General features: G+C 40.6%; 52 protein-coding genes, 7 long non-coding RNA genes and 1 other non-coding gene across 111 annotated transcripts; 20 read left to right on the forward strand and 40 right to left on the reverse strand.

Moving 5' to 3' along the window:
- The first annotated feature begins 9,180 nt into the window (after positions 1-9,180).
- Positions 9,181-17,401, forward strand: ccdc177 (coiled-coil domain containing 177). 3 transcript variants are annotated; one of them, XM_028001301.1, is made up of 4 exons: positions 9,181-9,591; positions 9,693-9,766; positions 10,270-13,626; positions 16,862-17,401. In XM_028001301.1, the coding sequence occupies exon 3, from the start codon at positions 10,282-10,284 to the stop codon at positions 12,808-12,810; it is 2,529 nt and encodes an 842-aa protein (XP_027857102.1). In that variant the 5' UTR covers positions 9,181-9,591; positions 9,693-9,766; positions 10,270-10,281; the 3' UTR covers positions 12,811-13,626; positions 16,862-17,401. The 3 variants fall into 3 exon arrangements, with proteins under 3 accessions (XP_027857102.1, XP_027857104.1, XP_027857101.1); XM_028001303.1 differs by lacking the exon at positions 9,693-9,766 and adding an exon at positions 13,718-14,151 and having other exon boundaries at positions 9,182-9,591; XM_028001300.1 differs by lacking the exon at positions 9,693-9,766 and having other exon boundaries at positions 9,182-9,591.
- A 2,365-nt stretch (positions 17,402-19,766) lies between these two features.
- plekhd1 (pleckstrin homology domain containing, family D (with coiled-coil domains) member 1) lies at positions 19,767-32,824 on the reverse strand. Of its 2 annotated transcripts, none has more exons than XM_028001325.1 (13): positions 31,732-32,609; positions 29,483-29,576; positions 29,311-29,400; positions 27,744-27,820; positions 27,546-27,637; positions 27,422-27,474; positions 26,580-26,674; positions 26,399-26,492; positions 25,771-25,979; positions 24,048-24,180; positions 22,523-22,667; positions 21,792-21,935; positions 19,767-20,142 (listed from the first exon to the last, which is right to left on the reverse strand). In XM_028001325.1, the coding sequence occupies exons 1-13, from the start codon at positions 31,884-31,886 to the stop codon at positions 19,988-19,990; spliced, it is 1,536 nt and encodes a 511-aa protein (XP_027857126.1). In that variant the 5' UTR covers positions 31,887-32,609; the 3' UTR covers positions 19,767-19,987. The 2 variants fall into 2 exon arrangements, with proteins under 2 accessions (XP_027857126.1, XP_027857127.1); XM_028001326.1 differs by having other exon boundaries at positions 20,039-20,142; positions 21,751-21,935; positions 31,732-32,824.
- Positions 32,825-33,931: 1,107 nt separating this feature from the next.
- slc39a9 (solute carrier family 39 member 9) lies at positions 33,932-42,074 on the reverse strand. Its single transcript, XM_028001348.1, has 7 exons — positions 41,507-42,074; positions 41,210-41,318; positions 37,427-37,630; positions 37,215-37,283; positions 36,518-36,603; positions 35,851-35,985; positions 33,932-35,401 (listed from the first exon to the last, which is right to left on the reverse strand). The coding sequence occupies exons 1-7, from the start codon at positions 41,600-41,602 to the stop codon at positions 35,165-35,167; spliced, it is 936 nt and encodes a 311-aa protein (XP_027857149.1). The 5' UTR covers positions 41,603-42,074; the 3' UTR covers positions 33,932-35,164.
- An 880-nt stretch (positions 42,075-42,954) lies between these two features.
- Positions 42,955-60,410, reverse strand: LOC114134595 (RNA-binding protein 25-like). Its single transcript, XM_028001299.1, has 18 exons — positions 60,241-60,410; positions 59,848-59,964; positions 59,072-59,121; positions 58,794-58,964; positions 57,881-57,938; positions 57,462-57,622; positions 57,182-57,376; positions 57,015-57,095; positions 51,146-51,396; positions 50,124-50,235; positions 49,935-50,024; positions 49,747-49,820; positions 49,494-49,644; positions 47,579-48,086; positions 46,161-46,468; positions 45,948-46,046; positions 45,143-45,190; positions 42,955-43,700 (listed from the first exon to the last, which is right to left on the reverse strand). Exons 2-18 carry the CDS (start codon positions 59,951-59,953, stop codon positions 43,608-43,610), a joined length of 2,556 nt encoding a protein of 851 aa, XP_027857100.1. The 5' UTR covers positions 59,954-59,964; positions 60,241-60,410; the 3' UTR covers positions 42,955-43,607.
- A 13,449-nt stretch (positions 60,411-73,859) lies between these two features.
- On the reverse strand, positions 73,860-79,517 carry LOC114134432 (suppressor protein SRP40-like). Its single transcript, XM_028001053.1, has 7 exons — positions 77,021-79,517; positions 76,442-76,526; positions 75,958-76,040; positions 75,546-75,866; positions 75,326-75,443; positions 75,025-75,093; positions 73,860-74,921 (listed from the first exon to the last, which is right to left on the reverse strand). Exon 1 carries the CDS (start codon positions 79,515-79,517, stop codon positions 78,108-78,110), a length of 1,410 nt encoding a protein of 469 aa, XP_027856854.1. The 3' UTR covers positions 73,860-74,921; positions 75,025-75,093; positions 75,326-75,443; positions 75,546-75,866; positions 75,958-76,040; positions 76,442-76,526; positions 77,021-78,107.
- Positions 79,518-85,599: 6,082 nt separating this feature from the next.
- LOC114134641 (uncharacterized) lies at positions 85,600-88,027 on the reverse strand. Of its 3 annotated transcripts, XR_003593425.1 has the most exons (7): positions 87,932-88,027; positions 87,353-87,437; positions 86,869-86,951; positions 86,457-86,777; positions 86,237-86,354; positions 85,936-86,004; positions 85,600-85,832 (listed from the first exon to the last, which is right to left on the reverse strand). It is a non-coding gene; the product is annotated as an uncharacterized LOC114134641 (long non-coding RNA). The 3 variants fall into 3 exon arrangements; XR_003593424.1 differs by lacking the exons at positions 87,353-87,437; positions 87,932-88,027 and having other exon boundaries at positions 85,940-86,004; positions 86,869-87,023; XR_003593423.1 differs by lacking the exons at positions 87,353-87,437; positions 87,932-88,027 and having other exon boundaries at positions 86,869-87,023.
- Positions 88,028-94,688: 6,661 nt separating this feature from the next.
- On the reverse strand, positions 94,689-99,405 carry LOC114134614 (MAP/microtubule affinity-regulating kinase 3-like). 3 transcript variants are annotated; one of them, XM_028001351.1, is made up of 2 exons: positions 99,185-99,405; positions 94,689-95,057 (listed from the first exon to the last, which is right to left on the reverse strand). In XM_028001351.1, the coding sequence occupies exons 1-2, from the start codon at positions 99,388-99,390 to the stop codon at positions 94,712-94,714; spliced, it is 552 nt and encodes a 183-aa protein (XP_027857152.1). In that variant the 5' UTR covers positions 99,391-99,405; the 3' UTR covers positions 94,689-94,711. The 3 variants fall into 3 exon arrangements, with proteins under 3 accessions (XP_027857152.1, XP_027857154.1, XP_027857153.1); XM_028001353.1 differs by lacking the exon at positions 99,185-99,405 and adding an exon at positions 98,339-98,438; XM_028001352.1 differs by lacking the exon at positions 99,185-99,405 and adding an exon at positions 97,774-97,940.
- Positions 99,406-99,769: 364 nt separating this feature from the next.
- Positions 99,770-100,636, forward strand: LOC114133840 (uncharacterized). Its single transcript, XR_003593291.1, has 3 exons — positions 99,770-99,940; positions 100,306-100,459; positions 100,538-100,636. It is a non-coding gene; the product is annotated as an uncharacterized LOC114133840 (long non-coding RNA).
- A 2,563-nt stretch (positions 100,637-103,199) lies between these two features.
- On the forward strand, positions 103,200-115,936 carry LOC114134833 (MAP/microtubule affinity-regulating kinase 3-like). Its single transcript, XM_028001657.1, has 3 exons — positions 103,200-103,321; positions 107,466-107,705; positions 115,808-115,936. Exons 2-3 carry the CDS (start codon positions 107,539-107,541, stop codon positions 115,911-115,913), a joined length of 273 nt encoding a protein of 90 aa, XP_027857458.1. The 5' UTR covers positions 103,200-103,321; positions 107,466-107,538; the 3' UTR covers positions 115,914-115,936.
- Positions 115,937-117,284: 1,348 nt separating this feature from the next.
- LOC114134433 (suppressor protein SRP40-like) lies at positions 117,285-121,616 on the forward strand. The gene is made up of 2 exons (XM_028001054.1): positions 117,285-117,790; positions 120,199-121,616. The coding sequence occupies exon 2, from the start codon at positions 120,207-120,209 to the stop codon at positions 121,614-121,616; it is 1,410 nt and encodes a 469-aa protein (XP_027856855.1). The 5' UTR covers positions 117,285-117,790; positions 120,199-120,206.
- A 2,145-nt stretch (positions 121,617-123,761) lies between these two features.
- On the forward strand, positions 123,762-124,093 carry LOC114133778 (uncharacterized). Its single transcript, XR_003593270.1, has 2 exons — positions 123,762-123,925; positions 124,017-124,093. It is a non-coding gene; the product is annotated as an uncharacterized LOC114133778 (long non-coding RNA).
- A 4,256-nt stretch (positions 124,094-128,349) lies between these two features.
- Positions 128,350-132,915, forward strand: LOC114133876 (suppressor protein SRP40-like). The gene is made up of 2 exons (XM_028000006.1): positions 128,350-128,856; positions 131,264-132,915. The coding sequence occupies exon 2, from the start codon at positions 131,272-131,274 to the stop codon at positions 132,679-132,681; it is 1,410 nt and encodes a 469-aa protein (XP_027855807.1). The 5' UTR covers positions 128,350-128,856; positions 131,264-131,271; the 3' UTR covers positions 132,682-132,915.
- An 89-nt stretch (positions 132,916-133,004) lies between these two features.
- LOC114134545 (uncharacterized) lies at positions 133,005-137,245 on the forward strand. Of its 3 annotated transcripts, XR_003593403.1 has the most exons (7): positions 133,005-133,874; positions 134,368-134,452; positions 134,854-134,936; positions 135,028-135,348; positions 135,451-135,568; positions 135,801-135,869; positions 135,973-137,245. It is a non-coding gene; the product is annotated as an uncharacterized LOC114134545 (long non-coding RNA). The 3 variants fall into 3 exon arrangements; XR_003593401.1 differs by lacking the exons at positions 133,005-133,874; positions 134,368-134,452 and having other exon boundaries at positions 134,770-134,936; positions 135,973-136,205; XR_003593402.1 differs by lacking the exons at positions 133,005-133,874; positions 134,368-134,452 and having other exon boundaries at positions 134,771-134,936; positions 135,801-135,865; positions 135,973-136,205.
- A 129-nt stretch (positions 137,246-137,374) lies between these two features.
- golga5 (golgin A5) lies at positions 137,375-146,048 on the reverse strand. Its single transcript, XM_028001222.1, has 13 exons — positions 145,858-146,048; positions 143,770-144,423; positions 142,376-142,573; positions 142,056-142,275; positions 141,842-141,965; positions 141,552-141,755; positions 139,522-139,692; positions 139,316-139,444; positions 139,116-139,214; positions 138,722-138,944; positions 138,488-138,587; positions 138,348-138,411; positions 137,375-137,764 (listed from the first exon to the last, which is right to left on the reverse strand). Exons 2-13 carry the CDS (start codon positions 144,413-144,415, stop codon positions 137,687-137,689), a joined length of 2,256 nt encoding a protein of 751 aa, XP_027857023.1. The 5' UTR covers positions 144,416-144,423; positions 145,858-146,048; the 3' UTR covers positions 137,375-137,686.
- A 1,207-nt stretch (positions 146,049-147,255) lies between these two features.
- rtf1 (RTF1 homolog, Paf1/RNA polymerase II complex component) lies at positions 147,256-160,189 on the reverse strand. Of its 4 annotated transcripts, none has more exons than XM_028001470.1 (18): positions 159,831-160,189; positions 156,068-156,178; positions 155,804-155,954; positions 154,498-154,699; positions 154,282-154,399; positions 153,986-154,100; positions 153,356-153,494; positions 153,100-153,277; positions 152,882-152,964; positions 152,043-152,130; positions 151,844-151,951; positions 151,674-151,751; positions 151,464-151,585; positions 151,175-151,232; positions 150,264-150,341; positions 149,823-149,924; positions 149,391-149,505; positions 147,256-148,242 (listed from the first exon to the last, which is right to left on the reverse strand). In XM_028001470.1, exons 1-18 carry the CDS (start codon positions 159,912-159,914, stop codon positions 148,136-148,138), a joined length of 2,037 nt encoding a protein of 678 aa, XP_027857271.1. In that variant the 5' UTR covers positions 159,915-160,189; the 3' UTR covers positions 147,256-148,135. The 4 variants fall into 4 exon arrangements, with proteins under 4 accessions (XP_027857271.1, XP_027857272.1, XP_027857270.1 ...); XM_028001471.1 differs by having other exon boundaries at positions 149,820-149,924; positions 154,300-154,399; positions 159,831-160,188; XM_028001469.1 differs by having other exon boundaries at positions 149,820-149,924; positions 159,831-160,188.
- Positions 160,190-160,330: 141 nt separating this feature from the next.
- On the forward strand, positions 160,331-163,778 carry ndufaf1 (NADH:ubiquinone oxidoreductase complex assembly factor 1). The gene is made up of 5 exons (XM_028001476.1): positions 160,331-160,499; positions 161,914-162,438; positions 162,546-162,731; positions 163,295-163,369; positions 163,461-163,778. The coding sequence occupies exons 2-5, from the start codon at positions 161,926-161,928 to the stop codon at positions 163,599-163,601; spliced, it is 915 nt and encodes a 304-aa protein (XP_027857277.1). The 5' UTR covers positions 160,331-160,499; positions 161,914-161,925; the 3' UTR covers positions 163,602-163,778.
- A 196-nt stretch (positions 163,779-163,974) lies between these two features.
- On the reverse strand, positions 163,975-171,065 carry nusap1 (nucleolar and spindle associated protein 1). 3 transcript variants are annotated; one of them, XM_028001475.1, is made up of 10 exons: positions 170,842-171,065; positions 170,528-170,731; positions 170,296-170,446; positions 169,034-169,126; positions 168,816-168,928; positions 167,636-167,802; positions 167,317-167,480; positions 165,961-166,077; positions 165,770-165,875; positions 163,975-164,403 (listed from the first exon to the last, which is right to left on the reverse strand). In XM_028001475.1, the coding sequence occupies exons 1-10, from the start codon at positions 170,920-170,922 to the stop codon at positions 164,316-164,318; spliced, it is 1,284 nt and encodes a 427-aa protein (XP_027857276.1). In that variant the 5' UTR covers positions 170,923-171,065; the 3' UTR covers positions 163,975-164,315. The 3 variants fall into 3 exon arrangements, with proteins under 3 accessions (XP_027857276.1, XP_027857275.1, XP_027857274.1); XM_028001474.1 differs by having other exon boundaries at positions 167,636-167,799; positions 169,034-169,162; XM_028001473.1 differs by having other exon boundaries at positions 169,034-169,162.
- A 184-nt stretch (positions 171,066-171,249) lies between these two features.
- Positions 171,250-175,766, forward strand: oip5 (opa interacting protein 5). Its single transcript, XM_028001477.1, has 5 exons — positions 171,250-172,241; positions 172,537-172,603; positions 173,043-173,165; positions 173,301-173,382; positions 173,650-175,766. The coding sequence occupies exons 1-5, from the start codon at positions 172,076-172,078 to the stop codon at positions 173,755-173,757; spliced, it is 546 nt and encodes a 181-aa protein (XP_027857278.1). The 5' UTR covers positions 171,250-172,075; the 3' UTR covers positions 173,758-175,766.
- LOC114134714 (uncharacterized) lies at positions 175,386-179,794 on the reverse strand. The gene is made up of 2 exons (XR_003593447.1): positions 179,491-179,794; positions 175,386-178,763 (listed from the first exon to the last, which is right to left on the reverse strand). It is a non-coding gene; the product is annotated as an uncharacterized LOC114134714 (long non-coding RNA).
- A 916-nt stretch (positions 179,795-180,710) lies between these two features.
- Positions 180,711-187,519, reverse strand: chp1 (calcineurin-like EF-hand protein 1). Its single transcript, XM_028000324.1, has 8 exons — positions 187,272-187,519; positions 187,101-187,175; positions 186,803-186,875; positions 185,796-185,876; positions 184,445-184,572; positions 184,248-184,309; positions 182,786-182,908; positions 180,711-181,884 (listed from the first exon to the last, which is right to left on the reverse strand). The coding sequence occupies exons 2-8, from the start codon at positions 187,165-187,167 to the stop codon at positions 181,831-181,833; spliced, it is 588 nt and encodes a 195-aa protein (XP_027856125.1). The 5' UTR covers positions 187,168-187,175; positions 187,272-187,519; the 3' UTR covers positions 180,711-181,830.
- On the reverse strand, positions 187,101-202,267 carry lgmn (legumain). 2 transcript variants are annotated; one of them, XM_028000321.1, is made up of 14 exons: positions 202,125-202,267; positions 201,640-201,808; positions 201,323-201,420; positions 198,449-198,530; positions 198,253-198,335; positions 198,038-198,113; positions 196,937-196,999; positions 196,794-196,860; positions 195,501-195,619; positions 192,997-193,086; positions 192,704-192,913; positions 192,446-192,616; positions 189,857-189,924; positions 189,171-189,649 (listed from the first exon to the last, which is right to left on the reverse strand). In XM_028000321.1, the coding sequence occupies exons 2-14, from the start codon at positions 201,781-201,783 to the stop codon at positions 189,607-189,609; spliced, it is 1,314 nt and encodes a 437-aa protein (XP_027856122.1). In that variant the 5' UTR covers positions 201,784-201,808; positions 202,125-202,267; the 3' UTR covers positions 189,171-189,606. The 2 variants fall into 2 exon arrangements, with proteins under 2 accessions (XP_027856124.1, XP_027856122.1); XM_028000323.1 differs by lacking the exons at positions 189,171-189,649; positions 189,857-189,924 and adding an exon at positions 187,101-187,175.
- A 9,913-nt stretch (positions 202,268-212,180) lies between these two features.
- pcnx1 (pecanex 1) lies at positions 212,181-253,617 on the reverse strand. 3 transcript variants are annotated; one of them, XM_028000551.1, is made up of 36 exons: positions 253,180-253,617; positions 249,049-249,263; positions 246,808-246,910; positions 245,050-245,086; positions 243,089-243,154; positions 241,296-242,999; positions 237,839-237,968; positions 235,480-235,673; positions 233,365-233,458; positions 232,643-232,700; positions 232,055-232,287; positions 230,638-230,791; positions 230,296-230,328; positions 229,083-229,254; positions 228,813-228,923; positions 228,556-228,647; positions 228,302-228,411; positions 227,238-227,343; positions 227,030-227,122; positions 226,651-226,801; positions 225,314-225,455; positions 223,672-223,849; positions 223,459-223,567; positions 223,228-223,357; positions 223,069-223,127; positions 221,907-222,122; positions 220,702-220,955; positions 219,775-220,005; positions 219,427-219,527; positions 218,691-218,841; positions 217,554-217,784; positions 217,195-217,469; positions 216,891-217,069; positions 214,877-215,307; positions 214,139-214,279; positions 212,181-213,451 (listed from the first exon to the last, which is right to left on the reverse strand). In XM_028000551.1, exons 1-36 carry the CDS (start codon positions 253,330-253,332, stop codon positions 213,311-213,313), a joined length of 6,978 nt encoding a protein of 2,325 aa, XP_027856352.1. In that variant the 5' UTR covers positions 253,333-253,617; the 3' UTR covers positions 212,181-213,310. The 3 variants fall into 3 exon arrangements, with proteins under 3 accessions (XP_027856352.1, XP_027856353.1, XP_027856354.1); XM_028000552.1 differs by having other exon boundaries at positions 232,055-232,272; positions 253,180-253,616; XM_028000553.1 differs by lacking the exons at positions 246,808-246,910; positions 253,180-253,617 and having other exon boundaries at positions 249,049-249,186.
- A 1,094-nt stretch (positions 253,618-254,711) lies between these two features.
- med6 (mediator complex subunit 6) lies at positions 254,712-259,452 on the reverse strand. The gene is made up of 8 exons (XM_028000882.1): positions 259,348-259,452; positions 258,358-258,517; positions 257,769-257,860; positions 257,559-257,641; positions 257,346-257,454; positions 256,036-256,151; positions 255,908-255,935; positions 254,712-255,805 (listed from the first exon to the last, which is right to left on the reverse strand). The coding sequence occupies exons 1-8, from the start codon at positions 259,367-259,369 to the stop codon at positions 255,675-255,677; spliced, it is 741 nt and encodes a 246-aa protein (XP_027856683.1). The 5' UTR covers positions 259,370-259,452; the 3' UTR covers positions 254,712-255,674.
- A 2,706-nt stretch (positions 259,453-262,158) lies between these two features.
- Positions 262,159-266,610, forward strand: ttc9 (tetratricopeptide repeat domain 9). The gene is made up of 3 exons (XM_028000881.1): positions 262,159-262,971; positions 264,201-264,383; positions 265,748-266,610. The coding sequence occupies exons 1-3, from the start codon at positions 262,470-262,472 to the stop codon at positions 265,828-265,830; spliced, it is 768 nt and encodes a 255-aa protein (XP_027856682.1). The 5' UTR covers positions 262,159-262,469; the 3' UTR covers positions 265,831-266,610.
- A 1,487-nt stretch (positions 266,611-268,097) lies between these two features.
- On the reverse strand, positions 268,098-283,649 carry map3k9 (mitogen-activated protein kinase kinase kinase 9). Of its 3 annotated transcripts, none has more exons than XM_028000427.1 (11): positions 282,805-283,649; positions 280,209-280,622; positions 277,424-277,604; positions 275,802-275,950; positions 275,491-275,666; positions 274,592-274,832; positions 273,429-273,551; positions 272,998-273,100; positions 272,769-272,881; positions 271,392-272,168; positions 268,098-270,261 (listed from the first exon to the last, which is right to left on the reverse strand). In XM_028000427.1, the coding sequence occupies exons 1-11, from the start codon at positions 283,208-283,210 to the stop codon at positions 269,828-269,830; spliced, it is 3,117 nt and encodes a 1,038-aa protein (XP_027856228.1). In that variant the 5' UTR covers positions 283,211-283,649; the 3' UTR covers positions 268,098-269,827. The 3 variants fall into 3 exon arrangements, with proteins under 3 accessions (XP_027856228.1, XP_027856227.1, XP_027856230.1); XM_028000426.1 differs by having other exon boundaries at positions 268,098-270,264; positions 282,805-283,647; XM_028000429.1 differs by having other exon boundaries at positions 268,098-270,264; positions 274,652-274,832; positions 282,805-283,640.
- Positions 283,650-289,318: 5,669 nt separating this feature from the next.
- Positions 289,319-407,198, reverse strand: slc8a3 (solute carrier family 8 member 3). Of its 4 annotated transcripts, XM_028000430.1 has the most exons (8): positions 406,984-407,198; positions 399,464-401,330; positions 332,008-332,114; positions 301,703-301,720; positions 298,490-298,614; positions 298,211-298,310; positions 294,645-294,914; positions 289,319-291,239 (listed from the first exon to the last, which is right to left on the reverse strand). In XM_028000430.1, the coding sequence occupies exons 2-8, from the start codon at positions 401,242-401,244 to the stop codon at positions 290,863-290,865; spliced, it is 2,778 nt and encodes a 925-aa protein (XP_027856231.1). In that variant the 5' UTR covers positions 401,245-401,330; positions 406,984-407,198; the 3' UTR covers positions 289,319-290,862. The 4 variants fall into 4 exon arrangements, with proteins under 4 accessions (XP_027856231.1, XP_027856232.1, XP_027856233.1 ...); XM_028000431.1 differs by lacking the exon at positions 301,703-301,720; XM_028000432.1 differs by lacking the exons at positions 332,008-332,114; positions 406,984-407,198 and having other exon boundaries at positions 399,464-399,666.
- LOC114134114 (uncharacterized) lies at positions 303,112-320,568 on the reverse strand. Its single transcript, XR_003593347.1, has 3 exons — positions 320,498-320,568; positions 306,645-306,651; positions 303,112-303,121 (listed from the first exon to the last, which is right to left on the reverse strand). It is a non-coding gene; the product is annotated as an uncharacterized LOC114134114 (long non-coding RNA).
- Positions 407,199-411,391: 4,193 nt separating the features above from the next.
- Positions 411,392-414,532, reverse strand: LOC114133754 (uncharacterized). Of its 2 annotated transcripts, XR_003593261.1 has the most exons (4): positions 414,186-414,532; positions 412,122-412,262; positions 411,839-411,941; positions 411,392-411,644 (listed from the first exon to the last, which is right to left on the reverse strand). It is a non-coding gene; the product is annotated as an uncharacterized LOC114133754 (long non-coding RNA). The 2 variants fall into 2 exon arrangements; XR_003593260.1 differs by having other exon boundaries at positions 411,839-412,262.
- Positions 414,533-416,142: 1,610 nt separating this feature from the next.
- On the reverse strand, positions 416,143-421,317 carry cox16 (cytochrome c oxidase assembly factor COX16). 2 transcript variants are annotated; one of them, XM_027999825.1, is made up of 4 exons: positions 421,156-421,317; positions 420,489-420,566; positions 417,291-417,359; positions 416,143-416,659 (listed from the first exon to the last, which is right to left on the reverse strand). In XM_027999825.1, exons 1-4 carry the CDS (start codon positions 421,213-421,215, stop codon positions 416,546-416,548), a joined length of 321 nt encoding a protein of 106 aa, XP_027855626.1. In that variant the 5' UTR covers positions 421,216-421,317; the 3' UTR covers positions 416,143-416,545. The 2 variants fall into 2 exon arrangements, with proteins under 2 accessions (XP_027855626.1, XP_027855627.1); XM_027999826.1 differs by having other exon boundaries at positions 420,452-420,566; positions 421,156-421,173.
- A 981-nt stretch (positions 421,318-422,298) lies between these two features.
- actn1 (actinin, alpha 1) lies at positions 422,299-482,288 on the reverse strand. 5 transcript variants are annotated; one of them, XM_027999809.1, is made up of 22 exons: positions 481,895-482,288; positions 450,019-450,133; positions 449,121-449,240; positions 444,578-444,664; positions 443,940-444,027; positions 440,654-440,732; positions 440,423-440,504; positions 438,211-438,296; positions 433,966-434,058; positions 432,188-432,418; positions 430,777-430,924; positions 430,521-430,671; positions 430,326-430,434; positions 430,054-430,194; positions 428,745-428,927; positions 428,462-428,596; positions 428,140-428,319; positions 427,181-427,327; positions 424,551-424,631; positions 424,209-424,274; positions 423,440-423,598; positions 422,299-422,885 (listed from the first exon to the last, which is right to left on the reverse strand). In XM_027999809.1, the coding sequence occupies exons 1-22, from the start codon at positions 481,991-481,993 to the stop codon at positions 422,727-422,729; spliced, it is 2,739 nt and encodes a 912-aa protein (XP_027855610.1). In that variant the 5' UTR covers positions 481,994-482,288; the 3' UTR covers positions 422,299-422,726. The 5 variants fall into 5 exon arrangements, with proteins under 5 accessions (XP_027855610.1, XP_027855609.1, XP_027855613.1 ...); XM_027999808.1 differs by lacking the exon at positions 438,211-438,296 and adding an exon at positions 439,227-439,312 and having other exon boundaries at positions 481,895-481,993; XM_027999812.1 differs by lacking the exon at positions 424,551-424,631 and having other exon boundaries at positions 422,727-422,885.
- A 6,007-nt stretch (positions 482,289-488,295) lies between these two features.
- dcaf5 (ddb1 and cul4 associated factor 5) lies at positions 488,296-501,842 on the reverse strand. The gene is made up of 10 exons (XM_027999819.1): positions 501,761-501,842; positions 501,389-501,606; positions 500,083-500,226; positions 498,436-498,472; positions 498,174-498,313; positions 495,805-495,934; positions 493,967-494,180; positions 492,496-492,562; positions 491,730-491,857; positions 488,296-490,317 (listed from the first exon to the last, which is right to left on the reverse strand). Exons 1-10 carry the CDS (start codon positions 501,829-501,831, stop codon positions 489,037-489,039), a joined length of 2,430 nt encoding a protein of 809 aa, XP_027855620.1. The 5' UTR covers positions 501,832-501,842; the 3' UTR covers positions 488,296-489,036.
- A 1,165-nt stretch (positions 501,843-503,007) lies between these two features.
- On the reverse strand, positions 503,008-576,386 carry pacs2 (phosphofurin acidic cluster sorting protein 2). Of its 5 annotated transcripts, XM_027999816.1 has the most exons (26): positions 575,717-575,810; positions 540,909-541,032; positions 530,290-530,377; positions 530,059-530,148; positions 528,547-528,672; positions 524,167-524,329; positions 523,910-523,983; positions 523,690-523,770; positions 522,653-522,712; positions 522,401-522,555; positions 521,697-521,787; positions 520,731-520,802; positions 520,518-520,642; positions 519,714-519,846; positions 519,411-519,515; positions 518,510-518,616; positions 518,257-518,411; positions 518,056-518,166; positions 516,689-516,797; positions 514,067-514,099; positions 509,504-509,546; positions 509,327-509,369; positions 507,969-508,104; positions 507,642-507,862; positions 507,366-507,479; positions 503,008-506,352 (listed from the first exon to the last, which is right to left on the reverse strand). In XM_027999816.1, exons 3-26 carry the CDS (start codon positions 530,341-530,343, stop codon positions 506,234-506,236), a joined length of 2,520 nt encoding a protein of 839 aa, XP_027855617.1. In that variant the 5' UTR covers positions 530,344-530,377; positions 540,909-541,032; positions 575,717-575,810; the 3' UTR covers positions 503,008-506,233. The 5 variants fall into 5 exon arrangements, with proteins under 5 accessions (XP_027855617.1, XP_027855615.1, XP_027855618.1 ...); XM_027999814.1 differs by lacking the exon at positions 540,909-541,032 and having other exon boundaries at positions 575,717-576,386; XM_027999817.1 differs by lacking the exons at positions 540,909-541,032; positions 575,717-575,810 and adding an exon at positions 535,420-535,439.
- Positions 576,387-582,592: 6,206 nt separating this feature from the next.
- On the reverse strand, positions 582,593-588,359 carry srsf5a (serine and arginine rich splicing factor 5a). The gene is made up of 8 exons (XM_027999821.1): positions 588,206-588,359; positions 586,872-587,008; positions 586,717-586,787; positions 586,384-586,527; positions 585,548-585,617; positions 584,085-584,158; positions 583,897-584,001; positions 582,593-583,791 (listed from the first exon to the last, which is right to left on the reverse strand). The coding sequence occupies exons 2-8, from the start codon at positions 586,995-586,997 to the stop codon at positions 583,422-583,424; spliced, it is 960 nt and encodes a 319-aa protein (XP_027855622.1). The 5' UTR covers positions 586,998-587,008; positions 588,206-588,359; the 3' UTR covers positions 582,593-583,421.
- A 784-nt stretch (positions 588,360-589,143) lies between these two features.
- LOC114133751 (deubiquitinase DESI2) lies at positions 589,144-605,785 on the reverse strand. The gene is made up of 6 exons (XM_027999823.1): positions 605,674-605,785; positions 602,114-603,059; positions 595,896-595,968; positions 594,801-594,894; positions 594,584-594,725; positions 589,144-593,914 (listed from the first exon to the last, which is right to left on the reverse strand). Exons 2-6 carry the CDS (start codon positions 602,150-602,152, stop codon positions 593,669-593,671), a joined length of 594 nt encoding a protein of 197 aa, XP_027855624.1. The 5' UTR covers positions 602,153-603,059; positions 605,674-605,785; the 3' UTR covers positions 589,144-593,668.
- Positions 604,092-608,054, reverse strand: synj2bp (synaptojanin 2 binding protein). The gene is made up of 4 exons (XM_027999824.1): positions 607,876-608,054; positions 607,212-607,348; positions 606,419-606,514; positions 604,092-605,952 (listed from the first exon to the last, which is right to left on the reverse strand). The coding sequence occupies exons 1-4, from the start codon at positions 607,937-607,939 to the stop codon at positions 605,818-605,820; spliced, it is 432 nt and encodes a 143-aa protein (XP_027855625.1). The 5' UTR covers positions 607,940-608,054; the 3' UTR covers positions 604,092-605,817.
- Positions 608,055-609,077: 1,023 nt separating this feature from the next.
- Positions 609,078-614,156, reverse strand: lgals3a (lectin, galactoside binding soluble 3a). Its single transcript, XM_027999820.1, has 6 exons — positions 613,985-614,156; positions 613,583-613,600; positions 612,739-613,443; positions 611,773-611,861; positions 611,316-611,472; positions 609,078-610,113 (listed from the first exon to the last, which is right to left on the reverse strand). The coding sequence occupies exons 2-6, from the start codon at positions 613,595-613,597 to the stop codon at positions 609,958-609,960; spliced, it is 1,122 nt and encodes a 373-aa protein (XP_027855621.1). The 5' UTR covers positions 613,598-613,600; positions 613,985-614,156; the 3' UTR covers positions 609,078-609,957.
- Positions 614,157-615,184: 1,028 nt separating this feature from the next.
- gmfb (glia maturation factor, beta) lies at positions 615,185-625,876 on the forward strand. Its single transcript, XM_028000269.1, has 7 exons — positions 615,185-615,345; positions 618,553-618,649; positions 619,790-619,839; positions 619,957-620,006; positions 620,093-620,175; positions 620,456-620,529; positions 621,380-625,876. The coding sequence occupies exons 1-7, from the start codon at positions 615,241-615,243 to the stop codon at positions 621,449-621,451; spliced, it is 531 nt and encodes a 176-aa protein (XP_027856070.1). The 5' UTR covers positions 615,185-615,240; the 3' UTR covers positions 621,452-625,876.
- A 1,485-nt stretch (positions 625,877-627,361) lies between these two features.
- cnih1 (cornichon family member 1) lies at positions 627,362-636,059 on the forward strand. 2 transcript variants are annotated; one of them, XM_028001094.1, is made up of 6 exons: positions 627,362-627,535; positions 628,682-628,750; positions 629,019-629,066; positions 632,081-632,193; positions 632,298-632,441; positions 635,018-636,059. In XM_028001094.1, exons 1-6 carry the CDS (start codon positions 627,455-627,457, stop codon positions 635,043-635,045), a joined length of 483 nt encoding a protein of 160 aa, XP_027856895.1. In that variant the 5' UTR covers positions 627,362-627,454; the 3' UTR covers positions 635,046-636,059. The 2 variants fall into 2 exon arrangements, with proteins under 2 accessions (XP_027856895.1, XP_027856896.1); XM_028001095.1 differs by lacking the exon at positions 629,019-629,066 and having other exon boundaries at positions 627,363-627,535.
- A 183-nt stretch (positions 636,060-636,242) lies between these two features.
- On the reverse strand, positions 636,243-639,621 carry cdkn3 (cyclin dependent kinase inhibitor 3). 2 transcript variants are annotated; one of them, XM_028001092.1, is made up of 8 exons: positions 639,476-639,621; positions 639,073-639,174; positions 638,858-638,913; positions 638,732-638,776; positions 637,942-638,164; positions 636,873-636,904; positions 636,691-636,794; positions 636,243-636,582 (listed from the first exon to the last, which is right to left on the reverse strand). In XM_028001092.1, the coding sequence occupies exons 2-8, from the start codon at positions 639,147-639,149 to the stop codon at positions 636,493-636,495; spliced, it is 627 nt and encodes a 208-aa protein (XP_027856893.1). In that variant the 5' UTR covers positions 639,150-639,174; positions 639,476-639,621; the 3' UTR covers positions 636,243-636,492. The 2 variants fall into 2 exon arrangements, with proteins under 2 accessions (XP_027856893.1, XP_027856894.1); XM_028001093.1 differs by having other exon boundaries at positions 639,073-639,161; positions 639,476-639,600.
- A 2,720-nt stretch (positions 639,622-642,341) lies between these two features.
- Positions 642,342-653,526, forward strand: LOC114134436 (uncharacterized). The gene is made up of 14 exons (XM_028001062.1): positions 642,342-642,500; positions 642,694-642,738; positions 643,736-643,900; positions 644,003-644,103; positions 645,172-645,305; positions 645,899-646,019; positions 646,129-646,267; positions 646,350-646,454; positions 646,549-646,638; positions 647,842-647,987; positions 648,795-648,887; positions 648,988-649,648; positions 651,086-651,192; positions 651,692-653,526. The coding sequence occupies exons 1-14, from the start codon at positions 642,342-642,344 to the stop codon at positions 651,789-651,791; spliced, it is 2,166 nt and encodes a 721-aa protein (XP_027856863.1). The 3' UTR covers positions 651,792-653,526.
- Positions 653,527-653,886: 360 nt separating this feature from the next.
- Positions 653,887-706,397, reverse strand: sos2 (son of sevenless homolog 2 (Drosophila)). 2 transcript variants are annotated; one of them, XM_028001142.1, is made up of 23 exons: positions 705,477-706,397; positions 681,623-681,748; positions 681,370-681,501; positions 680,961-681,125; positions 680,674-680,880; positions 676,866-677,009; positions 675,922-676,032; positions 667,031-667,129; positions 665,688-665,815; positions 664,890-665,545; positions 664,704-664,785; positions 663,858-663,977; positions 662,683-662,795; positions 661,661-661,883; positions 661,465-661,584; positions 661,215-661,377; positions 660,043-660,160; positions 659,730-659,902; positions 659,516-659,632; positions 657,769-658,030; positions 657,571-657,603; positions 657,373-657,473; positions 653,887-655,985 (listed from the first exon to the last, which is right to left on the reverse strand). In XM_028001142.1, exons 1-23 carry the CDS (start codon positions 705,558-705,560, stop codon positions 655,488-655,490), a joined length of 3,975 nt encoding a protein of 1,324 aa, XP_027856943.1. In that variant the 5' UTR covers positions 705,561-706,397; the 3' UTR covers positions 653,887-655,487. The 2 variants fall into 2 exon arrangements, with proteins under 2 accessions (XP_027856943.1, XP_027856944.1); XM_028001143.1 differs by having other exon boundaries at positions 653,887-655,982; positions 705,477-706,396.
- A 1,357-nt stretch (positions 706,398-707,754) lies between these two features.
- On the reverse strand, positions 707,755-714,096 carry l2hgdh (L-2-hydroxyglutarate dehydrogenase). Of its 2 annotated transcripts, XM_028001144.1 has the most exons (10): positions 713,867-714,093; positions 712,643-712,758; positions 712,289-712,440; positions 711,651-711,782; positions 710,769-710,931; positions 710,660-710,694; positions 710,385-710,552; positions 708,960-709,117; positions 708,749-708,880; positions 707,755-708,662 (listed from the first exon to the last, which is right to left on the reverse strand). In XM_028001144.1, exons 1-10 carry the CDS (start codon positions 713,956-713,958, stop codon positions 708,467-708,469), a joined length of 1,344 nt encoding a protein of 447 aa, XP_027856945.1. In that variant the 5' UTR covers positions 713,959-714,093; the 3' UTR covers positions 707,755-708,466. The 2 variants fall into 2 exon arrangements, with proteins under 2 accessions (XP_027856945.1, XP_027856946.1); XM_028001145.1 differs by lacking the exon at positions 711,651-711,782 and having other exon boundaries at positions 713,867-714,096.
- A 51-nt stretch (positions 714,097-714,147) lies between these two features.
- Positions 714,148-716,370, forward strand: dmac2l (distal membrane arm assembly component 2 like). Its single transcript, XM_028001150.1, has 5 exons — positions 714,148-714,264; positions 714,367-714,470; positions 715,342-715,550; positions 715,732-715,903; positions 716,035-716,370. Exons 2-5 carry the CDS (start codon positions 714,376-714,378, stop codon positions 716,147-716,149), a joined length of 591 nt encoding a protein of 196 aa, XP_027856951.1. The 5' UTR covers positions 714,148-714,264; positions 714,367-714,375; the 3' UTR covers positions 716,150-716,370.
- A 62-nt stretch (positions 716,371-716,432) lies between these two features.
- cdkl1 (cyclin dependent kinase like 1 (CDC2 related kinase)) lies at positions 716,433-725,906 on the reverse strand. Of its 3 annotated transcripts, none has more exons than XM_028001149.1 (10): positions 725,781-725,906; positions 724,853-725,106; positions 723,909-724,030; positions 720,618-720,690; positions 720,138-720,228; positions 718,665-718,865; positions 718,247-718,329; positions 718,076-718,132; positions 717,835-717,981; positions 716,433-716,923 (listed from the first exon to the last, which is right to left on the reverse strand). In XM_028001149.1, the coding sequence occupies exons 2-10, from the start codon at positions 725,018-725,020 to the stop codon at positions 716,825-716,827; spliced, it is 1,041 nt and encodes a 346-aa protein (XP_027856950.1). In that variant the 5' UTR covers positions 725,021-725,106; positions 725,781-725,906; the 3' UTR covers positions 716,433-716,824. The 3 variants fall into 3 exon arrangements, with proteins under 3 accessions (XP_027856950.1, XP_027856947.1, XP_027856949.1); XM_028001146.1 differs by having other exon boundaries at positions 723,846-724,030; XM_028001148.1 differs by having other exon boundaries at positions 717,791-717,981; positions 723,846-724,030.
- A 1,871-nt stretch (positions 725,907-727,777) lies between these two features.
- Positions 727,778-729,179, reverse strand: LOC114134437 (serum response factor-binding protein 1-like). The gene is made up of 2 exons (XM_028001063.1): positions 728,682-729,179; positions 727,778-727,858 (listed from the first exon to the last, which is right to left on the reverse strand). The coding sequence occupies exons 1-2, from the start codon at positions 729,087-729,089 to the stop codon at positions 727,778-727,780; spliced, it is 489 nt and encodes a 162-aa protein (XP_027856864.1). The 5' UTR covers positions 729,090-729,179.
- Positions 729,180-731,889: 2,710 nt separating this feature from the next.
- On the reverse strand, positions 731,890-769,612 carry map4k5 (mitogen-activated protein kinase kinase kinase kinase 5). Of its 6 annotated transcripts, XM_028000174.1 has the most exons (36): positions 769,201-769,612; positions 768,667-768,893; positions 761,075-761,132; positions 755,822-755,912; positions 754,421-754,485; positions 754,274-754,329; positions 753,627-753,674; positions 753,046-753,088; positions 752,870-752,942; positions 752,669-752,800; positions 752,386-752,448; positions 752,215-752,296; positions 751,638-751,754; positions 749,958-750,036; positions 748,402-748,473; positions 747,047-747,108; positions 746,479-746,546; positions 746,082-746,120; positions 745,092-745,136; positions 744,962-745,004; positions 744,654-744,864; positions 744,325-744,404; positions 742,651-742,692; positions 742,324-742,408; positions 742,169-742,248; positions 740,408-740,468; positions 739,848-739,850; positions 739,533-739,647; positions 739,332-739,390; positions 739,067-739,170; positions 738,639-738,813; positions 738,008-738,076; positions 737,807-737,899; positions 737,492-737,562; positions 735,261-735,316; positions 731,890-732,905 (listed from the first exon to the last, which is right to left on the reverse strand). In XM_028000174.1, the coding sequence occupies exons 2-36, from the start codon at positions 768,772-768,774 to the stop codon at positions 732,818-732,820; spliced, it is 2,736 nt and encodes a 911-aa protein (XP_027855975.1). In that variant the 5' UTR covers positions 768,775-768,893; positions 769,201-769,612; the 3' UTR covers positions 731,890-732,817. The 6 variants fall into 6 exon arrangements, with proteins under 6 accessions (XP_027855975.1, XP_027855976.1, XP_027855978.1 ...); XM_028000175.1 differs by lacking the exon at positions 739,848-739,850; XM_028000177.1 differs by lacking the exon at positions 748,402-748,473 and having other exon boundaries at positions 769,201-769,611.
- atl1 (atlastin GTPase 1) lies at positions 767,407-785,768 on the forward strand. Of its 4 annotated transcripts, none has more exons than XM_028000183.1 (15): positions 767,409-767,537; positions 770,493-770,766; positions 772,386-772,636; positions 773,944-774,078; positions 776,360-776,464; positions 776,670-776,720; positions 776,907-776,963; positions 777,150-777,242; positions 777,923-778,061; positions 778,865-778,992; positions 779,089-779,145; positions 780,189-780,260; positions 780,346-780,777; positions 781,876-781,890; positions 783,397-785,768. In XM_028000183.1, the coding sequence occupies exons 2-15, from the start codon at positions 770,727-770,729 to the stop codon at positions 783,514-783,516; spliced, it is 1,695 nt and encodes a 564-aa protein (XP_027855984.1). In that variant the 5' UTR covers positions 767,409-767,537; positions 770,493-770,726; the 3' UTR covers positions 783,517-785,768. The 4 variants fall into 4 exon arrangements, with proteins under 4 accessions (XP_027855982.1, XP_027855983.1, XP_027855984.1 ...); XM_028000184.1 differs by having other exon boundaries at positions 767,410-767,537; positions 770,493-770,760; XM_028000181.1 differs by lacking the exons at positions 781,876-781,890; positions 783,397-785,768 and having other exon boundaries at positions 767,407-767,537; positions 780,346-781,603.
- A 1,761-nt stretch (positions 785,769-787,529) lies between these two features.
- Positions 787,530-797,481, reverse strand: sav1 (salvador family WW domain containing protein 1). The gene is made up of 5 exons (XM_028001042.1): positions 797,192-797,481; positions 795,864-796,340; positions 790,503-790,773; positions 789,716-789,859; positions 787,530-788,772 (listed from the first exon to the last, which is right to left on the reverse strand). The coding sequence occupies exons 1-5, from the start codon at positions 797,283-797,285 to the stop codon at positions 788,559-788,561; spliced, it is 1,200 nt and encodes a 399-aa protein (XP_027856843.1). The 5' UTR covers positions 797,286-797,481; the 3' UTR covers positions 787,530-788,558.
- Positions 797,482-798,078: 597 nt separating this feature from the next.
- On the reverse strand, positions 798,079-826,704 carry LOC114134534 (ninein (GSK3B interacting protein)). 3 transcript variants are annotated; one of them, XM_028001204.1, is made up of 28 exons: positions 826,421-826,703; positions 822,934-823,146; positions 820,273-820,366; positions 819,285-819,457; positions 817,315-817,360; positions 817,057-817,232; positions 816,796-816,942; positions 815,536-815,694; positions 815,303-815,439; positions 815,025-815,165; positions 814,170-814,344; positions 813,953-814,063; positions 813,775-813,864; positions 813,546-813,681; positions 812,618-812,739; positions 811,116-812,152; positions 807,039-807,137; positions 806,655-806,724; positions 806,397-806,564; positions 806,199-806,315; positions 805,849-805,962; positions 805,220-805,366; positions 804,930-805,109; positions 804,676-804,810; positions 804,493-804,594; positions 803,411-803,503; positions 800,223-800,336; positions 798,079-798,977 (listed from the first exon to the last, which is right to left on the reverse strand). In XM_028001204.1, the coding sequence occupies exons 2-28, from the start codon at positions 823,123-823,125 to the stop codon at positions 798,771-798,773; spliced, it is 4,482 nt and encodes a 1,493-aa protein (XP_027857005.1). In that variant the 5' UTR covers positions 823,126-823,146; positions 826,421-826,703; the 3' UTR covers positions 798,079-798,770. The 3 variants fall into 3 exon arrangements, with proteins under 3 accessions (XP_027857005.1, XP_027857006.1, XP_027857007.1); XM_028001205.1 differs by lacking the exon at positions 806,199-806,315 and having other exon boundaries at positions 826,421-826,704; XM_028001206.1 differs by lacking the exons at positions 798,079-798,977; positions 800,223-800,336 and adding an exon at positions 800,472-801,537 and having other exon boundaries at positions 826,421-826,704.
- On the reverse strand, positions 807,149-809,722 carry LOC114134537 (rootletin-like). The gene has a single exon (XM_028001211.1). The coding sequence runs from the start codon at positions 809,526-809,528 to the stop codon at positions 807,411-807,413; it is 2,118 nt and encodes a 705-aa protein (XP_027857012.1). The 5' UTR covers positions 809,529-809,722; the 3' UTR covers positions 807,149-807,410.
- Positions 826,705-827,842: 1,138 nt separating the features above from the next.
- LOC114134538 (monoacylglycerol lipase ABHD12) lies at positions 827,843-833,516 on the forward strand. Of its 2 annotated transcripts, XM_028001212.1 has the most exons (12): positions 827,843-828,288; positions 830,525-830,627; positions 830,814-830,933; positions 831,066-831,096; positions 831,186-831,231; positions 831,763-831,889; positions 831,998-832,035; positions 832,489-832,568; positions 832,876-832,958; positions 833,059-833,137; positions 833,225-833,358; positions 833,441-833,516. In XM_028001212.1, exons 1-12 carry the CDS (start codon positions 828,186-828,188, stop codon positions 833,472-833,474), a joined length of 978 nt encoding a protein of 325 aa, XP_027857013.1. In that variant the 5' UTR covers positions 827,843-828,185; the 3' UTR covers positions 833,475-833,516. The 2 variants fall into 2 exon arrangements, with proteins under 2 accessions (XP_027857013.1, XP_027857014.1); XM_028001213.1 differs by lacking the exon at positions 827,843-828,288 and having other exon boundaries at positions 830,624-830,738.
- Positions 833,517-833,565: 49 nt separating this feature from the next.
- pygl (phosphorylase, glycogen, liver) lies at positions 833,566-844,475 on the reverse strand. The gene is made up of 20 exons (XM_028001208.1): positions 844,014-844,475; positions 843,531-843,632; positions 843,373-843,451; positions 842,973-843,076; positions 842,239-842,370; positions 842,013-842,124; positions 840,946-841,028; positions 840,725-840,862; positions 839,834-839,926; positions 839,384-839,530; positions 838,122-838,285; positions 837,766-837,880; positions 837,553-837,654; positions 836,498-836,645; positions 835,587-835,645; positions 835,365-835,506; positions 835,061-835,268; positions 834,837-834,971; positions 834,677-834,743; positions 833,566-834,163 (listed from the first exon to the last, which is right to left on the reverse strand). The coding sequence occupies exons 1-20, from the start codon at positions 844,254-844,256 to the stop codon at positions 833,975-833,977; spliced, it is 2,562 nt and encodes an 853-aa protein (XP_027857009.1). The 5' UTR covers positions 844,257-844,475; the 3' UTR covers positions 833,566-833,974.
- A 1,131-nt stretch (positions 844,476-845,606) lies between these two features.
- Positions 845,607-892,872, reverse strand: trim9 (tripartite motif containing 9). Of its 2 annotated transcripts, XM_028001209.1 has the most exons (11): positions 890,597-892,872; positions 875,337-875,432; positions 874,785-874,907; positions 866,198-866,308; positions 865,956-866,109; positions 865,326-865,471; positions 856,891-857,029; positions 854,665-854,703; positions 852,493-852,796; positions 852,250-852,412; positions 845,607-851,558 (listed from the first exon to the last, which is right to left on the reverse strand). In XM_028001209.1, the coding sequence occupies exons 1-11, from the start codon at positions 891,431-891,433 to the stop codon at positions 851,481-851,483; spliced, it is 2,190 nt and encodes a 729-aa protein (XP_027857010.1). In that variant the 5' UTR covers positions 891,434-892,872; the 3' UTR covers positions 845,607-851,480. The 2 variants fall into 2 exon arrangements, with proteins under 2 accessions (XP_027857010.1, XP_027857011.1); XM_028001210.1 differs by lacking the exon at positions 854,665-854,703.
- Positions 892,873-912,633: 19,761 nt separating this feature from the next.
- On the forward strand, positions 912,634-918,491 carry tmx1 (thioredoxin-related transmembrane protein 1). Its single transcript, XM_028000898.1, has 8 exons — positions 912,634-912,870; positions 913,139-913,254; positions 914,878-914,923; positions 915,427-915,555; positions 915,762-915,807; positions 915,968-916,069; positions 916,159-916,225; positions 917,383-918,491. Exons 1-8 carry the CDS (start codon positions 912,662-912,664, stop codon positions 917,592-917,594), a joined length of 927 nt encoding a protein of 308 aa, XP_027856699.1. The 5' UTR covers positions 912,634-912,661; the 3' UTR covers positions 917,595-918,491.
- Positions 918,492-960,445: 41,954 nt separating this feature from the next.
- frmd6 (FERM domain containing 6) lies at positions 960,446-992,752 on the forward strand. 2 transcript variants are annotated; one of them, XM_028000374.1, is made up of 14 exons: positions 960,446-960,625; positions 974,323-974,644; positions 975,439-975,529; positions 976,845-976,924; positions 978,052-978,128; positions 978,229-978,415; positions 979,812-979,967; positions 980,043-980,108; positions 981,265-981,333; positions 983,303-983,477; positions 984,842-985,150; positions 986,173-986,307; positions 986,390-986,481; positions 987,550-992,752. In XM_028000374.1, exons 2-14 carry the CDS (start codon positions 974,546-974,548, stop codon positions 987,838-987,840), a joined length of 1,827 nt encoding a protein of 608 aa, XP_027856175.1. In that variant the 5' UTR covers positions 960,446-960,625; positions 974,323-974,545; the 3' UTR covers positions 987,841-992,752. The 2 variants fall into 2 exon arrangements, with proteins under 2 accessions (XP_027856175.1, XP_027856176.1); XM_028000375.1 differs by having other exon boundaries at positions 960,447-960,625; positions 986,176-986,307.
- Positions 992,753-999,926: 7,174 nt separating this feature from the next.
- Positions 999,927-1,019,110, forward strand: gng2 (guanine nucleotide binding protein (G protein), gamma 2). Its single transcript, XM_028000853.1, has 4 exons — positions 999,927-1,000,170; positions 1,011,849-1,011,933; positions 1,016,904-1,017,022; positions 1,018,017-1,019,110. The coding sequence occupies exons 3-4, from the start codon at positions 1,016,936-1,016,938 to the stop codon at positions 1,018,143-1,018,145; spliced, it is 216 nt and encodes a 71-aa protein (XP_027856654.1). The 5' UTR covers positions 999,927-1,000,170; positions 1,011,849-1,011,933; positions 1,016,904-1,016,935; the 3' UTR covers positions 1,018,146-1,019,110.
- A 2,027-nt stretch (positions 1,019,111-1,021,137) lies between these two features.
- On the reverse strand, positions 1,021,138-1,021,220 carry trnal-cag (transfer RNA leucine (anticodon CAG)). The gene has a single exon. It is a non-coding gene; the product is annotated as a tRNA-Leu (tRNA).
- Positions 1,021,221-1,021,259: 39 nt separating this feature from the next.
- Positions 1,021,260-1,025,063, forward strand: dusp23b (dual specificity phosphatase 23b). Its single transcript, XM_028001203.1, has 3 exons — positions 1,021,260-1,021,619; positions 1,022,397-1,022,722; positions 1,024,076-1,025,063. The coding sequence occupies exons 2-3, from the start codon at positions 1,022,453-1,022,455 to the stop codon at positions 1,024,259-1,024,261; spliced, it is 456 nt and encodes a 151-aa protein (XP_027857004.1). The 5' UTR covers positions 1,021,260-1,021,619; positions 1,022,397-1,022,452; the 3' UTR covers positions 1,024,262-1,025,063.
- Positions 1,024,639-1,039,277, reverse strand: afdnb (afadin, adherens junction formation factor b). Its single transcript, XM_028001065.1, has 21 exons — positions 1,038,136-1,039,277; positions 1,037,189-1,037,384; positions 1,036,307-1,036,413; positions 1,035,463-1,035,590; positions 1,035,171-1,035,394; positions 1,034,862-1,035,076; positions 1,033,893-1,034,038; positions 1,032,983-1,033,301; positions 1,032,725-1,032,868; positions 1,030,857-1,031,055; positions 1,030,680-1,030,771; positions 1,029,791-1,029,877; positions 1,029,646-1,029,711; positions 1,029,460-1,029,533; positions 1,028,525-1,028,664; positions 1,028,301-1,028,432; positions 1,028,088-1,028,182; positions 1,027,863-1,028,003; positions 1,026,274-1,027,083; positions 1,025,085-1,025,181; positions 1,024,639-1,024,994 (listed from the first exon to the last, which is right to left on the reverse strand). Exons 1-21 carry the CDS (start codon positions 1,038,229-1,038,231, stop codon positions 1,024,954-1,024,956), a joined length of 3,549 nt encoding a protein of 1,182 aa, XP_027856866.1. The 5' UTR covers positions 1,038,232-1,039,277; the 3' UTR covers positions 1,024,639-1,024,953.
- Positions 1,039,278-1,047,241: 7,964 nt separating this feature from the next.
- txlnbb (taxilin beta b) lies at positions 1,047,242-1,052,009 on the reverse strand. Its single transcript, XM_028001514.1, has 9 exons — positions 1,051,727-1,052,009; positions 1,051,380-1,051,471; positions 1,051,126-1,051,296; positions 1,049,934-1,050,128; positions 1,049,508-1,049,627; positions 1,049,351-1,049,425; positions 1,049,163-1,049,255; positions 1,048,929-1,049,024; positions 1,047,242-1,047,800 (listed from the first exon to the last, which is right to left on the reverse strand). Exons 1-9 carry the CDS (start codon positions 1,052,004-1,052,006, stop codon positions 1,047,309-1,047,311), a joined length of 1,614 nt encoding a protein of 537 aa, XP_027857315.1. The 5' UTR covers positions 1,052,007-1,052,009; the 3' UTR covers positions 1,047,242-1,047,308.
- Positions 1,052,010-1,054,273: the final 2,264 nt, after the last annotated feature.

The following is a 1,054,273-nucleotide window of genomic DNA, read 5'->3' on the forward strand; positions in this document are numbered from 1 at the left end:
GGGCTCTCATCCCCTTTCAGGGACGTATAATGCTCTATAATAGGCCAGTATCCTGCTGCTGTGACATTTAGCCTCTGTACTTGGGTTACAATGGGAAACATCTATTGAATAAAGTCAATAGCTGTCACACTCACCACGGGGGGTCAGCCTGTGTTTGAAGATCTGCTGCTGCTGCCGACTGGTCAGAAATGTGCTTTTTAATTCATGATTTAGTTTCATGGTTGTCGCTAAACCAGTTTCGGCAAACCAAGTCATTCTTTGGTTTGGGGAAAGTCGACCAGCTTATCAGGTTTCTTTCAACTTATAGCAGATTTAGGAAGTCTGTTTTAAATTTTGTGATGTAGCTTCAACCTATGAAATAATTACTTGCTTCTGTATAAATTATCTTATATATGCATGATGGAGGTTTAATTGTTATTTGAAGGCAACCGAAGCCCCCCTTTGGTTTTGGCCTCAGGCTAGTCGCTAGCTTTAGCCTCTAGCCTAGAGGATGAACAGGTATTTAATAGCAGCAGTTTTGCGAAACTGGTTAACAATTTAGCTGCAATTTTTGTAGTGAAGTTATCAAGTTAACTTCAGTTGTTAATTTATATATATATATATATATATATATATATATATATATATGTATATATATATATATATATCAAATATGACTTAAAAGAAATTCGACTTTGTAATTTAGCTCCTTGAACTTGGGTCTTTGTCTCTTTAAAAAACACCTGGTCTTTCTGAAACTCCACTTTCAGGAAGTCACTGCAGCATCGTTCCTCTACTAACCCTTTAGCAACGTTTTTACCCGTGTTTCAAAGAAGTGGCTCGTATAACAGTTTCACCAGGTGTTTGCTAATTGCTGCTGGCTAGTCTGAAGGATCTCAGTGGGGTAATTGCGGGGAGTTGGTGCCTCTGCGAGGCAGAAGCTCAGCTTGGAAATTGAAAGGGGGAGTTTCGTCCTTGAAGGCGGAGCTAGGTCCACAGTGGAGTGGTTGCCATGGAGATTAAAGAATTTCTCAAACATGCATGAAAGAATCAAAGCAGCACTCCAGGTATGTTTTTGATGAGGGATATGAAATGTGAAAAAAATCGATTTTACATAATGCTGCCCTTTAACGGAAACTCACTTACAAAATCCTTGGCTGTCACTTTAACTGCTTGAGTTACTGCTCTCTGCGTAAGCTGTTTACATGTAACATGGTCCAACTATAAACCTTGAAGCACACTTTTCTATTCAGTACAGGACTATAATTTACTAAGTAATATATATATGTAATTTAAAATCCAGCAATGATGCTGTCATATTTTCCCCAACTAGTGATTTTGTTATTGCCCTGCCTGACACGTGCGCTAACTGCGGCCTTATAAAAGTGAAGCCACATCACAGCCATCCAAACAAACCAAGCAACTTCTGGCTGCCACATTCTCTCTCTCTCTCTCTCTCTTTCCCCCCCACTGAGAAGGAGAGAGCATGTTACAGGGAGACGCAGTGCAGGTGTCCAGCTCTAGTCCAACAACCTCTCACTTCTTCCAGGCTTTTAAGAGCTGAAAAGGCCCATCCGGCTCCCCTCTCCTCCTCCTCCTCCCAGTCCTTGTCCCTATAGATAATATTTTTAATTGTTGGTTTTGACAGTTCAACGGCCCTTTGAGTGCCTCACTGAAGAGCCTTGTAATCGGAGCAATTGAACTGCTGGAGCTGGCACAATTAGGGTCACCGCTGATGATTTCCAGCTAAATGAAGGGAGGCTTCCTCGGAACAGATCGGCGACAGGAAGGGGAGGCCGGTGGGGCGGTCATATTTGGAGGGAGAACAAAAGAAGGAAGGAATGAATTCGATACTGTGAATTCTTCTTATTGGAGCAATGTGTGTGTGTGTGTGTGACGTTTTCAGGCTTTTCTCAATCTGGAGATCCACCCCTTGTAATCTGCGGCAGCTGGTCCACTAATGTTCAGAATACTCTGTGGGTGTGGGTGTGTGTGTGTGTGTGTGTGTGTGTGAGAACCAGGTTTTTGTATCTTCATGAGGACCTATGTGGGGTTGTGGGGACCACTGCTCCTTGTGGGGACATTTTCTTAGACCTCATGTTGGGAAATGCTGTTTTAGGGTTAGGGATCAGGTGTGTGATGGTTAGGGGTAGGGTTATGGTTAGCCTGTAGAAAATTAATGGAAGTCAATGTAAAGTCCCCACAAGTCATGAAAACACGACTGTGTGTGTGTGTGGGACGGGTTGCGGGGAACAGGAGTGTCTCTTGGAATGTTAACGAGATCAGTTTATATCTTCCCTCTCTCTTCAGCCCCCTGCGCCCCTCCCCGGACAAAAGCAGAGCAGGTTTTCCAAGAAACGAAGCCGTCGTTGATTCTTTTGCCGACTGGCCGGACATGAAAGGAAAACCGACCGACAACAACAACACAAAAAGAAAGAAAGAAAGAAAAAAGAAGAAGAAAGGCAGAGGGGGTAACGTGAACAAGTTTACAGGACACATATTTCCTAATTACTGGACCGCCCCCCATGAGTCCTCCCCCTCTTCCCCACACCCCCTACCCGGGCTCTCGCTCTCCCCCGCTGGGTTACATCAAGTACACACGGCTGAAAATTAGCAGGTGTCTGTAGACACAGAAACAGAGAGGGCAGTGCAGAGGCCACCCCAGAGATCTGCAGAGGGGGCAGATTTAGCACAGATGTTCGGCCATGATGATGTTACTCGAGCAAAAAAAAAAAGGTTCAAACACACAAAGACAGTTCAGCTCGCTCCAGTGAACGTTGGCGCTAACGGAGCTACTAATTAGAAACTTTCCAAAAGAATCCATTTTGTTTCTAAATAAAAGCTGTGTTGTCATCTTCCCCCTTGCCTCACTCTTAGTATATAGAAATTAGCTGCTTATTTTTATAGATTTGTTTGTAATGCAGTGCTTACTGTAGATGGAGTTAACCAGATGGAGTTAATCATGCCAGCTATTTTAGCATCCATTCTTTTTATAGATTACTGTATGGTAGAGGGAAAAGAACTGTTACACGCATGACATATTTTAAATGTAAAAAAAATAAACTTTAAAATACTTTAGATGGGCCTTAAAGGGATGTTTGTCCAGATCAAAGATGTATTTCTTTCTTCTTTTTCTTTTTTTTTTACAAATTCATATTTTGTGAACAAACACATTGAAAAGTAAATAATAGAATATAGTTTTGGTGGACAGAGCACCAACATTGCAGCAACACTCACACAGACATCCTTGTACTTCTATACAAACTGAAGACTTTGTATTGACTTCCATTCATTTTAGTAACTGTATATATGTCAGACCAACAGATTCTCCCTAACCCATTTTCCCAAACTGTATTTATATATGTTTCATTTCACTATTTAGTTTTTCTTTCTTTCTATTTTTCTTAGACGTTTTCAAGGAGGGGTCACGGCCCCCCGGACTCCTTGTTTTGGGGCGCCACTGCTGATACAGGGTCTCTACATGTAAACAAACCTGGTCTTGTACGGAGAAAATAAGTGGAAAAAGACAAAAACCATCTGGAGTTGTAAACTTTAACAACAACCGCCCTCATGAAAATTGGATGAAAAGTTCAACAGTTTCATCTGATCACGGCTCCCAGCTCCAGCTGAAGTTGCCAAAGAGTTTAGCTAACTCGATTTGTCTATATGTTTGTAGAAAATGAAAAACGCTTTAACCTGGCCTCCCTGCCAAACGGCCATTTGGCACATAAAGAGTTTGTAAATGTTTTGGATTTCACTCTTTACTTCCGTTCTCGCACACACTGTGACGAGTTAAATATGGACCAATGATGGGGAAACAGAAAATCATCGATTACTAATGAGACAATCTTAGAAACTGAGCAACTTTTAAAAAGTAAAGCAGTGATTTATAAAATATGTATACATCAGTTCCATTTTTAAACCTGTTTGAACATTTTTCTTTCTTTCTTTTTCAGCTTCTTATTGCACTAATCTAATAGAAAGGCTGATTTACTCAAGTGCATCTTTACTCAGATACATTTAAAAAGATTTTTGTAGTTAAAACCCTGGACTGAACCATTATGCATGATCAATACTGTAAGATTTCTAGATTCACCTGATATATTGTGGAAACTCAGACAACTAAACACATTTACAACACAACGTGAAAGACAGGCAGAGAAAGGGAAAGGGGGAGGGTGGCATGCTGAACAAAAAAAAAAAAAAAGAAACTCAGGGGTCAGCTAGAAAGCTCCTCGCTTTTTAAAGTATCATCTGGATTTCATTTTTATAAATTCCACATATTTTACATGTACTGGCTGCAATTTTCACTAGCTTCTAAATTGAGGAGCCACATTCGGGGGCCTCAGTTGGCCGACTGCTCCCCTCTTCAAAACGCGAACTCGCACGCTTGGAGATGGAAATAAATAACCCAGGAAAGCCAGCTTAACTGTGAGATATGAGGGATATTTTTTTCCCCTTCTTTTCTCTTTTTTTTGTGCAAAGTGAGTGAAAAGGGAAAGTGGCAACAGAGAGAGTCGCAGGTGTGAAAAGGACTATTGAGTCTGGGCTGGGGGTCTCGCACCTGCGCTGTCTATTCACCCCACTGTTTATACACTGTCATCCACAATTAATACCTCCTGGGGACGGGGCGGCCTGCCCTCCACAGGGCCCCCAGGCCCATCCAGGGCCCTTATGGATGCCTAATTGAGCATACCGCTCTCCTGATTGAATTAACAGCTCAGTCTCTGGGACCTTTTCACCTCTTCAGCGGAGGAGAGAGGGAGGCGGGGTGAAGCGCTACACACCCCAAAAATGGAGCCCTGTTCGGTCCAGCAGACACCAGAGCTGGAGGGAGAGGGAGAGGCGGAGAGGGGGAAGGATAAAAAGCAAGGGGTCAAGCGGGGGAGTTGTTGAAACTGTCCAAAAAAATATGGCCCTTTCTGTCAGCGAACCGAGGCTGGAGGAGTTGGCGGGGGGAGCAGGAGGTCCTGGTCTTCACAGGCCCAGAGGGTTCCAGCAGGGCAGCGAGCGTCCAGGGGAAGAGAAGAGACAAACTGTAGCAGAGGACACATCCAGACACCGCCGCACGCCTCTGGAACTATATCTGTCTAACAATCCGTGTGAAACATCGTCTTTTCCTCTTTTTTTGTTTTGTTTTGTTTTAAGAGTCAAAATCAGTCTTTGGACAGCTGAAATTTATGGTTCTAATAACGTGCCTGCATTGGTTCTGTCCGATCAATGCAGGCACCGTTGGTTTGCTTCACAAAATATAAACAAATAAGACAAAAACATAAATGGAACAGGAAAAGAGATGTTTTCAAAATCCTTAAAATCCCTCACGTTTTGTCCAGTCGGTGCTTTATTGGTGTCAGTAACACTGAGTTGTGAATTACGGTTTTCAAAAACTGTATGAGCTCAAATCTGAAAAGTGGAGAGTGCATTTTGTCTTCAGAAGTCACCCAAATTCATAATTAGTTTGTAGTTCATCTCAGTACTGTGTTATTACGTTTCTGTCACAAATGTGTGCGAAACGTTGTCGATTTTCCACCAACGTCAGAAAAAAACACAACTTCACAATTGTGGTTATTTCCATTAAATAAGAAACGCAGTTAAAATCACATGACTAAGTTTGTTCTCACAATAAATTATTTAAATAAAATACCAAATGGTGTTCAGGACAGGTTCTCCTTGTCTTGATTCCACAGTAATCAGACCTCGGTGTCGTTAGTAAAACTGAACAAAAATAAACGGGTTTAACTAACGTTAGCTCATTATTTAACAATAAGACAGAATTTTCTTTTTACACACAGAGCCATGTGTTTTCCAGCCACATTGTATCATTTTATAGCACAAACAAGTAACTATGTTAAATTCTGTTGTTTTAAAAATAATAATAATTATATATATATATGATTTGAAAGAAATTTCATGTCATAATTTAATTGGTTGAAATTGGGCCTCTGTCTCTTTAAAAGTTCCAGAAGCAGCTCAGCAGATGCTCAGCTCCACCAGGTGTTTGCTAATTGCTGCTGGCTAGTCTGAAGGAGCTGAGTGGAGGAGTCGCGGGGGGAGGGCTGCTCTGTGAAGCAAAAGATCGGATCCTTGGAAACCGAGCTGCGCCTTTAAAATGACGCTGGGTCCAAACGGACGTTTAGCACAGCTGATCCGTTGCCGCGTGAGATCGAAAGATTTTTCAAACATGCATGAAAGAATCAAAGCGACACTCCAGGTATGCTTTTGATGAGGGAGCAAGACTATGACTTGGTGTAAAGCTAAAAACAAAAAAAGAAAGAAAAAAAAGCCAATTTTACATAATACTGCTTTAATGAATTAAATCCTCATGTGGAAGTAGCTTTCTTAATTAACTAAAGTTAAATTTGATTTTGAAGCAATGATCTGATTGAAGTGTGACAAAAAAAATGTGAATCCAGAATCCATCTGCATGTGTCACCAACAGTTTAAATAAAAAAACAAATGAAAGTTTGTTTGTGAGTAGACGTAAAGCTGTACAGAAATAAAAATGTAGATTTATATATAGAGAGACAATCTTCATCAGTGTAAACCCCCCCAGCCGGGCTGTTCGGTGGTCTCCATGACTGCACCGAGCGGCTCACCTCTCGATGAACCCCTCAGTCCGGCCCACCGAAAACCAAAACAGAAACATGGAAATGTTGTCGGCCAGTGAACTGTGCCCCATTCTGAACCCCCATCTTCCCCTTCCACCACCCACCCAGCCAGACTCTATGCCCCCCTAGTTAACAAGCCAGCTACCACATTCCCTGTCATCACTCGCTATCCGCTGTCGACTTGATACGGCGCGCAGGAGGGAGCCAATTAAACCCGCACTGTTCCCCACAACGGGTCAGGAGTTTAGTGGGTCGTTATCACTGTGGTTTTCACTCAGGGTTATCTAATCATCATTGAACCAAACCAGACGACTGTGGTTATAGAGAGTGGCTTTCGGCGCGTTAATTGAGGCTGCCGGTGGTGACAGGTGAGGGAACGCAGTCAGTGCTCCTCTGCTTGTACGAGAGTCTGTGATGTAGCAAGCGGGTTGTGGCGGCAGATACGGTGAAATGTAGAAATGTTACCTAAGATGTACAAAGGAAGCATATTTATATGCTCGAATTATTAGGTAACAGAATTTAACTGTGTTTTGTTTTCTTGTGTTTTTTCTTGAATCCTAAAGTCGTGTAGTTTCCGTCACTTCCTGGAATATTTTAACTTGTTGGCTGTGATTGGTTCTTTTTCAATCGAGGAAAACGCTGATTGGATGAAAGGGATTTTCTGGCGTTCCTGCTCTATTTACACACCTTTGCAGATGCTCACCTGTTAATACCGTACTTTGCGTATGAAAGACACATTAAATTTCTCACCTTTTTGGCCTTCTTGGTGTTCCGTACCTTGGCAGCAGAAGGTATATGCGCTCACATCAGTTTCCATGCACATGACACAAAGACAAGGCCACAGGAAGTTTGTGTGTCCCCTCTTCTTTGTAAAATAGTCCAGGCTACGTGATATTACACAGAGTAAGTCTTTGAACAGCAGTTGTTTTTCAAATAATGTCATAAATTCTCAAATGGACTTAAGTCTGGACTTTGACTGGACCTTTCTTTGACATGGACAAAACCACTGCGGTGTATGTTTGGGGTCATTGTCCCTCTGGGAGGTGAATCTCTTCCTCAGTCCAAGGTGTTTTCAATTCAAATCCATTTTAAAAAAAACAAACTTTATTGATCCCACAGGGAACTCAATAAAACAATATCCTGCGGTGTCTGACGGTTCCATCGCAGTATTTGACTGCATCCATCTTCCCATCAACACTGACCAGTCTTCTGTCCCCACAGCATGATGCCTCCTGCACCATATATTACATCATGTGATGTGCAGTTAGTGTTCCCCTGGACGCAGCGTCTCGCATGTATGCCAAAGAGTTACGCTTTTGTCTCTTTGCTCTGTGAAATCCGCAAAAGATCGCGATAGTTTTACAACCTAACCCTGGTAACCTCCCCACCGCTGTATTCCTGTGCTCCTTTGTGTCCGTGACGCTGTTTGCTCACAAATATTCTCTAACAAACCTCCCTGGCCTCCACTGAAGAGCTGGATTCATACAGAGCTTATGCTGCTCTCGTGTACCGGTCCACTGTATTCGCTAATGAGGCAAATGCTGAAGGCAAATGGTTGAACTGGATCTTATTTAGGAGGCTGAATTCAAAGGCATGCCAAACCTGTTATAATTTCTCTATGAACATTAGGAAAAACGTTTCCTTTCACCTCATTAATGCACTTTAAAAATAAACCAACAAAATGGGTTGAACTTTGTGGCTCTAATATACACAATGGGGGGGAAAGACATGGATACTTTGTGCAAAACGGTCATTTTATTATTTAAAAATGTTCTTATTCTCAGATCATTTTATTTAGTTGTTGTAGTAAGTTGGGAACCACTGTGCACAAAGCTGTTTTTTCTCTTTGTTGTGAAATGTGAAGTTTAACACATGCATTCATTTGACAATCAGGTTAAGGGACTAAAGCTGCTGAGCAGACAGAAAGTAGTTGGACAAAAAATAAAAGATTACACGAGTCATAACAGAAATAAATCAAAACAAATAAAATCAGTTCAGTATTATTTAATGTTTTGTTTTTCTTGTTTGTTTGTTTGGGGGTTTTTTAGCTTCGTTTCTTCTCTGGAGCAAAAAGAAAGAAAAAAAAATCCGCCATAACCTCAATCCTCCATTTATCCTAATAAAGAAACCACCGCTTGTTAGCGCCTGGCCAACGCCCCAGACAGTGTTACTGCGGCGCCCCCATGTGTCCATTTTGATGAATTACACACAGGTTCACAACCTCACAAGGTTGTTAACGATACCCGCTGTTAGCATCTGTGCTACTGATGGCTTTTTTTCCTTCTTTAGCACAGTCAAGCCCTGTTTTAACACGGTTAAGCCGGAAACTGTGCAGACAGCTTACAGTTCAATGACCATATTGTTATTTATTTATTTATTCGCGACACTTTCATTTATTTATTTATTTATTACTCCTACTACATCTCCCCTAATTTTTTCCTCTGTTGTTGTTGTTATTATTATTATTATTATTATTATTATTATTATTATTATTATTATTATTATCATTATTATTATTATTAGTCACAACATTTTAATCTTAAAGCGGTAAGCTGGGTGAACAAACCTCTTGTCTCTTTGCCTCAACAAGGCGGAGTTTAGGATGCTGAGACGAGGCGAGCTGCTGGGAAGCAGGTGGAGACGGCGGATGTTTACGCGATGCGCTTCACTTAGGGAGGATCAGAGGGAGAGAATACATCTGCCGTTGATGAGAGACGCAGTAAGACAATATATAAATAATATATAAATTTAAAAAATCACGTTCGGGGGTCGTTCTGTGTCGATTGGAGCTCCGCCGCAGAAAGAGGCTGACGGGCTGCGAGGCGAAGCGCTCCATCTGTCTCCATCGTGTCGCTGGAGGCTGCGGCGAGGTGATGCTCCATCTTTGGATCGGCGGCCGGAGCCGTTTTTCCTGAAAGCCTGCTATTATGCAGGGAGCAAGGGAGCCTGCGAGGATTAAAGGGGAAAGAAGCACTGGTTTAGAAAACATTTGGCACTCTGGCAGGTCAGTAGAGATCAACTACGTCGTACAGAATTGCATTCAATCCCCCAAATATCCGCGTATTCACATTAGATTAGCCGACGTGTCTGTTCCATTTATAGCAGTTTACGACTTCAGACTGTCATTCAGTTGTTGTTTCTCCCTGATGTGGAAAAGTCCAGGCCTTCACTGTTAGCAGGTGCGCGCCTATAATCAATTTGGCCCACACTCGTTTACAATACTCGGCTCATTTCTTTACCATATTTTCCCTTGGCTTCAATGTGTGTAGGTACATGTAGGTCGATTGTGTGAAGAAGAAAAAAACATGGCTATGAGTAATCAAATTCTCTCAGCCTAGTAACTCTGCCAAAAATAGCCCTTCTGTTAAAGGGCTGTGATGTTTTTCTGTGCGTTATTTCACTTCCCCCGGAGGGAAAATGTCTCATCTGGTGAAAAATCACTGAGTGTATGAACATGTGCTCATGCATGCATGCATGCATCCCTGAAAGCTTGCCTTGACCCTTCCCCCACAGACACTATCGCTGATCTGAGCTGAATTTTGTGATTTAGGTTTTAACATCCATTTGTGTGTGTGTGTGTGCGTGCGTGCGTGGGTGTGTGTGTTAGTGGGTGTGTGTGTGTGTGTGTGTGTATTATACATCCTCCCTGTCTTGCGCTGATCCCTGCCCTCTTTACCTGCAGTGTGAGCCCACTATGGTCGACCCCTCAGATGTTGAGGAGCAGAATAAGTGCAAAGGGCCACAACTTGACACACCAACTGTGGCCGCTGAAGACTCTCGACTACCAGAACCGTCCGATGACACGACAACTGAGGAGGAAGGTGATGCCGGTTTCGAGACGCCACCCACTGGCAGCTCGGAGCCCAGCCCCTGCCACACTGCGTCTCCTGTGGGGCCGCAGGTCAGCACACAGGGGGCAGCACCTCAGCAACCACAGACTCAGACTGACGCAGAGTTGCCACCGAAACTTCACTTGGACCTGTACAACTTTGATTCACCCCAGGCGGAGGGCAGTCGTTATGTGTTGACGAGCCCCCGCTCTCTGGAGGCATGCGCTCGGTGCGGGGTCAAACCCGTGGAGCTGCTGCCTCGCCCGCTGGCCGACTTTGTCCGGGAGGCTCCAGGCCGGTCCATGCGTGTCGCCACAGGTCTCTTCGAAGTCTATGAGAAGGACAGACATGGCAAACTCAGGCAGTGCAGGGAAGAGAGGGAGAGGATCATTAGGGAAGAGAAAAGACGGATTCTGCAGGCAGCTGTCAACAGCAGCACGTCTTCATCCTCTGTGGATAAAGTCACATCTGGGATCGGTGTGCCTCCTAAATCTGACACAGTTTCCTCCAGCTCAGTTCCCAATGTGGGAGTTCCCTCTAAACCTGCAGCATCGGGTGCAACTATCCTATCGAAAGCCTCCACCTCTACTCTTAGTACCTCCCCAAAATCCATGCAACCCAGAACTACCCCACCTGCAAAGTCTGGGCCCAAAACATCCCTTCCACCTTCTAAGGGTCTATTTCAAGGATCAGTCAAAGCTTCAGTGTCCTCATCATCCGAACATACGAAAACCACACATCCAGTTTCATCCGATCCCCCACCGGTGCTCAAGAAATCTGCCGGTGGTAAATCTTCCAACACTTTTCCCAGATCAACACCAAAACCCCCCTCCTTTCCCAGAGCCAACTCGACGTTAACATCATCAGTGTCGAAGCCTGCCGTTCAGAACTCCAACCCGCCTCTGAACGGCATAACGAGAGGGCTGTTCTCTCAGCACAACGGACATCTTGGATTCCAGTCCAAGGCCCGAGGGAAAAGCCATTCCCTGGAGTCTTTACAGAGGAGGATGGATCCCGTCTGCTGCTCAACCTCCACAACCACCACGACTACATGCACCTCATCAGAGTCCGGGGCGTCATCTGCTTACAGCTGGGACGGTGCACGAGATCACTGGGCCAAAATGTCAAGTCCTCGAGCTCGCACAATGGCCACCTTCAACTCCCTGATGGGCCGCAGCCTCAGCCTCGGAGACCTCAGCCACTCCCCTCAGACAACACAGAAGGTGGAGCGCATTGTGAAGGAGGTGAAGCGTCGAGGACTCAAGGCCGTGTCCGAGCGCGACCGCAAGATCGCAGCTCTGATGCTCGCCAGATATCAGGAGGAAGACATCATGAGCCAGACCCGCTACGTCGCTCACCTTCAGTGGGACAGCGAGCGCCGGATGGAGGAGCTGCGGCGGGAGCAAGAGGACAGGGAGAAGCAGCGGGCGGTGCTCCAGTGCCAGCGAGTGTGGCAGACCCAGGTGTCGATACGTCAGCAGAAGATCTGCCGGCAGGAGCGCGACTCAGCCGCTGCTAAACTACGGCAGGCCGAGGAGCACGAGGAGCGCTGGAAGGAGCTGGCAGAGCAGCAGGAGCGCAGCCGTCTGCTGAGGCTGCAGCAGGCGGCGAGAGAAGAGAAGCACAAGAAAGCTCTACAGGAACAGAACCTGAAGGCCCTGGAAGAGGAGAGGGCTGCAGTGCTGGAGCAAGAGAGACTTCTCCTGGAGGAGAAGCTTACTATAGCTGAGCTGAAGAGACAGGAGCGGGAGCACCAGGCCCATGAGGAGAGGCGAGGTCTGAATAAAGCAGAGAGGAGGCGTCACGCCGCCCTCATACAAGAAATCGCCCGTAGAGAACAGGAAGAGAGGGATGAAGCCAAGAGGGCGGCAGAGGAGAAGCTCAACCGCTCCCTCGAGAACTACGAGCAGATAGTCGAACGCCGGGGGCAGGAACTGAAGGAGAAGGCCAAGCGTGAGGAGAAACAGATCCAGAAGGCTCGCAAGGCAGCGGAGAAACGCGAGAAGCAGCAGCAGCAGGTCCTGGAGGCCCGCGTGAAGGAGGCCGCCAAGCGAGCCCAGCAGGCCGCCATGTTGGCCGAGGAGAAGGCCAAGGAGAAAGCCAAGCGGGCCGTCCAGAGTCGGCAGGAGAAGGAGAGACTCCAGAAGCTCAACAGGCAACGGGTGGAGGAGGAGGAGAAGCAGAGGCGCCTGGAGCTCCTGCAGTCCATCGAGAGGAAGCTGGAGAAAAGCGAGCAGATCTTCAGGGAGAAGAAGGCAGTGCTGGAGAGCGCCCGCTCCGTGGCCCGGGCGTCCTTTCACGTGCGGGACAAAGTGCGGGAGGAGACCAACACGCGCACTTTTGACAAGATGGCCCTGGAAGCGCAGCTCAAAGCGAGTCTCGATGAAAAGTAAACCCACGGCTTCGGCGCAAACCGCCGGTCACATCATCGGCTCTTGACCTTTGTCACTCCACATGTTGCCCTTCTTCCAAACAACACAAGTGATATTTTTACATTACATATCATTACCCATCAGCAGTTTTATTATGCTTTTGACCACTTTTCCCATGAAAGTGAAAGTGAACAAATCCAGATTTGTATTATTGCCGTATTAGAGAAGTAAACCATATCAGTAGTTATTTCTCAACAGTGAAGCCCTTTAGTCAGATGGAGCCAGCTTCATGTTTAGAGTGGACAGAACAATTTTCTTTTTGTGGCAACACAAACCGCTCTGTCTCTCTCTCTCTCTCTCTCTCTCTCCGTCTTTTTGCTCTTAGCTGCGTCTTATTTCAGCCACTGGACTGGAAGCTGTGCTGGACTGAAAGAGTCATTGTTTATCTGGAAGCACAACTTCACGACAGCTGCGGGGGCTTTCAAGGGAACACTCCTGTTAGTGGGATAGCAAGCCAGAGGAAAAGGCTAAACACAAATGGTTCCCGGCCCGCGCGATCAACAACAGCCCCTCCCCTCTTTTTTTTTGTACAAACGCAGACAGTTTGAAAGTCGAGCCCGAGAACGGAAGCTTGTCCGTCCTTTTGGCGCTGACGGTAGATATCGCACCACAAGCTTTCCTCCTTCAAATTCCCTTCAGGAACTCTTTGTTTTATTTCCCGTTGGTGTTAAAGTGCAGTCAGCACTAAAGCTCTCCGAGAGAAGACCTTCCCTCGACTCCCCGTGCCATCCTCCTGCTTCCAACAGAGCGTCATGGCGACCGTCTCCCAGTCGACAGGTAGGTGTTTTCAAACCTCCCCGTCTATCTGTTTCGTTGCCTCCTGCTGCGGCAATAGTTTTAATAATGCACCACTCCTACGATTTTCCAGCTGTGACAAAGGAAAAAAAATTAAATGGAAAAACTGAAACGACACACGTGAGATGAAGCTGTTGCCGTGGCAATGCAAATCTACCTGGAGTTGCAGAAAGCGGCTGGGTAATGAGGATGGTTCACCGGGAGTTCGTTCTGGAAGTTTCTTTTCTTCCCAGGCATGATTTTGGTGTTGAACAGAGTCTTCTCGCTGTTACAGTGCCTCGCAAAAACATTGAATCAATCAAACCTCATTTACATGAGGTTCAAAACAGCCCCTGGATTTTCCTTTTCTCTTCTCTTTTTGTCGCAGTGCAGCCACAACTGGAATCTGATGTGACAAACCAAAACAGAGGAAGTCAAAGCAGTGAAGTTGAACGAGGGTCTGAGGAGTTTGGGTTGCAGTGAGAAAGGCCCGCCTGGCCCCCACATTCACAATTTGCAGAACTTTGGGTAAAGGCATCTTTAACAGTCTTTACAAAAAATAACTCGAGGTCAATTAGATTTAGGTAAGAACTTTGAGTAGGCCATTCCAACACATAATATGATTAAGACTTAAAATTTTGACCATTTCATTTCACCTCTGGGTTTGTTTTTAGGGTCAACTACCATCATCGGTCCCAAAAAAAAAGAAAAAAAGAAAAGCATCCCCACAGCATGATGCAGCCACCACCATGCTTCCTTCTGGGAATGCTTTGTTTAGGGTTATGTGCAATATCAGCTTTTGACTACATATAGAAAAACAACACTAAATACGTTTGCAAAACACTGCAAAAGGCAATTTACTCTAATATTTTACAGTAAATTGTCGTAAACTGTGCTCCTGTTTCATTTCATGTTATTTTATTTTATTTTCAGCGTCGTGCACGCAGCGTCACAGCTTTCATCATTTGTGTGGATGTGCTGAGCCTGTCGCATTTGATATGTTGTCTCCAGCCTCTAAAAGACTTCTTGTGGGATTTTTCTTTTCAGCATCACTCCATGAAATTTTGGAATTAAAATTCCCTTCAATTAGTTTCTTGTCCCCATCCCAGCATGATCATCCGCATGTTTGCTCCGTCGCTACGTGGCTTGTAGCTTTCTGCTCATCGTCTTAAAACGTTTATTCACGAAGCCCCGATTTGCCGAGTTCGAGTTTGTTTTTTTTCTAGTCGACAGAGTCACCATCACCTGCTTTTCTTGACCGTGTGGAATTTTGCTTCCATGCCACAATCCTGCACAGTTCTTCTGTTGGTCCATCACATTGAAATCCCGCTAAAACCATCGCCGTTTGCGGTTGTAAAAGTGTGGGAAAAGGTCTTGGGCGTGGAAGCTTTTTGCAAAGCAGCCAGAAAGCAGAGCGTTTCAGACAGTCACGTGTTTTATACCTGCTTTCGGCCGAGACGTAAAGCCTGAGGGAATTGGAAACACAGCATTACGCCAGCAGGATTATGGCTGACTGAGCAGGGCTCCAAGCAGATAATCATGGTGGAGGGGAGAGCGGGATGAGGCAGCAGATTTCCTCTGTGGATGCTTTTTGTATAACAAAAAGAAATAAGAAAGGAAAAAAAAAACCACAAGGTTTCTCTTAAAATGCCGCAACTGCATTTTACAAGAACAGAATAACGGTTGGAGAAACTATCGGTGGTCCTGAAATCTGCTCTGAATCTGATTTAATGTCAACGCCTTTCTAAAATAATGTCCCTTTTTTTTCATCTTTTAGAAACAAAGAAGTTGAGATTTTTCCAAAATGACGTTTTGCAAAACAAACCAAAAAAAAAAAGACTTAGGTGGTGATATGTTAGAAACTGAAGCTTCATGTCGTTGATTGAAGTCAGTACCTCTGAAATCATGTTGATTAAAGTGACACTGTAACGTAAATTAAAAACATGTGGGTCAAAGGTCACCTGAAAAAGTGAAAATGACAATACAGTGATGTGCCAATAAGGTAGACAACAGTGATTTTGTCCCCCAATGTTCATTAAAGGCAACAAAACTGAAAACTCCTATTCCCTCTGGGACGTGAAAGCATCACCAACAGAAATTCAAAAGAAGCCCAAGGATTTATACTTTGGTGCACAAGTGGATATAATCGTACGATTGTTCATTTCTAATTGACTTTTGTGAAACAGACTGCTTATTTGTTCCTTTTTATTGTCTTATGTTTCTTTTGCTTGACAGATAAGAAGAAATGCAAAACAAACAAAAGAATTTAAATCTGTTCAGAAGAAAAATTAACAACAGCAAGTCAGACTTTAAAGAAACCGCAGGACTGTAACTCGTCTGTTGACAAATCCTTCATTTGAAAATTCTTTCTTCATTTGTTTACAAATGGAAGCTGAAGTAAATTTGTTTTGGCTAAATTGACATGAAGGACTTTTATGCATGTTTCTCCTTTTGTTTTTGTTTTGGCCTTTGAGATGAATCAAAACATCCAGCAAGTCGCCGTTAAGTAATTAAAAGATCCAGCCAAACTTTTCTCTTGTCGTCTGTTAAATATCCTTTTCCCGACTTGGACGTGTGAATATTAATGATAGGTTTTGGTTGTTTCTATAATCATAGATGGTCAGCAGACTGAATGTGAGGTACACTTACGTGCGCTCAAGCAATGAGGCCAATAAAGACAAGATTTGAGATCTTCAGTGACCAACATGTTGCTGAGGCTTTATCCGTATATTTGGACTGTGTTGTGATGCAGGTGGAACGTACCAATAAGCAAATTAATAAATGACACACATCTGAACACACACAATACTAAAAACCTGCCCCATATTGAAAGACGCAGAGTGGTCGGTTTTGTTAAAGTAAGCCGCTACGCAGACGACACTCACCTCTACTTCCCAATAAAGCGGTTTTGGCGCACCGCGGTGCTTGTTTGGCTACATGACTGAACTAAAGAAACTTCAACTTCAAAGATGTTAATTTCTGAACCTCCCAACCCTACAGTTTATGTCTATCAGACAAATTTAGAAATTCTCGTTAGAAAATGCAACAGCTCTACCAACTCAGGAAAGTCCTGACCAAGGCCAAGCGTGTTTGTATTTTGATTTTATTTGATCTTACTGTTTTTCTACATTGATATGCTTATTTTATTCTAACATATATGGTCTTTGAACATGTGTGCTATATTAAAAATGAAATGACTTTGACTGATTTCATCCCTCATCGTTTCTATTCGCTGCAGGTCCCAGAGGTGATTAAGAGCAGATGACTGAACCAAGCCTGAGCTTTCTGCACAACAAGCACTTCTCCTCTGTGAAATGTACCTATAGGAAAGCTGTTCACACTCAGTTTTTTTCATCCGCAATTCCCATCGTCATCGTCAACAGGCTGCTGAGAGAATTCGTTTCTGCATCAACGGATCAAATGTACGCGGTTCAAAAACAGCTTTATTCATACCAAGGCGTGCTGATCAATCTGTTCGTTTTTTTTGGTCCTTCTAACCTTCTTATCTTAAATGTTGGCTTTTCCCCCAGATTTTCTGGTTATTTAATGTTTTGTTTTTTTTTTCTTTTCTCTCTCTTTAAACTACTGTTGTATCAGAAAAGGTTTGAGATGTAGCAATAACGAAACGGTTCAGGGCGACAGCGGACGCTGTTCTCGTACACGCAAACAAAGCCGGACAAATGAACAGATCTTCAAGGAGGAATTAAGTTATCTGTCCTGTCCACTTCATTTCTCTGTGATATCATGTGATTTTTGCAATAAAATGTTTCAAGCCCTGTTGGCGTGCTGAGACTGTTGTAGTGAAGTAGTGAAACTGTGACCTGAAGAGAAACGTGTACTCAATGCGACAAAAAAGCATCAGGTATGAGAGGGAAAAATGTACTTTTATTGTTTGATACACAATTTAACTGATTTCATCTTTCCATACCACACAAAGTCAGCCTTTATGTGAGCAACAAATTGTTTAAGCAACTTAAATTTGAGGAAAACTATTCCAACCGGAGAACTGAAGCTCTTCAAAAAATTAGCTTTGTGTTCTTGGGTAAAGTTTTGCTGTAAATCTGTTGTCTAGGAAGTTAGCAACTCCAGTTTTAAAACGTTCTTTCTCTGAAAGGGCCTGCTTGTCGGACAGTCGTGGCGCACTGCGGCGACTGTTTGGCTGCGCAAGTGAATTATTGTAAATTGATGGGGGTGAGCTTCTTGAACCTCAACGAGTCCAAGACAAAAATCTGAACCTCCCAACTCTACGGGTTACAGTCTAGTAATCTAAAGCTACTCTCAAGCAAATTTAGAGATGTCTTAGAAAATGTTCTATCAACTCAAGGCCAATCGTTTGTATTTTTAGTTCACTCGTCTAGAAAGCTTGTTTCTAGAAAGCTTTTAAAACACAACCCTGTTGATTTGAGTCGATTGTCCAAAAGTCTTGAAATATGTGTAAAAACTCAGCTTTTAGTGCAGACACACAATCTCACCCTGACATTGAACCTTTGATTGTATTCAGAGTAAAACTCATCCCATGCCAGGAAATGACTCTTTTCAACTTATTCACAGTTTTCAAGTGTTCCAGAGGTTCAGGGACCACCGTGAAGCATGTTGATTTTGTCTTTCTCTGACGATTTAGCCCTAGATTTTGGGTAAATATCTCGCCGAGGGACTCCAGTGGCGACCCATTTCTAGTTTACTGGTGGACGGTTTGTTATGGAGCGGGAGAGGAAAGTCTTTTCCTGGCGTAACCAGATCAACAGATGGATAGATGGCGTCCAGCGGTTGTTATGAAGACTTGGTTGACCTCAAGCAGTCCTTCTTCTCTGACAGTAAACGTTGGAGCTCACCATGTTTACCGGCAGGACAATTATGGGTCATTTTCTAGGAAGTGGCCAGTGGCTTAAACAGCAGGCAGCTGAGTCACATCATGTTTAAACCAACGGGACACAAAAGGACAGCGACAACTGACTAATCACGCTTTCCTAAACGTATTGCTGGAGGAAGGAAGTGCACATTGTTAAATATTTTAGTTGTATTCATGTCAGAGAGATTTTTTTAGGGAAGTCAATAATTATGAGGCTTGTTGTTAAAGGGGCGGAGTTATGTAAAATCAACTTTTTTGTTGCTGCTTTTCATCATTTTATAAAATTATTCCCTCATCAAAATCACACCTGGACTGTTGCCTTGATTCCTTCATTCATGTTTGAGAAATCTTCTAATCTCCCATGGCAACCATTCAGCTGCGCAAAACGCCCGGGTGGACCTAGCGTTGACAGCTTCCTCACTTGGTTCCTACAGACTAGCCAGACACCTGTTGCCACGTTGCTACTTCGTTGATTGAGGAGCAAAGTAGCGATGACTTCCAGAAGGCGGAGTTTCAGAGAGAGCAGGAGCTTCTTTTAAGTCACATTTGATATTTGTAGCCTTGTTATAACAATTGAAATGTTTGCATGGATGCTGATTTCGCTAAATAAGCTATCTAAGCTAACCTGGGCCGAATATTTCCAAATTCAGTGCGATTAACCACTTTTTTTTTTCCCGGTTCAGTTTGACTGTCCACACCAACACCTGATCACAGCTGGACAAGAACGTAAGCTCAAGAACTTATGGACTACAACCTGTCTGGCACAAGGTAGCGCAACAACATTTCGAACTGGGGTGTTTACCTCGTTTTCATCTCTGGCCACATAAACATTACCAATCTCCTCAACTTGCCAGATGCGGCAGATGAAACGGTTTAAATATCGCAGCGTTCTCTGTATTCGCTCATTACTTCAAAAATTAAATAATATTTATAACGAAAGTAATTTGGCACTATGTAAATGAAAACTGCCTTGATTTTACTGATCAAATAATATCTAAGAAGACAAATGTTCTCTTTAAGTTCTATTTCTATGGCTCCTGTAGAGTCTGTCTACTATAGAAAAAGGTTAGCATGTGGCTAAAAAAGAGCAGTTTTATAGAAAGTGGGTTCCAGCAATACGTTCGTCCACAGTGACGGAAATACAATTGTTTTTTTTCCCTATAAATAAATGAAGTTATAACATGAGAACTAGTTTTCTTTCTGTTTTTCCAGGTTCACTTTGTCTGATATTAGACATTTTTCAGTAAACCGAAACATTTAAGTGCAACAAAGAAAACAAAACCAAACAAACAGGTTATGTGACTAAAATTTATTTAATTCATCTTGTCAGATTCCTTTTATTATTGCAGTGACTTGGAACCGTCGGTGAACAGGTGTGTGTGTGTGTGTGAGTGTGTGTGTGTTTACGTTAAGGTTTGGGATCAGGATCTTTTCCAGATTTCTGTGCTGACGGAATTAAAGCTAAAGGATCATTTCTGATTTGTTTTTGTTTCTTTTTCTTCTTCTTCTATCCGCTCAGTCTATCGTGGTGTTTGCGGCCTCCTTGCGAACGACGATCTTGTACACGCTCTCCCTGAAGCTGCTGTCAGAGGTCAGCCGCCGAGCCGTCGCCCGCAGTTCCTCCATGCCGTCGTCCAAACCGGCCAAAGCAAACGACTTGGAGTGTTTCACTGCAACAATCAAAGCCATTCGTCAGAAAAAACTGACTTTTTTTTTTTTTTCTTACACAATATTTAGCGGTTCTATTCTCACATTTTACAAATAAGACAAACATATTCTGATTGATTTCTAAGACTTGAAGTAAAACTAGCACTATATCGTCAGGGTGAAGCCAAAGCTACACTTTCACCACAGATGTTTTCTGTCCCAGTTTCTCTCCACAATATTTGTTGAAATATTGCTAATCATAAATTTTAGTCACATAACCTAATCATATTCATATTTGTTGGGAAAGCCCCCCCGAGGACAGAACGGGAGACTGACCGGGAAGCATCGATATTGGCGAAAAGATTTTCTGAAGATTAAGACGGAACGCACGTCCGCCGTCGTTCAAAAACCCAAACAGTAACGGCTCGAACGCGGCGATATGTGGAGCCGTTTTTCTGCCATCCCGCTCTGACTGCGGCGGCAGCAAGAAAAAAGTAAAGATAGATGTCGCTTGCAACATCTAAAGATGACATGTCTGGAATATCATCCAACAGCTGGAAAAAAGAAAAACAAACTCCCGCAAACGGTTTGTCGTAGAACAAAGCCGACGTCAATTACCCTCATCCTGCTGAGGGACGAACCTTAAAGTTAAACCGGAACCTTAAAGTCGGCTCCGGGAATTCTTCTGCATTCCTCACGTTTCAGCCACAAACCTCAGTGTGCTGTAGGAAAAAATAACAATAAATAAATGTTTTTTACGGAGGAAAACCTGAAACGTTTGGAATCCGTTCGTACTGAGTCGATTACAGCTGAGAGTCTTTTACGTCTCTACTAGCTTTGCACATCTTTTGCCCGTTCTTTGATAGCTCAGAGTACGGAGCATCGGTTTTAAAGTCCTGCTGCGGCTCGTGTAGTGGATCTAGGTCTGGACTTTAACTGGACCATTCTAACACAGGGATATGCTTTGATCTAAATAATCTTTACCATCCTAAGAGCCACGCTTGCTCTCAGTCCAGCTAAATAAAACTTGTTCACAGCCACAAAAGGTAACTCCATTTTTTATCTACTATAAAAAATGTTTTCTAAACAATCCCCATTTTCTAGCTTTTGTGATGTTTTAAAATAAACAGAAAACATTTGCAGACTCCAACTTAATGAGAAAGACAACATTACTTGTATATTTTAGTATCATTCTGTGATAATCAATTTATCATATGAAAAAAAAATCTGCCAAAAATCAGCATCATTTATATTTAAATCATTAGTCGATTCGTTATCATTTATCATTTTAAGTCACAGTGATATTGTGGAAGATCCATTAAAAACATTAAAATAAAAATCAAATACATTTTTTCAATCATGAATTTGTAACTGTAATTGTTTTTCACTATAAAAGGCAACATGGTTTTCAATCACTACTATAAAATATATGTTAAAATAACTTATGGATAGCTAAATGTCATTCTCATCCTGATTGGCTGCCAGTCAAATTGATCCACAGTACTACGCTGCCACCACCGTGTTTCACCGAGTTCAAGTTAATCCTGCGCAGTGTTTGGTTTCTCTTTTCCAATTTTAGCAGGAAAGCCATTCATAGCCACCGCTGTCAGATTTGTGTTTGTGAAACCGACCACTAGAACGTGAGTGGAGTGTGTGTGACGCTCACACTCACACCAGTGGCGTCTGGAGGCTCTCCTCTGGACGCGGCAGCTCTTGATCCTGCGCGCGGCGGCTTTGTGCAGGTAAACGGCGTTCTTCATGATGGCCGGCAGCTTCGCCTCGATCTCCGCTGCACAGATGCACTCCTCGAAGAACTCTGGGTGAACGAACACACACACACACACACACTTGTTCTATTTAAATGTTTAAATAAAATTTCCCTACAAGGGCGAATATTATTTTATCAGTCAAATCAAATCAGTTTTTATTTGTATGCTGCCAAATTATTATTTTTTTCTTTTGTTTTTAACCTCTAAGGGTTTCGACATAAACGAAGACGAGTGAAATATCCCGTCAGTTTTTAGCTGCTGAGAATTGAGTTAAGTCTTCATGAATTTACACTGGTTGGACAATAGGTGGCAGTACAGGCAATGACACAAGAACATTAAGAAGTGGAGGATTATGTAAAAAAAATTTTTAAAAAAAGAAACACACCATCAAAGTTCACAATCATACAAGTAAGCAGCCTTTACCTGTGCAGAGGATAATATCTAACAGAGCTAACATTTAACTGAAGCTACATCAGCCTCCTAAATGCCTGTAAACATTTAATACGGCCGTCCTGCAGTGACCAGAGTTCTCCTTCTGTGACCTTCACACAGCTGGGCTGTTAATGCAGCTCGTTAGCACAAAGTGAGATTAGCGAACGCTACGTAAACAAGCGCTAATCGCTAACACACTCACTTCTCAGCTGCGTCACGTCCCCCTTCATCTTCTCGTCTCTCTCCTTGGTCCGCTCCACCGAGTTCAGGCCCTTCTCCAGGTCCCGCAGGGCCTCCTCCGCCTGCTTCAGCCTCTGCTCCAGCTCCATGCGCGACTGGATCTCCGCCTGGCCTCACAAAGCAAAGCCGCCATCAGTACCGACATGGAAAAGCCCGTTTGAATGTGTTCCTTTCAATAAATGTATTTGAAACAAAGTCACTTTCACTGTAGTTTCAAATAATTATTTGATTTAAAAAAAAAAAAAACATTATACTATATCATATTATATCGATAAATATCGTCACTGTCCCAAAGTAGTGGCCTAAGTCTTTTTTTTTGCCAAAAGTGATTTAAAAAAAACAAAACAACTATATTATAAATTAAATAAAATTTATGAAATAGAAAAAAATATACTTTTTTATTATTATTCTTAAATAAAAGTAGATAAGTAAATAATTATTGATAAAAAAAAAACATATAGTTTATTAGGAATATAAAATGTATAGAATCAACATCACCTGCATGGATTTAAAGGAACTCAGTGTTTCATCTGTTTTGTAGATAAAGATGTTTAGATTTGTTTTAATGAGAACTTGATTTGACTGTTTTAGCAGAGATTATTTATTTCTTCTTATTTAAAGGGGCAGTAATACGTAAAATCAACTTTTTTTTTTTAGCTCTACATCATGTTAAAATGTTTTTCCCTCACTAAAAACAAACCTAAAGTGTTGCTTTGATTTTGTTCATTCATGTCTGAGAAATCCTTTAACCTCCCACGGCAATCATTCAGCTGAACAACATGCTTGATTGGACCAAGCCCCGCCTTTGAGGACAAAGCTCCTCCTCTTAGCCGCAGTTTCCAAGCTGCCACCTCACAGCTTTACCCAACACCTCCAACACTCAGCTCCTTCAGACTAGCTAGCAGCAATTAGCAATCACCTGGTGGAACTGTGCGCAATGCTGCTTCTCAGCAAAACGTTAAAAGGTTAATAGGGGAGCGATGTCATGATGACTTCCTGAAGGCAGAGTTTCAGAAAGAGCAGGAGTTTCTTAAAGAGACACAGGCCCAATTTTAAATTTCTTATAAAACATATTTGATATATATAACATTTTATAAATAAAGGTAACATAGTTACTTGATTGTGTTACAAAATGATACTATGTGGCTGGATAACACGTAATACTGCCCCTTCAAGACTGAAAGAAAGTTTATTTTATAAAAGTATTATGAATAATCTTGATTGTTTGTTGTGTTGCCATAGATACAATCTGATGCCACGAGCTTAATCTTTGTGTTTGAGCTCAGTTTGTTCCGCAAACAATAATCACTGATTGATTTTAAGTTAAACTCATTTTAAGCCCCGCCCCTTCTCCCAGATTCCACCAAATCTGTGTTGAAACGCCGTTAGTGGGATGGGAGGGGGGTTCTTATAAAGGAAAGGAGCCACAAATCTAATTCGGCTCCGGGCCCCGCGCCACCCGGGGCCGGCCCTGTGTACTCTGTCACCTTGAGCTCGGCCTCCGTCTGCTGCTTGTCCACCGTGAGCTGAGAGAGCGACTGCTGCAGCGTCTGGGCCTGGGTGGAGAAGTACTCCTTCTCCTGCTGCAGCAGCTTGGAGCGCTGCTCGTTGTCATTCAGCCTGAACAGAAAGCAAGAAATACTGAACTCAGCTCATTTACAGTCATATTGAATAAAGTAGATTACATGCGCCGAGCAAAAAGTACTTTTTACTTCTGCTTGAGTAATATTATTATGAGGTATGAGTAAGGTACTCTTACTTGAGTAAAGCTTCTGGGTGGTATGGAGGACCAAAACTGACATAATTAAAAAATAAAAGCAGAAACATATATATATATATATATATATATATATATATATATATATATATATATATATATATATATATATATATATAGTACAGACCAAAAGTTTGGACACACCTTTTAATTCAATGAGTTTCCTTTATTTTTATGACTATTGACATTGCAGATTCACACTGAAGGCATCAAAACTATAAATAACACATGTGGAAATATGCACTAAACAAAAAAGTGTAAAACAACTGAAAATACCCCTTATATTCTAGTTTCTTCAAAGTAACAACCTTTTGCTGTGATTACTGCTTTGCACACACTCTGCATTTTCTTGATGAGCTTCAAGAGGTCGTCACCTGAAATGGTTTTCACTTCATAGGTCAACCTGCCCTGTCAGGTTAATAAGTGGGATTTCTTGCCTAATAAATAATCATGAAAATAAAGAAAACCCATAGAATTAGAAAGGTGTGTCCAAACTTTTGGTCTGTACTGTATATATTGTATATACTGTACATATATATATATATTGTTTTCCTTTTTGTTATACACGCATTGTTTTTGTCAAGAATTTTTTTTTTGCGTTTGTTCATACTTTTCGATTTCTCTATGCATTTCGGTCTGTTTATGCAAATGAGGGGGGCGGAGTCTTAACACTTCAGCGTCTGCCTATTGGTTGGTTAGCATCACACACTACTTGGCTTCAACAAAGATGGATGATAAAGACGTTTATCAGTGATCTGAAGCTTGGCAAGTGTTATAGTGTTATGACTCCTGACTTTTTTATTTCTTGTGTCAGTCAGCGTCTCTCCTGGTCACAAAGATCCAGTCAGGTTAGTCATAGTTTGGACGAAGATTTTGAAAATACTTTCTACCATTAAATTGTAGGATTTTTTTCTTCCTCATTGAATGTCCATTCTGATAGACACGAGGAGTGTTACCATGCAAAGAAAGAAAAAGTATCTGCAATCATTTTACAACTTATTTCTGATTTCACAAATCAATTTGTTTGATTGTTTTATGGGGATTTTTTGTTTTTTTTTAGAGTTTTTAAAATATAAAGTCACACCACTTGAATGACTTTATTTCTTTTTAGTTCTTGAGGGGTTAAAAAGCGTTTGACTCGCATGCGTGGCATGCAAGCGGAGATCAATGCGATCTCGTGGACACGCGAGGAAAAGCCCCGGCGCGTTTACGCAGCAAGACATGAATCTGATGGGGAGTCGTAAAGCGGCCGGCCCGACCCGCTCGTGGAGCATTAGTGCTTCACAGTCGATAGCAGCAACCTGTAATATCCCCACTTACTGCGCCTCGTCAATGAGCTGCTTGCCTTCGGATCGATACACATTTCCACTGTACCATTAGTGCAGACCGGCGCTGCTACGACAGGAGAACATGCGGGGCTGGGGAAAGCTCACTTCTCGTCGGCCTGCTCCTTCTCCTTCAGCAGGATCTTCATCTGCTCCTCGATGTGCCGCAGGTCCTGCAGCACCTCCGGGTCTCGGCTGGCCTCTCCGTCCACAGGGTCCTCGCACGCTGACCCCGAACTCTTTCGGTCCGCCTCCTTCTCCTCCTGACCTTTCACCCCCAGCATCAGAAGTCTCCGCTGTTTCTCTTGGGAGAGCTCCTGAAAACAAACAGCAACATCTCTATAGTTTACACTGGGCTTCTGGTTGTTGCGTTGGTTTTTACCGGTGCTGTTAATCGACTAAGGAATGTAAATCAGATTAATCGCACTCTGGCGCCGTGGTTAATCGCGATCAATCACTCTGTCCAACTTTGTAAGCTTGACATGTAAATACGCACAAAGTCGTGGTTCTTGCAGGGATGCTTCATTCTAACAGGTTCTAAAACACTCCGACATTTCAGGACATCATGTATGGGGTTAAAAGTTCCTTTGAACACAATGAGAGCATCTGGAAAGCCTTGGAAGGAGGAAGTAACTGACTGTGTGTAAATGGTTAGCTCTCAAGCGCTCAGACGTATTAAGAATGAGGTAAAGAATTTACTGCGTTGCTGTGAAAATCTTGGAAAACAACTAGATACCTCTATGGACTTCTGAAGCGTATCTGTTAAGCAACTCAGCTCTTCTTTTTCCCGGTCAACACTTTTCAGCGACTGAGTTGTGTCATCGAGGTCCCTGCAACGGCAAGAAGCACTTTCACGCAACGCGCTCAGACAAATGCTCTGGAAAATCCTGAAGCGAAATGAGCCGTTAGCTAGTTACAGTTTGATCTGCTCCTGCTCCGCCTTCAGCTCCAGAACCACCTCCTCAAACTTCCTCTTCTCCTCTTCCAGGACCTGGTTGAGACGCTCCAGCTCCTGCAGAGACGCACACTTAGAGCTGCGGCGTGTAACGCTTATAAAAATACAAAATTTGACCTACTTGTTGAAACTGTCACTATGCTGTGACAGTACGTTATGAGACAGATAACTGTGCGAGAAAAACAACTGAGCTCCTCTGCCATCTCCCTGTGCTCTCAGCGCTAACTAGAGGCAACCAATCAGAGCCAGGAAGCGGATCTTAGCGCTGTCAATCACAAGCGTGTGTACGCTGCTCTCCCACATACATTTCTGTCCTTCCTCCCCTCCTTGATCTCTACTTCAGTACAGCTTCTCCCATCAGCAATGCCTGTCGGGAATGCTAATGCTTAGCTAGCAATGTTATCTAGCTGTGGCTAGTAAGGCTAACAGTCAGCAGATAAGTGGTTTTCCTGTAGTGTTGAGTTGTTTCTTCGCCATTAACACATTTCACATCACATTCACGGGGATGATTGACAGCGCTAAAACCCTCCCCCCGCCTCTGATTGGTCATTTTTGACCGAGAGCGCCGCATTCCTTCTGACGGCATTAGCGGCCCAGGGAGAAGGCGAAGGAGCTCAGATTCACAGATTATCTGTCCCATATTATGCTGTCACAACATGGAGACAGTTTTAACTGTCTTCATGTTTTTTTATGGGGTTTTTTTACATATTATCAAATATGTAAAAAAAAAAACTTAATTTTTAAAAATCAAAGTTACATACTGCAGCGTTAAGTGTCCCCCGACATGAGTAACAAGGACCTCACCTCCTTCTGTGCTCTTTGGTGACTTAACTCCTCTGTCTCCTCCAGAAGTTTATCTTTAAGAAAACAAACACATTTTTAAAAAATCCTTTTCTCTATTTACTTATTTGAGCTTTCCCATATTTACCCAGGTATTCTTGTTTCTCCTTGGCCAGCTGCAGCCCCTGGGCCTCCAGGCTCTCGATCATGGCCTCCCCGAGTTGCGAGTTCTTCCACGTGCTGTCCGTCAGCGTGAAGAAATTGCAAAGAGGAGGAAAAGATTCAAAACCCCCGACATAATTTTATCGACTACTTCGATTCCTGCAGAGGGCCTTCAGATACTCACACTTTCCCTGATTCCTGGAGCATCTCTATCCACTGGACCTGCTCCTCCTCAGACTCAGCAGCCAGGACGACGGTACCCTGGGGGTGGACGTAATGCACGCAGCATCAGCTCTGTGTCAGTAATGGCTTCGAGATTATAAACATTGGATTTCTGTCTTTGTCTTTGGTGGGGTAGTAAAATACTGACGTCCGGGGTCGGAGAGATTTTTTAAAACTATTATTCTGAAATCAGGTGGAGATTTAAATATTTGCGTCAACTCTTAAAAGTTAAAATAGTGAGGTGAGAGAGTAGGCCAATGAACAATAAATCCATTAAATGCATGATGAGTTAAAGCAAGCTCAATAATTTCCGTTTGAATAATTTATCGTCTTTCTCTTTTTTTCTTTCTACCATAAACTGGATGTCAAAAGTCTTCAGTCGGGTGTATTTGGTCGTAGCTAGCTGCTTTTTCGAAGGACAATTTTGTTTAGAGAAACTTTATAATTCATTTTATTTCTTAGGGAAGAAAATGGTGTTTTACCAGAACAATGAATGATGTCAAAAATGAGGCCAAATCACCGAATATGTCATTACAAAATAGGCCAAATGACCAATAGTATGATGTCGAAAATGAGGCAAAATGAGAAATAATATAATATGAAGTCAAAAATTAGGTAAAGTGACCCATTGTATAGTAAAACACTGAAACTAGGCCAAAGTATAGGATAAGACCAAAGGACACATAGCACATTATGGCGCAAATCAGGTAAACTGACACATATTATCATATTTCATACTATAAAGTCAAAAATGTGGCCAAATGATAAATAGTATGATGAGATAAATGAGGTAAAAGGACACACTAAGTTTAGTATGACGTGAAAAATGTGGCCGAATCAGATATAGTATATACTGTACGTCGCCAATGATGTAGCAATGATTTTGTCCAAAATGAGGTAAAATCACAGATAATATACCATGACGACAAAAATGGGTTGAAATGAGACACAGTATATAGTATGACATCGCAAATGATGTCCTGGTGTAGAATGTCGCCAAAAATGAGGTAAAAATGACACGTAAATGAATCTAACTGTAAAACTTTTCTCCAGAGGACATTTGGCCCGTCAATAATTGCAGATGCACGTTTCCTTAAAGCCGCTGATTTTGGAAGACGCACCTGGTCAGCCCATGTTGATGAAAAACTGAATTTCCTCCACGGTCTGCCGTTTACATTCCAGTCATTTCAAGTTCATGATTTCACTAATCATCCTAATCAATTTTCTAGACTTTGACGGCGACAGCTTTGGGCTGGACGGTTTGAAAACGTGGAAGCAACTGGTTCATCTACCAGTGATAACAATCAAAAACACAGATTAAAGGTTGCTTGGCAATGTTGCCGAGGCAGGCTCTGGGTTGGCTCCGACCTCAGCCCTGGTGAGAATTGCATGTATTATTCTATTATTATGAAGGTACCAGGAAATCAAACTGTTTAAATAAACCCAATCAACTGTAATAGGAACTGGCCAAACGGTGCTGAGGCAACTCACAGGAGCATTTATCTATTACAGAGAAAACTCAAACCTACTGTAAAATCTTCAAGGTTGACCACAATGGCGAAGGGCATCCCCATGTCCTCGTTGGTCGACACCACGCATCCTCCCAGAGGAATGACTCCCTGGCACAGAAAACAGACCGAGCGTTTTCAGGAGGACGAGCTCAGAGACTTGGCGGTGGCCGTCGCCGGGCGTTTCGCTCACCTTGGGATGGATGTTGAAGTACCTGTTGCTCTCGAAGCTCCTCTTCTCGCTCTCTGCGTAGTAGAGCAAGAAGCTGTCTTTGATGATGAAGAATCTTTTGTACCGAGGAGACAATGAAAGCAGCAGTGAGTGAAACCCCCGCGGGGGCCGAAAGGAAAACGACATCCGCCGACGCTCTCTTAGCGCCAACATCAGCAGCCTTGCTTAGGCGGCTCTGCTAGCGGAACGGAACGGCAAAAAGCACAAAACTTTGCTTTCAAGCGACGTTAGACAAAGAAAAATTGGACGGAATCTATTCCTTTATTCGTCTAAATTGAATTTAAAGGAGTTTTCCTTTAAATTCCAACTCCTTTACTGTTTTCTGAGCATTAGCAATCGCCGCTAAATCAAACTCTTTGAGCTCTTCATCTCATCTGAAAGGAAATGTCGTCGCAAGTGAACAGACAAACATCACGAAGCACGATGGAAGCAGAACGACAGTTTAGGAATGAGAATCTGAACGCCTTAGAATGTGAACGAAGCAGTAAAAAGCATGCGCTTTAGAAAAATATCAGATTGATGGTAATCTCTCGAAGCTAACACGTACTATGTGCCGCACAAACACCATAACCTCCATTAATGACATTTCTACCTCAAAAGTAAATAATCTCCTGTGTTTTGGCCATAAGTCTCTCCTTACCACACAAGTCCAGTTTAGGCCCTTTAGTTGAAACTCCTGCACTTGGCGAGAGAGCAATTGGATTTTGCTTTGGACTTTGACTAGGCCACTCCAACACATGACTATGCTGGGATTTAAGCCGTTCCGTTACAGATCGGGCTGTATGTTTACAGTCGTTGACCCAAAAATGTCTAAATGGGACATTTTATGGCTTCCTTCCAACAAAAGCCTTCTTCAACTTGAGTTGTGTATCCCTGCAGCTTCTCCGGTTGCCATGGGAATCATGGCAGCTTCTTAAAATATTATTTATTTATTTATTTATTTATTTGGGGCCATTAGAATCTTTTCATTGAGGCTATTTTTTACCCAGTCTCTCCTTAGATTGTTAAATTGTGACAATATAAGAAGTCAAAATAGAACAACTTAATAACTGTTATCAGATATCATTTAGTAAAATACTACAAAGTAACAATGGCTATAACGTTATGGCTGAAAAGTGAAAAGGGTTTTTTTTATTTTTATTTTTTATTAACTCAATCTCTTGAGATTAAAACAATCATTTTTGAACACACACGCACACACACACACACACACACACACACAGATGTCTTGAATACACAAAACTAACTTGCAAGTCATTTTTCAGCACAATATAGGAGCTTGTTTTAAGTCAATAATATCTTAGTATTGATGAAAAAGTACTAGCTGTAAATGATCAGTCCACAGAACAAGATATTTTCCCTTATAATAAGTTAAAATACTTTGTTCCATGGACAGACTATTTCAGTAATAACTAGTGCTTTATCGTCAATATTAAGGAGTTATTGACTTAAAACAAATCCCTACATCGTGCTGAAAATTTACTTGCAAGTCAGTTTTGTCTTATTCCAAATATATTTGCACTGGAAACTAGACCGAACATAAGATTTTATGTTTTTGCAGTCACACGTTTCTGGAGCAAAATAAGGATTTTTACTTTACATAGCGTTTCGATTCAAATTAAGTGACGGATTTTCTTTAAGTAAATCATTTTTTAGATCCACTCAGATGCTTTTGACTTGCCTTAATATGCAGTGCGAATGCAGGATTTAGCCAACTACCTGAAATAACCCAGAAAAGCAAGTAAAGAACAAGAGAGAGACACGCACTGTAAAATATATATATATATATATATCCATGATAAACAGTAATGTGCGAGGAAACCCTGTTACTGTTACTGTTGCTGTTAATAAATTAATCGGTGAAATTTGTGATTTGTACATTTTTACATTTGTACAAACATTGTTTTCGTGTTCATTTTACGGGAAAACATTTGACTTTTTTTCCACCTTTAAGCTAAAACGTTTGCTTTTACAGCAAAAACATCGACTCCAGCATCATTTTGAACTGTAAATTTTTATTTTTCAAATGCCAATACCGTCAAACACCTGTGAAAGAATAAAATGTTTTCACCGGTAATTTTACGGTGGAATTCTGGGAGCCACGACTGTCGGAGTTACGGTATACCGTGAGATTTACGGGTTTTTTTGTTTTTGTTGTTTGCTTGGTTTTTGGTTTTGTTTTTACAGTGCACACGGCCCTCTCCACTCACCTGCGGGACCACTTGGCCGACGGCCGTCCGAAGGGTCTCTTCCACAGCACGCCGTGCAGCTGCACCTTGGTGCTGATGTCCAGCGCTTCGGAGTCCGACTGCTCCATGGACGTCCAGGGTGACAGCAAAGAGTGTCTGGATGAAGACGAGAACATCCCCCTCTACAGAGTTCCCCTCGCCCTGGGGGGTGGGGCCAAAAATAATAAAATAAAATAATAAATGTAGATATAGATGTAACAAAAGGAAGGAAAAAAAAGTGTCGCACAAGTCTGTCAATAACAATTAGTCCAACAACATTCGATCAGAAACAAACACGCAGAGATCCTGCAGGCGCGTCCAGCCTCGATCCCGGGCAGGAGGCAAATCCCGATAACCCAGCAGGCCGGAATGATGCAGCTGCCAATACGGTCATCAGCTGGAGGCGGACAGAGCCGCGCCGCATCCTGAGCACATCGGGGAGGGAGGGAAGCTTTAGGAATGATTTGCTAAATCTGAGGCCGGTCGATACAGTCCGGCCAGTAAAAGCTGTTATTCAGATTACAGCTACCGGCAGGTATGACCTATTGGCTCTTTCTCTCATTTATCATTTGCTCCATCCGTATGTTTCAGAAGCAGCGAGTGAGGAGGACATCTGTTTGTATGGCAGGACTTTCTAGTAAAAGGGACCGGAGAGGCTGACATGCAGCTTCAGTGTCATCAGCATCAGATTAATTCCCAGCACATGTGTCCGAGTGGGAAGCAGGGCGGCGGATTATGCGGATCCTCGCGGCTCTCGGGTTTAGCGTCCAGGACGGTGAGACGCATTAGCCGCGCAGAGCTTCCAGATGAAACGGCCTGGACAGAGAGGAAAAGTCTCAGAGTTATATAACTTTGTCTAAAAAAAAAAAAAAAAAATCATGTTAAAATGCAATTTAATGTCGTTTCCCGTGATTTTGTGAATCACTGTCAACATTTTAAGGTGTGACTTCGAAGTCCTGTAATTTGACCCTGCGCCAAAATTGGATCCATAAACTAAGGAGTGCGTGTCAGGGCCAATGTAGGCAGAAAACAAAGGAGTAGAACATGATAATAATAATAATAATAAAAACCACACTCAGAAACTTTGAGATGAAGCTCGAAATCTCAACATTTTCTAGAATGTATTTTCTTTTTTTTTAAGAAAATTTTATTTTGAAAAGTCAAAAATGTCAGGAAGCATTTTTAAAACTCAGAAATTTCCCAAGTTTTTTTTTTTTTTGTTGCTTCTTGTAACTTTTGAGAATAATCTCAAAATATTTGAGTTTTTTCTAGCAAATGTTTTGACATTATAGCCTCAAAAATGCTAATTTTTTATTTTTAGAAAATGTTAAAAAAATTGTGGTGTAATTTTACATGTTTTTTTCCTATCTACGAAAGCTCTAATACGTAGTCGTAGTAAACAGTTTGCCCTTCAAAAGTCACTGAATTTCAATCAGAGACAAACGTCTTGGCAGAATTATGCAAAATCAACTTTTTGTGCTTTACATTATGTATTGTTATTCCTTCATCAAACACACACCTTTAGCATTTCCTTAATTATTTCCTGCATGTTTAAGAAATCCTTTAATCTCCCATAGCAACAGTTCAGCTGGGCAAAACGCCTGGGTGAAAGTAGCATTGAGAACTCCCCTACTCTGCTCCTTCAGACTAGCCAGCCACAATTAGCAAACACCTGTTAACACGTTGTTAAAGGGTTCACAGAGGAGCGATGCTGTGACGAAATTCCTGAAGGTGGAGTTTCAGAAAGAGCAGGAGTTCCTTAAAGAGGACCGATTTCAAGGCGTTCAATTACCAATCCGAATTCTTTTAAGTCTTATTTGACGTATACGGCAATTTTAGCAACCGAAGGTAACAGACTTACTTGATTGTGCTATGAAATGTGTAGCCTATGTGGCTGGAAAACACAATGCTGCCCCTTTAAGGTCGTTTTAACAGTAACTTTCTGAAAGATGTGGACGATTTCAGGCTTAACTGTAGTCTGCAACCACAAAATAATTCAAACAAGTAAAAGAGAAGAAAAAAAAGACAAGAAATTCATATAGGTAAAAGCACATACTTTTTTTTTATACTCCATTGAGCTGGTGGAGTAAGGTCGGCGTGTGGAGCATACAAGCTTGCAGACACGCTGCTGTGAGCGAGTACAGTGGCACATCAACGCCATACAGACAGACGAGCAACCGGCTCAGATTTTAACAGACTTTCAGTTTTATTGGGACTGGAGTAGAAGCAGGGGGCTCATGGATCCGCATTTAGGAATCACATTACAAGTGTTACACCGTACACACCGTCTACGGGCTTCACCGCAGCAAAACGAAGCAATTTAACTCCAGATCCTTACCGCCCGTTTCTGGTTTATTGCTCTGTCTTGTTAGTGAGAGAAGCGTCCAACACGTTAAAAGTTCTTCACAGACATTATACTCTTATTCTCCTGAGCTTATGGTCCCTAAAGATGCTTTTTTTGTATTTCTCCTTCACGTAAGACACGTTTGCCATTCGAGATGCCCTCCACCTGAACTCTACAATCACTTAAGACAAATATGTACAGAATGCTGTCATTTACAGTAAGCTTTACAGGGAGAAGAAACCATTAGAGATAGAAAGAGAAACCATAAACAAAGAAAAAGCGACGTAACAAAAATGGCGGGCGTCTTTAAAGATCGGCCTTTGCGTGTGATGTTCACGGCAGTCCGTGCCGAACAGGAAGCGGACGCAGGCGCCGAGAAGCAATTCAGCTTCCTGAAAGGTTTGAGAGCTTGATTGATAAAGTGACACCTGAAACCCAGAGGTTTGCAAGCTGGTCCATCTGGGGTTTTCCCCAATCGCATGGTTGTCACGGCGCCGGCGCCATCGCCGCCTTCTGCTACTGGTTTCTTTATTATGGCACTTGGAAAAAGGAAATCAGAGAAATTTACACTCTGTACAGGTATATGTATATATATATATTTTTAAAAAATGATTTTCACAAGCAAAAAAATAAAATAAAAATAAATCACAAGCTCAACCATCACCAAATCTCACTGTACGACAGTCACCCGGTTTAAAAAAAAAAAAAGACAATAAAACCGACGCTGGAAAGTTAAACGAGCATGATAACGCTAACCTGCTTGGATCCAAACACATTGAGCTAAACGGGGGAGAAAAAAAAAAAAATTTTGACGTCTCAACTTCAGATTTCAGGTAGAGTTAAAGTATACGTATTGTGTCGACAGATAAAACATCGCTGTGTCCCTTGGTTGTCTCGGCTCTGATTCCCCTCGTTCTGGCTGTCGATCGAGTCGTGGCGTCCCTGCAGCGACATCCGTCTGGTCCAGCAGCGAGACAATTTAAACGCGCAAAGTCTGAAGTCTCGATTCCAGCGCCTTTCCCTCTGTACACGTGTCCAGAGTCCGGCCCTCGGGGGCCCAACTCCGCGGGTCTAATGGTGGTGGCCGACCGACAGCACCAGAGGGATGAGGCAGCCTAAGACCAGAGCGCCCACCTCCACTTTGCTCAGTCCCTTCCCGCCGTTGCCCCCGGCGGCGGGGGCGTGGCTGTGGCCGCCACCGCCGACCTCGGGGAGAACGTGAACGGTGGCCACATAGAGGAAGGTGCCAGCGGAGAAGAGCATGGCCACCCCGGTGGCGTTGATGTCCGACAAGGCTTCTTTGCTGCTCTGTGAAGGGGAAAAGAAAGAAACGTGAGAACGGTGTGGAACAGGAAGCTGAAGAATCCCATTGAAACTTTCTACACACGTGAATGTGTTGCAGAGTGAGACGGATAATCTGTGGAAAAAAATAAAAAAGCTCCTCTGCCTTCTCTCAGTGCTAACTAGAAACAACCAATCAGAGAAAGGGGGAGGGTCTCTGCGCTGTCAATCACTCATGTACTCATTGCTTACAAACTCCCTCTCACTCTCTCCCACACTACAGCTGGTTCTCTATAACATAGCCTGTTGCGAATGCTAAGGCTAGTTAGCATGGCCCAAAATAATGGCAGATAAATAGTTTTCTGAGTTTCTGAGGATTTTCTGAAACGGGGGTCCAGGTGTCAACAGACAGAAAACATTTCTATTACCACCGTGGGCAGAGATTCGACCCAAACGTAAACCCAAACGCGGCTCACCTGACTGAGGCCTAAAAACGTGAGCATGGCAAGAACGGGGGCTGCCAAGGCAAACACCAGGAGGTGTTTGCGGATGCGGTTCCTCTCGAGGCCGCCGTGCATCAGGAACGAGACCAAGCCGAAAGCCGCTGGAGCCTGCAGGTTAGAGGGCAGAGCAATGCAGTTTCACAGCAGAGTAAACCGATCTCGGAGCAGATTTCTTCTGCTGTTGTTTCTGAGCACTAAAACGTCCACATACTGGTGAAACAAAAAGAAAAAAAAAAGCGAGAGAAGGTAGAAACGTAGCGCTACAACGAGGCCCGTCACGTTAGCAAGTTCTGCTGGACGTTAAACGATAATATTGTTGTTTTGAGACCATTTTCAACCAACATGTAGATAATGGCCATGCAACTTCGCGCTCTCAAAGATCAATAAACTTTAACACTTAGCACTGGAAGATGTTTAAAACTTCCAAAATACATAAACAACCACACAACCAAAAACAATAAATAAATTAAAAATAACAGCCACACACACACAACAGAAACCAGAAATAAAATGGATAAGGTAAACAAAACAGCTGATTTTAATTTATGATGAAATTAACTGATTTACAGATTGTTGAGACAGGCTTATGCATAGCAAATAAATATATAATACAGATTTTAAAAAGTGGTTTTTTTGTTACCTTATGTAGCATAATGGCTACAAAAACAATGAGCTGAACGCTGGTCTGAGACGTCGAGGCAGCAGCTCCTAACGCCACTCCGTCAGCTGGAAACAAGCGTCAACACAACATCCGAGTCCATTTAGTCGAGTCAAATCATCAAAACTAAAACTTCAGAAGTGTAACTTGTAAACAAATAAATTGTGCTCTGATCCACTAAATTACAGCTGCAAGATTACTAGAAAAAAATGAAGGTGTCACTTTACAGTAAAGCTTCCCTTTATTATCCTACGGGAAGCTAATAAGTTGTTCATGGATATGTTAGTTCACCTTTAAACACTTTATGAATCAGTAATAACTGTTTATTATGCATTAATTAAGGGTGAGAAGAAGACAGAATCTATCGGCGTCTTGCCAAGTCTGTTCTTTAATCAAGAGTTTTTCTACTAAACAACCTGTAAGCACAACAAACATCAGTAATATTTTAGCACGTGGTCTCCATGCTTAATTAATGCATAATAAACAATTGATAATGATTTATAAAGTGTTTATGACTGGATAAGATATATATATATATATACATATATATATATATATATATATATATAAACTATTTATTAGTCATCTATAAGGGAGTCTTATTGTAAAGTGGTACCGAAGTGGAAATAATCACCTTCGAACATCTGCATCTTTGATAAAAGATGAACGGACGACTTACCTGCAGCATGGACTACAAGTCCCAGGGTAGTGGTGATTTTCGAGCTGTTGACTCTTGCCGACTCTGGATCTAAGATGGGCAACAAAAATATATCTGCTTTTAGAAGACAAACTGGCGCAAACGATCGCCTCTGCACATTTTCACCGGCTACCAGCTGAAGTAGCTAATGAAACGTTAGCCACTTTGACCAGCTGACGTTTCCTCCTGCTGACCTTCAGCGTTGTGAACATGAGCGCTGCCTATCTGGTCCACCAGCAGCATGAAGACGAAGCCCAGCACCAGGGAGACGCCGATGCAGGCGTGCAGCTGCTCGTGGCCGTGCTCGTGTTTCCCCGTGGCGTCCAGAGCCGCCACCGCTTCCGCTTTGGCCTCAGACACTTCGGCCGCCCCGGCCTGACTGTGGCTGTGGTGAGCGCCTGCGTGGAAGGAAACGTGGACGGACCGGTCAATGTCAAACGTACGCAAGCGATTGGGATTAAAGCCGCACAAGAAGCACCTCGAATTATAAGCGGCGAAAGTAAGAGAGCTAGACAAATGCAAGTATAAACATAGATATAAAAACAGGTAGTCGTTGGTATTTTGTTCATCATAGTCAGCTGAACTTTACTCTGCTTGAATAAGTCCTACACAGGTCAAAGTTCAAATAAAACCACTGCAAAAGTATTCATTTTCTTTTTCTTTTTCCAATAAACCGCAATGTATTTTATTTATTTAATGTGATATAGCAACAAAAAACGAGCACAAAATAACAAAGTGGGAGGAAAATTATTCATATTTTTTTCAGAAGCAAATTATAACCGGAAATCTGAAAAGTGCGGCATTCAGAGTCGATACTTTAACAGGCCTTTTGTTAAGTTTGCATCTTCGAGTCTTTGGGGGATTTTGCCACATCTCTGCAAACGTGAGATAAGATGGAGAGACGCGACTCTTGACTTTGACTGGGCCATTTTAAGACATCAATATGCCTTAATAAACCTATTCCATTATAGAGTTTGCTGTATCTATCGGGTTGCAGTTCCTCTAGAAGCTGAACTGCCACCCCCCACTGGTTCTTTATTATTTAATACAGTGGTGAGAAACTCATTTTGGGCCATATCAAGATTGGCAAACTGTTAAAATATTAAGAAACAGCTGTTTCTGCTTCCAATAAGTACTTTTTAAAATTAAATATTAAAGATCTTTTCACACTGATCTATCCGTCCTCGCAATTATTATCAAAGATAATCGCATTATTTTTGAGTTTGTTCCTTTCTTCTTTTCTTTTTTTTTTTGCAAATCAAAATCACAGATTTTGTGGTACCAATTTAGAAATATCTGCAAGGAAATTTGCAATATTTGCGATTATGTACTATGTTAACTTTGCAAGTAAAAGCAACAAATACTGCCACCTGCAGGTGGGAGTTAGCAGTCTCTTAAACCCGATGTTTCTGACCATTTCAGCACAAAATAAAATACATTTAAATGCGAGGATCTGTTGATTTTGCATGAATTTCTACCATCGCAGAATCAAAATATCTGGAGGAACTGACTGACATAACTTGGTGTTGGGCCCGATTTGGCCCCCGGACTTTGAGTATAGCATGTGCTGTGGATTAGTAGATTTTTTTCAGAGTGATATTCATCATTAGTTTTTGGTTTTTATCTGATCACAGGAGTGTCCTGCAAATATCTCTCTACAGGGGAAGAGGGAACTTCAATAACTTTTTTGTTATTTTTAGCGCTCTCTCCTAGACCTGACTTCAGTTTAAAAACTTCCCGACTTTATCCCTGGTAAAACTGATAATGCTTCTTGTTTTTTTTTAGGATTTTGTTGTTCAAAGACTGAGAATAAGCCGGAGAAGACGCATTTACTCAGTAGGTGATTTCTGAAGGCATGTGGACAAACAGGATTGTGTTTCCGAGCAAAAGGAAAGCTGGGTACAAATTCACATCACGTTTTTCAGATATATTTTTATGTGTTATTTTCCTCCCACTTTGTGCTGCTTTGCCCGTTAACATACACTGAATTATGTGCCGTCATTATAAAACGTGGAAATCATTCGAGGATCAATCAAAGTTTAATGAAATAATAATAATAACAATAATAATAATAATAATAAAACTCTAAACTGAGACTCAAATTGATAAAGATGTCCGATATCTGACATGTTTGGACACTAAGGGTTGTTTTTGTTGTAGCTAGTCCATCAAAATGCTCTGTATTAAGTTCAAATAGATCTCTTCTGTTCTTCAGCTTCGGAATGACGTGCTTTACTTGCAAAAGTTGAGCTTTTTCACTTTCGAAGCAGCAAATGTTTCTGTAGAAATCTCCAAACTGCTTGTTTCGCTCCTTTAAAATAAACTAAAACACATAATGCGTCAAAGAACAGGTAATGAGACCTGCTAATCAAAGCACACGGAACAAACTTTTGTTGTGTTTCCTAAAGCAACATTACAGAGTAAATGTGTGAGGACAAACGTACCGGCTGCGTCTTTAATTTGATTTCACGGCCATGTGTTTTCTCCTGAGCCAGGGAAGCATTGGCATCTTTATCTCAACATTTTAAAGACGTAAATAGTTCTTATTGTGCCTACTAAAGTACGTGTCAGAGTCATTTCTCTGAGTATATAATCTTAATATGTTAACAAAAAAAAAGACTATCTGACTGCATACATGGAAGAGCCCATCCTTCCAGTAAAATCAGAAATTTAAATGCGTTTCTCTTGAGCTTTTGGGGAAGAGATGTTTTTTTCTGAAAACTTTCTGTGGTCAGGAAAAAAATGGCTCAATTTCTCAGATGAGTTTCTTTAAACAACCAAATAGTTGGTTAGTTTATTTTATTTTTATCACTCCCCTCCCCGTGCAAAAACACTTCTTTACGTTTAATTGAGCTGCAGTCATAAACATCAACAGATTTGGGGGGATTCTGTGTGACAGAATAACGACTAAAGAGATGTTAAAACTTTAACCTGCTTTAACATCAATCTGCCAATAGGAACAGAGAAATTAACCACTTTGCTATAATCTTGTGTATTTATATGTAATTGTTCATTGATATGGGCATAGGCCTGTTGCGATAAACGATAAATCAATTAATCGTACGATAAATTAAAACTATCAACCTCATTGTAATTATCGTCTCTTCCGGCCTTTTTCTGTTGATGACACTGAATGAAAAAAGGCTCAACTCCGGTGCTCTCCACTGACCCTCCCTTCCTCATTTCCTTAGCATAAAGCCCAGCGCACACGACACGATCTTAGAGCTGTCGGCCGATTGTCGGCCCATTTTCAAAACCTGACAGACCACACAGTTAACTGAACTTGTAGCCATTATTTTGTGCCCATTGTTGGACACCACACGGCAGGATCGAACCCGATCGAACCGTTATACCTAGGATTTCTGACGGCTCATGTGTGGTCTGTCAGGTTTTGAAAATGGGCCGACAGCTCTAAGATCGGGTCGTGTGCGCTGGGCTTTATGCTAAGGAAATGAGGAAGGGAGGGTCAGTGGAGAGCACCGGAGTTGAGCCTTTTTTCATTCAGTGTCATTAACAGAAAGAGAAAAAGGCCGGAAGAGACGATAAAGCCGATAATTAAAATGAGGTTGATAGGTTTAATTTATTGTGCGATTAATTGATTTATCGTTTATCGCGGCAGGCCTAGGGACAGCAGAGATACACGGCTCACATGGTAGAATCTAATGTAGCGCATAAAGTTCACACGAGTTTGTGGTTTTAACAAGTCAAAATAATAAGCTAAATTTAAAGGATTCTGAAAACTTTCGCAAAGCCCCATGCATTAAAACTCCAACTAATTTATTATGTTGGAGACTTTTAGAGTCCCTACAAACTTAACAATCAACGATGAAAATAATGTAACCCTCTAAGTTTTTATCTACATACAAGCTCATTAGAGTGAAGTCATGATTATAAGCTGACTCAAAGCCAGTTCTTGCATGACCACGTGTGATGGGAACCAAACAGAAGCCACTGAGTTCGTCTTTCAGTCGCTCTACCTTCAAGGATCTCTTCATAAAGTGCGTGGACTCCCTCGGGAATGATAACAGCTAGCGCTGTTCCACAAAGCAGCCCTGCTCCCAGCACGGTGATCAGCTTCAGTTTCTCCTGGGGGGGGGAAGAAAACACACACACGGTCACGAACAGAACCTCAGCACAAGACAAACACTATTCATTCAGTCGTTATGTTGTTAAGAGTTTCTGATGGGGAGGAATCAATACTTTTGGAGCTGAACTTTTCCATTAAAGCTGAAAGAGGTCGTTGTTGTATTGTTCTAGATTTGTTCGAAACTTACCTCCGAGAAGTTGACGGCAAGAGGTATCGTTCCGGCCACGTAACATCCCACCAACATCGCAAGAGACAGCAGGCTGATCGAGCTAAAATCGTCCATGGCTGCACTTTCCTTTTTCAGCTAGCCTACTGCTAAACCATCAAAGTTAAACTTTCAGCACAGAACCGGAAGCTTTCACGGTTCACCACCATGCCCTGGATGTAGCCACTCCTCAAGAAGGGTTGATAATTTAACAACAGTCTGCGAATAATGGTCTGTCAGACTCCAAAACAAACACAAGTACCAGGAACACTGCAGCCTCTTTGGCCTCAATAGCGACGCTAATGCTAACTAGCTTCAGTTAATATCCGACTGACGGGTTTGGAAACAAAAAAAAAACTTGAATGCTACCACGTCAGTCCTCCATCGTGCTGCTACGAGATGTATCTTTTCCAGTTTGGCTGTCTGGTCAAACATTATACTGCAACTTCTCGAGGTGTTTAGCACGAATCGACAACAAAAAAAGAAATGCTAACAGAACATCCTCTTGTTTTAGTGCCCGTCAAGTACTTCCGGGTCACAACTCTACCGCGGAGGTTGCCACGTACCCGCGAGACTCGTTGGAGGAAAGAGAAAATTTAAAGCGATTTAAATTTACATTTATGTAAAGCGATTTACATTTATGTAAAAATGTTTTTTTTATGGTGATTTTACGTTTTTGGGAAAAATTACGAATAACGTAAACGCTTTAAAAATGTTATTTGATTAACATATTCATAGTTAATTTATTATTAATACTTTCATTGAATTAATTTTACTGTGAAAAATGTTTTATTTTTAATTTATTTTAAAAACGTTTTAAATAAATTTCTGAATCCATAAGTTCTGGTCAATAGGTCACCTACACTCATTATGGGTTTGAATGTCTTTGGGGCTGTAAATAGTCTAGTTTAAAACGGCACATTTTAAACTAGTTTTAATGCCAAAATCAGGCATGGGGGGCGGAGGTGGACACTTTATAAAGCTGCCAAAAATATCACAGCTACCTTCTGACGGGATAATTATGGATATTTTCTTCCTTTCCCAGGCAGAATTGGTAGAATTCAATACATTAGTTTTTCAAGAAACACATTGATAGCCCAATTTATCTCAATCTACTGGAAGAGGCTTAAAGACCAGGACGTACCAGAAATTAAACTTTTTGTAGGTCAGAAGATGTATGATTTCTCTACAATTTACATTGATCCAAATATTAGATTGTGTGTACTCGAGAGCTTGTATGTATAACAATATTCTTGTTTTAGTCATTCAAATAAGCTGCTGTGTGTGTGTGTGTGTGTGTGTGTGGGGGGGGGGGGGAGAACAATTCAAGGATTTTATTGAAAGTAGAAAAAAAAAAAAAAAAAACGCCTGTGAAGACTGGATAGACATCCAACTATAACTGTGTCAGATTTTATATAAATATCAGTGGGTTTTTTTGTGTGAAATCAACATACATATCAAGTTTAATCTGTGCAGAGAAACAAGTTCAACTGACCATAAAACATCACAACTTGCCCAAAATATTATTCTAGAAATGTCAGATTTTCATTCTTATCAAGTACAAGACGATAGATGCAGTCAAATTGACCTCCATTTTAGGTTTGAAAGATGGCTAACTTTTAGGAACAAAATAAGAGCAAAAACAAACTCCAAACACTTAAACTTTTGTTTCTTGGTGGTTGTTTTTTTTTTAAAAAGCACGTTTATTAGTTCACCTGTCAGGGCAGAGCTTTCACAGAACACTAGCAAATCAAAGCAGTATGTACAATGTTCAACAACCTGGAGAGCAGGCAGTGAAATGCAACTGCCTTTTTCTCTAACAATGCCAATAAAAAGAAAAGAAAAAAATGACAAAACAATAAAACCAAAGTTTTACCATGCTTGAGGTTTGTGCAAACTCTCTGCTCACAAACTGGAACCTTTATCATACAGACACATACACTCACACAGACACGCATACGTACAAGGTAGCAGCTCCTTGCAGGTGGAATGGAGAGGAGTGTGAGCACGTATTTACAGTCTGGAGGACCGGAGGACAAACTGTAGCTAGCTGCAGTGAAAGCTCGGGGGGGTTTCATAGTCTTTACTTCACCAGTCCAATCTTCTTGGCTTCTGTTTCATAAATAAGTAACCTCCACATTTTTACTATGAAGACTTCTGCTTCTTCATCGAGAACCTAAAACGAAACGAGATCAGGGGAAGATTCAAGTGAAACTTGAAGAGTTACCCAAACGAAAACGGACAGTCCTGCCAAGACACATTTCTAGAGTTCTACATTTAGAAATCCTAAAGCGCTCACACAGCAGAAAGGATTTGTTTTGAGCGAGACTTCTACATTTGGTAATCTTTTCAAATTATTTTCTAAAAATGTTGCAGTCGCACCACTCTGGTAGCATATAAATCAATATCAGCTGTCAAAATATTACATTTTTAAGAAGGGTTGGGCGGTATGAACTTAAAATGTCATCACGATATTTTGTGGTACTCTTGCGGTAGCGATAAAAGTGACAACATATGCATTTTTTTTTATGTAGCTGTATCACAGCATAACACAGCAGTCATAGCCAAACAAACACAAGTACTGCTTTTGAGAAACATTTGTAATATATGACTTTTGTATGGCACCTGTCGCACAAAGGAGTGCGACTTGTTTCACTAAACTGCACACAGGAAATGGATTTAATCATTTTAAAATTTATTGATAGACTTTTATTAAACAAATGGTGGATAAAAATAGTTTTAGGGGTATTTAAACGTCACCAATTGGAATTTACTGTAACAACAATAAATCACGATACATGATAAACGATACAACAATAACCCACCTCTATTTTTGTACTGTGCCACTTTAATTCTCTTAAAAAAGCCAGCTGTCTCATTGCTCCTTTTTTTAGGTCATAAACACCTTTGCTCATGATAAATTTGAGAACCAAAAGTTCACTTTAAAATCCTGATTTAAATAAATAATAAACTGTGGGTGAAAGAAACCTTTTAAAGAGCAGCTCAGCCAGGAACTTAAAAAAAACTCTAAATATTGATGTCTAAAATGATAAAAATCCACTTTTCATACTCAACGTACTCTTCCTACCTTCCTTCCATGCCTATGTAATGAAGTACTTGAAGTGTGATGTATCAATTTACTTCCTTATGAATTGCGTACAGAAGTAGATAAAGCTCACAAATATTTTAATTAATTGTATATTATTGTCTAAAAACCTTGTAGTACAGCCAGTTTCCATTTATTCTGCTGCTGATCCATGTTTGGACCATCTGGCTCTTATGAAATATAACAGATTATGATCCCTGGCCAAACCACTAGCGCTCTAAGTGACCTTCTGCTGGCATATTTAATTTATTCGTAGTAATAAAAGCCAGTTTTTTCAAATGGATAACTATGAGCAGACTGTAGAGTCGGTAGGAAATGTCTCGCAGCAGATGGCTCCAATAACTAAAGCTACAGGCAAAAAAAGTTAAATGTCCTGCATCAATCACTGAATTGGATATGGATTTCTTTTTCTGTTACATACATTTTTGTAGACAATTATTAATCTAACTTACTTGAAGCTTTAAAGGTGTAATACTGGGGAATTGAGACAATATTGAAACATTTCAACATACCATAGCCACATCATCAAGGATCCCCTGGGGAGTGCTGTGTGCCATTATCTGGACATAAAATGGAAAAACAAATGAAGTAAAGAAGCATTCCATATATATATATATATATATATATATATATATATATATATATATATATATTAGAGGTGTAGCGATACAATAATCTCACGATACGATACAATATGTATCACGATATTTGGCAAATGATACAATTCGGTACGATTTGATGCACTTTTACGATTTTCTGAAAGATTTTAGAAGGACAGAGTGATTTTAGTGACATTTTGTGTTCCATAGACTTGGATTTAATTAACTGAAAACTGATTAAAAGCACCAACTACACAATAGCTGACTCTGATTGGACAGAGACCTACAGCTGGACAAAATGAATCAAAGATGCAGTGAGAAAATTAGTTTCTGTCACTTAATTCATGTGGATTGGACATAAAACTCAAAGTTTCAACAGTGATCTGGGAGCTGAGTGGGGAGATTATCAGCCTCTGTAGACTCTCAATATGCAAATGATTGCACTTATGTTCAACCATAAGTGAAATCATACAATGCCAGAATGTATGCAGCCATTCATTCTGGCTGCATTTTGGAGTAAAAAAAGTCTTTTGGACTACAGGGAAAAGGCTTTTCTACCTTGGTTCCCAGAGTTAGCCATGGCTGTAAGCTGTTTATATATATATATATATATATACTGTATATATATATAAAACTTATCTTCTAAAAGAAGCAAACTGATAATGAAGTCTGGAAAAATGCTAGTTGTTCACAGTCATTTCAGTGAATAATTACAAACCTTAGTACAGACAAAATCAACCAGGGTGGGCTCCTCCTCCCCAATGTATTCAATGATCTTCTTATTAATCCACGGTCTAATCCGGCGATCCATCAGAGCCTAGAAAACACACAAGAATAATATCCCATAACTTAATAAACGGTAATATTTATGCATATATATATATATATATATATATATATATATATATTTTAAATGCACTATTATTTTTACCGAATCGACCATAGCCCAATCCAGCGGGTAAGAGAAAAGCTCCGGCCTGGCGGTGGGAATCTTCTCGATAAGGCTCTTGATGTGCTTCCGCTTCTCCTCTGTGTTGATGCTGCTGCCCTTGGCGGCGGAAATTTCTGCCCCGTCGAGTCCCAGACTCTTGTCATCGTCACCGTAGTCCAGGGGAACCAGCTTCCTTTTGCGGGGCTGCTCGTCCGCTTCCTCGTCGTCAAACTTGTTGAAGACGCTGTCCACCGCCGCCAGCTTCTTTCTCTTTACAGCATTGAGCTGACTGGGGCTGTTGGTCGCACCTGCAGGAGGAAAATGAATAACTGGATTTGTTCTGTCTGAACGCTGCAGGAACAGGCACCTTGTGTTTACAGCAGAGTTTAGCAGGTCAAGTTTAAGACTTTTTAATGACACATTGAATTCAATTTACCAAAAAAAACTATAACTTTTGGTCTGTATATATGTATTAATTCAATTCGATCTTTATCACAGAGTCACAGAATCCTGGTCCATAATAGGGATAAAAATTACAATCTAGAAATCGCAAAAATGCTAATAGTGACTGGAAGCATTATTTTTTGCACAGAATGTTTCTGGAATTGTGGGTTGGAAAAACAAACATTGTCCGGCCAAATGGTGAGAAATTTGCATTTACCCCAAACAGACACAGAAAAGCTAGCTAGCAAAAGCTTTAGCAGCTAGTTAGCAGTAGCCTCAATCATCTGGAGTCACATAACGCAGTGAAGATGTCTGCATGCGACTCAAACCTTTTCCAGAAAAATTCCATAAGAGCAACAAAAAAAATAAATAAAATACTACACATAGAAAATTAAACAGTCTTGCTGAGACAAAATGTATGACCTGTAACTAATGTATTTAAGACCAAATAAAAAAATGTGTAAAAAAAAAAAAATTGAGACATTTTAAGATCATTATGACCAAAATGTAAGACTTGTAGCACAACAGAAATGTAGAAAAGAAAGTCTCATATTTCATATAAAAGTGTCACGCTTTTTGGATGCATGTAGCATCAAATGGGTTAGCAACTTATGTGAGCAAGTGATGAAGACCAATGTTGGTAACTGTAAAGTGTAAATTTACACTTACCAATGATAGACGCAGAAAAGCTAACAAGCTAGCTAGCAAGGGTATATTAGCAGCTAGTTAGCGGTAGCCTCTACTGAGTCACAAAACGGGATGAAGATGTCTGTACACCACTCAAACTTTTGCCAGCAGGAAAAGTTCCATGATAAGAAAAAAAACTACACATCCAAAACTAACAGTCCAGCCAGAACAACATTTAAGACCTGTGATTTTTAAATCTAAATTGAAGACATTTTAAGGCTTTCATTTCTAGACATATGAATTTAAGACTTTCTAAGGCTGTGTTTAAGGTCTGCTGTTGCACTCACCCAGTTTGAGGCTGAGGCCGATCTTGGGCCGATGTTCCTCTAAAGGCTGGAGGTCGGGGGTGTTCTCTCCTGGAATGATTATGCCGCAGGGGGAATCGTTCCCAGGAGTGTTCGGAGTCGCATTCCCACTAGCAGAAGAAACTGATGGGGCAATGGTGATTGGTCTCATTACGGGCTTAAGTTGGGGCTTGGCCTCTAGTGAGTCTTCGCCGTCACGGAAGTCGTCCTCGTGTCTTTCGTTGACGTTAGTGTCGTTGTTGTCGTCATCCTCGTCTGAATCCTGCCGGGGCGGTTGGGACTTTGGCTCCACGGGCCTCTCAGAGGCTCTCTTCTCCCTCTCTCGCTCCCGTTCGTGGTGGCGGTCGCGTTCGTGATGGCGGTCGCGTTCGTGGTGGCGTTCGCGAACCTGCTCCAGTTCACGGTCGCGGTGAGTTTTCTCCTGGCTTACTTCCTCCTCGGGTTCCAGGTTCAGAGGAGGCCGCCGCCTGCGCTCGGCTTCCTCCTCCATCTGCAGAAATCCAAAGCAGAGACATTGAAAGTGAGTTTTCTTCCAGATCGAGTTTCAAGTCTTTTGAGTAGCAAGTCAAAATTAAGCTTCAAGTCTTTTAGGCCAAGTCCAAGTCAAGTGTAAAATCTTCCACCAACAACGATTTAAGTCTCAAGACTCCGAGAGGCAAGTCCAAGTCAAGTCTAATCGGGACTGAAGAACATTTTCTTATCCCGTTTGCCATTTAATCCACCTATTGCTACATTGCTGGTGGATTTTGAATTCTAATCGTATCCTTAACTTTTATCCTTTTTCAACATTCGACCTGCAGAAAATTGTTACAATTTTACAACAGAGAAATAGGGCCAGACTAAGAAAACGACTTTTTAAATCATGAGAACGAAGTAATGATACAAGGAGAATGAAGTCATGACGTTAGCAGAGCAGAAACACAATGTTACTGGGGGAAAAGAGCCATAAAATTACCAGGAAAAAGTCATTTTAATGCAAAAAATATATATATAAAGAGTTCTTTCTTCAAAATAGACTCAGGTCAATTATACAATCATTCAAAAATCCTGCTACTGATAATAACTTAATCTCGATGTGTTAAAAGATCAATTATTTCTTCAGTTGTAAAAACTGATACCAAAGTAACTTCACAAAATGCTCAACATTTCTCATTTTAATCTCTTATTTTTCGTGTAGCACTGCTACCTCATTCTCCTAATATTCTAACTTCATTCTGGTAATATGATTTTATTCTCGCATTGCTTTGACTTTAATATGTTATTTTGGATTAATTGTTGTTCTCACATCATTGCAACATTCTTGTTTGATTGTGACTACTGTCCCACCGCTCTTTTGTTGTAATATTACGATTTTTTTCTCATAGTATTATGACCAATATTATGATGTAAAGGATTTTTTTTTTTCCTAGCCTGGTCCTAAAACTCTGTTGTACAATTAGATGAATGAAAAGCATTGCAAACACTACTTCAATGAGTATAATATAATGTTAATGTTTATGCAGCTTTAAAATAGATAACCAGCGGCATGAATTAACACCCAATAAAAAGGATTCAAATTTTTTCCAGCACAACATGCGTATTAGGAAACAATGGTAAACTTGAGTTGTGTTTTCTTCAGGAGTAATGATTTAGTTGTTTCTAAATGTGACTTTAATCTATTTGTCATGATGAATCCCTACATCAGTAAGATTTGTTAGCAAGTCCATGAAGTGAACATGTTTCAAGGTAAATTACAAACCAGTGTGGCGCAAAGTAGCAAATGAATGACGGAGGATATTACATTTGGAAATGAATGCGACACAAAGTGCTGTTACTTTGGAAAACTTAAATATTTTCATCAAATTTAGGAGAAAAATAGGTCAAACTTTACGTTAATGAATCGTTTAGGAGGATTTACCCTCTGCAGCTCTGCATCTGGGTCAGGGTGACCCTCAGCAAGCAGCCTTTGTCTAATCTCTTCCAGCTCCTCCTTTTCCCTCTTTCGATCTCGCTCGTCCATTTCCATTTCCTTTTCGCGGTCACGCAGTCGCTTTTGCAAAGCGCTGCCTCTGAGGACGAGAAAAACAAATAGATGGGCCATTGTGTGTTGTTCTGTTTCCGACAGCAGAGCAGAAACACGGCATCTCAAAGTGCGAGTTGAGATGATCGACCTGTAGTACTTCGGATCGTCCCTGTCGTCGTCATAATCCTCGAGGAACTCTTTCAGTCTTTTGGCTTCTTTCATCTGATTTTTGAGAATGCCATAAAACAAAAATAAAAAGAATATGCATGAAACCACAAATAAGTTGACCAAAAAAAAAGAACCAAAAAACATTTATTTTTAGTGCATGATGTGTACCATTTCACGCCGCCTCTCGTCCTCTCTCTCATTTTCTTTGTTGTATTCGCGAGCCTTCTTCCTCTCTCGGATCTCCCAGTTTTTGAGCCGCTTCACAAGAAAAAAAAAATACAAAAACACACGATTAACACATCTTCCTGTGAGTAATCAATTACGTGCAACACAAAAAGAGAGACGTCGCATTCATACTTCTTGGTAAGCAGCCTCTTTGTCTCTCAGCCTCCTCTCAAGTCTCCGCCGCTCGTAAACGTCTTCCTCGTCTTCGTCGCGGTCTCGTTTTTTATCTTCTCTGTTTCTCTCCCTGCAAAGACGATTTCAGAATATTCGCAGAATATTGTCAATTCAGGACATAACTACGAAGTCGCAGATGTTTAGATCAGCAAAACTAGCAAAAAGCATTGATTTGTTTTGCTTCTCTGAGACAGGCTACTCGTTACCGCGGCGCCCAGTATTAACCTCCTAAGTGCTCAAATGAGACATTCAGACAGATTTTCCTGTTTATGGCTCCTTGCTGCACAAACGCAATTTCAATGAAACGTTAACATGCACTCTTTATAAGCTTTAGTAATTGAATCTGAAGCCTTTATTACTGAATTTGAATTATTCCTTCTCCTGGGTGGAGCATCATTAACTTTTAAATGTAAATTAAAAAAAGAAATACCAATTAATTGCGTGAAAATCTATAAGTAAATAATCAAAGTTAACGGATTAAAGTCTAGACCCTAAAAAAAATATTTATATAAACCCCCTATTAATATTTGGTTTAATGTAACTAAGCAACTTTGTGTAGCGATCCACTAGCTTCAGCCATAATCCTGGGTGATTTTGTGACCTCTTGTCTTGACAGTGTTGTGTATATTCCAATAAATTTGTTGCTAAAATGAGCTGGAACTCTGAGGTATAGTTCACACATTTCCAATAGGTCGATTTCACAGCCTGCTTTGTCCGTTAAAGCCCAATTCTGATGAGTGTTTGGGAACATCTCCCTGTAGGAACATCCAACTGCGTTCAAGTTTCAACCATCAGACCCAAGATTCACAAAAAGTTCAGCAGCTAGACGGTTGAAACTCGAACTCAACTTGACGTTTCACACTGCTACACCATGAGCTACCAGATTGTGAATGGGTTGACGTTTAATCCATTTCAGCCGTTCAATAATGTGGTTTTTACGCCAACAATTCTCACACTGTCGAAGCATCAAAAACTCTGACCTCGACCTGCTGCGCGCTTCGCTGACGTCTCGACTTCTCTCGCGCTCTTTCGTCCGCTCCCGTTCTCGGTCCCTCTCCCGCTCCCGTTCTCGTTCCCGCTCCTTGTCCCGTTCCCGTTCTCTCTCCCTCTCCTTTTCCTTCTCTCGGTCGCGCCGCTCCCTCTCGCGCTCGCGCTCCTTGTCCCTCTCCCTCCGCTCCTTCTCGAGCTCAAGTCGTTCCTTGTCTTTCTTCCCTTTTTCCTCTTCCAGTTTCTGCAGCAGCCAGACAGGAGAAAGAAAAAAAAAAAAAGAGGAACATTTGTCAAAGGACGTTAAAGATCAGAAACGTATTGCACTGACACACACACAAAATCCCACACACAATCACCACATGATGTTGAAGAAAGCAGTTTAGACTGCCTGTTTTGGGGATGTTGACATCCTACAAGGACAAGATGGACGCTCTGACTTGAGTCAGGAAGTCTTCCCAGCCTTGTAGTTTCCACCAGGAGGAGCGGTCCAACGCTACGGCAGGTTTGACGGATTTAAATCTAAGGCTGCAACTAACGATTCTTCCTAGCTATCGATCAATATGTCGATTATTCTGATGATTAATCAGATAAAAAAAATCTGCAGACTTTTCAATCAAGTCTTTCTTTATACAATATTGGAAACACATTAAAGATGCAAATAGCCCAATTCCTTCATCATATAAGAAAATAAAACATTTTATTGCCTGAAATGCAACAACATAAGTGTACGCTCGATCATTTGTAGCAAAGGACGCATCTGCAGCAAAAATAATCCTTTCAACACCAACACATGAAGACCTTTCTGCTCGACCTAACATCAATACAGTGAAGAGCTAATTTGTTTTTTTGTTTTGCTTTGTTTGTTTTTTTACAGAATTTGAACAGCGTGAAACGAAAACTGAAACTTGAGGAATTGTTTTCCTATTAATGATTAACTGATTGCTAAATTAGTTGACGATTATTTCAATAATCAATTCGTCACAACTAATCGGATTTAGGCCTGTCACGATATCAAATTTTGCTGAGCGATTAATTGTCTCAAAACTTATTGCGATAAACGATAATATTGTTTGAAGACCTTTTTACACTGATTTAATGGAAATGATGTAACAATGCATGCAATTTCCTGCCAAAGATAGATACACTTTATTTTCAAAAGAATATTTAACACTGGAACTGATAAACAAAACAACAAAAAACAAAAATAAAATGGATTCTCAGTCTCCATTAACAAAAAATGTACTTGAATAAAAACTAAACATAAAGCCAAAGTGGAAATAAATACTGCATTCAATCAAAAGAGTGCAGATTATGAAGTCTGTATATTATGTTGCCCTTCAGTAATAATTAGATTTAAATAGAGAAAATGGGCACATCGACTATCTGATGCAATAGTTCACACTACATGATTTTTTGCTCCGATTTTCCCCTTATTACAATCTTAGAATGTCGGCCGTTCTAAGATTGTCGCTTACGATTTTATAACCAATCATCCTGTAGTGTGTGGTGTGTTATGGTAGATCGTCGTGGCCCAGCGTTAACGCAGCCTGTTGAATGTGACAGGTAGCCAATCAGAAAGCGTGGATTCTCCTCTGTGTTTTCTGAGGGGAAATTACGTCGGGGAATCCCAAACAGCTGACACAGCGCAACCCAAAGTCCAGCGGATATTGGAGATGATATGTGGAAACAACATTAATGTTTATTCAACATGCAAAGAATATAGAAATGACAAGAGGAGGAGTTGGAGCGAAATTGCTACCGCAGTTGATTAAACCGGTAACTTTTCAGCTGTTCTTCATTAAGGTGACATAAATAGGTTATAATGATTTTCATTATAACCAGTCAGGACTTTACGCTGACACTCTAGCCACATGCATTGCAGGTAGATTGTAGTAAAGCATTGATTAATGTCGGGTTTTAAAATTAGTTCACTGAACTTGTAGCCATTATTTTGTACCCATTGTTGGACACCACACGGCAGGAACGAACCCAATCGAACCGTTATACCTAGGATTTCTGTCGGCTAATGTGTGGTCTGTCAGGTTTTAAAAATGGGCCGACAATCGGCTGACAGCTCTAAGGTCGTGTAGCCTGCACTGGGCTTTACACTAAGAAAATGAGGAAGGGGAGAGTCAGTGGAGAACCGGAGTTGTGCCTTTTTTCATTCAGTGTCATCAACAGAAAGAGAAAAAGGCCAGAAGAGACGATAAAGCCGATAATTAAAATGACGTCGATAGTTTTAATTTATCGTGCGATTAATTGATTTATTGTTTATCGCGACAGGCCTAATCGGATTAATCGTTTCAGCCCCATTTACATCTCAGTTCAGGTTAAACTCATGTGAAAACCATCAACTGAACTCTATTACCCCTTGATTCTATAGACCCAGACTCCTGGGGAACCACGTTCAAATGTTGCCTCTGAGTATCAATGCAACATTTTTCCTCTGCCTATGTGATAAACTGCTTTGTGTTAGTCCATTACATAAAACCCCAATAAAAAGCTTGTCGGTGGCTGTGACGTCACAGAACGACATTAAAAAGCTCAAGCAGCATGAACGCTTTCACAAGGCGGAGTAGTAACTGGGCAGTGAGCAGAGGATATCTGCGATTATGCTCTGATGTAATAAGAGGCTATTTCAATAACAACTCGGCTGTGGGCTAAAAACATATTGGTCAAATTCATATCCGCCTGCTTGTTTTCCCCAAATCAATGTGCAGTCATACAAATGGACAAACTGCTAGTTGAAAAACATACAAAAAAAAAATACATGATTGACATTGGTTTTATCAGACAAACAGCAAACAGACAGAAGGATAAACACTAAGACTTACTACAGTCTGCTTTGTGTTATTGAGGAAGGAGATTTTATCCTAAATGGGCTCTTTGCTTACAAAGCTTTTAGAGTCAGAGAAGCTGCCAAGTCAGCTTTGAACGCGCAGCGTACTTAACATCGCTGCTACGTAATGGACCGCTCTGACGTTACCTAAGGGTGCCAAGTGGATTAATATAAATCACGGCTTTACATGGCAAACGGCCCACTTTTAAATAAATGACATAACCAGTACCAATGTATTTTTTTCTGTCATGATTATGTGAGATACAGGAAAGCATGTGTAAGAGATATCTGCCTCGCTGCAGCGTAGAGGACAGAGGCTTATTTTAGGACTACTATTTTTTCCCCCAAATTTACATAATCAGTATAGGTGCAGTCTTCTGGGATTTAAAAAAAAAAGCCTGACCTGCCGATTACGATTTTGGCCAATACTGATTTTTTTGTTGTTGTCGTCTGATAAGTTGCTAAACATGGTGACAAAGTTGCTAAGTTGGCCACAGCTGGGGCGACGATTGTTAACCACACAAGTGTAGACATGACCTGGTGGGCAGTGGTCAATTCTATTTTATGTTTTTTTACCTTTGCAGAGGGAGATATAGATCGGCTTCACACGTCTGTATCATCCAATCGCCAAAACGTAAGGAACTCAGGTCCAATTTATTGGTGCTCATCTAATAATCATGCTTACACTTTGCACAAATGATCAAAAGTCTTTGCACAAAACAAGACGTAAACTCTTGCTTCTCGCTAAAACCAAACACAACGGCATTTTGTTCTGGAGCTATAGTTTTGCAGCTTGTAGGAGATGACCTATGGATTCAGCACTTCTTTCCGCCTACACACACGGCAAGCTACATATGCAAGGTTTCCCCCAGAAAACTTGCTAAGCCCGGGGTTGGGGTGTCATTCGTCCAGCGACTCGTCGTGTTTTTGGGCACAAAAATGTTTAAAGTTGACAGGAAATTTGAAAATATCACTTGATAATTATATGTTATTGAAAGATTGGCAGATTAATACCTAATCATCAACTATAAAGTCAAAAAAAACCAAACATTTTAAAAAGACAACTAAATAAGCAATACTAAGCTCAAGCAAAGCCTGGTGGCCCGCCAGGCTGATAATACATTGGAGGAAATGCTGATATGGGAGGAAAAGCAGATCAATCATGAAGTCAGAATATGCTAAATAGCTGTGAAACAGTTTGTTGTGACAGAAATGTCAAAATCAACTCCTCTAAATTCATTGTTTGACACAAGAAAAAGTAGGGAAGCCATCTTACCTGAAGGTCGACTTCCTGTGCCTCTAAGGTCTCACCAATCCAGTTTAAAAAATAGCAAGTCCGGCAGATCCAGAGTTCAAATTCAGATTTTATAAAAGTTTATGATAATTTTCTTAAAGAATTGTTTGAAATTTGGATCTGACAGGTAATGAAAAGAGCACAAGAAAAAAAAAAAAAGTGGTTGCTACATGTTATCGTCTATCAGTTATAGCTAGACCAACACAATGCTACTTAACACAAATGACCTTCATGATTGGATATTGTTAATGCGTCAACTGATGCAAATGACACAGAAGATAAAAGCCAGGATGTCTGCATCGGGACAGGACGGATATCCTCATCTAAACTGTATTTAAGGTCATATCAATGCGTCCACTGGGTCTGCTTTTAAATATCAGCTTTAATGTGCTATTCTGCAGGCCGGTCTTTTGAAAATCAATGTGTGCCTGAAACTGGTTTGACCTCCTGTTTGGATGTGATTTCTTTTTCTTTTCTTTTTTAAGCCACCATAAGCTTAAAAAAAAAAAGAAGTTATTTCTAGAGATGCACCAATCAGAGTCTTTGTGGCCGATTTGGAGATTTTTATAGCTCTGACCTGTTGATTCGCATTTCTCAATAAGAACCCAAAACAACAAAAAAAAGATACTATAATCAACATTTTAATAGCAAAAATTATTCCCTAAAAAGCACCTCTGACTATTGTTTTATAAACCGAATTGAATTGTAATGCATGTCATTGCCTTTGAATCGGTCTATTAGATTGAATTGAACAGACTCACTATTTTTATACATAGATTGGATATGCTTGTTTTGCAGAGTGCCTTTGAAATTCTATTTATTGCGATTAAATATGAACTGAAATAAATGAGTTAATAGTAGGTTTGTTATTGATTCCTAAAGCTCAATATTTTCAATTTCCAACTGAAGAGTTGTGTACACATTTTCTTATTCATTTGTATGAAGTTTGCAATTTAAGCTCAGTTTAGGAGAAATTTTAGATTCATTTTAGAGAAATAAACAATACATTCTATTTAATTACACTGATATCATTTTTGTTACACAAATATTACTGTAAGTTACCTGTTACAGTTAAATGATCCACCCATCCACTACAGAATTGTGTAGCTATTGTATCATTTTAAAAATGCACCTCTCACTTTTATTGTTGACTAACGGAATGTATTTTTTATGTACATAGCAACAGAGGCAGTGGTTAGACACTGTGTGTACTCAAACACAGATTTACGAATGTCAGGACGTGCAGAGGTTCACTGGGCTGCTGGGTAGTTTTAAACGCTACACAGTGCGACACGTATCGAATTAAATAAAACTACTTCTCCAGCTTAAATGGAGCAATTTACCCCAACGTTGTCCGAAATAACAAAGACACAGAAATAAATGAAATAAGAGCCAGTTGCCCCTCTGCAAAACCCTCCAGCAGGGGGCGCCCAGTAGGATTAGAAAAGAAAAGAAAGAGTTTACCTGGGTCTTATCCGCGCAACCTTTTCCAAAGCCGACACAGTGAGATTCATCTTGCTCTAGTCACCAAATGAACTCTACCATATTGGTGAGGTTTAATCAATAGATTAGGTTTATTTGGAATTTAAACAGTGTGTCCATAAGCTAACATATACTTAACAGATTGTTTATTAAGTGTGAATCCACTTCCTGTGGAGGGATTTTTAAGTACAAACATAAGTTTTCTGCTTATGTACATAGCAACAGAGGCAGGTTGGTACGTTACCTTGTGTGTGTCTCTGAATTTGCTGATCTCTCTGGATATGAGGTCTCTCTTGTCATCCTCCAACTCCATGGCGTTGATGTCCTTAAAAGAAAGGTAAAGACGGATTTGGAAACAGACCAGGGATGGAAAATTTCATGACCAAAATAAAGAGTTCATTATCTGACTACCTCCTCCTTCTTCTCTTTGCGCTTTCTGTTGCGAGGCTGACCGTCGGAGTCTTGCGAGGGAGCGTTGAGCTCGCTCGAGTACTCTCGGATGAGGACGTCGATCGCCCCCTTCACAACCTGGTCCCGGCGCACAGTTTCTTCATCGAGAACCTCCTCCTCATCCTGCGCGTTGTTTTTTGACCCCTCTGTGGTTCCCTGGGCGTCAAAGCCGGAGAAAAACTTTTAAAAATGCTTTAAAAAAGGATCAAAGTCAAACAAGCGTTCGCTTCAGGTCTGTTACCCCGTTGGCGCTCCTCTTCTTTGCCTTCCATTCGTCCAGCTGAGCCTTGGTTTTAGCGTCCACCTTGACCAGCAGCTTCTTGTCGCCTAAGAGCAGCTCATGCAGAAGCCTGAGAGCTCGGAGCGTCGATTCAGGCTCCTTATATTCACAGAATCCAAAAGCTTCCAGATGTCACGGGGCAGAAAGGATTTATTATGTCCAAAATGAGCGGAAAAAAAGTCCGGTATTATTTTTGGATTGCATAAAACAACAAAAACTCGTTTTTCTTATTTTAAAAGCATCAAAAAGGAGAGAATATAATAAGGACAGCATCAACATGAACATGAGTAAACTATTCTAATAGTAATAGGTCTCAGGACTGGGCAGCATAATATATGTTAACGAAGAAGAAATTAAAAGTAAGGTTATGTTTATATTACCTTGAAGTTTCCCAGAAGCACCTTGGACCCTCTTCCAGCTCAGAACGATACCGCATTTCTGTTTTGACGGAGAACAAAAAATAATGTGTTTTATGCCTTTGAGAAAACCTATTTACTTATCAACAACTTTTCCACCGGATGAACAATCCCAGCCAGCAGTCATCGTGGACATCAATGTCAGAATATTTTGGACTTTGAGGATGTATTTCAGATCTTTGTATAATCATCCCACCGTTTTTCCCACGGTGGGATGATTATATATAATACAAGCCTTCGATTATTTTTAAAAAAACTAGAATATGATGCACAATTTTAATTTTCAGTGGGCCCCCTCTAATTCCAATGAGTCAAATATTATACAGACAGGCTGAAATATAGGATGACTAAATTCAGTGACTCTGAAAATTAGAATATTGTGAAAAAGAAACAACAAGAGTCTCTACACGCAGTAAAATCTTACACAAGGCTACACGTGTTCCTCGTGTCCAGCCCCTTCTGAGGCAGACATAAAGTCAACCGCATCTCACCTGGACTGTTGCTCAGTAGTTCAAAGTAAAAGAAATTTGTTGCACGAACAACGATTGCCTTGAGAGTATTGTGTAGAGTTTGGGGAAGATTCAGAAGCTGTGAAATTACGTTAAAAGAAGTCGAGGCTCGAAATATTTGACTCCATATGTAATGTACATATATATGAATTTCACTTTCTGAAATGAGTGACCAAAAAAATTATTTACTTTTCCCACCATATTTTAAACTTTTGAGCCGTAATTGTGTACGCCATTCGATCCTTCTTACGTTTCACGCAAATGAATTAAAAGGCACAAATCTATCCTTGCCTGGAACAATTTTAAAAGAAAAAAGAAAATAGACGTCAGTTTAATTCTGACAGATCGGCGACGTATGGAGAACTCACTGCTAGAAGCTGCCTGACCAACATGTCAGACGCTTTCTCAGAGATGTTCCCCACAAACACGGTGGTGGTGGGGCCCACGCCCTCTTCTGCGTCCTTGGCTCTGATGAGGACAGGGTCCTTCTTCGTGGTTACCGGCTTCTGTGCAATGGTAACTGTGGTCGGGACCAGCACCTGGACAGCCAGTGCACATTTTAGGTCATACATATAAAATAATATTGTTAACATAAAATGTATATATGGTTAGTGGGGTCTTTTTTTTTTTTTTTTTTTTTACTCACTGTGGGTGCAGGAGCCATTACACCCATGTGCACTGGGATCATGGGAGTCCCTGAAAATGAGGATGAAAATGAAGTTAAGCCTAGCTGCTAATTCCCACAGAGCTTCCCCCAGGGTATTATAAGCCTGGCGGGCCACCAGGCTTTACTTGGGCCCCCACCAGGCTAAGTATTGCTTATTTGTTTTAGATTTTTTTTTAAGACTTTATGGTCGGTATTCAAGCATTGATCTTCCAACAACACATAACTATCAGGTGAAATTTTCAAATTTTCTGTCAACTTTAAACATTTCTTTAATTCAAAAACACAAATGAATGAGTGACTGTCCTAGCGCCCAACCACCAGGCTTGGCTAGTTTTCTGGGGGAAACCTTGTCACATCAAAATAAGACACTACATTTTACAGTCTGGATGTTCATCAAAGTCTACAGCACACACAAAGTTGATCAGAAATCTAACTGAGATGCTGAAGGTATGATATCAAATTCATACAATACCTGGCTAAAGTAGTCTCGACTTTAGCAAGAGGCCTTGAAATTTGTTTCACATTACAACCACAATCTTCAGTGTTCTTAATACTGGCCAAAACGTGTTAAAGTTCATTAATGCTTCAGCAATATTCTGAATTATCATTATTGTGTCTTTAATTACTTATGAACTAATCTGAAACTACTTTACCGTGTTTACATTCCGATAACGTTTGCTTCTGTGTTTCTATCCATTTCCCATGCACATGTCTTGTTAATGTAAATAACACATGTCAGGTGCTCAACTTAGTACCTGGAGGAACCGGAGGAGCAAAGCCCGCATACTGAGGAGGGGGCATGCCAGGGGGCAGCTGTGGGATGCCAATCGGAGGGCGGTTGATTGGAGGAGAGTAAGACATCCTGAAAAAACCTGGAGCCAAGAAACAAACTGCTTTATTAGTGACAAAGAGGACACTGTTTACTGTTTCCCAAATAGGTCGATCCAGTAGCTACATTAGCAGCGGTAATAATGCAGTAAAAACAATACAACCCAGTGCTGTAGTAGCAACATATTTGGCAAGTTGCGAACGCGCTCATGTGAAATACTCCGCTACGTAAACTAGCTAAATTAGCTAAAAGCAGCTAACTCTGTAGCCTCGTGCTAGTTCAGTTAGCAGCTGCGGCGCTCAAGAACTGATTTACTCACCAGCAAAGGAAAGAAAGCGGCCTCCAGTTTTATGGCTTAACCGCACAAATAAAAGCCCCCGAAACAACTATAGACAGGGGGACACACAGTTATAGGCGAATGTTATATTGGAGACCGGTGGGCTACAGGAAACCCCTATGGCTGAGGGAGAACTGGGAAAGGAATCATGGGATACCTGCACGTCAAAGGTTTTTTTGCCCTCCGCGCTGTCTTTCAGGTTGTCTGAAAGCCTGTAAGGAAAATATGTAAAGGCTAAATTTGTTCGCCACAAACCTTAAGACAAAAAACTATACAATTCTCAAGTCTATTATTTAAAATATAAAATAAACATTTATTAATCTTTTTAATGAAATAATACGATGTGATGCATATAACAATGTTATTTCTAACACATAATTTTAAGCATAATGCATTGAACTTCAGCAAAAAAAACAAAAAAAACTGTTAAATTAAATAGTAATTTCAAACTTTTCCTTAAATTGTGGAATTAGTCACAATTTATTCCTCAACAATTAATTGACTCTAGAAAGCTAGTATTGTTAGCATCTTAGCTTGCTAACTGTGGGTGGAGCGATCATTCAGTTTGGGGTAGAAGGACCACGCTGCAGCAAACAGAAAGGGGCGGGGACGGACCACTGTCAGTCTCATACCTTACATGGAAATGTGACTATTTCATTCCGGAAATGAAGGGGGCGCTAGTGACACTATTTCCTGTACCGACCGTGTTATAATAATTATACTAATAATAACGTATTTTATTTGCCAACGCCTTTTAAAACACCCAAGAAGACTTTCAACATTAAAAATACAAATTAAATAGTAAAGAAATGGCTACAAAACGTGATATGTCACGTGGTATGTCTGTCACGTGGTAAGTCACTTTGTTATTTTCAAATCTTTATTAAATCAATATTTAAAATGATATTAGTAACAAACAATCTAGAATAAGCAACAATAAGGAAACATTATGGAGATGTATTTATCTATCCTTACACCCAATCTATCTCAAACAAAAGTAATAAAACATGAATCAAATCAATATTTTGGAGACAAATGTACATTACATTAAGAGCACATTTATCCATCCATTAATTATCATGAATTATCCCTATAGTTGGGTCATGAGGGCTGCTGACCCTGGACATATCGCCTGTCCATCGCAGATTAAGAAAACAGATATAAACAAATGAAGCTCAAATAATATATTTTGATGTTGTGAATGGTCCTCTTAAAATAAATATGTTACAATCTAAACTATAATAGCCTTTGGCTTATAAAATAAGAACTTGATGGAAAAGAGGTTTGGTCTGTAAAACATTTAGTCAACAATTTTGGCCAACTTAGTACGTCCAATCACAGCGCACTTTTGTTGCTTATTTGCCAAATATTTTTCTTATTATTCACATTATGAATATAATTTACAAACAAAACAAAGGACTTCTGAACTTCTAACAAGTGCCATTCCGAAAACTAGAATATTTTTGGTTGCAGGTGACCTGGCTCAACTATTATCATTGTTTACCATAATGTCTCATTGGAAACTTTTGCTATAAGGACTCCAGTTCAACCAGTAAACTGATTGGTGTCCCACTATTCCATTTAGAAATTCCATATCAATTCTACCAATTGCAATCGATTCATAAAATAAAGACCTTAAATATCCAATTGTTGCAAAACCCAAAGGGATTAATTTAAAACTTTAAATGTAGCTTCATCCTGGAAAGACTCACACAGAAAGTAGGTTTTAGAAAGTTTATTTGACAAGAAATAATCTTTGGGGCTCGGACCCCGGCAGTAGACGCTGCGCTGGTAACTGCCAGAGAAAATGATCTTTTTTCTATATGAAAACCTTTTTGAATAAAGTCACTGGTTACATAAATTAAACCAATGTGTAAATTCTAACTATAAATGTCTTCATCTCACCTGCTCAGCCAATCACCTGATCATGTGTCTCCATCCCAGCCTAGCGGCGCCGGGCTCATCTCTCTTCATAAAGTCAGGATACCTTTAATCTTATGTTTGTATTATGACTTTGTAACTGAACAATATGTTTCTGTATGTGCTTACTTTATTACAAAAAAACCCAACGGTTGATTCTGTTAAAACATAAACAACTTGGCTGTATGTCAGGTTTGTAAAGAAAATTTGTATTGATTCCAGTCATTGTTCTAAAAGTATAGGAAACATTGTATTTACACAAATAAAATATTGCAAGTTATTAGCTTTGCTTGCATTTAAAATTTTTAAAACAAGGTTATCCTATTGTTAAACAACGCTGTTACAATATATTTACAACTACTTTATTGGTTCTACTCTCTCCAACAAATTACAGCCACAATGTAACTTTGTGTGGAAACGGCACCATTTCTATGAAAACTGAATAATGTAAATCAACTGAGCTACAACAAAAAGAAACATTCAAAAATGTAAATAATATTGAAAGAACACATTATTAAAAAGGATGACTGCACAAGTCAAAAGGCAAATATTCTTTAGCAGAAATGATTTAAAATGGCATGTCACAAAAAAAAACGAACAATGTGTGACAACTGAAATGTGTGAAAGACTGTGGAAAGCAACTAATATTCTCCTTGCATTCAGTATTGACAGTCAGTGCAGTGTCCAGGTCGGCCATCACAGTAGTAACCAGGGTACTCTCCTCGTCTTCCATTGCCGGTGAAGCCCACAGTCTTTATATTACCGGTGGCAGAAAAAACACGTTACAACTGCAAAAGGAATCCGGTTTTCTGCCTTGAATGTTTTTGAAAATTTTCCCCAGTTGATCTCACCGTTTAATGAAAAATCGATTTCATGTAGTTGAAATCTAATTTCACATGTTTTAGGTGAAAAAAGTCAAAGGTCCTTACCATCCAGCCAAGCAAAGTGAGTCTTCTTCCTGAAAACTGGACGACCTTCGTCGCATGTCTTCCACCCTCCTTCCTGTCTGCCTACTGTCAAAAAAATACGAGCCATTAGCGCCGCAAAAACTCTTCGGAGAGAGAAAAAAACAAAATAAAAGAAGTTTTGCATATGTTTCTCCTTTGAAATGATACATTTCATAATTTTATTCTTAAATTACCCTCCATAAATAAAAATCTTTAGGCAGAAAAAAGGGAAATAAAGACAATCCCGCTATAAATAAATACAAAAAAGACATTTCCAGCAAAACACATCCATAAAGATCTGCGTACAAAATATAAAAGAAAAAATGTAAGTTATGTGAACAATATACAGTGTCACTAAAATCTGTTTTATTTAAATAAATTCACCTCCTCAATGCTGAGGCATAGGGCATCAGAATGAAGTCACAGATACACCTGGATAAACTCAGGTATACAGCCAGTCTACAAATTACTCAGCTGCTTTTTATCAATTATTTCATATAAATGTATTGTTTACTTCATTTTTTCTACAGCAGGAGAAGTTGTGCCAAAAAAACGGAACAGACTAAATTTCAAAAATTTTTAAAAACTTTTTTTTTGTTTTTTAATAAAAATTTGTGGGAAAAAACAACAACAAAAAACCCCAGTCCACAAGCATCCTCATTCCAAACACGATCGCTTTCATTTTCATCACTTGGTTCATGTTCACATTACTTATTGACTGTATCGAAGAATATCAAATATATTTTGATTTTAACTGAAGATGTGACATTATACAATATATAATATACGATGAAATTAAATGACTTAAATCTTATTGTATAGACTAGGTCAGTGGTTCTCAAACTTTTTTCAGTGATGTACCCCCTTAAAAATATATTTTTAGTCAAGTACCCCCTGACACGGGCAAAACATTTTTGGAATAAAAAAGAGGTACAGTGCTGTAAAATCACTGTCTGATTTATTAAAGCCAAACAACTTATATCAGTGAACCTGACAAATACATCCATATTGCAGACATTGCATGGTTAAACAAAAAAGAAAAACAGAAGACGGTGACCACCAGGAAGGTATAAAACCAGTCAAACCGTTTTATTTTAAAGGATACTGAAACTAAATACTGAATATAAAATTCAGTGCATGAACACACATTTATATTTTATCGAACTTTTTACAAAATAATTTTTCCCAAGACTTAGTATGAGGAGCCTACTGATTTTTTAAAGATATTTTGAAAAGCTTCACGTACCCCCTGCAGTACCTCCACGTACCCCCAGGGGTACACGTACCCCCATTTGAGAACCACTGGACTAGGTCATCAAATCAGTCTGTGAACTGCGTTGCCTGTAGGGATTTTTAATGTCCAGCAGGTGTCAGTATTCAGTGACACAGTATTGACGCGGTATCAATACAGTTTTGCTTTGGGTCAAAACGATACATGACGCCTCATTTACCCATCACTAACATAAACATCTTCATACCTGACAATTGGAGATTAAAAACATATTTCTGATAGGAAATGACAACAACATCTCAAAAGATAATGTAAGAATTTCAAAGTAACTAAACTACTTAACATTTCTCAATAATCAATTAAAAAAATATTGACTGACTTTAAAGCAGTCAAACTTTTTAAATCTATTTTTATTCCTGATTAGCTCTTTCCATGTTTCCTCATGTAGCAGAAGCTCCACGTCTTCTTACTAATTTATAAGATCAAAGGGATTCCTTCAAAACATGTATTTTACATAACAGTATAAAATCTTTTTGTAACTTCAGTATTCTAATGTATATTAGTTTTATTTGAAATAAATTTATTTTGTTTGTCTTTTGTGTCGTTTTGATTTGAAACCCCAGTAATTATTGACTTAACATTTAAATCTATTTATTTAGTAAATAACACAAAGAAATTCTGGTCGTTTCTTCTTCTCTGGCTTTACAAACCAGAGAAGAAACAAGCAAAAAAAAAACATTTCTACTTTTCATATCCATTTTTCTTTTAAATTACCAAAATGTGACATTTTAAAATAGTTTTTACTAAAAAGCTCCACCGCTTTCTGGGTTTTTCATAGATCATGTAAAGGAATATTTTTGGAGAATCTCAACAGAAACCGGAGACATTTCAGCAGAATTAAAGCAGACTTTGAATCTTCAGCTAGCATGCAGCGTTAGCAGAGCGGCACGCCACACAGCCATGCAACCGCAGCAACAAAGCTGCAACAACACACTGCTGCAACTCCTACACACTCAGGGCAAAGCAGCGCGGGCCTGACGCTACATGGGAAGCGGGGTGTGTGTGTGTGTGTGTGTGTGTGTGCGTGTGTGTGTGTGTGTGTGTTGGGGGGCAGCAGGTATAAGCTCACCTTGAGCCCTCAAGTCTCCCGTTTCTCTCAAACTCGGTTGAGACTCTGAGGCGCCGTGAGAAAATTCACACGGGGAGTCAGAGGAGAAGAAAACAACAAAACAGATTGTGGATTGTGCACAACACAAATCATTTCTCATCAATTTCAGTGAATGAAAGAGAAAAGAAAAGAGAAATAAAGTGTGTGACGGAATACGTTAGCGACGGTGTGAGCCACCACCAACACCACTGCTCAGTGACGTGAGCAGTGAGCTCACTGCTCACGTCACTGAGCAGATGAAGCGGCCGGGTTTGCAGTCAGCGTTTGCTGCCTCAAGTTAACGTTAGCTTCCAAGTCTCACTTTCTTACAATGTAATGTTATTTAATTGCATTTCACAAATTACTTCAGGAGCATAACGAGGTGCAAAGCGTTTGCTAGCATGAGCTATTTTCACAAAACCCTTCAAAGGTGAACGTCGAACGTGTTTGGAGATTTGAGGACATGAGCTAATTCAAGCGACACCGGTTTCCTTGACCGGTGGTTCCGTTTGGCCAGCAAAATAGCCGCTACAAACTCAACCCCTACCTTCTCCGAAGCTTGACTTTTTTGGTTCAAACTAGCTTCAACCAGTCTGCATTTCTACGTTAAATAAATGCCGCTTTTAATCCCGCTGGAAGTGACAGCTACTGCGTTCATGGGCAACGCACGTGGTGTTGTTTTCAACGGAAGTGTGACGTGCAACAAAAGACCCCGGATGCTTCTCTTACGTAGTCAGTGACGTAGTCAACGCCGGTGACGTAAAAATGCTAAGAGATATATTAATAGTAGCGCCATTCTATAGCGGGCTGCACAGTGGCTCAGTCCGTAAGGTTGTTGCCTTGCAGTCGGAAGGTTGTGGGTTCACTTCCCAGAACTACTGCAGGAGTTTGCATGTTCTCCCTGTGCATGCGTGGGTTTCCTCCGGGTTTCCTCCCACATTCCAAAAACATGACAACAAGGTAAGAAATTGGTCACTCCAAATTGTCCCTAGGTGTGAGTGTGTTCCCCTTAGATAGAAATGGATGAATGGAATACAAAAAATTTTTTGAATTTTTTTTTTTAAGGATTGTACATTTATGTTAATCGCCATATAGAGACGTAATAAATTCAGATGCTTTCACTCGCCAGTAAGCGCTTTGCTCTCCTCCCACAGAGCCTCCTTCCCACTTTTTTGCCAGGTGACTGTTGAGGAGTTTGTCCATGGACAAACAGCAAATAGGAGCTTTGTTGGGGGTTTTCTACGGCAAAATTAACAACAACGAATCAAAAGTTATTCAGTTCTTTTTGCTTCATTTGAAAAATATGCACAATTTGATGAATCGTTTTTTTCCCATTGTGAAACCAACTTTCTTTTAGCTAAGGCTAGGCTAACAGACATTAAGGGTGTGAGAAGCTTCTTACCACAAGAAGGATTGATCAGCGATTAGTGCGTCGTTAAGCGCATCATTCAAGAGCGCATTAGTAAGCGGCTGGCGTGCAGCGCCAGCAAACAGCGAGGTGTGAACCGGAAGGAAAACATGATGTCTACCAGGTGAGGGCAAGTACACCCAAGTACACCTCGCTGCAGCAAACAGAATGGGGCGGGGACGGACCACTTCTTCTTCTTCTTCTTGAGTTTTTTTGGCGGTTGGCAACAAACTTTAAGTAGCATTACCGCCACTTACTGGTATGGAGTGTGGTTCGAGATGGACTATCTATTTATATAAATTTAAATATACTCCTACAAATAACAATAATGAATAAACTAAATAAATAAATCATACATATATATATATATATATATATATATATATATATATATATATATATATATATATATACATACACACACATTCATCCATTTTTATACTTAACTTTATACTATACCTCTCTAGATCATGCACATATTCACAAACACACCTACTATAATCAAATTCTGTGAAACAATTTAGTTGTCTTTAAATATTTAATAATTATTTGTATGTGTTTACTCCCCAAATTCTTCCTCAAAATATCTAATAAATTAATCTTTTCCTTAATACATTCAAACTCTCTTCTCATGCATCTTCTTTCTCTTTCATACTTATGACATTCTAATATAATATGCTCTATTGTTTCATATTTTCCACAGTAATCACATTTGCCATTATCATGCTTTTTTATTTTAAAAAGTGTATAATTAAGTCCTGTATGTCCAAATCTTAATCTTGTTATCACCCTTTCCTCCTTTCTATTTCTTCTTCCATTTCTTCTCTCTCCTACTATTTTCTGAATTTTATAAAACCGTCTTCCTGTTTTTTCTTCATCCCACCTTTTTTGCCATCTTTCCATCAGTTTTCCTTTAACCATACTCTTTCCCTCAGATTTACTTGTTTTAACTGTAAAACTAATAGGATTTTGAATTGCCCTCTTAGCCATTTTATCTGCTCTCTCGTTTCCTTCAACCCCAATATGTGCTGGAACCCACACAAATATAACTATTAAACCCATATTTTGTATCCTAAATAATGTATGAAATATTTCTAATAAAATGTCCATCCTACTATCTGATTGAGTGTTCTTTAAACTTAATAGTGCAGAGCTAGAATCTGAACATATCACTGTTTTTAATGGTTTTATTTCTTCTACCCATTGTAAAGCTAATAATATTGCCAACATTTCTCCTGTGTATACTGATAATCCATCTGTAATTCGTTTTCCTATTTTTAAATTGAAGTCTGGTACTACAAAAGCTACTCCTATTTTTCCATTTATTTTTGATGCATCTGTATAAATTTGCATATATTGATAATAATTGTTTAAATGCATCTGTACTGAATAACTATCTGCTATGTAAGATTTATCTTGTTTCTTTTCCATTATTGACATATCTACTGTTGCTTCTGGTACAATCCATGGTGGTGTTATTGATATTGGTGTTTGACTTATTTCTAAACTATTCATTTTAAATTCTTTTATTTTATTTTCAATTGTCCATCCAAAACTCCTCATTTCTTTCTTTTCTTTTTCCCAACATGGACTTAAAATTTCCCTAGTTGGATGATCAAATTTATTGCTTTGTACATTTAACCAGTAATTTATTTCTAGTTTTGTTCTTCTTAAATCTAATGGCATTTCTCCCATTTCTACTTGTATTGCTGCTGTTGGTGTGGTTTTAAATGCTCCAGTACATAATCTTAATGCCTGGTGTTGAATAATGTCTAATTTGACCAGATGTGTTTTAGCTGCTGAACCATAAACTATACAACCAAAGTCTATGTTAGATCTTATCATTCCAGTGTAAATCTGTTTTAGTGATTTTCTATCTGCTCCCCAGTCACTGCCAGCCAAGCATCTTAAAATATTTAAGATTTTTTTTACATTTATCTACCACTTTTTGAATATGAATATTCCATTTTAGTTTTTCATCGAACCATATTCCTAAAAATTTTATACACTTTACTTGCTCTAATTCTTGATTATATAATTTTAATTTTATTTCCTTGTTTAATTTTTTCTGAGTAAATATCATTACTTTTGTTTTTTCAACTGAAAACTTAAATCCCCAGTGCAACGCCCATTTTTCTATTTCAATAATAACCTTTTGTAATTTTCTTACAATGAAATCTACATTTTTCCCTCTTTTCCAAACAGCTCCATCATCTGCAAAAAGTGAACATCCAATTTCTTTTCCAATATCTTTAAATACATCATTTATCATAATTAAGAACAATAATGGACTTATAATACTTCCTTGCGGAGTTCCATTTTCTACTTTATATTTTCCTGAGATCACTTCACCAATTCTAACTTGTATTTTTCTATTTGTTAAAAAGTCTTTAATCCATTTAAATAATTTTCCTTTAATGTCCAACATATATAATTTAATTAATAATCCCTCAACCCACATCATATCGTATGCTTTTTCTATGTCAAAAAATACTGCCACTACACTTTCTTTATTTACTTGTGCTTTTCTAATTTCATGCTCTAGACATAACGTTGGATCATTAGTGCTCCTCCCTTTTCTAAAACCACTCTGAAACTTTGATATATATCCTTTACTATTTCAATAATATACGATCCTATTGTTAATCATTCTTTCCATTATTTTACATATATTGGATGTTAAAGCTATTGGTCTGTAGTTTTCTGGGTTTGAATTATCTTTTCCTGGTTTTGCTATTGGTACTATAATTGATTCCTTCCAGTTCAATGGTAGTTTTCCCTCCTCCCAAATTTTATTATATAATTGCAATATTATGTCTTTTGATTTTTCACTAAGTTGTCTTATCATTCTATAATAAATCCGATCTTTACCTGGTGCTGTATTTTTTGTCTTTCTGAGTGCAGAATTCAATTCAGCTTTTGTAAACTCAACATTTAACAGATTATTTGTTTCTTCAACACTCTCTACTAACTCTTTATATTTAAGTTTTGTATTTTCTCTCCCTTTTCTTCCCTCTTCACTAATATTATTTGAACTATGAATTTTACTAAATGTTCTTGCCAATATTTCAACTTTATCTTCATCTCTTACTATATTTATATTATCCATTTTTAATATAGGATATTCAAACTCTCTCCTTATGCCATTCATTCTTTTAATTATTTTCCAAATTTTTTCTATTTTGGTTTCTTTCCCTATTGTGCTACAGAAATTCCTCCAATATTCTCTTTTAGCATTCTTAATAGTTCTTCTTACCATTGCTTGCTTTCTTTTATAATCAATTAAATTCTTATAAATTGGGTTACCTTTTAGTACTTTAAATGCTTTATTTCTTGACTTTATTGCTTTTTTACATTCATTTGTCCACCATGGCACCATTTTCTTATCATTTCTACACCCTGTTTTCTTTATAGAATTATCTGCTGCTTCCATAATTATTTTACTAATTTCTAAATTTATATCATTTATATCCATTGTCATATCTACTTTCTCTAAATTTATTTGACTCAAGTATCTAAATTTAATCCAGTCTGCCTTATTAAAATTCAGTTTTTTATTGACCTTTATATTCTTATTTAAATTTAATCCTACTCTTATTATAATGGGATAATGATCACTACCTATTGTTGAATTTTTATCAATGAACCACTCACAAATACCAGCTAAAACATCTGAAACAATTGTTAAATCAATAACTGATTCCATCCCTGTTCTTACATTGATTCTTGTTCCCCTCCCATCATTAATACATACAAGATTTTTCATTCCCATTAATTCTTCTATAACTTGTCCATTTCTATCATTACTTTTACCCCACAATGTACTATTCGCATTAAAATCCCCACACCAAATTATTTTCCCTTCCAAATATTCGGTTAACTCCTCCAATATTTCAATTGATAATGTTTTGCATGGATTATAAAAATGTATTATTTTAAATTTGCCTTCTTGTTCCCATATTTCAATTACTATATATTCAAGTTCTTTCCCTTTCCCTAATACCTGATATTGTATCTCTTGTTTTATAAATATTCCACATCCTCCTCCACCTCTCTCCTCCTGTCGGTCTCTTCTAACACTATTATATCCTTTAATCACAAAATCTAATGTTGTTTTTAACCATGTTTCCTGAACACAAATAATTTCTGGTTTATCCTCAAGACTATCAACATAACCTTTAAGTTCCTGTCCGTTAGCAATTAAACTTCTTGCATTCCATTGTAATATTAGCATTAATTATTTTCACCTGGTGGTCCTGATCTACCATCTACCTCCAGCTTTTTGTTTATGTTCTCCCATGATCCCTCTTTAAACCCCAAAAACTTTTCAGCTCCTCTCACTATTATTTTAATTTTCTCAGTTTTATGCTTGGCTTGGTCAGTGCAGTTGATAACATATGCTACAAATAATATTAGTTTTTCTACTGATACTGTGATATTATCTTCTGATTGTACTTTGTTTTGCTGTGGGATTTGGCTCGCTATTTGTTCACTCTTTCTTGTTGTCTGCTCCTTCACATTTTTAACAGCTTCCGCATAACTAATGTTTTTAGTTGTTTTAATCTGTATAATTTCTTTTGCCTTCTTCCTTACCTCACATCCTCCATACGTAACTCTATGTTGCCCTCCACAGTTACAACATTTTTCTTGTGCTTCTTCTTTACATTCTTCTAATTTGTGATCTTCACCACATTTTGGACATCTTTGTTTCCCTTTACAAGCTGCTGCTATGTGTCCATATCTTTGACACTTGAAACAACGAAGTGGTGGAGGGATATAAGGTCTGACCTGAAAACTAAGATAACCTATTTTGACGTTTTGTGGCAATTCTTTCCCTTCAAATTCAATGAGGATTGACAAACTTCCTACTCTTTCTCCATTTATTGTTCTTGACAATCTCTTCAAGTTATTTGCTTTTGCTCCTACAATACTTCGCTTAATTTTATCAAGATCTTCATCTAGAGGGATCCCATAAATCACTCCTCTAGTTTTTTTATTTTCTCCCACAATTTTTTTCTCCAACACAGTTTTTTTACATATATTATCCACATTTAAAGCCTTGTTTTTTTGTTCTTCATTTTTACAAACTACCAATAGGTTTCCATCTCTCAAAATCTTTACCATTTCAACATCTCCAATTTTCTTTTTTATTTCTCTTGACACCACAATGGGGCTGATGTTATCCTGTTCTTCTTCGTTCTTAAGTTTTAATATTATTTTAAATTCCTCCCTCACAACTTTCCTCCTAACTATCCTTTCTTCTTCGGAACTACTTCCTTCCAGTTCTCGTTTATTTCCTTGAATATCACCCATTTCCTTTCCTTCATCTGTTTTATGCCTTCCCCGTCCTCTCCCTCTTCCTCTCCCCACTGGCGTCCACCCTTCAAAATCCATGTCTTCCTCATTTCCTGTCTCCATTTCCAACCAAACCATTCACATACCAGTTTATGCCAAAATCCGCCTTTTCCAACTCTGATATGTGTTTTGTTTTGCCGCACTCCGTCTCACAAAACCACTTTCTTCTTCTTTGGGTTAGGGTTAGGCTTTTCGAAAAAAAACGGGGGGACGGACCACTGTCAGTCTCATACCTTATATGGAAATGTGACTATTTCATTCCGGAAATGAAGGGGGCGCTAGTGACACTATTTTCTGTACCGATTGTGTTATAATAATTATAATAATAATAACGTGTTTTATTTGCCAACGCCTTTTAAAACACCCAAGAAGACTTTCAACATTAAAAATACAAATTAAATAGTAAAGAAATGGCTACAAAACGTGATATGTCACGTGGTATGTCTGTCACGTGGTAAGTCACTTTGTTATTTTCAAATCTTTATTAAATCTTTATTTAAAATGATATTAGTAACAAACAATCTAGAATAAGCAACAATAAGGAAACATTATGGAGATGTATTTATCTATCCTTACACCCAATCTATCTCAAACAAAAGTAATAAAACATGAATCAGATCAATATTTTGGAGACAAATGTACATTACATTAAGAGCACATTTATCCATCCATTAATTATCATGAATTATCCCTATAGTGGGGTCATGAGGGCTGCTGACCCTGGACATATCGCCTATTCGTGTTATTAGTTGAAAATGGTCTCAAAACAACAACATTGTTGGTTTTTACCACATGGGATAGTTTATCGTCTGACAATACATTCAAAGTGTTTAATCAGTTTTTGTTTTGTTGTGTTTTTTCTTCAGGCGGTGCTGCATCTGTGGGTCATGATTGTTCTTCTAACTTACACACCGGAAATGCACGGCAGCCCTGACGGAAGATAGAAGGCAACCGGAAATTTCTAGATTTTTCTGTGGCCTGCAACGTAAGGAAGCTGCTGGAAAATGGGCCCTGGGACCCGACTCTCCCTGTTTTGCACACACAATGCTACGAACTGAAGGCATTTGCTCGCTTTTCTTGTTGGTTTCTTGGGCTGATGGCCGAGAGCTGCAGTGAGTTTTAACGTGAATACAGAGTGGTTATACTGTGTTGGTTTTGTTCTCCACGTTAAACTTTCCTTCCGCTGTACTCTTAAGAGATTGTATGCAACACTATGTAAAAACAAAGGATTTTAATAAATATGCAAGAGGAGAAAACGTTGCGTTATTTCTTGGTGGTCCCTAAATTCACCCAAACCAATCGTTCTGGTTGCAGTGCTTTTGCAAAAGCATTCAGTCATTTTCACATTGTGTCTTGTTACAAATCTTTTTTTTTTTTTTGCATTTTACTGGAATTGTATGTAACAGATAAAAGCAAAGCAGCACTTAAAATGTGAAGTGGACGTATGAAAATGTCAGCGTTTCAGATGGTTGGGAAACAAATACATCATCATCATCAAATGTTAACTGTTAGGTTTATCGTTTTGGAAAACTGGGAAAAAAAAAGACTAAAATCAAAAAGATTCATGAACTGCATGGCTTTATGGCTTTTCTGTTTGTTTCATAACTCGGCATGGTGACTTAAAGGTTTGTAGCTTCTGTCTTGGTTCTTTGTTGACCACTGTGTAGCGGTCAACAAAGAACCAGACTTAATCATTTTATGTTTTGTTTTTTTCGGGTGTTTTTTTTTCATATTTCTCAGTCGTTGCAAAAATATTTCAGCCAAACTCTTATTGTAATAGATTATTTTGCCTGTAATGTCCGTCTCATGTCTTCATGCCGGGCAGCTGGACGGTGTTGCTGGTGAAAGCCGTCCTGACTGGCGCCGTCTCTCTCTGCTCACTCCTCCTGTTTGTCACTCTGGTTCACAGCAACTGAAGAAGCAGCAGGCCGTAAAAAAAAAACAACCTTCCACAGTCTCGACTCAAACTGGAGGAAAGGTTTTCATAAGTCAGAGTCAGAGCTGTGAAGCTTCAAAGGCCATCGGTGTTGGCTACTTGGAGTGGACCGACTTGATCCACCAACTGGTTCAGCTTCCAGTTCTTCCAGTTTGTTTCATTGGTTATGAGTCCATGAGGAAAAAGAGCGTTCTCTGGGTAACATTTCTACCCAACCTTTCAGTGAATCAGTTGAAGCTAAGGGTCGAAGGTCAACATCAGGAAACTTCTTCAGTGTGACTGGCTTGTGTTTGTTTTTAAGATGTGAATTGTGTATTTATGTAACTACAAATGAATTCACACTAAAAAAACATTTCTTTTAAACCTGTTCTCCAGTTTGTGCTTTGATCAGTTATGAAGTTCTATTAAAAATGTGGGCGTTCCTTTAATATGTAACGTTTCCAAAAATGATTATGGTTCAAATAAAAAGACTCCAGAAATAACTGATTGAAAGAAGAACATTTTATTCAACTCAAGAGTTACAGCACTGATGAATTTTGTGTTATGGAGCATTAATAATGAAAACAACGACAAATAGAAAACAAATCTGCCTTCTAACTATTTATTCTGACGTTTTGTTTTGGCTCTTGAATAATCAGAATCTTGTCTCCAGCCAGGCACCAGAAACCTCGCTGTCCGCTTCTCGAGTCATTGATGTTTTGATTGACAGGAGAGTCGAGCTGAGGAAACAGAAGAACAAATTTGAGAAACGCCGAGTCCAACGCACGTCATTAAATGCTGAAACTTTTCTGAGATGTCTCAGTAGCTTCAGTTTCTGCTCACCTACCTGTTACATCCAGAGTAATGGTGCCAGGTGAGGTCCATCTCCCCAGCGGTCGGTCTGCCTCAAACCTGTCACAACGGGGGGGAATTGAATGAGAATTGTTTACTGCACTGTATGTATAAAAGTGTTTTAGCGTTGCTCACTGTAAATAAACTTTTTGCACGTTAAAATTTGTTTATTTTTTTGCTTATATGATCTAACAGGAAGGAAAACCAAGGTTTCAATTCTTGAATAATTAAGAAAATAATCTCAACTATAGAATGGCTGAAAAGTTAAGGTTGTAAAAAATGTATTTAGTACCAGCAGATGGTGTGTAAACCTGGGGCCACTGGATCGTCTGCCTTTTTTGGCAGGCAGAGTATTTTTGTTTTAGTCCTCAGTCCTCTCTGTCTTCTCTCGCCTGATTGGTCCAGTGATGCTGGCGAATCATCACATGATCAGACACACATTCCTTAATCTCTGTCTAAATCACGGATTATTGGAAGAGACTTTCTGATCAAAGTCATCATCATGTCCTCACCTTTCCCACAAGCTGTTACAACCAGTAGATCAGCAGGTGGAGCAGGTCTTCTTCTGATTTAATTGTTGGTCAACTCCAGTCATCACATGAGTTCACAGAGAAATGAAATAAAGAGAGAAGATAAAGTTAAGGAGGAAAATATGCATGAACAGCAGACAGCTTCTAACTTTCAGCTCAGCTCTCTGCAACTATATTTGAAATGATTAGTTATGCTGTGTACATAGAAATGTTCTTACTTTTTATTTCAACTGGGTTCTCTTATCTTCCTCCACCTGACTGGTGGTGCTGAAGGCGGAGGATTCCAGGCGGAGGAGATCCAACCTGGGACGATCAGACATTATTGATCTGCATAATCTGAATCTAACAGATGACTGAATCAGACCTTCTGATCAAGTCATAATCATGACCTCACCATTTATAAAATCTACTAGAACCAGTAGATCAGCAGGTCCTCTGCTCTATTCCTGATCCTCCTTCCATCAACACAAAGCTCTGCTGTTATGAAAGGACTCAGTAAAAAAACACACACACAAAACAAAAATGTCAGTGAGGAGAAAGTACAGCAGGAAATAGATCTGAATATTAACCTCGACGTTCTGTGTGTTGAACATTTTTTGTTGTGTAAAAGTAAATGTTCTTACTTTTTTTGTCAACTGGGTTCTCTTATCTTCCTCCACCTGACTGGTGGTGTTGAAGGTGGAGGATTCCAGGCGGCGCTGGTCTTCTGCTTTAATTGTTGGTCAACTCATGTCATGTGACATGAGTTGATGTAGAAATGAAATCCAGAGAAAAGACAACAGGGTTAACAAATAGAATATATGTGGACAGAAAGAAGAACAATTTTGAAATTTGAGCTCAATTTCATCCATATTTAAAATGAAAATAAGTTTTCTTACTTTTTTTGTCAACTGGGTTCTCTTATCTTCCTCCACCTGACTGGTGGTGCTGAAGGTGGAGGATTACAGGCGGAGGAGATCCAACCTGGGATGATCAGAGAATCAGAAATCTGAGAAGTCTGAACTTGGGTCGGGTATTTTTTTAATGTCTATTCTTCTTTTGTGATTTTTCTGTGTTGTAACACATGAACATGCTATTGGCCATATAAACTATTTGTTTCATGAGATTAATAGTTTATCTACATAAAACTTTACTCCACATGCTCTCCATTTCCATTCCTCTGATCCTGTTCTCTAGTGTCTCTCTGAATAAAAGCTCATAATTAAATCCTTCAATCATAAATTATGTCTATGTTCTCCTTTGTCTTCTAATTTCTTATTGTCCTGATGCTTTAATTTGGTTTCTGATACAACGTATTGTCAGGCAAGCATTCCTTACTTAATGTAAATTTTAACTCTATGTGGTTGAGCACTTTGTAAATTACTAATAACTTCTACTTCTATTTTTATTTAGTAAAGCTGATGGTCCCCACCACCAGCAGGAGGCAAGCAGTATCATGTGAATGTGGAAAAACTTACAAGCAGTGTGAAAAACAAGGGGTCCAGAAGGACAGGAACCACATGGACGACGACGAAAGGATCCAGCGATGAGCAGCTAAAATCTGAAAGATTAAAACCTTGGAGAGTGGATTAGCGGAGGAACAGAATAGAATAATTTACTATATCGGAGAGCACCGCGTGGGGAAGAACCGCTATTTCACCCTGAAACATGGGGAAGATGAGAGGAAGACACAAAGACGAAGAAAACTCCGGTGCAAGGCGCTACCTAAGGCTTCCCGAGTCCTGCCAGAATCCTCAACATCCAAAATGCTACATCTAGCAGCGGGATAAAGAAAAGCCCCGGTGCAAGGCGCTACCTAAGGCTTCCACAGGCTTGCTAGAAATCCATTGGCTTTAATAAAACAAAAAAAAAAAAAAACAGAGAAATGATGATATGTCCTAATGTGACTTCCCACATAGGTCCTCAGTTTTTACGGATCCCAATCTAATCAGAGTCACTTGAAACGTAGCGAGGTCTAAACCACACGTGTCTGGAACTCGCTCTTGCTGTAGTTCCACCAGATGTTGAAGGTGTCGGTTCCTCTTCTATGTCCTTTTCAGTCTCCATCCGGAAACGGAAGTCAGGGGATGACAAAGTTGGATTTTCACGGTGTGTTGATGGTGAAGGACTGAAAACGCGGGGTGACAAAACGGGATCTTCACAGTGCGTCGATGGTGAGGGACTGACGTCAGGGGATGAGAGAAAAAGATCCTCTTGCATCGTCCCTCGTGAGGGACTGAGGACAGGGGATGACAAAACAGGACGTTTACGTGGCATTCTATACGAGGGACTGAGGACGGGGGATGACAGACCGGGATCCCCACACGCTGTCCTTGGTGAGGGACTGAGGATAGGGGATGACAGACCAGGATCCCCACACGCTGTCCTTGGTGAGGGACTGAGGACAGGGGATAACAGAATAGGATCTTCATGGTCTGTCTTTCGGTATGGAATGAACAGAGGGGTTGACGGAATGGGCTCGTCCTCCCATTCTTTACCATATCTCCATGCCATCCTTCTGCCGATACTTTGAAGGACCTCGTCCCAAATGGGATCTTCATTATACTACTGTGCCGTCTTGGCTGGGAGCTCCTCTTCAGCAACAGTGTCTCTAGTCCTCTTGGCTGGGGGCTCCTCTTCAGCAACACTGTCCCTGGTCCTCTTGGAGGGGAGCACATCTTCAGTTTGATTCTCCCTGGTCTTCTTGGCAGAGGGCTCCTGTCTAGCATCATCACTATTCCTGGTCCTCTTGGCTGGGAGTTTCACTTCAGTAACACTGTCCCTGGTCTTCTTGGCAGGGAGCTCCTTTTCAGCAAGAGTGTCCTTACTCCTCTTGGCTGGGGGCTCCTCTTTAGCAACAGTGTCCCTGGTCCTCTTTCCTGGGGGCTGCTCTTCAGCATCACTGTCCTTTGTCCTCTTTCCGTTTATGCCAGTCACAGATGTCGCATGAGTCACGTCCTCTTTCGAACCTACCCGATCGCTAGGCTTGGATGGTGTGTCATCCTCTTTCGCATCAACCACCTTCTTTGGAATTCTAATGGCGCGGCAAAAAGTCACTAAATTTCTCCAACCTGCCAGAGGTTGTGGCGAGGCACTGATAGGAATGGAGTCCTCTGGACGCAAAATGGGCTCTTCCGGTTTGTCAAAGCTGGAAGGAAGCACTGTACCAGAACTAAGCTTTAATGGTGGGTTGTCCTCCTTCGCAGCATCCACCTTCTGTATAATGCTCCTGGCGCGGCCAGAAGTCAAAGAAGCCCCGTCCTCTTCCAAACCTACCTGATGGTGTTGCGAGGTACCAATAGGTCTGGAGTTCTCTGGACGCAAAATGGGCTCTTCCTGTTTGTCAAGTCCAGACGTGAATTCAAGTGAAGTAGAAGGAGCCGTGTCTTCTTCAGGCTTCTCAGCTACCCCAATGTCTTTTATGTATTTGAAATTTGGGGGAAGAATCTCAAGAATCTCAGAGCGCAGCGACGCAGCACTGCCACGGTCCACAGCGGAGTTCAGCTGATCAAGCTTCGAATTGAGAAGTTTCAATGACTGTTCAAGCACTCCTATGCCCCACAGGAATTTAATGTTTGGTGCAAGGACCTGGACAACCCGAAGTCTGGAATTAAAGTCATCCTGGTCTTCATTATTAGCCTCGTCTTCACTGGAGCTGGTAGTAGAGCTACCGCTGGAGCTAGTAGTAGAGCTACCACTGGAGCTAGTAGTAGAGCTACCACTGGAGCTGATAGTACAGGCATTACCTACCTCATCTTCACTGGAGGTAGTAGTAGAGCTACCGCTATAGCTGATAGCACTGCTACCACTGGAGCTGGTAGCACAGTCCACAGACTGCGGAGGTGAACTACACCTCAACCCCTTTCCGTAGTCTTCAGAAACCATGTCGGTTTCATTTGACCACACCTTACCGTGTTCCTTACCATTGTCTGGAAGTCCCTCCAACTTTGGGGATCCATCTGCTGGAAGCGCCATGGCCTGAGCTGCAAAGGAAAAAACAAAGCAAAAAAAGCTATAATTCAGGATCTAGACCTTCACAAAAGTCCAAAGCAATGTTTTGAGGGAACTAAAATACCAACAATACAATAACCCAGGTTTGTGAATGTGTTTGTTTTTCTTGAATATATTTAATTAACAATATTATTGCTATGCCATTGTATTTGATTATACAATAAAGACGGGAATTAAGAGATAAAACAAATATAGCTTATCTTTAGTCACAAAAAAACAGCAAAAAATACAATTTTACATAAAAACCAGAACGCACTCTAAAATTCAATGATCAAACATGTATGGAGCATCGCCACTCAGACAAACAAACTTGCAGCTTCATCTTGGTACCAATCAATCATTAAAGACAACAAATCAAATTTAGACTTATTGGCAATTCATCCCTAACCATAAACTATTAAACATTTGGAAACATAAATTAAAGAGCTATACACTGTGTTTAGAATGTCTCAATAGCTACTGAAACACCTGTAATCTTAGACTGTGCCATAAGTGTGAATGAAATAAGACTGCAACAAGTTACTCAGTTTACCTTTATATAACAACCCATCCTCACAAATCTTTGATGCTCAGGTACATTTGATCATTCTTAACAATAGCCAGGGATGAGATATGTGATCCATTCATAATTATTACACTTAAATCACTGCTTACACAACTTTAATACTTTAAAAGTATCAAAGTTTAGAAATATATGTTTCCAATTGCATTTGTAAATTACCAAAATGTTAATTCTAGTTAATCAAACTAAATTCCTTTGAGCTCCACAATTTTTCACAATCACAAAGACAGCAAGTCTGACACCTCATCAGTACTACCTTCATACTCCCACATATAGCCAACAGCAGAAATGTAAACCTGTAAAATTAATTAAGTTTAAAGACTGGGGATCTAAATAAACAGGCCGACATAAGTGGCCTTTCCTCCGTTTCCAGGGGCTCCCTCCTACAAAAATAAAACTGTTTATTTGGTTAAGAAATCCATATCCAGTGTTAAAATGGCCATTATATTTTGTCTGGAGATAAGCCAGACAAAATCATTAAAATAATAATCTGCATCCCTTATGTGTGCATGATGCCTCAAAGTCTTATTGTCTATACACGATTCATTGCCTACTAATGTTCTATCATTAACAAACACAAACACACACTTATAATGCTTATTACTGGGGCAACAGTGGTAGGAGTTTGCCCTGCAATGGTCCGCCTCTGTCGTTGTGTCCTTGAGCAAGACACTTCTCCCACCTTTAGCTGGAGTTTATTGCTGGCACGATATAACATCTGTGGCTACAATCCATTAGCTTAATATCATCAGTGTGTGAACGTGTGCATGAATGGAAATTTTATGCAAAGCGTCTTCGAGTGTCCTAATAAACCGCTAGTCTGATGTGATTACCATGGAAACCAAGTATGTTTGTCAGGGCATTTTTCAAAAAAACAAAAGTAAAGGCCAAGAATTGGACAGAAATCTTATTGTTTGTTTTTTTTTTCAAACCAGCATAACATTTTTTCTCAAACACTAGTGTTCATATCCCAGACATTTATCCACAAATGTCAATAAGCTCACACATAAGTCACAAAACAATTTAAATTAACTCACAAATTTGTTTCACCCCACAAATGCAAGAGACCTATTAAAGCTATATGCTTTAAAGAAGTCATCAAAATTTCAAAGAATTGGACACCAAAGTCATCAAACCTGATACTCTTAGATTAAATATCATCATTTTTGTTTTTTCAAATCAATTCATGTTTCCTGGCTATGCTAAAAATAATAACAATAATAAAAAACAGATCAACATGTCCGTTTCTTGAAAAAATAATGAAATTAAACAATTAAAGTATAGACTATTATAAAGGTAAATACTATTTTTTTGAATGTGTTTTAAAAATAATGTTAAATATTTAACGTATTTCACTTAGCGTATCCATGGAAACTGAGTGTTTATCATGCCATTTTTCAAAAAATAACGGTCAAAACCTAATGTTAAATATTTAACGTATTTCACTTAGCGTATCCATAGAAACTGAGTGTTTATAATGGCATTTTTCAAAAAATAACGGTCAAAACCCATGCTAATTTTCCAGAAATTTAACATTAATTTAACTGATTTGACTATAATTAAGTAAAATACATATATTTATTAAATCACTACACCACAGTTTAACATTCCTGACATTTCCAGCGAAATTCAGTTCAGAAAAAGCCTCATTAGTTAAGAACGATCTATGCTAGCAAAGAATGCTACTAGTCTTTTTTTTTCTACAGCAGTCAGTATTTCTTTAAAACACACACACACACAAAATAAACTAAACAAGTCACTAATGTCTTAGTAATAACTTGCTTTCGTTTATTAAAAAATAAAAGAGCAATTTTAACCTTCCAGCTGGTCACCCTGTTGGTGCTTCTCCTGGCCAGGAACTGTCTTTCGCAGGTTTCTTATCCACGGGCTTCTTCAGCAAGTGCGTATTTCAGCAAGCGCTTCTTTAACAAGTTTTGCACAGCAGACTTTTCAACAAGCTCAAACCTTCCGAGGCTGTAAAGGCTCCTTCAGGCGTCTCTCTCAAAAGTCCCGTCGCAAAGGGGAAAGAACTCAGAAGGTCAGCGTCATTTATAGGCTTGAGGACGCTAACGTCGTTTCCATGACATTCATTGACGAACGCACGCACTGGTGCGTCAGAGAAATCGGACTACCAATAATGCAGGAAATGCAAGTATCGCGTTGTCTTGTTCATCACTCCGTATGCTGCCACCTACTGGCCAACCAGTCTAAGTTCACAATGACATTTTTAAAACTTACACGACTGATGTGACATAATATTTCTGCTTTCATTATTAACTATGTCAGTTTCGGACCTTCAAATGGGGAAAACTTCTCTCTGTCGTAAAGCATGGTTTGGAAGAAAAATTCAAAATTCAATTCAAAAATACTCTATTGATCCAAAACAGGGGTCACCAACACGGTGCCCATGGGAACCCGGTTGCTAACGTAGTCAGTCGAGAACGGCGGTGACGTCAAAATGCTAAGAGATATATTAATAGTAGCGCCATTCTATAGCGGGCTGCACAGTGGCTCAGTCCGTAAGGTTGTTGCCTTGCAGTCACAAGGTTGTGGGTTCACTTCCCAGAACTACTGCAGGAGTTTGCATGTTCTCCCTGTGCATGCGTGGGTTTCCTCCGGGTACTCCGGTTTCCTCCCACATTCCAAAAACATGACAACAAGGTAAGAGTTCATTGGTCACTCCAAATTTTCCCTAGGTGTGAGTGTGTTCCCCTTAGATAGAAATGGATGAATGGAAAATAAATTTTTTTTTAATGATTTATGTTAATCGCCATATAGAGATTCAGATGCTTTGACTCGCCAGTAAGCGCTTTGCTCTCCTCCCACAGAGCCTCCTTCCCACTTTTTTGCCAGGTGACTGTTGAGGAGTTTGTCCATGGACAAACAGCAAATAGGAGCTTTGTTGGGGGTTTTCTACGGCAAAATTAACAACAACGAATCAAAAGTTATTCAGTTCTTTTTGCTTCATTTGAAAAATATGCACAATTTGATGAATCGTTTTTTTCCCATTGTGAAACCAACTTTCTTTTAGCTAAGGCTAGGCTAACAGACATTAATGGTGTGAGAAGCTTCTTACCACAAGAAGGATCGATCAGCGATTAGTGCGTCGTTAAGCGCATCATTCAAGAGCGCATTAGTAAGCGGCTGGCGTGCAGCGCCAGCAAACAGCGAGGTGTGAACCGGAAGGAAAACATGATGTCTACCAGGTGAGGGCAAGTACACCCAAGTACACCTCGCTGCAGCCGCTGCAGCAAACAGAAAGGGGCGGGGACGGACCACTGTCAGTCTCATACCTTATATGGAAATGGGACTATTTCATTCCGGAAATGAAGGGGGCGCTAGTGACACTATTTCCTGTACCGATTGTGTTATAATAATTATAATAATAATAACGTGTTTTATTTGCCAACGCCTTTTAAAACACCCAAGAAGACTTTCAACATTAAAAATACAAATTAAATAGTAAAGAAATGGCTACAAAACGTGATATGTCACGTGGTATGTCTGTCACGTGGTAAGTCACTTTGTTATTTTCAAATCTTTATTAAATCTTTATTTAAAATGATATTAGTAACAAACAATCTAGAATAAGCAACAATAAGGAAACATTATGGAGATGTATTTATCTATCCTTACACCCAATCTATCTCAAACAAAAGTAATAAAACATGAATCAGATCAATATTTTGGAGACAAATGTACATTACATTAAGAGCACATTTATCCATCCATTAATTATCATGAATTATCCCTATAGTGGGGTCATGAGGGCTGCTGACCCTGGACATATCGCCTATTCGTGTTATTAGTTGAAAATGGTCTCAAAACAACAACATTGTTGGTTTTTACCACATGGGATAGTTTATCGTCTGACAATACATTCAAAGTGTTTAATCAGTTTTTGTTTTGTTGTGTTTTTTCTTCAGGCGGTGCTGCATCTGTGGGTCATGATTGTTCTTCTAACTTACACACCGGAAATGCACGGCAGCCCTGACGGAAGATAGAAGGCAACCGGAAATTTCTAGATTTTTCTGTGGCCTGCAACGTAAGGAAGCTGCTGGAAAATGGGCCCTGGGACCCGACTCTCCCTGTTTTGCACACACAATGCTACGAACTGAAGGCATTTGCTCGCTTTTCTTGTTGGTTTCTTGGGCTGATGGCCGAGAGCTGCAGTGAGTTTTAACGTGAATACAGAGTGGTTATACTGTGTTGGTTTTGTTCTCCACGTTAAACTTTCCTTCCGCTGTACTCTTAAGAGATTGTATGCAACACTATGTAAAAACAAAGGATTTTAATAAATATGCAAGAGGAGAAAACGTTGCGTTATTTCTTGGTGGTCCCTAAATTCACCCAAACCAATCGTTCTGGTTGCAGTGCTTTTGCAAAAGCATTCAGTCATTTTCACATTGTGTCTTGTTACAATCGCAAACCTTTTTTTTTTTTGCATTTTACTGGAATTGTATGTAACAGATAAAAGCAAAGCAGCACTTAAAATGTGAAGTGGACGTATGAAAATGTCAGCGTTTCAGATGGTTGGGAAACAAATACATCATCATCATCAAATGTTAACTGTTAGGTTTATCGTTTTGGAAAACTGGGAAAAAAAGACTAAAATCAAAAAGATTCATGTACTGCATGGCTTTATGGCTTTTCTGTTTGTTTCATAACTCGGCATGGTGACTTAAAGGTTTGTAGCTTCTGTCTTGGTTCTTTGTTGACCACTGTGTAGCGGTCAACAAAGAACCAGACTTAATCATTTTATGTTTTGTTTTTTTCGGGTGTTTTTTTTTCATATTTCTCAGTCGTTGCAAAAATATTTCAGCCAAACTCTTATTGTAATAGATTATTTTGCCTGTAATGTCCGTCTCATGTCTTCATGCCGGGCAGCTGGACGGTGTTGCTGGTGAAAGCCGTCCTGACTGGCGCCGTCTCTCTCTGCTCACTCCTCCTGTTTGTCACTCTGGTTCACAGCAACTGAAGAAGCAGCAGGCCGTAAAAAAAAAACAACCTTCCACAGTCTCGACTCAAACTGGAGGAAAGGTTTTCATAAGTCAGAGTCAGAGCTGTGAAGCTTCAAAGGCCATCGGTGTTGGCTACTTGGAGTGGACCGACTTGATCCACCAACTGGTTCAGCTTCCAGTTCTTCCAGTTTGTTTCATTGGTTATGAGTCCATGAGGAAAAACAGCGTTCTCTGGGTAACATTTCTACCCAACCTTTCAGTGAATCAGTTGAAGCTAAGGGTCGAAGGTCAACATCAGGAAACTTCTTCAGTGTGACTGGCTTGTGTTTGTTTTTAAGATGTGAATTGTGTATTTATGTAACTACAAATGAATTAACACTAGAAAAACATTTCTTTTAAACCTGTTCTCCAGTTTGTGCTTTGATCAGTTATGAAGTTCTATTAAAAATGTGGGCGTTCCTTTAATATGTAACGTTTCCAAAAATGATTATGGTTCAAATAAAAAGACTCCAGAAATAACTGATTGAAAGAAGAACATTTTATTCAACTCAAGAGTTACAGCACTGATGAATTTTGTGTTATGGAGCATTAATAATGAAAACAACGACAAATAGAAAACAAATCTGCCTTCTAACTATTTATTCTGACGTTTTGTTTTGGCTCTTGAATAATCAGAATCTTGTCTCCAGCCAGGCACCAGAAACCTCGCTGTCCGCTTCTCGAGTCATTGATGTTTTGATTGACAGGAGAGTCGAGCTGAGGAAACAGAAGAACAAATTTGAGAAACGCCGAGTCCAACGCACGTCATTAAATGCTGAAACTTTTCTGAGATGTCTCAGTAGCTTCAGTTTCTGCTCACCTACCTGTTACATCCAGAGTAATGGTGCCAGGTGAGGTCCATCTCCCCAGCGGTCGGTCTGCCTCAAACCTGTCACAACGGGGGGGAATTGAATGAGAATTGTTTACTGCACTGTATGTATAAAAGTGTTTTAGCGTTGCTCACTGTAAATAAACTTTTTGCACGTTAAAATTTGTTTATTTTTTTGCTTATATGATCTAACAGGAAGGAAAACCAAGGTTTCAATTCTTGAATAATTAAGAAAATAATCTCAACTATAGAATGGCTGAAAAGTTAAGGTTGTAAAAAATGTATTTAGTACCAGCAGATGGTGTGTAAACCTGGGGCCACTGGATCGTCTGCCTTTTTTGGCAGGCAGAGTATTTTTGTTTTAGTCCTCAGTCCTCTCTGTCTTCTCTCGCCTGATTGGTCCAGTGATGCTGGCGAATCATCACATGATCAGACACACATTCCTTAATCTCTGTCTAAATCACGGATTATTGGAAGAGACTTTCTGATCAAAGTCATCATCATGTCCTCACCTTTCCCACAAGCTGTTACAACCAGTAGATCAGCAGGTGGAGCAGGTCTTCTTCTGATTTAATTGTTGGTCAACTCCAGTCATCACATGAGTTCACAGAGAAATGAAATAAAGAGAGAAGATAAAGTTAAGGAGGAAAATATGCATGAACAGCAGACAGCTTCTAACTTTCAGCTCAGCTCTCTGCAACTATATTTGAAATGATTAGTTATGCTGTGTACATAGAAATGTTCTTACTTTTTATTTCAACTGGGTTCTCTTATCTTCCTCCACCTGACTGGTGGTGCTGAAGGCGGAGGATTCCAGGCGGAGGAGATCCAACCTGGGACGATCAGACATTATTGATCTGCATAATCTGAATCTAACAGATGACTGAATCAGACCTTCTGATCAAGTCATAATCATGACCTCACCATTTATAAAATCTACTAGAACCAGTAGATCAGCAGGTCCTCTGCTCTATTCCTGATCCTCCTTCCATCAACACAAAGCTCTGCTGTTATGAAAGGACTCAGTAAAAAAACACACACACAAAACAAAAATGTCAGTGAGGAGAAAGTACAGCAGGAAATAGATCTGAATATTAACCTCGACGTTCTGTGTGTTGAACATTTTTTGTTGTGTAAAAGTAAATGTTCTTACTTTTTTTGTCAACTGGGTTCTCTTATCTTCCTCCACCTGACTGGTGGTGTTGAAGGTGGAGGATTCCAGGCGGCGCTGGTCTTCTGCTTTAATTGTTGGTCAACTCATGTCATGTGACATGAGTTGATGTAGAAATGAAATCCAGAGAAAAGACAACAGGGTTAACAAATAGAATATATGTGGACAGAAAGAAGAACAATTTTGAAATTTGAGCTCAATTTCATCCATATTTAAAATGAAAATAAGTTTTCTTACTTTTTTTGTCAACTGGGTTCTCTTATCTTCCTCCACCTGACTGGTGGTGCTGAAGGTGGAGGATTACAGGCGGAGGAGATCCAACCTGGGATGATCAGAGAATCAGAAATCTGAGAAGTCTGAACTTGGGTCGGGTATTTTTTTAATGTCTATTCTTCTTTTGTGATTTTTCTGTGTTGTAACACATGAACATGCTATTGGCCATATAAACTATTTGTTTCATGAGATTAATAGTTTATCTACATAAAACTTTACTCCACATGCTCTCCATTTCCATTCCTCTGATCCTGTTCTCTAGTGTCTCTCTGAATAAAAGCTCATAATTAAATCCTTCAATCATAAATTATGTCTATGTTCTCCTTTGTCTTCTAATTTCTTATTGTCCTGATGCTTTAATTTGGTTTCTGATACAACGTATTGTCAGGCAAGCATTCCTTACTTAATGTAAATTTTAACTCTATGTGGTTGAGCACTTTGTAAATTACTAATAACTTCTACTTCTATTTTTATTTAGTAAAGCTGATGGTCCCCACCACCAGCAGGAGGCAAGCAGTATCATGTGAATGTGGAAAAACTTACAAGCAGTGTGAAAAACAAGGGGTCCAGAAGGACAGGAACCACATGGACGACGACGAAAGGATCCAGCGATGAGCAGCTAAAATCTGAAAGATTAAAACCTTGGAGAGTGGATTAGCGGAGGAACAGAATAGAATAATTTACTATATCGGAGAGCACCGCGTGCGGAAGAACCGCTATTTCACCCTGAAACATGGGGAAGATGAGAGGAAGACACAAAGACGAAGAAAACTCCGGTGCAAGGCGCTACCTAAGGCTTCCCGAGTCCTGCCAGAATCCTCAACATCCAAAATGCTACATCTAGCAGCGGGATAAAGAAAAGCCCCGGTGCAAGGCGCTACCTAAGGCTTCCACAGGCTTGCTAGAAATCCATTGGCTTTAATAAAACAAAAAAAAAAAAAAACAGAGAAATGATGATATGTCCTAATGTGACTTCCCACATAGGTCCTCAGTTTTTACGGATCCCAATCTAATCAGAGTCACTTGAAACGTAGCGAGGTCTAAACCACACGTGTCTGGAACTCGCTCTTGCTGTAGTTCCACCAGATGTTGAAGGTGTCGGTTCCTCTTCTATGTCCTTTTCAGTCTCCATCCGGAAACGGAAGTCAGGGGATGACAAAGTTGGATTTTCACGGTGTGTTGATGGTGAAGGACTGAAAACGCGGGGTGACAAAACGGGATCTTCACAGTGCGTCGATGGTGAGGGACTGACGTCAGGGGATGAGAGAAAAAGATCCTCTTGCATCGTCCCTCGTGAGGGACTGAGGACAGGGGATGACAAAACAGGACGTTTACGTGGCATTCTATACGAGGGACTGAGGACGGGGGATGACAGACCGGGATCCCCACACGCTGTCCTTGGTGAGGGACTGAGGATAGGGGATGACAGACCAGGATCCCCACACGCTGTCCTTGGTGAGGGACTGAGGACAGGGGATAACAGAATAGGATCTTCATGGTCTGTCTTTCGGTATGGAATGAACAGAGGGGTTGACGGAATGGGCTCGTCCTCCCATTCTTTACCATATCTCCATGCCATCCTTCTGCCGATACTTTGAAGGACCTCGTCCCAAATGGGATCTTCATTATACTACTGTGCCGTCTTGGCTGGGAGCTCCTCTTCAGCAACAGTGTCTCTAGTCCTCTTGGCTGGGGGCTCCTCTTCAGCAACACTGTCCCTGGTCCTCTTGGAGGGGAGCACATCTTCAGTTTGATTCTCCCTGGTCTTCTTGGCAGAGGGCTCCTGTCTAGCATCATCACTATTCCTGGTCCTCTTGGCTGGGAGTTTCACTTCAGTAACACTGTCCCTGGTCTTCTTGGCAGGGAGCTCCTTTTCAGCAAGAGTGTCCTTACTCCTCTTGGCTGGGGGCTCCTCTTTAGCAACAGTGTCCCTGGTCCTCTTTCCTGGGGGCTGCTCTTCAGCATCACTGTCCTTTGTCCTCTTTCCGTTTATGCCAGTCACAGATGTCGCATGAGTCACGTCCTCTTTCGAACCTACCCGATCGCTAGGCTTGGATGGTGTGTCATCCTCTTTCGCATCAACCACCTTCTTTGGAATTCTAATGGCGCGGCAAAAAGTCACTAAATTTCTCCAACCTGCCAGAGGTTGTGGCGAGGCACTGATAGGAATGGAGTCCTCTGGACGCAAAATGGGCTCTTCCGGTTTGTCAAAGCTGGAAGGAAGCACTGTACCAGAACTAAGCTTTAATGGTGGGTTGTCCTCCTTCGCAGCATCCACCTTCTGTATAATGCTCCTGGCGCGGCCAGAAGTCAAAGAAGCCCCGTCCTCTTCCAAACCTACCTGATGGTGTTGCGAGGTACCAATAGGTCTGGAGTTCTCTGGACGCAAAATGGGCTCTTCCTGTTTGTCAAGTCCAGACGTGAATTCAAGTGAAGTAGAAGGAGCCGTGTCTTCTTCAGGCTTCTCAGCTACCCCAATGTCTTTTATGTATTTGAAATTTGGGGGAAGAATCTCAAGAATCTCAGAGCGCAGCGACGCAGCACTGCCACGGTCCACAGCGGAGTTCAGCTGATCAAGCTTCGAATTGAGAAGTTTCAATGACTGTTCAAGCACTCCTATGCCCCACAGGAATTTAATGTTTGGTGCAAGGACCTGGACAACCCGAAGTCTGGAATTAAAGTCATCCTGGTCTTCATTATTAGCCTCGTCTTCACTGGAGCTGGTAGTAGAGCTACCGCTGGAGCTAGTAGTAGAGCTACCACTGGAGCTAGTAGTAGAGCTACCACTGGAGCTGATAGTACAGGCATTACCTACCTCATCTTCACTGGAGGTAGTAGTAGAGCTACCGCTATAGCTGATAGCACTGCTACCACTGGAGCTGGTAGCACAGTCCACAGACTGCGGAGGTGAACTACACCTCAACCCCTTTCCGTAGTCTTCAGAAACCATGTCGGTTTCATTTGACCACACCTTACCGTGTTCCTTACCATTGTCTGGAAGTCCCTCCAACTTTGGGGATCCATCTGCTGGAAGCGCCATGGCCTGAGCTGCAAAGGAAAAAACAAAGCAAAAAAAGCTATAATTCAGAATCTAGACCTTCACAAAAGTCCAAAGCAATGTTTTGAGGGAACTAAAATACCAACAATACAATAACCCAGGTTTGTGAATGTGTTTGTTTTTCTTGAATATATTTAATTAACAATATTATTGCTATGCCATTGTATTTGATTATACAATAAAGACGGGAATTAAGAGATAAAACAAATATAGCTTATCTTTAGTCACAAAAAAACAGCAAAAAATACAATTTTACATAAAAACCAGAACGCACTCTAAAATTCAATGATCAAACATGTATGGAGCATCGCCACTCAGACAAACAAACTTGCAGCTTCATCTTGGTACCAATCAATCATTAAAGACAACAAATCAAATTTAGACTTATTGGCAATTCATCCCTAACCATAAACTATTAAACATTTGGAAACATAAATTAAAGAGCTATACACTGTGTTTAGAATGTCTCAATAGCTACTGAAACACCTGTAATCTTAGACTGTGCCATAAGTGTGAATGAAATAAGACTGCAACAAGTTACTCAGTTTACCTTTATATAACAACCCATCCTCACAAATCTTTGATGCTCAGGTACATTTGATCATTCTTAACAATAGCCAGGGATGAGATATGTGATCCATTCATAATTATTACACTTAAATCACTGCTTACACAACTTTAATACTTTAAAAGTATCAAAGTTTAGAAATATATGTTTCCAATTGCATTTGTAAATTACCAAAATGTTAATTCTAGTTAATCAAACTAAATTCCTTTGAGCTCCACAATTTTTCACAATCACAAAGACAGCAAGTCTGACACCTCATCAGTACTACCTTCATACTCCCACATATAGCCAACAGCAGAAATGTAAACCTGTAAAATTAATTAAGTTTAAAGACTGGGGATCTAAATAAACAGGCCGACATAAGTGGCCTTTCCTCCGTTTCCAGGGGCTCCCTCCTACAAAAATAAAACTGTTTATTTGGTTAAGAAATCCATATCCAGTGTTAAAATGGCCATTATATTTTGTCTGGAGATAAGCCAGACAAAATCATTAAAATAATAATCTGCATCCCTTATGTGTGCATGATGCCTCAAAGTCTTATTGTCTATACACGATTCATTGCCTACTAATGTTCTATCATTAACAAACACAAACACACACTTATAATGCTTATTACTGGGGCAACAGTGGTAGGAGTTTGCCCTGCAATGGTCCGCCTCTGTCGTTGTGTCCTTGAGCAAGACACTTCTCCCACCTTTAGCTGGAGTTTATTGCTGGCACGATATAACATCTGTGGCTACAATCCATTAGCTTAATATCATCAGTGTGTGAACGTGTGCATGAATGGAAATTTTATGCAAAGCGTCTTCGAGTGTCCTAATAAACCGCTAGTCTGATGTGATTACCATGGAAACCAAGTATGTTTGTCAGGGCATTTTTCAAAAAAACAAAAGTAAAGGCCAAGAATTGGACAGAAATCTTATTGTTTGTTTTTTTTTTCAAACCAGCATAACATTTTTTCTCAAACACTAGTGTTCATATCCCAGACATTTATCCACAAATGTCAATAAGCTCACACATAAGTCACAAAACAATTTAAATTAACTCACAAATTTGTTTCACCCCACAAATGCAAGAGACCTATTAAAGCTATATGCTTTAAAGAAGTCATCAAAATTTCAAAGAATTGGACACCAAAGTCATCAAACCTGATACTCTTAGATTAAATATCATCATTTTTGTTTTTTCAAATCAATTCATGTTTCCTGGCTATGCTAAAAATAATAACAATAATAAAAAACAGATCAACATGTCCGTTTCTTGAAAAAATAATGAAATTAAACAATTAAAGTATAGACTATTATAAAGGTAAATACTATTTTTTTGAATGTGTTTTAAAAATAATGTTAAATATTTAACGTATTTCACTTAGCGTATCCATGGAAACTGAGTGTTTATCATGCCATTTTTCAAAAAATAACGGTCAAAACCTAATGTTAAATATTTAACGTATTTCACTTAGCGTATCCATGGAAACTGAGTGTTTATAATGGCATTTTTCAAAAAATAACGGTCAAAACCCATGCTAATTTTCCAGAAATTTAACATTAATTTAACTGATTTGACTATAATTAAGTAAAATACATATATTTATTAAATCACTACACCACAGTTTAACATTCCTGACATTTCCAGCGAAATTCAGTTCAGAAAAAGCCTCATTAGTTAAGAACGATCTATGCTAGCAAAGAATGCTACTAGTCTTTTTTTTTCTACAGCAGTCAGTATTTCTTTACAACACACACACACACAAAATAAACTAAACAAGTCACTAATGTCTTAGTAATAACTTGCTTTCGTTTATTAAAAAATAAAAGAGCAATTTTAACCTTCCAGCTGGTCACCCTGTTGGTGCTTCTCCTGGCCAGGAACCGTCTTTCGCAGGTTTCTTATCCACGGGCTTCTTCAGCAAGTGCGTATTTCAGCAAGCGCTTCTTTAACAAGTTTTGCACAGCAGACTTTTCAACAAGCTCAAACCTTCCGAGGCTGTAAAGGCTCCTTCAGGCGTCTCTCTCAAAAGTCCCGTCGCAAAGGGGAAAGAACTCAGAAGGTCAGCGTCATTTATAGGCTTGAGGACGCTAACGTCGTTTCCATGACATTCATTGACGAACGCACGCACTGGTGCGTCAGAGAAATCGGACTACCAATAATGCAGGAAATGCAAGTATCGCGTTGTCTTGTTCATCACTCCGTATGCTGCCACCTACTGGCCAACCAGTCTAAGTTCACAATGACATTTTTAAAACTTACACGACTGATGTGACATAATATTTCTGCTTTCATTATTAACTATGTCAGTTTCGGACCTTCAAATGGGGAAAACTTCTCTCTGTCGTAAAGCATGGTTTGGAAGAAAAATTCAAAATTCAATTCAAAAATACTCTATTGATCCAAAACAGGGGTCACCAACACGGTGCCCATGGGAACCCGGTTGCTAACGTAGTCAGTCGAGAACGGCGGTGACGTCAAAATGCTAAGAGATATATTAATAGTAGCGCCATTCTATAGCGGGCTGCACAGTGGCTCAGTCCGTAAGGTTGTTGCCTTGCAGTCACAAGGTTGTGGGTTCACTTCCCAGAACTACTGCAGGAGTTTGCATGTTCTCCCTGTGCATGCGTGGGTTTCCTCCGGGTACTCCGGTTTCCTCCCACATTCCAAAAACATGACAACAAGGTAAGAGTTCATTGGTCACTCCAAATTGTCCCTAGGTGTGAGTGTGTTCCCCTTAGATAGAAATGGATGAATGGAAAATAAATTTTTTTTTAATGATTTATGTTAATCGCCATATAGAGATTCAGATGCTTTGACTCGCCAGTAAGCGCTTTGCTCTCCTCCCACAGAGCCTCCTTCCCACTTTTTTGCCAGGTGACTGTTGAGGAGTTTGTCCATGGACAAACAGCAAATAGGAGCTTTGTTGGGGGGTTTTCTACGGCAAAATTAATAACAACGAATCAAAAGTTATTCAGTTCTTTTTGCTTGATTTGAAAAATATGCACAATTTGATGAATCGTTTTTTTCCCATTGTGAAACCAACTTTTTTTTAGCTAAGGCTAGGCTAACAGACACTAAGGGTGTGAGAAGCTTCTTACCACAAGAAGGATCGATCAGCGATTAGTGCGTCGTTAAGCGCATCATTCAAGAGCGCATTAGTAAGCGGCTGGCGTGCAGCGCCAGCAAACAGCGAGGTGTGAACCGGAAGGAAAACATGATGTCTACCAGGTGAGGGAGGGCCCTTTATATACAGACAGCGCCACAACCAATTAAATTCAGGCACTTGTGTGGTGCGTTCAGAGCCCACAGGGCATACTGCCACACAAGTATCGCGTTGTCATGTTTATCACTCCTTATGCTGCCACCTACTGGCCAACCAGTCTAAGTTCACAATGACATTTTTGAAACCTTCCCTGCTGGTGTGACATTATATTTCTGCTTTCAGTTTCGGACCTTCAAATGGGGAAAACTTCTCTCTGTCGTAAAGCGTGGTTTGGAAGAAAAATTCAAATTCAAAATTCAATTCAAAAATACTTTATTGATCCAAAACAGGGGTCACCAACACGGTGCTTGCGGGAACCCGGTTGCCCCAGGGGACAAAAAGGAGACATTTGGAAACTGCTACTTGGATGATTGTACAGTTTCAATACCTCTGAATATAGATTTGATTTAGATTTTTTTTAACTTATCTTTTAAGTCCTTTTGTTCATAGTTTTAAGTCGTTGGCTATTTTGGAAGCAATGTTCTTGAAAGCGATGAACGACCCGGATATCCTTTTGAAGCGGACGCCGTTCAGGGAGAGACGGGGGAGCTTGCAGACCTCCATCTCCCACTGGACCAGGTTCTCGGCCCGCCCGTCGCCATGGACGCAGAGGAGCAGGAAACTCTCTTGCTGTTCGTAGTCGCAGTTGTTGGCGTCGAGCACCTTGCGGATCTCCCTCATGATGTCGCAGGGCTCCATGGAGCTGGTGGTTCTCATATTCCAAGTGAATCTGAGGGAGCGGGGCTTACCGTCTTTAATTTCCCCTTTCTGATCCCCAGGTACATGGCGACTGTGGGGAGAAAGACACGGAGGAGAGCTTGGCTTAGATTGGCTAAGAAGAAATTAAAATCCTGCTGGGATTGTTTGCAACAAATCTTTCACAGAAGTGACTTTTTGTTTCTTTTAGGGGCGGCAGTGAATGAAACTATAAAGTCTAATAAAGCTGAAGTTTTTCTTACTGTGACCTGAGCCGCTCTGAGCTCAGTTTATCTTTATGTCACATTTAGGTTGCAGCACAAAGCTGTGGAGCCTTTAACTAGACAAAATGCAGTCAACAGTCATTACAGCTTTTTTTATTTTTTGCTTGTGAAACCAACTTTTATTTTATTCCAGTTTAACGGTAAAGTTAAATCTTGTTTTAATAATAATAAAAAACAGTTGTAAATAATCTATTACCATATTTACTCTCTCGTTACTTTTACTACATTTTGTCTGTGACTTCCAAACTGAGAAAGGGGAAGTTAAAGAAAGTAAAACAGACTGAAGCCATCTCTGAAAAACCCAGAATATCACTGCAACATTAAGATTTGATTCACTGTACATAAATACATTTAAAAAAAGTTCTTTAACTGTCGATAAGATGTTTGAAACATAAACTAGTGATGGGTCCGGTAACACCGATGCGTCGGCGCATGTGTCAAGCTCATAGACCAAAATCAGCGTCGGTGCGCGTATTGTTTTCAGCAAGTCACGTGACCGATACAGGAACTGTTTCGAAATGACACTGGTGCGCCAAACTGTTTATATATGGAAGCCAATCTGTCAACGGGATGCATTTGCCAAAATGATTCTCGATCTTTTACGGTACAGCGTCAACTATGGAGCCTCAAGGCAAACGAAAGGTTTGGTAGTATGGGGCCATTTTAATCTTACGTCAGAAAATAAGGTATTGGTTCTCACTTTGTAGTTGTTTCATCCGGTTCTTTTCAGTTTCTACTCGATCTATCTGAATCCAAATTCAGCTGAAACTGACTCTTAGTTTACTTTCATATTATGTTCTGCAGGTTAAGTTTTGCATATGTTTCTCCTTTGAAATGATACATTTCATAATTTTATTCTTAAATTACCCTCCATAAATAAAAATCTTTAGGCAGAAAAAAGGGAAATAAAGACAATCCCGCTATAAATAAATACAAAAAAGACATTTCCAGCAAAACACATCCATAAAGATCTGCGTACAAAATATAAAAGAAAAAATGTAAGTTATGTGAACAATATACAGTGTCACTAAAATCTGTTTTATATAAATAAATTCACCTCCTCAATGCTGAGGCATAGGGCATCAGAATGAAGTCACAGATACACCTGGATAAACTCAGGTATACAGCCAGTCTACAAATTACTCAGCTGCTTTTTATCAATTATTTCATATAAATGTATTGTTTACTTCAGTTTTTCTACAGCAGGAGAAGTTGTGCCAAAAAAACGGAACAGACTAAATTTCAAAATTTTAGAAAAACCTTTTTTTTTTTTACATGAAAATTTGTGGGAAAAAACACCAACAAAAAAACCCCCAGTCCACAAGCATCCTCATTCCAAACACGATCGCTTTCATTTTCATCACTTGGTTCATGTTCACATTACTTATTGACTGTATCGAAGAATATCAAATATATTTTGATTTTAACTGAAGATATGACATTATACAATATACAATATACGATGAAATTAAATGACTTAAATCTTATTGTATAGATTAGGTCATCAAATCAGTCTGTGAACTGCGTTGCCTGTAGGGATTTTTAATGTCCAGCAGGTGTCAGTATTCAGTGACACAGTATTGACGCGGTATCAATACAGTTTTGCTTTGGGTCAAAACGATACATGACGCCTCATTTACCCATCACTAACATAAACATCTTCATACCTGACAATTGGAGATTAAAAACATATTTCTGATAGGAAATGACAACAACATCTCAAAAGATAATGTAAGAATTTCAAAGTAACTAAACTACTTATAACATTCCTCAATAATCAATTAAAAAAATATTGACTGACTTTAAAGCAGTCAAACTTTTTAAATCTATTTTTATTCCTGATTAGCTCTTTCCATGTTTCCTCATGTAGCAGAAGCTCCACGTCTTCTTACTAATTTATAAGATCAAAGGGATTCCTTCAAAACATGTATTTTACATAACAGTATAAAATCTTTTTGTAACTTCAGTATTCTAATGTATATTAGTTTTATTTGAAATAAATCTATTTTGTTTGTCTTTTGTGTCATTTTGATTTAAAACCCCAGTAATTATTGGCTTAACATTTAAATCTATTTATTTAGTAAATAACACAAAGAAATTCTGGTCGTTTCTTCTTCTCTGGCTTTACAAACCAGAGAAGAAACAAGCAAAAAAACCAAACAAAAAACATTTCTACTTTTCATATCCGTTTTTCTTTTAAATTACCAAAATGTGACATTTTAAAATAGTTTTTACTAAAAACCTCCACCGCTTTCTGGGTTTTTCATAGATCATGTAAAGGAATATTTTTGGAGAATCTCAACAGAAACCGGAGACATTTCAGCAGAATTAAAGCAGACTTTGAATCTTCAGCTAGCATGCAGCGTTAGCAGAGCGGCACGTCACACAGCCATGCAACCGCAGCAACAAAGCTGCAACAACACACTGCTGCAACTCCTACACACTCAGGGCAAAGCAGCGCGGGCCTGACGCTACATGGGAAGCGGGGTGTGTGTGTGTGTTGGGGGGCAGCAGGTATAAGCTCACCTTGAGCCCTCAAGTCTCCCGTTTCTCTCAAACTCGGTTGAGACTCTGAGGCGCCGTGAGAAAATTCACACGGGGAGTCAGAGGAGAAGAAAACAACAAAACAGATTGTGGATTGTGCACAACACAAATCATTTCTCATCAATTTCAGTGAATGAAAGAGAAAAGAAAAGAGAAATAAAGTGTGTGACGGAATACGTTAGCGACGGTGTGAGCCACCACCAACACCACTGCTCAGTGACGTGAGCAGTGAGCTCACTGCTCACGTCACTGAGCAGATGAAGCGGCCGGGTTTGCAGTCAGCGTTTGCTGCCTCAAGTTAACGTTAGCTTCCAAGTCTCACTTTCTTACAATGTAATGTTATTTAATTGCATTTCACAAATTACTTCAGGAGCATAACGAGGTGCAAAGCGTTTGCTAGCATGAGCTATTTTCACAAAACCCTTCAAAGGTGAACGTCGAACGTGTTTGGAGATTTGAGGACATGAGCTAATTCAAGCGACACCGGTTTCCTTGACCGGTGGTTCCGTTTGGCCAGCAAAATAGCCGCTACAAACTCAACCCCTACCTTCTCCGAAGCTTGACTTTTTTGGTTCAAACTAGCTTCAACCAGTCTGCATTTCTACGTTAAATAAATGCCGCTTTTAATCCCGCTGGAAGTGACAGCTACTGCGTTCATGGGCAACGCAGTAGCTGTCATGGTGTTGTTTTCAACGGAAGTGTGACGTTGACCCCGGATGCTTCTCTTACGTAGTCAGTCGAGAACGGCGGTGAAAAATGCTAAGAGATATATTAATAGTAGCGCCATTCTATAGCGGGCTGCACAGTGGCTCAGTCCGTAAGGTTGTTGCCTTGCAGTCGGAAGGTTGTGGGTTCACTTCCCAGAACTACTGCAGGAGTTTGCATGTTCTCCCTGTGCATGCGTGGGTTTCCTCCGGGTTTCCTCCCACATTCCAAAAACATGACAACAAGGTAAGAAATTGGTCACTCCAAATTGTCCCTAGGTGTGAGTGTGTTCCCCTTAGATAGAAATGGATGAATGGAATACAAAAAATTTTTTGAATTTTTTTTTTTAAGGATTGTACATTTATGTTAATCGCCATATAGAGACCTAATAAATTCAGATGCTTTGACTCGCCAGTAAGCGCTTTGCTCTCCTCCCACAGAGCCTCCTTCCCAGTTTTTTGCCAGGTGACTGTTGAGGAGTTTGTCCATGGACAAACAGCAAATAGGAGCTTTGTTGGGGGTTTTCTACGGCAAAATTAACAACAACGAATCAAAAGTTATTCAGTTCTTTTTGCTTGATTTGAAAAATATGCACAATTTGATGAATCGTTTTTTTCCCATTGTGAAACCAACTTTCTTTTAGCTAAGGCTAGGCTAACAGACACTAAGGGTGTGAGAAGCTTCTTACCACAAGAAGGATCGATCAGCGATTAGTGCGTCGTTAAGCGCATCATTCAAGAGCGCATTAGTAAGCGGCTGGCGTGCAGCGCCAGCAAACAGCGAGGTGTGAACCGGAAGGAAAACATGATGTCTACCAGGTGAGGGCAAGTACACCCAAGTACACCTCGCTGCAGCAAACAGAATGGGGCGGGGACGGACCACTGTCAGTCTCATACCTTATATGGAAATGGGACTATTTCATTCCGGAAATGAAGGGGGCGCTATTTTCATAATCACTAGTATAAATATTCTAGTGTTAAGACGCGGGGTTAAGAGGAAAGGAAGAAGAAAGAAGTTTGAGAGGTTCTTCCACTGGTGTTCGGCGCACGATCACGGATCAATGCAAAACTCACAAAGTCAACAAAAGGTATTTTTACCTTCTTAAACTTTTTTCACATAGTAAATCAATACGCTTTTCTACATTAGGTTGAAAATATAATTAACAGCTGTAAACTAGTGAAATTTGTAATTCATACAGGGGAAGGCTAATTTTAGCATGTAGCATAGCTAATTATTATCTCGCAGGCAGGGCACCATTAGATAAAAATAGAAAAGTAGATAACATGTATAATTGAGAAATGTATTTTATTCTCAAACTTTATTTTTTATTTTCATTATACAGATCCACGCATCTATTTGCAACATGAACATAAATATTGCTGTTCCCTTTGCTCATACAAGCTACAGAACCACATAGCACAAACTGCTATGGTTCAACATAACGGTATGTATAAACTACACTTGAAAAATATAAAATATTTTTTACATACTTATCAGTTTTCTAGTGTTTTTCTTTTATTTTTAAAGGTTAATCTTTCTAAATATGTTTTGTACACCAATGTTAAATTTCTGGAAAGTCTAATATATTTTATAAACTAACAGCAGCCATTATAGGTGGGTGTAGTACCCAGATGTGATACTCTAATGACGAGTAGCACTACTTCAATATAGTTTTAGTAAGTAACAGCAATAAACCACACAAGTAAGAGTAACAAAGTATTTGGTGAAATGGCTATTATTAACTACTGTTTTACTGATCATAATGTGTAATGTGATTTTTTATTTTGTTTGGTTTTTTGTTTTTTTCAGATGCCTCTGAATGTTCTTGAAGCTGTTCTCCAGGAGGTGATACCAGCACAGGGAGACTCAGCTTACCTCACCTTGGCATTGACCTGCAAGTGCTTTGAAGCCGTTGTGTCTGACCCAGTTTTTAGGAAGAAGACTCACTTTGCTTGGCTGGATGGTAAGGACCTTTGACTTTTTTCACCTAAAACATGTGAAATTAGATTTCAACTACATGAAATCGATTTTTCATTAACAGGTGAGATCAACTGGGGAAAACTTTCAAAAACATTCAAGGCAGAAAACCGGATTCCTTTTGCGGTTGTAACGTGTTCTTCCTGCAACCGGTAATATAAAGTGTTACGGCTACTCTTGGATTTTAACAAAAATCAAAAGGTGCCAGAGTAGTTTCTAGGAGGAGGGTTTTCCGACTCATCCAAAACAAAGCACTCGCGGAAAGTTTTCTGGTGGCAAAAGGTGACTTTCTCAATGTACAAAAATAACAGAAACACTCTCCGAGTTGACTTTCCAAAAAATGTAAAATTAAACTTTATTTGGTGTGGTGGAAAAACTATTTCACCCCTCGCTCCTTAATCAAACAATCAGATGCCCTGCAGCAGCTGCTTCCGCTGCCTAATCACAGCAGGAGGCCACCTGATAAGGAGGAGGGTCTAAACAAAACAAATAAATAAACAAGTTACAATAGATATATTATTTATATAAATTTAGATCTGTAACCTTAATACATTAGCAAAAATAAATTAATCCAATTCTTAATAGGCTCCAACATAAAGACTGTGGGCTTCACCGGCGATGGAAGACGAGGAGAGTACCCTGGTTACTACTGTGATGGCCGACCTGGACACTGCACTGACTGTCAATACTGAATGCAAGGAGAATATTAGTTGCTTTCCACAGTCTTTCACACATTTCAGTTGTCACACATTGTTCGTTTTTTTTTTGTGACATGCCATTTTAAATCATTTCTGCTAAAGAATATTTGCCTTTTGACTTGTGCAGTCATCCTTTTTAATAATGTGTTCTTTCAATATTATTTACATTTTTGAATGTTTCCTTTTGTTGTAGCTCAGTTGATTTACATTATTCAGTTTTCATAGAAATGGTGGCGTTTCCACACAAAGTTACATTGTGGCTGTAATTTGTTGGAGAGAGTAGAACCAATAAAGTAGTTGTAAATATATTGTAACAGCGTTGTTTAACAATAGGATAACCTTGTTTTAAAAATTTTAAATGCAAGCAAAGCTAATAACTTGCAATATTTTATTTGTGTAAATACAATGTTTCCTATACTTTTAGAACAATGACTGGAATCAATACAAATTTTCTTTACAAACCTGACATACAGCCAAGTTGTTTATGTTTTAACAGAATCAACCGTTGGGTTTTTTTGTAATAAAGTAAGCACATACAGAAACATATTGTTCAGTTACAAAGTCATAATACAAACATAAGATTAAAGGTATCCTGACTTTATGAAGAGAGATGAGCCCGGCGCCGCTAGGCTGGGATGGAGACACATGATCAGGTGATTGGCTGAGCAGGTGAGATGAAGACATTTATAGTTAGAATTTACACATTGGTTTAATTTATGTAACCAGTGACTTTATTCAAAAAGGTTTTCATATAGAAAAAAGATCATTTTCTCTGGCAGTTACCAGCGCAGCGTCTACTGCCGGGGTCCGAGCCCCAAAGATTATTTCTTGTCAAATAAACTTTCTAAAACCTACTTTCTGTGTGAGTCTTTCCAGGTTGAAGCTACATTTAAAGTTTTAAATTAATCCCTTTGGGTTTTGCAACAATTGGATATTTAAGGTCTTTATTTTATGAATCGATTGCAATTGGTAGAATTGATATGGAATTTCTAAATGGAATAGTGGGACACCAATCAGTTTACTGGTTGAACTGGAGTCCTTATAGCAAAAGTTTCCAATGAGACATTATGGTAAACAATGATAATAGTTGAGCCAGGTCACCTGCAACCAAAAATATTCTAGTTTTCAGAATGGCACTTGTTAGAAGTTCAGAAGTCCTTTGTTTTGTTTGTAAATTATATTCATAATGTGAATAATAAGAAAAATATTTGGCAAATAAGCAACAAAAGTGCGCTGTGATTGGACGTACTAAATTGGCCAAAATTGTTGACTAAATGTTTTACAGACCAAACCTCTTTTCCATCAAGTTCTTATTTTATAAGCCAGAGGCTATTATAGTTTAGATTGTAACTTATTTATTTTAAGAGGACCATTCACAACATCAAAATATATTATTTGAGCTTCATTTGTTTATATCTGTTTTCTTAATCTGCGATGGACAGGCGATATGTCCAGGGTCAGCAGCCCTCATGACCCCACTATAGGGATAATTCATGATAATTAATGGATGGATAAATGTGCTCTTAATGTAATGTACATTTGTCTCCAAAATATTGATCTGATTCATGTTTTATTACTTTTGTTTGAGATAGATTGGGTGTAAGGATAGATAAATACATCTCCATAATGTTTCCTTATTGTTGCTTATTCTAGATTGTTTGTTACTAATATCATTTTAAATAAAGATTTAATAAAGATTTGAAAATAACAAAGTGACTTACCACGTGACAGACATACCACGTGACATATCACGTTTTGTAGCCATTTCTTTACTATTTAATTTGTATTTTTAATGTTGAAAGTCTTCTTGGGTGTTTTAAAAGGCGTTGGCAAATAAAATACGTTATTATTATTATAATTATTATAACACAATCGGTACAGGAAATAGTGTCACTAGCGCCCCCTTCATTTCCGGAATGAAATAGTCCCATTTCCATATAAGGTATGAGACTGACAGTGGTCCGTCCCCGCCCCATTCTGTTTGCTGCAGCGAGGTGTACTTGGGTGTACTTGCCCTCAGCTGGTAGACATCATGTTTTCCTTCCGGTTCACACCTCGCTGTTTGCTGGCGCTGCACGCCAGCCGCTTACTAATGCGCTCTTGAATGATGCGCTTAACGACGCACTAATCGCTGATCGATCCTTCTTGTGGTAAGAAGCTTCTCACACCCTTAGTGTCTGTTAGCCTAGCCTTAGCTAAAAGAAAGTTGGTTTCACAATGGGAAAAAAACGATTCATCAAATTGTGCATATTTTTCAAATCAAGCAAAAAGAACTGAATAACTTTTGATTCGTTGTTGTTAATTTTGCCGTAGAAAACCCCCAACAAAGCTCCTATTTGCTGTTTGTCCATGGACAAACTCCTCAACAGTCACCTGGCAAAAAACTGGGAAGGAGGCTCTGTGGGAGGAGAGCAAAGCGCTTACTGGCGAGTCAAAGCATCTGAATTTATTACGTCTCTATATGGCGATTAACATAAATGTACAATCCTTAAAAAAAAAAATTCAAAAAATTTTTTGTATTCCATTCATCCATTTCTATCTAAGGGGAACACACTCACACCTAGGGACAATTTGGAGTGACCAATTTCTTACCTTGTTGTCATGTTTTTGGAATGTGGGAGGAAACCCGGAGGAAACCCACGCATGCACAGGGAGAACATGCAAACTCCTGCAGTAGTTCTGGGAAGTGAACCCACAACCTTCCGACTGCAAGGCAACAACCTTACGGACTGAGCCACTGTGCAGCCCGCTATAGAATGGCGCTACTATTAATATATCTCTTAGCATTTTTACGTCACCGCCGTTCTCGACTGACTACGTAAGAGAAGCATCCGGGGTCAACGTCACACTTCCGTTGAAAACAACACCACGTGCGTTGCCCATGAACGCAGTAGCTGTCACTTCCAGCGGGATTAAAAGCGGCATTTATTTAACATAGAAATGCAGACTGGTTGAAGCTAGTTTGAACCAAAAAAGTCAAGCTTCGGAGAAGGTAGGGGTTGAGTTTGTAGCGGCTATTTTGCTGGCCAAACGGAACCACCGGTCAAGGAAACCGGTGTCGCTTGAATTAGCTCATGTCCTCAAATCTCCAAACACGTTCGACGTTCACCTTTGAAGGGTTTTGTGAAAATAGCTCATGCTAGCAAACGCTTTGCACCTCGTTATGCTCCTGAAGTAATTTGTGAAATGCAATTAAATAACATTACATTGTAAGAAAGTGAGACTTGGAAGCTAACGTTAACTTGAGGCAGCAAACGCTGACTGCAAACCCGGCCGCTTCATCTGCTCAGTGACGTGAGCAGTGAGCTCACTGCTCACGTCACTGAGCAGTGGTGTTGGTGGTGGCTCACACCGTCGCTAACGTATTCCGTCACACACTTTATTTCTCTTTTCTTTTCTCTTCCATTCACTGAAATTGGTGAGAAATGATTTGTGTTGTGCACAATCCACAATCTGTTTTGTTGTTTTCTTCTCCTCTGACTCCCCGTGTGAATTTTCTCACGGCGCCTCAGAGTCTCAACCGAGTTTGAGAGAAACGGGAGACTTGAGGGCTCAAGGTGAGCTTATACCTGCTGCCCCCCAACACACACACACACACACACACACACACACACACACACCGCTTCCCATGTAGCGTCAGGCCCGCGCTGCTTTGCCCTGAGTGTGTAGGAGTTGCAGCAGTGTGTTGTTGCAGCTTTGTTGCTGCGGTTGCATGGCTGTGTGACGTGCCGCTCTGCTAACGCTGCATGCTAGCTGAAGATTCAAAGTCTGCTTTAATTCTGCTGAAATGTCTCCGGTTTCTGTTGAGATTCTCCAAAAATATTCCTTTACATGATCTATGAAAAACCCAGAAAGCGGTGGAGGCTTTTAGTAAAAACTATTTTAAAATGTCACATTTTGGTCATTTAAAAGAAAAACGGATATGAAAAGTAGAAATGTTGTTTTTTGTTTTTTTTGCTTGTTTCTTCTCTGGTTTGTAAAGCCAGAGAAGAAGAAACGACCAGAATTTCTTTGTGTTATTTACTAAATAAATAGATTTAAATGTTAAGTCAATAATTACTGGGGTTTTAAATCAAAATGACACAAAAGACAAACAAAATAAATTTATTTCAAATAAAACTAATATACATTAGAATACTGAAGTTACAAAAAGATTTTATACTGTTATGTAAAATACATGTTTTGAAGGAATCCCTTTGATCTTATAAATTAGTAAGAAGACGTGGAGCTTCTGCTACATGAGGAAACATGGAAAGAGCTAATCAGGAATAAAAATAGATTTAAAAAGTTTGACTGCTTTAAAGTCAGTCAATATTTTTTTAATTGATTATTGAGGAATGTTATAAGTAGTTTAGTTACTTTGAAATTCTTACATTATCTTTTGAGATGTTGTTGTCATTTCCTATCAGAAATAAGTTTTTAATCTCCAATTGTCAGGTATGAAGATGTTTATGTTAGTGATGGGTAAATGAGGCGTCATGTATCGTTTTGACCCAAAGCAAAACTGTATTGATACCGCGTCAATACTGTGTCACTGAATACTGACACCTGCTGGACATTAAAAATCCCTACAGGCAACGCAGTTCACAGACTGATTTGATGACCTAATCTATACAATAAGATTTAAGTCATTTAATTTCATCGTATATTGTATATTGTATAATGTCATATCTTCAGTTAAAATCAAAATATATTTGATATTCTTCGATACAGTCAATAAGTAATGTGAACATGAACCAAGTGATGAAAATGAAAGCGATCGTGTTTGGAATGAGGATGCTTGTGGACTGGGGGTTTTTTTGTTGGTGTTTTTTCCCACAAATTTTCATGTAAAAAAAAAAAAGGTTTTTCTAAAATTTTGAAATTTAGTCTGTTCCGTTTTTTTGGCACAACTTCTCCTGCTGTAGAAAAACTGAAGTAAACAATACATTTATATGAAATAATTGATAAAAAGCAGCTGAGTAATTTGTAGACTGGCTGTATACCTGAGTTTATCCAGGTGTATCTGTGACTTCATTCTGATGCCCTATGCCTCAGCATTGAGGAGGTGAATTTATTTATATAAAACAGATTTTAGTGACACTGTATATTGTTCACATAACTTACATTTTTTCTTTTATATTTTGTACGCAGATCTTTATGGATGTGTTTTGCTGGAAATGTCTTTTTTGTATTTATTTATAGCGGGATTGTCTTTATTTCCCTTTTTTCTGCCTAAAGATTTTTATTTATGGAGGGTAATTTAAGAATAAAATTATGAAATGTATCATTTCAAAGGAGAAACATATGCAAAACTTAACCTGCAGAACATAATATGAAAGTAAACTAAGAGTCAGTTTCAGCTGAATTTGGATTCAGATAGATCGAGTAGAAACTGAAAAGAACCGGATGAAACAACTACAAAGTGAGAACCAATACCTTATTTTCTGACGTAAGATTAAAATGGCCCCATACTACCAAACCTTTCGTTTGCCTTGAGGCTCCATAGTTGACGCTGTACCGTAAAAGATCAAGAATCATTTTGGCAAATGCATCCCGTTGACAGATTGGCTTCCATATATAAACAGTTTGGCGCACCAGTGTCATTTCGAAACAGTTCCTGTATCGGTCACGTGACTTGCTGAAAACAATACGCGCACCGACGCTGATTTTGGTCTATGAGCTTGACACATGCGCCGACGCATCGGTGTTACCGGACCCATCACTAGTTTATGTTTCAAACATCTTATCGACAGTTAAAGAACTTTTTTTAAATGTATTTATGTACAGTGAATCAAATCTTAATGTTGCAGTGATATTCTGGGTTTTTCAGAGATGGCTTCAGTCTGTTTTACTTTCTTTTACTTCCCCTTTCTCAGTTTGGAAGTCACAGACAAAATGTAGTAAAAGTAACGAGAGAGTAAATATGGTAATAGATTATTTACAACTGTTTTTTATTATTATTAAAACAAGATTTAACTTTACCGTTAAGCTGGAATAAAAGAAAAGTTGGTTTCACAAGCAAAAAATAAAAAAAGCTGTAATGACTGTTGACTACATTTTGTCTAGTTAAAGGCTCCACAGCTTTGTGCTGCAACCTAAATGTGACATAAAGATAAACTGAGCTCAGAGCGGCTCAGGTCACAGTAAGAAAAACTTCAGCTTTATTAGACTTTATAGTTTCATTCACTGCCGCCCCTAAAAGAAACAAAAAGTCACTTCTGTGAAAGATTTGTTGCAAACAATCCCAGCAGGATTTTAATTTCTTCTTAGCCAATCTAAGCCAAGCTCTCCTCCGTGTCTTTCTCCCCACAGTCGCCATGTACCTGGGGATCAGAAAGGGGAAATTAAAGACGGTAAGCCCCGCTCCCTCAGATTCACTTGGAATATGAGAACCACCAGCTCCATGGAGCCCTGCGACATCATGAGGGAGATCCGCAAGGTGCTCGACGCCAACAACTGCGACTACGAACAGCAAGAGAGTTTCCTGCTCCTCTGCGTCCATGGCGACGGGCGGGCCGAGAACCTGGTCCAGTGGGAGATGGAGGTCTGCAAGTGTTACGCCCCTTATGAGTAAGGACTCTATCTGTAGGGGAATAATAAAAACACGGACACGATGTCACTGCTTTCGTCTCCAGTGTTGTAATGGTAATATTTCAAAACAGTTCCAGACATTACACTGTCACATACTGAGTAAACATTACATCCATTCTGGTTATGCCAACACAGTAAAACAAACTTAGCACACACAGGACGCAGCTAACCAGGAAGCTAAGGTGAGTATAGTAGCTCTTAGACTAGTTATCACAGTCACCACAACGCTCCCTGTTCATTAAACAAGCATAATCAATAACTTGTAAAGCTTGTAATAGGTAGTACGAACTTTACCTGTAGGGGAATAATAAAAACACGGACACGATGTCACTGCTTTCGTCTCCAGTGTTGTAATGGAGGAGCAGAAGCATCGCGTTCCCCTAAATCCGATCAGACAAAACCAATCGAAACTCGAATGATTAAACCCTCATAACTTAAAATCTAAAAGGTTGAACTTTTCAAGAATTATAACCAAACATACCCGGAAAAATGACATTAAAGAAAAATACATTGTTTTTAACTTCATTAAACTTAGGCTACCCTTTACTGTATCTGTCTGTAGCACTGAACTTGAAAGACCAAAATAATCGATCGCAGATCACTAGATCTTGTTTTCCCTTTTGGTTGTCTAAAATAGTTTTATAACCACTACACACTCCCCTTCAACAGAAATGTCGTCCTCGACATCCAATAAGGAAAGGAGTAAGATGACAAATATAATCCATAAAACCATAAAGAGATTACTTGGTCAATACACAGGCACTTGACCTAATCAAAGTCTTTAAATGCCAATACTAAGTCCAAAAGAAAAAGGTGGATCAGCAATACACAAACACAGGATCGTAGGTGGACACCTGAACTGGCTCCGGCCACATAGACCTTGCTTGAAAGGGTCCACAATAGTGCACTGGGTCAAGCCAATATGTGGAGCTTGGTGGAAGTCCCAAACTGTAACAAGATGGATAACCCAGTTCATCATAGGTAAATCGCCGTGGTGGTCGCCGTTCTCTCCTAGGCCTATCTTGTACTCGCTCATCTCCACCGTGGTTCTCACATGAAGGAGGTGACATGGATGGTGGGAGAGGGTTGTCTCCACAATTTTCCAGTTGTTCAGGCGCTCCATCTTCCACGAGCAGGTCAGGCATCGCTTGATCTTCCTCCAGATTTAACACCGTCTCTCGGTCCTCTTCTGGCCTTGTCTCTCCCCTTGCTGATGTGGGCTCAGGGTCTGCCGACACATCAGTGTGCTCCTCAGCAGTGGGACCTGTTCGGTTGTGTGGCTCAGGGCATGGGTAGTAAAACCATTCATCCTCTGAATCCTCACCACTGATGTCCTTTTGTTGACTATTATGTTCACTGTCACTTGTTTGTGTCGAACCTTTTTTTCGTGATCTGGCAACTTTTAGGGGAACTTCCAGAGGTAGGTGGTCACAGGGAAGTAAGAGGTTGCGGTGTAGTATCCTACTATCTCTCCCCTTTCCTTGTTCAGGTACCACCTCATATACAGGAGCATCCTTATTTACTCGCCGCACAACCTTGTGGATGATGTCCTCCCAATGACTGCGGAGTTTACCAGTCCCGCCTCTCGGGGTCAAATTCCTAACCAGGACACGGTCTCCAGGTTCCAGCTCTGAGCTCTTTATTTTGCAATCATGGTTTCTTTTGCCTCTTTCAGCTGATTTTCTTGCATTGTTCCGTGTTATCTCATAAGCTTGTTGCATCCCTTCTCGCCATTTTCGCATGTACTCTCTGTGATCAGGTGTACCTGTTTCTGGTGTCAAGCGGAAAAGTACATCAATCGGCAGTCTTGGAGTCCTTCCAAACAGAAGAAAGAAGGGGGAAAAACCAGTGACTTCACATTTTGTGCAATTGTATGCAAAAATCAATCTGTTCAGTGACTCTTTCCAGTTGGACTTCTCTTTCTCTGTAAGGGTCCTCAGCATTTGTATGAGTGTACGGTTGAAACGTTCGACTTGGCCGTTGCCTTCAGGATGGTACGGTGTTGTCCGCGAGCCCAAAACTCCAGCGGTTCTTTTTAGTTGTGACATAAGCTGGTTTTCGAATTCACCACCTTGATCGTGATGAATACGTAGGGGGAATCCAAATTTCAATGCATAATCATTAAAAAGTTTATCAGCCACAGTTTTTGCTGACTTAGATGTTGTGGCGTAAGCCTGGGCGAATCTTGAGAAATGATCAATTATGACCAATATGTACTCATATCCGCCAGCTGACTTGTCAACATGCAAGAAATCGAGAGAAACCAACTCAAAAGGCTGGGTTGTGACAATATTAGTAAGAGGCGCCCTGACCTCTCGGCTTGGTTTCTTCTGTTTTATACATGTGCATCTCTGAGCCACATAGTGCTGAATGTCATGTTGCATGTATGGCCAGAAGAAACGTTCTCTCACCAATGAAGTGGTTCGATCAACCCCTTGATGTCCCATGCCATCATGTAGTTCCTTCATAACGGTTGCTTTGTACTTTTCAGGCAAAACAAGTTGTATCCGTTTGGCTGTCTTTCGACGCAGGATGCTGTCATCATCCAAAATCAGTTTTTCCCATTCGTGTAGTAGTCTTTTACTCTCTTTGCTGAGTGATTTTAGCTGTTTTCTGTCAGGTTTTTTATTTAACTGACAATATTCAATCACAGGGCCAATATTTTTATCTTCCCTCTGAGCTCGACAAATCTCTTCCAATGAAAGAAGCGACTGGTGTGAAGTGCTGATTTCTTTACATTGAGCAGAGAGTGCCATGGACCACACCGCATGGGAACTTGGGTCCTCAACTGACTGTACAACTGCTTGAACTGAACGGGATGACATTTCCTCAGTACAGTGTTCCATCATGGTGTTAATATCCACTGGCAGCCTTGACAGACAGTCTGCATCGATGTTTTCTTTCCCTGGTCGGTATCGAATGGTAAGGTGAAAATCCGCTAATTCAGCCACCCACCGACACCCGGTTGCATTCAACTTCGCTGTAGACAAGACATAAGTGAACGGATTATTGTCTGTATATACAGTGCATGATGAGCCAATCAAATAGTCTCTAAATTTTTCACAGACAGCCCATTTTAAGGCAAGAAATTCCAATTTTCCAGAGTGGAAATGGTAGTTTTTTTCAGATTTGGTGAGTGTTCGCGAGGCATATGCTATTACACGCATTTTTCCTTCCTGTTCCTGATACAAAACTGCCCCCAGACCCAGATTGGAAGCATCTGTGTGTAGTACAAAGGGTTTACTAAAATCAGGAAAGGCAAGGATTGGTGGCTCCACCAGGTGATCCAACAGTTCCTCAAGCAAGTGCTGGTGTTTTTCTGACCACACAATGGGAAAGTTGGAGGAAGTCCCCGTTTTTCTTTTATTCTGTCTCTGTCTTGTAACATGTGTGTCACTTTGATTTGAATCTGCAGGAGCTCTCATGAGATCATAAAGAGGGGCAGCTATTTGAGAAAAGTCTCGAATATACTGACGATAATAGCTCAGAAGGCCCATAATGGCTCTCAGTTCTCCCACAGTGGCTGGCCGTTTGTCTTTCAGGGCCCTGACAGCAATGGTATCAGCAGGGTCGATTTTACTGCCCTCTGATGAAATGACCCGCCCAAGATAGCGAACCTCATGCCGAAACATTTCACATTTGGCTGGCTTCAACTTGATGCCATACATTCTCAATCGTCTAAGCACAGTTCTGACATGTTCAACATGGCTTTCGAATGACTTACTGAAAACAAGGATGTCATCAAGGTATGGAATGCAAATTTCATCCCTGAGTCCCTTGAGACATTCTTCCATGCACCGCTGGAAGGCAGCTGGTGCGTTCATTAAACCAAATGGTATACGAATCCATTCATATAAACCCCAAGGGGTCACAAAAGCAGTGAGGGGCTGACTGTGTTCCGCCATAAACCCCTGATGGTAAGCTTTACCTTGATCTAACAGCGAAAACCATGAGTTGCCCCCCAGGCCATCCATAATGTCCTGTACTCTGGGAATGGGCTGGCGGTCTGGTACAGTCTTATGGTTCAACTCACGGTAGTCGATACAAAGGCGTAAGCTTCCATCTTTTTTTCGGACACACACCACTGGAGAAGAATAGGGGGAATTCGATTTGCGCACCCAACCTTGTGTGATCAGATCATGTAGATAGGTCTTCATTTCTTGGTATAATAGTTTTGGAACCGAGAGGTAAGTTTTGGCCACAGGTTCTGTGTCTTTCAGTGAGATGGACAGTCGCAGGTTCTCGATGCATCCAATATCATCATCGGAACAGGAAAAGGAGCCTGACTCCTCTCTCAACATCTGTTTAATCAGATCTCTTTCAGGGGAACTGAGATGATCCAAATTAACTGGGGGGTCCCAGTCACAATCAGTGGTTTGTTGTTTCCTCACCTCTACATTAGCAACTGTTGATGGGGACGTGGAGCAGGGCTGTTCAAAGATTGTCGTCGGGTAAACTGCTTAGACTGGCTGTGCTGTCCCAATAACAGTCCTGCCAGAGAGTATTATGTCATGGTCTGTTGGGTTTTGCACATCCACAATCACGACTGACTTTGTACCTTTCTCCAGTTTTAAGAGGGTGTCAGTGAACTCTAGGCCTTCCGACCACTGTGGCCGAAGATCAGAGTTGTCTCCTGTAAGAGGGTTGCATTAACACGGCACTCTACTTTTACTGATGTGTGTTTTGGGACATGTACTTGTCCTCTGGTGGTCTTGACATTATATTCCAAAAATTGCTGTTCAGCAGCAACTCTAGCCACAAACACTTTAGCATCATCCATTTCAAAGTCAGAAAAAGCTGCGTGGACAGCTTTGATTAACTGCTGTTTATTGGTGTCTTTGCTTTGCTGCAGCTCTGTATCCACTATCAGGCCAATGACATTTGAACCTATAATAGGGCGAGCAAGACTGTTGCCTTTAATTACTAGTGAAGGAACAACAACCTCTGTTGTTGGGACTCCATCTGCAGCTAGCTTGAATGTGACTTCTATCCATCCCAAGTACGGCATGTTTTGGCCATTGGCTGCAATGAGATTCAAAGTATCACTGTTTTCAATGATCTCAGCAATGCCTCTCAGAGTCACATGTGGCAGATGTTCCGCTTTCCATTGTTCACTGACTACAGTTACTTGTGAGCCAGAGTCCCACAATGCCCTAGTTTGCTGACCTTGGATATAGCAGTCAACCAGATATTTTTTTCCAACTAGTGGGGCAAATTTAACTTGGTTTTTCTTTTGTGGTGTGGCTCGGACAGTACTACAGGAAGCTGTCGAGCATTGATTTTTATGTACAGTCCAATGTTCATGTTGACATCTCTCGGAACAGTACAACACACTTTTACAAGATGAACATTGTCTCAGTCTCACCTTTAACCCGCTTGCACCACAGTGTGCACAGAGTTGGGGCACTGCTGATGACGTGGTCACTCCCTGCCCCGCTGGGGTAACCCTTGCTCGTTTAAAGCACTCCCTCTGAATTGGCCTGATCTCCTCATCCTGCAGCCAGCTGAGAAGTGTTCACTGCTGCCACACCTGAAGCAATGAATGCAGTCCTCCAAATTTTCCTGCTGGCAGGCGTAGCACCTCCTCCTAGGCCGTGGTGATGTTATGGAGAGGGGGCGTTGATTTCCATATCTCTGATTGGGTGGAAGATGATCATGTTGTCCTGAGGGTGGTGGTAAATAATTGTGATATGTTGGATGGGGTTGCAAGTAGCTGTATTGCACTGGAGTAGCTTGATGGTAACCATGATGTATTGCAGGCTTGTGTGTCTGTGATGAGTTGTGGTAAGCTGGTGCTGATTGAGCTGGTGTGCAATCTGGTTCTGATACCGGGCTTGGGTGCTGCCTCTGCAGATAAGAGGGCTGCTGCATAGACTCTTTAATAGAAGACACTTCAGCTTTCAGATCTTTAAGCAGGGTCATGTTTGCTTTCATCTCCTGCAGTTCTGAGAGAATATCTGTTTGACTCTTACTGTGACTCGACTGGCTTATTTTGTCCTTCTTCTCAGTGGTGGTGTAGTCAGACTGAGCAGAGTGGACAGTCACAGATCGCTGTGGTGCGTGCATTTTTTTCTTGTCCTGCCTCTCACTTTCATAGGCACATGCAATATTTAACTTTTCAAATAACAGTTCATCAGAAACACCAGCTTGTTCTAGAGATGGCTGAAGGTCACGTTTTATGTTATCGTTCAACAAACCAGTCATAACTGTATGGAGAAACATGTTCTGCACTAGCACTGGATCATAACATAAGCCTGACTCTGACTCTTGTGATGCAAACAGAATCTTCTGTCGTAGGTCTAGAGTGCGGATGAGAAAACTCTGAGGAGTCTCTTTAACGCTCTGTGCTTCTGATGACAGCTGTTTATATAATTCTGTTGCACTTTTCTCCTGATAATGGCAGCGCAGTATTCTTCTCAGAGTGGGGAGTGTAAGGTCATTTTTTCCCTCTAGGTAGCTCCGCAATTGCATCCCCGGGACAATGGCCCTTATGACAGCATCAACAATCTCAGTCTCTGGAAAGCCTTTGAGGAGGCCATGCTCAATTTGTCGTGCGAGACTGGAAAATGTGAGGCGGTCTTTTTGTCCTGGGTCTCCAATTTGTCCAGATATTTTGAATTCTTTGTGCCATACAGCAGGGGTCTGACGTAGAGCTGAAGCTGGAATTCCAAGGCTGGACATGGCAGTCTGAATTTTATGTACATCCTCCTCATGAGTATGTTTTATTTGGGATGGTACATGAGACTGAGAAGGTCTGGTTTCTGTTGATGTAGTGCCCAATATCTCATCATATTCATTCTGCTGTTTGTGTCGTGCTGCTTTAGGTTCCTTTACATGGATATCTGTAGCCTCAACTTGGAGCTCAGTTATCTTATCTCTAAAGCAGAGAAATGCTGACATTCCCAAATCCTCTAACTTTTGGAACTCATCACTCTGTAGATGATTACTAATCATTAAGATGAGCGATGTTCTATTCTTTCCTGTCACATGTTCAAATTTTGGCCCAGCAATGGTGAGAAAATCACACAGTTCTGTTAGGCTTTCTGCAGGCAGTGTGCACAAAAGTCCGATTATCTCCAACTGTAATGCCTCTACCTCGGTTGACTCCATCTTCGTTGTGGTAGCTGATCAGTGTTCTGTTGTAGCAGTAATTTGTTTACTAAACCTTGGTTGCAGCACTCCTGGCACTTTAGGTTAACCTCAGATTACTGTTGCCCTCGGTTGCAGAAACTCACACTGCCACACAGTTGTCCAGTAGATGTTGTCGGCCTGGGTAAGTAAGTTAAGGGGAGCTGAATGAGAGCTGGAGACGTCTGGTCCTAGCAGAAGTCAATCTTTGTCTCACTCAATCCCAGCGGTGCCTCCAATATGTTACGCCCCTTATGAGTAAGGACTCTATCTGTAGGGGAATAATAAAAACACGGACACGATGTCACTGCTTTCGTCTCCAGTGTTGTAATGGTAATATTTCAAAACAGTTCCAGACATTACACTGTCACATACTGAGTAAACATTACATCCATTCTGGTTATGCCAACACAGTAAAACAAACTTAGCACACACAGGACGCAGCTAACCAGGAAGCTAAGGTGAGTATAGTAGCTCTTAGACTAGTTATCACAGTCACCACAACGCTCCCTGTTCATTAAACAAGCATAATCAATAACTTGTAAAGCTTGTAATAGGTAGTACGAACTTTACCTGTAGGGGAATAATAAAAACACGGACACGATGTCACTGCTTTCGTCTCCAGTGTTGTAATGGAGGAGCAGAAGCATCGCGTTCCCCTAAATCCGATCAGACAAAACCAATCGAAACTCGAATGATTAAACCCTCATAACTTAAAATCTAAAAGGTTGAACTTTTCAAGAATTATAACCAAACATACCCGGAAAAATGACATTAAAGAAAAATACATTGTTTTTAACTTCATTAAACTTAGGCTACCCTTTACTGTATCTGTCTGTAGCACTGAACTTGAAAGACCAAAATAATTGATCGCAGATCACTAGATCTTGTTTTCCCTTTTGGTTGTCTAAAATAGTTTTATAACCACTACACAAGCTCCCCCGTCTCTCCCTGAACGGCGTCCGCTTCAAAAGGATATCCGGGTCGTTCATCGCTTTCAAGAACATTGCTTCCAAAATAGCCAACGACTTAAAACTATGAACAAAAGGACTTAAAAGATAAGTTAAAAAAAATCTAAATCAAATCTATATTCAGAGGTATTGAAACTGTACAATCATCCAAGTAGCAGTTTCCAAATGTCTCCTTTTTGTCCCCTGGGGCAACCGGGTTCCCGCAAGCACCGTGTTGGTGACCCCTGTTTAGGATCAATAAAGTATTTTTGAATTGAATTTTGAATTTGAATTTTTCTTCCAAACCACGCTTTACGACAGAGAGAAGTTTTCCCCATTTGAAGGTCCGAAACTGAAAGCAGAAATATAATGTCACACCAGCAGGGAAGGTTTCAAAAATGTCATTGTGAACTTAGACTGGTTGGCCAGTAGGTGGCAGCATAAGGAGTGATAAACATGACAACGCGATACTTGTGTGGCAGTATTCCCTGTGGGCTCTGAACGCACCACACAAGTGCCTGAATTTAATTGGTTGTGGCGCTGTCTGTATATAAAGGGCCCTCCCTCACCTGGTAGACATCATGTTTTCCTTCCGGTTCACACCTCGCTGTTTGCTGGCGCTGCACGCCAGCCGCTTACTAATGCGCTCTTGAATGATGCGCTTAACGACGCACTAATCGCTGATCGATCCTTCTTGTGGTAAGAAGCTTCTCACACCCTTAATGTCTGTTAGCCTAGCCTTAGCTAAAAAAAAGTTGGTTTCACAATGGGAAAAAAACGATTCATCAAATTGTGCATATTTTTCAAATGAAGCAAAAAGAACTGAATAACTTTTGATTCGTTGTTATTAATTTTGCCGTAGAAAACCCCCCAACAAAGCTCCTATTTGCTGTTTGTCCATGGACAAACTCCTCAACAGTCACCTGGCAAAAAAGTGGGAAGGAGGCTCTGTGGGAGGAGAGCAAAGCGCTTACTGGCGAGTCAAAGCATCTGAATTTATTACGTCTCTATATGGCGATTAACATAAATCATTAAAAAAAGTTTTATTTTCCATTCATCCATTTCTATCTAAGGGGAACACACTCACACCTAGGGACAATTTGGAGTGACCAATGAACTCTTACCTTGTTGTCATGTTTTTGGAATGTGGGAGGAAACCGGAGTACCCGGAGGAAACCCACGCATGCACAGGGAGAACATGCAAACTCCTGCAGTAGTTCTGGGAAGTGAACCCACAACCTTGTGACTGCAAGGCAACAACCTTACGGACTGAGCCACTGTGCAGCCCGCTATAGAATGGCGCTACTATTAATATATCTCTTAGCATTTTGACGTCACCGCCGTTCTCGACTGACTACGTTAGCAACCGGGTTCCCATGGGCACCGTGTTGGTGACCCCTGTTTTGGATCAATAGAGTATTTTTGAATTGAATTTTGAATTTTTCTTCCAAACCATGCTTTACGACAGAGAGAAGTTTTCCCCATTTGAAGGTCCGAAACTGACATAGTTAATAATGAAAGCAGAAATATTATGTCACATCAGTCGTGTAAGTTTTAAAAATGTCATTGTGAACTTAGACTGGTTGGCCAGTAGGTGGCAGCATACGGAGTGATGAACAAGACAACGCGATACTTGCATTTCCTGCATTATTGGTAGTCCGATTTCTCTGACGCACCAGTGCGTGCGTTCGTCAATGAATGTCATGGAAACGACGTTAGCGTCCTCAAGCCTATAAATGACGCTGACCTTCTGAGTTCTTTCCCCTTTGCGACGGGACTTTTGAGAGAGACGCCTGAAGGAGCCTTTACAGCCTCGGAAGGTTTGAGCTTGTTGAAAAGTCTGCTGTGCAAAACTTGTTAAAGAAGCGCTTGCTGAAATACGCACTTGCTGAAGAAGCCCGTGGATAAGAAACCTGCGAAAGACGGTTCCTGGCCAGGAGAAGCACCAACAGGGTGACCAGCTGGAAGGTTAAAATTGCTCTTTTATTTTTTAATAAACGAAAGCAAGTTATTACTAAGACATTAGTGACTTGTTTAGTTTATTTTGTGTGTGTGTGTGTTGTAAAGAAATACTGACTGCTGTAGAAAAAAAAAGACTAGTAGCATTCTTTGCTAGCATAGATCGTTCTTAACTAATGAGGCTTTTTCTGAACTGAATTTCGCTGGAAATGTCAGGAATGTTAAACTGTGGTGTAGTGATTTAATAAATATATGTATTTTACTTAATTATAGTCAAATCAGTTAAATTAATGTTAAATTTCTGGAAAATTAGCATGGGTTTTGACCGTTATTTTTTGAAAAATGCCATTATAAACACTCAGTTTCCATGGATACGCTAAGTGAAATACGTTAAATATTTAACATTAGGTTTTGACCGTTATTTTTTGAAAAATGGCATGATAAACACTCAGTTTCCATGGATACGCTAAGTGAAATACGTTAAATATTTAACATTATTTTTAAAACACATTCAAAAAAATAGTATTTACCTTTATAATAGTCTATACTTTAATTGTTTAATTTCATTATTTTTTCAAGAAACGGACATGTTGATCTGTTTTTTATTATTGTTATTATTTTTAGCATAGCCAGGAAACATGAATTGATTTGAAAAAACAAAAATGATGATATTTAATCTAAGAGTATCAGGTTTGATGACTTTGGTGTCCAATTCTTTGAAATTTTGATGACTTCTTTAAAGCATATAGCTTTAATAGGTCTCTTGCATTTGTGGGGTGAAACAAATTTGTGAGTTAATTTAAATTGTTTTGTGACTTATGTGTGAGCTTATTGACATTTGTGGATAAATGTCTGGGATATGAACACTAGTGTTTGAGAAAAAATGTTATGCTGGTTTGAAAAAAAAAAACAAACAATAAGATTTCTGTCCAATTCTTGGCCTTTACTTTTGTTTTTTTGAAAAATGCCCTGACAAACATACTTGGTTTCCATGGTAATCACATCAGACTAGCGGTTTATTAGGACACTCGAAGACGCTTTGCATAAAATTTCCATTCATGCACACGTTCACACACTGATGATATTAAGCTAATGGATTGTAGCCACAGATGTTATATCGTGCCAGCAATAAACTCCAGCTAAAGGTGGGAGAAGTGTCTTGCTCAAGGACACAACGACAGAGGCGGACCATTGCAGGGCAAACTCCTACCACTGTTGCCCCAGTAATAAGCATTATAAGTGTGTGTTTGTGTTTGTTAATGATAGAACATTAGTAGGCAATGAATCGTGTATAGACAATAAGACTTTGAGGCATCATGCACACATAAGGGATGCAGATTATTATTTTAATGATTTTGTCTGGCTTATCTCCAGACAAAATATAATGGCCATTTTAACACTGGATATGGATTTCTTAACCAAATAAACAGTTTTATTTTTGTAGGAGGGAGCCCCTGGAAACGGAGGAAAGGCCACTTATGTCGGCCTGTTTATTTAGATCCCCAGTCTTTAAACTTAATTAATTTTACAGGTTTACATTTCTGCTGTTGGCTATCTGTGGGAGTATGAAGGTAGTACTGATGAGGTGTCAGACTTGCTGTCTTTGTGATTGTGAAAAATTGTGGAGCTCAAAGGAATTTAGTTTGATTAACTAGAATTAACATTTTGGTAATTTACAAATGCAATTGGAAACATATATTTCTAAACTTTGATACTTTTAAAGTATTAAAGTTGTGTAAGCAGTGATTTAAGTGTAATAATTATGAATGGATCACATATCTCATCCCTGGCTATTGTTAAGAATGATCAAATGTACCTGAGCATCAAAGATTTGTGAGGATGGGTTGTTATATAAAGGTAAACTGAGTAACTTGTTGCAGTCTTATTTTATTCACACTTATGGCACAGTCTAAGATTACAGGTGTTTCAGTAGCTATTGAGACATTCTAAACACAGTGTATAGCTCTTTAATTTATGTTTCCAAATGTTTAATAGTTTATGGTTAGGGATGAATTGCCAATAAGTCTAAATTTGATTTGTTGTCTTTAATGATTGATTGGTACCAAGATGAAGCTGCAAGTTTGTTTGTCTGAGTGGCGATGCTCCATACATGTTTGATCATTGAATTTTAGAGTGCGTTCTGGTTTTTATGTAAAATTGTATTTTTTGCTGTTTTTTTGTGACTAAAGATAAGCTATATTTGTTTTATCTCTTAATTCCCGTCTTTATTGTATAATCAAATACAATGGCATAGCAATAATATTGTTAATTAAATATATTCAAGAAAAACAAACATATTCACAAACCTGGGTTATTGTATTGTTGGTATTTTAGTTCCCTCAAAACATTGCTTTGGACTTTTGTGAAGGTCTAGATCCTGAATTATAGCTTTTTTTGCTTTGTTTTTTCCTTTGCAGCTCAGACCATGGCGCTTCCAGCAGATGGATCCCCAAAGTTGGAGGGACTTCCAGACAATGGTAAGGAACACGGTAAGGTGTGGTCAAATGAAACCGACATGGTTTCTGAAGACTACGGAAAGGGGTTGAGGTGTAGTTCACCTCCGCAGTCTGTGGACTGTGCTACCAGCTCCAGTGGTAGCAGTGCTATCAGCTATAGCGGTAGCTCTACTACCACCTCCAGTGAAGATGAGGTAGGTAATGCCTGTACTATCAGCTCCAGTGGTAGCTCTACTACTAGCTCCAGTGGTAGCTCTACTACTAGCTCCAGCGGTAGCTCTACTACCAGCTCCAGTGAAGACGAGGCTAATAATGAAGACCAGGATGACTTTAATTCCAGACTTCGGGTTGTCCAGGTCCTTGCACCAAACATTAAATTCCTGTGGGGCATAGGAGTGCTTGAACAGTCATTGAAACTTCTCAATTCGAAGCTTGATCAGCTGAACTCCGCTGTGGACCGTGGCAGTGCTGCGTCGCTGCGCTCTGAGATTCTTGAGATTCTTCCCCCAAATTTCAAATACATAAAAGACATTGGGGTAGCTGAGAAGCCTGAAGAAGACACGGCTCCTTCTACTTCACTTGAATTCACGTCTGGACTTGACAAACAGGAAGAGCCCATTTTGCGTCCAGAGAACTCCAGACCTATTGGTACCTCGCAACACCATCAGGTAGGTTTGGAAGAGGACGGGGCTTCTTTGACTTCTGGCCGCGCCAGGAGCATTACACAGAAGGTGGATGCTGCGAAGGAGGACAACCCACCATTAAAGCTTAGTTCTGGTACAGTGCTTCCTTCCAGCTTTGACAAACCGGAAGAGCCCATTTCACGTCCAGAGGACTCCATTCCTATCAGTGCCTCGCCACAACCTCTGGCAGGTTGGAGAAATTTAGTGACTTTTTGCCGCGCCATTAGAATTCCAAAGAAGGTGGTTGATGCGAAAGAGGATGACACACCATCCAAGCCTAGCGATCGGGTAGGTTCGAAAGAGGACGTGACTCATGCGACATCTGTGACTGGCATAAACGGAAAGAGGACAAAGGACAGTGATGCTGAAGAGCAGCCCCCAGGAAAGAGGACCAGGGACACTGTTGCTAAAGAGGAGCCCCCAGCCAAGAGGAGTAAGGACACTCTTGCTGAAAAGGAGCTCCCTGCCAAGAAGACCAGGGACAGTGTTACTGAAGTGAAACTCCCAGCCAAGAGGACCAGGAATAGTGATGATGCTAGACAGGAGCCCTCTGCCAAGAAGACCAGGGAGAATCAAACTGAAGATGTGCTCCCCTCCAAGAGGACCAGGGACAGTGTTGCTGAAGAGGAGCCCCCAGCCAAGAGGACTAGAGACACTGTTGCTGAAGAGGAGCTCCCAGCCAAGACGGCACAGTAGTATAATGAAGATCCCATTTGGGACGAGGTCCTTCAAAGTATCGGCAGAAGGATGGCATGGAGATATGGTAAAGAATGGGAGGACGAGCCCATTCCGTCAACCCCTCTGTTCATTCCATACCGAAAGACAGACCATGAAGATCCTATTCTGTTATCCCCTGTCCTCAGTCCCTCACCAAGGACAGCGTGTGGGGATCCTGGTTTGTCATCCCCCGTCCTCAGTCCCACGTATAGAATGGCGGATAAACTTCCTGTTTTGTTATCCCCTATCCTCAGTCCCTCACCAAGGACGTCGTGTGAGGATCCTGGTCTGTCATCCCCTGTCCTCAGTCCCTCACCAAGGACGTCGTGTGGGGATCCCGGTCTGTCATCCCATGTCCTCAGTCCCTCGTATAGAATGCCACGTAAACGTCCTGTTTTGTCATCCCCCGTCCTCAGTCCCTCGTATAGAATGCCACGTAAACGTCCTGTTTTGTCATCCCCTGTCCTCAGTCCCTCATGAGGGACGATGCAAGAGGATCTTTTTCTCTCATCCCCTGACGTCAGTCCCTCACCATCGACGCACTGTGAAGATCCCGTTTTGTCACCCCGCGTTTTCAGTCCTTCACCATCAACACACCGTGAAAATCCAACTTTGTCATCCCCTGACTTCCGTTTCCGGATGGAGACTGAAAAGGACATAGAAGAGGAACCGACACCTTCAACATCTGGTGGAACTACAGCAAGAGCGAGTTCCAGACACGTGTGGTTTAGACCTCGCTACGTTTCAAGTGACTCTGATTAGATTGGGATCCGTAAAAACTGAGGACCTATGTGGGAAGTCACATTAGGACATATCATCATTTCTCTGTTTTTTTTGTTTTGTTTTATTAAAGCCAATGGATTTCTAGCAAGCCTGTGGAAGCCTTAGGTAGCGCCTTGCACCGGGGCTTTTCTTTATCCCGCTGCTAGATGTAGCATTTTGGATGTTGAGGATTCTGGCAGGACTCGGGAAGCCTTAGGTAGCGCCTTGCACCGGAGTTTTCTTCGTCTTTGTGTCTTCCTCTCATCTTCCCCATGTTTCAGGGTGAAATAGCGGTTCTTCCGCACGCGGTGCTCTCCGATATAGTAAATTATTCTATTCTGTTCCTCCGCTAATCCACTCTCCAAGGTTTTAATCTTTCAGGTTTTAGCTGCTCATCGCTGGATCCTTTCGTCGTCGTCCATGTGGTTCCTGTCCTTCTGGACCCCTTGTTTTTCACACTGCTTGTAAGTTTTTCCACATTCACATGATACTGCTTGCCTCCTGCTGGTGGTGGGGACCATCAGCTTTACTAAATAAAAATAGAAGTAGAAGTTATTAGTAATTTACAAAGTGCTCAACCACATAGAGTTAAAATTTACATTAAGTAAGGAATGCTTGCCTGACAATACGTTGTATCAGAAACCAAATTAAAGCATCAGGACAATAAGAAATTAGAAGACAAAGGAGAACATAGACATAATTTATGATTGAAGGATTTAATTATGAGCTTTTATTCAGAGAGACACTAGAGAACAGGATCAGAGGAATGGAAATGGAGAGCATGTGGAGTAAAGTTTTATGTAGATAAACTATTAATCTCATGAAACAATAGTTTATATGGCCAATAGCATGTTCATGTGTTACAACACAGAAAAATCACAAAAGAAGAATAGACATTAAAAAAATACCCGACCCAAGTTCAGACTTCTCAGATTTCTGATTCTCTGATCATCCCAGGTTGGATCTCCTCCGCCTGTAATCCTCCACCTTCAGCACCACCAGTCAGGTGGAGGAAGATAAGAGAACCCAGTTGACAAAAAAAGTAAGAAAACTTATTTTCATTTTAAATATGGATGAAATTGAGCTCAAATTTCAAAATTGTTCTTCTTTCTGTCCACATATATTCTATTTGTTAACCCTGTTGTCTTTTCTCTGGATTTCATTTCTACATCAACTCATGTCACATGACATGAGTTGACCAACAATTAAAGCAGAAGACCAGCGCCGCCTGTAATCCTCCACCTTCAACACCACCAGTCAGGTGGAGGAAGATAAGAGAACCCAGTTGACAAAAAAAGTAAGAACATTTACTTTTACACAACAAAAAATGTTCAACACACAGAACGTCGAGGTTAATATTCAAATCTATTTCCTGCTGTACTTTCTCCTCACTGACATTTTTGTTTTGTGTGTGTGTTTTTTTACTGAGTCCTTTCATAACAGCAGAGCTTTGTGTTGATGGAAGGAGGATCAGGAATAGAGCAGAGGACCTGCTGATCTACTGGTTCTAGTAGATTTTATAAATGGTGAGGTCATGATTATGACTTGATCAGAAGGTCTGATTCAGTCATCTGTTAGATTCAGATTATGCAGATCAATAATGTCTGATCGTCCCAGGTTGGATCTCCTCCGCCTGTAATCCTCCACCTTCAGCACCACCAGTCAGGTGGAGGAAGATAAGAGAACCCAGTTGAAATAAAAAGTAAGAACATTTCTATGTACACAGCATAACTAATCATTTCAAATATAGTTGCAGAGAGCTGAGCTGAAAGTTAGAAGCTGTCTGCTGTTCATGCATATTTTCCTCCTTAACTTTATCTTCTCTCTTTATTTCATTTCTCTGTGAACTCATGTGATGACTGGAGTTGACCAACAATTAAATCAGAAGAAGACCTGCTCCACCTGCTGATCTACTGGTTGTAACAGCTTGTGGGAAAGGTGAGGACATGATGATGACTTTGATCAGAAAGTCTCTTCCAATAATCCGTGATTTAGACAGAGATTAAGGAATGTGTGTCTGATCATGTGATGATTCGCCAGCATCACTGGACCAATCAGGCGAGAGAAGACAGAGAGGACTGAGGACTAAAACAAAAATACTCTGCCTGCCAAAAAAGGCAGACGATCCAGTGGCCCCAGGTTTACACACCATCTGCTGGTACTAAATACATTTTTTACAACCTTAACTTTTCAGCCATTCTATAGTTGAGATTATTTTCTTAATTATTCAAGAATTGAAACCTTGGTTTTCCTTCCTGTTAGATCATATAAGCAAAAAAATAAACAAATTTTAACGTGCAAAAAGTTTATTTACAGTGAGCAACGCTAAAACACTTTTATACATACAGTGCAGTAAACAATTCTCATTCAATTCCCCCCCGTTGTGACAGGTTTGAGGCAGACCGACCGCTGGGGAGATGGACCTCACCTGGCACCATTACTCTGGATGTAACAGGTAGGTGAGCAGAAACTGAAGCTACTGAGACATCTCAGAAAAGTTTCAGCATTTAATGACGTGCGTTGGACTCGGCGTTTCTCAAATTTGTTCTTCTGTTTCCTCAGCTCGACTCTCCTGTCAATCAAAACATCAATGACTCGAGAAGCGGACAGCGAGGTTTCTGGTGCCTGGCTGGAGACGAGATTCTGATTATTCAAGAGCCAAAACAAAACGTCAGAATAAATAGTTAGAAGGCAGATTTGTTTTCTATTTGTCGTTGTTTTCATTATTAATGCTCCATAACACAAAATTCATCAGTGCTGTAACTCTTGAGTTGAATAAAATGTTCTTCTTTCAATCAGTTATTTCTGGAGTCTTTTTATTTGAACCATAATCATTTTTGGAAACGTTACATATTAAAGGAACGCCCACATTTTTAATAGAACTTCATAACTGATCAAAGCACAAACTGGAGAACAGGTTTAAAAGAAATGTTTTTCTAGTGTTAATTCATTTGTAGTTACATAAATACACAATTCACATCTTAAAAACAAACACAAGCCAGTCACACTGAAGAAGTTTCCTGATGTTGACCTTCGACCCTTAGCTTCAACTGATTCACTGAAAGGTTGGGTAGAAATGTTACCCAGAGAACGCTCTTTTTCCTCATGGACTCATAACCAATGAAACAAACTGGAAGAACTGGAAGCTGAACCAGTTGGTGGATCAAGTCGGTCCACTCCAAGTAGCCAACACCGATGGCCTTTGAAGCTTCACAGCTCTGACTCTGACTTATGAAAACCTTTCCTCCAGTTTGAGTCGAGACTGTGGAAGGTTGTTTTTTTTTTACGGCCTGCTGCTTCTTCAGTTGCTGTGAACCAGAGTGACAAACAGGAGGAGTGAGCAGAGAGAGACGGCGCCAGTCAGGACGGCTTTCACCAGCAACACCGTCCAGCTGCCCGGCATGAAGACATGAGACGGACATTACAGGCAAAATAATCTATTACAATAAGAGTTTGGCTGAAATATTTTTGCAACGACTGAGAAATATGAAAAAAAAACACCCGAAAAAAACAAAACATAAAATGATTAAGTCTGGTTCTTTGTTGACCGCTACACAGTGGTCAACAAAGAACCAAGACAGAAGCTACAAACCTTTAAGTCACCATGCCGAGTTATGAAACAAACAGAAAAGCCATAAAGCCATGCAGTACATGAATCTTTTTGATTTTAGTCTTTTTTTTCCCAGTTTTCCTAAACGATAAACCTAACAGTTAACATTTGATGATGATGATGTATTTGTTTCCCAACCATCTGAAACGCTGACATTTTCATACGTCCACTTCACATTTTAAGTGCTGCTTTGCTTTTATCTGTTACATAAAATTCCAGTAAAATGCAAAAAAAAAAAAGATTTGTAACAAGACAAAATGTGAAAATGACTGAATGCTTTTGCAAAAGCACTGCAACCAGAACGATTGGTTTGGGTGAATTTAGGGACCACCAAGAAATAACGCAACGTTTTCTCCTCTTGCATATTTATTAAAATCCTTTGTTTTTACATAGTGTTGCATACAATCTCTTAAGAGTACAGCGGAAGGAAAGTTTAACGTGGAGAACAAAACCAACACAGTATAACCACTCTGTATTCACGTTAAAACTCACTGCAGCTCTCGGCCATCAGCCCAAGAAACCAACAAGAAAAGCGAGCAAATGCCTTCAGTTCGTAGCATTGTGTGTGCAAAACAGGGAGAGTCGGGTCCCAGGGCCCATTTTCCAGCAGCTTCCTTACGTTGCAGGCCACAGAAAAATCTAGAAATTTCCGGTTGCCTTCTATCTTCCGTCAGGGCTGCCGTGCATTTCCGGTGTGTAAGTTAGAAGAACAATCATGACCCACAGATGCAGCACCGCCTGAAGAAAAAACACAACAAAACAAAAACTGATTAAACACTTTGAATGTATTGTCAGACGATAAACTATCCCATGTGGTAAAAACCAACAATGTTGTTGTTTTGAGACCATTTTCAACTAATAACACGAATAGGCGATATGTCCAGGGTCAGCAGCCCTCATGACCCCACTATAGGGATAATTCATGATAATTAATGGATGGATAAATGTGCTCTTAATGTAATGTACATTTGTCTCCAAAATATTGATCTGATTCATGTTTTATTACTTTTGTTTGAGATAGATTGGGTGTAAGGATAGATAAATACATCTCCATAATGTTTCCTTATTGTTGCTTATTCTAGATTGTTTGTTACTAATATCATTTTAAATAAAGATTTAATAAAGATTTGAAAATAACAAAGTGACTTACCACGTGACAGACATACCACGTGACATATCACGTTTTGTAGCCATTTCTTTACTATTTAATTTGTATTTTTAATGTTGAAAGTCTTCTTGGGTGTTTTAAAAGGCGTTGGCAAATAAAACACGTTATTATTATTATAATTATTATAACACAATCGGTACAGGAAATAGTGTCACTAGCGCCCCCTTCATTTCCGGAATGAAATAGTCCCATTTCCATATAAGGTATGAGACTGACAGTGGTCCGTCCCCGCCCCATTCTGTTTGCTGCAGCGAGGTGTACTTGGGTGTACTTGCCCTCAGCTGGTAGACATCATGTTTTCCTTCCGGTTCACACCTCGCTGTTTGCTGGCGCTGCACGCCAGCCGCTTACTAATGCGCTCTTGAATGATGCGCTTAACGACGCACTAATCGCTGATCGATCCTTCTTGTGGTAAGAAGCTTCTCACACCCTTAGTGTCTGTTAGCCTAGCCTTAGCTAAAAGAAAGTTGGTTTCACAATGGGAAAAAAACGATTCATCAAATTGTGCATATTTTTCAAATGAAGCAAAAAGAACTGAATAACTTTTGATTCGTTGTTGTTAATTTTGCCGTAGAAAACCCCCAACAAAGCTCCTATTTGCTGTTTGTCCATGGACAAACTCCTCAACAGTCACCTGGCAAAAAAGTGGGAAGGAGGCTCTGTGGGAGGAGAGCAAAGCGCTTACTGGCGAGTGAAAGCATCTGAATTTATTAGGTCTCTATATGGCGATTAACATAAATCATTAAAAAAAGTTTTATTTTCCATTCATCCATTTCTATCTAAGGGGAACACACTCACACCTAGGGACAATTTGGAGTGACCAATGAACTCTTACCTTGTTGTCATGTTTTTGGAATGTGGGAGGAAACCGGAGTACCCGGAGGAAACCCACGCATGCACAGGGAGAACATGCAAACTCCTGCAGTAGTTCTGGGAAGTGAACCCACAACCTTGTGACTGCAAGGCAACAACCTTACGGACTGAGCCACTGTGCAGCCCGCTATAGAATGGCGCTACTATTAATATATCTCTTAGCATTTTGACGTCACCGCCGTTCTCGACTGACTACGTTAGCAACCGGGTTCCCATGGGCACCGTGTTGGTGACCCCTGTTTTGGATCAATAGAGTATTTTTGAATTGAATTTTGAATTTTTCTTCCAAACCATGCTTTACGACAGAGAGAAGTTTTCCCCATTTGAAGGTCCGAAACTGACATAGTTAATAATGAAAGCAGAAATATTATGTCACATCAGTCGTGTAAGTTTTAAAAATGTCATTGTGAACTTAGACTGGTTGGCCAGTAGGTGGCAGCATACGGAGTGATGAACAAGACAACGCGATACTTGCATTTCCTGCATTATTGGTAGTCCGATTTCTCTGACGCACCAGTGCGTGCGTTCGTCAATGAATGTCATGGAAACGACGTTAGCGTCCTCAAGCCTATAAATGACGCTGACCTTCTGAGTTCTTTCCCCTTTGCGACGGGACTTTTGAGAGAGACGCCTGAAGGAGCCTTTACAGCCTCGGAAGGTTTGAGCTTGTTGAAAAGTCTGCTGTGCAAAACTTGTTAAAGAAGCGCTTGCTGAAATACGCACTTGCTGAAGAAGCCCGTGGATAAGAAACCTGCGAAAGACGGTTCCTGGCCAGGAGAAGCACCAACAGGGTGACCAGCTGGAAGGTTAAAATTGCTCTTTTATTTTTTAATAAACGAAAGCAAGTTATTACTAAGACATTAGTGACTTGTTTAGTTTATTTTGTGTGTGTGTGTGTTTTAAAGAAATACTGACTGCTGTAGAAAAAAAAGTCTAGTAGCATTCTTTGCTAGCATAGATCGTTCTTAACTAATGAGGCTTTTTCTGAACTGAATTTCGCTGGAAATGTCAGGAATGTTAAACTGTGGTGTAGTGATTTAATAAATATATGTATTTTACTTAATTATAGTCAAATCAGTTAAATTAATGTTAAATTTCTGGAAAATTAGCATGGGTTTTGACCGTTATTTTTTGAAAAATGCCATTATAAACACTCAGTTTCCATGGATACGCTAAGTGAAATACGTTAAATATTTAACATTAGGTTTTGACCGTTATTTTTTGAAAAATGGCATGATAAACACTCAGTTTCCATGGATACGCTAAGTGAAATACGTTAAATATTTAACATTATTTTTAAAACACATTCAAAAAAATAGTATTTACCTTTATAATAGTCTATACTTTAATTGTTTAATTTCATTATTTTTTCAAGAAACGGACATGTTGATCTGTTTTTTATTATTGTTATTATTTTTAGCATAGCCAGGAAACATGAATTGATTTGAAAAAACAAAAATGATGATATTTAATCTAAGAGTATCAGGTTTGATGACTTTGGTGTCCAATTCTTTGAAATTTTGATGACTTCTTTAAAGCATATAGCTTTAATAGGTCTCTTGCATTTGTGGGGTGAAACAAATTTGTGAGTTAATTTAAATTGTTTTGTGACTTATGTGTGAGCTTATTGACATTTGTGGATAAATGTCTGGGATATGAACACTAGTGTTTGAGAAAAAATGTTATGCTGGTTTGAAAAAAAAAACCAAACAATAAGATTTCTGTCCAATTCTTGGCCTTTACTTTTGTTTTTTTGAAAAATGCCCTGACAAACATACTTGGTTTCCATGGTAATCACATCAGACTAGCGGTTTATTAGGACACTCGAAGACGCTTTGCATAAAATTTCCATTCATGCACACGTTCACACACTGATGATATTAAGCTAATGGATTGTAGCCACAGATGTTATATCGTGCCAGCAATAAACTCCAGCTAAAGGTGGGAGAAGTGTCTTGCTCAAGGACACAACGACAGAGGCGGACCATTGCAGGGCAAACTCCTACCACTGTTGCCCCAGTAATAAGCATTATAAGTGTGTGTTTGTGTTTGTTAATGATAGAACATTAGTAGGCAATGAATCGTGTATAGACAATAAGACTTTGAGGCATCATGCACACATAAGGGATGCAGATTATTATTTTAATGATTTTGTCTGGCTTATCTCCAGACAAAATATAATGGCCATTTTAACACTGGATATGGATTTCTTAACCAAATAAACAGTTTTATTTTTGTAGGAGGGAGCCCCTGGAAACGGAGGAAAGGCCACTTATGTCGGCCTGTTTATTTAGATCCCCAGTCTTTAAACTTAATTAATTTTACAGGTTTACATTTCTGCTGTTGGCTATCTGTGGGAGTATGAAGGTAGTACTGATGAGGTGTCAGACTTGCTGTCTTTGTGATTGTGAAAAATTGTGGAGCTCAAAGGAATTTAGTTTGATTAACTAGAATTAACATTTTGGTAATTTACAAATGCAATTGGAAACATATATTTCTAAACTTTGATACTTTTAAAGTATTAAAGTTGTGTAAGCAGTGATTTAAGTGTAATAATTATGAATGGATCACATATCTCATCCCTGGCTATTGTTAAGAATGATCAAATGTACCTGAGCATCAAAGATTTGTGAGGATGGGTTGTTATATAAAGGTAAACTGAGTAACTTGTTGCAGTCTTATTTCATTCACACTTATGGCACAGTCTAAGATTACAGGTGTTTCAGTAGCTATTGAGACATTCTAAACACAGTGTATAGCTCTTTAATTTATGTTTCCAAATGTTTAATAGTTTATGGTTAGGGATGAATTGCCAATAAGTCTAAATTTGATTTGTTGTCTTTAATGATTGATTGGTACCAAGATGAAGCTGCAAGTTTGTTTGTCTGAGTGGCGATGCTCCATACATGTTTGATCATTGAATTTTAGAGTGTGTTCTGGTTTTTATGTAAAATTGTATTTTTTGCTGTTTTTTTGTGACTAAAGATAAGCTATATTTGTTTTATCTCTTAATTCCCGTCTTTATTGTATAATCAAATACAATGGCATAGCAATAATATTGTTAATTAAATATATTCAAGAAAAACAAACATATTCACAAACCTGGGTTATTGTATTGTTGGTATTTTAGTTCCCTCAAAACATTGCTTTGGACTTTTGTGAAGGTCTAGATCCTGAATTATAGCTTTTTTTGCTTTGTTTTTTCCTTTGCAGCTCAGACCATGGCGCTTCCAGCAGATGGATCCCCAAAGTTGGAGGGACTTCCAGACAATGGTAAGGAACACGGTAAGGTGTGGTCAAATGAAACCGACATGGTTTCTGAAGACTACGGAGAGGGGTTGAGGTGTAGTTCACCTCCGCAGTCTGTGGACTGTGCTACCAGCTCCAGTGGTAGCAGTGCTATCAGCTATAGCGGTAGCTCTACTACCACCTCCAGTGAAGATGAGGTAGGTAATGCCTGTACTATCAGCTCCAGTGGTAGCTCTACTACTAGCTCCAGTGGTAGCTCTACTACTAGCTCCAGCGGTAGCTCTACTACCAGCTCCAGTGAAGACGAGGCTAATAATGAAGACCAGGATGACTTTAATTCCAGACTTCGGGTTGTCCAGGTCCTTGCACCAAACATTAAATTCCTGTGGGGCATAGGAGTGCTTGAACAGTCATTGAAACTTCTCAATTCGAAGCTTGATCAGCTGAACTCCGCTGTGGACCGTGGCAGTGCTGCGTCGCTGCGCTCTGAGATTCTTGAGATTCTTCCCCCAAATTTCAAATACATAAAAGACATTGGGGTAGCTGAGAAGCCTGAAGAAGACACGGCTCCTTCTACTTCACTTGAATTCACGTCTGGACTTGACAAACAGGAAGAGCCCATTTTGCGTCCAGAGAACTCCAGACCTATTGGTACCTCGCAACACCATCAGGTAGGTTTGGAAGAGGACGGGGCTTCTTTGACTTCTGGCCGCGCCAGGAGCATTACACAGAAGGTGGATGCTGCGAAGGAGGACAACCCACCATTAAAGCTTAGTTCTGGTACAGTGCTTCCTTCCAGCTTTGACAAACCGGAAGAGCCCATTTCGCGTCCAGAGGACTCCATTCCTATCAGTGCCTCGCCACAACCTCTGGCAGGTTGGAGAAATTTAGTGACTTTTTGCCGCGCCATTAGAATTCCAAAGAAGGTGGTTGATGAGAAGGAGGATGACACACCATCCAAGCCTAGCGATCGGGTAGGTTCGAAAGAGGACGTGACTCATGCGACATCTGTGACTGGCATAAACGGAAAGAGGACAAAGGACAGTGATGCTGAAGAGCAGCCCCCAGGAAAGAGGACCAGGGACACTGTTGCTAAAGAGGAGCCCCCAGCCAAGAGGAGTAAGGACACTCTTGCTGAAAAGGAGCTCCCTGCCAAGAAGACCAGGGACAGTGTTACTGAAGTGAAACTCCCAGCCAAGAGGACCAGGAATAGTGATGATGCTAGACAGGAGCCCTCTGCCAAGAAGACCAGGGAGAATCAAACTGAAGATGTGCTCCCCTCCAAGAGGACCAGGGACAGTGTTGCTGAAGAGGAGCCCCCAGCCAAGAGGACTAGAGACACTGTTGCTGAAGAGGAGCTCCCAGCCAAGACGGCACAGTAGTATAATGAAGATCCCATTTGGGACGAGGTCCTTCAAAGTATCGGCAGAAGGATGGCATGGAGATATGGTAAAGAATGGGAGGACGAGCCCATTCCGTCAACCCCTCTGTTCATTCCATACCGAAAGACAGACCATGAAGATCCTATTCTGTTATCCCCTGTCCTCAGTCCCTCACCAAGGACAGCGTGTGGGGATCCTGGTTTGTCATCCCCCGTCCTCAGTCCCTCGTATAGAATGGCGGATAAACTTCCTGTTTTGTTATCCCCTATCCTCAGTCCCTCACCAAGGACGTCGTGTGAGGATCCCGGTCTGTCATCCCATGTCCTCAGTCCCTCGTATAGAATGCCACGTAAACGTCCTGTTTTGTCATCCCCCGTCCTCAGTCCCTCGTATAGAATGCCACGTAAACGTCCTGTTTTGTCATCCCCTGTCCTCAGTCCCTCATGAGGGACGATGCAAGAGGATCTTTTTCTCTCATCCCCTGACGTCAGTCCCTCACCATCGACGCACTGTGAAGATCCCGTTTTGTCACCCCGCGTTTTCAGTCCTTCACCATCAACACACCGTGAAAATCCAACTTTGTCATCCCCTGACTTCCGTTTCCGGATGGAGACTGAAAAGGACATAGAAGAGGAACCGACACCTTCAACATCTGGTGGAACTACAGCAAGAGCGAGTTCCAGACACGTGTGGTTTAGACCTCGCTACGTTTCAAGTGACTCTGATTAGATTGGGATCCGTAAAAACTGAGGACCTATGTGGGAAGTCACATTAGGACATATCATCATTTCTCTGTTTTTTTTGTTTTGTTTTATTAAAGCCAATGGATTTCTAGCAAGCCTGTGGAAGCCTTAGGTAGCGCCTTGCACCGGGGCTTTTCTTTATCCCGCTGCTAGATGTAGCATTTTGGATGTTGAGGATTCTGGCAGGACTCGGGAAGCCTTAGGTAGCGCCTTGCACCGGAGTTTTCTTCGTCTTTGTGTCTTCCTCTCATCTTCCCCATGTTTCAGGGTGAAATAGCGGTTCTTCCCCACGCGGTGCTCTCCGATATAGTAAATTATTCTATTCTGTTCCTCCGCTAATCCACTCTCCAAGGTTTTAATCTTTCAGGTTTTAGCTGCTCATCGCTGGATCCTTTCGTCGTCGTCCATGTGGTTCCTGTCCTTCTGGACCCCTTGTTTTTCACACTGCTTGTAAGTTTTTCCACATTCACATGATACTGTTTGCCTCCTGCTGGTGGTGGGGACCATCAGCTTTACTAAATAAAAATAGAAGTAGAAGTTATTAGTAATTTACAAAGTGCTCAACCACATAGAGTTAAAATTTACATTAAGTAAGGAATGCTTGCCTGACAATACGTTGTATCAGAAACCAAATTAAAGCATCAGGACAATAAGAAATTAGAAGACAAAGGAGAACATAGACATAATTTATGATTGAAGGATTTAATTATGAGCTTTTATTCAGAGAGACACTAGAGAACAGGATCAGAGGAATGGAAATGGAGAGCATGTGGAGTAAAGTTTTATGTAGATAAACTATTAATCTCATGAAACAATAGTTTATATGGCCAATAGCATGTTCATGTGTTACAACACAGAAAAATCACAAAAGAAGAATAGACATTAAAAAAATACCCGACCCAAGTTCAGACTTCTCAGATTTCTGATTCTCTGATCATCCCAGGTTGGATCTCCTCCGCCTGTAATCCTCCACCTTCAGCACCACCAGTCAGGTGGAGGAAGATAAGAGAACCCAGTTGACAAAAAAAGTAAGAAAACTTATTTTCATTTTAAATATGGATGAAATTGAGCTCAAATTTCAAAATTGTTCTTCTTTCTGTCCACATATATTCTATTTGTTAACCCTGTTGTCTTTTCTCTGGATTTCATTTCTACATCAACTCATGTCACATGACATGAGTTGACCAACAATTAAAGCAGAAGACCAGCGCCGCCTGTAATCCTCCACCTTCAACACCACCAGTCAGGTGGAGGAAGATAAGAGAACCCAGTTGACAAAAAAAGTAAGAACATTTACTTTTACACAACAAAAAATGTTCAACACACAGAACGTCGAGGTTAATATTCAAATCTATTTCCTGCTGTACTTTCTCCTCACTGACATTTTTGTTTTGTGTGTGTGTTTTTTTACTGAGTCCTTTCATAACAGCAGAGCTTTGTGTTGATGGAAGGAGGATCAGGAATAGAGCAGAGGACCTGCTGATCTACTGGTTCTAGTAGATTTTATAAATGGTGAGGTCATGATTATGACTTGATCAGAAGGTCTGATTCAGTCATCTGTTAGATTCAGATTATGCAGATCAATAATGTCTGATCGTCCCAGGTTGGATCTCCTCCGCCTGGAATCCTCCGCCTTCAGCACCACCAGTCAGGTGGAGGAAGATAAGAGAACCCAGTTGAAATAAAAAGTAAGAACATTTCTATGTACACAGCATAACTAATCATTTCAAATATAGTTGCAGAGAGCTGAGCTGAAAGTTAGAAGCTGTCTGCTGTTCATGCATATTTTCCTCCTTAACTTTATCTTCTCTCTTTATTTCATTTCTCTGTGAACTCATGTGATGACTGGAGTTGACCAACAATTAAATCAGAAGAAGACCTGCTCCACCTGCTGATCTACTGGTTGTAACAGCTTGTGGGAAAGGTGAGGACATGATGATGACTTTGATCAGAAAGTCTCTTCCAATAATCCGTGATTTAGACAGAGATTAAGGAATGTGTGTCTGATCATGTGATGATTCGCCAGCATCACTGGACCAATCAGGCGAGAGAAGACAGAGAGGACTGAGGACTAAAACAAAAATACTCTGCCTGCCAAAAAAGGCAGACGATCCAGTGGCCCCAGGTTTACACACCATCTGCTGGTACTAAATACATTTTTTACAACCTTAACTTTTCAGCCATTCTATAGTTGAGATTATTTTCTTAATTATTCAAGAATTGAAACCTTGGTTTTCCTTCCTGTTAGATCATATAAGCAAAAAAATAAACAAATTTTAACGTGCAAAAAGTTTATTTACAGTGAGCAACGCTAAAACACTTTTATACATACAGTGCAGTAAACAATTCTCATTCAATTCCCCCCCGTTGTGACAGGTTTGAGGCAGACCGACCGCTGGGGAGATGGACCTCACCTGGCACCATTACTCTGGATGTAACAGGTAGGTGAGCAGAAACTGAAGCTACTGAGACATCTCAGAAAAGTTTCAGCATTTAATGACGTGCGTTGGACTCGGCGTTTCTCAAATTTGTTCTTCTGTTTCCTCAGCTCGACTCTCCTGTCAATCAAAACATCAATGACTCGAGAAGCGGACAGCGAGGTTTCTGGTGCCTGGCTGGAGACAAGATTCTGATTATTCAAGAGCCAAAACAAAACGTCAGAATAAATAGTTAGAAGGCAGATTTGTTTTCTATTTGTCGTTGTTTTCATTATTAATGCTCCATAACACAAAATTCATCAGTGCTGTAACTCTTGAGTTGAATAAAATGTTCTTCTTTCAATCAGTTATTTCTGGAGTCTTTTTATTTGAACCATAATCATTTTTGGAAACGTTACATATTAAAGGAACGCCCACATTTTTAATAGAACTTCATAACTGATCAAAGCACAAACTGGAGAACAGGTTTAAAAGAAATGTTTTTTTAGTGTGAATTCATTTGTAGTTACATAAATACACAATTCACATCTTAAAAACAAACACAAGCCAGTCACACTGAAGAAGTTTCCTGATGTTGACCTTCGACCCTTAGCTTCAACTGATTCACTGAAAGGTTGGGTAGAAATGTTACCCAGAGAACGCTCTTTTTCCTCATGGACTCATAACCAATGAAACAAACTGGAAGAACTGGAAGCTGAACCAGTTGGTGGATCAAGTCGGTCCACTCCAAGTAGCCAACACCGATGGCCTTTGAAGCTTCACAGCTCTGACTCTGACTTATGAAAACCTTTCCTCCAGTTTGAGTCGAGACTGTGGAAGGTTGTTTTTTTTTTACGGCCTGCTGCTTCTTCAGTTGCTGTGAACCAGAGTGACAAACAGGAGGAGTGAGCAGAGAGAGACGGCGCCAGTCAGGACGGCTTTCACCAGCAACACCGTCCAGCTGCCCGGCATGAAGACATGAGACGGACATTACAGGCAAAATAATCTATTACAATAAGAGTTTGGCTGAAATATTTTTGCAACGACTGAGAAATATGAAAAAAAAACACCCGAAAAAAACAAAACATAAAATGATTAAGTCTGGTTCTTTGTTGACCGCTACACAGTGGTCAACAAAGAACCAAGACAGAAGCTACAAACCTTTAAGTCACCATGCCGAGTTATGAAACAAACAGAAAAGCCATAAAGCCATGCAGTACATGAATCTTTTTGATTTTAGTCTTTTTTTTCCCAGTTTTCCAAAACGATAAACCTAACAGTTAACATTTGATGATGATGATGTATTTGTTTCCCAACCATCTGAAACGCTGACATTTTCATACGTCCACTTCACATTTTAAGTGCTGCTTTGCTTTTATCTGTTACATAAAATTCCAGTAAAATGCAAAAAAAAAAAAGGTTTGCGATTGTAACAAGACACAATGTGAAAATGACTGAATGCTTTTGCAAAAGCACTGCAACCAGAACGATTGGTTTGGGTGAATTTAGGGACCACCAAGAAATAACGCAACGTTTTCTCCTCTTGCATATTTATTAAAATCCTTTGTTTTTACATAGTGTTGCATACAATCTCTTAAGAGTACAGCGGAAGGAAAGTTTAACGTGGAGAACAAAACCAACACAGTATAACCACTCTGTATTCACGTTAAAACTCACTGCAGCTCTCGGCCATCAGCCCAAGAAACCAACAAGAAAAGCGAGCAAATGCCTTCAGTTCGTAGCATTGTGTGTGCAAAACAGGGAGAGTCGGGTCCCAGGGCCCATTTTCCAGCAGCTTCCTTACGTTGCAGGCCACAGAAAAATCTAGAAATTTCCGGTTGCCTTCTATCTTCCGTCAGGGCTGCCGTGCATTTCCGGTGTGTAAGTTAGAAGAACAATCATGACCCACAGATGCAGCACCGCCTGAAGAAAAAACACAACAAAACAAAAACTGATTAAACACTTTGAATGTATTGTCAGACGATAAACTATCCCATGTGGTAAAAACCAACAATGTTGTTGTTTTGAGACCATTTTCAACTAATAATATGAATAATAACATGGCTTATTATTGAAAGTATACCCACTCAAATATATATTAAAAATTTTTTTTTATAAAAACTTACTTAACACTGAAACATGAAGACATTTTAAATATCCAAAATAAAATAAAAAAAAACAACAACCCAGCAATAATTAAATTAATTAATTGTTACGTCTCTAACCAAAATTGCATTTAAAAAAAAGAAAAACTCCAAATCAATCATTCAGCTTAGACAGGGAAAACAGGCAAAAGTGGCAGGTGGTGCAAACAAACTACTTTGTACTGGGGTTCAAATTTTTGCAGCATTTCTCAAAATGGCGGCTTTTCAACGCTATTAAAAGGGAGCATCTCTCTGACGACTGTTGTGCAAATGGAAATGGTCGCGCTCACTTTAATTTATCACGCGATTTATCGCTCACTGCGACAGGTTCACAGACGCCCGGTGTTAAAACGAGCACTCACCATGTAGAGGATGACGAAGAGCCTGGCCATAGGGTAGCGCCTCAGGAAGATCCCCAGTCTTATGCTGCCAGGCAACAGGAAGGTTGTCAAAATGGAGGAAGGATTTAAATACTTGCGTAAAGACGAGGATGAGGGCTCACCTGAAACGGTCGATAGTGCTGGCTGCCTTCCGGACTTTTCCGTACACACCTGGACTGTCCTGATCGCTGAACAGCACCGGTGTGTTTCTCTGGCGCGTTCCTAACCGCCGGAAAAAAAACAAAACAAACACAAATGATTTGAACTATTTTATGTCTAAATATGAATAAAAAGTGGTCAGAGTTATGGTTACTGAAAAAAAACAAATAAAATAAAACTAATAAGAAAGGTCTAACCTGGACCTTCCAGGGTGCTCATGTTGATGGACGAGCCCCCGCTTTGGCCGCCCTGCGCGCTCTTCAGCTGCAGCTCCAGACGCTCCAGCTGGAAGACCAGCGAGCTTTTCTCCGTGCCCAGGGCCTCCAGCATGGTCTGCTTCTGGATCAGCGTCTCCGTCAGCTGGTGGAGGCGATTCTCCAGCTCCGTCTGGCTGCTGCTGCTCAGAGTCTTGTTGGTCAGCTGAAAAAAAAATACATAAATAAATAAAGTAAAAGAGTTCAAAAGGAACACCGGTGAACTGGAAGAAGGAGCGTGTTCTTCAATGAAACGTGCTTCATTCACTGACGAGGCTGAAATCTGTCGGGGTTCTTTTTCAAAAAATACTTTCTGTGACTTTAAAGCGGTTCTGACCTGATTCCTGAGTTTCTGGATTTCGTCTTCTCGGTCTTTGATTCGGCTCTGCAGGTTGACTTTGGCCCGGTGGTGCTCGTCCTCAAGGTACTGCAGCTCCTGCATTCCGGTAAAGCAGCAATCAGTCGAAACTTTCCCGCCCAAACAAATACCGTTTTGGTTGTTTGATGCGAACATTAGACCCGACTGCCGCCTTTTACCAGCTTATGGCGCTCCACCTCGGCTTCTAAATCCTGCTTGGCCCGGTTCTGGAAGGCCTGTTGCTCCTGCAGGTGGACCTGCTGCTCCCGCCATGTTTCTGCTTCTGCCAGCGCCTGGTTCTCCAAATCCTGTAAGGAACGACCGTGCGTTAGGCCAAGGCACCGTGATTTGTCAGCCTTTCTTGTTGCCAGGTGCAAGAACTCGCCTGTATTTCCGCCCGCAGCGTGCCGACTTGCCCCTGCAGCTTTTGAATCTCTTCCCTCTGCAGCTCCTTTTCATGACGGAGTTCCTCCATCTCCAAGGCCACGGTCCCGCCGCCGTCGCCCACGTCCAGACCCGAGCCCTCCTTCAAGCTGCTTATTAGCTTTTCTTTGGACTTCACAAAACAACACAAACAGAATGAAGAACGGTTCAGAGGAACCTCAATGGAAGCGGAGAGACGCTCCGACGCATTTGTAGAACTTTGTCAAGTAGTCATGTTACGGCCACGAACCTCAGGGTATTTTATTAGGATTTCATGTGACTGACTAACAAAGCAGCAAAAATTCTTGAGAGAAACACTTTGTATTTATTTATTTTTACATATTAAAATCTGGAAAGTGTGGCATGCGTTAGTATTTAGCACCGTAAGTTAATAATTTGCAGCTAGCAAACATGTTCACCTTTCACTACAAGTCTAATAAGTAATAGTTCAAGCTCAGATAGACTGGATAGAGAGCACAGGCAAACACTGAGTTTCCAGTCTTTTCGGTTTCGCAATTAGATTTAGTCCCTGGCTTTGACTAGGCCATTCAAGCACTTGAACACGCTTTGATTGTGTCACTATTCCACAAAGAAGCAGAACCATGAAGTCCACAAGTAACAGTTTTCAGATTGATGCTTCTCAGAATCCATCGTTGTCTCTCACTCATAAGGCATTCACTACTTTAGGTTTTTCTATATTAAATTTAGCGCAGCGCCATTCGCAGTTTTCTGGCCGATGGCCGATCTTTAAAAAGCCCGACCTGCCGATTATGATTTTGGCTGATGCCGATTTTTTCTGAAAAGTTTCCTAAACAAAAATAAAAGTCACTAAATGCAGCGAGAAAGTTGTTAAATAGGCCACAGTGGGGTGACTATTGTGAGCAGCAATGTGTAGAGAGGACCTGGTGGGCGGGGTCATGATTCAATTCTAATAAAATGCAAATAGATTTGTGGTTTGAAAGTGACAAAAACAAACAAACAAAAAACTTCTGAGTATTAATGTGAGGCACTTTAGCCCAGTCACAATAACAAATTTTGCTGGATTTTGCTGGCCTTAGACAGAACCTCAGCATCACTAACATGTTTAAATATCGATAAGGTGAATCTGTGAGAGGGAGACCAGGTTTATTGGCAGAGTTTAAAATCAATCACTGATTATTGGTTATTTGCTGTGATGTATTTGTGAACAAACCCAATTCAAACACAAAGATTACACCATATTGTAGCCATGGTAACACAACAGTCAAACTATCAAGATGATTCTTTAAACTTTTACAAAGTAAACGTCCTAATTAAATCCTAAATGTACTATTTATTTTTTCTCAGCTGAATGCATTAAATAAAATTTAATAACATTGTCATTCTCTATAAATGAATCTATGGTCTGTGGTTCAATTAAACCATTTCTAGGGGCCCCTGAGTGTCTGGAGGCCCCTGAATGTCTGGAAGCCCCTGAATGGCCCCTACCAGCAGCTACTGAGTTTTCTTTGCCTTAATATCTCAGTCTTATAATTCTAGATCTAGAGGTTTAACATCAAACTATTATATAGAGTTAAAACCCTTTTGAGTTTTTGGATCTATAAATCAGTCTGCAGCCAGGTTGTTCTAGAGGTTAAATAGATATTATTAGGGCTTAATTAGTAAAATGGCAGCAAATTAGCTTATTTCATAACTTCATAACCTTTGACCTTCTCTCCTCTGGTCTGTTTAACAGCTACAGTCTCAGATCAGCTCAGCCCTCCAGGACTGTCAGCAGCAGAAACAGAAACTTTATATCTGTTGGGGAAAATATAGACTAGATTTGCTTTGCATTTCCCCGCATGATGACAATGATATAGTAGGATCCAATTAGAGTCTTGATTAATTTGGGTTGTTGCTATGTTGTTGTGCGGAGTTTAAACATCTTGTTCAATGTGCCCTTTTTTAACTTTGAGCCCCTGCCCCTCCACAGGTCTCTGCACGGCCCTGCTCCAGGCCAAAGCCAAGCCTTACCTGTAGGATGCGTGAAGCCTTGTGCTTGTAGTCTTGTAGCTCCTGCTTGGCAGACTCGGCCGCCGCTTTGGCACTTTTCACTTGCTGCTGGAGGTCGTCGACCCTGACCTTCTCCTCCACCGCTCGGCGCTCCGCCGCCGTCAACGTCTCTGCCAGGGTCTGCCGCTCGGCCTCCAGCTTGCCCAGCCGGTCGGCGTACTCACTCTTCACAAAGACCAGAACGCTGTTTAGTGTCGGCTGTTTTTTTTTCTTTTTCTATTCGTTAAACTCAACAAGCGAAAAAGGTTCACCTGCATCTGCCGGTAGCTGTCCTGTTCCCTCCTGACAGAGAGCTCCGCCTCCCGCAGCCTCTCCTGTATCTTTTCCAGAGCTTGGGAATGCATGCTGCTGCCTTCCGTGTGATCTTGCATTATTCTACAGAAAAAATCAAGAAAATAGTTCCCCATGGTGAGGATTGGAAATCAAACCGAGTTTGATATTAAAACGGCGGCGCCAAAGCAGCACCTCGACTTTTCCTTCTGCGCTTCCTCCAGTGCAAAACTGCGAGACTTCAGCAGCTGATCGGCTTCGTCGAGTCGGACTTTCAGGACCGCGAGCTGGCCGTCTTTGGCAGAGAGCGCCTCCGTGAGGTCGTCGACCTGCGAGCGAAGTTCCCTCAACGCGCGGTCGGTCTGCGACTGCTCCGTGTTCCGCTTGTCGGCGCGCAGGCGGGCCTGGTTCAATTCTGGAGGGAGACGGAGAAACCAAATTAAAAAAAACAAACAAAACAAACAAAAACGGGAGACGCGTCGACCGTTTCTGGCGCGATTTGCATTTGAACTCGCCATCTTGTAAGTCTTTGGCTCGCTGGATGACCGAGGCCATCTCTTGGTTGAGGGAGGCCACCTCGTTGCGCAGCAGCTGGTTCTCCAGGCGCAGGCTGGACAGGATCTGGCTCTGCGGTTCCTCTGTGGGGACGGCGGGCTCCGGCCTGCTGGTCTCCTGTGGCGGGGCCAGGCCGGAGTCAGAGCTCTCAGGTGTGTCTGCGGTACAGAGGGAAAAATGATGAAAAAGGTTTAGGAGAACTGAGTGCTGAAGCTGTTAACTTAATGACAGCAGAGTCCTTGTTGAGCTCCGACTAATGATGCAAGTTATTTTTCTTGAAATCTTGAGTTTTCTCTTGTATCAAGAGGGCCGAATATCTTTCCGTAACAGAAAGGACAAAATTTTTCATAATGCGCTCAATTTAAAAACAAAACCATAACATTTTAACATTATTTTGTCCGCTGTATTAAATACTGACTGAATAAAAAAGAACATTTTAGTTTTCTCATATTACTAAATTTAGACATATTTATTAATAAAAAGAACAAAACAGGAACCTCTTAGGTTGCTGAATAGAAAATTAAAAGATAAAAAGAACAAAATATGTGAAACTCTTTAGTTTATCAGGAACATGAACAGAGAAGTTCAGACAGAAGTTTCGTCCGGCTGCTCTTGAAGCCCTCAAACAAGTTAACCGTGCTTTTTGGCATCATGCTTTTTTCCGTAATATTACAAATTTTCTATGCTCTCCACTCCACTTTTCTGTCACCTACTATGGCGTATTAGGGAACATTGTAGATAGCGAAAAAAAAGGAGTAGTACATTTCGACGAAAAGGTTTCGGAATATTTCCAGAAAAAACGAGGACATTTCTCTGTTGAATACTGAAATATTTGCTAGAAAAAGACTCAAAATGTTTCTAGAAAAAGCACGGAAATTCTAAAGTTAAAAATGTGTGACTTTTGAAACTCAGACATTTCCAATTGTTTTAGAACATTTCTGCGATCCTCCCCTCACAAATCAGTCATTTCTGAAGTTGACTCTGCTCCATCATGCAGCTCGTCTTAATGAGCGCTAAAAAGGTGACAACTTAAGAAGTTTGTTGAGTGTTTATACTTTAAAACAGATCAGCATAAAGTGCATTTTGCGGGACCGTTTCTCTTTCTCCGCCATCTTTGTCGCCTGGCTCCATTTAAAGATGACCAGCGCCGCCCTCTGCTGGTTGGCGGCCAAACTGCAACACTAAAAGACTGTCTAAGACGATGTTAGTTAATCGATTGGTACTCATTTTAATCTAATAATTTTAATCCGTCCACTGGCAATTAATTGTAAATCGATTAATTGTTTGCATCCATACTTAGGGTATCTTAAATATTCTAAGTCATCATCGAGGATATTAAACCCCGAGCTCCAACCTTGACATTGCTCCTTAGGAGAATTTTCCTCCGAGGTTTTGATGCTGTGCGCCGACAGCGAGCTCATGCTCGAGGCCCTCGACACCCCGCGTGTGGAAGGGGGTGTGGATGGGGCCGAGAGGTTGGCATGAGGGGTAACAGAAGGCGGAGGCGTCGGGCTTTGGACTTCCATAGCTGGAGCCTTCGCGAGTTCTCTCCTTGAATCCCTCCTGCTGCTGCCGCTGTCTGGCAGGTCCGAGCTGTTCAGGAAGTCGAAGAGCATGTCGTCGTCCACATCCTGCTCGCTCTTTTTGGGCCTCACGAAGCCAGCCGAGGACTTGGCGGGGTTTGAGACGCCAGAAGAGGAGGGGCTGCTGGGCACGTTGGCTGTCCCAGCGAGGAGAGTGGCGCTGGATTTCTTAACGTTGCCGGCCGCGGCGGAGATGTAGCTGGGCGCATCACGAGAGGACGGGTAGCCATGGTGCGTCACGGCTGTCTCTGTCTTGTACGCAGCAGGATTGTAGTCGGTGACGGTAGATTCTTCTCCATAGGGCGAGGAGAAGGCGGTTCCCGCGTCTTGGTTCTTGCTCAGGGCGGTAGCAGCTCCTTGGTCCACTTTATTCAGGAAGTCTTCAGCTTTTCCTGCCAGATCAGTAAACCAAGACATGTTGCACCCTAAAACGGCAAGCAGGCACAGCAAAACTCATCATTAGGACTGAAACGATTAATCGGACTGACTAAGACTAGTCAATTACTCAAATAATCGCCAACTAATTTAGTAATCGATTAATCGTTAACTGGAGTATATAGACTCAAAAAAAGGCCATTTGCTGAAACATTTGAACAGAAATGAACAAAAAATGTATTTAAATTTCAAATTTAAGATAAACCCTTTTAAATTCACCTGGTTCAAATCCACTAAAGGAATACTTTGTTACTGTATTTTAGGCAATAAAATGTTTACTTTCTTATTTTAAACAAGGAATTGAGTTATTTATTTCCTTCTTTTAATTCATGTCTAATATTGCATAGAAAACACCTAAGTAGTTTAATTTTTTTTTTTTTTAAACTACAGAATGTGTAAATTCTGTATCCAATTAATCATCAGGACAACTGATGGATTAATCGATTACTAAAATCAACATCAGTCAAATTTAGTCAAAAGCTTCTTTTTCTCATTTTAAAAAAACCTTCAACATATTTTCTCTGGATCTTATGTGACAGACCGACGCATTTTACAACTAAAGATCTGAAAAGTGTGGTGCGCATTTGTATTTGCAGCCCAGCTTGAGTCTGTATTTTGTACAGTCATCTATCTGCACATCTAGAGAGCGAAATGTTTTTACCCAAGCAACGCTCACGCTCTGTCAGATGTGTAGCAGTTATGGAAATCAACGTTTCAGCTCTTGCAACAGATTCTCAACTGGAGGTGCACTAGGTTTTATTTCAGGAGAATTATATTACCAAGGGCTAAAATATACAAGAGCCCTACCCTTTTTAGATTTCATTCAAAAATGTTCAAACCCGTGCATCACTGTCCTTTCATTTAATGTTTTTGCTCTTTTTATTGTGTAGGATGATCACTTTAAAATCCAACAAAAGCACACTTAGGTTTATGGCTGCAAATTGTCCCAGCTAGATTGAATACTTGTGCACGGCATAGAGCATGTAAATAATTGAACTGCACTAACACAGGCAGGATCAAGAGCTCCCAATGTTAAGATGTAATGCAGATTTTTGTGCTTTTATTAATTAAAAACTTTACCTAGAGAAGTGAAAATGACAAACAGTTCAAACACGTCAATGTCTTGGCTAAAGATTTTCCAAGTTTTTATAGCAGAGCAAAGCAATTCACCCAGAACTCTTGGTAATACGCGACTCTTCCACAGCTATGATGCCAACCAGTTTAATCCTAGCCTATTTCCATATGGTAGGTTCCGATGATAAAAACTGACAGAAATACACCAAGAGGGGGAAATAATTAGGATGAAAAGCATCATTAGCTGCTGTGCCACAAACTATAAAACTTGTACTTGAGAGTTCCATCACAGCTAAAGCTAACAGGCTAGCTAGCTAAAAAATAAAATAAAATTTAATCTTCAAGCGTACCGTGTGATAAAAAGTCGAAGTTCTCTGGGTTTCCAGTCTCCCGGACGTCGTCGAGGTTTATTGTTTAGACATGAAAGGGAACGTCCCGTTGGATAAACATAGTCAAATGTCATTATCTGTCAAAGAGGATATAATGTGAGCTTCTCAATACGTGGACCAGGAACTGCTCCAGGAAATGGCCCACTTTCTCTGGCCGCTACAAGCGACACGTCAACTCGTCCGCCATATTGGGAGAGGAGACGCCTTTTAAACATACTCGCTGGCGGTAGAGTGTAATTTTACCCCTTTTAAGAAATATACAGTGGCAATACTAACACAATCTTTGTAATGAAGCAAGAATTTGCAATACTGGGGTTTTTACAAAAATATAAACAAAAAATAAATAAATAAAAATACACTGAAATAAAAACAAATACACAACTGTACTCAGGTATTTGGGTTGAATGCTTAAGAAGATACATAAAACCTCAAAGTGTTTGAGTGTCCTGTTCCCATTTCAATATGTATATACTATGTTCATTCGACTGCTAAGACCTAAACTGAATACATTTTAAATATTAATTTCTTATTATTGGACTCATATTTTGCTCTATGTAGTGTAAACGCCAGGTTTTTGGTTATTTTTATTATTGACGTTTCATAACCCTGTTTTTTTTTTATCTCTCCATTGTACTCCTTAAGTCCTCCTGTAATTTGTGGAAATGAGTATTATTGATAATGTATTTTTAGTGTATTCTATTTCTAATATTAACGTTTTATTTAAAAACAAACAGTAATTTAATTGATGGCATTAATAAAATAAGCAAGGAGTCAAACTAATCAGATAGTATCAGTAAACACTACAGTGAACGACATATTTTAAAATAGGTTATTGTAGTTGGCCTGGGTTCAGACTAGATGTGTTTTAGTCAGTGGCTGCCTTTTAAATTTTAATATCTGTACACTAAAAAAAATGGAAATAAATACTGCCCCATGTAGTCGCACAAGTTTCACCCATTAATTTCAAACTGCAATAGGTTACTTAAAATAAAACATCTGGGTTATAATACCCATAATAAAGGTATTCCCAGTGTTTCTTTTTAATCATTTTTGTTTTTGAATCACATTTTGCTCTAAAAATGTCAGACTTTGTTTTCAGAATGAAGCTTTATTTAAACAAAACTTAACAGCATCTTCCTAATGACTGGAAGGTTACATACAACTACTTTTCAATACCAAAACCACAAAAAAAAAAAGAAACACGTTTAGTGGGAAGGAATGGGAAAACAGTAGATGGTTTAATATAAATAATACTATCACTGAAGAATTAATTAAGAGTATAATTATTTTAGTCTGATATTTTTATTTTGAATTAATCAATGTTGCCGCTCAGTAGTAGCAAACAAATGGACACGACCGATATGAAACAGTGCCTCTTTATTCTTTTCCGCACTCACTTGAAAATGCATATTTACATGGCATGCCACATCAATACAAGAACTTACTATTGACACAATCGATAAACATGGGGAATCTGCTCTGGGAGTTCACAGCAGGGGAGCGCGGGGAGAGTTAGTGCCATGAACAACCAAACAAGATAAGAGAAATGAAGCTTCACCTTTATAACCAGGCTAAAGAAAAATAGTTCCTCTGTAAATCTATTTTTGAAGACCTAAAAAGTGTCCGAGCTCACGTGTTTTCCGAACAGTTCATCTTCTTCAGCGTGGATGTGGTCGAATCGGACTATAAGCGTCGACGCTGCGAAACCCACGAGACTTGTTCCGACTCCAGATGATTGTACATTTATGGCAGGTAAAAGGTATACAACGTTGTCCGACTGCTGGAGGGGGCAAGCTTGACCGCTCTGTCAGATGTCCAGTAAATAAAAAAATAAACACAACAACCCAAAGTCTTCTAAGATAGTGTCCTTATCCAAGGTAATAATCCGAATGTGATGCCTTTATGAGAGTGGGAGGGGGAAAAAAAGAGGTTAAATAAAAAGCAAAAGAAATAAAAAAATAAAATAAGAACAACTCCTCGGTACACCAGCTGGTTTGGAGCTAATGCAAGAACAACAGTTATTTAAACATGTTTCTTCCGACAGTGATCCTTGTTGCATTTGTTCCATTCCTCTGTTTGGATGAACACACATTCTCCTGGACTCACTCACTCATTCATTCATTCACACACACACACACACACCCACCCACGCTATCTCTCGCTCACTCAAACACACATACGCTTTCTCAGAAAAACCTATAGCACATGCAATGTGGTTTCGGCGCGAGGGGCTGCCCCGTCAGATCAGGCCCCTCCTCTTCTTGTAGTCCTCCAGGTTGAGGGAGCGGCGAGGAGCACCGTCCTTCACCGGCAGCGCGTTGGAGCTCACAGAGAGAGATTTCGCTTCTGCAGGAAGACAGGACAGTGTGTCGGCTTACAAGCTAGTGTTTTGGCAAAAGAACTCTTCCGAGTTCGACCACGAACGAAATCGTGTTCGTCGGGATTTTTGGTGAAAGACTCGAGACGCCGACGGAGGTTCGGCTTCCACTTGTATGCCAACTCGAGCTGCAGCCAAAGATCAGTTTGGCAAATCAATTAATCTATCGATTTTTCTGATGATTGGTCAACTAATCGGATAAACAAAGTGAAACCTTCTACTGATTTTTCATTTAATCTCAAGTCTTTTCCATACAATATTAGACATGCATTAAAAGATGCAAACAAAGAAAGGACTAGATTAATTTTTTTTAAATGAGAAAATTAACATTTTATTCCCTAAGCTGCAATAACGTTTGTAGCCAATGACGCGTCTGCAGCTAACAAAAAAAACCATAATTCAAACATAATTCTAACTAAACTCTACAGCTCAATCTTTTCAGTGTTGGGCTAATCTGTTGATTATTTTCTGGATTAACAGATTAATAATTGAATAGCCAAAGGTGCTTAATAGGGAGGGATTTGTATTATAGAATCTGAACCAGGCGAAGCTAAAATTATGCCACTTGAAGAGGTCTGGGTAGAACATATTTATAGTCAAAGGGTTTTTGTTTGTCTGAAATGCAAAATATATATATATATTTTGTACAGTTCTAGCTTAATTACACCTCTGAGTGTGTTGCTCTTTCAGCAAATGGCCTTTTTTTTATTTTTTAGATTAGTCGCTTCAGCTAGAGACTAATCGATTACTAAATTAGTTGACAATTATTTCAATCATGATTAATCACAATTAATCCGTTAATCATTTCAGCCAACCCTAAGCCCACAGCAAGAGTTGCAATGGAATGGTTCAGATTGAAGAATATCTATGTGTTGGAATGGTCCAGTCAAAGTCCTGACGTTACCACAATTAACAATCTGTGTCAAGACTTTAAAAGGAGACTAATGTTCGTGCCAAGACGTGAAAAACTGGTAGAGACATTCACCCAAAAGACTAACTGGAGGTTTTACAAAGCAGATCGCTGCTCTTTAAACCGAGCGCCTAAAATCACGATAAAAATACAACCTGAAAGGCTTTGACCCGCAACACAAACCATGAATAGCAGAAACCATCTCACCTGCATTAGGGACCTGCAGGTCAATCTTAACATCAAAATCGTGAACTTTAAACAAGTCTTCTGAGAGGTCAGTGGTTGGTTTGGGGACATCTTTGTCTTTAGGGTTTGCTGGGCCCTGCAGCAAAATGAGCAAAGATAAAGATAGAGGTCAAGGCTAAGATGTTTGGCTCATCTTGGCAGGTTCTGATGGCTTCCTACTTATTATTATAACATGACTAGAACATCATAAGAATTCTCCAAACAACAACAACAACAAAAATGGGATGCTGTGTTTTGAAAACAAAAACAAACAAAATGCTAATCAGCTGGATTCCTTTTGGATTAAAGGATAAAACCGTTGAACAAGTCTCACTTAAAGTCATCAAATTTAAAATGCAATCACATTTCCTCAAGAGAAAAGGAAAAGAAATCATTTCTAGTTCTCCTTACCACCTTGTTTTTCTCTGTGCTAGTGGGATCTACACCTCCCGACCCCGAGCCATACTTTTGGTTCAGGTGAGCAAGAATAGCTGCATGGACCGACGGATCCCTGGCCTGAAGAAGCAAAGGAAAGAAAAAAGAAAAAGTCAGTTCCAGAAATTAAATGGAAGCAAAAAGCTTGTTTTAAAGACAAGCTACACGTCTCTGGGAGTTAGCTACCCCAGCAGATAGCTTAACTAATCAACCAGGAAAGATTAGCTTGTTGTATTACCATTGGTCATTTATATATATAAAAAAAGGACAGAACAGCAAAATCTTATATGTATCATCAAAAAATATCTTAACTGCATTGCTCTAACACACACCGGTCATTTTTATTAGTCAGATCAAGAGGGCTTAGATAGAAATATGAGGCGAAATATCAAAGACAGTGAGTTCTATTAAAAATCGTACATTTGACACCATGGTGGGTTTGCACTGCCTTCGAGTGAAGGGGTCCATTTGTTGGTTTTTGGAATTCTGCCCTTCAGCCTGAAAGGAAAAAAAAGAAAAGAAAAGGGAATTAAACTTTAATAGTTGAAACATATTTTCTCCTGAACCATGTAAAATGCTTCAAGCATTAAGCACTAAAGCAGTGGTTCCCAAAGATTTTCTTCTGGGGCCCCCAGTGGTTCCCAAAGATTTTCTTCTGGGGGCCCCCCTATGGATCACAATAAAATCCCCCACAAAAAAGAAAAAAAATCAACTGGGCACACACATCGTTAAACCTGTACACATATTTTGATTTCAAACTCCACTGAAGTTTATTTCACACTTCAGGTTGCGACAAAACAAACTACAAACCGTCTTTACAGTGAAACACTGTTTGGGGTTTTTTGCCACACACTTTGGAAACCACTGCACTAAAGCAACTTTTGTTTTGTTTTCTTCTTTATCATCCACTTGGCTCTTAATGTCAATTTTTACATTATACCTTAGATTTAGTGCTTAATGCTGATCAGATTACTATAGCTGGGGACTTTAACATTCATGTTGACGCTGAGGATGAAACCCTAAAACGTAGCATTTAATGCTACCTTGAACTCAACTGGTTTCAGTCCTACCCATTCTTACTGTCACACTTTAGACCTCATGCTGACAATACGGCAATACGGTATAAAGAAACAACAATACTTCCTCATAACCCTGTGCTATGTGACCATTTTCTAATAAAGCTTGAGTTTATTTTGACTGAGTATTCCAAACCTAAGAAAAAATTTCGAAAAAGTAGATATTTGTCAGACAGTGCTGCAAAAACTTTAAAAGTCTCTGTTCCGCAAACGTCCCATTAGTGGATGAAACCGCAATAAATGCTGGACGCTTACCACAAGTGCTTTCTCAGACTCAACGATGTTCCAGCTTCTGTTCCTCTGGTTAATGTAGCTGGAGGACAGAAAACAGGTTAGTTTGTAATGTGGATTGAATATTTATCACCTTTGGCTCAATAAGACTTAAGTTTTCTGTTGCTTTCACTTAAAAGAGTGGGGGGGGGAAAAAGACATCTAACGACAGAACACATGGTCATGTAAGGTGGACTGTTTAGTGTTTAAAAAGACAATCTTGGAAATCTTTGTTAACTTTTTTCTGTCACGTTTTAATTCACTGTAATTTTACCTGATAGCTGAAATGTTCTTGGTCCTCTGTCTGTCAAGTGCTTCAGCTCTCTCCTCAAGCTCATTCAGCTCATCCTGGATAGTTTTTACTTTCTCGCCGTCGCCATTTTCTTCTGCCATAGCCTTCAGTAAAAAAAAAAAGTCAAAGGTAACTGTGAAGATAAGAATTAGAGTTAAAAGTTGCACATGATCATATCTAATTTTACGCCACCTTGTCTTTAAGTAGCTGTGTTTTCTTCATGGCATAATTAGGCGGTGCTTTCCGGAACCTGTCCTTCTCCTTGACGATCTGTGGAGAGAAAAGCGAGGTGGGTGTTTCAGTCCGCTGCAGGAGACGCCAAACAAACGAACGTCCGTCAGCGCCGGTGAAAACTGACTCACATCCTCAATGTCTTTATCGTTGAACTTGTAATTCATAGCTTCTTTGATTGACTGTTCCTTCTTGGTGATTTCATCAAGAGTTGGCACCTGCATCCCAGCGACTATCATCTGCAAGGCAAACAAAAAAAACATAATAAGGGTCTCATTTCTTTCATCCATTTCCACAAATTAGCTCGTTTAATTTTCCAAAAGTGCTTACCGCCTCCTTCCATTTCATGAATTCACTTTCTGTGAACTCTTGATTTGATACAAACTCAAGTCTGAAAACCCGCGTGTCGGCCCCATGCCTAGAGGAGATTGACAACGATAAGGATAAAGCACGAAAACAGAATAACAAGGTTTATCAAACGTCTCAAATGAAATGCCTCGCAGAAATCTTCCTAGTTGCACATTTGTATCCCATTACAGCCACAAACCTCAGTGAATTTTATTGTGATTTTGTTTATTCCACACTAAATTGGCAGGCAAATGGAAGCAAAGGTAAAAATATGAACGCAAAAAATAGAAATAAAAGACTGTACAGTAAGGGGAAATTTACAGAGTAGGAATAAACACCTGATGAAAAAGAAATGTGCACCCGAGTAGGATCATTTAAAAAAATTAACTAAACGTACATGAATATTTGTGCATAAAATTGCATAGTTGTGCACTGGATACATATAGGTTAACAAGTTTCAATTTATTTATTTATTTTATTTTGACAAATGACAATATGAAAATGTGGTAACTCAGAGGGACAGACTTACCTCTCAGGTCTTAATAGGACAATTCAATTATGAACCATAAATGTGGTTTAGAAGAAAACAATTGCTGAAATTAAGACATAAGAACTCCTGTTTGCAATTTACAGCAGGGATCCCTGAATAGAAATACACGTTAAACTTTGAAGTTTTGTGTATGTAAAATGTTTGGACAACCATCATTCAATTCACTTAGGTTTGTTGTTCTAACATGACAAAATCTGAAAGAGCTTCATCAGTATGAAGCCTTTTGCAAACTGCTGCTTCTTTTTTTTTTAATATCTTCCAAAATTTTTACCTCAACTGTAATCCCTTGTTTGTCCGCGTTGATCCAAGTTGATAAACTTTTGTCGTTTCTACTACGTCCACGATTTCAGCAACCTTTAGACATTTAGAGAGGGACAGAACGCACATAAAAAAATTAAAAAAAACTTTGCTTCAGAAAAAGAACTTTGAATTAAAAATAAAGCTGCACATTGGTGCCCAGTGGAAGAGCGGCCAAAGCGAAGAGCTCACCCTGTAGACCGGTTTGCTGCTGCTGTTCCCGATCCCTATCCTCACGAAGCAGCCGGTCACCGTCTTCGCAAAGAAGGGCATGTGGCACCAGCGCTCCAGCTTGTGTCTGGACAGTCGGACCCGGTTGAGCTCCTCGGGGAGGGAGACGGGCTGCGACTTCGGCGGCGTCTCCTCTTTCCTGGTGAACAAGGAGAACAAGTTTGAGAATCCGCGCGAAGGCACCGAGGGACGAGCGTCTCGCTCCGAAAACACTCACTCGTCTTCGTCGAAAGACGACGAGTGTGAGCTCCGGTCGCTTTTGACCGACGATTTGTCGTCGTCCTCCTCCTCCTCCTCCTCGTCGTCGGAGTAGACCTCGCTCGTCTTGAGGGGCTCTCGTTTAGCCAGCAGTTCAGCTGCGGAGGCGGTGGCATCGTTTGTCATTTATCGTGATACATTTCTTACCGTGAGAAGAATTTAGATTTATAATTAATTCCAATTCATGTTTAAGACTTTCCGTATTGTTGGGATTGTCAGTTTTTGTCATTTTCTGCACTGCTTGTTCAATGAGAGCATCAATAAATATCACAAAATATCAATAACTTTGAAAAAAATGGTTAAATCACACTTTCTTAGTTGACTGGTGTCCTAAAGAAGTGCATTACACTTTGGTATGTTTTTCAAGAGTATTTGTGTTTGTGTCATAGAGTAACAGCAACAGGGTTACCTAAAAACAATTTTAATGAATAGTTTCTTATGGTCACTTGTATCGTTATCACAACAGCACCACAAAATATTATGATTAAAAAAAAAAAATTCCGTTCACATCGCCCAGACACGGTAACGAGGTCAGAATTTACCGCTAAAAAAAACAGAGAAGCCCTCAGCGGCCTCAGATCAAACTCACCCGTTTTGTTTTTCTTCTTCTCACGTTCAGCTTTCAGTTCCTCCATGGCTTGGGACTTCTTGTCCAGTTTTTCATCGCGTTTGGATCGCCTTTCCTTGTTATGTGACATGGACACCTGGACAGGAGCGTAAACACAGATAAAAATAAAAACACCGATGTTGGTACAATTTTTTTTCTTACCCCCAATTAGTTTCAGTAAAACAAACAAAAGAGGATCATACGCTACGTAGTTTTAGCATCACCCATAAAAGTAGAACCTAAAGGAGGTCTGTTCGTTATTATTAATCTGGACCCACCACCAGAGTGTCTTGAACCTGAGATTGTTTCCGTTTTTCTTGCTCTTCCTCCTGCTTCTTTTTCTTCTCCTCTTTCTCCTTCTTCTTTGCCGTCTTCAGCTTCTTCTTAATTTCGAACCTTTGAAGCAAAGAATCAGCTGAAATCAGAACATTTTGAGCAGCAACACGGAAATGCTCCACACGCCTCGCTTCGTGTTTTGACGCAGGATCACCGACCGTCTCCGCAGCACCTCTCTCTTCTCGATCCTGTTGAACAGCTCCTGCTCCCTCTCCTTCTCGGTCATCTGCTCCAGGCGCGCCCGGTCCTCGGCGTCGCCCATCAAGTCGTCGTCGTAGCCGTCCTTGAACACCTCGTCTTCGGAGGAGTCCGAGTCGGAGCTGGAGGACGAGCTGTTGCTTTCTGTATCTGAAACCTCGCCTACAAGAAAAGGAAAAAGGGAGAACACGTTATCAAGTCGTTATTCTGACTTTTTGGTTTAGCCTGCGGGGGAAATATATATATACATATAGCACCTCGGTTCGTTCAGATTTAATGAATGAATGCTGTATGAAGTTTCATGTCGTAAAATTGCTGATTTGTGTCGAAATGACCCAGAGTTGGTCTCAATCTGCCCTTTTTGTTTGAAGGGCATCTTTGTTTACAGAGTCTTCATAAATAACTGTTATTTGTTGATTCTGTTGTTTTATTTATTTTGTTTTTTTTTAAATATCTTCCAGTTCCAGTGTTAAATGTTTATTAGAAGTTCAAGTTTACGGATCTTTGAGAATGTTTTGTTTCGCATTATTATGCTATTACCGTCATATTACTAGAAAATGGTCTCAAAATAACAATATTACCATTTATCGCAATAACTTCGGGGACAATTTATTGTCCGGCAAAATTTGTTACCATGACGATCCCATTTGCAGGCTCTTGGTAACGCAGGAACTGTGTTTCTGAGTGAAAATCATTGCTATATGGGGCGTGCCGTGGTGGTGTAGAGGATAGCGTGACCCACGTTTGGAGGCCTTGAGTTCTTGACGCGGGTGTCGCGGGTTCGACTCCCAGACCCGACAATATTTGCCGCATGTCTTCCCCCCTCTCCTTCCCCGTTTCCTGTCAGCCCACTGTCATATAACAGACACTAGAGCCCACAAAAAAGACCCCCTGGAGGGGTAAAAAAAAAAAATCATTGCTATATTTAAGCAAAGAAGAGAAAATGTACTTTGCCGTTTGTTTTTGTATCGTTTTCAAAAACGATAACATTTGTATCGCTTTTCATAAGAAATCAAAGGCAGCAAAGTGACCAAATCTCAAAGCGTAGCATCTCTCGTCTGAATTTCATTCTGTTTTACAAGAGAGTCGATGCGACGGTGCTGCGCGCCGCCAGGGATAAAGGAGATGAAACAGTGAGTCATGTAATCCCAGCCACCTGAAATACTAGGGTGACATGTAATCTGGAGTTCACCAGAAATGTTCTGTGTTTTCTTAAAACCTCGGGACTTTCTGTGTGGGCGAATTTTCTAAAATGCGGAGTCCTACCCTCCTCGGGAGCGGAGCTGTCCGCCGAGCTGTCTCCATCAGAGCTGCCGGACGCCGTGGCCTTGTTGACCTTCTTTTTACTGGCGCTCTTCTTTTCAGAGCCTTTCCCCGGCTTAACCTTCTTTTTGCCCTTGGTGCCGCCCACGGTCCACTAAGACGCAGAAAGAAAAAAAAAAAAAACAAGTCTCACTTTAAGGTGTTTTATATTTTCACAGCTGGAAGCGACCGGGTTCTGGTCCATTCCGTCGGGTCCGGTTGCCTTACCTCATCGTCGCTGTCGGACGTCTCGGAGTCTGTGGACGCTGCTGGTTTGTTTACAGGCTCTTCATGCTCGCCCGAGTCCACCCTCTTCCTCTTCGCCAAGGACAACAGCTCCTGAAGGGAAAACGCAGAGGACAGCTGCTTATGTTGTACACAAGAACCTGATGCGATTTTAAAAAAAATAAAATACAAACAGGAGTGAGAGCAAGATGGTAAAAATAGTAAAAATATCAGTCGTTAATGAATACTGGAGAATACGTAAGCTTAACGGAACACGTTTTTTAAATACTTTTGTCTTTATTAAATCTTGAGTCATAATAAAATTTCAAGAACTTTTTCTAAATTTGGAATTTAATTCAACAATTAGCTAAAAGGACAAAGTTAGATAATAGAGTTGAAGCGATTAATTGGATGAATCGACTGCTGAAACAATCGTTAACTAATTTAGTAACTGAGTAATCGCTAACTAGTGTGCAGTTTCAAAATAGGTCATTTGCTTAATAAACAACATATGCAAAGCAATAATTAAGAAAAATGTGTACAAAAAACGCATACATTTTGCATTTAAGATAACAAAAAAGGTTTTTGTGTGTAAATATTTTCTATACACAACTCCTCAAGTGGCACTTTTAGCTTCACTTGGTTCAAAATCAATTTAAAGAAATCCAATTATTCATCAAAACAATGAACAGATTATTCCCACACTGTGTTAATGTTAAGCAGGAAGAGCTGAGCTTTTCGCATGTGGATGTTAGAAAGTATTGCTTTTATCTGCAGATTCATCCTTTGGTACAGAAGATTAAGAGTTGGCTAAATTAATGCCGCTATTGAATTCAGAGAATGAATCAATAACAGCAACAATTCAATTCCTCCATTTATAAACAGAATTGAATTATTTTATTTCTAATATTGTATTAAAAAAAAAGGCTTAAATAAAAAAATCTGCAGCAATAATTGTCATTGTCGTTAATCTGATACATGTTCAGAATAGATAGACCGATGCAGCAGGAGTTAGATATATGTCCTTTTTTCTGATTTTGAAACCAAATCTACAGCAGAAATAACTTCTTAGCGAAATCAGGCGAACACTGATGAACGAAAAAGTGATATTGCAATTTCAGCCAATCGAGTGACGTGAAAAAATCCAGAAATTTTGAAAAGATGTTCAAGTTAACCTGCACCGATCTGACCTCTTGTTATGAATGCTACAAGTATGGTTTTTGTTATTCTTATTAAGGCCGTAGAAAATTAGTAAATAGTTTTGACTATGTCAGCTGCGATGCATGCCTATTTTCTTCTTTTTTGTCTTCCTCACCTGTGTTTCCATCGCTGTGACCTTTAGCCTTTAGCATTAGGATCAATGTCGGTGTCCAGTGTGAGCATCTGCTGCCATGAGGCTCAGTCAACCTGGCTAAATATTACGCTAGCAGGTAAAATCTAAGTTCAAAACACCTGGAATATGTTAGCCAACGATTATCGCTCTCTAAACAGTCCTTTGTGATCTGAATGTTGCACAAACCGATATTCCATTTGCGTTATATTAGCAATAATTGTGCAGCCTCTCTTCACAATATCTGCCACAAAACTTTTAACATAAATGAAAAATTTGAATACTTAAAAGCCAGAAAGGCCAGCATTTAAGTTGAAATTTGTTTTTATTTACATTATAGATATTAGTTTTATCAATTACATTTTTACTCGTACTGTTTCAGGTTATTTTTTTATTTTAATCAAAATGTTTCTGACTTTTCTAAGTTGACCATTTTACAGGTTATATACTTTTGTCTATCAATTTTTTTTATCAAACAATTTTTTCTCGTATTTCCTCATTAAATAATTACTCAGTTCTTCCTACAGTTGTTTGACTTAATTTTTTTTCAATTTATTTACTTTAATATTTCCATTTTTTTTACCACCATAAAGCACTTTGTGTTACACTTTACAAAAAATTATAATTTATAAAATGTTTCACTGATAATAGCTCGATTATTACAAATATGGCAACGTTGCTGATACCATTTATTTATCGTCGTTTTAATAGATACAATAGTAGCGTTCGGGTGTTTTTATAGAATAAAATGAGCACAAGAAGCTGAGATTAACTAGTTAATCTGTTAAACTGGCCATGTTGACTTTCTTTCGGGAGAAAATAAATGTCGAAATGTGATACTTCTGCTGATCGTACTCTCTATATGAGCAAATGCATCTATTTTAAAGTGAATAAATACATTACAAAAAAGTATTTGCATACAAGTTTTGTACAGCAGAAAGCTCAAAGCTTATTAAACAGGTAGAATGGGTTTAGTTGTGACCAACCCTGCATGGTATCACTGCCCACGAACAAATAAATTCTGTTTTTGCTGCCAGTCGCTGTCAATTATTTATAGTTGGATGCTGACTTGGCTCTATAGACAACAGATAGATCTGTCAAATTGTTTCATACAGTGTCTGTTGGACAGAATCCAATATGTTATTCATCTGTGCAGCCAGTTAATGTTTTTAAGTATTTATCTATAACAAAAATCAGACAATTTAATATGAAGGCATGTTTGGTTAGCCCGTGAAAGATAAGATTTCTATACACAATTAATAATTTTTATTTCAACTTCCAAATTTAACTACAAAAGTTACTATTTTTAAAAAAGGAAAGCAAATGTGCCTATTATATGAAGGATGAATATTCTTTATCACTGTTCTCATCTTCAGACTTAATAAAACTCCCATAAACTGACATTTATTTCAACCACTAAAACAGAGAAGTAGAACTGTTTTTGTTGTGTATGGGGTTTTCTTTTTTTTATACATATTTCACGAGAACATCTAACTTTTTTTTTTTAGAAATTAACATTTCTTTGTGCACACTGTTTGACAAACTTTCATAGATATTGATGTACATTGAGGGGAGGGGGGGAAATCACAGTAGCATTTCAGGTTTCAATGTGCTCTAGCTGTATTCTTGTTTTACTCACATGCCTGTTACTGGTCCAATGTAAGTTATTGGACCAATTCTACATCTGGTTTTCTATGATAGGAAATGTTGCTAACGTTCCTATTCCTGCTGTGAGTCAAGTCATTTAGAAAGCGAGTGTGTGGAGAAACTTGGCCGACCAAAACCTGACCGGGCTTTTTACGCGAGTTCTCTGGTTTTTTGTTTTTTAAAAAGTAATACACACGGTAATTTTAGGGATTTTCAGCATGAACGTGCAGCTCTCGGCGCCGTCACGTTCGGCTGCCAGAGCTTGTTTATCAACATCACCGAAATAGAACTTCAGCTCCGAGCCCATGACGTCATTCAGAAGCTAGGGCTCACGCTAAACCAAAGCAAGCTGTACATAACAGATTCAATTTGAACATTTTCCACGTTCCCCCTCCGGTCTGTAAACACGCAAACATCCCACTCGTCCGCGCGCAGACACAGACAGCCAGCCAGAGACTGGAAACCATTACGAAGGTGCATGGCGCGGTAACACAAGACTGCATGATTACTAGCATTAAGCAGACATTGCTAGCCTGGACAGGCTGCTTCTAAGACGCACAAGAGCCCAAAGCACTTTCTACTTTATTATATATAGTGTACATACACAGTAGGGACGAGGTTAGCATTATGTTACGCAAAGGGGACAAGTGAGACAGGCCCACTATCAGCTTGTTCAAGCGAGGCCAAACGCAGCGCAACCCATTAGCGTCCGCTAGCTTCGTCCCAAATTGTTGACTGCTTAGAGAGCCCACCATTGGGGACAATTTAAGGAGAAAAAACGGGACCTACCTGATCTAAATTGTCATCACTAGCACTGTCTTCAGAGTCAGAGTCAATCACGTTTCGAACTTTCCGCTTCTTAACATTCACCATGATTTGCTACGCGGCTAACCTGCTAGCTGCGCCTGTGTCGTCAAAGCGGTTGAGATTAGCCGCTGGTGCTACTTGTCTTCTTGGTTCAAAGGCAGGACGGAGCATGCGCGCACAGTGGCTTTACACCAACAACTTGCATATATTGGAAAGAATTGAGGAAGTAACACAAAATGTGTAATTTTACTATATTCATTTCATATTCTGGAAGCTTCAAAAAATATATTTGTAATAGAAAAAAAGCACACGGACAAAAGGACACTGAGAACAGAGAGGGGAACTAAAGGTTAGTGAGTGCGCCAGTCAGGACGGGAATCTAAGTGCAACAAAGCTATGTTCAAGAACTGCTGTTACAAAACCATGTGACTTTCACTGTAGTTCTCGTTTATTACACAGGTTGTCGTCGAAAGTATTCTGAACGTAGCTTTCCAGTGTCTGCGCAGATGGTGTTTCCTGTGCGGACAGGGCCAACCTTGAACGTATTCGTGACTGTTGTAGCATTTAATACCTGTATTGAATTGTTTTATTGTATTGTCTGTTCCATTAATGTAGACGGCTTCTGGTTGGACCACTTACAACGCGGATAGAGTAAGCGAAAAATACACTTTCCTTCATACATGACAGCTTAACAACGTGTGAGTGTTCCAGGAAAAATACCTGTGGTGACCAGAAATTGTGATTTTTGCATGTTTTGTTGTTTTTGATCGAAACTGTGGTGGCAGTTTGCGTTGAGTTCAGATTGCTGTGAAGAGTGATCAGATGGCATGCAGCTAATTGCAAAGCTTATAAAAATTAACTTAATTGCAAAACTAACTTTCAATCAGTTGACCTACTTGAATTATCTTACATTTGTTTATTGCCAAATAAATGTATTTATTTTTTAAGGGAATCAGAAGAGGAGGACTGTTGCTTTAAATGAGAGAATTGCTTGAATTCAATCTACTTTTGCTAAACGATGGTCATATAAAAGGAAGCATGTGCTGCTATTAATGTTTTGCTTCAGGCCTAAGGAAATTGCGGCTATTGAGATTGTTCATAATTTAACTATTTATTGAATAAACATTTGATTTCTCTGTGTGGACAAAAACACAAAGTCGTGGTAATTCGATTCAATCTACAACCTAGTGGCATTTTGCGTAAACTCTATGCATTTCTCAGTAAAAACCTCTGACTTTTAAACGTTATTATCCATAGAAATACATGACTTGGAGGTTTACATTGTTCTGTGTTGTAATGTCAAAAATCCCTATTTTTCAAACACTGGAACTATCAAACAGTAGATGCCGGGAATAATTGTTTGTATGGAAAGAACAAGAATAAAACATTAAGAAAGGATGTCACTTGATTCTAGTTTGTACATTATTAGCAACATTGATATATTCTACCACATAATAAGAGCTGCTATAGTTAATCTCTATAGTTACATGCTTCATTTCTGTTTTTACTAACAAAATCCGGATAGACAGAGAAAGAGTGTTATGTGCAAAGCCATAGAAACTCTGGAAAGTGAAATACAAATCTGTGTTTATTTAATTTGCAATAAGAAATCAATAAATCTTATTTGTATATCACATTTCAGCAACAAGGCAGGTCAAAGGGCTTTACATCATAAAACACGGAAATAAAGTCATAGAAATAACATTCACCAATTGAGAAACCAGCAATAAACAGACACAACAATACACATACAAGAAAAGCAAATGTCACTATACAAATAGAAGTCAAAATTGTAATTTTTATTCAAGTTAAGGCTTATATAAATAACTAGTTCAGATGAGATGTAGACATGCCAATATCATGCTAATTTATACTTGCTAAACACATAAAACTAAGAGCTAGTGCATATAAAAACAACTTGTACATGTTTTGGGTTGATAAAATGTACTACAAATCAGCTTGTCTTGGTTTAATGTATTCCAAATAAAGACATTTATTAAATTCTGCCAGTAATTCTCTGTAACTCCAGTTTACTAGAACCATTTCCTGTCCTCCGTCCCAACAGAGACTCATCCGGATGTCCCTTCCGACTATCTCACGCGTCCCTGCGTCCGGGCTCCTCCGCTCCATCCGTGACCTGCGCTGGCTCCTGCGCTCCATCGCGCCTCTTGCCACGCCCAGAAGAGCTTTGACCCAGATGGGCTACCGGCGGCCCGGCCAGCCCAGAGAGGACAAGCCCCCGTGGTGGAGGGTCAAGTTTGACCTCTCTAAGGGTTTGAAGGGCATGAAGAGGCACTTCACGCTGCTGAAGGAGGAGTTCTTCGCCCAATTCATTGGTCCGATGGGCAAACCCATCATCGAACACATGCTGGAGCAGAACCAGGTGTTGTGGGAGTTCAGGGGCCCCCACAGCCTCCAGGAGTGGACAATTTCCTGCGACCGGGAGATCGGAGGCAAAAGCGAGATTTACCTGAAGGTCGGAAGGAACAATGAAACCTGCCTTCTGTACGGGACGCTTTGCTCCGATCCTCCTAAAGACGGGGAAACGCGCTACAGCGGATATTGCACCATGCGTGCCAAGCAACCTCTGGTTGAGTGCTGCGCCTCCATCTCTCTCTCTCAATGTTTCAAATTATTTCATCGCTTCTAGGTCCACACGGTGATGAACCACAAGCTGAAACATTTCCTCTCCCCTAGGCTTCGTTTGACAGGAAGAGGTACCACGACTGGTCCAGCTTCAACACCCTCCACCTGCGTATCCGGGGTGACGGCCGGCCGTGGATGATCAACGTCATAGCAGAAACCTACTACACTCACCAGAAAGATGACATGTACAGCTACTTCCTGTATACCAGGGGAGGACCCTACTGGCAAGATGTGAAAGTAAGGACAGATAAAGTGTAACGTTTGAAGTCAGAGGTGTCCAAGCGTTTTTTGCCACCACGGCCAAAATTGTCAATTTGAAAACACTTCGGGGCCACAAAAATTATTTTAAAGGAGTTATGTGTTTTATAGCATAATCAAGTAACATTAGCGTTATTGCTAACAGTAACGTTAGTAATAATTTTACCGTCTGTTATTAAAATATTGTATCTATCAAATATAACTTGAAAGAAATTTGACTTTGAAATGGAACGCCTTGAATTCGGGCCTCTGTCTCTTTAAGAAACTCCTGCAAAATGGTTAGTATTGATAATATCACTAATGATCAAAGTAATTATTTTGATACTTGCATGTAGGGTTGCTTGTTTCACCGTTTGTGAATTAACTTAAAACTGTAGTTTGCATATTTCAACAAAACTGTGGTTCTATCAATAATCAATTTGCTCTTGGTTGATGCAATCTATTCTAATTTTACATAAAAGTATTCACAGCAGTTGAACTTTATATCCAAATATGGATTTTGATGATCTGAGCCAATCGCTGAACCCGATTTTCCTTTCCAGATCCCGTTCTCCAAGTTCTTCCTGGCTCATCGGGGGAGGGTACAAGATGACCAGCACGAGCTCTGGCTGGATAAGGTAGCTTCAACTTTAAAATGGTACAAACTACATTTAAAAATAATAATAATTAAAAAAAAATCTATAAATTCCTTGTTTTATTTATTTCCAGATTAATGCCATTGGATTTACTCTTGGAGACAAAGCAGATGGTCCCTTCCAGCTCGAAATTGATTTCATCGGCGTGTGCAAAGATTACGCGCACACTGAGGACTTCGCATACGAGAAGTACAAGAGGAACCCTGAAGTTTGAGAGTTCCCGCGGCGCAGCATTCGAACAGGACATGAGGACTTGTGACAAGACTTTTGACTCGTTTTTCCTCCATCTGTACATTTGGAACGATGATCTTAGTAAAATAAACAAATGGATAAACGTTTCACACCCAAAAGACCCGGGCTTTAAAAGTTTTCATCCTTTTGTAAGCAGTTTTTAAAATAAACCATAAATTAATTAATTTATAGCACATATCTATGGTGGCCAGCCTTTAAACACAGATGAATTGGAAACTGTAAGTGTATAATGTAGAAATATTTTCCTACTCTACAGGAACCCTGCTGATGTTCTTTAAAGAGGAATTATCATAAAGATTCAACTTTTTTTTTTCTCCTCGTGGGAATTTTGATTTTTTAATTTTTTTTATTTACAAAATTCAATAATAAAACGTCACAATTAAGAAGAGGGTTTACATGTCAAACAGTTTTTTAAAATCAATTCCATTAAATGCTTTCCCCTCTGAAGAATGTAAAAAATAAGAGCATATAAAACAGTTGTTAAAAATGTACATGAACAAGAGTTTCTACTTGATGAGCAGAGAAAATTGCAGCATTGACAGAAATAAAGCTTTAAAGCAAATATCTCTACAAATAAAGCAGGTTGGAGAAAACCTGAGCTTTTCTACGTCAAAATATTTACAGTAAAAAGCGTCACGCTTTCGCAACGGCCGTGATTTTTGAAGAATAACCCCGTCTACGTCATCACAAGTCCTCTCCTCGCCCCGAGCATGTTTTCTTTTTTCTGCTTCCGGCTTTCCACTTGCTTGGTTCGCCGGTCCTTCCTAAGAACAGGACAGATCGTCATCAGGAGGAGCTGGACAGATGGAGACTAAGCTCGCAATATTTGTTACATTTTCAGCTGCAGGGGTTCATTTTCCGGGCTGCTCAGTGGCGCAGTTGGTAGCACTGTTGCCTTGCAGCAAGAAGGTCCTGGGTTCGATTCCCAGCCCGGGGTCTTTCTGCATGGAGTTTGCATGTTCTCCCTGTGCATGCGTGGGTTCTCTCCGGGTACTCCGGCTTCCTCCCACAGTCCAAAAACATGACTGTTAGGTTAATTGGTCTATCTAAATTCTCCCTAGGTGTGAGTGTGTGTGTGCATGGTTGTTTGTCCTGTATGTCTTTGTGTTGCCCTGCGACAGACTGGCGACCTGTCCAGGGTGAACCCCGCCTCTCGCCCGGAACGTAGCTGGAGATAGGCACCAGCAACCCTCCCGACCCCATTAGGGACAAGGGTGAACAGAAAATGGATGGATGGATGGATGGATGGGGTTCGTTTTCCACGGATTTTTTGAAAAACCTCCACTCCTGTGTTGGCGCCGCAACAAGAAGCACTAAATAAAACGACACGTAAACCTCAGAAGAAGACGCTGGACGCAACTTCCTACTTCACAAAATGTAGACAAAGACCGATCTGCGTCAGATTTGAGCAGTTGTAGAATTTCTCTTTTGTCGTTGGTAAAAGGCCTCAAGTCCCACTAGCGTCGAAACTCTTTCGTTTATTTGTTGTTGGGGTTTTTTTTACCCAGAATGCCCCACGCAGAATGCCACTTCCCGCTTTTGATGCGGACTAAGATGGAGAAGTCTGGTCCACCTAAAAACCTCGGGCTCACTTCGGTTGGAGTGAACTCCAGCTTGGTTTGAACGCATCTGTAATCGCCAAGCGGACCAGAGAACGCTCAAAAAGCAGGAAATGAACTATAGCGCAGGGCATTCTGGGTAAATACAACCAAAACAAACGCACGTATCTAGCGCTAGCGGGAGCAATGGCTCATAGTCGTTTACCAAAGACAAAAGAGAAATCCTACAACCTCTAAAATATAACGCTACTCCATTTTTTGTTTTTATTTTGTGAAGAAGGAAGCCGCGTCAGACATGAACGCATGAAATAATTCACGTCTATGAGTTGCGTTTATGTCGTCTGTGGAGGTTTTCGTGTCGCTTCCTTCGATTCTTGGTGCAGCGGCACCACAGGCCAGGAGGAGAACGGGTTTTTCAACTCTTTGGGATCATTTGCAGAGCACTGTCAAAGGAACCAGCAGCTGAAAATGTAACAAACGTTGCGATTTTGGCCCCCAGATCATGCAGAGTCTACCAGACCATCAGGCGTGAAAACCCCATAAGACTTTTAAAGATTCCTTTAAGACTTACCTTGACTGGATTTTGGGCTGTTTGTAACTTTCTTGGCGAGGATTGGCGATCGCAGACTTGTTTCCTGCTGCGTTTTCCTTGACATCTCCGAAAGGTTTCAGTTTACCTATGAAGTATTTAGGCGATCAATAACACGTCTAGCATTAAATCATCATGTGCTGCATTCACAGACCTCGAGGAATGTTTAGTACCTTTATGGGGCTGGTAGGAGAGGGGACGCGACAGACTCGCCTTCAGATCGAAGGCAGGTTTCTTTTGGGTTCCAGGCGTTCCTAAAGCACTCGTGTTACCGGTGAAAATGAAGGGTCCTTTCATAGAAGAGAAGATGAATGTCTTTTTAAAATTCTGTAGACATCTACAAGTACAGCTTCAAAATGTACAATATCTTGAAACAGCTCAATATTTTTGTATCTCATTTCAGACACAGCCTTTATTTCTCTTCATTCTGTTGATCGCGGCTGACGGATAATGAAAACTAGGAGTGTAAATTATGGCTGCAACAATTTAGTAGTTTATTCTGATGATTTCTGAGATAAAGAAATCGGCACATTTTGCAGATTTCTCATTTAACTACTTGAGCCTTTTTTTATGCAATATGAGAAATACGTATAAATCCAGATAAAATTTGTAATTTCTTTTTTAAATAAAGACATTTTATTGCCTAAAATGCAATAATGCAGCCTTCCTTTAGCGAATGCTTAATCATTTGTAGCAAAGGTTAAAACAAACACAGCGTAGGGCTAATTTCTTGAATACTTTTGGATTAATCGATTAATAATTGAACAAGAAAAGGAGCTTAGTAGGATTTTATTTTATTCTTTTTACAGAATTAGAACCACGTGAAGCTAAAACTGCCACTTGAGTAGTTCTGGGTGGAACAGATTTACACACAAAGGCGTTTGTTTTTATCTTAAATGAGAAATGTGTATTTTGTGTACATTTTGCAGTTAATTACTGCTTTGAATGTGCTATTCTTTCAGCAAATTGCCTTTTTTGAGTGTGTAAACTCCACCTAACATTTAATTGATTACTAAATTAGTTGACAATTATTTCAATAATCAATTCTTGACAATTAATCTGATGAATCGTTTCAGCCCTAGTGCAAATCACCTGCTGTATTGCGATATATCGATTTGCTCAGATGACGATACAATGGTTGTCGATATTGCGACCTTAGAACCAGCTGATCTCCTTCCACGCCACGCTGCACTGACGCAGCAATTCATGCAAAACGAGCCCCAACCAACTACTGAGGGCACAGAAATGTACACACTTTTTGAAATCCTGACATTTCTGTTGGAAATATTTTCTTATTATTCATCATCTATAAGCCAGAGTCACCAAAACTGCAAGGAATACAGGTTTGAAATATTCCACTCTGTTTAATAAATTGATATAATACGAGTTTCAATTTTTAAGATGAGTGCCAAAGAAAAAAAAACTAATTTAAAAAAAAACAACAAAAAAAACTACTTTTTCACAATACTCAAATTTTAGGAAGTCTACTCGTTTTCCAGATCATCTGATGAAGTGAAAAGTGAAATTACCTGGAGTTTTCTGGGCAGATAAAGCTGAAGACTTGGCGGCGGCCGGCTTTGCTGCGTCTGCAGTCGGTTTTTGCGGGGTACTGGAGGCGACGCATGGCGACATCCGTGCAGGCGTCTTCACCAGCGACCTCTTGAACTCATTATCAAGTGTAGCCTCCGAGAATCTAGAGAGATTTTTTACAGCGACGCATTATGGATTCAATTAGATAAAGTCAGCTGCAGCACACTTCGAGTCGCCATCAGCTTTAATGCAAGTTAAATAGACTTGGCTCGAATGTATTAATGCTGGTAAACTGGAGAAAGGTCAAATGTGGCTCACCGGACATTGACCCTGCGGGCAGAAAGGACAGAGGGTCTGAACTGACCGTCTTCTTTTTGTGCGGGTTTTTTTGAAGGGATTTTACTGGCCTTCAAAGTGTGGCGAAGGTTTTCCTCGGCCGGCGTCTTGTTGACGGGGCTGAACATGGTGGCACGAGCTGAATTCTTCTGCAGGACACAAACACACCGATCAACAGAGCCAAAAAGGTCCTCAATAAACAGCGCTCTGCAGAACTAGTCATGACCCTTGACCTTTCGCACATAGCTACCACGTTACATCCACAAACGTGTATTTTTCTGTGTATTTTATTGGAACCGAGTTGGACAGAGACAACTGGATTTCTCTCAGTCTGTGAAACGATTCATCGTGATGAATCGATTCTTAAAATAATCAGCAACTAATTGAGTAATCAGTTAATCGTTAATTGAAGGATACAGACTCAAAAAAAAAAAAAAAAAAAAAAAAAGGGCCAAAAGCTGAAAAACATATTGGGAGCAGTAATCAAGCCAAATGTGTAGAAGTTTTGCATTTAGGATAAGAACATTCGTCTGTAAATATGTTCCATTTAAAACCCAGGCGGCATTGTTTTAGCTTCACCTGGTTCAAGTTCAAATGCTACATCAGTGCATCTTAACAATTAAATATTTATTTTTTGTTTAAAAGAATTGAAGAATACCCCCCCGCCCCCCTCAATTTCTAATGTGATTAAAAAAAGGAAGTGCAAGAGGCTAAATGAAAAATCTGCAGAATGTGCCAATTAGAAAAAATCTGATTGATTAATTATCAGAACAATCAATAGTTAGCTGTGGCCGTGATTCTCCTTTGGAAACACTTTAAAGTATTTCTTCATTTAAAAGTTTTAATAGGATTGACTGAGATCTAGTCACTCTGAACCGATTTCAATTGGTGGATTCTCCTTCCATGTGGAGCCTCCAGAACACATAATCCAGGTCTGCAAGGGAACAGTGTATCACTTTCCTTCCACTTTACAATAATGCACAGCTATGCGTGGATCCGTCACGTCAAATCTCAATACATCAAAGTTTGTAGTTCTGATGCAACAAAACGTAAACATGTTCCAATTGGTTTAATTTTTCCCCCCAGAGGTACTGTAGTGTGCATTTAGCATTACACGCCAAATCTTCGAATGAAAGCCGACCAATATGATTTAATTAACCACTTTCAGGTCTTTGACTGGATTTTTGTACGTCTCCACCTGCTTCGTCTTCCGCTGGACGTAGCTGTCGATGGACTCCATCTTGTTGAACTGGGCCTCATGGAGCTTTTTAAAGTCTGGTTTGGAAATCAAATTCACAACAGTTACCTTGAAGGGCTCGAAAGGATCATCGCTTCTCATTCGTCCACAAGAACAGCGAGTTAGGGGAGGAGAAAACTTACTAGGAGTTGTGGGCTTCAACAAAGCCTTGCTCCTCTGCTGGAGGCCTTGGTGACGAGGGATCTTGCCGCCTTTTACCACCTTCGGTGCCTTTTCTGTACGAGAACCAGACGACGGGAACACATTCATCTCTGGAAGAAACGCGCCGTTTAAAGTGAACTCTACCCTTATAAGTAACCATGGTTACCAGTATCAAGCTATAGACCACTCTAAGGAATCACAGTTCTGTTACAGCTAAAAGAATCAGTCATACATTTGCCCCAAAAAACAAAGAAGATAAAAAAAATTATTAAAGATTTTTTGCGCAAGTACAAAAGCGTTGCAATGTAGCTGAACAAAAAAAAAAAAACAACCAACTTTTTTTTTTCTAATACAAGGAAGTCAAATTCACCTGTTCGAAAATATTTCAAGTCATGACAGACATGGAAAGTCACAGTGTGGGGATAAATAAGATGCACACATTCTGGCTAAAGTGATAGAATTTTTAAAAAAAACCCAGAATTAACTATACAAGCAGCCGCTACCTGCTAATTACCCAACTAATGTTAACTTGTTATACTTGTGGCACTCATAAAGAGGGGGAAAGCAAAAATATACATTAAACATAGATATAATCTACAACTATTTCTGCACAGTACAAACTTAATGCATGCACTTATTGTGGATTTTTGCTAAACTCTATCATATTTAAAAATAAATAAATAGGAGTAATTTTTTGCAACAGTATGAATAATTGTGGCTTTTCTCTTAAAAAAAACGCAATTAGAAATGTACTGATGGAGCTCTTCCTCGCCAACACTGATTTTCAATATCCTTTCCTGTCTGACCTTGTGGTTAGCAATTTTTTTAATTTTAAGAATTACAACACAAAGCAGAACAGGTGGATTTCAGCTCTGTTGATGGAGGTCGTAGCTTTTAATCTTAACAAAACATGAAGGGATGACTTTGTTTTATGGTATGAAATGGCCCTACGATTTTGATTACACTCAAAAAATAAAAGTGCATCAAAATACAAGCTGTTTTATGTATGTGTCTGGTTAGAAGAGTGGAAGATCTTAGCTTTGATGCATTTAATGAACGCAGAAAAGAAAAATGAATAACTCCAATGTTACTGGATTCATCATTCACCACTCAGACCCCATCAAGGGAAAAATACTTCATTCTGTGTCTCTTCAATCAGAACATCTTTTTTGGTTTAGAATTTCTTTAGTCCATTGTCTGGGTTTCTACGTTTCTACAATCTTTCTCAAAAAGCTTTACCGACCTGTTTCAGCGAGCACAGGAGCTTTATCCTTGGAGTCCGGGTGCAGCTGGGGCTCCGGTTCGTTCATCTCAGAGTCTCTGTCCAGGGTCACCTTCTTTTTCTTCTTCTTCTCCTCCCCTGAACTGCTCCAAGATTCGGCTGGGTCAGCAGCCTAGAAAAGTGAGGGGAAAAATAAGGAAATTTAATCAAGAGAATAGAAATCCGAAAGCAAGTCACTGTTACAACCCAATACCTCAGCAGCATCAGTGATCTTTCTCTTGATGCATTTTCCTCTCCCCCGACGCGTGTTCACAAACCCAGCCGTACTGGGAGCCTCTTGTTGGGAAGCATCATCTGCATCCTCCCGGCCGCTGTCTGAAGCTGCATTTTCATCTCCCTCGTCATTTTTCTTTTCTTTTTCATAGTGCTGCTTAATGGCTTTCAGGAGCTTATCGGCCTGCGTCGAACAAAGAAATCAATTTCAAGCGCACTTCACGTACAGTTAGCGTTAACGTTAGCCGACATCTGCCGTTAGCATCATCGGTCGGAGTAAACGCGTCAAAGTACCTTCGTGTTCGCCTTCAGCCCCAGCTCCTTCGCGATGCTTCGCAGCTCCGCGTACTTCATCGAGTTCAAATCCATCTTCATCTGCTGCTTTTCCACTTCAGGATGCGCGTTAGTTCACTTATTTATCTGGGTTTATGTCTACGCCGCTTTCTCCCAGATTCCTCGGCGCCCGACGGTTAAAATAGCCGCCGATTCAAAACACAGCCAAAGGAGCTACCCGATTGGCTCTTTCCCTTTGACCGGATGCGACGCTCAGCCAATCAGCTTCAACCTGATTTTAAAAAAACAAACAAACAAAAAAAAAAAGGTAGTAAATTTGGTTGACAAAGTGTGAAAGAAAGAGAAATACAGTTATTCTACATTTTAAATGTTCAAATTAAATAATCGGATTCAAAACGTATTTGTTAAACTTTAGCTAATTTTACGTTAAATCCCATGTAATCTGTGTATATCATTTCATTTGAAAATGAAGCAACGTTATTACTGTTGTTTTAAGTTATGGTTCTTGTGGTGTCGCATCATAAAATTATTGATTAATTTAATGCTCATCAAACCTAGAGAAACGGCTCTGCTAACTAGAACGGCGTTAACCTCATAGACATTAATACGCTTTATGTCTATTTTTACTTGCGTTAAAAATGAATGTGGACAACAACAAAAGAAGAACTTTCTGTAGCACATCGTGTGATAAAATAATAAAAATTAAATTATTTCATGTTTCTTCTGTGTTATTATTATTATTATTTTTTATTACTGACGTTGTTTTCTGACATTGAATGCAGGTTATTCATTATATTATTGTAATTAATTCTATAAACATATGTATGAATTTAATTCTGATCATTTTGGTCAACTCTTAAATACAAACATATGATATAAAAATGTAATTTGAACGTTATTGCTCTACACCCCAAGGAAGACATTTTTGATATTTTAACATAAATGAACGTCTTTAGAACTAAAACAATATTGTCCATGACAGCAAGTTGCGACTGGAGATGAGTGTCTAGTTCAGAGTGTTACTCGATTTTTAGGGCACATTAAGACAAATTCATAAAATTCAGTGCATGAGTGTATAAATAGAACAGTATCTCGATTCCCCACACGGTGGCGGTGTTGTACCACAGGCAAACGGTCAAACCAATAGCGGACGTGACGTATTCTCCTTTCCTGTGTTGGTTCAAACACTGCAGCGCGGACCAGTCGCTTATTTTATGCCGTGTATCTGGGTGTAATGGAGTTTGACGGCGATCTCATAGTAGAGCGAATCGACGATTTAAAGACGGCTACGCCATTAGAACATTTAATGACTCTTCACTGTGCGCAGTGTAACGCGGTTCTGGCGGACTCTTTGGGGCTGTGCGGAGAGCTGACATGCATCGACTCCGTCATGTGCATGCGTAGGTTTTGTTTGTGTGCAATTTAGTCAATGCAAGTAGTTCCGAAGTTATTGTTGGCAAATTTGCTTGAGGAGAATCTGTTATCCTCCAAGATTAATGTATTGTTTATTATTACTACTATCATTTAAAACAAACAAAAAAAAAAACAACAACACCAACATCGTGTTGCTAATGACAGTTTTTATCGCTCGACAGAATGTCTCGCGATATTAAGTTGTTTAGTCATTTTGATTAATTTGAGCTTATTTCCTTTCTGATTTATTTATACTTATATGTAAGTTTTTCTCTCCCTCAGGAGTGACCAATGACGTGGTTGTGAGTGGCGCTCTGGAGTCAGTTCACAAAGGGGAAATGGCTGACTGGTGAGGATAATAGTGACTTGCACAAAGTATTTCCACTGACATGAAATTACACTTACGTGAACTCTGGGTTTTTTTTTTGTTGTTGTTTTTTTTTTACTTCTGAAGGTTAGTATCGAAAAAACTGAAAATGTAACATTTAATCCACTTTACAATTTAAGCTTTACTTGTAGTTTGACAATATAAATATGTTAAAGAGGCTCTGCAAGGCTTTTAAAAAAAATATGTACATATATATATATTTTTTTTTTTTTTTTGCTTTTGAACAAGTGTTTATGCACCACTGCAGACTTTTTTTTTCTCCCTGTTAAGTGGATCGCCATGTTGGATGAATCCTCTTCTGAACCCAGCCTTTCACCTTTAACCTCATCTGTAGGGTGTTTCATAATTATGTTATTTATTTTTTTAACTAAATTTCTTGTATTTTTCTGTTCCCTTTCAGCATTTGCTCCAATCTAAAATGCCGTTTGTGCAACAGTGTCGTGGGGAAACGCATCCACGCTGCTCCTGCGCATCTGGCCGCTACTCGCTCCGTCTTTCTCCTGAGCAAAGCCAAAATGAGCTGGTGAGCGGCTCTGACTGGAACTGCATGTTGTGTCTGTCAAACTACCGAGCTTGTCACGTGAAGAGCGAATAACTATTTATGCCATTATTTTTAGCACACATAATTAATAATAATAACAAATGTCTGTGCCTGCAGTTACATTCTGGACAGCAGCTCAATGGTGAAGGCGTCGTCTCTCTCGTTTGAGCTGGCGCCTCTTCAGGAAACTGTTGATGAGGTGAGAAAAACAAAAACCAAATATCCTGAGCCAACTGGGAACACTAAGATGCACTTTGACTGGATTCCTTTTGCTGATCTTGTAGACCTTTCCGGTTGATTATAGTACCCTAAATTAGTTCAAGCTAATTTCACCTGACAAAAGGTGGCGGAAATTTCAGCCTACAAATTACACTTCAAAAGTTAAATGAAGGTGTGATTTTAAATGAGACACTTTTTTTTTTTTTTTTAGTAAAAACTTTGAGCACTTCTGTCCTTTTCTCTGCAGGCAAGGCAGGAGGTTGAAGAACAGCTGGATCTGATGGGACACACCTGCAGCCAACTGGCTGACATGAGTATGAACGCCAGCAGTCGAAGCAGGAAGTGGTGTTTGTAAGATGTTTGGAGTTTGTGCTTTGTGTGTGTGTGTGTGGACTTGTTCTGTCAATGATGCGCCATCATTCTGGATGCTGTTAGGCTGCACATGTTCCGTGTTCATTTTTTTGTTGTTAAAGCTGATAATGAACCTTTTTTTTTTATTAATTTTTCACTCAAGTTCTGCTACACTTATTTGTACATTATATATATATATTTTTTACAATAAATTTGAGTTTGATATCCTTATTTCTTTGTCAAATATTACGTAGTTAGTAGTAATACGTTTGAAACCCCCTCACATTAAGATTTTTTTTATTTATTTTTTATTTCAAAAGCATAACCTCACCGTAAGGGCATAAAAAAAAGTTCGACCTTTATTTAAATACAGCAAGGGCGAAAGGAATAACAGGTGAAAAGGAGGGGAAAAAAAAACTTTTAAGAAGCTTGCAGGGACCTTTGTAAGAGAAACAGCATCACAGGCATTGGGCATGTGGTGCTTTTCCATTTGTTTCAACCTAGGAAATTATGTTTTAAAAAAAATATCTCCACCAATCCCTTTACTGTCAATGTAATAAACACTATAAACTTCAGTTTCAAAATGTACTCACTGTTGGACAACAGCAGCAGAAAGTGGCCTCTTAAGGTCCCCATAGCAACTATTATCTGCCCTATTAAAACCTAGACGCATGATGATTGCTAAACCTTTTTGAGTGCATAGGCCATTTGAAAAATCAAATGTACTTCCTTTAACTCGGCCAGTAAAAATTGGGAATGAGCTGGAGATGGGAGCCAGGAATTTGGGCCATTCTGGGAGCTCTGCAAGGGGAATATTCAAAAAGTTTGAACAATAAAGGTTGGATTTTTAATTTTTTTTAAGTCTGGGTCGCAAAGTAAATGTTAGCATTAAATATGGATACAAACGTTCAGCCTTAGTTTATGAATCTGATTGAATGACTAAATAAAAATTCCTTGATATAATAACATTTTAGAAATACAACTTAGAGTACTTTTTCGGCTTTAACTCCGTGTCTCAAATATGTTTTGCTGCTCATTATCAAAGCGTAAAGGAAACGACACAATTCAATTGGCACCATGCTGCTGTTTATTGCTTAAATTTTTCTGATACAGATTTCTTTCTTTCTTTCTTTTTATTTTAATTCATTTATTACAAAACCAGACAAGAGGCTCACACATATTAGGCATGCCCGTTTCCTCCCTCTGGAGTGCATAGTCGCTATACAGCCCATCATCTCGGTGGGAAAGTTGAGCAACAAAGTAATTTCAGGAATCTCGCCAAAGCTTTCGTTAAGTTTTCCTCATGGGAACAAGAACTGCAGAGCTGCACTGTAGTGGTACTGCCAGATAGCATGTGACACAACAGGAAAAACACAGAAACTGATCAATTCCTTCTTTTAGAGGTGTTTTTTTTCTATATATATATATATATATATATATATAAATCGCAGCTAATCGATAAAATCGCAGCTAATCAATAAAACCGTCGGCGTTACCTTCAGTTGGATTGGAAAATCATAATACTTCCCCCCCCCACTCTCCCTATAATTACACTCATTCACATTACAAGGTTAGGTTATTGCATGCAATACAATTCATTCGTTATTCTGCTAAATCATGCATATATATATATTTTTTTTAAACCCACAAATTCATATCACCTGGACGTCTACTTGCTCATAAATCGGGATTATAAATCACCAGAAAGAACATTACAGGGTTGCCTGAACACAGCATTCAAGACGCGACGATGGGCGGTGCAAGTCGGTACGTGGAGAGAAAGTGCTTTTTCACGCCGGCGTCGTTCGGCCGGTTCTTTGCAGCCGCGTTTATTCTCAAGCCTGCAACTCGCAGACGAGGAGAGGGTCTTTGTGGATGCTACAAGAGTTCAAATTTAAAGCCTTTTCCGTGTTCAATAACGACTAAAACTAAATGCAATGAGATGTCAACACAATCCTTTTAACACCAACTCCTGGAGCTATATTCATGCATTATTTCAGGTTATTGCTTCTAAAAAAAAAATCTAATTAAATACAATTATGTGGATTAAAATAGAACGCTCTGAATCCCAAAACTATGAGGTCACTTGTACAATTTCACAACGAGGACTGAAACAGCATCGCCCTATGCAAGATGCTGAGTTGGGTATTTAAGCTCCTCCTCCTAAATCATTTATGTAAAGATTGTCCCATCTGAGACTAGGTACTCGAAGAAAGTTTTTGGCTCTCATGTTAAACCTTTACAGACTACAATGTAGAATAAAACACAAAACAAACATTCAAACGCGTAGAGGTGCACCAAGAGATCCGCTTTTGGAAAATTCAAACTCTTTCCAGCCAGCGAATTCACCATAAGCTACGTTTCCATTCCAAATGTGCACAAAATTTTGTTGATATTATGCTAATATATATATATATATTTTTTTTAAAGTTTCCATTAAATATGAAATGCAATTAATATCACATGTGAATAAGTTTGTTCATCCGGTTGTTGATCACATGACTTGGGTGATTTGAAAAAGTATTTCCATTGCAGTTTTGCAAAATAAACCAGTTTCTCTACGGCCAAAGCGCCGCTTCTTCCTAGAGACAATATCTTATATCGAAAAACCAACTTCTTTGAAAGTGCCGTGTTTCCACTAAGCAAATTTATTTTCAAAATGCCAAATTGCGCAATTATATGGTTCATGGAAATGCAACCGTAGTCTGAGACTCATTCATAGTTCACAGCTCTCTCAACGGCTGCAGTCCGGCGAGAGAGAGCCAGACTTCAGCGGAAACCAGGAAGGCTGAACAGAGTTAGAGCAAGGTTGCTATCTTATCCTTTTGAGCTTTAAGCCTTAAGAGCTGGTGTAAGAATCTACGCTCTCTATGAGTAATACAAACAATTGATGCTGTTTCTTTAATGCTAGCTGCGCTAACGATGGTAAGAGCTAAAATTAGACATCCTTAAACTGCACTTTAAAATACTTGCAAACCCTATTCTACAGCGACTCCTCTTTCACAGACAATGTGACACTGCCTCGGCTCTTACTATACACAATCGATCTCCAATCACGACAGGACGACTAGAAATAAAATATTTTGAATGCCGTTACATTTTTTCGCGTTACAGTTCAAGAGAAGTCATAAAAGATTAAAATCGACGTTGGCAGGTCAAAGACGTACAAAAGCCACAAAATCGTGATTGGCGCACCTCTTTGTAATGGTGTATCCCAACTGTGTCATGCTATATATTTCCTACTAGCATATACATGCCTTAAAACAGAGCTCAAGCACTAGATTTGAGGTTAAAGCGGTATCTAAATTTGACGTACCTAGAGGTTTTTTTAAGTATGTGAGGCTAGTTTTTACTGAAATGGACTCCACAGATTTGAGCTTCAGCTCGGCCTACAAATCGATACTCTTGATGAAGCAAGCATTACTACTGGTCATGCATGGCTGCTATGGTGTTTTTTGGCACCACAGTCCCGCTAAATAAGCAAACGCACATGAGTCTATACATATCTTAATGGAAGACATTGGTGATTTTGTTGCTTTCAAACAACTTGTCACTTGTTTTATACAATATACAGTTTGGTCAACAACATGACAGTTAAGATCAAATATTGCACAGATCCCAGTAAAATGTACTTATGTTGTTGTTGTTGTTTTCCCTTTACATGTACATGGCAAAAAAATAAACATAAAATTGAAAGGGGAAACCATTTATAAGCTGCAAGAAGCGTGAGATGTAACCTCTTGATGCTACGCAGACACGGCTAGGCATGATATTAGCATCAAGGTACAAAGCAGGGATGCACCGAAGTGAACTTTTGGGCTGATACCAATACCCGATATTAATACTGCCATTTTGGCCGATTTACCGATATTTACCGCCAACTTCGCTCATTCTCTGCTTCAGCTAAACTACCCACAATCCTGTGCTGGGTCACTACCACATAACCAACCTCCTCCCCCTCCAGAAAAACAGCAGCAAGATGGAAATAAATTTTGGGTGTTAATAAAAAATTTTAAAGACTGAATTTAACAAAACACTAAAATGCTTTTAACGAGATGCCAGAAAAAGCCACGCCCCTTCCCCACACGTGGCTGCACACTGTAATCTGGCAGGGACTTTGCCGTTTTCTCTGCTTATTATGAGCCCACATTTAGCGGTACGTTTTCAGCAACCTAAATATTACTGGTTAAATAAAAGCAGTTGTCTCATAATACCCACTTTGGCTTCAGATTTTTATAAAAATACTGTGCCGTCTATAAAAACCTACCAGCTCATGCCTAGGCAAGACGTTTAAGGAATCCTCCTAACAAACAAAACTCATGCTGAATATAAGCGACAGGATATTCATCTTCTGCTCTCCTGCCAACTACCTGACTTCAATACTGAAACATTGACGGACAGACAAAAGTGACCGCTGTGGTGCTCCGTAGCGCCATGCTCTTTGTTCAGAAAATGCTCCTCTCAACCCCGTTGGACTTACTGTGGCAATGAGGTAGTTGAAAAGAAAGAAAAATGAATCAACGAATCTTATTTTGTATCACAGGCGCTTGATCTTTGCTACAGTATGTTGTGTCTTTACTTATGTAAACACATATAGTTTACTCATTCTCAAACCTCTTGTGCAGTTGAAAAGCGACTCTGTTTACATAAGCGTCACCCGGAAATCACCCGTTTCTTTAAGCAAATTAAACAGGTGTCGCTACACCAGGCTTTATGTCACAGTTTTTATGTCCGAAGTTGGACGACTTTAAATCTTTGTCAATCTGAAATGTTGCGAGCGGTCCTCACTGACGATTAGGCTGCAGAAAGAGGTCAGGACAAATGGGAAGGCTGTGGAAGAGAGAGAGATATCCAGTGTCCCCGGAAACAGCAGGACAGGCAGTGGGAGAAGTGTGAGGACCCCAAAAGAGGGTTAGTTTAGCTACAGTTCTCTTGGGCTCGGCAGAAGTAGAGGTTCTGGGTCTTCTCCCGGGATCGGCGCCATCTCTCTACCTGCAAGCATCGGCTTCACTGGAAGAGAAAACGCGGTATTAAACTAACATCTCAAAATCTCCCAGTTACTAAATTATTTGCACAAAGTCCACCTATTTGCAGAATTTTTGTTGTTTATATCGAAAACATTTTGAAAGAGCACAATGCTACGTGACACTTCATTGGCTGGCAGACCAGCCAATCCAGGAGCGCCCGTTCATTTTTCTTGGTGTCGATTGGCTGCACCGTCAAGCGTGAATAAAACACGGGGGTGGATGTTAGCTTCTGTGGCAGTGATAAGAATATTTCCAATGTGCGCATTAATGGATATTAACCTAAATATGGTCTGAGTCCCAAATATTCACAGATTTCAGGTATTCCTAGGCAGATACCAAAATAATAATTATTATTATAATTAATAATAATAAATAATGATAATTTTCTAATTTATTTATCATTCTAAATGTATGTCAGGTATCATTCTGTATTTATGATCATTTCTTTAAGCATTATTCTGATAATATTGTGGTAACGTATACATACAAATATACTGTATATACATGCGCGGTGCCCAGGGCGCCATTAAATCTGTAACCGCCACTGCATAAATTTTAAAACGTAAATAAACACGCAAGCACTAACACCAAGTGGTTAAAACCTTAACTAACCAGCTGAATAGTATAACAGATGCAGCACTTAGAACTGGATGAATAAATTTCGCAGAGGAAAAAAAAATAAAAATAAAATCTTTCAAGGAATTGTTGACCTCAGCGTGAAACGATGTGGAAATATTTCCTCTGTTCCTGCGAGCTGCTGCCGCACACAATGGTAAACAAAAGCCGGGGGGGGGGGGGGGACCCTTCCTCTGCGGTCCTCTTCACCTGCAGGACCGCCAGGTTTATTCCCATAAGGCGACTCGACAGTTTTATAGGAAAACTTCAAACTTGCGGACCCCCTTCTCTCCTCTCCTGGACGCGGCGAGGTGGAGAGAAGAAGGTCCTCTCCTTCCTTCACCCTCCGCTCCCTACGCCATTTTTGCTCTGTTAGCGCGAGCAAAAAAAAAAAAAAAGGAGTGCGACGATTGGACGGAAGGCTCGTCAGTCGAAGCTTAAACCCCGCCCCGGAAACACTTCTTTTTTTTCTCTCGACCTTCATCTTAATTAGGTTTAGAGGTTGTTTATAATCACTGCAACGTTAAAGGGTCATTTAGTTAAAAGATATTTAGACGCATAGAGACTTTATAAATTGGCAAATTTCCTATTTACAGATATTTTTCTTTTTCTAATGTGCAACGACAATACAAATCACAAGCGGATAATTAAACAGCAATTTCCACTACAGCATTTGAAATAATTACATTCTTTTTAAAAATGCCTATCGGAGTTTTTAAACAGGAAAAAAAAAAAATTCTGCTCAGGGCACCGCAGCAGTAAAACTAAGATTTTGGCCAGCTTACCGTTTAAGAATTTACACCCATTGGGTCATCTAGTTCTAAATCCAAATGCAGGCTTTTAACGTGTGTTGGAGGAGGGAAACCTCCAAAGGTTTTCATTACCATAGACATTGAGAAGTGGAACAACACAGTCTGTTGTGCGACAGTCACGCAAGACAAACATGAGAAAAGTGAAATAGTTGGGCCATCAATGAAATTCTTTCTGTAGAAGGAAATTGCATAAAGCAAATGTACGTCGAGACAAAGTGAAACCATTGTTAAATTCCTTATTTGGGTGCACAAATACGACCAATAAAGTTTATCCTGATGTCATTAGCAGGATATGAGAAAAAAAACAACTTGATTTGGATTTTTAAAAAAAAGATTTTGTCTAAAAGGATAAAATAGTACAATTGATTCGATTGATTTTACAGAAAAGTCCAGGTAGATTTCCTTAAAATACTTTCATACTATAAATATCAACTATTTTATATTGGTTCCCCAAATCCCATGTATCATCAGCAAGTAAAGCAGCAAACTTCAACAAAACAACACAGAGTGCATGGCACTTTTTATTCAAATCAAGTTCAATAATCACTTACACAGCTACAGAGAGACATCACATAATATATAACTTATGATCCCACAATGATTGATAAAAATAGTCGAGCTGTTCTTCCTGCACTCTGTTACCGAGGAATGCAGAGATGAAAAAAAGTCACACTGAAGCTTTAATGGCTCAGACAACTAAACTCTGGTTCAGATTCGTACTCCTACACAGATTATTCACTCTTTGGCATCTAGAGCTAAACACAGAAATAAGTTAGAAAACAGATGATTAGCATTTGTATTTTTTCCCCCCTATTAGCCACAATAGAAACAGATTTTGAAAGTAACAGAAGAATGAAACGATATCTGTGTGGATTCAGGTGATCCGCTCCACCGTAGACCCCAACATTCATTCCTAGGCTTTGATCAAGTCCTGATAGGATTTCATTTCAAAAAGAATCACAAGACTTTAGTTTTAACAACTCTTAAGTTTAGTCCACATGAAAGTGACACAGTCAAGGCTACAGAATTGTGATTAGTGTTTAGTCATGGCACTTCAGTGAGTAAATCAACAATCAGCGGGGCTGGTCTCGCTTTGCCTCGGGGATTGAATAATAAATTACAGCTTGTTCCACCGCAGGCTGGAGGGAAGGAGTCATATAATCCTGTCAGCGTTAAAAAACCCCCCAAAAACACATGAAATGGAATCAAGACATTTAACACTTTGCACATTATTTCTACAAAGACGCATGAATTAAATATGATATTATCAGCACGAGTAAACTTTGATTTGAACTTACTCATAGCGACAGCGAAGAGCTTTACCACATAGAATAGAAGTGTTACCCACTATGGCCCTCTAATAAACACCGGTGGGCGATTAGGAAGGTGTACATTGTGACATTGGATAAAACAACTCAACGCCCCCCACGCCCCTCTTTGTCCCCGGAGCGGCAGAACGTCAGGATCGGAGGCGTCTGCCCGGTGTGAAGCGGTGCGTAACTTGGATGTGGCCCCAAGACGGGCTGCGGAAAAGCAGGATGAAACTATGACCTGATAATAGCTGACCAGTCCGAGCTCTACTCATGAAGTGTGTAGGGAAACAAACAAACAAACAATGAAACTTTAGTGGAGGAACCGGATGCTCATTTTCTGTTCCACGTCCACCTTTTCCAAAACCTGTGAAAAAACAGGCAAAACTACATGTTAACACACAAGAAGTTATAGTTAAAAGTTTTAGTTGAACTAAAACCTGTTCGCATACATGCAGGTTACTGCAAGTATGCGAACAGGCGAGGCTGCAAGCAATTTATAGCATTACAGTTCAAACAGTAAAATAAAAACAAAAACTTTGTTTTCACAATTCTTATTAATCGTTAGCTGGCATATACAGACAAAAAGAAAAAGGCAATTTAGAGCCTTTAATTTAGAACATATTCAGAGCAGCAATTAAGCCCAGACTGTAGAAAACATATATACACACGTTTCACATTTAAGATAAAAACCCATTTGTCTGTTAATATGTTAATATAATACAAAACTCCTCAAGCTGAATTTTTTCAAATTCACCAAAGGAATTCGATGTTATTGCTTTTTAAGCAATACAATGTTTAGTTTCTCATTTAAAATGGCAATTTTTTTTTAAAGATATTGAATTATTTGTTTATTTCCATCTTCTAATGCATTTATTCTTCAGAATTTACCAATATTTTTAATCACTTTTAAAAAAAAACAACTAGTCGATTAAAAAAAAAGATTAATCGATTAAACCCAATTGATTATTGATTAATCGATTACTAAAATAATCGTTAGTTGCAGCTCTATTAAGAAGTGAAAATATTTTTGAAATTTTCCCAGAAAAACGTTCGGAGAAATGGCAAGAAAACTCACAACTTTATCACAACCAAGCACGGTAGTGGCAGTATGGTCGTTGGGTCCGTTTTGCACAAACAGGATGCGGAGCAAGTTACAGTCACTCAGTTGACAGTGACGGAGTCAAATCAGTGGTCAATTTGAGAACCGAGCTGAATGTGACCTCGCACTGGTCTAGTCAAAGCCTACAAGGTGAAATGCAACTCGCCTTGATAAATTCTTGAAAGGAAATACAGCTGTCTCCGTTGGTGTCGGCCTCCTGGATGGTCCTGTCAGCAATGCTGCCGAGCTGGTCGTCCGAAATGTTTACGCCGACCATCATCCGAAGGACCTGAAACAAGCGACGTCGTCACGGTTACTGAATGTTTAAAAAAAAAAAAAAAAAAAAAAAAAAAAGCAACGGCTGAAGATGAAATAAGCGTTTACGCAGACAATACAGCGGTCAAAAAAAACTTAACGCTACACTGACTGCAGAAACGTGATCACTTGGAGGTATTTTAGCTCCTTGGCGAGTGATTATAGGAATCAAAGTCAGTTTTTTAGCAGGGGGAAAAAATGACATAAACAGCATTTGGAGTCACATATTTAGTCTGAATCAGACAGGCCAGGTGGTAGGACTGTTTTGCACCAAACAAGGCCTGCGTCTGACTCACTCAACCAGCAGCTTCCCACCAATTACAGGTCGAGCAATGTCACCCGGACCGGAGAGGCTTCACGGAGAGACGACAAATAACACACAGGAAGCTCCGAGACGAGAGAATGAAGAGCCTGCAGCTAAGGTGAGCTTACTTTTCCCACAGGAAAAAAAAATAAAATAAATCAAGCAAATTCAAGGGAAGTTTTCAAACTTTGGAGATCAAATCAATACAAATGAACTAAAAAAAAAAAAAAAAAGACTGTTTCAATTCACTATCATCTGATATCATTTATGATTGTTATTGATAATGTCTTGTGAGGGGACAAGGTAGCTAAAATGTAAGAATTTTATGTTTTCAAATGTCTCTTGTACATCACACACCTGATTTGGTCCGAGAACAAAACACTAATTTAGCACAAAAAAAAAATCCTCCAATTTCAGTAACTTTAGTGTTTAAATTGTAAGACGACCTTCACTGTAATTACACAGATCAATAAGTCATTGAGCCATTAGAAAGAATTAAGAACTAATGCACTGAGATAGCCCCAACAAATCTGAAGGTAAAAATAAAGGCTTAAACATAATGTACAAAGAAAGTTACAATAAAAAAATCTCTAAAAAATAGATCCTTGAGATGTTATCTGGCATTTAACAAGTAGAAATTATTTTGGTGATTCTAACTTAAAACAACTTCAGCCATTGAGACAAAAGTTTTTTGTGTGTTTTTTATTTAGGTGAATGAATACATCTGGTTTTAACTGTAAATAACATTCAGCAACTTTAGGATTTTACTCAAAGGCTACATTGAACTTTATTACTAAGTTGTGCAGATAGAATATCAAGCACTTTCCAAACCTTGGAAACACTAAACTGAAATTCAAGCCTTTCCAAGGATTTCAAGCACCCAAATCCTAAACCCTGTTTATTTGTCTCTACTGGAAAAAAGGGTTGGAAACAAACTGATTGAATCTGACTGATTTTTGTAATGTAAAAAAAAATAGCAGAGGAAGTCAATGCAAACCGACTCACTGACCTGCAGCAGCTCGTCCCGGGAGATCTTGTCGTCTCTGTCCAGGTCGTACAGACGGAAAGCAACTGGGGAAAAAAAGAATAAAACATTTTTTTTTAAAAACAAGTTAAGCAAGTGGTAACCCGCTGACCAAAACCCCTGTGAATGTTCCCCATAATGGCCAGCTGCTCCACCCTAACGCGACCTCGGCGCACACTCACAGAGCAGCTTGTTTGTCCTGCTGTTGAGCGGCTCCGTGGCGGGCGGGTTCTTGTTCTTCTCGTTGTCCTCGATGGGTCTGAAGTGCGCCAAGGTGCGCATGAAGCCCTTGAAGTTCACCTGATCCTCCCTGGAAGACAAAAACCCTCAGAGTCAGCGGTAATCCAACACCTGCGGTACGGTCTTCTTCTTCTTCGTTTTCTCCAGCTTGAGCGAAAGCCAACGGTGCCAAACCTCCGAGAGGAAATCGAAGCCATGTGAAACCATTAAAAGCCACGTCTGGAATCCAAACGCCCACTCCTGAGACATTTAGGGATTTTAATGATATAGACAAAACAACATCTGGTTTTCCAGTCTTCCACTCTGATATAAATATATATATATATATATAAAAATGAGGCTTATTTTAGGGATGGGAAATGTTCCTACACATTTTTAGGTCAAAGTCCTTTAATTTTACAGAGCGCTCCGAACTTATGAAGCTAGTTTTGAAAGTGGAAAACAAAACAAAGAAAATGTCTCTATACCTTTTTTAAATACATTAGGAGGTAATAATAATAAAAAAAAAACTAGGAGGAAAAAATAAAAACAAAGGGACAGTCCTAAAGGATGCATTGAGGGAATACCAAATGAACTGATGGATGGACAAGGATGGAAAAAAACAGAAGGATGAACTAATGAATGGATGGAAAAATGGAATAAACAAATTGACAGATTAATGGATGGAGGGGAAAACAAACGGATGGACAAATGGATGAATGTATGGAGGAATTGGTGGATGGACGGACAAACAGAGAGGCAGATGGATGGAAAAATGGACGGATAAATGATTAGACTGCTGGGTGGATTAAATATTTAGACAAATGGGGAGAAAACTAAAAAAAACATTTCTATATCCCATTTTCAGGGTTTTCCCCAGTGTATTCTCAGCCTGGCGGGCCACCAGGCTTTACTTGTGCCCCGGCCAGGCTACATAAACATTGCTTATTTATTTAAGTCTTTTTAAAGACTTTATAGTTGGTGTTCATTTATTAATCTTCCAATCTTCAAATAACACAATTATCAAGGGATATTTTAAAATTTCTTGAAACATTTTTCTTTAAAATGTTTTCTTTAAACATTTTTTTAAACTCAGAAACATGCCGGGTCGCTGGATGAATGACCGAAATAGTACCCAGCCGCCGGGCTTAGCAAGTTTTCTGGAGGAAAACCTTATATTTTCTTTCTTCAAACTCAAACCCAAACTTTTCCAAATGCCCCATCAATTTCATCGATCAATATTCCTCATTGGCACGGCCTTCAAGGACTTTGCAGACAAAAGGCAGAGAGAAACGGCGAGTTAGAGAAACTCACCCTTCAGGAAAAAAGGCGTTGATGATTCTGTCCCCAAGAGGATTGATGGCCAACTCAGGGATCCTCTGGAAATCTTCTCGACTGCCAATATCAGAAAAAACGATTAACTTCTAAGACAACCCCATAACGGTCCGCTACAAGGAGATTTTAGCTTAGCAGAAAAATATACTTTAACCAAGTTTTTAAATCAAAATCACCCTCCACCCCTCAATCTCTCAGAGAGGTGGGGGCTGGATGTAGATCTCTAGAGGTCATTGTTATGGCAACTCTCGTTCGATAAGGGAAACTGATAATAAACGAGGACAAGCAGCACCCGAGACGTGTTTTCTGTAAACAGAATGTCTTTCAGGAGACACGCTTCTGTGAAATTGCAGACACATTTCAGCGTCCTTGAAGGGCTGACCTGCAAATGATTGTCTTGCCAAACCAAAGGGCCGTGTTAAACCAAGGTTCACACGAAAGTCTTTATTGCTCAATAATTATCTCATATTCCATCACCTATCACCTTCAACTAGAGCCAGTTAAATCGCCTCCCTTAGGTTCTTATTGATCTTCCACAAAGAATAATCCTCTACTTCTTTTGTTCCATGTGGAGACATTCCCCATTTATAAGCACATAAAAAAAAAAAAGATGCAACAATCAATAGAGCAGAGATTGCGAGAATCAACTGCTCAAAAATGTGTCCAAACAAGCAAGTTCCACATATTTCTTTCTGTAAAACGCATCAACCAACTTTTTATAGCAGGAAGTATTGGAAGTTTGCGGATTATATTGTATTTTTCCCCCCACTTAATTCTAAACTTCGACATCTAACAAAGAACCTACAGTCACAAAAACAGATCTGAAATATCAACAGGAAATCAGATTCATCCAGGAAAATATGATCGATACTTACTACCAAATATAAAACAGCTGTAAGAACCGACTTTAATGTCTGGTGTAAATCCACCCAGCTGCTGCCTCCTTCAGAAAATGTTAGGTGGTGCGTTCATGTGCAGCTGCCTACCTGAGTGTGCCGTTTTCTCCTTTATCCAGGCTGGTGAAGCGGCTGTACAGCCGGGTGATCTGGCTGTGGGAGACTGCAAACCAAACAATTTCAAGGTTTTATAGACAGGACAACAGAACATAACACACACACACACACACACACACACACACACACACACAACTCTCCTAAATAAACACTTAATACAATTACACCACGCTGACAGCGAACAGGTAATCCACAAAACAACACAGTAAACCTCCAGCTACACACACACAGTTCAATATCCGTCTTTTTTTTATTTTATTTTTTTACTTACAGCCTGTTTCCTTCTTGATTTCTTCTATTTCTTCTTCTCTGAGTAACGTGGACGCTCTGGACCCCATGGCGAAACCTTAAAAAAAAAAAAACCCGACTTCAGCAGTTCCCAATCTTGCACAACAGAACCAGCCGAGATACGTCGAGGCTGGAAGTTAGCAAGCAAGCTAACCTTTGCGGACTGAACTTAAAAAATGATACGGTTCGTTCAAACAGAGGTCAGAAGCGGAGTTTAGCCCAGGCGGTCGCTTGCTGCCTCTCTGTTGACACAACTCGACCAGCGGCCTGCTTTCTGTTAAAGCTTCCTTCCAGTCGGTCCAGATTTCACGTTGTTGAGGCGAGATTCGGTCCGGCTAGGTTCCTGTCTAATGAGGTGGGCGGGAGCAAGCACGACGCCGCCCTGATGCCCTGACCGGATCTGTCCGTCTCGTCTCATTACGTTTAGGTAGCATAGCATTTTGCCTGCATGGAAAATAATAATAATAATAATAATAATAATAATAATAATAGAGTTGGGAATGTGAGGTGGTCCACTTAAAAAAATAACTGCATGGTGGTTAAGGCGTTACGTGACAAAAAAAATAATTAATTACTTTTTTTTTTTAATTGTTACAGAAAAGCAAAACCTGGTTATCTGAGTGCCTGTACACGCGACTCATTTTGCTATTAATAAGCACCAGGTCAGCTTGGTTTTGGAAAAATTAGCTCAATTCAGAATATAATTATTGTTTGAGTATGCAATAAAACATCTCGCCACATGATGTCGCACTTTCATTGTTTATATTGCTTGTTCCCAGAGGCGTGACGATGTGCACATACAGGTGGGCCTGTACAGTAAATCTGTGCTGCAGAGATTCATCTAAAAAGTCAAGCTGAATGTTATATTTATGTCGGGGGAGGGAGGGGGGGAACAATAAAACCAAAAGCAGACCACACCAGCGTAAACACATTATGTAAAAGTGGAGGGATGTTGGAATTTTGAGTGACAATGAGTCATGTGATGTTAAGTCATTTATTGTCATTGTTGTGACAATAATCAGTCTACTTGCAGTTTTGACCAAAGTCATGTAAGAAACTGAATCATGTGATGTATTAGCTGATTGGTTATTGTCATATGTCTCGACAGTCAAATGATTATTAGGTCAATTGGTGGCTTTACATTTACACATTTATTTTAGTTTGGCTTACTTTCCCTTTTTTTAGGTTTAGCTGAAGTGAAGAGTGGCATCTTCGTTCACAAAGTTCACAAGGTTTCTATATCACGCATTAGACGCTTCGTGCATGGCATCTGGATGTATGGAAGGTCCTTATAGCCTATAATCCGGATTAAATATGTACTTTTGGGAATAGCAGGAAAATGGGTCAGTACTAGGATAATGATCCAAAAAGTATTAATAAATTAATAGAAAATAAAATAATCTGCTTTGATATGTGGGTATCTTAGCCCTCAGTTTAAAAAACAAACTGTAGAAAACATGTGGACTTTAAAAAATATCTATTTGTGAAATTATATTACTTCTAGAAAATATGAATTTATCTACTGGTTTCCATCCCTATTTCATAGAGATACCAAAAAATTAGCTAGTGTTTGAAAGTGTAACAGAATTTAATTTAATTTAACAGGGACTCAACAAATTTGAGTTTCACTTAAACAATCCTAGAATATTTTCTTTTGTATTTTAGTTTACTGAAGACTAATGTTCATCGGCATTTTCAGACATTGCTACCTCATTTTTCTTTTCCAGTTTTAGGCTGAATATGCAGTATTTAGTACATCTTTAATCTGTCTGCTCTTTGAAATTGAAGCAAAGTCTAAGGAACCGTAAACAAACTGAGCGTGAACATCCTAGCTTACTCTTGCGCTGACGTATCACGCAAGTTTGATCCACTTGTCAAAAAATTCCACCGTGTTTTTATTTACCGAAACATTGTTTAATGTTTCCTGTGTGAGCGACTGCTTGCGATTCTGAAATTGATATGATTTTTAACACATACTGATGCTATTCTTAGGTTTATATGTGTTTGGGTTCACGTAAAAGGTAAAATAACATTTTAACAAAAGCACTACCAATTTTGGTTTGTCACATTTTAATTTCGAAATCTCTTAAGTACAATAAAGTATCTTGAGACTCCACCAGCTTTCATGGCTTAGGGTTCATCCTTTACATCTCAATCAACCATCAAAGTAAGACACTTAATCCGACAGATAAAGCTCAGAGGAATCCCAGTGACATAATTGTCCTATATTCTTTAAAAACAAACAAAATAAACAGGCAGAAGCAGTAATCCATCATCAACAAACTTCACAGTGATAGTGCAACATCATCATAAAGCGTAAAAATTCTAGGTAAAATCAAACAGCATGGTAAAAACATGCTATAGTGTGTTCATGAAACAATAAGGTCAACTCCACATCATCCGATTGATTCCTCAGCAGTGCAAAATGAAGTTTCTGAGCTCTGTCGAGAAGCTGCTCAGTTTGAGGCCAAAAATGGTTTTAGTGGTTTTTACTTGCTGAAGGGACACACAGAGTCCATGGCCATGAGGATGCTGGAAAACAAGAAAACAGCACAAAATTAGCAACGACTGCGCCACATCAGGATATCGATTCATTTCACTGATGTTGAATAAATACTCGGCAACAAAAAATGAAAGCTGAGTCAGTTTCACATTAAAAATAACACTTCAGGTTTAACAGTTACGACATCACAAATGCAGAATAAAGAAGCGGTTTGAAAACAGGGAAGTGGACGTTACCTCCCAGCAGGGTATCCCCTTTCACACAGGTTCACCAGAGCGTACAGATGCCTGAGCGCATATTCAAACTAAAAAAAGAAAAGAAAAAAAAAAGGGTGCCGCATGTCAGAAACGTTGGCACAGTCTCCGCTTTAATCCAACACGTAAATAATCAGGCGACCGAAAGGTCAGGAAGTTCCAGGAGAAGAAGAAGATTTTCTGATTTGAGCCTTACAGCTGAACGAGAGGCGGCGTGGGGAATTCACTGACTTCAAAAGAATATGTAAATCAGGGGTGTCCAAATTTTTTGTCACATGTGGACTAAAAATTCCCAAAATACTGTAAAAAATTTTTTTTTACCTTCTGATCAATAAACTAAGTCACAATACTTTAATTAAATAAGTCATCTTTTTATGTTGGAAAGGGAAGTGTAATTATTACAGATTCAAAATGTAAAAAGGGTTTTTGCTTCATTAAAAGAAAGTGATCCACTCTGAATTTTTTAATGTCTCGACTGAAAATAATGGAACTTTTCTTTTGTCAATTCTGAGCATTTAAAACCAGATTTAAGTCATTTTTTTATTGAAAAGTTCACAAAGCCTGAGTATTGAATACTTTGTGTTGTAGACAAAATCTTCTATTGTGAGATTTTAATTTGTCTGTAATCATTTTTGATCTGATTAAAAATAAAAAAAATCTCAATTTGCATCAACCACCAGCTGTTGTGGGCCGCACAAAATCTGTCTACAAGCCGTAAATGGCCCCCAGGCCACACTTTGGACATCCCTAATGTGAATGTAATACGTAATGTTTCTTTTTTGAGGTAGTTAGCATTCTGCAAAACTAGAAGTAAAACAAACTGTAATGTATTTTATTTCTTTAAATCGTGCTTTACTGCTAATATTTGAACTTTCACAGTTTGTCACTTTACAACCACAAACTTAAACATAAATTACTGAAATTTTATGTGGTTGTTTGACATAAACTGGCGTATAATTGCATTTTATAACTGATTGCTTTACTATGTCTGTATTTAGACCCCTTGTACTCAGAGACCACTTAATAAAAGTCAGTGCAATCACCTGCTTAGAACTTCACCTGTTCAATTCATCACCTGAGAATGGAAATAGTACAGAACAGAATACTTTAGTATTCTTTTATTGTATTCCCTGCATTTATTAGTTTTCAGTTTACTTGGTTATAGATTTCCTGACATATCTAATCATTTTTATATCTCAGGTGTACGCTGCAGCTGGATGCTGTCCCGACATATTTCACATTCCAAACATACTGAGGTACAAAAGTTCGACATTTTGTCACATTCACTAAAAATGAAGAGTTGTGTGGAGCTGCTGGCAGTTGATAAACAGGAGACATTACAGAGCAGACTCAGAAATGCCCAGAAAGTATATTAAAAAGGAGAACATTTATATCAAATGTTTTCTTTTTAAAACCTTTAGTTGTATTACTGTAAAGGCCTAACAGCTTACAAGCCGTCCTGTTGTCCTCCTATCAGAGCGTGCCAACCACAGTTTTGGATTAATGCCAGCTGTGTGCGACATTTCTGATGAACAATCTGTCAGAAAAGATGCATTTCCTTTTCGGAAACAGAACCAAAATCAGGTCACGCGAAAGAGTTTCCGCCATAGAGTCCAAAATGCTCGCCTCATCAACCACAATGATCTGGATCAGTCTGACGCTGGTCTGAGCATCAATAAATCAATAGCTATATATATGGCAATAGATTAATACGCCTCATAGAATATTCAATATATAGAATCTTCACCAAACTCCCATCCAGAACTGCACAGCTTTCTGGGAGATGTAGGCAGAGGAAATGTTTTAGCCACTCAACCTCTCACGGCTAGCTAACGCAAGATTGGTGGCATCAACTAACTCACTCACTCTTTGGTTACCTAGCAATTAGGGTGGGCGTTTATCACATTATTTATCATTTATCATGATACATTTTTTAATCATGATTTTAATTTTGACTTATTTTTGCCACAATAAATTCTAATTAATGATGTTAAAAAACAAAACAAATTGTTAGAATTGTTAGTTTTACTACTTTCTTCATTGTTTCTTCAATGAATGATGCATCAATAAATATCAATATATTTGAAAATATGAGTAAATGAAGTCATTATGTGCTCTTTAGTGACACAAATCACATTGTTTTTTACCAAATGGGAATGTTTAAAAGAGCAGTATTTGTGCTTGTGAGGCTATAATTGCCGTCCCATGCAGTTACTTAAATAAGAAGTAGTTAATATTACGTATCTTCGCTTTTAATGTTGTCACACTAGTAACAAAATATTGTGATAAAACTTTAAGTCCATATTGCCCACCCCTACCAGCAACAACCTATTGAGTAACTTGCACAGCAGCAGTTTTAGATTTCACCACTGTGCCTCAAAACTGGTTAAAAATTTTAAAAAGTTTTGGTTTTCTGCATGGTGAATAAAACAGAAAACATCTGGTAATATTTCAGATGTTTAAAACCAAATTGTCAATATCGACTGATATGAAACGTTTATATGGTGATATGTCTCTCAGACATGCTTTTCCGTCCAGCCATATTCAGTGACTGGAAGCGTTGCCTCATACCTCAGGCTTGTGCCAGTTGAAGCAGCTGCGTTTGTAGTGGTTGACAGCGGCCTTGTAGCAGCCATACTGGGAGAGTTCGGCTCTGTCGTTCAGAACCTCCTCCGTCTTCAGCATGCTGCCGGTCACCTTCTCCACGATGTGGCGCATGGTCTCAGCCAAAGTCTCCTTGACCTGAACGCACGCAAACAAATCAACAGTTTGGAACGTCCAAAGTTCTGGAGCGCCCCCCGGAGGGGAAGAGGGGGATTTCTCCTGTACCTTGAGGTGGGAGCTGATCTCCGCCAGCAGGGCCCGCGCCGCTCTGATGTCATTGGAGGACATGAGCTTCCTCTTCAGGATGGCCAGGGGGACGTCGGGGCTCGGGGTCAGGTCCTTTGCTGTGATTGGTGGGTTGGTCAACTGAGGAGCAGGTGGCCTGTATATTTTTGGGTTCCCCTGAAACTGGATAACCTTCATGTGGGCCAAAGTCTGCAGACAGAAAAAGGAAACGCGAAATAATAAAACACCAAGAATAAACTAGAAACACTACTGTGAAGTTTCCCGTCTCTCACCTTGTTGCCGAACTGCTGGACGTGGCTGGTGTTGGTTTCGGTCCTCACAATTTTGAACTGCTTCATTAAAGTTTCCTTAGTCAGGTCCTCCTGGAAACCCAATATCACACCGCAAAATAAATATGAATATTTCCTCAAATAACCTTCACTTTAAAAGCAACCCTTCATGTTTTCTCCTAGAATCTTGTGTAAGAGAAAAATTACCGCATCCGTTCTGATTTACAGTAAATGTTAATGTTGAGGTTTCTGTTATAGTTTTCTTTTTTTTTTCCAACAGCAGATCTCTTTTATGTCAGATCTAATTCTTCTTTTCAAAAACAACTTGCTGCAGCTGCTTTTACAAACATTCACCACTTCCTTTTCCTGCTCATCTGACAACAGGTGTTTGGAGCGAAGAATGTATTTTTTCCTAACCCATACAGTTGAAACCACATACTTGCAAACACTGCATAGAAAGATACTTTTTATATAACATTTCTGTTCTCGCTGTCTGACATCAAATCACACCAAATCTTTCCCGTTTTAGGTCAACCTGGGATTACTGACAATTGTTTCTAAAATGAAGAGCGAAATCTACGTTATTGTTCTGTAAATGAGTAGCGTAAAGGTCCAGATGATGATGATTTTATGGCTTTGTATGTGTGGCGACCACAAAAGTGTGACATTTGTGTTTATGACTTGAAATTGTTAATACAAGTTCTGTACTTTATTTTGGAGAAGAGTTTTTCTATATTTTTTTATGTGCTTTGTAATATTTACTCCACGCCAGCAGGGGGCGGGTGGCGGTTTTGGTGTCCTGCTTGTATTTTCCCTCATTGCTGCATGACACTTGAACTGAACAAGCCGTTTCCTCGTCTTTCTCCTGTTCTTCAGGTGGGTAAATATGCGAATAGGTTTTTAATCCAGTAATTAGACATGCTGGAACGTATTTGGAATATTTGTGAACGTATTTGGAATAGTTATGTACTGTATTAGTTATTCAGTTTTTGACTTTGTGTCGTTGTGTTCGAAGAAAGTAACTACGCACGGTGTACATGCTAACGTTAGCCATTAGCCAAGTCTGTTTAATACATGCGCTTCACCCACTTCAGGTTATGCTGGAATAACCGTTAGAAACTGAAGAACTCTATGTCTATTTTTCTGTTTTGGCTTTTGTAAGGTCCCCACCACCAGTGTTAAAATAGTTCTTTTACCATTAGGATTCAGGATGGAAAAAAAGCGACTTTAAAAATGATGTTTGGTTCTATTAAGGACTTTAGTTTATTGAAGGTCAAATGCAGTACTGTCTTAAGTTAAAAAGTAGCTGGTTAATGTAACCACTGTCTAATGTGTTTCATTTGGGATAAACAGCTTAGAAAGCTAAGAAGAAGAATGAGTGGATATGTGTTTAGGAAAGAGATGTTTGTTTTGTCGCTAAAAGATGTTTGTTTTTGTCACTTATGAACACTGAAATGTATTAAAAAGGTTGAACTTTGAATATATAAACTGTAAAGAAAGAAACTCAATACAACAAGTATGTTTGGATGTAAAACTTGAATAAATTGCTGCATAACACTTGAGGTTAACAAGCCGTTTCCTCGTCTTTCTCCTGTTCTTCAGGAGTATATCTGTCAACAGCGGTGCTGTCGCTACGGTACCCGTTACATATGTCTGGGAGGATATTACATGGAAGCATAATGAAACAAATGTAAAGAAATCAGCCAAGACTTCAAAAAGACAGTGAAAAAGTGGCTTTTGTGTCTTGGAGGTAATTTATGAAGATGCCGACTGAAGGCATTAGGAGTTACAGTTAATATTCATATTTCGATGGGAAGTTAAAGTTTGGTAACCAACTGGTCCTCCAAATGGAAAATGACTCAAAGGAAACAAGTGACAAGTCGATAACAACAAAGTCTGAAGGTTTTGCCAACTAAAAAATTATGAGTAGAGCTGAGAAAGTGAGTGTGAACAACTTTGATATAAGTAGTCCAGCTAATCATACACATACTGTATATCATTTAGTCATACAGTTTTAGACAATTCAGATAAATACTAAAACTGCTGACTGTAAAGAGAATTAAAAATTCACAATCCCACACAAATACACAATGAATTTTTATCTGACATAAAGTCAGACTGTGGAGAAAGAAAGGATGTTGTCTTTTTATACAACGTGTAAAAATCTGCTTCCAGATTTTGTATATTAATTTAAAAAATATATTTTTTATGAAAATGCACACGTTTCTTATCCGTTGCATATTTTAAGAAGCTTTCTCAGAGTTGCAGAAATCTCAGAAAGAAAATATATTTTTTGACATCTTAACGGTATCTCAGAGCAGCAGCTGGTTACAGAAATGACAGTTCACTCATGTTCCCCACTTCCTAAAATGTTAATCAAGACGTTTCACCACGTTGAACTCAAATACGAGTCAAGAACCTATGAATATAAAAACATTTAGTTAATGGTAGCAACCGATAAACACATTTAAAGAAGGACTGCTTGCTTGAACTCTAACATTACGTACCGCATCAGAGTCCTCCATCCAGTTAACGCTGTACCAGTCGCCCAGGTAGGTGTCCCTGCTCTCGTCATAGTAACAGGCGTATGAAGACTCGTGATCGTTGGCTGCAGTGGTGGCGTACACTAAAAAAACCACAGGCGACCTCGGGTTACACTGCTACTTCAGCTTCGACAGACATCACTAACCAAAACACTTTAGTAACGTGTATTTAGCTAACTTTAAAGTTTCAAATAACTAAATGAAACTGTCAACTTAAATGGTTCGTTTTTTTGCCACCTGCATGTTGCGCTGACAGGTTTTAGCAAATCGATGACACTTATTGCTAATCTTTTGTTACCTAAATTGTAAAAAAATAAAAATAAATAATGGTTTGTGCTCCTTTAGTTTCCATGACATGTCAGTCTGAAATATTTTCGAACAGTCAAATCAATTTTTTCTCCGAGTTTGAGGGAAAACCTCTTGTTTTAGCCAGCTGAGACGCAGTGGGCAGAAACATGTGGGGAAGTGGCAACATGGAATCTCTGTCATAAAAAAAAACAATCATTGGTCTCTAACTTCCTATTAAAGGGAATTTAAATAATGTGAACAGTGGTTTAAAACTGTAACACATAAAACAATCTCAGAGTGTCCTGGCTGGTTCTGACCCAGTCCTAGTCCATATCCTCTGTCCAGGATCATTTTCACAGCCTCTAAAGGAGCAGGAAGTCCTTACACTCACTTCATTAACTATTTGCACTGCTACTGTCAGGTACACCAATACTCAACTTTCCTTCTCAAGCTGGTAAAATGCAACAATTTGTTTCTTCCATGTTTTCATTAGCTTTGTTTTTATTAGTTTAATACATTTCCACACTAAGCTGTTGAGTAACCTGGGGAAGTGCATTCTCATTTTGCTGCTAGCCACACAAATAACTGGCAACAAATGAAGTTGATGTCATTCTGTTTACTAAATATGGTAAACTTTACTTATACTTTACTTTTCTATTTGAAAAGCAAAGTATAATTAAATCACAATCAGTTGATGATTTCCAGGAGAAAAACGACAATGAAACAGTCTTTTTGTACTGTAAGCAGGTTCTGTTCATCACATGATGCTCAGAAATGGCCACAAGCCATAATGCTGACATCACTGAGTTTAGAGAAACATCTAAAAAGGACCAGAAGGTTAAAAGAGGATCACAGTCCAGTCTAGACGGGACAAACGATGTGAAAACAGTACGACGAAACAAACCACATGACTCTGACTCAGCCTGTGACTCGGATCAGTGGCTTCAAGTCACAGGGAGTTTGGCTCACCGTCAATGTTATCAGGCAGTTTCTTCATCATCGACCCGGACTCGCACGCTTCGATATAAAACACCATCTGCGGAGGAAGAACATGTCAGTATTCTGCCTCCCCCCAGAACAGAACGTCTATGGTCGCGTGTGCAGAAGCTCACCTTTTTGTACTTCTTGTTCTGATGCATGTATTGAATGGCGTCTTGGAGATCTTCAACGTGGAGCTGAAAAACAAGAGGATTTTTAACTGAACGCAGGGATGAATGGATGCAGTGTCTGCTGCAGACTGACAGACGTTACGTCACCAAGACAGCGGGCACTGACTAGGGAATCTGCCTGTTGCTCTCCAACGTTACAGAACACGGGAGACAAAGCGAATGGCGACAGGGTTTTATTTTTCTTTTTTTGGACAAACTTCAGACTCAGCAGTTTTGTTTGTGACTGTTTCTTATCCTGCTATTTGAGCTACAGACCAACTGTGAATCTCGAAGTTGCAAAGTCAAACTAGTTAACAAGAAGTAGCAGATGTCCGCATAATCAGATAATGTCTAAAAGATTCTGCAGGTTCATTATAGTGAAGTGCCAGCGAGCAGAAATGTTTCAAACTGATTCATGATCATATAAATGATGCATCTTAATCCAGATTTAAAAACGCAGTTGGGAACTCAAAAATCCGAACTTTTTCCAATCAGAAAATGAACCATATTGAGCATTATCTAGTCGTGGTGACAACACTCTTTGGTGTGGAAGTTGCTACTGACTGAGAACGACTGAAAAAAATTTCTTTTGTTGTTTTTTAAATATGAATTTAGAAAAAGCCCAAAGACGTAACAAGCTGTGTAAAAGGAAACAATTTTCAAAGGCATATTTCTAGTTCCATCAGTCGGCGGGAAAGAGCAAAACTTTTTAACAGGAAGTTTAAATAAAGCAATCCAAATGGTTTTTTTTAATATGTTTTCAGAGTTCAGGTCTGCATTCTCTGGAATATACACACAAAGATTGTGTTTCTGTCATGCTACCTGTCCTTCATACAAATATAAGTTTGTATCAGATGCACAATTCTTTTGTCTTTGTTATAAAATATGAGTAAAATCCTTCTTTAAATGAGCAAAAGCTATGTGACGTCACATTCCGATAATAATAGTATCGGCTCACAGCAGGGAGGCCATTCTTATATCTTCTTGCAATGTGATGAACTGATATGAGCAAAAGGTTTTAATTTGCAGTTTAAATCTTAAGAAAACAGAGACAGGAATCCTCACATCATCACTGGGGAAAGCCAGAATTCCAGGTGCCCCGTGGTCAGTGAAGTACACAAACACATGATCGTTGGGGCCGCTGCCAAAGAGAAGACAAAAAGAAAGGAATTAATGTTGCTAAAAAAAAAAACACTAAATAAACCAGCTGAACCAGGTGTGCTGGTGTCAGGTGTTGTCTATGAAAAAATATGTTTTTCTTTCTCTTATTTCCTACTTGCCTCTTCAACACCTTTCCAGAACCACCTTTGACTGCCGAGGCGTCGCCCTTCAGAACGGCCAAGAAGTTTTCTGGGGTCACATCCTGCCAACAACCAAAAAAAACACACACACACACACACACACAAATAAAGTTTACTTTCAATTCATAGCTGCCATTTACAGTTTTTCCGCTAAAGCTGGTACTGAGCGACTCACATCCCCGACGTAGTCTTTAGGTACTCCCTTGTACACATCGGTGCCGTTGGGCTTGTTGATCACTATTCCAGGGGTGGGGTTTCTGGAAACGACAAAATGGTTCGACCTCAGAGAAAAGGAAGTGCAGAGAGCTGACAAAGGGTTTTGAAGAGCTAACGAGGAAACAGGCGAAGGATAATGATTCACGTGTCAGGTGACAAGAGCCGGTGAGAACGCTGCAGCGCTTTACTGTTTTTATATTCACCAATCACATGATATCGAGCTGCAGATCATCGTCTCCATGCCAGAAATCACATCATTACTTGGATAAAACAAATCCGCCTGCTCTGTATGTGCTATGTAAGAGAACCTGTGTTGGCTCTGCTCGTTATTCATTAACCACTGACCCCGATCTTCATAATAACGTCATATTAGAGCACAATCCACATGTAAAGAGTAACTTCGCCCACTTTCTGGAGTCAGAGATAAGGAGGATTCCAGTTGATTGCATTTCGAAGTCAATCATAGGCTGCGTTTAATCCACCATGCAGCTCAAATAAATACGTCAACAGACCCTATTGCTCAAGAAATGACTTTTTCTTGATATTATAATTTTAAAAAAGCCGAGTTATCATGTAGTAAAACAATATTTGATGCTTTGATGGCAACAAAACCACTGATAAAAGAGAAATTATTTACAGAATAATTGTGTAACAATTAGGTATCTGATTGGAGAAAAACATAATTTTTTTCCAACCAAATGAGCAAATTTGTTGAAAATCATAGTCCTTGTTAGGTTTAAAGTTTTTCATTTATTTAATGAAATCTCTATCCTAAAACTGCTGCATCAAACGCTCGTCTCGTCAAACCAACGGCTGCGCCTCTTTCACCTGATGTCGGGTCAAACCGACTAATAAGGAAGCACCACCGGCGTTTCCTCGTGACTTTACCCGAGCCTCTTCATGATTAACGACAGAAGGCTGGTGTGCCACGGCGACAGGGAAGCTGGATTTTTTTTTTTTGGTTTGTTTTACTGTGGTTTAAAGATGTGTGACAAGGATGCCCCTATACAGCAAAAAAAAAAAAAAAAATACAGTAGAAATATTCCCACTGTTTTCTCCAAAAGTCCCAAAGACTTTCTCTGACTGACAAAAAGAGTCTATTGTGCTACGTCTATCACCAAATCAACACGAGCTTAGCAGTTTTATTTTGAAAACTTGCTCACGGGAAGATTTTCTGTGCCTACTATTTAAATCTTTTGCATCCCTCAATGGCCTGTCATACCAGGGTTGGATTTCAAAAGAACCAAGATTTACCAAAACGCCACTCCAACAATGCGAAGCACCTTAATAATCTGCTAAGATTGTTAAGATGGCGGGCCGTGTGACAAGCCCGTCTTCTTACTCCTCCTTTACAGCCAAGCTGTCTGATGGACTATGCCACAGGTGTCAAACTCCAGTCCTCGAGGGCCACTGTCCTGCAGTTTTTAGATGAGCCACAGCTACAAAACACTGGAATGAAATGACTTAATTACCTCCTCCTTGTGTAGATCAATTCTCCAGAGCCTTAATGACCTAATTATTCTGTTCAGGTGGTGCAGCAGAGGCACATCTAAAAGTTGCAGGACATCGGCCCTTCAGGACTGGAGTTTGACACCTGTGGACTACACTGTTATTTAGTATGTTTGGCAATAACTAAGAAAAATCTGATTTAAAACTACAGCTAGAAACGTTCGACCAGCAATATCTCTTAAGCAGACGACGAAATAAATCTAAATAAATAAGATGGTTATTATTGTGTTAGTCTATAAAGAGCAGCTGGGGGAAAAAGTTGTTCATTTTAAAACCCTTATATAATTTAGAGAATGTCTATTTACAATAACACTATTGTAGAAGTAACAACTGTAAAAATCAATATTTTGTTGCAGATCATTTCGTGCATTTTAGTTTGAAATCTTTGTATTAATAATGTGATATTGTAAGATTATAAGTTTGTTTTATTAAATTAACAAAACAATCAGATTAGACAAGGAATATTATACTTATATGTTATTACTCGTCAACACAAAATGCGATATTGCTTAAAAAGCTGCTTATGATTACTTATTGGGTTAAATATATAGTAATAAATTATTAACATTAAGTGTATTTAACGAGGTTCTATAGAAACTCAGGAAAAGACATGACAGACGTTGGGAATTTGTCGTAAAAAAATAAATAAATCACTGCATGATTAATTGAAGAATGCTGTGTAATTACACGCTGCATTTTGGAATTGAAAGTTAAAACTTTCCAAGTTTGAAGTTGGAACTATTTACTAAAAAGACCATGGAAGTTGAGATTCTGACTGGGAAAAACCTTACATGTCATAAAAATACAACTTTTTATTTCCACTTGTGATCATTTGTATTTCTTTAAATCCGTCACACACCCCCACACACACACGGCTCTATGCAAAAATGTGGAGAAATGCATCGTTATTGGCACATATGGTTGATAACGGAGCACGTCGAGCAGCATGTCCCACCTCTTTGCAGACGTGGAACTGGAACATGGTGAAGTCATATTCAAATTCCAACTTCAAAATTAATCTGAACATGACATAAGTAGCTGCTGGAATCTGTTTCTTTCACTACAGTACTGCTAATTTGTTGCACCGCACATAATAATAAGAATAATATTTCTCCTGAGTGCAACTACAGCCATCCCAAGTACCACCTGTGGTACATGCACCACAGCTTGAGAACCACGAACGTGAACAATTAACAATCCCTCCTGTAAATTCATTTGTAGTGTTATAACTTATTAAGAAATCAGTAATAGGCATACAGTTTCTGAACTCTTTAGAAGAAAGAAGTAGAGAAACAGTAAAAAACAACAAAAAAAGCAAACTCACTGCTCATTTCGTGCCAAGTCATCGTACATCATGACCACAATCTGCTCGTCCGGGATGCCATTCCTGTGGACAATCTGGTAGGCATGGCAGACGTCGGCCTGCGGGAGGAAAAGACAGGTACATGCGGGTTAACAGGCACATAGACGCGGTTATTAAACTTTCTGGGAAGCAGGGAAAGCACAAAGCGACGAGGAAGGAAGCTTATCTGAAGTGCAGTGTGTCTGTGTTATCTGGAGCGAGTGCGAGTTACAGGGGGGGGATTTAAAAAAAACAAAACATGAGTCATTCCCACAGCCCCGCGTTTGTCCCCGTCTTACCTGGTGCCTGTAGTTGTACCAGCCGTTGGAGCCGGCCACGATAACCACCCAGTGCTTCCCAGAGTCCGGCTCCTCAGCAGCGGGATACCCGAGAACCAGCGCGACGCTGAGGCCGAGCAGCGCGAGCAGCACGGACTGACGCATGATTCTGTCGCCTAGTTCAGGAGCCCTGAGTGGGAAAGAAACGGGATAAAATGGTCCTTTTAGGGGATTTTTAACCAGGCAATAAAGCAAATACTACCACCGGGACAGAGCAGCGGCATATATGGAGGGTTGAAGATACAACTAGGCTGCTAACCAGCCACGTGACGCCTGTTGTCACATGATACATCCATTCTGGGAAGCTGGCGAAGCCGTTGGAACAACAAAGCAGCCAACTGTCTTTTATTTTTAAATTTAAAAAAAACAGTCAGATATTTCTGACTCTCCAACGTCACAAAATAATGCAATATGTGTGAGAAGGAAACATGTAGCTGTTTCATTACCTGTAATGCCGTAATGTTCAGACGGTTCTGGAGCGGCGCGTCAGCTGGACGTACATCCCGAAACGCCTCGCGAGGCAGGTTTATAAGCGACGTCGGGAAAAACGTATCAGCCAATCAGAGCGCGCGGTGGGCGGGACTTGACTGTAAAAGATCATGTGATTCCAACAGACTCAGGCACAGACCTGCCTGCATGTTTTTCAATGAAACCAAAAAAAAAACTAGGGCGCACAGTATCAAGTAGGATCAGAGTCCTGGTGGTTTGTAACTATAAGAGAAAACACTGCTTTAATGATATCTGGTGTTAGAAATAAGATACTGCAAATAAATAAAAAGGAAGACTTGACTACAGGATCAGATTAATGTAGTGTCACCGTTGTGGAAAAAAATACTTTAACAATAGTCTGGATGACAAAAAAATAAGAAATTTATTAAAACCTTGCAAGGTGAGAACAAAAGCACAGAGTCAAAGAAGCCTGTCTAGTCTGCTCCGACTAACAGTGGATTCTGGGCTTCCTTTTGAATGTGCTGGTCAGCAGATCATACAGCAGCAGGGTGTCACCGTCTCTGGGTGTTTCTCAGCAGAGAGAAGAGAGACTTGATTGGATTAAAGGTGTGAATCCTTGATTGTTATGCACCAAGGATTCTGTGGAGCCCAACACCGATGGTCTTGCCGTTTGTCTATTGTGAAGCAATGGGGGCGGGGGGGATTGTTACTCAATGCATAAAAATGCAGCCTCAGTTCTGGGTTGGGGAAGTAACTCATAGATGGTCTCCTGGATCACAGACATCCCCTGCTGTTATATGACACTTTGGAAGTCTGTAGGAGAGCAGCTTGACCAATGTCATGAAAAGATCATGCAGACACAATCTAAAGCACAAGAGGGGTAGGGGCACATTATAACATTTTCCATTACAGTCACTTTGCTTGCTTTTAAGAACTCAGGTTGCTTTTTTTATTTTTTAAACTGGGGCAGTGTATATTCTTGAACAAATACAGCTTGTGTGTGTCCATCCAGCGGTGCCCACAAAACACAGCTGGCACACCACTGTAGCATAGGTGAAGCCCAGAACAACGCACATGACTCATGATCACAAGACTGGTGAGCCACACCCTCAACTGGCTCTTAAAGGCACCAGGGCTTGATCTGCATATTAAGGTTAGAGGCAGATCAATCTATGGAAAACAATTTATTAAAAAGTAGTTTTCTGAAAAATTCAGACCAAATTCCTGAAGGGATATTACAATCCCCACTGGTTGCCAGTTTTGTTCAATGAGTTGTGTTTGATATTTCAGGACAGTTTTTAAGGTATTTGTTTATTACAGGTGTTTAAAACATTGTAAAATGTTTTGAAAGTTTTCAAAATGTAACGTCTCATATCGATCTAGGTCTTTACAGCAGTTATGTGTAGATTGTTTTGGCCATTTTTAATCACCATATCGGCATCAACTTTTCACATTATGCTTTTATAGTTATGGTCTTAATATGAGCCTTTAAGGACAGGACTTTAACTAGTTTCAGCTCTTCATCATCCAGAAGGACAGTATGCATGGTGTTAAAAAATTGTTTTTCCCTAGATTTAGCATAAGTTCAATTAATTTTCTGTGTGTGCAAAGGACGAGGAACAAGTTCTTGCTGCCTCTTCAGGATTGTTTTGCTATAATAAAAATGACTGTGTCATCGACATACAATTGCACATTATCATATATACATTACATATTAACTGTGCCCTCTAGGGGCCCTTGGGGGACTCCTATTTACGAGTTTCTTAAGGGCAATTTGAAAACATTGACCACTGAGCACTTTTATGGTCTTTGCGCTCACTTTACACTTTGCTTTCCAAGTTCTGAGCTAAACATAGCAAGACTATGTTTATATAGTTATACTGTATATATATATATACATATATATATATACATATATATATATATATATATACTATATAAACATATTTGTATGTATACATATATTTATATTACCTCGACATTAACAAAGACATAGATCAGGGGTGTCAAAATCTTTTTTTTCATTTTGGGCGGTATAGAAAAGCTTAATGTTCTTAAAGGGCCGGTTGTTCCAGAGTATAATGATAAAATTAAATTGTTAAAATATTTATAAATAGCTGTTTCAGCATTCAATAAGTGTTTCTTAAAGTGAAATTATATTGAACATCTTTTCACACTGATCAGTCCAAACAGGACTTTGATTGTTTTTGTTCTTTTATCACAGAATAATATAGAAATAAGAAATATGAATATAGAAATATGAATATAGAAATGTTTGTCAGGAATTTTTTTTTTTACGATATTTGCTCTAATATATGATGTTAAATCTGACTTTTTATTAAGTGCTGTGTCAGTCACAGATATAACTTGACATCAAGTGAGTTTAAACGAACTGTTTTTGGCCAATTTTGAGAAGAAATGTCAGTAAAATCAGACAAAATGTGGGGATCTGTTGATTTTGTGTGAATTTTGCGTATTTGTAAAAAACTTGAGGGACTTATTGATGTAATTTGGAGTGTGGAGAGCCACATAAAAAGCTACGGTGGGCCAGATTTGGCCCCCGGGCCTTGAGTTTGACACATGTGACATAGATGAACATTTCCCTGTTCATCCAGGAAATAGTGGACAGCAGGGAGAGCCTGACTAAAACCACCCAGATGTCGGTCAACATCTGGGTCTTATTTTGCGTCTCCGCTTATTTCCAAGTCCAAATGAGCAACTTCACGTTCAAAAACAAGCCCAAAAAACCGCAACCCGCGACTCATTAGGTTTGCTAGCAACGTTAGAAAAAAACAAGCCCAAAGTCACTTATAATAATCAGACTTGACAGAAACTCAAAATAGTTCCTGATTTTCCAGCAACAAAATGCGCATCTCCCTCCTCCCTCCATTGTTTAAGTTTCTGATCAGCTGATAAATGTCGCGTAGAAACGGCGGTCGCTCCCCAAGACGCGCAGAGGAAATAAAATTACATTACTAAAGAAAATAGTAACGCACAGTGATTTGGATAAGTAACTTTAATCTGATTACTGGATTTGGAAGAGTAACGCGTTAGATTACTCGTTACTGGGGGGAAAAAAGTGGTCAGATGAGACAAAGTGACGAGGTAGCGCAGATCGTCAGAACACTTGCAAGCCGATTACGTCATAGCTCTGCACGTATTCTTGTGCTGATGCGTCATAGTTTGTGATGTCACTAGCGCTTTGTTGTGTAACAGGTATATAACTCCTGTTGGTAAAATTCTACCTCATTCTGAGTTACTACAAGAAGAAGAGGATCTGCGTTCAGCAAAATGGCTCCCAAAGATTTGATAAGAGAAGATCTCCAAGTCTTAGTGGAAGACAATGTAATTCCTGCAATAGAGGAATATTACCACCAAGTCCGGTGGGAAGACTGGGAGGATCTGACAACAGGATACGAGTACATCAAAGAGAACACTAAATATCTCTTGAAATACCTGACGACCGTGTTTCAAGATGCAGTATCGGACCTGATTGAGTACCAGAAGTTCTCATATGAAGACTTGAAAGCAAAATTTGGAAATTTGATTTCTCAGGCCTTCGTCTGGGCTATGGGCTTTGATGACACCGTTGAAGAGGAGTGCACGGAGATAATAAACATGCTTTTCTTAAAGCATGTTGTTTCGATGGTGACACCTCCGTTGGACGATGAAGACCCCATCGAGTGGCTGAAGGTGGAGCTAGAATTTAGTTCTCTCCTGAATCCTGTCATCTGGTTCGTCCAGAAACTGTTTTCTATCAGGAAGTCATTCGAGGAATACCAAAAAGACGGCGTACGGCTTTTTGTTAAGTCGTTGATGTCTAAAGGAATCAGGGAGTCAAAGACACCCTGGTGTCTTAGCTTCTTGAGGGACACTCAGGATCGTATTGTCGATAAAATCTGTGCTGAATTTGAGGGACGGCTGTACAATATCCAGCGGAAATGGATTCCTGCCTTGAGCAAGGAAGTTTTTAGTGATCTCACTAAAAACTTTGAGTGTTCTGCTGGATGGACGCTGTCCTTCATGGAGCACGAGGTAGTCGACGATGTGATAGTGTCATGTCTTGAAAGGCACCTGATTAAACGGCAGGAAAAGAGGGGCAGCTTTATTAAAAGGATTTTTTCTAGCGCTGCTAAAAGCTTGAGACACTATTTCTCTAAGTGAGATTCCTCTCTGTGCCTCCATCGGTCACGGACCCATGATGCCTCTCTGTGGTTCCGTCAATTCTGGCCCAAAGATGCCTCCACATGCAACATCCGTTTCCAGCGACAAGGTCCCTTAGCCCTCCGCTAGTCCCAGAGCCTCCGGCTGTGGAGCCTCCAGCCGTCGAGCCTCCAGCAGTGGAGCCTCCAGCTGTGGAGCCTCCAGCTGTGAAGCCTCCAGCTGTGGAGCCTCCAGCTGTGGAGCCTCCAGCTGTGGAGCCTCCAGCCGTCGAGCCTCCAGCAGTGGAGCCTCCAGCTGTGGAGCCATCAGCTGTTGAGCCTCCAGCTGTGGAGCCTCCAGCTGTGGAGCCTCCGCTGTGAAGCCTCCAGCTGTGGAGCCTCCAGCTGTTGAGCCTCCAGCTGTGAAGCCTCCAGCTGTGGAGCCTCCAGCTGTGAAGCCTCCAGCTGTTGAGCCTCCAGCTGTGGAGCCTCCAGCTGTTGAGCCTCCAGCTGTGGAGCCTCCAGCTGTGGAGCCTCCAGCTGTTGAGCCTCCAGCTGTGGAGCCTCCAGCTGTGGAGCCTCCAGCTGTTGAGCCTCCAGCTGTTGAGCCTCCAGCTGTGGAGCCTCCAGCTGTGAAGCCTCCAGCTGTGGAGCCTCCAGCTGTTGAGCCTCCAGCTGTGGAGCCTCCAGCTGTTGAGCCTCCAGCTGTGGAGCCTCCAGCTGTGGAGCCTCCAGCTGTTGAGCCTCCAGCTGTGGAGCCTCCAGCTGTTGAGCCTCCAGCTGTGGAGCCTCCAGCTGTTGAGCCTCCAGCTGTGGAGCCTCCAGCTGTTGAGCCTCCAGCTGTGGAGCCTCCAGCTGTGGAGCCTCCAGCTGTCAGGATACACCCTGGATTTATTTATGATAACAGGATTTTTGCCGTTTGGAGCTTGTGGATTCCTGGCTTATCGACAAATTTATGACGGACTTGGCCGAACTAGCAAACACTCAGACTGTTGGTGTGGACAGAGAGGCAAGTTGGATGTGAGTCTTGCTGAGGACTCAAAACTCACTAACAGGATGGAATCGATCTTGGAGAAGTTGCTAGTTTCGGCTCAGTGGAACGACCAAACTAATTTGGATAATTTTGAACTGAGATGCATCGCAGAGACTTTAGGTAAGATTGAAATCTATAATCTACCCGACCTAAAACTTTCTGTATCTGAATTTTCTTTTCCCGTGTTGCTTTGGAAGGGCTGCATGTTTCCAATCTCCTTGAAGAAATGTAAACATAACGCTCCTTCCCACCTCACCCCTCCTGCCATGGCCCTGTGACGTCTTTGTTTTGCCCTTTGTTTTGTCTGAATGTTACCATTTGCCCTAATGCGTCCTTTCCTCTTTTTTATTTTATTTTGTTAGAAACTGTGTAGTACTCACTGTTAACCCAGAAAAGGATTAATTTAGTTTATTAGTAATATTAGAAATTGTGGAGTACGCACTATTTAGATCAATATTATATAGGCGAGAAATGGAATCAGAATCAGAATAACTACAAACTACGACTCCTGTTCTCCCAACCCAGAATTAGACCAGAGGATATTTAGTAACCTGAACAGGATCAACTAGTTTACATCCTTTAGATCAACATTAGATTCTTTTTCTTCTTTTGCTCTTTCCTTCGGTTTGTTTCCTTTTAAATCCTGTAAAGCACTTTGTATTATTGCCTTGTTGCTGAAAATGTGCTATTTAAATAAAATTACCTTTACCTTCAGCTGGCGAGCCTCCGGCATTTATACAATTATTATTACTTATTGTTTAAAAAGAGCTGCACAGAGATTGCATGTTCTCCCTGTGCATGGTGGTTTCTCTCCGGGTACTCCGGCTTCCTCCCACAGTACAAAAACATCACTGTTAAGTAAATTGGTCTCTCTAAATTCTCCCTAGGTTTCAGTGTGTTCACCACCACTGGAGATAAGCACCAGCATCACTCGTGACCCCTGTAGGGATAAACGTGTAAAATAGTGGATGGATGGATTATGTAAAAAGTTCACGTGTTTCAGGAACTAAATTGTTTCCCCCACAAAACCTGCTAAGCCTGGTGGTTGGGACACTCGGCAGTCATTCATTCAGCGGTCCGCCGAGTTTTTAGGTTAAAAAATGTTTAAAGTTGACAGGAAATTTGAAAATATCACTTGATGGTTGTGTGTCATTAACAGACTAGTAGATTAATACGTGAACACCAACTATAAAGTCTTAAAAAGGTTCTGATTAAAAAACACTAAAAAAAATAAACAGTGCTAAGCCTGGTGGCCCGCCAGGCTTATAAAACACTGGGGGAAACCCTGATATTATATTAATTATATACAGACTCACATTTATATATGTATATATATATATATATATATATATATATATATATATATATATATACATATATATACTGTATATACAGTACAGACCAAAAGTTTGGACACACCTTTCTAATTCAATGGGTTTTCTTTATTTTCATGACTATTTATAAGGCAAGAAATCCCACTTATTAACCTGACAGGGCAGGTTGACCTATGAAGTGAAAACCATTTCAGGTGACTACCTCTTGAAGCTCATCAAGAAAATGCAGAGTGTGTGCAAAGCAGTAATCACAGCAAAAGGTTGTTACTTTGAAGAAACTAGAATATAAGGGGTATTTTCAGTTGTTTTACACTTTTTTGTTTAGTGCATATTTCCACATGTGTCATTCATAGTTTTGATGCCTTCAGTGTGAATCTGCAATGTCAATAGTCATGAAAATAAAGGAAACTCATTGAATTAAAAGGTGTGTCCAAACGTTTGGTCTGTACTGTATATATATATATATATATATATATATATGACCGGTGTCAGAGTCTGGTCCGCATTGCCGGCAGTAAGTCGGGCTCGTTTCCGGTGAGAGTTGGACTCCGCCAGGGCTGCCCTTTGTCACCGATTCTGTTCATCACTTTTATGGACAGAATTTCTAGGCGCAGCCAAGGTGTTGAGGGGATCCGATTTGGTGGCCTTAGGATCTCATCTCTGCTTTTCGCAGACGATGTGGTCCTTTTGGCTTCATCAGGTCGTGATCTGCAGCTCTCGCTGGAGCGGTTCGCAGCCGAGTGTGAAGCGGCCGGGATGGGGATCAGTGCCTCCAAATCCGAGGCCATGGTCTTGAGCCGGAAAAGGGTAGAGTGCCTTCTCCGGGTCAGGGGGGTGTCCTGCCCCAGGTGGAGGAGTTCAAGTATCTCGGGATCTTGTTCACGAATGAGGGAAGAAGGGAGCGGGAGATCGACAGGCGGATTGGCGCAGCGTCTGCAGTCAAGGGGGCGCTGTACCGGTCCGTCGTGGTGAAGAGAGAGCTGAGCCAAAAAGCGAAGCTCTCGATTTACCGGTCGATCTACGTTCCCACCCTCATCTATGGTCGTGAGCTTTGGGTCATGACCGAAAGAACGAGATCGCGGATACAAGCGGCCGAAATGGGTTTTCTCCGTAGGGTGTCTGGGCTCTCCCTTAGAGATAGGGTGAGAAGCTCAGTCATCCGGGAGGGACTCAGAGTAGAGCTGCTGCTCCTTCACATCCAGAGGAGCCAGTTGAGGTGGCTTGGGCATCTGGTCAGGATGCCTCCTGGACGCCTCCCTGGTGAGGTGCTCCGGGCACGTCCCACCTGGAGGAGGCCCCGGGGAAGACCCAGGACACGCTGGAGGGACTATGTCTCTCGGCTGGCCTGGGAACGCCTCGGGATTCCCCCGGAGGAGCTGGAAGAAGTGGCTGGGGAGAGGGAAGTCTGGGCCTCCCTTCTGAAGCTGCTACCCCCGCGACCCGACCTCGGATAAGCGGAAGAAGATGGATGGATGGATGGATGGATATATATATATTTTTTTTTTGTCATGAGATAGTATAGTATCTATGAGATAGTATCTCATTATAATGAGATAATTTTTTTTTTTTTTTACAGAGTGGCAGAAACGGGCTTCCATAGCAAGGCGATCCAAGCAGAAGGGGCAAACAAAAAAAACAACAAAAAAACCTCCCTCAAAACTTTCTTTCCCTTTTCCGTAGAGATGCAAGCTGTCATTAGAGTCTAAGACATAAGGGCTCTAAAAGCGCAGAGATGAACAGGAAGCTGGAGCTCTGAGGGAGAAACATGACTCGCATATTCAGCAGAAACTAGGCTTCACTCTTAACTCAAAGATTCATCGATGTGGATTCTTCAGCGTCCGGAGCAAAGCAAGCCATCATGAAGACAAAGGTTACACTTTGACAATAAATAAATTAAAAAAAATCGACATGTTCTACAGATCAATGCTACTCTGAAGTTCCGATAAAAATGTTCTGGAGATAAGAGATTCCTCAGAAGAGGACGCGAGGTTTGAGTGCAGCATCTACAGATAACAAGAACTCATGAACACATGAAGTTTATGATTCCTATTGATAAAGCAAACAGAGTTCAGCAAGAGGAACAATTTTCTCCTTCTCACATTAGTTTGTACTTCTTTTTTTTTTTTTAGCAGCAGGAGCAAAGGTCAAATGTGTACGTGTAGAATTGTTTTGAATACAATTGCTGCATTGTTTCACGATTCAGCGCAACAAAGAGGTGAAGATCTTTTGGTTTTTTTTTTTGTAAAGTAAGGATTTTCTGCTGAAAGGAAATTATTTTTATTGTTACACAGATCTTCAAAAATTCCAACACACTCACGGATATTTTTAAATTGCACAAATAAGAACAAAACTTTCAACAAAAGTGCCTCAAGTCACCTTGTTGTGCAGTTTAATACGGTTTTATATGCAGCAACTCCGTGAAGCCCATCTGAGGCAAACACATGCCGACGATGCTTCTGTAGTTTGGATTATATTAATAAGTAGAGTCGTCCTCTAGATTTAGCAGATCAACAGAACTTGATCCGAGCAACATCCAGTCAGCAGGCGGACTAGTCAAAGTAAACAGACTCACCTTCCTGTAGTCAGATGGGAGGATGCAACATGTAGATATGTTGCTATAAAACGTCCCCCAGCAGCTCATCGGTCACAACAAAACCTTTAATATCTTCCATATGTTAACACTTCTGCTCATCTTCATTGAAAACAAAACAACAGCAGCAACAAAAAAAAACAGTAAATGTGTTTTTACCTGGAGAAAAAGAGACTGCTTTGAACATGTGCCACAGATGTTCTCAAATATTTATTTAGGTCAGGGAATCCTGAAAAAAGGACGATGATAAGAAAATCTGTTACCTAACCTTTTGTTTTGCATGAAATTCCTGGATATGTGGTCTCGGAGCAATTTTTATCTTCTCCATTCTTTACTGAACTGAGTTTATTTGCTTAGATCTTGTGTAAAATACGGAAGTATGCAAGGAAAAGTAAGTCTAAAGACACAAAGCTTACAGTAAACCTTGATTAAATAATTGGGGGGGGGGGAAACTTTAATGTTGCTGTAATAACCCGGGGTACAAAACCTAAATTCTACCTATATTCTATTCCTCCTCTGAGGTTCCATTCTGATAACTAATTTTAGAGTTTCACTTTAAATTTTTTTTTTTTAAACCACCTTGTAGGAACTTATCTCTTGTATTAGTTTGAAGATTTATTTTTACTGTACCTATTTACTGCAGTTTGTCAAATTAAACTCCTTAAACTTAATGCGGTAAACAAACACAAAGCAATTTTACAATTTTTTTTACAAACAAAGAACTTAAACCAGTGGTGTTCATAAGTGCTCATATCTGAGTTGAACATTTTACTGGCTGTATTTCGATATCACCCGCTGCTCTGTGTTGGATCAGACCAAATAAAATCCAGATAAACGAGAACAAAGTCAGCGTGGTTTGAGAAAATGTGGAAGGACAAATATATTTGAAAGCTGCCGTAAACTCTTCTGAAATGTCAGCCACTGAGTCGACGGAAAACACAAAATGAGTCGAGTAAAGAGAACAATAAATCAAACTTTTTATTTCTCCATATAGAAAAGAATCAAGTTAAATAGTGAAACAGTCCATCGAAAAAAAGCGGCATCTTGTTTTCAACTGATGGTCCTTAATACATTAAGCTTTGTCCCAAAAGGAAAAAAAAAAATACTATGTTCACAGTAATAAATATCGAAAACAAAATCTTTTAGATATAGACATTATATATATATATATTTGTGTAAATATATATATGTATAGATAAATTCATATACAGTAAAAAGTTATTTTCAAGTTTATCAAACTGAAAAAAATCGAAACAAAAATGTCCGAAAACAGAATAATGATTGCATTTCGTCATTCCCCAAGGCATCGGTAACCATGGTCATTCAGAGTCTGTAATAAATAAAACGTGATCTAAAGATTGTAGTGCATCACTGTAAAAAAAAGAAAGAAAAAAAAGAAAAAGTAGTGCAAGTTGTTTAATTCTTTGCGCAGCGTAATCTTGCAAAAAAAAAAAAAAAAAAAAAAGAAATCTAACTAATCCACAAAAAGGAATGACAACAATCAAGCAGAGTTGCTTGGGGACCCACTTGTCTCCGTTCTGCATAACTTCCTCTGCAGTCTTGGCAGCCCAAAAAAATAATAATAATAAAGTGAGAGAAAGCTTTAACTTGTATGAAACCATAGCAAATCATAAACAGAATTATTTGGCAAAAAAACCCAACTCCTCTGGTCTTACGCTTTGTAATAATAATAATAAAAAAAAATCTAAGAAAACCATAGATGCGGTGCATAGAAATGAAATCACCAGCAGTAAAGAATAACTTAATGTAAGCGTTGTTTACCGTCATGCAGCATTTCTGAGATGCGACGCAAGGCAGATACTGTGGATGCAGCAAAGCGTGTACGACGAATGGAGACTCTGCCCGCGTTTGCACGTTTCCCTGGCTTCCTTTCCCCCTCGGCGCTGAGGAACGGGAGCGAGGGGGGAAGCTCCCATTTCCACATTGTCTGCAGGATCTGGCATCCTGCTGAAAAGCCACGGGGCGGTGGAGGGTGGAGGGTGGAGGGTGGGAGGAGGCCTGGGTGTCGCCACACAAGCAACCTGGTCATTGCGTGCGGCTGCGTGTGCTTGGCTGAATAGTCTCAAACCTCGGCACCCAACTCGATGACCCCAGTATCAATGATGGGCACTAGCTTATCTTCCACCTGTACCAGCAGGATGGTCTTGTTGATGTGGGAGCGACTGGCTGGGTCTCGGCTACAAGGCAACCACCGGTGAATCACCTGCAGGGGGCGACACAGGAGGCGCATCAGTGAGAAGAAGCAGCCAATCACATTTATGAGGCAAGTATGGAGAGGAAACGGGAGTATTTTATTCTTTTTTTTACGCTGGGCGGCTGCTACAGTAATTAGGTGACTTTAGTCAACTTAAAAGTAATGAACAAAAAAATAAAGAAAAAAATAAAATCTTGCCTCTTGTGTACGACAAGAGTATTAGAGCCAGGCTACGAAAAAAAAGTTTTATTACGAGAAAAAAAAGTTATAATATTGCAAGAAAAAGTCACAATAAAGTCATAATAATACAAGAATAAAGTTTACGTCAAAATGTCGTAATATTTTCAGAATAAAGTTGTAATAACATGAGAAAAAATGTCATAATAATACCATAAGACATAATACTGCCAGAGTGAACATATGATGACAACGTTGAAATATTACCAGAATAAAGTCATAATGCTACAAGGAAAAGTCAAATGACAATAAGGTCAAAATAACACGCTCCATGCAGTCACAGTCCTACAGTTGACAAAAAAAGAAGTAATAAATATTCTTATCGTCATTTTTATTGTTATCACAATAGCACCACAAAATATCGTGATAAAACTTAAAGTCCATATCGCCCGCCCCTAATTCTAACGGGAAAAATTCGGATTTTGTAGCTGAACAAAGTAACGTTCACGGCCGACTTACATGACCTTCCATGCCCTCGACGGGGCTCCAGTCCCTCCAGCAGGTCCGTCCTGCTCTCAGTCTCGTCGCCTCGTCGGGCCACAGCAGCTCCTTCCGCTTCGGCAGGTTGATGTTCTCCAACACCTGAGTCACGTCCACGATCTAAAAAAAAACACAGACTTAAATCAGAGCTGATAAATTCACAAACACACAAATCTGACAAGCATAACGCTAGAATGTCTTATATTTAAAGGTGACCTGTCATGCTTCCTTGAACAGTTTAAGTTCCAAATAATCTGCTGCTGGCCACGCCCCCCCAACTCAACGTCTACACTCGCACATGAAAACGGCTGCAAACAGATGCGCAATTGTACAACCGTACATCTTTGAAAAGCACAAGTGGAGCCTCCTGCACAATCAACAAGAATGTAGCACGTTGTTTCTGGATGATAAGTCAACAGTAAAACACTTATCTTTTCCAGCAGCCATTTCAAGTGATAAAACCAGCTGACCAAACATGCTGAAGCTCCGCTGAGGTTGCTAGGTAACGGGCAGTGCCTGCTGATTTGTGACGTTACTTTCTGGAGGTTTTTGACACAGCTCTTTTTCCAGACACCAAAAAACATTAACGTATTACCGAAAAATGGTTGGGTGGGTTTTTTTAAGTGCTTGGTCTGTTTTTAGAAGCGCAGGAAACCCAAATGGACAAAAGAATGCCTTTTGCATAATACATCATCTTAAAAAAAAAAAGTCCCAAACCTGGACTCTGTACGAGATGTCGTCTCTTCGTACTGTGGAGACGGTGGGGTTGTGCTGCTGCGGGTAGTGGTGGTGGTTGTGGAGCTGGCTGAGCGGGTCCGTCACGGCGCTGCACACACCGTCGTTTCCCAGCAGGCCCACCAGGGTGTGACGCTTGCAGGGCGGGATGCTGTGGCTGGAGAGGGAGGAGGACGGGCCGGCGGGGTCGGACGTGGAGCCCAGCCGCAGCTGCAGGGAGGTGGGCAGCGTGCGCAGGGACAGCTGGCTGGTGGAGGAACGGCGGCAGGGCTCCAGGCCCGTGGCGGAGGTGCGCAGCGACGAATGACGGCTGCTGCTGTAGCGGTAGGACGAGGACTGGCTGGTCATGGAGGCGCGGGCCGGGGACTGACGAACCAGACCGGACTGAACCGACTGGGAGCTCTGGCTGGTGCCTGGACGCGGAGGTTCAAAGCAGATCCAATAAGTTTTGTTTATAAGACGTGCGAAAAGCCGGCGGCGTTATTTAATCTCAGAAACAGAACAGCTGTTCTGGGAAGGACTTAGAGAACATTAAGGAAACCGCGTCGTGAGGACTAAGGAACACAGAACATGGTCTGTCTGTTCAATCTATCATCTGAAATTAGAAAGAATATTACCCAACAGCCCTACCAGCACATGGCCTTCCATTTAAAATGGCAAACTGGGCAATGAGAGCATTAATTAGTGAAGTCGCCAAGAGGCCTATGGTAACTCAGGTAAAGGTTTCATTTTCCAGCAGGAGAACCCGAAACATTCAGAAGGAGCTACAATGGAGCAGTTTAGAGATGCACTGACACCAGCCCTGTTTGGCCCGCTACAATAATCGAACTCTAGTTTGTTTGTCTTTAAAAGTCCGGTTTGTTTGGGGAGGTGTGAACGCCCAACGAACTCTGATATGGACCAAAAAAAGCAAACTGTGGTCTGCCTAAAAGCCTAGGTCTTGGTTTGGTTGAAGTGAACTCTGGCGCAGGTCAAATACCAAGCAGACCGGAAAGTGCTTCAAAAGCAGGAAGCCGATTGTAGCGCAGGGCATTCTGGGTAAGTAAAACCAAAATAATGCGCAAGAGGAAGAAATGGCTCGTGGTCTTTTACCAAAGACAAAAGAGAAATCCTATAAATGCTCAAATCTGATGCCACTCTGTTTTTGTTTTCATTTCCTGAAGAAGTTAGTCGCGCTCAGTGTCTTCTTCTGCAGTTTTTGTCATTTCCTTCAGTAGTTCTTGGTGCAGCGCCACCACAGGCGAGGAGGGGAACAGGTTTTTCAAAAGGTTTGGTTCGTTTGAACCGTACCGTCTGAAAATGTAACAAAAGCTGCAATTTCAGCATTTGTCAGGGATGCTCAAACTTTTCCAAAACTGTCAAACTGATAACGCATTTTATTTTTAAAAATCTTTTAAAGTTTATCAATAAATTGATTGAGTTTGATTTAATTTTGTCTGCTCAAAAATAAACTAAAAGTGAAAAACTAGACTTTTGTAACTGTAAATAAAAATATATCCAAAGGGTGTTTAATAACTGCTCTTAACAGACAGGCAGTTCTGGATGATTTATTTATGTTAGTGTAAGTTAAGTAGCAATGACGGGATGTTGGTCACTCTTTTACATGTGCACCTTGGGCTATCAAAGAAGCTGGAAGGATCTTTGCATTCAGAAAGCTATGATGCATAACCACGGCAACCAGGTGTTTTTTCTTTCTTTTTTTAACAATCGTGTCTCAAAAGCAGGAAATGCTGCTGTGGAACATTGCCCAGATACTGAGCTGTAAGACATTTATACAGCAACAGTCTTCAGTCAGAGGCCTCGTTAGATTCATTGCTAGACTGACTGCTACCACAGCATCACAGCGACTCTTTGAAGACACGTGGATCATATGATTTACAACACCATTTAATTTCTCTTTAGAATAAATAAAGTATTTTTTTTAATTGAGTCACATAAAATTCCACTAAAACCAGTGGACTGTTATGTGGCAAACATCTTAAAATAGTCGCCTCACCTAGAGAATGGGGCTGGTAAGAGTGAGGGGGAGCGGGTCCGGTGGTTCCACCGTGTGACACCGAGCTCTGGTGAGAATCTCCTCCCGTCCCATTCCCGCTGCCGCACGACAACCCCCCTGCGTCCGAATCCTCGATATTCCCTCCACTGTTACAGCCGGCACCACAACCTTTCCTTAACCTGCAATGAAAAAGGCTTTTGGTCTCATTTTTACCCAACATATTTAACACACACACACACACACAACTAGCACATCAGTAACGTTGTGCTGATGTGGAAGTGGGTTTCCATAAGCGTCCCGGAACCTGTGCCAGGTGCTGACGACAAAGTTGCGGATGTTGGCGATGCTGATGGGCCCTCCCAGGATGTGTCCGAGCTGCGGGTGTGTGTTGCAGTAGGAGGTGGTCAGCGGAGACACGTAGATGGGATACCCGATGGGCTGGTCGCAGGACGAGTTGATCATGTTCCGCAGGGCCTGCTTGGCGTTCTGGATGCTCCCACGCTCAGGATTTCTGTTTCTCAGGAACACCAGCTCCTGCTGCTGCCCGGCCCAGAGGCCTCGGACGCATTCCTTGTTCACCTGTCCCGCAAAAGCAGGAGATTCTCGTTAAATCAGCGTGTCGAACAACGACGGTTGGCTGATTCCAGTTCGAACTGGTGCCACCTTGATGACGCGGAAGCTGAGGAACCGGCGATTGAGCATGATGATCTTGTACTCGTTGGTGCCTTCGTCCAGCACGTGGCGCAGGGCGAGGAGCGACGGGGCGTTGGACAGCACGGCGCTCCTCCAGGCCGGGTCACCCTCGTGAGCGATGACCAGGTTCTGCTGGTGCGACGAGATGGCCTCGTAGAGAATAGCCGGCTCGTCGTACTCGTCGGGGGACGTGAAGTGGTCCTGCAGGAGAAACACACCAGCGGATGATGAGATGGCGTCTCAGTTGAGCCTTGCAACTTTTTTATAAAATAATCTGTTTTTTACGTATTTTTCAAAATCTGTAAAAAATAGAATTGACTGAGACAGTTAATCTGTGAAATGACCAAGCTCCTCTGCCTTCTCCCAGTGCTCCCAGTGCTAACTACACAAATACACCGTTTGGTCAGAAACAACCAATCAGTCAGGAGGAGGTTCTTAGCACTCATGTGTTGCAAAAGTATTCATACCAATCACACTTTTCACTTTTTTTCTGAATACAAACGTAGTATATTTTATTAGGGTTGTATGTGATAGATCAAGACAAAGTACCATATACTGTAACTCTCAAGTTAAAGGAAAACATTTAATCTGATAACCCTTACTAGCTAGCTAGTATATACTCTCAAGTTGAATGAAAATATTTATCAATAGCCTAATACCATTTATGGCTAGCTGATTAGCTCGCAAGAATATCAGCTAGCCCTTGCTAGCTACCCTAACACACCCTTTCTAGCTATCTAGTATATACTCTCAATAACTGGATATATTAGGGTACATTTTAGGGTTGCTAGCAAGGGCTGGCTGATTCCCTTTCTAGCTAGCTAGCTAGAAATGGTATTAGGTTACTGATAAATATTTTCCTTCAACTTGAGGGTATACACTAGTTAGCTAGCAAGTGTATATTAGCAGCTAGTAGCCTGAATCGCCTAGAGTCACCGAACGGAATGACAAAAAAACAAACGTAAAATATGCAAGATTAAATAGTCCTGCCACGACAACATTTAAATAAAATTTTATGAATGCAAGACATTTTAAGGCCTTAATTTTAGATACATGAATTTAAGACTTTTTAAGTATGTGCGAAAACTCTGTTACAGCCTCGCTCACCTGGTGTAATTTAAGAGACATTCGGATTCCAGGCACCACAACTTTCCTGAGCAGTTCCATGTCTGCGAAGATCCACTCGTCTCGCACGGAAGAGATGCGGAAGTCTCCTTTAAATAATGCATGCAGTCCATAAAGGAAAGACTCCAGATTGCTGAGAGGGAAATCCGAAAGAAGAGATGGAAGTTTTAAATGCTGCTATCCGTCTAGTGTTCACAGTGTGTAGAAAAAATAATCACACCAATCAAACTTTTTCACATTTTGCCATGTTCCGAATACAAAGTTAGTGTATTTTACTGGGATGGAATGTAATAGACCAATGCTGTTTTTCAATAACCGGATAAATTTAATGTGGGTTTTTATAAAGTAAATATTCTCAATTGGATGTAGTTCAGGACTTTGACTGGACCGTTCTAACACACAAATTTATTTTCATCTAAACCATTCCACCATTCAACCGTTAGCGCTCACATGCTGCAGAAGTATTCATACAAATGGAAAAATGTTTGGATTTTTTCCGTTTGTAAAATAGTTAACTCGCTATAACTGAGGAACAGCTGCAATTACAGTGAAATCAAATCACACACAACTGGATACTTTAAAAGCTTGTGACAAAATGTACAAAAGTCACGGGGGACGAGGAATCCCCCTCCTGCTGCTGTTTAGCTTTTAAAGCACACAACATGCTGCGCAGGCGTTGTAAATCATTCACTTGTCATAAAAAAGATGACTAGATAACCTGGACATGTGATGCGCTGCCGTTCCCAGCGCTCTCCTTCCCAGGACGCACAGGCCGAAGCAGAGCAGCACGAGAGGCGAGTCTTTGTCACTGTTGAGCGGCTGCAGGACGAAGCAGAAACAGGAAAGTCCCGTTAGGCTTCATAGCAGGTGGAGTCAGCTGTTGTTTTAACGTCTGATCAAATCCAAAATGTTTACAACTGGATCAGACCAAGTGTGTGAAGCAACAAAGCATTCCCTCCAATCAGCTTCAACACAAACCAAACTGTGCAAAAAAAAAACAAACCCCAACATAAATCATACGCAGAAAAGATTTTAATCTGATCAGATATATTTTTTTGAGGCATACCTTAGCCCTTTGAGAGTTACAGTACTGGATCCATCTCAGGTAGACGCCACAGAAACTGTCTCTGGAGATGCCCGCCAGCCGGTGGTCGTAGTCCTCGTCGATGTTTGGATTAAAGGTGGGATCCAGGTCCACGTAGTTCCTCTCGCCACGTCCTCGCAGGCCCTCTTTCATGGTCTCATTAGACAGCCATTCCTCCAGCTTGGGTGAAGCAATCACATAGTAGATGATACCCTGAGCCCAGAGAGTGACAAGTTCAGATCTGTTCTCAACTTTCAGACAATCAACTGAATCATCAAAGTGTCTTCAAACAGTGGCTTCGCCAACTTAAACCTCAGGCGTTTTTCAGAAAGCATGAAATTTAAGACCTGTAGCACGACAGAAATGTACAAAAGAAAATCAAATATTTTATAGTGTCAAGCTTTTGTGATAAGGACGCACGTAGCATTGTGTAGCTTAGCAACAGCAGTGAGCCACTGGCGAACACATACGTTGTCCAGCCAACTGCCAATAAATTTACACTTAGTCGCAAAAAAGTTAGCTGGCTAGCTTTTAGCTAGGATATATTAAGAGCTAGTTAGCTGAGACCTGAACAGCTGTGAGTCACAGAACTGCGTGTGAAAAAAAAACAACAAACCTACACATTAAAAATTGAATAGTCCTGCTAGGCCAAAAAAATTAAGACCTGAATTAACATATTTAAGGCCAAATAAGTAAAAAAAATTAAGACATTTTGATTGAAATTTAAGACCTGTGACATGACAGAAATGAACAAAAGAAAACAGCATGTTTTATATAGTCGTGCCACGCTGTTTTGATCAGTACGTATGCAGCGTCGTACGGGTGTCCAAAATGTCTGAAAATGAAAAACAAACAAACAAAAACCCACACACACACAAAAAAAAACAAAACACAAATGAGAAAACCAACCTTAACATAGTAAGTGGTGAGGATGCGCCGCAGGTCGAACACCTGCAGCATGGAGGCGGCGCTGTTGTCGGTGATGCTGTAGCCCTCCAGAACATATTTGGTGACCAGAACCTCCCAGGCCAGCCAGCGCTGACCGAAGGCAGCGTTGAAGGACAGGATGTGAGGGAGGTGGCCCGGCTCGCAGCAGCAGCAGCCCTCGTCTTCCTCCACTCCTTCGGTGATGGCCTCCACTTCCCTCTGCTGGCAGTAAGTACCTAAAAGAACAAAACGGAAACAATCACAAATGAGAAGGAGAGTGATGATTTTTAACTTCTGCTGTCCATAAATGAGTTGAGATTTTCAAGCGTTTATTTCCATGACGATAAAACCCCAATAAACTCTGTTTTTACTACAATAGGGAGCTAATTCCTTTTCTATTGTACAGACTACTAGCTAAGCAACCTTTTCCACACCATTTCACTATATCATGCTTTGAAAAACAAGAAGTTGTTGGGTTTACAGATAAAGAAGCTGACAAGCTGGTGACTGTGTCAAAAGGTTCACGGCGTCACATGCTGCTGGCACCGCTGCCGTTTCATCAGGTCCGCTGTGTAGCACAAACCCTCGAGATAATTGACTTAGAGTCACGCTGATAAACAGCAGCCAGGTGTGTTTTCCACTGCAATGAAGCGTTAAACTGAGGTAGTAAAATAATTTATTTATATGTTTGTGTTTTTTTAGCTCATTTGGATCTAAACTTGCTGAGTAATTGTTTACATGTTATTTATTTTTCAAAATCTTAGAAAGGAGAGAAAACAACAACAACAACAGAAGAACTAGTAAACAAAGAAAGGACTCAGCCTCATTCAGGCAAATCAACCATTATTTTAGTAATCGATTATTCCGGCGATTAATCAATTAATTGCCAATTAATTGATTAATCGCTGATGATCTTTATCCAATTAATAATTGGATAAAGATCATCAGCACATTCAGCCCCCAAGTCTTGCTTATACAACAACAGCACTCAACAGCAATACAGTGGAGAGCTGGGGTGTTGATTATTTTTTGGATTAACCGGTTAATAATGGACAGTACGAGACGATTAATAAAAGTTTTGTCTTTTTTCCTTCCTCCTGAGTCATTTTTCCGTCATATTCTCCGTTATTTAGAAAACAGACATCATTTTAAAGGCCACAACGCCGCTACCAAATCTCCAGCCTCACCTCTGAACTCCAGGCCCCGGAGCTGGAAGGTGACCAGGCCGTTGCCGATCTCGATGAGGTGCACCAAGGCGTTCAGGTAGTCGGACGCCAGGATGAAGCAATCCCCCGTGCTGAAGTTCCCCCAGCGGCCCAGCAGGAGGTCTCCACACAGGCTGTGCTGCAGGGAGCGAGTGAGATGCTCGTAGAAGATCGAGTTCAAGTTGTTGTCGTCCGATCCTGAGAAAAGGCGAAATGAAGTCGGGACTCAGACGTCGCATTTTAGAGGCTGCGCAAACATGGTAGAGATGTGTAAAAGAGGCCTTGAAGCGGCAGTACTGTTGTGTTTTCAAGGCACATAGTGAGATTTTAGAGCACAATTAAGTAACAATGTTGCCATCAGTTGTTCTAAAAATGCTATATGTATTAAATATTAAATTTGACTTTGTAAATTAACACTTTGAAATTGGGCCTCTGCCGCTATAAAAACTCCTGCTCTTCCTGAAACTCCGCCTTCAGGAAGTCATCACAACATGGCTCCTCTGTTAACCCTTTAACAACGCTTTTATCAGCATTTCACTGAGAAGTAGCTCCTCTAATGAGCTCAGCGCATGCTCAGTTCCAGCAGGTGTTTGCTAATTGCTGCTGGTTAGTCTGAAGGAGCTGAGTGGGGACTCGCAGAGGAGGGACACCATGTGAGGCAGAAGCTTGGAAACTGCAGCTCCAAGGAGGAGCTGCGTCTTGAAGGCGGCACTCGCTTGGTCTCCCCTGGGGTTTTGCACAGCTGAATGGTTGCCACCGGAGAATAAAGGTTTTCTCAAATATGCAACACTCCAGATATGACTTTAATAACATTATAACTTTCTGTAAAGCTCAAAACAGTCAATTTGACATAATATTGCCCCTTTACAACATATCTAGCTTTTAGCAATGCAGCGTGATCTCACACTGAGAAACGTAAGAATGGTTTTATTACTTTGAGCCAGTTATTTAATTAATTCATTGGGGGGAAAATTTTCATGCTGATATCTGAAACAAATTGAAATTGTTCCAAAGACATACAAAGTGGCGAGGAAGGTAAAAAAAAAAAAAAATCCAAAGCTCGCCGTTTGAGAACTACTTTAAGCCTCATGGTCTGTCTCTGTCAAGATTTCTGGCAACAGATCAACGCAAAACGACAACTCACCCGGATTTCTGTCGAGCTGAGAGGCCAGCCGGGTGTTCGAGTGATCGACTCTCTTGGTGCTGCTCAAAATAAAATAAAAAACAAATAAATAAAAATCAACCACCTTAGAAACGCGGAGACAGGAACAAACAGGTGCCGTCGTACGACAGCGTTGCCTACTTGTAGTCTCGCTCCCAGAACTTCACAGGCCGAACATAGGAGGTGATGAAGATGGCGCTGCCGAGGAAAGGATTGAGGGGAGTGGAGAAGACTGCAGACACCACAGCCTGGACAAACAGCATGGCGGAATCTGGGCGAGCTCGAGTCAAGGCGCCGTGATGACAACGAGCTTAATGAAGTGACTATTGAAACCGAACATGTCAAACGGCTGAGTGCAGGGCCGAAGGATACGAGGCACGGCGAAGGGCTGAGCGAAGGCATGGAAGGCTGAGCCCCAGGTGATTTGCCACGGAGCGATATAGGTGTAAACAAAGTGCAGCTTGTAAAAAAGCTCCCACAACTGTAAAGACAGAAGGAGGGAGAAAACACACGTTCTGTCCACCAACACGGTCCCAAATGAACACCTCCAAAAGTCGCGGTGGATTTCGATTTGCTGCCGCTCACCTTGCTGAAAACAATGGACATGAGGAAGAGGTCCAGCAGCAGCGTCTCGGACAGATGGCGGTAGTCGAAGGTGAAAAACAGGACGGTGAAGAGGATGGTGACGTACTGGTAGGTGGGGCTGCTGTAGCTGTAGCGGAGCAGCTTCAGGCCAGCCACTGTGATCATCAGAGCGCCGACCCTGGCACAGCAAGCACCAAAAAAAAAACAACATTTTACTGCATTTATTTTGAGTAAATGTACTTCATGTGGAAAGAAATGCCACGTGAAGAAAAGAGTTGTTTTTAAGAGGCCCACGGTTGTACTCAGCAGTCAACACGAAGTTCTCATCCATGTAATCGTCCCGGTAATTATTGCGATGAACGGCAGTGTTGTTGTTTTGAGGCCATTTTCAAGGAACATTTTGAAAATGCCGTAATAATGCAAGTTCGTCCTTTCACAGACGGATGAACTTTCATTTTGTGAACAAACCTAACACTCGTTAAGTCTTTAGAACACTTAACTACTGAGAACACGGGGACTGGAAGATATTTTAAACAACCAAAGATGAAAAATAAAACCCACACACAACTGAAACCATAAATAAAATGGATCATGTCGTCTTTGTAAACAGAATTGCCCTTTAAAAAAATATTAATGGTCAGAATGGAAATTACGGAGCTTCATTTTAATTTATTGTGTGATTAATTGATTAATTGCTTATTGCAACAGGTTTCTAAGTATCCTCGCTTTCAAGCCCAGTCCAGCTGGAATGTTTGTAGGTGAAAGGTTCGATCCTGAGCTGCTTTTGCGCCGTTTCCTGTCTTTACATGCATGCTGGTGTTATTATGCATGTCTACGTATCAGGAAATAAAGGAGGATTTCGTGGACCAACAAGTCCTATTATTACGCCTTTAAAGTAAGGATGCAGCACCAGATGTGGGTTCGTTCTAAGCGTCGGCTGCATGTCGACATCAATAATGTGGAATTCGCAGCGTCCCGCTGCATCATGAGCGGGATACGTTACTTTTCCCCTGTAACTTTACGTGACTTTACATTACATTGACTTGCTTCATTTTTAAAAAAAATTTTTATTAACCACCTGGAAATGAAGCTTTTTAGTTTAAGCACCCAATATTATGAAATCATCTGCACAGCATGGTATGAAATGATGTTGTTATACAGACATTGAAGGAACATTTTACTCACAGTTGTGTCAAATCTATAAACGCGGCGGCGACAAAAAAACTATGTCATTTGGCATAGTTTTTTTGACGTGTATGAGGAACAACTTTTCTGTGAGATTTCAGCTAGCAGGAAGTATTTGACAAGAAAAACAGAAAGTCACGGATTACTAACAGAAAATTTCTAAAACCCCCCCCAAAAACAATCAAATTAAAAAATTGGAACATAACCTGTGACCTTGTTGTTTTCATAATTTAATTCAATTAAAATTTGAATTTAAATGTTTATTTTTTGTGATTTAATACTACAGCAATAAAACATTTTTTTTTCGTTTTTTTTTTTACTCATATATTACTAGGGTTTCCCACAAATGTGTCTAAAATAAGGCAAAACATTGTATATCCCATTGCAAATTTGGTCGCAGACAGACGAAATGGAGGTAAAAGCACATGAATAATACATCAAAATGTAGACTACTCACTCTGTGTCAAGTTTCTTTGGACTGGCGAGTTCCCTGGCGCTGCCACTCAGCTCGTTGAGGATGACGAGCGGGTAAAGGACGTTCTTCTCGACAAACAGCAGCCACACATGGAGCTTTTCAAACCACATGACGTGAGCCGCATCTGAGAGGAGACAAAAGGTTCAGAGTTCAGCTCGGCGGGACGGCCAAAACCCGAACAGGCAGAACAGGCATTTAGAAAAAAATAAAAATAAATAAATCGGTGATCGGACAGAAAACTACAATCGCTGCACCCGTTTTTAAAATGGCATACCGTGATACTGTGAAAGTGTTTCATACTGTTAATTTCTTCTCAAAGCCGTCCTGCTTTAGCTGCTGTCACAGTTTATTTACAAATTAGATGACTTGACAGCAGCTGGTCAAGTAAGGGTTTTTATTAGGGGTGTCAGAATAAAAAGGGGTGAACACAAATGCACACCAGTTGTTCATTTCTTATCTGTAAATAATTTTGAAAAAAGGTGACATTTTCACATTTCTATTTGTTTATTTCATTCATTTACAGTTCGAAATGAACATGTCACATGCCGACATAAAGAAAGGTTTTAAATGAAATGGAGAAGTTTGAAGAAAAAACATCCTGCATGATCCACCTCTTCTTTCAAAAGTCGATTAAACTATTGTTTAAACAACTAAACGTCAATCTACAGCTCTGGGGAAAAAAAATTAAGAGACCACTTAAAATGATCCCTTTGTCTGATTTTACTCTTCATAGGTACGTGTTTGAGTAAAATTAACATTGTTCTTTTATTCTATGAATCAATAACAACATGCCTCTGAAATTCAAAGCAAAAATGTTGTGTTTATTTGCAGAAAATGAGAAATGGTTACAATAACGAAAAAGATGCAGTGCTTTTTTTAATAATGCAAAGGAAAAAAGTTCATATTCATTTAGAAACAACAATGCTGATGTTTTAACTGAGGAAGAGTTCAGAAATGAACATTTGGTGGAACAACCAGGAGGTTTTCAACAGGGTTCAGTGAGGTGGGCTCTTCATTTTTTCCAGAGCTGCAGATAAATGGGTCTATAAACACAAAAAGGCAACGAGTATATATGGAAATAATAAAAATAAGAAAAAAAACCCACGATATTTTAATAAGAAATATTGATCTACTCTCTTTGTTTTTTCGTATTTCCTCCATGAACAGAAATACATTGCTCCGTTTGTATTTCTGTTTATTTCATTGTACGGCGTATCGCAGAAAACTTCTATATATTTCACTGAAATATGCGGCTGTAATTTCAAAAATGAAAAAAATAAAAAAAAGGGTCAAAGCTTTAGAGAGCGCCGTTTGCTTACCTCTGACTTCAAACTGGTAGTACTCCTTTGTTTTGAGCAGCGGGTGAGAGAAGCAGTACCAGGGCAGCTGCTTGCGAACTTGTGGGAGCAGGTAGTGGGTGAGGAGTCCCACCGTCCCCAGCAGAGCGTACAGGACGTAACTGAGGAAGGGCTGAGGAGAAAACGAGGCTGTCATTAAACCTAAACGTTACATCTTCTCAATCCGAACACGCAAGCAGAAACAAGGGGTCAAAGGTTTTGTTCACGGACGCTCCTCGGACAAATGGAAGCCTAAAAATCGCGCGAGACTTTGAAAAAGTCTGCGGCCATGTTGCGAGCTTTACTCATTTCCTCCAAAAATCATTGACTGTAGTTTTCAGAGCTAACGTTTTTACTGTACCTGGAGTGCTATGAACACTGTGCTGACATGTATGGCAAAGTAAAGGACAGCAATGACCACACAGACAATCAGGTCCGACTGCAGGCGCTCATTCTACACATTTGAAAAGAAACATCAGGCATGAGATGAGAAATTGGTATTTAACAAAATGTCATGTGGCTGGTCTACGCCTAACCAGAGCTTAGAGGGCTCAGGATGCCAGACTCACCACCGAGGCCCTCAGCTTGTCCGGCAGAGGGTCCTGCACCTCAGACAGGGGGTCCTCTGGGTTCTTGTCTTTTAGATTTGGCAAAATCTTGGACTGTATCAGTGAGCTGCGAAGTAAGAGGAGAAAATAATAAGTTCTTCTCGTAACTTCCCGGGCACAATTAATTTATATATTTTTTCCTCAAATGCCATTATCTTTTATCTCAAATTCCACAATGTTACAAGTACCCAGTAATGGTTGACATAAAAAAAAATTCACTAGTTCAGCAGAATTTGTTGTCTTTGTTTATTGCTTTAAAAACTACTAGTAAGTCTTTGAAAAATATTTTTGTAAAAAAAAAAGAAAAAAAAGTCACATGAATATTACATATACATGTGAGCACATGGAAATAAACAGAGATGGACAAAAAGTTTGTCGTCCATCGCTGCTGTTAGCGGATGTTGCTGGCGCGTCAGGTTTACAGGCGTACCAGAAACACAGTACAATGGTTCCACCTCAGGACTTTTTTTTGCAAAAAAAAAAAAAAAGACTAAAACTATAACATTTTTGAACACGTTAAAATCGAATTCATTAATATTACTGTGTTAAAGCCCCCGTCTTAATATATGATTAATCTGCTGAATTGTACTTGAGAATTTTTATAATCAACTGTCTTTGTAATGCATTCAAAATATTTAACTTGTGATAAGCAAAAGCTAAGCAGATGGGTAACTTTTTCTATTCATTTGTTTATGAATAGAAAAAGTAAGGACAGCATGGCAGTGTGTAGGAATAAAAGCCGGATGGGGGCGCTGCAGCTGCAGCAGCCGATACAGTCACACTTCTATATCACTGTAAAAGTCACTGCAAAGGTTAAAAAAACACTTAATTACTAAATGCTCTTTCCTTAACCTGATAAAATAAAGCCAGTGACCTACATCCAGCTCTGAAGAAGGAGAGCAGTGATTTGTATTTCCATACTAGTGTTTCAAAATCCAGCTGACAGAGAAACCAGATGTTTTAAAGCGAGCTCCTAAAAACACGCTAATATTTTGCAGCCGCGGGAAAAAACAGCCGAGGCTTACATGAGGACAGAGGGGTCGCTGCTTTGCCGGCTCAGGTGGTACGACACTGCCACCAGGAGGCCGCAGAACACAGAGAACAACACGGGGATGTGGTGCGGCTCCCAGGTCTCCTAGAACGATGACGAAAGCTTTGCTTTTATGTCACTTTACGGCTTCAAAGACCAAACAAATAGATCACGAACTAGCCTACTGACAAGGGAACCGGCGGGCATGCTTCTGCAACAATCCACCTTTACGTCTTGGTCAGCTCTTACCTTGAGCGCTGCGTAGCAGAAGCCGTAGAGCAAGGCGACGGTGACGACGCTGCGCAGCGTGCTGTACAACGCCGACAGGAGACTCGTGCAGGCTGCAGAGAGAGAGAGAAAAAATAAAACAGCAGCAATGAGACGACTCTGACAGGAACCAGGCCAGGAAGAGCGCCGCTATGAGGCCTCCCTGCGTTGCAGTGTGTTGGGTGTGACAAATGTGTGAGTGTGTGCCGCGTCATCCCGCCGAGGTCACAGCCACTCACCGTTGCCCCCGAACACATGGACGTCCAGCTGCTCGAAGAGGTACATGACGAACGTGTTGACTTGTGGCAGCAGTCCCATGAAGAACACGACGGGGAAACACAGAGTGAAGACTGCAGGAACACACACCCACACACACACACACAAGGTGACTTTCAGCGCTTTGTGCATCTGGACTCGCAACACAACAGATTTTCTGACTTGATTTAATTTTTTTAAACTTATTTTAGAACAATAAAATATGCAAAACGTCCAGCGGGACGTGCACCCACCAATGACGAGGTCTCTGGCCGACGCCAGCAGCAGCGAGCTGGTGAGCGCCACTCCGTACAGGGTGAAGCGGGACGAGGTGATCCTCAGGCTGCTGTAGTGCAGCAGCCAAATGAGGCCGCAGCACAGGCAGAAGTAGACCGGCCGGCTGTATGCTATGATGCGATTGTGACCCTGCAGGCACAAGGGGAAGGATCACGGTCTTGGGCGATGTCCTGACGCAGCCGGGCGTTTACGAGAGCGGATGTCTTCGCGACGTCGCTCAGAAACATAATAACGCACACATTCTCAAAGATCAATAAACATTCAATTCTATTGAACATTTAATACTGGAACTGGAAAACATTTTAAATATTCAAAGTAAACCAAACAGAAACAACAAATCAAATGAGTTAATTGGTCTTCCAGGTCAAAATAGGTAGTTTGATTAATCTGCGTTATGTATTAAAATTTTAATATTAATCTTGTGTGTTAATATTACCAACTCTATTATATACAATATAAAGAAGTTCAATATGTATTCATAAAGGCATACTAGAAGTAATAGTAATTTCCCACTGCTGTTCAGTGATTCATACAATTATCCCAAAGGAAAATGTGATCAGAGTCACATTAGATCTGTTCCAAGGGACAAAGGTCATTTTCGTGCCAGTTTCCGCTGGAGGCAGTGACCTGCCGGGCTTTTCACACACCGCAGACTTGGGTTTTGGAAAAAAATTATTTTTTGTTTGTTTTTTTTGACGTCACGATCCAAAGTCCTGAACGTCAGCTCGGGGAGCGGAAACGGGGACAACACCGGCGGGTAGCGGGAGAGAGAAAGTGAGATGCAGACAAAGAGTGAGAGAGTGAGCCGTGGCCTAAACTCTCAGCAGCTATTTAAAGCTTTGCGCCTGCAGCTGAGTAAGAGCTGCATTAATAAAAGACGCCGTTTCAGAGCAGCCCCACTGACGCGAGGGAGGAAGGCGGAGGGGGGCGACTCACAAGAGGAAAAGCAGCATCATTTTCCAGAAGCCCAAACCCCCCCCCCCCCCCCCCCCCCCCCCCCCCCCCCCAAAAAAAAAACAACTCCCACTAAATAATAAGTACAGGTTGTAAACATGTTCAATCCAGACAGAATTTCTACCTTAAACACAGAAGTCACTTCATTTGAACTGGTTCAAGATGAACTTTTAGAAGTTTTATGTGGCGTAAAACAAATGAGAAATAACTACGTACGTGTCGAGGCGAGGAGGAGTCTGGCTGAACGCTCTGGAAATAAAGAAAAGCAGAATAAATAATGGAAGGAAGTTGATACGCCTTGAGCAAACATGTAGCTATCAGAGGTTTTCTTTGTTTTTTTTTTGTCAAAAACACTTCAGAGCGTCACAGATTCCCCCCTCAGGGGAACGCCGCGCTTTCATGTTCTCCCCCGCCGCGTCGAGACGAATGAGAGCAGCGTCTGAACTCCTTCCTTCCAAAAGCAGCTTCTCCGTTTCACCTCCTTTTTTTTTTTTTACTTTCTTTTTTTCAGGTCAAGTCGACACAATGTTAAGCTGCCGCTGAGTCAAGGGGGCTCACCTTCAGCAGGGAATACTGGCAACTGGCGATGACGAGGCAGAACTGAAAGACGCAGATGTCGGTGAAGAAGCCGTGGACGAGGAGCACGGAGCCCAGGAAGGCCACCAGGACGGCCAGCACCACGGCCAGGACGTTCTCCAGAACCTCGCGGTTCCTGGAGCGACGACGAATACAAATGCGACAGCCCGTTTAAGTGCGGAGACGGAGAAAAATGGCATTTTCTTTCAAATGAAACTGAACAAAAGAGGGAATAGTGACACAGAAAGCAACAAATCATGGGTCAGCGAACTGGAGAGGAGGGAGAAAGAACGTGCTCTGAACTTGGGCTGCCGTTCATGAAAAGTTCGTTCTGACCGACGGCGGGAGAACGATGCTTGCTGGTGGCTCAAACGGCAACACAAATTGTGTATCACAATTTATACCCAAAAGAAGAAAAAAAAATGAGAGAAGCAATAAAGACAAGTATTTAAAAAAGATAGCATGAAAAACAATATTAATAAAGAGAAGTCCACAATAAATCAAACACGTAAATTCAGAATTCAAAACGGCCCAATGACAGGACCCTGAGGTTCGCCTGGAAAAAACTGAAATGTGTGATGCTGGTGATGTTAACACCAGATCGATCGTTCGTTCTCTCAACTTCGCCATGTGGTCTCCAAACATTAAAAAGTTGAAATGACTTATGAAGAGCTTAGTTTTAATGTTGAGAGTTTCCTGTTTATTAATACGAGAAAAGTTTATTTTTCTTAATTTTCCTGTAATCAATCAATGAGGATCCATTTGTATTTTATGGGTTTAAATAAGAATATTTATGTAATCCCCAAATTTGTCATCTGTCTCGATAACAAATTTTTCTGGACGATAAATTGTCCCAGAAGTTATTGCGATAAACAATAACATTGTTGTTTTGAGATCATTTTCAAGTAACATAATGGTAATGGCATATTAGTGCAAGAACACATTCTCGGAGATCAACAACGTTAAAATTCTGATGAATACTTAACACTGGAACTGGACGATATTTGAAATATCCAGAATAAACAAACAAAACAATAGAAGCAAAAAAACAAAATGAATTATGAAGTCTCTGTAAACAAAAATTGTCTTTCAAAATAAAGACAATTTATTTTGAAATAAAGACAATTTATTTCTTGCCTTCAGTCAGCACCAAACTGAAGACTTTTATCATCTATTTTTTGTAGAAAGAGCAAAACAACAAATCATGCAAATGGAAATGACTGAGGTCGCTCGAACTTATCTTATAATTGAATCGTTGCTCATTGCAGCAGGCCTACTAAAACCAAAACTTCTTAACCGTTCAATGCATTCACAGATCGAATGGATCGGTTTGGTCGTCTGAAACGACCAAGTTACCCAACACGACGTGAAACGCGGGCAGAAATAAAGACGAGCCCACCTGTCGAACAGCGCCAGCAGCGTGAGCCGGTCGAAATGCAGGCCGACCCACAGGTACGGGAGGAGCCAGAGGCGGTAGTACTGCTTGGCCTTGCCGGCGGGAGTGGAGGCCGTGGCGCTGTCCTGTCCCACCGGCGCGTCCTGCAGCTCCGGGCTGAGGTCTCCGTCCTGCTGCTCCAGCAGCTCCGGGTCCATGGTCAGCAGGCGGTTCAGACGGATCTGATGGAGGGAGAACTGTCTCATGGTCAGCTACAGTTCCCTCAATTTGGGACTAACATCACAAACTCAAGGGAGCGCGTGACATTTCTTTTTTCCCCCCTTCCCAAAAAAAAGTGCTGAAATTAAACTTCTGGAAAACAAAAATAGTAAAAGTGACTCTTTTTTTTAAGGTGGTTTGACAGAATGTTGTTACTTTAAGCCTTACAAGAACACAGATTAAAAACAAAGAGCGCATTTAAAGAAGCTGTGAAACCAGCATAAGCAGACAAATTTCCACGTGTCACTAAAGGCCATTTGTTTTGGTCTCCCTCCCTTAAGTCCTCCGAAACACACACACACACACACACCATCTTATTAGTTGGTTACTCACCAGGTCGTGAGGGTAGAAGCGAACTGAGGTAGAACTGGAAAGGTGGGAGTCGGTGTCCCTGCACAAACACCAAATGAAGAAAAACGTCTGCAGATCCTGGTTTTCCAATGACATCAAGATAAAAAACAAAACGGCTGGACTGTTTTCAGCAGTTTTATCCTGGATGGGGGTTTCTTAAAGTGTAAGAAAAAGTAAGTTATGTACCCCCAGAGATAGATATAAAACACAGATGCTAAATAAAAGGTGCTAAAATGTTCAACTTTTCAAACTCGGAAAATTTGAAACCGAAACGTTTTGTTTTTGTTTGTTTGTTGTTGTTTTTTTAACCCTTTTTGAAACCATTTCTGAGATTATTCTTAGAATCTCTGAAATTTTTCTTGTAAATCGTTTGACTTTTTGAACATTGAAATTTTCAAGAAATTTTCAGCGATTAATCTAAAAATGTCAATTTTCTTTTTCGCTAATTTTCAACTTTTTGAACTCAGAAATGTCCGATTCTCTCTGCGCAAAAGTTCTCCAGATGAATCTCAAAATTTCTGAGTTTTTGATTGAAATTTACTTCTTTTTTTCCTCTCTCTCTCTTTACAATGGCCCTGATACGCCTTCGTAGTCATGAGAAAAACTGGGGGAAAAAAACCCCACAAAATTTTTAACCAAACTGCTTGAAAAAGCCAGGAAGAGTTTAAGCCTCTCAAGCCCAACTTTCTGAAATTGAAATTTACCACAGGTTGTTGGAGGCTCGTCTGGTTGCGGGTTCAAAATTGACCAGCGACATGTCGCATCCGCCAGCCTCGTACAGGGACGGAGCGAGCTTTCCTGGGGGAAACATGACAGAAAAAAAAAACAGTCAGCTTTATGTTTGTGTTCAGAAAACCGGACGGCTAATGCCTTCCGTCGCTCTCATGAGTCGCTCTCATTGTATTCCTGTTTCTTAGCGCGAGTCTGGACAGAGTTTAACAGATGAACAGCGGCGTTCTAATCGGATTCTGAAAACGACTTAATGAGAAGCAGACGGAAAGAGAACGCTTAGCGACGCTTCCGTCTCGGACTCATTTCAGTTTCTGTTCAGCTGCAACATTTACGTCAAGTACTGTGATCCTTAAAACGCTGCCGTGGTAACAGCAACTGGCTTGTGTTAATATTTACTTCAAATTCAAGCGCCGAGAGGGGGATGTAAATGTCACGACTCGGTTTGCAAAACCAAACAGTCGATAATCAGCTGCTGTAAAAAGTTGCCTGACTTTAATAAAAGTAAAGATGTGTTTTCTCCTGTTAGGAAGAGAAAGAAATAAAGTCGTACTCCGACCGAGGAATCTGTAAATCTGAAATGTGTTTATCAGAGATATTTGAGGAGGTTACGGCCCCGCTGTGCAGAAAACACAAATGTTCAGAGAACTGTTCAAGCAGCTGGCCGCAGTTCAGCTGTGGAGCAACAGATCTGCTGCTGCTTCCCTGTAATCGTGTGGAACGGCAGCCACAGGCTGAGGAGCTGAGCGACACACACATTAACACGAGCTGCTGAAGGTCAGAGGCTGGAACCACACACTGAAGAAACCTAATGCAATGCTATATGGATTAATGCTGTTAAGGATGGAAGAATGGGGAAGGAAGGAAGGAAGGAAGGAAGGAAGGAAGGAAGGAAGGAAGGAAGGAAGGAAGGAAGGAAGGATAAAAGGAAATAAGGAAGGTGTTGCACAAGGACAGCAGGAGAAAAGGTCACATTGGGCATTCTCTTTGTTTTGCACACATGTTCATGGACTTCCTCTGACCATCGGTTTTCTGATGGTGAAGAGCCACGGTCAGTGTCAGTGCGTCTGCGAAGGGAACATGGATGCGCTCTGCTGGGATCAAAGGTCAGATCCCCCCTGGCTTCAGACGCAGCCAGGCGCCATAAATGGAGCACGCATAACGCCAGCGGGCTTTAACTGATTACGACGGCCCGCCAGCTGTAAATAACAGGCACTCTCCTGTGATTGACTGAGACTGTCATTTCCAAAACCTTGCTCTCTCTCTCTCTCTGAGTCGCCGTGGAAACCATCCGAAAGCAAGCGCACAAAGTATTGACGGCATCTTGAACACTGTGTCAGTTTAGCCACAAGATTCAATTTTAATTCATTAAGATGTTATTTGATAGAACAACACAGGGGTGTGCATAATCATAAGTTAGAAAGGAAATTTTACATGATTTTTGATTTGGTTTTTTCTTGAAAGTAAAATGTGAAAAATGTTTGTTTCTGTTCAGCCTGCTTGACGTCCTCCTGAATATTTTTTTAACTATACATTATTTATGCTGAAATGTTCCACTTACTGTACAATAGTTTAATCTTTATTGTGTTTTTATACTTTTTTATATATTCTGTCTTCGTGTGAGTCTATTTGCTGTTATTGCCCGTCACTTTGCACAGACTTCCCCGTTGTGGAACAATAAAGGATTTTATTCTGTTCTACTTTTTGCTACAACCGCAGCTGGAAAATATTTCAGGAATTTCTCTATCAGCTTTGAACAGAAACTAAGAATCGTGGTGTCCGTTCTCAGACTGGATGAATAGCATCTGCGAGCATCAGTGTTCAAGTCTTGCTGCAAATTCTTAACCAGATTTAGGTCTGGGCTTTGACTGGGACGTTTTAGCACATAAGTGAGCTATAAGCTAAGCTACATTGTAGCAGGTTGCCCTGCTGGAAACCCAATCGCCACCCCTGTCAAGTTTTTTCAGATTTTGTAAGTCTAGCTAATAAGTAACTAATAATAAACTCTGAATTATTTGATTGTGAAAAACGAGAAAATAAAAGATAAAACAGAGGCAAAAAACAAAAGCTGCTCTTGATAAGCCGCCTACCGAAGTCGTCCTGCAGGCTGGTGGCGCCCACAGTCGAGGCCTGGTCCTGAGAACCCTCCAGGTGCGCGCTTCCATTCCTGGCCAGCAGGGACACACTCGCGCTCAGCACTGTCACCTGGGAAGGGGTTCTGGATGGCTGAGTTTTCACCAGAGAGGAAGAAGGCTGGGCGGCCTGGCTCAGAGCCTCTTGAAGACTGTTGGAGGAGAGAGAGGGAGGAAATACGTGGTGGGATTTGATCTAGTTAACAGCAGCAACACAGAGGGAGGCTGGAGGAGAGAGCGCTGCGTTAGTGACAGAAGGATATGAGAATAGAAAAAACTAATGATGTTTAAACGCTTTTTGGGTTGTTTTTTTTTTACCACAAGTTTTCGGCTATCACTTGTGCTGTGCATTGGAACATTCTTAACTTGCTTGCAACTAAACTAATAAACTGTAAAGGCCCATTTTTAACTTACAGTAGTTAACAGTCGGACTAAAAAAATTGGAACTGCAGCTGCATGGGGGGGCCCAAATTCATTTTTGTCATAGGGCCCAAGATTCCTGGTGGCGCCCCTGGCATGAAAACAGCATGGCTCTAATCTAGACATTTTAATGCAAACATTCCTGACTTTTTCAGACTCGACTTTCCAAATTCTCAGTCCTTAACGTTCTTCAAGAAAAAGAAAAAAAAACACACTCAAATAATAACGTTTATTATGAATGTACGCAGCAGGTAGAGTTTAAATACAGAGTCTTCAAAACCCAAACACTGGAGAGAGATTTTAAAAAATGATAGAAAGCAAGAAAGACACTGTGTGTGTGGGGAGAAAATCCACAATTAAAACTTGTGAAATGAATGATTCACTCACTTGTTGTTTGTATATGACCAAATAAACCTGAAAAATGGTTCAAACTCACCATTAAAAACCTCAAAATGAGCATAAAATGCATGTTTATGGTGAACGTATGCAACCTTTCACCAGCCCTGCACAAAGCTACGATTACTGCTTATACATATGGATCATATAATCAAAGGAGAAAATGCCTGAGAAGGTGAAAGTGTAAAGGCAGTAAAGGACAAAGGATCTAGTTTTAACTTTATGACCCCTGGCAGGCTGCTCACTTGTTTTTCTTGCTCAACACTTTTGAAGAGTCGGCATTTAGAGGCGCGACCTTGAGAGATCGCAACAGGACAAAACAGATCCTCGGCTAAAGGTGAGACCCTGTCGGCCGTTCACCTCGTGCGAAACTGACCAGGTTGGCATCAGTTTATTAAGAGCAGATATTGGTGAATATTAAGAGTCTAATTGTGTAATAACCGTGACTAAAAACACCGTATTAAAAAAACCAAAAACATACAGAATTTGAAAACAGAGAAAAAACAGAACATCTGCATTAGTACAACTATCGCATTGTTGTCTACAACATTGTAGTACGATATTTTAGGATACTATTTTAATAATGATAAAAGTGCTGATAAGACCTACTTATTACTTCTCTTTTTTTAAGTATCTTTAATGCTACGACTGCATGGCACAGCAATTATATCTCCACAAACACAAATACCGATCTTGAAAAACATTTCCATCAAGCTTCTTTAGGACACCAGTCACATAAAGACGTGTGATTTGTTTCACAAAACTGAACACAGCCACTAAATCTAATCATATTTTTTAAATGTGTTGATATTTATTGGTGCTGTAATAGAATAAACAGTGGAAATATTAGTCAGACTAATGCGAAGGGTTTTGGGTTTTTTAAAAACATCGCTAGTTGGAATTTATTGTGACAACGATAAATGAAGTTTCTTATGATAAGAAATGTATCGCAATAACCGATACAATATGCCCAACCCCAACTTTGGTCAAAACTTGGTAAAATTGTTTTATGTTGATGAAATGTGTGTATTTAAATGTGATCTATTCAGTTCAGTTTATCTATACAGCGCCAATTTGAAACAAATGTCGGCTGCAGGCAATATAAAGGGAAGCGTGATGAAGAACATGCAGTCACGTCAAAAAGAAAAAAAGCCAAACAATTCACAGCTAAGTCGATAAATCAAAACTTTGGTCCTCTCACTCAAGACACTCTCAGTCTTACAGGATTTAATTCTTTAATGGTTAGAATGTAAACTTTAAAACACCAGAGGGAAATATAAAAAAGTGGAAAAGAGCGAGAGTTGGCAAAATAAGGCAAGCAGGGCAAAGAAAGCGGTAGAGAGATGATGTTTGGTTTGAAGTTCTGGACAACAGAAGGGGCAGAACGATGTCGATGTGAGGACAGGAAGGTGACATGTTCAGACCAGGCAACACAACCATAGAGAACCCCCCAACACACACACACACACACACACACATACCGACCCCGCGCACGCCGTACCTGAGAGGAGATCCAATGAGCGAGGTGGGAGGGGTGGGGTTACTTCCTGCGTTGTGCCGCCGCCTCACGGCCTGCCGACGAAACGTGCTGCGCTCCCGACGGAATATGACCGTCTCCTCACTTCCTGGCGCTGTCGTGGTGAGAGACGTCATCGGTCCGTTAGTGTGGATTTGTTTGCTTTCCCGTAAATTATGCTTTCATGTGTGGCTTAGAAGATTTTTACCAGCACTTATATATAAACAACAGCTGGAAAACGACCTAGGAAATGTTTTCTAAATGACATTTAGAAAAGTAGGTTTTTGAAAAGTAAAACCTACTGACCTAATCCTGTATTAAGGGGCAAAAGAGAATAATCAGTTCCCTCTGAACTGATTAATCTCATTGCATGAGGGTCAATGTTTGGGTTTTGTGAAGTTGACTGGACCAATTAAATAAACACAGAGTAATATATATTCGTGTATTAGTGACTATTTGTATGTTAACTATGACCATTGTAGATAATAAACAATAACATTTCATAATCAGTTTCAAAATTTGACACTAGATTCATATAAAAACTTATTTATTTGACAGAAATGCTCTTTTATGACCAACAAATTCAAAAGGAGGATGAGCCACTTAGGGCCATTGCTAAAAAGGCTGGCTGTTCAGAGAGGCCTCTATCAAAGCATATTAGCAGGAAGTTAAGTGGAAGGAAAAAGTGCACTCAAAATAGTTGTGATTTTGGTTGATTCAAAGACAGGCTGTGGAGCATTGTCCAGACAAAAACGAGAGATGCCAGAGCCACTATAAAATAAAAATATTGATGAAATATACTTTTAAGTAGACTTTTTTTTAAATTATTTGAGAAACTGAATTTTCTGTCATTAGCACTAAACCATTATCAAAATGAACGGAAATAATGCAATGAAACATCTGCCCGAGTTTGACTTTTTTCGTTAAATTACAGAAACAAAGACTGTTTTCACAATATTCTAATCCTGAGACGGACCTGTAAGTCATACCGACTAGACATTCACTAAGGAAATGTCAACAAAGCACAATTAAAATAAAAGCAGTTAAGATGATTATCAAAACTGAAATGTCTTTAATTTAACAGCTGTAATGACATTAGCAGAGATCTGCATCTCTGATACATAAATATCTAAAATGATTTAGACTGTGGATGTTCGTGTTACAGCCTGGATGTTGCATTAGTTTCAATGCAGGGTTATTTTATTACCTCATTTCAATCTTACGTTCTTGGCTCCACACTGGCCAACACAACACTGCTGTCCCTGAAAAATTGCATGCAGAATAGTCAGATGTTTTGACCTCTGCTTTTATTCCCCCCCCCTGTAATCCGGGGCGCTCCTTAAGAGAAAACTATGATGTATGACTAACACTGAGACTGTGGTGGATGAGACGAGAGTTATTACACTGCTGCCATTGAAGGAAAGCCTAATAAAATTCTCCCTGGATACATTACACCCCAGATAATTTTTTTTTTTTACAGTCATAAATCCATTAGCAGTAAAAACATAGCTTTACTAGGCTAGCAAAGCTGGGCTAGTCCCAGCCTGTCTCTGTGATTAACAGATTTATTCTTTGGATATCCCAAAACCGACATTTGAAATTTCCAATACATTTTCATAACTGTTATGGTAAGACTGATAAATTCAACTTACTCTATGGTTTTATATTCCAAAGATAAAAACACCACTTAGCTTATATTAGCGCACATGAAGTTAGCTTGTCTCGGGGATTTACCCATTTTGTTGTTCTGATACCCGAGAGAACAGACGGATTTCTGACACTTAAATAACAGTTAAAATAAGACTAAACAATTTAGATAAATAAAAACATACTTTATAGTTTTAGAGTGAAACAATAAAATAGCCCTCTTGGCTTATTAGCTATCTAGTGCTAGCTTTGCTCGGTGCTTTTCATTGTCCTGAAAAACATTTCTAAAGAAATTCACTCCTAAAGACAATTTAATAGCAGGACAAATACAGAGGAGTATTGAACTGAAAAATGACTCCTCAGTTTTTAGATAATGTTTTTAATTCATAGTAAATATTTAAGTAGCAACAGATCCTGGATATATGAGTTTAGGTCAGTTTGGAAGAATGCTTTACCAAAACCTCGAGTGCATTAAATAAGATAATGAAGCGCCTAAAACTTTAACGATATGTTCATTTATGAATAAAATCCAGCATACTCAGTCACAACGTCCTTGAGCAAACTGAAAAAAATAGCCATGATCTAAATCAAATTCAAAAATAACTTCAAACAGAACAAGAGCAAACAAAAGTCTGTTTACTGCATATTATTAACTGTGGCATTAATATGAATCAAAACAGCAGGAATCAAATTACTGTAAATCTTTCTTTTTTAAAAAAAAAAAAAAAACGCACTGAGAAATCATCTGATGATCAGAAATGAGCAATTTTTGGTTTGACCTTCCTAGGTGTAACTGGGTTGTCCGAACATATCACCCTTCGTTGTGCAGGTTAATACTTATGAGATGAAGCCTCTATTATCAGCATCAGTTGGGTTTTTAAAATGAAGTCAGAAGAAGCACAAAAAAAGTGAAAGAAGTAAAAAAAAACAAAAAACAACTGTATTGTCTGTGGAAGCATAACAGGCATGAATTCAGACTGGTGCAACAGAAAGCTAGTCTTTGGCAGGTGCTGTTCATTTTGAACTTTTGAGATGCTGTCAACAATAGGATGCGCGGAGAACAGCAACCGCTCTCTCATACACACCGTGTGGCATCACCACTGCTGCAAATACAATGCTGCTCATGGCTGCAACGTCACATGACAGCTCAGAAAGCCACGGAGAGTCAGCATCATTTTCAAAAAAAAAAACCACAGCCTAATGTAGCAATAGAACAAGAGCAAAAAGATATTTGAAAACTGTGACATTAATTCACGAGCTTGAAGACCCAGGGAGGGAACAGCGCTAGTGCTCAACACAACTATGCTAATAAGACAGCATCTGTTTGCTCAACCTCAACACAAAGCACACACTGTGCTGTCATACTAATAGTGATCTGCACAGGGAGCACTTTGCTTGGGTCAGAATTGCTACTCCATGGAAACTCACCATGGTTACGCTGAATGTGGAAGACCGACAACATCCTGTTTGCAATCACCAGCGCGAGCCGCTGTGAAACCCTCCCAGTGTCTGGAGGGCCTCATTTGCTCCGAGAACAAGTTCATGAACTCTAGATTTATGCTTGTGTTAATAAACTAAAATAACAAAAGTTGACAAAAGCCTCCAACAGGAAGTACGCTCGTAAAGTAGGGACAAACAACCTTAAACATCTCAGGAAATTAGAAATTAAGGAGTTTTAAAGTGAAAAAGAAAAGGAAACTAAGCCAAACAGAGTAGATAAGTAACAGCATTCTAGGGCGAGCTTTAAAAACAAAGTCTTTAAGTGCGGATAAAAATTAAGACGTTTGGTACCAACCTCGAAGTGAAGCTGCAGTTGCATCCTGAGGTTCAGTGAAAGCCGTCTGGTTGGGCAGGCTGTTTCTGGAGCGGGTCACTGATTCCAGCTGGGAGGCCCGACCGAGCAGAGACGCAGCGTCCAGGACTTCCCCTTCTTTGGCTTCCAAATCCGACTTGGAGGTGGTGAGGGGCCGGGGCCCAGGCGGCGCTCCTAAGCGGTTGGGGTCGTTAAGGCAAGCGGCAGTGCCACTGTCCAAACTCAACACTCTAGCGTGCGTCTTGGCACTGCCAGTGCTGGGCGTACGCCGGGAAGCCCGGCGCTTCCCTCTGAGTCCCACCTCCGCCTCAGACCCTCCTGGATATTTGACCGCGGAGGAGGAGGAGGGGGAAGTGGCAGCAGCATGCTTGGCTTTCAGGGCCTTGAAGTGACCCTCCGGCGAGTGGCAGGAGCGGGAGGTGGTGCTGGACGAGCTGTCCGTGCTTAGATGGTTGGTGGAATGCAGACTGGAGGCACAGCTGAGTTCACTTTGATCACTAGAGTCGTCCTCTCCTCCTCCCGTAAAGACGGCGCTACAGGGTTTAACCATTCCACGTAACGCCATGTAGTCCCGGCGTCGGCTGGCATCGAAACTGCTCGCTCTTTTCTTCCCTCCGTGCCGGCGTCCGCGGCGCCCAGTTGACAGAGACAAAGTCCTCTGAACGCCGGCTTCAGGTTTCGGCCGGCCATCAGCTTTTGCCTTGTCCTGCTCAGTCGCGGCTACTCCCGTCGAGCCATCGGCACTGGTCCTGACGCCAGGTTCTTCCGTGCTCTCCCCAGGCTCTGCTTGCTCCTGGGTTACGGAAGAAGTGGAGGCGCCCACAGTCTGCTTAGCAGTCAGCTCATTAGCATGAGGGTTTTTATTGGCCTCCCGAGAGGGAACGTTGCCGAGACCTCGAGAGACCACCCCGGCGAGGCTGGAACTCCGGCCGTCTGCGGGTGAGGGCACGCGCTCATCCCCCGAAAGTGAGAGAAGGCTTTCCACGTGTGTAGAACTGGTTTGTTCACTGTGAAAGCTGCTGACGGTGCTGTTGGTGTCGCGGTCTGTCCCGCTGCAGTAGCTCTCGGTGGAGCCGCTGCTGCGGGTACTCAAGCTCCTCAAGCTGTCCGCGCTTCGCTCTCCTGCGTGAGGCTTTCCGCCCCCGACCGAGCCCTTCCTACCAGCACCCACCTCAACCTGGTAGAGCCCTGAGCTGCCCTCCCCTGCCTCTCTGGAGGCAGAGCGGGCCACTTTGTGCGAGTCTTTGTGCTTGCAGCACTCTTCCCCCGAGGTGGAGGGCACCGCTTGATCCTGCTGGTATAGCTGCTCTCTGTCGCACAGCGCGGGCCTGTGCGGTCTTGCCCCCTCCAGCTCGCACACTGTGTCGAGGCCCCCTCTCCGGGGTGGAGGATACAGAGCAAAGTCTGGCAGACAGGGGTCGGGAAAGGCAGAGCCCGACGAGCTGGAGGTCCGAGGCAGACCCCGAGAACGGAGCTCCTTCCTGAAGGCCTGAGACTGCATGGACGCGTGGGAGGCCACCTCCGTGTCACAAGACGAGTGTGACAGGCTGACGTGATAAGCAGCAGAGGTGCACATGTCGCCGGCCTCCCGAGAGAGCTCTGAAGGACACAAGGAGGTGGAAGGCTGCAACGAGGCAAAGGAGTCACTGGGAACGAGGCAGTACATCTTGGTTTCCGACAGCAGGTCTATAACGGATGAACACAGAAGAAGCGAAAACGTTAGACGGTGTTTCAAAGCGTGGGGAGACAATGGCTTGTTTTCAAAGTGTCGTTACCGTGATCGTGACTGCAGCTCCCGATGAGAGTCAAGCTGATGACGTCCGAAGCCTTTCCCACGTCTCCTGTGATAACAGGATTAAAAGTAATGAGGAGCTGACAGGTTTAATAAATGTAACAATCGTTATATTAACCGACTGGTGAACAGAACTATGACCTTTTACTAACGGTACTTGGAGCAACACTCTTCAGTGAGGACACCGTTACTGAGACGAAACGTCTCAAAGCTAACTTTTTCAGTACGAGCAAGTTTTTCAAGACGAAGTCCAAGAGATGTAATTAGCTTTTTTTTAAAAAATAACAAATAAATAAAATTTTAAAACAATTTTGAGAGATGTCTGTGGTTCATTCGGGCTATGAAAGAGTGTGAGCTTTTCATCAGATAGCAGGAAGTCCGAATGGGCTACAGGAAAGTTGCTGTGTCTTATCTCTTTTTTTTTTTTTTTAATGTCCAGCCTCTGTCTGTTGTGGAACATGTCAAATTTGGAAATGTTTACATTCTTTCCAAAATCTTAGAGTAGGAATACAAACACAGAAAGTACTGTTTTCGTTAGCTAACTGGACAAGTTGCTCATTTAAGATTCAAAGAAGAATAGTAAAACCCTGCTCACATCAGTTGCTCTTGCTACCTTTCTCTCACACAGTGTGGCGTCACCTCTGCATCTTATATAAATAATTAGTAGCTGCTCACAGTAGGAAGTTAATAAATAACTATTGTTTATCTTATGTTATTGTTCCCAAACATGAAAGCAATGCTCCACAGTTTAAGGCTTTGAAGAATATTGGGAATCAGCCAAAATGTTTTGATGGATGCATCTTCAACAATCACTAGTCCTTGGACTCAACATGCAACAGACCTCTAAAGAGAATACTAGTGAAGAAAACAGCTAGCCTAGCCTCATACCATGAATGCCCAACAAAACACTGTAGATTTGCTTTTGCAACAGTCAAAAGAAGCAGCTCTCAATATATTCCTGGAATGCCAGCATGGCTGTTATAGGAAACTTCCCTCCAGAGAACCAAATGTTCAGACTCTGCAATGATCCCCGCCCCACCCCCTCAAAGAAACACTCTATGACCACTTCGAAGGTGACGAAATGAAAGAATAGGGAAGTAAAGGATGATACACCGAAGGCAAAAATCTGAAACCCTAATTCACAAACCGCCGGCTAATTAGGATGACTCACTGAAAAACTCAGCGAAACAACCACTTCAACCTGACAGCGTAATGGGCCCAAAGCAAAGCTAGAAGCTGATTTACTCTCTACGTGGGATTCCAATAAAGCCTTACCGGAGAATGCCTCCCATGCTAAGTATTACAGTGAATCTTTTCAGAAACTGTAGCGGTCTGCCTAAGGCCGGCTCGTCCTGGTTTGACTGCCGAGGTCAAAGCAATGCTGAGTCAGGGTACATCTCCTGTACAGCAGGGAGCTCACGGTCAAGGATGTGGGCAACCCATAATGAGACGATTGTAAAACCAGGCATTTAGCAGCTCTGCACTCTTGTAGCAAGTTCTTTTTTTCCTTTTTCTTTTTTAAATTTCACATATATGGAGTTACACAGGACAGATGTAACATTTAGACAATGGGATGGGGGAACAAACTACTGTATGAAAGTACCAAAACAAAACAAATATCTAATTTATTTTACCCCACTTATCCAGACCTGGAGAATACTGAAATTCAGTTCCAGGCTGCATAATAACCCTGCAGAAAGTTTTAAATCAGATCCTCCTGGCTTGTAGTAAACTGAAGACAGATGGTCTGCAACAAGCTGATGATCTGAAACCTACTTCCAAAATCCACACAAACATGATTCACGAGACCTAAAGTGAAATCGACCTTTGATGAAAACCGGATCTATTTCAAGGCCCTTTTATAACATCCTCAATAAGGCCAATAAATGTAGTTCAAAGTACAGCACATTATTATGTAGCAAGGCGGAGTGTTGTTCCGTTTACCTTTGACACCCATCGCTCTCCCGTGCGCTGATGCAATCTGAGAAACGAAGGGGGAAGGAAAAAGAAAACAAAATTGTTACTGAAAACTGGACGGATCGGCAAAAGACAATTCATTTGGTAAGGGGCAGCCATATTGGATCTTGAGGTCAGACTTGTAAAAGTACAAATAAACCTTAGACGTGTTGACCAGCAATTACGAAATAGAGCAGTTTTTTTTCTTTCCGATTCCTATATTAACCGAGTTTAAACGGACAGGCAACGTCACTCTGACTGACCTAAATGACTGACTAATCCGTCCCACCTTTTATCAGCTTCAGATTATTTTGCATCTGAAAGAGGGAAGTCAGAGCTCGTTTGCTTTTATGCTTTGGCAATAACAGAGAGCAATTGTCATTCGCTTAGGAAGGGAAAAGCAAATAACGCTCTATCAGTGCTAATGCATAATGTTTTATATCCCTATGAGGAAATGTGTTTTAATGGTGTGTATTTTTGTTTTTTTTTTGCTACTATGAAGTTGGAAACCGTGGTTTTCTTTATGATTTTTTAATGCTACCTTTTTACAAAACTTTTTAATATTAGCCAAAGGCACAATAGATATTTGTAAAAAGAAGTTTTGCCTATATGAAGACATTACGTAACAAATATCTCATCGAACACTTGCCAGCTGGTTGCTTAGTTATGCTGATTATAAGCTTGACTCTCCAACCAAAGTGGAGCAAAATGAAAGTGTTTTAAATTAAAACTGCTGTGAAAAGAATCGCTTGTTTCTCCGGTAAGGGATGCGCTCAAATGGGTTCATTTGAGCTCAGTTCCTCAGAGCGATATTTACATCCCTGTGGTGGTGCACCGAAACACAAAAGAGGCAAACTAATTACATTTTGCATGACATACACTTTAGTTGTGCTGTAATCCAAAGTTACAAATTATGATTAGGTGAAGGCTGGCATATGATGTTTATTGCTAATATTTTGATTCTGATACGTCCAACAAATTCATGGAGGTGCACCGATAAATCGGCCCCGTTTTCCTTCCTTTCCTTTTCCTATTTGCAAATCTGATGAATCTCTCATTTTCTGTTCAAGAAACCATACCTATATCAAATTTCAGAATGAAATTCCCATTTTTCTAATAATGTTCAGCTGAATATACTAAACGATACTAAACCTCAGATATCTGTATCGGTATCGGAAGTAAAGAAAAAAAAAAAGTGGATCCCAATTCCTGAAAATAAATCGTTACAAGTTAGCAATATAAAATTTTACCGTGTATCCTTTGGCTATGTTACCGCAATAATGTTATACATAACAAATTTTCTTTTAATTGTGAATTTTAAATAAAATAAATTTATATACAGTATATCTTTAGTTTTAACATGTATTCCTGCAAACAAAAAACTGCTAAACGCCGCATAGTAGTATTTTTGAAACACCATCCAGTGCAATATTTATGCCTCTAGAAATACAAATAAGTGTTTATGCTCAAAAGACAAACAATAATAAGAGATTAAAACTTGTCGATGTTCAATTTCTGACCAGATCTCTCCTCAATCTGAGCTCGAGAAAGTAAAATTGGGAAACAGTTGTGGCTCGTAACTCACAAGATGGCTTCTCTTCACTCCTTACGCTCAATTAAAAGTGACAAAGGTTCAAGTCTCAAACCAAGAGTCCAAGTCAAATCTCAAGCCATTAACTTTGTGTCTCAAAGTCAAACTGATCTTTTTGATAGTCACATATGCAAGGGATCAGCTGGTTTGTTTACCTGATTAGATTCCATCCCAATATAAGAATTTCTTGAACTGCAGTCCACGGGCGGAGTCTCTTGTCGGATGAAATCTGCCATCTCTATGCCCCCGCCAGGGTCCCTTTGCGAAACACAAATTGAAGACACTTTCGTGGAGGCCCCAAAATTATTCTCAACATTTTATTTTTGTGTCCTTCACAATAATCAGAGCTCCATACTGGAAGTTTTCTTTGGATTATGAAACTTGATGATAAAAAAAAGGGCAGGGGAGGGAAATACATTCATGCAGATTTTCTCCAGGTTTATATTTAGCCCAGACATGCTTACTTAACCAGCTGGTATGTTGAAACAGAAAATCCCTCAAAGGATGTAAATCATTTCCATATGCCAAAAATAAAATAAAATAAATAAATAAAAAAAAGTTTCCATACCAGGTCAAACCAGAAAAATAAATAAAACTCAAACAAAGTGACAAAAATAGTGCAAAACAGGCAGGAGCTCTTGTTGGTAGCTAAACTGAAAACGACCTGGAATGTTGCTGCAGATGTTGCGGGCAAAGCTGCAACTGCAACTGTCCCTGCGGTCGAGGACCGTCATGCATCCCGTTGCTTTTCCCCTGCGTCCTACAAGCGCTCCCCTTGGGAATGTGAACATGAGTCATTTCTGCAACTCCTGGGCACCAAAAACCTAACCGGCTGCCTTTTATTTCCACCAGAGTGAGAAATGAGCACCTCAATAATAATTCAAAAAAAGAAAGTAAAAACTAGCGATAAAACCAAGTGTTCAGAATGATAGGTTAACGCCGAGCCTCTCTATAAACATGTCATTAAAGACTTCATTAGCACTTTCACAAGTTTCGGAAAAGAACAAAGTCCATACATTGTCCTGGAAAAGTATTTATACACTCAGAACTATTCGCAGTTATGCCACTTACTAATACGATTGGAATAAACATTGTGTGGATTTATCAATATTTTGCAAACCCCCCCCCAAAAAAAACATTTTGGTGCCATCACAGCTTCACATTTTGCAGCGTAAAAAAATTAACTTTAATGTACTTCATGCAACAGACAAAGACAAAACAGAACCTAATAAGACAGAGATACAGTATTCAATTACACATAAACTGCGGCATAATCTGCAAGGGAACGTAAGAGAAAAAAAAATCCTCCATGTCCCCTAGAGGGCTCCGTAGAAATGTGTGGAGTGCAAATGTATCTACCTGTGCGAATAATTTGTAGAATAATATTTTGCTGCACCAGCAAGTCCTTTAATGTACGCCTCTACCAGCTTTGCTCATCTACTGACTGAAATTCTTCCCTATTTTTTAAGAAAAAAAAAGTTAGATAGGGCATCAATGTTCATGTCTTGTCACCAATTTTCATTTCTACTTTAGTCTAGGCTTTGAGTAGGCCATTTTAACACATAAACATGCTGTGATCTGCACAGTGGCTCCTACGTTTTAGTCATTGCCTAGATGCCTCAGGTCTAGGCTATTGTTTTATTTCCATACTCTCCTGTACTTAGCTGCATTCCCACAGCATGATGCTGCTGCCACCACATTAAGTTACTGTCCCTTTAATAACTCCTCAGACACACACTTGTAGTATTTGTTAAAGTTTAATAAGTTTTGTATTGAATAAATTAATTTGGAAATGTGTTGTTATTTTCTTTTTCTTTTCTTTTTTTGCCTGATTGTTATAATGTTATTTTCATTTTGGTCTTTAAAGTACAAAGATTTCCACACAACGTTATGTTTTGGTGGATGATGCAATTTTTAAAATACCAAATGATTCATATTTTGATCAGTTACAGTTACTTGAATAACATTATACGACCTACTTTTTTATTCTTACTTCCTACCTTTTTTTTAAAACTTTTACTTAAATAAAAACATGCTGCTGATCTTAAATGAGTTCAATTTTTTGGCTACTCCACCCACCTCTGTTACACGTGAATGCATCCTAATCTGACAGCACGGTTTCATATTTTTTTTCCTATTTATCAATTTTTCTGTGTTCTTATTGATCTTTCCGTTTGTATGGAACTCCCTAGGATTAACATAAAAATCCTGACATATAAAACTGCGGCTAACGCCTGACTCAGCGCTTCTGCTCCAGTCGTCTCACTGTCTAGTAGTAGACTAATGACCTCAGCCATCCCCTGCTCCACGTGACCCTCTGCTATAGTCGATAAGGAAGCATGACCGCGCCACGCTCTTACTCATCCGGTTTCTCGTATCGGGACCGGTCAGCTCACCCCGGGCCGTTGCTGTCCTCTCGACGGGTGACGCTGCCATCGTTAGCGCCCTGCGTTCCCCCTCTGCGGCTCTGGTTCTCCTTGGCCTGGTGCTCCACGACCTCGCCCTCGTCCAGGGCATGGTGGAGGCGGTAGTTTACGATCTTTAGCAGCAGGAATATGGCGGCAATCACGCCGCAGTAGATTCCGACTATAACCATCGTTGGCGGCAGGGCCTAAAGGCGGGAGAAGGGAGAGGAAGTTCAGCCGTGTAAGGTGCGTTGCTGGCAGAGATCACGGTAAAGTAATTCAAAGTGGTTTACAGGAAGAAAATGCTTCGCGTTTTAGCATAAAACGTGAGAAATAATCCCACAAAAAAAAAAGAAGAAAGAAATGATAAAATGTAAGTGAATAAAAAGTTAATATATGACAATAATAAGGGTGGACGATATGGACTTAAAGTTTTATCACAATATATTGCGGTACTATTGTGATAACGATAAAAGTGACGATAAGAACTAATTATTACCTCTTTTTTAGGTAACTGTGGCTGTGACTGTGTCGCAGCAATTAAAGTCCCACAAACACAAATTCAGTTCAAATTTAAAAGTACTTTATTGATCCCAAAGGGAAATTAAATGTTGTTTTAACTCATATTAATTCAGGTTCTCTAGAGAGTTATTGTAAATGGTGATGGCTGGAAAAGATCTTGTCAGGAAAGATCTCTTGTAGCGGTCTGTGTTACAGCGAATCTGAAGAAGCCTCTGACTGAAGACACTGTTTTCCCAAGTCAGTCTCGTGAAAAGTCATCTTGGTACAATACTGCTCTGGAAAAACGTTATTTATTTACGTAATTATTGGACCGATATCTACCGTATTTTCCGGACTGTAGAGCGCACCATATTATAAGCCTCACCTACAAATAGAAAAAACAACAACAACTGGAAACGTATATATATATAAGCCGCTGGTATCTCCGCCGCTCTCGGTTTTCCATAAGGACGAAGCCGAGGGCTGCGTCCTTAATCCGTCTCCAACTCCGAACCATGGTTTCCACTTCCTGCTAAAGAGCCCCCTGGTGGTTGAAGAAAAAGCCACAGAAAAGCCGCACCGGGCTGTAAGCCGCATGGTTCAAAGCGTGGGGAAAAAGGTAGCGGCTTATAGTCCGAAAAATACGGACAAATTTAAAAGTACTTTATTGATCCCAAAGGGAATCAATAAAGATTCCCTTTATTGATTCATATCAATAAAGAATTGACAAGAACTGTTAGTCTTTTTTTTAACATAGAAAAAGACTAACATTGGCCAATGCCGATTTATTGTGTATGCCTAAAATTATTAGAACAGCTGAACAGACTTCTCCCTAGTCGAGGTTTAAATTATCTATGAAACAAAAGCAGAAACCAATTAACACTTTTTAATTTTTTGTTTATTTATTTCAGCTCCAGACTCCAGATAGCCAGAGCTACGAGTAAACAGCAGTCAGCTGTTTACTCGTAGTTCACATACATTAGTACAGGTAGTGCTGTGAATATGGAGCTAAATTGGGGCCATATAGTCTGTTCGGAATTTTAAAAAAAGAAGAAAAAAAAAGATTTGAAACTGAAGAAAATGAAACTGAAAATAAGGATTTGAAACTGTATTGTAACTGAAAGAACAAAACTTTTCAAAACAAATTTTGAGATTCAAGGATTTTTTTTTTCTTCAGTTACAAACGTTTTGCCCTCTTGTAGTGTTGGGTGCGGGGCCTCAGGTGTGGAGTCATGACCGACAGCTCACCGTAACAGCTGGACTACATATCAACAACTGTTTCAGTCAGGTACCATGGGAACCGGAAATGTCTTTAAAACATCATTGTATGTGATTGACTTTGAAAAAAAGTCCCTTTTTTTTTTTCTTTTTTTTTTGCAGCGCGGAAAGTGACCCACATTCCCTAAAAGTTGCCTGACCGCCAGCTGCCGTCTCTGGCTCTTCGAGACCCTCTTCCTGCATTCATTTTCAAGTCAACACAAACAACAGCAGGACTATATAAAACACAGCGCTGACCAACACATTTCCACTCCAGGAATAGAACTGAAACTGCAAACCAGCCTTAGGGGTCAGTAAATCACTCTCTGACCTCTCTGACCTCTGGGTGGAGATACAGATTAGTATTTTTTTTAAATAATCATTTATCCACATGACCTCTTAGTTTTTGTTACACATCTGCATTAGAAAATCCAATTCTTTATTTGTGTCTGAGTTTGAGATCTTGAAGCGAGTGATCTCCTTTTATTGCTGCAGAATAACCTCATGATGAGTGCATTTACTCACCTAGGTAAAAACAAAATGAAACAAAAACAAATAACAAGATATATCCTCCAGATATTGCGTCTGTTGAACCAAGTGATTTGGATCAAAATTCACGATGACTCATTTAGATTTTACTCGCAGAGTTCAGCATATTTATATCCAAAATCTTCTGGTTTTTCAAAGACATTATGATCTCGTGCACTCTGACAAGGCTGCCAGGAAATTTGGAAGAAAAACAAGCCCACAGCATCACACATCCTCTGCCAGACTTAACAGTCTGTGTTTTAGATCAAGTCTACCTAGAGTGCTATTTTCTGACATAGACATCCATGAAAGATATCCGATTTGGTGTCCGGCCCATCAAAGTCTCATTATAACAGCATTATAGATCCTCCACCGTACACTGGAAAGGAGGTGTTTTATTGTGTTTTATCTTTATTTTCATACCAAAACCCCATTCCCAGTCTCCCACAATATAAGAACACGGTTTCAGTTAAAGTCTATACACAGCTAAACTCCACGTGTTTACGTTTGTGCTGGTGGGATGCTTTTTTTTCTGTCCTTGACATTGGTCCCAAAACAATTGGATGGAAGCTTCATAGCGTCTAATAGTTGGGTGATGCTTGCATGCGAAACGGATCTGATCAAAGCTTGGAAAACGCCAGAAAACCAGTGGTTTTGACTGACCTCAAAACCTCAGTTTTGAGGTCAGTCAAAACCTCAGTCAGAGAGGTTTTGACTGACAGTCCCGTCCACTAGGTCATGTCTGCACGCGCGGAGATAACAATCGTCACCCCACGACAACTTAGCAACTTTGTCTCCATATTCGGCTACAAAAATACATAAATAAAATAAAAAAAACCAAGTATCCCCATAATTGAAATTGACATTTGAGATTTTTTAAAGGCTGGTAATCTAACACAATTAAGGAAATCGGTGCCAATTTATCGGCCGGCCGATTTATCCTGTAACCCTAGTTGTTATGGAAACATGCCGCAAACTTTGGAGATACTCCTGTAAACAAAGTCAGAAATTAAAAAATAAAACTAAAAAAACTATAAAAAACAAACAAACTAAAAAGTACTTTTTAAAAAAAGCATTTTAAAAAAAAAGTGTTTCAGTTACATTATTTTTAACTGATTTAAATTGTGCCACAAGGGACTTTGAATGATAACTAATCCCTAAAATAGGATTTTTTTTAAATAACCCCACAGATTAAATGTGGAGTTATAACTAAAGGCTAAATATTTCCCCCCCAAAAATTCCCCCGTGTAATAATGTTACTGTAATAACAACTGCATTTGTTTATAAAGGCTTTATTATTGTGGCCATCAGCTGCCCTCCTGCAGTTAACAGCTGGCTGCTTCTGAAACTGACCAGAAACCAAACCACTACAAAGGAAAACAAACAAGGTGCGGGGGATAAATTCAATGATTACAGCCGGTAATTGATTAATCAACTGTTTTGTTTTTTTGTTTTGTTTTGTTTTTTAAATCGTCTTTCAACACTGAATTTTCAACAACAGAGCTTCTCCTGACCTAATCTAGTTTTTTTTTTTCCTAGTTTTTTTTTGCGGGATCGCTCACGGCATTCCCAGGTACCAAGTGATAATAAACTGGTCGGGTTATTTTTTTTACAGGAACAATCTGAGTACAGTTTATGTTTGTGCCGCGACGTGAAACTGGTATAAAGGTTACATTGTCTTTGCCCACAGACCGTGGGGATCCTTTAACGGCTAACCTAACGGACACTTTAGCTCGGTAACTTGCGCTCTAAAACGGTACCAGAAAAAAAAACAAAACAACAACAACCTAAAACTGAGACTGAAATTAAAGTATGGAGTCATACAGAACCACTCACCATGTACAGCGTGAAGGGGAAACATAGCAGAAACAGCCAGATGTAGAGATGCAAAGCGTTGACGAACGTGTTCTGATCGGGGTCGTAGTACCATCCGCCCGTGACTGAAGCCCAGACCCCCTGCCTCAGGATCTGGAGAGTCTGCGACCCCATGTTGTTCGATCCCCTCCCTCCGAATAATCCGGGCGGAACCGACCTACGGAACAACCGGGCTGACACGCTGGCTACTCGTCGCTCAACATGACAAACGGCGCTCTGTTTTCAGCCAGTGGCCTGAAAAATCCCCTCTGCAGCCATCTTCTCTGACGCTAGCCCGGTCCGGCCAGCTGGGGCACTGTTTCGGTCCTCCACGCCCTGCAGGGAAAGGCTCTTCTTCGTGCGCCTCCGTGCGCAGGCGCCGTGGAAGCACATTTGGGAGCGCTATCAAGAGAGAAATAGGAGAGGAAGACGTTCGTCGAACCGAACCTGGGACGACACGTCAGCGCGTCCGCCATGTTGTAAGTGGCAAATTCATTTTAAAAATCCAATAGAAGTCTACTTGGGAACGGTGTTTTTAGAATAAAAGAAGCATTACTATTAATTGTGTTTTATATTGATTAATCATATATAACGCAAATTAATATATGATAATTTTATAAGTAGAAAAATTCAAAGAAGTCCGCTGTTCAAAATAAGCTCGAGGGATCCGTATGAAACACGGTGCGCGTAAAATCCACGTCAGCATCTCCTAATTCACCCCTGGAAATATACAAAAATATGTTAGTAAATTCAAATTTAGTTTCTAAGATTTAAAACATTCATTTCGGATTTTTCAACTAAGTTTTATTTAAGGGTAGATGTAAAATAACGTCACCATATATTACATCTTCGTGTTCAAATTTCTATTCATTTAGTAGTAGCTTAACATATAGCAATACTGAAATTACAGTTAACTATATATATTAACTAATATGTAGTTAATATTATTCATTATAATATATGACTGTACTATAAATTATTGTATGATAATGGATTTTTTTATTATATATAATAAATGTCTATTAATACATTTATTACTATAGAAATATAATAAATGTTTTATCATTATTTAGACCTGCTTATTAAAAAATACAGTGATGACGTGTCCAGTCTTTTGTCCGTTGTATTTTCATCATTAAGCCTCTAGAGCTCGTGACCTACAAACCTTAAAACAATGCCACTCACAATATGGACGCCGTTGACACTCGTGTGACTTCTGTTCTTCTACATCTATGAGCGTTACAGGAAAAATAATGGGAAGATGGAAAATAATCAAGAAAATATGTACATTTCTTACGATATTTATTTTTCCAATATCTATCTTTCTAGTAATAATGCTCCATTTTTATGTCTAGCAATGTTTTAAAACAACGTATTTAAATCTTAATTGCTATTGCTGAAGGCAGACAGCAGAAAGGCTCAATGGAACGATAGAGACGTAGCGTTGATTTATTTATTTATTTTTTTAATTAAAACTTTTTTGATGGGTGCTAAAACTATCCTAACACAACATATTTTCGTTGAAAGGTTTATTTTTCTCGTCACACAAAAATATAAAAAAAATGTTCTCCAGAGGAGCGGGTCGGAGTAAAACAATTAATCAAAATCGAAGATTGGATGGAAGGATGTTGTCCAATTATCTGGATTTATCCTGCATTTTCACTGTGATTTAAAAGCATATTGAACCCTTCTGATTCTGGTACGGCTGTAAAACATCGATGTGGTTACAAACCAACCCAGTTTTGAACATTTCATCAGCAAACTTAACAGGGTTCTACTAAGCACATCAAGAAAACCATTTATCCTCAAACCCCTGTATGCTTTACCCATAAGCAACTTTTAGTCTGAAAAAGAGTAGCATGCAGTTGACAAGGTAGCAGTAAAGTGTTTTGGTGTGTTTAAGGTAATAGGAAACTACAACTCGTCAAAAGTTATCAAATGAAGAAACAAATATATACATCAACTCAATAATTTGATCACAAAATAAAGTAAGTGTGGTGGATATTTTTTTTTAGAAACAGCTGGAAGTGAGCACCTTGGTTTTTGCTTCACTGTCAACGTAATGACATCTCTTGCAAAGCAGGCTTTGAAACCGTCCTTTGAAATCAATACAACAACAACAAAAAAGTGTGCCGACATTAAAAAGTCAGCTGGCACTAATGCTGACCTTTGCGTATCGTCAAACAAAACAAACAAAAAAATCCACATTAGAGATCCTACTGACGTAACCCGGGTCGGCCATGTTTTCAGTCCAGCTGCCCTGAAACGCACTCAGCTCTAAGCTCCTCCTCTACGTCTACAAAGAAGATATGGGACGTCCTTTTGTGTCAGTTCAGTTAAAAAAATATATATATATATTTTTACTTTAGACAAGGCTGCATTTTTTGGAGGGGTGGGGGTGCGAAGCACAACGACTCCCAGAGGGCAGCTGTTCTCCCAGTTAAGGAAGTGGAATACAATGTTGCTCCGTTTCCCCGTTACTGCAGCCTCGCCCTCTTCTCAGGCGGCGGTTTGCTCGGCGGAGCCGGCGCCGACGACTTGGTGGCCGGCTCCCGCTCCTCTTGTTTCACAGCTTCTGCGGGAGGTTCAGGCTCCTTCTTTACCTCGACTGAAACATAGGTTGTGGTTGATTAATTGGGATTAATATGAAGGATTCATCTAAACGTACACATTTTCAGATTCAAAATTTTATGTCGATATAATATGATACCTGGAATTGGTTTGTCGCCAGGCTTGGGCTGAAATCAGAGACAGAAAACACATCGGCAATCATTTGCGAGATGTTTGGTTTCAATAAAAACTCTAGTATGAATAATCATGTAGACATACTAGAGGTACCTGGTAAAAAGTTGGTGGGAACTTTGATCTGAGGTCCAGAAGTAGTGTGTCAACGCGATGCCTCTGAAACAGAGAACTGGGCTCCTCTTTCTTCTTGGATTTAGGCTTTGTTTTCTCTGCAACAAGCGACAAAGTTAGTTATGAAACCTTTGAGAAGGACGGCAAACCTAGAAAGCAATGTGGGAAATGTCTTTGGATTTGCATTGTTGAATAGTTCCGACACATACAGGGCTTTGCAAAAAGGTATTCATACCCATTCAAATTTTCTGAATTTATGCTATTTTACTAAAAACAGCCCAGTCAAAGTCTGGAATTAGGCTTGAAAGTGGATATTTACAGACACTCTCCATCCAATTTGACATAGATGGAGCAAACCTTTGAAGAGTAACACGCCCACATTTCAGTCTCGACATGTACGAAATTGGCAGAGACAAACCAAAACGCCTGGAGATATAGTTACTAAAAAAGGTCACTTTATGAAGTGTTGACTCAGGCAGGCTGAAAGCTTCCTCAAGTCGTCAAATCCCAATAAGATCCACTGAAGTTGGTGGTTATAACATGGCAAAATGTAAACAAAAAATGTAAATAAAAGAGTGGTATCTTGGAATGCACTGATCCACTTTTTTCACTTCCACTACGGATAAAGATATCTGAAATTTAGTATCAGTCGATACCAATTCAATACATTTACTTAAAACTTATTTTTGTTTGTTTGTTTTATTTATTTATTTATTTTTTACACAGATATAAAAGTACTGAATTTCAATTTTATTTCCTAAAATACAGTGCATCACATTTAAATCCACCAACAGCTCCACTAAGCTTGGTCAAACATGTAAAAACATCACAACTTTAATTTATTCAGTCAGTGCGACTAGGAGTAGAACAGTCCATGTAAAATAAATAAATAAACGGAAACTGACAAAAACAATAGGCTCACTACCTTCATCAAAAATGTAATAAATAAACTGAAACAAACTTTCTTTCAAATAGTTCAGAAAGTACAATTAGGAATTCTAAATATGATGTACAGTAAATTAAATAATAAAGCATGACGTCGCTCACAGCACAAAGCATAGAATTAGACTGAATAGATCCGGCCTTACAGATCGGGCACGTTGTCATCCATACCTGATATTGAGGTTTTTTTCCCCCCAATATTGGGACCGATACGGATATTGATACAGATATTAATCTTGGATCGGTGCATCTCTAGTGCCATGACTACTTTCACAAAGGGCTGTATGTTTCAGTAATTATCAACCAACCACAGGTTGGGAACATAAATTAAGTTAAAAAAAAGATCCAACCTCTCTCCTCCTGATCCTTGAAGTGCCACCAGTATCCTTTGGAGGGGTGATAGCGGCAGTACGACATGGCCTCGTCGAAAGCCGACTGGATTCCATGGACTGCAGAAAGCTAAACCAGCACAAAATAAATACATAGAGGACAAAAGCTTAAAAATAAATCCAGCATCTTAACACACCAAAAGACTAAGAGCAGCTATAATTAACCAGACTTACCACTCTGGAGCTGATAACCGTCCCCAGGTCTGGAGCCTGATACACCACTCCCGCTATGATGTAGTAGTCAGCCAAAGGAATCACTAGAAAATGTTAGACGGAGATTTTTTACATGGGGCAGGATGGAAAAATCTTATTACCAATGTTTCAAATATAAAGTTCATGCACTGGCTACAACGCAGCAGCGGTGTGGTGTGTTGCTCCACTCACCTTGTGTTGGAGACTGCCGCTGCTGCTTACGGATGATGTAGAGGATTGGTTCCTGAGCATGAAGAAGAATGTACTCCACTCCCACCATCTGACTGGAAATAAAAACAACATGGAGGGAAAACAGCTTTCAGTATCATCCTCACTTTGAGGACAAACTTCATGTTTTGTTTGTTTTTTGTTTTTACATGTGGCTATAGCCGGTATTCAGAAATAAAATCAGATGATCGATAAGCCGCACAGTGATTAGGGATGCGCAAATTACAAGGTTAGGGTTAGGGTAGAACTACCAAGGTTGTAGAGGTTACAGTTTTAAAGCCGTTAAACATTTTCCTTCATAATGTAAAACTTAAAAAGTAAAAAAAAAAAAAGAGAGAGAGAAAGTAGCAGAGTTAATATGGGAGGAAGCTAAACACTTTGAGTTAATAAGAAGGACCCAGGAAACCTTAGAGATTTGGAGTTTCTGTATTACATCCAGTTCTAATTCTGTGCATCGATTTCAGTTTACGTTAATACTTTTGGCACATCTAAGAAGAAGAAAAAAATCAACACACACAAAAAAAAGCGTAGTCATAAAATATCATAAACTTACTTGAGGTGCTCCAAAGTGAGCCGCTGCATCTTCACAATCTCGTTGTTGCAGGTTCGGTCATAGAACGGGTTGCTCCTCTCGGAGAAGTAGTCCAGAACATTCCCGGGATTGAGAATCGGCACCCAGCCGCTGTCCACCCACGATATGCCCAGGAGGTTGTCTGCAAAGTTACCATGGAAACAGGCTTCATTGGCAAGTCATCAACAGGCAGTATTGTTACATTTCACACTTCTCCAGTTTTAAAAATTTTGAAAATGTTTTAACAGACAGTTTTGTTATAGTGATGTTCCATAAATTGTACACTAACACAATACTGAAACTGGCTTCTAATTGGTGGTAAAAAAAAAAAAAAAAAAAATTTTTTTTTTAGCACTGGTTCTACTTTACACCTGTCAATCAGGACGGAAGCTCTAAAACACACATTGTGATATTTAATATCTTTATTCTGTTTGCAAAAATATATGTATAGCTGTGCTCTTTTGTTCTATTTCAACTTTCCCCTCATCACACCATAGTTTTAAAACAGTTCAAAAATACTGACATGTAAACGTATTGTGTGCAAGCAAAACGTAATATGAATTTTCTATTTATCTACAATCCAACACCATCTAAAAACCTGGGATTTGTTTATAGATACGACTGGCAATAAACACCTCATTTTAATTCCCTGCCATTTGACACACGAATATAACAGAAATAATAAGCTAAAGAAGCTGAATACTTAAGAGCAACAAAAAAAACCCAAAAAACAATTAATACACTGTAAAAGAAATGAAGTCTGAAACCATATAATATAAGAACACCGGAGCTATCAAAGCTAGCCGGCATGCTAACGTTACCTTACAGCGTTACTAAAAGCCTTTAAAACACACCAACTCTAAATTTAAGCTTTATTCCATTCGTTTCACATTAGACTCTGTTAATTACAATCTTTAAATCTTAAATAAACCAGCTAACGCGTTCCACATAGCAACACAGAAATAAGCCTACCTCGGAAATCAACCGACGCCATGACAGTAAACAAATAGTCTCTTAAAAATTGCGTCTTTGCTGTCCGTCGTGTCGCAGCTTAATGACGCAACCCATTGGAAATCGTTACTGCTCAATACTCATTTAAAATATCTGTTATATTGGGAAAATGTCTCATTTGGAGTTCAACAAAATGGAAGAATGAAAGTAAAGAGTCTCCTTATCAATTTACTAATTATTAAGGCTAAATTTCATCTACATAAATGCAAATTTTTGAAGAAAAAAACAAATTTGTTAGTTCTTTTGATCGAACTTAAACGTTATTTATCAACAATTCAATCCTCCACTAATCGAAAAGGCAGAATCAACAATACGGGCTTGTAATCAACTTGGAATTTTGAATTATCTTTTATGTTAATGCACTGTGACATCTGGCACACATGTCACAATTTGTACTATTTCCTTTATACATATTTATATTGATTGTCGTTTTCTTATCTTCTTGCTTTATTTTATGCTCCCCCTGGTAAATTATTGTTATCTTCCTGAGTTTTGTTCACAGTACAATTGTATTGTTGTTTATTATAATAAATAAAGTTTATTTAAATAAAAAAAACTCATTAAAATATCTGTTTTTCTTCCATAATATCACTCGAGTCTAAGCTTTTACGAGCTACTTTGTTGTATTTTTCAGTAGTATGCCTTTGCAGCAAACTTTTGTTTATGTTTCACGTTTGTACATTTTAGTACCATTAAGATACGATTAGCTTTTTCAAGTTATGTTAACATTTTTTTCTGATTATTTTTTTCCTCCTATTTCACATTTCCTCTTTTATGACACCACGGTTTGAGCGTCGCAAAATTGTTATACACTGGTCACATCAGTTACGCTCAACTATAAAAACAGTTAAAAAACACTGACAGGTAAACGTGCAAACATGAATTTTCTATTTAGAAAGACATTCATCTTAAGCTGTGAAGGAAATATTTAATGCATTGTGTTGTCAGTTTTTTTAAAAGTCATTTCTGATTTGATGTCTTACATCAACCTGCCAGGAACTGAGATGTAAATTAGCCTCTATAACTGATTTTTACAATGAAGCTGGACTTTAGTTCAAAAAACTTAAAGTTTCAAAGAAGATTTTTTGCTCAATTAGGAACAAGATGAGCCAAAAGACAATTTGCCACAAGCAGCTATTAAAGACTTAGCCAGAATATAATTTCATATGCCACCCCCTTCTTGCACTGAATTTGGGTCATGATTCAAATATTCCACTGAGAAATGGAGTACTTATTCAAGAAGCTGATTCATCACCACTTCTCACTGATTCCTATGTAACCATAGATGAATTAATGTGCATTAGCAGTTAATACTCCCCCATACTTCGCTGTGTTTGTTCAGAAATTTGTCTTCAGTAAAGTATTAAAGTATATTTATATGCGTAGGTCATGTATTATTGATAAACTGCTGAACGTTAAACTTTGCGGCGTAAAGGTGTTAGCATGGTCTACAGCTGTTATGACCAGTCACTTTAATACGCTTTTATACACTTCATTATGTGTTGAATAAAAATCAGATCAAGGTCGACGACGTATGCTTTAATGCATTAACGGGGATAATTATTTTTTTTATTGCTGTTTTTTTTTTTTATTCAGTTTTTTTTTTTTTTTCAGATTTAGTTTAAAGAATTTGTCAAAATATTTTTTTTCTAATTTGTGCGCAGAAAAAAAGTGATAGGTGATCATTTGATTTGGTAAATAAAACGTGTTCAATACATTTTGGATATTTTGAGCATACACTTTCAACAAAGGTAAATACATTAAAACACAAAACTAATCATTTAATTATTGATTTGTTGTTATTCCATTTCTTTGAAAATATTTTAAACTCAGAATTAAAACAATTTAGTTTTTGTACATTTTATTTGTAGATGAACTGAACATTTAGTAAATCTAACTAGTTTATTGTGGTGATAATATATTTTTAAGGCATCCAAAAAGATGTATTTAAAAAAAAAAGAAAAAAAAAAGTTTTACACAATAACAATATTTATTAGCAATACCATGTGTACTATAGAAAACCTCCAATTAAACATTATATTGGTTAATATTTTCTCCAATTAACAGGTAACTGCATCCGTGAATTTTTCTGGTAACCTTCTCCTGACTGTAAAATGAGATCCTTTAAAATACTTTGTGGCGTTTAGGACGTAAATAAGCTTCTTCTTCTTTTTTTTTTTTTTTTTTTTTTGTCTCCTTTTAAATAGTTTAACTTTAAGTTTGAACAAGTAAGCAACATTATAATTGCAACATTTTCTTCATACGACTTTTTTCTAACAAAACTGTGTTTGATCATTTCTTGAGTTGTGCAGAATACAATGTTCTGAACTTATTTATCATAAGTCTCGTTATTTAATCACGGAAACCTGCTTAGACTTTTGAGAGAGCTCACATTAAATTGAATATGCACTATGAAATGAATAAGGTTAGAATAGTCAAGAAATGTATAAAATAACACATCCTGTTAGGTGATTTATTTATTTATTTTTTTTGATATTTGAAGGGGCGGAAAAAGTCCTGGTACTGGTTCGGTCCAGGTGTTTTGGGATTTCATTAGGTCCAGAACTGATTAAGCGACTCCAAGTCCACATTACTCAGCTCCAACACATCTGGTCGCTAAAATAGGAAACGAGGTGAAATGTAGCGGCTTCTCGATAAAAGCGTCGTGATCTGTAATTACAGCCAACCAATAAGAGGCGCCCAAAATAAGACTAAGAGAATATAACTTCCTTCTGCCAGGACTTTCTTTTTCAGACTCACAATGAAATCAAACCACTCAGTTGGGGAATTATAATGGATGCACTATTTCTACTTTTTTCTTCTTCTTCGACCAATCGGTTCGCTTGAATAGAAAACACGCGGGCAGCTGGTTACAACAGAGGAGCGCGCATCGCGCAGCGCAGGTTTGCGCACGGAGAGGACGTAGCTGCGACACTGGCGAGGCGAAAGGCGCGACTACAGGCGATAAGATGCGGTGAAAAGCTCCACTTCCCCCCACCCCCTCCTACGCAGGCTTCTTTTTTTTTTTTTTTAATACCACGGAGGGCCAGGGTAGACGGAAATTAAAAGGGAACGGGTCCAAGATGAGTGCGGTCCAGGCTGGAGGCGAAGAGAGGGTGGATAGCGGCAGAGGCAGCCTCACCGCCAACAGCGGCGGCGGCGGCGGCGTTAGCGGCTCCCCGAGGCTCCATCAGCGCGTTCAGCCCCCCAACAGCGGCAGCCGGACGAAAGATAGCAAAAATCAACAGCAGCAGCAGCTCCAGCTCCTGCAGCAGAGGCATCATGGTGGGTCGATGCTGAAGCAACCATCCCACAATGAGCCAGCTGACGTCGTGAGGCGGGCGCTGGACTTTAAGAGCCAAGGCACTCAGTGCTACAAGGATAAGAAATACAGAGAGGCGATCGGCAAGTACCACCGCGCTCTGCTGGAGATCAAGGGGCTGTGCAGGGTGCTGGGGGATCCGGACCCCGGCCCCAAGTCCACGTCCACCCTCCTGCCGACCATCAGCAAGTCCAGCACGCTGACGGACGAACAGAAGGGGGCGATGGAGAATGCGGAGCTGGAGTGTTACAACAGCCTGGCTGGTAGGAGACGTTTTCCTGTCACACCGATGCTCACTCACTGTTGATTTGCCACAAAAAGAAAAAAAAAAGAAAATAGCAACGACTCACAACCTGAGCCAGACTTTAGGAGAGGCTTACAGGGGCAGTAGCCCAGGGCACCAGTTTTTGGGGGGCGCCACAGATTTAAAAAAAAAAAAAATGTATGAACGTATTTTTTGCAAACATTGTCCTTCATTAAAGATTCATAGGCCCATATCAAGCAGGGGTTTCCCTTGAAATCTTGCTAAGTCTGATGGTAGGGGGCGCCAGCGCAGTCATCCAGCAGCCGCCGTGTTTTTGGATAAAAACTGTTTAAAGTTGACAAGGAAATTTGAAAATATGACCCTTCAGTTATGTGTTATCAGAAGACATTATTAACACTATGTAAACACCAAAATCTTTAAAAAGGCAAACGTAAAAAAAATACAATTAAAATGAAAGAAAAAAAATTGCACTTGAGTTGTTTCATCCTAATTAAAAGTCTCCAAATTTGTTTTATCCTTCATCCTTCACTTGTCTCTTTATTCGCTGAAGTTGTCAGCGTGTCGGAAGGCCGTGGTTCCGGAGCTCCGGTGAATTAAAAATGACCCCTGACCTCAGACTTCCTGTGTGTTCACATACTGACCGTAACGATGTCATTCTACTTCCGACTGTTTCACCAAAGAGACATTTTAATGTGTCTTTATTACCACTGTTACAGATGTATAAAGACACCTGTAGCATATAAACAGAGAATGCTTAGTGAATGTGGGCACAAATAAAGCCTGGTGGCCCGCCAGGCTTATAATTCACTAGGGAAAACCCTGTCAATTGTGAAGTTATAGTATTTATTTATTTATTGGGAGCAGCATGGATGTAGTGATCAGGGGATGTTATGATATTAAACAAACCATTCTCAGTTGGTATCATCAGTTCACACTCAATTATGCAAAGTTTGACAATGTAATGTACTGAAATTTGCAATAGCAAAAAATATATATATATATATTTATTTAGCGGATAGGGCACCAAACGGTTTTCAGCCCGGGGGCCCACATCCTTGTAAATCCGGCCCTGCTCACAACCCACAACCCTTTCTCTTTACATGCCCAGTGAGTCGGGTTAACAAAAATAACCAATTATAATATGCACTTTACAGGAAATACATCATTACATGCACGAAAGACGAAAAACGTTCAAATGTGACCTCTTAACGTCTTTCTCCGTTCCAGCTTGCCTCTTGCAAATGGAGCTGGTGAACTACGAGCGGGTGAAGGAGTACTGCCTGAAAGTGCTTCTCAAGGAAGGGAAGAACTTCAAAGCCCTTTACCGCTCCGGAGTGGCCTACTACCACCTGGGAGACTACCAGAAGGCCCTGTACTACCTGAAGGAGTCGCACAAACAGGAGCCATCAGGTCAGCAGTCACAGCACTGTTTTAGAATTGGGGGGGGTGGCTCAACGCTCTTGGCAGCAAAGCTCAGGGGGCTCTCCGCTTGAAAAAAACAACAAAAAACAAAAAGTAATATCTCAAAGAAAATTTCTGTTATTTGAATGTTCAGTCCGTGGAGGATACATGTAGGTCTGAGTGCATATTTATTTATTCGTGTCAGATCAGGCTTTGTCAGCAAACTAGTAACGAATTCGCAGATTGATTATCACTCAGTTTTAAAACCGATGAAATATTTCAATCCCAATCAAAGTGGCAGATTGGACTGCTTACTCGAAACCCAAACGTGGTCCACACACAAATCCTCGCCGTCGCTCCTCCGTGCGTCATGTCAAAGCTGAACTCTCTCCTTCATGCGTGGATCTGAAAGGATTGTGTCGGGTTCTAGGAGCAGGCAGCGTCTTGCAGAAATGTTTTCTGCGAACAAGACCGGGCAGGCACACGGGGGAACAAGAGGCAGACGTTGAATGCGTGTGCTGGGGAGCTCATTTTGAGTTAAGAAATTCTGTCATGGCTACAAGCATGAAACTCCGGAGACTCTGGGAAACGAAAACCAGGCTGGGATTGTCAGCAATCATTTAAACATCTAAAGTGGACTGTGCTGTGGAAGATGCTACGCTGTTGTTGTCACCCCTAAAGTTAATCTGTGGGTAGAAATTCTTCCAATAAACTAAATTTCAATCATTTTATCTTAGGAAGGCCTTCAAAAATATCTCTAGAGAGATAATGCATAAACACTCAACTGATTCAGTTTAAAGCAGTTCATGTTTCCCCTGCAGTAATTAACCCTCTTTGTGTCTTTGCTTAGTAAAAATCTACGTCAACTGGACATGCAGCCTGAAGCTAACGGCTAGAGCAAAGTGAATTTCTGCGTTTAGAAACAACTCCGATTTCAAAAATGTCGTCGTAGTTTATGCAAACAGAAGTATGTTGTTATTTAGACAGGAAATGAAGGTTGGACACGGTGCGCCATCCATCACCTTCCTGTGTGAAACATTGCACTGAGGATGGAGCATGTGAGGCAGTTCCCGTCTGAGGAAAGGAGCTTTAGACTCGCCATCAGATTAAACCTCCAGGTCCAATTAATCTCAATTGAAACCAAGAAACTCACTTGAAGACGCCAAGGAAGTTCATTAACTGTTGGTCTATCCCTTTAATAGCATTGTCACGCATCTTTTAATCTACATTTTTATCACGATTGAAGGCTGACTGAGGTTCTGCCGGAGGATTCGTCAACGGGAATCTGACTGGCCAAATGCCTGCAAAGTGACACATTCATGACCAGTTTCATGAGAAAACACATCAACAATTTCCTCTCGATTTCTCCACAGACACAAACGCCGTCCGCTACATCCAGCTGACAGAGATGAAGATTCGCCGAAATGCCCAGAAGGAAAAGAAAGAAGCGTCGTAAGCCGGAGCCTCACCTGTCATGAGTTGCAGCCCCACTGTGTGCCACTCGGACCTTAAAAACTGCCAGAGGTCTTATGGTGTGAAATCATATTTGTTTAGCGTTTTTTTTTTGTTTTGTTGCTTTGCACTGCATACGGTTGCCAGTTGTTAAACTTTGTTGTGTGGGTTGGGTCTGTTGTTACGGAGGTTCCGGAATTTCGTTTTTTTAGTTTTGTCCTTCAGGAAAAAGAAACCGCACCAAATGCATTTGACAAGAATTTCTACACACTGCGCTTTAGCTCTTCTAAACCGATGCACTGCCAGTCCCGACACATCCGGGCCGACACCTGCGACGGAAACTGGAGCGACAAGTTTCGCTCTGCTGCGTCACTGAAAGTCGGCACGCGCACTCGCACGAGACGTGCTTCAAATGCCTTCCTAAAAGTGAGCAGCAACTACCCTCACACCTCTCCCCTTACTATTATTTGATTATTTAAAATTAAAAATGTAATTCAAATGTTATTGTCTTCTTGATTATATCTGACTGTAAGAACACAAAAGGTGCTGTAAGAGCACAAAAGCATCACGAAGCACACGGTTATGGTACGACACCAGATACATATCACACATATATGTAAATAGGCTGTTATGTAAAATCCTGTGGAAATCTAAATGAAAAGGGAAACTGTATGTCTTTATTAATGCCAAAACGAAGCACATCACTCAACATTTACTGTATCTTAAAATTCCTTATGTGTATGGTAATAGTATATGTGTAATAAACTTGTTTAATAATTACAAAGATAGTTTTTCTTTTTTTTGTTTTACACATTTATGTCCATATAATAATCTGGGTCATGACTTAGAACATCAAAATGAGTTTTTATGAGGCAGATCACTCCTCCAAAATGTGAATCTAGTTAGATATAGACAAATGTAAACAGATTTTAGGGATTCATTTTGGTATAGTGAAGTAAGTGTGATCTAAACTGCAGAAAAGTAGGGGAATGCTGTAAACTTGACACTGTCCTGTACGCCTTATATGTTTAAGACTCTTATTTTGAAGTAAAAAAGGAAGTAGTTATTCAGGGTTTTCCCCAGTGTATTATAAGCCTGGTGGGCCACCAGGCTTTACTTGTACCCCCACCAGGCTTGCCATTGCTTATTTATTTAAGTGTTTTCTTTAATGTTTGCATTTTTAAGACTTTATAGTCGGTGTTCAGATATTAATCTTCTAATCCTCCAATAACACATAATTATTAAGTGATCATTTCAAATTTCCTGTCAATTTTAAACATTTTTTTAACTCAGAAACCTGACGGGCCGCTCCAATCAGTTGTTCATCATTTGCGTAGCAATAGTTTTTGTAGTTCACAAAGTGACAGTACAATACAGCTTGTAAGCCCTTTGAGAATAATACCATAAGAAGCTAGCAGCCAAAGACACTAAAGTTAGCATCTGATTTGCAAGTTCCTACTGCAGCTAAAGGGCTGTTTCACCATTTTATCAAAGCTTCTTGTTTCTATTTGATCACCTCTAGTTCAAAATCTAAAATACATAAATTAATCACACCTGGTGGTCTGCACTGTTATCTTACAGCAAGAAGGTTTATACAGAAACCCAGGTTGGTAATCTCTTGGGCCTGGGTTTCTGTATAAACAATTCTAACCTGTACTGTGTTACTGTACACTGATAACAAGATTATTATAAAATTGTTGAGTTTGGGATTTTTTTTTAAACCTTATTTGTGAAAATAACCAAAGAATATTTTTGGTTTCTCCCAAAATATTGCTGAATGCTCATCCCACTCACATGAAAAGAACATTGTATATTGTCTCATCCTGTGAAATGAATATATTGCTAAACCCCTACTGTTCAATTTAGAAAATATAGAATACAAAAACCAGTTTTGATATTCTAGGTTTAAGTCTAGAGATTATGAAACACAGTCCAAATTTCACATTATTTTAATTCATGGCCAAATTTGGAGCAGTGTTCAGATGGTGAAAAACAGCTTTAGCATTATTAGCTAGCCTCTGTTTGTGGTTAAAGTTTGCACAACAACGGGCGTCGCAAACACATATTTAACAAGACATATCGAATAGCAAAACACAGCTTGCTTTGGTCAATGCTGATGGATAACTTTCCATGTTTTTCATCCTCCATGTACTCATGGTGCAGTCATACCGCCCCCTAGACTATGCTGCTCTGGGCAGAAAGCCACTGACGATAGGTGTGGCATATCCTTACACCATCCAAAGCGCTACAAGAAAGTAAACAAACAGTTTAATGTTTTTCTTCCGATTTTACTTGAGTCAGTGTGTTCCAGTGCAAATACAAGTCACTCAGTAGCAGAATCGCCCCCTCCCCTCCAACAAACAATATCAGTTAACAGTGTTTTCAGCTTATTTGTGCTCACGTTTCATCCAAGAGCTCAGCGTTGCGTCACCTGCAGTTCAAACAGATGGTTATGGTACACATCGAACATGATCATGTTCTTCACAGTTCTGAGGGGGATTTGGGGGCCCAAGGGGGAGGCATTACATTTTACACATGTGTCAAGACCAAAAGGACCTCATATGTAACTTAGGTCACTTAAATTGAAGAAAATAAATAAATAACTTGACGCTGCAGGGTGTTAGGACACGTTTCAGCTCTTTTTTTCTCAATTATTCATAACAGTTATGTTGCAGGTATTAAATAAATTAAATAAATAATAATTGGCATTATCCCATGCTTCCGTTTTTTAAAATCCCATATTTATTTAAGATTTGTAAAATGGTTAATTTATCTACACCCTTCCCCCAAATTATAACAGATTTTCTTTTAAATCCCTTTTGAAGAAAGCTAATAATTTCTTCCCATTAAACAACTGGGATTCTTCAAATTTAAACACTATATTTAAAAAAAGAAAACAAGAAAAACTGATTTGTGATGATAAGTGCTCGTTTGGGCAGCTACATTTCTTGGCAAAGACACTGTAAAAAAAAAAAATCTTTCAACGTAAATACATAAAAAAAAATGTAATTCCTAAATGAGCGATGAAGAAAGTGCAGCTTACAAACAAATGACTTGATGCTTTGTGCAAAGGCCGAAAGCCCCAGAAACATTCAGATAAAGCATGAAGAAGTGTCAAAAATCAAGGCATACAGGATAAAAAAATTAAATAAAATAAGACACCAAACAAATCAATAAATGAAGTAGTTCATTAAAAATATACAAATAATAAGAAACATACTTCCACACATCTCTTGGGCCTGCTTCCCATGTGGGAGAAACAAACTTTGCATTTCTGATCCAAACAGTTTAACAGCAGCAATAAAGCACAAAGTTCTCCTTTCAGCTTTAAGATTTGTTTCTCAATGTCTTTAACATTAAAAAAAAAAAAGGACCAAAAAACAAAGACAATCGATTAATTTATTTTCTCTGCTTCTTACAGTCGCAACAATGTGGCTCTAAAGCAGAGACAAGAGTGATTATATCAAACAGCGCCCCCTATCTGTGGGACATGAAGCGACTGGTGTGGAAGGTGTGCTCGGTGCACAAAAAGGGAATCCATCCACCGCCAGAACCTGAGCGGGAAACAGACGGAGGAGAGGAGCTCAAGTGGTTTTAGAAATTACTTCCTGGCAATAATAATAATAATAATAATAATAATAACAATAATAATAATAATAATAATAAAAGCTATCTTACATTCATGAGGATTTTCAAAAGTGCACTTCAGTAAATGCACAATCGAAACCAAAGCTTGAAACAGGAGAGTAAATCTTTGTGAAACGAGAACCTAAAGCTGATGAACGTGATACGAAGGGGTTTCCGGCTGTCTCTGAAGCCAGACATTTCACAAATTTTAGATGCCAATTTTGATAAATATTTATCAAAATACAGTTAAACTCAAGCAAGAACAAAACTTCCTTGCAGGTTTGTGTGAATGGTGTAGAAGGGGGGAAAGCTTAACTCAAACTCAGAGTGGTGACAGTCCTCCAGCTAGCGGAGGAGCAACCTCTGTCCATGAGTCAGGACCAGAATCCTGGATGATAAGGAGAGTCTTTGGGAAGGCTGAACTCCGGCCTGCACAGAGGGACCGTCCCGTCCCGGAACTGTCCCTCGTCCGACTCGTCCAACAGGTTTGCATTCCTGCGGGGGGAATAGGGGGTCGGGGCCTCCATGGGGGTGGGCAGCACCGCGGAGTCCCTGCCGAACTCCACGGTGGGCGGAGTCTCTGTGCTGGAGGTGTAGGCGGGCGACTCGCCGCTGCCCAGCGTTTGTCCGTTGGCCCTGAACATGTTGCATCGCGGCCGCGGCGAAGGGCGAGGCCGAGCCACGAAGTCCAGGGTTTTGGGGCGCTCCGGGGCGCAGCGACGGCGGGGAGTCGGGGGGTAAACCACGTTGGGGTCGGGGAGCCGGGGAACCTCAGGAGAGTCTACTCTTAAACCCCTGAAGCCACCTGCTGCTGTTAAACCAGAAAAAACAGATTATTGTTAACACGCTGCCAGACTGGAGATTAGTCTGTCCGTCCATCCATCTCTGTGGAAAACTATTTAATTTTGCCTCAAAGGAGCAGTGTTATGTATTTTCGAGGCACATAGTACCATTTTATAGCGTAGTCAAGTGACTACGTTAGCTTCAGTTGTTATTAAAATGTTGTATATATCAAATATGACTTAAAAGAAACTTGACTTTGTAATTTAAAGCCTTGAAAATAGGTCTCTGTCTCTTTAAAAATCTCCTCCTCATAATAAAACTCCGCCTTCAGGACGTCACCACAACGTGGCTCCTCCATTAGCCCTTTAACAAAGTTTTTACCAGAATTGCGCTGAGAAGCGGCTCGTCTATTGAACTCAGCTGATTCTCAGGTCCACCAGGTGTTTGCTAATTGCTGCCGGCTAGTCTGAAGGAGCTGAGTGAGGGAGGGCTGCTCTGTGAGGCGGAAGCTCAGAAGCTCGGAAGCTTCGGTTTTGAGGAGGAGCTGCGCTTCGAAGGCGCTGCTAGGTCCCTCCCAGGTGTTTTCCACTGAATTGTTGCCATGGAGATTAAAGGATTTCTCAAACATGCATGAAAGAATCAAAGTAACACTACCTTATTTTGATGAGGAAATAACTTTATACCATGAGGTAAAGCTAAAAAACGTAGTGTTTACATAATACTGTCCCTTTACAAGTACTCTACAGACCAAAAGTTTGGACACACCTTTTAATTCAATGAGTTTCCTTTATTTTTATGACTATTGACATTGCAGATTCACACTGAAGGCATCAAAACTATGAATAACACATGTGGAAATATGCACTAAACAAAAAAGTGTAAAACAACTGAAAATACCCCTTATATTCTAGTTTGTTCAAAGTAACAACCTTTTGCTGTGATTACTGCTTTGCACACACTCTGCATTTTCTTGATGAGCTTCAAGAGGTCGTCACCTGAAATGGTTTTCACTTCATAGGTCAACCTGCCCTGTCAGGTTAATAAGTGGGATTTCTTGCCTTATAAATAGTCATGAAAATAAAGAAAACCCATTGAATTAGAAAGGTGTGTCCAAACTTTTGGTCTGTACTGTAAAACGGGACGTCACGTCTTTACCCGCACTGTCCAAAGCTTTCCTCTCCGGCAGCGGCTCCAGTGAACTGGAAGGGCCGTTCTTCTTGATGGCTCCGTCCGACGGGGTCCTGCGGAGGCACCGTGCGGAGGGCGGGACGCAGGGGAAGTGTGTGGGCGTCAGAGACTGCCGCGGGTTCCGCTTGAAGCTCTCCACGTGAATGTTGACCAGCGAGTTGACCGGCGTCCGGACCGGCGCCCTGCGCTGCGAGAGCGGAGGCGGCGCAGGCGGCCGGGACGCCGCCGAGGCGGGCCTGCAGATCAGCAGCTCGTCGCTGTCGGAACGCAGCAGTGAGTGGGTGGAGTTGGAGTCGGACACCGACGATAAGGACAGGAGAGTATACGAAGAGGGCAAACCTCGCTCGGGCAGGGCGGGGGCCGCAGTCTTGAGCGGGCTTTCCCTGTGGAACAGCCTGCGGGTCGGGGAGCTCGTGCTCCGCCTTTGGCCGGCGGTTCTGTGGAAGAAAGCGTCCCATCTGGATTTGATGCCCTCCTCGGGCGGGGCCAGCGTGAGCAGGTTGCAGCCCAGTCCGACGGCCGCCAACAGAGCCCCGCAGCCCAGCAGGACCAGCTCAGACCGCCGGCCTCCCCCGGGGCTCTTCCTGCACGGTGGGGTTCCGGGAACCTGGCCGCTGAGGCAGTACTCATCTCCGTCGTGTTCGATGGAGGAAGATGTGTGGCCGTCTTTTTGGAAGGGAATGCAGAGGTAGGACTGGCCAGGAGCTGCGCCTGGCTCTGTGGTGAAGCAGCAATCTTCATTTTCTAAAAAAAAACCCAACAAAAAAAAACTTCATCAAAAGCTAAAAGCAAAACCATTAATATGCATAGATTTTTGTTCCTTTGTTTTTAGATTTTACAACCAGAAACGTCAATGTTTTTCATTGGATTTTTTTATGATAGACCAACACAATGTAGTGAACATCCAAATCTGAAAAGTGTGGTGTATATATATATATATATATATATATATATATATATATATATATATATACGTATATGGGGATGAGACTTGTGTTTGTCTGTGTGAGAGACTCGTAGTTTTAATAATGTACATGTGCAATTTTAGTATTTTGTGTGTGTGTATGAGTCTTTAGTAGTGTGTGAGAGTTTTTGTCCTAAACGGCCCCTCATAGATTTTTGTTTTCTTTTTGTGGGCTCTAGTGTCCCTTTTTCAAAGTAGGCTGACAGGAAACGGGGAAGACATGCGGTAAACGTCGTCGGGTCCGGGAGTTGAACCCGCGACAGCTGCGTCGAGGCTACGTTTGCCTGAATGTGGGTCGCGCTAACCCCTCCGCCACCACGGCACGCCCAACAGCTTCATTTCTCAGGCAAACTCAAACCGGCTGAGACGTTCCTGCTGACCTGTCTCCAGGAGGCTGGGCACCCCAGGCACGGCCGGACTGTGTCTGGGAGATCTGCGGAGGTTTGGGGCGCTGCATGACCGCTGCCTGCTGCCCTCGTGGGGAGGCTTCACACTGTGATGGACGAGAAAACCATAAGTTATCTGACTAAAATAAAAAAAAAATAAAACACTAATTCAAAATGAATAGTTAAACGGACTTCAAGTGGATTTGATTTCAGGTTCTCTCACCTGGCGTCTGCGCTGTGCTCCCGATAAACGCCACAACCACGGGAGCGGCCTTTTTTCCTCGAGCCCTTTCTCTCCAGCTCTGTGCAGCCCTCCCCGGGGGTAACTGAAAAAATATTAAAAGTTTGATTCACATATTATTAAAAGTTCAATTTAAAAATTTGTGTTAAGACAAGCTTGTATAATTTTGCATGATACTGTATGAATTCTGACTTTTTTCCCCCCACATAATTCTGACTTTCTTATCAGAATTTTACCTTGAATCTCAAAATTCTGAAAATTTCTCAGAATTCTAACTTTAAACTCTGACATCAAAGTCAGAAAAGTCAGAATTCTTCTTTTTTTTCAGTGGCCCCGATCTCCTCCCGTATGATCAGTGCTAACAATTCCAGTTCCCTTGCTTTAAAAAAAAAACCCAGAAGCCTCGTCCTTACGCTGGATGGCTCGAAGGCGCGGCAGCATGAGCGGGCTGGTTGGAGGGCTGGAGCCGCTGCTGAGCAGACTCCTCCGATGATCGTGGGACGGAGACGCCTGCACCGTGATTTTGTGCTGAAAATCTAAAGGACATCAACGGAAACCCCTTAGCTTCCACGACAGTGCCGAAGTTAACAAAGTAAAAACAGCCAAATAAGAAAAACTTGATCCTTCTAAGACGAAACAGTTTAACTTTTTGCAACCCATAACAGAACTCTGGTGCTAGTAACTAAGGAAGAACCTTGAGTTTGTCACGCCGTGGACTGTGGAGCGCTACATTCCCAAAAGCCTGCAAAAGTATTCACACCCCTCATCAAGGTGGATTCTATTTGCCAGTACAGTGACTTGAGAATGAATTTATTTATTGGCATCACAGTAAAGGGAATTTAAAATACATGAACATACATGGAACATCCTCCATGGTGTCCCAGGTTTGTGGCAGCATCACGCAGCAGGGATGGACCCCCCACTTTTAATATTTTTATATGTAAAAATATTTTTTTAAACGGTTAAAAAGTTACTTTCACTTTTACAACTGGGTACAAAAAAACCCCAACAACTCACATTATCCTGTTTATCAGCATCATGCTGTCTGGATGGCTTTTATAAAAAGAGAACATCAGGAATTTGTGTTTATCATTTGACAAAAAGCGAAAAGCTCCAGCGGTACGAATACTTTTGCAAGGTTGCCGTGGAGATACAATCACATATCGTCACCTTCCTAAAATAATGGCCCAAGTCATTTTTTGCCAAAAGTTATTTTAGCAAAAGTATTAAACAAAAAATGAATCACAACTTCTTTATTCCTCAAAGATGACTTGGACAAAAAAAATGCTTCTTATCACATGAATGCACCCTTAAAACACACTGACGTTAGTGGCTGGAACATGAAAAAACATGTCTTTCTCAATATCTTTCTCAATATCTTTGCAAAGCACTGAACATATCACAGTGTTTAGTTAAACAATTTCTAATGCGTGAACTATTTCTCAAGGAAACATTTCATTGTAGCTGCAGTCGGTAGCTTTAAGTCAAATCTATGCTAATGTCCAGTTTCTAAGGTTTTGGCTCACAAGCATATTTTGTCTCCTTTTGTACGTTGATGCTTGCCAGCTGTTTGTACCTGAGGGCAGGCTGATCCTGTTTCCATCTTTGAGTTTAAGGCGGTTGCGGCGGAACTTGCCCTGCCTGCTCTCCACACGCGGCTTCTCCTGGTAGAGCTGGTGGATGATGATGTTGAGCTCCCGCTCCACGATGTGGATCTCCCGTTCCGCCAGCTCCTGCTCGCGCTTCCTCAGCGCCTCCTCTTGGCACTTCTGCTGCAGCGCAGCTTGGGTCAACTCCTCCTCCCACGATCGCAGCTCCTGGTGGAGGAGGGGAGGAGAAATAAACTATGAGTGACGTGTAATCACATCTTCAGTGGTTTTGTACATCATGTCAGACTCGAGTGTGCAAAATGTGGAGCACCACAAGGCTCAGTCTTTGGGACCTATTTTTTTTGTTGTTGTTGTATACTTTCCTCTTGGGTCAAATAACATGTCCGTTTCTTTTTTATTAGGTGTACTATTGTTTCTATGCTGATGACATACAGCTCTACTGTTCTACTGCTCCCCATCTGCATAGCCTGTCATGAATGCTAAGGCTAGGCATGGACACCAATGACTGCGGATAAATGGTTTTCCTCTGTCAGTAAGCCGTTTCTCTGTCATTAGCACATTGAGAGGTGCCTCCTGGCTCTGACTGGTTGTTTTTGAATGGAAGCGGTGCATTTCTTCAGACGGCAATAGCAGCCCAGGGAAGAGGTGGAGGAGCTCGATCTTTTCATAGATTTTAACGTACTGTCACAACATGGTGATAGTTTTAACAAAGGTTTTATCTTTAGATTTCCTTTTCCAGTTTCTGACATATGAAAAGTGCTATATAAATTAAGTTCACTTAACTGTAGTCTTTAAGAAATCAGGTAAAAAAGAATGACATTCTGGGGGCGGGGGGTTGTTGCTGTTTTCTAGCTCTTCTCATCACCTTTTCCTTGGTCCTGAGCTGATCAAACATCTCCTGGATCTCCAGTTTCCAGTCGTCCTGCAGGGAATGAAATGACTCTGCTGGCATTTCGAAAAAGCCTGATTCTTCGATGGCCGTGAGCTGGTCCAGGATAGTTGTGAACAGCGGCCGAGAGTGAGGATCCGGGCTCCAGCAGTCTGTAAGAAAGAAAAAAAAGATAATTTTAGATATTCTGTTTGGTTATTTCATGGTACATTTCTGGGGCTAAAAGTGCACCAGTTGATAAAGTGGAATGGCATTTATTTATTTATTTATTTATTTTTTCTACTTACTCTCCATCAAACGTGCAAAAGGCTCGGGACATGTGGAGGGAATGGGCAAAGCCAGTTTGTTCATTGCCACTCCGTAGGCTACGGCGAGACCGTCGATGCTTCGAAAGGGAACTTCTCCGGTCAGCAGCTCCCACAGCAGCACGCCATAACTGCCAACGCACGAGGAGAAAAACGCAGGGAGACTTGTGATTATGGCATGAAAATTGCACTTGATCACTCAGGATATGTGGGATTTTGATCATTTTGATCTCAATGCGTAGGAATACATGAATGTTAAACAGCGTGCTTGCTGAAAGAGACTGGACTGTCAAGAAAACCACATTACTTTGGTAAATGTCAAAAACAGGATCATTCTGCACCCCACTCGTGTAAATACCGAGCGGAGACGGAAAAAGGTCAAGATCAGAGAGCGTGAGTGTGTGAAGCAGAGCAGTGTGTCTTTTGACAGATAAAAGAAGAGCTTACAAACAAAATCACGTTAGCAAGGAATCGTGTAGGAATGCGCCAGATTCTTTTTACACTGTGGCAACTTTGATATTTTAGCTCTTAAAGGCACCACTAGTATCTCTTCTTCTGCAGCTGATCGTAAGAGCTGTGGATATTTGCATGTTTGTTATGTGACAAACAGAAAAGTCAAAAGGGTATCAGTCGGGAAATATGGAACTGGCGACCCCACGACCGGATCTCGGGTAGATGGAAGACAACGAACGGGTGGATTGTTACTTTGATCGGGATTCTAAATATATAGAGAGTAATCATGATGAGAAAATTTATTCAAACTGTTAAATCCAGTCAAAACCAATTCAGTTGGGCTTTAGAAAAATAGCAAAGATTTTGTTTCAAAAGGTAAACTTTAGAGATTTACTGATCATTAAAGGGACAGTAATCCAGCCACATAGTGTCATTTTATAGCACAATCAAGTTACCTTTAGTTGTTATAAAAATGCTGTATATTTCAAATATGACTTAAAAAAACGACATGAAATCGGGCCTCTGTCTCTTTAAAATCTCCTGCTGTTTGTGAAATTCCCCCTTCAGGAAGTCATCGCAACATGGCTCCTCCATTAACCCTTCAACATCGTTTTTACCAGCGTTGCACTGAGAAGTAGCTCCTATGATGAGCTCAGGTAGATGTGCAGTTCCACCAGGTGTTTGCTAGTTGCTCCGGGCTAGTCTGAAGGAGCTGAGAGGGGGAGAAATTTCTTATTTTAAAGTCTCAACAGGTTTCGACATTTGGAAATTTTCTGAGTTTCAGAAGTCGAACATTTTCAAAAAGTTTTTTCTAGAAAATGTAGTGTTTCTAGCAAGTTTGCGACTTTTCAAACATACCCATTTCCAAGTTTAATCTAATGATTTCAGAATTTTTCTAGAAAATCTTCGAGTATACAAACTTGGAAACTTTCCTGGGTTTTTTTTCCAGAAAATCTCTGAGTTTTTTTGGGTGGAAATTTACTCCTCCTCTTCTTTTTTCAATCTACAATGGCCTTATCACACCATTAAAAAATGTGAATATAAAATAAATTTTTCATGGATTTTCTTTTCTTTCATGGGTTCGTTTTCTAAGTTCTGTGCAGCTTGTTTTTTTGCTGTTTTTCTGCAGTGGCTCTCCTTCCTCCGCCCACCTCCACACGTCGCTACCCTTGGAGAACGTGGACGAGCGGATAACCTCAGGAGCCATCCAGGCGTAGGTCCCGGCGGCGCTCATCTTGGTGGTGTGGTGCCACTCCCGGGCCAATCCAAAGTCGGTTATCTTCAGAGTCTTGTTGCTGAGGTCCTCCATCTCCACCCTTTCGAGGATCAGGACTGGGTGCGGCAATGGTGGAAGTGGGGATGTTGGGTTGGGTGAATGGAAATGAGTTTGGAGGTAGTGGGAGGGGCAGGAGGGGTTGCGTGCAGGTTGGTGGGAGGTTAGGGTGGAGGGTTTCAGGTGATCACCATCGGGATTTGAGATGAAGCGGTAGCATGAGTCCCGTGATTTACCACAACGGCAAATTAAAAAAAAACAAAAAACAAGAGGGGGTGAACAAAACAGGGTGTGGTTGTTGGAAGGTCAGAATGAAAGGATACAAAAGATGAAAGCAGAGAAGAGAAGAAGAAAGAATAAACAGTAAAAACAAAGCTACTACGAGCTACGACAACAAAAGCAATCCAGAGGAGAAAACCAACTCCCCCTTGATCAATGCTAATGTATTCCCCTCATGCTTTTACAACCCAACGTCTCATACATAGCACTAATTATACAGTTTAACTCCTGAAATAGCCTGTTACAACAAACCAATGTTGCTCTAATAGGCAATGAAAAACACCCCCCTGTCCGGACGTGCCCGGGAAAATCCTGAACACATACGCTGAGGCCTCTCCTCTCAGCTCCACAAAGCCCGGGCCATCTGCTGCGGCTGCACCCGCCCAGCCCAGGAGGGGAGAGTCCAAGGGCTGCGGTGCACATCAAGCGCCTCTTCATCTACCCATCACGTCACTGTGACGCCGTGGAAATGGCTTCCGCAGAAATTCTACCCAAACTATGGGGCTAAAGTAAACCCTGCTGCTAAGCAGCTGAGTTAAAGGGAAAGTGTTATGTGTTTTCCAGCCACATGGTGACATTTTATAGCATAATCAAGTAACTGTAACCTTCAATTCTAAAAATGCTGTTAAATATGACTTAAAAGAAAATTGACTTTTAAATTAACGCTTTGAAATCGGGCCTCTGTCTCTTTAAAAACTCCTGCTCTTCCAGAAACTCTGCCTTCAGGAAGTCATCACAACATGGCTCCTCTATTAACCCTTCAACAACGTTTTACCAGGTGATTGCTAATTGCTGCAGGCTAGTCCGAAGGAGCTGAGAGGGAGAGTCACGGGGGATGGGAGTTCTGTAAGGCAGAAGCTCGGAAGACTTATCTCTTGAGCTAGGTCCACTCAGGAGTTTTGCACAGCTGAATGGTTGCCATGGAAATTAAAGGATTTCTCATTCCAGGTATGTTTTTGATAAGGAAATAACATCATAACACGACTCACAGCTGTAAAAAGGTCAATTTTACACACTACTGCCCCTTTACATAAGGCTTGACTGCAGATGTGGTCACTCCCCTCTCCATCCCAGATAGGCCAGTCATGCTTCAGATGTCTGAACTCGCTGTAATGCACAGCCCTTTGGGTAAGATGGGTTGGTATGCAGCAGATGTAGCTGAAACTATGAAAAGGATTTACAAAGACTATTTTGGGGAAATAATGGTAATTTCAAGATACAAATGTGAGTTTAGAAACATTGTTGGGGGAGAGTGAAAAGATCAACAGTCTCTCATGGCATTTTGGTGGTGGTTATGTTGGATTTCGCCCTCTATTCCACATGTTTTAGATCTGATGTAACTGAGGATGAGACGGCAGGTGTGAGTGAGCAAGACGTTCAGCCTGACTATTACACCAGTTCTGTCAGGAGGAATGAGACAAAACTCCATCAAACTATTTTGAGGAGCTTATGCTTGTGTGTGTTTGGCATTTAGCAAACAGAAATAGGCCTGCTAATATCGACAGTCAGAAAAATCAATATGGGTATCTTTTACAGTGAATGAAAATATCAAGTTTCAACTGTTTATAAGTGAAGAAAGAGTTGGACTGAAAGTCAGCTTAAACGCAGGCAAAATACGTTTGAGGAAACAAGGAATCCATTGGAAGACTGTAAAACACATGTACGAAAAATAAACACAAATATTTCATTTGCTAAGACTGCCCTAATGAAAGCATTTAGAGGCTAACGTCAAAGGCAGAAGCAAAAGAGAAAGAGAGGTCAGCCTCTGGCCACTTGCTTTCGTAAGCTCAGGAAGGTTTGGGTTTTCCCCACAAAGTCCAGCGTGACATCAAGTCTGAGTGACTTTGAAAGTGAAGCTCCCGAGATGATCGCCACAGAATCAGCCAATGGCAGCCGGGGGCCTCACTTCACACATTGTCGGAGCCACCAATGAGGAGGCCGGGGCAGAGCGCTGGGCAAATCCTCAGTAATAGGCTTGGGACTTACAGGATCCAATTGGGCAAAATGCAAGATTACAACAACTCCACAAGTAAACATGCAAACTCCTTTTCCTCCTGATTTGACTTCTGAAGCACATACTTTCTAACCACGTAATGATAATAAAAATATAATACAGTAATAGATTTATTTTACACCTTAAAGGTGCATTAAGAGAATTTTTCTTGGGGTAAAAAAGGCTGGTAGATCAGAGAGAAAGTCCATACTAGTGCAGATTAGTGTATAATTGACTGGAGTTTCAAAACTGCTTATTTCCGTACCCGTTCTATAACCGTGAAAAATACAAGAGTAGTAGCGCAACACAAACGGGAATGTGGTATATTTCACAGTGTTCTGGCAGTTATTCAATGAGACAATAATAAAAACACAAAGTGAGGGAATCTTACTGTTGCTGGACTTGAGGTCTCTGTGTATGATGGGGACAATGGCCTGGTCATGGAGGTAGTGCATGCCTCGTGCAATCTGCACAGCCCAGTTCACCAGCGTGCATGGGGGGATGCGCTTCCCGGCGAGGGCCCGGTTCAGGGGCCCCCCGCGAGCGTACTCCATGATCAGGCACAGGTTGGGCTCCTGCAGGCACACCCCCAGAAGAGCCATGATGTTGGGATGGCTGAGCATGGCGAAGAGCTTGGCCTCCTGACGCACGCTCTCCAGAGTCTGCGCCACGTCCTCGTCGGGGTCCCGTCGGGCCGCCTTCACGGCCACCTCGGCGCCCCGCCACACCGCGCGGTAGACCTTTCCGAAGCCACCCACCCCGATGATCTCCTCCAGGGTGAACTCCGAAAAATCGATCTCCAAGACTGCGGCGGAGAGGAGACAGAAACAACACTCGCAGCAATTAAACAAGTTTGTCATGCTCCAAACTAGGTCATTTATGAGAAGAATGCTTCTTGTGTCTGTAAGTCACTGTGTTGCTTCAGATAGATCAAGTATCTGTCCTAAAATATAGAATCTAGAGTTGGAGAAGGAAGAAATAATGTCCTATGCACTTTAAAATAGATTTTTTTCTTTATGGTATTAAGTTTTGTCTGAATAATTAGTTTGTAAATTTAAACAATTCAATTCTTAACCACTTTGGTTACAAATCCTACCTCAATATGATTAGAACTGAACTAAAGATGATGGTTTAACAAAGAACAGTAAGGCTAATATGATTAAATGGGTGCTTGTTATTATATCAACTTTGATATAATAATGATCTTGACTTGTAAAAGTCAAGAGTGTGATGGTGTCAAGAGTAACAACTTGATCAAGTTTTGGAAAACGGTGAGGGGAAAAAAACACTTTTTTGCTTGCTTTTGTCCTGTTGTTGGAAAATAGATAAAAAAAGGAAAAAAATATCAAAACTGAGTCAAAATGCCAAAATAAAAGTGACGTTTAGAGAAGAAAAAAAAAGCTTAAGAACTATATTAAGAACAAAGCAGATATGCTATGAGAAATATGTGTTTTTTTTTAATTCAAGTGTTTTTTCAATTAAAAAAATGTATATTGATCACTGAATCAAGCAAGAACTGTAAAGAACAATACCACTTTATTGTGTAAAACAAAGCGTATTTAGCATTCTGGCATTTTTCTTTGAGATATTTTTACTTTTCCATATCTTAACTTTAATAATTAAATAGTATTTTAACTTTCTTTGAAGTTACAACTGCGACTTGTAGTTTCTTTGTTGGAGCAAGAATTAAAGTTTTATCCAGCCTTAGCTTAACAACAGCGGGGATGCTAAACTTGCCAGCAAGCTAAGCTCCTTAACTTTGAGGGAGTTTTTGCTAAATAACGTACATTTCATGTTTATCACAAAGCCAACTGTTATATTTGTTGTTTCGTTTAAGACGAACCAGGCACGCAAAAATTATATTAAATTAATAGACGTTAATTTTATCTGTTAAATCCACATTATTTCTAACCGGAAATATCAACTAAAAATATTTCCAAACAAAATGTATGCAGAATTGCTACGGTAAATTTATCGACTGAATTCAGACATTAAGTGTTTTCAGAAACGGGAACGTCTGCGTGGCGAGTCTGACCTTGATGAATATTTCAGGTGAGTGGAAGTGGGTCACCGGTCTCAGTGTGTGAACGACCGGCTGCGACAGCGTGGTCCGCCCAAACAAAACAGGTTTATCTAGATCTGATAACCTTTTTGTTTTTGTAAATCTGTTAGTGAGTAAAACTGGATGTGTGGTTAGAGCATAACTTCACTAGCGTCGTCGGTACATTTACAGGGCCGCGTCCAGAAATGTTTTAAAGGGCGACTATTGATGAGGGGCACTTACAATTTCGAGAGGGTTGGACTGACGGTATTCAAAACTGGCAGAGAGCTCAAAAAATAAAGTACATATGAAAAAAATGTGTGTTTATAGCAACTAATTGATAGTTCCTATTAAAAAGAAATCTAATATTGAGTGCTGTGTAGCTCAGTCAGCACAGGAGCAGGTGCATCATATATTGATGCAGCTCTCTTGACCCCAGGCCATTCATTGCTTCTCACCCCCCATCCTCCACCCCTTGTCTCCTTTCCTGCATGTTCATGATCCAGTAAAAGACCACTAGCGCTACAAATACTTGTGCATGGTAGGGAACAGCAAACTGCCTGGTCATGGCACCCCGTTGGAGCCTCTATTTATTGCAAAACCTGTGCAAAAACGATTGTATCATATTGCAAACCAAGCGCACACAATACATTAAAACCTAATTTTACATGCAAAGGAGGACGTGTTCTCCTCGGTATGTTTTCTGGGGGATACCATAGGATAACGGTGGCTGGGATGCACCACTTGAATAATGGTCCTGAAGCTGAGGATGCCTAGCCAGCCTGTTTCTAGGCCAACCGGAGTGACACAGCACTCTGAATGTGCAGCTTCCTCCAGCATGCTGCCAGAAGCGCTCCATCCCCATGATCCGTGTTTTAGATGCGCATTGGTTTACTGCTTATTTATTTATTTTTCTAAAGATTCTTTACACAATGGGGATACTCACGGTGCAGAGGAGGCACGGGGTGCTCCGAGCTCTCCCGCAGGCCTGCCTCCTCCTCTGTTCCGTTCCTTTTGCTGACATAATTGGACGGGAAAATGCCAACCCGGTCGGCTATCATACCGGTCCACCAGCCCTCGTCTCCCGACACCAGGGAGTCCTTGGACAGGACCTCCACCAGGTCCCCCCTGCGCAGGCTGAGCTCGTCGTCCGCAGCGGCCTCATAGTCGAACACGGCCGTCCAGACACCAGGCGGCGGTAGCGGCGGCGGCGCGGCGGGCTCCGCATCCTGAGCCGAGCCGCCGCCGCTCTCCGCTGTGCTGGGCCAGCGAAAAACATCCGCCTCCGCTTCTTCAGATAGTGACGCCTGGGGACTCAAACTGCTGTCCAAAGCAGGTTTGAAGACATCCATGGACGCGATCCATAGGGGCGAAGTGGATCGCTGCAGCGCATCCACCTGACGCGGTTTGGAGCGTCCTGCGTCCGCACACCCCGACGCACACACACAGACACACGCACAGAGAGCTAAGTAGCGCTTAATCTCACAAATAAACACCGTGGAGAACTAGCAGCCTTATGCTGCTGCATCGTCCCCCTTGCAATCCCTGCTGGACCCCATAAAGCGCATCGCTACTGCAGCTTCATGGATCCCCATGCTGCATCCAATCATCGCTGGGACTTCCTGGACGCAGTGGTCTTTTTTCTTTTTTTTCTTTCCAAACTAGCTGTCTAACGTGCGAATATCCTCTGCCATCCCATTGGTGCATGGATACGTCAGCAGTTGTTTAGTTCCCAGCCTCCTCCTCCTCCCAACATGCAGTTCCAGCTCAGTGACAGGGGCGGTTCTAGCATGAATGGTTCCCTGGGCGAGCCCCTTTCTACACACACACACACACACACACATACAAATAAATAACTAAATAAATAAATCCTTTTTATTTATTTAGTAAAAAAAAAAAAAAAAGACTTCTGCTAAAATCATGTTTTTATGCACATTGAATTAAAATGTTTGAAAGATAAACATACTCAGCATAAAACATTCATATTCTAAGGAGAATCCATACACAACTCTGTAAAACAAAGCAGAATTAAAGAGTAAAAAAAATGAAATCTCATTAATAGCTTTCCAACAAACAGTCCTACTTATAAGAAATGTGCATGTGTCTTTAAACTGAACCGTCATCCTTAAGTTAAAAACTACTGAGTTTAGTTTTAACACAAATTTGTATCCTCTTTTCAGGAGCTTAATGTCATGTATGCAGGAAGGCAACACTTGCTCGATGTAGCGGAATGAAAACGAAAACATTCAGAGTTTGCAGGCAGCGATTGCAGCAAAATGAATAAACTATAAAATCCAATTGAGTTTGGGATGATTCACTTTTGTGCTTTTACACGCAGGAAACCCATTTAAGCTGCAGCATTTACCGACTTAAAATAATCAATTAAGGAAAAAATAAATTCTCTTTTGTCATCTTAAATGCTTCCCAAAGCAGAAAACAATACTAATGCCATGCTGGGTTCCAGTTTCTTAACCCACATGCAGAACACCAGGAGAACGGGAAATCAGATAAATAAAGTTTATTTGAGCAATATGAAAATGTTGGTGAAAGGGTCCGGTCCTTGGGGAAGGCCCACGGGATCGTCTGCACACTGAAGAGCAGCAAGGAAGATGGTGAGTTTGAGGTAATCGGAACTCAAGAGAAATTAAACCGATCTTACTTGATTTGCAGGTTACTTCCACCCAGAAGAGGGGAAACTGTTGGTTCATGGTTTCAGTATTTTTGTGGGTGTCCTAAAGGCGATCCAGGTTCCAGAGTGAGGTCTTGACCGAGTGTTCTGGTCAGATGACGTGGAGGCTGCGGTGGAGGGCGGACAGGTAAGTTCAGGCGTGTAGGAGAGCAGAGGAACGAGCCGACTGCCAGCTGGGTAATCCAGGAACGGTTTATGGTTAATCTGCAGAGATGCAACCAGTGGGTAACTATCCACAGTCTGCCCCAAGGATTTGGAACATTTAAATAAATCTGATTATCACAGGCTGTAGAAATGAGCGTTAATACTACAAGTCCATCTAATGATGGTGCCAGACTGTATACAATGACAGATGTGTGCCATCTCTTACACAGGAGGAAAAATCCAAAAGCCAGGTCTAGGGTTTTCACAGGGAAACTTCCAAGGCGTCACGAGGAATCACGTGAGAGACAGAGAGGCAACAAGAATTGATTACGAGAAGGTCTTCTAAGGAAACCACAGAGCGCTAACTCATAGTGCTCAGAGTACCATTACTGGCAAACACTCAGGCGACGAGTTGCTGGCAGTCTGCTACTCTTAAGCTCCAGGATGATTGGGCGATGAGTAACAGGTGCGCTGACTGAGTCAGCGGGCACGCCCCTCCAGGTGTGCAGCCTCTAACACATCTGGCGGATAAAGAATGAAGCAGCAGGCGAACAGAGAAAAAACCCCAAAACCCCGGTTCCCAACAACAAAAAAGAGAATTGGACAAATGAACCCCTGGAAAATATAAATTTTCCTCAAAATAAGTAAAAAAAAAAATCTTTTTTTTTTCATTTTTATTTTTTTTACTGCAGCGGCACAATCTCACTGAAAAATTCAGAAAAAAAGATTAAAAACAACTGGTTTTAACATTCTTCAGGCACTGGTACTCAATATTAAGAAATTATTGACTAAAACAAGCTCTTATATCTTGCTGGAAAGTTATTTGAAGTTAGTTTCGTCTTATTTCAAGTGTACTAAGATATTTGCACTAGAAACTAGACCAAAAATACTTGGTAAGATTTTGTGTTTTTTCAGTGTGGAGTGATGAGACACTATCTGGTTCAGTGGTCCCCAAACTACGGCCCGCGGGCCAGATGCGGCCCGCCTCCACATTTGGTCCGGCCCCCTGAACAATACCAGAGTATTTTCATATATGTGCATTTTTATTTGATAAGTTGGACTTTTGCAATAAAATAAATGTTAGTAATGAACTTTATTTATTATTAACTATTAGTTAGTAACTATTTTATACATGCATATAATTGACCCTAACCCTTTTTTTTATGTGGAGAACCCAGTGTTATTTGGTTATTATTTATTTCATAAATAGTGTTATTTCCTGACTTTTGTTCTCTGAAGAATCCAGAAAAGGTTATTTGATTGTGCTTTCTGAAAAACAATACATTTTTATGTTTAGCACTCTTACAATCGTCACACTTTTTTTGTTACAAAATGACCCCGGCCCCCCATCAGAGAAGGGACAACTTATGTGGCCCTCACAGGAGAAAGTTTGGGGACCCCTGACCTGGTTGAACTGATGCCTATTAAAAAAAAAATAATAATAATAATAAAAAGCCTTTTCCTTCAACACATCACAAACAAAGTAGATAAAATCAACTGGGAGTTCAACTGGAACTGTTGTGCTTTGGTAAGATTTGTTTTGTTAGTTTTTTTTCCCAGTGAACAATCTAGATAGGTGTAGGATGTTACAAACCACAAATATGATGAAAAACACCTTACACCAATTGTTTAGGGTGTTTTAGTCTACCAGTAAACAGAAAATGGGTCATAACTTTGTCCTTTATGAGGATAATGGCTCAAAATATATGGCCAAATTAATCAGAAATGGTTTCCCAGCAACCATTTTAGTCTCATACGTGTGTGACCTGAAGAGAGGAGAGTGTGAGAGAATCCAAAGGGAGGTGAATGTTAAACAAGATGCAAAGGTAGTCAAAATATTATGATTTTGTTAAAAACAATTATTACTTTACACATTTTTTATTTTTTTTGCCAGCAGTGTATAAATATTCTCGAATAAAAGTTGGCTTTTCCTCAATTTGTCAGAGTCAGATTACACAAGTGCAATAATGATTTTTTTTTTAACAGATTTTTTCCAGATATTTTGTCTTAATATTTTAACTAGAATTCAGAGAGCAGAGGTGACAGGATTAATTAGTGAAGGTGAGAGCGATATGTCTCAGAACCAGAACAACTGGGTCAATTTTGCAAAAAAAAAAAAAAAAAAGAAGAAATGATCCGCTTTTGGATTTTGCTTTGTTTTTTAATTTTTATTATTATTATTATTTTGACATCCCATAGCAGGCCAAAAACAAAAAAAGCAAAACATACTCATCCAAAAAAATGTGCCCCTTTTCTGTTACACACACACACACACACACAAACACACCCACCTACGCACGCCCACTCACCCCCGCACACACGCAAAAAAAGAAAAACAATTAAAACAACAGTATTATAACCCCCCCCCCCCCACACACACACACACACACACTACTATTGAACCTTTCAGTTTCCCACGACAACCACAAGTCCAGTTACTGCACAATGATGTTTCCCTTCAATCCCACCGGCTGAGAGGGAAAGAAAAGGAAGCAAAACAGAAAGGCGGGTTCCTTCAGATATGCTGTGTGTTCACACACACACACACACACACACACACACACACACACACACACACACGCAAACCGGCTGACATTTTAGCTACAAAGTACAACTAAATAAATGAGAGATAGTCACAGAATGTTGATATGACACGCTTCCTGATAGCAAATTTATAACAAATGAAAAAAATATTTGACAGTCTGTGGGTGAAATGTGACGTTATAGTGACCCCTGGGGTGTGTGTGTGTGTGTGTGTTTCTGTGGAGACACACTGAAGATTCTGTACATAACGTGGATTTATGTCGACTTTTGGATCTGAAACCAGAGCTACCTGCAGCACCGACACCAGCAGCCCTGGACGCTGACCTGATACGAAGCGTTTCGGTCAGAGATCACAACAGAGAAGATATTCTGGAGGGTTTTTTTTTTGTGAAAATCAGGATTTGTATATTTTGGAAAAACAACGAGATACGTTCATTGCATAAAGCCGTAGTAAGCAGTAATCTCCGGAGACAGTTTAAATAACTCAATATTCTGGATTATTTGGCGCTTTTGGTGAAACGACAGGATGCTTGTGTTGAGAATATTCCCACTCAGTCTCAGTCAAATATTTTTCCATGAGAAATATTTTATTTTTGCAGCCGTAAACATGCGTAGGGCTTCTACAACATCTGGCAAAAAAAAAAGTCAGAACAGAAATCACAAGTTTTGATGACGTCTATCCAGTTGTTTTACTTAAAGATAAAATTAATACCAATATGACACAATGCTTTTTAATTTACCAGTTGAAGACCTCAGGATTTCTAAAACTAATAACTTAAACTGTATAGAAATTGGGATTCACTGGTTATTCTGTATTTCTAAGATAAGATAAGATTTATTTGTCATTGTCATCAACAGATTACAACGAGATTGAGATTTGCTCGACTCGAGTTAAGATGCAGATGTATTTCTAGAACAAATAGCAACACTAGTCTAATCTTGTGTTTGGAAGAGAGATTTGTTGCGTACTAATAAGGTTTAGTCACCTTTAAAATGCCTATTTGGAGAAGTTATAAGGAAACCTTTGTTGAGGCAGGTAGAGTTTAATTAAAATAGTATTTATTTTACCCTGCCCTGTATAAAAATTACAGATCTGTGCTCAGAGCCTGATTGATTAATGATATTATTTGTATTTCATAGGTAATTTTGAGATGACTGTGACTTTTTTCCGTTTGTTTTAAGCCGACATTTCTTTTTTCTTATTGAGCTGAAAATGTGACATTCCACTATTTTTAACATCAATATTGTAATTGTGAAAATGAATAAATGTTTAGAAATAAATCTTACAGATTGTTGCAGCATGTTCATGTTATTCCTTCCTACAAATACATTTAGAGCTCTCTTAAGAACGCGAAAAGATTTATGCTTCAAGTTATCGAAAAATGCAAGACATTTTAACGAAACTGAGAAAAAAAACAATTGCATAAACTTAGGTTTTCAGTCAGCGAATTTTTGTGAGGTGTCTTTTACAAAAGATTAAGGATTATTCATATTCAGCAATCATCCTGTGGGGATGCTTTCCATCGTTCCTCGCAGGGGGAAAAAAAATCCAGCCCGCAATCCGATTGAGAAACCAGGGCAAGATTCTCTAATGATTCCATTTGGTTTGTTTTTTTGCCAGAGGTTTTTCCATGTCATACTTCTAAAGGTTTCTTTCTAAAGATTCCAGGACAGCGGATTATGTGTGAGGTGCAGGAGCGCGTCAAAACTGCACGTTGTTACACCGCACAAGCTGACTTGCTTGTTTGAAAACTGCAGGATTAAAAAGTTTTCCAGATCTGTACGTTAGGACCGGTATCATAAGAGCTCACTGGTTGGGTCCACTTACCTCCTTAGAGAAAGAGCAGATCATCTGTGTCCAATAGTGACACTTCTGACTCTAGCTACACTGCAAAAACGCAAAACCTTACCAAATATTTTTGGTCTTGTTTAACTGACGAGTAACTTTTCTTTAAGACATTGGAGATTGTTTTAATCAATAATTTCTTAATATTAATGAAAAAGTTATTTCATTAATATGGGAAGAGGTCTTGTTATGAGTGAAATAATCTCCCAGTGGAACTACTGTTTTTTTTAAAAATAAATAAATATTAAGGAATTATTTACATCAAACAAGCTCCTGTTTCCTGCTGGAAAGTCACTTATAACTTGGTTTAGTCTTATTTCAAGTCTACTCAGATATTTGCACTATAAGTACACCAAAAATACATGGTAAGATGTTGTGTTTTTACAGTGTAGAACAAAACAAAGTGATAATGAATACGTTCTGAGTTTGAAAACCAGCCTAGAGACTCAAGACAAAGTGATGCACAAATCACGAGTGTCAGTAATTGGACACAGATACTAGATGTATATTAATTAATGCATCCTCATGCAGAGAACGGGGAATCTCTGACCAAACCAAGAGTCTGATTTTTGTGGGGTAGCTGCAGCAAACACCTCTCCCTCCACAGGCCCGTCAGTTCGTCGTGACGGTCAGCTCATCGTGACCACTTTGACCATTAGCCTTTTGCACATGTACAAGAAGAAGAAGAAGAAGAAGAAGTCTCCAGAAGTAGAACTATACAGCAAAGTGCATGGAAGGAAGAGTACAAAAATACCTCTGAATTTATTTCTGCAGCAACAAATTTAGCCGTTTTTCTATTTCTTTTCTTCGGACTTCCGATCGCAAAAAACGGTGAAAAGTCAAGTGAGACCAAGATATCGGTAATTAAACAAAAGTACAATGTCGTACTCGTTTACCTATAGGCAAGATACATAACTCTTAGAAAGGTGAAGACATCCTCGGATATATAGTTTGACCCTGCCCTCCCTCACCCCCGGCCTCCTCCCGCTGCGCCGCGGCGATCCTCTGTCGGAGCAGAAGAGGATCACATTTAAACAAATATTGAAAATATACAGAAAATATGGAAATATAATATATATAGATACATTTAGCGTAAGGAAGTAATGTTCAGGGCAGTTTGACCGTGTTCGCATTCCTCCCACCCCCATGTTCTCCTGCTTGAGTCGTGAGTCGTCCGGCGGTGTGAGCCGTCGTTGTCGTTTCTTGTTCCTCTTCCTGATTGCGGGATTCCTGACAGAGCTCCTTTTAGGAAAGGACGCAAATAAAATAAATACTATCAATCCACCCCTCTTTCACTCCACATCGCGTCGCATCGTATTTTCCTTTCCAACTGTAATGTCATTATTATTTATTTATTTTTTTTCAAATCAGAAAATAGTTCTTTAATTCCTCTGTGTGACTGGGTCTCTTGTTTATTTTTGTTGCATTCGTTTTTGCATTTTTATCCCCAAAATATGTTTACTTTAAAAAGTCTTTTTTTGTCCCATTTTGAGAAAAATATAAACCTCTGATTAACTCTGTTCTCTCCAGGTTAACAGCAGAATGCAGGACCTCCTTGGCAATCCTTTGGGGGCATGCTGGGAAATAAAACCCAGATAAAACCCAAGCTGCAGTACGGGCCTTTTGGCACTAGAGGGCAGAATGTGTGCCTCCGAGGTTTCTTTAGGGAAAGGTGGAGAGGGAGAGAGCAGACGACATATCTTAGAAAAAAAACCGTTCCTAGCATTAAGATTGACCCAATTTCCACTCTTTGCTTTTCTTCGTCGGGAGTCTCAACCTGCTCAGAAGCCTTCTATATGACAGTAGGCTTCTAGACTGGAGAAGAGGATGTAGAGAAACCAGAGGCTGAAAAAGATGGCCGACGTGGCCAGTCTGTGTCCTCGCGGGCCGCCCAGTTCCCCTCCGATGTGGGCTCGGCGCCGGTAGAGCAGCACCGACACGGCCAGGAAGGCGAAGATGGTGAAGAGGGTGACGGAGAAGGCCAGCGAGCCGGCCTCCACCACAAACGGCTTCCCTTTCATGTGCCAGTAAATGGCGGCCACGGACCAGGCCATGCCGATGCCCAGGAAGACGTTAACGGCGTTGCTGCCGGTCACGTTCCCTATGGAAGCGTCTGCGTAGGTGTCCTGGACGGCGGCTACCTTACTGGCGAAGGTATCTGCAGAAAGAAGACATTCTGTGTTAAAGTCAGCCTTGTTTAGGGAAGCTGTTGATATGATTTTTTATTTTATTTTTACGCTGGAGGCCTATATGGACCTTACCAAGCTCCGCCCACAACCGACCTAGAAAATCTCACGTGGCAGCAAGTCTCACAAACAAAGCCTGGCGCGTTGTTTCTATGTAAATGTGGCGTCTTCCACTTTGACTGTTTCTCTGCAGTGTATATCTGACTTGATTAGTGCATCATTTCTACCGGATTTTGACAATATATCAGCTACTACAATGGACAGAGGAACTAAGAAGTTCATGTCATCTGTTTAGGATGAGATCAAGGTGTTTGAGCCACGCGACGCCTCCAACATTGTGCACGTCACAGCAAAATGCTTTCGATCGATGAGGAAAAAGGCAGACCCTCTACATCAATATAGCTGTGGACAAAGATCACTGATGCCTATTGTTCTGCAAGGCTGGGTAAGTCGGGCATTCATCGTTTTGTAGGTTACTTTTGAAATCAGTGGATGATTCCTGTGGTTTGTTGGCAAATGTTTGAGTGTGCCGAGGCCTGATACACTGTACTTGGTGCTAGAGTGGCTAACACGAGTAATAGTTTAGTCCAAAGCCTTTTCTGCTAAAATAAAATCTTTAGTCTATGTCAGATACAGTACACATTGGATATTGATCTGTTTAGCTAACGTAAGACTGTGTAGCTCTGATCCAGAAGAAAAAACTGTGTATAAAAGTTTAAACACCTCCACTCAGTACGAGGTAAATATATACATCTCTGCTGAAAACTGTGTGGTGTAAACGTATTGCCTGGCGTTATCAGAGCTCCATAGAAACAAGCAGAACCTGAAAAATCTGATTGCTAGAGACTCCATTGGTAAAAGAGACTCAAATAGATTGATGACGCAAAGCTTCTGCCGTAATCAGGAGGTACAATCAGTGACCATGTGGTCGTTTCCCCTGAAATAGTGGCTCAGAAGAGTTTCAAATTGACCAATCAAGATCTGAATAAACAGATGAGCGAGTAATTTAGGCTTTCGTTGGCGGTGAGGATGTGGTGAGCGTTGATGAAAACTGATTGAATGCGCCTCGAGGACAAAAATGCGGTAAGCATTCTTCGGTCGGTGGAGATCAAGGGAGCGTTGTTCCAATCAGAGCTCAGAATGCTGTCTGATTGGAAGGGCTTGGGAAAGAATGGCTTTTCCCAAAGTAAAAGAGCATAGTAAATTGCAGCAGGAGGAAAATTATGCAAGACACCTCACAGTGAACTCATTTACTGTCCAACAAGAAGCCTGAGAGTCTCCAGAGATTTTAACTTGATAACTTTTTAAAGCTCAGACTATCAAAAAGGTTCACCAAAGAACTACAAGCCACAGGGCAGCACTGACAAAGTCATTGAAAGGGAATCTAAAGAAATAATGTTTTATTTCTGTAGACATTAGCTGAATTAATCTCCTTCACTGTGGCCTAAACGCCACATTACTGTAGGCCAGGGGTGGGCAACTCCAGGCCTCGAGGGCCGGACTCCTGCAACTTTTAGATGCATCTCCACTTCAACACACCTGAGTCAAATAATGAGGTCATTAGCAGGACTCTGGAGAACCTGACTGCACTTGGGAGGTGATTCAGCTGCTGGATTCAAGTGTGTTGGACCAGGGAGACTTGCAAGAGTTGCAGGACACCGGCCCTCGAGGACCAGGATTGCCCACCCCTGCTGTAGGCTTAGCTCTTAGTGGTTTTTATTTTTTTCATATTTCCACAAAAGGGCAAGTACACCCAGAAAAGATTAGATAGAAAAGTTTGATATTAATGTCCCAACACCTCGTCAGTATGTGAATTAAAGCTACCAGCCAGACTTTTCTGTAAAATTAATCAAATTCATTTTAGGTGTAATTTATCACAGTATGTCATGGTCAGCTTTTTTTTATACTTTAATTTAGTTGGTGTTTTAAATGTTTTCTAAATCACGTTACATGCTACCCTCCCAAGAACAAGCCTTGTCTCTGGTGGCATCACATAAGGCAGCAAACCTCTTTTGAGTGAATTTACTTGAATTTTTCTTCTTTTCTCCTTCTGATTTACACGATTTTAGTCCAGTTTCCCTACAGAAGGATTTTCTTGGACTCAGTTCTGCTTCAGCAAAAACATTTGAGATGCATGAGTCAGCATTAATATGGAACCGGCTCCTCAAGGCATCAGGAGAGCCACTAGCCACGTTTATGTGCATTTTGAAGTATTGCATTAGGAAAGCTTGATGGTAATAGCAAAATTCAAAATGCCTTCCTCAGTTTCACAAAACAAGTGTTTAGACTCGCCCGAGAAGGTTTTTGGCTTTTCCGCAAGCCAAAAGCTTTCTCAGCGCTCGCCGAACCAGTTCTGGCGTAGCGATGCTCTCTATCCACTGGTGGGTCTGTGCCTTACCAGAGGCATGAAACATTTCAAAGTCCAAACCTCCAGCTCAGAGTGGACAACTCTCCCACGTTTTTCTGAGATGTGTGCTCCATGCTTGCTTGCAACTGCTCCATCGTGTTTATTACATCTATGCACAACGTCAACATCTGACAAATTTTGCTTTGCGTAGCCTGCTCGATTTGCTCCAAACGTGCTAAATTTGCGTTTTCCTATTCTTTTGTTTTGACATTTCAAAGGTTTGCTACAAATTTGCATGACATTTAGTTGGAAACACGGATGCATGCCGATCGCCTCTGTGCCACAAAGCTCAGATGCAGTAATTCATGAATGAGAATCCTGATCGAGTGTGGAGGCCATGTAACGCAAAAGCAAATTCAGTTGGATGACTCTTAGTTTGTTTTTCTTCAATCTTATTTCCTAAGAATTTTTCTTCTTTAACTAGCTGTAAACCATAACAAACTTTACAGAAATAAACTTTTCAAATTTATAAATCAACTTAATTCGTACTTGTAAATTTGTTGGCGAAACAAAACACATGCTTTAAAAATATTTTAAAACTAGCATCTGACGTCGACGTCATTCCCTGTGCAAAACTCTGAATTCAAAGGAAAACACGAATACATTGACACATCTAGTGGCTATTGCGGGGATATGACGTCTAATTTCTCTCCTTACCATTTCACCAGGTCAACTGAAGTTTAAAAAAAATTATTTGGTCTATTCCTTCTTCATATTAAGGCTGACTGAAGGACCTTTTAATCAAAGAAAACACCTGATGCATTGGTTTAGGAAAAAAAATATCTTCCTGTCGAGGTCAAATATCAGTTTTGAGGAAGTGAGAAAAGGATAGAAAAAAAATCTACCTATGAACAGCATGGCTTTATAAACCCGAGGACAGGTTTATAAATCAGACCCGGTGAAGTATTGAAAATGATGCGTCCTTATCAAAGGCACCCTCCCGCTGCTCCCCTGCTATTCCCGGACTCACCTGGGACGGACGTGCCAAGAGCGACAAACACCACCGCCGTGACCGAGTCCTTGAGGCCGATGGTGCAGCCAAAGTGGGAGGCCAGGTCGCCGATGACGGCCGTGAGCAGGCCGATGATGACGATGGACACGACGAAGCACGCCCAGCCGTTCAGATAGTCCGTGGGGGGGACGCACGCGAACAGAACCTTCCAGAAGACGGTGAGGAAGTGCATGACGTAGTCGAAGCAGGACGGAAGGCGCTCTTCGCCCGTGTCCTCCTCGTCCTCATCTCCTGGGTGGAAGCGGGGTTGAGCGGGGAGGGGGGAGGGGGACGAAGGACGGATTGATAGCATTGAAAAGAGTGCAGGCAGAGATGTAGGGAGATGAGAATGGAATCCCACGAAGCAGAAAGTTTTGAGAAAGAGAGCAGAGGAGAGGATTTTGAGAAAACGGAGGAAGTAAAGGGGGTGACGGAGAGAAGGAAAGAGGGAGAACAACAATCACTTAAAATGGCATGTTCACTTATTTCCCAGCAGGAAATGTCTCTTTGACTTCAGCCGGAGGTTATTATTATGCAAATCTGACTCCAAATGTGTGATAACTACTCGTCAGTGCCAGAGGCCTCAAAGGACAAGCTGCTCTGCATGGCAATTAAGAAATGAGGTGAAGTTTGCTGACAGCGGCAAAAAAAAAAGATTGAGCACTTTAGTTGTTTCTTTTTTATTACTACTTATTTAAATGAGTGTTACTTTTACTAACTTGCGTAAGTCTTTAAAGTTTAGGTTAAACTCCTGCTCGGTCATATTTGTCACATTACAACCACAACGTCGATGCATTTTACTTAGACTTCTCGTTTATGTTTGACATGCATATTTGTATTCACCCTCTTTACTCTGAAATGCAGGGCAACCATCTGTCTTTATTAATTACTCGAGTCCACATGTGCATAGTTTGTAGTGTAAATCCAGATGTTCTGTGAAGGCATCAGGCGTAAGTTGTAAATAAAATCACAGATATTTTTCATACTGAATCCAATTATCGATTTTAATCGATTTTTTAAAAACATTTTTTCTTAAAAAGAAATTAGAAATGACAGAAAATATTTTAAAAAGGCTGGCTTAAATGATCTCTTCACAACCAGATCTATGGAAGCTTTTAACTGCCAGAGTTCAGGAATAAATTCAGAAACAGTATCTCGTTACAACGAGAAAACTTTCTCGTTGTAACGAGATAAAAATAACTTAAGTTAAATGTCTGTACTCCAGCATTTGGTTTCTGTATTCATCTTCAGTCAGTTTAATAGATGAACTCTCACCTTGCCCAGACATTTATAGCTTTTGTGTTCATGTTAGCGACGGGATTTAACACCTTTGTTCGTCACACACAGAAACATCTACCAGGTGTGTAATGTCACGATGAGCTCCGCCACCCATTTGGATGGGTGATATGAAATACATTTTCCGGTTCACCCGTAAAGCTACACTTACGTTAATCATCTCATGTGCAGCCGCCTGCAGTGGTCAGTTTATCCGCTCACCTGTATAAATACACCTGCAGCGCTCTTCCCCGCTGTTCGCTCTGAACCGCCACCAGGCAGCAGCTCCGAGACGAGAAAAGCTGCCGTACTCCATGCATCGCGCCAGTCATTTTAAGGATCCTTATTGGTCCCCCGAAAAACGACGAAGACCCGGACATTATCATCAAGCAATAAAATCCTCTCAGGCCGAACTGGAAAACTGGACGTTATGCTGCTTACACTAAGCTTTCGTCAACAATTCAGGCAGAAGTCAGAGCTCCGCGCAACGCAAGTAACGACCCGGCCGGAACACGGTGCGCTAAATAATAAAATATAATTCAACGAAGCTTCGAGGCAGATAAATTTTCCTCTATGAATTTTAATAATCGAGGTACTCGAATCTCTCGAGGAATCGTTTCAGCCCTAAAGGATATCAAATTAATAAACTCGATTGGATTAACAATCTGCAGGTTGTTGTGTTCTGCGAGACGAGCAAGGCTCCACGGTCCGGCTACCGGACGACCTGAGCAGGACTCTTCCACGCTGAAGAGCTCCTCTGTGCTCCAGCAGCTTGCAGGACATTAAGCAGACAAGCAAGAGGCCTGCAACTGTCATGATTCTAGCTGTCAGGCCGCGTGAGCCGCATGCATTTTTCAGCCCACGACGGATCATCAAATAGTAAAGACGCGCTCTTGATTAAATATTTCAGTACCACAAAACTTAAGGCCTTCGCTGGCTCTCGCTGGACGGCGGCTGCAGCTGCTGCTATGTTGAAGTTAATGCTGGATGCGAGTCATGCTGTGCCTCTTGTGGATGTTACTTTTGTTGTTGTTGTTGTTGTAAGATTTAAAAGATGTAGGGTTAGCAGTGACCTGAGTATTTTCATAAAGGGTACAGACACGTGTATTCGGATGACTAGCTTAAAGTTATGCAGAAAAAAAAATTACACAAGCATTCGACTGCATCTGAAAAGCGATTATAGTTATGATGTGCAATAACATCATAGTTTTTTTTTCTTTCTTATTTGTAAGAAAACCCCCAAACCTTGCATAGGAGTTGTGCTCTGCTTTTGTGCAGATTTTTCTCAATGAGATTTGTTAGTAAGTAGTTACAGTCACTCAGTTACATTTACTTGAGTAACAATTTGGGGGGGATGTACTTTTTGGATTATTTTTGCTATGCTTGCGTTACTTTATAGTAAAGTATCGCTACTCTTGAGTAAAATTTCTGTACACTTCAGTAACTGTGACTAGCTTCACTGGATGAAGAAAATAAAACCCCAAAATGCATGAAATACAGACACACCTACAGCTTAAGCTGCTGCTTAAATACAAGCTCTGTTTTTCAAATTTTATTTTCTACCTGCCATTTGGCACTGGACATACTTGACCCTGTTCTAAAATACAGTATATACACATCTCTTGCTAACTAATTATCAGTTTCATATAGTTTCTTTTTCATGATTTGGAATTGCTTCTTCCGCCTGAATCGGTTATTTTATAATTGTGTTATTCATTTGTAGACATTTCTCAGTTTTAGTCCTTAAAATACCAGAATATTGGATCTAACTTTCCATTTTTGTCTGGCATTATTTTTAAATATTAAATCATATGTTCCAATCAGATATTTGAGTAGCCTTTTAACCAGACACTTTTTTACTCTTTAGTAATTTCTTTAATGGCTACTTTTTACTCTTACTTGAGTCAATTTTTTTCTTTGCTAGCATACTGTCGTGACATTCACTGCGAGTCAGAATAATTTCAAGTGAAGCCATAACACCCTCTTCTGATCACAATAAAACACATTAAAGTTTGTTGTAACAAAACGGGACGTGAAAAAGTTGAAGAGGTGTGAATACTTTTCAATGGAACTGTACGAGAATGACAAAACCACTATTTTAGAGAACAAAGCTGACCCAAAATATCATTGTATTTCATACCTAAACATAAAAAAAGAAGATGCGTTTATATTATATAGACCCTATTCTTTCACGAGAACACCCCGAGTCTCACACACGAGCAGATGAGCAGATTTTAGTCCAGCAGACAGACGAGAACAGAAAGCGTTACCTGCACTGACAGTAATGGCCTCCATGAACTGCTCTCTCCAGGAGTTTGTTCCCACCACCAGAGCCAGGTTGGTCTTCTTGATCAGCTTGTCCACTGTGCTCTAGATGTCAACACAGACCACTTTTATTTCTCCAATTCAACACCATCACGCTGCTTTCACAGAGAGAAGTGCACCCGATTCACCACACGGTGGCAGCACCGTCCAGTATCAGGTAACGAGAAGCTCCTCTGAAAACACAGCAAGCTTCACAGAAACAAATCAGCTGCGGCTTCCCTCACCTTGAACTCGTACGACTCTTCGATGATGACCTCCAGCCGCGGGTGCTCCCCCAGCACCGGCTTTCCCATCTCGGCGATCCGCTTGGCTTCCTCCTCGTCAGACGTAAGCTTCCTGTCCGGTACGTCTGAATGGACAGAAGCAGCATGGATGAAATAAGTAGAAAAATCTCATTGAGAAAAGCTCAACTCTTACTCCCTGAACATATATTATGTACATCAAATCTCTAGGACGGTAAAATGTGAATTCTCTTTAAAAAAAAAGACAGAAGTGAAATGAGATTTCTGTTTCTGTTTAATCTCCGGTTCTTATCCGGAAGTGCTTCAATTTAAACACTTCAGCCTTCATTTTGCTTTGTTCTGTCTGCTCCAGATGTCCCTTTTTAGATGTTCCTACAATCTAATTACAATATAACCAAACATTTAATTCACTTGCCAACAGCTGATTGCTTAATGAAAGGGAACTACTGAGAAGCTAGTTTAATTTGGTTATGTTTATTATTTTCTATATGTATGAAGTGTTTAAGTGATTGATTTCAAATTCGGAAACATTATACACTAATTAAAAAGCTACTTGAATTTTTGTTTTAAGTGGGGCTGTGTGGAGTATTATAGAAGAGTCATTGTCTTACCTGTCCTAAACGTATATGTTTGGAGACTCTATGGGACGTTCCCATAGAGGATTAAGGCTAACATTTTAGAAAATGAAAACCCATTCAGCGGTAATTTTCCTTCTAAACACTTAGTAGGAACTTTCCTACCAGTTGTACTGCAAAATACATGATATATTTTTGCTAGAGATGGGATGAATGTAGTTTTGTGACTCATTTTATAAATGGTTTACCTACCGATACCAGTTATGGCTAATCCTGATTTCTCTTATAGAACTCTAACAAATAAATAAATTGAAACAATTGATCTCGCCTTCCCCCTGTAATCGGTCATTTTCTTGTCAGGAAAAGAGGCAATCTCTGTGTTAGACATTAGTGTTAATGTTTTAAAGCAAAAAGAAAAATTATAGAGCACAATAATTAATATCTTTTGAAAAACAAAGTCAGCATGGGAGAGACAACAGCTCATATTGAATTAAGCTGATAGTTAGATTAAGTCTGAGTTCAAAGTAATTTTATATGGCAAAAAAATGACTCTTCAGTAAGTCCAGCCCTCGGTTACACAATGTGAATTTTGTTCTGATTCTTAAAACGGAGATTGTCAGAATACTTATCATTGTTGGCAAATGCTCACTTCACACCCAGTTAGCTTCTGTGACTGCAACAACACAAGAGCAGTAAAAGCAGAAAAGAAGTCATCTCAGATTGCTTCAGTGGTTATGGTTAAAACCATGCTAAACTCCATCTTTGGTTACAGTAGAAACAAAGTCCTACCTGCTCACTAGACCCATTGTCCATGAACATTTGGGGTTTAATCTGTAAACTGGAGTGCTCAGAAACTTGGTCTGGCTACTGGAAAAGGTTCCTGCATTTCAATCCCATAGGTACTGATGGAACTAAATGACAACGCTTGTTCATTTTTAATAACAGAGCAGCTAATGGATGCTGCATGCGGAATGAGTAAGCCCTGTTGATTTAAAACTGAAACGAAACACCCAGACTACTTTGATGGCCACCCACCGACTGTCAACACACGTTAACGATTAGTTTAAATTTGCTCATTTTCCTCGCTTGGGGAGTTTCTACATCTGCCTATCACATATCTGACGCGGCCCAACTGTGACCAGAGGCTCCGAGAAGCTTTTGAAACACACACAATCAAGAGCTCCGCAGCATCAATCCTGTGCCGTCGGACTCCATCAACAAGGAGTGGCTCACGGATCCGGACGCCTCTCGTTCCTTCCTCTCCCTCTCCCCTGCCGACTGAGCCACCTGGCGTGGGGAACTTGTCATCTTTTTTATACAAGCCCCGAGTCCCAGCCTGCTGCTCTCTGCTGACAACACGCTTACCATTAAATATTAACGCCGCCATTAAAGATCACAGCCGGCCCTCTACTGATAGGAGGGCGTATCTGAGAGAAAGCGTGCGCACAGAGGCATGCATAAAAGTGTCATAGCTCCTTAGCGCACACACACACTGTAAAGCAAAAATCAATTCCACACCCAAAAGACGGTGTGTACTGTCACCCTCACGGGATATCTCTCGCTCGTCCTAAAAATTTGATTATGCAGCCGTCCCCTCGCTCTGAGCTGCGCTGCCACATGACAATTAGAAGGAAATTAATAAAAATGCAATCAAACGTGGGTAATTACGTTTCTAATTGCAAAAATGCTGACTTTTTTATTTTATTTTATTTTATCTTGCCAGTTATCAAATGTTGACGTGACAGGATGACATGGATGTCAAAATTGGCCCAAATGCAGTGTTGGCTTATTGATACTGTTTAAAAAAAAAGGGGGGTTGTGATTGATTTGTAACATAAAAAGCAAATTCAAAAAGGCTGTATTCAAAACTGCTTATTTATGTTGAACACTGCAAAACCGCAAAATCTTACCAAGAAATTTTGCTCTTGTTTCCAGTGCAAATATCTACATTTGAAATAAAACTAAATTAATGAAAAACTAACTTCTCAGCAGATAGAGGCATTTGTTGTAAGTCAGTAATTCCATAATATTGATGAGAAAGTGCTAACTCCACTGGCAGATTATTTCACTCATAACATGGCAAAAATGTCTTGTTACAAGTTAGATAATCTGCCAATGTAGCAAGAATGATTTCATCAAAATTAAGGGATTACTGACTTAAACTCCTATATCTTGTTGGAAAATTACTTAGAAGTTCATTTTGTCTTATTTCAAGTGTAGGTATTTGCACTAGAAACAAGACCAAAATTACTTGGTAAGATTTTGTGGTTTTGCAGTGAACCTTTTACATTTTTAACACAGAAACATTATCAACCAAAATTAGCAGCGGCGTGCAGTTTGCCTTTTGGTGGGAAGGTGCTCAAGTATTAAAAAAGGGCAGCTTGTGTGGTTTTTGGAACCCTCTCTGTCTTAGTAGTATGAGATTAATTGCAGGTCACATACTACACTGTAAAAAAAAAAAAAAGATTTCAGAAGGGCACCTTTTTATCCAGAGGAAAAATGGGCAGGTGCTTTACCCTAGTGTCTGTGTACAACCCTGAAAAGTAGTATTTAATTTCAAACCATTTACAGGCACAACCCACACATCACATGATGCAGAGAGGAGGAATGGGTAACTTACCATCAGCTAACAACAGGGCTGTGGAGGAGAGGAGAGAGGGAATGAGGAGGAAGGGAAAAGCAGTGACCAATGGGAATGCAGCCAACAGAACTTGCAAGAGACTAAAAGAGAGTAGAATTGTAGTTGGTATTAATTGGTCCAACTTGACCATTGGTTTGAGTGTCGTCCTGTAATAGACTGTTGACCTGTCCAGGGTGTTCCTCACTCAATGATAGATAGATAGATAACACTTTATCCACCAATCCCACGTTTATGGATGCACAGATAAACTGCTGTTATGGCCGATAACTGATATTTACCAATATTATATGTGTTTTCCTGCACTTGGACACAGTGCAAAAGCGACCGCACCGCCTACATTGTTCCTCTGCTCCAGTTAAACACCCTGTGCTGCATCACTATCACTGTGATACGACAGAACCAACACCACAGAGGAACCTATCCTCTACCCCTTCTCTACAAACGGAAACAAGATGGAAACAAACATTGGTTCTTCGTATTGGTTTTTTTTTTTTAAATTACACCTTAGAGAATGTATGGATTTCCTGCAATTTAAAGGTGATGTTTAAAGCTAGAAACAACATGCTTCCAATGAAGATTCTAAATTTATTGAAGAACAGAGAGAGGGGAGGCATAACCTGAGAGGGAAAGGTGATTTAATGCAGCCGTGTGTTCGCAGCACTCTTAAAAGTGTGTGCAAATCAGTTTGTGGAGTGATTTTTGTGAAATTAAGCAATGGACAATTCAAGAGAAAATGTGAGTGCATAAATAATGTGTATAAAAAATGAGCTACATCGTGCAGCCCTAATGTTTTTGAAACGGAAGGTTGCACATCAGTGTCTCCCATTGTTCTAAAGCTTAAACTCAACATGTAAATTCGCCTCCCATAAAACTAATCCCTGAATGACAGAGTGCTTTCAGGGATATTTTGCCACTGGGCCACACACATTTAATTTCACTGGAGCGTTAGGTTGTGATAAGCAGAGGCACTTTTGTTGTTCTGTAATTAGTCAACAGGGGAACTGATTTTCAGTAAACATCCCTTTTCTGACCCGATATTTTTTGAAAAATAAAGTGTACTGCTGTTGACATCTCTGTTGAACGTCAAGAATGTCTCTTGTTTGCTCATTCATCGGTTGGGACTCTTCTGTGACGCCACAAATGATCTCACATGCTCGTCGGCAGAGGATAAATCATGACACAAAATAAGAAAGCGCTTTAGAAAATTTGATCTAGAAAGATGTTTACAGTGCTTGGCAAAAGTATTCACACCCCCAGGAAGTTTTCACATTACAACCACCGACTTCAATGCATTTTATTGGGGGGCTTTATTTGACAAACCAACAAAAGAAAAAAAAAAATTATATTTGTTAAGTGGAAGGAATAAGATGCATGGTTTACTTTTTGATGAATGAAAATCTGAACAGTGTGGCCTGCATCTTTGATAAGGCGTTATAAAAACCAAAGCGGTTTACCGCTCTCATAAACTGACTGACTCCTTGCTCAGACAGTAATCGACCAGTTTGTTGTCGCACAGACCCTCAGTTTGTCGTCATTACTAGGTAAGCGCAATAATTGCTGCAGGCGACCGGCTTCATTATCAATAGCGCTAACAGAGCTGGGTGATCTGAAGATAAACGTGGCAGAAAAACCAGCTGGGTTTAGTCAGAGAACCTCCCAAACTAAACTCCAACCAAACCATCCTAGTTATAACTTCAGAAGGAGGAAGGGATGGATGTTTATTTTATATCAGTGGTGCAACATATACTGTGCAAAGTCGGTCATTAAACCGTATTGAGACAAAAAGAGAAAGGAACCAATTCGGCTATGTGCAAAACACCAAGCTTATCAAGAAGTATTTCCTTTCAAACACAATATGTTCTTTAAGGTCTGCTGTAAAGCTGTAAAGTAATAAACACAATTCAGTCTGATTAAATTTTAAATGGATTTTAACTTACTGACAGCATAAGCACAATGTGGCAGTTAGGCAGGCATGATGGGTTTATGGGCCTCAGTATATGCTTTTATTCTTCTAGTGATCGTAAAAAGACTGACTTGTTGGAAAAAATAATAATAAAGGGGTTTGGAATAATCTATAGTTCATTCCTGCATGCAGCCATTTTGTCCCTATCCTCAGACAATAAACATCCATCCCTTCCTCCTTCTGAAGTTATAACTAGGATGGTTTGGTTGGAGTTTAGTTTGGGAGGTTCTCTGACTAAACCCAGTCAGTAAGGGGAAACCACAATACTTCAGGATACTTCAATGCGTATCACTTTATTTATGTATATTATTTTAAGACATACGGAGACAAAAGAAGAAAAAATGGTTGAAATGAGCCCACATTACATAAAAAATTAGATTTTTCTTTCTTACCATTTGACTTTAAACCAGACGAACAGTTAATACTACCAAATTTATTTTGATGTAGTAAATGCCCCCAAAATTAAATTGTTACATTTACATGCATTTCATACAGTGTGTTTGTAAGCTTTCTTTGGAATAAGCTACAAAAAATAATAGTCTTCAGACACTTTAAAAAAAAAACACATTTTCAAGGGTTGTCTTATGACCGTCTTTAAGGAAATGAGTTTAACCTTTAAAGATACAAATAGATACATTTAAAAATTAAAAATACTACAATATGAGTAAAAAAATAACCCTAGCCTTTAATTTGGATTTTAGTTGGTATGCTTTTAAATATTTAATCTCTGCCCTTTCCTTTTGGATTTACTCCTATGCTGATTGTGTTTCTATCTTTTTTTTTTTTTTTACCCCTCCAGGGGGTCTTTTGTGGGCTCTAGTGTCCCTTATATGATAGTAGGCTGACAGGAAACAGGGAAGGAGAGGAGGGAAGACATGCGGCAAATGTCGTCGGGTCCGGGAGTCGAACCCGCGACGGCCGCGTCGAGGACTCAAGGCCTCCAAATACGGGTCGCGCTAACCACTACGCCACCACGGCACGCCCTGTTTCTATCTTTTTGAATGTTTTTTTTCCCTTTTTTTTACTTGAAGCCATTAAGATCATCTTTCTGTTAAGAGATGCTGTACAATACAACCTCAATGGCTGCGTAAAGGTTTTCTTAGTAGTGTGTCATTGATATTATTAGGTGAAATCGCCTTCAAGCTTGTATGTAGGACTGATTTTACTGTGGGAAATGGCATCTAAAAATTTTATTCTTAGAGGTCCGATGTTCTGTTCCTGATATTTTGACTCATTTCTTTGAATTTTTCATCATGTCAGATAAGGAAGCAGTACATTTGCCTCAAAGTACGCTACAGCCGACCTCAACTGCTGTGAATTAAGCCCTCAAAAGCCTACAAAGCCCAATATCTCTGCTTTCTCTAACTGCATTAACGCAAATCAGTTTTAATTTATGTCAAACTTTGATTGTGAAAACAATTAAAGACAACACCTCTCTCTTCATTCTGGCATTTAACAAATAGAATAATTTGAACAATCATAACAAACCTAAAATGGATGTATTTCCCGATTTAACGCCAAAAGAATATCTGGCCTGAGCTGAAAAATGTAATTTCATTGTTTTATCTTGTGATGATGTCATTGTGCCCTGTATTTGGATTAATTGTTATCTTAAATGTTCATAAGTTGTTTTTTTAAAACATATAACTGAGTTTCTTTAACATGAAAAGTAACAAAAAAAATTCCAAGTAAACCATCATATGTTATTGCACTTCATGACAGAAATTCTCAAAATACTCAAACCTGTTATGTAGAAACACCTGAAAAAGAAAATGACAATGCCATCAAAAGTCGCTTGAAATCAAAATTTCCATACCAAAGAGAGAACGACACGAAGGACTGCCTTGTTTGATCACAGTTTTTCATTTTTATGCACACTACTTCATAAAAACATTCAACAATTACTGAGGAAATTAAATACTCAACACATTTGGGATATTTGCAATACTGCAAGACTGTTTTTAATTTATTAAACACTGTGATATGACCGATACGATTGCATCATATAGTAATTCATTTTTTCTGCTGGCTCTCCAAGTAACTGCAAAACAAGCGGTGTTAGTGCAGAATGCATAAATCATCAAGCATGAGGAATGCTGAGGTGCCTAGTGTAAGCTGAAATTCTACCTAGGGCATCCTATGATCTTGGGCCAGCTCTGCAAAGCAGGTATAAAAATAAAAACCTCATCTTGGCCGGTATGAATTGAGCCATGGTCAACCTGAAACATTCTTCAGAAGAGAGCTCTTTTTGTATCTAAAGGCACAGGGTGTGACACGGCCGACGAAGGTACGAAAGGGGGCAAAGTGCCAACCCATACACAGGGAGAACATGCAAACACCAGGACTCAAAGAAGTTTATACAGCAGATACGTAGACATATACAGACATATGACCTGACTACACATTGCCTCAAATCATGTAGGCAGTAAATGCGTTTCAATTACAAATGTGCGCAAAATGTTTCTCACTAATGTGAAGAAAAAAAAAATCACAATTTCTGGTGTTTCTAATCAATAAGAAACTCAATTAAAATCACATGTAAGTGCTGTGGTGGCGTAAGAGATGGCGCAACCCACGTTTGGAGGCCTTGAGTCCTCGACGCGGCCGTCGCGGGTTCGATTCCCGGAGCCAGCGACATTTGCCGCATGTCTTACCCCTTCTACCTCCCCCTTTCCTGTCAGCCTACTTTCATATAAGGGACACTAGAGCCCACAAAAAGACCCCCTGGAGGGGTAAAAAAAATAAAAATCACATGTAAATGTTTGTTCACGCAATAAACCAATAAAACATGCCTCATCATCCTCCTCCTGTCACTTCCAGTCGTCTTCGTCATTTCTCCTGCCAGTGATAACACCGGGTTTTTGATCACATGACGCAATGCAAATTGTTATGTGCAGTTATGAGAAATACACTACTTTCGATGCAGCCAAAAAAACCACCTTCTCCTAGAGAAAAAACGTCAGTTCTTGAAATTGCCGTGTCTCGATTAAGCAAAAGTATTTACGTAATTCCAATTTGCGCAATCTTATGGTCAGTGGAAACGCAGCTCGTGCTATATTATGTGCGAGAGGTGATTTAGGGCGTCTACCAGCTGCACTCACAATCAGTCCAGTGCTGTTAGTCTGCCAGTAGTTTTACAGCTGGAAGGGAAAAACAATCACCTGACGGATATAATTAGCAGGTTGGAGGACTGCGTGTTTGTTGGCGTTACACTTTTAAGTGTCATCATCTCACATCTGGGCTCAGTCCTGGAATCAATGCAGCACTGATCTGTGCTCAGCTCATTAGGACTGAATCATCATTTGTCTTATCAAGGCAGTTCTAACTAGGCCTGGGTGACGGTTTGAATACAAGAGTCAGTGGTGAAGTCAGTTTACTTGTAAACTCAGAAATTTTAAAAGCTTGATTCCACTGTGCACTTTGTGTATGCACTATTTACACTTTTAAGAGCAGCACCTTTGTTTAACTTCTTTTTTTGATAAAAAGTCATTTTTGAAAAAATACAAAAAGAAATGAATAAAAGCAATTTTTTAAAGGAACATATTCATTGAATAAACTGTGAGAAAAAAAATTCGGTTAATAGATCAGACTAAAAAAAAGAAGTAGCACTAGTTGTTTGAACCGGTAGTAGTAGGTAATGTGTGCCTCAGATTTAAAGTGCTATAGATGTTTGGATATTAAAGGGGAAACCACAATATCTAGCCTCATGGTGGCACTGGAGTAACTGGGAACAACTAAGTTTTCATCCTTTATCTCACTGGCAACACCATCACAGAGAAATGTGTGAAGGAAACAAAAAGAAGGCGCAGGTAGAAAGTCAGAGGTTTGTGGAGGGATAAAAGGATGGGAAGAGACGAGATATCTTTGTTTTTTCAGATCCAGTCATGCTGCCGACGTGTGATCAGTCTTCGTTAGTGAAGCTCCTGCATTTATGAAAGTACTTAGAGGCATAATGTCGGCCTGCATCAGCATATCGCAAAAATAGGCAGACGTGCAAATTGAGACCAAAAACCTAAAAAAAACCATCCCAGTCTTTCCCGCCTCTGAAGTTGATGTGCTAAAATAATAACATTTCAGGATCTCAGCTGCAGCGACCACCAGGGCCAACTTATACCAAACAGACACACACACACGCACGCACACACACACACACACACCGCTGAACCGAGATGACTAAGACGGATGCTTCAGCTGCCTTTATTATCTTTCAATATGCAGCCTGTGTAACGCGTCCATCATCTTGTTATGCCGTATCTATGTTTCTGACAGCGCGGATTCACGGGGAGCCAAAACGCTGAGAGCGCGCCATGCTTCATCTTTTGAAGCGGCACAGCAAGACGGGGTAAACTGATAATTTCACCTGAATGCCGGGTGATTTTTGCCCGAGTATTTTGAAGGAAGCCTTTCATGGTTGAAAAAGTCGTGTTTTTAATCTCGCCGAGCTAATTAAAGCTGCGGCGTGTGGCATTTTGACATCAATAAATCTTGAACTCATTCATCTTGAGATATTACAGTGATTACAGTAAACAAATGCAGTCGTTGCCAGGAAAATTGGCAGTGTCTCGCAATGCTTTTTTTTTTTTTTTCTTCTTCTGTGAAACAAGGAGTTGACTCCTGAGGTTTTACTCTGAGATAAAGAATAGTAGCAAGAGTTGTCAGTCCTCCATTATGGAATTGAATTTAGAATACTTTAAAGGGGCAGTATTATGTCTTTTCCTGCCACATCGAATCATTTTATAGCACAATCAAGTAACTGTTACCTTCAATTGTTGTAAAAATGCTATAAATATATATCAAATATGACGTAAAAGAAATTTGACTTTGTAATTTAATGTCTTGAAGTGTCTGTTTAAGACACTCCAGCTCTACCTGAAACTCCACATTCAGGAAGTCGACATTCCAGGTATGTTTTCGATGAGGGAATAACATTACAACATGATGTACAATACATTTTACATAGTCAGCCCCTTTCAATAATATCATCATTACTATCTAATATCACCTGACATGTGTTTTGTAGTAAACACTTGTTATTCTATATAGTTGAAACCAAATATTTACATACACTTTATAATTAGACAATCTTTAATTCACTGTCTGGAATTAAGTCAAGCTAAGTGTTTACTGTTTTAGGTTAGTTTTAGTATTACCAGTACTATTACTGGTGCCTTTCTCCAGATACTTAGAACAAATCAATGGGTAGAGGTGCCATAACCTTCTCCTTGGTGATTGATGATTTTGATGATGGGTTTTGACAAAACATAATGCTTATTTCATGTTTCATAATTGGTCAATGTAGGATGTCTTTATGATTTTGATTTGTCTTTTTGCAGAAAAATGCTGTACAGATTAACTTGACTTGACACCGAGGTTTAGCCTGACTCAATTTCAAAGAGCGAGAAAAAAATATATTGTGTTTTATCCAGTGTATGAAAAAAAAGAAGCTGTTTTCAACTGTAATATGCAAAGAGAGGAATATGGTATGGAAACTAGTTCTTCAGGTTTCAGCTTCCGTATCCGTCTTGATCTTTAAATAACGGCTTGTTTGGGAGAGCCTGCAAACCCCTAACAGCCTGCCTCAAAGTACTCTAGAGATGCTTCTAATCGACCCATATGCTGCATTTCACTGGGGATAGTTTCTCATATTTACAAGTGTTTCCTTCCACTCTCTCTCTCTTTAGGAACCTTTCCTTTTGTTTGTCTGGGTAAATCAATGTTTTCCCCTCCTGCCTCTTTAACATTTTGAGCTTCAGACTCTTAATGTGCCTTTCTTACTTTTGTTGATTAGTCTGTTTGTCTATTCGTCTATTTTTTGTCTGTCTCTTGTTCTTACTCATAAGCAAAAATCCAGATCTTTCCAAATCCAAATGTCCAGATCTTTCACATTAAGCAGCAAATTTTTTTAGATAATGTCTAAAGACTTTAATAGCAGACAATACAAACAACATTTTCAAATGATTCCATTTATTATGTGTGGTATGTAACTTTTTATAAAAAAACAATTTTTTACACATTTGTTGGAGCTGTCACTATGTTGTGACAGTATGGTATGAGAGATAATCTGTGAAAAAGATTAGCTCATAAGCATTCTCTGAGGGCAATCTAGAAACAACCAATCAGAGCCAGCAGACGAGTCTTAGCACTGTCAATCACCCCTCAGTGTGGCGCTGCTCATCTCCCCCTCCTTCTCCTGTTGGGGTCTAGTTAGCATAGCCACAGATGACGATGGATTTTCCTGTCATGGTAAGCTGTTTCTCCGCCATTAACACATTTAGTAGCGTGTACACAAAGTTGATTGACAGCACTAAGACCTGCCTCCTTACACTGATTGGTTGGTTTTAGTTGGGAGCGGTGCATTTCTTCAGACAGCAATAGTAGCTCAGGAAGGAAATTGATCTTTTCACAGATTATCTGTCTCATAACAAACTGTCACGACATGGTGACAGCTTCAAGAAATGTTTGAACAAATATGTAAAAACATTCTTTATAAAAGTTACATAAATATCCTATGCTTGATACACATCAAAGTTTTAAACAAATCAGAAAACTTTTTATGTTGGTTAGGTTGCTTCAGGGGATTTTGTTGTTGTTTTTTTTTGTCTGCTTTCAGCAGACGATCTATGTAGCTTCTGTTCATGAATGATTAAAATAATGTTTCAGAGCAGGAGCGCTCGATAAATGAAATTATTAACAAGTAATTTTGTGACTAAATTTAGGGCCTTTTTTCAGATGAAACTCCAATGAAGCCGTATATCTGACAGCAGAATCTCATTTAAGCAACCAGAGTTCGACTCATCAGATTTAGCAACTCTGCAGCTTACTTGGATGCCAATACAGACCCTAAACGGATCCTTCTGATAACCATCAATCTTGTACTTCTAAATTTAACTAATGGCATTGGCAAAAATGTTAGCGGCACAGCTGACAATGTGGTGTGCATTGTTGTTGACATATTTGTTATGATGAAAACAATCAAAACTTTAGGCAGAAATTTAAATGAAAGGTTTAGAGATAGTTCCTGAGCCCAAAACAACGTAATGTTTTATCATGAATACAGAAATACTGTAAAAAACAAAAACAAAAAATCCCAATACCATCATATTTTCTCTGCCTCCCTAGTCGACGCTTTAATTTCCTGCCCCTCTGTCTTTTCCTTCGGCCCAGACGCCTGGCGGTTCCGAGTGGAAACCGGTGCCTCATACTTGTTAACCAGGCACGTGCAGAGGGGGGGACTAAGCAGCTCAAAGCCCCGGTACCACCTGGTACCACCTGCTCTCTGTTCGCTCTGCTTCTCCTTAACGTTTCTACCAGGCGGGTTAAAGCCGCTGCTGACGGGATCTGGGCTGGAGGTTCGCGGCTGTAGATAGAAGTTCTTGCAGAACCTCAAGTGTTAAAGGAAGATTCAGAGCATTTAGAGTTCAGAAAATAAACATCAGAGAAAATATTGTAGCAATAATTAGAACCACAGCAAAAAGCCAAACATGCCACAATGAAATGAATCAAAATGTCTCCAAAGCATCGACTGACTGACGGGGGCCACCTGGGGGATTCCAGGTAGATTCCAGGTGGATTCCAGAGTTGCACATCACAGCGGCTCTTCATGCAGGGCCGGCCCAAGGTAATATGGGGCCTTAGACAGAACCCCCCTCCCTCCGTCCTACTAAGAACCTCAGCATCACTAACATGTTTAAATATTGATAAGGTGAATCTGTGAGAGGGAGACCAGGTTTATTGGCAGAGTTTAAAATCAATCACTGATTATTGGTTATTTGCTGTGATGTATTTGTGAACAAACCCAATTCAAACACAAAGATTACACCATATTGTAGCCATGGTAACACAACAGTCAAACTATCAAGATGATTCTTTAAACTTTTACAAAGTAAACGTCCTAATTAAATCCTAAATGTACTATTTATTTTTTCTCAGCTGAATGCATTAAATAAAATTTAATAACATTGTCATTCTCTATAAATGAATCTATGGTCTGTGGTTCAATTAAACCATTTCTAGGGGCCCCTGAGTGTCTGGAGGCCCCTGAATGTCTGGAAGCCCCTGAATGGCCCCTACCAGCAGCTACTGAGTTTTCTTTGCCTTAATATCTCAGTCTTATAATTCTAGATCTAGAGGTTTAACATCAAACTATTATATAGAGTTAAAACCCTTTTGAGTTTTTGGATCTATAAATCAGTCTGCAGCCAGGTTGTTCTAGAGGTTAAATGGATATTATTAGGGCTTAATTAGTAAAATGGCAGCAATTTTTTTCATAACTTCATAACCTTTGACCTTCTCTCCTCTGGTCTGTTTAACAGCTACAGTCTCAGATCAGCTCAGCCCTCCAGGACTGTCAGCAGCAGAAACAGAAACTTTATATCTGTTGGGGAAAATATAGACTAGATTTGCTTTGCATTTCCCCGCATGATGACAATGATATAGTAGGATCCAATTAGAGTCTTGATTAATTTGGGTTGTTGCTATGTTGTTGTGCGGAGTTTTTGTTCAATGTGCCCCTTTTTAAATTGAGCCCCTGCCCCTCCATAGGTCTCTGCACGGCCCTGTTGTTAACGGTCTCGTTTATTTAGCGGCCGTATCAGCCTCTCTGCTGTGTCAGCGGCAGGCAATTACAGAGCAGATAATCAGCCCTGATAATGTCCTCAGACCAGTCCTTCCACACAAATCCAAGCGGGCAGGCTCTCATTCGCATGCGCACAAATAAACGCTCAGGTTCACAAGTTCGTCCAGCAAAAATGCATCTGAGGCTGATTTTTCTGTAGAGGTGTCCTCATAATATCTAGAGAAAAAAACCCAACAAGCTGCATGTTTGTCTTCTTTTCTGACACCACTCCATTCATCAGTGTTTGGTGTGTGACTGGGGGCAAAAACACACAAACTGCACAATGGTTTGGGCATTTATGCATTTTGGTTTAATCAGGAGGAGACAATGAGGACACACATTATTTTAATGACTTTTTTTTTTGCAATCCGAAGGAGATAAATACAGTTCTGTGGAAAACTATTTTCCATTTCTTACAGATTATTTCCTTTATTACAGTTAATGATTCAGATTATCAGACTGATTTTAATCACAGGCAAAGATGACCCGAGTAAAATCACATATTGAAGAAACATAAAAACTAGCCAAACCAAAGTATTCCTATAAAAACTAGAGCAACGTCAAATCTTGAATTAACTGTAATGAGCCATATTTTAATGATTACGTTTAAATAACTACCCTCCTGAGTGCAGCCAGATCTGTACAGTCACCTAAGTAGAATCCTTCTGGGAACTGGATTAAAAGATCAACAGACTGGACCCTAAACTAAAAGTCATATTTTGGAAGGCTTGAATGTCGTTACATGTGGTGTAAAGTGAACGCATCTGTAATTTTAAGTAACAGTACAAAGAAACAGACAAAAATGTACCAAATTAACATTTTTACTTAAGTAAAAGTATTTGCTTTTGAAAATACTTTAAGTACTGAAGGTAAAAGTCGAAAGTACCCGCGATTAAATCTGCTTAAGTAAAGTACAGATACATGAAAAATGTACTAAAGTGCTTGCACTTCGCTATATCCCACCACAGTCCGAAGCACATCAGAACATCTGAATCTGAATCTAAAATAGCTGCTTGGACTGCAGTAAATCTTAGCTAATCATATAAGTCCCATTTATCCAGGCTTTAAATGCTAGTAATATATTTGGTGATGCTTGTAGATTAATGCAGCGGAAAATGTTTTAGGGGGGCATTAAGATGCTCTGGGAAAGTCATTAGGAGAGCTACAACTGAGCTGTTCCTCTACCTAAAAAGAGGATACAGCCACATGCATTTAAAACCATGTTGTTAAGATGGAAATAATGAACAAACATATTCACTTTAAAGCAGAAAGACGCCCGTTGATAAGTATTTGTTTATCCCAAGATGAGTGCTGTCAGTAGATTCAAAATTTAATCTGATTAATCACACTCTAGCGCTGTGATTAATTACGATTAATGCTCAACTTTGTAAGCTTGAAATGTAAAAATTAACTTTAAAAAAAAAATGCTTAAAAAGTTCTATTTCCAGGTTTTTATACTCAGGAAACTTAAAAAAAAAAAAAAAAAAAAAGTAATTTTGTTTCAAATGTTAATTTAGAAATGTTAACTAAGAACTTGTTGTGCTTTGGTGGGAGGATAATTCACCGTTACAATAAGCACATACTGTACTACCCTGGTTTTATCCAAACGACCATCAGTGAAATTTACCGCTGAGCACACAAACGCACCTCGATCAACTTTTCACTCACGTTGGCTACTCTGGATCGTTGACCGCAGTACAAGCCTGAGTAACATGCTGCTTTGAACTAAGTAACCCTCCGCAAAAGAGAGGCTTTTAGGTCAAAATAGGTAAATTGCTCTGCGTTACGTAATAACAAGTTAAACTTTTTAGATTATTTGCATTGACAACCTTACACAAAATATTTGTGCATGTTTTCATATAGTCCTAGTATATAAATCTCAGTTGTAGTACATTTTGTCTTGGGTTTTGTTGAGTGTTGACCACCAAGAGGACAAGCTAACAGAGACAGAGCGTCTCTGTCAGTGTGATGTACTGCGGCTACTCCACTCTCCGATATAACCCTGAGTTCTGATCAACGGCCCCGCTTGGCCTTCACTCTGCACCCAGACAAACCCAGAGGCGCCGGCGGGTCGTCTCATTGACTTTTTATAGATAAACAGAGAAGAGGGAACCTTCGTCATACGCCACATTAACATCAGCCCAATGACCATTTATTTCCCACTAAGGTCTGTGGAAGTGTGGAAGTAACTTTTTTTCTTTAAACACTTTGACATTTTCGACCCCTCTGGGTATGTGACAGTCTGAATATTAATATTTTATCATGATTATTCAAAGAAGTTGGTTCCTAATTGAGACATCCTTATCCTTGGAAATACTGGAACTGTGCCACGGTGTTAATATAAATGATTCAGAACTGTTTTACACAAAATTGATTAACTTATTATTCGTTATCAAGCAAGAGTTAGAAAATGTAGTTTACATTCGTCGCCTCAGTCCTTAAACACTTGGAGACTCCAGCTTTTTTTTTTTTTTAATGTGATTGATTCAGCTGCCTTGTTGTGTTAGCAGAGTAAACTGCTATTTAGGCTATGTGATATACACTAATATTTCATACTCAGCGGCTCTCAGGAGTCCACAAACAGCTGTTAAAAAGCCAGGTTTTCTTGATGTTTTAAAAAAATGAGACCAAGAAAACCATTTTTTGCGCATATAATGTCCCATCCATCCATTTATTTTCTTATACCCCTAGTAGGGTCGGGAGGGCTGCTGGTGCCTATCTCCAGCGAGACATTTTGGGCAAGAGGCGGGGTCATCCCTGGACAGGTCGCCAATCCATCACAGGCATATAATGTCACATTTATCAAACGAAAAACAAACATGTCGGAGGGGAAGAAAAGTTAAATAATCCTGTTGTAAAAATGTACATACGTATATACTAATATTTCATACTCGTCCCTTTTGCCTTAAATCCTTTTATCAGAATGTTTCAGCATGCCACAGCTTGATTAACTAGTATTCTCCCATAGTGCTTTGCAAAAAAATCTTTCAATATCTAAGACTATCATATCATTTTTTATGTCCAGAGTTTTCTTCAGGACACTGCAGCAATTTCTTTTGTTAAACTTCTGCTGCGTTATAGTTGAGGTGGGAAGTTGCGAATTCCAACGAGGAAGTCCAAAAAATCCACTTGAACGACCCCCAAAGTTAGACTTCTCATTCTGAAAATGGAACAAGCTCCAGCTATCCCCAGTTACGATTTGTAAGACCAACTTGGTTTTTCAATATGGCTGCTCTTTGCATCAACAGCAGTGAGATGTGGTGGAAACAAGTTTATTTTACACGACAAAACATGTAAGAGTACTTCTAGAATCAATGTTACATGTAATGCCTTCGAGTCTAAACTGAGTGAATTAAAAGCGGTGTTTACTTATGGAGAGTGCAGGATAAACGATGTTCGTAAGAGGTACTGCGAACAATGGCTACTTCGGCGTCGCACTCTTGAAACCCCAACTCCTCAGACTATGTTTGGTGGAATGTTGTTTCCTTGGACGTGACAACAAACCCTACTCCTACTTTCGACTTCTGAGATGAATGAAACGCAGCATTAATTCTGGACTTGAGATGCTCTATTCCAAAGCTTAAATTATCCTTTCATCCTTAAAGCTGCAGTATGTACAACAACCAATTAGAACCAGGATTAAGGTCTTATTGCTGTCAGTCACCCAGGTGAACACGCTGCTCAATGTGCTGAGGAGGAGGAACAACTTATCGTTCCGGGAAAACTGTTTATCCACCACTAGTGGTGGCGATGTTAGAGCATTCCTGGCAGACCCTGCTATTACAGAAGCTGTAGTGTAACAGATAGCAAAAGGGAGGATGATGAGAAGCACATACACAAGCATGATTAACAGCGCTAAGACCCTCCTCCTGGCTCTGATTGGTTGTTTAGCTCTGGGAGAAGGCAAAGGAGCTTGGCTTTTCACAGATTGTCTCATACCATACTGTCAAGACATGGCAAAAAAATTTTTTTTAAAGAAAAGTTACTGTATCTGTAAGGCAGATAAAAAACATAATAACTCTCTTCATTTTTAGCATTTTCACCAAACATCTTAGGGTTCTGGATCAAAACTAAATGGTATTGAAGACCGCTTGTATTTCAGTCAATTTCACAAAAACCACAGCTTCACCTGCAGCAAAGGAAGCCACAATCATGATTCTTCCACCACCGTGTTTTTCTGTGATAATGAGGTTTCTTTGGTCATATTCAGTTTTGTTTTTGTGTCAAACTTCCCAGTCAGGATAGGGTCTACAGATATTAACTAGGCCTGGATGTTTTATTTAGAGTGGAAGATTTACGTGTTGCGATCCCATTCCTTAGTGTGAACAACATGGAAGACTGAGATATTCTATGACTCGTTATCCACAGTCAAAATCTCTTTGATGGAACCGTTTCTTGGGGCTGTACTGCAGCAAATCCAACCCCAGTCACACTCAGCAGCATGCTAACCAGGGGTCGAACCAGGAAGTCATCAGCCATTACACTGATGGGCTTTTATATTTATAGTATAAGGAAGGAGTAGAGGGGCTACTAAGGTCAGCACTGACAACAATGTTAATGAGAGCCCACATTAACTGGTGCCCCCCGCTGACCTCCAACCAGCGCTGCTAGGACACGCCTGACACCGTGGGCGCCACGGGCATGGCAGGTAGTAGCGTTGATCATCCATTGCTCAGTGATGAGATCAGCCTCCACACACCTCTCAGCGACAATTAGTGCTGCTTGTCACAGATGGCGTGGGTTTTCAAAATAACCTCACTGTCTCCACCTTCAACATCGCTCTGCGTCCACCTTTCCCTCTTTACCTCTTCCAGGCTTAAATTCAACAAGCCAATTCAAACCCATTACACTTAAGCTCCCCTCCTACTCCTGACAGAGCGCAGCATCCATGGCAACTGTTACCTGACAACTACCTCGCCGTGCATCTGCCTCCACAAACAGGCCTGAGAGTTGCACTGAAACGATGAGCAGCATTTCGATGGAAGCGCTCGTGTCGTTCGCTAAGTGACGGGTCCCGTCCTGCAACCGCAACCCGCGATCTGGAGGAGAGCGTGCTCATAACGACTGAGATCAGAACACACCGGCGGAACAAAACAGGTGTGTTTAAAGCGGCAGCCTGACGAGTCAACACACACACTGCTTTCTGTGTAACAACAGTGACCTTCAGTTGACATTGGCTTGACATGGTCACCATTAATTTAATAGGGTCCTGTTACAGCCTTCCTATGTTCGTCATGTTAAGAAAGTCCAAGACGCCATTACAAAGTCCAACGGACACACGAGACAGGTCCTGGATAAAGCTTGGGAAATGTTAAAAGTGTGGCTGATTAGTTGGATTATTTGTGATAAATCAATTATTGGAATAATTGGCAACTAATTTAGTAATCTGTTAATCATTAACTGAAATATAGACTCAAAAAAGGCTGTTTAATGAAACATCATCATTAAACAGATAAATAATTAAGGCAAATTTTTTCAAAAAATGTATACAATTTTCATCTAAAATAAAAACACACCTTTGTCTGTAAATCTGTACTACACGGATCGCCTCCAGTGGCAGTTTTAGCAGTTCAGAAAATCACACTAATCCCAGCATGGGGGAAAAAAAGAGCCGTATACTAAGCATAAATTTAAGTTACACTGATTTCTATAAAGTTGAGCGGAGGCTCTGCATGAAGACGAGGGCAAACGGAGAAGATTCGGCAAGTTTATAATCACAATCAGCGATAATTAAAGGGACTGTTGATGCAATTCTTCAGGCAACACAGCCGCATCTCCGCATTAACATTTAATTGCATGTTGATACAATCAATGATGCTGTGACAGTTTCGCTGTTCTCCAGTAAAACAGGAAAGAAAAGCGTTTGAATGCGATGGAATGACACCCAATAGATCGCGTCAAATGATTTGCTGCTCAGATTTTTAGAGAATATTTTGCGTGTTAAAGTATAGACCTTGGCGTCTGTGGAAATTTAAATCATTTGACCCTATTATTGCCAATATTTTTTCATGCATTTTAAATCTATATGGTAGTAACTATTTTTGCTTAAATTGGGATTTTTTTTAAAAATAAGGAATGTCAGATTCATGCATGTACTACATTTGTGTCGCACACAATATTATTTGTATTTAGACCTGAATTTAGTTACAATGTAACCAATTTAACAATTGATCACAAACAAATTTAGCCATTAATTAGAGAATGGTGTGACAGACGGTTCAAAGTAGATATTTACATACACTTTTAAAAGATAAACACTTTTCTCTTAGCATGACATTGACACCGACTGAAGTTTTCCAGTTTACGGTCAGTCAGGATTACCCAGCATGTTTCTGTTTGCTAAGTAGCGGAATGATGAGACAAGGGAAATTTTAAGAATTTATGTTTTTGTTACTTTTAAAATATTCTATTTTAGATTTATCAGACCACTGGACATGAAGAGTAAGGGATGAATCACTGAGTGAATTTACAAACTAAGGAATCTGAGGATTGGCTTCTTCCTTGCTGATGGGCCTTTCAGTCTGCATCTTCACAAAGTCTTTTGGTTTTTTGTTTGGAGCATAGAAACATATATTTGTTTGAACAGACAAAATGGGCATTGTAAACGTTTTGTGTGTAATCTGCTGAGTTTGAAGAAAAATAATATGAAGTTATAAATAGTTTTCATCAATATGATTTCATGTGACATTCATCAAACACATAAGTTTTGTCAATCCCATCTGATCCAAAACAAAAAAAGCATTCAGTTTAACTTTAATATCGACTGAAGATTGTAAAGACACACAAAAAAAATCCTTCAGAGGCATTCATAAAAATCAATACTTGGTAAAAATAAATAAAATCAATGCTTCTGAAGCAGTAGCCATAGTGAGCTGCTGTGTTGACAACGCTGAGCGCTTTCTGCTCAAGCTAACCAATTTAACTGCGTCCTGCTGTTGTGTAGAAAACCACTTTGCTTTGCCCAGATCACTGCTGTTTCCTGGCTGATTGAAAAATCTAATGGTTTTCGTATTTGGGTTTTAAAATCAACATGAGTTTAGTTCATTGTCCCATCAGCAGATGCACCGGCTGCTCACGTGCCGTATTTCCGGCAGAGCGTCCGACTAATGTGCATTTCCTTTATTAACAACAAGCTGGGACACATGCAGACACTAAATCCACAAAGCATGAACACCGTGAAGATTACCCCCTTTGTCTTCCAGTGTGCTTCCAGCCAGAGTTCATGTGTTTCACTGAGTCTGGGGCTCATTGACAGGTACAGTCAGATGTTCACCTCCCAGTCTGCTCCACCAGCCATGGCACAAATGTCACTAATCAGAGGACCTTTGCTTGCCTCAGTGCCGCACTGAAATCACACTGGCATGGATGAAAAGATTTAATTCAGTCCTGCCAGCCTGATTTCATTGAAATCTCCACCTCTGTCTTGGGTCACAATGAGAACGTCACATGCCCAGCTAAGACATGAAAAAATGAAACGTATTTGAAGAGTTAATGCACTTTCCATGTAGTGAGGCAAGCTACTTTCAAAGAAAGCTGTAAACCCGTCTGTGGTTAGGGGAAAGCGTACAAAATGCATTCTCTGTTTTTGGCAAAACTAATGATAAACATGTCAACGTGTATGGTGCATTGCAAAGTACTCATCCCCGTTGAGCTGTTTCATATTTTGTCATAGTACCACCAGAAGCTTCGATGCATGTTGTCGGGTTGGTAGATGATAACTGTGAAGTGAAAGAATGCGTAGTTTTCAAAATACCAAAAGAATGTGATGTGCATTTACAGTATATTCAACTCTGCTGAGTCGATGCTTTGCAGAGCCAGCTACAAGTCCTCTACAGTCTCTATCAGACTATTTTTTGCCCATTCTTCTTTGTAAAGTAGCTACAACTCTTGTCAGATTGGATGTTGAGCGTATGTGAAGAACAGTCTTTGAAGGCTCAGTATTGTGTATAAACAACTATTTTGAGCTGTACATCAGGTTAAAATGTTAGTTCCTCACCAAAAGCACAGCTGGAGTGTTGCTTTGATTCTTTCATGCATGTTTGAGAAATCCTTTAATCTGCTTCGGCAACCATTCAGCTGTGCAAAACGCCTGGAGGGGGGACCTAGCGCCACCTTCGAGGACAAAGCTCCTCCTCAGAGCTGCAGTCTTAGAGTTTCTGAGCTTCTGCCTCACAGAGCAGCCCACGACTCCCCCCACAACTTCCCCACTCAGCCCCTTCAGACTGGTGGCTGCAGCAATTGGCAAACACCTGGTGGAACTGCACATCCGCTGAGCTCATTATTCAATCAATCAATCAATCAAGTTTATTTGTATAGCACATTTCAGCAACAAGGTAGTTCAAGTGCTTTATGTCTTAAAAACACAAAAATAAAACTCATAGAAAACAGTGTACAGTCAGCAATTGAGAAACCAGTAACAAACATTACATTTTCATAAGTGCGTCATTAAAATCATCATCTATGTTGGTCGATGTTTCCTTTATTATGGTTCAAAAGCAACTCTAAACAAGTGGATTTTTAGTCTAGATTTAAAGGAACTCAGTGTTTCAGTTGTGTTCCCTGATTTTGCTATTTTGTAAATGTTTATATGAATTATCATTTTGATCTGATGTCATTTTTAAATATTAAATGATTGATGTTTTGTCCTTTTTACCAAATACTCTTTTACTCTTACTGGAGTAATTTATTGGACGGCTACTTTTTACTTCTAAGTAAAAATATGTTGAACTAGTTCTACTTGAGTACAATTTTGGGCTTCTCTATCCACTTCTGCATTAATGTCAACCAGCCTTCCTGGCTACGCCTTGCAGGTCCCCTGTACTGGTCCTAAAAGGGTTTCTTATTCATTGCACGATGATGCTATTCCCATTGAAATTACATTAGTACCGCACCTATTTAATTTCTCCCCTTACACGCTACGGTAATCCCACTCATATTTCAATATGAACAAAAGTCATCTGTATTCATAGTGGGTTTTGTACAATTTGAAAACAAGTTGAGAGCTCAGAGACTTTGCAAACAGAGCGATTTTTATTTTTTCAAATCAGATTTATGATGAGGCCAAAACACCCACCAGATCTGATGCAACTTTACAGGCCAGCATGCAACACAGAACGCAAGCAATTAAGATAATAGAACCACTAGAGCAACGCCATGAGCTTGATCCCATGATTCAGATGTCAAGGTAAAGACGTGCAACACAAGACGCATTGCTCTGATTTCGTTAGCCGTCTTGAAAATAATTTTGTTGTTACGGAATGGATGGTCAGGAAATGGACAGGAAATTTGAAAATATCACTCAATAATTATGTGTTATTGGAAGATTAATGTCTGAACACCAACTATACAGTCTTACAAAACTGCTAACATAAAAAAACTTAAGTAAGCAATGCTAAGCCTGGTGGGGGCAGAAGTAAAGCCTGGTGGACCGCCAGGGGGAAGCCCTGTCATGTATGGACAGGTGTTGTCTAGTTGAAACACTGTGCTGTGGTGTTGCCTCAGTGCAAGTTACCACTGTAGTAGTGCAGTGTCTTCACAGTCCAGTGAATCGATATTGTGATCCAAAGTCTGACCATTTGGATCCCAACACCATGATGCCAGAAGTAATGTCAATGTTTCTAAACGGCATTGGCAGCAGTAATAAGTTTGGTCCTTCTTCCACCATATACCAGTGGCAGCTCAGAACCTAGATGTATTATTAAACCTGATGTGACACCATTTGTCATTCTTCCCTGCCTTCTGTTGGGTGCACCATTCCAAAAGTAGCCGTCTGTGGTCTGGCGTTAATGACACCAGTGGAATCGAATGGTTAAAATGTAGTCCAGCTATGACATGGGGTGCTGTGATACAAATGTCTGGTTCCTTCATGATGTGTAGATGTCCTCGTTTAAATATTTGTCCCCATTTCTTGGCAGTGTTGCATCTCTGCACCGCAAATGTTAGGCAATCCAACCATCTGTCCACATGCAACCCCTATTAAACTCTGTCAGGGGCTGGTGATTCTGTGTCCAGTGTGTCCATGAGGCATCCTGTGACCTTCATTAACTGTTCAGACTGACCAATGAAGGCTGCAAAAATTGCCTAATAAGATCAATCCAACCACAATGCCATCACACTGGTGTTGGTCCTTCTAGGCATCCCAGATTCTTGGCAATTCGACTCTGTGTTCACACTAAAATATCTCTTCTTTTTAAGAGTGTTTATTTATTTTAAAGGCTATTCCATGTATTAAGTAGAATTTGGCCTGTATTCAGTCATTGCGTCGGAACAAGCAGAAAGGTTTTAAACTTAACTAATTTTGTTTCTAATAGGACACATAACGAGGTTAAAACATGTCCAGTTTGTATCTCTGTTTTTAAAAGTCAGAGTGGAGCATTTAACATTGACTATATTTCAAATGACAAACACCCTGCAGTCCTAGAGCAGTATTGTGTTTTAACTGTACTTCATTCAGTTATTTAAGTGACATTCTTAACACATTTAAGGTCTTTTGAAGTTGTCTTGGATCGTCTTCATTTTGGGCCACATCAAGGTCATGAAAAAACTGTTTTTTGATTTCATCAAACATTTAAGTGATCACCAATCACGATCACTCGAGGATCTTTTTCCTGATCTCATTTCCTCCTCAGACACGATGGCCCTTCTTTATCCTTCCAGTTTTCAATAACGTGTAGACAGTTCTCAACCCAGTTTTGGCAGTTTCTGCAATCTCCTTAAATGTTTTCTCGGTTTGAGACCAATAATTTGACTTTTCTTAAACAGAATAGCATATTTCCCAAGTTCACAGGATGTGACTTTCCACATGGTTGTTTAGAAAATGAGAAATTAATCATTGCATCAGGTAGGATTGATTAAATAACTTGTTGCTAGATGGAAGTCGGTTATCTATGCAGTAACTATCCATACCTATTCGCTCAGTTAAATTCAGGTGGCGACTTTTTTGGGGGCCAGTCATTTCTAGGTAATTATCAAATACTTCACAATCTGATTCTTCTGCACTTTCCACATGAATTTATTAAAATTAAACTGGCTTTAAATACTTCATCCCAACACCAAAACCCATCTTTGATCATTTTTGGCTTTTGCATAAGGGGAAGTGAGACGACTAAATGAGCTGAGGTGTAGGTTCCGGTCCCGGAATCGCTTTCCAACAAGTGGGAAGAATGTGGCCCCAGCTGCAGTGAGCGACAGCTGGTTCTCATCGCTCACCCAGCAAGGTCTCCCTTCTGCCGTCACTTACAAAACCAAGGGCACAGCCTGAAAACTGATGGCAAAAGCACCAGGAGACAGGAAAAACGGTAGGTATCAGCAGATTAGAGTCATCTTTGTGTCAGTTCCTAGGGTAATAACGCATGGCATGGTAGGAGCATCTGTGTAATGATGCTTATAATGATTTGCTTGTTAAAGTACATATCAGACCTATAATGACCAGGATTGAATTGAAGCCCGCTTGAAATGTGTCATTTGATAAGCAAATGACTTTTACTGCAAAGAAATCTCACTTGCTGTGTTCGTCAGGACTTTAGCTGCCTGATCTTGTAAAGTATAAAATGTATCATTTGTAAAAACATAAGATTTGGAAGCGTTAAGGTGCTCCACTTTGAACTATTTACACATTCAAAGTCTCCCGGGGCATCTGTAATGGCTAATGGGGCTGGTGATAAGGAAAATGAGTTTTTATCTCAGCTCGATTAGGCAGATAATTGATTTAATACTGGTCATTTAGGCCTTCCAGGAAAGGACTGAGCATCCCAACATGCAATGTTTCAAAATAGTGGGCTTTTTGTGGCTAACCTCACAAGGGTGGATAATTACAATCTGGACAGAAGCCACCTAAACTGATTAAAAGAAATGGGTAGGACATGATTCTGTTAATAAATTATAGCTTAACTTTTTTTTTGTACTGTGCAGTTCATTTCGAATTGATTGTTTGAACATCAAACATAAACCTTATTGCTCTGTACTTTGTATCATTATGACAGCGTTTTAGGGCCATTGTACATAGAAGAAAAAGGAGTACATTTTTGGCAAAAGAACTTAGAAATTTTGAGATTAATCTCAGAAATAAAAAAGACATTTCTGAGCTCCAAATGTAAAAATATTTGCTAGAAAAACTCAGAAGATTTTAAATTAATTTCAGAAATTTTCTAGAAAAAAAAGTGAACATTTTCTGCAAGAAAAGTTAAAAAGTTTAGGTTTGTGGCCCAGATTTACTTTTTTTCTATCTACAATGGTAGAAGGATCACTGTCTTAGATCACTATCCTATACAACCCAAGTTTCCTTGAGCTCAGGTTCACAAATTGATGGCTGCACACACCTTTTAAGGATTTCTTTCTTGCCCAATGGCCACTGGAAACATCCGCCAGCCTCTTATATTCCTGCATTGACAACTTATCTTTCAAAATGCCGTTAGTTTTAACATAAAACAGCACTTTCCAAAAGATCTACTTCTGTCTCGTCAGTTTAGAGAATATTTTCTTGGACAAGATTGAGATACTTTTTGGCACAAGTCAGACGGACCTCGTCTTCTTTCCCGTCAGCAGTGGTTTTCGCTTTTCAATTCTCCTATGGATGACATTTTCTTTCTTCCAGTCTCTCTGTTGTTGTTGAATCATGAACACTGACCTTAGCTGAGGCAAGTTTGGCCTGCAGTTCTCTAGATGTTGATCTGGGTTCTTTTGTTATTGATATGACCAGCTCTGTTTCTCTCCAAGGCTTGATGTTTTGCTTTTTCATCCCTCTTTGTGGTGTCAGAAAGGTTTGGCTTAAATCAGATTTTACAGTTCTGGGATCAGTCAGTGCCTGGTTGTGGCTAGTAAAACTAAATTCCACTAGAAGTCATACTACCCACCCAATTGTTATGAAATAACCAATGAAGATCATATTTGATTAATGCAACTGATATTGTTTGCACATTATAAACGGACCCCATGCCCTTGTCATTGAGTAGTTTCAATCAATATAATAATGTAACAGGGTCATTTCCAAATCAATTCCCCCTATTGTAGATTATCTAAAGGCCTGCAATCTTAAAATCCATCTGTGCTTGATTCCTTGCTTTGTCTGCTGCATTCCTCCACAATATGACTCACTGCTCATTTAGAGGTAATGAATGCATGTGTGAAAGAGGACTGTGAGAAAGGAGACGGTCAGGCTCGAACAACAGCATGTGAAGTGCCCTCAGAAGCCGCGAGAGCTCCTTCTGAGAGAGGCAGCCGACGGGTGGCACATTTCCCAACGGCAAGCGTGATTTGAATGGAAAGTGGCAGTGGGAGATGGATTACCACAAGGAGCGGGCTGGGAAGGGGACTTTAATCCTACAGCCATGCATACACAAACACACCGATGCGTGCACGTGATCACCTATGACGTCCATCCAATATACCCGAACATACTCTCCAATGCAAGGCATGCTTCCTTCTCGCCGGAGTTCAGTTTTGAGCTGTGAGCACATGATGGGAAGAAACAGACTGAAACCAACAAGACAAAACCCTAAACGTGAATGAGGACAGTGGTTTTTGCTGTGCCATTTGAAGGTCTACCTAGTAATTTCCACTGCCCAATACATCCTTCTCTCGTCTTTGAATTTGTAGCATTTCAAGAGTTAGAGCAGCCTCTTCTCTCCTCTTGGCAACCTACTATTGCCAGACCAAGATAACAGGTTCATTTCCATCAAGTGTGTGTACGTCTGATGCTAGAAGAGTGACTTGTCTGGGTACAGTTGCCTTGGAGGCAATTGAATACTTTGGAGGGTAAAGTTTTGATTTCATTGTGAAGTACTTCTAGGTAGCCTCCCTACTTGTGATTCTGCTCTTCATGGAAAAATGCTGAAAACTAGTATTGGACACCTAGCAAAAAAATTCTTGCCCCCTTAGTTGTTTTAACCCTTCGTCTTGCTTTTACAAATTATGATAAACAAAATATGGTTCTTTTGTCCAACAAAAACGACAAAAAAACCCTTTAATGTCAAAGTGAAAATTGATTTCTACAAAATAATGACAAATGCAAACATGCATAATGAAGGAAGTTACTTGCGAAAGATGCAAAAGAGGTTTAGCAAAATTAAGTTTGTAGTCTCTCGAACGTCCAATCACTGCTTAATCAGCATTTTTGTTTACCACTGTAGCATGAAGATAAAAGAACACTCCAAGCAAATCATAGAAAAGGTTAAAAAGAATAAGTCAGGGGATAGATACAAAAAAATTCCTAAAATATTATCCCCCTTCTTAATAAATCTAAATTTCTATTGATTTTTATTATTTTTTTTTTTTTTACATTTTCAGCTTGACATTAGGAAACTTTATTGCACATATTTACTAGAAGTGCCAATATGTGTCTAGCTTTGTATTTCGCTGCAGCATGAGGATGGGGAAACAATTCGAACAAATGCAGCAAAAAGCCTCCAGGACGGCTTTCAGCCAACGGATGTGTCAGAAGTCATAACTGAATATGGTGTCTGAGTGAAGAACACTTGAGCTGGATACTTGCTGACACATGGTCACGAACTGCGCCTCTCTACTTCAGGGATCAGCTCTTTACACTTTATTGTCCAAGTGCAAACTGACTGGTCTGGTGTCTTTGTGTTAAAATTGAGTTGCATTTCTGTAACGGGTTATAGGCTCAATTGGAGACAAGGGAAAGTAGCAGGTCACGGAAAACTTTCGCTGTTCGTCGCTCCTTGTGTCGAATCATAACGCACCTCTGTGAACTAGGAAATCCTCTGCGGGAGAGAGGCTTTTATGCCAAAATAGGTAGTTTGACTAATCTGCTTTATGTATTAGTAGCGCATAAACATTTTCAGAATAATTGTATGCATTAACGCAGATCTTCGCACGTCTTTCCATAAAGACGTTCTGCACTGTCGTCAAACGGTAAAGCGGCTCATTTAGACTCGGCTGTATTGGGTTGCATCAGCGGCAGAAGTGGCTGCTATAACCACCTCACTGGAAGTGCTAATGGTATTGACCACTTCAACAGGAGTTAGAGAAGGACATTGCTAGAGCTGGCAGTAAACATCTCCAGACTGACAGGTCAGGGTGACTGCTGCCTTGATTGCTTTCATTACTCACACATTGTCCAAAGTCAGACCTGCCAGCCTGGGACTCAGTCACATCTGCCAGAATCTGATCCGAGAATCCCATCCCATGAACAAATCAGGAAAAGTTTCGAGAAGTGATGTAACTGACAGCAATAAGCCCCTAACAGATCAAAGAGCTAAAGTACGTTCTGATAACTCCTTTCCACTCTTTTCAGTTTGATCTTCTCTCCAAAGAAATAATCAGTATGTAAACAACAGTTAGTGCGGCTGTAATGACAGAGTAGCCTTCTGATGTAAGAAAACTGGAGCGAGGCTATTTGCTATGACGGAAACAAAGACTCTAATGTAATAGTCATCATTTCTGCTTCTCCACTTTGGCTTGAATAAAGAGAAAAACAAACCCAATCAGCTGCAGATCACTGATTTTGAACAACAATATGATTGTTAGATTATATCGAAAAACTATAAAACCGTCCTATTATTCATTGATGCAATAAAGGAGTAATTGCAAGAGAACAACGTGCGTGCGAGCCTAATAAAGCGTCTTCTGTTTCTTCTAATGTGGCATCAAAGTGATTTCATCAGCAAAGACACGTTCATAAAATATGATGCTGCACAAAAAGAGCTTTTTCATTACCCTCCTCATTGTATATAGTTTAAACATTCATTACCTAAATCAAACATTTATTACCTTCTGCATTTACAAAGTAAGTAGGCGTATCTCGTATAATTCTCTGCAAACATTGGGCTTTCATTAGATGCACAGCGGCGTTGCTCTGCTTCTACAGTTGAAATGAGTAACATTTGAATCATTTAGTAAAATAAACCTGGGTGTAAACTACAGCTGGGACGGGAAGGTCTGGCTCTGAATGAGAGGGATGTCCCCCAAGGGTATTTTATTGAGCATGAATAATATTTGTGCAAATTAAAAACAGAAAACAATTTATCATAGGCGTTACAAAACTTTGTAAAATATGGATTCCCTCGTCCCGATTGGTGGAATCCATGTAACAGGGTCTAATGTTGCATGTAATTAATCTTCAAGGTGTTTTTTTTTTTTTATGTAGTCCTGTATATTCATTTCATAACCAAAAAATATAGAAATGAACAGAAACATTGAAAATGAAAGTATGTGTCAAATTGTGCTGAGTTTGGTCTAAAATAAGAATTAGAAAAAAGAATAACATTTTTTTTTAAAATCAGACCAGCTGCGTTTCCATTCACCACAATTGCGAAATTTGGCATTTTGAAAATTTATTTGCTTAATCAATCAGTCAAGTTTATTTGTATACCATATTTGAGCAACAAGGCAGTTCAAAGAGATTTACATCATAATGGAAACACAACAGTTTTGAGAAATCGTGGTGGTATTTTTGGACGTATCAAAATTTATTTATTTTTATAGTACATTCTTTTTGCATCACTCGAGTCACACGATCAGCAACCAGATGTTGCCACTGGCGCAAACCACGAAGAAGAAGATGACTGGAAGTAGTTGGAGGATCATGGCGTGGCAGTGGCATGTTTTTAACGACTTACCACCTGAACAAACTTATTCATGTTATTTTAATTCCATTTGTTACTTAATGGAAACGCCGCAATTGTGACATTGTGTTCTAGTGACATATTTTGACAAAGTTTTGCTCACATTTGCAATGAAAACACAGCTAGTGACTTAAAAGGCCAACTCAGGAGAAAGATGATCAAAATAAAGAATTTGGCTTATCAAAACTGACACAACCTAACTTCATCGTCTTCATGCACAGAGGTTAGGAAGAGTGAAAAAGTGTTTGCTGGCCAGAAACTTCTCAGGAAATGTGCACAACAGGAGCATCAGTGATGTAGAGAAGAGAAACCACACTGACCCTGTTTCACTTTGGGTGCATGTTACAGACGCCTACCTGCTTACCCCACATGCGTCACCTCATTAAAGGTGCAGCAGTGAACGGTGAAAATCCATATTTAGGCATCGAAGAACATGTCCATAGGTGTGCAGTTAGAAAACCCCCCTCAAAAAATAAGAAAATGTAGCAGTAAATTCAAACTCAACTAGGTGGCAAAACAAACTGGTTCACTGCAGCTGCCGTTGCGAACTCAATTAATACTACAGCAGCAACCACCAGGAAAAAGCTGGATAAGATCATGTTTTAGCTTCCCATAGATGTACAGTACATCTTGACAAATGATCTTTCGTTCAGTCAGGATTTTAAAACATTAATTACTACTTAGAGAATAGATGCATCCGTTTCTATGGTTGCAGATATAAGTGATTTCCAATGTACCTAAAACTGTAGCATGTGAAAAATAAACACTGCAAAGTATTCTGTCAATTAGTGAGTAGATGGAAGTGAATGAAAGGCTCCTGTAACTCATAGTGACTCAAAACTCTTCATGCATCGATTAGCTATAAACAGGTTTTGCAGAGCATTCTGAAAAGAAAGAGGCGGGGAAAAAAACAGCATACAAAGGTTCAGTTTCTTTCCCCTCAAAGCTTCTGACCCTTGAGACTGGACCTGACCACTGGCATGTATCCTGCACAGCTTCACCTGTCGTTACCTATCTTTATCTGGCACTCTGTCTGAACAAATCGCTTAGCTTACTTCTCCTCTACACCTTTACTGTCTCCAACAATTCAACTCAAGAACGCTGCGGGCAACTGTACAACTCCGAGCGGAAAAGAAAATAAATAAATAACAAAAACACAGATATTTCCAGAACCATAAATGGGAGCAGAGTGGTTTATACTTTTTGTAACTGCTTGATTATTATTTTTAAAGCACACATTGAGATCAATGACGAAAGGAAATCCTGACACGTTTGAAACTATTTTCCGTTTAACAGGTGGTTAGCAGCAATCTCTTTCTTTTGTTGTTGTTGTTTTTTTTAGTCGATGAATCACCAACACCTAAACATGTTGCAGTAATAGCCACTTGCTTCAGTCGGAAGTTGTAACAGAGCGAATAAGAGAGTTAACTAGTTTCCATATCAGTGAGGTGTTTAAAAATTACACAAGGATGAAGTTTATAGAAAGGAAACTGGGCTAACTCTGGAGCATGTCTTCCATTCATTAAGGCTCCCACTTTTGAACAGGCACAGATAGGTCAGTGGACAACAGGAAGGCTAAATGTATCGCAGCAAAATTTCTTTGTTTTGTTCTTTTGAAAAAAAAATCTTAACGAGTTGGGGAAAGGATCTGTGTTACCTGAGAAATACACAGACTGGTGTTTACAGTTTCTAATGCTAATGCTAACTACTCTGTCTTTAATACAGTCTATGACATCTCCTCTACACAGCGTTTCGAACGCTGGCAATTATTTAATTTATTTCTTTGAAATAAATAGGAACTTTCTGAACCCAGCTTCACACTATATACAACCAGATATTGGTTTTGGCCATGAAGTTCTGATTGGTGCATCCCATCCGCTGTATCAACACATCAATCAACTGCATGTTCCCTGTCTACTACCTATGTCAAGAAAAGTAGAGAACTATGTCTTTTATGGCCAGTGTTATATTTTGTAAATAAAATTACATTTTTCTTAATTTCGAACAAGTAAAATGACACAGAAAAAAAATAAATAAAATGTATTGAAAAAAACAAAAAGAAGCACAATCACAATTCGCCATAGAAAAAACAAATCTTTCATATCCAGTCAGAAAAGGAGTGGGAAGAAGACAATGCTGATTAAATCCTACCCCCTGTTGTCACGTCCATATATGTCCCACATTATATACACTGCTCAAAAAAATAAAGGGAACACTTAAACAGGTGTTTAACACTTAAAGTGTTGCCTTTATTTTTTTGAGCAGTATATATTTTACACATCTAAATTTTTACTCTTGTCACAATTTTTACTCTTTCCTAATTATGACTGTACAATTAACTTATTATCATGCAGTCTGCACCATAACAGAAATGTGAAAACTGCGATGTGCATTTGCATTCGTCCCCAATTAACACATCCTCAAAATAAGATGCAACTGCCTTCAAAAGTCATCTAGTTGGAAATATTTGCTTGTCTGCATAAAAACGTTAAAATTAAGTGAATAATAGTAATAAATGAATTCAGGTAAAAACTTTATTTACTAAGGTCTGATACTAAAGTTTTTTTTTGAAACGCAAGGAAGAAAAGCTGGGCAAATATACTTTTATTGTACTTCTCTCTTTAGCAGGATGCTATACAATATGAGTATATTAAAATAATACTTCATAGCCTGATGAAACCATTAGTTGGAATCTGGTGAATCGTTTCTCTCGCTACTAAAAAAATAAAATGAATGAATAATCCTTCCTCAGCAGAACCAGTTTATAGCATTCATCATGGACGCTCTGGCTCTAAAGTTATAAATAACTCCTGCATGTTTCTATATAACAGTGTCTGCCTGTGCCTTTGAGTATGTGAAGGTGACGTCTAGACTGTTTGCTTTCTTGTGCAGATGCCGATGGCGTCTGGGGGAGAAACTGTGGCGCTGGGGGGAACAAAAAGATGCGATTTTACCGCGGCGGGATTGTGAAAAAACAGAGTTGTGAACAAAACCTGGAGTTAGAAACACAGGAGGATGGCAGAGAAACAGAGAAGAGGGGCTGAAATGAGGCAAATGGAGGCCACAGCAGTAAAAGTGGGAGAGTAAGACACAGAGAAAGAGAGAAAGAAGTTGAGTACTCCACCTTTCTGCAGACTCATGTCTACCATGCGAGGCTCAGCCAGCTCCAGGAAGAAGTTCTTGTTTTTCTCATACTCCTCATCGTCAATAATTTTCACGTGAACAAACTTGCTGCGAGAGGGGGGAGGAGGGAAAGGACAAAGGACAGGGTTTTGCGAAAGGTAAGGGGACAGAAAAACAAAACCCCAACAAAAGACAGAGAAGGGGAGAAGGGAGAGAGAAGAAGAGAAAGGTTAATTTGCGATGGAGGGACACGGGAAGCGCGCTGTAAGTTGGATTAATAATCAGCATGGAAGAAAGGTTAGATGGTGAACGGTCGGCTCGCTCTGCAGCAGGCCTGTCAGTCAGCCGTCAGACATGACGTGCAGGGCTGCTAACCCGCGAGCTCATTGGCCGGCGCTGGTGTCATGACAACCACATTCATCACTGCATCCAGCACAAGTAGGACATGAGTAAAAACCCGTCCATAGCAGAGTGGACGGAAAAACAAAATGAACTGAAAACACGAGCTTCTAGTCAGTCTGGCTGTGAACGGTGTACATTTTATTTTTTTATTTTTTTATTTTTGTAAGGCACAGTGCCTTACAAAAATATCGTTTTCACACATCACACAAAGTATTTTTGCTGGGATTTTTCTACGAGGTAGAAAAACAGCAGGTGGCTCATATTTGTGAAGTGGGATAGAAACGATACATGGTTTCACTTCCTAAAATGAAAATTTGAAAAGTGTGAGTTGATTCTTTTTAAATGAACATTCTCAAAACTTTCGGTGCAGACTTTCATTTTTACAAATTTTACACAAAAATGTTTTTCTTTTCGAAATCTTAATTTCAAATGTAAAACTAAAAGTCAAATGGAAAAAAGAAAATAAAAAAAATAGGAATAATAAAACAATAATAAAACAAATAATAACAAAGACCAAGTTTTCATTTTCATTACGAAGTTCAAAGTTCCAGAACATTACTTGTCATCTGTGCTGGAGAGTTTGGTTTCTCCATAATCTCCCTATAAGTTAATCTAACAGCTACACAATGAAGCCTGGTTGCCAAAGAGGTGCAGAAATATGAAGTCAAGATTATAATAGGTATAGCTATCAGCTCTGTTCAATTTTGTCCTAATAAAATCTAACCAAATGTGCATCTCCACTGACCTTAAAATTGTGGCAACTGGAATTACGAAAATAAATTTGCTTAATAGAAATGTACTAATGTTAAAAAAAACCTCATGTTTTTCGATAAAAAGCTTTTGCGCTACGCTGAAGTTGGCTGGAGTGTTGATTTGATTCTTTCAACTATTCCACCTGTGCAAAATGCCTGGGTGGACGCAGCTCCTCCTCCACGACTCCCCCACTCAGCTCCTTCAGACTAGCCAGCAGCAATTAGCAAACACCTGGTGGAACTGAGCATCTGCTGAGCTCATTATAGAAGCTGCTTCTCAGTCCAATGCCAGTAGAAACGCTGTTAAAGGGTTAATAGAGGAGCGATGTCATGACTTTCTGAAGGTGAAAGGAGTTTTTAAAGAGACAGAGTTTTTAAAGAGACAGAGGCCCAATTTCAAGGCGTTAAATTACAAAGTCAAATTTCTTTAAAGTCATATTTGATAAATATAGCATTTTTATAACAATTGGAGGTAACATAGTTACTTTATCGCGCTATAAAATGGCACCATGCGCCTGGAAAACACACAATACTGCGCCTTTAAGGACATCATGATAAAGTGGCCTGATCCCACTTCACAGTTACGTGCTGCTTTGCATCGCTTCCATTCCTCCGTCACGGTGCTTTCAGGCAGACTGATGGCTGGACACTATGCTATTTTTCAGCGCACAGACAAAGAGAGAAGTAGTTCATCGCAGGGTTTATGGCTCCGGTTTGAGGAGAACGCTCCTTTAATGAAGTCAAATGTCTTGAGGGTGCGATGCCCTTCCTTTGGAAAAAGCTCTACGTGAAACATCATCGCACAGAAACGGCTCAATATGGCACCGCGGCCCCAGCGGCGCTCTCTCCACTGATCGGCCCTAATTGATCTTTATAAAGAGTTATTGATGGGTCCGGGCGGCTAAATGGTCAGTGGGTACCCTGATGCCTCGGCTGCGGCTCAGAAAGAGGGGGAGGAGGTGGAGGAGGGGACTCCTCGAGGAATAGCCTCGCTGATTTCAGCTGGACTCATGCAAAGGTTACATCACACGCTGTCGGTTGCAGGGAAATGAAAGCAAACCCTAAATGAGTCATGACACTCTCTGCATCCGCCCTCTCAGGCTCCAGAAAGCTCCCCCCGCGAGCGTCAGACGAGCCAAACAACAGCCGACAGTGGCACAGCGGGCCCTGGAAAAAGGGGATGACATACTTTATTATGTGTCTGACACCTCATGGGAGAACGCGTTCCCTGCTAATACAAGCGAAGGGAAACCGGATTTTTCTGCATGTTATTTGGGGGAATGCATTTAGAAAGCAGGAGTTCCAGCTAGTAAGATGAGTGGCCCGGCTCCATTCATTATAGATAGCCGCTCATGCATCATGCATTGAGTCAAAAAGCAGCTCGTTCTCTGGCTTTCCAACTTTGTGTCGGTACCAGTGCTAATGCATACTTTGAGTCCAGAGTTGGCTTACATTGACTGAAACTTTTTGGAAAAACTGTATTTTTAGGGGTAGTTTTTTTTTTTTTTTTTTTTTTGCTATACTGTGCTTTTTACATTAACTTGAGTAATTTCAATATAATGCAGCATTACTCTCACTTGAGTAACATCACTGAATGAAGAACAAACTTGTTTTAACCAAACATTCACCAGACACAGACACACACCTGAGTTTTCGGTTAGTGTTTCATAAGTTTAGAAAGAAACTGATTTGGAAAAGTGTGTATTGGACTTGATTTTGTTATTTTTGCAATATTAATTATTTGCACTGGTTGTTAAAAGATCAAAATTTCCACATACGTTTATATTTTGGTCCATTTGATGATGTAATTTTCAAAAATGAAATTGTTGATGACTCAGTTGAGTGGCCTTTTTATTACCAAATACCCTTTTACAGCCAGAGTTCGTTTTGTTTCCTAACCAGCAGGGCTGGACGATATGGCTGAAAAACGTTTCAAAATATAAGTGTTTCATATCAGTCGATATTGATGATTATTGATTCATTTTTTGTTTTAAATATCTGAAATACTGCCAAACTGCTGACGTCTCTTTTCTCCTCAGTTTTCACTTTACAACATTGTTGTGTATTTTTAAGCAGTTGTTAGGCACTGCTGCTGCGCAAGTTACTCAACAGGCTGTTGCTAGGTAACCAAAGAGTGAGTAAATTAGTCGATGGCACCAACCTAGCTTTAGCTCGCCGTGAGAGTTTAAAAGGCTAAAGTCTCTGCCTACATCCCCCAGAATGCTGTGCGATTCTGGATAAGAGTTCAGTGAAATGATTGAATATTCTTTCAGACGTATTATCTACTGATATTGATTGCTTGAGTAATTTCTTGGATGGGTACTTTTTACTTTTACTTCATAAAAATATGTTGAAGTTGTGCTTCTCTCGAGTAAAAGTTTTTGGGTTCTCTACCCGCCTCTGTTTGAGTCTTTTTATAATTGTGGACAGTTGAAATTCTGTCTCATAAATCCAGACAAAAGCATGCTTCACAGAGTAAATCCTATTCTCTGGTTAAAATGTTTGTAGCTCAGGATGTGAGTGACCGTGCGAGGGAAACTGTACAGTCTAACTGCCTTTTAACACACCGCGGACAGCAGAGCGATCCATCTTGCTTTCCCTCTCTTCACATCTCACCAGCAGGGCTTTCCTTTCCTAGCCAGGCGACAAGTCTGCAGTGCCGGCTCTGCAGACGTGAATGGCACTTCGGTTTTCATCAAGACTGAGAAGAAGACGCACAGGAGTCTAATGGACTAATGGAATCTGCCACACAGACACACACGCGCGCGCATTCACACACCGCCTGCATGTTGTGGGGGGTTGACATCAGTGTAAGCTAAAAGCAAACCACAGATGCAGCCTCACTATTAATCTATGACTATCCACTCTGTGGAAAAACAACAGAAAAAAGCAATTCATTTAATGACGCAAGAGGCTGCCTTTGGGCTGTAAGTAAGCAGCTGCGTCCAGATCTGTCATTTCACATGTGCAACAGTTTTCAAGACCGCTGTGTGGATAGTTTTACTGTGACATCAGCTGGAAAAATGTACAAATATACATATAAATATGTAAAAATCATCTGTTTAAAAGCTCTGAGCTGTTAAACTTCACAAATCACATTAAATCCAACTTAATCTCCTAAGTGTAAAGCAGGCCGACCAGTAGGATGTGCTAATTGCTGTGATCAGTCTACTGCTACTGCTGTTAGCAACACAAGTCCATAAAAACATATTTTTCTTCTGAACAAATAGTCGCCTGCAATTTGGAGGCTATTTTTGCAAATTTTGCCTACTAATTTCAGCCCTTAAACCCAAAAACCTCATTATACTCTAAACTCCTAATTTAACACACAGTAGCGAATGCCATTAAAACATTCCCCATTGCACCAAAAACCTTCTAATAACATCCCACTAAGTGGAAATGTAATGAATTTAAGGTCCTTTTGCTTTTAAACAAGAATTTTACTTCGTGTTTCACCATGTCTCTCTGCTAGATGCAGCCACTAAATGAGCAACTGTTGCCATAAATTCAACTTTTTCTTCTCCAAGTGACATTATCCTCTTATCAGTGTGTCTGTGGAGGGTTTCCTCGTGAAAGATCGGTCTTCCTGTACTGAGCCAGGTCCTGGCTCTGCTCAATGTTACTTCCTGTTGAAGCATAGTTTTCCTTCCCACCTGCTGTGTTTTCATTAACCATAAAATTGTTATAATTTTGCTTAATGGAAACAGTAGTTCCAAAAAATCATGCTTTTTGATAAAAGCTTTTTTGCGTTGGGTTGAGGTGGTTTTTCTGCCGCGTCAAAATCGATGTATTGCGCAAAACTGCACTTTGGTTTTGCTTGCATCGCACAAGTCGTGATCTTGTGGAGGGTGGCGGTTTCTTTCTGTTTGAAATAATTTTGTTTTTTCTCGGACAATGTGCAGCTGGGTCCACCGTTCATAAAAAGATTTGTGTCATTTGAACGTGTTGAACCCATTGCTCTAATGTGAAATCACGGACTACAATTTCCCCAAAGCGGCACATACGTCACCGCACCCAAGTATAAGGTTCTTGCCGTTCCAACGCCTGAACTAGACTCTGATGTCTCCTATGATTGGCTCATAGATAATGAGTTCTAGTGCCATGACTGAATTATGACTATTTCTAATTTAGCTGCTCACAACCATTGTTGCTGTAATTTTTAATGACTTATTGCGAGAACAAGCATATTCTCATGTGATTTTAATTTAATTTCTTATTTAGTGGAAGCACTGCAATTGCAAAATTATGTTTTTCGACACTAGCAGAATATAAACAAGATTTGCTCACATTTCACAGCTACTGTCGCTACCGGCTCAGTGTAGCATTGCTGTAAAGTTGACGACACAGCGCAAGCGATTGTTTGTCTCTGTCTGCTCATCCAGGAGGAGTGAATGTAGCAAGTCAGTGATTCGAAGCAATGTGCTGGGTACCCTTATATAAACAAAAAACGTTTAGACTATTTGAACAATTAGAACGGTAATTAACTTGGAACCTGTCTGTATGATTCAATTAAATCGACTTGTTTTGGTAAATGGTTTGAGATGAGACTTGGCGCCATATGTGTAACCTGAATTTAATATAACTACACAAAGCTGTACTTATCAGAGTATTGGAGAATGTGAGAGCCTAAAAAAAACATCTCTTTAAGCGTCGTTTAGAAGTGTATTTGGACGCTGTTGGGTGTTTTCCCCTGAGGTCACAAATGCTTGTTTTCTTGGCACTAGCGGCCTTTATTGACTAGAACTAAGTGGGCAGCGAGGGAAGGAAGGAAGAACCCAGGATGGCTGCTGTTACACCACGAGACACCCCCATTGGAGCATCCTGACTGTTGGATCAGGAAACTTCCTTCGAGCTGCATAGATTTTCATGGCTTGACGAATTGAAATGATGGTCCCACCCAAGGTTTCCTGGCAATAGCTCTCTACTTGACATTGCAAATGCTTTCAGGATTCCATGACTAGAAAGGTCACACACGCCGTAATAGGTTCTGCTGGAAAAATAAACGGCTTCTTTTTATTTCTCGCATGGAAGGTGCCTTTGCTTTGAAGGGTAAGAAGGATCTAAAGAAAAAAGTTAGCTAATCTCATATTTTAGGCTTAAAGGAAGAAAGATATCCAATCTGGTGTTCAGGAAAAGAAATAATCTGGCTTGTTTTATAGTACAGTGGATTAAATGGTAGTCCAGGCTTTTCCAACAGTGCTCTCCCTTGTTACACTGAATTACACTGATCTGTCAAAATTAATGTGATAATGATGTATTGATGTTAACATGGCAGACGAGACACACTTAAGTTGGAGTGTGGGAAGTGCCACTGAGTAATGACTGGCGATTACAGGGTTCACACCTCCGCTGCATCAGGCTGCCAGAAGCCAGAGGCCTCTGGCTTTTCCAGACCCAGACTGGATGTAGAGGGGCGCCTGGGGGGTTTGATGCAAACAGCAAAAGAAATTGAAAGATAGAAGAAGGTGGTGCAGAGAGGGCCAAAGAGAGAGTGCTGAACAGTGTCCTCTTCACTCTCATTTCATCTGAAAAAAACAAACCACAGCTGAATTTGTTTGCTACAGCATTCTTTGTGATTTCTGTTTTCAAATACGGCTTCCATTTTAATTCCATTAAAAAGTAGAACTACTGTTTGTCATTGCGAGGGAGACACCTCTGTAGGTCAATAGGATATGTTATAATATGATATAAGGCTGGTGCCTGGGAAACTCGAATGTTCCATGTTTAGACGGCACCGCCAAGACATCTTGAGTCAGCTGTAGTTGTCATGCCAGACCACCAGATGGCACTGTGATTTTATCATTGAATAGAGCACACAAGCACTTTTGACTCTTAGATTCCACCTCATAGGAACCCGTCTCTGTTTCCCATGAACAAAGTGTTAATGTAACACATCTATTTCTTAGCAGAAATGGTGTTAAACTAAACAGGTCAAGTAGCACAAAACAGCACAATGCTATCCGCCATTGTTTTTGTTGTTACCCTACCGCTGTGCGTTCTGCGCATGTGCGTTTTTGCGCCTGCGAAGTAATTCACAGAAAAGTTTCACTCCGACACCTGGTTTCGAAAAGTGCCGCTGTGAGAGACTCCAGTCGCTCATGTAAGCGAGCGGCTGGATCGCAACAAAAATGTTACGGTTTCACTGAAGAGTAGCTCCGTGTAAACGGAGCCTCAGGATACATCCTGCTGCTGAGAAGAGGAAATGCATGTTTAAGACATTCATTGAACATTATTAATGTTGTGGGATATCACTACAAACTTAATTCCTTCTTTTTCTTATCTACCCTTTAATCACTTCCACCAAAGTCTTTCCCCATTTAATTGATTTAGTCAAACAAAAAAAACAACCAAAAATCAACAACTGAAGATCCAGTTCCTCAGGATAAGGAGCAGCAATTAATGGCAACATTTCTCTCTGCCGCATCAGTCCTTCTGAAGAAACGACTTTCACTTTTAAACCAAAGCTGCAACGAATATTCACTCAAAAGTGCCTCCTTTAGTTGTGCTCCTTTATGTTGCGAGTTTCTGTTTCACCTCTCTGCATTTATCCACCACCAAAGTACATGCAGAATAACTGAAACATTCATTCCTAAGCCCACACATTACTTCTGACTCACTGCGGTCTTCTATTTTGTGGGATTACGAGAAAACCCCCTTTTCCTAAAAAGTTTTGCTCGTGGAGAACCTCCTCGCCCGCAGCTAGGGCGGACATAAAAGAAAAGCACGAGCCACTAGCACATCAAAGCAACCAAGAGAGCAGCGCCTGCTTTCCAAATGTGGTTTGGATCAAGATAGAACAAAAAAAAAATATTCTGAAATAAAATTAAGACAGGCTGGGAAGAGGGTGAGAAAGAAAGAAAGGGAAAAAAAGACCTCTATGCCTCACGGGAAATCAGAGTCTTAATTAAACAGGCCTGGTTTCTGTCACCAAGCTCAGGGATTATGGGGCGCGCTCATTACAGTCCTGATTATTGCTTTTCTCTAGCAATCATAGAAAAAAAACCCTAGTAAACACATTCGTCAATAATTTCTTTGAAAAAATTCTCTTCAGATTTCATGTCTGAATCTGCTTCCTCTGAATTCCTTTCCGGCTTCCTCCGGTCTGACGAGGCGGACATGTACCAGACGATCCGGCAAGCAACGCAGAATAAAACTGATTCTATGAGGAATCGCAATTCCTAGTCCTGGGAATTCTTGATTGGAAATTCTCAAAAACAGAATTTAGAATACGTTTAATTTGTACGTATTTGCCACTGTAGAAGGCAGCCTCGCCCACCTTATGTGTTTGAATTTTTTTAATGTAAGAAAAGCCCAGGCAGCTGAGCTAACCTGATCATTTAAGTCACAGAATTTGATGCACAAACTTACTTTTGTTTAAATATAAACTGATATAATTTTTTTTACAGCATCATTGTGTTGACAGAATTATTTAAAGTAATTGTTCACATGATCTTTACCTCTTGTCTGTCAAATAATTTAGACAGAGTATCTGACCATTTGAATTGAAAAATTTGTTTCAGAATTGAAAATTGTTTCTTTATTGAATGATGACATTAACAATTGCAATCAAATCAAATCGCTTGACACTAAAAGATTTGCATCTCCAGCCAAAAATCACCACAAAAACAAGGAAATGCTGCCCAGCTTGCTAAAAGTAGACATCAATATTACAAATATTACATAGAACCAAAAAAAGGTGAAAAAACCGGTCCAGATGGTTTCTGAATAACATGCGTCTTAAAGCAAAAGCGTAAGCAAAAAAACAAAACTTTTCAAAATCTAGTATTTTTTTATGATTTAAAAAAATACTATTCTGCATTCATTTAATGCAGAAGTGAAAAACATAACTATGATGACCTTTGCTCCAATGTTACGTATTCTAAATGATCCACTCAAAAGTATCCCAACTAAACACAAAACAGGAAATTAACATTTTTACAAAGTTAGCTGTAACTTATCTCCAGTTCAACCAATTGCCTTCAGGAGTCAGATCCCCCAAAAATTTGGGTGCACAATATTTTTTTTTGCGTTATTTGCAAATGGAGTCCATCCATATGTAATTTAATCTCGGTCTGACCAGAGGAGTTTTTTTTAAAGTCTCATATTAGGAGCATAAACAGACCAGAGATACAGTTTTAGAGAACTTTCAAGCCAAATTATGTTACGTTGAAAACAACAAGTAGACTAAGCTGCTCAGTTCAGGTGAGACAAAAACTGAGCCTTCTGGACTCCATCCAAAATGCGCATCGGAAAACTAACCCTGCATGGGCACCAAACGAAGTTGTAAAATGGTGGCGCAAAAATCTAGGACATTAAGAAGCACCGCGAGTTCAAAACTTCGGCAAAAATCTTATTAAAACAGTCTCTGCAAGGCGGGTCGTGTTGTAGATCGGTCACAACGCTCAGCACTCTGCAGCCCACACCGGCGATGCCTCGATACGTTTTCTACAGTAGGTTGTGTGATCTTGGGTGAGTGAGATTCATCACCGTTATAACGCTTGAAAAGGGAATTCGACTTCTGCTCATTTTCATCTTTCCCGTCTACTGCTGGAAACGGTTTGACGGATGGGATCACGCTCAGATTAAGCGGCACTTTTATCTCCAAATTGGACGGCAGCAGCCGCCGTGAAACGCATCACTGGTCGCATAAATACAGGGCAATGCTGAAAGAGTAAAATGCATGGAAGTCTGTGGCTGGAAGGTAACATAGTGAGAATGCAGACTTTTGAGAGAAACTTTAAGAGGAAGAGACATTTTGCCCGCTTTTTTAATTTTTTTATTTTTACCTTACACACATTGAATCTGCTCTGGTTGGAGCTGAGTTTCTTTTTTATATATAAATATATATATAACTTCTTTCTTGGGAATTATGGAAGATTTTAAAAATAACAGTGGATGAAAAACAGATTGTTGTTGACGATGAGTCATCTGTGAAAATAATAATTATTCAACCAACAAAATCCACTTTTAAAACAAATGTGTTATTTTTATCTTGTACATCGATTTAAGCTCACTTAAACTGGGCAGTTCTAATGGCGCATCCGAAATTGAGTCCAAGCTGTTGTTTTTTTTTGTTGGCTTTTTTTATTTAATATTGCCAACACATTCTCATGGGAAATTGCTGTTTTAAAATAACTCCAGAAAGAAAGGAACTGGTCATTCTATAATGCCAGCTTGCCTGGTTTTTATTCCCAGAAACTAAATCTTTTTAAATAGTTTTTTTTAAAATAAGTTCTAACTTTCTGTGCAGCACCAAAAGCTCTACCAGAAAAGTATCATCATAATAATTCAACACCATCTTTTAGATTCTTGCTGGTACCACAGTAGAGCCATTTGTTTTTGGAGCTGCATCGCTGTGGAAAGATTAGAACGCACGAGGATTTGGTGCATTTAACACCTGGCTGGATGTATCTGTGTCTTCTGTGCAGTACTGTTTACCCTGGAACAATATTCAACTTGTGAGAAAATATCTAATATCTATATCCTTAGATTAAAATGCCACCTCCAAAATAATCCACCATGTTAAAATACATTTGAGAAAATAATACTACCTGAAAAAAAAACTACAAGATTAGCTTTCACTGTACTACGAAATGTAATTCTGGATGTATTAGCAATTAAATGTGTTTGTCTTGTTCGTGTTTCATAACGAGGGAATTCCAACACTATTTTGTTTTGGAGAAAAATTCTATTTTTAACGTTTTGATCAGACTTTAACTGGACATGTTGATTCAGTTAACCATAAAAATTAACCAAAGTAGGAAAAAACTAAAACTACTACTGTAATTAATAGACGAAAACAAAACGATATTCACAAAACATGCTGAAATATAATATACGCAAATTGCTACACCAGTTTTATTGGCCGACGTAACCCAATTTGTCTTAGCTTTGCCTTACACATCAACCGGTAGCGTTAGCCTTGGTTATGCCTGCTGTATTGCTCCTGTACATTCACATCATTCATCAGCCTGAACCGCAGAACCCTGAGTTTGTGAGAGTGATGCAGTTGACCGTGCAGAACGCACGAGGGGCCGCGGTAACAGTCCGATCAATAGAGTATAAATAACTGCACAATATTGTTTAGAGGACATAGGCGGTGGATGTCTCATCACCGGCTGATTCACGCACCAGCACAAGATACACTTAACCAGATGGAGAGGTGAAGCCTCCCGGTGAGCCGGGCACTCCAGTGCATGACTGATGTGAAGCTCATGACGAGCGCTCGCAGTGTGAACGCTGCCAGGTTTATTAATACCGTTGCACAGAGGAGCCACAGTCACGAAGCTGGAGAAGGAGTCGCATAAACCAGATTCCATGGCAGGACTGCAGCTGTCCGCAATGCTGGCCTCTCTCTGTCTCTATCTCTCTCCGCCCTGCCCTCCTGGTGTCATCCGACTTTTACCCATCTCCGAGTAAAGAGCAAAACCTCTTATTTAGGTTCATCCATTGGGCAGCTGCTCAGATTACCGTGTGTCAGATTCATGAGATGGCCCGATCGAAAGCATGCTGAGTGACAAGACCCTTCGCTCTGATCCTGGATGTCTTCCATTCTCAAGCCAAGGACTTGAATATCTAATGCGCCCAACCTGCTCCCATTTGCTGCACTCGCTCTCTCTTGTTGTCATGGCTACAAAAACCCCTTTTCCCAGCTCAGATCTTAATGTGACACATGAACGCTTTCTGTAAAACTCAAACCTTTCCCCGTTGGTTTCCGTTCATACATCTACGCCAAGCTAGGCTACACAAAGAGACTTTGTCTGGTGACATAAGGGCCGGCTCAAATCTTTTTGGGGCCCTAGGCAGATTTTCATTTGGGGTCCCCCATACCAGAGGCTTCATCATTCTTGGGCTACTCTAAGTGCGTAACATGTGCTATCTTTAGCATCATTTGTAATTAGCATACATTGGGCTAATGGCTGTTGGTTTTAACTCAACAGGTCAAGCAAACAAAATAACGTATTATTTGGATTTTGGAATGCAGAGCGGCATTTAAGTGTGCTATATTATTTTAACCATTTGAAAGTAACATCAGCAAACACTGAATTTGCAGTAAGCAAGTTAAGTTTAATATATTCAATTTGCTTAATTGAATTTAACCTATATTGTATATGTACCGACTATAAAATGGATAAAAAAAATTTCACGTGAGATAGCATTTAATTTGTATTATTCAATGTTATGTATGTAATAGATTTTCAAAGTATCAAATTGTGCAATCATATGGTGACTAGAGACGCAATTACCGTCTATCGAACCTTTCTAACAAGGTTCTGCTGTGGCAACAAGTCCTGCACCATGGTATTCTCCGTTGTTTATCTGTAGCCTCAACATTGAAATCAGGCTGATTACTCACTGGGCTCTGCTACTAATGTAAATATTTAACGACCACTCACAGCACAGAGGAGTGAAAACAATATTCTTAAGTCTTACGTATTTTTGGATTTTAGTTCTAAACACAAATCTGAAATAACTACCATCGGCACCGGCAGATCAAAGCTTCGCAGAAATGGAGATCAGGACAGACAGTGGGGAAAAGGAGCTCAGACAAAACCAGGAGTACTAAAATGTGCCGAACTCCGACTAAAAGGGTGATTTAATTTCAGAAGAGGCAAGCGGCCGTCACTAATCTGAATGAAGAGACCTGATTTTTGAAAGAGGAGGAGCAGCGGGGGCTCGTCTTCACTTGTCATGCAGGCTGGCGACGCTCTCTCCATAAAAAGACAAAATCTGGCGATGGAAAGAAAAAAAGGGAGAAGAAGTAAAAACACAGACAGCAAGAGCAATGCAAGAGAGTGGGAGGGGAGGTTTTTTTGGGTGTCTGGAGCGGGACCCAAGGTCCTCCTCTGCAAGGACGCAATGCAATAAAACACTCAGTCGTGATGTGTCTGACAGAGGACGACAAGGAGGAGAGAGGAGGAACTAAAAGAGGACGCAGTCAGGATGTCGAAATGAAATTTGAAGCAGCAGCTTGATGGGGGTGAAGGAGATGGTAAGACTGAGGGCAAGAAATTCATGAGCACTATTTTTGGGTGTTGGGTTTGGGCCTGTGTTGGCTCACAGAGCCAAAACTGGCCGTGTCAAACTGCCTGTGGCTAAATGACAAACACCATCATATATGGATGACTTCGGAGAAGCCAAAGTTCCCCTTTGCTTCAGGCTGAAGGCAATAAATGAAAGGTAGCGCGCTGAAAAGGTAAAACCTCCTGTCATTAATAGGAGCTAGGCTAACAGGTGAGGCTACACACAGAAATGTGGCTGTTGGTGTTGCATTGAACAGATTTCTATGTATGCCCTGGTGAGGGCTTTAAGATTAAAAGTAAAAAGAAATAAATAATGTTGTTTGATACTACTAGGCATGTAACAATAAATCCAGGTGAGCCACAATACAGGGTTCATCAGAACTAATGGAGACAAGATTTCATAAATATTTGAGCGACACATGCCCACATTTTGTTTTCAGAAATATAATAAAGTGATCGTAGATGACAAACTGCGTTCCAAAGAACTTGGTACCAAAGATTTGACGTGTTGATCATCCATTCTTTCGGTTTTCAATTGACATCCAAAAATCAAAAAATGAAAGAGATTTTAAGAATTTGGTTTAGAAACTCTCAGAAAAAGATCTTTTTTTTTTTCTTGAGATTTGCTATTTTAGTATCAGATTAAAAATGTGACTTTATAACTTTTATAAAAGTTATACATAGTAGCATGAAGGTCTTTTAATATAAGAAGCTATCAACACAACCTTAAATATATTTTCTTGCCTTCATGCCATTCGCTCCCAGTTATTGAGATTTGGAACGATGGCGACGTCATGACCCCCGTCTGAGACAGTAACAGACACATTTATTAAAGAGTTGGCATTCCAAATTTACTTCAGCAACTCATAATAATTTATTAAATTATGTGTCAAACTTTTGTGAGTCCTTGTGAACGAGAGAAAGTGTTTAAGAGTCGGTGTAAATGCTCCTGAGGTTTTTAAAAAAAAATAAAAATTTTCATAATAATTGCAGGCTTATAATTTGAAGTAGTTCAAATGTGTGTGGATATTTGCTGCAGCACTGTGTTTGTGTCTGAGTTTTGTGTCGCACCCCGACAATGAGCCGAGTGCGGGAACAGACAGAGGCGATTAAATTATTCATAAACAGCCATTAGGACAGAATCCATCCTGTTAGCCGATTGTTAGCCAACACAATAAACCTGATTTGCAAAGCTGTCACCAGGCCTCTTTTCACACCATCTTTACTAATGATATGATGAGGGAGATGCATCTCATTTACCCCCAGGTTCATAGTCACAAAAAAAAAAGCTTTGCGTTCTACAAATTTTATTTATACCCTATCAATTACAATGATCTTTTTCCTGCTGTATAATTTTGTTGTTGCAGCTGCTAAAGTTAGAGTATGAATGCAAGTTAAAGCTTGTTTTCAAATGAGTGAATGACTCAATGTGGATCAAAAAAATCTAAATGACGCAGAGAAAAAGAATTGGGTAAAAGCAAAAAAAAAAAGAAAAAAAAAGATATATACAAAGGCCAAGAAACCTGCAGGTATTTCGGAAGCTGAAATGTGCAAATTGATATCGGTTGTCCTCTGTTCCTAGACACTCATTTTAGTGTAGGAGGTGTGTTTGCTGTAAAGTCAACCAGTCAGTATGTATGTAGTCAACCAGAGACTACATACACAGTGAGGGAGTGAATATTGAATGCTGAGTCTGTGTGTGGGAAGAGCAAATAACAAACAAACAAAAAACCACTAGGAGCCGAGTAAGAAAAACATAAAACAACTGGAATAAAACAATATTATATATATTTCTGCATAAACTAGTACAAAAAAAAATCACTGAAAGTAAAATGTAGTCACATAAAACGATGTCTGCTTGTTCATAGGACGGGTTCCTTTCTGTGTGTGTGTGTGTGTATTGTACAAACACACACACATACACACACAAGCACGTACTGACACAGACAGCAGGAAAACCACTATGAAATTCTGATCGCTGTGTGCAGCCTGCGGTTCTGGACATACAGTGTTTCTGTACACACAGAGCACATTCACAGCATGCCTACAGCTACGTTTTGTGCTTCAGTTCTCTGAAATACGTACACAATTTCTCGACCTCAGGGTTCGATCTAACGTAATAACTTGTGATGTTAAAACAAGTCCCTTGATAAATTCCTAATTATATGGAAATGACAGCGTTCTGTCTTCCATTGGCTTTTGGGGACCGTAGGGCCACTTTGAAATGCAGAATAGCTTGCCAACAGATGTCCATTGAAAAGTTTGTTATAGAGTTAAAGAACCTTCATTTCTGCCCTCGACATGCACATGCAGTACAGCCTCAGTCGAACAGCTATTTTCTGAGAATTAAATCAGTCGGAACAGATGAATGTGGCTCCTTCAAACATCTGGAAAGTATTTGAAAGGATGGCCAGACCCATGGACCTCCACCGTTCTCTTGGTGATGTCTGGGTTGACTTTACCATCATGTCCAACAAGAAAGCAGCGTGTTGAAGGTTTTAATGTGTCGGATCGGTATTGGAAGTGAAAAAGTGAATCGGTGTATCCCTAATCAAAAGTTTCTTTGTCTGGGCCGTGCTGTGGTGGCGCAGGGGGTTAGCACGCCCCACGTTTGGAGGCCTTAGTCCTCGACGCGGACGTCGCGGGTTCGACTCCCGGTCCCGACGACCTTTACCGCATGTCTTCCCCCCTCTCCTCACCCTCCTTCCTGTCTGCCTACTGTACAAAAAAATACGAGCCACTAGCGCTGCAAAAAACTCTTCGGAGAAAAGAAAAGTAAAAAAAAAAAAAGTTTCTTTGTCATGACTAAACTATTTTAATGCACCCTCATAGAAAGTGTCAAAGTGTGGACTTTATGTGGATATTATATCACAGGGCACCATGATAAGGCATCTAAGACATTGTAAGAGGAGGAAAAAGCAAAATTATCTGTTTGACCAAAGTCACAACTATCTGTTTGAAACATCCATGAGGGCAATGAAACATGAAGAAACCAAAGGTTGGCCTGTTTGATTCATTCTGTTTGACGAGCTACTTTAGCACAAATAGCTGTGCAACAGATTGAATGCTGTAATAAAGATGCATAGCCACAGACTGATCAGAGTGCCCTGTCCTCTTATTGAATTGTCTTCAATTGCTCGTCTCTGTCGCAGCCAGAACATGTAGCGGTGAAGGAAGGTGACCTGGTCTGAAAATGGAAAGGCGCGTCACAGTGGAGGCTCAGCTTATTCTGCAACACAGGATGTGAGTTGGGAGAACAGCTTCACAAGGACATGTTTTTATTTACTTATTTTGTAGAGATCTACCATGACAGCGGCGGTCCGAGGGCTCTTATAGACAATGTGGTGGAAGCATGCTGGCCTTACAGGCAAAACGAAGTAGCTAAAGGACCAAGAAGTCTCTTTATAGAAATAGAAAAAAAGTTAAGGTCAAACCTGATGAGTCTTCTTACCGTCTAGGTGTGATTTGTGCAAAGATGAAGTCAGAATGAAAGGTCGAGGTCAGTCCTCCACTGTTTCAATCTGAGCTGCCAAGCAATCCTTTGTCAGACCTGTCACAGTTGACTTCTGAAAGGGTAAGCCTACTTTGTCGCTCAATGGCGCAATGCAGTGATGATAGTCCCTGTCATGTGGCACCCTTTACAATTTCATTCGCGTTCCCAATTCTAGAAATTAGGTGATATGTCATTTAGCAACCTCTAGCGACTTCTAGGACAGCCAATGGCTACATTCCTCACTGAGCAGTCAGCTAATAAAGAAGCCTCGTCAATCTTATTGGTAGCGCTCACAAAAACACAGCCTAGCAGTGAGAAGCAGCTCATATAACAAGCTCAGCAGACTCTCCACCAGGTATTTAATTGCTGCTGCTAGTCTGAAGGAACTGAGTGGGTGAGTTGTGTGGGAGAGATGCTCTGAAATGCACAAGCCTGGAAACAGCATGTCCAAAGAGGAGCTGTGTCTGGAAAGCAGTGCTCATTCCCACCAGGCTGAACGGTTGCCATGGCAGATTAAAGTATTAATCAAAACAAGCAACACTCCGGGTATGTTTTTGACATGGGAATAACATAAGGCTATGTAAAGCTCAAAAAAGTTTATTTGGCATAATAAACATTTACCCTACCAGGTATTCAGGTAAGAATACCTGATTGTCTAATCGTTGGCTATTGACCAAGCATAAAAAAAACATAATATATGGGCCACTTGATACTTGATTGGAGTATTTAATTTTGAGTACAGAGTCTCTAAAACACAGTTTGTGGTTCATTAGACATTTCCTCTGTTTACTAAAAACAAGAAAACATAGATTCTTAGTTTTTCTAAAGCTTATGTTAAAATATTTTCCCAACTCGTGAACCCATGAGCTGAATTTATCATTGCATTTATTAAATATTACACACCAACAGACATTTAAAAGCGTCCTTACGGGTCTCTGGCACAACTGTTTCTTTTGCAGTTATTATAACAGCTCTCCTTTAAAACAGCATCAGAGTTGCCAGTTGCTAACTAACACGTTGTGTTTTTATTTCCCCGTTCACATCGCCACCTTACATCTACAGTGTACATTTGACAGCTTCTTTGACATAGTGAAGCTGTCTGTAATGCCCTTAATGGTGCTTGCTCACTTTCACATCCCGACTATGTGTCTGTCATAGAAGACAAACACATGGTCGTATGGTGTTTTTTGCACACACACATGCACGAAGAGTGTCATGGTGGACATGGCGGAGGAGTTAAAGGAGAGGGAAGCGCTGCGATGTGCCAGGAGAGGAGGATGATTCAACATGTGCGAGAGAAATTCTCCTCCATCACGGTGGATGTCCTCTGGTCTCTGATGAGATTATTGGACAGCTCCTCCCTCCCTCCCGGCCCTCAGCTGTGTTGTCTTTAAAAGATTAACCACACCATTGTCTCTGCCAATAATAACGGGATAAAAGGGCCGCTGCCTTCCAGGGAAAAGCGCTAATTCCATCCCGTGGAGCACATTGCCATCAGCCGTCCTTCCGGATACTCATTACCGTTAGCTAACAGCGGAGGAGATCGGATTGGAGGCCGGAGCCGTCCAATCCGTCCAGACGGCACAGATGGTGGAGCGAGAAGTAGTTTGCGGTATTTCACCTGTTCGAGGATTAGCACTCCCACCGCAACCAGAAAGAAAAACCTGGCAGACGCAAGCACCTGCAACTCCCGTACAGCTGAAGCTGGGCCGATTACAAAGGAGGAGTTGTGTGGACTGATAAGCTACTGATTTCATGCAACTTTCTCCCATCTCATAAAGCCATGTCCGTATCGTCTGAGTGAAATCCAGCAACCACTGGACGTAAGAAATTCAATTTTCCAAAGCGAAAACACAACAAATATTCAGCAGTCACTTTAGGAGGTGGACCTGTAAAATTACTTAACACAAACAGCAAATCAGCCAATCACATGGCAACAACTCAATGCATTCAGTCATCTGGACAGGGTGACGACGGCTTATTGAAATTAGGATCAATATGGGGAAGGAAAGGAATTTAATGAATGCTTGTTTGTGCCAGGCAGGTTGGTCTAAAGGGGCCATCATAGTTGGACTGAAGTCGAACTGTTGACACGTGGTCATGTGGTTTGAGGAAATTTGTTTATGCACACACAAAGGTCCGCATGCATTTTGGTGTTCTGTCATATGTGTGGTTTACTACAGTACAGTAAATAGTTTACAGTAAACAGCAGTCATGGCAGTGAAGGACAACAGTTACAAGTTCAGTGGAGGAGGAAATACTGATTGACGGGCTGGAACATCTTACTTTGTTTCCAGACAAAAAGAACAGAAGGTGTTAGTGAGATGTTCACCCTTTAGACCAGGACAGTATGTAATTCCTCTGAAAATTGCTCCTCAGAACTATCCATCCTGCTCTCTGGCTGAAAAAACGCTTTTGGAAGTTGCGTAGTTGGAGTGATTTTCCGCTCAAACTGCAAACCCTTTCACGAAATCCTGACCAATCATACAGTAGCTTCACTTGGAGAGGGGACGAAAAGTTCATCAGCGGGGTTGCGAGGAGAAGGTACGGGCGACTTGAGGCTGAGAACAAAATGACATGATTTTCATCATAACAATGAGAACCAATTTTGGCTGTTTAGTCTGACCATACAGCGCCCTTAAGTGTTTCAGGAACTGCTGATCTACTGGGCTTTTCAGTCAAAACCATAATTTGGATAAACAGAGACTGGTTCAACAAAGATGAAAAAAAAAAGGTGGGCAGAATACCTTCTCTGACGGCATAACCGTGAAACAGGTGAACTAAAACGTATTCCTAAAGGAGTTGATCAAAAAATCTTGATTTAGGCATCCCAGGTATACATGATAAACGTTATACATCATCTGTTAGGTTATGTCACAATACATGTATATCTAAAATGTTACAGTGGCTCTTTAAAACATATAATTAAACTAAGATTATAGCACATGCATCCAGTAGTCCATAATTATGGTCAAATGTAACTTTTCATAAAATCTGATTTACCCAACAAATTTCATGTAGCTGGAAGTTACCTTAATATTTCTGTCTTCGGATCACTGCCTGATAGCTTGTTGCTCTAATGCAGTAAACTTCAAAATACTCAGATGTCTCGACCAAAAAAGAGCTAATTTCACTAGTAGCATGTTACAGACTTTACTGGCCTAAGGATCGTGTCGAAATAAAGGTATATTAGAGGAACGGTGAACTTGGCAGTCTGAATATGTGCCCAGAAAGAAGTCATTCACAAATGCTTGTTTCCTTTTGATGCTGTGTCTCTTTATTATTGAAATATGTCATAAGAACAGCTAGTGTGCACTGGGATATCCAAAAAAAAAAAGACAGCCAAATACAAGCAGCAGAGGGCGGGGCCTTCTAATGAATAACCCTGGGTTGGTAAAGTGATGTTGATGATTAGTATGACCTCAAGGAAGAGGAGAGACAAAAACCAGTCAGTCAGTCACTCAGGCAGTCAGTTAGAGTCGGGCTCTTGCTGGAAAGAGTTCAGGCCCTCCAGGGCGGTGAAGGGAAAGCACACACGGTGAAAGACGAGAAGGAAGGGGGGGGAATCGTCGGAAACTAAACCGATCAATCCTGTCTTCTGTCACTTTCCTTATTCGCTGTGACATTCACTGAAAATCTCTTGGGGACAGGCTCTAGAAAAGAACTCGTCTGCTCAGCCAAAATGCCTGCATAATGCTTTGCCTTCATTTACGTCAGATTATTTTTTAAACATATTTTTCCTTTTATGTGTCTTATATAAGTTGTTTGTTAGCTACTGAGTCCAAATTTTTCAGTTGCTAGCCCGTTTAACATGTCCTAAAGGACATGTTATCCTTAGACTTAGACTGACTTTATTGTCATTTTGCATGCACAGGGTGTATACAGAACGAAATTTCGTTGCATACGGCTCAGGACAGTGTTTTGAGGTTCCAATGTTGTGAGGTTACTCCAACCATAATTTGTGAAATTAACTCTGTTCTGAAATAAATACATAGGTTTTGAATTCGGTAAGTTTATCAAATATGTGCCTCATGCAATGAGAGCAAAATTAAAAGCTGTACACAATTTCTTGTTGGGTGTATAATCATTTTTGCAGAATACAACCCTCGGTGGGACTTTGTAAATAATGAGGAGGTCACAAAGAACTATTTTTTTTGGTATCGCTAAAAAATGTTTAAATCACACGGAGTACGGGTGTGTAAGAATTTCTTTTTATAACAAAATTATATATTTTTTTACATACTTAGAAATGTTAGTGGTCCATAAGACTGAGAGAGAACAAGACTTTCAACAGATAACAGGAAGTCTGAAGTGTTATAAGTTGGTCTGTTTTATTTCCTTTGGACTCTAATCTTGAGTTTAATGTTGGTGTCCCTTAGAAAAGAGTTTATAGTCTTGAGGATTTACACATGGAGACAGCTGTTTGTGTTATGCTAGCTCGCTAACCACACTAATTGCTAGTAGAAGATGCTAATGCAAGTTGGTCTGTTTTATTCCCTTTGAGTTCTCAACCTCTGTCTATTACGGATCACCTTGGGTTTAATGTTGATGTCCTTTAGAAAAAAAACACACTGATCACCAGCAGAAGATTCGATTTAACTTGCTAACTCACCAATCATTTATGTTATCAGTCACAACCAAATGACTGATAACAAAAGGAAGGCTAGAAAAAATATATCTTTTTTGTTGATATATCTCCTTGTAGTTCTGATAGTAACATCTGAATCTGAAGCTAAATTAGCATGGACAGGTTCTAGCTATTTTTCCCTATTGCTGCTCTTTCTTAGTTCTCTAACTTTTTCCTCATTTCCTCCCTGCTGTGTTTGTCAGGAACGCTGAGTGTCAGCACCTGGTGAGAGAGAAGAAAGGTTCAGGAGGGAGCAACTCACCATGGGGTTTTAATAAAGGAAGGCAAGGAACTATTACTGTGAATGCAGTTTGTCCTGTTCAGTCAATTTACCTTATTCTGTCCTCATATTCGCTCTTCTTTTCCCCGTCCACCATCTTCTCCTCTGTAGTTTAATGTAAATGACCCACCTTCCTTTGTGTATTTTCTCTGTGTTCTTACATCTACTTCTGCAGATGCTTTGGTTATTTTATTTCCCTTTCCACCCCCCTTCGGTGAAGTCCTTATTTTTAGACACTCTTGATGGCGTGTAGCTATGTTTGCATCTGCAGGTTCAGGAAGCCGACCTGATTTTCCCAGTAATTCTCAGCACCAACTCCATTCCTCATGTCTCCTTCATTGCGGGGATCCCTGACAGGGAAACAGCACCTGTTCACAGCACCTCGGGTGTACTGGCTCTGTCAAACACAGCAGCGAAGGGGGGCGAATAGTGAGGATAGAAGGGAGGGAGGGTGTGGAGGATATGGGGGCAGGGGGACAGAAAAAGAAAACGTCTGCAGCCTCCGCTTGTCAAAGTGAAAACCTGTCACTCAGCTGGAGATGTCTCATTCTGTGTGCATGCTTCAGGGATTAACCTCCATCAGAAAGAGGTCGGTGCTGGAACCGGTGGAACAATGACAAAAGTTACATCAAGATGGGTTTCCTTCATGGGCACAAAAAAAAAAGCCGTCTGCAAATTGAACTTAAAGACACATTTTTAGAATATTTAACTCAACTGAATGAATAAAACGTACATTTTCCCAGGCCGAAATCTCTACCTCTGATCCGTAGATACCACTGGTTCTAAGAAGGTTCTGAATTTTTGTTTCTTTTTTTACTTGCCTTCATCACGGAGGTGTAAAACCTCTGGAAATTTGGGCTGGAAACCAATGATATTAGGAGAAATATCTACTGAGATAGAAGCCATGAATAGGTAAAGACATTTCCTTTCCTTGGAACAGTTGCAGTGCTTAAGGTTTACCATGATTAAACGTATTGTCATATTGAGCTTAAAGGTTAAAATCCTTTTACCTGATCATCACATGCTGATGTGCCCCTGGACAAAGTTCTTAACCCCAAGTTGCCTAGCGATCTGCGTATCGGTGTCTAAATGTGTACAGGTTTGTGAGTGTAAATGTGGCTCTAGTGTAAAAGCGCTTTGAGCCGTCAGTATGACTGGAAAAGTACGAGTTCAGTCCATTTACCAGTTATCTTGTCAGACATGTAGACGGTAGAAACAGGCCGTTTCAAGAGGAAAGTAGACATCATAAGGGACATCATGGTTCCCATAAATCTCGGGGGCGGGGAAACTGTACAGTATGTGTCAGTTCAAATAAAACTAATAGGGACCATTGTGTCCACTGTAGAAACCACTCTGTTCTGTTACCGTAAAGAGCTGGTAGAACAAACCCATCACCAGTCTTCACAACGCAAACTGCTTCAACTATGGTGACATATGGGTAGAAAAATAAAATATAGTAAAAAAAAATATATATTTACATCAAAACAAATACAAAATTTTCTATGTAGAAAATAGCAAAAGATATTTTTCAGACTGCAACACAATAAAAATCTATAAAATAGCATTTACTTAAACTGCCACAGTTTCTTTTGACATGGCATTGTTTATGCAAAACAATTAACTCTGACCCTGCGACAGACTGGCGACCTGTCCAGGGTGACCTTCGCCTCTCGCCCGGAACGTTAGCTGGAGATGGACACCAGCACCTCCCGACCCCACTAAGGACAAGGGTGGTAGAAAATGGATGGATGGATGGAATTAACTCTGACTGAACATGCTGTTCATGTTCCATTAGTGATGCATAGCCTCATTTTCCATGTAAATAACAATCAGCTTTTTGTAAAATTACCACCCAGTTTAAATGTTACAACAGTATGGAGGCCATAAGATAGAGTTTGCCTAACTTAATTTGCATTATTTTTTAATATAATTTAATTACATTAAAAAATGTAAAGGAGTTGCAGTAAACAGGAAATGTAATTAGTGTATAGTAGTGATAAAATCAGTTCAATTGGAATAAAAGCATAGTAAAACTATAAAGTTTATAGTAACCCAGTATAATTAATGTAATTTACTGTAAATTCTAGTTACTTTCTTAACAGTGTGATGTGACGTTTTAAAAGAATGGAGTTGTTTAGTCCAGACCAGCTGTCAGTTTTCTCTCCCAAGACCGAATTATTGGGGTTTGTGCAAAATGAAGATACCAAGATGGTTATATTGGCTGCTGATATTAAGTGTTTTTAATACATTAGCTGAGTCTTACTTTGAAATTTCTGAACTATCCCTTTAAATTTGTTTCAGGTAATAGAAAGAGTGCACTAATCATGTCTTCATACCATTAAAATAAGAATTACTTTGGTTTCTGACTTAAACAAAACTGCTGACCATGACATGATTTACCTGAAGTACCGAGATGCTGATTATAAAACTTGCTTGTTAATGAGTTAAACCAAGGGAACGTGGTGTACTTGATGCATTTCTGCATGGTAGCATAATTACTGAGCGCACATATGCATCCCCACTGACGGTAATATGTAGGCCAGATCACAGTACCACCGAACGGTCTTGTTAAAGTCCTTGTCCTTTACCCTTCTAAGAGATTATTGCGCACTGTACCGTTTCGCATTGTTATAAGAGAGAGAACAAATAGGAGTTTAGGAGTGTGCTCAAAATGTAATATTTTTTTAGCAATAATTTTGAGCAGAACAATGAAGTGGTGAAGTGACATCATCGGGTCATGTTCAACCGAAGTCCAAAAGCGAACAAGACGAAGGACAAGAGGAAGCTCTTCTTCATAGTTTCCATATGCAAAGGTGAAATATTCTAAACCAGAAATCTGAAACTGTGTTTTATTTAAAAAACAAACAAACAAAAAAATATATTTTTACCCAGGCCAGAAATCTGATGCACTGCCCAACAATAAAAGGGGGGCAAAGAAAAGAAAGAAAAAAATAACACATAAAATCTGCATCACATTCTATAGCTCATGATTTACTGACTTATTTAGTCATAGATGACTGTCACCAGCTGCTGCAAGGCCTTGGAGCTGCAGTAGTAACTCCCTTCAGACACTTCACTTTGTACTGAATAGCTCTAATAAATAGACAAGAAGAAGGCTTATTTAAAAAAAAAAAATCTATATAAAATAAATCCAACAAAGTGGCTTAGTTATGAACCACCAATCTATAGACCGCTGTCTATTGTTTCTGATTTCTTATCCATGTATCGCCGCATATCTTCCATCCTATTAAGGCAAATCCTTCTTTATTTTTGTCACCAGCTGCTCACACATCCAAACCTCTGGCTCTCCCCTTATCAAACTTTCCGGGGGAGGCGCGCAGAGCGCTGGCCTGCTGTACCCGTCTGCCGTGCAACAATCAATTATCTATATTCTCTGTCTTGTTTGCACACGCAGCACTCTGTTCATTCAGTATCGTCGTTCAGTCAGAGGACCAGACATCACACCCTAATATAAATCTGAGCAACCAAAGATGACAGGATGGGACAGAAGTAACAAAGGACTCCAGCAGATAAAACAGAGGCCATGGGGAATAGCTGGATGACATGTTTTAAAAGAGAGACGCCTTATCGGGACAAAGACTTTGTCCTTCAACGTGGTTCAGCCCCTGGGCGTTGCAGCTCTTAGATACAAATTTATTGTAAAATCTTTCTAAAATTCACAAGCAGGAGGAGGATGGCAGCGTGGAAGCTGTGGTTTGATATCGGTTGCTGGTGGCCAGATGTCTATCCGCTGTCTTTGGATTGCAGAGAACAATCTCAACTTGATTTGGTGACTACAGAGTATTTCCGTCACACAAACTCTCCCAACAACCTAAGTCACGTGTGTCAAATTCAAGGAGGGTCGTTTTATGAACCCTCCCGATTCCAAACACCAAATTACATCTTTCAATCCCTCCGGATTTTCGTAATTCCACGATCGCGGAAATTCACTAATTCGGAAATTCACGCTAATGTGTAGCTGAGTTTTATGGAAATGTTTCTGCAAAATGTTGGGTTTAAATGATGCCGAGAACTGCAAGTGGAAGCATTTACTTTTACGACACTATTGTGTCAGCCTTACTTGACGTCACGTTATAGTCTGTGATCGATGCAGCGAGTAACAAAATCACATTTAATGTCATACATAAGTCCAAATATTCCAAAATTAGCACCACAAAATCAGTGATTTTGAATGCAAAAGAATCACAAATGGTGAAATTCTGAAAGAACTGATCAATGTTAAAAGATGTTAAATATTTAATTTTAAGAGGTACTTATCAAATGCAGAGTCAGCTAATTATTAACTGTTTGTTCATTGGTTTTATCAACACATTCTTTCAAAATCGAACATTCGTGATCGTGACTTGGCCCAAAATGAAAATGAGTGATAAACCTATCAATGAGTTTGACACCAAAGACCTGAGAAGTGGTCAGGAAGGACACAATTGTTTGACTTTTAGAGGTCTTGAAAACCCACGTACAGTACAGTACAGTCAACCAAACTCTCATCACGATCAACAACAAACTAAGAATGAAACATTTTATTAAACAAAGAAAATTGTTTGTTTTATAGTAAAGGAGTGTGTAAATCATTGTAGATCCAAAATTTCAAAAGGGTTTCGCATGTTTCCATTATTGGAAGAAAGTCAACCGCCTTACTAATTTCGTTTGGGGTCGATTTGAAGAAAGATGAAAAAGATTTCATTTGATTGAAGTCATTTGCTATTTGAAAATGTTTTAAGTACGTAATTAAAAGCAGATTTGGGTGCACCAAAGTCTGCGTTAGTGTATATGTCAGTAGGTAAATGTGGTCCAATGTACCATGTAGTTAAAGGAAAAACAGAAAACTTGGTTGTTAGATACAACGCAAAGTATTTATTTTTTAACATTTTTGTGACAAGATTTTAATTTGTGGGTCATAGTTTTGTTCTACTTGGGGGGGAAAAAGTCTCCCTCCGCACACAACCACCTGCATAGTGGGACAAATTTGAATCATTACATCATAGGGCTGCACAAAATCAGTTCACACTTTGGCCACACTTTGGACACCCCTGGGGAAGCAGGTTGCACAAAACCTTAACAGAAAACATGGAACGAGCGTCACACACACGATACTGTGGAAAACTTATTTGCAAGTTTCAGAAAGCTGGAAATGTTTCAGATCAACCACGAAGCGGTCCAAGACGTGCAGCGAGTCCCACAAAAATAAAAACGGTTGTCCGATATAAAATGTTTATTTTTCCAGGTACGGAAACGTATGACTCACCCTGTAGATTTCGTTTAAGATTTTAATTGAGGTTGGGTCTAACATTAACCATTTTTTTCCTCATCTGTGTATTGAGAGAGAAAAAAATAAATAAAAAAAAATACTGGCATGAAGTGTTCAGTTGACCAGTGAGTTATGAATGAAAATAGTCAGGAAGGCTCTGTTTCTCACAGCTGAACAAACACTGTTACCCACATGAGCAGGATCAGAGCAAAGCACTGGAACCACATGGACACTCGCCCTCTTATCTCAATCCTCAAGGTCTAGAATTAGAAAACATCACCAAAACTAAAATAAATTTATGAAATGGAAAATGGTAAACACATGACAAAGTAAAAGTCAAAGAAAATTCAAAGCAAATCAACTAGTGTAAAAGAAAATCATGTCCAGAATGTCAAAAGGGCCGATGTTAGTTATTTTCAGTGTCAATAAGGTGTTTAAAATAAAGTCAGGAGAACTTAATGCACCAGTTCACCTTTTTCACTTCCTATACGATAGAGTTATCTCAGGTTGAGTAACGGCCGATACAGATTTGATACAGAAGAACATTGCTGAATTGACTTAAAACGGGTTTTTTTTGTAAACGCAGACATAAATGTATTGAATTACAAATTTATTTCACAACTCTGCACCAGTACAACCAGTGCAACCAGGAGCCAATGTAAGAGAAGTAATAAGCTGACAAAAACAAAAAGTTGTAAAAATAAAACAGCAACAAACTTTCTTTCAAATGATTCAGAAAGTGGAATTAGGAATTCTAAATATATAATGTAAAAGCATGGCGTCGTTCAGAGCTCCAAGCATAGAATTAAACTGAATAGATCTGTCCTCATGGATCAGGGATATTGTCACCGATACCCCGTCTAGAATTGTTTTCAATATCAAGAACGATACAGACATTAATATCAGGATGTAATCAAGTTTATTTGCCTTCAATTTGAATTATTCTGCTTTAAAATAAACTCCAAAAACAAATCTCAAAATACCTTCTTCAAGCATTAACCCCCCGGCGGCATTTGCTCTCGTATAACTCCAGATAAAAAGGTGCCACTAGTCAAATAATGCAGCTCCTTCAACATATAACAGCTCCCTAATAAACGGCATGTGAACAACAGCATCTAAATCTGGGTGGGAAAAAACAAAACAAAAACGTGACGATTTGCTGGCTTTCACTATGCGTTGAAAGCTACGCCTTGGTTTAGAATATGAATTATACACAAACATTTGATCTTTTAATGCTCTCTGTTTATCATTATTTGACTCTTGCTCGAGGCAGATTTTTTTTCTTCTTCTTTTAGAAAAGCAAGGATTTGTATAGAGGAGCTTGGTTTGATTTACTTCTGCAGCTGAAATTTAAAGGATGTTGAGGACCGACATATCCATCAGTTGTGCAACTCTGATTGTTCTTACACCAACAGTGCACTGCCTTTCCTAGAGGCATGTAAAGTGGTGCACATACAGTCATGCCATCTGATTATCCTCACTGAGCAGGAGTGAGTGAGTGAGTGGTGCAGCAACGACGCTGTGATCCCTCAAGTTTCCCATCATCTTCTACTTCAGCAGACATGTGCAACTGGGGCATAAACATATTTAGATAATTCACTCTGAAACTCTTAACCCAATTTGCCGTCTTGTTTTTTTTTCCTTCAAGTGAATTAGTGGACAAGCAGTGCCACAACGGAGCTGGAGAAGCCAATGCACTCGAAATACCAAAAGTAGGCTGGAAATCCAACAGAGGATTGGAACGAAGGTGTCAGTTTGAGCTTTACAAAAACGTCTTCAGAGACCTAAAACTTTTTTCACGTTGTGTCGTGTGACGACCTCAAACTGTACGTAACGCGGTAATGTGCTCTACTGGAGTTTCATAACGCGCCAACACAAAGCACTGTGTAAATGTGACGTTAAAAAGGGGGGGAGGAGCATGAATTTCAACATTTAACGGCTTTTAAAAACTCTGAAAAGTGCGGTGTGTGCTTGTATTCAGCAGTCCTGGGTCAATGTTTTGTAAAAACACGTTTTGCTGCAATTAAGGCTGCAAGTTGTTGGGCTCAGTTTGATTGGGTTGGGAGCATCCTTAAGCAGTAATCTTCAAATCTTGCTCAAAATGTTCATGTTTATATAGGTGTGGCCTTTGACTAGGCGTTTCTAATTCATGAATGTGCTTTTTTTAGAGTTGTACTGCTGGACGGTGAACCTTCGCCAAAGTCTCAAGTCTTTTGAAGAAACATCTTCATGAAAACAGCCAAACAAAAGAATCCTCACAGCCTGGTGCTGCCACCACCATGTTAGACCCTGGTGACAGTTTGCCTGTCTGAGGTTTTCCTTGGTTTTTATGGTGCAGTTTGAGTTTTTCTGAGGCCTTGGAAAAATGATTGTGTACTGGAATTAATTTACTCCCTGGTCTGCTATCTTTAAAAATTTGGTGACTAGTTGCACTTGATTTTATTTAGTGGCATCAGTGTCACAAAACTGAAAAGTTCCAGGTGTATGGACACTTTTTGCAATTCTGCAAACCCTGTGCAGGCGATCACAAATTACTCTCTACTCTGCCGAATAATCCCACTTTTGACTTCATAACTGAGGGATGTCCGGAAACCTGGTAATTCAAGGTTTCTGCTCTAAATTTTGTGCACCATTGCACCAAAATAAACCTTGTTATGAAGCCAAAATGAGCCGCTCCCGCTTCTGACTGGCAGGAGATTTGGCTCGGGACGACAGCGCATCCTGACTCGGAGAGTGACACGAGATCACGTGACCCGCAGAAAAACGGTAAAGAAAAAAGACGAGAAGGAGCACAGCTGTAAGGAGAAGGCGGATGATGTCACCATCTGTGACTTTTTGATTAATAAAAATGAGAAAACAGCGTATATCTGATAAGCAGTGTTTAGAGAAACCCTCTATAAATTTCTATTTTTATCCACCTGTTTTTCCTAAAATGTGTTTTTAGGTAGGAATTATTTTCTCACTGTTCCGTTAATTTACATCAAAATTCAAAAGAACTTAATGATTAACTTTATCACTCAAATTAGTGATCACTAAGCTGAATTACAGTTTTTACAAATATTTTGGACATGCATGTATCCATTTTTCACACATGGTCAAACTTATATCACAACCACAAACCTTAATGGATTTCACTTTATGTAATAGATCAACTCAAAATAGGCCATAATACATCAGTGGAATGATAATGTTGCATGGTTTTCAATCATTTGTACAATATTCAGTCAATATTTAACGTTTGGGTCATTGGCTAAAGAATTTTAGTTGTAAAAACGTTTGGAAATCATGTTACATTTTCCTTCTACTTCACCCTTGTGCCGTACTTTTACTGTCATGTAAGATTCAAATTAAACCATTAAATGTAGAGATGTAGTTCAACATCTCGACCATGCCGAGATGTTGAAAAGGTTTTAATGTTAAACTGCGCTACTAATATTTACAAATGTGCGCATTTACAATTTTTATTTCTTTTTACAATACAGTCTGAACGTTGTGCTGGAAAAAATATTTTCTCATAAGTTAACATAATAAAAATGGTGCTTGGTTTAAAGTTAATAAAAGGATTGTTGATGTAAAGCCAGAGAAAGTCAACTAAACAGCAGACGGCTCATAAATGTCTTACATAAGCCTGGTGTAACGCGCTTTGTCACAGATATTAACAGATGAAGAGGAAGAAAGGGGAGAAAAAAATAAAAGCTCTACTTTTTCTTTCCTGCTCGTTCCTCTTTGTTCCTCCGCCGCCTGTCAGGACGCATCACCGCCGTTAAAAATTAAAACGTTGTCTGCCTATTTGCTCTCGTTAGACATGTATGCAGTGGGAGAATGACAAGAGCAATGGGAGGGGACACAAGATTTAAAAACAAGCAAAACAACAAAAAAAACACACAGACACAGGATGAACCAAAGTTAAACCTGTACCGCTTCGGATTCAACATGCATGCCTCAGTCGGGTGAACTGCGAAGGCGCCTAATCTATTTTCCACCTCTTCCTCGGTCGCCTCTTGGGGCCCTTCTTCGTCATTAATCTGACAGCTTCCTTCCCCCCTGAGTCAACAGTTTTGCCTCTCAATATTGCCTTGCGTAGCAGCCAGACGAGGGAAGGTAAAAACAATCCACATAAGCGTTTTAGATTTTGACAGAGGAGGCTGCCTGAGACTGGTTATTTGTCATGTCTGCCCTGCTCTGAATGAGGGGGATGCAAATTAAAAAAACATTTCTACAGTCGTCACGTGGAAGATGTGTCTTTTAAGTGCTGATCGGTCCGTGACCGCCCTTCATAGAAGACTGATATTGAAATCCGTAAAAATGCGTGTCGGAGGACTCATGCAAATACTCTTCTACTGCATCCAGAAGCCACATTGCATCTGTGATTCAGTTTCCATAAAAATATTCAACAAGTCAAATCCCCTGGACCTTTATGGCGTGTTTATGTATTTCAGAAGAAGTGGAATTAAGAAAAATATATATAAATGGGGATAGGATTCCTTTACTATAGCTATTTTCTTTTATTTTTTACTAATTTGATCTGAGAGTATCTGTCTCTGGAGTAACAAACCTCTCCACATTTTTTACGCAGTGAAGAGACACGACTTACCCTCACAGGTGAGGACCTGGTGGTTGCTGTGTAAGCATGCATCAATGCAGTTCAGGCTGCTCATTACTAATAAATACCTCACTCCTCTCTTCATGCCCAGTATGAACTGAAAGTTCACGCCAGCTCTAACACCATAGATCGTGCTGAGATGTTTCTACGAACGTGGGTTTGTTAGTACTTAGGGTGAGCCTGCCGCAGGCGGCCACTCCTGCACTTTTTTTTTTTTTTGCTGACCACTCTGCCGGCTAGTACAGCCAAAATAACACTAAAGGTGTTGATTTTCATTCTCATAGATGAAGATTTTGTCAGCAGATGTGCTTAAAGTGAATCAAAGGAACACCAACGTTTGGATGAACAACATATCCTGAACAGGCTGCTTTTCAATCAAAAGAAGGAAAACAGGACAATATGCGCACTTTGTTGATAATTTTGCCATATTAAAATACAATATTTACATGCAGGAAGAGAACTTCCTGCATAATTAAACGGAAACAGAAACTGGCAAAGAATAAGTGAATTAATTGACTGAAATTGAATAGATTTTCATTTGAAAAAACTATTGAGTGAGCACGTGCCATTATGTGCTGATGTTGTGAATTAAGAGCACATTCTTTGGGTGGTGAACTACAAACTTTAAATATTTCAGTTTCAAGCTGTGAATTATTAAATGCTCATTTTGCACAATAGTTAAAGCAAAACAAATGACAAGAGGAGTTGAAAAACATGCAAAACTACCCACCATAATCATATCAACTCGTACATACTGTATGTCCATAGAGCAACGGCGTTGATTGTGATGAGAAGTAACCAAGTGTTACCAAACTGACTGAAGACCACATTCACAAGGAAGCTTGGGTATTTCTCTTGTTTCGACCAAGAGTTTCCACCAGTAAGTGCTGGTTTCCAATCTTTGATTGTTTTTTTTTATGAAGTAACACAAGTTTCCACAAGCTGATATTTGCAGATTAGTCAGGCCACCTGCTCAGGTAGCTGTTCTCCTCTGTAAGCTGTAGCCTTATCACTTAACTTATGTTAACTGTTATGGGTTGAGTTCCTTTAGTTTCCACTTAAATACTTCAAGACAGCCAAATTTGTATTTGTTTTAAATTAGCAGAGTGTAGAAATTCACTTTTTTTTTAGCAGGCCAGGACTGTTTTGTGTCATTTGGCAATTGGAAATCTGTGCAAATAAAGATTACATGTGGTATTCCCGAGGGATCTATCCTTGGATCACTTCAATTTAATTTAATATTTTTTTGATCTAGAGTATTACAATAATCTATACTGATGGCATAAAACTTTAAATTATTGTCACCCACCAATCATACTTCACTGAATCAGAGTGTCCAAAATACTCTGCGTTGACCAAAATCAGTACCATAGTTCATAACGCACCAGTCGATAAATCACAGCACTGGCTCCCTCTTTGTGAAAGGATACAATTTTAAATCTTGATGGTCTATAAGGCGCTGAATAGTCCTGGACTCCAGACATTTCAGAGCTGTTGGTCAGCTATCAACCATGTAAGCCCCTCGGGTCATCTGAGAGCTGCTCATTTAGTGTTCTCAGGAGATAAACAAGGGGAGGCAGGATTCATCGCTTCTGTGCTCTGTCGCTCTGAAACCAGCTATCTGTAAACCTGAGATGTGCAGAAACTGTTGGCTGCTTTAAATCAACACTGAGCACATTACTGTTTCATCCAGCTACACCCATAAAGCTTCATCGGTTCCTTTGCTTTTTATTTCTTTGTAATTGCATTTTAACATTTTCTTCTTTTTTATGTGATGCTTCAATTTTTACTAAGAGGTATTTTGAGTTTTTATGTGATTCCAATATACTTGTTGCTTTATTTGTCCTGTGTATGAGCAGTGGTAAGCAAATGGATAAGGTTGCTTTACGTTCCCTAGTAACCGTGTTTCAGTCAGCTGACATGCAGGGTCCAATGCAATGTGGGAATCAGGCAGTGGCTCATTGCTTTAGGATGTTTTCACACCTGATGGTACGGTAGACTCGGTTCGATTGGGTTCCAAAATTGCAGCATTTGTTACGTTTTCAGGAGGTGTGGTTAGTTTTCAGACTGCACTGTGTCAACCGAACCAAACCCTTCGAAAAACCTGTTCTCCCCTTCACCTATGGTGGCGCTGCATCAAGACCCGGAAATGACACAAAAATCCCTGAAGAAGACATGAGCACAACTTCCTCTTTCACAAAATGACAACAAAAATGGAGTGGTGTCAGATTTTATTGACTGCAGGATTTTGCTTTTTTTGTTGGTAAAACATGAGCTATTTCTCCTGGTAGCGCTACACACACAGGTTTATTTTGGTTGTACTTGCCCAGCATGCCCTGTACTTCGGTCTACTTTTGGAGCGGTCTCCGTGCTTCCTAGCATTCACATATGCATTCAAACCACACCAGAATCCACTTCAACGGACCAGATGTGTGCTTTGTCGGTTCGCATCATGGGTCGTAATGCGATTACGACCCGGACTTTCCAGGAAATGAACTAGAGCTCAATTAAAGCAGACTAAATAGGGCTGGTGTGAATGAACCTTATGTCATCTCACAAAGAGAAACCTCACTAACATCAAGTTGTACAGTCGTGAGTTGTAATGTCTGGATGTTAAATTTGTCTGTACAGAAAGACCCCTCTACATCCCGCTATGGCCAAATAACAGTGAGGAGCAACATTCAGTGATGTGCAGTAAGCGTCCGTTTCTCTCGACTCGTAAACATCAAACCTCATTTTACGCCGTGACAGAAGTTGAGGAAATAACATCGCAACAAAGTCTCCAGCAGGGCTGTTATTACCAAAAAGCCGTTCCAACGACAGTCATCTCTCCGCCGCCTCCATCTGTAATACAAGCTCCACCGTGATTCCACAGGGATTTGTTCACGCCTGCCTTAGAGCTGCCACAGGAAGTCCTGTCTGCAGTTTGAACCATGACATCTAGAGTACAGTACACAGGAAGAATATGGGAGAAGGTGACACCAAACTTTTACCTTCATATTGGCTTAAATATTGTGGAAAAAACGTCTAATAACAGGGTGTCCACAAAAGTTTTAAATTCATGTATATGAATTAAATCAAATTGTAATACACCCTTGCTAACTTGCTAGCTAACTTTTCTGCTTCTGTTTGGGTAAGTGTAAATTTATCGCCAGTTGCCCGGACAACATTTGTTTTTGCCAATGGCTCACGTCTGTTGCCAACCCATGCGAAGCTACCTGCTTTCTGTACAAAAAAGAAAAAAAGTTTTAAGCTTCGCTGTGGAGTTTTTTTTGCGATAAATAGTCCCCTATATGAATAGTCTTTTATGTCTTGAATTTTATTCAAGGTGGCATTAAAAAAGGTCTTAAAAAGTTTTAAATTTGACTTGCTCAAACCTGTAGATACCCTGAGTAAATACCCATCATGCTATGCGCAGGAACAGGGACCCTGATCACAGCTGACTAAACTCACGGTAGACGTTAAGCGCTTATAATTTCCCGAAGCGTCCGACTTTCACCATGCTGGATCCACAGCCATGTGCCAAGCGAAAGCAGCTGTAGATCACAGCGCTAGCAGTTTTCCCTCGGAGACGAAGTAAGTCGTGGGATGCACATGGAGCAGATACCTTCACTTCTCTGATGACTCCTCAGACGTGCCATTCAGCTCGGTGGCACTTGATCACATCAAACACGCCGCTGCGGCTCTGCAGCAAATGTCAGCCACTTCCAAAGTAAACCATGACGTCAGTCCACCGAGAGGTACTTTATGAGCAAAGCTAGGATTTGGTCAAAGTAACGCGAGACAGGCTGAAGCGGGCTATTCCCATCACTTTGGCTACAGGCGTGCCCCTTCTGCACTAAACCCCCTAATGAATCCTGAAATGTCATCCATTTTCAAACTACCTTAAGGAATATGAACGCCGACTAACGTGGACGCCGACGAGAAAGGGAAAGGGCCGCAGACAAGCAAGTGTAGGAATGAAACTGCCTGCTTCCTCCTTCAATGTCTGCTGTTGTATTTATTACTATATTCATCTCGGCATTGTCCTTAGTCCCACCAGTTTTTTCCCCCCTACTAAAAATTTCTCCCTCATTTATTTCAACAATTTCCTTCTTTCTTTCTTTTACTCTGTGCCTTTTCGTCTCCTTGCAGTTCTTTTATCTGCTGCTATGGCGAGGCTAGAAGCGAGGGAGACAGATGTGTGTGTGTGTGTGTGTGTGTGTGTGTGTGTGTGTGTGTGTGTGTGTGTGTGTGTGTGTGTGAGGGGAAACGGGCAGAGGAGCCGAAAAAGAGAGATGAAATGGAGTCAAATGTATAACGGAAGCAAACAGAGGAGAAGCAGATCAAAAAAAGGGGGGGAGAGAGAGAGAGATAGAAAAAAAGATGCTGTAGAGAAACAACAAAACGGATCAGGAGGAGAAGGGAGGAAAAACAGAAAGTAAAAGTGGCAGACAGAGGCGAAAGAAAATCCTGGCGATGTTTTTCTCCTTCTTTTTTATTTCCCTCCAGTGTCACCCTGATTATATAAGTGCCACGTGCTAAAAATAAAGCCTGCAGTACAAACTGCAAATGCGAGGCTCTGTCTGTGGGCGTGTGTGTGTGCGTGTGCGTGGCAGAGAGAAAGTGTGTGCGTGCGCTTTCTCCCCCTGCACATGCATGCGTACAGCACTCGATGCTCATAAAACAACACACTCACACACACACACACACACACACACACACTAATGATGGAGGAAGCACCATTGCAGCGGCGATGAGACAATTGCACGAAACATGTTCATGCATGCACACGTAGGGCCGAGCCGGCGCGACGGGTGCAGATCCCGGCACGGTTGCCATGGCAACGCAGCCTCCTCAGAAAGCAGAGGAGAAAGCGGCATGACTTCCTGGAGGGATGGATCGGAGCCTCTATGCTCCTCTGACTTTTCCGCTTTAGTTTTTTTTTTCCCTCTCCTCCTTTTTTCTTTAAATCCCTCTTTCATCCTTTAAAGCCTCCACAGAATTGTTCTGTTAAGTTTGTTTGTCCTGCTTATTCATAAATCTACTCTGTGGGAGAGGCCTCTGCCAGCTCAGGGCAGAATAGAAGATGGCAACACTCAGTAACCCCCTCATGTGGGGCGCCGGGAGAATATGGGCGCCAGGTGAAGGGGTTTGATTACTGGCAACGCGCCAATCCGTCCAGATGACGTTTGTGACAAAAGAGCAGAGACCTAAAATTATCATCTTCTTCTTTTTAACCTGGAAAAATCATCAATTTATACAAATGCCAACTAATCAGTTATGACAAAAAGAAAACCAAAGTAAATGTCCCCAATTACTAGTGATAAGTGCACTGCTGGTGTTCTCGCATTCTGTCTTTTGTCTCTCTCACACACACTCTCACAGAGACTATATTTACACACACATACAAAACACAGATTCCCTAGCAACAACTGCTGAGCTGCTGCTGTCAGGCCCTCCAGAGACCTGACTGTGTGGAAAACAGTCTAAATTTATGGAAGGAAAGAGAAAAGGAAGAGTTTAATAACCGCTTTCAAATGTGCTTTAGGAGATCAGTTGTTGTCTGAAACTGGAAAAAATAAATAAATAACTTTCACAAACCCAGTGGAAGCTTCACACAGAGCCACACAATGTAACATATGACTCATGGTTTTCAAAAATATTGAATGAATTTAGATGTAAATAGTGTGGCATGCTTTTGTGTTCAACCTTACCGAATCAATATTTTTGCACAACCATCTTTTTTTCTTTTTGGGGTACCAGCTGCGTTCATTAATGCAGACAAGAGTTTGTTTGATATAATTTCTCCCCTGAAGAGTAGAGCAGGAGAGTCATGGCATGGAAAATAAAGGAGCATCACTTACTACTCTTACAGCGATGACCACAATTATCAAGCAGTCAACTGCAGGCTGCCACCTGAACAGATAGCCTGAGTAGCGGGCTAGCTAACGTTAGCTTGTTGTACTTTATAGAGAGCAGAACTACAAAAAGGAATCATGTTCTGTGCAATAATAAGCATTAAGTAGAGCTAAATTCAGCAGCTACATAGTGTTATGTTTTGCTTAAGTCAGTGCATTAGATTAGAAAATAACAAAAAACAAATGTTATAGATCTTAATAATGATGTCATCAGTAGGGTAAGCCTCGCTAGCACCGGTTTAGGTTCCCTTTAGTCCTCATGACATAGACACATATCACTGTAACTTTAATAAAATCATCTTCTTGGAAAAGCATTAGTTAATATGTTTCAAAGAATTACATTTATAGAATTAAATATGCAGCAGAGCAGGATGATGATGATGATGATGATGATGATGATGATGATGATGGCATCACTGATGGTGACATGAAGAGCGAGGTTACCATGACGTGAGAACCTCTTACCGGCCCGTGTTTACTCGTGAACTAACCTCGGCAACAACCTATCAAGGTTCTCGTTGAGCGCTCCGACCGCTTCTCGCTCACTGATTCCTATTAGCGTGCTACATAATGAATAATGCGTCCTTAGGTGATGTGATTAAGTCCAGGCATTAATACAGACGAGAGTTTGAAGAAATCAGAGACCTTTCCACGGTCTCTGATTCAGACTGAGAGCTCATCCACATTTGGTCAGCGGACGACTATAGATAGCCCTGTAACTCTATAACCGCAGGGACTGGAGCGCAGGGACATCTGCAGATTGTAGAGTCGTTTAGCATGGCTACGCACTCAAGCATATAAATGTCCAAACACATTCAGGCATTTAAACATGTACCAGTAGCCGCGTTTCCATTACAAACATGTGCAAAACTTTTTCTATATTCGTCGGGGGGGGGGGGCACAATTTTGGTGTTTCCATTACATACGAAACTGGATTTTAACGAATCACACATGAATAAGTTTCTTCATGTGATAAAAAAATGCCTTGCCACGATCCTCAAACTACTTTCTGTCATCTTCTTCTTCGTGGTTTGGGCCAGTGATGACGTCTGGTTGTTGGTACGTGACTCCTGTGTTGTGAAAAAAGCATTTCCATGGCAGTTTTGCAAAATAAACCAATTTCGATTGTCAAAAAAAAAAAAAAATAAAGGAAAAAAGAACTTGCATCATCCTAGTGCAAAATCTTATCAAAAAATGAGGAAGGGGAGGGGGTTCCCAAAAAAAAAAGACAAAACCTACAATTTTGCCATTGTGGTGTTTCCGTGAAATAAGAAAAACGATCAAGCTTGTTCACTCAATAAGTCATTAAAAAACACGCTGCGCCATCATCCTCCAGCTACTTCCTGTCGCCGCCTTCTTTGTGGTTTGTGCCAGTGGAAACATGTAGTTGTTGATCATGTGAAAAAAGGATTTTCATTCCATTTGGGGAAAAAAAAAAAATTTCTATATGGCTAAAAATACATCTCATCCTAATGCCAAAACATTTTATTAAAAAAGTAAGCTTTTTTTAATTGTCCCGTTTCCATTAAACACGTTTATGTTTGAAATGTTAATGACACTCAATGGAAGCGCTGCTGGTGTGATTTTATTTATCTAAACCCATGAAAGTTGTGCGGCAAGAAGCATGTTGCCTCCAAAAAATCCTAGAATTGAGAATCTCACATACTGAACAGAGCAGCCTCCTGTCTATGAAAGGATCTTTGCAACAGTTTTACAATGCTCATCATTTCATTCTTACAGCTTGCCGTTTCTGCTGCTACTCAAAACACTGCAGTGGCTCAAATAACATAGAAACATCCGTGTTTAGATCACATACACAGCTGCAGAACAAAAACTTGGTACAAAAAAACCCCCAGCAGGTCTTGTTTCTCCCTCCCAGTCTGTCAAACCAACGTGTCCCCGAGTCGAATTAGGAGACCAGAGAGTCCCTCTAGCTCTCCGTTTTCTTTTCTCCTCTTTGTCAAGCTCTCCAATTACAGCCTTGTTCAAAGCTTGGACTCTCAGACGTAGCGCACTTTTGTGGAGTTCCATTTTCCATTCATCCAAAACAACTCGAAGGCCCCGCGAGAACCGACTGTGAGCCTCTACATGATTATTTTAGTCTCTCTCTTTTTTTTTTCTTTTTTCTTGTCTGAGTGGAACAGATGAAGAGAGAGTGGGTGTTAAGACAGATGAAAGATCCTTGATGTACTGCATCTTTTTTTAATGCAGAACCATATATTGTAAAATGCTGAAAAAATAAAGGGAGGTGGGGATAAATCATTGATAATGTTTTGGAAACCGATTCAGTGAGAAGTGAGGATTTATTGTCTTTGAACGCAAGCCGTTTTTTAAAAAAAATAAATAAATAATGTATAAATGTGTAATCTTTTATTATTTTTCATCTTAGAAAAGTATTCATTCCGCTTGAACTGTGGTCTCATTTTTAATTTTTTTTTTTACATAAAAATCACACACTTTCATGTCCTTTTTGTGATTTGTTTTTTGTAGACGAGAGCAACACACAGTTGTGTGGTTGAAGAAATTTGTATTTCTTGATATTGCTGAAGAGAATCACGTGCAATGTAAACAAAATCACTGAACGGGTAAAATGGGTATGAACCCAGACGTACATTCATCAGAAAGCAAACTAAAACCTCAAGGTATAAACTTTTGCAAGGTACTTTTATGTATTTATTTCTGTTAACCAGTCAGGTTTTATGATTTAAATCCACTAATTAAACCAAATTACACTTTACTTGATACTTCGATTTCTTGATTGAGGTTATGGAGCTCAATTAACCGTACATGTTCCCGTTTTCGAAAACAATTACTGACTACCTCTTTTTATTCAAACAATATTTTTCCACTTCGCAATCACAAACTTCTTTAAAATTCTAAAAAAAAAAATTTTAAAACATGATAGTTTGTGGGCATAAATAGTTTTGCAACAGACTGTACAAAGTTACATTTCTAACCCCTCTTCAGAAAAGACGAAGTAGTAATAAAATGTATATTTTCTCTATTTGGATTTGATGTCATTCCAGATTGAAGATATATATATTTTTTTAATCCTTGCGAGGATGGAGAACAAAAACTGATAAAGGCTTTATTTACTCTTTCTGAATGTGCGGCAGTTTTAAAATGCATTAACGTGTCAATACAGGCCGCAATAAAACCCAGAATTTAAATGAACTGTAGATTGCACTTTGTGCAAGCCTTATTAAATTTTCGACAGGGGGTTGTAAACTTACTACAGCTATTTTATAAAACCAATTTTAAACCCACAGAGTGGTTTAAGCAGATCCCTTTAAAAAAAAAAAGAAAAAAAAGTCAACCTCATCTCAAGCTAATGTTAAGCAGACGGTTAACAAAAACGTCACTTTCAAGAAAGTGAGGCTTTTCAGATTAAAGTGAGAATGAATGCAGATCAACTAAAAGATGTGATCTTTGGCTTCAGGAAGCTGTAAAACAACTCTTCATATCCACAACTAAACGGAGAATTAATAATGTGAATAAGTGTTAAGTTGGCAAGAGTTTCCTGGAAGTCGACATGAATAATGCATGAGGCAAATCAGAAAACAAACCCTGAAAGTGAATCGGTGACACTTTGAAAGAAATAACTTGTGTGGGCTGCTCACCATCCAGAGGAAACCACACCATCACTTTGGCCGCTGACAGTGAGATTCATCAGTCTGAGTATTCGTAGGGGTGGCAAACACCTGCACTAATCGGAGCCTGAATGATGTCCCCCATCCATTATACAATGATTAAGTCATTACTCCCCCCCACCGCCACCCACACACCCTCAACCCTTAGTCACATCGCTGTTATGAACCAGACATTCATCAAGGGCCTATCCCTGCATTTATTTATTTATTTATTTTTTGGCAGGAAGGCGAGGACTAGGAGTCTAAAGACGTGGCAACTTAGCAGCCCCAAAAAGCAGCGCCCAAAAGGATGGGAACAGATCCAGGGACAGATCTCTCTTCTTTGTTGTAACTATAAGTTAGTACGGAAGTCCAAAGGTGCCAAAAGTCATTAAGTAAATAAATTGTTGAGGGATTACATTCAAAAACCTCGGAACAAATACACAAAAAAAATTGTAATTAGTAAATGTGTGACTGAAAAATCACGATTTGGACATATTTTATGATCACAAACCTGCTGCCAGATGGCATGAGCTAATTTTTTTTCCCCAACGCCTTATCAAATCAAAGCCAGTGGGCGGAGCTAATCCTGCTCTGGTTGTTAGAACTCATCTACAGTAGACTGAACCAGATGGGCGATATAGACTTAACATTTTATTCCTAGATTTTGTGACTATAAGAATTATTTATTACTTCTTTTTTTAGGTAACTGTATGGCTGTGAAATCATGTCTTAGCAATTACAGCCATACAATCACAAATACTACTCTTGAAAAACAGTCTGTAATGTGTTTCTTTAGAACACTAGCGACATGAGAAAGTGTGATTTGCCTCACTAAATTGATATTTATTGATGCTTTCATTGAGCAAACAGTGGCGGAAATAGTAAAAGCAACAATCCCGACTGTACGGATTCTGAATTTTCTCAAATTTTGCTAAAATCTTGTGTCCTTCCTGTCAACTGAACTCGTTTGTCACCCAGTCTCGAGATCTGGATATATAGTCACACCGTAATAAGCAGACTAAATGGTATGAAAATATGATTTTAAGTCATTAGAAATTAGAGGCTTGACTTGGACTTGGTAAATATGACTTGTGAAGACATCAGTCACTTTAATCCATTTCTTAGAGTTGAAAACCGGACGTAGTTTATGGTTTAAACTCAGTCGTAAAAGTGAAGCTCCAATCATCTCTTCATAAGTCGTCATATATTTAGCTGCAGTTTTTCTTCTAAAACATACAGACTGTAACACCAACTAGTTCATGTGTAAGTTCCCACCTCCACCAAAGCTGGGTGCTGCATGTTAAGCACAGGAGGGCGAGTTGTGTGTGTGTGTGCGTGTGTGCGTCGGGGTGTGTGTGTGTTTGAATGGGTGTCGTCTTACTGCTTTTGTGACACAACTCTGTTTCACACCTGCAGCTGGAGGGAGAAAATCTACAGCTTCTTACGAAATCTCATTTCAAGCGAACAATCCTTCATCAATCTATATCGCCCTCTCCTCCCCCTGCCTCCGACGTTTTACCCCCCTCTTTGCTTCCTATGAGGCGCCGCATTTGCTCCTCTCTCCGAGTGCCTCAGTCACTGCCGGCAACAGAAATTCTATACTTCTCTTTTCCTCTTATCGACATTCTGATGAGATGGCCCTGGCCAGAGATGACAAGCAACAGATCCTCATTAGCCGGGTCTGCCGCGCTCCGCGCTGCTTCCCTGTAGACGCCACATCCCGTGTTTAACCAGGGCCCTTCAGCAGAGCAGCGACTCCACGTCAGCTGACTCCTTTCCCTCTCCCTGACACACACACACGCGTCTGCTTATGCACAGACTTGAACTCCATCTTTAATCTGCGCTCACTTTGAAACAGTCTGAACTTCAAACATGTCGAGATCAAATGCCGTCTCCCTTTATCTTGCTCGCAAATTACCTTATCAGAAGTGGCTCGGTTGTAATTTTAAACGAGGTACCAAAAGATTTCAAACTGAGGATGTGGAGAAGGAAAAAAAAAAAAGAAAAAGAAAAAGAACACCTAATTTGGGATTACAACGGGTAATTTTGAGCGAATGACATTGCACTAATTGCTCAATTAGCAGTCAAAGGAGCGATTTGCTCGAGCGGTTGGATGACAGACGATGCGGTTCTCGCAGATGTTTTGAATATCTCTGAGGACCGACGCTCACGTTCTTCCACCAGCAAGCGATTTAGGACGGAGACGCGTTTTCCTCTCTTTAATGGCTGCGGTGTCGTTGACTTCCCGGATTGAAATTTATCTTTCAGTTTGAGACTTTGAGTTCATTTTGCGGTTTGGAAGTAAGTTATTCTGCGCCTTAAAATTGCTAATGTTTTGCTGACTTGTAATTATAATAATCAATCTGGATGAAATTTGTGAAAATTAGGGCTTTAATAAGCCTTTCAAATCTTAAAGCTTTATGGCCTTATTTCAGCTACTTCAGCGCAGGCCTGACATGATCACAGTATGACAGCCGTTAGTAAAAATACCACAGATTAACAATATTTGCAAAAGATCTGGAAACTAAAATCTGTAAAATGATTTAATTGCTTTTATTTCCTGTTAGCCTCGCGAAGACGACAGGACAAAGAGGACGTCAGTCCCTATATCGTGTTCTGGGTCTGAATCGGGGTCTCCTGCGATGGTACCATGTGGTACTGGCAGTAGGTTAGATTAATGGTTCAAGCCTTACCCAGACTTGAACCAAAATTTCGAGCGTTTGACGCTCCATGTCCAACGTTTGCCGCTGGACATGGAGCGTCAACCAATCAGAGAGACTCTATGTGACGTAGTGCTCTGTAGTCGGTTTACTGCAAGCAAATGCAGGCATCAGTCAAACTGGGCTCAGGTGCTATATTAGTGTCGAGGGTAGTTTTACAAGCTAGCGCCCGACTAGCTTGTGAAACTGACAAAATTCACAACACCTCCGAATTATCTGCGTGCCCGACGGCCACATTGAGTCGATTTCAGTAAATAAAACCTACACACTTCATATTTCATCTGCCATTGTTCCAAGTACGGTAACTGGGAGAGGGGATAAAAAGGCAAGAGGCTCCAACGCGCCACTTGCGCATTGTGCAGTTATCAGCTGTCACCAGTTGTTTGTTCAATAGAAACTGAACACAAAATGTTCCGCAAAGACATCTGAGCCTCCGTTTATGATTGCAGAAGCTTTCGCTACATAATATTTTTGGTGCCACGCTCATAATTTCATCTGAGAAATTACAAAAGCGACTGGAAACAGAAAACAGCTCGTCCCGACGCGCGTCTAAAGCGATTTTGATGTGCGTCTACATAGACTTGGAATATAAACCAGATGCGCCTTATGCTCAAAACGTGTTCAGTGTGAACGCAGCATTAAGCTGTGTTAGTCTACGTATCATAGTCTAAATAGGTGATTAGGTCGCTTGTTGAGGAAAGAAAGCAAGTAAGGCGCAGAGGTTCATTAGATATGAACGAGTGCAACGCGCTGGGCTTCAGTGCGTACACACCCTAGTCTGTTGCGCTCTACCAGTCACACATCCCAGATGATTTGCACCTGACTCACTGTGGTTACAACAATCAACAAGATGGAGCTGGAAGATGACAAAAGCTAAAAACAAAGTTGAATTACTATGCTCTAAAAATGAAAGTAATTAAGCCTTGCCAATACCCGTTTTGCCCAAGAGCACACCCACAAACATAAAAGCAAGACAACTTTGAAACAGCACAGTGAGGCTAACTAGAGATGAACTGACATCAGTGGAATGATGCATGCCTGTGCAACAGCTAAATTAGCTTTTTGCTTTTTTTTTTTTTTGACGGAAATGACAACTGGGGAGAAAGAAAGGCTTAAGCAAGAGGAACTGGTGGGTTACAGGACAGCACCGCAGAGGGAGAAGCACAACACCGAAGCTCATCATCCAGGAGTGAGTTCAGAGATCAAAGAGAACTCAAAGCTCTGAAAGTTTTAATTAGGCCCGTCTAAAGCCTCGCCGCCTCTCTCCTTACCAGCTTTCTGACAATGAGAAGAAGAAATAACACGATGCCTGTGTATTTCTGGTTTCAAAGACTTGGCTCCTTCTGACATCCGCTGTGGTTCGGAGCTGTACAGTTCAATAGGAAGTGTAGAGCAAACGTTTCCCACTGGAGCCACTTGTGGCGCAAATTAATATTCTCGCAGAACAGTGACACGCCGCGAATGCTAAATGTCAGCCTCACAACGTCTGTTTTAGGAGCATGTGGACAGGTGGCGCACCTGAACACCATTTCCTCTCAGTAGGTTTCTTATTACGTTGGTGACATGTCTAAAAAAAAAAGTGTTTCCCACTGAAAAAGTTAAGAAATGAAGGGCGTTTTGTGAAACGTCAGGCGCTGTCACATCTTTGAGGCGCTTTGCCTTTCCAAAGTATCCATGCCTCTGCAGCTTCTCTATATTTACTTCCATTATAACTGCAAACTTTGACATTTTCATCAGGATTTTACATTGTAGATCAACGTAAAATGATGGTGTTCATCTTTTACAGCTACAAATCTGAAAAGTGTGGCATGGATCCACATACCCCTTCAGGCATGTGGGGTATGTAGAACTACCCATTACCGCAAAAGCATTTGGAAATGTTTCTCAACATACAAAATATATGGACAACAATTTTTGAATCTTGACATAGATCCTCAGTTGGATTTCGGACTGGTCTTTGACTTGGCCATCTTAACACATGAATACATCTTGATCTAAACCATTTCATTAAAGGCCAGGCTGTAATGTTAGGGGTTAGGTGACCTTCTGGAAGGTAGAGTTGAGATGTATTATGAACCGGACCCGACCTGAAAGTTTGGGCCAGGTTGGGCTCGGGCTTCTTTGGCACGTTTAATAAGCCTACCGTACATACAGCATGGAGAAAACTAAACAAGAATGCACAATATAAAGTCATGTTAATCTACTTATTATAGTCTAAAATGAGGAGTGGGTAGCTTAACCTGTTGAAGAAAGAGTGCAGAAGTTCATTGACAAGAGCAGCACAATGCGCACTCAGCCCCGCCCTGCTGCGCTCCTATCAATAACACTTCCCAGATGATTTGCACCTGACTCACCCTGCTGTCACAACAAGCGACAAAATGGAGCCGGAAGAAATTGGACAAAAGCTAAAAAATGGGAGAATTTACAAGACTTGCTCAAATGGTGGTCTAAAAACGAAAGCAGTAAAATCTGAATTAAAATAAAATGTTGGGTTTGGGTCTGTGATTAAAATGAATCATTGGGGTTGGATCAGGGTCAGACACAATGTCTAAGGGCTTGGGCCGGGTTGGGTTGAATATTTTAGACCATTTTAAATGTCACGCTCTCATTAACTGTTAGAAAATCATCATAATTATGAGAAATAAAGGCGCTAAGATATCAGCTTTTGTCTAAATAATCAATATAATGTGTTTCACATGGTGATGAAGTTACTGAAATAAATGAACTTTTCATTAATATTCTAATTTATTGAATGGATCTACTGAGATTAAGTTGGATGCTTAAGTAGAAAGCAAATGCAAATGACTTTAGCTTAGCATATCCAAGGAAAGCCAATATAAATGCATGCCACACTTTTCAGGTTTTTATTAATGAAAATCATTGTAAAACCTTTTTCCTTCAACTACTTTTTGTAGATCAAACACAGGAAAGCTAATCGAATGTACTGAAGCATGTGGCTGTAATGTACTGGCGCTGTAGCTATAGCAACTACCTTGATGTACCTGAATGATAAAGCTAAATGCTCCCTTTTGTCAGGACGTGGTTTCTGTGTGTAATCAATCAAAAACGCGACTGTCGTCCACCCTTCGCCGGGTGTGTGTCTGAGCGCGGCTGGAGTGATGCTGAATGGACAACAAGCTGAGGGTCGGCGTGACGAGGAGGAAACTGGACTGCGACTTTTCCAGGCGTGCGATCGGCCGAACGTCGATCCCACATCAAGATCTGGGCTTTCCCGTCTCGCCTCCTCCCGTGCTGCTGCTTTTCACACATCTGGCCGAAGCAATCAACGCTTGTTGTGAGGAAAGTTGGCCCCATTTACAGTAACTGGGCGCCTTCTTCTTCTACCTCCTTCTCCTTCTTTCCCACACCTGGTCAGGCCTCATCAGACCTGCCAAGAGACGCTGTGACAGAAATCTGGGGGCTCAGCGCTCATTTTCTCTCCTCAATCCCCTCACACTGCCTGTCCCTGTCTTTTCCTCTCATTTCCTCCTGTCTGCCCCAGGTGCTGTTTTTCCCCTCTCCCTTTTCCGTCTTTTTTTTTTTTTTCAAACACGCTCCACACTTCCTCCTTCTCTCTGCTTTCCATTTCATGTCTCCATTATTATCTTTCTGCACCTTGTTCCCTCTGATACTGTCTCTTCCTCCCTCTCCTCGCCTGTCTCTCCCTCCCTCTTTATCTGTCTCCATCTCCTCTTGCTCCCTGCATGTTTCATTTCACCACTGCCTCCCCTCCACCCTCCACCTCCTCCCTGTTGCTGCTTCAGCTGGTGGCATGTTAAAGAGCTGCTGCACAGAGGTGGATGAAATCTAACATGACAGATGCCACGAATGTTGCAGGAAGCCAAATGGCTTCGGTTTTTTTTTTTTTTTTTGGATGCGAGGGGAGCTTGCATCCAGGAATAACTTCCTACTTACTTCCTTTAACACAAAACCTGAAGGTTGTTTGCTATAAATAACCAGCCAATAAGGAGGCTGAGAACAGCTTGAACTGTATCTCCGACATGGCACACATCAACAGGATTATCTTCTCTTATCTTACTACTGAATAACTTCAACAGAAAAAGACACGTGGGGATTAAAGAAAATGTTAACCCATGATTTCAACTACAATTAAGGTATTTAGCTGCAAATCAAAGGACGTAGCTTCAAATCTGCATTTGCTAATGTTCTTTTATATATATATATATAATTTCAAAGTTCACGCAGTGGCCCCCGTGGGTTTTCAGAGAAAACCCTTCAAAGGGAATCTTTGATACCAATGCTAAACGTATTTGATAGTCCTCTGAGAAACTCTAATTAGTCAAAAAAGCAGGATTCCAGATCGTTATTCCTAACAGATTCGGCTTTAGAGACCATTTCTGCTTCCCGAGCTGCATTTTCTTTCATTACGTTTTAGATAGATAAGTACCATGAAAAAAAATAATAATCTGGAGTCACGTTACACACGCACGCACAAAAGCAAACGATGTTGGTATGAGAAGCATAGAGTAATCCAGAGTTCTGGTTGTTGCTGCAGACTGCCGGCCAGCTGGCTGAAAAAAGGCTGCTTCTTGTAAGTTTTCCATCACGTACCAAGAGGATGAACTCAACAGTTTGGAAACGCTGGCATAAAAAAAACACAAACAAGAAAAGCACAACCCATCAAATTTACTGACGACAATGCTGGGTTGTTTTTTTTTTGGGTACATTTTCAGATCAAACTAACCATAAATAGGCTAACACAAATCAAGATGTAGCACTATTTTAGCAGCATGATAATTGCAGCTTTTCTCTGTCAAATCAAGGAAATGTTATCATCTTATATGTTTCTTTGCATAAATACCACGATATTGTGTTTTAACCGAGTGAATACAGATTATAACATTGTAACACCCCGTCTCTCTGCTGCACTGACACTCAGAGTGAAGCTGGCCTGAGCAGCTCTAAAAAAACAACAAAAAAAAACAGATGGTGAGACAGAAGTAGGCCAAAATGAAGGGACTGCAGATATTGCTGAGCATAAATAATAAATATGATGGCGAGAAGAAATGAAAAAGAATCAGAAAGATGCACATGAAGATAAATTAAAGCTGAGGTAAAAAAAAAAAAAAAAAGTTGGAGAAAAGTACAGAAAAACAGAAGCGAGGCTGAAAAGCCCACACTGAAAATGGGCTTAGAAAGATAAAACCGAGGGGAAGAGTGCAAAGATTGGTGGGGTCGAAGGTGCAGCAGGCAGGAGGGAGCCGGCAGCGTGTGTTCCCAGCATGACTGGGGAACACGGAGAGAGGGAAATAAAAGGGGAGGACGCTGCAGGAGATTATACTGAGCGTTGTAAAGAAAGCCAGGTCCCACAGGCCTCAGCAGAGCTGAGATCCCAAAAGCGTAACCTCCTCATCTTTCAGCAGCTCCCTCGACATGACAGCTTTACCCATCTCTGGACCCCAGAGGAGCAGCACAGACATGCTTGTTGCCCAAACTGACTCTCTGCAGCTTTTCCGCACGCCACCCGCAGCCAGAACGGAGAACTTCTGAAAAGCCTCCGCTCACTCAGCCTGAAAAAGCTCAAACTGTTTCATTTTAAGTCCATTTGGAGGACCGTGACAAAGTATGTGAAAGGGAAGGAAAATTTCATTTGAATATCTTTGTTTTACCGATATGAGTCTGAAAAGTGTGGAGTGCGTTTATGTTTCGGTTACAGCTGCCTGTGTAGAGATTTTATTTTTCTTCAGAATGGCTCAGTATCAGTCCGATTAGATGAAGAACAGCCATTTTCAACTTGCCTCAGATTTTCAATTAAATTTGGGTTCAGACTTTGACTGAACCACTCCAAAAGTCCCCCCCCCCAGTATTTACCACAGTACATGTTCCCAACCAGTTTTTCTGTTCCAGATGAAAAAAAACTCAGCTGCAAAGGATCTGCGTTGATGCAGCATTGGCTAGTGGCTTGTTTCAGCAAAAGTGCTTCAATTATATTCTTTCCAGCGCTAATCCCCACAGCATGACGCAGACACCACCATGTTTTACACAGGATGCTGCATGTGTGGTTTTGGTTTCATCTGACTATCCAACTATTTGCTGCTTTATAAATGCCAAACAACCACTTTTAAAGTTCACCGTAGCTTTTTCCTTCACCCGAATGTGTGCTTTTTTTTTTTTGAGACTTCCTGTTTTTGTCAAAGAAAACCTACACGTCTTTTTCCTTCCAATTCACAATTCTGCTTTTCTTTGTGCTGCTCTCGCACATAAAATCTCTAAAATTACAGTAAAGTTTGAGTTTTGCCAGTACACTAAATAGAAAATTGAGCACAAGCTCAGACAAGAACATTTTTATCTGGAAAAACTTGAAACGTACGGTCTGAGGCGACGGCGAGTGTTGTTTGTGAGCATAAAGTTGACCAAGTAGAACAGCATTTGTAGGGTGTAATGTGACAAAACCGGGAAAAAGTTTGCGGTTTGCATGGCACAATAAAATGCACGAGTTCTTCTCACTTTATTCTTTTTTTTTTTTTTTTTTTTTTTTTTTTAGAATTAAGTAACTTATTTTTGTTCTCTGATGTATTAAAATTTTACCTTTAGAATTTGGTTGTGAAACGTTTTCTACCTTTTTAGTTTTGCTACTAGAGTACGTGGAAAGTTGGGGACAAGATCAGACAAAGAACACTGGTAAAATCACAGAGCGAGCGCAAGCCACAAAACAGAAGATGATAAAAATATCTCCAAAAAAAAAAGGAAGGTATGAGGCAGTCGACAAGCGATGAAAATCTAAGTCAAGAAGAGGAACAAACAGCTTCTTTCTGAAGACACTGAAGCGCACAGACGCCGGTGAGTGTGATCGTGTGTTTCGTGAGAGCGCGTTTAAAAAAAAAACTGCGTCTCATCTGTGAGTAGGCAAAGCAAAGAGACTACCTTTAGAACACATGAATGAAATGAAGAACTGAAACATCGACTTGGCAGGAAAGACCTCAAAATCCACAGGGAAACAAAAGGGATACAAAAAAAAAAAATAGATGAAAAGGCTAAACTGCCGAGGACGGGATCAGATGTCTGACAGAACATGTGGAGAGAATGAAAAAGCGGCGAGGAGTGGATCTGAAGCTGCGTCTCTTTGAATCAGTCTCAGGGTTTTGCTCCGATGTGCGGAGGAAGTTGGTTGCCCTTCGTTTTCTCAGCCCGTTTCAGGACATTCCCTGCTCCGTGGAAGAGACGCACACCGGCAGGCAGCGGTCAAAGTTTGAGGTCATTGTGATCATCCTGAGATTTAATCTCTGCTTGCACAAAAACATTCACGATCTTCCGCTTGAGCATTAATAACGGGGATTAGCAGGAACACGGCATCCTTCCTGTTTCCGTCACGTCCACTTCCTCCCTCTCTCTATATGAACTATCAGCGATAGATCCTTCAGATTTACAGAATAACCAATCGTGTTGTCATCACATCACTGACAAAAGGATGCTCCGATTGCGCGTGACCACCTGAAATCTCCATTTTTGAGCAGCAAAGTTGGGTTTTCCACTCTACCAGATTAACACAATGCACAGAGTTACAAAATCCTCATTAGGAATCGCAATTTCCATAACGTCGTCAAACCCATTTGTCCATGTAATTACAATTTGCTTCCGTTCGTTAATGAGCGCATGTCCTGACCGATGACGGAAGAGAAAATAAGACCCGAACGTGGAGGAAAAGATTCTCCGTTCTGTTGGCTTTTTCTTCAGAAAGCTTGATTTAGAGAAGCTGCAGCTGGTGGCTGAAGTTGACCTTTGACCAGCGGGTCGGAAAAGTAAAAATACGACCTTTTTTGTTGTTAGTGAACGCACTGTGCACACGCACAGACAGATGGTGCGGATGACGACACCATTCTGTGTGGAAGTTGTTACTGATGGAAGAAGATCCAGCAGGTTTCACTAACAGTGAGGTTTTCCAAAAATGAAATCTGACGAAGCAAAAGTAGAGATGCACCGATCTGACATTAACATCTGGATTATGTAAAAAAGAATCTGCATCAATCCTGCTCTGCATAACCACCACTGTCACTTGTCCAATTATTAATATCTGCCCAGTTGTACATATGGGAAAGATATGATAAAAAATGTCTAATCCTGTATCCCAATTTTTATTTTTACTTTTATAAAAAAAACCCGTCGGATAATTTGGAGGATTTTAATGCGTGTTTGTGTTTTCAGTGATGCAGAGAGACACATCTCAGAAATGTTGATCAGTTTTTTTTTGTTTTTTTTTTAATTGGCTGTTTATGTTTTTCAAAAATATCCTGAGTGTAGAAAAAGTTTGCTATTCGTCATTCTATTGAGAAATCAAACCACGTAAAACTGACGAGGCCAGAACCTTCCTAAAAGAAAAAAAACAAAAATGGTGGTCAGAAATTGGCCAGACGTCTCTGATCTGCGTATTTCTAAAGTCGATCACCGGCAAAACTTTATCCTGTTAAACTAGCATGGGGATACAAACATAAACCAGTTTGAATGAACAATTATAAGAATTTATTTTCAAAAAATTACAAAAATACCCCCCCGAAAGGTTAAAATAAAGAGTCTGCAAATTACACATGGAATCACACAACTTGCTTCACCGCTTCCACGTTGAAGAATTGTCCATGTTCTGCCTTGTTGTGAAAATATCTTCAGAGTCCCAGGCTGAAGCTAAAGTAGAGAACCTTGGCTGTAAATAAACACAACAAACATCCTTCCAGAAGTCCTGCTGGTGCTGCAGAAACGCCTTCGTTTCAACTTAAACCACGGATCAACAATATTTCCCTTCAAACAGCTGATGCCGAGGTCACGCCTGCTTCTGCACTTCCAGGCAGTTGAGAGTGGAGGGACAGGATGGCGTGTGTTGGGGTGTGTGTTTGTGTGTGTGTGAAGGGGGAATAAGGTGAGGAAACTACTGATGCATTCTGGCGCATTTTCTACTGCAGCACCCAGAGAATATTATTGGAAAAATAAGTTCCTCCCTAAAGGAGGTCCCCCGAGCTGCAGGCAAAGCATACTGGCCCCGGCCCCCAGCCCAACAGGAGAGGAGGGGAAGAGGGGCCGCTGTGGGACGTGTGGAACGTCCACACAGGAAAACTGGAGTGAGATCACAGCAAATATCTGTTCAGGGATCAGAGAACGAGCCCCGCTGCTGCAGGGATGGAGGGCTGCAGAGAGGATGAGTCTACAGTCCTAATCAAAGCAAGAAACAAACCTTCAGATCACTGCTCACCCCTCACCCCAACCTTTTGGATTTCCATCTAAGCAAATCATAAAGACTCTTTTTGTTTTTTCTGACCTCAAAATCCCCTTTTGTCAAAAATAGAAGCTATGTAGCCCAAGCTAAAAGAATCTTACATAAAAGGAAGGATTTCTTTATTGTTGCCTCTACTAAATATTAGTCTGGTTTTTAAACACAGCAGCATTCAGAAAATGAAGTCCTCGATGTCAATGAGAACATCCATATGAGGTTTTTCCAGGCATTTTAGAAAAAAATATGGTCTGATATTGTGAAATTATTCAACAAAGACTCAGTACTCAGGCCTGGAACGAGGCCATTTCTGAAACTATCTGGAGTACATCCGCCGACGGTCAAACAGACTGAGAGGGAAAACTAACAGAGGAGATGTCCAAGGAAGTTTGTTCTCAGAAGAAGTATAAAGAACTCCAAAAATAGATTCTAGGCAACTGCAGAAGTTTTCTTACATTGTCTGACAACAGCACTCATGACTTCATGCACCAGAACAACAGGAGACCAGAGCGATGCTCACGACGGAGCCGCAAGGAGAAAACATTTCTTATACTGCAGATTAATTACATCCTGTAAATTTAAAAATGTTGGTAAAATTGTTGAAGAAAACATAATTTCTTTGGAGTCGTCAAGTCAAAGTATTGCAACAGCATGTAGATAGAAGAAAAGGAGGAGTAAATTTCTGCCATAGACTTTGAGATCCATCCCAGACGAAACAAGGACATTTCTGACTCTCCAAAATCAAAATTGTTCAACTTTTGAAACTCAGAAATTTCCCAAAATATTTCTAGAAAATTTCTGAGATTAATCTCAAATTATTATTATTTTTGCTTCTTTTTTCTTTCTCTTTTCCTACCTACAATACCCCTGCTATGCTTAAGTACAAACTAACTATAACATAAATGCCGTGAAAAAAACTTGAAGAAAACTGTCGTTTTGAGGAAATCTAAAACAAAGAAGTGAAAACACTTTGTAAGAACTAGAAAACAGAAATTGCTGCTGCATAAAAATGTTGCATTATATCTGATAATTACAATAAAAATCGCCTACAGATGTCAAATGAAGAATTAAACACTGTACCAAATATTTAAAATGTGTATTTGCACTGTAAATAGTCCAGAAAATACAATATACCATCTAATTAGAGATAATATTTATATGCAGACTATTGCAAGAATAGGCAGGATGTGTTGGGGAGGAATGGAGGATTTCAGACTTCAGTGATGGAAAAAAACAACAACCCTGATTTGAATTCATTCCTTCAGCTTTACTGCTTCCATCTGCCTTCAGAGTTGTTCACTTGTACACTGGCCAGACATCCGGTGCCGGCAGCAAAATTCTCACATTCAAATCAGCTGACTGCTTTAAAAAATTTACAAAAACATCTTGCGCTTTCATATGCTTTCAACGTTTTTGTCTGTGGAAGATGAAAAAGACAAGGGCAGGGAAGTGCGGCGCCGCTCCCGCCTCCTGCAGCATTTTGGATTCGTGGCTCCGTTCATTGTGAGCTGTATTGATTTCTGCTTTTAAAGCCGCTGCACTGTGCATGCAGGAAGGACTGACCTTTATCAACGTATGCAGATGCCAGAATTAGTTGCGCGGGCAGGAAGGGCTGCACGGACCGCCGCCGTGGCGAGAGGCGGACGAAATGGGAACGGTGACCCATATTGACCGCGACCAGACTCTGTCCATTTCTCAAGAGCAAATGTTTTATTTATATGTCTCCTGACATGGATGGAAACATGATCAACTGCAGTACAAAGCTGAGACGACGAACACTACAGCTGCTCCAGCTGCTTTCCTTGACCAATTTGACATTTTGAAAATACATTTGCTCAATGGAAACACGGCAATTTAAAAAATTATTTTTGATTTAAAAAAAAAAAAAAGTCCTTCCTTTAGGATGAGGTGTTTTTCTTTTTTTTTTTTGCCATATCGAAATTGGTTTATTTTGCAATGCAAACGCTTTTTTCACATCACACCAATCACATGATCAACATGTGATTGATCATGTTGATCAATCACATGTTGATTGATCATGTGATTGATGATCCGCCACTGGCGCAAACCGCAGGGAAGACGACAGGAAGCAGTTTGAGGATGATGGCGTGGCGTGTTTTCCCATGATGTCACGTAAATGAACTAATTCATGTGTGATTTTAAATTGCGCTTCTTATTTAATGGAAACACAGCAATTGCAAAATTGTGGGGCGGGGGGGTTACATCGATGAAGTTTTGCGAGCTTCTGAAAGTTAATGGGTAAAATGAAACCATACATTTTATCCATTAATGATCCACAGGCATCAGGAATCTTTTTTTCCATTTACTACAAGCAAACAAAAAACTGAACTTTTTTTTAAGTTTAGAATATAAAGATGATAATCAATACTTTTTTTCTTTGGCCCACAAAGCCAAAGTTTGGACACAGGTGGTCCATGTGTTGTTGGGCATACTGATGTTTACAACATTATTGTTTACACTTCACTTACTTCTAATTAGCTTTAGTTTGTTGAAGACCAACATACTAGACAAACACTTACTTTTTCCTCTTAAAATACACCAGAATTAAGAAGCTAGTAATGCTAATATAAGATGCTAAAAACAGTTTAGACGTCAGCTCCAAATCATTTTTTTAAAAACATTAAAACCCCAAAATGTGAAGTCACCTATACACACACAAAAAAGAAAAATGTATATATATCCTGTTTAATGGGAAAGCTAACTATGAATTGTATTTCCTAAAGAAAAAAAGGTATTGGCACAAAAAAAACAAAGAAACATTGTAAATTGGAAATAGTTCTCTTCAAGAAAGTCTCTACGGGTATATTTCAAGTATTAGAATTAAACTTCTGTGGTTTTGGGTTTTGGGAACAACAGCTGGATGTGAACAGTTAAAAACTCTGAATTCTTGATACCACCTCTAAAAACGTTCATAACTGCTTATTTTAATAGCGCAAACACCAAATGGATCGCAATACGTATTCATTTGCACAGTGGGAACTGTCTTAGCACTACCACAGTGTTCCTTGTCTTCGCTCTTCAGCTTACAGCCAATCAGTGCCCAGGAAAATTAATAGGGCTGCTGGATTGGCTGCTTTGAAAACACCAGCCAATAGCATGTCAAGTAGCACTTGTCCTCACTACTTCATCTTCCTAAGCCATATTTTCCTTCCAAAATTATTTTATGTATGCTAAATGAATAAATCCGCAAATATTTTGGAGTAAAGTTCCACGGAAACATTTGCGAATATGCGACTGGGGGAAGACGCTCCAATGATTACCTTTAGGTCATCAACACTCCAGGGGCAATCACAACACACCACAAAATCTAAAGAAGCCACTAAATATATGCCTCTCTTTCCCTTCTTTGTTGGCAACACTTTTTACGGCTACATAAAGCAGGCTATTAAGGACAGATTTACTGTTGTTTCAAATCTAATATCGCCAGGGGCAACCTGGAGACCCCGTTGGTCCTGTAGGTTTGATATTCCTGCTGTTATTGTTGGTTGCGCCGATTCCTCAGAGGTGGCAGGTCACCAGCTGGAATCTGGACTGAATTTTTCTTGTTCTCTCAGAGTATGTACTGACACTACAGATACTTTCCTGTAGTGTGTGTGTGTAAGTCTTTTGTTGGGTACTTTGACTTACATTACTCTCAAAAATAGCTTTCAGTTGTAAGGTTCTGTGATAGTCCGCTCTTCTTCATTTAATGCAATGCATTGCAAGATGGCTGTTACACACCGATCGCATCAATAACTGAGCCGCTTTGTTGTTCGTCATCATTAATCTTAATTTGTCTTTGGTGTCTCATGAAGTATCCCAAAGGTTATGGACAACCTACAGATATCAGCGACTTAAAAATAGAAATCTCTTAGTATCAGTAATATTATTTTTTCTTTATTTCTTTTTCTGCCTCCTTTGGAATGTGTGTGGATGGATGTGTGTGTGTATGTCGGGTTGCTAGAAGCTGTTGCAGGGATTGGATCTTTGCTGGCTGTTTGTCTTGTGCTTAGACCTGGACGGGGTGGGTTGGGTTCTGGGAGAAATCAGCTTGAATTTCCTCTTCTCTCTCTCTCTATAACTACCGTGTTTTCATTGTACTAATGTTTGATGTATGTCAAGCCGTAAAATTCAATAAAGAAAGTTGAAAAATAATAAATAAATAGAAATCTCCTGGCATAAAGCTGGAACATGATTGAAGGCAGCATCAGAATGCCTGCACTGTGTACTCACAAACTGGCAGACACTTATTCAAGAACCATATCTGATACCGCGCCAGGCTCGGGTTTCAGGCCCGGGACGATCACAACATTCACTCTGAGCCAGGCTTATTCCAGTGCGGCCATTTATTTATTTGCTTATTTATTTTTGTACAAAAATAAGCGTTTTTATTATAGTAGTTTTCTCTCTTAGAGGTTTTTTTTTTTTCATGTTTCAGATCATCAAACAAATTCTGAAAGAAATAATGTGAATAAATAAAAGGCAATAGACAAATAATTTAATTAATATGGGGGAAACGCTGTGTTAACCAACCCTGTCTTATTCTTGTAAACCTGATAACTTGTTTTCTGTGATAGCCGCCAGTGAGTTTTTCAAATCAATGTGGAGGAAATTTAACCCACTGTTAAATTTGTGACTGAATTTCTTAATTCAGCCACATCGAAGGGTTTTTAGGGCATGAATGAAGGTCTGACAAAACACTTTAGCTGGATTTCAGTTCTTACAGGTGAGGAGGATCCGTCACAGTAATTTGTACATATAAGCTGTACCAGTCAGGCAGGAATCCAGCCTGGTTGTGACTAACAAAAATAAGTAAACAACTTTTTTACATAAAGCAGTTTTAAGATAAATTGAAATTGATCAAAGTTGATGAGCAACGTAAAAACAAAATTAGATTGTTACAAACCAATTTAGTTTGGTTTGTGTAACTTTTTCCCATAGCTAAATAAATGTTTAAAAGCAGGTTTGTTTGTTTTTTGGTTTTTAATTTTTATTTTCTTTGGTTATCTTTTTTTTTATGAAGATCAACCACAGCATTAATCAACTCAGGATATATCTTCCCTTACTTTATGAATCATTACCAAACATCAAATCCATGATTTTGGATGCCAGTCAGACAGAAGATTATGACCGTTGGCTCATTGTTTACTGATATAGAAGCTAACTTCACAAAAAAGCTATTAAATAACAGCCAGAAAAGTGCAGTCTCTGGCATAATCCAAGAAAATCTTCGGTAAGAGTTAGACGAAGCCTCTGTGAAGCCAAAATATTGGCATGAAGTAGGCTACGGCAAAAACTACTGAAAAAAAACGACATTACCAAAAGTCACATTAGCTGCTTTTCCATTACAAATGTGCATAAAGCTTTACTATTCCGCTCATGTATATAAAAAACCCGCAATTTTGCAATTGAGGTGTTCCAGTTAACTAAGAAATGTAATTAAAATCGGACGAGAAAGGGGCGTGCTGTGGTGGCGCAGGGGGTTAGCACGCCCCACGTTCCTTAGTCCTCGACGCGGACGTCGCGGGTTCGAGTCCCGGTCCCGACGACCTTTACCACATGTCTTCTCCTCACCCTCCTTCCTGTCTGCCTACTGTACAAAAAGTACGAGCCACTAGCGCCACAAAAACTCTTCGGAGAAAAAAATGGAAAAAAAAAAAAAAAAAATCAGACGAGAATAACTTTGTTCACGCGGTCAGTCATTAAAAAACATATTTCATCCTTGAACTACTTCCTGTCGTCATTTTCATCTTTTCCACCAGCACTAACGTTGATCATGTGACTCGTGACGTGAAAAAAGTGTTTCCATCGCAGTTTTACAAACTACACCAATTTTGAAAAACCACCTCATCTTAGCACAAAATCGTTTTATCAAAAAATCTTGTTTTTTTTAAAGTTGCGATGTTTCCAGTAAGTGAATTTATTCTCGTAATTTCAAATTGCGTAACTACAGTACATGGTCAATGGAAACACAGCTATTGACTGACATTAGCAGAAATTGTGCGACATTGAGTGGACTGATATAAACAGTGTTGTTCTCTTCAAATCTAAAGACTGCAAAAAAATAAAATACAGAATACACAAAAACAAAACTTAAACGCAGTTTCTGTATCATTTTTTCTATTACAGTTCTTAAAGAGAAACTGGAATCAGTGCAACAAAGATTTGCAGAAACCAAAATTCAAAAACCACCAAATGGATTTGTACGTAATTCTGAATATTCTTACTGAAAATACTAGAAATCAGTTTTACTTAAACTACATTCAAACTATGATGAAGAAAACTGAATAATACTACTGAAACAATTCCAACAAATTGCAGAAAAACACGACGACCAAAAACAGAAAGACATCATTTCAGAGAGACCAGAGATTATAAGGCTAGCCTTAATGAAACAAAAGAAAGCTGCAGCCGTGAATATGATAAGCTGAGCTGAAGACGATCCAGGCGGTGTCAGGGGACCGGCTGCAGGCGGGTAAGGTAAGCCCCGTGGGTCCATTCTGGGAGATATGGAAAAGTGCTGGCTGGGGGGAAAGCTGCCTCGCTCAGCAGGACGAGGATCAGAGTAAACATGTGTCCTGTCAGTCATGATGCCAGGAGGGGGTAGCGCCTTACGCATTCCAGAAATACCGAAGGAAACATTTCAGGAAAAGACTTCGGCGCCTACAAAAGGTCAAAAAATCTATCTATCATTGCAGCAATTATAAATCCTTAAAGGTTGCATGTGAATGCACGGGAAGATTCATTCCCCCTTATAACCACGACCACGAATACTCCGGGTGATTCTGGTCCGTCTGCCGCGCACCACTCATTTGTTTATGAATCCATCAGCACTTAGTTAAACATCGGCCTCTCCAGGGATGGAGCTTCTCAGCTGTGTTATCTTCACCGGCTCAATAAGGAAACCCAACCTGGCTACCTTTATTACTTTAATATTATCTGCAGCTTTACACAGGCAGCTCCCAGCCTGGAGATAGTTTTCTCAGGAGGCCTAAATGTTAATCGGAGTCATCACAGAAACTAAACACTCCTCCACCCCCCACTGCCCCATCCCCAGCCCTCCCAAAAAAATTAACTTTATTTTATTAACAAAGCTATCTCTGGACTGCACGCCGTCTCACCTGTAGGAGAATATGAATCCTTTGAGAATGTATGGCGAGGCACCGTCCCCATTAACAACACTTAATCCTGCTTCTATGAGCCACTAAAGGGAGGAGAGGCATTTAATTATCATTATCTTTCTTTATGTGGACTTAGCGGCGAAACCACCAACAGGAATTTTAATTTGTTGTCATTTTATTGTTTTCATACCAAACAGGGGTACAGCCCAGTGAGAAATCATTAAAGGTGTTATTTTATATTGTGTATTTTCCAGGACATAGCGTCATTATACAGCACAGCCAAGTGACTACTGCTGCATATATGGAAAACATATACACATAAGAAAATTCACTGTCCATAGTAGCCGTATTTGACACTGTGAAATTGGCCTCTGTCTCTTTAAGACGCTGCTACGCTTTCGGACACTCCGCCTTCAGCATGTCGTCACAACAGCACTGCTTCATGATGCCATTTATATCCGTTTTAGGAGTGTTGTAGTTCAACATCCGTGCCGTTCCACCAGGCTACGGCTGCGTTCACACTGCAGCCTGAAGTGACCCAATTCCGATTTTCTTTTTTTTAAATCGTAATTCAACCTCGTAATTCTGATTGTTTCATGACAGTCTGAACAACACAGGTCGGATTGTTTTCGAATGCAACCCAGGCCACTTTGGATATCCGATACGTATCCGATTCAAATGTGACCTAACATCCAGGTCGCATTAATCCGACCTGAACGTCACTGATACTCGACAAACGTCACTGTTCTGTGTCCTGATATACGCAAGCAGGAAGAAAAACAACAACCATGGCAAACTATAACGAGGATTAATTTGTTTAAAAAACGACAACATACAGGAGAAAATAACTGCAATGACCAAAGGTCAATCATTTTAACATCTTTTCAGGGTTTTTTTTACAGTTTCTAGTGGAGGAAGTGAGGGCCAACCCATTGGCCTTTTCAGCTCCCCTCACTGTCCTCTGCAGGGCCGTCCAGTCTGCTGTAACACAGTTGGAGCACCACTAGCATAAAGCTTTAATCCAAATTCGATAAAGCAATACATACTCTGTGCATAATCGTAATAATGCAGCTGTATTTTCTACTAAAGGTTTTTTATTAACATTTTAGCACACCAACTGAATGGATGCAAATATGTGCCTTCAGTCATATCTAATTAATTAAAATATGTGTTCTGATGAGATTCACAGATTAAAAGTACCTTTTGAAAATAATATTTGGTTCCCGTAACAGACATTCTTTTCATTAAACCCACATTTCTGTGTTAAAAAATTGGTTTTTTTGTGGTCTGATGTAATATGTTATTCCTAAATGTCATATTTTTCATTAGCTGTAAGTGGAAACTCATCACAGTTAACAAAAATAAATGCTCAAAAACATCATTCTGTGTGTAATTAATCTTTAATGTTAATGAGGTAAATGAAGTTTTCAATAATATTGTGATTTATTGAATATGATTGTGTGGTATCATCTTGCCTATACATGGGCCGTCTTATGAGACGATATGAGTTTAAAAACATGGAGGAATAAAATACCAGCTTACACAAAGATCCAATCACCGAAAACACAAAAGCAACAATTAAATAAACTACTGAAAGCAGACATTTACATAAACTGCATACAAATGCACACAACCATTTTGCAGTCTTATATGTGGTCGATAGCAAAATAACCAGCAAAATGAGGTGCTAAAGGGAACCAGGTAGAGAGAATTGTGTGATCTAATTGTGCTGAAGGGCATTAAACACTCGGCCCCTTCTCACACACGGCTCTGCCTTCATCTACTCACTATGATGGCTTCACACCAAGAACTGTTTTCACCTTGTAACAGAGGAACTCCTTCTGGCAAGAGAAAATATAACATTTCCCTGGTTAAATATGAATGTAGGGCAGCGGAGGCAAACACGTTTTATAACAATCTTTTTGTCCCACAGAGAGAGAAAAATGACTCCAAGGAGAAGTTTTTAGGTTGCAGAAGAACCAATGTAATTTTGTCTTCTGTGAATTTTAGAAATATTCCTTTTCCCTGAGAAAATGAATATTTTGGAAATGTTCCTGTCAAACTTTTGGTATGATTGTGGATAAAGTCATACTCTTTGGCAGCGTTTTTTTGACAAAACAAATAGATCATTCTCTCTTTTTGTTTTTAAAATTTAAGAGTGTTGGAAGTGTTGGGAGCTCAAACCCAGATCTGGTCTTCTACGTGGATTGCAGCGAGACAGTTTCATTATATTGGGAATTAAACTGAATTAGTTCCACCATATTTTGATTTATATTGCATCACATTGTTTTATAGTAGCTATTTCATTCAATAGTTTTGTATATTTTTTGCTTAATATCATAATGATTTTTTTTTTATAATAGTTCCTGGTTTAAGAATACTGGCTCCATAATAACTTTGGTTATTAGGCCTTGTATGTCAGGATCTGTGTTTTTCTGTGTTTATTTAGAGTTTTCTGTGTCCGTAAGTCTCTTCGTTGTCCTGTCCTCCCCTTGATTGTTCCCAGGTGTGTCTCGTCTCTTTGATTACCCTTCCGTGTATTTAACTCCACCTGTGTTCCTTGTTCCTCGTTGGGTCCTCGTCAATGTCTAGTCTAGTTGTCGCCGTCAGTGTTTCCATGTGCCTGCTGCTCGTTGTTGGACTAAGTTATTATTTTCATTAAAATATCATTATTTCATCATACCTGGGTCCGCTGCATCTGCCTCACCACCCGCACCTCATGACAGTAGGACCCGACCAAACCGAATGGTGAGAGAGCAGCACGACCAAGAGGTATGGTTCCAGCAGCAGTTGGAGTTGGCTCAGCGGGATCTCTACAAGGACGTAGAGATCCTGCCATCTCCGCTGCTGCTGGAGGAGATGGGACTGGTCTCAGACTACACCCTGGCGATTAACAAATGTCTGATCCCACCAGTCACCACCCCAAAGCCCTCCGGATTCGGCCCCCGCCGTTACTCACGCCGGGGGAGACAGCGACGTGAGCCGCCGGTGAGCCCGACCCCTCGTCGCCTTCCGGATCCGTCACCTCCGCTGTCAGCCCAGAGACAGCGACGTGAGCCGCCGGTGAACCCGGCCCCTCGTCGCCTTCCGGATCCGTCACCTCCGCTGTCAGCATGGAGACAGCGACGTGAGCCGCCGGTGGATCCGGCCCCTCGTCACTTTCCTGAGCCGCCACCTCCGCGACCAGCTCGGAGACAGCGACGTGAGCCGCCGGTGGATCCGGCCCCTCATCGCTTTCCGGAGCTACCCCCGCCGCAGCCGGTCCCGAGGCTTCGCTCCGGCCCGCCTCCGCAGCCGGTTCCCAGGCTTCGTCCCGGCTCGCCGCCGCGGCCGGTTCCCAGGCTTCGTCCCGGCTCGCCTCCGCGGCCGGTTCCCAGGCTTCGTCCCGGCTCGCCTCCGCGGCCGGTTCCCAGGCTTCGCGCCGGCCCGCCTCCGCGGCCGGCCCCGAGGCTTCGCCCCTGTGTTCCTCCCGAGACCCCGACCTTCTGCGTTCCTCCCGAGACCCCGACCTTCTGCGTTCCTCCCGAGACCCCGACCTTCTGCGTTCCTCCCGAGACCCCGACCTTCTGCGTTCCTTCCGAGACCCCGACGCCCGAGACCCTCTACGTTCCTTCCGAGACCCCGACGACCAAGACTCCCTGCATTCCTCCAGAGACCCTGACCTTCTGCGTTCCTCCAGAGACCCTGACCTTCTGCGTTCCTCCAGAGACCCTGATCTTCTGCGTTCCTCCAGAGACCCTGATCTTCTGCGTTCCTCCAGAGACCCTGACCTTCTGCGTTCCTCCAGAGACCCTGACCCCCTGTGTTCCTCCAGAGACCCAGACCCCCTGTGTTCCTCCAGAGACCCAGACCCCCTGCGTTCCAACTGAGACCCCCTGTGCTCCACCAGAGACCCTGCCTCGGGGGGCTCGTCATCGCCGTCTGTGGGCAGCCCCCGGGACTCCCCATTGCCACCTCCAGCGCCGCGGAGGGCCGCTGGACCGCCTCCGTGGTTCCCGCCTCCTGCGCCGCGGACGGCCGCCGGACCGCCTCCGTGGTTCCCGCCTCCGGCGCCGCGGACAGCCGCCGGACCGCCTCCGTGGTTCCCGCCTCCTGCGCCGCGGACGGCCGCCGGACCGCCTCCGTGGTTCCCGCCTCCGGCGCCGCGGACAGCCGCCGGACCGCCTCCGTGGTTCCCGCCTCCTGCGCCGCGGACGGCCGCCGGACCGCCTCCGTGGTTCCCGCCTCCGGCGCCGCGGACGGCCGCCGGACCGCCTCCGTGGTTCCCGCCTCCGGCGCCGCGGACGGCCGCCAGACCGCCTCCGGACCGCCTCTGTGGTTCCCGCCTCCAGCGCCGCGGACGACCGCCGGACCACCTCCGTGGTTCCCGCCGCCGCGGACAACCGCCAGACCCCCTCCGTGGTTCCCGTCTCCTTTGCCTCCGCCCACCCTGTGGGTAGTTTTTTGTTGTTTATGGACTCTTGGCCCTTCTTGTTTTTCCGCCCACGATGGTGGGTTGTTTTTTGTTTTTTCTGGACTCTGGCCCCCCGTCCAGCGCCCCTCCGCCCACCCTTGTTGTGTCTTTGTTTTGTGGGCGTCTGGTAGCCGCCCTTGAGGGGGGGGTATTGTCAGGATCTGTGTTTTTCTGTGTTTATTTAGAGTTTTCTGTGTCCGTAAGTCTCTTCGTTGTCCTGTCCTCCCCTTGATTGTTCCCAGGTGTGTCTCGTCTCTGTGATTACCCTTCCGTGTATTTAACTCCACCCGTGTTCCTTGTTCCTCGTCGGGTCCTCGTCAATGTCTAGTCTAGTTGTCGCCGTCAGTGTTTCCATGTGCCTGCTGCTCGTTGTTGGACTAAGTTATTATTTTCATTAAAATATCATTATTTCATCATACCTGGGTCCGCTGCATCTGCCTCACCACTCTCACCACCCGCACCTCATGACATTGTATTTCTTTGCAGACTGAAGCATGTCAATGACTGTTTTTATCTGTTATGACAATTCTTTAGGTCGGAGGTCAATGTGTTGCTTTTTGACTTCTTTTAGCCTCACTTTGTCAGATTGGGTTTTTTTGGTCATTCCTTGATTTTTCTGGTAATAGAGTAATCAGGCTATTGAATCTCAACCCCAATAATATGATTAATCAGAGATCATTTGTGATTTGGATAGCTTTTGCTCTTAATAAATGACATCATCATTTGAAATCTTCAGTTTCTATTTACTCAAGCTATTCAAACTAATTAGCTGAATTGTCTTCAGTCGATTTGTTTGACATTTTTTACTGGATTAACCTCTGCATTGTTGTAGCTTCTGTTGAATCAATACAACAGGCTGATTTTATTTATAGGGACAACGACTATTTAAAAGAAGAACTGTGGTGAGTGGAAGCTGCTGAAGGAAGTAGAAGTAAGACAGGAACAATGGTGATGTTCATGCCAGAACTGGGTCATAAAAGGACGACAGCAGCAGTACATCTGAGCCTGAAAACTGGGAAAACAGCTAGCATGGCTTCATCAAGTGGTATGCAAAAAATTAATTCGTATAATTCATAGGAACATTGTGTTATTAGAAATAAAGGTTTTATTTGACTGCTCACAACTTAAATAGATTTTATATGTAATGTGTAACATGGTTTTCAAAAATAATTAATTTCTAACAGTCAATATTTATGCAAAAGAACTTTTTAGACATTCTCATTGGTGTCAAAATTGATACGAACTGATTCATTCTGATGCACAGCAGCCGAATCCAGAGAGGGATGTTATCGCTTTCTTTGATAATAAGTAGCCCTGCCACTGAACACATTAGTTATTAACTACACCGTTTTTCTAAGGAAAGACAAGTGTCCCTCAATAGTGCTCTGTAATTTTGTCATTCTTTCCCCACTAAATATTCAGCAAATTATTATGCAGTCTGATTATGTTCAAGATCTCTCAGTTAACCAATTACAGCATGCCTTTTTTTTCTTGGCTTTACATCCCCTTGGTAGAGAAGTGCGGCACTATGTGAGACTCTAACATTCAGCACGATATGCAATAACAGCAAGCAGATCAATAAACCATCATCCTCACAACTACATCACCACATCTCCTCCTTGCATTCCCTCAGCAGCCTTCCAAAAGCCTCTCCCACATAAATCAAGTAAAATCCAAAGTGCTCAGCAGGTCCTTGGAGCATGCTGATCACCCAACACTCATCCCCCTGCCATTGTTCTCCGGGGCTGTCTCAGCCCTCACACTGCAGCCCAGTCTCTGCCAGTTAGGTCCATTTGGTAGAGAATCGGGGAACAGCAGACACTTGTCTCTGTGGTTAAGTGGCTGTAGGTCAACATGTACAACACGAGTGCTTGTGAAGCTGCATTCCAGAGACGCCGGAATCGCAATGTCTCACAAACATGCGCTGAAACGTTGTCCAATCGACAAACGCTCTCTATGCTACAGCACAGTTTGCTACGTTCATTTTAACACTACCAAATGTTGCATGACTATGTTTGTTGTAGTCCAGTATCATAGACAGATGGTACAGCTGACAAGACCACATGACACACCCACTTTACATAAGACATCATTACCAATCACAGGATTTTTATTGATGGCTCCGCTCAGAAGAAATTAAACCTTCACGTGTCATAATTCATTTCAACACCATCCACCATCAAACGCAAAACACTGTCACACACTGATTATATAAATCAAAGCCAGACCTTTGACCTTGGAAGTGAATCTCTTTTAACTAGGCTTCTATCTATCCGCTCTGCTTTTTTTTTTCTTTTTTGTTGTCAGAGGAAGTTGACAAGGCATGAAGAGAACACAGGGAAAAAGGGAAACGTGCAAAACTCCGGGGATGGAGAAAACAAAGCAGCAGGGAGTTGAAGGGTAAAGAGAGGGTTGCTTCAGGACTTCCTGTTTCCACGCTTGTGTGGAATCTCCAGCACACAAAAAACAGACGGCTGTTGCCGAAGCTGTCTGATGAGAGGAAAACTCTCCACACAGAAAAAAACAAGCGTCAGATGAGTGTGTTTGCTGTCTAACGAGAGAAAAACAGGGAGTCAAAGTTCACAAAGTGGTCAGTGGAAATGCCACATAAATAGGTAACATTTGTATTATTGTATGTCAAAGAATGAGCTGAGCCTTTGGCTCAAAAAAAAATGCCGTTTCCAGCAGACTGCTAAAGAGCACTAAAGCTTACGTCATAGACAGTAAAGCTTATGCATGTTTAAATGCAATATAAAATGGAAATTAAAATTGTAGAAAAAATTATTCTTACGTTATATTATTTAATTATGTGTCCATTTAATACAATGTGTTCAATCAAGAAGCCTAATAATCAAGGCTTCTTGATTATTATGGATCAAGAAGCCTTAATCAGCCACTAACCAATGAACATGAGCCAATAAAACTTCATAGAAAACTGCTACAAAAAGAAGAGGATTCTTCTTACCAGGTCTCGTCGTTTTTGTACTCAAGTTCTCCATAGGTGTCTTCAAAGTCCTCCCCTCCGCCTTTGGCAAGTCCCTCCACTGTGCGATAAGGCACAATGACAGTTCCCCTTGCTCCAGAAGTCCTCAGCACTTTCACTTCCATAATGCCGATGCTTTCACTGACGTGAACTGAGCTACTCTCAAAAGTGAAAATGCCTGAATGATCGTCATCCAGAATAGTCACCGTAGCCACAGTGGGAAATCCTAGGATGGCCTTTGGGTATGGGAGGCTGTTGGCAGACAACACCTCGTCTTCAGTTTCCAAGACCCGAAGATTATTGAGACGCACAAAGAAGTGCTCGTCCTCTTCAAAGATGTCATCGTCTATGATGCCAATGCTTATTTCTTTGATTATCTCCCCTGGTTTGAACACCACTGTGCCCTCTGTGAACTCGTAGTCTGCTCCAGCATTAGCCGAGCCGTCTTCTGTTTTATAATCCAGGTAGATCGTCTTGTTGATGTCACCACCCTTTCTGGTGATAGTCAGGATGGCAGCACCGCAGTTCTCAAGGCACTGGTAGGCAGCAGGCTCAAATGCTATCCGAGACACATACTCTTCGGGTTCCTCCACGTGCACCTCTTGCACACTGGCACTCTTCTTTGCTTGTTCTGCTACATGTTTCTTCAAGATATTCCCAGCACCTGTCATCATTCGAGTGGCCTGGATACGATAGAAGGCACGGCTCTTTTGCTGATGTGAGAGAGCATAGTAATTAGCCATCTCAACCAGCTGATCAAGATCTTTCTCCGGGTGCTTCTGCTTTAGGTCCTTTAAGATACGAATCATATCCCGACGGGACTCATCTACCTCTTTGCTCTCAATCAAACCAATCAGATTACTGGTTGCACTTCCATCCATAAAGTGAGAGTTGACCATCTTGCCGTCCATCTCAATCCCTTTGGAGCGTTCTGTTTCTGTCTCAATAATGACACCCCTGTGTTTGTCAGTGCGATATTTCTTATGCATAAACTTGTAGAAGAGCAGTCGTCTGTCTGCTACCCAGGCGAGTAGAACGCATATGGGAAAAAAGGATAGTGTGACTAGGCCTTCCCAGACCTGGACTACATTAGGAGAAAAAACAGCCAGGATCATGTAGAGCCAGATGTAAGCAAAGATACTCCAGCCTGCTGTGACAAAGAAAACTCTCAGGTGTTTGACCTTGCGCACTTCACCTTGGGGAATGACTGACACACAGAGGCCAATGATGACAAACATATTGAAAGCTGCACTGCCAACAATTGTTGATGGACCAAGTTCACCAGATTTGAACTCATGTCCACAAACTTCAATCACAGAGAGCAGAATCTCGGGAGTAGATGACCCTAAGGCCATGAGCGTAAGGTTGGAAACTGTTTCATTCCACACCCGAATTGTGGTTGTCGTTGTTTCGCCATTGGGCCTTTTGATGACAATTTCTCTTTCTTGGGAGGTGATGACCTCAATGGCTGCCATGAAACGGTCGGCAATGATGGACACACCAAGAAACATGTAGATCATGGCCACAAAATAGACTATGACCCGAGCAATCTTGTCTCCCATGGACGGATCCTCGGGATACCAGATGGGGAGGATGATCCCTGTTTGACATTTTGAGTTGCCCTTGCAGGTGGCATTGTTGGGGCTGAGTAAAGGGCTCGGAGTAGTCTGGGCCTCTGTACAAAGGAAAGCTGCGGCCACAGAGACCAGCCCCAACCAGAGGCAGGCTGATGTCCCTGGTTTTAGAGGCCTTGAACCCTCCATGCACCCTTCTTCGTCTTAAGGGGCCTTGCAACACTAACAGTCCCTCTGGGATCCAGCACTGGGCTGTGCTTTCTTCCACCCTCCACCTGCCAAAGAGAAACAACAGAAAATACACAATGGTTATATTGCAGCTTTTTGATGGAAATGCAATGTGTTCAGCATCACAATAGCAACAATATTCAGACAAAGACAACTACGATGAAACAATATCACCACGTTGGATTCTTGTTGGATTTGTAATTAATAATGATTACAGACCTGCACACATACTTAGAATGCAGTGTGTATTTATTGACTGAATTGAGATTGAATGGAGAGTGCCAGTGAGCAGGAATTCTCTAGTATTGCCACAGATTCTTAATTAGATTTTGGCGTAGGCACTAACACATGAAAATGCTTTGATTTCAACCGTTCCATTACAGCCCTTGCTGTATGTTTAGGCTTGTTGTCCAGTTGTAAGGCAAACCTAAGTCTCAAGTCTTTAAACTATCTAAACGGCTTGAGACTTATGTTTTCTTTCAGTATTGGCCTATATTTAGCCCCATCCATCTTCCCATCAGTTCTGACCAACTTCTGTGTTGTGTCAATGATGCTGCCACCACTGTGTTTCACTATTGGTGTGTGTGTTGAGAGTGACACCAACAGTTTTGCTTGAAGGCTGAAAATCTTAATATCGGTCACATCTGGCCAGACACCCTTCGTCTACATCTTTCCTATGTTTCCTACACTACCTTTAGCAAACTGCAAAGGAGACAGCTCATGGATTTTGTTTATTTTACTCTTCCGTGAACGGCAGATTTGTAGAGGGCACAACTAACCATTCTTCCAAATGATCTGTGAATCTTCGCCCTTTGCACCAAGACCAAGACAATCAGGTCTTGATTTTTATTGCTTCCAGTTTCAGGAAAAGCTTGTTCACCAGTTTTATCTAGCACATAGCAACTTATAGTGAGAACAACTTATACACAAGTGTATTCTATTGACTCCTTTGTTGATTTGTGAAGCCAATGGAAAAAATATGGGTTTTATTTAGGAGGAGGCAAGTAGAAGGGGCTAAATACATGTGGATATCACTTCTCAGGTGTTTATCTGGAAAGACAACTGGAAAACACTGTATAAATCCTTTTCATTCAACTTCCCATTTATCTTCTACATGGTGTTGGTCTATCATTTTAATCCTGATAAACTGATCAAATGTGACAGATTGCAAAAAAGTTCAAGATCTGTGAATATTTCTCAAATTCAGCCCATAAATAATGAAAATTATGTTGTTTCCATTGTGATTTGAGGGTTGAATATAATACTAGAGGTTACCAGTGAGGTAGAAAATGAAGATCTTCACACACAATATTTTGACCTCAAAGCAATATTTTGTGAACAAAGTTTAATTGAGTCAGGTATGTCCATCCAGTGGTGCAGATTGTTTGAAATCTCTGGGATAGCACTCGGGTCAGAAGAAAATGACTCACTCAGCAGTGCTACTGAATGAAGAATTGTGAGAGCGTGACAGCAAACAGAAACACAAAAGCTCATCAAAAACCACACTGAAACTTAACACACCAATAGAAAGCAGCCTTGCGAGAACAGTTCAGACGTTGTCCAAATTCATAAAAGCTCAATCAAAGCATCTTAGACCCTTAACGGTAAAGACTTAAGTCTTCTTTTAATGCTAACGGCTGAAGCCAGTGGCAGAGGGAGAGTAATGAACACTTGACCATCCTGAACTTAATACACATTCTAACAGCTGGGATTTATTGCAAAGACTATCACCTCAGTTATGCCTGATTATTTAGTGTTGCTGGACAGTCTGAACTTCACGACACTTCATGAACCCTGGGGCTGACTGACTGTGAAGTCTCAGTTTAAGCAGTCACCTAAGAAACATGCAAAGTATTGCAGTCAATCATTCTGTCATTCAGTAGAGGATTTCAGTTTTTATTAGTCTGACACTTGTTTCTCTTTGGTTGACCTAAATCTGGATTTACACTCAATTTTGTATCTTGAAATTGCATCCCTGTGTTCAGATACCGGTCTGAAGCATTGGTTACCTTGGAAAATACTCCAACACTGCATCACATATTATCGTTTTAGAGGAATGTCAATTTTTTTTTTCTTTTTAATAATTTTAGTGGTACCAAAAACAGTACAGACCAAAAGTTTGGACACACCTTTCTAATTCTATGGGTTTTCTTTATTTTCATGACTATTTATTAGGCAAGAAATCCCACTTATTAACCTGACAGGGCACACCTATGAAGTGAAAACCATTTCAGGTGACGACCTCTTGAAGCTCATCAAGAAAATGCAGAGTGTGTGCAAAGCAGTAATCACAGCAAAAGGTTGTTACTTTGAAGAAACTAGAATATAAGGAGTATTTTCAGTTGTTTTACACTTTTTTGTTTAGTGCATATTTCCACATGTGTTATTCATAGTTTTGATGCCTTCAGTGTGAATCTACAATGTCAATAGTCATAAAAATAAAGGAAATTCATTGAATTAAAAGGTGTGTCCAAAACTTTGGTCTGTACTGTATATACACTGCTCAAAAAAATAAAGGGAACACTTAAACAGGTGTTTAACACTTAAAGTGTTCCCTTTATTTTTTTGAGCAGTATATATATATATATATATATATATATATATATATATATATATATATATATATATATAGATAGATAAATAATGTGGGGGGAAAAGGATTTTGATGGTAGATTTCAATATACACACAAGGAGGAGGAAAGAAAAGAATGACAGTGAATTGCAACCCATGCTGGAGACGAGGAACTTGTATTTTCCTGAATCAGCAGAGCTGTCACTGTGGACTGCAGCCAGCTATACAATCCCTGAGAGAATCAGCAGTGCAGAGCACAAACAAAAACAACAGGGAAGAAACTGTGTGAATGAGGTGTGACTTATTAATTAAAGCAACGGTTGAATTTTGCATGAAAAAAATGTTTGTTTACTTCCTGGAAATTGGTCAGAATAAAATGAAGGTATTGTGTCTTCCTTAAGCACTATTTCCAGAGAAACAGAAGGCACTGAGAGGCAGTGGGTAACGGCGTTTTCATTGCTTTAGCCGTAGCGGTGACGCTGACCGGCCTGCTTCTTCCCAAACCTTCTCTTATTAGGTGATGCAGATGCTGCAATAAAGTCAAAGAGAAACAACAGAAAATACACAATGGTTGTATTGCAGCTTTCTGATGGAACTGCAATGTGTTCAGCATCACAATAGTAACAATATTCAGACAAAGACAACTCCGATGAAACAATATCACCACGTTGGATTCTTGTTGGATTTGTAATTAATTATGATTACAGACCTGCACACATACTTGGAATGCAGTGTGTATTTATTGACTATGACAGAAAAGAAACGGCCTCTTAATATGATGCAAAGTCGGAAAGGGAAGGATTAAAATGAGTCACCAAACTGACTTTTACGCAGCTCTCTAATATTATTCCCCTCCATCTGTTTTAATAGCAAAGTTCAATTAATTATTTTTTTTTTTTTTTTTGCTGGAAAATGTCAAACTAAAAGTAGTGAGAACGTAGCTGAAAGATGCAGATACAAAATTATTTCCTTTGACATCTTTCTCAGTTATTGCTATCGTTATAACCCACAATCAGAATCTAATGTGTGTTTTTGGAGCACAGAGGGAGAAAGTGAAAGGTGAGGATGGATAAACGGAACCGGACTTCATCCAGTTAATCCTAACAGAGTCACTCAGATTGTCAGGAGCCACCTACTGCCTGATTGGATGACTAAGCTGGATCATTTTTATCCATTTTGCTGTATTTACTGTTGATGCTTTCACTGACTTTTGAAGAAAAAAAAAATGTACAGTTTGCCTTTAGTTTTATTGGGATTTTGAATGACAGGCCAACACAAAGCAGTGCATGATTGTCAAGATGAAGTAAAACGGTTTTAAAATAATAACCAAATCTAACCTGAAAGGTGTGGCATTGTCCTCTTTAATGCAAGCACCCATAAATAAAATCCACTGCAACTCTAGGTGCCTCGTTAGTAAATAGGATCTCCTCGCGTTTAATTTAATCTCAACATAAAGATAAACAAATGGGGACAAAAATGTGGAGAAGTTTAAAGTAAGATTGAATTGTAACACAGAATTGCAAGCTTTGAATGTGTCAGAGACAAAAAGTTAGCAATCGGCAGCAGGCAGGCAGTGAGGAGAGCAAGGAGACTTTCATAAATAGCCAAAATTCAAGCATTAGAATCAGGTCTAATGCTTGGCTAAAGCTATCATGGTGGAGCCGTAGCTTTAAATTCACACCAAACCTTTTAAAAGCTGGATGTCAATCCATCGCATTTCAGCTAGAAGAGTTAGCTAACCAGCTCAGAGCTTACTGGATGTAAATTCAGAGTGTAGGTGTAAGAAAAGTAAAGTAGCATTCTTTCAGCCAGCTTTCCAGCAGCATGTAGCAACAAATGGGAGACAGAACTTCTGTGCAACTCAACGCTCACTGCCTCTGTAATCATGATATATACTGTATACACAGTATATATCATGTATATATCATGTTTAAAATATATATATAAAGTTTAAAAGTAGAAAAGAACATATTGATCCCACTCTGGATGTGAACAATAGCAGTAGAAATATACATCTCCACCCCTCTTCTAATGCCTCCCTGGGCAACTGCCCATTTGACCCATTTTAAAACCTGCCACCGCTGATAACTGACTTCTGCCAAAAACCTAATGAAGCTGTAATTATTTCTAATGATAAATTTAGTGAAATTTTTTCTAAAAATATATATAGTCAGGATTTAGCTAATTTTGTAGCGTAAGCACATTCTAAACATTTCTGGAATCTAAAAGATTTATTTCTAGCTGCTGAAGCTACATACATCTACATTTTCTTTTCACACTTTTCACCGGTATCTACCCGAATAAAATACATGCACAGTGTTACACCAAAGTGTAATTTCAAACAGCTACTATTAGCTGTTTGAATTTATGTATTTATTTTCATGTTTCAGAGGTCGCTGTGCACTCGGTATATTGCTACATGGCTCCGAGCGGCATGATCTGCACGCAGATCCCTTTTCCCTCCTTCCCCTATTTTGGGAGGTGGGTCTCGTTTAAGGAGGCTATTTGAGATGCGCGTAAACATGGACTCAGCAGACACACCGAGAGCCTCAGCTGTCGCTGATTAATCATCATGAGGGCCGGATGCCATCGCCTCCACGAAGGTGGGGGGGAATCCCCTGCTGGAGCACCCATAGGTCCGCACCGTAACTTAGCCTATTATAGGATGCAGGCAGGCCTCTCTCTCTTTCTCTGTGTGTGTGTGTGTGTGTGTGTGTGTGTGTGTGTTCTCTCCAATCAACTCCAAAGAGTGTAGGAGAAGCGCAGAGAACAAATTAATAATAGTAATAATGATGATGATGATAAAATAAATAAATAAAAACTCCAGCTTTCTCTGAGACGGCAGTTATTTGACTGTCACACCCATTTAGACAGAATATCACGAATCCATCCGAGCCGGTTGTAACGGATCATGTCTGCAGCAGGATGGTCAGATTGAAGCGCGTGCAGGCTGATGGAGCACATCCAGCTCACATCATCATCCTCATCATCATCACTCTCTAATGTGATCATTTCTACATGTGCATCTAGAACGTCTCATTGTACAAAACATAGATTTCATTTTTTTCATTGTTATTTTATGTAATGCATGTATCACTTTGCATGGCTGCGTGTTGATTATTACTCACCTGGATCTGTATGTGAGTGAGTTTATGTAGAGACAGCTGAGCAGCTCCCGTCCGCCCCCTTTATTGTTATTATTAGTCTTATTCTTGTTGTTGTTGTTGTTTTTGCCGAGCTGGTCCTAAAGTAATCCGCACACCACAATCCCACCGCGAGGCTGCCGTGTCGTCCTCATGAACAAGCGGGAGCGTGCAGGTCTTCTCTCCCCCCCCCCCATCCCCCGCCTCACACACCCCCTCGCGCCCCCCAGCCTGCCCACGGTACTGCCGAATGTGTGGGATCAAACCGGGCCAAAGGGGAGGGCGATCGCCTTTCGTCTTCTCCTTACCGTGGCGCCCTTCCTCCCCAGAATCCTCCCCTGGCCGGAACAGGACGGAGCCGGTGGGTCGCAGGGCTGTCAGTAACGAGGGAGGAGCAGGAGGCGAGTGGCTCGGTATTTTAGGACTGCACGCTGGGCGGGAGATGGATCTCCTTCTTCTTCTCCTCCTTCTTCTTCTTGAGCCCGTCCAAGCGTCTCTGCCTCCTCCTGCAAGCTGTGAATCAGCGCTCTCCTCCTCCTCCTCCTCCTCTCCCTCCTCCTCCTCCTCTCCTCCGCGACAGCGTTGGAAATTATGATGCCGCTCCAGTGGATGTGGAGGGAAAGCCTTTCTTTCAAGCGCCGGTGACAAACCGCAATCGATAGCCTGTTAACGACCGCAGTTTTTCACCCGTTGCGTGTTCGGCGAAGTTGCCACGCAGAGCTGCGCGCTGGACTTTGCGCATCTGAGAGAGGAACGCCGGGTTGCGCGTGTGTGCGTGCGCTTTTCCTCCTGTGGATTGTCATCCTCTATTGAGAAGCCCTTTAATGCTCACGCGTTAAAGGTGTGAAATGGTTGCCCCCCCCCAGACCCCCCCCCCCCCCTCCTCCCAACACATACACGCATAAACACACTCCCAGCCCTTCACTGGTCGTATAAAAATAAATAAATAAAAATCACTCTTCCGATTCCGCGCAGCTACGTCACCATCAGCTGAGCGAGAGAAGCCAGCAACACAAACCCCCGGATCCCCAGCAACCCAAAAAAACTGAGAGGGAGGGGAGGAGAGAAGAGTTAGACTTTCACTCTGATGCTAAAATAAACACATAGAAGAAGAAGAACACTGGGTCAGTCCTGCAGACTGTAGTAAATAACACAGTGCCGTCCCCAAAGGGGGAGGCGGGGGGGCATAGCACCATCTGGAAAAACCACTGACCACCATAAAGGTCCCCCAGAGAATCCAGTTCAGTTCACACAAAGACATACAGTGATCTTCTTCTATCAAAAACATACATATAAAAATGCGAAGCCCAATTAATAATTCAATAAATATATAAAATCAGTGGGAATTTATGTATTTATTGAAAGTATATATTTTATTTATTTACTGGCCCAGACTGTCCATTCCTATGAAAATGTTCTGCGGATGCCACAGACTATATAATAAAACAATATAAACAAACGATATCCATCCATTTGGTCTGGATAAATATTAGTCAATATTTGCGTGTAGAAATTAGTATCAACAGTTAAAATAAAATATGGGTTTAGTTCAAAGTAATCATTTTTGGTAAACTAGTGGGAATTATTCTATGCAAGTGGAGTAAAATTAAGAAATCTACAGAGTTTTGATGAGATAGCTTTTATTAAATGCACACTAAATTGAGAACACTTAGTGTTAGCCATGGAACATGACTGTTTTGGACACATATGTACACAAATAGATCAAATCCAAAAACGTTCATCTTAGAAATATAGATTAAGGCATAATCTATCATCTGAAATAGTAAAAAAAAATTTCTAACAATGAGACATGTAATCTGTTTCTCTGCTAACCTGCTATGCGTCTCCTTGACTACTAGCATGCTAGCATATATGGGTTTATATATATATATTTTTTTTTTTTTTTTCTCCTTAGAGTTTTTGCGGCGCTAGTGGCTCGTATTTTTCCCACAGTAGGCAGACAGGAAGGAGGGTGAGGAGAGGGGGGAAGACATGCGGTAAAGGTCGTCGGGACCGGGAGTCGAACCCGCGACGTCCGCGTCGAGGACTAAGGCCTCCAAACGTGGGGCGTGCTAACCCCCTGCGCCACCACAGCATGCTAGCATATTTGACATGAACATTAGCGCTGCGCTGCTGCTGCTAAGCTAGTTAAAACTGGACACAAACCTAAATTATTTCTCCAGAAACCTTAACCACACGTCTTCTGATGGGTCTTAACCTTTTTGAGATGATATTTGTTGAGAATACCACCAGTATTAAAACACTAACCTCGTAATTTGTTCTCTACTGGCTTCGCCATGACGAATGACAGCAGCTTTCCTGAGGCAAGCTTTTCCTGAACCACAGTTCGGCTGTTCTTCCTGCGCATGCGTCCCTGGTTTCCTGGTTCTGCGCGAGTATTTTTCACTTCTTCTTCCTACTGACCAACAGCGTGTGTGTCAGCTTTACGTATGCTAGCTCTCTAAGCGTCCCTGGTTGTTGTCCTGTATGTTTCTGTCACAATAAAGAGGACCGAGCTCACGGTGTTTCCCTGCTCCTGGTTCAGTAAGACCTTCAGCGGCTCCTGTGTTGAAACGGCCGACAAGGGATGACCTTTGAAATAATTAGTTCCTAATAAATAATGAATGGTTGTTCATTTGTTCTTGAAACAACACAGTGAGACCATCCCGCTTGTAGTGCGTATAAAGTCCCCTTTTCCTGTGAAATGCTGCCTGCTTCGCAAAGCGGGAAAAATCAATTGGATCCGATTTTTAATTACACAGCCCGGCACTGTATTATAGAATCCTAATAACGTGTTCAGATTTGCATGCTTGTAAGTAGCGAAGTCGTAAACAATTACTTGCCCAGTGGGCAGAGTGCATGATGAGCCGGTCCGGTCAGGCAGCTCCTCCTCCTCCTCATGTCTGGATATAGTTGTGTTTTGTTTTTTTTAATGACGTTTTCTTATCTGAGTGAAGGAGTGAGGCTCTTGTTTACACTCCGGATAGATTTATGTGTAGTCTGGTGGAGTGATCCAGCAGCCAGCATGCGTTGTATGACTAGATACGATTGGAGCTCTGGACCGATTCTCGCTTCTTTCATCAGAGTTTAGAGATGATTAGTGGAGTAAAGTTGTGGAAAGAAACGCCAGTCGATGTCTTCCCTCCAACAGATGAGCTCATAATGTGACCCAATGGTGACATTATGACCATTGGGTCACCATTGGGTCACATTATGACCATTGGGTCATAATGTGACCCAATGGTGACTGCCTGGTGACATTAACTAAGAAAGCCGACCTCAATCTCCTGCTCCATAATTACGTCTGCTCCAAAGTTTTACGTACATCGTACTGCGGTTGTGTTTAAACGAGGACCGAAACAGTCAATTTAATCGCCATTAATCGATTATTGACATAATCGTCAACTAATTTAGTAATCAATTAATCGTTAAAGAAAGCCGTCTGCTGAAAGAACAACACACACGCGGCAGTAATGAAGCCCAAAACTGTATAAAAACATATACATTTTGCATTTAAGATTAAAAAACGTTTAAACTGTAAATATGTTCCACCCAGAACTCCTCAGGTGTCGGTTCTTAGCTTCACCTGGTACAAATTATGAAGCACAAATTTTTTTTATTTCCTATTAAGAACTTTTTCCTATCAGATTATTAAACAGTTAATCCAGAAAAAAATCACCAGCTCAGTGTTACACTGTGTTGAAGTCGAGCAGAAAGGGCTGAGCTCTTCACACGTTGATGTTAGAATAGTTTTCAGCAGCTGATGCAACCTTTGCTACAAACGATCAAGAGTTCATTAAAGAGAGACGTAAAGAAAAAGGAAACGAAAGAAAATGTGTATTTTTCTTATTTGAAAAAGGAGTTTTATTCCCATGTTCTACTGTATTTCTAATATTGTATAAGACGTGGCTTAAATGAAAAATCTGCAGAATGTGGCAACTTTTAAAAAAAAAAATCAGATTAATCGACTACTCATCCAAGTAATCGGTAGAATAATCGAGTAGTTAAAGAATTTTTAGCTGCGGCCCTGGTTTCCACATTTTGTCACGTTGCAGCCACAAACTTTTTTCATTTGGGATTTTAATCCAACATAGAATAGAATAGAATCGAATTCAACTTTATTGTCATTGCACTGTCACAAGTACAAGCAACATAAATTGGTTCATAGCTCTATAGTGCACTGAAAATGGTGCAATAAGAACAAACAGGTAAATAAATAAAGACTTTTTAAATAGAAACCTTTCCTCTATGAAGAGTTTAGTTTCCCTTTGGGATCAGTAGAGTATTTTTTGAATTGGACTGAACTGAGTTAAACTTTTTGCACAAACCAGCTTATAAAAACACATGTAGAGAATGTGAAGCAGGAAGAAAATGTCAGCAACAGTAAATAGCATTTTGTTATTTTGTGTTTTTATTTAGTATCTCTCTCTCCGTACTACACATGGTTACTTTATGCATGCTGGTAATTTTTAAGCTGCAATCACTTCAGCAGGAAGAAAATAACAACAGCCGGTGGATGCGAGTCCCCGGCTAGGAGAGGTGGTGGAGGGGGTGGAGGGGGCGGAGGGAGCGGTCATCAGCAGATCTAATCCTGACATCAGCCCTGAGCCATGTCCTCTTACAGCGGTCAGTAATGAATAGTGAAGCTGTGAAAAAAAGGTAAAGAGTCACCTCGCATCACGATTGAAGGACCTCAGACCCCGGGGCCCATTTGCTGTCACTGGAGAGTGTTTGCTGCGCCCTGCGAAGGTATGTGTGGGCGTGTGTGTTTGTGTGTGACAACCCCTCCCCGAGGACCCGGGATGAAAAGAGCAAGGAGTGTAGAGATGCGCGGTTTTACCTAAATGAAGGGAAGGCCCAGCTGAAGGGGATCACAGACGACACTTCCTCTCAGCGACCTCCAGTCCTTTACGGCTGGAGTGTTAGCTTTCCTCTCAGCTCCACTGTTTTGGAGACATTTGCTTGTTTTAAAAATAAGAAGAAGAAGAATTCCTCTAAACGAGATTTTCAGCATTAAGATGGAGGGGAAGAGAATGGACACCAAATCCCAAAAACAAAGTCAGGCTCTTAGTCAGGTTTAACTTGATTCTGATGATTTGTAGATTAAAGACAGTGTGGCTGACCCGAATTTAAAGCAGAGATTCTGGAGAATATTCTTAGGCACGAGCACGCCGGCTGGACTCGCTTCACATCTTCCGCGTTGTTTCATCTCAAACTTGTTCATTCTCGTGAGACTTGCAAACTGGAAGCTGTAGAAAGTGTCGCTGTGCCACAATTATAAAGAGAAAAACAAGAAATCGGGCAACCAGCGTCACATTCTGGATCCAAAACCTCACATACAGCAACAGAATAAAATCCCTGTGAAAATCATATGCAAATAATGCAGCATTTTGACTGGAGCTGAGGGGAAACCATCTGACGTTGTTTGAGTTGGAACTGGTCTACAGTCCTGCTTCAGAATATTGCAAAAAAAAAAATAAATAAACATGAAGATGTGTTTGAAATGTTCAATATTTTTGCACGTCGCTGTAACTCCGGGCCGTCATATGGGAGCAGAAGCAATATCTCTAACATGAGATTCTGCCGGGGAGGATCTTATGTTGCTACATCATTTCACCACAAACATCACAAACATCAAACTTCACTGGATTGTATTTGTTGCTTTGTGTTTTGATATGAACCGTTTTATTGTGACTAACTCTGAAATGTGACATTTGCTGAACTAGCACCACATTCAGAACACTAATCAAGCCAAAACTGCACAGAAATTATAGACATTTTGCATTTTAGGTGAAAAAAACCCAAGCTTTTTTTTAAAACATATTTTCAACCCAGAACTTTTCAAGTGGTGTTATTTTTAGCTTCACCTGATTCAAATTCTGCAAAGTGATCCTATTACCATTTGGCATCTATTCATTTATTATGCTACTAATTAGTAAACCGAAAACAATAGTTTACAGATCAGTGCTGAACACTATAGAGAAGTTAAGTGAAACAGACATATTTAAATATTTATTTTACTATTTATTCTGTTATTTAGCCCTGCGACTGACTGGCGACCTGTCCGGGGTGTACCCCGCCTCTCGCCTGGAACGTAGCTGGAGATAGGCACCAGCAACCCTCCCGACCCCATTAGGGACGAGGGTGAACAGAAAATGGATGGATGGATGGATTCTGTTATTTAATACAAATGATCGAGCATACACTAAAGGAATGCAAGTTATTGCATTTTAGGGCATAACATTGTTTTTTGTACTTATTCTAATATAATATAAAGTAAACTTAAGTAGTTGAACTTAAAAAAATCTGCAGAATATTCAATTTCTTGTCCGTTTACTCGGTTAATCATCAGAATAATCGACGGAATAATCAGCCCTTAGCTGCAGCACAGAGACGTTTGGGGATTACTTTTGCAGTGCATTGCACTGCGTCCCACTTTTGCTAAAGACACAATCGCATCAGACGCTGTTAAAAATCTTCACCTCAGACGTCCTCCCGTGGAAGTAATGGTGCTAAAGGAGAACATTGCCACCAGCTCGCCGCCTCTGAACCGAGCAGCGCCGGCCCGGACTGTTCATAATGTCTGCGCTCTCAGCTCAGATAAGATCCACAAAGACTAATATTTGCCCCCTCCAAGTGGGAGTCCTGCAGTCAGTCAGATAGTCCTGCTATTAGATCTGAGCGCTCAGAGGTTCACTGGGCTGGAATATGTTAGCGGAGGAGGACTGGTTAGCGAGGTGCACACACCCACACCGACTCCATTACATCCGGGAGGCAGTTCAGGACTCTGGAACTCATCTACTCATCTCTAGAGACAGCAAGGCCCCGTCTGTCTGTCTGTCTGTCTGTGTAAGGGGGGTCTCAGTGTGTGCAGAGCTGCCTTTACTGTAAGAACCCCCCCACCCCACACACACACACCCCACTCCACCTCCTCTTCCTCGCCTCTGCCCAGCAGCCACGTTTCCATGGCAACGTGTGGCCCTTGCCTCTCTGGCTCGGCGGCGGTGGCTGGGAGAGTGGAAGTGATGGCGGCGATCTGCGCTTGTTCCGTCTGGCTCATTATGTGGGGAATGAAGTGAAACAGCCAGAGGCTGCATTTGTTCTGCGCGGACTGCCCCTCAGCTGCCAGGCGGCTGTCTATTTATAGATATGAAATGAGAGAGAGAGAGAGAGATTTCTTGACTCACCATCTCCTCTTCTTGCCTCTCCTTCTCTGTAGCCCTTTATGATATTTCAGTGACTGTGGAGTTTTTGTGGATTTCTCTAATCTGAGGGTAAAATTTTAGTTTAGATTTCTTGCTTTCATTAAGTCTTCAGGTTTTTGAATGAATCCTGAAGCCAGAGTCTCCAATCCACAAAGAAAGCATGAATCATTTAGAAAGGCCTACTTTCTGAATCCATATTTCAAAAGGACAGACATGGCTATTTCCAAAGTTTACTTTTCAACTGATGGTTCCAGAATTTAACATTATTTAACTTGTATATATATATATATAAAAAAAAACCCAACATTGTTTATGTTTGCTGAAATGGTCACCAGTTTCTCAAAACATAAACTATTTGGTCCAAAAAAAAAAAAAATTGAACGAAAAGCTTCCTTTTTCTAAAAAGTTTTGAAATGTTTTATTTTTTTCAAGCTAATTTCTAAAACTTTGAATTTTCTTTTGTAGAAGAAAAAATATATATATATCCTGGGCAATTTTTTCAGAAAAAAAAAAAAGATTTTCAAAAATAATAAAATTCTTCTTTGAACATTGAAGAACTAAACACGTGATTTTTCAGGAAAAACAAATGCTAAAACTCCCAGCCTGACAGCCAAGTACCCAAACAACCTGGTTGGCGTCAGATTATAGTTGATCATAATGCAGCAGCAGCAGTTTAGCTACCGGAAAGAATAATCCTTTATACATTTAAGTTGCTGTCTCCTCCCGACGTCATTTCGAGCGATTCGAAGACATGACGCCATAAAATCGCGACGAGAGAAAACGTGAGGCAGTGGCAGTTTATCTCGTTAAACCGCTGAACACGCCGGTCGCCAATCACCCGCATGCAGTGAACGATGCTGCTATTTTTGTTATGTTTGATGAAAAAAAAAAAAAAAAAAAAGCCCGCACATGTAATATTATTTCCATAAACACAATCAGCCGCTGGAGTGAGACGTAATAATGAGAACCAGATTCCTCCTGAGACACGGAGGGCCCGAGGAAACGCTGAGCTCTTGTGTTTATTCTTTTCTATTTTTCAGCAGGTGAATCAATCCACTATCCTTGTATACAGGCTTTATTCGTGTTCTTGTTTTATGCTAAAAAAAAAAAAAAAGGGAGAAAATATCACTTTTAAGACAAACAGTAGCCTAATAATTTATTGAAACAGAAAAATCACATGTGCATCTTCTGTAAGAGGGAAGTAAAATGCCACCTGTTGGCGTTTTATTAGATTGACCTGATCTGTAACCCTAGCAACAATTTTTAAAGGCACGGTATGATGTAAAATGTACTTTTTTTGCGTTTTACATCATGCTGTGTGATGTTATTCCCTCATCAAAAGCCTACTTGGAGTGTTGCTTTGATTCTTTCATCCATTTTTGCGAAATCCTTTAATCTCCATGGCAACCATTCAGCTGTGCAGAACGCCTGGATGAACTTGACCCCGCCCTTGAGCCAGAGCTCCTCCTCAGAGTTGCAGTTTCCAAACTTAAGAAATTCCACCTCTCAGAGCAGCCGTCTCCCGCTCAGCTCCTTCAGACTAGCCAGCAGCAATTAGCAAACACCTGCTGAAACTGCGGATCTACTGAGCTCGTTGTAAGAGCATCTTCTCAGTGCAATGCTGGTGAAACTGTTATAGAGTTAATAGAAGAGCGCTGTGACGAAGGCAGAGTGTCAGAAAGAGCAGGAGTTTTTAAAGAGACAGAGGCCTAATTTTAAAGCCTAATATTACAAGGTAAAAGTTCTGACTTTGTCTCATTTGATATGCAGCATTTTTATAAGAGCCGAAGGTAACAAAAGTGACTTGATTGTGCTATGAAATGGCACTATGTGCCTGGAAAACACACGGTACTGCCCCTTTAAAGAATCCACTTATTGTGGAAGCTGGTTGACATCATGTCGGGGTCACCAATGTGGAAATCAGCAGAAAGAGATGAAAACCATTTTGAGTCTCGCTTTATTCTCAATGTCTTCCAACCACAAAACAAAACACTGAACGGGAGAACAACACGCTCTACATTTCTGCTCTCTCCCCTTCACAATAAGGGCCTACAGTCTGACGTAAAATATATATGTTTGTGTCCGGCACAATATTTTAAAAGTGGAAACTTTTCACCAGTAGTTCTGAAGGTGTTGCAGCCAGAAGAAGCCAACATGATTTACTCCAAAATGAACTTTTCCAAAGATTCGGGCCCCGACGCAAGCCAAGGGTTTACAAGCTGTGCTCAGAGCCCCGGAGCCGCAGCCAGACATCGGTGCCACCGTCTCCACGGGCCCCTGTGCTGTCTGGTGTGATCTTTGTGCATCTGTCTGAGCGCGTGCGGTGGGCTCGGGCCGGAGCCTCAGTGTGTTTTGCTCAGATTGCTGCGCTGCTGCTCCTGGTACTCCCTGGAGTCCTCCCAGGGACGGGGACCACGGATGTTCTTCCACTCGTCCAAATGAATCTCCTTCAACTTCTGGAAAGGAAAAACAAATAGAAAAGGATGAACTTCTTTATTTTATTTTACTTTACTTCAGGATGGAAGTTTTTCCACTACTAAAAAGCGGATTAAGCTTCGCAGACGCCACACAACCAGCATGTAAGAACCATAAAATGTGCACAAGACCCACCCAAACCAGCCACTTTTTTTACTTTCGGGAAGGTATGACGAGCAAACGTGGGCTGCCCCGAGGTAATTTTCCGCAGCAACACGCAAACGTCCCCGCTCACTCTCAGGGCGTTATAGTTCCACACGACAGGATTTGTAGCTGCGCGCTTGCGTAGCGTGAAGGAAAGAGGAGATGAGCCGCACACGCAGGCCGAGAAGTCAAACCAGCCACTTTTTTGGTTTTGGTGATCGGCAACAAGAGACCGTGATCGCCGCTCACCGATCATATACTTTTTCACGGAAATCGGTCGATTATGAACGGTGGCCGATCGGCACACCTCTAGAATAATTGAAGACATTTTAAGGTCTTCATTTTCACATACATGGATTTAAAGCTTAATAATAAAGATGCGCAGACACCTTGATTACAAACCACATGGACACCCAGGACAGGTTCAGCTGTTTTCATCACGCTGAACCTGAGGTAAGCGTCTCTTACCTCATACTCCTCCTCCAGGATAACTGCCTGCTTCTCTGGATTCACCTTCGCCTCCAGTGAAGGATCCAGCTGCAATATGACAGAAAGAAAAGGAAAAAAAAGTGAGACAGTTTTTATTGTTGCAGTCTGAGATTTCTGCTTTCAGGCTTTCCTCTGGTAACGTCAACCATTTTCTTCAAAAGCAACATATGAAAAACGGAAAGCTTTCTTAGTAGCAGCAGAATTACAAAATGTCCTGTTTTGTCCCTTTACAGCCACACACTTCTGCGTATTTTACAGACCAAGAGTAAATAGTGGATGAAGATCCACTATTGTCCAGACTGTCAACTGGACATATATTTGATAAATCGGGCATATGTGGAAGAGTGACAAGAAGATGGTAAAAAAAAACTAATGGAAGTTTTCCACAAGCTATGAAGGAGGCACAGTGGATATGTAGGAGATGGTACTCTGGTCAAATCCAATAATTTTTTTATCATCTGTTTCTCAATCATCATTTTTAAATGCATGTTAAGTTAAGCTAAACATAATTCATTGAGATGTTATCTGACCATATTATTGGCTGACTGCCAGTCAAATTGATCAAGTCATCAAGTTGCAAAGAACCATGAACAAAATGGGTCAGAACAAAATTAAGGACGATTGATTCGTCATCAATCTGAAAAGGTTCAACAAAACAAAAAATAACAACAATAAAAGTTTTATTTTTGTGGTCAAAAGTCCGGGACTTTGGAATTAAAATGGACCTTGGTCAGGAGCGGGTCCAAAATGAGCATCACTTTTAATGAGTTCATAATATTTCACTGGAACAATGCCGAGGGTTTTTCTGTGTGTGACAGAGTTTTACTATTCCAAGACTGACTAATTACACCTACTTTACCTCAGCTAACAAATTATTTATAGAATATTTTACAGCTGTCAAAATAGAGAATTAATGGTCTTAAAAATTAGCATCATATTAACAGTCTAATAGCTGTACTTTATACAAAGACATCTCAAATATGAAGCCATTAAAAGGTAAAAACAAACAAACAAAAAAAAGTCCAGCAAGGAATAAAAGCCTTGAAGTTCATCTCAGCCCTCAGGCTAAATGAAATCACTGATGAGAAAATGCTAATTTAATCACACTGGACTTAATCTCCGACGGTGGTTTCAGCGTATATGTGATGTCTGAGAGAGAGCCGGCTAATGTAATCAGCTGATACCAACCCAAGCAAAAACTGGAAGAGTGCTTTTAATAACGCGCCTTGTCTCCGCTCTTTAAATATTCAGCACATTAAATCACATGCGCAGCCACACATGCGGAGGCAAAGTTGGACTCCGCCGGGGTTTGGAGCGGGTCAGTGTGCTGCACACACCTTCGCAAAAGGAGTGTGTGTGTGCGTGTGAGAGGAGGGGGAAGCCACAGATACAAGGCCCGCGGCAGAGCGCGCTCATCCGCCGTCGACGGCCGCCGCACATCAGCGGTAACGTAAGAAAAGACGGCCCGGCCATCTGGTTCCCACCCAGATGACTTGCATCGGAGTCTGTCAGCGTAAGAGAGCACTCACTACCAGATCGTAACGCCTTCTGGTTACATAATCATTGTTTTAACTAACTGGTTGCTATCTTGTGAAATATTAGACCTTGCTTTCGACTCTGTAGCCTTGTACTTTTTTTAACGTTGTAAAAGGTGGAACCTCCTAAATACCAGGGGTGTATTTAGCCTATTTTCACTTTTTGTGGTTTTGAGTTTGTACTTTCTTTTTAAACACAATAGACAATGGATAGAATCCTCTTCAATATCAAGAACATTTTCTATAATGACAAATCCAAGAAAAATACAAAAAAACTAAACAATGAAACCTTCTCCATGTCAGAAGTCTTATAACTGAAGGCCACTGTCCATATCTTGATCCAAACAAAGTATTATCTGTTTCCAGACTGACCACAATCGAAATCTAAATCTCTTTTCAGAGAACTGGCGACCAGTCCAGGCTGTACCCCGCTTCTCGCCCGAAACCTTCGCTGGAGATGGGCACCAGCATCCCTGCCAATCCCACCAGGGACAAGGGTGTACAGAAAATGGATGGATGGATGTTTTCAGAGATTCACTTTTATGAGACGACTGAACACAACAAACTTGGAGGTGAGGGCGTGTGAACCGACAGACCGCAGAAACACTAAATCTTACCAAGTACTTTTGGCCTAGTTTATTGTCCAAATATCTTAGTACACTAGAAATAAGACAAAACTAACTAACAAGTACATTTTCAGCAAGACCCAGGAGCTTAAGTCAGTAATTCTCTTAATATTGATTTTAAAAAGTACTAGTTCCCCTGGCAGATTGTTTCACTTGTAACAAGACTCTTTGTTTTTCCATGTTATAAGTTAAATAATCTACTAGTGGAGCTAGTACTAGTTAGCATAGAGTGTCTCAACTTAATTTCCTGTCCAGGTTTCCTCCACTCACTTTGCTTTCTGCTAACAAAATTTAAAAATATATTCAAACAAGAGCATCTTTGTTGAAAGCTCAGCCATACTGAAATTCAGTTTAATTGGGGAATGAGAACAATGTGATGCTAGTTGATGACATAATCAATATGCTAAACTACAAATGACCTTATACAATATTAAAGACCTTACCTCAGAAAACATTAATGAGTAAACAATAACTAGACCTGTGAACGAACATGAATTAGTTCAGCTTAAATGTGAGCTGGACTCAGAGATAGTCCTTGATAAGTGTGAACTAGGATACCGACAGTTATCCACCTGGATTATGACAATACACCAAGTTTTAGCTGATATCCAATTGATAAAAGACATTGAAAATGATCATCGAAATTTAAATTGAACAAAGGTGTTCGATATATACAAAGAAAAACAGGCAAAACACCATGTTTGTTTGTTTTTTCTATCAGCGGCTACTTGTTTTTTTTTTTTCAAAAGCGCCTATTTTACAAGCCTCATCTACTTGTAATGTTTTCAAATTTTATTTAAATCTGAAAGATGAAAACCATATTTATTTTTGACCTTTTAACGACCATTTAACGACACGACTCTTCTCTGCGCACCTAAACGCTGCAGTTTCAGTTCTAGCCACTAGGAGGAGTACACAGGCTGGTAACGGTGCCACACAGGGCTTTTGCGTTGAAGTTTTCTCAGACGTATTCACGTACCGCAGGAATTGAAATCAAAATGATCTTGATTACAAACCCGCTTTTTGATTTTCTGGGCATCGTAACGGATTTGAGTAAACTCCCGCAAGCCAAAGGAGCCGCCAATGACCAGCAGCTGAAAGAAAGACAAAAACAAAGAGGGTGTTGGGTTATCATTTTTTTTGTTACTGTCCAAACTCAGAGCATGCTTGGAGCTGTCTATTATAAAAACGTTTTTACAGTTTTCTTTTTACGGGCAAAAAGCAAATGAGAAAAAAACAAACATCGACTCGCATAATTCTAGAAAGAGTCATAAGTGACGTTTACGTTGACAATTGCTGGCTAGAATTGCTACAATGGTTATACAAAGTGTTTGTTTGTTTGTTTTAAACAGGCATTAGTAGCCTACTGCTTTTTTTTTTTAGCCTACTGCTTTCAACACATGTAACGATGCAAAGTTACACCCCGCAGTTTTACATAAGGTCATTTTACAACGGCTAAAGGACGCAGCATGCCGTCAAAAAAAAAATCAAATGTTACCATATTAAACTGGAAAAATAATGAGTTAAGACGTCTAATAAATATCTGTCTGTGTTATGTTAGAACAAGCGAACTACCCGCTTTACTCTTAGTGTTTATGTAAGTGCTAACTAGCTAACACAACCTGTGCTACGGTCAGTTCACGTGCGTAAAAACTCCTGACGTCAGACCAAATCATTCCTTACCAGCATCGGGACTCCATACTTGACGGTTTTGTTTCTCCGCAGTGTCTTCCAACTAAACATGACTTCTTTCTTCAGCTACATGTCCCTCTGTTGTCATCGGTGAGCAGGTCACAACCGAGGAAGCGCTTTTTTCCTGTGTCCGGCATCAAAATCTTCCGGATAGGTACGAGCTTACGAATATTAGTTCCCATTGTTGCCCTTTCGCTGAATTTTGGACCTCTGGGTTAGTAAATATCCGCCTGAGGCGGCAACAAGCTGCGCATACAAAAATATATATGCGTCACCAAATCACTTCATGATTCTTTTAAAAATTATTGTTGCACAAAGAAAATGTTTTATTCCAAAATGGAAAAGCACAGATTTCTGTTAAAGTATTTATACCACTTAGACTTTCACATTCACCCATGTCAGAAATAAAAATTTCAATGTATTTTTTATGGCTTATATGTGAAACACTAGTACAGAAGAGTGCAGAATGGTGTAGTGGAAAAAAGTGATGTATGTTTCTCAAATCTATTTTTCATTTCAATAAGTGTGTTTTTCAATTGTTCTTCCAGCTGCTTTGCAAATTTACAAACTGATTTTTTATTGTTATTTTTTTTGCCTATTCTTATTTGTAAAACAGCTCAAGCTCAGTCGCATTTGATGTCTGTGAGCATCACTTTTCAAATATTGCCACAAAATTTCAACTGGATTTCCACCTCAGATTTCTTCTGTTTTTGCTGCCCGAAATGATAAAAAATGCAATCTTCAAATGATTAATTCATTAGGGGGGAAAAAATGCCCCAGTGAACCAATGTGAGAGTTATTAACTAAAGAAAAGTGGCGAACATTTGAGGCCGCTTGTCGATGACCTTCCAAGAGGTCATCGGCAATTCAACTAGGAATTCTCAGAATTGTGAAAATCTTCAAAAGCCATTCACATTTCCATTTTTTTCTCATTTGTGTGCTGCTATGACACACAACACCAGTGCATACCTTAAACGCCTTGGTTGTGATGCAGCAAATGTGTAGAAATTGTAAGAACACTTTGACAGAGTGCTGTACGCGTGTACTCTTTGATCATAGTCTGATCAGAACACACACACACACACACACACACACACACACAGGTGTTCTTGTATCAAAAACCGACAAAGTGCAGACGTGTTTTTTTTTCTTTATTACAATTTTTCGTCTCTTATTTAACCAGGTGAAGAAAAATACCTTTTTTTTGTTCAGTATAATAAAATAATGTTAACTTTATTCATTTTTCTGAAGAAAATCAATGACAAAAAAAACCCCACATTTTATCTCTCCCTCTTTGTAAACCTGGAGAGTCGCTGCTTTGCGATGAAAAGCAAACACAACAAAGACGGAGCGAGGGAGGGGAGGAGGGAGCGGTGACGAAGCTGGACAGTTGAGAGGTCACGGAAGATACTGACAAAAAGATAAGGCCTGAAACGTACAAAAAAGAAAAGAAAACAACAAATCAGCACAGCTGGACAGGAGAGTGGAGACGAGTCGGAGCACGTGGCGGTGAACGGAGCGGGGAGAGGATGTTCCCGGGTCAGGACGCCCGACGCCAGTGTTCAGAGGTCGCTCTCCCCGTATAGAGCCGTGGAGAAGGACATGTAGTCCAGGGCTCCGGGGACACCGTCGGGGCCCGTGTAGGGGGCCATGCGCACGATGCAGTACTCGGCCTGGTCTGGGGGCAGTTCGCGGCGCAGCTCGTCAGCCAAGATGTAGTTCTGCAGAGAGTCAGGAAAAAACGATTTTCAGTTTTGTCATTTCAGATTATGTCCAGTAGATTCATTGCATCCATTTTATTTGTGGTTTTGGTTGTGTGTGGATTTTATTTCCATTTTATTTAAAGTTTTTGGTTGTTGTATTGAATTTTTTCATATTTAAAATGTCATCCAGCTCTAGTGCTTCTATAGTTCTTTGCGAAATTTAAGCTTATTGGTCTTTGAGACAGTGAATTTGTATTATTACGTCATTATTGATGTAGTATTTCAAAATAGTCTCAAAAAAACACCATCATTTATCATAAGTTCCGTTGCAGCCGATTGCAGTTTTCTGGCTCATCAACGATCTGCAATATATTAATCTGGGGGGATAAATAGAAATGCATGTCATACTTTTCAGACAGATTAAGAAAAATTAACCACTTTATTTTCTTTCCACTTCACACTTTGAGTTGGTCTGTCACGTAAAATCTCACTAGTCTTTTCTCTTTAGTGAAAAGACTAGGTTGTTCTGCGGGGGCTTGTTGGGTTTTCTGAGTAGCTCTGCAGTGCCGTACCTTGTCCCCAGCAAGAACCTTGAAGGACGCCATGACCTGGTCGGCTGTGTCCGTGTCGGCCGTCTCGCGGGACATGAAGTCTATGAAGGCCTGGAAGGTGACGATGCCCATTCTGTTGGGGTCCACTGTGCTCATGATGCGGGAGAACTCGTTTTCCCCCTGGTGGCGACAGACAGGTCACGGTAAAGCAGCTATAGTCGGACGACGTCGCGCAAAAACCGGAAAATCAAACTGCGTAAAGATAGCGGAGAATTTACACCTTAAACTTCAGGTGGTGATGAAGAGATTTTCATCTATGTAAAAGAAGAATTGTTCAGAAAATTACATAATTTAACACAAGATTGAAACGATAAATGAGCTAAATTGTGATTAATCGATTATTGAAATAATTTTCAACTAATTTATCAACCGATTAATTGTTGACTGAAGAATACAGTCTCAAAAAAAGGTCAATTGTTGAAAGAACATTGAAAGAACAAAAAACACTTCTAGCATGTTAATGTTAGAAGTGTTTTTTAAGCTGCAGATTCATCCTTTGCTACAAATGATCAAGCATTCACTAAAGGAATTTTTAAAAATCCGATTAATCAATTAATCGTCAGAATAAATCAATAACTAAAATAATCATTAGTTGCAGCCCTAAAACATCCAGACTGTCCACTATTTTTTGTTTTAAATCTCATCAAATCTACATCCAATACCAAGTCCAAGTGGTCCGGCTCACACACACAAAGACATGTTCATACTTGAAGAGTGCTCAATCCTTTACCAGGTTGTAACCCATGGAGATAAGGCAGGTTTTGAAGTCTTCTGCATCCATGATTCCTGTTCTCTTCTACAAGATCAGCGACAAACAAAACCAGCAGGAGAGGAGAAATACAGCAGAGGGAGGGAAAGGAAAAGAAATCAGGCGAAGAAGAAAGGTTCAAGTGAGAAGATTTTTAAGCAAAGTGTGGGGAAAACACAAAGAGTTCAAACAGGAAGAGTAAAGGCAATACAGGAAGAGATGGAGGGATAACAGAGGAAAGTGCAAAAGAGAGAAAAGAAAACAAAAACAAAAACAAACTTCAGTTAAACCTCGCACTGCGGGAGTGTGGCTACGATCAAATACCTGCGCGTCGTTGGCGATATCGAAGCCCAGGCTGATCAGGCAGGCCTTGAACTCTTCCGCGCCCAGAGTGCCCGAGTGGTCCTGGTGTGTGGGGGAGGGGCCACAGGCCATGCAGCAACACATACAGCCCAATCAGTGATGGCGAGGGGGAAACGGGGAAGGGTTGTGGGGTGTAGGGTAGGTGGTTGGGAGGAGGTAGTGCACCATGCACGGGAGAAGGGGATGGGGGGAGGAAGAGGAAGGGAAGGGTTAAGGGAGAGGACCATGCATAAGAGACAGAAAACAGAGAACAGTGCATATCGATTAGGACCGGGCAGGAGAACACATGGTGGCAGCGGCGCTGCCATGCTCGGCGAGGGCATTCAGAGGCGTTAATGTGCAGCGGGGCGGGCGGATCACAGGGCCTCCAGGTGGGCTTATTCATATCGTCAATGGCACAGAAACAGAATAACAACAACAACACAGGAACTAAGAAGTACGACGGAGTATCAGAGCCATGCTAAGAAAAATATAAATATGTATTAAAAAAAATCACAAGAACAAATCATAAAATTATGAGAGTAAAGTCGCACCGGAAAAAAAACTGAGATAATTCGAGAATAAACTCGTACATGAATAAAGTTGTAGGATATCATTAATAAGTTTTTACGAGAAAAAAAGTCAAAATAATACGAGAATAAAGTCATAAAATTACCAGAGTAAAGTTAAAATATTCTGAGGACTCTGACACGAGAAAGAAGTCTTACACCTGTGGTGAAATGTTAATAGATTAAGTATTTCCTTATTCACAAGATGCTCGACATTCGTTTTATGGCAGCTGTTTTCTCATGTCAGAGTTCTCAAAATATTAAGATTTTATTCTGGTAACACTGCAACTTTATTATTGTAATTTTATGACTTTATTCTCGAATTGTTATTTTTCTATTTTATTTTTTTCTTAGTGTGGCCTCAATACTCCGGCGTAAAAAGGACAAACAGTTTGATTTTCTTACATAATTAAAACAAACATTCATTTTGAATATGCAACAAATAAATAAATCAAGTCTTTAAATGACCAAACCCCCCCAAAAAACTATTTAACTATTTATTATTTCCTTTATCATTTTCAAGAGGGACCTGGGCCCCTTAATGTATGCCCCTTGCTGAGCATACATTAAAAGACGAGATTCACCTAAAAAATAATGAATCACCCTTCTCAGTCTCTTTGGAAAAGTTTGCACTCCAACTGTAGTTTGTCATGTTTGTGCGTTTGGTCAGACAGAGCGTGAGACAGTTGGATGGATCTGCGTCTAAACTGACGTAATGCTCCTGGATTTCCTGTTTGCTCCTGTTCCGACCCTCGCCCACGGTCTCGAGATTTGGATCATGGCCGCAAGGACAAAATCGTAGAAGCTTGTTAAAACTTTGCCCTCAACACAAATTCATCTGGATCATCGTGTCCTTGTTTGGAGCTTACTACAACTATCCGTTGTCGTTTAAAGAGCCAAATTAAATGACTTCTGAGTTACTCTGGTTGCTGGCAGGACCTGCCAGGAGCAGATGTGAAGTCGGGGAGACTTACCTGCTGCTGGAACGAACCGAGGACTCGGACATCACAGGAGCGGATGGAGGTCAGCTTCATTGGGTCAACGTAGGGGTTATATGCAGTTTTCCATGCTATTCTCTTTAGTGGTCTTCCCCTTTATCTCACTGCGTCAGGCATTCTTACTTAATTTTATGTAAATCGGTAATTCTGAATTTATTTTGTTACCATTAATTTGTCTATTTTTGTTTTCTTAATGATTTACTCCCATCCAATCTTGGATTAATTTTAGTCAAATAGTAATATCTTATGTTGTTTAATCGGCTCTAATCTTAAATGTCTGTCCAGTTAGAATTTAATTACTAAAGATTATTTCACATAACAAATGAAATTTTAGATGAAGTGCCAAATCTCTACATTTTTTATACCGTTCCCACCTCATCCCACAAAAACAACCTCCCAACTCAGGGAATGGAAAAACACAGTTCATATTTAACAGCATCAATTAATATTCAGAGTATAGATATTTGAGTTTTGCAAGTAAACAGACATGTTTGGTAGCACTTTATTTGACAGGGTGTGCATAAGACTGACATGACGCTGTCATAAATATGACAAAACACCTGTCATGAACATGACGGAGTGTTTATGACTGTTGGCATGAAGTGTCATTTGTTAAATAATGACACTTTTAATGCAAAGATGCTCTAAAAGTTGCATTAAAAGTCCATTAAAAGTGTCAACTTTACAATATTGTATAGATAATGACACTTTAATGCAAAGTTGGCACTTTTAATGCCACTTTTAGAGCAACTTTGCATTAAAAGTGTCCTTTTTTACCGATTGACAGTTCATGACAACAGTCAGACATTCATAAAGACTCCTTCATGTTCATGACACTGCCATGTCAGTCTTATTCACACCCAGTCAAATAAAGTGTTACCACCTGGTTCTTACGTATTTGAGTATTTTCCTACAACAGTTCCAGGATAAATCCATAACTTTGTTCTGCATCTATTCTCTTATTGGTTCCCACAAAACCCTTCGTATGGATTAAACGGTCAGCCGTCCCTCTGGCCGCGGCTCTGCGGAGCGACTCGGTACTGACCCTGTCGAAGTGGTTGAAGGAGGCGCGGAACTCGTTCAGCTGCTCCTGGCTGATGCCCTTGGCGTCTCGTGTCAGGATCTGGTTCTCAATTTCGTTGATGGTGCGGGCGATGGTGGTGAGTAGCTGCTCCCAGCCCACACGGATGTGCTACACGGCAGAGAGAGACCGGGAGAAGAGGAAGAGGATGATGAAGGGGTCGGAGAGTCCTGGATCTGAGCTTCAATCTTCACTTTATCCAACCTGGGCTGTTCCATTTAGAACCAATGTCAGGGAAAATATGCCCTGATGCATTCTGGGATGTTATAATATTTTAGGCCCGCCTGCTGTACTGCTGTCTGGTGATGAATTCTAGCATTTCTTTCAATATTTTCTAACATTAAAGTCACCAATGTCCATGTATTTTACTGGGATTTTATGTCAGACTAACTGGAAGTAGCCTGTAGATGTGAAGCGGAAGCAAAAATATTCAATAATCCACCAAATTTTTACATTTTTTACCAATAAAATGCATAAGAAGTTTGGCATGGAGCTGAGCTTTGACTTTGAGTCATTTTAATTCAGGAAAATGCTTTGATAGAACTGTTTGTGTTTAGCATCGAACCACCAGCTTACATTTACCCATGATGGACATAAAAAAAAGCTAGCTAGCTAGCGAGGGTATATTAGCAGCTAGTTAGTGGTAGCCTCAACAACTTCAATTGACCATAATGGATTGAGAATGTCTGGATGCGACTCAAACGTTTGCCTGACAATAAAGTCGAGCGAGAAAAATAAACTACATAGAATATGGTAATTAATGTATTTAAGGCCAACTTGGTCTTTTTATTATGAATTTAAGACATTTTAAGGCTTTAATTTTGAATTTAAGACTTTAAATCTGGACTCCCTGTGTCAAATAATCGATATATCAGTGGAGATTAGCATCAGGGGGACTGGATTTGATCCCTTGCGACGTTTACCTCCATTGTGTAGTTGGTGTGTTTGTTGTCAAAGATGAGAGCCTCTTGAATGAGTTGGTGGTCTCCCTCCAGCTGGTCGATCTTTGGCTTGTAGTTGACGATGCTTTTCTCGTACTGGCGGAGGTGCGTCAGTTGGTCCTCTAGGGTGCCGTGCATTTCGATGGAGATCCGGCCGATTTCCTGCTCAGGTGTACGGACAACGCCATGAGATGTCTGGCTTTTACAGCCTCACCAAATGTTTTCACATTTAATCTCGTCATCGATTTTTTTGTTTTATATATATATAAATAAAGAAGGATCAGTGAGAGGTAAAGTTGTCAACCTCCATCTTGGTCTGGATCCAGGGCCCAATGACGTTGGCCTGTGTGGCGAACTGCCTGCGCAGACGCTCGTTGTTCTGCTGCCGGGCGTGCTCTTCGATCAGAGCCTGGTCTCGCTGAGGCACCAGCTGCCTGACCTGCAGATTGGAGTTAAAATTGTAAAAAAAAAAATTTTTTTAAATGCCCAAGAGATTTTTATAACAAAAAGAAAAAAAAGGAACACACTGAGCAATCACTCTGTCTTAAGGAGAAAGAAGAAAAATTGCTGTGTACTAGTCCCAGTACCTTATCCCATTTAGCGTTGATCTCCTGTGGGTTGATGGTTGTGTAGGGGTTGGTGCCGGCCATGTTCACATGATAGGTCTGCACGATTTTGGCAATCTCATTGTGGATGCCAAGGATGGCCAGGCGCTCTTTGTCGGCCTCTGGCAGCGTGGCTTTGAACTGCTCATGGGCTGTGCTCAGTCCCTGAAACAACAGACATGTGTAAAAGCATGCACTGTCTTCTTCTGTGTGATAAACAGAAGCAGTGACAGTTTTCATTTTAGATTGAAGAGAACACATTAAAATATATACACCTTGAACACACCAGCACCATGTCCCTTTCTACTTTGGACAATAGACAGAGCTCTTAAACAACAACAAAAATGAGATTTTTTAAGTTGCTTTGTGTTATTTTGGAATGTAGCTTGAGAGGAATCACCAAGACTTCTGCTTATTAAGCATTTCACTACTGAAACACTGATGCCTGCAGATGGCATCAATGTTTTAGGTGCCACGCTTCAATAAATAATCACTTAATTGAGTCACCAAATAAAGTGGGAGGACTCCCAAAGCCCAAATCAACTCCTAAAGCGTTTACCCAAAGTTCAGGTTGATAGGGGCAAGTTGAAGTCTTAAATCCGTAAGAGGTAAAAGTTTGAGTCAAGTCTGAAGTCCCTGAGGGTCAACTCTGAATCAAGTCTAAAGGTTCCCACATACTCCTCGGACGAACCGTACGTATTCTGAGAGTCCAACGTACAGATCGCCTTCGTTTCCCGTGACAAATTCCTTCGCTTCCCACAATCCGAATGGATGCAATCAAGTTTGAAGAGCTAGTTGGGTACCTACCCAGTTTCTTCTCCACCAGGCCAGCCACCGTACACTTAGTGCAGCACAAAGTGGAAGTCTACTTTGTGCCGCACTAAAGTAGACCTCCACCAGAATCCTTGCGACTGGTTGTGCCAATATCCGACCTCAACAGCTTGGTATCGAAAACAAAACAGTTTGATGTGAACACCGTTTCCCGCCAAGCAATTTATTGTGCAACACGGTGCACGTAAAAATGCACCTTTGTACGGATTTCTGTGGAGTGAAGTACACCTGAGAATGTGGGGGTTTAAACCCTTCACCCCAAGTCAGGTCTCAAGACTTTGAGGATGAAGTTCAAATCAAATTTCAAGGCCTTCACCCCAAGTTGAGTGTCAAGTCTGTAAGGATCCGGCTTAAATCAAGTCTGAAGTCTTGTAAGGCCAAGTCTATTTAGCACATTTTTAGCATTTCCTTATTACAATACATTCTTGTTTGGTTCGTACCGGTGTAGGTCCTTGCTCACCTGGATTTCTTCAATTGTGTGAACGATGAAAGTGTCCTGCAGGTCCTCCATGGCGCCCTCCATCCAGTTATTGAATGGCGCTGCTCTTTTGGCAAACTCAAGGTACAGTTGGTCGATAGTTTCAAGCAACTTCTCAGTTCTCTGGTGAGATAGAAAGAACACAAAGGCTTTTTTTTTTTAATTGACACCCAGTGTTTCAGAGAAACAGGAATTCACTTTGTTTTTATTTCCCACTAATCTCAAGTAACACTGCAGCTCTCAGCAAGGTTCACCTGTAGCGCCTCAGTGCGTTTCACGGTCATGCCTCCCAGTGCGTCCCACTGATCGCAGATCCGCTGGCAGCGAGCGTTTACACTGGGGGAGTCGTAGTAGTCCAGCTCACTGCAGAACAGAACAAATCCTCACTTTCAGGCACAGTGATGGTTCCCTGTCCAATTGTCCTCTCTCTAGGATTTATCGGATCTTACTTTAACTCCTGCGCTATCGCTGCAATCTGCTCCACGCGATCCTGGTGTGCGGCCAGGTCGCTCTCAAAGGCCTCGTGTTTCTTCAGCAGAGCCTTGATCTCCGACAGAGAGGCAGTCTCGTAGTCTTGCTTCTGCAGCAAGTCCTCCTTACCTGCGCAGGAAGTGATGAAACCAGAAATGTCATTTTAGATGTAGAGAAGCTAACTGCGTTACTTTAGGAAGATGAAGGATTTTCCTTTTGGTAAAGGTTCAGCACCTTCGGTCCAGGCTTCGTGAATTGCCGCTTTCTGCCGAAATTTCTCCGCCAGGTGGTCGAGTCGCTCCAGCCGGCGAATCTCGTTGAGGAGCCACTCTTCGTAACCCTTTTCCGCTCCCTCTAGGCTTCCCCAAGCGTTATTAATGTCCTGCACAAAGCCAACAAAGACATTAGAGTATTTGTTTTAGGTGACACGGCGCACTTGAATTAGGTCTGCCGTTTGTCGTCGCTGCCCCGATGTTGAACACTTGGAATAAATCCATTTGAGGCTAAATGCTCTTCCTTAAATGGACATTTGAGTTCTCCACTCATGTTTAAAGGAATATTCAGACATTTTTAAAGTGAAATTATGCTAATAGGTTATATTTTAGCTGCTGGGAATTACTCTCTGGTATCTTTGTTTAGCATTTTAATGTCCAATTTTAGTAACATATAAAAAATAACAGTTTGTGTTGACACTTTATAAACCTTCAAACTGTCCATGTTTTTCCAATGGGAGATTTACAAAGGCTGATTATACAGGAAATTGGAATAGGAGGCAGTGCAACAGTAACAATATTCCTCCTAAAGCGTGTCTGACTCAAAGAAGAAAATTAAATGTAAAAATATTACGGCGATTTATGTGAAAGTTTATACTATTACTACTTACATTTCTATGAGATAATTACTCTCACCGGAAAATGCTTTACATATAAGCTTTTTTTTTTTTTAAACATCAAAATATTTTTGAATTTTTGTTTCTCACAGGAAGATAATTGGTGGCAAACTGCCTCCTACTTCCATTTAATGTGTAGCTTATCACTCCTATCGACATAAATAATCAATCCAAACATGGTGGCGGTTTAAATGTTTACAAAATAGCGTTAGCATCAACCGCCAGGAAGGTTTAGATTGGAGTTGTTCAAGAAAATAGTAGTCGTTTATCAAACAAAAATAATATCCATCTAACATCAAATTTTGACAAATACTTTAGTAGTATGAAGAAAATGCATGCAGATTCACTCATCTTGGATCCAAATTTTCTTTTGATTGGATCAGAATCATCTTCTGTTGCATTCAAAGTTGTTATTCCGGGTTTCAGCCTAGAAAGGGTGTTAAATTGTTTCTGTACTCGTTTGTAACCTGAACTATTTTAATTTCACATTGCAGCTGCCCATCCATTAACATCAGAGGCATCAGGAAATCATTCAGTGACAAGGATTGATCGGTCATGACTGGTGATCATCAAACATCAGATTTTCGCCCCCAACCAGTGAACACATCATATCCAGGAGCAAATATGAACAGCAGAGGTTATTACTAAGTAAAGGAGACTTAAAAAGTACATGAAACGAGGCTCAAGGTAAGAGAAGGTCTGTACAGAATATGAATCTTGTTGAATTGCAGTCTTTCAGAAACCATGGCGACATACCGAGACCATCTTTCCCTCGGAGGGCATGAAGGCGGGCCTGTTGCTGAGCCTCAGTTTGGTCTGAAGGGTGTTGAAGTTGATCTCCAGCTGGCACTTCTCCTGCACTTTGGGCGGCTTGTGGAGACGACGGTAATCCCTGAAGTCCTCCAGCTTCTGCTGCATGGCCTGCATGGTGTTCTCAGGCAGTCTGTTTTCCAGCCAGGGGATGGTGCGACGGATCCACTCCAACAGCTGAGGGGTTGTGTGTGTGTGTGTGTGTGTGTGTGTGTGTGTGTGTGTGTGTGTGTATGAAGGGGTAGGGATAATACAACAGAGACGGAGGAGAAAAGCAAGTTGATGGAAGAAAGGATGAAAGGAGAGCCGCGCAATTGGAAAAGGCGGGGAGAATTGGTGGAGGTCATCAGAGAGTCATGGAAGAAAAGTGTGTGTGATTTATGTAGTCGATGGAAAAAGGAGGAGAAAAAGTAGAAATAATCAGTTAGCATAAAATGTTTGGTCTAAATTCTTGCAATTTAATGTATTTGCAGTGCAATTCCTTCTTCAGTTTTTGCATGTTTCAACACTGAGCCAACATTTTTAAAGCTTTATGAACAAAATCTGTAACGTAATGTTTAAAATCGCCAACACTAAAAACAAGCCTTTTTTTTTTATCCTACAGCATTATTAAACCTTGTTTTAAAGGTTTAATAATCCTTTAGAAGATGATCCCTTCTAAGCATTTGCAAGATTGGGGAAAAAAAGAAGTTAACTCACCATTTTTATGATTCATAAAACAATAAACGCGGGGGGGGGGGGAAATCAGTGGCTTGTTTTTAAAGTATTTGACATTTATCTACTCAGTAAATACAAAGCAACAGCTTGAAGTATTTGTATTTATTTTTTGCATTTTTTTTGTATTTTAACTTGATTCAAGCTACATTCCATTTTTGTATTACCTTATTTATTTTTTTGTATACTTTGTACTTGTATTTGCTTAAAATTACAGGCAAGGAGCAAATTAAAGTTTCTCCAAATACATATGCACATGCTGCTGTGCTATTTTTAAAAAATATAAATATAATAAATGCGAGTTTTTTTCATGGAATAATTGTAATGAATTCCCACAGGGGAATGACAAAAAAACAAAATACCAGTAAAATATGTTTAGATCTAATCTTCTTGTCATTAGTTTTCCACAAATGACATCATTATCCCAATTGAAGAAAATGTTACCCTCCTCTCTTTTGTTTTGTTTTCCCCTTATTTGAAATCTTAAAAATAGAAATATAATTGTGGCTCTTTAAAAATGTCCTTTGGCAGATATTCATCATAAATATCCAAGTTGCTTTGAGACTCTAAACTGGTTTACATCGGAGGACTGAGGGCATAGATGGCTGTTGCAGACCCCGATAAAATACAGTGGAGTTTGTAAAAATTCAAAGTGTGTGAATATTTCTGAAAGCCGCTGTGTTTATAAGAATTTTGGTGTAGTGAGTTAGTAATTGCAGACGTGTAAGCTTGTTCCTTGGCAACTAGTTCTAGTTTAAGCCTGCATAAACAGCAGACAGTCCACAGACTGCAACACGTAAAACAGTTTTTAAAAAGGCTGCAGTATGATTTGATAACAATCACAAGTGTTGCACAATGCACTATTTTGTCTGGCTTGTTTATCATTATCCGCCTTATCTGCACCTGAACGCAGCACCAACATCCCCCGGGGGCGGGGATGCAGCTCAGAGAGCGGGAAATGAAATAGATGAGGAGGCAAAACGGAGGGAAAGAAACGGGGGAATGCTCACATCACTGGCCAGCTTCTCATAGTCCTCCATCAGCTGTTCGTTCTCCTGGTTCACCGCCAGCACCTTGCAGATCCGGTTGGCCGCCGTCTCCGCCTAAACCACCAGGGCGAAGCAAGAAACAACGTGAGTTCAGCCGTCTACGACACCCACGCACGTCTATCCGAAGAAGGCTCTGCGAAGTTAAAGTGTTGTTGTTTGTTTTCTTTTGACGTTTGGCTGCGATAAATTAATCCGAACCGCCCACAGAGAATTACCAGGGGAATCGCTTCGGGGAAATCGAGCGATTAATCAGCAAACGCTCCGAAACTGATGGAATCAGGACGACTCTCGGTTTGTGTTATATTAAAACTAAAAAAATAAATAAACAGAAAAAGAGTGTCATCTAGAGCATTGTCTTTCAAAGAGGGGCCTCAGAAAACGACTAGTAAATTATATATAAAAATAAAAACTTTTTTTGCTCATCAGAAATTTTATATATATATATATATATATATTTTTTTTTTTATCAAATTAGGTTTTTCAATCATTATTGTAAAATATAAGTTACAGTAATCCATTCAAAGGTTATTTGCCATCTTCATTTTTTCTGATTGGCTGATTGCTGAACGTGTCCAGCTGCTTTACTCCTCTCGCTAGCTTAGCAAAGCTAATTAAAACTCTCGCTAGCTTAGCAAAGCTAATTAAAACTCTCGCTAGCTTAGCAAAGCTAATTAAAACGCTCGCTAGCTTAGCAAAGCTAGTTAAAACCCTCGCTAGCTTAGCAAAGCTAATTAAAAATCATAACGTACGAGGCAGGATTCATGTTACACGAATGTGTTAAAGAACAAGAACAAGGTTTTACAACGTTAAAGAACTTTAACGTTTGTAAAACGTTGTTCTTTAAAACGTTAAAGAACAACGTTTTACAACGTTAAAGAACTGTAGCATGGAAACGTTAGCCATGAACACATGTTGATTTCTGCACCACTAACATGTGACATCCTTACTACTGAGATATAATACAGAGAGATATTTAGAAAATAGTAAAAATATAAATAAAAAATGAGGAGAATGGAAGACGACCATTTATTTACAAGCTGTTTGAATGTATGAAAGGATATTTGCTTAGTATAAGGGATTGCTGCAAAAATCAATAACTCAATGTAATACCAGCTGGCATTATATGAGCTGTATATTTAGGAAGGAATGAAAGTGGACTGGATCTAGAATGAATATGTTTAGACAGCACTGGAACGATCTGGATTTATTTGAACTGAATATGGATTATATATTAGTTGCTCTAAATTGGACTTCTATATCTTGTAAAGCACCGTAAAATGGTATTTGTTCAAATTTAGAACTAAAAAAATAAACCAATTAGCTTTTTGTGTGTGTGAAATGTATGCATTGAAAAAAAAAAAGTAAAAGGCAGCAATTACAGAAGCTTGCAAAGTGTAAAAAATAAAGCTGATTTGGTTGAGAAAAGAAAGACAAAAAAAAGTTTGTAACTGGGATTTTAGAGGCTTGTGCCTTAAAATTAAGGGAAATTAAGAGAGATTAAAAGCTATCGCAGACATGTCCTGACATAAAGTGCAGATAAAAACCGAAGTCTCAAAACTCGTAACCTCTTTCACGGCTCGGAGGCTCACATCCCACATGGAGGGCTGCCTCCAGCTTTCCTTTGTCCAAACATCACAAGGAAAACTTGGCTCGGTCCGAGATTCCCTCTTAGAGGAGCGGCCTTAAAAGGAGAGCCAGGATGTGCAGGTTGTGCTTCTGTGAGCAAATGTTTGCACGACTGGGCCGCTTAGCCGAGAGCCCCGACCTCCTTCATGCTGCTTGCTGTTCTGGCGGAGAGCAAGAACTGCTGATTGGAGCTAAAACTGAAACCTTTCATTCAGGAAGCCGCTGTGGACAAAGTGTTGTGTGAAGGCTGACTGAACGTAGCAATATATTTCACATTTGGTAATAAATCTACCTACATGAAGATGTAAAGCTTCTGTTTCATGGCTGCGGTGTAAAGCTTCGTCATGGTACACCGCGAAAACAAAAAAAGTATGTTTTGGTCTAGTTTCTAGTGCAAATATGTTGAACTAAGACAAAAATAACTTACAAACAACTTTTCAGCAAGGCTTGTTTTATGTGAATAATTCCTTAACATTGATGAAAATGTGCTGGTTCCAATGGCACTTCTAACAAGACATTTTCCAATGTTATTAGTTTAGCTTTGTCTCATTTCAAGTATTGTCACTAGAAGCTAGATTAAAAATACTTGGTAACAGTTTGTGTGTGTGTTTTTTTTTTGTTTGTTTTTTTTGGAGTGTAAAATCCAATAAAACTTAAAATACAAAGAGTTTCAGCAAGTTTCGTCTGTTACTACAACAGGCCTTAATAGCAAACAGGCTTGTTTGCAGCTTAATGTAATAAAAAGCCTGGTGATAATTTCAATGTACAGACCAGTGCAGTGATGTGAGGTTCATAGTGTTTATGGGGAGATTTCTGCCCACAGGCGGCAATCTGAGGTACTTGACAGGAGGAGGAAGGAAAAAAAAAAGCTCCTCCTTGTTTTTATGTGAAAACTAACAGAGGGCGGACGGGCTCAGGCTTGTCAGGAGAGTCTGTCGCCCTAGGAGACGATCCCAGGAAGATTTTAAGGACAGCGGATTTAACAGGATGTCCTGAGTTATTGTTCACGACAGAGATCCAGCCCAATCTTTGTCATGATGTTTTACACTTAAATCGTTTGTCAGACGCTGCCGCTGAATGTTACATTGATTTACTGTCAGTTTACAGAGTATATACTGTACATACCCTCATTGGGCCTAAATGAAATAAGTGATTATTTTTGTCAAAAAGCCTTTTAGCAAGTTGTAATGGCATAGTTCTGGCTGAACTATGTACAGACCAGAGGTTCTTACCAGAAATGTTGGAGCTTTTTAAAAAGTTTGTTTTCCTGGCTTTTAATAATAGTTTTTTAAGGGAATGGAGTTGAGTTTGATGTTACCCTGATTTATCCGTTCCATAACGAGCTTCAAAGTGGGATCACCCAAGAGAAAGCAAATTTCAACCAAATGACCCAAAACAGACGCAGATTCTCTAAAGCCACGGTTCTGCACCTTTATTTAAGAAGCGGTTTCAGGACCCGGTTTGGTATTTCAGACCCAGTTTAATTACCACAGGGTCCAGCTGAACCAGTAACGGCTCCACTTTGGTTTTTGAATTGCAGTGCACTGATTGCAGGTTCCTGGTCAAACACGTACCTTTCGATTTTGGCCGATACACTTTTTTTTTTTTTTTTTTTTTTGTCTGGAATTTAGTGAAAGTTTTTTTAAGTTGAGAACAGTGATGTGACTATTTTTAGCCAATCGTGTACAGACGTGATCTGGTGTGGGAACTTGTCATTCTGCCCTCTCTAACAGCAGAGATAAAAGGACGGCGGTGGATTTTCAGACCTTTGCAGAGGCAGATTAGATCAGTTTCCAATTCAACTATCAGATTATCGCCGATCTCCCAAAATGAAGGAAACCAGAGTCCATTTATCAGCCGGTCGATTTTTATCTGTGCGTTCCCATTTCTGAAGGCATTCAATTTGCGATTCACTACTGATGGGTAAATTGTTAGATTCAAGGTGTAATTTGGCAACATAAAGATGAAGCAAAACATTTTAATAGGAAACAATGTAAAAAAAACACCACCATATTTGTTGAGTACTATTAGACTTTTTTCTTTTAAACATGGAAGAAAGTAGAATAAGCAACAACTTCTGGAAAATAAAGCATTATTCCGTAACTAATTAAATTGTTTTTTTTCCATATTCATGCTAAACATTTAATTATTTTCCAGATTTCAAGACTGTGTAGGAGCTCTGCAATAATTTGACCCGGTCTGATTTAGAGATAATTCACAGTAAATTCTAATTAGTTCACAAGTTCAAATTTATTTTGCGTTGTTTATTTATTTTTTTTTTTTAAGTTACTCGTTGAGTTATCATTCCATCCCAGAATAAAGAAAAACTCAATCCATCATGAAAAACTGACAATAATACAACAGTGACTGTATTTAAACTTTAACAATAAAAAAAAAAAAAGCAAAAACAATCTGCTCAGAATTTCACTTTCCTTACGCAGTGCTTTCACCATTTCAACACTCAGGGTGAACTACTGTTAGTGCTAAAACAGTGCTACACAAACAGACGCTGTCATTTTCCTACTAACTCGCTGGACACGTTTTTCTTGGACTTGTTGGCTCTTTTGGCTCGATTCTCACCTTCTGCTTGCCTGAGAACGCGTGGTAGTAACACGACACATAAGTCATGACGGCCTTCTCATCTGGCCTCAAGGTGCTAATGATGTCTGTCCAAGGAACAGAGGAAAAGGGAGAGAGGACAGAGGAGAAAAATGCAGAGTAAAAGTGTGCAGAGAACAAAAAGGGGCCAGCAGGGGGCGCAATCATGAGTCACATGGGTCCTCCAGTCAACTCGAGGTTTCCAGTGGGGAGCACAATGAAAATAAAATAAAACAATGATGGTAGCGTTTTTATTTGTGTTTAAAGTCAAACTCTGATCTGTGACGCCTTCAACTGTCCAGCTGCAGTCTGACGTCTCTCAGTTTGGTTACAAACACTGAATTGTTTTAGTCGACTTGCTTAAAAGAGTTGCTGAGATTACAGCAGCTGTCAGAGAAAAGTGTCATTCATTACCCAGCCAGTCTTTCTCTTAGAAAAGGAGGAAGACTGACAGAAACGCTGAAACCAGACAGGCCACGGCCATTAAAGCCTACTAAAGCATCACCGTTTTGACTTTTAAATGCCAGTTTTTGTTTCACTCACTACCTCCTCCACTCTCTAGTCGAGCCGTTGCTCTGAAGGTTAAACAGAGCTGTCTGTTTAAACGGGTACATTTCCCCTCCTGTGGCGGCGAGAGACGTCAGGCGAATTTGTGTCAACCGCGCGGTCGGTTATTGCAGACGACCGCCGTCATGCAGATCAGAGGCGCTCCGCTCGGCGCTCCGTTTTAGCGAGAGGAAGCTCGAAACGACTGGCGAAACAACAAGGTAGACTGGAGGCCCGCCTGCACTCATCGCCTCTGACAACACAAGACGTAGTCCCATCATGCATTTTGTGGTGGCGTGAACCATGCGGAAAGTAAAGGAGCGCTGTGCACTGCAGAGAAAAGAGTACTGTTAAGAGACACCTGCAAACACACACACACACACACACACGCACGCAGACAGGTAGGGGGGAAAAAAAGGGGAGGACAGGGTAGGACTCTGCATCCAGGATACCTTTTGGGCGCCCGAGAAGGCGTGGTAGAAGCTAGAGACGTAGGTCATGATGGCCTTCTCATCCGGACGGGCAGTGCCTACAATGTCTGTGGGGAAGAGAGGAGGTCAGGAGGGCGGATGTGGGGTGGAGGGGGCATGAGGGAGTCAAATGAAGGAACTAGAAGTGGAGCTCATCACGTTAATTGGAGAGCAAAACAGACCAGAGGTGAGGGTTTGAATCCTGATTCTGTCCTTCGCACAAGAGGAAACCGTATTTGGAGATGCAGCGTTGACGTCAGTGAGGCTTCGTTTATTTGTACGAAAGACAAGCGCCTGTTTACATTCCACAGAAAATATCCTCACTGTGTGCACAGCTGTGACACGAAACCCCAAAACATGCTCCTTCAGACGGCAGAGGAAGGCCGGCTTCATGTAAAAGATATTATACCACGAAAACCACAAGGGTCGGCGTATTTTATTGGGATTTCATGTGACAAGCTAACACATATGGTGTACAACTGTAAAGGGAAATGAAAAGGACACATGGATTTATTTTTTCTTTTAAAGAGATCTGAAAAGTGTGGCTTGCATTTGTATTCTACAACTCAGTATTAGGGCCATGCTAAGAAAATGAAATTATAAGCATAAAGTCAAATACTGTGAGAATAGACATAAAACACACAGCCAGAGCTACAATGGATTTGTTTAGATCAAAGCCTATTTAAGTGTCAGAATGGTCCATTCAAAGCCCAGATCCAAATCTAATCAGGTATCTGTGGTGAAATCCCAATAAAATATGTTGAGGCTTGTGGCGATCCAAAATGTGGGAAAGTCAGCAGACATGACAGACGAAGACATTCCAGCTGCCAGCTTCATTCACTCTGGTTTTTGTTCAGTCGTTGTTGAGAGTGAACAATACTTTTAAATGCAACCAAGTCAGAGCCAGCGGGCGTGACTCGGTACTAAACTTTTAAAGAAGCATGGCTCGTTTTGCACACCTCTGCAGAGCATGGCTGCCAGATGTCAGAGTGCAAAAAATATATATATATATATAAAAAAAAGAAGAATATTTGATTTGTGGTGACCTCTTTGTCCCCTCTGTGAACTTTGATCTGGCTAAACGGCTCTTCAGAAGGAGCATGTTTTGGTTTTCTAGTGTGCGAAATTGTCTGGTTTCCGTTTCATTCTTTCACAATTTGAGTTTCACGCCAGCTCACCTTCTGCATCCAACATTTTGGGGATGTCCAGGTACTTCTCTGCCACGTCAAAGGCCGTGTTCAGGTTGGTCATGGGGTCATCCTGTCAAAAGCAGACCATAGTGACCGTTAAACTCAGCTTCTAGGCAAAAGGGAAAAAAAAAACCTGCTACAAGATTTTCCACTTTTTAGATCAGCAGGCTTTTTCTGAGTTATTAGTGTAGCTTTAGGGGAGTAAGTAAACTCACTCACCTTGCGCAGTTTCCCGTAGTCTATGAGTTCTGGACGGTGTCGATGAATGAGTGCACAGAAGCCCAAGCCGTCCTTCCAGCTGAAAAAAGCAGAGTGGAGAAACTTTGGTGAGGAGGAAAGTGAGAAAAACATTTTTAAAAAGTCAGAAATTGCTGCCAATAACTTCACGTTCTCTTTGTACTGGTGATAAACTTGGCTCTGTCCATGTGCGTTTAATCCCGTCTCTCCCCTAGACAACACGACTGAAGGAGATCTTACCGCTGAGCATCCAGTTTGACTCTGAAGTTGAATATTTTTCTGATCAGAGAATATATCATACCTAATTATGTTGACGGGTTATGCTAACAATACTGTTTGGTGTAAAAGCTGATACTTAATTAGACATTTTCAGTATCAAAGTGTTTAAAATGAAACTCAGAGATTAGCTTTGCCAAAGTTTAGTATCAGGACAAATTCTAAAGCACTAATTTACTTTTGCTTCTTTTCTTCAAAACTAAAAAGTTCAACATCTGTGTTTAAGTCTTGGTTATTGACTGTTACAATTTTTAAGGAGAAGTTTGTATTCATGTTCTTATTTCAACATTTAAGGATGAGCTTAGGGCTTTAGCAGCTCCTGCTAAATACTATGCTGGCATAGCATAGTATGCATTGGTGGAACTAATGTTTATAATTAGTGCTTTAGAGTTAGCGCAACAAACGTTTTAGCAAGCGGTGCTCACCACCGCATGTTAGATTTGGAAATGTTGGCAACCTTTTAAAATAATTTTTGTTTCCGAAATATACAGTTCTTTTCCCCGCGTCACTCGCGCACATCTGATTAGCTTGTGAGCTTCCACCATTTCTCCCAATCATACGACATATTTCTACTACAGTTAAGGAAACTGTAAAAGATCAATTTACAGACAGTCAGTTTAAAATATTCATATTAAAACTGAATCAAGCAGAAAACTCAGACATCTAACAGGACCCCGTTTGCCTTGATGACATATTTTTAGCTCGGCTCGTTTTGGTTCATTGATTAGCATCCTTGCTTCTGAAGCCAGTCGGTTTAGAAACTGCGTCATCTCAATGTGGAGTTGTGAAAAATTGATGCTTTGTGCTTCCAAGGCAACAAAGACGGGTTATTTACATCTATCGCCTGCCATAAAAAGTTTCCATGCTGCATGGGGAAATCTCTCACAAGGCTACTTAACGCTTTTTATGTCTGAAGTCCTCCAGTAAAAAACAAAAAGCTCTGATCTCCTCTGCCTCTCATCTCTTGACTGAGATGTAAAGCTACCATCTGTCCCTGAAAGGCCACATCAAAGTCAATCCATTTTTTCCTCCCAGCGCTCCGTTTATACCTTCGCTTGAGATGACCTCAGCTCCACCTTTTCGTCTCGCCTCAGCTTTCATCCACAGCTGAGTGTGGCAGTGGTCGTCTTTCAATAATTCAACATGGAGCCATTGGGAGTGTTCTGTGAAGCGGACACCGGTCGAACAGGTCCCACCTTCAGATTTGGCTGCTGTTACTAAAATAAATGTTTAACATTTCTGGGATGCGCAAATTATTTCTTCCTGCACTCTTTATTTATTTATTTATCGGCCGGCCTTGTTTAAAGAAACAGGCCTGGTCTTCATTCTTGTTTTCAGTTCTGCTCTGATTAACGGCACGCAGCAAAATAATTTCCTTTGAAATCTTGACAGAAACCAAAAATACTTGAAATTCATATACTTGTGAGGGCCCACAGCATGATGCTGTGGGCTTGCTGTTCTTCAGCAGAGAAGGGGAGGCAGGTCAGAGGTCATGGGAAGACAGATGGAACTAAATACAGAGTAATATTGGAAGAAAACATGTTAGAGGCGGCAAAGACTTGAGACTGGGGCAGAGATTCACCTTCCAACACGACGACTACCCTAAACATACACCCACAGCGACAACAGCAGGGTTTATTATCAAGAAGACGCAAGTCAGATTGACCCAGTCAAAGTCTCGACATCATAATTCTAATTGTGAATCTGTGGGTACAATTTCTTTCTAAATGTGCGAACCTTACAGAGACCTACTCCAAGGGACTCGGATGTAAAGGCAAAGAAATGTGGTTCGACAGAGTAAAATATCGACTCAGAGAGGCTGAATTCAAACACAGGTTGCATCTGGAAATTTCACGCATGTGCACAACGCTGGAGGGCAAAAAGACGATTCTTTTCCATGCCATCATAGCCATGCTGCAGCAGTAGGACAGTACTGTTAACAAAATGAGATCTGGATATTATTTAATCCAGTGCAGAGCGACACAGCAAAGAAAACTAACGCTGGATAAACTCCAAAGAACAACTCAAAACCACTGGTACTCTGCGTAGCTACACTACACACAGACTCGTTGTCATAGCAACTGACTTACAACAACGTGCTACTAATGTGTCAGGATTCAACACCAAAAAGAGTCATGCAAACATTTCTCACATAAAGAACAGGACATTCAGGTTCTTGTTCTAGATTGGTTGCTGCTGTGCTAATCAACTAGCACAGCGGTGGTTGATTAGCTCATTTAAACACCTGCCATGATGATCTGTAAGACTCGGCATGTAGGTCGCTTTTTTTTTTCGTAACTGAACTGAAACACAGAATTCCACAGCACAGCTACATGTTGAGGTTGTCAAAGTCAAGCTAGCATAACTCACCTACGTTCTGCTTCCTCACTATTTTTTTAATTAAGAGTTTTTTACTGACCTTTTTATCTACTTGTTATAGTAGCAAAGCACTGCGTCGCCTTGTCTTTTATATATCATGTGTATATTTAAGCTCTAGCTTGCTATGTTGACAACCTGACAGCTAAAATTAATGGTTAATGATTAATTAATGGTAGGTTTTTTGAGGGATCTTGCACACGTGACGTCACGCTGCAGTGTCTAAACTCAACACATGTATGTGAACTTGTGGTTTTAATGTTTTTAAGAGGGTCAGAGGGGATTGAATATTTTTTTCCCATATACTGCAGATAAACACCAGAAAGGTTGAAGTGCAGCTGTAGAGTCTCAAAGTCCACTGATGTTATTTTGGGTCAAAATATGAAAAGATTTTACAGTTAGGTTGACTTCTTTCAACATTATTGTAAAATAACTGGAAACAGCGAAGAGATTATACAACTGGAAGTACCAACCCACAGTCTACCTTCCAGTAAGTCTGCACAGATAAAGTCAAAGATGTACGCCCCTGCTGACTCTGTTCCTACTTTCCTGTGCCTCAATCGCTGCAGGTGAGTTATTGCCTCTTCTGTGACTCGTTACGTTCCTCCAACTTTACCTGATGTGAAAGTTCTGGATGTTGACGTTCTTGTAGGGCGCAGTTTTCCTCTGGCACCACAGCAGGAGGCCCTCTTTGGCCGACGTCTCTGTGGTTGGGAAGAAGGGATCACTGTGAAGTCGGACAGACCTGCAGCCGACCGACTCGGCTAATCCCCGTTTAGTGCTGGATTAAGTGGAGGTACAGAGAATAGGAAGCATCTGCAATGGCTCAGATGTTTTGTGCTTTTTCTGTTACCGTCGGTTACGTAGCTGGGTTTTGTACTGCGCCGTTTCCACACTGTGAAATTAACCGTTCAAAAGAATCTCCGACTATACAAATTAAGGCTGACCAAATGGGACATTTACTCTACGACTTTCACTGTAACTTATTAAAGTAGCTCACCTACTACAGTATAATTTACAAAAGGCCTAGAGACCGAGGCAGTGAGTTGTTTTCAATAAACGACAAGCAAAATGAGCAACAATGAAAAATGTCCCCCAAACACAACAAAGAGACACAAATGCCTGTTCATGAAGTAAACCGTCACAGTGATGGCTAACCGCTGCCGAGGCTTTTAAACATGTCAGGGCAAGAAATATTCTCAGACACCACAGGCATCACTGGCGTTTTTCAAAAATTAAAAACACACACACTACCTTCCACAGAAATGTCCTGGATGGCGAAGCGAAGGATAATGGTCCAGATCATTCCCAGGGTCATCTTAGCGTTACCGTCTACAATTTCTGAAACACAAAGGAAGCCGCAACAGTTTAGGATCTGCACCTTTATTAATATTATAGATTGCTGATTTGTTGAGATTGTTTCAATCTTTGGGTAAAAACCAATCCTTTGCAGTTGAAAAGGAAAAAAACTAAAGGTAAACATCTATTCCATCTGTGAATTTTAAATGTATAAGCTTTTAAATATTTTAGTTTAGTTGTTTTTTTTTTTAAAGGCGCAGTATTATGTGTCTTCTAGGCACACAGTGCCACTTTACAACACAGTCAAGTAACTGTGTTAATTATGACTTAAAAGAAATCTGACTGCAATTTACCGCCTTAAAAGTGGGGCTCTGTCTCTTTAAGAAACCCCTCCTCTCTTCAGAAAGTCATCACAACATGGCTCCTCTATGAACCCTTCAACGTGTTTACCAGCGTTGCGTTGAGAAGTTTCTCCTATAAGGAGCTCAGTAGATGCGCAGTTCCACCAGGTGTTTGCTAATTGCTGCTGGCTAGTCTGAAGGAGCTGAGTAAGAGGGAGGGCTGCTCTGTAAAACGGGAGCTCAGAAACTGCAGCTCTGAGGAGGAGCTACGTCTCAAAGGCAGAGCTAAGTCCACCCAGGCATTTTGCACATCTGAGTGGTTGCCATGGAGATTAAAGGACTTCTTGTACATGAATGGAAGAATCAAAGCAACGCTCCAGGTATGTTTTTGATGAGGGAGTAACATTATAACGTGATGTAAACCTCAAACAGTTACATAATACTGCCCCTTTAAAACATTTAAAGACACAGTGCATGTTTAGCTCCAGGTCACAAATGGGTAATTAACTACCCGAATGTCCTGCAAAGAAAGAGGAAAACGTATTAAACTGAACACTGAAATCTACTTAGATCTATTTAGAAGAAGGTAAAATAAACTGACATTTCAATAGAGCAAATTAGTCTAGCTAACCAATATCACCAATATGGTCACCCTAATGTTTTTAGCCGCTTAAATTTGCTCAGTCAGGTGACTGCAGACAGAAATCCAGTTTCACCAGAGGAAACACGCGAAGCTTGGCCTGAGCGCAGAGCTGATGGGATGAACCGCAGCTGGCTGTGAAGGACCGGCCCTCAGTCCAGCCACCTCTGTGCCGTCCATAATGAAAATCCCCTTTTACCAGGTCACCCTCTTTCGCCGGCCTCCAGATAATCGTTTGTTTGTCCCGCTAATCCAATCAGGCTCGGAGCGCGGCGGCTCAGCCGTGACGGATGAGCTGACTGCGAGATGCCAGTCAGATGTCTGGAGACATAACGCGCCGTGAAAGGCGGCTCGCGCCGAATTAGCAGGCAGGAAAAGTGAAGCGCGCTGCTTCCCGGTGACACATGCAGATCATGTTCAGATTAACTCAAACGAACATGAGTGACGAGCAGAAATCCACCTAACGGGATTTGAAACTATACCCCTCCTCTGTCTCCGTTTCATCCCCCCTGGTCAGTTTGGTGGACCTGACAGTCATCTGGTCTCATCCCAGCGCTAAGGCCACAGCGAGAGGGAATGACCAGGAAGATAATCTGTCTGCAATGCTTGTCTGGTTTTGTTGCACTGTAACAACCCACCTCTAGTGAACTTTTACTAAGTTATGCTACTAATAATAATTAAAAACCTGCAAGCATCAATCGGTTACTGTGACTGAGTGTAAATGACAATTAACCTCATTTACAGTGTAATTATAAAGTATATGCCCCCTTACAGATAAATTATGCTTTAATGTTACAGATCACAAACACATTTTGAAAGGCATAAAAAAAACAACCCTGGGTCATCAAAAAAGAAGAAAGTTTAAAATGACATTTTTTCCATCCTCTTGGATGTGCTACAGATTTTATTTCTTTTACAAATATATCATAATTAAGTGATTAAGTTGGTTAAAAATGGGCATTTTGTTTAAACAGTTGGTCATAATTAGCATTTTTAACCAACAAAATAATTTACAGAAAAAACTTTGTAATGTAAAAGTGAATATTGGTTTCTACAGAATAATGACAAAAAAACTAAAATAATATTTGGGCTGCCTGCGATTAATGGATTAATGATGGTCAACATTGAGGTGACCAATCACCTTAATGTTTAGTCAGTGATTGGTTTACTCTGACCAATCACCTTACTGTTTTGTACGTTTCATTCTTTTCTGACCAATCACTGCAACTCGGCTGAATTTCGACCAATCCCTTCAGCCCCTTCTATTTTAACTTCCTGTTTTACGACGTCTCTTGAAAGTCAGACCTTTTTCTTTTCTTCCCTTTATATTTATTTTTGCAAAATCATTTTAAGAAATTCTGTAGTATTTGTTTATACGGATAGAGTTCATGTTGGTGTTACACTTTGCCCTGCTCAGGGCATGGCTTTATTCATGTTAAAGGTGCCTTTTGAAGAAAGTACATGAAGATGTACTTTCTATGTTTCTATATGAACTAAGTTAAAATCCTGTCATTTTTAGGATGGCTATGTGCAACAATTTAACGTATTTTGCAAGACCATGTTATGGGAAAAAATAGAAGCTTTAAAAATATTCAACTTTGACCACAAAGATTTGGAGAAAGGTGTAACGGTTTTAGGCCGCAACAATAACAACAACAAAAAAAATACACAAAAAACACACACATTCTGGAGTGACTTGCTTTAATTCACATTTTATATAAATGCTTCGGCACCATCTCTTCAGTTATTGGATTCTGCTCATCACTATGGTTTATAACCAGATCTAAACATCTTACCCGACATTACACTTTGTATTTCTTAGCTAAATGGACATCTCTGTCCACGCTTCACTCACAAAAATAAATTCTTGGCTTGTTGCCTCGTACTTATGTTCCTATATGTTGCCCAAACTCAGCAGTCACCACGCCCGGTACCCTCCGTGTGTTCACTCAGTCCGTACAGATGACAGCCTTTTCTTACTCTGCACCATTACCATTACAAATGAAAAGATTTTACAGTTAGATCGACTTCTTGTACTTCGATTGACTTCGGTACCACATTACATTACATCGCCTCAAACTGTCTGACCTGATTCCAGCGGGGAATTCAATACGCAGGTCAAAAATATTGAAAAACAAATGACGGTCGGCTTTTGGTTTTGTTCTTAACCGTTTCCTAATTATAACCAAAAGGCATTCAAAATCTTTTACTCGTTAGAAAAAAATATTGTTTCATCTTTCTGAAGATAGTGCAGCAGCATTATCAGAAATTGGCATGAAAATGTTATTTAACATCTGACACAAAGGCAGGAGGTGCTGATACGTCAAATTGTCAAATGAATCCAGTTAATCTGTGACAGGACTTGAAGAATGCATCATTTTCCATCTTCTTCACAATTATGCACGATTTCATGAAGTCTGTGGTTGTAACATAACAAAATGTGAATGCTATGCAAGGCGATACTGATTATTTTAATAGATTATTCTGACAATTAATTGAATAAAAAAAATGTTACACTGCACAGATTGTGTTGTTCTTTCAGCAAATGGCATGTTTTGCAGTCTGTACACTCCAGTAAGCGATTGATCGATTACTAAATTAGTTGACGATTACGTCAATAATTGATTCATCAGGACTGATCATTTCAGACCTTCACTTAACACTTGCGTGTTTGTTAAATTATCACTGACTGATGCAATCACATGCAGACAAACATCTCTTAGATTTTGGAGCACATGAACAGGACACGCAATAATAAAAAAATAAAGCAACTGTCAGCAGTTTTTCATTTAAAAACAGTTTTTTTAAAAACTCAACCTGATGACATTGAAGCCTGGATTTGTCAGAGTAAGCAAAGCAGTTTTCCTCAACAATCCCACATGGTCCACGTTCAAGCAACTCGACACATTTTCAGTTCGCCGCGGGATTTGTTGCTGCAGCATTAATACCAACCATCCTTAAACTCAAGAAAACAAACCGTTTACTCTTTAAAGCAACTTGCTTAAATGAACCCGTGAGAACGTTGCCCGCTTGAAGTGAAACGCAAATTCTGTCATCCCCCAACGTGTGAGAGGACATGTGAGAGGCTGTGATGGTAGGCGGCAGGAAGGAAGTGCAGCATTTGTGCAGTTAAAGACTTGCTTAGCCTCTTATGGCAGAAGGATGGATGTTATTTGCGCTAAACGACGAGGAGCCTCTCGGCTCCTGAAGGGGATTTGCTGATCCTGAGATCTACTCTAATAAAGTGCAGTGAAAGCAAAAGCGACACAAGACTTTGCAGTTTGCGGTAAGGATCTCATTAAACAGCACAGCAGCCACCGGCCCTGCCATGGTAACGAGGGAGAGAGGGGGAACATTATACAGGACGTTTTTTGTTGTTTTTTTTTTTACATCAGAACAGTAGTTGTGGATTTGTTTGGCCTTATTAGTCATTCGTGGACAATCTAAGTGAAAACTGTTCAGTCGTAGGGAAACACGTTGGATCTTCATCTCTCTCTCTCTCTGCGGCATCGCTTACCTTCTGCTCCGATAGAGACCAGCTTCACTCCTTTGCTGGCGATGAAGTTGAGCGCTTTGTTGACGTTGGAGATCTTGTGGACTCTCATCTTGCCTCTCTCTGGTTTGGCCAAGCGTTCACCTGGAACCAGAAACGCAGCGCTGATGACGACATGGTTCAGCTTTCAGGGCCTCAGAAACATAACCGGGGAACTGTTCCCACCTAGTTTTGACTACAAATGCCTGCCAGTGTTAATTATAATGCTCTGTCACTCCTGTCACAGAAGTCTAAACTAGAAATGAGAAAATGGATCGACTTGAAAAAACAGCCTCTACAGATGCATCTGAATAAACTGCAATACCATCAAAAATGTTGATTTATACCATTCAAAATGTATATATTATGCAGAATATTGCAAAGAGAGCAACATATTCCAAGCTTTTATTCATATTAAGGGCTGCAACTAATTATTATTTTACTTATTCTGAATCAAATAAAAAATGTCCACATTCTGCTGACTTTTCATCTAAACATTTAAGCTCATTTTAGACACTATTAGAAACATATTACAAAATATGAATAAAGTAATTAAATTTTTCAAAAGAGAAAATAAAAATTTCATTTCCTGAAGTGTAAAAACACAGCATTCCGTTTGTGAGCGCTGGATCATCTGTAGCAAAGGATGCATCTGAAGCTAAAAAACACCGCTAACATCAACAAGTGAAGAGCTCAGCCCTTTCTGCTCGACTTAACACTAATGCAGGCTGATCGGTCGATTAATCGAACAATAGCAGAAACGCATAAAAAGAAATGTAAAAAAATTCTAAAATGTCAAACTATTCTCGTCCATCTATCCTGAAGCAGCTGGCGGCAGCACGGTTTGCATCCGGCTAATCCGGTTAGGAACGGGGCTCTCTACCTGAAATGACCTCCAGCAGCAGCATGAGCTTCAGCCCGTCCCGAAAGTCCTCCTCGATGTTCTCGATCTGCGTGCCGGCTTTTCTGAGGTGTGAGTTGCACCAAGCTGTAAAAGTCTGGAGAAACAGAAAGAAAGGAGGAGAAAAACCCCATCAGTACGCTCGTCTACCGCCAGTCAATACGGACTCTGGTCTAGAGCAACGAATGGCTTGTTGTAGAGGACGCTGAGCTTTGGGCTGTAACTAAGGATTATTTTATTCATCGATTGATCTGATGAGTAACTGAATTAAAAATAAAGTGGCACATTCTACAGATCACTTAATATCAGAAATACATTAAAAGATGCAAATAATTGACTTCCTTTTCAAATAAGATGATAAAAATCTTTTTGCCTAGAATGCAATAGCATAGCATTCCTTTAGTGTGTTTGTACTAGGTGAAGCTAAAACATGTTTGCAGATGAATGTACTTTGAACATGTAAATATTTCTTGTATAGTTTTGACTTCATTACTGCACTGAGTATGCAATTTTCTCCTCCTGAAACTGCCTGGTTACCGTTTGAAAGCGAACGGTGGGAAGAGCGCTGCAGGTGTATTTACACAGGTGAGCGGATGAAAGAGAGATATTTCTCAAGTAAATGGTAAATGGACTGAACTTATATAGCGCTTTTCCAGTCATTTTGACCACTCAAAGCGCTTTACACTAGAGTCACATTCACCCAGTCGCACTCACAAACACACACACATTTACACACCGATACGCAGATCGGTAGGCAATTTGGGGTTAAGTGCCTTGCCCAGAGGCACATCGACATGTGGCAGGAGGAAGCTGGAATCGAACCTACAACCTTCCGATCGCAAGACGACTACTCTACCAAAGAGCCACAGTCGCCCAAAGTACTCGATTAATCATAAAAATAATTGATAGAATACTAGAATCCTAAAATATTCTTTCACAACAGCCCTAATATATTTCAGCAGTAGTTCGTTAAAGCACTTTTACAAATTTTTGCAAGAACCCAACAAGCTTAAACTTCGCCATTTATTTTTTGTATTGGACCAACTCATTGTGTCGTAGGAAGCAGGTGAACTACTCTGAAAGCATCTGCAGCGGTGTCTGCGCCGCCCAACGGGAGCTGGCACGATGAGCGCCGACCCTGCTGCGAAACGCCTCTTTATGAGTTCCTGAGTCAATTACTCCCCGAGTCTAAAACACCAGGCCGCATGTTTCCAGCGGGGAGCCGGAGGAGCGGAGCCAGGCGGCTATGAAAGCCAGCACTGTCTCTCAGAGAGGCCTGCCTTCCACCATTGGCCGACGAACGTCACTTTAAAAAAGCCACCGGAGAACGGGTTCCGCCATGAGATCACGGTTAAAGTGGTGAGGTTCGCGTGGCCATCAGTGAACTCAACTGGGGAAGAGCTGGGTTTCAGATGTGTGCAAGTCTTGTGGATTTTGGGGGTTTGCCAGTGAAAACGCTTGAGGAAACTCTCTGGATATTACGCAGGATCAGAGGGAAAAAAACAGACAGATTACATGGTGTGTTATCTTTGAGGGCACAGCTGACAAAAATAGAGCAGTTCTGGAGAGTTTTCTGCAAACACAAACACACCCTACTTATGATTTAAGTCAGGCTCCAATGGGAAAAGAGGTGCTCAATCAATAGCCTATTAGAAGCTTGCCAATTATGTTAAACTATTAAAGCAGAGCCGTGGCATCAGCAGTTAGCGTGAATACCGTAGAACAATCTAATCAAAGTATTGAGATGGAGCTGACCGCCGGTCATAAAAGGTCAGGTTCATGATTAAATTTCTCCTGATCAGCATGAGTACCTATTGCAAGGCCTTCACCGAGTACATAAAACCTGCCATATTATTGAGAACTTCATCTACCCCATCATCTGCCACATTTACCCCTGGTAAGGATGTAAAGAAATGTCTCATGCCAACTGTTATGTACAGTAGAGAATCTGTGTTGCTGTGGGCATCTCTTCCACAAACCTTAAGAACATCATTAGAGTCAATTTAGCGTTTCCAAAAGATGTTAACTGATGTAAATTACATCTGCTGATACGGAGCAGATCTACTCTGTGAGGAAGTGTTGACTAAAGTTTTGTTCAGCAGCTTGACAATGTGGGTTTTGGCAATAATATGAAAGAATGCATATAGTGTTGTCACAGGGATTACAATAAAAAAACAACTAAAAGTCCCTAAATTCAATAGAAGGTACAACAGTAACCAGCCCTAAGAGGGATTTCCTGTTTTCTAGTGGAAATTAGAGACGACTACAGTCTGGTGTCTTAAAGTCGTATCTTGTGATTATTTTACAGCGGTTACACTATAAAACAGATACACAATCACTTCAAAAGCAGAGGAAGTTGGTAACATTCACAGGTTTTAATAATTGAAGACTGTCCAACATGCCATCCTGTCGTCTACACTTGTTTCTCCTTGGTCGTGAGTGGGGTGTTGATTTGTGTTGCGAGGTGTATGGGGGGCGGCTGACTTCTTCCTGTGGTCACCAAGCCAGAGACAATCCATCACAGGGCAGCACAGAGACGCTCCGTACCAACAGCAATTCATAAACATGTTTTTAGACTGAATAGAAGCCAGAGTGCCTTTAGCAAACGGGGAATGTGACCGTACTTTCTCAATGACGTTTGCCATCAATTTCCTGTGCAATGCCACTTGATTCTCATCTCCCTTCACTGCTCCGTCTGGGATTTCTCTCATTGAGCAAAATTTCTCAGGATGAATTTCATTTTTGGCCTACCAGAGAACAGATTAGAGTTGTGAATGATGACATTGAGTTGTTGCACAGATCGGCACTTCTCTCTTCACAGTTGAGGACGGTTGTTTACAGCACACTCAATTTCCGATAAGCTTCATAGCGTACCTTCCTTCACAATTGAGCGAGTATCTCTCAAACATCACGACCAGATGTTAGAGATTGGGTAAAATCAGTTCCAAATGTTTAATACTTCAGAGTCGACGCTTCCAGCAACCAACTGTTTCTCAACAGCCAATTGTCTAGACCCTCTGTACGAAGCAAAGAACCAGGAAAAACTACTTTTGTTCCTTGAAAAGGTTCATGTGGCTGAAACCTTTGAAATACCAGAATATATTAAACAAAAACCTGGTAGATTCTCCCACAAAACTGAAAGAAAATGCGTATTTCAACAGGGTAATGATCCAAAGCATAAAGACAAAACCTGTGGGACGAACTAAAGAGAGAAGAACAGGGACAATTCAGAGAAATTACAAAAAGAAGGGATGGACACAAGACATTTAGTTAAAATATGTTAATATGGGATTTTTAACAAATGTCCTCAAATTAAATGTTGGACAGCTAAAAAATGTTTGAGTTTGTGTCCCGCTGCATTAAAAGCTCATTTTACAAGTCTCTACCAGGACACTAACATATCTGCGCTGTAATTTATTCAAATGCACCGTATGCAAAAATGAACCTGCTTCATATCAAAGGACACTGTGATCTTTAATGAGACCAGACAGACGAAAATTACTCAAGGCTCCGAGTCACAGCTAGCAAAGAACATAAGCACTGAGAAAACAAGTAAAAGTTCCCAGAAGGAATGTTATCTCGTTAAATGTGCTGAAAGGAGGAGTTTGGCTCTCAGGCAGGATGACAGGCCTCCTCTCCTGAAGAACTATAGCCACCGCTCCTGCAGTTCCTCCAGCTCTCTGGGTCATTGTGGAGTTTGGCAGCAGCACACGGTCCAGGTTGTCAGCCACCTGCAGCGTCACATGATCCCCGGACATTAAGGCCCGCAGTCCCGGGTCCTTCAGGTGTTCTGCATTTCTCTCATGATGAGGACACGATTCTGAGTCACTGCTCTGCCAATCCATGTGAAAAGTGTTCCTAAAAGACCGAGTTAAAGGTGACCTATTATGCTTCCCTAAAAAGGTTAGGATAGGCATATTCATTACATTTTTTTATTTTTATTTTTTTTGCAGAAAATCATTTTAGATAATGAGATTTTAAAACAACTGCAAAAGCAAAAGTGGACCCTAATGCACAGCCAACAAAAATGCAGAAAGTGGTCTCTGTACGGCAAGTCAACAACAAAACCCTTGTCTTTTCCGGCAGCCATTGTACAGCGCATAGCCAAACGTGCAGAAGGTTTACTTGGGTTGCTAAGTGACAGGCTAGGCTTCACTGGGATTGCTAGGTGAAGGGTAGTGTCTCTGGATTAGATCTGCTTTTGAAACAGCTTATTTTCCTAACACTAATAAACATTAACTTTATTGACAAAAAACACCTGCGCGTTTGTTTTTAAGCGCTTAGGCTGTTTTGTGAAACAGTAGAGACCATAATGGAAGTACAAACACGCGCAAAAACAATTTTTCACAATACCAGGAACTCAACCCGACAATGCAAGCAACATCCCAATGTTAACTCCGTCTTGAATCTCAAAGTCTTTAACAAAAGCTTAATAATCAATGGTTTTAAGTCATCATTACTTGAAACCAGTTTAAATAAAAATGCAAAGTAAGCAGTCTGCTTTTACCCACCAATCCAGGCTCAGTTTTACAAAAACAACAACACTGTGCCTCTGTTACATTAAGCAGGAGTTTTATATGTGTGGCTAGTCTGAAACAGAAAGCAGCCTTTTGCAGCAAATCCTGGTACTTGATATAATAAACCCTGACAATCCTGTGCAGTTTTTGTCCCTGATTGCTGTAGTGTGGTTTGGCAAGAGATCATCAAAACGGAAGACCATTAGCTGTTGTAGCAGACCATAACAGTGCAGGTCCCCTGAGAGCTGGGTTTTCATTAGCTGTCGAGAGGTTCTGGATGTACTAAGCAGAAGAAGTTGCTGGGGGATTCTCATCATTGTGAGTCTTGATGTGTAGAGATGAATCAACGCACAACATGATGCATCTCACATTCCAGCGCATTGCTTCTAACATCTGGGACAAAAAGTCCAAGTCAACAGCTGGCTCTCGCCCTTTCTAAAGATATTTAACGGAAGAGGATCCTTCAGTTTTTTGCTTCACAGGCCCTGATTAGAAACCACAGAACACTCTTCAATGTAGAAGCTGCTACTGTGGCAAGAATACTCAAAGTTGACTTTTCTTAATATCATTAAATACATAGAAAGCAATTTAAAAAGGACCCATATTGTCTACGAAGACATATTGGAAGGCTAAACCGACAAAGATAATGCAGTATTTTAATTCCACAGTAGAAAAAGCCATGTAGTTTCAGAAGGTAGGTATAGAGGGAAAGAATATCGGTATTGGTATCGGTTATCGGCCAAACGAGTTTTAGTATATCGGCATATCGGATATCGACCAAAAAATATTGTGCATCCCTAATTAGGATGCTGGCAAACTGCTTTCCAAACCCAAAAACATCATTGTCAAGAATGATAAATATCCAAAATACCAGTGAAAAATGACAAATAGCTGTTCAGCAGTTATACGAAAGGTTTGACTGCTGTAAAGCCAATAAAATCAATTCCACTGATTATTGAGAAGGATAAAAATAATTTTCTACTTGGAAGTTTTAATTAAAAACTGATTTTTTTCCCCCTCAAAACTGATACACCCTCCACTATTTTATAATAGATGCCTCGCAGAAACAAGCTTCTTGGTTGAATGGAAATAATTTTAAGCCTAAATCAGCAATCGGTATGAATAATTTTGAGCTGAACTGTATGAGGAAATAATAATACTTCACCAACTGTACAGCAGGACAGAGGGTACGCTGAGCCATTAGCTTCCATCTCTAATGTGTTTCTCTGTGTGATGGTCGGTGCCACTGGATCAGCAGCAGGATGCCAGTGAAAGCCGATCACATCAATAGCACAAATGGACCTGAAAACACACGTGTGCGTATGAATGGACACACCTTAAAACACCAAACTGTTTGGTGTATGAATGACGGATGCAGCAGTGTTGGTGCAGCCTGTGAACTCCATGTGCGACTGTGTTGTCCTCGTAGTGTGTCGGTACAGCGTGTGCTGTGAATGTCGGAGCTGTTAGCATGTCCTGCAGGGTGCCTGAAAACAAAGCTTAAATGTTGCAGCTTGCACACGATCTGCTTCTGCTCCAGCCGTGTGCCATGTGATGGAGCGAAGCAAAAGCAGGACAGCTGCTTCTCTGTGGGAGGAACTGAAGGATCGGATATTTTCATCTGCATCCTCTTTTTCTCTGGTCCCAGCCTCCCAGAACAGAGGCAGGCTATAAAAACAACAGGGGTGAAGAGAGGAAGGAACCTGCTCAGCATCAGCTTTTGGGAAAGTTGTCCGTCAGCATCATTAAATTCAATGTTTGTTTGTTTTTTTTTTTCTCCATAGCATTTAGCTGAGGCTACAGCTAGCCTCACTGCTTCAGCAGCAGGAACATCCCTTTACTGCCAATTAAAGAGAAAAAAAGACCGCAATAAATTGAATAAGATGTATCTTATTTGAAGCACTAAGGCAGTTACTCGATTTAACTCACTCTTCTTATTTCACTCAGTTTACTCTCAACCAAAAGTCAACCATGGATCACCTAAATATATTTGATTTCATGGCTACAAGCTAAAAGAAAAAGTGGAGTCACAGTAAGTGGTTCTGCCATATTTTACAAGACAACTTCAACTTTCACTAACTGACAGTTATGTGGTGTATTTTTGTCTGCTTAAAAAGACAAAACAAATCCCGTAGATGTTGAACTCAGCAGTGTTGGTTTGTCACTGTATTGCAGAATAGCCTGCCGTTTTAAAAATGAGAATTTTATCTCCAAGCATGATTCCAAAACCTTTGTGTTAATTCCCAAGATCTTGTTATTGTTAAAAACAAAACTGCTGTTGCTCCAGTGATTTATTTCCGGGTTTTTTTTTTTTTTTTGCTCCGCTTGTATCTTACGTTTGACTCCAGCCGATTGTTCAACAGGAAAACTGCACAGCCTCAGTATCGTGGAGAAAGTGGAACACGCTGTGTGTCCGAGTGTCCTTGAAATAGGTAAACACTGAGGAGGACACGGCGAAGAGAGATACGGCTTAAGCCTTCAGAGACATTAAGCAACACATGTAACGCAAAGGACTCCAAAACGCAAACGAAATCGACCTGAAACTATTTCAAACAAATAGTTTTGACTTTCATTTGACTGCATTAACTTATAGATAATGAAGCGCTGCTAAATGCTAACCTTGTTGTTGATTGCTACCCACAGAGAGCCTCACCCAGCAATTTGGAGTGATCTAGTGTTTAAATCCGACTCGGTTATTTTGGGACAGTCAGTGGTCTATTGTGATTCCTGTATCAGCTTCATTCATAAGTGCGATGCAAAAACTAGCATTTGATCATGTAAAATACAAAGATTTTTACCAGAGGATAGAATCCTCTTCAATTGTACTTTAAGGTACAATTGAATTCATATGAAAGGTTTCTATTTGAACTATTTGTAGCCTTTAGGGGTGTATTGATATTTTTGCAGTACCAGCCAGTTGGTTTTATCACGTGGTTTTACCTGGAAAAGTAAGTCTAAGCTTATAGTGTGAGCAGTGCACCTAATATGATGGTGTGTGTTTTAAGCTCGACAATCTGTATTTATGGTTGAGACTTACAGTATTTAGAAGAACTACACTACTGGCTGGCATTAAGAAAACCCACTACTTTTGAATATTTTGTGGTGTAATACATTTGGTGCTCTTTAGAAAAAACAAAACGTGACAAAGTGTCACAAAACATGAAAATTTCACAAGTAGCTTGGAGTTTTTTAAAAAAGCGCGAAGATAAGGACGTGTCTCATTTATAGTCATTAAAAATATTATGAATTTTCAACGTTAGAGAATATCTACGCTTTCAACAAATATATTTATAAAACTGTTCTTGTAAAGAGTTTTTAATACTGCTATATACACATGTGAATCATTTCTAAGTATTAGCATTAGCCGCAAGCAACACCAACTTCCATCCTCCTCAAAGTTTCTCATCAGTGAAAAACTAAAGGGCGATTTGAAAGTTTTCGGTGGCTGTGAAGCAAAAACTAGATAAAGACGCTGAACGGTAATGAATATAACTTAATATTTGTGGAGCCCTTCTCTTCCATTTGCACAAGCACAAAAATTGATATTTCCAATGCTTTTTTGTCGTAAGGAGCGTAAAAGCTACAATACACAGACACTCCAGACTGGCATGTTATACAAAATAAATATAGGTGGTTTAAAAAAAAAAAGCTTCTGATTTGTGAAATGTTTATTTTGTTTGCTAAAAAAAAAAAAAAAAGTGAATTGAAGTACTGCTAAAACGTCACCTCATCTAGCTGTTATAGCTCAAGACTGTATTGCCTCATCTTATGATCTATTGTTTCTTTTCCGGTTGCTAGTTTAAGAGAAAACATTCAAAAAGGTAAAATTAACCTCAACTGTTACCATAGTTACATACTGCATATCCCTCATTATGTTGAACTTCACATAAATCTTGTGGAGCAGCTATAAAATCTTGTGACACGTTTCCTCTTGATGGAGTTTCCTGATTGCACAAAAAGAATCAGGACTTAGTCTACAACCTACTTTTACGATATCAGTTTTTTTTAACGTGCAGATGAACTCTCTGCCTCCCACCTGTCACTCTTCTCCAGCCTTTCTCCCCTCACTCCCTTCCTCTACCATTAATCAGCCTCAGTTAGGAAAATATTTCCTACCTCTCTGCCAGTTCCATATTAGTACAGTCCTTTAAATGAAAAGAAAAAAAAGGCCCAGCTCCTGAGTCCAAGCCACTGCCATATCCGAACACAACGGCAGGCAGACGAGTTCAGGCAGATGTCGCTGGCAGAGTTTCTGACACAGGAAGGAGGTTTTCAACACTGCAGTCGGTTTCTCAAGCCTGAGCTTCCAACTCGGAGCCTCCCAAGGCGCATCGAAGCCTCGCCGAAGCTGCTAAAAGCAACGTCTGGGACGGTATTATTTTAATGTTCTGGCCAAAATGCTTGACTAAAGCGGTAAAACAGGACGTGACACCTCTGAAGCCTGGGTGCCATTTATTTTTATAATCTAGTCCACAGCTATAAAACGACATCACTGCCCACAACTGGAGCCGTAAAAAAAAGCACGAACATGGTCAAGACGAGCTGAAAAGCAACTGCACTTCTGTGCATCCCAAAGAGGTAAAGTATCCTGTTCCCTCTCCTGTTAAGTCTATTTATGCTGCCTCAAGTTCACTTTGGGGTGTGTGTGCGTGCGTGCGTGCGTGTGTGTGGAAACAGTGCTGTGAGCCAGGAAAAGCTGAGCTGCTAACACTTTGCTCCATCCAAAACTCCCAGATGATTTTGCGATAAGTGATGGATTAGAGCGTCGAAGTTCACCAAACAAACGAGCCTCGCAGGAGTTTGCTAAGATTTAAAAAGGCCCACTCGATGAAAACAGAGTGAGTACAGAGAATGTTATGCTTTTCTCAGGGGTGGGCCACTATTAAATGATAAGAGATTAAAGTAATTTAGCTTGAAATAGTACTTTAGTACTGGTCTGGAATGAAAATGCTCTCAGGTAAGTTCGAACCAGTGTCCGATGTAGAGGATCATGTTTAAATTCAGTTCATCGGTTACAAAATTAACCACCAGGCCACATATTCAGCAGAAAATGTTGTCATTTTACAACTTATTAGATCTTTTGTGTTTTCAAACTTGATGACGCAACAGAAACTCAACAGAGAATAAACCTGGCACTCCTTGAGATGTTGACAGTCAATCTCTACTATCATCTTTAACAAATATTTGAAGTTCTCAAGGGTTTTCTTGATAAGGATACACCAATAAATCAATTGCCAGCAACTTTCTGGTTGGAAACTAAAGGCACTTGCTGTCCTACAAGGCTGCAAGGTATTCTGCATATTACAAGGTAATATTACAAGGTATTCTTCAAATACACATGAAGAGAGGCGTTTTAGAAATGCTGGCCACGCTAACCGTGATTATTGCTAATGTAAGATCGGTAATCAAACTTCACCGAGACGTGACGTGTCAGTGAACATCCCTTAGAGCAGAAAAGCTAGAAAAATATTTATGATGTTACTCTTCTTATTTTATAGTTTTTCACCGGAAGAATCAGATTTAGCTAAAAAAGCATTAATGGCCAATTTAACATTACTTAAGGCATCAGAAACACATCGTACAACCAAATCACAGCACACACTTCTTAACTAAAGTCATACTTAACAAAACATGCACTTGATATTTTGACTTGTCAAACTGAAGATGAATTTAATTAAGGTAAAAAAATGATTTCTATTATAATTATTGGAGTAGAGAGCTCAGTAGAGACGGTCACCCAGAAAGCAGACCGGATGAAGCCGGGCGAGGAGCCAGCATATCGAGATGCTCGTTACTGCTGTTTTCACTTAGGAGGCACGGTGGGGAAAAGAGCCAAACTGCTGTCTGAAGCCTCTGCAGACTGCCGCTTTGTGGCTCCATGCATCTGGCAAGCAGAGAGGCTTTAAAACACTAAATCCATTTCACCAAACTTTGAGTGGGAGGCAACAGAAAAGCTAAAGCCGGAGGAAGGAACGACTCCGCCAAACAGCCAGGGATAAGACCATTGAGACGGAGAGAGCGGGACTCAATCGAATGTTCATTAGGGACTCATGTGTGATCAGCCTCACAAGCAAATAACTTGAAGCCAGAAATAGATTGTCTCTGTCCATAACTGATATGCATTATGTAATTGGACAGAGAAAATTAGGTTGTTACTTATTACGGCAATAAAAACACTATCCTACAAGCAAACATGAGCTACTTGCTGTTTGCGAGTCGGCATGGCGGCTTTAGGGAAGAGACCTAGTGAAGGACAACATGAGAACTTGGGTCAATATTAACATCCAACATCAATAAAAAAAAATCAATATTAATTTTATATAAGTGTATAAGTATATGAAACTATATAATTTTCAGGCCAGTCCTGATAAAGACTGCAGATATTAATATCTGTATTGGTCCTGACACTTTAAAAAAATTCTAGATCTGCTATTGGTCACAATAGCATAAGGGCAGATCTATTCAGTGTAATTCTATGCTTATGTGCTCTGAGCAAAGTTGTGTTTTATTACTTATTTTACATTATATTTAGAATTCCTAATTGTATTTTCTGAAGTTTGTTGCAGTTTATTTTTACATGTTTTTTGTCAGTTTCAGTTATAATTTTTTTTACATTGGCTGTTTTATTCCTAATTGCACTGACTGAACAAATTAAAGTTGAATTGTTTTTACGTTTGATGTTGCTTGTGAAGCTGTAAATGTGCTGTGCCGGTGCAGAGTTATCAAATAAATTTGTAATTCAGTACATTTATGCCTATGATTGAAAAAAAAAAAAAAAAAAAGTAGAAACGTTTTAAGACAATTCAGCGATGTTTTTCTGTAATGGTTTGTATTGGCTGATATTAACTTTAGATATCCGTATCGGTGCCGGAAGTGACAGGAGAGGATCGGCGCATCCATCCCTGTAAAGACTTAAATTAATCTGAGAAGGCAACCATTTCAGCCTTTTCATACCGTTTCAACCAAATGCTAAATTTTATTTGCAAATAAAACCAACAAATGAAAAAAAGATGGATTGTTATTCTTCAGCAGCCATTCAGACAAACAGATGTAAACAGACCAAAAGGGTTGGACCAGAACCCCCGCACGGCTGAAAACTAACTTGGCAGATTAATAAGCGCCACGGCTCCGTCTGTCCTGCTCATTGAGTCACCGACTGAAACAATATGACCTTTCTGCCAGCCCAAACTGGTGGAGCTGCAGCCCTCATACAGCTCTTTCACTAAAACAGAGGGAAGACAGGAGTCAGGGGGCCTACCAGCCAGAGAGGGGAGTACGCTGCGTGGGTCAGAGGTCATCAGTCATCCTTCTCTGTCTTCTTTCTCTAAAGCTCAGTGGAGTATAAAATGTGACTGCTCACACAGACATTCAAGCAAACGCTCGCCTCCCTTGCTCCAAAAATACTGAATGGAGCTCAGCTGAGACGACCAGGCAGATGGGTTGAGTTCACTTTCTGTGGGGGATTTCTACTTCCTCACAGCTGCTGCTCGCTTCTCTCTAAAGACCTTCAAAAAGTCTCTTTTTGTCCTTGCAGTGCATCTAAACTTCTTACTCTACTTTATTTGACAAGTAAACATATTTTCTTATTTAAAATTCATTCTAAAAATTGGGTTTTAACCAGAATTGGATGGTTTTTAGTTTGATCCACCCCTGTAATGTAAACTGGAAAAAAAATCCTTTCTTGCATTGATTCGTGAACGCAACAAACCTAAGCTCTACCAGGGACAAACTAACAACAACCCTCTTCGGTGTGGAAGGTTCTTACAGTGGATTTTACTTTGCTGAATTCAAAGAGGACCAAACTGATACACAGCTGACTTTAGCAAACAGCAAGAAAGCTAATTTAGTAAACCAAATTCGTTGTTATATTTTTGATTTTTAAATTTTGTTCTGTAACAAAACTTGGTGAAATTAGATGGAAAGCTTTTGGATAACTCGCAGTCAAAGTAAACTTCTGATTAAAGTAAGTTATGCTAATGGTAATAGACGAAGCTAATTACTAATGTAAGTAAAGAAAGGTTAAGATATACATTATATTATTTTTACATAGTTTCATGTTATGTTTTACAGCGACTGCAATTCAACAATCCACAGTGTGACGACAATTAGCTCCTAATATAAATAATAGGCCTGGAGATTTGAAAATAAGACAGAAAACAAATAACAGAACTAAACGCCCCTCCAGTCCAGTGGGTGGCGGTAATGTACTCAAAGGGTGTTTCTCCAACATTTTATGCCTACCATAATATCTCTATGCAAAACATATAGTCACCAGTGCTAACGTTAGCCATCATCTTCTTCCAGACTGGACTCAGCCCATAACATCCCAAATAAAGGGAAATATAAGTAGATATTTATCTGACATGATCATTAAAGTGTCCATGTTTAATTACTAATTCAGTCCTCAACCAAATTTATTTGCCTAACTTGTGAAATGTCAATATTTGAGCCAAAAAAGAAAAAGTGCAACCACTAATAAATTGGCTAGACAAAAAGATCAAAGCGTAATCACCACTTGCTACTAAAATTAGTAGAAATGTGTCAAAACCTTACAAAAAGCAGGGATCAAAATTCAGTTACAAATCTCCTGTTTGGTGCATCTTTTTGAAACAAAAATACAAAGCATCATCATCGCCACAAATTCCCGTTTTAATTCAGAAAAACCCAGAAATACTCATAAAAACAAGATGCAAAGTTTAAAAAAAAAAAAAAAAAGTAAATAAAAAGTCTGGCCAAACACTGTATCACAATGGTCCAGCTGTCCCTGCTGGCGGTGAAGAGGAAGGGTTTTTCCCAGCAGCTGTGATGAAGTGCGACAGTCTCTCAGGTGCAGCCTCCATCCAGGCAGGCACTCAAAAACACACTTACTGCAGCAAGAGCTGAATCAGCATTCTCATCCCATTACACCTATCTACTGCCTTGGCTGCTGCTTCAGCACATGTGTGCAAGGGGGCGAATGCGCCACAGAGCTCAAAGGAAAGCAGCAAAACACGAGCTCGGCTGCATGTTAGTTGATGCATGTGCATAACCGCCGTGTCTGCAAACAATAGCCGCCATTGTGACCGGTCCGCTGATTATTGACTCCGTTTTGGCCCGAAGCGGCCACCGATGCATATTAATGTTCGACTGCGTTATAATGAGAAGTCAAAGTGTCGCGGCGGTTCATTCCTCTGCCGAGTTCGCGTAACAACAGGACGGTTTCGCCTGTGAAAATGCCTGGAGACAACCTGAGACTGGCCGGTCGCCGTGGCAACCACACAAGCCTGCAGACTCTCAAACAAAAGCCCAAACCCGCGTGCTTACACGTTTGGGCAACACGAGTTTAAGAGCACGCACACACGCGCACACACCCACCCCCACACACTCACACGCACACACACACACACACGCACGCACACACACACACGATGCGCGGCTATTTCAGCAGTGCATCATTAGCGGGAACCACACAACTCCTGCTTAAATTGAGCTCACAAAGTCTGGCCCTTGATCAAAATATCAACTCTCGCTAGAAGTAGTAGGCAATATAATTTTCACTTCGGTTTAAGCCCCATTTTGTGCGCCATTAAAACCTGTCATTAGCATCTTTACCACAGAAAATAAAAAGGACAAACATAAGAGCTTTGTGTTGAAAACAGATGCTAATAGCTGCTCTAGCTAGCGGTTCCGAAGTAAATAACTTTCTAGCCATTTTTTTACGCAATGTTTTTGCTGTTTCTCACACAATATTTGGTCACCAGCTTAGCTAGGCTATCACATGTTTTTAGGACACCTTCAAGGAAATTATGGAATCAAATGTCACGTCTCGAAGCTGCACTACTGGCACACACCGTTATTGTTAAGTCTTTAGTGAGGAAACTAGCTGTTAGCTGACTGAAAAGTCAATAGAAGCTACATAACAGCATACAGTATATCTGTTATTCAGATTCAGTTTGTAATTAGCTATCTGAAGTAATGGTCACCTGTATGAGAGGGATGGACAAAGAGTAAAAATAATAATAGTAATAATAATAATAAACATCTAACACACATTTATAGCTGCAAATAAAGTTCCTGTTAATGTCTGATTTGTTTTTTAATTGTCAAATGTGAAACCTTCTTAATCTTATTTTAGGAATGACAGAAGTTACTAGAGTTATCAGGTTTTGTTTTTCACTCCAATGTATTTTTATTAGTCTATCTTTAAGCAGTTAAATTAAATGAATGAAATATGAAGATTCTTATTAATATTAATCTAAATGAAAACCAGACAGCAACAGCTTTACACATGTAGAGGAACTAATAACTAGATGGTACGGACTGCTGCTGTGATGGACAGGAATGCCTGACTATTAGGGATTGGCCAATTATAGCACACACTGCTTGATGAATAACAATATAAAAATTTTTAAAAAACATTTAAAATATCTAACAGCAGAAAGAGTCACAACATTGATATAGTGCTTATTTGCAAAAAATCTCTTGCTAAACATAGTGATATAACCTTCACACTCATGATGCTACTTCCATATTCTAAAATATGTCCATCATTCATTTATAGATCCTTGTTAGACACGTTTTTTGTATATACCAGCAGACAAGATTACGGCAGCTTTATATCTGAAAACCCAAGTATCCAGTGTGCCTCAGTAATGTTTTATCTTTCCTGTGACGTCTCTATATTTGGTGTGACTGCAAACAAATAGGTTTGTGTCCCGACTGACACATGCCTGACCAGGCTGATAAGAAGATGGGGCCCTTCTTCCGATATTGCAGCACACAAATTGGATGCAAATTTAACTGCAGATGCTATTCAAATAAAGCAACCAGTCATTGTGTGAACATCTTCTCGGTTCAGCAGTTAAGTGCAGGACTGCCCGACTGTACAACGGATGCTCTGTCAAGTAAACATCCACAAACACAAGCTGTGGCTCAGGTTGGACACCCTGCATGTGCACAGTACGAAGAATCAACAAATCTTGAAGTCTAAACATAAGAACGTGAGCAACCGCAAAGTGGCAGGAATTGGACAAACAAGAACAAATCTGTCATCTCAACGACCTGAGTCACGTCTGAGCCGTCAGTGGCAGCAAGCCGTCTGACGAGGCCCAGTCCAGAGTCAGAAACCAGAACTCTTGAGTCAGCTGGAGCTCGGTTTGCCAGAAAACAGCCGTGTGACGCGAAGGCAGCGGCCCGGCTCGTTAGTGATGCCGGTTTGTGCAGGAGCAGCGTTTTCCCCGCTGCCGGCTGTCACCTGACCACAGGAAGTGCTGAGCTGGGAGGAGCTACGCTCCACTCGAACAAAGGAGACTTTCAGCAACTCTGCACATCAGCAGGACTGCATGCGTCCAGTTGAGGCTATTGTTCTCGTGTTGACCATTACTGTCCAGCTAACATGAGCTTACCACAGGTACATCATGCTTTAAAGCAATTTATATTGCCTTAAAGGGCTATTTTCTGTTATTTTATGTCCACTGCATTTGATCATTTGTAAGTTCAAAACCCTCAATAAAAACTTTATCTCGCCATTTTAAGTTATTATAAATTGGGACATAATTTTACATTTTTTACAACATCCACTCTGAAAACAATATATGGACGACAAGCCAAACCTGGACTGGACTATTTTACACTAATTAGAGACTCTTTTCAGACAAACTATGCGATTAGTGAAATCTTCGTAATGACAAATCTTTGTTTACTCAGAATATTACAAAAATTGTCTTATTTATAGTTACAAATTAATCGTAAACAGTAAGAACATTATACAGATTTTTGGGAGAAACATAAGTCAAACATTTAGGGGAAAAAATTGTTACCCCATTTTGGACTTAATTATCATTAATTAACATCCTTCTAACTTTAAGTTTTGCTTTCATCATCACTATATTTAAACCAAATGTTCTGCACTAGTGATTCCTCAGCTTTTGCACCTTAAAACATGCACCTCATAGCATAAATAGTTTACAAGAAAAAGTTTACATGTGGCTCTCTGGTTTATTGTATATTTTGGAAAGTCAAATAACTTCCTGGTGAGGAGAAAATAAAAAGCGCAAAGAAGTTGGTGTGTGTGTGCATTTTTTGTGTCGGCGTTTTGAAACAAAGGCAATTTTCTCATACAGAAGCCGGGAAATTTTCAGAAATAAACTGAAAGTCTGCTCCAACGGCCGAAAAAAGAAACAAAAACAAAAAAAACGAGCATCAGCTGCAGTTCAGCTAATCCAAGGAGAAGTGAAATCTTGAAAGCTACAGCGGCTTGGTTTAGCTTGAGCGAGAAACTTCCCTCAAAGTGCTTATGTCGCATACGTCATGAGTAACCCTCCCTGGAATCGGTCCAAGCTGCTGCCGCTGCTAATCCCCACAATACACTTTAATTCAACACTGATCGCTACACGAGAAAACCTTTTTCCAAAACACCCGTTACATAAAACCTTTATCTGGATGAGTCATTGCACTTACCACAGACCAAGAAGGTAAAAAAAAGGAAAAAAACGAAGAAATGGAGTCCGGCGATGAACATCAGTCATTTCTTCCAAACTTAATGAAAATAAGTTCACATGTCAGCTTGCATTCTAACATGGGACTAAACATGTCTGGACCCAAATATATAAATAATGTTTTTACACAAAAATAACTAAATAAAATACAACTGATCTGATAGAAGGCAACAAATAAAGCCAGCCGTAGCGATGGACAGGAATAACTGTTAGGAAATTACAGGGTTGTAAAATTGAAAACCAGTAAAGACAGAAGTCGAGGCTCTGTTATATCACTGTATTAGCTACAGGTTTATCAATACATAGAGGAAGAGAAGAACCCTGGGAGGAAAGCAGAGACATGTGCTGGACCGAGTCCAGCTCCAGGTAGTAGGATTACATCCTCCCTGTGGTCCTTAAGCCACCAGGACAGGCTTTAAGACTTTCAGATTAAAGTAAAATATTCTGGAGTTCAAACAAACATACATAAAGCATTGGAATAATAATGCAAGTCCTGAAATATATCATCGAATTGAGACAAACCAAGATTGTAGAAAAGCGAATAAATCCTCAGAGAGGTAAAAAATAAAGCGGGGAGCTGATTTTAGCTATTTAAATACAACAAACTGAAATGCTACCATCACCAGTAGAGCTTAAATCCACAGTAGCATTAAACATGCACCTTCCCACAGAAGACAGTTTTTACATCCATCACTGTTTGTGTTTTTTTCAGTGAAACCATGCAGAGCTGTAGGGTTTATTCTCATAATCACAGATGGCCTGGTGCTTTGTTGTGCTGCTTAACCTGTTCAGTTCGGCACAATTTCTGATCAGAAGTATGTGTTAGTGTTAGATGAGCACTTTCATGGGAGATGGAGACGGGTTATCGTTTTCTATGAAGTGGAAATTTGTGAGGTAGATACTAAAGGTCAAAAGCACATGCCCATTTCATGACGTTATAAAATCACAGCGCCAACTAGTGGCCCGGAATGACAACCACAGCCGGCTCAGTGTGTCTTAGCCGTGCCGTCTAAACGTGGAACGTTTCCCCTCAATCAACAACCAGAAATGCAGGCAGTTTCCAGGCAGCAGTCTCGTATAAACAGTTACTAGTAAAATGTCTTGTCACTCTTGTTTTACAAATGTGTGCTGTAGTTTACAGGGGTGTAACCCTCAAAAAGTGGTAGCTGTGACCCTGACCGTGATGTAAGACTAATAATCCACCAGGAAGCACATCACAGGAGTCTCTCTCCATGCCAAGGCTTCCAGCTTACACAGCAACAACCAGCAGGCCTGCCTTCCTGTCGCTCGGGGTGACCAGGTATCAGTCTGTCCAGGGGGCGGTACCTGTTGCGGTGTGTAACAGGATCTGCCTTGAGCGCTCACAGGGCTGCCACTGTTTACTGTCAAACATGAGGCGACGTCGAGAGCACGCAGCTCACTGTAGCAGGAAGCCAACAGGGAGAGACGTTACTCTCCGCTCGCTGTACCTGCAGCAGAGTTCACATGTGCAGACGCCATCACACACACCAGCATCAGCAGGTGTTTCGAACGCCCGCCAGGGCGTGAACTCTGATCCGAAGTACGGGTGGATCCAGAGATCCATAGTTGTCACCGACTGAAATTCAGATGATCGACAGTCGTCCCGCTTAACCGCAGCAGAGCAGAGAACCTCTGGCCTCGATTTTCGTCACAAAGTTTTCCAAAGAGCCATTAACCCAAACCCGACGGAGCATTACAATCATTCTGAGCTCACAGGAACACACACTGCCACGCACTGTGGCTTTAACCTCCGACTATTTACTTGCTCCCGCTTATCTTGCTGTGACCACCTAGGCAGGCTGATTCACTGCAGTGAAGCTAACTCCGTCTGAATTAGCCTTAATTGCCCACAGTGCAAATAAACCTGTAAGACACATCCTGTCTACATTGTTCAAATGCCGTGATTGTCCATTTATGACTCAAAGCAAACAAGAAAAAAATAAAATAAAATAATTGGCACACACCACCCTCTGCGCTAACACAGAAGACTGGCTTCCCGGAGGATTTTAATATGCTCAGTCTGCAAAAAGGCAACCCTTTTTTTTTGTTGCTGTACCTAAAGTCATCTCCACCCACATCTAACAAAACAAAACAGAGATAACAGGGAGGCAAGCAGGAGATTTTTGATAAAATATTTCAAGGTTGTGCTTCAGGAAGATCTGAATGATAACACGTCTAGTGCCGTCTGACTTCTGCCACATAAAAATACCTTTTACCTGCTCTGTCGTCTCTACCATCCATTGTGGTTATAGACTCTCAGCAACAGCAGCAGTCATCCAGAGAAGAGGAAACCGTTTCTTCATGTTGAAAGAGATACACCGATAAGTTTAGTGCAGACAACGCAGTCACAGCTATTAGATAAAAACAAAAAAAAAGAGTAAAACAAGTAGAAGAGTTAAGAGTGCCGATGGCATTCCTTAAACAGAAAACAAGCTAATTTAGGACACCAGCCACATAAAGAAGTGTGATCTGTGTCACTACAACGCAAACGATAAGCATATTTTCAAAATTTACTGACACTTTTATTGAACAAAGTAGCATTTGTAGCAATACGAACAATATGAACAGGTTTGGGAGTTTTTAAACATTATTAACTGGAATTTATAGTGAAAACGATCATTCAAAATCTTATTATGATGAGAAAGTTATCACGATAAATGATATGATATAGGCCTAACCCCGGTTGCAATTTCGTACATTTTTTAAATTAGATTATTTCACTTAGAATTTTTTACAGAATAACATATATATATATATATATATATATATACACTGCTCAAACAAATAAAGGGAACACTTAAACAGGTGTTTAACACTTAAAGTGTTCCCTTTATTTTTTTGAGCAGTATATATAGAACAGACAAAAACAAGTCAACAATACTTAAGACAAAGGCTGTTAATAAACCTAATACCTTCCCACAAACAATAAGAAAAAAATTAATAATAAGAATAAAAATAAAAAGTTAAATAAATATAAAAGGGGCGTCGGGGGGTCAGTTTACATCATGATAAATATGAACTGAGAAAGAAACTTTAAGTTAAATATTTGTGGCAACACATCAAGATAATGTGACTAATTTGATACATTTCGAAGTGACAATTAAAGCTGCTATCTATTGACAAATCAAGCATGTTATAAAGGTAACACCTGCAGAGGAAGTGCGTTTGGATACGTAATACGCCGGGGGTTCGATGGGGTTGCTAAATTATTGACTCCGGGTCGACACGGCGACACGGAGAGGCCTCCTGAAGCCACTTCCTTTGTGCAGAGCCCTGAAAGCTCCTCTGTCTGAGCCTCTTCTTCCACTCACTGCCCCTCTCCTTCGTCTTTCTCCCCCTTCCTGAGCTCCACCCATCCAGCTCCTGAATGGAAAGGTGTGCCGCCTGCCTGCTTTTACCACGGTATCTGTTTACTTAAAGCCTTTCTTTGGAAATAACGGAGCGCACTGCAGCTGCTCCTGCTACCACACTCACGTGTTCACCAACTCTCCAAGTACTGTACAACCCCCCCTCCCCTCCCCGAGCCTTCAAAGAGAGGCTTCTCGGTGAGCCCATGCATTCTCGAGTGCATGTGGTTTGATTAATAGCATTAGCGGTGGAACAACTCGACTACATCCTTCCCATGTGGTGCAGTAACATTCCTTGGAAACATGCAGACAGATCACCTACAAAGCCCGCCTTTTGGTTTCCACGCTATTGGAAACATGTGACCAGACGTTGTGCAGCGGCTCCAAACATGACCAATCCCCCCACCCCAACCTTTTTTTTTTTTTTGGCCCTCTTTAAGCCCCATACCCTCCACAGGAAATGTACCTTGACCCGCCATCTTAAAACGAAGATATAATCGAAAATCCTCCCAGTCTGAGGTCTTTGTAAATATACAACACGCTCTAATCCATTGTGAGAAAGTGTCACAGTCCAAACCACTTCATCCGGCCCTCTGTGAAAACTTCATTAGATGAAATATAGCTGGGCTCCACGTTCACTTCTAAATTTGGAGCCTCGGCCTGAGAACATAAGCAATGCAAGAATTTGCATCAGTGCCCCGGCATTTGGAGCCGCTCGGATAAGAACGCTCATAATTGCTCACATTTGACTCTTCAAACAGCGAGTTTTTTTCTAAAAACCCAGCTGTAGCGCTGAGCAAGTTTTCACCTTCCTGACACACATAAAGGAGACTCTGTTCAAGGGTTGGGGAATTACAGCAACGGCAAATGAAAATGTGACAGAAAAGACAATTAGGAGTTTCCATTTTTGACAGCGTTCTCAATCACTAGAATGTGTAATATCATTAAGAAACAAAAAAAAACAGAGGATCCACATCAGGTCAAAAGATATTTTTCCTAAAATCCCCTAAGTCTTTAGAGAACATCATCTGAGATTCATTAGGATTTATTTTTACCCCACTGCATTCCTCCGTTCTTCATCCCAACATTAAAATGCCGGACTTTGATGGACCGTCGATAAAGACACCCGACAGCAAACTATGTTGGAGACGATATTCCCTTCAGCTAGTGAAGTAAGGGAATTCAGTCCTATTCAGAGGTCTTGTGAGATTACTTTTCCCAGCTTTTGAACTCAGAAGCAGAACAAACCCCTCCAGAACAGACAGGGTGGGATTATGTAACAGGGATTAGACACAGGTCAGTATCATTTGCTTTACCACATACCATCCACCGGTTTCAAGTCTTTCCAGAAATACACACAGAATTTGGCTGACGACCAAAGTTGTCCAATTTTCAGCTTGATAGACTCTGAGATTCTCAAATCAGACCTTTTTCAAATCAGTAAAGGCACCTTACTAATAACCATCAGGTCGCCGTGACAATAGGACTTTGGTACGGAGAGAAGGAGGAAGAACAGGGAGGTAAAACAGAGAGACAGAAAACATTACGACAGTTCTGTGCTTAGGTCTGGTTTACATGGATCGAGAGAGAGCAACACGTCCAGCAGGCAACAAAAAGGCTGAACCGTTACAGCAAAGTTGATCCCTTTTATTCTTGTGAACATTCTGTAATGGAACATACAAGTTTGGAAATGCTGATAACTTTGTGGAAATATAAGTTCAGGCAAGGAAGCCTGCTGCTAGCAGTGCTAGCAGTGCCAGTTGCTAACACAAGATGCTAATCAAACTGTTTTTTCTACAACTGTTCTCTTTGGGCGTTTCCACACTAGACAGTCCGGTAGACTGTGTTCAATTGGGGACCAAAACTTGCAGCTGGTACGGTTAGCTTTCACACCGCACTGTGTAAAACGATCCAAACCCTTTGAAAAACCTGTTCTCCCCCTCACCTAGAACTACTGAAGGAAATTACACAAATGCCTCTTAAAAAGACATTGAGCGGAAAATGTAAACAAAAAATGGAGTGGCGTCAGATATTTGTAGGATTTCACTTTTGCCCTCGGTAGCAAACCACGACCCATTTGTCCCGCTAGCGCTAGACTTGCTTTTGATTTGGTAACATTTATCAACCAAAGGTTTGTAGACGCCAGAGTTCGCCTTTTTGGTCCACATCAGTTCGGTTGACACGAACCAAACTTTCTAGACAAACAAACTAGTGTTTGATTAAAGCAGTCTAAGCTAGGCTGGTGTGAACGAATCGTTGAACAGAATGGGACGCTTCCGCTGCACAAACTATGAATAGCTAATGATCGCAGGAAGGATAGAAATATGTTTTTACAACTGTTTATACATCGTTTTAATTTAAATTAGCTCAAACTGCTGTTGCATCTCCACTGAATTTGTCTAGTCAAACAGAGAAACCTTGACCGTGTCTACACAGAATCAGCTACAATATCTCCAGTGGGGTAGAAGAGAGCTTTGTGGATCATTTCAAGCTTACGGGTTGTTTGGAGTCAACTGACAGCCATTCTGCATTCTCAGAGAAATATTTATCCTACCCCATACACATAAAACTTCCTGTTATGACTTGAGCAGATGCTCAACAGAGTCAGCGAGAGTGTCAGAATGTATTTCAGTAAACTTGGGAGTCTGGCTGAAGCATTTCTCAGACAGACGATACAAGCACTCGGCTAAAAGAGCAGTCTGAGCTATCATGAACGATGAGAAGGCCAGACAGGTCAAATACTTAACGTTTTCCAGGGAGAGATTAGATCCAATGCAACAGATGCAATGAAAATGTGATAACATTTATCTTTTGATGATGATGATAAAAAAAAACAAAAAAAAACTGAGCTCTCACGGTAAGAAAATATGATGAGCTTCACACACATTACACAGGTTTGAGACTCTTATTTATAAGTAAGAGAGGAAGTAGTTCTTGATTTGTTGCGCTGTGCTGACAGAGTTCATGACGATTGGTCATTGAGCATCAAGGGTTCAATTTCCAACATCAAGACCACCGCTGCACAACTGCCCCGTCTCTCTCTGCCAAGTTCCTGATTGGTAAGGGCCACAAGAGCCACAAAAAGTTGAAAAAGAGAGAACTGAAGATGATGCACCCCATTAAATCATTCGTATGGCAGCTTTTTTGGGTATTGATGATAAAATGGCAAAATACAATTTATTTGGAAGGATGCTAGTGGCTAATCGTTAGCTGCTAACACTACTAAAGTTGGCATCTGCTTTGTAGCTTGGAGAACTAAAGCGCCACGTCACAATCTGAGATTTAGGAAGTGTTTATTTCTTGGTGAAAACCCCCCAAAAGGAAGCAATTACAAAGTCTTTTTGTGTTGGGGATCCTTTAGAAATAGACAAAACCAAAAAGCGGACTAAATGCACTTTTGTGCGTACCGCCGAATGCGCTTTAAGAGTGGTAAAAATTTGACCAACACAAGCAGTTCATAAGCTGCAGCAAACATTTTTGAAACAGTTGCCACATCCTGCTCTTGTGGCTCAGAATAACCTAAAATTTCAGAAATGATGTACCTGTATTTTAAGTGTGAGGTTCTTTTTAAGTTTCACACCCAGCATGATCGGTTTTCTATAACAGTGTAAATATTTAACACAAAATGCTTTTTTAAACTTTCACTTGTGGCTGCAAAAATGCAATCATATTTGGATTTTCAATTAAGGCTCCAAGCAAATGACAAAATATTCTATTTTCTACCTCCTTTGTTTTTCTTAGTATTTTTGTTTTTGCTAAAAGTCAACGAGTAACTGCGATAAGATATTATGATTTTCATTATGGACAAATTCAAGCTGACAAAACTTTGACATTAAATACTGTGCATCTTGCGGGGACACTTATAAATTTGAAATACAATTTTGAGGTAGCTTTTGAGCTAAATGTTAAAATCTGCTGTATGACGGTAGCAACTGCATTGACTCCACATATGAACTTTTAGTCTCTGTCTGCTGACATTTGTATGATGCACAGATGGTTTTCAGGTACAAAACACAACTCTTTCTAAAAAAGCAAATTAATGCTGTGTCACTCCTGTAGTTTCCTGTGGCGTCACTGCCGTTCCGACGCTTATCTGTTGTTTTAAAAAAAGCGAGGTTTTCAAAAGGCGAACTGGGGGGAGTTTGATGACAGGAAGCACGCTGTGAGGCGGCCGGGGCTGACATTACACATCCTATTATGCAATCTAGCAAACAGATGCCGTTGTGGGACAAAACATGCAACTCCTTTTGGTTCTTTTACTAGAGCTGAGGCGTCATACGCAGTCACTCATGTGCTGAGTCAGTTTCCTGGACACTGATAGTGTAATTTCAACATTCCTGAACACAAGGGAACTAAAACCCAGCTTTCTTTTTTACCTATAATCTTGGGGGTTTTTTCATATCTATCCGATTTCTTAAAAATAGCCACCATTAGCTTTCTGAGTTTCTTTTTATTATTATTTCGGTTTACTGTTCAAATTCATTCAGCGTTGGATTAAAAATGACTCACTTTCATGGTAATTACTTATAATAATGCAATACAGGTTGTAAATCCTAATACTTTAAAACAGAAAAGAAGCAATTATTCCCACTGCTGTAAAAGAAAAAAAAAGAAAAAATTAATATACTGATTGCAAAAATTACAACATACAGAATATTGCCAGTTTATTTCAGCTGGTTAACTAGTTGGGCAACCTGCTCCGATCCCTAGCCTGCAGTCCGCTGCCTTACAGACATGGCATTAGCAGCTGAAATATTTCAAACATTCAAGTTTGCTGTTCATTCTAAAGTTTAACCGGATACAAAATAGCAATAAAAGATTCATAGCACACCAGACCAGACTTTGTAAAAACTGTTTTCCACTCTTGCAGACTTTATTTCCTTGCTGGATATTTTTCTTGATGTAAATTGTAATTGTACTAGCAGCCCCAGACGAGTTTAACAGGAGAGGGGCATCGGCTTATTTTGGGGGGCCAAATTAAACTATGTAGCAATAATGACATTACTCAATTAAAAGAAAAGGGTACAGTGGAGTAAAATTATTCTTATAAGAACCTTTTTTCCCCCAAAATGTTACTCAATGGAACAAGTACTACCCACTTTTGAACACAGACAACAACATCAGTAGCCTAAAGGCTACTAGTTAACAAACTTAAGGAGCTGTATTGATATTAGCTAGTCATCTTTTAGCTGACATTACCTGCATCCAGCAGCATTACTCAACTCAGTCTGTTAGTTTGGGGGAAAAACTGTACAAAGTTCTTTACGTTTTGCTGGTTTGCTGCCATGATTCTAACACACCTGAGTAGCTCTGCACGGCAGCAGCAGATTTGCTTCGCTGCCGAACAGGTGTAAACCCAGCGCGAGAGTCTTAGCACTGATGTCGCGTTTAAAGGCGGCTCGGAAAAACAGGTTACTAACAAGTTATTAACAACGGATTAAACAGTTTCAACTGCTGAAAAAAGTGACAGAGGAGGGCACAGATATGGGAAGTGCGGAAGCCCCTACTGTATCAAATCGAGATAGGAATAAAAGAAAGTTTGCCACTTTAAGGTAAAAACAAAGAAAAACACCTTCCAGTCCAGGGGGCCATGGCTGACTGAGTGGGCAATGCCCCCCAATGCCCACCCATGCCGCAGGGCCTGTATACTAGGTACAGTCTGGTATGACGACAATGAATAAAAACACTACAGTTTCACTGTATTACAACATCAACGCAAATGTATACCATGATCCAAATGTTTATTTCATTTATTAAAAATTTTTTTAAAATCCACTACAATTACTGACTGTACTGTTCAAGAGGTGAGACAAACAGCAGAATCTGTCTTTACTGTGACCCAGCTGACCAGCAGTCAACAGTGGGGCATCACTGTGTTACTCTGTACTTCATACAGACTCTTGAGGATCCTGCTACTTCCTCTTGCTTCTTATTAAAACCACTTCCAAACTGGAGGAATAGTATGACGGAAAATGTTAGCAATTTAACAACAGTAACCTTTTAAAACTTGGTAGCAGCTCGCTTCGTTTCCCGTAAAAGGACAATATTGATAAAAATAGTAAAATTCCAAAAGAGCTACTTTGAAACATTTTTCACAAAAATTTAAAATGTAGAACTGTTATTCCTCCAGAGGCAGTCCTGATCGTTCCCGTCTCTGCCTGTGGGGTCAGGATACATTTGACCTTTGGGTATTGACCAACAGCCTGATCATTTTCAGCAAAATCTTCTGCTGTCCTCCTACTTCTTCTTCTTTCTTGTCTGAAAGGATACGGTCTGAACTTGTGAAGTCAGCCGCTCTTATCTCAGACCTGACTCGCAGCCCGAGTTGGGAGACGTCAGCGCGGATTCATTGGGAGTGTTTGGAAAGTCAGGGTAAGGGTGTGGGAGATGGGAAGTAGGAGGCGGGAAGCTTACAGGCAGGGACGGTCCAAGGTACTGCAAACTCATGTCCTTATAAGGAGAAACCCAGGCAAATTAGCAGCAGTGGTTCACACCTGAACTCTTCCTGTCAGCTGGGAAAAGGCTGAAAAAAGAAAAAAAGATTGAACCCTGCAGCGGTAAGATGATGATGATGATACATACTGTCATAAAAGGTGTTAGCCTGCTTAGCGATGGCTTCTGTTCTTACTTTCTTGAGAAAACGCTGCAAATCAAACTAATTTCAACAGGCAACAAAACGTGAATAAATCCAAAAACGCAGTTTTGAACTTATTTTATTCAAAAATATGTCAAACCTCCTTGTTAAATTGTGATTAAGTTGCAATGAAGCACATTTTTTACACCAGCAACACCCAGAACTGATTACTGTCAGACATGCAGAAACAACAGAACCTCACTGACAACATGAAGTAGGCCATAAGAGCTCAGAAAGCAACAGGGTGCCACAAGCTACAAAAATGTATTGACTTCTATACGGAAAAAAGGTTCTAAGAGGCATTAGGACACATTGAGAGCAATTATTCATGAAAGAAAAAAAACCCACAGAGCTGAACCTTCACAGGAAAGGCTGGCCTGCCAAGGTTATCTAAGATTGCATCGACGATTCGTCTATATCACATGTGTCAAACTCCAGTCCTAGAGGGCCGCTGTCCTGCAGTTTTTAGATGTGCCACAGGTACAAAACACTGGAATGAAATGGCTTAATTACCTCCTCCTTGTGTAGATCAGTTCTCCAGAGCCTTAATGACCTAATTATTCCATTCCGTTGTGGTGCAGCAGAGGCACATCTAAAGGTTGCAGGACTGCGGCCCTTGAGGACTGGAGTTTGAGACCCCTGGTCTAGAAGGTCAGGAAAGAACCAGTGACAACCAAACCACTGCAGACCTCGGTTAAACTCAGTGTTAACGATGCAACAGAAAGGCAGAAACAGCATCCATGGGAAGTTTCAACGTGAAAACCACTGGTGACCAAAAACAACAAAGGGCCCGTCTAAGACCTCCATCTTTGAGGAAACATTGTGATGACACGCAACTGGAACTTTGTGGAAAGAGAAGGACAGCATTTCAGGAAAAGAAGATCACACCACCAGTCAAACTTGGTGGTGGTGGTTTGATAGCCTGGCAGCTTTGTTGCTTCAGGACCTGGACGTCCAGCCGTAGCCAACAGAACCAGTAATAATTCTGTCAAATAAGAGACTCTCTTCCCATCAGTTTGTGAAATTAAGCTCTAGTCCACTTAGGTGACGCAGCAGGTCAACGATCCAAAGTCTGCGACATGACCAAAAACAGGCCATGCAGAGCTGGCATACACAACTCATTATTTCTTATCACATATGGCTAGGTGGGTTTGAATTTATTTTCTCCTTGATTAATCAGTCAGTGGGCAAATGCTTTTTCACAAAACAGTAAATCATTTAGACTAAATATCAATGACGCTAATACGCAGTTTAGCAAAACATGTAAAGGTTGTGGCTTTAAAGTCAGAGCGTAGGTGGGGTCTGCAAAGACATTAAGATCGGGAGATAAGAGGATGCCAGCGCCTTTATTCCTGCACGGCAGGTTGGGACTTGAATGGAACACAAAATATTTAAGCACACTCCGACATGCTGGGGTTTTGTGCAAGAAAATTGCAGAAGCGGGGCCTGGCTAAACATCCACACCTCTCCGACATTCACTTCCCCTATTTCAGCAAAGTCTCTAACCGCATTAAGCGCGGTCAGGGCTGCTCTGGTTGTAAACTGTCCGCTGTCTCCTCATCGCCTCAAAAGGCTTTCTTCAGGCGAAGCAGAACTGAGCTAACTTCAGTTACGTTTGATTACAGATTGTCCCGGCTGTACTTCACTTATCTGTTCTTGGGCTTTGTTAGAATAGAGGGAAAAAAATACCTTCAAGGGCAGAAAACAGGAGCTGAAGAATGCAGGTTGGTTCAGAATTAGAATATTTAGCTAAAGAGAGATTGGGGAGGGAAAGATTCAGCAGACATGAAAGATTTTCAGGTTATCTGTTGCAAGGCTTACTGCCAAAGCCTGGAAGGAATTTAAGTGGTTTGTGTTTCAGCGTGCATCCCTCTCAGCCTGTAATTGTGCGTATGGTCGAATCACAACATAACCGCTTTATCATTGCGGAGTGGATGACTGAAACATTCCTGCTTTCTGATGGATGATTAGATCAGTGAGGGTCATGCAGGGACAGAAATATGCAGGTCAGCACAGGAGAAGGTATTTCTCCACGGCAATTAACCAATCTCTACAACCAACGTACGCACAACACCATCTCCGAAAGTATGGCATTTGAGCCTTAAAGATGCACGATAGGTGGACCAGTTGCAACTCTTGTCAGCTAGGGACAAGAAACCGAGGCTACAATTCACCCAGGCTCACCAGAACTTCACACTAACAGACTGGAAAAACAACATTTGGTCCGAAGAGTCAATTGTAGCTTTGAGATCCAGATTATGGGGTCAGAATCTGGTACGAATATAAAAGCAGGAGCAAAAGATCGCTATCAGGAGTCCCTGACAAACAATTTGCTCCCGATACCTTGAACAGGAGCATCAAAATATGCTACAAGCTAACTTATCAATGAGTAACACCAAACCAATAGACATGCTGTGTTAGCCTAATGAAGCTGTGTTTGCAAAGTCAGAGATGTCTTTAAAACAAAATAATAAAGCTACGAGAATTTCAGGTGACATGTTGGGAGAACCTTCCAGAAGCTTTCTTAACCGAGTCAACATCGTAGAATATCAGAAACGTCCACTGGGGTGAAGTATCTGTCAATATTTAGGAGTAAGTGAGAAAATAAGTGTCTTACTGCTGAAATGTAGTGTAAGGATACAGTTTCCAATCTTATGGTTGGTTTTTGTAAACAATCTTAAATAGGCATCAAAAGATAGGCCTTCATTAATCGTGGACAATAACAAATCCCTACATGAAAGCCTTGAAAAGCCATGAAAGTTTGTTGACTTTATTTTTTTAAATCAAAGGTTCTACAGCCAGTTGGACTTTCACTGAGGCGGGATCAACCCAATGTGGCATCATACTAGTGCCCAACATTTGGGCACTAGTACACCTTGTGCTCATCACAAAAAGGAATGTTTTTCTGTCACCCAATCAATGGAGTGTGTTGTGTGACGTCATTAGTCCCATCCCGACTGTACCGCTGTGCTGTGCATCTACAACTCCAGGAAACCCAGGAATGGTGAAGTACAGGTCAGCAGTACAGGCCACGTTTACAATAAAAACAGACAAAGCATCACAGTGAAGCCATCCACTGGCACAACAGTATGTATCTGGTCATGTATGCTAGCCAAGTAAAAAAACAGCCCTTGGTTCTACACTTTGCTTCGTACAGATGGTCCGAACCGTCTGTACCAGCCTCCGGGCTTTTGATTCCCAAAGGTGTGGACTCTGTTTAAGTTTTAACTTTCACCCCATCAGTAACGTTTGGCCGTGTCGTATGTAATGCGCCAGTTCGACACTACGACGCTTAGCAGAAATTGCCTACACCATAAACAGCATTCTCCTCTACCGCGGAGAGAGATGTGCCAAGCCGAACAAGGTGGCTGTTAATGTTACGGCCTCGTTTACTTCATACAACGGACAGACTACAGTTCCAAAACAGCGCCGATAATCAACGTCATCATTCACAACTTCTTCTGTTCGCTGATTGGCCCGGTTGAAATTCTAATGGAGAAATCCAGCTCAATGGAAGAAACCCCAGCTGAGAACTGAAGAGATGAGAATATAGTGGAATTGCATGGGAAAGGAATGGCCAGGCTACATGTATGCGGTCATGTATGCACAACTGATGCATGATGATGTGATGCTATCTGAGGAATGTCCAACATTCAAGCATGGAATCCCCCCCCCCCCAAAAAAAGAAAAGAAAAAGGGGGTGCTTTTACATAAGATTCTGCTCAGGGTCGCATGTCATGTAGGACCGTCTCTGTATTTCAGGTGATCCTAGTCCAGCTCCATTGCTTCAATGAAAGAGACGGTGTCCACCTGATGCACCACCTTTAGCCCTCTCAGTTCCCACTGCATTTGCTCTCAGGACTGGTAGCAGCCTGCGGATGACATAATCCAGGAAACTGGGAGCCGTGAGCTACCACTGAGCAAAAAGAAGAGAAAGAAAAAAAGGAAAAAGAAAGTTGGGAAAAAGTTTTTCCAAGTGCAGCGAGAGGGGCCGATTATTACCATTTTTGGGCACGCTCGCTCCCATGCAAGCCCAGCCCAAACCGCGACGCTTACTCAGATTCCACAGCGTTTTTCCTTCTGCCCCCCTTTTTTTTCTCAAAGAGGAGGAAAAGTATGTAACACCCCCTTCTCGAAACAGACCATTCATATCATACCCCTGTGTTAAGAGTGGACGGGGGGAGGGGGTGGGTGCGAGGGGGAGGGAGAAGCAGCTGTGAGGCGCGTGGGGGAAAGAGTTGGGACAATATATGGACGTCAAAAGCACAACAGAGAGTGGAGCACTTTTAGAAAACAAAATTACTTCTAAGCGACTCGAGTTGAATTTGAAATTAGGTTTTCCATAAAGGCGCGCGCACGGTACATGGTTGTTAATCTCGGCCTAGTCCAAGTCGCATCATAAACCAGATGACAGGAGGTGGCCAGTCCAACGCGTGGCTGACATCTGTTGCGCCCCCCGCAGCCCGGCTCACCTCCCCTCTGCTCCCTGCAAACCCATGCGGGCCGGTGGGCCTCCCTGCTGCAGGATGCTGCTTCCGGGACACATTTTAATTTTCCAGGAAGAGGGAGAAAAGTTTGGGAGAAGAAGCCCAGTTGATAAGGTCTCGCAGGTGTCTTTTAAAAAAATATATATTTTTTTTAAGGAGGCCCATAATCAAACTGTTGCCCACTTTGAGTCACCCTGAAGAGGAAATGTGCCCGCACTGCTGCGTGGCAACAACATTACCGCGTCTTATTGTGACTAGAAGCGGAGCAGACGGCAACATAACCCCCCCCCCACCACCGTCTCTCTCTTCCGCAGCCGAGGCACCGGGAAGTCAGTCAGTCTGTCTGTCTGTCGGTCTGTCTGTCGGTCGGGCTCACCTTTCTCTGCTGTTTCTCCCAGGCTGGGTCCAGGAGCAGATCCCGGTCCCAGTCATCTTCCTGGTGCATGTAGTCGTTCTCTCCGTCATAGTGTTCCATACTATCTGAACGCTGGCTGGATGCGGTCGCTCTCTGCTTGCGTCCCAGCGGGGCGAGGTGATGTTTTCGCTGCGGCTGTACGGGCTGCTCTCCTCGGTGTGTGTGGATGAAATTAACTGTCCAACCCCCGGCTTCCCGCTCGCTCTCTCTCTCTCTCTCTTTTCTTTCTTTCTCTCTCTCCTTTTGTCTCCCACCCCTCCAACTCTGCCTCTGCCTCTATCTGCTCTCCGTATTCCCCTCCTAGCAGGAGCAGCCCGCTGGAAGCTGTAGGCAGGTCTTGTATCGAAGGAGCGACAGACGCTAAAACTTTGCCTCAGCCAAATCGGAATCAATAACTGGCTGCTGTAATCTGATTGGACGACGCTCGGGACGGAACCCGCCCTCCGGTCTTCCATTGGATGCCGTGGCTGTCAGCGGCCAGGCTTTTAAGTCCAAGGTTGCATGCACAGGTTGAGCCAAACGTAAGACTTTATTGAGCTTTGAGAAAACTAACGGTGTCGATTTTTATACGAACATTGACTAAAAGTCTCGCCGTTGACCTTCTGCAGCAGCTAAGGCGGCGGACAGAAATGTTTGTAACACCGGACAGTGGCGGTACTTGAGTTAATGGGGTCCCGAGTGAGCCCTCCCCACCTTTCCTTCTGTTTTTTGTTTTTCACAAGACTCCTGCATAGTGTGGACGAGCGTGGGATTAAATTTCCCCCCTATTTTTCAGGTCTGAAAATGAAAAGAAAGGAGATCATGAGAACAAGTTTGTATTTTTCCTTCTACTGTTTGTTTCCTCTCCTCTTTACATTTCTCCATCCTTTCTTACACATCCTTCCATATCCACTTTCTTTGTTTTCTTCCTTGCCTCTATCTTTCCCTCACTTCCTGTGTCTCCTTCCTTGGGTCTTTTCGTTTTTGCAACCTTCCTTTTCTTTGAGTCTTTTCTTTTGTTAATTTCCTTGTCAGTTGCTTGTTATTATGCACAAGATGTGAAAAGCAAAAAACATTTACTTCCTTGGGCAGCATCGTCTATGTCAGGCATGACAATCTGCTGCAGGCTGCAGACTCTCCGTCCACCATGCTGCTTATCTTATTGGCATGCAAAGTCTGAATTCGCAACAGCTGGAAACATGAAAGGACGAGAACAGCATTCTATGCATCACTGTGTAATATCATTTTTGCACAAACCGATATTGCAACGAGCCGGACGTGGGTCAGCCTGGTGCCAAAAAACCCATCAAAATGGAGTTGTTGCGTTTTCATTTAAACAAACAAAACTCAAATTGTTTTAAAGAATCTGTGTTCAATGGAGATCTGGCACAGCAACAATCTTTGCACATCTAGACACTAAAAATATTTGTGAATTGTCAATGTTGTGACCTTTAAACATTTAAACCGACTCCTAAATAAAAATGCATTGTTTTCGATCCAGAAGATTGACTGATTAAATGTCACCTTTTTCCGATTTTTGGTTGTAAAACAAGTATTTTCTTTCAATTATGCAAAGATCCACAATTTTGTGTTGGTTCAAAAGATACGATTCTCCCAGAACGCGTCCGTTTCTGGTTGCACCACAACAAAATGCGAAAGAGCTCAACACTTATTGGAGGGACTCTATGTCTCCACTGGTGGCAGCTGCTTTCTCAGATGGTTGCCAATTGAAATGTTTGCAATTTTGTTCTTCACATGAAAAAAATAATAATAATAATTTTAGTCTGTAGTTTTTAAAATAGATATGTGACTTTGAAGAAAAATAAACCAAGATTCCTGGTCAATCTCAACTTCCATCCACATTTCTTAAATGCGTCCAGCAGGTGGAAATTTCACAACAATGGCGTAAATGTAAAAGCCTTACGGCCAAACCTAAAAATACCATTTATACTGATGTTCTTTTTGCTTGATAAATATTACAAACGTCACCTAAGAAATCTAAAATGGACATGGATTTTAATGAATAGCCTCAAAAAAACCTGAAAAATGCCAAACCAAAGAGAAGCTCAGAAAGCCACTGTGGGACTGTTTCATTCTTATCTTCTTCTACTGTAGAGGTGGAAGGAAGTTGGTTTTTTTTACAGATGTGAACTCAAGAGGTTTTGCTCGCACAACCCACCAATGAGCAACGCCGCTATATGGAAGCAGAAAGGTGTGTCAAACATCAGCAATTGTAAGCATGTGGAGAGATGGCCAAGTCCGTCTGCCTTGTAAGGTAAGCTGACTCTTCCTCTTAATGTCTCCCTTTCTCTCTCTTACACACACACACATACACACACGCCTACACATATGAAGCAGAATAGTAGGATAGCCCTAACGGGAGAAAGTGGAGCTCTTCCATATATGGACAAACTTCCAGTGGTGAGTGTTTGGGAAAGTGATGTCACGGGGAAGGGGAGCAGACTGCCAGCTCACTGCCTGCCTGGTTCCGACCCGAGCTGAAAGAAACGGCAGCGGAGAAAACACCGCAGCTCTCTGCAGATTGAAGGGAATAAAAGCAGCGGAGCGCCGCTTGCCACTGTGACAATTATACACACTTCCATTAGCTAATTAGCCCTCAGCCATTTGCAAAACAAAGACATTCATTAATGTTACATTCAGGAGCACTCAGGAAACTGTCTGGCGATGTAGAATATTCATACTGACAAATTAATAACGTCCTTTGCGTTAATATTTAAGTTATTAACGCAAAGTTGCGATTGAAATCATTTATAAAAGATGCTGTTTAATGAGAATAAAGTGTTCAGCCACACTAATGGTGCGTTAGCGGAGGAAGCTAAATGGGGTTTTCTCATTTGTTGAGAACGATTGGTGGTGTTCTGGTGTTTTATCTCCCAAATTACGACGATGTTTTAGGACCATTAAAGATATAAAATCACAATAATTACACAATTAAAAAAGGGAGTAAATTTCCACCAAAAAACAAAGAAATATCTCAATATTTCTTTGAGATTAATCTCAGAAATATTCCAGAATTGTTTTTGAAGTTTATCAGTTTCAAAAGATATCTTGTTTGACTTTTCAAAACTCAGAAATTTTTTGACTTGGGAGTTCAGAAATTTTCTCCCTTTCCCCCCACCCAGAAAAATTCAGAAAATCTAAAAATTTCCGAGATTTATTGGCAGAAATGTACTCCTCATTTTTTTATTCTATCAAAAATGGCCCTCATATGGTGAAACAGAAGTTTCCTCTGTACTTCGCTACTAATAAATGTAATAATCTGTATGCACTATATATGCGACACATAGGGGCGCTGAGCTAGCAGGGGCGCTAAAACAATGGCGGAAATATTATTCCTGGTGGGGAACGCGCGTTTTTTTCTTCGTTTGAGTCGCCAGATGACGGGAAGCTAGAAAAAAGCCAGTGTTGAAAGAAAGTTACGATGGACGATATGGCTGAAAAACGTATCTCATATCAGTCGATAATAATTATTGATTCATTTTGTATTGTAAAAATCTGAAATGCTGCCAAACTGGTGGTGTGACCTTTCCTGTTTTATCTACAATTTTCCCTCCACGTTTATATTTCAGTAGTTATGAGGCACAGTGGCGAAACCTGAAACTGCTGCTGCGCAAGTTACTCATCAGGTTGTTGCTAGGTAACCAAAGAGTGAGTGAGTTAGTCCAGCCACCAACTTAGCTTAGCTGGCCCTGAGAAGCTGAACAGCTGATGTATTTCCTCTGCCTACATCTCCCAGAATGCTGAGTTTTTCTGGCTTAGAGTTCAGTGAAATTATTGAATATTCTATCAGACGTATTATCTATTGATACTGATCACATGTCTATCACAGTATATATTGTTATTGATTTATTGTCCTGCCCCAAAAGCAGTCATGTTGAAGAAGGAAAAAAAAAAAGTCCACTGGTCACATTAGAACAAAACTAACATTTATTACGCTATTTGGAGGGAAACTAAAAGAACATGGTAGTGGCAGTATCATGATGTTGGGATGCCGTTCTTGGCGGAGACAGGGAAGTTGGTCAGAGGTGATGAAAGATGGATGGACCCAATTATATAAAGAAAATCTGTTGGGAGCTGAGAAAGACTTGTTTGGATCTATATAACTACCCAGTATGATGTCATAGCATACTAATGTGTTTAAATGGCCTAGTCAAAGTTCAGACCTACATGCAATAATACTCAGAGTTGTGAAAGTTTTTGGTAACATATGTTATCCGTCTGATCCAAGCCTGAGCCGTTTTGCAAAGGCTGGTTTCGTGACAAAATGCTCAAACAGAACCGCTTGGAGAAGAAGAGAACGCTCCTGCCGGTTCCCTGGAAGGCCCATGTGAAGAGCTGGCGCGTCGTGTTTGGTCTCTGGCAGCCACCCAAGGTATTCCAGTCATGTCGGAAGGGGAATTCTCCAGTCGCCGTTAAGGCCGGAGCCATGTATGGAAAACTGCTGCATGGGCGGCGATGGTTCCCACTGGGCCGTGTTTGGGTTAAAACGCCACGTGGGATCACATCAGAACTTTGCACGTTACAGTACCACTTTTCAGCATCAGCCCAACTTAGGATGGGCTGTGAAATAGAAGATGCAAAAAAAAAAAAAAAAAAGGACAGTTCACTGCAGTGTTTCATCTATCTGCTCTAGAGGAAAGCCTTCCAAGGCTGTGGTTCTACTGGGCTCCTCCCAGTTGTGAATGTGGAGGAAGAGGAGAGCCTCGGCTAACCTCGCCTGTATAAATACAGATAAATACGTTAACGCTGCGTCGTCCACGGCGTGACTGTGTAGAGGCGTGGGAAGAGCAACATGTGGTCAAGAGGTGGCACAGAGCTACAAGAAGGCTACTTCCTGCCGATACGCGTTATTTCTAAGTTGAGGAAATTATTTTGACTCGGCACGTAAATGAAGGAATGTGAGGAATTTATAAAATACAGGACTGATGTGAAGTTTTGCCTCCAGATTACGTCCGGAGCATCCACTTGGTAAGCCAGGATGTTGCCTGTGATTGCATGAATAACAATCCTGGGCGAGCGCCACCCCACCTTTCCTCTGGTTTCTTGTTTTTCACAAAGCAAGTGAAGGTTTCACCAAGCGCAAACTCTGCAGGATTCCTACTAAAGTATGGAATTTGAGTCACGTTTTTCCCAGGTGTGGATAACTTTAGGAAAAAGAAGATGCGGAGAGTAATTCTTATTTCCAGTCCCGTAGTCTAACGGTTGAGCCAAGTTACTTTTTAAAATCAGTAACTGATTTAAAGGTTAGGGTCTTGTTTTTCCTTCCTACATTATTTCTCATTGTTTTTCCTGTTTCCTAATTTCTTTCTATCTTCCTCCATTTCCTAATGTCTTTCCTTACTTTTTATTTCACTTTCTTCATTCCTTTTGTCCCCTCTTCTTTTCTTGTATCAGTTAGTCTTCTTCTACTCCTTCCTTGTATCTTTACTTACTTCCTTCCATGTGTCCTTCATTCTTTCCTTTCCTATTTCTTCGCTCGTTTACTCATTCCTCTTTGATTTGTTTTTCACTTGTCCTTCAGTCATCTCCTCCTTCTAGGTGCGTTTTCCTAATCGATCCGTCTTCACAGCTGTTGACATGTGTAGTTTCTACCCATCAGCTCTCTCTTCTCACTAAATCAAAGCAGCGATGCCCGTTCCCTCAGACAGCAGGGACGTCATGCGCTTTAGGAGTCGCAGTACGCGTGATGCCGTCATCTGCAGGAAACAGGCAGCCAAACGCTGGTCTTCACCTCAAGATGGGTCAGAATTTGTTTTGTGCTTTTCCTCAGAAATATCTTCATCAATTCACACAAAGTATCTCCAGTGGGAATAAAACTTTTTCCACATCAGGTCAGATTCACTTAGGAGTAGGCACAGATTAAAAATGTTAATTTGAAATTGGAAGTAAATTGGGGGGGAAAAAAAGGATACTTCAAGTCACCTAGCTACAAAAAAAATAATTTTTGTCTAAATTATACTATCTATCTGATAAATCCAGCTTCACACTTTAAAGATTCCGGAAAAACAAACAATTATTTAAAAAAAAACTCCTGTTTGATTAATTTTAGCATCATTTCCAATGATCTAACTTTGCAGAACCTTCTCCACGACAGTGTGTCGTTTCTACTGCCCCCTAGTGGCTAAATGTAATTACATTTATTCCTTTTTTCTTATTACAATAAAAATATTTTTTTTTCTGTATATTTCAGTCTGTAAATGTTGCTGGTCGTTAGTGTTTGGCCCACAATGTGTCAAAATAGTTCGCTTTGTCCCTGGAGGACAATAATTATGAAATATTTTATCAGTTACCACCCTGTTTCTTTTTCACCTCACAGCTGGACAAACTTTCCATTACGATCAAGAGCACGTTGCCATGGAGACTGAGGAGTAACCCTTGAATCCTTTATAAAATTTCTTAATTATTTCAAATTGTTGACGTATATCAAAGTAAGTAAACACTGACATTTTGTTGTTTTTTTTGGTCACAGATCAGTTTTTTAGTTGCAAGAAAACACGTGAGATGATTTGTAACTGTAGGCAGATTAAGAACACAAAAACAAAGCAAAATGTCAACACAGTTTATACAAGCAGAAACTGACTGGGAGTCAGTTCTTCAGGCTTCCTGGAGCAGCGTAAACTGAGCAACACTTAATGACAACAAACCTGATCAGAACAAAGCTCAACTAAAAACCTCAAAGCTTTTGCTCCGCACAAGTTCTTTTAGTCGTCAGAGGCAGAACCGAACTGCGGATCTGGGCGCAGCAATCAGAACATTAGGAGGTGGTGGAGGGGAAACCCTCCCCCCCTCCAAAACAAAACAAAAAATGAATACTGAGGTCTCATAAAAATAAACGCCTCTCACGTAGTACCAACACGCAGCTAATTTATGTCTTAATGTGATCTGTAGGTTTGACCGAAACGATGAAGATATGGCCCAATCTGTTTGCTCTTCAACAACAACAACAAAACAACCATTCTTAGCTGTTCTTTAGCAATGTGAGGTCATGTGATTCATAACTAGGAGTCTGAAATGTAAAAAAAACAAACAACTGAGTTGTAGAAACTCATAAAAAAATCCAATTAGTAAGTTTTGTTCTGGGTACAAATGAGAAGAGGCTTCTGTTACGTCTTTAGCTTCTTTTCGGAGGACGACAAGCCCAACTCCGCCTCCTCCGACCCGACGTGAGTCCGCTTCAGAGCGCTCTGCGCCAGGCCCTTCTCCCTCTGCGGCCTGGGTTCTTCGGCTAGCGTTCCGATCTCGTCCTCGGACTCTGAGGACGCGCGCTGAGTGGAAGGCGTGACGGGTCTGCGTTGCCCGTTCACTCCCGGACTACGTCGGCTTTGAGAGACGTCGTCCGCGACAGTTGAGACGTCGTTGGCCTCTCTGCTGTAAGGGCTGCCGAGTTCGTCCGGTAACTGAGGCGACGCGACGGAACGCCCTCCCTGCTCAGTCCTGTCACTCCCGTTGTTGTCTTGGCTTTCCGGAGACATCACCGGACTCAGACACACAAACTCCGACGGACTTAGGTGCTTTTCCTCCTCTCTGGAAGCGGAAGCCCGAGGTTTGATCTTCGGGGAGTTCGGCTCATCGTCCGACGAGGAGGTCGACAGGTCGTCGACGGAGATCGACGGGTAGTTGTACGAGTCGATGGCTGAAAACAGAGCCTGTATGGACTCGGGTCGGTACCCGGCCCTGGAGACCACGTTCATGCGCCGCCGCCTCACCACGTTCTGACGTCGGACAGCGCTGCGGCGCTCCTCATCATCGCTGCTGGAGCTGGAGGTGGACGTGGAGGAACTGGAGGCCTCGGCGGGCAGCGACGGAGAGTTGCTGGGGCTGGAGAGCGTGGAGTTCTCCCTGGGGCTCGGCGAGCGAGGACGGGGCATCGGGTCGAGCCAAAACTCACTTGAGTCCGAGTCCTCGTTGGCCAAGAAGCCTGACTGGTGTTGTGGCCGTCTCCTCTGTCTCCTGGGACACTCCTCTCCGTCTTCCCCGGCGGCTCCCTCCTCCCCGCCTGAGGCGTCGGGTCCTGCCAACGAGGAAGACGAGGAGTTGTCGGAGTCGGTGTGGCGGTCGGCAGCCGAGGCGACGACAGGAGCCGCCGATGCAGCCTGTGTGGAGCGGCGGCCGCGGGCGTGGAGCTGCATGATGGCCTCCTCGCTGAGGTCGCTGTCGGAGTCCGAGCTCCAGCCCTCGATCTCCCGGCGCACCAAAGAGTCGAAGAAGGCCATCATGCGCGGGTCCTCCTCTATGGACTGACTGACGTAGTCGTGGGACAGGCCGCTGCCGCTGTTGAGCACCAGGCTGATGTACTCCTCATGGCTGTAGAGGCTGCGGGACCGGTCCTCCACCCGGCCCTCCAGATCCCCCTCGCTGTCGGGCTGCCGGTACGGACTCCACACCTGGGTCAGACGGAAACGTTGAAGAGCAACGAGACGACATCTTCAAGTTTGTCTTTAATACTTTAGCTTCAACGTATACAATGTTTGACGTCTTTTTTGTAAAACTCTTAATGAACCTGAAGCTAACAGCAAATTTGAGTACGACAAAGACTAAAGTATGTATCTTCTTAATGGACTTTGACCTGGAAATAATCAGTGGTTCAAGCAAAAACCATTTAAACTACAGATTTTTATAGAATCAAGTGTTTTTTATAGAACAAGTGATTCAAGTGTTTAATAGAAACACTTGAAATTGAGATTGCAGGTGTTGTACCAGAAATGAGTTTCCTACGTGACACTTTGGCATGTCACAAAAACAAATTTTGACCCAGAAGTTTGTTGTCAACCTGGTGACTCACACTTCCAGAGATTTCTTGTAATTTGGTGGTTTGGAAATCCGTCATATTGCAAAACTTATTCAGACATTCTGAAACCTAAAGTATCACTCTTAAATCAAGGCTCGTTATACTCTCACTATATGTAATAAGGCGAGTTAAAACGATAAAATATTGTGTACTGTCTTAGAAAGTTAATTTGCTAAACTAATATTTAGGCCTGTCGCAATAAACAATAAATCAATTCATCGCATGACAAATTAAATGAAACTCATTTATCATTTTTCTCTTTTTGCCATAAACTGAATGATAAAAGTCTTCAGTCTGGTGCTATGGGCTCAACTGTCCCTTTTTTTTCTTTTAAAGATAATTTTGCTTACAGAGACTTCATAATTCATTTTATTTGTTCTTTCTGTTGTTTTCTTTATTTGTTGTGGATATTTTAAATGTCTTCCAGTTCCAGTGTTTAAATGTTCATTAGAATTTAAAGTTTATTGATCTTTGAGAATCTGTTCCATTATTACTGGAAAACGGTCTCAAAACACAACATCATCGTTCATCGCAATAAGTTCTGGAACAATTTATCGTCCAGCAAAGTTTGTCATCGTTACAGGCCTACTAATATTAATTTAGCAAGTGTTTATGCTACATTTTTGCTAAAGACCATTAAAAACAACATATTTGGATATATATCAAATTAATATATCGGTAATAACCAACAGATTGCATTATTTTAACAGCAGTAACAACAATAATGCTCTTCTGCTGAAATAAAAGCAATTAATGGCAAACATTTTGGTGCAAAAACTAATAATTTGCAAACATGGCATTTCTATTCAAGGTTATCACAACGTAAGAATCTCAGTTTAGTCCATGTGTCGAGTTGATGGTGACGTTGCCTCTCTGAAGGACAAGTCTACTGTCAAAGTGCAAAAGTTTCTCTAACGCTTCAATCGGACTGAATGAACGAAGAGATTCCCTTCAACAGAGCATGACGAAAGTCGATTCTTACGACAGCAGAGATGTTTCTTCACTCACCTTGATGACTTTCTCCACTCCGGAGGAGCAGATCATGTAGGAGTGAGGGTTGAAGCGAACCTGGTTCACAATGGAGCGGTGGCCCTTCAGAACCATGAACGCTCCGTTCACCACGCGACCAGGCCCGCCTGGGGAAAGAAGGTTCACGATATTAATGCTAAATATATACACATGTTCTTAAAATTGCACAGTTGACCTTATTAAATGATGTGCATGGCACATTATATTGCATAGAAATAAACATGACAAGAAGAAAAACTACAAAATAAGGAAAAAAATCAAATAATACTCACTCATGGTTAAAACACACAAAGGTGAGCAATTTGAAATTGTTATTTTATTGTGAAAATGTATCATAACCTTTACACACTCTACCAGTGTGTTGGTCATAATTTGTAGAATTATGAATAATAATAAAAAAAACACATTTAGTAAGTTAGTAAGATAAAAAAAACAAAACACTTTAGTATAAAAGGTAAAATAAAATACGCAAATGTAAGTTAGAAAATCTGAAATTGATTTAGCATTTTCTTTGACTCCTCCTTTTTTTTCTTATTCAAAAACAGTTCTATAGACAATTTCAATGAAATGATGTCCAAAATAAGTATCAGTATGTTTATGTCTTTTTCTTTTAAAAGAAATAGCATTGGGTGTTTCCTGCGCTCGGTAAACAATCTCCCGCCACAGGACTCGGGTAACGTTTTCAAGCAGGACTGTGAAAAATCCAAATCAACCTGGAATCTGGGAAATCAAACCAATAACTCACCTGCTTCAGGGTCGTTTGGGATTTTCCACATGTACAGATTAAAGTCATCTGATCCAGACAAGATGTACTGAAGAGAGAGAAAAAAAATAAAGTACTGAGACTTAAGTTCACCAAAAGGGAGAGAAACTAGGAAAGCAGCTAAAAGCAGATAAATCCAGGGACAGAAGATGAAGCAGAAAACCAGCAGATCTGATCGGAGAGTTGAGAGTCATGCTATGCGATCAGACACAGAGTTCACATGTCGTGGCCTAAACAAAGCTCCTGCTCGCTGCCTGAACCGTTACTAGGCTTTATGAACAGATGGTTTCACTTAAACCTTTTCTCCCGAAGGAAGTTCTGACAGGGTCGTTGTGGGATTTACATTCTTTTAGACACATGCAACATTGAGGGAAAGAATGTCTCCAAGCCTGTCTGACAGGAAGTGAAAATGCCAAAATACTTTTTGCAGTTTTGTTGCTCAATGACTTGAGAAGTATTTGTTTAATTTGCCTCTGTAGATATTCTCCTGATCTCCGTTTCTTGCTTCAGTCACGACTTTTAGAGAACACAAACACAGTTTGATTCATTTCTACTGGGACCAATGAAAAGACCAGCGAACTTGAACACTTGTTCTTTGGAGAACAAGTGTTCACTTTGGACTTTGGACCAGATCTAGACCAGATCAGAATTTAACTCCTAATTATGCCTTCGTCTACACTATTCCATTGTAGCTCTGGTTGCTTGTTTTTAGGAGCATCAAAGTAAAACCATGATTGCATATTTGTGTTAAAAAATGTTTTTTTCCCAGCATTACAATGTTCCAAAAGATCTTCTTGACCTCTACTGTCTTCGTCTTCACAATCTACAGCAGGTGTGGGCATAAAAAGCAATTAAGTTCAACCAAATAATAATAACATGCATCCGGTGGGAATGCTGCACCCCTAAAGACCCTCCCCCCCACCGTCCTTCCCATCAATCACGCGGTGAACTGCCTCTTGGCAACCGTCTGCTTCAGCACCACACTGAGAAAATCCTCAACTGCCTGCAAAGTTTGAGGAAGTTACTGAAAAATGGAGTTCAGTTCAGATAACTCTTGGAAACCAAAAGAAAAATCCAGCCATTCCTCATCTCGGTCAGAATCAAACCGCTTTTAGCCAAACCTCAGGCATGTCTGTCACTGTTCAAAACTCGAAAACTCATCGTTCAGGCTGTGCTAGTTCAGCAATGTGTGAAAAGTATCTGATAAAGACAAGAGTTTTACAAGTTAGCTTTAGATTATTGTAGAAGAACAGGAGGATAAAATTAATCACTTCTTGGTAATTTATTACAGGCAGAACGTTGGTTTAATTCCTTTCCTATGTCCGTGAAATGGAAACCTTTACTCGTTCTGTATAGGATTTCATGCACGTATTTTCTGGCATGCGCAGGGAGTGCTGCTTTAGTTTTAGTGCTTGGCGCTGCAGCCGCTTCGGTTTACGACTTGTTGACCCACCTGGTCCCTGTCGCCCGCAAAGCAGCAGCTTTTCATGGTGCAGGAGTTGAAGTAGCCCTGGTTGTCGAACTGGAAGCTGGGCAGGCGGGAGTGCAGCTCGTAGAGGACGGGCGGCAGGCGGCGCCGCAGAGCCAGGAGCTGCGTGCCCGTGCTGTTGAAGCGGACGCTCATGGCGCTCTGCAGGGACATGCTGCCACCGTAGCGCAGCAGAGAGCTGCGAGGCACAGAGGGGAAACAGAGCTCGAAACGTCACAAGGCAAACTACTACCCACTTCTGCCGACAGATTTGATGAGATTTTACAGCTATAAAATCATTCACTATACACAAATGAATAATTCATAGATTCAATCTCCTTGATAGTGAATGGAATAATACAAAGTGGAGTTGACAGATTCTAAGAAAACGGCTCAATACATCAATTAAATTAGGAAGTTTTGGTTGTTTCATTTCTGACTTTTTTGGGTGTAAGAAAGGATGATCTGTTGCTAGGTGTTTCATGCATCAAGTCATACTAGCCTTGGGATCAGGGGTGTAAAGGTGCACAAAAATAATGGCATAGCATCTAGTTAAAGTAACGCCAACGGCGCGTTACAGCTGTATGTTTCTTTTCTCACTTTATTAAAGCGGTGGACAAAGAAAGGGAAACAAAACACAGAAATGAATTAGATATTAGATTTAAGCCTTAATATAATTATTTTTCTACATCGTTCAAAATAACTCTGTATTATAGATAATTCAGTTATAGTAATATAAACGTAAAATAGTTTGTTTACAGGAACGAAATAAAAGGCCTGGCAGTGGTTCATCAGTGGGGAAACAGCACCCTCTGGTGGACAGAGTTAAAAATGCATCGCATGCATACAGGGGGCAGCTTCACCAAATCCTCAACAGGAGACTCTCTGTGTTGCTACATTCATGTTTTTCTGCTCTGCATTTTCCCCCTGCTCTGCATGTTTTAGATGTACCCCTATTTCAGAACAGCTGATCCAAATGATTGCATTACCTGTTCTGCAGCCATCAAGTACTGCAGAAGCCTGTTAATCACTCATAGATTCAATCCAGGTGTGTGGCAGCAGGGAAACACCTAAAACATGCAGGGCAGGGGGGCCTGAGGACCGGAATTGAGAAGCACTGCTCTATGGTAACAATCCCAACTAACTATAGCAGGGGCCTCAAACTTCAGTCCTCGAGGGCTGCAGTCCTGCAACTTGTAGATGTGCCTCTGCTGCACCACACCTGAACAGAATAATTAGGTCATTAAGGCTCTGGAAAACTGATCTACACAAGGAGGAGGTAATTAAGTCATTTCATTCCAGTGTTTTGTACATGTGGCACATCTAAAAACTGCAGGACAGCGGCCCTCTAGGACTGGAGTTTGAGACCGCTGAACTATAGGAATGGTGTTTGCTACCTGATGAGTTTCCTACAAAACGTAACGCCTGGAAATCACATCCAAAAGTTCCTTCTTTGTTAAACCAGAGCAGAGATTTTTATTTCTCGTGATCTGGGAATCTTCCAGGTACCTTTTGTATCTCAATGTGGAAAAAGTTCTGTTTAAACCAGGTGCGCTGCAGCTCTGATTGGTATCATTTTCATAACTTAAAGGGTTGTGAGAATATTTAAATTGGGCAGCTAATGTAATTTTACAAAGATTGCTGTTAAAAGCCCAAAACATTCAGACCCGAATCACTAAATGATTTGACTGCAGACAATCCAGATGAGGTTGCGCTTCTGACATTTGTCGACAATAGTTTGTATAACAATTTTATGCAATTAAATTCACTTCTCCTCAAGAACGAGGTGTATTTTTTGCTGGATCAACCCACGGGCGTCTCACCTGCGTGGTTTACGAATGTCCCACAGTCCAACTCCTTCCTTTGAGTTGGCCGTGGCCAGCAGCCGAGGCTCCACAGGGTTGAACATCACGCTGTGAAAGGCTGAAGGGTAACTAGCCAGGCAGAACGGCTCTGCGGGGGTTAAAATAAATAGAAACAAAGCGATGAGAGTTACAACTATTGCTTAGGTCTCTCAGAGGAAGATTCTACTTGTGTAGTACGACGATTTGTACAAAAATGAGAAAGAGAAAAACATCTACAGTGATTTGGAAACATATTAATTTGTTTTTGTCAAATTAAACCCACTAAGACCAAAGATTTCTTCCTCCCACATCCTCAAAGCATTCGTCTCAAATCAGAGGCAAGTCTCTAATGACTGAAATAAACATCTTCTCCCCAAATCCATGACATCTTTCACTGCAGTTCCTTACTCCGAGTCCTTTACGGCGAGTCTCTACAAGTTTTGCACATGTAAAGTCTGAAATGTTTACTCTTCTTTTTTTTTTACCCCTCCAGGGGGTCTTTTGTGGGCTCTAGTGTCCCTTATATGACAGTGGGCTGACAGGAAACGGAGAAGGAGAGGGGGGAAGACATGCGGCAAATATCGTCGGGTCCGGGAGTCGAACCCGCGACGGCCGCGTCGAGGGCTCAAGGCCTCCAAATATGGGTCGCGCTAACCTCTACGCCACCACGGCACGCCCCCTTTGTTTTTCTCCACAACATAGGTCTGATTCAGTTAGTCTGGATGGAGAGCATCCACAAACATCCATTTTAAAGCCCTGCCACAGGTCCTGACCTGGATTCTGCTCTGGACTTTGACTAGGACATTCTGGCAAATTTATATGGACAAATCTGAACCATTCCACTGCAACTTTGGCTGGATGTTAATTGTTATTTTCCTGTAGAAAGTTTGGTTTCACCTAAGTTTCGAGACCTCCGGCAGCTAAATGTAACTACACCAGCTTCACTATTCCTGCAAAAGAAAAGCCTTCCCACAGCATCACACTGCCGCCGCCACCATTATGTTTCATCACTATAAAGTGTTCGTGTCGATGGCGAAAGCTGAGTTTGGCAAGCTTTGTTGAGGACTTCAGTTTGCCAAGGCAACAAAAGAGAGAAAAAAACCTAGCTCTGGAGGGAGATAAACGGTTTATCAAAATGTTGGCTTGAAATGTATTGTATCGTTTGTCTTTTATTGTGATACACTTATCATATTTTTGATTTATCGTTGTCACGATAAATTCCAATTAATGGTTAGAAATCCCTAAAATTGAGGAGATTTTTGGGATTGTTGATTTTTTTTTTCTTTTACAAATTTTCTCCACTGTTTGTTCAATAAGGGAGTATCAAAAAATATAAACACATTCAAAAAATATGAGTAGGGGCGTGCCGTGGTGGCGTAGTGGATAGCGTGACCCGTATTTGGAGGCCTTCAGTCCTCGACGTGGCCGTCGCGGGTTCGACTCCCGGACCCGACGATATTTGCCGCATGTCTTCCCTCCTCTCCTTCCCCGTTTCCTGTCAGCCCACTATCATATAAGGGACACTAGAGCCCACAAAAGATCCCCTGGAGGGGTACAAAAAAAAAAAAAAAAAAATTAGACGCAGTTACCAGGTGGAGTTTGGAGATACAAATCACACTTCTTCACGTGACTTGTGTCATGAAGCAGTACATTATGGGAATGTTTTTCAAGATCAGTATTTGTGTTTGTTGTGTTTGTGGGGCTGTAATTACTGGGACACACAGTCATACAATTACCTAAAAAAAAAAAAAAAAAAGGTGATAAGTAGTTCTTATTGTCACTTTTATTGTTATCACAAAGTACTGTGATGAAACCAAGTCCATATCGCCTACCCCTCGAAACGTACCATAATCACAGCTGAGGACAGTCCTAAAAATATTCAATTGGGTGTGACGTTTCTTGGGATGGACGTTGTATTAACACCTTCCTGTAGCGAACATTAATAGGCCGACACAAAGAGCGAAGGCCGGCTGGCCAGAGTTATTTTCAGACCGACTCGGTCACAAGGAAGGGTTCTAAAATAGAAGTGAAAGGTGATGCATCCCGTTTGTATTTTAACACTATTAAGCCTCGCCAAGTTAACATGACTACATTTAATTTCGTTGTCCAACAGCTTGTCATCCCAACAATTACAGAACAAGCTTGTGCAATATTTAATATCAAATGAGGATTTACGTCTTTTCACAAAATCTGGCTTCAAGCAATATTTCGTTTCAGATGCTTACAAAAGATTCGCTAAACGTAAGACTTCTCCAAATGTTTTTAGGAGCTCTACAATGATTTAAAAAAAACAACAAAACATTCCATAACGACAGCTCTGATTTAACGTTTACTCCACCCGTCCTCACCTCCGTGCGACGGCTCCCGAGTGTCCCAGATCAGAACGCGGCCGTCGTCGGACGAGCTCGCAAAGATGCTGTCGTTGACGGGGCTGACGGACAAGCTGTACACAGCGTCTATATGCAGGAACACGTTCAGAGTTTCCTGACTGCAGGAGCAACAGTCGGCCACAGGTTAATTAAAATCAGCAGTGTGACGCATCAGCCGGCCGTTTTAAAACGGCAGGAAAGTGCTTCAGAAACACAGAGTCGGGGATTTTGTTGTACCCACCTCTCCACGTCGTGAAGAATCACCTGCTCGTCGTTTCCTGGGAGACGAAAAAGCACACAAATGACTGGACGAGTGGGTTTTAATTACAAGTTTATGAAAACAAAGGCTGCGAAGCTTTCAAGACGTGTGGTTCCTCATTACAAAAAATAAAAAAATCTAGCTCATATTTTTGAAACAAAACTCCATTGTAGTTTGCACTGGATGTACACTCAACAAAAATATGAACGCAACACTTTTGTTTTTGCTCCCATTTTTCATGAGATGGACTCAAAGATCTAAAATTCATTCCAGATAAACAATATTACCATTTCTTTCAAATGTTGTCCACAAATCTGTCTAAATGTTTGATATTGAGCACTTCTGCTTTGCTGAGATAATCCATCCCACCTCACAGGTGTGCCACATCAAGATGCTGATCTGACATCATGATTAGTGCACAGGTGTGGTTACACGTGGTCTGCGGTTGTGAGGCCGGTTGGATGTACTGCCATATTCTCTGAAACGCCGTTGGAGACGGCTTATGGTGGAGAAATTAACATTCAATGCACGAGCAACAGATCTGGTTGACATTCCTGCTGTCAGCATGCCAATTGCACGCTCCCTCGATGCTTGTGACATCTGTGGCATTTTGCTGAGAGACAAAACTGTGCATTTCAGAGTGGCCTTTTATTGTGGGCAGTATAAGGTACACCTGTGCACTAATCATGATGTCAGATCAGCATCTTGATGTGGCACACCTCTGAGGTGGGATGGATTATCTCAGCAAAGCAGAAGTGCTCAATATCAAACATTTAGACAGATTTGTGGACAACATTTGAAAGAAATTGTAATATTGATTATCTGGAATGAATTTTAGATCTTTGAGTCCATCTCATGAAAAATGGGAGCAAAAACAAAAGTGTTGCGTTTATAATTTTGTTGAGTGTAATAAACACATGGATGTTGTCATCAATGTATTTTTTTAAGCGCATTTTGAATATCGCATTACTAACGGTTGAAGGAAATGGCAAAATTCAACATACATTTCGCATTTTCGCAAAATAGTTTTCACGTTCCCTTGAGGTGGCTTTTGGCTTTTCCAAAAAACAAACAAAGAAAAAAAATGAGTTAACACGCAAAGGAAGGAGATGGAAATATATTTGCTAAATAAGTTCTGACGTAGCAACTTTCCCATCCACTTGTGAGTCTCTGCCTTGCCAGAAAAATTTCCAAAGCTCCATCTGGGGAAGGAGAGCTCTTCCCATTTTTTCTGACACCTACTAATTTTCAGCCTCTACTTCCTGTTTATTACAGCTTTACGTAGCATCAACATCTGCTTTGGAAACGCATCTAATTCGTCTTTTATTTTCTTCTTCTTTTTTTGCAACATTTCAAAAGTTTGCTTAAACATGACAATTGGATGGATGCGTGGCTCCTGTCGACTGGTGAGAGGGGCTTTTCTCAAGGCTCAAACGCTCCATCTCTGGCAGCGTTGAACTTTGGCGTCGAACTTTGGTGGCTTCATTTAGGCTCAAATTAAAAGCAGGAGCGATGGGTGACACCGTAGCCTGAATTCAGGCCTGAGCTTTTTCTTTTCATGCGTGGGTGCAAAAACATTCATTAAAAGAGTGTGTGTACGTGTTTGTTTCTTCTGTGCATCCGTCTTACCGCCGGAGAAGACTTTTGAGTTGGAACTGTCGAAGGCGAGGCAGAAGATGTTGGAGAGATGCTCGCCCTTCAGTTTCACCGGCTTGGAATGGGAGTGGATGGCTTTCTCAATATCCCACAGAAGCACACGCCGGTCATCGCCTCCTGATGTGGAGAAAAATAAGGACGTCTGCTATGACCACACTGAAAGATTTGAGGAACGCTTTTATCAAGCATTGAATTGAAAGGATGTTTCGCACAAACAGATTTTAATTCTCAAAGAGGCAACATCACAACGTAGCAATAAGCAACTGATCGTACAATAAATTTATACGAGCTTGGTGCTTTTTATTCTGCTGACCAATATTTTTTGAAGCACAATTTTGTTAAGAGACTTCATAAACCATTTTATTTATGGTTTTGGTTGTGTGTGGTTCATATTTTCTTTTTATTTATTGTTGGTTGTTGTGTTTTGGATATTGAAAATGTCTTCCAATTCCAGTGTGGAGTGGAAAGTTTACTAGTCTTTGAAAAGGCAAATTTGCAGCATTAATCCTATTATCAATGTATTACTTGAAAATGGTCTCGAAACAGCAGCATTGTTCTGGGACAATTTATCGTCCAGAAAAACGTGTTGTTGTAAGAGGCATCGTCAGGATTTCTTCAGTGAATTAATTGATGATGCCAGAGCAGTGGGTTTAATTAGGAAATGTGCAAAAACCCTCAAAGACAGGTGCAAATAGTCTAATAGCATTAATTTCTCTTAATTTGCTTCTACCTATCCGGCGTTGGAAAATGGTTTAATCAACGCCCGTACTTTTCCAAACTAATCAGGAAACCCGATGTAAACTGCGGAGTAACTTAATGCGCTATGAAGACTCATTTTTATGCCAGTGTCAGTGACACGGCCACGGGGCTCCACTGTAGTCCTGAAGTTAGCACAGCCAATGGTGCACTCTGAGTTAAGCCACAATAAAGCAGTTTCCAAGGTAAACAGCGAACGGCCAACCACAAGCTGTCACACTGGGCCAGACGACTGTTTATTATCTTCTGTGGAGCTAAACAGTGTTGTCATTTTAAGGAAAACGTCGTTGCTATCACACAAACCTCGCTCAGAAATGTGGAGTTTAGAAATTAAACACGTAATTTAAAAGACTGACATGGGGTAGCGGTGTTGTGAGCTGTAGACTGCCCGGGTTAATGTTTGCTAGCTAGCAAAGCAAGCTAAGCCAGGCTAGCAGCGGAGTCTCTCGCAGGAAGCAGCTGACAGCCGCTGTTAGCATGTTAGCGTGCTAGCATGCTAGCAGGACAACTGCAGCCAACTTACCAGACACCAGATATTCTCCGCCGTTGTTGGAGAACTCAATGGCGTTGACGCAGCCAAAATGGCCCTCCAAATTTTTCTTGTAGAGGCTGGTGCAGCCTGCCAGCCTCCGTCTCTGAAATTCGTCCTTCATGAGCGGCTGTCCGGTCAGCTCCCTGCGGGACAGAAAGCCCACCGAGCAGCGCATACCGCAGCCCTTCAGCTCCTTCATTTTGGCCGCGCTGAAAAGAAACAGGCCTTTTAACTCCACCACTCCACCCGATACATCTGCTTATGTAAATGGGTAGATGTGGCGCACGACTGCTCTTGCTGGTTTGGTTCTACATCCTGGTGGATATGGGCTGCGTGTCCGCTGATGTCGACGTTGTTTCGTACCTGCTCTGCCCGCTTGGTCTGGGTAGTCTGGGAGCAGCTTCGTGTCTCCCCCGCCTCCTCTCCGCTGTCATCCGGCGGTCCACCAAACTGTAGCAAGTAATAATAAAACTACAAAAAATGGCATTAAAATCCGGACAAAATATCCTCAGTTTTCAAATTGTTTTAACCTTTGGAGGCCCTTTCAATTTCTGCTCCACCTTGGACACAAAATACTCCTAATGTTGAAAAAAATAAACATTATTCATCAACATACTTTTATACGAACGTGAAAGGTGGTAATTACGGACATCACTACACACGACCTTTCATTTATTTCATATTTTAACTCATACCTACCTTTGGATTTAGTTATGAAGATCTCTTATTATTATTATTTTAATGTATTTTTTTCCAAGACAAAAAATAATTTTCTTCCCATTTCATACATGCAAATTAAAATTGTTATTTACGTAAGGTAGGGGTGGGCATTTATCATATCGTTTATCATTTATCATGACACATTTCTCAAAAGATTTTTGATTTATCGTTGCCACGATAAACTTCAATTATTGATGTTTAAATTGCTGAGTCATGCAGTCACAACCATACAATCACCTAAAAAAAGATAATAAATAGTTCTTATCATCACTTTTATCATTATCACAATAGTACCATGAAATAATATCTTGATAAAACTTAAGTCTGTAATTGTTTTCCCATCAACTCCTTCCCACCTCCTTGTTCCTGAAGAAGAAAAAAGCAAAAACCTGAGATGCACTGAGATTAAATCACTCACAGATGGATTAATAACCAATTAGGTGATTTCTGAAGGGTACTGGAGTAAATAAGTCTCATTACAAATGTATTTAAAAAATTTTTTTAAAGGATTTTGAACACACTAACCTCTATTGATCTATCACATAAATCCCAATAACACTTCATTGAGCTTCATTGAGCTCCTTACAGTCAGGAGTCATATTTTGTCAACTTCTGCTTTTCAAATTATGGTGCTTATTTTATCACTTTTAATGTAATTTTTTTTTTTTTTTTTAACCCCTCCAGGGCTGCGTCGAGGACTCAAGGCCTCCAAATATGGGTCGCGCTAACCCCCTACGCCACCACGGCACGCCAGTTTTATCACTTTTTAAAGAAAATCATTACATAAAACCTCTGCGACCCTACATGCTCAGATAATGGCAGGTCAGATGAATTACATAAAATCCCCTGAGTATATAACAGTAGCTGAAACAAAGGAAACGAGAAGTAGATTTTAGTGTGTATAGTAGTTTTATTATTCCCAATTTTTGGGATTACAGTGGTAGTCTTTAAGCAACTTTCAGTCTTGAGAAGCTTTCTCTGAGACAACACTTAAAATAAAAATATATTTCACACAGATAAGAAGAAACAACCAAGGTTTTCCTCAACATTAGGGGTTTATTTTACTTAGAGCCAAGTGGCTAGAATGCGATTTAGCATTGCACACGTGAACAGACGTAACTATTTGTTTGTGTCAGAGTTTATTTAAGTTCTCTTGGGCCCAGACTCAGCACCATAGTTGGCAGGGATTCTTACTTATACTGATTTGTCAAATTATGCAATTTAGGCACTTATTAAACAAATGACAAGGGTTACGATCAAAGTTCTAGTCGGTAACAATTTGTGGGCAAAAAGTGTGTTTGACGCACAGCTAAGCTTGAAGAGAAGCTTCAGACATTCACTACGTACACAATCTGCTCTAAACTTAGAATATTTGAACTAAACTCTACAATACTCCATTTAGGCCCCACACTGAGCCTATTAATGTGTTAATAGTACAGCGGCTTGACTAGCTTTGCATATAAATGACGACGCCACTTGTTTGTGCTGCTGCCCAGCTTCGGTGGCTCGCAGCGGCCAGCCGGTTGTACACCTGCAGGTTCCCGGGGGAGAGTGATTTTAAGCTAATCTAAATTACACAAACGTTTAAAAGTGCTTTACAGGAAGGCAGCGTTTCTCAATTCCGGTCCTCAGGCCTCCCCGCCCTGCATGTTTTAGGCGTTTCCCTTCTGCTACACACCTGGATTGAATCTGTGGGTGATTAACAGGCTTCTGGTCATGCAATCATTTGAATCAGCTGTTCTGGAATAGAGGCACATCTAAAACATGCAGAGCAGGGGGGCCTGAGGACTGGAATTGAGTAGCACTGCAGTAAGGTAACCTTTTGATACATTCACCTGAACGTTATAAAGTAGCAGAGCACACAGGCTGAGCGCTGTGATGAACAAACTCGCATTGGCCACAGAAAACCCCTAAAACAATCAAAGTCTTTGCTTTCAGCAAAAAGCTACGCAGTGCGAAGGAGTGCTGGTCTTAAAGGGATAGTTCAGATTTTTCGAAGTGAAGTTTTGTGAATGTATCCTCAGAAAGGACAAGAGCTAGTCCAATAGAATCCCCTATTTTGGCTGATTTTAGTTATTTCAAACAACTCAAACTGAAAATGTAAAGGATACAACTCCACTGGTAAAACTAGAAACTTACTTACATTAAGTTTACTATGCCTTTACATATCTTGGAAGAGCTTAAGTGATGAGGTCACCGCTTTTTAAGCTTCTGATAGGTTACTTGGAGGTAACACTTGTGGGTGTGTTTTTACAGGTGTACTTCAAACACACTGCTGGGTCATTACTGAAATATTTGAAGAAATCAGTGAGGGCATTTGTGGAAAAATGTGGAGAACAAATTGTGAACATGAGCTGACGGGTCACTCAGTGAGGAAGAAGGAATATTCTAAAGATTAAATTAAAAGCCAGATTACAGTTTCAAAAAGCATGCAGGGCCATACATGTATTAAAACATGTCCTGTGCTAAGATTAAAACTAAAATTTAAGTGTTTGACAATAACAAATATTACATTTTGAAATGGAGAACCTACAACCCAGAGCATCAAGCAAGAGTGAATGTTTTTGTGACTAAAGAGGGAACTTACACACTTGGCTTATAATCTCATTTACATGTACAATGGATGTTCATTGATCTGCATTGTCCCATTTGGAAACAAACTAAACTGAACTTGTTAGACCAAGATTAAATAAACTAGCAGATTAATAAAGCTGGTAGTTTTTGATCATGTAATTTTAAAATTCCCCAATAAAGCGCAGTACTTTATAACATAGTTTGAGTTGCCTAAATGGACAAAATGAGCTAAAACAGGGGGCTCGTCTGGTTACCTAGCTAGCTAGCATTTTATGTCCTGCAAATGTATTTTCTTTTCTACAAACTAACTGGTATATAACTGATAATAACTTTACAGAACTTTATTACAAAAAATCTTAACTTTCCCTTGAAGGAGGATTAAACAGCTTAAAGGTAAAGATAGGCCTTTCTACAACTAATTTCCATTTACAAGGAAAACTCAAAGGAATAGTCAGACATTTTTGAACGTACACCCATGTTCAGTTAGATGAGTATTTATGCCACAGTAAATTAGGATTCTTCCAATTTTACCAATTACATCAAAACTTCATATTTCTAGGTCACGTCCAATGTGAGTCCAATATGGTGGAAGGATGTTTACTTCTGGCCGTAGCCGAGTTTTTGTAGCCAGTGGCTGTTAGCTTAGGATTAACATAAGGTTAAACTTCAGAACTTTATAAAGCAAATTTTTCAAATTTGCCAGTTTGCTATGCTAAGCTAATTAGCTGCCAATAATATTGATTCCAGAGCCAGTCCAAAGGGACCTTAGGAATTGTTTCAGACTCATTCTTTGTGAGTACTCGCAGCCCCCTGGTGGCTGGGAGGTTTCTAGCAGGCACTTGAAGCCTCTTAGCCAAATATTTGTTTGTTACCTTTTAAATGTTAATAAATTCCAATGTTTGTTCTAATTTATTTTTGTTCCTAACACTTGACATATTTTGAGTTAATTTTTAGAGGTAGAAATACAAAATACAGAAGTTTGTATGGAGTGAAAGAAAATATCTTAATGACAGCTCAGTTCACTGATTTTACATCAACTCTAGCTAGTTATCTTTTTTTTACTTCTCGGCAAAGAAAACCTGGGGAAAAAACCTGAATTGAAAGTAAGAGCATTTCATTCCATGGCAGCTTCTCTTGTGTTTTTGTGTGTGTATGTGTTTTATGTACTGTAATAATTTTGCTGGTTTAATACAAACCTTAAAAAAACACAAACATTAAATAAAACAGCAAAAAAAAATAAAACAGGTCCTACCTGATGACTCACTCAACATGTTAAAGGTTTTATGAAGACTACTTTCTCAAAGGTCTACAAAACATCAGCAGCTTTTTAAGCAGGGTAAAGTCATTTCCACCTGGCAGCTTTACATAAAAAAAACAAACAACAAAAAAATGGAATATTAAATAATCGGACAAATGCAACAGTGGAGAGCGGCAGTTTAACTTAAGACAGCAGAGTAAAATGAAGGAGGCAGGGGGTTAAAATCTTGGCACAGGGGTCAACGGGGGCTGTCCTCCTTGTTTCAGTCTCTTTTCAAGGTGCTGCTAGTACGGGCCCTTATTGTGCCCAAAAATCCCGACGGGGAAGTGTTTTACATGCGAGGACCATTGAGCTGCTAACTGGAAAAACTTGACATCGTTCCACTCGACTCCATCAATCAGCACTGTGGAGAAGACACAAAACCAGCCATAAATAAAGTAAACATATTTTGGGATGTATTTTAGCTCCCCCCCCCCATTTGTTTTAGAGTGAAAAATAATCTAGTTCTATCTGTATAGTGTTCATCAAGAGTTCATAGAAACAAGACAGAAAGTGTCTTGTTAGAAAACAGTTTTGTGTAAGTAACATAGTTACACCTTAAAATACAATTGATTTGTCTAAAAAGTCACTTCTATTTCTGTCCAGGTTATTTGTTTAAACACTAAAGTACCATAATCACAAAGAGCGGCTGCACAGCTCTGTTTGTGATGGTTATTTAATGACATAAAAACTGTTCTTTATGGGTTACAACAAGAATTTTATCTACGCTGCTGGACACTGGGAAATTTAAACTACTGGCTGGCCACAACATTTTATTTTTGAATATTTAATTTCCTTTTGGGATCGATACAACAAACAAAACCCTTATAAAATCTGTATCATAAAAGTCATAAAAAGATCTTTAAAAAAACAACAACAAAAAAACAACAGACAATTTCCACATTTGGGCCATCAATTGGTTTCTGCTTTTTAATTATTCTGGATTTGTGTTCAAGGGCCAAATAAAATAATTTTAATAATGATTTTATTCGTTTATGTGTCCCAGGCCATACTTTGGACACCCCTGGACTTTGTACTTTGTTGTATGATTTAACTAGCCCTTCCTTAAAAACAATTTAAAAAAAAAATGTAGGTAATTTTATTTGTATAGCACATTTTCAGCAACAAGGCATTTCAAAGTGCTTTACATGAATTAAAAAGGAAATACAAACAAAATAAACCACAATAAAGAGAAATAGAAGAAAAATAATCTAATAATGTTGATCTAAAGTATCTATGGATACTCCTGATCTTGCTAGATAAATATAAGTAAGTATTCTCTGGACTTTCTAAGTTTGTTCTAAATTTGTAAAAGTAATGAGTATTCCACAATTTCTAAGTAATAATAAAAAGAAATGCAACAAAAGATCATCTCACCTCTCAGCATGGTTTGCTGGTGTTTGGCAGCGCAGATGAGGCGGCTGATGCCTTCGATCACTTGACTCTTCGACTCTACCTCCTTGTCTTTGCTCTTCTTCGGCAGAAACATGACTGTCAGAAGGCAACAGCAGACATCCACATTGTTAGTAACAGAGGCATTCAGAGTCGGTCTGCTTTCTGCAAGGCTTAAAACATAACGTTTGAAGTAAAAGACCTGATTTTAAGCATCGTTTCATTAAAATAATAATTTAAAAAATGAAATAAGAGACACACCCTTCTTATTTTTCTCCTTGGTTACGACAGTCATAGACATGGTGGGCTGGGGGCTCGGCTCTGCGCCCCCCGGTGGAAGCCGGCTGACCTGCAGCGAGCGGAAATTGCACTTCAAAGTGTTTTTGGAGGAGGAGTCCCGCTTCTCCATGTCTTTCTTCCTCTCTGTCGGAGCCACCCAGTAATCTACCTGAAGGCCCATCAGATCCGCCTGGCTGCTGGAACTGATGAGAAACGAGCAGCTTTATGTAAACCAGCTTTTATTCATTTTATTTTTTTTTTGCAAAAGCAGACACTGAAAGATTTCTCAATTACACTGTAATTCCAAACCTGAGAGCACAGAAGCTGGTGTTGATGGAGGGAGAAGGCGGTGGTGTTGGCGAAGCCTCTTTAAAAGCGGGAGATACTTGAGGAGGGGTGGAGGAGAGCAGAGACGAGCTCAGAGGTGCTGCATCATCAGAGTCTCCTGAAAAGGAAAGCTGTTGTTAAAATAACGCACAGTTGGACAGCTCATTTAATTTGGGATTTTATTACTTCAGCACTTCTTTTTCTGTCATCTCGTTAAAATAGCTTTTAGCGGTTCTGAAAACGTAACTTTTTACAACCTTAAAGGGGCAGTTTTCTGTATTTTCCAGGCACATGGTGTCATTTTATAGCACAATCAAGTAACTGTGTTGCTTTCAGTTGTTATAAAAATGCAATATATATATATATAATCTAAAGTACAACTTAAAAGAAATTTTACTTCCTAATTTAACACCTTGAAATTGCGCCTTAAAATTCACTTTCGAGACGTCATCCCAACATGGCTCCTCTATTAACCCTTTAACAACGTGTTTACCAGCGATGCACTGAGAAGTAGCTCCTATAATGAGCTCAGTTCCAGCAGGTGTTTGCTAATTGCTGCTGGCTAGTCTGTGGGAGCTGAGAGGCGGAGAGTTGCTGTGTGAAGCAGAAGCTCAGAAACTGCAGCTCTGAGGAGGAGTTTCGTCCTCAAAGGCAGAGCTAGGTCCACCCAGGCGTTTTGCTCAGCTGAATGGTTGCCACGGAAATTAAAGGATTTCTCAAACATGCGTGAAAGAATCAACACAACACTCCAGGTATGTTTTTGATGAGGGAATAACTTTATAACCTGATGTAAATCTAGAAAAAGTCAATTCTCCATGATACTACCTCTTTAAAAACTCATTTAGTAGAGTTCAAGATTTGGAAAAGCTTTCTCTATTAATAAATTAATTAAAAGTTGATCTGGGAACAACAAAATCTGCTTTTGAGTGAAAGTCACTGTATGATTTGGGTGCATTATAAAGCCAGGGGCCAAACTTTGGACAGCACTGGCCTTTATCATCTGCGACAGACTGGCGACCTGTCCAGGGTGTACCCCGCCTCTCGCCCGGAACGTAGCTGGAGATGGGCACCAGCAACCCTCCCGACCCCATTAGGGACAAGGGTGAACGGAAAATGGATGGATGGATGGATGGCCTTTATCATATATGTTGTTAAAATAGATGGAAAATTGAAAAGAAAAAGTCGAAAAATCGTTTCTCGTAGAGCTCGCTCATAAGGCCCCGAACAGAGTTTAGATGCAGCTAATAAACATATTACATTTTTCATTTGTCCGTTTGTAGGTTTATTATGCAGCCTGTGCAAAAGATGTTGCTTTAAATAATGTTGTAACAAGTACTTGCCTGATGCTGCAGATGTTTGCTCTACAATGCCAACTTTCACCATCTAAACAACAATGGAGGAACAGGGGGAAGAAAAGGAGGTTTTCAGCTAACGGGGTAACTTTACAAGGCAATAAATTCAACTTCCCATTGGACAAATCCAGAGAAAGAAAGCCAGGGCACAGCTTTCCTACTTACCCCAATAAATGGGATGAACTTCTGACAGGAATCCTCATTAGGGCTGGTGAAGAGAGTTAATAATTAGTAGGAGTAAAAACATTCGGTCTGATGATGAAGAGAAAAAATCTGCAATTAAAACGTGGCTGTAGAAATTAATTTACTACAAACGATTCCAATTAAGAGAGGCTACGTCTACATCGGTCGATTAGTAACATGAATGCTGATTTTTATGCTGATACCAAATGATTGATATCTGAAACTACTATAATTAACATTGCAGAGATCATGTGGAATGCAAAGCCTAGGTGCGCATGCTGCCCTTTTTTCTTACTTTACTATAGATTTCAGTTGAAAATAAAATAAACAACTGTAGCAGGACGGGCAGAGAGCAAAAGAACATGCAAGCCTCCGGCCAGTTTGTGGCATGAAGTAAAGCGATAGAATCATGGCCGAGACAGAAAAGATGACCCTAAACCCGGTCAGGTAGGCATTCAGGAGGCAGCAAGTTCATAAGGTGGGAAAAAAGCATCGCAAGAAGGAAGAAGGAAGAGCACCAACCTAAATCCAAAAACCTGTCTGGGTCCATGCACTGCCTGTTGGCGGTAGTGCATAACCCCGCTACAGTAAGAGCTATTTTCCCGGCAACGCCCAGAAAAATAGCAGGATGAAGCGCAGCCGAATTGTAGCTTTTGCGTTTTCTGAATGTGAAGTGGTTTGATGATGCGTAAGGTTGCTGCTCTTGCCTTGAAGAAACCTGCCATCGCCCCCCCAGGGAAGAAACAGAGAGACTACAGAGGCAGGCAGGGAGAGAGAGAGAGAGAGAGAGAGAGAGAAGAGGGTCTAAAGACAGTGACGGAGGGATTTTATCCAACACATTTCTACTGCAGTCAGCTTCAGAGCAGCCAGAGAAACACAGGCAAGATGGCTGCCTGGTATAAGAGAGATGAAGTCCCGTCTCTTTGCATGAGTTCCTCATGATGGAGTGAACAACTTCTTGTATGTTCAATGGTTTAAAGTGGCTTATGCAGGTGGATTAAACTATTATTTGTCTAAAGTTTGAGCTTTTCTCTCATTTTGTATTATTCAGAAATGAACAAATGTGGGTATTTTCTTCTCTTAAATCAGTATACTATTTTCAAACAATTACCTCAAAGAACATTGAGTGATTCTTCAAATTTATTTGTTTTGCAAAGGCTCTCTGAGCTGAGTTGAAATACATCTCTTAACCACCTTTCAAGGAAACTATCTTCAGTTTTGGTGCAAAAGCTTTTATTTAGACTCAAATTGTGAAAAAAAGAAAAAAAAAAGCTTTTCATAAAGGTATAACTTGAAATCAACTGGTAAGCAGAATCAGACACCAATAAGCTTGATCTGTCCTAACCAGCGATTGCTATTATGCCACAATGACAGCCACACTATTCAGTATGGACGCTGTTGCTAATTGAAGATTCAAATTGAGCTACTTTTAGTGTTTTTGATTTGTTAAAAAATACAGAAAGTTAAACTGAATTTACTAGAATGCGTCTCTAGATAGCTAAAATGCTATCATTAACATGTTGGCTTACGCTAGCATGTTGGGTATCTTCAACAAAAGCTAATATTACTTTAACCTTAAGTCAAACTTAGCTAAAAAGCTAATGTTAGCTTAAATGCTATGATTATCATGTTGGCTTGATGGCTAACTTTAGCTCAGGCCATACAAACCGAGCAAAACTTTCAGCAGATAACAGGAGAGCTGACGTTTCTACAGCAAACAGTTTCTGGCTGTTTTAGTATTGCTAGCTATGCTAACTACTATCAGCTGCGGCCTTACACAGCGACATCACGTCACCTCCGAGTCTCAGCAGAAATAAGAAATGAATGCTCACAGCATGAAGACTAGAAAGGAAAAAAAAAATCTGCTCCTATATCTAGGAACAGTTATTATAGTTGTTAAATACCAATAATAATGGGGGGGGGGATAGAAAAACCGGACACTATTTTGACTCTATACAGCTTTTCAAAATGCTAGATAGATGTTGGCCACTCAAATGTCGCACCAAGCTAAAAAGCAGACACACTATTTCAGGAGAATTATTACGCTGTGGCCTTGTGTAGATTACTTGAAAAAATATGGCAACATTGTTTTATAGCCAGAAAAATAACAGGAGGGCTATTGATTTGAGTACTTTGCTAGACATGCTGCTTAGACATGTCAAAATCCGTAATTACATGACTGAATGAAGCATCAACACATAAAAAGGTTCGCTGACAATGTGCATGTTTCCCTACATTTAAATGGACAATTAACAGACAGACATAGACAGCCAGAAGGCCCATGCATCAAAAGTATTTCTTTTCAGTAGAATTAAACAGAAACTGAGGAGGTATTTGATTTATTTCATGCAGCTGATAAACTCTTATCTTCTAAATATCTTAGAAAACATCTAAGATATTTTCATTTGGAAGACGAACTGTATTTATCTGGCTGATTTATGAGAAGTTGATTTGTTAATTAGTGGAGAATAAATCCCCAGAGAAGATAAATACAGAAGTGTACAGTCAGAATATTTGATTAATTTCTAAATGACAAAAAAAATCCGATTTTCTAATGGAAAAAAAAGTAGATATTTTTTCGTGCTTCATTATTGTTTCATCAATTAAAATGATGCATGGACCTTAGAAACAGAACCACAGTCATGAGTCTGTGTGGAAGAATGAAAGGGAGCACAGTTTGGTCTCCTGCCACCTTATCAGCACAAACTTCCCCGTTGTTCAAAACTCATGGTTCTCATTTACAGATTTGTACATCCACCTGGTTCTGGTATCTCTCACAGCATTTCACAACTATTTATGCAGCAGGCTATGAAGCAGAGAATAAAGAGCCTACTGAAATTGTTACTTCATAATTTTTATGAACAGATAAAAGGCTGGTATATAAAGAAACTCTATTGGTTGCAACAAACCCAAAGATACAGTTACTTTATCTAAGCTTAATATAAAAACTACAGTTTTAATAAGACTATCAGATTCCCAAAATGCTCCTTTAAAGCCAGCTACAGGTGAAACCAGATATTTGCATTCACTGTCTTAAAAAAAACACCGTTTTTTTCTCTTGTTCTCGTTGTTTGACATTAACCAGATTACACTTTTTACCAAAATAATTTCACATATTAACATTTGAACTGCAGGACTCAGGTCAAACCTGTTGGGTCCTCTCCACGAGTTGCTCTCAGTAATTTGTTGGCATTTTGGTTCATTCCTGAACTGAACTAGAAGAACAGAGTCAGGTTCTTCATCTTCTTCAAACAAACGTTTTTAGCTCTGCCAACTCATTTTCTTGGACTTTGTTAGGGCCGCTATCAAACACTGGCTTCAGTGTTGCCACTCTGTAAACAATAAAAATTATCATCCATTTGGAAAACCTATTTGTGCTACGTCTAACTTCCTGGCTGATTTCTTGAGATGCTGTTCAGTATTTAGATAATTTTCCATCCACATTATTCTATCTGTTTTCTTTAAGCGCACCAGTCCCTCCTGCAGCAAAATACCAACACCGTATACTGCTGCCACCCCTGCATTTCACGTTTAGGATGGTGTTCTTAGGCTTTTAAGCATCCTTCCCTTTTCTTCTGAATATAGTGATGGCCATTATGGCAAAACAGTTCAATTTTAGTTTCAAACTACAAGACATGTACCCAGAAATGTTGGCTTTTTGTCTCTGAGGGAATCTGCAAACCATTATCTGGTTCTCTTGCGTTGCTTTCAGAGTAATGGCTTCTTCCTCTCTGAGCGGCCTTTCAGTCCATGTTAGTCCAGAACTTTTAACTTTTTCCAGTTTCTGAGAGCATCTTTTTTACGGGTTGACGTCTCAACTTAGAACACATTCAAACATAAAAACATCCGACACCGAAGAATGTGATAAAAGAATAATAATTTAACCAAAACTAAAGTACGAATAATTTGGTTTGATTTGATGTCAGAGGGAAAAAAAGGTGTGTGATTTTATCTCAGTGTATATACACATAGAAAATGCTGCATCATATTTCGAAAACCTGAAACACAATGCAGTTTTATGCATTTCCTCAGTAGCTGGCCATAAGAGAAGCCATTTCAGCTCATTGTGTAACTTTTCCTGTCAGAGAAGAGACCGGAGGGAAACTCAGGAAGGTTTGATTATCCCAAATTAGCTTGTTTCATAAAAAGATTAAGGGTTATGGTTTTAAACTCCCTTTTTGTGGAAGCTTTAACATTGTTTTTTGACCAAAAAAATAAAACCTCGTATGCTGATACTAATCCAACTCTGTTGAGTTAGATAAACTCAGACCCAGGTTGTTTTTACCCAACTGTTTTTACAGTGCAACAATATGCAAAAAACACTGTTTAAACTTGGATGTACAACGGTTTCAGTTTGAAGGGTTATGTGAATTTACTTCAGAATCAAATCTCAAGTTGTTGGGGAATAAAACCACTTTTCAGGCAGCTGTGAAGGGGGCAAGCTCCAACAGAGGCAGACGTGGGTCAAAGGGAAATGACACTGGCACACAGAAAGCACATCAATCACCAGTCTATGCAAGAAACAAACTCAATCGACCACAATACCTTACGGCAAAATCAAAATGAAAGCTCTTTTTCCTTTGAAAACAAACAAAAAAAAAGAAAACATACAGCAAAACAGATGTTATTCACAGTCACACATTGATGGATAAGACACAGATGCTCACACAGAATGCTGCGTACCTACAGTGTCTTCAGAAAGTATTCACACTCCTTAAAGTGTTTAGCTTTTTTTTTTTATGTTTCAATTGCAATCTTTATGGTACTTTATGGTACTTTTCTCAAATTTTATGTGTTAGACCAGCACAACGGTGTTAAACGTCAATGGTAGCCCAAATATGGTTTTGCAAATGAATTACATGATCATTTGTTAGAATGGTCCAGTCAAAGCTTGAACTATTTTGTTCAAAAAAAAAAAAAAAGAAAAAAATATTTCCCAAGAGAAGATGGTGGAGATGAACCAGCATAAAACTTTCAGTAAGTATTAGAAAGTATTTAATCAGGGCAGACTGGATACACTTGCCACACTTTTTAGGTTATTATTTAATAGATAAAAATGTCCTTTTATTTTACAATAATGCTTAGTGTTGGTCTGTCACATAAAATCCCCGAAAATGTACGAGATTTTGTGGCTGTAAGTTGTAAAAATGCAAAACAGTTCAAGGTGTATCAATACTTTTGCAAAGGACTGTCTGCAAGCCCCATACCAGTAGTGAGACATTTACTTCATTTTGTTTCCAAAGGGCAGTTTGAATGATAAGCCATATGTATATATATACATATATACACTGCTCAAAAAAATGAAGGGAACACTTAAACAACACAATATAACTCCAAGTAAATCAAACTTCTGTGAAATCAAACTGTCCACTTAGGAAGCAACACTGATTGACAATCAATTTCACCTGCTGTTGTGCAAATGGAATAGACAACAGGTGGAAATTATTGGCAATTAGCAAGACACACTCAATAAAGGAGTGGTTCTGCAGTTGGGACCACAGACCACTTCTCAGTACTATGCTGTCTGGCTGATGTTTTGGTCAGTTTTGAATGTTGGTGGTGCTTTCTCACTCGTGGTAGCATGAGACGGACTCCACAACCCACACAAGTGGCTCAGGTAGTGCAGCTCATCCAGGATGGCACATCAATGCGAGCTGTGGCAAGAAGGTTTGCTGTATCTGTCAGCGTAGTGTCCAGAGGCTGGAGGCGCTACCAGGAGACAGGCCAGTACACCAGGAGACGTGGAGGAGGCCGTAGGAGGGCAACAACCCAGCAGCAGGACCGCTACCTCTGCCTTTGTGCAAGAAGGAACAGGAGGAGCACTGCCAGAGCCCTGCAAAATGACCTCCAGCAGGCCACAAATGTGCATGTGTCTGCACAAACGGTTAGAAACCGACTCCATGAGGATGGTATGAGGGCCCGACGTCCACAGATGGGGGTTGTGCTCACAGCCCAACACCGTGCAGGACGCTTGGCATTTGCCAGAGAACACCAGGATTGGCAAATTCGCCACTGGCGCCTTGTGCTCTTCACAGATGAAAGCAGGTTCACACTGAGCACATGTGACAGAGTCTGGAGACGCCATGGAGAGCGGTCTGCTGCCTGCATCATCCTTCAGCATGACCGGTTTGGCAGTGGGTCAGTAATGGTGTGGGGTGGCATTTCTTTGGAGGGCCGCACAGCCCTCCATGTGCTCACCAGAGGTAGCCTGACTGCCATTAGGTACCGAGATGAGATCCTCAGACCCCTTGTGAGACCATATGCTGGTGCGGTTGGCCCTGGGTTCCTCCTAATGCAGGACAATGCTAGACCTCATGTGGCTGGAGTGTCAGCAGTTCCTGCAAGATGAAGGCATTGAAGCTATGGACTGGCCAGCCCGTTCCCCAGACCTGAATCTGATTGAGCACATCTGGGACATCCTGTCTCGCTCCATCCACCAACGTCACGTTGCACCACAGACTGTCCAGGAGTTGGCGGATGCATTAGACCAGGTCTGGGAGGAGATCCCTCAGGAGACCATCCGCCACCTCATCAGGAGCATGCCCAGGCGTTGTAGGGAGGTCATACAGGCACGTGGAGGCCACACACAATACTGAGCCTCATTTTGACTTGTTTTAATTACATTACATTAAAGTTGGATCAGTGTGTAGTGTTATTTCACTTTTATTTTGTGTGTGGCTCCAAATCCAGGCCTCCATTGGTTAATAAATTTGATTTCCATTGATGATTTTGTTGTCAGCACATTCAACTTTGTACAGAACAAAGTATTCAATGAGAATATTTCTTTCATTCAGATCTAGGATGTGTTATTTGAGTGTTCCCTTTATTTTTTTGAGCAGTGTATATATATTTTGGTCAATTTAACTGTTAACAGTTTTATCTACCAGCAGGATTTTTCCATCTGGTATAAAAATACATGTTTTGTCAGGATAACCACTGCTGTTAATGTTTTTTGTCCACTGCATTCCCCCTTTTGAAAACAGAATGAGTTCTACATTAGTACCCTTTGTTAAGAGTAAATACTTAAAACATTAGTAGGGTTTCTAAAACCTTTTCTTAGCTCCCAAAGACATAAATCAGCTTTCTGTGCAACTACAGATAATATTCAGTGAAAGTAGACTCTTACATGAAATGAGGCTGAAATCCTGAGGGGAAACAAAAACAAACCTTTTCTGCTTGTAAGTGAGCATGGCCTCAGCGATGGGGAGCTGGTGGGCTCCGTTTGCTCCCTCCATGTACTGCGTGACCCTTGACACCACGTCAGGGCTCTCCTGAACTGCACATGGATGGTGATTAGTATTTGAACGCAACCCTCTTCCCCCGGCCCAAAGAAAAAACAAGCATTGCATTCAAAGTCTGGGAATGTTTTCATTTTGTTTTGTGACTAAAACCACAAACTTCCGCTTATTTTAACTGATGGACCGACATAAAAGATCATTTGTTTTCAGTCCCTACTTAATACTTTGCAGAATTATGTTTTGCTACAACAAATTTGTAAAATTTACTGAAAAAAAGAGAATGCAGCTCCAACTTTAAAAAAAAAAAAAAAAATGTAGTAATTGGTCAACAGTAACTCAATAAAGTTTGTCAAACTTACGTTACTTAGGTTAGTTTACCTTAACAACTAAAGAAACGTAATAAATTGACTTGGATAAACTTGATCTAATTCCGTTTGACCAATCTATTTAAGCTGGATCACCTGAACTAAAAAGAAAACACAAAATCTTACTAAATATTGTTGTCTAGTTTTTAGTGTAAATATATTGAAATAAGACATAACTAACTTACAACTAACTTTTCAGAAAGAAATAAGAGCTTGTTTAAATCAGTAGTTCCTTAATATTGATGAAAACATACTTGTTCCATTTACAGATTCTTTTATGTATAACTAAATACTTTTTCATCAATTTCAAGAAATTATTTACTTAAAACAAACTCCTATTTCTCGCTTAAAGGTTACTGAAAGTTAATTTTGAAGTGAACTCAGACTGGAAGCCACAGTCAATGCTGCCAAGGCTCTCAGTTGGATTTAGGTCTGGACTTTGACTGGGCCGTTCTAACACTTGAATATGCTTTGGTGACAAAACAAAGCATCGTAGTGTTCGGCCCACAATTATTCAAAGCCATTTAGATTTGAAATTATCGTCATTCAAACAAGAAATTGGTTTTTGATAGAAAATGAAACAGGCATTTCTCACAAAAATAATTCTAATTATATGACTTTTGGAGACAGTTGATTTTTTTAGTTGCATCAGAACACAGAATATAAATCTACATTACACGTTTCAGATTTTTATTTGTTAAAAACTTTATGTATTTTCCTTAGAACTTAACAATTATGAGCTGGTTTCTGTTGGTCACATAAGATCCCAGTAAAATACATTGAAGTTTCTGATTAAACCATCACATTTGGAAAAAGTGGCGTGCTGTGGAATATTTAACGTATAATCTGATATGACTTTAAAAGCAAAAAATTAAATTTGTGAGGAAAAATGACCAAAGAGTGCGTGCAGTGTTTGTAAGCAACAGCCCACCGATCACGGGAGCCTCCGTCTTGTGAAACAGATCCCTCCAGGCGGCGTCTTGGAACAAACAGTTGTAGCGATGATCAATCGTGCCGAGGTACTTGGAGACGGGATGCGCACCTGAGGACAGCGGAGGCTTTTAAAATAAATGTGCGAGGGCGGCCGCGCTCCGACATCATCGCCGTCATCGACTCAGAGTCGATCTCTGACCTAAGGGGATGATGAGGAACCTCATGTAGCCGAGCCAGTCCGGGGTCTTGTGGGAGAGGTGGTCCACAAAGAGCCTCAGAACCGCGCTGAGGTAGTGCTGCGCTCCAGCCACTGCGATCTTTATGGGAATGGGCGTCTGGGAATTACAGTTGCAGCTATAGGAGCAGAACAAATACTGCGGTTTTGATTTTGCAAAGCCACATACGTTTGGGTTTTTTTTGTCCTAATGGGGACAAATGAGGGTCAGACTTACAATCTTTGGATGCGAGAGACAATGGTGTTAAAAGCAGCTTGGATGTCGGCCGTGGTGCATGTGCAGACCACGGGCAGATGGTGGTTCTGCAGCAAATCCGACAGATACTGACAGACAGGAGAGGAGGAACAAGAGATATGAATTCACTAGTAAGCAGGTGGAACTAAACACTGTTTTGTCTTCATAAATGTGTAGCAACACAATAATATTTTAAACGTGCACAGTCAATAATGTGCAGCTTAAAATTAGCGATGCACTGATCTACATTTTCCACATATCTGAGGTTCAGTATCAGCCGAGATGGAAAAGCAGCGCTGAATAGACCTTAAATGTTTCTTTTATTAAAACACAGAAATAAATTCACTGAATTATAAATGTCTTTGAAAAACGCTGCACCAGTACAGCTGACTAAGCTTGGTCAAACCTGTAAAAACAACACAACTTTAAGTTATTCAGTCAGTGCGACTAGGAGTAAAATAAGTAATAAAGAACCCGAAACTGACAAACAATAGGTTGACTACTTTGACCAAAAATGTAAAAAAAAAATATACTGCAACAGACCTTCTTTCAAATGGTTCAGAAAGTAAAATTAGGAATTCTAAATATGATGTCAAATAAATAATAAAGCATGATGTCACTCAGAGCACAAAGCGTAGAATTAGACTGCATAAATATGGATCGGGCACATCGTCACAATATCACATCTATAATATTTTTCAATATTGGGACCACTAAAGATACTAATATTCTATTGGTACATCTCTACTTTGAAATCTGGATCGATAGTTTCAAGTTGTCAGTTTGAGCTTTAACAGGTGACTTGTCTCTGATTGGATGATGTTAAGCGGCTGGTGTTCAGGAGTTTGACCTTTCCGTCTCGTTCATCTTCTGAAGACCTTACCTGACCTTGCCATTCTGACGTGTTGATGAGGATGATGCTGTCAGGAAGGTGGTTATCGGACACCAGGATGTGGTTCAGTTGGTCATAAACTGTTTTTCTAGGGATCTGGACAAACACAAAAAAGCAAAAATAACGTCAAAACTCAGGATGCATTTTCTGTTGATTTAATCTCAATATTGTTACTTTTATTGTTATTACAGTGGCTTAATACAATAAAAATAAAAAACCTTGAGAAGACACTTGAAATCTGCTATAATCACAGGAAGAAGCTGAGGATAAGAAGCTGCAGCTGTGTTCCCCTACCTGTAGGTGGCACCGTGTGTCCAGGGACCGCTCGTTGTCCAGGCTGTTAGCCCTCTCGTTCTGGGGCCGGCTGGGCTGGCGCTCCTTCAGGGACGTGCTCCTACCTCGCCGCCCTGCCAGCTTCGCTTCCTGCCTGAAAAGGAAAACAGGACATAAAGACTAACCAGGAGGGGGCAGTAATTCACCAGCTTATCCATTACATTTACCATAGAGATACTTTCTGAGCAGTGGCTTATTTTAGGGTTGCGGACACCTCCTTGAAATATTCTGAAGCCCACTTTAAATGTTGTTGTTGTTTTTTTTGTTTGTTTTACAAAAAACTGCCAGTAAAACCAAAATATGAGTTTAAATAAATAGTCATATAAATGAATCATTTTTAGTTAAAATGTGATCTTAAATCTGTCAGTTTTCATTTTTTGCATAGTCTAATAAACTCTGAGATTGGTGTCCAATGTAACAGGAATTATTTGGAAGGCAAAACAAGCATGAAACTTTGAACAAATGTACTTGAAAGGTGTTGTCACAAAAAAATTATAATTACCTCAGCAACCTTTCCTAGGAAACCATTTTATTATAGTGATTTGCAGTTTGCAGTAAAAGAAGTATTTATTTCCACTATTTCAAAAGTGGAAAAGCAACTTCGCTGCTTTGGTTGCCGTTTGAGAAATTTTGTATGTTTGCTCACAATGGCTTAGCCCCCCCACCCCCCCTTATTAAAACCTAGTGACGCCCCTGCTTCTCAGTATTTCTTCCATAAAGCGCACTCTCTTGGTTCCGATAGGAAGGCGGTTAAGGAAATAATACCTGTTGGATGAAATGATAAGCGACTCTGTCTTGGTCATTTTGCCACTCGGTGGCAGTCTCTCTAGAAACGTGTCCATGTTGTCCATTTCCAGCTCCGTGGTGGGAGTCACCGCCTCGGGTTGCTCCTGGAGGAAAACGGAAAAAATAATAAAACCGACCAGATGTTCAGGTTGTGAGTCGAAGGTGAAGGTACCTCCGTGAGTCTGTACTCACAAAGGTGGCGTTGTCCCGGCCGCCATCGTCGGCGAACGCAGTGTCGCCGCACTTGGTTTTGTCCAGATCAAGCTAAAGTGAGGTGGAAGGAAGAAAAACAGACTTGATTGTGACTGAGTCTCGGGAATGTTCATTTCACAGGCGGAAAGTCAGAATTGGTGAACATCTGAAGATGATTCTTAGTTCAGCAGGTCTTACAGAGATTGACCGGTGGAAAAGAAAGCAACAAAATGCAGTTTTCAAATTTTGATCTCACTTATCAGGGAAAAGATGAGATCCAAACCAACTTCAACTTGTAGGGAAAAGTTAAACCCACTAGCTCCACCTTTCATACCATCAACTCTCAGTAGCAATACGTTTTTTTTCTATCAATTTGGTCCTAACTCTTCTCAAATTTCAGCCATGCTTGAAGATTCTCAATCATGAACTGCCTGTAAGGCTTTACCACTGTAGCTCAATCAGATTTAAATCTGGACTTTAACTAGGACACTCCTAAACCTTCAATTAAAGCCCTGCTGCAGCCTGGCCTTTAGAACTGAGAAAGCACTCAAAGAGAACCTGTTTGACAACATGAAGTAAGATAAAACACCATGAAGGACATTATGCACCGACTGAAAAAACCCAAAAAAACCCAACAAAACATTTTGTCAGATTAAAAGTTCCCTTTGAAAATTGACAACATACTTTTTATTAACCCCACATTTCTCTATTTAAATTGTTTTATTTATTGGTAATATTGTCATTTTAAATGTCATGATTTTATTGAACTGTAATCATCATAATTAACAAAAAAAAAGGCTTTCAAACATCCATCTGTGTGGGATTAATCTGTTTCAGTAAGTGACAAAGTTCCTGAAATAGATGAACTTTTCAATAACACTCTAATTTATTGAATGCTTGTGTACTTAAAACAGCGGCATGATATTTTAAATCAGGTCTTTAATAGATAGAAAGTGGGTAACTAACCGGGCTCGGCGGCTCTTTGTGGCTCCGGCTGCTGTGGATGCTGCCGATCTCAGTCTGGGAGCTGGAGAGGGACAGTCCCTCAAAATATGGCCTGAAACATGGATGAGATCAAACACGTTGCATTCCAAATGTTTCACCTCTTCACAGATGATTCACAGGGTCGGCATAAACACGACTCGGCTAAAAGATCCCTGCAGGTTTCATTTATTTTTCACACTCCCATCTGAGTGTGAAGGAGCCTGTTAGCGCTCGAGGAAAGTTCCCAGAAGACGACAAGCTATAAGTTTTCAGTATTCTGAAGACGTAAAGCATCTGGGAGGCACTGAGGGAAACAAGCAGGGATGAATTTTCTGATGTCTCACTCACAGGTGTCCTGAGCAGTTTGGAAAAGTTTGGAGCTCAAATATGGATATTGATTCTTTATTATTAACAACAAAGTATGAATTTCCTTGTCTTGTGTCCTGCTTTCTTTCCTTCCTTCCTTTTATCTTGATTCCTTGCTTTCTTTAATGATTTCTTCCCTGTCTATCCTTTATTACTTCATTGTCTCCTTGACTTTAAACAGGCAAACACACATAATGTTCACATACACATTTACTTTTTCCAATTCCTCTTGGCTTATACTAAGCATGCAGAACCGTTTTATAATTCATAAAATGCCAACAGATCGGTAACTAGAGACATTAGATCAGCCCACAGCTCACTTTAGTTTGGGTTTTGGCGTGCTGAGGACGCTGTCATCATCGTCCAGCTCCGGGCAGCTGTCGCTGGGGTTCTCAAACTCCACACTGTCCAGGTCCAGATCCTCCTCCTCCACCTCAGGAGGCGGCTCCGCCGGGTCCTGCTCCGAGTCCAGCACCTTCGCAAGCACACACACATCAAACACTAGTTAGTCACAAGAGAAGCAGAGACTCTCTGGAAATCACGAGATAAAACAAAAAAGGGAGAAAACGTACCTCATCAGAAACTCTGAAGCGCTTCAGCAGCGCCACCACCCGCTGCTTAAAGTTCTGTTGCTAAAATGCAGGAAGAGAAACCCACAGAGTCAGTGTGAGACACGCCTCGGGTTCAGAACGGTGCGTAAAGCTAACAAGGAGAAACACGTCGGTGGTAGCATCATCCTGTGGGGATGGATTTCTTTAGAAGAGAAAAGGAAGCTAATCCTTCCTAATCAACGTCTCCATGGAAACATACACATTTTCTAGCATAGATGGACATTATGTAGAGACACCGAAGAGTATGGGTGTCCAAACTTTTTGTCGGTCAAAATCTACAGCTCAGAAGTATCTGTGGACCAAAAAATTACATTTTTAAAAACTAAAATCGCCAAAGGTTTTCTTTCCTTATTTTTACCCATACAGCAGTAAATTAAGCAAGAACTATTTTAGCTACAAACAAATAAGCAGATTTTTTTGTTTTGTTTTGTAGGAATGGGACCGTAGATTAAAAACTCCAAATGTTTTTTTCTCGTTAAGCGAAAGGCATCCAGTTGGCTTGTTTATTTAGGGTTCAGTAGGAGAAATCTGAAAAAGATATTTCATATATTTTCGGCAGTAAAAACAGGATTCATTTGAAAACACTCTGTATTTAAACTAGGTTTAATACAGCAAGTAAAGGCAGATTCGGGCGCACAAAGATTTACTTTAGCGTGTAAGTGAATGAGTAGATGACAAGAGGAAACCAGAGATCTTGGAACATTTAACATTTTTTACAGTAGATTTAAAAAAAATACATTTACTTTTTTGGCATTGTGTAAACACTGAGGCCAAGCAACACTGAGGTATCTGTTGTTAAAAGTATTTCTTTGAAGGTTTTTTACCTGGAATTGATTGCTACAGAGCCCCTAAAGGGACATTGAAGGAAAATAAAACCAAATAATAAACCTTCTTGTGTGCACGTCTGGTGTTCTGTCTGAGCATTGCACAGAAAAAACACAGCCATGAGTTTATTTTCATGTTTCTTTGAGTTCTCCGTCTCACTTTGCATCTCTTACCCTGGTGATAGAAGGGGTCCTCACAATGGACCTCCTCTGCTTCTTTGGTTTCCTCACATCAAACTCATCATCCTCAAGATCCTGAAAGATGAAGGAGGAAGAGACAATGTCTGAAATCTTCAGGGGAGAGACAGACCTTTTTTTTCTTTTTTCCTCATTATCTATATACCAATTCACCTCATGACCTTTAAAGGTCAAACTGATCTGCAGATGTACTCACCTGTCCCTGCACTGCGTCGTCGCTGGCCTCCTGCTCCGACGAGAAGCTCTCATACTCTTCTTCCGAGTAGTTATCTACGGGACACAATCGGCAGGAAGGTTAAAGGTTTACACATTCTACTTTTTTAAATTTCTTTAAAAATTATTTGAGATAGGGGAGGAAAAACAGACTCTTGATTTATTTACCATATCAAACATCAGGTGATTAGTTTTGCGTTCGTTTAAAATCGGTGGGGAAATAAAAAAGCAAAAGCCTACCGGTGCATTTGATCTTCTGTCCTCCCTGCAGGCCGGCGTCCTCGTGGTCGATCGGCTGACTGGACAGGGAGAAGATCCAGATCTCGGCCACTTTGCCCAGCATGTCTTTCTGGTTGTTGCAGAGAGGCAGAACCTGACCTCCCTCCGTCGGGTGCTGCATCACCTGGGAGATGCGGGAAAAACTAAATTCAATGCAGAAGAAGGGGCAATGTCAAAAGGATTTCAAACGAATGGAAAAAACACAACAACCTGAAATTGCAATAAATGCAACACTTGATTAAACTTGTAAATAACCATACTGGTCAAAAGTTCAGTAAAAGTCAGACTGAAAGTCTTGATGAATCCTTAAAACGCCACAAAGCAGTTATTTTACAAGAGTATAACAAGAGAAAGGGTAATTATTGATTAAGTTCTAGTGTAAAAGTATTCAAACCCCTTTAATTTGTATCCGTTTCGTCACAAAACAGTCATGAACATCAATTTATTTATTTAACGTTTAGGTCAACACAAAGTATCATATAACTGTGAAGTGGAGGAAAAATGACAAAGTTTTACAACTCCGACTACCTCCAGTTACAGTGCGTTCCAACATGGCCGCTCCTCTTGACAACGTCAGTAAGATGTGGTGGAAACATGTTTATTTGACAAGACACACAAGCAAATGTGTCTTTAAAATCAAAGTTACATGTAGTGACTTCAACTCTAAACAGACCAAATTAAAACTGGTGTTTACTTACAGAAATTAAACCTTAGAATGACGTTTGTCAGAGCTATTGGAAACCATGTTTATGGCCGTCGCCATGTTGGAATTCCGACTTCTTAACCAGAACGCTGTTACCTCGGGTCTGAAGTCAAACCCAGTTCCACTTTCCAATAAACTGGAGCGCAGCATTAATCCTACACTTCACTAATCTGGCCTTTATTAACAAGAAGAAAGCACACCATCTTCTGAAGTAAAACCATTTGAAGACCTGCTCGGAGTCTGCCACAAGGGGGTGCTGCAGTCCGACGTCCAAAGTCGGCGCGCCGGTCAGGTGAGGACAAAAACAGAAACTTTCTGACAGAAAACAAACCCTGCACATCTACCCTGCCTGAATGCACAGCCCTCGGGGTGAAACGCAGTGGTGGCAGCATCATTCTGAGGGGATGCTTTTCTTTAGCAGCGACGGGGACGCGCGTCAGAGGTGTTTGGATGATTAACGGCGCTTAAATACAGGACAATACTGGAGGAAAACCTGAAACTCTACCAAAGCCGGTAGAGACAATATATAAAAAAATACACACTGCAGCTGCAAATGCAGTCTTGTAAAGTATTAAATCACGGGGAATGAACACAGACCACTACTGTGTGGTTGGTCTGTCAGACACAAGTGAAGCATGTGCTTGTAAAACGCCACATTGTAAAAACAGACCAGGGGGTGAGAGCACTTTTATCCTCCTGTCCACTCTGAATGATGAACAGCTCACAAGCACAATGCTCGGTCAGGCCTCTTCATTGTGGCCAGTGCACTTCATAAGGGCTGCTGAGAATTTTAGGACACTACGTCAAGATACAGCTGTGAATAGGAGGGAACGTGTGACGGCAACTAGATCAGATCTTTATGAGGATTCATTGTACCAAAGGCTCAGATCCAATAGAGTTTATTAAAGGCGAGCTGCATTGGGATTTCTACAGAGGAGCAGAAAAAGCTGCTGGAAACACGGACTCCTCTCTCCTCTCATTCCTTTGAATAAAGATTTTGAGACTGAATTAGAGCTGTGATATTTAGTTACTGGCTTTCCTGTCGACTAATCGATCGATCGGCTAAACCATCGGCACATTCTTTTCAACCACTTGAGTTCATTTTATACAATATTACAAATACATAAAAAAAAATACATATGAACAAACAATTTAATCCCTTTTTTAAATAAGAAAATAAACATTTTGTTAGCTAAAATGCCAAAACATACTGAACCCTCAATCTCTGGTGACCTGTGTTAACTTTTTTAAAAATCTTAAATATATGAAGATATATGGGGGGGGGGAGTTACAGCACAAACCAGCGCAAATGTAGCACAGTTGATTTACACCCTATTTTTGTTTTATTTTGTAAGCTAGCTGGTTGACATTTCATGACCTCTGGAAACATTTATTAGTATTTTTAAAACGACAGTGGCACAAGCAAACATTTTTGCTGCACGAATGTTTAACACAGATTTCATTTAATTAAAAGAAGGTGAAGGGCAGGACAACTTCACTCAGGTCCCTCAATTCTTTATTAAATGCCATAATTGTAAAGTTATATCTTCATATCTTTTTTTCTCAACTCCCTGCATAATTCCCACTAAGTCGTTAGATTCTGTGTTTGTTTGTTTTCATGTCCAATAAGTGAATTGTAGATTCTTTTCAACAAAAGGTCAAATGTAGTAATCAATTTAACTTGTAATTGAAGTGTTAATATTGTGTTTCAGAGAATGAAAATATTCATAAATATATTCCTGTCACCTCTGTTTACGATTAAAGATCCACGGTTTCCATGACATCTTATTGATTTTGGAGAAATAAACAAGAAGCAGAGCTGTTCAGCTTTCCACTCAAACAGATTGTGTTTCCTGTCATCCGATGTGGAAATATCAAATTGTTATTTTTTCTATTTTGTTTATTTGTAGGTAAGGTGTTTCATTCTTTCCTCTGTTCAGCCTGAATGTGTTGCTCTGTGATTAGAAGCACACCTGGGTCACTGTTTTCTGCTACACTGCACTGATCTGGAGGCATCAGCCAAGCAGCTGGAGGGTGACTGGATGATTCAACAGCGCCACAGCGGAGGGATCTCATATTTTGTGTTTCATTTCTTCCTCTAAAATCAGGACAAGCCTTTCTGTCCCCACTGCATCCTGGGGAGAAAAAAAAAAAAACCCACAACTTTGCACGTTCAGCTGAAAATTCAAGAATTTATGGTTTGATAAAACCACATCCTGTGTTTTTTTTAAACCTCACTCTAGCTCAACGGTGTGTTTTTCTTTTCTTCTCTCAGCTGCTGAGCGTTAACAAGCCCCGCTGAGCTTTTTCAACCATATGGGATCTCCTTTGTGTGTGAGGATCATATGTGCTGAAACTGAGCTCTTTACATGTGTAATCCATGCTTTCTTCAAGCAGAGGAAACTGTTTTCTGTGTGTTTCTTGTGGTGGGATGTGATTAGTTTATTGAGTCTTTAAAGATACATTGTTCATTTCAGAGCCAACTTTGACTTGTTTCCTGAAATCAGTAGCAATTTGTGATGTGGGCAGGAACCCAGGGCACCATCTCATCTAGGGCGGCATGAGCTGCCAGAACCACAATGGTAGTACATATAAATTCAAAAATATTTTACTATTAGTTCAATTTAGAAATACCTTATAATAATAGTATGTATTTTCCACAGCATTTATTTTCTTGTATTTGAATTGTATACTTTAAACTTAATGGTATACAGTATGTGTCTTGCTATGGGTGTTTGTAGTATTATTCTAGTTTTTTAAAATCTTTTTCAAATAAAAATTAAAAATTTGAGTGTCTATGCCCCCCTGGGGGCATTTTGAAGAGTTGTTCTCCCAGGGCACCAAAAAGGTTAGGACCGCCCCTGCCTGAAATGATGACACTCAAATAGAATCTTTCAGCACTAATTGCCCCAAATGTTTGTTTATTTTTTAATATTATGTACAAAAATACTTACAGGATAAAGATGTTGTTTTACATATTCACCCCTTTAACCCACCTTACATTTTTTACAAGTATAATCTATGTAAAAAATATATTTAATCGTTAATGTAAAACAATAATTTCCACATTACAATGAAAACTGTATCCCTTATTAGGATTTTACAGCACAGCACAAACTAATCTAATCAGGGGTAGATTTTGGGGGGGAAGAAAGTTTAAAACGCTTCTAAACCTGGGATGTTTACTAGCACAGTACTAGAAGTCAAGAAGAGAAGACACATCAATGCACTCTGGACCATGTGACACCCTGGAAATGCTAGCGAAGGCTTCAGGATAATTTCGGTCTGTCATACACAAAAGAGTATTCTTCAGATGTATTTGGGCAGGTTTTTCTTGCACTGTGTGACTCTAAAAGGCCAGAAGTCATTAAAGAGGAAGCAGCAGCAGACAGCGTGGTAGCTGGAGCTTCTAGCACTCATTACGTTCCCCTGATCTTTCTGACACTAACAGCCTGTTAGAGCCGAAACACCTTTCTGCTCCCTCCTGACCGGAGACTGCCAGACAACACAAAGGGCAGCACAGGCTTATTACTGCCTCCCGTTCACACACATACACACTGATGTGCTTTACAAAACTTTAAATCTGCAGTGAACAAACTGAAGATGAATGAGCGTTATGTGAAGCGGTCACACTGTACCTCTGCCATATCAATAGAGCCCACGGCCAAAGTCTTGTAGCCTAAAATCGTTCGGTTCTTGTACCTTTTCCGTCTTTGGAGCATTATCTGCAGCTTGTTGCCTTCTCTTTTCAAGAAGTGTGGGTACTGAAAGACAACAAAAACAAGAAAAAAAAAATCAGAAAAACAACAACATCTGGTAAAAAGAGACGTTTAGATCAACAGGTGGTTTTCTTTTTGCTAAAAAACCAAAAACAAAACATGAATAATTGTAATTTCACTGCGCAAAGGAAGTCAATACTGAAAAAGAAAGGTTGGGATCTGACCACCTATAAGTCAGTTTTTGCTAAATTGCAATATAAGGGGTGAATATTTGATAGTGAATTTATTACACGAGAACATGTTAATGCAAAACGAAACTCAGATAATGCAATGTTGAAGAAAAACAAAGTTGGATATAGGAGAAAGCCACCATAAGGTGGAAAGGAAAACTGAGGAAAAAAATTAAGTCTGGGAGCATAGATGTGCAGGGAGGAGAATGTTGTATATTTAACTAATCCAGAGACGATAAGGAGCCAGACGTGTTATTCTGATGAACTGTAGTAAATCAAAAAATGATGAACGAATCATAGATAATAGCCATGATGACTTACTAGGGTGTTAGACCTCAGAAAAACAGCTCTCAGAAAAAGCCCTCTGTCTTTCTTCTTCTAATTTAAGTTTTCTTCTGAAGCATTGTGGGATATTTATTCCCTTCTATTAAAGGTCAACAAGTATAGTACGCTTTTGAACCAGATATTAACTAAATCTCTATAAAATAACAATGACAACTCAAAATAGTACCTTATATTACATTATAATATTCCAAGTAATTGGTCATAAAAAATTATGGTTAAACTCAAAACAAATCCTCGATAGAGAAGCTGCAGTGACTGTTAAGGTTACAGAAAGTTGCAGATTTTACTCCAACTCCAACCTTATAATCCAACATGGCTTCTTGTGAAAAGAAGATAAACTACTTAGTTGCTCTTCTGTTGGTCTCCATCTCTGAAAATCAGTGGAACACAAGATCCATTTATGAAGATAATCATAAATTAGACTGTACTACTAATGTTATCAACTTCATTTGAGTAATTTTGTTATTTATCATAATGGACAACAGATAGAAAGTCTAAGTAGTTTTCAAATGTACAACTGGATGTGACTTCCATCCCAGATCCGTGCTCTGTTGAAAACCGAAGAACAACAAGCTCTCTTGGGGGCCCCCTGCTGGTCTGGAGGCTCACTTATGCCTCAGAAAAACTCACTTTGGGTGCAGATCATGTAAAACTGATGTAACCTCTCTAACTGTTCGTGAATCCAAAGCAGAAAACTATTAAAATTAAAGCACGAGCTCCTACTGTGTAGAAATAACATCTCAGTATGGGTCACTGCACTCTTCGTTCGTCACATGTAGAGCCAAGACTGAATAGTAATAGAAACACATTACCTCTACCAAACATCAACATGGGGGTGGTGTTTGTTCTGCTTTACCTGCAGGGAGAAGGTGAGAGCCAGGTCAGTCTCCACTGACCCACTAGGTGGCAGCACAATCTCATGGGACCTCAAAATGCGTTTGGAGCCCTGTGGAAGAAAAAGTTACAAAAATGTTCACACCATTCTAGGAGGTACAAGACTAGACCTCATGAGATGCTCACAGGGGACTTTTATTGGACAATTTATTGGTTCTTTTCAACATATATACCAAAATGTAGAAATACATACCTGAATCTTGACTGCGATGACCACAGAAATCAGCTCTTTATCAAGCTCCTTCATCACCACCAGCTTTTTAAGAGTCAGGCTGCACAGTCTGGACAGAGACACAAACAGACAAAAGGAGAGGTGGAGGTTCAGACAGCTCTTCTAGTGTGTTTTCATATGCACAAACAGGTGAGTCATGCACAACAAGTCAATCTGTTTATCAAACAGTGGGATGAACGGTTTATAGAGGAGAACGCTGCGGCCCCGCCGGAGTCCTCCAAGGAGTAAACACATTGATCACATCGGTATCGCTTTGACACGTAAACAGATTAATCACAAACTCTACTAATCACATACTTACTCTACACTGAGGCAGCATCACTTTCTGCAGCAACTATAGAAAATGTAACCTACTTTGTTAATGTGCACGTTAGTAATGACCAAATTAAAGAAATTAAAAACACGATTAGACATGAGAATGCATCTTACTTTCTTAATAACCCCATCGTGCCCTAGATTTAGATTGGTTTAGTAATTAACAATTATTAAAATATGCTTAAAATAGTGCAAAAAATATGTAAATTAGCAAAATTGTCACTTGAAAAACAAACAACATTTCGGCTTGAATTCTTCTGTGCTAAGACTTAAAAAAAAGTTTCATCAAGTTACATTGTTTTGTATTAAAAGAGTTCATACAACAGAAATGTCATTATTAATGCTGAACACTGGACCAGGGGAGGCAGCCAACCAACCATTAGGTCTGTCATGATAACAAACTTTGCTGGACGATAAATTGTTCCAGAACTTATTGCGATACATGATAGTATTGTTGCTTTCAGAACATTTTCAAGTAATAATGGCGCAACAACGTAAGAACAGATTCTCAAAGCTCAATAAACTTTAAATTCTAATTATCATTAAACACTGGAACTGGAAGACATTTAAAATATCCACAATAAATAAAGAAAACAACGGAAACAACCAATAAAATAAATTATGAAGTTTTTGTAAACAAAATTGTATTTTTTTTAATAAGGGACAGTTGAGCTCAAAGCACCAGACTGAAGACTTTTATCATTCAGTTTATGGCAAAAAGAGACAAGAGAAAAATCAAGCGAATGAAAATTATTGAGTTTCTTCTAATTCATCATGCGGTTGATTGATTTATTGTTTATTGTGACAGGCCTGCTAACCATGACTTAATGCTGGTTTACTGTTATATTATCTGTTTCTTTTCAAAAGCAACTAATTTTACTGAGTCAGCACTGACTCATTTTGAACTTCTCTCTGGAAACGAGGAAGATTTCCTGATATCTGGAATCGTCTCAAAAAACAAAACGATTACCTGCCAAGATCTGCGTTACCTGTTACGGTTAAAATCTGACTCCTGTCAGTGAGCAACTAGTAAAGAGTATCTAACTCCTTATAATGCTGTACATTATCCCATTTCCAGTCTGGTTTTCCTGAGACTGTTTATTGACTTCTGCACAGTTGTCAACATGGTGGGTCAGACCTTAATAAAACAAAAATTATCATTATTGATCGATCAAAGAGATGCATTTGGTTGGCTTAAAAAGAATTAATATTTTCAACAGAGGAGTATATAAGAGCTTACGGCATTTCCTCCAGTTTCCTTTATGTGGCCAAAGGTGTCCCACAAGGATTAGTTCTGGGGTCACTCTTGTTTATTTTGATTATCAACAATCTTTACTGAGAATTATCAAAAACTTACTTCCATTTGTTTTTGTTCTAATGATACTGTGATGTAAACTGTTGCATCCACACTTTATCAGCCATTTTGTCACCTGAAACAATCTTTTAGTTTGGTTTAGCTCATTTTGTGTAATATTAAATTGGATGCTAAAACAAAATAAGTGTTAAATCTTCCATCTGCTGACTGATTTTGTGTCAGTCAGCAGACATCGAGCAAAGCTGACGGATGTTTTGCTCTCTTTGAACTCCCACATCAAACAGTTGGTAAAAAATACTAATAGAACATTTGTTCTTTAAAATCAAGTCCTTTTGGGATAAATAATAAAATATTTTGTATGCTTCTTTTATGTTTCACATAATTCCAGAGATGTCCTTTTTTATCAGTTCATTCTCTGAGTACTTAAATGCTCTTGATACATTAAGATTCAGACAAAACCTTTATTCATATTTGTCCTCATTTTTCAAACCTCATATCTATTAGAAATCTATTCTTGCTCTATGCATCCTCCAAAAAAGTAAAAGAGGCCACAATGTTTGAAGAGAAGAAACAAGAAAAATACAAAGATTTAATCGACTTCAAATCCATCTGAATTTGAAGGAACTGAAACATCATAAAAATAAACTTAAATCGATGTAATTTTTCTTCTTTAGTCCTTTTTATCAGTTGCACATGTCATCAAATCCCCTTTAGGTGTTATTTATATTGTATTACTTGTTCTTTAATGCATTTTTTTTAGCTCTGTGTTGCATTTTCATGCTTTTCCAGGGTGCCATGATTCAAATCCTTAAAATGTCACAGTTAAATAACATACGAGTAAAAGACTGAAATAAAAAAAACTGAGCTGAAAAGCTAATCAATGCTTTGGTTTCTGAGAACTGCACACTATCAGTCATAAATGCCCAGAAACTGTGGCTGCAAGAGAAAAAAAGACCTCATAATCCCTTAAAAGAAGCCATTTCTTTCCAAAAGCACAAGATCCCCATACTTGTTCATTCTTCTCCACCTCCTCACATCTACGTATACCTTGTGGAGGTTTTTTATTTTGGTTTTTGTTAGTATGCAAGCCGAATGCTCCAACAGAGACAGAGTGGGATGCAGCTTACACTGAGTACAGTTAATAAGAAAAAATCCTGAAGGGACTGCATAACATTTCCTAATACAGTAGCTGAAAACTGACTAAAAACAAAGCTGGCATTTTGGATTATGTCAATTGTGCTTCAAAAATGAACTTTTTTACCCATGTATGCATCCTAGGTCACAATTGTAAAGTAAAAAAAAAAATGCAGGTATCGATGGATTCAAATATGCTTCAAAAACCATTTCAGCCAACTTCCTGCTGCACAAACTCAAAATGGTTTCTGTAACTAAAATGTTCTCCTCATTGGGATTACTAAAGCTCAACTAAATATCATTCAGTGCTGTCATCTGCCTTTAAAAGTCATCTATTCATTCTGGGGCTGAAACGATTAATCGGATTAATCATGATGAATTGATTATTGAAATAATAGTCATCTAATTTAAAAAAAAAATCTATTTCAACATGTGTAAAGATGGCAGACATGTTCCCAAAGACTAACGGCCAAATATGCCGGAATTCACATGCACACCACACTTTTCAGATTTGTTTGCTTCCACATCACAGTTATGCATTAGAGTTGTATTTGAAACGTAACCAATTACAAATCTAATGATGGCACTTGACTTAATGTAATGTTTTGATTGTTGATTCTATGTTGCATGACTTTGTGTTTTTGTGTTTATGCTGTAAAGCACTTTGAAATGCCTTGCTGCTGAAATGTGCTATACAAATAAAATTTGATTGATTGATTGATTGGTACTCTGTTCATCATTCACCTGATCAGGTTTGCAGTCATAATGTTGCAAAACCCAAGGAGAAAATCCAGAGGTATGAACACTTTAGCAAGGAAAAGAGTGAAGGAAAGCAAGAAATTGGGCTGTTGGCAAACATGGAGGTATTGTTAGGTAGCGTGCATGGGTGTGTGCGTGGGGGTGGGGGTGTGTGTGTAAGAGGTGCTTTAACAAGCCTGTCACGATCTTGGAGACTCTTCCTCCCATGAGGGGGGGATAGAAATTTCCTTTAGAGGAGCTTTCTGTGGTTCTTTGACTAAATCATTCAGACCAGCAGCTCAGAAAAGGTCCGTTTATCACGTGGCTCGCTTCCTTTTCTCTGCAAAATTAAACCATTAACAGAGTGGTTGATTGGAATGACATCATGGCTAAATCACCTTGGGACACAAATAAACTCGGCAATGGATGTCGTCGAGAGGTGGGCTAAAACTCCCGCTGTAGGCAGAAAGGAAAGAAACGATACACCAATGAACCACACATTCACCGCGATTAGGACTTGACCACACGTGTAATCTAACTCCTCTGCAGATCTCCTATTTTGAGAACAGGAAATAGAAAGGTGAGGCGGAGAACAAAAGCAAGTAGCGGCGGTACCGGCGAAGGCCTTTCGGAAAGCGCACGCTTTGCTGAGTGGCGTAATTACAACACTGCGGCTCTGCGACCAAGTGGGTATCAATCAGCCTCGATGCGAGGGGGAAAAATAAAAAACACACAGCGGGAGAAGAAGAAGTGATGACAATGGCAGGTTTGAAGGAACCCCCGGCAGTCTGAATGAAGACCTTTCTCCACCCCAGCTGACACCACCCGAGAAAAGGCCGGGGCACAATGGACGCCGGCCAAAAGAAGGCTCGCATTGTCCTGAGAGCTTCTCACGTCCAGACAATGCTCAGCATTCTTCCTGCTCCTGTTTGGTATTCTTCCTAGTTTCCACTGATCCCAGTCCCACTGCTCCATCTATCTCAGATATGCAAGGTGGCTGGATGTTGGTCTGCGGGGGTAGAAGGAGGCAACGGCAGCAGAACGATTGCAGATGTCCTGGGATACACTTACAAAAGAAAATGGAGTAAAAGTGGTGAAAAACCTCTTGTCGTTTCTTCATGTAAGCTCGGTTTATCAAGGAATTAGTCAGAATAATTTCCTATAATCACTCACCGAGCAGCCCTCCTCACTCAGCTCCTTCAGACTAGCCAGCAGCAATTAGCAAACATCTAGTGGAACTGCCCATCTGCTGAGCTCACTATATGAGCTACTTCTTAGTATTATGCTGATAAAAACGTTGTTAAAGTGTTAATACAGGAGCCATGATGTGATGACTTCCTGAAGGCAGAGTTTCAGGAAGAGCAGGACTTTCTTAAAGAGACAGAGCCCCAATTTCAAGACGTTAAATTACAAATTTCTTTTAAGTCATAATTGATATATACAGCATTTCTATAACACCTGAAGGTAACATAGTTACAAAATCTGTGTTATAAAATAGAACTGTGTGTTTGGAAAACACATGGTACCACTCCTTAAAGTTTTGTTACCTGTTATTTGTTATCAAAAAAATCCAGCAATGTTTTTCTCACGTTTCATTGTTAAAGCTGTAATCTCTGCTCCAGATGTCTCACCAGGGCTCAACCAGATGTGTGCCGTCGTCAGTTCTAAGAGTGGAATGACCATGATGATTAGAATCAACGAGGATGTTAAATATTTACACCAACTGGTGCTTCATTTCACTCAGATCGCTGAAACATCAGGAAAATACAAGGAAGACGTGTCACTGGGCAGAGTCTCTCACAAAGCGACTTAAACAGTTAAGAAGTGGCTATGCTAACAAAAGCTAACGATTTGGCAGTCTGAACAACCTCTCTGCTCCTTCCTCGCCACGCAAGGACAGAAACAGCAGTCGTCTCTTTCACTGAAGGCCTCCTTGTTCCCATTACCTAATATCTGTGCTCACCAACAAGCACATTCCCAAACAGACGTTGTTCTGAGAGCACAGCAGAGAAATCTGTGTCCTTCTTCGTTCCCCTGCAGCCGGCCTCCTAGAGGCTTGGCTGAAACGCACGGCGACCCGAACCCCGATCCGGCGGTCGACTCGACGCAGATGCTCTGGCGAACCCGGAGCCCAGGAGCAGAAAGGCCCTCTAGGCGTCGTTGCAACAGATTTCATCTGACACAAACAACAGAAAAACCATCTGGAAGTTGTTTTGGTGTCACTTCATCGGAGACAGAAAGAATGCAAACACACGCCGCAGCCAAACCTTATCAGGAGCCAGAGACGGTGTCGGCCATGTTTAATGGTAAAGATGTGTAAAATATTTTATTGCAGTTGCATATTCTCTAATGGCCAATATTCTGAGAGTCCAGACTTCTAAACATTTATTCAAATTTACGTTATTGACTGAATTCCCATTAGCAAAATTACTTGCACTGCTGTTTTTGTAAACAGTACGGTACTTAGTCTTCTTCTTTGTCTCTTTAAGTCCAGATTATCAAGAGTCCTGGTTCCTCTCCTAAACTCTCTGATCCATAGTTTTTGTGGAACAATATATGACAAAAATGACTTATAATTTATCATTGCACAGTTATTGCGAAATACAATAATGGCTTATGTGGTGTCAGTGTTTCATTTTTGGGAAAAACAATAGAATTTTTATTTTCAGAGCCATTTTTCAAAGTGGACATTTTTGACCTTCATAAGGCGAGGGCAGGAAAAACAGAAGTTTCAAGCGTCACTCCTGAACAGTCAATTAGCATGTAAATAATGGGACCGGTTTGTGGTCTGGTGAAACGTTCTACAGTAGATCTGAGAGAGAATCAGTGCCTAAATATCTATAAATAAATATTTCATGACTAAATATTAAAAACCAATTTTTTTCTCCCAAAGCTGTTGTTAAATTGTAAACATATAACAATGTCTGTGTTTGCATTTTTGCACTTTTACTATTATTGTTTTATTTCTTCAGGTATAGATTGGGATTGTGTTGCTTTCCCATGAATCGTGCTACAAAAAACCTATGACTTGACTTAATGGTTGTCATGGACACCTGGTGAACCAGAGATGCTACTTTCCGCTGCAGTTCTCTAACAGAGAGCCTTGGAGATTAGAGTTGTGTCTCCTTTACCATCCAACTTGCTGTGTGACGTGAAAAGACAAACATGGATTCTCGGGAAAGCTAGAGTGGATAAAGGGAATGGGCCAGTGTCACATCCTTTTTATTCCCCAGGGATACAGAAAGCCGCACATTATCAAACAAAAGTTCCTCGAGTTTTGATCGGTCTAGAAAAAGTACAAACTTAAACAATAAACCAAAGGAATTGTTTGAGGGGCTAATAATTTAAACACTGATTAGCCACTCAAATAACAAGAAAAAGAAAAGTACTCTGTAATTCAGCAGTATGAAGCATATATGGATTAGTTCGGAGGTTCAGGCCATAAGGCAAAGGATAAACTGGAGGATTTATCCTTTTATACAAGGATAAATCCTTTCATTTTGATTACATGTCGCAGTTGAGCTGGGAGAGAGCAGAGAGGTGTCATTTCACAGCAGGTAGAGTTGAAAAATCTGCAAAGCATCGACGTCGCTCTGCAACAAAAGAAATCTGCAGGCTTCTGGAACTTATCGTTTTTGGAGAAAATTCCATTTCTGAATGTGTCGGCTTGAAATTGTACTCCAAATCACCTTTCACAGTTCAGCGTTCGTCTCAGCAGGCCGCTCTGACGTCCGGCTCTCCCACTCTCACAGCGAAACGCGACAAATTATACTCTTCCACATGTTTCTGAAGGAGGTGGGTGAAGCGGAGTGATTTTTCACTCAAGCACAAAACGGCAGCCCTTCATTAGACAATGTAAAGCTAATTAGCATGCCATTAGCAACGCCAGTCCAAGCATTCCCACACATGATGAAACGGTTCAGAGTCAAGTCTGACTACAGGACCAAACTGGACTTCCTGTTCATGAATCAGCCCGGCATCTTCCTCACAAACGTGAAATTAACAACTATGTATAAAGATGCACCGATCCAATATTAATATTGTTATCGATCCCAATTCTGAAAACAATTCTAGCTCGGTATCGGTGACAATGTGCCCTATCCGTAAGGGCAGATCTATTCATTGTAATTCTATGTTTTGTGCTTTTTGGTGACGTCACGCTTTATTACTTATTTTACATCAAATTTAACATTCCTAACTGTAATTTCTGAACCATTCTGAGAGAAGGTTTGTTGCAGTTTATTTTTTTAATTTTTGACCAAATTAGTCAACCTATTGTTTTTGTCAGCTTCTGTTTGTTATTTATGTCACATTGGCTGTTATGCTCCTAATTGCAGTGACGAAACAAATTAAAGTTGTTTTTACATGTTTGACCAAACTTAGTGAACTATACATTTGTAGTTCAGTACATTTATTTCTGTGTTCTAAAAAAACAGACATTTTAAGTTATTTCAAGTCTGCTTTTCTGTATCGGCTGGTACTAAGCCTTAGATATTGATATCGGCTGTGAAAAAAGTGGATTAGTATGTGACTTCTGAAGGCAATTGTTGCACTGGATGTTATTTAGGGGCATCAGAGAAAAGATGTCTGATTGGAAATGCACAGCACACATTACAGATGTTAATTCACCCAAAAAAAATTGAAAACCATGATTTACTTTTGCTCCAGTTTGCAACTATTCGACAACATGTATTGGTGTTTCTCGTAAAATCTCAACAAAATCCACTATGTAGCAAAACGTAAAAGAGTTCAAGGGGTGTGAATACTTCCGCTGGATTTCTATTCCTGTTCTTCTGAAAGCCTCTGCACACATGATCTCCGGACCTTTCCACATGAGACCACGCCTGGCAGGCCGAGCTGAGCTCAAACTCAGCGGCGAAGCCGGATCTGATTTCCTCTAAAGTTTGAAACACAACACCTTCAGTAAATCGACAGATGCTGCACATAAAGCCATCGCGCACACCCATAACTGCTCACCGCTGATGAGATCTTTTTAGTTGTTTTTTTTTTTAGATACATCAGGTTGGTGTTCATGTTCTCATTGAATCGCCGAGGGTTGCCATGGTGCAGAGTGCAGATGGTTTGTGCTGGTAAAGGACTGCACTTAGTTCTCGTCTCGTTATATGTTGAGTGCTCTTATGTTCATTTCGACGTGCGTCATAACGAGGCACCTTGTGTTCTGACATTTCCGGGAATGCAGGCAGGAAAGGGCCAGGTAGTCCAATATATATATATATATATTCTTCCCCACATTGACTGACAACATTATGCATAAGGAATGTGGAAAAAACAAAAATGCATGTTAGATTTTTATGAAGAAGACAAATTAGCTGAAGTATAACATCCTTAAGAGCAGCAACCATAACTGACAATCAGATTTTGAAGCTTTAGTCCAAATGACCATATTAGCGCTCTGAAGAAACTCAAGGATTTATTTACCAAGAACTGCTAATTACTCTGCACTTCCTAAATCAATGGGCTTCATGAAAAACACCAGCCCTCATGGTTGAAAGAGATAATAATCATCCTCTAAGTAAACTAAGAATGCACGATCCACTTTTTTCACTTCCGATACCGATACAGATATTGGAGTTTTAGTATAAGCCGATACCGATCTGATACAGAAAAACAAAGCTGAATTGACCCTAAATGTTTCTCTCTTTTTTTCGTCAACACAGACATAAATGTACTGAATGACAATTTTATTTGATAACTCTGCTCCAGCACAGCACATTTAAATACACCGACAGCTTCACTAAGCTTGGTCAAACATGTAAGAACAGCATATCTTGAATTTGCTCAGTCAGTGAGACTGGGAATATAACAACCCATGTAAAATAAATAATGAAGAAACTGACAAAAAAGATGGGTCAAAAATGTAATAAATAAACTGCAACAAACCTGCTTTCAACTGGTTCAGAAAGTGTTATCAGGAATTTTAAATATAAATAATAAAGCATGATGTCACTTAAAGCACAATGTATAGAACTAAACAGAATAGATCTGCTCTTATAGATTGGGCACATCGTCACTGATACCCAATACAGAATATTTTTTCTATATCGGCACCAATACAGATATTAATACTGGATCGGTGAATCTCTAATGTAAACTTAGGAAGACATTCATAAATACATTTCTGACTAATTCTGTCTCTTGTTATTTTGGCCATTTAGCTAATATGAATAATTTTGACTTAAAACAAGAGATGTTTGGTCTGACAACTTCACACACATAGAAAAAAAGTCTATTTGCTCCATGTAAACTTTTGGTTCATCTTATGTCATTAAAAGTAGAAAAACTATTTTAAATGGCTCATCATGGTCTTTTTTCTTTCTTTAACAATCTTACAGGGGTGTGTATACTTTGTACCAGTTTAAATGAATGGATCTTTCATTCCTGTAGTGCATATAAGCTTGCCCTACTTTTTCTTTTGTCCTGCCTCACAAACCTTTAACATGGATGCTCAGGTTTGCCTGCATTTATAACATTTTCAGCATCAGAACAACTCAGACTCAAAATTATTGATGTCTGGTCCCCATGGTTACAATAATTATGATGTTTGATGTGCACCAACCACACGTACAATGTACGTTACCATAGTGTTGTGTTTAACTAGTCTAGTTACACCTCATATGTTTGTTTGAACATTCTAGCCGAATGACCTGAACTGGCCAATCAGAGATGAGTATTCCTAACACCTGGAACTCATTAAAATCCAGGTGAAATATAGCTCCAAGTAGAAGCTCGTATTTTCTCTCATCTTGTGAAAAAAAAGCTTTCGTGATCTAAATTCAGGCATCTATTTGGGTTCATCTTGTCTGTCTATATTCGCTTCACCTTTTTCATTGGTCTTTCTTTCCATCCCTCAAATTTAACCCATGTTTGAGCAGCAGAGAGTTGGGAGTATGTCAGTAATTTCTGCTGGATCAAAGTTTTCTTCCACCCTGCAAACCTTTTGTCTACCAGTGATTGAAAAAGGTCAGATGTGGAGAACAGATCAGGTCTTCATAATGAAAATGTAGAAAAGGGGACCTAACTTTTTCCAGAAAGACAAAAACGTTTAAGTCATACACACCTTGGGGATGTTTTGTGAAACCAGCGAAGGGTCCGACTGGCATAGAGGCGACTTCAGCAGGTACCAGGAAGACCGTACAAGTTGTTCAGTTCAGTAATTTCAAGCCTCTAGTCTCTTATGGAACCTGTAGTATTTGGAAATGTTGGCAGCGTCTTAGAAATGCTGAGGCTAACAATCTAATAAATCCCTCCATGTATTTTTTGTTTGTTTTGTGGAAGTACTTATATTTCCTCATTGATGTATTATACAAGTTTCTATATTCTCTAATTCTCTATTCTCCAATGGCGGTAACTCTCAGCCTTATCAGCCAAGCGTCGCATACAAAACAGTTTGGTGTGAAAACTAGCTGTTTCCATCCAATTATCAGGGATATTTTTTTTTCCCTGTCGCAAAAAAGGAAACAAATAAAATGCAAATTGGGCGTGTTTCCATCTACTGGTTGGGAGCGAATCAACAAGGCTACGCTAAGCGTAACCGTCACATGTTGAGGTTGCAAACTAGCAAATAAAAGAGATTTTTCAGTAATGTATTGTTATCGAGCGAGTTATGGCCTAATTGTTCTGTCATGTCAACTAGTATTGGAGAAGTTCCATGCTGTCGGGAGACGTAAAGAAGAAAATATCCAATTCTAATGCACTCCAACAGCAAAAACAGCTGACTGTTCGCTACGTCAGAACTTATTCGGTAAACGTGTTTCCGTTTCCCCTTTAGCGTATTACCTCTTTTTTCAGAAAAGCCTAAAGCTGCTTCAAGCATAAAAACTTTGAGGAAGTAATTTTGAATTTGACCTTTTTCGTCAACCTTTTCCAATTTGATATTTCAAAATGTGCATCTATGCCGTGCAGTTTACCGTGTGACAGAGTATCCGTATCCATTAGTAAAATTGCGTCCGCCTCGAGAGCGTGCGGCTCTGAGTATCACTCCACGGAGCTATGTGTTAGCCATAGCGGCTGAAACAGGATGCTAACCATAACTTAAAATGTGATTTCTAAATCACTCCTTTTGAAATAGAAAAATTTTGTTTTACAGTTACTGACATACCTGTCAAATGTCCCGTTTGGGCCGGTGTTCTGACTACCTATACCGGACGGCGACATTTCCCGCATTCTCAAACTTGACAGGTATGGTGCCCTCTCTCATACACACACAGTGTGACGCCACCGCGGTCTCTACTATCAACAACTACCACTCACAGTAACAAATGCTAGAAAGAAATATATAGAGTAGAGTTAATAGCAGCGGCTAACGGGAAATCAAAACAGGCGGAAACCGGCATCAGCAGGTCAATGTTTTGGTTCAACATAACCTAATCACTGTGAATTTCTATGCATTTATAGTCATTACTATTTTAGAGAGAAACAACAGTTTGCGAGATACAGTTACATTTAATTTTATCACCAGTCTGCTATTTTCTGCTGTTATCATTTTGGTTTTGAAAACAAAAATGACAGTGACGACTGTGTGTTTATGGCGCCTTGAAGGTTTTCACACATCACACCTACTCAAAGCTACGCAAAAGAAAGAGAAAGCACCTTGCAGCTGTCACGGCAACAGCAGACGACAGATATAGTGTTGGCACTGTGACAGATTAAAAAACAAAACATACAGTAATACTGAAGGGAGATGCTTCTTTAGGCTAACACATGAGAGACAGAGGAAGAAGGGACGTAGTGTCCTGCCTGCCCTGCAGACCCAAAGTGAAACCTGAGACGCACACATCACACAGGAACACTGCATTCCTGCTACTTATACACACTGCAAACACATCCACAACACAGCTATGGTTGGTGTTATCCCGTCCTAAACATGCCTCGCCCTCAGCTATGAATGTCTGACATGTTGCAAGAGAGCTTCTAAACCCACCGCCCCCGGACACCTTACCACTTCCTCAGCTGCTGCGGTCAGAAGCCGGAGTTGACAAACAAGATGCACTTTCAAATAATTTCCTTTTAGATATTAATAATGACAACAGACTGGATAAAGAGAAAAAGTGGCAACAGAAGTATTTAAGCTCATTGTCTGGGTCTTCAGAGGTTTTCAGAGTTTGCTAGATTGTCATTAAAACACTTTAAGCTCAATATTAGTTCCCTCTTAGGTATGATTGTTTCTGGCTTTGCAAGCGGATAAATAAAAAATATGCTCTTTATCAGTTCAAATGTTTAATTTATTAAGACTTACAACAATGTTCTTGGTCTAATAAAAGCCTGACATTAGTTTACCGCAATCATGACACTGTTTATTATTCAACAAGAACTTGGCATTAATCCAAAAATAGTTGTACAAAAATTAAGTACAACCTAAAATTCAATAGCTTTTGAGCTACCTTTATTAGCAAAAGTTTAAAATATTTATCATGTTCTAGAAAGATATTTCCTCAGCTGGACTTTGAGCAACTGAAACTCACTGATTATGATCTTCTCCAAATATCCTAGTTAGCAGAAAACGTCCTAGTCTACTCAATTAGTTCAAACTATCCATAAAAACCTATTCTAAAGATGTAATTATGATAAAGGCAGGAGCTTTTCCTCTTCTCTGGGCTCATACTTTCTGAACTTTTAGCCCAGATTCAAGCAGAAACCCCCCAAAAGTCTTGTCATAGTTAGCAGTTTAACAAAAGCAGATTGGTGGGATTTCAATGTACAAACCTCATTCAGCCAACTTGAAATAAAATAGTACGTACCCATGAAAGACGCATAAAAGCTAGCTAATTAGACAGCTGTTTAGCTAGCTCGATAACTAGCCTAGCTAGCTTTTTTGCGTGTAGCTAGCTAGCTGGCTAGAAAGGGTATATTAGCAGAATCTGACAGAAGAGTCCCACAAGAAAAGAACATAGAAAATAGTGATTAAATTGTCCTGTTAAGACAAAATTTAATACTTGTAATGATCATATTTAAGGCAAACTTACTTTTAAAAAAAATTAATTTAAGATATCCACAAAGAATGCACAAACAGCCTGTATAAGAAACAATCCGTCCACTGAAAGAGCTATAGTATTTTGTATAGAATATATTTTATGTATAATTTTAGCATCATACAGTAAACATTTTCAGATGTCATTAGAATCAAAGACAATTTAGCAGTGGTATACTGCCACAGTGACGAGGAATTTTTCATTCATTAGATTAATTGTGATTTTTTTTAAACTAGAAGTGGATTTTCAAAATAAAGAGCTACCTGCTTTGACTGTATAGAATATCAATTTTGAAAAGAATTAAGCTCTACCCAATGTGGGCCTTGTTTCTTGATGACACAATCATTTAAAAAAATCCATCCATCCATTTTCTAACACCCTTGTCCCTGGTGGGGTCGGGAGGGGTGCTGGTGCCTATCTCCAGCTAACGCTCCGGGCGAGAGGCGGGGTATTTAAAAATATCCACTAAAGCAAAAAAAAAAAAGGAAAATAAGTCATATTTAATGAAATATTGATGGCTAAAAATGTTTGCTCAATTCTTTTTTAAAGACAGCCTGCAGACTAATTTCTCAAACTGGGAGGGTGTAATCTGCTGACGCTTGCAGCTTGGAGGCGAATTACTCTTCCTCTCCCCGTTTTGAAAAATGATTCCTTGAGACACTTCTTTTTGGACTTTTCTGCCTTTTGTGACAGTTGCACTCCGTCACACCAAACTTATGACAGGTTTGTGTTGCCTCACGAGCCGAACCGCACATGTAATGATGACTTTGCATCTGTCAACCAGCTGAAGAGCAATGGCGTTTGTGCATTTAAAGTCCCGGCTGCTGTCATTGGTGGTTATGTTTAAAGGTAAAAAAAGAAGCATTTTATTGTTCAGTCCAACAGAGAGCTAGCTCACATTCTAAAAATCCAACAGATTTTCAGGTTGCAAGAAATTAAAACACAGAAAATAATCTTTGAAAACAAATGAGGAAAAAAGAGAGAACTTAGCCTGCACACCATATGTAGAAAAATACCAGTGACAGAGTACTAAGAGCCTGATGCAACAACATTTTCAGCTGGTTTCATATGCAGATTCTGACCGATTTTGGTTTTAACCCACAGCTGTCAGTTGCTGAATCATCTGGAGCAGGTAAACTCACCTCAGCAAGGCCACAACGAAGCCGTCGCCTCAAAACTTTAAATCTGACTATCTCAAACAAACCTTTATATAAGAATTGGAAAACGTCGCTTTTGCACCAGGGTTTAAAACGAAGGACACTTTTGTCGAAACGCATCAAAAAGTAAAAAATATAATTCAGCAAACATGTCATGTGAGGATCCCGGGGCTGGTTGTGTGCCGTCAATCGATTAATAAATGTAATCAAATTAATCGCTTGAGCGTTGTGATTAATTACGATTAATCACTAAGCTCAATTTTGTTAGCTTGTAATGTTTTCAAACAGGTGATTATAAGTGCGTATAAAAATGTCAGTTTTCCTGGTTTTCATATTCAGGACGGTTTGAAAGAAGTCATTTTGTTTCAAATGTTAATATAGATAAGTTAATTCTAATCTATAATCTACATTGTTGCCAAATGTATACGCTACCTCAGTTTTATTCAAACATCCATCCCAATGTCTTTTAAAGTGAAATCTGCCTCTGAACACACCGGTCTGACTCTTGTCCATCAACTTGTCACTCGAGTTTGCAACTCTGCACTGTTGACCGCAGTACAAGACCATGGAAGGTGACACTTTGAACTAAGTAACGCTCCACTGGAGAGAGGCTTTTAGGTCAAAATAGGATCATGTAATATTAACGTGTTAAACTTTCTAGATTAATCCCAACGTTAACACGTCAACATTGACAGCCCTAGAGTTTTCCTTTGTCTTCTTGACTTTCGTTGTCTTCCAGTAGAGAGACTCGTCTTACTGCTCCAGTGAACAGCTAACATCTTCACCTTTTGATCTCTGCTTACTCAAACCAATCCCAACAAGAACCACTGGATATTTGCAGCTTTGCATTTTACCAGGCTAACACATTCGCTCCATGCCTTCCATACCATTTGCATACTAGACACAAACAGCGAGATTTTTTTTCATAATACAAAGGGAAATGCTTTGTTTTACAATAAGCACTAAAAGGGCATGCTGCACTGCGGAGTGAGCGCATAGAAAGCGGCCATGCTGCATCAGCTCGCTTGAAACTTAGCTCCCCTGTTGGGAAATATGGCTTTTTGACACGTGGTGGCTATTTATTAGAGTCAGTGAGCAGAGGCGGGCTGAAGATCCGAGGCCTTCATCTTGATGGGCGATGAAAATAACAAGGACAATTAGCGTGTTTAGCATCGTCATCTCAACATTACTCCATATATTACTCTGATGCCTTCACTGCAACACCCCAAAAGCAAGGTAACATAACCAGTAGGTGTGTAAGTTTCTCACACACGCCCGCACACACCCCAACACACACACACACACACACACACACACTACAATCAATCTGCCGCTGGTTCTTTCCCATTATTCTGCCTGCTGCCTGAGGCCCTCCAGCGCTCAGCTGCTCATGCAATATTCAGCCGAGGGATTTACCGGCTGGCTGAGGAGAAGATGTAGTGAAGTGACAGAGCAGAACCTGGCATGGTTGTGTTTTCATCTCCATGTGTGTGCGGTGTGTGTGGGTGTGTGTGTCATGAAGCTCAGGACACCACAGGCCAAAAATAGATCCAAGTTAAACCTGTCAAACTGGAGAGAACAGCTTTGCCAGGACGAGAACGAGTATGTGAATGAGTGTGTGTGTGTCTGAATAAATTAAGAGTGCACACAAACACACACAAACACACCCCCACACACGCACGTAAACAGCTATAGAATAGAATAGAATAGAATAGAAGTACTTTATTCATCCCAGCAGGGAAATTACTATGTTTCTTGGACTGCAGAAGACATGACATTCCTTTCGTTCAGACTTACTCCAACCTTAACCTTAACTACTATTTACATAAAGCTAACGCCTCATAAGGAGGACATGTTCCAGCAAGGTGACAGATTTATGTCAGCACAACATGAGTGACAACAAACACTCACTGACACACACACACACGCACACACGCACACACACACACACACACATGTGTACAAGCAACAAACAAACACATATTTTAGGTTAAATTTTGCACATTTTGGTGCTTGGAAGGTGACCTTTAACCTCTCTCTGAGGCTCCTTAGTCCTCCCTGGGGGATCTGAACAGTAGGTTTGTCTCTTCTCACCTGGTGTTTAAATGCATCTTTGTGCATAATTCAGTTACTTCAAAACAACAAGTATGGGCAGGATGTTTTCATTTAAAAAAAAATTATTCATAGTATTTTAGAGAAAATAGCAAATTTCAGAAACTTTAAACCTTATTCAGAAATCTTAAAGAGGCAGTGTTATGTACTTTCCAAATACATAGTATATTTTGTACCACCATCAAGAAACTACATCACCTTCAGTTCTTATAAAAAATTATGTATATATCAAACATGATCTAAAGCAAATTTGACCTTGCAATTTAATGCCTTGAAATAGGGCCTCTGTCTCTTTAAGAGGTTCAGGAATGCCACCTTCAGGAAGCCATCACAATAAAGTTCCTTCATTAAGCAATTAACAACGTTTTTAGAACTGAGAAGTGGTTCTAAATAGATATATGTATAAATATATGTGTTTCCATCTCCCCCTTTTTGTGCAGTCTTTTTCGAAAAAGCTAAAAACAAAGCTTAAAAAAGCTCTCAATGTATCTTTTGCAAAATTGAGGCCGTTTTTTTGTCGAATTTTTCCATCAACGTTTTATACTAAGATCTTTCAAAATGCACATATTCAGGCAAAATTACACCGGAGGCTAAGTGATGACATTAAAACGCATCTCTCTCTGGTTGTGTATGTATATATATGAGTCTGTGTGTAGATTCTTGACCAACAGTCGACTAGAGAAAACGCAAAACAAAGAAATGTAAATCTTCGGAGCGGAAGCGTAACCACCCCCAACTCTCCTACCAGTAAAACAAATTTTAAATTGCCCTCAGTGTCCAGATCTGTGTTTATATCAGTAGATCAGATTAGAAAAAAGTGTGACTTATCACCAGGCTAGAAGAGCGCTGGCTAGCTCAGCAGTTAGCTTGCTTTGCTAATACGTATTCTCCATTGACAAGAAGAAAGATTCAAAGGCCAACACACAAAAAAAACCACTCGAAAAGCACAACAGCGTGCACTCATACGCCTCCATCCTATCTTTGAAGTCTCCGAGGTTCAAACATAAAGCCCCGCTCTCCCCCCTGCTGCTCATGAATAATAAACAGGCAACTGGAGGCAAAGTCTAAACTCCATCCTCCAATAAATCTCGCTCATATTTGCTCCATGAATCTGTGTCAGTAGATCATTAAGCCTTGAAGGCCAGTAGAGCAGCAGGCAATATGTGCAGCGCTACTTTAACCTCACTTTCTGTCTGCACAGTTATAAATATTACCATTTAAGAAAGAGAGAAACGCTACGACTCGTTCAGCCAGCGAGGGGGAAATGAGTGAACATTTCAACTTTTTATCTTAACACCAGTTTGGAATTTCCTAATTGACTCTGGAGGAAGAAATGATCAAATTAGTTCTGTATAAGAGAACATGAGCCCACCGGAGACGGAGTCAAAACCAGAAAAACGTCCAACACGTCCGCTAAATTCAAAATAACACAAAACACATCGGTGCCATTATTTATTTATTATTTTTCCTTACGTATTCCTACAATTAGTTTGGCACAAACAGCACGACGGTTTGTTTGTGTGTGCATGAAAAGCATCTAAATTTTTTATCAGTGCACCAGCATGATAATGAGCACAGGAACAGAACCGGCGCGGCTTCAAAGGAATTCCCCTGGTTACGAAACTACTAGCTAAACTATAAAACGGCAACAATTCAGACACAGAATGAGACGAAGCAAAACAAACCGGGGGCCCCTCTATGGCTTTCAATGTTGACATAAAAACTGTGAAGATTAGAAAGTCAGAGTCACGGCACTGAGGGGGCAAGAAAAAAAAAAAGTAATCCAGGGAGACTCAAGTATCCCCCCTCTGCCCTCTGTCCCGTGTCATCCCAAACGTTACCTTGACAGCTCTATAATTGACTGCTTATCTTTTATTAATGGAAGGAGCCATTAGACCACAAAGCCGTGTCTTGGATTCAGAGGGTGAGCGTTCTGAGACAAAGCAACGCCGGCCCCTCGGATCCTCCTGCCCTTTTCCTCCCGTCAAACTCTTTGACGGCTGCTGCATGCTTCGCCGCGCCACAGCCTTTTTAGTAGCACAATACACAGCAGAGGTGTTCTTAATTTAACTGAGGAGCCACCTTATATCCACCTGTGAAGAAAAGTCATTATTCCAGTGTAGAAAGAGGCTTTTATTTTTAATAACACAGAGGCTGAGGCACCGTAGATCCATGTTGTCCAGACAGTGACCGAAGACTTCGGGAAACTAGCTAGGATGTTGCATTTTTTTTCTTCCATTTTCAAGCAAATACATGTCTAGATTATATCTTCAATTCCAATCACACACGTGTAAAAGAAGCTGGGAATTAATGTTAACTACACCAAAATTCAAGCAAACGACACGCTGCATGTCTAAAGCAGTCCTAGGTCATTTGAAACAGTTTTACCTCGTGTTTTCTTTGACACGGTTCACCTTTTACTCTGGACCTGTCCATTTGTTTTGGTTGTATTTACCCAGAATGCACTGCGCTATAGTCCACTTCCTGCTTTCGGAACGACGTCCATTCACATATTCAGTTTAGGCGAACCAGAGGTCACATTCTTGGTCTGCATCAGAATTCGATTGCTCATTTACACCTCCCCAAACGAACCGGACTTTCTAACGAAGTAGAGTTTGATTAAAGCGGACTAAACAGGGCTGGTGTGAATGCACCTTAACACTTTATTAGAGGGTAATATTCTGTCCCCTGGTAAGAGAGTCAACTGAGCTAAACAAACAATAAATTAGAATAGCAAGTGATACAAGGTTTTTATGAATTGTACATGAGATGTGAGCATTTTCTAACGCTTAATTCATCAAAACATTTAACAATAGAGAAAAACAAATGAATTTACAATGGCTTCAGAAGAGGGGTACCAAATTATTCATTTGCAAAATGGTAAATTGCCTGTATTTATAAAGTATATTCAATCATTCACGCACACATTCTCACATACTGATGGTGCTGAGCTACAGTACAGACCAAAAGTTTGGACACACCTTTTAATTCAATGAGTTTCCTTTATTTTCATGACTATTGACATTGTAGATTCACACTGAAGGCATCAAAACTATGAATAACACATGTGGAAATATGCACTAAACAAAAAAGTGTAAAACAACTGAAAATACCCCTTATATTCTAGTTTCTTCAAAGTAACAACCTTTTGCTGTGATTACTGCTTTGCACACACTCTGCATTTTCTTGATGAGCTTCAACAGGTCGTCACCTGAAATGGTTTTCACTTCATAGGTCAACCTGCCCTGTCAGGTTAATAAGTGGGATTTCTTGCCTAATAAATAGTCATGAAAATAAAGAAAACCCATTTTAATTAGAAGGTGTGTCCAAACTTTTGGTCTGTACTGTATATTGTAGGACTTAGGAAGGGAAAAAATATCAACGTGTCAGGTACAAAAGTGGCAATTGACCCAGAGCTGACAAGAACTATAGACCGAGCCATCCTTAACCCAATAATGAAACGCTCTGCATTACAAAAGGACTTCATCAGATCTACATTGACCAGTTTCTCTGCTGGCCAGCGAAGTCAATAACCTAATGTTTATTAGTGGAGCCAGAACGAATCACAGATCTGAGTAGCTCTCCCTGAACCGTCGCGTTAAGAAGCGCCTTTAAGGTCACCAGCAGCGTCACTAGCTACCTCGCAGACAGGATAAATTGGCTGTTGGGAGTCTATGGCTTTCAGTACCTGCAGTCAGACATCACTTCACTTCAGAAACGTCACTAAAGCAGCACAGAGAGGCTATTGCTCCAATACAAGCACCGCGGGGGAGATAAGAGTTATTGGAGGTGTGCTCGAGCAAACACAGACCTTCACGCTTCGAGCCGATAACGCGGGGAGAACAGGCTCTGCAGGGACGAGAACAAACTGGGGAATATTGAGTAAGTGATAAGAGAAAAGCCTCATTCTCAAATCCCGAGTTAAAAAAAGAATGCAATATTCATGGTCAACTCTGAATTTCTTTAAGGTTAGATTGTTGCAGGTACCAATTGGGGCTCATCGCACCCACACCCTGGATATGCACGCCCCATGTTGGAACATCCGGGTTTATGCTGTGTAGTTGGTCGTCTAAGACTCATTGACTTGCATGAACTCGTCTGGATTGCTGTGTTTTGCATAACTGCAAAGCATCAAGCTCAAGAGAGGATGCAAAATCTGTCTTTTTTATCTCAGTGAGCAAAGAGCTTGGTTAAACATCAGACTTCTAGGGATGGGGGGAACTGCTGAATTTTTCATGCTAAATGAGATTTTATGAATGTAACCATGATGAGAAACTGATCTTTCATAAATCCAAAATAAATGGACTTGTGAATAAATAACCAAAATATTAATTATGCATCAAATAGTGTCCTCAGTCAGCAAGGAGGGTTTATTGGAATATGAGACAGTTTTATTACCAATTAACATATGATTGTTGGGGCGTGCCGTGGTGCCGTGGCGGTTAGCGCGACCCATATTTGGAGGCCTTGAGTCCTCGACGCGGCCGTCGCGGGTTCGACTCCCGGACCCGACGATATTTGCCGCATGTCTTCCCTCCTCTCCTTCCCCGTTTCCTGTCAGCCTACTATCATATAAGGGACACTAGAGCCCACAAAAGACCCCCTGGAGGGGTAAAAAAAAAGGTTGTTGTGGCAGTATGCACCCTTTATCTTTCTCCAAAGAAAATAAATAAAAACTTAACAAGGACACTCAGTGCCAGACGTCTTTTAAAAATGCTCAAGAAGCCTTAAAGTAAACATGTCTTTTGTTCCTGCAGCGTAATTGCACACTGAAGCATTTTTGAAAAATCAAACCTTTAATTTTAGTCCATTTATGAAGTTGGGGAAAATTCCATCTTAGGAAACAATCCTTTTTTTTAAATGGCACTTTACAAAACTGAGAGGTTTAGTTCATATCCAGAAATATAGATTAAAATCAATCCAATTACATAGCAAGATTTGATTTCTTTTCTATTAATAAAGTCAGGTTTACTTTATAATTGCAAGTAATACAACGTTATGCAAGAAACACCAATTTATTGTATGAATTCATTGATTTTGTAGCAGTACTGGTGTCACCGACAATCCCTTAAATAAAAATTTTTATTTCATGCTTACATTTTGAAGACAAAAAATGAGTCTTCATTGGTTCTTTAAATAGGATACAGATCCAAAGCAAATGGCAAAATCAATACAAAAATGGCCCTAAGAAATGTTCTCCTAACGTAGATTTCCACTCTTCACTAACTAATACATGTACTTCAAGGGGCAGTATTATGTAAAATTGACTTTTTTGAGCTTTAAATCATATTATAACGTCCTTCCCTCTTTAAAAACATACCTGGAGTGTCGCCTTGATTCTGTCATGCATGTTTGAGAAATCCTTTAATCTCCATGGCAACCATTCAGCTCTGCAAAACGTCTAAGTGGATCTAGCTCCGCCTTGAAGGACAAAGCTCCTCCTCTGAGCTGCAGGTTCCAAGCTTCTGAACTTCTGCCTCACAGATCAACCCTCTCCTCCGCGACTCTCTCACTCGGCTCCTCCAGACTAGCCAGCAGCAATTAGCAAACGCCTAGTGGAACTGAGCATCTGCTGAGCTCGTTATGGGAGCTACTTCTCAATGCAATGCTGGTAAAAATGTTGTTAAAGGATTCATTGAAGGAGTCATGTTGTGATGACTTCCTGAAGGCGGAGTTTCAGAAAGAGCAGGAGTTTTTAAAGAGACAGGTGACCAATTTCAAGACATTAAATATTGAAGTAAATTTTCTTTTAAGTCATATTTGACATGTGTAGCATTCTTATAGCACCTTAAGTTAACATAGTTACTTGACTGTCCTACAAAATAACATTATGTGTCTGTAAAAAGCATAATACTGCCCCTTTAAAGGTTAGATTTTAATAAATCCACTGAATAAGAAGGCTGGTTTTGCATCCCTGAAGCTTTCCGAATGCAGTGGATAAACTCAAAGGCTATCAAAACGATGAGGCCCAATAATCACATTTCACCCTCGCTGCTCTGGGCCAGACATCCTCAACTATTAGAATCCAGAGCCTTAAGAAGAGAGAAAACCCTCCAGTTGCACAGATTCAGAGCTGAGATCTGTGAAGCAGACGCAGACATGCTGTTTGTTTTCATTCATAATAAATGCAAAAGTGTTAAAAATGCAGGACGGACAGAGAGATGGATTTCAAGAGCGACCTAGAAATAATTAAAACCGACATCGATACTGCGGGACTAATTTTATCAGCAGGCACACTTGTGTGTGACTGTGGTTTGAGTGTGTGTGTGTGTGAGTGTGTGTGGGGGGGGATGGGAGGGGGGATGTGCTAAAAAAAAGTTGACTTTGTGGCAGATAAATAAAGAGATGAAGGAAAAGACGGCGAGTATTTGGGTCTGCAGTTAAAGCGGCTGACGCGGAGCAGCAGACAAGCACTGGTTTGGAGTTTTGCGTATCGCTGCCAATGTTGAGCAGAATCCAAACCAGAGAAGAAGACGAAGCAGCGATCTGTGCCCTCTAAAGGTCCTGCAGGGGTGGAGGGTAACGGGAATACAAATGGGTGCTTTGTATTCCAATCTGACTTGTGCACAGCCGCGTTAATTATCACAAAGCCATCAGGTTGGAACATTCGCAGTTGGTCTGTGAAGTGTTCATATCCAGAACTTTAATTACGCATTTATCTGTGGTCGGTTGAAACAGCAGGACATTTCCAGCCCAACGTTAACGTGGATATGGAAATGTTGCATCTGCAAGACCTAAACAGTAAACCTGCACAACATAAAGGAACTTGCTGGCTCCCCTATGAAGACCAAAAAAAAAAAAGAATTGTACTTTCTTCAAACTAAATAAAACTGGTGTCAAACCTTTGTGCTGCTAAGATATTAGATATGAAATTAATTCAAGTATATAGGTCAAATGTTTAACACCGCCCGCGCCACCCAAATCAATCAAAATTGGTTGTTAAACATTTATGCAGGAAACATTTTAGTAGCACAAAATGTTAAATACCAACCAGACCTGCCACAATAAACAAAATTTTGCTGGACGATAAGTCGTCCCAGAAATTATTGCGATAAACGATAATATTGTCAGCGTGAGACATTGCTTTCAAGTAATGTAATGAAAATGGCATACTATTGCAAGTACACCCCGTCAAAAGATTTTCATTTCTAAATAACATTTCATTATGGAACTGGAAAACATTTTAAATAGCCAAAATAAGTAAACGACGAAAAACAATAATTAAAATAGATCATAAAGCCTCTGTAACCAAAATTGCATTTTAAAAAATATGAATCGTCCAACTTTGACAGGAAAAACAGACTAAAGTGCCAGTTAAGACTTTTGTCAAATAAATAAATAAAATGCAAGCAAACTATTTTGTACTGGGTGTGAAATGTTTGCTGCATTTTTCAGAATACCAGTTTTTAAAGCGTCGCATCTCTTGGCCATTAATGATCTCATTTTAATTTATAATACAGCTAATTGATTAATTGCTTATTGTAACAGGCTTGACACCAATTTTGTTTGCTTTGAAGTAAGTGGGTGAGGAGAACAGCTTCACTCAGGTTACTTATCACCCGGTCAGGACTTCAGGTATTTGGGTTGGAAGTGGCGTGACGCTGTCAATGATTGGATCAAAGATGGCGCATTTCAACCACAGTTAACGAACGTCTGAATTCTGAGAACATCTTGCCAGGTTTTAGTGTTTTACAAACACTAAAACCTGGCAAGATGAAGACGTACAAACGTCTTTCTCTAATTTCTGACTTTAATCCCAGAAGCAACAGCACTTAAATCTGACGTGTTCCTCCAGAACTCACATCACTGTCAGCTTCTCTCAGGTTCTCATTTGCATTAAGGTCAGAAATCAAATATTTTTCTTAGTGGCCCTAATCCTCTTCCGTACAAATTGGCCATATTTGGACCCGGACAAAAGCGTAGATGCTGTGAAACTAGAATTGGAGACAAATTCTTCTAAAACATAATCACTGCTGAGATAAACAGAAGAAATGCACAAATAATGAGCTGCTGACCAATCAGAAACTCAAAATGCTCCACAGCAAAGCACTGACAGGGCGCGCTGACCACAACACTCTTCTCTGTGGAAGTCACACCTGAGGGAAGAAGACCTAACGTTACCTTTTTAAAAAAAATATTTACAGCAAAACACGTGTCTGCTCTTTTTCCGCAATGCTGCAACAGTGCGCTAAATTTTAGAGGGTTATTAAAAGGAATCCAATATAAAACTGTGCTTGTCATATTTATAAAAACACAAATAAAAACCTTTGAAAGACAATAAAGAGAACTAGAATATATCAGTTGACTCCAATAATTTCCTTTTCCTAAAAAATATTTCATTTTCCAATATTTGTATTGTTGTCCATCCCAGAATTTTAACCTCAGCAGTTTAAGTCAAACTTTTGAATTGATTTAAAGACAAAACTTGCATAAAGACATGAAAAAGCAATGAAATGTCATCGCTTGGCCACCGGAGCGCACACAAAAACTCCAGTGTGCCTATAATTACATAATTTACAAATAATAATATATTGCTAAATATATATAACATAGCATTTTCAGGCAGTATAAGACACTCTTAGTGATGGGATTGTTGAGCAATCTGAGCAAACTCTTGTGGAAAACGTAATTCATAGAGAGCAAAAGTAACTTATTAATGGGATGCTTTTTTTAATGATCAAAAGTTCCTGTTGTTTTTGCTCCAGGGTAAAATGAGAGATATTTTGGCATGCTATTCAGAATAAATCTACGACAATTAATAATCTCATTAAAAAATCATATTTTTTGTGAGTAGTATGCTCTGTAACACCCTGCAGAGTCCTTGCATGACTTTAGGATTTTACAAGTTTAACTACGAATGAATCAAACAAACACAAAACTTCTGTCCTAGAGTCCAACAGGACCAGGAGAACTGCAAGCTGTCAATGTAAAACATTCATACAAATCAGACCTTTTTTTTCTGTCTGAGCAATTATAGAGCTCATTAACAAAGCTCAGATCAATCTCATGTCTGATCGCCTCCATGTTGTTGACTTAACGAGCCAGTGGGCAGGATCTTTTATTGTTGCTTTGGCAGATTTCTGTGATGTGGAGCTGCTGCAGATGGACATACAGAGACCTGCACCCTTTTCATAGTAACGTTTATTGACCGATGTGGCTTTGATGGTCACACTGAGGCCAAATAGAGAGCGGCTGCCTCACCCTGTGTGTGAAAAGCTGATTAAATACAAGGTCTCTATTGGTTGGGTAAATGCTATTGCGCTAAAATTAAGATCAACAAATGCAATGTTCTTTTAGAATAGCTGTTCAGTGGATCATGTATTCAGTTTGCACTCATTCTAAATACTAGAATGATTAATAGATGCAATCATTCATAGATTAAATGTATTAAAAAAAGCTTTCTCATACAAGTCTTAACAAGGAAAACAGGGAAAATCCAAGTTGCCCATTTCTTTCCCTACATAATAACAAGTATATTTGCTTAGCTAATTGAAAATAAACTAACAAAAAAAACCATGAAAATAGCAGTCCAATTCAATTCAATTTAACAATACTTTGTTCATCCCAATGTCAGGAAGTGCGGGTGGTGAGAGTGGTGAGGCAGATGCAGCGGACCCAGGTATGATGAATATGATGTTTTAATGAAAATAACTTAGTCCAAACAACGAGCAGGAGTAACACACACTGAACACGAAGAGACTAAACATTGACGACACAGAAGCTAACATTGACGAGGACCCGACGAGGAACAAAGGACACAGGTGGAGTTAAATACACGGGAGGGTAATCATAGAAACGAGACACACCTGGGAACAATCAAGGGGAGGACAGGACAACGAAGAGACTTAAGGGGACAGAAAACTCTAAATAAACACAGAAAGACACAGATCATGACAGTACCCCCCCCCTCAAGGGCGGCTACCAGACGCCCAAGAAAAAAAAAAAAAAACCCAAAAAACCCAACAAGGGTGGGTGGAGGGGTGCCGGACGGCGGGCCAGAGTCCAAACTAACAAAAAAACAACCCACAGTTGTGGGCGGAAAAACAAGAAGGGCCAAGAGTCCATAAACAACAAAAAAAAAAACTACCCACAGGGTGGGCGGAGGCAAAGGAGGCGGGAACCACTGAGGTGGTCTGGCGGTCGTCCGTGGCAGCGGGAACTACGGAGGCGGTCCGGCGGTCGTCCGCGGCGCTGGAGGCGGGAACCACGGAGGCGGTCCGGCGGCCGTCCGCGGCGCTGGAGGCGGGAACCACGGAGGCGGTCCGGCGGTCGTCCGCGGCGCTGGAGACGGGAACCACGGAGGCGGTCCGGCGGCCGTCCGCGGCGCTGGAGACGGGAACCACGGAGGCGGTCCGGCGGTCGCCCGCGGCGCCGGAGGTGGCAACGGGGAGTCCCGGGGGCCGCCCACAGACGGCGACGACGAGCCCCCCGAGGCAGGGTCTCTGGTGGGGCACAGGGGGTCTCGGAGGGAACGCAGAGGGTCTCGGTCTCGGGAGGAACGCTGAGGGTCTCGGTCTCGGGAGGAACGCTGAGGGTCTCGGTCTCGGGTGGAACGCTGGAGGTCAGGGTCTCGGGTGGAACGCTGGAGGTCAGGGTCTCGGGTGGAACGCTGGAGGTCAGGGTCTCGGGTGGAACGCTGGAGGTCAGGGTCTCGGCAGGAACGCCGGCTGGAACGGCCTCCGGTGCGCCGGCAGGAACGCCGGCTGGAACGCCGGCTGATTCGGCCTCGGGTGCGCCGGCTGGAACGCCGGCTGATTCGGCCTCGGGTGCGCCGGCTGGAACGCCGGCTGATTCGGCCTCGGGTGCGCCGGCTGGAACGCCGGCTGATTCGGCCTCGGGTGCGCCGGCTGGAACGCCGGCTGATTCGGCCTCGGGTGCGCCGGCTGGAACGCCGGCTGATTCGGCCTCCGGTGCGCCGGCTGGAACGCCGGCTGATTCGGCCTCCGGTGCGCCGGCAGGAACGCCGGCTGGAACGGCCTCCGGTGCGCCGGCAGGAACGCCGGCTGGAACGGCCTCCGGTGCGCCGGCAGGAACGCCGGCTGGAACGGCCTCCGGTGCGCCGGCAGGAACGCCGGCTGGAACGGTCTCCGGTGCGCCGGCAGGAACGCCGGCTGGAACGGTCTCCGGTGCGCCGGCAGGAACGCCGGCTGGAACGGCCTCCGGTGCGCCGTCTGCGCCGGTTGGGGGTGCTGGTCCCGGAGCTGGAGCTGGATCTGGGCTGGCGGAGAAACTGTGCGGATTGGGAGGCAGAGGGTTACCTCTCAGCACGGCAGCCGCCGTCAGGCACTCCCTCTCTGCCTCCTGTTGCAACTCCGCCAGCCCCAGATGCGGAAGTCGCGGGATCCATTCGTCCAGCATAATCACCAAGCGTGTGGCTATATTCAGGCGGTGACGGGCAGAGTATGGCCTTGCCACCTCTTCGACATAGTCCTTTATGGTTTTCCGCAAGCCCCCTGGGTCCATGATGTAATTAGCGTGCCTCACCGTACTTTTGGTCGGGTCCTTCTGTCAGGAAGTGCGGGTGGTGAGAGTGGTGAGGCAGATGCAGCGGACCCAGGTATGATGAATATGATGTTTTAATGAAAATAACTTAGTCCAAACAACGAGCAGGAGTAACACACACTGAACACGAAGAGACTAGACCAGAGTGTTTGTCAAAGAGCAAGTCAAATGAACTTAGACTTTTTCAAGTGAGTGCATCTCACACGCTGCAAACACACAAAAAGAATCAATTACTTTTCTTTTTTTTGGATATATGAATTGATAACTTACATTAGTTTTTGCATTTCATTGCTTTCTGGTTGCTAAGGAAGTTCACTTCTGAAATACATGCACACGACAAAGCTCCTAACATCGGGGTCAGTGGTTGACCTTTGAGTGCTGTATGTGGAGCAGCAGCAGCCGTTGTATTTATTAACGAATAGAGAAGGCAAGACCAACAGCTCTGACTTGAGCTTGAATAGGACTCATCATGTAGCTACGGTGCTAGTAGCTCATCCATCCCACTGTTTTTTACTCGCTAAAGGTGAAAATTGAGAGCTGCAGGCCAGTTCCTAACAATATCTTCTACCTTAGAGTTCCCATTTCCTTCCTTCCTACTTCCCTTTTGCAACTGGAAGGAAACATTTGGATAAACTATCATGAGTGGGAGATATGGACTTAGAGTTTTATCACAATGTTATATGGTACTATTGTGACAACAATAAAAGTGATAAGAGCTTTTCATTGCTTTTTTTTTAAAGATAACTGCATCCTCACAAGCACAAATGCTGCTCATGAAAGAATTGGTAAAGTGTTTCTTTAGGACACTAGAAGAAGAAGTGTGATTTGTTTCACCAACTGCACACGACAACTGAATTTGAACATATTTTCAAATTTATTACTTATTGAGACTTTCATTGAAGAAACGGTGGATAAAATAGCAAAACTAAAAATGCCACAAAAAAAAGAAAAAAAAAAAGACAGATGGTGTTGGGCGTATTTAAACATCATTAATTGAAATTTTATCATGACAGCTTTTATTTTTTCATATTAATAAAGACAATTAAAATGCCATCATTTTGTTTTTCTTGTAAAAAGAGCTCTCTCTCTCACACACCCCTACACGCACACACACACACACACACACACACACACACACACAGTGTGACATCGCCTCTACTACTAATATGAGTATTTAAAGACTGGCAGGAAGAGTAATAATGTAATAATGTACTCAATATATATATATATATATTGAATGCTGTTAAAACATATTTTTAAGAGAAAACAAGTTCAAATCAGAAGCAGCTACTCAGAGATTTACATAACTGAAATTAGGGACAAAACTCTCTTATTTGGCTCATCCTGTTGTGGTTTCCACCACATTCTGCTCTGTACCACATAAACCCATTCTTTGTGCCTCCATAAAAGCATCAAGTCTTTTTCAGCCGGTTCTGCTTTTGAATGAAACGCCCCCTCACTCGCGAAGCTAAGGGCTCCAGCCGCTCCACCTACTGTAGATTCAGCTGTAGCAACAACCTCATCATGTCCGCTGGCTGTTTCCACCGGTCTTATTGCAGCGGGGGAGCTCTGCTCTGCTCTGCGCTGCGGCGCGGCCACACATAGTCCGCTCAAGCTTTTACCTTCTGTTTGGTAAAACTAGTGTGGATTAGAAAGGAGGAGAGTGGGGGCTCTATTTCACTGAAAGCTCTGGAAATAAAATTTAAAAGAAAAAACAAAACGTTCCCACTCTCTGGAGCAGATTTGGATAAACTCAGTGTTTCCTAGTTAACAGACGTGATGAATCATTTGTGTGTTTTTTTTTTTTTTTTAAATCCCCATGACTTCAGTTGATGGCTTTAGAGCAGCAGATTAGCAGGACTATGCTCAGCATCCGTCAGGTCAGAGAGGTCATGTTTACAGCCTCGTAAAGTGCTGTTTTATTTTATTTATATATATATATATATATATATATTTATTTATATATTTATTTTTTCCTCTGCAACTGCTGGCTGTAATGAGTGCTCACTCCGCCCGTTTGCTCGGTGGCACGGATGAGTGGTTTCGGTTTGCGACGCCAACCTCGGGATTTTCTCCGTGTCCATCTGTCCAGCCGATACATCAGCCGGGTGGAAACATGGACGGCGGTCATATCACTCATCAGTCGCCCGAGGAGCAAAATGCCAGACGTGACACATGCAGTGGCGCTCCTAATTACTACAATATGTTAGACCTTCGAAGCTCTCCAAGTTTTCCAAAAAAAAAAAAAAAAAAAAACCTGACCTACATTTCTGCTCCGTGCTCTGAATTCAGGAAAAAAAGTTTCTTAAGCTTGAGGGGACTGAAATAGCAGCTTCTCCGCCTTTCCCCGGTTGCAAGCCCCCAGTCAGTCCGGGGAAGAGGAAGGAAACAAAGTACCAGACATCCTGCTAAATGCAAGGTTGAAGATAGATGCACATCTGCGTACAAGAAGTTAATCAAAACATCAGTTTATTTCAGTAATCCAATCAAATAAGTGATACTCATAGGAGATGTTCATTCACACCAGCCCTACTTAGTCAGGTTTAATCAAACTCTAGAAAGTTGTTTGGGGAGATGTGACTGTGCGGACCAAAGACGCGAACTCTGATCCGTCTAAACACCCACAGTTCAGTTCGGTCGACGTGAGCTCTAGCGCCATTCGAATTCGTAGGCGGACGCAAGCAGACCGGAGAACAGTTTGTGGCACACAATGACAACTTTCTGTAAAGGTTTTCTAAGAGCACTTTCCTCAGGAGAAGTTTACCTTTTGCTGTGTTTATCGCCACCAGGCAGCGTATTTCATGTTGTGTTCTGAGTATGTCTGAAGAGGGAAGGGGTCATTTAAGGTCAGGTGGTGCTAATGGGAAGGGGCAAACGGTTCTGTATTTTGCTTGGTTTTGGATCCATGTCTGATTTATGTGTGGAAATGACGAGATAATGGGCTTGTACACAAAATAAAAGACTTTATGATTATAAGTAAAATTTAACATCGGCATAGTGAATCTTGATTGAGCACACGTAAAACCAACGCCTACCAGGAACAACAGCAACCCGCAGCCTAAAATACAGGATACACTTTCTAAAAACCTGCCAAATCTAGTGAGAAGCTACCTAAAAAAACAGCCAACATGTTTGACCCCTCGAGAAACTTTTATTATCTACAAAAAAGAGGCTAATGACAAATGTAGCAACTTTATTCTGTTTTATTGAGGACTCTCGCCACAAAAAATCTGAATCGGCCGGTCAGGCTTTTCAAAGATCGGCCAGAAAACTGCAATCGGTGCACCGCTACCATCAACACTGATTGTTCCATTTACATCCCTTATTTTATTACTAATTTATAACTTATTTTAAATTAGCCTCATGTAACATTTGCACTTTATAATAAGCTTAATTTGGGCTTTTCATTCAGCTGCAATGGATAATGTTTAAAACAAACAGAAACAAACACCTGAAATGTGTCATTTTGTGTGGCATTGACCAAGGAAACATATGACTTTTCTAATTTAACTACTGACATGAATAAAATGTTTAACAATGTCCTCGTTTGCTGAAATGAACTGAAATTGGGTGAAAACAACATCTAAGGGAAATAAAACCCCAGACACAGTTTACCTGTCGCTCTCTGCTGCTGTGGAAACTAATGATGAACATGTTCCGGAGTTTTCCCTGGAAAGTCGCTTTTTTTCTGATGAAGGAAAGCAACAAACGCGCCCAGAATGGAATTACAAGGCGAGGAACTCACATTCTCCCCCCGGGACCAGCAGGAGAACCGAGCCGACATGAATCACAACCTGGCACCTTCTGCGCATCGCCATGAATGGTGAAGCGCGAGGTTAAATGTTAACATGTGTGTCCTAGTCACGTTCAGGCTGATAAACACAAGTAATGCGTCTCAAGTGAGGCGGAACAAACGAATCCGAGCATCAAGCAAAAGCCCACGTCGTTTATGTTCTGTGTAATCGGGTGACGGTGAGGATCAAATGGGCACTTCCGTTCCACCGGTTTTCGGTTCAAACTCAACGTCAAAATGGGACAGAAGCTCGTCTCATCTCTCCTAAATTATCTCGTAATTACGTTCAAATCACTCATAGAGGGACGATGCAGCACTAAAAACGAGCTCCACATTTCCCTTTCGACGCCACTAAGCCACAACTGTTGGCGAGCGTAATCTCATCTGCATCTGGCCCAAAGTTTTGACACATCGCTGCTGTTTCAGCCTATTAACCTCATTTTCTCTCCCTTATTTTTTTTTTTTTTTTACTCCCTGAAAGTGCTGGAGCACGGGAGCAAGTAAACAGGCCCCCGGACGGGCCGTGTAATCACAGAGCTATTTCCATAATACGAGCCACATTTAGAAATAAGGTCACCTCCGGAGTCAACAGTGACAGAAAATCCAGTTTCACACGATGGTGCTCCTCTGAAATGAAATGCGTCTATTAACTGAATTAAGATGGGATTTTGTGGATTTTAGGCCACCAAATTAAGTCTAACATACTTGGACAAAGGGAAAATTATGCCAACTACAGAGTCTTTAAACTTTTTTCCAACCACAAACTATATAAAAAAATCTTGTTTTTTTATAGGAATTTACAGAAGAAAAACAAAAAGAATGATAAAATCAGAAAATGTTCACAAATGTATACACCGGGGATCTGTGACCTATAACCCTGACACCATTCTTGCCTGCTGTTCGGCTGAACAAAATTGGCTAAGCTTGTTTTAATTGTATTTATGACATTTGTTTCATTTTTTTAAATTAAAGAACAACTAATTTTGTTTTTGTTTTAGGTTTAATATCTTTTCTTCAATGCCAAAATGATGCAAAAATGAACAAAAAGACTACTTTGGAACCTACTGACAATAACATTACTTTATAAAATGAGTGTATTCCTTACCTTATTAGTTATTCTTTGTGGGAATGTTATGTGTATAAACTACTAAAACTAGCATTTTTACAAATTTTTATTTTTATTTTTTTTAGTAAAAACGAAGAACAAATCAAACTTCACAGTGATGGGTGATGCTGCGTTTCACATTAAATCCCAATAAAGTCCCCTTGAAGTTTGGTTGCAATATTACAAATAGCAAAATCAATATGCCTACTTTTTGCAAAGCACAATAAGGTCCAGCTGTAGACATTTAGTAAAGAGATAGGATTGAGCTAAAGATGAAAACATGAAATTAAATAAAGATTGCAAACATTGAATGTAACATGGAAAATAAACTGTGAAGAACCTGTAGCTTGCATTGCTGTCGTCTTTTCTCCTTGATTCTGTAAACAGCTTTAAAAATGAAAACCGATAACTAAGTTAAAGCCTCCCTCATGTCAGACAACTTGGGAACATGCGTAAACACAACACTGACATGACATCTCCTCAAAGAACACCTTATCTGAACAGTTGATTATTTAAAGTCCTTTGTATACTTCCCCAGAGTCCCTATAAAAACATATGTTTGATAAGCTCCTCTTCTGCTCAGGCAGTCCAGTCTGCTCTGACCGGTTCACACCAGCCGCCTGGTAGGACACAGACTAATGTTTTGAATCTGTTACACTAAAACATATATCTTTAGATAAGAATCATAAAACAATCCCCTGAGCATATTATGAAGAATACAGACAAAAAAACTGTTTAATGTCGTTGTTGGGTCACACAGTGGTCAGTAAGTGGCATTTTGTGTATAACACTAAAAACATCTGAATGAGGATTCAATTGGAATCGACTGGAATTAGAAGATTTTTAACCCTGATTGGTGACCGACTGGTTAGAAGCTTGAAAATCTGATCTATTTTTGATCAGTAAACACACCATGGCTAAACGCTACCATGTTGCCCTAGCAACAAACTTTTGCTGCACCGAGAAGACAATGATAGTAATTTTCAGAAGAGATATAGTCTTTCAGAAATATCGTAATTAATCTATGCACAGAGGGCAATGCTAACTATGCTAAGCATGCTAATGTTATGATTTAATTGTACATTTTTCTCTGCTTTTAAATCATAGCTGAGTTCAGTTTTACACCCACAACTACCTCTCATTCACACAGGGAGACAGCGTTTACTTTTAATTTTTAATACACCATGTAACTCAGTCTTTTATTCATTTATTTATTACAACAAACGTCAGTGTAGTCAGCTTAAACAAGTTTAAATGAATCTGGACTTTTATTGTGAAAAACCTGCTTGATTCATCTGCGTCTGCATCCTGTGCTGAAGGATTAATAAGCATGCTACAGTGAATTCTTAGTGCAAGCACTTATCCATGGTGCAACGTGTAATACATTATGCATAAGGACGTGTTTGGTTAAAAACTAAATGGAGCAACACGTCCAGGTACTTTTGGCCAACTGCATTTTGGCGTAATTTCTGAAATTTCTGTTTTAAAGTAGATCCTGCAAATCACCTGTACCTGTGAAAACATGTATGGTTATGATCTTAGCTCACAGTTTTTATGAACATTTACCACGGAGTTACTCATAACCACAAGTGATGTTTTCTAATACACAAAGTGGTCTTGTAGTCACACTGCTCCACCATCTAACCAACAAATAAAAGATCAGAGCTCAGTCTTTATTTGCGTTTCTTCCTGTGTGATTCAGAAATATCTAGTTTAATTAGATGACCGCATTATGAATTAAGGATTCAGGAGTACTTTAATATTAGGTGGAGAAAAAACCCCCACCTAAAACATTCCCTGCAGGCTGCCTTTGAATATCCAGACAGAATGTCTTTAATGAGCTGAAGATTAAATTAACTGCTGCGGATGTGAAGGGTAGAGTAACTTTACTGAGTCAGAGCGCTGATAAGACTTTGGGTTCAGATAGCTGGCCTTTAGTCTGCTGTCCTTCACTTTGAGGTTTGTTTGGGCTAAAAGACGAGCACATCGGAGCGCTTTGTCCGTGAAGTGAACACTGGCGACAGCCGGTTAAGGTCGGATGACCTCTGGAGCCTCAAAACATAAAGATGAGCCCATGTAATGAAAGCAACATTTATGTTTGGGTTATTTAATCAAAAGAGTTAATTCCTTCTCTTACTATCAACCAGTTACCAGCTTGGCTGTGTTTCCGCTACAAATGTCAGCGAAAATGTGTCGATATTCGACTAATGTTTAAAAAAACCCCCCAAAAAACCCACACAATTTCGCAATTGTGGTATTTCCATTGGATTAGAAACGCAATTAAAATCGCAGGTGAATACGTTTGTTCATGTGATAAGTGATTAAAAAACATGCCGCGCCATCATCCTCCTAGCACTTCCTGTCGTCCTCTTCTTGTTTTCTGCTAGTGTCAAACACCCGAGTCATGTGACTCCTGTGATGCGAAAAAAGTGTTTCCATTGCAGATTTTTTGAAAGACACAAATTTTGACGCGGAAAACCACTTCGTCTCGTCCCAGTGCAAAAACGTGAAGTATTTCGTATAAGCGAATGTATTTTTTGTAATTCCAAGTTGCAGAATTACATGGTCAGTGGAAAAGAGTTGCTCTGTCAGCTTAATTTATTGGAAACACACAAAGAGTATGCAACGCCTGTCGTACGCCGGCCTTTTGTTGTGCTCCCGGTTTGTTTGCTTCTGCACAGATATTATCAGGTTCACAGAAACCAAACGTTGTCTGTGGGGAAATAATAGGAGAGCACAACAGAGCAGACAGTGAGACGGGGAGGCAGGTGTGCATGAGGCATGAGGGAGGTCAGCAGGAGGCAAAATTGATCGGACTGCAGAGTCACAAAGCATCTCAGATGTATGCCGAGTGCGTCTGGTGAGAAGATGACCGTCCTTTTCCGTACTGAACTCTCTGCCCTCCAAACCCAGCTGCAGCAGCACCCTGATTTAACTTTCAAAGGACCCGGTGGTGAAACACTTTAAAAATATCTGCGTGCAAAGTCATTTCTCATCCATTTCACTCCACTGTCATCATCCATCCATCTACTTACGGGGTCGGGTCGCGGGGGTAACAGCCTATGTAGGGAGACCCAGACTTCCCTCTCCCAAGCTACTGTCAAATATATATATATATATATATATATATATATATATATATATATATATATATATATAAAGACCATGTGGATTAAAGACTTAGTCATCAGGCTTGAGAAATACATTTGTTGGGTCTTGAAAAGCTCACAGGTTCATCAAGAAGGATTAGAAGAGTGGAGAAGCCAGGAACTATCAGAACATTTTCAGAAGACGTGGCCACCTAAAGAGTCTGCAACACAGATGAAAAAAATCCATGCTCTCCAAAAGAAAAAAAAAAAGTACAGCATCCAATAAAGAAGAGGTACACACATCTCCAGATTGCACCTGTTGCAGGATTGTTGAAAAGTAAAACGATTGAAAATGTATTTATAAGAAGAGAGATATGTGGTCAGTAAAAAGTAGGGATGTACCAACATGAACATTTGAGGAGATATTGATATGCGACATCAATATTGCCGTTATGACTAATAACCAATATTTATTGATATGATATATATTTCACTACCTTTGTGACGCCTTGAAAAACATCAACCTCTGACTTCACCACTGCTTCTCTGCTTTATAACTTCTCACAATTCTGCGCTGCATGACTGTCACATGATCACAGAAATACTGCATGACCAACCTCCAGAAACAAACAGCAACAAGATGGACATAAGTATCGGTTGTTAATATCAGTCCGGTTTTATTTATCAGACAAATAACGACATGCTAAAAATGACTAATATCGACCGACACCGGTGTTGGTACCGATATATTGCGCGTTCTTAGTCCATACTCTCTCAAAAAAGAAAAAACATTCTATGTTATCCAAGTAGAGGAGAGGTACGCACATCTCCAGATTGCACCTATTGCAGTGTTTCTGAAATAAGATTGTTAAAAAGAAGGATGATGGAAAAAGTATTTATGAGAAGAGAGGATGGAAAGAAGCAAGAGCAGCATAGGTTTTACAATGTTATTACAGAAGCAGCATAAAAACGATTCAGCTCAGGATGAAGGATAAAAGGCAAAAATTTTGAACTTGAATTTTCTCTCCTCTTAACTCACAGATTGCTGAGATAGATTAGAATTATGGTAAAAATATGTAATATGCTCTAAACAACAACAAAAAAAACCTGCCTGACCCGCTTCCTCTTGTGCTGCTGAGAAGCTGATGGAGCCCAAACTGACAGAACAGGTTCAGAAACCTCCTAGATTTAAAAAAATAATAATTTGTACATTTAAATAAGGTTTTAGGCTTCTGAGTGCTTTTGTGGGGCCACGGCGAAATAAAGCAAACTTACAAACATCGGTACGGAACAAGGCCTGGACTGCAGGACAACAAAAGCCACAAAGGGAACATGAAACAATGGGACGCTTTCACAGCCCCCCGTCCGTCCTACTCTAAATTCCCGCAGTGTGACTACCCGGCAGCCCGGGGCACAAAAGAGCAAGTGTCTCCCCGCCGCTCAAAGCGACATCTCAGCACTCTCGCCTCCAACAGGCCCAAATACGACAGCCTACGGGCTCCAGCTGCCACCCGAGGGCCCGTTCAATCCGCCTTTGTCTCTGAAATTGGCCCCGTATCTGGCAGCACTTAGCCTCTCTCGCCTGTGGGCTGACGGGCAAACAGGGAGAGCGAGGGGAAAAAAAGAAAAATGCAACTGATGCCCACTTCAGAGACGCTATTATGAAAGCGCAGCTCGTCACTCTAGGGGTTTTCAAGAGCTGAGAGACTTCAGCGGGCGAACTGCGAGGAAAGGAGAGTCTGATTGCGTAAGCGGGGGGGGGACAAGGTCCTTCGTGGAAATGTCCGTCTGAAGGAATTGGGTGCAATTATGTGAACAGAATGAGAGGGCCGCAGCCATAAAAAGCCACGGAGAATGCTAATTTAGACGTCTCTGAAGGAGAAGTGACGCAGCTTAACAAGAGCTTTCACACTGACGCTCACAGTGTCTCAGACAAGACTCTCAGGAAGACCACCGATGATAAGGACCTGATGGAAATTCAAGTTAGAGTAGCACTACCTCAGTATAGTTTTTACTGAAGTAAAGGTAAAAAGTAGCTGTCCAAGAAATGACTCAAATAAGAGTAAAAAAATGTATTTGGCAAAAAGGCGACGTGAGTGAGTCAAAACACCATTTCATATTAAAAAATTACATCATCAGATGGACCAAAATATAGGCTATGTTGAAATTTTTGTATTTTATTTATTTATGGATTTATTCTTATTTGAATTAGAATGAATCAACATGTCAGCAGTAAGCGTCAAAGTAAAAACGCCAGAGCAGCAATACTTTATAATCAAGTGAAAGTACAACATAGTGAAAGGACTCCTAAAAGTACCGGTATACGTTTTCCAGAAAGTTACTAAAGTATATATGAGTAAATTTATCTCTGGTAGTGATTTTTCCTTCTATTTCTGCATTTCTCCTCAAAGACAGACCAGAGATCTCATTAGCGCCTGGTTCTAACATCTAAAACTGCTCTGAGATCACTGGTCCTCAACCCAGAAACCATTAAGGTAGATTAAGACCCCGCACCACACACACACACACACACACACACACACACACACCCGCTCTTATTGGCAGGTAATTATGAAGCGTCCTCAGCGTGTGGCGGCACGTGTTCCAGCGTGACTCTGGGAAACATGAGATCTGTGCAGAGGCAGCACATCGTTAAGCCTCCCACCCCAACAGTCCCGGACCTGGGAGACCACCGCGCCACGGCGACCAGCTTTAACGGAGAGACAAGATGGCACCAGGTGAGCAGCGCGCTTCCACATGACTCACACAAGTCTGATGGAGCGGCAAACAGTGGCACTTAATAATCTTGGCTAAAAATAATAGATAAATGTTTCTAAATACACGCACAATAACAAAAAGTAGATTTGAGCAGTTGGAGTATTTGCAATGAACAGAATAAAACGTCTCAAAAAAAGTACCAGTAATTTTTTTTTTTTTTAGATATACAAGCGCGTCTTAATAAATTGGAATGTTATGGAAAAGTTCATTTATGTCAGTAACTCTAAGTGAAACACAGGGCTGGACTATATGGCTGAAAAACGTATCGAGATATCAGCATTTCATATCAGCCGATATTGATAATAATTTTTTTTTTGTTTGTTTTAAATATCTGGAATACTGCCAAACATCTGAGTTTCGGCGTGACTTCTCTACAGTTTTCACTTTGTGTCGTTTTACATGTTTATGTCGTTTTGGGGCACAGTAGCGAAACATGAAACTGCTGCTGGGCGGGTTACTCAATAGGTTGTTGCTAGGTAACCAAAGAGTGAGTGAGTTAGTTGATGCCACCAACCTAGCTTAGCTAGGCTGAGAGAGGTTGAGCAGCTAAAGCGTTTCCTCTACTTACATTCCCCAGAATGCTGTGCGGTTCAGGATCAAAGTTCAATGAAATTATTGAATATTCTACCAGAAGTATTATTCATTGATATTGATCACGTCTGTATCGCGATATGTATCGTTATCAATTTATTGTAAAGCCCTAGTTAAGAGCATTATATTGATCAATTCAACACAAACTGATGTTTCTAAGCCTTTCTTTCTGTTAACGATGGTGATTTTCTGCTTACAGTGAATGAAAACATGACAATTTAGATTTTGATATTACATCAGACCAACAACAAACATTTTGAATACAGAAACGTAGGCTTAATGAAAAGTATATTTATTACCTGCTGAAAGGTTTCCATTTATAAAAAGCTACTTTTAGTCTGAACAACTGGTCTCATCAGAAAGGACATATTCGGATTAACTGAGATGTGCCTGTAGTTTTCTTGTCATTAGGTTGGAAATTGTGTGCCGGTTTTTTCTCCATCATTTTCCACCAATATCTACATTCCATCGAAGATTTTACAAAACCTGTATGTTTTGCCTTATTTTACAACCTAAAACTAGAAATAAAATGGTGGTTGTTGCACAAAATAACACATTTCCTACAGTAGCTACTTATCCAAAATTATAAATTGTCTTTTTTTTTTTTTTTTTAATGTCAAGCAACACTTGCGACTCTAAACACCCACGCTAAACGAGCGTAATTTAGGTGGAGTGAGGGCAAAATTGGCTCTTGGAGTTGTAAAGGTTGCAGTTGCTCTACGACTCAAAACATTCGTGAAGCGGAAGCAAAAGTCCCATCAGTTTGGATACTAATACCAATCTGGGCAAGGTTTCTGAAAACAGATGAAAAAGCACACTAAGCCATCATTTTTCACACCTGCAGGCACTTTTAACACTTTTTGTTTCATTACGAGCCGTAATCATCAAAATGAAAGCTGGCTGATCCAAATTAATGGGCCTTTACTCAATGTCAGAGAAAAGAGGATTTTATTGCTGAAAAAATGACACGTTCGTGAAAATTCTGTTCCAGACACTGCAGCGGTGCGGCGCAGATGTTTTGATTCCACTTGACACTGTTTTTTAATGAACTTAGAGGGATTTTGTGTGATAAGTCGACTTGCGGCATAAATCTGACATAGTAAAAAAAAAAGTTGAGTTAAAATTTTCTTTCACAAAATAAATCTAGCTATATCAGATTGGATGAAAGTATCAAAGGTTGCACTCGAGCAGCTTCACAATTTCTAGCTTTTTTGTGTTGGATTATCACATAACACGTGGGGGTCCAAAGTGTGGCCCAGGGCCCATTTGTGGCTTTTGAAATGACTTTGATTGGCCCCGCCGACCACAAGTCAAGAAGGGAAAAATGACACTAGAAAACAAAACGATGACCCCAAAAATTTGGAAATGGTCTGTTTTTCTTCTAATAAGGTAAACAGTAAGAAGTCCTTTTTTCTGTGTTTTTCATCTTTGAGGATTTATATTTCGTTTAAAAAACTGTTAATTTTTGAGACAAATCAAAATACACTCATTTATGTAAGCCACTAACTGAATTAATTTTGTGGCTTTTTTAGTTTTTAGTTTAAATCTGCCAAATGTTTGGACACCACTGGCATAACATTTCAGTAAGCGATTAAAGTTTGTGGTCGCAGTGCAAAGTAACTTTTTATCCATCCCATTTTTGTTCACCTCTTTGTTTCCTTTTCCGTTTTCTATACAACACGGATGGAAATATCTCATCAGCCGTTCCAACAACACAATCAAACCCCGTCGAAGTCTTTTAATTATCGAAGCAACTCTTCAGCGAATAAATACGCCACCAAGAAAGCCATCCCTGTTCTGAGGTGCTTCCAGAAAAATGGCTTAGGATAAAATACAAAATGTTCACAACATTGAGCCACATTTGAATAAATCACATTAAAACGTCAAATGCAGCAGCAGTTTGTTTTTCCACCGATTTATAGGCTGTAAAATCCTCCGGGTGAGTTCACTGGTTGTTCGTCGTCGTACAGAACTATTCAAACCTTTCCACGTTTTCTCACATTGCAATCGCAAATGTAAAAAAAAACAACAAAAAAAACGACACCGGTCATTTACCGTTACTCACTTCTGATCCGAAAATGAGAAGCTACCAAGACTGACGACAAACATGTGGGAGAAGGTGCTCCGGTCACATGAGACCAAACTTAAATTTTACATGCAAAACACTCGTGTGGCGGAAAACAAACACTCCACATCACCCCGAACAGATGAACAAAGACAGGTGCCACAGTGAAACAGTCCCTTCAGGACGTTGTGAAGTTCTTTGGGGGGATTGTTGCAGACTAAAATGGCTGATTTTGCGACACCTTTTCCAAGAAGTTGAGACTTTTCTGACGGTTTACTTTTCCCATTTAAAAAAAAAAATCCCCGGAAAGGACTGGATTTTTAACTCAAGTCGCTTCTTGAAACAGCAAACTTAATACAAATCAAACCATGTTCCGAGGAGTCGTCAAAGAGCAAAAGAACTCCATGTTGGTCATTAAAGTTAACATGAACTGCTTGCACAGTAGAAACAAATCCTAAGGAAAACATCTCAAAATGTTTTTTTCCAAAAACAAACCAAGAACAAAATAAAGGCAAATGTTGGGGCGTGCTGTGGTGGTGAAGGGGGTTAGCACGCCCCACGTTTGGAGGCCTTAGTCCTCGACGCGGACGTCGCGGGTTCGACTCCCGGTCCCGACAACCTTTACCGCATGTCTTCTCACCTCTCCTCACCCTCCTTCCTGTCTGCCTACTGTCAAAAAAAATACGAGCCACTAGTGCCGCAAAAACTCTTCGGAGAAAAAAAAGACAAATAAATAAAAATTAAAAAAATAAAGGCAAATGCTATCATTTAGCGTCACACATGCTGTCAACTTCCAGGTTCGGCTTTCAAGAAACACATAGCGAAACAGGAAATTAAATCAGAAGGCAGCTAAGCGGATTGGTCAAAATTCAGCCGAGTTGCAGTGATTGGTGAGAAAAGAAGGAAGTACAAAAACAAAAAACATGAAGGTGATTGGTCAGATTTGGTCCAAAGTTGCGATGACTGGTGAAAGTCATGCAGTGAATTTACAAAAATAATAAAAATAATAATAGTACATCAAACTCGCAATGCTTTTAAAGAGACTCAAAGACTCTTTACAAGGGGAAAATAATTATGTAGTTGCGATCGCAACACGGCAACAAAGATGAAGATGAACGACGTTAAAGACAGGATTTACAGGTGCACTTTCCTAGACTGATCCTACAAACAGCCATGGTCAGAACGTGTGTTATATTCTTGATTGTATCTGACATCTTTACTTTGACTGGGCCAATCTGTGACAACACTTGAGACCTGACGTCAACATATGCTCCCCGTCCAGTCTGACTGAACTCGAGCTGTTTTATGAAGAAGAATGAGGTAAAAGGTCAAACTCTGGACGCACACAAATGGAAGAGCAAAAAGACTCGAAGCCAATGGTTTAACAAAGAGTTTCCCTCAGGGGGCGCTGCATTAAAAAAGAGCAATTAATAAATTACTATTACTCACTGTTTTGTGTTGCTCTAGTGCAGCAGAGTCAAACTCATTTCCGTTTTGAGCCACATCAAAAATCTGAATGTTCTTAAAGGGCCGGCTGTGCCAGAATACATTGAGGAAACCAAATAAATATCAATAGCCGATCCTTCAAGAGTTTGAGATTTTTTTTGTGTTTTTTTGCAATCATAATTACAGATCTTGTGGCACCAACTTAGAAATCTTTGTAAGGAATTTTTGTGATATTTGTTAAATGTGACTCTTTATTATGGACTATATGTTGACATCATGAAAGGCTGAGGCAGCAGTCACTTAAACTCAATGTTTTAGACCAATCTTGAGAAAACTTGCAGTAAAATCAGAAAGAAATGTGGAGATGTGTTCATTTTGAATTTTGCACATTTGTGAAAAACTGTAGGGACTTATTGATGTAATTTTGGAGTCTAGAGGGCCACATGAAAAGCTACGGCGGGCCAAATTTGGCACCCGGGGCCTTGAGTTTGTGCCTAGTGCCTAGAATGTCAAACAACTGAAAACAGCCGTAAGCGTCACCCTGATACAATCCAAACTGAACAGTTTTGCAGCAAAAGACGCAAAAACCAGTGAATCCAGCTTGACTGAGGACCAGACTGTGGTTGTGCCACTGGGTCAACAAGCTAGGATCCCGCGGCCTCCACTCTGACCGACAGAACTCAATACGAGGCTGCAGCCTTTCGGGAAAAGACAACAGCAGCGACAACTTCTCACTGTCTGCTCCTAACCGAAGCGGCCCGGTGGACAAAATAAGAGCGTGAGCCGACTGGGCCGTGAAATAACGCGGCTGCCGACAGGCCGCCGAGGAGCGAGCGCGTCTGTTTTAGTTACAGAGGCATTTCATCTGCTCATCCGGTCTGCTGAATGATATCACAGCCACGCTGTTCCTGGAAATGAATTGGTCTCGTTTCAGCTTAAAGCCACGCGATGTGCTGTCCGTTGAAGGCATTAAATTAAGAGGATAGAGGGGGGGGAGCCGAGAAGGAGTCATCACTTTTGAAAAAAAAATGTAATAATAATAATTAAAAACACACACCCAAATTCCCACATTAATTAAGGCTTCTTTTTTTTCTTAAGTCAGACAGGAGGAGGTCGTTCTGACCTCGACTAATAAGGTTTTGACTCTGATTTTAAGGCAGTAGATGGAGTTTAATTACTTGAGCATAAGGTGATTTAAAGCAATAACAAGCTCTGGCATCATCAACGGTCTAATGCAATAAACACATCGCGAGTTGAATTATTTATGTCGCGTTCGAGGATTCAGATGGTTTCAGCAGGCAAAGCAAAATTATAAGATCAGAGAACAAGACTGTTAATACGTCTGCAGACTATAAACATGTTACAAAGCGGGTTACTTTGCTTTATGATGACAGAGAAGGACATGAATGAAATGAAAACTTTTTTCTTAAATATTAACCCGATCTTTCACAGATGAACTTCTCAAGTATGCTGAGGAATATGACCACAAAGAAGCACAACTCTGATCAAGAAAAACTAAACGTGCCATTTTATTAGACACAACAAATTTGATACGCGTGAGAAGCAAATCTCGGTGCGGCAGGCGAATCGATCATATCTGCTCATCAATTTACCGATTTCTCTTTTATCTTCTAACCTGCAGAAGCTTCTCTTGGCTATAGGTTTGAGCGAAAAGTTTTCATGCATGAATAAATAAGAAACAAAAGAAATAAACAAACAAAGACAATCGGAGAGCAGTTGTTTCCGGCACCTCAGCTGTGAATCTGTCTGGAGACCTGAGGCATGCAGTAAAAACCGCAGGAGGTTAAAACAAGAAGACCATGTGGGAAGCATTTTGTTAACAACTGGTGCAACAACGACTTCATCATGAAAACATTCGGAGCTTTAATTTGGCATTTTGGGCTCTTGTGAATGTAAACTGCATCAAATTGGAGCACTAAAACTCGCAGTAGTATGATTTTCCCAACAGGCTGACCGTGATGCCTGCAGAATCCCCCACCTATGAACCCATAAAGATGCACTGAGGAGTTTTCACGCCTTTTCTCTGCACACGCCTCAGCTCGGTGCTGCAGGCAGCTGAGGAAGGGCCTGCATGGGCATCCAGTGGGCATGATGAGACAGCAGGGTCGCTGCGGCTGCAGTGTTAGCGCGCTCACTGATGACACAGCCTGCGCTGCAAACGGGAGCTTTAAACTTTGAACACACACACACACACACACACATCAAGGACAGAGCCCTGCCATGCATGCAGCGCCTTACCTCGGGATACAGTTCGGGGAGGATCCGTCTATCTCCCACGTTGCGAACAGGTTCATGGGCACCGGTCGGTTGAGAGCTCCGCTCCCGGGGAAACTCAGCCTGCCGCTCCTCTCCGCCATGGTTGTCGGCACGGGCGGGTGGGACAGTCCTGACACCGAGCTGGTCGGTTGGTAAACAGCAGAACCGGCGCGCGGGTCGTCTGTCTGCGTGTGTGTGTGTGTGTGTGAGGTGGTAATGTGCGTGTTTCCGCGAAGAAACTGTCGTCACGCGCTCACGTAAATAACGTGTGGTCGTCGGACGCCGAGCTCATTTCTCTGTCCGAGCGGAGCCAGGCGGGTCGCCGTGGGGGTCCTCTGTAGTCGGGGAGGGAACTACGGCGGCGGGATTGAGCAGCTCGAGCGCGGAGCTTGTTGTGCCCGGCACGCTGTCCGGGGTATGACGGGTGGCTCGTGCGCAGCGGTGGTGGGAGAGGCTTAGCTCAAGACTGTCACTGCGACGCGAGGAAGAAAACCTGGTCTGCGCTGTCCCACACTTCAAAATAAATTCCCTGGTGAATGTTAAAGCCGAACATATTTCATACGGAATTGCACTGTATGAAATGTGGATGACTAATAAAGGGGAGCTGACATTTAGAGGGATGTTTATAACTACACAGTCTAATAAGTAGGACTGCAAACCAGCAGGGGAATTAATTGCCTAATGGTGCGTTTTTAAGTCTATGTGGAGTCGCATCGAGGGCCGTTTGCGGAGCTTTTCGAGCGTCTAACGCGGCACGATTCCAGCGGAAAACAACGGCTGACACGTCTGACGTCGACGCGCCTCCATATAGACTTTGTGAAACCAGATGCGCGAAACGCTAGGAACTGTCAAGATGACTCTATTTTCCCAAAACAGTCCATATTATATCCCTAAAACCCCATCATTCGTTTCCAATCTTTAATGATTTATAGTTGGTGGAATTCCATAACATAATGTGTTAGCTCATTGCAGAACTTAAATGTTTAAAGACTCACTTCACGGTTTCCTAATCTTTAGCTTCTTCCCAGGATTCAGAGGTAACCAGAACAACCTCAGAGATCTTCTCTAATATCCAGCTGAATACCTCAATTTAGGCTTTGATGAGAAGAGAGCAGCTCTTTTCTCATCAAAGCCTAAACTGAGGTCTTCAGCTGGACAATGTTCAGCTTGGCACCTTAACACTTGCTTGTCAACCTCTCTGGACGTCCACTCAGGGCATCACAATACCAAATTATTATTTTCCTTGCAGTTGTGAAACGTTTAAAACTTTCCATATTATTTCATTACTCATAAATCAGTTGCTTACTTAAACAAGCCACTCTAAAGAGAAAACTGTTCTCTGAATTTAGAAAACTAAAACTACATCTTTCATGAACTTCCTCTCACCTCTTGGAGGAGGATGATCTTATGGCAGGAAAGAGAGATGATGAGGATTTCAGGAGAAACTCCTGATTCTTCTACTGCTTCATTAGGATTTGCCACTTGTATCATGAGATATGTTTTAGTTTCATCTAATTTAAATTTCTGTACCTTTTGTTGTTCCACTACTAAAATTGTAACTTATATTTTGTCAGGAGGTACTTTAAATGTTGGGAGAGAGAATGATTTGCATTACAGCTGCCTGTTCTTTCCTGCTGAGCTGTTGTCTGGGTTTCTACGGTTCCAGCTCCTTTGCTGGAGTCTCATTGTTCTTTTCATCTTAACATTCTTATCATGGAAAATGTCTTAATTGCACTTTGTTGTCTGATCTTAACAAACCTGTTGCTTTTCTCTGCTTATTTTTATTTGCAACATTCTCTCCTATTTCTTTTCATTTTATCTCCATGCTGTTGAACCAACACTGAGGTCATAAAATGACCTTTCAGTCATCTGTGTCCTAAATATTTCACCTCTTCTTTAAACATTTGGAGTTTGTTCTTGCTAACTTTGTGGCCTTCTTCAGCTAAATGTTTCAAATTAAGCTAAAGTATCCTTTTACCACAAATCTCATAAATTCACCAAAACTTCCTTTGTTTGATCAATTTCTATTTACCAAGAGAGTTTCCTCTAGTTTCACTGAATCAATAAATCCTATAGATTTAATAATATTTCTCTATCTTGATTCTCATTCCAATAAAATGCTCCCACTGTAACTCATTTGTAATTTATTCTATTTTTCTACAACCTTCTCAGCCTAGGAGGAATAATTAACGTTCTTATCTAATATTTTAAGTTCTCAATTCTATATAATTATTACTCGTATTTCATAAACATCCTTAGGATCATGCAAAGCATTTTTAGCTGTTTCTCTCTAAGATCTATTTTCTATTTTCAATCATTACGTTCTTTCAAACTGCTATGAACCTTAAACACAATTATCATTCTAATTTTCAAATCATCCTTTCATCCTCTTTAACTCACTTACACCTTGCCTTCTTTAACTATACCTACTTTTCTTTCCAGCTTTTAGATAATTAATTTTTTTTCATTTTGTTTATCTATCTACTTAGACATTTATTTATTTATCTATACTCTATATCTTCAAAACCTTCTTTTTTAAATTTCCTTTCTGTGTTTGGTTGCTTTTTTCTTATAACTCCTCCCTGAGCTCCTCGCTGCTCTGCTGCCTGATCTGCTTCATCCTTCTTTGCTCTCCTCTTTTATCCTAACTTTTCTGATTGCCTTCTTCTCTCTTTTTAGCTCCTCCATCCACTTTTCTAACTCACCCATTCCTTCACTACTCATCTTTTTCTGATTTGATTTTTGTTTTCTGTCGTACTTCATCCTATAACTCAGTCAGTTCTCCCCGGCCACTTCTTCCAGCTCTTCTGGGGGAATCCCGAGGCGTTCCCAGGCCAGCCGAGAGACATAGTCTCTCCAGCGTGTCCTGGGTCTTCCCCGGGGCCTCCTCCGGGTGGGACGTGCCCGGAACACCTCACCAGGGAGGCGTCCAGGAGGCATCCTGACCAGATGCCCGAGCCTCAACTGGCTCCTCTGGATGTGAAGGAGCAGCGGCTCTACTCTGAGTCCCTCCCGGATGACTGAGCTTCTCACCCTATCTCTAAGGGAGAGCCCAGACACCCTACGGAGAAAACCCATTTCAGCCGCTTGTATCCGCGATCTCGTTCTTTCGGTCATGACCCAAAGCTCATGACCATAGATGAGGGTGGGAACGTAGATCGACCGGTAAATCGAGAGCTTCGCTTTTTGGCTCAGCTCTCTCTTCACCACGACGGACCGGTACAGCGCCCCCTTGACTGCAGACGCTGCGCCAATCCGCCTGTCGATCTCCCGCTCCCTTCTTCCCCCATTCGTGAACAAGATCCCGAGATACTTGAACTCCTCCACTTGGGGCAGGACAAACCCCCTGACCCGGAGAAGGCACTCTACCCTTTTCCGGCTCAAGACCATGGCCTCGGATTTGGAGGCACTGATCCCCATCCCGGCCGCTTCACACTCGGCTGCGAACCGCTCCAGCGAGAGCTGCAGATCACGACCTGATGAAGCCAAAAGGACCACATCGTCTGCGAAAAGCAGAGATGAGATCCTAAGGCCACCAAATCGGATCCCCTCAACACCTTGGCTGCGCCTCGAAATTCTGTCCATGAAAGTGATGAACAGAATCGGTGACAAAGGGCAGCCCTGGCGGAGTCCAACTCTCACCGGAAACGAGCCCGACTTACTGCCGGCAATGCGGACCAGACTCTGACACCGGTCATACAGGGACCCGACAGCCCGTATTAAAGGGCCCGGTACCCCGTACTCCCGGAGAACCCCCCACAGGGCTCCCCGAGGGACACGGTCGAACGCCTTCTCCAAGTCCACAAAACACATGTAGACTGGTTGGGCGAACTCCCGTGCACCCTCTAGGACCCTGCAGGGTGTAGAGCTGGTCCAGTGTTCCACGACCAGGACGAAAACCACACTGCTCTTCCTGAATCCGAGGTTCGACTATCCGACGGATAGTTTCCAGCAAGCGGGTCGGAGACACAGTCCTGGAAAGGACCTGTGAGACTCCTAGGAGCCTGCTTCTGATGTCCGTCCCTCCCGCTGGAAACTGCAGGCGTATCGGACTCCGGCGTCAAAGGACCAATTTATGTTAGGTTTAAATTACCTGAACACAGACACACATCTTTGGGGGTCGTTATTTAGAAATGTTATGTCGAAATTAGAATATCCAGGGTGGCACCCAATATCTCAAAGTCCCTGATTTGTACATGTTTATGAAAGTTCTCCCAATTGTCTGTAATATTGTAGGTTTCTCTTCTTGAATTTCCTGTTCTGCGGACTGTTTTGTTGTTTTCTCCATCTTTTCCTCATTTTGTGCCTCAGCCTTTGAATTTTCTTCCCTGGTTTTAACTCTGTCCATCTTTAATTTCAAGCTAACAATTTCTTGATTGAGCTCGTTGTTCTCCCTCTCAAGCCAGTCCAATTTTTGTAATTTTTCCTTCATTGAATTCTTAAAATTTGTCTCAATTGTACATGTTCTCCAACCTACCATCAAATTATGTTTTGTCATGGCGTCGTTATCTAATTTTAGTTGTTCAATTGTCCCTTTAGCCTCGTCCAATTCATTATTCCAAGTGCTGAATTGTTGTTTCAGGTAATCATTTGTATTAGTCAGCCTTTCATTTTCTGCCTGCAATCTGTTGTATGGTTTTTTGCGAGACAGTTTCTCAATTTTCTGCCTCAGATGTTCAACAGTTTTCTGAAGCTGCTTGTTGTCTTCTTTAAGCCTCCAGCAGCTCTTCTCCAAAATGTCCACTTTCTCCAGCAATAAATTTTGTCCGGCCATCGTTGATTTCTGTGTGCGACTGAAGACTGCAAATGAATTTCTCTGTGGAATCTGGGAATACAAAGACAGGCGCCTGTGATGTCACAGACAGGATGAGTGACATCACAGCTTCACTCAAAGCCACAAGAAGTCTGTTGGGTGCGGGGGAGAGAGAGGGGGGCAGATGTTGTTTTTTTAAACTTTATTCGCAGACACACTGTATAACGACAGAGTTATGCCTCATTTGTTCTGCCTCAAGAAAAAACAAATACAGATAAACATATTCAAGATAAAGAAAAAGCTAAGGGTTCATAGAACAAAATGTCCAGCATCTGCACTCAAGGTGCTCACGCACTTGAAGCGACACGCGAAATGCGTCAGTGTGACTGCTTGGTCAGCAAAAGAAATTCTGTTCAGTCTCCATGGTAACTAACTGTTATAGCTGTCTGAAGAAGTAGGATTAGATTCCACTTATGATCAAGTTGGAAATCTGTCATGATTTCCTAATTGTTCAGTGAATAGGCTAACTAATATTAGCGACATAAGCTGATAAAACTGCACAAACAACGAAGGAACATGTTCACAGTTAGATGTATCATACCAAAGATAAAGTGCTTGTTGCTACAACCTTCACTATGTTTTATACATGTGATGTAACAGCCATATTGGAAAAGGGTCGGGGTTGTAGTGAAATCTCAAGCATTCGCACTCAAAATTCCAACATAAAATGGCTTCCAGGTCAGAAGTAAAAATGCCAGAAACAGGCGAGAAATCCGGTGAGATTATTTAACCAAACAATATGCCGATAGATAGCTAAAGAAAGCTAGTAGTGTCAAACATTTGTTCATACCAGAAGCACTGCTCCAAGTAAGCGGAGCACTAAACACCCGTCATATGCTTGTCTATAGGGATATGCAGCGCTGGCTGGTAGTAAAAGCTCTCTGGCTCAGAGGACAGGGTGGGATTACAAGGAGTGATTCTGCAGAAAAATGTCCGTCCAGTGTACCTTATTACTTTCTACTATATTTCCCCCCAATTTGACTATCATATATGATAAAAGAAATGGTCCCATTTGTCCCAACAGTGAAGTGGTGGATAGTAACCTCTATACTGCAGTGAGTGGCTGTTTGTTGATCCATCTTATTTTCACCTGCCATTTTAAACTGTATGTAATGAATAGCTGCGTATGCTGAATATCTACTGTAGAAGAGTTTTAACTTTTATTTCTTTATTTTTTTCTATTTACTTGGATCAGTTTTCATCAACCAAATCTCTTCGTTTCAAAAACATTTCCTGCCTCAAATGACTTTGTGATAGTGTAAACAGAACAGCTCATTTGGAAAGCCGTCAAGGTTGCTCACACATTAACGCAATCGAGTGCTGCCACCCTGTGGTGTTCATAATTATTGCAGTGGGGGGGAAAAAACAACTAAAAAGTAGTTATTTTTGACCTTAAAACATTTCATTTTCGATCGTATATGTTCAGCTCTAACTGCCTTTCAGGTTCTCATACATGGACATAATCTCTTCAAGGATTACTATGTCTGGTCGGATTAGCTGTTACTATGTTAATCCAGATTATTGTCGTGGTTTGTCAACAATGGCCATTTAATGTACAATGAAGGACAAGAAGAAATCTATGCAAGATCTCGCCAGAGGAAGATGTTCAGTTTTATTCTTAGGTGTGGAACATTTGAGTGGAGTTTCAGTGCGTCTTTCCAATATGAGTCAGAACATTTTGTTCCCACATTTAGAAATGACTTTTAGAACTAAATTTTCCTTCAATAGAGATTATTCGCTGGCAGTGTTGGCATTTACTTACCCAGTCTGGTTACTTTTCAGGTCATTTCCAATGATGACCCACTGAAACCGGACCCATCTGAGCTTCCCTTCAAAACGGCTGAAGCAAGATTTATCTCCGATTTGCAATAAGAAAACACAAATATTTCCTGAAAAAAAATGAATTTTTTTACTTTTTTTGTATTATCTGAAGTCGTTTCCTGAAACATTCAAGTCTTTGAATCAGTCCCAGCCAAAGTGATTTGAATTAGGATATATTTTTTAGTAAAAGCGTGACAATATGAAGCCGAAGACTTTTTTTTTTAGTACACTGAAGTTTATTATTTTTATAACAAAGCAAAAAGAAAGTGAACTTTGTTTGCATTTGTACTGCACAATAAGTGTAGGACAGAGGGATTGATACATTTCACAGTTAATGAAAGACTTGAGTTGAAAATGCAAACGTTGTGTGCAGTTTTTTTAAAACACACGTAGTAAACAAAGAAAAAAAAAATTACAATATATAGATTCATCAGCATCTAAATATGCAACATTTACAAGCAAACTTGTGTCAGACTCCCGATTCCCAGAAGAAAACGTAAAGACATCAGTGAAAGCACTGACTAAAGATGCTTAGGAAAACTAAATTTAAGATAGCCACACTTTGAGAAACAAAAAAAAAAGTCTAAATCCCCAGCTGAACTGCTCTCATGTTCAAATATCAAAGGAATGAATTTCAAACACAGATAGGTGCCTCATCAGAAGAATGATCGACGTTTAAGACCAAATCGATACTTTTATATTCTCAACAGTTTAAGGGAATCAATGGTATTCCCACAAAGATTGGGAAATAAAGTAAATCCAGTGAGGGACAGTAAGCAGACAATGGGTATCGCCATTCATATGAAGGGGTCAGAAGAATCAATTGTTTAAATTTTGTTTACAATAATTTCACTCAAGTGGAAGAAGGTTCAAAACTAAAAAGCACTCAAAAAAAGCAACATTTATACAAATGTTTTTTTTTCCTGCTTTCAAAAAGACCCCACATAAAGGTTCTTCTCTCCCCTTCAGTAAAAACAAACACACGAGCCGCCAGGCGAGGCTCGCTAGGAAAACTACTCTGAATCCGTCCTATGACTTGCAGCTGCAGCCATCTTAGTGTTTGCTGTCTGCTGAGGCGGAGCGAGAACGCGAGCGAGATCGGGAGCGGGATCCGGAGCGAACCTTGCCGTTTTGAGCGGGAGCAGGAGAGCGGGATTTGGAGCGGGATTTGGAGCGAGATTTAGAACGAGATTTAGAGCGAGATTTGGAGCGAGACTTGGAGCGAGACTTGGAGCGAGACTTGGACTTGGATGGGGAATTAGCCGCAGGCTTGCTCCCTCCTGACATCTTCTTCTCTGGGGTGCGGCTGGGAGATCTGGAGCGGCTCCTGGAGCGGCTGCGGCTCCGGGAGCGGCTCCTGGAGCGGCTCCTGGATCTGCTCCGGGAGCGGCTCCTGGAGCGAGAGTAGCTGCGAGAACGGCTCCTGTTGGTGGAATGGAAACAGCAGCGTTCATGTAACGACAGGCACATTTTCACCATAGAATTTTTAAAAAAACAACAAAAAAACAGACAACATAAAATGTCTCACCTCCTGCTGTCCTCAAACATCTTCAACTTGCGTCCATTTAGCTCTGTTCCATCCAGTTTGGAGATGGCGTTCTTCATATCGTAACGAGATGCAAACTCAACCACCCTGCATTCACACCGACAGCGAGTCATACATACTTTAGACATAATAATAAAAACAACAACAAAAGGTGAAAAAACTTAACTCACCCTTCATTTTTAGTGGGTCTGTGTGCGTCCACAAAGGTAACTTCACCTGCCTTTCTCATCAGGTCTTTAAGGTCCTATTTCAAGAGTACAACACTGACTTAGTAAGGGAATTAGACACGAAGCGTCACCGAGAGCCTTCTCGAACCTGGAACTTAAGAAATTACCAAAAAAATAAAGACATCAAACAGAAACATGAGTAACCCATTTCTAACACATTTGTATCAGATCCTACTCTAGAGGGCGTGTAAACAAGAGAGCCATAAAAATGATCTGAGGACAGGTTTTGCCCTTTTCTGCTACAGAAACTAAAATTTACTGCTTTCAACTTATTAATTTAAAAGACCACATTAAGCCTTACGGTGAAACACTTTACAGAAAACAGGCAAAATGTTTGAGGAATTTGATGCCAATACTCGACTTTTGTAAGTCAAATTTGTGTAGAAGTTTGTGGGATAAACAGATTGTGTGTTGAATTTACAATAAAAATGTTTATTTTCTTTTTTTTATAAAAGTTGGGACTTTTTTTTTTTTTTTTTACATTTACCAAATGACTTTAAAAAAGGGGGTCAACTGTTTACAAGATTCCCTTTCGGGACTAAATCTCCACCCTTCTACCACCCGCTATTAAAAAGAATAATAATAAAAAACCCAATCACATGAGTTTTATGCTACTTACCGCTCCAAACCAAGGTAGATAATAGTATAGAGCCACTTGTCCAAATAGCAAATGGGAACCAATGCAGTGTTAAGCCCTTGAGAAACGCCCTCGAGAAATGCTCTCAGCCTTGCATCAGCATCCGGCCTCCTCAAGTAAGGAACCACCAGAGAGAAAGTAGGGGGGTGTGATGTGTGCCCGACTCAACACCCCCCCAGCTCCACCAGCCACAGAAAGAGCCCCAACAGAGACTGTGGGAGGCCGTGGATTTGAGGGGGGCGTGGGGTTCCTGCAGCCGGGAACGCCAGCCCACAGAACCTCCAGACTGTGGCTACGGCCCTCCTAAGGCTACCGTATCCTGCGCTAGACCACTTTCACCGCTACGGGGGACCAGCCAAGACTTTAGACCGGCAGCAACTGCGTGTAAGGAAAGGCACCAGATGGACACTATTCAGAAAAAAAACAACCAGCAGAGGGCGCTACATACTTCTGACCCCCCAAGTGGAGGATGTCTATTTACCTCTGATATACAAAACAGGAAACCATACCAGAGGAGCTGCTTATTAAAAATGAAATATGTTTTTTTTTTTTTTTTTTAGTAAAATACTAAACAGCAGTAATATGACTTTTGGAGTAAATGATACACTAAAATGAAAAAAAGAAAAACATTTGCCAATTTAACAAAAATGTGTAGATTTTTAACAGAATACTTATAGAATAGCCAAATAAGAAACTGTTACTTTACTATTAAATCACATGACAAGATGTCATAGTAAATTGAGGTTAATGTAATTATGTGATCTCATACCTGCCAGCTGACGCGGGACGAGAGGTTCTCCACAATTAGCCTGTGATCAGTTCGCATTGGAGGGCCATACCTGCAGAGAAATGTTTAAAACTGAATTTAAAACTAAACACACACACACACACTTCTATGTCAAACAGCAGCCTTCTTGGTTTTCAGCACAATTTTATGTTCAATTCATTCATTTCTTGCTCACTTTTGTGCGTGTGGTTTTCTTTGTCCGAGAATTGTGTCAATATTTGCATTGGTGTCAGTTGTGGAAAAACAGGCTGTCGTTTACAATTTCTTCCAGTCCATGCAGCCAAAAGGCTTAGAATATGCCACATTTTAAGCAAGCTTGTCTGGAAAATATACATTTGCTCTTCTACAGTCCTGCAGTTAATTATTATTTTAGGAATTGATTAATCGGTCAAAAAAAGATTTGCGCATTTTGCAGATTTATCATTTAAATTCTTAAGCATTTTTTATACAATATTTTTAAAAAATACTTTAAAAGATGCACATTATCAATTCAATTCCCTTTTTATTTAGAAAATAAACATTTTTATTTAAATAAGAAAATAAACATTTTGTTCCCTAAAATGCAATAACAGAATTCCTTTAATTAATTATATACACAACGCACACTGCAGTTAATGATTAATTGATAACTAAATCAGTTACGACTAATATTAATAAATAATCGATTCATCACAATTAATCGTTTCAGCCATACACAACTGTCTTATTTTTAAGACTCTAAATCATACGGTCTGGTTTGAAATGGTGGTTTTACTGAGAAAGAAAACGATCATCTTTAAACTTTTATGAAACAAAATGGCAACCCGAGTCTCATCTACCTAGCTCTGGTATTGCGGGACTGGCGATAGCCGCCGCCACCGCCGCCGCCACTGCCGCCGCCACTGCCGCCGCCGCCAAATCGTCCCATTCCTGGGGCGCCGCCTCCTCTGCCTCTCCTGGAGCGGGCGTGCTCAATGGTGACCCTGAGGAAGAAAATGTAAACAACGGATTAAAGTGGAAGGTCACAGAAACATATAAAAGAAGAAAAACCTGCTGACTCATGGAGCAGATAACTTTTAACTGCTTGGCAGCTACTCAGAATACCCTGCGCTCGTCAACAACTCCCAACAGGTGGCAAAACAGGGAAATCCCGGACCGAGAAAACGGTTTACCTTTCACTGCACAATTCTTTCCCGTTCAGCTCATACACGGCGTCGTCGGCGTCTCTGTGGTCATCAAATTCCTGACAAGAACCGGAGAGCGTTACTTCCCTTAAGCTTAAGAGTAAACCAAATCAAAATGTACCAAAAGGACTTGCCACACTGACCACAAATCCAAATCCGTTTTTCAAGTTGATCTCTCTTATGTGTCCATATCCCTTGAAGAACTTCTCCACGTCCCTCTCTCTCGCATGTGTGCTCAAGTGGCCGATGAATACGCGACTGCTACTCATGTTGCTCCTTGCTGCAAAGAGATAACAAGGGAAATGTTCAAACAATGGAGAACGGCGAGATAATACGATTTTTGTGTGGGGAAAATACAACAAGAACATCTTGTTATTGTTGTGTCTTACACCAACTGTAGTTACAGTTTACCCCTTGTCCAGGAACATAAGTTAATCACCATCTTGGTGAGAAAACCTCCACGTAAACAACAAGTTATTTCCTCCTTTGACTTTCCTCTCGCAGTTAATGTAGCAGCACACATCCCTCTTCAGACCGCATTGTTGTTTTAAAATTCAAAAGACAAACATTAACACCAAAACTACAACTGGAATACTCCAAATCAAAATTGTGCTTTGATGCAAATGTGGTTAATTTGATCATCCCAATGATTTTATGCAAATTTATTAGTTAAACAATACAAAAAAGTACTCATTAAAAAGTAAAACTTTCCTCCGCGGTATTTCACTCGCATAAATATCGCAATGTTTACATATCTTTGATGTTTAATTTCCCTTTGGGTTCAATAAAATATGTTTGAGTTGAATTTTAAAGTAAAACAACATAACCACGTCCTGAAGAATTATCTTTCAACTTTAATCAGGTTTACTTACAGCTTCCGAGCCAAAAACGATGAAAACCGTTCAAGGATGTTGGTCAAAACCGTTTCACTTCTGAGCCGATTAACCGGTCTAAAAATCAAACGCAACATTTACTGCAAGTCAAAACGTAAATAAAGTAGCGCAGATATAAACGTTATTTTTGCTGGTTCCTCTAATATAGAAGTAAAATAAAAGTGTAAACCATTTTTGCCCATTTATGGTGAAGGGACGCATAGAAGGATCTCGGGCCTGCATCAGCCGTCAGACCTTCGCAAAACACTGCGAAAAACCCCTGTTGTTACTGCGCAACGCGTTAATAAATTTACTGTCGCCTAAAAAAACTAAACTTAACAGGTAAAAAAAAAATTAAAATACTTGTGTACAGCATGCTTCAAAGATTCCGTTTTTTAGAACTAATTTATCTTAGGTTTTCTAGCAAAAATTGCTCTTCCGTTTTGGTTTTGTTTTTTACTCGCCTCGAGGTCGCTTTCAGTTAGCCGAGGAGAGCTAACGTTAGGTACGAAAACAGTCGCCGTTGACAGTAGAAATAACGTTACAGCGTTAAACACACGAAAATATGCTGAAATCCATTAACGTAATATTTTAGGCATGCTTACCTATTTTTCTTGCCGAGGAAAATTGAAACGTTGCTTACGTTGCGGGTTGTTAGCCGAATGTAGGTCACCCAGAAAAACTGGATCAAAATGGCGAATGAGTCCGCAGAGGAAGAAAGACCATGGGTTGCCTTTAGGTTGCCAGGTATTTATGATAAATACACTTTCGAGCACCTCCGGTTGAGAGCTTTTGCACTGTAGTTTACCGTTGCAACATAATCGGCGGTAGTATTTTAGAAAGAACAGAAACAGATGAACAAAAAAAAAAAATCCTCAGACAGACAAGAATTTTATGTGGATGCCAGAAAGAAAATAAATAAGCGCAACTAAGCTTTCTGATTAAAGAGGGATGTAACTACTATTTGGCAACCCATCTGGGCGTATTCTGTTTAACATGTTGTTCTTGTCCTGGATTATAAATACATAGAAACATAAATTATTACATTAATTGTATATATAGCTAGCTATACGCCGCATTTTAATAGTAAATAGAATATAATAATATAATAAGAAACTAGATTATAAGAAAGCTAGTCTTACTGGTCTTCAAGGAATAAAATAGGACTAATTTATATCCTTTACTTTATTAATAATCATCTAAAACGCAAATAAATAAATAGGCATTTTTTTTAAAACAGCGTGGTGGCTAAAAAAATACATTATATTACAAAATGGGTTCTGTAAGGAGAGGGAAAAAAATTACCTAACAAATAGAATTTTCCCAACATACATACAGAAACATGATTCTTAATTAGCAACTCCATGCTTAATTATATTGTGTGATCTAAAATAAATGTCTTTAATGTACTAATGATTTTTGAATAGAGATGCTCCAAACATGCAATGGTCAGCCACGAAAGAAGGTTGCATATTAACATTAAGATATCTGCTAATGCAATGTTTACCATGTTTTATTTGACAAAAATAAAGACAAGGTCTAATTGCAGTCAATCTCTTTATTCTAGAATTATCATCATTTGGGGGATTTATGGAGTTAGGAGAAGGAAATACAATTTTTTGACAGACACAATCAAATCAAATAAAAAAAAATCTCCAACGCCTCTCTGGCCTGCTGTGTCAAAAGAGATTCCAGGATTTAACACTGAACCACTGTACAGTTTCACAAAATCCAAAAAAACAATATTGAAGGTTGCAACACAGTAAACTGGTGGGGGGAAAATAAGACAAAAGCATGTCAGTAAATGAGGATACAGCTTACTCAGCAGCACGAAGAAGTTAAATGATTGATCTGCACTTTTAAGCCCATTCCCTGTGGGATTCAGTCAGTCGTACCAGAAGCCATGCGAGTTCCTTCCTGAGAGAGGGGCGGCTGTTCAGCGACGCAGCACAACAAGTTAACAGCACGACCAGGAAAAGTGATTCAAATCGTGTAACCTTACGCCAACGAGGACAAAACCAACGCAAGCCGGACTCACTGCAGACCACCGCAGTCGTTTATGTTGGTCTGCTGTCATGCCTTTGGGCCCAATTATGATTGGAATGATGAAACACGTGACGATATAGTCTCTTCGCAGAAATCTGTCGTTCTTGCGACAGAAAAATAAAACTTTACGGAAAATGTCTGTAAACACACGAGATCACAATCATGGCGATGAGGGATCGATGCCACTACTATGTCTGCAGATATAGGGAAGAGTAGGGGCCAGTACAGAAATCCTATTGAATTAAGACATGTCATGTCGAGTGATAAAAATGAATCGTATTGAACATGCTCATTTTAAATTAGGTGTGATATTTCAAAAAGCTTGGGGAGAGAAAGAGTCCACACAAGAAGTAAAATTGTGAAAAATGTGTCCAATGACGACTAATTTACCTAAAAACAGGTAAATAAATAAATAAACAAACAATCCCGGCCAGTATACAGCTTTTCAGGAGGAGACGCTTGATGTTATTATCCAGAGAACAAAATATATGTTTAAAAGATTTGGAGAAATATGGAAATACAAAGACTACGGTGTGAAAACCTTAGCCCTCATATTGTAAACCACAAATCTTTTATTCTGACAATTCTTTGGGTCGGACCATATTATGCTGCATCTTCTTCCTTGCTAAAGACAAGTGGTGAAAGTTTCTAGGAAAAGTTTTCATACTCTGTGAGCTTTACTCGGTTTTCACATTTTAACTGCAAATGTCAATGAATTTCACTGAGATTTAAACTGATAGGCCAGTAAAACTACACCACAATAGTGTAACGAATGGAAATTGTGGCACTTGCACAAAAAAAAAAAAAATTCACAAATAAAAATCTAAAAAGTGTGGCACACATTTGTATTCAGCCCCTTTTAAGCGTGGATGAAATTCAGTAAATCTGTATTCTAAAGGAGAATAGGTAAAGAGTTCCAGCTATTTTTGTGACAAAAGGTGGCATCAAATGCATGGCATAATTTTAAAATAGTTTCTGTACAAAGCTACAAAAACTTTGCTGTAGTATTTTCCTCTCACTTCACAACCATGCACTACTTAGTTTTGATCTATCCTGTGAAATCCCATTAAAATTCATTGAAGATTGCGGTTGTAACGTGACAAAAATATGGAAAACCTTAAATGGTAAGAATACTTTTGCAAGGCACCGTTCCTATAAGACTGTTTCCAGTGCACATTTTGGGAGTCGGCATCCATAACGACATGATTACCTTCCACTTTGCTGACATCACGACTTATAAAATCAGTACATACTCCAAACTACACACGATATTTACTGCACTACCCAAACGTTTGCTGTGAAAATGCAAATCAGTTTAACATGCGTTTCAGTTTGTCGTCATTTCCTTTTCTGTACGCCTCTGGGCTCGTTCTGCGCGTGGTTAAATTTCTCACGTCATCTCACCTTTTGAGAAACAGAGTTGTAAAGCAGACAGAGGTGTCCCAGGGTATTAAAATCTTCTTTCCAGCATCTCTAACATGTGGCTTGCATAATCATCACCAAAAAAAAATCACCAAAAAATCAAATGGCAAGACAATGCATCTTTTTTGTTTTGTTTTTTTAGACGATTATTATGTGTTTATACCCAGAGACATTCCAGGAACGTCTCTTTCCGTGCAGCTGGTGCTAAAGCGAGAAACAGTTCAGCACGTAATCTCTCAAAACCAATCCGGATTTGTCGCTTTTGTGTTTTGCCACCGGCACAATAAACAGTTTAAGAAGTCAATACAGCGGGGCTGAGCTGTGACCTATGAAGGGGCCAATCTTAATGCTAAGCCGAACTCACAGTAACTGCACACACAACATGATGGACTCTTGATGGAAGGGAAAGGACAGATTTCTGCTCCTCCTTATTGCAGCACCTCTGTCTCTGTGGTTCTAATGATGAAAAGGGGGGGTGGAGTCCAGCTGACTCTGGCTGGAAAAAATGTTAACAGTACAAAGATCACTTGGATATAAAAGAGTAGCCAGAAAAAATGCGCTAGGTCACAGAGTCGCTAACTGAGAGAACGGCGGCTAGAACCTTTTCTCTGAGACGGTCAGAGACAGTGACCGAGCTGCCTGAGGCTCGCTGAACAGCAGCTGTTTCAACTGAAAGTGTTCACTCTTGATTGTTTGCAACCGTTAAGAAACTGGTTACTCGGCTAATGGCTTATTCACGCTATAATTCCCAGTAAAGAGATTTTCTTCTACAAAAAGATCATGAGAGGGTTCACATGACGACTCGACAGGGGTAAAAAGTATTTGCCAGCTCACAGATTTCTTCGGTTTATTTTTGCAATTTCCATTACGCATCCAATGCAATCCAATCAAAAAGGCTATTTAAACCAACCGGGTCTTTTGAGAAAATGCGATTGCCCTCCACTCTTTGGTGGCAACATCTTCCGCCACGCATTTGTAGCAACCGCTAAGAGACCTTTATGTCTTTGTAGATTAGTTTTGACCCTCTCGTCTTTGCAGGATTGTTTCCAGTCAGTCAGCAACACAAGAAGATTTTCTAGGTATCTCAAAGTAAATCAGAATAGATCGTGGCTAGTCAACATAAGAATCTTTATTTTTGATGTTTTTAGCCATTCAGATAGAGGACTTGGTGGTGTTTCCTTGGATACGCAAGCAAGCTATGTATGTTCTAAAGAGAACAATATGAACTTAATGTTTCTAGGTCTTAACCTCACTAAACTGTAAAGTCTCAAACCTATATTTGGGCGATCTGCAGTTGGACAGTTCGGATCCAACGGTTCAGTCCTGCTGAATAACCCAAGAGTGCTTGTTTGAGGCCACAAACTCTTGGCCAGAGTTTGTGGCCAAGTCCTACTGTTGTCTCGTCAATAGTTAACAGGGGTTTGTTTGTTTTTTTGCCCAGTCTCTTTCTTGTTGTTAATTCATAAACCGAGACCATAACTGAGGTTTGCATAGCCAAGATTGAAATTTTGCAGGAGTTATTTTTTTTCACCTCTTGCATGAGTTGTTGATGCATTCTTGGAGTAATTTTGGGTTAGGTGGACAATCTTGGGAAGATTTTCTATCGTTCCAAGTTTTCTCCATTTGTGGTTGATGGCACTCATTGTGGTTCTCTGAAGTGCAAATTTCTTGAATTTCTTTAAATTTGGGAATATTCAGTTGGTTTCTGTGAGCTTTTAGCCTACTTTGAGTTGTCAGACAGGTTTGGTTGAAGGGACTTATCCATGTCTGGCAATAGTTAGAATCTGACTGCTGAAATTAAAGAGGACATTTCTATTTTCATCTACTGTCAAGTTGGTTTGGGTAACTTTTGTCACTTCAGAAAGGGAATTATCTGAAAAGCAGCTTTTTTACCTATTTGGGTTATCTTTCGCTGAGATAAAAATTTAAAACAAAAGAAATCTGTAAGAGGTCAAGTACTGCGTCGCCCCATCGCATCTCCGGTTAGTTGTCTAATTTATGACATTGTCTCAACATGCAACATTTTCTCTCTTTAAGGAAATATCAACCCCAAACTCCCACCCAAAACTGACCTGTTCATCCTCTGAAATGGCCGCAGAATAGCTACACCTTAAGAAACTGGAATCAGCGATATCATCTGAAGGCCACATAGAGGTTACTAAACGAGGACTTGCCGAACTTGCGGAGATTAGCAGTTTCCTGGTAGTGTTACTATCTAGAAAGTTTTTGTTTTTTCTACAAAAGCAGCTTCGAAGGCAGGGCAGGGGACAAGGCTGACAAAGGTTTTTTTTGAATTTTTGTGGAAAAGACTAAGAATGTTACACTACAAACTTCGGATCTACAAGTGTGTACGGTTGGAGTCAGAGCCGACCCTTCGAGGTCTCAGAGTTTTCTTCCAGTCTTTCCGTCAAAGAGTCTCCAGGTTTGAAGAGTCCGTCAACAGTTCCCGCACCAAAGAGCAAGCTCACGCTTCCAGTCTCTTTTCATTCAGAGGCCAAACAGTTTGAGGTCAGTTGGTTGTTCAAAGCCTACTGAAGCCGCCGGCAACAGCGGCGTGGGTCCAGAGGTCGGCGGGCTGGCGGGCGAGCGAGCCGGTCGGGTCACACCCGGGTGTGGCGACAGCTGTGGGAGGAGCCCGAGCCGGCGGCAGCCGCGCCGGACGGCGACGTGGGGTCCTCGTCGCTCGAGTCATTCTGCTCCTCCTTGTGGAGGCCGAGGCTGATGTGGCTCTGCAGAGCGGCCGGGGTCAGCCACTCTTTGGGTAGGCAGCTCTGAAGAAAGGGGATGCAGGAGCTGAAGTAAGCCAGTCTGTTGACCCAGCGGGGGATTTCTCTTCCACAGAGCAACTGAAACAGAGGGTAAAAAAAAATTATTTGCATTTTTAAGTTTATTTCTAATATAGTGTGAAAAAGGAAGGTGTGGTTAAATGAAAAAATTGTGTGTGGGGAGGGCGGGGGGGGGCATGTTTTTTTGTCTCATTAATCAAGTTACTGTCAGAATAATCGATTAATCGATTACCAAAAACAATCCGTTAGTTGCAGCCCTAACAACTAACGATCTTTCTTCGCACAAGAAGCACAAACTTGTTCCGTTTTGTGTTGTTCAACACATGCATTTTGCTACTGTTTCCGAAGAGACAAAGGCTGATAAAAATGGTTAGCTCATTTTTATTTGTTTGCTTCTTTTCTAAAAAAAAGAAAAAAACAAGTCAGACAGAGCACAGCTACAGCCACTAGTTCAGAAGAACGCATAGGATAATTCAAATAATCAAATACCTTTTGTTCATTTCTTTGCTTTGTTTTTAAGATCACCAGCACTGTTTCACGAATATGAACATTCTTTTCATTTTAATGGCTATTATTTATTCCAAACATTTATATTTTTTTTTTCAAGTTTGAGCCTTTGTGTGCAGAGAGAATGCAGTACGGAAAACATACAGTACGTGGTATTTTTTTATGCTGACTCTCCTGTGTGGCTTCGCAGCACTTTGGAAGAAAGCGTTACATCAGACTGACCTCAGACAGCGAAGAGGAGAAGTGGTTGCAGTTTTTGTGCATTAGGTGGTAGGCGTTCCCTTTGAACTCTTTACCGAGCTCCTCCATGATTTTATCTATGTCCTCCTCTGTGAAGTCCGTGGTGCCCAAAACAATGGCCTCCCTGTTGGAAATAGATAAACAGCGTGGCGTCAGAGCGCGCGCACTCCCACGTGCCGCAATAAGGAAGCGCGCTCACTTGAATTTGAAGGTCTCTCCCAGCTCCGCCGCGTTGCCGGGGTTGATTTCAAAGATGCCGCTGAAAGGGTAGGGGTGACCGCCGTACGCGAACTCTGAAGATGATGCAAGAAGATGCAAAATACAGATTAGACGTTTCTCCCCCCAAAAAAAGAAGAAGAAGAAAAGACCTCCGCTTCTGTAATTACAGAGAAGATACCGATTAATCATGGATGTTGTAATTAAATCATTTGGGCTGGCTTGAATGCAGGGCTTTACTCCCTGTCATTAGAGCACAGAGAGTAGAGAGCAACAGCAAACTACAGAGCTTATGTTATATCTTCACTGTCACCAGGGGTGTATTTACCAGGATGTGGGGCCCTGGGCTGCACCCAGCTTCGGTGCCCGATCCACTAAGGAAGAATTCTTTCACTAATGTAAATTAAAGTACATTAATAGGTAGTCCTACTAGAATACTTCAGTACGTATGAACTGATGCTTAATAGCTCATAAATCCATATTATTCCTAAATAAATCGACGATAACTTTGTAATTGTCAAATACTTGAATATTGATATATAAATTTTTTCAAAATAATAATACAACGCACATGATTTGGGCCTATAAAGTACAATGTTTGAAAAAGTCAGCGTTTATCAAATAAAATTTTTTTAAAAACGAGTAAATGAAAGAAAATAAAAGTCTTTGCCTCTCCCAAAAGAATGGCGCCCTGGGCTACTGCCTTTCCAAAGTCAGGCCCCAGACTATCACCATATTTCTCTGTGCACAGAGCCAATATGTCCAGTTCCAAGGGCATACTGGATTTCCAGAGATCAAGTTTCACCAGAGATCCTGCCCCTCTATTTCAGTCCACCCCCCCGCCCCCACATAAACATAAACACAGAGTGAGTCAGTGGTGACTCAACCAAGAGAAATGGGGTCATGCTATGCGGAGTACAATTCCATATTCCATTTTTTTCTCTCCAAACTTCATCTGCCTTGCACAAATCTCACTATACGCCCATCACCGAGCGCAGCTCCGTGTCGCCCCAGGGCCATCCTCGACTCGGGAATGCGTAATGGGATTTCACAGACATCAAGACGGTCCTCGTCTTACCTCTGCCATAAATCTCGATGCCTGAGTGGAAGACTCCAATGCCCAGATTGGAGGTGTATTCGTTTATCCAGTACTGCGGAGAAAACGAGGAGAGAAAGACAGAGTGAGGGAGCAGCAGCTGTGCGGCAGCTCGACAGACATGTTCTCATCCTGTCACCTTAAATAATGCAGAAAAAGCACAGGCAGGATATACCAGCTCCTAAATCAAAACCCCACAATGCCTGACAGTAGCAGAGGCCATTTAAGGCACAGGTTAAATAAGAGAAATGATTCGAGTCAGCTGTTTAGATTCACATTTTTGGAAGATATGCCTTCTTTGTATTGTCACAAAGATCTCGGAGGTCAAAACAATGTGGCTGAGATAAATGTTTTAAGCCTCCTAGTTATGAGTTAGTTTCTCCTACAATAGTTCATTTCAAGATCTCTACTTAAGGATTATTGACAAGATAACCACACAAACTGTGCAGAAGGAACTGGTGCCTTCTTATAGGGCAGGGGTGACAAGGTCACTTTGATTTTGGGCCGAGAGCAAGATCATAAATGTTCTCAAAGGACCAGTTGAGCCAGAATGTATTGATAAACCTAGCCATTAACAGATTGTTAAAATATTAAAATATTACAGCTGTGTCTGCATTCAGTAGGCCCTTTTTTAAATGACATTGGAAATCTTTTCACACTAGGACTTTGTGATTGTTTTTATTTTTGTCATTTTAAGGAGTTAAAATCACTTTATTTTGTGGAGCTACTATATAAATATTTGCAAAAAATGTTGCAATATTTGCGCTACACAATAATGTTAGAGATAATAATGTTACTAAGCTAAGCTTTGTTTACATTCAATTGAACGGTCAATTGACATTTCCTCAAAGTTTAGGTAGAGATAGCTCTAAACGTTAGCCAACTTTTGATTGGGGACAGAACTGTTCGTCTTGATTTTGGGATTAACATTGAAAAGTGCAGCTAATACCCATTTTTAAATAAAATAATAATAATTTTTTTAAAAACGGTTCGAAAATAGGATTTGGATATTAAAACTATTTTTTGTGATCTAGAGTTCAGAAAAACAATACATTTTTACTTCTTCAGATTCATAAACATTCTCTTTGACAGCACACCTGGCCCTCTGCAACGGCCCTAATCTGGATTAGCGCAGACTCCTGCTCCACATTGCACACCTGGCCCCTTTCACTTCCCTCCCCAGCAACCGGCAACTTCCAGCAACATCGTTCCAACAAAGTCTGCTGCTGGATGACACAACGGAAGAGCAGGACTTCACCCGTTTATAAAACTTGGTGTAACGACAAGCGTACCACTCTCTCAATTTTTCTTTCTCATTATGATTCTGTTACCTTAGTATTTTCAATATTACAGCTATATTATGTGCCACTACACTCTTTTTGTTCGCTTCCACTAAATCAAATCTTTGCAACAACTTCAGACCTATTCACAGGTATAAAGTTTTTCATATTTTAAGGTTTTTTCTGTTTTGATGCCCTTTTTGTCAAACCCCCTCTCCCCCAAAACACTTTTTTTTAAGGAGAAAACACAGAATATGCAATATTTTCCTAAAATAAACAGAAAAGTGGAATATTTTGGATGCGGGTGTTACAGCATTGACTAATGTAAAAGACAAAAAAAATAGTAACAGCACTGGTTTTGATGCCTTATCATTCCAGGAGCAATGAGTTAAAAAAAAAAATAAGCATACACATTTTTAACTTAGGTCCCAAATTTTTATTTATTATAAAACTCTAATAAAAATTTGACTTGCTTTTTTTTTTTTTCAATTTCACTACATCAAATCTCTTGTATGACTTGGGACATACTCATGATACAAGGTTTTCCATACTTTCTTTTCATTTTTGTCCTTTTTGACATAAAACTCTATAAACTGCATTATTGCTGAAATGTGCAATAAAAGTAAACTTTGGATTTCTGTCGTGTTTATGTAGCACTGGCACTTCAAGAGTGCTACTTATTAAAAACACAACCCTTTAAAAAGTGTCTACTGTGCCATTGTTTCTAAAGTGTGTGGAAAAAATAAAAGGCAAACATGAGCAAACTCTTGTTTCCTTATCCAATAAGTCAGAATCAGTTACACAAAAGTATGGAAAATAACACAAAACCACGAGTCAAATCTTTGCCAGTGAATCAAGAAACTTGGCAACAACTCTTCTAACTCTTTCTCCATCTTCCTCGTCACAGTCTGTGAGCTTGGCGTTAGTTTTTGTCGGTGGCTGACTTTGTTGGTCGGCGTACATTGTTGTGGACACAAGATCCTCACCCACTGGTTCTTCCATGGCCTCACATTAGTTGTGTAAAACAAAGCATGCATAGATCACACGAGGCATGTCAATCATGTTTAGGTCCATGGGCCGCCTAAGAGACCCAAACCTGGCCGTCAGTCGTCCAAACATGTGTTCTATGACCTCGTGAGCTCTACTGAAACAACGTCCAAACTTTTCCTCTTGAGGGGTAGAGCCATCATTGGGATAGTCCTTCATCAAATAGGGCAGGAGAGGATAGGCAGAGTCTCCCAGGAGAAAAACAGGTACGGCTTCATCGTCCTCCACAATCTGCTTCTCCAGGGCTGGGATCTCACCAGACTCCAAGATTGTGTTTATTCTGGAGTTGGCGAAGATCCGTGCATCGTCCACACTCCCAGGCCGTCGTCATAAATCCATTATGGATCCACATGATATTTAGTCTGGTGTAATCTTATCTTCGAGGAATTACAGTAGTTGATAAAAGATTGCCACATTTTGATAAAACTTAGCATTCCCTTTGAGCCTAAACTTGATTACAAAGACTTTGTAATTCCAAACTGATGTCAGTGACATTTTCTATCCAACTTCATGCTGCCAAATAGGTTCTGTTGACTATATATATATATATATATACAGTATATATATATCTGGCGCTAATCAGGGGTCTGGGTCTAGCCAGTAAAAGAGAACTCAGAAAAACTGTCATGATTTCATTTTATTTTCCATAAAGGGTCAGATTAATTTAACAGATAATTTATTTTGATAAATGAAATAATCGTTTTAAAGTTCTTTTCATATTTACTCCATAAGCTTGGTCTCAATATTACGATCTGATCGATGATCTTATAGGGATTTAAGGTTGACGAAGGAAGCGAAACAGAAGAAATCTGTAGGAGGCAAAGACTTAACGGCACTCAGGGTTAAAGTTAGTGTTAACCTGTTACGTATTTACTAGTAGTAACAGAGCATTTCTGGAAAACACTAAACCGAAAGCCCCCACTTATGGATCCTTCAGGTCAACGATTTACAGCGAGTCACAAAAGATGGAAATGGGCAGCCATTACTTCCTGACCTCTCTCTACAGACAGCTAGGAGATAATTCGTGGAGAGACAGCAGCTCCCTCACCCACTGCTGCATCCAGATTGTTAGGCACCACGAGAAAACATGCTAAGAGTTTCTCCAGCTGCCTCTTATCAATAATAAAACACATTTCCGGTCCCAGAGTCACGCTCTTTACGCATTCCCACGGCATTACTTTGTGTCAGCTGAGTCTCGCCATGTTTCTCCAGTGAGCACCAAACACTCCGTAGGCTCTTTGCTGTTTTTATACCTGGGATGCATCGGGAGCACTCAGCTCTCGGCTTCCACGCAGGAAACAACATAACGCAGCGAACGTTTTCTGGCACCGTGGTAAATCCGACATAATGGAAACACAAATCTCATAATGGAACGCAGAGACAGTGGTGCCTTTCTCCACTCTTGTCACTCTTGTTTTTCCATGCCTTGCCGGTCCCTTTGTTGACAATCAGTTCATCTTCCTCCCTGCTGGTGTGACTCACTCCCACTGCCTTCTTTTGTTATTCTTGTGGTAAATTTTTGTGGAGGAATTCGACTGCTGCCGCCCCCATGATCACTTTTTTCTTTCTTCCAGGGCTCAAACAGCCCAATGTAACTCGTTGGTTAGAAATTAATCTGGACGTTTGAGAGTCATTGTTACTGAGACCCTTACTGCCAGAAAGTATCCAATGCTAAAAATATGTCTGGTAAAGAAGCGTAAAAAGGTCAGTGTTTACTTGGAGTACATTTCTTCAATGAAGGATGAGAATCCCACACTAAAAGGAAATACATGTTTTCCTTTTACTCTTTTTTTTTTTTTAACAAAATCACTGATAGCTCAATTACTGTGCCAACTTGTGCCAATAGGCACAAGTTAGTTTTCTCCTTTCACATTCACAGCTCCACTAACAGGTCGTCTGTGGGATGCAGGCAGTGGAGGTTCTTGCATAAACAGTGTCCTGGGTAAAGCTCCTCCTTCTGCCGCCCCAAAGCCAATCAAAAATGACCAATGTACCAAAAAATGGCCTCTTTATTCTCAGCACCACGCAGGGGATCCTAACTATGCGTTGACTTCTTGTGCATAAAAGCAATAGAAAACTTGTAAAAGACACAACTGGTAAGTTCTATTTTTTTTAGCGCTCCATTTCTAATACAGCCCTGAGTAACTGCCCATATCCCGCAGATCGTACACACACCACCCATCTATAGTTTATTCAAGCGGTGCACTGATTAATCACTCGCGACGCAGCTGTTTCTCTCTGTAGCTACAACGCTACATGCTAGTTGTGCCAGCGGATGCAAATGCATGTAAAAGCTTCTTCACAGGCATTGCCAATAGGTTATGACCTATTACTGCTTCGAAATCATGATTTGTCTTTTTCGAATCTTCATCCAATCATACCGATTTGCAGAAAATTAAGCAGCTCCTGCAATGACAGGCTGTAAGTCATGCATATGATCCACCAAGCGGGACAGTATGCGAAAAGCGAGAGGTGCGCTCAGGTCTGAAGGAGGACCCCTGCCTTTGAGTCGCGCCCGCAGGACTGAGGACGCAGCAGCAGCAGCAGCAGCAGCAGAGGTCAGAGAGCCGACAGAGAATCATGTTTCACAGCTTCGACCTCAGAGTATAAATAGGCTTTTTTTTTTCCCCCCAATATGTCTTCTCCGCTTTCTTGTGAATGAACCCGAAGAAAGAGAGGACGCCGGTAAGACTTTCCCCAGTTCGTGAGGCGTTTCACGGTTTTCAACTGGGCCGTTGGCTCCCTGTGCTCTTGTGTTTTGTTCTAAGACTGTGTGAGATTTTTAAACCATCTAAGAAAAAAGAAGATACAATAACCTTTAACAAGATTCTTGTCCCATAATTTCTTTCTCTTTTATTTTGACATCAAAACCACAAACTCTATTAAACTTAAAAGGGGTTTTATGTGACAGAATTGCACTAAGGAAAATGGCACAGTTTTAAAGATTAATGTCTGATTTTGCAGTATTATCCTCAGCTGCAGTTACGGTTGTAAGTACCATCCATGTACAATCTTGATCAAGAAAATTATAATATCCATTCTGATGAGGCTGGTTTATTAGAATAAAAGCACCTTTTAAGTAAGTATTAAGCTCGCTTTTCACTTAGCCAACATTTCTATATTAAAAATGTTTTTTCTTAATTGGCCTGATGTAATATTCTACTTTTAAAAAATCGTGTTTTTATTAGCTGTAAACATCCATCTATATAACATGTTTCACTTTTTGTGATTACGTTCCTGAAATAAATGCACTTTTCAACAAGACTATAGCTGATCGAATGGGTTGTCTGCACATCCATGCAGCATTTTTGCCATTTTTCATTGAAAAATGCCTCCAACGCAGTCAGATGAGATAGAGAACATGCATATAGGAACATCAGTTTTCGCGTCTGTCTACGGATTCTCGATTAGATTAAAGTCTGTAGGCCACTCTGTTCATGCTGACAGATTTTCCCACCTAAGCTGTGCTATTTTTTTGCAGTGATGTGACGTTTTAGGGTTAAAACTCCCGCACAACTTTCTGCTATGGTTGGCCTTCATGATGTTGATTGTCCATTGATGTTCTCGTGACAAACTCCCAAGACCTTCATCATTTAGCTGCATCTATACTGAGATTAAATTATTCATTAGGCGAATTCTGAAGACTTGTCATAGTGGATTAAAAAAAAATGCACGCCACACTTTTCAGATCTATTCTTTTCCTTTGCCACTTTTAAGTACATCAAGCTACATGACATTACTGTGATGTTGGTTGTAAAATAGTCAAGACGTGGAACAGTTCATGTATTTATGTCATTACAGGAGTTTCCCCATAATCAAAATAAGTGCGAATAAGCAAAGGTGTAGCATTTATGAGGCGAGTGCTGTGCTTACCATGTCATACACGTTAAGGATCACAGGTTCATTGGCCATGGTTCAAACCTGAGCCGGAAGGACAAACGATCCTTTACCCCACGCTGTATCAGACGGTCAGCAACCCCCCCACGCTCCTGTAAAGTCACCGGGGCTCACGACAGGCTTCAGCTCATTCCCCCCCGCTGAGACACCGCAATCATCTCCCGAGGTCAGGGGGAAAAACACACACACAAAAGAAAATCGATCGCGGCAGTAGATGTGATTAAGCAACAACAAAAAAAGCGGAAACTAGTTCTTCTTAATACATCAGATCAGAGCCGATTCTGTGATTCGTACGAGGAGTAAAAAAAAAAAAAAAAAAAAAAGGTGGGGGATGGAGGGGGCCTGCATGTGCTGAAACCCGAAGCGGGCGCCCTCCTGTCATCATCGTGGGCGAGAAGGCGACAGCACGAGCGGCCTGACGTTGTCGACGAAGGAGGCGGCGGCGATGGGAGCATTTCCACTCGGTGCGGGGAGAGGACTGCTGGCCCGCATGGGCGGTTAATTACATCCACAACCCCGGATGAGGAATTTCACCAGCGAGCATCTCTGGGCCGGTGCTGGAGGTGGAAGAGGAGGAGGTGGCGGTGGTGGTGCCGCCGGACCGCATCCAGAACCCTGTCTTTCCTGGGAGGAGAAAGGACGCGCGGCTCAAACAGCCCCTGCGACATGACGCGTCCACCGACCTGCTCCCTCGCTCACCGGCTCCATGAGGCGGGCTCTTCGAGCGCGTTCCCTCGCAGCGGAGACGCGTCCGTGTCAGCTGCGCGGCTTGGACCCAGCTCTGGCTCTGCCTCTCTGCCTGATTACATCATTTCTGCCTCCGAGCCGTCCTCCAAACAGCTGATGGGAGCCTGAGCCGCTGGTGGGAGGCCAGCAGCGCATTTGGCCACGAAAGGCGCCGTTTGTTTCAATCAGACGAGCTCTGTGGGGGAAATTCAGTCAAATTTCCGCTTCGTTTAAAAAAAAAATTAATAAAATAGGGTTAATGGAAGTAATACAAATTCCGTTAGATATTCGCCTTTTATTGTATAAGACGTGCTGAAATAGTGAGAAAAACTGTATGTATCAAATCACGACCTATAATTTAATATGAAAGTACAACTAGTTTAGCAGCTGCCCTGTCAGATCCAAAACACAGTGGCAATCCAGGGGTGGTACTTGAATTTATGAGGCCCTGTCCAATGCCCTCCTTCTGGCCCCTTAAATAAATGGGCTGCACAACCCACACAGACACTTCTAAAACTTGCTTTAATTTTTTCATGGTAAGAAATTATTCACTTACATAACTTGAGACATTTAAATAAAAAACAGTGGATATGACAAATAGTTTTTCAATCAGGCACAAAAGAGCCTTCTTTATTTTTTATTTTTTGAGAAAGTAAATTTGACAATGCTGTTTTATTTTAAACTTCATTGACAACTTGAAGATTTTTTTATTTTTATTTTATGCTGAACTGCGCCCTCCACATCATGCCGCCCTGGACAGAAGCCAAGTCAAACCCAACCTGGGGAGGCTACCAACTTTTATTTTGACAATATCGAATCAGCATGTGCTATAAGCACTTTGATGCAAACTGCTGTTCTGTTTAGTTTGTCTATGTTGATGTGTCTGTCCCTATCAAATAAACCTAAATTAAATTAAATTCTTATTAAATGTTATTTTTCTCTTGGCTGGTTTTTAATAGATCAACAAGTATCTTTTTCTGGATGTTGCTAGCAAACGCAGGATTAAATCTAGCCATTTATTTAAGTTTTACTGCTTGATCAGCAAACATGTCTATTTGAGACAGTAAGTAAAAGTAATAAAATCCTGTTTGTTTTTTTAAAGTGGGAGGTATAAATGAATGTCAAAGCTCATATATTACTATAATTTTCACTTTCAATCAATAACACACAACAAGTATTATCTATCAAAATACTTCTACAATTTAAATAAAGCAGTAAACACTATAGGTGAATTAAACAAATTTTATTACATGTCTGCATGTCAAACAGAATATTTGCATAACTTAGTGCTTGTGATTTTCTTGTCTGTCATACTGCACATATTCACAATGTCTCATACGAGAAATGTATTTACATACAATTAGCCACATATAGAGATGGCGATGTGATTGTTGTGACCAGAAGAAGAAAACAACAAAAACATTCATTTCTGTTCAAACTTGTTTCGGAACCGCTATCAGAAAATCTCCATGATTGTTGCTTTAGTGCAAAACGTGAAAGTAGTGAGTTAATTGCAACACTGTTGTTAGTCTGAGGCAGGAATGAGAACAAACTGCTCACAATGAAACAAAACAAAACAAACAAAAAAATAGATCCCTTGTACAATCAAAACATCTCCATTTCAGAAATAAATCAAGATATATATATATTTTTTTATTATTGAATTATATCGGCAAAAGCTGGGTTAAATGAGTGACGAGAGCACCTCCGAATGACGCGAGGGAAGAAAGTGCATCTCCGTAGATTAGATTACTAAAAACCTTAATTCCATACATAAATTCAGAAAGTGAAACTCAAAATCTTTTACACAAAGTGATATATTTGAACAATTGATGCTAATTTCGACAATCATGGCTTACAGCTGATGGAAACCCCATCAGCTGTACGGGTTTTTGAATAGTAACGTACACAGAGCACAGAATCCAAGAGAACTGATGAGACGTTAAATGGAAGGAAAACATGTGGAGGAAAATGTCACACGAGCGACTGAGAAAAGCACAAATACCTGCTTTGACGACCAAAATGTGATTGTTTGGTCGGGACACTTGGCTCACCTAAACCCCTCAGAGAATCCACGAAGCACTGTCAAAGAGGAAAATAGACAGAAAGCCGCTGTGACAGTGACCGAGGCTTCCTGAACGCCTCGGCGGCAGTGGCTGGTGGCCTCCATTGCGCCGACGCAGTAATTCATGCAAATGGATGTCCGGCACTGAGACGTAGGGAAACCAACTGTTTGTTAATACACGTTTCCTGAATCGGTCTGACATAAACTGGCCTAAACGCATGAGACACTGGTCTGATGAAGGATAACTGGGATACTTTAATTTACAGAGCCACACTGTTATTTACAACCGTTAAAACTTTAGACAAAAGGAGGAGGGGGGGGGGACACACTAAAAAGCAATTTGTCTTCATCTCCAGCTGAAAGTAGTCCCTCGAGTAATCTCAGATTTTTTTTTTTTTTTTTTCAGGTGGGTCTGAATACAAACCCTGGCTTGTATCTTACGATTATCTTGTAGGAGTTGGTCTCAGCACTGAGGAACGCGGCGGGCTCTCTCGGCGCACAGGGAGAGCTCTGCGCGGCTAACGCGACACGGCGTTTATGTTTCACCAATGACTCGATTATTCCGACGTCTGTCCATACTTTTCGTTTGCTCTCACCCGCTCAGAGAGGGAACCCTTCACCTCAATAGGGCACACATTTCTTTGCATGACACAACTCCGACGATAAGAATGGGTCCTCAAGAAGCTACCATTAAATCACAGAATACGCACGAATATGGAAATGAAATAAATCGGGACGCCATTACCTGCCAATCGGGAAAAGGTCGACCGTTCACACCGTCTGCTTCGTGGAATTTTTTTTTGGCATTTAGCAAAGTTTTTGATTCTAAAACAAACATACAGACATCGTCAGCTTAGATACATAATACATATATATATTTTTAAAAAGCCTATTTAAGCCGTTTATAAAGAGCTACTACAACAATGATCGACACGGCTCCAGCAAATAACGCCAGCATTCCCAGAGTAGACGTGGAAGGTTGGCGATTAGGTTTGGAGGCGGCTGGTCCGTTACTTAGGTGAGACTGAAAGACAGAAAAAAAACAAACAGGTAAAACAGAGCTGAGCTGGAGGGGCAAACACAAAAAAAATCACATAGAAACAGGGCTGGGCAAGAAATAACATATAAAGTCACTCTTTAAACTGATTTTGGAGAGCAAAGTTTAATTTCTGTAAGACCGCGCTTCAGTCATTAAGGACAAATAAATGACTACTTCCAAAATTTTATTTAGCTATTTGTATTTCTTCCGCCATTTGTCTGTTATTTTCGGAAATAAAATATCAAAAACAGAGATATTTTTAAAGCATTATTGGATGTGAAAACAATTAGAACAAGTTTTTGTGTAGTGCAGAGGCACATAAATTTTTATTCAAGTATGATTTAATAGTCTGTTCGGATAAAAGAGGAGAAATAGTGGAGTTACATCTAAAAAGCAAAGGAAAAAAAAAACAAAACAAAAAAACCTGAAAAATCAGAATATTTTCAGCTACCCTTTTCATAACGCGGAGCTGGACGTTCTCCCCGGCTGACCGGAACAGTTCCACCACTTCGTGGTGGTACCGGTTCTCCAGCGAGGCTCCGTTTATCTGCAACACCCACATGACAAACACAGAACGCTGCGATCAAATATCTGTGCGGCCAGACGGCAGTTAATCATTAGTTTCACTTTTAGGTCAGACTGCTAGATTTCCTGAAGTATCAATACCCTCCACGATGCACAGTTTTGAAAACTGGGGAAAAAATAAAATAAGTGTCTGCCCAACTTACAGTGTCTATATAAAGTATTCTCCCCACTTGGACTTTTCACACATTTGTTGCTTTAAAATAAAAATAAAAAACACAAATAAATCAAAAAATCAGTCATGACGAACACAATTTTGCTATTTTTGAAAAAAAAAAAAAAAAATTACCAAAACAATTGAACAACCGCAGCTACCGTGGGATAGTTTAAACGAAACAATAGTCATGTTGGTAAAATTGCCCAGGCTTAACTCTACAATACGGAGCATCTCTGGCCAGACCTGTGAAAACATGTTCTCCACCTAATCTGATACAACTTTAGGTACTCTAAAAGTGAAAAAGAAAAGAAGGAAAAAATGCAATGGAGATCAAAAGTTTGATCGTTTCATCACTTCCCTGCCATTTCTGCAACTAAGCACAAGTTCACGTCGCTCTCTGCACTTAAAATCCCAACAGAATAATCTTAGGTTTGTGGCCGTAACGTGAGAGAATGTGAACAATTTAAAGTACTTAAAAAAAAAATTTAAAAAAAGTATATATTACCGCAAGAATTTTGTCTCCCTCTTCCAGTCGTCCATCTAGTGCTGCTGATCCACCTTCTTTGATTCTACTAACATAGACGCCATTATCATTCACGATAGATTGCTGGTCGATGCCCCCAATTATATTAAACCCCAGACCTAGAGAAAACAGGAAGTAAACACAAAGACCTAAAATCAATCAGCCGGCCTGGTAGCAATACAAGCAGCAAACATCGAGTGTAGCTGTTAGCAGAGGAAGCTGCTGACCATTACATGCATCTCAGTGGACCAGAGTTCAAGCGAGTAGTGAGGAAGCGCCATCTTACAAAGTTTCAAACAATTCAGCTTTAAAATATTAACCGACTGGCTTCACGCGGGGAAACAACCAGCTTAGTAATGCTACTTTTTTTTTAAATGGGGGGGGGAACTCAAGTTTTTGCCAAGTTTGTCTTTTCCAATGTATTAAACTGAAACTCTGGCCCCTGGCAGCGTCCATAAGCAAATAACAACTTTGACACAACGAGACAAAGTAACACGGGAAGAAGTTCGACTTTCTAGATTAATTAGCCTTTAGCTCCAGGTTGCGTAGCAGATTGTTTTAGGGGGGGGGGGGGTTTCGGTGCAACGTAGTCAGCTAGCATCGCCACCACGGTTTGCTAACTGTCCGACAAAAGCCTTCTCCTTACCTGCGGGTCCTCGGTTCAGGTTTATATCTACAAGTCCTGGGCGGGAGTGCAACGACCCGTTCATTTTTGCCAATACTGCAAGGGATTAAAATAAGAGAAGATAGGGGGGGGAAACAAACTATTTCTCTGAAGGTGGACTCATTGAAGAGTTTCGATTTTTCTTCGTCCGCTGCGATCAGGTTATGTATAACTGCTGCCCCCTGACGGGAGAACAGGGAACTGCAGGCTGACACATGAATGAAATTTAAAGCAGAACAAACCTCCCATACCTGTAACATGACATTTATTACAACTTGCAACAAAGTTAAACCGAAGCCAGCGTTACGAGACGTGCTCAGAGCTCCGAAATCAGCAGAAATTGAAGAGCTACTATGTAGTTTCTGTTTGTACACAACGTCTAGCCCCTTTCTTCCTCCTCCAGACACAGACAAAATGAATTGGCACCCCTAAAAAAAATTATATCTTTCACAAAAGTAGCACAAACATATACTGACTATATTTGAATAACCCAGCCTTTAATTTGATTATGCTGCCCATCATAGTTATGAGTGGAGTTCTCTGTAATTTCATATCCCTGTTGTTAGGAAAACAAAAGATTCCTGGACAGTTATCAGTTAATTTCAAGCATAAATTAAAATAATAATAATTTTTTAAAAAAAAGTTAAATTCATAATTACATCCTCACTAATTTTATTAAAAACAAACATTGTTTTTGTTAAAAACTTATTGAATGATCAAATTAAAGGCATCATTTGATGAATTTACTTTAAGTTGGGTTTTTTTTTTGCCAAGGACACCAAAAAATGTATCAAAGAGTATTATTTTTAAGAGTATTAACATTGTATATACAAACCATCTAAACATTTGACCAAAAATATTAGGGATAATAAGCTCAAACAAATAAAAATAAAAAATAAGTGGAAGAAAATTGTTATCTTTTTACCAACAGTTTCTACTGACCAACACAAAAGAAAAAAAGTCAAATATGGCGGCTAGAAGAAATGGGATGCTAATCCAGTAAAAGTTATTTTTTATTATTTATTCAAAATAATTAAAAAAATACTCTGAGGTTTAAAATGTTACTCATATGTATAATATAAAGTAAAAAACAAAACAACAAACAGACTAGTTTCATAAAAACTAATCTGAATGAGTCAGACATGTCCGACAATCTAATCACAACAAAACTGATAGCTCACAAGTTGAAAGTTTTACATAGTCCTTTTATTTAGAAATTCAAAATATGTACCACTTCTCTTTGGCACCGAGTCAGAATCTCTCCCACATACATTTCAATTTAATAAGTAGTTGCCACTTTTTCGCTGTTTTGTTCAAACTCGGGGGGGGGGGGAACATGAAAGGTCGGGAGAAAAACAGCTGAAGAGAAGAGGAACAAACACTGCATATAAATACTTACATTTGAAGAAACTTCATGATTAGCCTACTATATATGTGTGTGTGACTCCAGAGGGTCGTGGTTCAGCATTGAAATAAAAGTGAAATTTTCAGCATCACACTTTCATGCACTACGAAGGCTTGTCGCGCTATGTTGTGACAAAATAATGAACATGTAAACAAAACACTGCTGAAATAATATGAAACACATGGAACACGTCTTCCTCCCTGCTTAGCTTACAATCTTCTTTTTTTATATCTAATAAATTATTCCTTATTTAGTTGGTTACACATTTGCGTCACTCAATCTTTTCCTTAATTAGAATTGGGTAAAAAAAAAAAAAAAAGGAAAACAAAAAATGCAAAGCAGTTCATACAATTATCTAAGAGGAAAGTGAGAACATAATTTTGTAATGAGACATCATTCAGTAGAAAACCCCGCCCCAAAAAAAACAGGATTATCAAGTGCGAACTTAATTCAATCTACGTCAGGGCGTTGCGATAAAATGTGCCACGCGAGGGACAATTGCACTTTGCTGGCCGCACTTGCAACTTCGTCAGCTGCCTCCGTGTGTCTGAGGGGGGCTTGATGGGATTCCGGGCACGTGGAGGCAGGCGGTCGTCCGAAACGCGGGGGGGGCTAATCGTTTCGAGAGCGAGCGAGTGAGCGAGCGAGCGGCCGGGGATTCAGATCATGCTGGGCGCCGCGCTGTACAGGACGACGTCGCCGGTGACCCGCAGCACGGTCACCTCCTCCAGGCCGCCCACTCTGTGCTCGTATTCCAGCAGGTGGGTGCCGTCCACGGCCACCTTGAACATGTCCTCCTCCACGAGGATCTTCAACTGCGAGATGGGGCGACAAACACCAAGATATGCTTGGGTCAATTCGTTTTGAATTTTCTCTGCTGCGAAAACAGTTTGAAAAGTTGGACACCTTGGACACAAACTGCACAGAAAATTGGCGTGCGCAAAAAAAACAAAACAAAAAAAAAAGTAATTTTTTTTTTCAAATAGTGGGAAAACTTCAGCAGTTTCTGTGTCAGATTGATTAGAAATTACTTTTGGTGTTTGTGAAATGCGAGATTGGTGCTTCAAAAATGTGCAATGTTTGCTTGACACAACGACAAAATACAAGCTATATGATCCGTTTGCTCATTCTTTGAATAAGTAAATAAAATAAAATACAGGATGAAGCCATAATGTCAAAACTTTTGTTCTGCATATTCAATGGATTGGGTGGAAGTTGAAAATGTGTCAATATTCCCACTACTTAACCACCTGCAAAATAGCACATGTCTGTGTGCGAATGGGTGAATGTGACTGTAGTGTAAAGCGTTCTGAGTGGTCAAAATGATTGGAAAAGCGCTATATATGTTCAGTCCATTTACCAATATTGTATCCATTTAATTTGAACTAAGGTAGATAAACAACCATTGTTTCTTTAAATTTCGTCAAAAACCAAATCTAGCGTCAATAACGAAGCCACCAACAACGATCGACTAAAAAAAATATCCCAATTGCTCCCAGCAACAATCGGGTGTTTGTATGATCATTTGAAAAGTTTTATGTTCGGACGTTGTCAATTTCACAGTTCGACTCCACTTGTTGATGCACGAAAGGATTTCCTAGCAGTTATGAATTTCATTTTAAACTGCGATTCTTCCCATGACTTGTATATTTGCTTCTTCATCTTAAACATTTTTCTAATGTTGTCTGGTGTTTTTTTATTTTTTTGGCTTTGCAAAAAAATCAGAGCCATCTGTAGTTTTTCTACGTCGATGAACTTTAACAATTAAAATTTTTACAAATATCTGTTGGTGTTTTCTTTTTTTTAATATCCCAACTCGTAGATTATTCTTATTGCTCTATTTTGTAGTATTGTTAGTGCCTGTAGTTTAGTTTTGTAATTACTGCCTAGTATTTCTGCACGGTGAATCGACACTTTTACCAGATTACAATAAAACATAAAAAAAAGAAATATTTATTGTATTAATAGCTTTTTTTTTACATTCATTAAATTGTAATGCTGTTAATAAATATCTTACCTCAAAACGGTGACCCTGGACAAAGGGGAAGGGCCCCTCTCGCTCTTCCGGGCCCCAGTAACCTCCTAGGTTGGAGTTTCGGACGATGGTCTGCTCGTTGAAGCGAGGGTTGAAGTGAAAGACGACATCCGGACCTTTAAGAAAGTCAACCTGGAACCTGCAGAATTGATAAATTACACAAATATAAACTCCGATTGTCAATTTCAAGTCATGTCACGGATCCGCACAAAATCCCAATAAAAACACACTGAAGTTTGTGGTTGTAATGGGACAAAGTGCAAACCCTTTCACTAATCTCTGACACAACTGTCCATAATAACCGAGTTAAACAGCACAGATCCACTTCATATTCATATGACTTTGAGGGCGTTCGTCTTCTTTCTGAAGCACGCCGCGAATTTAAACGCAGACTGTGAGAATTGTTTTTTTTTTTTTTGGGGGGGGGGGGGGTCCGTACCTGTCTGCCCCAGGAACAGGCTCTCCTATCACCGTGATTAAAAGGCGCGGCATAATCCCAGCGTGGAGGGGGAGATCATATGGCACAATCTGAAAGGAAATATTTACAGTGTAAATGCTGACAGCATTGCCTCTGCGCCACAGTTTTCAGAATGCTTTTTTTTTTTGTTTGTTTTTTTGCTTTTGAATGATGTGATACAAAGAGAAATTGTTTACCCGCTTGTTAATATCCTGTAGGTGTGATCCAGGTACTTTTAAATTATTGGCAAATAATTTAAAAGTTCAAATAAAAAAAAAAAAGAACTTAAATTCCGACTCCGCCTATAGTCCCAGTGCAATACCTCAGTGAGTCGTAATCTCCACGTATTTCAACAAAAGTCAAACACCTGCACAAACTGAAGTCTGAGCAACAAGGAGCAAATTAAAGGGTTTTTATTAAAATTCATACATGTGACAAGTCAGAACTGCGTCCGACTAGATTATATGAGTAGATTAAACCAGCATAATTTACATTATTCGTAAATCAAAGAAAATTATATCATATTGCACTTTGAAACAAAACAAAAGCCGAAACAATTAAATCCAGTGAATTTAACGCTGCGTTCCAACGCAACTCGTCGGTGCTGATGCGTTCAATCTTTTGGCGCCGATGGGGTGGGACGTCCTGGTCCGGCTGAAAAGCTGAGCTTTCAATAAAACGGTGGGTTATATCTGGGCTGAAAGACAGAAATACATTTCCGTTCACTTCTGCTGTTGCCGTTACTTTACATTTGCAGCGCACCCGAGCAGAAACCTGGAATCAAGACGCACCGCCCAGTCAAAGGTCACCAGCAGACGGAGAGAAGTTAACTTTTAGTCCGCTAAAGCTTGAGTTTTTTTCACCAAAACACCCAAAGTAGATTTACAGAAGAGCAGAATAGCGAGCAAGAGAAGCGACGTATTTACTCCAGGAAGAGCTCACACTCACCAATGTGCCTCCTGGACCGGCAGGACCACCGTACGGACCCATGGGTCCAGGGCCAAACTGAGCAGGCGGGGTCGGGAAACCTCCTCCGGGTGATCCCCACGACCCGGGTGGTACTGGGGGGAATCCACCTGCGGGGAACGCTGGGAAAGATCCTGGACCGGCCGGAGGGGGAAATCCACCTTGACCTCCTGGTCCGTACATCCCGTTGCCTCCTGCTGGCTGCCCACCAGGGAAAGGCACGTTCGGGTAAGGGCCGGCCGGAGCGCCAGGGCCAGAAGGAAACGGCCCCGATGGGTAAGGAGCGGGGCCTCCGGGCAGCTGTCCAGGAGTTCCTTCAGACGGATAATGCCCGGGGAACTGTCCAGGCGCCCCGGGGCTGGAGGGAAACTGACCCGGAGCTCCCGGTGCGGGATACTGTCCAGGTACTCCGGGACCAGCAGGGAAGCCGCCGGGTGCTGAGGGAGGCCCCGGGTACTGCCCCGGCGCTCCAGGACCAGAGGGGTACTGGAACGGCCCTGGGGCTCCTGGGCCAGACAATCCACCGCTATAGTCAGCTGGAGCTGAGGGCTGGGTGGGAGCTCCTGGGGCGGAACCGGGCCATCCCGGGTTCGGAGCTGCAGGGTGATTGCTGGCAGGGGCCGTGGGGTTAGTGTGGCCTATTTTCTTAGCCTGGCTCGACGTGTCATCTCCTAAAGCATCTGACAGCTACAGAACAAAAAGAGAAAGTATAAATAACCATCTCCACTCACAACAACAAAAAGAAAAACAGGTCATTTCCACTGCAAGCTACAGGGAATCCAACCATTATGACAGGAATTAAGGGGATACGATCCGTTAAACTCACCGAGAAATCTGCCATGATCTAAAACAAAACAGGAAACAACTTTAATCAGTTTTATTGACTACTTCCAACATATTTTATCAAGCTGTAAAATGTCTCTGGGCAGTTCCAAGAGTCTCTGAGTAAATGTTTCCACCCTGGAATGATGATTCACAAAGTCCATTGCGACACACTGAAAATAACTCAACATTACTGAAAGAATTTAAAACACCACAGCAATAACAAAGACGGCACTTTGCCTCATTATCTATAGGGGGGGTATTTGTTTTGAAATATGTAAACTACTGATGCTACAGAGTTGGCTAGCAATCTAGCTAACCCCAGCTAGCTGTTAGTTTGGGTTTGTCAGATCTACATTCGTGGTGAGAGAATAAATAAACAGTGAAAGCTGATGTTTTACTATACCTGGTCGAAAGCTGGGCTCCGTTTGAACGACAACAGGAAACAGCGATGTTTTCTACAGCTCCGAAAAAAACCAGTTAGCCAACTCCTTTGGCCTGACGAGGCTCACAACTGGAAGCTAACGTTAGATCTGCTAAGAAAAACTACAACTCCTGGAAAGGAAGCTCGCGCACGGGCGAGTTCCGGTGCAAAACCACACACATCCGCTTTTCATTTACATGACCTCGGGAAATCAAAAATGGGGGAATTTATTATTTAAGCTAAGTATTATTTCCTCTGATGTGTTCATTTTTTTTCTTCTAAAATTATAAAAAAAAATAAACACATGATAAATAAGCAAAAATTGTTTTCGTATTATATACATAAATGTCACACTCTAATTGTACTTGACACAAAAATAAACGATGTATTATAATTCCGCTTACGTCTTAACTCAGTAATTAAAATAACAAATTTGTACTTCTAGAAAAATTGATAAATACAAGCAATTTGTTTCTCAACGGTAAAATTTCCAATAACATCCTAATTCTAAATTTTACGTCTAACTATAATACCATTACGCCTACAAATACGACAACGAATAATAGTGATCATAATCATTATTTAATACATTCAAAATAAAAAGTAACGTCAACACTTCAAATGTTCCAATTAATCATTCCGGTTATTTTATCAAGCTGTAACATGACTGGTTATTCCAGTCATGTTCATATTGAATCTATTGAGTCCAGTTACGATGTTGTCTCCCATGCCCAGCAAGCATGGGGCAACAGTAAAAATATGAAAATGATTTTAAATTATTTTTGTTTTAATTGGGCTTAGAGCTTGTGTGCTTCAGGAAGGAATGTTTTTATTTATTTATTTTAAAGTATTTTAGTTATTCACGTTTCATGCAAGAAAAACTTCAAATAATAAAAATGTTGATTTTTATATTATATTAATTTTTTATATGTTTTATATATTTAAAAAAGTACAATAAAGATTAAATTTGAGTTAAAAAAACAAACAAACTTATCTTTAAAGACAATGCGGCATGTGTTAAAATTTCTTAACAAATAAGAAGAAATTATGAGCTGCAGCAGCTATTAAAAGAAGTCCCAAAATGGCCAATTAATTTTGATTAAATGAAATGAAATATACGTATTTGATTGTTTACAGCATTAAAAGACTTGATTTTTGTTCCTAGCTTTTCACTCTCTTGCAGAGCATGTTGTGAAGGAAGGGGGAGCTTGTGAGGGATTGGTCAACCCAGTCACGGGATGATGGGAAGTAAAGAGAAAAAAAAAAAAAAAAACACTGAAAGCGTTTCTGCCATTCAGAGCAGCAGCTGCGGCTTCAGGGAGATTTTTAACTCTACAATTATGGTAAGTTGTTATGTTTCCGTACGAACAATCTGCTTCCGGTTTGGCTTTTTCGGCTTAATGCCGCAGTGGCAACAGACAGGAAGTTTTTAGGAGTTTTCATGAAAAGTGATATCAGGGATTGTTGAGCGTTAGCCTGCTAGCCTAGCATCAGTTACACCCTCCGTGTTTTGTAAATGCGTCAAAGTAACCGACACAGACACAATCTACTTCCGGTGGAATTAAAAAAATAAGGTAGAATTATTAAGAAGTCTGAAACAGTCCGCAGCGAGGTTACGGCAAATATTTACTAAAGACTCATAGTTCGTACATTTTAATTATGATTGATTTCAAATCATATTATCAACAAATAATTGCTGTGATATTGCCAATTTCAGGCACTTGTTTCACTTGTTTGTTTTATTTTACTCAAATAGCCTAAATGTTGAGTAATTTGTTAAATAATTAATTAACTCTTCTTTTGAGTTTATGGTTTACACAGACAATTCTGCAAAAGTATAGAATTTGACTTCAGTAGTTTTTTTCCCCCACGTCCTTTCTTTCTTCTTTCCACCCCATTCCTTTATTTCCTATTTTTTATACTCCTCGGCTTTCTGCAAAATCTAAATTTAAAGCGGTAGAAATTTCTCCCATAACTTGGATAAAGTAGCTCAGCACTACAGACATGAATAATACGTGGGTTTGTTACAGTGTAGAAATCGTATTCCCTAAATAGCTGCCAAATGCTTTTATTTTGAAATTGAAAGCGTCGTGTTTCCTGCCTCGGTGTGCGGGCACTTTGCTGCAGCAGTGCTGGGTTTTAACACGTCTGGCTGCTGGGGAGCTGCCTCAGCGCTAGCTGCCCTGCTTATTGCGCTGAGCAGCGCTTCCCTCCCGGTTTTCCGCTGCGTGTTGTGACAGCTCGATGCTCTGCGCTGCCTGTCAATATTCCTCTTTCGCTGCCCCGACATGAGAGGCAGCAATGGTCAAACAGCAGGGGTTAATTCCCTGGCGTCTCCCGGCTGAATAAGCAACCTTCACTGACCACAGCGATTTGGAGAGCCTAAAGCAGGCGTGTCCAAAGTCGGTCCTCAAGGGCCGGCATCCTGCATGTTTTTGTTCTCTCCCTGGTTGTAGTAACAACCTTCTCAGCTTGTCAATGTTCTCCTAAGGCCTCTAATGAGCCATCATTGGATCCAGGTGCGTTAAACCAGGGAGAGAACTAAAACACACAGGATGGCGGCCCTCCAGGACCGACTTTGGACACCCCTGGCCTAAAGGAATGTGGGCTAAAAGTAAAAAAAAAAAAAGAAAAAGCCGCGGTCTCCTTCAGTTGTCACGTCTGTTCCCTTATCCAGCCCACAGACACACAGCAATCACATCTTAATCTGTAAGGATCTCTCCAAGGGCTCAGTGAAATCCCGACTCCCACCAGCCATCTGTTCAGGAAGGTGCAATCAAAGATTTGCGAGATTCGTGTCTGCAGAGAGACTCTTTAAAAGATTTTCCTTTTCAAATGTTTTTGTGATGTGGTTATGTAAGGCCTTGCGTGTGGACGTGACAGAGAAAAAAAAATAATATCCTGTTCAGACTGGTGGATTGTGGATGAAATCCTCTGAGTTGTATGGACTGTCAGGATTGTTGCTGTTTGTAAGAAATAAATAAATTTCAAAAGCCGTAGTTGTGTGAATTAATAGTTTAACTACCAATAGATTTTGCTGTCTGATTAACTCTGTTGTGATGAAAATATTAGTTTTGAGAAGGCTTACGTTTTCCCCCCGAAAGAAATAATCCTTCTGTTAGGTAGAGAGTGATGTAACGCTGATTTATTTAAAAAAATATATATTTAAGCAAAAATAAAGGAACTGTGTTCCCTTAATAAGAGAGAGAAATATTTTTCGGATAGCTTTTAGTGGGGGGAAAAAGAAAATTCACAGCTTTGCCTGAAAACACTTAATGTCTTGATCATGTCTGAGGCTCTGTCTAACGTAGAAATATATGCACAAACCAATCTTAAAATGGTACATTTCTCCATGCTAAATGAGATACTCTGTTACTCTGTAGTGTTCGTAATGTTGTGATGCGAGTCGGAAGCAGGTGGAAGTCCAAACCGTCGATTCAAACGAGCGTGTGGAGCCGTTTGTTTATTTTATGCCTTGAAAATCATTTTCCCTGAGGGCAGAGGTTGAATGGGAGAACACGCTTGTTGTTGCTGGCAGCTGTGGGCCCAATGAGAGATTCTCGCTGTGTGATATTGAGTAAACATAAGAATAATGGCTGCTCTATATTTTCATAAACAAATGCGCGTGACATGAGTTTTTATTTAAACCACAAAGAAAAGTCAATCCAACGACAGCAAAACTAATATATTGACTGAAACAGAAGTAGCAGTGCTAACTAATACCACGTGTGTGTGTCGACTTATTTTCTTGTGTCATCGTGTCCGTTGGACGAAAGCTACAAAAACGCAGTTCGTAATGCCATGTTATATTAGTTTCTTTGTCGTTTTCAGTGTTTAAAAAAAACAACAACAACAACCAAAATCTAGACGAATCAGGTGAAGGATCTGTTAACGCTCAACTCGGACGAGAGTGTGCAGCGTCTATTTGGGTGAAGCTTTGCAGAAAACGGGACTATTTGCCCTGAGGGCAGAAGTCAGAGGGACAATGGGTGGATGTGAGGACACACTTCCTGTTGCCCAAGCAGTGAGTCTGTTTATATGAAGAGGAGAGCGTTACAGATTGTTGAACATGTCTCGCACAAGCTACATTAAATTGTTATGCAACCATTGTGTGTTCATAACATACGCTGCTCATTAGCATCAGTGTATCTGCTCTTGTTGTGGGCTCTGAGTTTTACTAATATTGTTATCGCACATTTGGTTCCTATGCAAACTCACATTGGGATGCTTAACACCTTAGAGTGATTTAAAGACAAAGAAACCCTGCTTTCAAAATAAAAGCAGACTTGACACTATGAACATTTCATTAATGTGATTTTTTTTTTCCCTGTTTACATTCTCTACTTCTTCCAGGAGCAAAAGCATCTTTGTGATGACACTCGAAGTTCATGCTTACTAGATTTTCATATTAAGAAATAAATAAGAACAATGAAGTTGTTGTGTAGTTGGGTTAATCTTCGCTTAGATTTTACTTTTGTATGTATTTATTTAGCTTTTTTTTTTTAAATTTGTTGACATTCCCCATCTCCCCCACCCCCGTTTCTGGTCAGAGTGAATCACTGGTCGTGTGTGACGTGGATGAAGATCTGGTGAAGAAGTTGAAGGAGTTTCGCTTCCGGAAGGAAACCAACAATGCGGCCATCATTAGTACGTCGCTCACCTTCTTCTGTTGCATGTTGATTATTCATTTGTTTGTGTTCATAATCTCTTACGGAAGCAACTAATTTAGCAATCGATCGGTCGTTAACTGAAGCATACAGACTCAAAAAAAAAAGTGACAAAATGTGATTGTAAGAACAGCCTATTCAGAACATTTTGCATTTTAGATATTAAACCTTATTTGTCCGTAAATATGTTCTACCACCAAGGTTTCTCCCAGAAAACTTGCTAAGTCCGGTGGTTGGGTGCTGGGGCGGTCATTCATCCAGCCGTCAGCCGTCTTTTTGAGTTAAAAAATGTTTAATGTTGGAAATTTGAAAATATCACTTGATAGTTATGTGTTTTTGGAAGATTGGAAATCTTAAAAAATGCAAACATAATAAAAACCCTTAAATAAATAAGCAACGCTAAGTCTGGTGGGGGCACAGGTAAAGCCTGGTGGCCCGCCAGGCTTATAATACACCTGGCGGAAACCCTGACCACAAACACCTCAAGTGGCAGGTTTAGCTTCACCTGATTCAAATTTTGTAAATAAAAATTTGCTATTAAGCTGTCAAATTATTAATCAGCTAATCTAAAACTTGATCAGCGGATTGTCGTCGAGCAGAAAAGCCTGAACGTTTCACATGTTGATGTTAGCTGTATTTTTATTTTTTTTAGATTTTACAACAAATGATCAAGCAGTCGCTACAGGAATTTTATTGCATTTTAAGCTATAAAATGTTTATTTTCTTATTTTAAAGAAGAAATATAATTTTTTGTTTATTTTTATCTTTTAGTGCATTGAAGGGGGTGCAAAAAAAAGTTAAACCTACACGTCTTAAAAAGCTTTGTGGCCATGGTGACACTGAGTCATGTCTGACTGCAGCGAGGTGGAGAACTGTAAAGACGAAAAGCTTTATCCTCCACCCTGTCCGGTTCAGAATGTCATTTCTGCTGAATGGGATTAGCCGCGTGTTTGCGTGACAGGGACTCTCAACACAGAGGCAGCACACCAAATATTACAGGACACAAGTAGAGGAAGAGATTGCTTCAGCTTCTTGATATTTCTCACTCTGAAATGCCGGCGGATTATAGTTATTGACTTTTGTTTTGTTTTTGTGTGTGTGTGTGTGTGTGTGTTTTCAGTGAAGATTGATAAAGACAAGCAGCTCGTTATTCTCGAAGAAGAGCATGAGGTAAGTTTTTTTTTTTTTAAATCTCCCACCTTTAAATGGCTTATTTAGTCTTGTTTTGATTATTAAATTCACTATGCTCAAAATATTCACGTTTTTGAAACCATTTTTTTCTTTCAGGATATTTCACCTGATGCTCTAAAGGATGAACTGCCCGAGAGACAACCCAGATATCCTTTGAACTGACAACCTCTGAGTACCTACCTTTATAATAAAATGTAATCACACATTAGTTGCTGTCCTTAGCCCAGGGAACATTCATCGTCTACAGTTATAAGTATCAACATGATGACGGGCGCGTGTCCTATCCGCTCTGCTTCATCTTCTCCAGTCCAGTGGGTAAGGCTGATTCTTCTGCAGGGAACCCAAAAAGGCCCAAAAAGCAGTCTTTTGGGTGACGGTGTCCCGCAACTTTTAAATGTGCTCCTGCTTCAACAAAACCCAAATGACGGCCATTAATCTGACTTTGTAGAACCTGGATGCATGCTGAGGATGTAATTCATTTGTCTGTGGTGCGTCGGATTGAAGGATTGCAGGACACCGTCTACCAAAGACTCAACTGATAAAAAAAACAACACGTTTGTTTTTTTTCCTTAAATATATTTGTTTCGCTTGGCAGGATGTAAACCGGAGCAACAGATGATGTACGCAGGAAGCAAAAACAAGCTGGTGCAAACGGTTCAACTGACCAAGGTTGGTGAACCTTTGGCTACTTTCACAGACGGGTCGCATTTTAAAAGATCAGATGTGCATCAGATTAGGATGACATATCAAAGTGGCGCGAGTCGCATTTTAAAAAAAAAATCAGTTTCAGTGTAAACGTAGCTCAGAAGTTGAGTGAGTCTTTCGTGGCCCGGTTGTATCCACTACAAGGTGCTAAAAATATTAGCGCTCAGAGGTGTTAAAGGAGCACTGTTACGTAAAATGTACTTTTTCAAGCTTTACATTGCGTCGTAATGTCATTCCCTCGTCAAAAACATACCTGGAGTGTTGCCTTGATTCTTTCATGGGTGTTTGAGAAATCGTTTCATCTCCCACAGCAACCATTCAGCTGTGCAAAAATAGACCTAGCTCCTCCTCAGAGCTGCAGTTTCCAAGCTTCCGCCTCACAGAGCCCGGCTCCCCCACTCAGCTCCTTCAGACTAGCCAGCAGCAATTGGCAAATACCTGGCGGAACTGCCCTTCTGCTGAGTTTATTATACCAGCTACTTCTCAGTAAAACGCTGGTAAAAATGTTATTAAAGGGTTGATAGAGGAGTGATGTTGTGATTTCATTTCTAACCTGGCCCACGAAGCCCAAACAATTTTCGCCTACAAAATGGTTGTGTTACATATTTAGTTAGTTGCAGTCTTCACCTGTACCACTAGATGTCACTAAATTCCTGTCTTAGCTTTGGCCATAGGAAGAAGTAGGGAAAAACAAGATGTTTTTGTTTTTGGAACAAAGGTTCTCTTTTACTCTGCAGCAGTTCTACATGTCAATGCAGGGGGGTTCAGTAACCAACTTTTGGTCATTTTTCCTTCTTCCTTTCTTATTTGACAGGCGTTTGAGATCAGGAACACAGAGGACCTAACGGAAGATTGGCTTAGAGAGAAACTTGGATTCTTTCGCTAAGTAAGGTCTTCTCATCCGGAGGCTTGGGATGCGAGGGGGATCCTGACCGCACAACCATGCTCCATCTTTCAAGAAGAACACACTACAGATGTTACCTTCCTCTCTCGGCGGACCTGATTTTAAATAACTTTTGCAAATACTCTGCACTTAACGGCCACATCGGTGAGGTTTAAGATATATATATATATATATATATATATATATTTTGTATTACAACTCGGCATGTGCCAGAATGTTCAGACCATCACGAGAGTTCGAGCGCCACCTCTGTGACCGTCAACAATCACGGCCATATCTAAACTTCGCCCGTCCGGTTGCCTCAGTCTGCAAATGCTATTTGATTCAGGTCTGCTTTTGCCTCCCATACCATCTCTCCATGTGCCAGTGACGTGTCTGTACTGAATTATCACTCCTGTAGGTTTTTAAAGTGAACAGAAATGAAACGTGCGTTTCCGCCTTTTCCGAAGCATGCTCTCATCATCCGGGGGGGGAACCGTAGCGCCTTCGTAGCTACGGTTTCTGTTTCCTTAGGAAGTTTACACTCAACGATTTTGCAACTGAGGCCCTCCTCAGTCGATCTGGTTTTACCTTTTTTTTTCACGGTTTTTTGGAAATCCTATTGGCTAATCTTTTTTTGTTTTTATTATTTCTGGTGTCTGTAGGTTAGATTTATGTTGATTTTAGAGCATTTCTTTTCCTATTAGTTGTAGCTAGAATCCAGAAAACACTACTGAGGTCTTTCAGTACTCACCCGAGGGCATTTAAATGACAAGGTGCATACTGTCAGTAGCTCCCTAGAAGACAAAAACACTAACACTCACACCTAGTGAAGTAAGTTGAGCACATGAGCGAGAAACCGTGGCTAAAAGTATTCGGTGCCTTGCGAAAGTCTTCACACCCGTTGAACTTTTTCACATTTTGTCATGTTATAAACACAAACTTGATCTTTATGATACTGTCTTTTCAGTGATGTACTCAATTGAAACTCTGAGGTCTCTTCATTCAGACAGCTGACAACATCCAGAGATTTACTCCAACATTGGAGTAACGGGGGAATAAATACACACACTTTTCAGATTTTTATTTGGTAAGAAATTTTGAAAGCCATGCGTTGTCCTCCTTCCACTTCACAAAGATCATTTCTGCAGTTATTTGTTCTTGTACTCTATCTGCATACAGTTTCTGCAACAGAGTGACACCAATCGTACAAGAAGTCATTTTTAAAGAAATGTGTTTTTGTTAAGTTTTTTTCTGATGCTTCCAAAAATATTGAACATTCGATTAAAAACAGAAATCATTCTCTTTTTGTAAAAATTGGATGTTTTTAGTTGACCTAAAATACAAAGACAAATTTCATAAATTTATGTAGGACAATAGTATCTTATTGGAAAAATGATTTTAAAAAATTTTATGTCATACTTGCTTCAGTAGGAGAAAGAGCAACAATGGTTTGGTTTGTAAAAGTCGCTGACCCCTGACCTATCACACAGCATCTCCAATAAAATACATTACAGATTGTGGTTATAACGTAACATTATATGGAAAAGCTCAAAGCTTCACTTTTGCAAGGCACCACAGCCCTGTTGGTTTCAATATGGATGACGTTTCTTCGTCTTTAAAGAAAATAAAAACTCAACATGAATGATGGATAATGTCTTTGACCTGCATATTTCTTGAAAGGTTCTAACCAGGGTATAGTATTTCCACATACATTCCAAACACAAACCTTTTTTTATTATTATTATTGTTTTCATTCAAAACTTTAGTAACCACAACGGTGCACACAGGGTGGTAAATATCTGCCCCCCATTTTAATCTACTGGAATACCCTCTCTTTATGCGGAGCTTGTCATCTATCATTGTGCGTTGGAACTCCTACTGTTATACTGAATGTTGATTAATTCTCACGTAAAGCCACTTTATTTGCTTTGTAGCTGTTGCAGCCTTAAATAAAATAATGGTGTAACTCCTCGAAACGCCGGTTGTGCTTCATATTTTAGACGTTGGGCTGTTTACGTCTCCATAATGGCTTCCTCATACCGAAATGTGGCAGCTGCTCATAATTGGTGCCAGTCGCTAACTATGTATTTTGTGTATTTTCTTGTCAAATTCTAAAATCTGTTGTGAATCGCAATGTTTAATGTGTCACTGTGCGATAGGTGTGGGCTGCTCACGGTTTTAAAAGGTTTGTTTTTAGATCGCTACAGAAACCTTTCTTCCTGTTAACGAAGGCAAACACTTTAAGTGTGATGCCCTTGTATTTTTCAGACTTTTATTTTGAAGTAGGAAAGGAAGTAGTTCTGGAGTTGCCCTGAATCGACAGTCTTCATATCATTTTTGGTTGACAACATTCTTAAATCATTTGGGTGGAAGCAATTTGAGTCCTGCGGGGGAAAAACTCCACCTCTACTAGTTAACTATTAGCCGCTAAGAAGTGAAAGTTGGCATGTCCTTCGAAGCCCTGTGTCTGGGAACAAACATGAAATCGATAATCGCAGGACACAAATCGAAGTTTCTGAAACCTCTATCGGCAACATTGGTATTCCCCAAATTATTGCTAAAATCTTATTTCACTCTCATGGCCTAGAAGTATTATTTCATCGTTAATAGGAAACCGACTGCAGGCTCAATGCAGCTAATTTTAGCTTAGTATACTTGTGTTACTCTATAAAGAGCAGAATGGTAAAATATTCTGCACAATAAAGTTTAGCTGCAAGTTGGTAATAAATGTCTGATAAATATCAGGTGTTATTCTAACATGTTAATGTGTTTAATATTGCATTTTTTATATTTTGGGGAAATAAAAAATTTACCAAAACACCTCAAACCGACCCAAGCCTATTTGGTCAAACACTGTCTGGATTTCTAAAGAGCTTTTTGTTTATGTATGTTCTGTTAAAATAAAATAAAAACACAATCGGTATAAGCAGCTCCAAATAACACCGAAAAACATCTTTTTAGTAATAAGAAATGTATTCCAGATCCTGCAGTGACTTACTTTCATGCGACGGTGAGGAAAATCCTCAATGAGCCGTGGCTCAGGAGGTTTTCCGATTCTTATTAAAAGCGTCGTCCCACCGCGGTATATCGGTCACATCCTGAGAGGAGATTAAATGAGCACATGCGAGCTCCACGTCTCATCAGCATCGTCCCCCGAGAGCAGTTTTTATTAAATGAAAAATGGGAGGGTGAAAGGCTGTTGTCTCGCCACAAAAAGATGTCATACGGTCTAGCTCACCAATGCCTCGTCTTAATTCCTTATTATCTCCTGGAAAACTCAAAGTGAACATTAGAAAAGTGCACGTCGCACTAAAATAAATTTCTCTTTTGACATTTTTGTTACTCAAATCCTATTTTTACCTGCTTATAGCTAGACACTAAGAGCGTAGAAACAGACTTTGATTGCTCCTGTATTGATGGTAATTCATATGTCTACTGATGAGATATACACTGCCTGCCTCATGTCAGCCTGTATGATGAAGCTACAAGAGAGAATTAGAGTAAAGTCATTTTACCTACCAACACTAAACTTCTTATAAAAAAAACTTTATGGAATATACTGGGGATTATCCAGTCACGGCATTGTGACGTACTCTGAAACGTGCGATCTTCTTGATGTTATGTGCTTAAAACAAACAAAAAAAAAACACAACCAGACTATCTTTCCAAATTGTCCAGATGCCAGAAATGTGGACAGCTACTGTAAATCGATGCTTTCTCTACTGAATGTAAACTATTTCTATCAAACTGTTTCCTCTTTGCCCTTTGAGACAGAACCAACGTCTTAACATCTCAAGCATCCAGAACCGGTACTATGAAGCAGCGAGACAACTTCAGGTTGACCGCTTGGGTTTTTCAGCGCCACACCCAGCAGGGAGGAACGGTGCTTATTTCCTCCGCGCGTCACGACTTACCGTTTATCGAACCGTTACCGACTCCACCTATTTAGTACGACTTGAAAACCAGTGGCGACTTTCATAGTACAGGCCTCTGTATTTGAGCTGTATTCCTGCTCTATCTGAAGTCTTTACATGCTTATTGTTTCTTTACAACAAAAAAATACTCAATGTTTGTTATATTAAGTGGAAATGAAATGTAGTAAACTGTCTTCTGTGTTATCAAAATCAACCTCACTTTTGGTTTCGAGCCTTGCCTCTGGTTGTATCCTGTGGATTCCTGAGCTTCTCTTACGTGTTTGAACAGTTGTAAATCCGACCCTTTGAATCTTAACCTGCGAATGTGTAGTTTTGCTCAATAAGTGTCCTCTCTGATCAAAATACCTGTGATATTTTTCTTTCCTTTCTACTAAAAACCGAAACATCTGCGATAACCAGCTGTCTCATGACATCAGTGAAACTTGACGTATTTCTATACCTGTGTCTGTCCTGTTGTCCAAATAAACTGGCAGTGATGTCTACGCCTCTGCTTTTCAGAGACGCTGGTTTTATTCAGAAATGATTAGCTGCTTTTGCCTTGTCACTAACCACATGGAAATATTAGAAAAGTGTCCAAAGAAAATGCTTGTAAGGGGATCTTAGCAATATGGAAAAGTATGGAATTTACTTTTATCCAGATCTTTACAAGTGGGGAAAATATACAACCAATACTGGTGTTTTCTTGACTTTTTTCCATCTTCCCTTTTCAAATAATAAACCTAGTGAGAGGTTGCAAAAATGTTATATTTACATTTAAATGCCACAAAACAGTTTGATTTTAAAATTTTACTCAATATTTTGGTTTTGACAAGCTCAGAACTAACTAGTTCATAACTCAAACAAGGGATATTTCACTGTTTTTGGCCTCTAGATAACTTTAGACTCAGGTTGAATTGGGGGGGGGGAAACAATAGAAATAAAATGGAATAAAGGTATCAGTACACAAATTGTTTTAATAAATCTATGTTTAGTGTGTGGGCTATTCCAGTTTTTACTCACAGATCTAAGTGTTAGAGGTTTAGAGGTGGAGCAGATTTGTTTTAGTCCATATGCCAACAAAGCTGTGAAAAAGCCCTGTCCTCTGAACATCAAGTCAATATCAGCCTTTTGTTGTTTCATGATTTCTAGAGAACTACTGTGAGGGCAGTTCTTGTTTTATACAGGAGATTTTCCAGAAAAAAAAAATCTGTAAAACCATAGGCTGGAAAATAATGGAAATTTTATAAAGAATGTTGACAAATTGTTTGTACCATTTACTACATACTGTATGTGTGGAACCCAGCAACTATGTGGGTGAAAAAAAGATTATTATTATTATTTATTAGGATACATAATGTTTGTAATGTATCAAGTTGAGAGATTATAATCTAAAAAAGCAAGGTAAATCAAGTGAATTAAAGATTTTTCATGTTATGCATGACATGAAACACCCACACGATGGCAGTAGCACATCTGCAAAGTATTCTAGCTGTTTACTGAAGAAAAAAAGTACTTGGCATAGTCCGGGGGAGGACGGGCGGTCTTGTAAAAACGTGATAGCTATATTGTTAAAACGTGATAGTGATCTTGTATAAACATGTTAAACTAGTTTTTATTCCTGCCCACATTGGTGTGGTAGGAAGTGAGTTGGCTGATAGTTTTGCTAAGAGTGCTGCAAAAAAACAATATCTAAATATTTAAATTAGTAAAAATAAGATCAAGAATATTATAAAAATGTATATCAAGAAGAAATGCCAAGAACAGTGGGATAGAGGAGGCAATGCCAGGTTTTATTATAGTATCCAAGAAGAAGTTGGGAAATTAAGAAAATGTAAGAATTAAAAAAAGAAGAAGACATTATATCCAGAATAAGATTTGGACATACAGGATTAAAAAGTAATAATAGAAGAACGGGTATTATGTGGAGATTATAGTAGTTAAACATCTGATCCACACTCCAATCTGGAAGGTGGCGGTAATGCACCTATAAGTTGTTTGCCAACCGCCATGAAAAAAGGAAAGAAGAAGAGGAAGCCCGCATCATCCGCTGACGGAGCCAGGAGGAACCGACCAGAAGAACAGTAGAAAAATGGCGTTCACATTCGCGGCCTTTTGTTACATGCTCGCTCTGCTGCTCACGGCGGCGCTTATCTTTTTCGCTATTTGGCATGTAAGTACACATTTACACCGGCTGCTTTCCTGACTGTCCAGGTGTAGAAGAAGAAGTAGCGAGGAACCCAAACGCGGGGTTGAAAACAAGGCCTTCCGAGTGGGCACGTAGAAGTGACGCTTTCTGGTCAGAGTCAGCTCCTGTAAGACGCAGGAGAGGACTCTAGACATAGCGTTAGCGCTAACGAAACTGACGCACGCTAACGTCAGAAACCTGTCTACTACTGAATGAATGAACGGTTCACACCCTGGTGTCGACTCGGGCGGAAAGCTCACCCTATTAGCACCGATACAGACGCTGGTTTAACACATAATTTTGAATTAAGGTGTTTCCGTAGTTAATGCTCGTATTAGACGTCCTCAAAACACACAGGGCTTCTATTAACCTGTCAGGCTACATTGTGCTAACAGCTAGCAGGCTAATCTAAAGGACTTCGACATATTTACTCCAGAAAAGCTAAATGCTTTATGGCTCTTCTGCTGCATAGTGACCATTTTCTCGCCACTTGGTGTAAAGAGGGTGGAAGAGTGTGACTGTCAAATGTTGAAACAACTTTAAGTCTTATTTTTATTAACTTTCTCCTTTTTTGCCAGCTTTAGCTTTGGGATTTATTGGACACTGTTGTAAACTTTAGACCACGATTGTTACTCATTTGCAATAAATGTTATGTAAACAAGAATTGGTAATCTATCATAGAAAACCCCCCACAAATAAGTGTCTTATACCAAATTATTGCTACTCCTCCTCTCCTATTAAGTTGCACAAGCTTTGAGGCACACAGTGATCTTTGACCCTTCCTCTCTCCAGGTAGGATTTAGGTGTGGGAGGGTGAGCTAAAGGAAATTAGCTTCTGCCCTGTCACATTTAGCATTAGCAGGCCAACACAGCTGTCATGGCTTACAAATGGTTTTAAAGGGATTGTGTTGTGGCACCAGTTTATTTAATACGAAAACCTCTTAACACGAAGACAAAAATGTGCTGAGATTAAATGTTGTTATGCTACTGCAATAACAAATCAGTTCATTTTAAGGGATTTTACACAGTTTCTTCTTGTGTGTGTAAATTTGGTGGATTGTTCACTCAACTGGAATATCATAAATATTATCATGCCAGCATTAATGTGACATATTTCTTCATTATTTCCAGATAATTGCATTTGATGAGCTGAAGACTGACTACAAGAATCCTATAGATCAATGTAACACTTTAAATCCGGTAAGCGTGTCTGCCCTTGCTTTTCTTGTCTAAACAACTGCATGCAGATGCTCTCTGTTACAACTGTACCGTTGTCCACATATCTCTTTTTTTCTATCATTTCTCTGCACTGTAATGCTAAATAACCTGCCTGTCTTTTGTCATTTTAATTGAGTGACCTTGTCGGCTGTCCAACTCTAACGCGTTTTCATTTTGTTTTTTTTCCAATCTGCTTCTTTTGCCCCCCTTTTTTCTTTTCTTTTTCTTTTCATTTTTCAATGCCTAAAAGACAATTGAAAAGGTCAAAAAGATTAAGAGAGTCAAAATTGCAATAAAGGTTTGTACCAGTCTTTAAAATGCCCGCTGAGTTCAACTTAGTCCGAAGTCTTGTCATTTTGCACGGTGAAGTGTTTGCTAAGGTCTTTTCAGTTAACTAACTTGAGTTGCGTTTTGGATCAGACGAAAACATAAAGTTTTTCCCCTCTTTTTATTTTTGTTTTATTTTTATATTTTAAAGATGACTGTATTATTCTTAAGTAATTCAGTTTAATCTCTAGGTTGGATATCTCGGCTCTACACTCAGATTTTACATTGCCAGACTTTTCTTTGATATTGTACTTATTCCAAATGTATTCACACCCTTGAACGTTTTTACATTTTGTCCTCTTACAACCTAAGCATAGAGTTTAATTGTGAAATGAAACTACGTGGTTTGCAAGTTTGTTTGTTTTTTTGTAAATAAAAATCAGAAAAGTGTGACCTGCAGATAGCCAAACAGAGTCGACTATTTTCTTGTAATTGTTGCTGCCACGCCCTGTTCGACTGCATGACACAGCAATTACAGCCCCACAAATACTGCTCTTGGAAAATATTAATTTCTTTACAACACCAGGCACATAAAGAAGTGTAATTTTCATCACTAAACGAAACAACTTGAACGAAACTGCATTTAATCATATTTTCAAATGTGATATTTATTGATACTTTCATTGGACAAGCAGTGGAGAAAATGGTAATAATCCCGACAATATGGACAGTTTTGCCGGGTTTTAGCGTCATTAATTGTAATTTATTGTGACATCAATAAATCAGAAATTTATCGTGATGAATGATATAATAAATGCCCACCTCTACTTCCACACTTCCCATGTCTTTTCTTAAAAAAAATAAAGGAGAAAAACATGGATGCTACTTCTAAATTGCGTTGGTCTATTGGTGAAGTTTTGTCGCTGTACTGGGACAAAATGTGACAAAGCCAAAGGGGAATGAATACTTTGACTGGACACGGCTTTAGTCCAGCAGATTGTTGTAAGGATCTCCTGACGCGTCGCCTTTGGTGAGACAGTGAAGCTACATACTGAGAGCAGAATGTGTAAATATTCAGCTGCTATGGCTTATTGATGAAGCGTTAGCTTTTAACTGAAAAGACTGGCAAATGCTTAAAGCATGCATGATTTCTATTACAATCAACCCTTTGTTTGCTTATGGTTTTACAGATAGTAGTTCAGTAAACTCTCCATGTGTTGGACAAAGACTTAAATCAGTTGGTTGGATGATCTTCCAAGGCTTTCAAGTCACAGCTTAACCACATTCTTCACTAAAATACACACACACACACAAAAAAGTATTCTTTTCCTCATGAATTAGAGGTTGCAGTTTGAGCCACTGTTTGTCCGATGTAAGCTGCTGTATGTGAGCTCAGAGTTGGCTCTAAGCTACATCACCTGTGGTTCTGAACAGATGGCGGCAGAATCCCACCCACCTCTCTCCAGCTCAGCACTATTTAAAACCTCTGATTGGCTAGAAATTCTCCACAGGAGGAGGAGTTAGTGTAGAGGGGGGAAAAAAAGTCAGGCTCCACATACCTGTAACCCATGGTGTTCTGCATAGTCTGGTATGCAGGCTTTGAGCCCAGTTTGAACCCGTTTGGGGTCATCGTTCCCCCCCTCCGTCTGTTCAGTTGTGTCGTATTTGGCAGGGCAGTGCAGATCCTGCACATTCCCCACGCCCCACACCTGTCCTTCTGTGGGCCGTTGGTTTGGCTCCACCTGCTGTATTTCTTTTTATCCCCCCCAACCCCCAAATGCATGGCTTCCATGTGGTGCTTCCATCTGCCCCCCTGAACCCGACGCTCGACCTGACCTCAGGCACACTGGCTGCATCAACGCCGCTCACGCTCACAGCATGGTTCTCAAACGATGTGCTGTCGCAAAGTGGGACGATGCGCAGATTTGTCGTCACTGCAGACACGTCGATGTTCGGATGCACCAACCTTGTCCCGAGCAAGCGTCGTCGTTTAGTTTAGACGCACATGGTGATGCATGTCACGGAACCAGGGTGGGAAATAAATCTCTTTGGTCCACTTGCAAGAATCGATCTCTAAACTCTGAAACGCCGCTCATGTTTTTGCTGAAGCTGGCGAAATGAGACTTAAAGTTTTATCACGATATTTTGTAGTAATGTTGTGATAACAATAAAAGTGATAACTATTTATTAATTATTTTTTAGGTAATGGTATGGCTATGACTGAATGGTACACCAATCATATCCCCACAAACAAAAATACTGCTAATGAAAAACATCCCCATATGTAATACACCACTATAGGATAACAGTTATATATATATATAAATAAAATGTGGTCTGTATCAATAAACTGCTCATAGCAGCTGCATTAAGTCATATTTAAAAGTGTATTGATGCTCTTTTTGTATAAACATTGGCGAAAATAGTAAAAACTAACTATTCAGACAGTTTTAGGGGTTATAAACATCACTAATTTGAATTTTACTGTGACAATAAATCAAAATTCTTATCACAAGAAATGTATCACGATAAACGATACAATAAATGCCCACCCCTAAGCTGTAAGTCAGGGAGGAACTTCCATCTGCTGCCGTTTAAATGGCAGCAGATGAGCTTCTTTGTGGTTTTTAATTTAAATATTGAAAATCAGATTATTTTTCTTTTAATCCAGAGTATACTGTGGAATTATCGAATTTGCAAGTGGTAGTTCTTGATTTTTCACCCTGTGATTTGGTTAAATATGACGTCTGAAGCCTGCTGTCACCTTGGCTACATGCATTGTAACCATACAATCTAATGCATTACACTAAAGCTTAGTATTTGTCTTTCACTCCTTTTTATGAATGATGTCACCTTTTTATTTTTTTTTGTTTTAGACATCTGAGTGAGAACACCTCAGTCTTTGCTAAAGACGATTGGTTTTCTTCAGTTAGCTGCAGCATCCTCCCATGTCGTCCTCTTGACTCTCGGCTTCCTAAACGTCTCGTTTTGAGCCGACCGGCTGTACCTGTGCTTTAACGTCTCCTCTCCTCTGGTCTGTTTCAGCTGGTGCTGCCAGAGTATCTCATCCATTTCTTTTTCTGCGTGATGTTTCTGTGTGCGGCCGAGTGGCTCACCCTCTTCCTCAACTTACCGCTGCTGGCTTATCACGTCTGGAGGTGGGTAACCGAGCAACCGGCTGACCACCGGAGCAGGAATCCTCTGCTTTGCTTGTGATGAACAGATTTATTTGTTTTTTATTAATATTTTTGCTGTGCCACAGGTATACGAGCAGACCCGTGATGAGCTGTCCAGGACTCTATGACCCGACTACCATCATGAATGCCGACATCCTGGCCTATTGTCAAAAAGAAGGCTGGTGCAAACTGGCTTTCTACCTCCTCTCATTCTTCTACTATCTCTATGGGTACACGGCTTTTTCTACTATTTGTCTCACTTTGAAAATCATGCAGTACCTTGAAAACATTCACACTTTTTAAAGCTTTTCCCATTTTGTCACAACAAACTCCTGTGTGTTTCATTGGAGTCTTATGTGATAAAGTCTATTGGTTTCACACATCTAGACATTGAAGGTTCTGCCCATTCTTCTTTCCAAAACAGCTCAAGCTAAGGCGGATTGGATGTGCAGCATCAGTGAACGTTTTGTCTTTCGCTTCATTTAGCAGTACTGCAGCTCTCTGCATTGGTCGAACACACGGCTCTGCAACCCGCGGCTCCGGAGTCACAACTGGCTCTGAATAACTTTGGCTGAAAAGGAGCCAGTTAATGTTTTTAAATACAGATATAGCAATTTTAAGGTTTTTAAAAATTCTCCTGCAATATTTGCACTGAATTTTCACAAAGAACGACAGACACTAAAATTCCCATTAATATGTTATTAGACCTGTTTTCCTTGACCTTTAAAAGAAAAAAGACTATTTTAAAACCCAAAAATAGACATAAAATGCTTGTTCTATAAAGATTGCAAGAAATTTCCCAAAGGAGATATTTGTCTAAAAAGTTGTATTTTATTTTCACTCATGTGACATTTGCAGCTTTAAATGAGTTTTATTTGTATTTCCTGAGAGCAAAATGGCTCTTTAGTCTATAAAGGTTGCTACCCTTGACCTATCAGATCAAATTTAATTGAATACCGAAGAGGCATATTTTATTTTTTTTTAATTAAAGTTTTAGATTTGTAATATGTCAAAAAGAAAGTTGATGTTGCATGATTGTAACAGAAACACTTCCAGTACAGCAGTAAGAAAATGTGTACACCGTGTTCCAAATTATTATGCAAATTGGATTTAAGTGTCATAAAGATTACATTTTTCGTTGTGCTATTAAATTTATAGATGGTAGTGTGTGTCAGGGCTCTTTGAATCATAATTAATTTCAGAGAGCTGGGTTGATTAGTTTGTCTGGTGAACTCAATTAAAGGAAATCTACTTAAGAAGGATGTTCCATATTATCAAGCAGGCCACAGGTTTCAAGCAATATGGGAAAGAGAAAGGATCTCTGCTGAAGAAAATTATCAGATAGTGTAGTGCCGTATGACAAGGTATGAAAACATTAGATATTTAACAAAAACTGAAGCGTTATCGTACTGTGAAGAGATTTGTGGCTGATTCAGAACAAAGATGGGTTTGTACAGATAAAGGCAAAATGAGGAAGATTTCTGTTAGACAAATTCATCGGATTAAGAGAGCAGCTGTTAAAATGTCCTTACAAAGCAGCAAACAGTTATTTGAAGCTGCTGGAGCCTCTGGAACCTCAAAGCGGAGGATCCTCCAGAGGCTTGTGGTGCATGAAGCTACTATTCGGCCCCTAACCAGAGCTCACAAGCAGAAACGGTGGCAGTGGACCCAGCCGTACATGAAGATTAATTTTCAAACAGACTTGTTCACTGATGACTGCTGTGCAACCCTGGATGGTCCAGATGGATGCAGTAGTGGATCGGTGGTGGATGGCCACCACATCCCAACACGGCTGTGACATCAGCAAGGAGGTGGTGGAGTCATGCTTTGGGCCGAAGTCATGGGGAGAGAGAGAGAGCTGATCGACCCCTTCAGAGTCAATGAAGGTGTGAAAATGACCTCAGCAAAGTATATGGACTTTCTGACTGATCATTTTCTTTCATGGTTCAAGAAGAAGAGCCGTACCTTCAGTAGCAAAATCATCTTCATGCATGACAATGAATGCTGTAAGGAATACAACTGTGTCATTGGCTGCTATAGGCATGAAAGAGGGGAGAAACTCATGGTGTGGTCACCATCCTCCTCTGACCTCTGACCTCAACCCTATTGAGAACCTTTGGAGTTTCCTCAAGCAGAAGATTTGAGGGTGGAATGCAGTTCATATCAAAACAGCAGCTCTGGGAAGGTTTTCTGACATCCTGCAAAGAAATTCAAGCAGAAACTTTCCACAAACTCACAAGTTCAATGGTGATATTAAAGCAGGGCTCCTATGTTAACATGTAACTCTGTCTGTTAAGATGTTTTTGATTGAAATAGCTTTTGATTTTAGTACATGTGACCACTTAATGCTGCACATTCAAAGAATGACCTTCTGCAGTTCTTTATAATCCATAAAATGTTTAGAAAATCTGCTGTGCATAATAATGTGGAACATTTTGCATTTTGAGTTTTTTATTTTTGAAATAAATACTGTTCTCATGGGGAGCTTTGTTCAGTAAAATTAGATTTATACTGTAATAGTTCATGACTTAAATTATACTGATCATCATTTGCATTGACCATTTAAGAAAATCTGAGAAAATATCACTTGCATAATAATTTGGAACACGGTGTATTTTCCTCAATTTGTTTATGTCAAAACTGCAAATTTCCAGTAGATATATTGAAATTGTGGCAACACCCCGAGTCGTTTTTTATTTTGTCAGTCACAAATGTTGAAGGTGTTACATAATCTTACTGGCTGTGGTCATTAGGACCCAGGCGACTGTGAGTGAACCCGATCGTAATCCTAATCTGTCTCTTCCAGAATGATCTATGTTCTGGTGAGCTCCTAAAGACGAGGAGGGAAACGGACCAGGCCGTACAGTAGATGACCAGACACTATGATCCAAGTGCTGGAACACTGGACCTGCTGGAGACCACTGATGAGCAACACGAGCCGTCATTTCAAGTGGATGATCCCCCCCGACAAACACACACAGTGCAGAGAGTCATTCTGGAAACTTCTAACCTCTTTAAAGACTATCTTGGTCGCAGCGTTTCCGTCAAAGCACTACAACTTAAAAAAATAATCTGGAAATACGGACAAATTTCAACGGACAAGTTCATTGTTTTCCTCTTTTTTTTTTTTTTTTACAGTTTTTTGGGGGTTTTTGCTTGAGATTTAAATAAAAATAGTTTTCCATCTTTGCTCCCTGCTTTCAAGTGTTTACAGATTAGGATTTGAGGTTTGTGTGTGTGAATCTAAACCATGTGTTGATCTGCTTTAGGGTTTTGTTTGTTTTTTTTGTTCATTTTTTACAGCTGATGTACTCTGACCAGGTAGTTTATCTCAAAGATCTTAGCTGCAGACGGTTCAGTCTGTTCAGACTAAAGATGGACTGAAGGAATAAAAGACGAGTGTAATCTTGTAGTGAAACATAACATGCACACGGTCTTATCAAGTTTTTTTTTTTCAATGAATTGTTTCAATATTTAAAATCTACCGTGCTCTACCTGTCCAATATTTAGTTGCATCCATTTAAATCCAGAGGGAATCATGTTTTTTTTATTTTCTGTAAATTTTCCCTTGTAGCTGTAAGTTAAGTGAAAGGCCGACTGACAGCGATGTATTCGACGTTTATTTTAGAGCTTCAGTAGCAAACTGCTGATGTGCCATACTGTTGAATCGTACTTTTGATGTTCTGTTTTTGCTTGATTTGAACACAAATAGTCTCCACGTTGTTAGCATCTCTGGTCTATTTATTGTTTTCTGGATTTTTATATAATTTTCTGTGACATCAAGCACTCCTGCATCTCCATCATCAAACTTCATTAGTTCAATAAAAGTCATTTAGCTCAAGCTTCCACTGGTCAGAGCAATGTCTTTCATTTTGCACCAGTCAATCATCTTCGCTCAGTGACAGTTTTATGGATTATATCTAATCGTGTCACATTTGGGAAAATAATTTGAAATAAAACCAAAACACTTAAATTTTCTGCAAAGTTTATTTATTTTTATTTTATTTTTTCTTGTGCAGTGGATTTTTTTAAAATGATTTTAACACAGAACATGTACATATCTCCTCAACTTTTTTTAATGCTTAAACACAGGCTTATATTTTTTAAGATTTTATTAAGCTGAGTTGTGCTCCGCTACCCAAACCTTTAGGCTTATTTAAAAGCTCGAAGGAAGTGATACAATTTTTTTTTTTTTTTTTTTTTTTAAAGTGCAGCTCTTGGAGAGTAAATCGCTAGCAAAGAGAAACGAATGCAAATGTTTAGAGATTATTCTCTCCAGAATCACCGAGACACCGATCTCTCTGGGGCAGCCTCTCTGCTCTCTTTGTAGGCGGTATACTTCTCCCGAAACTCGTGAAGAAAATTGTATTGCTGCGAAAAAAAAAAAAAAAAAAAAAGTGCTGAGATTGAGTGCTGAATATCTTATTCATTAAAAGAAAAACAAAAACAACAAAAAAAACCACTTCTATCCGACCTCACCTTCACCGTTTGTATCGCTCCAACTCCTCTGTGCTCTCTGAGGATCTCGATGGCTTTGTCGGCCGTCATCGTCACCGAGAGCTGGAGCAGCAGGCAGGCGGCGACTGAGTGGGAAACAAATGCTGCGAGTCAGAGAAAGACCAAAACGAGAGCGTCGTCACGTGAAAGCAGACCGTCCTCACTTAAAGCAGATCGCCCCAGGCCTCCGTAGCAGCTGCAGGAGGAAAGGAAAAGGCAAAGTCAGTTCAGAACTTCAAACCGTACAGGCAGAACGCTTTGTTGTGGTTTCTATGGTGACCAGAAGGCCTTTACTTGCAGAAATATTTCCAAACTATAAAAGGTTGGGTTTTAAAAAAAAAAAAAATACAAGGCTTTCATTTCCTCTGATTTAAGATATTATGATGCATCAGCAAAAAACATTTAAACGAAAAACACCGAGAGGAACTGACCTCCCTCCTGTCTTTTCACCGTTTACTTATGAATTCATCCATTTCAAAACCCTGACTCCAACGTTCAGGTTCCTTCATAATCAGACGCCTTCTGAAATCTCTGAACTGTTGAATCCTCCAAGACTTCAAACCAAAATCGGATGGTTGTTCCAAGAACGGCAGAACTTTCCGGATCGATGCAAATCGACTCAGACGAGCTTCATTTGCTTGTGAGAGTTTTAGTCGAGTATTTATTTATTTATTTTAAATCCAACAATGCTATTCCTTAAGATCCTTTTTTAAATATTCTAAATTTGCTTCAATTGTATTCAAAAAATTTTTCCTTTCACTTTATGTTTTCATTCAATATTAAATTTTTATGCTCCCGTCTGTGATTTTTTATTTGCGAGAGGTGCTGTGTAAATTCAACTGCTGCTGCCTAGAAATTATTTTTGTTCATTTAATTAAGTCACATTTTCCTGGGTCATTTGTTGAGTTTTCATTTTTCCCAAAGATTGCCTTTCATCAACGAGATGTTAAATAATTGTGGGAAAGCAGTAAAACACACAAACCTTTCCATTCCCTGGAGAACCCACAAGTTAATCCACAAGTTGTTGGGCTCCTGAGAAGGTTTTCATGCCATATTATACATTTTCTCGCATTTTTAAATGCAACGCAACGGATTTGGACGAGCTTTACCTTTCCAAGCTACTCATCGAGTCTCAGAGAGGCAAGTGAACAAACTTCAGCATTTGGAGATCTTTTCCACTCAACATTTCAAAGACATCCGTGATGCAAGTGTGTGTGTGTTGACTCCACTCACTGGACCACCGTCTTCCTGTTCCTCTCGAGGCAGACCTGCAGCTCGGTCAGGATCTGGCAGCACTGCTCCAGCTCGGGGACGTCTCCGTCGGGGAACGGTGCGTGGTGCACCGTGAAGCCGTGTTGGTCGTAGACCTCCAGGAGGGACGGGACCCTGTACTTGCTCAGTTCCCCTCTTGTGCAGAAGACGAACACGTTCTGCACCCCCTGGTTCTTCAGCTCGTCTGGCAACAGGACGGAATGAGAGTTCTTTTTAGACAAATTTGGCATTTTCCACTACCGAGTTCAAAGATTAAAAGTTGCGATGCCCATCAATAGAATAACAGCATAACACGCATTACTGAATGCAGTATTTAACTTTTATAAAAATATGTTTTTGACGCAATTGTTGAAACCATCACCATGTGTTGACAGCATAGTATGAGATTTGCAGGGGGACTGTTATTGTGAGTTGTTTAGGAGCATTCTCACAAGGTTGATTGACAGCCTTCCTCTTGGCTCTGATTGGGTGTCTTTGGAGCAGTGCATTTCTTCAGACAACAGAAAGGAGGTGGAGGAGATGGATGTGGAGGAGATGGATCTTTTCACAGATTATCTGTCTCATATACATGGTAATAGTTCAAATATGTAATAAAAACCCAAACATATTTACATAGAAAGTTACATACTTTCTATGTAAAGTAGAAAGTATGTAACTTTCTACATACTCTACATACAAGCAGATCAGACAGCTTTAATGTCTGATCTGAGTAATTCATGGCTGAGAAAAGATTCCTCAAAAACTGTCTTACCAACATCTCTCTGCAGGGACCTGCGAACATCTCGATACCTGCAACCTGGAATAAGAAGAAATATATTATAACAAAAAACAAATGTCTTTGTCCTAAAACAGACCTGTCAGATGAACATGATTTTACCTGGCAGCGCACATATTCCGAGGTACTGTGAGCACTCAACTATGGACAGAGGTAACCTGGAACCCAGTCAAAAATATTACAAGATAATGTTTAAAAAATAAAAAAATAAAAAATAATTGTGTCAATGACAAAATTAATGAAAACGCATTGAAAGTTGTGGCCGTAACACGGAGTTTTAGAGGGGTGGATAATTTTGCGTGTTTTGCTCCGTTTACCAGCTGATGTGGAGCGGCGTCAGCTGCTCTTCTTCCACATCTTCATCAGAGGAAGAGTCAAACACGATCCTTCTCATGTCTTCAGACGCCCGAGAGCGAAGCCTGGGTCAATTAAAACAACAACATCACAGTAGGTTTCACAGAGTCAGGCATGTTACAGCTACTTTATCCTGAAATATTTAAAAGGTTTTTTAAAGTTCTAATAAAACGCCAGACGGTGCTATTTATCACGTGCTAACGTCAGCTATCACTCCTACCTCTTTTTTTTTTTTTTAAGTTTAAATTCAGTTACTAAAATAATTATTCATACAACAGCCCTTAACAGTAAGCAGTTCTACAGTTTTTTTTAAGATCTAAATGTACACATACATATATATATTAAATGTATTTATTCTCCACCTACTTCGCTCTCTCCGTGCTCGGTGTTTTGACAGCCAGTTCAAAGTGCTGCGATTTTAAAACGCCACAAAGCTGTCGTCCAATCAGATTCAAGAGCTGACTCTTAACTCCTCCCACCGCAGCGCGGCAGACCGCAGTGGCGTTCGATTTACAACGCTGGCTCAAGCAGGGGTGGGCGGAGTCACGACGACAAATCTCGAAGACTGTCTCTCTACAGGGGTGCCCAAAGTCTGTCCTCCACGCGTCCTGCGTGTTTTAGTTCTGTCCCTGGTTTCACGCACCTGGATCCAATGATGGCTCATTATAAGGCCTAAGAAGAACATTGACTTGCTGAAAAGGTTGTTATTACCACCAGGGAGAGAACTAAAACATGCAGGATGCCGGCCCTCCAGGACCGACTTTGGGCTCCCCTGCAAAACAAAAATTGTGAACAACCTGCCTAAATTTTATATTTATCGTCCAGTAGAAATGTAAAAAAAATAATAATAATAATAAAAAAGAGGAACATCCTGTACGATACCAACTATTAAAACAGAGTGGGAATATTTTTACTTTAAAAGCACTCTGCGTCCACAATATAAATTTGTTTTCATATTTGTGTGTTCGCCGTTCACAACTATAGAGTTATGTTTTGTCACATTTTACATCAATCGTAAGAAATATGAACTCCTTGCAAAAGTATTCACATCCCTTTAATTAATGTGACAAAACGTCAGCAGGGTTCCAGCCTATAGCTGTGAAGTAAAGGGGAAAATCATGCGTGTACTTGTATTGAGCCTCTTTACTCTGGTGCCCCCTAGTCCAGGGGTGGGCGAACTGCGGCCCCCGGGCCACATCCGGCCCGTTGGTCTTTTTAATCTGGCCCGCCGAAGATTGGTGCAGAATTGCTCAAATCAAATCATATCATAATCATGACTCATTCATTTGGTCTAGTGCTGTAATGCCTGGTGCTCCACCAGGGGGCGCTTTAGGCGCCGTGGCACATGACTTGATTTTGTGGAGCTGCTGCTGTGAACGCTGCAAAAATGAGTGGGCCAAAGAGAAGGAAAGTTGACAGTGAGTGTCGAGTGTTCAATAAGGAATGGACAACTAAATACCTTTTCGCTGAAGTCCGGTCAAAAGCTGTATGCCTTATCTGTGAAGAAACGGTCGCTGTTTTTTAAAGAATACATCAGCCGCCACTTTTCCACCAAGCATGCTAAATATTCCAGTCAACGCAAGGACGGCCGTCTACCGCGCTGAGATTGGCAGCTAGTTTGCAGGCTCGGCAGCCGGTAATGGAATGATTTTAGATCAAATTAAATTCATTTTATGGAGTGGTCCAGTCAAAGCCCAGACCTAATTTCAATAATAACCCTACATCCTTTTACTTCCACATCACAAATATTCTCTACTTTGTGTTTTCCTACATATGAACTCCCCCCAAAAGGCATTTAAGTTTGTAACCGTAAAGTAAGAACATGTGGAAAAGTGCAACAGAAATAAAGCTTTTGCAAAGCACCGTATTGTCTGACAAATGGTTTCCAGACCCATCAGGGGTCTGCAGCCTGCGGCCCCGGAGCCACAAGTGGCTCTTTGGACCCTCCCTATGGCTCTTAATAACTTTGGCTAAAGAAAAATAAAAAAAAGATAGCTGATATTTTTTATTTTATATTTAATAATAAATGTAGCTTTTTAGGTTCGCAGCAATATTTGCTTTGAATTTCCCACAAAGACTGGCACTGAGAGAGCCAGTAACATCTTGTTTCTAGATCTGATTTTTACGACAGTGTATCGGGCCTTTGTAGGTAGAAAAAAAAAGAGAGAATCAGAACTCAGAAATTTTGAGATTAACCTCAGAAATGTTCTTGGAAAAAATCCCAAAAATATCTCAGAGCTCCAAACGACGAAAACGGACAAAGTCGAAGATTTTGTTTCAAGTTGTTCCTAGAAAATGACTGAAATTAGTCTAAAATATTCTCTGTTTTTTTGTGTGAATTATTATAATTTTTTCTTTAATCTATCTTCAACATAGATTTCCGGTTGGAATCTATATGCTTTTTTAAATTTCATTATTTTCTGTCCCACCAAAGGAAAGAAAAGATGCATCCCCTTTTTTGCAAAATTTGATCTTTACCTTTATTTCAAATCCCAAATAAAATGGTGGTTCTTTAAAACTATACAAATTCCCTGTATCTCTAATATCTATCTAAACTTCTTAGTCAAAACGCCGTGCAACATTCTGCGGCTCTAAACCAGTTTCATTCGGCTGGCCTGACAGTAAAAGTGGCTCTGCAGGTTGTAAAGGTTGCAGACCTCTGATCCAGCAGATCCTCATAGAATAATTTGTTATTATGAATATTATAGAAACCAACAGACGTCTTCCAGCCCTCTGATTTGCAGTGTGCTTTTACATCCTTCCTCTGAGGCGGCCACAAGCTCTGCCTCCTCTCAGGAGGAGACCTGCTGGGGACACGGCGCGGCACCAAGAGCTGCACCAGCCTCCCGAACGCTGCAGCACGACACAAAGCAGCCGCGGGAAACGGGCGGAAGCAGAAGCGGCTAAAGACCCCGGGACCGAACGCACGTTCTTCTAACTGGATGGGTTGAAACGGAAGAACATCAAGCCAGGCGAGTGTATTCCAACTCTTACTGCAACGCAGGTTATCTTTATTTGAAGCTTTAGTTAAGAATAGCTGGACAGTTGTGTGTCGTTTACATTATAACGAGGGTTTTTCAAAGTTTTGAGTGATGTCACAGCCCATAATATATGATTACTGACATATAGGATTTGATCAACCAAAACATCACCACGCTTTCTGCCGGGTTCTGCTCCGACGCCTGTTTAAGCGACAAAGGTGTTTGGCTTTTTTGCGATCGAATTGAATTCGATGGATGTCTCCGGGTTCTGCCCGCCCTTCTGTTTGCAGATTTATAAGGAGGGATCTTGGCTCCAGCAGCAGCTCCCCCCCGCCGCGGGGCTCGGCTCTTTTGGCTCGCTCGCCGCTTCCTTAGCAGAGGGTCTGCTGGCAGGAGCGACATCTGAACAGGTAACACAAACACAAGAACACGAGGAGCAAAAAAAACAAACGACCAAAAAATCCCACCTTTTTTGAAGTAGAAGCGGTTTTAGGCAGGCTTTCATCCCTGAAGCCGCCAGGCGGGCTGCACAGTTTGTGCTCATCGGTTTGTGCTGCGTGTTTGCAAACAGGCGTTTTTGTGTGTCTCTCTCTCTCTGCAAAGGTCATGAAGCCTCAAGCGGCAGAGCTCGTCTCTGAAATCTCAAAGGTAAATTTCCCGTCATCCGCCGAGCTCGGTGTATTTAAAGAGACGCCACATCCTTCCACCGATGCATTTTACTAGTGGCAGCAGATAAAGCCTCTCCAGCGTGAAAAGATCGTTGGATTGTAGCTTCATTTTTTTTTTTCAATTGTTTATCTTGATTTTAAACCCTCAATAAAAAAAAATGAAACACTGGTTGTTAAAAAAATGACAAGAATTAACTTAAAGAAGGCTGAAAAAGTTGTCTTTTTTTGTCACATTATTAAAAGGAAAAAAAAAAGTCATGTGGTGGTTACTACAGCAACCAACCATCATGTCTCAACATGGAGATGCCGTGTTTTTACTGATGTGGCAGTTTGTTTTGTTGCTTTTTTTTTTTTTTTTACTTTGGTGTGATGTAAAAAAAAAAAAATGCATAGTGGTCACTACAGTGGACAGCTATCTAAAAGCCATTTTCTTGTGCTTCTTGTGGCTTTTTATGTTATAAATGCACACAGACCACTGAAGTGGACACTAATGCATCATAAAATACACCATCAACTACTAGCTATCAGCAGCAAAGGCAAGAAATTATTTTTGTTAAATCCAATATGGCCGACAGACAAAAAAAACATGCCAACCGACCCGGTACCTCCTTCTACTGTAGACGACTCTTGCAGGTAAAAAATAAATATTGTGACATCAGATAACCCCTAAGGAACAATACAACTGATGTATTTTTCAAATAACTTTGTATTTGGAGAAAATTACAATTGATCACCTAAAAAAATAATTTTTTTTACTAATTGCTTTTTCTACCTTTTTTTATGCCTTAAGAAAATCAACAAAAAAAAAAAAGAAAAAAAATTCTGGCACAGGATAATATGCATGAATTCATAATTCATGCATGAAAGGGTTAAAGCCTTATAAAACACATTGAAAGTTTATGGTTGTAACAGGAGCCGTTTCAGAAAAGATCAAGCCTCTGTAGCATCACGCCGTTGTTCACTGTGTGCCTCCGTAGTTGCAGTGCATGGTCACAGAACTGAAGACGGGCTTCGCCAGCGCCCTGCTGGAGCTCGGTCAGATCCAGCATGGAGACTCGCACCTGAGGGAGGAGATGGAGGAGAACAGGAGGAGCTGTCAGAAAAAAGCTTTCCGCTTGGAGGCGCTGGTCGAGTCGCTGAGGGTGAGGCGGGACGGAGCCGTCCGTCCAGCGCACGGCAACAGGGATCAACGTTTGACTGTGACCGGGCTTTTTATTTATTTATTTATTTTTCCCCTCCCACAGGAGGAACTTGGAGTGCTGAGGAGTCAAATTGTGCAGCTGTACGGCAACAGGCCCGGGCCTGAGCCGGACGGAAAGGGCCTCACGTCCAAACCAAGAGAAAGGTACGACAGATAAAAAACCAGAAATGTTTCCTCTGGCTTAGAAGGACGGAAATCCAAACAGGCATTTTGAGCAGGATTCTGATTTTAAGGTTGTGGCTCCTTACGTCTGACAAGATAACAAATTTTGCTGGGCGATAAGTTGTTCCAGACGTTATCGCGATAAACGATGATATTGTTGTTGTGAGACGATTTTTAAGTAATATAATGGTAATGGCATAATAATAATTATGCAAAAACACATTCTCAAACATCAACAAACTTTTTTTTTTCTTCTCAGAAGAGTTTTTGCGGCGCTAGTGACTCGTATGTTTTGCGACAGTAGGCAGACAGGAAAGAGGGCGAGGAGAGGGGGGAAGACATGCGGAAAAGGTCGCCGGAACCGGGAGTCGAACCCGCGACGTCCGCGTCGAGGATTAAGGCCTCCAAACGTTTGGCGTGCTAAACCCCGGCGCCACCACGGCACGCCCCAATAAACTTTAAAGTGTAATGAACATTTAGCACTGGAACTGGAAGAGATTTTAAATCTCCAAAATAAATGAATAAAGCAACAGAAACAACAAATAAAATGAATTACTCAGTAATCCTCAATTATCCTCCAAAAAGACTTTTGTCATCTAGTTTTTGGCAGAAAGAGAAAAAAACGATAAATTATGCCAAGGGAAGTTACTGAGTTTGTTTTAATTTATCATGCGATGAATTGATTTATTGATTATTGTGAGTGGCCTAATCATATATCTGTCATCTATTATGCATTATATTGTATATTACATTATTATAAGTATTACATGTGTACACACACATATGCAATGTGTGTCCCTAAAGCTATCACTACCAATTGCCATTTAATGTTGTGTTTATTTCATTTATTATTTATTTACTTGTTCTTGATTTTTGTTGTGTGCCATCTCATCTCATCTCATCGGACCACAGAGAAGGATTTTAAATTTTTAAATGCTTTCAGGTTGGATAAATGCGGCGGGCAGCAAAACGTGTGCTATTTTTAATCCCTGAAAAATACGTCAGACCAGCTGAGAAATCTCTCTCCATCTGTCTCCTGTCGCCTTCCAGCGATCCAGCAGAGCCAGCCGGTGACCAGGGGGTTTGCGAGTGTTGTGCTCCTCCACCGGCCTGCCTGTCCCGAGGGAAGCTGCTCCTTCACTGCTTCCTTCAGGGCCTGAAGGCCGGGCTGAGCGAAGGGACAGGTCAGCCCCGAGGTTCTGCAATGTTCCGGCCCATTAAGACAATTGTTTTTGGATTTAAAAAGCTTTCCAAATGGGATTCAACCAGAGCCGGGACACATTTGGATTCAGCCCTGAGCAGGATTTTATTTGGGGTCCCATCTTAGTAAACTTCTAAAGAAAGGGGAAAAAAAATACAAATAAAAAATAGAGACTTCATGCTTATTCATTCATTAGCTCGTTTTCAACATACATTTACTGTAAATTAGACTACAAAGGTTTTTCTTGGTAAAGTTGCATTCAATTTGTTAGTTTTTTATAGTTTAGTTATTATTATTATTATTTTTTCCTTACTCTTTCAAATTGAGGTCCATAAAAGGTAAACGACACATTTTTCTTTTCAAGTTGTAGTTCATGTGTGAGAAACCAAGCGTTCTTGAGCTCCCTCTGCTGGCCAAACAGCTTTAGCCCTCAGGGCGCCTTTGAGTTTCACATACGGCCTCTGTGCAGACTGGAAGTTCAGCTTCCAAAGTGAATCATCTGAACCATGAATAATGAAAATAAAATATTCCAACACCAGGAAACCTGAGGACAGACTTCCATTTCTTGTTGTGCAGATGCTCGACATCAGGTGGCCATGCAGCTCCTGCACTCCGAGTGGGAATACGTGTCGACCCTGAACCAGCTGTACGACAAGTACAAAACGCCGCCAGCTCACCAGACGACCGTAGAGCCGCAGTGAGTGTCGCCTCGGTTAGAACTGTGTTAAAACCGGAGAGAAAGTCGCCGCTTTGTGTGACTGAGATCATGAAGAGTCAGAGAGGTTTCCCTCTGTCGTGTGACCCAGTCAGACGTATGTGAGGTGCGTGGAGCAGCTCCTGCAGCGACACGTGCTCTTCAGGAACACCCTGCAGGAGAGGTTATCCGCCGAACACTGGAAGTCTCTGGTCGGCGACATCCTGGTGCAGCTCATCGGCCAAAACGACGTGAGATCTTCCCTCTTTTTAAGTCACTTCCAGACATTTTGGTCCGTCATCGCTGCTGCTGACTTTGACTTTGGTTGTCCAGACAGCTTTTTCAGATATGTACCTCGGATACACGACGACCTTGGCGTCGTTCCTCTCACTCGAGTTCAACCGGCTGAATCAGCAAGGGAAAGGCCTCCGAACACAGGTAGGTAACACGTGACAACGTGCTGACCGTACACCAGTACGTCACAACTGGGAGGACATGGTCGCCGATGGCAACTTTCTGGTCGTTCCCACAGAGCGGCCAGATGGAGAGAGACGAAATAAAACTGCTGTCTTTGCTGTTGGCTCCTGTTGCTAGGATTCACAGCTACCTGAGTCACATTCAGGTGAGTTAGTGAGAGTCCAAATGTAATAGATCAACACAACATTGTGCTGAAAGGGAAATTAAATATCGCCGTGACTCATATTCATTCAAGACCAACCAAAGAGTTATTGTAGATGTGGGCATCTCCTGTAGCGGTCTGTATTACAACGAATTTGAAAAACAAAGCCTCTGACTGAAGGTGCTCTGCTTTTCTATGAAAATATTACAATGCAAATTCAGAGACGTGTGGCATGCAATTCTGTTCAGCCCCCATGAGTCAATACATTGTGGAAATGCTGAGAGAAAAGTATCCCCCACACCATGACGCTGCCACCACCGTGTTTTACTTTTGAGAGGGGTGTGCAATTTTAATTTAGCTAGTGTTTTGCAAACAGGCTACAAGGTTCAGTTCTGGTCTGATATGAGGACAGCCGTCCGCAGCATCGTCTGTAAAGTGACTTCATCTGACTTTCTTTAAAAAGTGCGTTTCTTAGTGGCAAGACTAGTACAGGATGTTTGTGCCTCCTTAGAGTCTTAAAAAGCCTTAAAGTGATGCAGCTAAGTATTAAGGCCTTAAAAATGCCAAATTCATTTTAAAAACCGTAAGTTAGCCTTAAATATGCTAAACACAAGTCTCAAATTTTGCTGTGGCTGGACTATTTAATCTCTTATGTAGTTTTGTTGATTGTGGCAGTAATTTGAGGCTTGTGCCGACATCTTCAGTGTCTTGAGGCGGCGGGAACTAGCTGCTAGCAAACCTCTGCTAGCTATTTAGCAGGCTTTTTTGCATCTCTCTTAGGTAAGTGTATTATCACTTGGTTGGACAATATTTGTTTTTGCCACTGCCTCACTTTTGTTCCCAGCCAACGTGAGTCAGCATGATCTCTCAATCTCCCCTCATATTTACAGGTTTTTCGGTCTTAAATTTCCTTCAGGCCGACATTGAAAAGGTCTTAAAAAGCCTTAAATTTGGCTCGCTGAAACCAACAGACCCCCTGTATTATCTGCACTCGACAGATCCTATTCATGGATTTCACCGGATTTTATAAAAGAAACAAAAGAGTAAAATCAAAGTCAGCCCCAGAATTCAGAATACGCGAGTTTGGGGTTGTAATATGAACACGGAAAGGATTTTTGCCAGCTAATGTACTAACAGCAATGCGTAAAATGTCAACTATATTACAACTGGCTTAACTTGCAATATTTCCTTGTATTCCCGTTGAAGAACCTGCTGCAGTGGACCGGTAAGGAGCATCCCGACTGCAGCCTGTTGTTGGGGTCTGAGAGAGCTCTGAGGAGCGTCTTGTCCCGCTGTCACGTGACCTTGGAGGAGGATGTTCGATGGGAGGAAGACGAGGAAGCTGGGCAAAGGTGAGGAAGTACAACCGGAGAGTGATTTGCAGGACAGAAGCTATCCCAACGTTTTTGCGCAGTTCTGTTGAAAAGTTTATATGATCTTTATTTGGGGCTTTTGCTGATGTTTTTGGGCCATTTTTTCTGCGGTGGAATGATGATGCGCCATACAACAAAACTTGGTGCTCCAGCCTGAATTTAGTGTGGAGTTATTTTGAATCCTCCAACATTTAACTTCCAACTGTGAGACCAAGTGGCTCAGTGGGTGATGTTAAGCTACCTCCACTGTGGACAGAAACACTTCCAGTCCATGACAGACTGGAGCTTTGGTGATTCCAGGATTGATCTTGAGCCTCTTGACCGATTCCCTTTCATATTAAGTTGGGTCAGATGGTTGAAACAGGGAGCTACAGCTGGACATTGAGTCCAAATGCACTTTAAAACTGGATTTGGAGATGACAAATCTAACTTCTCCAGTGGTTTTGACGTCATTTCATTTGTAACAGTATGAATTACAAACCAAGGCTAGGTTCATGTCAGGAATCCAACTAATTTCAGTTCATTCTACCAATTTTGCCTGGATGAATTCTGCATATTTAATCAAATACTATTCATTCTGTAAGTTTGACCCCATGTGAATAGAGAAAGTTTAAACTTTAGCACCAGATTCTCATTTTTACAGTGTCTGCAGCCCATTTTCATTGTGTTTCTCACATTTAGTATGCAACAGTCATGTCTTTCATTCATTAGATTTCACTTTTGAACTTAAATCTTTAAATGTTAGTTATGATTTGATGCTGAGAGATTCGTTCCTGACGTGAACAGCGCCCCCTGTGATGCTGCAGCCGCTGCGTCCTCTGGAAGCTGCTGCACGAGGAGCCAGCAGATGAGAGCGGAGTCCAGCTCTGCTGCTCAGAGGTATGTAGACCTCGGCGTTGTTGCAGCAGCTCGGAGATCTGGACGATTCAAATTGGCGTCCAAAAGTGGGATTTCCCTGCTGACGGTCTTTTTGTCTCAGAGACGTCCAGCCGGCTGCTCCCCTCACCAACGGGGTGGACGGCGGTCACTCCATGCGCCTGGAGTGCTGGTCCTGCAGCCCGGTGAGGAGGAAGGGCTTCCTGAGAGACCGGGCCGCCCTGAGGCAGCCAGTCTGCCACTGCGGTCACGCGTGCTGCTCTCTGCTCGCTCCAGACGCCGCAGGATGGGGAGAAAACAGCGACTCGGGTCAGGGCACCTTCAGCCAGCCCACGGTGAAATCCACCAACGACCCGGAGACGACGCGCGCAAACAGCGAGACGGACGACACCTCCGCCTTTGACTACTCCTCCGTCACCTCCTGCAGCCCGGACGGCACCCTGCGGAGGGAGGCGATGGACACCAACAGCGGGGAGGACGACGAAGACGAGGAGGACAGCCAGGTGCCGGTGCTGCTGAAGCCCTCATTCAGCCAGGAGTATCCGGCGCCGGAAACCAGAGGCAGAACTGTGTGTGTGAGGTGGCAGATTCCCAGATTCACCCCTCACCCTCCTCTTAGGAGCCCCGCAGGGCCGTATGTGGACGGACCGACACCGTGCCTCATCAGCTCCTTTGGGAAGAGATTGGTCAGCCTGAGGAAAGGGTCGCCTCCTCCACATCTGAAAAGTGCCTTCAGGCCCATCTGGGACGATCCATCCAAGCAGGTACTTCAACATTTTGCTTGTTTGGATCCAACGTCTGCGTTGGTGAAGGACCTTTAGCTGTAGAATGTTTTCATTTTCATATCTTGTTGCTGATCCTCAATTAAGAGTTCTGGACTTGGTCATTCTAAGATACGAGTATGCTTTGATCAAAATCATTCCACTTTTGGCTCTGTTGTGTGTGTCTAACACATAAAATTTCAAGAAATAACACCAATGCTTATGGTTATAACGTGACAAAATTCAGAGAATTCTCTGTATATGACTATTTTTGCACTTTATCTATAAAAAGTCCCACAGCTGGGAATAAAAGGAGGCCATTGAAGTGGATTTTAACTATGCAAAAACTTTGTAGCTCAACCTTGATCCTCGGGATCCACCATCTCGCACATTTGAGATGTTTCCCTGCTTCTCCACATGTAATGAAATTGCATGGTCTCTAAAAGGACCTCTGCTGAACTTTACGCCAATAGAATAGAATTCAACTATATTGTCATTGCACTGTCACAAGTACAACCAACGAGATGTAGTAAGCTGATTGAATCGTGTCACTTAGGCGTTAGAGCAGGTGCTTTTCAAAAACATGATGGACAGCGAGTCCCGAGGACTGGGAATACTTTAAGAAACACCCTGGGACGGGGAAAACATGCATGTTAGCTTATTTGGTCTTTCTAAATTGGACTTAGGTATGTGTGTGTGTGTGTGAACCAGGTTCTTATATCCTTGTGGGGACCTAGGTCTGTCTACAATGTGGGGTTGTGGGGACATTTTTTTGGTCTCCATGAGGGAAAACGCTGTTTTTGAGTTAGAGGTTAGGTTTAGGGTTAAGGTGTGAATTGACTTTTGGTCAGAGTGAGGCATGTGATGATTAGGTTGTAGAAAATAACTTGAAGTCAATGTAAAGCCCCCACAAGATACATAAACATGACTGTGTGGGTGTTTGTGTAATGTGTGGTCTTGTTTTTGATACCATATAAGGACCATTTTCCTAACAAATGCTAGGTAGTGAGGAGCGACTGCTGTTAAAATGCTGCTTTTGGGTGAGTTAAGTTTTAAGGCTAAGGTTTGAATTGAGTTGAGGTTTTTAGTGCAAGGGTCCAAATAAATTATAAATGAACAGAAGTCGATGCAATATTCGTGAAACTAGAATGACAAATGTGTGTGTTCACGGTACACCCCCCCTAAACCCAATCCCCAACGCCCCACGATGCAAGAAGAAGAAATGGAGATTGTGTTGAGTTTGGCTCCCCCGTGTGGCCAGAAGATATAACCGCAAACAAAATCAGATTAGCTTTCAAGAATCGATGCATTTATAAAACAGTTTAAAAAAAATCTCAACACTTATTTTTGTGTTCTAGATCAGATCAAAGCATATTGACGTAATGTGCCCTCTGATGCTCTTCCTCTGTTCCTTTAAATGTGAACGACCGTCTGGATCAGGCCGATTCCGCCCCAGAGAGGGACAACAGACCTGCTGGGTTCGTTCCAGCTCCAGCTTCAGCGAGGAACTACTTCCAAGCTTTCGCTCCCAGCAGGGAAAACCTGAGGTGACCTCAGTAGTAAACGATGCATTGGCTTCACATGGACGTTGAACTGCTCATCACGGCCTTCGGTCTTATAGATAAAAAAATAAAATTACTGATTGTATTTGAACTTTTATTTCATAATGCAAAGGTGTGTGCACATGTTTTAATGTCGAATCTCTCCAGCAAGCGATATATAAATAATTTATGCTAATATATTAATGTTAAAATAAATTGTAGATTGGCAACATGCGCCGCGTTGCTGCTTCTGGCATCATTCTGGATGGATAGTTTTTCTATTTTACCAGTTAAAATGGTCAATAAAAAAAAATTCTCAGTTGATTTTCTGGATCTGACCATATTTTAAAACACTTCACACCTTGCATGTATGGATGAGGTCACAACAATCATTTGGTTTTATGTTATATTGTTTGTTGTATCATTCCGTCCAGGAAGAGAAACACTTCAAATTTACGATGATGAGAGTGAAGCTAAACCAACCTTTGTGTCTTTCCGTCCTCAGGCCTGCGCCTGCTCAGCAGCGAGGGACCTATGGACCAGCCGTGGACGGGGGGGGACTGTGGGACAGTGAGGACAGCGAGGGACCCTGCAGCACAGTTTGACTTTTTAACCAAAAAAAAACTTGAAAAGCAAAACATCTAGATGCTCTTCATTTGAATAAATCCACTTGAGATGTTTTGTGTGCAACAAAAATTGCTGGTCTGCCTCTGTGGTTGAATGGATCCTCAGCGTCACAAAGCTTCCCAAATTATTGAGCTTGGAAGGGATTTTCTGAAGTCCAATATTTGCTAAAATGGCCCATGCTCTATAGCCGAGACTGCATAAGTTAGAATAAAATAAAGTCACTTATTAGTGTTTTGTTATCCAATAACTATAAATTAAGCCCCTTATTTTGAATCTGTTTTTCTAGCAAGACGTCCAATCTGACAGGCTAAGAAAGCGAAATAACCAGCCACTCTGGAGGAGCTGCAGAGAGCCGCAGCTGAACGGTGAACTCGACCTTTACGGAAGAGCTGGAAGAAAAGAGCAGCTTATTAAACAGGAAATCACAGGAAGTTCAGTTTGCCATGTGTACATATATAGACGACAGCAAGACAAAACTGAACATATGATCTCCCTGGTGAAACATGGTGTTGGCAGCATCATGGTCTGGAGATTGTTTTTTTTGTAGCACCTTATCTGAAGGCGTGTGCATAACACTGACTGACATAACACCTGTTATAAACATGAAGGAGTCCTTATGAATGTTTACAACTGTTGTAATTCGGCAAATAATCACATTATTAATGCAAAGTTGGCCATTTTAATGCAAATTTTAATAGAACATTGCATTAAAAGTGTCATTTACCAAATTTACTTCATGACAACATTCATGAAGACTTATTCATGTTTACGACAGTCTCACATCAGTCTTATGCACACACCTTCAAATAGTGTTACAGATTTTTGTTTTCCCAGCAGTGATGGGGATGACTGGAGGATGGATGAAAATAAATACAAAGGAGATCTGGAAGGAAATCTGCCCAGACTTGATGACTGGTCTTTTCTTTCCATTTCTCTGCACTACTTTGCTTTGGCCTACAAATAGGAAACAAGAAAACCTGACAAAATGTCAATAACGTCATAGTTCCAGTACATAAAAGAAACAAACAAGAGATAAGTGGTTCAGTACAAAATAAGACTGGGTGATTTATTAATCTCATCAAGATCATTAATACAAAGCAGTTAAAAGGCCACATACCATCAAACAAACTGATTGCTGGATCAAGCTGTTACAGTGCCATCAACAGAGAACTTAATAGTTATTTTGAGGATGGGGGCGGGTGGAGGTGAGAGGGGCGGTTTGAAACAACAACAACAAAAAAGAAACCTTGGTAAGATCAACCCCATCAATACTGACATGGGAGACTCTGAGACGGGCAAAACAAGAGACAAAACGACAAAGTGTTCTCACATGATACCAGAACGACAATCCTCCCAAACACCGCGTTGCAAGACTAGTTTGAAAAACTCCATCATCATCACCCTTCTCCTCCTCCTCCTTTTACCTGAACTCAAAGTGAATGAGCAAAATGTATTTATATATATATATATATATATATATTTTTTTTTTTTTTAAAGAGTTGTTCGTGGCGATTAGACGCCGACCGAGCGTTCAGGTGAGATGGAAAATGTCAGAAAAATAAAGAAAAGAAACAAACTGAGGTGGTAGACTTGTGTCTTTCCTGGCCTGATCTGTGTTGCCCAGGGTCACTGCATTTACAAACATTCCTGTGACAACTGTGGCTCTTAAACAGTACAGCCTAAAGTGCACAAAGTGTGTTACTCCCACCCCCCCCCAAAAAAACACACACACACAAAAAAAAAACAGCCCCCCAATTCTTTACTATGCGCCAAAACTTGTGACTTGAATATATTCCATTGCGACTTTAATACTACTCCAACCTCTGTTTGATGAGCGTAAGCATCAAAAAGTCTTTGAAAGGGAGATAAAAAGGCAATTAGTAGGATGTACAAAGTGAAGCGCGTCGTCTATGTAAGTGCTTGGCGTATTAAACTGGATCGTTTCCATTGCTTTAAAGCACCAGAGGAGGTCGGGGGGGGAAATCAATGGCTTTTCCTGGGAAATAATTGCAGTGGCTGAACTGGAGATTGTCTGCAAATTAGCAACAGTGACTTGTTTTTATTTTTTTTTACATTTTATTTCAAGCCCACTGTAGCAGCGTTGGATTCTTAAGAAAGAGACTGAAAAAAGGGTGGATGATGATACGTTGAGACGGAGGGAGGAGGGAAAGGATTTTCACTTTATACAAATGACTCACTTAGTGTATACATGTTATATATACACACAGCATGAACAAACGTACAGTTTTTTTTGTTTTATAGTGTATAGCTTTTGTTCTAAACATTACATAGGCGACTTTTTTTTTTTTCTTCCTTTTTCCATTTTTAAGCGTTTTAGACACCGTCTGCTTTATTTCCGTAAAGTAGAAAACGAACTAAAAAGGCACATCCGAGCGCGAGGCGTGCATCGTTTCAGTCTGTCCGAATTGAAACCAAATGTTTCAAGCCAGAGAAAAAAAAAAAAAAAAAAAAAAGAGGAAGAAGTTGGGTTAAAAAGTTCCTTTTTTTGTTGTTGTTTTTTTGTGGGTTTCAGGCATCAGGAGCAGCCGCTAGGGGGGGGAGGGGAGAGAAAAGGGGAGGAGGAAGAGGAGGGTGAAAGGCTGAGCCACCCTCCTCCTAAAGCTTTGGTGGGAGAAAAGCTTCCAGTGCAAAAGGTTTCAACACAAATAAAGAAGCTGGAGTTGAGGGCAGGAGGAGCACAGTGTCGGACAGCAGCGTGACGTCCGGGTGGAGGAGGCGGGTGGGGTCGGTTAAGACGTCGGTGTCATAGAGTGAGGTCCGTCCAACTTAAACCTGCTGACTTTGCCCAACGCTTTGTGCAAACGGAGTGTTCTTGGCTCAGCTGTCATGTCCGTCTGGGCCAATAGGACTGGGGTCAGAGGTCACCACTGTTGGATTTTTCTTTTTTTTTCTTTTTTTTTTTTTTTTTAGAAAAAAAAAACAACAAAAAAAAGGCAACTTTTCTTTTGTGGCTGTGGAGAGGCTTTTAGGCAAACAACCTCCAAAAAAACCCCCAAAAAAACAAACAAAACAAATAAAGACAGTTTGCTACTTTACAGTCACAGTGTACAGCTTGAGATACAAAGTGAGGGAGGGGAACAGCGGCGGGGGGGGATTCAGCTCTTTGTAGTGTTTCGTTTAGTGTTTAGAATCGCTTTAAAAACAAAAAGGAAATCCCTTTTCCCCCTGCATAAAATAAGACTTTGGCAACTGTCTTCAGTTAGTAGGAAAGAAACAAACAAACAAAAAAAAAAGACAAAAGCGAAGCGGATCAGCCGCCCGCCCCCCTCCACCCCTGACAGGAAGGGCTTCGGACGATCTCTGAGGTTGTGGAGCTCTGAGCTGCAGAGGGAATGCGGACTGACGTCAATGCCCAAAAAGAAACGGAGAAAGAAGCGTGATTGAGGCTACGGAGTCTGAGGAGCCTTGGGGGTCAAGACGCTCCTACCAGGAGCTGGCCGTCCCTGCGCCGGGCAGACGCTGACAGGTTGTTTGCTAGCTGGCACGGCGGTGTGCGTGTCGTCGTTGGCACAGAGGGTTTGCGGAGGAGGCGGAGCTACTGATCCCCTGAGCAGACGAGGCAGGTGTGGCGGGATTGTTGCAGAGCAGCTCCTGTTCTTTTCAGATCAGCGGCTCTTGAGTTATTTTGGTGGCTTACGGGGGCGGAGCCTCGCTCACTGGCTGCCGTCGGTGTTCTCCACCAATGGGAGGCTCTGCAGCGGCGGCTGCAGGGCCTCCCGCTTATATGTCTTTGGCGGGAGCTTGGGGAGCTGCGGGACGGGGTTGTGACGCGGGGGCACGGGCGGGGCGGCGGTGGGGAGCGGACAGAGGCTGTTCTGGCTGGCGCTGAGGGGGCAGCCCCGCCGGGGAACGCGCGGCGACGGCGTGCTGGGCGGCGTGTTGGGCGAGCTGGGCGAGCTGTTCAGGTCCCAGTTGTAGCGGGCCACGCCCGGGCCAGGCGACGGCTGCGGGTAGTTGATGAAGATCTCCGGAGGCCGCAGGGGCACCGGCGGGGGCGTGTCGGGAAGCGGGTCCCGGGGCGGCGGAGGCGGCGGGCTGGGCAGGGGTCCGTCATAGTGGGGGCCGTTGTAGAGCGGAGACCGGTGCTGGTTCCTCGGCAGCGGGGGGAGCCGCGGAGGGATGGCGGGGGGGCTGTCGCACATGGAGCTCTGCTGACACACACACACACACACACATGTTTGCGCAGCTATCTTTGCATCAACTTTCCATTGACTTCCATTCATTTCTACAGCCTAAACCTTATCCTTACCCATTACATACCTAACCATAACCAAAACTCAATTCTCACCTTAGTCCTAAATATGACCCCTGACCCAAAAACAGTGTTTCCCCTTGTGGGGACCGAAGCCTGGTCCCCACAACGTAGTATATCGTTGTGGGGACCCACTGCTCCTATGTCAGGAAAATGGTCCCCACAAGGTATTAAAAACAAACGCACACACAGGTCAGAAAATCACCAAAACGTGTCATTTAATTATATTTATCGCCCCTTTCTTAATACTACAAAATAAAATCAGGTGCTTCTATTTTCCAGATCAGGGTTTTAACAGCTTTCAGGTTTTTTTAATTATAGTCTAGTTTTATTTTGTTGTGACTTTTTGTTCATATTATTCAGTTTATTATTATTCAGTCTTATTTATTTTTGAATAAAGTATTTTTTGTTAGGTTTTAGTTTTTAGAGTGTGTTTGCATTTTTTATTACTTATTATTAGTTAAATATTGCTTAGATTTTTTTCATTTATAGTAGTAGTTTTTTTTTAGGTGCAGAATTGAAAAAGGTCAAAGTTTTGTGATTATGTACACACTGATTGGACAATGAGTACTTAACAGAGGATACTATTTTCTAAAGATGTATTGATTATTGCTGACCAGCTGAATGGCATCGACGTTCATTAGAAAAGCTAATAAATAGATCCATAAACACAAAATCAGCAGTAGAAACAGCATCATGAAGACTAGTAGTGGTCACACTTCCACTAATCCGCTAACAGTGCAGCTAATTTTTAGTTTAGTGCTTTAGAACTATTGCCAACTTTGACCACTCAGATTCCCCTAAATTAATTTTTCCAGGTAAGTTCTAAAACGCTAATTTACTCGGCTGTAAACTTTCAGCTGAATGAAGCTCCAAATGTTTGGTTATCGACTGTTAGGAATGATTCAAGTAACGATTATATCCACGCTTTTATTTTGAAGTGGGCAAAGGTCCCTGTTGATGCACAAGTTCCCTTTCCCTTCCTCGTTGTTTTAGTAGAATCTGAACTACAGATTACTAAAAAACACACGACAGTTTAAGGATGTTTATTTGCTGAAGCCTTTAAAAACCTCCATCATTTCCTCTCAGTATTTTTTGTCTTGATCCGTCACATAATATTCATGTACCGGACAATTAAATGTATTGTTTATGTGAAAAATATGCAAAACCTTAAGAGATACTAAATCTGAATTAAGAAATTATACAAATAAAGTTTCCTGTTTTTCCACCTCCTCTTGCACTTCAACAGTCAACTGTCACGTTTTCATTTTGTCGGCGTTTCTTACTTTGGCTTCAGACACGGTGTCTTTCCTCCGAGGAGGCAAAGGAGGCGGCTTGGGTTCCTCTCCAAGCTGGTGGAGGCTGCCACAGGAGACGGACTGTAACTCTGCAAACCACAAAAACGGACAGGAAAATTAAAAAAGGAAATGAAGAAGAAAAAGAAAAAGCAGGAAAACTATGAGAATTAAAAACCGATCACTCACTTGACGGGTTCAGAAGACAGGGGAACATAGAGCCTGAAAAATGCAAACACAACGAGGCTGGTTAAGAAGCAAACATAAAAAAAAGAAGTGTTCACCGTTATTGTATTTGTCTTTTCTTACAAATACTTTAAGTGATCTAAATCTCCACAGATTTTTTCCCCCCATACACACACACTTCCTTTTAGAAATGAAACTCACTGCCGTAGGAGCTGTTGAGGTCGTGGTCGAAGACCGGGCCGAGATCCGAGGAGGCCGACGGCGGCGGGGTGGGCGTGTTCGGAGAGGTGGGCACCGAGGCGGAAGACGGGGGGTCCTGGTCGTTCTCAGCGATGCTGCGGAAAGTGATCTTATGCTGCAGGTCCCGCTCCAGGGCCACCGGGTGGCCCTTCAGGGTGCCAGAGGTAGACGTTCGCACGGGCCGGAGCCCAGGGGACTTCAGGGAGTACGTGGTCTTCCTGGGCTGGAGACAGAGAATCATAAACTTAAGGGGGGAAAAAACCCAAAACAAAACCACACACTGGCAGGAGGCTTTAAATAATTTATAAAAAGTTACAGCGTTTTTAATCCAGAAAGTTTGAACGGGGTTTCTCTACCGACGTCTGATTCAGCATGGACAAGAGCAGAGACGCACCCATCTGATATTAATATCTGTACCGGTGACAACGGATCCATGAGGGCAGATCTATTCAGTCTAATTCTATGCTTTGTGCTGCGAGCGACGTCATGCCTTATTATTTATTTTACACCATATTTAAAATTCCTGATAACACTTTCTGAACCATTTGGAAATAGATTTTTGTACCAGTTGTTTCAGTTTCTTTATTGTTTATTTTATATCGGCTGTTTTACTCCTTGTTGCACTGACTAAACAAATCAAAGTTATTTTTACATGTTTGACCAAACTTGTGAAGCTTCAGCAAGCTAAGTGTGCTCTAGTTAGCAAATAAATGTGTAACTTACATCTGCGTGCAAAAAAAGAGAAGAAAAAAAAGGCATTTTTAAATGGACTCAGCTCTGTTTTTCTGCATCGGACCGGTCTCGGCTGATACTAAACCTCAGATATCTGTGAAAAAACAGTGGATGGATTTCTAACTTAAAGAAATCTGAATCATCTTAAAGAAACCATCTTCAGTAACTCTTTGAAGAATCTAAATTAATGAGTTACAACATCATGTCATTTCCCTTTGGGAACAATAAAGTATTTCTGAATTCGAATCGTCTAAAATCAGACACACAGTTTAATCTAAAATAATTATTCATGACAGACGTAGGATATCATTCATATTTTAATATTACCAACTTGTTTCCTCTGACTGGATGTAATAAAAACATTTTTGGACTGGCCTAGTCAAAGTCCTGACTTGAATCAGACAAACAATCTGAGGAAGGAGCTAAACATTAGGGTGATGTCCAGGAGGCCTTCCCACCTAAAACAATGTAATGTTATGATTTTTTTGCACTAATAACTGAGAACAACATAAATAATTTTCAACATGTCATTTTTTAACTAAGATACAGGTGAGAACTGTTATTTTTTAAAAACTTAATACTCCTTTAACATTGTTTTATTGTAGGGTGGGCTTCAGAAACCACCGATTAGGAGGAGTTTCCTGTTAACTACTCATAACTCAAATACTCAACTTACAGAACCATAAATATAAATCTCTTAGCAGCAATCACTTCTTAAACTGACTCAGTCAATCTGCCTCTAACAACAGAGGAAATGTCATTTTAAGATTTGACGGGGTTTTTATTTTAAAATGAAAAAAAAAAAAAGCCAGAATTTTAATTAGTGCTCTTCTCTTGTGAAACTAAATCCCAAAGCATGAACATTGAGCGTTACACACCACCAATGTGACCAGAGTTTCTGAATCAGGAGATGTAATCTTCCATGTGAGACGTTATAGAGCAAAAAGCTTCACGTTTTCACAACAGGGTCACTTACAAATCGCGCAGGCTGCCTGGCGTTCCGGGGCTCAATTTCCAGAGACTTTTTGAACAGGTAGTCTGAAAACTCCTTCTCACTCATGTTCTCCATCGGATTCAGGTTCTCAAAGTACTTCTGCGCAACACAGGACGCACAGATTTAGATGTTCAGGTACGAGAAATGTAAAGAAAAAAGAAACAACAACACATTCAAAGACAACGGGAGTCCTCACCCTGATGTCTTGCTCCACCTTCAGGCAGTAGGGCTGGTTCTGGTACTGCTGGATCTCTCCTGTTATTTCGGCCACTTTCCGTCGCTTGCTGAAGTTGATCAGGTCTTTGCCGTGACGTCGCAGGAAGTCGGGGTTGCCTTCCTCCGTCTTCAGGATGTTGGTTAAATAGATGCCTGAGGAAGACGACAAGTTGGTTAGCGGAGAGTAAAGAGGTCAAACTTTTAACATTTCTAAATATCAAAAAAAGTCCAAAATATAGAATAAATTAGGAAATGATAGGGTGATTTTGGTAGTTACTCTGTGCAGGACTTACCAAAGAAAGGTACACAGGGTGGGTTTATTGACTTTAGTTTAGCCAAGTACTTCTTAAAATGATCCTGGCTCAGTTCCACCGCTTCTTCCAAGATTTTCTTTTTCCTTTCTGGTATTGCCTGTAAAGTACAAAAACACAGAAATCGGGGGGGGGGATCACAAGTCATATTAACTTAAAAAGTCACACAAAAAGTTTTTTTTCTTTAAATTGCTCGGTTTTATGTGAATGTTTTCTGGAGGAGAGGCCCAACATGAGACCAAGAAAACAGAAATAAGCAAAATACGACGTGTATCGGTTAAATTTCCAAAATCATTCAGGTGGGAAAATTTTAATCACATATATTCTGCAACTTGATCATAAAATCTCCCCAAATACTTTGTCATATGTGACTGAAATGCGACATAATATTAGGTCTAAGGAATGTGAATACTAAGCTAAGCGTGCTAAATGTTTTCTCTGATCAAAAGCAGATTCGTTTTTGCCTATATTTGCCTCTGAAGCTAAAATGACCAATTAGAGGTCAGGTAATTTTATTTATTTAGCACATTTTCAGCAACAAGGCAATTGAAAGTGCTTTACATGAATTAGAAGGAAATACAAACAAAACAATGAGCCAAAGGAAAGAGCAAAAAGAGAAAAAAACAAAAGTAGGCATAAAATTAAATGTTGGTTCTCAATGTTTGATTTCTATGAAGTAGATGAAGCTAAATGTTGATCTAAAGTTTATAAACTAAATGTTCCTGTTCTGGGTTCCTTAGCAGAAAGAGAACAGGTTCTCTGGAGTGAAGTATGGAAATTAGATGAAGTATTCCTAACACTGCAGCTCACAATTAGGCCTGTCACAATAAATTTTACCAGGCAATAAATCTTCCCAGCAAGCATCGCGATAGATGATGATATTGTTAATTTTCTTTACCATTTTCTAGTAACATATTGATAAAGAAATTATAATGCAAGTTCACCCTTACCTAAACTTCATTTTTGTAAAGAAAACTTTACCCTAGTAGTGGAAGATATTTAAAATTTCCAAAATAAAATGCAACCAGAAACAAACACAAAACGCACAACCAAGCAGAAATCATCAAGCTCATTTTAATTCGCCATGTGATTAATTAACTGCAATGAATATGGTCACCGTCTGGTGCGACAGAAATCTGATCGATGAGACTCGCCTCGAAGGTGTGGTCCAACCTGTAGACCGGGACAGAGTTGATGGCGCTGACCACCTCCAGCACTCCGTTGAAGTTGTTGAGCTCCTGGAAAACCTGCAGGATCTCGATGACCCGCGACAACACGGCGACCCTTTCCTCGTGGTTCATCATCTCTACGATACATCTGCAACACAAATATTTATTCACAAACCCCGAAAACAAACGAATGATGTGGGAATGAGAAGAAAAGAAAAAAAAAAGCCGGGCTCACTTCTCAAACCACAGCGTGAGGTTGGTGGTGTGGCGGATCATGCGGAGCAAGTTTGGAGAGTTCTTCTCTCTGTCCTCTTTGGTCCAGACGCTGCCCACTAGTTCTGACGGCCGGACGGCTCTGCGCATCAAGCGTTCTCGTTACTACACAAAGCCTTCTCTCAACCTTCTTCTTCTCCCTTTGTGTGGTTATCTACCTGTAGAGCTCAGACTCGATCAGAGTGAGCTGGCGGGCGATCTCTATGGGGTGAAGGGTCATGAGTTCAAAGTTCTCGATCTGGCCGGCTTTGCAGATGTGCCACTCGAAGGGAGGAGGCGAGCTCTCAAAGGTGATGTTGTGACTGACGCCGTTCGACTGGATTTGAAGCTTCCGCCTGATCACCTTATTTATGGACTCCACCCACTTTCTCATAGACTTGCCTAAAAAAACAAAACAAAAAAAGACAACTTTTTTTTTTTTTTTTTACAAAACACTACTATAAAAGAAACTAAACAAAAACAACGTTACAGGTTATGTGTTAATCTACGTAAAAATACAAATAAATCTCAAAATATTCTTAAATGTATGTCGATTACGTTGTTGGAACATAAAAAAATGCACATGTAACTATTTCTATTTCCTTACTGTAGGATTTGCAAATTCACACTGAAAACTTGTCCCAAATTCATTTGGTAGATTTGTCTGATAAACAATTTAAACAATTCTGATTCTGAGGGGGAAAAAAAGGTCGTTTATTTTGTTTCTTTGTTAGTGGCCCTAATTCTCTTCCTCATTAATGTGTTTAGCATAAAAAATAATTATATTTTGTTAGAATCAGGAGATTAGTGTAAAAATTGGGACACAGGGGTCATGAACTTCGACTTATGGGGAAACTGGAATGCAGAAGAAAAGCTAGGTGACAATTAGCTGCAACGTAAAATCCTCTCCAACGAAAGCGAGCTTCACCTCAAAACCCCACTTGGTTTTTCACATCACATCACTTTTCCATTGTTTAATTACACAGACTGGACCCCTGAATTTCTGTCACACACAGAAACTGTCCTTGCTGCTGCAAAGTGAGAGCATCAAGACTTTGAGGATCCTCACTCTGTATCATTTTTTGTTGTTTTTTTTTTTTTACTGCAGGTGAAACTAACTCATGCTTTTGCTGAAAATCTAAACTTTTTGTTTGTATATAAATGTTAAATGGGTTATGTTTTTTACGCTGGGCTGACCGACCTCGCAGTTGCAGTTTTTTGGTGATGTATTCCTCCAGCTGAACTCTCAGGTCTGGATTGTTCTCAAAGTCGTAGAAATGATGTTCGACCCACTGGCGAAAAACGTTGAGGACCCTGTGAAGCGTCACATATTCACAACATTAAACCCCTGCAGAGAACGTGTTCACGCTTTTAAAAACGTAACTTATAAATGACTTTTTACTGCTCCAACAGTAAAAAATACAAATTCTAAAAACATGTCAAGTAATCTCCTTATTAAGACCATTAGATAATAATCTTTGTTTTTTTTTAAATAGTGAGCTAAAACAGAAAAAAGAGAAACGTTTTGCCTTTAAATCTAATCTAAAGAAATATTTTCACCTTACTGGATTATCTTACTTTATAACAGGGACACCTACATAACAATGCGTGTGTTATTGGTGTTTTTAATATTTAATTGAGCACTAGCAGAGCATGAACATAATTTTACCATATTCTTGTATTCCAGAGATGACTGCTGATGCATAATATTTACATCTTAGCACTTGTAGCTCTGAACAGCTCATGTAGTCTCATTGTTTTGTGGATTAAATCCTTTACAGCAGCTGCCTTTAATTCGTTCTGTGACACTAAGAAGCTTTCAGGGTTCAAAGCTGCTAAGTAGATTAACCGTTAAACCTTTTAAGCAACTCAACTTTATTAGCAAAGTGACTGTGACTCGCTGAGAATATCTGGGTTCTTAATTTGAAAGAGTAAGGAAGCTAAAGAACAGCATAAGACAAAGACAGTTTCCTTTGCTGCCCTGTGAAAAGCCAGAAAACGTCTGTGTGTGTTAGAATAAAAACGTCCACATTACTTCAACTGAGGTGACGCAGAAAAAAAGAGAAACTAAACTAAATACAGTACCCAAAATTTGGGATTTAAATCTGTGACAACTGACTCATAAAATTTTCCAGCTGAATGAACATTTTCGCCTCACGTTACATTTTTATGAAGCAAATTAAACATAACGGCGTCCTAAACTGAGCAAATCTTCCAAGGCAAGTTTATTCAGGGAGCCGTTCAAATTACGCGTGAACATTTATTTTTTTCCAAATTGATTTTTATCACTTGAATAAATGGCATTTAGCACTTTCCACATTGCCGGAGAAACACTGAACCAAATGAGAACGACCTGTACTTGGACGACGGCTCTACCTGAGTTGGACCGGCTGCACATACTCCCTTCGGAACCGCTGGAGTTCGGCCGTCGTTGGCGGATCGCCGTTCCAGATAGCCACTTCGTCGTCGCCATTCCCTGACTCGGGGATATTAATCCTGAGAAAATATTGTGATATTTAAGACAGGAAGCAGTGAAACTGAAACATCTGGACTGTAGAGCTTTCTTTTCTCAGATATGCGTGTTATAACCACAAGCCTCAATGTAGATCGACAAAAAACAGGAATATGTATGGAGCGGTGGTTGCATTTTATTGGATTGATTACAACTAGGGCTGAAACGATTAATAGGATTAACTGTGTTGAATCGATTATTGAAATAATCGTTGACTGAAGCACAGACTCAAAAAAGGTAATTTGGTGAAAGAACAACAAACCTAGAGCTGTAACTATTAAGCTATTCATTGAATGATCTGTTTTTGCATTTTAGGCAACAACATGTTTATTTTTTTATTTGTAGAAAAAGGATTGAATTATTTATTTGAATTATTTACTGCATTTCTAATATTGTACAAAGAAAACTTAAGTGGTTAAATGAAAAACCTTCAGAATGTGTCAGTCGTCTTATCCAATAAATCAATTAATCACCAGAATAATCAACAGAATAATCAATTACTAAAATTATAGTTAGTTGGAGCTCTAATCACAACCCAATAAAATTCATTAAAGATTGTAATGTCACAACATTTTCAAGAGGTATGAATACTTTAGGAATGTACTTCAGTAAAACTAAATATGGGAAAATGGTGGTGTAAAGAGACTGCAGCAGTCAAAAGTGTGTGTGTGTGTGTGTGTTTACTGTATTTTTGCCATAGTAAACTGTACCTGTCTATAAGAAGGGTGAGCAGCTCCTGTGGTTTGCAGAATGATCGGTAGGTGGTGAGAAATGTGCGCACAAAGTTGGGATCTAAAACAAATCCAGTAGAAATATTATAATATTATATAACATAAATATAATAGAAACGACACAATAGATTTTGTTTGTTTGGTGAATGGCCTGCAGCAGCTTACCAGCATACATGTGGTAGGTGAGCCTCTCGATGAGCTTGACCACGGTGCCGGCCTTGATGATGGGGATGCCGGTCTTGCTCTGCACTCTGTCCTCGAACACAATGTTCTCCTCTGAGTCCTGCACGGCGAACTGGTAGACCTCTGGCGAGGGCAGCCTGAGCGGACGCTGCTGCTCCTCCGTCTGCAGTATGGAGTCCAACATGCGGTCTAGCGTGGAGCGGTACTGAAGCGCCATCAGCGCCGCCATCCAGTTCGCCTTCTCCTCCGCTGTCCGTGCGCAGAAAACCGCAGAGTTTTCGTCTTTGAAAATGAGTTCGAAAGCGTGCTGCAGCTCCTGGGAGTCCTCGCGGTCCACGATGCGGATCTTTCGCAGCACAAACTTCTCTTTGAGGCGGTACTCCGCGCCACTGCCGGACCCCGGCAGCCGCGAGCTCTGATTGGCCTTGCAGCTGATCATGAGGCCGTCAAACAGGAAGTTGTGTCTCTCGTGCTTGGCGCCGGCTCGTATGAGCGTCCCCTCGGTGATGAACTCGTTGCAGCACTGGCCGATGTCTTTCCCCTCCCAGCCGTCGATGCTTTTCTGGATCTCGATCATTCGCTTGATGGCTAGCTGCTTGCCACGTACCTGCCGGCTGTAGCGGCGGTAAATGGCCTCGCTGGGGGAAAAGAGAAAATCACAAATATACCAACAAATCAAAAGGGACAATCTGGTAGCGTGACGTTTTGGTGTAAATATGTGCAATAAATGAACTCAGCCAATGTGAGGCAAGTATTTCTATCCTGTGGGCGGTAACGTACACAGGTTTACGACGAGGCTGGTGCTTGACGTAGATGCGCTCCACGCTGGACTGCAGGTTAAGCAAGGCAGTAATCGCCTGTTTCAGACATTCTCTGTCATCTTGTTCTTTGCTACGTTCCTGAAGTTGCTGTAAAAGAGACAGAAAGAGAAACGTATTTCTATAACTCTTGATGTCAATCAAAATATATGTTTGGTATGAGAAACAATGCTGCAGAAGAACAATGGTTCTTTCAACTCTAATAATCTCTAACACAATAAATAAGTTTACCTTTCAGTGCAAGAGCAGAGAATGTGATGCGTTTGATGCCAACAGGAAAAGCGTTTCAGTCTTACCTCTCACTAAGAGGCTCCGACTTTAAAAACACAACGTACCAGGGTCCGTCCTCACACAACAGTAAGACGGTGAGAGTCTTAAGCTACAACCAAAGTATCAGTGGGAAAAGCCAACTTTGAGGTGCAGAGACTTATTCTCTTAATCCTTTCAACAAAATGAGATTTGAATTCATCCAATTCATTCATTTAAAGGTTGTAAAACACAGAAGACACAAAATTTTAAAGTGCTTTTGGCCTTGTTTCTAGTGTCTATAGTACCTTAGTACAATTGAAATGAGACAAAATTAGCTTACAATCACAGTAAAAATTAGGAGGTTATTATAAGTCGATAATTCCTTAATATTGATGAAACCGTATTGATTCAAAAAACTAGTACTTTTTCATCAATGTTAAGGAATTATTGACTTAAACTAAGCTCACATCATACAAAGTTTCTTGTATGTTGGTTTGGTCATACTAGACCAAAAACACTTAGCAAGATTTTGAGTTTTTGCAGTGTATTTTTGTGGCTCTACCTTACAGAGAAAACTCATGACTGACCAAAACAAAAGTGGACAAATAAAGTTTTTTTTCCCACCCAAATTATCTGGGTTATTAATCAACACCTTAATTATGAAAGGAAAATCAGAAACCGCTTGCAAAGAAAGGATTTCACTTTAGTGTTACATTTTACAGCGCAATTAATATTATTAGATCCATTATGTTTAAATAAAAAGAGAAGAGTCATCTTTGAATAATATTTAATTAATAGTTAAGATGACAAAAATATAATTTTTATATTGTATTTTAATTTTAATAGATTTTATTAAGGATCAGAGTTGCAGATTTTTGTCTGTTTTTAACAAACAAACTTGAATACCAAGTATTAAAATCACATTTTCTCCTTTTTTATTACTGTTAAAAGTCAACCACTATATACTAGAATAAGTCTATGAACTCAGCATGCAAATATCAAATCATTTTTAAAAAAGGAAACAATAAAGTGTTGACGGGAATAATGAGTGCATACCTGCAGTAGCTCAAAGTAGTGCAGACAGTGGTACACTGGAACCTTCATCAGCTGGGGAAGGACATACTGAACGCACTCCTTAAAGCCTCCCGGATTAGACTGCAGACGGAAATGAAAATAGTTAGAAATGTTGGAAATAAACCAGGATTGTAATGTTTTGAACTTCTGCACAAAATAACGCCTTAATTATCAACCACAATAAAATCAAAACGGTGCCCAAAAGTAATTTTTATTGCACAATGTCACTTTCGTTTTCTAAATGAATTCAGTCTGGTGTGTTTCCACATGACTGCAGGGAGTCGAGGACAGAAGTGAAAGCTAAGCAACTTTTCTTTCTTTTTTTTAAACTTGTGGATAAAATGAAAACATACAAAACACACACAGGCCATATAAATGTTCCAGTCCACAACTGTGAGACTCCCAGAGAGCAGGACGAGCGAGCCGGCACGATAACTGTCAGGGTGGGGCCAAAGTATCCACTTTAATCTTTGATCCCCTGATAAATGACTCAGAATCAATATCCCTGTACTTAGACTCCACAGCGGCAGCTACAGCGTCTGGCTGGGGAGGAAGAGTCCGGCTCATGGAAAACAAAAGCTTCAGCTGCCCGATGCGCGTTGACGGACCGCGGGAAAACAGCGAGCAGAGAAGGAACAAAACCGCACATTTTTACTACACAGCCTGTAGGGAAATACTGACAACGGCCTACATGTTAACAAGAATACCGTTTATTACGGTCAAATATGAAATAGTATCACGTCTTCCTGGTTGAGCAGAAAAGGGCCGAGCTTTTCACATGTTGATCTTACAAGTATTTCTTTTTAAGTGCTACAAATGATCAAGCGTTTTCTGAAGTAATGCTATGTGATTGCATTTAATAAAACTACTTATTTACAAAAGGAATTCATTTGTTTGCATTTTTTTTAAATATATATGTTTCTAATATTGTAATTAAGAAGCTTAAGTGGTTAAATGAAAACAAATCTGCAGATTTGTGCCATGTTTAAAAATCTGATTAATCATCAGAATAATCAATAGAATAATAGATAATTAAATTAATTATTAGTTGCAGCCCAAACTTCTGTCTTTATTTGGTTTTCTTTTAGATTACCTTGCAGACATTTTCAAACCCAAAAACATTTTCACATTTCAACTCCATGCAACCACAAACTTGAGTCTCTTTAACTGAGATTTTATGCAACATAGAAACACAGAATTACACAGCGGAAAAGAAATAATAACCAGCTCAAACTTTAAGTCTCATTGTTAAGGAGGAACTGGTACGGAAATCTGGGCTGATATAGGTATCGCATATTAATATTGCTCTACGGACATTACATACATTTCAACAACATGAAAAACAACCACAGCACTGACTGCTTCAGCTAAACTCCCCAAAACCCTGCACTGCATCACTCCATCACTGCACCACATGACCAAACAAAACCCGCATGGCCGCCTCCTCCCCTGTCCTGAAACACACAAACAGCAAGAAGATGGAAATAAAACATCTGTCCTGTAAGTAGTTACTTAGACAGATAAAATGATCAAAATATCCGTTTTTTATCATCTTCTTTTTGAAACTCCTCCGTAAAGGCTGGGTTTGTGGACAGAACAACAAATAGGTGAATTTTGTCCGCGGATGATTACAGATCCTCCAGAGTTACTGATGGCCGTCTCAACTCCTCAGTTTAACTGCATGAAGCATTCGCTTTACTAACACACAATAGTTCTGCACTGATTTGCATTCCTCGCATCACACTGAAGGTCGTCAAACTGAAGAAAGAAAATGTGGAAAAAGATCAAGAGGCCTTTGCTTGAAAAGAACAAAGAACAAAGCTGTTTTAATCCTCCTTTCTCTTTGTGTTAATTGTCGTCACACCTGAGCATGAAGGCTGGAATCATCAAAACATAAAAACACATTTTCAACTCTACAGCGCATTAACGTTAAGTCAAGCACAAAGGACACAACTTTTCAAATGTTGATGTTAGAGATCATTTTCAGCTGCAGATGCATCCTTTGCTACCGCTGAGCAAGCATGCTATTTAGGAAATAAAATTAATATTTTCTTATTTAAAAAGGATTTAAATTAGTTTTCAGCCTCTGTGACTCGTGACGTCAGAAGTTTTCAGCCTCTGTGACTCCTGACATCAGAAGTTTTCAGCCTCTGTGACATCAGGAGTCACAGAAGTTTTCAACATCTGTGACATCAGGAGTCAGAAGTTTTCAGCCTCTGTGACTCCTGACGTCAGAAGTTTTCAGCCTCTGTGACTCGTGACGTCGGAAGTTTTCAACATCTGTGACATCAGGAGTCAGAAGTTTTCAGCCTCTGTGACTCGTGACGTCAGAAGTTTTCAGCCTCTGTGACTCATGACGTCAGAAGTTTTCAGCCTCTGTGACATCAGGAGTCACAGACGTTTTCAGCCACTGTGACTCGTGACGTCAGAAGTTTTCAGCCTCTGTGACATCAGGAGTCACAGAAATTTTCAGCCTCTGTGACTCGTGACGTCAGAGGTTTTCAGCCTCTGTGACTCGTGACGTCAGAAGTTTTCAGCCTCTGTGACATCAGGAGTAACAGAAGTTTTCAGCCTCTGTGACTCGTGACATCAGAAGTTTTCAGCCTCTGTGACATCAGGAGTCACAGAAGTTTTCAGCCACTGTGACTCGTGACGTCAGAAGTTTTCAGCCTCTATGACATCAGGAGTCACAGAAGTTTTCAGCCTCTGTGACTCGTGACGTCAGAAGTTTTCAGCCTTTGTGACTCGTGACGTCAGAAGTTTTCAGCCTCTGTGACTCGTGACGTCAGAGGTTTTCAGCCTCTGTGACTCGTGACGTCAGAGGTTTTCAGCCTCTGTGACTCATGACGTCAGAAGTTTTCAGCCTCTGTGACTCGTGACGTCAGACGTTTTCAGCCTCTGTGACTCGTGACGTCAGAGGTTTTCAGCCTCTGTGACATCAGGAATCACAGAAGTTTTCAGCCTCTGTGACATCAGGAGTCACAGAAGTTTTCAGCCTTTGTGACTCGTGACGTCAGAAGTTTTCAGCCTCTGTGACATCAGGAGTCACAGAAGTTTTCAGCCTCTGTGACTCGTGACGTCAGAAGTTTTCAGCCTCTGTGACATCATAAATCACAGAAGTTTTCAGCCTTTGTGACTCATGACGTCAGAAGTTTTCAGCCTCTGTGACTCGTGACGTAAGAAGTTTTCAGCCTCTGTGACTCGTGACGTCAGAAGTTTTCAGCCTCTGAGACTCGTGACGTCAGAAGTTTTCAGCCTCTGTGACTCGTGACGTCAGAAGTTTTCAGCCACTGTGACATCAGGAGTCACAGAAGTTTTCAGCCTTTGTGACTCATGACGTCAGACGTTTTCAGCCTCTGTGACTCGTGACGTCAGAGGTTTTCAGCCTCTGAGACTCGTGACGTCAGAAGTTTTCAGCCTCTGTGACTCATGACGTCAGAAGTTTTCAGCCTCTGTGACATCAGGAGTCACAGAAGTTTTCAGCCTCTGTGACATCAGGAGTCACAGAAGTTTTCAGCCTCTGTGACATCAGGAGTCACAGAAGTTTTCAGCCTTTGTGACTCATGACGTCAGAAGTTTTCAGCCTTTGTGACTCATGACGTCAGAAGTTTTCAGCCTCTGTGACTCGTGACGTCAGAGGTTTTCAGCCTCTGAGACTCGTGACGTCAGAAGTTTTCAGCCTCTGTGACTCATGACGTCAGAAGTTTTCAGCCTCTGTGACTCATGACGTCAGAAGTTTTCAGCCTCTGTGACTCATGACGTCAGACGTTTTCAGCCTCTGTGACTCGTGACGTCAGAGGTTTTCAGCCTCTGTGACATCAGGAATCACAGAAGTTTTCAGCCTCTGTGACTCGTGACGTCAGAAGTTTTCAGCCTCTGTGACTCGTGACGTCAGAAGTTTTCAGCCTCTGTGACATCAGGAGTCACAGAAGTTTTCAGCCTTTGTGACTCGTGACGTCAGAAGTTTTCAGCCTCTGTGACATCAGGAGTCACAGAAGTTTTCAGCCTTTGTGACTCGTGACGTCAGAAGTTTTCAGCCACTGTGACATCAGCAGTCACAGAAGTTTTCAGCCTCTGTGACTCGTGACGTCATAAGTTTTCAGCCTCTGTGACTCGTGACGTCAGAAGTTTTCAGCCTCTATGACTCGTGACGTCAGAAGTTTTCAGCCTCTGTGACATCAGGAGTCACAGAAGTTTTCAGCCTTTGTGACTCGTGACGTCAGAAGTTTTCAGCCTCTGTGACATCAGGAGTCACAGAAGTTTTCAGCCTCTGTGACTCGTGACGTCAGAAGTTTTCAGCCTCTGTGACATCAGGAGTCACAGAAGTTTTCAGCCTTTGTGAATCGTGACGTCAGAAGTTTTCAGCTTCTGTGACATCAGGAGTCACAGAAGTTTTCAGCCTCTGTGACTCGTGACGTCAGAAGTTTTCAGCCTCTGTGACTCGTGACGTCAGAAGTTTTCAGCCTCTGTGACATCAGGAGTCACAGAAGTTTTCAGCCTTTGTGACTCGTGACGTCAGAAGTTTTCAGCCTCTGTGACATCAGGAGTCACAGAAGTTTTCAGCCTTTGTGAATCGTGACGTCAGAAGTTTTCAGCTTCTGTGACATCAGGAGTCACAGAAGTTTTCAGCCTCTGTGACTCGTGACGTCAGAAGTTTTCAGCCTCTGTGACATCATGAATCACAGAAGTTTTCAGCCTTTGTGACTCGTGACGTCAGAAGTTTTCAGCCTCTGTGACTCGTGACGTCAGAAGTTTTCAGCCTCTGTGACTCGTGACGTCAGAGGTTTTCAGCCTCTGTGACTCGTGACGTCAGAAGTTTTCAGCCTCTGTGACATCAGCAGTCATAGAAGTTTTCAGCCTCTGACTCCTGAAATCGTGTTCTGCAGTCTGAACAGGCAAACGACCTAAAAGTGTCCCACATGTGCAGTAGAGGGCGCAGTATCGTCAGCCGTCTCAGTTTTCTCCCAACCGCCATAAAAAGAAGAAGTGCTCAGTGTTCAGACTGTCATGAAAAGATCAGATACAGGTCGAATTACGTAAAAAAAAAAAAAAGAAATCAGAATCGGGTCACTTCAGGCTGCAGTGTGAACGCAGCTTGATATGTATTCATTAACATCAGAGTGATATCAGTCTGTTCCTATCATTAGTTCATGTTTTACATGGGAGAAATGATGAGATGTGGTTAGCCGCCAAGACTACGTCTTTTCGTATTTGGCACCACAAACAACGTTTGACTCAATTTCAGCTGACAGATTGAGATTGAAAATAATGAAAAATTTACACAAAAATCAAAAATTGGTTTCTGTCACAAAAAAGGGCGATTACTGTTAATATAAATGAACGCTAACAATCGGATTGAGTTTCTGATTTAGTGCTATAAATCAGAAGACAAAACTAAAACTTTTTATAAATTAAATGCTAACAATAAACAGTCGCAAATATTAGGAGCTGAAATACTTAATGGCTTTAATTGTGATTAATCAATTATTAATGTGACTGTCAACTAATTTAGTAACTGATTAATCATTAACTGGAGTATACAGACTCAAAAAAGTTATTTGATAAAAGTACAACATCCTCAGAACAGTACTCAAGGCAAAATGTACAAAAATATATACATTTTGCATTTGAGGTAAGAAAAACTGTCTGTAAATACGTTCTGCCCAAAACTCATCAAGTGGCAGTTTTAGCTTCACCTGGTTCAAATTCAGTAAAAGAAATAATCTCACACTAAAACACATTTTCAACTCTACAGCGCATTAACGTTAAGTCAAGCACAAAGGATACAACTTTTCAAATGTTGATGTTAGAGATCATTTTCAGCTGCAGATGCATCCTTTGCTACCGCTGATCAAGCATGCTATTTAGGAAATAAAATTAATATTTTCTTATTTAAAAAGGACCTCTGTGACTCATGACGTCAGACGTCTTCAGCCTCTGTGACGTCAGGAGTCACAGAAGTTTTCAGCCTCTGTGACATCAGCAGTCACAGAAGTTTTCAGCCTCTGTGACATCAGCAGTCACAGAAGTTTTCAGCCTCTGTGACATCAGCAGTCACAGAAGTTTTCAGCCTCTGTGACTCGTGACGTCAGAAGTTTTCAGCCTCTGTGACTCGTGACGTCAGAAGTTTTCAGCCTCTGTGACTCGTGACGTCAGAAGTTTTCAGCCTCTGTGACTCGTGACGTCAGAAGTTTTCAGCCTCTGTGACATCAGGAGTCACAGAAGTTTTCAGCCTCTGTGACTCGTGACGTCAGAAGTTTTCAGCCTCTGTGACTAATGACGTCAGAAGTTTTCAGCCTCTGTGACTCGTGACGTCAGAAGTTTTCAGCCTCTGTGACATCAGGAGTCACAGAAGTTTTCAGCCTCTGTGACTCGTGACGTCAGAAGTTTTCAGCCTCTGTGACATCAGGAGTCACAGAAGTTTTCAGCCTTTGTGACTCGTGACATCAGAAGTTTTCAGCCACTGTGACGTCAGGAGTCACAGACGTTTACAGCCTCTGTGACTCATGACGTCAGAAGTTTTCAGCCTCTGTGACTCGTGACGTCAGAAGTTTTCAGCCTCTGTGACTCGTGACGTCAGAAGTTTTCAGCCACTGTGACGTCAGGAGTCACAGAAGTTTTCAGCCTTTGTGACTCGTGACGTCAGAAGTTTTCAGCCTCTGTGACATCAGGAGTCACAGAAGTTTTCAGCCTTTGTGACTCGTGACGTCAGAAGTTTTCAGCCACTGTGACGTCAGGAGTCACAGAAGTTTACAGCCTCTGTGACTCATGACGTCAGAAGTTTTCAGCCTCTGTGACTCGTGACGTCAGAAGTTTTCAGCCTCTGTGACTCGTGACGTCAGAAGTTTTCAGCCACTGTGACGTCAGGAGTCACAGAAGTTTACAGCCTCTGTGACTCGTGACGTCAGAAGTTTTCAGCCACTGTGACATCAGCAGTCACAGACGTTTTCAGCCTTTGTGACTCGTGACGTCAGAAGTTTTCAGCCACTGTGACATCAGCAGTCACAGACGTTTTCAGCCTTTGTGACTCGTGACGTCAGAAGTTTTCAGCCTCTGTCACTCCTGAAATCGTGTTCTACAGTCTGAACAGGCAAACGACCTAAAAGTGTCCTACATGCGCAGTAGAGGGCGCAGTAGCGTCAGCCGTCTCAGTTTTCTCCCAACCGCCATAAAAAGAAGAAGTGCTCAGTGTTCAGACTGTCATGAAAAGATCAGATACAGGTCGAATTACGTAAAAAAAAAAAAAAAATCAGAATTGGGTCACTTCAGGCTGCAGTGTGAACCGCTCATCAAGCATGATATTTAGGAAATAAAATTAATATTTTCTCATTTAAAAAGGATTTGAATTAATTCCTTATTTGTATATTTCAGTGTATTTCTGATTGCATAAAAAAATTCTTAAATAAAAAAATATATTTTTTAAGATAGTAATCAGAATTATAACTAAAATAACCTTTAGTTGAACATGAAAGTTTAAGTAATAGAACATATTCTTTGTTCTACTTATTGTCATGAAACAACCACAATCTTCAGAATGTTTTATTTGTGGTTTTATGATGGAACAACGTAAAGCAGGGCCTAATTGTGAAATGGGAGGAAAAGGATACATGTTTTAAAAAATCTCTACAAATAAAAGAAATCTTGAAGACAGTCAACCCCTCTCTACTCTGATGGCTCTAAATAAAATCGATTGCCATGCACTTGCCTTGAAAAGCCATCAAAGTCGTAACTTTAGAAGAAAAAATAATGCATGCATTTCAAAATGTTACAAAATTTGAAAAGTGTGGGTATTTTTTGCCTAATTTTTAAAGCTTTAGGTGTTTATTTCCACGTCGTAATTATGTACTATTCTTTGTTGGCCTTTCAGAGAACATCCCAATAAAACACTTTGTGTGTTTGTATACCAATGTGTGACAAAATGCTTTCGCCTGTGTGACAGTTTTTCTTTAATTAGCATCAATACAACAACGTAAAATTAAAAGCATATTTTTAACTCCCCGTGCTCACCGCCTCTAATGTGAAGCCTGCGTGAAAATAAACACTGGGTGTGAATATTCGGGGCATGGCGGCTGCAGTGTTGACCTAACTGGGGTCTGACTGGTGGTAAACACAGCGAGGCCTCAATCTGAGCCACAACACCGTTGAAGTACACACAGTCTGCTGTTCTCCTTTTTACTTCAATAGGCGCTTAGCGGCATGAAAAGATACAGCGAGAGTTCCATTTATATACAAATATACACAATAAATGAGAAGTAGGCATTTCGGTTTAAAGGCTTGAAATGAGCAGAAAATTGGCCTGTTTTGTAAATATTGCTACAGTAAGTGGGGTTAAAACCCTGCGATGCTTCACTTAGCCACAATAGTTTCTAGCCTGAGAAAACAACAGCAAATATTTCATCTTCAAAGGCTGCCAAACTGCACCCCACCGGGCCCATTTCAATGCTATTCTCGCGAGGAATGTCCAAATAAAACAAAAACGGCAGCAGAGAATCAAGTGTGCACACACAGGACGCTGAATATGTCATGACATGCCTTCAAACCATATTTTAGCAGAGCTCAGATCAAAACAGAAGCAGGAACGAATGCCGAGTGTGAACGCTACCGGCGTGTTTTTGGGAAGCAGCAGTTATAGATGGGAAATAAGCAACTTTAAGATGCAAGTTCAAACAGCAAAATGAGTTTTTATGAAATGACCGATAAGTATTCAGCAGGTAATGTTGTCCCCTTCAAATTAAAAACATGACACTGCAGCTTTAATGACGGGGAATTATAGTAAAGATGCATTCATAAAAAACTTTTTTCAGTTTTTTATGAATGCAGATAGAAAAATTTTAATGTTCTGTGAGTGGATGAGAGCCGGTTCAAAACCTCACCCCAAAGTGTTGGCGAACTGTTTGCCTCTGCATCATTTCATGGAAGTGCTCATTGAATTTCTTGCCAAGAATGTCCTGAGACAGGGTCTCGTACGGGTCAAACGCCTGCTCCTGCAAACACACAGAACGAGCCAGAGCATTACTAATCAAAACACAGCCATTCACGCAGAAATGGCCCGCTGGTGTAAAACTGAACAACTCATGCTGTCATTATATTTAGTCATTTGCGCTGAGCATCTAGCTATTTCTAATGCATAAATAGTGAGAAAGCAAACATTACATTTCATTATTGGCCTTCATTTTGGTAATTGCTGACCGAAATGTTGGCTTTTAACAAACAAATCTTAGACGTAATTTGTAAGCCAATATAAAATATGTATATTTTCACAGGTACATAGCTTTTATTTGCTCTATTAAAACTCAAAGCTGGAAGAGTTTCCAGAAAATATCTCTATTTTGCTTGAACAAAAACATAAAAAACAAGCTAAAAAAAATGTTATGAAACAGAATTTTATGCTTCTTGGTGGGAGTAGGTGATACAAGTTTGGGATTTTATCACAATTGTTTGTGATGACAAAAATTTGTGATAAACCTATTACTAATCCCCAAATTAGTAATAGGTTTAAAAGCCTATAACTAATTATTTTTTGGTAACTGTCTGGCTGTATGGCGCGCATTCATAGCTCCACAAACACAAATATTGTTTTTGAAAAACCAATACCATATACTTAAATACTTCGAATTAATATGACTAAACTGCACACGGTAACTGCATTTAATCATATTTTAAATTTTACAGATATTTATAGATGCTCTAATGATACAAGCTGGAGAAAAGAGTAAAAAAACAAAAACATTTCTGGTCATATTGTCATTTTTTTTTTTTTAAATTATCATCAGTAACCGACAACAATAACCGATTCCTGATAAACGATGCATGTTACCTCTGCTAGGTCTTCAAAGCAGCTGCCCACCAGCGGATGAGGACTGCCGTCAGCAGTCATCTCCACCGCGTCCTCGATCAGACCCAGAAGCTTCACGGTCAGCTCGTGGATGTCCAAGATGTTGCTGAAGATCACCTCGACATCCTGCAACATCAACAACGGAAACTGGTGAGCTGTGTCAAGATTTGTTGAATGCTTGGCAATTGATCATGATATTGCAGTGATAATTCAATGTATATTGGGCACTTATAGTAAACATACACCTCTGTCCAGTCTTTCCTGTTAGTATTTTTGTTAAATTTGAGGTTATTAAGTTCATCCTCTCCCCTTCTACAAAATGTGATCACCACTTGCTTGAACATCAATTGACAACAAAAGAAATAATTGATATTTAAATAAAAATGAGCTCAGACATCTTTCCAAGTGAGGTTGTTGGTGATAATATGACATTATCAATGCATGACTGTTACAGGCCGTCTGCTGAAAAGCCATTTCTAAATTAAGTCCAAGGCTGTCCATTTCTACTGGAGTTCAACAGGGTCAGAGTGCATCTGAATGCTTAATCAGCCATTAGCTTTCCCCCCCTTCTTTAAATTACTACCATTATAAATATGGGCCGTTAAAAATGTGACCTTTAACCCTCAGGTAATCTTTACATTAGAGTGACAAGTAGCTTTGGTGTGATAATTCAAATGTCAAATATTTACAATATATTATTTCTTTTTAGAGCATCAATAAGCTAAAAACGGTCGTGCTAGCATAAAACGTGAAGCTAATGTTTATTATTAAAGTGAGATTCTAACGGTTTCCCCCACAGGACTGCTCTGTATTAACATCATCTCTCTTCCGATTGTCTCGTCCCTGCAGGACAATGCATCTAACAGTATGATGCTGCCATTATCAGGTTTCAGAGCGACACGGGCCACTAACAGCACTTTGGAAACGGGTGGAAAAAAAGTTCACTTCTGGTCTCCATCTGAGCAGAGCACCTTCATCACGTTTACTGTTCTCCCTGAACAACTATTAGCAAATCGCAAAATTCACTAGAGCTGAAATGATTAATCGTGATCAATCGATTATTGAACTAATTTAGTAATTAATTCATTAATAATTGGAGTAAATACAGAAAGATAAGTAAATTAGGTCAAAACATATATATATACACATTTGCATTTTAAGATAAAAATCACTTTTGTCTGTCAATATGTTTTACCCAAAACTCCTCAAGTGGCAATTTCTTTACATTCGCCAGGTTGAAATTCACTCAAGAAATGCTATGTTTTTGCAATTTAGGCAATAAAATTTTTATTTTCTTACTTAAAAAAGGAAGTGGATTATTTGTTTATTTACATCTTTTAATGCATTTCTAATATTGCATAGAAACGACCTAAGTAGCTCAATAAAAAATCAAGAATGTGCCTATTTTTTTTGGTCAGATTAATCACCAGATTAATCCGATTAATCTGGTTTTTCCATTACTTTCAAAAGTGGATTTCTTCTCGTCTCTCTCCTGTAGAGTCTGATAATAAACAACAGCCTGGCGCATATTCCAAAGAGAATAATCACTGCAGAAGAAGGGGACTCTAAAATTGGACCAAGTGTTTACAGACTGCTGAAGTCTTAAAAAGCAGCTCTGCCACGCCATTATTTAACCGAAGCGCTTTCTCGACGTCTCCGAGTAACGCTCAGGATGATGCCGCATTTCAACAGACATAACTGAGGTTATTCTGGCGAGGGATGCAGATGTTGTTCCTGTCTCAACTTAATTACACGTTCAGTGTTCCTCTGGGCCTCACATAGGTTTACGCTCCTCACCCAAATGATACCACAAATTACCCAACCCAAAATATGCAAAGCCACAGCAATCCACGAAACTCAACTTTCCACTAAGTTCTTCTAAACCTGTACACACTGCACTCAATTTTTTTCTTCTTCAACTGTACTTATCCTTATATGTTTGGAGGAATTTAGCGCTTGAGCCCCATATTAGCCTCAGGAGAAAGAGAGAGAGACGACTTGAAGCAGTAAAACAAGAGTTTGTTGTAATCATTGTGTAAACGGAGTGACTCGTGATTGGAAAGGCAGTCCTTAGAAAACACAAATTTGACAATAATTAGAATCCGTGCTATCAAGTTCTTAGCTGAGAACAGAAAAATCCCAATTTTGTAATGGTGAAGGGATGTTTTTTCCACAAAATAAAGCCTGTAAGGAAAGCATTTTTGGAAGTTTCAAGTGACTTTTTGATACTAATTCCCAGTTAACAGATTAGAAAGTTGAAGTTTTAGTCTTTAAATGATCTTAGAGTGGATTTGGCTTAAATTGTTTGATATTTGGATGCGTGTCTGAGTAAGCTTGCTCTGCAGTAAGCTGCTCACAGGTACTTGCCTGAAATGAAGAGGAGTAACAATTTCAAATTTTTGTAGCTTTTGGAAAGAGTTGGTGGGTCTTTTCTAGAAATATTAACAGATTTTCCTCTTTATGTTTTAGATCTTATTTTTTCTGTACCATTTAATCCGCCCCTTTACATGCATAATAGTAGAATTAGAAGTGAAAAGTGTAAAAACAGTCACCATGGGAATGAATGTAATTAATTTTGGACCTTAAATGATGTGTTTTAATTGTTTCTCTCCAGGGTTGAAAATTCGCACAACTGATTATGTACATTTCAATAATAATAACTGGCTGAAAAAATGTAAATTTATTGTGCATTTTCTCCAATAAACAAGATCAAAACTCTACATGTAGACTAAACTAATTACATCATAAAATATTTGTTCTTGGGCAACCACCTGTTTTTTGTGGCCAAAAATGAACATTTAGCATAACGCTAGCTAGATTTTTGACATCTCCTAGTAAAACTAGTGGTTATTTTTCTATTTCAGTCGTCTCTTTGAACGTAAAAAGGAGTTCTCTTTTTAACCATACTGGTGGAGAGAGTTTTATTTCTATTTATTTTCTATTTAAATGACTTGTAATTTCACACTTGTGTTACAAATGTTATATTCATGTTTGCTAAAATTTTACATTTTAGATGGGAGTAGCTTGTCAACATAAAAGCAATCTTCTGTGGGGGATCAGTAATGCATCTGATTCTGTCCAAGTTTTAACCCGTCTGAGCCAAACTGGCAACCCACGATCCTCAGGAGTCACGGAGGGAACCACAGAGGATCAGGCCTGCTGGAACACCAATGTCTAAAGAAGAGCCAGTTTTCCAATAGAAAAATGTTTTATGGTCATATATCAACATATATTTGGTTACATGGTCATAATGAGAGGAAATATGATTAGAGAACTGTCAAACATGGTGGTGGTTGCATCATGCCGAGGCGCAGTTTTACCATCAGTGGTATTCGTGCATTGCACAAAATGGATGGAACCATTATTATTATTATTATTATTATTATTGTGCTCCAATAGTATAGATCTAAACTGGGTTATGAATGAATGAAGCATGAACTACCAGTTTGACCATTTAGAGTGGAGAAATATCCAGCTTGAACTATACCTGAAACTTCATTATACCTAGAAAAAGTATGTTGTCATGGGAAGTGTAGTTTGATAAAAGATATTTAATCAAATATTAGTAGGGATGCATTTCTGTATATGAGAGTGTGTGTACAATTTTGAGAATGAGTGGTGTAGAAAAAAAAAACCCAAATAAATTCAAATTTGTGGATCCAATATGAACCGGACTGTCGCCGTTTGTTGTAGCTGTTTCAAAAGTAAGTAAGCCCTTCAAAGGATGTGAGAAATGCCTTTAAAAAGCAGCATTACAATGTTTCCTTCATCAGCTTAATGTCCTCCTCACCTCATCTGTGAAGACTTTGGGGTGGGACAGGAAATGGTTCCGGAACACTTTAATAATCAGATCGAGCTCCCGCAGATACTGCCGCTCCTCTGCAATTTCAAGCTTCACCAGTTCATCATACGAAAGCTCCGAGAGCGACAAAGGCTCCTCGGTGAACTGCGACATCACGCCGATGTCCTCCTCCTGGTCGAACATGTCCATCAACACCTGAACGCAGAGACACGAAACGGAACCAATCAGCGAGAGGCGAGTGAATGCAGTCGCTCCTTCCTCAACGATATCCCCACCTTGTCTGCACACATGGAGACCTTGATGTCCTGTTGGGTGATTTCATAGTGCCGAATGTTGCCGACGTAGTTGCCGGCCAGTTTGAGTATATCTGCTGATATGTATTCAAGTACTGCCACGATGTACAGGGACACATGGTAGTCCACCTTGTAGCCAAGAACCTCCTGATTGGAGAAAAAACAAAACACATCAGACGAAGCAAAGCACGTGAGCCAAAGCAGCCAAAGGTTTGTTCGAGATCATGTTAAGCGTCTGTCTGAACATGCAGGGTGACGGCTTACTCCGAGGCAATGTCATTAGACAAGTTGCCCAAACTACCACCTAAAGTAGATAAACATTTCTAGTCCACTGAGGAAGTGGAAAGGGACAGAAAAGGGAGAGAGAGAGGTCAGCTCTGTGAGTCTTTACCTTAAGCAATGGGTGTATTTTGTCCACAGGGAGAAGCAAGGGGCTTCTTCTCTTACGTTTCTCAATAGCTGCCTGGGCGTCGTTAATTGCCCACTTATCTATAGGGTGGGGAAAGGTTTTCTGCACACGTTCCTGTCGAGAGGGGAGGCAAGGAGATGTTTCATAGTAAGAGGACGGACACAAGCCTTTTATGTATTAAAAGTTTCCGTCTTTAAAACAGAAATTACCAGGAGAGAGGAAGCAAAGGTCATACCTCTACATCCTGCACTGTGCGAGGCTGGGCCACACACAGCATGTTGAGCAGCTGCAGGATCAGCTCTTCAATGTGCTGCAGGGCATCCTCCTTTGCTTTCAGGGTTGGGTGGACCTGCTCCTGTACCTGAAAGTGTGAGACAAGAAGGAGAGAGAGACGGTGAGTGGCAGATTTAGCAATCCAGACTGAAATGCTCAACATTAGCTTTCAGGGTGAGACAGGCTGTAAAGAAGTATAAAACTTTGAACAGATTGAAGTTGGGAATCATTAAAAAGATTCCCAATGCATCATATTCACATTAGACCAACAAAGTATTTAGATATTTAGTCTTATATTAAATATTAATAGAGAAAATAATTCAACTGGCTAGAGGAATGGACTGCTTTTTAGCTTTATTGGCCAGTTGGGAACTCCTTATTTCGACTGACAACCCTCTTTGATACGGATCCCGTTACGAAGTGAAGAAAACTCAAGGTTACCTCTTCTAAGACGATCCTAAAAAATTAGTTCAAAAGAATCAAGACATTTGGGAATAGCTAAAGAGTTAATAATTTTCTGCTACATGTTAAGACAAGTCTGTGGTTTATTTATGCTGCAAAAGCGCAAGAGAGACGGCAAAACTTTTAGCGCCTAACAGGAAGGTTTATTAAATCTGCAAAGTTATTCTAGAGTCCTGCACAGCATTTCTGCAAGAGGTCTGCCGCCACGTACAGCTGTGGGAACATCCTGACAAACACAATAAACTAACAAAAAAGGTACTTTGTTACAACAGTTATATTTAGGAGTCCAAATGTACTGCTACACAAAAGGTAACAACATTCATACATATTTTGAAACAAGTTTTATTTGTTGCTTTATTTTGAGCCATATAAAAGACTAAAATGCATATTATACCTCTAAAGAGAGGAACAGAGAAATATGTAGCTACACTGAAATATATACAGTAAATGTACATACATCAAGTCATCCAATTCATCTTTTACATAACTGTGTATTTAGACAAACAAGAGTGCATTTACCTTGAAGAGGAGTGAGAAGATAATAAACTTATTTACTCCCACTCCTCATTCATATAGAAATTGTGTGGTTGTCACTGTAATTTCAGATTTAGTAATTTGTCATGTACGTATGTTTTTCATGATGCATTTTCTTGTTAATACCGCTGACGTCTCTCATATTGTCATAACCAATTCAATATTGTACTTATATATTTTATGTAATTTATTAATGATATATTTTTAATTATGAATACAATTATATTTAGTAATTCTATTAAGGTTTTGGTGCAAGTCCATTTTTAATGAGTTCATGAAACTAACAATAGATTTATCACACAGCAACCAATTGCTGCAAAATTAGCTCTTTATTGATAATTGATGCAATAATTATTCATTCTTGTCTATTTTTTTGCCAAGTGCACTGTTGTGAAAAAGCTTTATATGAACACAGGGAACTGAATAATTTCTTCAGGTTTACTCAGACTCGGCTACATCCCAAAATGTATAATTCCCAAAAAGATAAACTGGTTATTTGAATATTTACAAAAATTTCCATTTCTACTTATATTTTTGACACATTTCTTAATGTACAGCAATGAAGCTGAAATAAAATATTTGTAGAACTAAAAACCATAGCAAGCAAAAAAAAAAGGCCAGAAAGAATCAACGCAATTTAATCTGAATGCATGGAAAGACGAGGAGAATTTCTCATTTAGAGACTGTTTCTGCCACAACAGAAGTAGTATTGTTTGTACTGTGTATACTTCCATAATGAACATGAAACAAAAGCTTTGGTTATAGCATTTAAACTACTCCACGTGGAACTACCAGGTAAAGGGGGTGTGGTTATGGATGCATCCAGGCGTGAAGGTGTGGCTTCCTCAGGTCTGAAATTGCAAAGAAATGAACATCCCACAAATGCCTTCCAGCCTCCCAAAAGTTGTCGTCATCTGGGCTGTGCCCTCGTGCAGGAATGCAGTCGGTTGAGATGCTAGTATAGCACCCAAAGGAGACTTCAAGGAGAAAAAAATACCATGGGAAAAAAAAACAGAGAAGAGGGTTTGATATTTACTCTCACCTTGCAACAGGAAGATTAACAACCATTGACTACGCAAATGATACACAGCTCTACATTATGATGTCACCAGGTTACTCTGAACCTATCCAATCATTGAACAGATGCTTAGAATAAATCAACCTGTGCATGTCCCATAACTTTTCTCGAGCTGAACAAAAGAAACCCCCAAAAAACGGATTATCTGTAGACCTAAAGAGGAACGCACAGCTTCAGTTATTACAACTAAAAACCAGCAATCAGGTCCAACACTTACGTGTAGTGATGGACTGATCTGAACCTTCAGAGCCACATAAAGAGAGTAACAAAGTCAGCCTTCTATTTCCAGGGTTAGCGGACTAAAATCCCAGAAAGATCCAGAGAAAGTCATTCATGCGTTTATCTTTAATCGTATTGATTACTGCAACAGCGTCTTCACAGGTCAGCCTAAAAAAGTGAATGAAACAGCTGCAGCTGATACAGCTGCAGTGGGAGCCTTGTAACGTTGGAGCTACAAGGCTCCAACGTTCTGTTCAGCAGAACAGAACGTTCTGTTCTGCTGCTGATACAGAACAGAACGTTCTGTAGCAGCAGCGTTCTGATACAGAACGCTGCTGCTCATGTTCTGACTAAAACCAGGAAGACAGAGCACATTACACCATTTCTAAAGTCCCTACACTGGCTCCCTGTAGCTCAGAGGATAGACTACTGCTGTTGGTTTAAAAATCACTGAACGCAGGGTTTCCACCTGTGTATTATAAGCCTGACAGGCCACCAGGCTTTACTTGTGCCCCCACCAGACTTGGCATTGCTTATTTATTTAAGTCTTTTTCAAATGTTTGCATTTTTTAAGACTTTATAGTTGATGTTCTGATATTAATCTTCCAATAACCCAATTATCAAGTAATATTTTGTCAACTTTAAACATTTTTAACTCAAAAACACTACGGACTGCTGGATGTATGACTGACCTAGTGCCCAACCACCGGTTAGCAAGTTTAGCAAGTTTTCTGGGGGAAACTTTACAAATTAATTTGTAATGTAATTTGTCATTTGTAAAATGATGTAATTTAATCATCCAAATTACATTTGGATGGCACTCACCAAAATGTAATGTATGTTACTGGTTTCTCAATAATAACTGTATGATGTTTTTATATTTGTGTTTTTTTGACGTAAAGCATTTTGAACTGCCTTGTTCCTGAATGGTGCTACGCAATTAAACTTGACTTACAAAAACCTGTCGCTTTAGATTTGTAACTAAAGCGACAGTGCTCTGTTGAACTGACATACAGTTCAACAGAGCATCATAAAGACAAAACACCGACATTGAAACGAAGGATTAATCAAATGTTCAGAGGTCACCACTGACTGGGCTTTGAGCATTCTTGCCCTCTGAGTTAACGGCGAAGCAGCGAGGAGCAGGATGTCCTTTCTGTCTATAGTTTGCAATTTGTTGATTGAGATAAAATAACAGAAGGTGGAATTTCACAGCGATTACACATCATCTGTTTAGATTTATAACTTGGTAACTACACTAAGATGCTTCTTAAAACAAGAGCTGGAAACACTGAAACCACAGTTTGAGGCCTTGTTGCTCGTCATTACTGTTTTGATGCACACTCACAAGACCTTCTTGCTATAAATAAGCCACGAGTGTAAACTGTACTGGGAAAGAAATAGATATCAAAGGGGGAAGTAGGTTATGAGATAGATTCTTTCAACCCTAAACGGTCACTTGACTAAATTCCACAGGACACCAGGAGCTGTGAGTCACCGCGCTGAGTGGAGGCACGGGGGAAATCCCCGGAGTTTCACAGAATCATTGTCTCGTTTCTCACAGGCCCGCGACTGACAAGTGGTGTCTATCTACAACAACATCAGGATGGGAGACAAAGGAACCGTAATGCTTGAAACCGAAAGTGGTGGAAAGTGATTTCAAACAAATACATAAGCCGTGACGGAGCTGAAAGGTATGCCGACCGAGATTCTGCAGAAGCTCCCACTACTTAAACCTTTTTAGAAGAGAATATGCAAGATATTTAGGTATTACCAAGAAACAAAGTACTTACTAAGGGAACTTTGACAGCTACAACTTTAATCAGCCTCTTAAAACAAACAACTTAAAGGCTATTGCATCGAGAAAATTAACTATGTACCTTTTTTTAAGGTTGATGGATTTAAAAAAGGTAAAATATCATACACAAGCTGCCATCAGGACAGCTTAATGGAGGAATTAACCATTTAGGGTTAACCTATTAGACCATTAATTATGGTCTAATAGGAATATTTACACAACAGCTGAAGCTTGCAGCATCTTGCTAAAAATATAGTTTGAGCACTTAAATATGAAAAGCAGCCAGAGATAAAACAGGAACTGACCATAGTAAGAAAAAATAGTTTGTAAATGGAAAAACCGATTAAAATAAATAAAAAAGAAACTGACAAAAGCAACAGGTTGACTACTTTGGTCAAACATGTAAAAATAAGCTGCAGAAAACCTTTCACAAGGTTCAGAAAGTGTAATCAGGTTTTCTAAATAGAATGTAAAATGAATAATACAGCAAGATGTCGCTCAGATCACAAAGTGTAGAATTAGACTGGCAGATCTGCCTTTATGTCACTGATCCCCAATTGAAATTTTTTCCAATATCAGGACCGATGCAGATATTGATAACCCTTTCAAGGCTTTCCCCAGAAAACTTGCTAAGCCTGGTGGTTGGGCAGTCATTCATCCAGAGGCCCGCCGTGTTTTTGAGTTAAAAAATGTTTAAAGTCGACAGGAAATTTGAAAATATCACTTGATAATTATGTGTCATTGAAAGACTAGTAGATTAATACCTGAACAGCAAATATAAAGCCTTGAAAATGCAAACATTTTAAAGACTTAAAAATGAGTACTGCTTAGTCTGGCGGGCCACCAAGTAAAGCCTGGTGGCCCACCAGGCTGATAATACACTGAGGAAAACTCTGCCTTTATTTTACCAGAGTTTTTATAGGAAAGAAATCCAGTGGGATTATTAACCTGTTACAAGGTTGTGCTGGCTAAGATAAGATGCAGGTAAAACTTATATTTTGTTGCATGGCTGAGATAAAACTAAAAAAGATAAGGCTTACATTAACAGAAACTTACAATTACACTGATATCTTCTGGACAAGAGACACTAAATGTTTTATCTTGTAAAACTGACACATGAATCACTCTTTAAGCACTGTTCCATTAGCAAAATGAGGATGTGCACAAAAAAAGGCAAAGTGTGAAGTAATTTTTACACCTTATCTCCTCTTCTCAACTCAAGAAAAAAAAAAAAAAGAGAGAGTAGGGCCCTTTAAGAAAACAAGACACCTGCTGTGAAGAGTCAGCTCTAATTATGATCACAGGTTCTCCTGTGCCACGTTCGGGTGTTGTTTATTTTTATGGGTCATTTCAATTCTGAAGTGTACCTGAAGTGTACCCGCGCTACCTCTCGCTCACTTTCCCTTCCAACCTCCCACGTCGCCCTTGTTCTCTGCCCTCACAGAGGAAAATCCCTCAGGATAGCAGATCATAAAAGTAGAGTGAGAGGTATCGATGTGCGTACTGTGCGTGAAGAAGCTGCAGCAGCTTCATGCTGCTTAAACAGTAGCATTGGGCCAAAGCTGGAGGATGGAGAGTCCGGCAAAAAAAAACTGAAAACGAGGAAATTAGGAAACAGAAACGCCTGATAGTTTATCTGTAGGTCCCTGCAGCAACGCACTCTGCTCTTCTAAGTGATTATGACGTTCATTTTATCAGGCTGACTTAAAATGTGACCAAGTGTGCAGGTCTGGGACTACAACACCGTCTACATTTACAATAATGTTTCAGATTACTGAAACTAATTTAGTAATCGATTAATTGTTAGCTGGAGTATACAGACTAAAAAAATAGACAGTTTGTTGAAACAATTAGAGAAAGACTGGAAAAAGAATATATGTATAAATTTTGCATTTCAGATAAAACACCTTTGTCTTTACATATGTTAAACTAAGAACTCCTCAAGTGACAGTTTTAGATTCATCTGCTTCAATTTCTGCACAAATAAAAATTAAACACCTTTGGCTATCAAATTATTAATCAGTTAATCCAAGAAAAAAAAATCGACAGATTAGCCCTACACTGACTGTACTGACGTTAAGTCAAGCAGAAAGACCTGAGCTTTTCACATGTTGATGTTGGAAGTTATTTTTTTTTACCTGCAGCTATAAATGATTACGTTTACACTGCAGAAACGCTGTGTTATTGCATGTTGGGTAATAAAATATTTTCTTATTTTAAAAAAGGATTTCAATTGTCTTATGTATTTTTAAAATGGATCAAACAAAATTTTCTTTTATCCAATCAGTCAGATAATTGACAGATAAAAATATTTGATTAATAACATTAAACTTTCAGGCTAGCCCATAACTTCTTGAATGGCTCTGATCACAACCCTATTGAAAATTCATTTTAAAAATTTCTAGAATATGTTGGAAAACACAGACACTTATCCAAATATTAGTGGGAGGTTTGAAGTTTTCCTACGTTGTATGAATAATATGTACCTTATTTAAGAAAATTTACAATTTCAAATTTACTGAGTATTTTCTGGAGTACAACTCAACTGAAGAAAAATAAATCAATGAATTAAAAGCATAAAATCACATCCTTGCACAAGACGTGACGTATGAACAGCAGGATACATTTGAGTGCATTTTGTCCAACCTCCAAATAATCATTATGTACCTCCACAGGATTACGACAACATGCACAAAGAAAATATCAGTGTAAGGTTTGAGGTAATAAAGGCAGTGTGGTGTTAATACAGGGATAATATTTCTAATTGAATTGATTATTATTCTGGCTGCGCACACAGAACTGTGTCAGGCTCAGGTTACAGGTAATATGGGTTGTGTGTGTGTGTGTGTGTGTGTGTTGGGGGGAGGGGACGGGTTTGGGAATCATTATTATATCCGAGCATGTGTCACCGTTTGTGATTCATACCATGACATCATCTGCCATTACAACCAGACTGTCTGGGGAACCATAGAGCAGAGATCCACCGGGGCCTGACATACGAAATACACACGCGCGCACACACACACCAACACACAACGGCTTGAAGAGGCAGAAAGCGTTAAGATAGACACTTTGACAAATAATAATCTGATATAACGTATATAAAACCAGCACTGTACATTTGATGTCAGGACATTTAGCTGCCTTTACACGCTGTCACATGATCAACACATTGCCCCCATTAGCGAGAGGCCTCGCCTTGACCGCGTCTTGACCTGACTGAGTGATCGCTGCCCACTCATCCTTCACTTTAACCCCTTTTGACGACAAGCAAGGGTCCAGTAAGCTGATTTAACCCGGCAAGAAGAGCCGGGGACCAGTGTTTCCAATAAGCCCGATCGTCTATCTGCAGACAGCCTCAGGGCCGCTTCACAGAAGGCCCAACCTGTTACCAAGAACATCAAAACATAGCGGCTAGCCTCATCTCCAGGATGTGGCAACCCACTGCTGCATGACATCAACGAGTGCAAATGAGGTCATTTACTCTTGCGCGTCTTTAGCCTTTCTGCTTCATGTGTTTTTGTGTGATTGAGAGAAACTTGCCCGTGTCAGCAGAAATCATGATGTGGAAAAACACAAAAGTTTCTTTCTAAGCCAGCAGATAATTCATTCATTTGCATCTGTTCGACCTAAAAGCACACACTGTTGGAGGAAATTCTTCTAATTTAACAGACATATTGTCAAATGTGTGATAAATTGGTGTTGGTTTTTCAAAATGTAAAGACCTTTTTTTTTAATAATGGCAGCAAAAACCAGGCTTGCCACAAAATGTCCGACACCATTTCTGCTAGACTTTACTCAAGAACCAAATTAAGGTACACTAATGAATTGTGGGTAAAGTTGATCTATCAAAAAGTGAAAAGAGGCAAGCAAAAACACCCAAACTTTGACAGAATGAAAACAAAGAATAAAGCTAAACCAATTTGTCTTTTTTATGAAGAGCAAAATATAATTATGTGATTTGCTAGCTAAATTTAATCAAACTTTAGCTAGCTAGCAAGCTAAAGTTTGATTAAATTTTAGTCAATTTAGTCATTTTGTTTTAGTCAACAAACTCTTCATTTTAAACCTGTATATTTTCAGAAACCAAGTTAGCCAACAATTAAATTAAAAGGAAATGCATTTTTAAACCACATTTTATATTTCTAGCCAGATTAATTAAATATTTTCCACTTACAAATATTTATAATTTTTTCTCATTTATTTTTGGTAAGTTTTAGCTTCCAGACATAATAAAAAAATTGGAAATTGTTTTGAGACGAAAGTGGGCAAACAGTTCAAAATAAAGCATTTTAGTTTTAAACCCTTAATGCTGAAATATAGTACACAGTTGTACTTTTCTTTAACATCCTTGTACTTTTTTAAAATATATAAAATAGATAATCATAAGTATTTTAAATCAAAAAGTTTATTTATTGATATTTTGTGGTAACCAAGCCAAATTTTAATCAAGGGTTTGTTGAAACATTTTTTTAAATATCTGAAGCAAGTTTTGTTCCACCAACCATAAGGACAGGTGGAAGAAAATTTTAAATTTCCACCTGAGCCTGAAGCACGGATGCAGCAGCGGTGATGATAAAAATACACATCCTGAAAAAAAAAAAAGGTTCCATAACACAACAAAAACAGATGACATTTCTTTGTTCTTCAAGTAATTTCACAGAATATTGTTTTTATTTCCAGCCTTTGATTTCAAAGATTTGCCAGAGCCAAAAAAAAAACCTAAATAAAAGAAAGAAACAAAAGGCAGACAGGATGTGGTGACATTAGAGAACATTTCTGACGTGCAAAGCACAAGACGTGATTTATGATTTCACAGAAAACATCCTACATGAAGCTGCGTTTCCACCTCATGAATTTAATTGTGTTCCCTTCTCGTCGCTTTGCTACAAAGGTGATCGCTTCACCAGTATGCCAGGTTAGGACACTGCAAACTAACTTCACAGAAATACTTCACTGGATTGTAGAAAATTTCATCTAAAAAAACTAAAAGCAAAAGAGCACTCTGTCTGGAGCTTAATTAACTGTTTCCATTTCGGTCACAAACGTGCATGAATTATGACTCGTCTTTCTCTTGGGAGTCTTGTCAACCACATTTTACTGCCTGAAGACGGCATTGGATAGAAACCAGTGTCTCTGTGCCAGCCAGGCATCAGACCAGGGGAGTCCATACTTATTATTAACAGTAGCAAGTCGGTGGTGGAATTACGTTCATGCACAGTCACAGCGTTTAAGAATAGCCAGGATATACAGACAGAATACAAACCATGATGGGATATCAAAAGAACATCAACAATGCAAACAGCTGCATGCTTAACGCATTACCTTAAGAGGAAAACATATTCTTATAACCTTAGAACGCTTTAGTGAAAGACTTTAAGGTTTCCCCCAGAAAACTAGCTTTGCCCGGTGGTTGGGTGCTGGGGCAGTCCTTCATCCAGCGACCCGCCGTGTTTTTGAGTTAAAAACTGGTTAAAGTTGACAGGAAAATTTAAAATATCACTTGATTATTACGTGTTATTAAAAGATTGGGCGAATAATAACTGAGCACCAGTTATTATTCTCCCAAAGTCTTAAAAATGCAAACATTTTAAATAAGAGTTTAAAAAATAAACTATGCTTAGCCTGTTGGGGCACAAGTAAAGCCTGGTGGCCCGCCAAGCTAATAATAGACTGGGGGAAACCCTGGATTTGTAAAAAAATAATTACATTTCATGTGGATATAAAAAGAAACCCTTTTCATGAGCTTTCAGTTTACTTTTCAACTTCCCTTTGGGATTAATAAAGTATTTTCGAATTAAATTTGCATTTCTGGGCAGAACGCAAGAGTCCCAGACAAGCATATTCACCAAACAGACATTTGTGACCAATTAATAAACGTCCAGCTTTTGTAGTGCTTTACCACTTTTGGTTGGTATTGATGGATTCTGAGTCTTAGTTCTTTGTTAAAACTATTATATAAGAAGACATAAGAGCTGTATTTACACTAATTAAAGTATTTTTTACCTTTTGTATTAGTGATAAGCATAGTTAAAACAGCTAGCATGACTAAAAATGGCAGCCTCTTTATGAATCCCTAGAACAAATAATAACACATTTCATAACACATTTAGACTGTTCCCTCGACTCTAAGGTTACAAAAGGATTCATAGACAGAAACCGTGTTTCCATTGACCATAAAACTGTACGAATTGGAATAATGAAAATAAATTAACTTTATGGAAACACATCAATATCGGGGGGGAAAATTCTTTTTTTTGTGCTTGGATGTTTTTCAGCCATATTTCGCAAAACTGCAATGGAAACACTTTTTTCGCATCATGCCAGTTTGTATACAGCAACAACCACTTATTTGTAGGTGCAGGTCTCCTTGGACAATACGCCCACAACATCATCGCACACTACGTCAAAAGCTGAGTTTGTCATTTTGGCGAATCCATAGCGCTTCTTAAAAAATAAATAAATAAAAAATAAAAAGTCGGATTACAATTTTCCAAAAATGCTGCAATACTCAGCTGAAATATGAATACATCTCCTTAGTGTTCGCATCTGTCATGATTTTTAATAATTCATCACGTAAACAAGCTTATTGAGTAGTGATTTTCATTGCATTTCTATTTTAATTTAAACAGCCCAACTGTGAAGCTGTGTTCTTTGCCATATTGAAAAAGTTTCGAGCACATTTGTAACGGAAACGCAGGAAAGTGATTGACAGGTTCCGATCAGGCATGTTCCAATCAGGCCTTCCTGTTATCTGCACAGTCTTGCTCTCTCACAGGCTGAATTAACCGAAAACGTGGCTTAGCAAGTAGAAATTACAGCTTCCTGCTAAACGTCTGGCATCACTGTGCTTCCTATCAGTTAATTTTCAAACACGTCACTGAAACCAGGTGAGCCTTCTCTCTACACTAACATCATCAGTGAACAGTGACATCAGCGCCACCTCGAAAACCCTCGTCAGATGTTGTAAGTCAAAAGAAAAACAAAAACGTTGAATCTTTAAATTTCCCGTCTGAGTTGATTCCAGTCTTTTTGCAAGAATGATGCATTGATGCAAGAATGATTAATGCATCATTCTTTGATGCACTGATTTGCATCAAAGAACGCAAATCAATGCAATCTTTGATTTGCATTGCTGATTATTTTTTGTTTTTGTTCATCAGACAAGTACCATTTTAAAATAATACTGCTGCCAGGAAAGAAGCAAAAGATATAAAATCAGATAAGACAGAAAGCTATGCATATGTAAAGGCTAAAGATAGAGTTAAGATGAGATGTTTAGAAAAACAAGCCCAAATTAGGCGTCCTGAAGGTCTTTTTCAATAATCGATCCAACGATCTTGGCATTGATGATTTTGAGGATTTAACCTGTTCTTCTACTGCTCATCAATAATCTAGGACTCTTTTGGCGATGAAGTTATGTATGACGAGTCGTCGCCAAAAGTAAAACCTCACACCCACCTTTGGACTGCTTCGTGTGAAGTCAGTCAAAGTCTGACAAAACCATAACAAGCCTGTTACTTCTGCCTTTCAAAGGCTTTCCTGGCGGCAGCTGTGCAGCAAGTTGAGACAATGACAGTGGCACTTCAGCCCACCAGCTGTTTTCTGAGTTTCACTTGACTCATCATACCAGTTCTCACGTAATACAAACAAATTAAAGACATGACTGGGTCCTTTATTTGCAGATATAACGTTATTGGAAAAAAAAAGAAAATCCAAGCCTGGAAAATGCTAGAGGGATATTTGCAGCAGCTGAGCCTGGGGCAATATTCTTTATCCTTTAGTAAAGTCATGAAAAAAAATGAGAAATATAATGTAGGAGCAGATTATGCCTTTCTGTATTCTAAATGGTTTGGGTCACATGATCTGTCAGCTGTCTATTTAGGTAGCATGCGGTGTTGATGACAGGAGGTGTGTTCCACCCGAAAGGGGGAAACAATTTTTGACCGCAACGCAACACAATATTAACGTGACGCAATGCTATTGAATTAATGCTGTGTGGATCGCTGGAACTATGTTAGAGGTGTGTTGACAACATGTTAGAGGAATGACTTGTTGTACAAAAGAAATAAGATGATGATTGCCGAGTCATGGAAATAAATGGATGAACTGGACTAACATCAAGGACGGCTCTCATTTCAGTCAGCGGATAAGTGATCGGCGTGTCAACTTTACCCCGGTGTACCACCTCAGGGGCTTAAAGCTTTGGCTTAGCCTCTATATAAAAGTCAAAAATTGTTTATGACAAGAACTGATCGTGGGAAAGGAACTTTGGATGGCGTTTGTCTACGACGAGGGACGCAGACGGAGCCTGTTTGTTGGGAACGGAGCGTCAGCTGATTGGCATCAGCTCATCTGCAGCCTGGGGTGACGTCGGACAGGATCGGCGTTCAGGAGGACACCTGGATTTCCTTGTTGCTGGATTTGAAATGCATGCATCGAATAGGTATGTGTAGCGCTACACTTATTAAGATGGCCATCTGAATCTAAATCTAAACGTGTGCACACATAATGGCATAAATCCAATGCATTGGTTGCTGAAGTGGAGGAACAATTAACTTTGTATCAATTAACTGGTTGCAATCTATTGACTGACGGACTTTATTATGGAAGATTGCATAGCGGACGTGGATTTACCAGCGGGTGCTAGTGCGCCATCTACTGCTGACAACCAGGACTTTCTGACCAGCAGTTGTGACACACAAACGGGCAAACGAGTGGTTAAACTTTCTGCTAAAGCAATTGCTGATCGGTTAGATCGATTGCAAGCTAGTAGAAAGGCTAAGCTAAATAAAGCTAGCAGTTTAAGGAAAAAGATACAAGAGTTGATGCAAAATGGTTTGGTTTCAGAAGTTCAAACGTCTCTTGATGGGTACATTGACTTGTGTGTTGAAATAAGATGCATGCATGATTCATTAATGAATTTATTGCCGGTTGAGGAGAAAGAAAAACATGAAATATGGTTTAAAGCAAAAATGTTGTTCACTGATGAATTTGCTGAAAATGTGAAAAGGTGGGTTAAATCAAAAGAAAACGATGAACCTAAAAATGAAAGTGCTGGTCATTTAATTAGTGGTGCTGATATTAATCATGGGTTGGATAACGATGATATTAGGCCTAATGATAGTGTTTCCAATGTGAGTAAACATTACAACAAAAGTGTTACCAGCAATCGGACAAGTACAACTTCCTCTGCACAAATAAAAGCTGCAGCAGAGCGAGCTGCACTGGTTGCAAGAATGGCTGTTTTGAAGGAACGTCATGCACTGGAGGAACAGGAGCAACTGATAAAAAGGAAAAAAGAACAGCTTGAGCTAGAAACTGAGCTAGCTGCGTCTACTGCAAAGTTGGCAGTTCTGCAGGCTTCTGATGAACAGTGTCTTTCCCGTGCACCAACTGACGGAATGAACTCTTATTTTGAAGGGGAAAAAAGGAAACTGACATCAGATAAAACTCTTAATGTCATGGCAAAGGATTACTATCCTGCAGCATATAAAGTAACGCAGCAAAGAAATGCAGTACCAACACAAACCAAACTGCAAACAATGGATGTGCGACCAAAACAGACTGAAATGAAAAGTTCTATGAGCAAGCAGTATTTTGATGCACAGGATCAAATGGACTTACAAAATTCACATGTTTTGCAACATGATGTAACAACTGTTTGTGGAAATCAAACCAGACAAAGGATAAATCATCAAACTGATCAAGTTCAAAATGGAGATGTTGTCACTATTATGCATAAGCAAAATGAAATAACTGCTGCACTTGTGCATCAACAGCGTCTACTGTCTTTACCACCACGAGACATTCCTGTGTTTGAAGGAGATCCATTTCAATATAAAGCTTTCATTAAAGCGTTTGAACAAGGAGTGGAAAACAAAGCCAGTAAAGCTGACTGTCTGTATTATTTGGAGCAGTTCACTGCAGGACAGCCTAAGGAACTGGTCCGCAGCTGCCAGCATATGGATCCTGAACGTGGCTACATTGTAGCAAAGGGTCTTCTGCAGGAACATTTTGGAAATGAATACAAAATAGTAACTGCTTATATAAACAAAGCTCTGAACTGGCCATCAATAAAACCAGAGGACGTTAAAGCTCTACAAGCTTATGCTTTGTTTCTACGAGGATGTTGCAATGTGATGGAAGAACTTCATTATATGCAGGAGTTGGATATGCCAAGTAACATGAAAATGGTCATTTCTAAGCTGCCATACAAACTCAGAGAGAGATGGAGGGCTGTTGCTCATGATATTTTGGAGTCATACGACCACAGAGCTCATTTTATTGATTTGGTTGTATTTCTGGAGAAACATGTGAGGATCTTGTCTGATCCAATTTTTGGTGACATTGAAGTGTATGCACCACAACATACAGCTGGCCTGAGGTCTTCCAGCAGCTTCAAGCTACAGTCAAGAATCAGAAGTAAAGGGAGTAGTTTTGCTACCACAGCAACATCAGTGGATTACTCTGAAGATGGATCAAAGACACAAAGGCCATACTGTCATTGTTGTTCATGTGCTCACTTTATGGATAAATGCCAACAGTTTAAAAACAAGAAACACAGAGAAAAAATCCGTCTTTTGAAGGACAAAGGGATTTGTTTTGGATGCTTGTGTACTGGTCACATCAGCAGAGATTGTAATAAACGTTTAATCTGTGAAATTTGTGATCAACGACACCCAACTGTGTTGCATATTCCAAAGGCAAATTCTGAACCTGAACCAGTAAAAGAGCCAACAGGAGTTAAACCATCATCTCTTCCCCAGACATGTGGACATACAGGGGCCGGAAAGAGTCGCTGTATTCTGTCCATTATTCCAGTACAAGTAAAATCTACCAAGGGAGTGGATGTCATACAGACATACGCTTTTTTAGATCCTGGTAGTACAGCTACATTTTGTTCAGAACATCTTATGCAAAGATTAAACATCTCAGGGAAAAGGACTAACTTTCTCTTAAAAACAATGGGGCAGGAAAGGGTTGTTACTGCTTATTCATTGTCTGGCATTGAGGTATCAGGGTTGAATGGAAACAACTTTCATCCTCTGCCAGAAGTCCTTACACAGAAGCAAATGCCAGTTACTTCAGATAATATTGTTACTGCTGCAGAAATAGAAAGATGGCCTTATTTGTCAAAGGTTCAAATCCCCACCATAAAAGCTAATGTTGACTTGTTGATAGGAATCAACGCTCCCAAGATACTAGAGCCTTGGGAAGTGGTCAACAGCTGTGGAGATGGCCCATATGCTACAAGGACAGTGTTGGGCTGGGTGATCAATGGTCTATTGAATGAAGATGGAAATAACAGCAGTACTAAAGTGAAGCCACGTTCTGCTCTAGTAAACAAGATCTCTGTATCTAACTTGGAGTTCCTGCTCAACAAACTGTATGACCATGACTTCAATGAGAAAACCTCAGAGAAAACTGAAATGTCAAGGGAAGACATTCGTTTTATGGAAATCATGGAATCCTCTTCAATTTTACAGGATAAGAGATATTGTCTGAAACTACCCTTTAAGAACACAGATGCTACGCTACCAAATAGCTACTCTGTAGCCAAGCAGAGGATACTTGGATTAAGAAGGAGGTTCGTAAATGACCCTCGACTTCATAAGGAATATTCAAGTTGCCTCCAGGATGTTATTGAAAAAGGTTATGCCGAGCAAGTACCAGATCAACAGTTGAAAGGTACAGTTGGGAAAGTATGGTACATTCCTCACCATGGTGTTTTTCACCCAAAAAAGGGTTCGTTACGAGTGGTGTTTGATTGTGGATCCACTTATCAAGGAACATCATTAAATAAAGAACTACTACAAGGTCCGAACCTTACCAGTTCCTTACTTGGAGTACTCCTTCGCTTCAGGCAGGAGCCTGTAGCATTCATGGGTGACATTCAGGCCATGTTCCATCAGGTGAAGGTTGCAGAACAAGACAGGGATTTTCTGCGCTTTCTCTGGTGGCCAGAAGGAGACCTCAGCAGAGAACTGAAAGTCTACAGAATGACTGTGCACTTGTTCGGAGCCGTTTCATCTCCAAGCTGTGCTAGTTATGCACTAAAGAAAACTGCAGATGACAACAAAGATGATTTTTCTGATCAAGCTGTTCTTGCTGTCAAGCAAAACTTTTATGTTGATGACTGCCTGATGAGTTTGGGTTCAGAGGAAGAGGCCATAAAAATGGTGAATGAATTAAATGCTCTCTGTAAAAGAGGTGGCTTTCAGTTGGAGAAATGGATCAGTAACAGTCGAGCAGTGTTGCAGTCTATCCCAGAAGAACACTGGGCAAAGGATTTAAAAGAGCTCAACTTGGATCAAGATGACCTCCCAGCTGAAAGAGTTTTAGGTCTACTGTGGTGTGTCGAGTCAGACTCCTTCAAATTTAAGATTGAGATAAAACATCAGTCTCCAACCAGACGTGGCATGCTGTCCATCACCAGTTCAGTATACGATCCTTTGGGTTTTCTGTCACCAGCCATCCTACCTGCTAAGATGATGCAGCAAGAGCTCTGTAGGAGGAGCTGTGAATGGGATGATGTCATCCCACTGGATATTTTGAAACGGTGGGAACAGTGGTTGGAGGAGGTCAAGTTACTTGCTTCATTCAAAGTAGCAAGATGTATGAAAGCAAGGGATTTTGGGAACCTCATATACTGCCAATTACATCATTTTGCTGATGCCAGTAAAGATGGTTATGGGACTGTAACATACATCCGGTTGAAAGACAACAAAGACCATATTAACATAGCTTTCTTATTAGGGAAATCCAGAGTGGCGCCTTTAAAAACTGTGACGATCCCAAGATTGGAACTTACAGCTGCAGTTTTGGCTGCCAGAGTGGACGTAATGCTAAAAGCAGAGCTTCAAATGCAGCTGGATGAATCTGTGTTTTGGACGGACAGTACATCAGTTCTGAAATACATCAACAATGAAGATAAACGTTTCCAAACCTTTGTGGCAAATCGGATCTCAATAATAAGAGAGATTTCAGGCCCTTCCCAATGGAGGCATGTTGGTTCCAAAGACAACCCAGCCGATGCTGCATCAAGGGGAATAAAAGTGACCCGTTTTCTGACTAATCGCAGTTGGATTGAGGGCCCTAGCTTTTTTTGGAAGCCTGAAGAATTCTGGCCAGAGAATCCTATTGATGATAAGATGGACTCCAATGATCCAGAGCTCAAAAGGGATGCTCTTGTGAACTGTGCTGCCGCTTGTTCAATTAAACCTACTGATTTTCTCATTAACTACTTTTCTGAATGGAGGAAACTCAAGATTTCCGTTGCCTGGTTTCTCAGACTGAAAACCCATTTGCTGCAACTCATTCGACAAAAGACTCAGCTGAAAGACCCTGATCTTAATAATGGGCTAGTGAAAGGACAAAAGGCTACAGTGACCTCAAAAGGCAACACCTTAAAGCCCAAGAATTTGTTGGAAGCGGAGTTGGCCATTGTACGCTATTGTCAGCAGCAGAGGTTTGAAGATGAAATTTCCTGCTTGCTGTCCAAGACTGGAATAGTAAGCAGACAGAGTTCCATCTATAAATTGGACCCTATGTTGGATAATGGGCTATTGAGAGTTGGAGGAAGGTTAAGTAAAGGAGCAATGCCCATGGAGGAAAAACACCCTCTTATTCTCTCTAAAGATCAGCATATCTCCAGGCTCATTCTTAAATCTATTCATCAGTTGTTGGGTCACAGTGGACGAAACCATACTCTGTCCACTCTTAGGAGGAAGTATTGGATCACCAACGCAAATGCAGCAGTGAGAAAAATCATATCTGAATGCCGCAATTGCAGGCGTTTTAATGGGAGAACTTTGGAGCAAAAGATGGCGGATCTTCCAAAAGAGAGACTTGTTCCTGATTTGCCTCCATTTACGAATGTTGGAGTGGATTATTTTGGACCTGTTGAAATCAAGCAAGGCAGAAAACAATGCAAACGATATGGTGTGATATTCACCTGTATGACGAGCACAGCAATACATTTGGAGGTAGCAAACTCCCTTGAAACAGATGCCTGCATCAATGCAATACGCCGTTTTATCAGCAGAAGGGGTCAAGTTGTTCACATCAGGTCGGACAATGGAACCAATTTTGTTGGAGCCGAACGGGAGTTGAGGCAAGCTCTCGTTTTATTGGATCATAAACGGATTCAAGATGCTCTCACACCAAATCATCTACTGCTACTAAAAGGAAAACCTGCCTTACCACCTGGGCTGTTTGAACCCTCAGATATGTATGTGAAGCGTCGTTGGAGACAAGTTCAATACATCTCAGATTTATTTTGGAAACGCTGGATCAAGGAGTATTTGCCCCTATTGCAAGAAAGACAGAAGTGGAATCAACAGAAACAAAATTTGAAATCTGGAGATGTCGTTGTCATCATGGATTCATCTGCCCCACGTGGCTCCTGGCCTCTTGCTAAAGTAATATCGGTTTTCTGTGATAAAAAAGGCATGGTGCGATCTGTAAAACTGCAGACAAAGAACAATATTATTGAAAGACCTGTTACCAAACTTTGTTTGATACAAGGGGTGTAAATCAACAGATATGTATTCACTTGCTCCTATTGTTATTGTATAATTGTTATGTATGCCTGCCATAACAATTAGGGGCCGGTGTGTAGGAGCAGATTATGCCTTTCTGTATTCTAAATGGTTTGGGTCACATGATCTGTCAGCTGTCTATTTAGGTAGCATGCGGTGTTGATGACAGGAGGTGTGTTCCACCCGAAAGGGGGAAACAATTTTTGACCGCAACGCAACACAACGCAATATTAACGTGACGCAATGCTATTGAATTAATGCTGTGTGGATCGCTGGAACTATGTTAGAGGTGTGTTGACAACATGTTAGAGGAATGACTTGTACAAAAGAAATAAGATGATGATTGCCGAGTCATGGAAATAAATGGATGAACTGGACTAACATCAAGGACGGCTCTCATTTCAGTCAGCGGATAAGTGATCGGCGTGTCAACTTTACCCCGGTGTACCACCTCAGGGGCTTAAAGCTTTGGCTTAGCCTCTACATATAATTTATTTTACTCAGATAACAATTATTGTTACTGCTGCAAAAAAATTAACAGTGTGTTGATTACAGTTAAATCATATTTTCCTGAACATTTGTTTTGCTGTAGTTCGATTTTGATGCATAAACTTTTGAAAACACTAAATTTACATTAGTTTTTAAAAGTTGTCAATATTCCACTAATGTTAAAAAAATTTAATAAAATTTTTGCAACTGCAGTGTTTCCATTAAATAACACAAATCATATGTGAATAGACCTGTCAAAATAAAGAATAAATCAATTAATCACATGATAAATAAAAAAAAAAAACAATAAATAAAAACTTAATTTGCTTGATTTATTGTTTTTCTCTTTTTGCCAAAACTGAATTATAATAGTCTTCAGTCTGGTGCTTTGGTCTCAACTAGCCCTTTTTCTAAAAAATATAATTTTGTTTACAAAAACTCTATAGTTCATTTTATTTATCGTTTGTTGTTTCCTTTATTTATTTTTGATATTTTAAATGTCGCCTCGTTCCAGTGTTTAAATGTTCATTAGAATTTAAAGTTGATAGATTTTTTCAGAACGTGTTCTTGTATTTTTATGCCATTGTTGCTCTTATATTACTTGGAAATGGTCTCAAAACAGCAACATTATCGTTTATTGCAATCAGTTCTGGGACAATTTATCATCCAGCAAAATTTTATATTGCGACAGGCCTGCAGGTGAATACGTTTTTTCATGCAATAAGTCATTAAAAAAAACATGACATGCCGTTATCATCCAAATACTTCCTGTGTCTTCTTATTCGTTGTTTGCGCCAGTGGCAATGTCCGGTTGTTGATCATGTGACTTGTGTGATGCAAAATAGTGTTTCCTTTGCAGTTTAGTGAAATAAACCAATTTCGATACGGTCAAAAAGAAACCACATCATCCAGAACTTTTTAATCAAAACACAAGGTTTTTTTCTAAACTGAAATGTTTCTACTAAGCAAATTTATTCTTGAAACACTAAATTGCGCAATTATATGTTCAATGGAAACGCAGCTGCTGTTTCACATCATTTAGCATCTTGCCATGAATTCTGAATTCAAGACCTGTGATGTTTTTGGGGTATCTGACGCGCTAACCCTCAGCTTAATGCCTATACGCTACAGATCAGTGGGGAGACATTCACAGTGTCCCGCTCCGTTATCATCGGGTATGTTAATTTTCCGAGTCAGTCTCAACCTGTGCGTTTCTTCACGTTAAAAACGGATCTACTGACCAGTAAGAGATTTGCTGCAAGTTTCACTTTTACTTTGTTATGCAGCTGCCCCTGCGTAACACAGCATGTGGTTGTGTAATGTAACAAACATCTGGAGCTTACTGATCAGTTTCCAGCTTTATTTATTTTTTGCTAACTTCAAGGATGCCACGCGTGTTGTCGTCAGGTTGATTCTACAAGAACATCTAAGACTAGAGCCAGGATTTTTTTTTTTTTTTTAGTTATGGTCAATGTACTCAGGGCTCCAATTCCTCAGAAACTTAAGTTTTTCATTCATACTTGTAGGATAAAAATACCTCATTAAATTCTCTATAAGCTGCACAAGTTTTTACTGAAACATCCCCGTGGTTTGCTTTATTTTGGAAAAACTAAAAAAACGAAAGACACACAAAATACGGGCCACGCAATCACCTGGAATTGTGCACAGCCCAGCCGGTAAATTGTGCTGGTAAATATTTATGTCGTTTTTATCTTTTATGCCCTTCTGCTGCCGGCTTGAGATACGTTCCTTTCCCATTGTGTACGGTTTGTTGGCAGAGTGTACGCTGCACACATGGCCGAGCTCCACCCTTACTCTGTTCGACCAATGGGCTCGTGACAGGACTTTGCTATGCTTCCAGTTATTTTTGTACACCCGTCTCAGGTCATCTGTAATTAGTTGCCTTGTTGCTGTGTTCACTTGTGACTTTGATGAGGAGACAGATGGTGTCAAATTGTTAGCAAACATGAGGTTTGCACAATGAAGCTGGGAGACTGAACAGTGAGACTCTGCTGCATGTTAGAGCGTGATGTCCTTCAGACACAGCTTACTGGAAGATGCAGATTTTATTATGTAATGTTGTATTTGGGTCCTCGATGTGGCACTCTAGTTGCTTTGATTCTGTAATTATGTGGTTTGCATCAAATGTGTGAGCCGTGACGCTACCGTGGTGACATTTCAACCCACATGGACCTGTTTAAACTACTGATCAAACTCTGTATGCGGAGGAAGGAGATGCAGGATTGTTGCTTTTTAATGTTTGCAAACGCCATGGAAACGAAAGGGTGATACACAATAGAGTCACAGGACTACGCCACTGGCGGTCTAACCGTTAGGTATCAGCTGGCTGATTAGCTGTAGCAGCTAGCCTGCAGTCAGCGGCTGAACAGATACACCTCTCACATCTTGTCAAATTAGAAAATATTTACCAAACAAACCAACAGGTCATCATTTAGAAACTAAGCAAATTACACTCAACATTGTTAATAACAGTGTCCTTAAGGCGACCTTAATAAGGGACCAGACATTTTTCCAAATTTGTCTTTCTTCTAACAGAGATAAAACCTTTATTTCTGTAATCCAGCTGACAAGCAGTGTGTACGGCAATGTGAACGGCAATGTATTAAAATAAATTTAATATTAAATAAAATTTTTAAATTAATATAAAATTTTATATTTAATACATTAATATTTATTAAAATAAATAAAACGTCTTCACTGAAAGCTAACAGTTAGTACCACTGTTAATGACATATAAAATCCAAAGCACAAAAATGAAGTGTGTCTAGTGACACAAGAATATCTTCTTTTTGGTTGTGCAGTGCAAATAAATAGCTCACATTTTAAATACTATTGAAAGAATATTTTTTGAGAAAAAAAAATCACGAGTTAATTTTATGTCCTTCCAAAGTAATCAATTGTATTTTAAAGAAAATAGTTTTAGCTCAGTTCTAGTCTAAAGCTTGATGTTCAAATATGTTTTTGTTGTTTGTCAGAGCACACATTTCCATTTCGAGCTAAAAGGAGCGAGAGAATTGTAGCATTATTATTATTATTATTATTATTATTATTATTATTTTATATAGCTGCCTCTTTAGCAAACGTGCAACAAGCAGGATACCCTACTCTGTCTCATCTTTGAGCGGCAAATCAAGTTTCCCTCCTCGGTCTCCCGGCCGACGACAGAAACGTCGTCAGAAGCGCTCTCATTCAGAGCAGAAGGCAGAAACTGAGCCTTGTGATGATGGGAAGAAGCCGAGACGAGGCAAGAAAAAGAAAGGGAGAGTAAAAATGGGAACTGATACAGGTCAATCCTGCTGACAAAGGACATTAAAAATCAAAGTAATCGTTTGCTGAGCGTCACACTACGGTTTATTAAAAAACAAAACAAAAAATACGCTTTTGCGTTTTGTTTTCCTTGAAAAGAGATAGAAACTTAATGTGATGTAAGCGTCATGAAGGAGCAGCGAAGTGTCTATTTAAAGCAGGGGTTGTACATTCTCACTATATGACCTACGTTGGGGGAAAAAATAGCAACAAATGTGCCATAAATTGTTTTACAACACAAGCTAAAGAGGGTTCCACAGGTATTTAATCTGCGTCGTGTACGTTATTACATATCATAAAACTGTGAAACACATTGCACTGCAAAGATTGAGAAACCCCGAGCAACTTCTTCAAAATCATAGTGGGAAAAAATGATCTTCATTAGGGAACTTAAGCAACCAAAGTCTTTAAATAATCACACAGAAAGTTAACCAATGAGGAGAGACAACATCAGTTCAGGAGAGCATTGTTATTGGTTTGAGGTAATGTGGCTAGCCTGATGACGGTTTTTATCCTTGACAGAGATGTGAAATCATCTTGGACACCGTTTGCATCTTTTTAAAAATCGTAAGAAGTTACGCGCTTTTGAAAGTTTTAAATTATGTTTTTTTTTTCTTTCAGTCCTGGGTTTTTAGTCCAGTTGTCAGTGGAAGTGATAATGGTGCGTTCAGGTACAGGCCTTGGAATGCAACTGGAAAAAAATAATCCCTGCTGCAAGGTATGAAGGAGGATGCATGATGCTGTGGGGCCCCGTTCTCTTCCAAAGGTCCTGGAAACCCTCGTCATGGCCTCTTTACAATACCAGGAGGTTACTAATAATCTGAATATGGATATAGCCAAATAAACGCAGAAATTACTCAAGAAACATCCAAAACAAGTAGTTCAAACACACCAATCTTCTCTTCGACTAGACGCTTTTAAGACACGAACTGCGTGTCACACCATTTTTGCACAAACGCAAGACGAAGACGATCAAAGACACAAGTTGTTTGTGTACTTGGGTGGGGAAAGATGCAAATGTTCATGTTTATTACTACAGCTGTCAAAAATGCAGCAGCCAAACTGGATTTAGAGCTCACATTTTATAATGTATCTATATCCACAATAATGTTTAGTTTTTCTTTCTTTTTCTGTAACAAAACTAATGGAAAAGTAACACAAAAAAAGTCATAGCATTGATTTAACTTTCTCTACAAGTATAGATAGATAGATAGATAGATAGATAGATAGATAAAGTTAACTAAATTATGATGTTCATTCATACCCAACGCTACTGTACTCTAGCCCCGCACCACATCAGCTCTATGAGGGAATGTGTGGGGGAAATGGTTTAGTGGATCTTACTGAAGTTGTGTCAGACTGATACCTTTTTTAGAGCTTGCACGAAGAGGCCTCTCCACTTGTGACTGTTCTCTTCACTCGAAAAGTCGTACATCTGCTGGGGCTGCATCGCTGTAGCGGCTCCTGGCGTTGCCGTGATCCGGGCTGAACTGTCAGCATCGGCCCCGAATAGATAGTCCTTATGGGTGGGTCAGTCCGGAGCAGGCACGGGGGTTGGTGGGGAAATGGGGTTGAGGGGGGGAGAAAAAGTCACCGTTTTGTGTAAAAAATATGCAGAATAAAGCTTAACCACCACACTGCGAGTCCCACGTCGAGTCCGGCTTGACAACGAAAAACTCGCGACCAAAAAAAACCCCACATGTAGCCGTGAAGTTAACTCGCTAGCTCGGTGGCTAATAATAGCTGTAAACACAGAGCTCGGCTAACCGAAGAGCTAACAGCTAATAACAATGTTGCTGAGTGTTGTGCCAATTAGTTTGGTTACAGGAACCTATAGCAGGCACGTTTTACTCAAAGTTGCGACAAAAAGCAGGCGCCCCGTTGGTTACCTGCTACGAGTTGCGTCCGAATATCTGCTACCTAAACACCTGTAACCTTTGTAAGCTAACCAGCTAGCTGGTGCTACAGGCAGCTGCTGGCCTCGCTGCGCCTCCACTCCTATGTTGTGGCACACAACCCCTCCAGCTCCAAACAAGGCACACTTTTTTCTTCGCGGCTCATTTCACAATTCGTCATCTTTTCCGCAACTACCAGATGTTACATCCAGCGTATATTCCTTTAAAGAAACAGTGGGGAGTCCAAGGCATTTTGGTGGGTGAAGAGCAGCTATAAAAAGAAGTCGAAGGTTTTTCTTTTTTCTTTTTTTTTTGGTTAGAGAAGTCGGAACCGCTCGCAACAACTCCGCTACTGCCGCTGCTTGTTTGCTGCTGCTGCTGCAGCTGCGCGACCTATCCGTCCTACAGACGCGCACGCTGCGTAATCTCACATGTAGCCGGATAGAAACACTTGGATGTGAATCAAATATCCACACAAAAACGGACACAAAAAATACAAAATATAATAAAAACACGTCTTTTTTCCCCCCCTTTGTTTTAAGTTGGGCTAAAATATGGCCAAATAAGAAACTGAAATTTTTTAAATAAAATTTATTCGGAAATCATGACGCAAAGTTTCTTAGTAAAAACACCGCTGTTTGCACAAAGACAAGCTAATTTAAACCTATTTTCTGCCAACACTAAGGTTCACTGACTGAGCTGACTGTTATTGCGCCCTCTTGTGGAGAAACTGTATTTCTACATCGCTCAAGAAAAGGTGGGATAAAGGGACAACTTTTATTAAACTATTTTAAAGCATCGACCCAGACGTTTTCGTAAAATCAGTTACATATAACTCATAATCCATAGAACAATATCCCATTATCATTATTGTACTTTTATTTATTGCATAATTATTTATTTAACCATAGTAAAATCTGCCACACACACATATATGCCTTCTGGTGACATCACACAAGGCAACCAATCTGTTGGGTAGGTTCATTTGCATTTTTTCCTCTGCTAATCAGGTTTATTCTGATATTTCTAAACCAAATTCCATTTTCAAAAGCCATTTCCTTGTGTTCTGCATGACTGGAGCAAACCCGCTGTGTGAGAAGACTCTGCATGGACTTCAGGAAAACATGGCAACAATTAAAGAAATGGAAGAGGTTTGTGAATACGACCAGGACAGACTGGTAGAAGGTTTAAACCGGGATGATTTACAAGTTCCCAGATCCGTTTCCTGCAGAGCTGCTGCATCACCTGAAGCTTCCTCTGACTTTTAACGACTCCTGAAAAGTCAACTAGGCTTATTGGATGATCGCTGTCATCATTCAAGTCAACACCAGAAAAAGAAAGCAAGAAAAAAAAAAACCACAATGCCTACTAGTCAGAAACAGAGTTCAGTAAGCTAAAGTGGTGAGTTCAAACTGAAAAAAAAATTATCTATTGAAAGGCAATATAAGCAGAATACTGTACTTATTTTAAAATGGGCGCATTTGTACATCAACAAAACAAAAGAAAATCTACGTTAAACTAAATCCTCTGCCAAAATGCTAACCAATGCTAACTGATTAGCTATTTTCTTGTAATCTCAACTGCAAAAAACACAGAGAATTAGCATTTTCTTCCGTCTCCCTATTTAAAACTTTGCATTAAGTTAAACTTTTGAGGATATTCCTTTTGAATTTTGTATATTTCATTAGTGCCACATTATTACCATGTCAATGACGCCGCACTTTAAAAAGGTGCAAACATGCATGCACATTCAATCCAAATATTTATTTCCTGTAAAAAATACTCATGTATTCATTTATTAGTATATAAAATTAAATAACACAGAGAGATTTGTGTACATTAGTTACAGCAGTGGTTGAATTCACTGAGGCGACTTATCAAAAAAAAAAAAAAGAGGTCACAGTTTCAAACGACAGAAAATGACCACAAAGAGCAATTTATAGATTCGATATAAAGTCGAATCTAAAACCAACTTAAAACAAAGAAAGAAAAAAAAAAACGTCCTTTTCCCCACAGATTGTGCATTTTTGTGCAGACAAATGTATTTCCGGAGATGAATGATTATTCAAACATACCCAAAAGCTTTAAAAAAACAAAAACAAAAAGAATCTCAGCACCACAATTCAACTAGTAGAAACACCTAATTTATGTCCACATTCTGTTTAAGACCTACAAGGTAAGGTGCTAAACAAATTCATTTAAAAGTTAGAAAATTGTTTCTAATTTCATGTCTCCAGAAGGTTGTGCAGAGGGTAAAGATGAGTTTCTACATGGATGTGAAAGAGTAAACATGTTTGTAGCCCGTTTCAGCACTTCAGTGATAAAAGTCTTTAAAAAAAAAAAAAGGAGTCAAATGAAAGGCCTGGCGTTAACTCAAAAGGCTCAGAAAGTTTCAATTTGTGGCTGGATTTCTCCGTTCCCCCCCCCCCTCCAGTTTCGTCACGCCGATCGCCACGAGCGTCTACAGCGTGAAGCGACTCTCCACCTCATCCGCAATCATTTCGCCGATGGCGAGGGAGGAGGTAGCTGCCGGAGAGGGGGCGTTGCGCACGTGGAGCACCCGACTGCCCAAATCTCCGACGCCGCCGTCGAAGACGAAGTCATCCACCAGGTTCCCGTCGCGGTCGAGGGCCTGAGCTCGGACTCCCGTCGGACCTCTGGACAGGATCAGTGGGTTAGCGCAGAAAAAACATAAATAAATCATGGGAATACAACAAGCATATAATGTAAAAATTTCCACTACCTGAGCACGTCGCTTAGAGAGAGTTCGGGGATATACTTCTGCAGAATTTTAATCTGCGCACCAAGGAAAACTCCTCTGTACATTTCCCCGAGTCCATAAGTTACATTCCTCAGCACGAGCTTCTGAAGGCCTCTGTACGCGCAAAACGAACAAAAACAAAAAACATCATTAGTAGCTGCTGCAGTCCTCCAAGAAAAGCTCAACAGATTACCTGAAGGAGAGTGCGTCTGCAAAATCCCGGGCGTCGAAGTCGTACAGGTGGTAGCCCTCCCTTTTAAATGCGAGCACTGCGTTGGGGCCGAGCCAAACGCCGCCGTCCATCCGCGGCGTGAAGTGAACTCCGAGGAACGGGAATCGAGGGTCGGGAACCTGAATGAGACGCGAGTTAGTTCAAGATAAAACATCCCTAACAGACTGAAAACGTGTACTTTTAAAGTAGAACGGCTTTGTAAACTATTTCATCTGTTATGACTGTTTTTTTTTTGCCTAATCACCCTTAAGATGCTTGAATCAAGGTCATCTAAATGGTAAATGGACTGAACTTATATAGCGCTTTTCCAGTCATTTTGACCACTCAAAGCGCTGTACACTAGAGTCACATTCACCCAGTCGCACTCACAAACACACACACATTTATACACCGATACGCAGATCGGTAGGCAATTTGGTCTTTAAAAGACTACTGAAGCTCACTTACAGTCATTTCAAAAGTTAAAGATTCCCCACATACTAAACTTCCTTTTTTTCCCTAAATCTAAGTGTACTGTAAATAAGTTTTTTCAACTCTTAAATAAGTCCCACTTTTAAGCAAGGATTATTTCAATATTTTATTGTTATTTATATTTTTACTGCTCGGGATTTTTCTTAAAAAGAGGAATCTAAATTAGAATTTAAGTTTCCCTCAAAGTATCTAAAAACAGGACTCAGATGCTGCAGTTCTCTCATTTATAAACATACTAGTACATCTAAAAAAAAAAAAAGGAATATTGTGTAATAGTGGATTAAATAATGTTGCACTTTTACACAATAAAAAGAGTTTCTGAGTTCCTCAGAAAGAGAAACTCATTAGAAACATTAAAATCATCTAAGCCTATGTTTCTTGTAATTTTGATGATTATGGCTCGCAGACATTGAAAACCCAAAATTCAGTGTCTCAGAAAATGAGAAAACTGTAATAAAGCTCATTACTGCACAGAGTTTTGTATCCAAGCACATCAACGGAAAATTGAGAGGAAGGAAAAAGTGTGGTAAAAGAAGGCAGCACCAGGGAGAACTGCAGCCTGGAGAGGATTATCAAGAGAAATCCATTCCAGGCACACAGACGAATAGCAGACAAGACAAATGTTACGTTTGAATGTAACCGCTGTAAAATACTGGTTTATGAACATGATCAGTAAAACGGTTTCAATATTTATTTACTTTTTTAAAAACAAATACTAATCTCTCCTGCTGTATTGTTTTATTTTAACAGAATATATGACTTGTGAGTAGAGTATTTGAAAATAGCATTAAAAAAAAAAGAAGAAAAAACGGTGAGGATTTTTATTCACCCTAGACCCTTGTTGCCGTAGTAACAACAACAGGAAAGATTCCTGTGGAAACACAGCTACTGTGTCCAGGCCTTCAGCAGACTCACAGGGTAGATGTTTCCTCTGACCAGGTAGTGCTTCTCTGGTTTCAGCACCAGGTAATCTCCTCTGAAGGGAACGATCCTCGGTTCCGTGCTGCATCCAGAAATCTGCGACAGCCGGTCCGAGTAGAGGCCTCCGCAGGTCAGGACGTAACGGCACCGCACTTCGTCGCCCTGTCACAAAGGATGCGGTAAAAAAAACAACAACAAAAAAAAACTAAGGAATAGCAGAACGAAATGAAAATGTTTGGAAGCTTTTCTGTAACTTGAGTAGGTCCTACCTTTTTATTTCTTATTGCAATGGGATGTTTCATTCCTGACAAGAGAGAAAAAGATGAAAATGCAAACATAGTTTTTTTTAAAGATAGATTTATTTTCTCTGCTTCTTACCGTCGGGGCTCCCGGCTGGGCTCTCTTTGACCACGGACATGTCACTGACCTCAAACTCGGTGACCACGGCGCCGCCTGCCTCCTCAAAGTCTCTGCCGTACCCGAGGGCCACCATCCGCCAGTCAACGATGCCGGTGTAGGGTGAATCCAAAGCCATTATCCCCTGAAGAAGTGGCATTATGAAGTTAGCCTCTTCCTTTATGTCCATCCATCCATTTTCCTTACACTGTCCCTAGTGGGGTCGGGAGGTGCTGGTGTCTATCTCCAGCTAACGTTCCGGGCGAGAGGCGGGGTCACCCTGGACAGTTCACCAGTCTGTCGCAGGGCTCTTCCTTTCTGTGTTTTCCTAAATTTAAAGGTGACCTATTAAGCTCCCTTGAACAGGTTAGGATATGTCTATGGCCTATATGAATTCATTACATCTGTTTTTTTGGGGGAGGTTTGCACAAAATCACTCTTAGATAAGAAGGTCTTAGTCTGGTCAGTTCTTTCAGAGTTAGCTTCTTTTAGGGGCTCCTGTCACTTCAAATCCAAATAATTTGCTGCTGGCCATGCCCCCGACTCAATGTTTACACTCACACGTGAAAATGGCTGCAAACAGATGCGCAATTATACAACCGTACATCTTTGAAAAGCAGAAGTGGAGCCTCCTACACAAGCTGCAAGAATGCTGCAAGTGGTTTCTGGATGGTAAGTCAGTGACTCTGATGACACATTCCAGAGCTAAAAACATTTGGGTGTTTTTTGTTTGTTTCTTTCTTTAAGCACTTGTTCTGTTTTTAGAAGCAGTGGAAACCCAAATGGAAGTACAAAAAGTGAAAAAAGTTAATTTTGTATAAATTCACATTTATGCAAAACAACAAAAAACTCAAACATTTTTACCCGGCAGTACGGCTCTCGCTCTCGGATCCCCTTGGCGTCGACAACGCTGAGGTCGCGCACTTTGTTCTTCAAGCCGCGTTCGTACAGAGCTTTCAGTCTGGGAATTTCTTCCTGCTCTACAGCCACGATTAGCTGTTGGAGGGGGTGGGAGACGTTCCGTTAGTTAAACGCTTAACAATTAAGATCTACATAAGGTTACATCTACTCACCAGCAGCATAACTAAAATTAATTTTGGAATCTTGATGCCAATGAAAAGTGTTTTTTATTGAGCGGGGTGATAAAAAGTAAAGAGTTCAGTAGGTTTTGAGAACAAGAGTTGGGTGCACAAGTTTAGTGAACATCATCACAGGGTCAAAATTGCACATAAAGATACAAATATATAACTTATACTTTAGCCTCTGTGTGTCATTTTGACCATGTGGAGATTGGAGTAAAACTCACAATTAATGGAATTGAAATTTGAGCATCCACATTTTATTTTTGTTTTTCTTTAAATCCTAAAGTTGGATGATCGTAGCACCTACAAAAAGACCCCACGTGGTTAAAACTTAATCTAAAAAGACATGTAGTCGTGTTTCTGTTACACATGTTTAGCTATGGACATCATCTAAAACAAACAGGTCAAAATATAACCCACCTTTCCACATCGTTTATAAGGAATCCCTTTCTTCTCGCAGTACTGGTATGCCAACGTTGCTCCTCGTACACACAGCCGAGCCTTCAGCGAGCCCGGCGTGTAGTAGATCCCACTGTGGATGACTCCACTGTTGTGCCCACTCTGGTGCGCAGCTGGTAGGACGAGAAAATTTACAGATATTGTTCGCGGTGGCACAAATATTGATCGGTTTTATGCATTTCCTGCGTTTCTTTGCCTCTGCCTTGCAGAATATATCGTGGCTTTGAAGAATAACCCAAGTGGTGAAACTGAAATCATTGCATATTTTCATTTTATTAATAATAATAAAAAAAGAACATTAAAAACCCAGCCTACCAAGTTCTTTCTCTTTCTCCAGCAGGACGAAGGTGAGCGCCGGATGTCTTTGAATTAGCTCTCTGGCTGAGGCCAGGCCCACAATGCCAGCACCAACAACGGCCACATCGTATGTGCTGAAAAACACAGGCAGCTGTTCAAACTCCGACCGGACCTTAACTGGGCCACAGGAGGAAAAAAACATAGCGGAGCCTAATATTTGACTCGGTGTTTCAATGTCAAACTGAGCTTGGCTTTATAACCGAGAGACCTTTGAAGCGTCAAGGAAGGTCTTCAGAGCCGATAAGACGGAACAGAAAACTTACTCCTGGCTGCCAAAGATCTGGTTCACCGTAAGGCAGCACAGCCACCCTGAACATCCAGCCAGAGCCAATATGGTGTATTATTAATAATATGATAAAATGGCCCAGTCAAAGCCCAGACCCAAATCAAATTGAGAACCATGGGAAGGATGCCAAATGATGCCCACCATTCAATCGGAGAGAGCTTGGGCGATTTTGGACGAGCATGTGAAAGAATTTTTACAACGGTGGACAATTTTTGACATAAAATCCCATTGAAATACGTGAAAGGTTGTAGCTTAAACATGGAAGAAGTTCAACATTTTTTTGCAGGACTCATTTAAAGCGGCATAGCGAGGTGAATGCACATTAAAAAAAGACAGCATGATCATTCATTAACTCTTTAAATAACAAGCTAAACAGTGACAACGTTTCAAGGAAATTTTGCAAGATTTTTGTGTCTAAGATGCTTTTTAAGAAACTACAGAAACAGTCTGAGCTCTTCGAAGGTTGTTTGGTTGCAAGTACTGAAACTGAATGTTATCTGTGATGTAATCTGACCTCTAGGTGGTATCCCTTAAGGAAGTTGATTTATGATGTTTACATAAACGTCATAGTAGTTAATGAAAGTTTCATTAAAGCAGCTGAGGAATATCTAGATTTTTTGTTGGAAGGAGGAATATAGTTTGCACATAGCTTTATATGCATACAAATAAAAGTTTAAAGACAGACTGTAATGCACAGTTCAAACATGCTCACAGGTTTTTGGTTTAAAACAAGCGCGCACAAAACTTTACACAGAAATCAGAAACCTAAAAATCTCAGAAATCTTTAAGTACCATCAATGAAATGCTACACGTTCAGCCTTATTTGCTTTTCTTATAACATTCTCAGGAAAAACGAGCCTTCTCTTGTGAACGCCTCTCCTCTCTGTCAGTCTTACCTGTGGAGCCGTCTGCTTGCAATGCCCTTTAGCAGCTTCGGCTGCACTGCACAAACTGCATTTAAAGCCCCGCCGCTCCGGGTTCTCATCATTGTTGGTACTTTGAAAGGAAGCTCACAGTTTTTCCTTCATGGCGCGGCGGGCGGACAGACTTTCTGAAATCTCTGTCTCTGTGTTGTTCTTTTGTTTTCGCAGCTAGCCGTTTATGTCGCTGCCGTGCGTCCCGTGAGGCAACCCCAAGACGTAGCCACGCCCTCGGCGGGGTTCGTCCGCCAGACTACTGACGTAGATGCGTCTAGCCAATAGGAGGGCACGTTTTTTGTTACAGCGTGAGGTCAAGAGTTACAGAAATGGAGGCGCTCAAACCGTAAACAGCAGTTTGCGCTTTTGGAGGACAGGTGAGAGACACTTGAAACGGAGTTATAGTTTCTCCTCCTTGTTCCGCTATTTTAAAGCAACCGGAGACCTAAAAATGGTTAAACTTTGTGTTTAATTTGCAGCTCACAGTTATGGGGCTGTTGTCGCGGACAGTGGAGTCCGTGTTAAAGCAGAGGGAGGGGAGCCGCAGACACTTCTGGGGCTGGCTCAATGCTGTTTTTAACAGGTAACAGAGTTATACCAAGAAATATAGTAGACAAATATGCTGTTATCCTGATGCAATGCAAAAACATTCAAAGGTTATTTTGACCTAAAATATTCGCAGGTGCCACTTTTTGTTGCAGCTTTTACATTTTAACAGTGGGCTTTAGTGATTTTTTTATTATTATATATATAATTTTTTTTTTTTACCTTCTTTACTGTTTGTGTGGTGGCACGATAGGCCAATGGCTGAAATTGATTTAGAAAAAACATAGCTTGCCGTAGCATAATAGTGCCAAGTTATTTTTGCTAATACATAAATGCTATTTTTTTTTAAAAAAAATCTTAAAATGATTCCCATTAAAATTTGGATTTTTCAAAATCTTTAATCGTGAAATAGCACAGCAGTGAAGAAAACAATTTTAAGGATTTTTAAACATCTTAACCATGGTTGCAAATTAATTTGTAGACCTCTGAAAGTGTTCTGCCTTTTTGTATGGAATGTACTAAAACAATAAAGTAGTTACAATTAGTACAATGTTACAACTGATATGCATACTGATAGTTGCAATATGGTGAATAAGTGAAGAACTGACATTTTTCTAAATGTGCATGAAAAGAGACAGCCATTTTTATTTTATTTATTTATTGCTACTTTTTAAAGTGGTTTGGTGTTCTTTAGTGCTTCTGATGTCATTTTTTTCTTGGACACTGGCTGCATTTTTGATTTAATCTTAAATCCAAACCAATTTTATAAATCAAATTAGGTCTTTTTTAAAAATGTTATTTTTAAATGGCCTATTCTTGCTGGAACCTCAGTTGTCTTCCCAAAACATGTCTGACTTCATGCGATCAGAATGCGTTATACATTGGCTCTTTTATTTATTCCTGTTCAGGGTGGACTATGAGCGGATCAAAGCGATTGGTCCGGACCGAGCTGCAGCAGAGTGGCTGCTGAGATGTGGTGCCAAAGTGCGGTTCGAAGGTTTCGACCGCTGGCATCACGACTACAACGGACTCCCAACGGGGCCCCTCGGCAGACACAAGATCCAGGCAATCGACGCCACAGAATCCTGCATCATGTACAGAGGGTTCGACTACCTGGGTCGGTCCAGAGAGCGATCCGCTCCGTCTCCTTTCAACTCATCCGTTACTCAATTCAGTTTCCTTTAAAGCTTTTTGCTCTGCGTACTTTGTACAACAGAAAAGCAACACTCGGTTTGCTGTTGGTAGATCTACTTAACTGTTATGCGCTTTTGTTACAACAGTCTTTTCTCTTCGCTTAGATGGCTTGAAATATGTGGAGGAAATTAAATTCAACAAGTGTATCTACATCGAAGACGTCTGCCTGGAACGGCTGAGTTCGATAGAGAACCTGCAGGCCAGCCTCTACATGATGGAGGTGGTGTCATGTGGAAACGTGACCGACAAGGGCCTTGTTGCTCTCCACAGACTCAAGTTCGTGGCTTAGGAGGCTATTTTTTTTAAACTCTAAAATCACTTGCAAAGATGTATTTGATTTTATTTATTAAATTGCTGAATAAAAGCAGTAACACAGAAGCGATTAACGACCTCTTACTTCCCTTCAGGAACTTGGAGTATCTGTTTCTGAGTGATCTTCCAGGAATCAAAGACAGGCACGTCACAGTCGAGAGGCTCCAGAAGGCGCTTCCACGTCTGGACGTAGCGCTGGACCTGGACTGATTCCAGAGCAGTTCAGGCACTCCTCACACATTATTTACAAGTTTATTTAAAGTTAATCAGCTTATCCTTGTGAAAACGTTTAGGACTTTGTCATTTGTAATATCTTATGTTGAATACTTTGGCATTTTGTCGATGCAGACGATGGAGAATGAGAACTAATGAATGCTTGTAATAGGAATGGTTGCAGCTGTGTGTCAATAAATATTGTTTGTAGAACTGAATAAAGTTTTTTTTTCTCCCCTTCATCATAACTTACTAAAAGAAATAATCTTAAAACCAAAAACTCACTTTAATACAGTCCATTGTATTATTTAAAAAAAAAAAAAAACATTTTGGCAAACTGGGCAAGGCAGTAGAGTGTAGTTTAACCCTCAGTCAGCTAACAACAAGCAAGAGCAGCGCAGCGCTCCCCTTTGTCTAAAAATATCAGCTTAAAAGTCTGGCGAAGCATACATGAACCAACACGTCCGACTGAACGCGCTGGGTAAAGTGCATAGAATCAGTAAGAGACAGCCGGCACGCTTTGTGAGGAGAAAATATGGTTAAAAAGTTGCTGAATCGGTTGTTGTTGTTTTTTTATGGATGGAAACTACAGTCTTTAAGATTCTGCTTCATTTCCTGAGCGGCTCAGAAAACGCGGGCGTCCGGCGTCGCTTCGGATCAGGATCGTCGTGTTTAGATGTTTGGGAGGTGGTAGTTGAACTTGCGCAGGTTGTAGTATTTCTTATTGTCCAGAGCGGGAAAGATGCTGCTGCTGGTCAGCTGTGGCAAATACTGGAAAGAAAATAGTACGATTTTAGAAGTAATTAATGATTTATCAGTAATTTATATATATATATATATATATACACACACACACGTGGTGCCTTGCAAAAGTATTCAAACCTTTCCATCTTTTGTCAAATTATGGGCAAAAGTTAAAATTTCTATTTCTTTATTATTTGAGCATTCTAAGTGCTCAACCAGTTTCATTTATAACATTAGTAGATTTGGTTACAGTGAAGTGAATCAGCCTTTTTTTTTTTTTGCCAAACAGAAAACTTAACATGCAATAAATATAAAAGTGGCTAAAAGTGGCCTGATGGTCAATGCTTTAAAATATTAAAAATCATAATAATGAAATAAAAACAGACTTAAATACAGTATCTTCATCACGGAAAGATTAGAAAACCATGCTAAATCCAGTTTTGGAAATGTTGGTGTTGTGTGATTGAAGTTTTTTTTTTTTTAGAACTGTGGAATCACATTTTAGTGCCAATAAAGCTGCAAATATTGGAAAAATGTAAACCAGTTTTGCGCATCTAGAGATGGAAAAAACCCCAGCAAATCCAGTCGGGCCGTAGATTCACATCAACATCCGTTCCCTCAACTGTTCCCACAGCATGACTCTGCCACCGGTGGAACAGAGAGGTTCCACTCTCAGGACGGTGTGTTCGGCATGTCACAAAATGTTAGTTAAAAGTTTAAAGGTTAGAAATATTTTTTTTTTGCACAGATTAACTTTTTAACAAATAACTTCGCCCGCTTCTCTATGAAAGAAAAAAAAAAAATCTTCAAAACTGCAAACTGTTTATAGACAAAAACTAAATAAATGAATCCTGACAAAATGTCCAGAAAGATTGAATGAGAGCATCTTCCCACCATTTCTCACAGTAACTGGTGTGAAACTCATCCGTGCCGCTCACCCCGGGGGGCAGGTGTCTCCGAGGCAAACGCGTCCTCTTGTGCTCTCGAGTCGTGCTCTCGCTCTTTTCTCTCATGCAGTCGAAGTAGGGATGCCGCAGGAGCTGCTCACAGGTCAGCCGCTCAGACGGATCCATTCTCAAACAGCTCTGCGGGATGAATGCGTGAAAAAATGACACACAACTGGGGGCCGCGGTTTCCAAAACAGGAAGTGACTTTGAGTTTTAAGAGCGGCGTTCTTACCTTCATGAGGCTCAGAGTTTGATGCGAGAGATTTGGATACTTTTGCTCCAAAGGTTCCTACAAAAACCAAGCGTGACGATGCAAATCGGTGAAACTTAGATCCGATTGTTTCTGGATAAACGTTTTGAAAACTAAAAGGAACATGCGATGCAGGGAGATCGAGCCCCTCACCATCTCTGGAGGCTCCGGGATGGAAACGCCACAGAAGAACTGGTTGTTGCTGAAAACCTGCTGATGTCGAGCGATCAGATCTCCTGCGGGAAGAAAGAAAGTTCTCAGGACAACGAAGAAGTGTTTCTGCACAAAAAAAGGGAGGGAAAAGTGGATTTATTGCAGCCATTGACATTTTGTTTTGCAATATTCACCAGTCAAAATTTGCAATTTAAATGCCCATCAAAAGGAAACTTTGGCTATCAGAAGAAGAAAATTTCCATCATCCAACTGCTGCCTTTTCAGGTTCTCAAATAAAATCATGGTTTTAAATAAAAATAAAAAAACTTATATCAAAAATCTATTAAGAGGGTATTGAAAGTTCATTTGAAGCCAACGCTCCCCTGTCGGGTTCGGGCCGGCAGCGGACGGGTCTCACCCAGAGTCTTCCGGATCAGGTACAGCTGGTCCATGTCGGACTTGCCGGGCCACAGAGGAATCCCCGAGAGCAGCTCGGCAAACACACAGCCGATCGCCCACACGTCCACCGGGGGACCGTACTGTGTGTCCCCCACCAGGAGCTCTGGGGCCCGGTACCAGCGGGTCGCCACGTAGTCTGTGTAGTAGTCACACGGCCCCGCTGGAAAAACACACACACACACACACACAGAGAGAGAGAGAGAGAGTCATCGTAAGGAAGAGTTAATGAGAAAGAAAAGAGAAAAATGCGTCTGAATTTGTTCAACATTAACAATCTAGAGGCGCTGATTAGAGGTTGTTTTTAGAAGGATATTCAATTTAACAAGTAGCAAGAACATTTCGTGCTACTTAACTTAGTATGTAACTAATTTGACTTAATGCCCTCAGTTTTATACAATAGGATTAAAACAAAGACATGCTGTGACAGTTTGAGGGGAATTAAAAACATTCAGTTTCAAATGACAATCATATAATATAATTTAATAGTGTTATTAATATCTAGTGATAATATTATGCATTCTACTGCAGGGACAAATTCAGCTAAAAATATTTCTTTGTATAGAATATAAAGAAATGTCTCTCACACACACCGTATACACCTGACTGGTCTGAGAATAAAACGTTAATTTAACAACAAGAACAACAACAAAAAAAATCCTCCGATTTCAAAAACGTTGTTTAATGTAGAAAATATAACCTGAACTTTATATCAATTACACACATCAATAAGTCATTGAGCCACTAGGAGTAATTCGTATTCTTTACTTGTAAGTAATCCAAAGAAATCGTCAAAATGTAAATGAGCTTCCTGCTCAAATGAAATGATAAAGCATAATATACAAAGAAAGTCATTTAAAAAATAAAAATCTAAGAAATGTTCTCTGAGAAAAGTTTTCTGGCATTGAACAAGTAGAAATAGTTTCTGGTGAATCTAGCTGACCTAAAACGAGAAACGTTTATTTCAATTTCACTTCAGACTACGAGGGGGGGAAAAAAACACATTTCTCTCTTTCTGTTTAGTGAATGAAAATATGCGTTTTCAACTGCAAAATGACACTTTCCAAATTTATCTTGTCAAACAAAACGTTGCACTTTATTACAAAACCGTGCAGACAGAAAGCCGAGAAACTTTCCAAATCTTAAAACACCGACTAGAAATGGGAGCATTTTCAAAGGTTTCAAACACGAGCCCTGCATGTAAATACTATTTTTGAAGGGAAAAAAAAGTAAAATTAAATTAAAAATAGAAATCTGAGTTAAGACATAAGTGAACATCACTTCTGTCGTAGGAAGAAATATCTCACCGACTTGACTGTCTACTGTAGTCGCTGCAGATCGACATCAAAGTTTGTTGAACCGCCACTAAGTGGCAGCATCGACAATTTACCAGCTGCTGCAAAAACAAAAAAATATTTCTTTTTAAAAAACTCACTGAGAATCCTGGCAAAGCCGAAGTCACAGAGTTTGATGACTTGGTGTTTGGTGATGAGGATGTTCTCCGGCTTCACGTCTCTGTGAATGCACTGCAACGACGCAAACAGCAGCGGCATCACTACACAGTCTTTAAAAAGAAACACACAAAAAAACTGCTTCCAATTAATTACGATTTACAACCCAAAGATGCACCACAGGGAATAAAGGAGCTGCGAGAGAAACGTCTGAGGTGCTTTCTGGGCTTTATGGGACCCCGTCGTGTCGGGGGGGCCCGTGCAGCGTTTTGTTGCGTCTAGGCGACACATTAACTGCTGCTTAGCCAAGGGGAAGGAATCCTGGCTTTAAAAAAGGAGCCATAAAGCAGAGGAGCAGAGGCGGGGAGGAATTTGGGAAAAAAAAAAAAAAAACACACAAAAAAAAAACAAGCCTGCAGGACGAACTGCACAGGGAGGGAAGAAAACGCGGAGCGCTCACTCACCTTCTGTTTGTGGCAGAAGTCGACGGCTTGGAGAGTCTGCCAGGTTATACTCCTGGCCAGATGCTCCGGGACGCTGTGGGGAAAAAACCAAACACGGAAGCGTCAGCTCGGTCTGCACGCTCTCCAGAAAGCGTGCGTGTCGAGTTATGATTATTGAAATCAAATTAAACACGAGGGAACATGTGGTAAGTAAAGCCCTGCATAAACCTTGTCACGTTTTGGGTTTTTTTTGTCACGTTACAATCACCAGCCTGAGTGGTAAAAAAAAAAAAAAAAAATTAAAAAAAATACTAATAATAATAAGTGGTAAAGTATAAAAAGTGAAAAATGGCAAAAAAGAGAAATCTGAAAAGTGTGGCCTGCATTTCAATTCAATCTCCTTCACTCAATAGTCTGTAGAATCACATTTGAGTGCAACTTCAGCTGTACGTTTTTTAAGGTGCATCTTTGCACATCTTGACACGGACATTTGTTTTTAAGCCTCGCAAAGATTCTTTGCTGGATTCAGCTCTGGACTTTGACTGAGCCATTCTGACACATAAACATATTTTCTAAATGCAGGTTGGACCTGCGTTTAGTGGCATCCCTCTCATTAACTGTAACCGGCTTCTCAGTTCCTGCTGAAGAAAAAAGAAATCCTTTCAGCACGACCGTGCCACCACCATGTTTGATCATGGGGACGGTGTGTTAGCATTTTTGCTTTTGGCTCATATTATGTTTTGTGGAGCAAGAAAGCTCAACTCAAAACAGAGCAGCTCGCATTAATGCGTCGCCGTCATTACGCTGCAAGTGTTAGAAAAATCCAGCAAGTAATTTCTGTTAATTCCTTTAATTGTGTTTTTCATAAATATTGTTTATACAAGAACATCTGTAATTTTATTTCAAAATATGTAGCTTAGTCAAAATACACATTTTCATTTTACTAGTTAAGCTATTAAAAATAGATGTGGTAACACTTTATTTATTTATTTATATAAGACTGACAACACCTTTTATGAACATGAAGGAGTCTATATGAATGTTTGCTACTGTAAATAATGACACTTTTAATGGACTTCTAATGCAACTCTTAGTGCACCTTTGCATTAAAAGTGTAATAATTTACCAAAAGATACTTTGTGACAACATACACATTCATAAAGGCTCCTGTTTATGACAGTCTCATGCGCACCCCTTCAAATAACATCTTACCATAGATGCCTTTAGACAGCTGTGGTGTGCAGCTCTGGAATTGAATGTCGACTGATGTTATATTTAATGACAGTAAAAACATTAAAAGGACAGATAAAACAATATTTTAGTAAACGGCAGGTAACGCGAGTTCCTGGCTGTAAACTGAATGTATTAAACTTCAGTTAATTCAACATCATGTCCTTTTTTTTTGTGTGTTTGTCTTATTTTATTTCTAAAAACTGCTCCGGCGATGCAAGTCATGTGATGTGTGCGCCGCTGTAACCAATGTGGATAAACTAAAGAGTGAGAAGTCGAAGCGTCATGAATACTTTTCCAAAGTTCTCTAAATCGGTTTCAATCTGATATTTAACCCGTTAAGTAACTAAACCAGCACCGGTTCTGCGCTCTCCCTCTTAACGTGAAGACATGTGTCCCCCCCTCTAGTGGACGACAGTGAACAACGGACCTCCTGTTTCCACAGAGAGCCTCGATGCTCAGCGCCGAGCCTTTGTTGGCTCAGGGGTCGCCATCGATCACCGTTGCCGTGGAAATGGCTAATTTCGAGCCTCGGGCGTGTCGATCAATTATAATCCCCGCCCTTTCTCTCCCGTCTCGTCTTTTGTGTAGATGCATGGTGGCAGAGGGGAGGAAGGAGACGGCCGGGACGCTCCCTGCTAATAGGAGACTCCAAGCGAGTGTCGAGGTCAGCGTGCCGGAGAGGACCGGCCCGTCTCCGTGGAGACGAGAGCGCCGCTCATCAAAACAGGGCAGGGTGGACGCCGACATGTGTTAGTGATGGAAACCACAACGTTTTTCAGATAACTTTGTTTTGGTTTCATTTTTGGCGTCAAGTTGCGACTCGTTGCGTTTATGTCCAGCTCAGGACTGTAGATGGCAACGAAAACATGAACTCTGAACTCCTGGAGTTGCCTTTCTCCATCCCTTGATCATGAGCTGAGGCGCCTGTCTTGGTGTGATCGCTCTCTAAATAATCATTTCAAAAATAAAGTCCTTTAATAGAAGCGTTGCAGAAACAATTATAACCCATTTTAAATTGTCTATGATGTGAAGTTAATCACCTTTAATGGACCACCGGGATGACTTTTCCTTCTGTATTATTATTGGTTCATGATAAAAATAATACTTTTACAACTGTTTACACACTGAAAAGTCAAACAGGTAATCCAACTTAATCCAACTGGTCACAAATGATCAGATTAACTTCATCAAAGTTAATTTATTAAGCTTCATTCAGTTACTTGGTACAAATGAACACGTTTTTAAAGTTGGAGCTTCATTCTCCTTCATCAGGGTAGACCAGTTTTTTTTGTTTGTTTTTTTTATGTTATAAGAATTGTTATTATTTTGACAATAATAAGTTCCAGTTAGTGAGGTTTGAAACTCCAAAAAGCTGTGTCTATTGTCAAGATTGTTAATTTTACAAATTTTCTCCACTTTTTCTTTCACAAGCCCATCAATACATATCAATAAACTGGAAAATATGATTAAATGTAATAGAAATCACACCACTTTATGTAACTGGTGTCCTGAAGAAGCCTGCTTTAAAACGGGGCATGTATTTTAAGAACAGTGTTGCCTTAAAAAGAAGTTGTAAATTGTTTTTTTTCTTTCTTATAATTGTCACTTTTATGATCACCACAAAATATCAAAAATCCACAAAGACTTAAAGATTGCTACTCCCAGGTACTCTTCAGGTGATTTCACAGAGCTGTTTCGTAAAAAGAATAATTTTATAACAGGAAAAACTACGTTTGTAGACGTGCAAAGCTGGTAGAGACGAAACCCAAACGACTGGCAGCTGTGATGGGGTTTCTACTGAGGGACGCTGAATACTTATTAATCCAACAATTTTGTCATTTGCATTTGGAAAACAAAATATTGAAGCCCGTTTACCACAAATGTGTGGCACCCTGTGTTGCTTTAGGACATAACATACAGAGGAGTTTAAGACTATAAAGAGATAAATGTTAAAAGGGGGATGAACACTGTTCCAGAGCGCGGCATAAGAAAAAAAATCTGTCAAAATGAACAAACCACAGTGAACTCATGAGCTTCTGTTTACGACAATCTGCGCAGTGAGGAGACACACACACCCACCCGGTCGGGTGGCGGTCCAGCTCGTCCAGGACGGTGTGGTCGCAGTACTCAAACACCAGGTGCAGCTTCCGCTTCCGTCTGAACACTTCCATCAGATTCACCAGGTTGGCGTGCTTCAGTTGCTGAGCAAATACAAAGACAGAACACCGACGTTTCAGTCAGGAGAAAGCTGACCGGAGAGCCCCGGGCTGACGGCGGAGTCTGCGCTCATCCAGGCAGTAAACGGGAGCTCGTAAACATGCCGTTGCCCCCGACAACCTATTTATGAGATCCTGGTGTCCGGCAGACCACCAAAGACCCCCACCGCCCTCTGCATGACTAATTAAAACACCGGCGAATGCCCAAACGTGTCTTTTGTTCGCTGCAAAGCAGACTTTTTTATTTTTATTTTCTTACAATAGAGTTCAGTTTGTATTGTTGCACACAAGGCCCTTGGATGATTTTTGATTCCATAAAAATAATCTTCATCAGGCAATTAAACCTAGATCTGTTGCAATGAGCAATAAATCGATTCATCGCATGATGGATTAAAACAAACTAAATAACTTCCTATTACGTGATTAATCGTTTCTGTCGTCTGTCTTCAGTCTGCTGCTTTGGTCTCAACAAGCCCTTATTTTGAAGGACAGTTTTGCTTACAGAGACTTCAGAATTAATTTCATTTGTTGTTTCAGTTGTTCTGTTCATTTGTTTTGGATATTTAAAAATATTTGTGAGAAACGAAGGTGTGTTGACCTTTGAGAATGAGCTCTTGCGTTATTATGCCCTTACAATTATATTACTTGAGAACGGTCTCAAAAGAACATTATTGTTTACTGCAATCATGATCATTTCTGGGACAATTTATCATCCATCAAAATGAGTTAACCTTTTTTCATTCTTCTTTTTTTTAAAAAATTATTTTTTGCCTTATTCAGGTCGCTTGTGATGCAGTCTGTTTTCACCTTGAGCATCCTGATCTCCCTCAGCGCGATCTTTTTGATGACGGGATCGTCCTCGGACTCCACGAACTTCTTGATGGCGACGATCTGCCCGGTGTCCCTGTTTCTGCACTTGAAGACGACGCCGTACGATCCCTCGCCGATCTTCCCCATCTTCTCGTACTTCTCCATCCTCGTCCGAAGTCGGGCCAACAAACAAAGGCGCACTGCTCACCCTCCGCCCTTTGCATGCAGGGAGGCGGGAGCTCCCTCTGCAGCTGGAAAACAAGAGGGAAAGGTTTGGCACTCGGAGGGAAAACAGAGAGCGAGAGTGAGAGTAATCTGACCTTCCGGGTGCTTTTGTAGCACTAAAGCGCAATCCCCAAACAGAACTAAGTTTACGTTTATGGACACTTTTGTATCTCTGCATCACACGCAGGTTAACGTGCAAAACGGATCTGATTGGACAAAAAAAATAAATAAACGATTTAGACCCATCACCGAGCGTAAGCATGCCTGCCTGTTACCTAACAGTGTGTTAAGGCTTCTCTGTAGAGACCTAAATGCTTCAGGTCACCTTCTAAACTCCGGAGAACATTATACGGTTCTCCTAACAGTTGGATTGCGTAAGGAAACATTTGCAATGCAAAGTGTGTCGGGTTATTTCCCTTGGGGGCTGCAGAGAAAGAAAACAAGCAGAGAGAACCAGCAATCAAAACAATGCACTTCAAATCAGAAAATAGGACAGTTTAAAAATAATAATAATATTTTAAAAAAAGAAGAAAAAAAGGGTGCAAATATCTACATTTTTTGTATACCTAGAAAAAAAAAAGTGATTTCATATAGGATGGAAAAGTGTAACCATCCAGAATATTAGGGGAAAAAAGCATACATTTCTGTGACAATATCAACAGGAAATGCTTACTTTTTTCCAGATTAAAGCAACACTTACTGGTTTGCAGATGTTTATTCAGGCTCCTCTGCTTCCCCCCTGCAAGGAACCTGGAGGAAGAACAACCGCAGATCAACTATCCCACAGCTGCCACAGGGGGATGTATTTAAAGCCTCAAGTCAGAAATAATTTACTCCTCTTCCGGTCAAGATTTTCAAAATAAAATACCCTCCCCACGAGCACTGGGCTTGACAAGCAGCAGCAGCAGGTTCTTAAAGACGCATATGAATGACGGGGACGGGCTCCCTGAAGCTCTGTTTGTCACAAATCATCTGGGGAAGGTCAAAACAATGAACTTTATGTTTATTTTATTTATTTTATTTTTTTGGTGGAAAGCTCATTCAGATTTACAGTTAAACAGGAGGCGAAGCAACAATTTAACATTTTGTATCTGAACCTTGTTAATGCACAGAGATTGGAGCTTGGCAATGCTTTGTCAAAATGAGACAGCCTTTTTTATTTAAAAGAAAATACACAGAATATAATATTTTACTCCATAAATTGATCAAATCTGTTAACTGATCATTGGATTTTCAAGTACGATACAAGAGTGAGGGGTCAACGTGTGACCACGGTCAGCAGCGTCCGATCAAAGACGATGCTGCTGCTGTGTTTGCTCCAACGTTTTGCAGCTGCTGCCACTGTCGGCTCAGTCGTAGCTGCTTTATATCCTTCACTTGTAGGGAACTCACCGGTTAACGCGCTGAGGTTGAGGAATGATCGTTCATACAAACACAGGGCCGAAAAGCAGAACCTGGAGGCTCGGGGACAAAGGGGAGTAAAGAAATTTTAAAGAAAAGTTAATAACCTTTGAGCATGCATTGAATATATTTTTCATTAAGCCCACAGTTCTGTATTAAAAGTTGTTTTTTTAAATCGGTCTGACAAAATTATGTTCTTAAATGTCTTCTTTCCATTAGCTGTAAGATGATATAATTAACACAAATAAGGCTTAAAATGTGAGTCTGTATATAATTAATATAATATCAAGGTTTCCCCCAGTGTTTTATAAGCCTGGCGGGCCACCAGGCTTAGCACTGTTTATTTTTTTTAGTGTTTTTTAATCAGAACCTTTTTAAGACTTTATAGTTGGTGTTCACGTATTAATCTACTAGTCTGTTAATGACACACAACCATCAAGTGATATTTTCAAATTTCCTGTCAACTTTAAACATTTTTTAACCTAAAAACTCGGCGGGCCGCTGAATGAATGACTGCCGAGTGTCCCAACCACCAGGCTTAGCAGGTTTTGTGGGGGAAACAATTTAGTTCCTGAAACACGTGAACTTTTTACATAATCCATCCATCCACTATTTTACACGTTTATCCCTACAGGGGTCACGAGTGATGCTGGTGCTTATCTCCAGTGGTGGTGAACACACTGAAACCTAGGGAGAATTTAGAGAGACCAATTTACTTAACAGTGATGTTTTTGTACTGTGGGAGGAAGCCGGAGTACCCGGAGAGAAACCACCATGCACAGGGAGAACATGCAATCTCTGTGCAGCTCTTTTTAAACAATAAGTAATAATAATTGTATAAATGCCGGAGGCTCGCCAGCTGAAGGTAAAGGTAATTTTATTTAAATAGCACATTTTCAGCAACAAGGCAATAATACAAAGTGCTTTACAGGATTTAAAAGGAAACAAACCGAAGGAAAGAGCAAAAGAAGAAAAAGAATCTAATGTTGATCTGAAGGATGTAAACTAGTTGATCCTGTTCAGGTTACTAAATATCCTCTGGTCTAATTCTGGGTTGGGAGAACAGGAGTCGTAGTTTGTAGTTATTCTGATTCTGATTCCATTTCTCGCCTATATAATATTGATCTAAATAGTGCGTACTCCACAATTTCTAATATTACTAATAAACTAAATTAATCCTTTTCTGGGTTAACAGTGAGTACTACACAGTTTCTAACAAAATAAAATAAAAAAGAGGAAAGGACGCATTAGGGCAAATGGTAACATTCAGACAAAACAAAGGGCAAAACAAAGACGTCACAGGGCCATGGCAGGAGGGGTGAGGTGGGAAGGAGCGTTATGTTTACATTTCTTCAAGGAGATTGGAAACATGCAGCCCTTCCAAAGCAACACGGGAAAAGAAAATTCAGATACAGAAAGTTTTAGGTCGGGTAGATTATAGATTTCAATCTTACCTAAAGTCTCTGCGATGCATCTCAGTTCAAAATTATCCAAATTAGTTTGGTCGTTCCACTGAGCCGAAACTAGCAACTTCTCCAAGATCGATTCCATCCTGTTAGTGAGTTTTGAGTCCTCAGCAAGACTCACATCCAACTTGCCTCTCTGTCCACACCAACAGTCTGAGTGTTTGCTAGTTCGGCCAAGTCCGTCATAAATTTGTCGATAAGCCAGGAATCCACAAGCTCCAAACGGCAAAAATCCTGTTATCATAAATAAATCCAGGGTGTATCCTGACAGCTGGAGGCTCCACAGCTGGAGGCTCCACAGCTGGAGGCTCCACAGCTGGAGGCTCAACAGCTGGAGGCTCCACAGCTGGAGGCTCCACAGCTGGAGGCTCCACAGCTGGAGGCTCAACAGCTGGAGGCTCCACAGCTGGAGGCTCAACAGCTGGAGGCTCAACAGCTGGAGGCTCAACAGCTGGAGGCTCAACAGCTGGAGGCTCCACAGCTGGAGGCTCGACGGCTGGAGGCTCCACAGCTGGAGGCTTCACAGCTGGAGGCTCCACAGCTGGAGGCTCCACAGCTGGAGGCTCCACAGCTGGAGGCTCCACAGCTGGAGGCTCCACAGCTGGAGGCTCAACAGCTGGAGGCTCCACAGCTGGAGGCTCAACAGCTGGAGGCTCCACAGCTGGAGGCTCAACAGCTGGAGGCTCCACAGCTGGAGGCTCCACAGCTGGAGGCTCCACAGCTGGAGGCTCAACAGCTGGAGGCTCCACTGCTGGAGGCTCGACGGCTGGAGGCTCCACAGCCGGAGGCTCCACAGCCGGAGGCTCCACAGCCGGAGGCTCCACTGCTGGAGGCTCCACAGCTGGAGGCTCCACAGCTGGAGGCTCCACAGCCGGAGGCTCCACAGCCGGAGGCTCCACTGCTGGAGGCTCGACGGCTGGAGGCTCCACAGCCGGAGGCTCCACAGCTGGAGGCTCAACAGCTGATGGCTCCACAGCTGGAGGCTCCACAGCCGGAGGCTCCACAGCCGGAGGCTTCACAGCCGGAGGCTCCACAGCCGGAGGCTCCACTGCTGGAGGCTCCACAGCTGGAGGCTCCACAGCTGGAGGCTCTGGGACTAGCGGAGGGCTAAGGGACCTTGTCGCTGGAAACGGATGTTGCATGTGGAGGCATCTTTGGGCCAGAATTGACGGAACCACAGAGAGGCATCATGGGTCCGTGACCGATGGAGGCACAGAGAGGAATCTCACTTAGAGAAATAGTTTCTCAAGCTTTTAGCAGCGCTAGAAAAAATCCTTTTAATAAAGCTGCCCCTTTTTTCCTGCCGTTTTATCAGGTGCCTTTCAAGACATGACACTATCACATCGTCGACTGCCTCGTGCTCCATGAAGGACAGCGTCCATCCAGCAGAACACTCAAAGTTTTTAGTGAGATCACTAAAAACTTTCTTGCTCAAGGCAGGAATCCATTTCCGCTGGATATTGTACAGCCGTCCCTCAAATTCAGCACAGATTTTATCGACAATACGATCCTGAGTGTCCCTCAAGAAGCTAAGACACCAGGGTGTCTTTGACTCCCTGATTCCTTTAGACATCAACGACTTAACAAAAAGCCGTACGCCGTCTTTTTGGTATGCCTCGAATGACTTCCTGATAGAAAACAGTTTCTGGACGAACCAGATGACAGGATTCAGGAGAGAACTAAATTCTAGCTCCACCTTCAGCCACTCGATGGGGTCTTCATCGTCCAACGGAGGTGTCACCATCGAAACAACATGCTTTAAGAAAAGCATGTTTATTATCTCCGTGCACTCCTCTTCAACGGTGTCATCAAAGCCCATAGCCCAGACGAAGGCCTGAGAAATCAGATTTCCAAATTTAACTTTCAAGTCTTCATATGAGAACTTCTGGTACTCAATCAGGTCCGATACTGCATCTTGAAACACGGTCGTCAGGTATTTCAAGAGATATTTAGTGTTCTCTTTGATGTACTCGTATCCTGTTGTCAGATCCTCCCAGTCTTCCCACCGGACTTGGTGGTAATATTCCTCTATTGCAGGAATTACATTGTCTTCCACTAAGACTTGGAGATCTTCTCTTATCAAATCTTTGGGAGCCATTTTGCTGAACGCAGATCCTCTTCTTCTTGTAGTAACTCAGAATGAGGTAGAATTTTACCAACAGGAGTTATATACCTGTTACACAACAAAGCGCTAGTGACATCACAAACTATGACGCATCAGCACAAGAATACGTGCAGAGCTATGACGTAATCGGCTTGCAAGTGTTCTGAGGATCTGCGCTACCTCGTCACTTTGTCTCATCTGACCACTTTTTTCCCCCAGTAACGAGTAATCTAACGCGTTACTCTTCCAAATCCAGTAATCAGATTAAAGTTACTTATCCAAATCACTGTGCGTTACTATTTTCTTTAGTAATGTAATTTTATTTCCTCTGCGCGTCTTGGGGAGCGACCGCCGTTTCTACGCGACATTTATCAGCTGATCAGAAACTTAAACAATGGAGGGAGGAGGGAGATGCGCATTTTGTTGCTGGAAAATCAGGAACTATTTTGAGTTTCTGTCAAGTCCGATTATTATAAGTGACTTTGGGCTTGTTTTTTTCTAACGTTGCTAGCAAACCTAATGAGTCGCGGGTTGCGGTTTTTTGGGCTTGTTTTTGAACGTGAAGTTGCTCATTTGGACTTGGAAATAAGCGGAGACTCAAAATAAGACCCAGATGTTGACCGACATCTGGGTGGTTTTAGTCAGGCTCTCCCTGCTGTCCACTATTTCCTGGATGAACAGGGAAATGTTCATATGTGTCTTTGTTAATGTTGAGGTAATATAAATATTTGCATACATATGTTTACATGCATATAAATATATCAGTAACGTGCGTTCAGGGGAGGCAGAGATACATATATATTTTTTTATTTAGTTTAACAAATTCTGATTCTTTTTTTCTTCAAAATCGCTGAATTTTTGCAATTTCCCCATTCAAATGCTCGGAAGCGAAGCCGGTGAGGCAGCAGCGAGCTGAGCCTCACCTGGGATTGATCAACCTCTGGCTAACTGCGCTGGCTGCCATTCTGCGGGAGCAAGTTGATCCTGTCTGTATTCATCAGTCAATTAGAGCATATAAAGAGCAGAAATGTGTAATGTTAAAGAGGGGCTGCTAAATCAAGCAGTTTATTTAAAATGTTATATTTTATATAAAATGTAATCTTGTAACTATATATATATATTTTTTCTAACTTTATATGCCTTATATCTTATCTTTCTGTGTTTTTTTAATCCCTTCATTATGGACCTTTTATGTCTGGAGTAAAGATAAAGAAAGAATAAAGTATATATGTATGCATTTTCACTGTCTTTGAAAGACCTAAACTCCATCTTAATGTGAACACCTATTTTAAAAAATGCACTGAATGAAACATGAGAGCTAGAAAAGGTCAAACCGTTCTGACCTCAATCTGCCTGGTTAACAAGCTGGTGGCTCTCCTGCTGCTCGGCTTTTATTTTGAAGGTGCCATCACCCGACTTCTGGTTCAGACCCTTACCAGCCAGTACTTTTGACACATTTATGGCTCGTCAAGCTTAGTTTCTATGGCAACAGAGGACTCCACCTGCTGAGACAGGGGAATAAAAAGCTTTTCCATACCCGAGATCATCACATTCATGGATATATTTCACTCCAAGTAACAAAAACTCCCAACTGAAGTATATTAATTTAGTGATGGTTAGTTTTTAGGTTTACTTCTAAGGTGAGGAGTGACATCATCTATCTGGTAGCAGACAGGAAAAAGCAGCTCCATCACACCGGGACCAATTAGTCAGAAGGGATGACCTAAAAAGGGGAAATGATGTAAACAAATACTCACTTGTTTTCTCTCCTCCCAGAAGAATCTCCAGCTTTTCCACTCCTCCGATCTCCCGTCACAATAAGAAAACCCACAACTCGCTTTACCATGTTAAAAGCTTTTTTTATTACAAAAAGTACATATTAAACATTTTGCGAAGGGAATGCAGAGATGTTAATAAAACCAAGCACTGTCCCTCAGTTTGTCATTTTGTTTTAAATAAAAAAAATGTACAAAAGTGCTTAAATGGTGCAAGTAAAGAGAAGTAAAAGGTCTATAAAAGAAGAGAGTGAAGGCAAAAAAAAAAAAAAACAAACATGTACATTTTATCCAAGTTCTAAAAATGCAGCAGAGCAGGAAATGCAACTACATTACACATCAGATAAAAAATAACCCACAGCTAATCAGGAACTGATCACTAGGTAGTTAATCCTGCTGCGGCGTAAAACTCTGACAGTCCGTAAACCTGACATTCCCAATGAATGAAGATGAGGTTAATAAATATTGCTTAAATAACCCACAAGGCTCAAGGGTTTCTATAAAAGTGGTCCGTTAGGTCAGACTGTAAAATCCCCTCCTGAGCCTTCTGGCGTCTGTCACCAGCTATGATTATGTGTGACAAGTTAAAAAGACAGAAACGATTTAATCTCCCACTGTTTCTAATACAATCGCAACGTGTGTGAATTTTTAAATGGCACTTCCGTCAGCAATACCTCGAGACGGCTTGTTCACAGTGCTAGAGAAGTGAGAAAACTGCTGGGTACTGTAACAAGGTTCGTCTGAGCTTGGTTTGTCTCTGTCCATCTCCACGCGGTCTTGCGTTGAGATGTGTGCTACGGTGAACGTCCCTGCTGGTGTTAAGGCTGCGCATGGATCCACGCTGAAGAGGCTCCTTTTGCACTGACCAGCGGTTTATCGTCAACAAAAGCTCCCCGGTTATCCGCTTCCCTTTAAAAAAGGTCCAAAACCTCCCAAAAACTGTGGAACGTTATTCGCTTTTCTAAGATCGACCTGTTGTCTGGTCGGGGGATCAGTAACTGTTCTCGTGACCTGCCAAGATGTAAAGGTTGCTCAAAGCCGACGGGTTGTCGGTCGGCCGGCTCTCCAGAACCACCACCCTGATGGAGACACAGGCAGAGAGAGAGAGAGAGGACGTGAAAAGAAAGAAGTGTTAAAGCTAACTGTGAACATTTCAACTTCATCTAAATGCACTGCAGTCTTAGATTACAATGATCAGCGGAACAGAAACTATTTATTTAACCAAACAAAACACATTGATCTGTTCAGCATGCTAAAACTGTTGCAGGCTAATTTTTCTACTACTATGATTAGCCTGTTTATTGTAGCGTAGCTTGACAGTGTACGACTATTTTTAGTGCTGTTATGCCAACGCTATTCAATTTAAATGGAAAATTATTGAATCTTTACATATGACAACTTGCAAACATTTTCTCTCCTTTTTGAAAAGTTTTTTGAGAGTTCCTAACCCTAACAGTCTGAGACTGCTTTTTCTCATTATTATTAAACATCTAACACATCAACCTACTAATGGGACTAGGATGGAAATTAGCCGCTTGGTTATAATCTCAAGTATTTTCATGCAAATGTTCATCAATACACATGTCCCACTTTAAAACAATGAATGTGATACAAGACAAAAATATATTTTAAACGGTGTCCTTGTGTTAGTTCTGAAGGTAATTCTATGTATGTCGCACATTTTCAGCAACAAGACAATTCAAAGTGCTTTACGTGAATTAGAAGGAAAAACAACAAAACAACAAAGAGCAAAAGAAGAAGAAAAAAAAGACAAAATAGAGTCGACAAAAAACTGTACCTGCAGGTCAAAGTTATACATCAGAAATCAATATGAAAATTCTGATCTATGCATCTCTGCTAATATGAATTGCCTTAATTGATCTTAATGTTTGTAAATTGTTTTAAGTCAAATTATATTACAACTACTACAGGTTAGCAGTCACTAGATAGTTTCATGTTGTTTCCTCTTTCCCTTGAATGTTTCTTTCATCCCTCAAGCTTCCACACTGCAACAGGAAGGACACAAATGTTGCGTTTCCACCTTCCTAAGACAAGCGGCAGGTGAATCAACTAAGGCAAACAGTAGAAACTAAGCTGTCCGAAACATATCAAATCACTAAATATGAAAATTGTCTTAACGTTACAAAATAAACCTACAAACAGGGTGCAAAAATGATACACGAACGAATCTGACGGCTTTCTTCCAAAAAAAGCATTCTGACAATCGAACTGCTCTGCCAGCTTAACACTAGACATGTAGGACATGGCGAGTGTATCACTCTGTCAGTGTACAGACAACAGTCATGCATGTTAAGCAACAGTATGATGTCAGATCAGGATGGGGGTCACTGCGCCGTCAGATACAATCTGTCTCGTGGTGACAGGAGAGCAGCTTAGCCGCAGCCTATACTGTCCGTTCCATTAGATGAAATTACAGAGCCGTGGAGACACATAAACCAGGCTGGCAGTGCCCATGCGTCGGTGAATAAAACATGGGGGGTTGGGCAGCGGACTCTGGTGCCACGGGCTTCGTTAGGCGCCAGCCGCAACCCCACGGCGCCCCTTAGAGATCCACCTTCACCCAGTGCATTGGGGTGGGAACTAAATCATCTTACTTTAACTTCTAAAGCTCAGAACATTTTTCCCAAAAGTGACTTTGTTGCACATTAATACTGAAAACCCATTTTCCCCCGACCGTCGAATATGAAGCAATGATTTGCAGACTGATGAGGCCAGCAGTTGATTATTCAACTCGTTTACTTATTAAACTGGGAACAGCTACCTACTGATAACATCTGAGGATTAAGGTCACTGTTCCTGAAGCTTTGGCTGGAGCAGATAAAAAGATATTTTGATACCAAGACAAAAGGTCAACAGACCGTCAAACCTCGACTTAAATACAATCGTCAGACGCAACCAAGCTACTCCGTTTTGTCAGCAGAACTGGTTTTGTCTTTACTCTGCCATCTTCCCTGCTAAGAGTAAAGTTGTTTATTTGGTTTTGTGATTGTGAGCTGTGCAAAACCGAGGAACTATTGAGGCAACAGGCCTGGTGCAGACGTGTGTAAATCGTCTCAGGAAAAACTAAAACGTCAAGAAAATAGAGGGAAAATGCCAAATCTTTGTAGAGAAAGGCAATAAATATGAAGAGGCTAAATCACAAATCGCAGAAGATAAACGGGAACTTTTTCTAGGTAATGGAAACCAAAGAGACCCAAGGGAAAGTTAGAATCTGGAGACGCTGAGTTGATGGAAATAATGAAACAAAGCCTACCGAACAGTGAAGAAAGTGACAAAAAGAAAATCATTTTAAAACAATTTACGAAAAATGTATCTTGACCATGTCAGGTAGATTTGTCCTAATCGGTTTTGTTTATTTGAATGTTAAACTACATTCATGCACACCAGCGTCAGCTGTAAATAATTGCGCTAACCTGTCGGATCCCAAGAGGCGGAAGACTCTGCTTGGATCAGAAATCTCCTGAGTCACCTGGAAATTAAACAAGACGGGATTTTTAATCAACAATCTGACACACTGAAATAGTAACAGAAGTAGTACAAGTACAATAAAACAATGACCTTTTAACTCCACAGAGGCAAAGCTTTTGCATAGATGAGATAAAGTGTACTTAAGGTGTAAATAAAAACACATCTCTCCAAAACGTTTGATGCTCTAACTGAATTAAAATCAATAGAATCGGCAGAAATTTATAACAGGGTTTCTTCTAAATACTCTTTTTAAGGTTATTTAAGACCACCACAAATGAAATTTAAGACCTGCACCATAAAAGAAAACTTCCTATTTTATAGAGTAGTATCGCCAACCTTTTTTCCCCACATAATGCACGCATTGGTGAAGACGAGCGTCGTCCAGCCAATGCCGATAAATTTACACTTACCCACGATAGACGCAAAAAAGCCAGCCAGGTGAGGCTATATTAGCAGCTAGCTAGGAGTAGTCTCAACCGTCTCATGTTACAAAACGTGAATGAGGCTCAAGTGTTTGACAGAAAAGTGCCACGAGATTAAATAGTTCTGTCTCGACAAAATTTAAGATCTGTGATTAACATATTTAAGGCCAACTTCCTTTTTTTTAAAATAATGTAAGGTCTTCATTTTGGATTAATGGATTTAAGATTTAAGGATGCGTGGACACCCTGAACTAGAAAATGTCTAACAGGATGAGAAAAATATATTTCCTCAATCTGCCAAAATGTAAACATGTGTAATGCCCCTTTAAAGTCAGCATAAAATATAAATAGAGATGAGTAATTTAGCATAAAATAAATGTTAGTTTTAGTTTGGTTATTGAGGATTTGTCCACATTTTCATTCACTACTTCATACCAAGCCAACCTGGAGTGTTCGCTTCATGAAAGAAAAAAGTTTTCTCCTGTCATTGAAGCAGAGTCTGTACACAACAAGTGGATCAAACACCACAAGTTTAAGGAGAGTTTATGTCTTTTTTTTAAACCCTTTGTTTACCAAGAACGGGTGCCGCCACTTCACATTCCCAGGCAAACCAATTGCAAGGTGCAGAGCAAAAAACACAAGAAGCCTTTCAAAAGTCTCAGTTGCTGACATGTCATGAATACTTGTTGACAAATGTGAGATAGTGGATGGGCGACACCTGCAAGGTGTAAACCCTTGGCCTGGGGAGAGACCTGATCTGTTTAAGTCTCAAACAACTACAAGGTCTTGGGTGTTCAGAGGAGCATCCACCCGAGACCGGCGTGGATCGCCAGGCCTGACCCCCACCCGACTTTAATGTCTTATGAGAAGAATCATAACGAGACAAAGGTTGAATTATTTAGTGCCGCTCCCCGTTGTGTGACAGGTTGTGTTTATGAGCGAACATGAATTTTACATGGCTGCTGACGTTTTTAAAATCCTTCCTATGGGAGAACTGCAGAGTTGGGCCGGGCACACACTTAGAAAAGACCTTTTTGTTTCAGCTGACTGCTCCAGGGCCAGCTCCGAGCGTTCCTACAGGTGGCCCCTGCCGCCGTATCCGCTTTCATAAAAACGACGCTTCACCTCCCTGTGATCTCTTGAACTCTTATTGTGCGGTTTTGCTTGACTCGTGATCCGGTTCACACCGAAGCCCTCCGTGAAAAGGAGAGCAAATTCATTACTTCGGCTGGACACAAAGACACTTTGTCCGGCTCCACCTGAGAGCAAACGGCGACGGCAAGTTTCAACGTAGAAATGAACGAGACCCGAAGGCTCGACTGTTGAGACAAAGAGATGTTTCTTAATTTTTCCATCGAACGGGACAGAATTCAGAAATAAAAATGCTGACTAATGTTAGTTTTACATTCCTAACAGAGCCGAGCGGTAAGTTGATTTTTATGAAAAATCTGCATTTTTGTCCACCTTAGGTTTTCATCCTACCATCTTGTAACTATTTTTTGGACTTTGAATTCAGGTCAACTCACAGAAGTAAAAGTCAGGTTTTGAAAAATATTTTCATTTGTCATCTGTAACATCTTTTTAAGAAAAGAAAGCTAGAAATTGGGTTTGGTAAAAAAAAAAAAAATTCATAGTTCCTAATATAATTAGTAAATGAGTGGGAAAAAAGGAAGATGATAAACTAAAGCAACCATGCTAAATCTGCTTATCTTTATGGGCTCTTAAATGGTTTCACCCAGCCTTAGTAGTATTACCTCATTGGACTTGAAGCTCTTTCCCTGCATGCCATGCTTCCAGAAGGCCAGGACGCTGTCATGAAGGCACACTGCAATAAACGAGCACGAGTTAACTCACAAACAGACATAACTCGAGGAAGCCAACGAGACATAGGGGACATGACAAAACCCAATAAAACCACCCAAAAAAGGGTTTCGACTAAAATTTTAAAGGTCCAAGACGAGAAAAACAACAGCAACTGGAGCCACGTGTTTCTCACCAACCTCAACATTCAATATGGCTGCGTGAATGTGAATGGTTTCCACTGGTGTGAAGGCAGACCGAAATCTTACCGACAGCTCCGATGCAGAAGTCAAAGCTGAGCTCAGAAGCCAGTTTCTTGTTGGACTTCAGTTTGCCCTGAAGATTGACGATCTTTACATTTTCTAGGAAAAACATTTTTTGAAACCTACCGTTACATTCGTACATATGAATCTAATCTTTGGGGGGGGAGGCAATTAAAACACAGTGACTATAAAATGTATTCTACTCACGGTCTAAACACACCAACACAGTGTCTCTCTCCAGCTGTGTGACATGGATCGCATCCACTTGCTGTTCAGCTGGAAAGGCAAAATGGGAACGTAAATAAATATCCAATTTTAGTTTGTTTGGTTTATTAGTTGATTTCAAACATAGTTAGAAAATAAAAAACAACAAGAAATTATGTAATAGTCATAGAGCTGGGTGATCTTTTCATACCAGATCTGATCTTAATAAATTCTTTTTCTTGCTTTATTTTCTAAAAAAAGAAATTACAAATGACAAAATATTTTCAAAAGATGGTTTTTATTTCAATAGTCTCTTTCGTGAGATGTATCAGTGTTATGGTCAGGCTATGAGAATTTGTGTTTAATTACGACTATAGGCATAATATTAGCAGAATACAGATGCAATTTTACCAGAATATATTAAAATTAAGAGAACAATTTCATTTTAATGAGGAAAAATAGCTTCTAGAATCATAAAGAAATCCAAAATGATTTCCTTTGTAAAACTTATATCAAAGTATAACTTCACAAAATGCTCAATGTTCCTCATTTAAATTTTTTGATATTTTTCATTTTGGAGTAACATATAGATATAAAATGATGACAACAAGCCAAAAGGTAACATCTGACTTACTTGTTCCCTCTGTGAACCAGGAGGAACAAGAGTTCAGGTTGATGGTCTCAAAGTGGACCACCTGGCCCTGCTCTGTGCCCTTGCTGATGGCGACACACACCAGCGGATACTCTTGTTCTGGGACCACCAGCATCTCAAACACTTTGAGCGGACTGGGAACGGGGAACTCAAAGTGCTACGTCGGAGAAAAAAACAAAAACACAGGATCGGACTCAGGATTAGTTTGGCGATTACAGGTTCTTAGAAATCCTTCCGACATTTAGCAGATGAAGAATCGGTCGAGTTGAGCCTCGATACAAAGTCCTGTGATAAATATTTACACCTGCTCACATGCCACGTGATTAAAATAATCAAAAATTAATGTTATTTTTAAGAGTAAATGAAAGTGAAAGATAGTTTTTAACTGTGGGAGGAAGATAATAACTGACCTTGATGAGCATAAACCTCTGCATGGGCTCGTACCACTGCAGAAGGACAATGCCAGACTGAAGAGCTCCACACAAGTACTTGTGGCCTGTATACGGGTTTCTCACTGTGATATTGAAAGAAAGACGGTACTATGCTACATAAGACATGTTTTCATAGGACCTTTCATAAACAAGACACTTTTAAATGCTGAAGTAAAATCTGAAAAGTAGAGAGTAATCTATAGAAACACTATGACTGACGAGTTGGTAAGAAACAGCCACTCACCAATGCAGCATTTGTGACAACCTTTTGTGTCAGGGATCTTGGTTGTCAGGGCAAAGCGCCTGAGAAGAAAAACCGTTAAACATTGCGGTGAGCAAAGGTTTCAGGAGGTCAGGTGACAAAAACAATAAGAAGATCAGGGAAGTGGGAATGTTTGACATTTCCAGTTCTACAACGGCCACCATGAAGGTGAAACCATCTCACCTCGGCAGAATCTTGTCTGGGAAACGGTGCGTCTGAAACTGAGCTGCGAGGCCGGGCTTCTTCAGCTGCTCAAACAGCCCAATCAGATTGTGAGAGTACAGCTGGAAGGATCTTCCTAAAACACACACAAAAGAAATCCACCTGTTAACTTCACAGCAAAAGCCAAACATGTCAGGAAGTAAACAAACTTTTAATTCCAACATGAATTATTCATCATCCTAACAAACTGTCTTTACACATAAAGAAGGTTAGACGTGAACAGAGGGCAAAACCAGCAGTGTTGATGACGTTGATGATGATGTGAAGCATGATTACCTTCTGATGAAGCCAGTTAGTAGAATATCAAATCAAGCCAGGCGATAGGAGGATGGACAGAGTCCAAGGGAAGAGGAGAAGAGAACAGAGGTTAAGTATACCCAGGCGCAAACTGCTAAAGGTAAAACCGCAAGTAGACCTAACTCTATGTAATCCCATCCTCGGTTGTTAAACCGAGCAAAGGATCGGCTCTTAGGAAAGACAGTTTGGTTTCAAATGAAAGCTCATTTAAGGTTTCTCATCAAACATGGCACATATATCCTAAAAAAACAAGCTAGACTTGGTTGCACTGATAGGGTGAGATTGTAAACGAATAACAAAAAGCGCTTAAATACATTCACTCTTAACAAAAACAACAGGGTGGAAGGATGTGAGTCACTTCTACTGTACTACAACAGCTGCAATAGTGACCCTTATGGCAAACAGCAGGAAGAGATATCTTAAGGCTGCGCATATGGAGTGACTGTGATGCCTTCAGGTGCAGCCAGATAACACAGAACAAAGACGTGGACGGCTATAACAGAGGGCAGGGAAGTAGGAGTGATGGGTTCTCTGCTTACCGGACAAAGACATCAGGTTGTTGTTGATAACATACAGCCATGTACACTTCCTTGGGAAGAGCTAGCAAAAAAAAACGGAGACAAAAATGAGTGTGAAACATGCAGAGTTTAGCATTAGCTCTAAAGGAGAAGGGTAAGAAGAAATTCTCACTAGACCAGACCAATTACAGTGTAGACATTTATGATATACAATGTTTAATCCATCACCCACAATGTAAAGAGTACAACTTAAAACCTATTAAAAAAAACATGGCCGTCCTTTAGGGAAGCAGCCAAAGAGGCAGAGAGCCACAGTTTGGGTGGAGAATTAATTAATAGACATACAAGCCACAAATATATCCTAATCTCTATCTTCATGATGGAGTGGCATCTGTATTTAGCCACAAAATAATAATAAAACCTTAATTTAAATCGGGTAAAAGGATCTGTTTACAAATATCAACATTTACATTCAACCAGAGATATTGATTAGTTTTAAAAGCATCAGAGCATAAGATAATAAAAAATAAGGCATGGAGAAAAAACGGCACACATATGGAAGAAGATACTCTGCTCATTGGAGGCCAAAATGGAATATTCTGGCAAAATAAATAAAAAATATATATATTATGGTAAAAACTAAATGCTCACAGTGTCAAAATAGTGGCAGTATATTTGTTTACAGCATGGATACAAAACATGAGTTGATCTGGATTCAGATTTTCATTCATAAAATAAAAATACACTGTATTGTTGTAGACTCTATATTTTTCTCTGTCTCTTTTAGCCTACTTTTTAATCTGCTGACACGCACATGCCACAGCTTACACAACCATGACTGACACCAGTCATACATACAGACTGAAACAGATTAGACGACCCTTGGAGGGTACAGATTGCAGAAAAGAATAAAAAGCTAAACATGCGCTACAGTCTTTGCCTCACTTGATTTCATCCATGAGGTGAGCTAAGTGAGGCCCCAGCGCTGGACAGTGAATGTAACTCTGTATCTGTTCCATCTGTATGACATGTATGGCTTGTAACATTTGATCATTTCTCGGCATTAAAGCCTGTTTTTATATATAACCAAATCTCATTATTTCTCAAGGTAATTTACACTCAGGGGTTCTGGTCGGGTCCTGAAACTGGTTAACGGAGCTGGTGGAGCACAAAGACAAAAATGAATGGACTCCCAATAGTATGCACTTCCTTCCACAAATAATCTGTCACAAGATCCCATTAAAAACAAAGCAAGGACTGACATTTGTGGTTGTGACAAAACAAGGTATGAATACTTTTACAGGCTCTATAGTAGGCCAGAATTAAAGTTAATTCTTTATTGCAAAATATTTGAAATTGTTAACATTGGGTATCATTTTTTTAAGGACATAAATAAACGTGTTTACATGGTCAAGTTAAAACCCTAAGCTGTAACAGAAAACCATCTCGTCTTAGTGGATCGTCTCCAGATTGGGTTTCCAGCTACTTCTTCCAGATACTTGTTTTGAACAGAGTCATCTGGAAACATTTAGATCCTAATCGCACACTCTGCTACTTTCCAATTCATGGAAATCACATCAGCACAGTTTTACATCCTGCTAAACAGAGCCATCAAATAATGCAAAGCAAAAGAAGATAACAACTTAGCAGAAGTTTTTTTGGGCATAGTATGAATAATCACTACTAACAAAACGGTGTCAAAACTGAGAAGTTAGTAGGAAACTAATTTAATTTAAAAACTGAACGAACAATGTCTTCGAGTTGGATTTTAGCTGATGTTACCTGCTCCATTGTTGCTTCGTGCAGCTCGTTAAGATTTAGAGTGTAGATGCCGTCCTCTGTTCCAAAGATGAGGTACTGATCTAAAACAAGAGCAATGAAGTTTAGTTAAAGCATAAAACTCCTGAAATCAACAGAATGTGCTGCATTGTGTTTACCTTTGGTGTCTGGGTGAATCCATGATGTGGCACAGTTGATTTTCAACGGGCAGCCATCGAACACTTTAGAGAAACAGGCTCCCATCTGCAACAGAAAACCGTCCAGCTGAAAACAGGCGGCATCTGCTGCAGCAAAGCGCCAAAATGTCAGCGAGGAATTAATGAGCCATAGTGGAGCCGAACCACAAAGCAGAAAGCTATTCGGACCCCAAATATCTGCAGAATGTGCAGCAGCAATTCCAGCGAGAGTTTAATAACAGCGTCCACAAAACCAGGCCGGAACAGCTGAGCAGAGACGGTGAGGGACAATGAAGATGATTGACTCACCAGTACTTTAGGAGTGGGTGGCAGACCGTTTATTGCTGGTTTCTAAGTAGAAGCAGAGAAAACAAGAACAATAAGATAACAAAACTGCTGCAGACGAGTCAAGACGAGTCTAAGCCATAATTTAGCTCTGGTCTCAGCGAATGAGGCGTTAAATGAACAATGTGAATAGTTTTGAAGCATGACCAGCTTGTGAGGCACTGGATCTGATTTTTTTTTAAATAAAACAACACACACACGGAGAAACTTTTAGTGCAAGCAACAGGACAACAGGGCTGCTAAAATGTTGAATTTCTGTTACTTTGTGACTTTCTTTAAATAATCTGTCATCTGTTCTATGACATCCAAATGACCTATGACAAATCTGTAAGTAGTAAAAATAAACCTGGAATAGCATGCTTAGATCATCTCCACACGTCGGTAAATGAATACTTTATTTATTTTTGGGTTTTGGTCTTTGTGTGTTCTCATCTGCCAACAATTCTAAATGTGATGAAGCAGAAATTGAGTTCATCTGGCTTAGTACTAATTTTCTTGACATTTGCATCCTTAAGCTATACAAGTTATTTGAGAGGCTAAAATGGAAAGTATCAGTCAGGAGAAGAGCACAAAAATCCACAGTTGTATAAATACATAAACACACCATACTACAGTCAAGACAGTTACCAATAATTGGAGAAAATATGTCAAAGCGACATTACAAAAACTAGACGTTTCTCCAAGATGAATGAGACTGAAATCTGCACCTGTCAACAACAGAAGGAGCTGCAGGACTATTTGCCAACCGATGGTTCTGTTCTACAGGGAACATGATCTTCTATGTTCTGCACAAGTCCAGACGAAGAGAAAACGACTGCAAACCAGAAGCCTGTTTTTCAAATTAAAGTGTTGGGTTTGAAAGCCATATTTACAGTACACCGTGCCTCCAACAGTTCTACAAAACTTAGAAAATCAGGAAAAAGCTCAAATGTTTTGTTCCTCATTTCACAAAGTGAAACATATTAAGCCTTTATCACTCTGATGATTATGGCTTACAGATAACAAAAACCCAACAGCTCTCAGAAAATTAAACTGCTACCAAACATCAACAGAGATGCTTCTGAAAAGTACGATCGTTTCTATGCACTCAGTATTTGATTGGGGCTCCTTTTGCATAAATTACTGCAATGTGGCATGGAGGATATCAACCTGTGATTCTGCTGTGTTTAATGGAAACCCAGGTTGTTATGGCAGCAGCCTGAATGTCATCGGCATTGTTGGGTCTGGTGTCTCTTTCGAGATGTAAAGCACCTTCCTTTGCCCTGTTGCACTTTTTCCTTCCACTAAGATTTCATCAAACATGGTTGGATGCAGTACTCTGAACAACCAGCTTATCCCCTCCTCCTGTCAGCATTCTTCCCAATGACTGTCCCTCTGACCCACACTGAGACCATTTAGAGGCTCAGAAAACCATTACAGGTCTTTCAAGTTAATAGCTGATTAGGGTGCGACATCATGAGTTTTCAATAATTAACTTTTTCACAACTTCTTTAATATATTCTCAGAAACTAAATTTTCACTTTCAGAAATTAGAGTTAGAACCAAAGTATGCAGCGAATATGGTCTTTAGTCATAAAACTACAGATCAGAGCTAAAACGCTGTGATGAACTATTCCACAAAAATATCTTTCAACTCACGGGGAAGTCCTTTTTCTCCTTCCGGTGCTGTGGCGTTGGTGTAGGACCATCTCCATTCACACTTCCATCTGAATCATAATCTGTCACATAAAGAGGCAAGTTAACCGAGGGTTTGAGCATGGAGTTGTCAGTCATTATCAGTAAGCAATTTAGTGTGTAATTCCTACAATCACAGCAAATTGGTCTACCTTACCTTTAGATTCACATTTAATTGGAGCTTGTAAAAATAGAGGAAGTTTGAATTTAGAGACTAAAATAATTCAAGAATACTAGTGATGGGGAAAAAAAACAGCACAAGTCATCCCCTTCAAAGAAGTAAAAAGACTCACCGGCATCAGAGGAGTGAGATAAGTCACCAGGGCTGCTGACACTCGCTGACAGGAAGTCGGACGATGAATGCTCCGCCTTGTTGCTCTGTTCAGGTGTGCTCTGTCTGCGGGCGGCCTGGCCGGGGCCGTTTTCTGAGTTCGGGAACCGACGAACTGTCAGCGACCTCTCCTCGTTCAGTCCTAGCTCCTCCGCCGGGCTGCTTATTCGCGGCTAAGGAAACAAACAAACAAGCAAAAAAAACTCCAGCAAAACGTTTGAGTCTTGTCACAGTACAAACTGGAGAACAACAGAAAGAATACTGTCTGACCTTTGGGGGCAAAGGAGGAGGTACGCCTGGTTTAAGTGTTGACCTGAAATAGATTTTTGGACAAAAAGATCAATACAGAAATTAATGTTTTTCTCATGAATGTATGCAAACATTTATGCACATGACTTACAACTCAACTTCTTCAAAGGCATCTTCCAGATGGGCGATGTGTCCACTGTGGATGATAGGTAAAAAAAAGAATCAGTGTAAAGTGGGTAAATCTACAGGCTCTGATTGAACATAGTTCTCCTAAATCTATTCTTTACACAAAAGGGAGAAGTAAAAAAAGAGTTGCACTATAACTTGTCCTTGATTTAAAGACAATAATCCTAATCTGAAATAAATTGAAAAAGATTTAATCGAGATTGCCCTGAAAAAGTGTTTGTACCACTTAAACCTTTTCAGTGTGTTGTCATTTTATGTGATGCATCAAGACAAAGTATCAGGTAATATAATATGTACATATTAAGCCAATTATTATCTTTTGAATATTTGGAAAACCTAATACTAAAATTTGACACGAGTGTAAGTGGCTAAGTCAAAACGACTTGATTCACAAACTGAAAATAAATAAAAAACTTCGATAGACCCTGCTTGAGGGAGATGCATGATTTTTTATTTTATTATATTGTTTTAATTCTGTTTACTGTGGTGTGAATTTGCCTCCGTTGAGTTTTTTTTTTATAAATAAAGCAACAGTCCACCTGTGTGTGACTTATCAATATAAACCAAATGTATTGATTTGAAGAGGAATGAATATAAACTCAAACTCTTTAAAATTTCAATTTATAAATTTTAAAACAGCTTAATTGCCCTTTGACTTTCCACAGATGCAATACTTTGTGTATCTCTTAAAGTTTGGGGTTGTAACATGACAAAATGTGAAAAAGTTTAAGGATGTGAGAATTTTTGCAAAACACTGTAAAAGTTTGCTAACCTAACAGCAAACTCCCATATCAACACGGGACACAGCATCACGCACTCTACCATCACACCACACATGCTACAAGGATGAAAGTTGTGGGAGTTGACTGTTTAAGGCAAATGCAAAGAAAAACAGCGAAGTGACAGAGCAAAGCATGACGTTGCTAGTGTAAGGTAGGACAGCTGTTAGTGTTACCGTTGAAACAATTCATCCTCAACGCTTTTGAGAAGGCTCCTTCGAAGGACAACAACGGTGAGAGACAGGCAAAAAGAGGACAGAGAAAAGTGGAGGGGAAATAAACAAAAAGTCAAAGTACACAGACAAGTGAGGAGTTTAAAAGACCAATGTGACATCCTGAACTCCAGACAGGGAGAGTGAAAACTACCAGCATTAAACCACAGTGACTAAAGCAAGTTAGTATTATAAAACAAGACAATTTAGTAGAGAAGAAATATAGCAAGAAATCAATCATGCGTTTGATCCATTAATGCCAATTAGTCTCAAAAGGTGCATTATATCATGAAAGCCAAGTAGTGAGTGAGGCGGAGAGTAAATACGAGCAGTTTCCATGACAACAGTTTCCATAGAGTACCTGGTTGTTATTCCTCCATCTGCAAAAGGGCTCCATGGGGAAGGGAAGTCATTATCTTTATTCACATCCTGTGGAGAGGCAAGCATGCGTTCAGACAGGACTCTGTTTTCAAAATGCATAAAATTAATGCCAAAATTATTCATACCGCTTAATGATTTAGAGCTGAAATAATCTTAATTTTGCCAACTTGTTTTTTCTGACTAGAACTAATACTAGCGCTTTGGAGGGAGTGGAAACATACAAAAAACATGGAAAAAGCTGTTATTCAGCAGTCAAAAGAAGAACTTTACTGCCTTGTTGCCAACAAAAACTTTTGATTATAAATACTTACTGACATATTCTGTTTAATTTTAGATAAAAACTTTTTTCCCCCCAAAAAAGGTTGCTTCGTAAACAATATATTTAGACGATGCATGTAATTTCTAATATTCCTGGCTTTATTATGCAAGTTTTGTTAGAGGTATGAAGAAGTTTTGACTTAACTTTATGTTTCCAAAAGAATTACCAAGTAATTAAAAAAAAATAAAATAAAAAAATTTGATTTTAACTAGCAAACCACATTTATTACCATTTCAGAATGAGCTTCTGTTTCCTTTGGGAGAAGAGGCGCCTGAAATTGGACCTTGTCAACTGTGAATGGAAAAACATCGTCTTCAGTTGGGTTTCCTTTTTCTCACCTTTAACAGTAGAGGGCATCAACTCTCAAGGCATGCAAATATTACCAACAAGTCTCCAGTGCGTTGTAAACAGGTGCTTTGATAACCACAGAGAACATAATGAACAAAAAAGAAAAACCCCGGGCAAGAACAAATCGAAATATGTTTGAACTGCTTCTGGTGGTTCGAGGAGCAGCTGTGTAGACTAAAACTTTGCACTGCAAAAACACAAAATCTTTCCAAGTGTTTTTGGTCTAGTTTCTAGAGCAAATATCTCAGTAAACTTCAAATAAGACAAAACTAACTTGGATGAAACCTTATCACAAAATATCTGAGCTTTTTTAAGGAAGTAATTCCTTAAAATTGCAGTGGAAGTTCCACTGGCAGATAATTTTACTTTTAACAGGATTATTTCCGGGAATGGGAAATAATCTGCCAGTGAAAGTAGTACTTTCTATCAATATTAAGAAATTATTGACTTAAACCAAGCTCCTATATCTTGATAAAATGTTATTTGCAAGTTAGCTTTGTCTTATTTTCAAGACATTTGAACTAGAAAGTAGGCCAAAAAATACTTGGAAAGACTTTATGTTTTTGCAGTGTAGTTTGGGGTCTAAAAACAAAGAGGATCTGTTCATATTGGAAATGTTGAAACAATAAGAAAATGTTGAAAGAAATCTTCTTAGTTTGGGTTCTGGGTCACATTGCATCAACCATCTAATCCAGTAAGAGAGGCTGCTTTAGAGTCCAGAATAAATGCAATGTTTTCTTGGGTGGGGGGAAAAAAAGTTCTGCAATACCTGCCAATACATAATCAGCTTCCAGCTAACAAAGGAACTTTGTATTTGACCTTTCAGAGCAAAGATTTTCAAATGTTTCCCCCTTTGAGGCTGATCATGTGGAAGAGCTGCAGGTATTTTAAAAACACAGAAGTGAGGTGATACCCAACAAAGCTACAGATGAAAGCTTTCAAGCAAAGCAAAGGGATCAGGTTTTCACATGAGTAAAAACTTAACTTCCATGTCAGCACCTTATTAGTCATCTCTAAATTTATAGTAGATTCGCCAGTGTGACAAGAATAGAGACGTCACAGACCCGCATCACTGATCTTTCATCAAGCTACAGCCACTGTAGGCAACCGCTCCATGCAGAAAACTCATCTCAAGTGTCACATGAATTTCAAACCTAAAGCTCTGGCATGTCATTTTTTTTAATACAGTACAAGTTTGGGAACTAAAACACACTGTCTCACTGCACTGCCACTAACCTGCATCCCCCCTGTTTCCCTCAGAGTCACTAGGACTCGAGACTGGACGGTCAAGGCCTGTTCCACTGTTCGCTTTGTGAAGGAGGGAAGGTCAGATAATAATCAGACAATGAGATAAAACAGCAGATCTAGTATGAATGATCGCACTAAAGGTAGTGAAGGTATGAATGCTGACAAACAAATGTGACATCAGACAGCTTCGCCAGTGTCAGACACCCATGACGTGATTAATGGCTGCGACCTGCTGACGATGGAGACACAACACAGGGTTCTACCTTTTCTACAACAATGCAACAAGTTCCCTGAAGGGTGTGGAAACATTAAGATGGCTCTATTAAACTGGATCGCCAGCTCACTTTGGTGTATCTGAAACTGAATTCTACTAGTGACCTTCATGACCTTTCAGACGAGCTCCAACACAATCACAGCTGGGTATTGTTAAGAGTCAATCTTGATTCTTTGGGTCACAATTTGATTCTGTTCCATATCGTTTTAAATACTTTGATTTAGTAATAAGAAGCCTACAAATAATTCATTGAAGTACCTATTAATAACTTTATGTACTACTTATTTTAAATTTTTCCTGCCCATATTAGCAGCTGTGGTGGTATACATTACTTTATCAGTCTATACATTAAACATTTTTTATGTATATACCTGAAAATAAACCAGTAACACAATAACACTTGTGCTCAATATGGAGTACAAAAGTTAGAACATGACACTTTTTTCACTTCTGATACCGATGTCTGAGGTTTAGTATTGCAATGCCAATGCGATACAGAAAAACGATGCTTAAAATGTTTTTCTTTTAACATACATAAATGTACTGAATTACAAATGCATTTGATAACTGTGCAATAGTACAACATGCTTTATAGCTTCAGAATCTTGGTTAGATGTATAAAAACATCACAACTTTAAATTAATTTGATCTTGAGTAGAACAGCCAATTTAAAATAAATAATAAAGAAACCGACAAAAACAAACTGTCTCAGTCAAACATGAAGCATAAACTGCAACAAGCCTCCTTTCAAATAGTTCAGAAAGTGGAATTAGAAAATTTAAATATAGATTTAGATGTAAAATACATAATAAAACACAAGGCATAGAATTAGACGGAATAGATCCGCCCTTATGGATCGGGTACATCGTCTTACCCGATTTATAATGTTTTTCAATATCAAGACCAGAACAGATATTAATATTGGATCAGCGCATCTCTAAAGACAGCACTACATTAAAATTGAAATCAAAAGTATGTAAACGAAAACAATTGTCCTTCACTTGTGGAAATTGAGATTGTTCAAAAGAATTGATTTGACATTGAATCAAACTGTGACCCAAAGAATCAAAATTGAATTGAGAGATTCTGAACAATAACCAGCCCTACACACTACTAGAAATAGTGGTTTGGAAACATGCCAAGCGCTGCCACGAGATTAGTGGGATGACCATCAGAAAACTCACTGGGCTGACTGTCACCATAACTGGTGATGTCACAGACACACGACCCGGAGCGGGCAGAGTTTGGCTTTGTGTGTGTGTGCACTTACAGTCGATCTCGGAGCGCGTCCTCTCCACTTTAGGATGTTTGTTGGTGGAACGGATGGTGTGTCGGACTACAGGGACGGGCTGGAAAACATTACAAACGAGATATTAAAGCAGCAAGCATCTTCAAAATGATGCAATAGTGAAACTGTACCAACTTGAGTCACTTGGGATGGTTGTGACATTTTCTTTTGAAATAATCTCAAGAAATAATTTGGAAACTTTGCCAGTCAGTCATGCACTGCTGAGAACTGCGTTTCTTGGGGATCACCGCATTAATATGCATCCCAGAGGCTGGCTGTTTGTTACAAGCTCCATTGCTTGCAGTCAATAGCCTTTGGGTATTTCTTTTTTCCTTTGCCATGGCTAAGACAGTGCTGCTGCTGTCAGTGTGAGAAAAGCCACAATGGCCTCTTAAATGGTGCTGGTACCACCTCTTTGGCTGGCACAAAGATGTGATGTAGACCCCATCTGGAATAATAATAATGTCACTGGGGAGATTCAATAAGTCAGGGGGCCTTAAAGGTGCAGAAATTACAGCAGGAATTATCTGTTTTTGCAAAGACTGTGCATTCTATGACTGTATTTTTGTGTTTTATATTATGTAAAGCACCTTTAACTGCCTTGTTGCTGAAATGTCCTACACAAATAAAGTTGAACTTGAAAGATACTTGGAAAGAAAATACATGGTAGCACTTTATTTGACCGGGTGTGCATAACACTGACATGACACTGTCAAAAACATAACATCTGTCATGAACATGAAGGAGTGTTAATGAATGTTCATGACTGTTGTCGTGAAGTGTGATTTGGTAAATAATTACACTATTAATGCAACGTTGACAATTGTAATGGTCTTTTTATATAAATGTTAATAGAACTTTTAATGAAAAGTGTCATTGTTGACCAAATAATGCAAAGTTTACATTTTTAATGTAACATTTAATGCAACTTAAATGTTGCATTAAATGTTACATTTAACAACTAAATGTTAAGTGTATTAACTTTGCATTAATAGTGTGCCCATTTACCGAATGACATTTCATGACAGTTATAGACATTCATAGACATGTTCATATCAGGTGTCATGTCAGTCTTATGCACACCCCTTCAAATAAAGTGTTATCAAATCTGCCAATACATTTAGATTTATCACTGCATCTAAAACAATCAAAGCTAGGCTGCCTTGCAAAAAGTACTAATACTCCTTTAACTTGTTTACATTCTGTAATGCTGCAACCACAAACTTCCACATGTTGCTGAGGTTTCAGCTGCATATGCTATGGGGTCTAAAAATGTACCTACTTTTGCAACACAGCACAGAGAAAGTTCATTTTTAACAAGTCTAATTTAATTTAGGCTGTTAACTGGATGTAGATAGACTTTGGTTGGCCGTTTCTGACACATGAATGTACAATGATATAAATAATTCCTGCTAATAAAATACATCCCCAAAACATGATGCCGTCAGCGCCATGTTTCACCACGGGGATGGTGTATTTAAAGTAAAGTTAAGTATTTACCACCATAAATTGTGTTTTGTAAGTAGGCCACTTCACAATTATGTATTGATTCGGGTTCACCTATCACATAAATAACTAATAAAACATTCAAATGTAAGTTTGTGGTTGTAATATGACAAAATTTGAAAAAGTGAAGTGCACATGAGACAAAATCCACGTTACCTCAAGGTCATCATCGTCCACTTCGCTGTAATTTTGGTGGTTGTCTGGGTTATTCATCTTATCAAGCAGATCAACAGCAAGCCTCCTCGTTAGCCCAGTTTGAGCCACATACACATGCTGGCAAAATAAGCAGGAAGAAAGACATTGTTTTAAAGATTAGCAGTTGAGAATGCTAGTTGTTTTAGCATCACTTTCACCACTGTCCAGAATCATCACCACATAAAGAAAACTAAAAAACTACATAGCAGGAACATGCTTTTCTTAGAGGCCATTATTGTGGGATGACAGAGGAGTATTTTTAGGGAACCGTGTAATATAAACAAAAACCTAAACAATGAAAAGCTAATATATACCGGTAGTTCTCTAAAAGACCCTAAAGAACAAAAGGTAAACCAAATTCAACAAAAGCTGTTTTTCAGGTTGTGAAGTTCTATTGCAGCATTAACCGAACCGGTGAAAACCTTCTCTTCTGACTGGGTTCAAGTTCTAAAAAGGAATACATTTTTCCACTATAATGATCTCAGTTAGTCAAACAAGCATATTTACTGTTTTTACCCATCCAAAAACAAAGACGTACCAGTAGAAGTTTCTCTGCGGTGGGCCGCTTCTTTGGGTTCTTTGTGAGAGAGACTTTAATAAAATTATGGAAAGCAGCAGACCTGTATAAAAAAAAAGATCCTTGCTTGAAACAAATTACCCTAAGTATCAATCATACTGACAGAACATGCATTGTTCCCCAGATACTCACCATTTGTTTTTGTCTTTTAGCTTAGGAGGCTGGAAATTGCTCTTGGACATCAAAAACAAAGCCCTGGATAAAACAAAGCAACGAGTCAAAAGGAAGGTGTCCCAAAATTAGTGAAACGACAAACATCATGTTCTATTCATAACCTAAGCATACTTTGTTTTAACAGGATAACCGCACAAGTCACCAAGACGTGATAAAACCCTCGAGGAAAAACAAAAGCAGGAAGCGGACCGAGAATCACATGAGGAAGGTTTGACCGGTGGCTGCTACGGGTGCGACATACCTCATCGGATGCAGATCAAACATCGGAGGCTGCAGCTCCGCCAGCTCGATGGATGTGATGCCAACAGCCCAGATGTCGCACAGCTGGTTGTATCCGCCGTTCTTCTCTACCGCTGCAACCTCAGGAGCCATCCTGAACGAAGACGGGATATGAAGCGTACCTCGCCGCTGGTATCGCCACACTTACAGGAGTTACACTTACCAATAAGGTGTACCAATGAAGGACTTCCTTTTTGCAATGGTAGCTGTTATTTTGGCAGCAACTCCAAAGTCAGCTGCAACAAAAATTTGGTAGAGTTTTTCAGATAATGTCATGCACATAAAACAACAACTGACTTTAAACTCTAAGCAACACTAATTTGGTGATGAGTTTCTTACCCAACTTCACATCTCCATTGTCTGTTAGGAGTATGTTTGCACCCTGTTGGCGAATCCCAAAAAAGCTTGGTGTTAGGGGTTTCATGACAAGGTGGCATGTCTCGGCAACTGCTCTGATTGAATCGACTATATCTGGTCTAACTTCTAATAAAATTACATCGCCATCGCAGCTTTTAGCATTGTTTATGTTGGCTGTGACTGACAGACTCTGTGGTAGCATCCTGTGGTGAGAGTAGAGGAAACAGGAAGCGCTTGCTGCATAGAGCTGAGAAAAGATAATAGGCACAGCCCTGACCTTTTTGATAACACATAGGAGTGAGGCTACAGCGTTTTGAGCATGCACGACGCACAATAGAGCACAAACTGAAACCTAAAACTGCAGCTGGATCGGCCCATATCCTTTTAAATTCGCACCTCTGCTGCGGTGGGGGGTGTTAAAGAGTTTCAGGAAACTGGACTGCTTCAGAAACAACTAATGCATTTGCAGATATTTACACTAGTACTACAGCGTCTATAAATCTTACCCACTTACACAAGTGTTACCTTAATATTAGAAGGCAACAAGATGAAAGTAATAATACCTTGATATCACGGTGCATCTTGCCCTTTATGTGCAGGTACCCCAAGCCCTGTAAAAGAAATAATATTCAGCTAAAAATTGACTAGACACAATAATACACTGCAATATTAATGAAATGCATTTGGATTAGGAATGCAAACAAATAACCAACCAACTTACAATTAATTGCCAATAATAGTTTATGAGATTAAAATTAGTTCAAATCGATCAACTAATAATGTTTGATTAGACCTTCTTATAGTCTTGTAGTTTGGTTGCCATTCATAATAGGGCACCAGTGCTCATTATTAAGTGGAACCAGTTAATACAGAAACAAAGATGGCAGAGCCATGCCAGAACAGGAAAGAGAAACGGTCCAGAGTCCAGTGTGGGATGCAAAATACATTTTATGTGGTTTTGTTTGAAATATAAAAACTCAACAAACTCCTGTAGTTTTACCTTTATAGCTTGAGATTTTTTTTAATTCAGCATACGAAAAATGTAACCCTTTATGCTACAGAAAGACAGATAGCCCTCTTGATACCAGAGAAAACTCAGGTTATCAAGAAAATGCCCCTTGTCGATTAATCATGAGTTGATCGATAAGGACAAAAAACTAAGAATGCACAATAATGTATAACTTGCGTTCCTCATTTGGAATAGATTTACCTGCAAGGTTTCTCTGCAGACATATGCAATCTGGAGCTCTGACAGAGGCCCTGTGACTGTAAAAACACAAGGTCATTCAGTTCTTGTAGAGTTCAAACAGTAGATCTCAAAAAGAAGACTTTTCAGAAACAGAATGAATCAGCTCACCATGATAAATGTCCTGCAGGGATCCTCCACCACAGTATTCCATACATATCCAAAGTTTTTCTCGACTTTAGGAGACAAACAAACAAAAAAAGAAAAATCAGATAAACAATAAGATCAAACATGTACTGTGGGATACGCTTTGTAGGTCAGTTAAGATACAAAACAACGCTCATATGTATTCGTATCCAAAGCCCTGGCTGTGCAGAGCTAAAGGATCCTCACAGTTTTATGCTGCAACCATGGAGATTGTGTGTCATGATTCCTAATCTTCTACCAAATTCTTTTACATATATGCCAAATAATTTAATTTGGACTAATATGACCTGAGCACTTTCTGTTACATGTTTTCTGTTTTCTCCCACATCGCTTGTGGGAACCTGCATATAGGACTTCCTATGAGATTCCTCAAGTGACGTTATTATTTGCATGCATTCCCTTCTGTTCATTTGTTCTTACCTCCTTCACAGTTATGAACTACTATCTGTTTTATTACAACAAAAAATCCTGCAAAAACACACTGAAGTTTGCCGTTTTCAATATGAGAAATTTGTATGACTGCCAAAGCAAAGTTGGTCAATTTGCTTTGGGAAATTGACCAAAACAGGACCAGACGGTTTCTTTCTAAACTTTTCTTACAGTTGTTTTCTTAAACTTGCTGTCATTATCAAGTAAAGAGGATGTCTAGCCTGGTACCAGATGTTTAATACAGAATCTAATTGATGGGATGAACGTAACAACGAAAACGGCATGATTGTTGAAGCAGAAGACATAATTCTGGCTAGCACCAGATCTCCATTTGCAGTGTTACTTTTTCACACCTTTTTTGCTTGGTGTGCAAACAAGTCAAGTTATTACATTAAACATAACCTTGAATGTTGCCACACAAAATGTAGTTCCTGTCATTAATGCATGGTGGGGCTGGTCATTATTGTTCCACTGTACCCAGCTGAGCTCTGTGCGGCAAGACTACACAAGACATACCTGCTGCGTTGCAACCTGTGCGCTTGAGCTAACAGCCATATAAAAAAAGAGTTCAGAGCCTTCAAATCCAGTTAAACCTGCTGGAACTCTGAGGCAGTTTTGGGCGGACCGAGTCTACTTCCTCAAAAGATAAAAAGCCTAAATAAAAAAAAAAAAAACGGACCCCTGTAAAACATAAAAGCGGCACCCGGGCACTGAAGTTAGGCTGAAACCCTTGAGTCATAGTTTCACGCTTTAGTGTAATGAAGTAATTAAATACACAATGTGTATTCGTGTGGCGGTTGGTTGAAAAATTAAAAAAAGAAACGGTGGTGTTTACATTTTGTAAATGTTTCACCGTGGACTGACTGGGAGAGAGCAGAAAAGTCTGGATTAAAAGACAAAAAAACAAAAGCAGGGTTATTTTCAGCTGGCTCTTACCAGAGGTAGCTCCCAAAGTAGGCCACAATGTTGTGGTGCTTGCATTCCTTCACCATGAAGATTTCCTGCTGAATGATGGAAAAGTCATCTCCTGAAAACAAAGATATAAAAAAAAACAAAAAAAAATTATACTTAAACCTGACAAATAATTGGACTGCATGAAAATTATAATAAACAGCAATAGATTTTATTTATATATTTAGATCTCAAAGGGCAAAAAACAAAACGAGCAATTGTAATGGACAAAAAGAATTCAGTAAGTATATAAACTAGGTCTGTCACAATAATAAATTTAGCTAGATGATAAATTGTCCCCACAATTATTGCTATAAATGATAATATTGTCGTTTTGAGATAATTTGCAAGTAATATGGTGAAATTGGCATAATAATGAAAGTTCAGCCTCTCAAAGACCGATACATTTTCATGTTGTACAGAAAACTTCATACTGGAACTGGAAGATATTTTAAACATCTGAAATACAACAATCAAAAACAAACAAAACAAAAATAAAAATTACACACAACCAAAACCATAATTAAAATGGATTATGAAATCTCTAAACAAAATTGCACAAAAAAATAAATAAATTAAATAAAATAAAGAAAATTATTGAGCCCACTTTAATTTATCATGCGATAAGCCTTCAATTAATCAGCAAAGTTATTGAAAAAAGCTGTTTCAAAAGATAAGTAGCTTTTTAACAATGACCAACAGCTTTAACATCTTCCAGTCTGGTTTCCGGGCCAACCACAGTACTCAGGCTGCCCTGGTCAAAGTGTTCAATAACATCCATATAAACACAGACTGTAGAAGAACCACAGTGCTGGTTCTGTTGGACCTCAGTGCAGCATTTGACACTGTTGACCACAACATATTGCTAAAACGACTGGAGAGTTGGGTTGGACTCTCCGGTCCAGTGCTTAACTGGTTCGAATCTTACATAAAGAACAGTGTGCCAATAGGTAATTTCTTTGAAGCGGACAGAAGTTCAATCCTGGGAGCCATCCTATTTAGATATCTATGTGCTCCCACTAGCTCAGGTTATAACAAGAAATGGGATTAGTTACCATAACTACGCTCTACGTTACAATGCCACCAGGTTACTTCAAATCCATCCAAGCACTAAACAGATTATTAGAACAGATAAATGTGTGGATGTGCCAAAACTTTCTCCAGCTGAACAGAAACAAAACCGGAGTTATTATTTTTGGACCTAAAAGGAAACAATCTAGAGTCGCAGCATCCGTTATTACAACTAGAAACTAGAGATCAGGCCCAATTGATGGACTCTGACCTGAACCTTCACAGCCACATAAAGACGATTACAAAGTCAGCCTTCTATCCCCTGAAGAACATTTCCAGGATTAAAGGACTAATATTGTAGCAAGATCTAGAGAAACTCATTTGTGTGTTGATGTGTATTTACTAGATGATTTTGATGATGGGATTTGACAAAATGTAATGTTTATTACTCATTTCATAACTGATGACTGTATGATGTTTTTATGATGTAAAGTACTTTGAACTGGCTTGTTGCTGAAACGTGCTATGCAGATGGACTTGACTTAATTGCTTGCTTATTGCAGCAGACACACTGGTAATCAACTGATTTGGCTTGTGTTTTTTTACAAAACCTAAAAAGAAGACTATTAGTCACTGATGTGTTGAAAACATCTTAATGAGGCTAGGATTTTTAAAAAAAATAGTGCCATATGCAAGCTTCAGTCTTCAAAAAGACTCAATTTACTTCATAGAAATACCAAAACAAACCAGCTCTTCATCACTGATATTACAGACTACAGAGCAGACAAGTACAACACAGGAACCATCATATAAAGCTTGAAGTAAAGGCCAATTTCCAGGGCAACTTTCCACTTGACTCTACTCCAACGCACATGACCAATACAACGTGAAGAAAAGAAACATTTAAGCCAAGTTGTTCCCAGCTGTGCACACACAACCTGGAATGTATTAACAGGAGGTTAAGAGGTATCCGGCTATAAGGTGCTGCAGAAAAACACTATTTCCATGCAATGACAAGTTAAAGGCAGAATATCTGCAGTGTGTAGAAATCCCAAAACCAAATATGAGAATTCTGTTTTCATGATGGTATATAAACAGTGCTCCTCATATAGACTCATAAAAAACATCAAAACTCAGTCTATTCAGTATAGTGCAGCTGTGCAGAGCTCTACAGTATAAACTATGCAGGTCACAATCTAGAACAGGTAGGTTTTTTTTGACAATAAAAAAAAAAAGTGTTCCATGCATTTGTACTCGGCATCCATAATTTAATACTCCACAGAACCATTTTGCAACAATTACAGCTGAAAGTGGTGTCGTTTCAGACTGTGTCTCTACCAACTTTGCACATTACTGCATATTCTTCTATGAAAAATAACTCAACCTCGTCACATTCAGGCCTGAAAGTTGAATTTGGTCACATTCATTTATTTATTTATTTCGAACATAATTTTAGTATATTGTACCACATTATTTAATCTCAACATGGTTGAAAAGGAGTAGGAAGACGTAAGAAACTTATGAACTCCCACCCCATAAACTCATATTTTCAGATGGACCCTCATTATTAAATCAAATTTAATAAAATAAAATAAAACATTTGACCCCCGAGAAAGTTCCTACATTTCCTACAATGCGTCATGTCTCTTTCCAGTTTACAACTGTGAACACGTTTTATCATAAAATTTCAAATAAAGCACATTGGAGTTTATGGTTGTAACATGTTTTAAGTGAAAAGGTTAAAGCGTTATACATATTTGTCTCTCTACACAATGATAGAGACACCAAATTATCCGCTGGACTTTAACCTCCCTCGTGCTGCTTAAATTTAAGTCTGAAGGAATGCTTACAAGAGCCAAACCTTCCAGCAATAAATATTGCTGGAAGGCCTTGAACTGAAGTTGCACAATTTTTTAAAAAATGCATGTGTTCAGTATGTAGAAACAGAAGGAGGAACTACTGGAGCTGTTTTCAGATGCATTTAATGATAGAGAGCAAAGAGTGACAAATGTTTAAGCAAATTTAATTGCAATGACGTGACTAAGCTTGACCTAAAAGAGAAAAAAAAGTAACTTGTCACCCCACAGACCTCTCTTCTTGATGAGTCTAGGCCTGAGAATGTAGCCACTTCCTCTCTACTCTGAATACACACATTCTTACTCTTCGTGTCAAATTTCAATTCATTGTGTACAAGTTTCTAGATGTTAAGTTCATAAAGAATGCTTATTTCTAGATTTAGAGGTCTGAATGAGAAATATGTTGGGTAGAAATTGGAAAACTAAGTTACCGTTTGTTTAAACCTGTTCAACAGAAGCTTAAGCAGTCACGTCGTTTTATAAAACCAACACATGCAAGACTTGGTTCGTCAGGTTAGCAAATAAAAACTAACATTGACAAAATTTTGGTTGTCACTTTGTTCAATGATCGGTTAGATGAACCCCAGCGCTCTGCAGCCCGGGGGGCCTCAACACTCCTTGCTGTGTACTTTATGTCTGCGCTACTACTTCTTGTCTAACCTGTCGGATTTCACGATCCACCCAAAACAGTTTACCTCTGACACAGAGAAACGACTCGTACAAAAAGCCGTGCATAGAAAAAGGGTCTCTTTCTCCTAAAGAAAGACACTGGAAGTCTAAAACCTTTAAGTCAAAAAAGACAACAAATGAATCAAACATGAATGGTAGCTGTTTAATAAATTAATTGTGGCTTATTGCAGCACTTAACAGCAAATATTCCCTTTTTCTTTGCAAGAATCAAGTCAAAGGATAAAAAAACAGCTTGAGTTGGGAGATAATCCAGTAATGAGGTATCCAACAACAACAGCGGTATTGTTTTGAACTGAACTCAATCTAGTCATGCAGAATTAAGTTTAAATGTGTTGTGTTTTTAATGTTAAGTCTATAAATGTTCCTTCTGCCATTCCTGCTGTGTAACGGTACTATTTTCTCTCCAGCAACACCTTGTGTTTACTAGTGGCCTCAGTTATGGGGATTCAAAGATGTAAACAAGACCACTAAATCATAAATGCAAATGAATCAAAACAACAAACATGTCGTGGAACTGCTGATTGACCAACGGAAGGAAGCAGCACAAGCTAAAGCCTAAAACTGCGCTGAGCAATAAAACACAAAGAGGAAAAGGATAAACAAGAACAATAAGAAGCTAAAGCAACACTGACTTGTGTGTGAGATTCATATACAGATGAAATATAATATCTGTATTCTTCTGCATGTGCTCTCAGCACATCTTGGAGTGGGTTCTCCTTCTGGAAAGTTTGCAGCTTGCCGAAGAGAAGGATGCTGAGTGCTGAGTCTCAGAAAAGGCAAACTTTAGTGATAAAAAGAGACTCAGTGGTTGGGGGAAATAAACCAGAAAGAAAAAAAAAGTTCACTGGATGCTATGAAGATTCTGATTCAAGGAAATATGAGTTAAGCCTGCCGAGTCTCCTGCTCAAACTTGATGAGGCTAATATATATAAATATTAGCAGGCTATTCAAGTGTAAAAAAAATAGAGTGTCTTGCAAAGTAATGCAAAACATTATTTAGAAAGCCATAAAATTCCCTAAGTTATGCTGATCCTTGATCTCCAAAGAAAAAAAATTCCAAAAGAATGTCATTATTTTAGGTCAAATTATTATTTATTTCCATCTTATCAAGAAAGAGATAAACCTTAATAATTTAATCCAAATGGGCTTTAGAGGAAACAAAACAAGTGTGTAATTTAAACAAAGCACATTCATCATCCCACAGGGGGACTACCGCCAGCACCGACCGGGCCGAGATGAATGAAACCAAAAACAGAGAAGTGAATCTCTTCCTTTCCTGGCTGGTAATCAGCACAGTTTTGTCTGCACGCCTATGGTGCAAAGCTCTTCTTCGTAATCCCTTTAATCTGGATCACACTAACTCTGTCACTGGGTCGTTACTGGCACAGACCCTGAGCTGGGCACGGTCATCAATGTCTTCCTATGCCCCATCATACACACACACAAAAATAGTGATTATAGGCCAAACCTTTCCTTTCTTAAGAGCCCAAGAGACGGGGACAACAGTTAAAGCTGTAACACCCTGTAAACTCTTTTAAGACATCCCTAGGATTTAATTCAAATTGTTGAAAAAATACACACATTCAGACCTTTAGAATGAGCACAACCAATAATTTAACGGTTCAGTGCAATAAAAAAAAAAAAACCCAGACATAAAAAGATAAAAACGATCGACTCCTACCTGGTTCCAACTTTATGATCTTCACAGCAGCAAGCTCTCCTGTTTGAATATTTCGAGCCTGAAAGACAAACGATCAAAGTTAGGAGCATATCAACAAGAGGGGAAGAAAAAACAAACAAACCACAGAACCTTTGTTGATATTGGTGCTTTAGAGTCGAGTCATATGATGATGAAATTACAACCTGTACACTGATTCGTAACAGTTTATCAGAGTTGTTTTAATACCACATGTTGGATATGGGACTCGTTTGGATGTGACACACATTTTTCACGATAACCCGACATTGTAGAGAAAATGCTGGCAGATGATACATCGTGGTGACCCCTAACAGGATCAGATGAAGGAGGATTATGGTCCAAATGTTTGCTTTGAGCAGCAGATTAATCAATTCAGAAATCGCTGTTTAAGCTCTAAAGTAGAGAAGTAGGATGCAATGAAAGGAATTTACTAAAGTTGATGGATGTTTAGAAAGGTTTCAACATTATTTTCCTTTTTAAACAATTCATCGAGCAAATAAAACATGAGCAATATTAAACCAATAAAATATAATGACCATTAAAACAACCCTAAATACATAGACCTCAGCCTCATTCAACACCGCTACAACCAGGAGAGTTTTGCAGAAACGTTTCTTCCGGTTATGTCGGGTTGCTAAACTAAAACCCATCTTGTCAGACTTGGAGATAAAAATCCATGCTCTCTTCTCACAACGCGACTAGATTACTGCAATTCGCTCTCTGCTGGGATCACTTTGTTCAAATTGTTTTTAACCACAAACACCAACACGTCTCGTCTGTTCTGTCATCCCTTCATTGGTTGTCAATGCAACAAAGAATTGATTTTAAAATCCTTCTTTTGGCCTTCAAATGCCTTACTGGTCCTGCTCCTCCACACTTTGAATTTGCTCCAGCCTTATATTTCACCAACAGCCCTCAGATCAGCTGACCAACTTCTGTTGGTTGGATCGAATCTGAAGTTCAGAGGATATTGGGCCATTTTATTTTGTGGAACAAGTTTGTCACCGAGAATCTTCTGTTGCCGTTTTTAAGAGTGCAGGCCTTAAAGTCCTGTTTAATCAGCTTTATTGAAGCTCTAGTTTGTTTGTCTAGAAAGTCTGGTTCGAATGCATGTGTGAATGCAACCAGACCGGAGACCGCTCCAAAAGCAGGAAGCAGACTATATAGCGCAGGGCATTCTGGGTTAAGAGAACCAAAACAAATGCAAGAGAGGGGGAAAAGGCAAGTGGTCTGTCACCAAAGACAAAAGACAAATCCTACAACCTCTAAAACCTGACACCACTCCATTTTTGTTTACATTTTCGGAGCAGCGCCTCCACAGGTTAGGAGGTGGGGAATAGGTTTTTCAATTAGTTTGGATCATTTGACACAGTGCAGCATTATCAAATGATCACCAGCTGGAAATGTAACAAATTCTGCAATTTTGGTCCCCAATCAAACCGTCTACCAGATTATCAGGTGTGAAAACACCCCAAGTCTCTCTTAAAATCGCACTTTGTCTTCAGTGGCTTTTGAAACAATGCAAGTTGGCTTACTGTTTTCTATTTTTAAATTTTATTGTCTTTTTAGTACATCTTATTCTGCTTTTAATGTTTTGATCTTAATACTATTATCGTCTAGGTTTGTCCATATTGTATAGCACTTTGGGTAAACCTATTGTTTTGGTTTTTTAAAGGTGATTTATAAATAAAATAGATTGGATCCCACAAGCCATGCCTCTACAATTTATTTTAGGCATGTTCTGATTTTCCATTTCCGATACTGATTAGTGCAGCTTTGAGAATTGGCCGATACCGATACTTTTCCAATACAATACCAGTATGAATCATGCATACATTACTCAATTTGTAGTGTGGAATGTTAGAAAAGGGTTGATCAAGTGGTATCACAACAATATGTGTGAGAACAACTGAGCCATTTATTACTTTCCAATGGGTGGGTGAGCGAGATAGAAATGCTGAGGAAGACTAAATACCGGACCAGAGATCTTCTGGAGAGCCAATATAATCAAATACTTGCTTTTTGGCTGATATCAAACCGATTTCTGATATCGATATATCAGATATATATATATACTAGTTCATTTGAATAATAATATATATTTTTAAAATGCATCACTTGACTTGCAAAAAGCAGTGCTATTCAACGAAGTCAGCCTTAAACCTTCCAATATCTCAAATGAGCTTCGCTTAAGTCAAGTTTGTGGTACGTTTTAGTGGATTTATAATTCAGTCTCTCTTTATACATGTAAATTACAATGTTCAAAGTGTGACTTTTTTTTACATTTGACATCTAAATTCATTGCGGTGGTCCACCGCTCATCCCAACAATTACTCATGCCTTGTGAAATTTCTGTGTCAAAGCAGGATGTGGGTCTTGTGAATCCAGGTCAAGATGAGAGGCTCCCTAATCCATGAGAAGTGATGGGCAGTGAAGCTAAATCAACCGTAACAACAAAAAAAACAAGCCCATCCAGTGTGGATAACTTTCATCACTGTTGTTCAGCTACCAGCTTTAAAAAAAGGAAATAGAGTGGTAGAACACTTTGAAATGCAAAACACAGACGAATGAATATATTAACAGAATGAGGCCTTGTCATGCATTGCTCTGTTGCATGTCTGCACAGATATGAGACATAATTTTTTTTCACCTACGCTGGAACCTTTCGACAGTTCTGCTTTAAAGTGTGACCGTTTAGTAACTTCACACTTGTTTGCAAACTGTGTCTCACTTTACACTTCCTAAAGTTGAAGTAACCAACTTGAAAAAAAAAGCTGAAGCAGGAAAGGAGAAGTTTAGAAATTGTTGTTTATGTAAGAGATGCAGCTGACAAGTCACTTTTAGAAGAAACCTGTAATATCTTCTGACTGATGGAATGAGGAGGAGGAGGACGTGCAACAGACGTCTGACAAGAAAAACTAATCTTTGTGTCAGACTTGAGAAGAAAATAGTTTCATTGACTTCTCCGTGCACAACAAGAGATTAGAGTAACTGCAACTCAATTGTTAAATACTTTATTTAATTCACCTTGCTATGACTTTAATAAAGCTTTTCTGGAAAAATGTAACTGTAATTTATGTCTTTTTACATTTATGTTCATCAGTGTACTGTTGAGTCTTTTGAGACTCAGTTCTTTATTTCACAGCCAATTCTTGACAAATTTAGAACTAACATTATTGTATTTACAATTAGGAATTTGTTTCAACATCCAAAAGCTTCCTTTTATTTTCTATACCAAAGTGACATGTAAAAATCTGTCCAAAAATGCTTTTATTATATTTTTGTTGGTTTTAGCTATATTGCTGATGTGTCTAGCAAATAGCAACAAAACCAAAGTAACTGAAAAGTTGCAGCAACAAACTCCTTTTGTAAAGGACTGCAGAGGCATCATATGACAGTGGAAGAGTCAAAATCATAAAAAAATTGTACAGTCAATCGTTACTTTCTAGGAAATATAAACTTATTCTGTATAGATTTTAGCTGGCGCTTTATTGTGAAAAATTCCAAGCAATAGTGGTCTGTCAGCAAAAAAAATAAAATAATCAAATAACCATTGAAAACATTTTGCTAATCATAAATAGAGAAGACCTAAACTGTTAACTAAGGGTGGTTAATGTTTAAAAATATTAATGTTATAATGTTATGAGAATATGTTGTTGGTGTAACATACGTTTTTCACATCTTAAGGGGACAGGTACTGCAGTCGCACAAAATGCTTCTGTGCAAAGTAGACAATTAGAAGAAGGAAAATAAACAAAATAGAAAATTGGAAAAACTTCCAAAACGCCATAAGTCTGGCACTATATTAAACAAATGCGCAGTTAGACAGCAAACTGACAGCAAATTAATTTGGTACAATAGCGCAACATTCGCCCTATCCTGAGATCCCATTAACAGCAACAGACATAACCAATCATTAATATTGGGAGAAACAGTCAGAGGTAGCCACCCAGATGATTCCACAAGCTGCAGAAGAGAAATTAGTTAGAATAACAACAGCAGCTGCAATAACGCACACCTCACATGAAACTGCCTTGTGGCTCACAGATTCTGTTCACAGAATTTCAACAATCTCCGAGAGGAAGTTAAGTCTCATTTTACCCACCCGGACGTGTTCAAAACAAAAAAGGAGTCATAAGTTGGTGAGCTTCTAGATTTATGAAGCTCAGATCACCTGTAGGGAATTCTCCTGTCAATTTAATTAGCAATAAAAAATACAAAGAAGAGGGACAATAAAAAGTCTAGGTTTTTCAATCCTGTTGTCCCTAAACAGGATAAAATGAAGTTATCTCAGGTTTTGGATGATTCTCCATCTACATGCCTGCTGGAAACTCCTACACTTTGTGAAAATAAACAAGCCTCTGAATGAATGCTGCAGAAATCCTGACGTCTCATCTCTGCATTTAGTATGCAAGACCAAGGCTTTCTGACATGTGCATCATTAATAAGTAAAGTGACTGTAAATGTATGCTTGTGAGAATGCACAGCTCTAATGAAGAAAGGGGGAATTACTCTGTGTATTTAAGTAGCTTACTTGAAGGGTTGCTTTGACAGACGAATTGTTGCTGAAACACTGGATAACTTTCTAGAGTTTCATCTCTTGGTGCGACTTGTGTTCCAACCACCGGTGTGTTTTCCAGCCAGGCAGTTCGGCACGGCCTGTTTTCACTCCACTTTTATTTGGAAAGGATTACAAAATAAAGGAACCGTGTGGACGGCTGAGGCACACCTTGACTGCTCGACTCACACTGATCCATGGAGCAGGTGAAATATTGCGCCTCTCAGTTGAATGTGCTTATTTATGGCCCTGTTTTCTCACAGATGTTGTTTTCAAAAAATAGAGTATGTTACACACAAGTTTGACAACGCTGCTGATTAAATACCAGGGAACCTTTGTATCTGAAACATTACGTATGAAGGCCATTGTCTTCCAACAAAAAGACAACAAAGGCTGTTTTATTTGCATGCACTTCCGACTTGATTGTTTTGAAAAAAAAAAATATATATATGCTTTATTTCCTGTAAAAAACAGCGACAAAATGATTACTAAAAACCTCTTATAACTTGGTTGAAAACGAAAGTAAACTTAATTTGATGTTTAAAGTTCAAAAAAGTGGTCAAAAAAATCTTTAACAAAACCTCCCGTTCAAACCAAACATTTGCCAAACTATAGACCTCCACCAAGCACCCAGTGTGTTCTTAATTACTCAAATTAATGGAAGGGTCTAACAATTAAGAACGTAATCTAAACAATTCCAAATATAAAAATTAATTACAGATTTTGGTTCTAAACCAACTTAAATATATTCTAACTGCCCAAAGAAGAAAACTAAATTGGTAGAAATTACAACCCACAAAATTTAGCATAAATGGCCACAACAGCCGTAACCTATATTAATTAACTATGTTACTGTCATTCAAAAGCAACATAAATTAACAGTAGGGTCGTTTTGACAGTCTTGATAGAAAACTTCGTTAGGTGACGCTTTTAGCCTTTTCGCTCGCTCTACTTCAGATGGTTGTCTCTAGTTTTACTTCACTCCTGAGAGCAGCGCAGCACACAGGAGGCAGCGTCACAGCCAAGGGCGTGAATCCCATCTCATTATTGGGGGGGCGGACCATAAACAGCGACATTTTTTAAGAGCAATTTGGGGGGGGGGGGGGGGGGGGGTGGCAAAGTTACAGTCAAATGTAACGTAAAATGTAGTTCAACTTCTTTTTTAATTGTGTTCATGCTCATGGTTAGTGGAACTGCACATATATAGGCTCTGTATGCATCAGATGATTTACATTGTTTTAGCATATATATTATAAAAAAAAAAAAAAACAAGTCTTCATTTTGAAGGTGTGGCAGCTTTTATTTTGCCATAGCAGTGTGCCACGGTCAATTACACGTAATGGAAAACCTGTACTGTATGAAAAAACATTTTTTATTGACAAAAAAATGTAAGTATATCTTTTAAAAAAAAGTTTAAAAAAAGAGGTAAACAAGCATAAATGTCAACATGTCCATGCTCCAACATTTAAGAAATGTCGACAGCATTATAAGCTGAACAAAATCCATTAATTTTTTTCTATTGGGTTCTTATCGCTACGGAGCATCCCAGCCATCTTTAAAAGTCTCTAGTAACTATCCAATGGTTAGGATAGCTGCTTCCTAAAACAGAGCTGTGCAAGGCAGCCTAAACTGGGACATTTTTCCTATTTGAGGTGTTTCCGCTGTCATTTTAGCTCTGAACACACCCTTTAGTAAAGCGCGTGTTTAGACAGGGGCTGGATCGTATTTCAGCCCGCTGCAGCCGTCCCGCCTGGGAGCTCTGTGTGAATACCAGGCGCTACATTCCACCAGTGGCCTGTCTGGGGGGTGGGGGGAAGCTGACCAGAGGAGCTTTGTATGGAGAGAGGCCATGACAGGCGGGCTGTACTTTCACCTCTGGATAAGACGGTCAGTGAGTTTGTAGATGATTAAATAAGCAAAGGGCAGCTCAGGAAAATAAAACTCAAGGAAATAACTGTGGGGGAAATCTGTCTGTCATTATTTTTAATGAACAATTCCTGATCCGTTAAAACGGTGTGGCTAAAACAAGTCGAGAAGATAAAGAAAATGTTTCTACACTTTAGGTTACAACACCTCAGTTGATTTTCTAATGTACGATTACTGATGTGTGAAAAAGGTTTTTACGCATCATATAAAGTAACCAATAAACTTGTGAGAAAACATAAGCTCAGTCAGACTTTTAATGTCCCACTGATGGTTTGCAAACATGTGCTGCTGTCACAGTTTCAGAAATATAAAATAAAAAATGCATGAACTGTGGACTACTTCAGTTTGGTTTATGTCACCGTTTGCCTTTTAAATTTGCATCAGATCTCCTTGGCAGCACTCTGCCTATATGTAACGTAAACGCCAGAGGTTCTGGTGACATTATGTTCCTGCAGAGCTAAACCCTAGCTAAACACCAATTCTTTAATTAGTAAATACCTACATTCAATAATGTGTCAGGCTTTTGGTTTAAAAATGAATTATGTAGAGATTAAAACATTTTTAAAAACATTTGACACTTAGTAATAAAAACTCTAATAAAATGCAATGACCAGTTTAAGGAATGATAGTATACAATAATTTAAAAAAAATATATATATATATTTCAACATTTTCGCTACCAACTGAAGGTCTTAAATTATGTCCCAGAAAGTGAGGAGTGTCCATAACAAACGGCATGTCTGTCAAAGTCAATGACTGCAGGCTCTACCTGAGCAAACAGCTGACTGACTAAGCAACTAATTGCTCCATAAATTGCAGAAAGCTATAAAAAAAAAAAAAAAGTATAATATTGGAAACTCCTATATATAGCCAAAATCATACAATTTTAATGAAGAGATACTCAAAATTATCTTTTGCAGGACAAATACGAATGTTGGGCTTCAGTCAAAAACTAAAGTCAAATGTGGTTGCCGCATAATAATGGCTTACAAAACAAACAGTTTATATGGGCTGATTAGTCACGAACTCGGTAAACCAAACCATCTCCAGCTCCTGTGACAGACTGTGGGAACCAGCAAGTTCAGCCTACCTTATACACGTCTCCATATGTTCCGCTTCCCACCCTCTGAATGAGCTCAAAGTCATGCTGGGGGTTCTTCCTCTGAATCTCGCCGCTCGGCCGGGGATAGATATCCATGGTGGCTTGAAACCGGGGGATCCTTTACATTTAGTTGGCTTGATTAAACGTGGTGTGGGCGGCTGAGAGGACAGTCTCGACCAACGCTACTCAGACGGCGCCTCTCTGAGCTTCACGTCCTGACGCAGAGACAAAGTTTGTGAAAGTGTTAAGAGGGCTAAATTAAAGTTTTAATCCCACTACGCGTTCTCCTTTAAAGAGAACAAGTGTTATAAAACACGCATTCTTAGATTGGCACTTCTTTGTTTGTTTTATAACAGCCTCGCTCTACAAGCATTACTTTGCGATACTTTTACCAGGACAATTGTGGACATTCCAGCAAATAGCCACATCCAGCCAAGGACTTAGCGACAGAGCACATAGGCTAATGCTAGCTAACGCACCAGCTTAGCTCTCCGCCTGCTTTTAACGTCAAACTGGGCTCACCTTTTTCAACGCAAACACACCAAATGCCCCCGTCTTGCATTTTGAATCCCTTCCGAATCTTTAACTATTGTTGTGGCGTCGAATAAAGCCTTCAGAAAGTAAAAATGTAGCTCCTTTGTTATCTAGGAAACAGTAGTAAACTTCAGTTGGCTGCAGCTCACTCCGTCCCTGTTAGAGCAGAACAGGCGTCACAGTATACTTAAACCCCCCCAGAAATCTCAGCCCTACGTTTCCCCGCTGACATGTCATTTCCCTCCGCTGGCAGCTTTAAAGAAGCTCCGACATTATGTCTTGAACTCCATCGTCACTAATAAAAGAACTGTTTTAAGGATTTAGTTAGAGACAACGCTAAAGCAACAGTGTCCTGCTAGTCTGTGCTGTCGATGGTTTGTGTCTGACACACTGTTTGTGTTCAGGGAACCAAGAAAAATTAGACTGGTGATTTTTTTTTTTTTTAACTCCATATCCCCTTATCCAGATATGAAACTTGCCATTTTCGCTAGTTAATACCTGACATGCTATAATTCTGATTACTCATACAAAACACGACAATGATTATATAATGTATATAAAATGCGGCCGCCAGAATAACGTGGACTTCAACTTTAACTAAATAATAAGTGAAATCTTTTGTTTTCAAGACATACTAGTTAGTTTTTAGTTTAGTTTAGTCAGTGCGTTCAATTTCGTCCATCACCACTATCATTTTGGACCTATAGACAGAACTTTTTGTAACCAGTTCGTTATGCAAGGACAAAAATGTCACAAATAAAATCCATATGAAACAAATGTAGTACGTTGATGATAGTCATAATAATTCTCAATGCTCACATATAATTAACATTTATTTATGACTTTGTGTCGCATGCTATTTATTATTGGTCCAGATATAACAGATTATTTTTGATGAAACTGAAATTACTGTGAAATCCACCTCCTGATGGTAGAAACTATTTTATATTACTTTAAATTGTTGTTTGCCAGAGCGAGTCTGAAATGTTCTCAAGGAGAGTTCGAAGGAGCATGGGCCAGAAACGAAGAAAACCACAAAGGGATTAAATGACGAAATAATAAGTACCTTTCCCTTTTCCTATCACAGAAAAAACTCCGTAATGTCTCTGAAGGCAGCAGAGACATTAGGTTCCAACATTTGGGCAATGTCGCCACCTACCGACAAAAATATAAACTGCATGGGCAGTTTTAGAAAAATAATTGTTCACCACTGCAGAGCTCATATTCAATTTTTTTTATATAACTGAGGCATTTTCACATAACGTACACTTTGTGTACAGTTCTATGCATTTTTAATTAGGCTCCATTCGCCGCTCAGTGCTGGGACAACAGACTGCAGCGCCCTCTGGCGACAAGATAAGCGTATCACGCGGTGAAGAAAAGCACCATCATCCTTCTGCAACAGGAACGTCGTTGTGCTGGAGATAAGGGCATCCTCCCAGTTCTATACGCTCATGACTACCGACTAGGGTCGCTCATTTACGCTTCGAGCCGGGGGACAACAGGACCGCATCATGGTGAAACACCGTCCTGAGAGAGACAGCTGGGGTGAGTGTACGTACAAAAACATTTCATATTTCACACAAAGGGTGGAAACGATGCAGCGCTCTGGGTGTCATATGCTCGGTTTGTTTTCGTTTCGGGACATTGAGACCAAAGCTGTTCTATGCATTCTAATGTCTCGGTATCTGTACCTTGTTGGTATGGAAGAAAACACCGTGCTGCAGTTGGCTTCTGCAGGCACAACGAGACACGTTCATTAAAAAAAATATTTTACCATTACATAGATGAAATGCGGTGATTGGTTGACAGAAAACGCTCTGGTGGGACAGCTTAGGCCTCTGCAGGCCCCAAAATTTCAATTTTATTCACAATGTCTACAGTTACTGTTTGATTTTTCTGAAGCTATGTCATACATTTGAGGTAAAATGGATACAATCCTGCATCAGAAATCCCAAATCTGTATTCCCATCATTACCCTAAGCTGCCATCATCAGGGTTATAGTGGTTGCCAGCATCCATCTCTGACATCACTTTAGAGTCCAACCAGCTTGTGAGGGGGTAGTGGGAGAGGCCTGTGTGAGAAATGAGGGGAAAAGATGAAAATCTGCTGCTGTTTGTCATCAGAGTTGAGCCGCTCTGACCCACTTAATTCAGCTTCTGACGTCTTCAGCAGTTTTAAGGGCAGTGGCAGGAGCAGCTTGATCAGATCGTCTGCTGGGCCTGCGGGGAAGGCCCCTGCAGTGGGAAACCAAACAGAGAAGGAGCGGAAGAACAACTGATCAAATTACTCCCCGTACGTTCAAGTTGTTCTGTGTTGCGTCTTCTAACACGACCCGAAACGCTGCCTGTTACTTCGTAACCTGTTAGCAGGGCTTCGCGGGAGCTATAGCCAGACTTTAATTTCAAGTCACTTCCTGGAAGGCAAGATCACATTTTCCTAAAGCGCAGGCTGGGTGGTTGTGGTAGATAGCCACGGTGTCTTCCTTTGTAACTTTTTCATCATGTAAGAGCCACAAACTATTGTGTAATGTTAGTTTACACAATAGACCAAAAAAAGAAATAGTGGTGCATGTTTTGTGATTTTTTTTTTATGTATAAAGTTCAGAAAAAAATGTGGTGTGTGCTTTGTATTGAGATCCCTTTACCCTGCTACACATAAATAAAATCCGGTTTGCACAAATTAATTAATTTGTAAACAGAGTGGAGTGTTAAAAAAATATCTGAATCTACAAAGCAACAGTTTAGCTCCTTAGTTTGGAATGGCAAAGTCCAAATTGTAATCCAATTAATAATCTCAGATATGTTGTTTTTAAGAGATGCTTTCTATCCAAGCTGAGTTATTTAAGAAGTATGGATAGTATGTAAATATGTTGGCTTCCTTGCTGCTTGGAAACACTCAGAGCTGCTGCTCAGAAACCTTTTAGCCCGCGTGATCTCATTGAGATCCGACAGACTGGACGGACGCAGTGGACTGATTCAGTATAATGAATATCATCGCTTGCAAAAACGGGGGTTTGTCTTTCCTGCCTTCTCAGTTAATGGATTGCTAGGTCTGGCCTGTCATCATAGCGGACAGGAACTGCTGGCTCTTCTAACAGTTTCACAGCAACGCTTTCTGGTCGCCTCGTCGTACAGACGCGTTGACCTCACGCCTCTGATTTGTCCTCCAGGGTCCCTGAGTGACAAAAATGTTTACGAATGGAGCTCCGAGGAGGAGGAGCCGGACGGACGAGCCCGGCCCATCCAGGTGCTGCTGGTCAAAGACGACCACACCTTTGAGCTGGATGAGGCGGCGCTGAGTCGGATCCTGCTGTCCGAGGAGGTCAGGGACCGCGAGGTGGTGGCCATCTCCGTGGCGGGGGCTTTCCGCAAGGGCAAGTCCTTCCTCATGGACTTCATGCTGCGCTACATGTACAACCATGTAAGTGCGTGTGACTCCTTGTTGAAGCGGTTAGAGGAAGTGTGTAAAAATAAATTCTGGTCTATCAAGGTTTACAAAATATCCCAAAGTGTTCTCCGATTGGTCTCCAGCCGCTCAGGGTGCTCTGCTACCTTTACGTCATAGTGCATTTCAGAAGTATTCACACCCCTAATAGGGGCAGTATTATGTAAAATTGATGCTATAATGTTATGCCATTATCAAAAGCATATCTGGCGTGTTGCTTTGATTCTTTCATGCATGTTTGAGAAATTCCTGAATCTCCCGTGGCAACCATTCAGCTGTGCAAAACACCTGGAGGGACCTAGCTCCGCCTTCGAGACAAAGCTCCTCCTCCTCTATCGGTCCTCACACTCAGCTCCTTCAGACTAGCCAGCAGCAATTAGCAGACACCTGGAGGATCTGCGCATCTGCTGAGCTCACTATAGGAGAAACTTCTCAGTGAATCGCTGGTAAAAAAAAAAAAAATGTTAAAAACAGAAAACATAGCTAAAGGGTTAATAGAGGCGGCGTTTCAGAAAGAACATGAGTTTTTAAAGAGACAGAGGCCCAATTTTGAGGTATTAAATAAAATAAAAAGTATTTTAAGTCATATTTGATGTATATAACATTTTTCTGACATCTGAAGTTGACAACGTTTATGCAATAGAAAAATACATAATACTGCTCCTTTAAGCTTTTTAACATTTTCTCATAGCACAACCACAAACTTTAAAGTGTTTTATTTGGATTTTATATGATAGACCAACAAAAGGTGGTGGAAAAATTTGAAGAGGACTAAAACAGATTCTGGGATTTCCTTTCTGAAAAGTGTGGCCTGCATTTGTAGGCCACACAAATGCAGGCAGACATGGTGGAAGCATCATGCTGTGAGGACACTTTTCTTTAAGCTTTTCTAGAACCTGTTAGATAGCAACACTTCTGAATTTTAATTTATAAAAAAAAATCTGAATGTTTTGTTAAATTTTTTTATACATTGATTTATCATACAAAATCCCAATAAAATAGACTGAAATCTATAATGTAGCAAAATGTAGAAAACTCAAGTATGTATTTGTTCTCTGGATATTGTGCTTTTTAGGGATGGGTTTAGGGTATATCCCATACTTATAGCCTCACCAGTTGTACAGGTACAATCTGTTCTTTTCCAATGTTCATTCCCAGTCTAGTTTATAATTTAGCTGCACATAAAGTTTGTTTTGTTGCAATCGTTCCTAATCGAAACAGCATGCCACTTGTCAGCAGATCAAGCATTATCTGACTAATAAATTGCCACATTCTGTTGCCAGGCGTCTGAAAACTGGCTCGGAGATGCGAGCGAGCCTCTGACCGGCTTCTCCTGGAGGGGGGGCTCAGAGAGGGAAACCACCGGGATCCAAATCTGGAGCGAGGTCTTCCTGGTGGACAAACCAGACGGAAGGAAGGTCAGAATAAACTCCTCGACAAAACAACAAACAGGGACAACCGTGGTAATATTTGTACAAAACCTTCAAATTTTCATTGCAGTAGCATAATGGCACACTGGGGAAAAGAAAAGGCTTTTTAATGTGAGTGCATGAATTTGGTGGGTAACTGAATCAGACATTGAAGAAGCGTCTAATTAGTAAATCGTGACTTTCCCTGGGGAATAAATATGACGTGACACATAGGCCTGCTTCTCGGCTGGACAGGGACCCATATTTTTCTCTATAATGAGTAGGATGATAAGGGAGGTAAGGAAAAAAAGAGTGCTGCAGTACAGATTGGTTCACCAAGTCTCCGTAACAACCATTAGACACCGCTACATGCTGACGGTTGTTTGTGGAGTTCATATGTGGAGTTTACTAAACTCTGCTGGCCGTTTAAGTCGAACTTTGTGCTTTGGTCAAATGAGACGAAGGTTGAGCAACAACCTCTGAAGGCGGGTCAAGTATGGCACGAAGGATAACTGGGGAAAAGCACCACACACCTACTGTTAGGAGCGGTGAAGGACCTGTGATGCTGTGGGCCTGCAATTGTAATTCAGTAGATTTATATCGCTGTTGAAAAAGAAAGAACAATTCTAAGTCAACTCAGGTCTGTTTTTCTGTATCGGTATTGAAAGTGAAAAAATTGGATAGGTGCATCTCTAGTCTCTACCAGTAAAATGAAAAAGAGGCATCTTTAGGTCTTATTCTTATGATAAACATAAAGTCAGTAGAACATACAATTGAAAAAGTATTAGATCACCTCTCTAAATCATTGAACTCGAGTGTTTTAACCACTTTGACACCCACAGGCGCATGAAAGACATTCAGACTGCTTCTGCAAACATTTGAGAAAGAACAGGTCGCTCTTAAGAGCATTAGGAAGTCAGACATGGAGGAAATTAGGGTGTGGGAAACCGCATGCTGACTGTGTAGAAGTCATCAACTATGTGCAGAGTGGATAACTACAAGCTTCACATGGGTTTCAGATTAGTCCATTGCTTCATTAATGGGTTTCCACGGCTATACATCTCCAACAGCAATTCAAAGAAGCAAAGTGTCGGATGGAGTGGTGTGAAGAACTCCAACACTGGACTCTAGTGTAGTAGGGATTTGTACTTTGGAGTGATGATTCCTACTTCCCTGTCAGGTTAGGTAATGGATTAGACAGCGTTTGGTAGTTGCCATGAAAATGGTCCTTCAGGCTATGCCTGGAAATTGCTGGTATTTTTAAACGTTGCTTGGGGAAAAAGTTTCACGTTTAGACAGTACTGACAAGACTCTTTGAATCAGCTGTAATAGTCATGCCAGGCCACTAGATGGCGTTGTGATTTTACCATTTCATCAAATGCGCTAGCTCCCACCCCATTGAAAACAGTAGCTCGTCTCCGCCGAAAGAAGTGCTCATGTCACACATTATCGGAAATTGGGCTAAACTGAGCAGGCCAACTAGCTTAGGACAGAACAATATGCACTGTTGTTTTTGTTGTTAGCTGCCTGTGTATGTGCAGAATGAACTCTTCAGCCGTGCGTTCTGCGATTCAACACATCCTGGGGGAGTTTTACAGAAAAGTTTCACTCTGAGACCTGGTTTCAAAACGTGTCGGTGTGAGGGACTCTGGTCACTGGTGTCGTGTAAATGATCGCAACAAAAATATTACAGTTTAACTGAGGAGCGTCTCCATGTAAGCGTCGAAGGAGACTTATGGTGTTCGTTTCTTAGGTACTGGTCTCAATCCCTTAACTCCCGTCAAAGCAACCATGGGAAGACATTCTGGACAATTTTATGGTCTTCACACTGAAGGACAGCGTGAAGACCATAACAGTTTGGAGATGGTCCATTTAGTACCAACATGGCTGCCAAACAAAGCACAAAAGTGGATGGATGAGCAAGTTTGCTTTGGACAATATTTATTGGTATGACCTCAACTTGATAGAATCCCTTGAGGATCAGTCAGAACAAAAACTGAGAACCAGGTCGTAGTGTCCAACATCAATGTCTGACCTCACCAATGCTTTCCTAGAAAAATGGTCAGATATTCCCCTAAGCTGACCTCTAAACCTTCCCAGAAGAGTTTGGATAAGATAGTTTTTTTCCCATGGAATACATTGGATTTTCTAAAGTTTTCCATTGAGATTTTAAAACTCCAAGAAAAGACGAATTTATTTGAAGGTTTTGGGGGGGGGTTCCACATCTGTGACCGTAGAAAACATTCAGACACACAAACGGGTCAGTTTCTTTTCGTGTCTGATGACGCAGGTCGCCGTGTTGCTGATGGACACGCAGGGCACGTTTGACAGCCAATCCACGCTGAGGGACTCGGCCACTGTGTTCGCCCTGAGCACCATGATCAGCTCCATGCAGGTACCACAGTTTAGTGCTATCTGAGTGCACCGGTCGGTGAGGTTTGCAGGTCCATAGGAAGCAGCCGAACAACTGTACCCTGAATTTAAATTAAAAAAAAAAGACAAAAAGAAAACCCTCATCCTGTTTTTCTCCATTGTTCTGACACGACAGCATTTTAAATATTCTCAGCATATCAATATTGTAAGGAAACTGTCTCTTCTAGGTTTACAACATATCACAGAATGTACAAGAGGATGACCTCCAGCACTTGCAGGTAAAAAATAAAAACATTACAAGGCAAGTTTTGGAATACATTATCATTCAAAAATTAGCAATTCTATTGAAATTGAATATGAGCATGATTTATCATCAAGTAAACTCAGACTTTATTGCTAACTTAAAGTGTGGAGCTGAAATTAGATATTTCAGATCATCATTGATGATGTGTTTATTATTTCAGCTTTTCACCGAGTATGGAAGACTAGCGATGGAGGAGACGTTCCTTAAACCTTTCCAGGTATTAAACATGTTTCCAATTAAATGCTGCTTTAAAACAAATTTACACTAAATAATTTTTTTTTTTTTTTTTGCATTTTAAGCAATAATTTAGATGCTACATGTTAAAATAAAGTTGAAAGAGAACAGTCATTTTAAATATGACCCTATTGTGCAGAGCTACATACAGGTTTATTATCTTTTCCAGTCCCTGATTTTCCTGGTTCGGGACTGGAGTTTTCCATACGAGTTTCCTTACGGACAGGAGGGCGGCATAAAGTTCCTCGAGAAGAGACTGAAGGTCAGTCGTTTCTGATTCCACAGTCCTCATTACAAACTTACAATGGATGTCAATAAATTTGAATATCATCAAAAGGTACACTTATTTCAGTAATTTATTCAGGAATTGAAACATGTATTTCTCTCAATTATGTCGATTACAAAATACAGATAATTTTTTAAAAAAAAGTAAATTTCTCTGTAAATTTTTATTTTAAAAAGTTAAAAATGTTTGAAGGTCCATTTATTATATAACAGTCATGTTATCGCCCATGAAGTCTCACCAGGAAGAATGCTGACTGTTGCTCAACAAAAAGTCACGGACATCCTAACCAGTGAGGGCAAGCTGTCTCTTCACAAAGTCCTGTATTTGGACACATTACAGGAAAGTTAAGTGGAAGGAAAAAGTCAGTACAAAACCTTGCACCAGCAGCAAGACTATCAGCAGCCATGACAGGATGTTTTTTTTTTCCCATTATAAATTCTTTTAGGAAATATTTAGGTTTTCTTAGAAACAACTTTGAAAATGATTAGAAATGAACTCTTGAGATTGTTCACTATGCTTGGAACGAGGCTGTTTGGTTTAGATAACATGAGTGAAATGAATTCCAGAAATAAATGATCTTTTTGATGACATTCTACTTCATTGAGATGGACTAATTAAACCAGGCGTAGAACCAGAACCGTGTGCTTCTGCTGCAGATCTCAGAGAATCAGCACGAGGAGCTTCAGAACGTGCGCAAACACATCCACTCCTGTTTCACCAACATCTCCTGCTTCCTGATGCCTCACCCCGGCCTCAAAGTGGCCACCAACCCTCACTTTGACGGAAGAATTAAAGGTACATCGTCCTTTTTTTTTCTTTAGAGGGACAATGCAACCAGATAAATCAGGGATTTTCTGATTTTTTGATTTCTTTCATTTTTGGAAACGATATTTGCAATCATCACCTCACTGTTGATGACTTAGCGACTTTGTTGTTGTATTTATCGACATTTTAGACAAGGAAAAAAAAAAATTGGTCTCACCAGTTCAGGTTTTTTAAAAATCGGTGATCGGCCAGGAGATTTCAATTGGTGCATCCCAACTTGGAAGATGTCTGCACGTCACGTTTTGTCACTGGGAGACGAGCTACAACTACAGAAGAGGATTAGGGCCGCTAACAAAAAAAATTTAGACTTTAAGCTCAGAATTTTGCTATTTTTTTTCTTAAAATTTTGATTTTAATCTCTGACTACAGGTTATAAAATAGATAAATAAATAAATAAATACATTCATTAATAAAAATGGCCTGTAGCCCTTTAAATGTTATAATAAATTGTTTGTGACACTTCTTGGAGGAGTTGTCAGTAAGCCATTCGAGTGTTTTTGGTGGGAAAGGTTCACTACTGTTCCACGTTTTCATTTTTCTTCTTTAATAACGCAGTGAATTATACTTTAACACAGTTAAAACATTCCTTCCTACACATAGAACCTTATAATAGTAAGACTTAAAGCAACTTTGCCCTGTCACGATAACAAATTTTGCTGGATGATAAATCCAGTGCAACGTTTTTACATATCCAAAATAAAACCCCTGGAAGCAAAACTAAATAAATGAAACTCCTTACCAGATTTTAACACAAACTGTTTGTTCTTCTCTAGAGATTGATGGCGAGTTCATCAACAACCTGAAGATCCTGGTGCCCTGGATCCTCAGCCCCCGCAACATCGACGTGAAGGAAATCAACGGCAGCAAGATCACCTGCAGGGGCCTGCTGGAGTACTTCAAGGTCAGCACCAGTCAAGTGAATATGAGAGCATAATGTTTTGTATTTTACGTACGAAACGTTTCCTTGCCTCCAATGTCTTTATTCCTCGTGCTTCAGGCATACATTAAGATATACCAGGGTGAAGAGTTGCCACATCCAAAGTCAATGCTGCAGGTACTTTTCAATACGCTTGTTGTGTCTGATTGTGGGGTCTGCAGCCTGTGTAATTGAGAGAGCCATTTTGACATCAGTTCAACTACATAAAACTTGTTTAGAGTTGCAAATGTTGCACGATCTTTTGAAAAAAGGCTGGTTGTAATTTTTGACAAACGTGAGCGAAAGAAAAATGTTTAAAGGACCTTTTTTTTCTTTGATTTTAAAATAAAACAAATTTTTTGCATTTAAGTGGATGTATAATTTTTTTGCTATGGGATGTTGATAAACACCATAAAAAATTTTTTATTTGATTTTCTCTCAATCACATATTTCAAAGTCAAGGCCAGTGGGCCAAATTTGGTCCATCACATCTAGTTTTTGCGGCCCGCTAGACGTTAGATAGACCGTCGAGATATTATTTTAATGAGTCAAATCCTTTTTTTATTTGGATAGTGTGAAATTACATCAGTATGAAAAAATTTTTTATGTTGTTGCATTTTAAATCCAAAGATAATATTTTAATTGGTAGTTTTATCTAAACATTCTGCCACAACCAACTTTAACTTGATGTAATAAAAGTCAGTCTGACACCCCTGCTCTAAAGTATATTTATATATACTTAATGTCTGCATGCTGCAAGCTTTTGAAATCAAAGTCAGAATTTTGAAGTTCTGATTCTGAAAATGTACAAACTTTTCAGCATAGTTAACATTTTTGAAAGTAAAGTTAAAAGAAAATATTACCAGTTGTTTTATAGTCACTATTCACTGTTGTGGAAAATTGGGGCAATTATTACAATCAAAAAATTTATTTGATATTATGTCTATATTTAAGGAAAAATATCCTTAAATATTTAGGGATATTTACAGATATTAAAGTTCCTGAATAACTTTTTTTGCCAAAGTTATTCAGGATGATCCAAAGTACTGCAGGTTGGAGATCCCTGGTCTAATTACACATGTTCTCTATTTTTTCTGTGTTTAACCGTTTTTTTCTTTCTTTGGATTTATTGCATTGCGCTGCATCTCGTGTTTCACTGTGAAATCTGTGTTTTCATTCAGGCCACAGCAGAGGCCAACAACTTAGCAGCAGTCGCAGCGGCGAAGGATCTGTACAACAAAAAAATGGAGGAGGTCGGTGGAAACGAGCAGCCCGAGTAAACGTGAGCGCCAAATTCCCAACTTCCTTCCCCGTTAATCCCCCTTCCTCTCTGCACAGGTCTGCGGGGGCGACCGGCCCTTCCTGGCCCCCAGCGAGCTACAGAACCGACACTTGGCCATCAGGGAGGAGGCCCTGCAGCTCTTCCGCGGCGTCAAGAAGATGGGCGGCGAGGAGTTCAGTCGCCGCTACCTGCAGCAGCTGGAGGGCGAGATCGACGAGGTGTTCGTCCAGTACATCAAGCACAACGACTCCAAGAACATTTTCCACGCCGCGCGCACGCCGGCCACGCTCTTCGTGGTCATCTTCGTCATGTACGTGGCGGCGGGCATCACGGGCTTTGTGGGCGTGGACATCATCGCCAGCCTGTGCAACATGATCCTGGGCCTGGCGCTGATCACGCTCTGCACCTGGGCCTACATCCGCTACTCCGGGGAGTACAGGGAACTGGGCGCCGTCATCGACCAGGTGGCCGGGGCGCTTTGGGACCAGGTGGGTGAAACTCACACCTCTAAGCAGGGCCGGATCTACGAGGATGTGGGGACCCGTTTTGGTGGCCCGTCCACTGAAGAACGATTCCTTTCTAATGCAAATGACAGTGAATTAATAGGTAGTTCTGTACATAATTGGGTAAGAACTGATGATGCCAGCTAATGATGGTAGGTTTAATATGTTCCTTGGCCAGTAGTTCCATAAAAATTTGTATAACTTTATCATTTCAAATACTTGAGTATTGCTTATGTTCATATTGGACTCTTATATAAAGTGCAAAGTCAGCAAAACATGCATTTATTTAAAAATTACAATAATAGTCTGTGCCCCACATCCCTTAAAAAAATGGAGCCCTGGGCTACTGCCTCTTTCTAAAGTCTGGCTATTGTCTAAACTACATTTTTACTAAGCAATTCGCAATCAAAATGTGTTGATTTCTCCAGATAGATCCAATTTGTGATTGAAGACTTAAAAAAAACCCAACAACAAAGATTCATATTTTAAGCTGCATTTTGACTGAGATATTTGTTGTGTTCTGCCAAGGAATGAAATTATAGGTTCTGCGGTTTATTCATTTGTGGTCAGAAAAAAAGATCCACAATCATCAGCGAACACACGGCTTATATCCACTAGGTGGCAGTAAATCCTACATCGGGTTCAGTGCATAGTTTCTGTGAAAATGGTAAAAAGGAAGGATAGAAATAAAGAAATAACACAAGGAAGGCAAGGGGTGGAACGACGCAAGGAAAGTGATCAACGAGGAAAGACAACACAGGGGCAAGGAAAGTGAGAAAGGAACGGCACAAAGGAATGACAGGAAGGACACAAAAAGGAAAGGAAGGAAAGGTAAAAGGGATTGGAAAGGAAGGACATGTGGGAAGTCAGAAAGAAATAAAGGAGGAGAATAACATTTAGAAAATAAGAAAGGGAATAACATCTGGAAATACAGATATTTTTCCATATGCTAATTTGTATTTTTTTTTTTATACTTTACGACCAGATTAAGTTCCTTGTCATTGTTGTTGAGTAATCTGTGTTTCAGTTGTGTATCTTATCCACTTACTTCACGTGTGCTTGTTTCTCTTACTGCCTCTGCAGGGGAGCACGAACGAGGTGAGTTTTTCCGAAGAACCAGGAGAGCTAAAGCACCTGCTTACCAAACGGCGACTCGCGTTTGTGTCTGCTTTGATTTTTCTAAATTAGTGTAGGTACTCAAGTCCTTTCTTGTTGCTTCGTAAGCATGTCTTGCCTTGTGCAGTTATGCGCCCCCATGCCACAGCTGATGCTGGCTTTCACACCGTCTGCTGGTAGCGAGCCGGATGGCACCTCTTCTCTTCAGCTTGGTGGATGCAGGTTTTCTCACTCCTACGAAGAAATTGGGGAAATAAAAAAGGAAAAAGACGAGTAGTTATCACATGTTTCGCGTGCAAAAATGTAACTTTTACTCAGATGCCACTTAATAAAATCAATGCGCGCCATTTTTCATTCTGACAATGACAAATGGTGGTTGCAGCATTATGCTGTGGGGATTTCCTAAGGAAACGTGCTAAAAGCTGCAAAAAAAACAACAAAACAAACATTGAATCTGGGGTAGAGGTTCGTCTTCCTGCACATAAATGACCGAAAACAACCAGCCGATGGTTTATGTCAAAGCTTATTCATGTGTTAGAATGGTCTAGTCGAAGGCCAGACCTAAATCTAATTAGCTGTCTAATCGAGCTGACTGGTTTTGAAAAATTTAGCAAAAATGTCCGTTTCTTGTTGTGAGGACCAATCGTGCAAAAAATAATAAAACAAAAACATATAAGATTGTAAAATCAAAATGTTAAAAGGTGAACAGGGTGAGAATACTTGAATACTCCTGAAACCTGCTACTGCTGGACAATAAATTATCCCAGAAATTATTTTGATAAACATTAATATTGTCATTTTGAGACCATTTTCAACTAGCATTGATAAAGGCATAATAATAATAAAAGTAGACCCTAAAAAAGGTCAATAAATTATAATTTCCAAATAACACGAAACACTGGAACTGGAGGAGATTTTAAATATCTGAAATAGTTACAGAAAACAACTGAAAGAGTAACTAAAATTGATTATGAAGGCTCAACAAAACAAAATTTTCCTTCAAAACATATAAATTATTTGGGCCCGGACAGGAAAGGCAGGCAAACTGCCAGCAAAGACTTTTGTAAAATAAAAAAAAAGGGCAACTGAAAACACTTTCAAATGTTCGCCCCTTTTCAAAATGGCGACTCTTCAGTAATACTAAAAAGGCAGCATCTGTATAAACCTTAAGCGAATTACACACACAAAGGACACAAATGGAAACTATTGCTCTCATTTTTAATTCATTGTTTATGTCAGGCTTACTTAGTATGCATGTAGCATGTCATTTACCTGGGTGTTTTAGGGAAATATCTGTCCGTCTGTGTAGCTAATGAAGACAGGAGAAGCATTGCTGCTTGTTGTACCTCTAGGATAAAAGTGGAAGTTAATAAATTAATTAATTGCGTTCATGTCACTGGCTCTCCCGTTGCGCAAAGAAACTCCCGTGATGTCGGTTATGACTGAATAAAACAACAAGTACTAATTGTGTACATTTACCTTCCCTAGGCTCTGCACAAGCTGTACAATGTAGCGGCCAATCACCGGCACCTGTACCACCACGCTTTCCCCGGAGCGCACGCGGACGCCGCCGCCGCCGCCGAGGAGCGGGACAAGAAGAAGGACTGATGACGTCGCAGCAGGGACTCTTTTCTTTCTCTGTTTGTTTGTTTTTGTTTTTGTTTGGGATGGACGTCCAACACCCGTCGGGCACTTCTTTACTCTGGCGTCCGCTGCTGCGGCCAACAAGTCCAGTCACCTACTTTAATCCTTATATTGAACTTTACAACGTTCATGCATCAGAAATGTCGGAGCGCCGCCGCGGTGGTGGGCGCCAGTCGTCGCGTGGGCGCCAGTCTTTCACCGTCGTCTTTCACCTTTTTGTCTCTGGGCACTCAGCTGGAGGAGACCTCAGAGTCTGCTGTTTATTTCATATCACACAAATTTTTTCTGTCATTTAATGGCGGGGCAATTCTTCTCCTCCCACCCCAAAGTGTTGCCGACTTTGTTGAAATAACCACTCGTGACAAACGTTCCGTTCTTTAGGGTTTCGTGCTGTTTATATCCAAGATCCGCAACAGGCCAAATTATGTACAGTGTGTTGAATAATGAAGCAGCGTTATCTGCATGTTGATGTTTCTCATCTTTAAGCTCAGAATTCAGGTATACTTTTTAAAAGAATATATCTATATGTTTTAACGGTTGTGACAAAGTGGTATTGTGCCATAAAATTTAAATGTTTTGTCTTATTTTTTTTATTTTATTTTATTTTTGCATCTGTGTCAGCCTGGGTAAATCCAGACACACAAGGGTACGGTTTTAGTTGGAGGCTATGCAGTGCCTTGCAGATTTCTGTCATGTTGGAACCACAAAACCTTCAATGTATTTTATTGGGACTTTCTATCATTTTCTACTATTCAGCTGCATTTCCCCCTCTTTTCCTGGCAGCGCCATCAGCTTGGATGAAGAGCATTTGTGAAGATCAGTTTTTTTATTTGCCACACCGATTCTCAAATATATTGGGCAATGACTTTGACTAGGCCCTTCTAGTCCTTATATACATCATTATGCTTGTATATAAGGACCACTTTCAGTTTCCAGTCTTACAGCATCTGTTATGAAATATTCTTTAGGGATTAATAATTATTTTTTTTTCGTTTTATTGAGTTGAATCAACTCTAAGCAGCCTCCTATACCCTGCTAGAGAAAATTATCCCCACAGCATGACGTCGCCACTGAACTTTTGCATAATTTAACACTCCCAACACAATATTTCCTGTTGAGTGAAATATTTTAACTTTTAGTGCACTACCTGCCATATTTATAATGGGTTTTTTTTAAGCTGGTTATGTTTCATTTGCATAAGATGCAACCTTTTCCTCCCACTTTCAGAATTGTGACACTTTTTGGTATTCTGTCAAAAAAAAACAAACAAAAAAAACATTGAAGAACGTGGTTATAAACGTGACAAAAACGTGGAAAGGTTTCAGGTGAAAGCTTTTCCAAGGCACTGCATGTTGGGAGGGAAAAGCTCCAAGAGAAGTCGAGGCGTTTCGATGCAGCATCAGTTTCCAGTTCCCAGAACACGACTGGCATCACCATCGTCATCGTCATCGTCACCTCATCTTTTTATTCCGCTCGCAGCTTCGCATCTCTCCTTTATTCCCCGCCACGTGATCCAATGCATGTGTGTTTGGCTATTGGGAGTCGAGAGGTCGTGTACGTGTGTGTGTGTGTGTTTGTGTTTAGCTTCTATCACGACAAAGAGGAGGCCGACGGACCCATTGTTTTGTCTCTCGCTGAATGTTCCAGCAAATCCCAGGAATGTAGCCGTTCTGCGCCCGCAGAGGCATCAAAGCTGGACGCTGCCGGGCGTGTCCACAGGCCCGGCTCTGGGGAAAAGGCCCCTGGTTGAGGATCTGACCCGCCATCTCCAACACGCGTAACTTGAACCCTCCGAGCGGAAAAACTCAGTCGTGTGGTGACAAGAGGAGCCTCGAGCTCACGTTCACAAACACAAAGCTTTTGATGGTGACGGACTTTTTTTTGTTTTGGTGTGTGGATGGTTTTGAGTTCACTGCTTGGTTTCCACAGTCTTCCACAGGGTGCAATCAGCATCAAGGAGGCGTTCAGTCGAATCGTTTTAGAATCCCGTACGTTGAGTGTTTTAGGTGTTCTTGTTCACGAGTCAGAGAAGTGGTTTTGTTTGTCTCAGAAAACCAGATGAAAACATTTTTTAGTCGTTTCTTTTCCCTATATCATCCCTCCTCTACGCTTAAAGGCAAGTGTTAAACGAGTCGACATCTTTCAAACTAGCTGTTTGGCTTCGGCACACTGCAGAGTTAGTCACAAAGAGATCAATAAAGTTGGACCAAATTAATGAAAACAAGCCTTTCAGATGTGATTTTGTTTTATAGAATAATTTGAAGAGAATCTGAGTTTAGTTTTCAAAAGCAGCATCCTCATGAAGATGGTCAAGAGCATTTAACACCTGATTAATTAATTTATATACAGTGAACCCTCGTTTTTCGCGGGCGAAATCCACAAAGTAATAACCTGTATTTTTTTTACAATTATTATACAATGTAATACTCCATAATACATTGAAACCAAAGAACAAAACCTTTTTACAGGCCCAAACATTTGTTTAACAAATAAAAAGTGCTGTATAAACTTTTTTTTTATTACACAAATAACTACTGTACTGTAAAATAATAATTTTAATACGAACTGAAGGCGGATTCCTGTGCCCGAATTGCGGAGATCAGCGCCGCCCCACCGCGACCTGAGTTATTGGATTAGAACGGGAGAAAATAAAAAACTGATTATGAAAAAAAACAAAACAAAGTACAGTAGGACAAATAGTGACTCACGTGTATTTCACAGCTCTTCTGACTGAGCCGCTGCAGCCTGACTCCGCTCTGTAGAATTTTTTTCTTCTAAAGCCCGCGGTGCAGGTGTGTTTTATTGAGAGAAGAACATAGTTATCTGTAGCTGTTGTCGCTCTTTTTTCTTCTGGGCAAAAAGATTCTTATAAACCGACATGCCACCATCGATTATGTTAAATATGGCTTGCTGTTTTACTATGTGTACATATTAAACCGCAACGTTGTTGACACACAGGTAGAGAAGAAGCGGAGAGACTGTTCAGCCAATCAGAATGCACGATGCAAATCCGCGAAGCAGCGAGACCGTGAAAGGTGAACCGCGATATAGCGACGGTTCACTGTACCCGCTATTTATTTTGGGGATGTTAGTAATTTATTTGAACTGATTGTTTTAATTTTACTTTCAGAGTAGGGTGCATTACTTTAAATTTATTGTGGATTTTCTCTAATCCAAACAGACAAAAGTACATCAAGGAACAACAACTCCAATGCAAAGAGACATTTTTGCCCTCAATGCCAACAAATTTCTAGAGTTGTAAAACCCTTCCAAAAAAAAAAAAAAAAATCACACAAAAACATACTTTTAAATATAATTTGAAACAGGAGTGCTTTGAAATTAAATTTAAAAACTGGAGTTGGATTTATATTTTAGGATATTTTGGGGAGAATTCATGTTTTACAATAACCTGATCCACCACTTTCACAAAACAGCTGCCTGTTAAAATGCTGAACTGATGCTAAGACTCTGCTTTTATCACTGATAACTGATTTTATTAATCTATTTTATGTTCATGTTCAACTAAATTCCAAATCCAAGTGTAGCGCACACAAAAAAAAGACACCCTTTAAAGACACTTCTGCATACTGGACGAGTCAAATGAGGCAGTTGGGTGAACCAAAACTGATTTAGGAAAAGGTAAAGTAGCCCAACATTACGTTTCTACAACGGCCATGACTTAAACACAACTGAAAATCTGCGGACTGTGTTTAAAAGTTGCCTTTGTCTCAGAAAACCAACTAAAGAGAGTGGTCAAACATCCCACCAGCAGCTTGTTGAAGGCTACAAAATTATATTTCTGCAACCTGCTGAGGAATTTTAAACACCAGAAGTGCAAGAATGTATGTGAGCCTGAATGTAAAGTGAGAAAATCCATTTAACAGACTTCAACCCGGGCATCAAATTTTTGCTCTTAAAATGGATCAAAGTTGCACGGCTTAGCAGTCTGCGCTGGGAAAAATATATTGACACTTGTGAACAGGTGAGACCTTTACTGAGTTTACTAAAAATTCATTTAGTTATTTTTTCTTTACGTCAAGCAGTCGTCTTAAGTGCATATAAAATTTCTGAGCATCCCAAAACACGAGGCAGGGAACTTGCCCTAAAGTAAAGTCACCCAAAACATCCATTCAAAAAACAAATAAGATTCACAGCAGTTAAAGTTTGCCAGAAAGGAGCATTTAACTTTGTCATTTAGAGAGGATATGGTAAAATGTCCAGTAGCTTATTTTTGTTTTATTAAACACAGAAAAACATGAATATTCCCAAATTGTACTAATGTCATGTCAGCTGATTGACGGCATCAATTGTGCTTCACAAAGTTTCATAAATCGCACAAACCTTTGGATTGTCTTTAGTGTACAGAACATCAGAAAACAAGAGCAATGCATATTTTTATTTACTTTAGTTTATGATGGTTACAAAGCAAAAGGGAAAAAAAAGAAAGTGCTTAAATAAAAGAAGCTGCCGGTCGTTTTTTGCAGAAAACAAAAAAGAAGACGGATTAGATGATGTCTGCATGATATGAGCAAAAACTGGAAAGATGATGCATTTGATTTTATTAAAGGCACAGTTTTGTGATGCTTCGCAGCAAATTCCCAGACTTTCAGACTTAGTGCTTCTCAGTCCTAAATGAAAAAAAAAAAAGAAAAAATTGCAATATCATTCACGTCTCAGGTTGGTGGTTCCAAACGTCACAACAAGCAGCGTCCACCGGCGACGTCTTCATTCAAGTGCTTTTCTTTCCCAGTCATTCATAAAGTGAGCATCACTTGAGCTGATTCTCCCTCTTACTCCTCTCCGTCAGGAAGTGTTTTGACTTCTTGGCTGATATATTTATATATATTTGGATCGAGCAAAAAGGCACGGATGTTTTTTTGTTGTTTTTTTTTTTGGTAAAGAAGCGTTTTACGAGTCAATCTCGATGTTGAAGGCAAAATACGGACCGCTCCCCAAACTGTCGCGACCCCAGCGAAGGCGTTCCTCGGCGCGCGTCAGAACCGCCGTCACATGTTCCCGGCGTAGTTCTTGTTGGGCTGCTGGCCGTACCACTGCTGCCGCTGTTTGCGGGCCTCCAGCTCCGACAGCAGTTCCTGCCGGTACACCTCGTACAACTTGACGATTTGCTCCAGCTCCTTCATGAACAGCAGCTTCAGCATGCCCTGATACGTGTCCAGGTCGGCCAGCTGGAACAGCTCCCACTTCAAGATGTGGTCGTACCTGAAGAGAAGGGAAAAGGAATAAAGTGTTAAAAAGTTTTAGTATAGATGGTTTGTTATGAGCACAGGAAGGGGTGCAAATTTGACAATTCGCTCAACACAAATCAAACATTTTTAAGAACTTTTTAAGACCGCTATGAATGAAATTTAAGACCAGGAATAATGACAAACGTACAAAAGAAAAGCGTATATTCTATAGAGCAGTAGTGGTAAGATTTTTTTAAGCACGATAAATGTAGCATCATATGGCAACAGAAGTGAACCAATGGCAAAGACAAACGTTTTCTAGCAAACGGCTGATAAATGTACTCTTGTTCATGAGACGCAAAAAGGTAACTAGATAACTAAAAAATCTCTTATTTTAAAAATATTTGTGTTTTAATAAAGTGCAAGTTTGTGTTTTACTTTAGTGCAAATATGTTATCTAGCTTTAAAAGGTACATTAGCAGCTAGCAAGTCACAGAATTTAATGAATTTGTCTGCATGCAACTCAAACATTTGCCTGACAGAAAAGAGAAAAAATAAACCACATAGAATACCTGATTAAATACTCCTGCCACTATGAAATTTTAAAACCGTGATTAAATTCAAGGCAAATTTGATTAAAGTTGACCTCAAATCAACTTAAAATTGACACTAATGCAAGGGCAACTTTTTCTAATTAATAGACTTTTTAAGGATTCACACACCCTGTTACGATAAAAGACAAAAATAATTTCTGATTATTCTCAATTTTAGACAAAAATTGTTTTGTTACAGTTTTGTTTTAATTTAGTGCAAATAAGCTAATCACAACAAAAAATTGGGGCCTGGTTCACTATAGCAACCTAAACAGGCGTCCAGATAAAGAACAATTACCGCCATGAACTTCAACCAGTATGCAAGTTGTGAATACAATAAGACAAGTTGGGGACCTGCCTGCTAACTCCACAGTCTGTACTCACTTGAGGGGTGCGCGGGCGTACACCTGCAGCCAGTCTGGGATCTCAGCCGTGTGGTACGGGTTAGCCGGCACCAGCACCGGCTGGTTCCTTTCTGGCTGATAGGTCGCAGGAGGCAGCGGCGGCGGCTGATCGTAGCGAGGTACACTGAAAACAATCGTTTTGTCATGAACGGTAAATTTATGATATCAGCTTACTATGGTTTTGTAAATAAGGGGCAATTATGTAAATGAAAGATCCCAATCCCCCAAAATATTCCAAGAAAAGGCCATGGGTGGCTACAGGTGGTTTGATTCTTGAACGCACTTCAGACTTGATTGTTTGGAAAATATATGTTGTTCATTTGTTGGAAAAATAGACAAAAAATCTTACACCCTCTATGTAAGGTGGTGTTAACTTAACGTGGCCTTACAAGTTCAAAAAGAGCGTCTGAGGAACAAACCACTTGTTGCCGCCCACCTTTTCTAGGAGTAGTTTTGGTTTTGGATCTTATAAGGTTGTGACATTTGAGTCAAAAAATTATTTTTAAAAAACATTTGACAAATCCAAGAAAAACATCTCAACTGCCGCTGTGTTCTTAATGTCTTGAAATAACGAGGGTGTCTAAAAGTTATCAAAAATAATCACAACAACTCAAAATACAAAAATTTATTACATATTTAGGTTCCAAACTAACTTAAGTGTTTTCTAACTACCTAAAGAGGAAAGCTAAATTGAGAGAACTTAATGATTTACAAAAAAGTCAACATAAATGTCCACAGTAGATGGAAATATGTCACTATAGGGTTACCTTGGGGCACATGGATGTCGATACTGTGCTCGTTCGTTAATGTGATCCATATAATAGACCCCAAACTCAGCGGACTGCACTTTCTCCCAGCCCACAGGGAGCCCCTCCCTCTCTAGAGGGTGGCTCCAGTGTGTAGTGTTGGTGTTGTGGTCGATGTAGTACTTCCTGCCGCCGATGGTCCAGTCAACGGTCCAGCCGGCCGGAAGGAGGGAGTCATCACCGGTCAGGCTGGAGAGGTTCCCCAGAGACTTGGCCTGTATTCGACCTATGCCTGAGGAAAACAAACATTTCTGGCTGAAGCGGCAGAGATGTCCGAGCAAATGTGCAGCACAGCAGCTGTCGGATAACGGCACTTCTGGGAAAAAGAAGATTTTTAAAAATGTCTTCCTGACGTGTGTGGGAAAGTGTCATTTAAAGGAGAGGAATGTGCTGTTGCTGATGAGGTCATCTAATGGGGCGACTGAACATACAGCAGGGTAAGATAAAGAGGCTGAGAATCACTGCTAAACGCAAGATGAATGCAGTTGGAAAGTAAAACTGAACGTGGGCAGAGTTGTAAATCATTTTGACTGGTGTGACAAATCCTCCAACTGTGAATGTTTGAGGAATAGAAGAAAATGGGAGTGTTTTACGTTTGGACAGGAAGTCAGCAGACTCTCCCAACACTAGCCAGACGCACACAAGAACAAAATGCTAAACCTCCCCAACACTTTCTGCAAGCTGCCAGCTTCCTAAAAGCTACTTTTATTAGCCGCCAGCTGCGCTGACGAGTGTCAAGACTTTGGAACTGGCGAGCGAGCAGGAGAGGAGCTGAAAAATTCTGGAGAAGTTAAAGGAATTAAAAAGGAAATTCAGGAAAATGGGAGCTAAAGTCGGATAAATTCTGCATGAGAGTGACAGCAGCAGGGCAACAGAGCTGGAGCTCTCTGCCAGCCGCTGAGTGAAGGAATGGAATGTGCTTTTGTGCCAAAGAAGCGTACTCATAGTCCTCTTTCTTCACCTCATCATCATACTTTAGTTTTTTTTTCTTTTCTTCTTGAGATAAAGACCCACTACGCAGGGTCACAGTTATGCAACGACTACAAACATTCGATAAGAGAAACACAAAGTAGTGGGAAAATGTGAATCGGAAAAAAATGAAACATGAATTTTATTTTTTTTTTTACAAATAAAATGTGACCAAAACTACCACATGTTTGTCCCGTTCATCGTCTGAGGCAACCTGTACATTTTAATTTTACCTTAACAATGTCGCTGTTCCATAAAAATCAGACTTGTGGCATGCAAGAAAAATAGTTTAACACTTTCACACCTGAGATATCAATCTTCCGTTGCGTTTTGGTCCATTGCATGAATTCCCAATAAAATACATTCAAGTTTGTAGTTATAACACCATAAAATGCGAGAACAAAAATTAGAGAATATTCTGGCCACTGTAATTCTGATGCATGAAGACTTTTTGTTATAAATTCATATACAAGTTTTATAGTAATTGACTCTTGATGCATAAATCAACTTCAAAATCAATTTTTTGGCTTCTTACATTGTCCTGGCAGTCAGAAGGGGAAATCAAATTAGATTTTTTTTAAAGAGGTAGTATTATCTAAATTGATTTTTGTTAGCTTTATATCATGTTATAAGGTTACTCCCTAATCAAAAACATACCCGTTTCTTGGTATCTTCCAGGCATGTTTGCAGAATACTTTGAGCTCTCCATTCGGGGTTGCCTAAAAGCTTGCTTTCACCAAGCACCTTTTCCACTCAGCTCCTTCAGTCACCTTCAGTCTAGGAGCAATTAGGAAACACCTGGTGGAACTGCGCAGCTGCTGAGCTCATCACATTAACTACTTCTTCTTCTTCTATTGCGTTTTCTGGAAGTTGACAAACTTTGTGTATTACCGCCATCAACTGGACAGAGACATAATTCAGAAATGCATTTTTTCTTATCTATCTTCAAATCTTAAAATAACTAAATTATACATATACTTATACACTCACACACACATACATACTAAATCCTCTCAGCTAATTTTGTATCTTTTAAATATTTAATAAGTGCTTGAATTATATCATGTGACTGATGCTTCCCTAATAAATTAGCCAGAGTTACTGAACTCCCCATTACCCTTTCCAATTCTTTCCTCTCTTTTATATATTTTCTACAATAAATCAACACATGTTCTACTTCTGTTTTCCCGCAATAAGAACAATCGCCTGATGGATGTTTCCCTATTATATTTAAACCACTATTTAAACTAGTATGCCCAATCCTCAAATCACACGAACCACTTCTCAGTGAAACGTTTCGAAGAACATTTCTAAACAGCTTAACGGGGAAAATGCTGTGATGACTTTCTGAAGGCGAATTTCAAGGCGTTAAATGGTGCAGTCAAATTTCTTTTTAGTAATAATGTTTGATAAATACAGCCTTTTTATAACAGCTGGAGGTGTCATTGCTATTTGATTGCTTGGAATACTCATAACATTGCTGCTTCAAGTGTTCATTAAATGTCACAAAACTGGATCATTGTTTAACAATTTGTAATGACTTAACTTTTCTATCAACAAACCTGGAGTTCTTTTTGCTGTCATGACTGCTATTTGTTGCATTGCTGACCTAAAACAAAGTTCCCACTAATTAATTTGTGTGAGTTGTAAGTTGTTTGGAAAAAAACAACAACAAAACAAACAACATAAAAATTGGCTAAAATTGAACATGGTGGGACAAAACTAGAGGAAAACCAGAAACTGGTATCGCCCAGTAAAGTCCTGATTGGTGCGGCAGGTTTGGCTTTAGGTTGTGGTCATATTCTGTAACTCTGTTGCTACATGTTATTTCTCTCTTGACCCTCTCTTTTGTGTCTCGTCATGAATAAATCAAAAGTTACTGGAGCCTAAAATAAAAAATATAATAATAATAATTAAAATAAGGATATATAATTATTATTTCCATGTGAAATCAGAAAGTAGTAGTAAATAATGGTTGAGATGTGATTAGAGCTGCCAAATATATCAAATTGCTACTACAAAATAGCAATTTGGTATGCAATAAAAAGACTCATGGACATTTAGTTAGTAAGATAGGATAAGAAAGTGTGAGGAATAGGAGGCTGTTATGCTCCTGAACTCGATATTCAGCTCTTTTTCCGATCAGTGAATGCATCACACAAGTGCTGGAAAAAGATGGAGACTTTCAGCAGATAACACGAAGCCTGAACAAAGTACAGTGAGACCACTGCTTTAGTCGGACGAGGTAACTGAGCTACATGCTAACGGAAGATGCTAAAGATGGTTTAAAATGGCAAGTCCAAATAATTTAGCAAAACACAGTTTTTACAGAAATGAGGCTCTCACACATCGTGACGTCAATTTTGACTAATGGCACCAAAGCTGGACTAAATATGTTTCTTATATCTTCTCATTTCCCAGTTCTTAAAGAGAATTTATGACTGGCTAAATCTGTTAGCGGCAGACATCTAAGAGCTGATCTTATACTGAAACAATGTTTTGTTTTGTTTTTTCCTTTTTATAATACTGGAACAAAATGAAAATAGTCACCTTCAGTGTAGCTGCACTTCTGGTTAAGTAACCTTCCATGCCACAAATATTTTGCTAACTAATTATTATCATCATCTGACATCCTGAGCACTAGGGAGACGAGGACAAAAATGAAATGAAAGGAAGTTAGCTGGCAGTCTAAAATTTGAACAATGAGTAAATGTTAAACGCTACATGATCGAGACAATGTGCAAGAATACCTTACAGATTAGTGTCAAGTCAAGATGACAGCAGCTTATTTTAGAGTGACACAAAAAGCAAAAAGGCTGAGAATGACACTGCTCTTTCTTCTGACACACACATTCATTTTTACGACATCCGCATCAGGATGACATGCAGCTACACAGAGATCAGTGCATGGGAGCTATTTAAGACGGAGGTTTCTGACTGTAAAATTACTAGTTTGGCACCAGAAAGTTATTGGCAAATGGAGAGAACTTTTTTTTCCCCCCCTAAATGCAGAGACTCCAACACTTGTTTGACTTCACTTCAAAAAGAGCTGTACGATACGCAAAAGGCGGGTCGCATCAACAAGACGGCCACATAATAAAAGGGTTTCTGCTTGAGGAGAAGTGGAAAATTCCTGCAAGCCACATACAATTTTACTCTGAGGGGGTAAATTTACACTCGCAACATACTACTGTTTACAGTGTGGAGCTTTCATATGACAAGATTGAATCTGGTTGAAAACATGAACTAAAATGACTCCTTTGGATTGAAAACCAGTGGTTTGTATTCCAGTCAGCTATTATTGGTTCAAAAACCATCAGTAATATTTAAAACAGAGCACATCAGAGAGGTTAATTTGACTAAACCGTGTGTTAAGTCTCAATGTAAGTAGCAGGTAGGGAGGCAAGTCATTGATCAATGAGTTTATTGAAAGTTGATTGAGCTTTGATCGCAGCCATTTTCTTAAAAAGCTCTTAAAAAAGAGGGCTGACAGTCGTTCAATAACATAAAGGTCACATTTTTATAATAAACTGAATTTGAATAATACCTCATTAAATTTTAACATTATTTTGTGACAGCTGTATTACATACTGACTGAATAAACAGAAAATTGTGGATTTCTGGCATTATTAATAAAATATAACAAAACAGGAGCCTTTTAGGTTGCTGAATAGAAAAATAAAAGATGAATTTGTGAAACGCTCAATCCGTCATGAACAAACAGATGTTCATACTGAAGTACCGTCATGTTTTTTCCCCCCATCATGTCACAATTTTTCTTTGTTATCCCTTCCACTTTTCCGTTATCTTAGCACATCGATAATTCTTTCATGACGCTGACGCTGCTCTGTGCAGTTCAGCTGAATGAGCGTTCATATAAGTGCTCATATTTCTAAAAGAACAGCGAAAAGTACCCTTTTCATCCCAAACTCATCTCTGTTTGAACAGTTTCTCTTTCCTGTTCTGTTATGGCCCTGCCATCTTTGTTTTTGTATCAACTGGTTCCACTTAAGGACAGCCAGTGGTGCCCTCTTCTGGATGGAAGCCAAACTACCACACTAAAAAAAGATCTAAGCGGACAATATCAGTTAATCGATCAGAACAATTTTTAACTTTTAATTAAATCACTGAGAATTTATTGCAAGTTGATTAACTGTTAATCGGATTAATCCTTAGACTTGAAAGGTTTGATTTCAATCCACAAAACCTGCCATTAAAAACTCATTTAAAAAATACATTTGAGTTTCTCAAATAAGGCTTCCAAATAATGTGTGCAGGTAAAATCTGTAGCCTTTGTAACATCTTGAAAAATATCACTTTAGTTTATGACTTTTAGAAAGCATTTCCTATTACCTGAGGGGGGTCGGCTTGGCGCTGGGGAGGAGTGTTGGTGAGGAAGTCTTTGGAAGTTGTGTTCATTGTGTTCATAGTATCTATAGTCCTCAGGGAAGCGCTCCTGCATTCTCCTGGGCTGACGCTGCTGCTGGTTTTCATAATAGGGTTCAGCTGGGTAGTAATACCTGGCTGCATCTCCATTCTCCGACATGGGGCTCACATCGGTGAGGAAGGATTGCGTTGAGCCGCGGTACTCGTGGGACAGGTCTCCCAGACTGCGAGGCAGGTATGGCGGCGCTGACATGCGGTGGCTCTCTCTGCGGGCCACTTCGTGTGGTGGCCTCTGCACGGGTGCGCGGAGGACGCTCTTGTTACGGGACACAACCGACTCCCTGCTGGTCGCCACAGAGTAGGAAGAGGGCGCCATCTCCGGCGGGGGCCCCTCTGTTCGTCTGGGAATAGTGGGTCCATGGCGGATGAATGAGGGCATAAGATCTGCAAGACATTAACAAAGGTCAGCTCCATAATGTCCGGAGACTATAGTCCAAAAACTATATCTTTATTTTAGAAATTGGTGGGCAGATCCCTGGAGTGTCAAAAAAATAACATTTTATTAGAGAATGAACTGAAGACACTACAGAAACAGCATGCTTCTTAAATTGCTGAATCATTCATCTTTTGCAATAAAATCCAATGGACTCTTTTGCCGTAACCATGATATATTTAACATTTTACACAGAACCCCTAGAGCTCTGGCATCCCAAACTAACTTCTTCCAGTTAGAAGAAAAATGTTGGCCAATTAAAAGATTACTTTAAACCTAAAGTTAAAAACCACAACACATTGATTAAAAAAAACACTGATAAAATAAGCTTTTTTGTGATGTCTTACTCTGGCAGTATTTCTAAGCCCTCATTGAAACTCTTCTGTTTTATTAACAGATGCTAATTAGGCATTTAAATACAACACTTAGGCTTTTACATTTCTAAGGACCTTAGCTTTAGTTAAGGAGTAAAAAAAAAAGAGATAACTTATCTCAATGTTGCTAAGGCAAATAAAAGGTCCGGTGTATTTAATTTACAGCAGTTATCGTCAGAGTTGTTATCCTCTTTCATAACATAAAGTCAATGAGCTTTTCAGTTAGCACCGGACTACTTTGTTAGCATCCTAGCTGGATAAACATACAGTGTACATTACATTGCAAAGCAGTTTATAAACCATAATGATGTGGTTAACTGTTTCCATACTCTCACTTCAATATGTTGGTTTGCATTAGCTGGGTACAGCCAGGCACTAGTTAACGTTAGCTAGCGAGCTAACCTGCGCTCAGTACTTGTTGCGCTTACTTCTGAGGAGCGGAGACGTTTCCTTCTTCACATATTTCCCGTGTACCTCGGCTGGTTTTGACGCTTCGTTTTTACTTTTCTTTCGTGAGAGCATAACTTAAAGCTTGGGGACGTCGTCAACAAGACACTGGGAAGTCATGGCACAATCCTCCGACGCTGCTACCATCCTCCGCTCCGTTAACAACTGGCAGAAAGGAGACATTTTCAGCTGGTTCCAACAGCTAGCAGCAGCTAGCCAGCTAACTGTAGCCACTGGGAGCGACTATCCCGTCCCAGCGCTGGTCCTCCAACCTGGTCACACGCCCCCTGCAGGACGGTTTGAGCACAACTAGATGCCGTGTTGTGTGTAGCGCATGGACGGACCAAAACAAAGTAGGGCATAACTAAAGTAGAAAGAAAACATTTATTTATAAATAATGTTATAAGTAAAATAAATAACGCAATCAGGAAGTGTTAGTGGTATCAGAACAAAGGAGGATGAATAATACATCCTTTTTCAATAATAAAAAAAAAATGACACCATATCTACTTTTCCTTTCACAGTTTTGCACCACCAGTGTGTTGCTCCATCATGAAATCCAAATAAAAATAATAATTTTGTGATTGAAGCATAAAAAAGTGGAAAAGTTCAAGTTGTAATACTCCTTCAATACACCACAATACCTACTTGATCCAGTTGTGGGGCTCATTTTTAAGTTGACAATAATCAAAAAGTATTTTTTAATAAAGAGTTTGACCAGGTGTGAAGCTTTTACAGGATATAGTGGTGGAGAAAGCACTATTTAATTCAAATTCTAGTTACCTCAATTGATGAATATGTTAAACAGCAGAAGAAAAACGAGAATCGCATTTTGAATCAGGAAGAAAATGACCACAAACCATCAGAATGCTATACAATACACTTTATTTGCATTTGTGTAACAGACCATTTCAACTCAAAAACATTCATGATGGCAACTTTACATATTGCAACAGATTATAGCATTTTTTTCATCAATTATAATTAAATAAAAGTTAAGTATTGCCACACAAGACTTTTATAGTCAACATAGTTTCAAGTAGTGTTAAATAAAAAGCAAAAACATTGTCAGCATTACAAAACTGATGATTCTGTCCATGATTTTACTTCCCGTTCGTTCTTAACATTATGTCTACAGGATCAACACAGACAGACATTTGAAGATTTTACAAACTTTTACAACAATATTGCTTTTCTCTTTGGACAGAGATAGTACAGAGTGTGCCAAGGTGGGATCATTTTCCTATTTGTAGCTAACTTTTCAGCTTAGAAATTGTTTTAAAATGATAAATTACTACGAAATAAATGACTAGCCAACCGTTTGACCTCGTATTTGGTTCATCAAAAGGTCAAGTCTGTCAACCTGCTGCCGTTAAGAATAAAACAAATAGAGATCCTGCATATTTAGCAGCGGCGTTCACATACGTCTGAGCCCTCCAATTGTCCTGCATCTGTCTGGATCCGTTGCACAAGTGTCCCTGTAGTTCGCAAACATACAGTGCTTACTTAAAGTTGGCACGACCAACTCCTTCAAACGTTCCGCGTGTTTCCGGAGACGCGTTACGGGCATTTGTAGTTGTACGGTAGCGGCGATGGGTTTAGGTCCCGCACAATCTTGTTGAGGCTGGAGATCTTCTCTTCCAGCAGGTAGTTCTTCTTCTCTGCAATCTTCTGCCGCTGCTGCGTTATTTCCAGAGCCTCGATCAGCTGAGAGTTCTCCACGTACATGTCCTTAATCAGCACGTCTGCTTTGCCGTTCCTGTGCAGCTACAAGAGTCGGAGAAATGAAATATTTATCAGTTGCATGTTAAAAGATTTTCTGCTTGGAAAGTAGGTGGACACGGATTAATTGGTAGAAAAAAAACTATATAAAAAACCCCCCAAAAACTATTTTCTATGCCAGTCAAACTTTCAAATAAAGTGCAAGTAGAACATATTAATATTAATATGGTGTAAATGCTTCTCACAAGTAAAACATTACATATATTTAAATACAATTTCTATCAGAACATCAAGACTCTTCTGAGTCTGCTTCAAAATAAATTGTTCAAGTTTGTTGTAGCCTGACAAAACTGGCATCATCATTCCCATCTGAACTATGTTAAATGTCACAGAGTTGAAATACATAATAAATAAACAGTCCTTTGAGTTCTTATTCTCACTACTAAGCTAATAAAACAGTACAGTTGTGGTTCTTCAAAATAAAGGTACTTTGAAGGTAACATTTAGTCACTGTCCCTCACTATTTTGTATTGTAAGCATACCTTTGAAAATGTTTCCGGTTTAAATTTATGGAAAAAAATTGTTTTACCGCATGATTTTAATGTAAGAAATCCTCTGAAATTAAAAGGGGAGGGAACAATTTTAATACTAGATTAACAGCTGATAAGTCAGGTCTGTTGGAAAATAAAAGCACTTCCTGTTTGACTCATCTAGAAATTCAAGATTAAAAGCCCCTTTTTCTGACGGTTTTCTTTAAACAAATTCACATTTCCAATCTGAATTGCATAAATATTCATTTTCAAACCGCTGTATATATTTTTTTCCATGTTGAATTGAATGTTTTGAAAAAACAATATGAAGCTATCCATGTGTTCAATGAGACGGGAGGAAACTGATAACCTACAGTAAATCGGTTTTCTCCAACTAGAGAATGTGAGTTCTTAAATCAGGAGAGATTTTACTTTAAAAAAAAAGTTGTGGATTCTGATGGAGACACTTTATATATATATATATATATATATATATATATATATATATATTTTTTTTTTTTTTAAAAAAGTATGGTAGTTTGAATTTGTATTAAGCCTGAAAAACAATCTTTAATCTCTCAATGAAACTGACTGACTTTTAAGTTTCAGTTACTGGAAAAAAACCCCAACATTTTCACAAGTATCTACAAAGGAGCTCACTAGAATTTATTTATCTATCTTTCCGCCTTCTTAATTTTAGCTTATAAAAGTTTATTTTACCGGTATGTTAAGTCACTTTTTAAGAATGATCATAACATACCTGGTCCTTCAGCTGAGTCACCTTCTCCTTTAGCAGCAGCTTGACGTTATGGAGTGAAAGTTCGATTTCCCTCATGCGTTCCTCCATCTTCTTCATCTTCCTCTCTCGTTCATCCTGGTGAGAAGACAGACAGAAATATAGTCAAGAAAATGCGGACAGAGCAAAATGTGATTTTTTATTTATCTTTTTTAAGTTGTGATAAATAAAGACGTGTGACTAGAAGAAGAAAACAACATGCAGACATTTGGCTTTTTTTTTTGAGACATGGTTGCTTTATTTTCCAACTGATTTTTGCAGAGAATGATTTTCGGTACAATTCTAAAAGTGATTCCTTAAAAATAAATTAAAATGAAATATGCTTAAAATAATTTCACATATGCCTACAAAAAAAATTTAATAATTTAATGTATAAATAAAACTTAAGATAAGATAAATAACCAAAACAAATAACCATACAACGAGGAGGAAAAGAACAAGTGACAACTCAAAAAATAAATATGGCAATAATGGCACACCAATTAAAGATAAATACCAGAAAAATAGGAAGTGAAATAAACATGTGACAGAAAAACTTCAGTTTGGTTGCACAGCAGCAACAAAAACAGGTCCAGAACATATTTAGCTACATTTATCGTGACACGTTAACATTTCTAGCTTAAACAGAAAGAAAACAAAACACCAGGAGTCTTACACCATACAGTGACATGTCGGGTGATTAAATGAAGAGTCTCAGAGGGAACAAAATGCATCTAAAACGTAACTTTTCTCCATAATATTAAGACAAAAATATCCATAAAATGTTGCCTCTGATGATTTAAATGCCCTGTCACATTTATTATGAACAGTAAAAGGGCTCTAATGAAACATACAGCATCAAAACTCCCTGTAATCAACCCAATTTAGTAAACTATAACAGTCAATATCTGTCAACTGTACATACAGTAAAAGTCACATTTTCTAAAATATGTCTGGTAAACATAGCTTTCAGTGTCATTGTTGTAAATCCATGTTGCTTTGTAAAAAAAAAAAAAATACTACTAATAAAATAAAAATACCCTGGCAGGATCCCTCTTTGCTCATTCCTGCCCCCTAGCAGCAGAGAAACACAATCGCACCTTTGTGCCTTTTCAGTCAGGCACATTTGTTCAGGATGCGGGAGAGCGGTGGGCATCACATTTAACGCTCTGATTTCAAATATGTCAGAAGAGAGGAGAAGTGTTAAAGAAGTCGAGCACAGGGGAAGCAGCGACTGTCACAATCCACCGATCCGCCTGCAGCTGTCTGCGTGAGCGGCCCGTTGCTCCGGCGGCGCCCCCTGAAGAGAAAAGGCAGGAACACTTCACCAGAGGTCTACCCTCTCCTCCAATCCTCAACATACACACTCACACACAGTCGTGTTTTCATCACTTGTGGGGACTTCACATTGACTTCCAATAATTTCTACAGCCTAACCCTTACCATACTTCTAACCCTAACCATCACATACCTAGCCCTTACCTTAACCTTTACCCTAAACCTAATCATCACAGACCTAACCACTAGCCCAAAAACATCAATTTCCCTCACGGGAACCAAGACAATGTCCCCATAACCCCACATTGTAGAAATAGGCTCCCATAAGGATATAAAAACCACACACACACACACACACACACACACACACTCTCTAAAAGTTTGGTTTTTTCAGGTCTGCTAGTCAGATGTGTTAACTATAAATCTATTCTATCAACTAGAACTAGAAAAACAGAAAAAAAATCCATGAAACTATGAAAAACAACAATAATTCTAGTAATTATGGCATTGGATCCTGATTTCCACAGTTATAAAATGCCTCACAGAGTATTTATTTATTCTGAATTGTATTACTTCTGCAAAGAGACAAATACTTCTGCAAGGCACTGCCAAAACGTTCATAGTTATATTATCTGAACATAGATGAACAGAGTCATAAATTTAATGTTATTAGCCTGACAGAAACAACAACAAAAATAAAAAATAGAATCCTGGACCACACCCAGATGATCACCATAGCTCAACTACTTCAGCCCAGAGATGGAAACTTAAATAAGGACAGTGAGTTTTGTGACACATACAGTCTGAATGGACTCGACACCAAACCCAGAAAATAAACACTACATGCGTGGCATGAGAACAGAAGGATGCTGGGACAGTGATGTGTGTGACGGCAGCAACAAATAAAAAAAAGAATAATAAAGAAAAAAGAACACAGAGAACCCAGCATTTAAGCTAAAAGAAAAAACGTACAATGGAAAAAACCAAAACGGAACAGAAATCACTCAGCTCAGATGTTTGAAAAATTACACTTTTTGAAAATTATTGCGTTTTCAGCCATCTTTTAAAACGGATATGTGTGACGCGTTGCAAAAGTATCCACACCCTTTGGGCTTATTCACATTTTTTTCAAACTGCAATCGCAAACTTCAAAGTATTTCCTGGTTGTTGACTGCACTGATGAGTCTGAAATGTAAAAAAAAAAAAGCAATGCAGACACACCGCGTCTGGTGGTGGAGGCAGCATCATGCTGTGGGGACGCTTTTTCCAGGAAGCATCGTTACAAATGATAAGAAAATGGATGAGGGGAAACCTGTTAGAAGCTATAAAAGACTGGGAAGTAATTTATTGAGAAAAACCTCCAAGGGGTTTGTGTGATTTTTTTTATAAAACTGTTTTTTGTTTTTAAATACAAAGCTTCCAACAAAATTCTAGAAAAACTATCATCACCCTGGGCGACCTTTGCTCAGTCATTAAAACATTTCCAGAACATTTGGCGGCAATGTTAGTGTCTGTAATTTTTTAATAAAACATTAGCATAATTTTTAAGCAGCTGAAGTGAGCGACCTCAATGGATTGAACACAGCTTCGACTGTCACTGTATCCCATGACAACAGAGGAACAACAGTAAGACACGGTGTACAGGTTCCCCTTTGACAGAGCAAGTTTACAAATAACCAGTGACAAAAAGTAAAAACAGAGAGATAGAAAATGAAAGAGGATGGAAGTAATGCATTATTTACTGAACAACGATGCGGTGGTGCTAAACCGTCTATAGTTTAGTTAGCTCTACATTTGCTGCAAAGTAGATGGAAGCAGAAGGTCTTCATGTTTTTGTTACCGCAGCGTATAATCAAGACTTTTGGACATGATTCTAAGTTTTAATTTAGCTTTACCTGCATGTTGTCTGGGTCGTCACCACGCTGCTGTCCCCTCGGCCCCCTCTGAGGCGATGGAGGAAGATGTCCGCCGTACTGGGCGTGAAACGACTGAAAGCAAAAAAGAATAATATAGTAGAGTAACTCCTAGAAACAAAAAGAAAACATTTATGAAAGTATTTTCAAAGAAAGAAATCCTGAATAATCTGCATGTACAAACTTTTCGAGCATTGTACAAAGGGTTGAAGATTTTGTTTTTGGGAAATCTGGATTTGTTTTTCACCAACGCGCTCCTGGGTTTCCATAGTACAGAGTGACGTCAGCACGCCCAGGGCCACCATTTTGTTTGACAAGCAAGTTTTACTCTTATTTATTTGGACTTTTAGGTTAACTCTACGGAAGAATATTAGGGCCAGGATGAGATTTTCTTTTACATTACCAGGCTAAAGTCATAATATTTCCAGAATAAAGTCATAATATTACCAGTAGTAATTTTAATCGTAATTTTTTAACAAGGCTAACAAAAAATAAAATAAATTATAATAAGGAATGTTGAGAATCTTGTGAAGTTATACTTTGGTATAAGTTTTACACATAATGCTTAATAGAAATGCCATAAAAAACCAAAATCTTCTAACACATCAGGATGACATTATTGTCAGTAGCAGGACTTTGAAACAATCGTGCAAACAAATGTGTATTTTGAAGAAATATTTACACAAACTGAGCTGGTCATGTCAGATCCTGATAACGAAGTTTTTTCCTTATTAAAATATTTTTCTTATATTTTTCAGATGTTTTTTTCTGGTAAAATTGCATCTTTTCCACATAATATTTATGACTACTTTCTCACAATTAAACAAACCAACTCCCTAATACTCTGTTGTACAACTCACATAAGGGATGAATGAAACAAAAGTCACTTTTTGAAAATATTTTCTGGTATTTTCTTGGAAAAAGGAAAGCGAGCAAAAAAATAAATAAAAACAAAGATTAAAATCGGAAAACAGAAGTGGTATGAAAAAAATTGGAGGGTTTATTTTAAGTCCTAATTATACATTTCAAGGACAAAACTCCTAAGTGTGCAGTTAAAAGTTTACCTCCATCATGTGTGTTGACATTCGAGCCATCTGTGTCTTGAGTGACTCGTTTTCTTGCAAAAGACTGTCCAGGTCTGCGTGGCTTTGCTCAGCGTCGCAGCCCTGAAACAAATTTAATAGACATCAGGAAACTGCTGCTTTATCAGAATGCTTTATGAGCAGAGAAAGGAGTCGGATTTTCACCCGTGGCAGCTCGGCTTTTGCTTCCAGCTGCTGTTTCAGGAAGAAGTTCTCCTGTTCCAAGGCCTTCAGGAAGGAGGAATGGCTCTGCTGTTTCTGTTTGCTCAGCGAGAGGATCGTGGCGTCAAGCTGTCGGATCTAAAAGGCACAAGCTCAAAAATGTAAACACCACGAAGATCTATCTATCCAGATTTTTTTGCATTTTTTTTTTTTTTTTTTTTACATTAAACTCTCGTTATTTGTTGATGTGAGCTAACCTTCTCTCTGGACTGGAGGAGGTCGCTGCCGATGTTGTGGACTTCAGCTTTAAGCTTCTCGTTTTCTTGCCTCAGCAGCTGCTGTTCCTTCTCCATCACCCAGGAAATATCTTCTCTGTTCAGCTTCCTGCTCTGACTCTGCAGGCCACTGGAGTGCAGGGCCATCTCCAAAATTTGGTTCTGACATTAAAATAGAAGAAAAATAAACAAATAAATAAATAAAATCACACTTTTGCACTTCTGTTTTTTGCTAAACATTCTTTAAAAAAACCGAGAAAACAAAGTCTCACCTTCTCGTTTGCATTCTGCAGTTGTTTGTGCAGCACTGCGACCTCGTGCTTCAGGGAATCCCTCTCCTGCTGCAGAACGCGGAGGTCTGACTTGAGGCGGGCGCTCTGCCGGTTTACCACCTTGAAGCTCTCATCTGCAGATATCAGCTGGAGGGAGAAGGGGTGGGAGAAAGGCTAGTTCAATATTCATTTTCCAACTCAAAACTCTTAGACTTCTTCATGTAGACACGATACTTTCTGTTAAGTGATTTAAACTTGGTGAAATGTGGCTTATTTTTAATCTAAAGTTGTAGCTAAACCTACTTAAACTTCAAAACTGAGTTTATTCATCAAGTAAATAATTCACTGCAAAAAGAAAATCTTATCAGGGAAATAATCTGCCAGTGGAACAAGATATTTTAGCTTATAAAAAGGGGAAAATATCCTGTTCCTCTGGCAGATTACTTACCTAATATCTAGCATTTTTTCATCAGATTATTAAGGGATTATTGACTTAAAACAAACTCCCATTTCCTACTGAAAAGTTACTAGTAAGTTAGTTAAATCTTATTCAAGTGTTTGCATTAGAAACTAGACCAAATATACTTGGATTTTGTGTTTTTTCAGTGTTGAGGATGTTTGATTCTTACCTGGTCTTGAGCTTTAGCTAGCTGGCTGCGCAGACCGGCACTCTCCTTATCCACCGTCCTGCACTCCTCTACCAGACTGCTGAGCTGACTCTCCATCGATTCCACGTGGAAGGCCTGATATGAAAAAAAAAAAAGTTCCCCTGAATGTTGTTTCAAAACTTTTAAGAACATTTAGAGAATACACGTATGAGTGCAGCAACAGTTTGTCATTTTACAACAAAGACAAGTCGTTGTACAGCGGGAGGAAACGGTTTTCATGCCATTCTACACATAAGGATCTGAAAAGTGTGGCGTGCGTTTGTATTCAGCCCGTTCCCAACGAACCGGCTCGCTCACGTTAAGCCGCTCACCTTCTCCCTGAGGTCAGAGAGCTGCTGTGAGAGCTGGCCATTTCTCTCCTCCAGCTGTGCGGACTCCTTCAGAGCTTTGTCAAACTCTGCCTCCAGAGCAGACACACAAGCTGCCATCTAGCACAAAACAACCACCAATCAACTACCAGCTACCGTCAGGCTCAACAGCAGGACGGGAGCGGGGTCCGTGTTGCCGACCTTGGTTTTCTCCTCGGAGTGGAGGGCCTCCCTCATCTTGTTTTCCTTCATCTGCTCCGCCAGCTGCTCTCGCAGGCTCTCGATGTCGGCGACGCTTTGGGCGTTTTTCTCCACCAGGAAGCCGTTGTCGTCCTCCAGCTGCTGGCTCTGCGAATGCAAATCTGAAATCTGGAGAAAAGTCAAACCCTTAAAATCCATTACCAGCAACGGCTCTTGACGACAGACTCTCTCTCGTTGTTCAGAAACGCACTCTGTTACCTGTTTATTGAAACTGTCAGCTGCTTGTTGAGCTGCGAGCTTCTCTTTTTCCAAATGGTCCAAGGTTTGTCTGCAAAGGGAGAAATGAGAGTTCAGGCAAAAAAATAAAAAATAAAAGCAGAAAAGTGATGAGCTGCAGGTTTTATTTCCCGTCACAAGAGGAGGACCTCCAGGCTCCACAGTAAAATTTTGGGGCTATGAATGCTGAGCCGCACGGTCACAGCCATGCAGCTGCCATAAAAAAGAAGCACTAAATAGATTTTCATGATTTTTATCGTTACTGCAACAGTACCACAAAATATTGTGATCAAATTCTAAGACCCTATGACCCACCACTAATGGGACTGGTTGTTTTTTAAAAAATATTTTATTAAAGAGGCTCACATCAACTCATCCTTGGCCTCCTTTAAGTCTTCTTCCTTCAGAGCGGCGATGTTTTTTTGTAGACAGACGTTTTCCTCTGCAAGACGAGTAGCTTTGTATCTAAAGGAAGATGGACTTCATTAGAAACTCATTTTACAAGATATTAAATCAAAGTAAGCTTAGTGTTGAACACATACGGTGAATTCAAATACTCAGGATGGGGTTTTACGAGGATGAAAGCAGCTTAGCTCAAGTAATCTCGGGCTTCGCAGGCAGGGGAAGCGGCTCTACGTTCTGACTGGGGGGGAAGACATGGAGAGTGGATCTAACATCAGAACCACCAGTGGGACGGGGAAGCAGACGCCACTCAGGATCCTAGTTTTTCCCCCCACTTTACCTATGAGCTCGAGTGGTTTCACTTATTATCTGCGACTCGTCCTGCAGCTCTGCGATGGTCCTGCGCAGTTCGCTGTTCCGCTCTTCAAACTCCCTGCAGCATTCCTCGACGCCAAACCCCGCCCGGGATTTCTTCTCCGGCTGCAGAGGAGGCTCATCCGAGCGTCCCTCCGCCGGCTTGGCGTCCGAGTCCGAAAGCCCGTCCTCCTGTCGCTCCAATTCGCTCAACAGGTGAAAGAGCTCACCGTTCTCCGCCCTCATCCTGCCGATCTCGTCCACCAGCGAGGCGCGCCGGTCGCCGAACTCGCGGAAAACGTCCAGCCTGCTCTCCAGGCTCCAGACCCGCTTCTCCAGCGCGTCGTTTTGGTCTTTCAGCTTGGCGTTTTCGCACGCGCAGTCCTCGTACCGGATCTGGAGGTCGGCCATTCTCAGGCTCTTCACCTGCAGCTCCTTCACGTGCTCCATCAGCAGGAGCGCTTGCACTTTGAGCTTGTAGTTTTCCTCCAGAGCCCGGTGGCTGCTCTTCAACTTTTCGCTGTGGCGCGCCAACAGACTCTCTAGTATTTCTGATTTCTGCTGAAGCAGGGCGATCTTCTCGTGCAGCAGAACGTTCTCCTCTCTGGCGGTGTCGTACAAGTCCTGTAAGTTCAGAGCAGGGCTCTCCTGGTTCTCGCAGCCAAACACTTCAACGGTTTCCACGCCGTCGCGTGCGGATATCTCCTGGTTTTCACCCCCTTCCTGTTGGCTGTGAGAGCCATCTGATAAACAATCAACCTCAGCTGGATCACCTGCCGCCTCCCACAGCATTAAACCCACAACCTCAGTCTCATGATGCTGCTGATCTCCGTGCAGACAGCTTTCGCCGTCCTCTTGCGGTTCGGTCTCTTGGTTGGGCGATTCAGCAGCTGCTTTATTTTTGTCAGCAAATGCCTGAAGCCTGGAGACGTCCTCGCCCTGACTCTCGTGGGAAACCGGTTGGCATTTGTTTTTTACATATAAATAATTGTGTTTCTGATCAGGAGAATCAACAACTTTGTCATCACTGAAAGCGCAACAGTTTTCCTGGTTTTCTTTCGCTCCGTCTTGGCCGTCCTGCTCGTGCGTTTGGTCCTCAATGGTGGCAAAATCGCCATCGTCAAGTTCCTGATCAGCATTTATGCATCTCTCCAATCCATCTTCGTCCTGATCGGACTGAGCTTGACATGATTCGTAGTCTTGATTTATTATAAGTACATTTATACCTTTGGATTCCTCTTTGTTTGTACTGGATACAACCTGTAGCTCCTCCAGTTTGCTTTTAAGAACATCTCTTTCCGCTCTGAGCGCCTCGACTTCCCGAGCGTCTCTCAACTTTTCCTCTAGAACCACCAGATTCTCCAGGATCTCCTTCCGCTCCAGCTCAAAGTCCAGTGCTGCCTGCTTGAGAAGTGTCTCCAGCTCTTCGACTTTCACCTGCAATGCGTCGCGCTCGGTTACCAGGTGCATCCTCTCCTCGACCAGCCTCTCCGCACCGGAAAGCGCCTCATCGTGTTTTGCCTGCAGCTCCGAGTTGCTGCCGAGAAGCTCGGCCCTCTCCTGCTTAAAGTCTTCCACCGTTTGATTGAGCAGCAGTTCCGCCTGAAGGACTCTGTCCTCGGACTGGGCCAGCAGCTGGCGTTTCTCCTGGAGCCGGCCGTGCAGGTCATTCAGCTGCATGCTGAGCTCAATTTCCTTCCTCTGGGCCCCGCTCAGAGCGTCCTCCAGTTCGTTACGGAGTCGCTCGTTCTCCGTTCTTAGCGCTTCCGTTTCTTCGCCGTGGACGTTCTCAAGCTCTCGTCGCTCGTTTTCCTGCTCCCGATCGAGTCGCTGTCGTTCTTCAGCCGCGGTCTCCTCCGCTGCTTTCCTTCGTTCTTCTGCGCCCTCGAGGACTTTCTGCATTTCTGCTTCCCAGCGCAGCTTTTGCGCGGCGTGGCTTTCAGAGAGGGTCGTCAGCTCGCTTTGGTAGTGCTGCTCGAGTTTGAGGAGTTGGGCCTGAAAGCGCTCCGCCGCGGATTCCTGATCGCAGGAGAATCGATCTTCTGCTTCTCTGATTCTCTGGGTGAAGCTGATCTCAACTTCCTTCCTGTACATGGTCATTCAATGTTTGTTACAGTAGCAGATTAAGACATTTGTCTGCTTTGTTTTTATTTCTGGGTAACAAAAAAAAACATTTTAAAGACATTTGGATGTATATGTTTGAACACCCAATACTAGAAATGCACCGATACAATATTGATATCTGTATCATCCCGATATCGAAAAAGATTCTAGATTGGGTATTATAACAATGTGCCCATTTCGTTGGAAGAACGTGAGGAGAGTGGTGCGGACAACAGAGAGGATCATCGGGGCCCCCCTTCCCTCCATTCAGGACATTTCATCCCGGCGCTGCGTGTCCCGAGGCCGAAACATCATCAGTGACCCCTCACACCCCCACCATGGACTGTTCTCCCTGCTGCCCTCTGGAAAGAGGTTCTGCAGCATCCGGTGCAGGCCCACCTGGTTCCGAAACAGCTTTTTCCTACTTGCCATCAGACTGCTGAGCTCTTAACTGGACTGCACTCAAAAACTGGTCTCCACTTTATACCTTGCACATGTACAGAGCTAAATAACTTCTATTTTACTGTCAGTCCTGCACTTTATATTTTATATTTAGATTTATATTCATATTTTATACTGTATTTTATTTTATTCTGGAGTAACCTCACAACATTGGAAGCTCAAAACACTGTCCTGAGCCATATGCAACGAAATTTTGTTCTGTATACACCCTGTGCATGTAAAATGACAACAAAGTCAGTCTAAGTCTAAGTCATCCATAAGGGCAGATCTACTCAATCTAATTCTATGTTTTGTGCTCTGAGCATTTTTCATTATTTATCTTACATTATATTTAGAGTTTCTGAACTATCTGAAAGAAGATTTGTGTTGCAGTTTATTCTTTCTTTTTTTTTTTTACATGCATAACCAACCTACTGTTTTTGTTAGTTTCTTCATTATTTATCTTACATTGGCTGTAAAATAAAAGAAATTGTTCAGTCCAATTACTTATTTTATAACAAGACATTTTCCTCATGTTGTGAGTAAAAGAATCTGCCAGCGGAAGTAACTTTTTCCATCAACACTAATGAATTATTGAAACGATATTTCCAGATGAAAAGGTTGAAGTAGTTTTGTTTTATTTAAAGAGTACTAAGAGGTTTGCCGTAGAAGCTAGACCAAAAACACTTGGTAAGATTTGTGTGTTTTGCAGGGCAGATATTGATATTCACAGAACCTTTCCATCCAATTTGACTGAGCCTGAATTACTTTACTAAAAGAATAGTAGAAAATAATAAATACCTCAAACGATCGGTTTTATAAAGTACTGGCCCAGAGGGGAAAACAGGTCATTTGTGGATTACTTTTTAGTTCTTAGACTTAGACTTAGACTGACTTTATTGTCATTTTGCATGCACAGGGTGTATACAGAACGAAATTTCGTAACTGGTGGGGCATGCTAACCCCCTGCGCCACCACAGCACGCCCCCAGTTCGTCCATCTGATGGAATCCAGTTGAACTACATTAGCATCTATGGTTGAAAAGTTACAAAGATGTCTGAAAACTTTTACAAGCTACAGTCCAAACTTCTCTGTTGATTTTTAAAACCTCCCAGTTTTAAAACTTTAACCATCAGGTCTCACCTTTCTTTGGCGATGTCCTCTCTCAGTCGGTCCAGCGCTGCGCTGAGTGCGACCCTCTCCTCGGCATGCTTGTTGCTCAGCTCCCTCAGGGCCTCTCCGTGTCTCTCCTCCAGCCGCTCCCTCTCCTCCGCCATCAGCTTCTCCACCTCTCTCTCAGCCTCGAGCTTCTCTCTCTCCTCCTTCAGCCTCTCCTGGATCATCCCTTCGTAGTCCTCTTCCAGCTGCAGCCTCTCCCTCTCCCAGTCTTCCTTTAGCCGTTTCTCCCTTTGCTGGAGCTGCTCCTGCAGCTGCAGCCTCTCCTTTTCGAGCAGCGCCCGTTCGCTCGCCCAGCTCTCCCTCAGCTGGTTCTCCTTCTCTTCTTGCTCCCTGACCAGTCGCAGCATCTCTTCCTCCAGCAGCAGCTGCAGAGTCTTGCTGTTCTGCTCGTCCTGCTGCGCTCTCTCCTCCTGCCACTGCTCCATTAACGTCTTCACCATTTCACTTTGCTCCTTCTCAAACAGCAGCTTCGCCTCCTCTAGCTGGACTTGAAGTTTGTTCTGGTGGCTTTCCTCCAGGACTCTCTTTTCCCTTTCCCAGTCGTCCAGCAACCTCCGCTCCGACTCGTCCTTTTGCCGCTGCAGTTGTGTTTGCTCCTCCGTTAACTTGCTAACCTCCGCGGTGTGTTGGTTCTTCAGCTCCTCCATCTTGGCCAGGAGGTTTTCGTCCATCTCCGCCTGCTGGCTCTCCAGTGAGTTCAGCTGGTCCTCCAGGTCAGCGATCTGAGCGTGAGCTTCCAGGAGCTGCTGTCTGAGGTTTGTGGCTTCGTCTTCCTGCTGGTTCTGGAGCTCCTCTGTCTCAGCGGCCAGCTCCTGCTCCAGACGGGTCCGGTCCTGCTCCGCCTGCTGGAGCTGGTTCTGAAGCCGCTCTGCGTGGCTCTGAGCTCCGGCCAGCTGCTCCCTCAGACCCCGGGCCTCCTCCTGGTGCTGGAGGATCAGGGCAGCTTTCTGGTCCTTGTGGGTCGCCTTCTGCTCTTCCACAGTCCTTTCAAATTCAGTGATCTGAACAAAGAAAAAAAGGGATTTTTGCATATTTTATGAAAAAATTCCACACTTTTCCACTCTTAAAATTCCTTTTACTCCATATTTCAAAGCCTTTTAATTTCTTTATTTGGGATTATGATGGAATACTTACAGTACAAAAATCCCTAAAGTTCACCATGTCTTATTCATTTGAATAAGAAACAGAACCTGGTTGCACTGTTTAATAGTGGAATGCATGTACAATTGGACTGAATTGTTTTCTTGAAGTGTCGTAAAATTGTGTGTTGTACATTCATGCAATATAAATGCTTTGAATTCAATAGAAAAAAAGTCAGAATACAGGCAATTTTTTCACTTGCAATCCAGAATTTAAAAAAACAAAACAACAACATTAAATTACATAATTTTCCAGACTCTAAAGCTTTCAGTCTTCACCCCAGCTGAAAACGGCATGAACAGAAGCCTGCATAATGGATGCCAAACCTTGCTTTGAAGTTGGTTTTGTAAGTGCTCCGTTTCCTGGAGGTGCTGCTCCTTCAGCTGCTCCAGCATCATCTCAGCTTCCAGGCTCATGCTGAAAGGCTGGACCTCATCTGGACCAATACCTGCAGACGGTCACATGATCGGCTGGTCTCAGTATCACGGAGTTGGTTCAACGACAGGCAACGTGTCCAGCCGGGGGGTGGGCATTTATCCCATCGTTTATCATTTATCGTGAAAAGTTTTGTTTTATTGTTGTCTCGATAAATTTCAATTAGCGACACTGAAAAAAAAAAATTCTCCCAAAACCGACAGTATTACTGCAAATTTTACTTCTGCCATTTGTTTCACAATAGCGTAGATAGATGATAAATTTGAAAACATAATTAAATCAGTCGCTGTGTGCAGTTTGGTGCATAAGTCCCTTCTGTAAGTAAGTGGAGTTCTGAAGGAGCTTAGTTCAAAATGGGAATATTTTTCAAGAACAGCATTTTGTGTTTGCGATGCTAGGAATGCGGCGCCATGCCGTCACAGCCAAACAATTACCTAAAAAATAAGTAATAAGTAGTTTTTTAATCATAATTTATCACTACCACAATAGTACTACAAAATAGCGTGGTAAAATTCTAGTTTCGTATTGCACACCCCCATGCTCAGTATATGCTGTTTAACAAATGAAGCAGGTAAACCATGAATAAATCTGCTTCAACAATCAAAGCAGTGGAAATGATAAAAACTGTCATTTAATGCAGTAAATTACCTACTGCATTGTTACAGCAACGCTCAGGTTTAGTTTTTTTTTACGATGTATGAATGCTTGAAAATTACCCAACTGCATTCCTGCTTTAAACATCATGCATGTTCGTGATACAAACATGGCAAAGTCTGTGTTTAGCGCCAGAGGAGGAGTTTTTTTTCCCCCCATGACTACCTGGGTCGGACTCGGTGCCGGGGCTTTTGCTGTCCAGCTCCTCGGACAGAGGTTTACCGCCAGACTCGTGAGCTCGGCCTAGACTGTGAAACCCCTGCAGCTCCGACTGCAGCTCGTCGATACGGTCCTGCAGCTCCTACCGCGTGAGCAGAAAGGAGTTAAATGAAGATGATGCACTGAAGATAAATTTGGTTTTAAACTGACGGGACAACAAGCATGAGGCGGTTACCCTGCACTGTGCTTCGTAACCGCAGCGCAGCTGTTTGATTCGCTCCTCCTGAAGAAAGAAGTCAGCGCTGCCAGGGTCCAGGTCTCCAAACTAGAACAATATCCCACATATTTTATGCGTGGAGATATACTCTGTAGCTTTGAGGTGTCATAACAGGAAAACCAGAAGGACTTTGCACCTTGTCTTTCATGATGTTCTCCAAATTTGCCTGCAGTTTGGTTATTTGGCTTTGTGCTTCTGTTAGCTTTTCGGTGCTGTCGAGCAATTCCGTCTCAAGTCGCCTGTTCTCCTGAAAACACACAACAGTTTAAGTTTTTTTTTGTGTGTATGTGTTCTAAATTCTTGGATAAATGTAAAATAAAAACCAACAAGGTGACTCGACACCCTTCTGGCACCTTGACTGAGATGGAGAGGTGATCTCTGAGTAACGATTCCTCCTCCCGGATCTTCTGGATCTCCGCCTCCAGTTCTTCGCGCTGCAGGCCCGCCTGCTGCTGCATCTGGTCCATCTCCTTCGTCAGCTCCGACCGGATGGCCGTCAGCTTCTCCTTGTAGTCCTGCTCAAGCTTCCTGCCCACATCAATAAAAAGGGTAAATGGACATTTAGGACAGAAAAAGAAACAAGTTTCCACGTGATAAATCCCACAAAACAGTACGATAAAGAGTCATTTCTGAAAGAAAGCCAACTGGGTGCTTCAAACTTTCATGGAAAGTCAATTTGAAGGAACAAACACACCAGAAGAATTAATTTCCTGTGCCACAGGAATGAACATAAAAGCTGGATTTTGTTTCATTTCATTTATCTTGGGATGTTTGTACGGCTAAATTTGAGCTCATTTAGACACTTTTCCAGCCTCGCACAACTCTGCTTCAAATAAAGAACTTTACAAGTCAATGTTACTTTTATGGACAGTTATAAAAACAAGTGAAACTGAAATGTTAAATGTGAAGCGGTTGATCATTCTGGTTGCACCTAAATGAAAAAAAAAAAGAAGACGTTAGTCACACCAGTGCAAAAGTCAACAGCAACAAATCAAACATCTGTCTCAAAGAAACCCAAAAACCAAAGAACACACAATGAAAGAGCAGATGCACTTTGCTAACTATACTTTAATAGATAGTTTTCAAAATCTTTCAGGTCTAAAATTATGATTGCATCCAAGATGTTTGCAGACGTTACGGATACCCTGCTTTCTAAAATCTACAGTGTTTAAATCAGAAAAAAAGGAAAAGCGGAGGTGATAACTGACCTGAGGTTGAGGTTGTTCATGTGCTCTATTGCAGAGTGATGCTCGTCCACTTCTGTGGCAAGCTGAGTCTTCTGCTTCTCCGTTTTTTCCAGATCAGACTGGATTTTTTTCTTCTCTCCGATTTCTCTGTCGACTTGCTCTCTGAGGGGAACCACACAGGTTTGGGTCACCAGAACAAAATAAAATCCATCATCGTGTAGTTTTCATGGTTTCATTTGATTTCAACTGGATTATCAGGATGGTCTCAAAGATGTGAATGAGCAGCTGCTCTTACTCACAGGAGGTATCTGATCTCAGCTTTGAAGCTCGCTAGCGCTGCTTGGTGAACATGATTCTTGGTGCTGAGCAGCTCGTTTTCGAGGGCCACGGTGAGTTCGCCGAGACTCAGTTTTCCTTCTAGATTGAAATTCAAAGCCTGAGGGAAAATATATATATATACATATAGTTTTACACAATTGCACTTTTTTTCTTGGTTCAGAAAGACGGCCCGAGTCGAACTACAGCGTGGCACCTGCAGAATCTCGGCGCTGTTTTCTATCCCCTCCTCTATCCAGGCGTCCAGAACGTATTCGGCCGGGGTGAAACCGCTCCCGTCGTCGAGTGTCGAGAACAGACGCATGCCGATGGTGCTGGTCAGAGCCGAGATCCTTCGGCCGCCCTCGTCGAACGGCTGCAACCGAAACCAAATCATATCTTAGACCTACAAACACTACAGAGATCCAACTTATAGCTTTTTTTTAAAAAAAAACAAAAAACAATGGCGGCTTCTGTTTTACTATTTTTCACATTTGGTGAAAGCTTTCAGACTGTTCCATTTGGATTTGTGTGACAAAGCAACACAAACCAATCCATTTGTGGGTAATTTAGCCCTATTGGAGCCATTCTGTACAGAACTTTGAGGTCTGTTGCATAACATTAGCGTCACAAAAGCCAAACATGCCAGACAAGTCATGCAAAATGTTACATGAAGCAGAAAACTAACATTACACATGATGCTGAACAAAACATCCAACTGATACAACTGTGGTTGCATGTATCGGGGGTATTCAATGTACACTTTATGCAGCCTGTTATAATTATAGAGTGTTTATGTTGATGCAGAAGGACATTAAAAAACTTTTTTTTTAGAATGAGATTTCCACTGAATCATGGGCTTTCAAAAACGAATGTAAAAGTAAGACACAAAGGACTCTGCTTTAATAAACCTGCTTGTTTTTAAATAGAACAAACATCCAGCAGCTTTTACTCACTTGGCTGCACTCATTACTAAAAGTGGGTTAAATATAGCAAGCTTTTTGTGACCCACGTCCTGCTCCTGAGAATAAAAGACAAAACTCTGGAAAACAACCCAAATACTAGAGAAAATTGTATACAGTTCTTTTAAAAGGGAACATTTTTTTACATATGGATTTTTTAAAATTCTGAATAATCTATTTCTCTAAAATACTACATGTCAAGTTCATAGTTGAGCAAATGAATCAATTCTTTTGTATTTTTATTTAATAGAAATGGATAAATAAAACTGACATTACCAGGTTCTTTTCAACTTCACCGTGTAGACCAAGCAAAAGACGGTTACACAGTCTTTTGCTTGAGGGTTTAATACACAGGCACACCACATTTTTCAGAGTTTTATTAGAAATACATTTGAAGACTTGCATCATTTTCCTTCGGCACTACAATTCTGCAATAGTTTGTGTAATCCCTTAAAATACATCAAGATTTGTGAAAAAGTTCAATATGTACCAACACTTCCGGTCAGTGAACCAACCTGAGTAGAATGATGTCGTTTAAGTTGCCTATAGGGAGTGGAGGCGGAGGGTGAGAGCGGTTTGTTGTTGTTCACGACCCTGGAGACGAACTCTCGGACATTCATCACTCCGTCGTCAGTGACACTGAGCAGAGCGTCACTGTTGGCCTAAAAAAAAAAAAAACAACATCAGTTGTTTGAAACTAAGTTTAGGGTATGTTAAAACGAAATTTCTTTGTAAAGTTGAAGGATTAGCATTCAACTCTTCAGTTTCTGTCACACCTCTAGACCCAAATGTTCACACAAGGCCAGGAGTTCAGAGTGAGCGGCACTTCCGTCCCACGCCATCGCCAGCTCCTCGCAAGCTTCACGCAGTCGCTCTTCCAAGCGGGCCGACAGGGGGACGACGGACCCCCGGGGCGTGCTCGGCTCGTCGGGGTTCCACAGATGCATTTGACCTGCGCAACAAAGGCACAGTCAGTCTTCACCAAGCACCATCACTGTGTGGGGAACTTTCTGAAATGACTGACTCGGACATACCTTCCGCCTCGTACTCCTCTGTGCTGCTTTCATGGGCATTCCAGCGCTGCCGGAGGAAATTAAAACACAAAAATCAGGGTTTCTAAAAGTTTCACCAACTAAAATGTAATACTTTTAACACCATTATGAACTGAATTCAAGGCCTACATCGCCACAGAAATGTGCAAATTTTTCCCAACCAACTGGCGATGAAATTGCACTTATCCGGAATAACACAAGAAAAAAAAAAGAAAGAAAAAAGAAACGCTAGCTAGCAAGTCTAAGTGTGGCTGAAATTTTGCCTGACAGAAAAGTCCGCGACAAAAAAATAAATAAATACATAGAATACATGAGATTAAACAATTCTGTCAAGACAAAAGACCAAATTACAGGCCAAATTAAATCTAAGACATTTTAAGGCCTTAATTTTAGATAAACTTTTAAGACCAAGTTTATTTTTTGGTAAACTTACTACATGACGGGGAAAAAAGGAAACAAAACAAAATACTATTTTACAAACCAATAATTCACCAAAAAGAAAAAAAATGAATAGGCTGAAGTCATAGCTTATACTTGCCTACCCCATTCATAGACTTCAGTAATGAAAGATGTCTACTGCTCGTCAGGAAGACATGATGGACTACATAGACATGATAATATAAGACTTTTTAATGATGTGCGGACACCCTGAAAACTCCACTGTAAGAACAAGGGCTGGAAATATTGATGGTATTACATGTTATAAAATTATCAATGACAAAAGCTATTGTCTGGGTCCCTATATGAAGTGGGACATCAAAAACAAAGGCAAATCAAATTAATCTTCAGATACTTGCCGTCGTCACTCGCAACTGATTTCACACAAAGTCTTCTGCTTTCAAGAACTATTAAAAAGGGAGTTTGGCCAGGTGTGACCTCCTGAGCTGAAATCTACTCCCAGAGTCGCCCTCTATTGTTTGGGAAGCCGTCACAGCGGGAACAGAGAGCAGATGGGATTCTGCCAGTGGCATTTTGAGACATGGAGTGGAGGCATCCATGAGGGTGGGGGTCGCTGGAGCTCATTGTTCCTCCACCCACAGCACCAGGTCTGCAATCTCTGTGGCACAGCCCCCCCATGACCCACACCCATCTGCTGACCCACAGCGGCAGACATCATCAATTGTTGGAGCCTTGAGTAGTTAATACCACGACACACTTCAGTTCAGCGTCTCAGAGTGCGTTTGTCTACAGGCATCAGGGGCGGAGTCAAAACAGGATGTTACGGGAATATGTAGATTAGAATTTTATACCATTCCTGACATTTTAAATCAAAACTTTTACTTAATTTGGTTTAATTTTCCACATGTTGGACAATACAGAAGTTGGGTTCTGACTGGGAAGAAGCCAAACAAAGAATCAACTTTAGGAACTTTTTATCTACTGGGAGATGATGTTGTACTTTGCAATTTTAGCTTCAACAAAACATCTTTATCTCTCGTCCTCTGGCGAAGAAATCAGACTTATTCAGATTAAAGATGGAGCATCCATGTCCCCTGAGGAATAATCAACGAACGGCAGATAGATTCAACCCAAACATGCTAGCTCACGTCAAAGCACAAAACTTACAAGGGCTATCCTTAAAGACCCGAGACTCTCAGCATGCAGAGTTGACACAAAACTCAATGCGGCCAGCGGCGGGTCATAAAAAAATGCAGCCAACACTGGTTACGTGTTGATAATCCAAGGCTTTTGAAACAGCAATTATGTCAACGTTATTTACAGAGAGTACCGACTGCTTACGCAATCAGTGTCTTGTGAATCCTGCGCCGGAGCGTCTACCTCGCATTTTAAAAGACCCACTCTGAACGCTGCTAAGCTGATTAGCTAAGAATACAGCCTCAACGCCTGGCAGAGGCTGCCGTGTTAACGCAGTACAGGCAAGGACAGGACAGGAGGCGATAAGAAAGGCATCCAAATGTGTTCGGCAGGATGGGGGAGCCTTAGCTATTTACCTCACGCTTCCTGGGAACAGCCGAGTCATAGTTGTCCTCCAAATCGTCCTCGTTGGCTGGGTTAATGTTAGTAACCTCAGAAAAGTCTGAAACGGGCTCCTGGAACTCTGGAGTGGAGCGGCGGCCGTAACGTTTGCTGCGCTTCACAAACTTTGGTTGGATTTCAGGAGACTCTGTGGTGACAACATGACAAGAAAAGTAGCAATTTATAGCACAGTTTACTGTTTTTTTTACAAAAAAATTAAATAAAAAAACAGATATGATGAAAGTACAGATGTGCTGTATATTCTTTGATAAAAGTGGTCGCTTGTTTATAGGCAGAAAATGTTAGAAATTCCTATTTATGGCGCATTTAATGAATAGGAAAAACATATTTTCTTGTATTTGACCTTCGAATCTGAGGTGTTTAAGAGAGAACTGTTTATTTATTGCCACTTCTTCAGGTTAAATGCAGACAAAAACGCTAAAAATAATCCCTGTGACTAATATTTACCCAAGGCCTTCAGTGGCCACTTCTCTAAAGCTGCCAACTTCTGCAAAAGCAGAAACCAAATAATGCTTTTACAGCAAGATGTTCCCATTCTCTCAGCGACGCTTGCATCGCATTACAGGTCAACAGACGCATTATTTCCAGGAAATTCACCGGAATCGCAAATATTAGTCTCTCCACTGAGACGTGACAATTGACAGGCCTGTATTTACTCTAGCAGTTCAAGACGGGATTGTCAGTATTACTCATCAAAACATAAAAATGTATCCTAGACTGAGACAGTTGACACAAAGCGAGACGATGTGGACCTGAAATCATTTTTGCATCACGTGAGGCAGAAGTCGAGCCAAGACGCACAAACACGACAGTCAGCTAGTTGGCTGGAGATGTGCAGCTGCGTCAGCATAAGGGCTGCTCCGCCTCACCAGTCGCCTTCTCCACGTTTAGAGTCTTTGAGTTCAATATTTAACTTGAGGCTGTTCTAAATAAAGACGTTACCTGGCTTTGGCAAGGGTTCCTGTTCGGCTTGAGGAGGCTCAATGGTCGAAGACAAAACCAGGATAAGAGCGTGCTTGAACTGGTCAAAGTCGACCTGAAAATAAGAATCAAATATGTGAAACACAAGGCATTTTTAACCCCATAGAGTCAGAATTTGATTCAGTGATCCCCCAGACACGATGGGAGCAAACTGTGAGGACGACGGCGATCGCCTTCAGAAAATGTACTCCCAGAAATCAGGTTGTGTTGTGCCTAAATTTTTCTATGCAAACTTTCCACTAAACTGCACCGCATAAGCTTGTTTCTTCTTTTTTTTTTTGCTTTATCAGAACAGAAACGCTGCTTGCAGTCTGACCTCATACTAAAATTAGACGGTGTAGGCAGTACTGCATGTGCCTGAATGGTGGGGCTAACTTATCTGCAGTGAAGGCAGCAGGTGATGCGGCATTTATGCATCGATGAGACGAACTTGGCTCGCAAAACATTCCTGAGGAAGCACAAACAGCTGCTTGTGTGTGCCGCTTTTGCTCATTTTCCCTGAAATCTCCGCTGTGTTCTTATATGCAGCTCGATGCCTTTTTTGTTACTGAATCCAGGAAGCTTATTTTGTACGTGGCATTCGATTAAAAACAGAAAATTACTCTGAAGAACTCTGGTTGCTTTAAGCCTGAGGTAAAGTTACCAGAGTTGTGTGCGCGTTGGAAGTTTAGCGCGTTGATTAAATGCTACAAGTAAGCAAAACAAGGAAGACAAATGAGGCTTTGTAGGCTAAAAATAAAAACTACATCTAAAGTGAGATTCTTGAGAAGTCTGCCTAAGTAGTAGCTATAAATAAACTTCCAGATTGCGCAGAATTTAAGCGATGCATCTCTGCAAGAGAAAGCTGATCAAAATTCCTTAGCTGTGCCGTGATTCCCTTGAAATGTGTTTGACTGTCTGGAAGACGCCTCAACCAGGAGCAGCAGAGGTCACACTTCAACAATCAGCAGCTGCCAACCCTGAATATGCTGATTTTCTTTGTGCCTCCGAGGCCGACGGCTGGCGCCTTTAGGAGTCCTTTTTCTTTCTCTCTCCCTCTTCTTTTGGCATTCATTGTTGGGCGTCGCGGTCGGTTCACCTAACATTCACCCCCCGCCCGCATGCACCCGCACATGCGAGACAATAGCCACCCGTCTGCAACACGCTTATACACAAACCAAACGTTAGGAGAAAGAGTGGAGGCAAGCATTTTGGAAAAACAAAAAAATAAAGAAAGAAAACACTCATGTTTCATCCAAGGACATTAAAATGACTAAAGGATAATCAGTCAACACGCACTGAGTTTTTCATATTCGACTCATGCTTTTGCTTCAAAACACACAACACGTGAATGATTTTGTGAGTGGTCGTCTTGGTGATGGACGCGCTGAATGAGATTTTCTCAACAAGACGGCAAACAAAGCGGCAGAACGTATAGAGGCGAGGGGGTTGTGGGTAAGCAGCCAATTAAGTTCAGAGGTTTTCCTTCGGGAAGGCAAAAGAAACGACCAATACTTGTTTTTATTATTTGAAACATGGGCTGTCCAACAGCGTGGCGCACAGAACTGGGGTTTGTTGTAAATCTGACGGGGCTGTCGAGGCGAGACCCAACAGATTTACTTTCACAAGTGGAGCATTACAGCTTTCGCCTCGATGATCCACTTGATATATATGAAACTCTATTAGAAATGGCTTTGGGTTTATTTCATGTAATAATAGTATTAATAATAATTTAAAAAAAAGATTAGGTATGCTTGCTGCGGTGGCGCAGGGGTAAAGCACAAAAAAATGTGGAGGCCTGAGTCCTTGGCGCGATGGTCACAGGTTCGAATCCCAGCCTAATGACCTTTGCCGCACGTCTTCCCCCTCTCTCATTACCCACTTTCCTGTCTAATAACGCTCAAATAAAGGCCACTACAGCCAATAAAACCTTTACAAAAAAAATAATAGTAAGATAAGATATGCTTAATGCAGAGAAGGGGAAACTACTTTCATATATGCAGGATTTCTGAAAGATCCAACAGATTGCATATAAGGACATTTTTAAGACCATTATGATTTCACTTTTAACACAAATATGAATTTGATTTTAGATTTATGGCAAACCAAGTTGAAATTCAGGCTGATTTGGGCTAGAATAATTTGCTTGATGCTCGGGTCGGGATTCGCATGTCTAATAAGCGCCACATAAAGTTTGTTGATCTACTTATGACAGTCTAAATAGAGGTGCAGAGGAAGAGTTTAACCTGTTGAGGAAATAAAGAAAGTAAATAGGGTGCAGACTGTAACAAGCGCAGCGCACTGCATGCGCACGCCGCTCCGCTCGAGCAGCGGTGGAGACAGAATCCTATCAGTCCGAAGATCTGCACCTGATTCACAACAAGCGACAAGATGGAGCTGGAAGGTGTTAAATAAAAGCTAGAAGAGAGAAAAGCTACACTGCTTACTTGAATAGTAGTCTAAAGACAGAAGCAGTAAAATCTTAACTAAAATAAAATGTTCTGGTTTGGGTCTATGATTAAAATTAACCAGTCAGGTTGGATCTAAACTCTAAAATAAGTTACAAAAATGCTGCTAAGGTTAGCTTAAAAACCTACCTATAAATGACTTGTAAGGGAGCAAAACAAATGGGATTTTGCTCACCCTGGCAGTGAAGAGGTCTTGGTTTTGGAGCAGAGAGTGGATGAGAGCTGGCGCGGCATCGTCCAGGTGCAGAGACTGACAGAGGTCGGAGAGCTCCTCCGGACTCAGGGAGCCACAGCCGCTGCTGTCGAAACTGTTAAAAACTTCCTTCAGGCGCTCCTCGGAGTCGTCCTGCCCTTGGCCGTCGTCCATCCCACAGGACAGCAGCCTGCCCTGCAGCGGACAGAGACAGAGGTTCAACTCGAAGAGCTCACAGAACCAAGCGTTCCTGCTCGCCAACGCCACGCGGCTTACAAACAGAAGGGGAGCATCTATTCCACCGGCGAAGTTTTCCGACGTCGCCTTCATCTGAGGCGCGGCGCTCAGCCACTGAGCTCGCCACAAACTCCTCCAGCGTCATTTATGGCGGAGGCTTTGGGTAATCCGATTAGAATGATGAGACTATCAGGTAAACGTTGCTCAGGAACTGAGCTTTAGACACACACACACTCAGACACACGCCTTCAGCAGCATTTGTAGAGATGGTTTTACTTGATCTGATTGTAACGATTATACAATCAGGTGAACTGACAGTGATGGCCATTTCTGAAACTGAGAGACTGCATTTTGATGCAGCCTGAAGGTAAAAAGAGTCAGCTATAACCTTGTTAGGTAAAAGTGTGATCATGGGACAGACGTGTAAACCTGCTCGATCTCCGTCATGGTGACCGTCTGCAATCAAGAGTTTTCAACAAAGCACCAGGAAGTGATGCAGCGATTAGCAGAGATTACACAAGGACAAACTGGTCAACACCGTAAATTTCACACCAGCAGATCAAGTTCTTCACTTTCATTTCTGACGCTTCATTTGCTTCCACTGAAAAGCAACACCAGCGAATGCAACGGATTCATTTAGCGGCTACACACTGAACATTTCTGCTCAAGCCTGTGCATCTAAATACAGCATACACTTCATTAAAACTGTATTTATCAATATATTGCTTTCACAGCTATGGGAATTATTGTTCTAATTCTGCTTTAGACAAGATTCCTATCATATTTTTTTGCATTTTTGACTCAAATGGTGTGTTAATACCATTATACTATCGCATTTTAATTCAATATTATCCTACTCTGTGAATTTCTCACCCTAGCCCAGCATACGATCAAATTGATGAAAATAATTTGTTTTGTGTTTTTTGTTTCCTCTTTGTAGTAGCTTCACAATTACTTGCTTTCTGTTTTTAATAAATAGCGCCCCACTCTGGGATTTTTTACAACGCACGCGCCGGCCGACCCCTCCTGCTTTTCCAGCTGCTCTCAGAGATCATCAAGCACTCGGGCAGGCCAGGTGTCCCCCACTCTCCAGACGTGGGATCCCCTCCATTCACCACAGACAATAGCCGCCTCTTCACAGAAAAAAAAAAAAAAAAAAAATCAATCAGGACCCTACATCTGGACATTTCAGGGGCTTCCGTAAGCAAACACAAGGAATCTGTGTAATAATGAGGAAACTAAACAAATCAATAACTATACATATATATGTGAATTCACAGCAGATTCGCTTTACTTTCTACAGTCGACCTCTAAGCCAATTTAGCTCTTAGACCTTCACCATCAGAGCTGCTTACGGGGACGACAGCTGCCGCCGCAGAGGAATCACCCGGTCCAAGTCATAACAATGAGGTTAATCCTCACACACACCCCAGCATTGATAGGTAACTGCATTCATTATGTCCAGCAGATGTTAGTCAGGAAAATACTCAAACGTGTTCGTCTTCATGCGTTAACCCCACAGCCTGCTGATGCAGCACCATTTTATATGAGGCTTTTAAAAAAAATGATGATACGCCCCAAATTCTTCTTTATTCTACTTCTTTGTGTGTCATTGGGGGTTTTTAAACTTCACACCAATTGAAACAAAATTACGTTACAGACCGAACCTTCAGAGAGGAGTGAACGCAAGTGTTACACAAACCAAAACTTCAACCGTTTGAAAATGAGTGTGGTTGCAATCACGGAAATGATTTCTTTGTCATCACTTTGTCAAACTCTGTTTGGACACAGAGTTTAGAGAACAACTTTGAGAACAGAAAAAGAATGAAGGTAGAGATTTTTTTAATTTCTCAACTTTGGACTTTTCTCACTTCAAATTTCCCCTTTTTTTTCTCCCCCTAACGGGTCCTACGACATTCTGGACATTTCAGAACACAAATCCCACTGCTGGATAGTATTTTCTATATGTTCTCACGATGAAAACAAAACAAAAACATAACGGTGAAGCAACAGAGGGCTGCTCCACAACACACACACACACTCTAAAATTACTTCTATTTAATACGGTAACACGACTGGAACATGTCAAATCTTAACCGATTATCATACAGAAAATGCAAATAATGTGAATAATTTTCCATCTTTTCTTCAAGTCACCCATGCTTTGTTCAGCATCTAACTGGTGACGCACTGATCAACTGTATTTGTTGATTTTACATGGATCGGCTCTGATCTGTGAATGGCAGGTTTGACAAAATTGGAACAGGAGCAAAATAAATCAAAGGTCAAATTTAAAATTTTCAACTAGTATGCAATCATCTGTGGGTTCAGAGTCAATAACTCAAAAACCAAAACGCTTGGTGAGTAGGAAAAAAAAGGTTTTGGTTTGGTAAATGAAATATAAAAATCAATGCAACACGGAAATGTAGCATTTCATCTCAAGAGATAATTAATTAAGAACTAAAGTCGAGAAACTCAAACATGTTTCTGCACTTAATATTTTATCCAACTTTATTCCAATTTAGACATCAGTGCATATCAATGCATTTATGTCAATATCAATGCATTTCCAACCAGCACGTGCGTCAGCAATATTATTTTACACAAACCATAATCACTTCAGATTTCTCTCGTCTTCTACAGGATGAGATGAAGCTTTTAGTTTGCAGTGAAATAAAAAAATAAGGCTTAAAACTCCCAACATAAACAACAGAACAAAACATAAAAAGTCACAAGGCACTAGTTGCACAGTCAAAATGATCTTGGCACCAGTTAAAAAATATAAATTAAATTAAATTGCATCAGAAGTGCCTCGGCAACACTTTTTCAAAGTAAAATAAAGGACGACAATGTTTATATATCAACAGTGTCAAATGTCCAGCAGTTTTCTATCAAACATTTTTTTAAAGTGATTGGAGCTATATATATAATTTAAAAATCCCCACGTTGCTGTGAAAGTGCAGCTTTATTCTGCACGTTTTTTTTAATGACTACGCTTTAAGAAACCCTAAAAGTCCGTATTACTTCTAGTTTAACAAGCCTAACCAGTTAAGAGAAAAGTCATGGGCTATGCTAACGTAGCTAATTTTTTTTTTACAGGGGGATGTTTGAAGGAAAGTGTTCGCTAACTTCATATTTAAAAAAAAAAAAAACGCAATAAAACTTCAAAAAAAAAAAAAATTCCCCACAAAGGTTTTAATGTTGGGGAAATAAAAAAGAAAGAAAAACTCACCGAAGCCCCCAAACTCGGTTAGCAATTGTCTCCTTCTCGGACGCGAATATTTGGAGTAAAACGTCTCTAGAATAAAAAAAGTTCACAACATTTCTCTGCTGACAGCGCCGCGTTTCTCCTGGAAGGTCATTTATCCTCTCCGGCTGTTTGACAGTGTGAGGTGAGGAGCGTCTGCTTCCTGAGAAACATTACAGAGTGCGGATTTAAAAAAAAAAAAAAGTTTTCTTGACTCGCTTCCTTCCTCGACTCCCTCTGGCTGTGCAGTCATCCTCCAGAGGTTTGTAGCGGATTTTGAAAACCGCCTGATAGAGGAAGGGGCGGCGACTGGGGGCCAGCCTTCAGCCCCCTGGTGGACGGAAACGGAACTGCTCGGTTTACAAGGCACCATGTTGTCTTGTAAAACTTTCACCTGCTTTTTTTTTTTTACCAGCTTTCTCCTCACTGCTCTCCTACACAACATTTGCTCTCTCGCGATGTGTCTCTTTGTCCAAAAATAAGCACCACTGGTTTTTTTTACTATCAAAGTGGAGGTCAAACGGGAGCCCACTTACAATCTATTAAAACCAAAAGCCACTAAAGGAATTTTAGACGTTTTATTTTCTCTATTGCCACACTTTACCCATGTGATTGGAAGACAACCATCTACATACACGTCCATATTTAAGATTTGAACCTGGGACCTTCTTTCCACTAGAAAACAGAGTTTTTCTGATGGAAAAGGCTGATTAAGTACTGTATGTAGCTTAAATAATCCGCTGTTTTTGGTCATTTGCTGCTGAAACTCATTTGCTTCAATATTTTTTCAGCGGGAGAGGTTGTATTCTACAAGCTCCATGGTCATTGTTTAGATAAGTGTATTCACTTTATGATCTAGAACCAGATTATCCTCTGAAATCTTATATCAACCAGACGTTTTGGACCACCCAACTGCCACAGGCTGGATATTTTCTCGGATCATTCTCCGTCCACTCTGAAGAGTGTTATGTTTGAAAGTCCCAGGAAATCCGCCGTTTCTGAAATACTCCACCGTGCAGATTATGATCGATAAACTTATATTCAGTATAATAATTATCACAATGAAGGAAAAAAAGTTAGCAGAACAAACAAATAATGTAACGGCGGCATGCTAGCATCATGTGCTTAAAAATATCTGCATAAAAAGATTTTTTTTTTTTTTTAAAGGCTAAAAATTGCCCAGCTGTAGCACAAAAAACGACAAAGTGTGGCTATAAACACATTCTGAAGAAAAATGTTGAGCTAAATAAAAGTCACTCAGCACATAAAATCGTTGTTGCTGAAAACTGCTATAAAATAATGCTAAATGTTCTCACAGTGAACGAAATGAACATTTATCTCCTTCACATTTAATCTGCGCCGCTTTGTGCCAAAGAACTTCACTTCCCACAGTGCTTTGCTGCGTAATGTCAGCCGCGTTCGCGTAGTTTCGATAATCGTCGTTTGACCGCGTATTCTTAACTGGACTGGTTGTTTGTTTGCAATCTTTATACTCAGTAGGCAGAATTTGGCAGACGGAGGTTTTTTTTTTTTTTTTTTTTTTTTTTGTTGTGGTTTTTGTTTTTGTTTGTTTTCTGTGCATGTCCGCCTCCCTGTGTGAAACGTGAACAAGCGGCAGACAGCTGAACTTTGACCTCCTCTTCGTGCCTTTCGCCACACTGCTGCTGGGGTTTGTTTTTTCTTCTGTTGGTAAACCCAAGCTGGAACAAAAAGCAAAGGGCGGACCTGATCTGGACTCCAAAGGAGAAGAATGAAGAAAGTTCTGTCCTTCCTGCTGACTGCGTACGTCTCGGTGCCTGTTCTTCTCTACCTGTTTCCCTGGATACTGAGCTATGCCATTTTCTCTCATCTGCGTAAGTACTGCTCCTGGTTCATATGGGACGCCAGAGGATTACGCTGGCAAAAAAATAAATAAAAAAAATTACGCATATACATTATCCAGCAGGCAGACCGGATACGTCATGCAACGATGGTAAATATTTATGCAGAAACAGAGGATGCCACCTTGACTAACTTGTTGTGTGCAAGTTAGTAAATTGTCATTGCATTTGCAGGGACTGTAAAATTGTTCTCATAAACATCCAAAAAATAATAGTTTTCCAGTAGTTATTCCACCAACACCAGTGGGATACAAAAAATAAAAAAATCAGATTTTCACATAAACTACAGGACACAGATTTAAACTTAAATTATTCTACAGCATTTATTCTAGAAAATTATTCACCGAGTTGCAAGAGGATTCTCACACCCTGTGAACGTGTTGCATTTTGTTACATTACAGCCACAAACCTCATCTCAGTGTGTTTTATTTTTTATTTTTATTGGCATTTGAAGTGCTGGACAAACACAGAGTCACGCAAAACAGTGAATTGCGTGTAAAATAGTCCAGAGTTTTTACATTTTACCATAAAAATTGAAACGTGTGCTGTTCGGCCACATGTAGACCCCCTTTACTCTGCCTCCAGAAGTCACCGAATTAGAAAATAGAGACTTCCAGGCCTGTGAGTGATTTCATCTCAGCATCAATCGGGCTGTGGGCAGTTTTGTTAGAGGACATTAGTGAAGACGAAGAAGCGCACTAGAAGGGTTGGGGATGAATAAAACAGTGGAGAAGCATGAAGAAGAAGGTGAGGTTGTGAAAACTGTCGGACGTGTTCAACATCTCATGGAGTTTTGTTCCCTCCGTCAGCAGAAAATCGGGAGAACAAGAGGATTTACTGGCAGTGCGCTCCACCAACGCGGCCCTTATGGAGAAGTGTCTAAATTAAAACCATTTAAGGATTTATGCAGCTTCCCACAAACCAGGTGGAAGAATTTTAAAAGAAAATGTTCACTTTTCTGGTGGACAACCTACAGTTAGAGCTACACATGAAACTTTTTTTTAATGTGTTAGAATGATCTAGTCCAGCGTTTCCCAATTCCAGTCCTCAGGCCTCCCTGCTCTGCATGTTTTAGATGTGCCTCTATTCCAGAGCAGCTGATTCAAATGATTGCATGACCATCAAGTGCTGCAGAAACCTGTTGATCACCCATATATTCAATCCAGGTGTGTAGCAGAAGGGAAACACCTAAAACATGCAGGGCAGGGAGGCCTGAGGACCGGAATTGGGAAATGCCGATCTAGTCAAAGTCCAGACCTAAGTGTGCCTGAGATATTCACAGTGACGCTCCATCTGATCTGATGGGTACTGGCATATTTGGCTAAATGTTTCAATCCAGAATAGATGTTCAAAAATAGAAACGCACGAACGCCCTTGCAGCGATCATTAATGGGTCGACATGGAATTACCTCAGAGGGGCAGGAAAAAAACGTGCATGCCACACCTATCAGATTTTTTCTTTTTCTATTAAAAAAAAAATGTTTTGGAAACGGCCTTAATTTTTCATTATTCCCCAATCAGTCTGTCACATAAAATCTCCCAAAGGTAAAACTCACAAAAATAAATTCACCATTTTGGTTCTAACGACATAAAATGTGAAAATGTAAATAAATAAAAAAAAATATATATTTTTTTAAAAAGTCCCTTAAATGCAGCACATAAAATCCCAGTAAAACATGATGACGTAAAAAAAATCTGGGGTCACGTTTCTGTACGCAGGCAAAAGAAGGTTCAATGTCCAAACTTGTTGATTGTTCTGGATGATTTATTTTTCTATATCAGCAAACAATTACAGAGTTCAAACTTTCCTTTGTTCTCATGCTGCCTCTCTTGCTCTGGTAAAAAAAACCATAGGCCCCAAACCCAAATGCCTGCTGGTCCTTTACCAGGCCCCGACATTTATAGAAAGTGGACTGACCCACCTTACTTCCTGTCTGACTCAGAAAGAATAAATAAGAAAAATAATAAAACAAAAGATAAATAGAATCAACAATTATTAACCTGTAAATAATACACAAAATAGAAATTTAAGAATAAACAAACAAAATTCAAATGGATAAAGAAATAAAGAATAAATAGCTCCAACAGATGCGTCTCTAGGCAGTATGTGTGTGTGTGTGTGTGTGCAGGCGTGGGCGTGTGTGTGTGTATGAGGTGAAGCTGCCATTACAAACGCTGCAGCGCTGACCTGCTGCGCTCTCACCTGCAGTGAGGCTTCCATACTCGGTGGATCTCCGCAGACCTCAGGATGTCCTGAACCACACCTGCAACTTCTACCTGAGCCCAGAGGAGGGCGTCTCGGTGGGAGTGTGGTAGGCTGATTGTAGCTCTTTCAGTGCGTCGGCGCTCTCGTCCGGCCCAGGCGGCTCTTGAGTGAACAGAGGCATCATGGCTGCACGAGGCCCCACTCATGGAAACCCGCTGTATATTCTTGGAGCTCTGTTTGTTTGTGCCGTTCAGTTTCTCTTTGTCTTCTTCACTCCCTCTCTCTCTCAAAGGCACACGCTCCCTGCCAGCCAATGGGAGGCTGCCGCTGGGAGGAATCTCGACTGGTACCAGGAGGCCCTGGGAGACGGGCGTCCTGTTATCATCTACCTCCATGGCAACGTAGGGACCAGGTGGGTTAAGTGCAGAAGGATACGCATCCTTGAAACGATCCTATTAGAGTCTAGTGGGCATTAGACGGTTGCCTTGGTTGTTGTTGGCTGGAACAGACGAGTCTGAAAGTCTCTCTCCTTTCGTGTCTGCAGGGCGATCAGTCATAGAGTGGAGCTGGTGAAGGTTTGAGTAAAATAATAAGTTGTTTCCAGGTGTAGATATGTTGTCTTGGAGCTTTAATAGAGAACGTAAATTGTTTTCTAATCTTGTAGATCCTGAGTGCTGCAGGATACCACGTCTTATCTTTAGACTACAGAGGTAAGGAAGACCCACACCCTGCAGAAGCGAGTAGAAAGTAAAACTTTACTTACGTAGCACTTTTCATAAAGTAATTTCAAAAGGTTAGTTTTTATTTGCTGTAAGGAAAAAGACATCTAATTTTCAGTCTAGTTATATTTATAGTTTATATGCAAGTCATGAGCTATAGGGACCAACATGGATGTTTTTTTTAAATTGAAATTTCAGAATACCTCGGGGGGAAAAAAACATTCAAACTAGACAAAAAGACTGGATCTGAATGTAGGAACCTCTTTCTGCAAGGAAACAGAGTTAGACTGTTGCACCATCCAGCCATATAAATTTAGATTGAGCCCAAATTCGTGGAACCTCATTATTGACGATTCTCCTAATTGTGATTCTGAAAGTAGAGATTAATACACTAAAACTGAAAGTAATGCAGCATGCTTTCCTACATTTGGCCTAAAAAAAAAAACACACACAAAACAACCCGATAAACCCAGATAATTTAACATCATCGGCCTTTCAGCCTGCAATGTGTCTTTTAATGAGGATTTGGAGATTCTTCCGGAGAGCCCAGCGAGGCTGGGTTGACCAACGACGCCCTCTACCTGCACCAGTGGGCAAAGGCACGGAGCAGAGGGATAATCTGCCTGTGGGGACACTCTCTGGGCTCTGGGTCAGTTTCTCTCTGAGCTTCATTCATTCATTCATTCATTCAGACTGCTTCTCATGACAAAGACACAATACCCAATTAAGGTTTTTCTTCTTCTTTTTTCCCCCCTAGAGTGGCAACCAACGCTGCAGTGAAAATCCAAGAACAAGGTGGGTTTGAGTTGAGGTGAGGCCTTTTGGCTGACGGCTGTTACGCTGCACTCAAAATGAAAAAAATAAAAATAAATACAGTGATCAACTTCTGGTCATCTCCCGCTCTGTATGCAAACTTCTGTCGAGGTCCAAAGTGCTTTTAAAATATATTGTCTTGGGAAAAAAAGTGCTGGACACATTTTGTCATGTTGCAACCAAAAATTCAAGATTCTGTGTCAGAAATCGGGACACGGATGGTTGTAAAGTGCAAGGTGGACAGACAATATTAAAAATAAATCTGTGCATGTTGTAATGATCTCCCTTTCACCTAAATAAGAACCAGTTTATTTAGGGTAAGGTTCACTGTGTGAAATTTACCAATAGCAGTTGTACATGACTTTAGATTAGTACTTTTATGAACACCGATCTCTATTTTGTATAATAAATAAAGTCGTGTTTTTGGCACGTCAGGTTCTGCCGTCGACGCTCTGATCCTGGAAGCTCCGTACACGAGAATTGGAGAAGTCGTAGCAAATAACTGGCTGGCCAAGGTGAGAGGTCGACCCGTGGCGAACCTCCAGTCGGTTCGCCCAGGTTCTGACTGGAACACGGCCGAGGTTATTTAAAGATGGACATTGCTGCTTGTCATCTGGGATTTCTTGTTTTAGTTGCTTGTGGGATAGCAAATAGACTTTTGAGAGAAGATGTAGACTATATAAGATCTTCAAACTATACCTGTATTATACCTGACAGTTTTGCATCCTACTACTTCTCTGCAACTTTAATTGTCAAAAGTTGACTTATTAGTTATTTACCGTGTTAAATTTTCTCTTTCGCCGCTTCTTCCCACATGTCCAGCTGTACATGTTCCTGCCGGGTTTCGAGAGTTTGCTTTGGAACATTCTGGAAAGGATCAACATTTCATTTTCCAATGATAAAAAGTAGGTTTTCCTTGAAACAAAACCAGATTGAAAACATTTTGGGTTGTTTGTTTTTTTTTTTTGCCCTGATCATCAGTGACATCTGCTGTCGTTTCTGCAGTTTGCAGACGCTGAGCAGCCCCCTCCTGATCCTGCATGCGGAGGACGACAAGGTCGTTCCGTTTCACATGGGTCAGAAGGTACGGCGGGTTTCCCCCCGTCTCTCTCCATCTCTCTCTAAATTTCCTGTCCGCTTTCCTCAAGCACTTTCCATCTGTCGGGCCCAGCTGTACCAGATATCGCTGAGAGCCCAGAGGGAATCCGAGACGGGCGATCGAGTGCAGATGATCTCCTACGGGGCGAACCTCGGACTGTCCCACAGCCGCATCTGCTCGGCCCGCGACTTGGCAGGCGTCGTGCAGTGAGTTGGGACGTCGTCACCAGTTTTGTGTTCAGAAATCACGGCGGTGTTCGAATTTAATCCACACTCTTCTGTGTTGCAGGAAATTTCTACAAAACTTGGAGAGAGAAAGATGAAAGTCTGGGGGGGAGAGAGAGGAATAAATCATTTTGACTTAAGTTTTGGGTTTTATTTTATTATAGACAGACCACAAGAACATATATTTTGTGTGTGTGTGTTGTTTTTTTTATTTAAACTCCTTTTTCAAAAGCATTTTTTGATTCTAAACATGGTTTCTCTACCAGGACAGGACACAAACTCAAACAAATGTTAAAAAAAAAAAAAAAAAAAAAGAAGAAGCCTTTAACTGCTGCGTCCCTGATATCCATCTAACTTCCTGGATCCTGCAACCGTTCCCGATCCGCAGGAATGTCAGAGTTGAGGCGAGTTCTCAGGGCTTTTCCGCCCCTCGGAGACTGAATGTGTTGGCGCTAAAGAAATGTAACAGTGCTTTGACTTGGGGGGGGTGCATGTGCGTTCTTCTAGCGCCACAGAAGAAGAAAAAAAAAACGTAATGTGTTGCATAAAGGCTCTGTTCTGTAAACGTAAAAGGCAGGCCAGGAGGCGAGGAACATTTTCACATTTTCCTCAGAGCCTTGACGGTTTCCTCGATGGCCTCCCGCGGCTCGCTGGGAGGCGGGATCTTCAGGTCGGTCGGCTCCACCCCCCACACCTCGGTGGCGTACTCTGCGATTGTTCTGTCGCTCGAGAACTTCCCCGTCGCCGCGATGTTCTTGATCGCCATCTTCGTCCACTCCACTGTATCCTGATAGAGGAGATAAACGTTTGAAGTGCAACAGAAACAAATCTGGAAACCTGTGGTAAATAAAATTAAAGATTTGTAATGGCAGAAGCAGAATCTCTTGCTGGAAAACTTCTTTTTTTTTTGTGCGACTCTGTTTCTGTTTGGGGCAAAAAACAAAACGACAAATAATGGCACAAATCCTGGTATCCACAACAGTTATTTAAAACGACATTTTTAAAAACATCTTTCCGGGTGTCTCTTAGTGTATGATGGCGAGATAAATATGGATTCTCTAGTTCCAGCGTGGTGGGCATCAGAGTTACACCCCGAACAACAAAAAATAAAAAACACAAGGAAGTCACAGATGATCAATTAGTAAGTAGACAATTTAATGATCATTGCTGGGGGAACCTTTTGATTTTTCCCCCCATCAGTGGAATGTACTGAAATTAAAAGATGGATTTTTGAAGAAAACTGTCAGCATTGAATACTACAGAAGAAAAAACAATTAAGAAAAGAAAAAGAAAACATTACCTGATAGAGTTTGCTGACTTTTTCTTGGGTTTTCAAGTAGTCTTCAAAGTCTGCAAACACTTTGAATCTAAAAAGAGAAAGGAAAAAAAACCCAAAACAAGAATGTAACTAAATACAAAAATATAAGTAGAATGACAAAAAGAAAAGTAAAGTCGTTCACCGGTCGTATTTGAAGAGCATGTCGGTGAGGTCCTTGAAAAGCTCCGGGTTCTTGGGGCTGAAAAATCCACTTGCGATCTGATCCATCACTTGCTTCAGCTCGGGGATCTTCTTGTAGTACGTCATGGCATCATACCTTAAAAACATCAAAACAAAAAAACCTGATCCTTAAAGAGAAATCTTCAAATTCCGCTCCGCTGCGGGTTTTTTTTTTATCTCGTTCACCCCTTTTTGTCCATCTCGGCCACATCCTCCACCCGCATGCCGAAGATGAAGAGGTTTTCCTCGCCCGCCTCCTCGGCCATCTCCACGTTGGCTCCGTCCATGGTGCCGATGGTCAGCGCGCCGTTCAGCATGAACTTCATGTTGCCCGTCCCCGAAGCCTCGGTGCCGGCGGTGGAGATTTGCTCCGACAGATCCGTGGCAGGAATCACTGAGGAGGAGAACAAAAAATAAATAAATCACAAAGTGACACCATTTCCTTTTCCTCTCCAACAGAAGTGAGTTTTAAAAAAAAATTAATTTATACCTTTCTCCGCAAGAGAAACTCTGTAGTTCTCCAGGAAGATGACTTTCAGCTTGCTTCCAACCAAGGGATCGTTATTCACCACATCAGCCACCGAGGTGATGAGCTTGATGATCATTTTCGCCATGTGGTATCCTGGCGCGGCCTGCGGAGGACGACAACGCGAATCGTTCATTTCCGGTCGCGTTGCTCAGTGCCAGCTCCGTCGCGCGCGCCGCGACCTACCTTCCCGCCGACGATCACCGTTCGCGGCACGAAAGGCGCGTTGGGGTTCTTCCTGATGCCTGATGGGAACAAAAGATGAACATTTCGAAAGTTTAAAATGAATGAAGCTGAATCGATGGAGTGCAGCATTTTAAAATTGAGGTAGAGGCTGCATTAAAAAAAGAAGAAGAAGAAAGAAGCAGCATTCAAAACAGATTTGTAAAAAGAGAAAACAAATACAACTTCAAAAGGAACAGATTTTTTTGGGAAACGTTTTGATTCGGAACAGTGAATCAATTGAAATGCATTTCAATTGAAGACGCTAGTTTATGGGACAATCTTGCCAGAGATATAAAACAATCTAAATTTCTGCATTTAAAAGAAATTAGAAAATTGTGATGAAGATGTGGCATGGAGCAAGCTGATATTTTGCTCTGCTTTTGAAATATGTCTGCTGAGTAAGACAGCTAATTCTCATTGTTTGTGACTAGATGGACATAAGTTCATACTTCTTACTGCTCCAGTTCCTTCATCGTTTTCTTTCAGTTGTTGCACGAATGAACACAGTTTTGCACCAGTTTGGATTCATCCGTCACACGAAAAGCCACAAAGTATTGGAATTTGAGCGTTGTGAATGCAGCACATCTGTTGAGATCCGTCCAAAAACGGAAAAAAAAACAACAAAAACCCCGGCCTCTCTGTTTATTGCAGCTTTGTGGAAAATTCCCACCGCTGATCACAGTGGGTGCATTCCTCAAGTCTGTTTTGACACGAAGCTCCAGGTGGGTGTGGAATATTCCTCATCAGGAAACGTCTGACTGCATCATCCAACTGATCACTCAGAGATTCTTGACTTGCGAAACCTTTAATGACTCAGTAGTAAAAAAAATAAAAATAAAAAAAAACACAAAACAACTCGTCGCTGCACCTACGGTTGTACAAGGCGATGATGTGCAGGCAGTTGAGCAGCTGCCGCTTGTACTCGTGGATCCTCTTGATGTGGACGTCGAACATGGATGAAGGGTTGATCTTCACCCGGTACTCTGTCTCCAGGAACTGGGCGAACTTCAGTTTGTTGTCCTGTGGAGAAAGGCGACGCGACAACGGGAGTCATTGACGTGAAAGCCGCCGAGTCAGGAGAGCGCTGCCCGGACACGCGGCGCGACGTCGCAACGCCCGGCTTCATTAGACCGAGATGCTTCTTCGTGCCGTGATGTGCAGAAATACCAAGATGTGGTTTCCCATGATTTGTTGCCTCATCGTTTCTGCTCTGATCATTTTTCACCTTTTAAAAAGGACAAATAGCTCAGGAAGAGCAGCGACCGGTTAAAGGGGCGTTACTTTCTTTGTGTTTTCCCAGTCACTTAGTGCCATTTTATAGCACAATTAAGTAGCCATGATCACTTCAAATGCAATATACATCAAACATGACGGGAAAAGATTTTTCCTTCCTGATTTAACGCCTAAAAATTGGGCCTCCGTCTCTTTAAGAAACTCCTGCTCTTTCTGAAACTCCGCCGTCAGAAAGCCATCACAACTATTAACCCCTTAGCAAAGTTTTTAACTAGCGTTTCATTCAAAAGTAGCTCCTATAACGAGCTCAGCCGATGCTCAGCTCCACCAGGCGTTTCCTAATTGCTGCTGGCTAGTCTGAAGGAGCCCAGTGGGCAGGGCTGCTCTATGAGGCCGAAGCCGCATCTCTGAGGAGGAGCAGCGTCTCGAAGGCGGGGCTCGCTTCTCCCCAGGCGTTTTGCGCAGCTGAATGGTTGCCATGGAGATTAAAGGATTTGTTAAACGTGCGAGAAAGAATCACAGCAACGCTCCAGGTTATGTTTTTGGTGAGGGAATAACATAATGATGCAAAGCTCAAACACTGCCCCCTTAATTGATGATCTTATGATGGGATTTTCCCCCGTTTCTCTCGGCTCCTCTGAACCAGCTCAGCTCACACTGGAGGAGAAAATGTCAGCAGACCCGTCGGACCCACCTGTTTGATTTTGGCGACGTCGCGGACGAAGGCCAAGTCGTTAACGAAGTCATTCAGCTTCTTCAGCTGGCTCAGGTCCTTCACGTAGTCCTCCCCAATGACCTGAGAACACATCACATCACATTAGCATTTAGTCAAACGCGTTTAGAGGATTTTACCTCCTGGAGGCCAATTGGCTGCGGAGGCGCGGTAAAACTAAAGAACGTGTCGAACCTCAGCAATGAGCTCAGCCAGCCCAGGGTTGCAGAGGAGCAGCCAGCGTCTGGGAGTGATGCCGTTGGTTTTATTCTGAAACTTGCCCGGCTCAAGGTCACTGAAGTCTTTAAACCTGACAAAATAAAATAAAAAAAATAAACAAAAACAGAGGAAAAGTTAGGATTTGCCATCTGGATGAGCAGCAGTTGGATTTCAGCCGGTTAGCCAACAAAATCTAAACTTAACAGACGGTTTTCTCTTTTTCTCTGCCAATATGCTGAAAACAGGGCGACATTTATTTTTAGATCACCTCTTTTACACTTCTGACCAATCTTGGGACTTTTATCACAGTCGACCGTCGGCAAAAGGCTTACACTTCGGTTCTGATGATGTCGGAGTGTATCTGAGCCACTCCGTTGACGGCGTGAGAGCCTACGATACACAGATGGGCCATGTTCACCCTCTTGCAGCCGTCCTCTTCGATCAGAGACATCTTCCGCAGTTTGTCGATGTCGTTCGGGAAGAGAGCAGCAATTTTCTATGGGAACAACCCCCCCCCCCACAAAAACATATTCAAGCTTCACAGTTGAGGAAAAGCGGTGACATGTAAAAGCATCCAGTCCTTTAACTCGCATTAGAATTATACATTTAAATTTTATTTGGATTGATTGTATGAGTAATTAGAAACCTACCAAGACGTGTTCATCCACCTACACTGATTGGCAAGGCAAGAATTTCTAAGAGAAGCAGCCAAGAAGCAAGTTGTAACTCTGGGGGAGCTGCAAAGACTCAACTCGGGTGTACGCTACAATACTGGCCTTCATGATGGAGCGACAAAAAAAAAAAAATTATATATATATATATATATACACACATATATATACACACATTTTCAAAAGCAAACACACAAGCCCAGAATTGAGACTGCAAAGGGGTGATTCAGATCAAAGCAGATTTATGATTTTTTACAATGGTCCAGTCAAAGTAAAAACCTAAATTCAGTTGACTATAGATGGCTACAATTTAAAATTGCTGCCTTTATATGTGCAGATGCCTCAAAAAGCTTCCAACTGTAGTTTCACCATAAGACTGTCGACTCAGGACAGCTCATAATAACAATAAATGCGAGCCACACTTTTCAGATTCTGATTTGCAAGACCTCGCAATAAATCAGTTGATCAAACGCCGAGTTAAAATGAGCTGGATAACTTCCATCCTGACGAGTAATGTTGCCTGAAATACAATTTTGTTTGCCGTTTTTAATCCGTTTTATTTCTGGCTTTCGGTTGCTTTGTTTCCTCGTCGTGGATATTTGAAATATCTTCCACTTCCAGTGTTCCTCACAACATTTAAGTTCTCTCATATTTGAAAGAACAGAGTTTCATTATTGTGCCATTTTCATTGCGTTACTCGAAAACGGTCTCAAAAGCATCATTTATCGCAATAATTTGGACAATTTATCAATCCGTCATCCTGTCCGCCATCAGTGGAAAACTCAATTAAATACATGCGCAAAATGTCATGTTTTGCACAACCCTACCCATGGTTTCATATCTCAGAAGATAAAAAAAAACAACAAAAAACACATTGTTTGTCGATTGCTGGATATTCGGCGTCTCTGCTGCGGCATGCTTACGTCTAGGTGCGCCTGGTTGATCTGGTAGATGATCTGCAGGTGTCTGGGCAGCAGTTTCTCCAGCAGCTCCACAGGCCAGCGCTCCAGGGCCTCAGGGAGGACGGTGTGGTTGGTGTAGGCAAACGTGCGCCTGGTGAGGTCCCAGGCCTGCGAAGGAGGAGGGACAAGCTCTCGTTTAAGTGTCGCATTTTTAATAATCAGGAGGAGAAAAACCAGACTTTCAAAACAAACGCGACTATTTTACTCCTTGCAAAAAAAACCCCTGCAAAGTCGCAGATTGAAATTCAGCAATCGCGGAGGCAGTCGTTTCATCCTCTCGCTCTGCGGTTTTAACCACAGCTCGCATTGCTTGCCCTTACTTGTTCTCGATTTCCTAATTTCCACTTCCTGTCACGGTTGGTGTTGATGATTAAGACCAACAAGAGACCTTCGAAGGCGACTTTAACTCACCGTTTCCCAGTCGAGTTTCTCAATGTCCACAAAGATCCTCATCAGTTCGGGGATGGCCATGGCAGGATGGGTGTCGTTCAGCTGGATGGCGACCTGGAAAACAGGAAACGGTGAGGTCCGACTGTAGCTGTTGGAAAGCAATGTGGATTTTTGAACTCAGCTTTAAGTCGTAGTGCAATAGACAAGAGGGGAAAATACACGAATAAATCGATCTGTCACCGATCTGAGCATAATAGGCCCATTGTAGATAGGGAACAGAGAAAAATAAATAAATAAAAAAGTTATAAATTCCTGCCAGAAAAACTCTAATTTTCTGGAAAAACTATTTCTGAATTGGAGAAGTCAAAGACTTGTTAGAAAAAAAAAAACAGAAAAAAAAAAATTTAACCTCAAATTTTCTAGATTTTTCTTTTTTTTTTGAGTTTTGGAAATTTTCCTTTTCGAAAGTTTTCAACTGTTGAAACACAAGTCTGTTTTTTCTAGCACATTTTTGACTTTCCAAACTCAGACATTTCTGAGTTTTTTTTCTAGATTAATCTCAAGGTTGTTTTTTTTCTACTTGTGGAGCTCAGAATTTTCCTAGGCTTTTCTGGAAAATGACTGTTTTTTCTTAGCAGAAAATCTCTTTTCTTTTCTTCCTACAATGTCCCCAATACACCGTCGTGGATCATTTTGCTCCCCCCCCATCCCTTTCTATTCACTTATTTTTTAAAACCAGGCAACCATGACTTGACAAACGTCATCCACCTCGCAGCTTCGGCAGCTGCAACAGACACAAGCAAAGAGGAAATGCTGACACGATGTTGCAAACCAACCAACAAAATGAAGCAACACGCCAGCTAAAGACAGACAACCGCCCCGCCTTTTGCGACACTGATTCCAAGTTCTCACTTTGTCCGGGAAGGCATCGAAGGTGGTGCGGCTCGGTCTGCCCTTCTTGGTGGTCTTGAAGCGGCGGATGATGTCTTGGAGTGTGGCTGCCACGACAAAGTACTCCTGCTTCAGACGGAGCTCCTTTCCTTCAAAGAACTGAACCGCAGGAACAAGCGCATAAAGTTACACCGAGGTGGAAAACATCTGATGGTTTGCTGGCCACGAAAAGGTGAACCTACATTATCGTTTGGATAGAGGACTCGCGAGATGTTCTCTGCCAGATTTCTGTCCAGAACAGCCTGTATGTAATCGCCTACATTAACTAGAGAAAGAAAATACTGGTTTTGGTTTAAACAAAAATTAAACACCCTGAAATGTGGCAGAGAGGAAGTGACCACAATTGCAGACGTTTCTGTTGATCTTGCACACATGAAGCACAAATACCTTTAAACTTTTCCACAACACAAGCAAATTATTTTATTATAAGTATATTGTGGTAGACCAACATAAAATGGTGGAGAATTGTGAAGAGGAGTGAAAATTGTACATTTATAAATCTTTACAGTTAAAAAAACAAAACAAACTAAGTGTGGCAAAAATGTATATTCAACCCTCAAAAACACCTGACTAACTTTGGGGTACTTGCACAATTACAGACTGCTCTTGTCAAAATAAGTCAAGCTCAGTCAATCAGTCAATCTAAAGATTTTGCAGCATTCAGAGAATCACCCACACCTTCATGTTTCACCAACATTTCCTTTTGGTCTCATCTGACAAGAGCGCTTACTAAGTGCCACTCTTACGTCAAAGCAAGATTTGGGAAACCGCTAAACTACTGGGTGTCCTAATGCAGATCCTGCCGCCTGAGACGTGGATGTCTCCAACTCCTCCAAAGAGTTCCCCTGGATATAGTCTCTGCATATCAGATTAAGCCCTTTATTGACTGGCCTGGTAGTAGAAGTGGACAAATATGTCTTGGATGTGTTCATTGGTCTTCATGGTGTCATTTTTCTTTCAGAGCCACTGCATTCAGACAACCGACTACGAAAGACACTTGGTTGGAGTGAATTTAGAGGTAACCAAGTCAAAGAAGGCTGGCCATTTTCCTTTTACTTCAGTTACACAAGACTTTACGGTGGTCTACCGTGCCAAAGTCGAACAACACACCCTGAAGGATGCGGATGTAACGTGCCAAATGAGTCAGGGGACATGAATACTTTTGCAAAGCCCTGCACATTGTGCAACTCTTTTGCCAAAGACGTATAATATTTTTTTGCATGGAAGCGAGACATCCTCCTGGACTTACAGTCTTTCAAGTTGAAGTCGTTGGGCGCACGGGCCGACCACAGCCTCATCGTATTCACAGTGTTGTTCATGTAGCCAGGAACGGGTGTGTCGTAAGGCATTGCTAAAACAACCTGCAGGTGAAAACCCAGACAGATGTCACAGGTTGACCGCATCACAAGGTCATTTACTCTCGTTCAACCCAAATTCATGCAAATCCTTTCCACTATGAAGTTGCCACCAAGTACCTGCGTGTCAACCCACTTGGGCCCGTCTCTCGTCTCCTCCACTCGTCCGTAGAAGTGGACAGGCAGCATGTACTCGGGACGAGCCTTCTCCCAGGGGTTTCCGTGCCTTAGCCAATCGTCTGCCTCCTCCACCTACAGCGCGGAAGGTGACAGATAAGTGAAAGTCCCAGAACAAACTCGGCCTTATCTGACCTCTTTGTACCGTACAGCCTGAAACAAGGAAGCAAGGTCAGCTCTTACATCGGCCCGCAATCGCATTTTTTTTTGTTTTGACGTAAATAATAGCTCTCGCTAGCAGCAGATATCAGGCGCACAGGTTCAGCCACCTGCGTCCATACACAACGGGCACGCATGCAGTTCAGAGTCCAGGGGGACATGTTTACACTGACAGGGTTCGACCCGCAAAGAACCCGGCGGAACGCAAAAAAACAGCAGAAGCCTGCAGTTTTGCAGGCTCCTATCAGAAGATACACAAAGGTTTGTTTTGTCATTCCCAAAACAAACCTTTGTCTGACCCTCTTAGCCATGCTAAGGTCAGTTCCTTTTGTCAATAATTAACTTATGATGTTTTCCGACCCAATTCATCTCAACTTTAGCCTCTGTCAAATTTTAAAAGGGAATCCTGCTTTTTTTAAAAAAGATAAAGGTGGAGGAATCAATGTGTTTGTCACAGCTGAGCTTCAGGCACTTTTCAAATCATTATTTTTTTTTTAAAAAGAAGGAAGAACAATTACCTGCCAGCCGTCTCTTATCTTCTGATTAAAGATGCCATATTCGTATCTGATGCCATAACCATACGCTGCGAGTCCCAGGGTCGCCATGGAATCCAAGAAACATGCTGCAATAGCAAGGAATTCAAATATTACATACAGTTAAATAAAAACTGTTGGTTTTTTTTTGTGGTGCTGCAGGTGAAGTTTCAGCAGCATATTTGCTCATTTCCACCATCTGTCGCAAACTTTCTCAAGCCGAGAGTTGCTTCACATGTTCAGCAGACATGCAGCTTTATTGGAGAAGAGCCTGGAGACAAGGATGGAGCAAAAACTGCAACGGATTCAAAATGGGAATGTGCTCTTAAAGTAACCTCTATCCCACTTTTCATCCTCAAAGACGGCTTTGAGGACGTTTGCTCACCCGCCAGTCTGCCCAGGCCTCCGTTGCCCAGACCCGCGTCCTCCTCCACCTCCTCCAGCTCCTCCATGTCCAGGCCGAGCTGCGGCGAGAACGTTTCCAATCAGCAAACTCACAACGTTGAGTTGCTCGGATTCGGCAACTGAATGCAGCCACCTGACCTGGTAGATGGCCTCGTCGCACGCATTCTGCAAGCCCAAGTTGATCATGGTGTTCTGCAGCGTCCTGCCCATGTAGAACTCCAGGGACAGATAATACACCCTCTGGGGTAAAAAAATAAATAAAAGACAGGGGAAATTAAATCTGAAACAGTCTGGGGCTTTTAGCATTAAATACATCAATAACTTCAATATACAGGAAATGCAGTTTAGAGCTGTAAAAACTAATGAACGTAAGTGGAACAGTCCTGCCTTCCACTGAACAAACAATGATTAATATGTGAACCTGACGCACTGACCTGAAAATACAAAGCCTCTTTGTAATCCAGAAACTTTATGCAACACAAACTAGCGGCTGGGTACTAAAGATTCCCAGTTTTCTTGTTTAAAGGTTTGTGCTCGGATCGCTCCTTGAACATGCATTTCATACAATAAATACATTCTGAGGGCTACTTTGGGTGCAGAACTTTTTAATATTTTTTTTACCTTCGGGTCTGCCTCGTAGTAAAACTGCTGCGTCCTGATCCACCTGCCCACCAGGTGGTCTCTCACGGTGTGGGCCAGGGCGAAGTAGTAATCCCGGGGCGTCGCGATGTTCCTGTCTTTGACCAGGGTGAAGTGCAGGTGGCGATTGAAGCCCTTCTTCAGCTCGGCCACGTTCTCCACTCCCACGATGCCCCTGATGCTGATCTGCTTCCGCTTCTCCTGGTCGGTGAGAGGAGTCGCCATGCTGATCCGGAGCTACTGCTGCTGCTGCTGCTGGAGGGAAGCGCTTCTGAGCCTTGACCCGAACCAACCCGACTGGGAGCGAAGAGAAGTGAAGCGGAGAGATGTGTTGGTCTTCGTGGGGGGAACACAGCCGCAGGTTTCACGCAGGAGTCTCCTCCTCGGGCTGGTTTTCATTGGCGAGTACAAGGGGGAGGAAGGCGTTTCCCCGTCAGAGCTTTATTTTACTTTACTTTACTTTAGAGACGGGGGCGGAGAGGATACACTCCGGGCAGGTCAGCTGAGCTGAATTTCAATCACAACTTTTAGAGGAAGGCCGACGTGGGGGGAAGGGGAAGAAGAGACGGGTCTGTTTTGGAGAGGAAAAACAGAGCAGGAACTAAAAAAAAACAAAAAACCCAACCAGCAACAGGATAGAGGCTGGGTTGGTGAGTGAAGACAAAAAATAAAATAAATAAAAAAATTCAGGAAGAACCAAACTGGTATACATTACATACTTGATCATGGAAAGTTTCTTACCGAAGGATGCAGCGAGAACAACGTTCAAAGTTGTTTATTTATTTATTATTGTTTTTGTTTTTTTTGGTAAAGCTAGTTTCCGAACACACGGTTTTGTACTTAACTTGTAAACCAAACTGTTAGAATCTTAATAATAATATAATCGGTGTACATTTCTTTATTCGCCTGGATTTGATGCAGGGCCACTACAAGGCTGAATGTGGGGTCTGGGCGACATAACTTGGGGCCCCACTTAAAATAATTACAGGTGCAGATCATGGCAGTGCAATTCAATTAAATCTATCTATCTATCTATCTATCTAACGTTGTGTTTTAGACTGTTCTTGCATACTAATAAGTTTCTAGGTGATTAGTGGATGCAACACGGCTGCACGTCCAAATCTCCACAGCAACCACTGATGCTATGTTGATGCCAATAGCTGCCAGGAGAAAGGCTTTCCTGTCCCACTGTCACTGTGGAACCTGAACTCGTTCCGTGGAAGTCATCATAAATACTTAAAATGTGTTTTTAATTTAAAACAAACAACCAAATAAACAAATGGTTCGTCGTGTTCTTCCATGGGCTCCACAACTAAATTCTCTTTGGCTTCAAAGAATTTTTTTTTTACCGTCCGTCTCCCTCTGGTGTCTGTTTCCCTGGGTTACTGACGCCATCCGCTCCAGCCCTGCTCCACGTAAACATGTGAAATATTGTTTTGCGGGATGTCTTTCATTCGTCGTGCCCTGCAGATTTTCCGCATGCAACTTGCTTCAGTAAAGTCAAGGACAACATGCAATTAGAGCACAAGCAACTTTGACCAAAGACGGGAATAAAGAAATAATCGAGGCAAGCCATTGTTGACACCGATTTTATTGAAGATTCACAGATACGAGAAATACAGAGGCTTGTTAAATACTTCAAATAATCGTATAAGTGGTAAGATGTGGTAATAGTAGACATAAAACTGTGACAATCGATAATCATATTGTCTGGAAATTATAATAAAGGTCAATTTCCTTTTTCTATTTGCCAGATTCTCATAAAGAGAAATTTCAGGTTCACTGTAACTAAAACTGAATGTGACATTCCACCTCAGATCAGAGAGGGCAAAAAAAATAAAAAATCCAAAATAATAAAGAAAAATCCCTCTGGGGATATGATGAACGTATAACACACAGTCACACGCATACACACTCACACAAAGATATGTATGTACATTTGGAGATATAACACCAAGTGTCGCCCAGCGACTGGGTGTAAAGTTTATTTAGGTTGAAATATGAATCTGCGTCCCCGTTGTTTGCTTAAACTGTGTTAAACTATTTATTGTTTTCTTAAAGAAACCGTGTTGCATTTACGCTGAGTAAAATCCCCGTTTCCTTTTGTTCGGTTCAGAAGCACACCTTCAGCTCATGTTTACACATCTGTGCCGATGTTTCCACCGAGGACTTCCTTGGAAAAAAACCCCCCAAAAAACATTTATCTTGAATTCCGATGTTACATTGGAAATTTATTGTGACTTTATGCAAGTATAGAAGGGCTAAATTGAAGTTATTACTTTAAAAACCAACCAGCTCATTCTTGCAAAGCACCCTGAACGTGGTGCAACTTGCTGAACTTTCTCGGTCAAAACACACACACACACACACACACACACACACAAACTGAGGAGTTATGCTTACTGTGTGCTGATGTTTCCGTATCATCGTACGGCCTGCCATGGCTTTAGTTGCTTTATAGAAAGAGAAAAAAATGTGTAATATTCCTTTAATGATCGTGATAGTTACAGTACGTCCAAAGGGTTTCCGATGGTGAAAATTTGCCCTTTTACGGTAGAAAAAAAGCACGTAGCAGCAGATGAGGTTAGGCATCACAGATGTTACAAGTTGACTCTGCTGAAGCAGTTGATTTCATCTGAAGCAAAGTTTCACAAATGTTTTAGGGAAAGTACAAATGGGGGGGAAGGCACACCCGTGAAGTTCTAACACAGGATAGCACCTCATGTGTATGCTAGACAGGTGCCTTAAAAATATTCACGCCCTTTGCGACTTTTTGCACATTTTTGTTGCATAACAGCCACTAACGTACTTTCGTTTTATTGCAATTTTAGGTGGTGGATCAAAATAGGTGCGACGTGCGTTTATATTATATATTCAGCCCCTTTTCATCCTGATATCAGCCAAACTGAGACAAAATACAGGGTGGGCCACACGTTTCCACAGATAGGAGAATGTAAAACGTACATTTCTTTTATATTTCAGATACCCAAGAAGATGCGTTTGACAAAAGAGCAAAGAATTGAAATTGTACTGATGGCTGGATCGGGAAGCGGTCACATGGTTGCACGAAACTTTAACAGAAAACATGGAACGAGCGTCGCGCACACACACACACACACACACACACACACGGCACTGTGGCAAAACTTATTTGCAAGTTTCAGACCACTGGAAATGTTTCAGATCAACCATGAAGTGGTCCAAGACGTGCAGCGATTACACAGAGTCCCACAAAAATAAAAACGGTTGTCCAATATAGAATGCTAATTTTTTTTCTATGTATGGAAACTTATGGCCCACCCTGTACTTACAGATGTCATGTCAGCAAAAATATGCATGCCCCACTACAATATGCATTTTTATTTTAATATAATTCTTAAATCTGTGTTTCTTTTGCCTTCCACTTCACAACTATACGCTACTCAGTGTTGCTATCTCATGTAATATCCTTAATAAAATAGTTAAAAGTTTGTGGTTGTGACGTGACAAAGTGGGAAAGAGCTCAAGAGGAATGAATACTTTGGCACCGTTCATCCATTGGGCTACAAGGATCTAGAAAACGACTTTTGAACCTGAAATGGGAACGTTTCCCCCCGATGTGGCCATTCAGCATTAGGATTTAAGTTCCTTCTGTTTTCTATTTTATTATAGAAAAAAATCAGATATAGACATTAATCCTTTGGGAACTCTACTCAGCAGTCGGCAGACCTACAGCTAGTCCAGGCCGACCTGACAGCGCGTCGATCAGACAGTCTCTAGCTCATGTGATGGAGGTTGTATTTCTCATCTAAAGTTACAAAACATCTCGGGTTTTTCGAGATTCTGTTAAATCAAAAAATTTGGGTGAAGAACGCAGGACATTTTGAGTCACAAATTCAATGTTTAATTTAAAAGAATCTGGTGCAATATTTAATTTGGTTTTATTTCCTGCCCAAAAATGCTTAATTAATGACTTACTTTTTTTTTAAAAACACAAAAAAAACTTGAAGAAGATATTGCCGCTCGCTTGATCCGCTTTTCCAGCAGGAATAGAAAGTTGTCACCATCAATTCAACAAGAAATTCGTTTGGAGGACTTAAAGAGCAATCAAATAGATTTAGTGACACCTAGTGGTGAGGTTAAAGATTGCAACGAACTCAAAACATAACATTCTTCCTAAAAGACCTTTTCTTAAGACATTTATTTGTTTGGTCAAACCATTCTGGGCTACTGTAAAACATGAGTATATTATAATCTGTATGTATAATAATATATGCTGTTAATTACAATCCTACGTTAAAATAGAACACTGAGTTGCCTTTTTCAGATGGCCATCCTTTCAGACTGAAACTTTTATTAAAAATGCACATAGAGGTTGGTAGATTTAGCTGCAACTTGAAAAACTGAGGTGTTATAAGCCTGCGTGCTAGCATGCTAACATGTTGTACACAGGTCCGCTAGGTCGCAGTATTTTACTGTTGAATGGTTCAGGTTGTTCTGTTGTCACGTGGAGCAGAATAAAGCTAATTCTTGCTATGTCAGACAGCATTCGCTTTGTCTGGTGCCTTATGATCTGCATTCATCAGTTGTGTTTGGTGCTAATTAGCAACTGTTAGCATGAAAATGAGGCCACTAGTGCTTAGTAAAATTGTGCGAGACCGACTTTTTTTCAGCTCTCACAGACGTGGAAAGTCATTGTTGGCACAGTTTCTGTCACGTTTGCACGCTTGAGCACTGAACCGCCAAGCGTTTCAGTCAGTACGTACTGAGAAGAGTGTTAGCCAAAAAAAAAAAACATTCCAGTGTCTCCTGTTTTGTTGCTTTTGTAGACATGTAAACTGAAAAGCCTCTAATTTCCCCTCCAAACCCCCCCCCCCCCCCCGATGTCTAATAAAACAAAACGTTTAAAGCAGAGAAGCGCCGTTCGTCCCCTCGGTTGCAACTGTACATCGCCGAAAAGAGAACGAGGATAAATTCTCACTAAAAATCTCTTAACATCAATAACTTATTTAACTTTACACCTCTTCGCAATAGATCATTTCAATAACAATATTACAAAAACTACCAGAATTCAGTCACTCACAGTAAAAAAAAAGAAAAGCTTAAACTATGTGAACTGCTTTAGCACCTTATAATAACATCTTCACAGTCGTTTAAACCCCCTACTGCCTTTGAGATGGATTCAACCAAAGCCCCCCCTGTTTTGAAAGCGCCATTGCAGAAGAAAAAAAAGTCTTCCTTTCTGTTGCATTCTAAACCTCGATGCTGTAAATATAAAAAAAAAAAAAAACACAACACAGAAGTTTCACTTGAGCTAAGCCACTAAGAAAAGCTTCCCACTTACACAGACGAAGGTAATGACACTGATATGGCTGGGAGCTGGACTCTAGTCCAAGGGTCATGGCAGGCAGCCTACACACACACACACGCACGCACACACGCACACACAGTCACAAAATATGACTTCTCATTCTCAACTCAGAGTCTTGAATCCACAACAGTCTTCAAGACGGAAACCTGACAAAGAGGCATAAGCATGAAGAATGCAATATATTGAGTTGTAAGAAAAAAGAAAAGGTTAATACAAGATCTTCCTTGTCTAATGAATTCATAAAAAAAAAACTCCTTCATTTAAGAGAAGAGTTGGACATTCTGCCAAGCATTTGTTTCTTGTGTTCTGAGCTTTAGCGTCATAGTCAAGGCTGCGTTCACACTGCAGGCGAAGGCGTGACCGTTATCTGATTTTTTTTTTCTTAAGATGAATCTGAGCAGCAAAAATCCGATTTCACTCTCAAATGCGCTCCGAAATCGGAAAAGTAGCTCCATCTTTACGTAAGAAGTGTCACAGTCTGTACAGCACAACTCCCGATTTCCAACGTGACTCATCCCAAATCGGATGATGTTCTTGAAAGTGATCTCGGTTTGAACAGACCACTGGTGCGATTTTGACCACATTGAAAAGTCACGGAAATGTGGTGCAATTTTGCGCCGAATGAGGTGGAAAGCGGCACGACCGAATGTAAACAGTAGGAAAAAAAAAAGAAGCACGGCAGACAGCAGATTAGCTGTCGATGAAGCTAATCGTCATTTCTGGCAGCTTCCATTGCACCGTGTCAGGACTGACGCGTGACGACATTCGCAGCGTCCGTATTTGCTTCTGCAGACACAATGGGCTGCTTGCAACATCAAGTCTTCTTCTGCGCATGCCGCAGACCGTTCTCGATCATAGTCTAGTAATATCAACAACACACGAAGAAACAACCCCCAACCCCCTAAACTGGGCATTTATACCTGCAATGTGAATGAAGCCCAACTCTTGACTGTAGGCATGGGCTGGTAACAAGAAATCCCAAGGTTTCTAAAAGCAGCTCTTTGGAAATATTTAGCTAATTATGGCATGGACAGTAAAGGGGAGGCACGCATCCTTCTTATGGAAGTAATGCTGCTTGCTTTTCTGCTGAGCGGGTGGCTGCTACATGAGCAGATAGCCTGACAACTGAACTGGCTGCTTGTTATACTCCCAGTGTTGCTCTAGAAAAGGTAGAACAGCAAAGAGGTGCAATGTGTTGCTTAATAAGCCAACTCTCTTGGAAACTAATATTACAAAATTTAGGGAATGTTGTGATATAAGACTTTTTGGCACATTTTCTATTCCACCAATGTCTGAATTTTGTTCTTTTGGTGTTTATTTATCAGCATATTCTATATTCTGTAAGGTTCTGTCACAGGTATTTGTCCCCATATATCAAACAAGCAAATCCTGATGATCTTGATAGATGCTTTTCCATTTAGACAGAACCTACTCTGACTTATCAGCTGCTAAAGTAACAGAAAAGTTACTTTAGCAGTAACTTTGGTGACAAGTAGCTGGAAAACTGAAGGGAAAAACTCAGTAGTAATCCATAATAACCTTAATATTAACTCGAATAATTTGAGTTACAACACTTTGTAACTTGAATTTTTTGGAATATATTATGTACATGTGCATTGTGAGAAAGAGGGGATGAGTGGGAGAATAAATGTTGATGCCTGTCTAAAAATCCTGAAATATAAATTTACAAATTTAGGAACAAAAAAAGCATCTATTTTATACGTTCCTTGAGCGTTTCACACCAGCCCATGCCTAGCCTTGACTCAATGCGCGTATTTTCTGAAATGTAAAAATACTCCTTCGGTTCAGTGCTTCCGTTACTGATCCTCTGGACGTTGTGGTGAAACGTCCCGTCTTCTGTAAGAACACGAGTCATAGGCACCATATGCACTGTCCTGCACACGGCCGTGTCCAAAGCGTAGGCATGAGAAAGGCATGGCTTAGGGCTGTCATGAGGCCTCCGACGGAGTGTTTTGGGGGTCATTAGGTCGGGGCGACAGACGCAGAGTCGAGATCAGGAGGGCGAGGGCGGGGTTAGAGGTATTGACCTGCGACGGGGCGGGGAAGGGGCAAACCCTGCAGAGGTTTCACTGCGGTCTTCAGCACACGGAGCTCGTCGGGTCTGCCTCCCCGGGCGTGTAAAAGTCAGGGATGGGTAGCCCAGTGTGAAGAGTGACCTGAAGAAAAACAAAACATTTGCATACAAATATTCATAGAGAGGATGGTTGAGGCAAGATTTGCCCTGCAGGTGGAGCTGCAGACCTTCGTTCTCAAGAGGAGAAGCTTCACAGAAACTTCCAGAGCCGCCAGTGGCTCTTAAGAAGATAAACCAGCTGATATTTTGAAATGTACATGTAATACCAAATGCAGGTTTTAGCAGTTATAGTCAATGGCACTGAATTTCTACAACAGAGTCTCACTAATATTTATTATCACTAGGATGAAAATTGTGTCTGAAAGATTAATGTATTTATCCTCTTTTTGCAAAAGTTTCATCCGTTTCTTTACTTTTAGACCCTAAAATGCAAATAAAAATAGTGGTTATATAAGAATGACAACACATTTCCTGTAGTTGATGCTCATCAAAATTATAAGTTGTCTTTTTTTCCCAAAAGGTCATGTAACATTCAAAGGGGAGAGAATATTAAAACGAACACTGTCGGCAATACAGACAGTTTTGGGGGGGTTTGAAACATCATCATTTCGAATTTGTCGCAACAACGATAAATCAAAATTCTTATCACGATAAGAAATGTATCACGATAAATGATAAACGATACAAAAAAATATTTGTGCCATGAACTATAAACCTGATTTTTAAAAAAAGAAGAAACGTTTACTCCAGTAAGGTGCGGCGAGGTTTCCTACCTGGACGTTACGGTTGAGGCTGATGGCGGGGTAATAAGCGCCTTCCAAGCTCTCGAAGGCAACGGGACCCTGCTGCTCATCGTTGATGAGGAAGATGAGGATCCTACGTGTGAAGTCCAGCAACATTCCTATCGTCGATCCTTTAGCGACACCACCATCCGTCCTGCGCCGTCACACGAAGGGAATCGGATGTAATCCGTGTCGCGGCAACTTCTGGATATTTCCACACAAACAGTCCCTTACCTGTTGGTGTGAGAGTTGTTGTGCATGAACCAGGAGCGGTTGTTGTCCACGTACATGGCCCAGGCCTTGTCGTCCTTCCCCAGCATCACGTCCTTCAGGACGTCGCCGCGAGAGATGCCGAAGGCCGGGTCTGGGTGGTTGTCGTAGCGGTCCACCGTCATTTCCCAGTAATGGACGCCGCGGGAGAAGGCGGCGCTGCCCAGGACCACCCGGTCATCGTAGCTGTTGCATGACACCGTCAGGTTGTCGTTGGAGAAGACGATGTCGGGGTGAGCGGACACCGGGTCGAAAGTGAACCAGGCAACTGCGCGGTACACAGGGAGAACGCGTCACTGTCAATCACATCACTGAGCGCAAGAGGCGGCGCAATGACGGCGTTTTAACAAACGTGACATGAATCAGGAGGGTGGTGGGCAAATGAGGAAAAGCTACACTTTAAAAACATCTTTATGAAAGATTATGATTGTATTAGGTTAATAATCCTTATAGTTAAGCTTTATAACCTGTTATAAACTCTATAAGTTATGATTACGTTCTTAAATCATATATCTGAGTCAAACAGTCTGAAAATCTTAACTGGTAAATACTAAAAAAAAACAAAAAAACAGTATAGATAGTAGCTTACAAAAAATATATTTATGTGAAGTTCTGTTGATGGGATTTAGGGCTCATATCTCACCAGCAGCGGTTAACTAATTTTCCTAATTCCTAATCCAGATTAGTTGCTCCTGGAGGCTGAAGTCAGCGGCCGATAATAAAGGAGCCAAGATGAAAGCGGACTTCTACCGCCTTTAAAAAAACCCCTGCAATCGCAAAAATGTCACTGCAGTTTGGTGCGAATGCTATCTTGTGCAGCAGATGTGTATGTACAAAGGAAATTGAGCTTGGAGGCAGTGCACCATCAATGATCTTCCTGATGGAAACGAGTACTGAAAACAGAAAATGTTTCCTGTCGTTAGCTGTTTTTGAAGAGCGAAGGAAAGCAGAATCATGTGTGTGATGTAATCTGGTGACGATAATCAGGTCCAAAACAAAAAGCAAATATTAAGAAGTGGAAACACGTGAAGGATTCTGAACGGTCTGAAGGGCTGAGAATTAAGACTGGGAAAGTGACAGTTTCACTTTGGAAGACTGTTGATGATGGACCTCCATGTCTTGTGTAAATAACCATAGACTTTTATGTAAATAACGGCCAAATGAAAACACGAACAGGATTTAAAGCTTCGTGAAACATTGTTTCCATAAACTCCTGTAATGTTTCTAACACTGGAGTGGACAGAAGTCCGCTTTGGTCTTGGCACCGTTTTGATTAGCAGCTAGCTTTAGCCCCAAGATCATCAAATCAAAATTTGATCTGAATGTAGATGCCAAAAGATTTATTTATTGTAGGCAAGATATTAAATCCTTATAACCTGGCAACAGAACTTCACTTCAAATACTTGTCTGATAGGTAAACTATGATAGAAACTGAACAATATTGTGATTATTGTAAATTAAGTACAAAATTATTTTGAATAATTACAGTGTTTTAAAGTCATTTACTGCTTTGATATTGTAATTTATGGCGACTGGGTACTCACTGATAACATTACACATCTTTCGATGCACATAATCTGCATTTTTTTCGTCAGATTACACATGGCCCATCTACAAGCGAATCCTTTCAATTGTTTCTTTTTTAATGCAGGGATCGGATACCCAATAGATTTAAATAAAAATGACGGATAAAGTTAAGCAAACACGGGAACCACCAGTAATTATGGTCCCACGTAGAATACCCAATGTCCTCGCACTCCAAACTTAACAGCTAAGACTGCAAAAACTGCTTGATTCAGGCCTGAAAACGGTAAAATCACATCTTCATCGTCTATACAGGGAAACATGGGAGTCAAGCAGGCGGGCTTTTGCTGTTTCTATGGGCTGCACCGTTCCTGAATGTCTACAGCTTTCAGCGCCCCCACGCGCAGCATCGTTCCATTACCCCGGTTTGATTTCTCAAAGGAAATAAGACAGACATTTATTAGGGGCCCGTATTAAATGTTTAATATGTGGAGCCCACAGAGCAGCAAACTGCCCCCCTGCTGGTCGGAGTGTGACGACCTCACTGATGAAACGGGCAGAGGCCCGGAGAGGATTAGGGCGGAAGAAGTCGACCGTGACAGACGTCCATACCTGTGCCTATAGACTGTATATCGCATGGAGGGAGTCCAGCTGAAATGTGATGACATGAAGGGGGAGCGAGAGTAGAAGAAGAAAAGAAGCGGGAGGGGGGAGGGAAGGTAAGAGGGAGGAAGAGCCGAGCAAAGCAGCGGCGCAGACAGTGTGGAGGGGTTTTGGGGAGGGAGAGCGGAGAAGATACAAAAGCAGATTTGATCAGGGAAGCCGGTTCACCACCGGCGGTCAAAGACCAGAAGATTTCCTCAAAACCAACCAAAGAATCAGGAAAAGGAAAAACATTGGAGAACACACAATGAAAATAAAGAGAACGTTATTGCTGTTGTTTTTCTCTCATAAAACCCGACAAAATCAAAACACAGTCTGCTCAGGTTGACGGCTGCACAAAAAACAAAAAAACAAAAGCTGAATTTGTCTGCAAGGTTAGACTACACAGCCGCTGAGAGCTCATTCTGGATGCTGTCGAGGGTTTTTTCAGGTCCACAGATGGATGAGGCGCTCACTTAACTATGCAGAGCAGCATTTAACTAATGGCAAAGCGAGAACACAAGTGGATTACACGCCAAGCAGATGATGCTGGACGTCACGGGTTTAAAGGCTTAAACATATTCCTATCCAGTATTCAAATCAGACTGAAATCTTGCAGCAGACACGTCGGAGAATTAAGTTGTTGTATTACAATACGTTAAAATAGAAATCGGCTGAAAGTGACGCCAAATAACTGAACATCACTTTTTAAAAAAACAACAAAACTGCAAGATTTTAGTCTTTCAGCTTCATTATTTCTTCTATAGATTTGATGGAGTCAAGATACGATTGTAGCGACACAAAAAATATCGTTTAGTCAACTCTAGTCAGGATAAACGGCTGATGCAATCACAGCCTTATTGCTAACACACACAAAGAAGTGCAAGAATCTACGGGTGCGAGAATATTTTTGTTGTAACGATCTAAGGTTGTTTCTATGTAATGACACATGGAAAGATGCTAATGTTTGTGCTCTCATAAACCAAACAGAGCAGTTTCAGGTTTCATAAACCTAAGACCGCTTGTTACAATATCATAGCTTTCAACAGTTAATTCAGTGAAGCGTACATTTATTTTGTTTTGCAACATTTATCCAAACAACAGAAAAATGTTACGGTTTCTATAACTGGGAGCCTGGGAGTTTGGCCCGCTAGAGGACAGTCGGTGATGGATCTACTTTCTTGGCTCTCTCCAGAGTCAAACTTTGTGGGAGAGAGCAACTTTAATCCCAAACGCTGACGGATGACAATCTAGAATCCTTTGACTAAATGGATCAGCGCTGCTTAAAGCTGGGCTGTCAGAATGATTAGTTGCGATTAATGGAGATTAATCGCACTTACACATTTAATTGCTTGCTGACAAAAGGACTGGGCTTGTCCATTAACGAAACGATTATGCACAGCACAAGTGCATTTGGATTTTAAACAAACTTTAAACATCGTAAAATAAATCTATAATTCATTGGATTGAAGGCGCAGCATTGTGTGCTTTCATTTTAGAGCATAATCAAGTATCTATGTTACCTTCAGTTGTGATAAAAATGCTTTATATATCAAATATGACTCTGAAATTTGACTTTGTAATTTAACGCCTTGAAATTGGGCCTCTGTCTCTACCTGCTCTTCTCTGAAACTCTGCTTTCATCACAACATGGCTCCTCTATTAACCCTTTAACAACGTTTTTTTTTTTACCAGCATTTCACTCAAACGTTTCTCATATAATGAGCTCAGCAGATGCTCAGACCCACCAGGTGTTTGCTAATTGGTGCTGGCTAGTCTGTGGGAGCTGAGTGGGGGCGTCGCGGAGAGGCTGCTCTGTGAGGCCGAAGCTTGGAGGCTCAGAAACTACAGAGGAGGAGGAGCTGCATCTTGAAGGCGGGGCTAGGTCCACCCAGGTGTTTTGCACAGCTGAATGGTTGCCACGGGAGATTAACGGATTTCTCAAACATGCAGGAAAGAATCACAGCACCACTCCAGGTACGTTTTTGATGCGTGAATAACATGACATAAAGCTCAAAAAAGTCTATTTAACATAACACCGCCCCTTTTCCTGAAATCGATTATATTAACTGCGATTAATTATCGAACCTTTGGATGGCACTAACTAGTGGAATAATCTCTGGGAAGTGCTACGGCTTAGCTTTTTGTAAATCCCATCCACTGAGCAGGAAGAGGAGGCGGCGAAGCTCAGCTTACTCTCAGAGGTCTGCATGATCAGCGTCTTGCTGTACTGGCCCACTCCGCTGGAATTGAACGCCTTCACTCTGGACTTGTACGTGCTGTTGAAGTGGAGCCCGTCCACCGTGCAGATGGTTTCCGTCCCCACATACACCTCCTGCAAAACACACACACACACCAGCTTCCGGTTAGCCCAGCCAAATGCTGCAAGTGCGTAATTATGACACCGAATGGAGGGGTCCCTGCTGGATTTGATGGAGGAGGCGGTAAGCGACGGCGTGAGCTTGTACAGCAGAGCGGGGCGGGGGCTCGCCGGTGTATAAATAGACGTTGGGGAGGATCAGGAGGGGGGGGGAGGCGCGAGTCGCCAGGCTCAGCGGGAGGCTGCGTTGGTTGGACTCGGTGAGTCAGAGAGTAGAGGATGGGTAGAGAAAACTTCCCTCGATATTTAGTACACAGTTCTCTGGCAAAATGTCGCTTCAAACGGTGTGGGAGTTAAAATGATGCAATGGAAAAACGTGTGGAAATTCTTTCCAATTTCCAGAGGAGCCGCAAAATTGAATCTTAAGATATTATGTTGTGAAACACACACAAACGCCACGACTGTAGAAATATTTCCCAGCTGTAGCACAGTTTCTAACCGGTTATTAGCTACTGGATACACTTGATGATTCAAGATTGGATACTGCAGCAGCAGTCATTCACTTTTGTACTGTATTAAAGGGGCATCATTTATCTGTCTTCAAGACATAGTTCGGTTTAATAGTACAATCAAGTAACTGTGTTAGCTTCGAGTGTTAGAAAAATGTTGCATGTATCAAATACGACTTAAAAGAAATTTGACTTCAGGGACTTCCGGTTATGGCGGCCATGTGAAAGGACGTGCCTTCACCGCTCTGCTGTTCCAGTCAAAGAATTTATCTAAAACTCTTCCTTTCAGAACGAACTAAATGACAAATGAGCGCGCGAGTTCGGAATAATGCCTAAAGCAGCAAAAACATCCCAAGACGTAAGTGAAAAGGCGAGACAACATAAGCTAACAGAATACCATCTTCGAGGTGAAATGCAGAAAGCTAATGCTAGCTCTTGCTCGGCTCTGATGGCTGCCGCAGACAGAGAAGAGAACCCGAAGTCTCAAAGCAGCAAGGTGGACGAAATACTTTCTGTTGTTAATTCGATCCAGAAGGATTTCTCCTCTAGATTCGACGAAGTTCTGGGCTCCATCGACAGCGTAAGAAAAGAGATAAACGACTGTACACAACGAATCACAAAAACCGAAACACGTATTTCTGATGCGGAAAGTGAGATAGAAATGCTACGAACTAAGGTGGATGCGCTAGAGTCCAAGAAGAAGGACTTGGAAGATAAAGTTACGGATCTGGAGGCTAGGTCGAGACAAAACAACCTAAGGCTTATCGGACTGCCGGAGGGAGCTGAAGGGCAGAATCCATGTGAGTTCCTAGAGAAGTGGTTGCCGGAGACCCTCGGTGTTGGAGCTGTGGTCGTGGAAAGAGCGCATCGAATTGGACCCCGGAGAGACAACACCGCAGCGCCCCGCACTTTAATAATGAGATTTCTCAGCTACAAGGATAAGCAGCTTATTGCTCTAGCATCAAGAGCTAATACTGAAATTCGCTACCAGAATAATCAAATCCGGTTCTACCCAGATACAGCGACGGGTCTTTTCCAGCTTCGGAAGCAGTTTGACCCAATACGCACGGAGCTACGCAAACTGGGATTGCGCCACGGGGTGGCTCACCCAGCCAAGCTGCTGGTGACTTATCAGGACCGAACTCTTGCTTTCAAAACAGCAGCGGCTGCACGTGAGTTTTTACAGAAAATCCAGAAGAAAACCAACGAGGAGGTAACTATGGGTTAAAAATGCCATATATGGTTTCCTAAGTTAACAATTTGTGGCTTCCTATAATCTTTTTCATGCCATTATTGTTCAGTTGTATTGGTGGTGGAACAGGAGGGTTTTATTATGAATACATTTACTTCTGCTTAGAAATGGCAAAAGGAAAAGTGCAGATACCGGTTGATGTCCATACTAATAAGTTCGATCCCGTGAGCAAATATATGGAAGAGTAAGTTACTGTTATATATAGTGAACAGCATCGGTAATAAAACTTTTATTTTGGTTATTGAGTGGTTAGACTGCTCCTCACTGCGTGTGGGTCGGTCACACGTGATAACGGGAGGTGTACTGAGGGGGGAGGGAGTCCCTCGGTTGGACTTGGTGTGGGAATCTAGGTTTAGGGGTTATGTTGAGAGTTTTGTTCTGTTGTTTAAGCTTCTCAAATGTTCATGTTTGTATGGGGTAAACTTTGTTTTTTATTTCTTCTCCATTTCTGGTAATTTGGTGGATCTTACATGTCGCAAGCCTTAAATCTTAAGATAGTTACATGGAACTGCAGGGGCCTACAACGTCTAAAAACGGTCAAACAAGTCATTAATAAACTGCAAGATCTGAACTCCAGAATAGTATTTCTACAGGAGACGCATCTTATGGAAAAAGATGAGGGGCGGGTCAGGAGGAGGTGGCGAGGCAATATATTCACTTCAACATTTTCTTCTCGAGCCAGAGGAGTTATGACTCTTATCCACGAATCTATCCCATTTCTTGTAAACAATGTTATCAAGGATAAGAAGGGTAGATATTTGATAGTTCAGGGCTCTTTACTATCGGAAAAACTTAACTTAGTTAATGTTTATGGCCCTAACGCAAATGATCCTGGGTTTTTTCAAAACTTGTTCCTCTTACTTTCATCATTGCAGGGGCGCTTTGTGATTGCAGGGGATTTTAATTGTACTCTTATTCCAGAAATAGATAGATCCACAGGGTCAGATCTGACACATAACACCTGTAGAACAACTATACAGTTGTTTATGAAAACTCTTAGACTGGTAGACATCTTTAGGGAACTTCAGCAACAAACCAGAGCCTACTCATGTTATTCAGCAACATTTCAGTCTTACTCGCGAATAGATTATTTTTTAATTTCATCAGAACTAATATCAAAAATTCAAAACTGTACGTATGGAAACATAGTGATTTCAGATCATGCTCCATGTTGTCTGAGTTACTGTGATAAGAACCTTACCAGGGATCCCCCTAAATGGCGTTTTCAGCATAAATGGTTGCAGGATGAGGGTTTTGTTAAATATATAGGACAACAAATTGATGAGTTCTTTGAGTTTAACACAAATCAAACAACAGCATGCATCAGATGGGAGGCCTTTAAAGCATTTATTAGAGGTCATATTATTAGCTTTACAGGCAATAAGTCCAAGGAGGCCAAAACTAAAAGGCAGCACCTAGAAAATAAAATAAAAAACATTCAGGAGAGGGTTTTTCAAACAAATGATACTGAATTGAAAAAACAGCTGATGATTCTCAGAGCAGAATATGACAAAATGTCCAGTCTTAGAGCTGCATCCAGTCTCTTAAGATTGAAGCAAAATTTTTACGAACAGGGGGACAAGGCTGGAAAACTTCTAGCTTGGCAGATTAAACAGCTTGAAACAACAACCTCGATTACATCAATTGAAACACAGGATAAAACTCTAATAGATCCAAGGGATATTAATAATGCTTTTAAAGATTATTATCAGAAATTATATGACTCTAAAGGACAGTTAGACCAAGTGGAATTAGACAAGTTTTTGGGTAGACTATATATTCCTGTCATTGCAGAAGATTGTAGAGTAGACTTAAATATGGAAATAAATAAAGAGGAATTAGCACAGGCCATTAATGGAATGAAATCTGGTAATCAACCAGGACCTGATGGTATCCCCATTGACTTTTACAAAAAATTTAGGGACAAATTGCTCTGTCCCCTTCTAGACATGTTCATGGAGTCATTTAAAAATGGCACCTTGCCTCCTTCTTTAAATCAGGCTCTAATTATTCTCCTGCCAAAACCTGGTAAACCTCCCAATAAATGTGAAAACCTGAGACCCATCAGCCTGCTTAACTCTGATCTCAAAATCATTTGTAAACTATTGGCATTTCGACTGCAAAAAATCTTACCAGATATTATCAATAAAGATCAAAATGGATTTGTGGTTGGGAGGCAAGGATACCACAATATTAGAAGGGTCCTGAATATTATTTGGTTCAAAAAGAACGCTAAAGACACAGCTCTTCTTTCAGTGGACGCAGAGAAGGCTTTTGATAGGGTTGAATGGCCCTATCTTTTTAACATATTGGAAAGATTGAATTGTGGTAGTAACTTTATTAAATGGGTTAAAATATTATATAATAATCCAACTGCGGAAATAGTATCAAATAAAATATTTTCAAGGGCGATTCAAATCAGGAAGGGTTGTCGTCAGGGATGCCCTCTCTCTCCCTTACTGTTCACACTAGCAATCGAGCCTTTGGCATTAGCTATTCGTCTCCATCCACAAATCTCTGGGATCACCGTGGGTCCCACAGAGCACAAAATATCTCTATTTGCTGATGATGTTATTTTATTTCTAACAGATCTAAAAAATTCAATTCCAGCGGTGATGGAAGTGATCCAGGAATTTGGGAGAGTCTCTGGCTACAAAGTAAATAATACAAAATCCTCTATTCTGGTATTAAATCTAGGTGAAAGGATGAACCCTGTCAGTGAGATTAAGCAATTTAAAGTAGTGGAACATTTCACATATTTGGGTGTTCAGATTTTCCCTGAACTACAACAGGTGGTCAAATCCAATTACGTACTCTTAATGAAAACAATAGCTACCTCAATTGACAACTGGACATCTCTGCCTATATCCATATTGGGAAGAGTTAATGTCCTTAAAATGAATATACTTCCAAAGCTATTATACCTCTTTCAAAGCATTCCACTGAATTGAACCGCCTCCTCCTGAATTATTCAATTGGTTAAAAAAAAGCATTTTGGCTTTTGTGTGGAATAATGGAAGGCCTAGGCTACGCCTCTCGTTGCTTTATTTACCATTTGATAGAGGGGGGTTAAAGTGTCCCAACTTTAAATTTTATTATTGGGCCACTCAGTTAAGGACTATTATGTTCTATTTTACAGATAAAGATAATCCTCACTGGGTAGAAATGGAGTCCCACAATTTAAGTTTAGCTCTTCCATTGTTCATATACTCTGACACATCAAAGAAGTTACAGAAACATATTACAAATCCCATTCTGAAAAACATGATAAAAATTTGGCAGGATGTTAGAAATTACCTTGCGGAGCCAAACGACATATCCCAATTTAGCCCAATATGGGGTAATCAGCTGTTTGCTCCAGGTAGAGCAGATGGAACCTTTAGGCTTTGGGCCCTGCAAGGTTTAAAAACTGTCGGTGACCTTTACCCATCAAATTCTGATATATTTTTGTCATTTGCAGAGCTACAAACCAAATTCAATCTGGATAAAAAACATTACTTCAAATTTCTTCAGATAAGAAGCTTTGTTAAAGCAAATTACAACAATCTTAACAAGCCCCCTCTTACATTACTTGAAAAATTAATGACTCGGAATAAATCAAGGAAGGGCATCATTTCAGATTTTTATAATGTGCTGATCTCTAACTCATTAGAGGACTCAAATAATAAGCTTATAAACTGGAATTTGGACCTATCATCAAATATCAGTGAACAGGATTGGGAAAAGGCTTGCATTAAAATTCACACAATGTCCATAAACAGTCGTCTTAGAATTCTACAATTTAAATGGCTAATGCGTATCTATGTTACACCTGTGCATTTAAATAAATACAATAATAACATCCCAGATCTTTGTGTAAAATGTAATTCTAAAGGGACTCTAATACATTGCATGTGGGAATGCAGGCAAATCAAAGCATTTTGGACAGAGGTGAAAGATATAATTGAAAAAATTATCTTAAAGCAAGTTCCACTGGATCCTAAATTGTTCCTGCTAGCTTTATTCCCTGGGGAACATAACTTTAGTAAATCAGAACGCACTTTCATAGATATAAGCTCATTGGCTGCAAAAAAATGTATTGCTTTGACTTGGAAAAATATCAATAGACCTAGTGTCACGCAGTGGTTAAAACAGATGTCGTCTAATTTGCCGCTAGAAAGAATAACATATATTAGGAAATCCAAACGGTATCTTTTTGAGAGGATTTGGGGGCCTTTCATTAATTTTATTAAGGACTTAGACTTGACAGAGGGTTTGTTTGAGTTCTGATTTGCCAGAACCTGTGGTGTGCCATGTTGTATAGATGTGTATAATTATATCTGACCAATTTGTAATCTGTGAGGATACCCCAGTTTTTGAGAAGCTGTGTTCTTTGTTTTGTTTTTTACTTTTTATTATTATTATTATTATTATTTATTATTATTATTATTATTATTTTGTTTTATTTTATTTCTCTGGGTTGAGTAAAATAATTACTGTCATGTAACAACTACAAAGAGAACCTGTTCAAATAACTACATGCTTGTATTTCCAAAGTGTAAAAACTCAATAAAAATATGTTGGTAAAAAAAAAAAATTTGACTTCATAATTTAACGCTTTGAAATTGGGACTTTGTTTCTTTAAGAAACTCTTGCTGTTTCTGAAACTCCGCCTTCAGGAAGTCGCCACAACATGGCTCCTCTATTTAACAACGTTTTTACCAGCGTTTTACTCAAAAGTAGCTCCTATAATGAGCTCAGCAGACACACAGTTCCACCAGGTGTTTGCTAATTGCTGCTGGCTAGTCTGAAGGAGCCGAGAGAGGGATCTGCAGGGAGGCTGCTCTATGAGGCCAAAGCTCAGAGGCTTGGAAACCGAGCTGCGTCTCAGAGGCGGAGCTAGGTTCACCCAGGCGTTTCGCACAGCTGAATGGCTGCCACGGAGGTTAGAATCAGGGCAACACTCCAGGTGTGTTTTTGATGAGGGGATAACTTTATAAGATGATGTAAAGCTAAAATATTTTCGATTTTACATGCCTCTTTAAAATTTCCCATCTGTTCACATCTTTATACAAATGAACACTTTGTTTCCTCTACTGTATAATGGTAGAGAAATATAACCTTTGCTGTTTTTTTAGCAAAATAAACAAAGCCTGAAAAGCCAAATGTCTTGAAAGCTGAGCGACACATGTACATTTAAATGCACTTCAGAATATCCTTTTGTTTTCCTACCTTCTCTCTCACTCCGTGTGCTGAGCCTGAGAAGTCTGCCTCAGGGTTTTTTCTTCTTCTGCATTTAAGAAATAAAACTACATCTCCTCCTTCCCCCACCCCAGAATATAGAACAACAGATCTCACTCGTCGAGCTTTCACAGCGCTCTAATAACAGATCGCGTAAATCCTAGGCTTGGGGGCAAAATGTCAACAGATATGGATATCCACAGCTTTTGTACGGGAGGGAACAGTTCAGGAGGGACAGGTCGCTGTCCTGACAAAGCCGAGATCCGGTGCGATGCGAGGGAGCAGCGTGGGGGGGGGAAGAGGGATAGATTACACGGTGAGTCTCTGTGTGGGTCTGGAGACCACTTTGATCCCAGATCGAGCTTCACGCAGAATCATCCCGGCTGGCAGCTGCTTTTCAGGCCTGCCCTGCGAAAACACACAACGTCTCACCGAGGGGCTTCTGGTCCGGTTTGTAGTGCGGATATCTTGGCACACTTGGAATAAGACAAAACGAACTCACGAGTAACTTTTCAATAAGATACAGGAGCTTGTTTTAGGTAAACAACTGATGAAAAAGTACAACTGGAAGATTATTTCACTTACAGTGAGACATTTCCGCCATGTTATATGTGAAATAATTTGAAAGTGCAACTTGTACTTCTTTAAAAATATATATATTAAAGAAGTATTTATTTAAAACAAGCTCCTACACAGCTCTGGAAAAAAATAAATAAATAAAAGACCACTGCACTGAATCCCATTGAAAACCTGATGGCTGTGCCACCAAATATGGATTTCTGAACTCTTCCTGAGTGAAAACATCCGTATTGTTGATTCTAAATGAATATGAACTTGTTTCTTTTGCATAAACTGAGGTCTGAAAGCACGGCACAAATAAATACTAAATTTTTGCTTGGGATTTCGAAGACATGTCAGGAGTTCATAGGATAAAAGAACAATGTTCATTTTACTCAAACATATAGATATAAAAAGTAAAATGAGAGAAACCGATCATTTTAAGTAGTATCTTCATTTTTTTTCCCCAGAGCTGTATATTGCTGAAAAGTTACCTAGAGGTTAGTTTTGTCTTATTCGATTTTTGCACTAGAAACTAAACCAAAAAAAGAAACTTGGTAAGATATTGATTTTTTTTTTTTTTTTGCAGTGTGTTCTCCTGACAGTAGGGTTTTGATCTCATGGTTAACTCCATAAATTTCAGCTCCAGAACATTGCTGTCACATCCTCCGTTCTGCGCCGGTCATCTTCCAAAAATCCGGCTTCCTCCTCATTTCTCTGTTCTCATCTAAAAAAAAAAAAAAAAAAAAAAAGCATCGGTGCCGATCCCTACCCTGAACGGCCCTCCGTTTCCGTCGTCCAGCTCCAGGATGTAGCCCTCGACGGCGATGGTGGAGAGCGGTGGCTGTTTCCATGACAACGTGGCGCTGTTGTTCTGGGTACAGCATTCTTCTAGCTGGAGGATGGGAGCAGCTGGGACTGAGGAAAGATTACAGTCTGAGACATGAAAAGACATCCACCACGCACAGCCATGCTCCAGATCTAAGCGCTGCTCCGCGGTTTTTCATCTCTTCATGATACATAAATCAACAGCTTCCATGAATAACGTCTACAGACTTTTCGAGAAGTTTCGACTAAATGTAGGGATGCTAAAACGATCATAAACGTCCGACGTTTTCTGCATAGTCCTGAATACAAAGCCGGTTTGAGGTGCAGTTTCTGTGTGAGAGCTAAACAGGTCATGCTCAAAAACAAGCTTTCTTTGACTCCAGACTCAAGAGGCTGCTGCCACGGAGAAAGGAGGACACTAGCAGAACAGAGCAGCAGATCCCAGGAAGTGCGCACTACATGCCTAAATATCTGAGGGTTTACATTTTGATAACGTGGTTGATGCACACTTTTTTGTTCGAGGAAGATTTAACAGGAGAATTGGAAAATCTGTCGGAGCCGTCCCCTCCTTTACCTTTCATTTGTACAAAGTCCAGCTGGTGGATCGTTTGCAGGAGGGGCCCGCTGTCCAGGGTGAGGTCAAAGTCACTGGTCATCCTCGGGGTGAGGGTTCCCTTCCCCCACTGGCTCTCGGTCATGTGGACCCTCCGGATCAAAGCGTCCGAGATCTGAAACGGAACACCGGTACATTACTGGAAAAAAACTAAATTAACCCCCCTCAATCGTTACTTCGAAATTTCCCAGAAGTCCTTTCACCTGCAGGAAGCCACTGGGGTCGTTCTCCTTGATGACTTCCAGGCAGTACTCCATCAGTCCTGTTGTCTGGCGCAGCTTCACCGTGCAATGGGAGATCTGATCCCGAACCACCTGGACAGACGGGGTGCAGGGAAGAAGGTAATAACATATTTTATAGGACTACAAGGGATTAAAAAGAGTTAAATCATTGAATAATTACTATAGGCTTTTCTTTCTAGTCACCACAGTACGGCATAAATAAAGTCCCGCTAATGTTTGTGAGCACAATGTGTTGAGTGAGGGGAAATAAAATAAAAAGAAGGTAAAATAGGAAAACATTTATTTATTTGGGGTAGAAAGAAGGAAACTAAAAACAAGATTTATAACAAGAAAACAAACAAGAATGGGGGGGAAAAAAAGGTTAAAGAGCGAAGAGACGGTTAATAAACGAGCAGGACGAACACTAATGAAAAGATAAGCGGCCGGACAGCTCGAGTGATTGATTAGGTCTTGTTTCTTTTAGTCGCCTCTTGGGACACATGTCGAGGGAGGAAGAGGAGGCTGAAGGCTGCAGTTTCTGTCGCTGACGTCAGCGAAGAGAAAGTGTCACGTTGTTTTCGCGTGCGCGCTGAAGACAGTCGTGGCAGCTGAGTTACTTCAGGGAGCAGAAAACACTCAGGAATGACGACTGAGATCTGAAAAGAAACGTGCAAAAAGGAACGGAAGGGACTGGCGTTGTCCACGGCGGCGCCGTGGATACTTGACCAGCTTTTCCAAGGCGGGAGATTCCTCCGCCTCCTCGCTCGCCGACAGCTCTGATGTCCGCCGTCTCTTTGCAACAGTGTGAAATAAATGCGCGCGCTGGACTGTGTGTTGCTAGGAAACGGTAACCCAACTGCTGCTGTCCGAGAGGCTCCGAGGCCAAACGGAGAGGAAAATCCGCACGGCGGACCGGGCGGCTTCCGTGAAGACGATTCGCTGGCGACTGCAGCTGGCAGAGACGGAGGGAATCACAGGACGGAACCAAAACCCGCTCCTTTATCGGACCTCAAACCAAATTTTACGCAAATTAAAATGGACTGGGCTTTGTTAAATGATTGGTTTTCACAGGTATCTATGTCGCAGATCTCTGCTACAAGTGGACAAAATCATTAACGTCAAGCCTAACCTTAAAAGTCCCTGATTTAAAAAATGACAATAGATGCTTTGGGAGTCCCACACAGAAGGAATTTATGTGGGTGAAAGAAACCGAGGGGCATCTGTTAGCACTTTTACAAAAGTTAAAGTCGAGAAGAAAGAAAACTCGCACGAGGCAACCGAAGACGCGGCCGAAAGTTGCCGAAGATCGACTTATGTTTGCAAGTCCGAAATGTGTCGTAACGCAACTGCTACCCAGGAAGACAAGGAGTGGCAGCAATGTTTCCAGCATCAATGTGAAAATAAACTGTTCAGAAGTCAGGAAAATAGAGGAGTATTACCATGGATACCTATCAGATCGGCACCCTGTCCAAGGTTTTAAGAGCTGTAATTTCTAACGCCTTTGTCTTTGTCACTGCAGCTGTGAATGGAAGCAGCTAAAATATAGCTACTTCCAGCTATATTTTAGCTGGAAGTCCTTTTCTTCGCACATTTCATCTGTGTTTTGTTGTTAACTTCACTCCAGCAACCTAGCTGTCAACATGTTTCTTTAAGGAACTCTATAATATCTTTTCACATTAACCTGTTGCTTAGCTCTAGTCACTTCAAGCTAATGGAACATGTGATTGTTGCAAAGGAAGTTGAAATATTTACAACCTGTCACTCTTTTGCTAAAGGCTTAATTGTAAAGCTATGTGTGCGCTTTGGTAAAACAATTATTTTATTTGTTATTCAAGCATTCAAAATAGTTCAATTTTCTGACAATAAAATAAGGATTTATATCCTTTTCACTGGGTGGAAACACTTAACATTCAGTAAAAACAAGCAGATAATTAACAGACCAAGGCAACTGTTGGAAAGTACCTGAACGTTTTTGTTTTTTTTGCCACAAACTCGATCCATTCAGTGTGAAATAAAACCAACCTGGTACCAATCCAGCCTCGGTCCGACTGTAATTCACCACAGCGCAAATCGCTTCCTTTTAGAACGAAATCAATCAGCCTGGAGGACAGCGTTGGACCTTCCTCATCGCACAAGCTGGAGGACATTTTGGTCCAGGTTTGCGTCTCTGGCCGCAGAGGTCCGAACTGTCTCCTGTTCTGTGAGTCTGAAACAACCGCAGTGGCCTGGCGGCGCTCCAAGACGAGTTCCTCACCGCCGCCGCTGCCTGCTTAGCAATCCTGTCCACTCCCGGCAGGCAGAGCCTCCTAACTCACACACAGCGCCGACTGCCGCTATTTTTTTTCCTCGTAAAGGTGTGTGGCGATAGAAAAAAAAAAAAAAGCCTCTCTTTGTCACAGTTCTCCAGTAGTGGACGTTCTTTTGTCATCTCTCTCACCATTAACCCTCACTGTGTGTGGTGGCAGGATAAACAACCTTAAAAATGAAGCTTGGATTTAAAAAACTGCTTCAGTCACATTTCATTGTGGCACAACAGATTTTTGCTAAAACAATTATTTCTTAAAGTGTTCATATTTCCATCCTTTTTTTTTTTTAAAACAATAAAAAAATATTGCTGTGTTTAGCACATCTGTGCCATTGGTAACACAAAATGTAGAACTGGGTGAAAAGTTCAAGATTGCAACTTTAAGTAAAAAAAGGATGTTTTTGAAGCCGTTTACCTTGTTTAGGAAAGAGAGAGAATAAAAAGAAAGAACGGTGCAGGAGTTAATTAAACGACTGAATCCTCTCCGCTTCCCTCAGTCGCACATCCCAGATGATTTACGCTCGACTCACCCTGCGGTTACAACAAGCGACAGGATGGAGGGTATTAATCAAAAGTTAAGAACGGGACGGGAGAAGTTGCTGCTTACTCACATTATGATCTAAAAAAAAAGAAGAAATAATAGGAAATAATTAGGTGTGTTCATCTGGTTTATGTGTGACGGAATCTGGAGTATCTGTTCAACTTGTTGAATATTAATTAAATCGAATGAACATTAGATGCATCTGAATAGCACGTGTCATTAATATCAGCATAAAAAATTGGCCGGTAAAAATATAAAACGACAGATTTTTTTTTTTTTTTTTGTGCTGTCGAGTGAAAATGACTGGCAACAGAAAAAAGTGGAGTGAATTACTGCTTACTGAAATGCTCGTCTCAGCTCTCATCAGCATTCATCTGCCCGCCGCTGTGCCAGATGACAGATAGGAAAGATTTATTTATTTGAATTTGAGCAGGAGTGCAGAGGACGCAGCAGTCGTGCGGCGTGACCCCGGTGGACAAAGATTTGAAATCTCGACGGCCAGCTGGTGAATCTGGTACAGGCATAAAGTGGGCCACAACCTCGGCACGAGGTCTCGGAAACACAATAACTGCGCGTTATTGACAATTTCCGTCGCCTGAATTCTGCATCTGTCATCATTTTGGGGCCAAATAGGAGCCCAAACGCAATTCTCCTCCAACTCTCTGCTCCCCGGTTTTTCCCCATCAGCAGCTGCTAACTCTGCGCGACTCTCATGTGGGTCCGGTGTTCTTGTGCTGCGTGCGAGATTCGGTAGCAGCTCAAATAATGAGCCGTCTTTTCTCTCTCTCTCTCTCTCTCTCTCTCTCTTTCTCTTCATCTCTTCCAGCCTCCTTCTATTCATGCCCGCTTTGATTATTGGGCCACTGCGGCACATTTTGGCCTCGCAAAAAAAAACAAAAACACTGTGGCTGCAGTACCAACGGATAGTCTTTACCCCTACCCGAAAGGACAGCGGCTGCACCGCACAGTCACGACCACAGCGTCACGTTTGATACAGTTTGACTTCATTTTTTTTTCTTGAAAGAGCATGTAAACGATTAAAGCACAGAAAAAGGAATACATGCGAGATAGAAGAAGACGGAAACTGCAAAACCAAACTGGAAGCAGGGACGGCTAACGTGCCGTGACGGTGACAGGATGTGACCGGCTTCGCGTCGCTCGCCAGATTTCAATGTATTTTGCTGCGATTTGCCACAGATCAGGACAAAACCTGCATGACTGTCCAGATACAGGCCTGGCTGTTGCCATAGCAAATTTTCCTGGACAATAAATTATCCCAGTGATTATTGTGATAAATTATAATACTGATGTTTTGAGACCATTTTCAAGTAAATTTATCAATAATGGCACAATAATGCTAATGCTAATGCACTGCCTTTTGATTTTTGCTCCCGCAAAAGTAAAAATCAGATCACGACACTTGGTTACCAGAAAACCCGCTCATCTCTTAGCTACAGATTGACAACAAATATTGTCATTGTACAAAAACCATAAGATTTCTTCTGCTCTTTTCTTGTGCTCTCATTTGCCCCAAAACGAAAATGAGTTCGACACCCCTGGTCCATCGCAATAAATCCTGATTTGTAGTTGTACAAACGTTTCTGTGGATGCTTTCATATAGGCTGCGTGTGATAAATAGATGTTTCCTGCGCTGGTTCAGTTTCGCATTTTCATTTCCAGGCAAATCCAGGCAGGAGGGCAACATCACACGTGTGTGTGTGTGTGTGTGTGTGTGTGTGTGGGAGATAGCTCTAGAGGAGCCTTTGTAACACCTTTCCATGTGACAAACCTCCATAAAACAAACCTTCGCCTCTGCCGTCTCCTTCAACACAGGTCGGACTTCCTGATGTTCCGGAAGATTAATGTACACTGCCTGGCCAAAAAAAAAGTCGCCACCAAAAAATGGTCACACTCTCTTAATATTTTGTTGACCCGCCTTTAGCTTTGATTACAGCCTGCATTCGCTGTGGCATTGTCTCAATAAGCTTCTGCAGTGTCACAAGATTTATTTCCGTCCAGTGTTGCATTAATCTTTCACCAAGATCTTGTATTGATGATGGGAGAGTCTGACCACTGCGCAAAGCCTTCTCCAACACATCCCAACGATTCTCAATGGGGTTAAGGTCTGGACTCTGTGGTGGCCAATCCATGTGTGAAAAAGATGTCTCATGCTCCCTGAACCACTCTTTCACAATGTGAGCCCCATGAATCCTGGCATTGTCATCTTGGAATATGCCCGTTCCATTTGAGAAGACAAAATCCATTGATGGAATAACCTGGTCATTCAGTATATTCAGGTAGTCAGCTGACCTCATTCTTTGGGCACACAATGTTGCTGAACCTTGACCTGACCAACTGCAGCAACCCCAGATCATAGCACTGCCCCCTCAGGCTTGTACAGTAGGCACTAGGCATGAAGGGTGCATCACTTCACCTGCCTCTCTTCTTACCCTGATGCGCCCATCACTCTGGAACAGGGTAAATCTGGACTCATCAGACCACATGACCCTCTTCCATTCCTCCAGAGTCCAATCTTTATGCTCCCAAGCAAACTGAAGCCTTTTTTTCTGGTTAGCCTTACTGATTAGAGGTTTTCTTACGGCTACACAGCTGTTCAATCCCAACCCCTTGAGTTCCCTTCGCATTGTGCGTGTGGAAATGCTTTTGCGTTCACAATTAAACATACTCCTGAGTTCTGCTGTTGTTTTTCTTCGATTTGATTTGACCAAACGTTTAAGTAATCGCCGATCACGATCATTCAGGATTTTTTTCAGACCACATTTCTTCCTGGAAGACGATGGTTCCCCACCATCCTTCCAGTTTTTAATGATGCGTTGGACAGTTCTTAACCCAATTCTAGTAGTTTCTGCAATCTCCTTAGATGTTTTCTCTGCTTGATGCATGCCAATGATTTGACCCTTCTTAAACAGACTAACGTCTTTTCCACGACCACAGGATGTGTCTTTTGCCATGGTTGTTTAAGAAATGAGGAGTTACTCATTGCATCAGCTGTGGTTAAATAACTTGTTGCCAGCTGAAAGATAATCGCCTATGCAGTACTTATCCAATAGGAGGCTTGTACCTATTTGCTTAGTTAAATCCAGGTGGCGACTTTTTTTTTTGGCCAGGCAGTGTATATGTATATATTAACCTGACTCATGCGATGAAGGACTGCCTTTCGTCTCCATGGCTCCGCAACAGCAAGCGAAGCAGGTCACCATGGCGACAGCCAGGCTTCAGCGAACAGGAGGAGAGCAGCGGGAGGCCGCGCCTCTCATCATTTGAGGACAGATTTCAGGTCTCTGTCTGACTTTCCGACGCTAAACTGCATCCTGCTGTTTAAGTGTAACTCAATTAATGGAGGAGTCTGCCGAGTGCTGCTGTCAACGCTGCAGAGCGACGAGGCAGAAAAAAAGAAAAAAAGTGAAGCGACTGCGCATGTGTGCAAACTCCTGTTGGGGATTCCACAAAACTGTCTCCGTCTTGACTGACGTCTTCATTTAACGGAAAAAATCCTGAGAAGGATAAGAGGGTTGCGAGCGCGTGCAGCCTGCTGACAGGTGCACGGAAACGCGTCACGGGCTGAAGGTGTGAAGTGTGTTCTCCGCCAAGCTAAAAAAAAAGGGGGAGCGTTTAAGCATCTTCTTTCTCTTAGGGGTTTGAATGCTTTTTGTGGCTTAAACAAGTAAAAGAAAAAAAGCTTTGTCAGATTAGGGAAGTTGGAGAACATTTAAACACAAACAGTAAAGACCTGCTACTTCTGTCCTGTGTGTCAGTGTCAATTCACCAATGCTGTGGTCAGGGCCGGGCTTTAGAAGAACGAGGACCCCTGGGCTGAGACCAAAAAAAGTTTTGGTGCCCAATCCCAAAAAAAAAAACAACAATAAAATAACATAAAAAAATATTTTACTCATGCAAATGACAGAATATTAAAAGGTAGGTCTACACATTTGCAGGAGCAAATTGAAGGATGATTTGGTTTAATACGTCTGGCGGATGGCTCCGTGTTGGTCCCAACAAGATGGCAATTTTGTAATGAGTGCAATTTCAAAACCGTCCAACAGTATCTTAATAATGTACCACATGTGAAATGAGTCCATTGACTTTAATATCGGGTGCATAGTTTGTAAAATATACACAGTGCACACAAAAAAACATTTGTTTTGGACCTTCCCCCCAAAACTCGGGGCCCCTGGCTCATGTCTGGGATGTTTTCTTCCTTAAATGTTTATACTTACTAATCTAAAATTATTCTGTGGTCTATTGATCTAACATATCAATTTAAACTAGGATGATATTTAGAAATCTATACTAAACTTATTCTCCAATTATTATAAAATGATACTGTTAGTCAGATAAAAAAAAACACCACACACACAAAAAAACGGTGACTTTGGTGACACAATCCCCCGAAAAAATATTCAAACCTCTTGACCGTATTGACATTTTTTTTTCACATTATGACAATGCGACTTAATGTATATTGTTGGTCTTTATTTTCTAACCACACACAAAATAGTTTATAATTGTGAAGTGGAAGAAAAAAATCATTTTCAACATATTTTAACAAAAAAATACTAATAAAAACCTGAAAAGCATGGTGTGCAATCTTATATTCAGCCCATTTTCCTTTCATACTCATAAATGATATCAAGTGCAGGTGACTGCCTTCAGAAATCACCTCAGTGGACAAAGTGCGCCTATCTGTAATTTAACCTCAGTTTAAATCCAGCTGGTCTGTGAAAGCTTTAACGGGTTAATTCAGTTTGATGAAGCTTGAGCTTTTTTGCAAAAAAAAAAAAAAAAGAAAGAGCACCAGAAGTCAGTCTTTAAGTGGGGAAACCGCTGGAAACATGTTCTCAAATGTCAGCTGTAACTGCAACTAAACATGTTTTACAAACGAAGTGAATTAGGGGAGCTGAAAGCCAACTAAAGCGTAGACCCAATATATAAAATCCCAATAAAATACAACTCTATGATGGGTTAAAAGGAACAAACGATAGTAGAAAACATCTCAGTGCGAAGACGCAGCCGCTGTGTACCGCTGCGCAAAAACCAGAGCGGCAGGTGGTGGGAAAGCGTGGAACGCGTGTTTGTGCAGCGTGTGGTTCCGCTCACATGCCGCCGTGCGCAGGCTGTGTTCTTCACCCCACCTACACGTGTGAAGCTCCGATTCTGCACGGCGCTCAAGCATGAAATTGGACGCCGTTGCAAAACAGACGTGTCTCTCTCCTTTTCTCTCCTCTCACTCATATCTCGTGTTCAATTTGCTGGGGGGGTGCTTATTAAAGGAAAACGAATCAATGAGTGTATCGAAAATGAACAGAGACGCAGACTGCGATTTCACAAATCCTCATAGAGGTCAAACGACAACTCAAATGTCCAATGGATGAAACGTGTAACCTCAAAAAAGGACCTCCCAAAAAGAAGGATTTTCTTAAGCAACTGAGCTGCAGATAAAAACATTTTACGTTGCCGTCAACAAGGATAGACTTGCTCCACTCTGGGCAAGTAGCAGCTTCAGTTTATGGCAGCTCAATCCGATTTTCTCAGATGCAAATTGGTTTTCTTTCCAATTTGAGACCTGATTTGCAGAGAGAGCGTCACCGTTCTGTCTCATTTTTGTGTGAAACAGAACGCTGTGACGGGGGAAGCAGATGGACGTCGTTTCGCCCTGTTTTAACGCGCTTGACGTCAAATGTTTTTGTGTCACTCTTACCCACCTTTAGCTTGTGTTCATGCTCCTTGTTCACTTGGGCCAGCAGCTGGGCTTTGCGCCGGTTCAAGGCGTCGATCAGCGCGTCGCACTGTGCCACCAAACAGGCCTCAAATTCCACGCCGTTTTCCTGAGGGGTGAAAACAACAACAAAAAAATCCCGCAGACATGAGGTCTCCCACAATCTGTGATGTTTTTTTAAAAAAAACAAATAAAAAACTTATTTAACTTGACTTTTACTTGAAGTTCAAAAATGTTCTTTTTTTTCTGTTCATCAAATTCTAAGGGATTTTATTTTTTGTTTGTTCTCTGCCGTTACTTCTATGATCCGAATGGCTTTAATATTATTTTTCTTTCATCTTGTTTTTAGCACTGGGAAGATTCCCCAATAATTTCAACCCAACTGTACCCGTTATCTCTTGTTTTTCTGTATTATGGTTAAATGTTAAAGGTGTTTGTAGCATTCCAGAGTTTGAATGTTTTTATTTGCATTTTTACATGTTTTGTTGCAATAAAGAAAACCGTAAGCGTCTCTTGGCTTGGGTGGATGGGTGAGTACCTGGATGTGCTGCACCATGTTTCTCAGCTGAACCAGGAACTCTTTTGCTTCGGTGGCTCTGTCTGACAGACCGTTTAAGGCTTGGGACAGCTGACCCTGTGGAGGACAAACACAAATTACAGCTACAAACACATGGGGAGCTTGGACTAAAATAGAAGACACACACACACACACACAAAAAAAGCCCATTGTCTCTAAAGTCCTGAGGACGTTCTTACTGTAAAGAGTTCAACAACAAACCAGATATCAGTAAGACAAATTCTGTAGCCAACATCTACAGTGACCTAAAATAACTAAGGTTTTCAAAATTAGTCAGCACTTCATTTGAAGGGGTGAGCATAAGACTGACATGAGACTGTCATAAACATGAAGGAATCTATATGAATGTTTACAACATAAAGTGTAATTTGGTAAATAATGACACTTTTAATGCAAAGTTGACACTTTTAACAGACTTTTAATGAAACGTTTAGAACAACTTTGCATTGAAAGTGTCATTGTTGACCGAGTGACACGTCCTGACAACAGTCGTAAGCATTCGTGAAGACTCCTTCACGTTCATAACAGGTGTTATGTCATGCTTATGAAGCACACCTCTTCAAACAAAGTGCTGCAGAGAGTCTAGGTTAGTGATTGGGCCACTGCTTTGGCAGCTTGTGCCAAACCAGTAAAGAGAAAAGCACTAAGATGAACAGGAAGCACATGCAGCAACAGGTTTGCACAGTTTGTTTAGCTTGGTACGAATATCGAGTTCAGTGTAAGTACAACAAGAGTGTGCAGCTATTTTTCGGCATGAAAAGACTCTTTAAGTTCAAGTTTAAGTCATAAAATTAAAAACTGCCGCGTCCTCAAGCTGTACTGTCGAGATGTGATGGGCACCGAAAGTAAAAGATACAATAAAAACATCTAGAACGGCAAGAGAGAACTTTGCATTGTTATTATTGGACTACAGCTGCTGTGGGCTCCTGTTGAGAGCTGAGCTCAGCACACATGACAGGAAATGCCACTGCTGTGGATGAGTGCGATGACACAGAAGGACTTCTGTTTGGATAGCAGGAAAGAAGAGACGACTTGTTCGCATGTATGTAGAGCGAGGTCGTGTGAACATGGAGGTGACGGAGAGAGAGAGAGAGCGAGGACGGGGCCCGACCCTCTGACCCTCTGGGAACCTCGTTGGGTTGAACTCCAACGGCCGTTGAGTTGGTGGGCATGTTGTCTTCTGACGATGTTTTTTTTGGGGGGGGGGGTGTTCCCAACAAAAAGGAAGAAAAACGGTCTCGGCTGCGGAAGAGCGCAATAAAAAACCAGCTTCTAGCTGATCCGGCGGAAAACGCTGTGAAAACAATCCAACACACGCTCCTCGGTGACAGCCGGGCCTCTGGAATCTGACGTTAGTCGACCAAATGGGAGTCGGCCTGCTGGGGCCGACAGCTGACCTTTGAACTCCAGGGTTTGGGAAAGACAGCTGCCGCCAACATGAGTCCACGCAACTGGGGACGGTCTGAGCTGGCAACAGCTGAGCAAAGATCTGAACGTAAAGTTTGTAACTTTGTTCAGGGCTTCCTCTGTTAACCAGGGACTCATATTTTAGAGTCTCAAGAGATTGTCATTACTGGAAAAAAAGCATGTCTCTCTTCCCCCCCCCCGTGTAGTGATTTAACTATTAGATGTCACAGTGTATAGAGAAGTCTACAGATGGACAAGTTTATGTCGAAAAAATGTCTCGGGTTATGTAAACCTAAACACTGACACCAGGATTCTTGTGGAAAATTTACCTGGGACTGTTTTTTACGCCACACAGAGCAACAATCTACATTTAGAAAGCCACTAATTGAGGTTAGCTAATGAAATTGTTCAAATTGTTGTTTCCAGAGGTCATGAGAGGTCAGCCAGCCCTCCCCACCGTCTTCGAGTCGGACAACATCGGCGTCAAAATGTTTTGTTTGTGCCGCTGTGGCTTTGAAGATGTTAAATGAAAGTTCAAAGTTCAACCACTTCTACAAACTCAAAAAGACCTTTGGACGTTCGTTTGTATCTTCAAAGCCAAAGCAGCACAAACAAAACATTTTGCTGCACAAATGTAGTCAAACGAGGTTTATGAATATTTTGTAAATATAAAGATTTACAAATCTTACTCATCTTGAGAATTTCTTATTGCAACTTGACTTTACGCGACAGACAGAAAACTCTGAATCAGTCTACAGTGAATCATGTTGTTATATACATCCAGCCCCTCTGAGTGATCATTTTATAGGATCATCTTTCTACACACTGAAGGACAATTTTATCCCAATCAGAATGGATTGAAAGTATAGTTGTTGGTTGTTTTTTTTCTTACCCTCCAACAATGGTTTTCTTCTTGCCAATTTTTCATAAAGTCCAGATCTATTTGTGTTTATCCCTTGAAGTTTCCTACATCGTGCTTTGGAAAACCATGTCTCTTTTTTTTTTTCTTTGCTTCGGCTTCACAGCTGCGTGTTCTCAGTGCGATCCCAGTACGGCTCCCTGAAATGCGGCTATAATGCACGAAGACATTTGTCAGCTAGAACAAATCGGTGGGAAAACTCAAGAATAGAAAGCAGAATTTTTTATTTATTTATTTTTTTGTGGTATTTCTGTTTTGCCAGAAGTGGTTTTTGTTTTTCCTCTTTAGCTTGAATTTGTGCACAGATTAGATAAACCAAGAGTAATGAGATTTATACGGCCCGCTGGGAAGATTTCGAGTCCTTCCTCGTGCTGCGTTAAGTTAGCAGCCTCCCGGCTCCGTCTTCATTAATATTCAATCTGCGTTATGAGATGCTTCCCCTAAAAAAAAAAAAAATCCCAATATTTCTTCAGAGTATAGGCTAGACTTTTATTGTATTCGAACTGAAGAAAAAAAAAGCAAAACAAAAAAGCGGACTCCTCTTCTCCTGATAAACTCCTACCAGTCCGGATCCATCTGCTGCTTCTCTCACTTCAAGATCTCACCAATCACACTCACTCTCTCCACGGCGTTCAGTTCACACTCTGCTGGTTTTTGTGACGGATCAGGCAGGTCCTCTCACTTCTTGCCCTTCCAAGCCGACCTAAAAAAAAATAAAGAAGAAAGTAGCTTTCCTTTCCCCGTCCTTGCGACACAAACATGGGGGGAGCTCCTGCTTCGCCCGGTTAACAGTCGTTCGGCGACGGGGCGGATGAAAACGAGGAGCGCTCGGTTGTCTGGAGGCGTTTTTCCACGCCGTCTGTCCCTGAAGCCTGCAGAGCTCCGTCCCCGAAAAGCAGGTCACAGGAAAGTGGAGGCTCTTTTCATTCCCGCGCCGCTCACGGCGACTTCCTGCCCCGCGACAAGCGCGCCGCCAAGGCCGGCAGGTCGGCAGATGGGAGGACAGGGCCTCTGCGGCGAATGGGTTGGAGGGCAAGAAGGAGCTGGGATCCTTAAAAGTTTGGGATTTTGAAGCAAAAGGAGGAGCAGCTGAGTTTTTCTTCTTCTTTTTTAAAAATAATTCTCTGCTTGTTGCACCTTTTTTTGCAACATCTAAACAGCGTACCGTTAGAAGGGCGGGGGGGTGGGGTGAAGCAGGAGGAGGGGTTGGAGGAGAGATGGTTGGGGGGGTAGCATACCGTTGAGTGCTGGGGGGGGGACAGACGGACGGACAGTGTATGGCAAGAAGGGGGAGGAGGTCTGACTGTACGCTACCCCCCCTGCCCCCCAGATATACTATTTTATTTATATAATTATAAGTAATTTCCACTATCAGTAATGTGTCTACCAGAGGATTCCTCTGGTCATTATCTTTCATTAGAGCCTCATTGATGACTTTATGTTGAAGCACTGAGGAGTTACAGTCACTTGAAGTTTGTATGTCAGATGTTGTCCAAATGGTTCACTTGGACAACACCTGGTACATCCTCAAAAATAAACATGTCCAAAATGACATTTCTTTTTTGAGCCATTTTGATCAGTCTTGACATCCACGAGCAGAATACTTTATTCTACAGATTTATTGTATTTCCCAGTCCACACATTCAACACTCAATGTGCATTTGCAAGAAATAAAAATGAAAAAATCTGGGTAAAGCAAAACTTTTCCAATTTCTTTTGTGTTACAAACGTAATAGCTACAAACTACTTACAGTTAAGGCATTTTTGACTACAAAACTAGAAAATGTAGCTTGACGTCTTCATAAGGAGACCAGAGCTTTTGCATGAAATTCACACGTCGCAAACGCGTTCATTTGCATTTTCATCTGTTGCCGGGGTGACAGATTTTACTCCTGTGACATCAATCACAGGCGGTCCCTGGAGGAGAAGTTTTTATTTTATTTATTTATTTCATTTATTTATTTATTTTTTTAAAGCTTCAGCTGAACAATTTACCGCTTGCATTAATGCAAAGTGTCGCCAAGCCAGGCGGCGTCAGGGTGAAAGATGAAAACGCTAAAACAAAAAAAAACAAAAACGAGTGTTTTTTGGGAGGGGGGCCCCGGTAATTATGGGGGGCCACCAATTGCCTCTGGAAACGCGCGCATCGTGGACATGAATAATTCACCGGCAGCTCCTGGGACCGTTTCATACGTTTCATATTAGCGACTTGCAGACAGGAAAAAGGTTTTAATGTTGAGACAGGCGGCGGAGGCAGTTTGGAATAATATCTCCAAGGAGGAGCGCAGGAAGTGGGTACACAGTCACTTAAAGTGGGAAAGAAAAGCGATAACACACACACACACACCTCTTTTAGCTAATTGAAAAGACACATCAGGAGAGGAAAAAAAAAGAAAAAGTCTCATTACCTCCACTGCGGAGAAAGCGTTTGAGCTCTGCAACCTACTTTTAAAAACCGCACTACTGTTTTTAAGATTTCAGGGTCTATTTGTTTCATTTCTTAATCTTTAAACAATCAGATTATTCACAACAAAACACACACATAAACCAAACATCAACCTCTGTTTATATTTAAAAGAAAGAAAGAAAGAAAAAGACGCTAAACCAGCAAAGAGAGAATAGTGTTTACATGTTGGTGACTAGAGCATAAAAGTATGTGCTTGTTTACTAGTGATGTGTCGGTCGCGAACGATCCGGCTCTAAGAGCCGGCTCTTTGAAGTGAACGATTGGAACCGGCTCCACAATGGGAGCCGTTTTAGGATCCTATTTGGGAGCCGGGTTTTTTTCTACAGTATATCGCTGTCTCTCCGCCTCCCTGTCGTTGTGCTTGTGCTCTGCAAGTGCCAGAGCCGATAGTTTTTCCCCACATCGTTGTTTTTTTGTCCTGCGGTGCCTCGCTGTCTCTCCCCCCCGTCTCCCTCTCCTTGCGCGTTTTGCTCTTCTGCCAGTGCTAGAGCGGAGAGTTTTTTTCCCCTCGGTCGGTCCACTGCCCTCATGTCAAGCGTGTGCTCCACACATCTGACCAATCACACATAGTTTCAATTAATAATGTGGCGGGAAAACACTGAAAAAAAAGTTTATCTCCACTTTTTTTGTGGAAACGGCAGGCAGTTGGCCAAGCTGCGGCAGGTGTTTATGTAGACACTCACTCAGCGGTCAAGAAGCACAGAAAGAAGGGGAGTCAGTGTGAGAACTGAATAGGTGAAAATAAATGAGTGACAGAAAACGGAGCAAGATTTGGACTCATTTTAATGCTACATCAAGCTCCAGGGCAGAGTGCAGACTGTGCAAAGTCAGCATTTCCTATCGTGCAGGCTCGACAAACAACCTGCACAGGCACATTGCTATAACATTGTTATGCGGCATTTTTACTCATCATAAGTGCTTAACAATGTCAATAATGAAACAAAATCTTATAAAATTAGGTTTAAGCTATTAATTAATTAATAATGTCAAAAATATATATTGGGAGCCGAAAGAGCCGGCTCTCCACAGTAAGAAGAGCCATTAGAGCCGCATCTCGAAAAGGAGCCGAAAATTCCATCACTATTGTTTACGCGGGATGATGACGTCCTCAGAGATTAAAGATAAAAAAAAAAAAAAAAACATTAAAGCGACCGTTTAGGTGCTATTCTCTCCCTTTCGGGACGTTTCAGCTGTTAAAACGTTTCCAGGAGTTTGGATTCTCCTCCATGTTTAACAAGATCCTACGTCAGACAAGTCTCTCCCACGAGCAGAGCCTAAAGCGGCCGCTGCATAATTCATCAACGAAATCTGCCGTCATCAATAATGCACAAAGAAGGTTCAACAAGCCACACAGAAGTAACAATGACACTTGTTACTTCTGTTACTTCTTGATGTTACTGACAGCAAGCAGTGATGTCAGTAACGCCTTACTTAGTACCGTCGGACCACAGTTTTCAGTAACGAGTAATCTGACGCTTTGCTTTTTCAAATCCAGTAGTCAGACTGCAGTTAGTTATTGAAATCACTTTGCGTTACTATTTTCTTTGGTAATATAATTTTATTTCCTCTACGCGTCTTTGGGAGTGACCACCGTTTCTATGCGACAGTATCAGCAGCGACAGAAACGTAAACAATGGAGGGATCTAAAATCCTTCTTAGAGTTTTCCATACAATAGTGGACCACACAAAACACGCACAAATTACTAAAGGTTTTTTGGGTTTTTTTTGCACTGTTGTAACCATTAAACAATGTCCCCTTCAGTTCAACCTTATAAGTAGAGACAAGTTGTTGATGTTACCATTATAAAATAACTTGCAATAAAGTATAGGCAAAGTTCAATGTAATTTTCACAGCGTTGTTGTTAGCAGCTGCTGAAAGTAACTACAAAAGTTACTTTTAATGTAACTTAGTTACTTTCCAAATCAAGTAGTCACTAATCTAACTGAGTTACTTTTTCAAGGAGTAATCACTAATCCAATGAAAGTTACCTTTTCAAAGTGACTATGCCATCACTGCTCGCCATATCAGTCACCGACGTCAAGTCAAGTTACAGAGGCAGCAGTTATTTAAATCCGATGTTTTTGGCCAATTTTAAGAAGAAATTGCAGTAAAAATCTGAAAAAAATGTGGGGATCTCTTGATTTAGTGTGGATTTTTAAATGAATTTTTGTAGATTTGTGGAAAAACTGGAGGGGCTAAATGATATAATTTGGAGTGAAAAGGGCCACATAAAAGGCTACAGATTTGGTCCCCGGGCCTTGAGTTTGACACATGTAGAGAAGCCGGTCCAGTCCAGTCCAATCTAAAGTGCACAAGCACTTTAGAAAGTGCTTGTGCACTTTCTAAAGTCATCCACTAGGGGCGCAATGAGACTTCATGCCTCTCTCTCTGACACCAAAACAGCTCAACACCTTGCAAAGTGACAATGTGTGATAACTGTTCAGTTAGGAAAGTGGCTGCTAAACCATGTAATCACCTAATTTGCGTCGTTAGTGTGCGTATGAAATTGGAGAGACAGAAAGTGAGTCAAAAATAACCTTAATATGTTTAGAATTGCAAATAAATTTGCTCTGTTGATTTTAATCAGAGATGGGTAGAGCGCCCAAATTTTGCACTCATGATAAAATTAGTCAAGTAAAAGTAAAAATACTTCTAATGGTACTTTTTCTCCCCCCAGAATGTTAGTCATGTAACTGAGTAAATGAATTTAATGTCATAACTCCATCTATCTTTCTTTACTCAGGGCTATAAACCAGTAAATATGAACCTAAAGACAAACTTTGGCTACAAAATTGTTGTTTAGTTTACTTTTATTCACTGTTTTAGCCTCGCTTTCTTAAATCTGGTTTGATTTTAACCCTATGGTTCTCTTAAGAACCAACAACAACAACAACAAAACCCAGGCAGCCATGGCTTTGTCCACACATGACTCAGTTTCACATATTCTCCTCTGAAGGAGTACTGTGCCGTTGTCATGAAGTGCAGTAAGGACCCAGGTTGGTGTAAGGAAAATGATGATTTAATGATGTTGTCTAAAATCCAAATATCCAAAATCCAGGCAGCAGAGATCGAGCAAGAAGGCTAAGGCTCAAAACTGGCAGCAACTGCTCACACTAGACATCTGACGACAGACTTCACTCGACAACTAGACAGCAAGACAAATTAGACAAGGACCCAATGAGGAACAAGGAACAGAGGTGGGATTAAATACACAGAGGGTAATCAGGGAACGAGACACAGCTGGGAACAAACTCAAATCCTCACAGCCGTCTGCGAGTGTTTTGGGAGAGGATAGAAATCTATGGTAGCATCTACTCACTGAAAAGAGAAAGAGTCAATTGTGCTTTCTAATAAAAGTCCCAAAAATTCAGCAATAACACCTGAGAAAGTAGCTAGATTTGTTGCTAGTGTTAGCTAGCTTCCAGTTGCTGCTGGCATTTGACTTTGTGAGCTCAGGATATGAAGGAGTGGACTTTAGGTTATTATTTTTCAGACTCTTATTATGACGCAAAAAAGGAAATAGTTCTTGAGTTTCCCTATTGTGTTGCCAAAGTTGTCTAGGAGAGGGACGAATGAATAAAATATCTGGTCCAATTTGGACTGCCATATTCTTGTCTCATCTGGTTTACGAGTAAGATGTATAATCCTCATCCTGTGGGCTGGATGTATTATTTCACCCCAATAATTCAGTAATACGTCAACATAAAAACACCTTCTGTCTGGAACCCAGTGTGAACTGAAGTTGGAGGCTCATTACACTGATAATGACTAATCCTCTTCTCCTTGCCCAGTCAATGTTTCACTTCCTCTCTTCGGGCATTTGGGGGTCACTCTCTTGCTCTCATTCTCCCGCTCTTTATCTCCGTCTTTCATTAACATTTGCACAGCTAATCTCCTTACATACATGCACCTCGAGGGGTGAACGCCGCTGCCAGTAATGGAGCATCATCCGGCTAAACGCCCACTGTGAAAATTCATTCTCTCCAAGACGCCGCCCCGTCCTGCGTCTCATCACGCCGCTTTCTCAAGCAGCGGCGCGGCCGCGTCTTATCGGCTCAGAATCACTTATGGCAGAAATGACATACTATGGGATTTGCGCCATGTAGCTGTTAAAGGCTTCTGGGCTTCTATTAAGTTGTCATTAAGGAAGAAAAATTGAGACGAGAGCTAGTTGAGGAATGCATAAGAAAGGAAAAGTCCCAATAATAATATTGGGGTTAAAGTAAATTTAAGTTTAGGAACTTTTCTTTTGATTATTAATATCTTTGGATGCTTAAGACAGACATGACTACAGTTTGATTAGATTCTGGATTAGATTTACATTCTGGAACCTATATTAGCAAATAAAATAAGCAAATTTTTATCCATTTAACTTTAAAATGATCTCTTAGATTCTTCTGAAGTGGGGTTATGTGGTGAGGTTATCAGCAGTCAGTGTTTTACCTTTGGTAGGACTCATTTTGAACAAAAACAGCTTCCACCAGAAAGTGAAGCTAAAAATAAAATACATTTCCAAAGAGCCATTCGCCCTGTCAGAGACGAATAAATTTTAATTTTGTACAAAACACTATGCATCGGAAATGGAAGACATTTTAAGTGTGTGTGTGTGTGTGTGTGTTAACGGAAATTAACACACACACACACACAACTGAAACCATGAATAAAATGGATTGTGAAATCTCTAAAAAAAAATTAATCATCAAAGTGGAAATTATCAAGCTCATTTTAATTCATTGTGTGACTGATTGATTGATTAATTGCTTATTGCGATGAGCTTAGTCACTATAGTCATTTTTGCATTGCCTCGGTGTGTAGTTCTTTTGACTTTCTCCATGAATTTCCTGTCACGGTACAAAACGTACACGTTATTCCTCTTTTCCGATAAAGGGGGGGGGGGAAGGACGAACATGTACCCAAACTGTTCCAGCCACAGAAAGGTCAAACGCCATTTCTCCCGTCTCCTGACTCACAGTTAGCACTCTGTCCACAGCAACCCCATCATTTTAAGCATCACTTTGAGTGGATGTCCTGTGAGTCAGATCATCAGAAGAATCCTGTGAACACAACAGATGTAACGGACAGCGAGTCTCCTTACGACATCAGGCCACGGTCCAAACACTAGAGAAAGACGGGTATCGTGACTTTTTAGCTTTTCCTCCTCACTCGCGCTGAGACTTTAAGAGACTGCAGGCACGCAGAAGCAGCTGACAACATCAGCCTCGAGACTGTAATGAGATTTTTAATAGTCGTCCCAGCACTGTCTGTCCTCATTAGCTTACTTTGTGGGCCATGGTGGATGAGAGCTGCCTTCATGTCTGTTTTAGTTAGGCCTGCTTTTCTCGTTGCACAGCTTAGGCTCAAACATGTGCTGACATGAAAAGCACCAAACAGGAACGCTTTGAAATTACTTAAACTCTGCAATAAACACGACTGCTGCGTAAGCCTATTGCAATAATTAATCAATCAATTAACTAATCAATTAACCACGTTACAAATTGAAATGAGCCGTCACTTATGAAGGGCATTTTTGTTTAGAGACTTCATAATCCACTTTATCTATGGTTTCTGTTGTGTGTTGTTTTAATTTCCATTTCATTTTTTTGTGTTTGGTTGCGTTTTATTTTGGATATCTACAATGTCTTCCAGTTCCAGTGTGGCGCGTTCTTTACAAAAATCATGTTTATAAGTCTTTGACAGGGCGAACTTTCATTATCAACATATTACTTGAAAATCATCTCAAAAGAACACTATTATTGCTTGTCGCAATAATTTCTAGGACAATTTATCATTCAGTAAAATTTGGACTGAGTTGTGTTAGAAAACTAACTAGTGTGTAAATAGATTTTAATCCTTGTTCATCCGTCATTTCTAGAAATACCCTGCTGAGAATTTTGCATTAAAAAATTGTCAAAATTTGAATTTAAACTGCACAAATGGGCCAAAATTGTCTTTAACAGTCAGGAAAAGTGTGTCATTTTAACATGAAAACCACGTAGGAAGCCTGAATTTGAGTTTTGGTGAAGCATTCGACTTCACAGATCTTCTGGTGATCAAAGCTCCACCCAACTGGTTGTTTTTGATTGGCTCAGAGGCGACATAGTCTGACCCAGACGTCACTTAACGACCTGGCGGCCTCTAATAGCATCAGCAAAGAGTCGCAAACAGTTCGCCATGATGCGATAACAAAACGGACATCTTGTCAACACATCACCGGTAGTCTAATCACAAAAGGCAGACAGAAGCTGGATGAGTCACGCTGCAAAACTCTTATTTTTCAATCACTGCTCTGCTGCTAAGGTTGACTTTCGGTGCATTGAATTGCGCAACGTTTTAGACGCGCTGCCATCAATCTACTGCAAGAAAGGACCTGAGGGTTCATCATCTTTGAGACCAGACACACCGTAAAGCGTCTGGGATGAACCCCTCTCGGCTCCCGGTATCTTAGAGACCTCCGTTGCTCTGTACAGCATCAAGAAGGACTCGGTTGCCATGACGGCAGGTTGTTCAACACTTACCCAATAAAGACAAACGAGAGGACAGTGAAGGAAGCGGACTGGAAAAAACCAGACGACAATTTTCAGGCAGAAAGCAAAAAAGATGGAATACTAGAAATGTGTGACACAGAGTGTGGATTCATTAAGCTTCTTTGTGCAGACAACACGTTATAAACATTAGCCAGTGATGATGATGATGATGATGAAAAATGCATTAGCCCGGTAGGAAAAGCTCAGAGATCAAACAGCAGTAGCTTTGATCTGTTGAAGCGTGAAGGAGGAAAATAGAGGTGCCTATGTGATGGTTCTCTTGATGTGATAAAGCCTGAAGGTGAATGCAGAGCGGGACGGCATACAGCAGCAATTAGAGGATGATACATGACAGAAACCTTGTCAGGGCACTTTGATAAACTTTACTTTCTTTCACCTCCTTCTTTCTGGTTTTAGTATCAATATTGCCTCTGAGTGTCGAATTAATAAAGTTTTCTTTAGGTACACAGACAGGTTGATAAACATACAGGGCTCCTAAACTTTTAAGATAAAATAATATCCATAATTATCCAAACTGTTAAAGACTTAAAAGTTGTCAATGCACTTATTGCAGTCTTATAAAGTCTAAATAACTTTTAGAAAATCAATAGTTTGAGCTCAAACAGTTGATTGGTTGGTTAGTCGGTCTGTTGATTGGCTGGTTAGTTGCTTGGTCAGTTACTTGGTTAGTCGGTCTGTCAGTCAATTGATTGGTTAGTCGGTCGATTGGTTGGTTAGTTGGTCTGCCAATCAATTGGTTGGTCGGTCGATTGGTTGGTTACTCGGTCCGTCAATTGGTTGGATGTTAGTTTGGTTGGTTAGTCGGTCAGTCAATTGGTTGGATGTTAGTTTGGTTGGTTAGTCGGTCAGTCAATTGGTTGGATGTTAGTTTGGTTGGTTAGTCGGTCAGTCGATTGGTTGATTGATTGTTTGTTTGGTTGATTGATGGATATCAAACTTATATCATATGACTGTGAATAAAGTCTGGAAATAAAATTATTTCCTGTAATTTATTTTTTCAATATTTATCCAAACCTAGAACACTTATTTCAAACTCCACAACTTCTCAGACCACATTTTATATAAATATAGATAATATTCAACAGATTAACACGATCCACATGACAGAATGAGAAAAGGTTGATCTTTTGTGAGATTCAGGTGGTGAACCGAATAGCATCAATTTATATCAATGAACAATACAAAAGAACTTGGAAAAACTGTGGCAGCATCAAAGCAGCTGACTGATTTAAGACCGAGTGTTTTAAAACTACAACGTCTGCACTTCAAACCAAACAAATGTATAAATGTGGGTAGAAAATGTGCATGAAAGTTCCTCACACAGCATCACAACTTGAAAAAACCTTGGCTGAGTAAAATCTCTGTGAATTTGACTCCCTGTTTGAGATGAATCCAATAGAAACTAAGTAAAAAGTCTTTTTGTTTTCTTTCATATCTTTCCTCCTCAGTTCATTAAATATGTTTTCTAAGTCTGCAGTGGATGTTAATGTTCAAATAAATTTCTCCCTAAAGCTGAATTATGGAGGTATAACAAAATTATTTCTTTTGAAGACCGGGCTAATAGGAAGCATCATGAATTGCTTATTTCAGCGACATTTTCCTCACGTCATTGTGTTATTTTAATGTTGTTATGATTCACTATCTCCTTAATAATATATTACGACTCAGCGGCGCCCCCAAAGCCGTCATATATATATATATATATATATATATATATATATATATATATATATATATATATAACATGATGCTTTATGGAGAAACAGGCTGTGGTATAATACAAAACGCAAATTCTGATACAAATCAGGATTGTGGGGAAATACTTAAGCCACAATTAAATGATTTGGTAAACTCTCTCCACATCAGACTCTGTTCCATCAGAAATAACCAGGTGCTGCTGATGGAGGCCAAAAACAGCGCTGCCTATTGGCCCCTGCTGCCATTGATTAGTTTCTTAAAATACTCTGCTCCTATTTCAGACCTGCGAAACAACGAGAGCACACGAGGTCGACAGACACTCAGCCTCCTCTGACTTTTCCATCAGTTTTAAAATTGAACTCTCACGTCTGAAATGATGGACTCATCTCAGCTCCGACTATAATAGATGATAAAAATGGAGGCTGGTTAAACGTTCCTGTTTTCTTTTCTGTTTTTGGAAAGGTACAGGACTCCGTTGCAAGTGCAAATAATAACGAGGACAGCGTACCCGAAAACATAAGCAATGATTTGTGTCGAGTTTTTGTGTGAGCGGTTTGGTCACGTTTTTCTGGGTTTGCCTGCATCGCTACGTGTGTGTGTGTGTGTGTGTGTGTGGGAGTTTGCAGTGTTTGTGGAGCGTTGCGGGGGCTAAATCTGGCTCTCCGATGTTTTTTTTCTTCGCTGGAAAGCGGACGGCGGAGGTGAAGGGTCGACGGTGCAGAGGCGTAGATAAATGTGGCGGCCGAAACGCGGTGCCCACGACGACTCGAGGGTTCCAAAATAACCTCCTTTATCTACGCCAGAGGGCTGCATCTGCGCTTCACTTACAAAAGCAAGATAAGGGTCATGGCAAGGAGGCCTGCCAACCTAGACACCATACTTTGTGATCTTTAAAAAATATACATATATTTTTCAATTTATGTCACAGAGAGGTTAGAATTTTCTGTTCTGAAAGAATTAGTTCTTGGAAATCTGATTCTTTTTTTCTCTCTCTCCAATGCACTCCTTGGGTTTCCCTAGTTTCGGAGTGATGTCAGCATGGGCCGCCATCTTGTTTGTTTCTTTCAACTTTGAATTCAGGTCAACTCACAGAAGGGATCATTGAAATAATGTCAGTTTTTAAACAGATTTTTTGTCCATTTGTAATTTTTTTCTAAGGAAAAAAAGTGACGGCAAAACGTGATTAGTCGTAAATCTGATTTGATATCAAAATAAAAAATTAAAAGAAATCAAAGATGTTATATTTAAGCCATGTCGTCCAGCCCTAATAGAGGCTGCGCCTGAATAGCTAAAGGTTTTGAAAACATCTCTCCTGTTCCACACTGTCACCGCTACAAGTTGTATTACAATTCTCATAGTTCTGTAATTCTGGAAATTATACTTATTTTCTCATTTCAGGGGCCATCTTCAAAAAAGGAAAAAAAGAAAAACAAAGTCTATGCTGAAGATTTTAAAACTTATTCTTTAGGTTTAAAGTTCTTTGAACTGTTAAAGCAAGTTCTAAGCTATTTAGCGCAGCTGCGTCCATGTAGCCTTGACAATCATATTTAAACTCTTTCATAAACAACCGAGCTTGTTCTTTTTTTTTTTTTAATTCAAAGACAGTCGAAGATTGTCTTTGAATTTAGAAATTCAAAGACACAGCCGCCACACGTAGCATTCAAACCCACTTCCAGGTCGGAGTCTCACACACCTCTCCAAAGCAACACACTATCCATGTTCGATAGCGTTCACTTTTTTTGCACCGCAGCTTATCACTTCACATAATAAAATCCATTTAACTGCACGACAGAGTATGTTTTGTGTGCTGCTTTAGATTATTTTCACATTACACAGGAGCTAAGCTAATATTGGAAACAACTTTTCTTGTGCCGCCCTCTAGATCTTGCCACCCAAAGCGAAGAGCCACGTCATCCAAACCATCCTTAGATCGTATTTTGTACATTCACAGCTGCTGAGTTGTCACCCTTTCATATAAGATTCCACATAAGCAATTATTCCCTTCTTTTCCTCAAGATAAACCCTAAACACCGCACCAGTACAAGAGAAAGAAACTTATTTAAAAATCACATATCAAAATCTGTTTCCTCCATTTTTTTTTTAAAGACAGACCTGTTGCTCCGCCTAAAGGTGAAAAAAACCTGTTCGCTTCAAAGAAAGCCTTCATGCTTTTGACGCACGTACCTTGTGCAGTTTCCACATCGCGCCCAGAGCTTTGACTTCGTGCGTGCCGTGCTTCCCCTCTTCCAAACACTGGTAACACACGGGCATCTTGCACTGCACGCAGTACATGCTCAGGTTCTCCAGCTCGTGCTCCGTGCAGGTGGAGATCTTGCGCGGGCTCGCGCGGCGACTGATCCGGCCCTGCGCGGGGGGAACCAGGCGATGCTTGGCGAGGGGACCGCGGGGCGGGTGGCACCGCAGGCGGCACGGGTCGCAGTAGAACACGTCGCACTGCTCGCACATCACCGTGGCCTCCTTCGGACTCTTCTCGCACAGCTGGCACTTGAGGGCGGCCGCCTTGCTCTGCTGGTACCGGTCCACCACCCCTTCCAGCACCCGGTTTTTGGGGAACCCCCGGAGCCCCCGGTCGTCCAGGATCAGGCTGCGGTGACACTGCGGACAGGTGATGCAGGAGTTGCGGGGGATCGGGGGCAAGGAGGCCGGATGCGGCAGGAGGTGCTGCTGCGGACCGGGCTGGGGGACGGCGGGGGGGAAAACCCGGACTCCGTTCGGTGATTTCTGACAGGGGGTGGTCGGAGCGCTGACAAACCCCCCGTAGGACCCGTACCCGCTGTCCGCCTCGCTGTACAAACTCATTTTATCCAAATCCAAGTAATCATAATCTGAGGCGCCGGACCCGGAGGCGCGGCTGCTCTGCGGGGACTCGGCTTCGGGGGTCTGCACAAGAATATTCCGCGCACACGCCAGGCAAATGTTGTGGGAGCAAGGCAGTATGATGGGCTCCCGGTAGAAGGAGCCGCAAACGGGGCATTTTAACTCTTCCTCCATCTCGTCCATGGCGGATGTACCGTGAGGATGGAGATCCTAGAAGGACGCTTCGGTATTAAAACGAGTTGCTGCTGCTGATGATAATCGGTGCTGCTCTCCGTGAGTAAGCGGCGCTCCGTACGCGTCCTGCTGCAGCTGCAAAGTGCAACCTTGACCAAAGGAGAAGCGTCGGTACTCGGGAGGCAGAAGCTCCTTCCGCCAATCAGCAAGCAGCAGCAGCTCGGAACCGAAGGCTATTGGTTGCCCAGAGGATTCCATGGACCCATTGGACAGCTTGTCTGTCAAGTGAAAGTCCATTAATGAGCTTTACGAGGCCGACAGTTAGCACACACTAACTAACTTCAAGCTAATAGTTTTATAAAATGGGCGAAATAGAATTAAAGTAATTATTTAAAGCTAAGACAAACCAAAACACCAATTATAACCAATAATGGCCGAGGTCTGCATCCGCTGTTCTTTACTTCATACTTAAAAAAGACATTGTTATGAATGTAGGCCTCCAGCTGTTTTATTATGTGCTGTAGTTGCAGTCCATGATGTCCTGACTATGTCTTTGTGTGGAGGCCATTAAAGCCCCGACTGCAGCTGCAGTTCATTCCTTGTAAATTTCTGCTACAGTTCTACAGTTTGAATTGTCCATAATCAATGCTGCATTTTCATTGTTTCTGCCAAACCTTCTCGTTTCACTCAACTTCCCATTTACAGAAACCATCAGAAACCCTGTGAAAAGCAAGTTACCTTGGTTGGGGTATTATTTTCTGATTTTACTCCGTTCATCATCTGCCAAGAGGGGAATAGTGGGGTTTGGTGTCAGTGGGTTGAGAAACGCCTTTGTTTTTGCTGAGCTCAGCGTTTATCACAAACCTCTATTTCATACCCATGCAGTAAATCGCTGTAATTTTAATCCACTCAGGTTCTCAAGCGTTCCTGACTCCAGTTTCATTTGTCATCCCTGGCTTCACCGGTACTTTTTCTGCTCTTTTGGTTCTGGATCAAGCAAACATTTGCATCTTCTTTGCCTTCTGCTTGTAGCCAAACTAAACAATGTTCGTGCTGGAGAACACAAATGCAGCAGCGAAATGGAACACACTGTGTGCATGCTAATTGCACCTTCAATGAAAAAAAAGAAAATGCCAACAGGTTTATTTAGCTACAAACAATTGTTCTTGCACTCACTGGGATTTTGCTCCCAGCTTTCTGTCCGACAGGCTCAGATGACTCTGGAAGGTTCTGCGAGGATAGCCGACATGCCGGGTCTCCTCTGACTAGGTCTGCACGTGTGAACCAAGACCTAGATTTGATTTGATAAACGTAGAGGGCACGACTCAGAAGAGATTTTCTTCCTTCATGAAGGCAAACATCCTGAGTGCCATGGGAAAATTAACTTTTATGAACTCGCCTCTTAAATATATATAATTCCCGTGACAAAGACACAAAGACAAAGATTAATCTGGAACAAAAAAACAAACCAAAAACTAGTACGCTTACAATGGGAATGAGATTTTGTTTTGACTCAATCTAAAGTCTGCTGAACCAGTGGATCTAAAAAGAAATAGATATTTAATGTGATTAAAATGTCAATTTAAGGTGTGTGTACTCATTTATTTTACAAATTTAGGACGTTTTATGGCATTTTACTAACTCTCTGGGGACTGATCAAACTTATGTGTACCAAACTCCAGGCCCAATGTGGGATGACCCATAAAACCATTTTTAGGAGTTTAGTTCAGAGGTTTGGTGTGAATTAAGTTTAAGTTATGGTTTGGCTTTGGAATATACATTTACATTCAATAAATTAGAATACGCACTTCGATGAGTCTCATTTGCCAGATTAAAAGTACCTTTTCAAAATTAACAACCCTTAAGCAGGTTTTAAATATACTTTTCATTAAGCCCACATTTTGGTATAAAAAATATAATTTTATAGTTCTTAATATTCTGATTTAAATATGCTTTCATTCCTGCCACAATTAACAGAAACAAATATCTCTGTTAATGTGTTTCACTTTGTGGTAAAGTTCCTAAAATAAATTGACTTTTCAATAACAGTCTAATTTATTGAATAGTAAGGGGAAGAGTGAGGGTTGGGTATGAATGCAGTTCAAATGAATAGAAGTAAATGCAAAGTCTTAATAGGGATGAAAATACAAACGTGTTTGTGAATCAGGTTTTTATGTGCTTGTGGAGACCTAGTTAATGTTGTGAGGTTGTGGGGACCACTGCTTCTTGTGGGGACAAATCTTGGTCCCCATGAGGGGAATTGCTGTTTTTGGGTTAGGGGTTAGGACTAAGGTGTTAATTGAGTTTTGGTTAGGTATGTGATGGTTAGGGTTTGGCTGTAAAAAAACGAATGGAAGTCAATGTAAAGTCCCCACAAGATACAAAAACACGACTGTGTGTGTGTGCCATTTATGGCATATTTACTAATCTTCTAAAAACCAAATGCGCTTATGGCAACCAAAGTTGGGCCTTAATGCGATGGACCCCCCTGTTTAAGGTCATGGGTCAGGTTTAGAGGTAAGTTGTGAATGAAGTTTTAGTTTAGGTTAGTTTTAGGAATGTAACCCTAACACATTCCTACCAGTAATGGTTTGGGTTAGGGAAAATATCTGGGTTAGGCATACATACAGCTCCTAAATTAAAGGTAGTCAATGCATATTTTTAATATGGGTAGAAATACAAACTTGCGTGTTATCACACAAATGTCAGCTTCAGATAAGAATTTTGGCAAATTTAATTTCAAAATGTTAACTTCTACTTTCAACTGTCTTCCTTTAAAGCACAGGTGTCAAACTCCAGGCCTCGAGGGTCGCTGTCCTGCAGTTTTTAGTTGTGCCACAGGTACAAAACGCTGGAATGAAATGACTTAATTACCTCCTCCTTGTGTAGATCAGTTCTCCCAGCCTTGCTAATGACCTAATTATTCTGTTCAGGTGGTGCAGCAGAGGCACATCTAAAAGTTGCAGGACAGCGGCCCTCGAGGACTGGAGTTTGACACCCCTGCTTTAAAGTGTGTTAAAACAACAACTACCAGAATATGTTATATATTAGTCAGTAAGAGGCTGCATGTCTCTAATTTTAACCTATTGCTTTCCTCCACTTCATGTCTGAATGTATTTACCGCCAGGTTTTTCTGCTTCTGTTCACTGTTAGCAAGATCAGGGTTGTGTTTTATACATGGATGTTCTGCAGTTTCTCGAGGAGACAGGAAAGGAAATAACCCTTGTTTTTTTGTTGTTGTTTTTTTTGCTTCCAGCGTACCCGACCAATCACTGCGTCTATTTTACTGCAGGAGCAGTGACTGTAGAGGCATCTCTCTTAACCGGTGATTCAACGCAGTTGACTCATCCCCCCCCCCATTCAAGCGGCAAAAAATAAAGCCTCCTGCTTTCAGCCAAGCAATCGCTGAAATGCATTAACACTTAGAGCTCCGAGGAGGTCATTAACAGCCTCACATTATCAAATTAATGAGATTCTGAATGCAAAAGGCAGGAGGTGTTGAACGCGCGTGTGGAGTCAGACACTCGCTCGTTTTTCTGCAAAACGCCAGACACCCACATTGCAGCAAATCCTCCTGTACATAAAATATGCGATATATAACGTACTGCATTAATTAAAGTTTGTGAAGATGTTGCATAGCATTGCTCCCTTCTATCTAGCTGTGTTTTCTTTCTGTGTATTCTTGGAATATTGTTCGCTTTGTGAATCTGCCGGATCGCACGATGACTCAGGCTTTAGATGCTTTTGCTTCTAACTCTATTTATTATTTAAGATAATAAAACATATAGTCGGCTAGCCTGTTAAGTTCCAATAAATATTGTTCTGCAAGATAATGACCAAAAAGCAAATAAGTATCTTTGCTCAGACGTTCTTTTGGAAGACACACTTAGAGGAAATTTACTGTAAGTTTGTCTCCATTCAATTTCAGAAAATCAACATATATCCACACTTCCAACCAACTTACTGGTGGTCAACTTTGTCAGGGAAGTGTTTGCATTTTGAGAGATTTTTGTATCTTTGAAGACCTGAGATGTTAAATGGATTGTGGCAGAGCAACACAAAAAAAAAGTGGATAAATATGACGTGGTAGGAAAATTATGCCTTGTTTCACATTTCAATCTGAATAGAATGGAGTGGATTTGTTTTTAACACCTGCCGAGTCTATACTTTGTAGAACAACCTTTGGTTGAAGGTAAGCTCTAAATCTTTTGCAAATCTCATCTGTAGACTAAAACAATTGCCTGTTCTTTGAGGTAAAATAGCTCAACAACTCAGCCAGACTGGATGACAAGCAACCATGAACATTAACAAGATTCTCAATGTGAGTTAGCTCTTGCTGGAAAAGCAAACTTCCACCCCAATCTCAAGTCTGCAACCTCTAACAAAGTTATTCAAGTATTGTATTTCCTGTTGCTTCTATTAACTCCACAGCATTATGCTGCCACTGAGTTTTACCAATTGAGGTATTGGTTTTATGCTCCATAGAGCTTCTCACACATAAGCCCAAAACATCAGTTTTGCTCTGGTTTAAATGGAGTGCATTTCTCCTCGTTTGCTTTTCCCCCTAACTTTCTTGCAACAATTGCTTTTCCTCTTCCAATTCTTCCATCGAGGCCAGATTTTTATAGAACGTACAAATAAGTTGTTCTATCAACAGAACAGTAGCTGTACTTCCAGTAACCGACTAACGCCAGTAAGAGAAATTCGAATTACGAATTTACGGTAGTAAATTTGCTAAATGGAAACATTGACATTTTGAACAAAAACCAAAAAACCCTAAAATTTCTTTCTATGAAAAATTTTTCTGTTAGGACAACGTGGATTTTCAGTCATATCGAAATGAGTGTATTTGACAAACCTGCAAAGGAAACTCTGTTTTTGCATCACACCAGTCGTGTGATCAACTACTGTACCGTACTACTGGCGGAAAAGTCGAAGAAGACGACGGGAAGTGGTAGGAGGATGACAGCGTGGCATGTTTTTTAATGACTTATGAGAACAAACTTATTAAGCTCTGATTTTAATTGTGCTGCTTATTTTATGAAAACATTTCATTAGCTAAATGTTGATCTTACAGCAAAGCTTTGCACATACTTTTAATAGAAATGCAGCTAGTGTATCCTTTCAGTTTAGGATGTTTTGCAGTTGCAACCTAACCAACTAACGTTTTCCACAATTGTCTCCCTGACATGTATGTTGTATTTCCTGGCTGTAATAATGGTTGTTTTTTTTTTGTTTTGTTTTTTTTTACTCACCAATGTTCTCTAACAAACCTCTGAGGCTTTCATAAGCACAGCTGGATTCATACTGAACTTACTCAAATAAATCAAGGAATTTGAATATTTTTGCAAGGCATTGGGTTTGAAATGACGCTAATCATTTTGAATTAAACATTAGTACGCATTTTAAATCCCCAAATGACGATGAGAAGGCTCACCCTCATTCAGCACCACTATATTTCTTCTGTCAGGTGTTGATGTTTTAAATGATTTATAAATACCTGCTGCTTTAATTTAGCTTTCAACAATTCCCAAATATGTTCAAATCTAGACTGAACGTCTGCACGGGAAAAAAACAACACACAAAAAACAAAAAACAAAAAAAAAACAATCTGGATATATTTGCATTCTGCTGCGAGGGCCAAAACAGACCCAATTTATTTTTAGCGCTCCCGCTAACACATCATTCCGACTCTGTGTAGTTCACAAACAGGATCATTCTCTTACATAAGGTGGATTTCCATGTTTCCGAGAATGCCCATATAAGAACAACATTTCTAAAAACTCTGCGACAGATGAGGCTCTTCGCTCTGCGTAGAGAGGAAGGATGGTCGGAAGCCGTGGGAGGACAGCACCGGGTCGGTAGCGAGGCCCGGATCTCAAATAGCAAAATGTGGGAAGCACACAGTGGCACATCATTCACAGACAGACACCCACGAAGACACGGCCTGGGTGTAGCTCTTTCCAAATATATTTGCGCAACAAGCTTCCCGCCGGGAGCGAAAAGGAAATGAGTAAACGCAATTTACAAGAAAAAAAGCAGATGCCCCCTTTTACGCAAAGTGTCTGCCGTCATCCGTGTCAGGATGTTGAGCGTCAGGTTAGCGTGGACCAGAGCTGGCATTTGGGGTAAAGAAATTATTTTCAGTGACGCATACAGAGGCCTCTCTTTGTCTTTGTTTCAGTTCTTCTGCTCTTTACCCATGTGACGTTGTGGAAGGGAGCTGTGCGTTTGTTCTCAAACGGATTCTGACAAAGTGCCTAAACAAATACTTCAATGGTGTGCAACCAATTTTTAAAAACAGGAGTAAGTTTTGAAATGAGCGTTTAAACGTTTCTTTCTCTTCTCCCTACGTACCAAATTCTGTTTGTGGAGGCAAGAGGCCAGAAGGCATCGTGGAGGAAGTGGATCAAGGTTGAGATTTTGACTCATGTTGTCTGAGTCTGAATTGAGAAACTGGGAGTGTTTACAATTTTTGCGAAAAAATATGGATTTCACTATTGTTTACATTTTCAGAACAAACAAGCAGAAAGAGAAAGTGCATTTAGTCTGACAGCCTAACGGTTGTAGCTAATAGTGTATCAATTATGGGTCATTTCAAGAAATACCGAGTTAGAAACTAGCTAATAAAAAGATAAAATTTCTGTCTGAATGTCCCACATGCATCTAAACAACCAGACAAATTGGCAAGTTCATAAAATCCTAATCTTGCCGGTCTGTGGAAACATCTGCAGGATAACAGAATGTTTCAGCTTAACCCAACAGATGTGCTACGATATGAAGACAGGATTGTTCTTTTTCTTTGTAAGCACCTATGTTTTTTTAAACTAGATTCAGGCTCAGACTCGGATGGCCGAATGGATTCACACTCTCACATTTGCAGTCAAGAAAGAGAAATATCTCACCAAGTAAGTTAACATTTTCTTTTAGAGCATTCACTCTGGCAACAAGATGAGATTGTTGCCAGAAGCAGACGCTAAAACATGCCAGTGAGAAGACAAAGGCCTTTTGTAAAGGGAGTTCCTTAAGATACAGAGGGCTGTGAACCTTGAACTCAGTCCAAGCAGCAACAGTGAAGCCAGGGAAATTTCAAATTAAATACATAAGGTTAAATTATCTCTCTAAGATGTTGCTTTTTTTTTTACTAAAATTTGCATAAACTATTTCAAGTGGGAAACATGCCGCTTGTAAGCATCTTAAAAGAAATTTGATTTTGTAATGTAGCTCCTTCAAATTGGGTCTCTGTCCCTTTAAGAAACTCCTGCTCTATAGGAAGTCATCACAACATGGCTCCTCTTTTAACAACGTTTTTACCCGTGTTTCACCCAGAAGTGGCTCGCATGATAACCAAAACAGAAATGCAGCTCCACACGGTGTTTGCTAATTGCTGCTGGCTAGTCTGAAGGAGCGTGTTGGTCACAGAGAAAAGACGCTCTGTGAGGCAGAAGCTTGAAAGCTGAAGCCTCAAAGACGGGCACTAGATTCACCCAGGTGTTTTGCACAGCTGAGTGGTTGCCATGGAGATAAAGGAATTTTAAAGCAACACTCCAGGTGTGTTTTTGATGAGGGAATAACTATATAACATTATTTAAAGCTTAAAAAAGTTTATTTTACATGATACTGCCACCTTAAGCAGAATAAATGTTTTTGGTGTGATGCTACACAAGTACTTGTTTGTTTTTATACAAGTCAGGGAGGAGGCCAAAAAGTTCCTTTATTTCGAACAGAAATGTATGAAACATTTGTTTGTTCCTCTTTAGTCAGAGAGAAACTTCCTTTTGGGATCAATGAAGTATTTTGGAATTGGAATTGAATTGAAATGGGCAGAAACAAAAGTAAATTAATACTCTTTCCATTTTCAATCTTCAGATTGTTGTGCTTTGAAGAACTTCAATTTGAATGCACTTTCATTTACTGTTGGGATTTATGTGGCTTGTCTTTTTAATATTCCTTTATTTAATCAGGTAAACCCTGTTGAGATCTAGATCTCATTTTCAAGAGGGACCTGGTCTCCTGTTCGGGTGCCATGTTGCAGAACCACCCCTTTATTTAAGACGAATTTCTCCAGTGGGAAACTCATAAAGTCACTCTGGCAGTAAATTGCAGCAAAAAGCATTTTGGTCCAGGGCGACATTTTATTCAACATTTCCCTAAACATTTTATTTCCCTTTTATTACTTTACAATTATGCAGTAAGGCGTTTTAGTTTGTCACAAAAAAAAAAATCCTAATGAAGTACAATAAAGTGTAACAAAATATAAACGATGAAGGGTGTGAATACTTTTGTAAGACACCGTAAATCAGAACTTTATCCATCCCGTTGACATTTCAAATAACGTTATTTTACGAGTTCCATTATCTGAAATTGGAAAATTTTACAGTGCAGAGACGAGGAGGTAGTCGTAGTTCATCCAGTGAAGGGGGTTGACCTCTGGGCTGACCGCTGCAGCAGACTGACCCCTCTGACCTTCTCCTTAAGACCCTCGGTGGAGTTCCCATGCTGGGTCTCACCATTACTAAACTTTCAGTAGGTCAGATTATTATTATATTTCTTGTTTCTTTTTTTTTTTAAACACAAACACAAGACAACAGCACCTCCACCTGAAGCATGTCTCACACCGCACCATTTGTTTGCTCCATTTTCTCGGAAGTAAACAAAGGAGTCCTCAGGCCTGCTCAGACAAGCCCAGGGTGGGGGAAGTACGCTGAGAGGAGGTTAAGAGGGCCGGGGGAGATTGAATAATTTGACTGAGACCTGTGAGCCACAGTGCAACAATGCTGTTAAAGGGCAACATAAAGAAAGGTGGGGTGGGGGGCACCACGCTATCCATCCAGGAATCCGTTTCTCCACCAGACGGCAACGCGTTCGTCTTCATTTTCTTCATGCGTGTTGGTTGTTAGGAGTGTTTAGTCAGTAGTGGCTCATGGAGAAAAGAGGAGTGGGGGGAAAAGGTGCAGCGGTTCAATAAAACCACATTGTTAGCTGGCTGAGCTACACCAGTGAAGTATTTTAATGAAGACGTATTGATCTCCTCGTGACTAATTTGGACCTACATGTCACCTGATTTGTAAACAAGAGTTCACGATTTTAGACTGTAGCTTTAAAGGGTCGGTATTATGTTTTCCCTTGTTTTTAGCTAAATCAAGTAATCATGTCGCCTTTAGTTGTTGTAGAAGAATATTTTAGTAAACGAGTACTCTATCGATTATTCTGACGATTAATCGAGAACTCGGATTTTAAAAAATGAGAGAGAGGAGTTTCCCGGCCAAAACGGGAGAGTTGACAAGTATGCGTCCACAGTGTTCAGTTTATCCGCTCACCTGTTGAATACACCTTCCAGGAGGAAGGCTGTCCTACTCTAAGCATCCCGCCAGTCCATTTGTGCTGCAAGCGCTTAGCAACAACTCATAGACGGAAGTGAGAGCGCTGCGCAACCTGGCAGTGTGTGCTAAATAATAAAAACATAAATTAACGAAGCTTCGAGGGAGATACATTTCCCTTGAGGAATTTTAATAATCGCGGTACTCCAATCATTCGAGGAATCGTTACAGAAAATGCTGTCCATATCAAACATGACATAAGAGAAATTTGACTTCGCCTTGAAAATGGGCCTGTGTCTCTTTAAGAAATTCGGGCTTTCCGAAACGACGTCACATCAACATTAACGACAGTAACACTCCAGGTATGTTTTTGATGAGTGATAACATAATAACATGATGTAAAGATGAAAAAAGGTCGATTTTAAACAACACTTCTGTTGACTTAGAAGAGCATCGTAAATTCCAGGAGATTTGGGTGAGGTAGGAAAACTCCAACCTAGATAGAAATTTAAAGCCATTAAGCTGTTAGTTGCAGCCTTGAATAATTGAGATGGTTTACTTGATACGAGGTGCAAAGGTGGGAAAAAAACAAGTCTGTTTAAAATTTTTTGTTTCAAACTGAAAAAACGAACTGCCTGAATATACGCGGACTCACGAGTATGGCAAGCCGTTTTAACATAAATTCGGTTTCGCCGCCCTTACATTCCAGATATCTCAAATTGTTTTAGGACTAGACTTTTTAGTAATTTAAGATATCCCTAATTATATTTTGACTAGACAAAATACCTATTTGAGATATCTCTAATTACATTCCGACTAGTTGAAATGACGTCAGATTTACCATTGACTTGTATGGAGACTTCAGTTCAAGAACAATGAATTACTGACTATCAGAAACACACATTTCAGATATCTACAATGAAATTATGACTAGTCACAAAGTAAACTCAGGATATCGCGAGTTTAGTTTCGACTAGTCATAATTCTAATTAAAGATATCTCGAATGACAACATAATTCAAGATATCTTGAAATGTATTTTTTGGATAAGAGCTACACAGTTTTGACTAGCGAAATGTAGAGATATCTCAAATTGTAATTTTGACCAGTCAGAATTCCTTTTCAGATACCACCAAATGAATTACAGATATCTTGAATTACACAGCTTCTCTTAATTTAATTTATCTTCAATTAACATTCTGAGAAGTCGGAATGGCATTACTGGCGAAACCGAATTTATGTCAAAACGGCTTGCCGTACTCGTGGAGCCTTCCCCCCCCGTCAGTGTTACGCCCCTTATGAGTAAGGACTCTATCTGTAGGGGAATAATAAAAACACGGACACGATGTCACTGCTTTCGTCTCCAGTGTTGTAATGGTAATATTTCAAAACAGTTCCAGACATTACACTGTCACATACTGAGTAAACATTACATCCATTCTGGTTATGCCAACACAGTAAAACAAACTTAGCACACACAGGACGCAGCTAACCAGGAAGCTAAGGTGAGTATAGTAGCTCTTAGACTAGTTATCACAGTCACCACAACGCTCCCTGTTCATTAAACAAGCATAATCAATAACTTGTAAAGCTTGTAATAGGTAGTACGAACTTTACCTGTAGGGGAATAATAAAAACACGGACACGATGTCACTGCTTTCGTCTCCAGTGTTGTAATGGAGGAGCAGAAGCATCGCGTTCCCCTAAATCCGATCAGACAAAACCAATCGAAACTCGAATGATTAAACCCTCATAACTTAAAATCTAAAAGGTTGAACTTTTCAAGAATTATAACCAAACATACCCGGAAAAATGACATTAAAGAAAAATACATTGTTTTTAACTTCATTAAACTTAGGCTACCCTTTACTGTATCTGTCTGTAGCACTGAACTTGAAAGACCAAAATAATCGATCGCAGATCACTAGATCTTGTTTTCCCTTTTGGTTGTCTAAAATAGTTTTATAACCACTACATCAGCGTGTCGTTTCTCTTCGTGGACAGCCGCTGATTATGGCGGCTCGCAGTAAGCTGCGCTACGGAAGGCCTGTGAGCGCGAAGACGCCTGGAAATAAGCATCTCGCATTCCAGCTGGAGTCTGAGATGCTTTATTGCGCTGACAACATGGCACCGAGGCAGAGAGCCAAGCCAAACCGGCAGCAAAGCAACGTGTTATTACAGCATTCTTTTCTCCATTTCTAGCGTTACGGGGTTGGGAGGTGGGAATCTGCAACCCTGGGTTTTATTCCTCTTTTATCCAAACAGCACAGCACAGAGCGTTGGCTCTCGGAGGTGGAAAACGTGACATTTTCAGGATCTTTTCCTGTTTTAATCGTGTTCGCGCTCGTGGCTTATGATGGATATGTTATTTTCCATCCATCCATAGATCTATGTGTTGATTGTTTTTATCCAGTTTGCCTTGCAATGTTGCAGGAGAGTTGTTGCCTACCTCTAGTGGTACTTGGCCAAGAGGTGCGCCACTGCGCAGGCCCAGATATGAAGCAAAAAATAAATAAATAAAAAAAGACCAGCACAAAGCAAACAAAAGTTGCCATGAGCGACATATTTAGAGTGTTGAACAACAGCCATCATAGACAGCAGTGATAGGAAGGTCTGCAGCTTAAACTGTGAAGATGTGCATGGGGATTGATCCAGTAAGGAAGAGGACGGAAAATGAAATTGAAAGTGAAACGACAAATTTTTCCAAATAATATTTAGCATTTTCTGGCAACAGAAAATGCTAAATATTATTTGGAAAAATATTTAAAATGGCTGATGATGTGTTTTGTTGCTGGTTCACACTCAAAGTGTGTCGGTTTTCTTGCTGTCTAACACGTTGACTTTTAAGTTGCATTCAACCTCCATACTTAAACAACCGAAGTGCGTACTTAATCAAAGGTCAGAACAGCAGACACATTCAAGATTACGTAAAAAAGTTTGTAATGTAAAAAATCCAAAGCATTCGTCTTTTACAAGACAATGCAGGATTTCACCCCAATAAACTCATCCGCATTCTGAATTGTTCGTGCTCTTCAGATCCGTCCCCTGGGCCTAATTTACAAACATTTCATGAAAATATAATTTTTCCATGAGTCACTTTTGTGAAGGGCGCAGATGGTTCTGAATCTATAAGCGTGAAGGCGCCGGAGCATTTGGACGGCGCTGCATTGCGCCATCTATTGAGCCCTTTCTGCTGCAGAGAGCAGCAGATGGTGGTCGCTTTAAAAAAAAAAAAAAAGCAAGTCTCGCATGAGAAACAGGTCACAGGAGACGAGTGGAAGTCAATTGTAGGCATTGCCGTCCCGTTTTCTACCTCCTTTATAAAATGATAAAACAGGAATACAGTTCAGCATCTTGTCCGCGTCCCGAATGTAGATTTCTGTTTGACTTGAGCTTTGCGCTGTAAAGCCCCGGCAGTCTGTGCACTTCTTGACCCAGATGTCTGTGGAGCTGTGCTGGGATTCTGGAGCTCAACACAGAGCTGCAAGATTCACTAACACCTGTACAGAAGATTTTTTTATTATTATGTTGTTTTTTTGTTTTTTTTTTAGATTTGAGAACAGGCCTCCAGGTGAAGCACTGAACAGCCAACGTTGAGCTTTGACAAATTCTTTCCTCCCCCAGAAGTGAGGGAACGTAGGCTGAGCTGTTGCAACGTGAACCTTTGTGTTTTAGTGCAGTAATTAGCCAGGATCCCGTATTTGTACTCTGACAAATAAGAGCTCTTTTCTGTATGGAGAAACACGGTTATTTACTATTTCTCTGTTGCTTTGAGTTGCTTGACAGGGAAATGCAGCTCATTTTCATTTTCAACTTTCTTTCTTTTTTTTTTTTTTTTTTTTTTTTTACGCTTTCAATTCTCGTCTCGCTTCGTCGCTCCATCTGGGCTTTCTCCCATTGACTTGGATTTTCTGCCGTAGACTTTCCAATCGGCAAAACAGAAGAAGTTGTGAACGACGACGACGATTTTCTGCGCTGCTTTTAGCGACGGCAGCGGAGGATGTGAACGAAGCGCGGCGCACGCAATTCCCGGTAAGCTTCTTGGCGTCGCACGTTATCACAGCGAATTTTTAAACCTCAACAGAGTCCGCACCTCTGACTACGACCCGGATCGTTACCGGTAAACACAATAACAACTTGAGATGCAAATGTAAAACTAGCCACCAACCGTTGTTCAAGGTTAGACTCATCCATGCAAGTTCATACTGGGAAATCTTCACATTTTCTTCTTTCAGCAACCATTTCTTTACTGCACTTGAGTTCAGAGAAGCTGCTTATTTATGGAAAACAGAGGCATTGGGGCATCTGATCACAATGGAAAGAAATCTAAATATTTCAGTCCAGTGAGTGTGTGCGAGTTCTCAGGAGCGTTGGCGTTGAACAACAAAAACTACAAAAAGCAACAATAAAAAGGATGAAATAAAGACTTAGCAGCCAACTCGGCGGGAGAAAAAGAAGAAGCTGGGCCTGAACTCTGGACAGTACAAAGAAAACCGTGTCATCTTGCAGGAGAGCGTCCAAAAATAGCTGATAGGAAACATTTGGTGTGAACCAACATCGTTGCTTACTTTCATCCAAACATGTGCTTACTGGTTGTGTGTTTTCTCAAACGTTAAGGGGATAATGAGAGAAACGTTGCCAGGAAGTAAAGAAAGCCGCTTTACAAAAAAAAACATTCAGTTTAAAATAAAACAAGAGTCCATGTTAATGCTCGTCTTGTTCTGATGAGATGTGACGAAGATTCCAACGAGCAGCCAGATCCTGTTCCAAGAAGTGGCTGTTTCTTTCTTTAAGTTTCATTATTTTACGTAAGGAGAAAAAAAAAAAAACAGAGGTTCATGTTTTCAAAATGGCTGCGAGGAACTCGGCCATAGAAATGAAAAGGTTCTTGATACTCAAGAGAAACCTCTTCTGAGCGAGACGTCTTCAGTTTCCATGTCTTCGGCCTGCTTGTGGACAAATCTTTGCTCCCTCTGTGGCTAACAAGGAGAAGCTTTTAAAGAAACACAAAGCGAATCCCGAATAGCAGCTCAGACGAAATTATGTGTCCGTAATATAACATTAGAAATACCTCCGTACATTATAAAACAAAAAACTAAACTAACTGATCTAAACTAAAACACTTAAAACGTGCATCTTTATGTGTAATGACTCTTTAGAATATAAATATATTTATTTTCCCAGAATTTTCACTTTTTTTTTTCTTTTTTTTTAGACGCACCTGCATATTAAGCCGAGATTTGGGCTTAATAGTACTCAACGAATTGCACGCCAGAAAGGAGACGGAGAGGGGGAGAGGAGTTTGGAAAACCTGATCAATTATAATTATCAAGCATTATGAAGCATGCTGATTGACTACTGCACTGCCTCGGGTAGAAATTTAGCTTTCCAGAGCAAGGATTACCATGTTGACACAAACAGTTTGATATTTCTCTCCACGCGGGCTGAAAATGATTTGGGAATGCTGATCTTTCAAGTTTCAAAATTAGAATTCCTTATCTAGGGCCTGGTGGCTCATGCATACCGTCACCATTTATCATCCAGAGGTAAAAAGATCTTAAACGTGGCAAATGGGTTGAATTTTAATGGTGCCCCTTGGGCGACGGCGAAATAAATAACAGGCAAATCTCAACGACAGAGGATTGTTGGAGAGCTAATCACAAGAAAGCAAGTTCAGTAGTTTGATGAGTTAGTTCATCTAAAGCGTAAGGAGCTTAAATCTGCTCATGCTGTTTAGCGTTTTTGAAGGTGGTATGGTTTCAACCTTTGGGTATAAAATATAATTTAAACTTTTTGAAGTCAAAGTCTGAACCACGCTTGACCCAGATTCCACTTGAATCCAAAAATGAGTAGCAGTGATTGCGCAAGAGGCGATTTAACGCCCTGACCCGTTCGCCAGAACATGCTTCATATCATATTTCATTATCCACAATAAATTGTCTTAATGTTTCCTGAAGCCTGCAACGTGTTCAGTCGGCGGTGAATCGGTCACATTGTTAAAACGAATAAGACGTACAAAACAACATGGAGCCAACGTCGAATCCTCGCAGGTAATTAGGAAAGCTCCAGTGGCTCCAGATGATGATTAGGACGTTGGAACAGATGCTATTAAGTTGTAATTTGCAGGTTGGGCTCTTCTCCTCCGAGGCGTGTTTGGCATTCTTTATTCGTCTTTCTAAGTACCTAATGTATGCGGTTCTCTTGTTCTGCTGACAAGACACTTATTTTCAAGAAAACAACCCAAAAAAAGACCTTCAATTGAAGGACAAGATGTGGTAGAAGTTAACTTATTCCCTTCGTAAACTGTACAAACATGTCTCTAATGTCTGCAAATGCTTGCTGACGCTAAAAACAAAAACACATTCCGATTAAGGCAGTGGTTCCCAAAGATTTTCTGGGCCCCCCTATGGATTACAATAAAATCCCCCCCAACAAAAAAGGAAAAAAAAAAAAAATCAACTGGGCACACACATCGTTCAACCAGACATAAACCTAAACACCTATTTTGTTTTCAAACTCCACTGAAGTTTATTTCACACTTCAGGTTGCAACAAAACAAACTACAAACCATCTTTACAGTGAAACACTTTTGTGTAACTTTTTTTTTTCATTCATCCATACCGCTTCCTGCGCCCCTCCTGCAATGGCACTGCGCCCCCCCCCCCCAAGGGGCGCGCCCCAGACTTTGGGAACCACTGGGTTAAAGTGAGGGAACTGAAAATAAAGCTGTTCTCATTGTGTTTTTAGCCAATATGCAGTAAAAACTCTAAGAACAGAGTTTTCCTCTCAATAACAGCACAGTAGACTCTGAAACTAATAAAACAATGCCAACTGTTGTCAGCACGTTCTGACACAGAGGGGAACTTTTTAAACTGACAAGAAGAGAAATTTTTGCAATGACAGTTTTGTTGCTATGCCAAAAAGGCAGCAGTGTATCGGTGTCTGCTATGTAGCTAAAGGGGCAGCATTACGTAAAAATTGACTCTTGAGCTTGTACGTCATGTTATAATGTTATTCCCTCATCAAAAACATACCTGCAGTGTTACTTTGATTCCTTCATGCATGTTTGATGAAATCCTTTTATCTCCCATAGCAACCACTCAGCTGTGCAAAACGCCTGGGTGGATCTAGCTCCGCCTTCGAGGAGCTAGATCCACCTAGGAGCTTTCAAGGTGTCAAATTACAAAGTCAAATTTCTTTTAAGTCATATTTAATAAATACATATATATGCTTCTAACAACTGAAGATAATATAATTACTGTCCCATTTAAATCATGTCTGTCCAACAAGTTTTGCATCTTCTTCCGTTACACAATCATGTCATATATAGATGTTAAAATAAAGGTAAGTTTTAACGTAAAAAGGTTAACAGATTTCTTCTGTTTTTCTGGGGGGTTGTCCCACCTAAATATTTTAACACTGTTAAATAAATGTCAATATCAGACAAATATGCCCTGAATTATCAAAAAATTCTGTTTTTAACCGATGTTTTAAATTATTAAGAGAAAAAAACAACAAAATTAATAGTTAATTTTGCTAAATCAAATATTTTAAAGAGAAATACTGTACATTTAAATGTTTGACATGTACCACCTAAGCCATGTGCCCCTGTCTAAAAGCATTTTGGATTTTAGACCGAGGCTTTTCCTGTGCATTGGACAAACGGATATAATTGTGGTGGTTTCATTGCTAATATGGTGTACAGCTGGATTTTTAGTCAGAATACTAAGAGTGAATATGAGTTCTGGAGGCGCAGAGCGGTGAAACACCCAGAGAGATTAGTTGTAGAATATTATGTGGTGCACTCTCCGATTGAAAGGCTCCACTGTGCTGCCTCACACCCACACACTGCCACTTCTCACTCATCATACTTGAAACCTTGAAATTACTGAATACCACCAGCTTTCACATGAGAACTGAGTAACTGCGCAACTCCGCACAAAATGGACACACAGTTCGTACCGGGCATGGACACGTCTTATGCAACACAGTTTATACATCAAACGTTATTGGAAGGATTAAAATATAGGTTGAATATTGAAAGGAGAGCCTGGTGGCTGAATATGCGCAGCAGGTAATTGTTTATTTGCATATTTAAAATGCTAAAACATACATGACTCATAATTAGAGTCATTAATATATAATCTATTTTAAATAAAACTATTCAATCAGCTGCCCCGGAGTTCACTTAACCCAGAAGTAAAGAGATTAGCCCATTTTTTCAACAAATACTGTTGCCCCCTGCTGGCCATTAGATAGAATGCAGCTTCAAGTAGGTGGCGTTTACTTCACATATTAGTGGATACACCCATCTTGTGCCACCACTGTGAGGTCAGTAGCATGTAAACTGTCAGATATACTACAGAATAAATCATAGATACTATCCATGAATCAGATAATTACTGGTACTAATCGAGAGTCTGTATAGTCTTAATGCAGAAGCTCTGTCTTACTGTCACCTACATTCAAGAAAAAAGACAACAATATGCTCCATATGAAACAGAATGTGGTAGAACTCAGTGAAAACTTTCAGCTTCAGTGGTGTAGGTTACCTTACTGTTGTTCTGTTGTTATAGAAGTAATCAACCCATAAGCAACCCAACAGGCCGCAACGTCACCAATTGAGACTGGAAATTTTATCCAGATCAATTTCTTAATTTAGGGCTGCACAGTGGCGCAGTTGGTAGCACTGTTGCCTTGCAGCAAGAAGGTCCTGGGTTCGATTCCCGGCCGGGGTCTTTCTGCATGGAGTTTGCATGTTCTCCCTGTGCATGCGTGGGTTCTCTCCGGGTACTCCGGCTTCCTCCCACAGTCCAAAAACATGACTGTCAGGTCAATTGGTTTCTCTAAATTCTCCCTAGGTGTGTGTGTTGTGTGTGCATGGTTGTTTGTCCTGTATGTCTCTGTGTTGCCCTGCGACAGACTGGCGACCTGTCCGGGGTGAACCCCGCCTCTCGCCCGGAACGTAGCTGGAGATGGACACCAGCAACCCTCCCGACCCCATTAGGGACAAGGGTGCGCAGAAAATGGATGGATGGATGGATGGATGAATTTCTTAATTTATGGAACAACTTGTGCTGTATTGATGTTTTCCTATCAAGCAACCTAAAGGTGATTGGTATCAGAGTCACTGACTAACATAATGTCCTGTTTTCATGTAGGATTCCCAAAACTGCCTTATAGTCCGTGTGCATTGCTTTGTCCAGCTAATGAGTCTTTTTTCTGTTTGTTTTCAAAAACTACAAAAGCTGTCAGCTGGTGCAGCTCCCTGTTTATCTGTCATGTAACCTACTGTCCTCTAATGTGCCAAGACATACTTAACTGCAATCATACTTAATTATAACACAAGCTGATGTGTTGACAACTCGTATCAAAACAGACACGAAACACGCTATTGCTAGACTGTAGGCTAGTGCCACCAACAGTCTCCATTGGTGATAGTGTCCATCCATCCATTGATAGAAGGATGGATGGAATGTGTGTTGATGGCCCAAAAATGCCTATAGAGCTACAAAATTAGCAAGAAGTCAGGCTGAGCCCCTCTGAAGGAAATCTGAAGTCAAGAGGAATTAGAACTTCATTGGTGAGCTATTATTGATGTTAGTGTTATTTACTGCTAGCCTTAGTGTGCATGCGCCAACATGTACGCAGCCTGTTGCTATCACTCCTCTCGTCTTTTTACTTTCTAAATTTTTGTCGATTGATTTTTTTACAACATTAATTATTTTTGCACTTTCCTAGGAGCTTATCTATAACAATGTTGACTAAGAAAGCAATTTCCTCTTGGGGATTGATCAAGTATATTCTATTCTACTCTATTAAAGTTGCTAGTTTTTAATATATATCAATTTCTTTCAATAAAATACTACACCTCGTACCTGCAAATCCCTATATTTAAAGACTTGGAATGATGTTTACGGTAGGAAGATTGGAATATCTCTGAGTGCAACATTAGTCCTGGAGCTTCTTAGGGTAAAATCTTAAATTCTGCACTCTTTGTATCAAAAGTACATGCATTTTTCTGAATTTTCAATATTGTGACCTACAAAAACAATTGTCAAAAAGTAAACATTTGAAAAGCCCATAGTGCGCTGCAATCCTGAAACTGCGTGGCTGACATTTGATTGAATCAGAAAGGAAATAAGAATAACGTGTGAAAAAAGTATAGCTAAAATTTGGTTTTTTATATATAAACTTGTGGTCACAACAGTGAGAAAAAAACACCAAGGGTTTTTATACCACAGAGGGAAATATCTGTGATCTTCCCTCTGAGCCGCACTCGAGAAATCACCATGGAAACAATCAGTCTCTGATAAGGAGTTTAATCAATAGCAAATTAAATGTAAAATTAGAATAATCTGGCAGATCTGAGTGAGTGTTTCCAATTACATGAGCGAATCTAACATGAAAAAAGAAGCACTATTAGTGTAAGAGGCGCAACAGAACAATCGGAAGCATGTTTAGTACACAGTAAGCACCTCTAAACAGCAGGAAACCAAACAGAGCAGAAGAGTTTGATGGAACAACACCAAACGAGATCACCCCTCCGTGGTCTGCTTCTTACTTTTCCTCGTTGGTGCATTACGTTAAAGCAGAGACGTCAATGAGTGTTGGACAGGAAGAAGATCCCTTTTTTTTTTTCTTTTGCTGTAAGTGGAGCAGAGCTGATGGTTGGAGAACGGGGGCCGTAGGTAGGTTCACAAAAGGATGTCATCTGGGAGGTATTTTTAGAGTGTGAGGCGCACTGATAATGGTCCGCTGGTGCAATCTGCCTGCAGGTTCCCAGCGATAATAACTGCTCTCATTCAGCACATTCACTCAGATTCATGGAGCAGGACTCACAGAAAAGAGTGTGTAGTTAAAGATATGAATATGTATATAGAACGTGTCTGCATAATACGATATTCAGGTTTTTGAGCGGCAACACACTTGAGTGGCTTCAATATCCTGTTAGTAATATCTCCTGGGCTGGCAAGATTGGATAAGATTTAACAGGGTGGCACTATTTGGCAAAAGTATCAATCAACAATAACTTTTTCATACATTTACTGTATGAAATAGCACTTACCTTTTTGAAGAGGAAGTGCTTTAGAGAGGATAAAAAACAAACAAAACGCAAGCATTGAGTACGTAGAATTCAGAATACTTCTTAGAAGCTTGACATTTCTGTTTAAAATACCTTTTTTGTTATTTATTTTATGTAATCTACTTTTTTGAGACACTGAATTTGGGTTTTTATTATATGTAAACCATAATAATTTAAATTGAAAGAATTAAAGTTTTGAAATGTTTTAGTCTATGTATGATGTAGTTTGTTAGCTGACACCGCTGCTACAATGATGTACTCATAAAGTACGTACTATTAACCCATTTAATCCCACCGGCAACAATTGTTGCCAGACATGTTATCTAACTTATGGAAGCTCTAAAATAATTATTTTCACTTTTGGCAGCTAATTGAAGTTTTATAATGAAATAATAATGTGTCTTCTATAAGCAATATTAATTTCATCCATATTTGTGTAATTTAGACTATGCAGTTTCCCACCGGCAACAATTGTTGCCGAGTATAAAAACCTACATTTTTACTAACATAACCAACATAAAATGTAATAATTCATAAATATCATGTGTTAGGGGGGGTCCAAGGTTTGAAATGCATGCACTTATTTTGCAGGACAAAATTTGGGATTAAACGGGTTGATTTAGATTTTTATCACTGCTCCTTCATGTATTGATATTAATTTGATTTAATTTGGGGGGTTTTTGGTCCACATTTTGAATAATATTGGCTGGCGAAAGATTTTTGTTTAAGCGCTTATCTATCTATCTATCTATCTATCTATCTATCTAGCCATCAGCTGGCTCTGACGTCACTACCGCTACAGCGAAGGCGCACACCGGAAGTGACTTGTGGAATGGACACGGCTCGTCGGCTAACTAGCAGCATGAGTGGAATCACGTTGTTTTTGTCTCGGGGAGCGGGTCTCCGCTCCTGGACATGTCCTTTTCTCCTTCTGCTGACATTTTCATCGTCGCTGCCAGCCTCGGCCAAGCCCGACAGCCTCAAGGACGTGACGGACGGGGACTGGGAGAAGATAATGACCGGAGAATGGATGATTGAGTTGTCAGTGTCCCGCTAACAGGCTAACCAGCTAGTTTTGCAGTTTCTGTTTTGAACTAAAACCCGTGTTCCCGCGTTAGCTAAACCAGCTTAAAATAAGTTTATGTCTATCTTGATTTAGTCACATAACGCTACGAAAAAGTCAAGCTTTCTAAGCAAATATACATTGCTAACCGGCCTTTTGGGGGGGATGCTAACCTGAGGGCTAATGATGTCGAGCAGCACGACGTGCAAGACAAACTGAAAGCTTTTTAAACATTTTCCCCCGCAGCTACGCGCCCTGGTGTCCTGCGTGCCAGCAGCTGCAGGCGGTGTGGAAAGAGTTCGCGGACTGGGCGGATGACATGGGCATCAACGTCGCCAAGGTGGATGTGACGGAGCAACCTGGTAAGCAACCCCAAGCCGGGCAACACTAATTAGTTCACGCATACTGCGACTATCTGAAGTACTCAAAACAAGTCTGTCTGGAGCCGCAAAAAAAATTAAAAGCCTTATATAAGGATTATAATAAAGGTAAAACAGGATGTAAATGTTTATATTAGCTATTTTATCCTATTATCAAAACGACTAAGTGCATACATTCATGATTAAATGTTTATTTTCCCTGCGGTGAGTCCTGGAAGGAATGACGTACTACTCTGTTTTGCGATGGTGCTTTAAGTTTACCTCCCGTTACAAAATGAATGTTTTATGTTTCGTTGCATTGGTAAAATTAAAGAAATCAGATTTTTGATATAAAATATTCGACAGGGAAAGATGTTTTTCCTTTTGGAACTTGGAAAATCAAATGCAGTTTGCATAAGGAGATCACTCCTTGTAAATAATCCTCTTAAGTGTGTGATCGAAAAAAACAAAACTTAACGTGCCCCTTATCCTGGCAACAAACGGAGTGCAATAAAACGCAACCTGCAGTTCTAAAAATAAAGCAATGCCTTTTGAAAAGGTAAAGTATATAAAATTAATTTAATACACTTTAAGTTTGATTTCTGTGCAACATCCAAGCAAGTCAGTGCAACGGTAAAACATAGCGGCATCCTCTTCTCTTTTGACACGCAACAAAACCCAATAATATCGCTAAGTGTCCTTCTAAATATATACTGACAAAAATCACTAATCAATTCATAAAAACAACAACTCTGTTACTAAATATATGTGCCTATATGGCAGGATTGTGTTCTTACCTGTGTAATGTGACTTCTGTTTACGGACATGTAAGATGTAACTTTAATCTTGACCCGGCAGCTACTGTAACGTACCTTCCCTGGAAATGTCTTTCCATTTTACCGTATTTTTCGGACTATAAACCGGTACTTTTCCCCCACGCTTTGAACCATGCGGCTGGAAAAAAAAACGTTTCCAGTTTTGTTTTGTTTTCCTTCTTCTTTTTTTTTAGTTTGTAGGTGAGGCTTATAGTAAGGTGCGCTCTATAGTCCGGAGAGTACAGTACTCATTTTGTTATTTGACAACTTGTCGCTACAGAGCAAACGTTCAGGTAATCCTTCCGCATTGGCAATGAATGCAAATGATTCGGTCCAAGAATTGCAGAATCTCTTCTCGGCTATTTTTTTCTTTTCCCCTTTGCTCTCCATGGCTCACTACACACACGTCGGTTTTTTTACAACAGCCACCCCGCCCAGCTGAAAGAAACGTCACAGGCTATGACACAAATCTTTGTTGATGGAAATGTTGAAATTCAATATTTATTCTACACATTTTTATAGCATTGGAAAGCGTTAAGAATGATCGTGTCACGTTTGTCCTCCTACAGAAACCATATTAAAACAAAAAATATATTTCCCACCCCCATCTTTTAAAATTTTCAAACATTTTTGAAATGGCTCCAGAGAGCCACTGGGGTTGCGCCAAAGAGCCGCGGGTTGCCGACTCCTGGTTTAAACTGTAATCTGTAATGTGTTTTACTGGGATAGATCTGACACAAGCTAATGCATTAATGTGAGGCTGCAAAAACAAAAGTCCTTCCTGCTGACTGTTGTCTCTTTCCTCTGTAAGGTCTGAGTGGGCGATTCATCATAACTTCACTTCCTACAATATACCAGTACGTATCGGCAGGGTTTGTGGTTTCCATTGCTTCTGCTTTTTTGTGTTTTTTTTTTTTTTTTTTTTAGCAGTACCTAAAGATAATTGCTGCAAACGTAGTTGAATGCTGCACATACTCTGAGGTATATGTTAGAATCTCTCATTATTATTTTAAAAATAACCTGTTATTATAGGTGGGTTATTTATTTTTAACAGGTGATCTTTCTGTTTATTTGTGGTGTCCATCTGGTGATGTTGCTTTTAGAAGTTAAATAAGGATAAGATACATTTTTTGAACATCCTGCTGTTGCAGAAACAGCTTTAAAGTGTAAAAGTGTATTTCCTGTTTGACTTTTGTGCCACAGAAACCGCTATTATAGACATTAGAAATAACACTAGTCAAATAAATGGAAATTAAGATATATATATTTTTTTTATCAGGAGTTTGAGGAAAAACGTGAGCTCCCTCTAAAAGCCCCGTTAATTTTGTCACTGATTGAGATTTTTGGGGGGTTTTTTCAGCTGCAAGGATGGCGTTTTCCGCAAGTACCACGGCGCTCGTACCAAAGAAGATTTCCTCAGCTTCGTCGACGAACAGAAATGGAAAAACACGGAGCCCATTTCTTCGTGGTTCGGGCCGTCTTCATTTTTGTAAGTGGCTAAAAAAAAAATCTCTCGTGAAAAACACTTTTGCGTCCTTTTGTGTTTTTGAAATCTCAGAAAACGTCAGTGGATGTTAACTCTATTCTTGGCGTCTTCTTGTGGGCTTTAAAAAGCGACGCACGAGCATGCAGATGTTTTTGTGACTGAGAGATTTGTGTCGAGTTACATGCTGCGTTCGCCTCCTCTTTTGACAGGATGAACTCGATGTCGGCTTTGTTCAAGCTCTCCATGTTCATCCGAGTAAGTAAATGGCCCACTCATTGATTTTTGCAGACCGTATTTTGAGAGGACTGTGGCTGCTTGTGATTGGTGTGTAATAAAAAGCAAATATGACAGCAGAAGATGGAATTCAGATCATTTCAAGGCCAAAAACATGTGAGAGCCGTGTTTTGTTTCCCAGCGTTGCCATAACTACATGACGGAGCAGCTGGGGATTCCTGTTTGGGGTTCATATGTCATCTTTGGCCTGGTCACCTTGTTTGCTGGCCTGACGTTGGGTCTTGTGAGTACTTCTGTGTCACTCCATGAGAAAGTTGTGACTCAAACGTACCGTGAATAATTTACGTAATCTTAATGCTTTTGTCATTTTAGTTGCTAGTGTTCATCGCAGATTACGTCTTTCCTTCCCGACGATTTTCCCCACACGATTACTACCAGAGTGAGTTTTTGCATTAATATTTATATCATGCTGTGACTTGGAGAAGTCTTAATACTTTATGAACAGTTTCAGATTTTGGTTTCAACCACAAACTTGAATGTATATATATTTTTAAAGAATTTCAAGTGACAAATGATCCAATAATGCGTGATTGTGAAGAGGAAGGAAAAGGATAAATCACAGAGAACCTGCTAAGCTTGGTGGTAGAGGCGCTAGTGCAGTCCACCATCAGCCAACTGTGTTTTTCAGTCAATCAAGTTTATTTGTACAGCACATTTCAGCAACAAGGCAGTTCAACATCATAAAAACAACACGCAGTCAACAATTGAGAAATCAGTCACAGTCATTACATTTTGTCCAGTGCCATAATCAATACAGATCATACGTTCAATGTTCCACTTCTTATGGTTCAAAGGCAACTCTAAACAGGTGGGGTTTTTAGCCCTGATTTAAAGGAACTCTGTGTTTCAGCTGTTTTGCAGTTATCTGGAAGTTTGTTCCAGATTTGTGGCACATAGTTTTTGTGTTTAAAAGTCTTTTAAAAGTTACAAAGATGCAGAGTTGAACAAACAGGCATCATAATTTTGAAATAATAGCGTTTGGGGTCAACGGGATTGGACAGCACAATAGGTGTGCACCCTGTTAATGCTTTGACTATAAACCCAGCTTAGTCTGTCTTAACAGTAACTGTTACTGGTGTGTAAAAACCCTTATGCAAAATAAACAACACAGCGCTTAGTCTGGCAGGTGGGCAAGTAAAGTCTGGTGGCCCGCCAGGCTTATAATACACTGGGGGAAACCCTACATCATTGACAATACTTAAACAACCACTATAGTGTGAAAAAAGGCAAACGCACAAGAAAATAATCCTAAGTAATCAGCCAGTTATTAAAACCAGCTGTGTAATGCTTGACAGGTTAAGCCTGGTGGCCTGCCAGGCTTATAATACACTAGGGGAAACCCTGCATCATTTTCAGGTGATCGCCACATTTTCAAATTGTTTTTTTTTTTGTACATTGAAGTTTGATTGTAAGGTTACAAAATTTGAAGAGGTTCAAGGGGTTTGGATACTTTTCAATCTCTCATGTAAGAAAAGGTTTTAGTGTAGCTTGTAGCTAGCTCAGAGCCTCCCTGATGTTGCTTGTGCGATTCTGCAGAGAAACAGTCAATGGAGCAGTCCCGACTGATCCAGAATCAAGACGAGGACCAGGAGGCTGACGGCGAGGAGGACGACGACGACGAGGAGGAAGAAGACCAGGGCAGGGTCTGGAGAAGGCAAAGGCAGTCCCCCGAGGGCCAGGGCTACCCCGACGAAGCCCTGAGGAAGAGAGCGGTGGCAAGCCGCGAGGAAGACGAGGAGGACGGCTAGAGAGTCGGCGCGGGATTCCCGTTCTTTGTTCGATGAGAGCACAGTGGAGTCAGCCGGAGATGGAGGAGCTGTGGTTCTGAACAGCAGTATTAAGAAGAAGGGGTCCAGAATCTTCCCACCCCCAACCCAAGACGCACCCCACTGTACTCCCCTCCCTCCTCTGTTAAAAGCGGGGGACTTCTACCTCGGCTCTCTCCACCTGAGCAGTAGGCTCCAACTGGAACAACAAAAACTTTCCTCACGTGTTTTTACGTGCGGCGTAGGTATGAAGTGCAGTACAGACGAACTTTGATTCGCTGTTTTATGCTATGCATTGTTTTTCAAAAATAGTTTTTTTCTTCTTTGAATTCTAACAAGCTTTGGTCTGTGAATTTCACTCTACAAATGGGTCATTTCATTCTGCACACATAAACACACACACAAACATTCAGCATTCTGCTGGTAGGCTAGTTTTAATCCTTAATATGTCAAATCTATTTAGCTTCATCATATTCATGTGAAAATGCTGATGTTTAAAATGGGAACAATTGCCACAGGTTTAAGTTAAGTTCAAATTAAACCTCCGGATGATTAATGTGGATCTAGACTTTTGTGTGTGGCGAACTTCTTAAAGTAAACTAGATTTGATTTAATATGAATGCAGCAACGACCAAAGACGTTCAAAACTACAGTTTGAAGTCTGAGCAGCTCTCCGCACACAGCAGATGATCTGCGGCTGCAACTTCCTTCCCGGTTTACGACGTAATGCTTTACTGATTAAAGTTTCGCTTACCGTGTTCCAGTAAAGACAGAATCGAGTAAAATAAAAAACCGAAAAACCATGAAAGCAGCACTTGTGTAACTTAAGATGAACCACGTGCAATAAAATGTATTGAGCCTTGGGTTTAAAAAAAAAAAACACAGGAAGTTATGAGGCAGGAACTCCTTTAATGTAAGATGTTCAGTTGTCACGTAAGTTTGAGTTGCAGTGTATATATTTTACTGAAATTTTCACCATAAGCACATTCAGGCTTTTTTGGGAGAAAAAAACATTTTATTCACTCCAAACGTAGTACATAGTGTGTTCGTACTGCTTGGACATGGATTATGTTGCTGTCATTTTCTGTTCTAATGTTTTCAGGGGGTTTTTGTTTTTTTGCTGTTATGAATGTTTACTTTAGAAACCTCCTAAATTGCTGCTGACCTGCGGCTGAGGCAGCAGACTGTATGCATGCTGAAAGGCAATAAGAAAGGACAAAGTGAGGGGGGGATGCCATGAGGGTCTGGTTTGCAGTGTTGTATACAGTTGAGAGACTTTGTCTATTTAAGTATTTTCTTTAGTATTTTCTTTTTTTTTTTTAAACTTTTTTCCAAAAATTCAAGCATCTGATTCAAAGTTACAAAAATCACTCGTTGCTAGAATAAGGTGTGTCTATCGTTTCACCTGCATTTTCACACACTTCTCATTGTTTTTCCAGGACTTGTGATGAACTTCAGACTATTGACACATAAATATTTTCTATAATCTCCTTAAAAACGGATTCGTTCATTTGGAAATCCCACAATTGGTCAGTTGTTTGTTTTTTTTGTTGTTTTTTTCCCTGATCGTTATTTAAGGCTTGTAGCATTTTCACTCTACTCCGGGCAGCTTCTGCTCTTCATTTCTTTGAATAAAAGTTTAACAATAAAAACTTTATAAACAATTTTTTTTTTTCTCATTTCTGCAAGCGGTTGACGTAGCTAAGCGTTTCTTTGATTGGATTAATATAAAAACAGTTTGTTACACAAAGACGTCCTTAGCTCCAGTTTAAATTAACATGTTGAAAAACAACACGGTAACATGTAGGAAAAAGTCAGAAGTGTTCAATTATCAAGTTTGGAGACTTAACAAACTGGCACACGGGATAAAATTAAAAGCTCCTTTTTGGTGACTTCAGTCTGTCGTCATGTCTTGCCGTCTTGAATGACTGCTTGAGACAAAACTATAGCCTGAAATACAAAAATTCTGCCAACATTGAGGAATATGTCATTTCTGCTCCAGTTCTGACCAGCATTTTTGCACCTCTTGTTTCTTTCTACATCTGTGTGAAAGATCTTCTGTTTTCCCACACAACGTACTATTATTGCCCTAACCTTTTAATCATAATTTCAATTTTCGTGCATTGATACCATCATCATTGTTTCAGTCCTCAGTTGATATAGAAAGTACTCGCATGTCTGAAATTTAAACCACAAAAAAAAATCCCACTTTTTACAATTCAAACTTCATTTCCTATTTCATACTCTTTAATATTTGGGTTTTAAGTTGGGCTCTAAAACTACTTAACTGATGTAAAAATGTTTTAAGTTAAAACTGCACTAGATTGCAGTCATGCATTTAAAAACATATTTTTTAAATGATTAAAAACGGACCCTACATTTCAGGTCGTCGAGCAAAAATAATAAAAATAAAGACAATATTGTTTACAAAACACAGTAGGGTTTTGTAAACAGTATCCACTCTCCTACATAGAACTGTCAGTTCTCGTTCTCTTCGCTCCAATAACATTATTCTTCTGCATGTCTCATGCTTTCGAACTGAAAAAGGGAAGCAGGCATTCAGTGTTTTGCCCCCACAGCGTGGAATCAGTTGCAGTCTGAACTTAAGATGTCGGAAATCATTTCACTGGACTTATTTCGAGCAGTTCTTAAAGATAGGCAACAAGAGTCTATGAAACAGTGTCATTGTTTTTATTGTTTTATACTTGTGCATATGTATTAATTGTTTTTATCTTGTAACCAAGTTGCTATGTATTGCAAATTTTTGCTCAGGTCCCTCTTGAAAATGAGATCTAGATCTCAACGGGGTTTACCTGATTAAATAAAGGAATATATAGGGTAAATCGTCGCCAGCAGATGTCACTCTTGCATTGCTTTTGAGCAGCGCAGAAAGCCACACGGAGGTTTACCAAATAAATTAACATCAGAAATTTGCATCGGTATGTGCGGTCATTGTGAAACTACGGTTCATATTTCCTCTTACTTGATCCCTCGTGGGGGCTTCCCAATTTCTCTGCAGAACCTCCTCCGCCCTCTTGTGCAAAGTTGTTCCCTCAGGAATAGAAAAAAAAAAGCCTGACGGTGGAGCTGATCTGTAATCAGCGCTGTAATTGCAGCTTGCTCGGCCTTCTGCACACGCTCCGTTTAGCGCGGGTTAAACCTACAGGAAGGGAAAGCAGGGCGAAGGTGTTTGATGGGATTCCCCCGCTGCACTCCGCCAGCCTTGCTGCAGTTCCTGAGTGTTTTACAAAGCAGCTAGGTCTGGCCTGCACATAAAAAAAATTAAAAACAGCCATGCACTGGCAATGCTATCCACACATGTTCTGTCGTGCAATGGTAACTGAAGGCAGATGGTGTTGCTGTTTGCTGGGTTGCTTTCTTTTTCTGTTCTTGTACGTTTAGCTCGCTTCGGTCCATTTAGTTTTCTTTCATCCTTGCTGCCATTTCCTCCAGATCTTCGCGTGAAGCGCCAGCTCGGCAGTAGCGGGAGAGAAAGGCATGCCGGGTACAATGGCGCAACTAAGCCGTGAGGTGACATGCGAGGAGAGGAATGTCATGGAGTTTATTGCCCGTGAAGTCTTAGCTGCAGAGAACGGCATTGCGTGAGTCCTTTAAACTAATTTAGTGCAAATGAAGACAGAAGAGAAAATGAACAGTGACATGAACAGTTTTGTGGCTTCCATGTCGTGAGATCTTACAGATCCGTTGGAGACCCGTTTCTTGATTTATTCTCAGAACATGCCCAGAAGTTAAGGTTTTTTGACCCTTTGTTTCGGTCATCTGTTCGGAGAGATTTTGGGGTTTGCTTGAGTCTTCTGAAAGAATTGACCTGGATTTAGAGCCAGTGCTCATTTCCTCCAGTTGCCGGATTGTTAAATATGGTTGCCTGAATCCTGGGAATCGTCTTCATCGACCTCCAGTTCAATCTTCGCATTCGAAAATCACCAATGCAAGTACTCCAACCTAGAAAATAGTCCTTCTTAAGAGGAAATACTGGACCTAGTTGGTTGGTTTACTAGCTTGTCAATGGCCCAGTGTTCCCCAATCTATCTGGAGAGGCCGTTAACCAACAAGTGAGAAAGATTACACACATTTACTTACCTAGAGTACTTACTGTCTGCCACCAATCTGCAAGATACTTACCAAATACTCTGTACCTCCACCTGTAATGTCACTCCAGGGTCATCATCCAACCCGAAAAGTCTTGACTTTAAAACAAACAAGATCTCTGTCGATAGTCTCAAATAGGCATCGCTAATGCCAATATTTCTTTTTCACATCGGAACTTGAGGCCTGTAAAAACACGTTTGGTACTTTACCTTGGTTTCCTCCGTTTTTTTTGCATTTGAGATACCGCCGTCATCAAAACTTACCAGACATTTCACTGGATGAGGTGGTTCAGGCCATCTTCAGACAGCTAGAAGTTACACCATTTTTGATGCTGTGGTACAAACGAGACTGTGACGCTGAACCGTAACAGGTTTACTCCACTCTTGGTGGAGTGGCGCCTGGTTGTACCTGCAGTTTCTGACATCGTGATAGAAAATCTGTCTTTCTCTCCATTTGGAGAGGAGTATTCTTCTGTAGCAGCATTCACCATTTAAAAAAAGAACCCCAGGGAATGCGGTGAGGCTTGAGCAAAGGCAGTGGGGGGAGTTATTGACGTATAAATTCTGTCAAAGACATCTGGTGCAGTAAGGTAGACCCGGGCCTTTAGAGTGGAGTAACGACTCCTGCTGATCGGACAGACTGATGCCATTGCCGAACTCAACCATCGTAACTTTGAGTTGTAGTATAGCTGTAGTTCAGGGAGGGCAATACAGCAGAATACCAGAGAACAACAGTCTTGTGCGAATGTGCGGCTGTGTAATATCCATTGATATCTCACGCATGGAAACATTTTCAGGTTTTGACCCCAACTGGGTCAACTTGTCCAGCTGTTAGCCTTCCACCAACCAGCTTTTCTTGACATCTGCCACCTACAAAGTACTGTACAAACTTCAAAGCTTGGATGTGAGTTGGCTCAACTCATTTCTATAATAGTCTCCTTTTCTAACAATGTGGAAGCTACTAACTAAAGTTGTTCTGTGAAGACGATATTGATAACTCACCACATTCTGGTGAGTTATCAACAACTCACAGCAGTTGTGAGTTATCGATAACTCGCATTATGGTGAGTTTCTTTATCCATCGTCAGTGACGACGACCTTGTTCGAACCCCGAGTCATCTATTTTTCTCCCCACACATCTTTACCCGGTTTCCCAATTTAGCTGATTCATCGTACGAATTGTGTTAGCAGACTCATTTCGTGTCCAATCTTTTATTGATAATGGGATCCCAATTATGCAAGGGAATTAAAGCTATAATCTCACCAGGCCAAGGGTTGGCAGCCAACCTCTGGAGTTTTATGTGGTCAGAGGGTGGAGCTTTTCTCCAGCGTGCAGCACGAGGAGGAAGCATTTGAGGATCCAGCTTTATTTATGAATTGAAATACATGGGCCTGCTGCCAGAGGAGACTTTTTGCTTGACCACAAAGATCCATGAGAAAAATTCAGAGTTATATGATCCATCTTCTTTCTCTCCTTCTGGAAGACTCGACGCCAGCGAGGTGGGAGTGCGAACGTTCAACAAGGCTGCGCTTGTTCTCCGAGCTGCCGTGTCCCCTGCGTGTCCTCTGTGTGGTCAGTACATCGAAATCCAGAAGGAAAGTGAAGAGACAGATTCCTCTGGGGCGATGATTTAATGGTCAGACTGAAATTTTGGTGGTTTGTGATTTTTTTTTTTTCTAGAAACAAACAAGCAAAAAAAAACAAAATGAAGAATCTGGGCCGATAGAGCTAGTGGTGATTGTTTGTTTTCTCTCAGCTTTGCTATTGTAAACCGTGTTCAGATCATCGCTATGACCTATGAGGCTAAGAAGGGAAACAAAAAGTCACATCCCACCGACTGCTGCTGAAATTTACTCTATTGTCATAAATCAGAAGATATACACCTAGAAATCTAGACTTTGGGTGTAAACGAACTAGAGATGCAACAGTCAGGATTTTGTGACAGAATCCTGAGCTGTGGTTTCTGTAAAGACTGGTTGCTCTATGAACTGTTTACGAGAAAAGCATACAAACATTTCTGTCTTTAGTGGTTGTCGATTATTTATATTAGGAGCAGAGGTGATGTTACACCCCCCCAAAACATGTTTTTAATAATGCTTCAGTACAAGACAAAATAGATCCAAGAGTTGACATGTGAAACTAGCTTGGCGTCTTACTAACGATTAGCACAGTTAGCATAGCTAGCCTTACCGAGTTCGTAACAGAGAAAGCTTGAAAGCTCAGAAAGATAAAACTGAGCAAATTCTGACTTCTTGTTATTTGCTTAAAAAGTCCCACTCTCTGGGGTGCTGTGGTGGCGCAGTGGCAAAGCACGACCCACAAATGGAGGCCTTAGTTCTTGTGGCGGTGGTCGCAGGTTCGATTCCCAGCCTGGAGACATTGGCTGCATGTCTTCCGTCTCTCATTACCCTCTTTCTACTTTAAAATAAAAGCCACTAGAGCCGACAAAACCTTAAAAAAAAGTCTCTCTCGCAGCTGTAGTGAATATTTAGACATCCGCAGCGTCTAAGACTGTTGCTGTTTGAGTTTCCCACCGGCAGGGCCGATGCAGAACAAGCTGGAAAGAGTCCCATTCCGGTAACTGGGCAACCTCTCCGTTTATCACGGAAATGATAAAAAATGAATCTCTTCGACCCAAAGAGAATGTAAATAAGACTGCTACACGCATCTAAACTGAAATAGTCCACTGTAAGCCTTACTACCAAACCAAATAAAAGCAAGGCTCATGTTGCATTATGGCTACATTCGTAAAGTTAAACACTCAGGTTGTAGCACAGTTCAGTATTTTGTCGCCTACAATTTTTGTGGCTCTGACAACACAGGCAGATCCCACACTGCAGCTGTACATTGATTACTGCTCACCTTCTCCTGAGCGTTAGCAGTACGCGCACAACCAGCCATTTTGAACAGGTAATAAATCCTCACAAACAACCATCAGATGCAGCGGCCAGCGGCATCTGATGAATGGCAGCGACCCTGATTCGCAGCCTCTGTGTCAGACTTGGCAGTGAAATAATTATGGCCACACGTCATACAAAAACAGGAAACGAGTTCCTTAAATGGAGGATTCGCTATATCTGTCCAAAGCACAGATATAGTAACTGTTCTTTATATATATATATATATATATATATATATACAGTATATATTTTAAAAGTCAACAAGAATTTGTTGATTAGATGTAGCAACTTATTAGCAGCAACAACAACAAAAAGTATGGATCGAGCGCTTTTCCTAAAGGAAACGCAGGAAACGAGAGCAATAATTTCACCAAATTCCAAATAGTATAATTATATATCGGTTTTTTAAAACTTTGCTCCATCCACTACATGTTCAGTGATAGCTTAGAGAGATTATTAAGGGCCAAACAACTTGTAATAAATGTAACCGCACTCAGGATTGTAGAGTGGGTTGTTTTTTTTTTTAGTGTAACATTTTTGAAAGCTACATTAGCACCATGCAGTTAAACCCTCACAAGTAAAACACTGAACTGAATATGTGGGGAAAACGAGACAAACAATTACAGCGGTGATGTACCCGTTGGAAGGGACTTGCTGATGAGAACCAGAGCGACAACGCCATTCAGAATCCGAGCAAAAGTGGTATTTATCTGGCTATTGTGACCATTGTCGTGTTTTGGCACAAGTGGTCATTTGCTGATGTTGCATGGATAATTACAAACGTAGTGCATTTAAATCCCTGGGTATGGTACTGGTTTATTAGGTATCCAGGTTAGGATTCTCAGACATTTCTCCTGACTTCCTGCTCCTCCATGGATAAATAGACACACAAATAATCAGTTCATGAAGTAAAATCCAACCCTGGAGGCTTTCCTGTCATTATTTTAATCTTGAGTGGATATTATGTTGTGCATGGACACCTGGAGTTTGGTGTTTCAAATCTAACCTCATTTACCCTTTTTTGTTGTTGTTTTAAAACAAAACTTTTATAACTGTTTTTCTTGTATGCTTGTTTAAAATATGTTCCTCAATATCCTACATCTAATATAGTAAATATATGTAGTATAAGGTGAAAAGGCTTATTTTTGATAAGCACATTCAGGTAAATATGATCATCTACAATGCGTTTGTTTCACACGTGGAACATAAAATCTGATTACCTAGTGACTAAATGTTTTTCCTCATTCAGCCCACCCATATTCACATCTATAAGCTGAAGTGTGTCACTTCTCTCCAGAAAATTACACGGTGGCTTGAGTAAAAATAAAGCAACACAAAGCTGCGTTGTTTCGTCTCTGTTTTCAGGAAAATGTGGTAAAAGTGGGAAAAGGAAATCCCCTCCTCCAAAAAACAACAACAACTCTGTCCCTTGTCTTTGTCTGTATGCAAGGATCATTGTTTCACGGCAGGATACTGAAATAGCAGCAGAGACTCTCTGCAGCGTAAACACAGGAAACATTCAGACTGGGTTTTCAGCGTGTCGGTACGTCCACGCTGTGACAGGAGGGAGACTAGGAGGAAGAGGTGCATTTAGATCAAACATGTCGTAGAAAACGGTCCGTGTGGAAAACGTTTTTGCTCCGTCTCACTGTCTGGACAGAAAACGTTGTTCGTCTGGTGGTTTGAGTTGGTGTTGACCTTTGTGTTAGTCGAGAAGTCCCAAGCAAACTCGCGGAGCGGCGCAGCTGTTCCCGTGGACATCGGGGTTTGTTGTTGTGGTGCGTGTCGTCCGGCGCGAAGCTCACATCTGGTCCTGCTGCACTGTCGAAAAACGGCCTAAGCCAACACAGAAACCACTCCCAGGCCTGTTCAAATATTATCAAGAGTCAGGAAAATCGGTGAAATGCGACTGAGTCTGGAAGTGAGTGTGTGTGTGTGTGTGTCTTTAGACATCTGCATTCCTCTTTTTTCTCTCTCTAAATCTCTAAAACAGCCTCGGGACAAAAGGACGGCACGAGGGCTGGGCTGTTTCTTACGTCTGTGACCGACCAACTGGTGGATCTGTTGGGAGCATTATGCCACACAAAGGCCTCAGATGTTGGTGAACAAACAGCATCGTGAAGACAAAAGAAACACGGCAGGCGGGTCAGGCAGACAGCTATAAGGAGAAGTTTACAAAGCAATGTCCTAATGTTTACCACCGTCTAGCAAAACACAGTTCGGAATGAAAACGCCAAGAAGGAGACGACTGCAAAACTAGCAAAACGCGACAGCAGCAGCTAAGAGATCCCTCGTGTCTTTTGAGGAGATGCAGAGAGCCACATCTCTTGTGAAACAACCTGTTGACGTAACGAAGCAAAATGAAGATTGAAATTTGGAAAATGTAATGGGAAAATACTTGTAAATACACATTTCCCCTAGAAAGAAGCATGGTGGTGGCAGCGTCATGCTGTGGGGGTGCTTTTCTTAAGCAAGGTCGCGAAACCTGGTAAGAGTTGATGGGAGCAGAGGGCAAATCCCAGGAGACGTCGAAGGCTGCGACAGTCGGCTGTTTTAGATGAAATTCTATTCATATGTAAAAATGGCCCAGTCAAAGCCCAGACCTTAAATCCATTTGAGAATCTGGAAAGTCTGGTAAGTTGTTGTTTCGATTACCACAGGCAATCGCTTCACAATCACTATCACCAGGATGGTTAGCATAGCCAACGATGACGGGAGATGAACGGCTTTCCTGGAGCGGTGAGTTGTTTCCGCCATTAGCACATTCAGCAACACGTACATGATTGTGATTGACAGCACTAAGTCCCTCTCACGTGGCTCTCTGATTGGCTGTTTTTGGTCGGGAGCTGTGCACTTCTTCAGACGGTAACAGTAACTCAGGGAGGGTATCGCTCATTTTTTAGCAGATCATCTGTCTCGCATTACACTGTCAAGAAATGGTGACAGTTTGAATAAATATGGAGAAAAAAAAACAACTTTTGGTAAAAGTTACACAATGAAGCTTTAAGACATGAATTTGCTAAAGAAAAAATATATATATTTCAGCAAATCCAACTTTGTGGAGCCGTGGCACATTTCAACAAGAATCTACTCCGTCATTCTGCAGACACCTGAAAAACCCAGACTTGGTATGGAGCTACTTTAAACACAAAAATGTGTTACCATACCAATCAATGTCATAGAGTCAATGAATTTTTGATGTGACTCGAGCAAAACCCAAATGGGTTCCTCCTGGTCTCCATCTACTCTCTTGATGCTCAAGACCAGAAGAGTGTGAACACAACAAGGCCGGCATTAAGACGATTAAACACAAGTCATTCCCTTCAGCCTCTACTTCCTGTTTATATTCCAAATAAAGAAGTTTCACCCCTTTGTCTTAGTAGGGATCTGCATGTTTTCTGGAGAAGAGAAAAGCTATTTCCGACGCCCTCGCAGGGGAGAGATGCCTCCATCGCCGCGAAGTAATTATGGGTTCTAGTGCTGCAAGGACAAAAACAAAATCCCCGACCTCCGTCAGCAGCCATCGCTGAGTCTCAGAGACAGAGGCCTTTTAATTGCAGGGCTCCCGTGTTTGTCAACATGTGTTTTAAGCAGCAGGCTCAGGAATAATGGGTTTTATGGGAGCCAGAGCAGCTCGGAGGTCGTCGACCTCCTCCTTGGCCGCTCGGGTCTTCGAGAATCAGAACATCTGAGGTTAGATGAGAGAATTGATCGGCTTCGATTTCAATACGGACCGCATGGCATTTGAGGTCGGGTCATCGAATGGCCGTCGCTTGACTTACCGCCACTGTCTGAACTGATTGGAAATGTCAACGCTTTCCACAAACACGCCAGTCTCCAGCGCCCTGGAAACTACGGGACGAAAAAGTAATGAATGGATCACGGAAAGAGAACCTGGGTGCAAGTGGAAAACTTGGTTTGGGTATCCTTCTCTCTCTCTGGCTCTAGCCTTTTTCTACATAAACTTAGCACAAAAAACTGACTGAGGAGGCTTGTGGTCACCTGCTTGGTCACACACTGATGTTGGACAGCAGCCAGCATTTGTCTTCCGTCAGTGAAGTCAAGCGGTTTCGTTCCTCTTATGGCGCGAACAGTTCTCCCAAACTGAACCCACATGTGTTCAGTAGGTTTGAGGTCAGGACTGCGTTGCTATTACCACATCAGGCTACCTGGCTGCTAGCATCCAGTGTACCAGAAGCTCAAAAAGACAATCAATGGGCTAATTACCATCACCCAATGTGGCCATCTACATCTAGACTAAACACTAAGTGTGCTTAAATATTATGTTATCAACAAAAGCAATGCAGTTTTTATCTGTTTACTGCCAAATTGTATCAGTCAATCCCTCCAGTTTCTTGAGAATTATCGTGCAAATTCACACAAAATCACCCTGAACTTTTTTACATAATTGGGTGTTTATTGCAGATTTTTCACAAAAATAGTCAGAGACCTTTTTACTTGTACTAAACAGCTGCCTCAGCCTTCGTTAATATCAGATTATAGTCCACGATCCTTACAGCGAGTAATAAAAAGTCACCTTTACTGCCATAATTACGTACAAATATTGCAAATATCTCCAAATTAGTACCACAAACACTTTGATTTTTATTGCAAAAAATCACAAAAGGAATCTCAAAATCCTGGTGGGACTGAAAAGATGTTCAATAATATTATTTAATTTAAAGAATCCATTGGTACTTTAAAAGTTTGTGAACAAGGTTTTATCAATACATTCTGGCACAACCGGCCCTTTAAGAGCATTCATGATCTTGATTCGGCCCAAAACTAAAATGAGTTTGACGCTCCTGGTCTAACGGGAAATTACACATCTTACCAACAAGCTTTGTTAAAGGTCAACCACATGTGAAGTTTCTTACTGTGTGTTGCTGAGTTGATGTGTAAATGTTTGAATTCAGCCCCTACAAGTCAATACGATTTAGAACCACATTTCACTCGGACGCTTCTCCACCGACTTTGCACTTGTTGAGTTAAATATTTTTGATATTCAATGCGGGGGGGGGGGGGGGGGGGGGGGGGGGGGGGGGGAGAAGAAGAAGAAGAAGAAAAAAAAAAAAAAACAACGCACGAAATCTTACCAAGTATTTTTTGGTCTAATTTCTCTTGCAAATACCTTAGCACGCTTAAAGTATGACAAAACCAACTTACAAGTACCTTTTCAAGAAGAAATAGTAGCTGGTTTTAAGTCAACAATTCCTTAGTATTGATGAAAAAGTGCGAGTCATAATCTGCCAGTTGGAACAAGACATTTTTCCCATATAAATTAAAATTCAGTTGTGCCGTATTCCTTCAGTCCTAATAGATCGCACAGTGGTCATGTATAACTTATCTTTGCAGTTCTAACGAACACTGGTCGTTAGAACACACCAGTGTTCTAACGAAGAACACTGGTGTTCTTCGTTAGAGAACGTCAGTGTGTTCTCTAACGAACCTCTGAGCTTGGATTCATACTGAAATGAAATTAAATGAAATGTAGGTTCAACTCTGTTTTTTATTTAGGTAACTAAGGCAACTGGCCTCAATGGATTTCATTTAAGAGTGGATTTCGGCAGAAAAAAAAGCAAATGACCAAATCCCCCATCGTTCTGTTCAGCGAACGCGCTGAAGCGTCTCGCTGTTCTGTGGACAGACTGTGGAAAAAGGAGGTAAAAGGCCAGAGCCAGAAGAAATCTGAAGAGAGGAGAAGCTACAAAGTATGACAATATTAATTTCAAATAGTAAGTTTTGTGCATTGTTGAGTGGGGAAACTTCGGCGTTGGACGAGCGTGACGCAGTCAGATCGAACGCTGACCTTTGGAAAAGACGATTCTGGACACAGCTTAAGTATAGCTACGGCTGCATGTGACCTAGAAGGAGATTCTGGAGCAGAGCGGCGTCTGACTCCGCCATGTTTTAGACGTTTCCCCGGTTCAACACACATGAATCTAAAAACAGCCTCTGCAAACAGTTCAATCAGCTTATTAATTTATTATTTTTTTTCTTTGCGGTGGAAAAGGAACTCATCTAAGGCGTTCAGAATATACCGGCCCCGGAGGACTGGAGTGGAGAATCCCTCTGTGCTGATGTTCACAGCCGTCCCCGCTTCAAAGCTTTTTGCCCCCAGAGGTCATGAAATGTGACGCCAGGACTCGGGTCGTCGCTAAAAGGCGCCGATGACAGGGATTTGACTTATACAAGCAGATCAAACGGGTCCAGCTTGATCAGCTTGTGAAATCCACAGACTCTCTGGTTTAAACTCTTCTTAAGAAAGAAAGGCCGGCCGCAGTGGGACAGGGTGGCCTTAACGCTTTCTTTCGTCTTTAAAGGTTTTGTGAAATCACAGCAAAGCTGGAGAATTTCTGTGCTTTTTACTGTTTACCGCAGGGGGTCTCCAAAGCGCGGTGTGAGGGCCATTTGCCGCCCCTTGGCTGTTTCCGTGCGGCCCGCCATAACGGGTGCTTGATGCAGATGGAGGCTTTTTTTTTTCTTTCATTAGAGCAAAAGTATTACCAACAGATTAAAATGTTCTACAATGGAAAATCTCATTTAATTTATCAACTGACTTGTCTGAGAATCCAAATCTGCTTTCATTTAATTTATTCAGCCTGGCTTCATACAGCTAGCGTTTTGTTTTTAAAGAGAGAGTGACGCAAATCTGGTTCTTACTGCTGAGAAAATGCTGGATTTTTCTCTTTATTTCTTTCCATCCGAACCCAAAAGAATTTGCAAACCGTGCAACCGTTTCTCTTAAAAACGTGAAAAACTTTGTTCACGTTTTGGACCTACAATCTACTTAGTATTAGGGCCGTAATAATAAAAGAATATATAAAAGTAAAATAACCAGAATAGAGTCAAAAATTAAGACAGTTACGATATGACGATAGTGAAATCGTAAAAAGACAAAAGTCATTTTATTACAACAATAAAGTCATAATAATATGGCAATAAGATGACTTTACTTTTGTATTATTTTGTCTTTATTCTCCTAATTTTCTCTTAATTTTATAACTTTATTTTCATTTTTGTTTTTCTTAGCATGGCTCTAGTACTCTTTCCTTTTCTACCAAAAATCCTTGAAAAATCAGATTTTCTTCCTTGATTAATCAACTTTTGTATGCTTAGCTTACTGTTCAGCTGTGCAAAAAAAAAAAAAAAAAAATTATTTTGTGGTATTAGAAGTATTTCTGGCCCGCGTGACAAAATGTTTGAACACCGCTGGTTTACCGATTTGCTTTGAAAACCAAATTGTTCTAAATTTTGAGGGATCTTTTGAACGCCTGCAAACATAGGCGGCAGGCCTGATGCATTGACCTAAAAAGAGATTTTCACAGGTGCCAAAATTCCTGAACTCCCACTGGGGGGGAAACTCCGGTCTGTCTGGACTGCGGCATTCCTCCTGCCGCATGTGGATGATTCATTTCTCCAATCCATCGGGTCCCGGCTTCAGCTCTTAAATCCCAGCACTGACTCCACGGCAGCAGCCGAGGTCACCCAGCGGGGTGAGAGGTCGACTCTGAAGCAGCTGAGGTCGAGGAAGTTTGTACCTCCACGACAAAAGACCGTCTCCTTGAAGGATTTCCCCCCCGTCTGACTGAAAGATCTGCTGAAAGACTTACACATTCACAGCATGTCGATGACGGTCGGCGGTCATTTTGTTGTTCTGACTGGACTGAATGAGAGGAAGGAAACGGTAGTGGATCTGAAGGCTATTTAGCTAATCACCAGAAGTTGGGATTAAGTTAAAAAAAAAAGCAGAAATCAAGAATGATGGATCTAAAAACTCATTTATCAATTAATTTTAAAGATAGACAGATTTTTAGCTCTCTGACTTTTAGCAGAGAGCTAAAAATCAACTTAAATACAATTATTTTGTTGTTTATTTTGTCTTCCATGTTTCTGATCAAATCGTATGGACTCAAGTCTATTGTTGCAAGGCAGGCCTGTTGAAGGTAGAAAGTTGAGCTGTTGACATAAATGCGTTACCAAATATGATTAATCTAACGTGTTAATATTAGATCATGTAGATTAATTGCATTGTGACCAAACAACCTCTCTTTTGTTCAGTGTTGCCATATGTACGATAATTATCATATTTGTACGATAATGTTGCCCTTTGTACGATATACCATCAATAATCCCAAAAAAGCCCAAATATATAATAATTTGACCATTAAATGCATGGTGTCTGTCGGAGTGTTTTTGTGAACCCTGAAGGCATCTATTTCCGGAAACAAGAGCCCGATTGGCTGGAATTTCCAGCCAATGGGCTCTTTGCACCTCAGCTTCCGCGTTTGGGGAAAAGCGGCTCAGTCGTTTCCGATCTATTGAAAAAGGCTCTTTACACTGGGTGTTTGCAGGGCTTGTCCAAGGTAACAATTAATGATGTACATCGATCCAAAGCCCCAACAAATAAGCTGGAGAAAGGTTTTAATATGTTCGCCTCGTTATACACAGATACGAAGGTGAGTTTTACTTTCTTTAAACTTTGTGGCTAACATTAGCTTTAGCTTATGCTAGTAGGCAATATTCTCTGACATTTCTCTTGTAGAAATGTGCTATTTAAGTATCTAAACATTTTTCATCCATTCTAACAGACAATGTTTTTACCTTGTTTTCAAGTATATTACGTGGTTTATTGTTGTTAGTGTCAGAGACCAAGTAACGGGGATTTTACGGTTCAGGCTTTTTGCTTCTGAAGCACAACGAGCCCATAGCTTAACAGTAGAGCAGCTCTGGTGTCGGAGTTCTAGTTCAGCTGACTGTTCAGGTTCAAAGTTGTTGCTTTTAGAAAAATATGGCCGTGTTCCTTAAGGTCTCCGTGTTACTTCGCTTTATTAGTTTTGCATGTTTCTTGTGAAGCAGGATGGTGTTTACAGCAGTTTGTACAGGCGGATCAGTTGCTCGGCTGTCTGGCTCTGGTCTGCTCTCTCGATCCCATAAACTCTTTCAGGTTGAATACAGAAGTGATTCCATGGAAATAACACAGAAAGCTCCTTTACCTTCTTCTTTAGGCTGAAGAAGCTGATCCGGAGTGACGTGAAGGCTGTAAACTTTGCTGTGCGGCGTTAGCTTTAACTGGTAGCGACGAATATTTACAAACCACCGTCTTCTTAATTCAGGACCGCTTGGAAATCTATGAAACCTTAAAAGCCCATTATATTAGGAAGACAGCAATGTTCATAGTATTGTTTTATTTGCGTCTGAAATAAGACTTTGTCTTTTCTAGCTGTCACGGTAACTCAAAGCGAAAAAAAGAGAGCCGCATTTGCGCGTGCGGTTGTGACGTCAGCGCGGCAGGTGCAAAGAGCCCATTTATATCAACTATAAATACTCTCATATTAAACACTGGGAAACAGGCAACCTAAATGTTTACAGTGATAATTTAGCGTAAAATATTGAAACTTGCATGAAAAAAAACAACCCACATGACGTTTTTTAAAAACATCTTTTAAATGCCTTGCGCCCTTTAACCTGCACACATAAAAACACTCTGTCTGCGTCAGCTCCCATCAGAGTTCCTCACCACACAAGGACAGAGGCTTTTCGCCCTCGCCAGGTCAATGTTTGGGGGACGCCGCGGCAGATTGCGTTGCCAAGATTTTGCGCTCCACATGGAGACGCATTCCTACAGCTTAGGCTCAGCCCTTAAAATGCAGGACAGGCCGTAACCTGTTCACATCCCCGGCCCCCACTCCCTGCACAGTCACACTCACCTGCATGTTTTCCTCCAAAATAGGTCACACTGAAGTGGCTTTTGTTCACACAGAAACGAAATTGCTCGTAAATCCTCTCCATTTGCACGAAGATTACTGTGGACACAGAAATCATTTTACAGGAATTCCTTCTATTGAGCTAAAAGCTGGTAACCACCGAACATCTCAAACTGCTGAGTCAGGTTATTGAAGGGAGTCACGTTTCAATATTTGTGTTATTTCAATTAAAGGTGCAGGCGCGCAGAACCGACGTTCAGGTTAAGCCGCCAAAAAGATGCAACGGACCACGTTGCAGCACTTGGATGATAAGCCAACAGATTGCTTTATTACGCTGCGGGCTCGTGCAGCAAAAACAGAAAATGTGACCAAGTGTTTTTTGTCCACGGTCTAGTGCAAATATCTGCAGTTAAAGTAAGACAAAACGAACTTACAAGTAGCTTTTCAGCGAGATAGCATATTTACTTTAAGTCAGTAATTCCTTAATATTTACACATATAAACAGGATTGTTTCATTGGTGGATTATTTCACTTATAACAATACATTTCCTCATGTTTCATTTTCCCCAAGATATTGTTGCAGCAACCAGCGTGACTAAAGATAAGCATATACAGTCATGGCCAAAAGTATTGAGAATGACGCAAATATTATATTTTCACATGATCTGTTGCCCTCTGGTTTTCATGTGTGTATGTCAGATGTTGTCATCACATACAGAAATACAATTGCAATCATATTATGAGTAACAAAAGCTTTTAATGACAGAATGAGTTAATGCAGCAAGTCAATATTTGCAGTGTTGACCCCTCTTCTTCAGGACCTCTGCAATTCTCCCTGGCATGCTCTCAATCAATTTCTGGACCAAATCCTGACTGATAGCAGTCCATTCTTGCACAATCAATGCTTTCATTTTGTCAGAATTCCTAGGTTTTCGTTTGTCCACCCGTCTCTTGATGATTGACCACAAGTTTTCAATGGGATTAAGATCAGGGGAGTTTCCAGGCCATGGACCCAAAATCTCTATGTTTTGTTCCCTGAGCCAGTTAGATATCACCTTTGCTTTATGGCAAGGTGCTCCATCATGCTGGAAAAGGCATTGTTCATCACCAAACTGCTCTTGGACGGTTGGGAGAAGTTGCTCTCGGAGGACATTCTGGTACCATTCTTTATTCATGGCTGTGTTTTTAGGTAAGACTATGAGAGAGCCGACTCCCTTGGCTGAGAAGCAACCCCACACATGAATGGTTTCAGGATGCTTTACAGTTGGCATGAGACAAGACTGGTGGTAGCGCTCACCTCGTCTTCTCCGAACAAGCTGTTTTCCAGATGTCCCAAACAATCGGAAAGGGGATTCATCAGAGAAAATGACTTTACCCCAGTCCTCAGCAGTCCACTCCCTGTACCTTTTGCAGAATATCAGTCTGTCCCTGAAGTTTTTCCTGGAGAGAAGTGGCTTCTTTGCTGCCCTCCTTGAGACCAGGCCTTGCTCCAAGAGTCTCCGCCTCACAGTGCGTGCAGATGCACTCACACCTGCCTGCTGCCATTCCTGAGCAAGCTCTGCACTGCTGGTAGCCCGATCCCGCAGCTGAAACACTTTTAAGAGACGGTCCTGGCGCTTGCTGGTCTTTCTTGGGCGCCCTGGAGCCTTTATGGCAACAATGGAACCTCTCTCCTTGAAGTTCTTGATGATGCAATAGATTGTTGACTGAGGTGCAATATTTCTAGCTGCGATTCTCTTTCCTGTTAGGCCGTTTTTGTGCAGTGCAATGATGACTGCATGTGTTTCTTTCAAGATAACCATGGTTCACAGAAGAGAAACAATGATGCCAAGCACCAGCCTCTTTTTAAAGTGTCCAGTGGTGTCATTCTTACTTAATCATGACAGATTGATCTCCAGCCCTGTCCTCATCACCACCCACACCTGTGTTAATGGAGCAATCACTGAAACAATGTTAGCTGGTCCTTTTAAGGCAGGGCTGCAATGAAGTTGAAATGTGTTTTGGGGGATAAAGTTCATTTTCTAGGCAAATATTGACTTTGCAATTAATTGCTGTTACGCTGATCACTCTTTATAACATTCTGGAGTATATGCAAATTGCCGTTATAAAAACTGAAGCAGTAGACTTTGTAAATATTAACATTTGAATCATTCTCAAAACATTTGGCCATGACTGTAGGTGAGTTTTTCTAGATCTCACTGGAACATTAGCCATTTAATCCTAGACATGTTCTTCAGGCGTTAGAAGGCCGACTTTGTAGCCGTCTTTATGTGACTCTGAAGGTTCAGGTAAGAGTCCATCACTACACACACACATTTCGGGGCTGATTGCTGGTTTCTAGTTGTAATAACCGAAGAAATGTGCTGATTCTGGATCGCTCCTCTTTGGGGCCCTGTTCCGTCCGTTGGAGTGGCCCAGTCAAAGCTCAGGCCTTAATCCAGTACACAATGTGTGGTATAATGTTCTTTGCACAATCTGAGCGGCAGCCGTTTTGCAAAGAAGAGAGGGGCAACGACTTCAATCTCCAGACGTGCAAAAATGTGGAGTGAAAGTAGTTCCATCGAGTGCAAATGCCTGCCACACTTTTCAGATTTTTATTTGGTTTAAAAATAAAAAAAATCTTTAAAACAATCCATTGCATTAAATTTACGGATCAAATGTGACAAAACCTGTGTAAATACTTTGGTTCGATGAACACGCTCCATATGTGTACTAGAAATAAGCGGAAAGTTTTTTCCAAGTCGTCTGAAGCATATTTGTGATATTGATTGAATTCCCAATTATTGATCTTGTCACACGATGGTGCCCTGTTGGGATGCGAGGCAGGGTGATTCGGCCGGAGCCATTGCCTCTCGCGTCGTAACTCAAACCCTTCTCGGAAAGAAGGCGTTCGCTGACTCCTTCCACGTGTTTACAGCAGCTTCCCTGCATTTCCACATGAAACGACGAGCGGGGGGAGGATTTCCATCTGCTCAGTTTCCTTTTTTTTTCAAAGACGGCCGATTGGAAAAACATCGTCTAAATTTAACAGTCAGTTATTTTGGACGGGGGGGGGAGAAGGAATCTGGTTCTCAGCGGGTGATCCAGAACCTATTAAAGCCACAGTGTGCACACAAGACATGCGTGAGATGTTTGGATGCCAAATGACTTTTTTTTGTTGTTATTTTCGTTGTTCCGCGGTTCGAGCCAGCGCCCTGGAATGATAATGGAGGAGGGCTTTGAAGAACCCAGACAGTTTGGGTTTTGAACTGGGGGGGCAGTAGGGGCTGAGGGGGCTTTATCAGTGGCAGTGGGATTTGTTCACAGCTAATTATTTGGAATCAAAATTGCCTTTGGGCGCATTAGCTTCAAGACGTCGACAGAGCAAACGGCTCTGTGGTGTAGCAGACAAATCGGTCCATCTTGATGTGGGCTGGTGTTCTGATTCAGTTCCAGCCCAACTCCTGACGCCACAGTATGAACTGTGGAGCTTTCTGGCTTTAATGTAGAATGGGAAACTCGTACGGGGACAAGTAAGGGACATTAAAGGCTGAAACGCTTCTGCTTGTCTTGCCTGTAGGTCTTACTTTCCACAACCGACTATAAAAACGAAACCTGTTTTCCATCCCCCTTTTGCTGTTTGAAACTCCAAAGACTTTTTTATGCCTGTCAAAACATTTTCCTCAAAACAAGCAAAGGTAATCATGCTCACATTGTGACCGTAACAATCACAGACTTTGATCTGTTTACTTGGGATTTTATGTAATAGACCAACACAAAGTTTTGCTTTTTTTCTTCTTCTTCTTTGAAGTGGAATGGATAAGATACACTATTTTTTTTTTCTTTCTTCCCACACTTAAAATCTAAACAGTGTGGCATCCATGTTTGCAAGCATGTTGCGGAATCTCTCCACGTGTTTTGCTGCATATTTCCATTCTGTTTAGGTCTGAACTTTCTAACACATGCCTTAATCTAATCCTTTTTTGGATTTAAAATTTTTACTTGTTATACATTAAAAATAATAAATCACAATCATGTACAGCTTTGTGTTGGTCTTTCAAAAACCTTTCTTTTGTCTTCTGCTAGGCACTGAACGTATTGAAAGCAGTTCTATGTGAACCGTCAAGTTTTGGAGAGCTAATTCTTAAAGGGGCAGTATCATGTAAAATTGACTTTTCTTAGCTTTACATCATGTTCTAATGTTATTGCGTCATCAAAAACATACCTGGAGTGTTGCCTTGATTCTTTCATGAGCGGTCCTTTAATCTCCATGGCAACCATTCAACTGTGCAAAACGCATGGGTGGACCTAGCCCCGCCTTTGAGACGTAGCTCCTCCTTAGAGCTGCAGTTTCCAGGCTTCAGAGCTTCTGGCACACAGAGCAGCCCTCCCACTCAGCTCCTTCAGACTAGCCAGCAGCAATTAGCAAACACCTGGTTCAACTGCACCACTCTTGAACTCATTACAGGAGCTACTTCTCAGTGAAATGTTGGTAAAAGTGTTGTTATAGGGTTAATAGAGGAGCCATGTTGTGATGACTTCCTGGAGGCGGAATTTCAGAAACAGCAGGAGCTTCTTAAAGAGACAGAGGCCCAATTTCAAGGCATTAAATTATATAGCAATTTTTTTTTAAGTCATATTTGATATGTATGGCGTTTTTATAAAAACTGAAGTTAACATTGTCACTCGATTGTATTTTCCAGGCACTATGTTCCTGGAAAATACATAACACTGTCCCTTTAATCTTTTCTGTGTGATGACAGAGCACAAGTGTCTTCAGCGCTACACAGCGTGGAAGCTGCACCTCAAACACTAATAATTACTTTCACTTGAGGCTTTAGAGATAGTCTGTGGGTTCTGAGGATGGGATCTGACCTGCGGAGAGAGCTGCACATGCACTCGGCATCAGCATGTGAGCAGGCCAAACTCCAGCCCTCCGGTTGTGTAACATCAGGCTGCGGCTAGCCTCCGTTTAGATGGAATGGAAGTGGTTACCTTCCAAAAGAAAAGGGGTGGATCTGGCCAAGCCCTTGGAACGATTGGATGCTCACTTTAGTTCCAAACTCTGACCTGGGGAACAGATAAAACAAGCCAGATCCCACCCACCCATGAGGGAGAGATTATTATTTTTATTTTTTTGCATCATCGAATAATGTGAGCCCTGAACCCATGATGCCTGTCGGATGAATAAATGATGCAGTGGAATGTGAAAATCTGTTGTTTTCAGTGAAAATAGACACAGGCTGCGGAGACTAATCTCACTAAGTTGTTGGCTCTGTAAACTTTCCTCTGTCCAAGTTTTGAATTACAACAAAAGCACGTTTCTTTTGCCAAGACCGCCATCAAGGTTTTCAGTTTAGGATTTATGGACTACCATTAATGCCGAGACTCACTGTCATAAGAAATAGCAGGGGCCTTATTGTCTGTATACTAATAGTTATGTAAGATGAAATGAATTTCCACTCCAAAGAGAATTTGCCTTGCCTTCTGAAAATGATGGTTTGTGGCTCCGCAGCTCCGTTTTGGAGCACAACTAATTCAATCACATTTAGTGGAACATTTCGAAACAGAGGAACAACAGAAAGGTGAAAACTCATTTTTCTGAGGTTACCTTACACCGTAAGGACAAGCAATGAGTCATTTATGTTGCTTTGAAGGAATTTCGATCCACTCTGGTTTCTGTAAGTGTTTTAATTCAACCACTCCGGAGGGTTTTTGGTTATTAAGTCTTTCAGAACGAATGCCACAACCCAAGTGAACGTCATCTAATCTAATGAAACCCACAGCTTTCTTATTGCAAGATTGCTGCTCTTCTCAATGAGCCACAGTTGCACAAATTATTTATGAAGAACTCAGGCATTCCTGATAGATGGTTCCACCTGAAAACTGATGGCAAATCCATAACGGGGTTCCACAAGGCTCAGTTCTTGGCTCACTAATGCTCATAGATATCCTGAGACAGAACCTTCTAAATTCAGTTTTCCGCTTTTTTTTTGTGGATGACCATGCAATTTCCCCCTCCAACAGTTTTTAAATATCTCCAATAAACCTTCCCACGCTGGGTGGTGTATATGAAAAGCTCCAGAGATTCATTACTATTTGTGTATTTCTCATTACTTTACTCGTCATTATCTGCTCTTTAGTAATGTGAACTGGTCACCCAATATGTGTTTTATAAAGCCATTCAAGTTCAAATTAACATGAACTCTTACGACGCATTCCTTTAGACAACAATCAAATTGAAGTCTTTGTAAAAAAAAAAAAAAAAGGCTACAAGTGCAAAAACTGAGCTGGAAACGAAAGCATTTGGGGTTTTGGTACACAATGCCTGGAACGATCTTCAGTTTGAACTTCAGCCGCATGACTAAGGATCCCAAAAGGAATAGAAAGTCCAGCTGAAAACACCAGATTGCAGGCGAAATGTGTGCAAGTGCTTCCAGGTATGTTTAAACGAAACGTACCACTCAGTTGTGGGGTCTTTGCAGCTGATTTTTTTGCTCAGGTATCCGTGTTTTCAGCGGGACAAACTCGGTTAAGTCAACAAGATGGAACGAATACACGATGTTCTTAGACACAGACACTGAATGCAGAGCCTCAGAAGGCGCTCCTGTGGGGGCGCGGGAAGAACGCTGCTTTTCTAAAAGCCTAAAGTCGAAGCTGCTTTTCCGCCGTGACACTGGGGATCAAGCCCAACCCAAAGCAGGATCTCGGCAACATCTGGTTTAGTTTATGCGCGGCTTTTCTTCCACGTGTCGTTCCAAGGGCTGTTTGTAATGCGTTCCTGAGTCAACAAGATTCCAAAGATGAGAGTTCAGCCAAAAGATGCTGACCTTCCACCTTCTTTTTTTTTTGGATAGGACTTTCCCTGAGCCACGCTTCACCTGGATTTAATCTTCTTTATCCTTGGCCGTCAGATAGGAATATGTCCTTACTCTGAAATCTTTTTTTTATATGTTTATATATCAGGGGGCCACGTAAAAGAGAGGCAGGTGATTCACAGAAGCAATTTAGTGAACAAATGGCCTCGTTTAGCTAAGTAATCAGGACCGCAGGCGGGTAAAGCAGCCATTTTAAAGCAGGCGTTTGTTTTAGGAAAGAAAAATTGTACCGCTAAGGGCCCGAAATAGAAAAGTGGAGGTTGTGACACACAGTCATTTCCGCTGGCCACTTTGCATCGCTCCCAGAAAAAGAAAAAAAATCATTACGGCTTTGTCCAAAGGGCTGTAAATCTTAACTGAAACGTGGATCCATAAAACCGGCCCAGTTTGCCGTCCTGATCCCGCTCGGCTACACGTGTTTCTGGTCTGCTCTGCCGCCAGCTCCACTCAACACGTCCGTTCCTCACGGTTTCCTGGAGCGGTTTATCGTTGCCTCCACGCCGATGTCCCTCACAATCAGCAGGAAGTGGATGACCTCAGCTGACCCCTCCCTCCCTCAGGGGATCGGACGCTGGTGAACCGCAGATGCAGCACGGGACACAATGAAGCAGCTTTTGCACAAACATATCCGCAGCCAAGGACAGTTTACAGAAGCCGGTGGCGTCGCGACTCGGCGCCAGAACGGCAGAAGAAAAACAACGGGAAGACTGAGATGAGCGAAGAGCCTGCAGGCAACAAACAACGCGTGTGAGTGAACGTTTTCACCAAACGTTCACTCACACACAAATGGAAACATGTCACGACATGCAAAGGGATTGTTCCTGGCATGGCTTTGACCTATGTAGATGGGGTTGATTTAAAGGTGCAGGACATAACTTTTAGAAAGAATGTTTTTTTTACAAACTTGTTAAAACCGTAACCATATTGTGACAGCATAATGTGAGACAGATATTAAAAAAAAAAAAACGATCTCCTCCATTTCCTTACTGAGCCGCTCCGACCAAAAACAACCAATCCGAGCAATGAAGAGGGTCTTGGCGCTGTCAATCAACCTGGTGTACGTACTGCTAGATGTGCTAATGGCGGAGAAACAACTTACTGTTACTGGGGAAAAAAAAATTCCATGTTAACTAACCTGAGAATTCATGACATTCTTTGCTGTAGCTGCAACATAGCAGGGAGCCGGGGGAGGCGCCACATGGAAGGATAATTGATTGTGCTGTGCGAATGTACACATTTTCACCAAAACCATCTATTTTTCTCATGCTTAGGCCTCAACACACCAGAAAACATGACAGGACGCAGAATGGTATACAGCAGATGGCCTCGTTTAGCTAAGCACAATCAATTATGTTGCGTATGGCGAACTGTGGAAAAAGTGAGAAAACACTGGAGATATATGATGATGTATATTTTTTAAAAAAAAAACCAAAAAACAAGTACTTTTAGTCCCATATGAAGAGGCACCACAGGGATCCATATACTGAGGGTTGTGGCACATGTGAGAAGGAAGTCTAATTGACATGGATTCTTAAGCTAAAAACTGCAAACATGGTGGCTTTATCTAACTTTTTAATTTCAGTTTACACTTGAGCAAGCAGGCTTTTCTTTTTTTTTTTGATTACACAATTCAGCCATGCAAGTGCCGAATGTTTTCGTTTTAAGCCAAATCATAAACAGCGGGTTCTCGTTACTTGTACGTTACGATGAAACGTCACGGCCAACCCCAGCACTCCTGCCACATGGTTTTCATTTGCATGCGCTTGTTTTACATCCTAGTAACTCTGATGCTCTTGTCGGTGAAGTTTTAAGCGCTCGTTGTCGTGTCATTCTCCCATCATGACCCGCAGCAGTGATGTCAGCTGAGGCAGAACGCCTCGTGGGCCAGATGAGCAAACTTGTCTGATCCACTCCAGATATCTGCGTTCAGGGATCGGACGAATGTCTCCGAGCGTCTGAAACGCCATTGATGTTGGCATGACTGAAATGCAAAGCCCACAATTTGATTAAGAGATGGTGTTGGCTGATAAAATCTTTGATACTGACACCTATTTTGTCCTACTCGGCGCATGGTAGGGTTTTATGAACTCTGCAAAAAGACAAAGGTAACTTACAAGTAACCTTTGCGCAAGATGTAGGAGCTTGTTTTACGTAGATAATTTCTTAAAATTGGGGGGGAAAGTGCTTGTATCATTCACTCATAACAAGATAGTTTTGCCTTGTTATTAGTGACATAATTTGCTAATGGAGCTAGCATTTTTTAAAATCAATATTCAGGATTTACTTAATTAAAACAAGCTTCTACATCTCGCTGAAAGGTTACTTGTAAGTTAGTTTTGTCTTATTCCAAGTGTATAAAGATATTTGCACTAGAAACTAGAGCAAAAACACTTGGTAAGATTTTTTTTAATTTTTATTTTTTTGCAGTAAAGTATAGCTTGTTCATGTCTGGATGCCACAAATATAATCCAGATTAAGAAACAAATCAGACCTGGGTTTGGCTTGAACAAAGCAAAAAAACAAAAACAAAACGTAGAAAATAAAACTTGAAGAGACCAACGTTTATTCACGCGAACAGCTGTTTATTAGAACCGGAAACCCTTACATGGAAAAGTAGCGAGTGACTCCCAGCCACACAGTGGGTGGCGCTCGCCCTAATGAGCCTTTTACGGCATGAAAGAGAAACAGGCCGACCTGCAGGAGATTAATGCTTCACAAAATTCCCTTTTGTTGGTTCCCAAATTCCACCGGCTACCGTCCTGTTAGACGCCGTAAAGCACGTTTACGACGGAGGGCAAGGCTATTAACGAGGAGAAGCCTTTAAAAGCACACAATCAGGTTGTAATTAGAGCCTGACCACGCTCAATGCCGAGGCCTGTGCAGCAGTTTACAGTCAGCCGGCAGGCGCAAACAAGCCCCGGCTCCCATCAAGGTGAACCGCAGAGCTTAATCATAACTTCCACAAAAATTTTGGGAGCATGTCGACTTCTCATGTCCGATCACGTACGCGTCAGTCGGAAGGACACTTTGAGCTGCGTCACTGAGATGGAAAAGGAACAACAAGAAAAAAAATGTAGCTAACTATTCCAAAACACCTGATCAGCCTCCATGGCTGACTCAACACCAGTGTGCTGTTTAATCACGCTCAGAGAATGTTCCCTCAGGTGTGTTTTTCTGTTTTGAAACAGGAAAGTCCTCCCAGTCCCACTTTTGCTGCGACACGGTCGTGTGGCAGGGTGGAAGATTTTGTTTAAAGGAGCATTGTTATGTGTTTTATAGCACACTATAGTCACTATCCTTCAGTTGTTGCAAAAAATGCTGTTTATATATGGCTTAAAAGAAATTTGACTTTTTATTGGAAATTGGGCCTCTGTCTCTTTAAGAAACTCCTGCTCTTTCCAGGAAGTACTTTGTCATTTTTTTGCATGAAAGAATAAAAGCAACACTCTCAGCATGTTTTTGATGAGGGAATGACATTATAGCATGATGTAAAACTCTAAAAAAGTGATTTTAGCTCCTTTAAAATGCTCTTGAAGCAGTTAAGTAATATTAACACAGTTTGTGATGTTGCAATCAGCTTCAGAGCATTTTATTGGGATCGCATGTGACAGCTAAGCACATAAAAATAGTTCGCAATTACAGATGGGAATACATGATACATGGTTTTCAAAATATTTTGCACATAAAAATCTACAACTATTAGGGTGCTTTTAATCCGTGTACTGAATATTTTGTAAAAAAAAAAAAAAACACTTTTCAGGTTTTTGTTTCTGCCTGTTTGCTCATCTGAATTTTATTTCGATTTAATCCAGAGCCTTTTTAAGCAATCAGTTTTCAAATGACCCCCTGTTTAGCGCAGGGTCGGGTCCAGTCCCACACCACAATACTGCCACCACCATGTTTTAGGTTGGGATGTTGTGTTGCTAGTGACGTGCAAAATCAGTTTTCCACCTCACATTTTTCGTTGTCTACGTCAAAAGGTTTTGTAAGTCCCTCTATGCCCTCAATAATCCAGTTTGTTATTTTTTGCAAACCAACAGGGTTTTATCTCAACTGCACATCCATAACGCGACTGCAAAAACTGGAAACAGAGGAAAGCTTCATGTTGATCGGAAGCTTTCGGGTGCTGCGTAGTGCTGAGAGTCAAACAGCTGCTGTGGCGGACGCGCCTCCTGCTCACTACAATCACTGGTTAAGTCATAATTCTTCCCTTAGCTTATTATGCCGGACTAGCAGCCAGGAAATGTCCCCTCGCGAGTCGGCCAATCAGGTACCGGAATCTCAACCAGTGTCGTCCCAAGTCTGTTTCTGATTTCCACGAAGCACGAAACGCCTTGTGTAATAACGCCGGCGACTGCATCACTTGAAACGAAGCCGACTTTCCTTTGGATGCAGGGGGAGGGTGGGGTGGGGGAGAAGAGGCTTCTGGGAGGGAGGCGGGACAAACTCTCCTTATTTTAACATGAGAAAGTGTCTGACAAAGAACAAAAGCTGCAAATGAAGATCAAACCCAGCGATAAAACCACAAGACGGGACAGGCACGTCACGGACTCTCGAGCATGAAGAGACGAAGTCTCTAAACGGAGGAAGAGGCAATCTTCTCTAAACATTAGCTCCAGTTTTCTTTTTGGCACTATACCAGAGGCACCCAGTAATAAAATGTAGATTAAACAGGGACTTCTATTAGCGGGGGTAATGACAGGTGAAATTACAGACGGCAGCGTTCATCATCCAGATCAACCCTGAGTGAGAAGAAAGTTTTCCTCCTCCTGGATTCTCCCACTTTACTAGCCGTAAATCGCTTCTAATGCATAATAAAATTGAGATGTTAAAAATCCCTTGTATTAGTTAATTCAATTATTTGATCTGTGCAATTACCGTCCCACTTTGACACAAAGAAAAACTAGAAAAAAGATGGCAACCGGTTGAATTCAGACAGAAGATGCATGGGAATGTAAAAACCAGCCTCAGGTCTCGGTTCACGTTTATCCTACATTTTGTTCAAGCAAAAGCTCAAAACATACAGTATGTGCTCTTATCATTGTACGCGTACCAGAACACAGACCCCTTAATGTGCGCCGCATGTTTAAAAGATTAACTTGTTAGCATGTACAGTTTTTGTTGGTGCTTCTCATCAAGTCATTACTTGTGCAAACTCCAACCAAACCTAAAAGAAGGACGAGAAAGATTGCACTTTTTATTCAGCCTAAGCAGTCTAAAACATGTTTAAAATGCTCATACAGTAGCATAAACTCACTGCAAAATTGAAACTTTTGAACTGATTTTATACATTTTTAGGGCAGGGGGCTGAGGGGAATGTGGGTTTAAAACAAAGTAAATCATCTCAAAAGAAATGGAATTGGACCTCTTTTAACACCAAGTGTGCTTAAATATTATGTTATCAATCAAATCAATGCAGTTTGAATCTGCCAAATTGTGTCAATCAGTCCCTCCAGTTTCTTCAGAATTATCGTGGAAATTCACGCAAAATCAACAAACTCCCTCACTTTTTTGTGCCAGTAGCTGGGAGTTTATTGCAGATCTTTTTCAAAAATTGCCAAAAACTTTCTTACTTGTACTAAGCAGCTGCCTCGGCCTTTATTGATGTCAGATCATAGTCCGTGATCTATACAGTGAGGAATAAAAAGTCAAATTTACCATGATAAATAAGGGCAAGTATTTCCAAATTAGTACCACAAACACTTTTTTATTGCAAAAAAAAAATCACAAAAGGAATCAAAAAATCCTGGAGGGACTGAAAATATATTCAGTAATATTTCATTAAAAGAATTAGTTGATATTTTAACAGTTTGTGAAAAGGCCTTATCAATACTGTTGGTTTGTGATGTATATCAAACCCTTTTTCTGCCCAAGGCAGCAAAACAATGTCCAAAACTGCAGAAATCAGACAGGCAACCTGTAGAGCTCTTTAGTCTTTTCTTCATGCAGTTCTTCTAACATTTTGTTCCCGTTCACAGCATGACATGGATTCAATCAACAGGAGGGAGAGTCTTCCCCTGATCTAAACCACCTGGCTTTTAACGCATTGGCTCCTACCAGGACTAATTAGGGGGTGGAGACCACATTTACATTTCCCGACAGGAAATACACATTTGTACTAAACTATATTCCTAGAAAAATATTTACACAATTACAACAATTTCAAAACTAAAACAAAAACAATCTGGGTCCAAAAAAAACCCAAAAACATCTCCCCTCCCTCTCAAACAATGGATTTTCGCAGTGAGGCTGACTGAAAACACCAGGTCCTCGTCGGCACTGCTCATGGGCGCGCTTCCATGGCAACGCATGACCAGGTGACCTCAAAGAGAAGAGAGAATGATTAAAACAAAAATATTACATAAACAAGTTATTTTCTCCAAACAAAAACAATTCATTTACCAGACAAATTAGAATATAGAAAGTACAAAAATCAGCACCTGTTAGGGAGGGGGTAAATCCCTCACAAATACATTCTGGCACAACCGGCCCTTTAAGAGCCTTCATGATCTTGATTTGGCCCAAAACGAAAATGAGTTTGACACCCCTGGTCTAAGTGATGATCTATGACTTTCTGCTCCCTTTGGGTATAAACCCGACATGCGGTGGAGGCCACTGGGACGAAAGAGGATCCACATCTGTTTTGCCACCAAACGCAGTGAGGGGGATGATAATGGAGGCAAAAATGTACATTTCCAAAACTCACTTTTGAAATCTGCAGCAAAGAGCAGAACGTTAGGATAACCAAATGTTCTTATCAGTCATTAGATAGTATCTACAAGCTAACCGAATGTTTGGGGGAGACGTCTGAAAAAGAATATTTTCCCTCCTAAACTAGTGAATGTAAACACATGGAGCTTCCTAAATGTTTGGAGATGAATATATGGTAAAGCACCTCATGTTGGCTATTAGGCATGGAGAACATGTGATGCTGTGGGCCGGCTTATCTTCCAAATGTTCTGGGAGACTTAATAAAAAAAGCAACAACAACAAAAAAACAGGTGGTTCAATCCAGCAAACGGAAAGTAGTTCTTCATCGCTGACTCTTTTAGCCGGATAATGATCCAAAAAACGTGACCAAATCAAAACAAAAACGAGTCACCAAATGTAAAATCATTGAGTTAAATCCTTTAGCGAACTTGGGAGCTGAAGAGAAGAAAGCAAAGGACCCCTCTCTGTGAAATCTTGTTCCACCACGGTTCTCAGGTAACACTGGTGGTACTATGGATACCGAGATTACTTGGTATCAACTGTTTACAAGTAAAATAATAAAAATAAAAAAGCTAGTTAGCTAATGAGGTCAAAGAGCTGCAGAAACCAGATTGATCTTTGCTCTAAATGTTCCCGTCCCCCAAAAAGAAAGTGCATTAAATTAAATTAGCCTGAGAAACGTACATTGTTATCAGGTTAATTACATGTTTTAATTTTTATTTGCCATCACTGGTTATGTTTGGAGGCTCTGTTAGCTTCCTCTGCACTACAGTAATGCAGAGGAAGCCCACATGCTCGAGCGAGTGAAACCCAACATTAAGAGTAACGTGAAACGCATGATCAAAGCTGATCTTACTCTCTCTCTCGGCCATATTTGCGTTTTATTGCTTGCAGTAAATCACAGGAGTGCAGCGTGCTTCCAGCGCGCCGTAGAACAACCCCAGCGCGCGCGCGCGGGCCCGTTAGCTCGCGCTGAACTCTGCAGCTGTCACGCGCTGAAATGCAAGAGCAGGTGAGAAGCAGGTGAGATTGACACCTTTACTTTGTCACAATGGCTCCACAGTTCAGCGGTTCAGCCACTTCACTGGACCAACCGTGTGTCACCAGCCTCGGTGCCAGATGACGTCATCGCACGATGATGTAATTGACGGGCAGCTTACGTGGGGAATTTAGTGCTAACAGCTGCGCCACTGCTTCATGTTGACCTGTTTTTCTGTCATGGCTCGCTTTAATGACCGACTGTCACAAACCGATATGAAATTATTTGGGTTTTAAAACCAGTTACGTTTTTCCTAAATTGTTTTTTCGACTCAAATGTAATTTTGCAGGACAGAATAAGGCTGCGTGCACACAGCAGGTCTTGATACTCAGTTCTATTTCTTCTTTTTTCTTCGCGGTCCTTCATGCTACTAATTAAATGAGACCGCAGTCAGACTTCTCCGTGAACGTTTTAAGACCCCCAAAGCGACCCGCATGCGCAGATGAAGAACGTTGACGTCACTCAGCAGCGCTCTGTTTACGGAAGTAATAATTGATGGAGTCCGTTATGGATTTATTTAAACTTTTATTCAGCAGTGGGAGCCAACGGCATCGTCACAGGATCATAACAAGACAAAGGATGATAATAATCACAAAAAAAAAAGCACAACTAATAGAAATGGCGTTTTGTTGAGCATTGACTGCAACTTCTGTAGAGAAGATGTGAGCCAAGAGTGGTGTGACTGTAAAGTGACTCACTTCAGTGACTCCTTTCAAAAGTACCTAGTTATGATTTTCTGTCTTTGTGCACTTCTGGATTTACCACGTCTGACTGCTGCTGGCACAGAATTATGATATATGTTTCACATCAATGACATCAAAGTCAGATGAAATGCGACATGAACATTTTGACATAATCAACGTAGTGATATCAATATGGAAGTGGCACAAATTGTTTTCTTTTTTTTTTAGTTGAAAAGATTGGAACTGTACCGCTCAGACTGCAAGGAAAAAATCAGGTATGGGTGGCATGTGGTGGGAAGAAATTAGATTTGAGTCGCATTTGCCTGCTGTGTGAACCTTAGTCTGTATTTGAATATCAGTGTTCAGTGTTTAGAAGGATCCAGTTTAGGTTTAAGCATAAATATTTAATTAAAGGCAGCCAAAACATAGTGAAATACCCCTTTAATTTAACCAAATCCAAAGCTAATGGTTGATCCTGAAAGCAATGGGAGTTTTTTTAATGCAAGTGACAGATTACTTTTTTCCTCCCTAGTGCTGCCACATGTCGCATGTTCTGAAATGGCTTTTAATTTCAATCAGATATCTATATGAATGAAAATAAAAACATCTTTTGCCAGTGGAAAAATATTTGGTATCTGTAGTCAAAATGCAATGTGTTCTCTAATCTGTAATAAGAAGTTTATTACAAGCCAAACATTTGGAAGCAACTTCAAATTTCAGTTCATAATGCCATCAAAAGCACAACTTCTATGACTTTTGGGATACATTCACTTAATGGTCACCGATATGCACCATTTACCTCAGTTTACCTTTAGGCCAGTCTTAATGAATAAAGACTTCTGCTCAAAAAATGTTTACAAGGAAAAAGAATGACTTAGCTTTGGGACGGAGAGTCACAACTCTGTGCAAGAGTAAAAAAAAAAAAAAAAGGAAGTCTGCATTATTAGAGCCAGAGGGGATTGCTTTGAACAAAACAAAATCTGGGCAAGAAAAGCTCAAATAACTCCATTGTAGTAAATATGGACTCTGTCATAATCATTGCAAATTATGCTAATGAAACATGGATTTTTTTTTTCTCTCGCTCTCTCAGTTTGCTCTTGCTTTCAAAATTTTCTTAGTAAAATTTGACTCCGTGAGCACAACAACAATATTTGTACAAACTTGATTTAGGAACATAAAGGTTTGGATATGCCTTTCAGTTTGGAAAAACGACTGTTTAGATGTAGTATTTAAAACCAAACGTTGTTTCGTTATTAATGCTAATAATAAGACTCTGTGAACCACTGACAGAACTGTACTTTAGGTGGAAAAAAAGCAACAAAACAAAACAGACCCACGTTGTTTGTTGTAGCTCTACAGTCTAGCAGTAATAATTGCCTTTAACGATGAGCTCACTGCAGGCCCACTATGCATCTTTGTCACAGAGGGGCTTTCAAACGACATCTCGGCCGCTATTTTTAGCTTTACTTTTGGCAACGTGGAGCGTGTATGAAAGGCTTCGCAAGATGCAAACGGCAGGCTTTTGTTTGGCCTCACGATGCTCTCCACTTTAGAGAGCAGATAGGACGGGACAGTCCCTTCATTCACTCCGTCCCTCGAAAGCTAAAAGAGCCGGACTTTTCGTCTCACGTCCCCGAAAGCGTCGAATTGGTGTCTGAAGAAAAGAGCGCACACGGTTCATTTCACAAAGAGCGAGGGAACTGGTTTGACTGAACAAAACGACAACCACAGCAAACATCTTGTTTTGATCCTTGCTTACAACATTGTGCATTCAATGACGCATTGTGGTTCTAGGATAGCGCAACTGTCCTCTTCTAACTATAGACACATTTAAAATGTTTACAACACAATGTTACCTCCAGTACTCCTAGCAAATCATTTTAAACATGTATATCAAAGTATTTTTCTTTATTTATTGCTTTTTACGTCACATTTTCGACCAATTATGACATTAAACTCTTGAAACTGCCCTAATCGTATCAGGGCAGTTTCAATATTTCCGCATAATAAAGAATAATATGCGGAAATATTGAAACAGCAGCAGACAGGAAGTCAATGCTTGAGTACAAACGAGTCTGTGAAACAGATTCATTTCAGAATCATTGTTCCAGTTAAAAAACCAAGTTTTATTTTGAACTGAAGAGGATGAGAGAAAGACGGCCTCCACAACCAGACCAACTAGACAAAATTACAGCAAACTATTGTTTGAATCTTTGCAGAGGAAACCGAACATGTTTTACCCGAATGAGAGACTTTTTTTTAATGACATTTTCTTGTGTTCTTGTTGCTTTCTGCATTTTTTTAATTCTTTGCATTTAGCAGATGGGAACAATTTTGGGAATCCTAATTGACCCAAAACAAAAACAAAAAAACAGTTTGGACTGATTAAATGTCAGCCTATGAGGGGGGAAAAAGAGGTTGTTTTCATGTAAACATCTGGTTTAACTATATTCAGCATGTTCTGCACATATATATTAAATATTTGGCACACATTAGGAGTTTTATAAAGCCCCTTTTTCTTCTTGGGGCCCAGAGTGTCTAACCTCTGCTTTTCTTCTGAACTGAATTGAGTTATCGATACCCATAAAGGGTAACTCTATAACTCTGTCCGTGGAGAACATGTTAACGTTTCACAGCAGATAAAATTAGCAAGGTGATAATGTCAAATTGTAATACTGCTAAAGTAGCTAGTAGTAAATATGTTTACATATATATTTATTGTTAAAGTCATAATTTGGTCTTTCTAGTTTCGCTGTGTTCATTTATTGTATGCCAGACTTTAGAACGGCCTTAAAGGGTCACCAATTTTTGTGGGTCAAAAAATTGGTGACCCCTAATTTTTGGGAGTCACCAATTTTTTTTCTTAATGAATGTATGTTTTTAATTATACTTATATAATCATACAACCTCTTAAATCCGGCCCTGGTTGTATGCATACCCCAGGAGTTCATTTAACCTGCACTTTTCTCCTGAATCGTTCTTCTTGGTGTGAAACGATTAAAGAAGTAAAAATGGAAGCAAAGTGCCTAAAGATACCCCCAAGTGAGAGCATGAAGCTTACATTTCCACCGGAGGTGTCATATAATCATCCCACATCAGGATGTTATGTAACCACAGCTCGGTGGTCTTGTTATTAGGACTTGAGATGTGTGTCTTATCAGCAGCCGTGGTGATTTATCGTCTAATCCCTATAAACTTCCCACAGCCATCACCTCCCGGTGAATTTAATCCAACTTCCTTACTAATTCCCCCTCTTCAATCCCTGGCAAGCAGCCGTATCTCCGTCCACACAGACGCAACACGCACGAGTCAAGCATGTGGGTATAAACGCTTCCCCCCCCCCCCCCTTTTCTGTCAATGTTTCTAATCCTCAGTTCCTAAAAACAGAAAATCTTTTTTCTTCTTCTTTTTTTAAGGATAAAACCAAGAATTTAAGGTCAAAGGGAGTCGTATCAAACCTCCGACTTTATGTTTGCATTCAGTGTTTTTGTCTGTCAGAGGCCGAGATAAATTTTGGTTTCAGGGCTTTGACCCAGAAACCCAAACACTCTTCCGCTGTGGGCAAATATTTGCTCCGTCTCCATTTATTTTCCTACACAACAGCTTATTTCTGTCTGCAATGCCCTTGTCGGGTTTGTCGTGCGGTTTGTCTAAGTTGTTCCTGTTGTGTCTTGGTGTGAATCGGCGTTAGTTTACGGATGCAGGCAAGGTCTCAGACTTAGACTCAGCACAGATTAGGAATGTTTGCACCCTGAGATGCAGACTGAGGGAAGGCATTTTCTTTCCCCATGAAACAAAGCTTAAATAATAAAATAAAACAGCCATTGAATTTTACACCCTTTTTTTTTTGCAACTAAAACCTTATAGATTTGTTTGTAGCCTCTAACCCATTCAAATCAATGTTTTGGAAAACCACTTTTTGGGGATGTGATCATTCTCCCACATGGATGTAGTCCAGCTGGAAGGTGAAGCTCCGCACCAATCTCAAGTCTTTTGCAGCCGCTAACAGGCAGCCCCACAGCATAATACTCCCACCACCTTATCTCATTGTTTGGATGGTGTGTTTGGTGGTCCACACACCTTTTTGCATGTGGCTCCAAAAGTTTCATTCCGTTTTCATTTGGCCAGAAGATCGCTGATACGTTTGCTATTTCGCATAACCAATAAACAAGAAGTTTATTTCACTGCACCGATTTAAGATAGAAGATCTTAATTATCAGCTCATCATATAAATAACTCTATTTTCCTTTCTGAGTAGATGCCAGGAGGCGAAGAGAGTGAAACCCAGTCCATGGTGGAGAGAAGCTGCTAAAGAAAAGAAGGTAAGTGGTGTGTGTGTGTGTGTGTGTGTGTGGGTGTGTGTGTGTGTGTGTGTGTGTGTGTGGGTGTGGGTGTGTGTGTGTGTGTGTGTGTGCGTGTGCGTCTGTTTGTAATACTTTGTGGGGACCAATTTCCTGACACATACTATGTTGTGGGGACCCACTGCTCCTTGTGGACACCGAAGGCTGGTCATATCAAGGGGAAACGCTGTTTTAGCGTCAGGGACTAGATTTAGGACTAAGGTGTGAATTGGGTTTTGGTTAGGGTTAGGATAAGGTTTAGGCTGTAGAAATGAATGGAAGTCAATGGAAAATCCCCACAAAGATAGCCACACAAAGGTGTGTGTGTGTGTGTTTGGGGTAGGAGTGGGATTTGTTTGTTGCTCCAGCCTTTTCATGCCCTCCAGCACCGTGACCTTTACCGTAGGGAAGGATCAGTGCTTACAATCAGCGCAAATCCCAACCACATACGTTCTCACTCCGCAACACAATGTTGGGCAAAGTCAGCTCAGGTGATTTATGGCACAAGAAAAAGAAAAGAAAAAGGGGGAAAAAAAAACCCTGGTGACCTGTGGGGAGGCGAACAATGAGCTGCTGAGTGAGAATTGCTGCGGACGCTTCGGCAAAAGGTAAACATCTTAATTCACGTTAATGGAGTACGGATGTGCTTTCTGCTCTGGGAAGTAACAATAAAGTCTTTTCAGGGTTCGCTAACGGAGGCTGATGGACTTGGAAGGAGAGAAAGAGAGAGAGGGATGGGGGGAGGAGAGATTTGTCAAGGTGTCCTGTAATGTTTGCGAACACGACATCAGTCATAAGCCAACTGCTTGCTCAGGAACTTGTCACTGACACACTTTAACCTTGACTCCCAGAGTGTGCACTACATTCATATACAGCAGTTATTTATAGTATAGTGTCCCAGTTCTGGTGGCTGCTATTTTTATTTTCACACCGGATGCTTTCTGGAAGGACTCGAACTGACATCCATACAATTATTTCTTTACTGAAACGAGCATCAAACCGGCAGAGACTCATTCAAAGGCCTGACCGGTGTCGAACCACAGGAAACCGCCGAGCTTCTTCAGAGCTGAATTGGCGCTAAAACACTGAGAGGATCAATCAATAAATCAATAATTATTTACGGTTCATTATCTAAATGCAGCGCTATACTTTATCTGATCAGAGAGGTTCAGAGTGGGTGATCTGCAAATGAATTCAATAGCATACAGAGTAGCATGCAACACCTGTGATGAGTAACTATGAAATTAACCGTTCTTCTTACCTCGTCAGATTTTCCTACCACGGATCCGTAGCACGGAGACATAGCTATGTCTGTCTGTCGGTCCTACAAGTCTAAAGCTTCTAACGTCATTTTTACAAACTGAAAACTACAGAGGGTTGTGTTAATCTTAAATATTATCATTGGATAACATTCTTTGAGTGATGAGATTGAAGTGGAAGCTTGGGAGTTATGCTTAGCTTAGCATATGAGCGATTTATAAACACAACAAAACCACAAGAATATGAATGTCCTACTCGTATGGATAAGAAATCTGCTGAGATTCTTATGTAATCGACGCGCCCATCGATGACGTAGCATCGATGGGCCACAAGGCAGGAGGGGTTCACGGGCATCACAGATAGTTAGATCACCTGTTCGTTGGTGACTAGTGTCATTTGTCAACATTTGTTCAGTCTCCTGTAAGTTCACACCTCTTGAATGTCTTCACGGATTTTATAAGGGTTTTATGTAAACATCAACACAAAGTAGTGAGTTTCAAAAAGCTTTTACAAATAAGAATATAAAAATTGTTGCCTACATTTGTAATTTTAACTTCCCACTTTACATACCCCAAAATAACACCTGCTGTCAGAAATCCCCTAATTATAAAATAAAGCCCCCCTCTGAGTATAATTCAATCCATGTATAAATCCAATTCTGTGATCGGAAATATTATAGAAGAATGAAAAAATTAAGCTTTTATAGATGCTGGTTTGGATTCTGCAAAGTATTCGACTGTAGATTTTTCAAGACATTAGGAAAATAAGTCATATTTTTCCTTCCACTTCTTATTTATGTGATACATTGTGTTGTTCTATCACAAAAAGACTGAATAAAATACACAACAGACTATCAAAAAGTTTGTTAGGTACAAATACTTGTACTTCAGACAATATTTGCTTGAATGAAACTACTTTTGAGGTTTTAAAAACAATTTCCTGCCCTGCCGACTCCAGAGCTGCATGCTGTGCTGCAGTAGAGGCTCACTGAATGAAACCAGTTTATTGTTACCATTGTTTATTCTTTTCACTGTACCATCTGGTGACTTCACTCCCCCATTACTCTCTTTCTCTCTCTTTTTGTCTCTGTTTACATTGTCCCCTTTCTCTCTCTCCCTCTTTCTCTCTCTCATCGTGCTTCCAGAGCTGCGTCATCTCTAGTGAGAAGTGTGCGCTCGGAAACAAGGTCCTGACTGTGCAGAAGGCTGGAATAGTTCAGCAGCAAATTGGATGACTCCTTTTGTTTCTGCGAAACAGCAACGTCTGTCTCAGAGGGCGGCCCGTCGCATCGCCGCGTTCTCCGTCAAAAGATGCGAAGCGTTCATTAGAAGCTTTTGGGTGTGCCATGTTTGGACAATATTAGTCCGTCTTAATCGCCGCTCGATTGTTTTTGCCGCACGGAACCGTTTATGGAGCCAAGCAAGGAATTACTAATAGATTGCCAGTCAGCATCCGAAGGAGGTGATTTTAAATTAACGCCGTCACACAGAAAAATAAAACTCGCCGTGCTTCTGCTTCTTCTTGATTGACTCGATGAGGAATTCACATTTATAGCCACTCTGTCCCTGAGATCCTACAGGAAGTTCATTCTTTAAACTTCAAATGATGTTTCAGTATTACCTCGTAGTAAAATGACGGTACGTCAGAGTGTGCCTTCAGCCTCTGGTTCCTTGTAACAGGCTCTGAGCAGATAGCCAGCCTCCAATTTCACAAAATTTCCCCAAGGGCTGGCAAAACTGAATCGATGATCTCATGCACCTGACTAGACCATCTGCCTCATTGTTAGAGAATAAATCCATGCCTAAAGTAAACATGATCTGCTGTGCTGCTCTTAGATTTATTGTTTCCTACAGTATATTTGATAAAAAGTCAGGTATGTATGCTTACATAACTTTTAGCCAGTGATTTGACAAAGAAAAAAAAACTATTTTTTCAAAAGTATTCACCCCTTTTTTCCACATTATGGTTACACGGCTGAATATACATGTATATATATATATATATATATATTTCTTTTTAAGGTGTTTTGACTGTAGGGCTAGGACAGGAAAGTAGGGTAATGAGAGAGGGAGAAGACATGCAGCAACAGTCACTAGGCCAGGATTCGAACCTGTGACGGCCGCGCCTGTGATGTGCTTAACCCTTGCGCCACCGCAGTAGTATTGTTTTTAGGGGTTACTTGATATCGCACAATATGTTTTTTTTTTTTTTTTACCTGCAAGAGTCCTCTGCAGTAGAAGGAGGGTCTGGGTTGGTCGGCATGCTTTTTCATCTGCCAAATATTTGGATTTAACAAATATTTTGTTGCAGTTCCAGTTAATGGTGAGTAGTTGACAGTGTATTGTATGATGCACTAGCGTCCACTTTAGTGGTCTGTGTGCATTTATAACATAAAATCCACAAGAAACACAAGAAAATGGCCACTATGCATGAAAGGGTTAAGAATGACATCACAAGAAGGACCAAAATATAAAGTTATGTTGAAATTTTGGTATTTAAAGACCAACATAAAAGTAATTCCTAAAAGTACATTTTGTTTTCCAAAAAGCTGCTCAAGTAAACGGTTTTACTTTGAGTTGATTCAAGAAAGTTGAAAACCCTTTTGCAAGAACGTGGGAGTTAACTGCTGCGTTCAAAGTGACATGTGCTGAGTTTTTATGAGATTTGCAGTGGCAGAGCATTAAAGTCTTCCCTCTTTATCCTTGCTATGGAGCTGCATGTGTCATATTAAGCCGAGCAAAGGAAGGACAGATGGCGAGGACTCCCTCTGCTTCCCGAAGTCTGCTGTTTCCCCTGGGGAGAGGGTGAACGCAGAGGGAGTCGTTTCAATTAGCCAGATACGGGAGCAGCAGAAAGCCCATCGTGCTCCCCGCTGCACTTCAAGCCTAGCCAGAGACGGCTAATCAAATCAAGACAGCAACGTCTGCACACAAGAGCTGGGAGGAAGCTAGTTCAGGAGGGAGGTGGTGGGGCTGGGGGGGCTGTAAGCTGTGGAATAGGTCAGGTGTGTTGCGTCTGCTCCGGCGGATATGCATTTAGGGAGTAGGGAGAGGCAGAGAGGAGATGAGGAAGAAGAGAAACGTTGTAGAAGCGAAATCGCGACTGAAAATCTCTTGCACAGTATCACATTTAATATCACATGTCAGCCCTGAAAATTACAGTAACCTGATCGGCTGAGTGTCTGATCCAGGGATTTGTGTTTTTTGTTTCTCTCTCTCCCTTTTGCTCTCTCTCTATTTTCTTTTTTGGAGATCATAGTCTCTTGGTAGCTTTGTTGTTCACAGGTGCTTTTTCTGATGTAACTTCAAAGCTCTGTGCTGTCTGAGCGGGGGTGGGGCGGTTGGGGGTGTTCTGGGCCTGACCGGCCGTACTTCCTTGTCCGTTTTCATGTGCGGAGTCATTTCTCTCTCTGACAAGCAGTTTGGAACAGAAGCTGGGGCCCCTGAGCACTAATTAGGGGTCACGGTGTCACGGCTCTCCCCTCTGTCTGACATCACGCGGGTGGGCAGAGGATGGTCCATTTTAGAAAGCAGATGAATGCAGTAAGCAGTGCCTTGCAAAAGTATTTACACCTGTATAGCTTTTGCATATTTTTGCTGAATTGTTGCCACAAACTTCAATGTATTTTTGAAATAAACTAATATCATGTTAGTTTATTTGTTGTTACATAACAGAGATTATGAAGAGTTTATATAAACATAAACTATAAGGACTGTACTCCCCTACCCTCTCATACAACAATAACACATGGACTATCCTCACACACACACACATCACGGACTGTTTTCTTCACACACACATACAACCTGTAAATTTTATCTGCCATTATTTATCTATAATCCATTCCCTAACATTCTTGTATATTCTGTATAATCTGTATAATCTGTGCATATAGCTCCCATATTTATATTTATACACAATATTTATATCTCTTGCTATAACCCCTTATAGTCCATACATACATAGTCTTGTACATCCGTAAATAAATATTTATATCTTGTAGAGCACTTCTGGATAGATGCAAACTACACCTCGTTGCTTGTACTTGTGACAATCAACAATGACAATAAAGTTGAATTCTATTCTATTCTATTCTATTTATGGGGTGTACATTGGAAAGGAGTTGGTAATTATTCTGATGCTGTATGTCCGGTTGTTATTTACAATTGTCATTATTATTAGTAGTAGTATGGGTCTGCAGATTTTCTTGGGAGTCAGCTTGTGATCATTTTGTTTATGTAAGAGCTGCTAAGTTACAAAAGAAAAAAAAACACTCTTGCAAAAGGGAGTGGGGACCCCGAGACAACAAAAGTAATAATTAGAATGGGTACACAGTAAAAGTACTGTAAGAAATAGTTGGTGTTTTCAGTGGATGGTTGGTGTCTGAAATGACTGAAACGCTGATGATTTCACTCATCAAACTGTAATGTTTGTCCAGCTGTTGACTGTATGGTGTTTTCTTTATAACTTTGTAATTTTGCGTATTATTGTTTTTTAATGTGAAGCACCTTGAACCGGCTTTCTGCTGAAATATGCTATTTATTGATATGAAGTTTGTGATTCAACAATTAATTAATTAAATATTAATATTATTACCATAGGGCTGGGAGAAAAGGGGTTTAACTCAGTTCAAATACTATCAAAATTATCAAATAATTTTGATAGTAAATTATCAAAAATGTACTATCCATCGTGTTGTTAAATGGCTACGTTTTATTATTCCTTATGTAATGTCTGTTTATAATGTCTGTGTCGCTCTGTTTCTACGTGTCGTTGGTGAAAGACAGGCAGCCAGCTCACTCATTTGGCATCATGGCGTAAAAATAAAGCGTCCTACGTTTTAAAACTGTTCTTAGAGCTCTTTTAATACACGCAGTCGTCGCTGTTGCCGCTTCGTCCGAGCAACACTTCCAAATTTGCTGCAGCGGGGCACCAGTCCTGCACAGTTGGGAGGAACGGAATGAGAGGCAGCCGTGGGAGATACCAAGTCGGGATGCTCTCAGAGGGGGGGAGTCCCGCCGAGACGGAGGCGATATTCAACGTCTGGAATGTAATTTAGATCCTAATTATACTACTGGAGATATTTTTTTAGTAAAGTAAGTGCCTCGGTTGATGTAAGATGTTGCTGTAATGTTAGCTTGAAACAAACTGAGAGCCTCCATCTTCCCTCGGCCCCCCCCCCTCCGTTTCCCGCTCCCTCTCACCGCACATGTATTTCTACGCTGGGCTGCTGGCTCGGACACAGCGGCTACAGCGGAGGCGGAGGAACGACGACGCTTTTCCCAAACTACCAGCAGACTTTTCCAAACTGGGGGATTTCATCCTTTTTTTTTTTTTTTTTTGCTTACAAGAGAAGGGTTTGGATATATCGTTTTGAAAGGAATAAGGTGTTTTTGCCGTGTAAAGGTGGGTTTTGTTTCGCTTTCTTCATACTTTTAAGCACTTATCCGTCTTTATGAGTTCAGACTTTTACTGCCGCAGCAGCCGTTTTCTTTATTTTTCTTTTACACTCAGCTATCCTCTATGGTTAAAGTTACTAAACAGACTCTCCCATAATACTAACCATATTCACTTCAGATATACTTAAGCTTATTAAACATGCCATGGGCAATTTTTCTGACGGTTTTACCATTTCTATTCAATGACAAAACCTTCCCATCTAAAAGGAGGCTTCACCTCTGGTGACATCACTTAAGGCGATTTATTAGTTTTTGGCTATACCCATTTGGTTGTTTTTTTTTTTCTTATTGGCTCTTCCAGTCCACACAAGAGGAAAGCAAAGCAAGCGGAAAAATAGTATGAGCTCAGACAGTATGCCATGACACAGTAGATACTGCAAAAAATTATTTAAGGTGAGCCAAAAATAATAATAATAAAAATCTCATTTTAGTAGAATTAATTAATTTTAATCATTCTTGTTGTCAACATTTGTATTCATCGGGGCTTGGGGGTCATTGGTGTGGCTCTGACCAAGAATGTTGAATGTCTTGCAGCTCAAAAGTTTCCTGAATTTGCCTTAAAAATCTGACAAAACTCACTCTGCCACAGTGTTTACCAATTCAATTCCTGTGCCTCTTGTGATGTCAATGACCCAAATACAAGACAAACATAGCTGAATTAGTCTTTTTTCTGCACAGCATTTTAAATAAACTTTGTATTTTGAAAAACTCTACAGTAGACGCCGGGACTTTGTTTATTGTCAGCAGACAGAAAATATGGAAGTGGATATCGTCTTTAATATTTTTTTGCTAATTTGGGCGTTACAAGATTTGGTAAGAAAAAATCTAGACTTTTTTTGTTGTTGCTTACTGGCAGCGACGCTGGTTGGATATGTTGTTGTCCACTCACTTTGAATGTTATGTTTCAATGTTATGTTATGGAGCAGAAATCGTCGCTCCAAAGTAGGTTAACTGGTCCAAAATATTTGCTTTAGCTCAAGCTTCCACTCTTCTGGAATTAAAGTTATCCATAAAACAACTCAGCATCCTCCGTAGGGTGTGAATATGTCTCTTAGTTAGTCCCTTAATCCATCTTTATTATACAGTGAAGGGAAGTTGTCTCATAGAGGTTACACATGTGTAATTACCACACACTCAGACATAGTTGTCAGAGCTTAGAAAGAAGCTAGCTAGAAGACGTTAGCCTCCTGTAGTTATTATGATCTAACAAATTCTAGTTTGTTAGTATTAGTGGTAATTAGATTTCTCCACTCGGGAATGTTAAAAATGCCTCCACCCACCCCCCTCCATCCCCTCCACTTCTGTTTAATATTAGACCAGAAAGCAGTGCAGAGCAAACAGGCTAGTTTTCTCCTTCTTGGTCTGTAGTTTATTTAAAGCTGTAAACACGGTTCGGGTTCATCAAGTCTGGTATGCATTGTTTCGAGTTAGACGTCGGAGCGTGTGTTGGCTCGAGCCGTTTCACCACCACAGTCAAACTCATATCCTCTGGCTGGTTGTTTTAGCTCACTTTGTCGTTTGCCAAGACACTAATGACACTAACACTATTACACAACGCACAAATGGCGTGTGAAAAAATAAAATAAAACTGTTTACCGTGTTTCTCAAGCAGGTTTTGGCTTGTTGTATATTCATCGTTCAACCCGGGGATTCCCCCACTATTTAGGTCCGGAGGCACATCCAGTTTGCTTTATGGGCAGGTTAATCACCCCCCTTTGACCCGCTGACGCTCTACAAACTAGTCATCCAGGGCTCTTCTCCAGAGAGGGAAGAAAAAACAAGTTGCTCTCTCGGCTCCGTTGTTTTTAGTTTAAAAGAAAACGGCTAATTTGGAAGGGAAGTGATGGAGCAGGTGTCGTGTGCGCAGGAAGAACCGGGCTTTAGCAGGAAATACTAAGGAAGTGTGTGTGTGTGTGTGAACAGAAAACAAAAATTCCTGGTGTGTGTGTGTGTGTGTGTGTGTGTGTGTCCTGGGTCATTCAGATGAGTCCGTTGGAATGTCAGTGGGATGGTCCGTAATTACACAAGGCAGACCCTCTCTCTGCCATCGTCATTAAAGTTCTCGGGAGACTTTGCATCATCGTCTTTGTAACTTCTGGATGCGATCTTTGCTTTTCTGAATTAAATGTGAAATTTTTATCATTACTTTGAACATTTTACCAGTGAATACAACATGTTGTGCACCTGAAATACTAACAAGACATAACCTGCGATGTCAGTTTCCCGTTATATCTTGAACACACAAACCAGAATTAGATGATGATTTGAATGTTAAGGCTGATCTGATTCCTTCAATTTAAAACTGAAAGATTACAGCAATTCCTCCTGTTGCTTAAATGTAAAATTAAATGTATTGGCATAATACTTTCTAAAAACTATCTATTACATCTTATTTCCATTATTTTGGTTCTGATCCCATTTTTTTGTAAGTAAGTTCGAACAATTTGTCTTACTCCTCAGTGATTTAAAAGTGTAGCAACTTTTTTTTAAACCATTTGTCAAGAGTGGCGCAGCATCAGCATGTAGATCTTTGATTCTTATGCTTTGAGTTTTCTTTTTTATTAATCTAACTAGATTGAAAAGCAGTGCTTTCTGACTTTATCTCTTAGCGTTCCTTTAGCTTCGTCGCTGGAAGATTAGATGAAGGATGGGCTGTATTTGGAGTGTCAAGACAAAGTGACCGATTAAATAAAAATAAAAAAAAGAACACGACATCTCCATGGGAAAGAACAAGATTACAGTTTGTACTGAAGTACGAGAAACGCTATCTGTTATTATGCGACTGCTCGTCTTATCTTCCGCAGGTCTAGAGTGTGAGGGTTTGCACATTCTCTTGGTGTAAGCTATCCAGTTTGCTCTGGGCTCGGTCCTTGAAGCTACTTTAGTATTCACACCTTGTATGTCAGGGAGGTTTTTGACCTATGAATCATATAAACTCTCCATCCTTAATGTGTTTTGACTATCTTTACGGCTGCTTAGGCTCTGAGTGTGCAAACCTTGGAGCTGGATGTCCTTACTTTAACTGCAGAGATGCTAAATTGTGGCTCCTCGCATCACCGCCGCAGGTTTCACCAAGGAGACGAAGGGGGGAAATTGGGTCGGCTCTTCCTGCATTTGTCTTCTTCTGTCCTTGTTTTTTTCCGTCTTGCTTGTTGGGCGACTCGGGGTGAAGTGTTTTCAAGGAAGTGGACTAAAGGGATTCAACCTGCAGGCGTTCTCTTGAGGATGTTAGCTAGTTTCACATGCTTCTCGCTGCAGCTCTTAGGGTTTCCTTCAGGATATTTTGTTTGCTTCAGCAGGATTGGTTGCAGGGTTATGTGTTCCTGAGAGACGCTTCCACATGCAGGTCAAACGCCTGACACCGAGCTGGCTTTGCCTTTTACTTCTTTTTTTTTAATCGGGGTAATCTTCATATTCGATTCAACGCTGAATTATTGCAGATGCGCGTGGAACTGTTTCGCAAACTTCCTGTCACTCCTCAGGTGTGACGGCTTTTCAACAAAGGGAGACAAAAGCTGCCGACAGGAAACAGATTAGCTCACCTGCTCCAACTGGGTTTTTTTTGTTATCTAGCCGCAACAGAAAGTTTTCAACTAAATCTTAAAAAAAAAAAAAAAAGACAGTGTTTGGCTGAGGTTTGCTATAATTGCTGCTCTTTTTTTTTCTCTCCTTACCCCCTCCTTTGAGGGCGCTTGCACTATTTCTAGCATACGTAATGGCTGGGTTGATGTTTCTGTGGTGTGTTGCACTGCGACTGCTAGTTTTGTGAGGTTACTCATGCTGAGTCCAAGCCTGAATGCTGGGCGGGGAGGGAAGGGAGCAACTGCTGACTCTGTTCAAACATGTCTGGCAGCGCTGGCAGCTTGAGGTATGCCTGTCTGTGTGTGTGTGTGTGTGTGCGCGTGTGTATGTGTGTCTTAGTATTTGCTCTGAGCCACATGGATGCCAGATGCTGTACTTGTTAAAAGTCATTTTTCCAATGTGAGCCGAAGTCGGACTTCTCGGAGAACTTGCTTCTTCAAACTTCAGGTACCTTTTATTTGCTATATAAGAGTTTAAGCAACCCCGGGTTGCTATATAAGAGAAGCGTTTAGCTGTTGCATATGTGGCAGTTTGTCTAAATGTCATTCAAAGTGCTGGAGATATAAAGGTTGACTAACTTAAGAGGGAACTTTCCTTGCACTCTTCTCAATCATTGCTTCAAAAACAAGTTTTTAAAGCCGGATTTACCTCAATGGACGCGATTCAAGTGCGGTGACGGTGCTGAAGAGCAGTTATAATATGTGACTAACTTTGGTGGTTATTTTTGTTTCTTTATTTACATACTATATATTTCCACCTTACAAATGATGCCAATGATATTGAATGAGAGATGTTACATCGCCCAGCTGCTTGGCGGGTTTGTTTAGTTTTCTTTGTAGTGGAAAACATGAACAATTCAAAGTTGACAGGAAGTTTGAAAATATGACTAGATATTTATGTTGTTATTGATAGACATTATTGACTTAGACACTTGAAAAAGACAAACACAAAAAATACAGGTAAAATAAATATTAAATGTTTTGCCCTAAAGTTAAGACCTAAGCAAGTAATCAGCCATTGGATCTTAAACAAGCTATTTAATTCAAATGTAAAACAGATTAAAATAACTGTAACCTAAAATGAACCACGAAGAGTATTTTTATGCTTAACTTAGGGTACAAAATTCAACTATTTATTGCATTATGTCTTTTTGTATTTTTCTGTTGCTGGTGTTTTGATTTGTTGGTTGTAAGTGGTTGCTGGTTATCCAAGTCAGCATGTAGAAGGAATATTCTGATGAGACTTCTGACTGATATTCTGGATGAAAAAGACCCGTCTGTGATGAGCTGGTGGCATCAGAACACGAGCCGTGGGGTTGAGATGTAAACGGACACGCCACACATTATTCTTTGTCCACAGAGATATGTGCGCTCACATAAGTCTCACCGGCTCTCAGAATGTCATTATGCAGAAGATCGCTCTTGCAACAATCTAGCATTCATAAAAACTAGCACAACTGGAAACCCTGAGTAGAGATTGTGATCGTTTTTGATCAGCTCTCTGAGCTCATTACATATACCGATATAAGAACGGCATTAAAGATAGTCTTTCTTTTTTTTTTCTCCAAAGAGTTTTTGCGGCGCTAGTGGCTCATATTTTTTGTACAGTAGGCAGACAGGAAGGAGGGTGAGGAGAGAAGACATACGGTAAAGGTTGTCGGGACCGGGAGTCGAACCCGTGACGTCCGCGTTGAGGACTAAGGCCTCCAAACGTGGGGCGTGCTAACCCCCTGCGCCACCACAGCACGGCCCAAATATAGTCTTTCTTAACTTCCTGTCATAAACCACCCTCATTTATTTATATTAATTGCTGAGATGGTGTCACATTTTGTTTGTGTGACAACGGTTGCTATAAAATAATTTTTTACTATTCTAAAACACAGGAAAAGAAAATTGTCTTTGTCAACATATATTAGCAGCTAGCAAGGTTAGCATGGCTTGCATTAACAAAACAACAGCCATGATTGTGTACATTCTTGAGAATGCAGCTCTGACATTTCCAAAAGATCTCCAGCATTTCACAGTGACGCGTTGAAAGCTCAGAATAATAAAGCAGATCAACAATGCGGTATTCTTTTGCTCTCCCTCTCTTCTTTACGGTCTGAGCGAACCACAGCTGTCTCTCAACATCTTATAGAAACATGCAGCTTCCTCTTAAACATCTTCCTATGTCTCTGCGTCTTCCGACTTTATTTTAAACACCTCACCAATGCTGACGTTTGTTAACATTGAGTCTTCTTTTCCACAGTAGCAACTTGCAGGATAACCTGTCTTCAGGAAACTTAAATTTACGAATCTAAAACTAAGGCCTTAAAATTCCTTTTTTTAAAATAAATTGGCCTTAAATATGTTTAATCACAAGTCTTAAGTTTTGTTGTAGCAGGACTATTTAACCTCATTTATACTTTGTATTTTCTTTTCTTGTGGGACTTTTTTGTTTGGCAAAGGTTTGAGTTGTGTGCAGACATCTTCTTCTTCTGTGACTCAAGACGGTTGAGGCTGTTGGTAACGGCAGCTAATATAGCCATGCTGGCTAACTAGCCAGTGCAGAAAAGCTAGTACATTTCTGTAGCGATAAAGGGCTTAAATTTCATTCAATATGATCTTACAAAGATCCTTAAAAAAAGTCTGAAATTAAGCTGGTGAGACCTGCAAAAACCCTGAAGGAGTGTTACTAGATGGTTAACTGATGACAATTTGTTTCTACTTTCTGCTTAACGCATTGCCAGTTATGTCCAGTGAAGAGCTAAAATGAAAAATATCCACTTAAGTTAGCAATAGCAGAAATATTACGGGGTGCTACTCTTTATTCAGATTTATCTTCCAAAATACACTGAAGTTAAAATGTTTCACTCTGAACAGTTTAAGTCCTTCTTCCTGGGGCTCATAAAGGTTGTGTAAAGTCAACCAATATTGGCAGACACATATTTCAAGGATGGCAGTTGCCAATGTGATTGTTTAAATCCATAACAAATTTTAATTTAGTACCTAGAAGGATTAAAAGGATTATTTCCATGGGGAATAACTTCTCCCCTAACGACTAAATCCTGAAACAACATTTACATGAAGCCACCCAGGATTATTTCTGTGCTTTTCTAAAGACATCATACCTCAGGCTCGCAGTAATCTCCTGTCTACAGGCCTGATCTTCAGCAGCTTGTAAGCGTGATAAGTAATCAAGGCATACGCCCGAGTATTCAACCATCGCGTTGTTGATTTGGAATCCGGAAACATGTAGATTGTGTTATTTATTGTATCTATCAGCGTTGTGGAGGATCTCTTTGCTTGCCTTCCTTGATAAGTCTTTTTTTTTCTTGAACAAGAAAAAAAGAAATTGTGTCAGTGTAAAAATATCTAGTACATTTTCCTGTGGGAAAGGGATCAGAAGTGTCTTAAACAAGCTGTGTTTTCCTAAACTTAGCCTTAAAACACTCAGGCACTTAAAGAGTAGCACGTCAACATGTCTGCTGTTACAGGCAGTTTAGATGCTTATTTATCAGTGGCTCCACATACAGCTCTGAAAGGCAAAAACCATGATTGAGGTTAGTTTATCGAGTGCAGCGCACCGTGTTTTCAGGATAGGACATGAAAGAAAGGAAGCAGTGCTGTTAGCGGAAAGCCAGGTTGTGACCAATGTGATTTCAACTTGTTGTCATCTCAGCAACATTTGTCAGCAACTGATTTATTGGTCTCTTGGCAGGGAATTAAAGAAGAAAAAGAACCAGCGTCCACATAGATTTAGAGGCTGATGGTTATTTATAAAATTATGCTGTCTCTACAGAAACCCTATTTTGACATAGGCATATTTTGGCAGCACATGGAGCTTAAATCGCTTTAGAAGGTGATGCACCATGGCCGTTTTATGGATGTAAAATACTGTAAACCTTTGTGAACAATTTCCAGTCTCTAATCTTCCATTTCAGCTTTCTGTTTGAAAAATATAATACAACTTGGGCTGGGACTTAAATGCTTTAATTTTGATTAATTAATTCTGTAGATTTTAACACAATCAAGCATTTTTTGGTGTTATCTTTTAGTCCAAAGCCGGAACCTTTGTGCCTGTATGTTTCAGGTACACCTGTAAATCTGATGCACAATCTGATAAACAATAGTGATGGACAACAAAGCCGCATCTCTTTTCCCACTGGGAGTTGGCCTGTCCGATAATTTAGCAACAAAAATGTTTTTTGAATTCAAAATGCTTAGTCAATATCTGGTTTTCAATTAAAATGGAATTAATTTTGATTAATGAATCACAGACCCTGTAATTAAACATTTTAACTGTATCCCACCACTAAATAAAAATCTTTTAAGAACAGAATGAACAGAGTTTACAGACATTTTAAATGTAGACAAAATGATTGCAGAGTTGACTGCATAAGTTGTGCTAAGTTTTTTATATTAGCGATTAAAATGACTAGCATTGCTTAGCAACGGTTTCTGGTATATACGCACTCCCTAGACCAGGGGTGTCAAACTCCAGTCCTCGAGGGCCGGTGTCCTGCAGTTTTTAGATGTGCCACAGGTACAAAACACTGGAATGAAATGGCTTAATTAGCTCCTCCTTGTGTAGATCAGTTCTCCAGAGCCTTAATGACCTAATTATTCTATTCAGGTGTGGTGCAGCAGAGGCACGTCTAAACGTTGCAGGACACCGGCCCTTGAGGACTGGAGTTTGACACCCCTGCCCTAGACCATTACCTTTGTTTTGAGATTTTCAAAAAGCTACATCTGCTGTAGTCCACTCATCCTTCCTGGTATCTATTACAAGTTTTGCTCTCTCTCGCAGCCCGAATGTCTGGAAATGTCCAGAAATACACTTTTTCTGCTTTTTACCTTAATGTGCTTCTTAATTTAAACACCTCAGTGGCGTTCAAAGACAGAACTGTAAACTTCTTACGACAGTAGCAACTTCTACACCAAAGAGTGTTGTTGCTACCGCCACCTTGTCACATTTTCCACATTGGCGGACAGCTGAGACTTCTGTTGGATGGATTTTTTGAATTTCTGACCAATCAAGCTGAAAACATTCCTATTCAGCACAGCAGTCAGTTTCTCTAAAAAATAGAGTACAACTTTCTAAATGAAGGCCTCCATTGTTGCCAATCGGAAAGAATTGCCAAGTATAGACGTATATACATTTTTTGATCAAATAAATGACCATTTAAACTAAGTAATAAAAAAGACTTTAATTTCTTTCTTTCCTCTTCCAGTGAGGGTTGAGTTTTTGTTTGAGGATTAGAGCTCACACGTGCCGTTCCATGTTTTAGGGTTTTGTCAGAAGGTGGAGGGCACATGGAGGTAGTGTCTGTGTGGTGGGTCGTGCACATCAGGAATCAAAGGCCGCCGTTGTGGGAATGAGAAGCAGATGTTAGCGAGGAATTCTCCTGACTGCAGCAGTTTTTCTTTTTCCTTTTTCATGCCTGAGCTCTGGACGCTTCCCGGCTCAAATCTCCCACCCTCCCGCCGTCTCGCTCGTCGCTGTGTGGATCCATCCTCTTCTCTTTCTGTTTTCTTTGCTTTGATGAACACTGTACCTGAAGGTTTTGTTAAGTCGATGTGAATACACGGTGGTTCCTCTCTGAGCAGCTGAAGTTTCCTTTTGCCTTCCTGTGCCTCTCTTTCTCTCTGACTCTGTAAGCGTATCTGAATCATAAAGAGAAAGATGTAGCTGTGACAGATTTCCACTGTATTCCCTAGTGCCTGATTCACGTGGCAAGATTTTAAAATTATCGGACAGTTTTCAAAACCTGATAGGCCAGAGGTCAGACGGGAAATCTCACAAAATCTCCTGGGACCAAACGTGAGTTCACAGTAAACAAATATGGCCGCCTCGGAAGAAGAAACAATTGTGATAGTTTGTGGATGGTGTTTAACGGAGAAAAACACTGCAGCGATGTACCAATCCACATTTTTTGCACTTCTGATACAGATATCTTAAGTTTAGCATCGACCGATACTAATGCGATACAGAAGAACATCGCTAAATTGCCTTAAAAGGTTTCTTTTGTTAATCACAGACATTAATGTACTGGATTACAAATTTATTTGATAACTCTGCACCAAGCTTGTAAAGCTATTGGTTTATTTAAGGACGATTAAATAAACCAATAGCTTCACAAGTTTGACCTTGGTCAAACATGTAAAGACAACCCAAGTGTAATTTGTTCATTGGAATAATTAATTAGATCGGGCATATTGTCACCGATACTGGATATAGAATTTATTACAATATCATGACCAATACAGATATTAACATCTGATCGATGCATCTCTCATCCGGTGTTCACTGGACTGTCTGGTGTGCCATTGCAGTTGTTTTGTGATTGAAAAAGAGGTGGTTTCATCACCTCTTTCTGATTGGCTACACTTTCAGCAAGCTGCCTTCTCATTCGTCGTTTGCACAACACCTTGCAAGTTGTGATATCAGGCCAAGACCATCCGACATCTTGAATATCCCTGATATTAGATCAGAGCTGTCCCGACATCCTGAGTGGACCAGATCACTCTTAACACGCCACACACGGCAGGAAAATCTCTTAAGACTATCTTAAGAGCCAGCCCAATAATTGGGGTGTCTGTGATATTGTTAGAAGGGCAAAATCGGGATAAAACTTGGCATAAAGACCTTGTCTGATGGATTAGGCATAAGTGTGCTCAAGTTAAGCTTTGAAGACGTGAGGGTGATTTGGACTTGTACATCACATCACATCGTACATCATTCATTTCACTGTAGTGAAAAAGCTTAATTTGATTATTCAGCACTTTCTCCTCTAAACAGCCTGAAAGAAAGTCCACCTTGTCATTTGGTTTTAAAGTCATTATACTAGAAATGTTAGATGTGTTGACTACTTTTGACTTCTCCTGCCCTACTTTAAACCCATTAATGATGTTTATGTACAGTTATCTTTGGATTACTGCTGACTCTACTAGCTTTTATATTTCATGATAAATTGATGTGATAAATCAGCGCTTTTATCATGTCTGTGAAGTCCAGGGCACAGATGATAACTCAAGTATCAGTGTGACACTTGACTTGGGACACATTTAGGTCACAAAATAATTTGAGTTGACTTTAAACTGTGGTCTCAGACCTTGAGTTTCATTCATACAGTACTGGAGGCAGAAGAGATGGTGTACATTGGGACTTGACCTGGACTTAGTGTAAAAGACTAGACCGAAGGACTTGATGTTTGACTTAGAGTTGGTAAAACCAATCTTGAACCTCTCTGGTCCAGATTCAGTTTCATATTTGAAGATGCAATACTAAGGCACTTCTATGAACCAAAGTGACATCCACTTATTGACAACAGTAGCTGTGTGAATGTGATACATGAAGCCATGCGGTTACATAAGGCTGTTTGAGATTAACCAACTCTAACCTTTACTGAACGATACTAATTTCTGGTTTTCTTTGAGATCTGACCTGCTGACTTTGAGTTTGGATAATTTGACATTTGTTTCGAGTGGAACACTGTAATAAAAGTGTGTTCCAGGCTTTTACTACTTACAGGAAAAGCCCCAAATAAATACAGAATTTACATTTTAAACCAGCTTTAGTGTCTTATGTTAGCATTAATCTTAAGTAGCGCAGCTAGTGTTTAGGAAACAGCAGTGTGTCTGTCCATATAGAGAATGTAGCCTTTAACTGAATCCTGCCATCGTTTCCAAATGCAGCATGTTCCAATAAGGCTTTCTGATTAACAGCACCCACACTGAAGAGTGTTGTTTTCAGCACAGTAATGCTTGGGTACAGTGCATTTACTAAGATGTTGAACAGAATCGTGAGATTTACAATTCAATGAGTTTAAAATCCCAAAATATACAGTATGTTTATTGTGAAAAAAAGATAAACTAATTTGCCGCTTCATAGGAAAAATTAATTGCTTAGAATAATCAATTAATTTCTGCTATGGCTGTAAGGAGCAATTATTTTACTAATCGATTAATCTATTGAATATTCTGACAATTAGTCAGAAAAAATGGCACAATCTGCAGATTTTTCATTTAGCCACTTAAGTCTTTTCATGCAATATTAGAAGTACATTAAACGATGCAAATAAACAAATAATTCAATTACTTTTTAAAATAAGAAAATAAACATTTTATTGCCTAAAATACAAAAGCGCAGCTTTCGTATAGTAAGTCTGAATATGTTTGGGGTTTTCTTTTTCAGCAAATGAACTTCTTTTTAAGTTCGTTTACTCCAGTTAGTGATTGATTAGTTGATGAATATTTCAATAATTGATTAATCAAGCTTAATCGGATTAATCGTTTCATCCCTAATCTCCACTGGTCATTTAAGGTACTAAGGAAGGTATCGGCATATTTTCCCACACCCTAAACTTGTGGGTGTGGAAAACAACCACAAGTTGTTTCACCACTTGCTGTTTCACCAGTTTTATTAGTTTCTATTGGTTTATTTCTCAGCCGATGGGCTCTGGTTCAGCTCTCTGGATGATTGACTAGATTACTTCTCGCCCCTAATTAACCCCACTAACTGTCCTGCAGTAACAGCTGAAATGGTTGCTAAAGAGAGAATGAGTTAGCCCGTCTGCCTGGCCTTGTGGTTCCCTTCAAGCTTCGCCCCTGTGCAGATACATCTGTGGCTGTGTGCAGAGCAGAAGGCGTGTGTTTTGTCAAGGTCAGCAGCAGTGCAGAGCCTCCTGGTCCATCAGCAAACCCAGTGGCTGCTCGCCTACCTACCTGCCTGCCACGCTGTGCATCCAATCACCGGCTTTAATGAGAACTGATGCTGCACGCATTTATATTTATGGTTGGCTTTGGCCACAGTGCTCCTTGTCTCTGCAGAAACAAAGCAGTGTTAGAAGTGGATAGAGGAAAGCCTGAATGGGTTTTTAGTGCTGTAAGGTGCTATTTATTATCAGCCCAGGCAGTAATTTGAGTGGCTTTTTCAGCTTTAAAGTGTAACTTCCTCCTTTTTATGTGTGTAGTTTATGCTGTACTCTTACAGAGCTGAGTTTAACTCAGTTAGCCGTACCCTCGCTGACTCCTGCCCCATTTTTAAATGCTAATAACTTTTCACTCCGTAACGTGAGCCTCACTGGTATCCATCCTATCTGTTTACAGTGATAGCACGGCTTCAAGGCGAGCTGCTGTAAACAGGAAGAAGTGATAATGTGAACTGATTGTTCCGCGACATTCTTTTGTCTGGCTTGAGATGTTTCACACCCTGGGAAGGTCTCACACCTCTTCAGGTGCAGCTCTGGCTGGGAGTTGACGCTGTGCTTCTTGTGCAGCTGCGGTGTGTCTACACTTTGTCCCCAGTGGTTGATTTGCAGGAGAAGTCGCAGTTGGGAACTAATAGCAGCACTTTTGTGAGGATACAGATTGAAAAGGGTTCAGGTGTTGGTAGCGTACTTCATGTCGGTAGCTTAGTTTCCTTCTATTTTGTTTCAGTGGAACTGGATTTTTAAATAATTGGACAGTAAAGGTGCTTAAGAGTAGAGTTTCTTCTTTAAGGAGTTTGAATCAGATGAAGCTAAAACAGGGCCACTTGAGTTCTGGGTAGAACATATGTGTGTGTGTGTGTGTATATATATATATATATATATATATATATATATATATATATGCTTTAACAGTTTTGGCTTAATTACTGCTCTAAATGTGTTATTCTTTCAGTGAATTACCTTTTTTTAAGTTTGCATACCCCAATTAATTGATTAGTAAATTAGTTCCAGTAATCGATTAATCATGATTAATTTGATTAATCAAAATTAATTGGATTAATCATTTCAGCCTTACATAGCGCATTAAAAACCCACTTCTGAGTCTCTTTGCTGGGCGTTTTTCTGCACCATTCTCACGTCATCCATCTCCAAACCAGCCACCTGTTTTTCTGGAGTCACTGACATTCTTCTAAAATGTTTTTTCTATGTTTCTAGACGTAAACACAAAATATTTCCTTTTTTCTCTTCCATCCCTCCGTCTCTCTGCTCTGTCAGATGCTTTCAGTGTGGATTTGTTATCTACCATTGCTGCTCAAACGGTGAAACCTGTTTTCGAAGTCGCATGACTCCTGTCTTGTGCGTCTTTCCAGGGGGGCGGCTCCTTCCAGGTTCCCCATGCCCTGTCCTGTCACCTCTGCTTGGCCTGCCGAGCCCACGGTCGGACCTCCTCTGGGCTGCAACTGAAGCGGGACATCAGAAGCTGGACGTGGTGGTGTCAGAGCCAGCGGTGGTGGAGGTGGGTCGTCACAGGGCCCAGAACCCCCAATAGCAGGCGGAGAAAGGCCTGCGTTGTTCTGCCTCCTGCCACTCGAGATGAACAGACTGAGCTTCCATAACAACAAAACAATGCAGGACCGCCGCTGTGTCTGTGTCTTTTTGCCCAATGATGACACTCTCAATATCATCGTCAACGTGAGTAAACCCTTTTTTTTTTCTTTTACATATGATATTTTACAGATATGAAAATATAACAAGAAGTGTTTATTACTTTGACCTTTCCACCTGATTGTGTTGATCCTTGAACAATTATTAACAGAATAAAATAGCTTAAAGTCAAGAACAAGATGTGTTTTTTAAATTTTTTGATATAACCAGGACTGAAACGAGTAATCGGATTAATTATAATGAATTGATTATTGAAATAATTGTCAAGTAATTTAGTAATCGATTAACCGTTAACTGGAATATGCAGACTCTAAAAAAGGCAATTTGCTGGGAGAACATACTGAGGGTTGCAATTAAGCCCAAACAAAAAATATGTTGTTTTTTTTTTTTTAATTGAATCTAAAAAATGTTTTTTTGTCTGTAAATATGTTCTTCCCAGAACTCCTCATGTGGAATAATTTCAGCTCCACCTGGTTCCAATTGTATTGAATAAAAGAAGTTCTTCCATTAAGTACCTTTTGCTGTCCAATTAGTAAACGGCTAATCCAAAAATTATTGATTGATGCCAAGCCAAACTGAAAGGGCTGTACCTTTCACATGTTAATGTTAGGAGTATTTTTCAATAAATAGAATTATTTGTGTATAAAATAAACTTATTTTTAAATTAAAAAATCAGCAGAATATGGCAATTTAAAAAAAAAAAGCTGACTAACCGATTAATCACCAGAATAATTGATTGTAAAATAATTGTTAGTTGCAGCCCTAGATAACTTTTGTGTTTTCTGAGAAAAACTTAAAACCTCCTGAATTTCCCTCGTAAGGTGAAGACTCTTTGCCAGGAACTGTTGGTCCAGGTTTGCGATCTCCTCCGGCTGAAGGACTGTCACCTGTTTGGGCTCAGCGTCATTCAGAGTAAGGCGTCTCCTCTTCTCCGATATTTCATTCATACGGCAACTGTGCTTCGCTGATCTCGTGACAGAAAGTAGTTAGAAACTGAGTAAAAAGAAAAAAAAAAAAAACGCTGAAAGTTTTAACTCCTTTCTGCTTTCCACACGTCTTGCTCTCTCTCGCTGCCTCGCAGCCCGAATTAACTGCAAAGAGATGGCTTCCTATTAAACTGCGTGTCACAAAAACTCAAAAAAATCGGAAGTAGGCTGTAACTTTTTCAGTAAGTTGACAGAAAAGCACAAATCTGCCCTGAACACGCTTTCCCACACCTTACCTGTCGTGCTGCAGCCTAGCAACCTGGAGCCACCTTATCATGGCCGCTTCCCGCCGAGCTGCAGTTGTTTTTGACAGCGACGGGTTGACGGAGTGAGTCACTGAGTCTGCACCGCGGCGAGGAGGCAGCTGGTGACAGTTGCTGGCAGCGACAAGTCGGGGGAGCGGGGAGTCATGGGAGGGAATCCGTTGCGAAAGCAGTGTTTTTCACACAGCGTGGCTCCTGATGAGCTGATGGCGGCACAGCGGGTCAGCTGAGCGGGAGCCAATGGCTCTGATTGAGGGACATTCTTGGAGTGCTTGTCTGAGCAGCATGAAATCCCCGAGGCAAACAAAGAGGCCACCCACTCCCCATCTGTCACCCGCTGTCCTCCGGACTGGAGTCCAGACATCTGTCTGATTGATGATAAGCCTTACATCCAATATTGCTGCATGAAGATAAGTTTTTTTTCTCTTGTGTTTTTGAACGGGTGGGACAAAGTTTGAACTTGCTTTGGCAGTAAAATCTGCTTATTTCTTAACAGCGGAGCACAAATCTAAATCGTGTTTTATGGCGGCCGTGTCAAAACGTTCAAATTAAAAATGCTGGAATGATTTGTGATATTTATTCTTAATGGTGATATTTTATTAAAACAATCAAAGTCATTAGACTTTTTTTATAGAAAAGGATCCATTAAAAGTAAGTAAGTTGTTTGTGTCAACTCTGTTTTCCATTTTCTCTGTATTTACGTTGTGTCTCTCGGCAACCAGAAACAAGGTCATTCTTTCTTCAGAAATACTCGCTTTTTGTAGCAAAGTTTAACGACTGGGTGGACCCCGTCGTTAAATGTTTTTGGCATCTCCTACAAAATTAGAATGAAAACAAAAAACGTGTGTGTCGTACCTAACTTTTTCCGTTTCAAGATTTTTTTATTTGTCTGCATCTTTTTCTGGTAGATTAGTGAAAGTTTCTCCAACATCTGCATGTGCTGAATGAGTGAGTGAAGCCTGCTTTCCTGACCCACAGATAATGAACACATCTACATGGAGTTAGACCAGAAGCTGTCCAAGTATTGCCCCAAAGAGTGGAAGAGAGAAGCCAGCAAGGTGAGAAAAAACGTTATGTGACATTTAGCTCAGAATCGACTCGTTTAAATAAATATAGAAAATGCAATTTCAGCATTTTTTTTACTCACACTGGTAGGAAAAAATAAAACGTAGATGAGAAGACGACAATTGATAGTTCCCAAACTTCTAATGTGCAAAAATCACATGTTTGTCAGCAAAACTTTTCTTAGAGTCTGCAGTTTGTTTGGGTTTTGAGGTGTTCGTATATACTAGCACAAACATCTCATCCTCTATCTTGTTTACGACGTTTAACTGCATTACATAACCCCATGAAATGGAAGTAATGCACTCATGTGGCGACTTGGCTCTGTTGTTGCTGGGGTTTTTTAAAACCATGCCTGTTATTGAAGGATTTAACTGTTCAGAAAATGACAGTAAACATTACAACAGTGAATACCGGACTATCAGTATTAGTGTCTTACAGCTACTACTAGAGACCAAAGTTGCAATATTTGTTACATTTCTACTTGGTGCTGTTTGCTTTTCCACTGCGCTGTGTCAAAGGAACCAAACCCTTTGAAAGACTAGTTCCCCTCCTGGCCTGTGGTGGCACTGTAACAAGAAGCACTGAAGGAAGCGATGCGAAAACCTCAAAGGAAAACATCAACGCAACTTTCTTCTTCACAAAATGTAAACAAAAATGGAGCAGCGTCAAATTTTAGTGGTTATAGAAGGTTTGGTCATTGGTAAACGTGCATGAGCCATTTCTCTCGCTAGCGCTAGACTCTCGCGTTAGTTTTGGTTGTATTTACCCAGAATGCCCTGCAGTAATAGTCCACTTCCTGCCTCTGATACAGTCTCCAGTCTGCTTGCCGTTCACATGAGTATGCGAACTGCACCAGAGTTCACTTCAACAGAACTGAGACCAAACTGAGGCTTCTAAGCAAATCACAGTTTGCTTCTTTGGTCCGTGTCAGAGTTTGATTCAAAAAGTGAGCCGGACTTTCCATGCAAACGAACTATAGTTCTATAACCAATATTTTGGTTATAGAACCAAAATATTCTTTTTGGTTGTAAAAAAAATATGTAGAACCAATATTTTGTTTCACTTTCAGCCTTTCCTCTATGCTGCAGTGATTGATGTGTTTCCTCCTGTGTGTTTCCAGGGTATCGACCAGTTTGGGCCTCCAATGATCATTCACTTCAGAGCTCAGTATTATGTGGAGAACGGGAGATTAATCAGGTCAGTAAAGATTCGTGAGCCTTGTTTTCCTAATTCGCCAACACTTAACAGTGATGTCAGAAACTTGAGCTGACTGTGCCTCGCTCTGTGTGTCGTGCAGTGACCGGGTAGCCAGGTATTACTACTACTGGCACCTGAGGAAACAGGTGCTGCTCTCACAATGCATCCAAAGAGAGGAGGCCTACTTCCTCCTGGCAGCCTTCGCTCTCCAGGCCGACCTCGGGAATTTCAAACGCAACAAGCACTTTGGGAAGTACTTTGAACCCGAGGCCTACTTCCCCCAATGGGTGAGTGGGACTCACAAGCTGCATGTAGATGGTCTTCTGTTCACATCACACGTCTTTAATTTAAGTAATAATTTAGGAAATGCAGTATGTTCTTCTATTTAGATATTTCACAACACATTCTTTCAGATTTTGTTCCCAAATCCTGGTGTATGTTAATTGTATTTATTAGAATAGACAGACAAAAAGTAGTGCATAATGGGAAAACTGGAGGGAAACTGCACGACTGCAGATTCTCTGAGTTGGTTACTTTGTAGAACGACCTTCACTGAAGTTTACAGCCGCAAGTCTATTCGATAATTTGTCCACCTGTCTGCACAGCTACAGACATTTTTTTTTGCTTCCTCTTTGCAAAAGAGCTCAAACTCAGTCAGATTAGATGGGAGTTTGAACACAGATTCTCTTGTATTTAGGTCTGAACTTTGACTGGGCCATTCTGACACATATATATGCTTAAATCTAAATCACTCCATTGTGGCTCCGCCTGCAGAAACTTTTTATAAATAAATAAACTTTTCATCAAAATGGCCAGATCAGGCCACTAAACATTTTATGGGGGAACAGCTAAAAAAATTATAATAATATTATAATATAATAATTTTCATTTATTTATTTATTTTTGTATTTATTTACCATTTATGTCTTCATTGAAGACGTTTTCTATGACATGAACATGATTATAATGGAGGCCAATTTGGTATCCAGTATTTTTAAACAGGGGCCATGGCACCCCGAACCCACCCCTTGGGGTCACCACTGACTTCATAGTGCATTTTGTTCAGTAATATTCTATAAGAAACCTTTGAGGCTTTCACAAAACAGTTGTATTTATAACGAGAATAAATCACACATACAGTTTTACACCTTTAGTGTCCTGACCCCGAGAGTGGACAGTGCTGGATTCGTGGCAAACTATCTACATATGACGCTGATAAAACTCTACACTATTACATACGTTTTAGTATGCGGCCCGATGAAAACTGGGAGTTCTAGTTTACTTTTGACCCTGAAAGTGGCACACAGAGTTCCTTAAGATGACTATTCTGGTAACATCGGCCCTCTGACGGCCACACCCGTCTGATTGCCCTCCGCTTCCTGTGATTAGCCCCCCTGCCTCTTTATCGCAGCACAAACCGGTGCCTACAGGAAATTGTTGGAATGTCAACAATGTACGCTTTCCCCAAAGCAAATCTCACACAGATTTAGCCGCGCTTACGGAGATGACTTAGTTACTGGATCAGCCAGAAGCTCAGCGGCCGCACTTCTTGGTCAACGTTTCTGGCTAGCGTTCATGCTGTCCTCTCTGGCGTCTGTTCGCCCTGCGCCAGGCGGCTTCGGCACCTACGTCGCCTTCGCTCTCTGCAGCCTGACGGCTCCCTCTGCCTCTCCTTCTGCTCAGGTGATAGCCAAGCGTGGCCGGGAGTACATCCTGAGGCACATCCCCAACATGCACAAGGACCAGTTTGCACTCACCGCCTCAGAGGCGCACCTCAAGTACATAAAGGAGTGCGCTCAGCTTGACGACGTCACGGTCCACTACTACAGGCTGTACAAGGTGAGAAAAGCTCCGCAGCTCACCGGATTTCATGTTCCGTTTAATTCTCACATCTGTTTTCCTCCGTGTCAACAGGATAAGAAAGAAGTTGAGGCGTCTCTCACACTGGGTCTGACCTTACGTGGAATCCAGATATTTCAGGTAAAGTCTCGTCTTTACCAATAAGAGGCTGAATTGTGCTGATTTTAGGGTCTCAAAACTATTTAGTATCATTCTCTGCAAGCATGACATGTGGGGATGTCTTTGGTCTCACAAAAGTATTCATAGTTTTTTTTTTTTTTACTTTTCCACATTTTGTCACACTACACTGCAAAAACCCAAAATCTTGAGTATTTTTGTGTAGTTTTGAAGGCAAAAATGTTAGTACACTTGAAAGAAGATTAAAGTAACTTTTCAGCAAGAAATAAGAGCGTGTTTCAAGTCAATAATTTCATAATATTGATGAAAAACTACTAGCTCAACTGGCAGGTCCTTTCTCTTATTACAAGATATTTTCCCATGTTATAAATGAAATAATCTGTCAGTGGAAGTAATAAATTTTCATCAATATTAAGAAATTATTGTATCCAACGAGCTCCTATTTCTCACTGAAAAGTTACTTGTAACTTAGTTTTGTCTTATTTCAAGTGTGCTAACATTTTTGCACTTGAAACTACAAAAGATTTTGGGTGTGACAGAATGCTGAAAAGTTAAAACAGACAAAAAACAAAGAGTACTTTTGGGAGACCAAAGACATTTCCACATGTCATTTTTGCAGTATTTAGTGGATCATAAAGTAATCCGTTGTTGCCGCTGCAGCAAAAGGTGGTTCTACAAAGTAATAACTCACAGGGCAGAATTATAAATGCACGCCACACTTTTCAGATTTTTATTGGTTAAAAGTTTAAAACCAGGTATCATTTTTCTTCCACTTTCCAATTATTCACCACTAAAAAAAAAGAGAATGGCGCTGCAACTTAAAAAAATTATGTTAATAATGTTAATAACTCAATAAAGTTTGTCAAACTCACTTTATTTATGTTTGTTTTAACTTCTTCACAGATTAATAAACTTCATAAATGAACTTGGATGAAATTAACGTGATTCCTTGTGATCAACCAAAGCAATATAAGTTAGATCACCCGTTCTCTTTGTTTTCAGTAGAGAACAGTAAAGTTGCCGGCTGTAATGTTTCAAAGCACGGACACCTTAGTGATGCAGCATATCTCTGTAGAAGTAGGGCGTTTCTCAGGTTGCAGGAGTGTTGTCCTTGTTTCTTTGTTGGCTTTAATACTCACTCCCCTTCTCTGTGTTGCAGAACGTCGGCTCGGTCAGGCAGCTTTTGTACGACTTCCCCTGGACCAACGTGGGCAAACTCGTTTTTGTGGTGAGTCGAATGGCGGCGGCGTGACGTTTTCCTCAGAAAGGCTCTTCTTCCTGAGTTCCTAGACCAGCTGCAGCGTCGATTAAAAACGGTGCATCCTCCTGGGTTTCGGAGTGGATGCGTGTGGAAAGTGAGCTCTTACTCAGGAAATCTTTATGCAAGGCCTTCTTTTTCCCTCCAAACTGCTGATTTATCTTCGCCGGCGAGTCCTCTGGAACCAATCGGGGATTTTGGAAGACTTTCCTCACTCAAGCACACACCCACACCAACACACTCTGCATACTTCACGTGGATTTTTAGTAATCAGCAGAAACAATTTCTGCCTTTTGATAAACACGCCTCATGCTTCATTGATTTTATTATTAACCCTGCGGCCGTTAAAGGGGACCTTGTTGAATCTCCTCGTCTTTGCTCTGACTCAGCGCGTCGTTAAGCTGAGCCCAGCAGCCGCTTCGCTCTAAGTGAGCCAGAGAAGCTCTCAATATAGCCGGGGGGGTTTTCTGCCAGCTCACCGTTTTTCTCCATCAAGACACTGAAAGGTATCTGGATTTTAAAAAATAATAATTTAAATATCTAGATTTAAATATAGAGCAAACCTCATTTTGTTTTGGGGTTTGCTGTGATAGACGTCCTGTTTTCCCTCTTTTTTTGGGTGGTTTTCCCACGCGGAGCGTCATGACAGCGAGCCGTGGCGGGGCTGCGGTTTGGTGGCCTGGACCTGAACGGTTTCTCCTGCCCTTCTTCAGAATAGTAAAAGAGTTCCAGCTTCACCCAACCCATGGGTCGCGTCTTCCATAGGCGGGCAAGTCTGAGAGCGAGCGTGCGGGCCGCGGAGAGACGGACGGGAAGTTTAATAAGCACCAGATGTTAGGAAGGTTTGGGAGAAGGATTTAGGGCTCCGGACTTGAGATTATCTTTGGTATAAAACATTCCAGGAAGGCGGTGCGTGTTCTAGACTGGCATATTTTTTTATTTTGCATCTTGCCTTAATTTGATCCTGATGTTTCACAAGAGTGGCAGAAAAGGCTTGAGATGCTGCTGCAATATCTAGGAAGATATTATTTCAGCTGTAATCATTTCTTTTAAACGTGCCTGGATTTTAATTAGGTGTTTTCAAGGTTTGGAAAGTGCTTGATTTCTGTAAAAAAAGTCCTTGAAAGTGCTTGATTTCTGTAAAAAGTCCTTGAAAGTGCTTGATGTTCAAACATTATGTAATCAAGTGTAATCTAACGTTTCATTAAAGGCCTAAATTTGGAAAACATCATTTAGAGTTGGGACCAGATATTTTCACACACCTACTAAAAAGACACAGAAACATTTTTTTGTCAGTCTGAAGTTAAACCAGAATACACTTTTCTTGTTTTAAGTTATTTAGAATTACCAAAATTATTTCATTTTGCTAAATACCAGAAAACGTAGTGGAAACCTTTTTTAGAGATTTTCTTTGTAACTTTCTTCATATTTTGTGTTTTGGCATTTAATTTGAGCCGGAAGGTGATTTACGTTAAGACAATTTGTTTGGATTGTTTCAACGTATTGAATATTTATTATTCCTAACAGCTCTGTGTAATTGAAATAAAAGTTGGCTCATATTTTACACATTAAAAAAGCAACATTGAAATAAACAAAGGTTAGCTCAGCCCTGCAGTCAGAACTTAGTTCAAATAAGAAGAAAAGTATTCAGGTGTACACAAGAAACAGACACACAAACAGATGTTTTTAGACGCATCTAAAGACAAAAAAGGAAAACATGAACCGATAAAATTTTTCCATGTATCCATCTAACAAGTCCTCTCTCTGAAAAATCATCAAAATTCTGCATGAGAAAATAAAGAACAGAAACATGAACTGACACCCGCTTGCAGTTTGGCAACAAGGAGGGCTTGGCTGACCCTCCGCTGCTTGAACCTAACCCCTCCAGCCTCTCTGCCACTTTTAAAGTGTTTTATTTCCCCTCTCTGTACTCCCTCAGGGGAAAAAGTTTGAGATCCTCCCCGACGGTCTGCCCTCGGCCCGGAAGCTCATCTACTACACGGGCTGCCCGCTGCGCTCCCGCCACCTGCTGCAGCTGCTCAGCAACAGCCACCGGCTCTACATGAACCTGCAGCCCGTCCTCAAGCAGGTCCGTCGGCTGGAGGAAAACGAAGGTGATTTCGGTGTTCATTTACACACGCTGCTCCGCTAAAGTGTTCACACCTCTTGAACCGCGGCGTGCGGCCCGGTCTATTAGGGTTTTATGGACAGACCAGAACAAAAGTGCTGCATAATTGTGAGGTGGAAGGAAAACGAGGCACGGTTTTGCAAGTGCGGTGTGCGTTTATATTAAAGTCATATTTGTATTCAATTAAAAATACTTTATTAGTCCCAAAGGAAAACATTTTAAATGATTTATTTATTTAATTAAACAGTTATTACAGACGGTGGTGGCTGTAGGCAGGAAAGATCTCCTGCAGAGGTCTGTACTACAACAAATTTGAAGAAGCCTCTGACTGAAGACGCTCTGTTTGTTGTTCATAGTTTATTTATTATATTCAGTCACCGTGGAAACAATAATGCAGTAGATAGAGAATGTTTGTAAACATCAGTTTTCTTAGCTTCTTCTGTCCCCACATTACTCTGACCAGCTTCCCTTTACCTGCTCAACAAAAGCATTTAAAAGCCTGGAAATATGTAATTTAATCTGATTCATAGATTATTGAAATAATCATCAACTAATTTAGTGATCAAATAATGGTTGACTGGAGTATATATTTTTAAAAAAACATTTGCTGAAAGAACAACACTATATGAGCCGTACAAACTGTACCAAAAGAGGATAAATTTTGCATTTAAGGTTAAATAAACACCTTTGTCTGTAAATGTTTTCTACCCAAAACTCCTGAAATGACGGTTTTACATTCACTTGGTTAAAATTTTGTAAAAAAAAGAAGAAAAAAACTAACAAACATTGTATTAAGCAACTTTTGCGATCCAATTATTCATTGGATTAACCAGTTATTTTGACAATTAATTGGATAAAATAATTGGCACAACCTTCATCAAAGCCTTTTTATGCAATACGGTTAGGGTTAGTGACGAGGTGGTGATTTTTCTTTTTTTCTTTAACAAAATCACTTTTGGCAAAAAAAATTAACTTAGGTCATTATTTTGGGAATGTGACAATATTATATAAAAAAGGCTTAAATAGAAAAACTCCAGGTTGTGCCAATTTTGTTAGTCAATTAATTGTCAAAATTATTATTATTAATCGTCTGAAAAATTTACAGATGAATTGATAGATGAACCAATAACTAAAATAACTGTTAGTCAGAGCCTTAATGTAATTGTTCTACTATAACGTGTGCAAAGGTTCAAGGGTTATAAATATGTTTGTTTGTTTTTTTACTTTGCACTGCATCTTGTTGCAGTGTTTCTTCATTTTTCTGCAAGAAAAAGGAAAATAAATGATTTTAAGATTGTGAATTATCAACGTGTTAAATATTAAAGTTCTCTCATGTTGTCGTAACTCCAGAGAAGAAGCAGTACAGGGAGTCGTACATCAGCGACGCCCTGGAGCTGGACATGGAGCAGCTGGACAAGCGTTCCCGCGCCAGCGGCAGCAGCGTCGGTAGCGTGTCCCACCACAAGCGCCTCTCCCGCCACTCCACCACCAGCCACGGCAGCTCGCACACGTCCGGCATCGAGACGGACAGCTTCAGGGCCCCGGGTCAGGCCCCTCACCGGCCCCTGCGCACCTGCAGCTCCTCCACCACCAGCCACGGCAGCTCCCACACCTCAGGCATCGAGAGCAGCGGCAAAGAGCGCATCCTGGATGACGACGGTAAGAGTGGATGGTTTGTGTCCCCATTTGTTCTGTATTTAGGCTGACGTGTTTTTAGTTTCGCTCACAGAGACGTGCAGTGAAATGTTCTGTTTCACAAGATTAGACTTTAAGGTCCAGTGCTTTTTAAACTTGGTGCCCTTTCTTCTGGAAACATGGTCATGCACAGCTATGCAGACTGATGACACAAGCCTTACATGATAGAAATAAAATTATTTAATTAAAATTATTCCCTAAATCCTAAAAATTCTTGGTTGAAGGAGCAAGTAAGACCTGTTTTCCCCTGGTTGCGCAGAAGAAAGTTAACAACTGTTGTTAACTTTCTTCTGCGCAACCAGGGGAAAACAGGTCTTACTTGCTCCTTCAACCAAGAATTTTTAGGATTTAGGGAATAATTTTAATTAAATAATTTTATCTTTATATTCGTTTTATTTTACCTGTTTTCAATTAGTACCATAATTCTATATTTTTTCCCTTCATTTTTGCACCATTATCAAAATCGATGTCGATGTCAATATTATATTCAGCCAAAGAATAAAATTACATGATTACAAATTACGTCAAGATGATGATAAATATCGGTTGTTAATATCGTATCGGGACGATACCGATATGTAAAAAAAAAAATCCTTTTTAAAATTTATTTATTAAATAATTTATCCATTTTTTTACTTTAGCTCATGTTTCTTTTATTAGCACAGTATGCTTAGAATTTAGCCACTTTATTTACTTATAAACATGGGTTTTCATTCCTCTTTACTTCCTTGTAGATAAGAAAGTAAAGGTTTGTGTCTGTATTATAACAAACAGTTAAAAGATTAATTTTCTGCCTCTTTTGACAAGTTTTTATGTTTTTTGTTATTGTTTTCCTCTTGTGGGAGGTTTGTGTTTTCGTCTTGGACGACATCATATAAAAGCTGCTCTACAGCTGAGAGTTTGATGTATATCTGAGGGGATTTCAGGCATTTGAACCAGTTTGAAGTTGTGTATTTTCTTTACTCTGATATTGTTTTTGTCCCCAGCAGAGATCGAGATGCTGGTTGACGACCCCAAAGACTACGAGGAGCTTCACGAGATGGCTCTGGATCAGGAGCTGTGCATCCACATCACCGAGGACATGCTGACGATGTCACCAGACCAGACCAACGGATATTCAGGTACAGAAGTTTAGGGAACGACACGCAGCGTCCACGTTTCTGCGATTTGCTCTAAAGCGTTTGTGTTTTGGCTTCTTTTCAGGTCTGATAGTAAAAGACATCAGCTCCTCCACTTCCAGCTCCTCGGAGACCGTCGTCAAGATGAGAGGACAGAGTATCGAGTCGCTGCCTCAGGTAACTCCCGACTCATTTCAGCAACATGCAACAACACCACTGAGACGAAGCAAACACAGGGTGAAATACGACGACAAACCTCCAAAGTGTTTTGAAGTTATTTTCAGCCCAGTTATACGGTCCAGCCTAATTTAACACAGTTGGTTCCACCCTTCCAGAGGTAAACGTTCAGCCATTGTGGCTCTTTTTTTCCCTCCTCCCTTTGAAAGCCACATAATTTAGCACAAACATGCAACAGTACCACAGGGATGACTTAGTCTGAAGATCTGATTGATCTGACAGCAGCATGGGCCTGTTTTGCAGTGTAAGGAACTGAAAAAAGTGATTTCCAGGTCTATTTAAGTATAGAGAAAAGGTTTTCAAAGCGTGGCAATTCAAGAATAATAAAAAATTTTAGCTCTCCTGCACATTTTGGTGCAGATAGAAGCGCTTTATTTCCAATTGGGGAAGAAAGATTTCAGACAAATTGAAATTTTATTAAAATACAACATATTTTCAAGTACAACATCTATTCAGTTTCAAACGCATATCCTCCATTTATTGCTCCAAACTGACTACATTTTTGCTATTTTCGAATGCATATGTTAATGCCTAGTTGACCAAAGGCTGCTCCAAAAGCAGGAATTTAACTATAGCGCAGGGCATTCTGGGTAATTAAAATCAAAACAAGCATATGTCTTGCACTAGTAGGAGAGATTGTTTTACCAATGACAAAAGAAAAATCCCACAACCTCTAAAGCCTGACGCCACTCCATTTTTGTTCACATTTTGCGTTGGAGGAAGTTGCACTCGTGTCTTCTTCTGAGGTTTTCTCGTCGTTTCCTTCAGTGGTTCTTGGTGCAGCGCCACCACAGGCGACTGGGGGCAGATGTTGTTCAACTAGTTCAGATTGTTTGGCTCAGCGCAGTGTGAAAGAGAACTGCTGAAAATGTAAAAATGTTGCTACTTTTCTAAGCTGTAAGCTACAGGCACATTGAAATGGGTTTCAACCTCATTTGGTCGCCAAGGAAACCAAAAGGCACCGCTTAGTAAAAGTAACAGCAACATTGTTCCTTTTCACATTCACAGACGACTACAAGCCGGAAGCCTCAGTCCTCCACGGACCGCCACAGCCAATCGCTGGACGACATCCGGCTCTACCAGAAGGACTGCCAGCAGTGGGCGGAGCTTTGCCAGGACACCGCCCACAGCTACACGTTCGGCTGCGCCCAGGAACTGAACGACGGCGAGGGACAGCAGGGACAGTCGGAGCAGCGCTCCGGCGCACTCGGCGAGCAGCAGCCCTTCCCCATCAAGCGGACGAACAAGTACTTCTCCCTGGACCTGACCAACGACGAGGTGCCCGAGTTTGTGGTGTGACGGCAGCGGACGAGGGCGGCGGGTTTGCTAACGGTTAGCAAACCAGCGATGAGAAAGCTCGTCCACTTCCTGAGACTGACCTGCAGGCAAGGAGGATTCTGGGTGAAGAGAGACATGTTGACAGAACAAATGGCTGAACGGAGTTTGTTTTTGCTCAAAGGTAACAAAAGGGATCCTTCTATCTTTATTTTTTGTTTCAGCTGCTTTTTGAAGCCATGCAAAGACTGGAGGTAAAAAAAGACAAGCAGGCCTGTTTGTAAATAAATAGATGGACGTCTTCTGGGCTACGAGCCAAAAACAAAAAGTGGAATTAAACTAGAACGCCTGATTCTACGTCCACCGTTCCTCCAGCGCGACAAACCAGAGCTACGATCATCTTCTTCTTCACATAAACTAAACCGATGTGAACACACCACCGCCGTGCCTTGGCAACACTATGCAGGTGTCGAACGCTCGCCTTGACAATCACAGCCCTCTCCCAACGTTCAAGCCATGAAGATTGAAGGTTCTGCAATCTCTTAAACCTCTCATCCGCATTTAAGTGAGCGAATCGAGCTCACTCTGTAGCTTTTTAGACGGTTTTGACGTTTCTCTATTCGTCCTGCGAAATTTAGCCGTTTCCAGGCAGGAGTGAGCCTGAGAGAACGCCTACATGATCCAACATGCAGTCGAGTTTTGTGGCCAAAATATGATTCTGTGTGGAGTCAAAAGTGGAGCTATCAGCCAAAACAACCCATGCATGTTGATGCTTTATGTGTTGGGTTTTTTTTACACTTCTAGCCTTCTATCAGTGCTGATTTTTTTATCTTTTGTTTGTTTTTTTTAAATGGATTCTGTTTTGTTGTTTTTATTTCACATCCTCCTCCAACCAAGAAAAACAAAAACATTTTTTAGATGTGTTTTTACATTTAAAAAAAATATAGTGTATGTTTAGCTATTATCCTGTGCGTGGCTGCTGTCATTCAGTATTACAAACAAATCTTGGTGGCAGTGTTAAGGATGTGGAGCTACTAACCAGACTAACTGGTTTCATCTGGTTTAGTCATTTCAGTCTCCCAGTAAGAGTCCAGACGGCTTGAGGACGTGGCGATACAGGCGGTCAGGTGTTCCAGCCGACATGTTGATACACTGCAGATGACGTGGATAGACATGGAGCTCTGTTACGGATCAGAAGAACAAATGCAACAGCGTGGCAGGTTAGGCTTCAGTTTAATAGTTTCTTAGTTTTAAATGCGACAGAACGCAATTTGAGTCTTGAAACGTTACACAAAAAAAGGGATTTGTTCGAAATAGAAGACAGAACAATCAACACTGAGTTGTGTTGTTATATAAGGCAACATTTCTGAGATGCAATACTTGAGCAAGACGAACAAAACCACAGTCATTAGCAGGCATGGGTCAGTGAGAGGTTCGCACTGTAACAGTAGAAACCAAGGTTTAACTTTGCTTACACTTATATGTTAAACATGAACATCTTATATTTTAACAGAAAAGCAACATTTATGCCAAAATATGTGGAGATTTTTGCAGTTTTAACTGTTATTTGCAACATGATTTTAATGCTGTTTTGATGAGCAGACAAAGGGAAGTGAGATCTTATCGGTAGTTATCTTACCTTGGCATCTTCATTTCATACAAGTCTGGATCATGCTAACTGCTAGCTGCATGGACACCTAAGGCCAAAGCGGATTTCTATACAAACTCTAGTCTCAAAAAATTTTATGTAAACTCTATTTTACTAGCCTTTAAGTCGCTGTCATGTTTATATCGGTTGGTCATTTACTCAGGAAATTGAGGTTGGAGACGGTGCGTCACCAGTAATGTTCCTGTGTGAAACGTAAACAGACAGTGAAACATGTAAAACAACTTCCGGTCAGAGTAACTTTGTGACATTATTTAATTCATATTTATGCCACTTTGCTTTTTATCACTCTGTTACTCAGACCATGAACACTTTATGTTCTCTTCTTTGTACGTTTCACAGAGGAAGATTATTGTTGACGCACTGTTTCCCAGCCTCTGTTTCCTTTGTAAATAATAATCTGCTTCTTTTGTTAACAAGCAGCCATTACAACCTGAGAATGGTTTTAATCTTCATAATCACTGTTGGTCTTTTTGTTACTAGAGTTACTTCAAGCCAGTAGAAGTTAGCTTTAGCTTAGCACAATGAACTAGCCTTTAGCTTCAGCCTCTGTGACCAACAGATCTGGATTTATCACAACCCTGCAATCCATTAGTTTCAGAAGTCAGAGTGGAGAGGGACTTTACATCGAAGTTGAGTTAGTTTTAGTCACAAGTTCCAACACAGTGAGATTTGTGGGGTTTTTTAGTGTCAACTTCTCTTAACACACAACAATAACTATGTATTTCTCTCATTTTTTAATTTAATATGCTCACCAATTGTGGTTTCACAACACTGAATGCCACTGTAAATATAATATATTACATGAGACTGGTTTTCAATTTATAACTTTCAGTATGGTCTATATATGTGACGGCCACACTGGATGCTAAATTGGTAGCTCATCAAACAGGAAAGGAAGAATTCTCACTTCCTGTTCTGCAGAAATATTTAAACCGCTTCTAACCGTTGGACAGAATTTCACTTTTAAAAAAATTCTAACTCCCTATAAACAAATATACAGAACGCTCACTGAAACTTTACGTTGGACAAAATATTGGTCTTTTTTGTCTACCGTAGTTTTATAACAGTGTTAGAAGCTGAAGATTGTGGTCTGGGTATTTATTCCAACTGTTAATTTTAACTTTCTTGGAAGTAAGGGACACATGTTGCAGCTTTCTTTAAGCCAGTTGACCAACAATGCACAGCAATAGGTGGGGGAGGGGCAGCATTCTTTTAATTGTGTGCTTCAAGCAGCCAATTCCACCTGGCATTGCAATAAAAGGAGTTTAATCTTTGTAACAATGCAATATAAACATTTGGAACCTCCATCTGACCCATGCGTGGACTGCGCTAACCTTTGAACCCTTGCATTGGCGGCAGGAAACACTTAGCCAGCCACTAACGTCTTCCTATCAGCTCTTTGCTGCTCCTTGTGGCTGTTTTTCCTCTCTGCATATTTTCGAAACTTCAATTTTGGATCACAAGCCTGTTTTTCTGTTTTTTTACACTGACGTCGTCAACACAAACTTTTGGCAACATTAGAAGAGTTATTTAAAGTTTTTCATAGCTGAAGCTGTCACAGGCTCCGCCCACTAATCCCATGTTAGCATAAAAATATGCTCAGGAACTGACAGGACCAAGTGCGTTCATAAGGCTTCGCTCACATGTTTTGTCTTTAATGGTTTCATCAGTTCACTTGTCTTAAATCTAAAAACTTTTCTATTCTAAATACAACTTAGTATATGTGCTCTTTTAGTCAGGTTGGATGTTCTGGTTATTTTTAGCCTGTATGCTAAGATATGCTAACAAACACATTTAGCTCTCAGTCTGAAGTGCTCTCAAAGTTCTGGTGTGCGTCATGAACTTATTTCTTAAATAATAACTGTTACACATATATCACAACTTTATTATTTTTAAGATTCTGTTTTGGTTGGCTGATGTTTAAGATCCACATGGTTGCCTTAAGTGTCAGCAATAAATCCTCACATTTAATTAGTAATATAGTATCCACCTTATTCCTGGGAGAAGGTGCTGTGGAACGGTTATGGGTCTTACTTCCGGTGCCCACCGGAAGCAGCGGTGCCTGCTGTCAGACAGCTGCTCACTACAGAGGAGCGTAATTATGACTTTGACCACGAACACAAGCGTAGAGGCAACCACAGCCGCTGTGCGCTCCAGACAGTAATATGGAGAAGCTCCCCACTGGGCTAGAACCGGCCCACACATGAACCGGTTAGAGTCTTTCCAGTGGAAAATCGCCTTAAGATGCCCTCGCGGAGTTCCGGTAGCCGTTGCTCTGGTCGTGACTGCACTCTAAATAATTAGACCAAATTGAATTTGTGACTACTTTTGAACGTGCTCCAGAAACAAAAATAACACTCCACGCCTACCAACAGATGAGGAAACAAAAAGAATGTGGCTTAAAAAAGTATAAACTTGATAAAGAACCCAAAATGGTTTATCTGTGCTCGTTTCATTTTGTTGACAAAAAGCCAACGGAAGAAAACCTGCATCTGTATTCGGAGCAATGAGTCAGTGAAGTAGCTACATATGCTAGTGTGGGTTATTTGCGGTCACTTCTTTAAGTCACCATCCCTCCCCTCAATAGCTGCAGGTAGCGGCAAAACAATATTACAACGTTTAAGCTCTGATAGCTGGTATTCCCACATATTTTACAGCCTAAAAACCGGTTAGCGAGTTGCTAACATGTAAACAAATGGCGGTTCCGGTTTGTGGCGGAAGTCGCGCCCATAAATCAGGTAAACCCTCACCGGGGCTAGGAGTAAGGTGGATAGTCGCGCTTCTCTCTGCAGCTTTATCAGGTCCGTTTTAAGTATTAGAATCTCTAGAACAAAATACTTTCTTTAAATTGATAATGCTATGAAATTTTAATGAATTTCTCTGTTTCTTCCTGTGGTTTTACAACAGCTGTTCATTAATCGAAGGTGTCAAAGTCATTTTTTGATAAGCAGCAAGACTATTTTTTTTCTTCATTGAACTTAAATGCTTAGGTACACAGCCATGCAGGCATAACCCTGTCATTGAGAGGTTTCATCATTTCATTGTGATTTACTTCTTTGGCTTTAGTAAATGGTCTTACTTACGCTTTGTAAGAGTCTGTGTGTCCCGTAATCCTTTCTGTGAAAGGATCTTCCTGCAGGAAAAGAAGAGTTTTTTTTTTTTTTTTTGTCACCATACTGTTAAAAAATAATTTGTAATAATGGATCTGCTCTGTGCCTTTTTGGTACTAATGTTCCTCACATCTAATAAACAGGTACATGTATCTTACTATTGAGCTGCTGTCTGTTATTTACCTAACGCTGTGCAGATTTCCCAATGTGTTCAGAGTATAAGTGAATGGTTCATTTATTTTAGTCGTTCAATTGAAAAAAGTTTAACTTATTTTATAATTCACCTCTAAAGCGATATATTTGAATATTGCTGAAGAACAATAAGAATGATTTTTGACAGAAATCTTCTAATTATTACCTACATAGTCAATGATTGCCCAGCAGATCATCATTGGCCCCCCTACACCAGGTGGATACTTGATAAAGGGTCAATGCTTTTCATAAAGTGCTATGTCCACGCATAAAAATAGAAAGTTAGCTGGAAGAAAAAAATGTGCATAACTGGACAACATCTGCATTTCTGCAGATAAACTATTCTTTAACCAACAGCATAGGTAAAGACCTGGGCTATGGGGGAAAAAGACAGGACTGTTGATTTGTCTTTCTGATTAAATCAAAATTTGCATTTAATTTGGTACTTGGTGTCCCAGAAAGCAAAGGAAGAGTTGAGAGAGTTCATATATCTTACTTAAAGTCACTATTAAACCAACCTGGGGTTTAACAGTTCACTAGAGCCACAGACAGTTCATCTCCATGATGCAAAGATACAAAAACTAACACAAAGGAACCCCAAACAAGTATTGATATTGATTATGCTGTACAGTAAACTGACTTGCAGTTAGCAAAATACTAGTAGAATATGAAATATTCAAATTTTATGAAAAGCAGAATTGGGACATCACTATTTGTGAGCCAGAATCATCGAAATTAACAGCAATAAATACTTGGAATATGTGTGTAATGAATATATAATTAACTTTCAGGAAAAAAAGAAAGGAGGAAGAAGTAGAGGAAAAAAATCTAATATTTCTTTAGCTTATGCTGCCCTCTGCTGGAACACATTCGTCGGCAATAACTAAACTTGACCTGAAGGTGTCAGTAGAGTACCACACAACAGACTGGCTTCTGCGTCGCCTCTACTGTACTTTAGCTCAGCTCTCTATAAATATTGGTGATCTAAGGAGAGAACATCTGAAATATCGGTACGTTGTTTTCTGCTGTTTTTGTGTCAATAGTTATATTGTTACATAAATTGTGCTGTATTTGTATTTAAGCTATATTTAGATATTTAGCAGAGTTTTCTTCTTGTAAATGCTGGCCAGCTTTTCGCATGCTGCTCTCTGTATTTTGTTGATTTCAATGTATTGATGAGTTTTAGGTGTTTGAGGTGGGAAGGCCTCTTTGCCATCACCCTAATCGTTTATTCCACAGACTCTTTCAGTGACCGGGCCGCTACAAAATGTAAATATGTCTTTAAGCCTGTAGATGTAGCTGTAGATGTTCCTTAACAAAAGAGAGAGAGATTTGTTTCATAAAGCCCAAATAATCCCTGTTTTCAGGTCTGGACTTTGACTGAACCGTTCTAACGCATCATTGACATTCTCTAAACTAAACCATTGAACTGTTTAACTCTCACCAGCTCTCCTGTCGCTGTTGAAGCAACTCCCGCAGCTTTATGTTGCCACCGCCATGTTTCACAGTGGGGGTCCTCTACATGGCTCGTGACAAACTGTAAACATGAGTCTCCTTCTTTTAGAAACAGTCTCTGCTTCCCGATGGCGCGTACACACACCGGAAGCGTTTCGCCCCTCAATAACGGGTCCGACGCTTCAGGTTTGACGTTTGTGCAGACGCTTGACGTTTCAAAGTCTATGTCGAGGGCGCGTCAGATGGGTCAGCTCTAGCCGCTGTTTTCCGTTGGACGCATCAAACGCTCACAACGCTCCTAACAGTTCAAATCACGTAGCGCTAGACGCTCGAAACGCGCCGCCACATAGACTCCTGCTTGTAGACCAGACGCGCCTGACGCTCAAAACGCTTTTGGTGTGTACGCACCATTGTAGTTGCAACAGGACAAATAGGACTGAATACAAGCATGCCACACTTTTCAGATTTTTATCTGCAAAAAGTAGAAAAAACACCACATGTTGTGCTCTGTTCACGAAACAATTTTCTGCTGCTACTTTCACAATGAAGAGAATCAGTTCTCGGTTGGTAAACTAAAGCTTAAGTGTGATGAAAAATAAAACGCGTTACAGTTTGAAGTTGCTTTTTTTTTTCTGTAAACCATTTCCAGAAAGCGCTATCGTCAGATCTGACCCTCACAATAAAGCCGACCAATCGTCTTTTTCAACGTTCTTCTGCAGGTCCCTTCTCTCTTTAAAAAGAAAAAAAAAGAAGCTCCATGTGTTGTTCTCCAATCAGCAGCTGGAACAGATTAACGTCTGAGGTTCTCTCTTTTTTTCTTTTCTTTCTTTCCTTTTTTTTCTTCCTTTCGGTAAATTTCCAAAACTTGGGGAAGAAGACGTATCCCAGAATGCTCTGGTGCAGCAGAGGCAAAGAAAACCTGGATGCTTCACTCACTTCACCGGGCTCCACCTCTTCCCCTCTTTCTACAGCTGTACAGGAAATCAGTCATCCTCCATCCACTGCTGTCTCCATGGCAACACAGAGGGGGGAAATCCTTTTTCTGGTCCTGTCACCACACACACACACGCACACACACCCATTTTTCTCCCTCCTCTAGCCGTTTGTCTTGTTTCACAGTGTGCCGCTCGGTTTGGAGCATTGTGGTTTCATATCCAACATGTTTTTAAGCTTTTACAACCTCATCGGCATTTTATTATTATTATTATTCTTATTATTATTACATGTGCCTCACTATCAGAGAAAACTGAGTGACAGTGCATCTCAGAAGACACACACAGTCTCTGTCTCTCTCTCTTTAAATTCCAGAGGGCACCGGGACAGCACAGACGGAGCGGCTCTGCTCGGCCTCGGAAGGAGGCAGATGGCTGCAAATCACAGATGAAAATCGGGGCCCCTCCCCCTGCCTGGATGATAACCCCACCCCGGCCCGCAACATCTGCCTCCTCCAACAAGCAAAACAAAACAACGCCGCTGACGGGGGCGGAAAAACCTCGGAAAATACAACGATGGTGCTCAACCATTAAGGTAAAAGAAAAGGAAAACAAAAACATTCGTGCAAAACAAAAAGAAAACATCGTTGTCGTAAGATAAGGGCTTTTTATTAGCAACTCAAAAGCCGCAAGCTGTTTCTTTCTTTCTTTTTCATAAGCTCTGAAAAATAAAATGGATTAAAGGCACTTAGCAGAGCAGCCTATTAAGCTCAACAGCTGCAGTCACACCAAAAGGTCCGGAGATGATCCTTGATCTGACAATAAAACTCAGTAATCAGATTACGAATTAGCAAATCTCTGGATTGGGCTCCTCTGCAGGGAAGCGTTTCACTGTTTCTGTCTCTGGTGGCGCTCAGCCAGCCTGCAGAACTCCAGCACCGTGCAAAAGTGTTGCTATGCGCGTCGTATTACAACTACAAACTATTTTAATGGGTTTCTATGTTACAGACCCGGGGGGGTTTACAAGCTGTGGCTCCGGAGCCGCAAGCGGCTCTCTGGAAACTTCCACAATGGACCTTAATAGGTTTGACTAAAATGATAAACAACTAAAGTGGCTATTTCTTTTCAGTTGTTTTTATTGAATAATTGTGCTTAATTGCCATTTTGATCTTTTTTTTCTGGTTATATTTTAAAATTACAACAGATTTTCTCTAGTAGTTGTTCGTCAAAACGAATGTATTAAGGTCAGGTGACATCTGCAGCTTTAAATCCGTTTCATTTAGCTGGATTGAGGGAAACCAACGAGGTGACAGGAAGTTAATACATGATTTTCATAACAAATAATAAAAAATGTGCCACACTTCACTCTGACACCTGCTAATAAAATCCAGTAGTCTTCAGAAGTTAACTAAACTCCGTCTGCGCCTAATTAAAACTCATAATCTAAATTCTAAACTAACACGACCAGCAAATTACCCCTGAACACACAATCTTCACTGTAACGCATGGTGGTGGCGGTATCATGCTTTTACTGAGCCACATACCAGGTTGCACTGAAAAACAAAATACATTTTAGGCAGCAAAATATTTAAAACTGGGTCAAATTTCACCTTTCAACTGAACAAAAAAAAAAAACCTTAAACAGTGGTTTAGATCCAATCAGATTCATGGACCAGTCAAAGTCCGAATAAGAATCTGTCGCAATGTTTGAAAATGTCAGGTTTCACCCATCTTAACGTAAACCGAGCAAAGAAATTACATCCAAAATGTCACCCTGCATCATTTTTGTGTCGTTTTACCACATAAAATTCACCGGTGTTTGTGGTGACGCGGCGTGGAAAAGCTCAAGCACCGTAATCTAGATTAAAGACCCGAAACATCACCTGCTCCAGTTTACACTAGGAACTCTGTGACGTGTCGACCCGAGGCCTTGTCGTCGCCGGAGGAACCGACGCTCAGCTCAGTTGATTCGCCGCCCTCCTCTCTCCAGACGAGCTGCTACTGTACGCCTCCCGGTGGAGGACGCGCGCACGAATGGAGCTGAGGAAAGTGTGACCCGGGCAGAACGTGACGCTCAGACCAACGAGGTCACGCTGGGCGTACCTGCTGCGGGCGAGCGACGCGGCGTCTCACAAGTGACAAATGGGGACGGGTTGTCTCACGTTCACAATGTCGGAGGCTGTCACTCGCTGATTTGGTGTTTTTATGCCGGAGCTGTAGGGAAAAGATGATTCTTTCTGTCTGGATCTTTGGGTTGTTTTGGGGCTTGATCTGTTGATTCTAGTCTTATTATTATTCTGCGTCTCTTTGATTAGATCAATGTTGTTTCTGTTTTACTTTAGCTTAGTCCTTCCTAGTGATTCTAGTTTATTTCTTGTGTCTAGTGCTCTAGTTTTATCATGTTCCTTATGCCTAGTGATTTTTTAATGTTAAATTAATTTCCTCGCCCCTTGAGCCACTTTCTCTCTCTCTCTCTCTTTGCTCACACCTGCAACCTGTTTCTAATCAACTCAGTCACTCCTTGCTGGTTCCCCCTGTTATCTCCCTGTTGACTTTTAAATCCTATTTAAATCCTGGCCTTTTGAAACTTTGTGGCGTTTTTTTTTTTTTTTACATAGAAGAAAATCTTCTCAAGGTCTTTTTGCAAAAGTTTTCCTTCCTTATTATAAAATCTCAGGATAGAAATGAAGTAGTGGCTCTTTAAAAGTGACGACCGTCCTAGATATTTATCCAAAAATCACAATTAGAAGTTCTCGCTTTTACAAAATGTCTTAGTATTTGTGGTTCTAATCGTGTCTTATTTAGCTGGACTGAGAGCGAAAATGGCTCCATGCATTGAGAAAGTTGAATCAAGACTGACACATACTGCAAATAGAACCTGCAACATAACAGCTGCGTGCTAAAGTAATATTTTATCAGTCAAATCCAAGTAGTTGTCTGTATAGCCCCAAATGACATCAATATGAAGCAATTTGTAATGTTTAACGTTAGGAAGTACTCACTGTGCGCAGCGGTAGCTTTTTATGGATACTTTAAAGTTTGTTAAGTTTTATCAAGACATTCTGCCACATTCGTGATCTTAATGTGGCCTAAAATGAAAATGAAAAGTATACAGCGGGAGGGAAACTTAAGGATGTTCTAGATTTTCCTTGTTATCGACCGACACACTGCGGACCAGCGGACGAGCCGCCTGCTGGGGGAAGGAATGCGAGGATGTGACAGCGGCGGACGCGAGGGACAGGATGAGACGGACGCTGATGATCCACAGTCTCAGTCCCTGAAGGGGTCCAGGGGCTTCCTGCCGGGCGGATCTGCAGAGAGTCTCAAAACAGAAATGTTGAAGTACTCGGAGTGCTTGAGTTTCACTGCGTTCGATCTTTTGCGTTAAGTGATTTTGGACAAAGATCTGACGGTTTGCTCAGCTTTAACAGGAGTTCGCGCAAAGCACATGCGACCAAAAGCGAAGGAGAACCTTCCTGTCGAGCGTGCAACGTGTCGAGATTCGTGATTCAGATGGGAGAATTTGTGGACAGATATTAGAAGAAAAGTGTAGTTGAGCAGAAAACCCACCACCAGGAGCGTATATGGTGGTGGCAGCAGCATGCTGTGGGGTTTTCCTTTCTTCAGCAGGGACAGTGTTAGAGTTCATGGGGAGATAGATGGAGCTAAATACAGGAGGAAAACTTGCAAAAGACTCGAGCATGAGACCGAAACATGTTGCTGTCCATCAAAGCACACACTAGTGTGGTCTAGTCAAAGGCCAAAGCTAGATTAAATGAAGCATCAGGACTCAAAGAGTGTCCATCCAATCTGACTCAGAATGAGCAACGTTTGTTGGTGGAGACGAAGTTGGCTGTACGCTGCGCAACACAAGTGCACACCACACTTTTCAGAGTGTTTTTTGAAAAAAGGCTTTGTTCTACTTTACCATTTTCTTGCGCAACTTTGTCTTGTTTTATGCAACAGTGGTTTTTGTCTAGTTTCCAGTGCAAATATTTTAGTACACTTGAAATAAGACAGGCTTGATGAAAACGTATCAGTTCCACTGGCACGTCATTTCACTTCAAATGTCTCCGTACAAGTGAAATAACCTGCTAATGGAAAATTAAGGAACTATTTACTTGAAACAAGCTCCTACTTCTTGCTGAAACCTGCGAGTTACTTTCAAGTGTGGTAAAATATTTGCACTAGAAACTAGAGCAAGATTTACTTTTTAAAGTCGGGCGTTTTAAGGCGAAACAAAATTATTTTGGGGGAAAAAAATACAGCAAAGAACTGCACACTCGATCAAGATGATTTCAAATCAACGTGGCCAGCAGAGCATCCAGATGTACAGCTGCTTTCTGTCTCAACTTCTATCTCTCTCTCTCTTTTTATTATTAGTATTATTATGAACTATTGTAGCTTCACTGTGACATGGAAGTAGATTAAAAAGATTAAAAGCTTCCGCTTTGGCAGGGGCACAAGTATGCACGCCACACAGGATGTTGTTGAGGTTATCATTTTTTTTCTTTCTTTTAAAAAAAAAAAATGATGTTACTTAAATCAACAACACGCCGGTATGAATCTTGTTTACAGCAACTGTTTATGCAGGCCGCGTGAGCTCTTCCGGTGGACCTCTGAGAGACAGCGCGAGCGTTTCCGATTAGGAAGAAAAGAAAAGAAACAGAGAGAGAGGGAGAGAGAGAGAGAGAGAGGGAGAGAGGAGGAAGAGCGGCGGCTTACAGCGTCTTGCAGCCGGAGCGGGTTGTAGCCGGAGGGTGGAGACTCGGCAAGCGGAGAGGAGGGAGGCAGCGGGGATCTCAGCTGGAGCAGAAACAGAGAGAGAAACAGAGAGAGAGAGAGAGATACGGAGGGAGAAGTGTGTGTGTGTGTGTGTGGATGTACTTTGCTCGCCTCGCCTCGCTCGCCAACGGAGTGTGTGGATACTACTCCACAGCGCTGGATGCGTGGGGGCTTCGCTAAGAAAAAGAGAGGAAAAAAAACCTAAAGAAAGGTAGGAATTTAAAAATATGTTTTCTTCTTTCTCTCTCTTTTTTTAAAAAGTGGTATGTGGGTAAATTTGAACCAAAACAGGTTGTGTTCTGGAGGAGGAGGAGAAGGAGGAGGAAGAGGAGGGCTTCCTCGTGTCCGTGCTGTCGTTTTGAGATTGATGCCACTGGCTGGTCGGCATCATGGAGTCCCAATGAAATCAGTCAAATTCTCCCCGCTTTGAGCCCTGGCGACGTCTCTCCTCTCTCCATGCATCGGCGACGGGGAGGTGGGAGGAGAGAAAGAAATAAAGAATGGACTCCCCTTTCTTTCGTTCGTTCTTTCTCTCCCCTCACCATTGGGTAGCCCTTAGAAAGTGAAGCCAGAGGAACATCTGCTTCTGGGGATGGAGGTAGAAACGGCAGTGTGTTGGGTTCAGGCATAGTGAGAGGTTTTCTGGTGAGAAGAACCGCGTTGACCACACACCAGCTCCAGGCGGATGTCCAGACAAGGAGGAGAAGGAGGTTGTTTGGTTGTTTGGTTGGTTTCCTACGTCGCTCAGCAGACACCGCACGACTGTCAGAAATCCAAGACAACAAAACGCAGACGTGCCTCTTCAGCCCCTCCACCACCCTAACCCCTGCCTCCGTTCTGTTTCGTCACGAAGGCTTCGTCGAGCTCTGCTCGCGTTAAGTCGGCCCAGTGGTGTTGCTTTCCACGGGGCCCACGGCGAGCGCAAGCCGTGAGTCATAAATTACTCAAGCGCTCACGTCCAGGCGGGCCGGAGCGCATCTAGAATACAAACGGCGGCCTCGGACTCACCGGGGGTTCAGACCGGAGGAGACCCGCGGTAAACAAGCCCAGGAAGCGATCGGCACCGTGAGAGGGGTCAAATGTCACAGACGGAACGCAGACGGGATGAAGAAAATGATTGACCTCTTGACTGTCAGAATAGATGTCCACTTTAAAATAAAAGAACAACAGAGAGGCAAAAAGCCACCAGTTTGAGGAAACAGAAGTCCTGAAGACTGTGTGTGCGAATGTTGCTGTGGAAACCACAGGAGAAGTCTTGGTCCTCGAAGGGACGGCGTGGGGGGTGATGAACAGGATGCTGCGGCTCGGGCCACTTCAGCATTTGTGCTCAGTGCTCTTTGTACATACTCACAGTGGAGGTTTTCTGAAGAGTAGTCGACTTTACCCTGTGACGATGAAAGGGTTCAGAAAGAAACATAAAGGTTTAAAAACTAGTAGCTGAATCCGAGTGAAGATGCAGTTAACGTGGATTTCTACACTTCCACTCATTCTCCACTGAAGCATCCTAAAGCTATGATATGAGACCAGACCTGGCATAGCAACAAAGTTTCCTGGACGATAAATTGTCCCAGAAGTTATTGCCTTAAACGGGAACATTGTTGTTTCTGACGTGTTCAAGTGATATAATAACGGCAAAATAACGCAAGAACACATTCTGCAGTAAGCTTTAAATTAGAGTGAAGATTAAACTCTGGACCTGGAAGACATTTCAAATATCCAAAATAGATTAACAAGACAACAGAAACGATAAATAAAATGAATTATGAAGTCTCTGTGAACAAAGTTGATGTTGACTCAAGACTTTCGTCATCCAGCTTTTGGTAGAAAGAGAGAAAAGAGGAAAAGCTCGTTTTAATTGATCATGTGATTAATTGGTTATGTCCTCTATGAGACAACAATTTTCTTTTGAGTCTAAACTGAGAGAGAAAGACTTATCTCACCAACTTTCAACTTAGACCGTCTGATCTATATCTGTAGTTTTAGGGTTACGGTTGCCAGGCCTCAAGTTCTTCGGGTCACGTCTCGAGTCCCGGCGTCATTTTAAATGCATTAAATCTCTGGGAAATAAGTTCCTTCATTCATTTAGGTCCTCGTCTTGCTACACAGCACTCTGTTGATTTGTTCTCACCTGCTTCATGTCACTAATCTCCTCCCTAGCCGTTATGTCAGCCTGTTTTCTTCACTCCTTGTCAGTTCTTGCTGTTCATTACTCCCTTCCAGCTGCTCTCCTCAGGTCCTGTCTCATCTCTTTTCGCTCCGCTTCTTGTTTTTGTGTGTCGCCTTCATCTTCATCGTGAGATTCCGGTTTTTACATTTGATCCAAATACGCAGCAAAACTTGACAGTGACGGCATTATTTTGTGGGAAAGGAGTTTCTGCAGGCGGCGGCACAGAGGCTGGTTAAAGCTTGAAGTTGGAAGCTGGATGGAGCTGAACATGGGTTGATCCTGGAAGAAAACCTGAAAAGATGCAATGCAATGATTTAGATCAAAGCATAGTCACGCATTTGAAAGGGCCTAAACAAAGTCCTGACCTAAATCCAGGTGAGATTCAGTTGCAAGCCTTGAAAATGGCAGTTCACTCTAAAGATGTCTGAACTATTTTCCAAAAAAGAAGAAAAAAAGGGGGGGGCAAAAATTTCAATTCAGTTCCTTTGGTTTATTTATACAGTTCTGATTCACAACGAATGTCTCAAAATGCTTTGTTTTGGGGGGTTTTCTCCCAAAAATAAAAATATACATTATACATTAAATCATTCCAGTTGCATTGACAGAATCACAGTCATTTTGCATTCATTCAAATTCAGATGCAATCAGCTTCCATTTAGTAGAAAGCTGTGAGATCGCATTAAGTCGCTGACGTCGCAGCAACCTCTCCCCCTGAACCGCGGACAGCCAGTCGCATCAGGCCTTTCATTTTGCTGCAAAGACAAAACAAAACGACACATCTTTCTTAGATTTGAATTTGTAGAAATGTTTGAAAGCAATCCTTTTCTTCCCACGCAGCAATCATTCAACGCCTTGTGTGTTGATGGAAACATGAAATTCAAAACAGTTTGCCTTAAGGTTTGTGGTTGTGATGTGGCAAAGTGCAGAAAACCTCACATGTGGGCTTTTGCAACGTCCTGTAAGTCTTCTGTTGCCCGGTTCCTGATCTAAGGCTGATCTAATCTAATTCTTAAATAAAAGTTTCATGACAATCTAAAAATTTGTCCAAAGTCGGTTAACACTCAGACCACACGTTAACCCAAAGCTTTGGACTTATAACAAATGAAAAAGTCAAAGCGATTCCCCGTCACCGTGGACTGAAATAGTTCTCAAACGTATCCACACCGGTTAGTCCGCAAGTCGGAGCCTGAAACGGTCCGATCGCCTCTCCCTGCAGTACCGAGCCATCCCTGACGTTTGTAATGACTCTAACATCTCAAACCAAATGCAGAGACATCCTGTTTGCGCTCTTCGTGACAACTGAAGCAGAGGGAGCGCAGCGAACCAAAAACAAGGCTGATTGAAACCTAATCTGTCACACAGAAGGAAGTCAAAGCTAAACGTCGTTTCAGTGAGCGCAACAAACTGCTGGGTAGCATTTGAAGAGGAGAAAAAAAAAGAGCAGTGATATCTGGCTCCACCTTTGTTTTTGTGTTTTTCTGCGTCATCTGCAGTCAATATTTCAGAGAAAGAAAAAAACATTCCTTTGTCACTTGCTTGGATGCAACAAAGAAGCCCCACACCAGGCTGCACATGTTTGATTTAATAAACATAACAGAACACATTTGGGCTCCCTGGAGCAATGACTTTCCACCCCGCTGCCTGCCTGACTCCCAGCGGAGGCACCGTTTCCTGGCCCCCCTCCCCACCCACCTGCCTGCGGGACCTAGATTAACCTAAAACACTCACAAGCACACAGACGCGTGTGATATTCACATGCACGTTCATGCAGCCGGCAGGATAGGCGTGGCACGCTGAGGGTGGCACAGGTGTCCAGGCAAATCGAAGGAGCGAGGGAGAGCTGGTGTGACCAAGAGGCAGAGAAAACAAGAGAAGGAAGTGAGGAAGTACTCTTAAAAAAGACTGACATGCATGGCGATGGGTTCTCAAAGATGTTCTCCTGGATTGGATGAGGTCTGATCACTTTGGAAGCCGTCGGCGTACAAGTGGGTTCATCGTCATCTTCAAGAAACTTGGTTGAGAGGATTTCAGGTTTGAGAAGTCGGGCACAATGTGGTCATGAAAGATGGACATGGTCAGCAAAAATACTCAGATAAGCGGTGATGTTGAAATGAATCTTAAGAGGTGTTAAGAGACTAAATATGTCTCTTAACATGTCCCCTATACCATTACGTCATCAGTATTAGCCTTAACCGGTGGAATAAGGCAGCAGGATCCATGGTTTTCATGTTTTTTACACTAATTGTGACCCGAAAATTTGACTCGAACTCGAAACACTGAGTTCCTTTAAATCTAGACTAAAAACCCAGCTGTTTAGAGTTGCTCTTGAACTAAAATCATAAAACATAAATCAATAATCTGATGTGTAATCACGGCAAAATGTGATTTTGTTGACTTTGTGTTTTTATGATGTAAAGCACTTTGAAATGCCTTGTTGCTGAAACCTGCTATACAAATACAATTTGATTGGTTGATGATTGATTGATTGATGACAACAATTTTCCAGTCTACAGCTAATTAATATATGTCATTGCCTACAGTCGATGCGATAGTACCATCAGTTTCATGTTGCTAGCTAACAGGGAAGTTGTGTGGACATCAACTATCGTAAAAGCACTCCTTCCTTTTAGGGTGCGTTCACATCTGCTTAGTCCGCTTTAATCGAACTCTAGTTTGTTTCCCTAGAAAGTCCGGTTCGTTTGGGGACCAAAAAAAAAAGCAAACTCTGGTCCGCCTACAAACCTAGGTTTCAGTTCCTAGTGAACATGAGGATGCCAAGAGGTTTGGAGAATGCTCCAAAAACAGAAAGTGGACTACATTCTGGGTAAATACAACCAAAACAAACGTGAGAGTCTAGAAATGGCTTGTAATCTTTTACTAAAGACAAAAGAGAAATTCTACAGCTGGTAGAATTTGACGCCTCTCCGTGTTTGTTTACATTTTGTGAAGGAGGAAGTGGCGCTCATGTCTTCTTCAGAAGTTGTTGTGTAATTTATTTCTGTGGTACTTGGGAACAGGTTTTTCAAAGGGTGTGGTTCGCTTCACAAGCAAGCCACGCCATCCGAAAATGCAACAGGTGCTGCAATTTTGGTCCCTAATCGAACCGAGTCTACCGAACTACCAGGTGTGAAAACATCCTCTGAAGCATTTCACCTTCAAGAGTTTTTAAAGCCGTTATGAAGATTACAGCAGGTCTAACTTTTTAAAACGTGAAGCCGTTGCCTGCTGCTCAAGTCCCAAAGCTCTGAAAGTGAAGGAGGCTCAGTGTCACTCCCAGCATGACCTCTGCAGCGTATAACAACCTAACAGCTTGGCTCTCGCTGTCCCACCGCTCTGTGCACACGAGGGACAGGTGTCCCTTTCTCATATTCAAGGGCAGGTGGCCGTGCTGTATTACATTCTGTAGTCAATATTGTCTTGAGTTTCCTGACAACTCTGGAGGTCAGGTTGAAGTCACTTCTTCTGACTGCAGTCGGTGGTGAAGCCACTTTGGAGCATCTCGTTGGTTATATCCTCACTCAGCTCAGTAAATCTGACTTTAGATGAGTCAGTGAGCAACTTGCTGCCTCTGGTTTCAGAGTGACCTTGCAGGGCGTCATGGTGTGGTTATTGCTGGTTCATGACGGAGGACGGTACGGTCACTGTGACGACGCTGCCTGTGAGTGTTACCACATGTTCAGGCATTGTTGCTGGTATTTTTTTTACATAGTAACTTCCATTCATAAAAAAATCTTAAGTTTTAGTTCGTCTTTGTCAGGGATATATAAAGTAACTCCCGTTTCTTTCCCGTTTTTTTTCATGCCTTTCCATATAGTATGTTGGTATATATTTTTCATATATTTGACTTGTGATTTTAACATGTACAATTTCATTACTTAAATTACAGAATAAATAACATTTTAAAATAGTGGTGCGTTTAATTTAATTTGTTAAACCATCTGTAGCATTTCTTTCTCAAGCATGAAGTTTGTTTATTTTTAAAATTGGGTCAATATTGGGAAAATGCATGTAATCAACATTTTCATGCAAAATACACAAAAACAGTAATAAATACAGGGATAAAAAAAACCCCACAAAATATATTCAAATACTTTAAAACAAAAGGACACATTGTACAAACTCCAGACCACTGGATGGCGGTAATGCACAAGTGTACAGTTTTCAGAAACCACAGCTAGCGTTAGCTATAACAATCTTGTAGCTAACGCTAGCTAGGAAACCTTAGAAGGTTTTCCCAGGTTTATTTGGAAAACCAGGAAGTACAACCATTTGATAGAAATGTACTTGATCAAAATTAAATTAATTAGATAATTTTTATCATGTCTCACCACAAATTTAGACCTACATTGGCTAAATTAATAGAAAATAGGTTGAACTGCTGTGCCGCTGGAACCAAACATTGCAAATATCTGACTCGTGATTCATCAGCACAGACAGTGTCTGCAAACTGTAGCATGAGTTTCAGTAATTTTATTACTGAGTAATTTCTGCGTCAGCTATGTAGCACTTCTAGAAATTTTGCAGCAGTCACGCCTATTTTCAGGTTAGGAGAAATCTTTTGTTGCGATGCTCATGAAATGGAAATTTCTTCCAAATGACCAAAAAAATAAATAAATCTACGGCAGCCTGGTTCACCCAGAGAGCAAATTATGTCTGCTACACTCCCTAACCCAGCATTCTTCAGCTAAACCAGAAGTTGGAAGCTGTGATACTTTTATAAGATAATCATGCCTTATTATTGTTCACCGCAGCAACATGTAAGCAGAAGGAAGTCAGTCAGCAGTGTGTGAATTCACTGACTGATTCATTTTTCACAGTGGAGGAGTTGGGGAGGCTAGCATCTATCTGCAGCGACCAGCGTCAGACATACCACTCTCTCGCCAAAGGGCATGTGTCGTTAACTTTTTAAGTTGGGTTTCGATGTTTGCTGCCCGTTTGCACCTTGTTGCATCTGTTACAAAAACCTGGTAACCAAAAGACGAATACATTGTGTTGTACCTAACATTTTCAATTGCAAGACGATCTTAATTTCCCAGTAATAGCTGTGCCTTCTAAAAATGAAACTGCACTTGGTCAACTACACAAAAAATCAGTCTATGGGACGCAAGCTGCTGCAATTTGCACACCTTTGTATATGCTTTCGTCTAAACCCGGAGTTATAAAGGTCCAGTCAAAATTTGTGGACTACGAGTCAATAAGACTCGACTCATAATCCAGTCTGATTGAAATTAAGTTCCGCAAATAAGTTTCCAGATGTACAAAGTTGGTAGACACATGTAGTCTGTATTTTCCAATGTTTTAGAAGCTTTTCTAGTTTACAGTTCTGCTCTACTTTCTGTTGGTTTTGGCCATAAAGTCCTAGTAAAACACTATGAAGTTTGCGGTCGATAGGCGACAAAATGTGGAAAAAGTTTAAGAGGCACAAAACTAAGGGATGTGTTTGACGTGGATGTCTGGATTTTGGTTTCAGGTGAATTCATGTTTACATATCCAAATATAACAAATTAGTGATCCTCATTTGGACTGATACAGTTGTGTTAAAACCAGCCCCTGCATCGCAGCTTAGAGACAAATACTGTATTTCAGTAGGAAGCAAAGTAGAACCACTTTTCTGCTGGTTGCTGGTCTGAAAGCAGGAAGTGATTGTTTCTGAATAAAATCTGCCGTCGTTGTAGCCATAGACAAATGAAAAAAGCGTGAAAGATTTCCAAGTACAGCAAATTTAGTATTCACAAGGCTTTAAAGGAGCCTTAAGATAACTCTGCGGAGCAGTTGCTTCCTTCCTCTTTGCCATCCCTGTAGACCTTTTGCAGGTTAATCACTTGTTCTCCAGGGTCCAGATGGCTTAGCGAGAGACACATTTTTAATTATCACGCTCCGATTTCACACCCTGGGCACGGCGGAGGGCAGAACACCCCCTGCCTGGCTGCCGTACCTTTCGCACAGCGTAAAGACAGAGAAGAGGTATAAATAAAGAGAGGGAGGCGGCGTGCGTAGCAGAACGCGAATGATCGTCACTCTCTCCACAGGTCAGGAATTATATCTCCGCCAGGATATTTCCAGCCGTGCTTAATCACTCTTTAAGTCAGCAACACCCTGAGCTATAATCACATCAGCAGAGGGCCTCGAGATGAACACAGACCCCCTGAGGTCCCAGGGGAGGAGGTTCAAAAAAAGGTCTCCAAATGGCAAGGGAAGGATGACGGAGGGGGTCACATTGATTCAGTGGTCTTAGCAGCAGGGCAGAGAATACTGGGGCAAGCGTGGGAGGTGTGGACGGGTTCTGCTCCTTCAATGAACACCTGTCAGCCCCAGAGGGAGGGATGGGAAGCAGAAGGCTGGAACATGGGAGGGAAATGGATTTTCCTCTCCGCGCAGCTCGGCTCGAGGCGCTTCGCCGACGTCAAAGGAGGGAACGAAAACCGCCAAGTCGAAGAAAATCAATTCAAGAAATGCGCTTACACGTCCGTGTTGTCTTCGCTTCTCATCCCGTGATCTTGATAATTGCGATGATGCGAAACTGTTCATTCAGAAACTAAGCTCAACAGCTTCTTCTTTTCTTCGAGGAATAATTTGCCATCTCCTCCATTTTTTTTATGTTCTCGTTTTTTTTGCCTTTGCAGCAGTGAACTGATCTAAAAAGAATATGAGAGCATCATCAGTCGGCAACACCTCTTTATTTCGTTTTCTTTTGCACAATGTGAAGACTACAATGATGTTTTTTTTAATTTAAAAATAAAAGTATATTAACTTCCGTGTCAGTAGATCAATTTATTGCCTTTATGTCCAAGGAACGACGACTGCTCCCAGTACTCCCAGTCTGTTTGAAGAGTCTTTGGTTGAGCACCCAACCCACTCAGCTTACAACATAGCCTTCCTTTTTAAACACACAGAAGCTTAAAAGATTAACCACATTTTAGCTTGCTTGTTTTTGTGCCTATGAATATATATATATATATATATATTTTTAGCAGTTTTGTAATGCAAAACAAAAGAATACGCGATTGGAGCGTTGCGGTTCTGTGCGCCAGGAAACATCGACGCACTTCTGCTCGACTAATTCAACGTTTTCACCTGGTTACCAGCCAAAGTACAGACACGAGAGAGCAAACGTCATTATGGTCTGATGCGTGCCATGCTCTCTGTGTTTGTTCGTTTGCACAAGACCTGAACAAATACAACGTGAACCAGTTATGATCATGTGACTGTCACGTGAATTCATCTCCAAGGAGAAAAGGTCAAAGTCAATAATAATAGGGATAAGTGCGTTTGCACAGACCTCAGAATGACTTGTAGAGTTTTTAGGAACAATAAAAGCACCTTATGCTGCAATAAGTAAGTGAACAAATGTGTTTAGAAGGGGGAAAAAACATATTGGGCAATGACGAGCAGGTTCCCACCTTGAGCTACTTAAAGGTTTGCGTTATTTTTTGAGCAACGCTGCTTGTTTCTTGTCTTGACTCGTGTGCTTGTGCATCTAAGAATGTTTTCTTTGTGTGTGCTAAGCAGGGATTCACGGATTCACAAGGATTTAGGCCTCTGGGCTGGAGCCAGTTTTGGTGCCCAATTCACTAAAAAATATCTTCATTATTTTCAAATCATTGAATATTGTTTGAATTTATAGAAACACTAAAATATTAATAGAACTCACCTGATATCGTCTTGAGAGTTTATATAAGATACAATATTGCAAAACACGCATTCTTTAAAAAAAAAGACAAATCTTTTGTACCCCCGAAAAATTGCCACCCTGGGTTATTGCCACTGTAAGCCCAGTCTGAAGTCTGACACACATTCTCTTTTCAATGTATTACCCCGTATCGGACCAGTAGAAACCAGTTCAACCAGTTTCCATGTATCCTTAAGGTTCAGAGGTCAAAGGGAAAGGTGCTCCCTTCACTCTGTTCTAGATGACATGATTTGCACATTTTCTTAGGAAAGCTTTCAAATTGGCCATATATCAACTTCAATTGATAAAGACCCAAAGCAAACAGTGGGTTATATATTCCCATTCTCTGTCTGTGAACAATGAAATCATATTTATATCACAAAGTAGCCATTCAGCATATTGTCTCAATCAAAAGTGCTCCTCTAACATCTCTAATTTTTTTATGCCTTTGTTATTCCCTAAGCAGCTCTAACATTGCGTGAATGTTTTTGGCCCGGAGGCTGGTCCGGTGTTGCTGCTGAGGTTTTGTTAATGGATCCCTCTCTGTAATGACGCTTTAATGTTGCATCCTGCCCTGATTTATAACGGGTGGGATTCCCTTCCTTGGTGGAGCTACTGATGCGCGGTAATTGGTCCATTTATCAGAGGCAGCCGAGGACGGAGGCGCAGAGTCACACATGCTTTACGAATGAATCTGAAAGCAGAGAAGTTGGAGGAGAGAAGCTGAACGTATGTGTCAGCGCGGAGAGAAGAGAAACCTAAAGGGCCAGTTTGACATTTTGGGAAATGCTTTTGTGCTCTTACTGAAAGTTGACTCCCATTAGGCTTAAGTTGCCAAAACAGGCATCAGCTTCTTTTCTTGTTCTCCACTTTGCTTTGCACTTATTTAGTGTGAACAGGAAGCAAAAATAAATCCGTATAGCCTTACAAAAGCTTAGTCTAAATATGCACTTGCTTTGTATTTATTCCTATCATCATCTTCAGATTTCAAATACTTCCATTTTAAATGGTGGGTAATATCAACTTTTTTGAGCTCTACATCATGTTGTAATGTGGTAACATTAAAACTACATTACAAGTTACCTGGAGTGTTGCCTTGATTCATTCATGCTTGTGTGAGAAATCCTTGAATCTCCTGTGGCAGCCATTCAGCTGAAAACTTGCTCTCACAAAGCGCCTCCTCTTTACCGAAAGCTTTGCTTCTTGCTGCAAAGTCCTACAGACTAGCGGCAGCAGCGATGAGCAAACGGAACTGCATGTCTGCCGAGTTCGTCATACGAACTACTTCTCAGCCCGACGCTCCTAAGAACGGTTACAAACGGCATCATGGAGGAGTATTGTCATGACATGCAGAAGGGGGAAGTGTCGGAGAGCGTTGGAGCTTCTTAAAGAGACAGTGGCCAATTTCAAGGTGTCAGATACGGCTATGATTCAAAGACAGTTTTTGAAATACAACTGAAGGTATTTAGTTATGTGATTGCACTATAAAATGGCATCATGTCCCTGGAAAATATATTTTAAAAATAAAGTTGGCCGTGTGCTTTACTTCTTCTCTCTTGTGGCTTTCTACTGTGGGTGACATGACCTAGGGGGCGCCATGGGGCGAAAATAAGACTGTCACTTGGGCCAAGAACAAGCCTTCTGTTGCTTTTTTGCATATTTAGAGAATCATTATGGATTTCACACTTTCTGAACGCCATGAAATATTCTTAAAGTTGATCGTGGTGAGTCAGAGTTAAATTAAATGTCTGTTTCTGAATAGAGTCTTAAATATTTTAAGATTTCAGCTGGATTATTCTACACTGATTCTTTAAAACACAGCTCCGAAACCTACATTTTATTGTCACTAAAAGCTAAATTTCTCTGTTACATGTGGGGAAAATGTTTTTCTTTATTCTCTCTAAAAGAGAGAACCATTTTTTTTTGTTATGAATATCTCTTATGGGTGACGTAATAAAAGGTTTAGAGGAATGCATCTGGAATGCAGAAACAAATTTGTGCAGCGCTCTGATTCAGCCTCTCTTTTCCTCTGTTTCCATTTTCCTCCCTGCAGACGGAGAGCGTGGCAGACACAAGCCTCTGACCGAGCGGGTGGCAGACACCAGGGCAGGAGGCGTAAGGAGGAGCAAGCAGACAAGGTAAGACAAAGCAATAAAACACGGCATAAAGCTGATTGTTTTTGTCTTAAAGCATGAATGATCTGCGAGGAGGTCAGGCTGCGGCCCAACCAAATTCCTGCAGAAATCAGTTTGGTGAGAAAACATGAAAACATTTCACTGCAGCAGATGGAGAGGGGAGAATCACTTTCCACATTAAAGCTGAAACACTCCAGACTACAAGTCATACTTCATGTAGTTTAGCCCCTTCTTGTTGCCTTTAGGACGTCGGCCATTCCAGACGGAGGATCTGCTTAACGTCACCATTTCTTCGGCCGCCTCTCTGCAGATATGAGAGTGTCAGGGAGGAACTCCACTGACGTTAAGCAGCAGGGTGGCTCTCAGTTTAGTACCGCTATCTTTTGTTCTCAAATTGTCGAGGTAGGTATTGTAGTGAGCGAGTTCGTACAATAACAACAAAAAAACAATTTCTGTGATCTGTGAGTGTCAATCTCAAAACGAATACCTAACACTTGGCTGCCAGACCTTGTCTCACACAATTTAATATTCCAGCCTGTATTTTGGAGGAACAGCATGAAGTAGAGACTGTCGCTGCGTTTCCATTGACCTTATGGTTGTGCAAATTGGAATTAAATAATAAATTTGCTCAATAGAAACAAGATAATTTCGGAAAAAAACTCAGAAAAAAACTAATATATAAATTTTAAAAACCTTTTGCGCTAAAATAAGTTGTTTTTTCGGCTGCATCAAAATTAGTATTTTTGGCAAAACTGCGATGGAAACATTTTTTTCCACATCACGCGAGTCACGTGATTGATAACCCTGTAAAGGGGAAAAACGACACGGACACGACGTTCCTCCTTTCGCTTCCAGTGTTATTATGGAGGAGCAGAAGCAACGCGGTCCACTACATCCAGTCAGACAAAACTAATCGAGACACGATCGGTGAACAAACTGAAGATGTAGATAATCAAAACAGACAAAACCAATCGAGACACGATCGGCAAACAACTGCAGGTAATCAAAACGACCAGATCCAACAGTATCATACCCTGCAACATGATCAGCAGCTAGATGTTACTACTGATGGAAAAGACGAAGAAGACGACAGGAAGTGGTAGCAGGGCGATGGCCTGGCATGATTTTTAACAACTTTTGGCATAAACAAACTTATTCACGTGGGATTTTAATCGTGTTTCTTATTTAATGGAAACACCACAATTACAAACTTGTGTTGTTTTTTTTTTTTCAACTTTAGCAGAACATTGACTTTGAACATTTGTAATAGAAACGCAGCTCGTGACATGAACTGAAGGAGCACGGTAAAAAAATGCAGATGAAGCAACATGTAGCGCCAGTAAACTGTTCAAACCTCACAAACTGCTTCTTACAGCCACGTCTTAGCAACAGCTGATCTCAACTGATTTCGAAATAACTCGTCGAAGATTAAAAGACGTGCTGCAGGTTCATTGGCAAAGGAAATAGTTTAGAATCCTCTACAAAATAAAGACAATTGCCTTTATTCATCAAGTCATATTTGCTCTAGGACAAGGGCAGAAGATCAAACTCTTGTCCCTAAACTCCATCTGGTTTTTACCAAACTCAGAAAAGTTAATCAAAGAACAGGTGTTTTAACCAATGCATTTATAGACTGAAAATGGTGGTAGTTTTTAGTTTTACTGCATATAAAATCAGGTTTTTCAATATTTGACCACTAATCAGAGCTGATAAATTCTGATCTTCAGTGACCGGTGTGGCTCATAAGTTTCGGTTATGTATTCATTATGTCTTACCTACTGTTGCTTGTTAGGAAACAGAAGCAGGTGAAACGTGACTTGCTATTTACGTTGTAGTTTAGTGAGTATCTTAGAAATGTTTAGTGATTAGATTTAACAACACAAATCTAAAATTTAGTTTTAGTTTACAATTTCCTCATAATCTCTCAAGTTTGCAGGTCCAGCGGTAAAATATAAAGGTTGTTTCATGGTGTAGAGGTTTAGGAAATTACCGTACGTATGGGAATGTTAAAAGTTTATCTTAGCATGCTAAGTTAACTTAGCCGTCAGCCCATTATCATTTATTTTGACCGATGTGGTTGCGTGCTACTTGTGGTGTCCTAAAATGTGTGAGAAAACAACTGGGTTTTTTTTACCTGGCTGTTAGTTTATTAGTTTATGACCGTCTATTTCAGCTAAAAAAAAAAGAAGAAAGAGTGAACAAATCTTCATAAAATGGGCTATTGTGACAGTGTTTTGCGTAAAAATGGAAGACCTACTTCTCGGCAGGCATCCCAGAAACCTTAAAGTGTGACATGAATTACTATCAATAGTCTGAAGATGCAGTGTCCCGTTTCGACGTCCCCCGAGTGATAAAACAATATCACGACCTTGCTGTGTGAAACTCGAGGTCTGATTTCTGATCTTTGGGCTCTTGCAGTAAGTTTGGACCCCATTTTAAACAACTCCAATAAATCTTTCCATTTCCTGTTTGACAGCATATGCCCGTACAAGGAGCTGAACTCGTCAGACTAACAACAACCAGGATGGTTCGGCTGCAGCGACTGTTTAGGTTACACGATGTTCGGTCTACCGCGGGTTCTTTGTAGGAATCCTCCTCAAGCTGCCGCTGGGTTTGCACTGACGACTTTCAGAGATGTTCCAGCTGGAAATGCTTCGAACAGACCAGAATTAAACTTTGACTGTGAGATTAAGTCCAACCTCTCTGCACAGAAAACTACCTTGAAAAACTTTAATAATTGTGGTGTATTCAGTAAAGTCTTCTAAAAAAAAGGAGAGAAAAGCTAAATGATGCCAATATTTAGCTACTGAAAAGCGAATAATAGATGTGTTTTGATCATTAACTTTACATCAGTGTGTGCTAATCGGCGTGGGGAGGAAGCATTTTTGTAATTCCACACGTTATTGAATTACACAAGTCAACTCTTTAATTATTAGATGGACTATTGCTCTGGTAGTCAGCTTGTAAAACAGTGCCATAAGAGTCTATAACAGAGTTAAGAGTAACGGCTGTCACTCTTTTAATTGCAACACCATGTCCAACTTCATGTTATTTCCAAGTACATTTTCTTCCAGTCATAATATTTGTTGGGCAAAAGCCTTCTTTCAATCAGGTTTCCAGCAACAGGTGGAGGAGGGGAAGCACTGTGTAATTCTATGCTATAGCAGAAAAGTCCAGAACGTCCAAATTATCATTCTGACATGTGATTAGTGAAACTGAATTGACGGGAAAAAATTTTGTTTTTTAAAAAGATAACTTTTTATTGCCTTGTTGTTGGTACCCGACGCTAGGTTTTTAATTAATACAGTAGCTCCCTCAGCCAGATGAGCAGATTTGCTACCATGGAACATTAATATACATAGATTGCTGAGGTCAGCACTGACCTCACACTGAGTCACACCACAGTGCACACACACACCGATGACGGAGAGCGACGCAGGGATGATTGATCTAACACCACGAAGGAGGAGGATGCTGTTTTTGAGACCCTGATCTGTAAAATCGAACATGGGGGTGTAAATTAGCACCGTACACTTTGTAGACAACACTTTATGGAAAGCAGTTCTGAACAAACTAAACTGTATAAGGTAACTGTAATGTACGGTATGTGGTCACTGACTGATAAAAGGCATAGTTTTAAATATAATAGTGTCCACCTTATGGGACATTTTCTAGCAGATTGTTGGGGTATAACACATTCAGATTACAAAAAAAAACGGGATGATTATACAAAAAGAAGCAGATGCTAACTTCAGTGTCATCAGCAGCTAACAGTTTGCCAGTTAGCAAACATTGGCAAAGTGTTAGCAGCATTCACATTGCCAGGGCTAACGCGTTGCAATGTTTTGGTCTTGTCCATCATTCAAGAACAACTTCCTCTCTTACTTAAAAATATGAGTCTAAAATATAAATACGATGAAGTATCTATGTAGATACGAAAGATACACACTTTTGTATTTTGGACAATAAGCCAATAGCGACCAAACAAAGTCAGATGCTAACTATGTGAGAATTGTGGTTGTTTAAAACTAGGAGATCTTATGTCATGAGATTTCAATAACACATCTATTATCACCTATAAAAAACTACTCTATATGTGCATTATTACATTTACCCAGGTATTTTGGAAGCACTGAGACTTCCAGCTGTGTTTAACACCTCCAAGCAAATATCTATTTTTTTGTGACAAACACTTTTCAGAGTGGGTCTGTTTCCAATAAACCTTAAATGTAAGCGGAAGAACGTTTTAGTTGAGAGAATGAGGTTCGTGTTTCAGCTGCTCTTACACTGCTTTAACCGCTCTGGGAATCTTCTTCTGTTAAACTTTGATGCTGGTAATGTTGACATTATTGCCACCTACTAGAGGAGAATGTGTATTACAGCATTTTGATAGGCATCAACTGCAGACACTGATTTGTCTCTTTTTTTTTTTTTCTAAACGGAGGGCAACAGCAAATGGTGTAGTTGCGACTGAAGTCCATGTTGTCGAACCAAAATCTAAAATACATGATAATTTACAGAAACACAGACGAGTCACTATTTGAATAATTCTGAAAAAGTAAAATAAAATTTAAAGAATATGGTCAAGAAATTAATTTTTTTACACAAACATCCATCAGCTCACTCAGCATTCTTTGTGCCATTGTTTATAATCATGGCAGTTTTTTATGAAACCACTTGTACTTCTCATCTATCTAACTACTTTGAACACAATGCTGGACAAAATGTCACCGTCCTTTTTTTTTTTTTTTCTTCCTCCCACGTCCTCCTCACTGTCAGGGGCTGCCTAGCAACAGCCACCATAAATAATACACGCCTGCATCTGCATGTGCAAGTGTGTCTCTACTGGCATGTGATAAGAAACAGGCTTTCTGCTCCTAGCGCTGCGTCTTTGCGTGCCGGTGTAGTGCTGCTCACCCCCCCCAGTGCAGTAAAATGTCTGGGATGTTTCAGCCGCTGTTTCCTCCACGCAGGCTGAGCAGACAGGAACTGAGCGGGAGCGCCCATGGCGAGTAACAACACGGCCAGCATCGCACAGGCCAGGAAGCTGGTGGAGCAGCTGAAGATGGAGGCCAACATTGACAGGATAAAGGTGAACTATTTGCATGCGTTCTTTTTGTACTCGATATCAGGGGCGCCGCCACGAAACGTGGGCCCCGTGACATGGCAACAGATATGCTCGATATGAACTACTTGTTCTGCTGTGTAGTATGTGCTTTTAGAAATGGTGGACCGGCTTAGTTATCAAAGTTATCAAGTATCACAAATAATGTTTGATTATTATTATTATTTTCGTAGGTTCTGAAACCTGTTGGGCCAATTTATTGTTATGGCATTTCAAAGGTTAAGATCAAAATAAGCAACCTTTTGCTGACAGATGTTATTTATTGTGAGTGGGAGTTAATATAATACTTCCTAACCTCAAATCAATAAATATTCAATAAATTAGAATGTTTTTGTAAAGTCCATTTATTTCAGCAACCTTGTCACCAAGTGTAACACAATATATGTACACAGACAGATGATTGAAAGCCTTTATTCTTTTAATTATAATTTTCTGCTTACATATAATGAAAACATTACATTTTCGTCATCAATAAAAAAATATATGTTTATCTCAGAGATGTAGCCTTGTTGAAAAGTGGGTTTAATACCTGCTTAAATGTTATACATTTTCAAAAGGTACTTTGAATCTGGTAAATGATCCTTATCAGAACATACAGTGTAATTTATTGGATATGACTGTATGTACACATAAAAATACACAGGATACTTTCCACTTATCATTAACGTAATGACATTACGGCAATATAAAATTAGTTTAAAAAAAACAACTAAATCAAATGAAGCTGCTGTTGAGTTTCAGCTCATGTAGCCTAGCATGTTAGCAACACTTAGAGAACTTTTTGTGGATGTCATAAACGATAAATTTTAAAACCAAAGCTTTTGTACCAATCTTGTTCTGAACCAAGACTAAACAGGTTCCACAGCTTTAACTCTGAACTCTAGTGTAAAGCTCACTGGTTAAACTTAGTTTGGTGTGTGTGTGTGTGTGTGTGTGTGTGTGTGTGTGTGTCTAATTCCAGGTGTCCAAAGCAGCAGCAGACTTAATGTCTTACTGCGAAGCTCATGCCAAAGAGGACCCCCTGTTGTCACCGGTGCCAGCGTCAGAAAACCCATTCAGGGAGAAGAAGTTCTTCTGCGCCATCCTGTAAACCCAGCATGGCCCTTCAGCCGCCTGCTGTCGGAGGGACTTTGAACGCAGACGTTCAGAACCCGCAGAAATCGTCTAATAGGAGGGCATCGCATTGTCCTCTCAAACGCTTGGCATTTAAAGAGATCCAATCAACAGAGTAAACATGTAACCAATGAAGGGGGTGTTATGTTTTTTTTTGTTGTTGTTTTTTTTTGGAGGATATGTGGCACGTAGGAGGGATTTGTACTTTTAGGTGACTGAAAAGGGAAGATGAAGGGAGCGATAAACACCCAGGGACGCGACGGAAAACCAATCAACCGACCGGGTTTTCAGGCTCTATTGTGTATAAATTTCAAAAACAGATGAAGTCATGGATATTGTTTTGTTGCTCTTTGGGGACCATCAGGTGAAGCACCACAGGGACAAGCAGCCAAAACTCTTGACGCCGCCCGATTATTATTGGAATGTGTTATTATTATTTTTTTAAGTTGTTTGCCTTTTTACCAATTTCACCGAGATAATCTTTCTATAACTGTATGTAGGTGACTGACGAAGCCTTTATCTTTTGCTCTTTCTTTTTGTTTTATAAACCAATGGGTTAGTGAAAGCTTTTTTCTTTTAAATCGCGGGACGTTTCTCTCTGTACACCTGTCTGAAAGTCTTCAGTCTTCTGTGACTCGTACAAATACGATGCAGTTTGTCTCCTTCGGACTCAATCCCTCTTTCTACTGTTTGTACAAAGTGACTAGCAGATAAACTGTGCTGTGGTGTGAGCTCGACATGTTTGTGTTTGTATCATTAATTATAACACGAAAAGGTCAAACTCTTCTTCCTTTCCTTTTAATTGCGCAGGTCAGCTTCAATCTACGAGTGAAAACATAAGAGAACTGCTGACCAACCAAAATAACCAAATAATATTCATAATGTGGCCAACTAAATACATATTTTGAATGTAGAAACCTAATAAATATTCTCACTATGTGTGCAAAATAGTCATACAAATGTCTCTTTAAAATTTTTAGTATCAGTAGTTGTTTTTTTTCTTTAGAAAATATTAACTGAAAACATCTATTAGTATAGATTTATTCACCAGTATTGATAAAAGCTTTATTAACATTATTTCAGAATTAACCTTTTTTGTTGTTGCTAACTTGTTGCTCTAGGATTACTATTTAGTTTGGGGATTCAAAAAACAAGCTACTTAATTTGATATAGAGCAATTACTGAGATGAATTTAAAGAGGTACTATTAGAAATACTGCTGACAATAAACAAGTAACATTGTATTGGTGGAATAGATATAATTACATTTAGTTTCATTTCACATGATATCAGATCGATGAGATATTTGGAAGAGAAACAGGCCCACAGCATCACACGTCCACCACCATATTTGTGGATATCCATTTTGTGTTTGAAGAGTGTTTCTTTCCCAAGATTCTGATGCGCTACGTACATTTTTTGTTGTTGACCTTTTTTCTCCCCTGCCCCCCTCATTATTCATATTATAATTTTAATGCCGCAGCCATCAGATTTCAGAGTGAGCTATTAGTCTCACCTGATGGATGCGCACATTTCCAGTTCAAGTCCCAGTAGTACTCAGCAAATCCTTATGTTTGTGATGGTAGGGCAGCACATGCTACATTTTTTTCTAGCATCCCTCCCAAATTGGTTGGCATGTGGATGAGCTTTTTTTGTTTGTTTGTTTGTTTTTTAAACATCAAATATAAATTGTACTTTTGGTTGGAAAAGTGAGATTATGCTAGTGCAATGAGATACGCTGCATTGATTTACCCAACATGTTTAGCTTTTTTTTTTTTTTCCAGTGATTCCTTGTATTTTGAGCACTTCTTATCTGCCAGTCACAAAACTTGCACTCTTATGGACAATGGTCTGTAATTGTGTTACAGTAAATCGTGTTATGCAACTTGATTAGCAGACTCCTATAGGTCTGGCCACATGCAAGTAGATAAAAACTCTTCCTTCTCATAAATCTGGTGTCCATTCCAGAATATTTTATAATGTATACTATAAAATATGCATCACTCCAACTATATTACATACAGTTATATTACTTGCTAGAGCATCTGCCTTTCTAATTACCAAGTGACTGGATTTTCTTCCTTCTCTTCTCCCCTCGTGTTGACTGGAGTGATGGCAAAGACAAACTGCAGTGCAGATGCATGCATCAACAAGATTTGATTAGAGCATAGGAAAAAGAGGGAGGAAAAAATAAGTATCCAAATGACACGCTCAAGATTAATTTCCTCATGCCATATCCTCCTGAGACCCAGCAATACATTTTTGTCCTCTGTGGAGCACATAGGTTTTTTGTTCATAACTCTGAAACCATGCATGCAACTGTGTTAAATCCTGTTGGTCCTTAGAGATGACATCCTGGGCCTCGAAATGTGTTCATATTTGCCACAAGAGAGTCCCGATGTCCTCTCCAAAGGACATACTCTAAAAAATAAATAAAAACATGTTTTGAAATTTTTTCAATTGTAGTGATGTTTTTCCACTCCAAAGAGTCATGTAGTGTAAAAAAAAAAAATTCAAAAACTTTTTTTTCTCTGGGTCTCAGGAGGATATGTGATCCCACAAGAGGTTTATTATCCAAGTTCTTTTTAGAAAAGAAGGGTTTCTTGCTATAAAATAATTTTCCAGAGCAAAATAAAACTTTCCGTGATCTTCTTTTAAGTGACATGTAAAGTAACTTTGGCTGAAGTTGGTAAAAGCGTGGCAGGAACAAACATTACATGTGAAATACTAAAGCCTTGTTCACTTTCTTTGCTTTACAGAATTACTTTATACAAATGTTTCACACTGTCCTGCATGTTTCAGATATTTTCCTGCTTCACCAGAATTAATTTCACTTGACGGGTGCTCAACAGGCTTTTGCTCAATTGCAAATAGCAAGAAGCAAAGCAAGAAGACCATTAGAACAGTCAGGGCAGCGTGCATTGAGGAACTATTTTAATATTGTAATAATACAACTGAATCAAAAGTTACTGTCAGAAGTGGGATTCGAACCCACGCCTCCAGGGGAGACTGCGACCTGAACGCAGCGCCTTAGACCGCTCGGCCATCCTGACTTCTGCATATCAACCAGCTGTAGAGATTTATGAACAGCACAGACACATGTATCACTTTACTGTTGGTTTATAGTATATTTATGTATAGATACAAATACACAACAGTGATTTAAGAAAAAAATAATCGCTTTATGGCTGGCAGTGCGGCAAATTTCCAAAAAAACCCGTATCATTACTTCTCTCCCTACTTTATAATGCTAAGTGTTTGTCACAATGATGAGAGGAGTGTTGCTGCTGCCCCACCTATAACTGCAACAGACAACGTAAAGGGGCTGCGTTAGAAAACGCCTTCACGTTGTTAAACTTTATTATTTAGGACCGTGTCGCTCGGCGTGCCAGCAGTTAGCTCAGCTAGCAGAAGCTCGGCGCATAGCAAGCCGCTTTGTTCTCACATAACCTGTAAGTAATTGTGTTGTGTTTCGTGTGACGTGCTGTATTCGCCCAGTGCGAACGAGACCCGGATGCACTGTTTACATTGATAAGAACAGCAGTCCGCTTACGCCAATAAAGCTAAGTTGTGCACTTAGCACTGTTGCTAATGCTAAGCTACATGCTACTACTAAGTTTTCCAGTGTTTTGGTGGTGGCGAGTATGTCTCATTTCATGTTCTGTATGTCTTACGGTCAAATTAATCTTGTTCCTAGATAGCCGGGGTAATAGTACAAGCTATGAGCTTCTCTCACTTATATTAACAGCTTTTTTACATTCAGTTTGTTGTATGAAAAATGATACATTCTCAGAAAAAAAAAAAAACCATTAAAAACGGACAACATAGGGGAAGGCCGAAATGTCTGAACTTGTCTGTGGTTTTCTTTCTACAAGCTGCACAGCTTCTGCAAATCATAGGAATGTTTGGACCTCACCTGTTCCAAACATGTGGAAGGTGTTGAAGGTGTTTCAACCGACACCTTTATTTATATTTTAAATACAGTTTATAAAAACTATATTTGGTGTCTTAAAAAAAAGTTTTTATCACATTTTGTCATGTAAGAAATGAAAGGACTAGGATATTGCAGTGTTTTATTGCTTTCCCAATAAAACACACTGACATACACTTGTCATAGTAAATGAGTAGGACATGCCCATTTGCTGGATTAACATTTACTGCAGTAAATGTATGAAGTAATGCTACTTGAGTATATATCAGTTCCTCTCTTGTGTTTTCTATCATAATAGATCACTGAGTTTCACCAGAGGGACAGAAAAGCACATTTTTCTCTCCCTTGACAGTCATGGCGTCTTCCCCTCCACACAACTTCTCCTGGGTTGAACCCAAGAAGCTGGCCGGGTTGGCCATGCCCAGGATGCCGAGTGAATACCGCTACCTGCTGGACAACGGAGTCAGACACCTCGTTTGTCTGTGCGAGAGGAAACCACCGAACCACGACACCTGCCCAGAGCTGCAGCTTCACCACATCAAGATAGCGGACTTCACTCCTCCTTCTCCCGGTCAGATTGATCAATTTCTCTCCATCGTGGAAGGAGCCAACTCCAAAGGAGAGGTAGGCGCTCATATCACGACTCTGGAAGAGTGGAGCTAATTGAGACTTTGTCAGGATATCCAGTATTTGGGGTTTAGTTTGACTTTTGACTTGAGAAACAATTTTTCCAGTCTCTCCTCAACAGCAGCACATTCTTGCTGAACATGTGGTAAAAATAAGGACTCAAGCAAAGTTGCTATTGAAATCCAGTATTTCCTGTAATCAACAGTCTAAAAGCCAACCAATCAGTATTTGTGCTTTTTGAAGTTTTTTTTGTGCTGCAAACTCAAATCTCAATGTCATTTAGTGGGATTGTGATAGACCGACACAAAGTACTGCATCATTTTAAGAAATTCAAATTTCTTTACTAATAAAAAATCTTAAATGTGTGGTGTACATTTGCCAATATTGCTTTTTCTTCCTCCATTTAAATGCTAAAAATGACACAATGGTAAATGTTACTCAAGTCTCAATTTAAAAAAAAAAGAAGAAACTTTTATTAACAAACATATTACAAATGGATAGCAAACAATGTAGAACAGATAAATATGGAGTTTAAAGGTAAAAGAGATTGAAAAATACACTACTTAGCTCTGGCCAATTAGCTAAAATTTCATTTAACACTCAAAGAACCTTGGGGGCCAAAGTGGAACATAACTGGGTCTCAATATCTTCACATTAAATGATAATTTTATTAAACATTTCAAGGATTTTTTGAAATTATTTTTATTATAAAATTTTCTTTGTCCTTTTGAAAATATTTAATGAAGTGAAAATGACCAAAAAACCCTAAAAATTCACTTTATTACACTTTAATACGTCATGCACCGTTTTGGTTCCCTAGGATGAAGAGTGTCAGTTTGTGCTTTTAACTTTAATTGCTCCAAAAAATAGTGATGCATAGAAATCTACATAATTATTCTATTCCAGAGCATTTGCATTAAAAAATATTCCACTTTGCAGTTCATTCTTGGAAAATAATAAGTTAGGATTTGTAACAAAGCCGGCATAAAAAAAAAATGGGAAAGATTTTACAAATATGAAAACTCTAGATAGGTCTGAATGCAGTGAAAGTAATTTTTTATTGTAGTCCTTTAGGATGTAGCATTTTGAGACTTAAATATAAAAACCATATAGCCAATTTAGAAGTGCCTCAAGCAGTAAAAACATCAAAACTTACGGTTGTAACATAAAAGAAAAAGGGGGGAAGCAACACACAATGCAACATGTGTATATATATAATGTGCAGGTAGAAACCAGACACAGCTTCAGCAGTTGTGTGAAAACAACAGCAAATACCTGCCTAATCCCAGGAACCAAAGCAGGGTGTGAACACTGCCGGTGGTTTGACGACGTCGTGACGTTTGTCTCCAGGGCGTGGCCGTCCACTGCATGCACGGCCACGGCAGGACGGGCACCATGCTGGCCTGCTACCTGGTCAAGAACAGGAAGATGTCCGGGGCCGACGCCATCGCAGAGATCCGCAGGATCCGGCCCGGCTCCATCGAAACCCACGAACAGGAGAAGGCCGTGGTGCAGTTCTCCCAGCGCACAAAGTAGCTTTCCTATGACGGCGAACATGAAATTATGTCTGCACTGGAACTGGATGCACTCAGTGATTTGGAAATGAGATGTGGAATTAGGGAGTGTGTGTGCTAAAAGTATATTCAATTTAAATAAATCACTAATTCTGATGTTGGCGTTACTGGGACAAAGGCTTCTGGTTTTAAAGACGCACACCCTGCCTTCTTTGTTGTACTGCACCTTAGAAAGGCGCTCATTGTTTCACATTTTGTCACCTTTCAACCAACAACTTTTAACGTGTTTTAGTCTGATTTTATCGAATTACACTTTTTGTCATGTAAAATTCTATTAAAATTCACAGAAATCTGTGCATGTAATGCAACAAGAAGTTTTTATTTTTATTTATTTTTTAAATTCTGTTCAGAGGTTTTCTTTGAGAAAACTAGGAACCTTCACTTAAGCGCTCGTTGCCAGGGAGAAAAGATGCCGACGCTCCCTTAATGTGAGCTTCTCAGGAGCCGACGCCATCTTGATTTTCTCCGACGGCTTCCTGCTAACGCAAAACCACGCAGATACTTGAAATTAGTGGTTTCCACGGACACAAGCAAGTTGCTGTGTTTCATGTATAGGGTCTGAGAATTTGTATTACTCAGGGATAAGTTTTTATTTCTTAGCATTTGTGAATGCTGAACATGTTCTGGACCCTAAACGTGCTTCAAAGTGTAAACTCACTCATCTGACGCTGCTTTCAGTCCATTTTCTCTGAGATCTGCCAAAAACATAAAAGAATGCTATTTTTGTCATGTAAAATAAAATTCACTTTTGAATGATCCTTTAATATTCTGATGATTCTCTTCACCTGGTTTCCCTTCTTGCTTGTAGGAATGCTGATTCCCTCCGTGCTTTTCCTCCTCGTTTTGTTTCCTGTTGATGTTTCCAATGGATCCGATCTTGTTCTAGACGTGGAAACATGAAAAATGACACGATGTTCAGCCAGTAGAACAGGGGAGTCTAAACTTTTCGTTTCATGGTCCAAAATTATACAGTGAAATTAACTTAAGGGCTGAAAAAAATATATATATTTTACCAACTTAACAATAAACTAATAGTTTCATCTGACTATTTCAACCAAATAGTCAGATTTGTTGATGGGAAGGGATGTGTAAATTATTCTAGATCCAAAACTTTAGGAGTTTAATACATTTCTTATTAAAAGAAATTAAACAAAAATTCTAGGTATCAATTGGTTAAAAAAAAAAAGAAACAAAATTTTGTGAATTTTGATAAATAAAATCAAGATATAGGTCGTTGTTTCTTTTAAAATTCTTGCTGTATTTAGCCAAGTGTAATAAATAAAATCAGATGCGAGTGAGGCAAAATTAGCTTTTGAGTAAAAAGTCACTTTTTCTATTCTATGCACCAGAATATGCTCCTAATGCCGCATTCACTATTTTGTAAACTTTCAAAGTTTTCCATGTGACATTTGTTCTTCAAAAGAGGCAATATTATATATTTTCCAGGTCATAATGCCATTTTGTAGCACAATCAAGTACCTATCTTGCCTTCAGTTATAAAAATGCTGCATGCATTAAACATGACTTAAAAGAAATTAAATTTGGAATTTAACGTCTTTGAAATTGGGCCTATATCTCTTTAAGAAACTCCTGCTCTTTCTGAAACCCCTCTTTTAGGAAGTCATCACAACATGGCTCCTCTATAAACCCTTTCACAACATTTTTACCAGAATTTCACTGAGAAGTAGCTCGTATGATGAGCTCAACAGTCCCACCAGGTGTTTGCTAATTGCTGCTGGCTAGTCTGAAGGAGCTGAGTGGGGGAGGGCTGCTCTGAAATGCGGAAGCTCGGAAACTGCAGCTCTGGGGCGGAGCCACGTCTCGAAGGTGGAGCTAGATCCACCCAGATGTTTTGCATGTCTGAATGGTCGATATGGAGATTAAAGCATTTCTCAAACATGAAAGAATCAAGGCGACACTCCAGGATAACGTTATAACACGATGAAAAAGTAGATTTTACATAATCCACTTAACCTCTGATGTTCTGTCCAGCTGCTGCAGGATCATCATGACGTCCAGATCTTCCTCCTCCTCCTCTTCTTCTCCCTCTCCTCTCTGCTGAATCTCCTGCACCCTCTTCTGAAACCTCCACTCCAGGTCCAGCCTCCGCAGCCTGTCCTCCTCGTCGCTCCGTTGCTCCTTGGCTCGGAGCCGCCGTGCCTCCCTCTCCAGCCGCTCCACCACCTCCTGGGCCTCCCTCCTCCAGGGGTGACGCAGCAGGACCTGGGGGTCGCTCTGGCCGCCCGGCCCCGAGCCCTTCCGCTCGGACGGAGGCTCCTGGAAGGAAACGGGCTTCGTTGGAGTGATGCACAATCGGGGTTTTTCTGACCTCTGCTGCTGCCAGAGAACCAAGGGCTGGAGCAGCGCCTTGGCCGCTGATGATGGACACGCTCGGCTTGGGGAGCTCTTTGTCTGCTCACTGGCTTTACGGAGCCGGTTCAGCACAGAGGGGCTCAGCTGGAAGGTGGTGAGAGGAGGATGTGACTGCGCGCCGCCTGCTCTGGAGACGGCGACGGGGATGTCGATGCGTATCGGCCGGGCCGACGGCGTAGGCGTGGCCTGCTGCGGAAACGGGTTCCTCCAGACGCCGGCCGGACTACGGGGCGGCTGTTTGCGGTCGGACGGGACGTAGTGTGTAGAAACGCTTGAGCGGAGAGCAACGGATCGGCAGAAATTTGTCGACTGACTGGAACTCTGGTTCCTCAGTGTGCGTGCGTTCTGCTTTTGGTCCAGCAGGGGGCCTCCAGCGTCTGCGCACAAGCTCTCCTGAGAGACAGCGTGACGCTACATGGGAGGACAAAGAGACTTTAACAGAGATTCACACCTGAACGTAGATTTATTCCTATTGTACAATTCAGCAACAGGGCAGTTTAAAGTGACTTACATCATAATAGCACTTTAAACTGCGACAGACATTACATTTTGTCAAAAGCCATCATCAAAATTGTCAAGCAAGTACATATGAAACATGTTGACCAATGTCCCAGTTATTATGAATCAAAGGCAACTCTAAAAGCATGGGTTTGTAGTGAAGACGCGATTTGATTCCGATTTTTTGGGTTCGATTCAGAAACTTTTTAAATTCAGAATCCAGTTTTTCTATTCAAACGGTTTACAGTTTCTGTTCAAATTGTGTGACTGATAAGAGAAAAAAACTGAGTAAACAAGTAGAACATTTATTTCAAATAACACCATAAGGTGTCCTACTGTAGATCGAGTTTCATCGGTTTACGTTTAAACAAAAACAGGTTTGTGTAGTAACTCAAATTAGCATGTATTAGCATGGAGCTTAGCTGCATGGCTTCTTCTCAAAACATACAGTGAGTAAGACGGCCTTCTACGGTGGCTGAGTGGGCTCATAAAGCGATATGCAGTGTACTCGCAAATATTTTTCCTCTCCTCTGGCATTTAGCCTTGATTTGGTTGTTTTGCAGTTTTCTGGACTTTTCTTGGCATAAAATCCCAATAAGACACATTCAGGTTTGTAATGTCTTTCAAAATGTGGAAAACAAGAGCTAGGAATGCTGCGTAAGTGTTTTTGTCAAAGAGTTGCATCAACATACCATGAAGCCTCTCCTGCTGTCGCTCTGCTCACTTGAAGGATTCACAGCCATCGTAAACGGTTGCGTCGGCCGCTTCGGCTCAAAATCAGACTTGTCCTTGGACTTAGAGTTCGGCAGCGTCAGGTATTCTCTGGGATGCGTCTGCAAGAAGGTAGCAAACAAATGCGAGACTGTAAGGGGAGAACACAGAAAAAAAAAAATCTATTCAACGTCTGAAATTCTCACATCGGCACAAAGGTTGTCGCTGGAAACGGATGAAAAGCTGTTTCCTCTCACCCCGGGGTCAAAGAGTTCACCTTCGTCCTCCGGGCAAAAGCCAGCTGGAGTAAAAGGGAAAGCAAATGAATGCGGAGCTGCCCTTTTTTCACGCATTAAATGGACTTCACAAACAGGAATGTGCCCAGCAGCTAAAAAGTCACGAACAAAAAGGTCACCCACCGGTCACGTTGGGGTCGGAGCGATAAAGCTGTCGGTATTTCTGCGCCCTCTGGTCTTTGTTTCTCTTGCGGCCTCCGTGGTTTCTCTCCGAGGGGCTGAGATCCACAACGCAGTATAGTGTGGAAACGCCGTCTTGTGAGACAATAAAAGGTTCAAATCAGGTCCTAAAATGTAAAAGAAAAAATAAAATTAAGGAAGAAACTGTGTAGGTGAGGTATCCTTACCCAGTCTTAAATGGCTGCTGCTTGTTTCGTTTTCCGGGAACGATTCGTTCAGTAGGTTCCCGAGACCTCGGTAAATCGCTGCAAACTTCTCCACCTGTAAGCTGACGACGGGGCCGGTGCGCATCATGATGGCTGCTGCGCTAAATGAGTCAAAGAGGTTTATGAAAGCTAACGTGGCGCTACCGCTAACTGTACACAGAAGGTGAAATATTATCATGTGGCATTATCGTATTTGGTTCAAGGTGTTGAAATCCAGTCTGATATGTTCACTGTTTTTGTTCCAACTATTGTTAGCAACACAAGATGATAATCATGCATTTCTCTCTATTTTAGACATTTAAATGCTAAAGGGACACATTGTTATTTCACACTATGAGTGCCTCTGGGTAACCTAGAAGCAAACAGTCAGAAGCTGGGCCTTTAGAAAAGGCTCACAGGGGCATTGTGCCTTATATAAAAGTCATTTCAAGAGTGGACATTTTTTTTATGTATACAATACTGAACTATTTGAAAATTCTGAAGTTATAGTACATCTGGTAGGGACCAACATGGAGCCAGCTCATGTGAGACATTTTAAACCACCCAATAATGTTTAGCGCTACCTGTTCAAGTACTGTACTTTGCATGAATAAGATGCTTTTTTTTTTTTTGCTTTTGGAATAGGGTACCAAAACTGGCTCTAGCCCAGGGCCTTTTATCAGTCTACATCCAGCCCTGGCCAGAAGCAAAAACTTTCACTACATGTTAGAGAAACGTTGCCGGACATTAGCTCTTCATGACTTTAACAAGACAAACTAAGTACTAGAACCATAAAAACAGATTTTTATGTAATAATGACACAAATTAAACAATTAATTTCGGGGTTCCAAAACGAATCTCCTGTGTGTACATCATGAATCAACCGTTGTGTCATACTTGCTATCAGATCCAGCTACCTGTCTTGGCTGAGTCCGACCAGGCTGTGACCGTCCACACTGAGCAGCCGATCTCCAGCTGCCAGCTTACCGCTCTAAACGCAGTAAAGACACGTCTGCATTTCTTATCTTGTTTTTTAAAAAAAACACACACAAAACAAAATATTCCTTGGAGTGAAAGCCGAATGAGAAAAGTGTCAGTCTCACCATTTCGGCGGGTCCTCCCTGGACCACAGATTTGACGTAGATGCCGAGGTTACTCTGGCCTGCTCCCTGCGGCACAACATTACAGCCATGTTCACTCACTGAGTCGCTCCATCGTAGACAGTTTTCACGTTTAAACTGTTTTCACCTTGGCTGCCACAATACTGACTCCCATCCCACTGTTCAGAGGCTTGTGCAAAGTGACCTTCTCAACCTCGGGCTGCCTGTGCGCTGCCTGACGAAAAAAAGATGTACAAAAGAAACATAAGTTAGTGTTTAAAAATTGGGGCTGGAGCGATTAGTTGGATTAATCGTGATTAATCGATTGTTGAAATAATTGTCAACTAATTTAGTAATCGATTAATCTTTAACTGGAGTATAGAGACTCAAAAAAAGAGGCAATTTGCTGAGAGAACAACACAGTCAACGCAGTAATTAAGTTAAATCTGTACAAAAAAAATACAGATTTTGCATTTAAGATAGAAATAAAAACAACCTTTGCACTCCACAAGTGGCTTAGTTTTAGATTCACCAGGTTAAAATTCTGTAAAAATATTCCTTTTAAGCACTTTTGCTAGCTGATAATCGTTTAAACCAAAAAAAAAAAAACATCGACAGATTATTACTACTCTACATTTGTAATATCCTTTGCTGCGAATGATCGAGCGTATTGGAAAGGACTGCTATGTTATTGCAGTTTAGGCTATAAAATCTTCACTTTCTTATTCAAAAAAGAACTTGAATTATTTGTTTATGTCTAATATTGTACAGGCAATGCTTTAGCGCCTAAATAAAAAATCTACAGAATGTGCCAATTTTTAAAACTCCAATTGTGTCCATGTTAATTTGACTTATGAAGCACTTTAAAAACAGATATTAACTGCACCAAAGTGCTGTACGGTATTCATAAAACACAGATAATACACAATTAATCAACTAATCGTGAGTTTAAAAGATAAGACTAATCGATTACTAAAATAATCATTAGTTGCAGCCCTATTAAAACATAAAATATCTGGCGTCTCTTTCCTCTTTACCAAGTAGAAATCCCCATCGGTGTGTGTGTTTTCAGTAAAATGCAGCGTCCAGTCTCCTTGGGAATCAGCCACAGACGTCAAACAGCAGAGACCTGCAAGACGGAGAATGACACAACTAACTGATATGTTCAGAATAAAATACAATCCAACTCTGTCTGAATCCAAGGTCTCTCCCACCTTTCTGACAGATTGGCTCCAGAAACTCTCTGAACCCCTGAGGGACTCCTCTCAGCGTCTCACAGGAGTATCCTCCCTGCGGCAGCAGGAAAGGCAGCAGCAGGTCGAGGCTCTCCGTCAGCCGGAGCTCGCCACCTTCGCTGTGAATCAGGTTATCGGCCGAGGCCTTGGCAGCCTTCGCCACGGCATCCGTCAAGTCCTGCGTCGGGAGCGACGAGGGAGAGGAAAGAGTTGATGCGAATGTCATGTTTCCCTCAAGAGAGGGAACGCCCAATCCGCCTGCGATGATTCTGAGCAAGATGACCGTGACCTTTGACATCCGTAGATGGAGATGTAACATCGGAACAGATGTGAGTAACGGCTCTGCCATGCAGTTGTTTCCTTTAGGATGTCAACGCCAACGCTCTGGGCAGCACTGGGTTTCAGGCATTTGTTGTTGCTGCCTGATTTAGGATGATTTCTCTTCAGGCTTAGATTCAATTTGAATCACAAAGGAAAAACAAACTTAATGTTTCAAAGAGACCTCTTCGGGAAGGTTTTCCTGTAGAGGTCAGTATCGCAGGGGTTTTAGGAAGCCTCTGACTGACAACACTCTGCTGTTGTGTGACAGCGTCATGAAGAGGATCCTCAGAACAGAACCAGCCCTCTTTATAAGCCTGTTAAACATCTGGTTTATGTAATTTTACTTATTTGTATTTTATGAAAAAATATGGTTGAGTCAAATTTAACTCCAGTCATGAATGTGTTGCTTTGTTTTCTTTCCCCACTAATAATCTAAACCTGCAGCGTCTCAAAAGTTTTCACACCCCTCACACTTCTTCATGTTTTGCAGAAACATCCGCAATCCTCAGAGTATTCTGCTGTGAGTTTATGCAACAATCCACACCAGTCTGATGCATTATCATGAAACAGAAGGGAAATCAAAATCAAGGCATTACGCAAATAAAATCTGGAAAGTGTGGTGTACATGTGTATTTAAACCAGCCTTTAGAAATTTTTTCCAAGAATGTTTCTTTATCATTTTGCACGTCTGGATCATGAATTTCTTGCCCATTCCTCTTTGCAAAACAGCTCAGGTTCAGTCGAACTGGATGAAGAGAAGCATTCTCAAATGATTTTAGGTCTGGACTTTGACTAGCCCAATATACATACATATGGATATGTTTCAGTTTCATCTATCTTTCCATCAGTTTTGCCCAGCTTCCCTGCCCTTGGTGATGAAACATGCTCCCACAGCATGATGCTGCCACCACTGTGCTTCTCAATGAGGAAGGTGTGCAGCGTTCATTTTCTGTGGCTTTCGCTAAACATTTATTTTGGGATAAAATTACACAGAAGTGTGTCTATTGTCCTTCTGAAGACATTTGGTTTCACTGGCTTTTATTTTGAACTATCAGAGTAAATGCACCCCACACTTTTCAGATTTTTATTTGCAAGAAGGAAAAGAAAAAGCACTTACAGTCATATTTTTTCATCTGCTTTGCAATTATGCACATGCTTGTGTTAGTCTGACACTTTAAATCCTAAAAAAAAGAAAATAACCAGAAGTGTGTGGCTGTAATTTTACACAATGTGGGAAAAGTTCAAGGGGTGTGAATACTTTAAGCAGGAAACCGTATAAGTTGTCCACTCGAAGCCAAAGCACTGATGTCCTTCATGTATTATGCATCTTTACATCGGTCATTGTTACTATTAATTATTCATGCTTTTAAATCAATGAGCACAGCCAGAAGCTTTGGCCAGTTTCAAAAACCCTCGCTGGAAATCTTTTACGTTTTTGTTTTCAGTCTGAAAAAAATACAAACCCTGTCCTTTTTGACAGTGACATCTGTGGGTGGTGTGGGTCAGCGAAGTGGAGGACTACTCACAGGGGGGATCTGAGGCTCGCTGGGTCCGTACATGTACCCGTCCATCAACATGCGCAGCTGCAGCGAGTTCAGCTTGAAACAGGAAGTCTGGATGTCCTTAGCGTCCGAAGCCGAGTACTTATTCATTGTCAGGAGCGTGGTCGCCTAGCAACAAGTCAGGCAATACTATTTTAGCATCCAAGGAGACAGAATCAACCTTGGTAAAAAAAAATAATAATAATAAACTGACATATTGATTAGCAAAGCAGGGTGTCAGACCTGCATTATGTGTCCCAGATGGCAGTCGGCAGCCAGCTCCAGGCCCTGCCTCTCCGCCCAGGCCTCGATGGGGGTCAGCCTCTGACGCAGTGCGGCCCCCCAGTAGTGAGAGCGCAGGCCCGGCGTGCCGGGTTCTGGCGCCATGAGCTGATTAAACAGCCAAGCGCTGATGAAGTGGAAGAGCTGAGAGAAGAGCTGGATGGTGAGGGCCGGGTTGACGTGGCACCGGCGCAGAAGAGACATGGCGTTCATCAAGGTGTCCAACACCATTTCTGCGGTCAGACCGAGATACGTCACGACATCGTAAGGTCCGTTGAATCTGTTGAATTATCTAGTTTGATCAATTTCTGTTTTAAAACGTGCCTATGCCGGCCGGGAGAGCGCCGTGTCGCTCAGGATCAGTGAGGAAAGTTGGCAGGTGTTTCCTCAACTCGCCCTGTAGGCAACGGAGCAGGAAGCTACAAACAAACAAGCAGAAGATACATGTTGGTATTTAATCCATCTGGGCAAAGATGCAAGGTTCTGTTAATCTGATTGTTGTTAAAACATAATCTGTTTAAGGAGTTACACTCTGGTGAAGTAAAAAAGAATCTTAAAATGGCCTCTTATAAGTCAGCAAGCAGCTTCATTATGGCGTTCCTCATGGTCTCGTTTTAGGCCCCTTTCTTTTCCCCCCACAGATGCTCAGTCTGTGGCGATTCTTTCAGGAAACACAACACCGGATTCTGTTGTTACGTTGACGAAGCCGCGTTGTAATCACCAGTAATACACACATTACTATTCAGCTGCTTAAAGTGCGAAATCGCTTCAAAAAATTTCCTTCTGCAGCAATAAATGCTTCCTGTTGGTATATATTGTTTGCAAAACGACAAGCCTGTGGCGTCAGAGGTCTGTGTTCATCCGTCCGTACCTGTAGGTGTTGTGCACATGGTGGGACAGATCCAGCTGACTTTGCTTCGTGAACGGGCCAAGGTCTTTGTCGTTCTTCAGAAAGTTCAGCAGCTCCGAGGAATTGGCCAACCAGAAGGCGAGAACCCCGGCGACGGCCCGGTGCCTCTGCGGAGCCAATCACAGCAACAGATTGGTTTCAGCAAACTTGCAAATGTTCAACTGTGAGATTTTGCTATTTTTAAAATGTTTTTATTTTTTATTTTTGATTGTTTACTTGACAGGGACAGATGCGAGAAACTTAGATCAAGTCAATCTAATGTCAGCATCAAAGTGTTTATTACCATAGCTACTCTGCAAAGACAAAGCCCTTCAAACGTTATTTAATTTAATCGTTCTTAAGCCATGAAGTAAACATTTTAAAATGTCTTAAAATCAGATGGTAAGGATGAATACTAGAGGTTAGAACTCTTAACAGAGAAGGCTTTCTGTCCAAAGATTGTAAACAAAATCATATTATACAGTCATGATTAATGCTGCATCTTGCATTCGATTTCTATACAAATGTATAATTGTATGTAATGCACATATGAAACAGTTTTTAATTTGTTTGAAACAATTAATATTACACTGTATTGTTTTTGAAATTGTCTGTATGTTTATAAAATCGTCATGGATAATGATTATTATTATTATTTATTTATTTTTATTTTATTTTTTTAAATCTATTTTCCCAATTTACTTTTGGCAACAACAACAACAACAACAACAACAACAACATAAAGCTTAGGCCATTTTTGTTTTTAGGAACTTGATGAAATTTAAGTTGATGATGTAGCAACAAGCCAATGAGTTTAAATTCTACAAGTGAATTCTGGGTAAAATGTTTTATGTTTCTCCACCGTTTTAGATTGGAAACAGATCAAACTAACCAAACGAGGAAGAGGCTGACAAACTACAAATTTACGTGCGCTGAAACAAAAGTTTTTTATGAACTCGCCTGGATGACCTTTCCCATCATGGTCGCCATTTTGTTTGTGATCGACGTTACGGGGTGCGTGCTTGCAGACGACGGAGAGCCTCCGCTGCGCCGGCGCCGCAGGGCGAAGCGACTCGCAGCGTAGAGGATGTAAGCGGGGGACAGCTTGAAGTGAACCGTGGAGCTGTTGGTGTAATTTATGACTGCGGACAGGAAGGGCTCCTCGGCTGAAATGTACGAGGCGCCAGCAGGGGGCAGGAGGACAACATCACAAACACACAGCAGCAGCAGCAGCTTTCAGAGGTTGTGATTCAGACTCACCATCGTCGCAGATCTTTACTCTAACCGGTAATCCAGGTTGATCTGAAGAGTCTGAGTGAATTAAAGATGAAATGAGTTGTGAAACTTGTGAAACAAATGGGGACGTACAGTATCTGCTGTTTATATTACCTTCAGGAATCTGATTTCTTTTGTGTTTTTCGCAACGTCTCAGAGGCTCAAGGCTGGACGAGCGGTCGCTGTTGTACAGCAGATCTTCAGCTGGTCTGGGCGTTGATTTAAAAACAGAAGATGTTATTCTGATAGTTTGAACAAACACAAAGTGAGTACTTACCCGTCCTCGCCCTCTGACGCCCTCTCTGCTCCGCTGGCTCGGCTTTCCTCTTTCTTTTTCCCTTTTCTTGACAGTGTCCTCTTGATGGTTTGAAGAAGGCCTTCTTTTTCTTTCTCATAATAACTTTCCTTTATGAATAAACATATGAACGGAGAGGATTGGTAGCGTATGTGTAATGGCCATATGTGCAAACGAGCAGAAGTTTAAAAGATTAAACAGTTTCTTAATGATTTGAACAAGGGACCGGACAGATGATTTCCAGCTTTGTCCCTGGAAATCGGATCCTAAGCGTGCTTAAGTGTTACTATGTCATACCAATTGCAACACTCTTCAGAGTGGATTCTGTTACTGAGGGAAGAAGACTCAAAGTGTGGGTGTAAAAGAGCGTAAACAGTAATTTAATAGAAAACTGACTTTATTGCTCAATGTGTCTTTTTTTGTCCATTTATGAATGCTTTGAGAATGTTTCGGAAAGTTTGGTAAACAGGCCAATCAACCTACAGTTGCTGTTTAACATCAGTTAAAAGAAGCTGAGCCTGGGAATCCAATGCTAATATTTCTAATATAACATAAAGAAAGGTTGAAATGGCAGCTTCAGTTTATTTTGTCTTTATTTTTAAATCGTTAGCCTCCGTCTTACAACGACTGGCCTCCCAAACTGGGAAAGGCTGGGAAAAAAATATTTTCAAAGCTAATTTTAATAAAAGCAGAAATTAAAATTGTATCAAATCTGGGTAAGCAGGTCAAAGGTTTAGCAATGAATCTTTTATCGGTGAATGTTTTTTTTTTAAATATTTAATTGAAGCTTTCATTGTTTTTGAAGCGTATTGGAGGGCAGGGTTACCTCCAATCTCTCCTGGGCTTTTTTGAGCACAAACTGCCCTTCTCGGTTGTCCGAGGTCCAGCTCAATTGTACGACCAGAGGTCTCTCATCCAGGTCCAACTTACGTTCTTGTATATGAGAAGAAAAAATAAATAAAAATAGGGAAAGGGCAGCTTTGAAAGCAAATCAGAATATGACACTTCTCTTGACTCTCGCCATTGGTACATGAATACTAATTATAATAAAATGGCGTTCATAAAAGGAGTCTGGTTTTTACAACACAGCCTGGTTGTTCATTCACTCACTCCTAAACACCAGAGGACAATGCAGAACAAAAGATGAGAAACCAAGTAAAGAACGAAAGTAGAACATCTCAGCATTAGCAACTCATGATGCCTCATGACACAAATGAACAAAAAAAAAAGTTATTACATGGTGACATCACCAAACTCGTCATATATATTAAAGAGGCGATGAATAATAAGATCACCAGTACGTTGGGCGTAGCACTCAGAAATACTTTTGAAGCAGCATGTTGAAGCATCTTTAAGTGATCTCAGTAATTTAACATTAAACAGTTTTGTTGAATCTATTCGTGTAGCATGAGATGAGGCATAATCTCAAAGCAGATGAATAAAGGTATTGCAGGTGTTGTACAAATCTGTCATAACTTAACCACAAGCAGTTTGGAAGCTATTTTAAAGGCTGGAAGATGATTTATGAATAAATGAATTATTAATCCATTAGCAATGCAATCGGCTCAATTCAGAAGGTCATTGGTTGCTGCTGTAGGGACTTAAAACATGCTTGTCCACGTAGGAAACGGAGGAACAGCAGAGTCAGGGGTGGAAACAGCAGCTTCAGTTATCCAGGAGCAGGTTATCACCAGAATGGCCTTCTTACCTTGATTTGCGTGGATCTCATAGAGAGAATATTTTGTCGACAGCATCTTCATATCCGGCCTGAACTTCTCTGAAAGCGTCTCAATGACCTCGCGAGTCGACAAGCTGCTGCAAACCCGCAGGCACTTTGTGGCCACGCTGCCTTCTTCTTTGTGATCCTCGAAGGAGAAGCGGATCACGCCATGAAACGCCAGGTTCTGTTAGAACACAGAGGGTCACTGAAAAGCCCCAAAAAGGTCGCTTTTAAAATACTCATGTAAGCGATCAGGGCCAAATCCGTTTCATTTCATCTCAGTGTCTGATCCAGCTTTTACTTGAAAGCCTCTAAGTTTGTTTTTTAAATTTTTTTCTGGAGAAAAGCACTAAACAAACACTAGCATGAAGACCAAGGACATCATCACGTGTAACGCGGTGGTGGTAGCATCATGCTAGGGGGACAGCTTGCTTCAGACTGACGCCAGCCCTGAACATCTCCAGTCATGTGCCAGAATGTCCTAGTCAAAGTCCAAAGCTAAATACTGTTGGAGTAGTTTTGAAAGGCACTACTTACATGTGGCATGTTGCAGCAGCATTAAGCTTTATTGAGAAATGGACAATGTACAGCTCAAACATAAACGCCACTTTTTGAGGAGCTGCGCCAGATTACAGCAAAAGTTACCTTAACAGGTTAGAAAAACGGTTATATAATACAATCATACATCACTGATACATTCATACAGTTAATGATTACATATCTGAGAAGTTCTTAACAAATTTCAATACACCTTATGCACTGATTCATCTCCTTTCAATTGAATGAAAACTTGGATCAAGATGTTCTATTTAAAGTTTTTTCAGATAACAATAATATAATTATTTGAATAATCCTGTCTATAACTATCTATATAACTGACTGAGTGTGGCACGAGTTTAATTCTAGGTTTTGCGTGACATCCTGACTGATCTCACCTCGTCAGGTTGGCTGATCTCAAACAAGTCCAGTCTGTCGCTGTTCCACTGACTGATGGCCTCGGCCAGTTTCTCCCGTTCCTTCGTCTCCTGCATCTTCCCGCCTAAAAACCGCTTTTCCAAACCGGCAAAGTTTTACTCAGAAAGCGAGATGGAGGAAAGACAAACCAAAACGTTGTGCCAGGAGCAGCGCTGCCTCGGCGTGCTCCCACGTCGTTATGAGCTGTCCTCTGTGGGAAGCTGTTAAAAATAATCGTCTAATTTTGCCCCCCGTCCGCGAGCCCACCGCAACGCTCTGCCCTCATTTAACAGGTCAGTGAAGCTACACTGAATGGGGCAAAAAAAAAAGAAAAGGAAAACTAATTATAAACGTGACAAAGACAAAAGGGCCTTAATTGCTGGCACCAAATGCGACCTTTTTTTTTTTTTTTTTTACTTCGTTTTCCCAACGAAACCCAACTTTGCAGTAAATCCAGCGCGTCGGTTTTGATAACAACAGGATGCAGGCATCTCCACGGCCGTCACTTTCATTCCTCTTGTCTCAGCGGTGAACGCTGAGGCTCGAGTGAATCCCACTTCTCATGCATGCCAGTAGATTTCTTCGCGGCTTACATGATGCCTTCCCATTCATCCGCCACCGTGTATATGGGCCATCTTTTGTTGGCTGCTTCAAAGTCCTCTGGGTAAACGTTCAACAGAACTAAAGCCACGACAATGGCAGCCCTCCGTTAAGTTCAACAACACTGAACAATCACAGGTATTGTTGTCTGGATGGCGACCCAGACAGAAAGTTATGGACCTAGAGAAAGTCTTTATATCCACCGACACAAAGTAGCACAGAGTGTCATTTAACACCTATGTGCTCCTGCTGGCTCAGGCTGCACACAGGAAATAAGATGAGTTACCAAAACTACACAGATGATACACAGATCCACATTATAGTGCTAGCAGTAACTCCGAACCAGTCCGAATAGATCAAGAGTGTCGAACTCATTGTCATTTTGTTCCATATCAAAAATCTGAACGTTCTTAAAGGGGCCGGTGGTGCCAGAATGTATTGATAAAACCAATTCAACTGTTAAAGTATCAACAAATACCTGTTTGTTTCAGCATTCAGTAAGGATTTCTTAAAATTAAATCATCTTTTCACACTGATCAGTCCAGCCAGGATTTTGTGAATGTTTTTTTGTTTGTTTTATTGTGATCAAAATCACAGATTTTGTGGCGCGAATTTTGAAATATTTGTATAGAATTTTTAGGATATTTGTACTAATTTGTGACGTTAAACGTGACTTTTTATTGATCGGCATATCGATCACGGACTATAACGTCACATCAAGTAAGGCTGAGGCAGCAGTCACTCAAACCAGATGTTTTAGGCCAGTTTTGAGAAAGATTTGCAGTAAAAATCAGAAAGAAAACGTGGGAATCTGTAGATTATGTGTGAACTTTGAGTGAGTTTTGCAGACTTGTAATTTGGAGTCTAAAGGGCCACATAAAAAGCTATGGCGGGCCAGATTTGGCCCTCGGGCCTCGAGTTTGACACATGTGGAGTAGATCATTAGAACAAATCAGTGGATGTTTCACAACTTTAACCAGCTGAAACCAAAACAAAACTGAAGTTATTATCTTTGGACCTAAAGAGGAACAATCTAGAGTCAACTCACAGCTTCTGCTACTACAGCTGGAAACCAGAGATCAGGGCCGAAACCTGGGAGTAGTGACGGACTCTGATCTGAACCTTCCGAGCCACATAAAGACGGTTACAAAGTCGGCCTTCTATCACCTGAAGAACATTTCCAGGATAAAATGTTCTAATGTTGCAGCAAGACCTAGAGAAACTCCTCCACGCGTTTACCTTCATTACTGCAACAATGTCTGCCTAAAAAAATCAAATCAATCAGGTGATCCAGAATGCTGCTGCTCGCGTCTAGTTAAAGTAAAACAGTAACATCAATTGGAGTCTGTGACAGCAGAATAAGTAAAGCAACAACTTCATGATACCAACAGGTGCATTCACCTTAAACCTTATAATGTCCCAGTGAACATGGGGTTCTCTCTGGGTACTCCGGCTTCTTCCCACAGTCATAAAACATGACCGTTACGTTAATTTTGTAACTCCAAATCACTCCTTGGTGTGAGTGTCTCAATGCGTAGCTGTGTGTTGCCCTGTAATTGACCGGTGACCGCCGGAGACAGACACCCAGGTCCCTACAAAGGACAGGCAGGTATGGAAAACAGATGGACGGTTTGGGTTTCAAGGCCAAAAATGCCAAAAATGAAAATATTCTCTCAAGGAAACATCTCCAGACACTTAAGATAAATGCCTAAAAGAGTGTGAGGCTTTCTCAGAAAGTTCGTACACTCTTTGTTTTATTTTTAGCCGAGTGACAGCTTGGTTCTTGTTGCATGGTCACATGGATATTATGTGGCGTTGCAGGCAGACTTCTAAGTAGAGCTAAAGCGGCTCCCATCTAGAGAAACCAAGCTTAATCTTTCCTGCTGATTTCTGTCTCATAGTTTATATTTCTAAATCTTTTCCTTATCAGAGTTAAAATGTACCAAGCTCAGAAATTGTAGTTTTGTGACTCTTATCAAACATCCATCTGCCGTCACATGGCACAGCGTTTAAAGTCAGCGCCTGCTCAAACTCCTCGCATTTGTCCCGGCTTTGGCTCAAGTTCAAGGCAAACGCTTGGCAGCGGCTGAAAGACCCGGCCTCTTCGCCGTGGGGAACGGTAACTTCTCGCACCTTGACCTCTGTCCAGCCGCACTCCTGCAGGAGTTGCTCGGACCCAGGGCTCCAACACCAGTGGTCCGGAGTGTGGCCCAGGAAGACGACTCCAACAAACACGAACGCAATGAGGACCAATGGCAGAGACCCAAGTACGACCATCTTCTTCTGGAAGGGTCCAAAGTCTCCTATGTGCTCCGTGAGTTTGTCCACATTCGCCATGCGTGCTGGTTTCCCTGTGTGGCACCAACAGGGTCTGCTAGAGCTGCTGCACTCTGACAAGGCCAAGCAAGAGTCCCGTTTTTAAATAGACGAGAGAACAACCGATGGTTGATCAAAATCTCTTGATCTTTCTCAGTTTCTCCTGGGCTCTTTTCTAGAAACTAAGTGAGAAAGCTTTGAATTTCATAAAAAGCAGCTTTACCAAAGACTCCAAGCCTCAGGGCCTGTGGACAGGACTGCGGCAGAGCAGTTTGCTTGTTCTGCACAGTAATTCACTGGTTTCCAAAAGAGTTGACCAGCAGGGGGCAACCATTGCAATGCACATTAAAAATGTGAAATCTGCTGGTCAGAGTTGATGAAGAGATGGATGGAGTTAATAACGGAGAAAATTTGTCAGAAAATACAGAAGACTTCATACTGGGGAGGGCATTGACCTTCCAGTTCTCCTTCCAGCAGGAGCTACGATGTATTGGTACAGATCAAAGCATTGTTAGAATGGCCTAGTCAAAGTCCAGAAGGAAAGCCAATGACTCTTGATCAAGCCTGGCTGAACTTGAGCTGTTTTACCTAGAAGAATTAGAGTTAAAAAATAAAATAAAATTAAGTCAGCGGAGATGGTGACATTCATGGCTCCACACTGCAAAAACCCTGGTCATAATAGCAAAACCCTGGTCATAATAGCAAAACTCTGGTCATAATAGCAAAACCCTGGTCATAATAGCAAAACTCTGGTCATAATAGCAAAAACCCTGGTCATAATAGCATCATCATCGGTTTTCTTGGGTGTGAAATCAAATACATGCTACACGCTTTCCTCTCTGGTCACGTTAGACATAGCTAATTCAGCTTTAGCTCATTTAGCTCAAGCAAGATGAAACCTTTACTCTTTCATTTTGACGCTAATAAAAATCGCTTCCAGCTGCGCTGCTTTGCGGGAAGCAGTGGGGGAATTTCGACAGCTAAGGGCGAGTTATTAAAATATGTTTTGAAGGAGGGAGAGCCCCGTAACATCAAGGCTGCTGTCAGGAAGCTGAAGCTTTATTAGCTTTTATTGAGTGCAGCTAACGTGGCCCAGGTGGAGAGAGGCAATGAATTATGACTACTTACCGCGAAGTGTGAAAACGCTGGACGGAAGCCTTCAGCGAAACGGTCATTTTTTAGCGGAATCGCCGCTTATCAGCGCCCAGACAGGAGCGTGAGTCTGATTAAATGCGCCTTGGTACGGATAGGTGTGCTGTCCATGTTTGAACGGCAGTATATCACGTCCGCTTTGTTCTTTGCAGAAAGTGACACTGCAGACATATTTTTGGCAGAGGTAGAAAGACATCTACTCTGTCAGTCCTCCGGTTTACAGTTAAATATCTGACCTGATAAAGAACTGGACCAGCATCTGATGGTCTCTTAAGAAATAAATTGTTGCTTCCTCTTACTAACTACTGTACCTTAAAAAATATATTCACACCCCTAGAAATGTTTCAGGTTTTTTTTCTACTTACACTGCAAAAACACAAAATCCTAAGTATTTTTGGTCTAGTTACCAATGCAAATATATCAGAACACTTGAAATAAAATTCAACTTACAAGTAACTTTCCAGCAAGATATATGAGCTTGTTTTATGTCAATAAATTCTTAAAACCGATAAAAAAAAACTAGTTGTAAGTGAAGTAATCAGTGGAACTTGTATTTTTTCAGCAATATTTGTCATGAAAGTGGTGTGGATGGTGGTGAGGCAGACGCTGTAGACCCAGGTATGATGAATAAGGAATTTAATAAGGCAACACACAGTCCAAAAACAGTCCCAAAGCCGGGCAGCACGGCCGAGCTAAAGCCAGGGCTCGACGCCGGTAGCAAACGGTTAACGAGGGACGAAAGGTAGACAGGGCACACAGGAACGGCACGACAAACGCCAAGGGCGGCAAGTAACGACAAGGACCCGACAAAGAACAGACACACAGGTGACACTAAATACACTGGGGGTAATCATAGAAACGAGACACACCTGGGAACAATCAAGGGGAGGACAGGACAACGAAGAGACTTAAGGGGACAGAAAACTCTAAATAAACACAGAAAGACACAGATCATGACAGTACCCCCCCCTCAAGGGCGGCTACCAGACGCCCAAGAAAAAAAAAACAAACCCAAAAAACCCAACAAGGGTGGGTGGAGGGGTGCCGGACGGCGGGCCAGAGTCCAAACTAACAAAAAAACAACCCACAGTCGTGGGCGGAAAAACAAGAAGGGCCAAGAGTCCATAAACAACAAAAAAAAAAAACTACCCACAGGATGGGCGGAGGCAAAGGAGGCGGGAACCACTGAGGTGGTCTGGCGGTCGTCCGCGGCAGCGGGAACTACGGAGGTGGTCCGGCGGTCGTCCGCGGCGCTGGAGGCGGGAACCACGGAGGCGGTCCGGCGGTCGTCCACGGCGCTGGAGGTGGCAACGGGGAGTCCCAGGGGCCGCCCACAGACGGCGACGACGAGCCCCCCGAGGCAGGGTCTCTGGTGGAGCACAGGGGGTCTCAGTGGGAACACAGAAGGTCGGGGTCTCAGGAGGATCGTAGGGGGTCTGGGTCTCTGGAGGAACGCAGAGGGTCTCGGGAGTCGGGGTCTCGGGAGGAACGCTGAGGGTCTCGGTCTCGGGAGGAACGCTGGAGGTCAGGGTCTCGGGAGGAACGCTGGAGGTCAGGGTCTCGGGAGGAACGCTGGAGGTCAGGGTCTCGGGAGGAACGCTGGAGGTCAGGGTCTCGGGTGGAACGCCGGCTGGAACGGCCTCCGGTGCGCCGGCCGGAACGCCGGCTGGAACGGCCTCCGGTGCGCCGGCCGGAACGCCGGCTGGAACGGCCTCCGGTGCGCCGGCAGGAACGCCGGCTGATTCGGCCTCGGGTGCGCCGGCAGGAACGCCGGCTGAAACGGCCTCGGGTGCGCCGGCTGCGCCGGTTGGGGGTGCTGGTCCCGGAGCTGGAGCTGGATCTGGGCTGGCGGAGAAACTGTGCGGATTGGGAGGCAGAGGGTTACCTCTCAGCACGGCAGCCGCCGTCAGGCACTCCCTCTCTGCCTCCTGTTGCAACTCCGCCAGCCCCAGATGCGGACGTCGCGGGATCCATTCGTCCAGCATAATCACCAAGCGTGTGGCTATATTCAGGCGGTGACGGGCAGAGTATGGCCTTGCCACCTCTTCGACATAGTCCTTTATGGTTTTCCGCAAGCCCCCTGGGTCCATGATGTAATTAGCGTGCCTCACCGTACTTTTGGTCGGGTCCTTCTGTCATGAAAGTGGTGTGGATGGTGGTGAGGCAGACGCTGTAGACCCAGGTATGATGAATAAGGAATTTAATAAGGCAACACACAGTCCAAAAACAGTCCCAAAGCCGGGCAGCACGGCCGAGCTAAAGCCAGGGCTCGACGCCGGTAGCAACCGGTTAACGAGGGACGAAAGGTAGACAGGGCACACAGGAACGGCACGACAAACGCCAAGGGCGGCAAGTAACGACAAGGACCCGACAAAGAACAGACACACAGGTGACACTAAATACACTGGGGGTAATCATAGAAACGAGACACACCTGGGAACAATCAAGGGGAGGACAGGACAACGAAGAGACTTAAGGGGACAGAAAACTCTAAATAAACACAGAAAGACACAGATCATGACAATATTAAGAAATGATTTACCTAAAACATTTTAAATATCTTTAAAAAAGTTACTTTGTTTTGTTTTAGGGTTTCCCCCAGAAAACTTGCTAAGCCCGGTGGTCCACCGTGTTTTTGTTTTAAAAGATGTTGAGTAGACAGGAGAGGTAAAAATATTACTGGGTAATTATATGTTACGGGAAAACAAAGCCAGTAAAACGCTATTTAAACCCACAATTAGTGTTAAAAACAACTAATCAAATAATACAATTAAAATTAATAGCAATTATTTGCACTTCTGTTTAATCAAATTTAAGTCAGCGGCCTTAGTCACCTTATGGCATTAAGTGATTGATTCAAGTGGCTTTGAGCTAGTCTCTGTGTTTCCCTCAGTTTTCCCTCTTTACTTTCATGGGATTTTTAAAAAAAGAACATTTCTTCTTTTAAACATGTTTTCTTTTTAATGCCTGTTGTGATGTAATCTACCAAAAACACACACAAAACGCAATCTCTTTTTTTTTTTTCCTCCTCCAGGGGACTTTTGTGGGCTCTAGTGTCCCTTATATGACAGTGGGCTGACAGGAAAGGAGAGGGGGGAAGACATGCGGGAGTCCGGGAGTCGAACCCGCGACGGCCGCGTTGAGGACTCAAGGCCTCCAAATGCGGGTCGCGCTAACGGTACGCCCCAATTAGCACTCTCTTTTGACACAATTGTAAACTACGTTGTATATTTTTTAATCCAGCTGTAAAAGTCCACACTTCATTTCTCAAATGTGTCTTTATCTTCAATTTAGATATGTTAATAAAACACCAATAAAACACTTGGTGGTAATGTTTGCTGTGACGATTAGAAATGGTTGTTAATTGTTCCGTAAGTCAGAAAAACTGGTGTGCAAAGAATTCATAAGGTGTAATATTTTCTGTTAATGTTTTTGAAATATGTTACAGAAATAAAAAATTAAGAAAATATTTCAACGTTTCGCATTGTTTCACATAAAAATACAAAATTGTACTAATGAATCTGCATTTTTGTCTATAGGATCATTTGCAGTAAAGAAAAATAAAGACAAAGAGCTTTACAGATATATATATAAAACACTGTTACAAATTTGGAGCAGAAATGACTGGTTTAGGTCTGTCTGTATTTTCTGACTGATGAACTCCTTTCAAAAGCCAAAATACATGCATTTAGACTCTGATGTGTACCGACTGACAGGCCTCCTGCGTCCACCAATCAAACTGCCCCCATAAATTGGCAGCCAACTGCAGAGCACGGTGTCCGCCGTCTATTTTTATGTGCGCTTGTCTGGCCTCACAAAACGCTGCCCGCCTACCTCCCTTGCTCTCTTTCTCAGCGAGGTCCAGCAGAGCTCTGCTGCTTTCAACAAAACATGCGAGCGTCTTGGCACAAGAAACTAGTCGTGTACTTTTTTAAATGTGGCTCTTCAAAGAGATACGCAACTTATTACACCTCAAATGTCCTCAAGAGGCCAGTCTGAAAAATTGCATAACATGTTTTTAATAATTATTTATCTACTTTGAATTTTTTTTTTTTTTTTTTGCTAAATTAGAAAACGCATGCTTAAATCAAGGTCACTGTGCTGCCATGACCTCACCAGTTCTCGATCCATCAGAGTGTCTTTGGGGTGAGGTAGAATGAAATTTGATGTGCAGCCAACAAATCACGTCAGTATGGACCAAAATCTCTGAGGAAGGTCTCTGCCACTTTGTTGACTCTATGCCACAAAGACTTGAGGCAGTTCTGAAGGTCTAGTGGTGCGTTCACACCAAAAGCGTTACACGCATCAAAAATGCGTCAGACACTTCAAATTCGATGCGTCTGCATTCAAAGTGCAGATGCTTCACATTTTGCTCTACACCTAGTGTTTCACCTGTCTGGTTTATGTTCAAAGTCTATGTCGAGGTGCGTCTAGGGCACGTTAGACGCGTCAGCTCTAGTCGATGTTTTCCATTGGACGCTTTAGACGCCCAAAACGCGCCCCAGCGGCCCTCGATGCACCTCCACATAGACGTAGAAAGTAAACCGGACGCGCCTGACGCTCATAACGCTTTTGATGTGAACGCACCATAAGGGTCTCCCCTGCTGTACTGTCTACTTAATACCCAATGAGAGTTCACCCTGTGGTGGTTTTCTTTAGTTTAGGTACAGTCTCTTTTGCCCTTTTTAGCCAGATGTAGACGGCTGTTTCTGTTCCAAACATGAGAGACATATAGAGACCAGAAAGTTGGGCATCTCTCATTAGGCCACAGAACGAGAGATGCTCAACCTTTTGGTTTCTAGGTGTGTTTTGGGCATCTCTCCCTTTTGGAGTTCTAGGAGTTTTAATCTAACTTTTCTTCATGTAAAGTTCTAAATGTTAGCCAAAAACCAAGGCTACCATTTTATTCTCAACTATGCTTAAAACTCCACATGTGTAATTCTCTTGTGGTAAGATCTAAAAGCAACCTCAACCTTTACCCGTGGCATTATGAACGGACAATAAAGACAAAAGTTCATGTTGGGGTTTTTAAAATATTTTTTGTATTCTCACATGCAGCCGGTTTTCTGTCACAGCGGTTTCTGTATTAATCAACTGACTCCATCTCCCGATCTCGCTGTTCTTGATTTTGATCCTCGTGGACGTCCTGGTGTTTGCTCCCCTCTGCTTGCTTCTCCTTTGGCCCTTCGATGCCCTCGGAGAGTCCATGTGACTGACTATCTGCTGATTCTGTGGGCGCCGTGTGAGATATTGTGAAAGAACCAGCGATCTCTTTCAGTAGAGCCTGCTCAGCCTTCAGTTTAGCCAGTGCCTGGGTTAGCGGCGTTGTTTGCGCTAGTGATTCAGCGGAGGCGGGGTTTCCTGTGTCCTGAGCTGGATGATCCTCTTTTTGACCTATAGGAATCTCCGGCACCTCACCGCCTTCCTTCTGCGCTTCCTCATAAGGGTGTTTGTCTGGTTGAGCTCCCTGTACCTGCTCAGATAGGTTCTTCCTTTGCTCCTGTAAAGCCCTGCAAAGACTCTCGAGCTTCTGGTTCTTGATGGTGAGAAGCTCAAACTCCTTTTCCTTGATGGTTCTCTGTTGAGATGACACAGACAAAACACTTGTAGTTCTCTCTAATTGAGGTATTTTCTTACATTACAACAACAAACATCAATGTTTTAATTGAAAATGTATGTGCTAGACCAAAGACCGTCCCAAAGGCGCATGAGACCCTGAAGAGCATTTTATTTCAGGGCAGCTGAAATAAAATGCAAAGGCAAATTTGATCTCAATTGTGCTTAGATTTGTCTGGGAAGTCGTACGTCAGATCAGGGAATGACATCACACCAGAGTATAACAATTTCGTTTTGCAAGTTGGAAATTGGTGGGATTTGCTGATTTTTGTGTTGCTAACTTAGCCTGGTAAAAAGCCGCCCCGTGTTCTATGCTTTACTTCATACGGAGGATCTGGACCCTCAGCTATTGAGACACTGGAGTTGCCCAGTGGACTCTTTTTAAATTTGATGGTGCATTCACACCAAATGCGTTTTAGGCATCAAGCGGGTCTGGTTTACATTCAACGTCTATGTGGAGGTGCGTCAAGATCATCGCGGCGCGTTTTGAGCGTCTAGCGCGGCGTGATTTCAACCATTTGGAGCGTCCAACGGAAAACAACGGCTAGAGCTGACACGTCTGACGCACCTCCACTTAGACTTTAAATGTAAGCCAAACATGCGAAACACTAGTTGTAGAACAAAATGTCAAGCGTCTGCATTCAAAGTGTACATGCGTCGAACTCAAAGCGTCAGACGCATTTAGTGTTACCAATAGGCTTTATCCAATTGCCAACATTTGTCCGTGATGCATGTAAGAAGCTTACTGGAAATTGCTTACGCTGTAAACAACCAGCTGTGGTAGATTATTAAGTAAATATTTCAAACACTGATTGATAACATACTTCCAAATTATGAAGGCTTTGCTTTGTTAGTATAAAACTGGCGCATTTGTTGACACCTGAAAGTGCTCTCGTGTCAGCAGGGGGTGCTAAATGTTCTCAGAGCTCGATTCTACCGCAGGCTGCCTCGTCAACAGTGGGGATGGTGGTAGCAGGTGTTTTCCGTTTGATCTATCACTTAACCTGTCTGGTGTGTTAGGGGAGGTAGTGTTGGTCTATCACATAAAATCCTTATAAAACACTCAAGTTTGTTGAAAATTGTTGCTTACATCAGCCACCATGTCAATGAGATTCTTGTTGCAGCTGTCAAAGCGCGTCTTCCATGAATGGCACTCTTTCTCCAGCTTCTTCATTTTCTTGGCCATCTAAACAATACAAATACAGCACTCTGCAAAACACGTTTCTTGTTCCTAAAAATCTGGGTGGATCGTTCTATTTTTGCTTCCTTCAACTTTGCAAGTGACAGGAAACTAGAAGGAAACATTACAAAAAGCCATTCTTACTTTGTCCATGTCTTGTTTGAAGCCGCTGTAGACGCTGTTGCTCTTCGACACCGTACCTTGGAACTCGTCAAACTTTTTGGAGTACATGTCAAGCTGGGAAGAGTTTATGAAAACATTAGAAAGAAAACAATCTAAAACTGAAATAAAACAAGCAAATGTTACCTGAGGAGTCAGGTAGGTTGCCCTACCTGACTCCTCATGTCTGTTTCTTGCTCCTTCAGGCCTCTCAGCTGCAGCTTGTACTCCGCCACTTGTTTAAGAAGCTGTTGTGGTATCGACACATCCCACGTTAATACATGCAGACTCATATTTACTCATAACCCAAATGTGATTCACTGGACGTACAAGCTCTTTCTCCAGCTTGTGCTTCCCCTCGGCCTCCTTCAGGATCAGATTGGCCTGCTCTAGCTTGGTTTCCAGAAGTTTCTCCTTCAGATCTCTGTGCTTGAAAACTTTTTCCAAGTTCTGGTAGACAATCAAGGGGATTTATGAGTCGCTTTCACACAGAGAGATATTTCACTTCTCGCTCGGAAAGCTTTGGCTGGACTACTGTGTCTAATAGAAGTAAGACCAGGGTGAAAGTTGCAGGTAATGAATGCATGGATGCAGATGCGTCAGGGATTGCATGAGCACATTGCGTCAAATTAACGTATACTCTTCCCCCCCCTCTGGTGCAGAGTGAGAATACGGTTTGACCTTTCTGTGATGTACTGTATCTGCTCTTTGAGTCTGGCACAGAGGTGACGGCTGTGTGTGTGGTAAGCTCCATACCGCCTCTCGCTGGTCGTATTGTGCAATGAGGGCCTTGAGTTTTTCTGCCAGGGCGCCGTTCTCCTGACACAGCGTGGTGTTGCGGCTGCTGTGCTCCTCTATCTGGGCTTGGATGTCGCTCAGGGTCCCCTGGAAGTGGGTGGTGATCTCTTTCCTCTTTAAGTCGTCTTCTCTGCACCGCTGCAGCGTCTCCTCCTGCGAGTCGGGGAGGAGTGTTAGCACTTAGCACAGCATTTCCCAGTACCCGTGGTTTCTGAGAAGAGGAAGGGTTTTTCACCAACGTCTTAACACGTTCTGAGAAAATTGACCACCTGATAGAGAAAACTGAATTAAAGTGTATCACTTTTTGTTGGTAACAACTTGTGAAAGCTCTTTAAGTAATCAGATTCATTCTGCTTCCCATTTTGCCAGATTTTTTTCGGAAAACCAAAACTAAATTTTAAAATTCAGACTATTTTGAGATTTATATTGGATAGAGAAGGATTTCTAATAATTATCTCACCATAAAACAGCTACTTAGTGTCCCCAAAAGCAGTAGTGGAGAAGGTAGGTTGATCTTTTAAAATTTATAACGGCTCAAACAAAAAATATTTTGCAGAGGAGACCAGCACAACCTTAGCACAGTTGATTGACACAATATTTTGTGTGAATTTGTAAATGTCGTGGAGGCTGGTTGACCTTTGATGACCTCTAGAAACGTATTATTTTAAATATCTTTAAAATAACAGGGGCGCAAACGAAAAGTTTGGCTACACAAACTGGCGCAAACATTTGACCCCAATTTCGTTTAATTTGAAGAAGATGGAGTGGCCAACTTCACTCAGGTAAAACGTCAAGAGAGTTATGCTTGCGGCTCGATCTGCAAAGTATTAAAGAGCGAATGCTTAAGGTTTTCTGAAAAACTATGTCCATTTTCCTACCACTTTGCAATATTGCACTCCTTCGTGTTGGTCTTTCACACACAATCCCTACAAAATATGTGAAAGTATGAAGATGTAAAGTGTGAAAGTCGGAGTTCAAGTGGTGTGAATACTTTTGCGAACCACTGTGTGGATCTTGAGTTTTCTAATGCGGAACCGGGTTTATGTTGACGCCACCTGTTATTTTAACCTAAACACCGGCATGAAGCTCAGGTTTGACTCTTGGATCGTTTACGCTTGAATGTTTCTGGATGACGTCATTAGTGACGGACCTTTAAGGTCTTGTTGTGCCTTTGCAGCTCCCTGCAGAGCCCCTCCAGTTTGCTGCGAGCCAGCACCGCCCGGCTGTGCTCGCTCTGCAGCTGGTCCTTCTCCTTCATCACTTGGAGCAGCTTCTTTTGCAGAGTCTTCATCTGCTTCTGGTCACTGCGATGCTCCTCCAGCTGGAGAAACACACACACACAAATTCATCAGATGTTCATCAGATTAATCTGGGCAGGAGTGCCTGGATTTTCCCGTTACTCACCAGCTCAGCGTGCTTCTTTATGATGGTCTCCAGTTTCTGCTCTGGAGTGTCGAGTTTGTTCAAACTTTGCATGAGCAGCATGGCCTCCTTACCTGAGCAGTTAGACGTCATCCATCATTGTCAACAATGTGTAAAGATGTAAAATTACACAAGCTGTGTAACCCACACTGGGAAAAAAAATCTCTCAGTGACTAAAATAGTGTACAAAAGGTTCAGTGTAGTATTATACCTGACAGATGACAGCTATCGATTTCAGTAAAACTATAGGACTTTTGCTGACTGAGCTGAATCCGAACCCATGCAACTTAAAATCGATGAAATATTCGGGAAAGAAGAAATAAAGAGACCTAGATTTTTGAGCATTTTCTTCTCTAGTTTCTGGTCCTTGCGGGCATCTGGCTCTTTGGCAGCTGTGACCTCCTCTATGTCCTCTGGCTCAGCTGGAATCCGGGCTGCCTGGTAGGTGCTAATGATGTCCTCCAGCTGTTGGCCCAGGTCCTCTGTCAGGTCAATGTGGCGATCCTCGGCCGGAGACGCTCCGGGACCGGTGGGGGCAGGGCCGCTCTCCTGACAAGCCTCCATAATCCTCAGCGAGTACAAACAAGGGAGCTCTGTAATGGAGACCATGACAACATTTCAACATGGAAACGGCGAGAGAAATTGAAGTTCATTTAAATTATGAGTTTATCTGAAAGATCATGTTTTCATATTATTATTCTTTCGTGTTTTTTACTAGGCTCCTTTTCTTTCTGTGGTACATTATTAACAGTTCTTTGGATGTTTGTTTGGAGGTAAGAAACGTTTACACACTCTTCTTGTTTTATCAGACATATAGGAAGCAATGCCATGTCAATAGTCACACGCAGACTTAAAGAAAAGAGCTTGTATTTAAATGCTGTGCAATCAATTAGGTCACGTTGCAGCTGTTTAGAGCTACAATGTTCATGTGATTAGGTCACACTATGTTTCAATAAAAGGCAGTTGAGGACTTAGAGCCGGCAAAGTTGATCCCAGACAGTGTTTGACTACGGTTCTCCGTGTCTGGCTTCTCTTCCCTCTTCTGCAGAAAAGTAACTTGTGTTTTTGGTCGATTCCTTGCAGGTTGGGAACCAAAATAGACCCAACAGAAATGGCTCATAAGAAATGTGATTATGATAAATATGTCTCAATGGCTGCTGGAAATTAAGTTATTTTGTTGCCGAGATCTGAGACATTCAGTTTTATTATTACTTTTATTATTTATGTATTTGTTGCATTTTGATTCAGAAGCATTAAATAAATAAAATGCTGAATTGCTTACTTAACCCAGATGCGGTTTGTTGACGTCAAGACAAAACTAGAAGAAGCCTCATTGTTCTTCATGAGCCGCCATTTTGTACTGAACAACCACTTCAGAGTTAGCTGAAGCTGTTCCACAGGAAGAAATAAGAAAATGTGATATTATGTTGTGTAATACTGTTAGTGTCAGTAAGTTGAGTTAATGACTTTAGTTCTTTAGTAAGAGCTAGTTAGTTCACGTTAAGCCAAAATCAGACTTTTAGCTGCTAAGCTGTTAGCACAAGCTAGAGCTAGCTGGCTGCATTTTCACAAAGAACTAGTCATAAATTACATATGGACAAGCTATTTATAGTATTGTGGTTTTAAGATGAACTTTGCTCTTCAAATATAAAATATTGTTAGAGGGCAGGTTATTAACCAGGTAGTGTTGGAAAGTTTAATTATGCTAGTTTTAATGATGTTTAACTTTAGTGCATGTTGAACTATTAGACTGATCCTGATTGTTTTGAGTAGGCCTCAGTTTAGGCTAGATTTAGACTCATGGTTCAATCGATACATAACTTAATCAGTAGAACATTTTTCTTAGATATAATATCACGATTTGATTAAAATGAATCTAATCAGTAGTTTTTTATATTAGATCACATTCTTAAGAGTGTATAAGTCATATATTCATTTAGAAATTGTTTTAGTCCATTATAACTAAAGAAGTTGACAACTAATCAGAAAATATTGAGTCTAACAGATGTTTTGGTATTGAAACTGTTCATGTCTGTTTTATAAGACCTTGAAGGTATTATATGAAACGTGTGCTAATTTTTATAGTCAAAATCTACTGTTTGATGCACTGGGTCAGAGGTCAGGAGAGCTCGGTGCGGTTCAGGAACCAGTTTGAAGGGATGAAAAACACGGATAGCTGATAAACTCTGGTCCCGCTTTCTTGAGTAAAATGTTTCCATATGAAATGAGCACATCCATTGTTTGTATTCTGGGAAAGTGCGCAGGGAGGACAGCTTAGACAGCGATGAATTCATCCCTTGGCCTTCGTAACACCTGCATGGTCTCTGGCGTGCAAACAGCAACACGTCATTACGGGCTGTTTGAGTCCACCACTAAACGGTACGTTAGAACGCATCAGACAGTAGAAACACACCTTGATCTAAAATTAATTGAGCTAAAACAGCTGGTCAGATCACTGGGCTGGAATTGTCTTAACTGCCACACAGTGGTCTCCGAAGGCGCGGCTTCGTATTTTTGTAAGGTAATTAATTTCGTCTTTGTGGCTTTGGTTTCTGATGATTATGATGAGCTGTTGATGTGATTTTTATGCACTTGATTGTTTGAATAAAATTCTGGATGAAGTTGAACAGTGGCTGTTGTCTTTGATGTGGCTGTTGTCTTTTACACACGACATTAATGGACCTGCAGAGACGAGAAAACAACGAGCAACAAGTAGCAAATATATCTCGCTTTCTCAACAGTAGTTAGCTAATGCTAGCTATGTTGCGTGAAAGAATTACACTATAACTCCGTAGTTCGGGACTTTTCTAGCGAATACCACCTCAAAAAATACCACCTTACTGTCCAGGCATTTAAGACTTCTAAGAATTTGAAGG

This window comes from Xiphophorus couchianus, chromosome 19 (assembly GCF_001444195.1).
Source record: "Xiphophorus couchianus chromosome 19, X_couchianus-1.0, whole genome shotgun sequence".
NCBI classification, from domain to species: domain Eukaryota; kingdom Metazoa; phylum Chordata; class Actinopteri; order Cyprinodontiformes; family Poeciliidae; genus Xiphophorus; species Xiphophorus couchianus.

What these genes read in the sequence shown, in the direction of transcription:
- ccdc177 (XM_028001301.1), top strand. Translation starts at nt 10,282, where the DNA reads ATGGTCGACCCCTCAGATGTTGAGGAGCAGAATAAGTGCAAAGGGCCA.
- plekhd1 (XM_028001325.1), bottom strand. Translation starts at nt 31,886, where the DNA reads ATGTTCTCGTCTTCATCCAGACACTCTTTGCTGTCACCCTGGACGTCC. An exon ending in ACTTCAACATCCATCCCAAG is followed by an intron (nt 29,401 to 29,482) that starts GTGAGCGAAACG and finishes TTTCTGTGCCAG; the next exon opens with GGAGTCATTCCTCTGGGAGG. An exon ending in AGCCTCCAGACGCCACTGGT is followed by an intron (nt 20,143 to 21,791) that starts GTGAGTGTGAGC and finishes TGATTGTTGCAG; the next exon opens with TGAAACACTCCAAGTCGTTT.
- slc39a9 (XM_028001348.1), bottom strand. Translation starts at nt 41,602, where the DNA reads ATGGACGATTTTAGCTCGATCAGCCTGCTGTCTCTTGCGATGTTGGTG. An exon ending in TTGCCGTCAACTTCTCGGAG is followed by an intron (nt 41,319 to 41,506) that starts GTAAGTTTCGAA and finishes TCCCCCCCCCAG; the next exon opens with GAGAAACTGAAGCTGATCAC. An exon ending in TAGCCATTATGCTACATAAG is followed by an intron (nt 35,986 to 36,517) that starts GTAACAAAAAAA and finishes TCTAACCTGCAG; the next exon opens with GCTCCAGCGGCTTTCGGCTT.
- LOC114134595 (XM_028001299.1), bottom strand. Translation starts at nt 59,953, where the DNA reads ATGTCTTACTCTCCTCCAATCAACCGCCCTCCGATTGGCATCCCACAG. An exon ending in TGCTCCTCCGGTTCCTCCAG is followed by an intron (nt 59,122 to 59,847) that starts GTACTAAGTTGA and finishes CCTCATTTTCAG; the next exon opens with GGACTCCCATGATCCCAGTG. An exon ending in TAATGGCTCCTGCACCCACA is followed by an intron (nt 58,965 to 59,071) that starts GTGAGTAAAAAA and finishes CTGGCTGTCCAG; the next exon opens with GTGCTGGTCCCGACCACAGT.
- LOC114134432 (XM_028001053.1), bottom strand. Translation starts at nt 79,517, where the DNA reads ATGGCGCTTCCAGCAGATGGATCCCCAAAGTTGGAGGGACTTCCAGAC.
- LOC114134614 (XM_028001351.1), bottom strand. Translation starts at nt 99,390, where the DNA reads ATGAGACTGACAGTGGTCCGTCCCCGCCCCATTCTGTTTGCTGCAGCG. An exon ending in GCTGATCGATCCTTCTTGTG is followed by an intron (nt 95,058 to 99,184) that starts GTAAGAAGCTTC and finishes TTCTCCCCACAG; the next exon opens with TCGCCATGTACCTGGGGATC.
- LOC114134833 (XM_028001657.1), top strand. Translation starts at nt 107,539, where the DNA reads ATGAGAACCACCAGCTCCATGGAGCCCTGCGACATCATGAGGGAGATC. An exon ending in TGGGAGATGGAGGTCTGCAA is followed by an intron (nt 107,706 to 115,807) that starts GTGTTACGCCCC and finishes ACCACTACACAA; the next exon opens with GCTCCCCCGTCTCTCCCTGA.
- LOC114134433 (XM_028001054.1), top strand. Translation starts at nt 120,207, where the DNA reads ATGGCGCTTCCAGCAGATGGATCCCCAAAGTTGGAGGGACTTCCAGAC.
- LOC114133876 (XM_028000006.1), top strand. Translation starts at nt 131,272, where the DNA reads ATGGCGCTTCCAGCAGATGGATCCCCAAAGTTGGAGGGACTTCCAGAC.
- golga5 (XM_028001222.1), bottom strand. Translation starts at nt 144,415, where the DNA reads ATGTCTTGGTTTACTGATCTGGCAGGAAAAGCTGAAGACTTCCTGAAT. An exon ending in AGCCAAAGACTTACAAGATG is followed by an intron (nt 142,276 to 142,375) that starts GCGAGTTCAAAT and finishes GTCTCCCTCCAG; the next exon opens with AATTGAACCAGGCCCGCCTG. An exon ending in AGCACTATCGACCGTTTCAG is followed by an intron (nt 138,412 to 138,487) that starts GTGAGCCCTCAT and finishes GTTGCCTGGCAG; the next exon opens with CATAAGACTGGGGATCTTCC.
- rtf1 (XM_028001469.1), bottom strand. Translation starts at nt 159,914, where the DNA reads ATGGTGAATGTTAAGAAGCGGAAAGTTCGAAACGTGATTGACTCTGAC. An exon ending in GCAGCAAACCGGTCTACAGG is followed by an intron (nt 152,965 to 153,099) that starts GTGAGCTCTTCG and finishes AAATGTCTAAAG; the next exon opens with GTTGCTGAAATCGTGGACGT. An exon ending in AGTCTGAGAAAGCACTTGTG is followed by an intron (nt 150,342 to 151,174) that starts GTAAGCGTCCAG and finishes TTTTCCTTTCAG; the next exon opens with GCTGAAGGGCAGAATTCCAA.
- ndufaf1 (XM_028001476.1), top strand. Translation starts at nt 161,926, where the DNA reads ATGTCCCTTCCGACTATCTCACGCGTCCCTGCGTCCGGGCTCCTCCGC. An exon ending in TGCGTGCCAAGCAACCTCTG is followed by an intron (nt 162,439 to 162,545) that starts GTTGAGTGCTGC and finishes CCTCTCCCCTAG; the next exon opens with GCTTCGTTTGACAGGAAGAG. An exon ending in CCTACTGGCAAGATGTGAAA is followed by an intron (nt 162,732 to 163,294) that starts GTAAGGACAGAT and finishes TTTCCTTTCCAG; the next exon opens with ATCCCGTTCTCCAAGTTCTT.
- nusap1 (XM_028001473.1), bottom strand. Translation starts at nt 170,922, where the DNA reads ATGAAGATGGATTTGAACTCGATGAAGTACGCGGAGCTGCGAAGCATC. An exon ending in GGCTGAAGGCGAACACGAAG is followed by an intron (nt 170,732 to 170,841) that starts GTACTTTGACGC and finishes TGTTCGACGCAG; the next exon opens with GCCGATAAGCTCCTGAAAGC. An exon ending in GTTGAAGCCCACAACTCCTA is followed by an intron (nt 168,929 to 169,033) that starts GTAAGTTTTCTC and finishes TTTCCAAACCAG; the next exon opens with ACTTTAAAAAGCTCCATGAG.
- oip5 (XM_028001477.1), top strand. Translation starts at nt 172,076, where the DNA reads ATGGAGTTTGACGGCGATCTCATAGTAGAGCGAATCGACGATTTAAAG. An exon ending in AAAGGGGAAATGGCTGACTG is followed by an intron (nt 172,604 to 173,042) that starts GTGAGGATAATA and finishes GTTCCCTTTCAG; the next exon opens with CATTTGCTCCAATCTAAAAT. An exon ending in AGCAAAGCCAAAATGAGCTG is followed by an intron (nt 173,166 to 173,300) that starts GTGAGCGGCTCT and finishes CTGTGCCTGCAG; the next exon opens with TTACATTCTGGACAGCAGCT.
- chp1 (XM_028000324.1), bottom strand. Translation starts at nt 187,167, where the DNA reads ATGGGGTCCAGAGCGTCCACGTTACTCAGAGAAGAAGAAATAGAAGAA. An exon ending in AACGCCTTTTTTCCTGAAGG is followed by an intron (nt 184,573 to 185,795) that starts GTGAGTTTCTCT and finishes TTTGTCTTCCAG; the next exon opens with GGAGGATCAGGTGAACTTCA. An exon ending in CAGGACAAACAAGCTGCTCT is followed by an intron (nt 184,310 to 184,444) that starts GTGAGTGTGCGC and finishes TTTTTTCCCCAG; the next exon opens with TTGCTTTCCGTCTGTACGAC.
- lgmn (XM_028000321.1), bottom strand. Translation starts at nt 201,783, where the DNA reads ATGCGTCAGTCCGTGCTGCTCGCGCTGCTCGGCCTCAGCGTCGCGCTG. An exon ending in TCTGGAAAGGTGTTGAAGAG is followed by an intron (nt 198,114 to 198,252) that starts GCAAGTAGGAAA and finishes TCTCTTTGGCAG; the next exon opens with CGGCCCCAACGATCATGTGT. An exon ending in TGGCTTTCCCCAGTGATGAT is followed by an intron (nt 197,000 to 198,037) that starts GTGAGGATTCCT and finishes CTTGTTTTTCAG; the next exon opens with CTCCACGTTGAAGATCTCCA.
- pcnx1 (XM_028000551.1), bottom strand. Translation starts at nt 253,332, where the DNA reads ATGGGGTCGCAGACTCTCCAGATCCTGAGGCAGGGGGTCTGGGCTTCA. An exon ending in TGTCCATTGTTTTCAGCAAG is followed by an intron (nt 223,568 to 223,671) that starts GTGAGCGGCAGC and finishes CTGTCTTTACAG; the next exon opens with TTGTGGGAGCTTTTTTACAA. An exon ending in GCAGCGCATCACATGTCCAG is followed by an intron (nt 218,842 to 219,426) that starts GTTATCTAGTCA and finishes TTTCCCTCTCAG; the next exon opens with CAATCTGGAGTCTTTCCTTT.
- med6 (XM_028000882.1), bottom strand. Translation starts at nt 259,369, where the DNA reads ATGGCGTCGGTTGATTTCCGAG. An exon ending in GCGGCAGTCTCCAACACAAG is followed by an intron (nt 257,642 to 257,768) that starts GTGAGTGGAGCA and finishes AACATTTTCTAG; the next exon opens with TGATTCCTTTGGCTGACTAC. An exon ending in CGGTTATCAGCTCCAGAGTG is followed by an intron (nt 257,455 to 257,558) that starts GTAAGTCTGGTT and finishes GTGCTGGTTTAG; the next exon opens with CTTTCTGCAGTCCATGGAAT.
- ttc9 (XM_028000881.1), top strand. Translation starts at nt 262,470, where the DNA reads ATGAGTGCGGTCCAGGCTGGAGGCGAAGAGAGGGTGGATAGCGGCAGA. An exon ending in GTGTTACAACAGCCTGGCTG is followed by an intron (nt 262,972 to 264,200) that starts GTAGGAGACGTT and finishes TCTCCGTTCCAG; the next exon opens with CTTGCCTCTTGCAAATGGAG. An exon ending in GCACAAACAGGAGCCATCAG is followed by an intron (nt 264,384 to 265,747) that starts GTCAGCAGTCAC and finishes ATTTCTCCACAG; the next exon opens with ACACAAACGCCGTCCGCTAC.
- map3k9 (XM_028000426.1), bottom strand. Translation starts at nt 283,210, where the DNA reads ATGGATGTCTTCAAACCTGCTTTGGACAGCAGTTTGAGTCCCCAGGCG. An exon ending in GAGCACAGCGCAGACGCCAG is followed by an intron (nt 272,882 to 272,997) that starts GTGAGAGAACCT and finishes CGTCCATCACAG; the next exon opens with TGTGAAGCCTCCCCACGAGG. An exon ending in GCCCAGCCTCCTGGAGACAG is followed by an intron (nt 272,169 to 272,768) that starts GTCAGCAGGAAC and finishes GTTTTTTTTTAG; the next exon opens with AAAATGAAGATTGCTGCTTC.
- slc8a3 (XM_028000430.1), bottom strand. Translation starts at nt 401,244, where the DNA reads ATGGAGGGTTCAAGGCCTCTAAAACCAGGGACATCAGCCTGCCTCTGG. An exon ending in AAGAGTCGTACGAGTTCAAG is followed by an intron (nt 298,311 to 298,489) that starts GTGAGGGAAGCC and finishes GTTGACATCTAG; the next exon opens with AGCACAGTGGACAAGCTGAT. An exon ending in GGCCATTACTGTCAGTGCAG is followed by an intron (nt 294,915 to 298,210) that starts GTAACGCTTTCT and finishes TCCACCCAGGAG; the next exon opens with ATGAGGACGAGGAGGACACG.
- cox16 (XM_027999825.1), bottom strand. Translation starts at nt 421,215, where the DNA reads ATGTTTAGTTGGAAGACACTGCGGAGAAACAAAACCGTCAAGTATGGA. An exon ending in AGTATGGAGTCCCGATGCTG is followed by an intron (nt 420,567 to 421,155) that starts GTAAGGAATGAT and finishes TCTTTCTTTCAG; the next exon opens with CTGCTGGTCATTGGCGGCTC. An exon ending in TCCTGGAGGAGGAGTATGAG is followed by an intron (nt 416,660 to 417,290) that starts GTAAGAGACGCT and finishes TTTCCTTTCCAG; the next exon opens with AAGTTGAAGGAGATTCATTT.
- actn1 (XM_027999809.1), bottom strand. Translation starts at nt 481,993, where the DNA reads ATGGAACACTATGACGGAGAGAACGACTACATGCACCAGGAAGATGAC. An exon ending in GGTCTCTATCGGAGCAGAAG is followed by an intron (nt 444,665 to 449,120) that starts GTAAGCGATGCC and finishes TTTGTGTTTCAG; the next exon opens with AAATTGTAGACGGTAACGCT. An exon ending in ACACAATTGAAGAAATCCAG is followed by an intron (nt 428,928 to 430,053) that starts GTGAGCAAGGAC and finishes CTGTTGTTTCAG; the next exon opens with GGACTGAGCACAGCCCATGA.
- dcaf5 (XM_027999819.1), bottom strand. Translation starts at nt 501,831, where the DNA reads ATGACAGCGGAGAGGAGGCGGGGGAGACACGAAGCTGCTCCCAGACTA. An exon ending in AGACCAAGCGGGCAGAGCAG is followed by an intron (nt 501,607 to 501,760) that starts GTACGAAACAAC and finishes GTTTCTTTTCAG; the next exon opens with CGCGGCCAAAATGAAGGAGC. An exon ending in CCCAAACGACCCTGAAGCAG is followed by an intron (nt 491,858 to 492,495) that starts GTGAGTTATTGG and finishes TTCTTTCCCCAG; the next exon opens with GCGGGCCTGGTCGCGTGGTG.
- pacs2 (XM_027999814.1), bottom strand. Translation starts at nt 575,835, where the DNA reads ATGGCGGAGAGGAGCGGCAGGCTGAGTTTCCCCGGGAGCGGAGCTCTC. An exon ending in ACGACGCAGTGCAGGGACAG is followed by an intron (nt 523,771 to 523,909) that starts GTGAGTACATCT and finishes TTCATCTTTCAG; the next exon opens with GATCTTGAGGATGATGAGTT. An exon ending in ACCAGCTTCTGTGCTCTCAG is followed by an intron (nt 507,863 to 507,968) that starts GTTTGGAATTAC and finishes GTTTCTCATCAG; the next exon opens with TTCCAGCAGCCAGGCGGATC.
- srsf5a (XM_027999821.1), bottom strand. Translation starts at nt 586,997, where the DNA reads ATGAGTAGCAGTCGCGTATTCATCGGCCACTTGAGCACACATGCGAGA. An exon ending in AAAACGGATTTGGATTTGTG is followed by an intron (nt 586,788 to 586,871) that starts GTCAGTGTGGCA and finishes GGTTCTTGTCAG; the next exon opens with GAATTTGATGACCACAGAGA. An exon ending in CGTCCCGCGTCAGCTGGCAG is followed by an intron (nt 584,159 to 585,547) that starts GTATGAGATCAC and finishes CTCTTGAAATAG; the next exon opens with GACCTTAAAGACCTGATGAG.
- LOC114133751 (XM_027999823.1), bottom strand. Translation starts at nt 602,152, where the DNA reads ATGGCCAATGAACCTGTGATCCTTAACGTGTATGACATG. An exon ending in CATCGAGATTTATGGCAGAG is followed by an intron (nt 594,895 to 595,895) that starts GTAAGACGAGGA and finishes CATCATCTTCAG; the next exon opens with AGTTCGCGTACGGCGGTCAC. An exon ending in GGAGAGACCTTCAAATTCAA is followed by an intron (nt 594,726 to 594,800) that starts GTGAGCGCGCTT and finishes TATTTCCAACAG; the next exon opens with GGAGGCCATTGTTTTGGGCA.
- synj2bp (XM_027999824.1), bottom strand. Translation starts at nt 607,939, where the DNA reads ATGAACGGGTCGTTGCACTCCCGCCCAGGACTTGTAGATATAAACCTG. An exon ending in AGGGAGACAAAATTCTTGCG is followed by an intron (nt 606,515 to 607,211) that starts GTAATATATACT and finishes TGGGTGTTGCAG; the next exon opens with ATAAACGGAGCCTCGCTGGA. An exon ending in AGCTCCGCGTTATGAAAAGG is followed by an intron (nt 605,953 to 606,418) that starts GTAGCTGAAAAT and finishes TCTGTCTTTCAG; the next exon opens with TCTCACCTAAGTAACGGACC.
- lgals3a (XM_027999820.1), bottom strand. An exon ending in CCGGTCCAGGAGGCACATTG is followed by an intron (nt 611,862 to 612,738) that starts GTGAGTGTGAGC and finishes ATTTCCTTTCAG; the next exon opens with ATTGTGCCATATGATCTCCC. An exon ending in TCCAGGGTCACCGTTTTGAG is followed by an intron (nt 610,114 to 611,315) that starts GTAAGATATTTA and finishes CCCATCTCGCAG; the next exon opens with TTGAAGATCCTCGTGGAGGA.
- gmfb (XM_028000269.1), top strand. Translation starts at nt 615,241, where the DNA reads ATGATGGGAAGTAAAGAGAAAAAAAAAAAAAAAAACACTGAAAGCGTT. An exon ending in CAACAATGCGGCCATCATTA is followed by an intron (nt 618,650 to 619,789) that starts GTACGTCGCTCA and finishes GTGTGTTTTCAG; the next exon opens with TGAAGATTGATAAAGACAAG. An exon ending in CATCTTCTCCAGTCCAGTGG is followed by an intron (nt 620,176 to 620,455) that starts GTAAGGCTGATT and finishes TTCGCTTGGCAG; the next exon opens with GATGTAAACCGGAGCAACAG.
- cnih1 (XM_028001094.1), top strand. Translation starts at nt 627,455, where the DNA reads ATGGCGTTCACATTCGCGGCCTTTTGTTACATGCTCGCTCTGCTGCTC. An exon ending in AATGTAACACTTTAAATCCG is followed by an intron (nt 628,751 to 629,018) that starts GTAAGCGTGTCT and finishes AATGCCTAAAAG; the next exon opens with ACAATTGAAAAGGTCAAAAA. An exon ending in CTGGCTTATCACGTCTGGAG is followed by an intron (nt 632,194 to 632,297) that starts GTGGGTAACCGA and finishes GCTGTGCCACAG; the next exon opens with GTATACGAGCAGACCCGTGA.
- cdkn3 (XM_028001092.1), bottom strand. Translation starts at nt 639,149, where the DNA reads ATGAGAAGGATCGTGTTTGACTCTTCCTCTGATGAAGATGTGGAAGAA. An exon ending in AACAGGAAGACGGTGGTCCA is followed by an intron (nt 636,905 to 637,941) that starts GTGAGTGGAGTC and finishes TTCCTCCTGCAG; the next exon opens with CTGCTACGGAGGCCTGGGGC. An exon ending in GAGCGATACAAACGGTGAAG is followed by an intron (nt 636,583 to 636,690) that starts GTGAGGTCGGAT and finishes TTTTTTTCGCAG; the next exon opens with CAATACAATTTTCTTCACGA.
- LOC114134436 (XM_028001062.1), top strand. Translation starts at nt 642,342, where the DNA reads ATGGATGTCTCCGGGTTCTGCCCGCCCTTCTGTTTGCAGATTTATAAG. An exon ending in GGAAAGGCCTCCGAACACAG is followed by an intron (nt 646,455 to 646,548) that starts GTAGGTAACACG and finishes TCGTTCCCACAG; the next exon opens with AGCGGCCAGATGGAGAGAGA. An exon ending in TCCAGCTCTGCTGCTCAGAG is followed by an intron (nt 648,888 to 648,987) that starts GTATGTAGACCT and finishes TTTTTGTCTCAG; the next exon opens with AGACGTCCAGCCGGCTGCTC.
- sos2 (XM_028001142.1), bottom strand. Translation starts at nt 705,560, where the DNA reads ATGCAGCCCCAGCAGATGTACGACTTTTCGAGTGAAGAGAACAGTCAC. An exon ending in GCACAGTGCAGGATGTAGAG is followed by an intron (nt 681,502 to 681,622) that starts GTATGACCTTTG and finishes CCCTCTCGACAG; the next exon opens with GAACGTGTGCAGAAAACCTT. An exon ending in CAGTTCGCCAACACTTTGGG is followed by an intron (nt 667,130 to 675,921) that starts GTGAGGTTTTGA and finishes TTCCGTCTGCAG; the next exon opens with TCTAATCCGGGAGGCTTTAA.
- l2hgdh (XM_028001144.1), bottom strand. Translation starts at nt 713,958, where the DNA reads ATGATGAGAACCCGGAGCGGCGGGGCTTTAAATGCAGTTTGTGCAGTG. An exon ending in TCAGAGGAAACATCTACCCT is followed by an intron (nt 709,118 to 710,384) that starts GTGAGTCTGCTG and finishes CGTCTCATTCAG; the next exon opens with GTTCCCGACCCTCGATTCCC. An exon ending in GCAGACGCACTCTCCTTCAG is followed by an intron (nt 708,881 to 708,959) that starts GTAATCTGTTGA and finishes TTGCGCGTACAG; the next exon opens with AGGCCTTCAGAAGCTCGTGC.
- dmac2l (XM_028001150.1), top strand. Translation starts at nt 714,376, where the DNA reads ATGGGGCTGTTGTCGCGGACAGTGGAGTCCGTGTTAAAGCAGAGGGAG. An exon ending in CAGAGGGTTCGACTACCTGG is followed by an intron (nt 715,551 to 715,731) that starts GTCGGTCCAGAG and finishes CTCTTCGCTTAG; the next exon opens with ATGGCTTGAAATATGTGGAG. An exon ending in GTTGCTCTCCACAGACTCAA is followed by an intron (nt 715,904 to 716,034) that starts GTTCGTGGCTTA and finishes ACTTCCCTTCAG; the next exon opens with GAACTTGGAGTATCTGTTTC.
- cdkl1 (XM_028001146.1), bottom strand. Translation starts at nt 725,020, where the DNA reads ATGGAGAAGTACGAGAAGATGGGGAAGATCGGCGAGGGATCGTACGGC. An exon ending in CGGCTTTGCCAGGATTCTCA is followed by an intron (nt 718,866 to 720,137) that starts GTGAGTTTTTTA and finishes GTGTTTTTCCAG; the next exon opens with CGGGGCCGTGTGACTACTAC. An exon ending in GGAGACACCTGCCCCCCGGG is followed by an intron (nt 716,924 to 717,834) that starts GTGAGCGGCACG and finishes TTTTCTTTCCAG; the next exon opens with TATTTGCCACAGCTGACCAG.
- LOC114134437 (XM_028001063.1), bottom strand. Translation starts at nt 729,089, where the DNA reads ATGCAACATCCGTTTCCAGCGACAAGGTCCCTTAGCCCTCCGCTAGTC. An exon ending in CAGCAGTGGAGCCTCCAGCT is followed by an intron (nt 727,859 to 728,681) that starts GTTGAGCCTCCA and finishes TTGCTTTGGAAG; the next exon opens with GGCTGCATGTTTCCAATCTC.
- map4k5 (XM_028000174.1), bottom strand. Translation starts at nt 768,774, where the DNA reads ATGGATATCTATCCCCGGCCGAGCGGCGAGATTCAGAGGAAGAACCCC. An exon ending in TCTGCAGAGAAACCTTGCAG is followed by an intron (nt 753,675 to 754,273) that starts GTAAATCTATTC and finishes TTTCTTTTACAG; the next exon opens with GGCTTGGGGTACCTGCACAT. An exon ending in TTGTCACAAATGCTGCATTG is followed by an intron (nt 739,171 to 739,331) that starts GTGAGTGGCTGT and finishes TCAATATCACAG; the next exon opens with TGAGAAACCCGTATACAGGC.
- atl1 (XM_028000181.1), top strand. Translation starts at nt 770,727, where the DNA reads ATGGTGAAACACCGTCCTGAGAGAGACAGCTGGGGTGAGT. An exon ending in GAGAGACAGCTGGGGTGAGT is followed by an intron (nt 770,767 to 772,385) that starts GTACGTACAAAA and finishes TTTGTCCTCCAG; the next exon opens with GGTCCCTGAGTGACAAAAAT. An exon ending in TCCTCGAGAAGAGACTGAAG is followed by an intron (nt 777,243 to 777,922) that starts GTCAGTCGTTTC and finishes CTTCTGCTGCAG; the next exon opens with ATCTCAGAGAATCAGCACGA.
- sav1 (XM_028001042.1), bottom strand. Translation starts at nt 797,285, where the DNA reads ATGCTCTCACGAAAGAAAAGTAAAAACGAAGCGTCAAAACCAGCCGAG. An exon ending in CGACATCCATGTGCCCCAAG is followed by an intron (nt 789,860 to 790,502) that starts GTAACCCTATAG and finishes GATTGTTTTCAG; the next exon opens with TGTACCTCGCTACGATCAGC. An exon ending in TACGCCCGCGCACCCCTCAA is followed by an intron (nt 788,773 to 789,715) that starts GTGAGTACAGAC and finishes CCTTCTCTTCAG; the next exon opens with GTACGACCACATCTTGAAGT.
- LOC114134537 (XM_028001211.1), bottom strand. Translation starts at nt 809,528, where the DNA reads ATGACCATGTACAGGAAGGAAGTTGAGATCAGCTTCACCCAGAGAATC.
- LOC114134534 (XM_028001204.1), bottom strand. Translation starts at nt 823,125, where the DNA reads ATGGACGACGGCCAAGGGCAGGACGACTCCGAGGAGCGCCTGAAGGAA. An exon ending in ACCTCTCCATCTCAGTCAAG is followed by an intron (nt 814,064 to 814,169) that starts GTGCCAGAAGGG and finishes GTGTGTTTTCAG; the next exon opens with GAGAACAGGCGACTTGAGAC. An exon ending in GAGGCCAAGGATGAGTTGAT is followed by an intron (nt 806,725 to 807,038) that starts GTGAGCCTCTTT and finishes CTCCCTTTGCAG; the next exon opens with ACAAACCTTGGACCATTTGG.
- LOC114134538 (XM_028001212.1), top strand. Translation starts at nt 828,186, where the DNA reads ATGAAGAAAGTTCTGTCCTTCCTGCTGACTGCGTACGTCTCGGTGCCT. An exon ending in CTTATCTTTAGACTACAGAG is followed by an intron (nt 831,232 to 831,762) that starts GTAAGGAAGACC and finishes TCTTTTAATGAG; the next exon opens with GATTTGGAGATTCTTCCGGA. An exon ending in TCATTTTCCAATGATAAAAA is followed by an intron (nt 832,959 to 833,058) that starts GTAGGTTTTCCT and finishes TCGTTTCTGCAG; the next exon opens with TTTGCAGACGCTGAGCAGCC.
- pygl (XM_028001208.1), bottom strand. Translation starts at nt 844,256, where the DNA reads ATGGCGACTCCTCTCACCGACCAGGAGAAGCGGAAGCAGATCAGCATC. An exon ending in TCAACCAGGCGCACCTAGAC is followed by an intron (nt 838,286 to 839,383) that starts GTAAGCATGCCG and finishes TTGTTCCCATAG; the next exon opens with AAAATTGCTGCTCTCTTCCC. An exon ending in GCCGAGATGGACAAAAAGGG is followed by an intron (nt 834,972 to 835,060) that starts GTGAACGAGATA and finishes GATGTTTTTAAG; the next exon opens with GTATGATGCCATGACGTACT.
- trim9 (XM_028001209.1), bottom strand. Translation starts at nt 891,433, where the DNA reads ATGGACGAGATGGAGGAAGAGTTAAAATGCCCCGTTTGCGGCTCCTTC. An exon ending in AGCATGAACACAAGCTAAAG is followed by an intron (nt 866,309 to 874,784) that starts GTGGGTAAGAGT and finishes CCGTCTGTCCAG; the next exon opens with GTGGTTCGGGATCAGATCTC. An exon ending in GGACTTTGTACAAATGAAAG is followed by an intron (nt 865,472 to 865,955) that starts GTAAAGGAGGGG and finishes ATCTTTCCTCAG; the next exon opens with TCCCAGCTGCTCCCATCCTC.
- tmx1 (XM_028000898.1), top strand. Translation starts at nt 912,662, where the DNA reads ATGGACACGGCTCGTCGGCTAACTAGCAGCATGAGTGGAATCACGTTG. An exon ending in CTGGCCTGACGTTGGGTCTT is followed by an intron (nt 916,070 to 916,158) that starts GTGAGTACTTCT and finishes TTGTCATTTTAG; the next exon opens with TTGCTAGTGTTCATCGCAGA. An exon ending in CCCACACGATTACTACCAGA is followed by an intron (nt 916,226 to 917,382) that starts GTGAGTTTTTGC and finishes GCGATTCTGCAG; the next exon opens with AGAAACAGTCAATGGAGCAG.
- frmd6 (XM_028000374.1), top strand. Translation starts at nt 974,546, where the DNA reads ATGAACAGACTGAGCTTCCATAACAACAAAACAATGCAGGACCGCCGC. An exon ending in GAGAACGGGAGATTAATCAG is followed by an intron (nt 978,129 to 978,228) that starts GTCAGTAAAGAT and finishes TGTGTCGTGCAG; the next exon opens with TGACCGGGTAGCCAGGTATT. An exon ending in TGGGCAAACTCGTTTTTGTG is followed by an intron (nt 981,334 to 983,302) that starts GTGAGTCGAATG and finishes GTACTCCCTCAG; the next exon opens with GGGAAAAAGTTTGAGATCCT.
- gng2 (XM_028000853.1), top strand. Translation starts at nt 1,016,936, where the DNA reads ATGGCGAGTAACAACACGGCCAGCATCGCACAGGCCAGGAAGCTGGTG. An exon ending in CCAACATTGACAGGATAAAG is followed by an intron (nt 1,017,023 to 1,018,016) that starts GTGAACTATTTG and finishes GTCTAATTCCAG; the next exon opens with GTGTCCAAAGCAGCAGCAGA.
- dusp23b (XM_028001203.1), top strand. Translation starts at nt 1,022,453, where the DNA reads ATGGCGTCTTCCCCTCCACACAACTTCTCCTGGGTTGAACCCAAGAAG. An exon ending in GAGCCAACTCCAAAGGAGAG is followed by an intron (nt 1,022,723 to 1,024,075) that starts GTAGGCGCTCAT and finishes GTTTGTCTCCAG; the next exon opens with GGCGTGGCCGTCCACTGCAT.
- afdnb (XM_028001065.1), bottom strand. Translation starts at nt 1,038,231, where the DNA reads ATGCAGGAGACGAAGGAACGGGAGAAACTGGCCGAGGCCATCAGTCAG. An exon ending in AGATCAGCCAACCTGACGAG is followed by an intron (nt 1,037,385 to 1,038,135) that starts GTGAGATCAGTC and finishes GTGTTCTAACAG; the next exon opens with AACCTGGCGTTTCATGGCGT. An exon ending in AAGCCCAGGAGAGATTGGAG is followed by an intron (nt 1,035,591 to 1,036,306) that starts GTAACCCTGCCC and finishes TTATTCATAAAG; the next exon opens with GAAAGTTATTATGAGAAAGA.
- txlnbb (XM_028001514.1), bottom strand. Translation starts at nt 1,052,006, where the DNA reads ATGGTCTCCATTACAGAGCTCCCTTGTTTGTACTCGCTGAGGATTATG. An exon ending in TAAAGAAGCACGCTGAGCTG is followed by an intron (nt 1,051,297 to 1,051,379) that starts GTGAGTAACGGG and finishes GTGTTTCTCCAG; the next exon opens with CTGGAGGAGCATCGCAGTGA. An exon ending in AATACGACCAGCGAGAGGCG is followed by an intron (nt 1,049,628 to 1,049,933) that starts GTATGGAGCTTA and finishes ATTGTCTACCAG; the next exon opens with AACTTGGAAAAAGTTTTCAA.